The sequence below is a fragment of the Lepidochelys olivacea genome (genome assembly GCF_965140295.1).
Source record: "Lepidochelys olivacea isolate rLepOli2 genome assembly, chromosome: 15".
Classification (NCBI taxonomy): domain Eukaryota; kingdom Metazoa; phylum Chordata; order Testudines; family Cheloniidae; genus Lepidochelys; species Lepidochelys olivacea.
In genome coordinates this window covers 18,222,790-19,368,217 of record NC_140425.1, presented here as the reverse complement: position 1 = coordinate 19,368,217, position 1,145,428 = coordinate 18,222,790, and the positions used below count along the sequence as shown (strand labels likewise).

The following is a 1,145,428-nucleotide window of genomic DNA, read 5'->3' as shown; positions in this document are numbered from 1 at the left end:
TCCTGCCCCAAATTTCTCAGTGTGGTAATCTTGAATGCAAGCAGATGTATTATAAATAAAAAAACAACAACTGTTAGTCTGACAAAACCGTTCAGACTTGAGGTCTTGTTTTTTAAAACCCATTGTGCTGGAGGTATTCAGAGAGGAGGAAAGATGGGTGCTGCTGAGATAGAGTTTCCGGAGAGAAATTATTTGAAAGCCTTCTATAGACTTTTTCCCACTGTAAGCAATTTACCACCAGCATATTGTGCAAATGGTTATAATCCAATATGAATTGTCAGTGAGTCTGTTTCATAGAGACAGGGAGTATAATTGGAGGTTAGTTAAAAATAGGTTGATTAGACACGTGTGATACTCGTTGACATTGATAGGAATTTATGAATGGTCTTGTCCAACTATTTGTCAAACCTAAAGTAATCAGCACTTGCTGTAACTATCACCGGAATATACTGAACATTTTGTGCAAGTCTTTTGATCGTTAATTGCAGATTGTCTTATGATTCTTTTATAGTTGAAAAAAAAATGAAAGAGCGTCTCCAAGGTCTGAGCTCAGTTACATCAGTGGTAACTTTGCATGTTTCAAACTTGAATGCTGCCATTTCATGCTTATCTCACAAAAACACAATTTTGGGGCTGCGAAATGCCTGGAACACAAATTGTGGGTATTCTGAATTGTGTGTGTTGTATTTTTTTCCCCATAAACACAGCTTTAGACAGAAGCCTCTAATTAAAAGGAACCTGACAGACAGTGACACAAGACTACTGGCTGCTGCTTGAATGCATAAAAAATATTAGCATCAGTTCTCTTTATCCAGTTTACCCATAAGAAATGAACCCCTTTTGCCCTTGGTTTTATTTTGACATTATATATTCCCTTCCCTGTCAATTTAAGATATTTCTTTTCTTCCTTCACTTTACCTTCGTTTCTCTCTCCCCTGGGTTTCTGATCATGAACTGAATGGTTGGTTCCACTCCCTAATACAGTGTACCTACACCAATGTTTGCACTGTCTATATTACATGCTGCCCAACTGTTAGCCACTTTGGGATCCTGCTCGCATGAAAAGCCATGGATGACATAACACTGTATTTTACTTAATAAATTACTATTCAGATGATCTCAAAGCACTATTCAAAGGTTGTTCAATATCATGCTTCAGAAGTAGCTGCAGTGAGATGTGACTTTCCTAAAGTCACAAAGTGTATCAGTGGCAGAGCTGCAAGTAGGACCCAGATCTCTTGGTCCCCAGGCCTGTGTTCAGTCCATTGAACTGCACAGTGCAGCATGTAATATACTGTTGCCCCCTTTGGATCCAAGAGGCTAGTCAAAGTTCGGAACCCTAGGGATATTTCAATTGGAAGTAGAAATGTATACTTTGGAATGTTCTTTGATGCCAGCTTCTTTATTTACGAGGAACATACAAAGTCCTGTGTCTCTGAACACTGAAGGAGCTAAGAAAAAAAGCACCAGTTTCTTAGCTCACTGCCCCCAAGCTTCTTAAGTCAACACCTGGCCAAAAAGCTCTCTCTCTGTTTTTCCAGGGTCACACTGTTCTTACTGGCTCCCGCTTGGCTTTCTGGCCTCTCTGTCTCTCTCTCTTTGTTTTTGTCTGTTCTCCGTTTCTGTGCTCTCTCTCACACACATGATCCCCTACCCAACTCAATATTCAGAAAAACACTCCTGGGTGGGTTCACACACACTTTTTGTCCTAGGTGGGGGGCTTATGCATACAGCTGTGTTAACTGAAGGCTGAGTTCACGCCTATCAATTTCAGTGGGGTCTGAACCCATAACAAGGTTTCACCCAGCTCATAACAACACTCCCCACCTCAGCTTCACCCATTGTCTTGATGAGGCCTAAAATGGTGAGCCCCCAACCATCCAACCCAAACAGAAAGAAAAGAAATAATTTAAATTAAAAATGATAGAAGATTAATTATTTACCTAGGTACAGTGTGTTTCTGACAGGACAGTTTCATATCACCAATATACAAGAATTTTATTCACACCCAAATCTGGGGATTTTCTCTCCAGAGATTTGCTTTCAACAATCAGGGAGAGGTCCTTTTCAATCAGCCCCTGAGGAACACCTATTGTTTCTGTTGAATTTGCTGGCCTGCCATTCTGTTTGAATGGGAGATTTGCCTCTAACAACTTTTCCAGCCTTAACTTCCACAGCTATATTCTCAGATTCCCAGGGGCAGCCAGGATCAGTCACAAGAGTCTGAAAATGCTAAATCACACTCTGCTGACTGTTGAAATGGTTTCCCCTCTTTTATTATGTCTTGTCTGTCAGAAACATTCAGCAAATGAACGGGGATCTGTTCCTGATTCAGATCCACAAGAGCTTCAACAGCTAAGGGTACGTGTGTACTGTGATAAAAGACCCGCAGCATGGCCATGGCTGGCCTAGATCAGCTGACTCAAGCTCACAGGGTTCAGGCCGCCGGGCTATAAAATTGCAGGGTAGCAGTTCCAGCTCAGGCTGGAGCCCACGTTCTGAGACCTTGTGAGAAGGGACGCTCTCAGATCCTGAACATCTATGCAGACCCCGGCAAGCCCAAGTCAGCTGACCTGGGTTCTGAGACTCAGTCCCGCAGGTTTTTAAATCACAGGGTAGAAGTACCTTAAGATCCCGCTTGCATATCAAAGACCCTGCATATCGAAGACCCTGCATATCAAAACAGGTTTCACCCACTTCCCATCTTTCCCTTGCTGGACAGCTACCACAGCATGTAGTTGTTATAATAGTTGTGTCTCCAGGGTAGGGCAATTCATTCACTGCAGACCAGCTGACTACACACCATTTGTCTCACCCGGGTAATTTCTCCAAAGGGAATTTCCACAGACGGAATGTGTAAGACACCTTTCCTGACACTGATTACACAGTTATTAGCCAGACTGAAATATAAGCCAATTTTTAGCTCATCCACTATTGCAGCCACACAGACTTCTTGCTCAAATTGCAGAGGTCCAATGGTCAAAACCCTATTTTCACATGGGTGCCCTTGCCCCAGTCACAGTCTCTATTTGAGACCAATTAGGTGATTCAGTTCTGGATCCCCTATTCCCTAGCCTTTTTAGTGTGACTGGTCTAATAACTGTTATGTCTGAGCCCGTGTCAACTATCCCTATACATATCATAGATCCTATTACATACCCAATAGCCAAACTCCCATTATTGTTGTTTAATTGATCGGATCTAAACAAAAACAGTGGGGCTGATCCTTGTACCTTTGCCCCTTCAGCTTGGCATTCCCCCATTTCTCAAAGTGTCTCTCTAGGCACCTGCAGCAGTCTGTCTTGGCCTGCCTTAGATTTATAACAATCCTTTTTTGTCCAGTTTTGTCACAGTAGCAGCATTTAACGGAACTGTTTCCTTTACATTTTTGCATTCTTGCCAATTTCCCTTGTTTTACAAATCAAAGTTATACTCTGTTATAATTCAATATGAATCAAATTAGAATCCTCTTTTTTATTATGCATATTAGACACAGAGCTGTACTTACAGGGCTCCTGGTGATCAGCTTCCATCTTCCTCACTAGCAGCTGTTTCCTCTTCCAGCACACTTCTGCAAGAAAAGATTCAATTTCTGTGGCAAAATCCCCCAGCTTCTTGAAGTGCCTTTGGCCTTCTTTCACTGATCTTGATCTGTAAGTCCACATGAACATCTATAAATTGGTCCATTGCCACCCTATCCTGGAAGGCTTCTGGGGTATCTGGGTATGCCAGGAACACAAGTCTCTTCAGGTTCTTCTCCAGTTCAGAGGGGGTTTCTTCTTTCCCTCTTCTAGCTCCTAGCTGTGCACTGGCCTGCTGAGGTTGATGGCTAGCTCCAGATTGCAAGTCAAGGGCTTGCATCAGGTCTGTATAACTCTCTCTCTTTCCTAGGGGTAAGTTCTGCAGCACTATTAGAGCTGGGCCACCAAGCTGGAAACCCCCTTTCTTTCCTTCTTCCCAGCCAGTCATTTGTGGCTCTCCTGTTGAATTGATCCAACTGAGCCTCCCAGGCAGGGGTACTGGAACATTTTTTATAGTGGGCGTGCTGAGAGCCATTGAACCAAACTGTAAACCCTGTATATAAGGGAAACCACTTCAAGCCTGGGGGTGCAGCAGCACCTCCAGCACCCCTTGTTCCAGTACCTATGCTCCCAGGGTGTTTTCCCTTCAAAGAGAGTGGAGCTTTTGTATTATTTAGGATGAAACAGCCTGACCTCTCCCCTCTGGGCCTCTGTGGGTTACAACTGGGGCAGAAAACTGTTGTAAATATCCAGTCTTATTCAAGTCCCCTGGCTCAATTCCTCAGCTAAGCAGCTGCTTTCCACTGTGACCTGTGATCCTTGGATTTCCTTCTGGAGCTGAATTTTCAGCTCGCTAAGTCCTTGCTGCAGTTCATCTATGTTAGCAAGTTCCATGCTGGCTAAAGCTTAGACAGTCTCCACTATTTCAGGAGAAAACTTCTGGTCTATGGCAGTCAGTTTGCTAGTCACCTCTTTGATCTGTCTTGCCATTCCAGCCTGAGGGCTTTGCAGCTGGGCTTCCCGACCTGCCTAGAAACTGTGCAGATGTCTCTCCAACAAAGATTTAGCCATCAGCCCTTCCTGAGAATGCTCCAGATGCTGCTTTAAGTTCCCTTTGTGAAGTCTCCAGATATTGTTTTGAATCCCGTTGGCCATTTCTGATTTCTGCAAGCACCTCCATTATTTGTTTCATCTTGGTTCAACAGGAATACCAGTTGACAATCTCGCTCCTTGGAAACTGGATCCTGCTTCTTACACCTGTTGTGCTCCTATTAAGTCAAAGTTCAGAGCCCTGGGGATCTTCCAGCTGGAAGTAGAAATTGATGGAGTCTGCTATTTTCTTAGGTGGCATTTTGGTTATTTACAAGGAACATACAAAGTCCTGTGCGTCTGAACACATAAGAAACCAAGACCACAAGGAGCAGTTTCTTACCTTTCAGCTCTGTAATAGGACTGCTGCATAGTGAGCACCCCCTCCTGGCCAGAGGTGTCTCTGCAGGCTCTCCACCTCTGTTTTTCCGCATTTTGGGACCCTTTAAGAACTCACAGGAGGCTCTTTCTGGTTAAAAATACCAGGTTTGGGGCTAGTTTAATATCAGAACCAGTTTACAATGACCCAGAGTCCCAAACTAAAGTCCTTTTTTTTACAACACAAATAAAAGTCCTTTCTTAGCTCTGGCATTTTCTCTCATCTCCAGGGCTCATCTTCTATCCTGGTGTGATCTCCCAGCTTTACCTCACTGGGGTTCTGATGTCTGGTTCCAAACACAATCAGGGTTTCCCACCCCACGCAGGAGCCTCCTGCTCATCCAAATTCACCTTCCAAGCTCCCTGGTGTCATGGTCCTGCAGAAGTCTTTTTTTCCTCCCTGCAGTATCCAACATCATAGCTGCAACTCCCAGGCCTTCCCCCCTTTTATTGGATCCACCTTCTTTTCTTTATAGGGAGTTGCCTGGTTCCCCTCAAGTAGGGCCCATTCTATAATTAGTGTCCGCTAAGCCCCAGGGTCTCCAGCCCATAGGACAAGCCACCCTATTACATGCCCCCTTTAGAACTTTGCCCACACCAGAGCAAGATCTCCTAGAGAGAATACCCACACCCTTTTTTTCCCTGGCTATTTCATCGGTGTGGCTGGCTGCACCCCTGAATGGTCTGGGCTCTCAGAGACTCCAGCTCCCCTTCCACTTGCTCACCATAATTAGCAGCAGCCTCCTGTGTGCTAAGGTTGCTGGACGTTCCTCAGCCAGTTGTTCCCAGGCACCCTGAAAAGGGGCTTGAGCTACTCACACTTCCCTTGTTACCTCACAGTTCCCCCCTCCTCATGTCATCTCGGACGCTACAGCAACCCCCTGTAGCACCATTTGGGTGCCAGCTTCCTCCCTTTGGGCCCTAGTTTGCATTCTGATGGTTCCCTGGACCCACACCTGCTTCCCAGGATTCATTTCTGTTGGAGGTAGCTCAAACTCTAATTTTGGCTCACCTTCTACCTCATCTATCTTATGCTCATCCTCCTCGGGTAGTCTGGTACTCTGATCTAAATTATCTGTGATATCCACAGAGTGGTGCAGAACTCCATCCTCTTCCTGACCCTTTTCACATACAGGGGGCTTACAAATTCCAGCTAACAAATTATACATGACACTGGCATTTGATGGATTGTTCCAAAGATCAAGTCCCATTTCTGTCAAGATTTGTCTTTTCTTGCCATCCTCAGACCATTGTATCCCCTTCCCACAGTACCAACCTTCAAAAGGGCAAGTATTCCACTTATGACCTTCCAACCCGTACCGGAAACATACCTCAGAGAGGCTAGACTTTGTCCTTGTTGGGGTCAGCTTCTTCAGAGGGACCCCAACCTCCTTCGATGGCTGAAATAACTGCTGAGTTTTGAGACCCCTACCACTGCTGCTGCATGGCAAATTGTACCGCCTGCTGCTTTTGTTGGCTCTGCAAAAGTTGCAGGAGAAGTGTGCAAGTCTTTTACTGCTGCTCAGCTAATAGGCAGACAATTTCCTCCATCTGTTTTTATGATCACCTCTTCTATATCCCCTTCCCTCCTTGGTGGGAGAGGGGTGTCAGATTCTGCCAATGATGCCAGTTTGTAACAGGACTGCTGCTTACTGAGCACCTCCTCCTGACCAGGGCCTCCTCTCTCTCTCTCACCTCCGACCCCAAATAATATTCAGTCAAAAGCACTTGGCTAGTTGCACACACACTTTTTGTCTTAGGTGGGGGCTTAGGCTTACAGTTAAACTAATTGAAGGATGAGTGCACAACTATCCAGCTTAATGGGTTTTAATTCATAGAATCTCAGGGTTGGAAGGGACCTCAGGAGGTCATCTAGTCCAACCCCCTGCTCAAAGCAGGACCAATCCCCAATTTTTGCCCCAGATCCCTAAATGGCCCCCTCAAGAATTGAACTCACAACCCTAGATTTAGCAGGCTAATGCTCAAACCACTGAGCTCTCCCTCCCCACAATTCAGCACATCAGGTTTCATCCAGCTCATAACAACACCCTAACTGTCAAAAGGACAAATCATAAAGGGCTTGATGGTGCACATTACACATAGTAAGGGGTTATGCAGAGCTCCCCTGCCCAAGAGGGAACAATGGGAGGTGGTCTGCTTCAGGAATGAATAAATAAATAAATAAATAAAGAATGTTGATAAACTGGAGAGGGTTCAGAGAAGAGCCAGGAGAATAATTAAAGGATTAGCAAACATGTCTTTATAGTGATAAACTAAACAGATTGAGCTCTTTGAGTCTAACAAAGAGAAGGTTAAGGGGGCGGCGGGCCTTAATTCATCAGTCTAGCAGAGAAAGGTATAACACTATCCAGTGGCTGGAAGTTGAAGCTAGACAAATTCAGACTGGAAATAAGATGTACATTTTTAAGTTGGAACAACTTACCAAGAGTCGCGGCGACAGTTTTAAAATCAAGATTGGATGTTTTTCTAAACGATCTGCTGTAGGAATTATTTTGGAGAAGTTCTCTGGCCTGTGTTACCCAGGAAATCAGACTAGATGATCGCAATGTCCCTTCTGGCTTTCTATGAAGCTATGAAAGAAGGCAGAATATTCCATGGGGAACAAGGATTGTGGGCGCACCCTCAAAGCCCCAGGGAGGATAGGGCAGGAGGAGGGGCCATTGCTCTGGTCCCTCTTCCTTTTTTTTTTTTGGAAACTGATTTATGTGTGATTTTTCCACATTATCTTTACAAGTACATAAACGAAACCTCTCACAACCTGAATAAAGATCCTTCGCCAGCACATGACATGATGCTAAAATGGGGCTCTGCAATCTCCAGCACTTTAGATATATATAAAAAGAGTCTGTATAGATATCTAAAGAATTCATGTAGATAAAACACAAGAAAAAATTTATTTTGGAAATTAAATGAAAAGCAAAATACCCAGAGAGAACAGTATTATAAATTCGGTAAAAAAAATGAGGGAGAAATACAGTAAATTACCATGGTATATTTTCTTACTTAGGGTTACAGGTTTTGAAAAATGCAGCCATTCTGTGCTTTAATACAAGTGAAAATAAATATATTTATTTTGCCTTTACATTTAAATAAACTCATGCAAATTGTATTTACACACACTCTCTCACACACACACACACCTAACCAACTAGCCCTTAAAAGCAGGGTGTGTTTTCATATCTTAAACATCCCAAACAGTTATTATTTCTAACTCTCCCAACCTCTTTCAAATTATAATTAAAATCAGGGTCCTGCAGAAAGGACCATCTTAGCAATGGAAATGTTTTGTACACCAATATATGATTTTATTCCTTCTTTGATATCCTTCATGTGCTATGAATACTGGGCATCAGATATATATTTATATGTATTTCTGTACAACATTAAAATGGACACGAAAAGACAGGAAGTAATAACGTTTTTGTCATGGCAACATAGTAGTTTTTTAGCTCTCAAGAAAAAATAAAAAAAGTTGTATTTCCTCAGCAACGCGGGCCTTGGCAGCAGCTCCAAAAGCCCACTACCATTCTGTATTCTGTGCTGCAAACCCACAGTTCAGTCAGATGTAGTATCTTCTTTCTCAGGCCACTCAATCTACTGCAGTTTATTCTATTGTATTTCTGCTCATTGTTTAAAAAAATAAATTATATGCACAACCATCCCAATAAGCAGGGAAAGGAGAGCTAAATTGCTTAAGGCAGTCATGCATATGCCCTTTTGGAATAAATAGGACACTGTAAAGCAGGTATTATTGGCAGTGGGATAAACATTATAAGGAAATATTCAAAAAGTCAAAGAAAGAATCAAGCAGAAAGTTGTTATGGATCTGTACTAAACTGGTCTTTCAAAGTCAGTGTTTGAGACCTAGATTCCCATAAACAACATCCATCAGACAACCAGCCTCAAAACTCCATCACCAAAGCAGTGATTTAAAAAGATGCTCAACTCTTTAGCATGGAGCTGAAAATGCACACAGCTACCGAATTGCTCCTGGATACCTATGGGGTGTCTCTATCTAATCCTCATCACTATAGGGTCTGAGCCCTGGCAGAGATTTACAACACCCTTGTGAGGTCAAGAGGCAGTATCCCCCATTTGACACAGGGGGACCCATTTGACACAGAGGGATCCGAGGCATAGAGAGATTAACTGATGTGCCCAAAGTCAAATAAAAAATCTGTGGTTGAGCCAGGAACTGAACCCAGTTCCCCTAAAGCCCATCCCAGTGCCTTACCCACCAGATCACCCTTCACACTGACCACACAACTACTATATCTGGTTTCTGCATCATAAAGCATAATGCTGGGAAAATGCCAGTAAAATACCTGTGCAAAATTTGCACATTTTGTTATCTAATGTACATTAGATTGTGACCAACTCCATGGAAGTAATCTGTATGTTTGCATTTTGTTATAAAACTTTTCTGAAAAATCACTCAGTTCATACCCTAACCCATCTACTTACAAGCATTTGCTTCCCTATTTTAAAATCTATACTTGCAGACATCTTTCACTGAGACAGTTAGGGGCTGATCCTGAGACCAACTGGACTAGCAGTGTAAGGGTTGCAGGACTGAGCCCACAAGGAAATTCATTGAATTTACTCAGGTGTTGCATTGACAGCAATGGGAGTTTTTCCTGACTAAAGCAGCAGGATCAGACCATTAACTTGTATCAAAAATCTTGTATCAAATGCCTTCTCCAGAGCTTTAAAACAAAACAAACTAATAAAAGCAAAAGGATAGAGATATTTGGAAAGATTTTTTGTTGGTAGCATGAACTCATTTAATGTGTGATCTCACAAGACGAACAATCAGGACAACATTTATTCCCTCCAACACCTGTGTTTTTGATTATTATTGTGGGCATTGTCTGCCATAATAGAAGTTATAATATTAAATTGTGATCCCCTAGTGCCTCTCATCCAAGGATCCTGAAGCATTTTGAAGACATTCAGTAACTTAGGACCATATGCTGTCACTCTTCTAAAATGGGTGAAGGAGTCTTTCAACACAGTGAAACTGCTCTGGTTCCAGTGTATGTGAACCACACAGAATCTATTCACCTCCATAGGCACAGTGCTTCTCTGCTACAGTGCAGGTGGTCTGGGGACATGGTACGGGAACTGACCTATCAGCCATGGCCATATACCATGGCCCATGATCCACAGGTATAAATTTCCCATGGAGGTGGATGCAGGAAGACAGCTGAGTACTGCTTAGCTGCTCCATTACCAAAACCTTAGCTTGTGGATGAAGGATTTCTTCCTCATCCCAGGCCCTTTTAGATCCCCCGTATAGAGCACTTTTACACAGGCTTTGTGGGAGTGCTGCAGCAGGACCATTAGAAGTACAGCTCGTCAAAAAATGGGGAAATATTGGTGAAAGTTTTCACAAAAAAATGCCCTTCGTTGAAAATTATTGAACATTTTTGACCAGTTCTCATTAGGATCCCTAAATGTTGTTCTAATGTTAGATAACTTATGTCCTAAAGGTGCCACTTAAGAATTACACATTGGGTGAAATCCAAGATCCACTGAAGTCAATGGCAAAACTCATGCACTTTAATGGGGTCAGGATTTCACCACTTCATTGGAAGTTGTGCACATGTAATTCACTGGGCTTAATATGTGGTATCATGTCCCTCTGGAAACAGGTACTCTCTCATGCCATATCTAAGAGAGTTACTTGTTTATCTCAGGTGGCCAAAGCTGGGGTTTTGGTGTGAAAAGCCCTAGAGTCAGGCTCCGTTGAGGACCATGTGTGCAGCTGTGTCTCAATACACACTCACTTAAGGATACTTTGGTTCCAAAACATGGACAGTAATTACAAAGCGATACGTTCCTCAGATGACAGCCTAACTTTTCTTTAATCTCTTACTCAGGCACCAACTTTTCCAAGGCAAACCCGGTATATTCTTTTAATCTTTTCCCTAAACTATCTCACTGAAAGTTTTCCCAGCAGGCATCAAGTCCAGGCAATAGCTTAAGTGCATCCTCAGAATGGTACTCTTGACCCCATGGAGCAAAAAACATGCCAGTAAGTGAGCATTGATACGGAGTGGTGGGATTTTTAAGAGATTAAATAAACTCTGGAAATTTCAATAGGGTCCTGAGGATTTTACATGGCTGGTAACCTACATACCCTTCTTACAAGAAAGGCTTTTAAACCATTTACGTTTGTAAGGTGGATGGTTTTTGGTTTTGGTTTTTTGCAAAGGGGAAATTTTTAAAATACAAAATGTCTTACTTAAGTAATTAACAATGATACTTTAGATCATTTAAAACTGAAATAATTTAAGAAATCTAGTCAATTTTTTACTCTTTGCTTGCTTTCTGCACTCCGAACAGATCTCAGAGTGAAAACAGATGGGACAATTTCATTTTTGTTTCCAGTCAGTTTCTTCATCTAGTTCTCATGCGCTGGCACAAGGATTGCAAGGCGATGTTTAAATCCAAGCAAGAAGTTGTTTTGGCTGGAATTCTAAAGACAGCACGAATATTACCGTTGTTTGTCTCAACGAAGCTTAAATTTAAGCTGGGACTTTCAAAGCTGTCAAAGGGATTGGACGTCCAATTCACATAATCAGGCGTTGAAAGTCCCAAATTTGGGGCATACACTAGCCAACAAAATCCATATCATACCATCAGATGGTTTCTTGGTCAGGGTAGGCAGGAAAGTAACTATATTATTTTTTCAAACAAACAAGTGCAGGAGAATTGCCAAAGGATTAATGTTGAGACAAGAGTTTTGCTAGTCAGAACACAGAGATGGCTATGGGGCTCTAGTTCACTGTGTTACCCCAGTTTTACACCAGTGTCACTCTATAAAGTCACACGACCATAATGCTGTGGTGAGTCAGCCTCTGTGAACAGCCACTTTGCAAATAGGGTTCCCCTTAGATGTTTGTTAGGAAATTACATTACAGTGTTGCCAACTCTCAGGATTTTATGGCAAGTCTCAGAATTTTTGATATTTGGCTTAAAACCCCAGCTCCCGGAGTCATGATTATGTGAGAATCACTGCTTTCACTTTAAAACAATAAAGTCCTTATGGTTGTGAAGAAAAGTTTGACAATATGAACCAGATGTGCCTTGAAGGCGCAAGAGAAGAACGCAGAGAAAAAGAAAGAACAAAACAGCAATTTTTGAACTTTTGTGTTGGCTGTACTTCTCTTTTCCCATAAGGAGCTTTCAGATTCTGTTTGACTGTTGGAAGGCCCAGGAACGGAGCAGAATCTGGCCCATAAATCATAACATACTCTTCTGCGATAGCACTGGACCACAAACTGGGTGCCTCCACTTGAAGGTTTGTGCACAAGAAGTCCTGAGCAACTTTGATTAATGAGAAATGGATAGGTGGAATATCTGCAGATGCTGATTATGTTCATGTTGACCAGAAAGCCAGTGTTTCCACATCTGCTATTGTTGCTGAGGCCAGATATTCCGGGAGTGGATCTACACACTAGATCTAATACATGGAGGACAGCTAGTGTTAATCCTCTTTAATTCCCACAAACAGTTACTGTTGAAGATGAGCAATAGAGAACCCCAGTTCTATGGTACAAGTGTCTGAAGGATCCACCAAAAGGAATGAATGTGAACGAAATCTAACAGGATAGCTACATGGCATGAGATAGTGTGAGGGAAAGAAAGTGTAGGGGAAAGATAATATGGATAATGTAAGTTCTTCTTTACAATCACCAGAGAGGGTGAATCATTTATACCTAGACTCACTTATTTCACGCTGAAACAAGATTTAATGTCCAAAAATGTGCAAAAGCCATAGCTGAGTACATGGGTATGGCTGTGTGTCTACTGAGGAAGAAATTGTTTGAGGTCAGTTTGCTCACATGAAAGGACTAATGAAATGCTGCCAAGGTCAATGAAACACAAGGTGTCTTACTGCTGTACATGAGCCAGCTTTTCCAAGTCTGCTTTGTTTGAAGAATTTTCTATCCTCTCACCCTCTTTTAGGAAATGCAACCCACCCTTCCACACTCACCCTGCTTTATTCCTTTGAGCACCAGGCATGTTTCCCCTCTTTGTAGATCCAGGTCCAGGAAGTATGCTAATAGACATCATATACTAAGACAGCCATATTGCACACACTTGGGGATATGGAGACATGCATAGAACAGAACTGGAACAAAGGATTTACCACAGCAAGATCATCACGTCCTGTATCCTGCTTTCTACAATGGCTTTGAAAGAAGGTGAATACATAAGATATGGGTCAATAGGAGGGTGTACCAGTGAAAATAAATATATGGAACTAACCTGAAGGACAAGGTCTAAGATAATAACACTGGTTTTCCCCAAGTCTTCATAACCACCCCTCTTTTTAAATGTTCCTCAAAAGAGTCTTCACTTGCTCTGCCACCTACTTGATTTTACTTTTTCAGAGCCTTCAAGAGAACCCTTTGGCAGAGATACTGTCTCTGATCTAATCTTCTATTGTATTTTCAGCTTGTATTTCAACAAATATTTTTGGTATATATGTTGCAGCTGACACAGCCCCTAATTTTGTTTCTGTAAACAAACATCAATTGCACTTTTAAAATATACCAGATGAGCAGATCTGTAACCAGTTTTCTTTGAATATATGTACACACTTATGTATATATTATATAGATATATATACACATATCATATATCTTTATAAGGCACAGTCAAATGTACCATCGGTTCTTTAAAATTCTTTTTAACTATGGAAGTAGATCATATTTCACCATATAGTTTGAAATGTCTAACTGAGACATTTTTTAAATGTTTCAATGATACAAGTTCACGAGCTGTGAGATGTCTTCTTTAAAAACTCCAGTTATTGTGATAAGACGAACAAAAATTATTTTGACAGTAATTCAAATCCACTTGGTATATAATTGTTCTTCCCCTAAAAGCTATTTTCACCTGCAAGTAGTTCCCATCTGTGTCTCTCCTTGTTTCAAATATTACGTTCTCGTCTCTAGTTTTAAAAGTGAGCCGAAACTTGAACCCACAGGACTCTAAAAAGAAATCAGAGAAATTAATGCTAACTTAGTAAATTTAGCTGTGTCTTATAGAAAACATCTGAATAAGCTGGAATGATTTTATATAAAATATAGTGGGCCAGACCCTCAGCCATTTGACTCAACTGAAGTCAATGGAGCGATGCTGATTTACACCAGCTGAGGATCTGATCATTATATATATATAGCCTAATCTTTATCATTCAAAGAGACTCCAGAACACAAGCATGACAAGCATTTACAATGAACACCCTTCATGAATGAATCCTCTCTCAGTGTCACCATACAGTGTCACCAAACCCTCTTAAGAGCAGCTGCTGTGGGATCTGCTCTTAAGAGGGTCTGGCAACTGTATCAACTATAAACTAGTAGCACAGACCTAACTGGCATATTGTCACAGACTAGAAACAAACAGGTTGATAGAGATGGTTAGACAGACTGGAATTTGGCTATCTGTCAGATGTACACATCCTGTTGTCCTGGATAGCACAGTTAATCATTGGCAATACTAGTGCCTTCAGAGATTACGATAAGGAGTCATCTCATCTTGTTTTCCACCCTCGTTTAGGCATCTGGAAGAAGGTGTTTAAGATACAATTAGTTTCCTTTGTGTTTTACCACCGGAGGTTTTTGCATCCAGATTGACCTTTGTTCCATGCAAGACTACCACATTTCACACACTTCTACGTTTTACATATACATGGAGGCCAGCCCACGGACGGTGCTGAGTATCTGCAACTCTCTGTGTAGTCAGGGGGAGCTGAAGGCCACTTAGGATTTCACCCATGGAATGTGATGTAATCAATGGAATATTAACAAGGCCTCAGAAAAGGGGCAGAAAGAACATATGAGCCTTCTAGACAATACTGAAGCTATACAGTCTGATGCAGAAACACCAGGAAAACTTGACACCTTAAAATACCAAAGTAACTCAAGCATTTAAATCTATCTATCTATCTATCCATATATGTATAACCAGAGCCAAAAAATGTTTTATAGACAGAGCTCCACAAAGCCTGCACAGATACATTCCAACAATTCAAGGTGGCAGAACAGGTGCAATATAGACTGTAAGAACATGTCAACATAAACATCCCAAACTGTCTACGTGACAGCAACATTGACCCTCCCGACCCTTCCCTCTTCAAATATATATCTCTAGGCTGGACCAGAGGTAGAGTACAAAGAAAACTGCATTGCAATTTCCACATCATTTAAGCTTTATAGGAGTGCAGCCATCATCTGAAGAGGCTTCCTTATAGTATTCATGATGCAATTATCCTAGGCAAAGTTCAGATAATGCTTGGGTTCCACTTTCAAAACAACAAGACAAACAGTTCATTTGCCACATATCAGATTTTTGACATTAAAGCACAGGTCTGGGTAGCTCTTACAGCTGAGGTTAACCAAAAGAAATGATTGAATTTGAGTTTTATTTAATTTAAAAAGTAAATACAAACATGTGCTGACTGTGTGCTTCCTGTGATAGCCTCCCACAATAATGCAAGGTAGAGATTTCTTTAATATACTTACTCACAAGCTGCACTTCTCTGAAACTTTATTACCCAGCTGCATGAAAATATAGAACCCTGAGGTTTTTTTCCCCTTCAGACAACACAACATTTTTGCTCACTCAGGTACTTCTGCATCCAGTTTTCAACATACAGAGCCAAATGACAGTTGTAAGTCAGAGCAGAATTTAGCCCACCGTTTCAAATTCATTGCTATGCAGGTTTTCCTATTAAGTCAACACACAAAGAAGTAAAAAAAAAAAAAAAGAAAAATTGTAAGGCTTCAAGTAAAAACATCTCCTCTCTCACCCATTCAGGGAGTACGGTTCATTTAATATCATGTTACTCTATTTATTATACAGTTAATTAAAGCTACAGCTCTCAGGATACACTGTACTAAAATGAAACTGGGGTGTTAAACTGGAATGAATGAACAGTGAAATGATGCTAATAAAATGGGATTTGCAATGAAAACTTGATGTTTCTTAAATAAGAAATAGACATAATATACAATCTACTGCTAAAAATAAAAACATATTAAAAAGATTTAAGACTTTTGAAGCACAAATTAAGAAAGACAAAACAAGAGGCTACTTTAAAAATATATTAACCTGCAGTGGATCTTCTGTTATGATCCAGGGGATCAGATCCTCAATTAATGTAAATTGGCGTAGCTCTATCCAACATAAAGAGCACTACTCTAAATCACACCATCTGAAGTTCTGGGCCTTACTGTCTATAAACACTGAAGGACTATGTGAGTAAAAATAGCACATCACTGATAATTTGTAAATGCTTAAAGAACTGTAATTTTGGAAAGCTTGAAAAAATAACATGGGCCAGATCTTGCTCCCAAAGTCAACAGCAGTTTTGCTAATGAGTAGATCCCCACTCATCCAACAGGAAATATGCAAGCAGATGCTTGTGCTCATATGGCTCCAACTGCAGGACTGGGGCTTTAGATGGGAATGGGGCTGAATTTACTGAGTGCAATCTCAGATTATTTCTTAGATTATTACTTCCAGGAAGAGTTGAAAAATTTACTTCCATCTCCAGGTCATTCACATTACTCTATTATGCAAACTTCAAAAAAGAATTTTAGTACCATCATAAGCCTATTAATGTGCCAGATGAGTCTTAACTCTAGTTAAACCACCTTCAGAAAAAGTATATAGAACTGCACCTTAACCTAATTATTTGTATCCCCAATGCAATCATTTTTCTTCCTCTCTCCACATGAGTTATAGCTAAATAACCCTGGCTATAAGTGTTTGAAAGGTTTACACATATAGTACTGTGTTTAGTCTTATTGAGCCATTCTTGCTCAGGAGTTTATGTAGTAATTTCAAAACCTATTTGCCCTTAAAATATGTGGATTTTTCTTTTCTAACATCGTAAGGTATGTTCAAAGTGTAGTGCCATGGGATGCATATTTTAAAAGCTACATTGGTGCAATATAAAAGCCTCACTTGGATGGCTTGGTTTTATAATCACTCAGGGTGATATAATCTGCCCCTGTACAGACTGCCAACACAAGGCCTATGTTCCATTTAACCCCTGTTTTGATAGCTTAAGTGGTACTTAAGTAGTTTGATAGCTTAAGTGGTACTTAAGTGATGCACAGACCTTGTGCAACTCTCTCCACAGAGATGAATTTCACCCCTCAAGAGTTAAATTTGTGCTGGAATTGCAGATGAGTAGAAATTAAAGATGAAAGAGAACTATAAGGCCATCTAGACCAAGTACCTTGCCAGTACACAATTGCTCCCTGTAGAAGGTTTTCTAATACTTTATCCAATTTAGTTTAAATGTTCTAAGTGGTCAGGCTTCCTAAAAAAAGACTATTCCACAACCCCTACCCCTACTATTAGCTTAATGTTTTTCCTTTTAAATATATGCCATTTGCTACCAGTGATAACCCCTTGTATCACCTTTGGAACTACATTCTTCAAATTCCATATCTGTAAGCTTATCATACCTCCTTCCCTTAATCATTGCTCAGTCAATTAATTACATATTTTTACCTCTTAATCTTTTTATAAATCAGCCTCTCCAGCTTTCTGTTTATATCTGTTGTTCCCCTCTGAACTTGATCCAATTTGTCAGTATCATTTCTGCCCAGTATCGTTCTGGCAATAAAATGCCTGTAACTAATGACAATACTCTAGATAAAATTATACCAAACCTATATAGAGGGACTATTACTTCTCTGCTCTCTGATACCTCTGTGTATGCAGTTCAAAATGTCACTGGGCCTTTTTGCTGCCATACTGCACTGCAAGCTTATATCTAGTTTGCTGTCCACTATTACTTTAGGTCTATTTCTGCTACGTTAATTTCCAAATTTCTCTCTTCAGATGATCTGGTTCAAGCCAAGACCGTTACTCAGAAGCATGATTAACCCCATACATTTCTATCCAACCTCTCAAAAAGAGATGTGATATACAAGGGACATAATAAGCAGATATTGAGGTGGCTGTCAAAATTTACTGAATCATGAGGCAAATGTTAACTAAGGCAAAGCTGAGGTCAGTATTTTCCTCAATGTACAATAAATCTTAGTGTTTATGTATTGTTACATAAATTCTAACTATCAAATATCTGGAGATCTCTCCATTTTCAGCATGGCATGCAGAGAAAACATTACTCCCTTTGAAGCCAACATCCTGAAGGGGAGATGAATTTAGTTGTCCAGCAAAACCTATTTACCTCTGAAGGGCCAGTCAGAAGGCAGAGATTCCATATGCTATCTGCCTGGCTCTTTTTTTGGTTCTTAAAATAATGCTGCCTCAAAATCCAACAAGATAAACATAGCTTTGTGAGGGCAGGAGAAGGAGGAAAGCCCAGAGAACTAAATAGACATAACTGATATTGAAAAAAGTTATTGACTGGAAAAAACTTTCTGCCCAGCAATACTGAGGGCTGGTGCTCATTAGGCAGGCAGCAAATTTATATCCTCTATGTATGTGCTTGGCTCAGTCACACACACACTGCAAAACTCAACTCATGATCATGATAACTTTCCTCTAAGATTATACACACTGCACCACTGCAAGACAATAAACCATGTTACTGCATACATCCCATAAACAAAAAGGAGGAGATAGTTTCCCATCTGAATTTTTTTATGTCTTAGAGGCTTGTTTTTCAGAGTCAGAAGCCTTTAAAAACAGAGGGAGGGGGAGTAACAGGGAGGAATGAAAAATCCTTACTTATGTGACAGTCCGATTCCATAAGACACAAATGGACACACACAGAATTTCACACATAGGGAGGCGAATCGTGGACAGTGAGAAGCTGCTGCTATTCTTTCTCCCCTCCCACCCAGAGCAAGTGGTGGGGGTGGGGGGAGAGGGAGAGAGAGAGAGAGAAAGAGAGAGACTTTAAAACACTACATGATGCTTGAGGGCCACTGCGCCCTGCCTGGTTCCTTTAAAGCAGGAGGAATAACACCGACAATGGTTTGGGGACAAATGGTAGTTCTCATACACACAGACTGCAAACAGGGAGTCTGGTCTCCATGTCTGTAAGAAAACAGCAGTCAGGCCAGTGGCCCGTCCCAAGATTTTGCTGACCAGAAAACTCGTGGTGAGGAAAAACATGACCCCAGATTAATTCTTCATCACAGCACAACTTCTACACGACAGTTTTGTTTGACAGACAAATACACAATGGCTTTTTCGCTTTCTTTCATGAAAGAAATAATCTCTGTGGTTGAGGTGCTAGGTGGTAGCCAGTTTCCGCAGTCAGTTCGAGACAGTTTCTGATGGACTGTACAATTTTATTCCCACAAGAATAAGGCTGCAGCTCTTTTTTGGCCAAAAGAGAAAGATGAAAACAAACAGAAAAAAAAAACAAAAAAGGACACTGGCAGCTGCTGCTCCTTTTGTGGTTGATGTTGTTTGAGTCTTCACAGTGCACCTAGCTTCATGGCTGGCTTAATGGATGGCTCTTTATTTTAAATTTCTTTTTATTTTACACTGAAATTTCATAGGTTGTTCCACCAACGCCAGACACCTTCTTAACGTTTGAGTGTCTAGCAGGACTGACCGGGGCCCCCTGGGAACTTGACGTTGAACCCAGTCGACAATCTGCCCTGGAAATTCCTTTTGGCTGTCCATTTATTTTACTATGAGGTGTCTTCAACTGCATGTCCTCCCTGCAACAAAATAAATATAAAGCGATCCAGGGTTAGTGATCAAAGTAATGGCAGCCAGATAGCCAGACAAGCAATTGCCCTTGTTACTTTATGTCCTGATACAGCAAAACAGTTAAGCACGTGAGTATCCCCACTGAAGTCAATGGGCCCGACGCAATGCACACTGAAATTAGAGACTGCAGCTTAATTTTGTCTTTGGATCAGGCCCACTGGGATTAATCACATGCTTAAATGCTTTGCTGGATTGGATCTTATTGCGTAAGAATTTGCTTTTTTGAAAGGTCTCTTCTGCATTGCTGGCCTTTGCTCAAACTTCATTTTACTTATGTTCAGAAGAAAAAAAAAGCACTCCGAAAAATCTCCTAAGAAAAGGCAGTAGCAAAACACTTCTAGTGAAAGAACAGAATGCTGTTACTAATCACTAAATGTCACAATAAAAGTAAAGAATAAGCCTCTAGGGAGTGCAAGTCAGAAAGGGTAGCTTAAAGCTCACGTTTCTATTCCCCTAATCCTGGTGCCATGTTAGACAATGCTCGCATTTGCATTTCCTGGACTCCATCTATCATGTTAGAGCAGCCTAAGGAATGCTCTAGTTTATGATGGTCTGCAAAGGCCTCAAGGGAGCTGAAACACAACCAAGGATAACCATAGCTCAGGGTGCATGAGCCAGGCCCCTTTTTTCCTGCTATGCCAGCAGCGGTACAAGAGTTCCTATGTCACTCGACAACAGAAAATCACCCTTCCATCGGACCCCTCCTGCAATGGGTAAGATGGCTTTAAGGCTGCACTGTAGAATCCGGCCCTTACAGAGCAATTATGACAGATGTGATTAAAGATCTTTATGAAAGAAATGACCATATTGAAAAGGTTAACATATGTCAAAGTAGGGTGTAAATCCTTTGTCCATCACAATCCAATAGCCCTCAGGTAAGGCATATATGGAGCATGAATGGAATCTGCTGAAACAAACAAGGTTAGTTTGTGCTCTAGGGCAGATTCTCTTACTTGGCTGCTCCTAATGTCAGTCCCATCAATCTATCAATTTCTCAACACTACCTTTCAGGGATAAGGAAGCAGATGAAACTGCTTTATAGGCAAGGACATGGCTTACTCTTGTACAGGGCCAGATTGTGTCATTGAATTTTAAAGAGAACGCCCAGCTAATTTCAATGACACTGAACATGCTTACAAAGTATTTTTTCCTGTCCCTGTCTGATGGCTAGTCTATGTAGAGGATAATAGCCAATTAGCAGCCCACTGAGTTACTACTTTAACTCAAGTGGGAGAGATATCTGTACCTGGTGTTGAAGGTCCCAGGTTCAAACTCTGCTGATGACCTGTGGCTAAGGTTGTCTCAAGAACATTTTTAAAAAGGAATGCGCTGTCCGCACTGGGGGACAATCTGCAAGCCAAGACCATTTTAATTGGTTTAGAACATGGCCCACTCTGCATGGGAGCAAAGCATTTAGAGGCAGCACAAGGTAGGATTTATTGCATCCAACTGATGAGCCTTTACTTCACACTGCCACCATACACTCCCAAAATAATATGTCTCTCTCTACTGGCCCAAAGTTTCCCACGATGTAAAGATGTAAAGACAGGGATTCATCTGACACCTGGTATGAATGTTCTGCCCTGGAGCTAAGGAAGCAGCTCCAGTATTTCATGCCAACCAAAGTTCTGCTACACACTTAGGCTATGCCTGCACTAGAGAACCAAACTATAGGTAACTGAACTGGCAAGACATCACAAGTGTAAGTACCAGCATGTGCATGCGGGTTTGACTGAAGTTCTGCCCTGCATCCACATTAGTGTTGCCATGGTCCACTGCAGTCTCATTGCCCTCCAGGTACCTATCCCACAGTTCCCAGAACAGCTCCCTGAAGCACTGGCTCCTCACAGATTTTAAAAGGCTTCTGGGAGCCTAGGAAATTGTGGAAGATTTCCTATAAGTCCTTGGGTACCAAAGCTATTTCTTGCTACTTTTTTTAAAATGGAAGCCAGGCTGAACATTTGCTCCTGATTCTTTCTTGTCAAAAAGAATATCAGGAGCTCCTGCAGAAACACAGATGTGAGAGAGCTGCAGCAAGAGTGTTGTCTGTTCTGCTATGGCCTAGACCACTATAGTATTGGAGTGCCGGTATCTTTGGGGAGAGTTAGAGACCTAAGAGTTGGAGTTTTTGTTGCAATGGTCATGCACACTTCCACCCCTGGAGCAGTCAGACCAGTGTAGTACTTGAGGATGAAGTTCAGTGGGTGGAGCACTGCTTTTGGAGCAGGGCCAGGAGCATAAGTGTAGTTTCTATATTTCTATATTTGCGGGAGTGGGGCAGCTCCAGTCAGGCCAATGGGACCACGCATAGAGGAACAAATTCTGTGCCTGCTTGAGGCTTGTTGTTGCGGGGGAGGGGCACTGCCCTCTGAAAACTACACCCAGGGCCAGGAATGCAAACTGGTAGGACAGAGTTTGTTGGAGAAATAGAATGAGCAGCCAAATTTCTCCAGTGTAGACAAGATCTATGTGTAGATGTTGATCTTGAAAACGATAGTTGATACAGCTAAGGCAAGGGATATTAGGTGACTGAAGCCAGACTTTAGCCTATAATTCTTTATAGCATGTCACTTGGGATTTGTTTGTCTTAATCAAGAAAACTAGCTCCAGAAACCAGTTTTTGAGTGGTGATTTAATGGCCAATGTCCCTGATCTTCTGTAAAAAGTAAACACAAAAGTCTTCACCTGCTCAGTAGAGCTCAGCAATGGAGCACAGCCCCTTATGATGCAATTAATGCCCAATGGTGGCTCTAAAGTGGACTGGCTTGTATTGATCCTTTGCGGGCCATTTCACTGGCAGAGAATAGCAGGAGTGCAGTGCATTCCAGACATGTTCCTTGCCTATCACAATGGGGCCCTTGGGCCTCTAAGAGCTACTGCAATAATAAAAATGGAGGAGGGGACCAGCATAGAACTGTTACTCCAGTCCTATACTGGCCAGAGAACTGCCTCCCAATATGTGGGTTCTCTGTGGCACATAAAGCAGCTGCTTCCTAAGGGAAAATCAGGGATGTTCCCAGCGTGTATTTTCCTTAAAGGTGCTTGTCAGCATCTGAATCTCTTGCTCCCCAAAATCTGTATTCCCAACTTTAGTGCAAACTATTTAAAAACCAAATTCTGCATTGATTTATACCATGCTCAATCTTACTGAAATGCAAGGGATTACACAGGGCCTAAATCAGCACTGAATTTGGTCTCAATAGTCCAGTTTCTTCTTATCATGTAGCATAAGAGGTCTGAGGATCTCCTCCACGAAACATGAGAGACAGGAGTTAGGAGAAAGTGGAGGAGGGGCATTAGCATCTGCAGTGTTGCTGTCATGGGAGGTAGAGCACGAGATGTATGCAGAGTTACCAGCACAGAACTCCTGCTGCAGGTTAACTCTTGTAGGCTAAAAGTTTCAAATGTATTGATTTTTATGCTTGACTTTGGGCACCATCTAGGCACGTAAATGGAAATGACTCATATTCAGATGTGCTGAGTGTAACTCCCTTTAACCTCAAATGGAAGTTATGGGTGCTCAACCTATTTGGAAAAATAAATTAGACAGGCCACTTGTACTGCACTTAGCATTTCTGAAAACTCCAGAGATCTGACCTGGAGTGAATTTACAGACACTATACCACTCGCCCATAAGGTGACAGCTGTATGATCAACAAGAGACAGAGACCAATGTGATGCAAACAGCTGTTGTATCAGCATCCTCCCTCCCCGCTCCTTATACTAATTACCATAGCAACAACTGGCACCTTTGGGGCTCAAACTGAGGGCAGACTTGGAAGGGAAAACAGACAGTTCTTAGTAAAATAAACTCATTAGTTTAATATATATGAAAAGGAGAGAAAAGGACAGAAGTGTCTTCTTGCTGAATGTTCACTATTCTTCCACTGAGAAAATCATTTTAACAAGTACAATTCACTAAGAGGCTTTGCAGCAACTTTCTAACACTGGATTTTAGGGCAACGGCAGAGGGCATGACAGAGTGCACAAAGCATCAGGTGTGGAAAAAAGCTGGACTTCCCTGATACACAGAATTAGATCCTTCCATCATGCACTCAGCTGAAGTAATTACAGCATGGGCTGTGTATTGTGAGGTCTTTTCAGACCTTCAAACTCAAGGTGCATATTTTCCCCAAGGAAGAGAGAGAACCACATGTGACCGATGCTAGCATTTCAGGAAACTGCTCAGATACCAGTTATCCATGTTCTTATTCATATTAAGCTGCAAACTGAAACCCTCCATTCTTCTGTAGAACCATTATAGCATGGGAAGTGGTGGTACAAGCTTCCCAGATGCTGCCTGCCAGCTAGCCTCAATTCTGTTTTACAGGGACCACCTCCATGATTAAATTAACTCAGGCTACAGGGCTGTTCAGTTCTTGATCTTTCTGCTGAAACTCATCATGAGGTGACCGCTGTGATGGGCAAAAAAGAGGGAATTTATTTATTTATTAAAACAGCATTTACTTGGTATTTTTAAAGAAACTCACTCTTTGCCATGCTCCCTGCCTCTTATTCTTTCCTTTTGGGGGAGCATTTGTACAATAGATTTATTGGCAAGGATGTTTGCAGAAAGCAGATTTCAAAGTGGTAACTGCAAGTATTCAAGGAAGGTAAATTATAAATTCTCACATGCAAGTGCTCCCATACTCAACCAATCAGAAAACAGAAACAATAGTATCTGAGTTATCTGACTAATCACAACAATAAAAAGAGGTTATCAAACACTCAGCTGTTTACAGTCAAGTCATATTTTTAAAAGACTTCTCCAAAAATATATTCAAATATATTCAAATAAATACATGTGAGGAAATTCAATCAATAATCTATTCAGTGATATGCCACAATTCAGAACAATCTAAATTAATTTATTCCGTGATTTGTTAAATCATCTCTACTAAGAAAGTGAAGGAAGGCCAGTTTCACCTAGTCCGTTTTCCAATGAAAACATACTTTTACATAGAAACAGACCAGTATCTCCACTTTAGTTTAGAAGAGTAACAAGAGCAACATCTGTAACCAATACCTCATACAAGCAACATAAAACAATCTAATTTTAAATTACTACACATGCAAACCAGATTTTACAAAACAGTTTGGGCAAATTATCTGACTTGAATGAAGAGTCACACTGATATAGGAGTTTAATATCACTGCTTGGACCTCACTGGCCCAATTAATCACTGCACCCACCTTCATGAATAAGGCTACGTTTTAGTCACGGGTATTTTTAATAAAAGTCATGGACAGGTCAGTAAACAAAAATTCACAGGCCAGTGACCTGTCCATGACTTGTCCTATATACACATGACTAAATCTTGGGTGCTCTGGGATGGGGGCAGCTGGGGGCTCAAGAGGGAAGCGGCGGTGCGCAGCCTGGGACGCCCACTGCTGCTGAGAGGGGCGGGAGGACACAGTGGCCTGAGACCCCTGCTGCTGTTGGGGAGGGGAGGCACCATGGCCCAAGACTGCCCCAGCAGCAGCTGGTGTGACTGGCCCCCGTGCCAGATGCACCAGACACTGCAGAAGTCACGGAGGTCCCAGAAAGTCACAGAATACGTGACTTCCATGACCTCTGTGACAGACTCGCAGCCTTAATCATGAACAATCCAATTATGGGCAAGAGGAATGAACTGAGAATTAACAGGTCAGTAAACCAAGAGGAAAATATTTTTTTAATTAAAAGTGGAATGGCTTTGGGAAGGAAACACTTTCTCTATTTATGGACAATCCAAATAATTTATGGGATATAGCTAGAAGTATAATCATAACATAAATAAATAATAAAATAAATAAGTTTTCACACAGAATTTTTCCTTCCTTATGCCAGGAAGAATACAGCAAGGTGTAGGTAGATTCTAATTGACCAGTGCTCTTTAATCACCAATTCTGCATTACTGGGCACCCAGAATAATCATTAAGAACCAGATTTTACAATCCTTACTCACAACAAGTAACATTTTTTGCTGCCAGCAGTCCTAAAGTAGAAGGCAATACTCAGCGTGGGTACGAGTGGCAGAATCAACCCCATAACTTTAAAATAATTATCTAATTTATTCAATTAATTACCTAATTTATTCAATTAAACGCTTGTTTATTCCTAACTTTGTAAAAACTTTACAACTTCATTTAATCATCAAAACATTTCACATTATAAAATTTAAACTCTTCTTTCACCAAAAGGTATTATACAAGCTCAATGATTTGTATAAAATGTTAGCGTCACTACTCCACCATTACTGGAACATGTTATCAAGAAAAAGAGGAAGTCCTTTAACGAAGCACTTCAGCCTACTGAAACTCCTTATTACAACCTACAGCCTGAGTAACAAGAAATAAATGTTCAGTGACGATAAGGTTGTTATGAGACCCAGAACTAAAGAGCTACCCACGCACATCACAATGCCTGCTATTGTTTAGGCAAACAAGTAAGCTGGGTCCCGACAATTAATAACTGCTATTGTACTCGCCTGCAAGGACGACCTTGTTACTTACAAGCTATTTAAGCAATCCATACCTTTGTGCTCCCACAGATTGCACCTCCGTTATTTCCACAGTGTTAACAAATGAGACAGCCTTCGGACCGTAAGAGGGTGACCTAGGCATCCCTGTAGGGGATGATGGGACCTGATGGCCTGGTGACTTGTAGGAGCCATTGCTCACCCTGCCCTGTAGTGCCTGATGGGACTGGACATTGTTATTGGCTAAATCGGCTTGAAGGGAAGTTGTGGAAGTCCTTGGTGCCCTGGCCATTGCACTTGAGAGGGAAGACACTGAGGACTGGAGTATAGGGTTCCTTGTGCTAAAACTGGTCGCAGTCATCAAATTGTCTCTGGAGCCATATCTCATCACTATGCTGCGAGGGTCTTCAGACAGCGCACTGACTTGCTGAAGGCTGTAAGAGCTAGGGGTGTCATACACACCCGAGTCTGCAAACACTGAATCCGGGTGTGAGAGGAGGAGCTTCTCCCTTTCTTCCATTTCTTTCCTCTCCTGGATGGATGCCATGATGGTTTTTGAAAGGTTGTCGTAACGGACGGGAGAGGGGTCCCGTTGGTGCGGCGCTGGGCCACCCAGTACTGGGCTGAAACTCTGTGGAGCCTGGCGTTGCAGCTCGCTCCCCCGGAGGTGACACATTTTGGCTGACAAATATGGCGAATGGTACCCGACGGAGCCAACAGCAGAATGGGCTATGCATTTCCTCCCGGAGGGGGACATGGAGTTGAGCAAACTGTCATAAGACAGACTTCCATTTCTGTTTGACAGGGAGTTGGGGGAAAAGATGCTTTTGTAGGGGGTGGAAGCAGCCCCTTCTGATCTTATTGGATGAAGCGGTACTTTGTCTGTCCCTCTCCTGCTGGCAGACTTCAAGCTCAGGGATCGCGAATTGACGGCGAAGGAGTCTGTCTGGAGTGGGGAGGACTGATAAGTCTTGTGAAGCGAGCTCTTCCTGTAGTTTGGGATGTCCAGGTTGGGCTCCGATTGATAATCAAGGCTCTGGTTGTTCTCTTCAATCAGAACTTCTTGCTTGTGTCCCTCCTGCATGGTGATCTAAAACAGAGATGAGTATGAGAAAGGGAAAGCACAGGACACAGCACACCGCACTGATTTGCTTCTCCTGGTGAGTGAGAAGTGCATAGGGAGAACAGAGCTGGGAATCAGGTTGTCTCAAATTCTAAGCCCAGATTTGACACAGATTCATTCTATGGGTTTGGAAGTGTCACTTAACCTCTGTGCCTCAGATTCCTCAGCTGCGACACAGTGATAATAATTTATCTCAGAGGTGAGAAGGGTTAATTCATATTTGTTACATGGTAAGTATTACTGATTGTAATAAACATGCTGAGGAGTGAGCACTGACAGTTGCAACAAAGCCCTTTGCAAACAGAGGTGACCAACCCTTTCAGACTGAACCCCTGTCAAAGTTGGTCAGATTTTGACTGGACAACATTGACCTTGGAAAACGTTGTCCTTACAGATTAGAAATAAAAGTTTCCAAGAGTACCTTCCATTTTCTGGAACCTTCATTTTGGAGAGCCCAGCTACTCACAATTTGGGCTTTTTAATGGTGCTGAGCACCCCCAGATTCCTATTGACATTGGATGGTGTGACAAATGCTCAATGATTTTGAAATATAGGCCAAAGCTCTTCGAAGTTGAGAGGCCACAAACTGAGCCACCGTCGGTCAAAGGTCACTTTTGAAAGTTGTGGCTTTGATGCAGAAGTGAAGGAGTTTTTCCCATTGCATGTGCTGTGTGGGAGAGAGTGCTATACCAGACAAGGAAACGTAAACCCCATGTTTTATTTATATACATTGAAAGCATGAAGAAAACCCCTCTGTTGTAAGCATCCACTTTATAGTATATGTAAGATTGCCTCTAATTTTGTTCAAACTTAAAGGCCATTCTCTGCTAAGCAACTGATTTTGGCTGGTCCCTTATGACAGGTTTCACCATAACTGACAATGAACTGGTTATAGGAACTTTGCAAAAAAAAAAAAAAAGAATGATTAGTGAATGCTTACTTAATCAGAAAGGCAATCAATACAGCTCGTATTGACTCCTTTCAGTTTGTTTTTTTAAAGGAAAAGGAAAAAATACAAAAAAGCATAACTGACAGAAGGGTGCTTTTATACTCATTTTTACTTCAAGGTTGTGTCTTTGAGTGGGAAGATAGAGAAATGTGCACGATAGTTCACTACCTTCCTCCACCATGGAGATAGATTGGATTCTTCTCTGGAAAAGGGATGATGGACTCTGCTTAATGGGGAAGATATGATGCAAGTGGTTGGCCTATTTCCTCCCACTGGGTGTTCCGCTCTCCCTCCCACAATTTGTTTTTATTGCTCATGAATGGTGCTAGATTGACAGGCTGAAGACCCGGTACAACTCAGGAGTAGCAGCACAATCTTCTTCACACCAGTCCGCCACTGTACTTCAAGCCTGAAGCGAGAGGACAGTTACGCCCAACCCCCTAAATGTGGTTTGGTCACCGTATCTATTCAGTCCTCTAAAATTGCCAGCAAGGTTGCCTGTTGGTACCAGTTTCTGTGATGTGGCCACTTGTCTACTACAAAGACCACTAAACTCATTTGACACAGGTCAGTCAGCCTAAGGTGACTCTGTCATCTTAGGCTAGATTTGAACCAGAAACCTAGCAGTTAAAGACGCTATACCCAATTACCAGAACCCACCACTCCCCTCGTCTGATTGGAATCTGTATTGCAGAACATCCCAAATGGAGAAAAAGATTAATCCGTTGTAGGTTATGTCAGGCACTGCATCTGGACCTGGAATACTGTCGGTACTGCACTACCCTGCTTGCACACATCAACATTTCAGTTTAAGCGCTAGCTGATGCCTGTAAATACATTTGGAACTCGCTGGCAAGCCATTTGTCCAGTAATAAAGTGAAGATGAGATACAGATACAGATACAGATTTTGATACAGCCAGCTTGGCGCAGTACTCACGTTCTGAAATGCTCCCTTTCACAAGGCAATTTCTGCCTCATTCTGGGGACAGATCTGGAAAGCATGATTTATAAGTAGATCATGCAGTAAGACTAAAACCTCATGTTTTTAAAGCTGATGAAGAAGCAGTGACATCTAGAACGAGCAGGCACGTCCTTCATTTTCAAAGTTAAAAGGACATTGCCAAAGCCCCCCTTTATCCCTACCCCCATCACTGCTGTTTAGAACAACCCCTTGGAAGCTTGAATCTGACTTCTATTTCATACCTCTACTACATTCATTCCCTTGATTGCAGGTATACCCTGGATATTACTATAGGGCGGAAGATGGAATTGCTGCTGAAATTAATTTTAGGAAAATAGCATTGGGCTATTTGTTTAAGGGGAAATATCCATCCATATATAAACATTTGCATGGATTTTGGCAACATACGTGATAGAACAAACCAGTAACTTCTGAGCCTATTTTCCAGGACAGAGTGTGTCCCTTTAACTGTTATGACTTTAATTTCTTTTCTGTTAACAGATAATATAAAGGGTCATTTAAAAAAACCCTGTAACTCAAGCATTAAAAGTGTGTTAAGGCAGTTCAAATGCACATAAGCCTATATTCATTTTAACAACAATATATACCCACAAGGAATTCTTTTAAAGCTCTTTTTGTGAGCTTACATGCTCAGGCATCTCCACAGCATGTCATCTGTTGGCCTAAAGGGCCCAATCCTGAGAAGTATTAAGCAGACACAAACTACTGTTGACGTGAATGGGAACTGGCTTTCATGTCAGTTGAAGCTGATAGGAGTTGAGAGTTCTCAGGATCAGGTCCAAAATTTGGTAAAGCAATTGGGCACATTTTTCAGTAGGGCATCATGACAATTACAATAGTACTGAAAAAAAAAGATGATTTCACACAGAAAGTACTGTACATTCAGTGTGTACATCAGGTTGAAGTAGCCTACTACTCATTTGGAACAGGTTCTTCTAGACAATTGTGGCGTGCTCACCTGCTCAGCCGCAGCATGGTAGTGGACTTTGGGATTGTTGCTGAAAGCTGGTCGATACTTATACATGGCAGGAGTGGGGGGACTGATCAATTTAGGTGAAAGACCACTCTCTGGAAAAACAAATGTCAACAGACCGTGTCCATTAACAGTATGTCTAAAATGGCACATTAATAAATAAGATTACAGAATTGTATATAAACCCAATAAATACACATGGCAATTTACAAATTGAGCTCCAGTCCTGCAAAGGGTTAAAACTCTGTGTATACGTACTCATGCGCAGAGTCCCACTGAAGTCAATGGGACGCCACATGAAAGTAGCCACACGCATGGCTGTAACTCTTTGCAGGATTGGACACGTATACGTGTCACATCCTGTGGCCCATAGAGCTTACAATCTAAATAAAACAAGAAAAACATACGACATAATAGGTTCTTGGTAGCTAAAGCCAGAGTTGCAAACTTACCTCTTCCCCCAACTGCAAAATACAGCTGGGTCCAAACTAAATACCCCCACATTCAGTAGTGTTTGGATCCAGAAAGTTAGGACTTCTCAGCTGTCTCCTTTGGCCTAACCATAGACCTGGACTAGAACACTTTGGGTTCTGGGAGAGTTCAGATCCAGATCCAAGTTCTGAGTCTAGGGGTTTATCTCTACTGTAAAGCCAAACAACCCTCTTTCTGGAATTCCAAATGACCTCTGCCAGGTCCTTTGCTGGATCTCATCCCAGCTGAAATGCAAACACACATACTTGCCTACCGAGTATCAAAGTGATATATTCTGAAGTAAGTGCAGTGTTTTCTTCTTACAGTATGCACTGAATTCTATACTTATATCAAATCCTCTATCAAATTAAGAATTAAGAGAATTAAGAGCTTCCCCAAAAGCACAAAAAAATCCGTATTCCATGAAGATTCTAGAAGAACGATGAAAGCCCATTTACACCAAAATATTTTCATAGCATCAAAAATAAAGTATTGATCAGGCTACTATACCTTCACTGGTTCCCAGCTGCCCCTTTAGTTCAGAGTACTTGCTTGGATCTCCTTTGGGAGGCAGAGGTGGCTGGATGTCCATGGTTTTATCCTCCAGACCTTCCAGGCTAACTTTAGACTGAAAATAACCATGGAATCAATCATTTTCCTCAAGTGGTTTAGACAACAACATGTGCTAAAGTATTATAGATTCTGAAGACTTGTCTACACTGGGATATGCCATAGCGGTATACTGTGTGTTAACGAACATGGGGATAAACACAATCTAGCACTCTACGTACATAGGCCTGTTATGTCTAAAACTGAGTTTAACCGCACTCAACTGACCTGATTTTAAACCAAACAGTCCTTATCTACACAGAGTGACAGATCATGTTTAACCTCATGTACGTTAACACACAGCATACCATCGTCGGCATTTCCCCATGCAGAGAAACCCTCAGTAACTAGTGTTCCTTTATTACCAAGGAGGCCATTCCAGGAGTTCACTACACAAAGCTTGAGAGATGATTTCTAATGTCTATAATACTTAGCACCATAAATCTTGCAGCACTTTACTAAGGTAAAAGCATCATTATTCCCATTATATACAAACAAACAGAGAGTGAGACACCAAGATGTAGAATGATCTGCAAAGGTCACACTGCCAGAGCTAGGAATAGAATCCAGTTCTCCTGGGTACCAGTCCTATGCACTGGATCACAGTGCTTGCTGGAGTTTGAGGCTCGTTGCTTGCCTCAAGTAAGTCAGGTCACCTAATGGTGCCAGGACTCCTGCCATCAGCACAATGTAGTGGATTCATTAAAAAAAAGAAAAGAAAAAAAAAACAGAACAAGGGCCAGGAAGTGAAAAGACCTTTGCCAACTCTTAACTAACTGTCAAAAAGAACCAACGCTCACCCTTCTCTTGCTCTCCCATTGGAGTACTATAGGAGGACCTTCAAAGAGTCAATAGCTCTTGGCACTATTATTCCTAATTTACTTTCAGAATGCAGGGAAGAGGACTTGACTTCCGTCATGTTCCTCCAGAGGTGTATTATCTCTAAGAGCCTCCCAATAACAAAAGTTATTTTCAGCCTAGTACTGGTTTTCAAGTCGTACTCGTAGACAGAGGGTATTGAAGGCGGCTTTACCTTGCTTCGGTGAAGATTGGCTTGGATCCCATTGTCACTTATCTTCACTGTGATCTGTCGCTCGGAAAGATCTGGTCTGAAGAAAGGAGGCTTCACACTTGCAGCCTGCTTTTTCTTTGGCTCAACAATGTACCTGATTGATTATTCAATAGTAATGGTTAAAAAACCCTCGGCATGCAGACAAGAAAACCCCCATATTTGCACTGTATAATTGAAGAGATCTGGCAAAATCTACACGAGTGAAGGACATTTATCTCAATGGATGCTTGCCCAGGAGGTACAAAAATTAAAGTGAATAAGGAGCTGAACAGGAGATGCCACCAATAAAACCCCCCCTGCAGTTTTGATACACTGGTCTCCAATGCAGTTCAGGTGAGGAGGGGCAAGAGGGTAGCACACAGCCACACAACCAAGTAAAAGCATTTCCCTAGGACTTTGACAGCTCTATAGGAGATGTGAGTAGTAATGTGCCATGCCAATTGTGTTTTGGGAGAGGGCTTGGTTTACCAGCACCTAGAAGAGTTTAGTTATATCAGGAGACGTGGGAAAGGTAGACCCTTTCTAAGGATGATAAAATTGGAACACAGGAACGATTTTGAGCTGGTGGATCTCTCCACATCACTCTTCTCCCCAAAACCCCCCAATTTTATGGTGAAAGGAGCATTCCTGGGAGCTGGTTGAAAAGTGATAGAATTTTTCACTGCTTAGGGACCAATAAATGGAGGTAAAACAATTTGATAAACTTAAAGGAGACAGCACCACCATTTGACACCCAGTGACATAAGATCAAAATATCTGCACTAGCTTCTTCTAATTTGGACAGTGGACAGGACACCTCAGCAATGATGGTTTGCTTGGTGATTCCCACAAGTTCATGAGGGAGAAGATATGTGACAGTTTGAATGGGCCTTGATAAAACACTAGGACAATATTTCCTAAAATTCTGAGTACAGCAATGGCATTTTAAAAGTGAAGATACTACTCAATACTCTATCCTACCAAAGAGACTACAAAGGAAAAATGACTGTCCAGTTTAGGTGCATATAGGTTTTAACCTCCTGCTCTCTTAAAGTCGCTGAGCCTAATTCAAGGGCTCATGATTTTGGTCAGTTCAGGAAATTTATTTAACACTAGGAACAACCTGCTAAGCTTTGCTTGCTGTCTAATCAAGAAAAACCTCATACTAGAGATAATAGTGCGTGTGGGTTGGGACAGCCCAGCACCTTGAAAAGTATATTCAGCTCACTCCCACTACAATTAAAATATGTCTGTGTGTGTGTGTGTGTGTGTGTGTGTGTGTGTGTGTGTGTGCTGGACAGCTCAGCACCTTGGACATCTATGTTCAATCTTTTCTGTTCTATAGCAACATTAAAGTTCGTGACCATTGTTTCAAAGGGCACAGGCACAAATAAATCTGCTGAAAAGTAGGGAACCATAAATAAAATCCAAAATCACAAACCGTAGCACCAGGTGGGAAATCATCTCTGTTTTATGATGATGAAAGGTGTCTGTGAGATTGAAAGCAACAGCTGCCTTGAATTAATTATAAAGCTAAGGGGCAAAAGGCTGGGTTTAGATACTTCATTTCTTTCCAGCAGTGACTAGAATCTTTAATGTGTACTTTGGAGGGCAGTGTACCATGCAGAAAATATGTTGCATTAGGAAGATTACAGCTGACATGGATCCTTCCAGTTATTGAATTTCACTGGATAAACAACTTAATGAAGCCATGTTCGAGAAAAGCGGGGAGCGGGAACAGGCTATCAACCCCAATTATTAGTTTTTTGAAAAAAAACTAGTCTTATTATAAAATGGCTCAGTAAATAGAAAAAGCTGTCGATATGACATAGCCTGCTAGCCATAATACTTGGTTTGGGAGTGAAGACTGTGAATTATATTAAATGAGAATGGCAAGACTAAGAGCTGTGCAAAGTGCAGGCATTGTACAAGCTTCCCCTCAGCTCTGCCAATTTCTTGCCATACCGTACCTCTCCTCAGCAGATATTACTACCGGGGATGAACGGGGCCAGACTCTGGGGTGGCTCAGAACATTGTTTTGTTTACCTTGTGACCCAAGTTTAAGAATAACATTCTTCCTTACCTGGGAGCCAGAGGGCTGCAGAGCACATGTTCCACGTTACCACAGCATCCTCGAGTGAAAGGATTCACCCCCCCACGGAACTTACCCGTCACCTGGAAAAATATTCAGTGAAAAATATTCAGAGTCTCTTAGCCAGTGACTTGGTCTCAGTTATTTACACCTTTGTCAATTCAGCATTTTGTCTGGACAACAGCGATGCAATGTACCTGGACATTAAGCCATCAGCCCTTAGGAAACTCCAACTAGTACAGAATGGTGCAGCACATCTTCTCAGTAACACGGGCTGCAGCAAGCACATCAAACCTGTCCTCTGCTCTCTGCATTGGCTTACCATAGAATAGGATCAAGTTCAAGATCTTGATCCTTACCTTGCAGGTGCTCAATGGCCAAGGCCCAGGATATCTAAAACAATTGTCTAAAGTTCTGGGATGAGAATTATGGTCAACCACTCCGCTCCTCAGGCGCAATGGCACTTTCTATCACATAGGTAAGCCTCATCTGTGCAGGAGACAAAGCTTTCTCCAGGGCTGATCTGAGACTGTGGTACAAATTTGCCCAGGAGCTAAGGACCATTACAAACCTTCTGCTCCAAGTGAAAGGTGCACTCTATCGATCTGCCTTCCCTGATGCACACAGAGCAGTACGTATGTATAAAGAGAATCCCCCCCCCCCAAACAAAATCCTACCAAAACAAAACACTCCACTGCACATGCAATTCTCCATGTGGGAAGAGGATGAGAGAGAGAGGACGAACCACATCTGACTGACGTTAGTCACATCACTTAATACATTCTTGGAAGATAGTAAGACACTACAGTGAGGAGGGCAGGATTAGCATCTATTTAAAATAGAGGACCCTACTGTTGCTGCCCCCTTGTCTCCACCCTGAAAGGGTGTGAGTGAAGAATCTTCATGTCTGCCGGAGGAGATGAGATGTGTTGGGGGAAAAAGGGCAGATGTGGAGGCACATAAATGATGTGGGCCCAGAGGGTTGGAGCAAATGTTAGTGGGGCAAAAAGCTAACGGTTAGGGGTGCCAGTGTGTGGCTGGGGAGACACCATATTAATTAACTGGCATTTTGGGAAGATGCTGATAGATTCCCTGCATCATCAGGCAGCACATTCTATATATTTGAATAATTTTGTGGAAATTCAAGTTCCACTGGGTATTTTGTCACAAGATGTTGGCCGGCACAGGTTTTGGAGCAGCAGAATGAGCTCAGATCAGTGTGTATGTGGCAATGAGCTAGCTCAAAGCTGCTCATTGTTACACACATTGTGGGCCGGCAGGGGCAGCTGACAGAATCAACAAAATCAGAAGACAGAACAAAGCATGATTTAATCTTTTTTTTTTTAAAAAAATGTGATGATTCTTTTGAGTCTAACTCATGAGTTCGGAACTTTTGAGGTTGGCAAGACTCCATGTACCACTTAAACCGTGTTTTGAGGACTTACGTAGGACTTAAGTGGTACATAGGCCTGTGCTGTTCCACTGTGCCTGGGAGCTTGCCCAAAATTTAGTCAAACAGAAATTTGAGAATAAAAGTTACCCAACCTTTTTAGACCCTCGGTAAAGCATCAGTTTGAGTGTTAGTGTTAAGGTTTGGTCAGCTGCTGCTTTGCCCAACCTGATTTGCCCATCTGTAAATACTATATCTTCTCTTTATCCTCCCCTAAGAAAGGGATCCTTCTCAACTTCCACATCTCTAACAGGAACATGGAGGTAGAATTGTTTTCTTACCTGCTCATTGGTTGTACGCCCTCGTGCCACTAGAACAATATGGAAACCTGTGAGACCAATGACTGGGATAAAGAACAATCCAGCCACACACATGACAGCCATGCTACATCCCAGAGTTAAGGAAACTGTGTCCAATGACAGGGAAAAGGGAGATGGGGGGGGGGAGGGGAGAATGGAAGGGGAGAGAGAATTCCCTGAACTAGAAATCTAGTAAGTAATCCCCATCTTTCTTTAGGGTTTTTCAAAATTACACATTGAAGTATGTCTTGGAATTAAGCACTAGAAATTACTTCAGTCTATCAGTGCTGTTAGTTTCTTGTTTAACATGAGTCCTAAAGTTATCTACTCCTCAGAGTCCAACACAATATTGAGTATTTGGAAGCCATACGGTCCCCATGCCTCCCTTCCTACTTTACTTTACTTCATTCTTTCTACAGTATCTAGTAGCTTCAAGGAGCTAGTCAGCTGGTCCATTCCTTTACAAGCCAGAGGAACACAATCATCTGGGACTGACCATGTCCCAGAATGTCAAGGTAGCAGAGTAGTGATCTCTCTCCTGCATCTCTCCAAGCTGTCCTCTCATTTTAAAATGCACACTGGAATTTATAGCACATATAGCACTGTGAAAACCCATGATCTATGAAGATGCAGGATCCTCAACAAAAATGTGCATGGAGACCAGCAATGATTATCACTGCCAGTGGCTTTGGCCAAATTTATATGTGGTGTAAGATGGTGTAACTACAAGCATTTCAATGGAGTTACTTGTGTTTACAATAGGTACTAATCTGGCCCATGTGATGTAGATTCAGGTAAATGCAGATGTTCTGCTTCCTCTTCATTGAAAAAGCAGTCCCTTCACCAAGCATTTTGAGAGACAGAAGCTAAACAATAATTTAATGAAAAAAGAAAAGGAGTACTTGTGGCACCTTAGAGACTAACAAATTTATCTGAGCATAAGCTTTCGTGAGCTACAGCTCACTTCATCTTATGCTCAAATAAATTGGTTAGTCTCTAAGGTGCCACAAGTACCCCTTTTCTTTTTTGCAAATACAGACTAACATGGCTGCTACTCTGAAACCAATAATTTAATGGTCTCTTTTTTTTTTGGCAATGCTAAATTTTACAGCCCAGCCTCCTAGTATGTTGAGAAGCTATTGGTTGGCATTTTTAGTATCATAAAACTATTTTCTAGCATGAGACTAAAACTCTCTATATTGCACAGGATGCTGTGAACTGACTCAAACGCTACAGTATATTCTTCTGGGAACCTTGGTACAATGTGTAGTGCAAGCTGCTGAGTCAAGAGGTGTAAATAGTCATTTGACAAGAATGTCTGGATCCCTGCAGAGCTAGAATGCCAGGCTGCAGCATGTCATACATATCTTCCACAACAGCCAGGTCAATCAGCCCCCCTTGAAGTGACCATGGCAGAAGATCCACCGAATGCTGTAGAAAAACCACCTTTGGAGTATCAGGAAGGAGCCCTGGATCTTGAGTGGTTCTGAAGATCTGTAGCTCCCACTGACTAAATGCAGTGGGAAGACCAGATTTGATTATTTCACCCCCTTAAATGGGTCCTTGAAGCATTAAAAGAAGCTGAAAAACAAACAGAATGTTGATTCACTGATTTTAGTTGTAACTATTCTGTAAAGGCTCTTATACACTTTGAGTCAATGAGAGTTACTGGGGATCAGCACTTCTGAGGATCAGACTCCAGCTATGGTCCCCAGTTCATATAGAATTGTGAAGATTCCTTTTGTTCTTCTTCAATCCCCTTAATTAATGATAATGTTATAACTGATATAGTGCTTTATGGTAAATCCTCACCACACAGGCTAGTAGATCCTTACCTGGTATCCCCTCTCCTTCTAACTCTGCTTCTTCCATCTCTTTATCTCATTCAGATAAATAAAAAAAGAGTAAATGTTTTTCTATAAGCCAAGACAACCATATAGAAATCTTTAATCCTGAAGGATCCCGAAGCACTTTACAAAACATGTAGAGGGATATACAGCTACCACTCAAATGCAACAACCTCTGGGGCAAAGCAATTGTTTTAAACACAGTAATATTACCCAACAGTCTTAGACAAGACAAGTAGGAGAACCATATCCAACTGAAATTAAAGGGAGGATTTTAATGAAGCAGGATGTTGCTTTCTGTTATGGCAGCTGGATGACAGATATACACAGAAGCTAAGCAGCAACTTCTGAGGCAATCAAGGCTTCCGTAGGTCAGGCAAATGTTGGGGAGAAATTGGGTTGGGTTTTACAATAAAAGAACATGGGTATCAGAGAAAGGGAGCCAATCCCATCATTTCCTGAAAGGCAAATCTTATGCAAACAGTTTCCTTACAGCACCTCGACTTCTTAAAGATTAAAAGGAAGGATACGTAATGGTGGTATGAGCTGCCCCCAGCTTTTCCATATGGTTTAAAATATAGATCAGCCCAAAGCTGAACACTCCAACCATGTGTGTGCTTAAGGACAGCAAGAAGAGGAAAAAATATCGGTAGTTCCTCCGTCCTATGCAATTGTTGACCCATGGGCAGTGATGGTCAAAGTCCTTGTAAAGAGATGGAGAGACACGGAATAATATCCAAGCAGTGAAAGAAAAACATTGCCTTAGAAATAAATGTGAACCATTGAGCTACATCTATCCAAAAAAAACCCGAACTTCAGGTAAAATCAGATTAGGTTTGGAGCTTTGCAGATTGGCTCCATCCTGACATTGCCTGGCTGCCCAGGTAACAAAACAACATGCTACACCCTCTTTATAAGATTCTCCTGGGACTGAGGGACTCTTATGACTGTGGATGAAGACACACCAATAGGTTTAAAAACGAAACAGATGTGTACACCACATTGTGGGGCGAAGACAGTTTCTCTTCTTCTCTGGCTCCTGTAGCATTGTATAGTTATCAGAGTAAGATTATCATAAATCGTAGTGTCTTGTACCTTTAACTTCCCTGCCAACTGTAGATTTCCACCCCCCTCCCTCCCCCACATTTTATATATGTAAAGGTTCAATAAGGATCCAGAGGTTTTTTATTTCGAGGTTTTGGCCTCTTGAAAAAGGTTTTGTTTTTTTTTTTGGCAAAGCTCAGGCAGGAAGCAATATCTGGCTAATAAGTGGGGGAAAATTCTGGATGAAGTTAAAAAAATAAGCACTTGAAACACCCAGTTTTTCCTGATCAAGAGTTCCCATGTGCCAGAAGGCTGGATTAAGGAGATACTTATAATGAGGTCATAGACCCTTTAAAGCTCCTTTAACACCAGTTTTATATGGCTGTAACTCTGCTGACTTCACTCGGGTTATTCCTGGTGTACACCAGCATAAATCTGAGCATACTCAAGCCTGGAGTGAGCAAATTTATTCTATTCTGTTCTCTTCACACCCAGTACAGTACATCCTTTATTCTTGTCAATAGTGACTTATCCTTTTCTTTGTAACAATGTTATATTTAGATAGATACCTCCCACTAATGGCAAAGTGGTTTTTTTAAAAAGTAACTTGTAAATTAACTATAAATATGTTGTGCGAGAGACATGTGCAGCTCAAAATATTTGGAAATAAAGCTATATTGAAACCTCAGCTTTGGGCACTTCCATGAAAATTTGTCCTAAAATTTTATTCTACCACAAATTCATTTTCAGGTCCAGTTGGTCACACCAAGTGTTATATTTCACTTGGTTTTGTTTTTTTAAGGGATGTGATAGAAAAGAGCACCTGTCTCTGAAAGCTTGGAAGCTGTACATTGCTTTGCACATCTCTGAAACAGAATCAGTCTGATAGTTTGAAATCAGATGTGCTCAAAAAATCTGTCTCTAGGCTAAGAGCTTTTATCATGAGTTGCAGCCCAAAGGTGAAATAAAAGATACAAAGTACAACCTCTTCCTAAAGGAGTATCCTAACAGAAATGCCAATAGACTTTTTCACTATAACTGTGTCCAGGCACTACTAGAATGTACAGGTATACTAGGGAATAAGTGTCACAAGAATCAATAAGCAACTTAGCCTGAGACTGAAATTTATTGATTAATGAATTAATGCCCTTGCTTGTATCCCTCAGTAAGCAATCACATTTTAATTATGCAGCAAGAGATTCCCTGTTAGCCAATCAAAACAGCAAGTAATGCTCAGCTGATCTAGGCATAAGTAACACTCCTCAGAACTGGAACTCACTGCACTGGAGTCTTGCATTCTGACTTGCTCTGAGATCCAAGCCATTTTATTTTTAACGAGAAGTTACTCTGGGATTCTCTCCCACTTTCCTCTCTGACTTCCCTGGAATATTGTGCCTCGATGCCACTAGTGACATTAGGGGTGCATGGAATTGCCCGCGTTTACACCAGCTAGTTTCAGGAAATCTTGTGCTGGCAACACTTCCTTTATTGAAAATGGGGTTTTCACACAGACACTGAGGGGTAGGGGGGAAGGATTTCAAATTTCAATTCAAAATTTAGCTTCACCTAAACAATATTTTGACGTTAGAATTAATGACAATGTTGATGTTTTAACTCAAAACTCTGAATTTTTGGTCCAGTTTTCTAGTGAAAAAGCCAGCTCCATCCAGCAGCCTACATCAGCCCAACAAAATGGCTGTTATGGCTGCCCCTGTCCTTTCTGGGAGCCCTGCTTCTCCCAGCAATGCATTTCTCCCCATGTCCCCTCAGCTCTCGCACCTTGCTGACTCTCCCCATGACAGGGAACTGGAATGTTGTCCTATCTATTACTGGGTATTAGGCAGAGCATAGCTTCCAGCTGGCTATAATTTAGGAATCTGCTCTTAGGGATAAAGCAAATGACATAAACTAACCGCAGATTGCCTCTGTCACATGACTAGCTCCACTGTGATTATTCATATGATTAAGGCAAAGAGGCTTTGGCCCAATATGGTATACATTATATTCTGGCTGACTTTGAAATTCACTTGGTGAGTTTTAGCCTATTGCCAATTAGGGATTCCCATTATTTTAATCATACAATTGAATACATTTTAAAATGTATTAAAGATTTAAATCAGTCTAATGAAAAAATACACCTTACAGTAGAAATGATCATTAAGAAGTGGAATTTGTAGCTCAGCAATAAAAATTTCCCGTGGCAATAAAACACCATAGTTACAGTCCACTGTATTTATGAGTTTGGGAGATGTTTATGGCCCAATAACATACTCCACTACTTTGGGGTTATTGTTTAAATATACTGTGTGCTTCACTATGACCTCAAATTTATCAATGTGTGTCCAAGCCGCATAATGTAGAGGAATTAGAAGCATGCATGAGGTCATGGCCATAGGACTAACTGCAGTTTATAAATGGGTATGTAGTATTTTAATTTTAGACTCAGGAATTCTTATTCTATTCTTCCTAAAATTCACATGCCACTGAGTGTTATGATTTACAATTCAAAAAATCATACTCCTACTGCTATTCATATTTACATATTTAATAGGGGACAAAGCAGAGGGATCAGGAATTTTGCAAGCAGACTTTCCCCCCGTCTCCTCCTAAATTCTGCCAATGCCCCATAACCTTCCCTTGTAATGCTTCCAGTTTCATAAGCCCTAGGCTACTCCTGAGCAGAGACGGCTAGGAATACCAAATCATGCACTGCGTTTGGGGTGGAGAAAGAGTCATTAGTGACAAGGATGACACCAAACTCTGTTTCACTTGTGACTTCAATCAGATTGAGGGCAGGATTCTTAGGCAATCTGTCAACATCGGTGGAGCGGCCGCAATTTACACCAGCTGAGAATTTGGCCCTTTACTGCTAATTTTTTTTGGGAGGGAAAGACAGGGAGTCTTCACTCAGCTGGGTCATCTACCTGTTCACAGGTCCACAACCTAAATCCAACCCAAAAGATCAGCTAATCAAGGAGATTTACCTCAACGCAGTTGTCACAGACGCTGCAATGGGAGCAGCGGGGCGGGCGATAGAAATGGCACGTGGCACACCATTTCATCCGTACTTGGATTCCTTTAATCTCCACGTTCTTGTAGAGTGGAGCTCGGAAGTCATCATCTTTATCCTCATCTTCATCTGCTGCTCGATGCAAAAATATAAATAAATAAATAAAAATAATACAGATTACAGTTTAAAGGTGGAAGATTTAACACTATCAGGAGTCGGATACATGGACACTACATGTGTGCTGGTGGACCTATCTTCCATGAACTTATCTTGTTCTTTTTTGACCCCAGTTATGCTGTTGGCCATTGCAATATCCCATGGCAATGAGTTCCACAGATTAATTGTGCACTGTATGGAAAAAGTACTTCCTCTTGTTTGTATTAAACCTGCTGCCTATTAATTTCATTGGGTGATCCCTGGTATCTGTATTGTGGGAAAAGATAAATAACTCTTCTGTATTAAACTTTTCTACACCATTCATGATTGTATAGACTTCTGTGGTATCTCCCCTTAGCCGTTTCTTTTCTAAGATGAACAGCCCTGATCTTCTTAGTCTCTCCTCATATGGAAGGTGTTCCGTACTCTTCATCATTTTTGTTGCCCTTCTCTGAACCTTTTACAGTTGCATTCAAAGTGTGGATGGACCATGGATTTATATAGTGGTATTATGATATTTTATGTCTTATTTTTTATCCCTTTTCCAATAGTTCCTAACATTCTGTTAGCCCTGGTCTACACTAGGAGTGGGGGAGGGGGAGTCGATGTCAGGTACGCAACTTCAGCTACGACAATAGCGTAGCTGAAGTCAACGTATCTAGATCGACTTACCACGGTGTCTTCATGGCGGTGAGTCGACTGCCGCCACTCCCCCGTCAACTCCGCTTGCGCCTCTCGCGGCACTGGAGTTCTGGAGTCGAACGGAGAGCGCTTGAGGATCAACTTATAGCGTCTAGACTAGACGCGATAAATCGACCCCCGATATATCAATCGCTACCTGCCGATCTGGCGGGTAGTGTAGACCTACCCTCAGTCTTTTTGATTTCTGCTGTGAGCGGAAGTTTTCAGAGAACTATATACAGTGATTCCTAGGTCTCGCTCTTGAGTGGTAACCACTAATTTAGAACCCATCATTATATATGTGTAGTTGGGATTATTTTTTCCAACGTCCATCAGTTTGTACTTATCACCACTGAATTTCATCTGCCCTTTTGTTGCCGAATCACTCACTTTTTTTAGATCCTGCTGTAAGTCTTAGTTAAGTCCAAACTGGCTGGTATCTTGAATAATTTTGTACCATCTGCAAACTTTGCTACTTCATATTTTCCAGATCATTAATGAATATGTTGACAGCACAGGCCCCAGTACAGATCCTTGGGGAACCCTTCTGTTTACCTCTCTCCATTGTGAAAACTGACCAATCTGCATAGCTGGCTCAACCCTGGTCTTCTCTTCTGAGATGAACCACAAGCAGTGGGAGTTAGGAGTCTTGGATTTTATTCCTGGTGAGTCACCATGGGTCAAATTTTCAAAGATATGCACGCACCTGAAGATGAAGATAGGTACCTAGGGTGGGATCCACAAAGGGATGTAGGCAACTAACTCTTGTTTTTAGGCACCCAGGTCCTGTTTTTTAGGTATCACTACAATCCACAAAACTCACACTCAGCTGCCACCTAACCTTTTAGGCACCTATGTTTTTGCCTCTGGGCATATGCACAGCCGTCTCACTCTAGGCGTCCGGGCAACTATCTCCCACCTGAGCCTGCACGCACATGCCTCGTGATAGGCGTCTGGACACGTTATCTCCCACCTAAGCTCCAGAGCGATTCACAGACTCAAAGAGATAGGCACTCGGCCACCTAAATCACACGCAGAGACATGATCCAGTGGGCATTCTTAGAGGCAGGGCTTAGCAATCACCCCTCTGGTCAACATCTCCCATTAGCTACTTTAGGCGGCTCCCCATCCCGCCCACTGAATTTGTGGATTGCAGTCTAAGGCACCTATGTCCCCTCATTCATTATCTAGGTGCCTAGGCACCTAACTCAGGCTGCCTGAATGGCAGTGTTGCTCCTAGATTTTCTAGATGCCTGAAAGTTAGGTGCCATAACGCTAAGCATTGCAACGTCTAAGTCCCTTCATGGATCCCACTCCTGTGGGTTTTCAAAAGAGCTTAGGCATCTAACTCTAACTGATTTAAGTGGGAGTTAGACCCCAGGTGCTTTTGGAAATAGCAGTTGCCTATCTGCATCTTAAGGAACCTAAATATGGTTGAAAATTTGGCCCCATATGACCTGGGGGGCAAATTATTAACCTCACTGTGAGTTAACCCTTAAACTCGGTAATTATATTTACCTTAATCAGTGTTTGTAAAGGGCTCTGAGATCCTCATCTGAAAGAAGCTATATAAATAGAATATGTTTATCACTGGCTCCTGTCTGGAAAGAAATAGCATCACTTGCATGAGCAGTTACGGCTCATTCAAGGGAACAGTGAAGAGAAGATACTGAATGCCGGAGAGAAAATGCACTTTGCAAGGGGCAGGGATCCATTTGTTTTGCGACCTCCCCCAAAGCAGGCTCTGTTGCAAGCTGTGTGTGAATGACTAGTGGAACAGGGACAAAGTGAGACAGTAATTCTCTCATTTTGATGGTTTAAAAGAAATAGTCACGTCATCGTTCCCATAACGATAGACAAACAGTTTTTATCCTGTTCAATCAGCTATGCCCCAGCACTAAATTAAACAGCCATTTATTTTACAACATATATTTAAAAATCTCCACTCTAACTCTAGCCTTAATCATTATCTTTTTTAGTGTTCAGTGCTACTGTGTTTGTTCTAAGCCTGCTGGAGTGAATCGCTGTTTTAATGCAGCCGCTTTCAGAAGCTCAGCCCTCCACTGCACCATGCTCAGCTGCCTATTGTGAAGGCAATGACTTAAATCCAATGTGCCAGCATGACACAGGGGATACTAATCGCAATCACATTAGTCAGGCTATCTTCTCAATGAGAGCTACATTATCCAATGCCAGGCCCCAGATTACCAATTCAAGCAAGTACAAGGAGGAAAAAAACCTTTCCATTTCAGAAACCGACAGAGCGTATCCACAATTTAGCTTCATCCGTGCATTTACAGCCAGCTGAAGATAAAAAAGGGAGGGGAAACGAAACCAATAGCAAATGGGCTGCTTCGGAAACCCTACTATTTGCCTTGGCTTTTTTTTTACCCCTATCCCCCATTACCTCGTGGAAAAACTCCAGGGTCCATGAAAGTTGCCATGCTGAAGTTTGCAAGTACGAACAAGAACACGAGCCCATTGTACACAGGGATGGCTGGGGAGATGGCTCTTGTTAACCAGGGGCACCTGCAGAGAGAAAGAATTAAAGATGAGGACTTTTTATGATGTAACAAGCAGAAGCTTCCTGTTCACAGCGTTCAAGCCTTACTCGCCCCCACAGATCATACAGTGGTTGAATTTGTTACCTCAGAGTTGAAACAACTATGACAGCTGGTTTCAATGATCTACAGTACATATTATCTGCCCTCTGTAAAGCAGCATAGTTCTACAGGGCAGAAAGGACTGAATTGTTTATTTGTAGGGTTCTTGTGTTATGGAGCAATCTTTTTTTTTTTTAATGACTTGACATTTTACTTGTTTGTGTCATTGCTGCACCCTGACATGGCATTTCTGTAATCAGTGGCAAAGATTCTGCTTTCAGTCACTAAAACAGAATAACTTTATGCTTTCAATTGGGATTACTCCTGATTCCCACTGGTGTTAATTAGAACTGAATCTTTCAATCATCAATCTCCAGAGGATGTACAAATAGGAAAACAAATAATTTCCATCAAGCTCTTATTTCCTATACAGTTCTCCCCAGTGAGAGCCCTTAAATCTGTAAATATCACTCCTGGACATCATTGCAAAACCTCTTTCTATGGGGGAAGTACAGGGTAAAAAGCGTTAGTTAAACCTCGTGTTAGGGGGCCAACAGAATGCAAGCATAGTAGTTAAAATACTGTGCATAGCATCTGCCATGTAAACTGTTTTCCAGAAGAAAGGAGATTTGTAACGAGTGTATAATTGATGAGTCAAGACACAGGAAGGCTATTCTAGCTGCAAATGAGAAGGCTCTTGCACCAAGGGGGATGGGAGTACCAGAGCAGAGCACAGATAATTTCCCTGATACACAGACTATACTTAAGATGATTTTCCTTGATAAAGGAATTTATTTATTCATTCTGCCATTTATACCACTTATAAACGTAACTCTGAAACCTAAACGAAGTTTATTTTTCTCCATTGTGTACAGGGCTGGCTCTAAGACTTTTGCCATCCCAAGCAAAAACTTTTTGGCTGTCCCCGCTTTTTTTTCGTGCCCCCCTCCCCCCTGGCTCCACCCTAAATCCGCCCCTTCCCAACCCCTTCCCCAAATCCCCGCCCCCACCTCCTCCCCCGGGCGTGCCGCATTTCCCCCCCCCACAATTGCTTCCTGCGGCTTCCCCCCCAGCCCTGCAACCCCCTGCCCTAGCTCACCTCCACTCCGCCGGCTCCCCTGAACACGCCGCCGCTCCGCGTCTCCCCCTCCCTCTCAGGCGAAGGAGAGGCAGTGTGTTCAGGGGAGCCGGCGGAGCAGAGGTGAGCGAGGTGGCAGGGGGGAGCACAGCCTGGGCGGGAGAAGGGGGGAGAAGCGGAGTGGCGGCGGCGCGCTCCGGGGAGCAGATGGAAGCGAGCTGGGGCAGCGGGGGCACATTTCTCGGGGCGGCATGGCCTGCGCCGGAACGCCGCCCCGAGAAATGTGTCGCCCCAAGCACCTGCTTGTTTTGCTAGAGCCGGCCCTGATTGTGTATATAGAGGTTTGTTATTGTAGGGTTCCTAGGAAGCTTACCTCCTAAAGAAAACTCCTGAAGAAATACCTACTTTAAAAATGGGAACAAAGAGGACCCAGGGAATTATAGACCAGTCCGCCTAACTTCAATAACTGGAAAGATACTGGAACAAATTATTAAACAATCAGTTTGAAAGCACCTAAAGGATATGAGGAATAGCCAGCATGGATTTGTCAAGGACAAATCATGCCAAACCAAACTAATTTCCTCTGACAGGGGTACTGGCCTAGTGGATGGTGAAAAGCCATAGACTTTGTATATCTTGATTTTAGTAAGGCTTCAGTCTCACATAACAGTCCCATAAGCAAACTAGGGAAATGTGTTCTAGATTAAATTACTATAAAATGGGTGCATAACTAGCTGAAAGACCATACTCAAAAGAGTAGTTTTCAATGATTCACTGACAAACCGTGAGGACATATCTAGTGGAGTCCAGTCTTGAGTCCGGTACTATTCAATATTTTCATTAATGACTTGGATAATGGAGTGGAGAGTATGCTTATAAAATCTACAGATGACATCAAGCTGGGAGGTGTTGCAAACACTTTGGAAAACAGGATCAGAATTCATAACAACCTTGATAATCAGAGAATTGGTCAGAAATCAACAAGACAAAATTCAATAAAGACGAGTGCAAAGTACTACACTTAGGAAGGAAAGATCAAATGCATAACGATAATATGGGGAATAACTGGCTAGGCATTAGTACTGGCTGAAAAGGATCTGGACGTTATAGTGGATCATAAATTAAATATGAGTCAACAATGTGATGCAGTTGCAAAAAAGGCTAACATCATTCTGGGATGTATTAAGAGGAGTGTTGTATGGAAGAGATGTGAAGTAACTGTCCCACTCGACTCAGCACCAGTGAGGCTTCAGTTGGAGTATTCTAGTAATCATACTTCAAGAAAGATGTGGACAAATTTGAATGAGTCCAGAGGAAAGCAACAAAAATGATAAAAGGTTTAGAAAACCAGACCTATGAGGAAAGGTTAATAAAAATGGGCATGTTTAATCTTGAGAAAAGAAGATAATAGTCTTCTAACATGTTAAGAAAAACAAGGAGTCCGGTGGCACCTTAAAGACTAGCAGATTTATTTGGCATAAGCTTTCATGGGTAAAAAACCCCACTTCTTCAGATGCATGGACCATGCAGCTGAAGAAGTCCATGCATCTGAAGAAGTGGGGTTTTTTACCCACGAAAGCTTGTGCCAAATAAATCTGTTAGTCTTTAAGGTGCCACTGGACTCCTTGTAGTTTTTGTAGATACAGACTAACACAGCTACCCCTCTAATATGTTAAGGGCTGTTATAAAGAGGATGGCGATCAACTGTTTTCCACATCTGCTGTGGTAGGACAAGAAGTAATTGGCTTAATCTGCAGTAAGGAAGATTTAGGTTAGATATTAGAAAAAACTTTCTAACTGTAAGGTTAGTTAAGCTCTGGAATAGGCTTCCAAGTGAGGCTGTGGAATCCCCATCATTGAAGGGTTTTAAGAACTGGTTGGACAAACACCAGCCAGGGATGGTCTAGGTCTAGCCCAGCACAGGAGGCTGGACTAGATGACTGTTCAAGATTCCTTCTAGCCAAACATTCCTCTGATTCTATGGAAAAAAAGCATATTAAAAAGTCACATGGATTTTGCAAACAGAAGTAAGAAAAATATAGAACCAAAAAGTTTGAGTCCTCACAACTGAGAGGACACCTTTAATCTGTACCAGTCCTGACAGTCAGGCACTACCCCATGCTCATATCAGCATAATGCACTGCCCCCATTAGTGTATCTCATTCATCATCACCCTAGGTTGTGTAATTTTTGGCTGTTACTTAAACCTATATTTGAGCCAGACTGTTTGCAGTGCTGAACCCTGTCAAAAAAAGTAATACTCATAAAGCAACCAAACTTTCCCCAAATCTAATTCAAACTGATCTGTTCCAGACATATCACTTTAAACCGCTGTGAATGGTGCTGTTGACCTTGGAGAAAGACCATTAAAGAGGCCCCTGTGGCTAGTATTAGAATGACAGAGCCATTTGCATGTTCCGTCTGCTAGTGAATGAGCAATACACAGAGATTCTCTTACACTCCCCTCCCCTCCCCAACCACTATAACAGGACGAGGCGTCCGACATTTTACTTCACAGAGTGCCTGTAACGTTCTTTACTAACAACTAAGCTAAAGAGGCCTAGGTGCCTTTATTCGCTTCAGTCAGCATATATTTGCTGGATTTGTTTGGGAGTGGACCGCAGAACTGTCATGCTCGAAGAGACCAATATCCTGTCACCGACAATGGCCAGATGCTTCAGAGGAAAGTGTAAGAAACCCGGGAGTAAGCACTTATGGGATAAACTCTGCTCATGGAACTTCCTTCTCTAAGTCTGTTATAATTCCATTCCATCCAGCTACTGATGAATCCATTTTCCCAGTGAATGAGACAGGACATCTCAGCAATCAAGGATTATAAAGTTGCTCCTCACTTGTCAAGCAGGGAAGGGACAAGTCAGCAAACCAAAGGACAGGAAAGTCATTCTTACAGATAATTTGCCACACAGAGCAGGTCTTTAATGAGTGAAACTGCCTTGGATGATTAATGTGATAACTGTTAAAGTTCTTGTGTGTCATTTATGTTGTCATATTCCCAACAACCACAGCATAACATTAGGAAAACTATAACCACAAACTAAGCTGTTCATTTACTGGATGAGTAGCGCAACTGAAAGACTTCACGGAAGTTGAAATAAAGGGTATAGTCAGTCATCATAAATATTAGCCAGAAGCTCTGGTCTCTTCCTTTCTACTTTTTCCTTCCAGAATGTTTATGTAGCATGAAATATTGTGTAAAATGAGATCTTATGAAAGGCGCTTCTGAGCTTTTCCTCTGTAAATTAGAATGACAAGTAAAAGCAGAAACTGGGATCAAGCCAAAACCAATCTCAGCAAAGATATGTTTTTAAGAAGCCAAAGCTATCCTGAAACTTTAATACAATAATCTCAGCCTCTTTGAAGGAGAACTTCTGGGGAAAAAAAACAAATGAAAAGTACAGTTTGATGGGCAAAGGATTCTCTAGAAACAGCACATTCTAACTGTTCTTCCTTCACCCCCATTTTTAGGCAAAAAATAACAGAAGCCTTAACCGAAGTTTGGAAGTTTCTTTTGCTACTAATACTTTGTGCAACAAGTATGACGTTTCGCATCTTGCTATTTTTATGCCAGGAGGGGAAGTTCACAGTCATATTTATGCAGATTCCATAAGAGAGATGCCCTTCTCTTCTGGAGACTTCGATTCAAGTCTAGGCCAAGGCACAAATAAAAATGCATTTGGTGGCCTTAACTGCCTTCCTCCACCTCCATCTGCTTACTTTCCAAAATATTTCAGTGTCTTGACAAACTCCTCCTTAGCTTGGAGATGAAAAGCTTGCAGTTAACTATATACTTTGTCATCTTGGTACGTGACCAAGGACTTTTTGGACCTATGGCAACTCTAGAGTAAGTGGTTTTGTATTTTAAACCACAGTCCTGAACTGAATTAGTATGGTCTAACTTTCAAGTATGGACCAAATCCAACACCGCTAAATTGGAGATTTCCGCAAAATTTGCAGCCCAGTGCAGCAGAACTGCAAAAGTAATTTACTACAACTGCAATCCTACAAAATATGTCCCTGGACAGATTAACTATATTAGAATGATGCCAACTGCCTGGCAACAAGTGTGTACTTTTTGGAACTACAGAACTATTCCCAGTTAGGCTACCCAAGAATAGAGTAATTTTATTAATTTGCCATGGACAGTCACAGGAGGGGTAACCAAGGGTGATGCCAAAGGCAGCAATTGTACAACTTTACCTGGTGAGTTACCATATCTGTTGCTTCTGGGGTGTTGTTTTGCCTTTGATTTCAATGGGGCCATTATTTCACCCTTAGACTGGAGTCCCACCCGAACAGAACTAGCCCACTGCATATGTTATTGCCTTGTATTTCTCATCCCCCACTTTCAGAAGAAGCCAGCCCAATTTGCTATCTAGTTCAGTTGTCCAAATTCACTATATTACAGTTAATGTGTTTTCTTTTAATTTCCCACTGTTTTTACTTTGGAGATACCCCATCTCCAGTACCCAGATTTTCAGCAGTAATCCTAGTAAGGTATAAGCCAGAACTAGATGCATTTATTCAAACACTCCCCACTAAAAAACTTTAGGGATTCACATAAATTGGATCTGTATTCAAACCATCCCAGGCTTTGGATTGTAAGCCTAACTCCAACAGATACAGTTTTGCAGAACCAAAGCCACTCCAGTGTTGCCCAGCTCGAGGTTAGCACCATACATTTGCCAACATTAGCTATTCTTCACAGCATCCCTGTGATGTGAGCAAGTTAACCCACATCTAAAAATTTACCTGTGGTTTGAATTATTATTTGCTAAATGTGTTATCATGCCCTGTTTACCTCAGGTTGCTGTTTCAATGCCGTTGTGGCTTCTTCATCTCCCAGGGTGTCACAAATGACTACCTTGCAAGACATGATTTCACCCAAGCAGTGTGCAAAACCAACTTCTAGGGAAGCTGCCTTTCTAGGTCACTTGGTGGAAGGATGCCTCATTCCAACACAAAATGCTCCTAAGCCGTGATGATATTCTGACATTTATACTGGTACATTACTATTGTGCACCAAGGCCAATGATAAGTACAAAATGCAATTGTGTAAAATTTGGGTACCATTACTGTCATAGGATCAAAAGCAGTTAGAAAGACCCATCAGCACACTGCCTGCAAGACCAGCATACAGTTCCCTGATGGAGATTGCATTACAGAGTTTTTTCTGTGGTAGAAATAAAAGCCAGGCATCTTTGATGTGGATTTACATCCAGAAGTGGAACGATGAGGTTCAGCATGGCATCTTTGTTCCCTAAACCCCAGTCAATTTCCTATTAGATGAAGCTCTACCTCCTTGTCTTCACAGAAACACCTAATAACACTATGACTGGAGAAACCAAAGTGAGTGACCGTAGACAAGGTAAAAGATAAGGGAGGGGAGACAATGCCAGATGTTTTATGACTTCACGTGGTTTTGGTACAAAGCAACCAGATTTGTCCCACCTGGCATAACTGTAATCTCAAAGACTCCCTATCTCCTACAGAAGCTATTCCTAACATAACAATAAACATTTAAATTCAAGTTAACTGGAAATAAAGAGCACAATAAGCCCCCTGTTCCAAGTTTAATTTAGATCTCTAACCCAATGCAGGAAATCTGCAGACAACCGCTATTATTTTTCCCCAGCTGTGCTACAAGGAGAAATTCACCAAGAGAACAGCCCTTTAATTGTTTTGTTTACTACAAAAATTAGAGCCAGCACACACCAGAAGCACATATTGTAGACAGTTATGAATCTCTGAACTAAGCACACAATTACACAGGCAGCATTTTCCGCATAATTATACATCTTTGGCATAGAGCAATACTGCACATAACCCCTTGCAGAGTAATTCAGGATGACAGATTTAATCTCATTTATCTTATTTGCTCTCAGAACCCTGTCACAATAAAATGAAAAGTTAAAAAGATTAACAAATAAAACTTACTAGGTGTCAGATACACCTAAGCATTATCAACTGACTTCCTTTACTAAATTAAACAACAGACAATCTTTCTCAGTTGGTGCTAAGAAGTAGGTGTGTCGTACAATTACAGTTCATCTGTTTTTAGATAATTGATCAAGGTTATTTGTTCCAATACCAAATTAAAGTTTTATTTAATCCTATGGAAATCAAGACAAAAAAATACAAATGAAAGGAGCATAGTGAACATCAAAGAAACGTATTTTTAAACAATGAAATCTAATATGAATCCACTGTATTTGCAGGTGGGAGACCTGGGTTTAATTCCATGGTCATCATGTGGAAGACAGAATAAGCTTTGATACAGTGAAGGCCAGAAACTCTGAAAGCAAGTAGGCAGAGACTACTGCCTACCATACTTACCAATATTATATCACTGTTTCTTTGTACTCCTCCATCTGACTATAACCATTTGTTGTGTCTTGTCTTATACTTAGATTGCAAGTTCCCTGGGTCAGGGACTGTCTTTTTGGTCTGCGTTTGTACAGCTCCTAACATAATGGGGTCCTAGTCTATGACTAGGGTTCCCAGGGAGTATGGTTTTACACATAATAATAAATAAATAATAATAATAATAAAATTATAATAATTAATTAGACACAGGTACTGGAAAAGGGCCTGAGCCACAAAGCTTGAATCCAAACCCAATCTTCCCACCAAAATTAAGGAGGCTTGTATTAGGGTTTTGGGTTAGAATCATAGAATATCAGGGTTGGAAGGGACCACAGGAGGTCATCTAGTCCAACCCCCTGCTCAAAGCAGGACCAATCCCCAACTAAATCATCCCAGATAGGGCTTTGTCAAGCCTGACCTTAAAAACTTCTAAGGAAGGAAATTCCACCACCTCCCTAGGTAACACATTCCAGTGTTTCATCATTCTCCTAGTGAAAAAGTTTTTCCTAATATCCAACCTAAACCTTTTCCACTGCAACTTGAGACCATTACTCCTTGTTCTGTCATCTGATACCACTGAGAACAGTCTCGATCCAGCCTCTATGGAACCCCCTTTCAGGTAGCTGAAAGCAGCTATCAAATCCCCCCTCATTCTTCTCTTCCGCAGACTAAACAATCTCAGTTCCCTCAGCCTCTCCTCATAAATCATGTGTTCCAGTCCCCTAATCATTTTTGTTGCCCTCTGCTGGACTCTCTCCAATTTTTCCACATCCTTCTTGTAGTGTGGGGCCCAAAACTGGACACAGTACTCCAGATGAGGCCTCACCAATGTCGAATAGAGGGGAACGATCATGTCCCTCGATCTGCTGGCAATGCCCCTACTTATGCAGCCCAAAATGCCATTGGCCTTCTTGACTGTTGACTCATATCCATCTTTTCATCCACTGTAACCCCAAGGTCCTTTTCTGCAGAACTGCTTCCTAGCCATTCGGTCCCTAGTCTGTAGCAGTGCATGGGATTCTTCCGTCCTAAGTGCAGGACTCTGCACTTGTCCTTGTTGAACCGCATCAGATTTCATTTGGCCCAATCCTCTAATTTGTCTAGGTTCCTCTGTATCCTATTCCTATCCTCCAGCATATCTACCTCTCCTCCAAGTTTAGTGTCATCTGCAAACTTGCCGAGGGTGCAATCCACACCATCCTCCAGATCATTTATGAAGATATTGAACAAAACCAGCACGAGGACCGACCCTTGGGGCACTCCACTTGGTACCACCTGCCAACTAGACATGGAGCCATTGATCACTACCCATTGAGCCCGATAATCTAGCCAGCTTTCTATCCACCTTATAGTCCATTCATCCAGCCCATACTTCTTTAACTTGCTGGCAAGAATACTGTGGGAGACCGTGTCAAAAGCTTTGCTAAAGTCAAGGAACAAGACGTCCACTGCTTTCCCCTCATCCACAGGGCCAGTTATCTTGTCATAGAAGGGTTGGCCTGTTTTGTGGCAGACTTCTTGTCTTGATAGTTTTGACTCAAACAAACAAACAAAAAGAGGCCCAAATCATTTCAGACCTAGTTATCTGACAGACTACCTCTCTGATAATGAGATATCTTAGCAGGTGATCAGCAGAGATACCTGAGATGACAATGCCCTGGTTTTGACGAGAGACAACTACTTGCAGGGTATTTCTCAGTGTGGGGCCCAGGATTCCGGAACTTGCTTCCCAACTGGACCTTACACAGAATGAATCAGGACACACTGAAAGGCCAATGTATTATTCCAAGCTTTCAAGTAGGGGGTGGGGTTTGCAAGACGGAAGGGACAGAAGTGGTGTGTGGGATTGCTGTTCTTTCTTAATGGCTGACTGGGTGAGGAAGAACATGTGATTTATTTGGTAAGTTAGGGAAGGGTTTTGTTTTATGGTGCACTTAGAGCAGGACAAGCAGGTAAGATCTGTATCCAAACTCCTTCAGAGTTCAGGGGTGCTTGGACGTCGTAGGTTCAGAACTGTTTTACGGTAACCTGCAACAATAACCTTGCTGCTGGTAACAGAAACCAGAGCAGGTAAATACTGTCTTAAGAAGCCTCCACTGCTTTGTTGGGAGCAGAAAGATAAGCAGAACCCTGTGTTTTTTAACAAATATGAAATAAAATGCAAAACAATGTATACAATTAAATAAAATGACAAACTCACTCGGCAGAGTCGGCTCCTGTCCCATGGTCCTTGGCCTGGCTCCTCACTCCAGGTGCTGCAGCTTGGTGCATAGGGTCACAGTGCCACTCTGGTTTGGCCCGGCTGCCCCTCCATCATCATGACAGCTGGGCCAAACCTGAGTGGCACTGCGACCCTGCATACCAGGTTGCAATGCCCAGAGCAGGGAGCTGGGCCCAGCCCTGCAGGACAGGAGCCATGGCTGTGGGGTGAGGGTGAGGTTAGTACAGTTCATGCTGTGGGGTGAGGTGCACTCTGTAACACCCCCTAGCACCGCCCACTCCCCAGAGGCAGGACCCAAACCCGCATAGATAAAATGAAATAATTCAAAATTCCCAAAAAATAATATGAGGGGGGGAGCATTTCACAGGACTCTAAAGATAAGGGAGCTCCCAAAAGTTCAGACAAACATCCAAGCTTTGAGCTGCTTATCCAAATCAAATCAGAATCTTCTAAGGTTTGCTTATATGACTACTGAACTGTATCTAATGTTTGATCGGAGTTTAGCACACCTCCTTCCTCAGGTGGAATGAAAAAATTTCTTTCTGTACAAAACACAAGGTGCTGGTTTACAGCTCGGAGAAAGAATATCTTTTAACTCAAATCAACAGTATTAGGGTGATGCAACAATTATGTGAAGTAATTGGCTCAGTGCTGTTCAGCCATGCAGACATAAGCAGCTCAGCAAGGTAGAGCCTAATTAGATAATAAGATGGGCCAACAAGAAGGCATAATTTGATAATCACCGGTATAAACTTCATTGGAGACCTTCCAATTAGCTGTTTTCTTAAGTTGTACCAGCCTGTTCTTGTTTGATAAATTCAGAGTTTATTTTCCTACACCCTCTTCATTAAAAACAAATATTTACTTGGGGTCAGCATTTGACCAAAAAATTGTACAGTAAGGGATAGTAAAATATCACTGGAATCTGGGCAATGGTTTGACATTAGTCATATTTCACTAGCATCTTGTAGCCCCAACCAAGATTGGGACCTTATTATCCTATGCATTGTATAAACAATCCCTGCTCTGAAGACCTTACAGTCTAAACTAGGGGTGGCCAACCTGTGGCTCCGGAGCCACGTGCGGCTCTTCAGAAGTTAACACGTGGCTCCTTGTACAGGCGCCCACTTTGTAGCGTGCCAGGGGATGCTCACTGCTCAACCCCTGGGTCTGCCACAGGCCCTGTCCCACACTCCATCCCTTCCCGCCCTCTCCCCTGAGCCTGCCCTGCCCTCGCTCCTCTCCCCCAGAGCCTCCTGAATGCCAAGAAACAGGTGATCGGGAGGTGCAGGGAGGGAGGGGGAAGCACTGATTGGCGGGGCTGCCAGTGGGTGGGAGGTGCTGGGAGCGGGGGATGGGGAGCTGATGGGGGGCTGCTGACATATTACTGTGGCTCTTTTGCAATGTACATTGGTATATTCTGGCTCCTTCTCAGGCTCAGGTTGGCCACCCCGGTCTAAACAGATGAGAGAAAGGTTAGGAGACGAAATACCTAGAGAGGAGAAGGAATTTGCCTCTGGCCACCTAGCAGGCCAGCAGCATAGCTGGGACTAGAACCTAAGCCTCTTGACACCCAGGCCAGTGGCCAAGCCACTAATCCATGCTGCTTTCCTTCTTTTAGTAGCACCTGTATTAGAGAGGGACCAAACCAAACAAACTTTGGACAAGTTCAGACTTGGATTTGCACGCCTGGCCCATCCTTGCTATTAAACAGAGCAAAGCATTTGGAAGACAGAGCCTTCAAGAGTTGTTTGGGAAAAGTTTGATGTGTACGGCACAGTCTGCACCTCATGGTGGGGAAACACAGCAGAGCCGTCTTAGACTTAAGTGCTGAAGAGCTGACGCACCTCTTACATATCTGAGGCCAGGAGGGATTTTTCAATTTATACACTGTTTTCCTGCCCAAAGTCACAGGTGAAGCAGTTTTCTGATGATGTACAGTCAATACAGTGACAAGAAAATATCTTCCATTTTTGGTCCTTGCTGAAGATGTTGGGGGATTATTGTACATCTCAATACATAGCCCAAGCACCTGCAACTGTAAATAAAGTCCTTTATAAACAAAAAAAGGTGTCACTGCAATTTTTTTGAGGTAAAGGCGCATGTCTGACATCATACACAATACATGGTCTTGCGTCAAAAGCACAAACCTAGGACTCCGGAGACCTAGGCTTTATTCCCAGCTCTCCCAGGCTTACTTTGATAAATTACCAAATCTCTGTACCTCATTTGTAAGAGTAAGGATAATATAGTAGCTACCCTGGCAACATACCACTGCTAAGAGGTAAATTAGTGATGGAAGGTGATACAAATGCAGAGTATAAAACAGTTGGGGTGTTTCATAAAAAAGGGAGTTGGGGGCAGAAAAAATAGAAGTTAGAGAATTTATCAGTTTTCATTATTGAAACTGATAAAGAATGGACTCTGACAATGTGAGAGGTGTTGCAAAAATATCTACCTTGAACTGTCAGGTGCAGTTATCCATCACAAAAGGGGTTTTTTATCCTCTCTTTCCTAGTGAAATATAGTTGTGAGACAGAGCCAGAGGTTCAAATCCATCTCCAGCTTAACTACATTTAATTATTCAAAGGAAATGTGCTGGGTTGAAATTCACTGAGGTTTAACAAGAGCTGATGGGGTTTCAGTGAACTTTCCATTACACCTTGGACTCATTCCAAAGGCTAGTTGTGCATGTCTGGTATAGTACAGATGAGAGGAGCCAAATCAATTAAAAAGTCAACTTGAGATATAATGCCCCTTGGTGGAAATTCTTATCTGGGCTATATATCAGCAGCACCAAGTAAAATCTGTTCAAAGGCTTCTCACACCGCTGCTTGAAAGCTCTATAGCCTGCTTCCTTCCTCTTTTTAAATAGTCGGCTCCCAGTTTATCTGAGAAAAGCAACTACTGCCATATGAGCTGATGTGGTTGAAAGATGGAAATAACTAAATCCATTTAGACTATAAACAAGCAATCACAGGCAAGGAGCGCACTCTATTCTTTTCACTTTGAAATTTGTATTGCCTCTTATGCAAGAAAGGATAAAACAGACTGTACTTTGTCCTCAGCACTGGAGAACCAAACTTACTCCAAATGAAGGCTTAAAACCATCATAAAGCACCTGACTGAGCAATACTAAGGCAGGAGGAGAAAATCTTGCTTGACTCCATTTGGTAGTCACCTTAGTTTGTAAGCTCTTTGGGGCAGTGACCTTCCTTTGCTATGTTTGTAAAGCACTAAGACACAGTTGTACATTTCCTTTTATCCATTTAAAAAGTGAAGCTTTTCAATTTCACCAAGCACTTAAGGCTTATAGTGTACTCGGGTTCTATGACATGTATAAGTCAGATCTGAGAACACACAGTATCATTTCATAGTCAAACACAGGAGCGTGATACAATTCATATCTGTAAGTGAAGCAGTAGAGATTCACACCATTTACAGCCTCAAGTGGGGGATGCCTGGTGAGCCACAGATGGAACAGCAGTGAACTGGAGTCTCCAGCTCCTCCCACGCAACCTGGAATAGAGCTTAGTGCTGCCCACAGTCAAATAGGAATGGACCTGGAGGACTGGGAAATGGACTAAGTCCACAGATCCAGTGATCTAAATCCTCCGTGTGAGGTGAGGTACAGAGCAGCATCGGCTGCTTTACCAGCCCACGGAGTAACAAAACACTTGCAGAGAGACCAGGCAGCCTGCCTTTAGGCTGAGGTGGAAAAGGAGGGTGATTTTTCAGATTGCACATACTTTTTGCAGGCTGGATGAATCACACACCTTAATTGGCACTTAAAATAATGTCATGTTTAAAGCTCTTGCAAGAGGAGACAGTCTTAGTGCTTTTCAGACTTAGTACTTCTCCCCCCCTCCCCCCCAGGGACACACACACACACAAACTCACTCTCCTGCTGGCAATAGCTCATCCAAACTGACCACTCTCCAAGTTTAAATCCAAGTTTAACCAGAACGTCCGGGGGGGGGGGGTAGAAGGGGGGGGTGAGAGAGCCTGGATTTGTGCTGGACATGGCCCACCTTGATTACCATGCACATTGTAGGGAGAGTGGTCACTTTGGATGAGCTATTACCAGCAGGAGAGTGAGTTTGTGTGTGTATGGGGGTGGGGGGGTGAGAAAACCTGGATTTGTGCTGGAAATGGCCCACCTTGATTATCATGCACATTGTAGGGAGAGTGGTCACTTTGGATGAGCTTTTACCAGCAGGAGAGTGAGTTTGTGTGTGTGGTTTTTGGAGGGGGGTGAGGGAGTGAGAGAACCTGGATTTGTGCAGGAAATGGCCCACCTTGATTATCATGCACATTGTGAAGAGAGTTGTCACTTTGGCTGGGCTATTACCAGCAGGAGAGTGAGTTTGTGTGTAGGGGGCTGGAGGGTGAGAAAACCTGGATTTGTGCTGGAAATGGCCCAACTTGATGATCACTTTAGATAAGCTATTACCAGCAGGACAGTGGGGTCGGAGGAGGTATTGTTTCATGATCTCTGTGTGTATATAATATCTGCTGCAGTTTCCACGGTATGCATCTGATGAAGTGAGCTGTAGCTCACGAAAGCTCATGCTCAAATAAATTGGTTAGTCTCTAAGGTGCCACAAGTACTCCTTTTCTTCTGACATTCAAATGTTTTCCTTATAAGGTCAGATCATGCCCACCTAACTGATATGAGTAATCCCAATGAACGCAGTGGGAAAATTCACTTCCATTGCAGTCTATGAGTGGACATTAGGGATGAGTGTAGCTGATCATGTATATAGAGAAAGATTTTGCCCACTGTGAACCATTTCTTAAGATCCTGTCATCGACACCTCCCCTTCCAGTTCCAATCTCGTTCTTTCCCTGGAGCCATTAGAGTGTTTAGTAGCATGAAAATAATCAGAATGGACCAAGGAGAGAAAATGAAAATAAACTGACTTTAACTGATGGATACTTCTACCTTCTATTTGTTCCTATCTCCAAGTGTAAGGCTTTACATTTTGTAGCACTGACTCTGCTGATTTCAGGCCCCAGTGCTTTGGTATCTCCAGGTCACTCTACAGTTTGGTTCAGTGTTCTCCCTAACTGTTACCTGTTCTATTCCAGATCACAACTAAGTTTACCCCCAAAGAAACTCTGAACATGAAGCAGCTATGTGTATCCCTCTCTGCTTTTGACTTTAATCGGTCATATATCCCTTAAAAAATCCCATAATGAAGTCCTAAATCAAAGTTTTGATTAGCAGGAAGCATCACTGCATGAAAACTATGTTTATCTACCTATTTATATGGCTCTCACCAACACAGTATCACAATTATTAAGGGATTTTAACCCCACCATACCCTTGTGAGGCAGGGAAGGATTACAGAAGGGGAACTGAGGCAAAGAATAGATTAAGTATCTTGAGACAGACATGGAATTGCTATGCAATAATTTAAAATACTGAGTGTTAATAACATTATGAACACTGTATGTGACCTGGTTAATAAGGTAAAGTTATTGTACATGGGGTATAAGACTTTTCTCTAGGACTGTATTGTTCTAGCTAAATAGGGGGTTGAGGAAAAAACTAGCAAGGAAGCTAGGGTTGCCAGGTAGTACTGACTGGACACCAAAAGTCCAGTTACCTGGGTAACAGTCTGCAATCGGTTTCCGTTCTGCTGCCAGGAGGGAGGGAAGAGCAGTTGCTGGAGCAGTGCTCAGGAACTGCCTGGCTCCTGCGGAGAGAGGTACCGGCGTCCAGGGGGAAGGATCCTGAAGAACATGGCATTTGAGTGGGGCCGGTGGCTGGGCTCACCGCTGGGCCCCCTTCTTAGCTTCCTTTGTGCCCCATCCCCAGGGTGATGCCCCCCATCCTGCCCCAGTCACCCCTCCACCTCCAGAGCACAGCTCTCCCTCAAACATCCTGCCCCAGTCACGCCTCCACCCCGGGAGCACGGCTCTCCCTCAGACATCCTGCCCCAGTCACCCCTCCACCTCCAGAGCGCAGCTCTCCCTCAGACATCCTGCTCCAGTCATCCCACCACCCCTAGAGCCCTGCTCAGCTGGTCGGGGGAGGGAGGTGGAGAGAGCAGCGAGTGATGGGTGGGGGTGGGGGGGATAGGGCCTCAAGGGAAGAGGCAGAGCAGTGGGGAGGGAGGTTCCAGCACTGAGTGTCTGGTTTTCACAAATTAGAAAGTTGGCCACCCTAAAGGAAGCACCACAGGGGGTCCACATAAGCAACCCAGGCTCTGAGACTCGGGGCTGCAGGTTTTTCTTTGCAGCATAGACATGCCCACAGAAAGAGGTGCTGTGGAGGCATCTGAAAGAGCTGTGTCTTTCCCCAGATCCAGGGAATGGTAAGCCTTGGGGAAAAGCAGGCCTGAGTATAGACGGGTTTATTGTTTTTAAGAGCTGTTTTCTCTGAAATGCTTTTGTTCTAACTACATAATACTTTGCTTTAAGAAGGCTGTTTGGTCACTGGATACCATTGTCATAGCTCCCAGAGGGAGATACCGAACCCAAGTCCAACCAGCCAAGGTATCATGGGTAGTACCTGGGGGCTACGGCCTACTCAAAGAGTGGAAGAATCACATGATTCCACGCAGAGACAGGTGACAGCTTGAGGCCTGACACTGGAGAGGGGGTGAGCTCAAAGGAACCAGGAAAGGTCCAAGATGCCGTTAGCCCACAAACATGACATGACTTGCCCAAGGTCATGCAGCAGATCTGTGGTTCACCTGGGACTTGAGCCCAGTTTCCTGCACCCCAATCCATTGTCCCCTCCACTAGAACAATTCAGCATTGTGACAAACAGCAACTTGAACATGGAATTGCTCTGCAAACTAGAGATTTCGGACGACAGGTGCTGTACGTAGGGGAGAATTGTTATTCTTAAAATAAAATAAATCCCTTTAAATGTGACTAACAGCTCTTTTCCTACAACAGAGAAGCCAGGAAGAGCAGGAAAGGCAATATGCAGGAAAAGGAAAGCGAGCAAGATTTGCCAACCAACAAAACAAACAAGACCCGAATGAAACAATGGTCAGAGGTTTTTAGAATCTCCTAAACTTTAATGTATTATTTGTATTACAATAGCACCTAAAATCCCCAACAGACCAGTGCCCAACTGTGGTAGGCACTGTTCATACACAGCATGTAGACTAAATAGACACAGGAAGTATTATCAGAGCCCTGTGTAGTCCAAATTCTTCACCAATGTTAGTTTATTCAATTCTCATCCTTCCACACCTTTTAGAATTACACACACACACAGGTATATTGACTAATTTTGTATTCAAAGATTATTTTGGGGGTATTTTTTGCACTATGCTCTCCCGGTCTTCACAGTCCCCAGTTGTCGTCATACTGTCCAGAAACTCAGAACCTCCTTTCCCACAAAGAGACCAGAGAAGAGGGAGCTTGTAGCAAGCTTTAGTGCTTCTCATCCCCAATTGCTGAGCCTTGGTGCTGCACTGTTCTCCAGGCAGCTCAGTTCCCCAGTCTACACTTGGGGCTCTGCTCCTTGAATGCAAACTGTACTCAGGCGCTGGGTACACAGAACCATGCAGGGAGTATTCACTTATAAACCAATTAAACTGCCCTTGTGAGGAAATCTTGTAAACAAGTTCTAGCAGCCTAGGGAGACAAAACAAAACATTGGATGTCTGGCTGCTGCTAAGTGACCAATTCCACAGCAAGAGAGCTGAATTCTGTGGAAAAATGCCAAATTTTACAGCCACAGAACTGTAGTTCCTGGCATCCTGACTAAGATTAATGGGACAGTTCACACCTCTCAGAGCCATTGTTTCAGGCTGTCTGCAGACTTGGGCAAGCATCGGTTTTCACTGTTCACTTTTAAAAAGATTACGTTAAAAACTATGAGGGCTAGAAACAATTCTTTACAAATAAAAGTAAAGATTCTGGAGCCTAATTTTCTATTGAAAGAGCTGAATTTTGCCACAAGCTCCATGGGCACAGAGTACATGGATTCCTGATTATCTCCATTTTACAGATATGGGACTGAAGCACAGAGTAAGGGACTCAGGCAAGGTCACACAGGAAGACTGTAATAGAATCAGGAACCCAACCCAGCTCTCCTAAATTCTAGGCCAGTGCCTTAACCCCAAGCCCCTCCTTTCTTTTTCACTTTATCAGACCACTGTATTCGATTTCCTATGTTACCCCTTAGACACTCAGAAGAACAATCTGGCTCCCTATTATGGAGTTAAATACCTGGCCTACTTTAGTTTGTCCTGAGGTGTTTAAAAACAGTGGAGTGGAGGAGACTCCTCCAACCACTATATCCCACGTTAGTGGAGTATAGTTTGAGAGGACATTGGTCACGCAAGCAAATGTAATAAGGATTCTTCACAAAAAGCAGAGGAGGAAAAACAAGATGTGCAGCTGAACACTGCAATAAAAAGCTCAGAGCTACTGGATGACGTTGAAGTGAATGAGGCAACAGAGCTGGCAAATGCTCATGTCCAGATACAGACAGACAGTCCCGGATTTCTATTTATTGTGGGGACTGTCGCAGGTTTAATTCTCTTGGGAATGTCCTTGATTTCCTTTCTAATTCAGCTCTTCTTTGTCCCAGTTCCACACTTCTCTGCGCATTCTACCTGACCACACAGCAGGGAATTTTGTTGTTGTTGTGAGTTATAAAAGCTAGTACCTGCTAGTCCACCTATATCACAGTTCCTCTGCCGTTCTCCCCAACACTTTACCAAGGGTAAGAGAGAGGCCAAACTCAGTCCTACCATAAATCCATTCATTTCAGTGAGGTTAAGGGTTGCCAACTTTCTAATAGCACAAAACAGAACACCCTTGCCCCGACCCCTTCCCGAGGCCCCACCCCTGCTCACTCCATCCGCCCACCCTCACTCACTCTCACTGGGCTAGGGCAGGGGTGCAGGAGGGGTGAGGGCTCTGGCTGGGGGTAGGGGCTCTGGGGTGGGGCCAGAAATGAGGTTTCAGGGTGCCAGAGGGGGCTGCAGGCTTGGGAGGGGGTTGGAGTGCAGGAGGGGGTGAGGGCTCCGGCTGGAGGTGTGGGCTCTGGGATGATGGGTTTGGGGTGCAGGAGGGGGCTGACAGCTGGGGCAGAGGTGTGGGAGGGGATGCGGGCTCCTGGAAGGAGTTAGGATGAAGGAGGAGGCGGCTCAGGGCATTGGAAGGGGGTTGGGGTGTGGGCTCCGGCCAGGCAGCGCTTACCATAGGCAGATCCCAGAAGTGGCCAGCATGTCCGACGACTTCTAGGTGCGGGAGCCGGGGGTTCTGTGCACTGCCCATGCCCACAGGTGCTGCCCCCACAGCTCCCATTGGCCACGGTTCCCTCATGGTCACCCTTGAGCCTAAGGGCCGGACATGCCAGCCGCTTCCGGGAGCCATGCAGAACTAGGGCAGGCAGGGAGCCTGCTTTAGCCCCCCGTGCCGCCGGGCGGACTTTTAGCAGCCCGGTCAGCAGTGCTGATTTCAGCTGCCAAGGTCCCTTTTCAAACTGGTGTTCCAGTTAAAAACCGGATGGTTGGAATTGGCAACTCTCACCGAGATTAGACTAGGGGAGTATTCGGCTGACGTACGTTAGGGAGGGAGGGGGACTGTTTCAAAATTAATTATGAGCAAAATGTTTGTCTTTTTAGATCTTTTTATTCCACCTGCTGATTCTCTGCACTTTTGGCAAGGAAGAATGGTCGCACACTCACATAGCAATGCCCAAAAATACTGTGCAGTCTTCCTCATTACCTTTTATAACATTTAATAGTACATTTACCACTCACGAAGGTGAGAGACTCCTTGCACTGACTTGAACTAGATAAAATGCAGGAAGTACTTTGAGTGCTTCCCAGCACAGCTCTCCCCCTGCACCTCAGTGTTGATCTGCAACACCCCCTCACACTCTTCAAACGGATATTACTCATCTGCGTCACAGCGTGTAGTGTTTTTAGGAAAGTAACCAACATGAAAGAGGAAAAACAACACTTACTCAATGTCAAATCTGGGTGTTAAGACCCAGATCCTCAAAGATATTGAGGCACCTACATACTTTTGAGGATCTAAGCCTAAGTCCGTAACTCCCCAGCTCTGTTGTAAACCTGGGCAGAATCAAATGCTAAAGGAGATGTGAACAGGAAGTGGTTATGAAATCAAAGGAAGTTAGGAACCTAAATACCTTTGTCGAACTGGGCCAAAGACTCTAAAACAACAGGCTTCCCGAGCAAACACACCACTTTTTATCAGTGTTGTGCTCTGACAAGAGATCAAAAGTCAGCACCAAAGTCCAATTTTTCAGCACCTAGGACATCTAACGAGGAGTTGTGCACTAGGAGGCATTCATGTCAATATGGAGAGAAATGGGCAGCAGGAGATAAGTGAGGATCTCATCTCATGCCATAATAGATCTAAATTCCCAGGGATACAAGAAGAAGAAACTGCTTCCTTACCATGTTTTTTTACAAGTAAGTCTGGATATGGCTAGGCACCAGCACTTCTGCATTTCAACAGCTGAAGGGACTCTCAGAACAACTTTAAGCCAGTTTCAGCTGAAATATTCACACAGGGAATTATTGCACAATAGGAATCTAGCCAAGTGAGAAACCAGCAAATGACATCCATAAGACACAGTGTGCACTGACAAGTCATAATGCAGCTGAGTCCTCAGTACAGGTGGCTGCATTATCCTTCTTCCATCCTTCTAACTGCATTGTCTGCAGCCAGCATGTCATACTTATCATAACCCAGCCTGCTAGAATGGTGCCTCTAAAAGATCAGAACATTCTTTACAGCATCTCAGTGGGCACTTCTATCACATGCTTGAGCTTTTTCTAAGCATTGCATAGAACCTATGTGGAAAAGACTTAAACACACCTGCTTCTAACTTACAAAATATCAGAATCATTAAATTAATGCCAGATCCACTACAGAAGTGATAAAAGCAAGGAAGCAAGACAGTCACTCCATCCTTCACTGTCCCCTCTTGATTAGAGGTTGCTGGGGTTACAGTTCAATGGGGTGATCTTGTGTTCTGAAGTACCTGCTGCAGCAGGAAACTACTGGTTTTCTATGCATCAGTGGGTGAGTAATATTGCCCTTGAATGGCTGGCTCACAGAGCAGATAAATGACCTATTAGTACTACTAGCAACAGGAGTGCATGTTTAGCTTGAGCATTGGAGTATTTTTTGGAGCTGAAAAAAGAAAAGGGTTCTAGTCCCACCTCTCCACGTATCTGGGTCACATTTCTGAGATAATTGCGTGGTACGTCACAACTAGATTCATTACACAGATGTGAGCTTGCACATGTAGAATTGATATAATCTGAACCATAAGTCTGGGTTTGGGAGTTTAAGACACCTTTAAGATCAGCAGCTCATTAGCAATGAGCAAGCCTACCACAACACAATCACTGGGAAAAACCACAAATTCAGTAAGGATAGATTTTGGTTCTAGCTTCCAAGACAATTAGTATAAGACCAAAAAAGAAAAAGTAGTACTCCTTTTCTTTTTGCAAATACAGACCAACACGGCTGCTACTCTGAAACCTATAAGACCCAAGTTTATTATTTTAATATATATATTAAAAATAATAAACCTCTGTGTGTGTATACATATATATATATATATATATATATATAAAATAAAATAAAATAAACATAAAAACAAACAGAGACACTGTCAGGCCTTATAGAAAAAGTAATTTGTTTGAGGAGATGACCTGGCAGCATTTTACCAGTAAAGTGAATTAAGTCCCCCACATCAAAATGGTCAGCCAGCCATGAAAAGCTGCTTTGTATGTTGGATAACGTGCAACAGGCTATGATATAACTACCACCTGTGAAACAAAGCTTAACTCTCTGCATCTCTACAGGGATGCCAGACCCATGATGAATATCTGTTTTGCATGCTGGGATTTCTAATAGATCAAACAAAACAGGATTCTATTCTTGACATAGCTGGTGCATACAAGTGAGACAACATTTTATATATCCATATTTATAGAATTAAACAAAGAATAGTTTTAAAAAAAGTAATACCCTCTTAGAAGTTCATGGTGATTCAGAGAAATTCTGCAATCCCATATGACCATTTGGCTTTGAAGTATCAATAGAGGAACAGCAGCCAGTATTGTTTCTTTTATATTTTCAAAGAAAAAATCCAAATACCATCACCAGGCCACAGGTGTTCATCAGAATATCCTACCCTTTCAGACTGATAAGATAATAAAAAACAAAGCTGGAGCATTCTTTAAATATGGGGGTGTTTATTGCACCAGCAGATGCATACAGATTTACATACAATCTAATCCCCCAAAGGTGCTGAGTGATCACACTACTACTACCGCCCTCAAGTTTTCCCTTAAAACGAATCCTAGGTTTTTACAAACAGGAAAACCCTTATCTATATACCAGCTCTAGTTATATTTTGTAGGTCAAGGGGAAAAAAAAAAACCTCCCTCCTTTCCCTGAATTTTGAAAATCAAACATTTCAGCCATTTTTTTACCCAATCAGAAAGTTACTCTTGTTTATAAAAATAATTCAAAGTTTTTCTATTAAAATCAAGATTTGATAAACAGTCAAAAAATTTCAACCCACTCCAGTTAGTTGACTGAAAACCCAGAGATTATCACCCACATACACCACTTTCTCTAACACTAACTGAGAAGCTGGAGAGCCTGTATTATATATGGCCCTGGACTCCTCCCATTCCCAACATGCTCTGTAAAAAGGAAATTAGTCAGCAGACTTCCCCACCCCCCTTCTTTCAGTAGGTAGAACTTTCTCTGTACTAGGGCTTGAATCTCTCACTGAAGTAAGGAAAATGGGTATGATTTATGAAAGTACTTAGGTGCCTAAGTCCTGTTTTTAGGCACCACTGTAATCTACCAAACTCTAGCTTGGCTGCTACTTAAGCCTACAGGTACCTAAACTCACTTGGCACCTAAATTTATGCCATGTGCACTGAGCTTCACTCTAGGTGCCTGTGTACCTATCTCCTGCCTGAGCATGGGTGCTGCTGCCTCATGATAGGCATCCAGATATCTATCTCCTAAGCCTCAGAGTGATTCCCAGACCAGAAAAGGTAGGGGTCTGGCTGCCTAAGTCACATGGGAGGAGGGGGCTGATCTGGTAGGTGTGCTCAGAGGCTGCCTACCAGATAGGGTCCCTCAAGCAAGTTCACACAAAACTGCCAGGTGAAAGCTCCCTTTAGCCTAGCGGATAGGGAATGCGCCCAGGATGGGGGAGGTTCCCCAGGTCAACTTTCCCCTCCTCCTGGAGGGAAGAAGAGATTTGAACAGGGATGGGCCACCTGTCAGGTGCATGCCCTAACCATTAGACTATGGAATATTCTGATGTGCGGCTCCCTCACTCCCTCCTGTTGATGTTGTTTCACTTGAATTGAATAATTAAATATTAATTGGGCAAGTGAAAGGTCTCAAATGACCCTATATCCTAGTGGTTAGGGCACTCTGAGAAGTAGCAGGTATCTGTTCAAATCCATCCTCCCCCTCAGGAGGAGGGATTTGAGCTAGGGGGTCTCTTAACTCCTAGGTGAGTGCCCTACTCACTAGGCTAAAGGGTATGAGGGAGAGCAGCCTCCTTTTGCTTTAGGCCTTGCATGTGACCTAGACAGCCCAATGCCCATCTTCCCCACTTCTGGATGGCAAGCAGAGATAGGTGCCTGCCTGCAGCCTACTTTTAGGCTTAGGCACCTGTGCCCATGAGAGGGGTGGGGCTTAGGATACACCCCTCTAATTGGTATCTCTCATTGTCTAGCTTAGGTGGCTCCCAGCCTTCCATATGAAAGGTGCTTCCAACGGTGAGCATGGGCAGGGAGATGAGACTGGTACGCTCAGCCACAAGTTTTTGTTCTGTTTTGGTTTTGTAACATGCAGAGGCTTCACATACAGGGGGGAAAAAAGCCTTGCAAGACTGTAGGAGCATTTTAAGTTTTTCCTTGACTAGAATGCAGTGATGCCTGCAGCCACATGTACAGTGTGTACCATTGGCAGGGACTGATTATGGCATAGGCAACGTAGGGCTCAATTTGGGGGTGGGGGGATGGCACAACCTGAGCTTCAGGGGATGGGGCTCAGGTTTGCTTCAATTTTGGCTCTGCTGCCACTTCCAACTCCCCCCTTGTGAGAAGGCAGGGGGTGGCTCCTGCACTGGTGCTCCCCCTAGTGGCCCATCTGGCCTCACCCCTCTTCCCACAGCCTGTCTCTCCTTGGCTCTGCCCACAAGACTCTCCCAGCAACAGCCTCGAGACCTGCTAAAAATACAGGAAGCTGCAATGGGGGAGCCAGCCAGGAGTGGGGGAGCAGGGAGCCCTGGAGGGGTGGACATGAGTGAGGGTTTGTAAGATAAAGTGTCTGGTGACGTCCTGGTAAATTAAAGTTAGCGTGGTAAAGTTGTGCATACCGTGTGCTTGAGCGAGCTCTTCATGAAATATGTAACTAACTGAGAATATGGATTCTTGCTGATTCCTCAGAAATTGTTTTTCCGGTCTGGAAGGTAATACCCGATCTCAGCATGATTAAGCTGCATAAACACTGCTCTCTGAGATCGCTTATGGGCATAGTAATAGGCTTGTGTGGGAAAGAGAAGCTGCTCCTAGTGTGTGCTTTAGTGCTTAAAGACTCCTTGCAGGTTTATGAGGCCACGTCTACACTACAGACACAATAGAAGCATTGTTCTGATACCACAGCTATGCTGCTATAACCCTGTAGTGTAGATGCAGACTGCAGCGACAGAAGGGTTTTTTCCCCATCACTGTAGGTAGGAACTCCACATCCCCAAGCAATGGTAACTAGGTCAACGGAAGTGTTGGTTATTCCATAATTATCCATTCTGTGGCTTCTTGTACCTTCCTACAAGACATCCAGTACTGGCCATTGTCTGAGACAGGATATCTGACTAGAAGAACCACTGATCCAATCCAGATTGGAAATTCCTGTATTCCTAAATCAGGGCAGTTGTGGCTCGCGTAGTTATAACTAATATGTGGCCAATGAGGATTTCATGGCTGTTACTATGCTGTACACCAGGTCCAACCTGGAACTTCACAGTGACAGCAGGGATAGAACCCAGGTCCTCCTACTTCAAAAGCCCCCGCAGCTGAGCTAAAGGAAAATTACTGTGTGTTAGCACGTTAGGTGTTATGGAGACACTAAAGCAATTCCTATTCCATCCACTAGAGGGCAGTGAGACATACACAAGCCAGAAAATTACAATCTATTATGGCATCTTCGTAACTCATAATGAGAGATTTAAACAAAACCAAAGTTTCAACATTAAAGACAAAACAGTAAGCAAAGCTATTTAGGGCAGTGAAAAATGTTACAAAATTCAATACATTCACATTATAAAATGCAAGAAAATCATAGCTGAAACTAGCTTTTTTTTTTTTTTTTTTTTGGTCCTTTTATTATCCTAATTTCCTTCCTAACTTGATCTTCAGCCAGCTACTTTCCCTGCCTCCTTCTGAAGAATTTTGGGAAAGGGAGGTGCCTGGGCAGCAGCGATATTGGAACTGCCTATGTTTGGTAGGCAAAGTGCACGTCTCCCCTGGGAGCCTGTCTCCCTTATTCCCCTCCCAAAACTCTTAACTTTCCCCTTCCCTTTGGCCTCTCAGGGACTCTCCAAACTACTTTCAGTCTTTGCTTGTGCTTCGTCACCATCTCTGGTCACCTGGCTGCCACGCTAACTAGTTCAGTTGCTGTGTAAATCTTTTCCTGCTGCAAAAGAGTCCCAGGCTACTGTTGCAACAGGCTCAGCTATTGGACGAAATGGTGTGCTTGATTGCCTCCATGCACGCACGCAGCTTCCAGCAGATTTACTGTGAGAAGTCTCTGAGGCTCAGAGACTGACATGAGATGTGCAGCCGATTTATAGCTGCTACCGACAGGACCTGTGTTTAAGGACGCTTATTAAGCAAATGCTCACATGGGGCACTGAGGTGGAAGTTGGTACACACAGTAGGGTCTCAAATTATTAAAGAAATGCGGCCCCCCCGCCTAGTTTGTGTTTCTATTTTTTAACCCCAGCAACAGAGCTGTGGGCCCCAAGCTTTCCAGCCTGCACATTGGTAACTCTAGTCTCTCTGTCTGCCCATGCAACAGAGACAGGGCAGGCTCCTAGTAGCATCTTCTCTTGAAATCATATCACTTTCTTTCCTCAAATAAAAATCCTTGGTTAAAAGAAAAACTGCCTGCATCGGGAGTGGGGAGTGACAAAACCTTTGATCCTTCCCTCTGGTGAAACAGAAATGGATATTTTAACAGTAAAAATTGTTTATGATGAACCATGTTATCTGAGGTTCAAATACTTGTCACTGTAATCAAACATAAAAAGGGAGTTCTTGTGTTTCCGTTTTGTTACACTTGGAGAGGTATAATTTCTGGCAGTCTGAAAATGAAACTACTTGTCCCAGATAATGCCCTAAGAGATGATACAATCCTAATTAAAATGAACAGGAATGGGATTCCATATGGCACATGTGATTTTGCACCTTGCCAATGATACTTTGTAGTGTGGCAATGTGAGGATCTCCATGATGGAGCTAGGTGGCGGGAAAGAAGTGTAACTGTTTTATTTGTATGTAGTATCTCCTACCCCCGCTCTATTATCCTGCAAAATATAAATAATGCAAAATCCTGCAAAATATATCCTGCAATATATTTGCAAGATAATGCAAAATCCTGCAAAATATATCCTGCAATATATTTGCAATATCCTGCAAAATATAAATAAGCTGTTAATGATGTGGGATGGGCAAACAAATTCGGGAGGGGGGGAAACAACCAAAAAAACACTTCCTGCTGAAACTCACACCCATTTCCTAGCACCAAACTGGGATGATTAAAGGAATGTTCAACTCAGCATTATAACTTCCAAATTCACATCCAGGACTATAATTAGAAATGCCAGGTATCTCATGATTAACTCTGTTAGGAAACTTCTAGGTCAATGTTGTGGGCAGCGGATGGGGGCGGGGGGAGATGCCCAAATTTTAGAGTGTTTCATTCTGGTACTCATCACCAGAGCATGTGGAGTTTTACCACTGACTTCAATGGGAGCAGTTAGGTCACTGCTTAAATCCTTTAGAAAACTGCCAATCCCTGAATTTGGTTGATTCACTTGTTGCTTCTTGACTTAATTTAGTTCTTTACAAATTACAGAGTTGGATCAAGAGGTTTTCCCTTTAGGACTGAAAGGCAAATCTATTTTTTTAAAACTGCAACTTTACAAGAGATGTCACAGTGGGATATGATTAATAGCGATCACTGGATTTTCTGAATGAAAAATCCACCCATATTTTCTGAAAAATCTTATGCCACAGACAAATGTGCTTTGGACGACACTAGAATTTTTCTACAACTGTGGGATATCTTGTTTTCCCTATATCCACCTTCACTGGAAGTCTGGTATCTAGTGAAATGCTTAGGGGATAGATACGTAGCTGTGATTTGCATGAGATTTTAGCCACGTGACTTGATTAATGTTAACTGCTGAAAATGTATCCTCCAGACATACACACATGATGCAAGAGAAAAGCAGCACATTTCTTTTCTGTTTTGAAATACATAACATCACTTCATTTGTTCACATAGGTTCCTTTAGCTACTTATAATCATAATATGTAGCATGAACAGCTCCAAGTCTTTTCACTCTCATCATTGCTTTAAATGGCTATTAGAAAGTGGAGATACAAATCTATAACCTGTATTCATAAGGTGTAAGGTAGGAGTAGGAAGAACACACTAAATTCTCCTTAGATGGCTAGCTTAGAGATTCCTTTTCAGGAGAAAGGAATTGAGGGAGAATGATAGCACATTGCTCTCTGGAGTTGGGCATAGTAATGTGGGAAAATTGAAACCATCTCTTGGGAAAGGAAACCATAAAAAAGAGCACTTGGAGGGCAGGCGGGGAGAGAAATGAAAGTCTAATTAAGCTAAGTTTTCAAAGATTAAAAAAGTATGAAATTAATAGTCAGCTCAAATGCATACACCGGAATTCCAGAAGAGCAACTGCTTCCACATGCACACTTTAAATAAAAGAGCAACTTGTTATGGTCAGCTGAGGATGGAAATGTAGTCGATCAGAGGATCCTTCACTACCTATTCTACGTGAGTTTAAGTGACACCTTTTCTGCACCTCATCTTATTCACATGTATAATTAAATTAGCTGTTCAGGGTTGTGAAACTTTCTTTTAAAAGTACTTGGAGATCCTCTGATTAAATGAATTGTAAATTCAATGTAATACTTTCACTGATCAGTAGAACTTCATGAATTGTTAGTATATTTGGACAACAGGACCCAGTTCTTGCAGAGGTTAAACAGGATTTCAATTAGTCTCTTTAGCCAGATGCAAAAGGAAAAGCAGAGACTCTTTGATGTGTTAATTGTACAAATCAGCTCATCAGTAGTGAGAAAAAAATAAACTTTCTACCACATTTTAAAGTAATCCATCAGCAATAACATTTAAATTACATTTTTACTGAATCCATTTAATCTGAGTTTTAGTTTCTCTAGGGCTTTTGTGAACGGCTTGGAAAACAATTATAGAAAAGACACTCTTTGACTTCCTTGAAATAATGGTATTGAGTTAAGTTAAACATATTGCGGACATATACAAGCTGGAGGATTTAGTCTCCTTGAGTGTCTTCTTTCTGAATAATAACAGATGCCAGGAAAGCATTACATAGCCTCAAACCAGAAAAATAATTAAATTCTTCACTTTTTATTCTTGCAAAACTAGACAAACTTTCAAGTTTATTTACTGAAGTATTTGCAATTTCTAACAAAGCTCTCATTTCAAAGCAGAGAGAGCATTTTAATACATTTAAAAAACAAACAGTGGAGAAAATCTTGGTCTTGTTTAACACCTGTTTTCTGAAATTCGCTTCTTTCTGGCAGCCAACAAAGACAGGCACAAAGCCTCATCACACTGGACAGCATGGCACTTGTATAGTGAAACAGTGTTAATAAAGGTGCTGCCTTGTTACAGCCAAGTTGGGTGTGCACTTTTGGCAGAAAGACTATCTTAGCAGGGGTGAGAGGTCAGAGAGAAACAAGCCCCCATTCTACCAAGGTTTTTTATATCATTTGTAAGACACAATTCATAGTGCGTGCCTAAGAATGAAATAAACCTGTTATATATAAAAAAGCTTTTACTGTTCATTTAGAACTGCACAGCCGCTGTTAAGAATAAGGGCTAACCACATTCATCTCACTTCAAACAGCAAGAAAGAGTGTGGTGACTAACTGCTGTTATCAGTCATTCATTTTTCCTCCATCAGTACAACATCCCACTGTTTGTAGGAGAGCTTTCTAGGAACACTGTGTACAGCATCTGGTCAATTATCTGTATTAAGGTGTAGCAGCTGATTAAATCTTAAGATGTTACAAGTAACCTTCAGGCAAACAGACTGCTCTAAGACATCAATTCTGCAAACCTTTGTATATATGTGTACATTACGTCCCTGAATAGTTCCACTGACTTAAATGGGCCTAAACTATGAATGGTGGATTTGCAGATTGATGTACAGACCTGGTAATAAGCAAGAAAGCTGTAGTTTATAATCTCTAATTTAATGGCATATGTTTTGTCCAGCCAGCAAACTCACTACTATAAAAAAAAATGCTACAATGCATGATTTGCCTGTGTAATAGTTACATCTTGCTTTACATGCAATCAATACTGTACATGAAAAATTTCTTGCCCTGGCATCTGGTCTTACACTAGTGTAAATCAGGAGTAATTCCATTTAAATCAATGGACTTACAGGGATGGAACATCTGTGCAAGATCAGAATCAGGCTCCTTGTCAAGACTTGAATCAAAAGAACAGTAAAAGATTTGCAGAGGAGAGGGAGAAATAGCACCTATCTGGGCCAATCTTTTTCAGTGGCAGCTTTGTTGCATTTTTTGGTCACTTCTGCATTTTCAGAGGATGTCCAATCGGTGAAGGACCCTTTTCTTTCTTATCATTTGGACATTTTAATGAGGATGAAAAAGGCCAGCTCTCGCTCTTTCCATGAGAGGCTTTTTCTAAATCTTCAGTGAAAGGCAGCCACACTGTACAGTAAGTATGTTGCGTTATCTTCCAGTTCCAAAGTATCACATTTTAGGCAGTCATTTATCATTGGTCCCATTAACTTCAGTGGAACTACTTAAACAGTAGTGCACGTGAGTAAGGGTATATCAGTCTAGCACTCAATAATTAGATTTAGTCCATATTAGAAAAATTGCACTAGTGTAACTAAATCTAACATTGATCTATGCAGAGCAGTACAAACCCATAATGCAGGCACACAAATTGATTTAAGCAGAGTTGTTAGCAGTTTAGCTTTATTTGGTTATTTTTCTAATGTTTAGCGTAGCACCTTCTGTTGTGTGAAGGGCGGACTAGGGATTAGGATAGGGGACCAAGCATTCTTCTTCATATTTTACCGCTGTTGCAGGTAAGTCACATCCTCCGACTCTTGTTTCCTCATTCAGGGCAGTGGAAATAGTGCTTGTCTACGTCAGAGTATTGTGATAGCGTTTGTAAAGTGCTTTGAACCCCGATGAAAGGTGCTATCTAACTGGAGAATATTGCATTCTTTTTAATAGAATATTAAATGCACTAGACACCTCATCTGCCCACAGCACTGCTGTAATCAGGGATGATAATAAAATGGTGCAACTGCAGATATTAAAATAAGCTCCCTAGGCTCTCAAATATTCTTGACTATTTCTTACCTTAATATCTGTCTGTACCATAGCCAGCCAAACTATGGCCTTTCAGAGTTCTTGCATTAGCGGCTGCAGTTTCATGCTGCAGGGACTATTCACATTTAAGACTCAACCCTGAGTTAGTTTTTAAAATGGATAGTTGTACAGTTTGGAATTCAATTTTAATTTAAAAGAGGTGAAGAGGTGCACCAAATTGAGCTCATTGGGACCAACAGTTTGGAGTTGATTATCCTACCTCCAGGAAAGGCAAAAAGTGGGAAGACTTGTGGTGGGCAAGAGGGGCCCTGAATATTCCCTCTTTCTAAACTATGATATTACTTGAAGGAGTCCATGCAGGTAGTGGCAGCAGCAGGCAGGTAGACAGCTATAAGTGCAGTTTGTCTTTTTCACAAAAAACACCCTTCCATGTGTGACTTAGGTCAGCAGTCCTGTTGGAGATGACAGAACAACTTGCTTCCTAGGAAATGCATGTTGCTTGCTGTATTTTATTTGTCTATTACACAACTTAGTAGGTTATTTAAAAATCAGATTAAACATTTATCGGAATAAGACTAACATCTGCCCTGAAGCTAGCAACAATAAAAATAAGGGGCCGAATTCTCCACCACCCTGTGCAAAACAACCATAAACTGCTGCCACATTGGATTTCTCCACTTACTGCTGTTGGTGGCTTTTTATACCCATTTCACCCAGGTGTAAAGGACTGCATAAATTGCAAGGCAGTGGAGAACTGGGCCCAATGGCTACCATTCCTCATGGTTCATGGCATAAATTGAACCCCAGCTGGATACAGGAAGAAATTTCCCCCATATTACAGTACAGCATAATAAGAGCCATTAGGGGTTTTTTATATCTTCTCCTACTGCATCCAGTAGAGTCAAGAAACTGAATTAGCTGAATCAATGATCTTTTGCAGTATGTCAGGTTCTATTAGGAAGCAAAGTAAATATTTCAAGCAGAAGTTGGTTAGAGCTGCCTGGTTTACAGAGCCTCAGTGAGAGGGCGTTGGCTTCACCCAAATGTTTTCAGGACGACAGATCGGAAGTCTGCTAGATGTACTCCTGGGGGTATTCTGTGCCACTGTGTAGGCAGAATTCATGTCCCCTGCAGAGTTCTTTGCCTCCCCTGCAGAAAAATCACCCCCTTGCCGAGCCCCAACCCCCTCCATCTGGACTCCTACTCCGGCACCCAGACCACCCACGCTGAGCCCCCCACACTTGAACCCCTACCCCGACAAGCCCCACACCCCCATACCTGGACCACCCGGACAAGCCCCCCGCACCAGGACCTCCACCCCACTGAGCCCCAACCAGCTGCACTCACATTCCCACTCCCCCAGCACCCGGACCCCCTGCTGAGCCACACATACCCAGATTGTCCCACACAGAATCCTCTCACTCCACAACTGAATCCCCCCACACTAAGCCCCTCCATACTTGGATCCTGCTGAGCTGAGCCTGCCTGAGCACACCTGGTGTGCCTGGCATTGAGGGGCAGGGTTCCAGGGTGTTTCTTAGGCCCAGCCCTTTCACTGTGTCAGGGTCAGGTGCAGCCTCACCGCTAAGTCCTGGGGGAGGGGGGCTGCAGGGTGATCTCCCACTTCTGTGCAGCCAGTGGCCTGGGCTCCCCAATGCCATGCTGGAGCCTCCACATTTATTTATTGAAAAATAAAATTTGCAGAATTTTAAAATATTGTGCAAAGAATTTTTAATATTTTGGCACAGAATTTCCTCAGGAGTAATCTTAAATGTAAAAGTTTGCTTGTTGGTAGAGGGCATAAAACAGCAAATTATATTTTGGGTAAAATTTCTCCAACTAATAGCGTTCTACAATTCACCTCACCACAGTTGGTCACTTATTTGTGCTCTCATGAGTCAGGAATGCTACTGCTCCCTCAATGGCCACTTCCTCTAACTTTTGACTGAAGACTCCCCCTCTCTCCCCCATTAAACTTCCTTGTTACTCTGACCAACATTTTATGGCATTGTGCACCACAGGCCCTTCCCCTACCTACAGTGCATTTGCAAATACCCTGGTCTGTGTGGGAAGTGTGTTTTTGGAATTTCTCACTATTTACCAGAAGTTTCAGAGAAGCTCCCAGTTGGGCATAAGCAGCTGTGAAGGCCAACAAAGGCAGAACATGATCTAGCATCTACCAGTAGTGCAAGTCCATGAAATCCAGTGCAAATGGAGGACAAAGCTAGTTAGGATTCTGTTTGTGCACAATGGAAGTGAAACACAATCAGAGTGGGGAATGAAATGAGAAGTAAGTCCAGCAGCAAGTTGAAAACCTGCATCTTGGGAGCTGGGTTCTAGCTAGAGCATGGAGCAGATGCTTGAAACATGTACCAATGCCAGATTGAAATAAAGGGAACTCTTATTTATCCACTTAATCTTTTTTGTCCCTCCCCACCCCCATCCTCTTGCCCTGTGGAAAGGGAGTCAATACATTATTTTCGGCCAACACTCCAGTCTAAACAGGCAAAAATCCTTCAAACAATAAAGGTATTTAATGTTGCTGATCTTTCACAAATCACAACATTTACAAAACACCTCATGGCAGATAGTCTCCAGCTGCAAAGTTGCAATCCTACTTCATATTTACAACACCTAAGGCCATAATTTGCCTGACTTTACTTTTAGGATTCAGATAAGGGATAGCACTGGGAAAAATGAGAAACTTGGCACCATGTAAGTTTGACCTGAAAATCAGGCCACTTATTTAGATGCTATCATGTGGAGCAGAGAGTCCTGGTTTAGGCAACCAGCCAGGAAAGCTTTACCCTTAGTGACCAGCAGCCCCACAGTGCATAGGACCCATCTGGGTTCTTGTTGCTTGGAGTTATGGGAGTCTCCCGCAAATACAGAGAGAATATCAGTCCTAAAATAGGTTTTAATTGGGCCACTATAATGTTAAACATGGATATCTAATTAAAGAAATAATTGATGGATACAACTCCAGGGAAATGATGGGCATAGACAGTAACTGCAAATCAAGACTAATCGGAAACCCTTGCTTTCTAAGGAAGCCAGCCTGGTACGCTGGTGTTAACATCTCAGTTTACTATACAGTATCATTCACTGTGGATTTTGGTCCTTTCACTTTTAATAACTGTTCTATCTGTACTGTATGTTAACTGGAATAACCCTGCTTTCTAATAATGCTGGAAAGCTATTAAAACAGAACCAGGGCTTAACATGCTATTTATTGATCTATGCCTTTAAGCTGAAGACATCATTGATGTCAGGTCAGCAAGCTAAATCTGTAAGCAGATATTTGAATGAAAGAAATGTTAAACTGAAAGTACATTATCGTTCCACTCTAAATGATAAGGCTCCATTGTCTGTCTTTAAGACAGTGGTTCTCAAACTTTTGTACTGGTGACCCCTTTCACATAGCAAGTCACTGAGTGCAACCCCCCTTATAAATTAAAAACACTTTTTTTATATACTTAACATTATTATAAATGTTGGAGGCAAAGCGGGGTTTGGGGTGGAGGCTGACAGCTTGCAACCCCCCACGTAATAACCTCGCGACCCCCAGTTTGAGAACCCTGCTTTAACAGCAGACACTCATGAATATTACATCTTGGACTAACTTAAGGAATGTGGGGGGACTATGCCCATTTAAGATTTAAAATACATGACAGTCCATCAAAACAGAGGGTTCTGGGACATCACAAGACTAGTTTTGCTACCCAGTCGCAAACTCTTTCAATACACTGGTTGGTGAAGTCATCAGAATGCCTTCACGGAAGAGCAGGCTCACTGAGCAGAGCTTAGCCATTTGTGCACATGTATGAACTCTACTAATCTTTCCTTTCTCCTCCCCAAAGAGGTTCCCTGGAGTGAAGGTTAATTGGCACTGTTGTTGGCAGACTTCAGAGGGGACAGGGAGAGAACTAGCCTCCTGCCCCGCATTTATGCGCATTAGCAGGGTAAGCTGAGGAAGCAGGCAGTGCCTGTGCCGCAGTGTCTGTAGGTAGCACTGCAGTCTCTAGCTCTTATTGTTTATGTTACTGTCTCACCTCAGAGCCCCCGTCATGGACCAGGAAGGATGCCATTGTGCTGGGCACTGTACAAACACAGAACAAAGACAGTCCATGCTCCAAAGAGCTTACAATCGAAGGACAAGACAAAAAACAGACTGTTCCTTGTGCTCCCCATCAGTCAATGAGACAGTATCGGTTAGCACAATAGGCTGTGCTGATGTCATTGCATGGCAGCCTAACTGTTGTCAAATTGTCTCTACGGGTGTAACCTTGCAAAAACACTAAAATAATTAAATCTTTACAAGTGACAGTGTAAAAATACCCCTCCCCTGGTCATCCTGATGCCTTAAAATAAGTACAAGCTTTAAATCTACCTGACTGTACTACATTCTGTTCTTAGAAACCTGACTGAAAGGTCACTTCAGCATGAAGGCAAATAAAACTTCACCTGAGCCATAAAGATGGAGAGCCTTCCATATGCATCAATGACTGCACGAAACAGGGTTTAGTTTAACAAAAGAGCATGAATATAGTTGATTGAAAATGTTGCATTATTTGCAAGTAGCTGAATACACAAAGAAATGGAGAAAACAGTCAAATAATTTAATCTCAAACTCTGAGCCCAGTCTTGATTACACTTACTACCAGCCATGGTGCGTACCACCACCAAAAGCAATCCGATTTATCTTCATAATATTGCTCCTGCTTGTAAGCACTATGACACCCTGATTCAGGAAAGCATCCCTATATAAGACAGCACTTCAGCCGTGTTTAAGTCTCAAATTGGGGCCTATGCCTGCTACTAACAGATTGCCTGATCAAGACCAATTTGTACAATGCATTTGTGCAGTTCTAGAGACAGGCCTCTATCCTACAAGCAGCTCTGTGGAGCCCTACTGAAGTCAGTGGAGGTCCCTTATCCAGATAGATGAAGGATTGGGTCCACAGCTTTTAACCCCTTAACATGCTATTGAAATTGCTACAGACTTGTTTTGTAAGTAACTACCATAAGAAATGAAGCCATTGCGGGGGGCTCTCTTAGCCAGTACATCTTGCCCCTTTTCCCTTTAGTTCTTCACAATGCACATGGCAAATCCTTTGCTCATTCATTGACAAGTCTGCTTTCTCTGCTTGCTTTCCTGGGAATCTCTATTGGCTGCTTGTCAGCCAACTGCTCACTTTGCCATCTACATAGCCAGGGGGCTCAGTGGTGCCAGCCAACACTTGTTTAACTAATGCTACTGTTTTATAACACGTCATGCTCTGTGGTATTGAAACGAAAAGCCAGTAAAAGGAATATTTAATCTAGTGATTAAACACAACACCCTTTGCTCACTGCTGAAACTGGCAACATGCCACCCCTGTCTGCTGTCTTCACCACCAAAAGGACTATTTTAGAAACTCAGGGTCCTGTGGTATTGGGAACTGTACCTTTAAGTGGCTTAGCTTCCCAGACAAAGTCTGGGGCATGGGCACTGCAGAAGCCCCTGTTCTGTTATGCACAGGCATTACTGAATAAAGGGGCCCTCTTTCAAGCACCTGGAACCCAGAGTGATTACTAAACACCATAGCTCCCTGGCTACGAATTATTAAATTGAGTAGCCTGGCAAGAAAAGCTGGCCAGCCATCAATAAAAGCTTTGGTCCATCAGGGGGTGAAGCTGACGTCGTCCATTTCCAGACCCAGGTAATCAGAATACAGTTCTTTTGCAAGATTTCTGCAAAGCATAAAGACTAGACCTGTATGTGTACACACTACAATTTATAGTGAAGAATTTATTCCATAAATGTCTCCTTTCTTCCTCCGGTCTGAGAATTATCCAAACAGAGCAAAGCAATCTCAAGCTTATCTCATCATAATTATTTGCAAGATAGTCCAGCAGCCAATTCTTGGACTGCAGATCATTTGTTAACATGAATACAGAGGGCCTGCATGGCACATAAAGCATTAACACAGGCATATGAATCACTTAAAACTTTGTGCCGGCCATGGCAAAGAGTGGAGTTTCTTCTCTGTTGTGAATATTTGCAATGGATGTGCTGGGATGGTTAGTGAAGCAAAGGAGTATTGTTTCAGTCCCCTGAACTTAAACATAGCTAAACATCAGTGTGAATTGTGACTTTTATAACCAATTATACAATTCACAGTTTCCTCCGGGTGAACATTGGAGCTTAAAATTAAACTTTTGATGAGTTTTTCTTCCAGGGAAGTTTGACTGATTAAATGTTTGCAGAAAACCAGAACAAGGATCATCAACACTGTCAAAGTAAAGAGTTCACTTTCAAATGAACACTTGAAGGATTTTTTTCTCTGATCACCATTCATCCAGAGGTAATACAGATGTAACACGAACCCCAGTGACCTGAAATGGTACTATGAGGATCCTAAACCATTTACTAGTAGCCCCTGCCCTCTTTCTACCCACATCCTCTATTTGCCACAAAGGTTCCTGTTGGTTGGCCATAAAATCTGATTACTTTACACTCAAAATGCGGTTCTAAATTCCAAGTGAGTTGTGCCTAGAAAACACCCTCCCTCCTCCTAAGAGCCATCATCCAAATCAAAGCACAGAGGACTGATGTGAATAGTACCACCAATATGAATTGCAGCAAGAAAAATTAAACATGTTTAACTGCTCAAATAAGTGACTAAAATTCTCTTTATTTCTGACTTTAACGGTTTGCAGAATCAGGTCTGTATATTTTTATACCTGCTCAGTATAATAAATTATACTTCCAAAATGGCCTCCTAAAAGGCAGCTTTTCCTGGTAGCATTACAGGGCTGTCTCCACACAAATGTGGTGGTGCAGTTATTTCTTACTAATAAATCCTAACAATATCACAGTTTCCCAGAACAAATGCTGTCTTTGTAAGAACATCTCTGTTTGCACAGTGTATTAAAATACTCAATTAAATTATGCTAGTGGACAGTGGGAAAACCTGATGAACGGATCACGAAGTTCTTAATCTTGTTCTATGTTGGCCATAAGGAAGATTTTCATTAACGACAAACACTAAATAGTGGTTTTTAAGAGAAACATCTTGAATTAAAAATGCTGTTGTATATTATATTGGTTTTATGGCCCACATGAATATGAAGGTGGCTTGTGTATATAAGTCACAGCATTTTAAGTAGAATATCACTTGCTCATCTGTATTAGATTTCTCTAAGGGATAAATTCTAGCTGTTCCTTAGGTCACCAGGTAGGCACCTGTACCTGTTGATGCAAAGGTCATGAGTATTATTGGCTGCTGCATATATATGGTTGACTGATAATCCTGCTGTATATGTAGCCCCAGTGAAATACAGCCAAAGATTACTAAGCATGGCTGCGTGATTTAGCAGCCTACATCTCACATTCAAAGGTGCTGAATTTTCAACCTAGCCCTCCCTGCCCTGCCCCACCCCAGAGTCATCTTCCACCATCGTCTAAAGCCACACTGCTCACATTCCATGTATTCTGTTCACCTGTCCCCTTCTCCAGTCATTCTTTTCAACTCAGCTCTCTACCAGCCCCAACACCATGTTTATGGACACACTAGTTTTAGTAATTGTTAATTACACCAATGACATGAAAAGGTGATTCACATTCTGGGGAAATTCTTTGCCACACTCTTGGATGAGTGCATGCAAGCTATTTCTGTTACAGGAGACAATTACTGCATATATGTGCCTATAATGGACAGCAGATTGGTTTCAGATTAATTCCATCAAAGCCTGCTTTATATCAGATTAGCCCAATGAGCTAAACTCAAAATCAACTCTACAAGAGTGGCTTTAACTCCCTTTGGCCATATCTACGCTATGAAAGTACTCCGATTTCACAGAAGTCGATTTTTGGGAACAGATTGTATAAATTCGAGTGCATGTGTCCACACCAAGCATATTAATTCGGCGGTGTGCGTCCACAGTACCGTGGCAAGCATCCCAGTTTCCGCAGTCCCCGCTGCCCATTGGAATTCTGGGCTGAGCTCCCAATTCCTGATGGGGCCAAAAATTTGTCACGGGTGGTTATGGGTAAATGTCGTCAGTCAACCCTCCCTCCCTCCATAAAAGCAATAGCAGACAATCATTTCACGCCCTTTTCCCTGGATTGCCCGAGCAGACGCCATAGCATGGCAAGCATGGAGCCCGTTCAGCTCACCGCAGCAGTTATGACCATTGTAAGCACCTCGCACATTATTGTGCAGTTTATGCAGAACCAGCACCTGAAAAACCAGACGAGGAGGCGACGGCAGTGCGGTGATGAGGACATGAACACAGATTTCTCTAAAACCGGGTCCCCAACAATTTGGAGATCATGGTGTTACTGGGGCAGGCTCATGACACGGAATGCCAATTCTGGGCCCGGGAAACAAGCACAGAGTGGTGGGACCACATAGTGTTGCAGGTTTGTGATGATTCCCAGTGGCTCCGAAACTTTCGCATGCGTAAGGGCACTTTCATGGAACTTTGTGACTTGCTTTCCCCTGCCCTGAAGTGCAAGAATACCAAGATGAGAGCAGCCCTCACAGTTCACAAGCGAGTGGCAATAGCCCCGTGGAAGCCTGCAACACCAGACAGCTACTGGTCAGTCGGTAATCAATTTGGAGTGGGCAAATCTACTGTGGGGGTTGCTGTGATGCAAGTAGCCAACGCAATCATTGAGCTGCTGCTGCTATCAAAGGTAGTGACTCTGGGAAATGTGCAGGTCATACTAGATGGATTTGCTGCAATGGGATTCCCTAACTGTGGTGGGGCTATAGACGGAAAGTATATCCCTATCTTGGGACCGGACCACCAGGGCAGCCAATACATAAACTGCAACGGGTACTTTTCAATGGTGCTGCAAGCACTGGTGGATCACAAGGGACGTTTCACCAACATCAACGTGGGATGGCTGGGAAAGGTTCATGATGCTTGCGTCTTCAGAAACACTGGTCTGTTTAAATGGCTGCAGAAAGGGATTTACTTCCCAGACCAGAAAATAACTGTTGGAGATGTTGAAATGCCTATAATTATCCTTGGGGATCTAGCCTACCCCTTAATGCCCTGGCTCATGAAGGCGTACGCAGGCATCCTGGACACTAGTAAGGAGCTGTTCAACTATAGGCTGAGCAAGTGCAGAATGGTGGCAGAGTGTGCATTTGGACATTTAAAGGGTCGCTGGCATAGTTTACTGACTCGCTCAGACCTCAGGGAAACCAATATTCCCATTGTTATTGCTGCTTGCTGTGTGCTCCACTATCTCTATAAGAGTAAGGGGGAGACATTTATGGCAGGGTGGGAGGTTGAGGCAAATTGCCTGGCTGCTGAATACGCACAGCCAGACACCAGGGCAGTTAGAAGAGCACAGCAGGAAGCGCTGCGCATCAGAGAAGCTTTGAGGGAGGTTACCAGTGGAGTTCCTCAAGGATCTTATTTAATCTTTTTATTACTGACCTTGGCACAAAAAGTGGGAGTGTGCTAATAAAGTTTGCGGATGATACAAAGCTGGGAGGTATTGCCAATTTAGAGAAGGACAGGGATATCCTACAGGAGGATCTGGATGACCTTGTAAACTGGAGTAATAGTAATAGGATGAAATTTAATAGTGAGAAGTGTAAGGTTATGCATTTAGAGATTAATAACAAGAATAAGTTATTAGCTATTAGCTAAATAGTTATAAGCTAGGGACGCATCAATTAGAAGTAATGGAGGAGGAAAAGGACCTTGGAGTATTGGTTGATCATAGGATGACTATGAGCCGCCAATGTGATATGGCAGTGAAAAAAGCTAATGCAGTCTTGGGATGCATCAAGAGAGGTATTTCCAGTAGGGATAAGGAGGTTTTAGTACCGTTATACAAGGCACTGGTGAGACCTCACCTGGAATACTGTGTGCAGTTCTGGTCTCCCATGTTTAAGAAGGATGAATTCAAACTGGAACAGGTACAGAGAAGTGCTACTAGGATGATCCGAGGAATGGAAAACTTGTCTTATGAAAGGAGACTCAAGGAGCTTGGCTTGTTTAGCCTAACTAAAAGAAGGTTGAGGGGAGATATGATTGCTCTCTATAAATATATCAGAGGGATAAATACCGGAGAGGGAGAGGAATTATTTAAACTCAGTACCAATGTGGACACAAGAACAATTGGATATAAACTGGCCACCAGGAAATTTAGACTAGAAATTAGACGAAGATTTCTAACCATCAGAGGAGTGAAGTTTTGGAATAGCCTTCCAAGGGAAGCAGTGGGGGCAAAAGATCTATCTGGCTTTAAGATTAAACTCGATAAGTTAATGGAGGAGATGGTATGATGGGATAACATGGTTTTGGTAATTAAATATTCATGGTAAATAGGCCCAATGGCCTGTGATGGGATATTAGATGGGGTGGGATCCGAGTTACCCAGGAAAGAATTTTCTGTAGTATCTGGCTGATGAATCTTGCCCATATGCTCAGGGGTTAGCTGATAGCCATATTTGGGGTCAGGAAGGAATTTTCCTCCAGGGCAGATTGGAAGAGGCCCTGGAAGTTTTTCACCTTCCTCTGTAGCATGGAGCATGGGTCACTTGCTGGAGGATTCTCTGTTCCTTGAAGTCTTTAAACAACGATTTGAGGACTTCAATAGCACAGACATAGGTGTGAGGTTTTTTGCAGGAGTGGTGGGTGAAATTCTGTGGCCTGCGTTGTGCGGGAGGTCAGACTAGATGATCATAATGGTCCCTTCTGACCTAAATATCTAATATCTATGAAAACCAGTTTCATGACTGGCCAGGGTACTGTGTGACACTTCTGTTTGTTTCTCCTTGATGAAAACCCACCCCCTTGGTTGCCTCTAAATTCCCTGTAAGCCACCTGCCCTCCCACCTTCGATCACAGCTTGCTTGCAAAGGAAATAAAGTCACTATCATTTAAAAAACATGTATTCTTTATTAATTGATTATAAAAATAGGGAAATAACTCACAAGGTAGCCCCGGTTGGGTGTGGAAGGAGGGTAGGAGGGAAGGAAAAGGCCACTTTAAAACTTCTTGAATGACAGCCTTCTGTTGCTTGGGCTGTCCACTGGGGTGGAGTGGTTGGGTGCCCAGAGCCTCCCCCCTCATGTTCTTGGGTGTCTGGGTGAGGAGGCTATGGAACTTGGGGAGGAGGGAGGGTGGTTAAACAGGGGCTGCAGTGGCAGTCTGTGATCCTGCTGCCTTCATGAACCTCCACCAGATGCCGGAGCACGTCCGTTTGATCCCTCAGTAGCCCCAGTGTTGCCTCATGCCTCCTCTGATCTTCCTGCCGCCACCTCTCCTCACGTTCATCGGCCACTTTCCTGTACTCTGATATTGTGTCCCTCCACATATTCTGCTGAGCTCTGTCAGTGCCGGACGACTGCATGAACTCAGAGAACATTTCATCGTATGTGCGTTTTTTTTTCGCCGCCTTATCTGAGATAGCCTTTGGGACGGAGGAGGGAGGCTTGAAACATTTGCAGCTGCTGGAGGGAAAAAAGGGAGTGAAATATTTAAAAAGATACATTTTACAGAACAATGGTTATACTCTTTCACGGTGAACACTATTCACATTACATAGCACATGTGATTTTGGTACAAGGTCACATTTTGCATCTTATATTGAGTGCCTGTGGCTTTGGTGTTAGAGATCACACACACAGTGCCGGGCAACAGAATTCAGCTTGCAGGCGGCCATGATAAGCCATAGTCTTTTGGCTCCTGCAACCTTCACAACAGCAGCACCCTCCTCTCCCATACCAAACAAAGCACGTTGAGTTGGCCATCTAGTGCTGCGGTTTTCCTGCAGCAGCAGGAACCAAACTAAGCCCTCCCCATCCAATGCTCTGGGATGATTGCTTTACCCCTCACCCCACCATGTGGCTGGTATCAGGGAAGATCCCTGCTAGCCAAACGCAAACAGCTCAGCGCCAATGGCCCCCACCCCTCCCACCGCGTGGCTAACTGCAGGGAGGATTTCTTTTCAGCCACAGGCAAACAGCCCAGTAGGAACGGCCACCTCTGAATGTCCCCTTAATTAAATTCCCCTATTTCAACCAGGTTACCATGAACGATATCACTCTCCTGAGGATAACAGAGAAAGATAAAGAACGGATGTTGCTTGAATGCCAGCAAACACCAGGACCATACACTGCCAGGCTTTGTCATGCAATGATACCAGATTACTTGCTACTAGCATGGCTTGGTAAAAGTGTCCTACCATGGAGGACAGAATAAGGCTGCTCTGCCCAGAAACCTTCTGCAAAGGCTTTTAGAATACCTCCAGGACAGCTTCATGGAGATGTCCCTGGAGGATTTCCGCTCCAACCCCAGACACGTTAACAGACTTTTCCAGTAGCTATACTGGCCATGAATGCACCCTAAGTCCTCAGGGCTACTTAATCATTAAAAAACGCTTGCTTTTATAACATGTATTATATTTAAAAAGGTACACTCACCAGAGGTCCCTTCTCCGGCTTCGTTGGGTTGGGAGGGTATTTCAGTCAGGGTGATAAAAAGATCCTGGCTGTTGGGGAGAATAGTGAGCTGTGTGCTCTCCTCAAGCTCATCCTCCTCATCTTCCCCGTCCACAAAATCCTCAGGCGTGGCAGGGAGTACCCCATCATTGGAGTCCACGTACAGTGGTGGGGTAGTGGTGGCGGCCCCCCCTAGAATTGCATGCAGCTCAGCGTAGAAGCGGCATGTCTGGGGCTCTGTCCGGGAGCATCCGTTTGATTCTTTGGTTTTCTGGTATGTTTGTCTGAGCTCCTTAAGTTTCACGCGGCACTGTGTTGCATCCCTGCTGTAGCCTCTGTCCCTCATGGCCTCAGAGATTTTGTGAAATATTCTGGCATTTCGTCTTTTGGAACGTAGTTCTGATAGCACGGATTCCTCTCCCCATACAGCGATCAGATCCAGTACCTCCCGTTCAGTCCATGCTGGAGCTCTTTTTCGATTCTGGGACTGCATGGTCACCTGTGCTGATGAGCTCGCCTGGCCAAACAGGAAATGAGATTCAAAAGTTCCTGGAGCTTTTCCTGTACACCTGGCCAGCGTATCCGAGTTCAGAGTGGTCACAATGGTGCACTGTGGGATAGCTCCCGGAGGCCAATACCTTCGAATTGCGTCCGCACGAACCCTAATTCGAAACAGCGATGTCAATTTCAGCGCTAATCCCCTCGTTGGGGAGGAGTACAGAAATCGGTTTTACGAGCCCTTTATGTCAAAAAAAATGGCTCCGTTGCGTGGAGGGGTGCAGGGTTAATTCGATTTAACGCTGCTAAATCCGACAAACTCGTAGTGTAGACCAGGCCTTTCACAGTTTGATTTCTAGAAAAAGCAGTTAATTCTCAAAGACAGATCTTGGGGAAGAAGAACGGGAGATCCTTTAAAAAAAATCTTATCTGCAAATAAGAGCATTACGGCTGTGACAAAGGAAGGGAAGCAGAAACACAAAGAGACTTCACACACAAACCCCACACACAGGGGCAATAGGAGAGCTCTGCAGGTAGCACCCTATCAGCTATAGCTATTGTGCTGATGCCACTGGGTGCGATCTTGTACATGTTACCGACCAGAGTATTTACTACCGTGTGTTGTTCCGTTGGTGTCTGTTCATAACAGTAAGCACCACACACAGTAACACGTGTTTGCAGGCACAAGACTCAGTTTAATCTAGCCCATAAATACAGGTAAAACAGTGGACTGGAGGACCCTTCAAGTCGCCTCTACTGCTCCTGCTTCTCTGACTGAACCATGTTGCTACAGTGACTTAGTTTCTATAAAATGCTGTTGTCTGTGGTCTCTTGCAGAAAATTAGAGAGGAACAGTTGCAAAGGTTATAGGTTGGAGAAAGGGGGGAAAAACATTAAAGAAAGAAAAAAGCTTTTCACGCTGCTACAGTTAAGAGTGTTTCTATTGGAAAAACCTATTCCTGGGAGTTCATAAGCCTGGGCATAAAAACTTGCTCCAGGCTAACTTTGCCTACAGAAAAATACGTTCCTTTCATTCATGTGAAACTCCCAGTTACTGGCAGGGACAAAAAGTGGATCCCCTGAAGCTTCAAGCAAGGAAAGTTTTTTTAAATTCACACTGCAAAAGAATGCAAGCTTCTTTGTGTGTCAAATGCTTGTTTTCCTGTAATTCAATAGCAGCTCAAGGTTCTGTAAATACTAATTTGCAAATGCTCAATAGCATAGACTGGCTGAGTTTTTTTTAATATTTATAAAACAAACCCAGCGGTGGACTGCTTGCACATGCTCAGTACCTTGTTTTCAGGCCATCTGCCACACACATCTATTAACAATAGAACAGTAGCTCCACAGTGGAACAGAAATGCCTTATAACTATGGATTTACATAACCGACTGTAGTAACTCCAGGTTAGTGAGGGCAGCTGATGAACAGGCCCAGAGTAGGATGGTATTTAAGGCCTCAAAAATGTGACCAACCCTACAGCACATGACTCAGCTTCCTAACCCCATTACAAATCTAAAATATCAAGCTATCTATTTAAACCATTCAGCAGAGGGTAAAAGTGGTGTAAGAAGAGTCAAGCCTCAGATAAATAAATGCAATATTTTATTGTTGCATTACATTTTTCAAGCTACGTAAATAAGTGCAAGGACATTTTGTGGTTGTACTAAGCCATTATGACAATTATGACCATATTGTGGCAGCAAAATGCCAAGAAATCCCCTAGGATTTAGCAGTATTCTGACATTACAATCCTGCAGTCACCTCCATAAGCAATAAAACTAAATTGCTGCACTGATCCCTGCTGTATTCAAGAGGACTGTGTCAAAGCAATGCAGCCTGTCAGAGAAGAAAGTCAAAATGTATAACTAGTGGCTGATAAATGCTGAGCAGTTCTAACAAGTGGTGTGGTAGGAATGACTGCAATGCAAAAAGTGATATATATTCCAGAGACTGTAAAAATTTTTTCTTCTAGCTGTGTCAGATCTACCTGAATAGGAAACCCATATTCTTAAAGAGAAAGTTAGTGACCATGGCAGACTTGCCTGATCCTATGCGGTGGTTAAGGCAGAAAAGAAGTCAATGGAGTTGCATAAAAATATAAAACGAAGTGGTGTTCTTCCCGAGTTGCGGCCACCACATGTGCTGAATGCAACATACCCAGCTCCCTTCCTCTGCGTGTGAAGGTGGAAGGTTGGCACACTGTGTCTTGAGCAGTTAGTGACTGGGCCAGAAAACCAGCTAGGCTGGTGACAGAAAAGAATAATGTCTTCAATATCCTAAAGGCGAACGTAAGGGATATGGATTTTTGGGGGGCAGAGGGAGTGTGATGGATGGACACTAGGTAATAGAGAGGACTGATGAGGATGAGACACTGATTAGAAAGAGGAAGAAAGCAGGAACGAGAATATGAATGAAAACATGTGGAGAAACAGAATGAATGCAGGAAGTAGATGCCGGAGAAGAGAGAGACACTAACAGCATGTAGCATATAACAGGAGACAGTGTACAGGATGGGAAGAAGAAAAGAAGAAAACAAAAGCAAAGGAGATGGTATAAAGTGTTGGAACAGTATAGTGTATTAGTGAGTTCTGTGGAGTAATAAGTTACTCCATATTTAAGGGTGCAGTGAGTTACTGTTTATGTCTATAAGGGGCATCCATTCCAGGACGATGCATCACTGCCTCATAAAGATACTACTGAAGAACAAGGAAGTTTGTCATTAGAATGCAGCAGATTATTGTATATGGCAGGGCTTGGCATCACCCCGCTACACCGATTGTTAGCACGCTCTCGGGAGGAGTCCCAAGACTGCTTTTAGCCCAAATTCCAAGCAAGTGCCAGGGATCAGCAGGATAGGGAACTTCCCCACACTCACTCACCACCAACTTCCAACAACCAGCTCTAGGGGCCACAGGAGTTGCTTAGTCTCTCAACAGTCCGTGCAGTCTGTGGCCCTTACTGGTCTTTCTCAATGGAGGGCCAACGATCAGTGATAAAATTTGCTGCGGGTTAGTTTTTAAACTATGTATGTCTTTGTCCACTAAGAGCTGAGCTGAGTCCAAACAGCTGATAGCTATAAGGCTTGGTCATTCCTGACCTCTTGTTACATCAGTGGCTGCTTTACACATATAGACACCTTGGTCAGCGGCCAACTGCCTACATGCAGCATCAAGAATAGAACTTGTGACCGTCTGCTCCAAAAACTCTCTCCTTGGCAAGTTGAAGAAGTGACCGTACTCACTCAGTATTTACGGGACCGGGCTCAAACAGACGCAGGAGGCTGTAAAATAGGAGACTATTTTGTCCGAAGTTAAAGCAACAGGCTCTAACTTTTTGCCTGGTTTCGCCAGTGCAATTTCATGACTTTCCACCATAAGCAAAAGTCACTCTCTCAAAATATTAAAGGCTTGGTGAGTTGGCATTGAACAAAGACCACAGTCCCACCCTGAGCGGTTTATAACACTCTTGAAAAACTGAAGATAGTTTGCTAATCAATAGCCAGGCTATATATTTTATTGGCTTGGACTAGACAAGAAGCATCTGGCCCAAGCAATGGTACTGCAACAAATAATGCAACAACTATTTATTTTGCCTCCTTAAGACAATCACATAAAGCACACTCAATACGTAACCTGTATTTGAGATCTATTGTCCAAATCCTGCTTTCAATGGCTGGATCAAAAACTTGCTTCATAAATTGTTGGGGCTAATTTTTGGCATAGTTCTTTCTTAAGGCCAACAGCTGGGGACAACATGCCCTTGTTGCACTCAATGGCTGTTTTAGGACCAAAGCCCGCAATAACCTTAATGCAGCCTGCACTCACGTGATGCTAATTGCAGGATCAGGGCCTTATTGTAGACAGCAGGTTAAGTACTGATATGCATGAACCATGCTTAGAGATCTAAAATGTGTCAGCTAGTAGTTTTGGCTGAAAAAGGAGGGGCAGGACTTGTGTAGTTTCCACAATAGGGAAGATTTGACTCTAGTCATATCCAAAATACAGACCAAGTAGTGAGTTCTAGCCTCCATACATATGGTAGTTCTACAGATTAAAGGAGTCTGGTGTTTACAGCCATTTCCCCTTAAAACTGGGACAATGTGCCTCATTGGGTTTTATTGTTGGGAGTGAAAAAAAAATTTGATTTTAGATTAACCTGAAGTTGATTTGTTTCCTCACTTGGGTGTGTGAAAATAAATGAATGTTTGTGAAACACTCAGATTCTATAGTGACATGCGCCACAGACAAGACAATGAGGAATTAATAAATTCTGTCTTCAGATCACTGTTTGGACAATGTGCAGTTAATACAGCATGGGGCCACACACACAGTGAACAATGAGGAAACACTACTGAAGGGCATGTTTACATCAACAGCACAGGAAACAGGGGAGTACGTTTACAGCACTCCAGCATGCTGCTCACTGTCTGTGTGGACCCTGCTGCTGTGCACTAAAATTCTCTAATGTCAATGCACATTTAGGAACTTTTAGTGCACAGCAGCAGGGTCTACACGGACAGCATGCAGGAGCACCGTACATTCAAACTCCAGCATGCTGCATGGTAAGTGTTTGTGCAGATATGGCCACAGCGAGCATCTTCCATCCTATGCACTGAATGAGGCAAGGGGGATACTGGGAAAAACAGGTTTCAGAGTAGCAGTCATGTTAGTCTGTATCCGCAAAAAGAAAAGGAGGACAGTATGTGATCATGTAATTAAAGAGTATCATAATGCACAACAAGGTGGTCACATTAAAGTTGCACAGGTAACCTTAATTCCGGCACTTCCTATCTTTTGAGTTCTACACTTTGGAACCATATAGATGCTCTTTTAATGTACTGTTTGTGTATTTGTACTCCAGTAGCCCCAGAAGAGATCAGGGCCCCATTGTGCTAGGTACTGTACGAACATGCCGCTGCTGGAGAGAGCCTGAGTGCAGAACTGGTGCAGATTGTGCCACCGCAGTGTGGAATTCTATCTGGAAAAGAATGATGGCTTAAGAAACTTCAAAAGGCCTGAAACTGTTTATTTACTGGTGACCCCAAAAGGGCCAGCATCAGTGTTGCCTGATGAAAAAAACCCTGCAGATAAAACAGTCAAATAAGGATAAGATGTGGTTTGTCAAACAAGCTGTGCTAAAACTTAAAATTAAGTGCCAAACAGCATCGCTGTTACCCTAAGTAAGGCAGATGGGGCAATAGCTGTGGAGGAAAGGCAGATAGTGCTACAACTGAAGATGCGCACAGGTAGATGAAATGAAGAGCCAGCTGAGGACCTAATGAAAGCCAGAACCAGAAGCCAATAGGACAGGAAGACCTGCCATCCAAGAGAGAAGTTTCTTACTCGGGAGTCAAAATGGGAGCAATTGAGGGGTCACGTATGCTGGAGAAGCACGAGAGTTTACAGGATCCAAGAACTCAGAAGCACAAGGACACCAGCTGGTAGTCTGACCCATTCTCGTCACATTCCCTTTCAGACAGATGTTAAGGACCGGGAGAAGTCTAGTGTAGAGCTACAGGTAGGAGGGGAAATTGTTTAAGCCATGAGGAAAGTGAACCAGGACCAGCAACAAACCAAGGGCCATGTCAATGGAGCCAGGTTTCAGAGGTCAGCCACATGAAATTGGAGGCTGGACGTGCTGAGCAGCGTAAGTCAGGTGGTGATTCCAAATGACCGTCTGGTTAGCTGCAAAGAAAGAAATTGCAGATAAAGGTCTTATAATTGTTCTAGTTTTTTTGCTCACAAAAGATAATGATGTGTTTAAATTACAGGTAGCTATAATCCTAGTACTCCATGTTAGTAAAAGTCAAACATTCATTGCAGAGAAAGTCAAGGCCAACCTATGTTGGATGATGGAGGCCAAGAATTATCAAAAAGACAGAAATCGCTGCTTGATGGATACACAAGTTACCATTTCTGATAGCAAAATGCACCACTACAAAACATTGGGGTAGAAAAACAAACAAAAAATCTGTGCATGCTCTGAATCCTACTTGGGTAAACAAAACAATGCCTTGTTTCATTCTAATAAATACATTACTATGTTACAATAAAGAAGTTTGTATCTGTGAGACTGAAAAAGGTTTACAAGAGAAGTTACTTTAAGGGCTATTTGAAGTATAGACTGAAAGGAGTTTGAGGAAGATATTTTTGGTTTAGAGGAAAAACTACTTAATGTAGAACTTTATATACCTAAACAGGAGCACTTACCTCTGCTGGAGCTAGAATTCCTACACCTAGAAGAGAACAGAGGAACACTTCAGTGTTTAGTTGCAAGGCTGAAGTTGGCATGTCAAAAGTTAAGTTTATTTTCAAAAATAAATACTTACCTAATTGCTGTGCTTCTAGGGTGTTGATGCCCCTATAAATCCACTGATGGATCTTAAAATCAGGGGGGAAGGCAGGTAGAAGATAAATCGGCAGCTCAAACACTAAATGTTGATATAAAGAAACTAATGTTGAGCAACAGGTGCTGGTTGCTGCTGGTGTTAAAGTAACCATGGCAGAGAGAACAATCTTGCTTCCTAGATGACTAGATTTAGGGTTAGTCCTGACTACCTGGTACACAAGAGAGAGAGTCTAATGATGATGTCTGGGGTTAGGTTGTTTTTCTTAGCTCTATAGATTGGAGGATTTCATGCAGAACAAATTGCTCATTAGTCCCTTCCACACAAACCACACAGTCTATACAAAGCAAGTTCATCCAGCACAGTTGTGTTTCCACTGGAGTGATGCCTAAGGTCTGGAGTCCACACCTGAGGTTCTCCCCATTGGCAATATAACATGCCATTGTCTGTTTGTTGTACCAAGTTTTTACAATATGCAGTCTGCTCTTCCTAAGGCATTTGAATCTATTAAAGAGAGCTTCCACTGAACAGGAATTGCACTTCTGAGAAAATATCCTTTGACCCCCACTCCCTGGGATGTGGACTTTTGTTTGTACTTGACTAAAGAAATTTTTCCAAACTGGGCCCTTTCAAGTCTTTACAATGGACCTAATTGCCTGGGATTGATCTCAGAGTTACCTTATTAATGAATTCCCATTATGAGATGTTACTCAAAAGAGTTATAGAGAATGCCATGGTGGGATTACTGGCCACAGAGGACCAGCTAGTTTTAAGTATTACGACAGACCCAATGTTTTGCTGCAGTGTGGGGCTCCTCTTTCACACCGAATGTCAAATTCTGTAACAATGCACATAAGCCGCAAACAATGTTATCCTACCACACAGAATAAATTCTGGTGAACTAAAAGGGCTACATCCACCAAACCCACTGCAAGTAAGCCAGTGCACTGCATGATTGACTCATGTTTATTTTTACATATGCTTCTCTTTATAATAGTATCTATTCGCTGTGTTGTATTTGTATGTTTCATTTTAAAAATCCTATCTTTTTCAGCTGCAAATTATTATAACAGAAGATGTCTTATTTCTACGGATACTGTTACCTAGTTTCTGTCACTAAGACATTGGGCCAAGTTCATCCTAGGCATAAAAATAGACTTCAATGAAATTAAACCAAAAGGGTTTTTTTAAAAGCTTTGCCAAGAAACTATTGATGGATTGCTGAAGACTTATCCTGACTCTTGCTGGTAAGCTGCTGCCACTATTTTCGATCTTTAAGGAAAGAATCATGCTTCACCTATAGCAAAATAAAGAGAGTGCTTTCAGTAGTAAAAAAAAAAAAAAAAATTAACCAAGAAAATCTTTAGGGTGGTTCTACAGATGGTCACACTCCAGCTAATTATCTACAATTATATCTAAATAAAATTCCTATCAGAACTGAATTGTTAATTAAGATTCCAAGTGATTATTTAAAGCCTTAGAGATTTCATAACTTTGCAATACATTAATTTATTATATCTAGCAATAACAAGATGGCTTTCCTGAGGTTATTTTACAGAACACCTGTCCTCGTAGAAGTAATTGTTTAACTTTGTGCTTGCGAAAGGTATTGGATTCACAGCTTTGGAAACTGAAGCTTTCTGCATTCTTAAAACAGGTAGAATACAGAGGCAACAGTGAGATTTCCTGACCTCATTGCTCTGCCAATGTGCCACTGCCCTGCTTGGGGACAGCGAGAGAAGTGGTGCTTCTCAGAATGAGGCCTCTAGGCCCATTCTATTGGTCTCCGCTGAGATTAAGAACAAGCAACCCAAATGGTTTTAAATAAGTAAAAACTTGACGGTGGAGATGAGGGAAATTCAAGCTGGTAACTTGGAGGTGATGGAGATGGTTTGGTAGCAGTAGTTTTCAAGGGACTAAGCCCCAAATTCCTGAAAGAGTATTTTGGCGGAGAGGCATATTCTCTCCCCCGCCAACGCGGCACTGGTGCTGTGGGTTTAAAGCAGGGGTGGGCAAACGTTTTGGCCCGAGGGCCACATCGGGATTGCGAAACGGTATGGAGGACCGGGTAGGGAAGGCTGTGCCTCCGCACACCGCCTGTCCCCTCCCCGCCCCCTGACCACCCCCCTCAAAATCCCAAACCCATCCAACCCCCCCCCGCTCCTTGTCCCCTGACCACCCCCTCCTGAGACCCCCTGCCCCAACCGGAGACCCCACCCCCTATCCACATACACACACACACACCCCAACAGGCCCCCCAGAACCCCCGACCCATCCACCCCCCCCCACTTCTTGTCCCCTGACCGTCCCCTCCTGGGACCCCTGTCCCTAACTGCCCCCACAGGACCCCACCCCCTATCCAACTCCCCCTCCCGGGACTCCCCCCAACCCCCCAGGACTCCCCCCCCAATCCAACCCCCCTTGCTACCTGTCTCCTGACTGCCCCCCTCCCCGAACCTCCGCCCCATCCAACTGCCCCCTTTCCCCTGACTGCCCCCCGGGACCTCCTGCTCCTTATCGAACCCCCCCTCCCCCCTTACCATGCCACTCAGAGCGGCAGGACAGGCTTATTGGAAAGCCTGGGAGGTGGATGGGTGCAAGTCACACTGCCTACGCAGCAGGCTAGCTACAGGGGAGGGGCCAGGGGCCAGCCTCCCCGGCCAGGAGCTCAAGGGCCGGACAGGAGGGGCCTGCGGGCTGTAGTTTGCCCACCTCTGGTTTAAAGTGTAGTTTGCCCAGAGGATTCCCTGGAGCTTAGCCTAGCAAGTACAGAATGCGTGGGAACCCTTGAGATTTGGGGTGCTGCAAGCATGACCTGAATTATAGGATGCTGCTACTGGAGAAGATAAAAGCCATTCCATCAACAGGTACAAACCTTACCAATTAGAGAGATGGATCAATTTCCTTAAAAGAATTTTTGATTTGGTTCTAGGGATGAGTAAAGTGTTGATTTTTTAAAAATACTTATTTTCGTCTATCCAATTAATCTATTACTAACTCTCATACAGAAATGGAAGGATGGGGTTATGGTTAGAACGGGAACCATAACCAGCTTCCTGATTCTCCCCTCATGTTTAAACTCTCGTCAATTTGCATCAAAGATTTTTGCTGCACAAATACTAGTTTTATTCCTGCAGCTATCAGATATAAGTATAGACCAGTACATATACTTTATCTTTAATGATCCTATATTTAAGGTTGAAAACAGGCTTTCACACAACTTCGAGAGCCTCTGATTGCTAACTAGACATCAGTCCAAAGTTATTTCTTTGGAGAAAGTTGAGTCAGTCCCAAGAGAAAGCTTTATGGGGAAAAAGTTTAAAACTAAAAAAAGCTGTTTGAGACAATGATAATTTTGCCCAATTGCCATATTTTAGTTGTACTGGCACAAAGCTCCTCTTAGAGATCCTGCCAGGACTCCAGCACTAGACCCTTCCTTGTAATGACCAAAAGGATAAATAGAACATGGTCTCAGCATTGGAATCGGCATGACTCAGATCTGCTAATCCTATTCAAGGTAGAGTGAATGGTCCCTTAGAATACAGGCTAACTATTTATGCTAAACAGTCTGCTCAATCTTGCATTTAGCTGTGACATTCAGAGTACTTTTCCCAGACCTGAAGAAGAGCTCTGTGTGGCTCGAAAGCTTGTCTCTCTCACCAGCAGAAGTTGGTCCAATAAAAAGAAAATACCTCAACCACCTTGTCTCGGGAAATTCTCCGTTAAGAATTCAACACCAAACCTACCTGTTCACTCTGACCTACCCTGGAAAGGTAGGTGGGGGTACAGACACATCCAAGTCATTCCCTTTGTGGGCTGGAGACTACCCCTTGACCCCATCGACCCCACTGCCCTTTCATAATCATGAACCAGCACACTGTAATACATAACACTGATCAATCTCACAAGGTCCCAGAGCATTGCTCCACAGAGATCTGCACATGCAGAGGTCCCTCCACTCATTAGTCTCCCTCCCCTCTGCACAGAAGGGTGTTTTCTTAACACTGCAGAGTGGGTTGATTGGAACATGTACTGTCCCCACCGAATTTCTTTGAAGGAGTGAGTTCAGCCTCAAGTTGCCTTTTTTGCTTAACCTTCCCGTCCCCCACCCCAATCAGTTGAATCCACAGCCAAAGGTGCATAGCGCAAGGCTGCTAGGGCACTGCCAGGGACAAGAGATGGCAGGGGGTATGGGGAATTCTACACAGATATCCCTGGACTCCCAAGGGTCCCCAAAATATAGGGACAAACCTTGCTCCCTCACATGGGACGATGCAAGAACAACTCATTGAGGGAATCCTCAGTAAAGAGTGACAAACAGTGCCTATCAGCAGCTGTTTTGTTATACGGTGCCTATCAGCAGCTGTTTTGTTATACGGTGCCTATCAGCAGCTGTTTTGTTAAAACTAGCTCCAACCCTACTGTGGATGTGAGTTTGTTTTTACTAAGAGCAAGTCGACACTCCTGCTTAAGTCGATGCAACTTACGTGGTTCAGGGGTGTGAAATAGACATACACCTCCCCCGAGCGACGTAAGTTACATCGACTTAAGTGCTGTCCACCCTGGTGCTATGTTGGCAGGAGACGCTCTCCCACGTCTATACCAGACGTGCTACAGCGGCGCAGCTGCATCAGTGCAGGCTCTAGTGTAGACTTGCCCTAAGAATCAGCCAAGAGACTGGAGTTCTCTTAATCATAGGGAAAAAAAACCCATCTTTAATTGTCACATGGGCAGCCAGAGTCTACCAGAAGCAAACTCCTGATGTAAGGATAACACCCACTATCCCTTTACTCTATGTTTTAGGGCTTGTCTACACTTACATTTTATAGCGCTCTAACTTGCTGGCTCAGGAGGGTGAAAAACCACCCCCCTGAGCGCAGCAAGTCTGAACGCTTTAAAGCGCGAGTGTAGACAACTAGACGTCTTTATACAAAAGCAGTTGGCAAGAGAACTATTAGTAACTCATCTTTACATCCCATTTAACAGTTAATAGATTGCTTTTGTAATTCATGACTCATCTGAAAGCAACACAGTAACAGTACCAAAACCCCCAGGCAGTCTCTCAGGATTTAGAAAAGAAGCCAGTAAATTATGAAACAGCAATCCAACAAGAACACAAAAGCACTGTTAACTGTTAAGGTTAACACTGGTTAACCTTAGACAATATAGACTGACACCATTTGCCTGACCAAATTCAAGTGATATCCCTAACTGACTGCCTGATGTGTTTTGCTATGGCATAAAATATTAAGTGTTAGGCCTAGTCTACACTTAAAAGTTTGGTCAGCATAGCTATAGGGCTCACAGGTGTGAAAAATTCCACCCCTGAGCCACGTGACGATGTGGATCTAGCCCCTGTTGACCTTGCTACTGTTTGGAAAGATGAAGTTCCTATAGTGATGGGAGAAAAAAACCCTCTGTTGCTGTAGGAAATATCTACACTACAGCTATGGGTCTGTAGTTATGCTGCTGTAGTATACATCGTGTAGACATGGCTTCAATAATCTGTCTGGGGCAGATGAGTGACCTTTTACATGGGCTTGTGAGTTTATGCAATTCAATTTTCAGATAAGATCCAACCTTAGGCCTGGAGTGGGCCGGGGGGAGGGAGAGAGAGAGGTGTCTCCAAACCCTCCCATCTCTGGGTAGCCAGAGCTTTGGAGGCTAAGGTTCCCTTTAAGAGTGCAGAGCACGCCACTGAAATGGCAGTTCCCACCTGAGCTGGGATAAAATGGAACACTACTGCTGATCAACAGGAACTCTGTTTTTCCTGCAGATATTGGGTGTATAACATCCTGGACTTTATCCAGATACAATGTAAGAAAAACATCCAGAAATAAAGCTAGAAAGAAAATGTGGAGCAGCCCTGTCCATAGATGAACAGCACTGCCCCATTAACCTTATTTTTAAAAGGTATTTTTTAGCTGAGTCCCCAAATTAACAAAGACCCTGCTCCCACCCAACATCTAGCTGTCACATTGCTGAATCCAGGTTCCCTTTTAGGGCCAGTGACTCAACACCTTAACAGGAAAAATATAGTCCTGGCTGAAATGTTTCACATCCAATGGGAAGGGAGAATGTTAAGCTTATTGCAACACGGAAGGAAGGAAAAAACCATTAGTAGCTAGAAAGGAAGCACATTTCAATAAGGTTGCTTCTTTCCTTAGAAAAAGGGAAAGCAAATACAGGAATATGTTCTCTCCTATACACAGTTGTGTTTATATGGTTGGAAAATCTTTACTTTCAGTAAAACTAGGCAGAGGAACAAAAATTAATCTTCTTAAGCACAAAAACCTGCCAGATATCAAAGGCAACTCAGATCTAGCCTGGAAGAGGCTTAACTTAATACTGTTTCCTTTTATGTAACTAGGAAGAGTCAAAGACCTGCAAATGTACAAGTGAACAGGAGGGACAAACTATTTTTTAAAAGTTTACACCTTACTACATATGCTTAAATATGAGCATCAGATCTGTAAGACTCATTGGGCCCAAAAACCTGGATGCTTCTTTGGTGCCAACAATCCCCTACCCCCTCTTATTTGAGTGCTACCAGATTTGTTCTACCTTCTAACGACTTAGGAACCACAGGAGCAAAAATATGTTTCCATCCATGATCAGACTTAATATTCTGGTATTATTTTTACATAAACTTTTGGAACTATTTCAAAGAACTAATTCCCTCCACACAGGACTTTGCTGAACAGTAGATGAATGCAATGTAGCCCCATGATGGAAAGGTGTGTCACTGGTTTGATGAGAATTAGAAGAATCACTTTCTCACATCAGTAGGATCATTAGGTCATCCAAGAACTCTTTTTTGGAGACTTTTTATTTTACCTCTGCAAGGGTCACCCAGCACACCGACACAATTGTCATTCATGGGAGGATTTAAAGGAGTGGAAAGCATGTTTGAGATCTGCTCTAAACAGTCCATGCAATAATTAGACTAAATCAGTTTAGAAATTAATTGTTAAATTGGAGCAACCTTCTGTGTGTGTGCCCATATTCTGGATTAAGAGTACCTTATATCAACTGAGGTTAAGTCAGTAAAAAAGAGACTTAAGCCAATATAAGAAGTGCCTTAAACTAAAACAGATTTAGAGTTTCCACACAAGGAAGTTGTTCCAATTTAACTAAGTTCAGATCTACACACAATCTTTCATTTATTTCGGAAAGCTCAAAATGGATTTAACATTACAACTTTAATTTAAACAACTGTGGAGACAAGGCCTGGGTGTGTGTGTATGTGGCGGGGTGTCCATCCCACAAAGGTTTGGAAGGAGTTAAGATGGCCAAACTGGCCAATTAACTCCTCAGGCTGCACCTGGAGGGAGAGCCAGGAAGCAGGGAACTAACTGACTGCATGCAGGCTCGCCTCTACAGGAACAGGTGGGGCCTACAAAGCCAGGAAGCTGGCTACAGATGGGTGTGTGGGGTTCCAGGCAAGGAAGTAGGTTGCAGTCAACAGAAGGTTGCTCCAATTTAACAATTAATTTCTAAACTGATTTAGTCTAATTATTGCACGGAGGGAGATGGGAAGCCAGATAAATAAGTAGGAAGAAACCAAGGGAAACAGCAGCAAGGGGTAGGACCATGAAGAGACCGTGGCTGCTTGTTATGGGGTCACTGAACTGGAACTCAGTGCAGAGGGAGGGCCTGGGTTCCCCTACCACACACAGAAAAGCGGTAAGGACATTGGAGATGCCAGGCGGCGGGTCTGGAAGAACTCTGAATTCCCCAGAAGGGGAGCACTTTAGTGACCTGGCCAGAGGGCCAAGCCACCAAGAGGAAACTGCAGTCCCTGGAGTGAGGAGGGCCACAGGGCATGGGGGAAGACACCACTGGAAGGGGAGCGCAATGCCTGACAGAGCTAATTCCCAGCACGAGGCACCGCTAGCGTTGAGTGAAACTCGTGACAGTGTATGAGAAGGATACTTTAAATAATCAAAGCTCCTCCAAAGCATTATAAACACCCAAACATCCTGCATCTAGCTAGGTGTCTTGTAAACATGGTACAACACCACAGTGTTGGCTGAGTCTTGCTAATTAAAAATTCACAATATTCAAATAGAGAAGTATCCTCCATGGACCATTTTATTCATTCTGTATTAGAAATAGGCCCAAGCTGTGAGGTTCAGATATCAATTTGAACTACCCCAAAGTTGAGGGACTGGTGCTTGGTTCCAGACCATCTCTTTTACAAATTATATACTTAAGCATCCAAATGTACCTCCTCCTCCAAACTATCCATACACCCCTCCATTTTCCCCATCGCTATTGCAGTTTACAGAACTGCCAGACCCCTTACCACGTTCCCTTCCATGAATACCATGTTTATTCAGTTTTCTAGACTAATAGGTTCAGCACCATGAATCTATGAATTAACAGCAAATACAGCCTACACCTAGCTTAGCACTGATTCTTCCTTTGTGCGTTCTTCCTTGGCCTCCTGGATTTGAGAACCTCAAACACAGGCAAAGGTCTCACTGAGTAGTTTTAATGTTACAACTCTAACAAGATGTGGTCATTACTACGACTACAGAAAAACAAGAAGAGAAGAGACGCCATCTGCCTTATTAGATTTATTATCTGTATTTGATTAGCTCAGACTTTGTTAGTTTTAAGCTCCAATGAGAAAGCTGTTTTCTCAAAATTATTCTGGATCTGTTTTCTGTGGGAACAAATCTTTTTACTGTAAAAATTTCCCATTTATAGTAGTATGGGATGATTCAGGGCCAATCTACATGGCATTTTGAATTTAGGTCCCTCCATCTTCCCAATGGTCCATAGTCCATAAGCTAAAGCAGTTGCCACAGCCTGGGAAATGATGCTGAAACAGAGACTCAGAGTGAGGAGGGTGGATTTTGCTCTAAACACAATGAACCACCTGAAACGCATAAGTGTCTTATTAGCAATGTACATTGCTCACTTACAAGCCAAGGAGAAGAGCTGAACCTTGAGATTTCTCACTGCTATATACAAGTTGGGACAAAGATGTTAGATGCATTGTCTTGATATTAAGCAAGTTGCAATTTTAAAATCCAATTAATGCATACACAAAAATATGTAAGTTTTAATGTACTGCATGATCCAGTTTGGAACCCACTTATCTATGTGAGCGAGCGCCATCTCTCCACTTGCGCTGAATGTGTTGCTAATACAATACATCACATTACATACAGCACGCCTGGCTATTTTTGCTAAGGAATGTTTAAAATAATAATAAAAAACAAAACAGCTCTGCCTGTAAATCTGCTTCCCGTTTCTGACTAGAAATTAGCAGCTTTGTTAGTAAGGCAGCAAATTCAGTCCATCAGAGTTTTCTCCAGAGGAAGCTTTATACTCAAGAGCATCTCTCTGCCAATTGTACAAGAGAAATAGCCACTTCTCATTATCTCTTAGGGTACATCAACACTGCAGCTGTGAGCTTGCTTCCCAGGGTGGGTAGACAGACATGTTAGCTCTGCTCAAGCTAACACACTAAAAATAGCAGTGTAGCCAGGGAAGCAGGGGAGGCAGCTTGCTTGGGTTAGCTGCTTGAGTACTGTCATAAATATAAAGGGAAGGGTAAACCCCTTTGAAATCCCTCCTGGCCAGGGGAAAGCTCCTCTCACCTGTAAAGGGTTAAGAAGCTAAAGGTAACCTCGCTGGCACCTGACCAAAATGACCAATGAGGAGACAAGATACTTTCAAAAGCTGGGAGGAGGGAGAGAAACAAAGGGTCTGTGTCTGTCTGTAGTCGTCTTGGCCAGGGACAGAACAGGAATGGAGTCTTAGAACTTTTAGTAAGTAATCTAGCTAGGTATGTGTTAGATTATAATTTCTTTAAATGGCTGAGAAAAGAATTGTGCTGAATAGAATAACTATTTCTGTCTGTGTATCTTTTTTGTAACTTAAGGTTTTGCCTAGAGGGTTTCTCTATGTTTTTGAATCTAATTACCCTGTAAGATATCTACCATCCTGATTTTACAGGGGGGATTTCTTTATTTCTATTTACTTCTATTTTTTATTAAAAGTCTTCTTGTAAAACACTGAATGCTTTTTCATTGTTCTCAGATCCAAGGGTTTGGGTCTGTGGTCACCTATGCAAATTGGTGAGGCTTTTTAATCCAACATTTCCCAGGAAAGGGGGGGGTGCAAGTGTTGGGAGGATTGTTCATTGTTCTTAAGATCCAAGGGTCTGGGTCTGTAGTCACCTAGGCAAATTGGTGAGGCTTTTTACCAAACCTTGTCCAGGAAGTGGGGTGCAAGGTTTTGGGAAGTATTTTGGGGGGAAGGACGCGTCCAAACAGCTCTTCCCCAGTAACCAGTATTAGTTTGGTGGTGGTAGCGGCCAGTCCAAGGTGTAATATTTTGTACCTTGGGGAAGTTTTGACCTAAGCTGGTAAAGATAAGCTTAGGAGGTTTTTCATGCAGGTCCCCACATCTGTACCCTAGAGTTCAGAGTGGGGGAGGAACCGTGACAAGTACAAACCCTCCTGCACCTCCAGACAGCTAGCCCAAGCTGTCACCCATGCTACCACAGCTACACTGCTATTTCTAGCACGCTGGCTAGTGTGTGTCCATCCACCCGTGCTGGGAACCACACCCCCAGCTGCAGTGCAGACATCATTAGTTCTGCTCTGTACACAAATTACAGTACTAGCTTCTTCTCCCTAAGATTGGCAGTCATCGCACCAAGGCATTGGAATCTACTGCCTGTTTCCTGGTTTACACAGTGTAGAACATGTTTCAAGATTTTTTTTTTTACCTTCTTTCCACACATTGTGTATATTACCATATATACACAATGGCTGCTGAGCTCATCAACGTTGGATGCCACAGGACCATTAATGCTATGTTAACCTTGCATTTTCACTGTGCCTGGATTTTAAAAAATCAGAACCCTACCTGGCAGCACATTTACAAATTATTTCTCGGCCTCTTCCCAAATTTCCAGCTATAGGGGGCTCTACAGACATGATACATTTAGAAACTAAAATATATTCACATGAGAGCACTGACCTCTGTTTTTTAGATCCTTGATTCAAGCATATTAGTACAGTTAGAATTAGTAAGGTACTGGTTGATGCTACAGGTTCATTGCCTGCACTCATCCAAGGCTCACCAACGCACATGCTAGGATGGCTTATTGCTGTTAGGATATCGTGCACTACACCTCCTCCCATTAAAAAAAAAAAAGAGCAATAGCATTTAACATGAAAAATAGTTACTAGTCCAAGAGTAAGAAATAGTAGGGAAAGTTTATTAATGCCTTCTCTATTATTGTAATTACTTTCTCCTATCCATTTTCATTTTTAAAAAGCCACTTCAAATCATCTCAGAGAAGGCCAGCTGCCCTTTCAGTAGTGTCTCTCAGTCACTTTCACTCTGGTGGAAACCATCTCACCAGAAAGTCCCAAACTGCCCTTCAGAATATAGCACTGGACAATCAGTGACACCTGAAATCCTGATTTAAAGCCAGCTGGCATTGCACAGGGAGAAGTGGAGTTGCCAGATCTCCAGAACCTGGTTGGGGATTACAGCCACAAGCATCCCTTCCCAGATAGCCATGCACGGTATACTGATACCTTGACAGCAAAGGCTGACTAGAGTGGAGGTAAATGAGTTTGGGAACCAATGTGCCATGACACTCCTTACTATTAAGGCAATATACATATTGTTCCACTGTGCTCTCCGTCCACCTGTACAGCTTCTCACTGGTGTAAATGTACCAACCACAAGGAACTCTTTCGGAAGATTTTCTATTTAACTATAGGTTTCAGAGTAACAGCCGTGTTAGTCTGTATTCGCAAAAAGAAAAGGAGTACTTGTGGCACCTTAGAGACCAACCAATTTATTTAGTCTTTAAGGTGCCACAAGTACTCCTTTTCTTTTTATTTAACTATACATCATCTGTGTATGGAGATGCAGCTATGCAGCATGCTGCTGTGACAAGGAAGAGTCTCATTGGGCTTGGTTGTGTGATTAAGCCAATATTGCTTGCCAGACACACTCACTAGGTTACTAGTCACAAAAACAAATAGACAGCGAAAAGTCCCTAGTGCTGACACTTCTTTCCATGATGTTTTTCCTGACACAAGGCAGCAGGAAGCCATCCTGCTCGCCACCCTTTTTACAGAGTCAACAGTGTGCCTACATCCTCTGCCTTTGTGTAGGACTTTTTATATTTAAAAGTAATCAGTATAAATAAAAGGTGTTTCCTAATAGTAATAATTCTCTTAGCAACCTGGTATGTAATGGGACAAGATTTTCCAACTTATGTCTCAGTTCCACTCCCTCGAAAAAGTTTCCTCTGCACTTCAAACATCTTGTTCGCAGGATTAGGTCCAGATGGTTGGGTAAGCATGAGATCATATTGCCCTCTGTCTTTGGCAATCCTGGACTACATCTATGTACACAGAAGGGAAACCAGCTTAATAGTGGAGCGCTTAAGCGGAATGAACTGAAGATACAGTTTGCCTGCAATTTGCGCTACAATGCATAATGACTGCTTCTGAAGAGGACCGAACAAAAAGATATTTGTGAGATATTGAAATGATGCGGAGTTGAATACTTGACATTTTTTAAACATGCAAGGGCTGTGACATGCTGAGCAGAGGCACATTCTGAACAAAACCTTTTTAGAGAAGATTGAAGCAAGCCCACTCATCACCCATCTAAAGGCCTTCATGACAAGTTTTGAACTGAGGCTTGATTGTACAACACAGAGCAAGATATTGTGCCAAAACGTCTGGGACAGTGAAAGGCTCTTTAAAGTTTGTAGCTATGGTGCTGTGTGCAGGAAGTGCAGTTCATCTAATCCCTCCACCCCCTAAGGATGGAGGAGCCTTAAGAGAAAGAGCAACAATCTAAAATGCTGTCCAATGCCAAGATCCACCTCTGCTCACTTGAGAGCAGCAAGTCTTAGCACAGCAGCTACAGTCCCTTTTGGATTATTCTTTTCTGGAAAGAGCTGGTCTTTGGCTTATGTGGTCTCCATACTTTTGCTCAAGAGTTTAGCTCAAATGGAGTTGTTGGCTCAACCCTAATAGCTATTTTTAACTTAAGTCCACTCTCTTCTCTTCCCCTGCCCCCAACTTATTCCTTGTGCCTAACGGGGCAAATCCTCTCCGCCCAGCACTGGTCTGAGCAGCCAGTTCAGGTGTGGGGCACAGCACCAGGGTTGGATGATGAGCAGGGAGGAGCTACAAACTTCTCCAGGGAGGCTATTCTAACCTAGCGACTGAAATAACTTTCACAGGCCCCTGGACACACTTCTCTCTGCAGGGAAGGGTTCTGCAGCAGTGGCTCCTCTGGCTTCACCCTCTGCACAGGGAACATGCACAGAGCAGAGGTCTCATGGAAGGGTCTGGACCACCTGCCTGGTCCCTTCTGGCAAAATTCTGCCACCCTTTGCCCAGCAGAATCACACCAGCTCTACTGCCAGGCCACCTTATACAGTCATTATGGAAGGGGCTGGATTTCCCCATCAGATGCCTGACACGATAAAACAAGTTAAACAGGTGCACCTTATGGCCCAGATCTCTGTGCCATTAACGTTGACGGGAGGAGGCTCTGGTGCACAGATACCATGTGTCAATTAGTTTATTATGAACTTCAAGCTAGGGAGTGGTTTGAGCACCGAGTTTGGGGCTCTCAGCTCAGTGGAAACAGGTCCAAATCCCAACAGGTCAACTCATCGTAGAGACCCACACCTGAAATGATGGAGGGCTGAGACTTTAGAGGCTTATTCATAGATTCCAAGGCCAGAAAAGACCATTGTGATGATCTATCTGACCTCCTTTATAACAAAAGCCATAGAACTTCCCCAAAATAATTCCTACAGCAGATCTTTTAGAAATACATCCAATCTTGATTTAATAATGGCCAGTGAGGGAGAATCTACCACGACCCTTAGTAAATTGTTCCAATGGTTAATTACTATCTATCTCAAAGATTTACACTTTATTTCCAGTCTCAATTTGTCTAGCATCTGTTACAGCCATTGGATCAGGTTGTACCTTTCTCTGCTAGACTGAAGAGCCCAATATTAAATATTTGTTCCCCACATAAATACCCATAGATTGTAATCAAGTCACTCCTTAACATTCTCTTTGGTAAGCTAAATAGATTGAGCTCTTTGAGTCTAACATTATAAAGGCATGTTTTCTAATCCTTTAATCATTTTGTAGCTCTTCTCTGAACCCTCTTCAATTTATCAACATCTTTCTTGAGTTGTAGGCACCAGAAATGGACACAGTATTCCAGTAACAGTCGAATCAGAGCCAAATAAGAGGTAAAATAACCTCTCTGCTCCTACTTGAGATTCCCATTTACGTAGCCCAGGATCACATTAGCAGCCACAGCATCACACTGGGAGCCCATGTTCAGCAGAATATCCATCACGACCCCCAAATCTTTTTCAGAGTCACTGCTTCCCAGAATAGAGTCCCCCCCCCCCCCCCCGTCCTACAAGTATGGCCTGCAGTCTTTGTCCCTAGATGGATACATTTAGCCATGTTAAAACACATGCTTTTTCTTATCTGTTCTGGATGGATAAGAAACCTCCTTCCCCACTTTGCACATGTCATTTACCAAAATTACCTATGCATGTCCACAACCTTTGTGCATCAGTCTGTGTAACCATTAAGGATACTTAACATGTGGAAATGAATTAATACGCAAACTAGATACCATTAACTAGGGTTTGAATAGAGACTGGGAGTGGCTGAGTCATTACACATATTGAATCTATTTCCACACGTTAAGTATCCTTACACCTTCTTGTCAACTGTCTAAATGGGCCATCTTGATCATCACTACAAAAGTTTTTTTTTCTCCTGCTGATAATAGCTCATCTTAATTAATTAGCCTCTTACAGTTTGTATGGCAAATTCCACCTTCTCTCTCTCTCTTCTTACTAATGTTCCATTCAATGCATCCGATGAAGTGGGCTGTAGCCCACGAAAGCTTACGCTCTAATACATTTGTTAGTCTCTAAGGTGCCACAAGTACTCCTGTTTTTTTTTTAAATTTTAAAGGAACGGGCAGGGAGAAGTCCGCTCTTAAATTATCAAGACTCCACAGCACGTCCTATTTTATCTTTATGAGACAGTTCATCTTCCTTTCCCCCCATTACACAACCATCCACCACCATAAAGATTCTCTTTTCACTTACATTCTTACCAAAGGAAAACACAAGGTGGACTAATTTCCCCAAACACTTGCAACAAATACAACTGAAACTAGAGACACTCACTTGAACATGACTTCATTTCATTACTACTTGATTTCTAATCCCCCATATTCTAGGACCAGCTCGATTTGGATGACAGCAAATGGTGAGGAATAAATTAAATGGAAACTTCAGGAAAATATTACTAATCCTGCCTGAGAAGAGTGGGCCAAGAGTGGGTTTGGTCAGTCTGATTCTGGACAGATTTAAAGCTTAACTAGTGACTACAACTACGCAAGAGTGGACACCGAATACACACATAGTCCACATCAAGTCATTTACAATCCTGGGGCAAATTCTGCATCTCTCGAATACATTGTAAATAGGTCATTATATTACAAAATCCACATTGAAAAATGTTCCTGAAGAGGCCAATGTCACTTTGTGCCAAATAGAAAAGGAGGACTTGTGGCACCTCAGAGACGAACAAAGTCCTCCTTTTCTTTTTGCGAATACAGACTAACACAGCTGCTACTCTGAAACCTGTCTTTGTGCCAAACAGTCACTTTTTTAATCTTTAAGAGTACTGTGCAGAAAAGTTAGTTGCAAGTAGACGAGTGAGTCTGAGATTTAATTTTTAATAGAATAATTGAGGATTAGCTGGATTCATAAGCCTCAGATGCTCCAGTATGGAACTTGAACAATACTTTGAAAGTTTTCTATTCAGAAGTTATTAATAAGAGCAGCCTATTAAAGTCTCTTCACCCCCTAAAATTATATCACAGAATACCATTATTGAATCCAGAAATATTCACACTTTGAGATACTGCTGCTTCAGTAAGTCTGCTGAACCACTGAAATGCATGGGCCTAACAAACCTTTGGGGGGAGGGGGATTTATACCCTAGAGAAAGGAGATAAAGGACCCCAAATATAGAGGAGTAACTGAGAGCAGAACCTGGTCCCACAAATGACGACTTAGGACAACTGTTCAAAAAAAAAAAAAACAACTGGTATTGTCCCAATATTTGGGATAAAAGGCAATGCTTGCTCAGCCCCCTAAATAGGTAATGTCCACGAGAAGTAAGGGGTGGTCAGTAGCATGAATATTCAAAGCACTGTTAACACCACACTTTTCCCCGAGTGAAGCATATTAATAAATGAGTTTCCATATACTATATAGGGTTCCTTACTAATAAAGACATTGGAAAATCCTGAAACAATGTGTACATCTACACAGCAGACAGTGATGAGGAAAGATGAGGGAGATTTGTAGGACAAATCCTTAACACAATTAAACAATTGAAAGAGGATCTCTTGATCACATAGCATCCATGTGTCCTTTGAGTAATAAGACTTTAAAGTGCAACGTTTACTCAAAATTGTGTATAAGTCACTTTGAGACCTCTCTATAATAAGTTACTCGATTTTAATACCAGATGTAAGAACTTCTAAACTGTAGTTTGGTAAAATAAGTGTTCTGTATGTATACTTTTTAGGAATGGACTGAATGGTGCCAACTTTGTGATTGCAGAAAACTGAACACGCTTATTCCACCCGCTGCCCCGCCCCAAGGCCCCGCCCCTTCTCTGAGGTGCCACCCCTGCTCACTCCATTCCCCCTCCCTCCCTTGATTTCCCCAACCCTCACCCATTTTCACCAAGCTGGTGCAGGGGATTGGGGTGGGGCCAGGTATGAGAGGTTTGGGTTTTGGGAGGGGCTCACGGCTGGGGCAGGGGATTGGAGTGCAGGGGTGGGTGAGGGCTCTGGCTGGGGGTATGGGATCTGGTGTGGGGCCAGTGATGAGGAGTGTGGGGTGCAGGAGGGGACTCCGGGCTGAGGGGTTTGGAGTGCGGCAGGAATTGGGGAGCTCTGGGAGGGAGTTTGGGTGAAGAAGAAGGGGGCTCTAGGCTGCGGCAGGAGGTTGGGGCACGGGAGGGGCTGTGGGGTGCAGGCTCTGGGTAGCGCTTACCTCAGGCAGCTCCTGAAAGTGGCTAGCATGTCCCTGAAGCCTCTAGGGGGAGGCATGGCCAGAAGGCTATGCGCACTGCCCCACACCCCTGGCCGCAGGCGCCGCCTGCACAGCTCCCATTGGTCACAGTTCCCAGCCAATAGGAGCTGCGGAGCTGGCACTCAGGAAGAGGGCAGCACACAGAGCCTCCCAGGCCACAGGGCCATACTGGCTGCTTCCGGGAGCCGCGTGGAGCCAGGGCAGACAACTGGACTTTTAACGGCCCAGTTAGTGGTGCTGACCAGAGCTGCCAGGGTCCCTTTTCGACTGGGCGTTCCAGACATCTGTTAAACCTAAGTGGACCAGAGAAAGCAAAACAGAGAAACAATGTGTTTGACCAATAGGAAACAGTTAAAAATCAAATGACTAAAACCTCAGTGTTAGGTACCTGGAAGCTAGGCTGTCCACTGAGGGAATACTAGAAGGTTCATGCAACCTTTCCCATGCTTTCCCATCCTCCCCCTCTACATATAAAACAAAGTCTAGAGTTTTGGCTTCCTATACCTATAGGAAGACTGGTTTCCCCAGGGAGCAGTGCATCATCAATAGGGCCTTTAAAGAGTTTGTGCTGTCTCTTCAAGGAGTTCAGCCTTTTTAAGTAATTGCTCCTTTTTTCTCCATAGCTAAGTTTTATTCAGCATCCAGTGCAGGGGTCTGAAGTCTCTCCCTCACCAGCAATGTAGAGCTGGATGGCAAATCCCTGATCTGTGTGGTCCAGGGATTGGTTGACTGTATATTTAAATCAAGTTTTACAGCTGCATAGCCATTCATCAACACATACTGGTAATATTTACAGGCTCTTGATATTTGGGAGAGGTTTTTTTATTTAAATAGACAGTTGAGGCATAACAGAACTGCAGAATTTATTATCACTTTGCATTCTCAGTTCTGCTCTATGTATCTTGTGCACAGCCAAACTGTTGTCAACTAGCATTTGACTAGATATTATCATGTACTTAATCACTCTCTGATGGCTGAACTCACTACAGGTCGACAGATCACAGCTCAGAACTAGCCAGGAACCTTGGTCTACAGCCAGCAGCTTTAACAGATAAGCCTAAAAGGAAGCTTTCCCCTGGCTGAGCCAAAAGCACTGAGCTAGGTTGTCTGAGCTGAAGTCACTCTTTGTGTATCTTAGGCAAGATGATAAACACTGGGTCAGGTTAGATTTATATTTGCAATCTCCTGAATGAAGTGGCTGGGCACTGTCCATGAGCAATACCTCTCAGTGGACTGATGCTATCAACTACCAAGCTGTTTTGGGATACCATATTAATAAGCATATTTGCTTTCGCTAGTTTCATGTTTCTAAAATGAAAAGACTGTCAGGATAAGAACAGCAGGATGTCAGTTCTATATTCAAGTTTCTCTCAGAACCCTATTCTTTCTGTAAGATAAACAATCATCACTTCAAGAGTTAAGTTTCCTTTTCAATGCTACAAGCTTCTGAATGATTTTCTGGCAAGGTAAAGAGCACATGATCTTCCAAAGTAAAGGAGGAGATCGCCATACAATGTTTCATTCTTGTTTGTGATCATGCATTAAATCTTGTATACAACTGGCCATGGTTTTCAATAGGACTCAAGCTAGCCTTTGAAGCAGCCCTGGCAACTATCTGCACCTGCAAGTAATGGAATACTTTTGATTTTTGGAAGCAAACAGATAGTTAGATATTGCACCTGGAAATGATTTCATTTGCACAGTTACAGATGCAAACAATTAAGGGTGGAATTTTAGAGTTTTTTTTAAAATGGCATAAAGAGCTTAATATTTAAATTATTCCAGTTGCTTATGCAGCATGGATGTTTAGTTTTATTATGTCTTTGGGGATTACAGTTGCATATACTTTGCTATACATTATCAGTCACCCAAACATTCAAGTTTACATTGACTTTTCCTCTGCACAGAAGGTAAACTAAGTAGTACAAGTGTTTCAGAGATATTAAGAAAAAAAATGTTTTTTCAAACAGGATGTGAACTACATTGAATCTCCTCTTATCCCCTCTCCCACCTCATACTATGTGATTTCAATGTCAATGCTACTGTATTTCAGCCATTCTCTGCAAAAGCTAACTTAAAAACTGAGCAGCAGAAATTAAAGATGTAGTGGCTCAAAACTGTAGTTAAGCAAAATCTCTGCAATGTATTTATCATAAGAAAAGGATAGGCTTCATAGTCCATCAGGATATATTACTTGGAAAACAATCAGCTACTGTGATGAATATTCTTAAGCCACTGCAGACACAGATCTGTACAAGAAGGGATTATCTCAAAACCTCCTTATCAGCAGAAATTCAGATGGCCCATTTTACTGATTCTACTTTACAGGGTTAAATTTAAGCTATCTGGCACAATACTAGAGAAACATGTTAGTTTAAAAAGACTTTTTTTTTAACTGCACTGATGATTCTCAGAGCTCAGTTTTACCCTGGAGCAAATTTGCTATTTCATTGTTACTAATGAAGTCAGAAAAGTCAGAAGAACAAAAATAGCAAAACAGGAGCTATTGTATACACAGCATTTCTTGCTGACATCAAGGATGCTAACAAAATTATAAAAAGATTTAGCAATCTCTCAAAATAATCTTTAAACTATGCAAAGAAAGAGGCTTTACACCTTGAAAAGAAGATTTGATCCATGTTACACTTTTAAGATACTTATTCCCTGTTAACACTTTACAGTTTTATTTAGCTCCATCCTTCTCATACCAAAATGCAAACTGCATGTGAAGTGTATATATATATTTCTGTAAAGGCCAGCACTGTGCCCTGTTCCCACTGAACACATGTGCCTCTTCTCCACCATTCTTGGAGAATACCCTTATGGACAGATACTAACCATCACAATGCCACTTTGATAGAAAACTGCACCAAGCACGATCTTCAGTGTATCAAATGTTGCTTCAAATCTCAGGGCCTTGTCTACATACAAACAAATCAGTTTAGTTAAGCCAGTGCAAACTCCTGTGTTGAAACTGCTTTTGTTGAAATTTAGCATAAGTCACTTCTTAGACTTTAGCTAAACGGAAGAAAGCCTGGTTTAAACCAAAATGAGAGAGTCCACACATCCTTTTGCACCAGTTTAACAACAGTTAAACAAACAATAAAAAACTCACCCTAACCACAAGTTAAACTGGTGCAACTCTGCAAGCAGACGAGCCCTAGGATATTCCAGAACCTCAACAGCATTCTTCATCAAAGAGCAAAACAAAGCAACTGAGTCTAATCAATTCTGCTTCCCCTCCCAAACCCCTGAGAGCAATAGCTGTTAACCATGACATCCCCTCTCTGAGACATTGGCACCCAGACAGCTGTTACAACAGCTGTTACACGTGAAGATCCGCACCAACAATGCCATAGATCAAACTGAAATCCTTAGGAGTAGAACACTATTTACACTAGCCTCCTAATTGAAAGTTTGTATGACAGCCAAGGAGTTCCAAGATTTGTTACCCATAGGTTAAGTATAAGCTGATTTGCAATTAAGAGATCTAGCTGGAAACATTTATAAATACCTTTCTCTACCAAGGAAAAAATCCTAGCAGAAGGCTGATTTGTAAAGCAAACTATAAGCAATGACATCAAACACAAACCCTGGCTTTAATGGAGACAAGAGGCTGACCTCTGCCTAACACTTGGAAGATGGACAAGCATTTTACAGGACCTGCTGATGCCTCATAGGCAGTCAACTTTTTTGTTGATTTATTTAGATATTGTTCTCTTTGCACAGCACGTATGTTGTATCATTTCCATATTTCCCTTCCCCCATTTATTAGCTATTACTAAGGGCAAACACATCACATTGAATCATAGAAGATTAGGGTTGAAAGAGACCTCAGGAGGTCATCTAGTCCAACCCCCTGCTCAAAGCAGTACCAACACCAACTAATTCCACCACTGCCCTAGGAAACCCATTCCTTGCTTCACCACCTGCCTAGTGAAATAGTGTTTCCTAATATCCAGTCTAGACCTCCCCCACTGGAACTTGAGACCATTGCTTCTTGTTCTGTCATATGCCACCACTGAGAACAGCCGAGCTCCATCCTCTTTAGAGCCCCCTTTCAAGTAGTTGAAGGCTGCTATCAAATCCCCCCTCACTCTTCTCTTCTGCAAACTAAAAAACCCCATTTCCCTCAGCCTCTCCTCATAAGTCATGTGCCCCAGCTCCCTGATCATTTTTGTTGTCCTCTGCTGGACTCTCTTCAATTTGTCCACATCCTTTCTGTAGTGGGGGACCCAAAACTGGATGCAATTTTCCAGATGTGGCCTCACCAGTGCCGAATAGAGGGCAATAATCACTTCCCTCAATCTGCTGGCAACGCTCCTATTAGTGCAGCCCAATATGCCATTAGCTTTCTTGGCAACAAGGGCACACTTAACTCATATCCAGCTTCTCATCCACTGTAATCACCAGGTCCTTTTCTGCAGAACTGCCGCTTAGTCAGTCGGCCCCCAGCCTGTAGCAGTGCATGGGATTCTTCTGTCCTAAGGGCAGGACTCTGCACTTGTCCTTGCTGAACCTTAACAGATTTCTTTTGGCCCAATCCTCCAATTTGTCTAGGTCACTCTGGACCCTATCCCTACCCTCCAGCATATCTACCTCTCCCCCGTCATCCGCGAATTTGCTGAGGGTGCAATCCATCCCATCATCCAGATCATGAATGAAGATGTTGAACAGGACTGACCCCTAGGGCACGCCGCTTGATACCAGCTGCCAACTAGACATCAAGCTGTTGATCACTACCCGTTGAGCCTGATGATCTAGCCAGCTTTCTATCCATTTTATTGTCCATTAATCCAAGCCATACTTTTTCAATTTGCTGGCAAGAATACTGTGGGAGACCATATCAAAAGCTTCGCTAAAGTCAAGATATATTATGTCCACGTCTTTCCCCTTATCTACAGAGCCAGTTATCTCATCATAGAAGGTAATCAGGTTAGTCAGGCATGACTTGCCCTTGGTGAATCCATGTTGACTGTTCCTGATCACCACCTTCTCCTTCATGTGCTTCAAAATGGATTCCTTGAGGACCTACTCCATGATTTTTCCAGGGACTGAGGTGAGGCTGACTGGTCTGTAGTTCCCAGGATTCTCCTTCTTCCCTTTTTAAAAGATGGGCACTATATTTGCCTTTTTCCAATTGTCTGGGACCTCCCCCGATCACCCCAAGTTTTCAAGGATAATGGCCAATGGCTCTGCAATGACATTAGCCAACTCCCTCAGCACCCTCGGATGCATTAGATCCGAACCCATGGACGTGCATGTCCAGCTTCTCTAAATAGTCCTTAACCTCTTCTTTCACCACTGAGGGCTGCTCACCTCCTCCCCATACTGTGCTGCCCAGTTCAGCAGTCTGGGAGCTGGCCTTGTCTGTGAAGACGGACGCAAAAAAAGCTTTGAGTACTTCAGATTTATCCACATCATCTGTCACTAGGTTGCCTCCCCATTCAGTAAGGGCCCACACTCTCCCTGACCACCACCTTGTTGCTAACATACCTGTAGAAACCCTTCTTGTTACCCTTCACATCCCTTGCTAGCTGCAACTCCAATTGTGCTTTGGCCTTCCTGATTACACCCCTGCGTGCTCAAGCAATACTTTTACATTCTTCCCTCGGCATCTGTCCAAGTTTCCACTTCTTGTAAGCTTCCTTTTTGTGTTTTTTTGTGTTTAAAGATTTCTCTGTTAAGCCAAGCTGGTCGCCTGCCATATTTGCTATTCTTTCTGCACATCAGGATGGTTTGTTCCTATGCCCGCAATAAGGCTTTTTTAAAATACAGCCGGCTCTCCTGGACTCCTTTCCCCTCATATTAGCCTCCCCGGGGATCCTGCCCTTCCGTTCCCTGAGGGAGTCAAAGTCTGCTTTTCTGAAGTCCAGGGTCCGTATCCTGCTGCTCTCCTTTCTTCCTTTTGTCAGGATCCTGAACTCGACCATCGCATGGTCACTGCTGCCCAGGTTGCCACTCACTTCTACTTCCCCTACCAACTTTTCCCTGTTTGTGAGCAGCAGGTCAACAGGCGCACGGCCCCTAGTTCATTCCTCCAGAGCTTGTTCCAGGAAGTTGTCCTCAACACTCTCCAAAAACTTCCTGGATTGTCTGTGCACTGTTGTGTTGCTCTCCCAGCAGATGTCCCCCAGGAAAACCAGGGCCTGTGATCTGGAAACTTCTGTTAGTTGTCCAAAGAAAGCCTCATCTACCTCATCCTCCTGGTCTAGAGGTCTATAGCAGACGCCCACCCCGACATCACCCTGGTTGCTCTCGCCTCTAAACTTAACCCAAAGACTCAACAGGCTTTTCTCCAGTTTCATACCAGAGCTCTGAGCAATTATACTGCTCCCTTACATACAGTGCAACTCTTCCACCTTTTCTCCCCTGCCTGTCCTTCCTGAACAGCTTATACCCATCCGTGAGAGTGCACCAGTTATTTTAGTTACCACACCAAATCTGTTATTCCAGTCACATCATAGTTCCTTGACTGTGCCAGGGCTTCCAATTCATCCTGCTCGTTTCCTAGGCTTCTTGCATTCGTGTATAGGCACCTAAGATAACTTTCTTAGTATGAATCAGAAGGCCTCCCCTGTTGCACCCTCCTCCTTGTGTTTCCTTCTAGTATCCCACTTCCCCCCTTATCTCTTGGCTTAGGTCACCATCCCCCAGCGAACCTAGTTTAAAGCCCTCCTCACTAAGTTAGCAAGCCTGCGAAGATGCTCTTCCATCTCTTTGTTAGGTGGATCCCATCTTTCCCAGCAATCCTCCTTCCTGGAACAACATCTCTTGGTCAAAGAATCCAAAGCCCTCTCTCCGACATCATCTGCGTAACCACTCATTTATCTCCACAATTCGATGGTCCCTACCTGGGCCTTTTCCTTCAACAGGGAGGATGGATGAGAACACAACTTGCACCTCAAACTCCTTTATCCTTCTTCCCAGAGCCATGTAGTGTGCAGTGACTTGCTCAAGGCCATTCTTGGCAGTATCATTGGTGCCCATGTGGAGAAGTAGGAAGGAGTAGCGGTCTGAGGGCTTGATCAGTCTCGGCAGACACTCCGTCACATCCACATGGGTTTTGGTTTCATCAGCTCCGCCTATCTATTCACCATTTTGATTATAGTTTTTTGAAGCAAAGGCATAGGGGCAAGAGCCAGAGGACCCTGGTTAGATTTCTGGCTGTCAGACTGATCCTGTCTTTTTCCTGCCCAGCCCCAATCTATGAAATAGGGATAATACTTATATGCTTAATGGAAATGGGTTGAGAGTTAAATGCTTCAACACCCTTGGGTTAAAGACACTACAGTATATGGGACAGTCAGCTTACCTCCACTCAAGTCATTTACACTAGCTGAGGTTCTGGCCCAGCATGCCATGTATTTATTCTATGTGTTGACACCCCATCATCATCAGTAGTGGAGAGGGTAATTCAGTTTACATTAGATCATAAGCTCTTTGGAGTAAAGGACATTTTATCTACTCATCCTGAAAACACTTCCATGTGTACCCTCATGTGAATGCAGGTCCACTAAAATCAATGGAACTATATACCAGTGTGGTCAGGACCCATGTTTGTTAAGTGCTCAGATGCTATGGTGACAGGGACCATGTCAGTACTTAGATAATGCAGTCAGATTTGACAACGCTAAATTAGGCAAATCTAAGATGTTGTCTCTCCTGTTTGCCTCATCAAATATTAAATTAATTTTGACATCATCTAGCAAGTAAATTCTTCAAATAATTTTTGCATCATTCAACCAGCTCTATAAATGGTCCACACTCTCTACCAATGCTGCAAAAAATAGAATCAAAGTTGGAGTAGTATTTTGTACAAATACATATTATTTATTTAATCCTAATATTTTTTCCCATTCATTTAATATTTAAGCGCTCTGGAGGTTCAAATACAGAACTAAATAACTTTTCATTTTGCAAAAAGCAGCCATATTTAACAAATTAAGAAGGCTTCATAAATTGTGTCCTCAATAGACATTTTGGGTTTGTCCTTTGTATGCTTAAAATTAAGTAGCAAAAGGGCTAAAAAAAAAAAAATCCCTTTGCTTTGCATATCCAGAAAATCTACTATATCATATTTTGCATAAGTGGTGTAAAGTCATCGTATTTTCCTTCAGCAGAATTACCTGCAGTCATTCCTAAATGTGACAAGCTGTTTATATTTAAACCAATTCCTCAGTATTTGCACTATCAAGCTCTAATTCATTATTTAGGAACCAACACAAACCAAGCGAAGTATATTAAGGGTTACCTAATCTAAACCTCATCATTGTATTATCTGAGCACGTGTAAGAGGCAAAAGGTGGGCATGTCATGCACAAGCTTTCAAAATGTGTATTGAGGACAGAACACTGTATCTCTTAGTATGAGGTTCTACACGCCCCAAAGAGGATGTCATGGAAGAATTTAAAGCCTAAACTGATGAAAATGGAAAATATGCCTAGAAAAAAATTGAGGTTTCACAAAAAGATTATCCTACCCATCTCCGATGACTCAATGCGGACATGATTACAAGTTTCTGTTTCCCCCCGCTTCCTCCTCAAATCTGCATCAAAGTTCATTCCATCATCCTCTTAAAAAGAGAGTAATAACATTTCCATTCGTTTTCTGTATCGTTGCATACAAAGCTTTAGCGCCGAAAAGCTTCTTTAAATTATAATTTAATGCTTCAAAAAAGTTAAAAAATATCAAAGGGAGGCCAGCTAGCAAAACTGCTGAAAAGCTGAACAGGTTTGTATGGATAACTTCCTCAGAATGCAAAGCATTGCGGCTGCTTACGGTACACCGTACAGTCAGTGCACAGTTGACCACCCTTGCAAAAACCAGAGCAGACACAAAGAGAAATAGGCAGCAAGTTTAGTTTGTTACTGCAGGAACTGAAAGACCTAAAAATCTTTATTTGCTATTGCACTGCCATCAAAGATTTTTTTTTTTTTAAACATAGCAAGATGAGTGAAGTTCAGCAATTTGAGATCCCTCAAGTAAGATTTGGATATTATGGATGATAGGTTTAATTGTCTAGAGTTTCCAAATACCTGAAGCGTACGTGGTACATGTCAGTCCTGATCAAACCCTCCGCATTTCTGATCAACCCCTTCTGTTAAGAGGCAGAGACTGCTGAAACACTGCAGAAATCATTTTAGGGTATGGATTATTCTGCAAAGCTTGAGAACAGAGCAAGGGTCATGTGTCAAGATTTCTTACCTTGTGTCCATTTGTCAGTAGAAGTTTACAGTTCTCTCCAAAAAATACAACTGTGATGGATTAGTGTCTCATTTCCATAGTTTCTCTTTGATATGTGAGCATAATGAAGGAAGAGAACATTTGCCAAACTTGGCTGCCTAAATAAGCAAAATGGCTAGTGTGTGCAAACACAAGAACAATGTGCAACCAACCATCAAGCATTTACTTGGGAGGGAAAGATGGACGTCTTCTTAGAAATTACAGTGTCCTTCCCTGGCACATCCATAATGCAGTACAATGGTCTGTCTGTGCTGGCACAGTACTACGCCTCTGTGTCCTATTCAGACAGTGGGGGAGAAACAAACCGCATTTTGAAAAATCATGAGAGCAGAAAGTTGAGCCCATTACATACCACCTGCAATAAAATCCTTCTGATCCGCTAGTCTGCTTTGAATGCTGAACTACAGGAAGCTTTGACAGCTTTCAAAGACTGGATGAACAGGCAGGCCTCTTAATCAGCTATGTCTAGGTTTGATAGTTTTCTGCCTGGGGATGGATTTGATCACCCATGAAGTCCCTCCCCCCCAATAAGATCTACAAACCAAAGCTCAGCACTGCATTTCCCCCCACACACACCCAAAAGATTTAGACCAACAAATACTCCAGTAAAGGATCTGCATTTTAAACAGAACAAAAAATGAATTCCCTTTTTATTGTTAACAGCTAGACTCCACATTGCACGTTATTGGAAAAATGTGACCCCCTCCTCTTATGGGATTTGTGGTATAATAAAATATGGACTACTGTTGTAATGGAAAAGCTTTCACACCACATACATACACAAGAGAAGGGCTAAAAAGAAGACAGGTATTTAGAAATTTGGTCACCTAGCATACTCTGAGAAGGAGGGTTCCCCAGCTGGCAAGCCAGATCATTAACCTGATCCTGAACAAGTAATGTATAATATTAATCTTTTATTGTAACTTCGCCTTAAAAAAAATTAAAAAAAAAAGATTTAGACCAACACAAAAGGGAAACAATCCAGGTATCATAACTACATTTTGGATATGGAATATGACACAGCTAAGAGGTAGCCACTTCCCCTCCTCACTTAAATCCATCAGAAACAATCCAGAATTTCATCTGGTTTATCAAATACATAATATATTGGAGGAAGAAGGTACACCAGCTATTCTGTAATGATAAAATTATGGAAATTAATATAATGGGTAATATTAATACATCAGCTTGGTCTTATTTGCACTAAAACTTTCTAGCAAGTCCCATCTAGGAATCCTAAGTTTTAAGAGCCCATGAACAAAAACAGTAACACTAATTATGGGAAAGGCCACTTCAGCAGGCCTCAGTGCTACGTAGTTTAACGAATCATTATTGATGGACCCAGAAGATAAAACTAACTTTATGAAAAAACGGGAAAAGGATCTAAAAGCACATTACTTTGGAACAATGGCAAAATACATGGAGGAAGGCCAAAACTTCATCTATTTGTGTAACTAAGGAAAACTGCAAGACACTATCAATGATATTTCACTCTAAGTTAAGGAAACTATATTTTTTGGTGTGTGTATGTATGTATGTATGTGTGTGTGTAAAGGGAGATAAATGCTGGACAGGATGTGGATGAATAGGTACCTTTTTGCATACCTGGTGGGAATGCTTTAAGATAATACTATTTCCTGGAGCAAAACAAATAGAATGTAAAGTTAGGCTTCCCACAGAACCCACAGTGATTCTATTAGGTTAGCATTCGAAAGGAGGCTGACTCAGGGAAGGACCCATTGATAAACACAATGGCTACTAGCAGCCAGATGTGAGATTGCTTGTTTCTGGAAAAGGACAGATCCCCCAACATTAGTGGTATGCAGAAATGAAGGCTAGGGAATTCTGTCACTCGAAAAAAGGACACCCAGCCTTATGAAGATCAAATAGATTTTATAATGTATGGTTACCATTTTTGGTATTTGAACAAAATACAGATCTGAGGGTGATGAAACACAAATATCTCTTTAAAAGGTACCAAGTAGAGCTTATTAATAAGATTTATTAATACCTGTATGGAAAGTTAGTGTATGAGAATAGTGACAAAATAAAGTTTGAAGAAAACATAACACGTGAAAGTTTGACCAGTTCTAGCCCCGACCTTTCGTTTGCCCTCATTAGAGAGGGCTCTGCTATAGCACCCTTTGCCTATCAGCTACCATTGGTCATACACTAACTTCCACTGGGTTTGGGGCTGTGCCAAACCCCAACTCACAAGTAAAGTTTTTTAAATGCAGGTCATCCAGTGCAACTCCTTTTGCCCAGCCAAAAGGTCTGAACTTGACCTGAAGCATTTTAAAGAGTTCCTTCCTATGCTAATGGATAAAGTTTCTTGTGGTGGTAATTTTGACATAACTGATGGCACAGAAAAATATAACTCTGAACCAGGGTGCTTAGCTAGCATAACACTAATTTAGGGTATGCCTGTGTATTTACTCTTGGCCTTTCCATTTTCTGGTATAAGAGCATAGCCTAGTTTGTATACTATAAATTACACAACTTTTCAAAAATAGATGCTGTTCTGTTGATTTGCATATAAGAGTTACTTATGTAAAATAGCCTCCAATGTTATCACATTAAATGCCAGAGCTGAAAGCCCATTATTTTCCCCAACAGGAAAGCAACACAGGATTGTAGCAGTTAGAGATGAAACCCACTACCTAGCCCTCTTCCAGAGCAGAATACAGTCCTCCTGAAAGACACATCAATTTATGTAATTTGTGACCTTTCCAAGCATTAACTGTTCCACAAGAGTTGCTAGCTATGATAAATAGCTACATTAGCAGGTCAGTTATTCTAAATTAAAGATCGCTTTTTCTCCATTTATTTTGGCTTAGTGAGGAGACGCGAATATACAAAGCAAGCTTGTACAGTTGTACTGGTGTTAGATCCAGCTATTGTGAGATCTGTATAGCCTACAAACCTAGATTGCCAAATGCTGTGTAGAGGAAATTACTGTTAACCTGATCCCATCCCATTCTGCGGCAAAATCTATGCACCATATGCAAAATATGCAAGAGCTGTAACGCAAGAGGCCTACAGGCCTGTATCCTGTAAGACTTGGCTTAAGCTAAAGCATTTACGTATGCTATGCTGTGGCACTTGACCCAGATAATGGACTAGGCTAATCTAACCAAAGGGCATCCGAAAAAGTCCTTAGTTGTCCAATACATGCACCCTCCACCCTGCAAAAGTCCCTAGTCAAAATGCTGCCACAGCAAACTGCAGATCTTGATAATGACAAGGTATGTCAGCACTGTGCTAATTATGAAACTGTCCTTCCAATATTCCTTATAAGACTTTATTAATAATGCTTGAGTGGTGGAAAATAACTAATAAGGAAATGTATCATTTGACTCCGGTTCTGGACCTATACAAGTCTGGTATTATAGGGACAGGGGCAGAGTGAGAAACCAGGGTGGCACCTGCGCGTGACCATCTCAGTCTCCCTCTCCCTGCATGCTTGTGTTCAATAAAAGGTCTCAGGCTGTTTAAACCAAACAAATGGTGTGACTCGTTTTCCACAACAGCTGTTAACAAGCCACCACCACCACTTTTCACATCCACTAAACAACAAAATAAGGTAGCTCATGATTTCACATTTTGTAGATAGTTTCAGAAACTGCTCACTTCATTATTATTATTTATTTGTATTATTTTAGGATCTCAGAGCCCCACTCATGGACCAAGACCCCTTTGTGCTAGGTGCTGTTCACTTGGAGTCCATCAGGAAGTAATGCATACTATATACTTGCTAGGGGCCCCAATTTAGAAGTCCAGTTGCACAGAGTTGGTGCAGGACATGCTCCCCTACTTGAAAGAAAGTGTGCAAGTGTAACCCACACACCTCCTGGGTGTGGTGTTCTGTCCCATGTAGTGGCACTGAGACCACTTAGAGAGAGAGATTAATGAGTCTGCTCTAGAGCCTTAGCTTTTAGCTCATGCAATAGAGGCTCATGCATTTAGTTCCAGAGGTCCTAGGTTTGATCCTGCCCGCCGACAACCGAGGTCTGTCAGTGTTACACAAGGATGAGAAAAAAAAAATCAAAGGTTCTACTAATCTCCGTTCTCCTAAAACTTCACTAATCTCTAGTGGTTTATCATTTTGGCAGATACTATATCCATCCCTTTCATTGAGCTGGAAGATACTGATGGAGTCATTGATTAAGCCTGAACAGACAAATAGAAAATGTACCCAGGACAAAGCACAGAGCCACATTTCATCATCCTCCCACATGGGACTGATATGGAATTCTGTTTTCTCTATGAAGGGGAGACAAGAAAAGCCAGTACTTTAATACTGGCCAAAGAGGGGGCACTGTATTCACCCCCCATAGCACTTGGTTAAGATACACATCCCACTTTAGCTACATTTGAGTTTTAGATGATCTTTTAAGCCAACCATTCCAAAGAACACCAGTACACCCCTCCTCCACCTAGGCGAGGTATAGAACTTCTGTAACAAGCATCACCACTGGCAAAGCATTAGGCAGCAGCTCTTTAGGGAACAGAAATGTTTTGTAGGGTAGACGTGGAAATAGAGGAACTAGTAAGTGAAGAGACTCCATCATTAAGAATCTGTTTGTTCAGCTTCTCTCCCGCCCCCAAATCTATATCCCAAGCATCAACACCAACTGTATTTTAAAACTCACACCAGCTGCTATGCAAGGAATTCAGGCTCTGCAGTCTCTTAGCCGCATTCCTATTAATAGGATCCATTTAAACATAATCTTCCACATTTCAACCCCACCAGACTCGTCAAAGGTTGAAATTCAAATGCCAATATTACAAAGCACATCCATGAGAGAGATCCTCAATTAGTATTCAGTGACTGGCAGATGTGATATCATAGTTAGATTTCAAAGCAACAGCTTCATAAGTAAGGGGTTTGGAGAAAGATAGTTTTAGTCTGACTGACTGCAAGTTTAGTGGTCAGATGAGGGTATATACTACCGCAGAGAGGTGCTCAGAGTATGTAGCTCTGTACAGCCAGTCAGCTCACAGCATTAAAGCAATTTGTGAGTGTGTGTTTGAGTATGATTTTCAAAGTTGTAGCACTCACTCATCTCCATTTTTAAAAGAATCCTGTTCACAGCTTCACAAATGGAATAGAAAGTATTACCATGCAAAGTTCTGGGACGGACTGGAAGACAAGATACATTACAGAAGGATGCCAAAAGTGGTGACTGCATCTGCACACAGTTCAGATAAGGCTTTATAATCAAGACCGAATCAGGACTAGGGTTTGGGATGGTGCCAAAAATCCTCTGGTGTTTCACCCACAACTGCAGAAGTCCCATGAGATTTCAGCCTCATGAGGCCACATGAAACAGATGTAACATACACAAATACTAGATAAAATATTCTGCTTATATACCAACTTCAGCCCAATTCTCTTCCCATAATGGTGTAATTCAGAAATAACACTGTTGACGTTACTAAGTTACAATGGTGCTGGGGCTCAGATTAGAGTTTCTGGTTTTGCGAGTGTCTAGTTTATCTAACAAAGCTAGAAAAATCCCATGATGAGTCACTAGATGCCAATGTAATGTTTTTGTGCTTATAAGAATTTAGTGGTATTGACTCAAGATTGCTTTTTATTATAGGGGCTGGGAGATGAATAATCTACCTTTCTTGTAGAGTAAGAAATGCTGGTGATAATAGATAAGATGCACTATGCCCTACCCCACAAAATCAAGACCCTTCCCCTTATTGTTTCTGAGATATCTTGTTTCTTATTTATTTTGCTCCCTAAAAGGAGATTTGCTGGTGACTTTGTGTCTAATCCATGTTTGCACAGCATGTTCTATTACACAATACCCCACAATAAGGGGAGTTATTCCGTATAAACAAAGATTTAAAAAAATATATAGTTTAGCAAGTTAGAAAGCCAGGATTTGGGGGGGGGGGGAGAGAATGTCCATATTGGCCAATATTCAGCACATTTTGCTATTTTCCCCTGTTCCTGTCATCATGCTCTGGCATGGGTCTCCCCAGCCATCCAGATGTGAGCAGCTGGAATGAGGTAATGAAGCACCACCCAAGAACAGCATCAGGGCCCACAGGAACTGCGTGAGAGAGGTGCCAGACCTCGATGCAGCAGCGAGCCCAGCTCTAGCAAGGGGGCAGCTTCAGATATGGCCGCATCAATGAGGCCCACTAAAAACAATATTCAGAGGATTTTACTTTGGGGAGGGGAGTCTCCAATAGCTAGGCCTTCCTTACGGAACTGGATCACAAACATCCATCTATTTGCCTAGCCCCAATAAAATAAGCCAAACTGTATTAATATCCTGTGGTCATCACCAAAGCATTTAAGTAGCTAAGGCTTTGCTCTTCAGAAGCCGTGGGCCAATTTCATGCTCAGAACAGTATTTAGTATCCTGAGAAGCCACGAATGAGCAGGGCCAAGAAAGCCCATTGACGTGATCGTGGTTTTGGCTAACCCCATAGGTACCTCCTGTAGGAAGATGTCTCTCATAAGAACCAAAACGAAAGTTTAATTTAATTTTATATGCCTGGCAGATGGCGCAAACAGTAGTGTACGTAGGATATCAGTAAGTCAACCTCGCCCCACAGCTGTGGCAGAAAGTCAAAGGAAGGTGAATGATGAGCAGGAATGGCCTTTCTCCTCCTTCAAGCGACAAGCATTTAGTGGATAGTAACTTCTAACACAGTTTTAAAAAGTTGGGTTTGGAACCAGGGCCTGAAGGAGTGATCTGATGCCACAGATGGGACCCACTTGTCCCCCTGCTGAGTCTCACTGTCATGATGCCACTCCAGCTGCATGTGCACTCTGGAGCATAAGCACTAAGGATTTTATAAGCATAGCATACCCTGAGGTAACAGTCAATCCGAAGAGCACAGTTGGAACAGAGCTGAACATGGCCACCATGTTCTCCTACATGTTCCAAAGGTTCCTAGTAATTAAAAAGTCTAATTCCTTATAGTGCCTCTTTAAGCATCTTTCCTATTGTCTGAAGCAACTCACCCTTTCAAGATCATCATATTGTTGGAAATCTGTAATTTCCCTGCATTTGTGTTCCCCTCCTTTAAAAGAAACTCTATCATGCTCTGGAATCGCTAACCAGTGGCAGTGAAAAATATACAGGATTGTCAGCCCGAAGGATTGTCCTGGGGTCTCCAGGAATTAAATTAATCTTTAATTAAAGAGTATGTCATGTGGTGAAATCTCCAGGAATACGTCCAACCAAAATTGGCAACCCTAAAAATATGCAAAGAGGAGAAGAAAGCACTCAGACAGTCTCAGAGCAGTCCGCTGCTACATGCAGTCAAGTAACGCTGAAGATGGTTCTGAACCAAGAGTCGTGATCACGTGCTGCTTCGTTTTATTTTTAAAATGCTGCATGCCAGTGAAGTGTACTTACTGTTCTGTACATTTAACTGTTTCTATTTCTTGCTGCAAAGGAAGGACTTTTGTTTTGCACATGCCTTGCGTTCTGAACCTGGCTGAGCAACAGTCAGTCGCAGCATTACTTTAAGGGAAGTTGATCATTCAGAGAGAGAGAAACCCTCTGTCCACCTCCTTCTATGGCCCAAGCCCCTTTCCATGTGCTCTGTCTCCTCCCACTGCCCCTTCATGCTACTTGCTATGCTTGGAACAGCCACCCAGTGAGCATAACCAAGCCCTCCCTCTCTTTTCTCAACCCCCCTTCTAAAAACCCACCTGTTCCACGCGGTGTACCAGCAATAACGTCCTCATGCCTCTGTTCACTGTACTGTACCCGCTTGTGCCTTTAGACTGTAAGTTCTTCAGGGCAGGGATCTTGGTTTTTGTTTAGCATATTTTACCTGTTGTAAAGCGCAATATAAATAATAACGTTAAAAAGGGGCATTGTCAAGTTTAGGCCCCAAAAAATTTAATCCAGCTTTAAATTTGTGTAGTCATTTCAAATTTGTTGGGGCCACCTGTGGTGTTTTACCCTCTCTGTATCAAATTGCACCAGAAGAGAGCTTAACACAACCTCAAGTGCATAGGTCCACCAGAGTGTCAGGGTGATACCTCTGGCTCATACTATCCACATACTCAAGCTAGATGACCATAGTGGTCCTTCTAGCCTTAAAAATCCATGAATTCTTGCATGTGCCCTCTAGGACTACAGGATGTGGGCCCTGGATCATCATAACTACAGAGTTATTTAGGTTTATTTGCTATTTATTATTATTTCCTACAATAATGTAAAAGAGACTGGTATTTTTTAAAAGTCAAGATTTTCCATACTGTAAGTTATTATATGTGTGCCCTAAAAGCCAAACAGGCCCTGTTAGCTTTTTCACTTACATGGGATGTCTGACATCTAAATTTTAGAAAAAAGGCTTTACTGTTCTACAAAACAGACAAATTGTAGCTTACCTCTAAAATTAAGGTGTTTAAAATCATCTTTAAGATGAGGGATAAGAGGGTTGAGAGCATGCAAAACAGCATATCAGGTAAATGGGAAACAAATCATTACCAGGTGTAAATGTTTTTTTGATAGAATCTTTGTAAGTGGCTCTGAATGCCTAATGGAATCCAGTGATGATAATGGACAATATCGCATTGTTTACATGATTTGTGTTCACTGGACAGGCAAGAGGGAAAAATTATGTAGGCAAAAAGTTCACCAATGGAATCTATTCACCATGCACTTCCGATGCTTCATTCAAAATCTTCAGTCCTCCATTAAGAAGATAAATATATTGCTAACCACCCATCTAGAATTCCTCTGCTTTTTACCTTACTTCTGAACCCAGGAAAGCTAGAGGGGGAGGAGTAACAGCATTTAAATTGAAGAGGAAATCTCACTCTAGATATCTTTAATTCATCCCTTACAGGCTTGGCTTTTATCCCAAGTTCAAAAAGATGCTTTGAAGAGCAAATGTGCCTCATGTCCTGTAAAATGAGGATACAAAGTAGGATGCTCCTGAACTGCTCTACAAGGGGGTTTCTTTCCTCTATACCCTCTGCAAATCAAATTAAGGAACTGGATTGGGACTCTGAGTTAAATTCACTGTTCTGGCAGATTTTCTTTAGCCCTGATCAAGTCACCTACTATCCCTTAGTTCCCTAACTGTAAAATAGGGATAAAATTTCCTCTTTCCAATAATGCTTTGACTAAATTTTTTGAGGCAGAGATTGTCTTACTAGGTGTTTGGACAGAGCCTTGCCTGATGGATCTTCAGTAGGCTACTGTAACAAATATATGGTGATATCATATACCAGGCAGAAAGGAACATATTTGTTCTGGCTGCAAAGATTTTCAGAGACCTGTTTCAAGCACATACATTCATTAATACTGAGGACAGCTTCAGCCTTTTCAGTGGGGACCTGTATCCTCGAGAGGTCTGGGAAAGGAAATCTGTTTATTCTGGTTTGTCCATAGCTTTGCAAGGCTGGCCATTGTGGCCAACTTAATTTTTATAGGATGCGACTATTACAGAGTTCCAAACATAACATATGTACGTAATAGAGTGATTATATGCCATAAAGAGAAAGTACGCTTTGTGCCTGCTATTTTCAAATCAAATCAAATCTCTACTCTTTTAACATGTTTTCCTTCTGAAATGGGGACTCACTGGGGAATTTTGTTTCATTTGGTCAAATGACTGTCCCAAGAGCAGAATTTCTGAACCATAAATAGAGGTGTCATATTTACAGACTCAAAAGACCAGACTACAGCTCCTTTAAAATGAGTCCTTCTACTAAAGTTTCTTTGTAGATATCCACTTTCCCATCTATTCTTTCACCAGCATCCTTAAAGACAAAATTATACTAAATTTGCATTACCCAAGCATAGGAATTTGAGCCATTTCAATCCCACCAGATAATCTAGTTCTCCTAAAACAAAGCTCTTATTCCCATGAAAAGACCAAAATATGCTCATTGACTTGTGCCATCCTGTATTACAGTAGGATTGCAGACTGGGTGAGCTCATATTCCTTGTGTTAAGGTTCTGCTTCTGATTATCATTTGTATTATGACCTAATGACCAATCAACATCAAGGTTTCATTTAAATTATATTTTTACTTCTCCAAGGTTACATTAGGTCAGTGACACAGAGTCATGAAAATAAAACAGGTCTCAAGTCCCAGTTTAGTACTCTGTTCACATTTAGGGGCTTCTGGCAAAGTTCTCTGGCATTCCTCCTCCTTTGCTGGCCCCACTCCTCCCAATTGCAAGTCTCTTCACTCTCTACCTTCTACTCCCACACAGGTGTCTCAGTTCCATGAGTTATTTGGAGCTATCCTGCAGGTTTTCCCTGCCATAAAACTCCAGTGAACATGCAAGCTAGATTTGCACCTTTCCTCCCTCCACCCCTGGAGGATCATGGGCCTGCTCAACTGAGACACACTTCCCTGGCACGTGGGAGGGCTGTTAGTTAGGACTAGTTCAGTGAGCACGGTATCTGGGCAGGAGTAGGATATTTGAAGTCAATGGAATTTTGAGCTGGAACAGCTGCCCCGAATTTGGGCACCAAGTCAAGCAGAGTTGGAGAACAGAGAGTAAACTGTACAGAACTGCTGCATCAGCATGGAAGAGCCACCCCAACAAGATGTACTGCTGGGGGCCAGATACTTAAATACCTTTAGCGAAGGGAAGGACTAAGAAGGAGCAGCCCAGGTATTAAAGATCTTTTGAACTGCCCCCTAGGGTCAAGCAAGAAACTGTATTCTTAGTTATCGGATTAAGCCATGGACCCTAGGATATTTGCAACATTTTCTGCCCATCCTACTAAATCATCCTGGTTGAGTCACACATCAGTGTATATTGGGACTGACCAGGTGCTAGAGCCCACAGGCCTAGAAAGACGTGTAAGCACCCTTAACACTTGCCTTCAATTTATGGTACAAAGAACATGCTATTAAGTACAGTATCTGTCCTGCAAGTTCTACCCTCCTGATTTGTCACTAGATCCCATTCCAGACTTTTTGAGTCACAAAGGCTGGCTCTGCCTTTCATTTTTGTGCTTTCAGAGGTGTAAAAATAGAACATTTCAGGACATCAGTAGTAAATTACTAGACGCTTTTTACTTTGAAGCGATATTAGCTTGGTAACAGCTAATTTTATGTTGAGCATAACCAACTTTATTAATAGCAAGATTCCATCATGATTTAAGAAGTCTGGCTTTCAGCAAGAAGCAGAATGACTATTTTAAGAATCTCAGTTTCCAAACCCCTGAAAATGGTAGTTTTCCCTTCTTTCCAGTATAACAAAATAAACCAAATAAGATATTACAGCTTATATTAGAGGATCAGAGGATCCAAGAACAACAAGTCTGCTAGCCACTAGTGGATATATTAAAACAGTCTGGCATAAGGTTCAAATATCCAGTAGAAACCAGTCTGTAGCTATTGACAGTTCTCATGTTATAATTTGACCTTCATAACTAGATTGCATGCCAGTATGGGTACACTTTTCTTTTGGAAACTATGCTAGGAAAGGGGCCAGTGAGTTCATGAACAGTTGGGAAAGCATTTTATTCTTGGTTTTAAGTGACTAAGGTTCCAAAATTTGTTCTCTGAACTTTAGTCCTTGGGAGGAGATATGGGGATGAAGACCCCATTCCCACCCCACCCAATGCACCTCTGTAAGGAAACATCTGGAGTAGGCAGAGACAGTAGAACCCCAGAGTTACAAACACCTTGGGAATGGAGGTTCTTTGTAACTTGTAACAAGTCAAAAGTTTACAATAGAACATTGATTTAATACAGTTTTGAAACTTTACTATGCAGAATACAAATGCTGCTTTTAACCATCTTCATTTAAATGAAGCAAGCACAGAAAGTTTCCTTACCTTGTCAAATCTTTTTTTTCCCCCCCTTTATATTTTCAGTAGTTTAACACAGTACTGCACTGGCTTATATATTTATGTATGTATTTATGGTCTCTGCGGCTGCCTGATTGTGTACTTCCGGTTCCAAGAGAGGTGTGTGGTTGACTAGTCAGTTTGTAATTCTGGTGTTCGTAACTCTGAGGTTCTACTGTAGTTTTAGGCCTTAGACAGGCAACTGCAGTTGAGCAGATCTTATCCATAAAATAATGCAAGATGGTTTTTAGAATGGCAGATTAAAAAGCAGAAGTCTACACTTACAAATGGTAGCCAAATTTTCAAAACTTCACAGTCTTCAACACTAAGGTAGGGAGCCTGATTCCACATTTGTGTGGGCCTAACTTCTAAACTAAGGCATTCAATTATGCCTTTCATAAGTGTGTTTAGTGTCATGAAAATGGAGGGGAAGTGAGAACTCACATCTCAGAGCTCCAAAAGCACTAAGTAAATATTTCATGTTTTTTAAAGACAGAAGAGAGATAGCCCTTTGGAAATGAAGGAATCAGATTCAGATACTCACTGGAGAAACAGCTGGATGTTCCACTTCTCTTTTCCCCCCTAACCCCTCTAAGTTTTAGCACGAATGAAGCCCGGCATTTGGAAGGACATTTAAAGAGGTTCTTTTCCTTAGAGTTGGATGGAGCTGCTGCTGGAGATACTGAACAGTTAAGAAGATCTATTTAGATGTAGTCTGGTTATTGAGTCCCGGGGGCAGGGAGTGGGGAAGCTGGGTTAACTACCTTAAAGATTTGTTTTCTGTAACTGCTAGTTAAAAAAAGAGGTTAATCAAGTTCTTTGGACACATAGTCCCAGGTTAAAATTAAGACTGAAGTGATTACGAGTAGGGCCTAGATTAGTCCTGCCACCATTTGTTTTAAGCTTTCTCCATAGCTATCATATCTCCTTTCTCCCCCAAAGCAACCCCTTTTCCCTGCCTCATTCCCCTACCAAAGAAATGATCCACACAACATACAAGATCTCTGTCAGGTTGTAAATATAGTCTCCATAAATTCCAAAACCATGGTCATTTATGACTTAAAAGCCCACATGACCCCACTGAATTATTGTAACTATTTCTGGGCCATTTAGGAGACATTCATTCAGTTCCCAGTTTCCTCGTACCCCAAAGCTCAAAGCATGTAAGAGTACACTTAACTTTCATCACATGCTCAAATCCAATGGAAGTTAATGGGATTGAAACATGTGCTGAAGAGCTTTACTAATGTGACATATACATGGGAAAACTTCCTGTTTTATTTGAGAGCATGTTAGCTCTTTTAGCACTTTTCACCCAAGTACTTTTGGGGAGAGTGGATTTCTCAGACTGACTCTATAAAACATTACTTCTTAAAAACACTTTAACCCCCACCCCAAAAACAGAAAATATTTTCACCCACCAGCAAATTACAGTCACTCTGGGATGGCACACAGCTGCTGTTTGACAACTCATCTTACACAGCTATCTAATTGAAATTCATTGATTCCAAGCCCAGAAGGGACCATTGTGATCATCTAGTCTGACTTCCTGCATCACACAGGCCATAGAACTTCTGCCAATGGCTAGGTATTCTCATCCTTAAAAATGTATACCTTATTTACAGTTTGAATTTGTCTAGCTTCCACTTCCAGCCACTGGATCCAATTATACCTTTCTCTGCTAGATTGAAGAGCCCATTATTAAATATTTGTTCCCCATGGAGGCACTTCTAGACTGTAATCAAGTTACTCCTTAACCTGCTGTCTGGTAAACTGAATAGATTGAGCTATTTGAGTCTATCACTATAAAGGCATGGTTTCTAATCCTGTAATCAGTCTTGTGGCTCTTCTCTGAACCCTCTCCAACTTATCAACATCCTTCTTGAGTTGTGGGCACCAGGATTCCTGCAGCAGTCGCATCAGTGCCAAATACAGAGGTAAAATAACCTCTGTATTTCTATAGAGATTCCCCTGTTTATGCACCCCAAGATCAAATTAGCTCTTTGGCCTCAGCATCACACTGGGAGCTGATATTGGGCTGATTATCCATGACACCAAATCTTTTGAAAAAGTCACTGCTTCCCAGTATAGAGTTCCCCATCCTGGAAGTATGACCTACATTCTTTATTCCTAGATACACTTACATTTAGCTGAATTAAAAACGCATATTGTTTGGTTACACCCAGTTTACCAAGCAATTCAGATTGCTCTGAATCAGTAACCAGTCCTCTTCAGTATTTACTACTTCCCAATTTTTGAGTCATCTGCAAACTATCAGTGATGATTTTATGTCTTCTTCCCGGTAATGGATAAAAATGTTAAATAGCACATGGCCAAGAACTGATCCCTGTGGGACCCCACTTGAAACACATCCACTTAATGACAACTCCACATATACAATTACATTTGGAAATCAATCCATTAGCCAATTTTTAATCCATTTTGCATGTGCCATGTTAATTTTATATCATTCTCGTTTTTTAATCAAAATGGCAAGGTAGGTATTTAGACAGGCAGAATTTGACCATCCAAACTGAAATTCACTCAGAACATCTTTACCTTTGTGAAAAGCGTGATGGGATCTTTAATGACCTAGCCAAGATTCTCACCCCTTCTGAAGAAAATAGGGGATCGATCCTCAGTGATCCAAGAGGATCAGGTCAGATTAGTTAATCTAAGTATAGCACATAAACTACCCATCTCATAATATGTTATCATCTCTCCAACAATTAATAGCCCTGTGTAAGCAACTTTCGTATTAGCAATACTTCTTGCAACTTCTAGTAATCACAGTAGTCCATTTGAATCTTAGTCAAGAACATTTCCTTGAAGGACATCACTACTTACTCGTAAGGAGAATCCGAAGAGTTCAAGATACTGCTTTCCAGGTGTCAGGAGGATTTTAACACCAATTAAATATTGCATGTAAATCTTAAAAGCTAAAACTACATCCCCAACTGTAGTGAAAACAATAATAATAAAGATAAATCCATGCTATGGAAAAATTTACAGCTAGCCAGTCAGAGGAGAGGTGGAAGAGTTAATCAGTTTTTAATGCAGTTCATCTGGGTTTGCTTTGCTGCCAAGATTTTATCGTGTCTGAGTTTGGATTTTGTTTTTAATTTTAAAGCTAAGTGTCCATGCATATGGGTACATGGTATGTGTTTTGCTGTCAGAGAACATTTATTTGCACTCTTATGGTGCCTGTCATCTGATATTACAAACTGCTTCAAAGGTGGATCGATATTCTTCAGTAAAAGTGAACATGATTCTCAAGGCACAGACAGGTTAAATGACTGCCAAGCATAACATAAAGAACGTAACAGAGTCTGGAACAGAACTTACATCTCCCAGCCCCATGCTTTAAATACTAGATAATGCCTCTTCCCTACAGGATATAAAATGACAAATCCTTTAAGTTGTTATTTATTTGTGTAGTTTGAGATCCATTCAAATTCTCCCCCCATATGTTTTCCTTAACCCGCATACCTAAGAACAGCTTTCCCAAATGGAAATAGCAAGGTGAAGTGGCCCTTATATTTGCCAGATTCACAGCTTTTCTATGCTCCCCTGCATCCGATGCCCAGGGTTGTTTTCATGCCAAGTCTTTTCAGTCTTATCTTGCAGCACAAGATGCTGAAATCAGTACAGGAATACATGCTCTGATTTAGATCACCCCACTTAAATATTTATAGGTAATGCTGAGTACTTGCTGAAGTCTGAATAGCCCTTCCTGCAAGTATTCACAGGAGGTGCAAGAATTGCCTAGGAGAGCGTATCTCTTGTCCCCAGTCAGCCCCACACTCCCAACAGGAGTACCCCATCCACACCTGTAGCTATGACAGAAAAGATTGTAATTACGTCCTGCCCGTGGAAGGATAAAGCAGGATGGCCATAGGGATATAAGAAAGTCTGACAAATGCCTCAGGAAGCAGTGTGTATTTTAAAAAATAAAATAATAAATCACACACAGGGTAGCCAGCAGGAGTCAGCCATGGGGGGCACACGGTCACCTGTGCCGCACGCACACTCATTTCACCCTGAGCGAACATCCCACCTCCCAGGACCAGCGCCTCTTCTTATCCAACCAGTCCTCCTATCGTGCTGCTTCCCTACTGCTGGGAAAAGAGCTTTGATTCTTCTGCTGTAGAAAAAGATTCCAGTGTCCGGTCTGCCAGGAGCAGAGAAGATACAGTTCCTTTGTTCTGTGGGCAAGATGAGGCAGCCCTCCCTGTCATACAGGTTGTTGAAAATATTAGCATAGTATGAGTCAGCCCAGACTACGCTAGTGTTTTCTGCCTTTGCTACATGCCCAGGGCTTACAGCAGGGGTTCTCAACGTTTTTCCTGCTGAGGCCCCCCCACAACAGCTATTAAAAACACCAGGGCCCAGTGGGGGCAGGGCCGGGGGGACCTTGGGCATTAGCATAGTTTTACGTCTATTTGGGGGGGTGGAGGAAAGAGCTGGCGGGGCTCGAGCCAGCTCCGTACAGTGGGGTCCAGGGAGAGAGCACCACCTCCACCCCAACTCACTCAGGAGGTCACCCAGCCTCTCTGGGCTGTGGTGGGATGCAACCAAAAAATATAACTCAAAGGGGGGACTCATTTCAAAAAGTCTGAAAATAGCCCAGGGTGCAGGGAGAAGGGGCTATGTGCATGCAGGTGGATAGCTCAGGGTGCATGGCGGGGTAGCTGGGGCTGGGTGCAAGCAAGAGGGTAGCTCAGGGTGCAGGCAAGGTGGGTAGCTGGGGCTGTGTGAAGTAGGGGAGTAGCTCAGGGTGCAGGAAGGGGGTAGCTAGGGGCTGTGTACGGGTGAGGGTACTTCCAGTGCGGCTCCCAGCTTCGGGGTGGGGGCACAGGGAGTCCTGACTCCTGGCGAGGGGAGGTTTGCCGGCTTCAGAAGGGGAAGACATTCCAAGTCTTTACGAAGGACACCAGCCAGTGCTCTGCTCACATGCCCCACTGAAGCTAGAAGGTTGCTGAAGGAACAGAAGCTCAGTTTGGAGAGGAAAGGTCATGGGTTTCTCCACAGAACATTAATGCTGTGCATGGATACAACGTACCGTATGCGCCCACAACAGGATGGTTAGTATGGCCTCACTGCACTGTTGCAGCTCTGCCCACCCAGTTCCTAACGGTGCAAGTTGCATTGGTGCAATCCTGGAACATCGCCGAGCTTGATGTGTCAAGGCAGAAAAATCAAGTCTCAAACCTCCGGAATCATCACAGCACTTTCATTATTAAGAGGAGAAACCAGAGTATCTAATCTAGGATAAATGTATAGTTTTCTTATTAAAGCCATGTGGTTTTAGGCATGTTTCTAAAGCAGCTTCAGATAGTGCTAGTCAGACATCAGAAAGGTTCAAAACCCAATCTGTTATTCAGATACGACTTTTCTCTTGCTCATTCCTGATTTGTAAGTTATTAGAAATATCTATCTACAGTACAAGTAGGAGAGAGTGAAGTATGATGGGTTCACTGTAAACAATGAGGAGGTGGAAGAAATGAATGGTTGGTACATGCTTGAAACAGACTGACAGTGGTTCCTGCATTGGAGTTAGGGTTGCCAACCCCCCAGGATTGCCAACCCCCCTGGAGTTTTCTGGAATCAGCATCAATCTCCCAGTGACTATTGAAAGGAATCCAGGAGATTTTAGTAGGATATTTTCAGAAAAATAACATTTTGTCATGTTGGAAAAAGAAATCTCCCGAAATAGCTTCAGTCAGAGTTGGCAACCCTAATTGGAGTCAAGAAAAGAAAACTGAATTGTAAGTCTTTTGGGGCTAGGGCTGTATTTTTGTTGTGTGAGTGTATACTGCACCTTGTCCATGGCTGGGGCTCCTCAGCCCCACCACAATGCAAATAATAAAAAATTTAAAAGAAGTTGACTTTAATAAATCTTAGCATAATCCCCTGAAAACCTTTCTTGTGTTTGAATGGCACGTATTCACCTAAAGACATTGCTGTAAATGCTTTGGTTTGAATGGGATTAATACAAAAAATGTTTGTACTACTGGTGGTCCATTAAAGCTAATAGACCTGGCCGTCGTCTTCAAAGTCAGGAGAGTGTCAACAGTGACAAGGACACACAAAAGCATTTTTTGTTTTAGTGATTTTGAGGGAACCTGAAGTTGAGCTCTGCAGTGAGGAATTTCAGCTGGTGTTGCAATAAGCGCTGGAAAGGTTTTGATAGATGCGGATTTTGTGATAATCTTTCCCTGTTGTACTTTATGGTATTATCCTCAATCTTTTTTCCTTCCCTAATTCCAGTGAAACTATAGCACCTCAACAATGAATGCATCACAAGGCCTAATTTACCGTAAATCTTTCCAACAGATTCTCTGAGAAGTTAGTGAGTTAGTGACTCAGAAGTAATATCTGTGGAGCTGCAATTTAGTATAAGTAATACTTCCGCAACATTTTGCATCTCCAGGGCATTTTACAAACATTAATGATCACAACTCAGAGTTCAAAGTCTATCAGAGCTGTGATTAGACATCCTGACTCCCAGTCCCACACTTAACCCAGATCTAATCCTCAAATGCAGATTAAATGGATCCCATACTTACACTAGTTTACCCAAGGCCCTTCAAATGCAGAGCATGGCTAGCAAGACTACCTTCAACCCTGTATATTCTTGGCCATATCATCAAAAATACGTACTCAAGAACATGTGCACCCATTAACTGCATATTTGCAAAAACTTGTATTTACCAGGGTAGATAGGTAAACTGCATATTTAAATTCCCAGTTGTACAAGCAGATGCAGGACTTTGTGCTTGTAAATGAGGGTATCTGTCAGTTCTGTAGCTACATTTTGGGTGACTTTAAAAATTGCTTCCCCCTCATGCCAAAGCAGCAAACAGAGGCTTGGAAGCCAGATGTTGAGTCTTTAACAGGTTAAGTTTAGGAAAATGCCCCCACCCATAAATTATGATGGCTATATGTAATTTGGACAGACTATGTACTCTTGCTTTATACATTACAGGCTACAATAGTATTATCAAGCTTGCTTGGTGGTGGTTGTTGGAGGAATCAAGCTTGCACCATAAAGGGTGGAACTGCTCTAAAAATAATGACATACTGTAGAACTATAAGAGAAAACCCAGGTGGGAGACTGTCAGAAAGAATTGGCAAACGTTTGAGTGCTCCCTTGAATGTAGCCAGGTATCTGTTGCTAGCCATCACCTGCATTACTTTCACAGGGCCCGATCCAAAGACTATTGAAGTCACTGGAAGGACCTTAATTAACTTCAATGAGCTTTGGCTCAGGTCCTCGGTGAGTAGTGAATAAATGAAGACTCTTCTGATTAAAGCAGCTCAGCAAGAGGTGAGAAGTCTTGTTTGCAAAGGACAAACACCTGGCCTCTTATGCCAGAATTCTTTAGCCCAAAGAGGCTAAAAGGGAGCCAAAACCTGCATACTGCTGACTATTTCCATGCATATCTCTAATTATAAATTGAACATGACAGATTCTCTTCTATTTAACATATTCTTGCTTTAAGCCTCTCTTATTGGTTCAATTTAGTGACAAGTAAAATCTTGTTTAAAAACTCTTCCGGAAAAGAACATGGTATAAAATCAGAAACTGTTTAATTAAAAACATGGTCACATTAAAAAAAAGTAAATTTAGCCTAAAGAAGAACAAAAACGAAATTTACTTTTTAAAAGTAAGAGACGATTGTCAAAGTTTCATCTTTAGCTGGTCATGATGTTTTAGAGAGGCGCTAGAAAGATCTTGAAAAATTGCCTCCCTGTAATGCATCTATTCACTGGATTTATGGTCTTATTAAAGTGTGGCCTTTATCTAAAATTATATTCTTTATGCTAGCATATCAAAATAATAGGGTGGTGCTTTAAATCATGTCTACCCCAAGCTGCAGCAGTAACATTTCCATACACTCGGCAGTGTACAAAAGGATAGACAAAAATCTCTACCCAGCTGCTTACTTGGCTTGCATGAAGATGCAGGACAACAAAGGTTGTAGTGGACGGGTTCACCTTGAGGTATATGATCTTACTGTCCCAGATCTACAGATGTATTTAGGCACCTAAATCCCAGTTTTAGGCATCACCGTCACCCATTAAACCCCCACAGAACCCTTTCCTGCTTTACTGTAGGCAAAGCATAGTAACACTGATTTTTTTTATTGCTCTCCAGGGATGTAGTCTTACTGATTAATAAATAAGGAGTAACAGAACACTTTAAAAAATTCAGGTTGAAAGCTTTAAATTAAACCTAAATGCTCATAGTTGTGGGAATTTCTACCATACACAGTTATGGAACGTTAAAACTTTAAGTGAAGAGACATTTGCCAAGAATTAGCTTCATAATCAATCCGTCTCAGATTACACTATACACATTTCTCTTGGGGGATCTACCATCACGGGGGGGGGGGGGGCGGAATGGCAGTCATCCACATCAGTACATAGCACTCTTCAAATATTAGATTTCAGATTTGTTCTAATTAAGGGTAGTCATTCAAATCCCCACAGTCATTCCAGATACTTACTGTCAATGAAGTCCAGTGAATAGAAAACTGGACCATAAAACAACCTGGGTTCTATTTCCTGTGCTGCGATTGACTTTGCTTAGCAGACCTTCACCTCTGTGCCTCAGTTTACCCATCTGTAAAACAGTGCTAATACCTGCCTCTCTCAGCAAAGTACTTTGGAGATCTATGCATGAAATGCACTATGGAAGAGCTAAATTTTGCTAAGATTATTCTTTTCCAAGTTTGGGGGCCTTGTTACTAGATCTTGGCCAAAAATCTAGACTAGACATGCTAGCAATGACGGGACTGCTCTGAGACTAGGTGCTGGCATTTTAATCACATCATTTTAGTGTGTTCAAAGCAAGCCAAGATAACAGCAGCTGGTCTACACTAGCACTCACCACTGCTGGCACTGAGTTGTGAGTATTCTCCTCTTGCAGACAACTGATACCGAGACTGTCAGATTTCACTTTTTCCATGCACATCCCACCTTGAGAAATGATTGCTATTATATCCTATTCACAAGAAAAGCCAAATACTTTTAGAGATAAAGTAAACCAAACTTGCACAGCTAATATGGCTTGGCTTCCATACTCCATTTTATAGCCATGGAAAGAATAAGTGAAAGTGATCACTGATATCAGGAATGTCAAAGTTAGCATGCTCCTCCCAAACAAGTTTTAGGGAGGATAGTAGGAAGCATAAGGTGAATGAAAGAGTTAAAGAAGTTATATTCTGCACTTCATCAACTGAAGCAGAGTTTTGGCTGCAGTGACAGGTTTACTGAAAAACCACAATAGTACTGTAATGAGACTAAGTTATGATTGGTCATACTATCAAGCCCCTCCTGAAATCAGACTAAATTATTGCAATAGGAAGACATCATAGCAGATTTTTTTACATGGTATCCCTCTGCACAGTATCATGTCCCTTCCTTTTTCTACTACACTGATTTAGGAGTGTCCAGATGAAAAGTGATTTTTCCCCCTTGTTTTTAAACATTGTTGTGGAATTGAAGGGGCAGTTTGACCATGTTCTCATTTGAGATGTAGTCACTTCCCACTCCCACAAGCTTCAAATTTATTCAGTCTAGGGGGAAAAAAAGTTTCCAGGCAACAGATTTAGTGAGTTGTGAAATAGTCTCACAAGTAAAGCTGTGAGATCCCCATCATTGAGTCATATAGAACTAGATGGGACAAGGGACTGAAATATATGCTATAGAAAGCCATCCTGTATGGGCAGCAGGATGGTCAAGGTCTTTATCCATCTAACTTTTAGGATTTTTAAAAAACTTGATATGAGCCAATATTAAATTGTTTTTTTAAACCCTTTCCTATTTTGGGGCAAAATACTTGCAGCTGGTTGGCATTAGCCAGTTTCCCCAATGATAATCAAGGGAAATCATTAGTGTAAATAATTTTGCAATAAAGTTTCTTAAATGTCTTAATATGGTCCATTCCTTAGACAGTTTTGAAGAAGTCTTTCCTTCTAAAATAATTATGTGAAACAGTTTCCAATCCAGCTCCCTCGAGCAAGCTTGGCTGCGTTTTCAAATGCCTTAGATGGAGGTTTGATATTCTATCAGCCATATTTCTGGTATTTGCAGGGCATAATAGTTTATTATTGTCTCAGAGAAAGCTGAAGGCTTCATTTTGCAGCATATAGGTCCTGATTCAGCAAAGCACTTAAGTGTGCGCTCAAGTCCCGGAAGTCAATGCTGAGCCCAAATACACTTGCAATTTTTCCATCCTTCCAGCCAAGGCAGGTGGGTGTTGCTACTTCTGGAGTCTAGCAGTCTCTCTTCTGGATTGTTCAGGTAGTAGTCGATACAACAATATGAGGAACCACTCTAAACTCTAGAGGATGAGAGAGGACTTCTACTGGCTACCTCAGTTTCAGACAGTGGTACATTTAGCTACTTAATAGTTATGTCTCTCCTTTCTATGTACTGCAATGTTCAAACTAAGGACACTAACGAAGAGCACGCCCGACAGCATTACACAGGGACAGACAGCCATTTTGTGTTTAATTCTAGGCATACTGTTAGGCTACATGCACACTCTGCCGTCTCATGGAGGCTAAACTTTGGTTGCCCCAAATTTTGTGGGTCTCGAAGGCTGAAAAAAGGATAATTCTGACAACTTCTGTTGTGTGTAGGTAAAGAAGCTTCCTCCAGTTCTCACACAGTCCAACCTTTTGATAGAATACCACGCTCGGAGGCAGCTACTAGGAGATGGGAGACCGTGCAGTGATTGATGAGAGATATGAATCAACTGAAGAAGTGGCACCACAACACAAAATAGCCAAGGGACAGATTCTGATACCCCTCATGGTCCCCGCCTGAAATGTTCCTCTGAAATAGGAAGTTTCTGCCACACTGGTGATGAGGAGCGGCATGCAGTTTTCATCCTCCAAATTCAGTTGTCAGGGAGTAGAGCATGAGGTACCTTTGCCCTCAAAGTCCCACTACCGGAGAACAGGGAGAAATGAGGGGGGATGTCAGGATCTAGCCATCTTTTCCCACCACCTCCACCCCACAGCAGAGCAGTTCAGCATAAGGTATCTCAAGGGGTAGCATTAGGTATTACATGTGCAACAGAGAGGCAAAACTGAGCAGTTTAAGTCCAAGTGGAAGGTTAAAGTTGAAGCTGTTGGGGTTGCTGTCACTCCCAGTAGCACTGAGCGTGGCTCAAACTTGTATGTACAAAGTCTTGTATGTATTTGGTTCCAACTAGGAGTTCTGCCCATACAGTTTTCAAGACCATGGAAGAGGCTATGATAGGTAGCCAATGGCTCCAGAGCATGTCTCTTTATAGAAAACAAACTAGATGCATCCCTGCTTGTAGGTGTCCTCTCAGTGCAGAAGCCGTACATTGTGACTTCCAGCCCCTGTAACTTCCAACAGAAACTACCTTCATGAATTTTTACATTTTATCTTTATTTTCTAGCCAAGTGACCTATACTATCTTCTGGAACTAAATAAAGGAGACATCAGATATGACCCTAGGGAAACTAATCTTTCCTTATGCCAAGGCTTTGTCAAGCACTAGTGAAATACAAACAAATAAAAAACCACCACCAAAGTTATATGGGGGGATCAGAGGGAGGATTGGGGACCTTAAACAATTCTACACAAACTTTATAAGCACTAAGCATAAGAGCTGGGATTGTTATATAATTGGGGTGTTATGAAAATATGGCACTAAGTCGAAAAAGCAATATTGGTCTCTCCCTCTCTCTACACACACACAAAATATGCTCAATGAGTATTCCAGACTAAGGAATCTTTAAAATTATATCATCCTGGACTGGTTTATTTTCAGAAGAAAAGTTAGCATTTTTCCCTTAGAAAAAATAGTATTTCCTTTAACCAAGCTACTTTATAATAGCAATAAAATACTCCAGGGTGTGGTGATTAGCTGTCTAATAATCACCACACTGATGGTGAATGAAGTCATGTGTCGCAGCACAGCATAGGTGTGGCAATTCTAGACAGCATCACACATCCTGTTGTGACTTATTACTTAATAAAAAGAGCTGTTACCAACTTTTTATGGTGCTGAACTCTGAAATAACTTTACATATATAGTACCATGTAGTCAAGGAGCAGGGCAGGGAGGGAGAAAAAGCTGTGCATGTGTAATTAGGTCCAAATATGTAAGAAATAAGCCTGGGAGAGGATTTATAAGACGTGATAGCAGATTTCCCCCAGACACATCAAAGAAAGTTTTTCTTTTGATAGGATTCCCACAATATGCACTGTTTTTAATCCCCTGCACCAGACAAGCATAAATCTGTGTAGGGTTTTTTAAATTTGTAGACCATTACATACTGTATTTTAAAAAGCAAAGTCACTGCTTAATTTAGCTCAGTACAGTTAAAGCTTGTCAGAGCATTTTTGTCAAAATATGCTGTTAGATTGAAGCCAAGATGTTTCGTGGAGACATCATCAACTACAACAGGAAGATTCCTGAGATCTAGGGTGAATTCTGGTTACTTCTGAGAGGGGAGAGAGTAATCAAAAGCCTGATCTTTTCTTTCCAAAATGGACATTTAGACCATTCCATTTAGTGAAAACTTTTGAAATGTTTGCGTTCTGATGCGGAACAAAAACAAAATTTGCAACTTTGAAAGTGGTTACAGCTTAGCGTTGTTGTACTCCCCCCCTTCTCTAGAATTACCGTTTTCCTTATTCTACTAAAGTTCCTTACTCAGTGTTAGAAGATAGTGACCCTGACTCTTTACCATTGTCACAGGACAATAAATTGTCTGAAAAGGGGCACCTGCCTTTAAAGGGCTACTTACTTTAACAAAATAAGTCGCTGCCTTTTATTAAAAAAAAAAAGAAAAGAAAGGTTTTGAGGGTGGGTTTTTTGTTTAAAAAAAAAAAAAAAAACCAGCTCAGCATGCTAGCTCAAGAGGGATGATTTGTGCATGTTCTGGATCTTCTATCCAGAAGAGGAACTAGAAGCTGCAAGTTAAGCAGACTGTACAATTAACCAGGTCCTTCAAGTAGCTAGGATACCTAGCTTACAAAATATGCAGAATGGTAGAAATGGCTGTGAACCATTTTAAAGTCTTTCCTTTCCCATACTCCCTTCAAAAAAGTTGCGTTACCCTATTCATGTTGTTATCTTCAAGCCAAGCAGCTACAGATTGGGGAAAAAAAGAAAAAAAAATTATGCCCCTGCATTACGGCTGATGATAAAATGGCCTTATTTTATTTAGTTTAAGTACATAAGTATGCCACTCTTACATAACTAATTTCAGTACTGGGGCTAAGGCAATGAGTCACTGAAATGTCTCATCAAAATGTAGCAGCTGAGAGATGGAACTAGGTTATTTTGTTAGGTTTGTTTTGGGTAATGGAGTGGAATTGCCACCAGAATATTAATGTTACACAGATGTGAAACTGCAATAGACGCAAGTTAGTCTTTTCACCACATTTACCTTCATTAACTGCCATCTCTCTTCCAATTTCATGACTACATTAAACACGATAAGCTATGTTTCTTTGAATTTCCTGACTAGTGCCTGTTCGCATCACACTATAATTTTAACATTGAGGTTTTAACTTGCACCATTATGAGGGTGAACAGAAAGGCTAGGCTGTGAATCAGGGCTGAAGCAGTACAATTCACTTCAGATTTCCTTGCTTTGTATCACAATTTGAACATTTCATTTCTTCACTCCCAAACCTCATTCTTCTATTAGAAAGAAAGGAATTTTTTGGTTAAACATCCAATTCACCTGAGTAATGGCAACTTCTTTTGGAGTGTCAGTTTCTCATATAAACTATAGTCCAGGCTGTTTACTTAAAAAACAAACCAAAAAACCACACACACACCCCTCAACCTGGAGGGCAAAGAGGCCAGAACTGTAGGTAATCATAAAATACTCTGCATATGTACAGTGCCTTTTTTAATCCAAAAATCTCAAAAACACTTTACAAAAATGGCAAAGTACAATTAGGTAAGAGGGCTAAATCATTTGGCATGAGGGAACAGGGTGCAAAGCTGCTTCAGTATCATTACAGTTTATTACACATTTATTGGATGTCCTTTGTAAAACAAAAAACAAAAACAAACAAAACCTTAGGAATGTGTGTGTAGGTAGCAACTTGGATTTTAAGATACAGTACCTCATTTGTTTATTGCAAGCACCATGCTCTTATGGGACACCTTTGTGTAGATTTTCTGTAATACAGATTAATTTATTTAATGGATGAATATTGTATACAAAGCTAATCTGAAATCCCGGTTATTTAACTTTGACTAGTAGCTATGCTCATAATTATTTCAAAGGAATAATAAAAATAGCTTTGAGAAAATGTAATTAATCCAGGATATAAAATAAATCAATTGTCAAGCTAAAGAGGATAGAACAACAATTTATGAGTCTTCAGAAGAGTACAAGGACTTAAATTTATTTAAAAAAAATTAAAAACACTTGTATGCATCTCAAAACAGACCAATGAAGATTTTCTTCTTAAGCACAAGAGACAGAGTCTGGTTAGTTAAGCATATTGCTTTTATGGGGGTGGTACATTGTCATCATCAAATGCCTGATATGTCACATGGTGCCCTTCTTTAGAAGTATGTGTTGGAACTGCCCAATCCTAACTGAAAAAGTGAGACTAGGACAAGTGAAGTTTTAGAATCCCATAATTGCCCTTAAAAAAAACCCCATGCACTAAGTTCAATGGACCTTATTACAATTTACAGGGAATTAAAAGAGATGATTGCATGCTTTAATATTTCATGCCTGCAATGCAGACAGTTATTTTCAGTCATTAGTCTGAAATCATCACAAAGTGAAAGTCTGCTCTATGTCATCTCACACTAGCCAAACCATCTTTCAAACCTTGAAGTTCTTCCCATTTTCAGACATAGGATTTCTCACCCTCTACCCCAAACTATTAATTTAGAAAGCTCAAAAAGCGCGGAGTCCTAGCAGGACAAGGACTTGCTTTGGGATACCAACTATGGCAAAATGCAGTATACATTCACTATTGCGTAAATAAAATTAAGAATATTAATGTTAGAAAGTCAAGCACTCAGACCTTGGGAAGTGCCAGAATTAAGGTTCATGAGCAACGTTAATTTGGCCTCTTTGTACATATACATTACAATAGTTTAATTCCATGATCACACTTCTTTCCTACTGGACCGCTGCCTCATTCAATACCCAGGATGTATGGTGCTCAGTGAATGGGTAGCGATTCAAATTTTCTTTGTATTCTCACCATTCAATGCGTCCCCCTACATCTTATTTATTGCATACCATTTAAACCCTGCACTGAACATAGAATTAGTCTCCTCATGGGCTTTTCTATGATTGTGAAACATTCATACTAAAATGATTAACATATTTATCATTATAACACCCCATGTGCTAAAATGATACTCTCTCTGCCCCCATTCCCGATCTGCAAACTGAGATTAAGGCCAGAATTGTTAAGTGCCCACCTTAAAACCCCTATGGCCTGACTTTTCAGTGTTCTTGGCATTTTTTAGTCATTTATCTGTTCAGAGCACAGGGAGATGCAAATGCTCAGAACTTCTGCAAATCAGATCCCATGAGTCTCAAGTTGGACAGCCCAAAAGTTAGGTACATAGCTATTATCCAGCTGTGAACAATTTGGTTGAAGTGACTAACCCAGCAACACCGAGGAACATTGTGGCAGAAGCAGGGATAGAATGCAGTTCCCCAGCATGGCACTCAATTGCCTTAACCACAAGATCATCCCCTTCCTGTATGGTTTTGTGTCATTCACTGCACACTTTCCATGTTCTGCACGGGGAACACCAACAGGTCCTACAGACAATAGCCTAATTCACTACACAACTTTGATTCATTCCCTCAGTATTGTCCATTTATGCACTGAATAAGGAAGGGGTCCTCTGGAAAAAATACTATATGATTGTGTAATTAATGCATAAAAAGGGGGGTGAATTAAGGTTACATGAGGTAATAGCTTTCTGCTGGTGAAAGAGAACCTTTCAACCTTACATAGAGCTCTTCTTCAGATCTGGGAAAGGTACTCAGTGCACAGGTAAATACAGCATAAGGAGTTAACACATGTTGTAAGAGACCATCCAAGATGGAGTGGGAAATTAACGGATCTGCAGTCATAGGACACAGGAGGGTTAGTTGGTTACTGATTATTGTAATCGGCTATAAATCCAGTGTCTTTATTTAGTCCATGATTTTTAGTGTCTAGCAAAGTTATAAATTTAAGTTTCCAGGCTCATCTTTTAAAGTTGTTATGCATCTTTCCTTTGAGGACAAAGGACTAAGAGGTCAGATATGGAGTGGTCATTTGTGAAAAGTGTTTGCACATGGCTGATATGGTGTTTTTGTCTCTCTAATTCATCTGTATGAGTTCATTTGGGAGTGTAGCAATTGACTGGTTTCACCCACATAGTTGTTATTGGGGTACCTAGTGCAGAGTATGTTGCAATAGGCACGTGTAGAACCCATTGACTTTGAAAGGCATGTTGTGGGAGGTTTTGATAGTCATAACAGTGGAGATGTGACTGCAGGTTTTGCATCTGTTGTTACAGCAGGGTCTGGTGCCACTGAGTTGGTATGCCTTGGTCCATGGGTGTTTCCTTCTGATGATGAGCTTCACGAGTCTGGAAGGTTAACTGCGGCATTTCAAAACTGCTTAGCTTTTGCATCCTTAACGTTCTTTTAATAAAGGCTTTTTGTAATTTTCTAAGTTTTTAAAAAAAAAAAACCCTCAAAAGCCAGAAATTCAACCATATGGAACCCTATTGCCCCGCCTTCCTCTTCTCCCCCCACCACACACACAAAGGGCATCAGCAGGGTTGGAAACTTTAGATCCACAGCAAACATCTCTATCACTTGAGCTGAGTATCAGCTCTCTACTCGAGGGGTGTTGTAATAATTGGGAATACAAATTTACCCTAAATATAAGCTTAACTGTAAAAAGATAAAACAAGTGTTGATGAAAAATAGGTCAAGTTGCTTTCAATAATTTTATAAACAGGTGCAAATAGGATGACCAGATGTCCCGATTTTATAGGGACATTCCCGATATATGGGGCTTTTTCTTACATAGGCACTTATTACCCCACAACCCTGTTCAGATTTTTCACACTATCTGGTCACCCTAGATGCAAGAGAACCAGACAGAGACTAAATTACTCCAGAAACAAAAAAGAAGGCCTCATTGATATACTTCAAGGACTATGTTGAAATCATGCTTAGTAAAAACAGAAGATGTGGAACCAGAAATTAATGAGCCAAAAATCAATGGGTTAGATATTAGGCCTAATAGGAAGACAAAATAATGAGAGGATGGGCTATTCCACCCAACACTCCTTTTTTTGAGTCCCTATTTAAAAAAAAAAAAAAAAAAAAAAAAAAAGGGCTTTGGAAGGAAAAGAGGGAAGAACAGATAGAGGCTATTGAAGCAAGCTTCACCATTACAGCGGCCACCCCCACCATATCCTGGAACCTCAGGCCTTTTTCACCCTAATCATAAGAGATGTCCTGACCAGACCAGACCAGGCCAGAGGGACTCAGATAACATCACCACCTCTACCATCTCCAGCTGAATCCCAACCACCACCTGGGATGAAACTTTGGGCTGGACTACCCTATGGGGGTGAAATCGATCTAAGTTACGCAACTTCAGCTACGTGAACAACGTAGCTGAAGTCGATGTACTTACTGTGGTATTTTCACTGTGGTGTGTCGACGGGAGACACTCTCCCGTTGATTCCCCTTGCGCTTCTCGTTGAAGGGGAGTATCAGAGTCGACACTAGAGCGATCAGTGGTCTATTTATCGCATCTATATGAGATACGATAAATCGACCCCCGCTAGATCGATTGCTGCCCATTGAACTGTCCAGTAGTGTAGATAAGCCCTTTAACAGCAGCAGCTCATCTCAACTAATCTTCCTTTCCTTTCCCCGATAGGACAGTTATTCCCATCTTTGATACCATCTAAGTCTGAGACTGTCATACAAAGGGGGTATTCCTTCTTAAAATCCTCTCTCTAGCTAAAGGGGAAAGGAACAAGAAATGTCTTACTTTTACATTGCAAATGCTCTAACTGTTTTTTCCTCTTTTCTATATCTTTAATGAAAGGTTAAAAGGATTGATAACAGCATGCTTGTCATGGTACAAAGCAGGCTGAGGTCTCTGTATGCCAAACTTTGTTTAACCCTGTTTAATGTTGAACAGTGACTAGGTTATGTTAATACCTTTGGCTCATTTATTCCATCTAAATGAATGCAACATTTCTGGCACCCAATGTAGGGCTTAAAGGGTTAATACATACTCAGAAGCTGATACCTTGGCAAACAATTTGCCAATTGTTTTCAAAGCTGGTTATGAAATTCTTAAATGTCTTGAACTTGTTTGAGATAAGAATGCAAAGCGAACTGTGTATGTTTTTTGCCTTTTTTAAAGGAGAAGGTTAATTGTTTTAAAGTTCTTTTAAAAAATGTTAAGTGTTTTATTAATTTTTTTCTTTGATTTTGAAGTTTGTAGTTTTTGTAATTGGTAATAATTTTGAAGGTTTAGTGGGGAAAAAAGTGTTTTTAACAAAATCAAAAGTGGTAAAAATGAAGTGTTCTATATTTTTGAACATTACATTACTAACACAGACTTCTATTAAAACAACATATTGGCTGGCTCTCCCTTGTTAACAAAATGACAGCAAATTCAGGGCTGCTAATGCACAGACTGACTCAACCAGAATCAAGGACTCTTGCAACTCTAAACTTTTTGGAGATTATTCTGTTTTGTTTGAGCATTTTTTTTTCTTATTGTCAAAAAGAAAAGATTTTTTTCCTCCTTGTTGTTTTTGCCACCTTTGAGTCACAAGTGGCTCATAAATGCAGACGTGGTTCCAAAAACCACCATTTTGTTTCTTTTTAAAGAAGGCAACACAGTTGGATAAAAATGTCATCAGGGCTAAAGTTTTTCTCCAAGTAAGCAAGCTGAACCACTAATGCATAAAATTTTCATAGTTTATGTAAATGCACAGCTTTAACTGTGTAAACAGCAAAAACAGGGGACGTGTTTTCCACTTTTGCCCATCCTGGGAGGATAGCCAAACTAGTAATAAAAGATGAGTTGTTCTTAAACATCTTACAAAAATATAACAGCAGCAGTTTTAAATTTTGTTTTAACTACAAATAAAGCAAGTTGTAAGTTCTCAAGCTTTGTTAACATCTAAAAAGTTTAATTGTAAATTTTTTATGATCTAATCAAATAATATTCGCAAATACCAATTCTGGAATAAGTAATTTGCAAACTTAAAAATATAGCCAAGTACTCCCCCCTCCTTTCCTTTAGGATGCTTAAATTAAAATAAGGATTTTCTTTGTAATTGTGATTTTATGAACAAATGTCTGATCCTATGTGGAACTGGTTCATAAAAACAAACAAAAAAGGGATTATGTTGCAATAATTGGGACTACAAATTTACCCTAATTGTAATCTTAACTGTAAAAAGCATGTAAAAGTTTATAAAATGATAAAATAACCTATAAGAATAAGGCCTTGTCTATACTGCCACTTACATCACTGAAACTTTTTTCGTGAAAAAACACCCGCCTGAGCGATGCAAGTTTCAGCGCTGTGAAGTGGCAGTGTAAACAGTAGCTGTTACCCTTGCAGAGGTGGTTTTATCACAGCGCTGGAAGAGCTGTCTCCCAGCACTGGAGCCACAACTACACAGCCACGTTAAAGCGCTGCCGTCGGCTGTGTAGACATACCTAAATGTTGATGGAAAGTAAACCGGAGTTGTTTTCAATAAGCAATGTTACAGACAAACGCAAGAGAATCAGACTAAATTATTCCAAACAAACAAAGGCCAGGCTGACATTACTCAAGGACTGTCACTATGTTGAAATCATGCTTAGTAAAAACAGAAGATGAGGAATCAGAAATTAATGAGCCAAAATCGGCATGGTGGATAGGCCTAATGGGTGGACAAAATATTGAGGGGACGGCTATTCCACCCATTGCTTCCCTTACCTTTTTTTTTTATTATTATTATTTTTTAAAAGGGGACCCAAAAAGAGATTTTGGAATAAAAATATAGGAAAAACAAGCTGAGACTACTGAAGCAAACTTCACCCTCATGGGTGCCACCCCCAGTGTCTCCTCAGACCCTGGACCACCTTCTTCATCCTAATCCTTTAAAACATCCTGACCAGAATAGCCCCCCCAGCCCTGCAAAAAAAGAGGGTGGAGTGGGGGGAGGCAAAATAACATTGCCACCTCTTCTGGCTCCAGCTAAATCCCAACCACCACCTGGAATAAAATAAAATCAAACTAACTCAAAAAACTTCTTTTCGAATCCCCAAAAAACAGTTATTACCTTCTTTAACACCTTCTAAAAGACCATCAAACAAAGAGGTTTTCCCTTCTAAAAACTCTCTCTCTAGCTCAAGAGAAAGGAAACGAGGAATGTTATTAAAATTAAAGCCTTACTTAATACTTTACATTTCAAGTGCTTTAATTATTTTCCCCTCTTCTCTATATCTGTAACAAACAGTTCAAAGGAATTTTAATGCTGTTTGCGCCGTAGTACTAAGCAAGCTAAAGTCTCTGTAAACCCAACCCCAAACCTTGTTTAACACTGTTTAATGTTGGACAGTAACTGGATTAGGTTAAGGCCTTTGGCTCATTTATTCCATCTAAACTGACACAACAGGGGAGGAGACACTTTGCCAGTACATTTCATAGTTGCAGCTGGCAACAGAGGAATGGTAGGACTCAGGAACCTTGGGTTATATTTCATGCTCTACCCATCTGCCTGTCGCCTAGCATCCTCCTCTGCTCCAATTACCTACTGCCTGCACCCCAGGCCCTGTCCATCCCGCCTAGCCTACGTCTTCCTTTTGCTTCTCCTCATTCATGCAAGTAAGTTGGTTTCTTTCTCCACCATACTGCATGGGTTCCAGTAGTGGGAGCAGTGAAAGCACAGGAGAGAATCTTCCTCCTCTCAGTTAGGTGCCTGGTCCCACAGATGGAGGAGCAACTGGAGGAAGAGTCCAGCACCCGTAGGATGCAGCCTACTCCGTTGCTGTATAGGGATGGCATGCATGCCAGCTGGTTGGCACACAATAGCTGTGGGGGGATACAGCATGCTCACCGAAGCTGGAATGTTCAGAGAGAGTTTCACTGTCAGCCTTTAAAAAGCCTCCGAGCATAACCAAGTGCTATATTGAGAGGTTTACACCTTGACCAAATTTGAGCTGATTTTCACAGAGACACCAAAAGACCCTGACACTAAACCAGTCCGGTTCCCCTGACAAATTTCAAGTCCCTGCTGCAAAGCATGGAGGTGCTAGCTTTGCTGAAATGAAATTTACCATTGGCAAAACATTTTTTTCATACCTCATTCTGTTTAGCTTAAACTTTCCAAAAAAATTCTGCATAAGGCTGATGCCTGGCAAGGAAATTTTCAGCCTAAATGGTTAGTTTGGCAATGTTATAAACAACTGAAAACAGAGCCTTATAATGGAAAGCGTTAGGCCACCTTAATGATAAGGGATTGCTGCCAGTGCTACAGATAATTAAAACCACAAGAAAGTAAGGTAGTGGACAAGAGAACCTTAATTTTAGTCTACTGATGTTACAATAATTTAGCCACTTCTACAATTTCCTCCATCCTCAAAAGCACTTAAGTTGACATCCTTTCTACTGTTGAAAAATCTTTTTTTCCTACCAGAGTTACAACGTGCAAGACAGACTGACTAAAAGATTAGAGGAAAAGGTCTCTATATTTTCAGTTTTACTTTGCATAACCCAGCGGTTCTGAATCAGGAGTCCAGGGGTCCTCCTAGCAGGATCAGTGTTAGACTCGCTGGGGCCCAGGGTGGAAAGCCGAAGCCCCATCCTGAGGGGCTGAAGCCTGGGGCCCTGAGCCCTGCCACCTGGGGTTCAAGCTGAAGCCTGGGCAATTTAGCTGCATAGGGCCTCCTGTGGTGTGAGGCCCTGGGCAATCGCTCCGCTTGCTACCCCCTAATGCTGGCCCTGGTTTTTATATGCATCAAGACAGTTGTTGTGGCACTGGTTGGCTGTGGAGTTTTTATAGCATGGGGGGGAGGGCTGTCTCAGAAAGAAAAAGGTTAAGAACCCATGGCATAACTGACAGCCTTGTGTGTGTATGCACATATATTTATTTTTTCTCTGTTTATGCAAACCTTTCTTAGAGCAACTGGAAAGGACATTTTTTTAAGAAACAGGAAAGATTCTTGACTAAGCATTTAAACAGATGAGCAGTGCAGACAAGGACCACTCCAATTTGGACTGCTTAAAACAGAAGTAAACTGCTCAGGTGCAAGTGACTTCTCTTTGTCTGCCTTTGAGGTTTAACCAGTTCAGCTACATTGGTGGAAGTTCAGTGGAATCAAGGCACATTCTCTGTTTAGATTAATTCTAGATTTCAAGTGGATGGTGCCCCTTTTGCTAACTTTACCACTTCCCATGTGCGTTAGGTAGTCTTCTCCACTTTCAGACAGTGAGGTGAATGTGGAGGTTATATGACTCATGACAGAAAGGGAAGAGCTAGAATTAAAACTCTGGAATTCCTGTCTCCCTGTTTTCTGGTCAGATCACAAAAGTCACCTAACACAAGAAGAAAGTAATCTGCACCAATTATTTTAAATATAAGTATAAATTTAAAGCAATCTGCTAGAAGGAACAGTAACTAATGATACAATCTTAACCGATTGTCCAATCAATTGGAGATCTGAACTAGTGCAAGTTAGTAAATGGATACTCCTAGAACTCAAATTTTACTTCAAGTTACACATGTATGAAGGGGACTATAATCCAGTGCCTGAAAGCAATAAATCCTAGGATTCACAAATTTTATGTCTGCCAAATAAAGTAACAGGAACATCAGAATTTTAAACCAAAGAAGTTCTCCCAGATTTGGTCAGTAAGGAGCCAAGGTAGTATAAAGTGTCCTTTCAGAGTCTTCTTTTTAATTAAAACATGCAGATCAATAAGATTACTCTAATATATATATTAGTATATAATTAGATTAATGAAACCATTTGGCCCTCCATTTTCCACATCAATAGATTAAAAACATTTTTATTGATTAACTAGGAACACGCTGGTGTTTAATAATTCAGCCTAAGATTGAAGCATTGAAAAGGCTAGGCAATGTAGTAGTAAAACTGCAATGACATATGGAAAACCAGAGCTTGATCTGAAGTCCCCTTTTTTGCGCCCTGAGCCAGATGGTTCTGGAATTACTGTGGAGGATAATATTTAAAGAGTACCTTTTTTTTTTTTTAAGTCCATAGTAGAATACATGGCACTTTAGAGCATCTTAAAGGATCTCTTAGCACTTCTGCTCCTTCACCATGATGCAAGGATGAGAGATGACAATTTAAGAATCAGAATTAGTGTTAAGTTAGACAGTGACATACAGTAACACTCCTGAAGTTACTTTTCTAATGAAAAATTACTCATTTTACAGGTGTGGAAATGGAACCATAGACAGAGTCACTTGGCACCAGTGAACTGCTGGCAGAACCACCCAACCCAACAGTAGTACACAGAGCCAGATCCATAAGTAGTCGTACAGACCTGAAGCTGTCTGTTCAGCCTATTACTTGATAGATTTACTTCATTGTATTATGGGCTATATTAGGAATAAGATAGCCCAAACTTTTAAAACAAGCAAATTTTGTTCTCTATACCAAATGTGTTTTAATAGGATGGATGCATCCTGAAATGCCAAATATACCATAGAAACAGAAAGGAGGACAACTACAATCTTTTCTCTTCTTTATGTTAAGATTGAGTTCCATGACACCTTCAGTTCTTCTGGTGACTCTGTTGTACGTGATGCTGCAGTTCCCTCATGAAATAATCCTGAAGGAACTACAGTATGTTTGTGCATGAACAGTGGTTTCCACTGGAATTTCAAATGCTCTTTTACATTAACTTAAATTAAGTGAAATTGCTTTTCAAGGGAAAGAGCTGATGTCAGCACCAGAAGCTTGAGAGATGGCTTGATTTTTCTAATGCATTTTAAAATAGCTAATAAAAGATGGATTTTTTTTTAAAGAGCTTGGCACATGTGTAAAAATGTGTAAGAGTTAGGACTGGAATTTTTCGGAGCAGCGCCTCTTGGCCCAGTGTTTTTTTCTACTTGTCTCTGGACAAAGCAGGTCACATTTCTTGAGAGCAAAGACCCTGAAGTGTAAGGGTGGTGGCTCTATTTTTTCCTTCCTGTCCTTCTCCCCTAGGACCTGCAGATGTTCATAATCCCCACAATTCTACTCATCCAATCTCTGTACCAGCTACAGCAATTGTCACATGGAAACATTTTCTGACATTTTGAATTCAATAGCATGGTCATTTTTGGATAACAAAAGGGATTTAATTTTTTTGTTCATTCCCGCTCTCCTTCCCACCTGTCCCCTGTTCCCTAACCCTCCTCATCCCCTGTACATCCTTCCTCTGCTACTCATTTCTCTTTACCCCTTGGAATAGTTGTGTTGTTCCTTCTCCGCAGGAGGTGGCTGTCGCCTTCAGGAGTTGGCTCCTGCTTCCTTTCTGCTTCTATAGCGGCAGCCTATGCTGGTTAATTCTTGTTTCTAGCTCTTTCTACAGTCTTGCAGAAGAAGCTAGAAACAAGGAACAGCCAGCACTATGCGACCTACCAGTTATTCATGGATCACTGTTTGGGAATCAGTAGGTCAGCCACACCCTGGAAACGCTGCTGTTCATCATCATCTATATCCAGTCTAGGTGTGACTAGTTTAGAGAGAGAGTCAGAAGGGTAGGAGCAGAAATTGAGGTAGCGTGAGCAATTCTGCTGTATAAGAAACCTAGGGCCCTTTGGCGAGGTGCTCCAAGAAGGCAAAAAAACTGAACTGAAGCTTCATGAGCTGCAGTCCTAGATTTAGGTTGTATTCCTGGTCGTTTTGGGAAGCTATAATCTATATTTATAAGCACCTCCAATAAGCTTGTTCTGACTCCTCTCTTTGCAGTCCTGCCTCCACTTTCAGCTGGTGACTCCAGGAGACCAGTCATCTGGCTGTATGTAAGAGAAGCTGCCGCTCTCCAAGTAACTTCAGTTTGAAAAGAGAAAGCTTAGCAGGGTAATGAGGAAAAATGGTCTTTACAGTTTAATGAAAATAAATCACAGATTGTCTGGCAAGAGACTTATAATAATGACTATTACTTACATACAGGAAGTATGTCCAGTGCTGTACAAAACACATAAAAAGACAGTCCCTGCCCCCAAAAGTTTACAGTCTTAACAAGCTATGAATGCAGCTGGATTAGCAAGGGACATTCCAATTCTGTAACTTCTCAGTATTGGATACAACAAAAAGTTAGAATAGCTTCAGTAAGAGTTTTGTGCAAAAGCACAATTGTTATTATTGCTAAGAAGTTAGTTTATCTTATAGTAGAGCATCAAACAAGCTTCTAGTCTAGCCTACTTGCACAGAGTAGAACTGTACTCAGTTCTAGCTTTAAAATCCAAGATATTGCAGCCAGTAACCCATCACACACATACAACGCATCACCATGTATACACAAGAGCATTGCTGCTTCTCTACATACCTTGGCTCCCCCTACGTGACAAAAATAGTTATGTTTAAATACTATCTAAAATGATTATGGCCCAAGCATATTACAGGCATGAGGTAAAATTTTCACAAACATTTCAATTATTCTGGAGCCTAAGCGCCACTGAAAAAAAATCAATAGGACTTAGATGTTTTTGCAAATTTTCCCCACAGTGGCCAGTAAAAAAAAGTATCATAACCCTCTTAAGCAGAGTTGATTAGGAAGCGGACAAAAATGTTTTTCTTTAAGTCTTTCCATTTTCCAGTCAGCCCCAACATTAAGGAAGTATGTTTTAGCTAAACATTTCCTAACCATTGTAACATGTTTTTATTGTCCAAACAAGAAGTTATACTGTTGGTTTAAAACAGTGTTATCTTTACAGGTCTTAAGGTTAACCAAAAAAGAGATAAGCACTCTTCAGAGATAAATTGGACAACATCATTATTCAGTTCTTCTAACAGATATAGGTACTTATTGAAATGAATTTCTCCATCCTCGAGTTCACTGCCAGAACATGCAAAGCCATCATCAGCAAGCTGCCACTTACATAAGACCAAATATTTTGGACGACAACTTCAGGCTGATCAATTCAGTGCCTAACACGCTGCCAGGGCTTTAATAAAAGGTACTTCTATTTCACACGTCTATTGAAGAACCAAATTACTATTAGAAACCCATAGATTTTTAATACCTTTCCAAAATACTGATCAGTTTAACTTAATGGAATAATTTACCTTGCAACTTCTGTTCTCTCTCGAGAAAGAGTCTTCCCCTTCCCCACCACTCTGCATTGAGACACACGCCCAGAGACAGGCAGAAGGTAAACACTGCTGCCCTTGGAAGAGCGAACATGTTAAGTAGCAGTTTATTCCCAGCCTCAAGTTTGTCCTGAAGCTAGTTGCGCAGCTGTACCCAAGCCAGCGGGAATATCAGCAGTGTCATGTGCCATGTTTTTTATGTCAACTCAAGGCATGTTAGCTGGAACATAAGCTTGAACGCGGACAAAAACTGGCCTAGAATTACTGCTTCATAGCTACAGGCATGGGATTAAAATGGTTTTAGTTGAAGCCATTAAAAAGTTTAAATACAAATGACTTAATAATATAATTAGTAACATCAATATAGGCCAAGTGTGGCTAATTATAGCATTATGAAGCTGTTGCAGCACTAAATGCATCAGTAACTGGCAGCATTATGTATCATATGCTTAAAAACAGAATGGCTGCTCAAGCACTTAAGTTTTAGTAGTATTAAATAGCTGCCTACTCACGGCATTAGCCATTAGTTCAAAATAGCGTCTGTGACAGCCAGGCAAATACAGTGGAATCTTATGATGGAGTCTTCGCACACTTCACTGTAATAAGTCAAAGTATAACTATATTTCTAATCTGCACACTACATTGCGTTGAAATACTGTCTTACTATAAAGGGTTCTACTGTATTTTAATCGGCCCTGGAAAAGGATGATAAAACTGGGGTATGTGCCCTTTTTGTTTTTTTTAGTGATGCATGCATAAGGCCTGAAAGTTTTGTATTAAGCTTAAAAATTAGCAAATAAAAATATTTTCAAAGGCATCCAGAATGACAAGTCTGTTCTTCCATGGTTTGCTGTCCCCCACCTCCAACAGTTGTTGGCCCTCGTGTTCACCAGGAAAAGAGGAGCAGTTTTTAATATGCATTAGCTAACATTAATATTCTGACATAAACTGAGCAAGCTGTAACTTGAACACATTAGCTGCTTGAGGTAAATCCCCAGTTGGAGCCTAACATATTAGCTAACACCCCTTTTTTTCCCCTCTAATATAGACATGGCCGCTGAAAAGAAGGGGTTTTAATCCTTGAGATCCATTTTCCCCAAGTATTCATTCGTCATTAGAATCAAACAGGTGTTCAAAACTTGAAGAGGCTGAAAAATTTCTTCCCCTCCCTGTTGCTCAGTCTCCTGTAGTATTATAGTTTCACCAAGGCCATGCCCACTTTACAACTTTTAACCATGCTTTTGTGACAAATTAGGAACACTATCTGGCCATCAGGAAGTTTAGACTTGAAATTAGATGAAGGTTTCTAACCATCAGAGGAGTGAAGTTCTGGAACAGCCTTCCAAGGGAAGCAGTGGGGGCAAAAGGCCTATCTGGCTTCAAGATTAAACTCGATAAGTTTATGGAGGAGATGGTATGATGGGATAATATGATTTTGGCAATTAATTGATCTTTAAATATTCATGGTAAATAGGCCCAATGGCCTGTGATGGGATGTTAGATGGGGTGGGATCTGAGTTACTACAGAAAATTCTTTCCTGGGTATCTGGCTGGTGAATCTTGCCCACATGCTCAGGGTTCAGCTGATCGCCACATTTGGGGTCGGGAAGGAATTTTCCTCCAGGGCAGATTGGAAGAGGCCCTGGGGGTTTTTCGCCTTCCTCTGTAGCATGGGGCACGGGTCACTTGCTGAAGGATTCTCTGCACCTTGAAGTCTTTAAACCATGATTTGATTACTTCAATAGCTCAGACATAGGTGACAGGTTTATCGTAGGGGTGAGTGAGATTCTGTGGCCTGCGTTGTGCAGGAGTTCAGACTAGATGATCTTGATGGTCCCTTCTGACCTGGATATCTATGAATCACTTCAGCCAGTTCTAACATGATTCAGTTCACCTCCAGTCCACACAAACACTTGTGGCATCACAACCAAGTTCACCTGTTCACACCTATCACCCTATCTGTCGTGTTTACATCACTCCATTCTAGGATGTCATGCCAGCCCTCAGTGCTTCAGCAGGAGGCAGTGCCAGAAGGACATCCGCACAGAGCAGTGCCAGTAGCATGCAAACCAATGCACTATGGTACGTCCTGAGGAAAGAAGACTAGCCAAAAATCAGTGAACACATTATGATTAGGAGTCACCCCCGTACTGGAAAAAGTATGCCAAGCCAATTACTAGGCAGCAACTATGTGCCAACTCTATCTCTGACAGGGGACACCATTACTAACAGAATTTTAACCACGTGGCATATGGGTATAAGACAGTTAATGCCAAATGTATTAACTGGTTACACTTTGTTGAAAGTTGTAGTGTGGACAGAAGCAGCCACTATGGCATCCTTCAGACTGGACAAGAGACTTTGAATTGGGGGGGGCGGGGAAGAGAGACGAAAAAAAACCCAAAGCATAGGAAGGATCCCTGTTCTCCACAAAGAACAAGAAGATTCTAAAAGGGTCACAAGCTCAATTATTTTCTCTTTGCAAGTCATCTTTAAAGTCTGCTTCCCAGGCATGGTGATCCCCCAACCACCACCTCTGTTCTTTCAACCTTGGAGGAGCCATCCTTTCCTCTCACCCCTCTTCCCAGCCAGAGGCACATCTGCAGCTTTATCTCAAGATTACCACCACCGTTCCTTGCAGTGAGCAAGGCAGCTTTTAAGCAGTTGGCAAAGACAACTGAAGCCGGCCACATCTTTCTTGAGAAGCTCCCACTGGGAAGAAGGGTAATACAAGGAAGGGGTTCTTTGCAAGGGAAAATTCGGCACTGCTCCCAAAGCCCTCACACCCTCAGCAGATACAGCTGTCAGTGACTGAGCTTCAGCCCAAAATTGGTCTTCCCCTGTGGCCCATAACCACTTTGGTGTTGCTAGAGAGTTAAGGCTAGGTTGATGACCCCATTACATAAAGCCTAGTTTTCCAGAGAACTCATAATATAGCCACTTGACTGGCTTCAGGATGAAATTTAGGTCTTGTCTACATAGGAAAGTTTCAGTATAACCCAAGGTATGAATTTAAAATAATTTGTTATACCAGTGCAACATCACCCCAGCCCACACAGGGATATTCTCATTCCTGCAGAAGAGTAGCTAGCTTATGTTGTGAGGGAAGAAGCAGAATGAGTGTCCACACAAGGGGTTATACCAGAATAACTATGTCAGTTTAAACAAACAAACAGTTAAAGTAATACCAAAAATCTTTTGCATGTAGACAAGGCCTCGATGCACAAATTCTCTGCCCAGAAATAAGCTTTGGACGCTGAGATTTAAATATTGATGCTCTTGTGTGGCTAAACCTCACCCACACACTAGGTCCCACTCTCTCCCTTTCAGTGTTTCTGAGGCAATTGCTCATTCCAGGCTGGTGCTTTTAAAACAGCTCTAAAATGAAAGCAGAGCCTTGTTTTCTGTTCTCATGACTCCATTCAGTAAATGGTAGCCCTGATGCTATGAAATGAGTCACACGAAACATGACACCAGGCAGCATTCCCTCCTCACAATGCATGATTCAAATAGTCATTTTGCTGCTGACACTGAAGGGGCCTTATGTTTTTATTAATTTTAAAAACCTGAACAATTCTCCCCCTTATCCATGCTAAAGGCAATTCTACTATCCCCACAACAGTCAAAATAACACAACCTCCTCCCACTGTGAGCCCTCCTCCCCCAACTAGTAGCAAATACTGTCAGGGCACCATGCACTGAAGCTCTCAAACCCTTACCTTGCAGTCAATGCAGTATTCAGTAGGGACCCCTGCACCCCCAAAATCAGTATTTCCCTGAAGTTAGCAGAAACAACCAGGCTTGTAAAATGTTGAGTGAGGTTCCAGGCTAAACGCAGTTGGAGTTTTGAGGTTAAGAGCTATACATCCAGCCATCACTGGTGGAGGACTCCATTTATATATTATTTAGATTTTCAGGAATGCATTACCACAGGTGAAGGTCTTTACAACAGGCTTGCAGGCATCAGATCCACACTTCAGAATTCCAGGGTATCGCACCACCTTTGATGAGATTGCCTTGAAGTGCTATGTTTAGTCAGATGAGCTTGGCTACAAACAAGATCTAATGCAAGCTTGTGTTCTGTGCTCTAGTGCAATTCCTAATTTAGGCACCCATCGGGCCAAACATAAAAAAATAAATAAATAAAGAGAAATCATTAAAGAACTTCTATAATGAAAGGATGTCCACACTGGAGTCACAACTGAGAATTTTCAGGAATTTCAAAACCAAAAACAAGCCATCACTATTGCAGTCACATTAAAAAATTGTCCTGAAGAGTGCTTAAGTTTCTCGTACCAAAAATAGCCTCCCTTCAAAGCACCAAGTTGTACAACCACCAAAACTTGAGCGAAGAGGTAATTAACTTTATGGGGATTACTATGAGCTTAAAAACCAGACAGACCACAGATACAGAGAAACATTTACACCTTACCCAAGTCACAGTGGATAACAAAAGACATGCCATTTGGAGCAGAATCTTCTGGTTTTATGACTCTTCTTTTAATGAGTGGTTTTTGCCCATTAAATTAGCTACAGAAATTATATCAATCTAGAGTGATATGTAGAGATTCCATATTTTTAGTGTTTCTTCTGAAAAAATGCTACATTACATTGATATTATCCTAACCCAACATCAAGAGAGATTAAGCTATTTACGATAGCATTACCAGAAGGAATCAGTTTCTCATTTAGAAAAAATGAGAAAAAGCAGGCAGAAGAGATGCAACTGATGCTCTAAAGCTGAGAATTTGAATATCTACTTTGAAAGAAAAGAATGGAATAATTAAGTGTCTGAATAAACCTACAACAGTGCAGAAGTACAGCTAAGCATTTAAAGGCACATGCGTCAAACAATTCAAAGTTGTAGGTACCTATAGCAACTATGACTTGCTCCTGCAATCATATCAATGATTCATGATGCCTCATTCACAATATCACCAACCTCCAGCGTTCAAAAATCATGAGCCAAACCTTTAAAAAGTAACATTTTAATGAAGAATAGATTTGGGACTATATTTGCCTTTGAGTTTTTGAGGCTTTAAAACGTTTTTAGACATTTCTTTCAAACATGAGAACGAGAAATTTTTTTAATGGGAAAACTGAGGTTCTTACATAATCACAGAACTCAAGAATCTGGAGTTTTAAGTAAAAAAACAAGTATTACTAGACTAACAATAGAGTCATGAGAGTTGGCCTGACAACATTCACTAGTAAAAGGGAGATAAGAGGAGAAATGGAGCAGTTTATTAAGAATTACGGTCCTTTACATACATAGACATAACGGTTAGTCCAGCTCCCTAAAGTTTTCTCCAACATACAATTCATCTTTCAAAAAGGAGAGCACCTCCAATGCCCTATCTGTAAGTACAATGGAAGAAAGCCTGAAGGACAATCTTTCCAAACAATTTCAGCAGAACAAGCCTGTTGTATGCAACACCATGAAACTATTTCCCACGTAAGGACTACCTTCCCAGGACACTTCCTGGATCTTCCCCTCCTCCCAGTCTGATTGCACTGGAGGAGAATATAAAGCCCTGGCTCACTCTTGTCTCAGGGCCTTAACAAGTAAATGAGAAGAATGAGTCTACACTGTAAAAAGAAAAGAAAAGCATGATCTTTTCTTACTGCCACCAGGGACGGCTCGCTTGGTCACAATCCCCATTACCTATCTGCGGTGCTTAATTTTTGCTAGGGCTGAGCTCAGGCACCTCTAGGCTTGGCAGTTCAGAGCCCTGGCACCTCTGGGGTTGCCGCATCAGTTATGAAAGTAGTAAAATTGCTTGAGCCTGGACACCTCTTTCATTACAAATGTAGCGCTGCCTATATCTAAGGGTCTTACTACTATAGAAACACTACCTAACGATATATAATTTACATATGTAGCACCTCTCAGTCTGAATCATCATCAACTTCCAAATCTCCCTCCATCCCCACACACGTACAATCAACACTTCCTCCCTATAAATTCTCCTTTGGGCAGCAATCACACCTTAAATTTTTAGGTAAAAAGAAGCTGTTTGCTTTTTTGTTTTTGAGGGGTGAGGGGAACATATTAGATGGGGGATTAATGAATTCTGATTTACGCGATAAACATTTACAACCTAAGGCCTCAATCCTTCAAGCTGCTCTGCATGGGTTGACCTTGGCACGCAGGTCTACTCACACCTTCCAAGATTGAGGACTTAGCTATAGGGTCACTACTGTAGCTCAGTTTGACAGAACAAGAATACTATGTATTTGCAAAGGTGCAGACTTCCAGCTCCAGGAGTCATTTAAACTTTTAGTTACTGCACTTTGGTACATCTAAATTCCATATCATGACAGTGTATTCATGTAAGAACTGTGCAAGGAATAATAATAAATAAATAAATAAATAAAAATAATTTAAAAAAAAGCAGGTCCAACATGAGAGGCATTAAGGAAGCAGTGGTTTACAAACTTCACACTCATAGACCTCAAAGACAAAAGGGGAGAAAAATCCCGCAAAAGCAGCCGATCAGATTTAGATAATCCTGAAAAGTACTCCTAAAATCTATAATGATGATTTACAGACACTTGCACTTCCTTCCATGATCTTTGCCAAAACCCTGTTAAAGTTACACAGAAAGCAGTTTTGCCTTACACATTTTAAAAAATTGAACTAAAGCAGTTTGCTTTAAAATAATATAATTAATTTGGCTTTTATATCATTCATGAAATAGAGGGCAGAGCAAAAATCAAAACCTAGAATGTCTTTTGAAGACTATTTACAACATTTGAAAAGCTTTTTTTGACATGTCACTTACTGTGCGTTGAACTCCTTCGGAAAGAAACAAGGCATGCTGTTGACAATAAATGAACAAAAAAGTAACACCAGAAATTTTGCTGTATTTAAACAGCAGCAGTTCATATGGTAATAAGAAGTGGTATCATATGTTTATTAACATGCTTTAGTTGATCATTTCCTGTCTCTTTGGCAATCTGCTGAGACTTTTCTAAATGCTATTTTATTGAATACATAAATTAAATGAATAAATTTAAATCAACTGTACAAACTGGATACACTTGCATCCTACAAATGATCCCCTCAAGCAAGTATAAGTAGGGTATTTGGACTTTACAGAGAATAAGAACAGTCCCAAGGAGAGATTCCCTCTGACTACAATAGGTATGTTATGAGGTTCTTGATATGAAGGTGAAAGATAAACATGGCAGGGGTAATGAGGCTGAACGGGTGCACTGGTCCTTGAATAATGTTCCCCACTCCCAAATGCATTTGGGCACAAACCCATGGCTAATTCACAGATGATCCCACTTGTCACTTGTGTTTAAAATTTACCCGTCTCTCCTTCCTAGGACTCTGATATGAGCAAAAATTCAAAGGATGCACTAAAGTGTGCTAAAATTCTAAGCTTGTACTGTATATGCACAGTTTATCAGCTGCAATCTATAAAGGACTGGTGCCTGGATTTACCATGGTTTTGGGACACAAATGATGTTGCATTGTTGGAGAGAGGACAAGTAGCCCTAATACTGCTGTTGTAGGTGTGGTACACATCACTACAAAGTTATTACAAAAGCTGAAAGCAGTAAACCGAAAATAAAGCTAAACTTTCCATATGTGCACAGACACCAGCCATTTTGTTCTCAGATTTGCTGCAGCTTGTTAAAGAGGACACACACAGTGCTTTCTTGTGGAGTTTGCTTTATTTCTTGTTGTTTCCCTTAGAATAAAAGTGAGTCTTTTAGATATTAAATACATGCTTGCACTTTGAGTGTGAAAAAACAGCAGCAGGGCATGCGGAAAATCTCTGTGCTGATTCACTGCCTATTCCTTCAAGAAGTTATTTCCAGAAAGCTGGAGAAGACACAGTAAAACTAGATGGCTTTGGACTCCATTTATCAAAAACCTTACAGTTTCCTTCAGGGCAGAGGAAACATAAGTAATGAGGAGAGAAAGCTAAAACTGTATGCAGAGCATTAATAGATAGTTTAAAAATTCACTGCAGACCTATTGACTCATGCCAGCTCCTGCTTTCTAAAGATGTATCCCTTCAAGGCTACTGTGCCATGGAGCAACAACTGCTAGGGCAAATTATTTCGTGCATGTGTCACTTTTGACATAGCCTCCTTCTAACAGCCTTCAGGGTGCCACAGGCACACCTAAGTTCGGAGGAAGCAAAGGTTTTATAAACACAGAACCACAGAAGCTTAGAAAAGACGCCGGGCTCAAAAATCAGGATATCCCCCACTATACAGTCTCTTCCGTACCTTAGGCATATTTTTGGTGTTCTCTTTTTTTTTTTTTTTTTTGGCTAATTGTTATCTCAGAATGCCTTTTCTCATTTCTTAAGGAGAGTGTTTCTACAGTACATCTGTTCCTCACCTTTTCTTAAGCAGTTGGAATAGCACCAGCCTTGACAACCTCACAGTCACGATCAAAATTTTATTCACCACAAGCATGTAGGACACAGTGCATCACTTCTGTAAGCATGGTGCTGATTAATGTGTTCAGAAAAGGATTTCCAAAATTAGTAACTTCATAGACATCTGATCTCTACATATTTTACATCCAGAAAAAAAAAATCACATTCCTGTTTTATAGTTCATCATGAAAGGGTTGCCTTCTAGAGCCTTTCTGGGGTTAGGTCCATAATAGGTTTTCATTAGGAAACTTTGACATGAGAAAATAGCTTAACTATTTGCAAAATATGTTTGAAGAAGTTGTGTATAGTCTGTCCTGCTGAATCTGCATGATTATTTGTAAATAGAAGAGGAAAATTAAGTAAGATGTAGAAAAAGCAAATCCATGAGTGATAGGACGACAAAACAATGAAATTACACACACATACAAGCCACGAACCACTAAGGCCTTGTTTCAGAGTAGCAGCTGTGTTAGTCTGTATCCGCAAAAAGAAAAGAAGTACTTGTGGCACCTTAGAGACTAACAAAAGTACTCCTTTTCTTTAAGGCCTTGTACGCACACAAAAATTGTACTAATTTAACTACATAAATTTAGAACCTGTCGATTAAATCAGTGCTATGTCCTTGTACTGACTCTCTTAAATTGATTTAAGAGCTCCTTATACCAATTTACCTTGAGCTGGTAAGAAACAAAGGCACAGAGAACTCAGCTGCTACTGGCATCCCAAAGCTACCCTAGCCTGCGTGCTGCTAACCTGTTTAATGCAATGGTAACAGCTGAACTCGCTGCAGAGTAGAATGGGGAAGCGTCTGATCACAGTGGAAGAAACAAGGCTGCCACCTTTAGAAATAGCTGACAGAGGATTGCAGAGTATCTCCATGAAAGCTCCACTGAGATAACTCGAGTTTAAAAAAAGGGACATCCCTGTTCAGATAAATAGACTGCTCTGCATGGCCCCTCCCACCTAGCACAACAAGCCCAAGAAATGAAAAGCAGACATCAAATCTACCTCTGTTTATTCTACCTTTACCCAAGCACAGGGCACGGCTATGATGCTGACTGTGTAACCAGACTGCCATACATCCCTTCTCTGAATGTATTCCCTGAACTTTTATTTTCTAATCTTCTAGAAGTAAAGCTGAAAAGTCAATACTTTTGTCTTAGCTTTGTGCCATTTTTTAAGGAAACAGGCAGGAGGGAAGTGGGGGGACAGGGGGCAGATTAGGTCTGAGGGAAAGGAAAAGCAAAAAAAACCAACAACCTATTGCAAGTAATAATGCATGTACACACTTCCATGAGCTCCCATCCTCTTCACCTGCAGGCTCACCTGCACTTGTCTGGCGGGCGCTGGATGGACTCCTATGGAGTTTCAAACAGGTCCTGGCTCACCGCCTGGTTTGAATCCCCAGCCGTATCTCCCCACCACCCCTGGTCATAGCAAGGATCTTCATCTCAGGCCCCTCTGAGGTATCCACAGTCACTGGCAGGGTGCTGGTGCGGTCCCCACCAAGTGTGGAATGCAGTTCATTGTAAAAGAAGCAGTTCTGCAGAGCAGCACCAGATTTCTTGTCCTCTCCCTCCCGTCATGGTATGCCCGGCATAACTCTTTCACATGGCACTGCTCCTGATCCCTGCCGTGCCCCTTTGCCAGCATCTCCCATGCAACCTACTTGTAGATGTCATTGTTTTTGCAGCTGGTCCATAGCCTGCTTGCATATTCTCTTCTCTCCACAGCCCAAGGAGATCCAATACTTCTCGCCTGCTCCAGGCAAGAGTGCATCTAGTAGTTCTCTGTGCGTGGAGCAGGCATGGTCACTTTGGCAGTCAGATGCACGCAACACACGTGAGGAAAAAGCACTTCAAAAACACGCAGGGATTTTAAAGAAACGCCAGTTTCTATGACCCATGGACAATGGAGTTCAAAACTGTGATCAGAGAAATCACTCTCACAGGACAGGGGCATTATGGGACAGCTGCTGGAGGACTGCTAGAGTACACACAGGTCATGCATGATCTGCACTCACACTGTGTCAACCTAAGTAGGTCAACCCTGGCTCTGCTTCATTCGGAGAGGGGTGTTACTGCACCACTGTAACAGGACGCTTATGTCAGCTGCAGACACATGCATAACTCAGTGGACACCACTGAACTTACATTGACCTGAATTTGTAGCATAGACCAGGCTTCAGGCTAAACTGACATAAGGGACTCAAAACAATTTAAGTGTTCACATAAGAGGTTTTCACTGATTTAACTGCATTAGTTTCTAAACTGAAGTAGTTAAATTGTTGCAATTCTTGTGTGTAGACAAGGCGTAAGAAAGTCCTTTACCGTACCAGGATGTTTTTCTGAAACTTTACATACAATTTAAGAAGATTTTGCCAGTATTGGTGAGTCAGGAAAGAGAAAGGGAACTCGTTTCCCCATACTCGTGAACCAGACTAGGAGCATAGTAGCCTATTTGTAGGTTGGTCCACACAAGGCCAGGTTGTACTACAGAATCACAGTAATGAGGAGTCGTTTTGTCAGTGTTTCTAATAATGCATCATTTTCTCTTGCAGTTTATCCTCTAGGGTTCAACACCTTATAAAAGGCATAGCAATTTTCTCAGCAGTCTCCCACTCAAGAATTGACCAGGCCCAATCCTGCTTCTCTTACTTAAGTCAACAAGATCTCAGCCCAAGATGGTGTGGCCTACAGTGGTGCAAGACACAGGAATGCTAGTCCGAGACGTATGTTGTGGGTCAGAGTTACAAAGCGTTCTCTCTCAGGTGGTAGAGGTTAGTAGCCACTGACTACAGCAGCTATTGTTACAATGGGAAAAGAAAGCTAGCTCGTTTGACCTATGGTAAAAAGTGTTGGTGCAATACATGGAATTAGACTTTTCACCAGCAGTTACATACCCCTGGATCCCTTGAATAAGTACCTCATTTCTGTTTGAGATCTTAGCTCTTTTCAGAGGACTAACTTACTCAGCCTAGTGGTTTATAGCTAATTACTGTCCTTGCACAATATTTAATTTAATCACCTGATTTGAAATGGGAACTGCAAGGTCTTCGATAAAGAGAGCCAAAAAGAGGCTCCAGCTTTACCACTAAAGCTGCTCCAAAGTTCTTGTTTCTGAATCTTTTGCTGAAATGCTATTTTGTAACTTACCATTAATATTTGGTGAAGAATAAATATCCCTAGACCTCCAAATACAAAAGGACTCTTTCTTATGTTATTCGCATCATATGTATGGACGTAACAAGTAAAGATAGGTCCCTGCCCACAACAGTTTACAGTCTGACATTCTGAACCTGCAGTTGGTTCTAGGCAAGCACAAGATATCGATCCACCTGATTCCAGTTGCAGGATCAGGGCTGAGACCTAACAATAGACGGGGTATGATGGAGAATGCATGGGAAGGATGAAAGTAAGTGAAAGATAAGGTATGTTTGTGTCCGTGAATTTTAATTACTTTTACCTTTTTTTGATAGGGCAGATTTGGAGAAAGGAACAAAAGCAGAGATGGCAGCATGCTTCCAACTTGTGAAGCATAACACCTTCACTCAGGGTAGGATGAGCCAGAATACCAGTCCTTTTCATGAAATTAACACTAGAACTAATTCTTACAGTACAGACTCGCGAAATCTGATGATAGGCTAAATAAGGTTTAAGACTTCACATCCCTGAATCCTGCAGAAAAATGTAAAATTTCTATAGGAACTGGGGTGTACATTATTCTCACTACTTGGATATACATAGCCTATGCTAAGTTACTGATAACACCTGATCTCATTACCTCTCCTCCCACCCTCCAAACACAACCCAGCCTCTACTGGGGATCCCAGTATGTAGTGATATAAAATCTAGCTAAGAGAACTGTTTCTCCCTTTATCAAAAATGAATTGTAAATCAAATACAACAGACTGGGGAAAGGATCATAATTTCGCAGTTCTTGAACCACAGATCTTACAATTATATCTGTCCCACTAGCCCTGTAATACAATGCAAGAAACATAATTTGGCATGGAAGATTAGCCACTCTAGAATGATATAAATGAATGTTTAATGACTACAGTGTTATAGCATAAAACATTTAACGGTAGTTAGTGAAATTTTGATACAGGCATGTCCATGTAGATTTACACATTAAAATAAAAAATCCCAGTCGCATCATGCCAGAAAGATGTACTAACGGCCCTCTTGTTTGACTTCTGGCACACAATGAATGGGTAAAGGCCAGAGGGCAGGCAGAACCTTTGGAAGAAAGTCTTTCATGGCAGCATCTTGGCCAGGACTCTATGTATCAGCTGTACAAAAAGCCTGGCAGTGGCACACATTTGGGCATCAATAGACTACTAAAGTAGAAGGCAGTTACAGCAGGAATAGAAGTTTAGGTGAGTTATTTTTTATTTTAACTCTAACTCAAAAGTTGGATTAAGTAACTTGCCTGAGGTCATACAAGAATCAAACCCAAATCCTGTGAAGGTCAGTGCTTTAAACAAAAGACTGTCCTCCTCTAAAAAAGATGCCTCATCTAGACTGTCATTCTGCTGACTCAGAATTATTCCCTGTAATTACATTTGCAGTTATGGTGTATAAGTGCTAAGCATTATTACTGAAACTGCTTATTAGTGCCAAGGATGATGCTGGTTTAAACACCTGTCCACTGGGAACTGGACTGCAACCACAACTCATTTCACAGCCAAATGAAAAGAGGTAATAATGACTCATTCATTACTGACCTAGACTAGTTAGATGACCCAACACTTTCAGAGGAATTTAAAAGCCTCCCCTGAAAGACATCTGGATCCACACTAATCATCCTATCTGAATGCATAAGAACCATATATCAGCACACTGAAACGTGGCTCTTTGAAAAAGATCAGTCATAACCAACTGCTTCACCATTTTAAAAGATGACCATTACACACACACACACACCCCCAGAGTCCTCTTAATTGAGACATCCCATGGGATATCTTATCTTCCTGTTTAGGTAGTTGTCCTGATTAACACCTCAGTCCTGCATTGAGCTGTGCACAGGCAGATCCCTGCGCTCACACAGACTCCCATTTAAATCAGAGAGGCTCCATGCAGGTACAGGAATCTGCTTGGGTGAAGCGCACGGCAGGACAGAGGCTTAGACATGAAATAAAAAACAAACAAGGAGAGGGGTTCAGTGCAGTCTCTCTTTACTCTTCTTTAGCTTGCGTGTTAGGAATGCGGCACACAGATTTCCCCACTTGTTTAAAATGGCATTTGTACCCAGTGGCAGTAACTAAATGAACCCGCTTGGAAGAAGCGGTAGACAGCGGTCACTGACATTCACGTGTCAAACACCATGCCCTAGCTGGGACACATCCTAGCAAAACGTGAGGAACATTGTATTTAAAAGAAACCAAAACTTCCTCCATACTTATGTGAAGAAGCATTGAGCATCAGCACGTTAAGTGTGAAAACTCCCCCCCCCCCCCCCCCAGGGCTAGATTCCTAAGGGTCTGTCTACATAGCAAGTAAAAACCCGCAGCTGGCCTGTGCCAGCCAATTTGAGCTTGCGGGCCTCAGGCTGCAGGGTTATTTCACTGTTGTGTAGACTTCCAGGCTCCGGCTGCAACCCAGGCTCTGGGACCCTCCCACCCCACAGGGTCCTAAAGCCTGGGCTCCAGCCTGCACCCAGAAATCTACACAGCAATGAAACAGCACTGCAGCCGGATCCAGAGTGAGCGGGCATGGGTCAGCTGCAGGCATCTTGACTGCTGTGTAGACATACCCCAAGTTTGCTCAGCACCTACAGCAGGGGCCAGATTCTCAACAGGACTCTGACCCAGCAACTCCAATTGTCACTTATTTAGGTGCCTAAATGGGCGTGGCTGGGTGCTGAATGCTTCTAAAAAAAATCTGGCCCTTGAAGTACAGTTGCTGGTACCTTTGTGTGTCAGTAGCTGGAGGGCAGCATTTAGGCCTGGTCTGCGGTAGAATTAGGTTGACATAAGGCAACTGGGTAAAACTATTTACCATGCCTTTCAACATTTTATTGTACAAAGTCATATCGTTGCAAAATATTTAACCCTGGGTGAGGGACATGAATATTATAGAGCAAACCACATATCATAGAGACGGGAATATGAGAAATAATAGATTTTGTAAAACTGGCTATATGAGGTTATCAAGACTGCTTAGAGCAATAAGGCATCTTTGACAAGCATGGGTGGCGGGATAAAAACTGTGGAATAACTGCTCAATAACTCTCTCAGACATTTTGCATTTCACGTTCTCTAAAGGATCACATTATAAAAAGATCCACAAGGACTAAAATAGCAAAATATTTTCTTTAATAAATGATGATTTTTTAATACAGACCCTAACACAAATTTGATTGTTTAAATATATATGTTCGTCTATAAAGCCAGTCAAAAACTTAGTCTCCTGGGGGTTTAAATTAAATTGTTATTTACATTTCCTCTTTCGTATCCTTGTCAAATAATCTATGTAATATCTGTATCAGAACAGGTGAAGTACATTGAGCATAGGGAAAATGTATATAAGCAAGAATCATTTAATTTTTTTTTTTTTTTAAATAAAGGAAGGGAGCTTTGTTTTGAACAATGTGATGCTTAAAATGGACAAGTTTGGCTTCTTACTGCTTCCCCATCAACCTTGTCTGCTGGCTGTCAGAGGCAGGCCTGGTTTTGGAAAACCCCTACCTTTTTACAGCAAATTCAATTTAAGAAAGTTGTATGGGATTATTTTCATTTTATATCTAAAACCTCACTTCAATTTAATTTTGCTCGTGAGTGAGATCTCATTTTGCGTGTTTGTTTTTCTCTTAAAAATTAATGTTTTGCACTAGCACGATGACTCCCAGGTACATTGCGATCCAGCAGTGGTGGGTCTCAGTGGTCAATCCTAGTTTGCTGTCAGCAGTGTACTGAGTTGCCTCAACATTTTATCAGAATATAATATTCGGTTTCGTCTTATTACTTAGCTCCTCAGAAGCCAGCAATACTGAAGTGTAGTACAACATTAGCCAATTGAACTGCATATGTAAATTGAGTGCATTCTAACTGGTAGCAGTGGCTTCAAATTGTTCACTTCCTGGGTGGTGCAGAAGAGGTTGCATACGGAACCCCCTACAAGATCTACAATGTCCGAGTGGTCTCAGGCACCAGACTTGAGGCTTTGTCTTCTCCTCTACTAAGTGGGCTGGTGTCCTTACAGAAGCATAGGTTCAAATCCCACTCTTAACACACAAATAAGGCCACTGGTTCCCTGCAGGCTGAATATGTAAAGAGAGTGAACCACATGGGGCCAGAAAAGACGCTGAGATGGCAGATTCTTCTCCTGTTCCCCATGGAAGGCAGGCCTGAGAACATCAGTATTACCAACCCCAGGTGTTTGGTGGTTTTTTTTTAAAAACCACCAAAACACAAGATTCTTAAAAATAAGCTTTAGATTCTTGCCTTCTGGGTTTTAACCCTTTAGGGTACACTCAGGTCACACTTCTGAACTTGTGTCTCCAACCATGAGGGTGTGCAACTCTTCAGTGAAAGCAGAGATTCTCACATAAATGACTATCTCCAGGAGCAGGGGCTTTAAGAAAAAAACATCAAGTCTCATGAGACTTGCAATAAAATGTGAAGAAGCTGGCAACAGTAATCTTTGCAAGAGGTGGCTCTGCTCACTACTGAGTGTGCAGGAAGCATCATTCTGCTCCCATACTGTGGAACAGCAGCATCCTTGCTGTGGTTTTTTCCAGGCTGCCTGAGTGATTTGGGTGGGGCTGGGGGGGGGGCGGAAAGAGAGACCCTGACCCTCAATCTTACACCAGTCTGTCCAAAAAGCACTCGTCTCAGGTTATTTTGCAAGGATTTATCAGCAATGAGATAACAGTAAAAAATAAATACGTAGTAGTTTACTCTCATCTACTGCAGCAGGCGCCTCATTGCAGCAGGAGAAGATTTGACGTGTACAATATCTAGAGTCTGTAGCAGCAGACAAGCTCAGCATACTAAACTTACACCCTGCTCTGTAGGAAAACGTTGGAACTGGATGTTCTAGAGTTTGATTGCATATACTACATTAAACGCTATCCCCAAAGTGAAATCAAAGCTTAAAACAACCAAAACACGAATAATCGGACTCTAGTTTTGTTCTCATTCTACATATGGCCAGGGACCGTTTCATGGTATGTAGCCTCTTAATTCACAGTGGCTTTACTGTTTGTCACATTCTAGCTTTAACTCGGATTACGTGCTCAGTTTAAGTGTGACATTTACCCCTGTACAGAGGGCCAAAACAGACTTATGAAACCATTTAAATCCAATGTCTTAAAGTGCTAACTCCCTGAGCAAGGGCAGATTTCACACCAACTGCATTGTCGAGTACATGCTGAGATTTCTTGTATAGATTATCTACAGATTTTAACCAGGAGACAGGTTTTGTTTTCTTTTTTTCTCTTCATTTGCACGAACAGCAAACTGCCTCAATAACTTATTTGAAACAATCCTGAATTTAAACAAATGTGTGACCGAGACAGACTGAAGCTGCTCAAAGTATTGTTATTTTACAAGGTATCAGTAACTTTTCCCTAAAATTGTCGTCAAGTCTTGATAATTCTGCAGCAAAATGCATGCTAGTTAACTGCTCCTTTCTATGTATTATGAGTTAATTCAAAACAATTTCCAAATGGAGGAAGATGCTCCTACTTCGAAAATAATCAAGTGCGTACCATCTCGTGAATTGCAATTCAGATTGTTCTGGCATGTGTGGAAGAAGCTTGTCTAGTGAAGTCCACGATAAGGGAATTAATACTTGGCATTGAAATGTTAAGTACTAAAAAAAAGCAAGGTTATTTTTACTTGGTGGACTAGGAAGTGGTTTTTGTTTGTTTTACAAACACTATTAAACTAAGGGCATGTCTACACTGCAACATTAAGTCGACTTAAGAGGACATACAGCCACCAGTGATTAATTCAATTTTTAATGTCCACACTATGTTCCTTCTGTCAATGGTGAACATCCTCACCAAGAGCGCTTACACTGATTTAACGGGCATTGTGGGACACTGACAGATGGAGCCCCGCTGCCAGGGCTCTCCCTCACACCCTCCCCCCCAATCCCTCACCACAGGCCTGGCCAGCAACAAGTGATGTAAGCAATGCAGTGTATACACAGACACTGCTTTGAACTAACTACATTGACTTAAGCGCTACACCTCTCACGGAGGTGAAGTTAAGTCGGTGTAACGGACGACTTACATCAGCCAAAGTGACATGTTAGTGTAGACACTAACAGGCATGGTAAAATAATGAGTAATAAGCTTCTATATAAAGCAGCTGTTCTCACACTAACGTACAAGGATTTAGCCTTAGAACATCTGAGAGACTCTCCCCCTATCTGCAGTATGATCCAGGCCATTGGGAAGCCTCAGAACATAAGAGTAAATCTCAAATAGTTAATGATTTCACATTCAGAATCTAAAAAGTCAGTATTTACTATTTAGCTATGATTGAAAGTAACCAAGATAATTTCTAAATTGAGTGAAGGTAAAGGTTTTATTTGATATCTGCAGCCAGTTCACATGATGAGATAAAGGGTAGCATTCCCAGTAATATCTACACAAGATGTATATGTTAAGATCCAGCTATAAATAAATAGTTTACCTCCCTGTAAACAATAATTGTTAGGCTAGTCTAGCCATATTTTATTTGCAGTAGTAGGAGAGCAATCTGGAGCTAATGAAATATTCCAGCTGGACATATATATTGCAAACTGAAAATTTATGTAACATGCATGATGGTGTTGTCCAGTCATCTGAGTTGATTTTTATTATCACTAAGTCAGATGTTCGCAAAAATGTCTTTCCCATTGCTAAGTGGGTTTCCTTTCAATCGGAAGTAGGCTATCTGTACGGTGTCAGAGAAACTATTAAATGCTTTATTATCATATGGATTGTAATGTTTTTTGGCACAGGTGGAGAAAATTTTTTTCTCTGGCTACTAAATTCACCTAATGGGTTTCTTCTTAGTGTAATTTAAGATACCTATTGAGATTGTAAGAACTCCAATTGTCTAGCCTTAGATCAATTTCATCTGGCATTGCTTGATGGGGGAAAAATATAAAAAACAGACACCGGAGCAGTGACACCAAAGTTTTGCTGCATCACTACTACTTAACCCCTCATGTGCAGCTCCAAAATTCTTGCAGCAATGTAATGCTACCATTCCACTTTTAAGGCCTCTTTTACATGAGAAAGTGTTCAGCATAATCTAATGTGTGAATTCAAACAGATATACAAAATAGGTACAGCATTACATGGACACTTTTTTCATTAGGTCATTTGGGAAAGGGTATAAGCTACACTGAAAAGCCACTCATAATAATGTTCACATGAGGATATAACTGTAAAACTAGCAACTGTCCCTTGTAGACAAACCTTAAGACAGCTGGGGAAAGAGGTGGAGTAGGCGGACCTTGCAATTCTGAATTAGTTACCACTTTTAAGAATTATTTTGTTTTGAATGAGCGACCCTTATAGTTTACATTATCCAGAGACCAACAGAGCTTGTTCCCAGGCTGTTTATAAATAGAAACAATCTCTATGAAAATGTTCAAAGGGAGCATGCCCAGCATAGTTTTCAAACATGGACCATAGTTCAACTAATATTCCATAAAATACCCTAAGCCAAAAATTTGCTTTGGTATAACCAAGTACAGAGACTAGAGGCTTACGCTCATCTAATTCAGACAGCACTTTGTTTTACTCTATTTCTGTATGCCTCAAGATTCCTAAGCTCTCTGTTCATTAGGAAAATTAAAGGAACTTGCTACTAGCATAAATCGCACATGTTGGTCAGCCACAGCTGCAGCCAACATGCAGGGATAACTTTCGTAAGATTAGTTATTTCGACTTTTCAAACTAGATTAGCATTCCAATACCAAAGTGAGGACTGCATTAAAAATAGCTACTGAAAGGAGATTAATATATAGTCTCTTCTCAGTCCACATGCATCTCTTAGTGGAAGAGAAGAGAAAAATAGCACTTAAAATAAGAGGGCACACAGGAAATAGTCTTGTTAAGTAACTAGGTTCTACAAATAATGGAAAACCTAATCTACGTAATTAGGAAGACCCGCTTGGCCTCTTAAAGAGTTTGTGTACACCTGGATACTTAGGAAAATTAATGAATTAACTAAAGGTGTATATGTAATATGGACATCTATTCAGAATTAAAGTAGCCTTAATTCAATTTAGCTTAATACAGTTCCAAATGTCATTTTAATTCTGAATAGAAGCATCCAAACAGGGGTTTGATGAGGTTTATATCGTTTAAAAGTAAATTTGGATCAGTGTTCCTGAGCGTTCCCATCTCTTCATGGAAAATTCACAGGCAAGTTGGTGTGAAAAAGCTAGGATGTATATTTAAAGCATAATAGTTATTCCACATCAATTTCTGTGTAGATACTCTCTTATTCCATACTAAGAGTGCCTTTTTGCAGTTTAGGTTAATAACTATTCCATACTATCTATTCTGAATTTTTTTCCCTGTGTAGACAAGCCTCTACTGTGACACACTGGACAAATCACCTTTGTGCCTCAATCTCTCTACCTGTAAAATCGGGATAATATTGTTTACACAGTTTATGGCTAAAAAGCACCATGTTAAGTGTTAGCTATTTGTTACTGTCAATGAGGAATTTAAACGTGTGTGTTGCACACTGACTTCAACTGTGATTAAAACTTTTACCTTTAGAGGCCCTAATGTTTTGTCCATTTCCCTCTTAGTCCACAAGAGTATATAAACTCTGATCAAGACATTGTGCATTATTGCCCATGAATGGATTTCTGCTCCTAAAAAGAGAAAAACAAGCATGCTAGATCCATTGTACTCCACATGAGGAAGAGTCATAGAATCCATGGGAAGTGGCTGTAATAAAACCATGTTATATTCCATTATAAAAGTCACCTTTCACACTCTCGGTGAATGAACTTTACCACTGAGAGAGCCTGGATTTGTGTCTCACCATGACAAGTGCTGACTAGTGTCATCTTATAGAAGCTATAAACCCACAATGAAACTGTCACTATTTTGCCTTTTTAAAAGGGCACTTCTTTGGGTTGATACAAATAAACATATTTCAGAGACACTGGAAAGCCTTAAAATTTACACCTTGATTATTTCCATCTGAAAGACCTTACCTTTTCCAGAGTCATTCCATTTATCTTCCCAACTGGAAATCACGCACTCACACAAAGCAAAAGAAAAACACAAACCTGCCACTAAAGAGGCTTTCAGAATATAAAAGATGGAAAGCTCTTACAATACATTTGCAGATGCACATGACTGTCCTCAGTATCATCTCAGGCTAGAACTTTCAGTAATTATACCAGAGAGTTAATTTCAAGTTCAACTTCATATTAAGCAAGATTTCTTTCTTTCTTTTTTTTTTTAAATCTACACAGGAAGTTGTACCATTTTAAACTGAACGGTGTTATTTTACACCCATTTTGTTAACCTTGTGCAGCTTTAGCTGTGGATACTCTTAAATTGATTTAAGCCAGGCTTATATTAGTTTAGCTTACATCACTAAATTCACAGTTGCAAGCTGAACTGCTATGGCCAGTTTTAACCCAATAGAAGTGTCCACACAGTGGTTTGCACCAGTTTAACTAAATTTTGTACATCACACCTTTTGTTAAACTGGTGCAACTTGTGGTGCAGATAAATCCATTGTACACGTGTAAGGTTGCTTTCATCTAGTTTTCAACTACGTAGAATACTTTTACAAATGCACTTTGATACCAGCTAAATTTGAAATCTCACTTTCCATGCCTGCGGGGCCAGAGTGTAACTCTGGCGAACGTTACTGGTCCCTCCCTCTGTACCTGATCTGCAGAGGATGAGTGTTATGCCCTTTCCCCCACAGCTGGAGACTGTTTAGCTCAAGTGTAGAGATGCATGTTTTTAGCTCTGGAGTAAAGGCAACTCAGGCCTAACTTTTAGGCCCAGATCAGACCCAAGCCCACACAACATGAGAGGATCTAGTCATTTTCTGATCTGACCCTTCACCGCAAACCAGCGTTAGCATGGCTCTCCTCCAGGCTGTGGGGTCAGCAAGGCAGCTGGTGAGTCCCCTGCTCCTGCTCTCCTCTGCTGTGCACACTGCAAAGTGAGAGGTGCCGAGACATCCTGGTGCACTCACTCCACAGCACAGCAAGATGGCAGAGGCCGGCAGAAGCAGGCCCAGTTTAGCCACTGCCGTGCCAAACCCACAGGAAGGAGATGACGCAACCCAAGAAGGACCTGTTGTTTTCCCACCCAACCTAACCTGGACCCAAACACTTGAAGTCTAACCTCATCAGGTTTGGTTTGGGTTACAGGGCTCCAGTCTGGAGGTCCCTGCTTCACTCCTGGGTGTGCTGGACAAGATGGCATCCAAACAAGCAGTGAGCGTTCAGGGTACTTTTTCCAGAAGAGCTAAGAAATTTCACACTTTCCCTTTTAAAATCCTCAGTTAACGAAGGCAGGTTTTTCTGATATTTGTGTTTCAAAATAAGCAGGAAGAATCCAGAAGGTGAGGCATTGCAAGAGGTACCCCCAACAAGCCAGGTTAAAGGGATACTGTCAGCTTGACTTTTGAAACTAATTTAAAAATAGTGTTCCGATAAAACAGCTTTTAAACAATATCCAAATTTAAAGAAAACAATTAAAAAACGTATAATGGGTTCCTTCTGCTCCCCCGTGATGTTTAAGAGCATGATTCAGAAAGTGCAAGAGCAGCACTCAACATGCTTGAGCCACCCTTTTTCCTCCGCTGTGTACCTGCTCCCTCTTCACCTTCAGCTGTTATTAATAAACAGCACAGGGCCTGGAGACCAGCATAGACTGAGCTAAGAGGTGCAAATGATCAAGGAAACAGCGGATTATAAACCAAAGTCGACTGAAAAGGAAAACAGGTTTCCCTCCTCTCTAAATTCTTCCATTTCTAGTAATTTTGTATTACTTGCAACTGCACTGGCTAAAACATTATCAAACTGAACTGATTTTAAAAAAAGTATAGTGTCCCTTTAAAATTAACCTAGCAAAGCAACCTTAGCTGTGTAGCAACTGATGGCATCCTCCTAAGGGTACATCTGCACCACTCAGACTATAACCAGCATAGTTACATCGCTGAAGCTATGCGGGCATAAACCCATAGCGTAGACGCAGCCTACACAAAACACAAGGGGGTTTTCCATCAGTGTAGGAAAACCACAGCCCTGAACGACAGGAGCCATCCTGATGGCAGCATTCTTCTATTGGACATAGCTGCATCTATACTGGGGATTAGTCTGGTATAGCTTCATTGGGCAGGGGTGTGGTTTTTTCAGAAAAAAAATATTTGGGTTCAGAATCAGAATTTTAAGTCAATGTTGTAAATTAAAAAAAACCTGGAGGAAATATTGGAAACTCTTTCCAAAGAGTAGAAAATTCTCTAGCAAGATTTAGGATATTCTGCATAAGACAATGCCATTACACAAATAAAACTAAACAGGGTGTGGCAGGAGATAGCTTCTGGAAATTAACAATATTCAGACAAGAAAGGAATGAGAGGACATCCCTGTTACCAAGCTTCTTGGTTTAAAGTAAACAATGGAGGACAGAGGATAGGAAACTGTCATTAGTTAGCTGTCTGTTTACGGATTCTGAAGTGACAGTGGTGCCAAAAAATTTACTTAGGACGACATCGGAGACTTTGTCTTCATTGCAAAAAAGAGGTGTGTTTTTCATCTAGATAGCAATCACAACTTAAAAATCTCACTGGAAACAAGGAACAGATAGGGTTAACCTAGATTAGCTTCTGTTGAGGTAAAAACTATGCCCCCTATCCAGCATCTGCATCTACTAGATGCATTGAGACATCTTCATATAAAATCTTACTGGAGACAAGGTAACTGTCTCAATGTAAGAACACTTTTTGTAGTGAAAACATGGGCCAAAGATCAGATCTAACAACCAAACCTCCATACAGCTCAGTGAGGTACCTACCACTGATGCCTTACCTTCATTAGGAAAAGGTGTTCTAAGATGCAAGCATCTTAGTGTAAATAAGGCAAGTTGTAGTTAATGTGTGTTAACTGATCAAGGTAAACTTTAAACTCCCCCTTGCGCAGCTAGCATGTTAAAGTTACAACTAGTTTGTCTACACTCAGACTAATACGTTAGCTCACTTGCGTTAAACACTGCTAACCCTGTTCTCCTAGTGTAGATATGGCCTGAATGTGCATGCTAGAATTCAGCTCTAAAGCCAGTAAACTAAGCAGCTTAAACATTTAGCTAACTTTATTCCAGTCAGCATCCTTGATGCTTTCTTAAGAAGGTGCAGAAAACAGTGTGCTCAAGACTAATGATTGATGAGCTCTGTCTGGGGGAGGCGGTTGCAATGTTGAAGTTAAAGCTAATCGCTAACTTGCTCATAGCAACAGCAGTTCTCCTGGGGGCGGGGAGGGGGACCTATTTAGAAGTGGGACTGTTAATTCCACCTGTCTATCCCCATCAAAACAGCATTCCTCCATTTTTTAATCACTGTATTGCAGAAGTGTTTGTATTTGACTATTCATGGAGTGCTAACCAGGTGGGAGGCACCACATGTACATTTAGAGGACACATTCTCTTGGTGTCCCTAGCCTCTGTTTGCCAGAAGCTGGAATGAGTGAGAGGGGATGGATCACTTAATGATTACCTGTTCTGTTCATTCCCTCTGGGGCAACTGGCACTGGCCACTGTCAGAAGACAGGATACTGGGCTAGAAGGACCTTTGCTGTGACTCAGTAGGGCCATTCTTAAGTCTCAAGGAGTTCACAATCCAGTCCAGACAGACAAAACAGTTCCGAGGTTGTTAGTACACTGAGTGCCAGGATCTTGGGATTTTTTCTGAAAGAAATTGTGCGGGTGAGGAGAGAAAGGAGTTCGTCAAGCATCATATAACCGACATCAGCTGTCCTCTTGGGCATACAGAGGTAGCAGGGGACAGCCATTTTTTATTTTTAGATTTGTAAAATGTGCCTTTCGTGTCTCAAACTATGTATTAAATGTAACAGCTATCACCTTTGCTAACGAAGAAGAAAAATGACACACAAAGCTTGGATAAGGAACCTCCACCCGTGCTGCAGTAAATCTGGAACTTTCAGCACCAAAACCACAAGCTGCTACCAAGTGAGCTAAAACCCAAGAACTCCTTTAGCTGCACCTAGCAAGCTGTTGGGCAGAGGCCAATCCACTAGAGGGAGACATAACTACACACTAAGCCAGCATTTACACCTTCCACCATCCTCTAGAAATGGTCAGAGCTGAGTGAAATTTTTCATTTCAAAACATCTTAAACCATTTTTTCAGACAAGTGAACATTTGAGGAAGACTTGTTCAAAACTGTATTTTCCCCTTCTTCCCATTTGCCAGAGGGAGAGGGAGGAAAAACCAAATCAACTTTTCACAGAACATTTTTAGAAAACAATTTAAGTTTTCTGCAAAAAGCAATTACTAGGTTATTAACCAGACAGAGAAGTGAATTCCATAAGAGGACTTTTCACTGAGAACATTAAGCCACTAATTAGTTTAAGCACTTTCACAGCTTTTAGAGGTAGAACTCCACATTTTAACAGTGTTTTCCCTCCATCTCTAACTCAGATGGTCACTATTTTCTTTTCACTCCTACTGTGACTAATCTTCAATTTCTCTCCCCTTGCACACCCATTAGTCTTTAAGTCTATTTTCTCTGGGATGGTCCTGTAAAAAAAGGTCCCGAGTCACAGACTGCAACCCCAGAATGTCTGTTGCATGCACCTATGAGTACATTCCATTTACTTCCTCTCTATAAAAAACAAGCTGAAGTCTTATCTTTAAAATTTATTGAACGAGTTTCCACTTTTTGAATTTTCTCTTTACTAAAAGTTCTCCCGTTTTATTAACCTTGTTTAAACCCCAATATACAAGTTTTATTACAGAAGGGACTTTTTGCTGCCTCCCGTGATCTCCGTGAGACCATTTCTGCAACGTCTCTCTATTAAGGTTCATGTTCCTGCCATGATTTAAAAGGTGTTTGAGTCACAGAATGTTCCTTGAACCAGCATTCCATTTCAGTAAGTGGAACCACCAGAAATTTCTGACATGGGGGGGAGGGATAGCTCAGTGGTTTGAGCATTGGCCTGCTAAAGCCAGGATTGAGAGTTCAAGCCGGGGGGGGGGGGGGGCATTTAGGGATCTGGGGCAAAAATTGGGGATTGGTCCTGCTCTGAGCAGGAGGTTGGACTAGATGACCTCCTGAGGTCCCTTCCAACCCTGATATTCTATGATTCAGTGGGAGAACTCAAAGCTTTTCCTAACTTCTCTGCACTTACATGTATTGCCACACTTTTGTTTAAGGCCCTGCATTCCTAGCATATTGTGCTACCTGCAATTCTGATGATCACAGATACCAGACTAAAAATCCACAAGTTCAAATCATTCAGTACTAAAAACTGCAACAAGTGGCAAAAAAAAGATTGGTTATCTTTCTCTTTCCATTCTGTTCACTACAGAATCACATTTCACTGTATGCAGTTGTGCATTTACAGCACACACACTTTTAGTAAAGTACAAAACCCTTAACTGTTTAACTGCAATTATGCAATTGCAAATACGTAAAGGGGTGAGAGTTCATGGCAGAAGTCTGGTTCTTTGGTTGAACATCCCCATATTTACACCATGGTAGTCTGTGGTCAGAGGCATAAACCCCCATCCTCCATGAAAGATAAGATAAAAATATTGTATTCTGTTGCCAAAAATGACAGCAATTTGAAGAAAGCATGTTGAAGAAAGAGGTAACAGAATTTCTGCTACAAGTGAATGGTCGCTCTAGATTTTTTGAATTCTAAACATAGAAACAAATTTTCCCTTCGTTCTTCCCTGCCGCAATTACTCAATACATCTTTCCCATCCATTTAAAAAAACACAAAAAAAACCCAAAACTGTGAATGCTAATCATTTTTGAATAAATGTTAGATTTAATTACATTGTACCAGTCTTTTATGGGACTGAATTAGACCACCTCTTGGAATGCTCATATTTATTATTGAAGCAATATACTTTGAAGAATTAAGGGCACAGAAGTGCAATATTCAGTCAAATTCCTTGATTACTAACAAATTTAACTCTCCCCAAAAGAGCCAAAAGGGGACACACAAGAAGATTCCCACGTCTTGGTGAAAAAAGTAGTGAAAAAATTCCATAATGGCATTTGTGTGAATTAAAATCATAAGAGCACCATCGATTAGCAGCACCATGGAATAACGCTAATGCCAATGTCTATGTAGTGTGTATTTCACATGATCTTTAATTGCTACCAATTTATGATTTAGCAAAGTTTTCAGACAAAAGGCTAAAAATAAAAATTCAATTAGTAAAAAGCTTAGACTGGCCTTCATTTTTAAAATGTAAAGAGCTCTTCATGGGGAGGAAAACATTTACTAATGACGTAAGGCTTAAACTTGCAAGCACTTACACATGTGAGTGGTCCCATTCACACTCTCAGCACTTTTCATAAGAGTACGTTACTCTCAAGTGTTTTCAGTATTCTCTGTATAGTAGTTCAGTAAGTGGCTTGGAAGTGATAGGTAGCTAGGTAAAGTATTTTCATATTTAACCAAAGTCGGATTATCTTAATTATTAGATTCCCAACATAAGGAAGATTAAGATCCTGATTAGAGTGTCCTACAGATTCATATGCTAACTTGGTGTAATACACACGAATGACAATGAATTAGTCGGTCTTGCTAGGGCACTGAAGTTCATGTCACAGGAATATCTGCCTTAAGAATTGAAAGTTTTAAATAAGGAAATAGTGAGTGTTGATAAATCTTAAAACTAGACCCTTCCAGCTAATAACATATTCATGTTATGATTGTCATGAATACAATTCAATCCTGCTAAGGCTTAACCATTTAGGACCAGTTCCTCAGCTGGTGTAAATCAGGGCTCCACTGAAGTCAATGGAGAAGAAGATCTGGTTCACAATCCCAGCCTTGCAGAGATGCTGCCAAAATCTGTAAAACAAGCTAAGGTAGAGAGAGAAAGTTGTTGGAGAAACCAAACATGGACTCTACCTTGACTTACCCAATGCAAGTCAAACAACTTGTTTGTATTACAAGAAAAATATTTATTGAAAAGCTAGTGGAAGATGGAAAACCAATTCTTGAACAGATCTTGTTTGTGCAAGTGTTGGTCTGGCAAGTGACAAATCTAAGGCCCTGTCCATTCATACCTACTTGCTACTCCTGTTATAAATCAAGACTTCACAACAGCAGGCAAGGGTGTTCTGGGACTAGAACTATTCTCAGAAAAAGCAAGTGCATTGGAAGACATTTAGTCATCGACCATTTGCAGCACTGAGTTCAAAGTCTCTTATTCAACTCAATAGATACTCATACTTCCAAAGGAATAGTCATATTCCTTTGTATACATCTGTTGCTTATGATACAGTGAAACATTATGGTAGTACCGAGAAATCATTTAAGTTGCAAGCATACTTCGTGCAAGAGTCACAGTAATCTTTCTTCCCCCGAACCCTCAATGATTAGAACTGAACATCACAGAAACTATTAGTATGTAAGGTTCAAGGTCACAGAACAATGAAGACTTCTTAAAAGCCACACACTGTCAGTCTGAAATAACCGAACCAAACCTACCACATAAACCAACCTGTGTCTCATGTCTGTCCCTGTACAGCCAACTATAATTAGATACTCAAATGATGAATGGCAGGCCTGTAAAGCTAGCAGCAATTCTTAGAGTGACAGTCACAAGGAAGTACAGGATTAAAGCCAAAAGAAAAGGAGGACTTGTGGCACCTTAGAGACTAACCAATTTATTTGAGCATAAGCTTTCGTGAGCTACAGCTCACTTCATCGGATTAAAGCTGGCAATTTCTTTAAACTGAAAGCACTAATAAAAATAAAGAATGATTTGGTCAAGGGCATGTGTGCCATCGTCAAAAGCTCCTTCAAAAATACAATATAACCAATATTTGTATCTTATTCTAAAATTCTAAATTAAGATTACTCTAAAAGGCTAATGAACACCCTAAACTGCTGGTACAGTACAGTATTGAAAATCATATCACAGCCAATACAAACCTGATAGCAGACAAGAGTATACTCCCACTGTTAAATGGCAATCTTGCAGTGCTGACAGATTTCCTGGACTCAATTTAAAATTCAACCATGACAAAACAGGATACATACAAACAAAGTTTCAAAATAAAGCAAGGAAGCATGAATCTTCTAGTTAATATCCACGTAAAAAGCTTTTCATTTCTAGGAGAGAGAGAATATTCATCGAAGCACATTTCAATCAACTACAACAAACCCATGAAGACAGTTTGGAAAACACACTTGAATTAAGTTATTGCGACCTCTGCTTAAAATATATAACAATGCCTTTGCAAGCAAACTCCAGTATTTCAAGCAAAAAAAAAAAAAAAGGGGGGGGGGTTTAATACTCTCTAACTCAATTTAACATAAAGAGAATGGAAAGAGAGCTAAAGCAGGACACGACTCACATATTAATATGACTACTGGAGAGCTGCAAGCCAGTGTCTTCGGAGCCAGAGCATAATTTTGCATCTAATAGGGGGATGGGAGAAGAAATGAGCAAAAGAAAGATTTGCTGGAGGGCGGGAGGGGGCAGAAACACCACAAACCAAAACCTAAGTCTGTATATCAGATTCTGAAGCTTCAGGGACAGTTATATAAAAAAAGATACATCAATGATTATCAGCGTCTCAGAAGAATCCCCGTCCCCTTAAAGAAAACCAACAAACAAACAAAAAACAAAACAGAAAACAAAAACCCATGAGATTTTCAATACAAAAGGCCACTTCTCTCTCTCTTCCCCCTTCCCTTCCCCCCCCCCAACATCCACAGACTTTAGCCAGATTTCACTGCTAATGGCAGAAAAGCATTTTACCTCTGCAGATCTATTTCTCTCTCTCACACACACACACAAATGGACTCTATTTGCATATAAGGGGAAGAGGAGGGTAGTTAATTGGCGCCTTTGGAGTGCACAGACAGCAGCTGCCAGAGTCTGGGAGAGCCACCATTTCATGGCAAATAAACCCCTAACGGGGGGGGGGGGGGGACCACACACACACACATTTTTATGCTGGGGAAATAGAACAAACCTCTGCAAACTGAAGCCAGGGAGGGGATGGCAAAAGGCGGGTGGGGGGAGAGCCGGAGCAGCAGCGTCAGGGCCTTGAGGAGCTGTCAAGCCGCGAACCCACCCCCAGCAGCCCAGACCGTGCAAGCCCAAACCCAGCCCCCGCCCAACTGCCCCCAGCCAGCCCCCCCCAGAGCCCCCCACGCCAAACCCTCCAGAGAGAGGAGCTCGGCTTTACTTACGTGAAAACAAAAAATAAAGTAGTCGAACCCACTAATAAGGCAGCTGCTGTGGAGACAGGGATGTATTTAGTAGGTTTAAACCTCTTTCCAGTGCTGCTGGGCATCCTGTAGTTAACACATCACTGTGTGCTGCAACCCAAGAGGCGCCGGGGAGGGAGGGGAGGGAGGGAGAGAGAGAGAAAGATGCGAGGACCCTCCAATGCAGAGGCAAGGCAGGGAGCGGGGGGGGAAAGAAGGGACGAGACAGAGAGAAAGGGAGTGAGAAAGAGGGATTGAGAACAGCTGACCTCCAGCACAGGAAATCCCACCCACACAGGCCAGCCCACTCAGCTGATGTCAACGAGCCCCTTAAGGTAGAACTGCTGGGCGAGAACCACCCCACGCAGAGAAGGAAGACAGGCAGGACCACGGCCACGGAGCGCACAGCCACGCACGTTCAAACCCGCAGCGCAAACAGAGGCCGCTCAAGGCAGAGGCTTGACGATCTGCACACGAGAGGCTACAGGCCAGCCACAAACGTGCGGCGGACACAATGCAAACAGGCCTGGATCTACAGCTTAAACCACCACACACGCAAATGCCTACCACGCTCATCCCTGATGTCCTATCGAATTGATAATTGTTCCATCGAATTTTTTTTAACCCACCCTTCAGCATTCTGTAGACACCTGTATTCCCGCTCTTGGGATGGACAGGCTTTTTGAACCAAGGTGGAAAGGGGTCGATGTAACTATTTCTAGAGAACCCTATTGGCTTAAATTCCAAGGGACTTTTTCATGACATTCAAAAGTTGAAGTTAGTCAGTTATCGGGCTACACAACACAATCCAGACTTTCCTGTCAAATACCAGTTGCCTCGGTACTGTGGGCTACGGCTCATGGACAAGCCTCTGCAAGTTTCAGAGTAACAGCCGTGTTAGTCTGTATTTGCAAAAAGAAAAGGAGTACTTGTGGCACCTTAGAGACCAACCAATTTATTTGTGCATGAGCTTTCGTGCATGCACAAATAAATTGGTTAGTCTCTAAGGTGCCACAAGTAAGCCTCTGCAAGGGTCCCATTGAACTCAGCAGGGCTCTCCATAGAGGGGGCTTTCTATGCCAAACAGCTCGCAGGATTAGGGCCCGTAATGAAGAATGCCAGCACCACAGACCCAAGTTTGATTTACTATTGAACCAGGAATCATGGTCTTTAGTATTCAAACAACTGCTAGGTTCTGCTAATTGAGTGTCCTGGAAGTTTAATTAGTTGTTGCATGAATGATTTAATTAACCCAGAATTGTGTTGTTTGCTCTTTTATTGTTTAAAGGGGTTTCATCCAGTGCAGTAAGGGGGGCACAAATACTATGTGATTGAAGATGACAGAGCAGAAAGTTTGCCACACGGTTCTATGCAGAGAATGTTGCTGTGAGCAGCTCTCTCTGCTTCATATTAAAGGGGTTCAAGCTCAAGTACCCTCACTGGTCACAGTGGAACAAGTATCACATGGGGAGAAAGGTAATCTGGTCGGTGCAAGGCCATTTAGGATTTTATAAGTTAAAAAAATATCTAAAGTCTTGTTTACACTGGATATTTGCCTCCATTCTAATCCTCAGCGACCAGCTAAAGTTATAGCTGCACCAATGCATACCCTTCGTGCAGATGACAACGTAGACTGGTAGAGCTTACCTTGCTTCAGCCAGGAGTACGCTGCACCTCGACAAATAGCAGCTTCCCTTCTCTACATTAGAGCCGAGCACTAGCACAGCGAGACTGGTAGCTAGAAACTAAACATCCCAATTTTGGCCAGGTGGATATTAATATTGCCCATTGTAAGAGGCCAAATACATACCCGATTTCCCAGTAAGAAATCAAGAGCATTCCCAGAGGCTTTAAAAGAGCAATCCCAAGAGCAGATTCCCAGAGGCTTTTAAAATAAAAAAAAAAAAAAAAAAGCTTGCTCTTGATTACAAATAAGGTGCAGCAGTTTAAAGTAATTCGGTCAATTCACCTGCTCTCCCCGCACACCTGAACTGAAGCTCTTCCCTGAGTATAAGGCAGCTCCAAGAGAAGCATTTGGCTAAACTTGTAACCCTTCCTCTTTTTAGAGAAGCGAGATGAGTGGAGGAAGTGTAATGACCAGGAGGTTCCCTTTGGTGAGACCTATACTTTCCATCACTATAGTATTTTGAAATTTACCATCCTCCCCCTTCAGAACTAGATCAATTTGATCAGATAAGATTGAGATGAAGCTGCATATGCAAACGGGACTGCACACCTTTCAGTGTCACATTTCAATTGGATAGAGGGAAGCTTTTAAGCAACATGCTTGCTGTCTATCTATGCAGCACTCAAAACTCATGGGAGCCTGAGGAATAAGAGACAAGGACAAGGAGTTAAACCTAAGACTGCTGCATGGCAGCATACAGCACTACCAACCAGAGCCTCTAATTCTACTTTGGTAGTTATAAATAATTGATTTCTCATGTACAATTATGAAATCTCAGAGTATCAGCTAGCAACTTTCTTTCTGCACCCTCTTAGAACAGAATTTGATTTTACATCTCTAAAGGTATCCAAAGAGTTTTAATTAGGGCTGTTAATTAATTGCAGTTAACTCACATGATTACCTCAAAAAAATTAATCACAATAGCCCTGTTAAATAGAATACCACTTAAAATGTATTAAATATTTTGGACATTTTTCTACATTTTCATATATATTGTATTCTGTTGTAATTGAAATCAAAGTGTATATTTTTTTTTATAATTTTCACAGTGCAAATATTTGTAAACAAAAAATTTTTCAGTTCACCTCATACAAGTACTGTAGTCACAAAAAGAAAAGGAGTACTTGTGGCACCTTAGAGACTAACCAATTTATTTGAGCATAAGCTTTCGTGAGCTACAGCTCACTTCATCAGATGCATACTGTAGAAAGTGTAGAAGATCTTTTTATACACACAAAGCATGAAAAAATACCTCCCCCCACCCCACTCTCCTGCTGGTAATAGCTTATCTAAAGTGATCACTCTCCTTACAATGTGTATGATAATCAAGTTGGGCCATTTCCAGCACAAATCCAGGTTCTCTCCCCCCCCACAAACCCACTCTCCTGTTGGTAATAGTTATCTAAAGTGACCACTCTCCTTACAATGTGTGTGATAATCAAGGTGGGCCATTTCCAGCACAAATCCAGGGTTTAACAAGAAAGTCTGGGGGGGAGCGGGGTTAGGAAAAAACAAGGGGAAATAGGCTTGAATAGAGACTGGGAGTGGCTAAGTCATTATGCAAGGTAACCTAAGTTAATTGTATCCAATTTGCAAATGAATTCCAATTCAGCAGTCTCTCGCTGGAGTCTGGATTTTAAGTTTTTTTGTTGTAATATCGCAAATTTCATGTCTGTAATTGCGTGACCAGAGAGATTGAAGTGTTCTCCGACTGGTTTATGAATGTTATAATTCTTGACATCTGATTTGTGTCCATTTATTCTTTTACGTAGAGACTGTCCAGTTTGACCAATGTACATGGCAGAGGGGCATTGCTGGCACATATCACATTGGTGGATGTGCAGGTGAACGAGCCTCTGGTACTGTGGCTGATGTTATTAGGCCCTATGATGGTGTCCCCTGAATAGATATGTGGGCACAGTTGGCAACGGGCTTTGTTGCAAGGATAGGTTCCTGGGTTAGTGGTTCTGTTGTGTGGTATGTGGTTGCTGGTGAGTATTTGCTTCAGGCTGGGGGGCTGTCTGTAGGCAAGGACTGGCCTGTCCCCAAGATTTGTGAGTGTGTTGGGTCCTTCAGGATAGGTTGTAGATCATTAATAATGCATTGGAGGGGTTTTAGTTGGGGGCTGAAGGTGACAGTGGCGTTCTGTTATTTTCTTTGTTAGGCGTGTCCTGTAGTAGGTGACTTCTGGGAACTCTTCTGGCTCTATCAATCTGTTTCTTCACTTCCGCAGGTGGGTATTGTAGTTGTAAGAATGTTTGATAGAGCTCTTGTAGGTGTTTGTCTCTGTCTGAGGGGTTGGAGCAAATGCAGTTGTATCGCAGAGCTTGGCTGTAGACGATGGATCGTGTGGTGTGGTCAGAGTGAAAGCTAGAGGCATGTAGGTAGGAATAGCGGTCAGTAGGTTTCCGGTATAGGGTGGTGTTTATGTGACCATCATTTATTAGCACTGTAGTGTCCAGGAAGTGGATCTCGTGTGGACTGGACCAGGCTGAGGTTGATGGTGGGATGGAAATTGTTGAAATCATAGTGGAATTCCTCAAGGGCTTCTTTTCCATGGGTCCAGATGATGAAGATGTCATCAATATAGCGCAAGTAGAGTAGGGGCGTTAGGGGACGAGAGCTGAGGAAGCGTTGTTCTAAGTCAGCTATAAAAATGTTGGCATACTGTGGGGCCATGTGGGTACCCACAGCAGTGCCGCTGATTTGAAGGTATACATTGTCCCCAAATGTAAAATAGTTATGGGTAAGGACAGTCACAAAGTTCAGCCACCAGGTTAGCCGTGACATTATCGGGGATAGTGCTCTTGATGTCTTGTAGTCCATCTTTGTGTGGAATGTTGGTGCAGAGGGCTTCTGCATCCATAGTGGCCAGGATGGTGTTATCAGGAAGATCACCGATGGATTGTAGTTTCCTCAGGAAGTCAGTGGTGTCTTGAAGGTAGCTGGGAGTGCTGGTAGCGTAGGGCCTGAGGAGGGAGTCTACATAGCCAGACAATCCTGCTGTCAGGGTGCCAATGCCCGAGATGATAGGGCACCCAGGATTTCCAGGTTTATGGATCTTGGGTAGTAGATAGAATCTCCCAGGTCGGGGTTCCAGGGATGTGTGTGTGCGGATTTGATCTTGTGCTTTTTCAGGGAGTTTCTTGAGCAAATGCTGTAGTTTCTTTTGGTAACTCTCAGTGGGATCAGAGGGTAATGGCTTGTAGAAAGTGGTGTTGGAGAGCTGCCGAGCAGCCTTTTGTTCATATTCTGACCTATTCATGATGACAACAGCATCTCCTTTGTCAGCCTTTTTGATTATGATGTCAGAGTTGTTTCTGAGGCTGTGGATGGCATTGTGTTCCGCACGGCTGAGGTTATGGGGCAAGTGATGCTGCTTTTCCACAATTTCAGCCCGTGCATGTCGGCAGAAGCACTCTATGTAGAAGTCCAGTCTGATGTCTCGACCTTCAGGAGGAGTCCACCTAGAATCCTTCTTTTTGTAGTGTTGGTAGGGAGGTCTCTGTGGATTAGTATGTTGTTCAGAGATATGTTGGAAATATTTCTTGAGTCGGAGACGTCGAAAATAGGATTCTAGGTCACCACAGAACTGTATCATGTTCATGGGGGTGGAGGGGCAGAAGGAGAGGCCCCGAGATAGGACAGCTGCTTCTGCTGGGCTAAGAGTATAGTTGGATAGGTTAACAATATTGCTGGGTGGGTTGAGGGAACCATTTCTGTGGCCCCTTGTGGCATGTAGTAGTTTAGAAAGCAACCTTTGTTGTAAAAGTGCAACTTACAAATGTAGATTTTTGTTACATAACTGCACTCAAATGCAAAATGTAAAACTTCAGAGCCTATAAGTCCACTCAGTCCTACTTCTCCTTCAGCCAATTGCTAAGACGAACAAAGTTGTTTACATTTACAGGAGATAATGCTGGCCTTTTATTTACAATGTCATCAGAAAGTGAGAACAGGCATTTGCATGACACTTTTGTAGCTGGCATTGCAAGATATTTACGTGCCAGATATGCTAAACATGCATATGCCCCTTCATGTTTTGGCCACCATTCCAGAGGACATGCTTCCATGCTGATGATGCTCATTAAAAAAAAATAATGCGTTAATTAAATTTGTGACTGAACTCCTTGGAAGAGAATTGTATGATTCCTGCTCTGTTTTCATGTTATAGCAGTCTCGCATGATGACCCAGCACATGTTCATTTTAAGAACACTTTTACTGCAGATTTCACAAAACGCGAAGAAAGTACCAATGTGAGATTTCTAAAGATAGCTACAGCACTTGACCCAGGATTTAAGAATATGAAGTGCCTTCCAAAATCTGAGGGGGACGAGGTGTGGAACATGCTTTCAGAAGTCTTAAAAGAGCAACACTCTGATGTGGAAACTATAGAGCCCAAAACACCAAAAAAGAATCTTCTGCTGGTGGCCTCTGACTCAGATAATGAAAATGAACATGTGTCAGTTTGCACTGCTTTGGATTGTTATCAAGCAGAACTCATCAGCAGCATGGACACATGTCCCCTGAAATGGTGGTTGAAAGCATGAAGGGACATATGAATCTTTAGCGCATCTGGCACATAAATATCTTGTGACGCCAGCTACAACCGTGCCATGAGAACACCTGATCTCACTTTCAGGTGACATTGTAGACAAGAAGTGGGCAGCATCATCTCCTGCAAATGTAAACAAACTTGTTTGTCTGAATGACTGGCTGAACAAGAGGTAGGACTGAGTGGACTTGCAGGTTCTAAAATTTTAGTTTTATTTTTGAATGCTGTTTTTTGTACATAATTTTACATTTGTAAGTTTAACTTTCATGATAAAGAGATTGCACTACAGTACTTGTATTAGCTGAATTGAAATATACTTTTTTTTTTAACAGTGCAAATGCTTGTAATCAAAAATAAACAATGTGAGCACTGTACATTTTGTATTCTGTGTTGTAATTGGTATCAATATATTTGAAAATATAGAAAACATCCAAAATTTAAATAAATGGTATTATATTATTGTTTAACAGTGCAATTAATTGCAATTATTTTTAATCACAATTAATTGCAATTAATTTTTTTAATTACTTGACAGCCCTATTTTTAAGATAAGCCTTCTCAGTTTCTCTAGGTTTTTTCACAAAGTAATAACTTACTAATAAAATCAGGGGGTGTTACTAAAGGAGGAAGTGGTGAACAGTGTAGGAGTATTCCTTAACCTTCTAAAGTACTCTGAAGTCTCCAAACTTCCACTTAGCCACAACTACTAAAATGCAGTGCCCAATCTTCTAGGCGGCTGCTGAAAAGTTCTAAATTAGGCAAATTTAAACATAAATTAGAGTTGGGGGCAGGGGGAAAACAACATGACCTCTACATTGCTGCTTTGAAAATAGCATTTGTATTTAAACTGTTCGCTTTAAAAAATACAACAAACCGGCATTGTAGTCGTTTCAATCTGCAACTCTCATATCTGATCAGCATTGTGCTTAGACCCTGAAAATTTCCCAGTGACACCCCAAATTCAGAAAATTATATTTATGTTGGAGACAGGATAAATCACCCTTACTATGTAGAAAAAAATGGTCTTTGCAGGAGATGACATTTGGGAAAGTTTCTGCTTTACATAAGACAGCAGCTTTCATCAGTATGGCATAATGACAAGACAACAATTTTTTGTGAGGGGTCTGGGTTGTGTTGTAATGTTTAAGCATCCAGTATTTAATATATTCAAGTAGCTTGTTCTTATGAAACCTTGTGTTTCTTACGAAGCTCAGTATTAACAATTTTCTAATATGTACCTACCTTATCTAAGGTATGCACTGAGAGTTTAGAGAGTAAAATTTACTGAATATGATCCTCTTCTACAGGAATTCACACCCATTAATGCAGATATCAAAATAATTTAAAGGTCAAGTTTAAACAAGTACACTGAAGGCATTTTAAAAAAATTATTAATGATAAGCTTTAGGAGTAAGCAGATCTTAAAAACATACACACAACCCTACCCCCCCCCCGCCCCATAATCCATATAGAGGGTTCAGCTGTTTCTTAATTGGATACAGGGTTATCACTAGCCCCACACCTTAATTCTCTCCATTCTCCCAAACAGCTGATCACTATATCCCAACAAGAAAAACGTTACCATTCTGCTCATATCAACAGCATAATTTCTGCAAATCAGGCAAGCAAGTATTCTGCAAGTCACAATTTAAGCATGTTCTGCCCTTGATGTAGCTTTTGCGTGCATTATTTTTAGAGACTCCTCCACTCCCCCAATATATTACATATTCTCATATAAAATAGGATTAAATATTCTGGAGGCAAGATGGGGTTGGAGTGAGTAAATAGCTGGTAACATACAAAAATGGAATCCTGTGAATTTCCTCACTAGGATTGAAAGTGTAAGCATAATAGAAGTAACCACTAACTTATCTCAATCGAACTTTCAAAAATACTTCCTTAGCAAATCTGTGTTACTCCCATTTCCATACCTGCAGTTTCGTAACTGACAATTTGATGTGGTAATTCAACTAGAGACTGCTACAGATACAGGAATGAGTTACTATTCCACTGTATTTGCCCAACATATCACAACTAAGACATCCGTTCTTGTGAAATTCTGAGCTCTAATTCCATACATCGTATTACTATACTAATACGCAAAAAGAAAAGGAGTACTTGTGGCACCTTAGAGACTAACCAATTTATTAGAGCATAAGCTTTCGTGAGCTACGTGTAAATTGGTTAGTCTCTAAGGTGCCACAAGTACTCCTTTTCTTTTTGCGAATACAGACTAACACGGCTGTTACTCTGAAACCTATACTAATACGATATGTAGTTTAAGTCCTCTGATGCAGATTCCTAAACGTATATAGGGAAAACATTTATACAAGCCTTTATCAATACTGTCCCTTTAGAAGCTCATTAAGTGGGTAATATAAACAAATCTAGAACACTAATCTTAAGATTAGAGATCTGCAGTATAATTCATTAAAGAAATGCTGCTTGAAGGGTTTGTTGAAATATAGTTGTCAGGAAGAGAAACATTAAGGAGTGTGAGACAATGGGTCCTCAAACTAATTAACTTAGAGCTCCTACTGAGCTAGGAGATTGGTAAATGTTAGTATGCAAATAAGATATGTATGTATATTTGTCAGTTTCTGCTTCCTTTTGTCTCTTATGTTAAATTGGCTTTCCCTTATCTGTTTAAATAAGTTAGCTTGAGCTTTTGCAAGAGGCTCACATATCTGGGTGCACTGGCAAAGTGCTTTGCTAATAAACAAAGTGGTCTGACAAATTTTGGGAGTCTTGAATCTGACTTTGACAAACCTGAAACTACCAACAGTGAGCAATACTGTTGTAAAAGGGCAGGGGAAATAAATCAAACGGAAAAACATCCTGAGAACACAGTAGCCAACATCTTGAGTTTATGAAAACTATACAAAGTTTTCTATACTAAACTTAAAGATTCTTTTTCAAGTCTAATTTTTATGTTAAGATCCATTTTTAAACCACTTCTTGCTTTTCTATTTATAGAACAGCAGCCAAAAAGATTGCGGTACTTTGTTTTTTAAAGTAGTAATGTTTCAGTTTAATTAAAAAAAACAAAAAACAACCCACCAACTTTTCTTTGAAATGCTTTTCCACAGAAATTGTTTTAAGTGTTCACTTGGAAAACTGAGGAAGCAATGAGAAGACTAACAAGCCATGAGCACTACACAAAGGCCTACGGAAAAATTCATACCAACGGACTTTCACTAAGGATGAATATGGCCCATGAAGTACAAGCCTGAATCAATTCATCTGAACAGTAGAGTAAAACTATCAAGCCAATAAAACTAAGCACACATGTATGAGTGACTGAAAATCATACAATGAAGTAATGACAATTTATTTCAATTGTAACAATACCTGGGATTAACAGGTTAAAAAAATGAAGTATACATGAGTATTAATTTTTTGCAGTCAGGCTCAACAGCAGAACTAGAATGGCCCGTTTTCTGCTTCTTATGCAGTAGCATAATCTATTGTGTCTGCATTTCCAAAACACAGTTTTGTTGTTTTTTTTTAAAATAAAAAAAGCAAATCTTTTAAATGAAAAAATTTAATGTATAGTTTATTTTGAAATTAGATTTGTAAACTTCACCTCCCCTTTAACAAATTTAAAAACATTGCTTGTCAGCTTCCATTTAAATCTACAGTGGCTTTCATGAATACATAACATTTTGGCTTTTACATTGAGATGGCAGTAAAATTAAGTATTTGGAAACATACAATACTATCTTAAATCAAACACACAAATATCAAACACATCATGCTGCTGAGATCCCTTACGGAGGAGACAGCTGAGGTATTTGTTTTATTCCCTAGGATCTTTATAATTCTAAAACATTTGATTTATGTATCTGGTGTTTGGAAGGGGCAAATCTCACACCAGATAGTACTTGTGAAAATCTGCTGTGCTAGTAACAGAGGAAGAGAAAGGAACTTTGTTCATGTCAAAAGTTTATTTTTTCCCTTTAATATAAAATGGAGTACCTTCTTTATAGTTCCAGATTTGATCAATTTACATAAATTTAAAGCATATTTAATGCTCATTTTCCATGTAGTTTGTCTTGGAGAATTTAAATTTAATAAATGGAAGAATCTATGTAGAGGGAAGTCAGCAGGCTTTTAGACCCTCTTTACCAACATTCGGTTCCCTCTTTTAGATATTATTGGTCATCACACCTTTACAGTTTAGAAAGGCTAGATTGAGTTTACTTTTAAATAATTGTTTTACTGATAGTTGTGTTAATCTTTATACAAGGAAATTTGTCTATCAAAAAAACAAAAACAAGACAGACATTTACTGAATGAAAAGGCTTTTTGTTGGTTTTCTACCCTGGTTTAAGTCTTCCAAAACTCTAGCAGTAGTTAGAAACTAAGTAGATCTATTGCTAATAACCACTGTTAAGGGAGCAGCTTGAACCATAATACTTATTCCCATTTAAAGAGCATATTAACATTATATTCCATCTTGCATATTCAAATTATAGGTTTAATATTTTTGTAGTAGTATTAAGACCTCCTCATACTTTTCTAAAATGCAAGTATTTTATAACTCCACAAATTCTGGTAAAGTGATTGCAAGTTCTGAACACATCAGTGCCAAATTTAGAAAGTGACTGTTGGAGTGTATTGCTTACACCATTGTATTTCAAACTGTGGGAGGAGGTTATCTGGGGTGTGACAGTTGGGGCAAGGGGCTCCAGGTGTCCAGGCTAGGGAGAGCATATAGGGAGGTTTGGGGCAAGAGAGAGTACATGCAACCCCACCCATAGCCTTCTGCTTTCCATGCATCACTGACCACTGCAGTCTTCCTGAGCATTCCCTTGTTTGCTGCCCTGCACTCAGCCAGAAAGCCATAGCCCTGCAGGAATGAAAGGGAGGGTGAGAACCCCTGGTTCACTCTGCTATGGGCTTCTCCAGGGATGTCCAGCTGGGTCCTGCCATCTGCTTGTCTCAGTGAGTCACTTTCTGTCCTGGATGGGCAGGAGTAGGGGACCCTCTTACGCCACTCACATTGTGGTGGTGGAGCACACAGCTCCATGGCATGTTGTCTAACTAGGTTAGATTCATCCCTAACATTAAGTAGATATAAAAAAAAAATGTACTTCCTTAAGAGTCAGTGAATGGCACATCATGAGTGATCTATGGTCCTATCTACAATATATAAGTAGGTTTTATAAGTTGTTTTCTAACACAAACAGCACTCTTGATCCTTTAGCATGGTTAAAAGAGCTTTTGAAAGTCATTAAGACTTTTAAAAAGTAGCTTCCTACTTATCTTTTGTAATGAAAACCTACATGAGACTGTATTAAATTACATCCAATGCTAGTTCAAAGGATATCTTTTTCCACTACTGTCTGCCATAAGTGGCCATCATACCAGTGGAGTTGTGCCAGGAGAATAAAAAATTCTACCATCCAGAATTCTCTGGCACTATAGCCTTCTAGGAAGCAATAGATATAGTGGTCTGCTAAAGAAAACTGTAGGTACCCTGTCAAGCAGGAACAATCCTCAATTAGCAAACAAAAACAACCAAAACTGGTGTAAGAGGCCTGCTTAAGTCTACTAATTTAACTTAACATACAAGAAATGTCTGCATAATTTTACCAACAGGAAGGATTAAAATGCACTTAATCTAATCTGATTACATCACTTATATGAAGATACGCACCCTCAAATATGTAAACACCAAGTGCAAGAATTATAGTCACAAGTGTTTGAAGTGTACAGAAAACTCAGTTCTGTCCTTTGATGCTGTTTTCAAATTTGTTTTATTCACTCTTTTGGATGACTATAAATAAGTGTTTCCACTATGGAAAAGAAAGTTAGCACAGTACATTTTCATGACTGGGGAATGGATTTTCTGAAGACATCTTCAAAAGGGCAAAAGCTTAGAAAAAACAATCTGAATGTTGGAATTCAGTTCTTTATAAAGTCCCTTGTAAAAATTAAAAAAAAAATTAAGGAAAAAACACAAGGCCCAAGATGATTTATTGCTTCTCTTCAATTTTTTCCTTGGTCTCTTCTTTCTTCTCAGATTTTTTACTCTCTTCCTTAACAGAAAGCTCTTCTAATTTCTCAGCAACTTTGTCAGCACTATCATTTTTCTCTTTGCCTGCTAAGAGATTGTTTGAAGAAAAAAAAGTTACACACACAGTATGGTAGATTTAATTAACAATTGGAAAGCTGTATTAACTTGTTTTTCTAAAGAAAGAGTGTAAATTGGCTTTTGAAAGAGGATAAAGATGAAGTGTTTTTTGAACGCCTTGAACTCTCTGCCACACTCCAAGATGATTCATACTGTTTCTTTTCCCTTGCTGATACATACCATGCCAAATGAATGTAGACTCACTCCTTCCCCCTCCTTTAAAACAAAAGCAAACAAACCAACCAAACAAAAAAAAACCCCAATCACTACACTAGGCCATAGCTTACTGACTAAATGGGATGCTACCCTTTGCAGTACCCTCATGAACAGTTTTTTGGATTGCTATAGGGTAACTACTGACAAGGTGTATTTTGTGGAATTGGATGTGCTGGTTCCACACAACTTCCAGCTCCTTAGATAATATCCTTATTCTAATAAGGAGTTATTTGCAATTCAGGTCTCTATCCTCCTCTCTCCCGCCACTCCAACAGCTTTGCTTGAGTGAGAGAAAACTAAGGCTACAGTTTACAAGGGAATTCAGTTCCCTGCATTGCCTAAACCACCCAGGATTTCCTGAAGCATTTGAATTGCTGACCAGCAGGAGTCTATACTTTAGAAATTTAGAATGGAATTTTATCCACTAAAGGAGTAATCTCTATATGAAATTGAAGATATTTGTTCAGAGAGCTTCTCTCCGTTATACGTGTTGTGTGTGTGCCATACAGAACCATCAAATTAAGTTGGTAAAGTTACTTCACAATTTAAACAAAGTGAACCAAGTTTCAAATGTTAGTTTAAAATATAATCCTGCAACTGGGGTATTTACTCGTTAACAAAGGAAAATTAAATAAATAATTTTAAAAAATCAGTATGGTAGAACTGCTACTCAAGTGTAGTATATATTTTCATTATTTATACAGAAAAGTCTTTCTATAATATTTGCCCTAAAAATTATGTCCCAGGAGCAATTGCAAGTCTTCTACAAGGAAAGAAGAGTTCTCAAACCATGGACCATTACTCTAGCAGACTGAAAAAGCCCCTGGACTGAAGATTGCAGTCAGGCACAGAGTGAGTCTGCCAAGAGACACCAAATATTACAATGAGCAATCTAAGGATATTCCCTTGCCCCCACCATAGACATTAAAAACTTGGAAAAGGAGAGGACAAAACAGTGCAATACAATACTCATCTAAATTCCAAGAGGAGATTAACATCTTACCCTTCTTTGCTCCCTTGTCTACCTCATTCCTGCATTCTTCAAATTTTGCTTTGAATTTCTGTGCATCTGTTTGAAATAAAATGTTTCTTCATTACCTTAAATTATGTACAATGCCTCTTCTTTAGATCTATTTGTTCTGAAACAGACATTTATCCTGAAACAAATTCATTTCTACATGTTAATTTGACTGCCTTTTTAGTCTAGAAACATGCACTTAGTGGATTTCATCTTAGTTCAAGTGATCTTAAGTATACAGGCTTCAATTATTTCTCATTATTTAAATACTCTCCAAAGAAAGCAATGCACGTTGCACTTTTGAGTGGGTTTTCTACAAAGTTCTCATCTTAAGCTTCTGCTGCTAAGCACTATTTTAAGCTATCTGAACTTCTATTCATACCTTTGCTACTAGGCATTCACATTAGAAGTCTACCTACCACACATTCTTGTTCAGTCAGGGCCAGGGACAGAGGACCATAGACATTTATTTTCTCACACCTAGAGATTGTTCTGCCAGGATACAGCTAAGGAGGAATGGCAAGTTTTCACCATCACTACCTATACTGCACCTGAAGGGAGAATTTCAGTCTCCTGAGTTGAAAATCCAGTCCATTTCATGAGCACAAACTGTACTTTAAAAACAAAACACAAAAACCAAAACACCACCGCCACCACACAATGCCATCAGTAAAAAGATGCAGGTAACATGGCTCAAGTTACAGCTAACCAGAATTCTTTTGAAGACAACCTACATCAATACATTTCAGTCTAAGTGATTGGTTCTGAATAGTTCCATTTCAAAGATAGAAACTTTCTGATAATGGCTGCTATCAGTCCTATTACAATAAGCATCCCTCCAACCCTTTCTAACTGAAATAATTTGAGAAGCAGATAACCACAGTCAAGTCACTTTCAAATAGAACTAGAAAGAATAATTTGATAAGCCCACATTGAGATAGCATGACTGGCCACTTGAGGTCACTATTGCTCTACAGGAAAATGCGCATTTTTAAAGACTGAACATGAAGCCAGAGGTTTTTTAGAATCTCTTCAGAGTGTGCACCCTCCTCATGGATTTTCAGAGCTTCTTTGAAAGGGAGTTCATCGTGCATAGTGATACCCCCGACAGGACCAGAAACTGAACTTTAATTAAAAAGACCAGAAGCATTTGTGGCACCTTAGAGAGTAACAAGTTTACTAGAGCATAAGCTTTCGTGGGCTACAGCCTACTTCATCAGATGCATAGAATGGAACATATAATAATTATAGATATAACACAAAGTGGAAGTTGCCATACAAACTGTAAGAGGTTAATTAAGATGAGCTATTATCATCAGGAGGAAAAAAAACATTTTTGTAGTGATAATCAAGATGGCCCATTTAGACAGTTGACAAGAAGGTGTGAGGATACTTAACAGAGGGAAATAGATTCAATATGTGTAATGACCCAGGCACTCCCATAAAACACAGATCCATGCTTCTGCTCTAATAAATTTGCTAGTCTCTAAGGTGTCACAAGTACTCCTGTTCTTTTGGCGGATACAGACTAACACGGCTGCTACTCTAAACCTGAACTTTAGTTCTTTGTCTATAAACCCAAGAAGGAACTCCACTAATAGTTTGCTTTCTATCCCCTCTTATCTGCTACTGCAAGGCAGTGTATAAAGGAAGCAATGAAAGCCCTCAGTCACCCCACCCCACTCTCAAACTCAGAGATAATGTTAAAATCCCAATCCTAAGCTTATTCTTCTAAGTAGACTTTTTTTGGTAGGGGATTCAGGGGTTTAAATAGAAGGCTTGGTTTCAGTGAAAGTTTGCCTGAAGAAGAAAGGATGCTTTATTAGAAAGGTGAAACTGAAAAACAACATTGTTTGCCGATATGTGTTTATATGGATCGGCCACAAGGTGCCAACTGTGCAATGGAACATGTTGGTAGTATTTTTGTTTACTACCATCTTACCTTCCTCCTATGTGCCAAGCTAGACATTTTAATGTGGCTAACCCACTGGCACATGCAACCTGAAAGTTATCTGGGATGCACAATAAGAAGCCAGCAGTTATAATGGTCTTTGACAGTCACACACTGTTTGCTGCATTAACTGCTTAAGGGCTAGTGAGAATAGCTGGATCTAGAAGTCCTTCACCCCTTACAAGAGCTACCACTAGACTAGACAGGAGCCAGAAGAGAAAGATTAAGCTGGTTGTGCAGCCACCATGGGATTCTCCTTGGATGCCTGAGTCACAGGCAGAAGGGGTTTTAGCAGCCCCAGAGAGCAGTTCACTAACCCAGTAGCCATCTGGGGGGGTGTGGTGAGAAGGGAAGAAGTGTGGCAGCCATTTTGTTTTCCAAGTCTCATTTTATTTCTCATACAATTAGTTTTGTATGTTCTATTTAGGAATGAATGCAGTCTGGCATTCCATGTAGGGAATTCCAGGCAAACCACTACAATTTATCGTCACTTATTTTGGCGTTTGTAAGGTATTTGTGGCAGAGAGTGGCTTCCATGCTATGTCTGTATAGTCCCTAACCACTCCTGACTGGGGTACTCAAGTGCTACCAAGATACAAATAATTTCACCTCTAATTCCTTAAATCATGGCATCTATTCTCCTAAGTTACCTAGAGGAGATACTGCACAGTCAAATTTGTTTTTATATTTTGAATAGATGAGAGAATTTGCCTGTTCTGACCACAGATATGAGATACTCCCTTCAACAGGAGTGTTATTCCTCCACAGTGCTCAAAGCCTTTCATTAACATAAAATAACAGAACCAGAATCTTGCACCATCTCTCTGAATGGTCTAACTATACTAACCTTTGGGAGCATTGTAGCAAACAATATATAACTTTAAATAAACTTTAGTCTAGAAAGATTTACTATAACCTATCGTCCAAGTTAACCATGGTTGTTAGGATTACCATATTCCACTAAGAGGATATTTCATTTGATATGTTAAAAGGAAGAGACAAATGCATATTAACACCTAGTACTTGTTCAGTGTAGCGGTCAGTAAAGTATGTGATTCTAAGGGAGATACGCCTGAATGAAAGATTTAATACAAGGTAATAATTTCCATACAGTATTTGTAATGTCACAAATCAGAGGTTCTCAAACTGTGGTCTGCGAACTCCATTCAGGTGGTCCGCGGATAGATCCCTCTAAGGTTTGTGCCTGGGTGGCTGCACACAAGAAAATAAAGGGCTACCCACCTAATTAGTGGAGCTGCACAGGCATGGCTCCACTAATTAGGTGCCTGGACCCTGGAGAAGACACACATGTAAGGTGAGGTGGTGGCCTTGGGGGAAATAGAGGGTAAGTGGGAAGGGGCAGTGGGAATTTGGGACATGCAGGGCAGCGGCGGCCAGAGAAAGAGGAGACTTCCCCAGCTCCAGGGCTGTGGCTGCCAGGGAGAGACGGCCCTCCTTCCCAGCCCCAGCTCAGGGGCTGCTGCAGCAGGGGAGAGAGGGCACATCCATCGCATTAGAAAGGTAAGACTACTGATATTAAAATAGGAGTTGTGCGCTTTTATTTGTAGAACAAAAAACGTTAAAGGTTTTTTGTTTTTTTTTTAAATATAGCGTTTTTATCCAAAGCGCTTTACAATAGTTAGCTAACGGTACAAATGACATTTGGAAAGATCATTAAGTGGTCCGCTGAGACCCTCAGTAATTTTCAAGTGGTCCGTGGAAAAAAAACAAAAAAACAAACAAAAAAAACAACAACCAACCACATTTGAGAACCACTGCCACAAATTCAATCTTCATTAAAACATGAAGTTGAGGTAATTAATGAAAGTAAGGTGAATGCACTGGTTGAAGTCCTGGAGTTATATTGTATTAAAATTATTTGGAAACACTAACAAGCTCTCTTGAAAACAAAGTGTCAGCACACTTATCAAGGCAACCCCCCCCCCAAAAAAAAAACCAAAACCAAAACCAAGAAAGTTATAAAGATGGTGTTGGATGGAAGGTGGAGGATAACTGCTCTATTTATCTACATATTCAGAGCATTACTAATTAACTAGTTGCACTCTGAATTATTTCTGCTGCAGTACTATTTAGATAGAAGGGACTGTCCTTCTAGACAAATATTAGGGTGGCTTTCTATGGACAAATGAGGCTTTTTTCTCCCCTCATCCCATTTTGAGTGCTTACAGCCAGTGGGATAGATTATTTAAAAAAAACGGAATATTTATTCTTTTCTACCATGGGAGCTACAAAAGGTAGTGGTAACTACTTTCATACATTTACTGTAGAATACTGTGCAGTATTAAATGGCCCAAGGTTACTTCCTAAAGCAGATAGTATAGTATCAAAAGAAACTGATCTTGTGCCATCACTCACTTTCTGCATTTAGGAACCGGATTGCCAAAAGTTCAGGTTTAGGGCTTTCATCTGCGAAGTCAGCATGTGTGTTCCAAACCCATGCCCTGTCACTTCCAGCATTAGGCTTCAGCTCCATTAAAGGTGTAACTACAAAGAAAAAGAACTGATTAGTCCTAGCTCCATATAACATTTTGAAATACATTTCCACATAAGCCCCACAAGTACCTTAAGAAAGTCAGCTCTTAGTAAGATGAAGTAAATAAAAGATTTTATACCTCACAAGGGATTGTAATGTAGTTATTTCTAGCTGAAATGGAGGGAAGGGAAAAAAGGATGGTGCCCATATTGTTCTGTCCTGTGTCCCAGAACAATCTGTAATGGGAAGCCAATACTGCCAGAGTGCTAACCACACACTTCTATTCAACTCCCCGCCTCCCCCCGAAAGGTCATAGTTCCAATTTAATACCATTTTAGAATGCAGTGTTCCCCTACTGAAAGGCCAATGGTCTAAAAAGTACTTTTAGATAGTGGCCAATACATATGCTTCAAAGGAAGGTACAAAAGCATCCAAATAAAATAGTAAAGTTTCTTCCTTTCTGCTGCTGGTAATCTTACGTATTATAGACAGCACTTAGCTTTCCTCGGAGATTATTCATGTAAGTGATTTCTCCCTCCTCCCTTTATGCCATCTTAAAATTTTGTTTCAATATCCTGCGACAAACTACAAATATTCAACAGTATCTTTTTAACTGCCTTGTTACGCTTGCTTACCCTTTTCTGGGGCAGGTGCACTAAACTAGAGAAACTGTAGTTTCAGCAGAAGTCACAAGCTTGATGAACCCTTCGTTCCAATTTTTGTTCATCCCCGGGCCTTTTATTTAGTAAGTACAGGGACCACAGACAAATAGAATGCTAAAATGCTATTTCCAATTATACTTTTCAGTTGCTTCAAACATCTCCCTTCAGCAAAACTTCCCATGTCTGATTTCTGTTCAAACAATTTTTTCCTAAACTTGTGTCAAGACAATCCTTTCAGCCATCTAAATGATTTCAGCAGAAGAGTTATTTTCTGCTTTAAATAAGTTTGAGACTTTGCAGAACTTACATACTCCACATTGCTAGATCTCCTTGAAAATGAATGAGCATCCAAAGAGACTTCATTACAAAACTAAAATATGCAACAAAGTATTCTGATGCCTGTTTAATTTACTAGATTGTAAATATACTTACCTGTAGTATTATAGAACTGTGCACAATTAATAAGTTAAACGGGCATCAAACTGGATGCATACACAGAACTTGTCTATTTACTGACGTTAGACCACTGGCCCATTCTGCCAACCCATTTTTAGGGTTAAAAAATAACCTGCACGAATCCTATAAGACTTGATAACTATATTGCACATAAAAATAGGTGACAGGCAAAGGGAAGTTATGGGAAATAATGGAACAAACATACTATAATGATTTGCACAGATTTTTAGGGTTTTATCTCTCCTCATGAGAAGGCGAATTGTTCCCTTCTCCCTGTGCTTCAGGAGTTTCACATCCCCGGTTCCTCGTTCTTTCCACTCTGGAAGATCATTTTCTGATGCAAATCGAAACAGCTTTGCTCGCCTTGAGAAAGAGAGAGCAAGAGATTAGAGTTTGTACGCAAGAACAAACCACGCTGAATAAAAGGTCCTTCAGCCCACCTGTCTTAGGTGAAAGTTAAGATTCCACAGAGCTTGCAGGAGAGAGGAAATAAATCAAGAGTCCTCACCAAAAAATTAGAGTTCACGATGACAGATTTTCTAGACAAATTGAGCACCATGCTATCTGTAGTCAATGAACTAGTTCAGGACAGAATACTGTATGAATGGAGTCATTAAAAAAAAAAAAAACACACACCTTCACTGCCCCACAAAAATGTTGCTGAAAGAACGTCTGTGTAATTCCAAGACAGCTCCATATTAGCACTGAATTTATTCCATCAAAAAGTGAATTTCATGATTTTTTTAATCGTAGGGTACACGGATTTAAGTTACAGAAGAGATGTGTTACTGTCATATATATTTGGAATGAAATTAGTGCATTGAAATTACAACCAATGATTCAACAAAAACACAAATGAAGCCAGCCATGTTGGCCTATTTTCATGGCAGTTTGTTAATTAACAAACTTGTTAAAGGAGAGACGAACATTTAAAAGTAGCTGCCCAGCCTCTTTTCCAGATCTGTTATTTTCTTCAGCTATCTACTTGTGGGGGAATTCTGCACCACTGCACATGCGCAGAAACATGTCCCCCCACAGATTTTTTTTTGCTTCCCTGCAGAAAAGTGGTTTCTGCGGGGAAGCAAAGAGAAACTGCACCAGTGCTCACTCACCCTCTCCGGCAGCACGGATGCATCTGTTCGGGCAGCTGGGGGAGAGGTAAGTCACCACGAGTGTGTGCGTGGGGGGTGTCTGTAGATGCCTTGGCTGCCCAGGGACAATAGTCCCGGCTGGGGCAGAGACAGAGTTCCCCCTCCCCTACATGGAGCAGCCAGGGCTGGGTCAGATCAACCCCCAGAAACCTCCCCTGGCTGCAGGAAGCTCTGCAGGTAGTGGGAAGTGGGGTCTGGGTGCGGGGGAAGGGTGTGTGTGTTCCAGGTGGGGTGGGGCTAGGGGAGTCCAGATGCACAGGGGATGGGCGGGGAGGGGTGAGCAGCTCCCTGTAGAATGACCCCTCCTCCCACAGCTGAGGAGCGATGGGGCCAGGAAGTAAGGGGGAGGAGTCACTGTACAGGGAGCTGCTCCTGTCTGCCCAACCCCCCTGCATCTGGACCCCACCCCACTGCCGAACCTCAGCCCCCTGCACCTGGAATCCCTCCCCACTGAGCCCGCCCCTTACATTGGGACAACCCCCGCCAGATCCCTACCCCACCAAGCCCCACTCCACTTACACCCAGACCCCCCGCTGAGTCCACCCCCACCATCTTCACCTTGACTCCTCAGCAAAGTCCCATTCCCCCTGCACCGAGAATCCCCCAACAAGTCCATGTGCATCCAGATCCCCCCCGACCCCCACACCAATCTGTCCGCACACAAATTGTACCACACAGAACCTTGGTACTCGAGGGAATTCTGCACCAAAAGTTAAAAATTCTGTACCAAAACATTAAAATCCTGCATATTTTGTCAAAACAACAGTAACACATTAACAATATGATCACATCATTTTCAGTTATTTGTTGAAAAGTGTTTTGAAATAAATTATGAAAATAATTTAAAATGGTGAGATTATATTGTGTTATTTTGACAAATAAAATGTACAGAATTTTATAATATTGTGTGCAGAATTTAATTTTTTGGCAGTTTTACTCCTGAGGCAATTCTATCTCACACACCACCAACAGTTCCATTTAGGAGGGTGTTTTCCAACCCAATATATTAATGTAAATGCTTTGCATTCAAAGTTAATTCAGTCTTACAATTCTTTCATTTAAACTTTAGTGCTTGCTTCCCTCCCAATTCACAAGGTGGACTTTTGTGCCCTTCTATAAGGGCTACAGGATTGATATCCTAATTGGAAAGAAAAAGCAGACTAATTTACAAATAATTCTTAGAGTGTACTGCTTTTTTGATGTAAACAAAAAGGTACCAAGCTAACAGCATACCTTGTTTTAGATTGGTTAGCTAAAAATGTAGTATTCCTACCTGGAAAACTTTCAGATCAAATCAAGACATCTTCTTCCTAACACTAAGGCTGAGCAAGACAAGATTACCTCATGAATATTTTTAAAGCAAAAGGTCGATTCCCTTTGTGTTTAGGGATCTCAGATCCATGTCAATACTATACCCCAAATAAAGGGATTACTTGCCAAGTTAATTTTGACCTTCAAACAGAGCCATACTATAGGATCAGGTGTCTCACAATGTAACCATAAAACAATTTGGTTAGTGTTTACCAGTTAACAGGAGTGCGCAAGTCCCTGGCTCCCAGTGTTCCATACACCCAAGGAATAAATACTTCACTCCCTTAAACTATCCCTCGGTTGCTTTCTACCCTCAGAATCTCAATTTGTAGTTACTGTCCAACACAGAGGAAAGGGAGATTGAGTGTTGCTCTGCAGAGGAAATATAAATAGGACCCCCCCACACACCCCAATGTAAGTAACTCCCTTCTCTCCTTCAAAAACAATGCCTTCACAAAGCCCTTAGTGTAGGAGATTATGTAGCAGTGACCTCTCTGTAAAGGTAGGCCAAGGAACTCTGCTAATGGAACTGATTAATATGTATCTTCTTGATACTACAATGAAGTTGTGACTTGAAAAGATACAAGTAGGACAACGTATTTATGAAATAAAGGTAGGTGGGGCCCGCACACTAGTGTCTGCAATTGAGCTGCAAAGAAAGTTTTAACTTTAAACTAAGAGTCTAAAGGAAGTAGTCAGGAATTAATGTGATAGAATTTGAACAACCTGCACTCTCTACCACAGCCTTGTGGGGAGGTTGAGTCCTATGCTGCAGCCAGGTCAGTCTGACATGCATCCTAATGCAGATCAACTACCTGGATTCAAGGTGGCTTATTTTTTGGAACCCTAGGATTCAGGAAAGCCCAGAGCACTGGTATCCAGCCAGGTCTCAGCAAATTTGTCAAAACACTTCCTTTTGCTGTACAACATATTGAACTGCTGGCACCTTAACAGCTTTCCTAAACTCTATTTAAAGGACCCTCTGATCTTTAGCAGAATACATTCCAGTGTTTCTTTAGGGGTTGTTTTTATAAGAGAATGGCTTCTTTCATCTGGGACTGCACAACACTTGGCATACAGAAAAGTTTAGTGGTCATACTCCTCATGCAGGTCAATTTTTGGAGATGTTCTCATAGAACCATGTGTTATCAGAGTCTCTTACAGGAGCACACTCTGGAACAAAGTTTGAAAATGACTACTTTTGGCCATCTGACTTTTCCCAAATGGGCTTGATGCCTATTTGAAGCAGGAGCATCATGGAGCTAAAGGAATGCATCTTAGCTCCTGTGCTACATACACTTCTCTCTACAGAGGTCTCCAGCTTAGGAAAAGTTCAAGGCATTCTACAAAATTTAAACTTAGAGTAAGCCAATTTGTCCAGTTTTCTAACCATATAGCTATTGATGTCTGCTAACACAATGGAAAGAGCAAGAGGTGTTTCTATGACTGCTGCAGATGATGGCAGAAGGGAACCGTTGAAGAGTTTAGAGAGGGTGGAGCATTAACACCTCAAATCTATAAAATATTGATTCAGTAAGCAAGCAGACAGCTTCTACTGGGGGGGGAGGGGCAGGGGGGGAAGATGGGCAGAGGAAGTGTCACGATGACCCAAATATTTAAGTACAGAGTAGGACATGTTAATTTAAAAAAAAAGAAAAACCTAATTTGTGACACAGTTACACATCTCTAGACCCAACATTTTTGCACAATTCAAGTTAACAGGTTTAAATTTTTTCAAATCCAAACTTTTCCACTATCAATTAGATATCATTAGAGAGTCAGGATTTCGTCATGTTACACTATATCAGCCCCAACACTCCAGGGGCACAGACATTAGTCATATCAAGTGCTATTTTCTTTCTACTAGTACTACATTGTCTTAGGCAAGTACCCCGTGTGGTGTTTTGCAACAAGCTACCTTCCTATCTTTTATTAGTGTTTTTCACAGTTTAAAAGCAACTAGTGTTTAGAGACCTACCCAGTGCCATCCTACTTACATCTTAAAGAGTTCTTCCTCATCCTCCTCAAGGGTCTTGATCTCTTGTTCAGGAAGGGAAACTATGGGCTCAAATTGAGGATCATGGTTAGAATCATCTGCGTTTTCAGTTGAGGTGTCGTGTTCCTCATGAGTTTCCTGTGAAAATAATGCAATTTTAAGAACAGTTCTGCAGTGGCTACATCTGTATTTAACATGTGTTACCAAAGGTATTTAGGAACTACTCTGAATGTTCCAACTACATATACACTAACTACATTTTATTCAGCCTTTTAAAATATGCAGATTTCCTTCACATTAGTGAAACATAGGAACACTCACCCAGGAGTCTAAGGGCTTGTCTACATACTGCACAGATGCGCACCAGCTGCGGTGTAAATTCTAGCGCACACCAGAGTATGGCGCACTGACTGTGGATCTTACTGGTGGACACTAAAAGCTCTCTAACACAAACTGATGTAGTCCCGTTTGAAATGGGACTACATCGACATGCACTAGGGAACTTTTAGCACATTTCACTTTTAGTGCCCCAGCCCTGATCCCCCTCCAACTTTCCGAACCCCTCAATCCCAACCTGGGGCCCCCTCCTGCACCCCATATCCCCAGCCCCACCTAGAGCCTGTAGTCCCAGCCCTCACCTTAATCCCCTGCCCCAGCCCAGAACCCCCTCCTGCACCACAAACTCCTCATTTCTGGCCCCACCCCAGAACCCTCACCCCCTCCTTCACGCCAACCCCAATTTTGTGAGAATTCATGGCGCGCCATACAATTTCCATACCCATATGTGACCCTTGGGCTAAAAACTTTGCCCACACCTGGCCTACCCAAAAGCAGTAAAGAAACTATTCATACAGAATGACTCTAGTCACAGTGGAAATAGTGAGAGCAGAAAATTTCTAAAAGTTTTTTGAAAATAAAAAGGTTTTGGTTTGTGTGTCATAAAGCACTGCACTAGCTCTTTGAAAACAAAAATCAAGATTTCCTTTTTTATTGTAGATCCCTGCCATGAAGAAAGAGAAAGGATGCATATTTGGAGAAACAGGGGGCACACAGAGTCCTAGACATAAGAACGTAGATGGAGGAGTTGCAAAAGTCCTTGAAATAGAGGGGGGATGGGAGAATGGCACCCAGGGACCTTGTGGGGTGGAACAGATGAACACAGAGCCCCCTGGTTTGTGCGATTAGCTTGGCCAACAGAAAGCAAGAGATACCTTCTCCCTAGTATTCTCACAGTAAAACAATTAAGATAACATAGCTACAATGTTCCTTTAAAAAATTAAGCTGACCAATTAACCATCAAAAGATCTAAAGCAACACCACTAAGTCTGGCTTTTAGCTATAACACAACCTTGTAATACGAGAACAGTATCAAAATGTCTCAGGTTAAAAAGAATGTTGGTATTCTTGCAATGTTAGAGATATTTAAATATTACACTGATTTTATTTTTAAATCTTGATTAAAGTATCGGCTGGAAACCTAGAATTAGCAAACTAGCCTAAGGCTATGAAAAACTGTTCCCCTATTTTTGGTTTTGGATAATATGTTTTAAGTTATTGAAGTAGTACTCCCTCCTACAGGTTTACAGTTAACTTTAGATGCTGAAGTTCACAAGTTCAGAGTCATCTACATTATAAGGATCCCATACAACCTAAGGAGCATACTTATCACCACATCCATATCTGTTTTCATCATTTAAGTTATTGGTTTTGAGACACTGTGCACTCAAAGCAGGTTATTTTTAAAAGAACAAGATCTGTATATTAAGGAAATATTAAGATACAGAGATTTAAAAAACCCTCAAAATGAAATTGTCATGGCACATGTGAAATTTAAGAAAAGTGATATTTTTCATGAGAATGTTGGGTTCAAATATACAATTAGTGTTTTCAAATTATATGACTTTGTATGTGCAACATAACATAGTATAGCTTAATATCAATAGGGAACAAGTAGACTGACAGCTGCAACAGGAGCTCTTCTATAACATTGGGTCAATTCATGCTTCAAAATATTTGACTGGATAAATGAGAGAAAGGACATTTACTAATACAGCTTAAGTAACTGTGTTGGGAGAAAAAGAAAAAAAAGTGTGAAGTTCTGTAAAAACCATTCATGGCCTTCTTGAAAAATTCCATTAAAAATATTAAGATACACAGTGGGATGCTATATCCATTTGAATTTAAAATTTCTGTATGCATTTTAATTATAACACCTAAGATCACAATGGTGCACGTATGATCAGTTTATCTTACTGAAAAGATCTTATAAATGTCATTGAGGAGGAAAACCCAAGATGTCAGCACATACCATTTAAAGAATACTCTATCAGAAATTTTTAAAAGTTAAGTTGAGAATACCCCTTTAATACACACGTAAAATGTAGACAGTTTTAGATATGGCTTTATACACAGAGTTAGTATCACACAACTGAATTTCCAATTTAACACTTTACCCTGCAGCTATGTTGTCTTTGTTCTTGACTTAATTTTAATATATAAGAATCACTAAAAGACTTCTCACTTAAGAAACCAAGAAATGAAATGTGGTTCTTCTATAGCCAAAGAAGCCACAAGAATATTCCAGAAGTCTAGCAAACAGTTTCTTTGCAACACAGGGAGGGAGAAAGCATGGTCTTACGGTTAAGGCATTAGCAAGGGACTCGAGATCTTAATTTAATTCCAGCTCTGCCACAGACTATGAGATCTTGGTCAAATCACTTAGTAGCTGTGCCTGTTCTTTATCTGGAAAATGGAAGATAATTATTCTGTTCTTCCTCACCACTGGCAGTTTAGCTTATAAACTCTGGGCAGATACTGTCTCTCACTAGGTGTATGTACAACACACAGCACAACAGGACCCCCAGCTTGGTCGGTGCTTTTATTGTTACTGGAATACAAGTAATGATTCGACAGGAAACCAGAGTTAGTTCAAAGATGCTACAACACACCTTTTGGTGACACCTGTTGAATGTCACCAGTGTTCTAGCACACAAGAAAATGGAGAACAGCCACAGCAATAAAACTGTGATAGAAGTACACTGCACCAAGACCTGATGGTTTCCAAGAGAAGGGGGAAAACATCCCAGAGAGAACACAGGCCAGGCTTGTAGAACTGATAGACTCCAGTACTGAGATAAACAAACCTCATTGCAGAGATAACTGATCCCTTTATTCCGCCCCCACTTCGATTCCCTGCAGGCGCCCCAAGAAAATCTTAAGTAACAATAAGCACATGTTAGAGGTGGCGAAAGAAAACGAATCACAGTATTGCGATAAAATCCCACCCATCCGCGATATAAAAAGCACGTGGGAGTCTAGGACGACTAGCCCCGGCCCTGCCGATAACATGAAGGGGGTGGGGGGGAGCTAAAGCTCCTGAGTCATAAACCAGATTGTGGCGCCTGCGGAGGCTCAAACGCCCGCTTGGGGCAGAGCCGACCCCGCTGCAGGGCGAGGAGCCGGAGTGAGGCGGAAAGGGATGTCACCGTCTGTCTCGGCCCCGGCCGCCGAGTGATGGGCCCAGCAAGAGACCGGGACGCACGTGTGGGCGGGCAGCCCCCTGCACGGCGAATGCCCGACCCCACGTGCATCTAGGGACGCTGGGTGAAAAGCCACCCAGGCCCCCTTTCCCGCCAAGACAAGGCCGCCCTCCTCAGCCGCCGCTCTCATCTACGCGCTCGGCCTCGGGTCCCTCACCACGAGTCCCCGAAACCCCACTGCTCTCCCGGACAGCCTCGCTACTCTCCAGGGCCCCTCACCCGACCGGACCGCGGGCTTCTCACCCATCTGTTCCCCGCTGCGTCTCCAGGCCCCCCCCCTCCACCGTCTCAGCCCACCCTGGCCCACTTCCTCAGCGCCAGGCCGCCCCACGCCACCTCCGGCTCCCGAGCCGCAGGCCGCCCCAGCGCTGCCCACGGAGCCCCCTCCGCCCCAGATTGACGAGGGAAGCATCGGCATCCTCACCTTGGTCTCCGCCATGGGGCTGGGAGGTGGCGCTGCTCCTCGACTAGACTCGTTCGCGTCGCTCTCTCCCCCCACCGCAGCTTTGGCGCTGAATTTCCTGCTTGCCGCTCCCCGCCCCCTCCCGCTTTTACCTCATTCCCGCAGCCCGCGCCGCCGTTGCCGCAAGGCCTGATGGGAAACGCCTACTTTACCCCGCTCCCTGTCTCTCTTGTAATGCCGCTAGCCGTAGGCAGCAGGGCGACCCCTCCCCCTGGTGTTAGCCTTTTAGTGGTACTAAATCGCAGCCACGCCGAGGTGTCCGGCCGGGCAGTTTCTCCAGGCTCCCACTCGAGGTCTCGGAAAGAGCACGAATTCCCCCACGAAACGCGCACAGCATCCCCCACTCGCCGGCTGAGTCTAAAGAAAATTCATCTCCAAAGATCTAGTGTGTGCCCCCAATTAAACCTTTTCACCCCATTCCCGAGCTGTTTCCCATCAGCCTTTGCGACTTGGCGGCGACCATCCCGCGTCTCTCTACTCTCAAGATGGCGCCTGCGTGTGTGGTGGAAGGGGGGAGGATTATTTTAATCTTGTATTTTTAGGCTTGGGGGATTTTATAAGCGCAAGGGGCGGATTCCATGGGAGAATCTGTGGGAAAGGGTGCAAAAAAATTTGCCTTTTTCCCGCGGGCATTTTAGCTTCCCGGTGACGTCACGGAAGACACCCCCCCCACCTTGAAGCCCGCCCCCGTTCGGTGTATGTGTGCCGCGTGAGGTGGGGACGGGTCGCGCGGGGAGATGGGCGGGAGGCGAGTGTAGCGGCGGGAGGGCCTGCGACTGAGGAGAGCGCAGGGCTCCCTCAAGCTCCCGGCGGAGCCTGAGCCGGCGCTCGCCGCAGCGGCGCTTATTGGCCGCAGGAGCCGCGCCGAGATGCGGTGGCATCCTGGTGTGGTCCCGCGGGGCGCGGACGGGATGGCCCAGGCTAGTGTCTTGGTGCGCTGGATGCTGCATGGGTGGGTGAGGGTGCTGCCCTGGGGCCGGGGCGGGGCGGGATAGCGCTGCAGCCTGGTGGCGGCGGCGGCGTTGCACCACGGGGTGAGGTGGCGGGGCGCGGTGATGGGCCCTTGCTGTGGCTCACGGGGGGTGGCGGGGTGGCTGTGCACTGTGGCACCCGGCCTCAAGGGGGGTGGGGCGGGGCGTGGTGATGGCCCTTAGCTGTGGCACGTCGGGGAGTGCGTGGTGATGGTGCAAGGCTAGTGTGGAGCGGAATGCTGCAGTGGCCTCACACCCTGTTGTGCGGGCACGGTGCTGTGCTTTGTGGCATCGTGGTGGTGTGGCAACGGTATGGGGGTGTGGTTGGAGTGGAGGGGCATGGCCATGATTACACTTGTCCAGAGCCCAGGGCTGGGCGCTGTGATGATGGAACCATGTTGTGGCATATTGGTGGCAGGGGCTGGGGGACGGGGGGTGCACTGTGGCTCAAACTCCCAGTATTTTCTAACTTCAGCAAGTCCTCGTTCAAAGAGTATTAAATCTGTAAAACTGAAATCTTTACAGGACTGAAGAAATGATGGAAGGAAAGAGTAGTCTCTGTGTCCCTGAAGAAGAAAATAGAGCCCCTTCGGTAGAAGCAGAAAATATAACTGAGGTGGAAATTAAGCAAGACAAGGGAGATAGTAGCCATGCAGAGAATACAGAAAATTGCCCTGATATGTACAGATATATCAAAGGAGATTTGTTTACATCGGAGATTTATAAAGTAGAAATTCAGAACCTTCCAAAATATATTGGCTTTAATGATGTAAAGAAATTTCTTGCCAAATATGGACTTAACCCTCATAAGATAAAACTTTTTGGGAAACAAACTTTTGCATTTGTGACATTTAAAAGTGAGGAGGAAAGGGACAAAGCTATGAAAGTCCTTCATGGAGTCATGTGGAAGAGCCGATATTTGAGTGTTAGGCTTGCAAAGCCTAAAGCTGATCCCATTGTAAAAAAGAGAAAGAAAGAAGGGGAGGACACTGAACAGAAAGAAGCAAAGCGTCCAGCTTTAGCAAAAGACAGTGAAGAGGAGCCTCTCAGGAAACAGATAGCAGATGTGGTGACCCCTTTGTGGAATATACCATATGAAGAACAGCTGACAAAGAAGAAGCAAGAGTGTGAACAAGTGCTGCAGAAACTGACAAAGTAATTCCTTTTTGTAATGGTACTTTAATAATGTTTATGAGCTTTAATGCAAATTTGTATTACTATAGCTAAAATCCAGTAAACCTTCTCTCTATTCCCTACACAAATATAACAGTATAAGTAAGTCTCTTTTGATATGTAAGAATGCTTTTCCTTAAATTACCACCTCAACCCCAGAGCTTGAAAATTACATTGGACTAATGTATAGGACTTCATATTTTTAGTACTTGATCTGCTTGAAAAGACCCTGCGAAATTAAGGAATGTGGTTTTAAGGAAAATTATTCCATAAGCCACCAAGGTTAAAAATGAAAATTTTATACCACTGAAAAGCTAGAATTAGCAGGTCCTCAGTGATACAAGGAATGAACTCTGATAGGTGTTGAGATGTAACTTTTCAGTCACATCATTCTGATGGTCTTCTATAAACCCCTCTAACTCTAATTCTCACATTATTTAGTCTTTAAAGTATTACTCCTGTCTAAGAAAATAACTTAAATATAAAATTACAGTTTTATCTATGCCTTATTCTGTTACAAAATTATCCATATAAAGAAAACATTTAACCTTGATAGTCATTAGACACTTAAAAAAAATAAAAGCAGACAAGGTTATTTTTTCCCACCTCCATGCTTAAATACCCACCCAGGTCCCATCATTGTAAGATTATACTTTGCAGCAGCCATTATTTCACTTTAGCAGGACTGGATGAGACTCTCTTTACTTGTCAACTTTTATTCCTTAATTAGTCAGGGGGTCATTATAGAAAAATGCAGGGCTCTCCTGTTTCCCTTTTTACAATGATTCCAGCTGAGGGGTGACAGATCAGCCGTTGCTTTATTCTGGAACTCTGTAGCTGTTTTATGTATTTATGTAGATTTTGAAATCTGCATTTAGTAGCAGTATGATGTAAATACTGTTTAGATTTCCCATTGACAAGACTCTTATGGAAGAATATCCTTCAGGTATTTAATAATTGATTTTCAGATAAGAAAAATAAAATTGGATGCCTGTAAATGGTCCTGTATTGTTTTGTATAACAGCCAATTAACCTGATTCAGCTGTTTAAATGCATGTATTTATTGAAAGGCTTGTCTTCCGTAAATCTGTTAAATTTTTGCAGGGAAATAGGAAACAACAACAAAGCCCTGTTACCTTGGTTGTTTGTACAGAAGCAGAAGTATAATAAAATCTGTTGCCCAGTAGAGGGAGTGAAAGCATCACCATTACAGGTACCTCAAAATCTAACTTGTGGGTATGGAGTGATAATGTGTAATACACTCTAAAAGTAAACAAACTCTGTTGGCTTGAGGGATGGGGGACTATCTGATGGGCAATACTGTGGTAGCAAAAATATCTGTAGGTTGGTAAGTAAGTAGAAGCTTGTGTTTTACTACCTTTAACATAAATACTGTAATGGAACTACTAATCTAGCAGTAAAAAAAAAAGCTCTAAACGAATTGAAACCTTACAAAAATTAAAAATATTGGATTGTGCCTTTTCTCCATAGGCTTGCTTACTATTCTGTAATGCAAATTCAGATTTTTTTCAAAGGAGTTTTGCATTTGTTACCCAGATATAGCAAAACCTCCTAACTATAACTCACGTTCTTTCAACAATATCATTACTAGACCCTTCTTCAGAAATTAAAATTTCCATATGGGCTGAATTTGGTATTCTGGGTCTCAGGCCATCAATAAAGAAATAAATTCACTAACTAAACTTTAGTATTACAAAATTAAAATTTAAGACTAGTGCTACAACAGATGTTTCAGGACAGAAGCAGTTGATATGCAAGGTTCTATGTATATATCTTAGGTAGTTTTATTTCTTCTTTTAAAATTTTAGACTGAATACCGCAACAAATGTGAATTTTTGATTGGAATGAGTTTAAATCAAGAAGACAAAACTGTGGGTTGTCGCCTTGGCAAATACAAGGGTGGAAGCTGTGCTGTAGTGGAACCATTTGACACTATTCACATTCCTGCTGTTGCCAAAAAGGTAGTGAAGGCTTTTCAAGACTACATAAGGTGAGAACTAAATTAGGCTGAATGGCTTACCCTGAAAGATTCATAGATACTAAGGTCAGAAGGGACCATTATGATCATCTAGTCCGACCTCCTGCACAACGCAGGCCACAGAATCTCACCCATCAACTCCTGTGAAAAGGTTTTTGCCATCTTAAATATTTTGAAATATATACAAAATGAAAAATTTTGAAGAGCTGGATGGTTATTTTGAGAACTGAAACTTAAGTAAATTGGTTCCATTCTGTAGCAACTCCTTTATACTTCGTTTTTACACATGGCTCATCATGTGTTATTTGTTTTATTTTATTTACTTTTATTGAGCTTTTTAAGTGTGTTCAGCACTACGCAATACATAGAGGAAGACCGTTACTGCCTTAAGGTATTTAGATCTAAGATGGACAGGCAGTTCTAAATCAAAATATTAAATGGCCCAATCTCAAAATAGAGCAAATATTTTGTTTTAAAGTTTTCTTATGTTCTCATTGTAATTGGTCGATTAATGTTAAAAGGATTTACAGAGAAAAGAGTTTTAACGAGGAATTTGAATGACAGAGGGCAATAGTTTGGCATACAAGAAAATGGGGGACTCTTCCACATGTAAGATCAGCCTGAAGGAAGGCACAAAGATGAAAATATGAGACTCCTGAGTAAGGAACAGTTAGGAAAAGGGCAAAAAAAGTTTTTGAAGAAATGAAAATAGAGATGTGGGCAGAACCCTGAAGGTAAAAATGAGACGTTTGAAAGGGCAATGATGTGATCTGAACGTTGAGAAAGGAAGATACTTGTATCTGTATTTTTGATTAAGTAAAGAGTGTTAAGTGAGAATCATGAAAACCAGAGAGGAGGAAGAGGTTGAATTCATTAGGGGAGAGATGATCAAGGCCTGGATCTGAGTTTTAGCCTTAGGGTATTGCGATTGGGTGTATAGATGCTTCAAGGGACCTCCCTTGCAGTCTATGGGCAGGCTAACAACAACAGAGATAAAAGGCTGCAGCCCAGTCAGAACAGACAAAGCCACAGTGAAGGGGCTCCACAGGGTGAGACCTGAAGAAGTCATCCAGAGGAACCCTGTTCGTACAGAAGGGATCAGAGAAGATTACCAAGCAGGAGGTATGTTCAAGGCCTTGAATTAGGAAGCATCAAGAAATTTAAACGAACAAGCCACTGAACCACCCAGAGTCCCTGGGCTATGATACAGAGGAGAGAGCGGGTCTGGGTCCCCTACCACCTTTATACAGGTGGGTGTAGGACTGCTGAGAATCCCGAACTGAGTGGTAACAATAACAGAAATATTGGACTTTGGCTTTGTGTTCCTGTTTTAACTTAGTTTATTTCTGTCCTGTTGAAGAAAGAAGGGAAGAAACCCATAAAGGGGGTAGCACTGGAAAAGGGGTTAGGAGAAGCCCTGAGGCAAAGGGCCAAACTTCTGGGACTATCGAGCAATGGTCTGCTAAAGGGGTTGGAAGAACTTCGGGTAGAGTCAGACTCCTTTCAGTCCCAAAAGCGGAGAGACATAAGCAACCCAGCTAAAGGATTGGAGTTATAGATGAAGATTGATAGATATAGGTTCCGTCCCTGAACGAACTAAGCCAAACTGAGGCAGGGATAACCATAGTTCTGTGGCAGACCACCATAGGGTACTACAGGCCAGAGCTCCCTCAGTTACAGGTATATTTTGCAGATGTCAACAAGGGTCAAAACTAATCTTTTGATTTTAATAACAGCTTATTTTCTTCTACCTTATTGTATGGTGGAGTTTTTTACTTATGTGAATTATTAAATATTATGCAGAATTTGCTCTTCTATTCAGTAACTGAACTTTTGAAAATTGCAGGTCAACCCCTTACTCTGTGTACAGCCTAGAAACCTACGAAGGTCACTGGAAACAACTCACAGTCCGCACCAACAAAAATGGTCATATCATGGCAATTGTTTATTTTAATCCTCAGGTACTGAAGCTTTATATAATATAAGAAAACCCTCTGAATGCAATGGACACTTGTTTAATGAATTAGCTGATTCTCAAGCAAAGTTCTCTGATAACAGTACTATATTACTTGTATTTAATCTGATAATTATTGGTGGGCCATGGTATATATGTTGTTCATAACTATTCTACCTCTTAATTACAAAGCCTATGGATTTTTTTAAAAGAAAGTTCAGTCAGTTTGTCTGAAAATTATAAATTATCTGAAGACTTTCTTCTTCATAGTCATGTCTCTGGGAAATGTTATTTTGTGCATGGAATCCCTGTGTGGGGCAGGGCTCTAAGATCTGACATATAAAAATTAGGTAAAGCATGACCATGTATTATGTATAAGAGTGTTACAGGTAGCAACATCTACAGTTAAGGTTGTGCTGTGCTGCTCATTAAAAGTCCCCCCCCCCCTTTTTTTTTTTTAGTTGCTTATAACTTTACCATGCTTAAATGGTTTGGGCTGAAATTTTCTATGCCATATGTCTGCCTCAGACTGATTTGATTTTAAGTTTTAGCTAAAATGATTCAGCTACTTCCAAGAACTAGTCTAGGGAAAAATGAGTTTTGCCCATGTTTAAAAAAAATAAATCTTAAAACCATTTCATTGAGATGCTCTAGAGTTGACGTGCTTTGGAGCAAAGGTTTGAGATTTGGCAGGAGTTCACCCTGGTATCGGGAATGTGCCTTTTGTCATCTTTGATGATTTGCTCAAATTTGTCCAGTTTGCAAGCTTCTGAAAAATCTCAGTTCACATATGCTCTCACAGCTCCTGCACGTCACCTGGACTTAACATGTGCATCCCCACAGAGCTATTGAGCATTCTCTATCTTGGGGCAAACAGGACTTCTGTAATTGCTCCTCTTGGCCCATGCCACTGGTGCCCTAACGGCAGCGAGGAGCAGCCTGACTCGAATACACAAGGGTGAGGAAAATGTGGACCGAGGAAAGAAGTTAAGAGCAGGAGGCATGAGGGTGGGAGGAATGGTCAAGAGTAGATGGAGGCAGAAGACTGGAGGGGCTGACGGGAAGGCGCTGACAACAGGAGCAGGCATAGGAGGGGTAGCAGATTGGAGCAGAAGGAGATGAGGCGGAAGAGTCTAATAACTAGAGTCCACTCCCCTACAGAATCTGGGAGAATGTACAGAGGAAGGTCTTGGGCCTTTTACATAGGCCAGGCTGGAATAAGGATGTCCCACTAGTTAATGCCATTTGTAGCCACATGACTCTTATAAAACCCAAGCTGTGTCTGTTTAATGTCCCATACAAAATAATACAGTAATTAGAGTCACTGTTTGATATCTTTTCCGTATATAAAATATTTGCTTCTCAATACACAAACAAATGAATAAAACTGAACAGAACAAATACTAAATTAAAGTGTTGGAAAATAACTAAACACACAATAATCTCATCTTCCTTTCAATGGAACTTCTAGAAATTAAGTAAAGAAGAGCTTGTTGACCTAAGAATCTCACTGGCAAAGTACTTTACAGAAGAAACTGGAAAGGACAGTGGGGTAACCTCTCTTTACTTTGTAGAGGAAGGGCAGAGGTAAGTTTTGTACCTGTAAAGGAAAGCTTAAGTGGCATTTCTCCTGTAACTACCACCCTGCATAGTAATTAATATAGAATGAATAGCAGTGTCATTATTATTTTATTGCTAAATTATTTACATTGTCCATGGAAGAGACTCCTAATATTTTATGGTCTTCTGCATTATAGCTTGTTTCTCTACTTGTGGATTAGGTGCCCTTTGTTTATTGGATAAAGGCAGTTAGAGCTTTGTATCTGGATAAACCTGGCCAGTTAGGGGCTGTCACAGGAGGGAGGATACCTTTTTAATTTTGTTGTGGAGAACCCAGGAAGAAATTTTCTGGGACACTTCTCCTGCTCTCCCCACCTCCTTCCTTTCTTGCCAGTTTCTGTTTGGTTTTGCTCTCTTCACCTCTGTCCTTCACAATCTCTCTTCTTTTGCCTGAGGACCCCATTTAATTTTTCCAGAAACACTAAATGCCTCCTCTTCTGCCTCTATACTGTGGCAGATGTACCCTTTGAGAACAGAAATTGGACAGTAAGACACAACTTTTGGTCTTAAGATATTTTACAGCTTTCCTTAAAAACAGCCTGTGAATTGTTTTCATTTACAATATTGCAGTTTAAGGCTAAAAAGTAACTTTCTGAAGACTCTGAATTAAAGAATTTAAATGCAATTATAATTTAATCATTGCATTGATAGGTCTCATCCTGTTACAGTGAAGCACAGTAATTGTACAATATTGTAAAATCAGCTGTGTGTCCAACTAAATTATTCTTTAATAACTTTGCTAGGCTTCCTATGTGTGGTAATAGTGATGCCCAATACTCACTAGTAAAAGTAGAAAATCAACATATGTAAGGTCAGAAACCAACATACTTTTGTTTTTAAAACTGTTGTGTGTGTCTGCGTGGATTAGTTTTTTTTTGTTTTTTTTTTTAAGGTCCCGTTAATGTGGTTGTAGTGTCCTCCTTCCTTCCCCCCCCCCTTGAATGTGTCTGTACTATAAGTGGCCATGGCTAAAACCTGCTGTAATGTGTTTGGTGACTTTTTTCTTTCAGAAAATCACCCAATCGTGAAGACTTGCCCTTACAACATTTGGCTGGTGATAAGTACATATATGAAGAGCTTCTTGGTCTAAAGTTTAGAATTTCCCCCCATGCATTTTTCCAAGTAATGTTGGTATTGAATTTTGCTAAATTAAATTGTATTAGAGCTGAAGTAATAAGATGGATTGCTTAAATTACTGCATTAAGATTTTTAAACATTTTCTAACAGATTTTTTGGCTAAGAACAGTAAGATGGCTAAAACTGCAGAAAAAATGCTGCCTGGACAAAGAGGCTGCAGAAATATACTGAGCGATCTAATCTCCATAATTACATAAATCTGACGTAGCTGAAAATATTTTTTAGTGGATGAATACCGGTTTTTGCTATATTAAATATTTAGTTCCAGCATTTTAGCTGAAGTGAATGTTTAATGGGTGTTTTTTTTTTGTTTTCTGGGTTTTTTTTAACTCCTTTGGTATCTGACACATTCTGTGTTAGCAAGCAGTCTGTGAATAGAACAGAAGAGAAGGTTACTCACCATGTGCAGTAACTGAAGTTCTTCAAGATGGTTGTCCCTGGGGTGCTCCACTTTAGGTGAATCTGTATCCTGCACCTACGATCGGAGAATTTGAGTAGCAGTGCCCGTTTGGGGCACACATGCACTGTCCTTGTCCCACGCCATCTCTGGCGGTTACCTAGTGCTGTGTGACCAAACCCTTCTTGGTTCCTTTTCTGCCGCCCTTGGCTTTAGACTGAGCGATTGGCAGTGCCTCCGAGCTTGCCTTTATCTTAAAAATTAGATTTAGCCTTAGTAGTTTATAGAGCTCAGTTACTCAGTTTAGCTACCATTCTCTTCCCCGTTTATTTTTCTTTTTTTTTTTAAAAAAAAAATTCTTAATAGATTAGCTATTTTCTTTATTATTCCCAGTTACCCCTTAGTATAGTATACATATCCTCCCTCACGGGGGGGAAACGTTATTCTTAGGGGCATGCCCAGATCTCCAGGTTTTAAACGCTGCCTAACTTGCCAGGCGTCAATCCCGCTCTCTAACAGACACTTGTAGTGTGTCCTCTGTTTCAGCGAGACATTCGTTCTGCAAAACTGTTCCATTGCCATACTCTTAAGACTCGTGCACCAGAAAGCGAGGAACCTTAAGCTAAAACTTCTTCTGATGGAGAAGTCTCTGCACCCAGCTTCCGATCTAGGATTATGGACTCCTCCTGGACATCGCTCTCCAGCGACAGCATCTGACAGACATTCCTTATCACCCTCATAGAGGAAAGAACACCATTCTAAAAAGGTGGCAAAAAAACTGGTACTGTGACAGCCAAAGACCCTAAGTGGGCAGTTTCGGAGAGGAGCAGCAGAGGGAAACTTACCCTTCCTTCCAAGGTAGTGCTGGAGCCACTCAAACATGCATCATGAAGCAGCTCAGAAGCACTGCTGTCTATGGCGCTACCTTCTGCCTCTATAACGCATAGCGTGCAATCATCAGTACTGAAAATCTCATTGGTGATGCCAACAACTTCCTCGGTACCACGACAGTTTCTCTAGCACAAAGACCTGCTAGTCTCTTCAGCACTGGAGTCTCCTCAACTCATACTGATGTTACTCCAGCATGATTGGTACCATGTCAAGTTACACCACCATCCAGAACAGCTCCTCCCTTCTCCAGCAATGAGGAGGATGATGCGGAAGGGGAGATCTACTCATCATGCCACTTCTTGCCCATGCAGACAGCCACCAGATTGGGTCCACCAGAACATATTGAATACCACCCCCTGACTGAAACGCATGGGTGGTATAGACATCCAAGGATATCACCACCAATGCCATTCCCGCCACAGTAGTTCAACTGGGATCCATGGGTGGCATACTGACAATGTTTCTCTAAGCCTTCCAGTTCCCACAGGGGGGGTGAGCGAGAGAGACCTTTTCCCATCACCCTCAATACCTGGACCTGCTGATCCTTCGGAAGAGGTGATTGAAGGGCTGGAAGAGACTTCAGATCAGGAGATCACCTCAGCTACTAATTTCTCCTCCTCCTCTCCGGACAAAGCAGTCTTGTCCCCACCATCCACGACGGGTGATGATTTTAAACAATTCCAGGAGGAGTTTAAGGAGATTGTGGACTCATTAGAAATACCATTGGAAGAAGTTGCAGAGTCTCAACACAGGCTGTTGGACATTTTATAAACGTCAACTTCATTCAAGGTTGCTCTCCTTATAAACGAGGCACATAGATCCAGCCAAGACCATCTGGCAGACTCCAGCAACAATTCCACCCACTTGTAAAAGAGCAGACAAAAAAATACTACATTCCCTCCTAGGGAATGGGATTTTATTTTTTTCTTCCAGATCCCACACCAAACTCTGGTGGTAAAGAAAAGGAGTACTTGTGGCACCTTAGAGACTAACCAATTTATCTGAGCATAAGCTTTCGTGAGCTACAGCTCACATCGGATGAAGTGAGCTGTAGCTCACGAAAGCTTATGCTCAGATAAATTGGTTAGTCTCCAAGGTGCCACAAGTACTCCTTTTCTTTTTGTGAATACGGACTAACACGGCTGTTACTCTGAAACCTCTCTGGTGGTAGAGGATGTGAATGAATGGGGCAGACAACATCAATCCAGATGTACCCCATATCATAGGAACTGGAAGTGGTTAGACCTCTTTGGGCCTAAGACCTACTCAGCAGTGACCCTACAATTCAGAATTGCCAATTACGAGGTACTGATAGCCAAATGTGTAACCACTCAAATTATTTAAAAATGTCCAAATTTTATTATCTATCTCCTTTAGGACAAAAAAGAGCAATTTAAAGCAGTCATCTTGGAGGGCCACCTTCTTGCTCAAACAGCCTTACAAGCCTCACTGGACTTGGCAGACACAGCGGCACAATCCATCGCTACATCCATAGTCATGCACCAGGCTTCCTGGCTCCACCTTTCTGGGTTCCCCAAAGAGATACAGTCTACAGTGGAGGATCTCCCATTTGAGGGACTGAAGCTGTTCACAGCTAAGACCAAGTCGCTTCACACCCTAAAAGATTCCAGGGTGACTCTTTGGTTTTTAGGCATCTCTACACCTACACAGAGATAGAAGCAAGGGAAATATTACTCATGGCAACGAACAAGATCTGTGCCATACGTAGAACCACCGAGGTAATATGACCCACAGAAACGTAGACAGAGGGCTACAAGGAGTAGACCACTTCCATCCCAGCAATCCCGCTCGAAGCAGCAATTTTGAGGGTTTGGTTGAGGACCCGAGATGCCTCCCCCGTTTTCAAGTGCTGGAACCATCTACAACCGTCCATCCTTTTGGAGACCGTCTGACCCCATTCCACCCATCGTGGCAGAGCATCATGTCAGACAAATAGGTATTAGAAATCGAGGCTGGCAATTCAGTCCAATTACTCTCCATCTCACTATGCAGGTTTGTCGATCTAGTCAGTCTGATCACTACAGCACAAAGCAGCCCATAGACATTGGCCAGGACCTGCCTCCAACTATTAGGCATCAGCCCACAATTTCACAGAGCACTGTGCAATAGAGCAGAACTCAACATCAGATGCTCTGCTGAGACTTACCGTTTTATCATCCTTCACAAATTCAACTCTGAAGCCCTTTCCTCCCAATGGGGGCACTGCTCTACAATCGCCTAAAGTAGAGCTCCCACAGAGACACTCGAAGAAGAAGGGACTGTTACTCATCCAGTGCAGTAATTGAGGTTTTTTGAGGTGGTTGTCCCTGCGAGTGCTCCACTATCCACCCTTCTCCCATCTACTTCGGAATTTCCTGCAGGGACTCTGCGGTAGAGAAGGAACTGGGGTGTGGGGGGGGGAGGTTGGTCTCAAAGTGCTATGTAAATATCAGAGATGACGTGAGATAGGGACAGCACATGTGCGACCCAAACGGGCACTGCTACTGAAAATTCTCCACTTGCAGGTGCAGGGATACAGATTCACCACAGGGACGCTCCTTGAAGTAGTAGAGTTGCCAGTTGGGAAATACACTACAAATGTTGTATTTCAAATAATTTTCTTCCAGCAAACACTTAAGCCTCAACAAATGCTTGTCTGAAAACACAAAAGAGGTAATGTTCGTTTAACAAAACATTTGGAGGAGAGGGGAAATAAAGTGAGTGCTAGCATTAGGGGAAGGAGAATATTCTTCACCTTAGTTTGCATGTAACTTCCTTGAGAAATTGGAAATGACACATGTGCTTTAAGGAGATCTTATAGTTGTGTTTTTATTCCTCACTTGAGATCTTAAGCTATTAAGTTCTTACCTTCTTCTTAATGTAGACCATTTTTCTAGGTTAGAGGTACTGACATGGACAACTTCTTTCCTGACCCTCCAGTCCTGATTCCATACCTACACTTGGTTACAGGAAAAGTAATATTAAGGCAGGCAGCATTAATGAGACAAGGTGAAAATAAATTCACTTTGTGATGGATGTAGTTGCATGGGTATGTCCTCCTATTTCTGTATGTGGAGTATTTTTTTTGTTTTGTTTGTTTCCTCTCCCTGGGTAGGAATTGCCATTTTAACACAGATTTGTCCCTTCATTGCCTGCAGTTTGGCCCTGTTCTCCTGTCCCCTCTGATTTTGGTGTACAACAAACACGACTTATTTATTTAGTGCCTTAAGCGTATGCTGTATTACATGTTTGAATTTACACCAAAGCAACATCCAAATACGTGAAGGGGTTATATAGGGTTTTTTTTAAACTTTGTCAAAAACACCTCTTGAAGCCTTGAATAAGTCCTGGTCTGTTGGGCCAGTTGTGTATCTTGCTGTTGCTAGAGATAAACTTTGATTTGCTATCTCATGCTGTCAGTACAATTCTGCTTTGAACTTTACATGTAAAGTTGGCTTATTTTAATAAGTGTTAGAGATGAGGAAGGGGAAAGCACGTTTTCATATAAGGGACTTAATATTGTTTAAATACAGTATCGGTTATATTACCTTCGCTGTTGTAACAAAGGGGAACATTTGTGTTGGAATTCCATAGGTAAATACACAGGCTGCAGAGGTTCTATATAAAGCCATTAGAGACTGGGCCCAACTGAACCAAGATAGCACTGTACTTGATATCTGCTGTGGAACAGGAACAATTGGAATTTCACTGGCAAAGGTGAGCCATATGCCTTAAATGTATTATTCAGCAAGTCATAAAATGAACTTGAAAAGTTAAGTTGCAGATCTCTCATATTGCATTTAACTGAGGAAAATGCTTAAATCAAGTTATTGCACTTTGCTATTGCCAGTGCTTTAGGAAGTTGACTTAATTCTGGACATAAATAAATACTTCCCTGCTAGATATTCTGGCTACATTTCCTTTATTAGATTTGAAAAGTCCCACATAACTTAATTTCAATTAACTTCGTAGCAACTGACACAACTTTCATTATGACAGGTTTCAGAGTAACAGCTGTGTTAGTCTGTATTCACAAAAAGATGAATCCGATGAATTTGCATCCGATGAAGTGAGCTGTAGCTCACGAAAGCTCATGCTCAAATAAATTGGTTAGTCTCTAAGGTGCCACAAGTACTCCTTTTCTTTTTACAACTTTCATTGTCAAAAGTACATGAAGGTGTAGTTCATATTTTTGAAAAGTCACTGGGAAAAGGACACTTTATTAATTTTGCCGGTCTCTGCATATATTCAAAGACAGATCTACTTTAGTGACTGTTTATCTCTAGAAACAATACTGCTAAAACTGACTGAGCTGGACTCTCTTCCATTTTGTGCACCAACATAATTATTTACTAAGTCCTAATCAGTTACATCTGTGGAAAAGCATTGACAGCTATAGAGATGTGCACACATAATTGAGAACCTAATTAAGTCGTCATAATTTCTTATTACTGGTAATTATGCATACAGTGGAAAGAATTCAGTTTCACTCTAAGGCAGAATTTACAGGGCTGGCAGTGAGGGAGATATATATTTAAGAATAAATTGAGCACGACTAAAATGTCTGCCTATATGTGGAGGTGGGGAAGTCAAAGGAAGTCTTTCCATCTATCCTGATCTATTGGACAGTCTGAGGGCTTGTGTAGAGGAACAATTGGTGCACAGCAAGTTGATGTAAATCTACACCGCACTAGCATGCTGGGCCCTGTCTGAGTAGACCGGGGTAGCCAACCTGAGCCTGAGAAGGAGCCAGGCTTTACCAATGGACGTTGCCAAAGAGCCACAGTAATACATCAGCAGTCCCCCATCAGTTCCCCCCAGGCTCAGGGGAAGGGGTGGAGTGGGGGCTGGGCCTGTGGCAGGCCAGGGGTTGAGCAGTGAGCACCCCCCCGGCACATGGAAAGTTGGCGCCTGTAGCTCCAGCCCCAGGGTCGATGCCTAGACAAGGAGCCGCATGTTAACTTTTGAAGAGCCGCAGGTTGGCCACCCCAGCGTAGACCCTGCTACTGCGGGTCCCTAGTTTCCTCGTGTGCATTGATCTGTTCTGCTTTGAAATGAGTAGATTACACAATATTGAACTTTTAGAGCACAGGAGCAGTGTCCACAGACAGCGCACTAGCATGCTGTGCGCTGTAGGTTATACCCCAGCTTGCTGTGTACTGTCTGGTCATCAAGACAAGCTCTAAAGATACCCTACTAGTTTACTCACCACTTGCTTTATTTATTTATTAACTGCTGTAAAGGTAGTGCTTTTTTCTTCATCAGGTAAACCGAAGAAATGAAATTCTAAAGCCTGTGCTATGGCAGGAGTCGCTGATGCATGACAATCACCCTCAGTTTTCCTCCAGTCTGGCACTTGTGTCGTCAAGCATGTGTCACACCCTGTTGGACCCATTGATGTTTTTTCTTTGATTTCACAGAAAGTGAAGAAAGTTATTGGTATCGAACTCTGTCAAGAAGCTGTGGAGGATGCCAAAGTGAATGCCCAAATTAATGGTTGGTAAAGTTGTGTGTGTAAATGCTAGGATCTTTGTTTATGTAGGAATATAAGAGTTAAGCACCTGACTTCCATTGAATTTGCCTAACTTCCTTATTTTCATCTGAAAATTCCAGCCTCAATTAATTACTTGAAAGCTGTAATTATTTCTATCAAATATTTCCATTGATAAAAATCCACTGACGTTAATAGTCTTTTGAATACAAATTTAGTATCTCTTTAAATCAAGGAAATTTACTTAGTTTATTTTTAAAAATCCGACCTCAGAGACTCCCAGGAGGTGCCAGGTGTATTGTTATTCTGTATGTGTGTGAGACATGGACCCTTACAGCAGAACTTGAACAGAAAATACAGGTGGTAGAGATGATACTTTTGTAAAATTCTGGGCATCTCCTACTTCAATCATGTCACTAATAAAGAGTTCTGCAACATCATCACCCAACACGCTGGGTCAAATGAAGACCTGACGACCGTGAAGACGCTCAAGCTGAAGTGGTGCGGCTATGTAACAAGATCATCTGGCCTATCCAAGATCATCCTCAAAGGGACAGTAACAGGGGAAGAGAAGAAGAGATGGATTGACCACATAAAAGAGTGGACAGGAATGAACTTCGGAGCCTCAAGCACTGACACAATCGTCAGGGGTGGAGACAATTGGTTGATTGCTTATCAGTGATGGTGCCCCAATGACCAATGAGGTTATAGGAGTGATGATGATGATGAATTTTTAAAATAACAAGCAATATAATCAGCAAATTGCTCATTTAACAACATTGCCTAACACTATGTACCATAACGTTTAATGATGGCATATTAAAGACTGAGAACTTCCTTGACAGAATTTTAATGCAGGATTACAAAAATAATTCATATTTATGTTGATTTTCAAGTTGTATATTAGCTCTCAGGCACAATAATAGATTATTTAAACACAATAGCTTTAGTATGTCTGCTTGAATATTATACCGATGCCAGTTCCTGCAAAAGCTAATCCACAGTTTGTCCCAAGGCATCAAATATTGGCATTTCTATATGCAAAATACTATAAGAACAATTTAGCTAGTAACTCTACCTACTTATGTGTGCACACTAATTAAGATGTTTTGATTATACTGAAATTTCACATCAGTTCTTTATATTTACCTTTCTCAGATTTGAATAACATTGAATTTCACTGTGGAAAGGCTGAAGACGTTGTTCCTTCTTTAATTAACTTATTAGCATCACACAACCTGATTACAATTGTAGATCCACCTCGGGCAGGACTACGTAAGTTTATTTACTTAGGTCTTATTTAACGGATAATTAGTTGAATGGTTTTAACAGAATGAAATCAGTTAGCTGATCGTTGGGAGAAAACTTGAAACAGCCTTGTACTATAACAGGACAATCTTTATGCTCAAGTTGAAAGTTTGTTTTTCTGCAAATATAGTAACATACACTATTGGCAAACAACTTTAATTTGTCGCCTAGATTCTAAAGTCATTCTTGCAATCCGAAGAGCTGAACACTTGAAGAAGCTCATCTATGTATCCTGCAATCCCAGAGCTGCCATGAACAACTTTGTGGAGTAAGTTTTTGAATTGGCCAGGTAAAGCCAGCAGGCAGAATATGCTTCCTGAAAAAAGGGAGGCTGAATTCTTTTTGCAAACAAATAGATTAAGCATATTAGCTGTAGGATTGTATAGCAGTACTTGACCTTGCCTTGGGAGACCCACTTTTGATTGTGTGATGGCAGGCTCTCCCAGCAGGAGGGAGGAAGACTTACCCTCCAGTAGCTTGTTAAGTAGTAGACCTGAAATGTATGATCATCCTATGAGGCAAGGGCTTTTCCTAGAAAATGCAGAGTGGTGTTCATGGTCCAGGAAAATTAATACTATACTTTGTTTTTCTCTTAAGTCTTTGTCGGGCCCCCTCCAATCGTGTCAAAGGAACCCCTTTCCGTCCAGTTAAAGCAATGGCAGTGGATCTTTTCCCTCAGACTATGCACTGTGAGCTGCTGATATTCTTTGAAAGGGTAGAACATTCAAATGGAAACTCTACTGAAGCAAGCCCTGACACAGCTCAGGTCATGAATACAAATACAACAGATTCTACCCAGGATGGCAGTATTGACCCACTTGAAGAGAAAGTAGGAACTCTGTCTTCCACCTAATGTTGTGGTAGGCTGGGCAGTTTGTTTGCGCACGTATGTGCATATATATTATATACACTCAGGCAACCATCTTAACCTATTGATTTCCTTCTAAGAGGCAGAAGTTACTTTTGCTAGTTAAAGAAAGTTGCAGTTTGAGGCATCAGCAGAAACACCATACAAGTTAACCTCTGTACAACATACTAATTACCTGACTTCCAAGTGATGAAGGCTTTCAGTTAAGTATACTGACAGCAGCATTTTTCAACTCCGTGAAGGAAGATTAGTTTAACTTTAAGATGCTTAAAACAATCCAATTCCTACAAGGAAAATAACCTTATTACAGACAACTTGGATCAAAACCTGCTATTTTCACTCATGCACACTTATATTGAGGGTATTGGGACATCTTTCAGGAGTAAGGCCAGCATGACTTGACCTAAATATTCTGCACGTTCTTCATAAAATACTATCCAGGTATGTTACTAGGATTCAGATATGTGGATTCCCTCCAAAAGTTGACTGACTGTAGGATTTTTTTTATGCCCAAGAAATTTCTTTGTTTGAAGATGAGTGATAAATAGCTGAGAGAGAACATCACTTAATGGCCATCTGGCAGATGGGCAATTCTGTTGAACAGGAGACTTTTGCCTTGCAGACCACTTTAAATAAATTTGATTTTTAAAAGCATTGTTGAAATTTTCCTTAGCCGGGATGTTGGTTTGCATTGAAAAGTGGTTTGAGTTGGCAGTTGCAGGTTTATAATAAATTATTTGCATTAAAGCAAGCCTGATTTTTATTTACTATTGTAAAAAGACTTTCCTGCTGCCCTGGTATGTAGACTAATTCTTTACTGTGGGGAGAGAGATTCTAAACTCCCTCTTCAACTTGCTTGTAATCTGAAAAATACATGAAGCTTACATACTCCTGGTAGAAAATGGACCTCTGTTTTGTGGTTCTGGTGGAGACAATGGGTTGCCCCCTTCAGTAGAAGGATCAGTCAGTCACCCTCCTTAAGTGTGACTGTTTTGAGTTAAACTGGAGCTATGGGCCAAACTGATGATCTGATGTTTGAGATCCAATACAACTTCTAAGGGAGAGAGTTTTTCTTGTTCTGTAATAAAGTGAAAAGAGGACTGTATTCAGTGCTACCCCCTCCTATTTCAAAAGAGGAAAGATTCAGAACAAGACAAATGCACACAAAAATACTCTATTCCAGAGATGGAGGAGGAAGCTAACAGAGCAGAGTTAACTTCCACAGCAGATTAATTCATATAGGGGTATAAGGTTAGGTTAGGACTGAAACTATGGACCTTACCATGGTTAACTATTCCTCTAGCACCTTCAGCCCGGAGTGCTGTAATGTGAGCTTTCTTAGGCATATGCAATCTACACAGAAGTTTTATCTGACTCAGAGCATAGCTGACAGCTGAGGAAATTCTGTGCAAGGCAGAATTTGTGCAGAATTCCATTTTTTTCCCCCCTGCAGAATTGGCAGTGCAGGGCTGCTGCTAGGAGCTGTGGAACCCAGCAGAGCCCAGCTTGCAGAGTGGCTGCATGGGAAGACTGGTTCCTGGGTTTGCTGGTCCTGCTCAGTCATGTGATGTGGCTGGGCCCTCTCCTTGCATGGCAGCTGCTGGAGCCAGCAAGCTGCATCCTGCAGGGAGAGGCAGGATGGGATTCCTGCTTTCCAGGAGGGGTAGAAACTTTTAAAATTGTGGGGGCCCTCTCCCCAGCAGCAGGTACAGGTCATCTCTGCTTGGCAGGACAGTAATAGCTATACAGAGCCTGTGGCTGGGCTTGCAGGGGGGAGAAGGGTGCAGGTTGCTGGGTACAGGCCCCTCCAGTAACCCTAAATATCCTCTCCCAGTATACATGCACCCCTCCAGTTCCCCCTCACATTATCTTCTATTTGGGAACTTGAAATATGGTAACTCTAGGGGTTCAAGGTGAAAAAACCTCCCAAGAATTGACTACAAGACTGGAAGGGCAGGCTCCTTCCTCCCCTCCTCCCAATGTGCACAGCAGGGACATGACAAAAGCATAACAGGAAGTGGCTTGTGGTAGGCGTTTCTTTAACTCTCTACTCCCAGGGGAATCATTTTTGTCATCTGTATTGTTAGACGTACTTGGACAAGTATTTTGAAATAAATTACTAAAATAATTGAAACAGGCATGATTTTGTTGTGTTTTGACAAATGTGCAGAATTTTTTAGTGCAGAATTGCTCCAGGAGTAATAGCTGCTTCTCCCAGGTGGAAGAAGTTGACCTGACTGCATTAACACGTGATTCATGCTACTTTTCAAAGTTCATTACAACTGCAACTTGACAGTGTTTTATGTTTATAAAGACATTAGGTAAACTCCCACTCACTAATGGGGCCAGGATTTTACCCCTGCACTGTTGAACACCTCACTGTTGCAGTAGCTGCAGCAGTGAGAATGAATGTGCTGTCTGTCATCTTCCCCCCACACCTCCTTAGAATTAATTCCCTCCAGTGATGCACAAGGGCTCAAGTTAAGTGACTGGGGACTTAAAGCAGTACACTCATTTGTATTTCCATAGCACCTAGGAGCCCTCAGTTGTGGACCATGACTCTGGTGATGCTAGGCATAACACTGTGCCTATGAACTCAAGTAGAGAGTCCACATGTGACCTATTCTTTTTCAGAGCTAGTGTTGGACTAGATCCTCTGCATCAAGCTATTTTCAGTGAGCTGGTCAGTAACATTAAAACTTCAAATACAATAACTTCTCTATCTACTGAACAAGCCAAAAGCACATCAACAGGGTGGTGTTACTTCAAGCCAAGTCCAGAATGTAAGAAACAGAAACATCAGTAAAGTTCAATAACTTAATCAATTATCAACTTCTGAAGTAATTTATCAATTGAAGAAATCTAATACAGGCAATTTATCCTAAAGCTTACACATTTGTAACTGAAGTCTTATACATTTACATACAGAATACAAAAGAGGGAATGTAATGATTTATGCAGGGACAGGGTTTTAGGTTGTGTGGAACTTTTCTCCATTAATAAGCAGGGAAAAACTAAATCTCATCTCTGATTTGGGAGAGGGAAAAACAGTTACTTAACTTTTGTAACTGTTGGTCTTAGAATGGAATGGACATGAGAAACACATCTGTTGCACAGTCAGATTTTTGCATTAATGGTAGCTGTAGGGGTTGTCAGTGGCACGCTCTGGAGTTCCGTGCTCATATGTCGGTATATTTAGGTGTTGCTGGCCCTATGCCCTCTCAGTTCCTTCTTGCTGACAACTCCAACTGAAGGGCAGGAAATGGAATGGACATGAGCAACACATCTTGAAGAACAGTACAAAAGATGAAGAAAAAACGGTTACCTGAGTACTTGCTCATGTTGATTCCATTCTAGGTGACTCTGAAGCAGTATCCCTGGAACTGGGCTTGGAGTTCATGATCCTGTGGTTTACAACAGTGCTCTCCCAAAGCCAGCATCATCACAGGCCTGCTGGGTAAGTGTATAATGAGATGTAAACATGTGGATGGATGACCACGTCGCAGCCATGCAGATATCTTGAATTGGTCAAGTGGGCAGTTACAATCGCTGGTGGAGACACTTTTGTCAGATCATAGCAGAAATGGATGTAGGTGGTCATCTATGATGGAATTCTCTGGGTGGACACAGGAAGACCTTTCATCATGTCCACCACCATGACGAAAAACTGTGTCAACTTATGGAATGGCTTGGTCATTTCCATGTAAAAGGCTAGCATTCTCCTGACATCCAGAGAGTGCAATTTACGCTCTTCTGACTTATGAGGTTTTGGAAAGACAGGTAAGTATACATCCTGGCTTGTATGAAACTGTGAAACTACCTTGGGCAGGAAAGCCAGGTGTGATTGCTGTTGGACCTTCTCCTGGTAGAAGACTGTATAGGTTGGCTCTGAGGTAAGCACCCTAATCTCAGAGACCCTGTGGGCAGATGTTATTGCCACCAAGAAAGAAACCTTCCAGGAGAGTAGAAGATGGGAGCAGGAAGCCAAAAACTCAAAGGGGGGAGCCAGGAGCTGCGGCAGTATGAGATTCAGTTCCCAAGGCTAATGATGAGAGAGAAAACGGCTATCCACTTGTGAGGCAAGGGGAAGGTGCTCTGACCAACCATCATGGTAAGAAGGAAGTGAGAGGGCGTAGGGCCAGTATCATCTAAATATACCGATGCATGAGTGTGGCACTCTGGAGGGTGCTATTACCAACCCTATGTATACCACGAAGGCAAAAATCTCCAACTCTGCACATGGGTACGCGCACACACCTAGACATGAGCAAGCACTTGAAGAAGAATATCAGTGTGCCTGGCTAAAGGGTTTTCATTTTTATGAAAAGGGGCTAGTTTTACCATGAAAATGTAAATCAACACGTTACACCTGCTAATAAATGGTAAGATACTGATATTTGCATAACAAAAGCAGACTTCAGTTAACTTCAAAAGACCAGGTGGGAGAGAGCTCAAGGAGAGGATTCCCACTCACAGACAGTGGCAACACAATACTATTAGTCAAATCATTTTTATAATGTAATATCAAACTTTATTGCTTAAAACTAATTGTCTGAAAAAATACACATGTAGTACTCAAAGACCAAACACAAAGGCTTATATGATTGTGCAGGAAAAAAAGCAAAGCAGAGGTTCAGTGAGAATGAGGCTTTATAGTTGTACCAATTTAGCACTGGCATCAAGCAACTGCACTCTACAATTCATACAGCAACCATTGTTATCTACTTGGGCACATAAGAATGCATTATTCACTTTTCCCTTCTCAAATACCCATCAGAATACTGTTCACCTTTTATTTTGTCGAGAATGGCATTAGTTCTTGCACTTTTCTGATACTTAATCTAAAATTCTTCCCCCAGGAAGTTTGACAAGGCAATTACCTTTGTGAACTTTGCCTCAGAACCAAAATATAGTGCTTGTGTAGGATGTAATCAAGCTTTTAAAGAAAGAATACTTAGATGTTACAAGTGTGTATTGTATGTAAAGCCTAACAGTGTCATAGGAAAGTGGGAGTTTACATACAACAGCAAGAGTTTTTAAGCTTAATAAAGCCATTTCAAGCATCTGGGAACCCAACTATATCTCTTGCTTAATAAATATTTAAAGCTGAATGACTTGTGTTTAAATAGGTAGCCTCTGACTATTTCACTGGAAGTCACAGTAATTTTTCATTCAGTACCATAAAGATTTGAATGCACGCTAATTTAACCCTTAAAGTCAATACACCACACTTCTGTCGAGAAGCACGATATGCAAAGCAGAATAGGTCTAATTCCCAAAGGATGGAACAGTTCTTATTAATACATTCCATCCCCATAAATATAACCACCTTTCCTAGGATAAGGGGGAGGATAAAGAACAAAGATCAGTGACAAAAGCAGTAGTTTTGCTTTATGCATTCATACAATCAAGATCTAAACCTTTACAGCTGGTTACCTAAAAAACACGAGTTACAAGACAAATTTAGGGTACATCTTGAATCACACCTTAGTGTTCATGCAGAAGCAGAAATTAATGCAATGACCTATCCTCTATCACAGCAGCTCGTGCTTATGTGCAAATGCAAGACTGTTACACTCCAAACAATAGTAAACATTAAAACACAAGAATACTTCACAATGACAATAAACAGCAGTTAAGTTGTTTGTTCCAGCAGTTATTGCGCTTTATTTTCTGGACAACTCTCCAGTTAAAGGCTGCAGCAAGGTCTAATACCATCCTTTTAAAGAATGCATAATATGTGAGAGGCTTTGGTTCACAATGAAATATCTAGATGCTTTATTTAAGGGCAATGGTCACCTTACGATTCAGATAGTGGCAGACTGAGGTAAGACTAAAGCAAAAATGCTCAATACAGCAATCCTCTTAGAACACAATACAAATAAATTCCTAAATGAGGCATCTATGGATAATCTGCAGGTGGCCTGCAAAATATTGACATTCTGATTTTGGACAAAAGATCCACAGGGGTGATTTGTCTTTTACAGTATTGTCCAAGGACAGATTTTTTTTGCTAGAAAACACACAAACTGAAACACCACCTACTTACACAGTAATATATTTAGGCAAAGATATAAGCCCTGTCTTCATCAAAATCAGAGAGAAGCAGCAACTACTGCTTGTAAGTACTGCACCAATGTTACACATCTTTCAAAAGATGGAGATTAAAGCTATATTAAAAGAAGAGAAGCAGAGGCAGTACTTTTTAGATCGGTCACTTTTAAGAATAACGTCTCATCCTCCACCTATCCTTCTGTACTGAAAACAGGATTACAACTCACAGAACTCAAAAGCTGAATACGATAATGAAGATTGGGTGAGTTCTTATTTGCAGACACCTCTGAGCATATCACTTATAACAATGCAAATACAGAAACAGATGAGACTGATCTCAAATATCAGAAGCAATAAATTACAGAACTTTAGCTTGGGATCAAAAATTTAAGTTTTCTAATTTCCAAAATAGCAGGGCTGATAGTAAAGGTGTTAAAATCCAGTTGGCACGATCAGTCAGTATACTGCAGTATGCTGTACTCAGATTTCAGACATGACAACTGTCCGGACAAGTACCAGACCTGCAGCATTTATAAGGATTAAGAACTGTATCTCTGTCCCACCAATGATTCAGGGAGCATACAATATAGCAGGACTAATATCAGCTCTTGGATAAGTCATTGGACCCCTACCACCAAACTGGCTTCTTGCCATTTCCCCCCTTCTCAAGCACTAAATAGTTCCGCCTTCAAATCTGAGCAATTTACTGCATTAGCCAATAAGGTAAAAACCCTAAATAAAGGGGAAAAGCAGTGCTTTCACTACAACCAAAATATTTCTTCTGTGCATAACTTATTAAAGCCTCAGCAGATACAGTAAGTACTGCCCGTTTTCTAAGATTGTATTTCAAAAATGCTTGCATATTCATGTCCTTTTTCATCTTAATCAGTACACTCTATTACGGTCTTATTCTAGTCTTTTTTCTACATTGTATCCCAAATCTACGTTCTAATTTCCATTGCAGAAATTAAGTTTTTTAGTATTTGAAGAAAAATGTAAGTAAAAAGCCAGTAACAACTTTTTTTTTTTAATGTAAGATAGCTGCAATCAGTTAGTTTAGCATTTCCAAAGGCCAGGCCACAAGGAGAAATTGTTTCAAAAATCTTTCATTTAATGAAGCAAGTTATCTAAGACTTAACTAAACAAGTAACATGGCCAGACACCAAACAAATTAAAATTACTCTATTACAGGGGAGTAAGGGTGGAGCTTCTTTAAACAATGCACTGGCAATATATTTCAGAATACCCATCAAGAGTCTTCAGTTATATTTCTCCTTCAAGCTCTGCAGATAGCCTCTCGAGTGGCTAAGTTACTTGCAGTTTATATCAAATTGCTGTGATTCCCAACATTTTCTCTGCCATGGCACATCTCGAGCTCCAGGGACTTTTCCCGCTGCCCCCAGCTAAGCAGCTGCAGGAGGGAAGGAGCAGGAGATTGAGTTCCGATTGGTTGTTCCACCCTTGGAGGAGGTGGGACAATGAGGCATACTGCCAATCAGAAGGCAGTTTCCCCCCTCCCCCGTTCTCACACATAATTTTAAAAAAAAATTCCACGACACACTGGTTGGGAAACACTGAAATAGAGGGCCAAATATTTTCCCTTCCAATTGGTTTGTAAACAATCATAACTTTTCCTTTAAAATAAAGCCCAACAATTTGGGATATCCAGCTTGTTGCTCTTAACACTACCAGGTACACTTGTTCTTTTCAAGTAGAAAAAAAATCAAAACAAAAAAAAAAAAACCCAAAACAAACAAACCTGCATACTGTGATCTCAAAAAAAATTAAAAGCAAACCAACCTTAGCCTGGCAGTACACAAAATAAAAACGGCATGACTGGCCTAATCCTATGACATTAGGAACATCGCTTATCACTTTTTCCATGTATCTGTCAAAGTGTCTTATCAGTGCATATTATTATGTGCTGAAATGCAACAAAACTTTTCACAAAAATAATTTTAGGCATGTTCATACAAGAGTATGTATATATAAAAATTTATATATAATATATCAGCTTCAACCTGTACATAGATTTTCTGAATTTGATCCTTAAAACACATCCATTCAAGACAACATGGATGACTTTCAAGGAAAAAGTGCTTCCTTAAATGTATCCTGTGTGAACATGCCTATATCTTCTGTGCATTTGCCCAAGTAGAGATCTTTATGATCAATCATTTAAACATACATATCTCAGGAGGTAAAAAAAAAAGTAATATTGCCCTGATGATGCAAAAGAACAATGCATAACTGAAGCAGCCAGGATTGTAAAGTTATCTTGCATTCTGCAGCAAATAGATTCTTAAATAATTGTTGAAAGTAGTTTCTCCATTTGTTATTGCTCCCCGCTTGTAAGTTTTCTGGTCACACATCAACAGTACACAGAGGTTCACTACCAGGCTGAGCTGATTCTACTATTGTCATCTTGGGTTTCTTTCGAGTTTCCTCCTTTAAAGAAACAAAAAGCAAAAAATCAAGGATAAACAAGTTTAAAAAACAAAACAAAACAAAACTGAGCAACTACTTAGTTCTAATGGCAAAAATCAATTAAGTTTGACTTGATGAATTCAAATTATGTGAATGACTACTTTAGCTCATGATGAAAAAAGTCTGGTAGCTATAACAGAATTTCATTAAAAGGAAAGTTTTGCTCCTGAGGGAATTCTGCACAAAAAGTTTTTAAAATTCTGCGCATTTTATTTGTCAATAAATGAATCTGGAAGCTTCAGCATGTCAGTGAGGAGCACATGCCACTGGATGCACAGAGGAGGAAGATCACCCTGCAGGCCGCCCCCCGACTCGACGGTGAGGCTGCACCCACACCTGACATAGCGCAATGGCCAGGCCTGCCCCAGAAACAAACACCCTGGTTGCCCTGCCCCTCCATGCCAGGCCCACCAAGATAGGTAGCAAATGGGACAGCGAGTCTTGTACGCACGCCCAGCCCTGGCCCCCAATCCAGGTTGGTGCAGGCAGGCTCAGCCCAGCAGTATCCAAGTGTGGAGGGGCTTAATGTGGAAGGGATACAGGCATGGGGTGAGAGGGTTCTGCATAGGGTAATCTGGGTGCAGGGAGGGACTGGATGCACAGGGGCTTATTGGGGGATTCAGGGGGAATGGGACTATGCAGGGGGGGTCCATGTGAAGGAGCCTGGGGCTCGGCAGCAGGGTCCAGGTGCTAATGGAGTAGGGCTCAGCAGGGTGGGGGTCAACGTGCAGCTGACTGGGGATCAGCAGGGTGGAGGACTGGTCAGGTTGGTCCATGTATGGGAGGGGGTGGGGCACATCAGGGTGCGGGTTTGAGAGTGGGGAGGCAGTCTGGGTGCAAGGGTGGGGATCCAGATGCAGGGGGTAAGGCTTGGTGGGGGTGGGATCAGGGTGCTGGGAGGCTCAGCGGGGGGTCTGGGTGTGAAGGGTGTTCAGATGCACAAGGACTGGGTGGACAGGGGAGCAGCTCCCATTACAGTGACCCTCTCCCCCTGCAGCTGACAAGCAATGGAGGCAGAAGGGGGGGGGTGTCTGGAGCTTCCTGCACTGGGGGAGGGGGTGTCTGACCTGGGAAATCCTATTCTCTCCCCCTGCCCCGCCCAGCTGGGACTAGCAGCTCAGTGCAGGGTAGGAGCCACCGACTGGGGCATCCCAGCCTCCCCGCAATTTACCTTTCTGCTGGCTGCTCTGGGCACCCGAAACAACATGCCAGCAGGGGCACGTGACTGCTTTTGCGGCTTCTCTTTGCTTCCCTGCAGAAAAATGACTCTGACGGGGAAGCAAAGAAACCTGAAGGGCACATGAATTCTGCATGCATGCAGTGGCGCAGAATTCCCCCAGGAATAACATTTAAATTTTGAGTGTCTAGCCTTCACTAAGGTACTGTAGGAAACAGATTCAGAACACTAAAAATAAACGAACTTTGTTCTGTGTTCTGGCCCTGCAACACAATTTTAACACGTATTTTTAAGAAGTCTGCAGTATGCACTCACCCTTTCTTGTGCCAACTTTTTCATTTCTTCCTGTAACTTGTTCAGGATGTGTAGATTTGGCTTGTTCTTTTTGGCATACTGCTGAAGTTCTATCACACTTTTATCAGAGGTTTCCTGCACAATAGGACCATAAGTAGTAGCAGAAAAAACGTTACCCAAAAAATCAGTCTCTCGTGTGTATTTTTTTAATAGTCACACCTCACAGAATTTAAGCAGGGTAGGTTCCCCCCCACCCGTCCCTCTTTAAATGAAAAGGAACGTGCAACAAGTCAACTGTGTATTAGTTGCTAAAAATTGGTTTTACCATTTTAGCCTATAGCAAACACATGAGCTTGAGAAAATGCTGCATCTCTAAAAGAGTGCTGACCTTATGTCATGACAATAGCAAGAATCAATTAATTCAGAAAGCAGAATATCCTTTAGGGTTACTTATCAATATAGATAAGTAACATGCAACGAATAAAAGTATTAAGGCTAGAAAGCTATGCCAAGAGAAGGAAGGGAATGAAGAGTTTTTATCATTTTTAACTGCTCAGTATCACAACAGAAAAAAGCAACTTTTTACAGGGTAGATTACAAAGCAACCACAAAATCATGTTTACCTGTTTGACCATCTTGCTATTCTCTCTACCATACATACGCAATAAAGAGCCCCAGTTTTTCACATGCGGGTGCAGTAGCTGTAGGATTTTCTGAGAAGCTAGTTGTTTCCCAACTCTCTTGTTCTTACCTGGACAAATGATAACCAACACACAAACATCACACTAGAACATTAAAAAAGGGTGTACATAAAAACTACATTAAGGGACTCAATTAATATATTCCTAATTCTCTTCAAGATTTATACACCAAAGGGTAGAATAAGCATGTATCAACAAAATATTCACGCAAGATAAGCATTGAGGAGGACAAGAAAAAAGGAAGAATAATTTGTAAGCAAGCATAGGAAGTAAAAACCAAGAACAGTACTTACACCAGCCTCGCACTGTGTGCTTGCCACAAGTCATGACATATTCACTCTTCTGATTTTTACCAGGAATCACTTCAAACTTGATAGATGTGTCACCCATTCCATGGTTTCTTAAGCACACAAACTTAATATTGTAAGGGTCAACCAAGTAAGTTGCATAGAAAGAAACTGAACTGAACAATGTGAGGTCAACATAATTGAATCTGGACTTAAAGTACAGTAAATTTCAATTAAAAATTAAGCAAGCTAACAGGGAGTCTCATTTTCTGTGCCAGGAACGTGACTGTACCGCTTTGCAAAAAATCAGCATTACCGCCTCTCAAGTGACAGACAAAAATACATATAAAATTCTAAGGACCAGATCCTACGCTCATGAAGGGGGAGCAGCAATACCAGACCTGGGGCAATGCTGCGGTATAGACACTGGTGCAGACCACAGGTAACCGGCAGTTCCTGTCTCCTTCGGGTCATAGCAGACGGAGTAGGCGGGTGGCCACACTGATATTCACAAGTGCTGGAAAGGTACACCGTCCTGCCGGCACCTCAGTAGGAGTAGACGAGGAAGAAAGGAACAGAGGGACTCTTGTACCCTTCCTACTTTAGTACATCTAACAAACAGCAGAATTTGCCCCCAATAACATTTTTAGCATGGTTATGATGTGATCCTACCTTTTAAGGCACTCATGGAGAATCTGATATGGAGACAACAGTCCAGCTTTACTGGTCAGTTCATATACCCGTGAGTCCTCAATACTGATATGGTTAAAATACTACAAAAGAATTGAGACACGTTCTTCAGCTACTGGTCAAACAAGCACAATATTGAAAGTGTCCTACTTCTCAATTTCTTCTATATTTACGTTTGTAAACAAATTAAGTTTTCTATTTTTCATCACAGAGCATTTTAAACTACACATTAGATCTTCATTATCAGAATTACTGTGTTAGCCCTATTTTAGCAAGCAACACTACAGACCATTTCCTTCACACTCCAATATACAATGAGAAAAATTTACTTGTTCCTCTACTGTATATTAGAAAGCTTCTGACCTTATTTTTTTAAGCTCCCCCATTTCCACAAAAGATGTAATTCTCAGTTCTACTTATTGGCATTTCATACATAATAAAAACATTGTTGCCCAATACAACGAACTCTCAACTGTGATTTAATGCTTTTAATATTACATTTAAAAAAAAAATCAATCTTTGGGCTGTCTCCTATAGTAAAATAAAAGCTTCCCCAATTCCCATACTTATTACGTCAATCTGCAGAGTGGTCTTGTCTCAGTTTCTCTTTCTAGGTAGCCTGTCCTGTTTAGGTTTTTCGGGGCAAAAACAAAGGGCTCAGTGATGACTGTTCTTTAATTTCTACTCATGATTTACTGTGTATTTATTGAAAGAACTCAATTAGGCAGATATTAGAAATTTAAAATAATATTTTCTCTACTTTAATCAAATAGCACTGTTGTCATTCCTCCAAACCACTTTTCTAGTACTTTCCACGATTTCGGGTTTGTAGCCCAAAGTTTCAGCTTGAGGTTGGAGATTTACTAGCCTCTTACAGTAAAGAGCTACTATCCACTTTCTATTATATGAACAAGTCCAGAGAGTTCAGGCTCAGAAAACTCCAGCAAAGTGTTCCTTCTAGTGTGAATCCCGGTCTTTTTATTTTAAAATCAGTATCTGTCTCCAATTATTTCAAGATTGGACACACATTCTTTAGGGATCGTTTAAGAACAATAAGCTCAATCCCACCAGGAATGATATAGGAGGGCAGACTAGAACAGTGACTCACAAACATGTGGGCCACCAGCACTCTCTGGTGGTCTATGGAGAGCTAGCTGTCCCTGTTTTCAGTCTCTCTACAGATACTTGAGATGCTTTTTGCAATGCACAGCTTGGAGGCTTGCAGAAACTGCTAAAAACAAGAAAGAGTGCAAACAGGAGCCAGCCTCAGGGACTGGAACCACTAGCATATGAGGAATATGCCAGGGACACAAGGCTGGCCAACAATGTCTAGTGAAGCAATGGAGAATCAAGTGGCTGGACAGTATATGCAAGTGACAGGACACCCAGAAAACAGGGAAAAAGGCAGGGGAAGAAAAACAAATGTGAAGGGAAATGAATTTAAGAGCAAAATTAGACAGTGATTAATCTTTGATCAAATTAAAAGATTATTAGAATATTTAATGTGACCAATTTGTTGCAAGAAATTGCTGTAGTTGCCACAATGATGTTATGCAATCATGGCTAAAATGGAGTCACACAACAACCTCTATCAAGCAATGGTCTACAATGAAAGAGTTTAGAAACGCCTGGACTAGTTAACCCACAAGAAGTTGCTTCCAATGCATGTACTGGTTAAAACAGCCAAAGTCTAAATAGTGATCTACCTCTAAGCTACTATTAAAAGGTTTTATGTACATTTTTATTTGTGCTGTTGCTTGTACTTCCATGGGCTAGGCTTGAACCCCATGGATAGGGCTAACAGAGAGAGTTAAGGGACAAAACAGGCTTGACAACTGAAGTCTGGTCTCTTTCTGAAGTTTCTACACATTTGTCCAATGTACTTTTCAACAACTCTGGGCATGTGAAAAAAGTCAAGCATTAATAACTATCATTTTCACAAATCATCAAGAGGACAAGAGAAAAAGACCTCATCCCTACTAAGATCTTCCCACCCAAAATTTGTTTACCATGGTAGTATTAGACTATCTATATGTGACTCTGGATTTTTTCCCCCCCTAATTCCAAGCACCATGTATTTGATAATATAAGAAAAATCACAAGTATTGACTGTTTCTTCCTGAAAACACGAGGGACTTCAGTAATTAGGACAGCACTTTGTAATGTTGAAGGAGAAAAAAAAGCCAAAAAACAAACAAATAAAAAAACCCACAAAACATACAACCAAAGAATACACTCACTATCTTGTATTCAGGGCTGGAAAAATCCAATTTCCCATGACAAATCCCAATCAGAGCCAAGTCATCAGTTTCCTCAGAATTTAAGTTTTTATTGACAGCCTTCCAAATGTGAAACAAATTTAAGTGGATTCAGTGTTGTCTTATGAAGTCAGCAAACTAATGGCTTCAATTTGCCATTTTGCTATTGCTTCACTTAAATTAACCACTAAGATCAAATTTCATATCTGCTCTTCAGAAGGTCAGGTTCATGATGCTGGTCAGGAAATTTATGAGCAATACCAAAGGCAGCACTAAAAAGTCACTCACAGGAAATGAAATCCCCACAGAATGGAAACTAGGGAGGGGATTGAGTAACAGAGATCTGCTTCGTCTTGTATCAACCAGGAGACTCTGGTCAGAGGAATAAAGCTGCCAACTTTGTCATTTTTAGCAGCTGAAGCAGATTTGGGGTGAACTGCAAAATGTATCAAGAACTGATATGAAAGAAGACGAGAGGTCTCCTTTCCCCCACCAAGCAAGCTCTAAAGACAATACTGTGGTAGAAATCCCAGCAGCCAAGGCTTGGAGAGATCCGCATTTCCCACAAGGACTGACGCTGGATCTTGCTAGAGAGAACCCTTCACCCTCTTTATCACTTTTTGGCTACTAGGTAGTTACTATAAATTTCAAGCCTTTAAACTAAAATCTTCCACCTGAATGGGAAACTGATAACTACCACTATGTAGTCAGCATCCACATACCCTCTGCCTTTTGGCATCTAATGCTTTTTAAATTAAGTTATTTTATATCAGAAGGTCAAGTTAATTTATACCTCAAGTTCTTCACTGTCTTTGGGCTTTTCCTCAGAGGTCTGTTTAACAAAGTCAGGAATGAGGATTTCCAGTGTAGCTCGGGCTGTGAGAAATGATTTAATGTCTTGATTACATTTACTATATACAAAGATTCTACAAAGGCATGTTTATGACAAGGCAACATCATTTCTTTCTAAAACAGAGGCCCTCAAAGTGTGGGGCACAGCCCCCTAGAAGACGAAGGGGACCATGGAAGGGGGAGTGGCAGGGCCCAGGCCACCCCCACGGGGGTGGGAAGGAAGCGCCACCCATCCCTTCCCCACCCCCTGCTCTGCTCCAGTTCTGCCTCCAGTCACGTACCTGGCTCCCACCCCCGAAGGAAGCGCCACCCATCCCTTCCCCACCCCCAGCTCTGCTCCAGTCCTGCCTCCAGCCACGTACCTGGCTCCCGCCTTCACACCCTGGGTGTGGCTCCGCCCCAACCCCAGCCTTAGTCCCACTCCCAACCCTGGCCCCTTTACCCTGTCCACATCCCCGCCCCCAAGCCATGGCCCCAGCCCCAAGGGGGGCGGGGTCCACAACCCTCAAAAGTTTGGGGACCACTGTTCTAGAATGAAAGATTCTCAGAGCTGCAGTTCACAGATAAGTAAACTTGTTTCTACTTTATAATGAGGCTTGGTGGAACTGGATTTTTTTAAGAATAAATTTCAATATAGATAATATGAATGTTTATTTTTAAGCATTTTTTTCCATTTTTATCAATTTAAATGTCCACAGTTATCAGTAACTATGGGGAGCTCTGTCAGTAAATAATTGTCTGTAGACATACTAATTCAAAGAGTTAAAGCTTTATGACTGTTAAACACCAATTGTCAACATCACATCAAAATATACAAAGTAAATATCCTTAAATAAAACACTAAGAAGTTCTCAAGCAGCATTTTTGTAACTAAATGTAAATTTTTATCATCGATGGAAATGTTCTTAGTTGGTTTGTGCATGTACGGTGAAATTGACATTTACCGATAAAAATCTAATCCTTCCAAGCCTCTATGTAGTATACAATTTATTAATTTATAAGTACAGAGTCTGTCTGAACACTGACTTATTTAAGAAAGTGTATTTAAGCTTACTGAGTCAACACTGAAAGACTCATCACTATTAAGCTGTACACTCACCCATAAACAATTGCTTCTGGCAAAAGTCTGGAGTCACAAGAGAGTTTAAGTCAAACTTTCAAAAGTGCTTAAGTTCCATTTGCAAAAGTGGCATAGAAGACCAAGTTCCACTGACAGTCAACATGACTAAGGCCAGGTCTACACTTAAAGATTTTGCCAGTGTAGCTATGAAGGTTAGAAGTGTGATGCTTTTACAGTAGCCATGCCAGAAAAAAAAACAAGTACAGGTGCAGTTATACCAGCAAAAAAAGTGCTTTTAGCAAGTATAGCTTATTTAATTTGCCAAACCAGTCTAAGCTATATCAGCAAAAGTACATTTTGCTCATATAACTGCATCTGCATTAGGAGGATTTTGTCGGTATAGCTCTAAAGTTGGAAAGGCTTCAAAGTGTAGCCAAGGTCCTAGGTTCCTAAATCACTTAGGCACTCTTTAAAATATGATACCTTGTCTTTATGCTGAGCCCTTAAGCCAGAGTTTGAAAGCAGCTGGCTTCCAAAACATTCACATCTAGGGATGAGTACAAAGTTCTAAGTATCCACGCCCCAAACCATCCAGAGACTTATTACAGAACAGAGTCAACATCTTAAACTGAAAGCAAATAAGGAGCAAATGGTAGTCTTTGGAAACTGGAACAATAAGTTCAATGTGGCTTACACTACCAAGCAAAAAGATCAAAATTACCAGAGAATTTCACAGAAGGACAAGAATTGGGTAATTATATTTTACCTTTCACATTTATATGATCACCCTTTGTACTCCCTTTATGATCTTAAATCTCACGAAATCTTATGGCTTTTCTAGAAATAGAGAATTACTTCATATCTGCTGATTAAAGATCCAAGATTAGTATTTATGTTAGTGTCTGAAGTTTCTCCAAGGTTTCTAAATCCCACAGTTAGTTGCTTGAGACAGGATTCATTGTAAATTTAATAGTGTTCCCCAGTTCAATTGTTAACCATTTTCCTCCAAAAATATACACGAATACACCTCTCAGTTGAGTATCAAAAAAAGCTTAATTTAATCCTACTCATTGCTGTTAACCAATCATCTCCAAAGCAGAGGTACAAGTAGGCAAGCATAGCAATTCAATGGCTGGTACTTAGGAAGTATGTATGTTACCAGCTTTATTCTTGGCGAGTTTTTTGCTGCTTGCAGTTCCTGCCCCATAAGTCACTCCATCAATAATCACTGAGGCTCCAAAAGGCTCACTTGGGTTCTCTTAAAATGTGGGAGAGAAAAGCTTTTCAAAATTCCAATCTTTTAAATATAAACACACATTAAAAACATACAGTAAAAATAAAATCATCAAGAATATGAGAATGCCCCATACTTGGAGATTTGTTTTCTCCTTCATTTGAACCTCAAGAGATCTGAAAACTAACTTCTTCCTCGCAGGGGTTCTCAAACTGTGGGTCATGATCCTATTTTAATGAGGTTGCTAAGGCTAGCTTATACTTGCTGGGGCTCAGGGCCGAAGCCCAAGCCCCAGGGGCTGAAGCCGAAACCCTTGGGCAGCGGGGCTCAGGTTACAGGCCCCCTGGCTGGGGCTGAAGCCCTTGGCTTTGCCCCCCTCTCCCTCACCAGGGCAGTGAAGCATGGGCTTTGGTCCCCCTACCTGGGGCAGTGGGGCTTGGGCGGGCCCAGGCTTCGATCCTCCCCTCCTGGGGTCACATAGTAATTTTTGTTGTCAGAAGTGGGTCACGGTGCAGTGAAATCTGAGAATCCCTGCTCTAGAGAATAGCAATCACCGCTCACCCATTTATATACAAAAACATATGCATCTTTTCTCAGAAGGGACATATCAACCATGAAATCCTCACCATCTCATGTACTTGTTCAGAATTAAAGTACTGTGATTGTGTTACATTGTGAGCACATTTTTTTGGAATTTCTGTCAACATTAAGGTTTTAATTCCATATGATGTTTTGGAGTCACTTACATAGTGTTCCAACACAAAACCTAAGCATTTTATAGTGAAGCATAGTATCAAAGGTTTCAGAGTAACAGCCGTGTTAGTCTGTATTCGCAAAAAGAAAAGGAGTACTTGTGGCACCTTATCTCTACGGTGCCACAAGTACTCCTTTTGTTCATCAAAAGTGCTTTTTGAAGAACTAGAGCTGAAATATAAATCCAATAGGATTAACACAACGGGTGAGAGAAGAAAAGGGTCTTATTTCAACAAACATGATCTAGCAGCTGAATGGCTTTTTTATGTGCCCACCACACAGCTGGAAGGGCACAAGTTCTTTCTCCAATACACATGTGATGAAATGGATAAAAGCAGAGGCAAGGAAGTTATGTATGCCTTTGGGTAAGGCTGACTGGAGTGTGTGGCTGGATGAAGCAAGGAAAACCTGGAAGATATCTGCAGACGAGGTAGATGGTTTTGGTACAATAAACTGTGATCTGCTAATTTTGTGTCATTTTTAGGTTGCCTGTGTTAGATAATGTAATCTAACTCATTCAACCCCAATCCTTATCTCGAAGGTTAGATCCCAAGGACAGTTGCTCCCCTGGATCTTTGTCCAACTGGGAGCCTCTCATAGGGCAGATAAACCCAGCAGGAAGTTTAAAGACTCAGCCAGGAACTATCAGGATATGGTCCATCACCTTAGGATAATTTGATTCTTTTTTCATGTATTTATTTAGATTTAAAATTATAAAATAAGATGGCATGCAAAAATGCTCCTGGCAGTCCAATAACTTCATTAATTAAACAATATAATGAAATCCCAGCAGCTTTGAAATAATAATTCCAAGAGGAACTCAGCCAGCCAGCCACCTACAGAATTCATTCCACCCCTTCATCATTTTGGGAAGCAGATAGTTAATCTTTACACTCTTTCTATTCTTATTAACTGGATGGAAACTTTATAATCTATATCTAACCAACTTTATTTTTTCCTCTTCATATAGAAAAAAACAAAATTATAATTCCAGCAACTGCCTGAGGAGTTAACGGCGACTAAGTATAGATCCACTTACCACATGACCGTGGTCATTTTCAGTATCCATTCACATATTTTCAGAGGTCAATTTGTATGCATACAATTCTAACGTTACCAGATTTATGAAGGAACATAATGCCATAATGACAAGACTGATACGGATCAACTTCAACATGAAATACAAGAGCTGTAATGAAGATATTTGAACTTTGACTTGCCAAAGTCAATCCAATTTTTGTGAGCAATAAAATTCAAATTAATGTTAAAAAGTTAGTATGGCTATCCCAGCATAAGTGTGTGTTGTGTGTAACATAATAGATAATATATTAAGCGAAACCTTACAATTCTAAAGATCCGTTGACACAGGAATAAAAACCCCACAGTTGGCCTGGGTCAGTTGATTCAGGCTCATAGGGCTCAAGCTGCAGGCTAAAAAATTGTTGTGTAGATGTTCGGGCTTGGGCTGGAGCCCAAACGTCTACACAACAATTTTTCAGCCCGCAGCCTCAGCTCCACGAACCGGAGTCAGGGGATCCAGGCCAGCCACAGTGGTTCCTCAGGTCTTTTATCCCTGTAGAGACACACCTTAAGAAGCATTTCCTAATTAAAAGGTCTACGTTAACTTTAGTATAAGGCCATTTTGGAAATAATTTGGGTTTATTTTTAAAAGAATTCTTTTAACACTAGTCAATTCAATAATAGTGCACAACATGCTATTCAACTGGCTGCAAATCAGATCTTCTGGATACTAAGTGACATGAGTAAAATAATCAGACACTACCCTTATGACTGATAGTGTCATACAATAAAAGTTAGGATTACCACATTTCAATAGTGCTTCCTTTTAGATGAAAGTCAAATATATACATTACCTAAATCAGTTTTCATTTTAAAGTATTTTTTCCAGCTCAGAGGAACATAGTAACACTGTTTTTGTAGTGTACACGTGTATACACACACACACACGTACGTACGTACGTAAGGGAGAGGTAAAAGGAGGCAGAAGATTATGCTACTTTTGTTGTACAAACTAGAATTTGGCCCACAGTATACTCTCAAGATGCTTAGTAGGAAAGTCTCCATTTCTTGCTGCTTTTCAGAATACCCAAGCATTAAAATAAGTATCACTGAACAAAAAGTATTGTGCTGAAGTTAGAATTCATGCAGACTTACCACATTCAAAGAAATTGTAAACAGGGCGGACCTTTAGGACTCGTTGCATATATTCATGCAGTATGCAAACTTCAGACTTCCCATTGGGATTAATAACAAACTCTGGGAAAATAAAGACCTTTCATTTAAGTAATTCCAGGCTTTTGAAAAACGGTCTACAAAAAACAAAAATCCAAAACTGCAAGCTACTGAGATTAAAAATGCCCTGCTTATTAAACATTTATTCAAATGCATGAAATTAAATATTATGATAAATGCAGTTTACTCAAACATGGATTACTAAAACCTCAGAGAGTCCATTTTTAAAGGCTTTTTTAAAACAATTACTAAGAAAATAAATCTTAGATCAAGTTCTGAGAAGATTGAAAAATACACTAATTATTGTAACATGCCTATTAAATAAATACTCACTTTTCTGCAGCCACTGAGGTTTCCTGACATCCAATCATAGAACCACAGAAATGCAGGGCTGGAAGAGACCTTGAGAAGTCACCAAGTCCAGCCCCCTGAGCTGTGGCAGGACCCAGTAAGACTAGACTATCCTTGAAAGCTGTTTGCCCAATTTGTTCTTAAAAACTTTCCATGATAGGGACTCCACAACGTCCTCTAGAAACCTATTCCATAGCTTAACTGGCCTTAGAGTTAGAAAGTTTTTCCCTAAGATCGAACCTAAATCTCCCTTGCTGCAGATAGAGCCCATTACTTCTTGTCCTACCTTCAGTAAACTTGGAGAACAATTGATCACCATCCTGTTTATAAACAGCTCTTAACATATTGGAAGGCTTACGTCGCCCCTCAGGCTTCTCTTCTCAAGACTAAACATGCAGTTTTTTCAACCTTTCCTCATAGGTCAGGTTCACTAAATCTTTTATCATTTTTATCCTTTTATCTTCTAGACTTCTTCCAATTTTTCCACATCCTTCCTCAGCTGTGGTGCCCATAACTGGACACAATACTTCAGCTGAGGCCTCACAGTGCAGAGCAGAGTGGGACAATTACCTCCTGTGTCTAACATACAACACTCCTGTTAATACATCCCAGAATCAGATTAGCCTTTTTGGAGCTGCATCACACTGACTACTCATTCCGTTTGTGGTTCACTATAACCCCCAGATCCTTTTCAGCAATACCACCACCTAGACAGTTATATTCCCCATTTTGTAGTCGTGCATTTGATTTCTCCTTCCTATCAGACTCTAGCACCTCAAATCGACCACAGAAAAGTTATTGTCTCATAGCAAGATAAAATGGGTTATGTATGAATCCGTTCCTTTCCCTGGTGGACGTAGGCTTCAAATCCAACTCATGAAAGTGAAAAGAGCTTGTCCTATCCCAGAGAAATGTGCCAGCAAGATCTGCCAGGTCCAACTGGAAGGCTGCACTTATTCCCATGGGAAGAAGCAGCATATTTCTCCACAGTGGAGAGAACTGTTTGCTGGACCCAAAAGACAAAATACACTATCCCTGAACTATCCTAGAAAGGGAGATCACATTTGATTCTAGCCAAAAAAGGACTTTTGTTTGTTAATCATCCCCTGAAACAAAGGAACTGCTTCATTTATACCCACTGAAGCAAACTGCTTTAGCGTCACCACCATGAAGGGACTGTTTGTTTAATCATACTGGAGCTAGAGAAACTGTATTTTACTAGAAAACGATGAAGTATTACATTAAATAAAAAGGCAGAAGGAACTAAGACAACCATTTACCTGAAAGTCTGACCAATAAAGAAATCCTGTTAACCCTACACAAGCATGGTGTCCTGGTATTTTTTGGGGATGTGAAGCCTGCCAAATTAAGATGACAAGATGCCTGATGATGCAGCCCCCCAATGGCCCAGGATTCTGAGACCAATCAAATCAGAATTTAGAAGGACTGGATCCAACTCTTAAAGGGATATGTAAGTTGATTTTTTTAAAACTAACTTCAGAAGTTCAAGTTTCTCATAAAACACACACAGGCTTGTTGTTAAATTTCTTTTTCTTTCTTTCTTTTTCTAAAATGTTTTCTCTGCTCCCCTGCTGTTTATAATTTTTTTTCAGCAAGGCTGAAAGTAGGTGGACCCAAAAGCAATACGTACACACACTCAGGCCAGTCCTCCCCATCTGCTCTACATACATAGGCCTGCTTTATGCCTATTCAGTTTCATCTTTGCTGCCGCAATTACTAGTAAACACCCCTTTCCAGGTTCTTAGAAGACCATGCACAAGCTCTACCCTGTGCAGTACATGTATGATCTCACCACATTAATGCAGGAGATGTTAGAATATAAGTGACTAGTCAAAGTGCGGTCAAATACACAAAGCAAAATAGTTTTCTCTTGATGGGAGAAAAGAATGACAACTGGAATACTGCTCAGGACCAAGAAGTCAAAATAGGCGCTTGGGGGGTCCCAGGCGAGGGCTTGTGGACTGGCAAAACCCCAGCTCTGACTACTTCCTCCTATGGGATCTATGCCCCCTTTCTGGGGTAGTCCCACTGTCTCAGGGGAGGGAAAGGCTGCGTAAATATGTACTGTGGATGGTACTGCTGCTGCTGACCACCAACATAATGGCCCCTCTGCACTGCTGGCATGTACACTCCCAAAGATCAAAGGGTAGCCTAGGAGTCCTTGAAGGAGTGCAGAGTCTCATCAGCCTTGTCCGAAAACAGTGCTTGATATCAAAGGGCAAATCCTCTATGGCCTACTGCACTTTGGGAGCAATGCCCAAATTCTGCAGCCAGGAAACCCTTCTCATGATCATTGCCTAGACCATCACTGTGGCTGAAGTATCTTAACTACCAAGCAGCCTTCACTGACAAATGCCTGAAATTCTGCTCTTGAGGCTTCAGGCAGCCTGTCTGCAAACTTAAGACATAGCTGTACTTGAAACAGCAAAACCTGCTGGTTAGCAATTTGCACCTGCAAGGAAAAGGAAGTGTAAATCTTCTTAAGTCAATTTGTTTAGAGTCCTTTTCCTTGAGAGTGGATTTAAACCTGCCTTGTTCACCATGGTTTTGACCAGTGAATCTGAGGCCAGATGGGAGTGAAAATTCAAATCCCTGCACCAGAACAAAGTAGCGCTTCTCCATGTGCTTTATCACAGGTGGTACTGAAGTTAACATGCTCTAGAGGACCTTAACAATGTGTTCTTTGAGCCGGCTAATAGGAAGAACGACTCTCCCAGGCGCAGTTGGCTGTAGGATATCCACTAACTTGTGGGTGTTCTCCTTCATGAACTCTGCTTAGATACCTAGAGAAGCGGCCACTGACTGCAAAAGGTGCTGATACACTTTGAAATACCGAAGTGGAGGAAGAGCCAGGCATCACAGATTCATCCAGGGATGAAGATGAAGCGGTTAACTATTTTGGATCCTGCTCTAGGACTGAGGGGCCTGGACAGAATGATGCTGGAGGCTTACCAGTGCCTGTGGTGGATCGACAGTCAATGCCACAGATCTGGTCAGTGATCTTGCCTTTGAGCGAGATGAGGAGTAGCACCTCCTCTTCTCCTGGAGGCTACTGGTATGGATAGGCCCTTGGTAGCCTGTAGATGCAAGGCCAGGGACCCCCAACCTGATAGTAAGAAGAGCGCTGATCCTGGTACCCAGAGCACTCCATGAACACCCCCTGGACGCCAAAGAGTTCCAGGCTTCAGGAGATAAAGATTGAGCAAGCACTGAGGGTGCGAGCAACCGGTCTGACTAGTGAGTCCATAGCCCAGAATGATGAGGAAGCTGGTGCTGATGGTGGAAATGCTGCCAGAGGCACCAAGTATGCCTTCATTGTTTCGGTACTGGAAGCGGTATTGATCCTGAAGACAGTAGCCATGCCAAAGGAACTGATAGTGCTGATGTACAGGGTGGTGACTGCTGCCAGAGTAACATTGGTGACACCAGTTGCAGGAATGCCAAAGACATTCCTGGTGCTGGGGAGGTCCCTTGCACCAAGCCTTGCACCAGCCTCTCTTCCAATGACTGTAAAAGGGAATCCTCAGTGTACAGTGTTGACAGACTCAGAGATTCAGCTGCCTGCCCAGTCAACAGGGCTATCAAAGCCACAGCCCTGTTAAAGTTGTGGACCAAGGGTTAGGTTGGGACAAAGGCAGAGGAGGTCCGTTGCTGCCTGAGACACTGCCGACGCAGAAACAGCTGGTGCTAGTCACCTCATCGGTACCAGACACAACAGATGCCCGGGGACTGGAAACAGAGTCAATGCTATGGGGGTCTCTGATCTCCTTGCATGGTACTGGGGTGTGGTTGATGGGACCTGCTCCAACCCATGCATTGGCATTCACCCTGTGCCAATCTGCCCTCCTTCTGGGGCATGCAGAGGAGTCCCCATGCAACCTGGAGCTGCCTCAGGTCAGTCTTATGCAACCTTTATCTCAGCACACTCAACAGGGTAGGACTCCTCCATCTCTTTGGAGGGTTGCCAGTTCCTGAATACGAGCAGCAGCACTCTCAGAAAGTGATGGCAACCTCTGATCTGACAAGGGCCTCATCACTGAAGCAGGCCAAATGGCCTGTTTGAGCTATTGCTGCTTCAGACAAAGATCCCTCACCACCTGTGTCAGTTTGGTCAATGATCTGCAAATTGAACACCGCTCCTTGATGGGGGCTTTGCCTAGGCACAGCAAGTATCACATGTGGGGATCCTTGTTGAGGATCACCCACCCAGCCCCCCCCCCCCCCCACACACACAATGGACAATGTTTAAACTCTGGTGAAGGCATCACCAGGGAAATACTTAAATTACAGCTAACGCTAAATCAAACTAAACTATACTAACCAATTTATTTGAGCATAAGCTTTTGTGAGCTACAGCTCACTTCATCAGATGCATACTGTGGAAAGTGTAGAAGATCTTTTTATACACACAAAGCACGAAAAAATACCTCCCCCCACCCCACTCTCCTGCTGGTAATAGCTTATCTAAAGTGACCACTCTCCTTACAATGTGTATGATAATCAAGGTGGACCGTTTCCAGCACAAATCCAGGGTTTAACAAGAACGTCTGGGAGGGGTGGGGGGGTAGGAAATAACCCTATTTCCCCTTGTTTTTTCCTCCCCCCCCCAGACGTTCTTGTTAAACCCTGGATTTGTGCTGGAAACAGCCCACCTTGATCATCATACACATTGTAAGGAGAGTGGTCACTTTAGATAAGCTATTACCAGCAGGAGAGTGGGGTGGGGGGAGATTTTTTCATGCTTTGTGTGTATAAAAAGATCTTCTACACTTTCCACAGTATGCATCCGATGAAGTGAGCTGTAGCTCACGAAAGCTTATGCTCAAATAAATTGGTTAGTCTCTAAGGTGCCACAAGTACTCCTTTTCTTTTTGCGAATACAGACTAACATGGCTGTTACTCTGAAACCTAAACTAAACTATATACAACTAGAAAAGTCACTGAAATAGAGGGATTGTGAGGCGAAAGCCATACATAGTTCAAACTGCAGCCATGGGTGGTAAGTTATTTCCCTGATAGCATAAGAAAAGGCTTCACCACCTATGTCCAAAGCAACCAGTATAAATTAAATTAGAGCATATCCTACAATCTTTCCTAAGTCAAGCAGAGTCTTCCATGCAGGACAGCAGGCTCATTAGCCTTTAGTGTGTTGTAAGATTCCCAGCTACTGCAGCCAAAGTGCTCAATGCATTTTTGGATGCTATCAGAAAAGTAGGTACCATCTATTATTAAGTTCAATAAGGCTGAAAGAACCATTCTTTAGAACTTACTGCTCAGTATGACGCAAATTTAAATTGAAAAATAAATATAATTACATCATATAGCATAAGAGCATTATAAACCTAGAGCAGTAGAAAAGGAATGACTGAGCAAAAAAGATAAAGGGCTTAAGGACGAATTACAAACACCCTATTATCTGTAACTGGTGATTTTTAAACAAAAAAATGTTTTAAAAAAAATTCTTGTCATTAACTGATTCAGAACAGAGGCTGTGAAGATGACATTTCATTAATGATTCACAATGTAAGCAAAAATGTGTACCTTCTACACGTTTTCTATAGTAAATATGACAGGTTTCAGAGTAGCAGCTGTGTTAGTCTGTATCCACAAAAAGAAAAGGAGGACATGTGGCACCTTAGAGACTAACAAATTTATTTGAGCATAAGCTGTAGCTCACGAAATGTGCCACAAGTCCTCCTTTTCTTTTTATAGTAAATGTGTTTTGACAATAATTTTTCCAATGACCATAGCAGGTACAAAAACAGAACCAAGACTATAAACTTTCAAAAAGAAAAGGAGGACTTGTGGCACCTTAGAGACTAACCAATTTATTTGAGCATAAGCTTTCGTGAGCTACAGCTCACTTTGTCGGATGAAACCTATAAACTTCCAGTACTTCCTAAAATCATGGGACCATATAGAAATCAACACTTTCCATACTTTAAGTCAAATTTAATACTGGAAAATGACAAATTTCAAAATTCTAACTCCAACTAGATGGAACTTACCTTTCTTTGTAGGTGCATCTTGCACAGACAAGGTAATGAGTTTCTGATTGGCTGGCAGAATAGGCCGCTCAGACTCCGCCTGCTTCCGCTTCATTTCACGGTTGAACTGTCGTCTCTCAGCCCAGGTTCTGAATTTTTTTACGGTAACTTGTTCAAAATCAAAACGCTTTTCAAGGTAGTGTCTAAAATCCTCAAGGTCTATGAAAAATAATCAAATCCAGTTATTCCTATACTTCACCATGCAAGAGACCTGCCTGTGGACTCTCAAGAGCAAGATTAATGAAAAACTGCATGTAATTCATTTGTACAGTCACTCATTCCTGTCTTTTATTACATGTGCAACTGTTGTACCTTTGCCAAAAAAAGACTAACCCTCCACTGTGTCCAACACTTAATATTTTATATATTTTCAATGACAGTGCAATTTTGTTGGTTCCCAAAGCTTTACAAAACTTTCTCAAAACATAATTTCTATACTTGTTCCTATTATATTTATTCAAGTCTATTTTTAATGTAAAAACAATTTTCAGCTTAGTCTCTTTTTAAAAACAAGTTTTACAAATTGCCATCCTTGATTAGGCACAACAACTGTCAAGCAGGTCTTAAACAAAGAAATGTGTATTTACCTCAATTTACACATAAGTAGTAAGCAAGGTCCTTGAGACAGCAAGAGAGAGAGAGAGAGAAGGCAAACCTGCACTTTAGCAAACAGCAGCATGAAACCTCTTTCACAACAAGACCCCATATCTCCATCTCCACAGCTGATAGGAACTTTATCTAGGGATAACCCTCAGGAAAATGCATTTCAAAGGGTGACAACTATAAAAGGGAAGGGCAAGCACACCACTCTTCTCTCTCCCTACCCATCTCTCTCTTTTCCACCTAAGACTACAAAAGAAACAGCATATGGACTTTGGAAGCAGACACTGACTTGAAAATTTGGTCAGCAGTGTCACTGGGAATCTGTGGTAAGACTTTTACCTTGAACCAATCTAGTTTATGTTTAGAAAGTGTTTTATCTTTCTTTCTCTTGTAACCATTTCTGACTTTAATGCCTTATACCTGTACTCATTTAAAATCTTTGTAGTTAAATAAACTTGTTTTATTCTTTAATCAAAACTAATCACGGGTTGTGAACTGTACAGGAATCTCCATTTATGGTGGCAAGCTGTTATATATTGATCCCCTTAGAGAGGAAATGAACCTAATATATCTGGACTGTCCAGTAGAGTAGGAGTATATTGGGTTCGCCCTGCAATTAGTAACCAAGGCTGCTAGATGCCAAAGTGTGGCTGGTGTTTTTGGACAGGCTGCTGGGGTCAGAGTTGCTGGACTAGGATTTTGTCTATACACAGCCACTTGGGCTGCAAACCTGCATGCCGTTTGTGAGGAGCCCAGGTTGAGAGCTACAGCAGCAAGCATTGTGAGACACCCCAAAGTTTCAGGGCTGGGGTGACAGCCCCTCACTGGTCTGGATTGCATCCCAGAATGTCATAATATGTACCTCAGTTTTTAGTTCAAAAGGAGGCCCAGTAGAAAGGGAGAATCAGTAGAAAACAGAACAATGACAAAGCTAAGTTTCCTCCAGAGAGAATACCAATGCTTCTTAAGAGAAGGGGGAGGGACAAAGGGGAGGAGACTATTAATGGGAAATGCTTGCCATTCTGGCTCCTGCCAGATTAACAGGATTGAATTTTCCCCAGGCCACAGCCTAGGGACACTAAATTGTTAAAAACCCCTTGCTACAGAGGAAGGAAGGGAGCACCTGCTGGAAGAGAGACTGACAAAGAAATGCAGAGAATGCAGCAACTCACTATTTCTCCCAGGCCAGAAGTACTAATACCATCACCTAGCTTTTATAGCATTTTTCATCAGTATTTCTTAAAGTACTTTACAAAGGAAGTCAGTATCATTATCCTTATTTTTACAGAGGCACAAAGAGGTGAAGTGACTTGCCTAAGGTTACCAGTGGCAGAGCCAGGAACAAGCCCTGAGCCCCAGTCCAGTGTTTTAACCACTGGGCTGAGTGGAACTTACCAAAAAAAATTCAAGGAAAGGAAAAAGTTTTAGGTAAGACCTTGGTATATAGGCTTTTTGTTTTTTCATTTCTCTTCTTGTTATATTCCTCTGAATGAATAAACAGTATGTTTTGATAGAACTCGAGTCATTTTAATTTGATGGTGGTCACAGGCCCCTGGAGAGACACTTTCTTGCAGGTGCCAAATACAGTTGGGCCAGTCACGTTTACACAGTTGGGAAACAGGGAGACTGTAATCCAGAGATCCAGTCCAAGAGTAGCTGAACCACAGTATTCCACCCCTGAGAGGTGCAGGAAGCCAAGCATGCAACCTGAGGGGGGGGCTGTTGAAAGGGTCTGCAAAGGGCTCTAAAATGCAGTTTGCCATGTAACTGTAAAAGCAAGCTTTTTTATTTTATTCTCTGCTGATGCCCTGGACATTTTTAAGATACAATCACCACCTTCATCCACAATCTCTACACTATTGCAGCATAGAGGTTCTCTCTACAGTTCAGTTTTCTTTGTTTGTTGGCTGGGCAGCCACTTCATTTAGCACAAACTACATCAGCACTATGTACTTCTTACCAGGAAGCATCAATAAAATGGCAGCTCGCTGAAAGACCATCGGAACAGTTCACAACATTGAAAATACTAAACAGGTATTTCTTAAAGATACTTTGGGAAAAAAGTTGAGCTTAAGTTCATGTATTCTTAGTTAGTTAGTACACTACTCCATATTAGAAATAATCTGCATTTTTCCCATAGTTCTGTACTAACCTTAAGTTTTCAAACAAGTCTAAAAAGGAACTCATTTTAAACTTGTTGCTTAAGAAATTTACAGAGCCTATCTTAGGCTATGTCTACACTAGCACTTTTGCTGGTCATGGGTGTGGGAAAAAACAAAACAATCCCCCTGACCGACAAGTTTCCCTAACAAAAGTGCTGGTGTGGACAGCGCTATGTTGGCAGGAGACACTCTCCCACCAACATAGCTATCGTCGCTTGTTGGTGGTGATTTAATTATGCCAGTGGAAGATCTCTCCCACTGGCATAGAGTGGCTACATGGGAGACCTTACAGCAGTGCAGTTGCAGCAGTACAGCTGTGCCACTGTAAGATCTCTAGTGTAGACATGGCCTTAGGCTTTGTCTACATTACCTTGCTTTTAGCAACACGGCTGTGCTGCCACAGCTGTGCCGCTAAAAGGCACGCAGTGTATCTGCTGTTTGTCAGCAGGAGAAAGCTGTCCTGCAGACCAAAGACTTCCACTCCCTCCCCCCGAGTGGCAGCTGTGGTGCTGTTCACACCAGCAATTTTGCCAATGAAGATTTGCCGACGAAGTTGCAGTGTAGACAAAGCCTTAGTCCATTCACTGTAACATCTTGACTAATTAAACTACTACCATGAGGCTCTATTTTAACCATTATTCACACTCCTGTCACCTAGAGCAGTGCTACTCAAAGTGGTGGTCCGCGGACCGCTGCCGGTCCACAAGCCATCGGCTGCCGGTCTGCAAGCACACTGGAAGAAAAAAAAATTGCCGGTCCCCCACATCAGATAGCTTGAGAAGCACTGACCTAGAGGACACCTCTAGTGCACTATACACATGACTATACCATGAGACAATCTGGCAGCTGATGCCAGTGCACATTGTGGCCAACATTAAGCACAACAACATAGAGAGAACACTTTACTCTGGTACTCCATAATCTCCACTGGCTGCCTTTTAGCTTCTGGATAGAGTTTAAGGTGTTCATTTTAATCTATAAACATGAAACAATTTAAGACTTGGTTACTTGGGGCACAGCCCCTCCTCCGGTCTGGGATACTGTTGCAGATGCAATTAGTGGAAGCAACAGAGTTCCCGTCCGCTCAAGATGTATTAAAAAAGGATGTAGTAGGAAAGCTCCTAGCAGGGTGTTTGCTAATGATGAATTCCAAATATGCTCTCCTGTTTGCTCTGTCAGAACATGAATTGTTAGCTTTCCAGTAACACCGAACAACCCATATGTTACTTCCTGGATTTTAGAGGCGGGGCAGACTGCTGGAATATGTACAGAGGATAGTAAAGGCTTATTGTGGATATTGCTTTTGTTTGGAAGTATTATTCATAGATATTTAGGTCAGAAGGGACCATTATGATCATCTAGTCTGACCTCCTGCACAACGCAGGCCACAGAATTTCACCCACCACTCCTGCAAAAAACCTCTCACCTATGTCTGTGCTATTGAAGTCCTCAAATTGTGGTTTAAAGACTTCAAGGAGCAGAGAATCCTCCAGCAAGTGACCCGTGCCCCATGCTACACAGGAAGGCGAAAAACCTACAGGCCTCTTCCAATCTGCCCTGGAGGAAAATTCCTTCCCGACCCCAAATATGGCTATCAGCTAACCCCTGAGCATATGGGCAAGATTCATCAGCCAGATACTACAGAAAATTCTTTCCTGGGTAACTCAGATCCCACCCCATCTAATACCCCATCACAGGCCACTGGGCCTATTTACCATGAATATTTAATTACCAAAACCATGTTATCCCATCATACCATCTCCTCCATAAACTTATCGAGTTTAATCTTAAAGCCAGATAGATCTTTTGCCCACACTGCTTCCCTTGGATTCCCTTATCTATGATTCCCCAATTCTATGATGACTTATATGGTCAATCTTTTTAATCTTTACACATAAAGAGTCATAGTCTAAAGCCCAGGGTAAGCTTCAAATTTAAAAGACAACGCAGACCACTGGTAGCCTATGAACCACAGTAATATTTCTAAGAAACAGCAATATACATTAACCAACCAAGGTAAATCACGGACAAAGCTCATAATGAGGCTTGATCAGAAGTTGGCAGGGAAGGGATTCAGACGCGTCTTCATAGTTTTTGTACCAATGTAGTCTATTTCAGTTATGGGTGTAATTTTCTGTTTTGTTAAAAAAATGGTTAAAGCAATAGAACCACTAGTGGGCATGCAATTATATTGGTCTAGCTTACTCCCCTGAATATATATGAATAAGCTATACTAGTTTAACTGCATGCTGTGCCTCAAGAAAACAGGTTGCAAACCAGTATAGTTAAATCAGTGCAGAAAATTTGTGTGTGTAGACAATTCCTCAGATGGGTATGGGAATACTACTTTACAAAAGGATGACCCAAATGGTGGTAGTATTTATTTATTCTATAATTTAAGTCTCCTCTAAATAGTCCTTAAATGCATAAAATACAAGTTTACAGTACTATATTCTGATAATTCTCAAATTTCTATTTCTAAAAGATCCTTTCATGTTGACCATAAGCACTCCTCAAAAATACTCCACAGTTACATACCTCCATTCACTGAGGATCAAATTGCTTTACTGAAGTGGGTATGTATCCCGCCCCTTTTGCAGATGAGGAACTGAAGCAGAGAGAAATGTGATGGCTTGCCCAAAGTCAAGCAGTGAATCAGGAATAAAATCTAGGAATCTTGACTGCCAATCCCCTCCTCTAACAAGTAGTAGGCATGGCTTTCAGCACTTACCTACAGATTCATCTTTACACACTTCAACTTTGGCCTTAACTTGTCCTAAGGCTCCTGGTGCTGCATCACCCCCTGAAGGCTCTCTCTCATCTAAAGGCCCAGAATCAGCAGCAGTTGAATCTGGCTCCTCTGTTTGGCAGTCCAGGTCTGAAGACTTGTCTATGTGCTTTATAGGCGATACTTCCCCATTTGGGGTTATGTCATTGTTTTGTTCCCTTTCCTCATTGTCCTTCATTTTCTTGTAATGCAGACAGGGAATGCTACTCAAGGGAGGATCATGTTTCTAGAAGTACAATTATACAAGAATATATAAGTTTAGGAACCATGAAAAGACAAATCTAGTCAGTTTCGAGATGCAGTAGTGGTTATACTAGAAATCTACACTAACCGTCTCTCAATCCGCCCAACATTTTTAAAGTCACATTTTCTGATTTTTAAGTGCTCCTCTGCCCCCTGCTGCCCTATGGAGAATGCAAGCAAGTAAAAAAGAATAACTATGAGAGAGAAGAAACAATGAAACTGACTACAAAGTGCTGTCCAATGAACAAACAGTTGCAGACAGTGTTGTTGTAATCATATTAGTCCCAGAATATTAGTACTTCAATCACCTTGTCTGTCTATCTGAAATTCAGAGTTGATAAATGCACATTAGAAAATATAATCCCAACTATACATATAAAATGATGGGTCTAACTTAGCTGTTGCCACTCAAGAAAGATCTTGGAATCATTGTGGATAGTTCTCTGAAAACGTCCACTCAATGTGCTGTGGCAGTCAAAAAAACTAACAACGTTGGGAATCTTTAGGAAAGGGATAGATAATACCATATTGCCTCAATATAAATCCATGGTACGCTCACACCTTGAATACTGCATGCAGATGTGGTCGCCCCATCTCAAAAAAAAATATATTGGAAGTGGAATAGGGCAACAAAAATGATTAGAAGGAACAGCTTCCATATGAGGAGAGATTAATAAAACGGACTCTAGCTTGGAAAAGCTGACTAAGGAGGGATATGATAATCACAACGGGTGTGGAGAAAGTAAATAAGTGTTATTTACTTCTCATAACACAAGAACTACGGGTCACGAAATAAAATCATTAGGCAGCAGGTTTAAAAAACAAACAAAAGGAAGTATTTCTTTACACAATGCACAGTCAACGGATGTTGTGAAGATCAAGATTATAACGGGGTTCAAAAAAGAACTGGATAAATTCATGGAGGATAGGTCCATCAATGGCTACTAGCCAGGATGGGCAGGGATGCAAAACCATGCTCTGAAGTGTCCCTAGCCTCTGTTGCCAGAAGCTGAGAATGGGTGAAGGGGGATGAATCACTTGACGATTACCTATTCTGTTCATTTCCCTCTGAAGAACCTGGTGTTGGCCACTGTCAGAAAACGGCATACTGGGCTAGATGGACCACTGGCCTGACCCTGTATGGCTGTTCTTATTGGATTAATTTCTGTTAGATCAAGGCTTATGTCTCTCACCAACAGAAGTTGGTCCAATAAAATATAGTACTTCACTCAAACTAAAACAGATAATATAAGAAAGTTTCTATCTAATAACTTTCAATACAGTTACATAATTCCATTTAGGCTCCCGTACTTCACCTCCCCCCCCCCCCCAGGACACCCTAGCTGTTATAAGTAATAATAGATAGAGCTACACTCCCCCCCCCACCCTTCTCCAAAACAAGATTCCTTTTGATGAAAGCTCTGATTTTAAAAAGGAAAAAGATAGTTTAGACTGAAAAGTCAAGGTTTTGTTAAAATTACAAATATATTTATATTTACAAAACTTAACAGGAATGCTTTCAGATAATTCAGTGACTGTTTCAATTTAAATTAATGGTGTGAAGAGAAATTCAGGTTCTGCATGCTCCCATTGTAATTTGTGGGAGTTCTGCTGTATTTGGGTAGCACATGTCTAGTTCTGGGAATGAGATTCCCAAGCCATAATTTGACCCTCTAAACAGAATGAATACCCACGATTTAGATATACCTCTGCAGTATTAAAAAAAAACAAAACAATTTTGCAGTGTTGTGGTAGAACAAGTAAACCAGAAAGTAAGATTGACTAGTCCATTTTAATTGCCCAAACTGTAGTGTAGTTAAAATATATTTGAAATAAGGTGTTAAGAACACAGATAAAACTGTTTGAAAAACAAAACGTCCCTATCTGGTCATATCTAAGAGGTTTGAAAAATTCTCCAAAGCATACTTCCAAGACTGTTTTGACCAATTACAAATAAATACATAAACTGATACCTAATATTTTTAAATAACTCAAACATTACAATAATAATTAGCAGCTCAGACCCCTACCCTTATGCTTCCTGTTCCCAAGAAATAAGGTCTGGACCAGGTAACAACTCTGGATTCTCTGTGCAGATATACAGGAATGCCCGAGTTATGGAATGTCATGATCCATCCATCAGGCAATGGTTCCGTAGGAGGACGGCCACGACCTTTATGAGAGGAAAAAGAAACTCATGCAGACCGTTCACCATTTTTTAATATAATCTGATTTTATTAAAAATTAATTTCTGGTTCTATATCCTGAGAACATTCTTCCACCTAAATCCTCATTATAAAACTAAAAAATGCTACATATATTTTTATCCCCCACAGATACTACTTCTTAAGTGTTTGTACAGTACCTAATACTTTATTGGAGTGCTATCACATATAACCCACCACTACACTGTGCCCCTCCCAAGTTCCCACACATAGGTGGATAAAAGCAGAAGGTAATTTTAGCCATGACTGAGCCTAATTTAACTAGGCAAAAAATTCTGAATTTTAATTTCAATAGATTCTATGGCCAACCATTACTTTTCTTAAATGGTTATTTCTGTAGCTATCAAAGAGTAATTAGGAATCACTTTTTCACTCTCAGTCAAGACACAGCCCAAACATGATTTCATCCTACAATCTTTCATACTTAAATCAGCTACCTTTTTATAAAGGTGACAACTCCAAAACAATATTAGGGAAAGATTCTTATGCTCACACAGAAGGCAGGATGGTCTCGTTTTTCCTACCTTGTAAACCACAGAACAGACTATGCCAACTGAAGTTTAGGACAGTGTTTTGTTGGTTTTTCTAAAAAAAAAGGGGGTTTTCCTTTTTTATATATAATAGGATGCATTTTTAAAAATGCATTCCTCAAGATCAGACTGAGTTTAAATCTAATTTAGACTATTTTCAGTTGGATTCTTCTGTATTACTTCTGATTTAAGTTCTTTGCGATGTTTGCATAGGGAAGGTTACATAAATGCAAGCAACTGACTTTTTCGATAGTTCTTCATACATGAAATATTCCCTGTAAAATAAGACAACTTTAACCACAAAATTTAAGTGACTGAAGCAGAACAAACATTTCCGTTTTTTGGCCATGCCATGATGTTAAAGATGGAAGAAAAAGTATATTACATAGTTCATCTGCCTGCTAATGCAGAAGTGTTCCCTATATTTCTCCCATGGTACCCTGTATCTCAGAGTAGCACCCTTGAACCCAGATATTCACCACTGTCATATAATTATGATATGTTTTGTATAAAAGTATGCCTTGTGAGGTATCATATTAAAAGTCTTGATCTGTTGAACATTAATATCCTGTTGGACTGTATGTGAAATTATGAAGTTTTGCTTTGTGTGTGTTACTGAAATACGTCGTGAGGTTGGGAACACCCACAACCAGCCTCTCAGGTACAACAGTGGAGTAACCAGATGCACTGATGGCCCATTAAAGGGAATCCACACTCCAAACGACCATCCCAGAAGACTTCTCAGAGAGCACACAGACAATGGAGGCTACTTGACCAATGGGGGCAGACCTTCATGTCACAAGCATAGATCTTTCCAGCAAGCTGGAAGAAAAACTATAAAAGAAGGGGAAATGACATCATAACTTGACCTCTCTCCCACCACAACTCAACACCTGGAAACACTTTTGGAGGACAGAGACTTTGAAGTCAGGAGGGTGGTCCTGGGCTGGAAGACAGTTGAAAATCTGTGACCTGTTTCTATCATCAGGGTGAGACACTACTTGATTCAAATCCTGTTTAGTTTATATAAATCACATTGTGAATTTACTTTTATTTCTTAGCAAAAAGAACAAGGAGTACTTGTGGCACCTTAGAGACTAAAATATATTTGAGCATAAGCTTTCAGGGGCTACTTTATTTCTTAGGTAACCAACTTTGATCTCTATGCTTACTACTTATAATCACTTAAAAATCTATCTTTCTGTAGTTAAATACATCTGTTTTACATTTTACTTAAAACAGTGTATTTTGGTTGAAGTGCTTGGGAAATCTCAGATCAGTGTACAAGGCTAGGGTGTGTCCTCCCCATATCAAGCGGGGGGAGGAGGGAGAGGGACTGGGTAATGAACTTACACTGGTCAGGCTTCTGACCAGGGCAAGACAGTACAGTTCTAGGGTGCAAGGCTGGGGGGAATTAGCTAGAGCCTCTTTATTGTTGGTTCATGAGTGGCTGTGAGAAGCACTCGTGTAACTCAATTGGGGGTGTCCCTGCCTGTGGATATCTGTGTAAGTGCAGTACCTGCCAGAGGTTTGTAGCTTGCTAACAGCATCACAGTGAGAGAGGGAGCCCAGGTTGATGGGATAGAGGGCTCAGCAGTCCCACAGTCCAGGTTGCACCCCAGAAAATCGCATCACATCTCCATAAATCCATATAAATAAATTTGCACATTATGGAGAAGGACTGAACACAAAAATTCTCAAACATTAAATTCTGAAATCTAGAAATGTCATGGTCCTATCCTATGAAGCGAGGCCCTTTAACAGTAAGGACCATACTAGTCTGTCTTTACTAAGTTCCAACATTGAATTACCCACAATTCTACATACATGCACCACAGAAAAATCAGAGGTTTAATTAAAAGTAACTTACTTTTAAGTACAGTTTTTATTTTGGTCATCATTGGCTGCACGCTTGTCTCTCCATCAGATGGGTGGTCACTCTCACCTCCATATTTCTCATCTATTCTCCTCTTTTTGGGAGCTCGAAGGCCCTCTTCCAGCAGAGCATCCACATCATTATCAAAATCATCCTGAAAAAGACATGGTCAAATACCATCCTTCTATAGCTACTACTGTCCCTTGCTCTGTCAAGAAAAGGTACACATTATTTATACATAGTTTGCCTATGGAGTTGGATGAAAGATTCCCAATGCCATGGTAAGGAGACTGAAAAACAAGGAAGTAAATTTTCATAAATGGTCACTGGATCAGCAACTGATATTTCATCACAATCTGAAAGGAACTGAATGAAACCTACATATCCAGGCAGCCCTTAAAGAGTCTGTTAAAAGGCAATATATCATAATTCAGAGCTAAATTCAGCACCTTCTAAACTATTTTGCTATATCATTCAAAATTTTAACCACCAAAATTCTTACTATAATTAACTAAATAAATTAAAGGATAATTTAATTTAAGTTGTGCACAATGGATAGAATTTCTTCTGTCAAAGAATTTTGCATTTTTGTCTTCAAGACCGCAAGCTCTTAGATGTGGTCTTTCTTACACATCTTTGCATAAGTTTTTCTAATCACTTGGTAAAAAATATTTACATACCTCATAAGAGTAATTCAAGGTTTCTTCATCCACTTTATCTCTTTGAACGATTGCTTTAGATGTGAACCCTCCTCCTTCATCAATTTCCATCAAATTGTCAGTAAAATCTTCTAACTCATCCAGAACTGCATATTCCACTCTCTTTTCCTGATCAATATCATTTTCATCATCCTTCTTGTCATCATTTTCACCCCCTACACCTACAGTTTTACCCTTACTACCACCAAAAGGACAAACATACAAATCCCCATTGACATTATTAATACTAAAATCTGTATCTGGCTTATAATCTTGCTCAGCTCCAGTGTACAGAACTTTTCTGTCTTTGCTTTTGCAGCTTTCTGTAAAGCTGACACTAATTTTTACATCTTTAAGTAACTTAAGATCAGGGGTGAACTTTCGAACTGAAGGTGCATGACGAGCAGTTCTTGGGCTTTGGTCACTATTGTTAGGGTCTATTATAAGACGAGTTTTGTAGCAAGCAGATCCCTTTGTCAGAAGCTGTGTTCTGCAGACAGTGTGCGCGTCCCCAGCAGGGGTATCTGACTGTCCATCACCACCAGAGCCAACGTCCATTACCTCTGCGTCACTGGACGTTTGCAGGGGAGGTGGTGGAGGCTGTTCATTAGGCGGCAGAGGTGGGGGACAAGTCTGGTTCTCCACATTCATTTCTCTTGCAGGTTCTTTGGGGAGGGGAGGTGCATTTTCAGTTTTCTCCATATTTAAACTGTAAAACTACTGTTTTAAAAAACAAGGCTTTAAATAAACGTATATAATCTATATTCCTAACATGCACAAGTCCATCAAGATAGGTTTATCATGTTCTATTCAATATGCAACACTGATGATTCAGTTAAGCTGACTACATTGTTCTTTTCATTAATGTAGACAGCTTTCAGAATCACTGTCTCAATTATTGGAAATCACAATGCATTCAGCTTAAATAGCTGAAGACTAAGTAGAGTGCATCTTCATTGGGCAAGCAGGCCTCCTTTTCTTCTTTCAACCTACAAAAAGAAAAAGATTTGTCACAGAAGAGCTTGAAAGTCAACTGTCCCATTCATCAGAGGTAAAAATGGAATTCCCTCCCAAACTCTTACTTAAAAAGGATACTTGCACCTCTATTTTAACTTCCAACTGACTGTAATGCTCTTTTTTACCAGAATTAAGAGCTTTCATTGTTTCTTTGTTAGTGCGCCAGAATCACATTACGCCAGCACAGTTCAAGGAAAACCTATTGGTAACTACTGCGGCATGACCAGCAGGTGCAAAGCACTGGTTTTTAAATGGGTCAGATAAAAACAGCTGGTTTTGGTATTGAATAGCATTCTGTTACTAAGATACTTATCTATATATTCAAAAGACAACTAGTTTGCAATGTTAAAGCAGGGTCAAATAGTGAAGGCTTAAAATTTGACCATGTTCTTAAGAGACAGTAGATTATTTTTTTTTCAGTGTTCAATTAACTATTTGCAATATTTTGCAGAACAGTTTATCAAATCAGAAATTACTCTCTGGATACTATAACACAAAAAATTTGATCACCTACTAAAAAGTCTGAATAGATTTTTTCTAAGTAGGGATGCTAACAGTTGTGTGGTCTTATATTCATGACTATTACAGGTCACTAGAATTCCTTACTCATGACATATTTAGAACCTAAATCCTGAGTGCTAAAACTGAAGTCTTGTAACCATTACTATTAATTTTGAGCAGCATCTACTAGCCAAAGTATTTTAGGTACTTTAGACTGGCACACATATTCAATTACTCTGTAATTTTACAGTGTTACATTAAATAGGCTCTTAATACCATTTTACTTGCTTTCTATATGGGGGGGGGGGGGGGAGGAAGGAAGAAGGGAGGAGGTTAATTGTCTGTGCAGGGCCCTGAGTACCTGGGGAAGGAAAGAGGCCGCTTTTATAGTTCTTTCTTACCTGCTAATTTGGTTTCGCCAAGTCCCTTTGTGCCACCCCATACAGTGGGTGTAAGTCCTCCTACCAGCAGGAAATAAAGTGATGTTACTCCCCCTACGAGAGTCAGCTGGCTGAGTCTGCTCTATTCAAAAACTTGCCGGGCAGTAGAGAAATTGTACCCAAACATTTCAGAAGTCTTTGTCAGTAGTACCACCACACATGAAGAAGCAAGGGCAAGATGTCTGGATTACCATAGGGGGACTTAGAGAAGCCAATTATAATTCTCTAATGTATCTCTATGTATCCAGCCCAGCTAAGTGAATTTCAACAACAGGATCCAAGCTACAAAACAGACAGGAGAGGTAATTAAAGCATTCAAAAAGTAATGGATTACAACATGCCAAGCCTACCCATGTAGAGATAGATGAAAGATAAAAAAACAAGAAAGAATTGAAGCTTGGCTAGGCCACAAAAAAGGCAGTTTTGAGTTCAAAGCAACTGTGAAATGTGAAGTACCAGGTAGAAGTCCCGATGGACTAAAGAAGAACAAAGCATGATTTGAATGTTAAAATCAACTGTTATAATCTAATTAGGAAGGATCAAATCACGGGTAAAGGAAAAGAGGAGTGACAGTCAAAAATTACATTACAGAAACTCCTCACTTAACATTGTAGTTATGTTCCTGAAAAATGCGACTTTAAGCGAAACCATGTTAAGCGAATCCAATTTCCCCATATGACTTAATGTAAATGAGGGGGTTAGGTTACAAGGAAATTTTTTTCACCAGACAGTATACACACACAGTACAAGTTTTAAACAAACAATGTAATACTGGTACACAGTGATGATGATTGTGAAACTTGGTTGAGGTGGAGGAGTCAGAGGGTGGGATATTTCCCAGGGAATGCCTTACTGCTAAATGATGAAATAGCAATTGGCTGATCCCTCAAGGGTTAACTCTCACACTCTACAAGGCAACAGGAAAGGTGGGAAGGCAGACAGAGACACACACCCTGTGTGTTTGAGAGATAGAGATGCGCATTTCCCCTTTAAGTGTGAAGAGTGGGGTCAGAACTACACTGCCTTGTTAATTAGATCAGCAAGCTGAGACCAGACTGCAGCTGCTGCCTAAGGCAGCGGCTCCCTCCCTCCATGTGTCCCCCCTGCTCTATGGAAGATGGGGTAAGCAGGGTGCAGGAGCAGGGGGACACCCTGACATTAGCCCCCCTCTTCTTCCCCTCCCGCCCACACAGCAAGCAGTAGTCTCAGGGAGCAGCTCCAAGGCAGAGGGCAGGAGCAGCACATGGCAGTGGGGGGAGGGACAGCTGAATTCCGGCAATTGATAGCCTGCTGAGCAGCTGCTGCACAGGGAATTTAGGGGAGCTGCCAGTCCACCCTGGTTCTAACCACCCACCGGCTAGCTGCAATGGGCTGCTCTTCCTGTAAGCAGTGGACAAAACAGGCGGCTGCCAAATGACATTAGAAGGGAGCATTGCACAACTTTAAATGAGCAAAATTGTAACAACTTTGACCAGGATAGCTTTAAGTGAGGAGTTCCTGTACCTGTTTCCAAGTCACTAACAACTCAAAAGAAAACAATGCTGAATGCTTACAGATCAACGTCCTAACACTTAATCACATAACGGGATATTAGATGGGGTCAGCTACTGACTGCCAAATCAAACTAGGCAACAAGATGAGCACCTATATAGAACATTTAAGTGTGTGATCATCAGGGACTTCAATCCGAGTGACATATGCTGAAGGTCTCATACTCCCAGTACTAAAACATCCTCAGAACTTTTCAATATTATAGAAGACAACTTCCTAACTCAAAAAGCATTCAGAGTAACGGCCGTGTTCGTCTGTATTTGCAAAAAAAAAAAAAAAAAAGGAGTACTTGTGGCACTTTAGAGACTAACCAATTTATTTGAGCATAAGCTTTCATGAGCTACAGCTCTGAAGTGAGCTGTAGCTCATGAAAGCTTATGCTCAAATAAATTGGTTAGTCTTTAAGGTGCCACAAGTACTCCTTTTCAAAAAGCATTTATCAAATTCTCCTGTGTTGGATACAAAGACCTCAACTTCACTAAAAGGAACTGAGCACAAAGCTAAAAATCAGTGGTAAACTAAGGTACAAATGTGATCACAATTTGATCACATTTAATATATGCAAACAGAAAACAAATACAAATCAGTAACATAGTTAATGCTTTAAAAGGGCCAATTTCACAAAACTGAAAGTTATGAGCCAAATCAGTTGGAAGAAAGAATTTAAAGAGAAAAAAGTTTAATTGGGAACTGTTTAAGAACATTTTGTTAGAAGCCCAAATAGCCATAATCCCACAAGTGAGAAAAAAGGCCGCATGGTTAAAAATCCAACCTGACTACTAAATATATATACACATACCTATACCTATATAAATATAGGTATGTGTGAATGAACAAATAGAAGAAAGGGGAAGCTGAGAGTAATTAATATAAATCAGAAGCTAGGAACTGCAAAAAATTGTTAACTGAAACCAAAGGACACAAGCAGAAATCTATGGACAGCAGAGTTAAAGGGTAGGCTTTTTTTTGTTTAATTAGATTAGAAACAAAAAGGAATACTTAAGGGGGACTACCATGGGAAGCAGTGACTCTGAAAAAGACTCAGGGGTCATGATGAATAATCACCTGAACATGAGTTCCCACTGAGATGTTGTGGCCAAAAACATTAATGCAATCCCTTAGATCAGGGGCGGGCAAACTTTTTGGCCTGAGGGCCCCATTGGGTTTCTGAAATTGAAAATGGAGGGCAGGTTGGGGAGGCTGTGCCTTCCCAGACAGCTATCCGACCCTCCCGCTTCTCACCCCCTGACGGCCCCCCCCGGGACTCCTACCCCATCCAACCACCCCTTCTCCCTGACCACCCCCCAGACCCATCACCCCTAACTGTCCCCTGCCCCCCAGGACCCCTGCCCCATCCCTCCCCCAGCTCCCTGTCCCCTGACTGCCCCCCACCGCCCCATCCAACCCCTCCTCTCCTTCCTGACTGCCCCCCTGCCCGCATTCAACCCCTTATTCCCCGCCTTCTGACTGCCCTGACCCCTATCCACACCCCTGCCCACCCCCCAAACTCCCCTGCCCTCTACACAACCACCCCACCCCGGTCCCTGCTCCCTTACCACACTGCCTGGAGCACCGGTGGCAGGCAGTGTGGCTGCACCAGGACAGGCAGCTGTGCAGCACAGAGCACCAGGTCAGGCCGGGCTCTGCAGCCCTGCCGCTCAGAGCATTGCACCACGTGGCAGTGTGGCTGCTGGGGAGGGGTGACTGCCTCCCAGGCCAGGAGCTCAGGGGCCAGGCAGGACAGTCCCGCAGGCCGGATGTGGCCCACGGGCCGTAGTTTGCCCACCTCTGCCATAGATGTATCAACATAGAAATACTGAGAACGGGGAAGGTATTTGGCACTCATATGACCACTACTGGAATACTGTCTCTGGTTTTAGAGTCCACAATTTAAGAAGAATGTTGATGAACTGGAGAATATTCAGAGAAGGGCCACGAGAACAATTTAAGAATTGGAAGACATGCCTTATAGTTAAGGCTACGATTTAGTCATGGGTATTTTTAGTAAAAGTCATGGACCAGTCACGGGCAATAAACAAAAATTTACAGCCTGTGACCGGTCCATGACTTTTACTAAAAATACCCATGACTAAATCTGGGGGAGTGCTGGGCAGGGGTGCACAGCAGCTGCTCAGGAGCTCCCCAGGGCCAGCTGCCTGGGCCACCTGAGCAGCAGCTGGTACAGCTGGCCCCAGGGCAGCCCCCGGGGACCGCTGCTCGGGCACTCCCCAGGGCCAGCAGCGATTGGCCATGAGACACCTGAGCAGCTGGCCTCAGGGGTGGCTGTTCTGGGGTCAGCCGCACCTGCCACTGCAGCTGCAAAAGTCACAGAAGTTGCAGAAAGTCACAGAATCCATGACTTCCACAACCTCTATGACAGAATCAGCCTATTAATAAGTACCTATATGGGGAACAAAACATTGATAATGGGCTCTTCGGTCTAGCAGAGAAAGGTACAGCAAGAATCCAATGGCCAGAAGTTGAAGCTAGACAAATTCAGACTGGGAACAAGATGCAAATTTTTAACAGTGAGGGTAGTTAATCATTGGAACAATTTATAGACGCTCCCCAGGTTATGCAAGACCCAACTTCCGCAAATTCGCACTTATGGAAAAATTTCCATAATCTAGAAATAGGAGGGTGGTTTGGGAGTTTTTTTGGTGTAACAGTCAGGTATACTTTTCCAACTTACGCAAAATTCGAGTTATGCAAGGCGTTCCAGAACGGAACAATTGCATAGCCCGGGGAGCATCTGTACCAGAGATTGTGATGGATTCTTCATCGCTGGCAATTTTTAAATCATGACTGGATGTTTATGCAAGACATGCTCTAATTCAAACAGGAATTAATTCAGGGAAGTCCTCTGGCCTGTGTTAAACAGGAGGCCAGACTACATGATCACAGAGGCCAGACTACATGATCACAGTGCTCCCCTCTGTTGTCATCCCCTTTTAAAATCTATGAAAGCCTCAATTTAATTGCTCTAAAATAATCCCATTATTCTGGATGGGAAGCCACTGGAAATTAGTTCTATTTTGCTTCTGTAAGACCTGAATAGCTAATACTTGGATCCTCAGGGTGCTGATGCTAAGTGTTTATCCATCCCATCCCGAAAAGGCAGCAAGATTGTTATATTAATGTTCTAAGTGATCTGATTTGCTATTTTTCCATCAGGCTCTGAAACACCCTAGACTGTGTGAAACAGCCCTACACTTTTATACCTCTGTGGAATGCATCCATTACAAAAACTCATTTTCATCACATACACCTACATAATGGCCAGACTGAATGACAAATTCCTAGGTTCTTCATGGTAAAATAAGCTTTTCATCAGAAAGTTTTGGCTGAAGGGAAGATAAAACCAATAATCTCAGTATAAATTCACTAACTTTGGGAACCAATGCCTCCTAAATGGTCCAGGTTCTCCAGAAGGATTCTTGAGAAGAATGCTGACTATAAGGAGTAGAAATTATGTACACAAATTCAAAATCCCAAGGATGAAAGAAGTACCCACTCCAAGACCTAATATGTTCCTGACCTTGAAGAACAGTTTACCTCCCTGTCTGATCAGGAAGCTCCCAGACCCAACTAGAAAGATCATCTTTTGTGGCATATCAATTACTGCAGTTTCTCTTTTCCAGGCTGTGTCGAGCTACAGCTCAAGAAGTTTATTCTTCGGCCAAGTTTTACAGCAATGGGACAGGAACTTCCTTTTTACCTGCCAAGATTTGGCAGCTTTTGTGCCCTGTCTGGATGTTATTGCCTGTAAAATTATTGTTGCTTAGTCCTTCCTTCACATCAAAGTTGAAGTGATGAACTGGGAATCAAGCTGTCTGTTACTTGGTACCTGCACTTCAGCTGGAATGGAGTTAAGAAGGCCAAAGGCGCCTTTAAGCCAACTTTGTGCTTCTTGCATTTTTTGTCCTGTGCCTGGCTGCTGGCATCAGAGCTATCCTAAGTCTGATCTAACTTATCTTCTGCTTCTCATGGCTCCCCATGATAAGCTAAGAATAGGCAGAGCACAGAAGCACTCCCAGCCACATCCTCACCCACACCTCTAACATCAGGAACGGAGAGAGAGGACCTATAAAGAGCCAGTGGGGAGACCCCCTTATGCAGAGGGTATTTTATTGGGACTCTTTCTACCCCCTTTATGCCACCTGTTTTCTAAGGGGATGATTTGGAGGGCCCTCTGCTAAAAACAAAGCCAAATGGAGCCTAGATTAAGACAGCCAGCATGCTAAGCACACTAGATCCAGTAATGCCATTATGGAACTCAGAACCTCAAGGCATGCTCTCAGCTGTTACAAAGGCCAAATGGATCAAGAAACTCACCTGTGATTGCAGCTTCACTATTAAAATATTCCAAAAGGAACAGCTTACCTATCAAGGTATTAAATTACTAACCCCAAGAGACATTAATTCCTATGGTAGAGAATGGATGATAAATGAGAACCTGACATTGGATTCCCTGAAGATTCATGCTGACTGCTAAGCCATATGCCCAACATAACCATACTAAAAAATTGCCTATGTAAATCTGACTAACACCATCCTTTTGGAAAACTGCAGTAAGAACTACAAGTACCTTTGAGAAGATGTGGAATGCTACTGTCAAGTGGAAATTAAGCACCCTGAACATTCAGAACAAAAAACTGAAGGAACTTCTGATAAACTGGAGGGAATATAGACACACAGGTCTGTCTCTTATTGATCTATAGGACACCTAACTCCACCAAATAGAACATCTGAATTATGGAATGCTAGACCTCCATCTGGAAGGAGAGCATGGAAAGGAGTTTACTTTCTCCACATTCTAATGGGACAGTATATAGGATGCTGTCAGGGATTATAAAGAACAACAAAACCAGCACTGAATCACAAGACAACATACTACCCATCCTAATTTTTGCTGCCTTTTTGAGCATATTCTTTGAAGGAGACAGATTCTTGCTACAAGATAAACTTGATGGAGTAGACACAAGACATGAAAATATCTAGCACACAGCAATGTGAACAGGTCCAGTCAAAGGCAAAGCCCTAAAAGGCTTCAGGAAATTAAGTTCCTTGTTAGAAACTGTACATTCCCTGCCCAAGATGTCCAGAAAGGATGAGTGGTTCAGAAGAAACTTGAGCCCTTTCTATGGCTCACCATAACCAGGGTTTCCCCTCCTCTGCTCCGGAAAGCCATGTTTTAGAATAGAAATGCAGGCCACTTGTATAATCAATGCAGCTTAGAAGTCAAACCAAAAAAATCTCAACCCAAACTACAGACTATTCCCCCAAAAGGAATTTCTCACTCAGGATCATCTATCTTAATGTCATCAGAATCTACCACGTCTGCATGACAACACTGCCTTCAGGAGAGAAGTTATTTTCTGCTTACAAAACAAAGAAGATTCAGTTTTGAAAGACAAATGCTGAATTAACGATTGGAAGTTCAGTTCTGATTTTGTGACAAAGGAGAAGGCCCCATAAATCACCACCACACAGAACAGTTCACGTTCCTTCATGTCACCAGTCTTGGCACAGAGAAACATGTTCTGAAGGTAGGGAATAACCTCTGGAGGCCATCAAGATGACCAAGTAAAAAAGCCAAACAGGGATACAGCCATGATTTTCTCCACATACTGGAAAGAAAACACACCTATGCAAAACAGATGACAATGCCACACACATAAACACAAGGAGCACTGGTGCGGCCAGTTAGCGATCACCATTTTGCCCAATATGGTCACATCCCTGTTGTGACCCTGGCACCCTCTTATTCACCACTGTCATATCATCAGGATATGTTTTGCACAAAGTATGCCTTGTGAAGTATTATTCTAAAAGTCTTATCCGCTAGACATAAATATCTCATTGGATTATATGTGCTATGTATGTGTTACTGAAACATGTTGTGAGGTTGAAAACACCCAAAAGCAGACTTTCAAGTACAGCAGTAAAAAGTACAAACAACGTTAATGGCTTATTGAGGAAATGCACACAAGCACAAGGATTACCCCAGGAACTGTGTACAACAGAAACCTCTCAGAGATAGCATTACGCAATGTGAACTGTTTCACCCAGGTCACAGCAAAAGAGCTTTCCAGCAAGTGGGAAGAAGACATGAAAGGGGAAATGACATCACAATGGTACCTTGCTCTCCCTACAACACACCTGGAAACACCTGAGGAACAAAGACTGAACTGGGAGAAGTGATGGTCCTAGGCAAAAGGGATTTCTAGCCTGTGTATGAAAACCTGGGATACCCAAGCTGCAAAGCAAAGGCAGCTCGTGCATTAAGAATCTGCCAGCCGGTTTATCACTCAGGGCGAGAATTTGCTAATTCATATCCTATCTATCTACAGTAAAAGCTGTGTTATCCGACCCTGTACCAACCGGAAAGCTCGAAACTGTCATTTCTAATCTTCATAGAAAGTCTGGTTTATAGTCCGGTTGGTGCAGGGCCGGCAGACTCCCTACCTGGCTCCACGTGGATCCCAGGAAGTGGCAACATGTCCCTGCTGCTCCTAGGTGGAGGAACAGCCATGAGGGATTTGGAGTGCAGGAGGGGGTGTGGGACTGGGGGTTGGAGCACAGGAGGAGGTGTGGTGCACAAGCTCTGGGAGGGGGCTCAGGGCAGAGGCTCCCTGCAAGCGGCCACCTGTCCCTGCTGTTCCTAGGCAAAGGCGTGGCTAGGCGGCTCTGCATGCTGCCTCCACAGCTCCTATTGGCTCCTATAGAGCCAGTGCTTGGGGCACAGGCAATGCACAGAGCCACCTATCCTTGCCTCCACCTAGGAACAGCAAGGACAGGTTACCGCTTGTGGGGAGCAGCCTGAGGTGACCGCCCCCTGGATCCAGCACCCCAAAACCCCTCCCATGCCCCAACACCCTGCCCCGAGCCTCCTCCCACACCCAAACTCCCTCCCAGAGCCTGCACCCCCTCCCTCACTCCAACCCCACACCACCTCCTGCACCCAAACTCCCTCCTGTTTAGTTAACTGGAATTTTTCACTTACTGGCACCCCTCATTCCCCCAGCATGCTGCATAAAAAAGCTTTTACTGTAGTATGTTAAACTCAGTTTGCAGTTTTGTTTATTTACTAGGTAATCTGCTTTCATCTGTTCGCTATCACTTATAATCTATCTTTTTGTAGTTAATAAACTTGTTTTATACGTTTTAATCCAAATCAATGTGCGTTTGACTAAGGTGTCTGGGGAAAATCGCAGCTTGGTTACTACAAGTGTGCATGGTCCTCTTCACACTGAGGGAGAGACGGACCAAGTATTAAACCCATATAAGGGCCAGATTTGAGCAGGGCAGGACAGTACTGCTCTGGGGTCCTAGGCTGGTGGTTAGAGAGCCTGCATGTAACTTCACCTGGGTGAGTCTCTACCTCTGTGAATGCTGGTGAAAGTGCAAGCATGGAGGGCTTTGCAGCTTGTCACAGCAGCATAGTGTGAGAGGGAGCCAGGCTGGTGGGTCAGAGAGCTCAGCAGTACTCCAGTTCCAGGTGGCAACCTGGTGGGAATCAGTCACATCCGTCCATGAGTACCATAGTAGGTTATCTGGAAAAAGCAGCAGTAAACTGCACCTTAAATAAGCCCCCCTCAAATAGTGAAACAGCTGCTCCATTTACAGCATGACCCACTTGCTAACGTGGTTTCAATGGGGGGGAGGAGGCAGTGTGGGACCATTTGTAGTTCTGTAGTGTACAGAAAAGAATAAGGAAGGCTTCCATTCACCCCACACTTAAGTATTGGCTTCCTAATATTAACAAAAAAGAGAGAACAAACAAATTGTAAGGCAGCTTTTTGCAAGGTAATTCTTGCCAAGAAAACACCACATCAGAGCCAAAAGACCACCCCCCATATAGTGTTCATGTGAATATGCAGAAGTGATACTTTTTATGAAAATCCCTAAACTATCTAACCGTAACAGAAAGGGAAAAATTCAAAGAAAAAAAACCTAAAAAATAAGTTCAAAGTTCTTTGGCTGGCTAGACATCTCTCACCTGCTGGAGACAGAAATGGAATTGAAAAGGTTCAGCCAGCCAGCCCACCCCTCTTTGGGGGTGGGAAATGATAGCACACAGCATTGCCAGTTTCCTGTCTCCATCTGATGGTAGGAGGACTTGTGCCCACTGCCTGGGTTGGCAAAAGAGGGTTATAGAGGAAATGTTACATAGATGCCATTATACTGGGGCAAGAGAATGGCCGGAGCAGCCATTACTGGGGTGGAAGGTGATCAGGTACAGAATCCTCATTTCCCAGTCAGGAAGGAGTGGCCAGTTGGGGGATCCCCATTAGCTGGGGCCAAGGGAAACCTCATTATTGCTCACATAAACAGATCAGGGCAAGAATCTTCATTGTTTAAAGAAGGAGAGGACTGGGGGAAAGCTTCTCCATTCCTGACCACAGAAGAAACAGTCAGAGAAGAAGAATTAGGAATAAACCTCCACACTGTTCTGGGAATGTATCAAACGGAAATCCACCCCATTAATCCACAATTAGGGATAGAAGAGGTGCAGGGAAGCGCCTTCATCACTCCAGCGAGGCAGAAGAAGAAAGTGTACAAGAAAAATCCTTCCTGTTACCCCAAAGTGAAGGAAGAGAAGTGAAGGTGAGGGGGTGGGAAAGCAGGAGGATGTGCAGGCTTCTCCTCATTACCCCAACGTGAAGGGAATCCGACGGATGGGGAGGGGGGCGCGGAGGAAGTGGGCGGAGTTCTCCTTACATTGTTAAGGCTGAGCCTGTGAATAGGCAAAAGGATATGAAGAGGACTGCCCCGCTCCTCCATCACCTTGCGTGTGAGCGAGCGAGATTCCTCTCATTACACAGAGTAGGGGGACGCGCGCTGAGAGGATGCGCAAGGGCAAATATTTCCCAATCCCCATTTTCCCACTAAGTATGCGCGCGCAGCGAGAGGGGGATCCTCTCCATTCCCGGGGGGGGGGGCGGGGGGGGCCAAGAGAAGTGCATGGGGAGGACTCTTTCCCATCAACCCCCGCGAGCCGGTCAATAGGATGAGCGGGGAAAAATCCTCCATATTACTGGGGGGGGGGGCAGAGAGAACCCCCCCCCCAGGGATATTTGTCGCCATTATCCTGGGGGAGGTCGGGCGCCTCCTCACTGCCCGCGCCAAGGGCAGGGGGGAGGGGACTCGAAAGAAGGAGGTGCAGGTAGGACGGGGCCTCCACACACCCAGGGTGGCTCTGGGGAGGAGGCAGAACAGTCCCCGTTACCTCGCTGTGCTGGGGGGAGGAGGCAGAGGATTGTCCCGCGGGGAGGAGAGGGAAACCCTCCCCATCACCCCGGCCGGGGGACGGCACCAAGCCAGCGGCTGGGCCGCAGGCCCCGCTCCTGCCCACCTTCTTCGACGCGGGAGTCTGTGGGCTCAGCACCCACCTGGGCCATTCCGCGTGTCCCCGCCGCTCCTCTTTCCCGGGCCGGGGGAGTGGGGGGGGGGGTGCCTCGGCCGCCGCCTCCTCACAGGAGCCGCCTCCCCCGCCCAGGCGCCACCATCTTGAAACGCCTGCTTCAACGGGGCTCCTGCTCCCGCGGGCGGGACTATGCGGGCCCTGAACCAATCATACTGGCCTTTCCATCTGCCGGTCACTTCCAGCCTCGCGCTCTATTGGCCGTTTCTCAACCATGTCAGTTCGCTCAGCGAATAGATACACACCTAGGAGACACCCTGCGGAAAAGTGACCAATGGGAGAAGGGTGGAGGCGGGGGAAGAGAGACAGCGAGAGCGGGAGGAAAGGTCTCATTTCAGAACCCAAGCATGGGCAGGGTCCGAAGCCGAGAGGCGCTGGGCCCCCTCTTAAGGCTAGGGGAGAGTGAGGGCAGGAGGCCCTGGGCGATGCCTGTCAGTAGATAGGGGTTGTTTGGCTCGTGTGTTGCCAAGGCAACCATCACCATGGTATCCAAGCACCATCAAAGCCCCAGAGTCCCTTTCAGGGAAATCCCAATGATCTCACCCACTAGGGCAACAAGGACTAATGGGGAGCCTGCTGACAGTGAAGGAGCCGAGCAGTTCACCACAAAAGGTGGCTTCTCTGGATTCTTCTGTACTAAGTGCCCAAAGCCAGCTATGCCCAGGGCCCATGAATTACTAGACACAGTGAATTATTAAGTGTTCACATCACAGGCTTGAAACCCAAAGTCATGCAAATTACAATGTACACTATAGGATAACAGTCCCTGGAAGGCTTGATCCTCTTTCCACTGGAGATTGTGTATTTCTTTGTACATACAGGCCTCTACCCCTGAAATAGTCTGTGAGCTTAGCAACCTCATGTCCAAAACCTCTCTCACGTGGCCTATGCTAACTAGCCTCAGTGTTGGGGCTGTGCACCGACACTTCAACACCCAAGCACAATAGGATTATTCTTTAGAGATCCTGGGGCAGGTCTAACTATCACTATCCAAGAGTTCCCCATACACAAAGGGGAAAAAAATGCTCCCACAAGAGATTTCTCCTTTCCCTGTTTTATCAGCCCTGCTTGTGTTGGTACAGTATTTACTTATGTTACCTCTTTATACTAGATTGTAAAATTCTCTAGTCTGGGAGATATACTTCTGATATTTTATACATCTGTTCTCTGCATCTTATAATTAAAAATAGGCTTGACTCAATCCACATACAAAGCTGGCTTACACGGACGCATGTTTACCCTCCCCTAGTTCTTCTGTTTGTTTTACCTAAAGCTTCTTGTCTTTAATAAATAAATTAGATTATAAATTCCCTACGGCAGGGACTATGTTTCACGCTGTGTTTGTAAAGTACCCAGTAGAACTGGGCCTGAATTTGATTAGGGCCTCAAGGTACAATTACAAAACCAATAATAAATAGGAAGATGCCATACATACCCATTTTATATAAATACTACAATTAGTCAATGGACACTTACTGTTATAGTTCTTCCTCTATTACTTTGAAATTAGGCTTTAAAATATACACCTCACAGTTGCTCATACACAATTATCAAAGTTCAGTAACTTTACCTTGATGTGCAATGTAGGACTGCCAGTTCTGTGATTTGTTACCAGCTCGCAATAATTTTACATATGCAACCTAATTTGACAATGGTGCATCAGAAAGTCATCGCACCACGTTGCAACCTTATGATGCAATGACATTTCATAAGCCTGACTAGTGTTTTTAAGATCCAGGAACATCTGTCAGGCAATTGTTGCAGTCATGGGATAGTCCTGAGGTTCCTAGAAATACTGTTATGAGAGATAACACTTACTTAACATTTCCTTTAGTAGGGGTTTCCACAGGAGTTGGTCTGATTTGATTAAATCACGTCTAATAATGTGGCATTTACGTTGGCAATGTCATACTGTTACATTGGTACTTTACAATGTAGTATAGCAACATGTCAAAACATCATCACCGAGCAATACACACAACCACGACTGCATTGTATGGAGTTCAAAAGTTATTTCAGGACACTTTGTAGTATTGTATTTGCCAGGGTATGGTGTCAGGATAAAAACGAAGATAATTATGGAAATAGTAGGAAGAAGGTATTGCTATAATTTGCTTTCTTTCTGATCCCATGATTATTGGCTCTTGCTCTGATGCGACAGCTCTGTACATGCTGACTTGTGATATCATAGCTTCAACAGCATTAGGTTGGAGCATGGAACTGTCCTGAAGGCACTCTCCCTTCCCCCGCATTTTTCAAAGTTTCTTTTTCAAAAACAAATAAACAAAAATAAAATAACCAAACAAAAACATACAACACAAGAAAGAACTTATTTAACTCCTGATGCACTGGCTTCTGTGGAGTTTTAGGGTATCTATGACATCCTATTATTGATGTCCCTTTAAGCAGGAGCAAGACTGATGAAAGAAGAGGAAAAAATGGTTTTAATGCGCCAGATTCCCCTCTTAGCCTGGTTATTGGGATCAAGTAGATATTATAGGGTAGTTACTGAAATTTAGTTCCTTATCTTTGCAGGCCATCTTTAAAACTGAAGTAAATTTACAATCTATTTATTCATCACATAGGTTTGCACACACAAATTTGTTATTTTAGGGGGGCTCATAAGTGATGGCTTTTATCACTGATTTTAAAAAGCAACCTGAAAGGAGATATTTAACACACGCATTGTAAGAAATACCTATGGCTTTCTAAGACAGTAGGTCATATTTTGACTATTTCAGCCTCAACAGTGTCAAAAAACAGGTAGTTGCATTATTAATTGTAGAATTTATACTGACATGAGAATTTGTAATGAACTATACCCATCATGTTAATAATCTACATAACAGTGCCAATTCACTGACAGAAGAGAAGGAGGCAGTCCTTTGGTGGGTGTATGAGAAAATACAAGTGCTGTGCTTATTGGTATCAGAATGATTGTATGACATCCAGATTATATATATCGTGCAGCCATGTGGAAGAGTTAAAAGTTGCAGAGAAAGTATCACACTTAAATGTTTGCATCTTTTGATACATGGCATTTTCTAGCTCCTTAATAACTATTTTTCTTTTAAAATCCAACAATACGTTACTCAATTTTTATGGGTATAGAGAATTCTGACATCATAAACATTGAATTGTGTAGAATAAGTAGTCTGACCACTGGACTTGGGAGCCTAGAACTTCTTGAATTCTAATCCCAGCTCTGGCTTTCTTTGTTGCCTTAGACAAATAATTTAACTTCTGACTCATAAAAAATTAAAACAGTAATTACTTCACAAAGATGTTGTAAGGATTAATATTTGCAGTGTGCTCTGAAAATGAAAATCATTATTTAAGTGCTAAGTACTATTTAATATATACTACTATTTCTTGATTACACCTCTCTTTTCAGCAGGTTATAATACCATGCTTTTGTGTAGAAATTTGCTATGGGCTGATAGGTAGGGGAGAGAAAGACTGAGGGAAAATATATTTCTAAAATTTTGTAATTTTAGCGTGTTTTTTCTTTTAAAATTATAAACCATAGGGAAGAAAAACAACCAGGAACAGTTTAGCATGCTTGTTTGCATTCCAGTAATAAAAAAATAATAATTTAGAAAAAATAAATATGGCAGGTGGCTGGTTTAATATAGTTTATTTATAAGAACTTTGCACTACATAGCATTTTATAGAAGGATTACAATGTCTTTTATAAACACTAAGCCTCATAAAAGCCTTTGAAGGACATAAGCATCTCCCATTTTACAGGAAATAAAGAAGGAGGTTTACATAAATTAAGTGGCTTGCCCAGGATCACACCACAAATCAGTGTCAGAGCCAGGAAAAGAACTAAGGATTTCTGACTCCAGTCCCCCTCTCTAATCAACAGATTAATTATCTCTGCGCCCTAACATATGGTCCCATCCCATGGAGGGTGGCTGGGAAGGAGAGAGTAAGGAACATGAAGTAGGAATCTCTATTATACTTGGGTTTTAAAAAGTGGCTTGTTCACTCTACAGTAGCTATTTTGTCTCGTGTTTTCTAAGTCTATGTTTACTGAGTTTCTGGAGCATTCAGCCTGACTAGATTAATGAGGGGAAACTAATAGTCTTCTATACCAGATACAAAAGGCACAACATCCATTATGTCACGTAATGGAGCTAAGTGTTGTACAGTAATAAACAAGCTTTTGATTGTAAAAGGAGTCGTCCCCATAAGAGTGGGAAGATGTGTGGCAGGGGCAACGAGTTTTGTACCATGACTCCAAAGCCCTCAAGCAGTGAACACCCACCAACATAGAGAATGAGAAGCCTCCTGAATTCTTAATATGATTTCTCTTTCTGTCTACTTTTATAGATTTTCTTCCCACAGTTGTTCCCTTTGTTACACTAAAATTCTTAAGTCTTCCTCTGGAGAAATAAAAAACTGTTACTGGACCTTAAAACAAGAAAATGCACAAAGTTTTGATTTCAACTCCAGCAAGACAGAAGAAAATGTCCAGTGTTGTGTTTGCATTTCATTAGGAAACAAAGGGGTAAAAAACTTGGTCCACTAACCTGGTTCAGAACAGGACTCATTTTAGCCTGCAGACGTGCAAAGGGACATGTTCATGAGAAAGGTGTGGCCAAAGTTAAAGGGGAGATTAATTCTGCAGAGTTCTGCCTGCCACCTCTGGTGCATCAGGATTATGTTCAATTAATTTGAACGTTGTTACCAAAACAGTGGCTGATGGCATTTTAAAAGTGTAGAGGCTATAATTCTTCTTTGAGTGCTTGCAAATGTGTATTCCATTATGGTGTGCATGTGCCCAGCACACCAAAGCCTGAGAACTTTGCTTAGCAGTATCTTTTAGGGCACCGTTGACACCATCTGGCCTTTAGAACCCTTCCTATGGCTATTTAAGGGCAGTGCTACACCTATCCCCTTCAGTTCATTCTCACTGCCTGTGACTTGAGTTGGAGCATTCTGTTTAGTATTTACCTCATGCTTTTGTTGTTAACTTGGAGTTTTCTCACCCTTTTTTTTTTTGCCTAAGGTAGTAGTACCTTAGCGTTTGTACCAAATACAAGGGTTTATGACCTAAAATCTTAAATCTGTCCTCAAAAGCTAAAACAGAATCATAGAAATGTAGGACTGGAAGGAACCTCAGCAGGTCATCTATCCAGTCTCCTGCACTGAGGCAGGACTAAGTATTATGTAGACCATCCCTGACAAGTGTTTAACCTGTTCTTAAAAACCTCCAATGACTGAGATTCTACAACCTCCCTAGGTAATTTGTTCATTGCTTAACTACCCTTACAGTTAAGCAGTTTTTCTCTATCTTAAATCTCCCTTGCTGCAATTTAAGAAAATTATTTCTTGTCCTGTCCTCAGTAGTTAAGGAGAACAATTTATCACCCTCCTCTTTATAACAATCTTTTATGTACTTTAAAATTTATGTCCCCCTCTGTCTTCTTTTCTCCAGATTAAACAAGCCCAGTTTTTTCAATCTTTCCTTACATCTCTTGTCTTCTAAATGACCTTCAATAATTTTTGCTGCTCTTCTCTGGACTTACTCCAATTTGTCCACATCTTTCCTGAAGTGTGGTGCCCAGCACAGGACAAAATACTCCAGTTGAGGCCTTACAGTGCTGAGTAGAGTGAAAGAATTACTTCTCATGTCTTGCTTACAACATTTCTGCTCAGACATCCCACTGTGATGTTCACTTTCCTTGCAACAGTATTATACTGTTGACCCCTATTTAGTTTGTGATCCACTATAACCCCCAGATCCTTTTCAGCGGTACTCCTATTTAGGAAGTCATTTCCCATTTTGTATTTATGCAATTAATTATTCCTTCCACAGTGTAGTATTTTGCATTTATCCTTACTGAATTTCATCCTATTTAATCCAGACCATTTCTCCAGTTTATCTAGATCATTTTGAATTTTAATCCTGTCCTCCAAAGCACTTGCAACCCTCCCCAGCATGGTATCACCTGCAAACTTTGTACATGTACTCTCTGACACATTAGCCACATCATTTATGAAAATATTGAATAGAACCAGACTCAGGACAGATCCCTGCAGGACCCCATTCAATATACCCTTCCAGCTCAATTGTGTGATGTTTGTGTATTGTGACAAAGTTCGTCCTCTACCTTGGTGGGTCCTGGGCTCATTGGCGGATTTGCTCGCCTCAGAGATTCATGCCAGCCCTCAGTTTGGCCACTTTTGTGGCTCAGATCTGCTGTTTTACTCAGATAACCTCATCACCAGCCAGCCTGGGGAAAAGAAAGGAGAACAATCCCCGCTGTCTCTGCTGATCCACCATGTGGGTCAGGGAACAGCCCAGAGACCTTCCCCTCTGGTGGGACCCACAGTCCAGGTCAACTCCTCCTGTGTCTGACCAGGAGTTGGGAGGAACCCAGGCCCGCCCTCTACTCCGGGTTCCAGCCCAGGGCCCTGTGGAATGCAGCTGTCTAGAGTGCCTCCTGGAACAGCTGTGCGACAGCTACAACTCCCTGGGCTACTTCCCCATGACCTCCTCTCAACACCTTCTTTATCCTCACCACAGGATCTTCCTCCTGATGTCTGATAATGCTTGTACTCCTCAGTCCTCTAGCAGTACACCTTCCCTTCTCACTCTTGGCTCCTCGCGCCTCTTGCTCCCAGCTCCTTGCACACATGCCACAAACTGAAGTGAGGTCCTTTTTAAACTCGGGTGCCCTGATTAGCCAGCCTGTCCTAACTGATTCTAGCAGTTTCTTCTTAATTGGTTCCAGGTGTCCTAGTTAGCCTGCCTGCCTTAATTGGTTCCAGCAAGTTCCTGCTTGCTCTGGAACTGCCCATTACCTTACCCAGGTAAGATCTGCTTAATCTGGGACTAATATATCTGCCTTCTAAACACTCTCCTGTAACCATCTGGCCTGACCCTGTCACAGTATATATAGTAAAACTAATCGATTATGAAATATAGAGGACTAGCTCCAGTAGTGACTTCTGTAAGTATTACTAAACACATCACACTTACCTAACACTTCCAAAAGAGGAAAAATAAATCTAGGCTCGGGATTGTCTGAAACTGGCCACTAACCTGCATGAAGACTAAACTGTTGCATGCCTACAGGCCAGATATTAATATGAATAAGTAACTGAGGAGTTACATAAATGCCTTAGATGGACAAGTGTTTTCAGGATCTAGGACACCAGCTCAACTACAGACCAGGTTAGGAGAAAATGAAAGTTGTTGTCACCTGATGACTTTAAGATGACCTAATTGAAATGCATTAGGTGGGTTCAGGTCAGTTCCCAATGAAAAGGCACCTGTATAAGTATTATTACCCTCACAAAAAATACCACCAGAACTGGAAGCCTCAGAAGAGGGGCCAAGGGGCTGTGCAGAGGGAGATTCCTTTGAGGTTGTTGCTACAGATCAGGAGACCCTGTAGTGAAGCTTGTACCACTGTACCTGTAATGGACAGTAAACAGAGCATTTCATTCTCCAGGACTGCCAATTTGTCACCGTTTATGAGCAGTAAATTCACATGAAAATTACGTTTATGGACTTCTGGAAGCCAGATTCAAAATTTCTCAAACACCCAAGCCCTTTACCACTAAATCCCTGACCCTTCAAACTGCTCAGTGCACACACAGGGATCCACCAACATGGAGCAGCTTGCTTTCAGGATCAGGGTTTAAGGATGTAACATCAGGAAATTTAATTAACAGTTAGCTCTGGCAAAACTCAGTTCCTAATGCCACAGAGCTCATCATATGCAGGGCATGGGAGTGGTGGGTAGAAACAAATCACTTTATAACATCCACTCACAATTCAGCATAACACTGCATTAAAAAAAAAGTCAAGGCAATAATGACTCCAGATTACTCTGTCCTCCAATTCTCCCACCCACAATACATCCCAAGAAAACTAGCCTTAAAAAATCAGGAGTTACAGGCTTGCTAATAAAGTTGGCAAGACTGCATTTTATCAGATTGAGAATTAGGTGGAGCTAGTGCCTTTTTCTTATCTACAGTAGTGTACTATCAGTGTGCAACAGCACAATCCCATCTGAATGGCGGTGAAACCATATATTGCAAGACTGATTTTGCTCAATCCAGGCTCTATACTGAACATAGAGTTCTCCCTATTCATGTAGGAATTCTTGTTTTGTTAAACTATAATTACTTCCAACAAATCAATTACTTTGATTTCTTACCTTAACTTTTCAAACATTTAAAATAACAAACTGATGCTAGCTACATAAAGCCATTAAAATAGGTTTAGTATCTGTGTACATTTTACAAAATAATTTTTCTGTGAAGTTAAAAAGAACATAGGCCAGATCATCAGCTAGTATAAATGATGTAGTACGACTGAAGCCCACTGAGCTACATCAGCTTACACCAGCTGCATATCCGGCCTAATATTTAAAAACAAACTGTCTTGATTGTGTTATTGAATCAGAAAGAATTTTTTAAAGTCTAGTTTAATGTTTACCATTTGTGCAGTTTGTAATGAACAACAATTACACATCAGTTTGCTTGGACAATGAAAGACAAGTCAGTTCTGGAATATTTTCTAGTCAGATTCTCTTTTTTGGTTCTTGTGCCCTGACACAATGCTGCAATAGCAGCAGGGGAATTTTCATCCTAAACTGCATCTGTGGTGTAGGGTCTGTGCTCCTAAATCCCTAGGTGGCCAGGTATGACTGTTGTGATCCAAAATCGATTGACATCAACAAGAGTCTGTCCATTGACTTCAATGGGCATCAGATTAGGTTCCAAGTAGAAATCTCAGGAAAACCTTAACTAGCACCACCATAATACACAGATTGCCTAGCTATATTTTGGATCATATCTTAAGATAGTGCATGCCAGTAGTATCTGGCTTCCGAAGAGCAGAGAATAGGAATGAGTATGAAGTTGATCCACTTCTAGAAAGCTTTGTGGGGAAATCCAAATTCTTGTCCTTGTGGTTTTTTTGCTTCCCAGGCCAACAAGAGCTACCAGGCACGTGCAAACAGCATTCACAGGCAGTGAGAGAGTGAGAAAATAGAGTCTGACATAATCTGAAAGGCTCTAGAGGAAGTGAGAGATCTTCATGGAGGGATGTCAAAGAACCCTGGCAAAAACCAATTCTAGCCTTCAGCCATCCAATCCTGGCATTGGAGGCAAGCTGCATATACAGACATGAGACACCACATCTGTGGGGTTGCTGTCTGGAACAAGTCACTTTTTTCTTCTTCTTTTTTTTAAGGATGGAAAATGTCAAAATATAATCCATGTCCAGGATGAAATCCTAACCCCACTGAAATCAATTACAAAACTCCCACTGATTTCAATAGGGTGAGGACTTCATCCCCAGCATACTAGGTGCAGAAGGTCACATGTGCCAGCAAAATGTAAATATTCAATAGCTAGAAACTGCTGGTATGTTCAGAGGGAGGGGCACGAGAAGTCAAAGCTGTTTGGAAGGGAGATGGGGAAGGCAAATGTATCTTTGCCCCCATCAGATTGTATTTTACAATTCAAGTCCCAAATACCTTTGAAGGCCAATATCCTTCAGCAAAAACAAATAACGTAAAACACACTACTGCTCTCCTTATCTGGCCTCCACAAGTAACCATCTCTGTCAGCTGTGGAAAGTCCATGCCCCATGGAAAGAGATGTCAGGGAGACTCCACGGCCATGCTTAGGTCAGTCCTCTAATGTCAAACAAAGTTCACTGATTGCTACAGAAGATAATCAGAGTAGACACATCCTTTGTCTCTGTGCTAGAGGAGAATTACTAATGTTGCATGTGGCACCCCCTCTGGTTTCAATTTTAGGGCAACTTGGACTGTGTTGCTGTGGAGCTATGCTGTCCACAGAAGCTCTGAAGGTCTAGCAAAAGTGGACCCTATTTTTTTCACTGGAAAACATCCACCTATAACATGACTGACTTTAATGTTTATTTCAGTTAACAGAATTAAAAACGGCATACCTCAAATTAATATGCATTCAGAGTTATTTGGAGGAAGAAAGATAGTTCTGTGGCTACAGCACTGGGATGCAACACTGGAGATCTGATTTTCTGGCTCTGCCCTGCACTTCTAGTGTGACCTGGGGCAAGTCATTAACAAAGAAGAAAAAGGGGGTTATAGAAAATAGATCTTGTCTAACTTGACTCAGTTCTTTGAGTGATAGAAATAATAGTCTTGATGCAACAGATCTGTGTAAGGCATTTAACTCTATACTGCACAACTACATCAACATTGCACATATTAAATGGATTAAAAACTGACTGATAGGATCTCAAAATGTAACTGGCAGATCATCATCATATAGGTGTGTTTCTAGTGGGGTCCCACCTAGATCAGTTCTTGGCCCAACACTATGTAATATTTTTATCAACGACCTGGAATAAAACAGAATAATTACTGATAAAGTTTGCAGATGACACAAAGGTTGGAGACGTGGTAAATAATGAGGACAGGTCACTGATTCAGAGCAATCTGGATTACCTGGGAAATGGCACAAACAATATGATTTAAATATAGCAAAATGTAAGGTCAGACGTCTAGCAACAAAGAATGTAGGCCATATGTACAGGATGGGGAATCCTATCCTGTAAAGCAGGGGCTCTGAAAAAGACTTGGAGGTCATGATGGATAGTCAGATGAACATGAGCTCCCAGTGTGATGCTGTGGCCAAAAAGGCTCCCGCAATCCTTAGATGTATAAGCGGGGAATGTCAAGTAGGAGGAGTGGCTATATTACCTCTGCATTTGCAATGGGTGCAACTGGTGCTGGAACACTGACCAGTTCTGGTGTTACCACAATTCAAGAAGGATGTTGAAAAAAGTTGGGGAGGGTTCAGAAAAGAGCCATGAGAACAATTAAAGTATTGGAGAACATGCTGTATAGTGAGAGACTCAAGGCGCTCAATCGGTTTAGTTTATCGAAGAGAAGATTACGGGGTGATTTGATCACAGTTTAGAAGTACCTACATGGGAAACAAATATTTGATAATAAAGGGCTCTGTAGTCCGGCACACAGAGGTATAACAGGAACCAATGGTTAGAAGTTGAAGTCAGACAAATTCAGACTAGAAATAAGGCATAATTTTTTTAAGTGAGAGTAATTAGCCATCAGAACAACTTACTAAGGGTTGTGGTGGATTCTTCTTCACTGGAAATCTTTAAATCAGGATTGGATTTTTTTCACTTGAAGCAGGAATTAATTCAGGGAAGTCCTATGCCTTGCTATTATGTAGGAAGTCAAACTAAATGGTCATCAGTCCCTTTCTGCCCTTAAAAATCTTGGAATCATAAACAGTTATTCAGTGGCTTTTAAATTGGTGGTCTTGATTAATTTCGTAATGATGCCCAAATCACACAAAACTTGTCAATTATTGGAGACTCTGCTCAGATCATTAAAGCAGCCAATTTTGAAGTCAGCAAACACACTGCATTAGAGATGTGGTCAGCCAGAGTGGGGGTCCCGGCAGGTTAGGGCTGAGCCTATGGTGGTGCTGCTGTATAGCAACAGCAGCTCTTCCTTGTACTTGATAAAAATAGGCTAATTTCCAGTGCTTCAAATCCAGCAACCCTTAAATACACTACATTCACCTATGGGAATAAAAGAGAAAGTATTTAAACTATTTCCATGAGGGAAAGAATACCAGTCTTAATAATACTTTGCTTTATATAGGTCCTTTCATCTCAACAGATCAAAGCACTTTTCAAAAGTGGATAAACATTATCTCCATTTTTACAGATGCATAAATTCAAGCACAAAGGACAACAATCCTCCTCACCAGTTAGCGGCTGTTCCATTTCCTCACGTCTCTGACATAAGCAGTTTTTCAAACGTAAAAGAAAGACTTAATAATTTAAAACTAATCGCTTCTCAAGAGCTGGAGCTGTTACATTCCATTAATAACCACATATTGGTATCTTATCTCTAAGTCCAAGGCCAAGTTTGCACTACAAACTTTGCCAGCAAAGCTATGTTAGTCAGGGGCGTAAAGATGTGTAATTCCCTGATCCACATAGATGTGCCAGCAAAAGCCCCTAGTGTAGAAAGTTACATGGGACAAATTGCACTGGTACTGATATAGTTTATTTTGCTTTGTGGGGACTGGAATAAGCTGTATCAGCAAAAATGCAATATAACTAGGAAGCGCTTTGGCAGTATAGTATAGTAGCAAAATGCGTCTCGTGTAGACCTGTTTACTGTTGAATGGTCACCAGAAGAAAAACTTTTGCAGTTACTTGGCATATTTAAAACTCCATTCGTTTACTACGGTTGCCTTAAACCTTTGTTTTGCGATGGCATCAGTCACGCTCCAAGTAGGCTGCACTGTGGAATTTTTTCAGAACAAAAAATCACTCGATTAGCTGTTCAGATGTTTGTGTTCTGTTTTGTTTTTACTGCCTCTCAAGCGCTACATTATTTCAAGACTATGAAAAATCAAAATGATTAACAGCACATGTAGTGAATCAGTATGGTGGGAAATTTACTTGATTTAAATGCATATCAAAAAGGAGACGACACAAACGTGGATCCATGTGTTGTCCCAGTGATGCACACAGCATGGTATCCATCGACTACACATACTCCGTTTGGTTGCCACGTTAAAAATATGCTTGGGAAAGAACCCTGTAAACAGGAGCCAGTAAACACACTTGCTTTACTGGTCCCACTTTCTTGTTCCTCCTCCTCCTCCTCTCCCTGTCCCAATACTGGAAAGGGCAACAAACAACATCGGGCTGGATCACAGACTGTGAGCCTTTCTGGGATCCTAAAAAGTCAGGCTTGTTGTGTGTAGCTAAGGGAATTTTAGTAACCAGGGTTCACATTTGTACGTGTAAAGCGTCTGTTCCATGGGGAGGAAGAGGTAGGTGGAGACATTCATGAGCAAGTGCAAAATCATAACCATCTTAAAGGGATTTAGAGTCGTGAAGAGAATTTCATCTGATGGATGGGGAGGAGTCTATTAAGGCAGAGCTTTCTTTTGAAGAGGTTTTAAAGAAATTAAAGGAAGCGCAAGAGATGGATAACAACTTGGAGAATTTTAATAGCTTATGCCTGCCCTTGTCTTCAGTGGTGCCTGCCTTTCCTTCCTGCACCTTAAAAAAAAAAAAAAAAAAAAAAGCTTATCTTCAGAAGTCAGTGGTCTGAAGTGAGCTCTTCTGTGTCTCAGTCCCATTTCCAACAGGCAAGTGGTCACATCAAAAACAAACTCACCACAGCTAGCTTCCTTGCTCATAGGCTTAGCAGAGAGGCCAGGAATTCAATGGGTTCATGGGCACTGAATGATCCTCTCCTTGTTAGAGTTGGTGCCCCAAGACTGGGATTTGGGTGCACCAGGGTAGAGAAGCTTCCACTGCTGTGGCGGTCTGTGCTGTACCTGTTTTCATGGACAGAGGACCTTGGTCTCCAGACCTATGAATCCAGCACCTTTCATAAGCCCCCCCCCTTTTTTTTGCTTTTGTTAACGTAGTGTCATCTTACTGCTTCTGGATGGCTCCAAATCATGCTTCTCTAAGCTTTCCTCTGTATTCCCAGAAGGCCAAGCTCTCTCACCATAGCAACTAGAAAAATCATGCTGTAATGGAACCTGCCCATGAAATTTGTAGCTTATGGAAAAATTTGAAAAAACACAGAATCATAGAATATCAGGGGTGGAAGGGACCTCAGGAGGTCATCTAGTCCAACCCCCTGCTCAAAGCAGGACCAATCCCCAATTTTTGCCCCAGATCCTAAATGGCCCCCTCAAGGATTGAACTCACAACGCTGGCTCAAACCACTGAGCTATCCCTCCCCATACTGCAGAGAAAAAAAATTCAGAGGTATCCGTTGAAACGGAGTATGTGATCATACATGTGGGGCTTGCAAACATCTGGTATGAATAAGTCTAAACTGCTGTTTGCTCTTGCCAGTATAGAACTTTATGCACTTAAGCTCCAAAAAAGGACTATGTAGACAGCAGGCTTTGAAAGCACCTCCCCATGTATTTTTAATCAGTCTTTTGGGGCCAGATCCAAATCCTATTGAAGTTAATGAGAGTCTTTACATTGCCTTCAGTAACAGTCAGATTGGATCAGGGTCCTTTATAACTAATCTCTTTTGCATGGTAACAAAATCATGTTGTCTTAAGAGTTTACCTGCTGCCATTGCCCATTCTATATCTGAAGTTGTCCTCATCAGAATATGACAATTATTTTTAGAGTGATTAAATATAGTATAAATTGCAGGGAACCAAATCATGCCCCCTCCTCCATAAGTACAGAGGGCTTGACCTGCACTGCAATTGGTATGGTTCCACTGAAGAGCAGGAAGGTATTCATTCAAATCAACGTATTCAGTAAAATGGATCAGAAATCTCCCAAGAAAAGCCTCTCTAGCGTTACTCCAGCATTTCTGCTGCTGCCGGAAGTTGCCTGTAAATGCTCTCAAAAATGTAGAGAGGCACAAGGGCAAGTGACTCATATTTTCAAACTGCATACCACTTAGCCATATCGTGTAGATCTGGGTAGCCTGGAAAAGTCTCATTATGTACGTGAAGTTTGGAGATAGAAAGGGGAGTGGGACAACAAGTTGCAGAAGGAAGTAGTAGTAATATTGTGTGATGGGTGAGCCCTTTGTCTCCTTCCTAAATATTTTCATTATGTCTCGTTATAGTACATGTTGGGCTTAAGTTTACAAAACACAAAGCTGGAGGACATGACTTTCAAAAGGATACTGACAAATTCAGTATACCTCTAGAATTCTCATACCCCACAAAAAAGTTAAAAGTGCCAATGAACCACTTTTAGGGGACCCAACAATATTAGTCAACGAAAAACGATACAACTATTTTCGAAGTGATGCTTCCATCTCCCTTAAGTGTCAGCTGATACTAGAAAGTCATCTCAAGATCAAATAAAATTTCCAAAGATTGTTTTCTTCCTAAAAGAAGAGACTAGATTTCTGCAATACTTCTGTAATAAAACTAAAACAATATAAAAACCTCCCAAAGCATTCCTAAAAGCTTGTTTGGTATTCTGAAAGAGTGATGGTCTGCTTCTGGAAAGCATGCACAAGTCATCTAGGGGATAATAATGTTTTTTTCTGAAGAACAGTATGGAAGGAAGAGCTATTAGGATGCTGTAAAAAGTTAGATAGTCATTGAAAGGATGGCAATTTTTCCTGAATGTCAGATGTAGGATGAAGGGGTGAACTTTTCTTGTGCCTTGACTTGAGGATAACCTCCCATCACCACCCCACCAATACACAAAGTGGGAAAATAATCCCAAATTTACAGTGATTTTTAAAAGCACAAATTTCTGAATCTGGGACCTCCTATTGCATAGTGGGTAATGCTCTCAATTATTCTACATTATAGCACTGTATCACCAGAAAAGTCACTATAAGCGTAGATGGTAACACAGATCCAGTCTATTATCTAATTTATCTTAATGAACCCCAGCAGAAGCAATCAATGCATGTTTATAATCTGATCAAGTTACTGGCCAAGAGTTGGCTCACTGCCTATAAAGGCTAGCATGTCAGGTGAGATACCACTTAAAGCATTTCCTCTATCACAAGAGACAAGCTTGTAAGACGCTTTATTATGCTAACAGACATGTTGCCTTTTCAGATGTCACACACAGAGCAAGCGTATAAGCTTTTATGAATAGCCTCAGATTCAGGAAAGCATTCCTATTCAGGAGGCCATTTAAGCATGTGCTAAACTTTAAGCCAAGTTCAATTTATTTTTTTGGACTTAGTAGCTGTACTTCTTGATGACTATTCAGCATCAGACCCATGCTTTACAACATACACATTCTTTGCAGGCATTACATAATTCTTACCGAGCTCTAGGGATCTTTTTGACATAACTGGTGCAGAACTCCAACCTCTACTGAAAATGAAAATGTCATTAGTAATTATGTACCATTCCAGACGTAAACTAGTTATATCTTAAATCATTTAATTGATGACAATATTCTTGTACATATACTGTAAACAAGTAGGCATCACTATTTAAATGACATTGTGATTAGCAGCTGTTTGTATGAAGATATCACTACAGTGCTACCAAGTATCCCTGTTCTAGCCAAGATATTCTAGAGTTACTCTCCATCTGTCTTGTCATATGACCAGTGCATTTCCACTTGAGCTTCTGCAACATCTTTAGAACATCTTTCAACATAATGATTTTTCTTCATCATATTTGTTCTGTCTATGCAGAATCAACTGTATTTCCCCCTGCTTCATTCCTCAGACTTTTGAGCTATTCTTTTCCATTTATCATGCCACTACAAACATGTCAAAGCCTTTATGTGAACCAGCAAGGGATATTGCTTTTTACTATTTTGTATGGTCTCCCATTCTTCTTAACCGGTTCAAGTTCTTGTCTATCCACTGTAACCTTCACTTTTTCTATGTTTGCTGTAAATTATTTTTTTCCAATATCCATACACCATAACCTCCGTGGTCAGTCTTTTGATCTTGAGCTTTAAAGGCATGAGAAGATTTTAGGACTCTAATCAGATCTTGCTTTTTCATTCAGTTTCTAAAGTTCTTCTCCAGGCAGGATGTACCAGACAGATAGTATCTCTTTCATTTTAGCTTTTTGCTTTCCTTGTTAAGCTTAAATATTGCAGCATGATTCACACAGATGAGTTGTGTAGTTCTCATAATTTGTTCTTCTGCTTCCTCTTCAGTTGATTACAATACAGATTCTGTTCCCACCGAGTCTAGAGCCTTTCATGAGCCCTCAAAATCCATCAACAAGATGTCTCTGTGGAAAATAAAGCAGATGAAGAATTATCCAGTGTTTTGTTACTTGAATCTGATGTGGAAGTAATTTCTAGCAGTTAATATTCTGTATAAATAAGGATATTTGTTAAACCAGAGACGCAATATTTATTGTTTAAATTGTTTAGCTAAATTTCAAGTTTAAGATGCTTAAACTTTCCTATTTACTCCCTAGATATTTCAAGGACTCTCTTGTTTTGAGACCTTGGTAAATATTGTTTTGTGCCATTGTAAATGAGAATTTACGTCTCTTTAGGATATCGTCTCAATATTTGGTTATTGATGTATTTCACTTGCAATAATGAATAATTTAAAAAGCCATACACAATGGATTATACTCAGACATCTACAATACTATCTAATCTTCTGAAGACAAGATTGCATGTGTCTTTGATGGTATAACTATTATCTGTTTAAGATTTAGAGCTATTCCATCTTCAGCTTGGTTTCTTGCTCTTCATTAGTGGAAAGAGGAAAGGGACCTGGCATCCTAGCAACCAACAGCCCCATGGGACATCCAGGAACTACTGTTATTGCTTTTTCCTATTTGTTGCTTTTGCATCTTTGGGAATGATGAGCTACTACCTGCTTGTCCGAAACCTGAAGCACCCATAGCACCTTTCATCTAAGTTTATATTACACCAACACTTTAAGGCCCCAAGTCTTGGCAGCGTCTCTTCATGACCAAAAACATTTTGTATGGGACTCTTCAAAACCCAGCTATGCTACTCCAATGTTAGCCCTGCATTAGCTGAAGCAACCAAGCAACCTGAGGTGCAAAATAAAGGACTGATGCACAAGTGAGACCAGATTCGTGAACCACCCCAAGTTTTCTGCATGGTAGTGCAAAGTACCAGTTGCAGGAAGAGTGGATCTGATCCAACATTCCTCTGTGGGTGGGATTGGGGGAGGAGGAGTTGGTAACAAATATTTTAGATCCGTTAATAAGGTGTTTCTCAAACATCCTTTACAATTTACTCAAGTGCCTTGATAGTTGGTCAAATAATGCTTCTTGATTGCATGTTAGTCATGGGTTTATCTGGGAATTCAGTGTCTCCTTGTAACATGCCACCACATTGACCAAAATTAGGACAATTTTGTCTTAATAGTTAGTCTTCTCAGAGCAACCTCTGCTAGTCTCACAACACTGCTGGATAGCTCCACCCATTTCATCTTACAGGCAAGAATAAGCAAGTTTATTCTCTTTTGTCAGCAGTTCCTACCACTTTATGAGTTTGCTTGGCACATTTTGATTGGGTCCAATTCTCCTCTGTTATTTGACTGAAATCAGTGGAGTTAGACTGATGTAAGATATCATAGAATCAGGTGTCAAATCTGCATCTGTTGCTCAAAGCCATATATTGTGTCTCACTATCAAGAAGTATCAGGTTATCTTGCTTGAGTGGTCACAGACAAGAGACAGGTAGAAGAGCAAGCCTCTAAGACCTTTGCTTTTAGGACTTCATGAAGGCAGAACCAGGAAAGTGAAACCTGAAGGTGATCATGTACACCACATCTTCAATAAAAGCAGAGAAAACCTAGCAAAGGATTGTGCTGTACATATGTTAGTTACATTAAGAGAGGCAGGACCCACAAACAGAATCATTGCCTTTCTGGGGAACCTGTGTGCAGGGCATCTGTTTTAGGGACAGAAGTCAATCTTTTGAGATTACATAATTTGTGACAAGTGCAACTAGTGAATCTCTTATGATCTAGCTAAAACCATTCAGGTCACCAATCTTGTTCCCCAGGGAATCTAGGATTGGGAAACAAAGAGTACAGAAAACTCATTTCATGTAGGTCTTCACCTTTGTCAACTGAACCTGTTCTCCAATATTATCTAGGTCCTTATGGCCCTAGATATGCCCTTCTTCTGAGTTGGACTGTGAGGACGATGAAGATGAGAGGAGTAAATCCTCAGAGGAAGGCAAGTGCCAGGTTCTCTCAGATTTTTGACCTCCATCTTAAATCTTTTTTCTTGGCCCTTGTTTGGGAGATGACTAAACAGATAGCATAAGAGAAAGGAGGAAGGGAAAAACCATAAGCAGCTTTAACTTTGGGGTGGCCTAGAAAGGTTTCCACACCCTGTTTTTGGGATCCGGAGCGGAGAGGAAAATAAATGCTAACTTCACAGATGTATGATCTTCTTCAGGATGTATTCACCATATATTTTTTCCACTGTTAGTATGCATGCACCCAAGTTTGGATTCTTTTAGCCAGCAGTGTCCATTGGGGCCATGCTTACATCTTGATTGTCCTTGTGCCTCTCACCTGAAGGTATAACGGGCAGCATGACCCCCCCCCCCCCCGAAACATTCCTCAGCTCCTTTGTCAATGGAGAATCCAAATGGTACAGGCCTCCATAGTAGCAAGAAAGGAGGGGGGTCATGGAATAATATAAGGGACACACATCAAGAAGAACCACAATTGCTGTAAAGGTAAGTAGCCATTTCTTCTTCACAGCTCAGACCCACAAGCAATAACCTGATCACAGGAGACAGGTGTTAGGAGCCTATCTGAACAGTGATTGTAAAACTGCTCTGCCAAAATGAGCATCAGATTTTGATGCTTTTACTATGGAGTAATGGTGAGTAAGTATACATCAAACCCCAAATTGCTGTCCTATATATTTCCACAGTGGAAAATTTCTCAGATGTTGAGTAAGTTGCTTGAGCCCCGGTGAAGTGGGCTATAACCCTCAATGATTGGTCTAAGTTAGCTATTTCATAACATAATTTAATACATGTAGAAATCCAATTAGGTACTCTCACTGTTGACATAACCTGACTTTTCACCCCATCTGCATTAGCTACAAATACCTGTGGGGACACTTTAAAAGGAATAGTCTTATTAAGATAGAAGGATAGCATCCATTCTTAACTATATGTTAGATGTGAAGTTTAGCTTACCCTTTCTTGGAATGTGGCTTTGGAAAGAAGACAGGCAGGTGTATTACTTGGTTGAGATGGAAGTCCGACTACCTTTGGGAAAAACTTTGGGTGAGGCCTCAAGGTTACCATGTCTTCATGAAATACAGCATATAGAGATCCCTCCATGACAGCTTATATTTCTCCCACCCACTGCTACTAGAAAGGCTATTTTAATGGATAGGTGGAAAAGGGGACTGGTAGCTAAGGGCTCAAAGGGAAGACCCATCAATACTGTCAGCACTAAGTTGAATTCTCAAGGAGGACAAGCCTCTTTGATTGGGGGATGTACCCGCAGAAGACTCTTCAGGAACTTAGCTACTCTAGGGTGGGAGGACATTGAATGACCTCGCATAGGAAGATGGAAAGCTGAAATGACTGCTAGAGGGACCCTTACAAAGCTCATGGATGGTCCTGAATTCTTTAAGGACGAAGGGCATTCTAGTATATCAAGTATTTGAGTTACAGATGAGGATAAACTGAAGTTGCTGAGCCCAGACAGTGAATCTCTTTCATTCGAAAGAGTAAGCTAGCCTTATAAAATCTTTTCTAATGTGGATAAGAACATTCTGTACCTCCAAAGAGTGGATCCTCTCTACTGTCAACCAGCCAGCATCCATGCTGTGAGGTGCACATGGAGAATCTGTCCCTTCCTTCAGAATATCACATCTGGCTGAAGAGGTAACGGGACTGCATGTCGAATGGAGAGATTTATCAGGTCCGAGAACCAGAACTGCCTTTGCCAAGCTAGTGCCAATATAATGATCTTGGCAGAGTCCCGAGTTTTCTGATTACTCTTGGAATTAGCAGAAACAGAGTATACACACAGGTTAGACCCCTAGCCCAGGGCATCAGCAACACATCTGACAGATTCAAGTGACATTTTTTGTTTTCTCCCATTGAACAGGTCTGTAGAGGGTTGACCTCATATGATGAATATGTCCCGTTTGACGGTGTCCTTCACTGACCATTCGTTGGCATTTGTAAACTACCTGCAGAGGTAGTCTGCCAGAACGTTCTGCAAGCCTGGTAAGTGAAGTGCTTCTCAAGTAAATGCACAGCTTCTTGACAAGGGGGGTGGATCTTCCTCTGCCTTGCCTATTGATCTAAAACATTGCTGAGGTGTTGTCCATCATGATCCGAATCATTAGACCTCTTAGAATTGGGAGGAATGCTGTGACAGTTTTCCTGAGGAATCCATAGGGCTTGCGTGTGAAGACTGTCGAGACTGGAGGCGTCTTTCTCCAAAGTCTTTGATAGGTATGGTGGAGAGAAGAGAACTCCTTTGTATACTTTTAGAGGACACTTTCACCAAGACTTCTGGGGGCCATGCTCCTTCATGTCTAGATTATGTCTGTTGGACTGATATACAAATTTCAACCTCTCTGGCATGCAGTGAAGATGAAATCTGGGATGCTGAGAAATGTATGTGCAGGAGGTCATGTGTCCCAGAAGTCTGAGGCAAGCTCCTACCGACGTCTGAGAATGGCCTTGTATATAACTGATGATCTACTATGGCTTAGAATCTTTCCAGGGGAAACAAACACCTCATATGCCCATCAGTAACAGATATTACTGCCTTACAAGGACAGTTTTCAAATCCTGAAGACTTCAGTTCCAACATAAAGGGTGGACCAATACTGGGTGAAGTCTCAGAGAAAAACAGGGTTTTATTTTAAAAAAAGAAATGAAACACGATGTACAAAGCAATCCTAAACTATCATCTGTGGCACTACAACTATTTACAAAAAACAGGAAGGGATTAGAGAGTAAGCAAGAGGCTTGGATACTGCCAAAGTTCTGACTCAGCCACAGGCAGTGAGAAGGAACTGAAGGATGGGTAGGGTTGTCCCACCATTTATGCTCTCGGGCGGGAGTCACAAAGGCATTCAGAGTGCAGGTGTGGGTCCTAACAGACAGTGCTGGGCAAAAATACCCAAACTCGAGTGCATGGGGTGACTGCACACCAACAGGGAAAGATATATGAGCAAGCACTGAATGACTTCCCTACATATCTACGTAAGGATTAGTAATTATGTTCCCAATGCTTCCTCGAAGGATCCAAGAGGAACCAGAGGCTGTGACATGGAGAGAGACAGCCATGGGTTGTTAGAGGGGCTTCACATTTTCCATCTGGTCCTGCTGTGCATGGAGTGGCATTTGTTAAACCCGCTGAGAAAAGGGGAAGCGGCTTAGAAGAAAGACATTGGCAAAAGGTGTGGCACAGGGCTAGTCTGAATTCTGAGAAGCTGCAAGGAGGGCTGTGCAGCAAGTACTAGCAGATGGCTAAGGCCACAGGAAGTCACTGATAATAGCTAGATGCAAGGTGGATTCTGCTGAGGAAATTTGCCTCCAGTACCTCTCCCACGCCACGCTGTGTGAAGAGGTACAGACTGAAGAATACGGCACTATGTAGAGGGGATTCCACAAGCTGACAGAACGTGACAAAAATGCTCATGATGAGATGAGAGAGGGAAAAAGAAGTTAGCACAAACTACAGCTCTATTGCAGAGAAAGGAGGAGTGAGGGAAAGACATCAAACAGGTTCTTGCAGGGATGTACTGTATTGGTGCCACCAGAAAAGCAATGTGTGTATATGCCTGCCTCTGAGCCGAAGTGGGCAAAGCCACTCAGTTCATTTGTCTTGTATTGTATCCGTTCATCTACTCAAACACAATATGCAATTTCCACCCCATTTCCAAAAGAATTTGTGCATTTAATTTTGAGTATTTATTCCCACAATCCACAGAGAAATTTACTGAAAAAGTGTGTCAAACTTGTGCAGCTGAACACTGGCACGTGACCATAGCTTCCTTCCTGTTCTGTATTAACCTTTTGGTCATACTGCTAGGCCAATGCTGAGCGGTTTTGAAAAAGCCACCCTAAAAGAAAAAAAGTGAACGTGTTGGAAACAGATGTCATTCTACATCTCTCTCTTATTTCTACTCCCCGTTAAATCACTGAGTATCTCCTTACCCCATCCCATGTGCACACAGGTACAAAACACGTACACAATTTATTAGGGCGGCAAAGATTTGGTCACCAAACAATTTATTCGGACTCTGGTTTTCAATACAGATATACAAATGACAAAATTTAAAATAGCTTAAAAAGGCAAAAACTTGGAATCAAGATTTATAAATAGTATTTATAAATTCCTTCTAATTATCATCACAGTGGAAAAAACTGTTTGGTAGGAGAAAAAGCTGCTGTAACCTTATGACTTTAAAAAGATACCCCACACAAATTAATTTCACAGCAAGAAACCGAAAAACATGTCACCCAATAATCTAATTTGTAGTTTTACATTTGATATTCCCTCTTTTTAAAATACCTTATAAAAATAAAATGCCTTCTCTGTCAATTTTGTCATCACTTGGTTATAGCTGATTTTTTCCAGTGATTGAATGCAACTAAAATTAGCACTTAGCAATGAACACCAGCTTATACAAATAATTATACCTCAACATTTCCATGCTCTAGTACCATTGCTGATATCAGTGCAGCTCTGGAATAGAGAGCCTGGTTATGTTTCCACTGAAGTCAAGGGCAAAACTCCCATAAACTTCCACAAGAGTAAGCTAGGGGTCACTGTATTACTGCTATGATACAGCCAGCAGAGGAACTCTACATATTTTGTAGAGCGCCCCCCCCCCCAATGGTCTTTTTCATTTTAAACTCTGAGCAATTAGAAGTTGGATATATTGAACAAATACAAAACCCAGCCATCAAGAGATTGATTTAAATTGTAGGAAAGGGCGTTAAGATCTCCTGTGGTCGAATCCAAGCTCCGACACCGACAATCTGCCTCTGGCTAAGGTGATAAGCCTCTGTCTCAATTTCCCCATCTGTAAGATGGGTTAATACTTCATTTTCATACTTACCTACCTCAAAGGATTGTTCTGAAGACTGATGTTTGTACAACATTTTGAGGATGAAAAGCAATTGCAAATATTTCTACTTTCTATGAAGGTAATATGTTTAAATGTAGGTAACAAGTTTAAATGTAGGTCAAATTTTAGCCATTCATACTTTGGCAGTGTTTCTGACATATATAAATAGACTGTGAATGATGAGTTAAAATACTTTTAGTAACAACAAAAGTTAAATACACACTTGCCAATCTCAAATTTAAAAACAGTTTTTTAGTACTACATTTACAAAAGCTTAGAGGTTCAAGGCTCAATCAAACACTGACAGAACTAAATCAGAATCCTTTGCTGCTACGGAATACCAACTGGCTGGGTTATAGAATCTGTCTGAATGAGATATTTTTTACCATTAATTGTAAACGATAATGTAATTCCATATATTTCTGATTATGGACTATTTTTTGCTTCTGTGTTTATATTCATTATGTTTGCAAGTACAACAGATTATACACACACACACCAGTGAATTTAATTGATAGAATAAATCGCCATGTAAAGAAACATTAAACTCCTTCCATAGCTCAGGAGAAGGAAATCCAGGAGTCCCCCGCACTTGAAATGAAGTTCAATGCAACCATCCAGGTGCATGAGTCACAAACAGGAGTAACTGTGATTGTGATAGCTGTGATAGCAGTCTGGTACTTAAAATTTGTTAGAAGGTGCACTTGTGCATTTGTTACACAGTATGGCTCTGATCCAGCAAAGCACTTAACCGCATGCTCAATTAAGCATGAGAGAGTAGCCTGGTATCACTAGAAATATTTAAACAGGCAAAACTCTTATCTAAAATGATCATAAGAGGGAAATAACTAATTTGAATACTGCTTTGGTATCGCCAGTCATTACTCTGGAAATGGCCTTTTGCAGTCCTATTATAACCCCAATGAGAAATCTGATTTCCACTTTCACCACAGATGACACCCTAAGAGGCCTTAGTTTCCTCTAAGCATTTCAGTACAAAATAATAGGCCCGGAGTAGAGAAAACAACTGAACTTCTCTGTGAGCAATATAGGAAATACTGCTATATTGCAACCCTTTCTACAATTCTCTGATCACAGTAAAGAACACACTCAATGAAGGGGGAGGAGGGAGTCAATGAGTCAAATCAGTATTTAAGGTTTGGCATTTGGAGTAAGTTACAGTACAACTATAACGGCAGCAAAATAATCTTGGATTTTAAAATACTTTGACATTAGCAAGAGATTCTCTCCATCACCCACCATTGGCACTGACTAATGGAAAGAAAAAATACATTTAAATAACCAGCTTTATAATTTACAGCTTAAAGGAACATGGGAAGTGTATTTTAACACCTAACTTTTTCCAGCTCTATAATATTGTAATATGTCACCAGGTAACAAATATTCTATTCTACCATAAAATATCAGCAATCACTCCCAGCTTTTAACACATTATACCAGTACAGAAATAAAGCTAAAACCAAAGCTTACCAAAAAGCATAAGTATAAACTTCATACAGTTCACTTTTTGTTTGAAAACATATCCTACTAGTTATCAATCTAGAAGAAAAAAGAGGCCTACACTGCTGGTTAGACTGCAAGCAACAAGGTGCCACAATACAGAGCTTCAGTGAGGGAGCCCATCACACTCCATGATGCTTTAATCTCTCCTGAACAAGAGATTAAAGAGCACAGACCCAAACTTCAGTTTCATTCCCTCATCAGAAACAAGTATTGGATACAAATGAGAAAGACAATACTACATAAATCACTTTACTCAACACTGTACAACTTAAGGGAAAATAGACTTGTGAAGAACAACAACCCTTTTCCCTGTGCAGAACACTGCACCATTGTATGTCTGAAAAATTGTTATATTGCACTAAAACAACCCAGTCTGCGAACGTAACATACATTCATCGATGCCCACATCCATGATCAAAAAATCCTACAAACATATGTTGAAAAGGCAGACAGATTTTCTAAAACCTTTATGGTCTATGATCAATAGAAATGTTTCTTTGTAAAATTCCAATGGAATTTTTTTTTATAATTCACATAACCACCATTCCCAGGGATCATTTCCAGAAGTCACATTACATAGTTATGCCAGTTCACAAAGTGACTAGAAATCAACCATAAATAAATGTGTACCTGACTAGTTTGTCTTTGGCCAAGCTGAGTGAAGTGTGAAAAGTTATCACGATTGATTCTGAAGGTTTAAGTTACATTCTGAAAATCTTTGAACTTTAATAACGTAGAACTTGATCTTCCAAGGTGCTGCATACCTTCAGCTCTGATTGAAATCAAAAGGAACTAGGGGCAGTTAGCACCTCGTAAGAAGCACTCAATACCTTGCAGGATCAATCGCCTAGATATTAACAACATAATTTAAAAATCATGCCTAGAAAATAAACTGTGTCCTTGAAACTTAAAATAAAGACTTGCACAAAAAGCAACATTTTTAATCCAGCCAAAATTTTACTGTAAAAACTTTCTTCCCTTGGTTTTGTGCAAAAGGTTTTAGTAGTTGCTAGGGTATGCTATGATTTAATAAGCTTTTCCTTTCCATCTCAGGGTGCTGGAGGCTGGTACAAAGCCTTCACTGGAGTTCAATAGCTTGTTCTCTTGTTTCTTTTATCATGATTCATTCAAATGGAAAGTTGTTAAGTCTGCAGTTCGAACTGATAGGTGCTTGTTTTCCATTGGTTGATATCTGCATTGAGCATGGTGCGCTCTGTGAAAGTAACATGTCCTTCTGCATCAATGAGAATGACTGTGTTAGTCCTGAAAGAAAATAAGGGAAGAAAAAAATTTTAAACTTCATTTTTGTCTAACCATTTGCACAATAATACTTTAATCTAAATTTTTCCATTAATTTCACTTGACCACAATAGCACCACATAGAAATAGGTCTGAAAAACGCCAATAAAAACTCAGATTTGAAGAAGGACTAACTTGGGTTCCCCACACCCCATTCCACTGAATCAAATTCTGTACTATCTTTCTTCACTGCTGCACTTAAGGCAACAACCACACAAAGCTTCAGGCTGATGGACAAGGAGAACAATATATAGCAGAGAAGACTAATGATAAGCTTTTTAATTGCTGAATATGTTCAAGTCAGTTCTAGCTTGAAAATAAATTTTACCTGGCAGCATTTAGTTGGCATGAATATCATCAGACACACACATCCTTGCTGATTATTTATATCAACTTACTTCTGCATTCTTCCTTTTTGTATCAAATGCCCATACAAATCTCCTCAGCCTTATTGCTCACCCGTCCAGAATACCACTAATCACCACCTGAGGACACAGACGCAAGGTCATACAAAGAACCTCTCTGTTTCTCTTCTGAGGAGCACAGTCTCTCCAAAGAGCAATTTCTGAACATTGAGATGCAAGTCTGCTCTCACCCAGATGTAAAACTGCTGTGTGTAACTCCACTGACTTCAGTGCAACTTCTGATTTACACAGCAAAAAAATCAGGCTTCGCGTGGGAAGGTATGAGACCTTGCAGTCCACCTTAGCCTTGATTACCAGCTCTAATTAGTACAGCCATAAATCACAGATGTGCAGGGACACCTATGTACTAGTCAGCTGTCCCTTATTTCAAACCCAAGTTGACCTCTGTTTTACATGAATTGCATTTTCACACAGGCAATTTAGTCTACCGATTCACTCAAAGGATTGGCAGTCCACACTTCTGAGTTCCATGCCTAATGCTACCACTAATTTTGTGGTGTTGGTCAAATCACTTCTGCTCACCCAGCTGCAAAATGGGTACAACTGCCTGAATGGGATGTTGTGAGGCCTAATGTTTATGAAGAGCTTGGAGATTGCTAGATGAGACCACCTGTACAGTATTAATCAGAACTGAAGTCCTAAATAAAGAAACAGCAATGGTGAAAAATAGGTTAGACTAGTTCTGCTTACATATCGTTACATGTTTGCCACACTCTTCCTACTCTGTCTTATATTGGGGATTTATTCCACTTTGACTCCCACATTCAGAACCATTAATTGTGAATGGCGTGACTCCATGTGTTCTCTCCTAAGGCTAGTGATGTGTTGAGATACTGCAATGGTCATGCACTTTGTCAGCAGCAACGTCTCAACATATGTGAATAGTAATTCCAACGAAGATGAAAAATGTATCTGATATTTTCACGGAAGACAACTCTGAGTGTCTGGGATAATTAAGTCAGCAAGTTTGAGGATTTAAGTTGCCTTATGCTGAGAGTTGGGAAATACTAGACCTGGCATGGTGAACTAAAGCAACTAATGTATTGGGAATAGGTTAAAACTACGTCTCAATATTTAGTCCATAAATATCCAATGCCATTTCTCCTTTCCCTAAAATTGGCAGAGTACAACCAGTGAAACACAAACACAAGTATTTCCCTTCATGTATTCCTTCAGGACTTTAGTACCCAGTAAATAAATAAACAGGTCATGTTTCTGCATGTGTTTTATTACACATCAAAGCAGTACTCTGCATTTTGCAATGGCTTCTCAGTCAGTTCTCTCCAAATCTGTTTAAAAGTTCTGACGTTATTCTTTAAAACCCCCTAGGAAATTAGGACCAGCCATTTCAGAGACTACCTCTCACTCATTTATCCACCAAGACAGCTACAGCAATGGAAATGACATAGCTGACTGAGTCAGTTATTGCGGGGACGCCAGTTTATTCTCCCTGGCAGACCCATATCTGAGGAATTCTCTGCCTCCAGGTATTGGCAGAGCCATAACCTTCACGTTAGGGTGCAAGATATATATTGTGCAAACCTTCTCATAACAATAACTGATTCTCAATGTTTACTCCTTTCTTCCTGGAGGGAGAAAGTGAGAATACCTCACTTAAGAAAGCGAGCACAAATTAAGAGAAGATGGAGGAGACCAAGATTCAGCTGATCATAATAATTCTTAATCTGAATATGGCACCTAGCTATTATATATAGTGAGTTAACTACAATAAATCCCTAATATAGCTACAATATACATTTTTCTTTTAGAATCAAGTCTATTTCTGCACTTAGGTAGAAGAGACATAAAAAGGTTTATATTTTTCCATACAGGGTTATGTTTTCTTCACGTTTGGAATCAGAAGTTGAAGTGGGTCAGTATAATGTACTAATACTTTCTGATGTTCAATATAACTCATCACTTGCTAGCAGATCTGTCACTTTGCTAATATGCTGGCTCCTGGAGATAAGCAGAGCAGCAGTAGGCAAAGCTGAGATAAGTAGAGCAGGGTAAAATCTTTCAGGTCAGTATTTTACTCGCCAAAAAATGGAGTTCTGGGTTGACTGAAATTACTCGCAAATTCAGGCTGAATTCAGCAATTGTTTTCAGCTGAAAGTATATAATTTTTTCCCCCCCAAAAGAGAGTCAAAATGCTTCGTTTTGACATTTTCAAAATGAATATTTTGACTTCGTTTTGAAACTATGTTTCTTTTCCAAATTTAGCTAGATTTAAACAAAAAATGGTAAAAATACCCAAAATTAAATTAAAACCAAAAATGAATTATTTTGTTGGTTAAATGACTCATTTAAGCAAGAAACGTCCCAAAAAATTCTGTTTTGGGTCCATCTGAAACGAGTCCCCCCCAGTTTTTTTTTGGTTAAGCCACCAAACTGAAAAAAGAAAAATCAAATATTCGCTCAGTTCTAATGATAAGCCCAGCTGAATGGCTACGACACAAAACTGAATAACCATTGTCAGTTTCCTTTTGCAGCCAACTCCATGTATATAATATTTGCTGCAGAAGGAAACTGAAAAATCCTACATCAGTTTCCCTTTATAATCTGTCACATATAGCTGGCAAAAAGGCAAACTAAATGTTAAAATAAAGGTACAATGGGGGATGGAGGGAAAACAAAGGAAAAGGGGAGAATGAAAAAAGCAAGGAAAAAATAAAATGGAGCTCAAAAATAGAAAAAAAGGATGTGGGAATGAGCAGTGACTACATACTAGATAGATGGGTGCTCCAAAAATGCAACAGACCCCTCTAGTGGTGGTATAATTCCTTCTTTTCCCTGCTATATTCAACTGTGGCATAGGATACGCAAAATACTCCAGCTCATTCTAGAAGGGGAGCCAAAGCCTGGATTTGGTAACCTTAGGAGATTTCAGGTTTCACCTGGTTTCCTGAGGATTGATGAATAGAGGAAGAAAGAGGCAACTGAGAGGCTGCTGCATGCAGTAATTTTGCTGTGGACTACAATGTCAAGTAAAGCATTTTCATGTACTTAGAAGAAGCTGTTGCAGTAACTTGTTCGTGTGTGTGTGTTGTGAGAGGGACAGTGTGATTTTTTGACTCAATGAACTTTTTAAAAATATAAAAAAACTTTCTGAAGCTGAGGTTCTCAACAGGAAGAGGTGGGATAGCAAAAAAACCACACATTTTTGAAAGGGTAAAGTTACTTAACTTTAAGGAAGTTATAGCTAGCATCATTAGTAACTGTTTGACAAATTGTAAAGCAGGTACTGATGGGCATTTCAAGCAATGTCTAAGACACAAAGCTAGGAATAAAAAAAGATCAGAATAGAAGAAGATAATATATGGATTACAAGTGATTAAACTTATGCATAGATATTAAATTCACTGAACAAACCCATTTTATGGTCTAGCATGTTAAATTTTATGGCAGCATTTGACTTTAGATATATGTCTTGATACAATAGTTGTCTATTTTGCCTTGAAGTATTTATTTTACCTTGTTCCATATCCCGGGCAACGAACACACACAGCTGCATATTCGGTCAATACAAGTTGCACGTGTTCCTTTCCTTGATCCTCCATTGCGGGATCTGGTAGCTGACTGAAATATAAATAGCACTATTTCTTGCCCAGTATTAACACAAAACAAACCCTCCTACCCTTACTAACTATAATCAACACACAGCTTGATAATGGTAAAAAAGAAAAGGCAAAATGTCAAAATCAAATGTGATTTTTTGAAAACAAACATGAAAAGAAGGGACCAAAGATAAAAAGGTTTGTCAGCTGTTGCCAAGAGAAAATTTCTCAAGGACTTGACCTTTCATTTCATCAGCTTTCTATTAAATATTTTAATGATTTTTGACAGTCTTTCTCCTTTCATTGCTATTCCTTCCTTTCTGTATTTGTAGTGTCTCTTGAAATAAAAGAATACCACTTTTATGGTCAAGTAACTTAAAATACAAAGTGTAAAAAACAAGTATTATTCAAAATGGACTCATGGGGATTTCTTTTGTTTTGGACAGAAACCAGTCTGCAACTTCCAAGAGACATTTGGAGGAACTGGAAAATTATATTGCACAATGCTTAATAAATTTCCAAAGTAAACAAGTCTGCCATGGTAAAGCCGTATTGCAATGGTAAAATGGTATTGAGATTTGCAAACTGTAATTAATGAAACCTCAACACCCTACAGAGAAAGAATCCAAGATCAGAGAGTCCATAGCAGAGCTAAGAATAATACCCAGATTTCCTGCCTTCCACTCCTAACACTAGATCGTGGTCCCCAAATGTGGAAAAAAAATATAACTCATGATGTCAATGACTGACAAATCAAATTGAAATTTGTAAAGACAAATTTAAAACTATTTTCTGCACCCTATGCCTGCTTCTCTGGTTCTCTGCCTCTTCCATCTCCATCACTACTCAAGTTTCTGCCTCCCACCATAGGCCAGCTTGTGTCAGTGTCTACCAAAATAAGACGAAGTTCAGCAGCCAGTTAGGCACTCAGCGTGACAAAGAAGAGAGTGGAAGGAGACTGACTGATTCAGTCCTGTTTTTCTAGAGTTCTTCCTGCTCCACAAAGAGATGATACAGTTTGACATGACTTTAGTTACTGCTATTGAAGCCCAGGGTCCCAGATCATGCTAGTTTTCTTTGGGGGAAATATACCGAGTCAGACTGTTTACACAAGTGAGGGGAGAGGGAATCACTAAAAACATATAACGCATAATACCAACAGGGGAAGAGATCCTGAGGTGGGTTTGTTATGGGAATTAAATCTCATTCAATAAACCTATTAGATAGCTCACAGAATTAATGCTTATGAAGTGCCAAATATTTCATATGAAAGATATCTTTAGTTCTTAATTCCCATTGGGTGCTTTGAAAAAAATCTCAGCCATTTATTTTAAAATTTTGAACTTTAAAGTTACCTTTAAGACACTCCCCCCTTTTGGAACCAAAGTGATACTCTTGATGTCTATTAGCACAAATGCAAGATCTTGGGTGCATGTGCATTTGAGTTGTGCAGTACCCTACAGGTTGGCTGTCTTACTGTTAAATGAACAGTACAGCACAGCAAGTTTTTTGAAGCACATCAGTGTTTTTCATTTGTAATATCGAGTGCATAGTAAAAATAGCGGAACAGATGCACAACTTAACACTCAGTTCAGTTTTCAAAAGCCCTCATCTTGTCATGAGAAATGTTTCACTTCTTCTGAAGCTTTGAAAATACCACACAAACATACTTAAGTTTTGTTTTAAACCAGATTAAGTTGACAAAAGACAGGGAACTTCAAGTCTTCATTCAAGGAAATGCACATGCTATTCAAGTGGAGGTAGGTGTTTATGTAAGATAACTGCTATGGTCCTATCGAAGGGCTTGGACTAGTGTTTTATGCAAACTCACATACTGTACCTATGGACCAAAATCAGGCTGTATTTACTACATATATGTGTCAAGAGAGGCAGCTAAACAGTGTCACTACTGACTCCTGTCCTGAGCCATCCCAAATCTGTGGCTCGAGCTAGGGCAACATCTGGGGTTAGGAGTTATGGTAAGCATGTTTTAGTTTATCATGATTTATCCTTCCTATATCTTGCATGCTCTACTCCTGCCCTGGCAGGAGTAATCTTTAAGGAGTAAGGTATGATAAGTCAGAACACAGATCCACACTAATGCTGCTTTTGCAGTGATAGTGTCTTGTAGGTCTGTATCTGCCTTCAACACACACAAAATCAGATCAGTAGGGCTGGAATTTGTTCCAAGGGGGAAGGGAAGTATATTATTTTACCTTTACTTGACTTTGGTTAATATAAGATGAAGCTTTAGCATTACTTTAACGCAGTTTTTGTAGGTGAGTTTTAAAATGTTTGTACTTCATGTTAAGTAAAATGTGCGTTTGTACTTACGGGTCTTGATTATTCAGCACTTTAATGAGCTCCTGTACAAGGTCTTCTTTGGCAAGGTCCTGACTTTGCTTGATCACCTCTGTGAAAAGCTGCTTTCCATACTGAAGTTTCTTCCATGGAGTATCCAGCAGAGAATTACTCAATCCATAGATTCCTGAATATTGAAATTAATAAATAATCATAAAAACTTGGGGGCAGGTGAAAAAATGTTTGTATTAAGCATTTCTGTGGGGTGAAAAAGTTAACACATATGCAACACAGCCAAAAATATAACATTGCCTCATCCTTCAGGGTTTGAAGGAGAAAATAAATCAAGCCTTGTCAGCAAAACTCATCATAGGCCTTTTGTCATCTTTTCTCAGGAAAATTTGCTTATCTTTAGCACTTACTCCATTCCCACCTACCCTTCCACCATTTCTGCCTCCAATACCGTAGAAGGTATTAACCCATATGGGAAAGAGAAACGTAGTATTCTAATTTAAAAAAAAAAATCAGTTAATATAAAGTCTCATTTCCAGATGCTTAACTCTTCATAAAAAAACTATTTCTCTTTGTTTTGGAACACAACATTTTAGTCTGGCAGTTTTCCTGAAAAAAAGCTATGGATCATCACACTAAAGGTACTAAATATTAACTGAATCACAGGATTTTGCCACAGCTATTAATGAAATGTAGGTTGAGATGTGAAATCAGGTGTAATTTCAAGAAAAGATTTTTCCAGGAGGAAGACATTGTAATGGAAGTATTATTATACTGTATAACCTAAAATTGAAAGAAAAACAAAAACAAAACCACGCCTCATAATTGTGACACTGCAGTTACTTCACAAAAATAAAAACCAACAATACTTCCAGCTTTGAACTCCATCAAATAAATGGTACAAGGAATCATTAACAAGAGGCTATATGTTAACAGTTTTAGATTTTAGAAGTCTCATGCATTCAGAGAACAATCCCTATGGATCACTTCCAGCAGCATTCCATCTATATAGCTGCTAGTATATTTTCAGGAGAACAGAACCTTAGAAAGGATTTTCTGGTGATTTACAGTTGTCTCATACAGATTTCATCATTTTTAATCTCATTCAAATGATTCCCTAGCTAATCTTTATAATTAGATATGCTATAAAACGTATGTCCTGATACTAGGCAAGAGATTAGAGCTCTCCTAGCACACATTAGGGTATGGTTATGTATTCCACAGTGTTAAAATGAAGTGATTTTATTTGTTTCTCAGTTTTATACTAATCCTCATCTGCAGCAATTACTGTAAACCTCTGGTTTGGTAATTTATGGCAAGGTATCTTTCGAATTACTTAGTGCATTTTGCAATCTCGTCTATCCAGTTTATTCCTTTTAATCACATAATTCACTTTTCTCTCTGATGTGACTCTTGACTAATTCTGCACTCATTGATGACAGCAGGGAAATTTCTCCTCAATCGTGCCCTACATTTCCTGGCAACAATCCAAGAGAATAAGCACTGGCTGAACAATGTAAAGATCCTCCAAAACTCAGTTCTCCCTTAGGAGGCCACATCTACCGAGAATGAACTCTCTGTTGATATGTGGAGATCAGGAATAGCTCTGCTACATTCTGCAGATACCTGGTTTTTATAATGCAATTATTTTTTAAACCGCAACATGAAAGAAAGTTGCTAGTCTTTCCGAACAGTATTAACACACACACAAAAGACAGTCTATTAAAATGTCGAGTCCCCACTTTTGTTACTGGCTAGGTTACCCCAGATTCTGAAGCGGTTTAATCAAAGAAATGGAAGAGATTATATATACATTTTACCCATGCTATCATCCTGGCTTGTTTTCTTTCTACACGCTAACGTTTCCCTGTCAACAGCTGCCACTGTGACAGTCATGCTTTCATCTGGACGAGCATGCCAGAGATTGGCACAGAGGGATTACACAGAATACAACAAAGCAGTCACTGGAGACCATGCATATCACTACACATAATATCCATGTGCTCCAGGATTAAGACCCCCAGTTCTCTCCCCAAACAGTGCCACTGTCACCCTGCCTGACTGTTTTTATTATGATTAGCGATTACATTTTGTGCTCCTGAAAGCAGGGGCTTGACGCATAGCGAAGACAGGCACTGCAGAAGCTTTTCCAAATCCTGGCCTGCAACAGTTTTGTTAATCTGGTTCTGGGTTCCTCTAGTGCAAAACAGGCCAAACATTCTGAAATGTGTCAAACTAGATGGTGGTCGTGCAGCGTGAAAGATACATGGGCAAGCAGATTGCCAGCAAATTTGTTTGCACAAATCTTTATTTCAAAGATTTGGGAATTATCAGCCCTTTTGTTGCTGTTCAAGAGGATGTGTTTTAAAGGAGTTATGTTATAAATCCCTTTTTAACTATTTGCTTACAGAGAGTATCTCATTAACCTCGTGAAAGGCAAAATAAAGATGCCATCAGCATTAAACAAAACACAGAGCAAACTGTTCTTAAAAGCTACATTGTTCAGAATGGTTATTTTTGACCATTCAAAAAAAAATTCAGTCTTTTGGTGTTGGAATTTTGGATTCATATTTTGTAATGTTTACTCATACAAGGATGAGTACATGTTCTGTCAGCAAATTTAAGGATTCAAATAAAAAGAAGTGTTATTTATTACGTAATTGTGACAACATACGCCAAATTGCCCCCAAAAAAGCATGGGGGGGATAAATGTGAGAATTAGCAGTCAGAGAATAAATTTTGAAGGTACTATACTAAAGGGGGGATTTTTCAGAAGTGCTCTGCATTTTCCTAACATGCTGTTACTTAGTACTTGTAGTGCCTAGAAGTCCTAGTCATGACCTAGGGCCACATTGTGCTAGGCACTGTACAAACACAGAACAAAAAGACAGTCCCTGCACCAAAGAGTTTACAATCTAATTATAAAACAAACAGATGGAGACAGACAGGCCAAGTGGGGAGTACAAAGAAACAATGAGACAATATTGTTCAGCATGATGTTCAGCAGTGGTCTCAGCACACCAGCAGCCTAATCATTGTCAAGTTTTTTTTGTAGTCATCATGACACAGAAGAGGTTTAGGGGATAATGATTTTGTAGATATTTATGGGGCACTCATTCCTCCCAAATGCAAGTAGCAGCTTGTTCGAAATTTGACAAGTAGGTCAATTGTAGGCATGGGTCAACATCTTGATAGTAAGTGACAGATGATAGCCGATGTCAATAGGAGAAACTCTGCTTCCAGTTATGTTAGTGGGAGTATTACCATTGATTTCTGTGAGAAGTCAAAGCTGAGCGCTTTTGAAAATATCACCTGTAGAGACATAGGCCTCAGTTCTGCAGTGATATTAGCATGGGGATAACCCCATGGACTGCAGTGGGGCTTCACCTGCATGGAAACAATTGTAGGACTGGGCCATACCATGAACTTATTAACTAACACTTCATTTATGAGTTTTCACAAAAAAGGATTTAAAATAAAAATGTTAAAAAACACAGAATGTGCCATAAAATTAAAAAATTCAATTACTTAAATATGTCTTATCCTCTCGGATTTTTCCTCTTTAATAACTAAAAACTTAGAGCAAATAAATACACATTTCACTTTTTTAAACAGGGCAACAATAATATTCACAACTTTATAAAATAAACCCACCAGCATTTAGGAAGATAGGTTCTGATTCTCCTTTGTTTCCATAGTAGCAAATTACATCTCCGTTGATAGTGCTAAAAAAACAAAAAAAACAAAAACTTTTTCTCCTTGTGAAGTGACAACTCATATCTTTGATTAAGTTCTAATTTCCTGCAACCTTCAACACAGCAAGACATTTTACCTATTACCACTATCTGGCTATACAGCTCAGAGATCAGATGATTAGTTATAATCATGCTCCTTCCCTTTACAATCACAGGTGAAATACTTGTATTAATCTCACTTTTAAATATCATTGTAAAAAAGCTAATAAAAACTACAAAAATACTGCAAAGGATGCTTTGCAACTTGGCTTAGTGAGGGGTGTGTGTGTGTGTGTGTGTGTGTTTTCTAAATCAGTGGTTCTCATCCAGGGGGTATGCATACCCCTGGGGGTACTCGAAGGTCTTCCACGGGGTACATCAACTCATCTAGATATTTGCCTAGTTTTACAACAGGTTACATAAAAAGCACTAAAGGTCAGTACAAACTAAAATTTCATACAATGACTTGTTTATACTGCTCTGTATACTATACATTTCAGTGTAAGTACAATATTTATATTCCAATTGATTTATTTTTATAAATATATGGTAAAAATTAGAAAGCAAACACTTTTTCAGTAATAGTGTGCCGTGATACTTTTGTATTTTTATCTGATTTTGTAAGCAAGTAGTTTTTAAGAGAGGTGAAACTTGGGGTACGCAAGACAAATCAGACTCCTGAATGGAGAACGGTAGTCTGGAAAGGTTGAGGACCACTGTTCTAAATATGCAAAGATTCCATTACTTGGTAAGTGTTTTGTTTGTTTTCTGGCTGCCTGACTTAAAAAGAACAATCCATTGTGGAAAACAACTGCACTTTTCTATAATTTCATTTAAATCTCCAGTTTATTCTAGAAAGCAGGGGACTGTGGGCCATTTGACAAGTCATTTTTATACCCCCTCATTAGAAACAGGATAGGACATATTTGTCTCTTAAAAGAGAAATGCAGCTGCAGGCTCCTTTCAGTGAACTGCAGCTACTGGCTGCGTGAACTCTCTATATTTTTAATATCATTGGATGCACAGTGTAGTAGACACCTTGAAATAATGTCTAGACCAGAACTTTTCAGGGCAGTCCTACAATATAGCTAATGAGAATGCTTTTGCTTGGCAAGGCTGAGATCAGCATATCTATATAGAATTCGGGTCTGCCTGAACAAATCTGCTTTTTTAAATAGCCTAGCAGATGTAGGCAGCATGTCAAATTCAAGCCAAGTGACAAGGAAATCAGGCAAGTAATCAATTTTCAAGATTTTTCTCTCTTATGGAGGAGGGAAGGAAAAAAGATCATAAGCTGCCATTAGATTATTCACTCTCAGTATCCTTCATTCCCTTCTGCTGACATGTAAAGGCAATTCCTCAAACTGCTATCAATTTATTGGTCTGGACACAGCTATGAGATCATATCAAGCTGTATTTCACTCCAGTGATTTACTTATTATTTACCATGAAAACAGGCATTACTCTAGTCACCAATAAATTAATTACAACTGTACTGGAGACTTTAATTTATTATATACAAACCTCAGAAACGTTACCCTCTGAGACAGGTTCTCTTTTTGGATTAAGAGCTTTCAGCAAAATTGAATATTGTACGAGGAGGAAGCAGTATAGTACAGCTGATGACCCATTTCTAGTTCCTTGTTTTTCCATCAGGTAAAAAGACAGGCACCAATAGCTTGATGCAAACATGTATCAACAGAGGAAAATCTCATGAACAAAAAACAGTGTGCTGGAAGTTAGGTTGCCTGTGCATAAATTAGTAGCTGGTACATGAACCTTAGTAACCACTGAAATTGTTCTTTTGTTCAGCTATTAATAAATATTCTTCTCAGGAAGCTATAGTGCAAGAGATAGTCTAAACTTTCCTTCCCAAGACCTGGGGGGTGGGAGGAAAGGGGACGGAGGAAGTGTAAGTTCTAGGACAGAAAAAGAAAAAAGGCAGGAGGGAGACAAAAACAAGCACAAAAAAAATACAGTTTCTGGCCCTATAAATGACTGAGTATTCTGGGTGTCTGGCAGACGGATGATCTGGTAGGTGAGTGTGCTGTAGGAGGTGGTCTTTAAAACTGACCTATTTTATTTTACCTTCTGCTATTAGAAGAACACTACGTAGACCTTTTCCATTGTTTGTTCTAATCTTAAAGTCTTAAGAAATGTGAATATTTTCATCAGCATTTTGAATTAGGGGCTTTATACACATTGGTAAAGTGCAGCTCCCCAATCCTGATGGCAGTGGTGTAGGTGGCTTCTTTTTCTGTTGGGGGGAGGGGACATCAAAATCCAAGATGATGTTCTTCATGTATATGACCAGGCCGTAATTTGGATGGTAGTGGCTAGTCATAAAGTTGTAACCATGGATATGGTAGCGGCTAGCCTGCTGGTCATTGGAGACGTGGGTTTCTTGGAGCGTAAGAACGTTGATGTTATGAATCTTCAACATGTTTGTGAGATATTTGCACTCCACCTGGGAAAGTCCCTCAATGTTAAACTGGAGGATCCTTGTTCCAGAACCTATCTGGCATGTTACTTGGCCCTGAAGAGGGCCATTATGGTGGCTTGAGTTGTTGCTCTGAGATCATTGATCCATGTTTGGTCGCCAGGTTGATGGCATTAATCATGATTTCTCACTTAACAGAGTGGGCTGCACGAAGGCTGCCTTCTTCCACCTCAAGCCAGCATTCCCGAGTGCACCAATCCCAGCCCTATACATTGGCAACTAACAGCCACCACACTACGTGGGGCTATAAAGTAAATGAAGCCAATGGTGAAGACCTCATGGACTGGATGGCCACAGAAGAACTGCAACTGGTCTTTGATCCCAAACAGAGAGCAACTTTCTGTTCTGCTTGCTGGCAACACGATTACAAGCCAGACTTCACTATTGTTTCCAAAGATCAAAGTGGGAGTACGCTTCAGCCATCCTGCAAAATACTTCCCAACTTCCCCAGCTGCCTACACAGGTCCATTATCACCCACGTCAGCATAAAAAATCCTCGTGATTCTGTCAAAACAAATCCCATGGTGGAGCCTTGCCAGAGCCAACTGGGATTCCTATAAGGAAACTGTCAAAAAAAATGACCTTTTGCAGCAACACTATGTGACACGACCCAACACTGACCTATCTCGGAGGAAAGCTGGATTGCACATTCACCTTCCAAGACTATCTGAAGAAGGTAGTTTCCAAAATGAAGACAAGGGTCAACCTGGTCCAGAAACTGGTAAGCACAAGCTGGGGAGCTTCATCATCAGAGTTACAGACATCAGCAATGGCCCTTGTGTACTCCGTAGCTGAGTACTGTGCACTAGGATGGATCAGAAGTGGCCATACTTTACTTGTTGATGTCCAACTGAACACTGCAATGCAGTGCATCTCTGGAACCCTCAAGTCAACCCCAACATTTTGGCTGCCAGTGTTGTCACACTGTCACACACTGCTCCCCCATGCAATCACCGCAATGCTGCAACCCTTCAGGAATTCCCAAGGATCGTGGAAAATGAACGTCTTCCCATCTACCAGGACCTTAACAACGACCCTCTCCACCACCTGACGTCACATAAGCCCTTTTGGACACATGCATTTAACCTTCAACAATGCAATTAAAACCCTGATGAAGCTTGGAAAGCCAAATGGAATTCACAAGAAGTCAAAACAAAACACCTCATGGAAGACCCAATATAGACAATCCTTGGCTTCGATCTCCCATGAAGTTCATGGGCAACCCTAAATTGTATCAGCATAAACCATGCCAGATGCAGATACTTGCTGCAAAAATGGAAAATTTAATACTCTCCAGTGTGCAACTGTGGTCACCCTGAAAGGACCATGAAGCATATATGTCCAATTCATATGTCCAATGAATGCCCAATTCACAAAAGGAGGAAGGAGGAGGAAGGAGGAATCACAGCAATACACTTTGCTACTCTAGACAAAATTATCGGTCTTAACCATGTAAAATTATAGTTGTTGCTCTACATTTACAGCAGTCATACGAAGAAGAATCATCAGCGTTTTTCTTTTCAACATTAAGATACCAGTTCAAACCCAGCCCAGGTTAATAGGAAAAGAGTTGATATAATCTCATGGCTGTTTGGGGATCACTCCAGTTCTCTACAGACAGATGTCCACATCAGAAAGACATGACAACAGGCAGCCTCAGCAGCGCATTGTTGATTGATCACTCCCTCACCCCTGTGGAAGTGCTGCTGCCACTTAAGCTGCACCTCTGCTGTGCATGAGGACTTTGCAAGAAAAATGCTAGAAAAGATTAATGAGTGCATTGCTGGTAGAATGTGCCAGAGTGAAGTTCCTGTATTTTTCTATTTAAATTCAAACTTCACACTTTCCCATTCATAAATTAACATAGCTGTTTTCACAACTTATTCCCTGCTTACAGAGCCATTTGTTTAGTGGCAGGATATCTGAAGTCGGACCATCCCACAGCAGTTCTTTTTCCTTATTTTTATGGACAGAAACATGCTTAAACCATTTTAGGGAACTATGCTTTAGTTTAGGGAATCATGCATTAGGGGCTTGTTTACAATTGGAAATTTACTAAAATAGCTATTGCAAAATAATTATTTCATGTGAACACTCTTATTCTGGATAGCTATTTTGTTAAATTTCTGTGTATAGATAAGTCTTAAGTTTGTGTATCTACCAGGAGTTAAATCATCACTCCAGTGTGGTTTTTTCCTGTCCATACAGGGAAGAGTAAGCATAAATAACTGCCATTCATCTTAATGGGTAAACTCAAATTTTTACTCTGTCCTCCCTACACTCTCCAGCAACACCACTTCAGCAGAGAACTATGGAAAGAAGGGCTCTCTACTACCACTCTTCATGTTTCACTAGGGCCCCTACTACCACTCCAAGTCCTCTGTTAACTTCGGTAAGGGCTGAGTACTTTTCTCTTCGACAGATTCTGGCCCACCTAAATAGAAATGATCTATGGAGTGGGAAGCCCTATCCTGCCCAAAATGAGGTAGAGGGGGCCACCACCGGCCCAGATGGTAGTTTGTGTGTATGACTCTTGACACCCAAGGAGCAACGAGGACACAGTGACTCCCCCACATTTGTGGTGTGCTTAGATTTTCAGATGGACTTAATCTGGTCACAACCATTGATGCAGTTCCATTAATGACAGTAATAACGATCCTTAGAATAGACAGGGCTCCTGTGTTTTTACCACTGTCACCTAACCCTGCTTAGAACAGGTCTAGACAACAGTAGCAAAAATGCCATTGAAATTTAAGAACTCTAATGTAGACACAGCCCATTTTATACAAGGTTAATTTTGCAACGTTGATATGACCAAAAAACCCCAAATCTAAAGTTTTAAGCTGCTGTTATTCTACATGAAGAGTGGCTATAGAATGGTCTCCCTGGCTATTAGGAACAGAGAACTTTCTCAGGTTATAGCAACTTTAAATGTTGTGGCCAACCTCGATATTGTCTCTAACTCTAGAGATTTTCCTTTTAATATATGGATTTAATTAAGTGACAAAATACTAGGCTTTTAAATTACAATTTTCACAGAAGACATTCAAAATTTGCTGACAAAACCAGAGAGTCAGAACTCCCTCTCCACTTACATTATTGACAGATAATACAAATAGCATTTATTTTCCTGACAGCAAACAGTTATGGGCAACTACTTCCAACTTACTAAGACTTCTCTAGAATTGAACTCTAGGAAAGTTAATTAAAATAGAGCTCAATATTGTGTCCAGCTGTATTGGCATGACAGTACTCAGCACACTGAGCTTCTGGGCGCTGCTGTTATATAAATATTAAATACATGTTAATAGTAAATTATTAAGTCTTCAAGTCCTACCATATTATCAGATAAATTACTTTTGTTACCTGTTACAAATGACTTCAATACTGACAGCAACTTAGAAACTTCTGTAATATCAACAGTTTCAATGCATTTATATAAGGTTTGATCAAACTAAACCGAGACATGAAAAATGAGAATTCCTCTACTATGGTGATGGTCCCAATATGAAATAACTAGCTGTATCGCCTGGAGACCATTGTCGGGTCTCATCTGGAACATTTTATACTGCATGACATTGAAGAGTTAAGAGTCCAGACTGACAAGATTAATTTCACATACATAGGGATTGCTTTACAAGGAAAGTCTTTAAGAACTTAACATGTTCAACCTAAAAAACCTGCAAGAAAATAGACTTGTGGTTTAAACACACCTGAATGGAAGTAGATCCCATGAGTAACTGGGTAGGAATCAGTTCCTACTATGAGAGATGAAATAGGCCTCAGGTGCAATACAGAAAGGGATTTTATACTCACAGAAACACATTAAGTATCGTGCAGACACAATAAATTGACCCCTGCTGGATCGATCGCGGCCCGTTGATCCAGTGGATAATGTAGACAAGCCCATTGTGATATGCAACAATGGAGGTCAGCAGTGTCACATTTCAATCTAGACTATATGCTGCATCTAGTTATTAATATTTTGGGGTATTTGCTGAAAACTAGGCATTGTTTTTGTGAGGCAGAAGATGGATTATAGGCTGCTATGATTCTTCAAGTTTCTCTTTCTAGGTTAGATACTATACAAGTAGTAAGCAACTGTACTTAGTATTACCATGCACTAAAGTGTTTGAGGGATTTTGCAGAGGAAAAAAAATCTCGATTACACTATGTGATTCTACTATGAGACTATTTAAAAAAATACAACAGTAATACCCTCAGTTAAGCCCTTCAATTACCCTTCGCCTAACTACTCCTCTGCCCCATTCCTCTTTTACATCTTTTCCCACTCTGACTACTGTCCCTTGTCGTCTTTGCTGACTCCTGACTCTTTGACTCAATGTGCCTTTGCTCATTGCCACTTATACTTGAGCATTCAGCTAATGCTTCTCCAAGCCTTCTTCCCCTTATCTCCTTGAGAAATCTAAAAATCCAATATTCCATGACTTTCCAGCTATAAAGATCATTATGGTGTATTATGTTGTAACTCCGTTAACAGCTTTAACTACTGATCATATTTTTCTAACTATAGTACTACCCAAGTAACAACATGCATCTTGGGTCAAGTGCTTGATTTGCTAGAGCATAAAAGTTGCTCATTGCTACATTGTTTTCTTAAATTACAGTGCTAATTTTAAAATTGAATCTCAGCTAAAAAAAGAAAAGGAGTACTTGTGGCACCTTAGAGACTAACAAATTTATTTGAGCATAAGCTTTCATGAGCTACAGCTCACTTCATTGGATGCATTCAGTGGAAAATACAGTGGGGCGATTTATATACATAAAGAACATGAAACAATGGGCGTTACCATACACACTGTAACGAGAATGACAGGTGAGCTATTACCAGCAGGAGCGCGGGGGGGGAAAAAAACCTTTTGTAGTGATACATTGGTCAAACTGGACAGTCTCTACGTAAAAGAATAAATGGACACAAATCAGATGTCAAGAATTAGAACATTCAAAAACCAGTTGGAGAACACTTCAATCTCTCTGGTCACTCAATTACAGACCTAAAAGTCGCAATTCTTCAACAAAAAAACTTCAAAAACAGACTCCAACGAGAGACTGCTGAATTGGAATTAATTTGCAAACTGGATACAATTAACTTAGGCTTGAATAGAGACTGGGAGTGGATGGGTCATTACACAAAGTAAAACTATTTCCCCGTGTTTATTCCCCCCCGCCCCACCAGTCCTCAGACTGCTTAACTGCTGGAAATGGCCCACCTTGATTATCACTACAAAAGGTTTTTTCCCCCCACGCTCTCCTGCTGGTAATAACTCACCTTAAGTGATCACTCTCGTTACAGTGTGTATGGTAATACCCATTGTTTCATGTTCTCTATGTATATAAATCTCCCCACTGTATTTTCCATTGAATGCATCCGATGAAGTGAGCTGTAGCTCATGAAAGCTTATGCTCAAATAAATTGGTTAGTCTAAGGTGCCACAAGTACTCCTTTTCTTTTTGCGAATACAGACTAACACGGCTGCTACTCTGAAACCAGCTAAAAAAAGGTGCTTTTCACTTTTTGTCTTTTCAATCGCCAATCTCAGTGTTTTACAAAGTCATGCATCATTATTTTTATGTTACAGGCAGGGAAACTGGGGCACAGCTAATTCAAGTTACTTTCCCAAGCCAATGGCAGAGTTGAGACTAGAACTCAGAGCTCCCAAATTCCTAAACCAGATACATCTAATAAAACTTAAAAAAAATCAAATACATGGGCACCTCAGAGATGACCAGGAATACTGGCAGGGGAGATCAACTGAGAAACTCTAACTAACAGCAATTTAGAGCGGGGGCAGAAAGAGGTGGGGGGTGGCTTGGGGAAAGGGGTGGAGTGGGCACAGGGTCTGGGATGGAGCGGTGGTCAAGGACCCCTCGGAAACAGAGCAAGTTGGCGCCTATGGATGGGAGAGTCCTCATTTGGGCTTTACTGGAAGGATTTCAGATCAGCATTTTAGAAGAAATCAAAATCATGACTTATTTTGATCTACAGCCCAAGATTATTTGGTTTAATTTCCCCCCAAAAACAGATTTTTTCCCATGCATTAGGAAGGCATACATTGCTTGCACTGTAAGGTATACATGACCTGTCCTATCTTAATTCATCAAAATTATGGCTGCAAATTCAGTAAAGTTGTTAAAAAAATATAGTTTCTTCACTGAGGTTACAATTTCCCTTTTCCTTACTTGGAATGTCTGTATTAGGAATATTCAGTTGATCTTTAACAAAGGGGTTGAAGCAATGAGGGTGGTAAACAAGAGACAGGATGAAAAAAGCTTTCTATTTATAATGGAAACATGCAGGTTTTTTGCCCCCCCTTCAACATATCTCCAGTACATATAAATCCTATTTATGGAATTTGGTGGATGCTGCAAAAGATTGTTCTTCACCTTCTATTAGAGACACAATAATAAGGACAGACTTTAGAAAAAACTGTAAATTATTTTATGACCAACTGGTGTATGTGCTTTGGCAATATCATTACTATTTTAAAAAAAGAAGCAACATGGTATTTTCCACAGGTTAGTGAAAGCTCTGCTGAAAACCAGAGCCAGAAGAATAATTTATAAGGAATAACTTGATGAATTTCCTCTTGTTTCCTAGATGGCAATGACAAATTCTCAAGTTATAAATTAAGCAATTTTCATCTGTAGTTTGTCCACGAACAGTTGAACTAATAGTCAAGATTCAAGCTGTTCTGATTGGACATGTATCTTTTTAAATTTTCTGGTTAGATGAGCTTACTTTGCTGTTTCAGAGAACATTTCTGTCAGCACACTTGTTTGCAAGAATACTTGCAAACCAAACCAAAAAACAACAACAACAACAAAAACCCAAAGACCATGAATAGTCAAAGTTGAGGACGTTTAAAAAACAGACACAGGAACTGCTGAAGCGTTCTTTCAGGAGTGACACAGCGATGAACCTCTATTTTCTTCTCCTGTTACTAGCTCCTCTGATCAATTGCTGGGATATTGTGTAGATAAGCCAGATGGGCTCTGTGACAACCTCTCTGGCGCCAAGCATGAGAGCCATTGACTCTCAGATGATTTTGTACTGGGTGGATTCAGTCTGTTTCCTGAGGATGGCTGTTTTATGGCTTCCCGGAAACCTTGATCCACGTCATATTTGACTGCGTAAAGCAAGTAGCATATCTGAGCTGAGAAGACTTATGGGCATTAACAACAATCAGGCAAGAGGGAGAAAGTGTCAGCCATTTTTTAAAAAATCCAGTGGTCCCCATTTAGAGGGACCCTCAAACCTTATCCTTTGAGGGAAGGTGATTGGGAAGCTGCTGGCCATTCACTTCCAGAAGCCCTTGAACCCTGACAACATCCTATGTCACTTCCACTTTGGGCTTCTTCTGAGGAAGGATCTGTACTTGCTGGGACTGTAAGTCTTTGCTCATTAGTTTTTAGATTAGGGCCAGCTCGCCATTTGGGCCAAAGTAGACCTCAGCAGCTTTTGATGTGACTCACCACATTCACTGAAAGAACAACCTAATGAACATTGTGGTGGGTCTGGAATTGCCCTCAAGTCATACCTAGAAGATTGGCTTCTGTCAGTCAGTGGTGACAGACAAACATTAGCAATCACAGAGGAATTTGATTTATGGTGTTCCAAGGATCTCTCCTAACTCTTTAGAAGGAGATTCAGTACACATACTCAAACCTCGCAAGTGAAATCCTTATAAACATGTGGTAGGGTTATTAGTATTGATATATAACTCTTGCCCTATATCTACTGCATGTTTATCTCCCTCCTGGAAGAATGCTTGGATAGTATTGCCTGTTCTCAAGCCTAGGAAAATAGAATTCTTGCTTAGAAATTATTATGAAATTTCATGTCCCCGGCTACTGAGGAAAATGAATGGATGAGTCAAGTTTTATGGTCTAATTATCAAACACACACTTTCTATAGAAATCTCACCTGAATCGGACATCTACAAAGCATTCTGTACTCAGGTAAGGAATATGCAAAGGCTGAAGCCATATTTCTCTCAACTGTAATACCTATTGTGAGGATCACAGAACCAGATTATTGCAAGTCCCTCCTAAAAAGACTCCCAGCAGTGCTTCTTCTCATTCAGATTACATTAGCACATTTGTGCACAGCTTTGAGAGACTGATTATATTACATCCAACTTGCACGCTTTATATTGGCTGTCTAAGAAATGGATTGGCTAAACTGATACTATTTTAAAGCCCTTAACTATGCACGTCTACATCGTACTTGAGACCTTCCTGTGAGTCTTACACTAAATGGTACTTTACAAGGAACCTACCACCAGACCTTAGTTTGGCAGGCAATTGTAATATGGTCTGACACACAAGTGCTGGTAGGTTACTAGTCTCCATTTCCTGACCTGAGTCACATGGCATGGCCCAGGATTACAAAACGTTACACCTCTGACCATATCCATTGGCTCTAGTAATTAGATCTTCCCTCTTCAATTGTTTAGAAAAAGGAATACTCTACTATACCATTTAGTTTAGCTCTCATGTCACTAACGTGATGTTTTATGAAAAAGCTGTTATTGCTTAGAGTGTTGGTATTTCATAACTAAATAAAATGTTTGGCAAAAAATCAAATGCAAATAAAACAACCAAAACCAATTGAACTAACACAGCCTATTAATAAGTACAGAAAAAAGTCACCTAGGATACAGGTAAGAGGAGCAAATCCCTACATGACAAAGGAGAAGATTATTCTGAAGACATCTCTCAATTACTAGCTGAGCCTCAATAGTATTCTGACCACAATTCTTTTTTTCTAAAATGTTCTTTCTGCAATGGCTCATTGTATCACCAAGAAGAATCCACCTCTGCAGCCTGTATTTGCTGCTTCTGAGTTTCCGACCATCAGCAAATGGGTGGGCATGTGTCAGCACATGACCAACAATCAGTAGCATTCAGTGCGGTCATAATTTTAGGCAGCAAATGCACATCCTACATTAACCAATAAGATGAACTCAAGCCAGGAATTTTTAACCAAAATTACTATTAAAAGCAGTGCAAACACATTGTACTACCACTCTTTCTATGTAGTTCTATTCCTGAACTTGTTGCCCACATCCCATTAACAGGTTCTGTGCATCAGTGGAAGCACAAATTGCTATAGCAGACTGCTAGATGATATTTTAAAAGATAAGTAATAGGAGTGCCATAGGCTACATTAATACTAGAACTGATGAATTTGCCATCTACAGAATGTAGCTATGTAGTCAAGAAAATATGGGAAACGAACATATTTCCTTTTTATTTATTTCTCTATTTTCTTTGTAAAATAACTCAAATTTGACAGATGCAGCAATGAAACAAATGAATTTCAGTATGCATATCCCATTATTCATTGTGATAGGTTTTCTTCTGGCTATTTAGTATATCTATGTTTTTGTATAAATATGAATTCCTTACAAAGAAATGCTGGACGCAGTAGAAGATCTTATTAATAAAAAAAACTTGAATTCAGCTAGAGGAGCGCAGCGTTCTCCCCTTGAAGGCAACATAAATAAATGTGGTGCTCAATAAAAAGACAGAATCACTTGGACTATTTTACAACTCCTTGGAGATTTTTTGTGTGGGCTACTGGATTATCACACTTTTTTATATTGTAAATATTTCATGGGCTGAGAGAATAAGGCAAAATTCATTAGTACTGATCATGGCATTATGATGTGTAATATCATAGTACATAGATCAAAAGTACAGGAAGGTATAATGTCTTTTTTAAAAGGCACCAACCATTTTAATGGCTGTTTTATTATTGTATAAACAATATATTTTCAGATTACCAAACCTGTAAACTGTAGTAGAGGGGCTTTCAGGAAAAAAGATCAGAATGATTCATCTCCCCAGGAGCCTGAACAGGAAAAGAGAACTAAGTTTTAATGGAAGGGGATGAAAATGGAGAAAACAGCCCTTAAACACAGCTATAAGATAAGCCTTATCATAAATGAGACCTCCTGCTGAATAAGAAGTCATTACTGCCTTCCTTTACTGATGGCTTTTTGTGTGAAAAGAATATTAATATCTACCATCTGCTTTGAGATTCTTGTGACTGAGTAATGCAGTAATAAGATTCCCTGGAGTTTAACAAAAAAAGATGGGGAGTACATAGAAACCACAAGGTCACTAATTCAAGACATCTGTATCTTATTGTTTCTACATTCCACATTTTCCCAGCTATGCATTTTCTATTACACATACCTCAACCATAAAGTTGCTGCTGCCACCTTATAAGGGGAATTGTTTTGTCAAATAAAATAAGATTGAGGTCTTTCAGAAGAGTTTTTAAATGGAGATGCTTCCAAAGTTTAGCTGAATGTGCCAGTCAGCTACTCTTTCTACTCTCATTTGGCTCTGACAGTTTTTTCCCTACTGTTTACAGCTACTCTGTACTGGAGCCCAGTAGCAGAAGTCAAGATGAAACATCATTGCAAGCACGATCATGAAAATAGCACAAATGCTGGACAGGACTTCCATGGGGCAAGAAGCCTCAAACTCCCTCCCCTTTTCCCCACGAGCTCCACAAATATCAGTAACAATTGGGCTACGGAAGCGATAAAGATGCAATTAAAATGATTGCAACCTCAAAATGCAAGGCAGCCACATTTCTTATAAATCTCAGATATGACAGTAGCAAAACAAACAAAAAAGAAAAAACCCAAACCTCCACAAAACATATGCTAGTTTAGATTCCCTCCCTCCTTAAATATAAGCAACAACAAATATTCTAGAAAGCATAAATCTTAAAGTGATATATGGCTGCACAGCAGCTGAAAGCTATTCAGAATTTATCATTCAGAATTACTTCCTGGACCCTGCCTCCACACTCAGGGCAGCTCCATGTTGCAATCAACAGTAATGTAACAAAGTGAAAAGTAATGAGGAAATAAAGTTCAACACAGGGCATGGTTATCATGAGATAACCATACCCTGGGGACATCATGAGCTCTAATCTTCTAACAGGATGAATATTTTACATGTAACAATGCAGCCTGGATTGTTTTACAGCTAACATAACAGGGTGAATGCATATTTTCTGTGCAAGCAAAAAGAGATGAAGTTGGCAGTTTAAAATGCTGAACAGAAATTTCAGCTGAGCTGTGTGGTTCACACAGATTAATCTACTTCTTTAGAATGTTCATGAGGTCATCAGAATGCTCCCTTTCTGTTCGGAATATTTTTTTGAAAAATACTTGGCATTTTTATACACTATTGTACATACACTACCAACAAATAAAATGACTGAGAACGTACGGTCAGATATTCAGAGCACATAAAACATTGCTCAGTGATTTTGCTGGCAGAGTTTCAAACAATACCAGTGTGGTGGTGGTCTGTTTTTTTTTTTTTTTTTGGGGGGGGGGGAGCCTGAGGCCAGGGAGAAAAGAGATCAGTTCTTTCATACTCAATTTCAGATTCTTTTTCTTCCTACCCATGCTGGTGCATGGGATGCTCCAAACTCTCAAATAACTAAGCACTCAAACATCAGAGTGAACAATTCAATAAAGGTGGCACAGCAGGACCACAGACAGCTGGGTCCCTGCGTTCATCATTAAACCACAGGGCAAGGTGGCTTTACTGTGCAGAGGTGGGGATAGGATGAGGAATGTAAGAAAGCTCACAGAAAATCAAACACAACACCTGACTCTCCTTCCACTTGCCCAAAGCCTTCTGTATTATTCCCATACTGATCCCATTCTACACGCCAAAGCCTCCTGGACTACTTCCTGGGCTGGTAACTAAATCCCACCTGTGTAATCTCTTTGTTGATGACCAGGTTGAGAAAGGCATCCTGGGTTTCTAAACTCACACGGCTACCCCTCTGATACTTGGCAATGAATTTAGCCGTATGAAGAGGAAATCCATCAACTTAATGAAAAAAACTTGCACAGATACAGACAGACATCTTCCTCTCCAGGTGCAAACAGATGGACATCATACCAAATGGACTGAAAAGTAAAAAATCTAATGCAATCGACATACTACACTGACTGTGGTGAAAGATTGTGCCACACACTCTCAAAGAAACTGAGGAACCACCTGATCAGCATCCTGTACAGCAAAGAGGAGAAGATCAAGAATGAGCTCTCAAAACCAACCTTCCACACAAACTTCCATGTGGCTGGACTTTACAAAAATGAGACAAGCCATTTACAATGCACACTTTACTTCTCTATAGAGGAAAAACGACAGTAAACTATCTAAACTCCTACATGCCACAGGGGGCTACAACAGTGGTACCCTGAACTCACCCAACAATATTGTTAATCCATCCAACCACACACTTAGTCTGGCAGAAGAATCTGTCCTATCTCGGGGCCTCTCTTTCTGCCCCACCACCCCCACGCACGTGATACAGTTCTGCGATGAGCTGGAAGCCTACTTTCGCTATCTCTGACTCACGGAATATTTCCAATACACCACTCAACAGTGCACTGACCCACAGGAACCCTCCTACTAACACCACAAGAAGAACTCTGCGTGGGCTCCTCCTGACGGTCGAAATGACAGACTGGACTTCTACACAGAGTGCTTCCGCAGACGTGCATAGGCTGAAATTGTGAACAAACAGCATCACTTGCCCATAACCTCAGCAGTACCGAATGCAATGCCATCCACAGTCTCAGAAACAACTCTAACATGATCATCAAAGGGGCTGACAAAGGAGGTGCTGTAGTCATCAAGAACAGGTCAGATTACGAACAGAAGGCTGCCAGGCAACTCTCCAACACCACATTCTACAGGCCACTATCCTCCAATCCCACTAAAGAGGCATTTGCTCAAGAAACTCCCTGCTATAGCACAGGAACAAATCTACACAGACACACCCCTAGAACCCCAACCAGGAGTATTCTATTTGCTACCCAAGATCCATAAACCTGGAAATCCTGGATGCCCCATCACCCCAGGCATTGGCACTCTTACAGCAGGTTTATCTGGCTATTTGGACTCTCTTCTAAGAGTCCTAGACTACCAGCACTCCTAGCTATCTTCGAGACACCACCGACTTTCTGAGAAAACAACAATGCATTGGTGATCTTCCTGAAAACACCATGGCTGTAGAAGCTCTTTACACCAATATTCCACAGGAGAATGGACTACAAGCTGTCAGGAACAGTATCCCTGATGAGGCCACGGCACACCTGGTGGCTGAGCTTTGTGATTTTGTCCTCACCCACAACCATTTCAGATTTGCAGACAACTTATACCTTCAAGTCAGGGGCACTGTTATGGGTATCCGCATGGCCCCACAGTATATCAATATTTTTATGGCTGGCTTAGAACAACGCTTCCTCAGCTCTCGTCCCCTAACGCCCCTCCTCCACTTGCGCTACATTGATGACATCATCATATGGACCCACAGGAAGGAGGCCCTTGAAGAATTCCACCTGGATTTCAACCATTTCCACCCCACCATCAATCTCAGTCTGGACCAGTTCACACAAGAGATCCACTTCCTGGACACTACAGAGCAAATAAGTGATGGTCACATAAACACCACCCTATACCGGAAACCTACTGACTGCTATTCTTACCTACATGCCTCCAAATTCCGTCCAGGACACAGCACGCAATCCATTGTCTACAGCCAAGGCCTAAGATACAACCGCATTTGCTCCAATCCCTCAGACAGAGACAAACACCTACAAGATCTTTATCATGCATTCTTAAAAATACAGTACTCACCTGGGGAAGCGAGGAAACAGACTGATAGAGAGAGAGGGGTACCCAGAAGTCACTTACTACAGGACAGGCTCCTCAAGGAAAACAACAGAACACGACTGGCCATCACGTACAGCCCCCAGCTAAAACCTCTCCAGCACATCAACGATCTACAACCTATCCTGGGAAGCTATCCCTCACTCTCAGAGACCTTGGGAGGCAGGCCAGTCCTTGCTTACAGACAGCCCCACAACCTGAAGCAAATACTCACCAGCAACTACACACCATGCCACAGAAACATTAACCCAGGAACCAATCCCTGTAACAAACCTCGTTGCCTACTCTGTCCCCATATCTACTCTAGCGACACCATCAGAGGACCCAACCACATCAGCTACACCATCAGGGGCTCGTTCACCTGCACATCTACTAATGTGATATATGCCATCATGTGCCAGCAATGCCCCTCTGCCATGTATACTGGCCAAACAGGACAGTCTCTATGTAAAAGAAAAAATGGACACAAATCAGACATCAGGAATGGTAACATACAAAAGCCAGTAGGAGAACACTTCAATCTCCCTGGACATACAACAACAGATTTAAAAGTAGCCATCCTTCAACAAATAAAACTTCAAAAACAGACTTCAAAAGAAAAATGCAGAGCTACAATTCATTTGCAAATGTAACACCATTAATTTGGGCTTGAATAGGGACTGGGAGTGGCTGGCTCACTACAAAAGCAATTTTCCCTCTCTTGGTATTGACACATCCTCATCAGTTATTGGGAGTGGACCACATCCACCCTGACTAAATTGGCCTTGTCAACACTGGTTCTCCACTTGTAAGGTAACTCCTGTCTCTTCATGTGCCAGTATATTTATGCCTGTATCTGTAATTTTCACTCCATGCATCTGAAAAAGTGGGGTTTTTTTACCCACGAAAGCTTATGCCCAAATAAATCTGTTAGTTTTTAAGGTGCCACCAGACTCCTTGTTGTTTTTGTAAACTCAGGACAGTGTGTCCAAGATATTTTGAGGATTCCATAACTTCTCTTATGGATACCAATTTCTCAGATAAACTCAGTTTGCTTTTTTGTTGTTGCATTTTAGTGCAGTGGTGTCATGTCATGATCATGTCATGATTTCTAGACTTCAGCGCAAAAAGTCTGATTTTTCAGCCATTTGCTGTTTCAGCAGATCTTATGGAATTCAGCCCCACCCATCACCATTTCAATGACAAACCCAATTAATCAACCTACCCCAAATTAACCAAATAAAGGTCTGAATGGAGCACCAAAAGAACATACCCACTTCTCATGACTACTTGCCAACCCTTCCTCCTAGAATACCTTTATCTTCATTACAGAGACCATGGGCAAATTAGTGGGATGTATAATTGTATCTACCCAGCAAAAGATGACCCATGGCAGTGAGTTCCAGAGCCTCCGACAGCTGACTCAGGCTTACAGGGCTTTCACTAGGGGGCTAAAAATAAGTAGTGTAGATGTTTGGACTTGGGCGGGCGCCCAGGCTCTAAGACCCTGCTTCCTCACGAGGGGGACAAAATAATTCCCCCCTTGTAAGGGCCGAGTTTGCTGTATGCCAAACTCCACTGTACTAAAATGTGCCTATCCACACCCAGAGTTTCCTCCAAATCAGCAAGAAGAGTGTTGCTTCCTAAATATACCACTTCAGAACAGGAAAATAGGCTGAGAAGAAGTTAGCAAACTCCATACTGTTTTGAAGTGGTATATTTAGGAAGCAACACTAAAGAAGAGATTAGAAAACTAAAAACCACAGGGTTTTTTTTTTCCAGCATGCAGCCCTGTCATTAAAAATCAATAATGTTAAAGGTGACAAACACCTGTGATGACATGGAGAACCGGGTTAAACTAGAAATGTCAAAGAATTTGTTTTTAAAATGAAGATGCAAAGACAAAACTGCGGAAGCAAACAATCCAGGCTTTAAAAATCCTCATGGTTTCTCATCCAATTCTTTCTGCACATGGTTGTACCTGTTTCAGTCAAACAGGATGTCATTGGGCCAGGGTAGAGAAGACTGAAATATGTATGTGTACAAACCTTCAGCATGTTGTGGATCAGTCTATAAATGTACTTCCCATTGTTTGTAGCATCACATGCTTGGATATTTCCCTCCCTTTCTTAGAGTGTAATGAAATGAATAGTAAAGATAGTAAACAGGAGCTGCAAAAGAACGCTATCTACACAGCAGAAGGCACTGTCAAAATAGTTTTTAATCTGTCTTTTAATGGTTATTTTGCTGGGCCATTTTACATCAACAACTGCAATAATAATGATGTTTGCCGTTTATATGGAAAACTAATTTACATTTATATTTCTTTCATGACTACTTCTAATTTCATGACATGATGAGTTCACATATTTGATAGCAATGGCTTTGGACCATTAACATGCTAAGAATCTTATTTCAGCCGGGTACTCAGTGTTGAAGCAGTATCAACACTGAGAAAAATGAGTCAACATGTACATCTTTCTGGGAGATATATGTGTCTCTTATTCATGGAAGTCTGACCCAAAACACAAAAACAAATTGTCTTACGGAGCTGACAGTTACCTACTGATCTAGTGTAATTCTTTGTATTTTACACTCCTATTGCTAACATTAGTTGAAGATTAAGATAGTTTGGAAAGCAATGTGATTATGCTAATAGATAAATGCTTCCATAAGTATAATGTATATACACAATAGAACTGATAGTTATTTTAAGGCTTTTCTTGGTCAATTTGAATCTCATTTTAGGTGTTTGTTAACAAACAAGAAGTTACCCATGGTATCCTTTCTGATCTCTTTTCAGCTATAGATGTTGTATAACCTTATTTACAGAGGTACTGTACATCCAACATCAGATTGCTGAGTAACCACAAATCTCTTAGAAGAAAAATTAAAATAAAAGGAATAAAAAGAATCAAGGACTGTAGTGTTTAAAACTGCTATTTAGTTAGGGGTTACGTAGTAAGGCAGCCTTGCAAAAATTCTACTACTTCACTTGTCCAGAGCAAGTTATTATATTTGGTGGGTGCAAAGTGTGTTTTCCCCCTCCATTCATCATGGTAAAAGATAGGGAAGTAGTTTTTGAACTGATCCTGGTAAAATTTTCCTGAGAGTCGTGCAAAGGTATAGTAAGCCTATGGCAGCTGGCTCTTAACTCATCTGAAGTTTCTTTTTGACATTTGCAATTTTTGCTAGCAGGGTTCCTCAGGAGTCAAAGGATGTGCAACAGCTTTTGATATGGGGGGGGAGGGAGGGGGCTGCCTTTTCACTCTCTTTACCCTATTGGAAGATTATGGCATTTTGTTGTTATAAATATCACTAGTGGACTGACAAAGAATGAACAATGCAGTCAGAATCCCTGTCTCCAGCACCCACCCTAAATAACTAAGTACACCACCTTTGCAACATGGGTGATCTTTGATCCTGTCAGCAATAGCTGAAGTCTATCCTGAACATTAAACCTTGTCACTCTATTGCCAAGTCGTATACAGACAATGACTTATAGCCTCTGATTCAATATGCATTTTGCATTTAAAAAGTCTCGCTACTCGTAGCTCCCAAGTATAGCCATTTAACAAAGCAGATTTTTCATCAAGCATTTCTTCTATAACCTTTGATGCTGCAGATCCAGCACAAGCCTGCAACTCATTAAATCAACAAAGAAAATCCTGCACATGGAGCTTCCCCTGGGGTTATTTCTTTTACACCAGAGAAGCAGGTTACCAGAGAAGTAGATTGAATCAAGGAATGGGCCACCCAAATACCCCAAGAGAATGTGCTTCAATATGGAAATAAAACCCCATCTGACCACACACCCTTAAGTTGTCACCTACCATCCTACGCTGGAATGGGGTCTCACCAAACAGCTACAATGCATGCTTGATGGGGACACATCTTGACAGAAATCTTTCCTGAATCCCCTCTTCAAGTCTTCAAACAAGAACCCCCCGAACCTCATCATTAGAAGCAAGCTCCCCACAGAGCAGGACACACCAACTCAAAGTGGCCCAGATCCTGCCAGAACAACAGATGCAAAATCTGTAGACATAACACCATACACAACACTCCTTTCCAAGATCCAAAGGTCCTACACATGCCTATCACAACATGTGGTGTACCTCATCCAGTGCATTAAATGCCACAAGAACTACGTAGGTGAAACAAGACAATCACTATCAGTGTTCCCTTTAATTTTTTATATCCTGTGTGGAATGAATTTTGTTATGTGCACCAATATGGAGGTGATGTATGGTAGGGTGGGGCTGAGGGGTTTGAGTGTGCTCGGGGCTGAGGTTTGGGGTGTGGGGGGAGGGCTCTGGCTGGAGGTGCAGGCTCTGGGATGGGGCTAGGGATGAGGGGATTGGGGTGTAAGAGTGGGCTCAGGCCTAGGGGAGGGGATTGGAATGCAGGGGGGTGAGGGCTACAGCTGGGGATGAAGGCTCTGGGGTGGGGCTGAGGGGTTCAAGGTGGAGGAGGGGGCTCAGAGTTGGGGTGTGGTGGGGTGAGGCCTCCGGCTGGGGTGTAGACTCTGGGGTGGGGCCAAGGATGAGGGGTTTGGGGTGCAGGCTGCCCCGGGGAGAAAGGACTCCCACTAGCCCTGCCTAGCCCTCTCTGGCTGCAGCAGCTTGGAACGGGGGAGGGGACGCACCTTTCCCAGGCTATGGCAGCTCCAGTGGGGTGGGGCTGGGCTGGGGGAGGGGTGCCTGTCTGTGCCGGGTGGGGAAATAGTACCGCTGCCGCAGCCTGCGGTCACATGAGGCTCCCCTACCACAGCCCCTCCAGCCCAGCAAAGTTATGGGGAAGGGGCCGCCCCCTGGCACCACTGCAGGCACCTCCAGCTTCATGGGCTGCTGGCCAAATGGGCAACTTTGCACAGGGGGGGCTCTGCCTTCCGCTCCCTGAGCCCATGGGGGAGATACTTGCGGGTGGGTTTGAGCTCCCCAGTCCCCATGGGAGGGGTAAAACCACCCTCGGCTGCATCAGCCACTGGAATTGCGTCCCCGGCTGAGCTCCGTGCATGGACACATGTCCCACAGGGGTATCAGCCTTTGCCTCCCCGAGCCCACCGGCTGGCTTCCAAGGCTGGACAAGCTCGGGGGTGGGCCCAGTAGGATGGGGGGCTCAGGGCAGCATGGCACTCCATCCTGTGGGATGCAGCGGAGTGGCGCTCAGGCACCTGCCACTAACTCACCGTCACTTGTTAAATTCACCAGATGACTTTGCTGCAGCACAATGAACGGGGGGCGCCGCGGCTTGGCTCAGGGTTTTAATTCCTCTCCACTGCATGTAACCTGACCACCACCACCGCCCCTGGCAGTTCCAGCTGGGCCCGGGGAGAGACGCCTCTCCCCGCTTCAACAAGGTTGGGCTGGGCAAGGGGCACCTCTCCCCGCCTGCACGGCCCGTGATAACCTGCTGTGCAGCCGTGCAACTTAGAGGGAACTTTGATCACTATGCTCTCATATGAACTCACACCAAGAAAAAAAAATAAAAATCGAAGTGATCACTCTATATCTGACCTCTCAGTCCTCATCCTTAAAAGAAACCTGCACAACATCTTCAAAAAACAAGCCTGGGAGGTTAAATTCATAACTTTGCTAGACACTAAAAATCAAGGACTGAATACAGATACTGGATTAATGGTTTATTACAACAATATATAATCCACTAACCCCACCACCATCTTTCTTCCCCACTTTCCCCTCTATGACTGGAAAGTTGTTAACTGGTCACGTCACGTCACCTTCAATGGCCTCTTGAAATATGAAAAGTCTATTATTCACTCAGCTCTGTCTGGAAGTACAATTCAGAAGGCTGTCACGACAGTCTGTAATTGGAGAGTCTTTCATAACCTATCAGTATTCTTGGGGTAAACTAGCAACAGATTTAATAAAGCCAGCTACTCTAGTTGAAAGCTAGCCAGATGGCAGCGAGCTGGGGATGAGGGAGGGTGGAGGAAGAAAGAGGTCAGCAACTCTAAATACAGTAGAGCTAAACGAAGCAATTCAAACTAAAGGGTGAGGAAGTCCCAGTGTGGAATAATGAACTTTGCAGAGCAGAGCGCACCAATGGTGGAAGGAGCACACGCTATAAGTATCCAACTTGGTTTCTGTATCGGGCTGGTTAGTGTGTGTTCAGAGAACAATATATGCATTATCTCAGCCACAACAAATCACTTCACTAGTTTCAGCTTTAGTAAACAGCAATCTACTTTTGCTGTGGATTTATAATTTCCCTGATTTGCAGGTTTACAAAGTCCTTCTTTATACCAATCAACATGGAGTGGGGGGGCATCAAACTTGTCAAAAACTGACTCCCTGATAAAGATACTGAGTCTCCCAGTTTTTGTTTTTATTAATTAGATCATTCAAATTACTGCTTGACGATGCTTGTTAGAGTTCAGCTGAACATACCAGCAGACTTTCAAAACACCGTCTCCTCTCACTCCAGATGAGCTTGGGGGCTATTTGGTCCTTCACCTATTCCCTGGAGCAGTGATGTGGGGGACTGGTTTGGTGTTCACGCATATCTCTGAAGTGCTCACTTTATCTTTCTGCTGTTGCAGTTCTTAGAGCCAGGTTATTTATCCCTAAGCAGGAGCAGCAAGCACTGAAAGACTATTGGTATCTTCACAGCTGGAGCGCGTCTGCCTTGATAAAACATGTTTCTCCTTTTAAACTTCAATCAGCTAAAAAGAGTTCCATTTTCCCTCCCCACCTTATCACAGCAGTTTCCAAAATGAAAACAAACAGCCAAAACTGACAAGAAGCTATGGTTTTGTGTACCTAAAGACCTTTCAAGTGTTTTATCCCTAGTCCTTTATCTAAAAATTTTTTTGGGGAAAAGTGAGTGATGGTGACTGGATTATGACCAATTGAGGTCACTTCAGCAGAGGGAACAATAATTGTAACAGTGTCACATTTGTTGACAGGATTCTAGAAAGGTATAATGAACTTAATTCCAGCACCCTCTTCTCCAAATGAGAGTGATTTTCCGAACTTGTGCAGAAAGGATAGTTGCGGGAGGAGGATTCTGGTCTGCAGGTGGTGGGAAGTTTGGAGAATACAGCGCTGGAGGGCCGGCCATCCCTACTGGGAAAGGATTACAGTTGTGGTGCATTGTCTGTGATGTATAGTGAGTCTAGAAACAAGGACCACACTTGAACCGAGTAGAGGATATGTACTATTAGATGCCTTAAATTTTTATAGCCTCTCTCTTGTGATAAGCATATAAAGTATACGTACACATTATGTATCAGTTAAGGTTGTCTGTACGGAACATATAGCACCACCTATGGTTAAGCTTGATCAATGCTTATAAGACCCTGTTTTCAGTTGCTTAAAACTTGGCCAAACTGACCATTTAGGCTGAAACGTTCCATGCCAGGTACCTGCCTCAGGTTAGTTTGAGAAATTTCAGTGATAATGGTTCATCTCTTTCTGAGAAATGGATCAGGAAAAATATGTTTTGTCAGATTAAAAATAATTCTCACAATCATTTCCATTAAGTTCTAAAGATTCAATGATTTGGAACAGGGACTTGAAATTGGGTAAGGGGTCATCCTCATGTCAGGAATGTGCTTGCTGCAGTTCATAAGAATCCATCCAAATTTGGCCAAGTCATAAGGCTCTGAAAAAAAATCTCAGTTTGCACATATTCAGTAGAGGTTAAGCAGCTTCTGGCAAATAAATTCTCTAAAGATTCTATCTGCACTGGACATGTTCCACCTCTTCACAGCTCAATTGAACTGTGCATGTATCATCCCCTGGAGTAAATGAGCATGCTGCATCCTGGGGCTGACCAGGCTTCTCCTGCAATTACTCCTCCTGCTATTCACTACTGCAGTGCTGGGGAATTGAGAAGCGAGTCTCTCCTGTGCTCTCAGTGTTCCCACAGCTGGCATCTAGGCACTGTGGAGGAAGAGGAAGCAGTCACACTCTAATGCAGAGGAAATTTGAGAAATAAGGGGCAAGAAGCCAGGATGGGGCAGATAGGGCAGGGATGCAGGTCCATAAGGATCTATAACCACTAGAGAACACTACCCTAGAGAACCCAGAATTAAACCCAGGAGTTTTGTCTCTACATTATTCTGCATCCTCAAATAGCTGTGAAACTCACTGGCAAAGATATAACATCCTTTCTCCCACCCCACCCCCCAAGTGACAAGTCCACACAGAGGATAAACAGACTACCAATGCCACTCTGTTAGCTCAAGTCTGTTAGCAGAAGTCTGTGCTGTGGATCTGAAGGTCCAAACCCTGATAACCCAAGCTGGGGATCAATGTGGTTCCAACTAGATGTAATGTTTGTTTTCAAATTTTTGTTTAAACACACACAGATAGGAAATTACATCCAAAACCACTATGGTAATAGAACATTAAGGTTGCAAAGACAAGCACTGACATTAGAAAATTCTTGTTCAATCTTAATCCAGCCCCCTTGTGGGTACACATTACATTCTCACATATGACCCCTGCCTTATTCAGTGGATGGGAAGTTATTTGGTACTTCTTTTTATCTTCTACTTTCAATGTGGTCCAATACGAACACACATACTCTATTACACTCCTAAAGAAAAGTACTAATCACCAGTACAAAATGTTTCCATTTTACTATTATTTATTATCCTCAAAGGGCAGAATTGATCCAACTTTTCTTACTAGATATCTATAAGGAGAAAGGCCGTTTAATTGCATTAAAAAACCAAAAAGCAAAAACACAACCAAATGCCAACACACAGAGAATTTTAACAGTCTCCCAATAAAGTATTAATTCTATTGTTTTTCCATTTTGTCATCATACAGGGATACTACTAATTCTATTAAGAACTGCTGAAATCTCAGTCACACTTGTTCTCTGCCTGGGTATTAATTCCACTTTCTCTCAGCAATATACACTGGTAATAGGTATGAAATAATTCATATTCTTGTAAGTGCTAAACAACAATCTGAGATGACATATGAACTGTGTCTCAGTTCGGATTCTCCTCTGATCGCTGACAGTTCTTGTTTGATTCCTGCGATGCATGTCTTCAGGTAGCTTACTATTCAAACGATATTCAAGTCCTCATTACAATCCTCATTCCCCTCTTATTCAAATTCTCCCTGTTCACCTGACCTGGTGACCAATGTGAACAGCTTTCAACTTCTTCTTTCAGTTGTAAAGTAATTCCCGTTACATCTCCCACCCCCATTTATCTTCATCCTTTCATCTCACTCTTGAACTTCATTCAATATCTCCAGCAGTTCTAAAATCTTATCCCATCATCTAGCCCTTAATTCCCAAATGCACTTCCTTGAAAGGTTGTAGAAGCGTTAGCCATTTAATCAGTCACATCTTCAGATACTCAGGGCTTGTGTATACTGCTCTGCAGTTCAGACTACGGGGGTGACACTAGCATTGTGCACCAAAGTGGTGTGCTGTAACTCCCCTGTGTGGATGCTGCAGATGTGAAATAAAAGGTTCCTAGTTTGCATTAATAGAGTCCTTTTCAAACAGGACTACATTAATGAAAATTAGCAACCATTTAGTTCACACCTGCAGCATCCACATGGGGGAGTTGTAGCACACCATTCTGGTGTGCACTTCTAGTCACACCCTGGTAGTCTGAACTGCAGGGCAATGTAGACAAGATCTTAGCGTCTAATCATTGGCTTTTGCAGTTTGTGTTTTTCCCTACTCATCTCATTTAATTGATACTGCCAGACTCCATCAAATACACTTTGCTGCATTGATCAAGTTTCCAGGTTCTGAACACTATTCCCCATCACTCCATTGCCCCGTCACACTGATTTCCTTCTGGGTTCTTATTTGGTTTCAGTGCTAAAAATCTTACTCCTGATCTCTCAGCTAAATTACTGTAGTTCACTAATCAAATCTTGATGTTACGCTCCAGTAGCTGTCAGTGTATTTTTTACAGTAATGGTGTCTGTACTGTCAGGACAACGTTTTGTATTTGACTAGGTTTTTATTCCTGGGTCTTTATTAGCTTTGTTAAGTCAGGAGACGGACAGTATTTGTTCACATTAAATTGGCAAGCCAAATCCTGAATCAGAATTTTTGTAGTTGTCCAGAAGTCTGGCAGTCAAAAAATGTATCACAAAATAAGGGTGGAAGAACTTCAGAGATATTTCAATGGAAAGATTTCCTATCTTCAAGAAAGAAATGCTGAGAGACACACTACAAGAAACTACTAGATAATAAGACAGCCCTCTGGTTTCTGGAAGAAACAAAAACAAAAAGAGAACTGTAGAAAGTATATGAAATGGAGTAATATTCAGAACTTTGAATACCCATGCCTGTTAGTAAAAGCACAAGAGCTATAGCTTTTGCCTGTGACAAGTCACAATACTGTGATAATTTGTGCTAATAATTCTATGCACTTCATTGCTTTCTTGTTTCTCCCTCTTCACCTTTTGATCTGAAAAGTTTTATAGACTTACCTCAAGTCGGCTGCTATTAAATTAAATCCATTGTAAAGGTGTCCTTCTAATGAAACTTTCTTCAAGTAAGAGAAGCTGTCCAGATCTGTAGTCAAGAAGTTTCTTACAAGTGCACCTAAGAAGAGGAGGAAGGATTTAGAGTTAGTTAGAATCACTTGCATATGAAAAGTGAGGATAGCTAATCTGGCAAATTCAGTCAAACAAGCAGAAAACATAAGGCTTAGGATTCCTGTTATTGGTGAGGGGCAAAATATGGAAATTAGGATTTTCTATAGTGCTCACATTAAACCAATATAGCAATGATGACACTTATTTTTACTCTGAGGAAGAACTCCCAATTCTAGCTCAACTGCATTGGATTTATGTTTGCGGAGCCTTATGTATTAGATGTTCTTTCCCATTACCACTCTCCTCAGTCTTTTATTTCATTTCCCCTACATGTTCCTTGTAGCCCTGGCTTGGTATACATCTAATGAGGCTGGTTTATTTGATCTATTTAATGTCATATTTTTCCACTGCAGGACCTCATGACCCTGAGTTTACAAGCAGACCTACTTTTTTTTTTTTACTATAAAAATATAATGAGAAAAAGTCTCCTAAAAAAGAAAAATGGACATTTTCCCATTTCATATTATGTTCTGCTCACAAAAGTGTCCAAGGAATACATCAATCTAAAACACAGAGCTCAACCACAAGAAGTTTCAAGTAAGAGCTTGTTACATGTTCAAAAAACTCTTCAGAGGAGGGGGACAGGGTGTACAAAAAAAAGGGTTCTACAAGCCTTGTTAATAGCTACTAGTATCACCTCATCGGATGAGAAAGGGGGTTAAAACAGCACTTAGTTAAGGTTGTAACAAACATTCCGTTATATAGTCTTCATGCTTTATTCACTCATACATTTTCATTTCCTCATTCTGACTCCATACCTCTTCCCTTTGCATTTTTATCAATCTTTGGCTGCAAGTAGTTTGTCAAGGCAGCCATCTTGCCTTTCTTACTGATTCCAAGCCATGTCCCGCCTTCTTTTCCTTCCTCCATATCCAAACCTAGAGCAAATAGTGGCAGAAGCAGAAATAAGAGATTCACTACTTTGCTGCTTTATCTCATTTCAAAAGCCTTAAATCACAGTTCCTTACTAAAAACTGAGTTTAGCTAGGGCTGGATAGATGCCTAGAGTCCCAAGGGTTTTTGTTTTTTTGGAAAGTAAAAATGAAATTTTAAAACTAAAATCAGTATTTTACAATTGTGCAATATTCACCATTTAATAAAATCTCAGTGATCATAGAAAAAAAAAGTCAGTAAATTAACCCAAACCAAGATTTAAAAAATTTAGACTGTGTTAAAAGGAATATAATTGGATTATGTAGAGCTAGAATATTTGTTAATTCAAATGCAAATCTCAGGGAAGGATTAGCTTGTTGGAAGCACAGGGGCTTTTGCGGGGTTCTGGGTGCAACGGTAATGCCTGCAGGGAGAGTCCAGGTGAAGGTGGTTAGGGCTCAGCGGGGGGGAGGAAGGCTGGGTATGGAGGACTCAATGTGGGGGTCCAGATGCTGGAGAAGTGGGGCTCAGTCGGGTGAGGATCCAGGTGAAGCTAGTTGGGGCTCAGTGGGGTGGGGATCTGTTGAGGTGGTCCAGGTGCAAGGGTCTGGGTTTGAGGGGGATCTGTATGCTCGGGGGTTGGGTGGATGGGGGAGCAGCTCCCTTTGCAGAGATCCCTCCCCCTGCAGCTGAGGAGTGATGGGTGCAGAAAGCCAGGGAGGAGGGGGATAAAGTTTGCAGAGCTTCCTACAGCTGGGGGAGAAATCTGGGGGTGGATCTGACTCAGCCCCGGATGCCAAGCAGGGAAAGAGAAGTCCTGTCCTCCCCAGCCCACCTGGGACAAGTGGCTGAGCCTGGTGCAGGGTAGGAGCCACCAGCCGGGTCTTCCCCAAGCCACCCGCGACCCCACGGTGATTTACCTCTCTGCTGGATGCCCTGGGCACCTGAAACATACTGCTGGGGAGGGTCACAAGACCACTCTTGTGGCTTCCCTTTGCTTCCCCATCAGAAAGTAATTTTTCTGCCAAGATGGGCATGCTCACGGGGTGACTCAGAAAATGACAAGGCAGAGCTGCTAGAGCATAGCTTTCTGAAGCACTGTAGCAAAGCTCTGCCCTAAATTTCAGGTGCTGGAGTGACACACTGGACTGCTACACCCCAGCTCAGATTTGGATGGGCCTGGGTGCTAACTGGGTGGGCTGTGGCCCACCCGTGGCTATGCCCTTGGCATGTAATAATTTTCTTAATGTCGAATCTGCACACAAGGCATTACTGCCACTCTACACTACAGTTGCCAGGCATCCGTTTTTTGACCAGAACGCCCAGTCTAAAAGGGACCTGGCGGCTCTGGTCAACACTGGTGACTGGTCCATTAAAAGTCTGGTCAGTGGCACAGCGGGGGCCCGGGGCTAAGGCAGGCTCCCTACCTGCCCTGGCTCCGTGCTGCTCCCAGAAGTGGCTGGCAGCCCTTAGGCACTGGGGTGGCCAGGGACTGGGAGGCTCCGTGCATTGTTCCCGGCCCGAGTACCAACTCCGCAGCTCCCATTGGCCAGGAACTGCGACCAATGGGAGCTGTTGGGAGAGGAGCCTGTGGGCGCAAAGGCACCTAGCCACCCATGTGCCTAGAGGCTGCAAGGACCTGGCGGCCACTTCCTCGGAGCCGCGGTAAATGCCAGTGGGATCCTGCACCCTAACCCCCTGGCCCAACCTGGAACCCCCTCCTGTTCCCCAAGCCCCTCATCCCCAGCCCCACCCCAGAGTCTGCACCCCCCACCCAGAGCCCATACCCCCTCCCGCATTCCAACCCCCTGTCCCAGCCCAGTGAGAGTGAGTGAGGGTGGGGGAGATGGAGCGAGTGGGGGATGGGGCCTCAGAGAAGGGGCAGGGCAGGGGTGTTTGGTTGTGTGTGATTAGAAAGCTGACAACCCTACACTCCACTCCAATTGTAAGAAGAGTAAAGAATGAATATCAGCCATCATAGCTATGATGGACAATGCCTGTAAGTTATGGTACAGCAGTACAGAACAAGCAGCAATGTTTTAAGTGTCAAGAATGATCATCAATAATAAGTGACAACAGGCAAGAATAAATTGGATATATTTACTTTTTTGCCTTGCTACTTTCATTTGAAAGAAGTGAATTATTAATTCAAACAGTGTACTAATCAGATCTGCACAGCTAAAGCCCCTTGCAGTGAATTGCCACAAACACCAGCCAGGGAGGAGGGGGAAGAATATACAATAAGAGTAAAACATCAAAAATGGATTTTTATTATCTATTACACTTTGCTGCAGGCTAGTATTCAGTTAATGTTATGATTTCAACATTTAAGTATTTGTTCCTCCCCTTTGGCGGCTGTGTAACAAAGGAGGCAGCATCCAGAGTGTCTGGCAGGAATTCTGGAATGTCAGCCAGAATTTCAGAAAGCGAGGAAGCTGCAGTGCAGTGGGAGTAATTTATCCTCACAGACCTCTCTGCCAACGACACCACCACGTAACATCAATGAAAATTCTGTGCGGAGTCAGAATGTTCTATTTAAACAACGCTGTCTACTTGAGCCTCACATTTTTATTTCGGAGACTATGGAGATGTCATCCAATTGCAACTGTATTTTAAAGATAGATTCTCTATAAAAAAACGGGTTACTCTACAGCCTAACAACAACAGCCAGGCAGAAAGCTCATAAACCAAAACAACTTTGGTCATTCATCAAAAAATTTCAAACTGATAAGAAATTAGCCATACATTTTTAAAATTTCATTTCCTTTTAACAATTTTTAAGTCACTGACTACTATTCAGTAATTTCATTTTCCAGAGATTTATTCAGGGTACTAAATAACTAATTATGTTAGATGGTATAATGCATTTTCACTATACTGCTTGAACTGTGGCTTTTGGAGAACATATGATGAAGAAGAGTGACGGACATTCAAGGAAGTTTTTTTGTAGTCAACTAAATGCAACAAAACTCAGTGGACTTCATATAAAATGTGACCATGAGTTGTCACAGCTGATTTACAAATTGTTGTCAAAGTATCCATTGCATAGGTTTACTGCAGCTCTGAATCACTTCATTCCAGAGTTCAGGTTTACAAACCACCCACTGAAGTTCTTAAGAAGTTACAGTACAGATTAAAGAAAACATACAAGACAGCAATACAACTAAGGCCCATTCCTTTTTCAAGCCCATAAACTGGTTTTCAACCATCACATGTGAAGACAGGTTCTTATAACCTGTGAATGTTCTTGTATTTCTAACAATGTTTTTGTAGATTTGCGAACAAAAGTACATGGGGAGAGAGATTCAAGACAAGATTCCATTAAAAAAAGTTACATACCACTAAGGATTTCACTGCTGCTATCCCAAAAGTCTGCTGATTTTGATGGTCTGTTGTAAAATTCATCCCTATTAGCTGCTAGGATAAGCCTGTAGGACAAGAGGAAGACTATGAATTTCAGATAGTGCACGGATCAAGTATGCAAGACTTGTAATTTTTTGTTCCCCCCGCAAAAAACAGTACATTTTTGTAGCTGGAGGAGCTGATCACGAAGGTATCTTTCTTCAAAGACGATGTAAACTACAGATCCTCCAATAATGCATTTAACACTCTACGCAGAATTTCTCAGATAAAATTTAATTAGCATGATCCCCAAAAACAGAACCAAAGTTGCTGAACTTCTGAGGAAAATCACATTTCCATTTAAAGATTTTGTACTTAGTTACAAATAGCTTCTTGTATTACTGAAAGATTAAAGAAAAAGGGAGAAAGTTTGCTTCTATGAAAATATGTTGCAGGCCTTTCACTTCTCACTCAGTTGTTTAGAGTTTTTTTGACCCCAAGGGTACGTCTAAAGTACAAAATTATTTCGAAATTATTCTATTTGAATTTTCGGAAGCTATTTAATACATTCGGTTTTCTGTGTCCCCACTAAAGAGCGTGAATTCGGCGGATTGTGTCCACAGTACCAAGGCTAGTATCGAATGTCGGAGCGGTGCACTGTGGGTAGCTATCCCAGTTTCTGCAGTCCCCGCTGCCCATTGGAATTCTGGGTTAAGCTCCCAGTGAATGATGGGGCAAAAACGTTCTCGCGGGTGTTTCTGGGTGTGTGTCGTCAGAAAGCTATGGCAGACAATCGTTTTGTGCCTTTTTGGCGTGCAGATGCCATACTGCTTTCAGCAAATGGTGCACCGCTGCTCTCCTGCTATGATGAATCCACCTCTCATCTCCCTATGTAATCTCTACTATCTACTCTTTCTCTTCCTCATCGAATGCGTCCGCTGCCAACTCTGCTCGGCCATCGTGAACCGAGCACCACAGCTTCCGCCACCAACTCTGCTCTCCTGCTATTGCCATGCTTCCAAGCTTCTCCATGTTGTCTGTCCTGGGCTCCCACCTCCATGAAAGCCACAGAAGACAAAACATTTTCAGCTTTTGTTCGGCTACCGTGAACCAAACAGCACAGCTTCTGCTGCTACTCTGCTCGCCTACGTTTCACGCCCTTTTTCCAGGATTACCCGTGCAGGCGCCATAGCCATGGAGCCCGATCAGGTATCCACTGCAGTTTTGACCATTGAAAATACCTCGCGCATTATCCAGCAGTATGTGCAGTACCTGCAAAACCGGGCAAGGAAGCGACGACAGCGCGATTACTATACCGATGAGGACATGGACACAGACAGCATGTTGGACCAGGTTCATGCTGTGGAACGCCATTTCTGGGCCCAGGAAACAAGCACAGACTGGTGGGACCGCATACAGTTGGGGGTATGGGATGATTCCCAGTGGCCGAGAAACTTTCGTATGTGTAGGGCCACTTTCATGGAACTTTGTGACTTTCTGACCCCTGCCCTGAAGCGCAAAGACACCAAAATGAGAGCAGCCCTCACAGTTGAGAAGCGAGTGGCTGTAGCCCTGTGGAAGCTCGCAACGCCCGACAGCACCTGTCGGGTCGGAAATCAGTTTGGAGTGGGGAAATCTACTGCGGGGGCTGCTGTGCTGCAAGTAGCCAACACAATTATTGACTAGCTGCTATCAAGGGAAGTCTACTTTGGGAAATGTGCAGACCATTGTGGATGGCTTTAATGCACTGGGGTTCTCTAACTGTGGCGGGGTGATTGACGGAACGAATATCCCTACCTTGGCCCTGGAACACCAGGGCAGCCAGTACATAAACCGTAAGGGGTACTTTTCAATGGTGCTGCAAGCACTGGTGGATCATAAGGGACGTTTCACCGACATCAACGTGGGATGGCCGGGAAAGGTGCATGACGCTCGCATCTTCAGGAACTCTGGTCTGTTTGAACAGCTGCAGGAAGGAATTTACTTCCCAGACTAGAAAATTACTGTTGGGGATGTTAAAATGCCTATAGTTATCCTCGGGGACCCAGCCAACCCCTTAATGCCATGGCTCATAAAGCCGTACACAGGTACCCTGGACAGCAGCAAGGAGCATTTCACCTATAGACTGAGCAAGTGCAGAATGGTGGTAGAATGTGCGTTTGGACATTTGAAAGTGCGCTGGCGGTTAGATCTCAGCACAACCAATATTCCAATTGTGATTGCTGCTTATTGTGTACTCCACAATACCTGTGAGAGTAAGGGGGAGACGTTTATGGCGGGGTGGGAGGTTGAGGCAACTCGCCTTGCGGCCAGTTTTGCACAGCCAGACAACAGGGCGATTAGAAGAGTGCAGTAGGGAGCGCTGCACATCAGAGAAGCTTTGAAAGCCAGTTTCATGACTGGCCAGGGTATGGTGTGAGAGTTCTGTTCGTTTCTCTTAAAGTTACCCGCCCCCTATATATATATGAAAAGGAAATAAAGTCACAATTGTTCAAAAATCATTCTTTATTATCAAAACATTGAGAGAAATCAGAAGCTAGACGGGGGAGGGGGAGTATTGGGTTAGGGGGGTGGAGGAGGAGGAGGGAAGGACAAGTCCAGAAACCAAATCAAAACTTAGGATATGCCAGCTTTCTGTTGCTTGTACAATCTTCTGGGGTTGACTGTGTGGGTCCCTGTAGCCTTCCCCCACCCAGTGTTCTTGGGCATCTGGGTGAGGAGGCTATGGAACTTGGGGAGGAGGGACGGCAGTTATTCAGGGACTGCAGCGGCAGTCTGTGGTCTTGCTGCCTTTCCCCCATTAGAGCCACCATACAGCGGAGCATGTCAGTTTGCTCCCCCACGAGCTTGACCATAGCATTATGCCTGCTCTCATCGCACACGTCCCTCCTCTCTTTGTATTCATGTAACGCTTTACATGACTCCACAATTGTTTACCTCCACGCATTCAACTGGGCCCTATCAGTGAGGGAGGACTGCATGAGCTTGGCAAACATGTCGTCCCGAGTTCGTTTTTTCCGCCTTCTAATCTGTTCCAGCCTCTGGGACGGAGTAGATAGGGGCCGCATTGAAACGTTTGCGCCTGCTGCAGGAGGAGAAAAAGGGAGGGCAGTATTTTAAAAGATACATTTTAGAGAACAAAGGGGACACTTTCTCAGTGAAACAGGCAATTCATAGTACACAGCACATGTTCTTTCTGTACAAGGTCTCATTTTGCCTCTTATACTTAAGTGCCTGCCACTTTGGTGTGAGTAAGCCACCACATGCGGCCAGGCAACAGAATTCAGCTTGCAGGCAGTCTGCGGGCTGTCTGGGATGATCACTTCACACAACACTCTCCCCTGCCCATACACACCCACCCACCGCAGGGCTCCGATGAGGCTCTCAGCAGCAATGAGCCCTTTAAACTAAACGCGAACAGCCCAGCCGGCTGGGTTTCCCCCCACCCCATGGGTCCGATCAAGCTCTCACTCACCAGAAGTGCCTTCTCCAAGGTCATGGTCCAGGAGCATGCTTTGGGAGTAGGGGAAGGCTATTGACTCCAGCGTTAAGAACAGTTCCTGGCTAGGGGGGAAAACAGATTCCCCACTTGCCGCCTGTGCACTGTCCTCCTCCTCCACTTCCACCTCTTTGTCCTCCAAAAACTCATCCTCCTCGCTCCGTGCTACTCCCCCCTTGCAGGTGTCCACAGACAGTAGTGGGGTAGTGGTGTCGTCACCCCCCATAATTGCATGCAGCTCACGGTAGAAGCGGCATATATGGGGCTTCAGAGTAGCAGCTGTGTTAGTCTGTATCCGCAAAAAGAACAGGAGTACTTGTGGCACCTTAGAGACTAACAAATGTATTAGAGCATAAGCTTTCGTGGGCTACAGCCCATTTCATCGGATGCATAGAATGGAACACATAGTAAGAAGAAATATATATACACATACAGGTAAGTTGGAAGTTGCCATACAAACTGTGAGAGAGGCTAATTAGTTAAGATGTGCTATTATCAGCAGGAAAAAAAAACTTTTGTAGTGATAATCAAGATGGCCCATTTAGATAAGTATCCTCACACCTTCTTGTCAACTAACATGTGGAAATAGATTCAAAGTGTGTAATGACCCAGCCACTCTCAGTCTCTATTCAAACCCAAGTTAATGGTATCTAGTTTGCATATTAATTCAAGCTCAGCAGTTTCTTGTTGGAGTCTGTTTTTGAAGCTTTTCTGTTGCAAAATTGCCACCCTTACATCTTTTACTGAGTGGTCAGAGACGTTGAAGTGTTCTCCTACCGGTTTTTGAATGTTATGATTCCTGATGTCAGATTTGTGTCCATTTATTCTTTTGCGTAGAGACTGTCCGGTTTGACCAATGTACATCGCAGAGGGGCATTGCTGGCACATAGAATCATAGAATATCAGGGTTGGAAGGGACCCCAGAAGGTCATCTAGTCCAACCCCCTGCTCGAAGCAGGACCAATTCCCAGTTAAATCATCCCAGCCAGGGCTTTGTCAAGCCTGACCTTAAAAACCTCTAAGGAAGGAGATTCTACCACCTCCCTAGGTAACGCATTCCAGTGTTTCACCACCCTCTTAGTGAAAAAGTTTTTCCTAATATCCAATCTAAACCTCCCCCACTGCAACTTGAGACCATTACTCCTCGTTCTGTCATCTGCTACCATTGAGAACAGTCTAGAGCCATCCTCTTTGGAACCCCCTTTCAGGTAGTTGAAAGCAGCTATCAAATCCCCCCTCATTCTTCTCTTCTGCAGGCTAAACAATCCCAGCTCCCTCAGCCTCTCCTCATAACTCATGTGTTCCACTCCCCTAATCATTTTTGTTGCCCTTCACTGGACTCTCTCCAATTTATCCACATCCTTCTTGAAGTGTGGGGCCCAAAACTGGACACAGTACTCCATGATGACATACATGATGGCATATATCACATTGGTAGATGTGCAGGTGAATGAGCCCATGATGGCATGGCTAATGTGATTAGGTCCTATGATGGTGTCACTTGAATAAATATGTGGACAGAGTTGGCATCGGGCTTTGTTGCAAGGATAAGTTCCTGGGTTAGTGTTTTTGTTGTGTGGTTGCTGGAGAGTATTTGCTTCAGGTTGGGAGGCTGTCTGTAAGCGAGGACTGGTCTGTCTCCCAAGATCTGTGAGAGTGAGGGATCATTTTTCAGAATAGGTTGTAAATCTTTGATGATGCGCTGGAGAGGTTTTAGTTGGGGGCTGAAGGTGACGGCTAGTGGCGTTCTGTTATTTTCTTTGTTGGGCCTGTCCTGTAGTAGGTGACTTCTGGATACTTTTCTGGCTCTGTCAATCTGTTTTTTCACTTTAGCAGGTGGGTATTGTAGTTTTAAGAATGCTTGATAGAGATCTTGTAGGTGTTTGTCTGTCTGAGGGGTTGGAGCAAATGGTTGTATCTTATAGCTTGGCTGTGGACAATGGATTGTGTGGTGTGTCCTGGATGGAAGCTGGAAGCATGTAGGTAAGTATAGTGGTTAGTAGGTTTCCGGTATAGGGTGGTGTTTATGTGACCATCGCTTATTAGTAAAGTAGCGTCCAGGAAATGGACTGCTTGTGTGGATTTGTCTAGGCTGAGGTTGATGGTGGGATGGAAACTGTTGAAATCATGGTGGAATTCCTCAAGGGCTTCTTTTCCATGGGTCCAGATGATGATGTCATCAATGTAGCACAAGTAGAGTAGGGGTGTTAGAGAATGAGAGCTGAGGAAGCGTTGTTCTAAGTCAGCCATAAAAATGTTAGCATACTGTGGGGCCACGCGGGTTCCCATAGCAGTGCCGCTGACTTGAAGGTATAAGAAATTATTATTTATTTGTCTGAAGTCCCCTGCCTCATTAACTATACACCTTCCAACTTCTGCAACAAATGAGGCAGAGGTCTTACAGACAATGCCTCCATTATGGTGCAACTCTGATTCAACCCCAGTGCAAGTCCACCCTGTGCACTGAATGAGGCAGGTGTCCTGTGGACAAAAGAAATAGTATATGGTCATGTAACTAAAGACTGTACATAATGCACAGGGAGTCAAATTAAGGTTACCCAGGCAACCTTAATTCCAGCATGTCTTAACTTCAGAGAGCTTGACTTTGCAACCTTAATTACGTCCTTATAATGTAGTCTGTAATATATTATTGTATATAAAATTTATTTAAATACAGAATGAAGAAGGAAATAGCCTCTTTGTCTTCCATTCACCTTTAAATATTCAGGGCATAGAAGGGATGGTCATTCCGTCTTAGACCCATCCCGACAGTGAAAACTGAGCATCAAGATCATTTGTCTGAGTCTTACTTCACTGGTATGTGCTAATCTTTCGTAGATAAGGGGAAGTGAAAGGGAAAGAGCATAGCCTTGTTTCATACCAGCCAGGAATAGGGTGACCAGACATCCTGATATGGACTGTCCCGATATTTAGTTGTTTGTCCTGCGTCCCAACCGATGTACGGTCAGGACGCCATTTGTCCCGAAATTTTGCTTCAGCGGCACTCCAGCTTTTTGGGGCGGCAAAAAACCAGGAGTGAGCCTGTGGCTGCCCCCCCACGTGTCCTGATATTTTGTTCTTGTCATCTGGTCAACCTAGCCAGGAAATGTTACAAGAGGGCAGAGTTTGAGCTTCCTTAGAACAGTACAGAGAAACATTTTAATCCTTACTGAGATTTGGCCACTGCAGCAAACAAAATGCAGGAGGCCCATGGAGGCTCCATAATCAAAGGCTAGTAGGAGGTTAAGAAATACAATATGTAATTGAAAAACACTGTCAGATGAAATTCTCTGTTTATATTTGGTAATAAGCTTTTCTCACTCAGAGCTCTCAGACTGCTGTGTTGTGCTTTGCAAAATGTGTTACAGCTCTTGACATACCGCCTAAATCTAAATTATACAAGTTTAGAAAGTCAAACAAATATTGTATTAAACCATGCTGGGTTTTACTCAGGCCTAGTGAAGATATAAAGATAAGATTTTTTTTCTAGCTATGTGCACTGTCTTCTGTTTTAGGATTTATGTAGTTATAATTGGTGCTTGGAGACTTAACAGGCAAGCTCATGTGCATTTAAAATATGGCTGGACATGTAAGAAACATGTGCAGTAAGGGCATTTTAAAAATAATTTTTTTAAGCCTTGTGGGAACACAAACCAGCCGAATTAAGAGACTACATAATTTTATGTCAGGCAGGGTGTGAACACAAAGCAGGTAGGATATGAAAAGTCAATATGGTTAGATTGCCTCAGAGGAATCCAGAACAAGTACTCTGGCTTTTTTAACCTTTAAAACATGACTTCTCTCAATTATTAAACCAATACACTCATGTACAATGCATTCCAATACCCACTGGATCATCCCATACTGCCATTTCATCCCCGTGCTAACGGTGAAGCTCTGGAAACAAAATGAAAGTTTGTGCTTCTGTGTCTGTGCACCCATATCTTTTCTGACAAAAAGCCAACATTTGCTATTGTTTAAAATCTTTGGCAGTCAGCATTGAAAGCTCAACCTATTGTCTTAATGCAACAACTAACTACACAAACTAAACAAGCCTCAAGAATAAAAACTGGAGTTGGCAATAAAGTTACTCCATGTCTATATTGAGAATTAGGCTATTAAGATTATCCAAACTTCCTATAGAAGTGCAAGTACGCAGATTAGCTTCACTTTAGCACTGTCGAGCTCTTCCCGATCCATAGGGCCCCTACCAAATTCATGACCATGAAAAATGCGTCACAGACCTGAAATCTTGTCTTTTGTGTGCTTTTACCCTATACTATACAGATTTCATGGGGGACACTAGTGTTTCTCAAATTGGGGGTCTTGACCCAAAAGGGAGTTGCGGGCGGTGGGTCAGAAGCTTATTTTAGGGGAGGTTGCATTATTGCCACCCTTACTTCTGCGCTGCCTTCAGAGCTGGGCAGCCAGAGAGTGACAGCTGTTGGCTGGGTGCCCAGCTCTGAAGGCAATGCCCTGCCAGCAACAGCACAGAACTAAGGGAGGCAATACCTTACCATGCCATCCTTACTTCTGCGCTGCTGCTGGCGATGGTACTGCCTTCAGAGCTGGGCAGCTAGAGAGTGGCGGCTGCTGACCAGGAGCCCAGCTCTGAAGGCAGTACCGCCACCAGCAGCTGTGCAGAAGTAAGGGTAGCAGTACCTTGACCCCCCCCTCTACAATAACTTTGCAAACACCCCCACCCTAAACTTCTTTTTGGGTCAGTATCCTTACAATTACAACACCAGGAAATTTCAGATTCATGTAGGTGAAATAATGAATTTACAATTTTTAAAATCCTCTGACCGTGAAATTGATCAAAATGGACCCTCAATTTGGTAGGACTTTACCTATCCAATAGGATTTTTTTTCTGCTACAGATAAAACAAAGTATCATCTTGGTAGTAGAATTGGTTTTGTTAAGCAGAAAAATCAATGTATAAAAAACTTCCCGTGTACATACATAATGTGGGATAGGAGAGTCTTAAAAATAAAGTGTCATTGCTTACTAAAAATGAATAGTCCCTTCTTCACAGAAAGCCCTAACTGTTTAAGCATTACTTCACAATGTTCTTACCCACCTACCAAAAATGCCCACACAAGCTTCCAACACTAAATGACTGCAAATAACTGCCTTCTTCACGCCAAAGCAAAGAACAGGGGGATACAAAGGCCCAATAAGTTTAGTGTGAAAAGACAGTCAAGGAGCAGCAAATTCTTAAGTATTTTAAGGGTGATCTCAGACAAGTTGCTTTTTAAACCAATTATTTGTAATGTATTTGTTCATTATAAAGTAATTTCAGTGATCCACAAGAGTCCTTTATTCTGAAAGCAATTAATTCACTGGAATACAGTACAATGGATTACTAATGTTTGTAAACCATTTATCTAAGTCAGTTTTATGTTCAGTGTTTTAGCTTTAATATCAATTACCATTTGGTTTGCCAATAACATTAGCTCATTTCTCTCAGACCTAGAAAACTGAAGTTATTCCTGGTTCTCCCTCCCCCCACCAAAACAGAAATATTCTTTTGGCAGCTTATTGGTACTGTGTAGGTTCAGAGTATTTGCTTTTGGTTCAAAATCTTATTTACTGTGCTTATTTTGGCATTTTTTAGTCCCATAAGCAGAACTATAGGAACCTGTGGTATCTTGAAATGGACACACAGAGGGAGAGGGGGGCACATGTCCTGCAGTTACCATCTTGGTTTCCCTTCATTAAAATGAAATTTTAAATTGTCCATTGACTTTTTTTTAGTTTTAAAAATGTATTGAGCACTACCAAAAAGTGGTATTCTGAAAAGAATTTTCCTGAAAATCTAGAACAGATTTAGGAACGCCCTACAAGGCGAAGACATGTGCAACTAGCAGTCTGTAATTCTAAGTAAATGGCACTATAGGGAAGATGGAATGATGAGTTATTTGTTAGAGTCACGTAAGGCTCCCACTGTGGTGGTGTCATAAATATAAAGGGAAGGGTAAACCCCTTTGAAATCCCTCCTGGCCGGGGAAAGCTCCTCTCACCTGTAAAGGGTTAAGAAGCTAAAGGTAACCTCGCTAGCACCTGACCAAAATGACCAATGAGGAGACAAGATACTTTCAAAAGCTGGGAGGAGGGAGAGAAACAAAGGGTCTGTGTGTCTGTCTATATGCTGGTCTTTACCAGGGATAGACCAGGAATGGAGTCTTAGAACTTTTAGTAAGTAATCTAGCTAGGTATGTGTTAGATTATGATTTCTTTAAATGGCTGAGAAAAGAATTGTGCTGAATAGAATAACTATTTCTGTCTGTGTATCTTTTTTGTAACTTAAGGTTTTGCCTAGAGGGGTTCTCTATGTTTTTGAATCTAATTACCCTGTAAGATATCTACCATCCTGATTTTACAGGGGGGATTTCTTTATTTCTATTTACTTCTATTTTTTATTAAAAGTCTTCTTGTAAAAAACTGAATGTTTTTTCATTGTTCTCAGATCCAAGGGTTTGGGTCTGTGGTCACCTATGCAAATTGGTGAGGCTTTTTATCCAACATTTCCCAGGAAAGGGGGGGTGCAAGTGTTGGGAGGATTGTTCATTGTTCTTAAGATCCAAGGGTCTGGGTCTGTAGTCACCTAGGCAAATTGGTGAGGCTTTTTACCAAACCTTGTCCAGGAAGTGGGGTGCAAGGTTTTGGGAAGTATTTTGGGGGGAAGGATGCGTCCAAACAGCTCTTCCCCAGTAACCAGTATTAGTTTGGTGGTGGTAGCGGCCAGTCCAAGGACAACGGGTGGAATATTTTGTACCTTGGGGAAATTTTGACCTAAGCTGGTAAAGATAAGCTTAGGAGGTTTTTCATGCAGGTCCCCACATCTGTACCCTAGAGTTCAGAGTGGGGGAGGAACCTTGACAGGTGGTACGAACAACATATTCTGCTGAAACTCAAGCCTTTGGTAAGAAGAGTATGGCCCAGGGTGGGCAAACTATGGACCGGGGGCCGCATCTGTCCCTTCAGACATTTTAATCCGGCCCTCAAGGTCCCACCGGGGAGCAGGGTCTGGGACTTGTCCCGCTCTGGCACTCCAGTCAGGAAGCTGGGTCGGGGCTTGCCCGGCTCCTGGAAGCAGTGGCATGTCCCCCCTGCGGCTCCTACACATAGGGGCAGCCAAGGGGCTCTGCATGCTGCACCCACCCCAAATGCTGCATGCACAGCTCCCACTGGCCGGGAACCACAGCCAATGAGAGCTGCAGGGGCAGCACTTGGGGTCAGGGTAGCATGCTGAGTAGCCTGGCTGTGCCTCCGTGTAGGAGCTGGAGTGGGGACATGCCGCTGCTTCTGAGAGCTGCTTGAGGTAAGCACTGCCTAGAACCTGCACCCCGGCCCCCTCCCACACCCCAACCACCTGCCTCCCAAACCCCTTGGTCCCAGACCGGAACACCCTCCTGCACCCCAAACCCTCATCCCCAGCCCCACCCCAGAGCCCATATCCCTGGCCAGAGCCCTCACGTCCCGTCCCCACCCTGGAGCCCCTTCCCACAACTGAACTCCTCACTTCTGGACCCACTAAAGAGCCCACACCCCCAGCCAGAGCTCTCACCTCCTCCCGCACCCAACCCCCAATTTTGTGAGCCTTCATGGCCCACCATACATTTTTCATACCCAGATGTGGCCCTTGGGCCAAAAAGTTTGCCTACCCCTGATCTAGTTCCATTTTCAAAGACACTTCACAATATATGAAACAGAATTGGTTTAAAAATAAACCTCAATAAGATCTCACTTGTTTGTTCTGCGTAAAAATTTACTGACATTATCTGTAACAAGTTTCCTCATAACAAGACCTCATAACATTTTAAATCCCAAACATGAGTTGCTAGTCAAGTTGTGTGTTAAAATGCTACATGAAAAGATTAAAATGGAGACAAGCTAGGAAGCGCAGAGAAATTGTAAGTTAATGCTACAGTGATGTCCTTAATCGGGGCATGACACAGTTATTTACAGAGAGCTTAGAAATCCCCGATGAAAAGCGCAAAGTATATGTATTTTCCTCTTTGAATGCCACTTAATTGCCATGATAATCCTTTGACTTTAGTGTTGCATAGTTTATTCTCTTCTGGATATTTCTATTCTATAATCTTAGCTTAGAATTTTTGTCATCTTGCTTAGATGTAAATGAACAATCTTATATACATTCATAAAAGAGTGTGTGTGTGTGTGTGTGTGTGTGTGTGTGTGTGTGTGTGTGTGTGTGTGTGTGTAGAGAGAGCGAGAGCGCGCTTTCAAAACTAAAAATTGGAAGCAGTGGTTTCCTGAAGCTCCAGCTAGCTTCAAAAATTCAAGACATGAAACCACGGTTTGTTGAACTGAAATGCAATTTAAAATGAAAACTCTTAAGACTTACCAATAAAATTAAAAAACCCACAATATTTATAATAGAAACTAAAAGTTTAATTCAAACACTACAGAATGCTGCTAAAATTAAAACGTTCATTTTGTCTCCTGTAACACAGTAATCATACAAAAAAGGAGCAATTTGAATGACCCTTATGACCAAATTATATAAATCCTAAAAATAACTCAATATTTCAACTGTGTTAAGATTATGTAACATTTTAATGTTGCAGCAGAGAGATGAAAACATGACAAATCATTTCATTAAAGCAATTTCCTGTGATATAATTCCATAATAAAAAAGATTATGTGATTATAGCTTTGAAGCCTGAAACCTATAATATTTATTCATAAGACATGACTCGTGTAGTTAGGTAAGATGTGATGCCAGCACGCCACTTTGTATTATAGTCCAGGTAGCCATTCCCTAGCATATGATACAGTGCTTCACACTTACACTAAAAGAACATAAAGTAGCTTGGATATAAAAAGACTGTAGACAAAGGGTACAAATAAAGGGCAAATCACCAAGTTCTGAGGTGCAACAGGACAGAGGTCCAATAGAGCGTGACAAAAATCCACATTAGGCTGTGTGCTTAATTTAGTAAAAATGAAAGCTGTCAGATGAACAACTCCATAAATGAAGTTACTAGAATGGTAGTGGTGAATGGTAGTGGTGAATGCGTAGGCGCTTACTTTTATTTTTCCCAGGGGTGCTCCACCCCTCCCCCAAGGCCTTGCCCTGGCTCTGCCTCTTCCCCTTCCCCCTTCCCCGCTCTGCTTCTTCCCAAGGACCCCTGCTCACCAGCCATCACTGTTCTGCACTGTCCACCAACCCCTCCCTGAGCTGCCAAACAGCTGATCGGGGGAAGCCGCCAAACAGCTCTGGCTGGTGGGAACTGACCATCCACTCCTCCCCCGCCCCCCCCCCCCGAGTGCTCCAGCCCTGGAGCACCTAGAGAGTTGGCACCTAAGCGGGAAATGTGTTTATTGCTTGAGAATATGAACTGCACTGGTTATGGGGGAAAATGAACAGGCCAATCCAACAGGTCTCCTCAGCCTATTTTGATTAAACCAGACACAGTACATCTCTTAAACTAGATAAAGAAAGTGTCCAAAGAAGATAAAAAAGGAAAAGATTGTTAATGTCAGTTATGACGGTGACTGACAGATTAGTATCTGTTTGCATGCAACTGTATCAATCTGATTTTCGTAAAAGCCATTTTGAGTCTAACCGTTTTGTTTGTGCCTTCACATCGGCTCTGTAGCCTCCTCATCGAATTGAAACAGGTGTCACCTAGTAGACGGCTAGCCATAGACAGTCATTAAACCTTGATGACCTTCCATTGAAATGGAAGCACCCACGGACAAAGACCTGGCTACCATCCAGGGAAACCCTTTCTCCGAGGTGGGCTGGTAGTCAAGCAACAGATCACCTGACAAGGGGTTGAGGTTATAAAAGAACTAGGTCTTCTCTGAGTAACACTCTCACTGACCAAAACAAAAGAGGAATGAAGTCCAGGAGAGGAGACCTGGAACCCTGGAAAGACACTGATCAAATTCCCAAGGAATGCTATAGAGTGGTGAGGAAACAAAATGGCATCTGGGTATTTTTTACTTTGCATGTGTATCTGTTGTGCTGTCTAAAATAAAGAGTGATTAATTTAGACCTCTCTGTAAAGTCTGTCTTATTGGTTTCAACTATTGAGTGATCCCACCGGGCTAAACAGAACTCGAGTACCAGCTCTGAGGAGGGTGTGGTTCAGCACTGATCTGGAGGACTAGGGCAGCTGGACCCAAAGGTGGTACTTCCAAGAAGTGCAGCCAGACAAAATCTGTGCCCAGGAAGTGAGCCCAAAGGCCAAAGAAAGAGGCAGTGCTGGAGCTTACTCAGGTCCAGGGAAGCTTAATGTACATGGACACAGCATATGGGTCCAAACAACATGGTGAGCTTAGCTAGGCCTGTGACAGTGACACATTCCCAACGTGTTAGCACATCACAAGAAAATCTTGACAATACGCTTTTTCAGAGAACAGAAAGAATATCCTTTTTAACTAGCATTTTTAAACATGGAAAGCACTAATGTGTATTTGAGATAAGTGAAAGTTTTAGTCATTTGACGTGCAATATAGTGTAATCCACTCTTATGACCCATGGAAGAGATCCATTTCACACAGTTCTTTGACATGCTGAAAACAAAAGTAAAGTGCTAAAATTTCCACTGTAAGTATTTTTGTAAGTGCTCCAAACAGAAAAATACCCACACGTTCTAGAATAGATAAGATTATTACTTACTGTAGCACTCTAGAACCAAATCTAAAATTTGAGACGGTGTTGTATTACAAACCCCAATTTTCATGGGTTCAGATTTGGCATTTGAAGTGATGTTAAGACCAACCAAAACGTTCAGGTATAGTACACTTTTTGAATGTATCTACAATGTGGTTTCCAAAGATGTCTTAATGAGAAGCATCTAAACAAAAATCATATGGACCTCCTGGAATAATCTTGACAAGTTCTCAGGGATCTTTTTCAGAATTTGGATACCCAAGCAATAAAAAACAGGAGTAGACGGAAGGTGAGGACAGCTGAAGTAGTGATTTTAGACCAAGCATTTACCCAAAGTTACTGCAGGAGGAGAAAAGTATTTTTACATTTAACGTTTGCAGTAGACACAATACAGCAAGTTAAGATCAAAACTCAAGTCTGACCTGGCTTGCTTATGTGGTCTTATTTTGCTATTTGAGTTTAAAAAAAGTTTGCTTTCCTTTAAGTTGCTTTTAGAAAGTATTTAGCGCTCGGAAAAGGTGCCAGATAAGCAGGCCTAGAGAAAGAAGTCCTCTATTAATACACAAAGGCAGGCAGTGCCATTAAAATACGAGTATGATGCCTCATCATGTCTGATCTTTGGACATTGCTTCTACTGCCTGAACAAAAATGGACAAATTCCAGAGTGCCTTTTAGCTAGCTAAGAATTTGATCCTGATAATAAATTGAAGAGAAAGCACATTTTCAGTGTAGTAGCTACTAGAGCTGTCAAGCAATTTAAAAAATTAATCACGCAATTAATCGTGTTGTTAAATAATAATAGAATACCATTTATTTAAATATTTTTGGATGTTTTCTACATTTTCAATTACATTGATTTCAATTATAATACAGACTACAAAGTGTACAATGCTCACTTTATATTTATTTTTATAACAAATATTTGCACTGTAAAAAACAAATGAAATAGTATTTCAGTTCACCCAATACAAATGCTGAAGTGCAATCTCTATCATGAACGTTAAACTTACAAATGTAGAATTATATACAAAAAAAATTGTATTCACCAACAATATAAAACTTTAAGGCCTACAAGTCCACTCAGTCCTACTTCTTGTTCAGCTAATCGCTCAGCCAAACTAGTTTGTTTACATTTGCAGGAGATAATGCTGCCCGCTTCTTGTTTACAGTGTCACCTGAAAGCGAGAACAGGAGTTTGCATGGCATTGTTGTAGTTGGCGTCGCAAGACATTTACAAGCCAGATGCACTAAAAATTCATACATCCCTTCATGCTTCTACCACCATTCCAGAGGACATGCGTCCATGATGAGGACGGATTCTGCTCGATAATGATCCAAAGCAGTGTGGACCGCCACATATTAATTTTCATCACTTGAGTCAGATGCCACCAACAGAAAGTTGATTTTCTTTTTTTGGTGGTTTGGGTTCTGTAGTTTCTGCATGAGAGTGCTGCTCTTTTAAGACTTCCGAAAGCATGCTCCACACTTCGTCCCTCAGATTTTGGGAGGCACTTCAGATTTTTAAACCTTGGGTCGAGTGTTGTAGCTATCTTTAGAAATCTGATATCGGAATCTTCTTTGTGTTTTGTCAAATCTGCAGTGAAAGTGTTCTTAAAATGAACAACATGTGCTGGGTCGTCATCTGAGATCACCGTAACACAAAATATATGGCAGAATGTGGGTAAAACCAGGGACCAGGAGACATACTGTTCTCCTCGAAGGAGTTCAGTCACAAATTTAAAACAAGCATCATCAGCACGGAAGCATGTCCTCTGGAATGGTGGTTGAAGCATGCTAAATATTCATATGCCTCTTCATATCTGGCATGTAAATACCTTGAAATGCCGGCTACAAAAGCGCCATGCAAAAGCCTGTTCTCACTTTCAGGTGACGTAAATAAGAAACGGGCAGCATTGTCTCCCGTAAATGTAAACAAACTTGTTTCTCTTAGCGATTGGCTGAACAAGAAGTAGGACTGAGTGGACTTGTAGGCTCTAAAGTTTTACATTGTTTTATTTTTAAGTGCACTTATACAACAACAAAAAAAATCTACATTTGTAAACTGCACAAGATTGCACTACAGTACTTGTACAAGGAATTGATATACTATTTCTTTTGTCATTTTTACAGTGTAAATATTTGTAATCAAAAGTAATATAAAGTGAGCAGTGTACACTTTGTATTCTGTGTTGTAACTGAAATCAATATATTTGAAAATGTAGAAGAACGTCCAAAAATATTTAATAAATTTCAATTGGTATTCTATTGTTTAACAGTGTGATTAATCATGATTTTTTAAAATGGTGATTTATTTTTTTTAATCATGTGAGTTAACTGTGATTAATTGACAGACCTAGTAGCTACAAATCCTATCTCTCTGAAACTAAAAAAATTGCGAACCACAAAAAATATTTTGTGATCCCCTTCTGGCTGGCTCCAAAAAGGGTGTTATGGAGGCAACCTGGGCCTAGTGACTGGGAATAACTTCCTGATTCTCTGTATGTTGTCCTAGTTTTGACACTTATAGGGAGTGACCTAGAGCAGTGCTTCTCAAGCTATCTGATGTGGGGGACTGGCAATTTTTTTTCCCCCAATGTGCATGCAGAGCGGCAGCCGATGAATCGTGGACCGGCACAGGTCCGCAGACCACCACTTTGAGTAGCACTGACCTAGAGGAAACCAAGGCATGAGATGAAGTGACTTGTCCCTGTAAAATGGGGATAATGACACTTGCTGTTTTTTGTAAATCTGAGATCTAGGGATAAAAAGTACCATGAGAGCTGAGTATTATTGTTGATCAATATTTAGAAACAAAATTTTGCAGAGTTTTTATTTAAAGGTGCCAATGAACATTAAAGTTTGGTGACAAAAAAAAAGTATTTCATCCTTTTCCTCACTAAACAAAATTAAATGGATTAAAAGTACATTTTGTGTAAAAAAAAAAAAACAAAAAACCAAACCACACAACTGAGCCAAGCGTGATGGGTTGGACTCCCCTGTCTGGGATGCCACCTGATGTGCTGGGGTTCTACTGACCCTGCCCGCCTGTTCCACTGGTGGGCTTCCTCACACTGTCCTTGCTGTGCCAGGCCCTCAAGCCTTCTCTAGCACAAACACAGGTAAGGCCACACTCAGCTGCAGACAGACTGAAATCAGCTCTGTGTGGGAGGATTCAGCTCAGGACTTTAACCAGCACTCACGTGAACACCTCCTTTGGGGTGTAAACCCAAAATTATATGGTCTTCCACTGTATAGAGAGATCTGTACAGCATAAGCTCATAAAAATTGCCCCCTCCCTCAACGTGGAGGGAGATATGCACAGCTTTTTGCCCCCACCCCAGATATGAATTGCACAAACTGGGTCTTAAAAATAAAGAAATAAGTTAAAATTTACCTTTTGTAGTTTTTAAAGTGGTTATAAGGGATAGCAAATAGAACAAAGCAGATTACTGAGCAAATAAAAACACACACAACCTATGCTTAATTCACGAAAGAAACAAGTTACAAAATGTAATTTCTCACCCTAAATGTTTTTTCACAGGTAACAGTTTCTGAAGTTTAGAGTGCCAGTTATTTCTCTTTACAAACTAGACCACTGTCTCAGCCTGGACTCAGCCCTGGCCTTTCCCCAGCTTAGTTCCTTTGTCTCTTCAAGTGCTTTCAGCAGTCTTCCTTCTTGGGCAGGGAGGCAATGGAGAAGAACCCTGATTGACTCACTTCCCAGCCTTCAGTAGGCTTTACATAAGGCGGGAATCCTTTTCTCCAGTGGAAAAAATATCAGAAGCATTCAAAGTGGTACTCTGTACCAGGTGACATTATCAGATGACCCTACAGGGTCAAAGCAACATCCCAGGAAGCTTCTCAGGAAGGTGGGAGATTAGTATCTTCAAAGTTCTATTGTCCTTCTTAAATGACTCACCCAGGCTGACTGCCTACTGTCTGGTGGGCGTTCTCCCAAGTACACACACAGTTGTAATGGTTATATAGTCAATATTCTTAATTTCAGATACAGAAATGATACATGAATACAAATTGGATAATCACATTCAGCAAATCATAACCTTTCCAATTATATATTTTATGCAAGATGGGTCATGTAAGGTATGTTAGTTATGCCGTATTCATATCATAACAATATTTCTATGAAGAATATGGGGTGTAGCATCACATCAAGATCTTGTATATTTTGAACCTAAAATTATTTACTGCACATTTATATAAAAATTAAACATACTGGAAATCCCTACATTATACTGAGTACTCTGGCTGACTGATGTCACTGAAATGGAAGGATGATCTGTGGCAGTTTAGTCAAAGGTATCAGGCAATGCAAGAGAAAAATATTTCAGTAAAATTAGGTAACTCAGCAGAATTTGGGCCATAATGGACCAAAAGTTTTTCCCTATTTTGACACTGATAGCCAGTTATTTTCCTGCCAGCAATCAATAGTTCCAAACTTGGTGTAACTCTTTCATAGCAAGCAAATAAGAAATATTACTTTAAATATAGATTGTGGCATAAAGTTCACTTGTCATATAACATTCTAAATAAGCATGATTACAACATAGGCCTGGGGAATTGCCCTAGAGGCATTATCAAATGGACACATCTGCCTTTTGCTATCAACATGGATAGAAAAAACAGCCTACATTGATTGGATATATTAATTCAATACAAGTCCTGCGATTTCTGACAATCCTTTTTGCTTTTAAAAATTCAGATGTATGCAAGAGCACCGGATGGATAATTAAGTTTTTAGTTCTCAATTGTTTTGTAGCAACAAAGCTATAGTCATTTTCTTTTCAACATAAAAAGGGCAGACACAAATTAATAAAAGCCTAAAATTATTTGTCCAATATTTGACTCTACAGACAGTAAACAGATCCATATACGTTCTTGTGCTTCCAGGAGCAATATGCAACAGGTAGTGTCAAGTGGAACCAACATATTACGCATAAATAAAATAATAGTAATACAATGCTAGTAGGCATGGTGGCTGTGTGGTTTAGATGCTCAGCTAAAACCCTAGAAGTTGTTGGTTGGAATCTTGCTTCATCACCTCCAGTCCAACCAGCTGTGAATGGGTACCTGGATCCACTGGCATAGCTAATCACTCCCTTGCGTATTATTGGCTATGGAAATTGCACTGAACGCAGCTCAGAGCGGACTGACTTTTTTCACTTAAGAGAAATGTAAACATCATGGAGTGTTGGCATTATACCAGCACAATTTGAAGCACTTGACTCTGATTGGAGACTAGGCATTATTGCCCAGGGTTAAAGCAAAAGTATCAAACTAAGGTTGTAAAGAAAAGCATTTTTGTTTTAATCATAATTATGATTACCTGTATGCATTTTTTGAAACTGGACGAGGATCAAACTTCAAGAAAAGAATGCACATGGGTAACGTGTGGTGAAGTCTTGCTTCTTCCCAAAGGGTTAGTGCAAGGTCATACTGCAACAACCTGTGAACAAAATAAATGCAATAAAGGAAATTACATTGCAATTTCCAGAAGCATAAACTTACATCCATCCTGGAGTTTAAAGTTCCTGCTATTAACAGCATTCCATAATGAAATCAACAGGATTTCAATGGTATGTTTGTCTTAATGGATGGTTTGTCTTCAAAAATCCTCACTATTATCACTTCTAGTGTTGCTTAAATAGGAATTCAATTCAGAACTCTGGCAAAGAAACAAGTGACAGGAGAATACGGATATATTCTAGGAGCAGTACCTAGAGCACTAACTTTCCTGCCAAAGCAGGGAAGAAAAAGGATTTATCTACTCGTTGCCAGTACAGTGCAACAGTGATGCTCTTTGGTCTGCACCAACAAATATGGCAAGACATTCTTGTCAAGGTTTTTTCTTTAAAAAGCAAACTTAGAGAAGCACACTCATGTATACTGCAGCAACAGCTGGAAAAAGTGTAATCAAAAGTGTTTGATGAGAAACTAAAAGCGCTCTCTTTTCTGTAGAGCTACCTATTAAAAACTGAGGGGAAAGAGGTGATGTAGTAGAGGGGAAAAAAATATCAGCGGCAACAGATTATATATTTAATAGAGTGGGAACAATGTACATTTCAATTAACACTGTTTCCAACATTCCCAGTAACTTTAAAATTCTGACCACGTTTAGAGGCACGACAAATGTTCTTTACAGATCAGATACTCAAAAGGGCTTTCAAATATTTTCTACATTGGCCCAATGGAAACTTGTCTGGTAATAAAATTGCACCATGATCTTATTTTTTGCCACAGCTGAAACAATTAATAGAACCCTATTCACTGAGCATCCTTAAGCCTCTTCCACTGCTATGGACAGCTTCCCCTGTGTGAAAGTTTTCAGAGTACAGATATGGGGATAAAAGAAATCAAAACCTAAACTCTGAAACCATTCTGAATGATTAATTTATTTTGCCTTGGTAAGCAGTGACTGAAGTGAGTTGTACTAAAAATTAAATTTAAAGATTTTATAAATCAAGAATACGGTTGAAGAAATAATTATTCTTTTATTTCCTGATACACATACCGATTTTAATTCAGTCTTTTCTTTTACAGCACGTTGCTAAACTCTCCCATGATATTCCATGTGTTAAAACTTCAACAGAAGCAAGGTTTTTCTACAATCCACACTATTTCATTTTTACCATCAAAAGCAGAGTTATGAGTACACCAATTATATAGATTTAAATTAACAGCCTGACCACAAGCTGCTGGCTTCTCCTAAGTCACAGTTCAGCATTACAACTGACCTGCTGTCACTATCATGGCACAACAAATTCAGCGTTCCAGTCACTAATATTCTACAAAGGACTCCTCTCTGCTGCAGATTATTTAATCTGAAAGGGAACCAACACAGTGGACAAAACTGTGCAGGGAGGGATAGAGTAGTATTTTAATCTCTGCTCCTATACATAAAATAATTACTCTTTCAAACAGTGACTTAATAAAGTGCTGATTTTTAAGGTTCTATTAGGTAAGGACTGAGATATCTTAGCTATATGGAATATTTTCTCTGTTAAGATGGGATACCATAAACTAGTGACTAAATTTCTGTCCACTTGGCACTGCAGAAGAAAATAGTAAGTCATGCAGTAGATTCTCAATCTCAAAGATAAATGCAGAAATGGGTCACACAGTGACAATGAAAAAATCTTCAGTGTAAGGGAAAATAAGATGTAAAAATAGGACAACTGATCTAGTACTCAGGTGTTAAACAAAACACATGTATAGAAAATCTTCTTTTAAAAGATAGAGATTTGAAATGTCATAGGACTTTAGCACTTCTTGGAACAGCAATTTTATTTTTCAATTTAAGAAAACAAACATGTCAAGAGAAGATGCACAAGACTGCAGACTGATGATATCCCACAGTATCCAGTTCATTACAGTAGAAAGGGATATCAATGTTAACTACTGCCCTCTACTGGGTGGAATAAGAATTGTTCGAACCCTGGATTTTAGTTGTAACTATTAAAACTTACAGAGAATTCTTCATTACCTGTCAGTTCTAGCCATGTATAACAGGGTAGCTGGCCCACTAAATGAAACTGGGCTCAGAGCGCCTGTTCCAGTCCAGGTGCTCCCAGCTGGGCCAATTAAGAGGGCAGGGTGGCACCTGGGGGACTATAAGTGTTCAGTCAGGAAAAGGGAAGGAGTGGAGAGCTGCTGGAGACAGAAAGTGGTTCCTAGGAGAAGGCTGAAGGCAGGAGAGAAGAAAGAGAGGTTTGCTGGCTGGCATCTCTAAGCCAGCGATCCAGGGCTAGAGCATTAGCAGAGGGAGATGCCTGTTGACTCTAAGCCAAAGGCAAGGGCCAGAGAGGGTTGAAGGAAGGGAGAAGAGTAGCGGAGGAGCTTAGCAGATGATGTCTCTTTGCTGGAGAGCTGGACCCTGAGGAACAGTGAGGGGACTGTGGGAATGAGCGATGCTCCTCTGGCAAGAATGCTCCCAGCAGAGAGGCTATGGGAGTTCCCTCTAGGAACAGCAGAGTTGCACCCAAGAAGAAAGGGCTGGGATGACTGTCCTGGAAGAGGGATGGAGGAAGACAGATAAGGAGCCTGTGACAGATGACAATGAGGTATGGTGAGAACAAGAACTGTATGTACGGAGGTGATAGATATGGACTATGTTTCAGGATTTTTCTAAGACTATAAACAATGCCTCTCCTGGTAAGTAAGAGCCTGAAGTGGAGTCCTTCAGGTTACCCAAGAGGGCAACTGAGATTAAGGCTGTCCTGAGGGGGTGCCTGGTAGGAGGCCACTTGTTTACACCATGACATTCTTTTCCTCCCATCCCACCTTAGTGGGTATTGGACTGGGCCTTGAAAGAGAGAGAGACAAAAACATAACCCCATTGATGGAAGTGGGGATCAGGCCCTCAAGCTTTAGCCAGTAAGGGAAATACTAATTAGATTGCAAGCTCTTTGAGGGAAGGACTGAGTCTACCTGTCTGTGTGCACAGCATCTAGCATAGTGGGGCCCTGATCCTGATTGGGCAGATATGTTCTTGTAATACAAATTGTTCCTCATTCTTGACCTGCTCCAGCCCCTGGCCTCTCAAGTCATTATGACTCACATAATTAGTACATAAACTGAGACCTAGCATGGAGTTTTCAGCACAAAAGGAATGTTTTAGCTGAAGTTATTACTAACTGAAGATTGAGTTTAGGATAGAAACCACCTTTCAACTCACTAGACATTATTACTGTAACACTATAATGAAAAACAGCCTATGAACAGATTTATCTTAGCTGACAGCTTTCTATCATTTCTTTCAACTGTTGTTCTCACAGACAATGCCATAATTTAATTTAACTGGCAGTCAGTCCCTGACAATACCTTGATTGAATAGGATACTTAAAATAAGAGAGAATGAATGGCAACCGTCCAGCCCCATGTTTTTGCTGGGAAAAAAGTCTTCTCTCTCTTTTTTAAATTCCAAAGGGGTGGGGGAGTTGTCTGTGGGCAGAGATATTGATAGGATTGAATTTGGCTGGTTCAATCCTCTGGGGGGTTTTTTGTTTTGTTTTTAAAAATTGATTCCTCAAGGACCCACAGTTAACTGCAAGTTATTCTCATAAGCTCTGTTAAAAAAGTGCCAAAAGTTTTTCTTCCTTTTTATTAAAGGAGTATAAGACATAAGTTTTCTGGTAATGGGAATCATGTATTCATGGACAACAGTGAACAGGAGTGTTATGCACTGCTAGAGTGTTTCAACAACTTCTTTCCATTCCTGTCTCATATTTAAAGGGTCTTTGTTGAGCTTCGGCTGCATACTGCACTAGTACATGAGACACACTGGATCTGAGAGTTTTTAATTATAAAAAAAGAAACCAACAACAACAAGACAAATACTGAATTTTAGGATGTTCACAACTGAGCCTTCCATAATTTAAACAGCAAGCCACCCTCGGTCAATTAAGGAACATTATTTACAGACTCCAAAAGAGAGCCTAGTCCCATCTATCCTTAATAGAAAGACATTTTTCACAACATAGGAAGTCAATGAAGAGGAAATACATGATTGAAAGGAATATGTCTTTGCTCTCCCAACTGTCATGCTAATTGCATACAGTCCAACTACCTCACTACAAGTATTCCTTCCACTATTCTCCCAGATGCCTTATCTGCTTTATTTTCACATAGTTTGGAAAAAAATATTCAGCAAAATGGACAAAAAGGGTGGAGAATCTTGAGATTTGTATGCAGTATAAAAATATAAAGTTAAGAACATTAACAAAAACACACCCAAAAGTTTTAAAAGTGAGAAGAGCTGGAAAGTTCAGCTTGCCCTGAGGAAGGCTGAGCATTGTCCTCCCTGTTTTTGTTGGGCAACTGTTACACTATAAAGTGAGAGAACTTATTTGCACTTGGTGCACTTATTAAAACTTGTCATGTGAGTTGAGAGATTTTGCAGTCTTTCAAGAGGCAAAGGATTATAAAGACGTGTCCTTATTACCAAAAGTGACACATAGGTTCTTGTACAACAGAAGACTGTCCATAAAACACCAAGTTAAAAAAAATTATTAACTGGCTGGCTCAGGGACAAACCAATACCCCTGTTTCAGAGTTGAGGCCAGATTCTGATCCCTGCTCCAGGCTAGAAGAATGATGGCAAGGGTCCTTTTCCCCCTTTACCCAGTGTGAGTCTATGAGACTAGCATTATTCTATACCAAAACATGCCAGCTAATTTGAAGAACAGTATTGATAACTCAGAAGGAAGTCCCTTCCAGTCCTCAGATGAAGAATAGTCCATATGTGGTAGCAGGTGAGTTAGAACGGGGGGAAACTGGCAGGGATCACTGGGACTTGTTTTGGAAGAATGGGGAAGCCCACTCAGGGAAGTCAAGGGGTATAAAATACTTTAAGACAGCTGTCAGATTTCCATCAGCAGCAAGAGCAAGAACTGTCACAGTTTTCATTCAGTGTACTGCCAGCTCATTATTTGGCTTAGTCAATCAACAAGCCTATTGATGGTGGATTGTTCGTAACTACTCTTCATTTTATAAAGAAGCTTCAGTCTCTCCATTAGCTGATTTGTAGAGTTTATTTTGATCAATAAAACAGTAAATTCTGTTACAATATAAGAACATTTAGCTGTTTGTACCAAGCCACTGCCCAACACAAGACTCAAATAAAAATGAATGGCACGAAACAGATCTTTATCTTTAAATAGCAGCAAGACAGTAGGTTTTTTCCCCTTGTAGTTTTTGTAATGCATTGTATTGTTATTTAAAGGGACATCATTTTTCAACTCTTCACTTAAATACCTTTCTAGAAGATGTAAACTGTTTTCCATATTAAGTTTGCTCGTTTGACAAGAGTCTCTCTCTCTCTCTCTCTCTCTCACCCTACCCCATTTCTAATGGAGTTTGAAATTAACAGGCCTTTTACTTGCTGCTTTTGTGAACTATTGATACCCAGCTCCTAAAACAGAAAGTCTGTTAACTTGGGCTACATCTTGCTGGCTCTGAAACAGAGCAGCACAAACTTCTGTAGGTCCTACATAGTTATTTTTATTTCATTCCTTAGACAGCTGTGGATTTAAAAATAAAGTTTTAGAATCAAGAACACTTTTGGAACAATTGAAGTCCAGTTCCTCTTCAGTGCAGTGAGGAGACTTATTCCTTTAAAAAATAAATTCAGTGCAAAATGCAACTGAAGAATTTTAGTATTTTCTTTGGTCAGAATTCATAATACACTTGCTACACATTGTGCTGGGCAATTTAGACCCAAAATTTAAGTAGAAACAATGGGTTTAAAAAATAATTTGTATAAATGTTATTTTAAAAATTTCAGCAGAGACTGCTGGATTAAGATGAAGTTCAATGCTGCAGTAGCATGCTGCAGAAAAAAAACAGAATAAAAGTAATGACTATAGAAAGTAAAAGTTACTCATTGTTGTAGTGCCCAGGAAAACTACATCTTTAACCTCTTTGTGGCTTTCTTGAGGGCACCCCATTTAAATCTCAGGCTAACAGGAATTCACTATGATCACTTTAGCTACTCTGACTTTAGTTCAGCACCTGTTCTGTTCTCTCAGGGGCAGTGAGAAGGTTAACCAGTGATCAGCCAGCATTCATAAAGCAAAGTATTAGTTATTCACAAAAAAAGCACAAGAGAAAACATATGTTAAGAACAATATGAAAGTCTACCTTGCATGCAAATGCAACTTGCCCAGTATCACCCAGCCATCTTCCATACGAAGACCTTGTCAAGTTTGCAAGTACTTCAAGTACTCTTGCTGGGCCTGTCCTTCTGGTCAGTCTCACGTCAATCCTTGATTCGGGAGAGAGTGAGCTCCCTCCATATAATATAGCAACCATTATGGCTAATAGCATTAAACTACAAAAAATGATGTTGAAGAAAGCTAATATGGCTGTTATAATACCGACCTCCTTATCTTTTACAGTAACACAATCTAGGGAAGCGTAGGAACTCATGAGGGACCCTTCCACTGCAGTGATGCCATCTGTATTCCAGAGACACCACTAATCCAGGCGACTCACTCTGATCAGAAGTGCCTTTACAATAACTTAAATGGACATAATAGTTCAGGGAGATCAGATTCTGAAGTAGAGAGAAGCAATGCTGAAGATATTTGGAAATCTTTCCATACATACAGGATCTAGACTGGACAGGCTTAATAGGGGAAGTTTGAACTCTGATGCAAATGGTATCCGTTGCACAGTTATCAGTTTAGTTATTAAAGCATTTTTACTGCTCTTTAATAGCAGTTAATACTCATACTGTTATGACACTCAAGACATTACAACATACAGCTTTTTCTGAACAAATAGTTGGAGGAGGGGCAGTCAATGGATAAGGCAGCTGACAGACTCAAGATTAACCTAGTTCATGAGGGAAAATTTCACAAACAGAGCTATCAAAATATAATATCATCCAAGCCTAATGGTGCCTTACTTACTAACTTGTGACTCAGGTGACAATTCAGATTCAGGTCATTAGATCTGGACAAGAAATGACCTCCTTGACTCCAAGCAGAGTGGAAGTTGCAACTAGCACAGAGACAGACAGGCTAATGCACAGAGGAACTGGGTGTCTTGTGTCAAAGAATCGAATATTTTATTGGCTGAAGAAAGTGAAAGTCTGGTTGTTTACTGAGGAACAAAAGAGGATGTGGGCAAAAGGTCTAAGCAGAAGTTTTAAAGAAGCTAGACATTTACACAGTTGGTCTGATATTGTAAACAAAATATGGGGGGGAAGAATCTAATTATCCAAATTTGTACATTTAAATGAATACATTGGGGTCTCATCTAAATGTGCGACAGTTACAGCTTTCTACAAATGTTTAAGATTAATAGGGACAACCCTGTGAACGCTAACTATGACATCAATAGGACTACTTACATGCCTAAAATATCAAATTTACCAAAACCCACAAATATACACACTTTTTTGGAAGTGCTTTTTAAAAAATATATAAACATACCACTTACCAAAAGAGATAAGAAATTTAAGTTACATTTGAAAAATGAACTTTTCTACTTTACAATCGTCTTCAATGCAGCTGGCTTATTGCACATCTTGCAATATGCATATCCTGAAGTACCACTATAGATCAGTTACTGCCCCAGCTGAACATCTGATATTTCAAAAAACAAGTCTACTACTATGAATAGAACCTAATCATATTTAGATAGAAAGTTATCCATTTAGGCAATTAGATCATAATGTGATCACGGACAGGGGATGCAATTGCATTGCTTCCTGATATCACAACACATATCACTGCTTGTAATCTTTAAGAATTCATGTTGCTTTATGCAAACACATTTTTCATAAATTGGGATTCACATGTATTAAAGAATTGTATTTTCCAGTTCATTTTTGTATGATATCTTGTGAAGGCTAAAAGTCCAGCTGTAACATGGGAATGGGGGGGAAGGAGGAGAATGCTTCTAGAGAGGAAAGATGAAGGGTAATTTCCCTGAGCTCTCTATGTTGTAGCAGCATGTTTTGAGGACTGTTACATTAGGTTGCTTTACTCCTCAAGACACTATTCTTTTAGCAGACTCAAAGTGAAAGAAAATTTTATTCAAATTATTTCAGAGAATATATCGGTATAAATAGAACAGGAAATTCTGGAGACAGAAGAACTAATTTTTCTTAAACGTCCAGAAGAAAATCCAAAGAACTCTGATTAAACAAATATGCTCATTAATCTTAATACTAGAACATTTTTCCTCCAGATGTCTTGAGGAAAGCCCCAAAAGGCTCAACATACTTTCTCAGGCAGCTACAAGGAGATACAATGTCAACTGGCCATCCAATTTCTCAAAACACCTTTTAGGGAATCCCAAGTCCACCCACCTTCTACCATTCAGTGAATTAGAGTACATTTCCTCCCAATCTCAAGAGGCATACCCTTTGTCTAGCCACGAACTGAACTCCAGGGAAGTTATTCCAGTTCTAGGTGTTCAGGTAAAGGCCTTATCCATTTTCTTTTGTCACGTTCAAGTTAACAAATATGTCAGAGGAGTTTCTACAGCAATCAAGGATGAGGGGTGGAGAAGTCGGAAAAGAATCCTCCACTAGTTGCAGCAGAGCCATGTCCAGAATGTTACTGCCATCAATTGCACTGAAACAGGCTCTGGGTCTGCTCAGCTAGACCTCCTCCTAACCCAGCAGCAGTAATAACAGGCTGATCTGCATGGACTTTAATCTACTTGCTACGTCACTATCTGAAAATGCATGCATCCGAAGAAGTGAGCTGTAGCTCACGAAAGCTTATGCTCAAATAAATTTGTTAGTCTAAGGTGCCACAAGTACTCCTTTTCTTTTTCCCCAATACCGATTCCCTCTGAGACACCCAGTCTTATTTGTTCTGTTCTTGCAGGCAGGGCAATGAAACAAACAGAAATATTCATCACTGTGTTTTTCAGATCTTGGAGGCACAGAACTGGTGTGAACCATTAGTTTAGTACTTATATTACTTGCATTTATTTTTACAAATTTAGATGGGCTTTTTATGTTCCTCTGGGCTCCATTTAGGAGGCCAAATCAAGAGATCTAGCCTACAAAGTGTTTTAGCTCTCTAAAATTACTTCTTCAGGCACAACGGGTATGTCTACACAGTGAAGAAATGGGCTTGGGCTCCAGTCCAAGCTCTAGGACCCTGCAGGGTGAGAGGGTTCCAGAGCTTGGGCTCCAGCCTGGGCCCGGAAGTCTACACAGCAGTCAAACAACCCCACAGCCCGAGCCCCATGAACCTGAGTCAGCTGGCATGGGCTAACCGTGAGTTTTTCTTTCCTGTGTAGACACACGCAAAGAGCCTGTGGGGAAAAAAGCAGGTATACAGATTTATTTGCTCAAAATAATTTCAGATATCAATTAAAACACAATCCAGACCACAAGCTACTTATCAATAAAACGTTTAAGGGCTTTGAACTAAAGTTACAAGACAATTATGGAAGCATAGGGTATGAAAATAAGGAATCAATACTCAAGTTTCAATACAGAACTACAGAGCTGAGACGTGTGGCTGAGAGCCTTGAAAAGCAACTCAGTTAAGGAATGTGACTTTCATCAGGCAAGTGGTGTAAGGGGAGGGAGTTCTAAATAGTAGGAAAGACAGAAGTTGAGGTATTGCTTTCAGGATGGATTATAACAATTTTGGTAAGCAATGAATTCCAGTCTGACACACAGCTATATCAAGATGCATGATTTATTATATTAAGAGGTAGCATGAATGATCTTGATATATTACTGCTCTGCAACCTTCCAACTCAGATTGACCAGGCACCTGCCCCACATATACTTTAATCATGTTTATTGGGAGATTTTATAGTGATGTACAATAGATACTGGAAGTGTGTACTAAGACAGGAGACTGCCTATACCTGTTTGGAGCGGGGGATGAGGCACAGATGATAAAACTGGTTTCAGCAGACGACACAGGTTAGGCCCCCTCACCTGTAAGCATTTTAGGGCTGAGTTCTAGTCTATATTTTTACAGCTACTAGTAAGTTCTGGATGTTATCTGAAATAAAGTAATAAAGACAGGATTTTAATGGAATTAAAAAAATTGTTCCCTGTAAGTGAAGAAGGGCTTGTCTAAGTTATAGCAGCCACATTTTTAGATCAGGAAAACAAACCTTCGTTCTGCCATAAGGTGCCACCGGACTCCTTGTTGATTCTGCCATATGGGAACTGACGATCTCTTAAAAATAGATCCGAGGCTTAGTTCAATGTAACAAAGATTTTGTACTATCTGACTGGGTTAGTGTTTAGTACCTTTCATTGCTATATTTTAAACCAGACTACTGCTGCTTCCTCTCTCAATTTCTTAGTATTTAGTCTCTTGTGGTATCACCATTCCACTAGTTATCCCATCACAGACCTGCCACCTTGACTGGAAGCTAGTTTGTAATTTAAGACTATGAAAAAAATAAATAAATCTTACTTTTGTCACTAAATACAGCAGATGAAACTACACATATGCAGGGAGCAGAAATGCTGAGTAAGATTCCATTGAGAAGTTAGATAGCCCAGAGTGTCTCAAGGTGGATACCCAAACGTCAGCAGACACATGAAAAACTGACTGTGCATGGTCACAAGTCTGATGGAGCTGGCGTCAGAACTCGGCGGTTCTAAGCTCCCTGTCTGGTGTGCTACCACATTATCTTCCATAGACTGGCCCAATTTTTTCCTCCAGCAGTGGGACAAAAACGGGAAGATACTTGCAGCCAGATCCCATAGCAGGCACTACAAGTTGAAGGCCACCCAGAAGCATATTTCCCAGCTTCACTCAAAAAATAAAGGAAAACATGAAACTGATGCCTCACTGTGCAGCACAAAATCATTCTCCAGTTTGTGGGGAGAACTTAATGGGAAAAGGTTAACCAAAATAAAGATACAACGATGAGGCTGACATATGCTCTTCTAACAAAAATCTTAAGTATTTGCGCTGTTTGATATGTTTAATATGACAAGACCCCTTATTGCTAGAGAATGAATGAATATTAAAAAGTTGAAGATGGCCCTTCAAGGTCTTCAGTGTAAATAAAGAGAGAATGAGTTTATCTGGCTCTAATCTCACTATCTTTAGTGAGCAAAAGAAAAGATATCAAGGTCGAAGTGAAAGCAAAAGACTTCTGCAGCTGCAATAGAATTTCATTCTACCACTGAACTCAGTTATTACTAAACAGACAAAAACAGCTAGTCTGAAACAAGAGTTGCAAATATTCCGCAATTAAGTATTCTGCTTCAAAATGCACTGCTGATTCTGAAAGTGACACTAGAGTGACAATGCAGGTAACTGGCATTCTCATGCTAATCATTACTCTGTGATGATCACGGAGTCCGACAGCATAGTTTGCTGTTCTGTTATAAGGGGTCTGTTAAAATGCATGCTCTGCAAAGGCAGGGTGTGTGCACGGGAGGAGGGGTGCACTTAAAAAGGTAAATGCACAATATATGTATTCTCTTTTCATTTGGTTGAGCACCATTTGGCTGATTAGGAACAATTAGCTCACAAATTTGACATAAACCCATCTTGCTCTGAAGAACTGTCAATAGAAATGTCTGAAATATGAAGCCATTTTTTATGCATTTTGATTTTGTAAACGAACCATCATAAACAACATCTGTCAGTTACCACTGCAATGTCAACCACTACAAACCGATCTGAAACTGTTCTTTACTCTACATACTAATGCACAGCTAAAGCTCATTAGTCACTAGATTCTGATGTTGTTGTGGCACATAAAACTAACAGAGTCTATTTTACTCATACTTTTGAACTTGCCTCAACTGACCACTATATCACTAGGCCAAGGAAGAATCTATTTGTCTCTATTTTCTTTCAGTGCCATTCTTGGTGGAGTGAGAATGCACACTGAAATGTAATTCAGACACTATAAAAGTATGTTCTATTTGACAAGTCAAAGATTCAAAAACGTTTATTAACTTTCAACCAAGGAAGCCCTTCTCACAGCTGCCTTATGTTTGAGCCATTTCAATAATTCCCCTTTGCATTCTTCTCATGTAGCATGTAATCCTTTTGTGCAGCTATCTGACAGCAGTTTCAATTGCATTTGGCTAGAGCCCAGTGGCTTGCACAGAGACGAACTGGACAAGATAGATCTGAGTTGTTTTTATAAAAAACAACAACGCTATGTTTTAAGCCACAGAAATATGATGACACCATGGTAAAGCAAACGAGCTGCGTTTGAAAATATTTCTCCCATCTCAAGACAGTTTATTGAACAGAATGTGCTGGGGTCAATACAGACTAGCTTAACATGTTCAAATTCAGTATAGAGAAGAGCACCATTTGAGCACCATTTTCAAACACAGATCATTTTTCAAAGGTTTACAGGACCTTTGACTTTACTGCCCCTCAGTAATCCTAATGTCTTCAGTAACTTTTTAAAAAAAGAGTGGAAATATAAAGAAAAATACTGTCAATCTTGGCAGGTGAGCTCTCTGACCTACTTTGACAGTAGTCTAGTTTTCATCCATACTCTGGGTGTTTGTTTTTTAAACTAATCTTTTCCCAATAAGAGAAAAATTCTGCCTTCTAAGACTTACAAACTGGGGCACACAAACCAATTTGCTTGTACTACCTTTTCTGGCATTTGTCAATCATTTGTCTAGAAATATTGATTAAAAAAATCCACACAAATTCTCCTTTAAGTCAAGAGTTAAAAGAAAAGGATAGCCTACTGCTGAGGTAGAACATTTTAAGTCACTGATAATAGTAAATTAAACTAATTTAAACAATACACATTGATATTAGCACTTAAAAAGATGCAGTTAAAAAGCAACTCTCTTCATAAATATTGTTTTCAAATTAAACCACAACATTGGTTACATCATATAAGGGTAACAATGAAAATATTTTTATGCTATGTATAAAAGACAAAGCAAGATAAAATATTCACATTTGATATTTTAGGCATTTACCAACAAAAGCTCAGTTCATAGTCACAACCCAGATTTCCCTGAAGTTCCTGTTCTTCACCCTTTTTTCCAGCTGGAATAAAGGATGAACAGATCAAATGACATGCCTTGGGGAGTAGGAGTGAGGCAAAATGAAGGATGTGTGTGTCTATATTGTTTTTATTCATTATGCTTCCCACCAGTGCAACTACATTGGTGATAGCAACAGTGAGTACTCTACTGTAGACAAGTAGGTATCCGAGAGCTGAACTTATTCCTCTATTCTAAACTCTGGAGAATGTGACATCCATCTAGGTATTGTTTAGGTAATGCATCAAAATACTCAAAAGACCAATTACTTGGCAAACCTTGTCATTTCCAACAATATGCAAAAAGCACTGAATCTAACTAGGAATAGAATGAGGTTTCCCATTTAGAAGAGTCAGATTTTCAAAGAAACAGAGTTCATTTGTAACAGATAAGAGAAAGCAAGGTGTTCCAGTCCAGTATTTTGGAAGAAATTGTCCCATTACCAAATCTCTTACTGTTCGGAGTATTTCTGGACAGAATGGTAAGTGGTTGTCAATAATCACCAGTAATTTATGGAGAACTACACATTAGTCCACATGCATTAAACTGGTTTCAGAGTAACAGCCGTGTTAGTCTGTATTCGCAAAAAGAAAAGGAGTACTTGTGGCACCTTAGAGACTAACCAATTTATTTGAGCACAAGCTTTCGTGAGCTACAGCTCACTTCATCGGATGCATACCGTGGAAACTGCAGCAGACTTTATATACACACAGAGAATATGAAACAATACCTCCTCCCACCCCACTGTCCTGCTGGTAATAGCTTATCTAAAGTGATCATCAAGTTGGGCCATTTCCAGCACAAATCCAGGTTTTCTCACCCTCCACCCCCCCCACACACACAAATTCACTCTCCTGCTGGTGATAGCCCATCCAAAGTGACAACTCTCTACACAATGTGCATGATAATCAAGTTGGGCCATTTCCTGCACAAATCCAGGTTCTCTCACCCCCTCACCCCCCTCCCAAAAACCATACACACAAACTCACTCTCCTGCTGGTAAAAGCTCATCCAAACTGACCACTCTCCAAGTTTAAATCCAAGTTAAACCAGAACATCTGGGGGGGGGGGGGGTAGGAAAAAACAAGAGGAAACAGGCTACCTTGCATAATGACTTAGCCACTCCCAGTCTCTATTTAAGCCTAAATTAATAGTATCCAATTTGCAAATGAATTCCAATTCAGCAGTTTCTCGCTGGAGTCTGGATTTGAAGTTTTTTTTGTTTTAAGATAGTGACCTTCATGTCTGTGATTGCGTGACCAGAGAGATTGAAGTGTTCTCTGACTGGTTTATGAATGTTATAATTCTTGACATCTGATTTGTGTCCATTTATTCTTTTACGTAGAGACTGTCCAGTTTTACCAATGTAAATGGCAGAGGGGCATTGCTGGCACATGATGGCATATATCACATTGGTGGATGTGCAGGTGAACGAGCCTCTGATAGTGTGGCTGATGTTATTAGGCCCTGTGATGGTGTCCCCTGAATAGATATGTGGGCACAATTGGCAACGGGCTTTGTTGCAAGGATAAGTTCCTGGGTTAGTGGTTCTGTTGTGTGGTATGTGGTTGTTGGTGAGTATTTGCTTCAGGTTGCGGGGCTGTCTGTAGGCAAGGACTGGCCTGTCTCCCAAGATTTGTGAGAGTGTTGGGTCATCCTTTAGGATAGGTTGTAGATCCTTAATAATGCGTTGGAGGGGTTTTAGTTGGGGGCTGAAGGTGACGGCTAGTGGCGTTCTGTTATTTTCTTTGTTAGGCCTGTCCTGTAGTAGGTAACTTCTGGGAACTCTTCTGGCTCTATCAATCTGTTTCTTTACTTCAGCAGGTGGGTATTGTAGTTGTAAGAAAGCTTGACAGAGATCTTGTAGGTGTTTGTCTCTGTCTGAGGGGTTGGAGCAAATGCGGTTGTATCACAGAGCTTGGCTATAGACGATGGATCGTGTGGTGTGGTCAGGGTGAAAGCTGGAGGCATGTAGGTAGGAATAGCGGTCAGTAGGTTTCCGGTATAGGGTGGTGTTTATGTGACCATCATTTATTAGCACTGTAGTGTCCAGGAAGTGGATCTCTTGTGTGGACTGGACCAGGCTGAGGTTGATGGTGGGATGGAAATTGTTGAAATCATGGTGGAATTCCTCAAGGGCTTCTTTTCCATGGGTCCAGATGATGAAGATGTCATCAATATAGCGCAAGTAGAGTAGGGGCGTTAGGGGACGAGAGCTGAGGAAGCGTTGTTCTAAATCAGCCATAAAAATGTTGGCATACTGTGGGGCCATGCGGGTACCCATAGCAGTGCCGCTGATCTGAAGGTATACATTGTCCCCAAATGTGAAATAGTTATGGGTAAGGACAAAGTCACAAAGTTCAGCCACCAGGTTAGCCGTGACATTATCGGGGATAGTGTTCTTGACGGCTTGTAGTCCATCTTTGTGTGGAATGTTGGTGTAGAGGGCTTCTACATCCATAGTGGCCAGGATGGTGTTATCAGGAAGATCACCGATAGATTGAAGTTTCCTCAGGAAGTCAGTGGTGTCTCGAAGGTAGCTGGGAGTGCTGGTAGCGTAGGGCCTGAGGAGGGAGTCTACATAGCCAGACAATCCTGCTGTCAGGGTGCCAATGCCTGAGATGATGGGGCGCCCAGGATTTCCAGGTTTATGGATCTTGGGTAGTAGATAGAATCTCCCAGGTCGGGGTTCCAGGGGTGTGTGTGTGCAGATTTGATCTTGTGCTTTTTCAGGAAGTTTCTTGAGCAAATGCTGTAGTTGCTTTTGGTAACTCTCAGTGGGATCATAGGGTAATGGCTTGTAGAAACTCGTGTTGGAGAGCTGCCGAGCAGCCTCTTGTTCATATTCCGACCTATTCATGACGACAACAGCACCTCCTTTGTCAGCCTTTTTGATTATGATGTCAGAGTTGTTTCTGAGGCTTTGGATGGCATTGCGTTCCGCACGGCTGAGGTTATGGGGCAAGTGATGCTGCTTTTCCACAATTTCAGCCCGTGCACGTCGGCGGAAGCACTCTATGTAGAAGTCCAGTCTGCTGTTTCGACCTTCAGGAGGAGTCCACCTAGAATTCCTCTTTCTGTAGTGTTGGTAGGGAGACCTCTGTGGATTAGTATGTTGTTCAGAGGTATTTTGGAAATATTCCTTGAGTCAGAGACGTCGAAAATAGGATTCTACGTCACCACAGAACTGTATCATGTTCGTGGGGGTGGAGGGGCAGAAGGAGAACTTGGATTTAAACTTGGAGAGTGGTCAGTTTGGATGAGCTATTACCAGCAGGATAGTGAGTGTGTGTGTGTGGTTTTTGGGAGGGGGGTGAGGGAACCTGGATTTGTGCAGGAAATGGCCCACCTTGATTATCATGCACATTGTGTAGAGAGTTGTCACTTTGGATGGGCTATCACCAGCAGGAGAGTGAATTTGTGTGTGGGGGGGTGGAGGGTGAGAAAACCTGGATTTGTGCTGGAAATGGCCCAACTTGATGATCACTTTAGATAAGCTATTACCAGCAGGACAGTGGGGTGGGAGGAGGTATTGTTTCATATTCTCTGTGTGTATATAAAGTCTGCTGCAGTTTCCACGGTATGCATCCGATGAAGTGAGCTGTAGCTCACGAAAGCTTGTGCTCAAATAAATTGGTTAGTCTCTAAGGTGCCACAAGTACTCCTTTTCTTTATGCATTAAACTGTTTGTGAAACCAAGCAGTGAGGGATTTGGGTTTGGTGTGAATGCAGGTGGTTCCCTAAACGGACATCTAAAAAGTGGTCTGAAAAATTAAAGTTGGAAAGCCACTGAATTAGCATCATGGGAAACAATCCAGTTTCTTCTTCTTTCTTGTCATTTCCCTATTCTGGGTCAGCAACATTTATAGCCTTCTTCTAAAACACATGATCATATGCCAGATTGATCTCTCTGAGGTCAGCTGCTATCCAGTCCACATACCGAGTCTTTGGTCTCCTTCCATCCGTGATCATTTCAAGAGCCATCCTACAGATATAGCTTTCAGATCTCTACTGGATATGCCCATAGCACAATAGCCTAGCCTCCCTCAGCTTGTCTTAAACTGGAGCAACCTGCATTAGGCCTCTCACAACTTCATTTTATTTCCTATCACAGAGCATTTGACCATCTCAACATCTTCATTTACATGATGGAAAGATTACTAGAAACAATCCAGTTTATTGTACAGATTTCCATGGAGAAGGCCTAAATTCCCTCAAGTTTGCAAGTGTTCAGATCTCAGAGGGTGTCTTATTTAGGTACCTCTCAAATCATTAAACTAAATATAATTTCTCAACAATTTAAGTAACTAAAGATATTTAATAAGGAGCAACTATAAGAACGGCCATAGTGGATCAGACCACAGGCTCATCTAGCCCAGTATCCTGTCTTCCAACAGTGGCCAATGCCAGGTGTCCCAGGGGAAAGGAATAGAACAGGTAATCATCAAGTGATCCATCCCTGTCACCCATTCCCAGCTTCTGGCAAACAGAGGCTAGGGACACCATCCCTGCCCATCCCAGCTAATAGCCATTGATGAACCTATCCTCCAGGAACTTATCTAGTTCTTTTTTGAACCCTGTTATATTCTTGGCCCTCACAACATGCCCTGGCAAGGAGTTCCACAGACTGACTGTGCGTTGTGTGAAAAAATACTTCCTTTTGTTTGTTTTAAACCTGCTGCCTATTAATTTCATTTGGTGACACACACCCCCCCCCCGACCCTCTGTTCTTGTGTTAAGAGGAGTAAACAACACATCCTTATTTACTTTCTCCACACCGGTCATGATTTTATAGATCTCTATCGTATCCTCCCCCTTAGTCGTCTCTTTTCCAAGCTGAAAAGTCCCAGTCTTATTATACTCTCCTCATATCCAACCTGTTCCATACCCCAATCATTTTTGTTGTCCTTTTCTGAACCTCTTCTGATTTCAATATATCTTTTTTGAGATGGGGCAACCACATCTGCACGCAGTATTCAAGATGTGGGCATACCATGGATTCATATAGAGGCAATATGATATTTTATATTTATTATATATCCCTTAATGATTTCCAACATTCTGTTCATTTTTTTGACTGCCGCTGCACGAGTGGATGTTTACAGAGAACTATCCACAATGACTCCAAGATCTCTTTCTTGAGTGGTAACTACTAATTTAGACCCCATCATTTTATATTTATAGCTGGGATGATTTTTCCAATAGTGGGCTTAGTTATTGGATGCCTTGTTATCAAGGAAACAGAATGTCTATTCCATGAGAGAATGTGTTGTTGATCACTGGTTTTATTTCGCAAGTTCCCTGCTTACAAGAGTCAGCAATAAAGTGGAAAAAAACAAAAAATACAAGAACAGAAGCCACATCAGCAGCCTTCCAGATTGCTCAAGAGTTGGAAAAACACAGCAGTTGGCCCCTTCACAATTTTATCAAAACAGGGGAAAAAGTCAGCCTTCCACTGAAGACCAAATTAGCTGCACAAAGCAAGAGACTGCCACTGAAAAGACTGTGGTGCATAAAATGTGTGTAATGCTCCTTTACGTAAACATTAATACTTTCCATCTTCAGCCAACTGATCCCTCCAGGACTACCTATCCTACAGGAGTAAGTCCACATCATACTGCCTCTCCCGCACTCCAAGAAGGCAAAGCGTAACAAACCCAACCTGTAGGCACAGAGCATATAAAAAATTGGCAGCCAAGGATGGGAGAAAGCTCTCTTGCTCCCATTTCTCAAGAATGCTGCCAATCCTCCTCCACTAATTAACCTTATGTTTCTGGAGAGCGGCAGTCTCCTTCACCAGATTTTTTTGCCCCTCCTTTTGGCAGGACTGATTGTTTAAATTTTCAGTTTATCCCACTCCTTTGTTTTCTTCCTCCTTGAAGAACAGAAATCTGAAGGAGCTTGTTTTGGGAGACGGATCCTTGAAGATTTCTCCCTCCAGTCACATATCAGATAAAAGAGAAACAGCCCCATAGTACAGCTTTGGGATTAAAAAAGCAATAGATCACAAAATACTTAATTAATTCACGGACACATCCCAGTCAACCTCAGATCCATAATCCTGATTGCCAGTAAAGTTAATCTAGCAAAGGGAAGGGAATGATCATAGGGGACTGCATGATGCTTAGTTAGTCCATTTATCTAGTGGTTAGAGCAGAGGCCTAGATTATATTTCCAAATTAGGTTAGACAGACATTTTAACTGCTCTGTGTATCAGTTTCTCTCTCTGTAAACTGGAGATGACTTCTAATACAGACCCAATCTTTGTAAAACACAAGAGTCTCAGATGAAGTGTCTAAATTATGCTGTATTCCACAAACAGTGTCAAGGGTATTGTCAAGGTTCCTTCCCCACTCTGAACTCTAGGGTACAGATGTGGGGACCTGCATGAAAGACCTCCTAAACTTATTCTTACCAGCTTAGGTTAAAGACTTCCCCAAGGTACAAACTGTGCCTTGTCCTTGAACCCTATGCTGCCACCACCAAGCGTGTTAAACAAAGAACACGGAAAGAGCCCACTGGGAGACGTCTTCCCCCAAAATATCTCCCCAAGCCCTACACCCCCTTTCCTGGGGAAGGCTTGATAAAAATCCTCACCAATTTGCATAGGTGAACACAGACTCAAACCCTTGGATCTTAAGAACAGTGAAAAAAAAAATCAATCAGGTTCTTAAAAGAAAAATTTTAATTAAAAAAAAGGTAAAAAAGAATCACCTCTGTAAAATCAGGATGGTAAATACCTTACAGGGAAATCAGATTCAAAACATAGAGAATCCCTCTAGGCAAAACCTTAAGTTACAAAAAGACACAAAAACAGGAATATACATTCCATCCAACATAGCTTATTTTACCAGCCATTAAACAAAAGGAAATCAACACATTTCTAGCTAGATTACTTACTAACTAACAGTTGTAAGGCTGCATTCCTGAACTGTTCCTGGCAAAAGCATCACACAGACAGACGAACCCTTTGTTCCCCCACCTCCAGCTTTGAAAGTATCTTGTCTCCTCATTGGTCATCTTAGCTTCTTAACCCTTTACAGGTGAAAGAGTTTTGCCTCTGGCCAGGAGGGATTTTATAGCACTGTATACAGAAAGGTGGTTACCCTTCCCTTTATATATATGACAGGTATGCTCCCCAATCCCTGAGAATCAGTAGTATGCTCTGCTCATGGAGTACAAGAAGGCCTTAGCACATCCATGGACTAGGAACTGTGCAAAGAAGATCCTTTAACCTGGAAAGGCCCCTTAAACAGTTCAGCAGCGTACTTTCTATCTTAATAAATGTGTTGAGTTTAATGCTAACAAGATAAAACCTTGGAATTTTTGTGTGCATGCACACATGATTTTTCTTAGGTGCCATATAGCAGAACAGAGCACACTTATCCAAAACATGAGAGTGTAATGAGAAGTTATCAGGCTACATTACGCTACAGTATTTGACAGCAAAAATAATAAGCGTCTAGTATTTTAGACAATAAAAATGGGACAATTTGCCTTTGTGCCTCATACCACATGCTCCAACGTAACTCTCAGCAGACCCATAACAATAGCATTTATAGTCTATGAAAGCCTAATAAAAGTACTAGGTGGCCACAGTATCCATAGGAAGACTGGGGTTTTGCCACTGTAAGTTTTCTAAAATCCACTAATGCAACTAAAAGTAACTTACAGTTTCGTTACTATAGAAATGCAGAGATCCAGAAAGAGTTTTGTTTAACCTTTATATCACAGCTGCTATAAGAGTTACCAGCTTTCTGATACAGCAGTCTGGCCACACTTGTTTTGTGTCAGTCAATGGTGTAAGGGTCAATCGGTAAGACTTTGACCCTCATCATAAACCTGTATTTATTTATGTTGCCAACATGGTTGAGTTTGCTAACATCTGAGAAGATAATTTCCTCTACTTCCTTTTCTTAAAAAGGAAGAATATCCTGTTTTATATTAAGTCACAATATAATAAAAATTACTATAAAATAATCAACTGTTCCTTTTACAGAAGTAGGTGTTAAATTAGTTTGAGCTCAGCATAACGAAGCGACAGCATAAAATCTGCCCTTGGCTGGAACTCAAACCTCTGATTATCTACCACTAATAGGGCAAGATTACAGATTTTAATAATCACTCCAATAGTTTGATTTTCACAGTGGTTGTGTCTTCTTCAGTAAGAGTCCAAATGTCTTTCACTTATCTCTACGCATACTGCCAGAGTAGTGGCTGGATTTAATATATTTTTGCCATCTGTCCTAAAGATATGAGATGACCAAGACGTTGCCAACTCATGACTTTACCATGTGTCAATATTTGTTGTTTCTTAAAACCCCAGATCCTGGATTCATATAATTAAGTGAGAATTGCCATTTTTAATTTAGAAAAAAATTTCTAGCCCTCATGGTTGCAGAGAAGTTTGGAAATATAATCTATCTGTACACAAATAGCTCAAAAAAATCAAAAGAGCCCAAACATTATTATTGGCTTAAAATCCAGAAATGTAAGAAAACCTCATGGTGATTTTTTGGGGCCTGACTCATGATTTTTGAACACTTGGAATTGGCAATGTTAGATAAACTTGGAAGTGGCTATTCAAAATAATGACCTACCTGAAAGGAGTAATATGCCTGCATCTCACCTTTAGTTAATTTTAAGATTCCCCTCCAACTTCCCAAATACTACTTTTCGCATAAAGTTGTAATGCTGATGAAAGGTTTTGTCTCAAAAAAGCAGTGCTCTGGTTATGGTAGGCTCTCTCCCCTTCCTCTTTCCCTCCCCCACCCCGAAGCTCATCACAGTTTGTGTACTGTAATCATTTTCTCCTCCAGATTTTCCTTTTAATCTGAATATTTTAAAAACACTCTCTTATATATTTCAGGAGTCCAATTCAATCAAAATAGGTCATCAACAAACTAATACAATTCATGCAAAGACAACAGATTTCTGATTACTTGTGTATCAAACAAATCTTGTAATTATGCTAGATTTCCAGGTAGGAGTGATAATATTGCTATTCCATTTCCATAGTTACTCTTATACAATTACATAGCCAAACTTACTTGGAAGCTTGCTGTTATGTCCATTACTACTTTTACTGTGTCCTTACATATGTCAACATTTTATTAGTATTTGTTGACTATTCATGAACATTTAGAATTAATGGTTTTCTGCTCCCTGTTGGCATTTTGTAACATCATTTGTACATGCCATCTCAAGAACAATGCCAGACATACTCAGAACCACCACTCCGATTCTCTGCGCACAATATGCCTATTAATTTCAGTTTTGGCTATGCTGCTGCTGACATCCTCTTGGGTGCCTGAGAAAGGGCATGCACCAAAGTAGAAACTGACTATGAGAAGTGCTTTCAAGGGCACCAAAAACTGAAAAGAAAATATTTATCCCTTATTCTTTCATGCATAATAATCAGAGGTTACTATTACAAAATTTATTTTAATTGGATGCTGTATGATTGGATCCTTTTGCTGAACTCAGGTAATAATTTGATCCAAAAATGTTATTGACTGATGAGGCTCATGGGACACTTCAGAACTATACTTACACGAGCTACTAAGCAAAAAGATATTGGAGTATCCACACTGAAGTAATGTTGATGCCTGTTAAGTAGTTTAAAATGTTATTAAAGGCAAACAACATGATTCAGCAATGGACGATGAACTACTTAGCAAATAATTATGTCTCAGAACATTATTATACCATCATTCACGCAGGTATTATACTGTCATTCACTCTAAGACCATAGAATGGTATGTCAAAACAATAACATCAATGCCGACAGAAATGCTGACCAACAATCCAGTGAACCAATACAGAGATTCCAATAACTGTGGGTGGGGGAAACTAAAATGACTATTCTCTACTGATTGCTATTCTTCTGGTGGGAGGAAGGTGTTTCTTTCTGTAAAGCCTCCTGAACATTAACTATTTGCCATCAACTACTTTATGTGGTATGAAATTGTCAATGTCACTAAATCACCATAGAAGGGTCATGACATGGCATTGAAGAGACCCTGTGACACAAGTCAACTTGCTTGAAAAATAAACATCCCCAAACTCCATGGCACAAAGAGAAAATAAAAGACAATCCCAGCGCAATACCAGCTAGGATTGTGCTCAAACACCATCTAAATAGGTAATTACAGTAACGCCTCACTTAAAGTTGTCCCGGTTAACATTGTTTCCTTATTAGGCTGCTGATCTATTAGATAACATACTCATTTAAAGTTGTGCAATGTTCCGTTATACGGTTGTTTGGTTTGTCTAGCTCCGCCTGCCCAGTGTTCCAGCCGGGGAGCTGGGACACAGCATGGGGGCTTACCCCACTCCGCCCACCCAACATTCCAGCCAGAGAGAGAGCAAGCCCCTAACCCTGCTCCCGGGCAGGAGCGTGGGGCGGGTGGAATGGGGCAAACCCCCCACGCCCCAACCGTTCTACGCCCCTGCATCAGCCAAGCTTCACAATCATCACTGGTGAGTACAGCATTAAATTGTTTAAAACTGATACTATAATGTATATAATGTCTTTTGTCTGGTAAAAATTATTTCCCTGGAACCTAACCTTCCCCTTTTACATTAATTCTTATGGGGAAATTGGATTAGCTTAACACCGTTTTGCTTGAAGTAGCATTTTTCAGGAACATAACTACAATGTTAAGTGAGGAGTTACTGTATATGCCAGAGTATAAGAGTCATTCACTTAATGTTAATTCAATAATCTTAGTACTGCTAACCCTAAGCATTAAAAAATCATGAGTTAAACCCAAAAAAGTCAGATTAAGTAAAATATGATTTTTTTTTAAATTGGGGGGGGGGGCTCTTTTTTTGCCTTCTGGTATTTGAGTCATTAAAGTTTACTAGAGTCCAGATTTCTCTGCAACCACAAACTTCCATAAATGATTTTTTTTTTCAAAAGCAAAGGGCCTCAGGTGACCACCTGACTCCCGTAGCTGGAGCTTTATGAACACAGAACAAGACTTGTGATAAATCATGAATGTTGCCAGTCTCAACACCCTTGTGAGGTAGGGAAGAGGGTCTCAGCCCCATTTATAGGCCAGGAACTGAGGCATGGGACGGTTTAAGTGACTTGCCCAAGGTGTAGAGTGACCAGATAGCAAGTGTGAAAAATCAGGATGGGGGTGTGGGGGTAACAGGAGCCCATATTAAAAAGAACCCCAAATACCAGGACTCTCCCTATAAAATCGGGACATCTGGTCACCCTACCAAGGTCCCACGAGAAGACGGTGGTGGAACCAAGAATGACTCCAGATCACCCAAGACCTTAACCGCAAGACCATCCTTCCCTTATTGGCAGGACGTCACCCAGGGCCCCTCTGAGCCCGAAACCCTTGTGGGAGGCCACCAGGGACCCCTCCCCTGGGTGAAGCGGCGGTGACTGGGGACCTCGCCTGCAGGGCGCTGCGGACGGGACCAAGGCTCCTACCCCCTCAACTCTGACTCTACAGGCTGCCCCGGACGGCGCGTTTTAGCGGCCCGCCTATTCTTACAGCCCGACAGCTCCAGGGGCTGCCCCACGGAGCAGCGAGCCGCTGACAGTCTCACACTCACCCAGCACGCAGAGCGAAACGCCGCCGCCACCTCAGGCGGTTACACGCTTCCGGGAAAAGGTGACACCCTAACAACAGACACACCCATTGGCCTCTTAGGCCCCTCCTTCTTCGCATGCTATTGGCGCGTAAGCCGCTCTTTTCTCCCGACCTCTCATTGACTCGCTCCCGTGTCGCTCAAGTAGGGTTGCGGCAGCGTTCCAAATCGCGGCTCTTCTCTGCGATCTGCCCCTCCCCGCATCTGGTGCGGCTCTTCCGTTCTGCGCGCTCTCCTCCCCGCACGAATCTCCGCTCCGTTTACCTCATCTCTCCCCAGTAGCTCCTCCCCCAATGGTTCTCCCCTTAGCAGTTCCCGCCTCTCTGGGCCTTGGTGATGGACCCAGGACAAGGGTGACCTGCGGGTGGTGCCCTGCGGGCCCCTAAGCCCAGCAGGCCCAGGAAGCTTTGCAAAGCAGAGGCAGATGGAGCATGGCTGCTGGGAGTCATCTCACACACCCTCTCTGTGCTGACTAACTTTGAGCGCTGGGAAGTTTGTTCAGGTGTAATGAGCTCCAGGCCTGATTGTCCATTGCATGACCCCCCTTTTATGTCACCTCAGCATGCAGATATGGCCCTTCCGGAATAGCCCTGGTGTCAGGGCTCTACGCACCTGCCACACTCCCCTCAGTTGTATGTGGCCAGGGTGGCTGTGGTCCAGCTAGTCTCATTTGCCAGAGAGGCTCCTTGCGTCCCCCAGCCACATTTGAGGAGCCCTGAACTTTCTTTGATCTGGGAACTGGGCAGGACCTCGGTTTATCCCAAAATGGGAAAAAAGAGAGGGGGCTTTGTCCTCAGTTACAAACTCAGATCAAAACACAACATTGCCAGAATTCATAATCCCTTGATGATTCTACCTGGAACTGCAGGTTTAAACAAGGATGGGGTAAACTGAGCTGTTCACCTACCCAACTTGAAATAGTGACTCAAGGAATTTACCATGTGGGGCTTTCAAACAAGATCTTAAACACTTAGGTTCTGCCTGCTTTTCTGGGCAGATAATGGCAGCAGCATGGCTTCAGTTGACCTTCAGCTGTAAATTCAGACTGCCTTCTGGCGGAGCCTCCAGGAGAAGATAGTAGTAAAAGCACTGACTGCTCTCTGAGGGTTAATACCTATCCCATGAGGATAAATCAAGCCCAGTATATAGAAGGTATGAAAACAGTTCTTTAATATGAAGCACTATGAAAGGAAAAGAGCTTCCAAAATAGTAAGAGCTATTTGTGCTATTACATCTAAAGCAGGATGTTAGGCTGATATCCACGGTAAAACTTCAACATGCATAAATGTAGAGAAAAATAGATTTCAGTTTTGAGTTTGCAAGATGTTATTTAAACACAGCTTTTCAAATTTAACATAAGGCAAGTTACACAAGTCTATCAATCTGTGTGGCTCTGCAACTGATTAGTTAATTGTACAATTTTTGAAGTCAAGGAGAGGTGAGAGCACACAGTGCCTGACAGCAGTTACACAGTAACGTGCAGCATTAAGGCCAAAGATTGTTTCAAAAAATCTATTGCATTCCACTGGGTTTTATTTAACATATTTATAGATCTAGCAGATCATTTTGACATTAAGCAGAAGAAATCTCTATTGGGGAGTAATGTCTTAGAAAATGCTTTAGAATGGATGATTAGAGTACAGTAAAACATGTCATAAGCTATCACTTGAGAGACCAACCATATTGGTTGTTTACCAGAGGTGGATCTATAATAAAGGACAAATAAAATATGCTGAGATACTTTAAGGTAGTCTTTTAAGACAGGAGGTTTCTTAATAAGGATGGTACCTTGAATAGGTTTGAATGTAATTTGAACGAATTGTGTTCCATGGAGACTTGATATTTTGTCTTTGTGATAGTTTGGTCATGTTTTTCTATTTTAGCATTTTGATGTGGTATCCCTTCCCATAATAAGACTATGTTTTTGTAAGATGCTAATAAGATCTTTTAGTTAAGGTATCTAGGGCAGCAGTTCTATCTTGTTGAAAGTATTTAACGAAATTATAAATGCTTCTTTGCTTGATACCTATTAAAAATCCTCAGATGTTAAGGCTCTGCATGTCTTCAGTAGAAGTTGCATCCCTGGAGAAGAGGAAAAGGCAAATTCTCTATGGGTTTGAGAACATAGATAACTGTGTTGGCTTTCACTGATAAGCCACATATTTGCCTGTTTTCTACACATTTGAAAAATTTGATTAGTTTTACTGTGCCATTTGAAGATTTTGTTTAAGGAGCTTTCCCAAAAGCAGACCATTAAGGGGTAGCTAGATGTAGTGGGGCTATTGCCTATTTAATCCCCTGCTTCTACTTCCTGTGCCTATAGTAATTTCTTTTCTCCCTCAAAAGCGCTAGTTGCTCTTATGTCCTTTGTTAACCCCCCGTCTTTTCATTTAGCTTCTATTACTGCATTTAGCTTCTATTACTAACCAAATTACAATAGTCCATTCTCAAGTGGATATTGTTCACGTGTTTGTTTTGAGTGCATTCAGTGAAAGAAGTGGTGGAGAGTCCAAGGAAGGGGTCCATAGGCCACTGGTGGTCTGTGGAGCACTTGCTGGTTGTCTACAGAACTGAATGGTCACATGGTTCTTCCTGCTTATTTCTAGATGTTTCATTACATTAAAAGAGCTAAAAGAATATATTATACTTTCCTAATTTTACAGTAATTGCCTATATGGAAAATTATAGCCACAAGGGTGTTACATAATTGCAAATGTGAGGGGAAATGTTTCACAAAACTGCGATTGAGAGAAGATGTGGCCTGTAGGCTGTTGTGAGGCTTCTGCTGAATAGGTCACTTGACACTGATAGTTTGGTTAAGTTGATCCTACAAGCACTATGTACATAAGTCCTACTGAAGCCAAGGGAAATTCCAGAGGGCTCTTACAGAATCAGGCCTATTATTTAGTACAGATTTTACCCACCTGCAAAGTTATAATGACACTGTTGTATTTCACAAGGGTTTTGTCAAGAAGACTGAGATTTTCAGAGGTGATTAGTGGTTTTGGGTTCCTCCATTTTGGGTTGCCCAATTTGACAGCAGGAAAAAAGGGCCCAATTTTCATGGGGTGTCAGATTCAGCACCCAAAACCTGAGACCATCAAAAGTCATGTCAGTCTGAAAATGTAGGTCTAAGGGATAAATTTTCAGGAGGTAGGATTCACTTTTTTTGAAGCTATAAATTTTGAAGCGTAGATGCATCTCAGGTGCTTAGAACCACATGTACCGATATTTTCTTATACTGTACAGATGCAAACTTCCAGCAACTGCAAAAAGAAGTTCAGCTTTAGCCCATCTAAAAATTAGCTTGGGATGGAGGTTCTTGGGGAGAACAAGAAGATCTGGTTTTGATTTCTGACTGACAGAGAATTCCTACGGGACTTTGGGAAAGACATTTACCCGAACAGATATTCTGTAACTAAGGCCCCAATCCTGCAAAGTGCTTTTACTAATATGTAGTGCCATTCATCCAGAGATCACATCTTGAAAAAGGCAAAACTCATGGAGGTGAATGGGAATTTAGCTGAATCAGGAGAGCAGTATTGAGCCCAAAATGTATAAAGCAGTTAATACATTCAAATGAAAGGTTCTAAATATATCAATCATAATAAAACTTGGGTCCAGTTTATAATGTTGCCAGCTCCTGTATTTTGTTGCATGATGCAATATCTGGCATTCCTTATAACCCCAACTCTTGAATTTGTGTTGCAAGAGAATCTCTGCTTTTGTTTGAAAAAGCAAGTCTCATGGCTGGCGGGAAAGCTTGAAGATGTGATAAGTGAAATTTAAAGGCTTAAAAAAAGGGCAAACAACCATACATTTGTTTAAAAATCATGAATTTTTAAAAGACTGATTTTTGGCTAAATATTTGAATGTTTGGACTTGGTGATGCTGAGTTTATGTATTATTCTGGTGCCATAAATCCTTGCACAACCAATCCTGTATCTTGGCACTCAAGTCTTTCACTGAAATCAATGCAGATTTGGGATATCTGAATGCAAGATCAAGCTCCTCTTTGTTTGGCTGTTTGGACTTTGGGGCTAAAAGTTCTTGCTGTCCGGATGTCATGTTTCCTTTTCAGTTTGTTACATGTGCTTTAGAATCTGCAAAGTGTAAATCTATAGTGCTTCAGAAGGATTTTTAATTCCATGTTTTGTTTTGATTTTTTGTTAATCACCATGGTATTTCAAGTGATTAAACAAATTAAGAACATTAAATCATCATGTATTCCCAAACGGAATGGGACCAGTGAACTTCTCTCTCACTCCTAGGGGAGGCTAATTCCACTTTGACGGACGCTCATGCTGTCCAATGCCAAACTGCGCTGGCAGCCAGTGACCAGACTAGAAGAACTTCACCAATGAGATAGTCGTTGCTGGGTTTAACAAAACAAAGATGCCCAATGGGAAAAATCATGGCTAGTGAGGACTGCGTCGTTTTGTTTGCTGACTGCAGACGGACAGCTGCGAACTAGGGGGCAAGAAGCAGCCGTAGCAGGACCATTTTCTGGATTTGGAGCACAATTCAGCTGTTTTCTACCCCATCCCCGCTGCTCCCAGCACAGACACACTAATCAGCCTTGCTGTCCTTAAAGGAGGGAGGGAAAACCTGAATTCCTGTTTCCATCACTCAGTATTTTTAACCCCCACCAAAGTTTTACTGATAAGAAAGGATGAACGCCCCCACCCTATAATAGAGTTGGAAGGATGAATAGGAGTGCACGTTAACTTACAAGATCCAACTGCGTCTCTGGTGGGCATCTTATTGGGGGTCTGTTTGAAAGGGCGTGGGAGAAATTAGGCGTTATACAAACTTTACAGTTGACTGTTTAAATGTAAGCCCTGCGGGGCGGGGGGCAGGATTGCACAAAAACCCTTTAAGAACAGACATTATTCTTCAGCCTCTTTTTTGAGGGCGGGGGGAGTAGACTTTTGGGGAGCGCTATAAGGAAGGTTGTTTCTCCGTGAGAGATGAAGAGCGCCAGACGCTGGATGTGGGAGTGGAAGACCCTATAGAAAGATAATGGCAGCAAGTTTATTTGTCTTTTAAAAAGAAGGAATCCTAACTGTGTATTTTAAAAAGAAAAGCAGCAAAAAAGGTAAATGCAAAAAAGGGTTAAACACTCCTTCTATTCCCCCCACCCCCCCACCCCCACCCCCCCCGCGAGCCTTTGGATAAAGATGTTTTCTTGAATACCCTTTGTAAATGAGGAGGGAGGAATTTGGAGGTGGGAGGGAGGAAATTCAGCCCGAGTCGGATGCATCTACTATGTTGGCTTGGTGGGTAAGAAGGGAATTGAATCTGAATCCGACGTACCCATTGTGATCTCTGGAGAGGAATTTATGAGTTGGGGGATGGAAGGAAATGCAATTTAAATCGAATGCACCTACAGCGCTTTTTCTGGGGTCGGGGAATGAGTGAGTAGCAGGCAGTGGGGATCTTAGAGGTATTTTCTGTTTCTGGAAAATGAAAAGGGAGAGAGGAAGAGGTTTGGCTGATCTACTGCCGATCAATTGCTGAGTATTTTATTTGAGAGGGTTTGTTTGTTTTTTGGTACACCCGCTTCCTTGTGATCCTGTGAAGCCAGAAGAGGCGAGAAAAATATGCTGAGGACAGAAATAGAAGAAGAGATGGTGAGCAGATCTTTGGGCTTGGGGGAGTGAATGGACTGTATCACAGATCTTGCAGGGTGAGGTGAATTTAGGATGACTTTGCATCAGGCTTGTAGACTAGCTTTGTTTGTTTAAGGTTGCAGTTCAGGCTTGAAATAATACATATTTGTTTTTCCTGTGATATACAGTGAGGAGCTGATTGATGTGAATGGCTAAAATTACAAATAGCCACCACACACATGCAAACCGTAAATAAACCAATACTGTGTTAATTCTGCAATACGATGAGCATCTCTTGTCATACAGGGAAGTCATTTCTCAGATTATTTGTGGCGTGCATAGGAGATGAGCCTCTTGCTTTGTAGAAAAGAGCACAAAAAACTAACCTTTTTATTTTAAATAGTGAAATGATTAAATCCTCTTACAGCCTTACCATCCGAAGGAATTATTTTTACTTTGCATTTTTCTCTACAGTATTACTTTGCATAGTTATAAGCTAATGTTTCCAAAACTTGAGCAACTCTTTAAAATGTTCAGATCAAGCATATAAATGGCAGAGATCTCTTTTCCCATATTGTATTGTATTTGATGGATTCTTCTAAAACATTTATTTCTCAGGTTTTATAATGTACTCTTGTGCCTAGTTATGGTGAACTCCAGCTTTTGTTCTTAGCATGTTCAAAAAAATACTAAGCTGAATTTTGCACAAGTAATGTCACTTCATGGTCCAATGTTATTAATCTTTTTAAACATTGACTGTATGACATCTACAAATTGGTGAATAAATATTTTTTCCTTAATGTAGTGAGGATTTTTTGTGGTAAAATTCCTGATCCCAAGTGATAAAATATTGACATTGGCTGATAGTATCTTCCTATGGATGCAATGCTGCAGTCTGCACCTGTTTCAGCTTCTATAGATTTAAAGAGATATCTTACTTACAAAACTGCAGAAATTTTATATTGTGCAGGAATGGAACCTGACATTTTACTGTCTCTGAAAAATGTTAGAAGAAACTGGAATAAGGAAAAAATGAAGTTTCATATGGAGTCTGCTTTGGAGCAAATTAGGATTTGTTACATATGCAGTGCTAGTTTAATATATGATGCCTGAAGAAATTGGAAGGCTGGATAATTCAGTTTCTACAGGAAAGCAACTTGTGATCTACATTATGATCCCAATAATGCAAGATATTTAGATGGATGGTTGTTAAATTTATTTTAAGCGACATCTCTGTAAATGGTTGTCTGAAATATTTAAATTATATGCCCCATTAGGCAAATGGGTTTCTTTCCCCTGCCTGGCTAGAGGAATGTATATGGTGGGCAAGGTTGAGAGGAACAATACAGTTTGACTGTATAGTTATATCCCCATGTTTTGTATAATGATGCTTAGGCTTTGTTTTATTTGACATTGGTTGTTATCCCTACAAAGTTGCCTTTGCTGATTTGATATTATTATTATATGGTTCCTCTCGACATAAATAACTAAAGCAGTGGATTTAACCATAGATTTGACCTGATATTTAGAGGTAATTGATGAAAAATTGTTTCCCATTGCTTGTGGTTTTCATCTGTTCATTCAAAATTCCTGCAGTGGAATTTTGTTTCAGTAATTCTTTATTATTGAAAGGACCAATAAGTTAGCAAAATGCAGAGTTATTTACAGGATATACCGTTTGTCAGTAGTGCACTGGCAGAGAGTAGAAAACTTCATTTTAGTTGTACTTTATATTTTGTACAAGCTATAATGAAGACTGACATTTTATCCTAGAAGTTCATGTATATGCATATTACAGTTATATAAATGGAAGCACCTAAATCTTATTTTATGTAAAGCAATAAACACTATTTCTGCATTGTTTCCGGTAGATTTAAATTTGCATATGAAACTGTATACTATCAGAAAACCTGTCGGAACTGTTGTACTACCAGATTTATAATTTGCTGCTCTTAATATTTTATTATGTGGGTATAAATCGTTGATGCAAATGCTGTAAACAAATGCCTTTATAGCTAAGAGTGAGACTACATTTAGCTTATCCCCTTCCAATTTAAGGGAAGTATGACAGCATGTTATACAGTGGATTGCTTTAGTAATAACTATCAGTGTAATCTCCAAAGCAGAAGTTCCAATCAGATATTGCACTCCTTCCCCTCTCATCTGCATAGGAGATCAAGGGCCAAATTCTGTTATATTAGTATAGATTGGATTCAGTGATCACTCTGGGTTTACACCAGTCTCATTGGAAGTAGATTCGAGCTCTTAGTCTTTATTCTAAATTCATATCTCCTTGTAGTTCAGAAGAGTCAGTAATCAAAGAATATTTATCTTCCTAACACAAAACACTTAGGATGCATGCAATTAGACAAACATTGCATTTTCTCCAAAAAGTAGATAGAAATATGATATTGCTATAACATGAAAAACAAGAAAAAAGATATCTTGAGGTATTCTCCTATTAAGTGACAGAGTAGGTATGATTTACATATGTCATGTAATCGATAAGTAAGGCTAAGATTTCGGCATGGGTAATTTTAGTCAAAGTAAGGGACAGGACATGGATAATAAACAATAAATCATGGAAGCCGGAGCCCTACCGCTTGAGGCTGACAGCTGGAGCCCCATCTCCCAGGACTGAAGTTACAGAGGTCATGTAAAATCACGGACTCTGTGACCTCCATGACCGACTCATAGCCTTATCGATAAGCACAACCATGTATCTCACCTATCTTTGGAAAGCAGTGGAATTTGACCTGTTTATTAAAAATAGGTCTTTCCCCATCAAGTTGCAGTGGGGGAGGTTTAGATTGGATATTAGGAAAAACTTTTTCACTAAGAGGGTGGTGAAACACTGGAATGCGTTACCTAGGGAGGTGGTAGAATCTCCTTCCTTAGAGGTTTTTAAGGTCAGGCTTGACAAAGCCCTGGCTGGGATGATTTAACTGGGAATTGGTCCTGCTTTGAGCAGGGGGTTGGACTAGATGACCTTCTGGGGTCCCTTCCAACCCTGATATTCTATGATTCATCCATTTGAAAGAAGCCAAAATAAGACTGAAAAACAGTGGCACATGCATTTCATTTTCTATTAGCCCTTTCCACTTCCTCAACAACCAAAACCAGACAAGCCACAAAACCCCTTCAGGTTCCATTATACCAGGGTTCTAACATCTGTGATCTAGCTCAGGATGAATCTGTGTGAAGTATCCCATAAGACTGGGATATGTAAAGGAATCATATTCCTTTTGTTATCTATTTCTCTGCAATGTTTTAGGAGCAGGCAGCAAAATGTAGTAAGCTCCAATTTTTTGAAAGGCTGGCAGAGAGACATTTGGCAATCAGATTTTCACAAAATGGCCTTTTAGTGTGCACAAATAGCTTATAATTTAATGTTAAATGAACAGCATCTATTACCCTTCATTGCTTTATAGACATAGTTAGTACACGAGACAAAGTATCTTTTCTATAGTCTTGGTTACATTCATTGACTGCCATTGTTTCATTGAAGTTTTCTAGTTTGACCCACAAATACGCATGTCCCTTCCAGTACTTAAGGGTTAACCCTAAGAAATCGTGGGGAAAATGGTGGAGAGGAGAATGCGGAACCGTGGGGAAAATGAATGAGGGCTCCTAAATTATTTTATTCTATTATAAAGGACACTTTAGTTTTCTTAATCTAGTTACTGAATTCCGACTCCTACTAAGAACCAACTGAATACATCTTCTGGTAAGACTTGTCATTACTGGGAGTGTATCACTGTTGGTACTGTAGTGGTCAGCCTGTGAAAATAAATCTAACTACTGAAGGCACTATCATACCACTAAACATTGTGTATTTTGGCTTATCAACTTATCGATTTTAATTCATTATTGTAGTGTTAAATTATGTTAAAAAGGATTCAGGGAGCTCTCTTTGAACATATTCTCTCAAGTTTAGATTCTTATTTATGTAAGTAATCTGCTTTGATGAATACAGAATTGTATGTCTTATGACCTCATCACCCCCTCCTCTTCGAGTGAACTACAAAAGAGTCAAGTGTCCTCAAATTAATGGAAACTCCAATTTTTCTATCTTGAGTTGTCTAAGGCTTGAGGGGCTGAGTGTCCACAATTCCAGTTCAAGTCAATAGTGCTGCCAGATGACAAGCACCTATGAAAATCAGGACCCCATGTGTGCCAAACTGTGCACTGAAAATTGCTGGACACTTTTGAAGAGGTTTGCCTAAGTGTTTACATTTTTAGAAGTGTGAACTTTTGTATAGGCTAGAAAATACTTAGTTTCTTTCTTTAGCATAACAACACCTGTTGTGATTCTAAATCTTTGCAGTGCAGCATCTCTCTAAATATCCCATTACTAATCCAGCTAGCCCTCATTCATCTAAGCATTACTCACCCAACTAGTGTAGTTCCTGAGTAATCAGTCGCTATAGCCTGCAGTGAGACAACCTAAGGATTTGGAGACTCAGACTGTGTTTGTTTTTGTAATTTTACAAAGCAAAGTTATGGTTCTAGGTCGCAGGATCAATCTGACTAGATTTGCTTATAACTAAAAAGTAATTACCATGCAATACCTTTCTGATGGCCTTGTGAAACGAGAAGTTGGTTTTACTCTATTTTCTGGTGTACACATGCTCACCTTTGTAGCAGTCTCAGAGACCCATAGACTGCATTGGCATTGAGAAATTGGAGATAAATGAGTTTTGGCCTAAGAGATGGTTCCTCCATTTTAGATTTGGGGCAACTAGTGGGAAGCTTTCACTGCTGCTGCACTGGTTTTGAGGTTAGAAGATTTCAGTCTCCAATATTGTAAATATAGCACTATCCATGGGCACTTAGTCCACTTAACAATCGAGGGAAATGATGCAATTATGTTGTAACAAAATAGTCTAGAATCGTTGGATACATGTAAAATGGGACTATTGCTACAGCCCCATGAAGACTGTGGCACAAACCCATGATTTTAAAACACTGAAGAATTTGATTGTTTTGAGGCAATATTTCAGTTGGTTAAAAGAAATGTTCTTGAAAAATTGCCCCCCCAACAGAAAATGTCTAATAGCTAGCAATGATAATACTTTATCTTGTACAGCATTCACTGTAATCAATAATCCTCAGGTAAGATAAAAATGTAATGGTAAAAAGACCTCATCACTGAGGTCTGTCTTTTGGTTTGAGTAACTGATTTGTGTGTTTCGTGTCTGCAACAGAAAACTACTTAATCCCTTTGTCTTTTATCTGTGCAGTTTACCTAGTGGCAGTTTTACAAGGCATTAAGATTAATTAAGAAAACCTCGGGAAGATGGTGCCTCTCTTATTTAATTTATCCACTTTATACTGTACTGGAAGACCATTTTGTGATGTTGGAAAATGTGCAGTATGCTATGTCTCACCAAATATGATAGCATCATTAGACATTTTAAGATCTTTATTCAATATCTTTCAAGATCTTTATTCACTTGACTGTACTGTTTTAAATCTTCTACCATTTTTTCTAATTATGGTTTTCCTGCATCTTGTGCACATGCTTTTTTATTTCAGGAGCTTTTACAATGTTTCCATGAGCTACAGTGTGGAAATATGCTTCTGATTTGTAGGTCAGTGAGAAATTGAGATTTTGCAATCTAAGCAGTATCGTTTCTTTGCTGGTTCAGTGCTTACGTGACATTTCAAGTTGGCTAAAGAGTAAAAGGACACTGTTGAGGTATCTTTCACAATTTAATTTTTAATTTTTTATTTGTATACTTACTGCTGTCATATGACCTTGGAAGCTTGAAATCTGAAGCCATACCAACCAATTCATCCTCCAGAACAATGGTTTACTATGTGGCTTCTTATGGTTTATTTAAAAATACTGAAGCATTTAGTGTGTTGGGAAAAACACTGATGAAGAATTACATTGCAAGAGTGAACATTGCAACTTGGTGTAAGAGGGAAAAGCAACTAGATCAATTTTGGCTCATGGAATTCTGACATTATTTAATTATGGTAAAACTCAAGTATTTTATTTCCTCTCTCCCCTCAACCCCTTTAGAATTGTGCATTTATTAGTCTTGAGAGTGTACGGGTAGAAGTTGCTTCCTCATCATGGAATCATAGAACTGGAAGGGACCTCAAGAGATCATATAGTCCAGCCCCCTGCACTCATGGCAGGACTCAGTAGTATCTAGACCATCACCGACAAGTGTTTGTCTAGCCTCCTCTTAAAAATCTCCAGTGATGGAGATTCCACAACCTCATGTATTGACATTCTTATCAATGGACTTCCAAGACCTTCATTCTCAGTTAGATACATTTTAAGTTACTTAGTCAAGTGTTACCACATGGATTCTTACAGCTACACAGTCCCATTGAATTCATTTGGCTTCCACTCAGGTGTGGGGTCCTCCTGGGCAGAACACTTCACAGGATCAAGGCCTCACTCTATATCTTGCACTTTATGTTCCTCAGGAATTGATTTTTTCTAAACTTATTTCTGGTGGCACAGAAAATGCACAAGATGCTTTCCAAACAGAAAAGGGAGTTCAGTCCATGTCCCAAGGTTGCTTACAGTCTAAAGACAAGTGGCATGGAAGGAAGGTTATTACGTTACATTCTTAATGTATGTTAATATATAGTTTAAATATGATTTTTAAACTGTTTGTTTGCAATAAATCTGAGGAATATTTTTCAAGTTCCCCATAGTTACCTCAGCAGAAGAGAGTATTCAGTGAAGGAATTCAATGTGGAGAAAGAAGAGGTCTGAAGGATGAGTTCAGGAAGATTGTTCCATGCATAGGGTTGGAAATTCTCCTGTAGCCCAAGTGACGAGGCCTGTGCTTTTGGAATAAGATGATCTAAATTAATTCCTATAGTTGCTATAAAGTTCTGAGTGGTAGCAGTATGCAGCATAATGACAAGGTCCTAGGTGGCCACAGACTTGGTACAGCATTGTACATTGTTGTCTTGTGTGCTTGTTTACATTACAAAGTGCACTTTTAATAGAAGTCTAATAGAAGTGCACACTTGGTAGTTTTGACAGTGTTCAGATCTCTGAACATTTGTTAAAACAAAATCTAAAAATTCAAAATTAATACCTATAGAGAAATGTATTAGAAATGTTTAAAATCTTGACCAGGGTTTAAAAAATGTATTTAGGGAGATTTCCCAATTTGATCCATTTTGAATTGTCTAATTGGAAATGTGTTATCTTTGGGAATACTGCAAGTTCAGAAAGGTGTATATTAAATCACTCCAGAGCAGAGTTAGTTGAACTGTTTTTTTTTTTTTAAATATATAAACTAGATAAAGGATTATCCTTGCAAAAAACAGACCCAGGTTAAGTGTGTGTAACAGATACAGTGTAGATGTTTCTTAGGTTCTAGAAATTCATCTGATTTGATAAACGCATTCATACATAAACAAGTACTCTGCTTTCAGCTCCAATGAAGATATTTCTTTGTAGGGAAAATATATCACTTATCACTGTAATAATGTCTTTGCTTAATTTATCTTTTTTTTTTTTTTTGCAGTGTTAAACAAGTTAGTGAAACCAAAGCCACTCTAGCCAGGGATTTAATAGTCTGTTAATCAATTGTTATGGCAGCATAATTTCTGCACATGACTTGGAAGCATATCAGTGTAATTCCTCCATGGGCTTTTTCCATTACAATACACAATTCCTGCTTAATGTGGGTTATGCAATGAGAAAGTGTCACCTTTATTTTTTGCAATTAAGTCCTTGAGCATTGAATTATTCTGATTATGGACAACAATGGAAGGGCTCATCTATGTATAGTAGTCCTATGAGTAGGGCTCTACCAAATTCGTGGCCATGAAAAACGTGTCACAGACTGTGAAATCTGTTCTTCCCCCATGAAATTTGGTCATTTGTGTGCTTTTATCCTATACTATACAGATTTCACAAGAAGACCATTGTTTCTCAGATTAGTGGTCCTCACCCAAATGGGTGTTGCTGGGAGGATGCAAGGTTATTTTAGGGAGGTCACCGTTTTGTCACCCGTACTGCTGTGTTGCCTTCAGAGGTGGGCAGCCAGAGAGTGGCAGCTGTTAGCCGGGCGCCCAGTCTGAAGGCAGTGCCGCGCCAGCAGCCCTGCAGAAGTAAGGGTGGCAGTACCATACCATGCCATCCTTACTTCTGTGCTGCTGCTGACGGTGACTCAGCCTTCAGAGCTGGGCTCCTGGCCAGCAGCCACCACTTCGAGATGCCCAGCTCTGAAGGCAGAACCGCCAGCAGTAGCAGCGCAAAAGTAAGAGTAGCAGTACAGCAACCCCCCTTACAATAACCTTGTGACCTCCCCACAATTCCTTTTTGGGTGAGGACCCCTACAGTTACAACACTGTGAAATTTCAGATTTAAATATCTGAAATAATGAAATTTATGATTTTTAAAATCCTATGACCGTGAAATTGACCAAAATGGACTGTGAATTTGATAGAGCCCTACCTATGAGTAACAGATGTTACTACTGTGTGATTTAATTAAGCAACAATGTTCACCATTGCTGGGTCTGCTGCTAGGTAACTAGCTGACTTGTTAGACAGCTGAATGTACATAAGAGGATCACGTTAACTTATTTTTTAATATTTTAAGATTCAAAAAGGAAATCCTTTATAAACCACATTTTAGTAGCAAGAGTTGGAGATGCCAAAATACCCCAAACTCCTGGCAGCCTTGCTCTAAAGATAGTTAATAAAAGGTGGGATATCTTGGGATTTGAGAATCTCAGTCTGAAGATGGCACTTAAGTGGATTTCTGTTTGTACTTGAAAAACATTCACTTGAGTTGTTAGCAACTATAGATAAAGCCCACCTCTAAGATTAATTATTCTAAAAGATTCTAGAAAAAATTCCTTCTGGTTATTTTGTGCAGTTTCATGTTAATTGACAGTTTAACTTCCTGTGATGTGCACTAGCATGACAGTATCACTCATGTACTGACCTGGGAACCCATGTACATGTTTCTGCAAGACAGCATTTACCAGTAACAGCAAAGCTGAACCTGAAAGTTGAGCGGCATTAGGCAGGAGTATGCACAGAGAGGAAAGTAGTCCCAAGCATTGTGGGTATTACTGTTCTGGGGCTTGCAAGAGAACCTTTTGAATATCAGCCAATAAACAGAAAAAACCCTAAAAATGTTTATTGAAGAAATTAAAAAGTTAATGATGGGCTGTTTAAATGGTGCTTTTGTAGAAAATTGAAGTTTTAAAGATGTAACTTGACAGTATCCCTTTAGAACTTATACAGAAGAACCCTTTGCAATTATTAGTGTAATTATTTTTAGTGATGTCCTGCTCTTCACTTTGAGGCATCTAGCAAGTCTTTCTAACGATGTATATGAGACTGAAACTGTTTAAAGGTTAAATTGCTGGAAGTATAAAATCTTTTCCCTATTGTGCCTCAGCCTCCACTTTGGGACCAGAGTGACATTGAACTATGTCACTACTACACAATAGTTCTTATTTGCTACATGTAACGGATTCAGGTCAGCTGTAAAATCCTTGGGTGCAGAATGCATGTGTGTGTTTACTACACTTATGATCTGATCACTGTATCTCTATTAAACTTTTCGGTAGTTCTTACTCTGTCACTTGAATTAGCAAACAGTAATCTGCTACAATATATAGTATGGAAATTTTGATTTAGAAGTAAACTCTGTTAAAAAAGTACCCCTATTAAATACCAGTCTAACATTCTTGACAAAGCTCTAAGGCAAAAGTGTGATTCAAGAAAGCTTTATTCATGCCAATTTGCAAAAAAGCTATAGCCCACGATGAAAATTGCTCTGTGCCAGTTTTGCAACTATGTAAATAATAAACACAAAATGCTCCTAAGGTTTCAAAAGCAAAATTTTACTATAGGCAAGACCCATAGATGTAAGAGTTTTCCAGTAAGTTTAAGATGTAATCTTTTTCTGTCCTTGAATAAGTATCATATAACTTTATTTTATCAATATAATGCCAAGTGTAGTATCAAATATGAATCCTGATTTAAACTGGCAATGTTCAGCTTCCTTGTGCTGCAGGCTGGGTCATAACATGCTGGTATAACTACTCCACAAATTTTTAGTTTAGTTCTTCTTTATTTCAATGTGACAATACAAGTAGTGAGTTATTGATGGCAGCTAAAGTGACACCATTATGACTGTAATCAATAATCCACCTGCTCAGAATAACAACTACCACCAGGAACATATTTTGAATTGATTCAGAAATCTATGCCTCCTTCAGTTACCCCACTTTGTTACTTCCTTGATTTATACAACAAAATCTCTACTTTAGGCAAGCTGTTACAGAGTTAAATACTAAGAAATGATGGCATATCCAGATGAAAATTACACAGTAAATATTTCACTATAAACAGAAATACCACTTGCTAAATTCCTGTGGGTTCTGATTCAGGACCAAATGCTTCCTTACCACAGCCTGCAAGATAATGTAAATGAAAAGCCATATTTAGACAGTGCTTTAAATGGGGTTTATGACAATGGAAGACACTAAATGGCCTTTCGAGATCAAACAGTCCTAAACTTGAGACCTTGGTAAATTTACTTGATCACATTCAAGCTCCTACCTCAAATTAAAATTAAACACATGTGCGTACACTCCCTCCTCCCTAACTTCACTGTTCACCTTTTTCTTCTGTTTCTCACTAATTGAGGAAGTTCTCATAAGAGGACACCATTTAAAAAATTGTTGCTTTCTAGCTACCTCTTCTATGCCTAAAACTGCTGAAATTAACAGGAGGTACAAGCTATAACCAGGATGCAAGAAACTGCAGCGTTCTTGAGAACAAGATGTTTTAGGCCACCTGGTGACACATCCTTACCCTCCAATCCCTGGTTCATTTTACTGTTTAGCTGATTAGACAAGTGAGCCCGTTGGCAAGCTACCATACAGATTTATTAAATGGAATAAAATCAACGTAAGGGCTATAAAAATTTGAAAAGAAAACTTGTTTTAAAGTTTTATTGTGAATAATCTCAGCATGTGAAGTGTTCCCTCAGCTACGGATACAATGGTCCATATAGTTTCAGGTATACTTTGTAGACTTTGCATTTAAAACTGATTGAAAAAACTTCAGACTGAAAATGCAGATCTATATTCCATTCTGCTAGTAATCCACTCATTAGTTTAGCTCCTGTAGATGTAAAACCTTACTACTTATAGAGGGCTTAACCTTTTGTGGTCCCTGCCCCCTGCAATGCCCCACCCCTGCTCTGTCTCTTCCTCCCAAGGCCCTGCCTGACACTTGCATGGGGGGAGGGGGCAGAGAGGAGCGAGTGGAGGGTGAGGCAGGGAGGGGGCAGAGCACAGGAGGAGTGGGGAGCAGGGCCCCTTCTGAGTGTGGGCCTGGTGCCATTGTAAACCTGGTACTTTATTTATAATGTTAATAAGGTCTTTGCACCAGAAGCTTCCACAATTTGCTTCAAGTGATCACCAATTAACTTCCAGATCTTCTTGTTGACTATCTTCTATTCAGAAGTAGCTCCCAAAGCTGTAATTGTAGTGTGCTCAACTGTGGCAATATTTTTCAAGAGGGGGACTGAAACTATAAAAAGGAAAGATGAACACCCCAAGTACCATCTCTCTCTTCCTGCCCGTAGAGTCATTGCACCTGAAGGAACAAAATAAGCAGCTGTTGGACTGAGGGAGGGGTCCTGACCTAAGAAGTTTGGTCAATAAGACTCCTGAAAGAATGTGGTGAGAAAACTTTGTTTTGAATAAAGAAAAGGAGTACTTGTGGCACCTTAGAGACTAACCAATTTATTTGAGCATGAGCTTTCGTGAGCTACAGCTCACTTAAGTTAGGCCACCAGTTGTGTTTTATCTTTATTTTTCTTGTAAACATTTCTGACTTTTATGCCTCATTATTTGTACTCACTTAAAGTCTTTCTCTTTGAAGTTAATAAACTTGTTTTATTGAATCCAGTGTGTTTAAATTGAAGTGTCTGGGAAACTTCATTTGGGGTGGCAAGTTGTATGCATATTATTTCTATTAAAGACAAAGGGTGTGTTGGGGTCACCCTGCAGTATAACCAAGGCTGATGAGAGCCAGAGTGTAACTCACGTGAGGCTGGCAGGCTGCAGTTGCACATAGACACTCAGGGTGTGTTTTACATGCTGGAAGACTGTTTCTGAGCAGCCCAGGTGGGAACTCCTTTAGCAAGGAATCATAAGGCACCTAAGATTGCAAGGAAAGGGTGTCACAGCTGCTCATTAGTCCAGATTGTACCCTGGTATGTCACGTTCACCCATCAGCATGTGGGAACATATTTTCTGTTCATATCTTGTCCTGTGCAAAAGGAAAATACGTTCTTGGAAAAATCTTTGCCATGTTTGCCTTTCCTGCTAATCCTTCACTCTGACATGCTTAATAGGTGGTAAATGTACTTTTCAACCTTTACAAACGCTCATTGTATTGATGATTATTGCATTCCCTATCCATGCAAGTCTACCTGGTCAAAGAGACAACCAATGCATTTAACTTGACACAGGAAAGTGTTCATCAGGGTTCCAGAGCAGAGAGCCATTATATTGGTACTACTGAATTTCAGAAAGATTGATGTTTACATGGCCATTGATATCTTACCACAGACTTGTAGTTTGTTACATCATTAAGAATGAAGGAATCATAAGCCTTCTCAAGGAGGTTTCAGTACAGGGGATGAAAGTGATATGCCAGACAGTATTATTGTTCCTGTTTTTAAAAAAGTAATGGTTTTGAAAATTAGAAATCAACATAAATACAAAGTATTATTGATCCTTGTGGACTGAAAGGATAACATACTGCTAAACAAATACCTGCATTCAGCTGAACAGTAAGTAGCATGGGATTCTCTTTTCCAGGGGATATTTCCTGATTACACTGAAAAGATTTACAGCCTTCTAAAATGAGAAGTTCTGTTGTCATCTCTGGACATTTACCTCCAATTCTACTGAAATTGACTGAGAAGACAGCAAACTGATAGAGGCATTTCCTTAGCTGCTGTACCTTCCAGCTAATGAAAAGTTCAATTCTGAGAATTGTTACAAGTTTTGCAGCCTATACTTAACTTTGAACAAGCAGGATATAATTCATTTTGATCAGATAATTCAATGTTATGATGAAGGAAGATCAGTGGTGACTGGGCAACAAAATGGCAGATTAAATTCAGTGTTGATAAATGCAAAATAATGCATATTGGAAAACATAATCCCAACTATACATACAAAATGATGGGATCTAAGTTAGCTGTTACCACTCAAGAAAGAGATCTTGGAGTCATTATAGATAGTTCTCTGAAAATATCCATTCAGTGTGCAGTAGCACTCAAAAAAGCTAAAAGAATGTTAGGAACCATTAGGAAAGGGATCAATAATAAGACAGAAAATATCAAGATGCCATTATTAAATCCATGATACGTCCACATCTCGAATACGGCGTGCAGTGATGGTCGCCCCATCTCAAAAATATATATTAGAATTGGAAAAGGTACAGAGAAGGGCAACAAAAATGTTTAAGGGTATGGAACAGCTTCCATAGGAGAAGAGATTAAAAAGACTGGGAATGTTCAGCTTGGAAAAGAGATGACTAAGGGGGGATGTGATAGAGATCTATAATATTGTGACTGGTGTGGAGAAAGTGAATAAGGAAGTGTTATTTACCCCCTCACAACACAAGAACCAAAGGTCACCCCCAATGAAATTAATAGGCAGCAGGTGTAAAACAAATAAAAGGAAGTACTACTTTATATAATGCACAGTCAACCTGTTGAACTCGTTGCCAGGAGATGTTGTGAATGCCAAAATATAACTGGGTTCAAAAAAGAAATGAGTTCATGGAGGATTGATCCATCAATGGCTATTATCCAAGATGGTCAGGGATGCAATCCCATGCTCCAGGTGTCCCTAAACCTCTGACTGCCAGAAACTGGAGATTAATGACAGGGGATGGATCACTTGACAGTTGTTCTGTTTATTCCCTCTGAAGCATCTGGCACTGGCCACTGTTGGAAGACAGGATATTGGGCTACATGGACTATTGGTCTGACCCAGTATGGCTGTTCTAATGTTCTAATAGCTGAATTCAGAATAAAAGGAATATATAAGAGCCTCTTAGTGATTGATCTAGAGAAGACCATACTTCGGCTGGGACTTTAAAAGGTTCTTAAGGAGTTAGGGACCAACTCCCATCGCCTTGATTCATAGGCTTTTCTGGAATTTCCAGTATTAGGATATGACCCTTGAAATGGTGTCGTTTTGGTAAAACTTACTGAGATCAGAGGTATTTTAATAGAATTAAATTCTTAAAGATATTTTTCAGAAAGTCCATTGGCAGATTAACTTTATAAATATGTGCCAAATTCCCCAGACAATATGGCTAAGAGGAGCATTTAGCATACTGGTAGCCTAAATTTACTTTATTTTTTCTTTAGGTCCTCTGACACTCTAACATACACTATCTTGGTGATGTCACATTAGCCATGGAACCTCAAGGAAGGTTGAAGGCAACACAGGTTATAGGGTTTTTTCCCCCTGCATGTTAGTTTTAACTATGTGCACAGTTTTGCAAAGTGAAAAATATGAAGCCACTTTTTAGCTAGCTTATTTTTGGTCGCTGAGAATATTTGTAGGCTTTCTAAAAAATCCATGTGCAGGTTTTTTATAACTGTGGAGAGACTCTAAATACCACTTCCATTTATACTAATGAAAGCTCCAGTTAAGACTGTGCCATTTTAAGAATATTGAAATCTGTACCTTTCTAAGGCTGCCTAGTGGGTTAGTTTGCCCACAGTTAAACAGATAAACTTAGAAACAAGGATAAGCATCCTTCCAAACAGTTCCTTTTCAGATTGAGCAAGCTGTTTTTATTTCCTTCCCTGTAGGAGAGCAGTGTTTCTGGTAAATGTAGCATTATGTGTGTCAAGTCCTGTTCTGCCAGAAGCCTTTCCTTGCCTTAGTACACAGAGCTTGGTGTCTTTTTTTTTCCTGGTTTATCTCTATTTTAGTCTATAATTCAGTCAGCTCTTCATGCTTTTGGTGTCACAAGAACAATTAAACGTTATCTGGGCAGAAGTTGAAAGTTTCACAGTTAAAATGTTGTATAGTTTGTGAAGGGCACAACCAAGGTACGGGGCAAAATCAACAAAATCTCATTTTGGGAACCAGGAATATACATTCTGAGGTTTCCAGGTCCAATATTTCATCTCAATTCATGGGTTAATCCATTAAAGCTGGGCCTTACCATACCTTCTGTTAACTTTAGGGGGAAACTTGCTGTATTATCTATAGAAAGTACACAACTTGTCTAGGTATTCCAATTGAGTCATGCATCTGCTCTTTTCAGATTTTGCTATTACTATTGACTGCTGGATCCTCGAAGAAGGTGTTGGAAATTTATCCTCTGGCTGGTAGGGTTGCAAGATCCAGTCCAATTCATACTGCAATCTACAAGATTTTCCTGCACTCTGAGTGATGACTGACCTCAACTGTAAAATTGTATATGTTTTATATCACATCTGCCGTGCTGCGATGAGTGGCTATTCTTATCTGTAGCTAGTGGGAGAGCTCAGAACTATTAGTTCTGGACTGGTGTTGAAATGTGATTTTTAAAAATAGTGGTACTTTTCCCGAGCTCCACCCATGAAGAGCCAAAACAAGACTCTACGTGGAATAGATCTTCATGAGATTAATCTCCTTCCTTGTGTGCTTTGAACAGTAATGAAATAGTCAACACTGATACCTAGGGCTGACTCTTCAGCTGCAGCACTAACCATGTTATTCAGTACACTTCTCTTGCTCCATTCCTAGAAGATGGACATAACCACGCAGACTACATTATGACCTAATGTATTAAATTTGAAAGATGAGGAGTGCTTTTGGAGAAAAAACTAGTAGTTTTTGCAGACTAAGCAAGCAAGAACAAAATTTCTATTCTCAAATTTTCAAAAGAAAATAGAGAAAACCAGATAGCTCTTTCATAGCTTTTGTTACTGCAAAAGTATTTGAGAATAAGTAGGCTACAGTATTATTATGGATTGGATTAAATCTCACTGAAACTGGTGGGCATAACAGCTATTTATTCAGAATAAATATAAAAAGCAACTGAGCTCCTTTGTGGGATAGACAGATAAATCCATAGGTGCCTCTGCCCAAAACAAAGGCACATGGCAAGGCTGGAGTAGCAGTTAGCCATGCAGCCGAAGGGGGCTTTCATTGTAATCTGATAAACTCCGTGACAGGGGGTTGATTAAATTGGATCAGTGTGTCAGTGGGAAACAGCCAGAAACACCAAACAAACAAAAAAGAAGAAGAAAGCCGAGGAGACAGCAGAACAAGTACTGGGAGCACGGTTCTGAGAAAGCACAAAGAAAGCTTTTTGGGTTGCATGTTGGTTGAAAGAAGCTTGGAGGTGTGAGCAAAGAGAATCTCCTGTGTGAGTCTTCCTGTGTTCAAGGAAACTGGATTTTGTTCATTCTTTGTAAATAAACAATTATGCCAAAGAAATGCTTGGCGCCAACACTAATTTCTCTTGACCAAAACAACCCAGAGGATCTTGAATTTTGAGTAACCGCTCAAGTCAAAAAAGGGTACAAGTATGATAATGCTTTGGAACCAGAGTGACTGGAGAAAAGTAATGGAGTACTTGTGGCACCTTAGAAACTAACAAATTTATTTGAGCTTAAGCTTTCGTGAGCTACAGCTCACTTCATCGGATGCATGAAAAGTGAGTCAATGCAAGATAAATCATAGCAGTTACAGATGGAAGTGACCCATTAGATAATCTGGTCCATCTTTTGCAAATACAGAATGTTCCCCATGGTACATGGATTCCCTTCCTCAAGAAAGGAGAGTCCTTGTTGTCTAGTAATTACTCTTGCTGAGAGTGAGGAGACATTGGGTTCCATTCCCAACTCTGCCACTGTCCTGTTCCATGACTTTGAATAATTCACTTCATTTCTGTGTCTGTTTCCCCTCTCACCCTTTCCCCATCTTATTTGTTTGGATGATAAAATCTTGGGGCAGTGAATGTCTAAGTCTATATATAGTGCCTAACACAATGAGGCCAATAGCAGTAAAAAAATCCAGAATAACACAACTATTCGCAATGCAAAGGAGTTGAGGTCTGGGGAAAAGCAGCTGTACTTTGCAGCCAAATGGGAAAGCTCATAAAGGAGAGAGTGATTTTTTTGGAAGCAGTGAGCCAAGGTTATACCTCAGGATTGAAATGGCTTTAAAAATATTCAGTTACACATATCTCTCAAACAAGTAGAGAGCTATTAGTAATTATTTGTATTATAGCACTTAAGAACCATCTCTCTACACTTTCATTTGCTCTTTATACTGGCATCCCACAGAATATTGAATAAAGTTCAAGGACTTTTTCCTTATCTTTAAGGTGCTCTATTGTTTAGGCCCAGAATATTTAGAAGACCATCTAAAGCTCTGGGATGAGGACCATGGTCGACAACTTTGCTCTCTGGCAAAGCGGAACTCTACAATAAGGGTAAAGCTCATCTGTGTAGAAGACAGGCATTTCTCAGTGGCTAGTCTGAGATTGTAAAATGAACCTGCCTTCCCGGAACTAAGGATCATTACAAACCTCACCACCTTCTGCTCCAAGTGGAAGGTGTCTTCCTTGCCTTTTCTAATAGGATAGGAACATGTATATTTTTAAAAAAAGAAACCCAAACAAGACACTCCACTGCATACACTTCTCCCCCCGCCCGGGTAAGGGACTAGAGAACAAACACCACATGGCCGCTGTTGGCCATACTACTTAATGCACTACTGCAAGGTTCTCAGATACTGTGGCGATGAGTGTGTTCTAAGAACCTGTATAGAATAGCTATCGCTGGCCTGAGGAACTAAAGTGGAATCAAATATGCACAAGAGCCTGCTGACACAACACAGTTATTGGCTCATCTAGGTGCACAAACTTGTGTGGGTAGAATTTACCTATACAAGAGTCCAGAATGAGAGTAGCTATAATCAGATGAGCAAAAAGGCTGGAATAGGCAGATTCTTTTCTCGAGTTCAGGATTGATTGTTCTTACTGCCTGTAGTAGTTGCACTGAAGATAAAATATTTGCACCAGGTCGGAGGGTGCTAATTGGTGAAAATAAATCAGGCAAGGAATTTTCCTCTACCGATTGTAGAGAAGTTATAATAAAGGAAATTATTCAGGAATAAAACATTTACACAAATATTAATAATTCATAGCCTGATTCTCCTCTAACTTACCCCTGATTTATACCAGTTTAACTTCATTGGATGCAGTGGAGTTATTGGTGTATTTAAGAGAATCATACACCAAGTTTACTTCTCCGGGGGAGGCATTTGACATTTCATTGCCTGCTAGCATTGTCTGTCTTGAAGCAAATGTCACTTGAGACTTTTCTAATAAGGGACAAAAAAAATATTTGAGCACTCTTGTCATTTCAGATAAAATCAAGTGACTGAGGTCCCTTCCAACCCTGATATTCTATGATTCTATGACTGATTTCTGATAAGTCAAAATATCAGGTTTTTGGAGGTTTCTTCCCTTCCCTAATAATTATAATTGTTGACATGTATTGTTTGTGCAAGGAACTTTTGAGAGTCAGTTCTTTATGGAAAGCTATGTAAAATACTTTTGAGGTTATGAAATGGAAAGAAATGAAATGGTATGGGGAATGTCAAGATCAAGGTCAATAAGTACAAGGAATGTTTAATATTCTGGGGTTATTCCTTCAAAGAGACCTGCTCAGTGCATCTTTGAACTGGCCTTTGAGAGTTTAGGGCAGTCATTGAAAGATGAAGGCACCCTATACCATGCAGGATTGGACCCTTAGGAAATGGGCTGTTGTTACTAATGTGATACAGACATGCTCAGTTCATGTTTATGTGCCTCACTCTCATGTCTGAATACTTTGATATAAGAAGTTCCTGATAACTTAAGATACTACAGTAGGCATTTTAGCCAGATATTCTGGCTGGTGGATACAAAGTGGAGAAGTCTTAACCCAAAAGTTGTGTAGGAAGGTGTTTATTCACCCTTGGGTTATGTTGTCTTCTGCTGGGAGAATCCAAGTTGTGAAGTCCACAGGATAGGGGTCTCAGTGGTGCAAGCCACTTCCATCTCCCATGAGTGACATATGACTGACCAATGCAACTCCCAAAATAGCCAGAGCCAGTCAGGGAGGGCTGGCTGGACAGGTTAATGGGCTAGGGCAGGTGTAGGCAGTTATTTGGTGCATCCCATGAGCATCCTTGATGAGTGGGACTCCACTGTTTAAAGCTACCGTCTCATGGCTCAAAAGTTTGGAGTCCATGTCCCCAACTAAGAGTATATTGGAGAGAATTACATTATCTGGATGAGTGTGGAGAGAAAGCCCTCTAGAGTAGACTTATTTACCATTTAAATGTACGATTTGAAATTATTTAACACAAACTAGAAATTAGCATTTAGCAAAATGCAGGGTTCACAAAGGTTGTTCTAAAGTTGCAGAAGTTCCTGCTGCCATTTTATATAGCTGGTTACAAAGTATAGTGTATATGATCTTTTAATGTGTTGTGGTCCACCAGTAGATATATCTTCCATAATCTTTTTTGTTTCTATCAAATATTTCTCAACATCTCGAATATTATGCATTGCTTTTCTACAGTACTCTTAGTGACTGCTGCAGGAACTCTTAGTTAACTCAGCTGGAACATCTTGGCCTCTTGGAGGTCTTCTGTTACATTCCGAGTAAAAAATAACTGCCTACTTGTGTGGTATTTTGATTCCCTTCCTTCCCCTACCCTTTCTTGTTTAGGGTTGTTTTGCAGGCTAAATTTAAGACGGCTGTTGGGAATGATAAACCCAAGATGATTGTAAAAGATATTGTCTGTTGGCATGTGTACAACTGGGAGGATCAGAACAATGGAAGGTTAATGTTTTGGATAAGCTGGAAAACATTGTTTAAAGTAATTCACAATGTTCCTGTCGTTTAGGGTGGATAAAACAAACTGAAAATGTTTTTCCCCTGTTTATGCACATTTTTCAAGTGCCGCAGAAGCTGATGTAATACTGTGACTGATTCTGTGAAGGGGTTAAGTGTCTTCTGTGAAGTATTAAGTACCATCTTCCACAATCATATTGGAGGGACCATGGTCATGGAACTAAGGATTCAAAGTTTTCTGCATTATGTCTAGAGCTGTTCTATAAGAGACATTCACCCTTTAGTGTGTTGAGAACAGCTAATATGGAGGAGCTTCTGAATATTTATAAGAGACTTATTAAGCTAGTTCTCAGTGCAGTAGTTCACTGACTATACTCATTACTTCCCAATAAGTGCTGTGCTAGAAGATTGTTAGAGCTTATGATACACCGCTAGATTAAGTGTTCTTTTCCATCATTTTTTCTTTCATTAACGGTGTTAAGCAATGTTACTTATTCAGCAAGTTAAAATTACATTTCCACTTTTATTGCTGCTGTACTTCTAGTTTTGGCCTGGTTCCTAAGAAATCCATACCTTTTGGGAGCTGCAGTTTGGCAGACTAAACTTTTCTAACAAGGTTATAAATGATGACTGGAGGGCTTGTTTGCCTCTATTGCTGCTTGACTTGGTTTGTGTGACACAACAGGGCAGGACAAAGGAGGTCCAAAAACACATCTGACATATACCCCATATAATTTTAACACCAGAGACTTTGTGAGACAAAAGGCTAAATGCAAGTTTTATCAGCAGGTGATTGTAGCTGTGTAATTCACATACTGTTTGTTTTGTAAAGCAGAATCACACTAGCCTGTTCTAATAGACTTGTAACAGTGCTTTAACTGGGTGGGCCAGGTCCTGGTTAGACTGCTTAGTCTTTACTCACATGAAAGTTACTAGTGCTTCAGTACGAGCTAAGATTGTGCTATTTGGTTTCCTCACAGGATGGCTGGCCTAGTAGTACAGTAGGTCCAACTCCTCTGTGCCAGAACAGGTACTCCTATTTGGCCAACTAAGACAAAAGGGCAGTGGGGGGAGTGGTAAAGGTTTAGTGAAAGAGAAACTCAGTGAATCAGATCAGACTGAGTCAGCCAGGAGGCAACAGCTGCCAGAACCCTGAGACTGTGTGGTTCGTGGGAGAAGGTTGAAGGCAAGAGAGCAGCAAGAGGTTGATGGCCCTAAGCCAGGGCTGGAGGAGCAGCAAAGAAAGTTGCCTTCTGGCTCTAAACTGGAGAGGGCTGAAGGCAAGGGAGCAGTGGAGGAGTTTACCACTGATATGTCCAGGGCCGGAGAGCAGAACGCAGAGAAACAGAGAGAGGGCTAGGGGAATGAGGGCTGCTCTACCAGTAAAGATGATCTTCCAGCAGAGAGCCTGTGGGGGCTCTGGCTGTGAAGGACTGGGTTTTAAGAACTGTATACATGGATGGTGATATGGATTACATCTTAGGGCTTGTTAGAAACTATTTGCAGTATGTTTGGTAATAAAGTGGTCCCCAGGAAGGATTAAGCAAGAGAGTCTAGCATAGAGTTTGAGGTAACTGAAAGGGGAAATTGAGGCAGCCATGCTGCAGGAGGGCATCCTAGGTGGAGTCACCCAGTAATGGCCACTTGTCAGCAAAGTAAGGGACAATCAGTCATGCTTTATAAACAGAACCTAATATAAAGGGTTAATAAAAGTTATGAACTTCTTACAGGCATAAGTAGTATGTGTTACAGACAACTATAAGCACATCCTTGTAAGTGTTACAGGTGGTTATCTAACCATTCCTATAAGCAACCTGTTGATCTGCTGGACTTATAACAATCTATAATTGATCTTTATTAAACCATTTCACTCTTTTTAAACTGCTAGTAGGATCTTAATGTAAATTGTGACTAACTATTAATGTGCAAAAATCCACTTTGAATTTTTCTGGTTTTTTAATTCTGATTGGTTGATTATTTCTGGTTATGGCTATACTGAACCCACATGGTTATTTCCTGGGCGGGGAGACGGGGTGGGGGGGGAAGTTATGTGCATTTCACACACAATGAGAGAAGAGTCCAACCCATGTTAGGATAAGAACACAAGAATTACCATTCTGGATCAGACCCCTGGTTCATCTAGTCCAATATCTTACCTCTGAAAGTGGCCAAAACCAGATGCTTCTAAGGAAGATGCAAGAAGCGTCACAGCAGATGCGTCACAGCAGTCTTCCCCTTCCCCGCCCCACTTTGCGGGTCTCATCCTAACACCCAATAGTTTGAGACTACCTTAAACCCTGTAGCATGATGTTTAGTATCCCTTCCAAAATGTCTGGATAGTCTTGTTACACATAAGTCTCCAGATCATCTTTGAATCTTGCTGAATTCTTGGCCTCATTGTCACAGGCCATGCCTGAGTTCCATGGTTTATTTACACATTGTGTGAGGTTTTTTCCCCCCCTTTTGTCACTTTTGAACTTGCCATCTTTCACAGACTGTCCCTTTGTTCTTGTGTTAGGAGACGTACCATTTGCTATTTTATTTACACTTATGTTCCTTCATTCTTTTCCTTTCTAAAGTTAGCAATCCCTTCAGATGAAAGTGAATCAGGGCCAGCTGCCTCCTGTGCACCTGCTTGTAGTCAGACATCACTCTGTGGTGCACTGCTACCCATTTCTCCCCTCTTCAGGGCCCTTTAACTTAGCGTCCACAGGTAATTAAAACATTCCCCTCCTGGGGTTCCATTACTGAGTCCTTAAATTCCCGCCCCCCAGGCTTCAACCCAAGTTCATTCATTTTCTCCCTTTAGGTAGCGAGTTCCTAGACCTTCTACCAAGAACTAGGTCCCAGATCAAAACGTTTCAAGGCTTCACCTGGCTGGTGCTCAGCCCTCTGGCTTCAAGGCCCCCAAGCCCTCCTCCCAGTCAGGCTCTCTAGTAGATGCTGGTCCCAGTACTCCCAGTAGGTTTGCCATCCCTCCAGGATTGTCCTGGAGTCTCCAGGAATTAAAGATTTTGATGAAACTGTCCAACCAAAACTGGCAACCCTAACTCCCAGACTTTACTTGGCTGAAGCTCAGACTTCTGGTTCTGCTTCCAGGCCTAAACCCTTCTCTCAATCAGTGTCTATCTGAAGCCTCTTGCCCTCTTGGGGCCTTCCCTGTAGAAGCCTTTCACACAATCTGTAGTCTCTGTATGATTCCCTGGGCATCTCCTTTTCATTGCAGCCTCCTGCTGCTCTCTATGCAGTGGAGTCACCCTGACCTCTCCCAAGTGTGGCTCATTCTGTAATCAGGGTTGACTAGCTCTAGCCCTTTAAGAGTGAGCCACCCTGTTACAGAGAGGTTTTCAATGCACTGTTAGAAGTCATAAGCAGATATGAAATACCCATCGCAGTGAGAGGCCTTGCATTCTTTGCATCTTATGCCAGCCATGTTGCAAGGTTTATGCTACAGATTAAATACCTGGAAGGTATCAGTCTTTCTCGGCTGCCATCTAATACTGTCTGCGAAGTGGAAAGTTTCTAGGCCAAACCAAGCACTTGGATGTCGTCCCCCCCCTCCTCAGACTGTTACATTTTCTCCCTTTTTATTTACTTGCACTCTGCAACACTCCGCTTAATTCTAGACATAATTTCAGGACTCAAGAAACTATAGCCAGCAACTCAGGGTCACTCTATCTCTGCATGAGGGCAAACCTCTTCTTGGTTTGTATTGATTCTCAGACAAATATTATAGTCAGTTATTTGAAATTGAAGATTGAATTTCTTCTGGTTGGAAAAGGTCATTTCTGATTGGTATGAGAACATTCATTTACTCATAATCTTTGAATAGACTAAACACTGCATATACCATATGTGCTGACAAAACAAGTTTAACTGGAGGGAGGCACATTTGGTCATTTGAAGCTACAGTTGGCACTACGAAAAGCTTATCCTTGTTTGCATTAGAGATTCCCCCCCAAACTGCACACTGATTCCAACAGTGATGAGTGGCATCAGCAAAACAAGTAGTGAAGACTTGCCCTACTAACGAAATGAGAGCCCATATATAACTAACATTAAAGCTATCTTGGCATTTTGTGGAATAATTGAATTTCCCTAACACAAGTTTCCTTATGTGTGTGTCTCTCCAATCGGTGAGGAATGGACTAAGGTCTTGGGTATAAAGGGCCCCAGGCTACCCCATACATGGGTGGAAGAGTGAGCCCACTAAAAGGGCACAAGTTATTGTCCAAAAGAACCGCAATAACTCTTAAATACAGACTGGTAAGGCCAGAACTGCAAGGCTGGTGAACATATTCCATTCCAAAATGGACATTTCAAAGCTGTCCCAATCCTAAGTAAACAAGGGCTAGAGCAGCAGGAGCCGCCGCTGCCACTGGGGAGTTTGGCCTGCTCCTTCCCTGCTGCACACAGGGAACCTTTAAGGATTCAGATTCTAGGAACACATGAAAGAAGTGTCTGTGTGGGGAAATTACAAGTGACCCCCCTCCTCCTCCTTTCTCAACCCAAACATTGGGGATGCCTGCACAGTAGGGAGCAAATGGACAGTATTCTGGCCTCTTTAGCATGCTATGCTGCAGAGAGTAAGGGATTTCCAGCCATACATTGTTCTAGGAGCTGTATTCTTGTAATAAGAGGATGATGGGGACACCTTGAAAATAGTCTGGAAAAGCCATGATTATGTTTACTATGAATTTCTCACTGAAATAAATTCCTCCCCTCTGTGATGAGATTTATGCAGAATATCAAGGAAGGACCTGCTGTGGTTTTCATGTGAAGAGTAACTGTTTATAGGCAGTGTTGTTGGCTTTTATGGGGTGGTTTTTTTTTTTTTTTAAAGTTCCAGCTCCTGGAGACATGAGAATTTAACCTTTCATTTAAAAAGTTTCTAGCCTCCATGTTTGCAGAGAAAAGTTGGAAAATGGGACTCCAAAAGGCTCCAAACCAGAAAAGAGAGACCAAAAATGTAGTTTTTAAATTCATGGTTTTTAAGCTAGTCATGTTTTTTGGGGTCCTGACTCGTGATTTTTAAACACTTGGGGTTGGCAGTTTTTACATATAGGGTCACATTATGGCAGGTCCACTGCTAGATGGAAGGGTTGGTGCAAGCAGCACACTTCTCCTTCCAGCACTCCCTTGGAGGAGTGCAGGGTGAGAGAAAGCTTGCCAGCACTGCCAGAATCTTTCCACATGCGTTTTTTGAACTCCATGGAAATCAGAGGGAGTTGAGAGTTTCAAATCCTTGTAAACACACCACACTGGTAGGGTTGCCAGGCATCCATTTTTTGACCGGAACACCCAGTTGAAAAGGGACCCTGGCAGCTCTGGTCGGCACTGCCGTCAGGGCTCTTAAAAGTCTGGGCGGCGGCACAGCAGGGGCCCGGGGCTAAAGCAGGCTCCCTGCCTGCCCTAGCTCTGCATGGTTCCCAGAAGCGGCAGCCAGGTCCTTGCAGCCACTAGGCGCGTGGGTGGCCAGGGATGCTCCGTGTGCTGTCCCTGCCCCTAGTGCCAGCTCCGCAGCTCCCATTGGCCGGAAACTGCGACTAATGGGAACTGCGGGGGCAGCACCTGCAGGCGTGAGGGCAGCATGCGGAGCCTCCCTGGCCGCCCATGTGTCGGGAGCCGCGGTAAGTGCTGCCAGGACCCCGAACCCTCTCGCAAACCCCAACCCACTGCCCCAGCATGGAGTGCCCTCCCGCACCCAAACTCTGGAGCCTTCAGCCCCCAAATCCCCTGCCCCGGCCCCCTCCTGCACTCCAAATCCCTCATCTCCAGCCCCAACCCAGAGCCTGCACCCCCAGCTGGAGTCCTCATCCCCCTACCGCACCCCAACCTCCTGCCCCAGGCTGGTGAGAGTGAGTGATGGAGGGAGGGGGGATGGAGCGAGCAGGGACGGAGCCTTGGAGAAGAGGTGGGGATAAGGCTGGGATGTTTGGTTTTGTGCGATTAGAAAGTTGGCAACCCTATACACAGGTAAGAGTCTCATTGTCTGCAGTAGGAGTTTTTGCTTGTAGTATCAGGGCCCACAATAAGAATATTAGAATTTAAGATTTTGGTCCAGTTTGATTGAGTTCTCTTATCTTACTATTGGAGACATGAATTAAGATGGGTTCAGTCAACATTTATTCTTTTTTGATCAGATTCTTAATGGTGAATGTTGTGTAGGCTACACATGGCATTGTTTTTTTTAAAAATGAGAACTGTGAGAACATCTTAAAAGTGGACCATGCAATATGGCCCTCGTTTTGTATTTTCTAATATTTTAATTAACATTAATAAACATTTTTAAACTTTAGCAGGTTCCTACCTGTAACATTGCCCCACCGAAGTCTTTGTTTTTAGTCCTATCTCTGATTTTTTTCACTCTTTACTTTTACCTTTGGCTAAAAGAAGTGCAGTGTATGTATGTTTTATTTGTGGAAACTTTGCTAATGGGGAATAAGATGTTCTAAACTAAGTAATGCCAGAATTCTGCCCCTGACCTCCAGGTTGAATTGCTCAGCAGATGAAGTCTGAATTGCTAATAGAAATGATACTTTGGGAGAACATTGTTGCCCAAGGTTGGGTTTGTACAGATTCAACACATTTCTCTGACTACCAGCTCCCTTCAGTGCTGCTTCTGGAACACAGTGACCCTATTAAACCACTTTCATTTTGTGACAAATATATTTTCTGTGTAGGTGTTTAACTTGCCAGTATGTTTCTTCCATTTGTAATGGGATTTTTCCTTAGTACTCCTTTTGCTAAACATGATGTGGGACTAAATGGCGCTTACTTATCAGAGCTGATGTAGATAAACAAAGCATCCTGTTTACTAATTACATCAAATAAACCTGCATCAAATGACTTCCCGTAGTTATTGGAAGTTTCTATATTAAGACATGATGTTGCCCTGTACTTATAAATTACCAAACCAGGCAGAAAATTTACAAGGGAAGATAGACACATCCTGAGACACTCAAATACTGTATGGTAGCGAAATTCTGACTGGCCTTTGACAATTGGAAAAAAACAGATCATATGTGGCTTGTAACTGATAATTGGATTTTTTTCCAAAATACATGTGTTATGAAATTAAAGTTCTAACCAGTGTTGTATAAGATAGAAGAGAAAGTGGAGGGCTTTTTTTGTTAGCAGTATAGAGATACATTAACGGTGCAAAACTTAGAGCACCAAGACTGAATTTTTCTGCTTATGCTGATCAAGTACAATTAAAACATATATTATTTGGTCTAGGTAATACTTAGCCCTGCCATGAGTACAGGGAACTGGACTAGATCTCTTGAGGTCCCTTCCAGTCCTACGATTCTATGATTTGAATGCATAATGTTGCTTTAAAATTAAGTTAAGAATTTTTCTACCTTTTCTATGTGTGCAATGACAACATATGTAAAGACCACTGGAGATATATTTGGGAGTGTATTCACTCCTTTTCTATTTTTTCATCCTCTGTCAGATTGATTAAAAGTTTTTTAAGACAAATTTCAAAAACTTGTCAGATTTATTAGTGTTGGTCAAGAGTTCTCTGGCACTGACATCCAAGACCCCTGCTTTTTTATATATATAATTATGCTATAGAATTCAGGGATGAAGAGTGATCTTTTTTAGATCAATGTCTTACAAGATCAGAGTAAAATCCATCCCCTTTTCTATCTAGCACAAGCCACAGTCTGCCAAGATGCTTTTTATTTGTTTTCTGGATTGTTTGTATTATTGTTCCACCTGTTTTGGAAGAAGAATTTCAGAAACTTTGATAGGTAGATTAGAGAAGTTGTCTTGTAGCTTCGTAAGTATGTGTAATGCGAGGACATACAATTTTGTTACTTCCTGCAGCTAAAGGCACCACACTAGATTACGTTCACACTGGTGCTAAAAATCACAGAAAGGGGACAAAGCACCTTCCTTAGCATATCTGGAGTTTTATTTATGTATGTGATTCAAGAAAAATTTCTTGATGGCTGTATTCTGGTAGTTTTAATCCATTATGTGGTTAATGTAATCTACCACTGGGCACTGTTGTTTTTGCTCCTGGTATATTTTCCAGTCTCACTTTAGACATCCTCAGTCCTGTGGTAAATTATCCTTAATGGATTGGATTAACTAATACAATTAAACAAGATATTTCTTCTGAATATTAATTCCAGCCAGACTAATAATAGAATCATAGAAATATAAGCATGGAAGGGACCTTGATAGATCATCTAGTGCAGGCCCCTGCACTGAGGCAGGACTAAGTATTCTCTCCATCTCTGACAGATGTACATGGAACCACTGGTTCTTACAGGAGAAATGCCAAAGTTGTGTATTTTTGTAGGCAAGGTTACTTATTTGTTTCTAATACAGGGCTATTTTAGCATGTGTTATATGGCACTGGATTTTGGTTTTTAAGACGACATGATTAGTGTACCTGTAACAATAGTAATAATTAAACAGGCCACCATGTGTTAGGTCACTGATTTCAAGCACAGGCCTACCATTCTCCAAAATATATTTTAAAAAAAGAATAGGAGAGGAGTCTGTTATACTGTATCTTGCATTATATTTTTAATGCATTGTGATTTTTTTGAATTTTGTTGTAAAGAGGTTTCAGCAGAAGCCTACTCAGTTGCCTAGCAGCATCTGAACCAAATGGGAAATGCCTTCTGTGACTTTGCCTTGTCATAAGCAGTGACTCTGAAGATCACTGAAAGTCATATCATTGCAGCTTTACTCCCTGGGTACAACACTGCATTTTTAAAAACCATATTAGGTTGAGAAGCTGTATGTTGGCACTCAGCTCCATACAATAGTACTTCCAGTCTTGGCACAATTTCTGGAACAATGGTCTCTCTGCTTCTTGTGTTTTTCAGGGACATCCACATGCTTATTAAGTTTTGCTTTGCGAACGGCGGAAGAAGGTTGTCAAATTGGCTGAAAGAACGGTAAGAGCTGTCAGTTTTCAAAGATACAAGGATGTTTTTCTGTTATTAACACAAATTTTCACAGCTGTGGAATCTAGATTCAAAAACTGCTGCTTCCCTCTCTCTCCTACCCCTTGCTGTTGCAGACTGTCTGACAATTGTCATTCTTTGCCTCACAAGAAAAGCAATGAAAGACTAAATTCATTTTCTGGAAATAATCTATAGTGGCCTTTCCGTCAAACAACAGGACTATTGAATTGAGTGTATTTGTAAATTTAAGATATGCAAGAATTTGAATCAGTTTATTTGGCACAGCAAAAAAAAAAAAAAAAACCTATGGAAAAACAAATGCCAGGCTAATCAAAATGTTGGTTAATTAACAGACTATTGTAACAACAACAATAAAGCCTTCAAAACTTTATAAATGGATCCTTTTAAAGTGTTTCTGCTGGCAACCCACTTCTAGATAAGAGGTAAACTGGTTTCCTGCCTCTTCATCAAGGCTATAATATTATTTGACCTCAAAAAACTGCAGTTCTGTGTCCAGTTGTAATGGTACTGGCTGTGTATGACTATGCCCTCACAAGGCAAAGGTCCTTACCACTACTGCCAGCTAGGGGAAATCTTTAGCTCAAGTGGTAGGGACCTATGTTTTTGAAGTAAAAGGATCAAGCTTTAATAATTTCTCTGTAGGTGTCATTTACCTAGTATTTGTATTTTTCTGCAGTACATGGATGTTACACAGGTATCATGATGGCAGTTACCTACTTGTGAGGTAGCATTTATGGTTTCTTGCAGTACTTGACCCTCAGGCTGCTTATCTAGTGTTCAATGAATAGTTCTCACTAGAACAGTGCAGGCAGAAGAGCTGAAGACCAAACATTTCACTTTGATTACCTTAATTTTAGGGAACCATTCCTGGGGTAGCTAACCCTACCCTGCCACCAGACAGAAGTTTTCTGATGCTAGGTAAAGCAATTAACAACTAGTCCTTTGGAATAAAGTAGGTACATGTCATGCTTTAGGTGTAATTTAAAAGACTAGTCTTAAGTATGACTAAAGACAGAAGGCAGCTATGCTTACAAAATGAGAAAATTAGTCACACAAATCCAAAGTTTTTAAACCGTTCAGTTTTCCAATGTTTCTGAAGTGTTCTCTTGGTAACATTATCTTCAGAATAATCAGATTATTGGATAAAGAGGAAATACTATTAATATGGGAGGATGGAAGCAAGGCTAAGAGTTATGACTTCTTAACATGATAAGTAATATATAGGAGGCAGGTGATGGTCCTACATGAGTTTGCTAATACATAGAGCTTTTAGAAAGCTACTAGAAAATAGAAGTGTGGCAGGAACTGGATAGAGATCTCCCCTATCAAACCTCTTCATTTGTTCAGAATTATGGCAAAACAGCAGACAGTATAGCCATTGGCATAAAAATTAGATACTGTCGGTATGGGCATGAATAAGCAACCAATTATTCCTTTAGTGAGTATTTGTGAAGAAAAGGGGGAATCTCCAACTTTTAAAACATTGCTGCTGCATTGCATTGGAAAGGGCTTACCAGTGTTACAGCCTAGTGATTAGGTTTCTGGCTACAATTCTCCCCCATCTCTAGTGTCCCCTGCTAGTGGTCACTCCAGCGAAGTGGCAATCTCTCTTTTAGCAGATAGTAATTCAGCCCTCCAGTCAGATCATCATTGAAGTCTGCCCCTTTTCGGGGCCACAGAGTCCAACAAAGTATAGAAGTCCAGCATTCCCTCAAAAAGGAGAGTCTGTCCTAACCAGGGCCCCTCAAAGACCTCACACCCTTACTTCAGGGCTTATGATGACTTTATCCTCCTTATCTCCAGAAGGTGTGTGTTTATACTGCCCTCATGGCTGGCTGGTAGGGGAGCCCAGGCCCTTCTTCTCTACCAAGCTCCGACCCAGGGCCCTGCAAAATAGCATTAAGATCAAGTACCCAGGAATGTTTGGAGGCTGCCTCCCTAGACCACTTCCTACTATTTCCCTTCCCAATCCAGGACATGGTCACAGTCTCACCAACGTTCCAAGACAAGATAGTGTGAAGCATTCCTTAATCCTTAAGGACAAGCTTTTTCAGCACCTAGGATAGCTGCTGCTACTTGCACACCCCTCCACCACAGTCTCCCACTATACCAGTGTTTCTCAACGAATTTACCATTGTGGGCCGCGTATGTAGCTCTGTATGTGTTATGTGGGCTGCATCCGCACAGTATATATATAGTATCTGTATGGCCCTGGGAATCTTACATGGGCTGCAGCTGGGTGCTGGTTGGGTCGCAAGTGGCTCGCAGGTTGAGAACCACTGCACTATACCCGACTGAGGAGCTATCTTCACCAGGGCTATCTGGCTCTGTTTTAACTCCTCCTCCAGATAGAGCAAGCTTTGCAGCTGCAGTGGAGCAGGGCTGGTTGAGTCCAGAACAGCTTCTTAACCCCTTCTATCTGAGTGTAATGTTTATATACCTCATCACAGGCAGTAATTGTCATTACAAAAGTTATTTTTTATAGAGTTTGTGACTAAAACTGATTTCCTTGTTTCAGGAATTAGATGTGCTCTTTTCTCATTTTAAAGAAGGCGTCACCTTACATCAGGACAACCATACATTTTCTGAATGATGGCGCTTTCAGTTGATTGCTTATCAGACCTGGGAGTATGTTGGCTAGTTTCTCTACAGAGCATAGCCTGCTTGTTCAGACAGCTTACTTCTAAAATATTTTTAGGATTATTTTAATTGATCATTGATTGGTGGATAGTGATCTTAACATTTTATTGAATTTTCCACAAGCCGTAGAGAACTTGATGGAAAATCTTAAAAGCGAGAACCATTTTGGACCTGCTCATACTCCCATCAAACTCAGTGGTTTAATTTCCATTGCTTTCCGTAGGAGCAGTACCAGTCCTATAAGTGTAGAAATTGTGCCATTTCTTTCAAGCACAATTATAATCCTGTGCTACAGCTAGACTCCCACAAGAAGCTGTGTAACCATCTATACAGTTGGTATGAAGAAAGGAGTTTGCTTTCATACACTATGTTTGGGTATGGGTAGGGATTTTTAGGTGCTTCTGCCCAGGGCCGGCTCTAGGCACCAGCTAAACAAGCTGGTGCCTTGGGCGGTGCTGCTGAAGGGGCGGCACTCCGGCTGTTCTTGGGGTGGCGCTCCAGTAGCCCCGGCGGCAATTCGGCGGCAGCCCCTCTTCATTGTTTCCCACGGCGGCAATTCAGCGGTGACTCTTTTGACTTGGGTCTCACCATCGGCGGCAATTCGGCAGGTTTTTTTTTTACTGCTTGGGGCGGCAAAAAACGTAGAGCTGGCCCTGTTTCTGCCAGGCCATCCATATTGTCCTCTTGTCCCTTTAACTCCAAAACACATTGTACCATTAGCAGACCAAGGTTAGAGAATTTTTTTTTCAAGTGTTCAGGCTGTTTTCCATTTCCTCTACTGCATATGGGGCCTGATCCTTAGAGGTGCTAAGAACCCTCTTTAGATAGACTTCAGAGAAATTTGCAGGTGCTGAGCACTTGTTGGGATCAGGTATATAGTGAACATTAATGGCTAAATTCTGCAGCCCCAGACATCACTGGTCACATCCTCAGGGATTCAGGAGAGAGCTTCAGAACCACTCTACACATCTCAGTACTGTGCTAAAATTAAAAGGAGGAATTCAATTTTAACTGTAGGTTTTGAGTTTTCTAAAATTGCATATTATTTCAGCTCTGCAATCTTTCAAGCCAATATTATGAAAACAATAATTTCATATGTCCTAACCTCATTCTTGCATAGACAGTTATTTTCCAAAAGTGTGCACTTTTCGGCAGGCAAGAATATATTGACTATATAGTAATAACTTCCATTAAATATTTAAGAAGGAAAGGTGCCATTACAAGTAACAATTGACTAGACATCTCCTGCCAGTGTTCATCCTGGAATGGTCTTTGAAAGAATAAACATGGATGCTTCCTCAAGAGTTCAAAATATATAGGTCTGTCAGATGAAATAAAAATATAAGCTGAACTGGGTAAAGAAGAATTTCTTTTTTCTTTTCTGAATCCTTTGTGTGTTGCTTAGCTGCTTGTAGTCAAAGCTAGTCTTTGCTTTGATGATTAAAACTAGAATCTGAACTATGGTAAAGTGTTTGATATCAAACACTTGATCTCAAATCTGGGAGTTTTAATGGCCAAATTCTGGCCTCTGGCATGTGGATACAGCTCCTGTTGATTTCACTGAATGCAAGTTTGGCCTAATCCTACACCCACTGAAGCCAACTGAAGCAAAATTGGGACCATAGTTGTGTGGTTTCAGAGATCAATTTGTATGACCTGTAAAAGCAACCCCACACTTTTCTGGCAAATACATAATGGGCTGGTTCTGGCACTATGTATTCTAATAGGTTGATAATATATAAAATTTTACCAATATTTGGAGGAAGAAAGTCTTCCACATTGCCTGACTTCAGGTATTCTGATGCATCCTCTGAATATGTGCTTTTCATGGTAAATGTGTTTATAACCATGTTTGTCCACATAAGCCAGTTTATTGGTTCTTCTATCTCATCTTTCATTAACTTATGACCATGCATTTTGGCTTTCATCACTGCCAACTTTTTCTGGAGACCCAGGAACTGAGAGTTAATCTTCCTGAAATGATAGATTCTTCTAGATTATGCAACCTCTAATTAATGTGCTCAATAAATTGAGCTGATTATCTCATTTTCTCAAAATTTTCCTAATTTGTAAGTCTGTTCTGGAAGACTGGGAACAAAGCCTTGATATGTCAAATTGGGTTTCAGAATCTTAATTTCACAGGTGTAATTCCCAAAGATAGCTCCCTAGTCTATAAATGTTTGCACTATTCAGCAAATTGGAGCCAAGTATTTTTAAAGAAACTTCTTTCCTTGAGTCTATGCCATGTGTATAATTAAGTAGCGGCTCTTCTTGTGCAGCTGCCAGAAACTTTTAAACAATTAAGAAGGGCTAGTTCATTTGATATGAAGTTTTAGTTATCCAGAACTTAGTGTTTTCAGGTTGTCTCTGCATGACGTTACCTGAAATCCAGGGGTATGTCTACACTACGAAATTAGGTCGATTTTATAGAAGTCGATCTTTAGAAATCGATTTTATATAGTCGATTATGTATGTCCCCACTAAGTGCATTAAGTCAACGGAGTGCATCCTCAATACCGTGGCTAGCATCGACTCATGGAGTGGTGCACTGTGGGTAGCTATCCCACAGTTCCTGCAGTCTCCGCTGTCCATTGGAATTCTGGGTTAAGCTCCCAATGCCTGATGAGGCAAAAACATTGTTGTGGGTGGTTTCGGGTACATGTCGTCAGTCTCCCATACCTCCCTCCCTCTGTGAAAGCAATGGCAGACAATTGTTTCATGCCCTTTAGGTCGACGGAATAGGGTTGGTTGTGTAGATGCATTTGTTTTAAAATCCACTAATGTGGCTAAATTTGACCAGGTGTAGACTGGGGCCAAGTCTCCTGGATTCCTATGTGGGATTTTGTGCCTGGGGCTTTTACATCTACATGATTATCTTCTTGCTGTGGTTACACAAGTGATCAAAATTTCCTTACAAATCCAGATTCTGCCTCCAGTATCATGTATGCAATTCTAGTGCTTTCAGTGAAGGCTGAATGGGTGTAGATGTGGGCAGAGTTTGGACAATAGTTCTCTTCCTACAAAAAGTGATGGTCTCATTTCGGTCAGTTTATTTCTGCAGAAGCAGTAGAGTGAAGTCTAAAATGGCTGCTTGTTTGAAAGTCCAAGGAACTTGTCTTGGCCTGCTTATGAGCTAAGGCAGTTCATTCAAGTTTATGATAAAGAGATGTTTTAATGTCGTGAGAGAGAACTGAGTCATGTGAAAGCTGTCAGGAGAAAGTTAGCTTTATTTCATACAAAGGAGCTGATCAAGCAGTAAGCTAGTAATACTGACTTTTAAAGTTCTACACTGAATAGGAAAAAATAACTGATGAATGGCTATTGAAATTAGTTGAATGATTCAGCAGACAATACCTGGTTCTTGCAAAATGTATGTATGAGAAATTTAGTAACTGGTGTGATTCTCAACATGTCTTAGCCCCCAGCTTAAGTACCAATGTGGAGAACTTTTTATTGAGCAAGTTCAGAAAAACTCAGACAGCATCAGTATATGCTTTCTCTTAGAAAGCAGAGTTCTAGCAAGTCTCCCTTCTGTCTCCATGGCCTCTTGAAAAAGAAGAGGACAAATAAATCTCAAATTTGGCAGCAGTTGTAATGTGACCCTGAAGTTAGTAGAATTAAAAGATATTATGCATCAGAGGAGCTAAGCAGCCAGTGATACTTGCTTAGCCACTGCTGGCAGGGGATATGATGTAACATTATGAAAACTAGTTTTTATTAAGTCGTACCTGATCAGACTATAAACTAGAGTTATCTTCACTGTGTAGCAGACCCTGCTGAAATATTGTTGATCAATACAAGGAGGTTTTTAATGTGGACTGGCTAATTGACTTATTTAATTCAGCGGTGCATTTGACCTGCTTAGGAGCAAAATGACTTGTAGAAGTACTGATCAGTCACAAATAGGAAGTTGTATTTTCCAGATGAAGTTATTTTAAAAGTGTACTCTTAGCAAGATAGTACGGTAATGCATTATTTGTAGAAGGCAGCTCTGGAGGCAATACTTTGTTGCTCAAGGAGAGTTTTGCTCGAATTCAGATTCTTCAACATTCAAAACCATATGTGCTACTCTGGAACCTAAGAATTGTTATCTTAGATGTGCAAATACATTATTAAGATCTATATTTTGTGCCCTCAAGTCCTTTCCCTTTCAAAATGGGAGCATGTTAATGCACACCGATAAAAAAGGATGGAGAGGTTACAAATCTATGGTGGAAAGCTAATCTTCAAAATTTGCATGGAACTTCCATTCTTTACCAAGTCTCAGATGTAAGCTCATACCATTTTGGCTCAAAAGTAGTAAAAAGGTTGAAATATGTCTACAAGTAAACTATATTTGGGCTCTATGATTATGATTTCATGACTCAAATGGAAAGGAGTCTTATTTAGGTTAGAAAGTAACTTAATACACACAGTATGCCAGTCAGCCAAAATGACTTTCACCACTGTTTTGAGTGGCTCTAGGCCCTTGTATGCACTGTGCTTTATAGGAGCTAATTGCTTAGGACATAAATTCACACCTATGAAGATCATTTGATAGGGAACTCATTATTCAGTTTTAATGAATTATTTATTCTACCATAAAAATCATTGATAAGTCTGTAGCTAAAGACTTCTCACAACATAAACATGACTGTGAATAATACTTTGAACATCCGTCACCTTCCCTATGAAACTCTTCCATGCACTTCACAAACATTAATGAGTTAAGGCTCACACTGTCTTATGAGAAAGATTAGTATTTTTCCCATTTTCCAGACAGGGAAACTGATGCACCTAATGAAGTGACTTATCCAAATTCATAGAGGAAGTTTGGGATAGAACAGAGAAGGAAAACTAGATCATCTGACCTCTAACCCTTTTCTTTAAGCATAATTCTATTTTTCCATCACATATACAAAATGAATGACTATTTTATTAATTACATCTTCTAAACATTCACTCTTACATTCTAGGCTTTTCAGAAAACACTTCAGTTTCAGATCCCATTTATAAAGAGAACTTATAGGATGAATATTAGAATGAAAATTTTAAAAATACCCTCATGAGTGAACTAACTAAATCAAGCCCCCCAAAAAAGAAGAAAGTGAAACAGCCTTTCTAGTCCTATTCAAGGCTCAATAAAATAAAGTCTTACTAAGCTGAAATGAAGGAATATTCTCTCTGCACCTGCAGAAGATGTTACTGCGGTAAAAAGCTGGTTTAGCACGTGCGTAAACTCTGGTTCCAGGTGCTAAGCCGGTGACTTTCACCAGTTTAGGGGTTTGATTTCTTTTAAATCATCAACAGAAAACATGTACTGCTTACGTTTTAAAAATTTAAGTTATTTTTATAGGTTATAATAAGTTTAGACCTTAGTGCAGGTTCTCATAATTTCAAATTTAATTTTAAATAGACTTATTAATTTAATTTTAATTAAAAATCAGATTTTTTAAAAAATAATTCATTTTTATCTACCTTGCTACTAGTTAGTGCATGTATTGCTCTTCAGCCTGAGAAGTATTCTTAAATGTTATCTGTGTTTTTTCTTTTTGTATTCCTAAGGTCCTAAGGAGATATTATACTTCAATAGTTTTGTAAAAAGATGGCAAGTTTTTTTTGCTATGCTGGTTTCTTGATTTGTTCTGGTTCTGTGGTGTTGCTTTAATTCCAAAATTATTATCCAAATTTTAAATGTGTGTTTAAATTACTTAGGAAAAGGATGCATAGGAATAGAAGGGCCAGAGACTGTTATAAGCTCAACAGGTGAAGGGGCCTGTGAGAAAGAAAGAATTGTTAGGAAAAGGATGCATATATATTAAACCTGGTCGTTAAAAGTTATTTTAAAAAATCATACAGGGAGTTGTGTTGTGGAAGGTTCATGTCTCAAGAGATTGAAAATGAGGTACACAAATAGTATTTCACTGTTGAGTTACTAATTTAATGCTGACTGTGGTGATAGTGATTAAAAATTGGTATTACTGGATAACTGTTAAGTGGCTTTTATGGGTTTTACTGGGAGATTGGTAGGTCCAGAAACCAGTAGCCTCAAGAACCAGTGTTCTAAAGCCTGGCTGACAATTGGAAGAAGTAGAAACCCATTGAAAATTTCAAAGGGATGTTTCCACTAGGGTTTTGTCTTGTGTGATTTAATGAATAACTAACATGATGTAATAAAAACTTATGGCTTTGTTTGTTAGGGCTGCCTGTATCTGATGATATTGTAGATTTACTTTAGCATCCTGCTTCAAACTTAAAGAGTGCTGCCTTCCACATCTAAGGCTAAATTGTCTCACTGTGCAGAATGCTGTATGGGGTAGTGGAGATGCATTACCCTAGTTGGAGCGCCAGGAAAATGAGGGGAACATGGTCACAGTATTCCCCAAGAGTTAAATGCAGCATTTGTTCCTTTTTCCTGTACAGTTTAGTGCCATTTGCAGTGGTGTTGTAGCTGTGTTGGTCCCAGGATATTAGAGACTAGGTGGGTGAGGTAATATCTTTTATTGAACCAACTTCTGTTGGTAAAAGAGACAAGCTTTTGAGCCACACAGAGCTCTTCTTCAGGTCTGGGCTTAGTGCCAGGTAGACTTGAACAATCATTGTAATTTTGGCAAACCTTTTGTGTGCAAAGGAAGATTTCTGCTTTCCCCTCCACAAACTGTACACTAGCACAAGGGCTGGTCTCATTCTCACCGTCCTTATTTGGGGAAACCTTAACTGTCATACTCATTAGGTTAAAATGATCTTCATGATGTTCTTTTTTCAATATTAACTGTTGTTAATATTAATTAACAATTAATTAACAATTAATTGTGGTCTGTTTGTTTAGTGGTTGTTTATTAATTATTATTATTATTAACATAAATCTAGTGCTTCCTCTTTTTAAAAGGTGGTTATAAACAAAGGAAATTTCTAGTGACCTTATGGGCTGGGAACCAGACAACAAACTTGTGATGGGGTATACCAGGCCATTTGAGACCCCCTGATGGAGGCCTCAGGGTCCTACCACACCCTGTCCCAGAAAGGAGCAGTGGAAGTGAGTCCTCCAAGCAGCCTAGCGAGGCTGTGTGGGATGCAGCCAATCAGAGAAGGGATGCAGGGAGCAGTCAATCCGGGCCCATATAAAAGGAGCTGCAGTGCAGAGCAAGGGTCAGTTGCTGCCTAGAGCTAGAGGAGTGAAGGTGGTGTTCCTGTGTTGAAGGACTTGTAGGGTCTTGAACAGAGTAGTTGCTGGCTGGAGTCAGAGGAAGAAGGACGCTGTTCCTGGCTAGCTGAAGGGACCAGAAGGAGTGAAAGGCTGGGAGACTCCACCGGTAGAGAGACTAGGGATAAACGCTTCCTAAGCAGGGATAGGACTGTGAAGCTCTCCAGGCACAGAGGCCTGGGAGAGAGAGCCTTGACAAGAAGGGCCAGAGACTGTTATAAGCTCAACAGGTGAAGGGGCCTGTGAGAAAGAACCCTAAGAGAACAGGGCTGAGACTGTTAGGGAGTCCCTAGGTAAGGAGGCCTGGGAGAGAGGCTGCTCGAACAAGCTGAGGACCCAAGAAGCTGATATGACAGAGTGGGAAGCAGCCCAGGGAATACAGCAATAGACACTGGTGAAGGAAGCAGCAAGTGGCTGCTAGTCATAGGGTCCCTGGGTTGGGATCCGGAGTAGTGAGCAGACCCGGAACCCTCCACAGGCAGAGTGGCTAAGGGCCTAGGAGGCAACAAGTTTGGAGCCCAAGAAGTGGGCAAGTGCTTAAACAGGCCCAGAGATGGAACTGAGGACTTATAGAATCATAGAATATCAGGGTTGGAAGGGACCCCAGAAGGTCATCTAGTCCAACCCCCTGCTCGAAGCAGGACCAATTCCCAGTTAAATCATCCCAGCCAGGGCTTTGTCAAGCCTGACCTTAAAAACCTCTAAGGAAGGAGATTCTACCACCTCCCTAGGTAACGCATTCCAGTGTTTCACCACCCTCTTAGTGAAAAAGTTTTTCCTAATATCCAATCTAAACCTCCCCCACTGCAACTTGAGACCATTACTCCTCGTTCTGTCATCTGCTACCATTGAGAACAGTCTAGAGCCATCCTCTTTGGAACCCCCTTTCAGGTAGTTGAAAGCAGCTATCAAATCCCCCCTCATTCTTCTCTTCTGCAGGCTAAACAATCCCAGCTCCCTCAGCCTCTCCTCATAAGTCATGTGTTCCAGATCCCTAATCATTTTTGTTGCCCTTCGCTGGACTCTCTCCAATTTATCCACATCCTTCTTGTAGTGTGGGGCCCAAAACTGGACACAGTACTCCAGATGAGGCCTCACCAATGTCGAATAGAGGGGAACGATCACGTCCCTCGATCTGCTTGCTATGCCCCTACTTATACATCCCAAAATGCCATTGGCCTTCTTGGCAACAAGGGCACACTGCTGACTCATATCCAGCTTCTTGTCCACTGTCACCCCTAGGTCCTTTTCCGCAGAACTGCTGCCTAGCCATTCGGTCCCTAGTCTGTAGCTGTGCATTGGGTTCTTCCGTCCTAAGTGCAGGACCCTGCACTTATCCTTATTGAACCTCATCAGATTTCTTTTGGCCCAATCCTCCAATTTGTCTAGGTCCTTCTGTATCCTATCCCTCCCCTCCAGCGTATCTACCACTCCTCCCAGTTTAGTATCATCTGCAAATTTGCTGAGAGTGCAATCCACACCATCCTCCAGATCATTTATGAAGATATTGAACAAAACCGGCCCCAGGACCGACCCATGGGGCACTCCACTTGATACCGGCTGCCAACTAGACATGGAGCCATTGATCACTACCCGTTGAGCCCGACAATCTAGCCAGCTTTCTACCCACCTTATAGTGCATTCATCCAGCCCATACTTCCTTAACTTGCTGACAAGAATACTGTGGGAGACCGTGTCAAAAGCTTTGCTAAAGTCAAGAAACAATACATCCACTGCTTTCCCTTCATCCACAGAACCAGTAATCTCATCATAAAAGGCGATTAGATTAGTCAGGCATGACCTTCCCTTGGTGAATCCATGCTGGCTGTTCCTGATCACTTTCCTCTCATGCAAGTGCTTCAGGATTGATTCTTTGAAGACCTGCTCCATGATTTTTCCAGGGACTGAGGTGAGGCTGACTGGCCTGTAGTTCCCAGGATCCTCCTCCTTCCCTTTTTTAAAGATTGGCACTACATTAGCCTTTTTCCAGTCATCCGGGTCTTCCCCGGTTCGCCACGAGTTTTCAAAGATAATGGCCAATGGCTCTGCAATCACAGCCGCCAATTCCTTCAGCACTCTCGGATGCAACTCGTCCGGCCCCATGGACTTGTGCACGTCCAGCTTTTCTAAATAGTCCCTAACCACCTCTATCTCCACAGAGGGCTGGCCATCTCTTCCCCATTTTGTGATGCCCAGCGCAGCAGTCTGGGAGCTGACCTTGTTAGTGAAAACAGAGGCAAAAAAAGCATCGAGTACATTAGCTTTTTCCACATCCTCTGTCACTAGGTTGTCTCCCTCATTCAGTAAGGGGCCCACACTTTCCTTGGCTTTCTTCTTGTTGCCAACATACCTGAAGAAACCCTTCTTGTTACTCTTAACATCTCTGGCTAGCTGCAGCTCCAGGTGCGATTTGGCCCTCCTGATATCATTCCTACCTGCCCGAGCAATATTTTTATACTCTTCCCTGGTCATATGTCCAACCTTCCACTTCTTGTAAGCTTCTTTTTTATGTTTAAGATCCGCTAGGATTTCACCATTAAGCCAAGCTGGTCGCCTGCCATATTTACTATTCTTTCGACTTCAGGGAGGGTCAACCTTTTTTTGGACTGTGTTACCCCAGAAGGGGTTTGTTTTACGTTTGTTTCATATACAGATTGCGTGTGACTCAGCCAGAGAGCTTAGTCACTGAAAACCCATCTGAAAAGAAAACTGCCAGCAGAGGGCCCCACAAAAACAGAGAGTGCAGGCGTGCACTTGGCCAGCAGGAGGCGCTTGCAAGAGGCGAGGGGCCACACTTTTACAAGCCTTCATAATGTTGTAACAGAAAAGAGATTTTTGCTTTGAGAACTTCAGTATTGAGCCCTAGTTATTAACTTTTAAGAGTATTTCCAATATATATGTGGAATCCTAATGTACCAAACTTCAGGTTTCAACACTTAGAGAAAGGATTTTATTTTGGCTTTTTTGCTTTTCAGTGACTTTATTATTCACGAAAATAAGTGACTACTGTGTCCTTGAAAGCACGGAAATTTGCCTTACAGACTTCCACCCCATAGCTCAGTGCAACTCAGTCAAGTACAATTACTCCAGTCTTGGATTTTTCCTGAGCAGAAATGGCCACTTCTGAGATGTGGTAGAGACTCCCCAAGGACTAGCTTGATACCTAAAGGTGGATTTTGGCTGCATTTCTTGCACCAGTACTAGACTGTGTCTCTCTACCATTAAGGGACTGTTGGTGCCTTTTTCTCAGCCTGAAAGCTTTCATAAAAAATCAAAAGCTGAAAAACAGACACCACCCTCCACGCACTCTGTAGAAACAGCAGTTTCCTCTTGAGTGCATAGAAACTTCATGTATCCATTGTTTTGCCCCACAAGCTGGCCTTTCCACTGAGAATCCCTTTCCTTCTCTTGATATGGAAAATCCTTATATTTACTTACATTTTATAACCTTAGGCACTTTACAACACTATAATTAACTATTTCAAAAAAATAGCTGCCATCTAGCCATACAAACTAATAAATCACTGATAATGTCTACAAACAGACACCTCTGTAACCCATCACCACCACCCCCACTTAGGGTGACCACATGGCAAGTGTGAAAAATCGGGACAGTGGATGGGGGGTAATAGGTGCCTATATAAGAAAAAGCCCCAAATATCAGGGACATCTGGTCACCCTACCCCCACTACATTCTCAAATGCATAGGAAAAAAAGTGGGCTTGTATGTAGTCTGGAAAGCTACAGTCCCTCCTTGTGGTCAGAATAATCGGCCTAATCTATTTTCTGACACATTAGCTCTGTGAAAAGTGTCCCTTTTGTCATTCTCAAGAGCTTTTAGGTCTTTCTAAGAGGAGGAAGGAACCCTGAATGGCCACAATCTTCAGAAAGAGAAGAATTTGTGAACCGATCAAAAAACAAATGTTTGTCTAGTGGGTATGTGAAGGGTGGTTCTTTCCTTCTTTGTTTGGAGGGAACTGAGCTGGATTTTAATGACTGTTAAGGTACAGTTTTCATTCTTTAATGGCAATTTGTGTCTTGAGGAGCTGCAAAAAATCTATAAAGAATAAATTTATTAAAGTATACATTATCTTTTCACGTTTTATATGTTTTTTATAAAATGTTTGTTTACTGACTTCTGGGGGTTTTGTAGGAAAGGGCAATATGTGGGCTAGAATATTTCCCACCCCAGTTAATGCATGCTAATTTTTAAAGCAGTATATTTTGTAGGTATTTCTCATACAGGTCAAATATTTAACAACCTACTTGTACTGTACCTGTCTTCTGAAATATAGAAGTTGCCCAAAGAGGTGGCTAAAATGCTGATGCCTCTTTTTTGATATCCAGGAGAGATCCTCTTATTTAGGTGTCCATAGTGGGGTAGGAAGAAGGAAAAAATAATTTATTTGTATAAATCACCATCTATAAACTCCTGCTCCTAAAACAAAGTGAACGAACAGAAGTTTGAAAACACTTTGGTCACATCTGCTGTCATCATGGAAGATGAGGGAAAAAGCAATGAATTAACACTTAGGTTCTTTTTACCGAGTGCATATTTCATGAAAGTGCTTGCCAGAACTTTTTTAATGTTAATTGAACAGTCTTACATTAGGGATGCGTTGTACAGTTTCTCTTATGGTTATCCATGAAATGATTGTGGCTCATTTTGCTGTTTGAGACTTCAGCGTTAAAAATACATGGAATATATTTGGTGCAAACCCACTGACCATGGTTTATTAATCTGAAGCAGAAAAAACAGGATTAGATGAAAGCGTGGAACACACAGAGCAATGGAAGGAACATAGGAAAATCCCATGGCTGCTCCAGTTCTTGATATGATAGAGAATGTCCATGATCCAGCTGCTCTATTTATAGGAATGTTATTTCTGGGGAAAATTGTGGTGTCTTGAAAAGAGCCTCTTACAGTTGGCAACACTGATTTTCATGTAATAGGTCTTAAATGAATTTGAACAGTCCGTTTCATATTAATGATGATTTAGTGGTATGCACTGTTTGGCAAAAACGGAGGTCCTTAATCAGGTGCAGCATCTACTGAGTTCAGCAGATGCCCACAGAAGAAATACTGACTTGGGTGAGAGTTGTACCTGAATAGGCCTTCAAGATTTGTCTCTGTTCAGGAATTCAAGCTTATTTTACATGGTTTTTGGAAACTGCATTGTACATTGGTAGCACTCAATTATTAATTTTTCACAAATACATTATTCATTAGTTTGACTAGCACTGGGAATCCAGATCTGGGAGTACACAACCTTTTCAGAAGTAGGCTTTCTGTGGCAATCTCTGTGTGCCAATTAGAGTGTGGGACAAAGTTGTCTTTGTTACACTATTTCAAATCAGGAGTAACTCCACTGATTTATTGGATTTACTCCAGAATTAAACCAGTATAAATAAGAGCATGTTGTTTTCCTGGAAGTTTTCTGTTCACATACAACTGCTTCATTGGTTTGTCTTTGGTGGGTTGATTTCTCTCCCCTCTAATTACTGAATCTGTAGATTTGTGAAATTGCTGCATAACACCTGCAGCATGCTGGCACTTGCTTCACCAGAACTATGAATGTAGCCCTTTTACAGGTGGCTAGCTGCTTTGGGACCTGTTGTATGTACCTTCTCCTCTATCTGACTGAGACTCTTTTCTGGCAACATAAAAGGCTGTGCCATACACCTAAATCTATCTAAGGACGTTTGTTTTTTTAATACAATAAATAAATAGACTTGAGCAACACTATCTTTCAGAAAAGCTGGGGTGGACAAAATCCACAATGGAACAAGGTAGGAAGCGATTAATGATCTGTCAAGGAGAAAGTGGCTGAAATAGCCCTTCCCTACACCACCTGGCCCCAATATCAAGCCTTGAGGGAATGAAAAGAGGAAAGAATGTCTAGGGTATTGGCTGAGCAGTAGAGCTGGGTGGGAAATGGGTTTCCTGTCCCATGAAAATTGTAAAATTGTTTGATTCCCCCTCCCCCTTCTCATTCTGCGTGGGGCGAAACAAAGTCTTATTGAGTTTTGTGAGAGATTGAGACCCATCCATTCCTTGTGTGTACCATAACCACTGGGCTTTTATATATTCTGGGCTGGGTGTGTTTCAATTCCTGACAAGCTCTTCTCTGTGATTCTGTAAGATAAGAACCCCAGGAGGATCTGACAAGCTTGGGGAGAAGGCTTGAACTGCACTTTCTTACCTTATGTTGTTGGTGAGTTTGGCCTCCACAAAGTATGAGGACTCTGTTTTTAGAACAGATTGGAAGTCTGCTCTGAGGAAGTCAATGCCAGATTCATACTGGTATGTTTTATTTCTTGTTCCCTCCCTTCCTGTGACACTGAGCACCACTTGATTCATGCCCTGTCTGTTGTAATAATCTTTGTATAAAATATGCCTTGTGAGGTATCATTTGAAAACTAATAACTCACTGATCATTAATATTCTGTTGTGATGTATATACGCAATGGGCAGTAAAAGTTAAAATATATACTGGAATTACCTCTGAAATGTGTGTAAACCAGCTGTTTGAGAGAGAATGTGGGTAATATCTTTTATCCAATATCTTTTATTGGACCTACTTCTGTTGGTGATAGCCTAAGATTGAAAGCTTGTGTCTATGTCTACACTGGCAACTGAACCACAAAACTTTTGTTTTTCAGAGATGTTAAGCACCCCCCCCACCCCTCCGCCACCCTCGAAAGACAAGAGTTTTGCCCATGACAAGCACCGGTGTGAGCAGCTCTTTGTCAGCAGTAGCTCTCTCCTGCTGTCAATGCTAATGCCGCTCATTGGGGGTGGACTTTTTTTGTTGGCAGGAGAGCCGACAAACAGCGGCTACGCTACTCATCTTTTAGCAACATGCCTGTAGCGACACAGCCGTCGCTAAAAGCTGTGTCGTGTAGACATAGCCTTACACAGAGCTCTTCTTCGGGTATGGGAAATGTACTCAGTGTTACAGCTAAATACAAGGTGGAACAGATTGTTTAGCCTAAGTAGTTAATACATATTTCAAGGGACTATTCAAGGTGAAGTGGTCCGTTAACATCTATGTGGTTGAAACCAGACAATCATTACACACACAATGAACTCACACAGGAAAATGATAAAAGATAAAAACAGCATATCACGTGTGGGTGAACACTTTTCACAGAATAATCACTGTAGATCTGACCTATCAGTTCTCATCCTCAAAGGAAACCTGCACAACACTTTCAAAAGATGAGCCTGGGAGCTTAAATCCATAACTTTGCTAGACACTAAAAATCATGGATTGATTAGAGAGTGGGTTTATGGCTTATTACAACAATCTATAACCCAGTAACAACCCACCACTCCTAGTTGCCTTTCCCCTGGTCCCCTACCTTCCCCCCCCCCCCATAGCTTGAGGGGTGTTAATGGGCACTTCACCTTGAATGGTCCCTTGAAATATGTTTTAACTACTTATCCTAAACAATCTGTTCTACCTTGAATTTACCTGTGACACTCTGAGGGCAAGTCTACACGACAAAATTAAGTCGACCTAAGTTACGTCGACATACAGCCAACACAGTAATTGAATTGATTTTACATGTCCACACTATGCAGTTTGTGTTGGCAGTGCATGTCCTCACCAGGAGCGCTTGCACCATTTAACTACCAATGTGGGGCATTGTGGGATAGTTTCTGAAAGGCAGCAACAGTTGATGTAAGTAACACAGTGTCTACACTGACACTGCATCAACCTAACTATATTGACTTAAGTGCTATGCCTCTCACAGAGGTGGAGTTATTAAGTTGGTGTAGCGGGCAAGTTACATTGGTGGGAGCTACATTTTAGTGTAGATTCTTACAGAGTTAGGTTGAAGTAAGCTGCCTTACATTGACCTAACTCTGTAGTGTAGACCAGGCCTGAGTACATTTCCCAGACCTGAAGAAGAGCTCTGTGTAAGCTCAAATTTTTATCTCTCTCATCAACAGAAGTTGGTCCAATAAAAGATATTACCTCACCTACCTTATCTCTCTAATATCCTGGGACCTACACAACTGCAATAACAATGCATAAACCAGGTTTGTCAGGGAGAGTTGGTAAACAGCTCTATCCTAACCAAAGGAATGTGTGTTTACCTCAATTTACATAAAAGCAGAAACTGGACCATCAAAAACATTAGGGGGAGGAGATGGCCAGAAACAGAACAATTTGCATTTCAGCAAACACAAGTCGGGGAAGAGAGAGCATGGAGCTTCCTTCTTCACCAGAGTGCATGTTCCCATAGTCATAGCTTGAATAAACTTTACTTTGAAGGGTAACCCTCGGAAGACTCAATTTAAAAGATTTTTACTGGTCTATAAAGGCAGGGGGGCTGAACCTCAAATTATAAGCAGTTGAATCAACTGGTTGTACACAATATTACTGTATTATAAGAGTATATGGAGTGAGGTCTTTTCTGAAAGCTAATGGCACACTGGTGATTAATATCACTGTGAAATATTTATTAACAATATGAAAAGAATTTTGGATACTCATTGATATTAGGCTGTCTTGTCTGCCCAGGCAGGCGGGAATATCAAAGTTATCTACCTGTCTCCTATGTAAATTAAGCATGGTGCAACCAGAAACAATGGAAGCCACAGTTACATAAAAATCCTACAGGGAAATGGGAAGCCCACAGGAAGGGAGGGACACCATGGGGTAATCCTGCCTCAGGCCTTTTGAAACAAGTTCATTGAACTTTGGAAGATATAAGCAAGGAGAGAAGCGGTCTTTGGCATCCATCATGAGGCAGACACAAGGGAACAGAGCTCTTGCAAGCTGGGAAAGATGGGTCCTGCAACGAAAGTGGGGATTGAAGTCTCTGGGGCTGAATATAGGTGAGAAACCTGGTTTGGCAAAGATTTTTCACATAAGACAACAAGGGTCGCCAACACCTTGTACTTCTATGGAAGGTCTTCCTGTCTGAGGGAAAGTTGGCCATGGCTGGAAGGAAGAATGACTGGTGAGAGAAACTGTCTTGAATAAAGCCTGTATTTTGCTAGATAAAGTTTTAGACTTCTGATGCGTGTTTTCACTCTGATTTCCTGGTAACCCTTTCTAACTTTATTACTTTTACTTGGCATCACTTAACTTACATGCTATTGTTAATAAGTTTGTTTTATTTCACTATAAACCTACTCAGTGCAGTGTTTAAAGGGAACGGTGCATTCATCCCAGTTAAGCTAATATGCTGTGATGTGTTTTTGTGTCTTTAGAGAAGAACAAATGAACCATATTATTTCTCTGAACTGTCCAGGAGAGAGCTGGACATTGTAGAGCACACAGTTTTGGGAAAAATTGGAACTGGAGTGTGTTGGGATCATCCTGCAAGTGGTAACCAATGCTGGTTGAAGACAGAGTAGGGCTGTGGACAGACTGGTAGGGTCAGATCTGCTGAACCAGGGCTGTTTAGTGCATAGACACTCAAGGTGTAATCTGTATTCTAGTATGTTGGTTGTGAGCAGCTCAGGTTGAGAGCTATAACAGCAAAGCATTGTGAGGCATCCAGGATTACAAGGCAGGCGGTGGGTGACACAACCCCTCACTGGTCTGGCATTGGACCCGAGAGTGTGACACATACTGTAGAAGCAGTTATCAATTTAGACACTTTGAACCATCAGCAGAAATTGTCTAGTTGTTCATGGCAGCTTTCCATGTGGATTGGTGGCTTGTCAGATTGGTGAGTGATCAGTTACCAAAATTAATATTAGTACTTACTAGAGATAAACCAATGGAAAGAATATATTGTGTCTCTCCGATTTGAACAGCAGGGCATCTCTCTCACTTTAGGACACACAAAAATTGCAGGGCTCAAAAAGCAGGCAATGATGGTTCTTGAGAGGAAGCATGAATTTAGCAGGGCTGGGAGTCATCAGAATTGGGTTATGTTCTTAGGTTTGTCGTTGACTTCCTGTGTGAACTTTGATTAAGTCTCTTAAAATCTGTGCCTCAGTTTCCCTATCTGTATAATGAAGCGTCATGCTTTAGACCAGGGGCGGCCAACCTGTGGCTCTGGAGCGACATGCAGCTCTTCAGAAGTTAATATGCGGCTCCTTGTACAGGCACCGACTCCGGGGCTGGAGCTACAGGGGCCAACTTTCCAATGTGCTGAGGGAGTGTGGGGGGGGAACAGGGGCTCACTGCTCAACCCCTGACTCTGCCACAGGCCCTGCCCCTACTCCCCCCCTTCCCGCCCCCTCCCCTGAGCCTGCCATGCCCTCGCTCCTCTCCCTCCCCCCCCCCCAGCCTCCTGCACGCCACGAAACAGCTGATCAGGAGGTGCGGGAAGGGAGGGGGGGGCGCTGATTGGAGGGGCTCCCTGTGGGCAGGAGGCACTGGGGGCTGCTAACGTATTACTGTGGCTCTTTGGCAATGTACATTGGTAAATTCTGGTTCCTTCTCAGGCTCAGGTTGGCCACCCCTGCTTTAGACTGAGGTAGGTAGTCCTGGATTAATCAATTAAATAAATTTATATGAGGCCATAAATGTACATGATGTATACTGAGGACAGTGCCAGATATTGGGAAGGAAGGATGGGTTAGTGGCTAGCACATGGGGCTAGGATGCAGGCAATCTGGGTTTGCTTCTTAACTAAGCAACAGTTGTGTTGAGTGACTTTAGACAAGTCAATTAATCTATAGGGTTTAGGGTGACCAAATGTCCTGATTTTGGCGGGGGAGGGATAGCTCAGTGGTTTGAGCATTGGCTTGCTAAACCTAGGGTTGTGAGTTCAATCCCTGAGGGGGCCATTTAGGGATCTGGAGCAAAAATTGGGGATTGGCCCTACTTTGAGCAGGGGGTTGGACTAGATGACCTCCTGAGGTCTCTTCCAACCCTGATATTCTATGATTCTATAACAGATTCCTGTCTCAAAGGATTTATAATTTAAAGGCACAAATGAAATACATGATAAAACATAATAGTAAAGTATGGCAATGATAGTTGAATGCTTCATGTATCTTCAGAAGTTTCTTATTGGAGGAATCTTATATAAACAGGGGCACTATTTTAGGCATGTGGAAAAAGGCATGGAGTTGAGCAAGCAATGGAGACAAAATAGTTAAGCAAGAAAGCATGTAAGTGTACATACAAGACTCAAGTAAATGTCTGTCCTGCAATTCTTAATAGTTGCAGCAACATTAATGAAAGCTGTATTTGAACAGATCATTTGATTGTTATAGTCATGGTAAAATCAGTATTCATGATCCCAGGCTTCCTTTTAGGAATATGCATTTAATTTATACATTGTAAATAAAGCAACTGCAGGGAAGAACAGGCCAATAGTTTAATAGTATTAACAAATGACTTCCATAGCACTGCAAATTTACACCACATTTCAAAGAGTGAAAAAAGTTCTCTGCCATCAAAGAACTTGGGGATTTAGATTGTAAAATCTGAATCCCCAAGTTTTCCGTGAGATCTCCCTGGGCAGATCCATGCCTGTATGAAGATCATGGTCTCTCTCATTCAGTGAGCACTATGAATACAGAATGGAGAACGTTTGCTAAACAAAAGTTGTAAGAGCTCCCTTTGCAGTTGAGTTTTTATGCAGATGCACACAATCTAGGTAAGAAAGGAAAACATCCTTTAGTTAATTACAGAAACACCTAAGAGGGGTCAGTGTTTTTCCAACAACCTTTTAAACTTGATTAATTGGTAGCAAGAACAGCATTAGATCACCTTGTCATTAATCCTTATTCACCCCACTGAAACTTGACTCTTGTCTGTAATTTAAAGGAAATTAGCTTTTAAGGGAACCCCTATAGGTAAAACCTGTACAATATAATCTTAACCATTGTAGAATTAACTCACTATATACAAGCCAATAGTAGTTAACTATTAGTAGTAAACAGTTGTCAGTCTGGGATCCTTCTGGTTCTATCTTGATGACACGTTTGTTATGGATTGACTTTATTGAGATTTCAAACAGCACATGGGCTAGTAATAGTGGTTATACAAGGTTTCTTTCATAGAAACGTAGGGACTCCTGAGTCTCTGGATGGAAAGAACACCTGTATGCATGTACTTCTACATTAGTTACCTACGGTTAAACTTGTAAAGTAATGGACCATGCTTAAGGTATATATTGTTCACTGTAAAAAGAAAAGGAGTACTTGTGGCACCTTAGAGCCCAACCAATTTATTTGACCATAAGCTTTCGTGAGCTACAGCTCACTTCATCGGAAAGCTTATGGTCAAATAAATTGGTTAGTCTTTAAGGTGCCACAAGTCCTCCTCTTCTTTTTGCGGATACAGACTAACACGGCTGTTACTCTGAAAATTGTTCACTGTGTCTTTGCAAAATTTCATGGGACTGTTTGTGAAGCTTTTTTAAAAAAAAAATCTGGTAGCTGTTATGGAACTACACTTGGTCACTTAAGTAGTATTTCAACAGTGGTTTGCTTGACTTCATTGGGAGCTCTGCACATATGCAAGAGCTGTTTTTGGTCCACAACAGTTCAGTTAATACCAAGGTTCGCCATCTTTTTAATTGTGAAGCCAAAGAATTAAAAAGAAAAGAAAAGTTGTTTGTAATTAGCTAAAGAATGTTTTTCTTTCTTAGCTAGATTGTGTACACCTGCATAAAACCAACTGCAAAGGGAGCTCATTACTTTTGTTTAGCAAATGTTCTCCACTCTACATTCATAGTGCCCACTAAATACCATGGGTGAACATTTGATTCCTGTAATTTGTTTTTTACACTAAAAATAACTTGGAGTACTGAAGCAAAGTTTTATTAGAGATTTATCTCAGCTGGAAAGCTCAGATCTGAATCTGAACATAGTTAAAATTTGAGAGTGTTTGGATCTGTGGTTTTGGGTTGGATCTATCTCTATTTACTGTCAGGTTTCAGAGTAGCAGCCGTGTTAGTCTGTATCCGCAAAAAGAACAGGAGTACTTGTGGCACCTTAGAGACTAACAAATTTATTAGAGCAGAAGCTTTCGTGGGCTACAGCCCACTTCATCGGATGTAGCCCACGAAAGCTTCTGCTCTAATAAATTTGTTAGTCTCTAAGGTGCCACAAGTACTCCTGTTCTATTTACTGTGGTATGACTGAGCGTCAGACTGTCAGGTCCCATAGGGAGCTGCAAAGCTTACTTACATTTTCAGTTTGGTGGCATAGTAGTGGAATTCTTTAGCTCCAGCTCAGGGGTATTAAAGGCTGGGAGACTCTCTGAGGGGGGCGACAAGAAACCTGGGTGAGAAGCCCGTTCAAGCTACTGAGTGCATTCTCTTAGGGATCTGCTAGCTGATTTAAAAAATGAAGCAAACTCCAGAAAAGGAGCGAGTGTTTGGACAATATCCTATGGTTTGTGTATCAGGAGGAGAGTAGAGGCAGGGGATGCAATGATGTGGGGACTCAGCCCATTCACACATGGCAAAGATAAATCATTTTAGCCTGCTGTGATTAAAAAAAAGACCTGTGTTTCACATCATATGTGGAGAAGTTAGAAAAGAAGCACAGAATACGGAAAACACACTGGATTTTGAGGAAGAGGTATATTGCATTTATCCAGTTCTTCAATCCCAGCAGATTCCAGTATGCTTTATAGAATGTAGAGTGATATGCTACCATAGGTATCACTTCAGCCCCTGTAGAAGGTAGCAATTAACAGCATATAGCAGTGTTTTAAAATATTTTAGGAAAGGAAGTGAAGAGCACATGCCTACTGGAAACTACAGTGGAAAGGTACAGTAGATGCAGTGCAGTTACTCACAATGGAATTTATCAAACATCCTTCTAACAAGTGCTATGGGTCTATTAATACTCCTTTTACCATATGTCTACCATATATCTTAGCTGAAAGGTGAAAGATCCAACAGCCCACTGCCCTCTGGTTTCATAACAGAACCAGAGATGAGAACACTATCCTGTGTGTGTTTGGTGTCCCATCCACATAGTAACTCGGCCAGACCTAGCTTAACATGTCAGTCACAGGCTCACAGCATAATGCCATACCTTTTTCCTTTCTAAATACTGTGACCACTTTTTTGTCTTTTAAGAAATGGAATTATTTTTATGTGCATTTCTAATCAATATAAACACAGAAGGGCTTCTTTTCCATTGTGTTGTGCTTGAAAAAAGAAAAAAGGTCCTCTATCCTTTCAAAGGAAAGTAATTTAAAGAGACTGCACTAACTGTAGCCTACCTCATTTCTGAATAATAATGAGTACAGATTAAACCTTGCATTTAAATCTCAAGATAATCAAAATGTTTGTTATGTCAACACTTTCCTAATTTCTGCATATAGTACGCCTCTTTGGCACTTACGAGAAAATAACACTTGAAACCAGTGGCCACAGTTTTTCATTATCTCTTGAACAAAGTTAAGCTGATGTAATGAATTTAAAATTTATCTAGATGCTGAGAAGCAACTGATAAAGTATGACAATGCAGCATGATTAGAGCTTTTAAACCGTGTGAATAAAATAATAAGTGTTTAATATGACTCTTTTAATCAGAAAGCATAAAATACAGTAGTAATTATTTGTCCACTAAAGTCAAAAGCTAATTGGGACGAAGGGGGGGAAAAACCAAAAACTCAAGATGCTGGTATTTTGTTTGGTCACATGGTAACAGCTGGAAATTTCAGAAAAGTTTGAGTTGGTTAAAAGGTAGATTTTGTTGGAAGGAATAAATGCAGCATTGTGTTTGTCAGTTTATTATAGCAATGGAATTTCATTAGCACTACTATTCGTTTGCGTTGTGGGAGGAAGAGTAAAATAGATTCTCTAACTTAAAATGTCACTGTCAATTCCAGCTGCTGGAATTCTCTGTCATTTGTTGGCTGGATCTGGGAAAAGGAAAGTGGGGCTATTAGTCAACCCTGCTGTCCCTAATTGATGCCCCTTGTGGTTTCTTTTTACATCTCTTCCTTCCTTTTCTCCTAACAATCAGGCCCTCACCACATTTTGATGCTTCTCCATCTTTATTTGTAAAATGCAGTTTTAGTCTCAAATACGTAAACCATAGTTCATCCCATGCTTTGATCTCACCTGAATTCCTATAAATTCTTCACACACCCCCGACTCTGCCCTCTTTAGTCTATCCAACATGATGTTAAAATGCTCTTCTTTCCTCCTGCTAGAAAACCAAACATTTCCCTCTTCAATTCCCTTTGTATTTTTCTGCATAAAATTAAAATTCCTATTCTTTATGACCTCTTTCAAGGAGTTGCAGAACTGCTGTGTCTACATCTCGGCCTTCTTTTCCCCTTACTTCCCTGTGACATTCCCCAGGGTATAATCTGTACTGATGGACAGCTGTGTCCCCTCAACTCTCCAATCTGGGGTGCCTTTTACATTGCGTTGATATGAGAACAATCACTCCTGGTCTGTTCACATAGCCTCTAGTGTGCAAAATTACTTCCTCCTGACTATATATGAGTGGTTCTAGCCAGCCACTCCTGAATTATATTGCAGAGTGACATCAGCAAACTCCCAGTCCCAGACTTTTCCCCAGAAATGTGTGTCTTATACTACCCAGCTTTGTCCTTTGAGATGATACAAGCTCATAGAAAGTTCCTCATTTCATTAGTAGAAAATGATATGCACAAATCTTGCTATATCAAATGAAAGCTCCCAAACACTTCAGTCCAAACACACTGGCTTAGATAAAACAATAAAACAAGTTTATTAACTACAGAAAAATAGATTAAGTGATTACAAGTAATGAGACATAAAAATCAGAATTGGTTACAAAGAAATAAAAAGTAAAACGCAAACAAATACCTAACTTAACAAGCTAAATGAACTTAAAGCAAATGGATTTCTCTCGCCATATATTCATAGCAGTCTGGCTGGATTCCTTCAGCCAGGACCACTCCCCAGTTCACTGATGTTTCCTTTGTCTTTCAAACATTGTTGATGCGGTGAGTAGAGATAAGTGGGGGAGAAAGGTGAATTGGGGCCTCTATTCCTCATTTTTATATCTTTTCCTCCTCTGAGAATCACCTCCCCTGGGTTCAGGTGACAGCAGGTTTGTTTGCCAAGATGTAAATTTCTTGCTCACACCCTTCTTTCTGCCAAAGAATGGTCGCTTAATTAGGTGATAGTCCAGTTAATTTTTCTTGACACCTGGCTGAGGCGTTAGTTTGCCTTTTTGTCTCTGAGGAACTGGTTTAGGCCGCTTCCCTAGATATGGAATATGCCTTAGTAACATCATACAGTAGAATCTTATAACTTGACATACAATGTTGCCACACATATTTTACCAGGACAATACTGACCAGTGAATTACGAATTTTCAAATGATACCTCACAAGACATGCGTCTACAAACTTTATCATAAGGGTGCAGGCTGTCACACGGCCACTTGTACTACATCACCAACCAGTTCCCTCTTCGAGTCCCTTGTCATCTTGTCTTTCTCTGCATAAAATTCAAACTCCTATTCTTTCTTACCTTTTTTAAGGAGTTGCATAACTGCTGTGCCTACATCTCAGCCTTTTTTTTCCCCTTACTTCCCCCCTTTCGATGGCCTTGTTTGCAGTCACATACATGCTTTTTGTTTCTTTTCATGCACCACATAGGTCTCCACGGGCTGCACCAATTACTTACTCTCTTGCTACAAATCCCTCCTTAAAACTCACTTCCTACTTTTGACCTCTATTGCTGTGCCCTCCATTCTTCCTCTCTTCTATGGCCTTCCACTTAAAATAGATAACTAAAGAATCAGATCTTACAAACTGCATTTATAATACAATCTGATTATCTTTATTTGTTGTAACCCTCATCCCTCCATTAATTTGGTTTCTCTTAATTTTCTCTGTCTGTCTAATTTATGGTTCTGAATTTGGTGCACAGAGGAACATGAGTATTGCTCTTCTATTAAAATGGTGTAGCCAAGCATTCTTCTCCACACCCTGCAAACTCAGGTAATTTGGGATAGGGAGCAGGATATGGCCCTGTCTCCTCCTACACCCTAGCTGTGCTTTATGCAGTCTTTGCTGTGAATTAAGCAAAACAACTCCTCCCCCAACCTTTGCATAAACCAGTCATAATCTGGCCCTTAGATCATAAGCTATTTTGGACAGAATTTCTCATCTTACTCCGTAAAACTCCATGAATGAACGTGGCGCTAAATATTAAAAAATGCTGTCATTGTTACTCAAAGTGGCAGAATTTCCTAGTTATGGAAGTTTCTGTTAGTGGTAAGGAGCAGCATTCACAATATGACTGTTGTGCAGTTCCTTATTACCAACCAGTGAAATGTTAAAAACAAACGAAAACATCTATTAATCTTCACTTCATAAATATTGCAGTGACTGAAAATGACTTTGGCCTCCTGTGACTTATTCTCCCTCCCCTCAATTGTGAAGCTTAAAGTATTATCCCACTGCTAGTTGCTCCGTGTATATTGTATAATTTTCTGTTACTTTTTAGGAAAACCTTTGAATGTAAAAATTTGCTTTTGTTCTACTGCAACCGCTTTTTTTTTTTTTGTACCTAAAGTAGAGAATAAAATGCTTAAATCTCTTCTTTCAATGACACCTACGGGAAGTGACTTTTATTATGTGGAGAGGATTCATTACCACCAATATGTCCTGAAAATCTGTGTTAATAGTCCATATTTGCCATAGCTAAAGAAGACCTCAGCTCTGTTTCTCTAATTAAAGAAGGCAAAGTGCTCCTTAGTACCACAGTGGGGTGTTGGTTCACCCCTGGAGGAAAGAGCATCACGTACCATCAGAATAGTGAATGCTTGTATAATGTATTTGACGTGCTGGTATTAGAAGCTATTTGTACTAATAACACTGCAACCTAAGCAGTTTAAAAATAAAAGTTTACTGTCTCCTGTTAATATGTCAAGTCTATATTTTGTGATAGATAAAGGTCTAGTGTAACTTTGCATGCTTTAAATGTGGCTTTAGTTGAACTATTGCTTTTCAAAATATTTCCACTTACCTCTGAAGTTATAATGATGGCATTCATTCCATTTGAATATAATTGCCACACTTTGCATTTTATTCAGGTAATGGGATTTAAGCAAAGAATTCATCTTAACTATAGCTTTCCTGCCTAGTGGAACGTGCTATCTTAGATTCTTCCCCCCTCCCCCCACCCCCGGCTTTAAATGCCACCAAGCAAAGAATCAGCATTGTCAGTCATGATGAAATCAATCCATTGATGCTACACTGTATACTTAGGAAAGGACTGATCTTTACAATATTTGTGAACTACTAAATAGAAATATGACAAGTGTGTGTTTGGAAGACCATCTTTTACTGAAAGCTACCTATGTTTCTGGATAAGGTAACAGGCACAATTTGTAGTTTTTCACATTGTGGTACATTTAATCCTACTGCATATGTGGGACCTTTGCCTAATTATCATCTCTTTGTGCCATTTTCCAATCTGTAAAGTGAGAAAAATACTTATGTCTATGTCACAAGCTTTATTTAATAGATATTTTCAAGTGTATCGAGATCCTCCAGAGGTTGCATTATTAGTGCTAAGTACTAACAAGCATCTATTCCACATAACATAATAGCAGTGAGTGTCTTGGTAGAATATGAATGGCATGAACTACCAATTTGTCTTTCATGAAGTCATACTTAAAACACCTGGGAAGATGTCTCTTAAAAATTAACATAAGCAGCACATATATAATTGCACCGTCAAGAGTTACATGTTACAGATAGGATGATGCATTGTGGGTAACATTTTCAATACCACCATAAGTCCCATTTTCAAAATTGACTTTTGCATTTAGGCTCGTAGGCCACTTACGGTACTTTTGAAAATGTTATCCTATATGTCCCTATTGATGTGAACACAATGTATTTGTATCCCCTTGGCAGGACAACGTATCACACTCAGTCTAGTACCCTTTGCCCAGTTGTGTAGATTTGATTCTTGAAGGTGGTTGTAGAAGGGCGAAGGTCTACATAGCTGAACAGAAACACATCTCAGAGTCCTGAATCAAACAAATAGATCACTTTGTGGGGTTCAGGTTTACATTATAGCTTTACTTCTGGAGGCAAAGTAAAATAGCCTAGTAAAGTATCTAGCCACATTCACTTCATTAAGCCGAAGGGTCTTCGAGCTCAAGCTGTAAAATGGGCACCTTCTATATTTCCAGAGCTCCTTGTCTTGACATCTAGGCAAGCTCTGTTTTCTGTCTGAAATGAACTCAGTGCTATCAGTTACCTAAGGTCCTATCAGGTCCTAAGATGTAGCTTAAGACCACAGGCCTTTCTCCAATTACTTTTAACTTAGGGAGCCATTCCCAGATGGGAGGCAGAAAACTTAGTTGGAAAATATGGCTGCGATTTAACCTTGAATTCTCCATGCTATTGTTTAGTTCCCTTGGGATATGACTGGGGATGGATACTTATCACTGTGGACTATTTTGTTTAAGAAGGAAGACTATTTTAAATGAAACATCACGACTGGATACGGTTCTTAAAATGGATACGGATACGGTTCTTAAAATGAAAGATGCATGACTCCCGTTCAGGGCCATTAGTGAGAATTTTAGGCTTAAGGAACTCTGATAGTGCTTCAGTCCATTCTCCATCCACAGACCTCTAACACCTTTCTCTTGTATTCTCTATTCTTCATTAAAGAACAAATTAAAATATATTCAGGTGTAGCTTGCAAACAGTAGCCTTCACTCTTGCTACTGCCTGGTGTTAGCTACAGTGATGAGAATCATCCTTTGATGCCGATGTATTCATGTGCTCTCTGCTCTGCAGTGATTGGTTAGTCTCTAAGGTGCCACAAGTACTCCTTTTCTTTTTACACTGGCTACACTCAGTGAAGAGAGCAATGTGCAAATCAAAGGCAGTACAGCTGAGGATGGGCCCTGAGGCATCTATGGAGCATTATCAGCTCTTTGCACGCTAGTTAGCCATTAAAGGAGGCTGGGGGAGCAGCGCATACTACTGGGCATAAGGGATGTCATGGCTTTTTAATTTTTTTCTGCCTGGATCAGTGTCTTCACTGGGTGTCTTGAAATACTTGGGTCCCTGGGATTGTCTCCATTTTCAGCCTTGCTCCTGAGCAATTTCAGTGATACTAGCATCTAGTTTAGCATTGTTTCTTCAAGAACTAGGTCCTTGACTGATTGTAGAGGAAAAACAAAGAGAAGATTGAAAATGGCTTTTCATGCTATTAAAGCTCTAAATAACCTTGGCACTTGGATGTATGTCATGGGAATAAGGGGGAAAGCCTTTGAACCATAAAAAGCTTTAAATACCGAAATGCAAGATCAGGTTGTCATATCAGCCGACTTGTAGCGTCTGCTCAGTGCTAACCATTTACTCTAGTATTCTTACGTGTCATTGAGAGAAAATTGTTAATGGGGTGCTAGGCCACCAGCCCTTCCCTACTGTGTATATGTCTGGTTATTTCACTACTGCCACCCATCTCTCGATTATTTTTACGTAGCAGTGCCTGTGATTCTGTACTGCAGGTGAAACCTTCCAAGCATATAAGCAGTGCCTTCCCCAATGAGCTTGCAATGTAAAAGCAAAGCAGATACAATACAAAACTCTCACAGAATGGTGAAGGTTGCATTATGGCCAAAATGCCAAATGAGAGCAACTACGACTGCCTATGTGACAGCAAATTGACATTAAGGAGGCCAGACTGTAGAGATTAGGTTAGAACATGGCATCTCAAATGGAGGGGCATGACCCACAGGTGGACAGCAAGGGGGCTGATGGCCAGGTAGCACTGTACTCACTGAGAAAGTAGTAATATCCCACATTTGTGAGGCCCCACTAGGAACCAGGGAAGGAGAGTAGCGCCTTAATACTATTTAAAGCTGCTGTAAAGAGCTTCACAAAGGAAGCCAATTGCCACCATAACAGCTACTTCCCTTCCCCTGCTGTTGCCACCACCTTTGCTCCATCCCATCCCCTATGCAATATTGATGCTGCTCCTTAGCCCACCTCTTCTACTGGTGCTGGCACAGCACTCGGCCATTGAGGAATGAAAACACTGCTTCAAGATCCTGCGGAGCTGCTTTGCAGACTCTTGAACCAGCCCATCCCCTCATCCAGCACCCCTATCACAGGAGAACTTCCCTGGCCAGTCAGAATCATCAATCTGAACATCTTTCAGTACCTACCATTCCCCCCAGTGACAGCCACACTCAGCAGTTAAACCGTCCAGTTTCTATTTTTGACCCCAATCCTCTCAGGACTGCAGAAGATTATAGGTTTGGATGGGCTCCGGCAAGAAAACACAGTGGGCAGGTGGGTAGAAAATGGTTGCAAACTACAGGTCTAGAATAATAGTATTCAGTGTTGAGTTCTGTTCCCCAGTTCACAATTCCAGGCAACTGCACCTATGTTTCCCCTCCGCGGTCCAGCAAGGCAGGACCCACTCTAGGCTCCAGGTTCCTTAGCTATCATCTCTCTTGGGTGGAGATATATGTCTCTCTCCCTTCTGACTGGGGTATTTCCAGGCTGGACAGTTGTGTGACTATACTGTGACATCCCCGGCAAAAGAGTCTGGTTAAGCAGGCCTGTCTCACTTCTCTCCTCATAGATGGTACACAGTGTAATTACTCAGGCAGAGCGGGGAAAGGACCCTGGCTTTCTCACATCCTGTGTGATTGCGATAGTCACTGAGCTAAAAGTTATAAGGGGGGATGTCTTCCTCCTCATTCTTTCTTGGAAAAAAAAGCTAATGGGGCTTAGAAGCCTCACTCCAGGAGGCAAAGAGTCCTGTGGCACCTTATAGACTAACAGACGTATTGGAGCATAAGCTTTCGTGGGTGAATACCCACTTCGTCAGATGCATGTAGTGGAAATTTCCAGAGGCAGGTATAAATATGCAAGCAAGAATCAGGCTAGGGATAACAAGGTTAGTTCAATCAGGGAGGATGAGGTCCTCTTCTAGTAGTTGAGGTGTGAACACCAAGGGAAGAGAAACTGCTTTTGTAGTTGGCTAGCTCCAGGAGAATATTCATGGCTTTGAATCCCACGTGGAGAGGGGTGCCTGATATCCTAAGTCCTTTTGAGGGGTGTAGTTTAGGCCACTCTCTTCTGCATTTCCTAGTGGCTAGCTTATGCAGCTCTCTGTTCAGGATGCTGGCTTTTGTGAATTCCATCCTTAGGGGCCTAAGCCTGTCCAGGCATTGTATAGGGAACTCAGATGCCTAACTCAGAGTTGTGAATTCCACTGGGCATCAGGGCAGCTAGCATTGCAACACCTAAGCCTCCCTTGTGAATCCCACACTATGATTTATAATTTGTCATCTGAGGACTACTCGTAAGATGCTGAGAGAGGTCACAGTATGGAAAAGGTTAAGAACTGTCAGTTTTTTTGACCTCCCATTTAAGCAGCAAGACTGTCTTGTGTAATAAGGGCTATTTATAAATTGCTCTATTAAAACATTCATATCACACCAGACATGTACACAGCATGTTGCAACACAAAATACAAAAAAAAGCCAATGAAGGGATTCAATGGGACAAGATTTTAACAACTATTCTTGTACAGACTAGAAGGTTTAGAGGACGATATGCTGGCGAAGTGGTCACAATAGAAAGGCAAAGTAATAGGACCCTAGAGAAGAAGAATCCAATGTTTAGTGAAGTATCAAGCCATATTGTTGCAGCTTTTCTTTCTCAGTTACAACTAGAGCTAGTAGAATTTTTTCTTTTACATTTTCTTGAATATTTTTACTTTTTCTACCAGCTCTAATTGTAACACTGATACCTGCCATATCAAGTTTAGCCAGCACAAACCTCTTAAACTGCAGTATCTATCCCAAAAGATCTTGATGTACCAGTTTCTGGCAGAAAGGTTGTAATGGGGAGAGAGATCTAACAACCCAAAGTCGAAATATCATAAGCTCGTGTTGGGAGTAAGTAGAGCACAGTAATGATATTTGGAGTTTATGAAACTCTTCACTTGATATCTAGTCCATTAAAGGAAAAGGATACAAGTCTGTACAAATTATGATTTTAATTTTACTGGTTATGTAAATACTTCTCAGCTGAATACAATGAATACAATTTAATTCCAAACAGATAAATAAAGTAAAGGTCAACTGAACCTAATTATTCTTTGTAATACTGTCACAAGATACACTGCGCATGCACGTGCATTCTAAAACTATGAAGTACTGCAGTAAAACAAATCAAAATGGGACTAGAATAGATGTTTTCTGGGCCAATGGCTGGAATGTGCTTCCCAATCACTTTTTATTCCCTTTTTAATTTTGCAGTAAGTTTTTCGGCATTAAGTTTAAAACTGGCAGATGGAATGTTTAAAACTGTGTGGCTGGGCTTTGAAGTGTCTGCTTTCTCCTGTGTCTTTGATGTATTCTATAAGTCTTACATCTGTAAGGCTTACTGCCAAAAGCAATGAAAAGGAAATTAAGGGGACACTCAAGTTAATCATTGAAAAAAGTCCCTTACCTGGCAGAGGTTTTGAAAATGTATCCTGTCAGTGGTGATTTTCTGCAAGGATGGCCTCTAGGCTTCATGTGGTATCTTCATGACGTATTTCTTGAATACTTGGCATGTAGGACTTTTCTTCTGCTGTTGAAAAACTGCAGTGCTTCTTCTTTTCTCACATGGACGATAACAGGAAAACAGATGTACCCATGCAAACCCTTCTGCTGTATCATGCCCTTGGCTGTTTGTAATATTGTTAATTGATTTATATCTTTGCTGAAGTCCTGCAATATCATTTATTTTTTGAGGTAGGTTGCCCTGTTCTAGCTATCTTTTGGTTTCTTTAGTAGGAGCTCCTTAGCTATAAACCTTATAAATATGCCTTTTAAATGTTTTTGGTTGTTTCCTGGGCATAAGTTTTGGTCTAGCATTCTATGTACTCTCTCTGTTTCCAAATCAGTGCCTGGGAGTAGTTGAAGGAACTGTGAAGTAGGACTTGCTGCATAGAGCCCCTTGGCCCTCCTTTATTGGGTTATTTCACAATTGGCATGGATTTCCCTAGCTTTTTATTCAGAAATATCCTCAGATATGCTTCTTAAAAGCCTCAAACTTGATCATATTCTGCATTGCTAAGTTACAGATTCCTGATGGTTTTCCATTCATCTGGGTTTGGGTGATGAGGCTGGAGTTTGTTCTGCATTCCTGGACTTTCTAGACTTTGGAGCCAAATTCCTATTTTAGTTATTTAGTTAAGAGGACATTTCTAAATTGTGGAATAAGGGGGTTCAGTACAGGATCACTTCCAGTCTCTGCCATGACACGCTTCACAAGTCATGACAAGGCTTAAAAAATGGAAAAAACTTCCAAAGAGCTCACATCTCTGCCAGCTGTTGCTCCTGTCCCTGGGAGGAAGTGGAGGAGTGAGTTGGAGGCTCTGCTCCTGCATCTCCACTAGCCACCACTTCCTTTCTCTAAAAGGATGGGGAGTGAAAAATTGGAAGCCTTTCCCTCTGCTGACTGTTGCTTCCTTTCTCTGAGAGAAAGGAGGGAGCATGTTAAGAAGCTCTAACCCTTTGTCTTTGTTTCCTTTCCTTTAGGCAAAGTAAATTTAAAAAAGAAAACTTGGTGGCAGTAGAAGACTTGATACCCTTCTTGTGTTGCATGCTCTTCCAAGCCATTATTTTCTAGTCTCTTTATTTTCCAAAGCAAGGGATGGAAGTCTGATTATTTCACCAGGCACAAACAAGGATAGATGGGCAGTGTCATGAAATAATTGTTTGTCTTTTCAAAGAGCATAAAAGCCAAATTGTAGAGGCTGGAGTTGCACCTGCTTACAGTAGCTCTGAATTTTGCCCTTAATGTGTCTAAACTTTCCAAGGGATAGGGTAAGTCTACTTGGTAACTCAAATTACTGTGTCTTTAGGGCTTCATTTAATCTGTGTGCCTGGTATCTCCTATTTACTTTAGGTACAAGATAGTTACAAAATAAGGGTTAAATTCTGTTATCAGAGGTGCATGTTCAACTCCCAAGGTTTTTGGTGTATCTGCGAATATTTGTTTTAAGGTTTATTTATAAATGTTATAAGGCTTTTGAAAACAAGAGAAATGGAAATGAAGGAAGGGGCATTTCACAAATAAAATGGCTTATCTTACAGATGGATGAACAGAAGCACCCAAATATTAATTTTTTGTTGCAAGTTCAGTAGCAGAACTAGGCACAGAACCATGGAAGGGTTGGAGCAGACTCTGCAGACCCTTCTCTTATGCGAAATAATACACATATTAGGGCCCAACCCTGAAAACATGCACATGAATAATTTACATATTTGAGTAGTCCTACTGAAACCATGAAACTGCTCACATGAGTAAAGTTATGGGCATCTTTGCATGATCAGGCTTCCCAGGTATAATCTGTCCACTCAGGACAGATTGCTCACAAAAATTATTAAATGAAATAGTCATCTTTGAAAGAGCCTATTCTCTGGCGTAGTTGAAGCAGCGCACCTCACAGGTGATGGAAGATTCCCTTTCTAGGGTTATATATTTGTCTCTTGTGACTAGAAGGTGAGTCACTAGCAGCATCCAAATACACTAATTCTGGTATTTATATGGAATGATCCATAATACAGGTGAGATAGTATGGGTTCTAGTTCTGCCTTGGGATGCAGTTCTCATTGAAATCAAGAGTCCGCCTCAGAAAACTGAACTTTGTCTTTATCACTTTGGAAGCTCATGTTTGCATCATTATAGGAGGGAATTAAGTATTTTCACCCCAAATTTACAGAAGGGGACATTGAGGCACAGAATGATGAATAACTTGCTGCATAAAATGGAACCACAGTTGGGATTAGAATCCAAAAGTTCCTATTTTAGTCCTATGCATAAACCTTAACTCTTTCTTATAAAGAGTTGAAACATTTTAATATTAAAGAACAATGTGAAAGAACTAATTCCAGGAATCTCCTACATCTATTCACTGAGGCCCAGATCCACAAAGATATTTAGGCTGCTTACTTCAGTGAATATCAGTGGAAGTTATGAGCCTAAATACCTTTGTGGATCTGGGCCTCAGTCCATCCCTCCCAAAAATCAGACTTACCAAAAAAAAAAAATAAACCCCAAAACCCACAACCTTTCTCTTAGCAGGGCTGGTTAAAATAAGAGGCCACCTTACCTGCCTAGCTCACTAGTGAACTGAAGCTGTTTTCATGTAAACTCAGGCAAATTGGAGAGGGAGGAATGCCCCTTTCATGGGTTCTTTAGGAATTCTCCTCCCAAGGACCCATAAAAATTGGCAAGGACAAGAAGGATTCATTACACATCTTCCTACATCTCCAAGAGCAGTATAATAAATTCTCTTCATTCTGACCTGTTTCAAAAGAATGATGGAGAGGTTTGATATGCAAAGGTACAGAAAGCAGGGACAGGTGTTTCTGGCCCAAGATTGTTCCCTAGTTAAGACTGAAGGGCTTCTACACACTATTCTCCCATCACCAATTTAAAACGGAAATGAGGAATTTGTTATCACTTTAGTCCGAAAGGAGCTTCCTTCTCTCACCATGCTCTGATGTCGATGGGTGTAACACTAACACTGACCTGGGTCAGGTGACTGGGACAGGAAGGTAAAAAAATCATACCAATACTCCTGTGTGACAGAGTAACCTTTATTGTAATGGGAGATGAAGGCTCTTGGCCCTTTTAGTTTGATAATATTTATTTTATTCTTCTTCGAGAGTTATCCCTGTGGGTGATCCACTCTAGGTCCTGTGCCTTTGCTCAGAGAATTTTACAGCAGTGCCCATATGGATTGTGCACGCACAATGCCTGCCTCGTTGTCTGTTGAAGTGTCTCGTGCGCGACCGGGACCCCCACAGTTCCTTCTCAGCCACCCCATGCCTGAGACAGAACTCCGCAGTCCCATTCATACTTAGTTTTTCAAACAGATTGATTAATAGTTATTTAGTGTAATCCAGTTTAGAGAGTTAGTTCTTTTTTGTACTAAGTTTTCTTTCTTTCTTTCTTTCATTAAAAAATATATATATATTTGACCTTTCAACCCATAGTTAGATACTAGCCCTGTTATGCCAGGTTTACCGGGTTTCAAACGGTGCACCTCATGTAGAGAAGTGATGCCAGTGTCAGATGGACTCTCACTATGTGTCTGCTGTCTGGGTGAATCTCATGTTCTCCAGAAGTGTGTCCATTGCAGCAAACTTAAAGCAAGGGCATGAAGAGACAGGACCTGAGGCTCAAACTTGTTTTCATGGAGAAGTCTCTGAGACCAGCCTCTGACCTGGGACAATAGTCCCTTCAGTCACAGACTCCTTCACCACCTAGGTCCCCAAAATCGACAGGGCCAGCAAAAAGCAACCTTCTACGTTGCCTCAGAGAGCACAGACCAGTAATAAATGGTCACCAACGAGATCACTCTCATAGGTGCTGACGGCATTGCACCTCAGCACGTACGATACCAGAAGACGGCACGTACAATACCACAAGATACCACAAGACAGCCGCCATCGGCACCCACCGCCCCAGTACGGAGGTGAACGGCTCCAAGTTGCTGGCCTCCACCATGGTACTGCTGGTGCCTCTGACAGAGATGGCACTGGTGACTGCTCCTGCCTCGGTGCCACTTCCAAAGACCTCTGGAACCACGGTGCCAACACCCGTGGCATTGGCACCCACACAGCCCTCTGCATGACGGTGCAGATGACACTGCTTCCCACAACACCCACACCATCGGTGCCGTGTCCTTTCCTGCACCAGAGGGATTTGCTTGTCTCATCCACTCCACAGTCTCCTCTCTTGGGTACTGATGTTTCCCCGAGACATCGGCTCCACATCAGCATCTATCTCCAATTCCATCGCGATTCTCCAATGATGAGGATGATGAGGCTCAAGGGTTATTCTCCCCTCACCACTCTTCCCCCCGTTAGAACACCCATGGCCACTGCACCACCCAGGTCTCGATCATCCTATGACCGTGACATCACTCCCTGGTATGGACAGCCATGGCTGGGACCTCCCGTGCCCTATCAGGGACGTTGGCCTTATTGGAGCCCTTGGGGGTCATATAGAAGATGCCACGGCAGATACTACCTAGTCCTCATAGGGAAGTGTCAAAATCCCCACCTCCACCTTCACACAGGGCGGAGGACATACAGGAACAGAGTAGGCAGTAGATACTGCCCCAAGGGGGAGAGCAGGGTGGCCCGGGAGGCTAGCGGGGGGCCTGGTGCTGGCAGCAGGAGTTGGGCTTGCACCCCGCACTCACTGGCCCAAGCATGTATTTCTTTTTCTTGCCTGCAGCCCACCGGGCTTGGGCTCAGTCTCTGCAGCAGTAGCTGTGAGCAACCCAGCCCCAGCCTGCTCCGCTCTGCTGGCTCCCGGTGTCGCCTGCCATTGCAGGGTCCTAGCACCCCCCCTCCACTAGTGCCAGGGCAGGCTGACCCTGCCCTTCCACCTCAGACAATCCTTTCCCTTTTCCGGCAGTACCCTCCACCAGCACAGGGGGCCCCCTCACCCCTAGCACAGGTGAGTGCCAGTCAGTAGTCTCCATCATCCCTCGCCTGTTGCCCAGCACTGATGTCCCCCCAGTGCCCCACACCTCCCCCTTGCACTGCCCTTTCTCTCCTCTCCCAGCACTCAGTGGGGTTCTCCAATGCCAGGGCCAGCCCTTATCACCCCCCTGCCTTAGGGTCCTCCTTGCCTTTCAGCCTTGGGGTCCCACTCCCTGCAGTACCAGGACCTGGGGTCCCACAACTCTGCTCTCTCCACCACCCACCAGTACTTGGGTCCTCCATCCATCTGCTTTTCTGCCTCCCATCCCCCAGAGAAAACAGCTCTTAGAGCCCCTCCTCCATGCTGGAGGGTCCTGGGGTCCCCCAGCACCAGGGCACATATAGGCCCTCCAAGAGCCACCCAGTTCCCAAGACATGGGCTCTCAGTGTTGCGAATGTGTAATTACATTAAAAAAAAATCCATTGAGGGTAGCGAGACCACATGCACCTGGGAAGTGAGTTTGCTGCAAGGAAGTCTCCAGGAAGGTGGATTTCAGAATGTAAGCGGTGCAACACTGATCGTCATCGGTGAGTTTTTTAAAAAAATTATATGAACTTCATTATAATTATAAAAAAGAACTACAATATAATATAATAACATTATAATTATACAGCTGGGCACTATCAACATTTAACCTGCGGCCAGCAGCTGGCCTTGAAGTTCACTGTAACCAGATTTCACCTGTATAAAAAAATGTTAAGGGGGGCCCCATACAGGCTGACTTACCCCGGGCCCCACACCCCCTGGCGACGGCCCTGAATACAGGTATCAACCAGATACCCTTCCTACCCTCAGCAGAGACCATACGAGCAGCAACAACAACAGAGGTGCAAAGACAAAGGCGACAATGCCATCGCCCACCATCAGCAACAGCGTCTAAGCCCTTCTTCCAATAAAAAAATTTGAAGCTTTGGTTGAGGGCCTAGAAGACCTCTCACTGGTTCCAACTCACAGTTCTATCATCCATCTCTTTGCAGACCGTTTAAGAAGAGAAGGTTACTCACCTTGTGCAGTAACTGAGGTTCTTCATGACAAGTGTCCCTATGGGTGCTCCACTACCCACCCGCCTCCCCTCTACTTTGGAGCTGGATACAGGTTCTGGGGTAGAGAAGGAACTGGGGACAAGGTGATGCACACAACACTTCAGCGTACAACAGCGCGCGAGGCAGGCACCTTGCGTGCACATGACCTGTACGGGCGCTCCTGTAAAACTCTCTGAGTGAAGGCACAGGTGTGCACCAACGCCTGGAGTGGAGCACCCCCAGGGACACTCATCTCGAAGAACCTCAGTTACTGCACAAGGGGAGTAACCTCCTCTTCTGAATCTTCAGAATTCCTTGCAAATGAATATGAGGAGAGGTAATTCTAATCCTTCCTAGGTTTAATGTGGTCATCTAACTCAAATGGCCAAGGAGGTGTATATTCAGACTTCTCCACTCACCTAAAAAATGTGAATCGTTGGGCTGAGGATCAGACAGATGCAATCTCAACCCCCAAAACATTTGTTGAGAAAGCCTGAAAATAGAGGTGTGGGGCTAAATACTGAGGCGAACAGAGTAGATCAGTGGAGTTAATTTGCGTGTATATTGGTGTAAATGATGTGATTTTGACTCTTAGTGTGGAATGCCCTTCTCAGCCTTAATATAGTATTCTATATAATATGCCTTACTTTGATAGTTCTGGCTGTTTGCTGAGCCAGAGGGCTACAGACACATTTGGAATGTCTGTGCTTGCTGATTACAAATCTCTGAGGTCCTTGGAAGTACACTATTTTTGAGGAAAAAAATCTGGTCTGTATATTTTGGTTTTACCCCAAAGGTTATTCTTTTAAGTTTATTTATCTTGGCAATAATACCTAAAGTACAGAAACCCACAAAAATGTGCTAATTCCTTATAAATTAATTCAAGCAAGCACATATGTATTTGTACACTCCTAAGGTGCAATGGCCTTAGGTGCTTTTGTTTGGAAGAACAATGAAACAAATGTTCTGATTTCACTGAGTAGTAAAAGGCAGGTATATTCTCTCAGGATCAGTGACTTATGCTAAGTTCATTATGATCTTCCAGTAACCTATGCAACATAAACCTTTGCTCTTGCCAGTCACATAATTAGAAATAAAATCTGAACATATTAGGCACATTTTTTTGAGTGGCCTGTCCCAACACCAAAAGTACAATATGGTCATAATCCCTTCGCCAGCATAAAAAAAACAAAACAACACTATAGCAGGTATCACCGGGTAGTGCAGTTACGTATACTCTTCAAAGTCCTTTTCTTAGTGATCTTGGGAAGAAATACCATGTGGGATGGGAGCTTTGGTTTTCAAGGTCTGAGTAGCAGGAACTGTGCACAAAGCAAAAGCGTTGGCTTTTTGCCTTGGTCTCTAATTGGGGTTGATACTTGAGGCAGAGTTTCTTCCTGGGACCCTGGAATTGGCAAGGGGCAGAGATTCCTGAAAAGAGGGATTTTCTGCCAGTTTTTGACCACCACTGTTTCAGAACTGGCATAAATAAAACCAGAACTTGGAATATATCTGTACTCAACGTCATTGATTCCTCCTTCACTAGGAAGCCCTCACATCTGCTATCACTCATCAGAAGAGCAACCATACTTAGTTCTTAAAGAGACTGAGTAATTAGGGCTGATGTGGATGAAGTGATTATAGCTGGAGGAGTGGAGAGAGATTAAAATCTACTTTCACATCCCAGCCAAAGTGGGAAGCTGCAGCCCAATACCTTTAAGGCCATACAACTCCACTGAAATCAGTTATTTCAGATTCACAGTGGTATATCTAAGAGCAGGACCTGGTACAAAGTCTTTACTCACTTTTGCAAGCTGTGCTTGAGTCTCCACTGCCTCTCACCTTGCACAGTCAGGTTTAGGAGAACAAAGTGGATATCAAATGCCACCAACCTGATTTGGTAGAGTTTTACAGCCACTTTACACATGTAAATTTTTATGCAAAGTGTACAGATTCATTAGTGATACTTGTAGTGTAGTGGTTCCCAAACTTGTTCCGCCACTTGTGCAGGGAAGGCCCCCTGGCGGGCTGCACTGGTTTGTTTACCTGCCGCGTCCGCAGGTCTGGCTGATCGCGTCTCCCAGTGGCTATGGTTCACTGCTCCAGGCCAATGGGAGCTGCTGGAAGCGGTGCAGGCCGAGGGATGTACTGGCCGCTGCTTCCAGAAGCTTCCATTGGCCTAGAGCAGTGAACCGCGGCCACTGGGAGCCGCGATCGGCCAAACCTGCAGATGCAGCAGGTAAACAAACCCAGCGTGACCCCCAGGGGCTTTCCCTGCACAAGCGGCAGAACAAGTTTGGGAACTACTGGTGTAGTGAGTTGCTGAGCAGCATTTGGCCCTTACTGTTGAAATTAGCCTATTTAGCCTTATGGAATCTGGAGTTTGACAAGAAAGAATGAATGAACATATTTAAATTCACTTCTGAGTCTCAGATTTTCTCTCGAAGTCAGTAATTTGGGCAAGGGGTTATTTCTGTCACTGACATCAATCTGGGAAACAGGACTGGCTCTAGGCACCAGCAAAGCAAGCACGGATGGTATTCCGACCATCCTTTTTTTCTTTTTTTTTTTTTGCTTGGACAGTTGCACTCTTGGAGCTTGGGGTGGCAAATTTTTTGCTTGGGGGGCAAAAAACCTAGAGCCGGCCCTGCTGGGAAATACTGCTAATGAGCTCCCAAGGCTTGTGCCTATGATTGCTCCTCTTCTCCCGCCTCTGTAGAGCTTCCAGCTATATGTTTTCCTTTCGCTGCAGCAATAGCAGTTTGCATGTGTTTTTTAACTAATGGGGTAGAGAGACTATTGGTTTTTAACAGGCATAAGTGTTAGAATAGCTCCTTTTAGCTATTCTGTTTGATTGTTGGCAAACCTCATAATGTTAAAATGGGGCATGTGGGGAAGAGGACTATAAAGGGTTCTAAGTACTTATCACCTCTTTACCCAGGACTCTGTTCTGCATTTTCTTCAAGTTCTTTGTGTTTTGGAAGTATGTAGCAGAGATGTTAGACTTGCTAGATGTTAGACAAGTTCCCTTTTCTACATAATGGATGAAATTAACTTTGTCAGAAAGGCAGAGTAAAGACTTTGGATGGAATGCAGGAAACAGGGGAAACAAAATCTCCTCCTGCTTGAAAAAGTGGGACCTTCATAGTCAAATACTTTTCAATCTATTATCTGCCTACTTAAGTATTGTAAATTCATTACTTACCTGTATTCTGTATGTAGAGTTCCTGACATCAGAGCTCCAAGGAGGGAGTTGGGCTACACGAACAGGCGGACTCAAGGCCAGTGCATAGACATAGATCCTTCAGGTGTGTGGTCTGTGTGTCCAGTGTGTTCTCCTCTGAATGTGGGATCTGGAGTCTGAACTTGGTATTACTTCTGCTCTAAATGTAGTCAGACTGTGCAGTGAATAAATTGCAAAGGGATTGTCCTGCAGTTTTCCTTCTCCATTTTTCCCTCACGTAGCCTTAATTACTTGGATTTGCAGCAAATGAATTTATTATTCATCCTGTTGTAAAATTAACAGCTTAAAAGGAGAAGAGACTTCACTTTTGTTGGGGAAAATGTTTACAATAGAAACAAGGACTAGCTGAAATTTTCCATTGAAATAACTTTTCTATAGAATTGGTCTTTTGACTAAACCAAGATTTTCATTAAGCATCTGCTTTACTTGGAGAATTTAGACTTTTAATGAAAAAATTGAACACCAGAAAACTGGAAAGTTTTGGGTTGAAAACTCAAAATATTCAGTTATGCAATGCTGCCATTGGACCTTCTGGAAGTTGTAGTATGGGTACCTCCGACCCCATTCTCCTCTATAGGCCAGGTTCCTCAGACAAATTATATCTCCCCATGACATTACCCAGGGTACAATCTGGACTGTTGACCCCTCAGTTTTCAACTTTTACACTGCTTCACTGTGAGAACTACCACTCATGGTCTGTTCACACATAACCTCTAGCATGCAACATCACCCTCAGCTGAATTATATGAGTGCTTCTAACTGGCAACTCCTGAATTATATTGCAGAGCAACACCAGCAAACTCCCAGTCCCAGACTTGTCCCCAGAAATGTGCGTCTTGTGCTACCCAGTCCCAGGTTTTGGGGCAGGGAAAGGAAGGGATCATTAGGGAGTTGGGGAGCCTCCCCCATGCGGACCCCAGCTGACCCCAAGCCTCTTCCATTCAGTCAGACACATCTGCCCTGTCCCTGTGTGTCCCTGCACTCCCATCCCCACGTGTCTTTGCAGCCTCCCTCCCATTCAGCCTCTGGCTCAATGCTGTCACCCTTCTAGATCCTGAGCCTGCGCCCCAGTCTGCTGTCACCCCACTAGCCCTTCTGAACCCCAGTCTGTGACCCCCCCTGCAGCACCATGTGCCCTAGTCTGTCTGTCCTAACCTGGCTTTGTGGGCAGGGTGCTGTGATGAATGCAGCTGCCTGCTGGCTGTTTTGTCATCACAGCGGCCTCTGATGGGTGAAAGGTGGAATTGCAGCACTTCTCGGGCAGAATGTATTTTCAAGGGCAGGGAATTCTGCGCTGGACATGAATTCTGCACACGCACAGTGGTGCAGAACTCCCGCAGGAGTAATTTTACCAGGACAATAATGATCAGTAAATTATGAATTTTCAAATGATACCTCACAAGGCATACTCTGAATAAGATTTACCACAGTCTTGTGAAAAGGATGAATATAAAGGTATAGACCAGCAGTTCTCAAACAGTGGGTTGGGACCCCAAAGTGGGTCGGGATCCCATTTTAATGGGATCACCAGGGCTGGCATTAGACTTGCTGGAGCCTGGGGCTGAAGCTGGAGTCTAAGCCCTGCTACCCAGGGCTGAAGCCAGGGCTCAGGCTCAGGCTCAGGCTTTGGTCTCCCCTCCCGGGGTCATGTAGTAATTTTTTGTTGTCAGAAGGGGGTCACGGTGCAATGAAGTTTGAGATCCCCTGGTATAGACTGTCCCACAGTGCACTGTGGTGGATCAGCAGGAGGGATGCCCATGGTGCATCACTGGAAGTGTTATCCAGCCAGTGAGCGTGGCTTGTAGAGGAGAATGTATGAAGCTCCTGAACTATGACTACCATGAGGTATCCTGGTGACGTTTTCAAATAGAATCTTTTCATTAATTTTCCATGGGGGAAAACCTATTTTCTGATTAACAACCCTTGAATTCACTGGGGACTTACATCTGTCTTTTTGATACACCAGTTGAATCATACACTGAGATGGTAACATTTTTTTCTTTTACCTTCTGCATTATAATCTGAAAAAATTATGTGTAAATTTTAAAAAAAGCTAAATCATCTGTTGTTTTAAAAATTACAGTAAGAAGACTTGAGCATGAATTTTATGTGGTACTTTGGTTTGTCTGCCTGTACACTCGATCTAAATAATTATAGCTGTAATGATAGAACAGTTAAACAAGGCTGGGTATACTTTTTGTGACGGAAGCTCTGTTGCTGAGGCTTTGATAGCTGTAGCATTTCAAATAGCATCATACTTGGTATATAGCTTGTTAGACTTAATGCACTTTTTAAAAGATAATTTTAAAAGTGCATTCACATTACGAAGCTTGTTTTAATGGAATTATTTTGTACTTAATGGCAGCTCTATTCAGAAAAGTGAATAAGCAAAAATGGCACCCTCTTAGGCTTGGTCAAAACACAAGTGGCACTGGTTTAATTAAAAGTGTAATATTGCATTATGTGTTTTAAACCAGTGCAACTTTGTAAGGGGATACTACCCCAGTTTAAACGTGGCTCACACAGGTTTAGTTTGTTTAAATAATAATGTAATTAACAGGGGCATGCTAAACCAATATAAGCCACGTTTGATCTGGTGTAGCGTTCACACACACAGTTGCACTGGTTTAACAAAATTAGTGCAATATTACACTTTTAGTTAAACCAGTGCAACTTGTTTGTAGAAGAGACCTTACCGATTTGGTCTCGGAGGGTCTGGCTACCCTGCTGCTAGGAGTGGTTAGGCAGACTGGAGCTAACACACTAAAAATAGTAGTGTGGCCATTGCACTTCAACAGGCTGTCAAGCCTAGGGGATCAGGTGGGCTTGAGGTCTTGAGCATCCATACTGCTGTTCAGGTCTGTCTACAGAGGCTAAGGGCATGGCTACACTTGCAGGTGTAGAGCGCTTTGAGTTAAACCAGCCTTCGTAGAGCACAGTAGGGAAAGTGCTGCAATCTGTCCACACTGACACCTACAAGCGCACTGGCATGGCCACATTAGCAGCTCTTGCAACGGCCACAGAGAGCTGTGCATTGTGGTAGCTATCCCAGCATGCAAGTGGCTGCAATGTGCTTTTCAAATGGGTGGTGGTGGAGTGTGACAGGGAGTGTGTTGTGTGTATGTGGGGGAAGAGAGAGTGGGTTTTTTTGGGGGGGGTGAGAGCATGTCAGCATGCTGTCTTGTAAGTTCAGACAGCAGCAGACCCCCTCTCCTCCCAGTCTCTCTCTCTCACACACAGCATTCAATAGGAATGGTTGCTTTGTCTCGGAGCAGATAAGCAGCCGGCTGTCAGAAACAGAGCTTTCAAAGGGCATATCCTCATTCCTGCAGCAATTCCAAAACAATGAGAAGAGTGGCCACTTGACTTAAGGGGATTATGGGATGTTTCCAGAGGCTGATCAGAGCACAGTAATGCAACACCTTGTTCACATTGACGCCTGGGTGTTTCAGCCAAGGTGCAACAAGCATTAATCTTCTCGCTGAGGTGGAATACCAGGAGCACTGTAGCCGTGGAGTCAGAGCACTCTAGGTGCCTTGCCAGTGTGGATGGGTAGTGAGCTAGGGTGCCCGAGGCTGCTTTAATGCGCTCTAACTCTCAAGTGTAGCCAAGCCCTAAGACGCTCGCTCCCAGCTGCAGTGCAGATGTACCTGGAGCTGCTCTCCACAGCTTTGCATCTTGTGTAGTTGCTTGCCCCTGTTCTAAGTGGGTGTTAAATGCTACCATTCTGATTTAATAATATGTTTTAAACTCACGTAGGTCAGGTGTAAGCCTACACATATTGCAAGGCCATGGAGAATTGGACCCCGTTATGTGTATTCCCAGCAACATCAGTGCTTTAATCGTTAAAGTAAGTTGGGTGGCCGTACTTTTTGTGCTGAATTGTTTCACCTGCGAACAGACCCACTCATCTAAAGTGCTGAGGGCTGCTGGGGAGGGACTGAGCACTCTCAGTTTCCACTGAAAACAGAAGTGCTTGGCATATTGCAGCCTCAGCCCTTACCTTCCAACTGTAGGGCCAAATTTGGCCTTCATTTGCACTTGTGCAACCCCTTTGAAGATAATTAATCTGCACATGTGTAAGAAGGGGCAGAATTTAACCAGCAGAATCTTTATTATTGTTGATGATTTGTGAGCTAGAAAGAACTCAGTGTAACTAAATCTAGGTGGAGTTTGTAGGGCTGGCTGTTAGAAAACTCATCTTTTAACGTGTACTACAAATTTGCTTTGGAAATTTGAGGTAATAAATGTGAAATCTCATGCCATTTTTAGTCACCTTTCAGGGTAGAAACACATTTTAATACAGATTAAGGTTCCAATTAAAACAATAAGTACAATGGTCTCTTGTTGGAACTGTGTTATAAAGAACTGCATTATAAAGTTGCCATAGCTAGGTGCTGATGTTTTGTAATTGGCTTACTAACTGTATTACCAATGTGTCCTTAATGCTATGCCCTCCTTTGCCTGTAAAAGGGAAAACAGACTCCTACAAATAGAGTACTTGTTTCCCAAATACAGAATTATTAAAAAGTTGAGTGCATACTCAGTTAAGACCTGATCCTCCCTACTCAGGAGCCTAGCCCCCATAAGGACTGAAGGATCAATCTAAAAAGTAGCTGAAATGAAATGCCTATGCTGCAGTACAGGCAAGCAAAACAATGCACTGGCATAGAGATTCATTGTGCTCATATAGGGCTTCCTTCTGCATGCCTTTCTTAATGGGAATTCTACGCAAAGGGCATACAGGATTGAGTGTATAGCTTGGAACATAAAATAGGAAGTACACCGCACAATGCCTTGTTCAGGAGCATGGGAAGTGGATGAATTACAACGGTGCTCTCTGAAAATGTAAGACTCACTAGAATGTTATATAAGGTGTTTTTAAATAAAAGCAAGTAAGTATTTTAATCTTAAAATCCTTGAAATGAGCACATTACACATGTCTTTTTTGTACACATAAATTTGTTTTGCTCTTGAACTGGCAAATGAGACTTGTTTTGGTCCAAAGCCAGATAATATATAAGGCAATTTCATGCCTAGTGAATTATAGAAGAGAATGTTTGGTACGTAAAGCTTGTGTCTACAGCCTGCTGGCTCCCCTCCCATTTCTCTTAATCCCTTTGGGAATCTTAGTTTGAACCATCTTCCAGAGCCTGAACAATTTCTAAAAGCTGGGAGATTGCTCCAGCGGAATGAAAGGAATTTCAAATATGATCCCTTTCCTCCTGGATGGAATTTCTTTTTGCTAATTCCAGATGGTGGCAAAATATGCTTTGATCTTAGCATAATGGTCATCCTTGTCAAAAAAACACTTTCTGAACTTGGGCTCAAAGGACACTAAAGAAAATTACTTTAAAAATATTTTTCTGGGCCTTTGTATAAACTTTTAGAAAGAAGAAATTATGGTCTGTTTCCTTACTAAAATGCATCTTCCTTCTTCACTTTTACATGCTGACAAATTAGGGTAATGCACAGGGGTGAGGCTACTGGCCTTACATTTTTTTAACAGAAAAAAAAAAAGTCAGTTTGTGAAGGGAGAAGGAGGAACAAGGAATTAAACTTTCTTACTAGTTGTGCTTAAGATGTGTGTATTGTAGGCTAGTTTTGGTTAAATTGGGGGCTACTGTACCAGTTTTGGGCCTGATCCTACAACCTCGACTTACACAAGTAAACCCAGTGACTTCAGGGGAACTAATTAGATAAGGGCTACTTGCACAAGTAAGGATTGACACATGGGGTCTTTTCATAGATGTCCCTGAAGACATCAAAGGACTTTTAAAAAATGCACTAACATTTCTTCTGTGATACATTTAAAATAATCATGCAGATAAGGATGTATGAATGTATGCCAGGAGCATCATATGCAGTGGGGAGAGTTGTCTCCCCACACCAGAGTTTGGTTTGCCCCTCCCAACTTTTTGTAAGTCTGTATGGTCCATTATGTCTTTCACTTTTGTCCCCTCCCCAACTTTGCAGGATATAATATAATCGCCTATAATGTTCTGTATGCTGACGCAATTTTGCTCCTTCCCCTGAATTTTTTTTTGAAATGATACCCCAGTGTATGCAAAGGTGATTCCAGACATACATTTGTAAAATGCTTTGGAACCCTTCGATGAATATACACCATATAAATGTACATCATAGACATCATTTTTCAGATACTTTCGTGTACAATTTTATACAGAGAGCAATTCCTAAATTTATCCTCAATGTCACTATAGTATTTAAAAAGAGCAAACTTTGGTGTACATAATGTAGTTACATGCCATAATGCTTGATCACTTTGCTTAATTTGTTAAGGAACAGAGATCCAAATTTTGCTTTCTATATTGGTATGAATAGTCCCATTGAAATCAATAGGGCTACTAGCCTACTTGTATGAGTAAAGGGAGCAGAATTGGCTCCATATTTTTCAAAGGAGCCATGAATTGTATGAAAATACTTAATATATAAACATGTTAAAATATTTATGTAGTTTTTTCTCTTTTCCTTCCCCCATGTAGGATGGTAGAGTGTGAAAATTTTGCCTTAGTTACTGATGTGCTGTACAAAGCTTAAAGTTCAATTTTATTACAGCTTGAGCCTTTTACCATGGCAACACAAATCCCATGTTGCAAAAATGTGGCCCAGTCCTGCTTGCTTTGTAATCCATGAAAGTTCTGCTATTTATTTCAATGGGATCAAAATCAGGTCCGTGGTTTCTGACAAAATGGGACAAAATTAAATATAAAAGCAAGTAGAGCAATGTTGCTCATATATAAAATCCATGCAAACTAAAACCAGAGGGAAATCATTCCAGATGTACAAATCAATCAGGATAAAATTGCCAACACCTACCATACAAGAAGGAGAATCAGTGTTTTAACATAAAGTGGGCTACTAAAATGCAGTAACAACCTTAGGGCATGTCTACACTGCATCCGGGAGTGAGTCTTTTTTTCCTAAAATGGCATGAAACCAGCATTGTTGTAACAAAAACTCTTTGTTTAGACTAGTGATAGGATTTTTGGGCACTGTTTGGGGTACTGATAGAATTATTCTGCAGTGTTTAAATTGGTCATCTTTGCTTCTTGGATTCTTGGTTTTTTTTAAGCTGCTGAAGTTAGAACCAGACAAAATGTATAATAATTTTTTTTCCTTTTATGAGTCACTTGAGCAATAGTGACTAAGCAATAGCACGAAGAGGGGCTTCATGCTAATGAACTACAGTATGCCTGGGTTTAAAATGTGGTGAAATATATTTGAATTTTTTTGTTAACAGTTTCCCAGTCTGGCTCAGTAGATACTGATTATGTTTTGACCTATCATTACAGAGTTCTCAATCACGTGTCACATGGAACTAACATCAAGTTAGAAACCTGATAAGGTAAGTCATTATTTACCAGGGTTTTAGCCCACGAAAGCTTATGCCCAAATAAATTTGTTAGTCTCTAAAGTGCCACAAGCACTCCTGGTTCTTTTTACCAGAGTAAATAACCTCATTCTTTGGTATTAGTAAAGTGTAATATAACAGGGAATCCTGACAAGATGACCTGAAAGAAAAAAAGTAATATTTATTGTGGTAGCATAAGAAGACCTCATCTTGGATCTGTTCATTTATGTATAGCAAGATGTTGGTTCAGTATTTATGTTCAGTACAGACTACAAGCTAGATGGGATACCATCACACTCTCCTTGTGATGCAAATGGCAGGCATTGATACAAAGCTTTGCATCTGTTGATTCATTTCTGACTGGTGATAGTTTTCCCATGCTGCTCTGTAATGAGCTTATCTTCCAGTGTGATTGCATGTAGGCAAGGGAAGGGTAGAGAAGGGAACAGGCAGGATTATAAAGAAAGCAAAATAGGTGATTAAAAATGCATCATAAGGGATGCCTGTTTTCACACTATTCGCATGGGTACTTTTATACTCTTCGCATGGGTACTTTTAGCAAATGCCCTAACTTAGCTTCACATGCCAGTGTCCCTGGATGTGCAAGCAGAAATGAGCAGCACTCCACAAATCTGAGAACCGTTACCATGTAGATTAAAATGTGTATTTGCTTCTGTTCAATCTGACGGTTTTGTTTTTATCATAATGAGGTAGATGTTATGTATAGAACATACTGCTAGGGAGACAGGATAATTAATACAGGGCCCTGCATATACTGAGTACTCAAAGAAGAGCATTAGTAATAGTGGCAACTGTTCACAAGCCATATAATGCCTTGTTCGTCTTTTGTTTAAAATGTAGAGCAGTGGCACTTTAAAAACAAAAAATGCAGGTGTTTCTTGTCCTTTTCTATTACTTCGGAGACGTGAATAATCATCTTGGTAAATACAACGAGGAGTCCTTGTGGCACCTTAGAGAGTAACAGATTTATTTGGGTTATACCTCTCTACTGTATTCTCCACTCCGTGCATCTGATGAAGTGGGTTTTAGCCCACGAAAGCTTATGCCCAAATAAATTTGTTAGTCTCTAAGGGGCCGCAAGGACTCCTTGTTGTTTTTGCTGATACAGACTAACGCGGCTACCACTCTGAAACCCATCTTGGTAAGTGTCTCCCATTAAAAGAAAATTAATATGAGTGTAGAACAGTTTATAGTTTTCTCATTGCTTATCACTGAAGGATTGTTTTGGGACATAGTTTGTCATATCAGAATGTGCTAAATATCAGTCAAATTCTTCAAAACCCCTTTGTATTATATATGGAAGAACATCTACCAGTTAAAACACATAATTGGTAGTTGAGACATGGCCTGTATTTCTGACTCTGCAACAGACTACCTATGTGATCTTGGGTGATTCGCTTATCTCTGTCCTTCATCTCCCCCATTAATAAAATGGGGATAATACCTACCTCAGAAGTGTTAGAAGACTAAATTTTTAATGTCTGTAAAAGTGCCTTGAGATCCTAGATTAGAAGCTCTCTGGGTTTGGGACCACGTCTTTATATATGGTGGGTAGAAAGCTGGCTAGATTGTCGGGCTCAACGGGTAGTGATCAACGGCTCCATATCTAGTTGGCAGCCGGTATCAAGTGGAGTACCCCAAGGGTTGGTCCTGGGGCCGGTTTTCTTCAATATCTTCATAAATGATCTGGAGGATGGTGTGGATTGCACTCTCAGCAAATTTGCGGATGATACTAAACTGGGAGGAGTGGTAGATACGCTGGAGGGGAGGGATAGGATACAGAAAGACCTAGACAAATTGGAGGATTGGGCCAAAAGAAATCTGATGAGGTTCAATAAGGATAAGTGCATGGTCCTGCACTTAGGACGGAAGAACCCAATGCACAGCTACAGACTAGGGACCGAATGGCTAGGCAGCAGTTCTGCGGAAAAGGACCTAGGGGTGACAGTGGACGAGAAGCTGGATATGAGTCAGCAGTGTGCCCTTGTTGCCAAGAAGGCCAATGGCATTTTGGGATGTATAAGTAGGGGCATAGCGAGCAGATCGAGGGACGTGATCGTTCCCCTCTATTTGACATTGGTGAGGCCTCATCTGGAGTACTGTGTCCAGTTTTGGGCCCCACACTTCAAGAAGGATGTGGATAAATTGGAGAGAGTCCAGCGAAGGGCAACAAAAATGATTAGGGGACTGGAACACATGAGTTATGAGGAGAGGCTGAGGGAGCTGGGATTGTTTAGCCTGCAGAAGAGAAGAATGAGGGGGGATTTGATAGCTGCTTTCAACTACCTGAAAGGGGGTTCCAAAGAGGATGGCTCTAGGCTGTTCTCAATGGTAGCAGATGACAGAATGAGGAGTAATGGTCTCAAGTTGCAGTGGGGGAGGTTTAGATTGGATATTAGGAAAAACTTTTTCACTAAGAGGGTGGTGAAACACTGGAATGCGTTACCTAGGGAGGTGGTAGAATCTCCTTCCTTAGAGGTTTTTAAGGTCAGGCTTGACAAAGCCCTGGCTGGGATGATTTAATTGGGAATTGGTCCTGCTTTGAGCAGGGGTTTGGACTAGATGACCTCCTGAGGTCCCTTCCAACCCTGATATTCTATGATTCTATGTTTTCATAGTGTTTAGAACGAGGAGTCCCCAGTCCTGCATTGGGTTCTCCGGATATTACTCCAATGTATTAAATAATCCTTGTGTGAAATGGGTATAGCAATATCGGTATTTTTAAAAAGACATAGATGGGTTTAAAAAATTGTGGGGGAAGCTCCAGAGGAAGTACACAGCAGGAAACTTTCAAAAATGTAAAAATAGGAACTTTCAGATAGAGTTGGTATTTGTCAGCTGTGCTAACAGCTCTGAGCCTTGTATCATCTTGATGAGCCTTTCTTGGGCAGAAGCAGGCTCTTGACTGCTATTCTGGTATTGATGGTTTAGCAAGCTTCCCCCTGCCCCTCTCTTTAAAAGCTGAGTCTTTTGTCAGATTAGCAGTTACAGTCTGAGCTATTTTTCTTCCTTTCAGCTCTTCCTGGAAACTACAGTGGGACCTGAAAAAGCAATATCCCAATGTGTAGTGTTCTTATTACACTAGCTGTTTACACACTTCATCCACTGGTGGAATGCAGCCATCTCTGGGGTTGAATGCTGCTTAAAGCACAACAATTTACTACAGGACAATTTAGGACATGAAGTAGTAAAACAACAGAGACAAGTTAGGCAGGACACTTATTCTTCCAAGGAGTGCAGTGAGATCTCTAACCATGAGTGCTGTATGACACCTCTGAAAGAGTACTGTCCCATGTTGGGATGTATTGACTGAAATGGAAGAGTGACATCTATTGAATACCCTCCATACCATTTCCTACAGGCTTTTCCTTCTAAGCACTGAGGGAGGCTGACACCTGAAGAAGAGCTCTGTGTAAGCTTGAAAGCTTGTCTATTTCACCAACAGAAGTTGGTCTAATTAAAAGATATTTCCTCACTCACTTTGTCTCTCTAATATCCTGGGACCAACATGGCTATACAACTGCATACAACTATTTAGATTGGTTTCAGAGTAACAGCCGTGTTAGTCTGTATTCGCAAAAAGAAAAGGAGTACTTGTGGCACCTTAGAGACTAACCAATTTATTTGAGCATGAGCTTTCGTGAGCTACAGCTCACTTCATCGGATGCTCATGCTCAAATAAATTGGTTAGTCTCTAAGGTGCCACAAGTACTCCTTTTCTTTTAACTATTTAGATTGTGCAATCTGATGAGATAGTGGTCCAAGATGCAGTGGCTTCAGGGCGTACGTGCATTAGCAGAACATCAGGACAAATGTGCTTTTAGTTTATTGATTTTCTGTTTCCCAATTAGAAAATAGCTTATTTAATAGCAAGAAATTTTAAAATGTTTTACTGTATATATTCTAACAAACAAGGCTCTTACCAAGTCAAATCTGGGGTTGACTTTGATGTAATTCTGTGGGTTTTTAAATTTTTAGCTCCTATCCTTTATTGCTTTCTGAAAATACTCATTATGAATGGATGGCTGATCTTAAGACAGTCTCTGTATGTTTTCCAGTTGCATCAAGCAATCCATACCCTAAAGGAATATTTAAGCTAAGTAGGGAGTAGTATAACAGCTATTCAGTAATAATACACAACTCTAAGTCCTCTGCAGCATTAGTGGCTGCAAGGATTCCGTTAGCAAGTTTTTGTGAACAGTTCAATAGATGCAATAGTTCAGCAAGAGATTAAAAAGGGGTTGTCTTCGTGTCTCCTCATGATGACCCACCTGTCTGGAGCATTGAATTATCTTTATTGCTTTTATTGAGTTATCTAGTTCTAGTGTGTGCCCCTGAAAGCTTTTGCTGCCCTTAAGTACTGTGGCTTCAAGGTATTTAGATTAGGATGGTGTCTGCCATTCATAGCTAGAAACAGTTGGAGAGCTTCTATAATGGAAGGCAGAAATGGTATTTGAATTATGATTCACTAAGTAGGCTGCAACTTTGTAGCTGGTAGCTCCAAGCAATCCTGTTTGGCATGGGCATGTTCAGAGGCCTTCATTTCCCTGGTGTCATTGCTGTATCTCACCTATGTTTTTTCCATGTCTTCAATCTGCCGCCCTCCCCCCCATGTATCATTCTGATTTTGGATTTTTGTTTTGTTTTGTTTTTCTTTTTTCTTTTTGATTCTTTCTCCCACTCCTCTCCGTTCTTTTCTCACCTCCAGTTTCCTCCTCTGTTTTTCTCCCTCTCCATTTCCTCCCATTTTTCTTGTTCCCTTTTCTAGTTCACTCTCATGGCTTCAGTCTTTTTCTGTTCTCCTCTGTTCCCAGTGTTTAATTCTCTAGTAATGTTTTCCACATAGTGTCATTTCTCCTATAAACATGAGGTCTGAGGTTTGTCCAGCCTGAGCTGATGGATAGCTCAGTGGAAGCGTTCTGGTGAATTTTAGATTATTTTCTTCGAGGCCACTATACCACGTCTTACCTGGTTTTAAGGCTCCTTATAGCCTATTAGTTGCAGAATTGCTCTCAGTCAGCTGTAAAGAGCCTGCTCCTCTCCTGCTTTCAGTGATAATGAACTTGATCTGCATGCTGCTGCCATCTGATATCAGTCCTGTGGGCCACTTCTTAAATATTATCATGTGGAAAGGGGAGGCACCAGATTTCTCCAAGGATTGCTTCCAGATTGCTGAATGAGGCAGAGAGAAGCAACTTTTTGGCATCTTTGCCAGTCGCTACTCTAAGTGCTGAGGCAAGTCTTACAGTGTCTCTGGTTAATGTTCCATAACCATGTGGTCTTTCATGCACAGCTCTGACCTATAAGTGTTGGTGTATATGAAAATGCAAATACAACTGGAAAGAGTAGCCAAAACCTTGAATAAGGTTTATTTCCTCTCAGCTTCATTTCTAAGATTCTTCTGAAATTACTTCAGAAAATCTATACGGTTTAATAAAGAATTAGATCCTGTCTGTAGAATTTTTAAATCAACTCGTAGATTTTAATAGAGATTTTATCCCTGTTATAGAATTTCATAGTTTTGTTTAAACATTCTATAGAAAGGCTCTTATTCTCTATTTTTAGAATCACAGAAATGTAGGGCTGGAAGGGACCTTGAGAGGTCATCTAGTTCAGCCCTCTGCTCTGAGGCAGGACCAACCATACCTAGACCATCCCAGAGAGGTGTTTGCTTAACCTGTTCTTAAAAACCTCCAATGACAGGAATTCCCCAGCCTCCATTGGAGGCCTACTCCAGAGCTTAATTGTCCTTACCGTTAGAAAGTTTTTCCTAATATCTAACCTAAATCTCCCCTGTTGCAGATTTAGTTCTAAAGGATTTTTCCAAAAGCGTTTTTTCTCTCTTCCCCTTTTTTTTAAAGTTATTCTAGTGGGAAATGGGGATGTGATAGCATTCCCAGCATGGAAGAAATGTAAAAACTGAAGCTAAAGCCTGGGTAGGGGTCTTCTCTGTCTTTCTTATTCTTTATCTATTTACATGTAAAAGGCTGGGTTATTGACACTTTATCATATTTATTGTAGGTTCCTGGATCTTGTTGTCATAGTTACAGCCTGGTAGTCAGAAAGAGTTGAGCTGGTTTCAAAGTTATGCTAATTGACAGTTTCTCAGGGAAAATAATCCCCAAATTTCAGGCGCTAAACAATCATTCTTGCCCTAGAACTTGGGCAACTGTTTTGTGTAGCTATTCCTTATTGACCAGACTGCATATACAAACTGACTTTTTTGGTGAGATCAAGTTATGTTTACATGACTTGATTGCCAAAAACTTTCCATCAGTTCTGTCCTCCCTCCCCAGAACTCTGAGAAAGCTATATTCATTCAGTGCTGGCATAAATTTTCAAGAGAAGTCACTGTGATAAAATATTTCCATAGATCTGAATTTTGCGAAGTGAGCCCACTCTGAAATCACCTTGCAGCAGCAGCTACTGTCCTGTGCAGCTGGGGCCAGCTCCTTGTTTCAGGTGTTGCGATCTGGCAAATGTAATCACAGCGCCACTTTCAGGTTTGGCCTGACCGCCCTTCCATAATGATGACCACACTGTCATGTTAACGAAGGGGCAGCCAGGCCAAATTTGAATGAGTGCCACTGTGACCCATTGTGCCATGTCACAATGCCTAGTTTCAAACAGGTATAAACTGCACTTGAGCAAGCCATGCTGCCTAGGTGTAAACCATGTCTACACTACAGACTTGAACTGATGCAACTACTTCAGTAGCAAAATCCCAGTGCAGACAAGGACTTATTGACCTAGCTGGGGTGGACATATAAAATTAATAGTGCTAGTGTGCAGTAATGCTGACAGAAGTCCTACTTCCATCACTTAATAGGCAGGGGACAGGGAGGAACAGCTCTTAAATCTACTCCCTGGTAATGTCCACTTAGTGCTATATATTCAGAATGTCTTAAATTGAGTGCTCTGAATAACAGGTCTATTTTAATATCTAGTGGTTATCCAATTAAAAGATAAAACCCCAGGCACGTCCAAGTCATCAAAGTTAGCAAAAGAACTTTCAGCACTATCTAAAATTTGATTTGTCTCTATTTTTTAATGAAGAGGTGGTAAAAGCAAAATTATTAATGAGATCACTCTAAATTGCTCTGATGTAGAAACTCTGATTTGGGAGCACTTATGCACATTCTTTGAGCTAGTGATGACTGTGAACACTGAATAGCAGTGAAGAGACTGTCTTTCAAGGCTTTATGGGCAAAAAGGCTGTGTATCAGTTGTGTCAGCTGTATGGAATTAGTAAACTCAATTGAAAAGCCCCACTAAGACTTATGAAGTGGTTTTGGTTGGTCATGTTTTAGCCTAGGCTCTGCAATAGGCTAAAACGTTGCCAACTAACATGGCTTCATATATGTTAGCTTGTATCTTAGCAAAGCTTTTCAACTGTGTTAAGATAACTTAATTGAGCTGACAGGATTGAAACACACCATTTTGGCCATTAGGACAGGTCCAAGAGAGCACCTTTGCTTGGCCTTACACTCCCATACCTTTCTGCAGCGTTCTTGGCTGGCAAGCTGTGAACTAGCTTTGGAATCCACTTGAGAGGAAGCACATTGCCTATGCTTTGAGAATGTTAAATTTTATACTGCTAGCTGTCACAGCTTTGATTTAAAACTACTTCTACTTATGAATTGTTTAGGCAATGTCTGGTGGCTGAAATACAGGATGAAGTGCCAAGAGGTCAGATTCTATTCCTGGTTCTGCCACTGACTTGCTGTATGACCTTGCACAATTCATTTAATCTCTCTGTGGCTCTGGTTTTCCTCATAAATTAAAAAAAAAGGGGGGGGGGTTGGTGGTGGTGAATTTTTTCTGTAACTATCTCATAAAAAGAAATGTGTATTAATGTTTGTAGAGTTCTTAAGATTCTCAGATGTAGGCGTCTATAGAAATGATAAATATATAATTTTATTATTTCTTATTGTAACTTGTTTCATTAGTATAAAGTATTAAGCTTCTTGAAGTTACCGAATTCAGTCTGAAGCTAGTGTATTCTGCCAGCCTACCAGCAAAATATATTCTCCTATCCTAATCTGTGGCTTTACTTTTTCCTGTTGCTTGGCTGCTATTGTGCACACCCTGAGAAAAGACTGTATTTCAAAGGGGGAGGTAGTGACCTTGTATATTCAGTAGCTTGTGCATCAGTTTAAATTTGTAAATTGCTTTAAAACTTAATGATAAAAATATATAAATGTAAGATTATCGCTATCAAGATTCTTACCATAAATGTGGTTTAAACTGTAATCTCATTTGGTTTTGTTTGTGACACAGTTTTCCCTACTTTCTCCAGTGTAGTCTTCAAGTGATAGGTGGGGATAGTGCAGTATGGTTGGGGAAATGTCTGGACGCATCCCTGCTGCAAAGAGATTGCATAGAGTGAAATAGAAAGTTAAATTGACTGTGAGGCAGTATTAAAAGTTGCTTCACAAAGTGTAAAAACTTTCCCTTAACTAGCCTGACTAATAATGTTAACTTTATAGATAATAGGACAATTAGTTGGCTTTCTCTCTCATAAAATCTGTACATTTGAAAAGACATTGCTTATATTCAGCCACTGAAATATCTGGAAAAAATGTAATGTTTATGACCAAAGTGTAAACTTAAAATTAACATCTCAGGATTGCTTTATATTATTATGCTTATTTTATTTCCAGCCAACTAAAATTCCCACTCCATTCCCAATGGATACATTCTTTCCAGATTTCCCAGTTTTAGCTCAGGCTTTGCCTACATTTTCCTGTGTACATTGGTAGTTGTTCTCTTTCAATATTTGCATAAAAACAAACTGCAGAGGCCTTGAGGGGACCATGCTAGAAGTCTCATGTTCCCAGGTGAGGGGTTCTGTAGCCTTATATTGCTGGGATATTAAAATTGCAGTTAAACTGTAATTTTCTGAGAACCTTACCTATAAATATTAATAATATTCTGTCTTAATTAATTTCGCTAGCAAGCCCTTCCTCTTTCCTGCTTCTTTCTGAATGACTCATTATCTCAGTTAGTGACATAGGAATGTGATGTCAGTGAAAGTTTATATCTTTTTTTAATTTGCTAAGGTTGAATGACTGGATTTTATACTAGTCTGAAATTTCGTTAGTCTGTAGTTCAGCAGGGAATAGAATCAAACCCACATTTAAACTGTAAGGCTGTTAGAGATGAGTTTGGATCTGGAATTTTGGTTCAGACCTCTCTCTAGTTATGCACTGTATAAGAACTTAATGGGTTCACTCCTGTTAATACATTGAACTGCTGGCATTTGCACTCCTCATTTAGCCAGTCTGATTCCTGCATGGCTTCAGTGAGAATTACTTGTATCTGGGGCGGGAAGGGCAAGAATAAGATCCAGAGCGACATTAGACAGTACTGCCCAGACGAGATCCTACAAGCAGCTGAACACTCCTGCAAGGTGGTGATTGCTCTCAGTACCCAGGGACTGCATGGTGCTAAGTAGCTTGCAGATTTGAGTCCCTGTGACCCGATGGCTACTCTGGCATGAGTGATATTTGCCAATGTAAAAGATTTAAAATAAAACCTGTAGCTTTAAAAAAAATACAGTCTCCTGTCACAAAGATTATAGTTCAGTAAAATAAAGTTGAGTAAAATACATGTTAGCTGTTTTCAGTTTGAGCATTAAATCAGTCTTGTTAACATGGCAACATTTAATTTAAGGAACCTATCATTTTGTACCAGTGGTGGAATCTATCAAGTAATTTTTTCCCCCTTGAATACCCCTAATTTTCTTCAACACAGGATGGATTATTTTTCAATGCAAAGAGAATGCTTTTTCTTTAAATAAAAACTTGTGGAAATGAAGTTGTTTTTAAAGAATGAGGGAATGTACTTCGAACTGCTTTTTAAACGGTGCATAAGAGCTCTGGCCATATTATCTAGATTGACAGAATTCTGCCTATAGTGACCTGCTTTAAAAATTGGCTTGTGTGCTTGGCTGATGATTTCCAAACCTTGTTATGAGGTCACACTGTCAGTTGGCACAGAAGGTCTATTGTGGTACTTAAGTTATGGCCTAAGTATTTATTATATTGTGTGACTTGGATGCATGAATGTACGATCATCCAGTAAGATACAGGGTTATTCATGAGACCCAGTTGCATAGTGCCTGTGCTGTTACCAAAGCCAGTGTTATGGGCCTTGCGTTATGTGCTATGATTTTACCTCCAAAACAGTTTATTCAAATCTTAAAATATTGTCAGTACATCTAGATGGAGAGTCTTTGTTTAGCCTTAAATTGACACCAAAGTTCAATTTTTCATGCGCATGGTAAATCTGAAATCTGAGATGAGACTGAGGGATTGAGACTGTCCTATACCCAGAATGAAACTGCTGGTGGGCATTTAAAAGAAAATCTGAATATCTGACACAAATTACCCCACATCTTGATAACAGAGCCGAACCTTGATAATTCACACTAATAAGTAGGGCTCATTGAGGGTTAGTAAGTGAACTGACACTGTGAAATAATCAAGGAATTTGCATCACAAAATGTACTTCAATCTCTTTATTTTGACTAACATGGTTTAGTTTTAATTATTTATGATTCTTCTGGTATATTAGGATATTCCATAAATGTAATGAAGTCTTAGTAACACGAGACTTCTCTACAGCTGTGCTATTACATTTTTGCTGGGAAGTGGGGTGAGGCTGCCAGATTATTTGTGAGAATTATTGGGTTTTATATATTAAATGAGAACTACTGAGGTGCTACTGTAGTGTGGTCTATCTTTATTTTGTGTTAGTTCTATAGCCTAATCAATTCTTCTCTTGATTTGAATGAAATCACCATTAACATTAATGGGAGTTAAAGTATGTGTACACGTCAAAGGAAAAGTGAGAACTGAAGGGACAGGAAGACTGGATTCCTCGAGAACAGCAATAGTCAGAGATAAAGGATTAATTCTGCCTTTTGTTGCATGAGGTTCTGCCCTTCTGGGAATTGCATATGCACATCCAGAGGTAGATTGTTTCCTAAATGTGACGTTTCACTCCATATTCTTTATGAAAATATGCTTATGATGTGAATATGACATAACTGAGATATACTTTATGCAAGATAGCACATGTGAGGTATCATTGGAAAGGTTATGATTTACTGAATGTGATTATCCAATTTGTACGCCTATATCATTGCTGTACCTGAAGTTAGGAATATTAATTATGTATCTGTATTTCAAATGTGTTACTTTGGGTGTCACCCCCAACCAGCAGGGCTAATGGGCCATTAGCCAGGAAGGGCTAATGGGCCATTAGCACAGACAATGGACTGTGAAAGAGCTTAGTCTTTTTGCGGACTCTGGAGACAGCCTATGAACAGTGGCTGCCACCGCCCTGCAGAGACATGCGTCCAAGTCACCTGGTACTGGATACCCCCCCTCCCCTTTTGGAATGCCAGTGGTTTTCCACTAGAAGACAAAGGGTTCCCGCCTTACACAAGAGCTATATAAGGCAGGGGAGTGACATCATCATGGTTCTCCTCTGCCTCCCCACCCTAAGAATGAGGAGTACTTGTGGCACCTTGGAGATTAACAAACAAGAAGTGGAAGATTGGACAAATGACCAGGGAAGAGTATAAAAATATTGCTTGGGCATGCAGGAGTGAAATCAGGAAGGCCAAATGACACCTGGAGTTGCAGCTAGCAAGAGATGTTAAGAGTAACAAGAAGGGTTTCTTCAGGTATGTTAGCAACAAGAAGAAAGTCAAGGAAAGTGTGGGCCCCTTACTGAATGAGGGAGGCAACCTAGTGACAGAGGATGTGGAAAATGCTAATGTACTCAATGCTTTTTTTGCCTCTGTTTTCACGAACAAGGTCAGCTCCCAGACTGCTGCACTGGGCAGCACAGCATGGGGAGGAGGTGACCAGCTCTTCGTGAAGAAAGAAGTGGTTCGGGACTATTTAGAAAAGCTGGATGAGCACAAGTCCATAGGGCCGGATGCTGTGCATCCAAGAGTGCTAAAGGAGTTGGTGGATGTGATTGCAGAGCCATTGGCCATTATCTTTGAAAACTCATGGTGATTGGGGGAGGTCCCGGACAACTGGAAAAAGGCTAATGTAGTGCCCATCTTTAAAAAAGGGAAGAAGGAGGATCCTGGGAACTACAGGCCAGTCAGCCTCACCTCAGTCCCTGGAAAAATCATGGAGCAGGTCCTCAAGGAATCAATTCTGAAGCACTTAGACGAGAGGAAAGTGATCAGGAACAGTCAGCATGGATTCACCAAGGGCAAATCATGCCTGACTAATCTAATTGCCTTCTATGACAAGATAACTGGCTCTGTGGATGAGGGGAAAGCAGTGGACGTGTTGTTCCTTGACTTTAGCAAAGCTTTTGACACGGTCTCCCACAGTATTCTTGCCGGCAAGTTAAAGAAGTATGGGCTGGATGAATGGACTATAAGGTGGATAGAAAGCTGGCTAGATCATCAGGCTCAATGGGTAGTCATCAGTGGCTCCATGTCTAGCTGGCAGGCGGAATCAAGCGGAGTGCTCCAATGGTCAGTCCTGGGGCCGGTTTTGTTCAATATCTTCATAAATGATCTGGAGGATGGTGTGGATTGCACCCTCAGCAAGTTTGCAGATGACACTACACTGGGAGGAGAGGTAGATACGCTGGAGGGTAGGAATAGGATACAGAGGGACCTAGACAAATTGGAGGATTGGGCCAAAAGAAATCTGATGAGGTTCAACAAGGACAAGTGCAGAGTCCTGCACTTAGGACGGAAGAATCCCATGCACCACTACAGACTAATGACCGAATGGCTCGGCAGCAGTTCTGCGGAAAAGGACCTAGGGGTTACAGTAGGCGAGAAGCTGGATATGAGTCAACAGTGTGCCCTTGTTGCCAAGAAGGCCAATGGCATTTTGGGCTATATAAGTAGGGGCATTGCCAGCAGATCGAGGGACGTGATCGTTCCCCTCTGTTTGACATTGGTGAGGCCTCATCTGGAGTACTGTGTCCAGTTTTGGGCCCCACACTACAAGAAGGATGTGGATAAATTGGAAAGAGTCCAGCGAAGGGCAACAAAAATGATTAGGGGTCTGGAACACATGACTTATGAGGAGAGGCTGAGGGAACTGGGATTGTTTAGTCTGTGGAAGAGAAGAATGAGGGGGGATTTGATAGCTGCTTTCAACTACCTGAAAGGGGGTTCCAAAGAGGATGGATCTAGACTGTTCTCAGTGGTAGCAGATGACTGAACGAGGAGTAATGGTCTCAAGTTGCAGTGGGGGCGGTTTAGGTTGGATATTAGGAAAAACTTTTTCACTAGGAGGGTGGTGAAACACTGGAATGTGTTACCTAGGGAGGTGGTGGAATCTCCTTCCTTAGAAGTTTTTAAGGTCAGGCTTGACAAAGCCCTGTCTGGGATGATTTAGTTGGGGATTGGTCGTACTTTGAGCAGGGGGTTGGACTAGATGACCTCCTGAGGTCCCTTCAAACCCTGATATTCTATGATTCTATGAAATTTATTTGAGCACAAGCTTTCATGGGCTAAAGCCCACTTCATCAGATGCATGCAGTGGAAAATATGGTAGGAAGATATAGATAGATAGATAGATATACAAAGAACATGAAAAAATGGAGGTTGCCATACCAACTTGAACGAGAGTAATCGATTAAGGTGGGCTATTATCAGCAGGAGAAAAAAAACTTTTGCAGTGGTAATCAGGATGGCCCATTTCAAACAGTTGACAAGAAGGTGTGAGTAACAATAGGGGGAAAATTAGCATGGGGAAATAGTTTTTAGTTTGTGTAATGACTCATCCACTCCCAGTCTTTATTCGAGCCTAATTTAATGTTGTCCAGTTAGCAAATTAATTCCAGTTCTGCAGTTTCTCGTTGGAGTCTGTTTTTGAAGTTTTTTTTGTTGAGTAATTGCTACTTTTAGGTTGGTAATTGAGTGCCCAGGGAGGTTGAAGTGTTCTCTGACTGGTTTTTGAATGTTATAATTCTTGATGTCTGATTTGTGTCCATTTATTCTTTTGCGTAGAGACTGTCCGGTTTGGCCAATGCACATGGCAGAGGGGCATTGCTGGCACATGATGGCATATATCACATTGGTAGATGTACAGGTGAACCAGCCTCTGATAGGACCTAATCACATCAGCCACACTATATGGTGTCCCTTGAATAGATATGTGGACACAGTTGGCAACGGGCTTTGTTGCAAGGATAGGTTCCCGGGTTAGTGTTTTTGTTGAGTGGTTGCTGGTGAGTATTTGCTTCAGGTTGGGGGGCTGTCTGTAAGCGAGAACTGGCCTGTCTCCCAAGATCTGTGAGATTGAGGGATCATCCTTCAGGATAGCTTGTAGATCCTTGATGATGCGCTGGAGAAGTTTTAGTTGGGGGCTGAAGGTGACGGCTAGTGGCATTCTGTTACTTTCTTTGTTGGGCCTGTCCTGTAGTAGGTGACTTCTGGGTACTCTTCTGGCTCTGTCAATCTGTTTCTTCACTTCAGCAGCTGGGTATTGTAGTTGTAAGAACGCTTGATAGAGATCTTGTAGGTGTTTGTCTCTGTCTGAGGGGTTGGAGCAAATGCGGATGTATCATAGAGCTTGGCTGTAGACAATGGATCATGTGGTGTGGTCTGGATGAAAGCTGGAGGCATGTAGGTAAGTATAGTGGTCAATAGGTTTCCAGTATAGGATGGTGTTTATGTGACCATCGCTTAATAGCACTGTTGTGTCCAGGAAGTGGCTCTCTTGTGTGGACTGGTCCAGGCTGAGGTTGATGGTGGGATGGAAATTGTTGAAATCATGGTGGAATTCCTCAAGGGCTTCTTTTTCATGGGTCCAGATGATGAAGATGTCATCAGTGTAGCGCAAGTAGAGTAGAGGTGTTAGGGGATGAGAGCTGAGGAAGCGTTGTTCTAAGTGAGCCATAAAAATGTTGGCATACTGTGGGGCCATGCGGGTACCCATAGTAGTGCCGCTGACTTGAAGGTATGCATTGTCCCCAAATGTGAAATAGTTGTAGGTGAGGACAAAGTCACAAAGTTCAGCACCAGGTTTGCCGGGACATTACCGGGGATACTGTTCCTGACAGCTTGTAGTCCATCTTTGTGTGGAATGTTGACCTGGAAGCAAGAACTGAACTGAGGGGAGAAGGGTTGAACCCAAGCTGGAAGGGCTTTTAGCTTGTGAGTAATAATACCTAAGGTCTCAAGAGGGAGACCAGTGCAGCTGCCTTTCAAGACTTTCTGTAATCTGCCTGCAACTATATCTAGGGTGAGAAATACTATTTGTAACAAATTTCTTTAGTGAAACTAGCTTAGTTTGCATGTTTGGTTTCATTTGCTTAGTAATCTGCTTTGTTCTGTCTGTTATCTCTTATATTCACTTAAAATCCACCTTTGGTAGTTAATAAACTTATTTCTTGTTTATAATAAAACCCAGTTTATACAATCTTTAACTGGGGCGCAGGCAAGAAATGTACACATCTCTCTTCACATTGAGGAAGAGGGTGGATTCTTATGAGCTTGCGCTGTGCAGATTTTTCTATACAGCACAAGACGGTATTATTTTGGGTTTATCTCCCAAAAAGGGGTGTACACGTGAGTGCTGGGGGAGTCCTTTCACACAGAGCTGACTTCAGTCTGTGTTTGAAGTGGGGTGTGGCCCTACCTTTGTGTGTGTGTGTGTGTGCGTGTGTGCGCTGCAAGAGGCCGGATAGCTTAATTCAGCAAAGCAGAGAGAGGGAACCCAGGCTGAAATCCCAGTACATCATGTGGCATCCAAGAAGGGGGGTCCAACCCATCACACTAAAAGTTCCCTTTTATTGATTGCATCAAGATGAGAGTAACTTAGCTTTAAGCACATGACTCCCCCAAACTTCGTAATGATTCTTGGCCCAATTCTGCCCTCAGTTATACCGGAACAGTTCCTTTTGAGAACTGTGCCTGTGTAATGGAGGACTGAGGTGGGCAGTAGCTCTAGTGAGTGCTGCCTTTAAGGTAATTTTAGGCAGGGGACTGCAAATAGCTTTCTAATTGAGTAACTAGAATTCAGTAAAATAAGGAGTGAAGGCTACAGAAGAACTATGAGGGTGCACACCATGTTGAAAATTGGATGTGGTGCCTTCTATTGGAATAAAGTCAACACTTTAGTCATTAAAAAACAAAACAACAACTTCCCCTTACACCTATATGCATCACCTGTATCTTGGGCTGAGCTCATGGAGTCAAGGCAGTGTCATACACACACAGTGATGTAGAGGCAATGACAAGGAGACTTACAAATGTAGATGTGGAAGGTAACGATAGATCAGTTAAGTGGGCCAAATTCATCACTGACGTAAGCAGGAGGTAGAATTCATCACAGGTGTAAGACATGAATTTAATACGTTTAAATCAAGGACAAATTTGCCTCAGTGGTGGTAAATAAGAGGCCTCAGTTAAGGACAGATACAATAGGCAATGGTTGAAGGATGGGGGTTTGGTAGCTGGAGGCATACTAATATGAAGAAAATTAGATTGAAGCCAAAAGCTTACTTGATTAAGGCAGGCAGAGAGGGTGAAGTAGAGGTAGTCATTAAAGGTTTTAAGAGATGTGCAGTTAAATATCAAAAGTGAACTTAATGTTTTGAATTTCATTTGCTACTAATTTAGCACATAATGTTCCACATGTGACTGAACAGCTACTCATTTTTAAAGTCATTGTAAGGGGAGCTGGTAGCAACCCCCATATTTAAGGTTGCCTGATGTTTTCCATTAAAATTTTTGTGGCATTTTAAAAAGAAATGCTAATACCTCTGTTGTTTTCAGCAGGTTTTTGAAATGCAGCAGGAAGCATGCTCTGGGGCTAGAGATATACCTTGAAATTCTGCTCAGGTTTTGCTAGTTATAAACTACAGTTATGAACTGGGTAAAACCTTATTATGGGATCAAGATAGGTGTGGACTCACCCTTTAGTTAACATAACTGTAAGCATAACCCCCATCTAAGACAAAAGGAATGTGAACAGTGGTGTGCAGGGTGTGAATACAGGGGTGCATTCAGTCATAGTGTAGAAGGCAGAACAAAGAGAAACTGACAACAGATGAGAGAGGGATAGGCAAGGAATAGCTGAAAGCATGGTGGCTGAGCCTGGAAGAAACCTGGGGAGAGATTTTTTGGGTCAGGGATACAGGCCGAAAAGAATGCTTTCAGGGTTGTGAACAAAAGATGATGTTTCCTGCTGATGATTCTTTCTATGTTCAGACACTGGACTTTGTACATTCTTTGTAAATAAACAACATTGCATCAAAGAAAATACCAGTGTCCATCAATTTCTGCTTCCAACTGGAACATTCCCAGGGCTCTGAACTTTGACTAATCACTCATGTCGAAAGAGGAACGTTAATCACAATTTCCTCCATCTCTGTAGGGTTGCCAAGCCTCCCGGTTTCTCTGAGAGTCTCCCAGAATCAGGCCCTATCTCCCGGAGGCTGCTGAAGCCAAACTGGGAGATTTTAGGTGCTAAAAGTCTGGTGGCACAGAGGGGCTAAGGCAGGCTCCCTGCCTGCCATGGTCCCACGCCACTCCCGGAAGTGGCTGGCAAAACCCTGCAGCCCCAGGGGTGGGGTGCAGGGGGTCTCCATGCACTGACCTCGTGCCGACTCCGCAGTTCCCGTTGGCCGGGAACTGTGGCCAATGGGAGCTGTGGGGCTGGCGCTTGCAGGAGTTGACAGTGTGTGGAGCCTCCTGACTGCTCCCCTAGGGACCGCAGGAACGTGCTGACCCGCTTCTGGGAGTGGTGCGGAGCCAGGGCAGGCAGGGAGCCTGCCTTAGCCCTGCTGCGCCGCTGCCCAGGAGCCGCCCAAGGTAAGCACCTCCTGGCCGGAGCCTGCACCCCAACCCCCTGCCCCAGCCCTGAGCTCCCTCCCGCACCCAAACTCCCTCCCAGAGCCTGCACCCCCTCCTGCACCCCTCCCACACCCCAATCCCCTGCCCCAGCCCTGAGCCCCCTCCAGAGCTTGCATGCCAGACCCCCTCCTGCACTCCAAACCCCTCGGCCCCAGCCCAGAGCTCACACCCTCTCCCACACTCCAACCCCCTGCTCCAGCCTGGCGAAAGTGAGTGAGAAAGGGGACTAGTGAGTGACGGGGGGGGGCGGATGGAGTGCACAGGGCGGGGCCTTGGAGAAGGGGCAGGGTCTCGGGGCAGGGGCGGGGAAGGGAACAGGGCAAGGGTGTTTGGGTTTGTGTGATTAGGCAGTTGGCAACCCTATCTCTCAATTGCAATTTAGCAGTACTCCACAATAACTGAAGACAAACATTCTTAAGAGCCAGGTCACCACAGTAGCACACACCGCACTGGGAATGTCTGGGAACTGTTGGGATAGCTGGCCTTGACCATACCCATGGACCCACAGCAGCCTATCTGAAAGCATGATCTGGGGCAGGAGGAGGGGGAGGAAAGAGAACTGGGAAGGACTGTGCTTCCCTCAGCCAGCCTTAGGACCCACCATATGGTGCCAGCAGCCCATCCACACCTCCAGAATAACTGTTTCTCCTGCTGTCTGCTACAGTAGTTAGTCTTGTAACTCAAGCTGTGTTGTGATATTGAAGGCACAGGGTTCAGACTGCACTGATGATTCACGATAGGGGTGTGGTTGCATTGTTTTAACCATTTTTTTTCACCTTTTTTTCCTTTAAAAATTAAAACCCCTAGGAAATTACACATCAATGACTTTTCTTTTTATATAGATTTAGGTTGCAAAGTCATTAACTTGAAAGTTAGGAAATGCACAGGCAGCTGTAAATGTCTGGCAACCTTAATTCTGTCTCCTTGTGCATATGATAATATTTAATTACATTACAGTATTTAATAGATTCTAAGGCCAGAAGGGACTAATGTCGTCACATGCTATTTTCACCTTTGACTGCTGCTTCATTCATTGTAGACACACAATGAGTAAATTAGAATTAGGAGTAAATGAGTCACAGTAGTTTTGGCATTTCCTAACTTTATAGTGCTTGACTTTGCAATGCAAATAACTTTATCTTAACTATTTTTGTATGTAATCAAATATATAATTTTAGAAAACGCTTGTATTAATTTAAGATTTTTATGAACACATGCTTGGTAACTGTACAGATTGCAATCAGATACAGAAAAATTAAGTTCACTAATGTTTAATACTCCAATAATTATTTTCATTACCAAGAGAGCAATATGTTTTAATTTTTTTAATTTGGAATTTTACACTATCATCATTTATGCCAATTTCTTTCCTAAAGTAATCCTTCCTGGATTAGAGAGTTTACGGTCATTCAAAAGTAATTTTATATTATGAATTTACTTTGAATAATGAGTCTTCTATTAGATATATTGTTACCCTACAGTGTATGTTTTGCAGACAAACGATTCAGATTAGTTTAAATGAGACATCAGAGGGTGAAGATGACAAAGGGAAAGGTAAGGAGAGATACTGTTCTTAAAAGTTAATATGAGTGTTTAAAAGAAAGGTATGTTTTTTAAAAGGGTATAATCTAGCAGAATAAAAGCGGAATCGTGAACAATAAAGTAGGATTTTCAAATGTGAGGCATGCAATTGTGCATTCAAAAATATTGTATAAGTGTATATAGCTACAGTACTACAATTGCATTTGCAACTCAGATAAAGTGTTTATGCAAATACATACATAACGGGCCATTTATTTATTAATTTACCTGATGTGCTCATGAGCATAATAATGATTATTTCAAATAAGGCACACACAGTATTCCTGGGGGAATTCTGCACCACTGAGCATGCGCAGAATTCATGTCCCCTACAGATTTCTTTGCTTCCCCGCAGAAAAATGACTTTATGACAGGGAAGCAAAGGGAAGCTGCAAGATCAGTCACAGACCACTCCCTAGCAGCACAGGTACATTGTTTCAGGCACCCAGAACAGCTGGCGGAGAGGTAAATCACCGTGGGGTTGGGACATCCCAGCCAGTGGCTCCTACCCTGAGCCAGATTAGCTGCTAGTCCTGGCTCAGCTGGAGGCAGAAGAGGACAGGACTTCCTCTTCCCCTGCAAGGAGTAGCTGGGACTGTGTCAGACCCTCCCCCAGAAACCTCCCCCAGCTGCAGGAAGCTCAGCATCCTCCCCTGCTTCCTGCCCCTATCACTCTTCAGCTGCAGGGGGAAGGGATCACTGTATGAGGAGGTTTCCCCATCCATCCAACCCCCATGCATCCAGACCTTCCATACCCAGACACCCCTGTCAAGATTCACCCTGTACACCCAGAACCCCCCAGCCCTCCATACCTGAACCCCACCCCACTGAACCTCAACTCCTGCATCTGGAGACCCCCTGCACCCAGACCCTCTGCCTTTGGACCCCCACCCCTGCACCCTAGACCGCACCCTAGACCACACCCACTGAGCTCTCTGCACTCAAACCCCCACCCTGATGAGCCCCACCCCCCTGCATCACTCTGAGCCCCCACATCCAGACACCCATGCCACTGACCCTCAACTAGCTGCACCCAGACCCCCACCAAGCCCCACTCCCTCAGCACCCAGAGTCCCTCACTAAGACCCCCAGACCCAGATCTCTCCTCTGAGCTCCAACCACCTTCACCTGGAAGCACCTGCAGAGTTCCATTGCCCCTACACCTGGAAACCCACCCCCCAACGAGCCTCTGTGCATCCAGATCCCCCACACCTAGACCCCCCTACTGAGCTGCCTGCACCCAGATTGTCCCACACAGAACCCTCTCACCCCACACCTGGATCCCCCCACACTGAGCCCCTTCACACTTGGATCCTGTCTGGTTGAGCCTGCCTGCCCCACGCCTGGTGCACCTTGTGCAGAGGGGCAGGGCCCCAGGGTGTTTTTGGGGCAGGCCCAGGCCTTGTGCTGTGTCAGCGTCAGGCGCCTCACCGCTGAGTCTGCATCCTGGAGGTGGGGAGGCTGCTGGGTGATCTCCCACCTTTGTGTAGCCAGTGCCATGGTGGAGCCTCCACATTTATTTATTGACAAATAAAACTTGCAGAATTTTAAAATATTGCAAGCAGAATTTTTAATTTTTTGGTGCAGAATGCCCTCAGGAGTAACACAGTTGCATATACTATGCAGGCACAATTAAAAAAAAAAAGTCAGGTCCATAAATTGCAAGGACTGAGTTGACTGGTTAGTGGATTATATTGGAATAACTAATTTTGTACATACTTATCTTTTGACTATATAGTCAAAAAGCTACTTCTGGTCACAAACAACCAAATACAGAAAGTATTTTTTAAACTTTTGTATCTGAGGTTATGGAACAGTGGTGGGCAACCTGCGGCCCATCAGGGTAAACTGATTGCGGGCCACGAGACATTTTGCTGACATTGATCATCCGTAGGCACGGTTCACTGTTCCCGACGAATGGGAGCTGTGGGAAGTGGCGGCCACCACGTCCTTGCCTCCCGCCGCTTCCCACAGCTCCCATTGTCTGGGAATGGTGAACCGCAGCCAATGGGAGCTGCAGGGGGCTGTGCCTGCTGATGGTCCATGTCAGCAATATGTCTCATGGCCCGCAATCAGATTACCCTGATGGGTCACATGTGGTCCACGGGTCGCAGGTTGCCCACCACTGTTATAGATTAAATTTAATTAGCAATTTAGTCCGGATTATTTTAAGACACCTAAAGTGCCGAAAGAAATAAAAAGTGGAGGTTCTTCAGAAGTCCGTTGCAGATACAAATAAAAATCTGGTGTCCATGTAAAATGTAATCCTTGGTCTACTATTACTGGACCATGTCCAGACTGAGAATGCCTGTGTAATCCCATATGCTGCACTGCCACGTGTCGTATGTGTTTAGATTGTCTAATTAAATGATTCTGCTTGTTATCTCAGGGTGCAAATTTAAATTCTTAGTCTAATCATAATTTATGTATCATATTTAAGATGTGAGGCTACAAAAAAAGAACTTAGTGTTCTTTTGTCTTATTAGAGTTTTAGGTTTCTCAAAGTTTCACAAACCAGGGAATAGGAAAAAGTGTGATTTTTCTTTGCCCCGTTCAGGAGAGGGATGTGTTAAATAGCATTACTAAGGCTAATACGGTTGCGCTCACTTGAAGGAAACTGCTCCCATTTGCTAAGCAGTAGTATTTTGATAAAGTATGAAGGGAGAGACAGTATTTGCTATTTTTTTGTGGAATTTAATTCAAAATTATTAAATTCCATTTGGCATTTTTGAGGCCCTTTGGGGCAGAATGCCAGTGTGCTTGAGGCTGAAAGCATCTTGGTTTGGCTAAGTGACCCGTATTTTTCTTAGCTGGGCAGAATTATTAATTATGTGCAGCCCGGCATAAGTATGCTACTGGAAATTCCAACTGAAATCTTTCAGCTGATTTCAGTGGACAACTAGGTTTTGGGGCCATGCAATGGATTTACTGGGCTACTGATTGTCTGATTGGAAACCAGCAGAGATTAGTGGCAATGAGCAGAAGCCAGATGAAGAGTCCTAAAGAATTTCCAGGAGGGTTCTAGTCATGTGGTAGACAAGTCTCTTCTGTTCCCTTACAGAGGAAGCAACTAACTGCTAGGACTGGAGCCACCATAAGCGCACCCAGTGTTGGGGCAGTTGTGTGCCATTATTCCACCAGTAGTACTGCTGCCATAGGATTATTACCCACTGGAACCAGCATTTAAACCATGTTAAAAAAATGATAGCTGCTTGCACTGGATAAGTGGGGAGGAAGATAGCTCGGTAGTACGCATTATGTATGATTAGTTAAGAGGCCTAGATATGCACTAGGGAGTAAGGTGATTGGGGTGGGAGTGGTTTTGTTGGAGAGGAGGGACTGGTTTATGACTATATACCATCCTGAGAATTTTATTGAAATTTGACTTGTTTTGTAGATCTCATCAAGGCTTGAAAGCTAAGCTAAAACTGAAAATTGCATGTATTTTCACCTACAGTATATAAAGTAGTATAAGAAATTCTAGTTTGTTAGTCAATACAAAGTGTAATAAAAGGCAATTTATACAGATACAAGGGGGGACTGTATCATAAGTAATAGCATCAAGACAGCATAGTTAGGGTTGAAGTTTGTCTTACCATTGAGGGAGAAGTTGGTCCAATGAAAGATATTACCTCTCCCACCTTGTCTCTTATTGTATTACCTGACTTTTGAGGCCTTGATTCAGCAAAGCATGTGTCTAACTTTAAGCACAAGCATTAGTCCCTGCAACTTGAATGGGATTTAAGCACACACTTAAGTGCTTTGCTGGATCTGGGCCAGAGTACTTCATTTCTCAATCTAAAAGTGAATTTAGCACTTTGACATTACTCACACATATATAATTAGAGCAAAAGATACTCTGAAGGTACATGGAAAAAGAAACAAGTTGTTTTTGTTTCCAAAGCAAGAATACTGGCGGCTGCTGTTCAGTTTAGCTAGGATAGATGCTGGGGGCTGAAACATCATTAATTTCTTTATAAATTAAACTTGAGAGTAGATAATATGGAAACAAAACAGCTATGTTTTTGCTAAAACATTTTATATGTCTTTATGGTTAAAAAGAGCTACAAGAATTTTGAACAAATATTTTATTTTATAATATAAAGAAGACTATAAATACTTACAAATAAGCAAAACTTTTTGACATACTGGGTCAAATCTCTTCTGTTGTATCCATGCAGTTTCATGTTGCACTTTGGAACAGAAATACACCCACTGAAAAAAGAATTATCTTAAAGTTAGTGCAACATAAATTTTACTTTTTAAAATCAAATGTAGATAACTTGTTTGATACCAAATATTGTTACTGAGAGTTGTAACATGCACCACACTCCTCTTCCAAAGGCAGTCAGAGATTCTCGCTAAATCAAAACTCTGCAAGCTGTCATTCTTTGCTGTACCATACTCTAGCTATAAATAATTACATGTTTGATGTGCACCATGAACAGGAAGAGAACAAAATAGTACTGGTAGAACAAAAATGTTTAGTGTATTTACCATTTTGGCTTGATGGATGACAGCCAACATAAATTGGAATTGTTAAACAATGCTCAGAAAGAACAATTCATATCAATGCTGTAGAGACACTACTTAGTTTTTGATTTGTACTGAAGGAGCAAGTGTCGACTTGTAAAAGTGTGATAAGGTGCTGCAAACTACTGCATAATAACTTTTTTACTTATCTACATCTTCTGATCCTGGAAAAATAAATCAACCACCTGTAAGCTAAAAGTACATGGAACAATGAAAGAGAAAAATTTAATACTGTATCCTTACAAGTCGTGTGAACTTGTGAGTGGTCAGCCACACAATAATGTGTTGCTGCTTGTCTCTTCAATAGTGCTCTGGTATGGTAAGTTAACTTTTATATATAGCTCTTTCAAACGGATAATGATTTCTTGGCCATAAGTGAAGATTGCAAGTTAAGTTTTCTCCAGAAAGAGAACTTGCTAGTCTCCTCTCGGTTTTTTTATAACATTAAGTCAGAGTTCTACTGACCTCTGCATATTTTGTGAAACAATCACAAAAGATGTCAATTTGGGCAGTAGGCTGCAGAATGAATATTCAGAATAATGTATGGGCCATGGAGAGTCAAATATTGCAAGGAATAGCATGATGCCCTTTCAGATTGGATACCTGATTTGAATGACCTTAAGCCTCCCTCTTCTCAAGTGGAATAAAGCGTTGGGGTTGTTCAAAGGACATAAGTCAATGGGGACTCTTTGTGCCCTTGATTTCAGGGATGTGCTATAATGCAGCTGCTGAGCCATGAAAAGACACTTGCACAAGTTGGGTGGGTGAAGAGAATGATGAGTCACTGTGGGAATGGTAATAAAGGCCTTAAACAACATAGGTCTGGATTCACTGCTTTTGGCCTTGGGGCATTACCTTACAAGGGTTTGTGTTCAGTGGAGGTATGATGTGATGAAACCTTGAAGGAAATCGCAGGTCAGAAATCGTTCTACCCTTCAGCCCAAACCAGTAAGTTGTTTGTCCTTTTGTGCGACAGTAATATGTGTCGTTCCCACCACTGGAGCACTACTGGGTTGAAGCACTGGTTCTTATACCTTGATTATTCCAAGTAAAGAGAAAATATCCTCATCCAACCCCTCTGAATAGCACCAAAGGAGATCCTTTGACACCTCTCTCCTGTCTTACACGAAAGTAGTGCCTGAGAGGCGGTACTTGGCTAAGGCTTTGGCTACAATTTAAGGCTTTTAGCAACCCGCACTGCTTCCCACAGCTCCCGTGGTGGGGAGCAGTGATTCGCAGCCACTGGGAGCTGCGGGGGCCCATGACCGTGGGCAGTGAATGTCAGCAAAATGTCTTGTGGTCCGCAGTCAGATTACCCTGATGGGCTGCAGGTTGCCGACCACTGGTGTAAGCCTTCCTTCCTTCCGTCTGCTCATTTCACTTAATCATATCATGTATCTAAAGTAGTCCCCAATTCCAATGGGGATCATTCACAGTAGTAAGTACAGTGCCTAGAATTAAGTGTTTGTGCCCATTGAATGTAAAATCCTCAGCGTAGGGACCAAGTCTCTTGGTGGGGTATGGCAGACAACTATAGTACCCAACATTAAGTTATAGTAATTAATCCTGCCTCCAGGGAAGGTTTTATTCAAGATACCTATGTCTTTTACTTCATCAGTCTTCAAGGCACTATCATTGGAACATAAAAGTGAGGAATCCCATGAATATTAATATCAGATTATCATACAACTGATATCATAGTTTCTGTATGTATGTATAGTACCATGGGAATATGAAAGAGACATTTTTAGATAAAAAAGAATTTTGACAATGTTTACCTCTGACAGATTAAGGTTATTTAAAATGGATTAATTTTTAGTTTCATGGTTTCTCAAAGCTTCCTAAACTCATAATTTACCCTAGAACGTTGAAATAGAGGAGAAAGTTCTGATAATTCTATGTAAACCTGTATATGAGCCTCTGATATACCCAGTTGTAGCTGAAATCTTTAACAATATAGTCTGTTAACAGCATGGTTAAGGAAAAGTGTAGTTTTGCAAGGTTATCAAAATAAGTTATCTATTGAGCCAAAGATAAGATGCCTTGTTTTTTGTCGATAAATAGTAAACATTGCTGTAGATGATACACTTCAGGTGTGCAATAAATGATTAGAAAAATGGTATTTCACTTAAATAGACTTTTTATTGCAGAAATCATAGACTGCATACCAACACTTACAATACAGTAGGTAAGTATAACATATTTAATCAGAAAATAGCCAGCAGAGATGTGCAGTTTAATACACCCACTTGATCATATGGTTTTAAGCAATATATTGTAAATTTTTATTAACAGGCAGCAATCACTCTATCCTGTATATTCAGTTACCAGAGAGGCAGCAAGGTCCAACTGATAAAACAAAGAATTGGGAGCCAGGAAACCTGCGGGGTTCTATTTAAGGCTTTGCCGTTGATTTATTATGTGCTATTTAACTCTGTGTGTCATTTTCCCAGGCTGTAAAATTAAGTGTAACAAGGCGGCCCCCACTGGGGCGCCCTCTTATGGAAGGCCATGGCGCAACTGGTGAGCCTGCCTCGGTATCCCTTTGGAATTCACCATTATACAGGAATATTGTCTCTTAGCAGCATATTCAAACCTATTAATTAATCTAAAGTGCCATAGTCCACAGATCCCTCATAGTAAAAACAGTTCATTTCAAATCCCCAAAGTAAAACAGGATTACAGCACAGCAGCTCTTCAATCCCTTTCAAAGGTCACCATTCCCAGGTCCCACACCTGAATATAATTAACCACTCAGTCACATTTCCTTTAGCTCTGGTCTCCAGGCCTGAAAGTTCGAGGACATGCTTCTCTCCCACAAGTCTTCTCTTGTATCCCCAAGTCAGGTCTTTGAGCAACAGAACTTGCTCCCGTGTTCCTTTCAGCCAGGCTACCTGCCTCCAAGTCCTAAGCCTGCTCAGGGAACATCGCTCCAAGACCAACCCCTTGTTCTGGGCTTGGCTTTCTGCAGCCTTTCACTCAGGTCTTCTGCAAAGGGAGCGTCCCACAGTATTCCACTCACCCAGGCCTTCTTTCCTGTGAACCCTACCTTTGCTCCTGGGATTCACCCTCCTGTTTTGAGCTCAGTTTCTCCTAACCAGGCTGATTCTTCCCCTTCTTTTTAAGGGCCTCTGCATGAGCTTTCCTGTAACTTGGCAGGGGTTCCACAGCTCTGGCAAGTCCTCACCAACAACCTTTTGCTGTTACCAATGGCTCTCTGTACCAGCTCTCCTCTGCATCTGCTGCCTAGGTCTCTCCTTTCTTCCTGAGGCAGCTCTCACCTGCCCCTGTCTGTCCGCCTCTTTCTCAGGCAGTTCTAACTCCCCAGGTCTTTCACCACTCAAGGGCCCGGGTGCCCTCTTTTAAGCCCAGTTGGGATCAACTGACGATTCACAGGTGCACTGGCCTCTTCCCTCTTAAAGGATCGGTGTCACCTTGCGACTCTCAAATATAACCACCATTTGAAGCGCTTTGAGAATGCGTGCAGTGAGCCACAACAGCACTATGAGCCATCATCATTGTTCTACCTATGTCTGACTGTAGACGGGTAATAAGCATTAATGACGTTTCCCAGTTATCTTAGTTATTGGGTGATCAAAATCATTCTCCCAAGGCTTGCTGAACAAATATGCTTTAAAAAAAATCTTACTTTAAAAGAGAATTGGCCTGTCATAAAATGATTTAAGAACATACTCTTCAGCATGTCTTGATTAAGGTAATTTAGTTCAAATTCTAGCCAGTCTTTGTCTGAAAACACTAAAACCTCTCTACTGTTGCAAATACATGGAAAATTTTTTACTTGAAATAGAATCTGGTAAATGTAGCTCCTCAAAGTTTCTCATGGTTTCCCTGTAAACAGTTGTTATTACCCAAGTCTCCCCACTCCATTCAATGCAGCACTGATTGTACAGCCTTGGTATCAGTTCTAGCAAACTAACAAAGTTTAATAACTCTGGATATCTACCTCCCACACACACATTTCCCAAGTATTTAGTTGGCAGCAAATGCTGCAGGATATGTTAAACTTAAACTTGCAAGAGAGGTTAGAATTGGAAAATACCTCTCTATATCTGCCTGGAGGTGAGATTCTTCAATGGAACATCACTGCAAAGCTAAGCACAGTTTCCAGTTGAGGAAATTTTACTTCTGAGAGTATAACTTTTGTACCTTCCAATCTAGATTCTTCTTACCCTTTCCTTCTCTTCTCCTCAACAAATTCTCCCTCAGTATGCTTTCTCAAGTTTCGTACGTGCTTTACAATGCTTTACAGAGGTTAAGACCAGGAAAACCTAAACAATCAATAAGGTGTTATGTCTGCCATTTAGAGTTTTGGGGTTTTTTTCCAGGAATTGGCTGGAATGTAGATTTCATAGATATTACTATGGAATATGAAAACACTTTGGAGTTTCAAGTTAGTTTAGAAGGGCTATACTATGTCATATGGTTTCTGACCTCACTATATTTAAAATATAATGGAACCCCATAGATGTGTTACCTATTTGGGAACCTGGATTAAGCTAGGTCATTAGGCACTCATACTTCCTAGGACTGAATCAATTAAGGAAGTGCCAAGGGGCAGACAGGGAAGTAGTTCCTATTTGGTAATAAATAGTGAGTTCTATGAAGCAGACTCTTTGGAGATTTGATTAGGTTTTCCTGGTCTTAACCTCTGTAAAGCATTGTAAAGCACGCACAAAACTTAAGAAAGCATACCGAGGGAGAATTTGTTGAGGAGAAGAGAAGGTAAGGGTAAGAAGAATCTAGATTGGAAGGTACAAAAGTTATACTCTCAGAAGTATTGATTGTACATTGCTGTGTGATAAACAGAGGAGTGGATTAAGCTAAATCAGAAAAAGGCACTCTTATTCTGGAATAAGAGTGTTCACTCAGCCCTGGTCTACATTACAGGGTTAGGTCAAATTTAGCCGCGTTAGGTGGATTTTAAAATGAATGCATCTACACAACCAACTCTGTTCCATTGACCTAAAGGGATCTTAAAATAGACTTCTGTGATTCTCCCCGGCGACGGGAGTAGTGCTAAAATTGACCTTGCTGGGTCAAATTTGGGGTCGTGCAGATGCAGTTTGATGGTATTGGCCTAAAAGGAGCTATCCCAGAGTGCTCCAATGTGACTGCTCTGGACAACGCTTTGAACTCTGATGCACTAGCCAGGATCATAGTAAAAGCCCCAGGAAATTTTGAATTTCATTTCCTGTTTGGTCAGCGTGGCGACCTCAGCAGCACAGGTGACCATGCAGTCCCCTCAGAATCGCAAATGAGCTCCAGCATGCACCGAAAGGGAGATACTGGATCTGACTGCTGTATGGGGAGAAGAATCTGTGCAGGTCGAACTCCGATCGAAAAGAAGAAATGCTAATATATATGCCAAAATCGCACAGGGCATGGTGGAGAGAGGCTACAACATGGACACACAGCAGTGCCGCGTGAAAGTTAAGATGCTCAGGCAAGCCTACCAAAAGACAAAGGAGGCAAATGGTTGCTCCAGGTCAGAGTCCCATACATGCCGCTTCTATGATCAGCTGCATGGCATTCTAGGAGGGGACCCTACCACTACGCCACCACTGTCCGTGGACACCTGCAAGGGGGGAGTCTCACACAACAGGGAGGAGGATTTTGTGGATGAGGAAGAGGAGGAGGAGAATGAGCAGCAGCCAAATGCAGAATCCATTCTCCCCAGCAGCCAGGACCTTTTCATCACCCTGGAGCCAATACCCTCCCAAGGTGGGATCCCTGACCCTGAAGCTGCAGAAGGCACCTCTGGTGAGTGCACATTTGTAACTATAGTACAGGATTTAAAAGCAATAGTGTTTAATATTTGATTTGCCCTGAAGAATTGGGATGCATTCGCTGCCAGTACAGCTACTGGAAAAGTCTGTTATCGTGTCTGGGGATGCAGCGGGAATCCTCCAGGGACATCTCTATGAAGCTCTCCTGGAGGTACTCTGAAAGCCTTCGCAGAAGGTTTCTGGGGAGGGCTGCCTTATTTCGTCCTCCATGGTAGGACACTTTACCACACCAAGCCAGTAGCAAGTAGTCTGGAATCATTGCAGCACAAAGCATTGTATCGAACACTCCTGGGTTTTGGTCTCATTCAAGCAACATTCGATCTATATCTTTCTGTGTTAGCCTCAGGAAAGTGATATCATTAATAGTCACCTGGTTGAAATAGGGGAATTTTTATAAGGATTTTTGAAAAGGACCCTGTTCATGCTGGGTTGTTTGCGCTTGGCTAAAAGGGATCATCCTGTAGAATAGCCACATGGCGGTGGGAGGGGTAAAGGGATCATCCCAGAGAACAGCCACATGGCAGGGGAAGGGGTGAAGGGATCATCCCAGAGAATAGCCACGCGGTTGGGTGGGGGGAGGTGTGTGCTGCACATCCACCCGAAAACCGCAGCCCCTCCTTTTAAATGTGAAACCCAACCGACATTGCTTGCTCTGGGAAAGGAGGGCACTGCAGTTTGAAACCATTCCCACATGTTATGAAGGCGGAAGAAGCCAACCCCATGTACCAAAAGGCTTACCATGGCTGCCTGGAAATAGAATTCTGTTGTCCAGCTGTGTATGATATGTCACCATACTGGCAGGCGCTCAATATAAAAGGCAAAATATGACCTTGTACCTAAAGCACATGTGCTGTTCTCTGTGAATTGCTTGATTCACTGTGAAAGAGTCTCCTTTTTGTTATCAGGAATGTATCATCTTAAATTTTACTCTCCCTTTTTATCTCCCCCAAGGTGCAAATGTTTCTATGCTCCCCCATCATCTCTGTCTCTGAGGTTATCGCAGATTAGAAGGTGAAAAAAACGCACTCACGATGACATGTTTTCCGAGCTCATGCAGTCCTCCGGCACTAATAGGGCACAGCTTAATGCATGGAGGCATTCAGTGGCAGAGGCCAGGAAAGCATTAAGTGAGCGCGAAGAGCAGAGGCAGGAGGCAATGCTGAGGCTAATGGGGGAGAAAACGGACATGATGAAGCGTCTGTTGGAGCTTTAGGAAAGCCAACAAGAGCACAGACCCCTGTTGCATCCATTGTATAACGGCCTGCCCTCCCCCCCAAGTTCCATATCCTCCTCACCCAGAAGCCCAAGAACGCAGGTGGGGGAGGCTTTGGGCACCCAGCCACTCCACTCCAGAAGCCACTCTGTGGCCCAAGCAACAGAAGGCTGTCATTCAAACAGTTTTGATCTGTAGTGTGGCTACAATATGCAATATGGCCTTGTCCTTCCCTCCTACCGCACCCAGGCTACCTTGTCAGTTATCTCACTTTTTTTTAATTAATAAAGAAAGAATGCATGGTTTCAAAACAATAGTTACTTTATTTCCTTTGCCATCTGTGATCAAAGAGGGGAGGGTGGTTGGCTTACAGGGAATTAAAATCAACAAAGGGGGCGGGTTTGCAGCAAGGAGAAACACACACAGCTTTCACTCGTAGCCTAGCCAGTCATGAAACTGGTTTTCAAAGCCTCTCTGATGCGCAGCACGCCTAGCTGTGTTCTTCTAATCGCCCTGGTGCGTGGCTGCTCAAAATCGGCCGCCAGGCAATTTGCCTCAACCTCCCATCCCGCCATAAACGTCTCCCCCTTACTCTCACAGATATTATGTAGCACACAGCAAGCAGCAATGACAATGGGAATGTTGGTTGCACTGAGATCTAACCTAGTCAGCAAACAGCGCCAGTGAGCTTTTAAATGTCCAAAGGCACATTCTACCACCATTCTCCACTTGCTTAGCCTAAAGTTCAACTGCTCCTTACTACTGTCCGGGCTGCCTGTGTATGGTTTCATGAGCCATGGGAGCAAGGGGTAGGCTGGGTCCCCAAGGATAACTATTGGCATTTCAACATCCCCAATGGTAATTTTCTGGTCTGGGAAGTAAGTCCCTTCTTGCAGCTGCTCGAACAGGGCTGAGTTCCTAAAGATGCGAGGGTCATGCACCTTTCCCGGCCATCCCACACTGATGTCGGTGAAACGTCCCTTGTGATCCACCAGTGCTTGCAGCACCATTGAGAAGTACCCCTTGTGGTTTATGTACTGGTTGGCAAGGTGGTCCAGTGCCAAAATAGGGATATGTGTTCCGTCTATCACTCCACCACAGTTAGGGAACCCCATTGCAGCAAAGCTATCCAGTATGACCTGCACATTTCCCAGAGTCACTACTCTTGATAGCAGAACATCAGTGATTCAACTGGCTACTTGGATCACAGCAGTTCCCACAGTAGACTTGCTGTCAAGGTTCTTTCCCCACTCTGAACTCTAGGGTACAGATGTGGGGACCTGCACGAAAAACCCCCTAAGATTATTTTTACCAGTTTAGGTTAAAACTTCCGCAAGGTACAAACTATTTTACCTTTTGCCCTTGGACTTTATTGCTGCCACCACCAAGCGTCTAATAAACATATAACTGGGAAAGAGCCCACCTGGAAACGTCTTCCTTCCACCCCCAAAATCCTCCCAAACCCTGCACCACCTTTCCTGGGGAAGACTTGATAAAAATCGTCACCAATTTGCATAGGTGAACACAGACTCAAACCCTTGGATCTTAAGAACAATGAAAAAGCAATCAGGTTCTTAAAAGAAGAATTTTAATTGAAGAGAAAAGTAAAAGAATCACCTCTGTAAAATCAGGATGGTAAATACCTTTCAGGGTAATCGGATTCAAAACATAGAGAATCCCTCTAGGCAAAACCTTAAGTTACAAAAAGACACAAAAACAGGAATATACATTCCATTCAGCACAGCTTATTTTATCAGCCATTTAAACAAAACAGAATCTAACGCATATCTAGCTAGATTACTTACTAAATTCTAAGACTCAGTTCCTTTTCTGTTCCTGGCGAAAGCATCACACAGACAGAGAAAACCTTTGTTTCTCCCCCCCTCCAGCTTTGAAAGTATCTTGTCTCCTCATTGGTCATTTTGGTCAGGTGCCAGCTTGGTTATCCTAGCTTCTTAACCCTTTACAGGTGAAAGGGTTTTTCCTCTGGCCAGGAGGAATTTTAAAGGTATTTACCCTTCGCTTTATATTTATGACACTTGCCCACTCCAAATTGATTCCCGACTGACTGGTAGCAGTCAGGTGTTGCAAGCTTCCACAGGGCTATCGCCACTCGCTTCTCAACTGTCAGGGCAGCTCTCATCTTGGTATTCCTGCGCTTCAGGGCAGGGGAAAGCAACTCACAAAGTTCAAGGAAAGTGGCCTTACACATGTGAAAGTTCTGCAGACACTGTGAATCATCCCATATCTGCAACACTATGCGGTTCCACCAGTCTGTGCTTGTTTGCTGGGTCCAGAATTGGCGTTCCACTGTATCAACCAGCCCCACTGCCACCATAATGTCCGAATTGCCACAGCCCGTGCTTTCAGGAACGTGTGTGTCCATGTCCTCATCACAATTGTCCTTGTGCCGGTGTCTCTTAGACTGGTTCTGCACCTACTCCAGGATAATGCACGAGGTGTTTACGATGCTCACCACAGCAGCGGTGAGCTGAGTGGGCTCCATGCTTGCCATGGTATGGCATCTGCATGGGTAACCCAGGAAAAAAGGCGAAAAATGGTTGCCTGCTGTTGCTTTCACAGAGGGATGGAGGGGCGACTGACAACACGTACCTAAAACCACCTTCAATAATGTTTTTGCCCCATTAAGCATTGGGAACTTGACCCAGAATTCCAATGGGCAGCGGAGACTGTGGGAACTGTGGGATAGCTACCCACAGTGCACTGCTCCGTAAGTCGATGCTAGCCACAGTATTGAGGACACACTCCGCCAACTTAATGTGCTTAGCGGGGACATACACAGTCAACTGTATAAAATCGATTTCTAAAAAGCTACTTTTATAAAATCAACCTAATTTCATAGTGTAGACATACCCTCAGGCTCTTAAACAGAAAACAAGTGTTCTGGAATAATTATTCTGAAATAGGTACTTCAGTAAATTTCCAAATGTAGACAAGCCTAGAGTACATTCAGGTCACAGGAAAAAGACATAGAAGAGTGTCTTTGAGATCTGAAAGTAATTACTTTGAGACGAGATGTGTGAGGTAATATCTTTTATTGGACCAACTTCTGTTGGTGAGAGAGTAATTACTTTGTAAGTTCGAGTCATACTTAGAAGTAGTAAGTGTTCACATATTTAGTATTGAATAGCTTTGTAATTAACATGCAACTGCTCTGCCAGTGCGTAATACAGTACTTACCCGGGAAGCAAAACATGGTGTAAGTTCTCAGCTACTATAGAGAGGAGAGCTATATAAGACCTGGTGAAGGCAGGAGCAACTTCTAATTTCATTAATTCAGTGTGTAATTGCATAAATTATATGCACTGTAAAAATATTGTCCTGGACATTCTAGTAGTTATTCTGTGGCATTCTAGCTGATAGAAATACTGGAAGAAGAGCTCTGTGTATGCTCAGAAGCTTGTCCCTTTCACCAACAGAAGTTGGTCCAATAAAATATATTACCTCGCTCACCTTGTCTCTCTAATATCTTGGGATCAACACGGCTACAACAACACTGCAAACAAATACCTCGTGATGTTTTTCTTTCAGCAACATATTTTGGACAAAATGTTTTACACCCCTAAGCAAGACTATTAAGACTATCTGTTAACAGGGATAAAGTCGAAGGACTGACATGTTACTGACTTTGCCATTGTGACCGTAGTAATATTTAGAGTGCAGCGTACTAAAAAGAAGTTTCCCTTGCAGTGATTAACATCATATGGAACTATTTTTAAAATCAGAGCAAATTATAATTTGTCTTTAACTGGCTATGAAATATATTTGTAAAGATTGCAAAATTATAGTCCATGGTTGTCTGTCAAATCTCTTGGAGGGGGTCGGGGGGCAGATCTTACTAATAATGTTAAGTCTTCCAGAAAATAGTCTCCTTGTTTAATTATGAAGATTTGAACTACACTAGATGCTATGTATAAAAAATACAGAAGAAATTAAATTGACGATGTATTGAGCTCAGCACCATTTATTTAGAGAAAACTGTCTTAATATTTTCCCCAAATTTGTAAAATGTGCCATGTCAAACATACCTAAATATAGACAGCCTATCATTCTTGGATAGCTGTGCATTAGTTTCCATGCTATTTGGTCAAATACTATGACAAGAATGTGAGACTTGCAAAGGAGACTAGTTTTTGGCTCATGTAATTGAGATTTTTATCAGAAAAACAAGAAAACTGGGAGGGAAACAACTTATTCATAATATTGTTCATATTATCCAACTATTGAAGCAGTATCTGTATGTCACCCCTCTACTCCCATCACACACATTAAAACTAAGCCATGAGTTAGAACAGTGCAGTTCTCAAATAGAGACCCATTGGTCTCATTTTACAGGTCCATATTTCTTCTTTAACTCCTATTCATTTGTAATTAGTTTTGGCCAGATTCTTTAGTATACTAATTAGTTTTTCAAGAATTCTAAGGTAGTCTCTTCTTTTTCACAGATGAAAGTTAATCACTGCCTTGGGCTCTGTTTAAACTGTGTTAGAGAAACCTGGATACATTGAATCATAGAATATCAGGGTTGGAAGGGACCTCAGGAGGTCATCTAGTCCAACCCCCTGCTCAAAGCAGGACCAATCCCAATTGGTGTTGCTATGCCATATAAATTGGCAGACTCAGAGAATTGGTAAGTGAGATCCCATGGGAAGCTAGTCTAATGGAAAAAAGAATTTACAAGTTTTGGGGAATTTATAAAGAGACATTATTAGGGGCACAGAAACAAATTATCCCAAAGCGTAGGAAAGATAGGAAGGTAAGAGACCACCCTGGCTTAACTGGGAGATCTTCAACAACCTGAAACTCAAAAAAGAGTCATACAAAAAGGGGACACCAGGTCAAATTATGAAGGAAGAATGTAATTTCCTCTCCCCTGCCCCCTGGCAAAGCATATAAGGACAATATTAGAAAGGACAAGATACAAAAGGAGATTTAATGAGCTAGGTACATAAAGAGTAACAAGAAAATGTTTTACAAATACATTAGAAGCAAGATGAAGGCCAAGGAAGAGTGAGAACAGGGTAGGCCCATTTACTCAACGAGGAGAGAAAGACAACAACAGAAAACACAGCAAAGGCCGAAGTGTTAAATGCCTTTTTTGTTTCAGTTTTTACCAAAAAGTTTAGCAGTGGTCGGACAACAAACATAGTGAATGTCAATTTAAGTGGGTAGGAGCTGAGGCTAAAATAGGAAAAGAACAGGTAAAGAATTACTTAGACAAATTAGATATTCAAGTTGGCAGGCCCTGATGAAGTGCATCCTAGAATACTTAAGGAAGTAGCTGAAGAGATGTCTGAGCCATTAGTGATTATCTCTGAGAACTGATGAAGGACGGGAAAGATCCCAGAGGACTAGAAAAGGACAAATATGGTACCTATCTATAAAAAGGGGAATAAGGACAAACCAGGGAATTATAGATCAGTCAACTTAAATTCAGTACATAGAAAGATAATGAAGCAAATACTCAAACAATCAATTTGTAAGCACCTAGAAGATAATAAGGTGACAAGTAATAGTCAACATGGATTTTTTCAGAAAAGATCATATCAAACCAACCTAATATCCTTCTCTCACAGGATAACAAAACTTATGGATAGAACGGAAGCAGTAAATGTGATCTATCTTGACTTTAGTAAGGCTTTTGTTACTGTCTCACATCACCTTCTCATAAATAAACTGAGAAATGTAGCCTAGATGAACCTACTATAAGGTGGGTGCACAAATGGTTGGCAAGCCATACAAAGAGAGTAGTTATCAATAGTTCACACTCAAGATGGAGGGGGATACTGAGTGGGGACCTGCAGGGATCTGTCCTCAGTCTGGTTCTATTCAATATCTTCATAAATCATAGAATCATAGAATATCAGGGTTGGAAGGGACCTCAGGAGGTCATCTAGTCCAACCCCCTGCTCAAAAGCAGGACCAATCCCCAATTAAATCATCCCAGCCAGGGCTTTGTCAAGCCTGACCTTAAAAACTTCTAAGGAAGGAGATTCCACCACCTCCCTAGGCAATGTATTCCAGTGTTTCACCACCCTCCTAGTGAAAAATTTTTCCTAATATCCAACCTAAACCTCCCCCACTGCAACTTGAGACCATTACTCCTTGTCCTGTCCTCTTCCACCACTGAGAATAGTCTAGAACCATCCTCTCTGGAACCACCTCTCAGGTAGTTGAAAGCAGCTATCAAATCCCCCCCCCCCATTCTTCTCTTCTGCAGACTAAACAATCCCAGTTCCCTCAGCCTCTCCTCATAAGTCATGTGTTCCAGACCCCTAATCATTTTTGTTGCCCTTCGCTGGACTCTTTCCAATTTATCCACATCCTTCTTGTAGTGTGGGGCCCAAAACTGGACACAGTACTCCAGATGAGGCCTCACCAATGTTGAATAGAGGGGGACGATCACGTCCCTCAATCTGCTCGCTATGCCCCTACTTATACATCCCAAAATGCCATTAGCCTTCTTGGCAACAAGGGCACACTGCTGACTCATATCCAGCTTCTCGTCCACTGTCACCCCTAGGTCCTTTTCCGCAGAACTGCTGCCTAGCCATTCGGTCCCTAGTCTGTAGCTGTGCATTGGGTTCTTCCGTCCTAAGTGCAGGACCCTACACTTATCCTTATTGAACCTCATCAGATTTCTTTTGGCCCAATCCTCCAATTTGTCTAGGTCCCTCTGTATCCTATCCCTGCCCTCCAGCGTATCTACCACTCCTCCCAGTTTAGTATCATCCACAGATTTGCTGAGAGTGCAATCCACACCATCCTCCAGATCATTTATGAAGATATTGAACAAAACCGGCCAAATGAACCAAAACCAAAAAAATGATTTGAATAATAGCATAGAGAGTACACTTATGAAGTTTGTGTGCAATACCAAGATGGGAGGGGTAGCAAGTGCTTAGGAGGACAAGATTAAAATTCAAAATGATCTTGACAATCTGGAGAAATGGTCTGAAACAAATAGAATGAAATTCAGTAAGGACAAATGCAAAGTACTACACTTAGGAAGGAATAATCAATTGCGCAAAATACGAAGTGGGAAATGACTACCTAGGAAGGAGTACTGCATAAAAGTATCTGGGGGGTTCTAGTGAATCACACACTCAATATGAGTCAACAATGTAATACTGTTACAAAAAAAGCAAACATGAGACACAAGCAGTAATTCTTCCACTCTACTCAGCACTGATAAGGCCTCAACTGGAATACTGTGTCCAGTTCTGGGCACAACACTTTGGGAAAGCTTTGGAAAACTGGGGAAAGTCCAGCAGAGAGCAACAAAAATGATGAAAAATCTAGAAGACATAACATATGAAGAAAGACTGAAAAAAGGGGGTTTGTTTAGTCTGGAGAAGAGAAGACCAAGGTGGGGGGGAGGGAGGACATAAAAGGTTGTTATAAAGAGAAGGGTGATAAATTGTTCTCTTTAACCACTGAGGACAGTAAGGGGCTTAAATTGCAGCAAGGGAGATTTAGGTGAGACATTAGGAAAAAATTCCTAACTGTCAGGGTAGTTAAGCACTGGAACAAATTACCTAGGGAGGTTATGGAATCTCTGTTGTTGGATGTTTTTATGAATAGGTTAGACAAACACCGGTCAGGGATGGTCTAGGTAATATTGAGTCTTGCCTCAGAGTAGGAGACTAGACTAGATGACCTATCAAGGTCCCTTCCAGTCCTACATTTCTATGATTCTATGTATGTGTAAATTGTCTTAGGAGTTGGCTTTATGAAAGAGAAACAGTTGGTGGGGGACGGTTTCTTAATTTTTGGACTTCACTCTGCTTTGGAGGATAGTCGGCAAAGCTGAATTCAGAGAAATTATTCCATATTATACCTGACTCTAGCTGCTGCTGTCAGCTTCTATGAGGGCTGGAACATGGAACCCAACACACATGGTGTTGGTGCTAAAATTATAGGGAAAACATTGGGAGTGGGTGTTTACTGCAGTTTCAGCTGTAGCTGTGATATCAGTGGTAACTACAGTGATTCTAGAGTCCTCTTTCACTGACACAGTGCAATGAAGACTATGCAGGATGGGCCACTTGCTTCTGAGCTGTTGACCTCTTCTTGCTTGTTCTCTTTTGAATACGTTTTGTTTTGGTTGTTTTCAGTAAAAGAACCATTTCCTCCAGTTGGCAAGTTCAAGCTGCTCTTTGAAAAGGAATGTTATAAAATCATCTGCTGTGCTAGGAACACAGCTTAGAGGTTTATGAAAAACTAGGATTTAATAGCCATTACTGTTCTTTGGATTCTAGTAGTTGGATTTGTTCCCTCTCAAACAGGAGATGGAAGTCATGTAGGCCCAACACCCCTCGAAGTAAGAATAAATATTTGGTAAAAAATTCAGGAATAATGAATCCTGTAGTGTTTGTATCATATTTATTTTTACAGCACCCGCATGTGTGCTAGGCATATTGTGGAACTTAAATTATGAGCACTAGTTCCTTTAAAAAACAAAACAAACACAAAAACTTCCAGTACAGAGAAACCCTTTTATTCCTTGCCAACTTATCTTAGTTGAGGGGGGAAAAATCTAGGAATAATACTTGTGTTGGATGATGCCAAACTAGATCTCTTAGAATATCAATAAATGTTCATTGTTTTTTGGGATGGGGTGGGGTGTGGAGGGAAGTGTATTGCTTCAAGATTAATACTTTTCATCAGTGCCCTTGATTAAGGGCCAAAACATGGGCTATTGAAGCCAATGGGTATTTTGCCATTGACTTTAAAGAGATTAGGCTATAGCATTAGAGGCGTAAATTTCTAATTCAATTAAAACAACTCTTTTTCAGTACAGTACAAGGCATTGAAATAATTTATAATGTAAAAGTGCTGCATTTTAAAAATCTCTTTTACTATATTTGGATGAAGAGATTCCAAGACTATTTAGTACTCTATTTGTAAAGCTCTGCACGCACCTCTAATTTAGTGAGCATGATGGCAATAATGTGTCCATTTTTAGTGCCTTCCTTCAATTGGTTTGTTGCCCAGAACCAGGGAAACTACAGTATGGAAAATTGGCATCAAGTGTAAATGTGACTAACAAAACTGTAGCCACAGTCCTTATTTTTGCTCTTACTGTGTGCTAAGACAAAATAGGATTTAGTATTAGGAAATTCAAACTGGAATTTATGACAGACACAACAAACACCACCACCAGATTAGTAAACTCCTGGGTCACTTAGTGTAACTAGCCATGTTCCTTAGATTTAACAGAACAACTGGGATTGTGTGCGTGTAACTGAGAGGAGCACTTGTCCCACTCTGGACAGTACTCTATAGAGGTCAACGCTATTTGTTTTTTACAGCCTAAACAAGCCATCCAGAAGTGTGGCCAGTTGCACAAGATAATTGGAAAAAGGCCAGGTCTCAGAGTTTGTCAGGCTTTAAATATTTTTGAAAATTTTGGAGAACGTCCCTTTTAGAATAAAAACTGCATGAACTCCACTTTAATGCATTTTTGGTAAAATCTAACTTTATCCAGAATTATCTGCCTTTCTGAACTATGGCAGTTTGAAACTACTCCTAACAGATATTCTGATTCAATGTACAGAACTCGAGTTGTCTTTGAGTCAGAGTTTACTTTAGGAATGGAAGCTGCCAATCAACCTGTGATAAAAGTCTTAAATACAAAGTAGGGCCAGGAGGTTGCCTGTCTTATACTCTCTCTCACTGCCTAGACCATTCATATCTTTGTGATTTTTAAAAAATTGGTAAAGTGTGGCTCCAGTCAAAATCATCTACTTAGGTGCAGAGAAATGTAACCATTCTCAAATATATTGTTGAAATAGAAACATTTTCAAAGATCTAAGCTCTTCGCAGAAGACACCCCCTCCTATCAATGGTAAAAGTCGGGTTTGTTTGTTTTTTAAATTATTTGACCAGTTAGCTAATATGATCTGAGGCTGGAAGGGAACCACAAATCACACTGTCATTTACAGTAAATGCAATAGCAAGGTTAGCTAGTTTCTCCCACTTCAGGCATTCCCTCTCTTCCCCACCCCCAACTGGACTTGTATGGTGCCAACCCACTTGTGGTAGAACTGTAGAAATTCTGGTGCAACTTGTTGTCCTGTTCCTCCCCTCCCACAAAAGTAAAATCTAAACTGCAAAGCAAACTTGTAAATGTCTTGCTAGGATTCCCATTTTTAACTTGAGGTAAAATTGCAATTTTCCCCAACAGCAGGTCAAGGAATTCTCATGTATTTCTGAAGAGGAAATAACCTCAAAAATTACCCAAGATGTAGTTTAGATTCCGACTGGGAAATAAAGTTGCTTCATGCATTCGCTCTGCTGCTGATGCTGTTAAATCTCGTGTAAATGATTTGCAGCTAAGAAATTTTAAATATAGGCATTCAGCACTGAAAAAGCCCATGTCTCTGCGGGGGGGGAGGGGGGGCTGCTTTTTTAAAGTCTTTGATTAAACTGAAAGTAACGTCTGAAAACATTTATTTCCTTCACATCATTGTGGCAATTTTGTTGTGTCATTCCTCCTTTTACCTTTTTAATTTGTAATTACTGTTGTATAAACCAGGAAACAAACGTTGAATTTAACAGGGCTCGCCTCTGTCCTAGTGTAGTCTATGATGTTAGCACATTTCTGAAAATAGATTTTTGTTGTTGCTTTTTAAATCTTCAAAACTACAGCTGCCAGCATTATGTGAATTCCAAATATAGTAGCTAATTTAAAAAAATCTAAGTAGATTTCTTTCTTAAATACAGGAGACTCTGCATGTCTTCATTTAGATGATGCAACATTTCATAATTAGCTTTTTCCTTCCTTCCTTTCTCCAGCTTTAAAGAGTAGTGACTTACTTTCAATTACTGCTTCCGATTGTTTGAATGGCAAAGGTGTGGCTGCTAAATAAGTGTCTTCCCTTTAAAAAAATCATGATTATTAATGCAAATTTGTGGTTATTTATGAGGAATAGCTTCTAACTGTACAGATGTGGTGGTGTTTTTAAAGGCACAGAAACCTTGTATATTGAACTAATTTCATTTAAATATACTTAACATGGCAATGAGAGCCTGCTGTAAACTTCAGCCTGCCACAATCTGTTCTGAATCTGCACACGGCAGTCCAGAGTTCTGCTGTTTTAAGATGGAGCCTGACTTTTAAACTCTGCTGCCATACACACATCCTTATACGACAATGAGAGCCACTCCACACAATAGGATATGATATCTGGAGGATATTATAAATGGGTAAAGGGAAAATATGGGATGCTGTATCCTTGTCTCTTGAGGGGTTGGTAGAACAGGGCCAGATTGAACCTATTTTCAGATGACTGAATTTCTGTCACTGGCGAGAGTGAGCAAACATGATTAGCATTGGAAGGCAAATTAAAGAGAGAATCTCCAAAAATGCATCGTCCCAGGCATGAGCAATGAGGTTTCTCTACCTTTGCCAAGTAAGAAGTGGCCCAAACCTGTTGAATTTAATGGGAATTCTGCAAGGATCAGGCCCTCTCTGTGTCAAGATCAGGCATTTAGCAAGTTTCTGCTGATTTCATAACTTTGATAGACACAGTGTGAACCTTACTGATGTCCTCACTCCAGATTTATTATCTTTACAAAGACCTTTGTCTAATTTATAATTATCATTAACCATCGTTATTTCTTAGTGCAGATTTGTAACTTTGCATATGAAGATTACTTTTAATAGCTGACAAATCTAACTCGAACAGGTTGTTAAACTACTTTTGGCAGGGGAGCAGGAAGTTATAGCATCTATAATTGAAGGTGGAACACTTTCCTTTGGTAAAGAATAGCTGCATCTCAGAGTGGGTTTCATGTCTGCGGTGGCTGTGATCCCTCTATATACAGGGCTTGATTCTAGGCTGTGGTCCCTGGTGATGGGACGTAAACTCAAAGCCTGGTTCAGTGACTCAAGTCAATCAGATATCACTCTGCCAGCAGGCCAGCTGGTACAGCTCAAAGTGGGTAGGGCACGAGGCCAGGGAATCCAGTGAATTCCCAGGCAGCCTGCTGGTGGTCCTCCTATGGTGCTCCTGCCATCTCTGTGGTGGAGGACGGAGATGGTACTTCCTGCACTCCCCCTGTGGGAGAGAGAATCCTTCCTTTGGTTCAACTGCCCCAGTGCTCATGAGTCTGTAAGGCTTTTGGAAATCATTCATTTTGTATAATATGTGCATATCCTATATTTCATATAATATATGATATATTGCAGAGTAATATAGTATTTTTAGTACTGACATGGTATAATCATTAAATGGGCAATTTTTGCAACGTGATTATAGAAAATACCTTCAAGCCAAATTTAATATGAACATTTGTCAGAATGAGCCTGTAAGACTGGATATAAAGGAATGAACACATACCAAATTGTTCTGATGAACAGAAATTACCTTCTGAAGTAATGTGAACTTGGGATGACTTTTTACTCTTTGTGTAATGAAGGGGAAATGGTTCATTTCTGCTCTTTTAACAGATGCTGCCTTTGAATTGTAAAAAGAAAGGGGGAAAAACACAGATAATGATTTCCAGTGAAGCCCAATTTGTTAAAAGGCACAATTAAGCTTTGAGATAAATGATTTAGCTTTTAAAACAGTGAGAGTAAAAGAATTAAACTCTATTCATAACCTCTGCCTGTAGGGCAGCTTTTTGGCTTCCTTAAAATAAAGCATTGTGCAATCCAAAATTCTATTTCATGTTTGTATTCTGTATCTCTTAAACTGTATATCTGCAGTGACAGCTATTTTGCATCCATTTTAGGGCAGGTTATCTTATTTGAGTCAATGGGAGAAATTTCTTCTTCTGAGAAGTTAAGCATGTTGCTATAGCTACTGAGCTTGTGGCTCTAGTAGGATTTTTTTTCACCAATTTTCTAACATAATTGTTAAAGAAGGCTATTATTTCCTGTAATGTTCTGGTGCTGAGGCTCCTTGGAAGATGTATTTTTTCTTCCTGCTAACATAGGAGAATATGCATATATGCCACTTGCATGTGAATATATACAGGCATCAAATGCAAAGAGTAGATGCACAGCAAACATTGCTTCTTAACCTGTGTTTATTTGAGAGAGCTCTCTTGATTTTCTACCTGTTTTAGTTTGGGGACAAAACTCTATTCTAGGCTTCAGGACAATAAATTATAATAAATGATACTATAAAAGGTGGCTTATGTATCCACCGTATGTTGAAAGTGTGCTGTTGAAAATAGCCTCTCATGTATAAATGTCTGTACTACAATTAAAATAGATGCACTAGTAAAAGGCTTACTACCAAATATGAATTGCATATTTTTATGTACATGTTTAAAATGGTCCTGTGCACTTTGAAAACAAGTCTCCTAGTCTGCTGAGCATTTCCTAATTTAGAAAGATGACTTCTCATCCTTAGTCTTACCTACAGCAATTTCCACACTTTTTCTTGAGTCTCCATCTGCAGTAGCATCCCAGCTCTGTTAGCAAATCCCTACTTCTTAAAAGACTTTGCTGATGTGGGTTGTGGTTATGAAACCCTTGTTCATTATGGAAAGAGGCTGATTGATGCAAATAGTCCCACTGATTTAGGAAATACTCACTGGACTACAAAGCTGTCATCCAAATGTGTGTTCATGGCCACTTCAAATGTGTACATAAAAATGTGGTATTTGTATTTAGCAGTAGTTACTTTATTAATGCATAGAACTTGAGTTGCTGTACAGAATTTTGTTCACAGATTTCATTGGTAGCATTCTCATAGGTGCTCAAGGTGAGTGTGATTGTCATGGTTTATATACTATGTCCTGTAAGGCAATATGGCATCTGTGTGTTTAACAGGTCATAGTGGACCTCCTAGTTGGAAATGGAAATCGAACCTTGGAGCTAACTTCTGTGATAAGAACAGAATGGCAGATGTCAACTGTTAATAGCTTTCTCTCAGGCAGCTGTAATCTGGGGTGAAGGGAGATGCTATAACTGGAAAGACAAGATTTGTGGTTGTAAACCTATATTGAAAGATATTTAGGTGACTAAAGACATAGACAGGCACCTGGAGGGATTTTTAAAAGTGCCTAAGTGAGTTAGGTGCCCAACCTGCTTAGGTGGTTTTGAAAAATCTTACAAGGTACCTGTCTGCCTCTTTAAGCACCTAATCCTTTGTAAACCTGGCCCCTTCTCAAATGCTGCTGAAATCTCTAACAATAATCCTGCAGTGGCTCTCACAGCAGTGGGATTGTCTGTTATTTGCTGGACCTAAGTGGCTGGGATAACAGAATATGTTACTGTTGTGCCACTTGGGAAGGTGTACATTTATTCTTTACACAAGTTTTATTCAAGTCAGATTAACATGCAATTTAGACAGCAAGAGCTGTGTTACCGATTGGTTTTATATGGGAGTTCATAACTTTGTGATACAAATTATATGTAGGCTATCAATATTGTGATGCTATTAGATAATATTTGGGAGATGTTTGAGGAGCAATGTTTTAAGTGGTTACAATCAAATAAAAATACTGAGAGAAAATGTGGGATGGCATCAGACACTCCCTTAAGGGTTGTGACTAAGAACAAGTGAGGAATGCAAGTTGATCATTAAATATTTAGCACCATCACTGTGCCCAGTGCTGTGCCAAATGTTGAAGACCAATCCCTACACTAGGGAAATGCCAGTATAAGGGCCCAGTCATGCAAACCCCTCTTAGATGGTGCTCACTTATGTGAGCCAGGGGTGTTGAGATTTTATAAGTGCCCTCTACAGTGGTATGGGAGAGGCCTCCTAGCATGGCTTCCACTTAGCCTGCAAAGTGTTGAGCTAGTGTATCCATCACTGAATTACACTGAGACTTCAATGCCCTCTGTGCTTCAACTTGCTACTGAATTCAGAACTTTGATTTTAGTAAACTCCCACCAATCTTGCATGCAGATACACAGAATGGTATATAGGAATGGTAATCTGTTAGGACATTATTTTCAGAGGACAGTTAGGGTAAATAAAGATCTTTCTTCCTTCACATTTTTGCCAAGGAGTACAGTTCTTCTTCGAGTAGTGTCCCTATGGGTTCTCCGCTTTGGGTCACATGCACACCTCGAGCCCTTGAGATTTGCTGTTAACACTGTTCATTTGACCCATGCATGCACTCTATACAATCTTGTGATACACACCGAGGGATATAAGGCCATGTGGGCCAACCACCTTCAGTGCCTTCTCTTCTGCCTCAGCCTGAGATGGAGCTATAGTATGTCAACCTTGGGCATGCCTCAGTGTGTTTTGCAATAGTTCCGTATTAGTTTAGTGTTAGTTCTTGTTAGTATAGAATTAGTTAGATAGTAGTGAGAGGTTTGGATTTTTTGCTCTGCTTTCCCCCCCTTTTTTTCTGGGAAGCTTATTTGGCCTGGTCGGGTATGCCTGGTTCGCCAGGTTTCAAATGCTGCCTCTCTTGTCAGGAGGCTGTCCCGCTCAGCAGTGGGCATGCTGCGTGTATCCATTGCTTGAGAGAGTCCCTTATCTCTCAAAAGTGTAAGTTTTGCCTGGCTCTCAAATCTAGAGCACGGAAGACTTGGGAGACCAAATTGAAGCTTCTGATGATGGTGTGCTCTCTTTGACCTGCTTCCAAGTCAAGTCAGAATGCCCCCCTCATCCTGTACATCTGTCTCTGGGCAGATCCAGTGCCTCTTCCACCTTTGCTAAGGTCCCACCTAAGGAGTGGAAGACTTAGGAGGGCTCAGGGAAAATTCCAAAGAAGAGATTAGTCTTCTACCACAAGGAGCTAGGTCCCCAAAGGCCCCAATCTCCTGTAAAGTCTATGGTATTGGAGGCCTTGACTTCTCAGCTTGGTACTATGGAGGCAAAGGACTCTTCCTCTGGTACCGGTGGAGCCAGCAGATCCCAGAGCTTTTGCAAGAAATACAGCTCCAACAGGCCCCCAGTACCATCTGTGAAGGGCAGGGAGGCCTAGACATAGACTCCTCTACATCTACATCAGACTTACCAATGATGCCTTTTCACTCGACTGCATCAATACTGGCAAAATCCAAGTGCCAGACACTTTTGCCTTGGTGCCTACGTGCTCCAGATCAATGTTACCATCCACCTCAACTGCTGCATTGGTCCACTTGGAACAGCAGGAATTCCGCTACTCCAGGGACCTGTAAGTGCTAGATGAGCCGGGCTCCAGCTGTTAGTCCCAGCCAGACTGCGGAGGGGCAGGACTTCCTCTTCTCCTGCATGGCTGCTTTCAGGGGGAGATCAGACCCACCTCCGGGTACTTCCCCCTGCTGCAGGAAGCTCTGAGGCTGCTGCCTTCAGAGCCCAGCTCTGAAAGCTGTGCAGAAGTGAGGGTGGTAATCCTGCAACCCCCCTACAACAGCTTTGCAACCCCCCCAACCCTCTTTTGGGTTGGGACCTCCACATTTACAATGCTGTGAAATTTCAGATGTAAACATCTAAAAACATGAAATGGACTAATTTAAAAACCCTCTGGCCATGAATTGACCAAAATGGACTGTGAATTTGGTAGGGCCCTACTTATGAAGAAGGTGGCTGACACTTGCAGATACTTCCTGAAGAGTCTCACAACACAAGCTTCTGGACATTCTGCATTCGGCAGCACCCACCCAGATTGCATTACCCGTTAATAAAGTGCACCTGGTTCCAGCAAAGACTGTATGGCAAACTCTTGCGACCATCCCACAAACTTTGGAACATAAGGATGAGAAATATTATGACCCTCACCCGGACTCAGAATTTTTGTTTTCCCACCTGCCAATTAATTCCCTGGTGGTGAATGCCATAAATGAGCATGTTAAGCAGCATTACTGAAGGTCTACACCTTATTATAAGGATTAGAAGAGGTTAGACCTATTTGGGAGAAAGGTGTATTCATCTGCAACTCTCCAATTTTGGATTGCAAACTATCAGGCAATCAGGGCCAACTATAACTTCACAAATTAAAACAAGCTTGTAATCTTTATTGAACATCTTCCACAGGAGCATAGAGAACACTTCCAGGCCATCATTAAGAGGATCAGTTATTAGACTGAGCCTCTCTCCAAACATCCTTCGATGCCACGGACACTGCCACTAGATCCATCTCCACAGTGGTGGCTCCAACTGTCGGGGTTCCTGAGAGAGGGACAGAACATTGCTGAGGACCTCCCGTTTGATTGCCAGAAGCTCTTCATGGGGACTGTGGACAGGTAGTCCTGCACACACAAAAAGACTCGAGGGCCACGTTGAGATCTCTGGATATATACACTTCTATGAACAAGAGGAGATTTAGCAGGTCTCAAACTGTGCAGATATTGCACCCAGCCTGGTTACCTGGATTTTATAGAACCACTGAACCCTCTAGAGAGAGAGAAATTCCAGAGGAAAAGAGCTTCTCACCCTCCTTCAATAAGTACCCAGTCATAATTGAAAACAGCAATTTTGACACGTTGGTCGAGGGCTCAACTCCTCTCTCACCTCTACTTTGCAAGCTGAAAACTTTCACCCACCTTTCCACTTTTGGAGATTGTCTTTCCCATTTCGAGGAGGCCTGGTGTGGTGTGTACAACTGACAAGTGAGTTGTGGAGGTTATAACTTTGGGCTACACCATCCACTTTATGTCCTTCCCTCCCTCCCACCGCCCTTCCCCATCCCTCTTCAGGCCCATGTAGCAGCTCTGCATACCTCAGATACTGGAATGTTTCTTAGTATAGCTGTGGAAATTGCCTGTGATCTGGTAGAGTGTGCTATTATCCTTTGGGGAGGTAAAGCACCAGCTGTATCATAGAAGCAGTAATTCTATCCAGGGATCCACCTTGAAAGCCTCTGTGAAGAAATCATGGACCTCTTGTATCTTTCAGTGATGGAGATAAACAGTCTAGGTGATTTCCAAATTTGCTTGGTCCTATCCAGGTAAGAGGTCAATGCCCATCTTGCATCTAATATATAATAGGAAGTCTCATGCTGAGATTTATTTGGTTTAGGGAAAAATACCAGTAGATGAATAGACTGGTTAAGATGGAAATCTGACAGCACTTTGGGTAAGAATTTTGGGTGCAGCCATAAGGAGACTTTGTTCTTGAACAGTGCGGGGTGGGGGAGTGTCTGTCATCAAGGCCCTAACCTCCTCAACCTTGTGGGCTGACATAATAGCTACTAGAAAAACTAGAAATGTAAGTGAAGCAAAGAGCAGATTACCATAGGTTTAAACACTACACTTTGGTCCACACTGTCTGATCTGAGGCAGCACTTGGTTCTGTTATACTGTTGTCAATCTTGGACTTGATTCCAAAGCTTCCTGCTCCATGTGGGGATGCTGCTCGTTATTGGATTGAGGTTCACATACTCAACAGCTGAGTCTAACAAATATTTATTAAGGCAAAACACTCAGCAAGTAGTGATCAATTATTTACAAGGAGGAAGCTCATTAAGATGATCTCACCAAAGTTGCCTCCCACACCGGACAATACAGCTTCAACTTCCCTTTGTCACACACACTTGTTTTTATAACTTTTTGTTCACTTTTTTTATATATGGATTAGCCCCTCATTTCCATGTTAACACTCCTCCGCCATTATTACAGATTTAGTGTTAATTCAAAGTATTCTTTTCTAGTTACTGTATCTTTTCTTGTTCTCACAAACATGATTGCTCTGCTATTCTTACACATGCGCAACACTAAACATGATTATTCTGAAGTTTCTTACATGTACACAGTTCTACTTATGCTGTTAAACATCAGAACAGAATCTTTTTAAAATCCACAGCAGGCTTCTTTCAGGCCTAAATATGCCTTCACTCCCAACACTTGGGAGTCACCTGAAATGGAGCATCCATAGGAACACTACTTGAGGGTTACAAAGAGGTGACTTACCTTGTGCGGTAACTTTTGTTCTTTGAGATGTGTGTCCCTATGGGTGCTCCTCTTTCACCTCTCCTTTGAACTATTCTTTGTTGTACATTCCGATAGAGAAGGAACTGCATGCAGTTTGCCTTTGCAGCCTTATATACCCTCAGTGTGCAGCATAAGGTTGCATAGAGCGCATGTGTCATAAATATAAAGGGAAGGGTAAACCCCTTTGAAATCCCTCCTGGCCAGGGGAAAGCTCCTCTCACCTGTAAAGGGTTAAGAAGCTAAAGGTAACCTCGCTGGCACCTGACCAAAATGACCAATGAGGAGACAAGATACTTTCAAAAGCTGGGAGGAGGGAGAGAAACAAAGGGTCTGTGTGTCTGTCTATATGCTGGTCTTTACCAGGGATAGACCAGGAATGGAGTCTTAGAACTTTTAGTAAGTAATCTAGCTAGGTATGTGTTAGATTATGATTTCTTTAAATGGCTGAGAAAAGAATTGTGCTGAATAGAATAACTATTTCTGTCTGTGTATCTTTTTTGTAACTTAAGGTTTTGCCTAGAGGGGTTCTCTATGTTTTTGAATCTAATTACCCTGTAAGATATCTACCATCCTGATTTTACAGGGGGGATTTCTTTATTTCTATTTACTTCTATTTTTATTAAAAGTCTTCTTGTAAGAAAACTGAATGCTTTTTCATTGTTCTCAGATCCAAGGGTTTGGGCCTGTGGTCACCTATGCAAATTGGTGAGGCTTTTTATCCAACATTTCCCAGGAAAGGGGGGGGTGCAAGTGTTGGGAGGATTGTTCATTGTTCTTAAGATCCAAGGGTCTGGGTCTGTAGTCACCTAGGCAAATTGGTGAGGCTTTTTACCAAACCTTGTCCAGGAAGTGGGGTGCAAGGTTTTGGGAAGTATTTTGGGGGGAAGGACGCGTCCAAACAGCTCTTCCCCAGTAACCAGTATTAGTTTGGTGGTGGTAGCGGCCAGTCCAAGGACAACGGGTGGAATATTTTGTACCTTGGGGAAGTTTTGACCTAAGCTGGTAAAGATAAGCTTAGGAGGTTTTTCATGCAGGTCCCCACATCTGTACCCTAGAGTTCAGAGTGGGAGAGGAACCTTGACAGCATGCATGGGCCAAAACGGATGCTGCTAATGGAAAATCTCCAATCGAGAGCTTGAGAGGCACATATACAGCTGAAGTGGAGCACCCTTAGGAACACACATCTCGAAGAACCACGTGTTCAATTCCTTGCATTTTCTGTTGCAGCCTTAATAGTTTTTTACGATTAATATGATTTAACGCTATTGTGTTAAAACAAAACTGAGAAATAATGATGATATAATGATGTATACAAGGGGACCGTCTGTGACTTTGTATCCTAGGGGCCCAATAGACAGCTGTTAACTTGCAGTACCCAAAATACTTTTCTGGTAAACCAATTTTCTGGTAGAACAATAGCATTTCTGACTTCTGTCTGTAGCATTTGATTTGAAATCAATAATCCTGCAAATTATAAAACGGTTTGCAACCTAATCTTGGTGTGTCACAAAATACTAGATTACCAGTTTGTTAACTGATGAATATTGTAATTTATGCAACCTATGCAGGTGGGAAATAAGTCAATTTATCTGGGGGTTACGCTTACATTGTACATAAGTGTTTACACCCATGTTAACTTCAGTTATACAAGCAACTTCCTATCTCAATTAAAATCTGAAACATTTCAGTGTAGATTAGTATTGAGGGATTCAATTATGATAATTTTGATAAATTAATTTCCCAATACCTTTAAAAATAATTTGGACATTGTCATTTATGAGTAATCACTTAAAATGATTATCTAGTAATTTTCAGAGTGACTGTGACCCTTGACCTGGAAATTATTGGCTTTAAAAAATTCCAAGCTTTGAACATTGCTGTAGGAATAGTTTTAACTAGAGGGTTTAAAACAAAAATATATTAAAACAAAAATATATTAAATATATTAAAATCATACTTTGTTAGCTCCTGTCACGCTGTCTGGAATGGCTCACAACTGAGAGTGCCTACCTCAGGGCAGACTGTCAGAATCAGGGCAGACACCCAAGCTGGTGATGTGTTCTATAATTAGATTTCACCAATCCCGTAACAAATGTGAACTCCTGGATCATTTTACCATGGAGTCACAGACAGTCCCCTTAGACTCTCTAGTCTTATCTTGCATCCCAGACAAACAGAACTTAAACCAAAAATCACACCACATCAGGTTGCTCCCAGTCCCAAGAGACCGGTCACTTACCCCAGATCAATTGATACTCCAGATCTTACACCAAAGACAACACTGGCAGCCAATTCTATAGCACACTAACTATAGGTTTATTAGCTAAGAAAAGGAAATGAGAGTTATTGAGAGTCTAAAGCAGGTAAAATATATTAACAGGTGAGTCACAGCTTGTAATTACAAATGGTGGCAGTGATGTAATAAACTGCCAATTCCCCAAAAGTCTTTTCAGGGTACGCAAATTATCTTTGGGGATCTCTGTTTTGCATATGGTACACTTCCTGTAAGAATCCAAACAGTCCAGAGATGCAGGATCTTTCCTAGAATCCATATTTATATCTTCTTCACACAGAAAGCAAGCTGAAAGTTTGTCTACCCATGTGGTCTTTTCCTTTGACAGTGAGCAAGAAATGCACTTTGACCCTTGACCCCCTTTCCTCATACACAATGGACACTTGCTTTGAAATTAGCATTTCACAAGGCTTCTTTGATGGGTTATTTAGTTACAAGGGTATACACACTGTAAATGTTTGCTATTGGATTATAACAGGATGCAGATAAGTGAAAACAATGCAACTTAAGTCCCATGTTTTCATGAAGCTTAAACATCAAATACACACTTATACGTTCAACAAACACTTTGATCTATACCAGTGGTTCTCAAACTATGGGGCGGAATGTGTTAAGGGAGGCTCAAGCTGTGTGCTTAAAAAAAAAAAAAAAAAAAAGCTTTGGCTGTCAGCCCTAGGTGTGGTTGGGGCTCATGCAGAAGGGCCAGGCACACCCAGGAGGCAGGGATAAAGGGGACAGCTGGAGCCCCACCACCCGGGCTCAGGCTCTCCTTCCCTTCCCCACAATCCCTCGCCTGGAGGCAGCGGGGCTTTGGCTGTCAGTCACAAGGCGGTATCAGCAGCACAGAATTAAGGGTGGCAATGGGCCCCTGAGTCTGCTGTGAAAAGTGATATTGACAAATATCACTTTTTCACATTGCCACCCTTCTGGACTGCTGCTGGCGCTGCCTTCAGAGCTGGGCTCCTGGCCAGTAGCCGCTGCTCTCCGCTCTGCTGTCAGACTTGGGTGGCAGTATATGTACTTGGGCAGGGAGCGTAAATGACTACAGATACAAAGAAGGGGGCCAGATCACATAAGTTTGAGAACCACTGATCTATACTAATACAGAAGTGGATTGACCTGAGTACACTCTAGCATGGCCTGGTCTGTCAGCATCACACAACTACCTTACCTACTTTAATTTCCTTTCAGTAATAAAGAATCTGTATAAGACTGTGGTTATTGGGTAGTGCTAGGTGGTTAGTAATACTGTAGAAAACTAATCATCTCATGGTGAACTTAAATGAAGTGCATAGGCACCACTTTCTTGTAGGCAAATGTGTCTAAAAAGGTTGAGTTAACCACTGTGTTTCTTGATCATTTTAATGTGCAACCAATACATTGTGATCAATCGTCTACAGTTGAAATGCAGCCACCATGGGGTGAAATATGGAAGAAGTTGAACAGCACCACTGCACAATAGGTTAGGGCAGAAAGTGAAGATACCTTCTCCACTTGAAACTACAAGAGGAATTTAGCTGGTCTAACATGCTGGCTAAGTTTATGTACTTTCTCTGGTGGCTGGTCTGCATGGTGGATAAGAAGCTACTACTGGTTCCAGCTAAAAGAATTACTCCTTTAGCTCATGTGATGTGGAGCCTGTAGTAAGATGCTGAAGATCAAAAGTGTAGTGCCCACTGACAGCTAATGTGGGATGGTAATTACACTTGCAAGAATATGAGGCTACTATTCAGAAAGAGAAGTTAATTTTTCTTTATTATTAAGCAAATTTCTGGCACTCAATAGTAAACATTTTTATTCTTATAAGAGCTATTTCATTCTGATGTTGTTTATATTAAATATTTGTATTTATTTTGATTTATAAAATGGTGCCTATCTTAAACTCTAGCTGTTCACAAAATAAAAATAATTCAGAAAAACCATTAAAGTAACAAATCAACAGCAAATAGCCTTCCCACAAAATCCAAACAACCAGCCAATGAAATTCAACAAGAATACCTCACTCACTCCAAAAACAAATCACCCTGTAACCACCCAGTCTAGGACATACAGGAAAATAGGTGATTCTTAAAGCATGAGATGTAGGGGAGATGTGTGAGTTGTATATTCAAGATTCCTATCTGTAGCCCTGTCCCTTTTGCAGTGAGGGGGCTCCAGTTCAATTTTGTTCCTAATCACTTCTGTAGCAGTACTGCATGAGGAGAGATGTGGTTCCAGGGACAGGAAAGTTCCAGGCTTAAACTTCATCCCACAATCAATAAGCAGATAATGCAGATCCTAACCAATGACCAGTGAGTTGTGATGCTTTTGAGACACCCTATTTAACAAGACAGAGCCTAACCGTTCTTTCACATACTAGCATATGTTATCTGTTTACATTTGGATTCTTTGGAATGAAAGTAGCTGTGTAAACATAAGATTGGCATCATTAGATTTATTTATTTTACTTTTCAGTGTTAGCAATTCTTGAACTTTTCCTCCTTACTGTCTTTGGCCTTGATCCTGCAAAAAGGGTCTCCATATGCAGAGCCTTACTCTTATGTGGAGTCCCCTAAAATTAGCATGCACCCAGATCACTCTGCAGAGTAGGCAGCTCTGTCTTGTTTTGTTTATCAGTAGGTTTGTGTTTTCCTATATTTACAATAGAGCTTGAAATTAGTAGTGTATGTTCCATCCAAACAAGCATGGAGCTTGACATTAATATGGCTTTTATTTGTTGCCTCTTTTGTGAATAATTATAATAAATGATAGCATCACAGCTGTAGATATATAGGCTTTTGTTTCCTGTTATAGGGCCAGCAGAGAGAGTACAAAAGCATAGTATTTTGTTTTTTTTCTGTGTCCTTGAGACTTTTTTAAAATTAATTTATCGGCAAGAAAGGTGGATTTAGGATGTTATTAAATGGAAATACTTTATAAAGTAGATCAGATTTTGGCTTTTAATTAGTATTTCATACTAATGTACTTTTATAATAACAAAATTTTTACAATTGTGATCCACTCATGGCCATACACAGCAATCAGTGAGGATCAAACTTACAACTATCAGCACCAAAAGCACCAGTCCTTATCTCTTAAGATGGAGGAATAATACGTACACTAGTTCTTTAAGCAGTATGCTTTTAGCCTTACTAGAGCCAGCCCCTTGAGGGAGACATACAGTAGACCAGTGTTACACAGTCTAATAGTAATCTTGCATATTGTCTTATCATTGCAACATTACAATTTAAGGGTTAAAACAATTCTTCACCTGCATGGCGGCTGGTGGAATAGGTGCTGTGGATATAGGACTGTTGCACCTGATTTCTTCAGTGATTGAAGGGACTATAAATTGGAAGTATGTACTGTTACATATGGTAAGTTTCTGGGGTGGAGATAAAGACGTACAGAGGAATACAGGTGGATCCTTCTGTGTTTTGAAGAGTGCAGAAAACCCACAAGAAGAAAATGATCTTTACAAATATGTCAGCAATTTTGGCCGTAATAGTCTCACTTTCTCTCCAAGCTGTCAATAATTCACCACTATTGATTGCAGAATCCTTATCAGTGTATATGACCACTGTTAATATTGTTCTAGTGTTTTAGATACAAACGTGTATTCTTAAGGTCACCCATGTAAATGGTGACAGTTTCAGAGTGGTAGCCGTGTTAATGGGGGATCAGTTAGGAATGAATGTAAGGGGAAAATGCCATCATGTTGATTGTACTGGGTATTGTTAAAATTAATTGGTATGAAACCTGCTGCTGCTGAAGTCTAGTGCTTTATCTGGACATGTTAGAGTTGAAATGACCCTTACTAATTTTTTTTCCCTTCAGTTCGAAGCCTTGTTATAGTAAAAGCTGATCTGTGGCAAAGAAAACTGTAACAAGACCAGGTTCTAGGATTCATACAGCAAACATGTAATTGTTTTTATGCCTCTCCGAAACAACTGCCTGTCTTCAGCAGTAACTCTCATAGCCAGAGAAGCAAATCAAAACTATTCTGCACAATACAGGAATTTTTCACTTAATCAGAAGATTCTTGCTGCAGAGCCAGTTGTTTGTCCCAGGGGAGGCTGGGGAGTGACATCAATCCCGCAAAAGCAGTTCCCTGCAGGAGTGGGTAGCTGGATACACAAGGGAATACAATTTGGTTGAGGGATGTGGAATTAGGGAAGGCATGTGGCACAAGACTCCCAAAGCCGCAAGAAACAGCCTCAGTATATGTCAGTTGTGTGAAGAAGGAAAACAGGAGAGGTGAAAGTGAGTCTTTCCCATGTTAAAGAAAAATAAATTGTTGGAGTGAGATTTTGGATGCCGTTATACTGTATATCTCCTTTCATCTCAATATACCCTGGCTCTTGCCTGTGAGGATTTCACCAGGCTTATCTTCTCCCTTTCCACCCCCCACCATCCCTAAATAATTAATGACTTATGATAGAGCATCTGTTATAGGCTCTGGAGGTTTAGTTATAATTTAGATCACAATAACAATATGCATAACTGGCAGCATCTTCCATTGTCATTTAGACTCTGTATGTCTGTCTTAAATTAGCAGCTGTGTTAGTCTGTATTCACAAAATGAAAAGGAGTACTTGTGACAAACTAACCAATTTATTTGAGCATAAGCTTTCATGAGCTACAGCTCACTTCATCGGATGCATTCAGGGGATGAATCCTTGATTCTATAGCCTTGAAGCCACATAGTTGTAAATGCTCTTTTATGAATGGCTCAGTTTATAAATACAGCACATTTTTTGATGAACTGCTCTCTCACGGAGGCTTTGGAATTGGTGGTTCCAACTGCACTTTCAGATCATTCAGCTCTCCCTGCCTCTCTGCTGGCCTTCACCAGTCTCCTTGTGGCATGTTTTGGGGAGGGAGTCTTAACTCTCTTTGTGAAGCTACTATCCACTGTTTATTGTGCCTGTGATGGGGGGCAGTTGAGGAGCTTAGGTGCCTTTCAGTTATTGTCCTGGACTAGCAGGAACTGTAACCTGGGTCAGGTCTAAAATAAAATCTGATTTTTATTAGAAAATTGCAGGAATAGAAAAAAATTAATCACATAAATATATTGTGGATATAAAGCTCCATTCACATGCACAAATGCTATGGAAACACAGCTACATAGTATTGTTATCAGCCATATTTATTTTATATTATGGTAACAGTTAAGGATCAAGTCTGCATTATGCCAGGTGCTGTGTGGGCACAGTGTTTACAGTGTAGATGTCAGACAGAATGTGTGGGTGGGAGGGTGACAAGATGAACAGAGTTTAGAGGATAAGAGGTAAGCTGGGTATGGTAACTAAAATATTGAGGGGGGGTGGGGCTATATCTCTACATGAGGAGTTGAGGGAGGCATTCTGTTCTGAGGCTCTGGGATGAGGCACCTCCCTCTATCCTTTACTAAGGACTGTGCCCACAGATTTGGCCTGGAGAAACAATGTAAATTGGCTGTGAAGTTTAATAAACTATAAATTATGCCTGAAGGCTGAGCTATCAATTGTATCTATACTTATTGCCAAATAAAAACACTGCAGAGGGATATATATTTAGCCTGCAGGTACCATTCAGCACCAGCTGAAATCATCATAAAGAACAAATGTTTTTATTTTATACAGGACTGAGTTAATGGTGATGTTTAATTCATGTTCAAATCCTTCAGCCTCTAAATTTCCTTGTTTCATTACAGTACTTCTTAAACAGACTTAATAAGAGCCTCAATTCCCATGATTACCTCTTCGGAGATGTCACAGTATATCCCAGCTGCAGAGGAAGTTCTGCACAGCATTAATTATGCACTAAAAACATAATGAAAGCACTTGACATTTTCCCCAGATCCATATCATATTGTTTTACTGTGTTTTGTTTGCATTATCTCTATTGATTGAAAAACTGTGACATGATAACTTGTCCCAGGGTAAGCTTTAGGTACCACACGGTAGTTTCTTCCTACCATCCATAGAGGCTAAAATGCCTTTACTATTTAGTAGTCCCTAAAATAAGATTGTTAACATCTGCATCTATATGACCTTAACCCAATGTGGCTAATTAGATCATTGCCAATTATTACTTTGCCTTCCTATTTTGTGCTTCCTTATCTGGTAACATGGAAACAATGTATTCTGTATCATTTGTTAAATTAATTAGTCACTGATTGCATCTTATTATCTAAGGCCCTGTGTACACTACAAATGCAGCAATGCAACACTGTCATAAATATAAAGGGAAGGGTAAACCCCTTTGAAATCCCTCCTGGCCAGGGGAAAGCTCCTCTCACCTGTAAAGGGTTAAGAAGCTAAAGGTAACCTCGCTGGCACCTGACCAAAATGACCAATGAGGAGACAAGATACTTTCAAAAGCTGGGAGGAGGGAGAGAAACAAAGGGTCTGTGTCTGTCTGTAGTCGTCTTGGCCAGGGACAGAACAGGAATGGAGTCTTAGAACTTTTAGTAAGTAATCTAGCTAGGTATGTGTTAGATTATGATTTCTTTAAATGGCTGAGAAAAGAATTGTGCTGAATAGAATAACTATTTCTGTCTGTGTATCTTTTTTGTAACTTAAGGTTTTGCCTAGAGGGGTTCTCTATGTTTTTGAATCTAATTACCCTGTAAGATATCTACCATCCTGATTTTACAGGGGGGATTTCTTTATTTCTATTTACTTCTATTTTTTATTAAAAGTCTTCTTGTAAAACACTGAATGCTTTTTCATTGTTCTCAGATCCAAGGGTTTGGGTCTGTGGTCACCTATGCAAATTGGTGAGGCTTTTTATCCAACATTTCCCAGGAAAGGGGGAGTGCAAGTGTTGGGAGGATTGTTCATTGTTCTTAAGATCCAAGGGTCTGGGTCTGTAGTCACCTAGGCAAATTGGTGAGGCTTTTTACCAAACCTTGTCCAGGAAGTGGGGTGCAAGGTTTTGGGAAGTATTTTGGGGGGAAGGACGCGTCCAAACAGCTCTTCCCCAGTAACCAGTATTAGTTTGGTGGTGGTAGCGGCCAGTCCAAGGATAACGGGGGTAATATTTTGTACCTTGGGGAAGTTTTGACCTAAGCTGGTAAAGATAAGCTTAGGAGGTTTTTCATGCAGGTCCCCACATCTGTACCCTAGAGTTCAGAGTGGGGGAGGAACCTTGACAAACACTATCCCCCAACATGGTTAAGTGACAGTTCCATTTTATAGTCTACATAGGAGCTAACCATCCCGGGATAGTTAATTACCTCAAACTTCACACCATGCTCTTTTGTGATTCAAAGGAGTTTAGCTGGAGGTAGGTACAAAACATCATTTCTCCAGAGGATAAAGTACATGCAGGAAAACAGTCGTGATGAAACCTTCCAATCTATTTATAAAAGCAGTTGCTGTTCTCATGCCAAGACAGATGGAACCATACATAATGAGCAGTGGAAGTTAGCCTCTACCAAGGGCATTTTAACAAATATTTCTAAGAAAGAAGCATGGAACTGCTGACAATTCCCAACTCGTTTTAAGGGACAAGACCACCGGTAGCATGTTGTTAGTTCTGCTGTAAGCGTTAAATAAACAAGTCATGGGAGGGAGCCAGAAAAATCCACTAGGTTCGCCCTGTACAGTTCCCAGCGGAGCACCCTCCTTCCATGGGAGCAGTTTGGCAAGGAGCATGTTGCCGCTACAGTGCTGCAGAAATACTTTGCAAGCGCATACTGGTTTGTAAACAGACTTCATGTCAAGTTAAAAAATTTTAAAAATCAATATATCAGTAAAAAGCCTGTTGGAGAAGATGTCTTTCTCCTGATGTCTGCGTTATTTAAGTATCGTAAACTGCTGCTGTAATGAGATAAGTTGCTTTGGAATGAAAAGCTATCACTTTATGAAAACCTGGGCTTGGGATTAATAACGCTGAGAGGTTTTATCTCATTTTTCCTCTTACGATTTTTTTTTTTTAAAAATAAAGCTTCAAAATAACAAATGCCACCTAAAATGAAAGGTCTCCTGAGTTCACTTGCTCACCTCCTCTGCCTGGATGAACACAGAAGGAGTGGAGAGATTACCATGTTAGTGCCAGCTCTGAGCAAAAGAGCACGTAGGGCTTTGGTAGCTGTATAGCCAAGGGTGTGTGCAGGCTCTCTCACATGGGGCATACAGTTTTGCACATGGCTTTGAAACTCCCTGTAAAAATAAATTCTTGCTCAGGTGGGCAGGAGCTCAGAGTGATACAGAGGCGCATGGTCAGCCCTGGAGAAATTTCCTTGCTCTGATTCTCCTCCCTGATTAAGAGGAGATGTCATTTGCAAGGGATCACTAGGGCATAACCTGACTGGCTGGTTAGGTGCAGGGGATGAGGGAATGTAAAAAGAAGAGTTGTGGGGGATAAAGTAAAACAAACTAAGTCTCAGTGTTTCAGTCTTTACTCGCATGAGCAGTCTCATTGAAGACCGTGTGAAATCCTCTGACTTGCTGATCACTGAAATCTATTGATTTTAGTAGGAATTGTAGCTGCTCAGTATCTGTCAGGATTTCAGACTTCCTCTGAGCCAATGGCTGATCAGGCTGATGCATCAGGATTTGTCCTCAAAACTTCATATAAGGATAAGGACTGCAAGACTGGGTCCCTACTACGAATGATCTGCAGGTTTTGTCCCTGGAGCATGTTCATCGCTGGTCACATAATAGATGTACCTTTGTGTTGTATTCTGGAAATATCTAGGTCATTCTGGTAAGTTTGTGCATATGTGGATGGTTTGATGTTGTGTGTAGACAGTACTGGACTAAATAGCATAACATACGACAGATGTGGACTAGTGTTCTGTTCACACACACAGGAGAACCAACCAGAGTTCCTTGGAACTGGAAGAGAGGTGAAGAACAGAACCCAGTATCAATGTCCTTGCTGGATAGTGTACAGATTTAATTAAGTGTGTTTGGCCTCAAACAGGGCCGTGATGTACCGTGCCATAGACACTGCAGGCCTGATTCTGTTGGTGTACACCTTGTAGCCGCTTTCACCAAAGCAAAGTGGCTATAATGGTACAATTTTGACAATATTTTTTTGTACCCACTATGTAAGTGTGCAGGGCAACAGAGAATCAGGCTGTGCACGAAGTCTAAGATTCTGTTAAGAGTTTTAACTCTACACAAAAGCTGGTTAAAAGCAATAAGTTAACTCACTGCAAACAGATACTCTGAAAGAATGACCATTATATACTATTCAAAAAAACACTAGTTAATAAAATATTGTAACTTTTGAATAGATTTTTGTCTTTAACTTAAAATCCTAGGTCTCAGGACAGTTTGAAATAATGGTACGTAAAAGAATAAATGGACACAAATCAGACGTCAAGAACTATAACATTCAAAAACAAGTCGGAGAACACTTCAATCTCTTTGGTCACTCAGTTACAGATCTAAAAGTGGCAATTCTTCAACAAAAAACTTCAAAAACAGACTCCAACGAGCGACTGCTGAATTGGAATTAATTTGCAAACTGGATACAATTAACTTAGGCTTGAATAAAGACTGGGAGTGGATGTGTCATTACACAAAGTAAAACTATTTCCCCATGTTTATTCCCCCCGCCCTCCTCCCCACTGTTCCTCACACATTCTTGTCAACTGCTAGAAATGGCCCACCTTGATTATCACTACAAAAGGTCCCTGTCCCCCTGTTCCCACCCCCACTCCTGGGTTGTCCTGCTGTTAATAGCTCACCTTACCTGATCATTCTTGTTACAGTGTGTATGGTAACACCCATTGTTTCATGTTCTCTGTGTATATAAAATCTCCCCATTGTATTTTCCACTGCATGCATCCGATGAAGTGAGCTGTAGCTCAGGAAAGCTTATGCTCAGATAAATTTGTTAGTCTCTAAGGTGCCACAAGTACTCCTTTTCAATCTGCAATACTGTAATCTCCTTCTTTGGATGTCTTTTGCCTCCAAGGATTTAACCAATATAATGGCTATGGTAATAGCATTTCTGATAGAAGGAATAATAATCAGACTGTATCTCCTGGGCCCACCTTCTCTCCCTAGTTAGCCTAACAAGGGTGTAGCAGAAGTTCCTTTTCAATAGAAGCATGTCAAAAGTATAGCAAGGTATCTGATCAGATTCCATTTTCTGGTTGTCTGACTTCTTAGAGCAGTGATTCTGGATCAGACCTGGAGCCCAAATCAGCATCACTTGCTTCGTGTCAGTCTTTCATTGCATCAGTCTTGCTTAACATGTCTAAATTGAATAAAGAACTTGTATAAGTTAAAAATCCTACCATCTAAACTGTAAAAGCATAAATCTAAGTGTATAAATCTCTCTCAGCTCTGTGTGACTGCATTTCCTATAAAAGGAAATCTTTCTCCTCTCAAAAATTGTCCTATTAAATAAAAAAGTGGTGAATAATTTACATTTTATATACGGTAGTCACTCTTTTTAACTTTGATTGTGATACCTAATTACCACAAATACTGCTGTGTAGTAATAAATTCAAGTAAAATACCTTTGTGTCTTTCACCCCAAAGGATCCCAAAGCACTCTACAACCATTTATATCGCACCACTGCAATGCAGCTAATTCAGGAGTAGAGGGAGGCAGCTAGGAGGAGAACAAGTAGCCAAGGCTCAAAGTCGGTGGAAGAAACTCATAATTTGCAGTAAAAAGAATGGTCTCTGCTGCACAGCAAGGGGCAGGGATGGGAAAAACAGAAGATACTTAGTAGAACTGAACATCACATTATCCCCTTGGAATATGTTACCGACAATGCTCTTGGTCTTACTGAACCACAAACCAGTACAGCCTCCTGAAAACTGTACATAGCAGTATGCCTGCCTCAGATAGTGGTCTGAACTAGATGATCTCTCAAGGTCCCTTCCAGCCCTACAGTTCTATGATTTTATGTAGTTACAGGGAGAAAATATCACATACTCATCATATACTTTCTATTTTTATTTCATTTACATCATTGTAGACCGTGAACGATGCTCAGAAAGCAAATACAGCAAGACCATTTGTTTCTCCAGGGGACAGCTGTCTTGGGTATTGTTTCCCCTAGGCTTTAAGTTTTGCTGGAGGATTCAGGCCCTTTTCCGGCGTCGTAAAATAAATTATAAAATGAAATTGTTTTTGGAGGTGGGCACAGGTATAATGTTCTGCAAACTGTGACTTCATTTTTTTTTTGTTCCTGCCATCATCCCCAGCAGTCCTGATAGCCCAAACATGGCACACACATTTATTTTTGGGAAGACACTGTGTAACACAGAAAAAAGGCAGCTAATAGAACTCTCAGTTCGTTGGCTGTGTGAAGGAATTACCTGGTCACTTACAGGTGCAGCTTATGTGGGTGTTCCTGTACCTGATCATTTAGATTCTCTGTCTGATAGAAAATGCATCCACTTCTTCTCAATCAGCAGGAGAATATGAAGGTCTATATAGCTGGAGTCAGGAGTTTGCATATAGCTCTTGCTAGGGAATCAATCTCCTAGACTCAGCAGGAGGCATACCACAGAAATAGTAGGAAAGGAAACTTGAAAAGATGTGGGATGATTTTTCTTTAACATAAGTCTAGATTCATGTAATTTCAGTTCTATGATTCACCATTTCTAATGTAAACAATAAAAGGCAGAATAGAACCAGTTTTGTGAGGGTGGAAGTAAATGTGAATAAACCTAAATAGGGAGGCAAACCGTGGAGAGCTTTTATGGAGTGCCTTTGGGTTAAGTCTCAAGACTAACATTGGTACTGTTACTTGTGTTATACTCCTGGCAGAAAAATGTTTCAGCCATTTCTTTCAGTGGTGATGTCCAAGGAAAGGTCATTTGATCCAGCCATTTCACTGTGTGTAGCTGTTGTTTTGCTGTACCTGAAAGTGTGCAAGGGACCTTAGAGAACAGATAAAAATACATAATTCAAGCCCCAAAGAGCTCACAATCTATCAGGCATGACTCAATTAAGGGTAGTAACAGAAGAGTTGGAGAGGGTACAGACAGTGAAAATGAAACTTAATTCATTTTAAAAATAAAGACTGAACCCGAGCCAACACGGATTTGTTAAGAACAAATCATGCCAAACCAAACTAACTTCCTTTTTTGACAGGCCTAGTGTGGTGGTTCTCGACCTTTCCAGGAGTCTGATTTGTCTTGTGTACACCAAGTTTCACTTTACTTAAAAACTACTTGCTTACAAAATCAGACATAAAAAATATAAAAGTGCCACAGCATACTATTGCTGAAAAATTGCTCACATTCATGTATAATTATAAAATAAATTGACTGGAATATAAATATTGTATTTACATTTCAGTGTAGAGCATAGAGAGCAGTATAAAAAAGTCATTGTCTAAATGAAATTTAGTTTGTGCTGACTTCGTTCGTGCTTTTTAAGTAGCATGTTGTAAAACTAGGCAAATATCTAGAGGAGTTGATGTACCCCCTGGAAGACCTCTGCACACTCTAGGGGTACACATACCCCTGGTTGAGAACGACAGGCCTACTGGATAGGGGGAAGCAGTAGATGTGACGTATCTTGATTTTAATAGGGCTTTCAACACAGTCCCAAATGACATTCTCAGAACCAAACTAGGGAAATGTGGTCTAGATGATACACCTATGCAGTGGGTGCATGACTGGTTGAAAGACCATACTCAGAGAGTAGTTATCAATGGTTTACTGTCAGACCTGGAGGATGTATCTAATGGTGTCCCACAGGGGTCCTTTCTAGGTCTGAACTAGACAACATTTTCATTACTGACTTGGATAATGGATTGGAGAGTATGCTTGTAAAATTTGTGGACCTCTCAAGGTCCCCTTCAGCCTTATATTTCTATTACTCTGTTTCCAAATATTTCAGTGCTTTAATTTCATGTCAGCATGTTGATCAATGACAGACTGTCACCAGTTTCTTTAAGATTGAAGAATTTTGCAGTGAGCACATTGCCTGACTTGTTTGATAATTTATTATTTATGTTACAATCAGGACCACTATACTAAATACCTTACAGATGACTAAAATGAAGAGCATTCTCTCCCCACAGAACTCAGTCTAATAAAGATTAGATGTGATGACAGTTGCTGTTTGTCCTGTGTGTATGCACACCTAAAATGATAAATCAACACCTGTCATATGGAATACACAATATTTCTGTTCTGCTGTCTTTGATGTAAGTATCAATGTACAACAGGAGACAGCAGAAGAACTTAGTCCAAAATATTCAAATAGAGGGCATGTTCATTTTACTTGACTTCCGCTTTGAAAATGACTGTTTTTTTAAAAATCTAGAACAGACTACAGTCAAAACTGTGTTCCCTAACCAATTCTTAGTGCACACATTGTGTAGACTATCTGACTGGGAATGGGTGGCAGGTCTAGATGTTTCTCTCCTCCTTTGTTTCTCATATCTTCAGTATTGTGCGAGGGATGGAGGAGGAGCTCGGGGATGGCAGCGATTGCTGGCTGCAGGACTTCATCATCATTGCAGGTTTTTTCTGTGAGTAATTCCTCTCTACAGTCTGCTCTGAAATCCCACTGAATGCCAGCTCAGCAGTGCTTTGACTCCTGAATATAAAAACCATCAGGTATGCTCGGAATTGAATACTTTAAACCAAGTCGGAAAGAAGCAGAAGAGAAGCTTGGTGCAGTTTATAATATCCAGTACTGTCTATGGTGCAATGGGGAAAAAAATTTCAGAAGGTCACTTACTATGGTATATTTGTTTATGGCGAGGTAACTAGGACCCATAGAGCATGCAATGTGTAGTGTACTGTATCTGACTGTGATAGAGGTGAATGGTAACTTGCATAGCTCCGAAAAGGAGAGAAAAAAGATACTTTTCTGGACTGGTAGTTCAGCTGTTGAGACTGATAGGTCCAATCCTAAAAAAAAAAAATGTTTTGCACAGAAGTGAGATGAGTGATTTCTTTTATTAGTTATGGACACTTGTGGTTGAGGAGACTGCTGTACAAATGTATAGATTACTATGAGAAGTGTTCATCCTTTATATTAAGATGTTGCTTGCAGTGTGATTAGATGGTACACTGTGTTCAAGGCTTTTTAGAGCAAATTGTGAGTCAAATGAAATTATGCAGTAGGAATCTTGTGGACAGCTACTGGATTGGGTGGATGGGGAAGTGGGAAAGAAGAGGAAATCAAGGCTAAGATACAGCTGCAGTAAGGCTAGCTTTTTGTTGAGAATCCTTGTGCTATTATTTTTCTGGGAAGTAGGTCCGAATGCATGAAAGCAGAGAGAATACTGCTTCAGTGTCCCATTTCTGCATGCAAAGTGTTGCAAGAGCTGTAGTGCCAGTTATTTAATGTTGAGGAAAGGGGCTGGAGGGAAGTGTCTCATATCACTGAACCATAGATCATAGAATATCAGGGTTGGAAGGGACCTCAGGAGGTCATCTAGTCCAACCCCCTGCTCAAAGCAGGACCAATCCCCAACTAAATCATCCCAACCAAGGCTTTGTCAAGCCTGACCTTGAAAACCTCAAACAAAGGAGATTCCACCACCTCCCAAGGTAACCCATTCCAGTGCTTCACCACCCTCCTAGTGAAAAAGGTTTTCCTAACATCCAACCTAAACCTCCCCCACTGCAACTTGAGACCATTACTCCTTGTTCTGTCATCTGCTACCACTGGGAACACTCTAGAGCCATCCTCTTTGGAACCCCCTTCAGGTAGTTGAAAGCAGCTATCAAATCCCCCCTCATTCTTCTCTTCTGCAGGCTAAACAATCCCAGTTCCCTCAGCCTCTCCTCATAAATCATGTGCTCCAGCCCTCTAATAATTTTTGTTGCCCTCCGCTGGACTCTTTCCAGTTTTTCCACATCTTTCTTGTAGTGTGGGCCCCAAAACTGGACACAGTACTCCAGATGAGGCCTCACCAATGTCGAATAGAGGGGAATGATCACGAGCTCCCTTCCTGCTGAATCAAAGAGCAGCATTGCCAAGTTCTGTAGGTAACCCAGCCCATTTCTCAGACAAGAGGTGCCCTGTGACTTGAGGCCTCTATAGCAAATGCGTTAGGATTAGGGCTGTCAAGAGATTAAAAAAATTAATCGTGATATTAAAAAAATGAATCACGATTAATCATGTGATTAAAAAAATTAACTGTGGTTAATCGCGCAATTAATCGTGCTGTTAAACAATAATAGAATACCATTTATATAAATATTTTCGGATGTTTTCCACTGCTGCCTAGCCATTCGGTCCCTAGTCTGTAGCTGTGCATTGGGTTCTTCCGTCCTAAGTGCAGGACCCTGCACTTATCCTTATTGAACCTCATCAGATTTCTTTTGGCCCAATCCTCCAATTTGTCTAGGTCCCTCTGTATCCTATCCCTGCCCTCCAGCATATCTACCACTCCTCCCAGTTTAGTATCATCCGCAAATTTGCTGAGAGTGCAAACCACACCATCCTCCAGATCATTTATGAAGATATTGAACAAAACCGGCCCCAGGACTGACCCCTGGGGCACTCCAGTTGACACCGGCTGCCAACTAGACATGGAGCCATTGATCACTACCCGTTGAGCCCGACAATCTAGCCAACTTTCTACCCACCTTATAGTGCATTCATCCAGCCCATACTTCTTTAACTTGCTGACAAGAATACTGTGGGAGACCGTGTCAAAAGCTTTGCTAAAGTCAAGAAACAATACATCCACTGCTTTCCCTTCATCCACAGAACCAGTAATCTCATCATAGAAGACGATTAGATTAGTCAGGCATGACCTTCCCTTGGTGAATCCATGCTGACTGTTCCTGATCACTTTCCTCTCATGTAAGTGCTTCAGGATTGATTCTTTGAGGACCTGCTCCATGATTTTTCCGGGGACTGACGTGAGGCTGACTGGCCTGTAGTTCCCAGGATCCTCCTTCTTCCCTTTTTTAAAGATTGGCACTACATTAGCCTTTTTTCAGTCATCTGGGACTTCCCCCGTTCACCACGAGTTTTCAAAGATAATGGCCAATGGCTCTGCAATCACATCCGCCAACTCCTTTAGCACTCTCGGATGCAACAGATCCGGCCTCATGGACTTGTGCACGTCCAGCTTTTCTAAATCATCCCGAACCACTTCTTTCTCCACAGAGGGCTGGCCATCTATTCCCCATGTTGTGATGCCCAGCGCAGCAGTCTGGGAGCTGACCTTGTTCGTGAAGACAGAGGCAAAAAAAGCATTGAGTACATTAGCTTTTTCCACATCCTCTGTCACTAGGTTGCCTCCCTCATTCATTAAGGGGCCCACACTTTCCTTGGCTTTCTTCTTGTTGCCAACATACCTGAAGAAACCCTTCTTGTTACTCTTGACATCTCTCGCTAGCTGCAGCTCCAGGTGCGATTTGGCCCTCCTGATTTCATTCCTACATGCCCGAGCAATATTTTTATACTCTTCCCTGGTCATATGTCCAACCTTCCACTTCTTGTAAGCTTCTTCTTTATGTTTAAGATCCGCTAGGATTTCACCGTTAAGCCAAGCTGGTCGCCTGCCATATTTACTATTCTTTCGACACATCGGGATGGTTTGTCCCTGTAACCTCAACAGGGATTCCTTGAAATACAGCTAGCTCTCCTGGACTCCTTTCCCCTTCATGTTAGTCCCCCAGGGGATCCTACCCATCCATTCCCTGAGGATTGCTCCGACAATTGCTCCGACAAACAAGTTTGTTTACATTTGCAGGAGATAATGCTGCCCACTGCTTATTTACAATGTCACCTGAAAGTGAGAACAGGCGTTCACATGGCACTGTTGTAGCCAGCGTTGCAAGATATTTACAGGCCAGATGCGCTAAATATTCATATGTCCCTTCATGCTTCAGCCACCATTCCAGAGGACATGCGTCCATGCTGATGATGGATTCTGCTCAATAATGATCCAAAGCAGTGCAGACCAATGCATGTTCATTTTCATCAGCTGAGGTAGATGCCACCAACAGAAGGTTGATTTTATTTTTTGGTGGTTCAGGTTCTGTAGTTTCCCCATTGGAGTGTTGTCTTTTAAGACTTCTGAAAGCATGCTCCACACCTCATCCCTCTCAGACTTCGGAAGGCACTTCAGATTCTTAAACCTCGGGTCAAGTGCTTTAGCTATCTTTAGAAATCTCACATTGGTACCTTCTTTTTCATTTTGTCAGATCTGCCATGAAAGTGTTCTTAAAATGAACAACATGTGTTGGGTCATCATCCGAGACTGCTATAACATGAAATATATGGCAGAATGTCGGTAAAACACAGAGCAGGAGACGTACAATTCTCCCCCAAGGGGATCAATCACAAATTTAATTAACGCATTATTTTTTTAACAAGTGTCATCAGCATGGAAGCATGTCCTCTGGAAGGATGGTCAAAGCATGAAGAGGGATATGAATTTTTAGTGCATCTGGCACATAAATATATTGCGATGCCAGCTACAACAGTGCCATGTGAACGTCTGTTCTCACTTTCAGGTGACATTGTAAATAAGAAGCGGGCAGCATTATCTCCTGTAAATGTAAACAAACTTGTTTGTCTTAGTGTTTGGCTGCACAAGAAGTAAGACTGGGTGGACTTGTAGGCTCTAAAGTTTTGTTTTTGAGTGCAGTTATGTAACAAAAAAAATCTACATTTGTAAGTTGCATTTTCATAATAAAGAGATTGCACTACAGTACTTGTATGAGGTGAATTGAAAAATACTATTTCTTTTATCATTTTTACAGTGCAAATATTTGTAATAAAATAGTATTAAGTGAGCACTGTGCACTTTGTATTCTGTGTTGTAATTGAAATAAATATATTTGAAAATGTAGTAAAACATCCAAAATATTTAATAAATTTCAATTGGTATTCTGTAGTTTAACAGTGATTAAAACTGCAATTAATTGCGATTAATTTTTTTTAGTTGAGTTGACTGTGATTAATCGACAGCCCTAGTTAGGATGTAACATCTAAAGGAACAGGGAACAAATTCTTCAATGGTCAAGTAAACCTCCCTGCACAATTTTATATTGGGAATTCAAAACTAGTTATTAGTGATATGTCTGCTACTCCAAAACACTGTTCTCAACTCTCCAGTGATCATTATGGAAATTACTGAGTTTTTGGTAATAAAAATTTGTACCTCCTTGTTACACTTAATTTCTTTGCATACTTCATTCACTCTTCACCTTAAAATATTCTTTCACTGCTTGTCCGGGTGGTTTCTTGTTGCTTTATTTGTCTTTGGATTGGTTTTTCAGGCTTCCACTCACTTCCTCTCTAAAGAGAGTCTGTGGCTTTGTAATAAAGCCAGTTGTTCCATGCAAAGCTGAGCTCATCAGCAGGGTTTTAATACTCTAAATGGAGGAGACCTGTAATGAGAGTGGAGAAGCAATACTGTAATACAGTTGGCCTGTATGACTAATCAGTTAGGTTAAGAATTCAGACTGCAGAATACCAGAGCCTTCATGCCTGATTGATGATAACAGCAGCCAAATGACTTATTGCCCTTACTGTTAGCATCCTCCACACTGTTAAAGAGGAGATTTCCTGCATTGTACAATAGATTTGTCCTGTTGTTCACAATGCTGGCTCTTGTAGCACATTATATCGAAATCAAAAACAAAGGAGGTCAAACTGGATGGTTCCCTGAATTTATTCACAAATGCAGTGACCTAGGAATGTGAACTAATGCTTGTTATGTCCCCCTCCTCCCACACACATAAGAAGCGAGCCTATGTGTCTGAATTTATCAGAGTATGAAGAATTTAATGTCTTATCCCTAATGACCTGGATCATGGGGTTTGTTTTATTTTCTTTCAATAAATCTCTCAGAGCATAGTTGGGGCTAACTTCTGTGAATTGTGGCTGTTATTATAATGTTGGTGACATGCATAAGCATAGAATTGAATGAATGAGATTAAATCTCTTATAATGGAACAGTGGGAAAATAAATAATTTGCTTTGTTTAAATTTAATTTAATTTGTTTTGCCTTATGGTTTAAGCTGTAAATGGTTCTTAGAGAATCATATTAATTTTTGTACCTAATAATTTGAATCTACTGTAGGATGCAGAAAAGTATGAAGCATATAGTTATGTTGGGGAGAGAGGAGGAGAAAGATTGTGACCTCAGGGCATTTTCTGCTGTGAATGAAAAGATGGAGATTCTTTCCTTGTAGAATCCGAGATCCAACTGTAAACTTGAGACTGCCACTCCACTCACTGTTCTGCAAAAAGTAACAAGACAGAGGATATGCAGAAATTTCTAACACATCGGTGTGGTAATGTTTCATGTGAACTGTGAATTCATCATATGTCTAAGTCCTAGGGCTATTGTTTTGAAGTATGTGGCAGAATAATGTGATTTTCTCAACATTCTAGCACCAATGTATATCTTCTCCATTTATGAGATTCGGCCATTTGTTACAGTATATCACCAAAACAGAGGAAAAAGATGGCTTCTGCCTATTGAATGCTTGGTCTCCTAAACATGAAGCATTCTTGGAACAGAATTCTATTGATTGCTTGAACTGTCACCCCAGGTATTCTCATAGTTTATTAGAGACACTGAGCTTCCTTAGTTCTACTGTATACTTTGACAGATTTCCTATAGAAGGTGCCCAAATTATAATTACCTAATGGTCATTCCCAGCCAGAAATTGAACTTGTTACTTGGAAAAGCCCCCTAGAACCTAATGGCCCAGGAGATAAGAACTAACACAGGATGCTGACTTTGAATCCCTCCATCATGAATGGCCCATCTCACCACATTTTATCACTCTTCTAACTAAAGAGTGGCTCAAATCAGAACAGCGGGCCTGAAGCCCCTTTAACTTTGGAGAAGCTTGGATCTGGATCGAAATTTCTTAGCTCAGCCCTGACTCTTTAATGCACACGTTGCCTGGAAAGACTGTCTAGGACTCTCTCCAGAACCTATCAGGCAACAGGCGTGACTGTTATTGATGGGAAGCTGGCCTTCCTTGACTCTTCCCTACAACTACTGGATGACAACATTGGGATGTTATTGCAGTTACTCTGGGCATGCACTTGTAACTCTGGAGGCACTACTGGTCCACAGTTTCTACAACAATGCTGTTGCTACTCAAGGTTAGCCCTGATTCTTTAGTACAAATACTGCTGAGTTGTTCATACTGGGAAGCGCTGTTCTTGCAAGAGGTATTACTGCTAAGGAAGGATTTTCAGAATTGCCCAACTCTAAGAGAGTAAAATGTCTCAAGCATGTGATTTAGTTTTTGAGTTATCACTTGTTTCCCAATCATTTTTCTTTATATCTGGTTCTAAAAATTTCTGTGTGACAGAGAACTTTCCTCCTGTCCACTCCATTCAGTGCTGAGACAGTCCAGGCTACTGAAATAGAACAGCAATATCGAGTAACTGGAATTTACTGCCAGACACTTTGGTTTGGGGAAGTGAATTTGGCACTCATGAAGGTGAGGAACTGTCAGCAGTGGCTTCGGAAAGGTGGCCTCACACCTTCTCCCATCAGCTTTGTCATGGGGACAGACTGTCAGTTGTGCTGCATTTTACAGTGTCTGGTGCAGATAAATGACCATCAGATTCAGTTTTTCTTCTGATCTAAATAGCACAGTGAATTTGCTCTCCATCTTTATGTAAGTGTAAGCCAGGTAGAGGAGTCCTATCTAATAACCACCATTTGGGTGGTGTCAGATACAACTCAAACTGGTCTGAGTAATTTAAAATACACCAGACTTTTAGATTGTAATATAAATGTTCTGGATTCATGTATCTGCATTACTTAAAGTTCCTGAGATCTCAGACAGTTTAGACTCTTTATTTGCTATATTCATATGAAATATTTCTACTGATTCGGTTAAAAAGCAAGACCTGAATTGGTGAACCTGCCTGATGCTCTACCTCCTGAACAGATGCCAGATAAAGATGTCATAAATCTGGCACAACCCAGGATGCTATAATGTTCCCTAGACTAATAGCACTCACTCCTCCATCTGACACCTATGTGAAAGGATCCTAGATTCAAAGTCTGGATGGGATACACTGAATGCGTGATCATTATGAAGATGGAGTTTTGTGCCATTTTGCCCAATGGAAGCAATTATACAATCTGCTTCAGACTTAATTCTTACATTTTTTGCAGGTTAGGCATGTCTTACAGACAGATCTGGATGGTAAATTAGTTTAACCTGAGGCCTCAGTGATTGAGTTGCCCTGCTGGGGCTATGGATCAAAACAGTTGATATTTAGCCTGTTTGAAGTTCAGCTGTGTCTGACCTGCTGGGCCTAGTGACAGTTTTGGCTGCAGAGCTCTGCACAAACTGCAAAGAAATGAGAGAAGAAATGGGGATACATGAAAATGGCAAATCATGAGAGTCTTGCCAGGATGTGTGCTATTCCCTGCTCCTTTCACCTCATAGCAATATGTTACACAGTCTGCACAGATGTACACATTAGTGCTGTTTGTTTGGTGGGTGGAATGAAGTGGCATGTATAATCCTATTTAGAGAAAACATACTAATATGTCCCCAGGGAATTCCTGAAATAATTTTGTAAAAACAGAGACAAAACTAGACTATACTGAAGTTATGAGGAGAGAAAACAACCTGTGCGGGTGCTATGATGGGTAGAACTCATACAGATTTGCAGTTGCTGCAACAGATGCAGGATCATAACTTTCAAATGCTGGAGCAGTGTTCAACCAACAGAAAAAGAGCTGTGTTCCTATTGTGCCTGAATTAGTATTTGCTTGGTACTTTGTGTTTCTATGATGCTTTCACATCTGGAAATCTTTAAAAAAATTCTTAGTTCCAGGGGAAAAAATCTTACATGTCTCAGAGTCGGATCCCCCTGACCAATCCACACATCGCTTCCCACTGCTGTGTCCAGAAGTCCCTCTCTCTCGCAGATCTGTTCATCAAGTCCAGGTGTTAGAGTTCACTATCAGGTGAGCTTACATTAACATTTTCACAAAGGAGTGTTTGATCCAGGAATACCATCTGGAAGAAACAGTCTTTCCCCCCTCATATGAGGACTATTGTGCCCTCTTTACCTTTAGGAGATTCCTCCACCTTCCTATCTCTAAGTTCACAGGCCATTTTGATTGCCGCTCCTTTGATACTCCTCACCAGTCAAGGTGATTGACATTTTAATTTGTATGTCAGTTTTTTTTTGGCTATAGGTTTTGAATCATGTCCTCATGGTGGATGTGTCTTGGATGATCAGTGGTAGCATGGATTTGACTCTTTAAATTTGCTTTTACTATGAATGTAAACTGACAGATTACAGATCCTGTGTCACAACGTGTTTGATATTCAAAATTCAAACATTAGTTTTGATTGGGCACATAGGACACATAATTAAAATTGTGCTTCTGCTGCAAATATGTTGACAGATTCAAAATTTGCTATCCATAAGTATCTGTAATATTTATTTAAAGTTAGCTGTTCACTGACAGGAATGTTCATAAAACTTGTTCGTGTAAATATTTGAGAAATATAGAAAGAGGGTATATGAACACCATTCAGATATACTCAACTGTTTAAGTAAACATTCATAGAAAATATTTGGAGGTATTCACCCTTCTGTAACGGTAATGTTAAAAAGCAGAGTACAGGTTCTTCTTGCCCTCTGTATTAATCTCATTGCACGTAAACTTGAAGCAGTTCCACTCAGGTTTATTGGGCTGCTCAGTGGAACTACTTCAAGCCACTATTCAATAAATCTATAAAATGGTTTATATTACAGTGACTCTTCTGTCCTAACCTGCTTTTACTGTTCTGCCTTCTCCCACAGCAGTGTGAAAATTATAGAGCAAGCCAGCCCTTCAGATTGGCAGGAGCCCTGTGGCTGAGTACAGAATTAGCTAATAGAAGAGATTGCTTGGCTTGTCTAGCAGGATGAGATATATGAACCCTATGGAACAATTCCAATGTTTAATTAAAAATATTAGAAACACAGACTGTCCTCTAGTTCCTTCCATCTCTTCGTCTTTCATGCTCATCTAGTGACTATCTTGATAGACCTGTAAGCTAGAAAAAAATCATTGGTGGCTCTTTCTGTTGTCATAGCTCTTGGTCTAGGGATACATGTCCCCTGATACTTTCCTGTGCTCTCACATGTTGCTTGGTAATTACTATTGCATATTCTCTTGTGAGAGATTAATTTACCCTCCACCTTTCCCCAGTGTGCTCCTTAAGGTCACACCTTTGTGGGAGTTTCATTGAAATGCCAGAAATACTTAGGATATTTCTATACAGTTGTGTTAGGACTTTAGCCACAACTCACTTTCTGTTAATTCTCCAAAGAAAAGTGTTTAGTGATATACATTAGTGCTTTTTTATTAATGTACAAGTTATTACTACAAAAGGGGGCTGTAATTTTTCTTTCTCCTTTATTTAGACATCTGTCCCCCATCCTCAAAGCTCTTTTATGGATTGATCCATCCTTCAGGGAGGCATCCTAAAATGTTGCAGGGATCTGCCAGCAGAGGGCACCTTCAATCCAGAGTGTGGGACACATCCCACACCGCCCTTCCTCATGTCATATATTACTGTGGCTCTATAGCCAATGAAACCTCAGTCATCAGCCCACAGCAAGGCCTGGAATTTCCCAGTAAGTTTCTGAGATCAGGGCTCTAAGACAGCTTAATGGGCTATTGCCAAGTGCTGACATACCCAAAGGCTTCCCGATCAGTCATCTTAAATGATTAGTGGTGGCCACCACAAAATGAAATTTAAGATTAACTGAAAGAGCTTTTACTTGTCTTATACCAGTGTTTCCTTGGCTCTTTGCAGGTCTAGTTTCATTTGTGTTGTATGAGGTTAATAGCTTCACAGGTACACTGATATTAATAAGTAATTCTTCATTGAAGGTTATATTGAACTGCTGAAGTTGGAGATAGCTCTCTGCTATGACAATGTTGTGCATAAAACAGTTATCCTATCAAATTATAAGGGATAAAATAATAATCTGCACAGTCAGATGTTTTGAAGCCACATAGGAAGGCAACAGGATTTGAATGTAGTTGATTCACCTAGTAGAGGAACCTGAATACAAGCAGCAAATTCAGCATAATGACCCACTGGTATGTCAATTAAATCTTTCTAGTAAATGAATCATACAAGTGAAATTTAGCTTTAGGCTTTTGATGCTGCTTCTACAGCAGTAGTTTATTCATCCGTAGACAATTCTAATAAATAATAGTTGGTACTTTAATCTTCAAAACACTGAAACATTAATGCAACAGCCCTTGCAAAATAAGTATATACTCCAATTATCCCCGTTTTAGAGACAGAGGGGAAAAGATTTGCTCAAGGCCACCCAGCAAGCCTGTGTTAGAGCTAGAAGGACTGACTCCCAGCCCTGTGCACAGACCACTAGATAACACTGCCTCTCGTGAACCTCTTTTAGGAAATGTGACGTTTTACCATAGAAGTGGTGCTTTATTTTATTTTGGCCAGTTTTATTTAAAGAAATGGGTAGGGGGGCTTGAAATTTTGATTGCATTCAGTAGACAACACTGGAAAACATTTTATTTATTATTTGCACTGCAGTAGAGGCTTGGAATCCCAGTCATAGGTTAGACCATATTTATGTTCTTGGAGAGAGATACTGAGAGCACCTCCCCAAAATGTAGGTTCAGACACTGAAGTTACACTGTGAGGGACAGATTACAGGATATATAGTGGGGAATATTCCATGCCTCAGCAGACATACCTTGCTTCTCTATTTTTATACTTGAGTTGGATTTTAAATTATTGAGAAGTTAATTGTTGACCATTTTTGCTGTCTATGGAAGACTTGTAAATCTTAATATAAAACTGGGTATATTAATGGAGTTCACAACTCAAGTAAGGGTCACTTTATGGCTGGTCTTATGTGGGTTCATTCTGCCCTGCACTTATGAAAGAGGCAACCATAATCGGACTGCAAAGTGTTGGTGAACACAGGGAGATTTGTCACCTAGTGTTGCCCCATTGGTGGGAGGACTACGGGAGAGGAATGCAGTAGAGAGGAAACCTGCATGAGAACACTGACTACATAAGCAGTCTGCCATAGTCAGGCCATCACCGCAGGTCTTCTGCGGGGGCAGGGGGATGGCCCGGGACTGCTGCTGCTAGTGGGAGCCATCATGGACCACCGCAGCTGGCGGGAGGCGGCCGGGACTGCTGCCGGTAGCGGGAGGTGGCCCAGGACCACCGGAGCTGGTTGGGAGCGGCCCAGGACTGCCACCTTCACTGCTGGCAGGGGGCGGCTGGGACTGCCTCTGCTGGCCACCGCCAGGTCTGGGACCACTTCCCCGGGACCGCTGCTGCTGGCCGCCGCCAGCCCTGGGACCATTGGTGCTGGTGGGGGCTGGCCCGGGACCTCTGGTGCTGGCAGGGCCAGCCCGGGATTGCCGCTGTTGCTGGGGGAGGCACGGGAGGTGGCACAGAACCGCCGCTGTTGCTGGGAGGGGCTGGTGCAGCTGGCCCCAGGGCTGCCTGAGCTGCTCGGGCAACCCTGGGGTCAGGCACACCTGCAGGCTGCACAAGTCACGGATGTCCCGGAAAGTCACGGAATCTGTGACTTCCGTGGCCTCCATGACAGACTCGCAGCCTTACACATGAGAAAGCCCTCTAGATTATGTTAGTCCCTTTCAAGGTTTGTAGGAATGAAGATGTGTTCAGAACTCTGAACATGTGTGCTTCCATTGCCTCATTATACGCCGAGTGTCCCAACTTGTTTCCTGTCCTAGAGAACTTCCTAAGCAAATTAATATAAGTTTGTTGCAGGCAAGACAGCCCTCTTCAGAAACCTGTCCCTAGCGTAAGGACGAGAACCACTCTAGCGTTCAACAAAATCATAGTTTCAAGTGACATCCACTTAAAACTACAAATATATGGCCATATGCTCCTACATCTAGCTTGCTGAAAATGTAACTGCTCCAAAATCTGCTTCAGAAGTTTCCTATTGGTGTGCCATCATAGGAGTTTACAGCACAGTGCCACAAAGAAGGTAAAAACAAGCTCCACAAATTCAAAGTTACTATGGTGGGATGAAGACAGGGTAAAGCCAAAATATTACATATGCTCTCATAGGAAATCTGGTGTACATCACTACAGGAAATATACAGCAAAGTGCATTCAGTAATCCTACAAACTTTACAAGGTAATGCCGCAAAGATGTCTAACTTACAATGCACTGAGCAGCATTCATTTGCTGTTTACAGATTTCCTCATCTTAGAATGGCAAAATGTAAACATCTGACTGAATGTCTAAGCATTAAAGGGTCAATCTGCTAAGAGTAAGGTCATCTCTCCGTTCTGTGAGATGCTCAGAAAAATTTCACTGCAAATTTCAGTACTCCTTGGCCCCCAGCTACAAATGCTGCCATGTACAGTGGTAGCACATATGCTTCATACTCTGCAGTTCACTGGGCTAGATTGTCCTGGTGTAACATGAGTGCAAAGTGCTACACTTAGGAAGGAAAAATCAAATGCACAACTACAAAATGGGGAATAACAGACTAGGCAGCTGTACCGCTGAAAAGGATCTGGTTATATTGGATCACAAGTTGAATATGAGCCCACAATGTGATGCAGTTACGAAAAGGCTAATATCATTCCGAGCTATAGTAACAATATTGTCATGTGTAGGTAATTGTAGGAGGCAATTGTCTTGCTCTATTCAGCACTGGTGAAGCCTCAGCTGGAATATTGTGTCCAATTCTGGGTGCCATACTTTAGGAAAGATTTAGACAAATTAGAGAGAGTCCAGAGGAGAGCAACAAAATTAATAAAAGGTTTAGAAAACCTGACCTGTGAGGAAAGGTTAAAAAACCTGGACATGTTTAGCCTTGAGAAAAAAAAGATGGAGGAGGAACCGATACAGTCTTCAAATATGTTTAGGGCTGTTATAAAACAGATGGTTATCAGCTGGTCTCCATGTACACTGATGGTAGAACAGGAAGTAATGGGCTTAAGCTGCAGCAAGGGAGATTTAAGTTAAATATTAGGAAAACATTTCTGGCTATAAGGGCATTTAAGCTCTGGCACAGTTTTCCAAGAGAGATTGTGGAATCCCCATCACTAGAGGTTTTTAAGAACAGATTGGATAAATGCATGTCAGGGATGGTCTAGGTTAACTTGGTCTTGCCTCAGTGCAGGAAGCTGGACTGGATGACTTACTGAGGTCCTTTCCAGCCCTACGTTTATATGATTCTCTACGATTCCATGATTTACTTCAGTGGAGTTACATCAGGATTGGATTTGTTCCAGGACATACAGTTTTAAAATATATTCAATGGGTATTTAGCCACATCCACAAACATTCGGCTTAGCTAGCAGCCCTTACTCACATGAACAGTTCTGCTGATTCTAATGGAACTAGCTGGATGAGTAAGGGTTGCAGGATTATATCCATCATTTTCTCATGATTTGATGACATATTTATTCAGTCATGTGGCTCATTTTTGTAGTCAATATTGACAGAATTTCTTTTTTTTAACACCTTTCCATTATAAAGGGTGGTGCATCAATCTAGAGAATGAGAATCTCAGCTAGAACCTATTGTCCTGGGCAACATATTCACTATTAGGCTTTTCTTGCAGAAGCTTATAGAAAGAAGAATGGAGAAATATAAAAGTTTAAAGGCCAAATATAGTGCAAGCGATTGTATAAATTCATGTAATAAATAGAGAGGGGAAAATGATTAACATTTAAAATTGGTATATTAGTTTTGTTGTTCACATGGCTTTTGAACAAGAAGAAAAGTTTAGCAGAATGACCTCTCTCTCCATCTGACTTTAAAATGTGATTATGCTCAGAAGAGACTATAAATCTGGCACATTTATTACTCATCAGATGAGCCTTTACACTTATTAAAGAACCAACACAGCTATGGTGGGAGCTGGAGCTGGAATCTAAAGTTATGCCTGGTTAACTTTTATTACGGGTAGTGATTACAAACCAGAGACCACAGTTTAAAATCCCAGGATGAGTTTGTAGGGCTGAAATTAGAACATCCTTTTATTTGTAAAATGAACACATTTCACCGGGAATCACTGCGGTCTTGTTTAGATAATTGGGGATAAGCATCTATTTCACTAGCTTAGTTCAATTGATCTATCTTAAAGGTGTTGAAAACTGCACTTAACACCATTGTAGACACAGTTTGACATTTTTAGCTTGATTTTTGGCAGGACAAGTTATGTCCTACACATTGATGTTAAGTGAGATTTCCATTGAGTTAAGCTAGTTAAATTAAGCTAACTGTATTTAAAAAAACGCATGCCATTTTTTCCTAATCTAGACAAAGCCTGACAGAAGGAACCTCTTGATGCCATCTTCTATCTTGGGATGAAAATCAGAAAACCATTGTATGGATTAGAGCATGTTTCATGTGTGCACTCCTCTGTTCCCCTTTTCCTTATGGTGCTATAATTGAAAGGGGGAAGTAGTGTTTTTTTTCTGCTGCCATTCACTTTTAGGTACATGCAGTATATGAAACAAAAATACTGTGTTATTGTTTACTGCTACCATTGTGTCAATCAGATCTTTTACCTGTATGGTAGACACCATTAACAAATTCAGTTTTACCCAGAGTTACCACATCATGGTTTCAAATACCACAATTATTTCCTGTTCTAAGTAGGTAGAAATACTGTAGTATCTGTGTGACAACTGTTGATTTCTTAATTGCAGCCACTATCCGTTACATACAATATCTGACTTCCTTGTATAATTCAAAATAGCATGCTATTTTTCACTAACCATGCATTCACTACGTGGTAATTCCTTGGTAACTTGCATTACTGATTCAGTGTTCTCTCCAGAGATCACTGAAATCATGTGGTCTAACTGTTACACTTTTACATACAGTAGTCACATTTTAGAGGAAAACACTATCTGCTACTGTACTGGATAGAGTGTTTTATCGAGTTATGCTGTTCCAATAAACAAGACGTTCCTGGCATTCTTCCCGCAGCTCTCCAGATTTAGTATGTATGGTTTCTGCAGCCTGATTTATTTGTTTACAGACAAGGAAAAGAATCTAATTTCAGAACAGAATCAGGTTTCAGAGTAGCAGCCGTGTTAGTCTGTATTTGCAAAAAGAAAAGGAGAACTTGTGGCACCTTAGAGACTAACAAATTTATTTGAGCATAAGCTTTGGTGAGCTACAGCTCACTTCATTGGATGCATTCAGTGGAAAATACAGTGGGGTGATTTATATACATAGAGAACATGAAACAATGGGTGTTACCATACACACTGTAACACGAGAGTGATCACTTAAGGTGAGCTATTACCAGCAGGAGAGCGGGGGGTGGGGTGGGGTGGGGTGAGAAACCTTTTGTAGAGATAATCAGAGTGGGCCATTTCCAGCAGTTGACTAGAACGTCTGAGGAACAGTGCGGGGTGGAGGGGGGAATAAACATGGGGAAATAGTTTTATAGAATCAGATTATTATTTTCTTCATTTCTATGGGATGAGAATTGTACAAGATAACATATAAATTAGAGATTAAATAACTGAATTTCAAGATATTCAGGGTATGGGGCATCTTGATTTTTATCCAGTCCTAAAATTGCACATGATAGCAATATCATCGTAAATTGAAATATACCAGTTAGTGTAAATATATGTAAATGTAAATATATGTTTATCTGATATGGTTACTCCAAAATTATACTATTTATAATCATTTTATTCAGATTCACTTTCTGATTGTTTAGGCAATGCATACTTCAAAATTGGCTACCATTTAAATCTCTCTACCTTCATGCGCATAGTAAATTGTGTATGTAAGAAACCATAATTGCATGGGCCCATGTGTTCCATTATTCAGGAGTTTGAATTTTAATGCAAATTTTGCAGGCATCTTTTTTATCTGTTCCTTTGATATTTCCTCCATGTTTAATAATACTTAGTGCTAAAATAGTGCTTTTTATTAAAGTGCCTAAAGGAAGTGTGTCAGGGTCAGGCCAGATGGCTATAGGAGAGTAATAGAAAGCAGATATATTAGCCCCAGGCTAAGTAGGTCCCTTTTCCCTGGGTAAGGTAACAGGGAAGGTTCCAGAACAATCAGGAGACAATTAAGACAGGCTGATTAGAACACCTGCAGCCAATCAAGAAGCTGCTAGAATCAATTAAGGCAGGCTAATCAGGGCACCTGGGTTTTAAAAAGGAGCTCACTTCAGTTTGTGGTGTGCATGTGAGGAGCTGGGAGCAAGAGGCACTAGGAGCTGAGAGTGAGAATGTGGACTGTTGGAGGACTGAGGTGTACAAGCATTAGCAGGCACCAGGAGGAAGGTCCTATGGTGAGGATAAAGAATGTGTTGGGAGGAGGCCATGGGGAAGTAGCCCAGGGAGTTGTAGCTGTCACACACCTGTTCCAGGAGACACCCTAGACAGCTGCATTCCACAGGGCCCTGGGCTGGAACCCAGAGTAGAGGGCGGGCCCGGTTTCTCCCCAAATCCTCCCAACTCCTGGTCAGACACAGGAGGAGTCGACCTGGGCTGTGGGTTCAGAAAAACGGCCAAGCTGAGGGCTGCCATGAAGCTCCAAGGCGAGCAAATCCGCCAATAAGTGCAAGACCCACCAAGGTAGAGGAGGAACTTTGTCACAGGAGGTAAGTAACTCCCATTTTACAGGTGCAGTAATTTGCCCAATGTCACATAGCAGGTCAGAACCAGGAAAAGATCCCAGATCCTTTGACCTACAGTCCAGTACGCTATCCACTGAACTACATGCTTAGGTTCATAATCCCTGCCTTAGGAATCCTTTGGATATAAATATGCTTTTTCATTACAAAAGTTAGGGATTATACTATTCATTGAGAGACAGTGTGATGCAGGGTTGCAGCCTGGAAGTGAGGATCACAAAATGATTTTAGTTCCAGCTTTTCTATAGATGTGACCTTGAGGCTAGTCACTTAACCTTTCTGTGCGTCCGTTTCCTGTCGTAAAATGGGGATGATAACTTTCTCACCTTTGTAAAGTGTGTTGAGATATTTGGATGGAAAAAGCTCTGAATGCAAAACGTTTTACTATATATATATATAGTAAAACATTTTGTATATATAAAATTTTAATATTCACTTGTTAGGTTCTCCTTCATGGATGGAATCATAAATGTCCTTCCACTCTCCAAGTGTGGAGTGTGCCTCATGTGCCATGATATTTTTGAGTTAAGTATTTTAAACTTGCCTTTTAGCACCTGCCTTTCTGATAGCAACCTATGTGGGGGAGAGGGGAGCTTTGACAAAGAATTCAGCAAGTTGATTGTCCTCTTGAGTTGTCAGTTTGGAATGCTAACAAAATGCCAGTTGTCTTTACAAGATATGTTTGCTTTTTGGCCCAGGTGTGAAATGATTGATGACAGACTTCAGAAGTGGTGAAGTACATTATTTTTATCCTACTTCACACTTTTATCCTATTTCACATTTTCAGTTAAATAAAGGTAGAATTGTAGGTGCTATTTACCATTGTGCTACAATCTGCCCTACAGAAACATATTATCTGCTCTTGCAATCATTTTCACTTTGTTGCGGGGAGGATATCACAGTGGGACGTTTATGAACTAATACTACTTCTAATTCTATTGTGTTCTTCATCTCAGAATGATTCACAAGCATGGACTCAAGTACAGTTATCTCTGAAAAGTGATGGTTTAAGAAGACATTTTGGAGTTTTATGTTTATGGTGCCTCAGTCATATCCAGATTACACATAAAAATGTTCACCTGTGAGACCCTGGAAACCGAGCCTACGCTCTGAAAGTCAGGCTGGGTTCTTTACATTTTGCACATCACCAGTAATATGGATTTTGTAGGCTGAATTTTGCCCTCGCTGACATTTGTGCAACTCTGTTGCCTTTAATGACTTTCAGAGGTATAACTAACTTGCCCGCCCGCAGTGGCGTGCTTATAGCAGCAGGTTAGAAGGAGAAAGTGCAGCAGTATTGATGTTTCCTCCCCTTGGGCAGCATGTTGGGATGAGGGCTTTTGAAGAGTGCCCTGGGGGATGAGTGAGGTGGTTTGATGGCCAGTACCACAGAGTGTTGGATGGAGGAGGGACCCAGAAGGAGATTCAGAGCTGCCTGGGGACTGAATTGCTCTCCCAGCATTCTAAGTGCTCCAGCTCTTTGCATAGAAGCTGCAGAACCCAGATGCCAAATGACTATTCTGCCATACTGTAGTTCTACGGCTATAATTTGGCTTAAGGAAAACTCTGCAGCCACTTTACCTGTGGAGCAGTTTAAAAAAACATAACAAATCTCTAAAACATTTCTCCTGTAGTAGGTCCCACGTAATCCCTTCATGGAGTTATTGCAAAAAGTCTAGTGACCTACTCAGGTCATGGCTAGTAGACCAAGAGACAGTTTTGTGCTCACAGATTTATGTGAACATATTTTTTTCAGCAAGTGGTGATGTGGAGGGGAGCCAATCATGATCCAGCAAATTTGATTGTTAGGCAAAAAAACCCTCCTATTTTGGATAGCAAATTCCTGATTGGCTCACCTAGCAAATGTTGAGGGATAATCCATTTCTTACTTTTTAAACAATCTCCATGCAGATGCGTAATTATAAAATGCGTGAAGTCTGAATGAGCTTTGTAAGCTACATTTAAGCTACAGCACTATTTTTGTCTAAGGGAAGGCCTGGTACTTTGAACAGAAATTGACAAAAGCATGAGTTTATTATGGAATTGAAGCATATCCTGCGACCTAACAGGTTAAGAATATCAAAATAATGCTTATTCTCTTTAGAGACATTCATGTATTAAATCCTTTTAAAATCTTGGCAGAGCACTGCTTCAAGCAACAGGACCATTACTGTGATTCCATTCAGCTTAATTTATGCAAACTTGACAGTTTCAGTAAATTGCACCAATAAAACCTTTGTTCCCAGGAAGTCAAGTTGTAGTTTAATGCTTGACTCTTTGGAATGACTCTGGATTTCCATGACAGTTGGATGGGTTTCATTTGCTGAACATTGGATCCCCCATGATTGGCAGATGAACCAGTAAAAGCCTTCCTACTGAACCTTTTATCTCAAAGGCTCACTGTGAAATATTAATTCACATTTTAAAAAAATACCTGCATTAAAGGGATGTTAAATTTCTGACTCCGACCAACACAAGGATTGAAATTCACAGTTAAGGATCAAATCTCTAATACTTTAACACAGTGGAGCACAGCAGAGTAATATTAAGATAGGGTCCATTGTAGCCTTTGTATTAGAATTTTGATCCCTATCTGGGATTTTCCATCCTCTTACTGGTTTAAGTCATAACGCTTTGGGTGAATTTTCTTTGAATTCACATTCAGAGCCAAATCATGCCATCCTGGACAGTCAAATTTTCCATTGGCTTCAGTGGGACTTCTGTCTAGGTAAGAATTGGGGGAAGACAACACTGTTTGGCTCCAAATGTCAAAGATATTGTAATAACTATGGTTAAGGTTGAGATTTTGTCACATTTATTTTTATTAAAAGTCTCAGACAGGTTGTGGACAATTAAAAAAAATTCACTTGAGCCTGTGACTTTTCTGAGACTTTTACTAAAAATAACAGAGGTGGGGCGGGGGGGAGGAATGACAGCTGGAGCCCCATGGTGGGCGTGTGAGGGGGACTGCAAGCCTGAGTCCCACTGCCACAGGTGGGGAGGAGCACACAGCTCCGTCACTGTCCAAAGCCGCGGGTGATAGGAAGAGGGAGCACAGCCCCAGCCAAAGCCATGGGGTGGGGGTGCACAGCCCTGACTCTGGCCCCAGCTGAAGCCATTGAAGCCGAAAAAGTCACAAAGGTCTGGTAAAGTCCCAGAATCCGTGACTTCTGTGACCTCCGTGATTAAATCGTATCCTTAACTATGTTGCATGTACCTGCTATAAGGGAATTTGTGCCACAGCTCTCAATTACAGAAAATAGATATTTAGAGTGGAAACCCTAATGCATGCTAAAGGACAGTGCCAAAATTTATACAGAATTATCAAAACTCTATTGAATGGTCGCATACTTTTACTTAGGTTTCAGAGTAGCAGCCGTGTTAGTCTGTATCGGCAAAAAGAACAGGAGTACTAGTGGCACCTTAGAGACTAACAAATTTATTAGAGCAGAAGCTTTTATTATACTTTTACTTACACAGCCAGCTAGTATAAACATATTTTCAGTGACTTGTTTTCCTCATTTCTTCCAGGCACAGTGCAAAGCCCATCTATTTTTTCCCCCACTGATCCTTTGGAGAAGGGAGAGAGTTGAGGATTAGAGATTATGGCAGCTTGCTTTATTCTTATGATGGGTAAATATTAGCACTGTGGCATTGTGTGGGCAGTCCGATATATTGCAGCCTTGCAAAATTCTGTGCTCCCACTCACTTAAGGTGATTTAAATTTTTTTGACAGGCAAGTAAAATATCATTAGTTTTTGCATTACCATCAGTCATCATGGTAAAGTGCAGGTGGGTAGATTTTGTGCCTCGGATGGTAAAGTTTCATGTCACTTTTGTAGGGGGGAGGCATAGCTCAGGGATTTGAGCATCGGCCTGCTAAACCTAGGGTTGTGAGTTCAATCCTTGAAGGGCCCATTTAGGGATCTGTGGCCAAAAATGGGGATTGGTCCTGCTTTGAGCAGCAGGTTGGACTAAGATGACCTCCTGAGGTCCCTTCTAACTGTGAGATTCTATGACTGTTATATTATCATTATCTTGTATATTATACTCATAGTATCCATTTTATTTTCTATATTTAAAACTTGTAAAGCACCTAGAGCCTGTGACATCACCTTGGCTGTAAATAAAAATTAATATTCATTATCTCACTTCCAAACTATTTGCATGAAGATATTTACCCCATTTTAATCAGCATCTTGCTGTCAGGTTGAGGTTCCAGTCCAATGTCTCTGGACTCGTAATTCCTTCACTACAGGTCACCTGTGATGCCGCAGAAAATGGACAGTAACAGGTAGGAGGAGTAAGAGAGAACTTGCATCTGCACATTAATAGCTTGATGGGGTCTTCTAATGGTGAAGTTGCTAGAGATATTCTAAACCTGCTTGCAAAGTTCCACCACAGTCATGAAACTATACACTATTACTTGCAATTGCTTAGCTGTTTATAATAATTGGTGTTCATTCAGATTAGAAGAACAGATGTGCAGCCACATACTGTATCTCAAATCTGAAGGTTAGAAATATTTAAGATGCAAATCAGATCTGTGCAGTAGAATTATTGCTTCCATACTTTTGACAGTTAGACCTATTCATCAGTTTTATCACACTTGATGCTTGTTAAAAGGACACTGTCAGGGCGGGCAAAACTAAAATTAGATCTGCCACTTCTGTTTCTGTTTTGTGCGCACTCATGTCGCACTGCCCTCCATTCTACCTGCTACATTCTTGTGAGCAAGAAGTGGGTTTGAAATGTAATGAGCAGTGTTCTTGGACAGCAAGGCTCTTGTAACTCTCAATATTCTGCCTGCCTCTGAGATCAGAGCAGATAGATCAGCGGTGCAGCATGATGTCCCCACAGTTTCAAACAAATCCCATGCCTTTATTTGTTATTTCGACCTGTGTTGTAACTTTTTATTTTATTGGGGGAACAAAAGGAAAGAGCTAGCATGTATTCATGGTACTAAATACTGAGCCAGCAGGTAAGATAAATGACCTCAAAACTGATGAACACATTCAATCTTCAAGCCTTGCTAATGTGCATCTGTTCAGACCATCTTTAGCTCCACACATATTAATCCTGCCAGGATCACAACCAGTCTCAGGAACTATGGTGATGAATGTGGTCTAAAAGCTTAGATGAAATAGTCTTGATAGATAGCTGGCAGGGGTCATTGCCAGCTCAGTGTGTGTGCATTAAAATGTGAACTATGTTTCCTGACCCCAGGTCCTACCCTAGAATGCCCTTCCATGGCTCTTGTCATGGGGGGAATGTGGACAGATCATGATTTTTGGCAGGAACCAGGGTTAGGTATGGAAACATCCTCCTCAAACTCATCCTGCTTTGCATTAATTTCATTGGAGTCTCACATTTATACCAATAGTAAATTTAACCCAGTTAGTCTGTTTTGATATTTGATACATGTACTTTTGCAAGTGATGTAATATGGTTTATTCATTTAAAATTTAGTTTAAAAAAGTGTGCTCCAAAACGGATCTGGATCTGTTGCCTTTACAAGGAAACTTAGACCTTGCTTACTTTCTGGGCCCAAACCATGGTATGTTAAATCTCAGAACGAAACTACTAGCACATACATAGGCAAGTTAGTGAAAAAAATTTACTGATCAGAAGCTTGTTTCCATATAGGTTCTGAATTTGGTAGTGCTAAACTACTTGGGTTTTTCCCCCTTTCAGCATTTAATATCTCTCTGCCAAGAGATGTCTTTCCAGTTGCAAGAAACCCACATGTAATGTGTTGACACCCGTTTTCAAAAGTGGCCTCTGATTTTGAGTGTCCAACTGGAGACACCCACGTGACCTGATTTTTCAGAAGTGCTGAATATCCACAACGTTGACTGAAATCAGTGGTAACTGCAAGGGCTCAATTTCTCCGAAAATTGGGCCCAATTTTCTTTAAATTTGTGCACCCGAAATAAGAGGTTACTTTGAAAAAGTGGTTCTAAATATCTAGCCATCTCCATTAATATTTAAGTGCCCAGGGATATCACAGATTAGGGAAGACTGGAAATGACTAACCTATAGCCTTCCTAGACAATAGACTGAATCCTGCCTACCTCACTTGAGCAAGTACTCCTTTTTCAGCCTCTGGTACCGCTTGTGTAAGGGACTGCGGAAGACTTTGTTATGGCCTACCTAGGGAAATTCTGCTTTCTCGAGGCCGCCCGGTCACTGTAGGACATGGGGAACCAATTTTAACCGGTTTTAGGCCGGTTTTGTCTGCCTTGCATGGCCCGTTGCCAGGTAGCAGAAAGCCCCTTTAGGGAAGTACCTAATTATATATTCATGAGCTGTTTTTGTGTATTGCTTATTATGGTTCGCTGGTTGCCCCTTCGTCAGACTCCGTCCCAGGCAAAGCTCCGGTGTGCTGGGTTCTCCACCTCTGTGACAGCAATGCTTGGAGTCCCCGTTGCGGGTGTGTCACTAACCTTCAATAAAGCCAATAATTCGCTGCTTAGCTGCGTGTGGGTCTCGTTTTCTCAGAGTACCCCTGCAGGCCTGCGGTGCTTCAAACACCTTGGCCCAGAACAGCTTGTATAATTAAGACAAACAGGATTTTTGTCGTTATATGAGCACTTAGCAGGAATCATACAGAATTCTATGTGATAATTATCATGTGGCTTAAAACCCAGGTAGCTTCTTGAAAACAAACCTCTTCTATGCCTATATGTTATTTTAAACTAGGAAGTTTAAAAAATATCAAGCATTGCCGAAACTGGCTCATCATTAGAAATATGGTCATTATACCATGGGAGCATGTGCAATATTAACACTGTCTCTATTTATTCCTCCTCCCCAAGTGCCAGACACTATTCTTCATCCACATGCCCAGCTCTTGTTGGTAGGAAAGAAGTGTTCCTAGTAATTGTAGGCTGAGATTTTTTCAAAACTGTGTGATTTGAATGCCTAGTTTGTATTGAAATTAATAGTTTTTTATAACCCTAGGCATCTTTGAAGAACTCATCTGCTATGTTATAGCGACAAAGGGTGTGGATTTTTCTAAGAATTATTTTCCAATTCATCTTATGCAATCACCTCTTTTCTTTCCTGTCAGAGTTGTGGAGTAGGATGGCATCAACTGCATCTTGCCATAGGCATTCACTTGGCTATTTTTCCTGCTTGGGTATTCTTTTCTAGCTGTGGTCTCCATAGTAGCTGAATCAGGTACCAAAGTGATATCCTCAGAAGATCTCTAGTTTCAATTACTTATTACAAACCTTGTTATACTCTTTCTAGGCAAGTTCTTGTAACAGCCACATGACAGAAATGCACTCAAAGGGATAAATACAACGATTCAGGCTCTTATTGACACTGTCTTTACCTTTAGTTCCAAATGCACATTGGCATAAGCATACATTGCCAATTCTCACTTGGCATTGCTGCTTCTGTTGACAGAGTGAAAGCATGGATCCCTTAGGCTCATTCCTTGCCAGTTTTGCTGTGTTCTTCCCACTCAGAAGATGAATTTGTATCAGCAAGTTTCATATGCTTGGTTTTCTGGCATGTGCTGCACTTTTCAGTATTAGCATCTGGATATTTACTTGAATGCTAGGTTGGTCTCTCAAAGGTCTTTGATCTCTTGTTCATGTCTCCAGTGTTAATAAAATACAGTGTTAGGGACAGAGTGAGATCAGGCTGTCATTGAAGGTAGCTACTGTCAGTTTGCTATAATTGCTAATTTTCCTGTGATCTGTGATTGGATAATTAAAGGAGAACTGGCAAGTATTCTAATAACTCTATTTTTTTACTCTTGTTTTTTGTATCCTCTCAGAACCTGGAACACATTCTTTCCTGATCAGTTCTGTGAATTTAGCAGAAAGATTTTCCTCCTAATTTTTTGTAAAGAAATCAACAAACCCTTGACATTAACAAGGTTAATCATGGTTAGCACAGCTCTAAGAATATGGTTTGTTAATTTATTCTCCTATAGCTGGCCCAGCAGATGAACACAAAACCTTGTAGATCCTATGAAAATAGTTTAAAAATATCTGCAACAAGAATGTAATAAATTTTCTACATCTGTAAAGGTAAACTAGATAATGAATATCAGATAACATCCACCATCAAGGGAAAGGAAGCAGTATGGTCCAATAGATAGGGCACTGTACTGGGAATCAGGAGGAATGGGTTTTATTCTGTCTTTGCCATTGACTTACAATACTAACATAGGCCAAACTTCAGGCTGTGTCCATTAAAAAAAATAAATCTTATACATTTGACAAGGTACTACAGGGAGGATAGGGATGACCTGTTTTTCACCCATTGAATATAGTGTATGCAGATGTGTGCTTTGCTTATCTACGGGCACTGACCAAGTGGAGTAGTGGTGTTTCTTTAATTTGATTTTAGTGTAAATTTCCTTCGAATTTTATTACAGAATGAATAATACAATGCGTAGATGAGATAATTTACCAAATGCCGCTGCTTATGTTTGTTTCAAGGTATTCAGATTCCTGCTTCCGTACACATATGGTACAGATAGTAATATTGCTTTGACCTTTTAAATGAATGGTTAGAACTCCTTTTGTTGTTTAACCCAACAGGTGTGCATAATTCTATAGCTACTGAACTCCCTAACCTGAGAATCTGTTAGAACAGTGGTTTTCAACCAGCGTTCCAGGGCCACGAGCAGGTTTCAGGGTGTCCACCAAGCCTGGTAATAGACTCGCTAGGGCCCAGGGCAGAAAGTCAAAGCTCCGCCATGTGGGACTGCAGCCTGGGGCCCCAAACTCCACCACCTGGGGTTGAAGCTGAAGCCTGAGCAACTTAGCTTTGTGTTCCCCCTATGGTGCGGGGGCCCGGGCAGTTGCCTTCCTTGCTACCCCCTAACACCAGCCCTGGCTTTTATATGCAGAAAAACAGCTGTTGTGGGACAACTGGGCTATGGAGTCTTTAGGGCATGGGGTAGGTGGGGGGTCTCAGAAGGAAAAAGGTTGAGAACCCCTGTGTTAGAAAACCAGAAATGTTTATGTATTTTTTTCAGTAGATAATATAATTTAACTGTCCAATCAACATCATGTTTTCAGTGATCCCGTATTTTATTTCTTTAAGATCTGGATATTTGCATACCTGGGAATAAATATATCCTGATCCATTTTAGTAACTCCTTCTGTTATAAAAAGTAGTTGAACAAAGCTAGGCCAAATGTCTTAATGTGATAGCTTCCCATTAAGTAGCCTACAATAATCAATATGACTGCCGAGCAGTTTGAACATATTAGAAATGAAACATATTGCTTACACATGTTCTGGACTTGGAACACAAACAAATATGTTGAGTATATTCTCTTTTAGCAAGCTTTCTTTTGTTGTGTATGTGTTTCGGTTTGTCAATAAGGGTTAGTAAACTTCGATCTACAGCAACTATAAATGATTCATTTCTTCTTTCCTTATGTATCTATCTAGCCATTTCTTTTACATTCATGGGGCTTAGTGGGTTGGATGCTATTTGTAATTCCTTTTTCTGGCCATTGTTTTTCAGTGTAGAGTGCTACCGCACTTCATCTTTAATTTTCACGTTTCTCCATGGGACTGTTTATATTAGTGATCTTAATCTGTGCTAGTGGAATGCTGTTCTGTGCATATGACTGAAGAAGTCCAAGGTAGAATTTGCCTGCTTTGCTCCCTTTTATGTGAATGTCACATCACCTTTGCGGTCAATGTTGATAAATATGCCCTTCTAGATTATTTTTGAACAAAAAACAAAGGAAAAACTCTTCCTGAAATTAATATATATATTAATTAGTATATATACACACACACATCTTTTTTGTGTTAAATAAATGAAACTACTATAATCTCTCTATTCCTTGGATGACATTTCACATGCTTGTAATGTTTATCTGCCCAGAATTCAGTGGCAGAATATCCTCCCCTGATAGTAATATGATTGACCAGGCGACACTTTATGGGAAGTTTGGAAAGGGCACTTGAAATGATCCAGCTCACAGTTATCGACACCGTCTTTTGATTTTATAATTGTGCGTTACTTCTGACATGTTTGCAATTGGTCCAACCGGGACTCATTTCTATAAAGGTCCTTGTGACAAGCACCGGAGTCCTTGTGTTCCTTCATGGAGATGCTCATGTTGATTTGACCATTCTCCCACCACATACAGTCACTCACTCTTGGCACTAAAGATAGGCCAGTTGGCCTTTGAAAAAGTGAGGTGCATTCCACTGCCTTGATAACAGCTTTGCAACTGTTCATTTCCTGTTTTCTTCAATTTTGTGCTCAAAAATGCTGCTTGACAAAGATAACTATAAGAGGTGGCAATTAGGCTGAGGCCTTGTTCTATCACTTTTTATTAGAGAGAAAGGGATGGTTTTGTGGTTAAGGCAGGGTTGTGAATTGGGAAATCTGGGTTCAATTTATGCCTGTCTTTGACCTTCAGCAACCTTCTTAATCTCTGTGCATCATTTTCCATACTTCTGATTCTATGTTGTATTCTTTTCTCCCACCCTTTGTCTTTTGTCTGTTTAGAAAATAATGGGAAGGCAGGGACCACCTCTTTATTATGTTTTTGTATGATGTATAGTATGGGTGGGGGGCTAAGTTAATTGGAGCTGTTAGGTACTATTGTAATAGTAATTAATGCTATTGTTGTATAGCTCATATTGTAGACTATAATTATTAATAATATTACTTAGTCCTAATGTAACTTTGAAACAGAATACAGTTCTTAAGGTAAGGCAGGCTTTTTAAATTTAACTCATAAAATGCTGTTAACTGTCAAATGTTCTCCCCCCCCAGATAATTTGTGGAGTCCTTTCTTCCTTTTGTCTATGGAAAAAAAAAAGCTTGGTATTTTTAGTACATATTTTAAGCAAGAAGTAATCCATCAAAATAAAATATCTCGTAGCTGCCTTTTCTTCAGAGTTGAGACCTTGCCAGCTTAATTGCTAAGCCGGTAGACGTTAGCCACTGGCAGCCAGTACAGCATAATTAAAATTCTAGAAGGATGTCAGATAAACACAGAAACATCTGATAATGTTGACTGTAGAGTGCTTCTGGTTATTGTAATTATAATGAAATTGTTACAGCATTGTATGGTTTTATAGCAGCTAATCTGTGTTGTAAGACTACAATAAGGAATGGATTGGAAATCACAGTTTTCTTTGTAAATTAAAATTGTTGCAAAGATTTCCTTTTTAGACTTTACTACTGAAAAATCCAGATTGCTTTGAGAAGTCTGTTTTCTGAAGGAGATATCTGAAGCCTCTTCCTACCTTTTGTCTTTACTTATACAGTAAATCTTTCAAAGAAATTACGTGAATAGTTGGTGACACAAATATGTTACATTTCCGTTTTCTTTAGGAGAAATCTTACTATTCCTTATCAAAACCTTTTGAAATGGCCACAATGATTCCATTTGGCTACCAATTTAATTACATGAGAGTGAATTGGCTTGTTAATTGCAAGAAACTCAAATACACTGGTGGACAGAATTCACTGCTGGAATCGGTGGAGCTTTGCCTCCTGCAGTCAATGGTGAACTTGGTCATCCACCCTAAAACTAAACAACTTGTTTCTTTCCTTTTCACTCCCTCCTATGTCCACTTCTGACATTTTTATTTGGTTCCTTCCGCTCTAGTTTTCTCTCCTTCTCATTCGCTATCTGTCCTGAGCTTGGTACTGCCAGAGTGCATAGGCAGTAATCCTGATTTAGGGAGCCAGGCTCTGAAGCCACTTCCCTGCCCTAAACCTCAATTGGGCTTCTGGATTGGCTGAAGAGCTGAGTAGGGTTGGAGTTAAAAGCCCTTTGCTCACCAGGAAATCAACTGGCCATGCAAAAGAGAAGGGTTTTCCTGCTGGGGGGATGAGTGGATACTACTGGGGTAATTTAGAAGCTGTGCAGTTTCCACAGTGAATTTAAAACAGTGTTTTTAAAGTGGTATTTGATCCTCAACAGAAACTTTTCAAATTGAATTTGATTGTGTAAAACAACTCTGTTTCTCTCACATATTGAGACTGTGTCTTTGTATATCTTGAATATTAAAAGTTACTAGAATTATTATTCTTTTTGTGAATGATTGGCTTTGTTGCAGAGCACCATGAATCATATATCTACTTCATGACTTGTTATTTATATTCTACAAAGTTACAGTAATTCTTATATTGAAATTGAAATTTATGGCCCTAGTGTTATATTTGTGTTGAGATCTGAGCAAGCTGTTTTAAATGATGAAGTTTTGTTGAAAAGAGCAAAGAAATATGTAAGCTGTTAAGATAAAATTAAACATTTATACTCAGGTCTCTTGCAAGTGATAAATTTATCTTATTGACTGACTAACTGTTCATGACAAAACCTGATTGAATGTGACATTCTGTGGAGAGTATGTTCAAGAAGAATGATTTTCAGTGCTGCATGTTCTTGGCAAGTATATTTTTTAATTTGTTTGGAAGTTGTTACTTATTAAAACTTCCACATGGTGATGTTTCTATAATGGCATATGAGTAATTCATTTCAGATCAAAAACACTGTAATTAGGAACGGGCGTGCTTATATAAGCACAGACTTAATAGTTTCCTGAATGAACCTACATTGTTTCCCGATTACAACCTCTCAAGATGGCGTTGGTGCCCTCCTCCTATCTGTCCTTTACACATTGGTTCTGCTTCACGGCTCAATGTATGCTGAGCAGAAAGTCAGTTAGAACTACTAAGTTCTGCAGTGGGATCTTCAAAGGTGTGAAGGGCTGGGGTATAGGTGTATCACCATTTGGAGGGGAAGCCTGTGGTTACTGGAGTATAATAGCTGGCTAAAGAGGGGGTCTTGGCTTGCTGGAGGAAGGGGAAGCTTGGGGCAGGGGTTCACTGTTGAAAAGAGTGGGAGTGGGAGTCTGATAGATCTTAATGTTCTTCCAAGACAAGATACAAACTTTTTGAAGTTAGCTCAGAGTACTGTGCATGCCCTGCTTGCCTTGGAGCAGTCTCCATGGGAATTTCTATGCTGTGGTGGGAGCTAGGTTTGGGATGGAACAGAGGCAGAAGCCCACATGAGACAAGGGGGAGAATTGTGGTGGGGGTGAGGGTAAAAAGCCAATTCACACTTTCCTGTTTAAATGGGGACTTTTCCGTAACACTTTTGAGAACATAAACCCAAAAGGGGCACAATGAGGCGGTGGGGGAGGGGGGAGGGGCAGCCTGGGCTCCCCTCTGGGCACCTGAATAAAACTGGGTGGCATAACAATGGAGCCCCTTACCTGCTGGCATGAGGGAGGGGCGAGTGGGCCAAATTTGAGCAGTACTGTGAACCAAAGGCACCAGGTTGCAATGCCACTCACTCAAACTTGGCTTGGCCACACCTCTGTTACTATAGAGGGGTGGGTGTCATGATGGAAGGGTGGCCAGTCCAGATGTGGGTGAATCATGTTGCCTCCTGGTGCACAGGGTTGCACTCAGTTTTGGCCTGTTTTGATTGGTTGGCCCCATGACTTTTGAAGTCCCTCTGGTACCTTTGGGTCCTTAACTACACAGGTCCAGTAGCCAAAATCCCCTCAAGGAGTGTATGTTCCCTTTATGGGCTACACACTCCAGGCTGACATCCATGCTGCGCAAGGCCGGCATACTTGTGAGATGGGCAGGAATTCAGAATGTCGCTCATACAGACTGAGAAACTCTTATTTACACATCTTTGGTAAAGAGAAAAAGAATTCCATATATGAAAGCTGCTGATGTTCAGTGTTGTTGGCCTGAACTTGCTACATAGTCATTAGAAGTCTGATCCTGCAATTCTTACTTAGGCAAAACTCCCATTGAAATAATAAAAGGTCTACAAAGAAGAATTTCTCCTTTGGAGAATACAACCAACTATTTGCAGCCAGAGCCTCCTTCACTCCTTAAGAACTTTATTGGCACTAAATTAGAGCACCACCAAAGCTGGGTCTTCACATTTTTTTTTAAGTTTTCAGGGTTAAAATTTAATTATAATTTAAATGGCAGTGAAAAGTGATCCTTCCAGATAATGTAATACATTTGTGGTGCTCCACTATAGAAGGGGCTGGTTATACCATGAAGAATTATATTTCTGGATTGGGGTATATTTACTGGGCATCAAAATTGAGTACTTCATCAACTAAATTAAATGAAACTTAATATTAGCATATAGTATAATAAAACTTCTTTTAAAAATTTGCATAAAAGGTGATCAGATGTTACATTTTAATTTAATTGGGCCTGATGAACCCTTGTGCATATTAGGTTGTAAAATTTAAATTACATTTTCTTAGAAAAGATATTAAAGTATAGTTTAATTGCCTCTCTCAAGATTTATTTAGCAATCTTATTTACACAGTTTTGTTTTTATATCTAATTATTTGAACTTGGTTATTAAAACATTACTATGTCCCATGTACATTATGCAAGAAACATCTACTTGCTTTTCAATTTCAAGATGTCTTCTGTTTGTAATCAGTAACCTTACAAAAATGATAATCTCAGCCTTCAGCAGTTTCTTCACAGAAAGATTACTGTATATTAGCATTAAATAGTTAAAATTTATAAATTATGGCTACTCAGAGGATTTTGCAAATCTCCAAATTGTGTACAGTTGCTAATCTGTATGGCATGTTGGAAAACAAAATTTGGAAATGTTGCCTTTTAGATATAAAAATATTCAGAAATTGTCTGTTGTAGAGTAGCTTTCCATTCCATGTTGGGAAGAAGTTGTCCTCATCTAGTATTAAAAAGCACAAAAATGTTTTGGCTTCTTAAATTACAAATGCACAAAAATCTTTGACAATTTCTTTAGTGCCTAGGATTAGTTTAAATTTACTTGCTGGTGTCATATTAAATTAAAATGAAACGTTGCTTTGTGCTGGCTTTTGTAGTTATAGACGGCTTTTTAATTTTCCTTGAAGGTAGAAATATGGTAAACTCAAAATTACTGTTTCAGCAAATTACTGTATGAATCTACAATAGAAAATAGGTGCATTTAGTTTTCCAACCTTAATTTAGATGGCATTTCCTTAATACATGATTTACATCACTGCCATCTAGTAATGACTTTGGTGACATTTTATAGGCCGCTGTGCATTTTAAGTCCTGACATTTTAAAAAGCCATGGTTCTTGTTTATGGCATATATGTGTGCTGATGTGCTTTTGTTCCCTTCTTATGTAATATTTATATACAATTTACTGGTAATAACAGCTCTCACCCTTAACATCTGCATTATGGGCCTTCTTCCTTGTTTTATTGCTATTTTAATATAAAAGCAACCATATACTGGAGTTAGGGAACAAGCATGGACAGAGTAAGGAGTTGTAGGAGGAGATGAAGGCAGAGGTCTAGGCTGGGACAGAGCATTGAAGGTGACAACATGTTCTTAAGGCATACATGTTTATTTGCCCGTCCTTTTTGCAATTCAGGGCATTTTGATGTTCTGGTAGTTTCTTCTGCCTGAAAATATTTATTGGCATTAGTTGTCACAAGGATGGTTTAATTGTCTTTCATTTCTTTTTAATACTGTAGATGTTTGTGGTTGAGAGAATGTAAAAAGCCTAAGAATCTTGTAACAGTGTGACTGTGGTAATTAGTTACAAGTGAGAGAGAACAAGCAATTAGAAAAGCCATTAAAGGTTTTTCTCCACCTTTCTCATCTGAGTGCTGTAAGATATTTGATGTTATCGCGGATTTTAAGTATAGCATTTTAATAATGAAGTACAGATTATTTTATTAAGTGTCATGTGCTCTGAGCTGGTGTGTGTGTGTGTCTTTCTTTTGTGTGTGTGCGCGCAGGCATTAAAATGGACAGCAGCCAAGAACTGAAAAAGGACTCCAAGCTATAATAATGAGCATCAACAAGCTCCAGGCTGGCAGTGACTCTGGGCTTGATTTCTCCCCTCACACTACAGCAGTGTAAATGACAAGGAACTCCTCTGAAGTCTCTGGTGTTACAGGTCTTCTGTAGACACAACTAATTACATTTTCAGTCTAGTGGATGGCAAGTGAGGAAATGCCTTTCCCAAAAGAGGCCATGTGCTGTTGCAGCCAGCATAAAAGAATGAGGGACCCCCACAATAGGCCTGAGTATGGTTTGATTTTTAAAATGCCAGATTGGGAGTCCTGGCAACTGATGTCCTCTGTTTATCCACAGGATGGATGCAGTGGCAATTTGGCCTTTCCTACACTTGCTCTATCCACATGTCTAATTCTGATTCATGGTAGAGTATACTCCCTATATCGGGGTGGGCAAAGTATGACCTGGGGGCTGCATCCAACCCTCCAGACATTTTAATCTGGCCCTCGAGCTTCTGCCGGGCAGCGGGATCTAGGGCTTGCCCTGCTCCATCTGGGGAACGGGGTCGGGGGCTTGCCTCACTCTGCACAGCTCCGAGAAGCCGCGGCATGTCCCCCTCTGGCTCCTACACATAGGGGCAGTCAGGAGGCTCTGCACACTGCTCCCACCCCAAGCGCTGCCCCCGCAGTTCCCATTGGCCAGGAACCACAGCCAATGGGAGCTGCAGGGGTGATGCCTGAGGATGGGGCAACGCGCAGAGCCGCCTGGCTGCACTTCTGTGTAGGAGCCGGAGAGGGGGACATGCCGCTGCTTCTGGGAGCTGCTTGAGGTAAGCGCCCCCTAGAGCCTGAACCCCTGATCCCCTCCTGGACCCCAATCCCCTGCCCCAGTCCTGATCCCCCTCCCGCCCTCTGAACCCATCAGTCCCAGCCCGGTGCACCTCCTGCATACCAAACCCCTTATCCCCAGCCCCACTCCAGAGCCCGCACCCACAGCCAGAGCCCTCACCCCCCCACACACACACCTGAACCCCCGCCTGGAGCCCCCTCCCGCATCCTGGACTCCTCTTTCCTAGACCCACCCCAGAGCCTGTACCCCCAGCTGGAGCCCGCACTCCCTTCCACACCCCAACCCCCAATTTTGTGAGCATTCATGGCCCGCCATACAATTTCCATACCCAATGTGGCCACCCCTGCCCTATATGAATGTTATTCTGGGACACAGATGAGCCCAAATAAAAATCCCTCGACTCTTTGGGGGGTTATGCAGGGCAACCGTGACTCTTCTCATCTTGAATCATGCTTTTCTCTTACTTTAGACATGTCTTGCTTTTTCCCCTTCCTCCTTTAGGACCTGATCCAGTTCCCACTAAAGTGAATGCCATGTTAGGTTGGAGTGAATATTTTATCAGCTAAGTTGTTATTCAGCAGAGGCTATGGACTGTAGAGTAAGGGGAGGAGAAGTAGCCAAATGATGGAGAACGGAACAGAAAGTAGTGTAAGTGATATTGAAAGCCAATCAGACTTCTCTCAAAACTGATTCAAGCATCAGAGAGCTCAATCTCTCTGGAAGTGGAAATAACACAGGGACTTTTGAAAGAGGATTCTTGCAAAGGAGACAATTGGATTGCTGGACATCTTACACAGCCAGGAAACTGAGATTATTTATTTAGTTGCCAGTATATGTTGTTAGATTTTACCTTTCAATTCTCAGAAACCGCCTCTTTTCTACTTATGCCTGGTAAATCTCCCAAAGATGGGATGGGAAGCAGGGAGCCAGCCAGCAGCACAGCAATATCTACTTTGGATATCATTACTGTTGTTCTACACACATTAGTTTTTACTGCACTAATAAAATAATGATTGTTACTCTGGATCTAACACTATTAGGAGATGTAATGTGTAAGTAGTTCAGCAATAAAGGACATTTGGATACTTGCTCTCCCTGTAAAACCTGTCTTTACCATACCTAAATATCAGATTTATAGGCCTATATTTATGCTTAAAGAAACCTCAACAATTAGCTAGACTTGTATTTAAAACAACAGAAATTGTCGTCTTTTTAAAAATGCAAAACATTGCAGATTGTGTAAATTTGATGATCACTAGAAGTTTTTCTCTTTTAGGCCTGGTCTACACTCCGTTGGGGTGTGTGTGTGTGATCTATCTAAGTTATGCAACTTCAGCTAAGTGAATAACATAGCTGAAGTCGATGTACTTAGACCTACTCACCACGGTGTCTTCACTGTGGTGAATCGACTGCTGCCGCTCCCCTGTCAACTCTGCCTACGCCTCTTGTGGTGGTGGAGTACAGGAATCAATGGGAGAGCACTCAGGGGTTGATTTATCACGTCTAGACTAGACGCGATAAATCGACCCCCGCTGGATTGATCGCTGCCCGCTGATCCGGCGGGTAGTATAGACATACCCTTAGATACTGATATGCTCCCCCCTTGCCATAGTATCTGAATACCTCACAATCTTTAATGTATGTAGTGACTGAACACACCTACGAAATAGGGAAGTGCTATTATCTCTGCGTCTGTTTACACCACAATAAAACACCTGTGGTTGGCCTGTGTCAGCTGACTCAGGCTCATAGGGCTACAAAATTGCAGTGTAGGCAGTTGGGCTCAGGCTCTTGAGCCCGAGTCAGCTGACATGAGCCAATTCTGGGTGTCTTATTGCAGTGTAGACATAGCCTCTCTGTGCCTCAATTCCCTAAGTGGCCCAAGGCCTCACAGGAAATCTGTAGTGGAGCAAGGATGTGAATCCTGGTCGCCCAAGACCTAGGCTTGTGCCCTAACCACCGTACCATTCTTCCTGTTGACTCATCTAGCAACCAAAAAAAAAAAAAAAGGAAAAAGTTGAGGGAAGAGAAATAACCGATCTGTTAACTCAGTTATTTTTGCTGCTATAGGTTACACTGAAGACAAATCATGACTTGGCTTCTTATTTAAAAAATTAACAGTAGACAATAATAAACCAGCTAATTCAGTGGAGGGCATCATTTTATTGCTAACAAGCAGGAAGTAAGAGAAATTAGGATACAAACTCATTTTTCATTAAAATCAACAGGAACATTTAAAAAAATTCAAACATAAAAGTAGTTCTCTTTAATCTTTACTTGGTTACAGCCAGCCTTATAGGATTCAGGATTTTTCAGATGAAGATAACTTAGGCCATGTCTACACTACAAAATCATGTCTACCTAAGTTACTTTAGCATACAATAGCCACATGCTTGGCTGCTTGTGTTGGCGGTGTATGTAGTCACCAGGAGCACTTGTATCGATGCAGAGTGCAGTGCACTGAGGGTAGGTATTCCACTGGGCAACTCTCCACCATCCAGCATAGGGTCTTTGGAAAGTTTTAGCAATGCCTGATGGGAGCAAAACAAGTCATGCAGGAGTGACTGGGAGCATGGGGGAAATTTCCCATAATGCAGTGTTCTCTATCCCATAATTTCATCTGCATCTCATAATTTTTGCACCTTTTTTTCAAAATCCCAGAAACCTGTGTGTCCTCCTCAGTATCCGCCATCTCTAACAGAAGCATAGAGCTGTACAGAGCGCGATTGGCATGAGCATTGCAAGCACAGGGGGGGCACGTGATCCTGCAGGATTTGCAGAGCCACAAGAGGCGCCACAGGCAACATGACAATACCTTGGAGGCTAGATTGCCGTGGGAAACAATTCAAGGTTGTTGGTGACATTCACAGAGCAGCTGGAGGTGGTGGCGTGCCGGGTCTGGACCTAAGAAAACATTGACTGGTGGGATCACATCGTAATGCAGGTTTGGGATGATGAGCAGGAGCTGCAGAACTTTTTGGATGCACAAGATCACATTCCTGAATGTGTGTGCTGAACTCACTCCAGCGCAGGGCCACCAAAATGAGAGCTGCACTGACAGTTGAAAGCGAGTGGCAATTGCACTGTGGAAACTTGCAACTCCAGATTGCTGCCGGTTAGTCGGGAATCAATTTGAAGTTGGAAAATCCACTACAGAGGCTGTTACCATTTAAGTCGGCAGGGCCATTAGTCACCTCCTGCTATGCAGGACTGTGATTCTCAGTCATGTGCAGGAGATACTGGATGATTTTGCAGCAATGAGGTTCCCAAACTGCAGTTGGGTCATAGATGGCACACATAGCCCTATTTTGGCACCAGATCACCTTGCCACAAGTACGTCAACAGAAAGGGTTACTTGTCTATGATAATGCAAGCGCTGGTGGAACACCAGAGATGCTTTACCGACATCACTGTGGGCTGGTCAGAGACGTGCATGATGCATGCATCGGTAAGAACTCAGGCTTATTCAGAAAGCTGCAAGTAAGGACTTTCTTTTCCGACCAGTGGATTATCACTGGGAATGCTGAAATGCCAATCATAATCCTGGGCAACCCAGTCTACCCCCTTGCTCCCATGGCTTAGGAAGCCATACACCAGCCACCCTTGACAGCACCAAGGAGCACTTCAACTCCAGGCTCAGCAGGTGCAGAATGACAATTGAATATGCCTTTGATTGTTTGAAGGGTCACTGGCATTGTTTACTTATAGGGTTGGACCTCAGTGAGAAGAATATCCAATGGTTATAGCTGTGTGCTGTGTCATGCATAATATCTGTGAAGCAAAGGGGGAAAAGTTTCTGCAGAGATGAAGTAGCTGTCTGATGAATTTGAACAGCAAGATATAAGGGCTATTAGAAGAGCTCAATGAGGAGCTATGCAGTTCAGCGAGGCTTTGAAACACCATTTTAATAGTGAGCCAGGGTAGTGTGTGTTGCAGTAGTGTGCTGTACCTGGCCTTGCTCTTTTGTGACCTGGTATGAATCATCTTCTGATTGCTGTGTACATAGGAATATAATATTGTCAATGTACCTATAAATATTGTTTGTGAATGATGATATGAGTTGTGTGACACAATGCAGTAACAGATAATCAGGTGCTGTCAGACCTGCTCAGCACCAGCAAGCATATGCTGTGAACTAATAAAGATTAATTTTGTTACCAAAAAAAGAATTTTATTCTGTAACATGAACCAGGCAATAAAAATAATAATTTAAAATGTATAGATTAAGGGAACAGAACTTATGAAGGGGAGAGAACATTGATTTCACGTACACCCACACCAACCATGGCTTTCACAGTTCAGTGAATGTGAAGTTGTAATTGTCTTTAATGTCCCCCCAGGTGCAGTGGTAGGGGTAGTGCACCGACCCCTAATGTCACGTGGAATGTTGAGGGGGGTATAGGAAGGTCCCAATATTGAGTCCTCTATGGGCTGCAGATGGAGACGAGCATGGGATTGTTCAACCTGCAAGTCTACCAGAGTCTGCAGCATCTCTGCTCTCTGTCCTGCTGCATGCCCCTCCTCTTTTCCTGCCTCTTTCTCCTCTCTACTCTATCCTTCTCCAGGCTGTCTGCATGGGTGATCCTCCAGGCCCTATGCTCGTTCTCTGATGCAGCACTGGCTTGCAGGATCTCCTGAAATATGCCAGCCCGAGTCCTCTTTCCCGTCCCCCCCCCCCATCTAGCTCAGGCATTCCGGTTGTGTGTGGAGGGGACCGTGAAGGCTGTAATGTCTGCAGCTGCAGACACAACACACAGAGGTACCATTGTCAGTGTATTGATGACAGAAATAAAAACTTAAGATGCCGAACTCACTCCTCCGGCTCCCCAAAAGTTGTAACATTACATGCTCACTTCTTCTTGGGATTGATTGAGCATGGCGCCAGTCATGTCACCAGCCATGGTGAGTGTGGCCCTCCGGGGGTTGGGGAAATCAGGAGAGAATAGTTCAGTTGCATGATTCTAGTTGTATAGGGCAATGGAACTGAATACTGGCACTGTTCTCCCCAGATGGTGATGATTTTAGCTGATACCTCAATCCTGAGGGTAAGAGGCAGGGCACAGCTGCTGCTGGCGTCCCAATGCCACCCGGAACCGTATGCTGCTAGCCTGTATAGTGCAGTGGTGCCGGCTGACATAATCGCTGAGTAGCTTGGAAAAGCATCCTACTGCGGCAGAAGGAAGAAGGCAGCCCTCCCTGGAAACCTTTGGCAGAGGATTGCAGAGTATCTCCATGAATGTTTCACTGAGATCTCTACGGAGGATTCTTGGGACCTCCTGGTGCACAGAAACAAACTGCTCTGTATGGCCCCCACTGCCTAACTGCAGAGGGGAATGAAAAGCAGATAGCAACTCTACCTCTCTTGGTTGTTCCACTACCTCTTCTACCACAAGTAAAAATGAGTAAATCAAAAGATGTGTCCTGCTGCTTTGTGGGTGCCATCCCTGTAATTTCCAAGTAAACTGCATACTTACCAGAGGTTCCTTCCCCTGCATCTGGCTCACCAGTGCTAGACAGGTAGGACTAGCTGGACTATGGTGGAGTCAAAAACAGGTCCTAGCTTGCTGCACAGCTGGATTTCATGTTCACCTGTCGTCCCCCATGCTCCTCCTCCTCTTCTTTGTCCACCTCCTCCTCCTTGCTGTTCACAGTAGGGCCTGTGACTTGGGCTCCTTGAAAGTATCCAGGGTGCTGTTGGGGGTGGTACTGTGGTCTCCGCTGAGGGTGGTATGCAGTTCTTTGTAAAAGCAGCAGGTCTGTGGCTCAGCACCGGATCAGTTGTTGGCTTCCTTGGCCTGCTGGTCTATCTGCTGCAGCTCCTTTGCTTTCACACAGCTCCGCTGCTTCTCCCTCATCTTTCTCCCTCTTCCCTCCCCCCCCTGCCCAACCCAAGCAATCTGCTCATAGATGTCCACATTTCTGCGGCTGGTTCAGAGCTGTGCCTACACGGCCTTTTCTCTCCACAGGCCCAGGAGATCCAATATCTCCTGCCTGCTCTAGGCAGGAGCACACCTGGAGCATGTAGCCAGCATGGTCAGCTGGGTGGCTATAAAGAGCAGCTGGATGGCTATGGAGAGCTGCTAGGTGTGCTCGCTAAGCTGGGCAATCAGGAAAAGGATTTTCAAAAGTTCACAGGGCCTTAAGTAGCCTGGGCAGCAGAGTTCCCTGGGCAGCAGAGTTCACAATGGTGACCAGAGCAGGCAGTGTATGGCATTGTGGGTCAGCTGCTGGAGGCCAGTAATGGTCAACGTAAGTAACCAGTGTCAACTCTCGCACTGTTGACTAAACTACATTAACTCTGACTCTGTGCTGTGTGCGGAGATGGTTTTATTAAATTGGCGTAGCTGCTTTGCCTTGACCTAACTCTGTAGTGTAAACCAGGCCTTAATTTACTTACCTTCCCTCCCTTCAGATTGCAGCCAGGGTGTAAAGCTAAGAAGGCGGCTATAGAGTGGAACTGTAAGGAGCATCTGTGTGTATCTGGTATTGAGGATAGGCTGTAGAATGTGAGGAATCAAGGAAGGGTGGTCTGGGGAGTTGTCTGGTCTGAGTGCACTTGGCCGAAGAAGCAGGGAAGGAGAATGGAGCTGGAGAGGCACCAGCTCTCAAGGAGGATTGGTTTACATCTGAAATTCCTGGGCATTGTCTAGTTGTAAAATAAATACCACTTAACCTCTCTCCTTTTGTTTGAACTTAAAACTTGTGTAAAATTAACATTCAAAGCCCAGCCCTTTCCCCATTGAGGAGAATGAACTTCTTTCTGTTGGGGGCCACGTAGTGTTACTGCCCTACAAATAAATAATTACTGTACAATGTTTAATTGGAAAGCACTGACCCCCCCCCACTTCCCTTTTTGGGGTTCTTTCTTCTACCCGTGTGTCAGTTGAGTAGCTGAAGAACTGATGCACTCTTGGAGTAGCTGTTTGCCTCCATATTGATTCTCGATTAGCTTTCTCTGAATTGGGATACTGAACCAAGGTAAATGTTTTCCTCAAATTAAAATTATATGTGGCCCTTTTGATCTGTGGAAGATGTCTGAGTTTTGCACAAACTAGAATTTCCAAACAATTTAGCCGGATATTAATAAGGTATTTTCAGTTCAGTTAGGAAGAAAAGCACCTTTTATTACAGTGCAATGGAGTCAGTCACATCCTTTACAAGACAGCAGGAATGTTTAACCACAAGCATGAAAAAAAGCTGTTAGACTTGTACTGTCTAGAAAAGATATTTTCAAAGCTGCTGATATTGATACATGGTTTTTAAATGGGCTGTTTTCTCCTAGGTGGGAACAACTGCTCTAGCGGAGTCGAAAAACCGAGTTAGAACTTTCACATTTTGGGGATGTTGGTGTTTATTTCCCACCATTGTGGATGAAACCCACATTTTCAGGTTCCCAAGCCAATGGATCTCAGGGATCCTCCAGAAGAAAGGGATATCTATCTTCATGGAGACTCCTAGCCAATATCCTGCCACCTGGCTCCATTAGGCCCTTGACAGTATGGTTCCTTCAGGAATCATTGTGCCAGGTGCTCCAGAAATCTTCAAATGTTTCCACCCCAGGGTAGGGGACAACAGCCTGTGTCACAGCAGACTTATTCTATGTATCCTGTGTTGTAAGAGAATTGAAGGGAGCTTGACTACCTACTTCCCCAAATATATCCCTTCTACAGAGTTTAGACTCCATGGTGTCTGGGGTTGGGGGAAACAGACTTTTGAGGCTGCATTCACTCCTGTGCCTCCCCTGTGCTTCCAGCCCTCCCCTGTAATTCAGAAACACTGATTCACATCTGTGCATGAAAGCAGGGTGGAATCAAGGAAGCTGAAAATTGAAAGGTTTTTACTACATAAATTTCATTCATTATGTAAACATAGTTGTTACCTCTCCTGGCACAGAATAATAAATCTTTCTTTTCTCTGACAGATACATTATCATCAGATATTCCCTGGGCTTAATACCAAGGGAGAACTTTTCTTTTAAAGCAACTACAAGAAGGGGACAACACAAAAGGTATTATATTTCTACACTTGATTACAGTCTGTTCCTCTTCTGTAATTTTCTGCTTTGATACCATTTAAGGGTTTTAATTCATTAAGCCCTTTTTTAGTTTTAACTTTAATTCTCTTTTTGTTCCTTTTTAAAATTCATTACTTCTTACTCTACTAAAGACCCTAAATCTGCTACTAGGGCAGCCCTGTAAAAGTGGATGAGAGAGGAGGAAGGGGAGGTTGTAGTCAAGGTGAGAATCCAAGTTCTGTGAAACAAACAAAATAGACTGTCATTTCAATTTTTGGTTCAGAAACTCTATAGTGACTGAGCCAGGGGTGATGATGAAATTCAAGCCCTAGGTAAGAACATTCCTTACCAGCTTGTTCTTCCTTGATTCCACCCTAGCTGGTTTCCTAAAGTGTCCATCTCTTCTCATTCCCAGTTTCCTAACTCTCTCTCCTCTGAAACTCCCGTTTATCTTCCATTCACCCTTGCTAGGGTGGTAATATGTCCTCTGCCTGGGTGACCTCCTCTTACAGCCATGCTTCCAGGGGGTGAAGTACAGCGTCTCTTAGGCAAAATGATATTTTCTTGTGCCCTTCACAGAGATGTCTACCCTGTGCCTAAACCTGGCCCTGGTGAAGTCACCTAAAACTGGGGTAACAGAGCTCCAAACTGTTGCTGAGTCAATCCCAAAATGATTGTTTTGAAATCTACTCTGATTAGAGTTGAAACACGTAGAAATGAAATCAAAAGCCACATCCTTTGTCCAACAGACTAATAGGAGTAGTAGCACTAACATTCTCAGCTACTATGATTTCAGCTTCCTGTATCTTTTTAATCTGGGTGCTTGTGCTTCAAAAATTCCATTATTCAGCAACAACAGTGCATCAAATATTAAAGTACCGTAGTTTCTGTTTGTTTTCCTGAAATATTATTCCATTCTATGCACTGTTTTCCTTGTCTCTGTCTAGGTGAATTAGAGCCTTAGCCAAGGATTCTTCTAAAAATAACTTGACTCTGAAATAGCTCCTCCAGTTCTTTAAATTACCAAGTTTCATATCACATTTCTGATTTTACTTCTTCCCCCTCACATTTGATTGTTATTTTTGTTAAACATTGTCTCTGGTTTATGTGAAAAGCTGGAGGTGTATGTAATTCATATTAAAGTTCTCAAATTCTTTGTAGGAAGGATTCTGAAGAGTTTATTTTGTACTTAGTGCTTGGATTTTCTTTGCCACTTATCTCTATTACGTATGTAAACTTAATAAAAATGAGTTAAAAGATGTTTATTATAGCTAAAAACCTGTTTAAACAGCCCAGGTTTTTGGTGTAGTAGTGGAGAGAATTTATTATTAAACATTTGAAGTGGCTAGACAGTAAAAGCAAAATTTAAAACTTTTCCCACTCCTCAGCATAAGCATCAACAGAGTAGTTATTAAAAAGGGATGGTTAAATCCAAAGCTAGTTTCTTCAAGCAGATCTTAGGTAGTCACCCTGAAGCTAAATATCTCTATTTCTAAACAGCTGCAGTTAGGCCCTAGTGAAATATTCAGCTGGAAGGAAGACAACCCACTGACGGGGAGCTTCAGTTGTGAAAAGCATTGGGAGATCAAAGGACCTCGAGATTAAGATACACAAATAATGCAAAAAGAAAAGGAGTACTTGTGGCACCTTAGAGACTAACAAATTTATTTGAGCATAAGCTTTCGTGAGCTACCGATGAAGTGAGCTGAAGCTCACAAAAGCTTATGTTCAAATACATTTGTTAGTCTCTAAGGTGCCACAAGTCCTCCTTTTCTTTTTGAGAAACACAGACTAACACGGCTGCTACTCTGAAACAAATAATGCAGCTATAGAAGGAAAGAGGGCACTGTATGACTACATTAGCCTGGAAGGAAGTAACTGGACTTTCCAAAAGGTTAAGTGGAGCTAGGCTCTAATCCAGCTCGCCTCTGAAAATTTGGAGTGGTTTGGACTGGAATCTGAACTCTGTGGCTCAGGGCAATGTTTAATTATAATTGATCCCCTCTTTGGTCTATGCTCCCAGTGTATTAGTGGCAGGAGCTTCTATATACATAGCAGGTTTCAGAGTTTCTATATACATAGCACTTACAATCATTAAACTACCTGAGGTGAGTATTGAACCCCCTACTGCTATCAGTTCTTTTTTCACCAGAGATATTAGTCGAGCTCCTGGACACAGCTACTGGATTCCTTGGCTTTCAGCTGAAGCTTTGATAAAAAAGGAATCTTCTCTATGCTCAATCTCTCTTCTGCTTGCCCCTACTAGGGAAACCAGGCAGCCCCTAGATCACTTCTGCACTCTGGCTTTTGCAGGGCTGTTGGTGATTGCTCCTTTGCAATAGAAGCCAAGAATCCATCAAGGACAGCACTTTGTACTCAGTGAGAGAGGGGAAGCTCTTGTAACTGAAACATGTTAGTAACCAATCTATAAATCAAAGGTATAAATAGTTGGGGTCCAGTATGTGTCTGAACATTGCACTTGCAAGGAGTCAGCAGTCTTCTAGACTGGCCAAATGGCAAAGCTTCCAGCTCCAACCTTAACTTTCTGCTGCCAGGGATTGCAGTCCCAGAAAAAGTACATGTCTTCAGGATGGCTGGCTAAAGTGAACCTTAAACCCATGGTCCTGCAGCCTGTGGTCCCCTGAAATGCCAGATTCCCTGTCCAGTCAGATACATGGCACAAAACTAGGACTAGCCTTATTTTTGGCTACTTTGTAACTCACATATTGCTGTTTACGTTTGTAACAATTTACTATTTGGTTTGTAGAGAGACATCCCTGAAGCATTTTAAAACTGGGGCTTTATTATTCTGATTGAGTGGAGGAAAGAAAACATCTCACCTGTAATTATTGTTCACTGAAGTTTCGAGTTATACCCCTGCCATCTTTCTCATACAGTTGGGGACACATTTTGCATTCTGCATGCTTTTCCAAAGTCGGCATGAAAATGGATCTGATTGTTACTGGCTGCAGGTTTTGCTGTATCACATCAGAGCCTAGCCTGCATATTCAACTGATAAGACAGAGCCATGATTTTATAACACCCACATTTTCAGAGGGCTCTCTAATTTTGAACACCACAGATGCTGAATGTCGTACTTGAGATACCTATGGCGTGGTTGTCAGAGCTGCTGAGCACACACTGCTCCATTTGAAGTTGTCACAGGCCCGATGCTCTGGAACTGCTCTGTATGAAGCCAGATAGTTGTCGCCAGGGCAAGAAGCCTTTTCAGCTATGGCCTTCCTGGGTCTGACCTCAGAGCATTCAGCACCCGTGTTCTCACTGTGCACTTCCTGCAGTGACTTTCCAAATTGTATGAACAAGGCATAACGTTATTCTCCAAAGACTAAATTCTGCTGTTGGTGCAACACTCATGTCAGTGCGTCAGTATGCAGAGCAGACCACGGCCCTGTGCTTGGAAGATCAAGTGCTAAGTCTCTGCTTCCAGGAGCCACCAATGTCTTGATCCCCAGAGTGGAGAAGTTAATTGGCAGGGTTCAAGACACTGTTTCTGCTCCTCAAACAGGCAGCTAGACTCTGGACCAGGATGTTGTCATTGTCTGTAACAAAGACTACTCTGTTGGCAGTGTTAAGAAGACATTTATGTGCCAGAATCCATCATATGAAATGATGGGTCTTTGAGACCGTGATTAAAATGTATCTGTTTTTCCTGCTTTTGAATGCTTGTGCATGAACAGGCTGATTATTTGAGTTGTCTAGTGAGCTGAGTACATTTGCTTCTTGCACATATTATTCATTATTTCTTAAATATATATTTGCCTTGTGAAACGAAAAAGTTGCAGTGTTATTCAGGGAGAACTGGATTGTAAACAGATGTATCTGTATTGACTGAAGGGGAGCTGCCTCCTGCTTTCCCCAGCTCTGAATTTGGTCCATAAGATTACAGAAGACAAGTAAAGCACTGATCTGTATGTGTTTACCCAAGCTGGAAATTACACCTCCAACTCCAGTGTAGATGTATCCTTAGAATGGGACAGACAGTTCCTGGAGAGAATTAGAGCAATTGGGTCTCATTCTGTTTTCACCCTAACTTTACGCTGGTGTAACTGATTTCAGTGGCATTTGCCTGGTTTAAAATAACATGAGATCTCAATTTGTTCCTATTTCTCAATGAGAGAGAAGCTGCCATAAGGGAGAGTAACGCTGCATGCGTGGTTGGCAAGCAGTTAAAGTCTGTTTGATTTTGTAGCTTCAGGAATTCTAAGCCTGAATATTGACTTTTTATCTGTCAGAGCTATTATTTGTCCCTGTTTTTTCAGACCCCCTGAAGAGGTGGCAAAGAAGCCACACATTCCAGAGGAAGGTGGGGGAGAGATTTATAAAACAAGATACATGTTCAGAGAAACAGAAAAAGGGATATATTTTTTCCTCTGTGCAAAAAGAGCCATTAGAAAAACATGTTCTGAACTCTGCAGGACAACAATTTTTCTGGCAATACAAATTGGTTCATGAGGGAGAAACACCATGGCAGATATTTATTTGATTCAGACTTGTAAAAAAATATTTTCTGCTTTGATACATTTATTTCCCTTATTCTCATAAGCATTAGTGGAGTTGCCCTCATAAATCCACTGAGAAGAGAGCACTAGAACTAAACATTTGTTGTTAGTCAACAATGTATGTACACAGTTTTATTGGAACTAGCCTTTCTTCCACTGTAATCTACAGATCTCGTTTAGCCCTGCACTTCTACAATATATATATATAAAAAAAAGCAAATATCTCAATAGCCTGAAATCAAATTAGGTCCGTGTTTATCTACATGTAAAACACCTGACCCACTCTGCCTCCCTTGAATGCAAATAATTTTACTGATAAACAAAGCTAGACTGTGTGCTTTGGATCTGAGATTAAGTAGCTTTGTGTTTTTATCTACATGATACTATTTATAGAATCAATTAACTCCTCATCTTTGGGATAAGTGGTGTGACACATCTGTTGCTGAGCTCAGACACACTCCTCTGTAGGGTCACAGTTTGATTTCTTCCTCTCCCCTCAAAATAACCACTTTTTAACTAGTATCTATTAGCTTAAACACCTGCCTTTGGACATCATTATTGCACTATTTGTATTCTGTGAAGCTGGCCTAGGTAACTGAATGGCTTCCCTTATCCCTGCTACTTGACATTTTTTTCCTTTGCCATTACAATCACATTTTCTATGAACGGGTGAGGCTGCAGGCTTTCCATATCCTGCTGCAATGTTTTTGTTGCTGTACTTTGCTGCAGAAAGGGTCTTCTTGCCTGTGACTGTTGAGATCACTCCCTGCTTGCCTACTCTCTTGATCTTGAATTTTTCAAAATGGTGATTAACTATAAATGTTTGGACTCTAGCAATTCACCACTTATAATCAACCCCAGAGCATGATGACAGAAATGTTAGTTTTCAGAGTAGCAGCCGTGTTAGTCTGTATTCGCAAAAAGAAAAGGAGTACTTGTGGCACCTTAGAGACTAACAAATTTATTTGAGCATAAGCTTTCGTGAGCTACAGCTCACTTCATCGGCTGCAACTTCATCCGATGAAGTGAGCTGTAGCTCACGAAAGCTTATGCTCAAATAAATTTGTTAGTCTCTAAGGTGCCACAAGTACTCCTTTTTTTTAGAAATGTTAGTATAGCAGTTCTCCTTGGAATTGTGGTTCCTCTAATACAACCAAGTCTTGAAGCCAAGACAAATGGGTGACACTACTTTAAGTTTTTAATTGTTTATACAGTCTTGTGATTTTTATCAGAATATTTATCTCTAAATATAACCACACCTTATTCAAGTTATAAAAAGCAGTTTGACCACAAGCACACAATATTAATGAACCCATGGTGTCAATAGTCCTTAAAGTGCATGAGTCTTGACGGATACAAGTGATAGAAATGCAATGTGTTACTTAAGAGCCTGATCCTGTTATCTTTTCTTAAGTGAGTAGCACTTGCTCCAGGAGTAAACCCATTGATTTTGATGGAACTGCTTGCATGAGTAAAGGTTGCAGAACCAGGCCCCATTCTTATCAGAGAGGACCATCTGTGCAGATGGAATATTTTAATTTAATATAACATTTTCCAGAATTAATATTCCCTGCATTGCTTTTGTTTTATATAATTATTTTAAGGAGAATGTTCTGGTGAAACAGTAGAACAGTAGCTTGTTCAATTTGTCTCTGTTTGGTGCATATCCCGTTTTGAGGCATGACAGAAGGTAACGCATGTGGAGCCTTGCACGTCCATCCAAAAGACCAAAGCACCATCTGGATCATTGGACCGCAGAAGACTACAGATACTGCTGACTCCCTTGACACTGATGGGCCCCTCTAGACAGACTCTATTGGTACGGATTACCACTATGGTATCACAGGAATTCCATTTTTCTTAGAGACACTGGAATCCCCACTACTCGATACCAGCATCTTGGTACTGATCACATCTCGGTTTCCTGAATTCCCCGTGGTACCGAGACACTCACCATCGGCTCCCTTATTTGCTCCACCTCTATCAAATGAAGAAGAAAAAGGCAATGATGATAACATATCTTCTCTCTATGCAGAACTCCCCAGGAGAATGTCAAGAGACCAATCACCTAGAAACATTTACAGAGCCACAAGACTGACATGACAGACAAGACCCACCCAATTGTGTTTACACCCTTGAGTACCCTCCCAGTGACCATATTGGGACCGCTGGGCAGCCTATAGGCACTAGTTCTCACTGTAACTGTGCCTTAGTGGGTCACAACTGAGGATGCCCAAATTGAGGATGAACTGCTGAGAAATAGGGCAGATACACCCCAAGACTGGTGGCTAATCCCCCATAGGATATACCAAACCAGCAACAAAAGTAAACTTCTTTTTCACCACACTGGCTAACAAGGAGTCATAAAAGCAGTTTTCTTGAGCATTCCAGTTCTTATATCACCACCAAAAACACTGGATTCAGAGATGAATGAACCAGTCTCATCAAATGAAAGGTTCTTCGGATCCCAAAAGACCATCCACGCACCCAGGTCAATATATATCTTAGATCTCCCCCAAAAATCACACTGATGCCAGTCCTTTAGTATATAAAATCTAAAGGTTTATTCATAAAAAGAAAGAAAAAAAAGTGAGTTAAAATTTGTTAAAGGAATCAATTACATACAAAAATGGCAAAGTTCTTGGTTCAGGCTCGTAGCAGTGATGGAATAAACTGTTGGCTTAAGTCAAGTGTCACGGAGTTCCCGGGCAATGCTCTGGAACAGCTCCCTACGAAGACAGTCAGGACTCTGGTGAAGTCTCCTCTCTATGAGCAGACTGTCTTCAGGGCAAGAAGCTCACATTGCTTCCACCTTCCTGGGTCTGACCTTGGAGCATTCAGCATCATCTGCCCCTCTGTGCGCTTCCCACAGCAAGTCCACCCAGGCAGGGTCCTGGGGAAGCCAGAGGGTCCTGTACCCCAACTTCGCAGTCAGACATGACTCTTAGCCAGCCAGTAAAACAGAGGTTTATTAGATGACAGGAACACGGTCTAAAACAGAGCTTGTAAGTACAGAGAACTGACCCCTCAGCCGGGTCCATTTTGGGGGGCAGTGAGCCAGACAACCACGTTTGAACTTCACTCCACGTCCCCAGCCAGCCCCAAACTGACTCACTCTCCACCCCCTCCTCCTCTGGGCTTTGTCCCTTTTCTGGGCCAGGAGGTCACCTGATTCCTTTGTTCTCCAACACCTTTAGCTATCACCTTGCGGGGGGAAGGGCCCAGGCCATCAGTTGCCAGGAGACAGAGTGTTGGCCATTTATGTACACTGGCCCTTTGCTCTGCAACAATTACACCCTCTTATCCCACCACCTAGAGACCTAAGAAATGCATAGGGGAAACTGAGGCACCCCTACAGAATTCAGAGGAAACATTAAGAACAGTCCCACTTTGTCACATCGTGATGAAATAAACTTCTGGCTTAAGTCAAGTCTCTGGAAAACATCCACAGCTTGGATGGGTCATTCAGTCAGAGCTTCAGTTTGTAGCAAAGTTCCTCCAGAGGTAAGAAGCAGGATTGAAGACAAAATGGAGGTGTTTCAAGGACCTTTTATAGCTTTTGCCCATGTGGAGGGCATCCCATTGTTCTTACTGTGGAAAATTACAGCAACAAGATGGAGTTTGGAGTCACATGGGCAAGTCACATATTCATGCCCAATTTTGCTCAGTCACTGCAGGAAGCCATTACCTACACTCCAAACAGCACATTTACATGACAGTCCACTCAGTGTAGGTGGGCATCTCCCATGGTCCATTGTCAACCAAGTGTTTTTTTGATGAGACACTTAATTTGAATGGTCCCTCCAAGATGTGCTGGCTAGCTACCTTGTGGGTGGTACCGTAGGAGCCAACATTTGAAATCCAGGTACAGAGCCAATACTTATAACTTCAAATACAAAAATGATACATGCATACATATAGCATAATCATAACCAGCAAATCATAACCTTTTCATAGACACCTCACTTGACAACCTTTGTACAAGATTTGGTGCAAATATATAACAGTGGTTGAAACAATGCTTTATATGGTCATATTGTAATCAGATAATGCACACCCTTGAGTACCACCCAGTGACCGTATTGGGACCCGTGGGCAGCCTATAGACACTAGTTCTCTAGGCTCTCGAATGTCTCACATAGGGATAGAGGAAAATGATCTCCCTCAGCTTCCCTTTCTAGATCCTGATCCCCAAGAGGAGACTTTTGAGGAACAGGAAGCAAGACTGGATAAATAAATTATTCCAGCAACAAACATTTCATCATCCTCTCCAGACTGAAGCCATTATGCTTACTCCACCAAGTAAGGCAAAGGACTTCAAACAATTTCAAGACCTCACCAAGAGAGTGGCAAACTATCTTTAGATATCCCTTGAAGTAAAGAAGTTGCAACACAAGCTGCTAGACATTCTCCATATGTCCTCATCAGCTCATATGCTACTCTTCCTGATCAACGAGGCCCGACTGGACCCATCCAAAATCATCTGGCAAACACCTGCCATGATACCACAGAGGGAAGGGTTTCTACTCCAAATACTTCCTGATACCAAAACAAAAAAACAGAAGATGGAGACCCATTTTGGATTTGAGATCACTAAACAAATATGTAAAGGCACAAAGATTCAAGATGTTCACATTAGCAGCAGTAATTCCATTGCTGGACCAGGGAGACTGGTTCTCGGCCCTCAACCTACAAGATGCCTATTTTCATATCTCAGTTCAACCAACCCACAGGAGGTTCCTGAGATTCACCCTGGGTCAAGACCATTTTCAATACAGAGTGCTTCCATTTGGCCTATTGTGCACACCCAGTATGTTCTCAAAAGGTCCTATCTGTGGTAAATTAGGTCCTGTCTTTGCAAATTAGGAATCATGATATATCTGTTTCTAGATGATTGCCTACTCAAAGCATACTCCTTAGATGACACCCCATCAGCCATGCAGAAGACTACAACTGAACACTCAAAAATTGACTCTGACTCCAGTACAATATGTGGAATTCATAGGAGCCTGTCTAGATGCAGTGGAGGCCAAAGCCTTTTCCCCACTACATAGGTTCAATACTCTAACCAAGCGGCGACATGACCCTGCTGTTCCTAGGCAGAGGAACGGCCATGGGAGCTCCATGTGCTGCCCCCACCCTGCCCCGAGCACTGGCTCCGCAGCTCCCATTGGCCAGGGACCGCAGCCTCTGCCTAGGAGCAGCAGGGACATGTTGCTGCTTGTGGGGAGCCACCTAAGGTGAGCGCCACCTGGATCTGGCACACCAAAACCCCTCCCATGCCCCAACACCCTACCCCAAACCCTCTCCCACACCCAAACTCCCTCCCAGAGCTGGTGCCCCGCACCCTCTCCCACGCCCCAGCCCGAGCCCCCTTCTGCACCCAAATTCCCTCCCTCTTAGTTAACTGGAATTTTTTACTTACCGGCACCCCGCATTCCCTCAACATGCTGAATAACAAAGCTTTTATTTTATGTTGTTTTTGTATGTTTTCATGAACGTTGAGATTCTGGAGAACAAGATCTCAACTTCAGAGAGGTGCTGGTATGATGTACCAGCTCAGTCAGAGTCCTGCATAAAATGTGTAAATATTAAGAAAAGATATAAATTGTTATGGTATTCCTGAGAGTATAAATAAGGTGTGATCTACACTTTAAAATTGTATCAATCCAACTATTTTGGTTAGGGCTGTATATTTTTTTTTAACTGAAATAGTTATGCTGGTACAGTTCTTAGTGTGCATGCAGTTACAATGGTAGAAAGGTGCCTTATGTTAGTATAGTTTAGTTAGTATATTGTTGTACAAGAATAAGCTATACCAGCATAAGCACTTCTGTACTGGTAGAACTAGGGAGGTTGTACTGCTTTAACTATACCAGTATGATTAAATATATACATCTTTTATGTGTAGACAAGCCTTAAGATGTGCTGGAATTAAATGGCATGAAAGAAAATTTAGTCTGAAAAACGGGAGGGAGGGGTGAGCGCTATTGGATTGTGGAATAATTTCCCAAGGGAAATAGTTGAATGTCTGTGGTTAGTGTCTTTTAAAACTGCACTGGGTAATATATTATATACAGCAGCGGTTCTCAACCAGGGGTCCGCGAGCTCTTTCAAGAGCCCGAGCTGCAGCACCCCCACAGGGCTGAAGTCAGGAGCAAAGTTTGAAGCCCCAATCTGTGGCGCCCCCATGGGGCTGAAGCTGGGAGGCGTGGGGCTCAACAAGCCCCAATCTCCAGCGCCCCCTGGGGGCTGGAGCTGGGAGGCATGGAGCTGAATCCCAGAGCCCCAAGCCCTGGTGCTCTCCAGGGAGCAGAAACCCTGAGCACATGGACAGAGTTGGGGACATGAAGGTAAGATCTGTCTGGGCCGGGGACCTGGCTTCATGGCTGGCAGAGCCATTGGGGAACAGGGACCGCAGGAGAGCCCTCTCGGCACACAGCCCCTGCACCCTGAGCTTCCGCTCTCCCTGTGCCCTGAGCTACCCCCATGCCCACACACAACCCCAGCTACCCCTCCCTGCACCTTGAGCTACCCCCATGCCTGCACACAGCCCCTAGCTACCCCTTCCCTATACCCTGAGCTATGTTGTCCCTGTGCCCTGAGCTATCCCCATGCCTGCACACAGTCCCTAGCTACATAGGTGCAGGAAGAAGAGGTGTGGGGAGCTGCTACTGGCCACAAACCTGCCCCAGCCTCGGCCCCCTTATCCCTGTCCATGTCCCCCTGCTCCTGGAGACATGGCCCTGCTCCTGGCCTCAGCTGATGGGGGAAGGGGAGGCACAAGGTAAAAAGTTTGGGGATAGTTTTGCTGGCTTTCAGCACCCCCACTATAAAAGGCATTCCAGCACCACTGCCTAGCTAACCCCCGCCCTGCACCATAAGCTACATTCTCCCTGCACACTGAGCTACCCCCTCCCTGCATTCTGAATTATCACCCTGCCCGCACAGCCACAGCTACCCTCTCCCTGCACCCTGAGCTACCCCCCTGCCCGCACACAGCCCCAGCTATCCCCTCCCTGCATCTTGAGGTACCCCATCTGCATACAGCCCCTAGCTACCCCCCTGCCTGCACCCTGAGCTGTTTTCAAAGATTTTAAGCTAAGCCCCCCACCTTTGAGTTATAATTTTTGGTTGTTCCCCCCACCCCCCAACCCAGACAGGTGGGTGGCCTGCTGAGGTGAATCGGGGGTGGAGGTGGCATTCCCTCTCTGGACCCCACTGTGCAGAGCTGGCTCGAGCCCCGCTGGCTCCTGCCCGGCCCTCCCACCCCCGCAATAGACATCAAACTATGTCTATGCCCAAGGACCCTGCCCCGAGGGACCCCCCTGCCCCCGCTGGGCCCTGGAGTTTTTAATAGCATATTGGGGGGGCCTCAGAAAGAAGGAGGTTGAGAACCCTTGATATACAGGACAATCTTGTTTTGGCAGGGGATGGACTAAGTGATGTACAGTAATTGTTCTTAATTTCTATATTACAATTCATCAAAAGGCTAAGATTACACAGTGCCTTTTTCATCCAGCGACCTCAAAGTGCTTTTGTAAATGTGAATTCTGTCTTCTGAAGAAGGTGTCAGTAAGCTAGTTACTATTATACTCAGACAAACTGATGCACAGATAAGTAGGCTGAGTAATTTACCCAAGTTTTCACAGCCTGTGTGTGGGTGAAGTGCGAATAAAACCCAAGAATCCTGGTTCCCAGCCCCCTGCTTTATCCACTAGACAGGCTCCCTTTGTGTAAGAACGTGTAAGCATGTTTATATGTTACACTAATTCTGTTTATCTAGCCATTGCAGCTTTTCATGAGTTAATATGTGATTTCTCTGCCTTTAATTTGTGAGGTTTATAAGGGAAAAATTAATTTTAAAACTCACTGGGAAACCAGTGGTATCTCATACCTAACTATTAAATTGCCACTGACTGAATTAATGAAACTTTGAACCTTCTGATTGTAGAAATCTTGAACGTCTTGTATTGAAACTTTATTTTTCCTGCTGGCAATAATGAAACTGGTGAGCTGCAAGCTTTGTTGACTTATCCATGCAATACAAACTGTAAAAAAAATCCAAAGTTCCTTCCCAAGGAAGTGTCTGCTTAGTCTTCCTGTTAGCACTTCCACTGCCCTTGTTCCTTCCCCTGTTGAAGGCTTGTTTCACAGACTGCTTCTATCCCCAGTAACAAAAAAACCCTAACCAGCCTTTTTGTTTCTTTTGACACCAACACAATATGTCAGCCTGTGCCTATGAGAGAGCTATATTGAAATAGCTTTCTTTGTGAATTTCTCATTGCTATTCATGGGTGGGGATTGTCGCTTAAGGGTCAAATTAGAACGCAGTCAACCAGAGCGACGACAGTGAGTGGAGCCAGCCTCCAGCTAGATTCCCCCTCCAAGTTCTGAAAAGCTGTTAACTTGGAGTTCATCACATACATTATATATTGGTTTTGTAAAATGCTCTTTTCATACGCACAGGCTGAATTCTGCTGAGTTTGTTCCTCATAGTCTATACTTTGTGGGCTCACCTTTTGCCCCATCTCATTATTTTCATCTTTGTCTGCATCTTAGGTCATTTGTGCCCTTTCTGATGAGCTGTTGATCACTAGTGTTGAACTTCCATCATTTTAAGGAAAACTACTTATTTGAGTGAGATGGATTTTCTGTTATCTTCACTGGGATTATACTGTAGCAAACTTGTAACCCTTGACCCAAAGGAGTTTCAGCACTGAATCCTCCTACAGGGAGAATTTTATAAAGGGCAGATTAGAGATTCTTTGAGCTACATGTAGCTTGTTAGCTCCAAAGATCTGCCTTCATTCAGGTTCCCTGTAGGACTGAAGTTCAGGTGGTTACTTTAAACAGATCAAGGTAGTTTGTGGTTGCAGGCTGTAGCATAGTGTGTATCATAAAACTTGACCAACATCAGTGGATGTTATGTTGGGTTAAATTTCCAACATGGGTGCCTAAAGGTAAGCACCTAAATAAATGGCCTGGTGTTTTTTGTTTTCCATTGTTGCTGAGCATCCCCATCCTCGTAGAACTCAACTTGGAGGTGGGATATTCACACTTCTGAAAATTGGGTAACTCAAGTGCCTAAATATGACTCTGAGTGCCTGACATTAGACCCCCATGTTTTGAACACTTTGGACATAATGTCAAGTTGTACAAGTTTCTGAATTCTGAGTTCCAGAATTTTCAGCCCATGTAAGACACTAGCAATAAATTTCTCCAGTAACAAGTAAGTATTTCCATTGACAACATGTTGGCCAATCTGGCTGTCAGGATTAGCTTCTATAAATGTGGTTTCTCTTTTTCTTCTGAGTTATGCAGAAAATGCTATATATATATATATATATTTAAATGCTAAATATGTAAATATATATATATATATATTTAAACTGTGACATTCATTCCATATGGAAAGGAGGACATTTGGAATGACCATGTTTAGAAAGAAAAAAGAAAAGGAGGACTTGTGGCACCTTAGAGACTAACCAATTTATTAGAGCATAAGCTTTCGTGAGCTACAGCTCACTTCCTCAGATGCATATCGTGGAAACTTTCCACGATATGCATCTGAGGAAGTGAGCTGTAGCTCACGAAAGCTTATGCTCTAATAAATTGGTTAGTCTCTAAGGTGCCACAAGTCCTCCTTTTCTTTTTGCGAATACAGACTAACACAGCTGCTACTCTGAAACCTGTCATGTTTAGAAAGAGGCTCTTGGAGCACTAATGCCTCAATAACTAACTTTTCTTCTCCTTCCTTCTATTGTAGCTGATTCTGCTTGAGACTGCTGTCCTGCTTTCTCTACACTTTTCTAGTCTTAGTGGGTGATGTTACAGCATCTTTAACATTCAGACCCTAATACTCTACTAGGTGTGTATTGCTTGGTTTTCATTGCATGATTTCTAATGTTGCATGGGAGATAGCATTCACTCTAATGCTGCTTGTGTACTCTGGCAACTTTTAGCAAATAAACTGTGAATCAACAGACTTTTTCAATCCCAGTTTTCTGTTATGTTGTTCTTTCTCCCCTTCAGATGCACGTAGCTACTATGCCCATACATACACATACATATCACGTTCTGTTTTGCTTTCTCTTATTTGCTTATATTCAGGATACTTCTTGTTACTTCCCACAGCAGTATTCCCTGTTAGTAGGACTCGTTCCTGCTTGGATGCAAACTGGGTTGTGAGAGCAGCAGCAAACCATCAGAGGGGCTGAGTATGTTGTTATTCATGAGGTGAACAGGCTATGCAGGCTACTGGGCACACAAGAAAATGGTCACATGCCATGGGATACTGAGGAGCTCTCTGAGAAGCACCTTTTCCTGAGAAGGTTCTGACACATCTCTGCCACCAACTGGCAGACCCTACTCTGTTTCTAACTGCAGCTCGCTCAAGTACCCACTATTCTTCATTCGCAGGAGGAATAACTGTGAATCCTATACCTGCATTGACTGGAGTGTTTAGGCTAGGATTTTCAAAGCAGTGTAAGGGAGTTAGGTGCCCCCACTGAATTTCAGTTAGGGTATGTCTCCATTGTAGCTGGAAGTGAGTCTCTTATATGGGTAGACAGACTCATGCTGGCAGGGCTCAAGCTAGTGTACTGAAAACAGCAGTGTGGACGTTGCAGCTTAGGCAGCAGCTCAGGATCCCAAGCCCGCCCGACCCCCTGGGTCTGAGTTTGGGTGCTTAGCCCAAGTCTCTGCTGGAGTTTTAAGTGACCACACCGCTATTTCTTAGCATGCTAGCTCATGATCTGCTAGCACAGGAGTCTACCTAGGGCTGGGAGGCTGGCTCCCAGCTGCAGTGTAGACATACTCCTAGAGATCAGTGCCTCGCTCCCTCAGGGCTCTTTTGAAAACCCCAGGCAATACCCTTCCTCCACCCCCACCAGACCCACTCTCCCATTAGTCCAGAATGCACAATTCAGTAAACAATTAGGGCTTTATTCACATTGCTGAGCACAGTGCAGAGATATGTACACAAAAGAGAGAGAATCTGGAAGTCTCTGCACAAATCCTGAACAAACACAGAGGACTGCTCACTAGCACGTTGACTCTTCGTAGGACAAAATTCTTAGGGACAAATCTCCCCTTCGCAGAAGACTAGCAAAAGGCCTGTGCAGTCCATAAATCTCAAAAGATACATACCGTAAAACAGGGCATGAGTTGGATGTAAGTGGTGCATAGCTCTTTTGCCGGTTCTTTGCATCAGGGGGAATTTCACCCTAAGTGATCACTTAAACCAGGGGTTCTCAACCTTTTTCTTTCTGAGGCTCCCCACAACACACTCCAAAATCTCCAGGGCCCAGCTGGGGAGTGGCAGGGGGAGGGTGGCTCAGGGCTCTGGGCTGGGAGGTGGAGAGGAGGTCTCAGGCATAGGTGTAGTTTGATGTCTATTTTGGGTGGGCAGGGGACAGCAGGGGTCGAGCCAGCTCTGCACGGGATCTGGGGAGGGAGCGCCACCTCCACCCCCTGACTCACCTCAGCAGGCCACCCCCTGTCTGGGTTGTGGGGGAGGGGTCGCAACCAAAAATTGTAACTCAAAGGTGGGGGGCTCAGCTCAAAAAGTTTGAAAACAGCTCAGGGTGCAGGGTAGCTAGGGGTTGCATGAGGGAAGGGGGGTAGCTAGGGGCTGTGTGCGGGCAGGGGGTAGCTCAGGGTGCAGAGAAGGGGGTACCTAAGGGCTGTGTGCAGACAGAGGGGTAGCTCAGGGTACAGAGATTGGGTAGCTAGGGGTGTGTGCCAGGAGGGCTCCCCCTGTGGTAGATGCTCCCTGAGGGCTCTGCCAGCCACAGAGCCAGGTCCCCCCGCCCAGATGGCTTTTATCGGCTGCATGAGCAAAGGGGGCTGGGAGCTGGGGAGCAGCTTCAACCCCCTGCAGCAGCGGGAGATGAGGGAACACCGTGGCTGTCTGCTCTGTGGCACCAGCCAGAGCAGCAGCTGTCTCGCACTGCCCAGCTCTGGCTTCCGGCCTCCGACCTGGCCAGGGGACGGGGAGAGAAAGAGGTGGAGAGTGAGGGTGGAGTGCCCCAGGTCTTCCCTGCTCTTGCACTGTAGTTTGGGGTGGGTGAACACCTCTGTGTCCCCCAACTCTGCCTATGGGCTCAGGGCTTCTGCCCCGGGGGGAGCACCGGGGCTCAGGGCTCCGGAATTCAGCCCTCCTGTTCCCAGCTTTGACCCCACAGGGATCGCCGGGAATCAGGGCTTCAATCCCGTGGCTCCTGGCTTCATCCCTGCAAGAAGTGCTGGGGCTGTGGGTTTTAGCGTGGGGCCCCGCGACCCCTGAAATGGTTTGTGGACCCCCCTGGGGGCCAGGGACCCCCTGTTGAGAACCGCTGACTTAAACAACTAGTTTTTGCTTATGTTGACCCATATGAGGCAGCTTGGTGCATTGATTCTAAATATGAGCAATCAGAAAAGACAGATCAATTTACTGCTAGTCTGTATTCTAGCTGTAATACAACATAATAGGACATTTAGAATCACATAGGTAGGACAAAATAGATTTGCTTTTGTCAGCATAGCCTTTGACACTCTTTGTGCAGTTGTTTGCTGTGTTTAAAATAAGTCTCTAGAATTGCAGCACAAGGAATAATCTTTACCTGGCTGCTATAGTTTAAATATTTTTCATTTATTTATAGGGTTTTCCAGCACACTTTAATTTATTTACAAATGGTAGCAAATTGCAAGTGGCAGGCTGCCTAACTAACTTCATGAGTCAGTACTTTTTTTTTCTAGAAAAGACTGCTGATAGTGTAAATTGTTCAAACACTAGGTAAATAATTGGAAATGCAATCAACAGAAAGCAAGTATTTATCTACTAATAAATCATTTGAAATGCATATGTCAGTCTTTGTCCAACCATTCTTAAAAGGCATTTAGTAATTCTGCTGCTGTTTCTGCCTAGCTGTCAGAATTTTTATGGTCACTAATTGTGCATTTATTTTCTGCCTGTGTTTCTCTTTGCACAAAGAAAAGAAACACAATATCGATGGTTGCAAAGAGGCTCACATGTTATTTCCTTCATGGAGAGCTATAGGATACTCTAGAGATTGATATTATTTATATCATCTCATTTTTACAGATGGGGAGAGGTTCTCAGTTGCGTGGCATTAGCAGCCATTTACATTTATTCAAGGATTTTCTGAAGGGGAATCTTTGTCACGTGTTCTCAGAGCATGGCTTGAAAAGTATACAGCAGCTCAGTGATCAGCCATGTCTTTTTCCTTTGTATTAATGACACCGCTGCTTCAAGTCATCAGTTGAGGGGAGGAGCAGCAGGCAGGACTCTTCATTTTTCAGACTTTTGTTGTTAGATGTTCCTAAGGAGAAAGACAGTGTGAACTCTCTAGCATTTTATTTTTATACTGCTAGGGGAAAGTAGATTTGTAATTTGTTTAAAGTAATTTATACCCCATTTTGGTGTCCTCTCCTTCACCTCACTCCCAACTAATTCCCTTTTTGTAGTTAGACTATGGAAGCATCTTATAGGAATATTTCCAGAGTACCACAGAGATAATAGAAACAGGTCATGAGTGATGCATTGTGTGTTCTGGAGAAAGCTTTGTTAGCTCAGGCCAAGAGAGATGCTTGTTAATCACTCAAAACCATTACTTTTCTGAATCTCTAAATTTTGAATGAGCTTTAATTCATGGTAGGTTCATCTGCTAGAGGCTCTGCTTCAGAAAGATCTTGAGTTTACTGTGCTTCCTCTTAGAGGCTATTAGAGGAAGCAGGGTAAGCTTTGTAGTACTGAGTTTTCCACAAAAACAATGAGGAGTTTTCCACAGGAACTCAGCTTCAACCTGCTCTTGAGTTGAGGAATGTAGGGGAACATTTGGAGAGGTGACACCAGGACTTCAACTCATCACATCTATTTTCCTCCTGTTAAAATCACATATGGCAGATCTCTATTTATAGTCTGCGGACCACTGTACAGTCCACGAACCACTCCCAGGGGGTCTGAAGAGCTGCTAACAGTGGGGAGGTATCTGTCAGTTTTCAAACAGTGATTTTTTTCTCCATAGGGATGCAAGTTCAGGACTCTTAAGATTTCCAGAGGATTTTTGGATCAATAAATTAATAAGACGCTTGTCTGCACCCTGGTTTGTCTCTGCCAGGTGTTCCTTTGATATAAATTCAGCCATGATCAAACTTGTGGATGACTCCAAAATTAGAGGGGTACCAAATAAAGGATAGAACCAAACTGCTCTGCAATGATGGGAGATTAGAAAAGTGAGGGCTGCAGACAACAACCAGGGGAAATTCAGTCCTAACAGATGAGAAGCCCTACAAGTAGGAAGAGGAAATAAACAGTACAGCTTCAGAATAGAGTTACACAAACCTTGTTCTCCATGCAGCAAGTGCACTGCATATCAACCTAACCTCTGCTACTGTATCGCAATTTGACAGCATTTAATAGAACTAGGAGAAAGGAATGATTTGCTGCTTTCTGCATATGGTATTTCTCGGTGTTCTTCAGTTCATACACTTCAGTATTAATGCAGACTTTGAATGTTTACATATCCCTTAGTTCTACATGGGTGCAGAAGGGATGTGGGAGAGGGAACAAAGAACTTTCTCTTCCCATGGCACCCTTACAGAGCAGCTCGTTACAGACTAGCACAGTCAATCTGTAAGACTAGCATGGCTGGTGGTGGCAGTCTTCCATCTGCCAGTGAAGAAGGTTGGTTGCAGGGGAGAGTGCATGTCTACAACCTGTTAAAGGTTGGTGGATCTGAGTTAGCCAGAATTCCTTCCATGGTTCCAGCTGCAACTTGAGCCCCTCCACACCGCACTACTGCAGGGTTGTGCCTTGAAGACACAATCCAGCCCAAAGTCTACAAAATACCATGAAGATTCTATTGTGAAATGCCAAAAAAGAAGAAACAAGCCATTGAAGGAAATTAGACTTGTTATGGTGACAGTAGAGGTCTTCTGTTTTTCAGGCGAGACTGAAGAAGAGTGCATAATTCCTTCGCTTTTCCATACAGAAAAGGATCTTGGGCTACTCCTTAGGAGTTAACAATAAGTTGCAGGGCTGCAAGAGTACTTGGTGGGTTTTTTGTAGATAGATAACAAAAGGAACTAGTGGCTTATAGGTTGAGCAGGTAACTATACCCTCTGAATCACATAGAAATGGGATAAAGCCCTTTGAAAGGACTTATTAAGAATTGTTTTAAGTACTGTAGCTTCTGACAAGACAGGAAACTTGCTTGAATTGTGGGGAAAGCAGATAATATTGCCTTGTGAGTGCCTGAGTTCCAGATATTGTAAATAGTGTACTCATTATAGTTTAGTTTCAGTAAAGAGATTGAATTGAAACCACCATGCATCTTTACATAATGTCCATAATTCTTATATCAAAATATTTTGACTCTTCATTAACTTTATACATTTGCAACGTCAGTGGGAAGTTGAGCTTCATGCATCACACACATGCTGAGAGGGCTTATTATGGAGAACATCTCAAAAATGACATAGTCAATGCAGAGACATCTCAAAAGAAACTTGATTGATTTGCTGTGTTTTTCCAACATGTGGAGACAAGCAAACCTGTACATTTTCCATGGAAAGTGTCCTTTTGTTTTTCCTCATTTACATTAGTAGCAAGCAGCTGCATGACTGACTGCTATGTGTGAAAATTCTCATTGGTTATCATGCATGTAAATACCCTGGTAATACAATCTGAGAGAAGGTGGTGAAATCATGGCTTAAAGAAACTTTATCTGTAATTGTGGAGTCTGCATTTAAAAAGCATGTTCTGTGTTATAATTTGCCACCCCTTTCTCTCATTATAGCATGAACATATTTTTGTCCAACTTGCTAAATTTACAAGGATCCTTCAAAATGTGTACCCAATTAGTGACGTTGCTAGGACAAATGAAGTATAAAACCAATAAGGGCGTGGCATTTGTTGTCCAGAAGCATGAAGCTTCACTGTTAGAAAGCTTTAACTATTATCATCCATTCTGTGAAAGACAAAGATGCCAGATGAATAGTTATAAAGAATATGTTCTTCCAGCAAAAAAGAGAAAAGTAATATTATCTTTATATCCTTTTAAAAGTACATTATTATTTGCACAGTGAAATTAGTTTTGCAAGAGGCATGAAAATCTCTTGAGACAGAAGTTTTAAAAGAAAGATCAAAGGAATTAAATAATAATTCTATATAAGGTGAGCATTTTTTTTAAACAGGGAAGCCTTGGGGTAATTACTTTTAATTTAAAATCAAATCAATGGATGGAAATGAAGTCTTTTCAAAGAGCAATTAGAGTTTGCATCTTAGAGTGAATGCTATTTAATAGAGTAATTAACATGTGCTTTTTGTTCTTAACCTCTGACCTGTGCCCTCCTGCCCCTTTACCTAACCCTTTCCATTTGCCCTGGTCAGTTAACAGGCAGGAACATTTGAGAACAATCATGGATGATTATGATATCAGGTCTGCTGCCAGCATTTTGGCATCTGTTAAAGAGCAAGAGGCTCGTTTCGAGCGGCTCACCCGTGCACTTGAAGAAGAGCGACGCAATGTCTCCTTGCAGCTTGAACGTGCTAATCAGCCCTCAGAACGAATGAACATGTGCAACATTGGCAATGGTCAGCCACTGGCAACTGCGTGGCAGCAACTTGTCCTGCAGGTAACGGCCTGCTTCTCTTACCTGTCACTAGAATTCACACCTCCCAGAATATCCCATTCCAGAAAGTAAAGAGCCTCTCCCAATTTATTTGTCATCAGCATTTCATTCCATAGTGTGTATTACGAAACAGAAAAACACTGAACTCAGCATATTTGTTTGACTAATTGAGGTAGCATGGATTACAGCACCTAGGATAAAATGTTACTCTAATCTCTTTTTACCCCTAAGGATGCTTCCTAAAAATGATAGCTCTCTGATAATTAAACCCCAATAAAGACCTTCACACCGGCTCTTATAGCTATGTGCTTGCTACATGTGATGCTATCACTATGCTTTTAAAAGCAGGGCCAAACCGTGATGTCATTATCAAGTAAAGTTTTCTTTTGAAGTCAACTGGAGTTTGATAGAACAGGGACTGGGTGAAAATGGTGGATTTCCTCTGTTAAGGACTGCAAGCCTACTCCTTGAGTAAGGACTTCAGGATTTGGCACATCGTGTTTATTCAAATGAAGGACTTTGTTCTAAAGTTACAAGCTCTGATCTGTATGTTTGTCTGTTCATAAATCCCAGCCATAGTTTTGCCTCCCGCTTGCTCCTTAACTCTTTTAATGTGAAGTGACAAACTGGTTGTATTTCCAACTGATTCTTTAAACTAGCAAATGATTTGGAAGCCTGTGGCAAATAATGCAGCAGAAACAGTAGTATTGGGAAGGCTGTGGTCCATAATGAAACCCTGATCTGCTAGGGACTTTAGAGCTTGCTTCAATCATACTAGACTCTTGCATTGATCGGTACATGGGTAGGGTTCATGTGATGTCAAAACAGCTTTATGCTAATAAATTTTTGGTGGGCAGTATTTCATAGAAGCTGTCCAAGTCAGAGAGTTCTTTCTGGGTGTTCAGTAGCTTACAAATTCAGTGGGTAGATATAGAGGAATTTATTTTGTGAAAGACGGCTGTACAAAACATGGCTGCCATGTTACTCCCTCTAGTCACTGTTTGTTTATCCTTAGCATCTGTTTTCAATTAGGACATTCAGTCACAAAGAATTGGCCTTTACTGCTTGGGCTAAAGGAGTAACTCCATTAGCTGTTAGCAGTTGTAAGTTGTTATCCTGATGATTAGCCACTAGAGGGGGATGCTGCATACATTTTAGAAGAATGGTACACCTGCACCTTTGCTTTTTCTGAGTGACTTTGTGAAAGGTGCCAGATCAGGTACAGTATGAGCTTTCCTGCATGGCTATGCTTTAAAGCCCAATCAACTCCTATTAAAATCAATAGAAGGATTGATGTAACCAGGCCCTAAGTTATCCTTCTTCCGAAAGGGACCACCTGTATAAGTAAAAACCAGAGTTCAGTCTACATGTGTGTTCAATCCTTGGCCTCTCTGGGGGCTAGACATGAAATGCTTCATTTGTAAATCATTAGTGTTCAGCTTTACATTCACTGTGCGTTTCATCATGAAGGGTACACCCAGCACTTTACAGGCTATATGCTACAGTATATAGGGATCTGTCACTAACCACTGAAAGGCAGCCATTTTTGAATGGCTGTAGATCATTGGTGGGTGACAGATCTCTGTGTAGTAAACAATCTCAAAAAAGATCTATTAGAACTGGAAAAGATACAGAGAAGGGCAACAAAAATTATTAAGAATATGGAACAGCTTCCATATGAGAAGAGATTAAAAAGACTGGGATTATTCACTATGAAAAAGAGACAACTAAGGGGGGATGTGATAGTCTATAAAATCATGAATGGTGTGGAGAAAGTGAATAAGGAAGTATTACTTATCCCTTCTCATAACATAAGAACCAGGGGTCACCCAAAGAAACTAATAGGCAGGAGGTTTAAAATAATCATAAGGAAGTACTTCTTCTCACAATGCAGAGTTAACCTGTGGAACTCAATGCCAGGGGACGTAGTGAAAACCAAAAGTATAACTGGGTTCAAAACAGAATTAGATAAATTCATGGAGAATAGGTCCATCAATGACTATTAGCCAAAATGATCAGGGACACCACCCCATGCTTTGGGTGTCCCTAAACCTCTGCCAGAAGCTGGGACTGGACGACAGAGGACTGATCAATTACTCTGTTCAGTTCATTCCCTCTGAAGCATCTGGCACTGGCTGCTGTTGGAAGACAGGATACTGGGCTGGCTGGACCATTGGACTGACCCAGTATGGCCATTCTGGCTTTCAAAAACGTAACCTTGTAGCTAATATTAGAGTTTTTCCATTTGAATCTACAAAGGGAATTATATACCAAATCTAATTATCCCATCTGGAATTTGGGCAAGAAATGAGGATTAACAACCCATTCTTTTGGAAAGTGCCATATAATCTGTAATGACCCCTGTGACCAGGGCTTCTGTTTTACATCTTGTCTGACAGTTGGGGTGGACACTGGCCAAGAGACTTACTCAGTGAAGTATTTGTAGAGAAAGCTTTGCTGTATGCCTGCAGCAGCATCACTGCTTGCCCTTGTAATAATGCACTCCCGAGCTTCTCCCAGACGTCATTCTTAGCTTCATTTTCGTTCTTTTGTTTTATTTTAAACAAAAAATGCTTTAGAAAAGGGAAGAGGACAGAAGCAAAGTGTGAGAATTGTAATAGTTTCCTGAAGTCCTTTAAAAACAAAATCAAGGACTTATGCAAATGTTGTTTCTAATTCATTCTAGATACCTTGTCAGCTGTACTCCTTTTTTTATTTTTACACCAACCTTAAGCTGTTCGTTATCTCAACAGCATATTCTTGTTCTAGGCTGCAAGCAGCTCAGCTAGCCATTTCACTAAATGGAAAGAAAAATAATCTTATGTCATTCTGTCTGTTCAGCCTGAGCTTGGAGTGCACAAACAGCACAAGCAAATTGTACTCCATTTGTCTACGTTTGCTGCATATGCTTCAGGCATTATTTAGCAGTGTACATCATCTCTTAACCGCCACCAGGAAATGTCAGATGGGCAAATAATGTCAGAGATGCACTCTAATTGCAAAAAGATTTTTACTTAAGTGTAGCTATTTAAATGGGGGAAAACATGGAGGGGGGGAGTTGCTGAAGGCTTTTGAAAATATTTGTTTTGATGTCCAGGAAAGTCATTTCACCACCTCTCCCACTATAAATACTGAAGAAAAGGTTTGTTCACATGTTAATTGGAAAGGTCTGGAATGATGCTTGAAGTCTTTTTGTCCACAGAACCAAATGCTATGATGAAGGGGAAGATCTGCTTAAATATTGTTACCACGCTATGACCCCCCTGAGAGCTGATAAACAGTTGTAACTCCCATTGACTTCAGTGAATTTTGCCTGAGGAAAAACTGGGGGAGCTCAGTTGTACTTGGCTTGCACAGTCCTTTGTTGGAGGCAGCACGCCTGCCAAAGTTCCTGGGTGTGCAGGGGCTGGGTGCTTGCCTCTTGTACTTTCCTTGGTCGGGGGATGATTAACTAACTCCATGTGGGCAGCCAGCTCTGCTGGCAAGTGTGATTCCTGGAGAGAGGAGTAACAAGTTCTATGTGGTTAATGCGGCTAAACAAACCTGGGTAAATGCATTTTATACCATGTGTCTCTTCCAAGTTGTCTCCAAAGGAAGCTTCATGTAGAGGGCATTGCAGTAATCCATTCTAGAAATCCAGAAAGCCATGGATCACAGTGGCAGGGGCTACAATCATAAGAGGAAGCTGTAACTGCCTCCCTAGATGCTGTTGGAAAAAGGGCCCTCTAGAACACCTAGACCACCTTAGATGCAAAGAGAGTCAAAACAAGAGCACACTGGCAGATCATGAGTACTCTGGTCTATCTTGCCACTCTGACAAGCTTGCCCTTGTGATAGATGGTCCCTTACACCACAAATCACAACAATATTCAGGTTGCTCCCATTCCCAAAGGACCGGTCACTTACCCAGGTCAGTTGCATCTCAGATCTCAAGCCAAAAACAAGGCTTGAGCCAATCCTATAATAAACTAACTAAAGGTTTATTAACTATGGAAAAGAAATAAAGAGTTATTTACATGTTTAAAGCAGGTTAACATACTCACACAAATGACAGGTTTCAGAGTAACAGCCGTGTTAGTCTGTATTCGCAAAAAGAAAAGGAGGACTTGTGGCACCTGAGAGACTAACAAATTTATTTGAGCGTAAGCTTTCATGAGCTGCAGCTCACTTCAGCGGATGCATTAGCTCACGAAAGCTTACGCTCAAATAAATTTGTTAGTCTCTAAGCTGCCACAAGTCCTCCTTTTCACACAAATGAGTTGTAGTGTTAGGTTTCAAAAGATGATAGAAGCTGCTATGATATGCAAGCTCTATATGTTCTTTAGGGCTAACCAAAGCTAAATGGTTGGGGATCCCTTGCTTTTACTTAGAAATCTTTGCCCCTCAGAGTTCAAGCATCATAGAGATAACAGTTTCTTATGGACTTTTATTCCATTCCCCCAGAGCTCAAGATAATGGGACAAGGGTTTGTGCACACAAAGTCTTTTGTCCACTGATGTTATACATGGCTTGTCTGGTGTCTGTGGGCATTCTTTTGTTGGGAAGGAGACGACACTTCTTGTGGTAAACTAATCATAGGACTGGAAGGGACCTCAAGAGGTCATCTAGTCCAGTCCCCTGCACTCAGGGCAGGACTAAGTATTATCTAGATCAGAGGTGGGCAAACTATGGGCTTGTGGGCTGCGTCTGGCCCGTAAGGCCTTTCAATCCAGCCCTCGAGCTCCCACCAGGGAGCAGGGTCAGGGGCTTGCCCCATTCCGGGACTCTAGAGCCTGCACCCCCAGAGCCCGCACCCCCACCCCAGAGCCCACACCCCCAGCCAAAGCCTTCACCCCCTCCTGTACCCCAATTTTGTGAGCATTCATGGCCCACCATACAATTTTTATACCCAGATGTGGCCTTCAGGCCAAAAAGTTTGCCCACCCCTGATCTAGACCATCCCTATAATATTTAAGACTTGTTAATGCTTCACCCCCCGACTGGGGAGTTTATAGTATCAGAGCAAAAACTTTCACAGTCTCAGAGAAAACACTTAAATATTACCTTTTAATCTGGGATACAGATTTTGTAAGTGAAATTAATTCATGCAGCAACTTACAAGCATTTCATAGAGTAACACATTTTTATAAATCAAATGCCTATTTTAACAATACTAACACACAGTAACCCAGACTGGTTTCCAGCTATGCATTTGTCAGTGTTCAGTCAGGCTTAGGGGCCTTGCATGAGCTGTCACCTGGCCTGCCAGTATCACAGCCACCCTTAAAAATGGCATAGGAAGCCTTTCCTGCCCTACAACACGGTAATAGTGTAAAGTTTAAGTGCATATTCATCTTACAGTGTTCATTCTGTTAATAGAAATTCTTGCTAAAACCTATACCACCTCTAGCTCCATTCAGGTCAGTGTATTCTTCTGTAGCTTTGGGCACTAGAAGCTATGTGACTGGCCCTGGCTATATGTTACCAAAACTGAAATCCAGTTGCCCTCAAATGAGCAGAGCCAGCTGCCCAGGCATTCTTGTTTGCTTCCCCTACATGTTGCTGTAGAAGACAAGACTGGAAAAAGATGACTCTGTAGTTTGATGTCCCAAGGTGTCAGGGTACTGGCAGCACAGATGAATTTGGACATTTTATCCTTTTACCGGTGCAGACATAGCACAATAACCTTTTAAGTATGGTATTTATGAATAGAGCGTATCTTGTTTCTTTCACAAATGTTTAAAGACTCCAGTGATGATGTGATTTTTTTCTAAGCTTGATAAACCTTAAAACCCTTCATGTGTGAGGGATTTTATTTAATCTGCCTGCTTCTATTTCACTTTGTTTCAAATCAAACTTCAACTTAGTTCCTACTGTGAGCAGTGGAACGATAGAGAAAAGATATGAAAGTGAACATGTGTAGGGTCTTTACTATAGCACCCTGAACTGCAAAGAGGAGCAATATTGTCATTGGATCGCGGCTAACCATTCCGAGCACATAATATTTTAATATTAAAGAACATTCTTTTTAATAAAAACAGCTCACAGACATGAAACTTATAACAATAAAAGGCCAGATCCTTAGCTGGTATACATTGGCATTAACTTCAATCAAGCTAGGGCAATTCACATCAACTGGAGATCTGACCAAAAATATTCACATTCAAAGGCTCCTGCCCCTATCAATACACTGACAACTTCCATTCATGTTAATGCTTCATAAAAAAAAAAAAAATACAGCACCGTTTTCTCAGTCAGGCTAGCTTATCCCAATGACTACAACACAACAATACTTTGATCTCTCCAGTCTTCTTTCCAGTGATCTTGCAGTGCTTTACAAGGATTTGAAAGTGTTTTCCCGGTCATGCAAGGTAGGCAAGTATCCGTGTTTTACGGAGTGGAAAACTGAGACACAAAAACTAATTGACTTGCCCAAGGTTTTACAGAGACTCTGTGGAATAATGTGCAGTAGATCCCAGATCTTTTTAACTCTGTGTCCTGTGCCTTGCCCACAGCACTGTCCCTCCTGCACGTTGAATTGAGACCATTAAAATGGAGTCTGAAAAGACTTAAAATTGACAAAATAACCTACTGAATTAAACTGTTCATTGCATTTCATGGCTTTGACCTTGATTTCTCATTCTTTTAACCTTTATTTCGTGAATGCTCTACAAATAGAGCTTAGAATTTTCTTTTAACAGTTGGCTAGGGCACTGGCAGGTAGCTTATACCCAAAATGGAATGTGCAAATACAATACATAGAATTACAAAACCCGGTATTAAAAGAAATGTGGACATGAATTTACTGTGAGGCACATTGTGTCTTAGAATGTTAATACTCTGTCACCCATTTGCATTCTTGCTGTTTAAACTGATGGTGTTATTACTGTGAGTTCTGTAGATCTCTACTGTGCTTTATGGAATACTGTTTCATGGGAAATAATAGTTCCCACTGGGGAAGGAAAACTGGATTTAGTGTTGTGTAGAGAACACGGAATTGGCATACATTGCTAAGCAGTGAATATTGACTGAACAGTGGGTGTAGGGGAACCTGTGTGGTGATTCTATACCTATTCCTCCCAGCATGTGTTTTGTTCATGATGAGCTGTCTTAGGAGACCTAGGATTGGAAACTATAAATACAATTAGTACGTTGATTTTGTTTTCAATGGCTGTTTTCCCCGAGTGGAGTGGCAAAGTAACACAATATACAAACATGGGTTTTTCACATTTTGATCAAATAACCTTAAACTATTGTCTGGCTCAGTGTTAGTCCAGCAGCTCCACAGCTTCAAAGATTTATTTCATCTTGTAAACTTTTTGGGTTGTGATCACACCATGTAAAAACCCAACACGGAGGGAAAAGGTGCAAAGATGGGCAATAAGTTACATCTTCAAAGCAGTGCTCTAGGATTTGCTGTGTGGCTCTTGCTATTGATGGGAGTTAGGAAACTAATCCTTGTGTACCATTTTGAAAGTGTCCCTCTAATTTAATTAGTGTATCAGAGCAAATTGCATCCCTATCAGGATGCTATCACATTACACTTAAGTTACTACTTAATGCTCTCATCTGATTTTATTCATGTTTTTGTTCATCTAAGTGCCTGATCCTGCACTTAGGCCAATGATGAGCGTCTGTATGCCTGTCCTGTCAAATCAGCACCGCTGAGCAGTTGTGCAAATGCATTAGTACCATTGCATGCCCATACATCTGAGGGTAGGACTGAGTCTCTTGTTTGTACCTTTTGTTATACAACACAGAGTAATTTGCTCTCTTAAACGTCGCTAACTGAATGAAGCATTTCTCTGGAGCATGGTTTGTGATTATCCTATTTGTGAAGGGTTATTACAGATTCACGAAGGCCAGGTGCCATACAGATTTTACTATTTCACGTAGGGTTCTATGAATGGGTTGACTCATTGCCAGGCATGACATAGCAGCTCTGTCTCTGCTGAGGGTCTCCAACCCATGGCCTCTCCACCTCTGCAGTGGCCTGCAGAGGCACTGACTTTCCAATTTCCGGGGGGTGCTTAACCCCTGCTGTGCCCCACCTTCATTCCACCTCTTCCCTCAAGCCCCCACCCCAACACTGCTTCTTCCCACCCCTGCCCCAACTCTTCTGCCCCCTCCCTCCACCTCTTCCTTCCCCCACAGTGCCTCCTGCACTCCTGAACAGGTGATCACCCGGCGGACAGGAGGTGCTGGGGGGGAAGGAGCTGATCGATGGGGCCCGCTGGCAGGTGGGAGCCATAGGCGGCGGGTGAACCCCCACTTTGAGGAGGCTAGCCAGCCAGCCCCGCCCCTTCTGCCCAAGGCCCTGCCTCCCCGCATGCCAAAGCCCCACAACCCACCCCCCCATAACAGGAGGAGCCCTGAGGCCCCCCGTGACCAGAGGAGCCCTGGCTCGCCCACCCTGGGCCAGCCCCCACAGTGCCGGGCTGCGTGCCACTCCAGGCGGCTCCCCACCTGAGGCCGAGCTGGCCCCCACCTGAATGCCGGACACTAGAGCCAGCACCCCTCCCGCCCCACAGCCAGTGGCCCCAATGCCCAGTGAAGCCACCTCACTCCCCTGCCAGACCCCTGTGCCTGCTGCTTGCTTGCAACATCCCTCCTCACTCCCCCGCCCCAAGGAGAAGCGATGTGCTGATCAGCATCAAGACCTGCGGGGGGGAGGGGGGGATGTAGTGCAGGTAGGCAGGTGATGGCAGCTGGAGCCGGTGGTGGGTGGGAGGGCCTCAGGGAAGGGGGCAGAGCCACCGTGGCCCTCTGGTGGCTGCGCCAGGGAAAGCTCCTATTATAGCTGTCCGTGGTGGGAGCTGATTGCCAGGGCTGCGCGGGGGGGAAGGGGTGGCGAGCACCCACTATTTTTTTCCATGAGTCCTCCAGCCCCAGAGCACCCACAGAGTTGGCGCCTGTGATGGCCTGCCTCTTCCTGTACTTGGTCCTCCAGCCAAGATCACTTCAAAAGTCTCTTCACTTCTGGGGTAGTCCATAAACAAAAAAGGAAGGGGAATTAATGCAAAGAAACTGAATTAATAAGAGAGAGGGGAATGACTCCCTCTCAGATTTCAGAGTAACAGCCGTGTTAGTCTGTATTCGCAAAAAGAAAAGGAGTACTTGTGGCACCTTAGAGACTAACCAATTTATTTGAGCATGAGCTTTCGTGAGCTACAGCTCACTTCATCGGATGCATGCCGTGGAAACTGCAGCAGACTTTATTTATACACAGATAATATGAAAAAATACCTCCTCCCACCCCACTGTCCTGCTGGTAATAGCTTATCTAAAGTGATCATCAGGTGGGCAAAGGGTTGAAGGTCTGTTCTCTTCCCTCACTTGCCCACAAGTGAGCTGTTCTGCTCCCCTTTTAAACAACTCCTCCAGTCTGTGCTTGTGCCTTGCAGATGTGGTGGGGTGGAGCTAGCTAAGCCTAGAGCGGCACCTTAACCCCTTGTTCTCCAGTGTGGGGTTTGTATACCTCACAGATTCTGATTTTTTTTTTTGACTGAAATATTTAAATTAACCTGAGTGTGGATTGGAAGAGCCTTAGACTGGTATAACTGCATCCCCATTCTGGGAATTTTACTGCTTTAACAATTCCAAACTGGGATAGTAAAAGCAGTAGAAAAGCTATTTGTAGATCAGGCTATTTCTAAAAAAAAAGATTCCCACCATTTCAATTGTCAGTGCTCTAGCCCGACGAGCTTTTGTTACTGCCGTTTTGATTAGACTTGCCTTTTCGCAGGTTTAACTAACATGGTACTACATAGCAGTAATACAGGTCCAGACTCTTGCCACACTAGGGCTTTTGCCTTAGAACTAGTGAGAACACTTGAAATAAATTTCTGCAACACAGGGCATGTCCACATCCTATATCATCCTTGAATCCGTAAATAGTTTTAGTTCTTGCTTTGCCTTTGTTTTAACTTAACCAAGGCATTAGGGAGACGTAGGGGTTTAAGGGAACATGAGGGAGGAAAGACTTGAGAGATTCCAAACTGGCTGTCTTTGTCAGGACAACTTGAAAACCATGCTCAAAATGCCATTAATCAACCAAGTTAAGAGTAACCCCACTTCAATCTTTTTCCACTGTGCAAACGTGCATCTGGCTGCTCAAGCAAAACCAACCTGCAAAAACAAAGCTACTGAATGTTTCATGTTTAAAATTCTCATCACTTATTTTTCTGGAGCCAGCTGAAACAGAGAAATTAAAAATAAGCAAGTGTTGATTTTTTAATTTATTTTTTGATAAGGAAGTTTGCTGTCTGCTGTATTTTGTGTCGGTAATTGAGTGTCAGCATTTTTCTGTTCCATATTAATACTGCAGTGCCTTTATGGTGGAGTGGTGGAACACAAGCTCTTGCCGAAAGTGACGTTCCTTTTGAGGAAGTGAGGCCGGGGTTCAAGCAAAAGATAAGCTGAAAAGGACAGCAGAGCACACCGCAGGAATGCAAAGCTACAAGAAGAAGTTAGTGCAGATGTTTTCTGAGAAAAAAGCCACCGCTTCGATCAGTAGTGTTACACCTGTGTAACATCAAGCCCGTTGATTTTGCTGACCCAAATAGCATGTAGGGTTCTTGACAGATTCAGTAAGCTACTGGATCACGGTTTTTGCTTTTTGTTTCCAAATTACGGAGATTAATCAGTTCCTTTGATAAAGGCAACACAGCATATCTACTAAGATTCTCTGCCCTAAAGTAGAGCAGTATAGGTTTGTAGAATTTGACTGTTGAAATTTCGGGGCCAATTCTGCCATCTTGTTATTACAGGTGATAGATGTATTAGAACTGCACATATAGTTACAGGTAGCACAGCAGTGGGAAAAAAGTATAGCCTGATCTAAACTGAGGCTTTGCTTGAGTACCTGAGGAGTCTTCTGCTCCTTCCATCCCCTCCCCATGCAGACTGCAAGCAGTCCCCTTTTCGCCTGGTGTGTCAAGTTTCGTTCTATTTAGCTACTGTCCACAGGGCCCCTTGGCTGTAGGGAAGTTTATGCTTTTCTTTCCCTGGGACTAAAATATTTGTGCTCATATTAAGGGACTGACAGTAGTGGAAAGTGACATGCATTCTTTCCTCACAGATAAGGTGAGGTGCAAACAAGATCACTGTTGGTTTCCAACTGCTCTACAGAGGTCTGCAATGCTATTTCGCTCTTTCAGTGCCAAAACTCCCACTTTAGGAGGGATCCAGGGATATTTATTCCATGCTGCTGCATTATCGCTGGTATTGAGCAGACTGTCAAATGTGATAGAATTTTCCAGTGTGGGTTTAGTCCTCGTCTAAACTCAGCTGACACTCTAAAAATGTAGGGGCTGATCCTTCAGTTGTTACTCATGAGAGGCATCTTGTTGACTTTCCAGGAAATTATCTGGATGAGATTTTGATCAGTTCTTGCATGGATGCACAGGAAAGTCACCCTCTCTGCCCCTCTACTGGGACTAGCCAGAATCCCAACAGGGTTTATAATACCTGCTTCCTCCTAGGGCACCACTACTGGTAATATCTGAAATGGGGAGAGGTCATCACAAGGCCAAAGGTGGTGCGGCAGGTGTGCTGGTGTGTACTCCCTGGGGCCCTTTGCCCCAGGGAGTACACACCAGCACACCTGAATTCCTGCTGGGGACCCCTAAGATTGCATGGGTCTTTTATAATCCTTTTTGCACTCCTGACAGTGCACGGGGCAGAATCTAGCCCCACAGGAGTGGGCTCTAAATTAATGCAAGAAGTCAGATGGTGAAAATGCGTGTCCAAAAAATCAATGGGAGCATTATCATTGATTTCAGTGGGACCAGAATTGGACCCATAGGACCAGAGTGCATGACATATAAAAAGCCTGCTGTACGGAGGTTACCAGTATGAAAATTTTAAGTTCTACTGAAGTCAGCTGGAGTTGAGAGCACTTAGCACCTTGCAGGAGCAACTCATTAGGATCAAGTGCATTACCGACTGAGAATCACAGACATCAGAGTGCGAGCATGGCCTGTATTGAGTCAACTCACTGTATGAATTTTTAATAGTAGATTACTCCTGGAGAAAGTATTTTAAACTAAAAAAGTTAGTAACTAAATTGCTGAGAGCTTGGTCCTTGTCCTTTGGGGGAAGGCGAATGATGATTTTCATTTTCGTATGACAATTTAAGTTTGCAAGCATAGTTCCTATGTGGTTAGTATTTCAAGGACATATTCTCATCACAGTAGCCAACTTTCATGTAGTAAATAAAAACCCCGACTTTCACAATAAGCCAAAAATCAAGCTAATCCCATTTCAAAACTAGGCCAAAATAAGCCAGTCCCTAAGAACCCCAACCAACACTCTATGTGACTAGACCCCTCCGGCGTGCAGTCAGGGTCTGTGGTGGGCCCGCTGTGCACCCTGACTCTCTCCCCCCCGTGCCCCTGCTTGCCCCCCTTTGTCCTGGCTTGACGGGAGCTGATTAAAAAAAAAAAGCAAAAAGCAACAAGCTGCAAGCCAAAAACTAGCCAAGAAGCAACTCTCAAGCCAAGGAAGCCAAAAACAAGCCCAATTTCTGCATTTTTTTTAAGCGGGTTTGGCATGACTGATTCTCATCTTAATTCATTGCATTTTAATCATACAGGTTCTATTAATAGTTGAAAATAGGCATCTTTTGTTAGACTCCCTTGCTATTGTGAAATACCTTGCTGTTCTCCATAGTCACCAGAACCTATCTCACTAATCTATTGTCATTCAATTGTTTCCGCCTACATAGGCAGCCATTAAATTCTAACAACTCACTGTTGTCCCACATCTGGCAGAGACACAATACAACCCTGTTAATCAATGGTGGATTCCACATTTATAAAGAGGCATTCAGCGATACAACAATCTGTATAGTAACAACTTCATAATATAAGCCAGAATACATAAATTGTATAGCCAGTTTTCTCAAATCTTCACGTCTCCCATTGGGTTCACTTTTGCTGTCTTGAAAGCGCAAAAAATACCTATATTGTGAAAGGAGTTTGTAAATGAAATTGAGGGTTACAATCGACATAGCTGAATTACTGAATCTGTTGCTAGCCTGGGTCATCTTACTAAAAGTGACGTCATGCTTATGGTTAGATTCTGCTCTTAGGCCAGGTCTACACTACAGACCTGTATCAGTATAACTATGTCACTTGGGATGTGAAAAATCGACACACCTGAGTGACATCGTTATACTGACCTAACCCCCCCCGGGTCGGCAGAGTTATGTTGACAGGTGAGCTACCGTGTCTCAGAGAGGTGGATTAACTATGCAGATGGGAGAAGCTCTCCTGTCAGTATAACAGTATCTTCTCTATGTGAAGACAAGCCCTTAGTTTCACTGTTGCAAGTCTGGAATAATTCACTGAAGTCAGGGGACATACACTGGTGTAAATCAGAACAGAATGCCCAAAGATGGCCAGGCCCGCTGACAGCAATTCCGGGCCTCCAGGGCAGAACAGTCAGTGGGCCTCCTAGAAAGATCCTCCTGACATTTGGGCGGTGCTTTGCCTGCACTGGCTGGTGCCCAGAGAGCTGCTGCTGGCTGTGTCGCTGGTGCCCAGTGAGCTGCCGGCTGTGCTGCTGGGTGTGCTCTTCTGGCACGACCAGGGCTTCCACACACCCGCCGAGCTGCCTTCGCCACCGCAGGCACCACCCCGCTCGCGCCTAAGAGCCCTGCGGCCCGCCCAGGCCCTTGGGCAATTGCCCTCTTTGCCTGAAGATGGCCATCAGCAGCCTGAGGCTGAATACCAAGTGTAATTACTTCCTTTATTTTAAAATAAATAGCATAGTTTATTCATGGTAAAAAGCTTCTGTCCTTTTTAAACTGCCAAATTATTGGGCTGAACAAAATATTCTTTTAACTATAGCTGTGGTGACGGAAAGTGATACGTAATGCTGCCTAAGTGCTTTTTAGGAACAGGACTTAAAATGAAGATGTATCTTTAGCCAAAGACATAGTTGTGTTTTTAGGCCAATACAGTTAAAGGTGGCACTTGAATTTCCATTAACTGTTCCCTTCCTTTGCCAGTCTGTTTTCATGTGTGAGTATCTCAAGTGCAGGAAATTTGCCCAGGACTAAAACTTAGCACACAAGGCCTTTACCCAGGAAACCTTAACCCTCTTTTCAAAAGATTCTTTTAAAAAGAAAATGTAGAATTGTTTCAGATGGTTCTTTTTATTCTTTGCCATTACGATTCAAAAACAGGTTTTGTTTTTTAATAAAAATAAATTTAGACTAGATCAGAAGCGAGTAACATGCCTAACGGCTTTTAGCATTTTAAAAATGAATAAACCAAACCAATCACCTTCTCCCAATGAAACTTTGAATTTTGACAAATTAAAGATATCCCACAAAAGACCCATCACCTGAGCAATGTCCCACACAAATGTACCCCAATACTTAGTATTCCGACTCTTTTTGCTGCTTTTTTGTATATATTAAATGGAACAAAGGAAACCGATTTATCCATGACACTAAAGTAATGAAAAAAGGCTGACTGGTATTCAGTGTTATGAAGGCAACCCTGATGTTTCTGTCTCTATGGGAAACCAGGGTTCTTGAGCTGCTTTGGGAGCTCCTGCTCTGCTGGCTTTATGGAATCTACATGTCACTGAAGTCATATGCTGTGACTCCAGGCAGAGTTGTAAACCATTTCACTTTTACTCCTGAGCAGATGAATCCATACACCAGCAGTGGTGATAGGGAAGATTTTCACATGGGTATATCTAGGGATAGTGGGATGAAATTAAAAAAAGGAAATTTTGGGCTAAACACTAGGAAAACCATTATGGTAAGATCTTATTGTGATATAGTCTCTGATCAAGTGATTGAAACCTCTTTCTCTGTGACATTTAAGACAAGCCTGGGAAAAAACCTGGACAGACTTTACAGTACTAAAGAAAATCCTGCACTGGGATAGAGCTTAAATCTCCCATTTTCCCCTCTAATTGCTAGAAGAGAAAAAAGATTGCAGATGGAAGAAAGGTGGTGCGTTAAAAAGAAAAAATAACGAAGTGCTGAGGAGTGTAGAAAGAAAGAATAGGCACAAAAAGCAGCCCTTAGAATGAGAGAGGTGAGCTATCATCAACACTGAGATGGCAAAGGACAGGCAGCCTGTTGCCAAAATGTAAAGTTCATAATGAGTCCTTTAAGGCCCCAATTTTGCAAACACTTCTTCAAGTGAGTAGTTCCACTGTTCTCAGCATCAGATTCAGTATTGGCCAACCCAGGTGTTCAAAAATTCATGACCTGAGCCTTCTAAACATCCTGAGATTGGCTTAGAAATTTTGAGACCTGAAATACATTTTGGGTTTTTGATTTGCCTTCTGGTTTTTGAGCCTTTGGGGGTTCATATTTTCAAGCTTTTCTCCAGAACCATAAGGGAGGCAAACTTTTTTTAAATAAACACTGAGATTCTTATATACTACCATGACTCCAGGAGCTGGGGCTTTAAGAAAAATACCAAATATCACAAGACCTGCAAAAATATCTCAGATCTGACAACATGGGAGACTGCTTACTGAGTCAGAGCTGCCAGGGTCATGCCTGAAATTTTCGGTTGTGTTGGCTTTCATTCAAGAGTAGCTGTTTCAATGCTCTATGGATATAGACTTTACACTCAATAAAAGAAAACATTATAAAGGCCCAGGCCCTGACACATATCCCTGTATGTTTCTGACATGAATGGCACTTTTCTACACCAGGGTGGCCTCAGTAGAAGTCAAACTCTTTTATTTAGTTAACTAAAGGAAGAGTCTCCTCCTGTCCCTCCTGAGCTAGTAAGATGCATTCCTTCTTGTGCCTTGCCATGACCTTTAAGGATGTTTTCAAAGCCCATTGCCAACCTGCCTCTAATCTAAACTGCTCCATGTTTGATGAACTCTGAACATTTCTCACCTGTTGGAGCAAACTGAGGTGACACAGATAACAAAAGTTTTAGATTGGGATGAAATTTTGCACAGCATCTACCATTGCTGTCAACCAGAGGAGCCTTTGTGATGTTAATTGTGATATTAGTAATTGTAAAATAAAGCTACATAGTTCTGCTCAGTTCTCTGGCCCCTAAAATGCAAAGCCAAAAACAGTTGTCCCATAGCTCTAGTGTCCAGCTCTAACCCTGACATCTCTCGATAGTAAGAGAAAAGCTGAAGTTACAACTCTGGTTCCTTCCTGTTTCTAAACGTCATTATGGGAGACATCTCTTTCTTATTTTTAGCTTACAATTGATGTTAGTTAACAGGTTGGTCACAAAGGTTACCACTTGGCCAATATTTGACCAGCTTGGCCGGTTTTTTTATGGATGTGCCAGTTGCCAGAAAAATAATTTAACTTGCCAGGGTTTGTTTTTTTTCCATGTGGGTTTAAGGATTTGCATTATTATCACAATACACTGGGATATCTAATGTTAGAAGTTTCTATGTCCAGTTAAAGATGCTGCAGTGTTCCCACTTCCGCAGTTTAAGCGGTAACAGATCAAAACTGTTGAAAATACAGCAGCTGTCTGCCCACCGACATGTATGAGAAAGGGTTTGAGTCATAGGAGAGTGAGGTGATGTTCAATGTTATCAATCTTACCTATATATGTTATCTCTCTAAGTACTCTAAGTGGCCGTTGAAGGGGGGGAGTTACGGAGTTGACTTGTGGTTGGGGGTTGAGGTTGCGGGGGGTTTGCTTGTGTGTGCGAGGGGGGGGGGTTGCATTTCAAAAGTGGTAACCCTATTGGTAACACTGGAAGCATTTTCTAGAATTGAGGCTGAGATGTATGAGAAATTGTGGGGGTAAGCAAGCTTGCTGTGTGAAAACGCATGCTCTGAAAATGCAAAATATTTAAGTGTGACCCTAATTTCTCATTCTCTGTTTGGTAGCTGGCTCCAGAGGCTGTTGGTAGTTGTCCCTGTTTTCCATGATCACTCCCTAATTTGGGGGCTGGTGCCCAGCAGTGCAGTTAGCAATTCATCCCTAATTACCATTGTTTAGGCCACTGGCTGTTAGAGTGGTGGATTTATTTATTGCACGGGTAGTTTGCTGCAGGAAGCTAATATGAAAGAGGAGAAATATCCTCAACCCATTGGCTAATCACAGAAAGCAATGCCAGTTATTTAGCACTGGAGGCAGGGCTTAGCTGGTTGACTCAAACTTCATTGATTGCTTACCTCTGAAGGGCAGGGTTGCAGTGTCAAAATGCCAGTTAAGTGTTGTCCCTTTCCCCTGTTGTGGATCAGCAGGTGATAAAGTGGTCACACTAGCTAAGGTAGGTTTCCAAGGAAAGAGCCTTTCCCAGGAGACTCAATGTGCTTTTGAGTTCCTTGCAAGGTGCAGGAAGAGGGACCAGAGCCTAGTCCTGAGAGGTATGGGAGGATACTTTTCCTTTTCAGTAACTGTGTTTTCAGCAAAGCAACTGAGATATTTTGTTAAACGGCAGGTGTATAAGTTAGGGCAGCTTGTTTACATTAAGAATATCAAAAACATGCGATATCTGGATGGAAAGTCTGTGTTTTTTCTACTGAGCAGGAAAAATATGAACTATAGCACAGCTAATGCTCTTTGCTGAAATAATGTACCACCAAAAGTGCAAAATTATTGTGTTTTACATGCATATGTGTGTATTATGGCAGTACCTGGTAGTAACTCCCATGTGTGTATAAAATGGTTAAAAAAAATAATTTGAGGATTTTAGTTAATTGCAAATCCCAGTTTTCCTGTGCTGGGAATCTAAGAGGGGAGGAGCGACTGATTAAAAATGGATGATCTTCCTTTTGTGCTACTGCATGAGTGCTGGCTAGTCTATTTATTTTCATGGTCCAAAGTGAGCGAACTGCAAACAAGGATTTCCCTGCTCAAGTTGATAAAATGTTGAGACCCCTCCTAGTTCGTAAAGAAACCTACTCAGCTCCTTTTTAGGTTCAGGGGTGTTCTTTGGAGAAGTTACTTTGAGGCTGAGACCCCATTAGCTGTAACAATCTCTCTCCTGTCTGGAAACAACCTGTATTTATTCTTCTTGCAAGTAACCTCCTAAAATAACCGGAAAAAATAGAAGGAAAAATACGGAATGGGTGGGATTTTTGAATGGGTAACTTGGTGCTGACTCTAGTTAGTGTATAACCATTTCACAGGTTCCAGGGTTTGTGTGGGTCCTTCGCACAGCAGCAAAGGGGGGGGGGAGATTTTAAATTGGGAAAATGTGACTGTTAAATAAAACCATTGGCGAGGGCTGCTTGACGGCAGGCGCAGCCCCTGAAACTACTTATAACTGTTTTATAAAAAACTGACTAGAGTAAAGATTTCAAACTGCCACGATCCCTTTATAGTAAGAGAAGGAAGCCTGCTTTCCTCCCCCCGAAAGGCTGTGGCGCTCGGATGAACAGCATGCAGGATCCCAGCAGTACAAACGCCCTCCCCCCGCTGTTTTACACTGGCTCCAGCCTGTGTGTCTCACTCTCTCAGGCTGCTGCTTGCTGGGTGTGGCTAGTGCTGCTTTATTGGAGATTCCAGCTGTGGCTGTCTGTCAGTTTCCGCCCCCAAAGAGGACTGAGTTTGCAGGGACTGGGAGCTGCGGTAGGAAGAGTAGGAGCAGCAGCACGCGGAGATCAGGTTTGCTTTCTCCAGGGGATTAGGAGAGAAATCAACCATCTGAAGAAGCCCCCCCCCCGCTCTACTGCTATCACGAGTTTTTCTTCAGAGCAACTTTGATTGTGGGTTCTCTTCCCTGGAACGGCTGTACGTGCAGATAGGCTGCCGAGAAGCTCTCAAACTGCAATCGATCAGATTACAAAGGGTGTGTGTAGGGGGGCTCATTCAGAAAAGAGGCTCGAAAGGCAAATGAACCGGGCTGTCAAGCCAAAGAGCTGGATCCACAAAGAGCCTGCCATAATCCGGATCTTTGCCTGGTAGGGACTGTAAAACTGCCACCTTTCATGAATGCCGGCAGAACTCAAACAGGTTAGTGCGAAACTTACATTGCTTCCCTCCTCCTCCCACAGGTCCGCTATACATCATCTGTATTTATTTATGCATGTTTGTTTGATGGTTGGTTAGAGTGTCTGTCTGGAAGAGAGGGAGGTGTGGGGTTTATTTTTTTAAATCAGAGGGTTAGAGGAGAAATCGAAGCTGCTTTTCTAACAGACTATTGGAGAGAGATTTTGCTTTTGTCTTCTGTGTTAACTATTGAACCTCCCCCCAAAAGCAAGCTATTGTTTACTTTGACCTTCAACAAGGTTCAGTAAATCCAGGGCACTCTTTGGCACTGAATAGCTAGAAATAATGTTCTTTATTTACCAAAAAAACCCCCAACCCTCTGCCATTGTTAAAGGTTTGTTCTCCACTCAGCGTTCCTTTGCTTTCTCTTTTGTTTTTAACATAACCTTCTGGTACATTCAATATCAAAAATAAAGTGAAGTTGGTTTAAACAAACCCCTCTGGCCCATAATGTTAGAAAATGTTGTGGAACTATTGTGGAAAAACTCAAACATTCTACCTTACCTTGGAGTGTTTTTGGGCATTGCAGGGCAAAGCATTTGCAAGTGAAATATAAATAAAGATCATGTAGACTTCTGCTTTCCTGGAATAAGAGGAGCAAAACCTGCAGATGATACTCATGTGCATTAATATGGGCTAGCATGTTCAAAGTGGTGGTGGTTCAGCTTCCTTTGATTATCTCAGCTAGAAGCTGTCCATGCATCTTAGTAACACAGTTGAATTGGATTTCTCAAAGCAACCAGGGTATCAAAAAGTCACACTCTTTCCTGGGCTTTGTGGGAATCCTTGCATGATTAGTGATATACAGATGGTTCTTGCGGCCATTGACCTTTCTGCTAGAGATGGTAGGATTCCTATCATGTTTAGGTGCTTGTTTGTCTGTATTTCTTGTGTTGTACACCACCTGTGGACTTTTCAGAGAGGAAAGAATGGTGTTTTACCTTTTTATATTGCTTGACCTGAAACTATTCTGGCTGTCAAATTACATGTGATTGGTTGTTGATGTACACAAAGTTAGCAACAGAAACCTGTCTCCTTGGATATTTTTCCACTGGGAGGAAAAAGCTGGAGGTCGGGAGCAGAATGCTAACTACCAAAAAGGCACATCTGAGATGAACAGACTTGTGTGTTTCTGGATGGGCAGGGAGGGAAACAGAACTTGGAAAGGAATGGAATATTACCCTTAACTGCATCAGTTGTACATGTCAGTTAGTTTCTCCATGTAAATCTGTTTTCATTGTCCGAATAAGATAATGTTATGGCCTCAATTTTAGGTGACCCTCTCCATGTTTAGGATGGATGGATAGATAGATTTTATTTCCTCTGCCCTTCTTTTGGATGGAACATGGATGCTGGGTTGATTGAGGTCACTTTGCAGTGTAACTTGCGGGTGGTACTGTAGGTGGGAATTAGAGGGCTCTTTTTGTGGTGGTTCTTGAACTGCTTGTTGTCAAAGTAACTTATTGTGCAGTTGTATAGAATATGGAAATTGAGATTATTAAAGGAAAACTAATCTTAAATTAAAACTAGACTCGGAGAAGAGTGAAGAGTTTTGGTTTGGCTGTTAGTGATTTGACATTCAGGCTCAGATTTGAAATCTAGCTATGGGATGTGGCTTCAGGCCTATCACTGGCTCCAAACACTGTATCAGGCACTAACTTCAGGCCAAATATCAAAATCCACAATTCCCTGTGGCTGCAACTGTTTTATTGTCTGCTGTATTCATCCTCCGTAGAGGAGGAGGTGGCAGCAGAGGGGGAGGGCAAGTCTGCATTGCTGCACTAAAACAGCACAGCTACACCGCCGTAGCGCATCTGGTGAGGATGCGCTGTGCTGACGGGAGAGTGTCTCCCGCTGACATACTGCCGGTGTGGACGGTGTTTAGGTTGCTGTAACTTATTTCATTCAGGAGTGTGTCTCCTCCCTCCCCCCTGAGCTCCATAAATGATATCGACTTAAGCAGTAGCGTCGACCAGCCCGTGGTTTCTTCTGCCACAATACCGTTCAGGCCTGTACCTTGCCTCTTCTTTCTGCCTCAGCAAATAGATAGTCTGCTGACGCTCTTATCACAGGCATCAGTCACCTCAAACTGTCCAATTTCAGGAGCCAATGACTCTCATGAACTCTATCAGAGGGCAGAAGGTTATTTTCTTCTGATGATTAAACCTAATTCCCCCTTGTTGGGTAAAGGCCTGAAGTAGATTGAATCCCTTTACACCTTGCTTTCACTAGCCTTTTCCCTTCAGACTTACCCACGCTGCCCTTACGCTGCTGGAGCTGCACAGGTGGTGGTGTAGTTGGGCCACTGGCATTCACCAGCACTTCAATCGCCACGTAACCTTAGACTTGCTCTGAGCAGGGTTGGATTATGCAGTGGTTACAATGCTGGTGGCCTGTTGGCATAGTGCTGTGGCTCTGTAGCAGTAGTGGGAAGTCTGAAAGAAAAAGTTACCGGAAATACAGCCTGAGTTAGGTGCTTTTGTTTTTAAACTCATTGTAAGCATCTTTCTGACTAAACTGGTTTCTGGCATGATTTGTCCAGTGTGGACAGAGCTAGAAAGGGGGTTGAATTTCTAGCCTAGATTCTTATCTAGGCTAGCATGCACATTTAAACATGGTTTGCTCTTGTCTACATTGAACACTCCCACTTAAATGGTTTCAACATCCCAGAGTAGATGGTACTGAAACTTGTTTTTTAGGCATCTATTAAATCCAAATCCTGAGGTCCTTAATTACACAGGACTCACTGAGGTTAGTTTTTATTCAGGAGAACCTTAGGATTTGGACAGTAGTGAATGCTGGATCTGCTGTTAGCAGTGAATATTGTCATTAAATTGTGTTAACATAGCTGGAGAAAAGGATAGAAATATGCCAACAAGGTCCTGTAAAAAGCTCCTAGGCACTATGGTAATACAAATACGTGTGCATGGGCTCTGAAGAAGGAGGTGCTTAATAAGTAAAATTTGTTGTTTTTAAAAAAAGTTTTCTATGAAGTATTCAATCCTGGACAGTTGATAACTTTTGGGACAGCGAACTCCATAATGCCTAACACATACCTATATATATGTTAATCCCGCTTTGTAACAGCAATAAATTGGTGGTAGCAACTTTGCAGTAAAGTTAAAGGGTAACTCCCAGTTGTAGCCTGATATTTTAATACCCCATCTCTTCTTTTTTTTTCCCACTAAAAGGAAACCACCCTGAAATTTTGCAGAGCCCATTTATTTCATAGTAAAGTTTTTCTCAGAATTTTGATTAGAAATAAGAAAATAAGTTTCAGGACATTGCCATTTTTAAGATTTCCCCCTCCTTTCCTTTCTCTGGAGTGTTCCTAAGTCTTTTTGGTGCATCAGGCCTTCAAAAGGGTGTGGCCTAGAAACTCCAAGTTTGTATTTGGTTCGGTTAGCTCTTCCGAGGAGCTGCACACCGAAGAAGGGGTTAAAAAAGATTGTTTAAATGTTGCTGTTTATATGCTTGAAAATGGCTATTCTTTCCTTTCTCCTATCTGACTTACTCAGTCCAAGAAATCTTAACGTTGCCCCATAATAACTTGTTTTGACCTTTGCAGTTTTTTGCAAGTATTATGGAGAAAAGTTAAAGTTGCACAAGTAGGATGACTGTGATTAAAAATACGTAGCTGTGGGAACTGGTTGTGTCCTTTAACTGTTCATGCCCAGACTTTTTAACTTGTAAAATTTTTGAAAACTTTCTGCGGGGACAAGAAGAGTTAATTGAAAAACACTTTCAGCCTTAACTCTTTAACAAAGATTTTTTGTGTGTATAGGAAAGCTATATTCGGGAATTGCTTTACCCACCAATGAAATGCTGCTACCTCTGATATGGAATGTGGCAGCTATTTAACCAAGTACAAGGGGTTGAGAATGTTTAATGGGACTAGTAGCAATGAAGCCAAATTCCTAATAAGGCTTGGGGAAAGGGAGAACTCACGAGCCCAGAAATGCTGGGTCCTTTCTGTTTACCTCTGAAACAGGTAGAAATATACTGAGGGGAAGGGGTTTTCTTCCCCTTCCACTAGCTGCCTGGCAGGGAATAGCGGTGCTGATTGGCTTTCATGCTTCCTCCTTCCCAATTTAAAGTTTTCCCGGGGGTCCTTTTGACTTGCTCTACAACTGTCCCTCCCTCCTCCCACACTGGTAGTATCTTGAGCTCTGGGTTTGACTGTTCACCTGTTTTGGGATCAGGAAGGATTTTTTTTTTCCATTGCACTAAACTGGCAGAGGTCTGGTGGGTTTTTCTCCTTCCTTGCAGTGTTGTGGGGGCACAGTTAGACAAAGGAATAGGAAGTCTAACATCAGGAGATAATATAGGAATATTTAGTTAGCTGTAACTTTAGGCTGGTGTCGGGGGAAGATAAATGCTGAAAGGGCTAGGTTCCAAGGGTAAAGGAGACCTGGGGTTTCACTGGTGGACCTTGTCCCTTTACTGACAAGGGGAGTCTTGAAGCTTATACAGACCTAGATCCTCCTTGGTATCCACTACACCCGCTGTGGGAGGGAGGGCGAGGGGGTTCAGAAGTAAGCTGAGCTTAGTCCCATGGGCAGACTGAAGGGGGTCTATCCTGAGGTATTGGTTATGTGGTGGGAGTTCTGTTATCTCATCCTGGACCCAGTTAAATGCCTGATGTGGGAAGGGGTGAGCATATGTGTCCCTTCCCATTGTTAAGTTAATAAAGTTGGGACCTGCCACTCAGATCCATCCCTGTGTCAGTCTGTCATTTGTCTGTGTCCTGACCAGTGCCACCAATGGAACTTGAAACTGTTACCACAATGTAAGTTTATACTCAAATAAATTGGTTAGTCTTTAAGGTGCCACAAGTACTCCTTTTCTTTTTGCTAATACAGACTAACACGGCTGTTACTCTGAAACCTGTCACAATGTAATTGTACCTGTTAAGGGTTTGGTGAGCGCTTGAAGGCTGAACCCTCTACTCTTAAGAATCTCCTGGAATCTTTCACATCTACAGGTGGTCAAGACATGACCATTATAATCCTTGGTGGAACTCAACTGCAGTTACTGGAATTATACGACTGTCCATATTTTCACTATCATCAGCACATAGAATACAAGAGAGCCTGCTGCATTATATTCCATAACTTCAAAAAACCCCAACAAAACAAACAAACAAGCACCAATCTAATTCACAAAACTTTACTGCTGTTTACAAGGCACTGCATGAATCAGAAAACAACATGATTTTCATTACCAGAGCATGAAGTACAAAGCTATGAAGAGGGGGAAAAAAATACCATGTTTCTATTTGGTATTCTAAGAAAACAAGCTTGGGAAGCCATTGAGGAACCAGAAACACTGCGTACGATGTTTTTAATGTCACTTTTATGTCCTAACTCTACTTGAAAACAATTTAAACTTCTGAGATTACTATCTATAGTTTATGCCCATAAGAAACTGAGTTCAAGTCTATTTTTCTTTTAAATAAATAACCCTTAGATTTCCAATATCTCAGGGAGGAATAAAATTCCCTCAAACATTCTATTTTAAAAACAGGAAGGGGTGGGGAAGGAGGTGGAAGAACCCGAGTCTTTTGTAAACAGTTTTGTGGTTCCAGCTGCCAAAACAGTATCCACAAAATGCTCTTAAGCCAAGTGTCTTTGGACGCAAGAAAGCTTAAAGAGCAGTAATTTTAGAAACACCCACACATTTAAGTGTATAATATTATTTTATCAATGTTTCTTTTTCTGGAAAGTCTTTGGACTGGAGTCAGACTCTAGGAGTTTTATACCATATTTGTTATGCCTCTGGTATAGACAGCAAAGCAGAGATTATATTTTATGTTGGTTTTAAATTTTGTGTTGGCATTATTTAGCTGGAGTGTTGTTTTTTTTTTTTTTTTAAAAGTCCCATTTGCTACAGAAGAAAAATAAAAAGCGGAATCTTGTCCCATGCAATATCATTCCAGTCCACCCCCAAGAAAAAAAACTGGCGGCTGAGCATCAGTTAAAAAGGGGGGAACAGTACTAGAAATGAAAAGCAAGTTGCACCAGATTTAAAGCAACCTGAAAAATCTGGGTCCAGAAGAGCTCACTTCCTATTTTGGCATCAAAATAAGTAGCAGGATTTCCAAGAGTGCTCAGCACTCTTGAAAAATCTGATTAAGTATCACATAGGGAGCGGACAGAGCTCTTCTGAAAATCTAACCCTTAGTTAGTGGCTTATATGGCAGAAGAGCTCTTCTTTAAAAACAAACTAATAAATGCCACTTCAGTACCTGCAGATTAAAACCTTCATAATGTCTTCAGGCGGGAACTTATGTAAATATAGAATTCCCTCTCCCATGCTAATGTTTTTACCAAGCTGATGAAGAAACATTAAGTAAAAAACAAAAATACATACATGAAAATAAAGGCACTAAACCTTGGATGCTGTACAATATGAAGGTCAGTCCTGATGGTTAATAAACACAATTAGAATTCCCTTGCTTCTCCTTCTGTAAAAAAGAGAAGGTAATCTCTTATTTTCTTCAAATTTCCTGTCTGTCATTCAAGGAAGGCCTTTTTGCTATTTCCTGTTGCAAAAAGTGATGGATGGCAAGAAGTGTTTCTGATGTAACTACAAATGTTTCTCCCCTCCAGAAATAACCTGCTAAAAAGCATATTGTACCTCAGAAGCAGGGTAGCACCCTTAAAAGCTGCCAGCTGCATGCAGGAATACACAGTGCTGGTACTGCTATGCCACTGGCTGGTGTCAGAACTGTCACTAACTGATGAGAAGTTGAACAGGAAAGGGCAGAGAAATGAGATGCGATAGGATCACATAATAAAATAGAAGATAAATGTGTAGCCTTGACCAAGATGCAGTTTAGCCCCTGGAACTACAACAGAATTTGGGGAGGGAAAGGGGACAAACAATCCAGATAAAATGAAACTGCTAAGGAGAAATATAAAATGCAGTTGTCTTCCTCTTAATGTATACATTTACCAATATTAATGTGAACATTTATTATTTACAATAATCTTGTAACCTCTTCAGTCCATTCTCTTACCAACTTGTTCACAGAAAATATTTTATTGTACTTTTGTGGATATTTGAATAGCCACCACCAAGTAGTTCTATTCAGGTTCTTACAGTTCCATCATCATGATCCCCAAATGTCTTCAGACGTGCTTTAAATAACAAAATTGGCATCTATAAGAAAGACCCAATCTACTTTATTAAATATACACCAAGTTATCTAGTCAGTGCTAGATGGCAGGGAAAGGCTTCTAACCTAAGACAGCTTTATATGTGTGATCTCTTCTGAAATGCATCCTGGAAGCTCTTAATGTGCTTAGCTTCATCGTCAATGCACTGTTATTAATAGATGATGACAGCACATAAACTAGTTTAATAAAAAAACCTGCCAACTTGCTCACACAATTTTGGGGGGTCCAAGGGAAGAGAGATGATCTTTCTCTTTCCCCATCTCCAAACTTTCACTAGAATTTCTGATCATTGGCTCTGCTGTACTTCAAACTCATCCTGCAAAGACCTGTACAGCACGTGAACCGTGCAAAAATCTTTTGAAGCTATCATGGAGGGAATTTAGGCTTAAGACCACAGTGTCTTGAGTTAGTCTATTGACTGCATTTACAAGTTTTGGAGGGAACATTTTAACTACTGCCATTATGACCCCTATTAATGTAGGGAAGATACATTTTTCTGCTGATTAGGTACAGTATATTGTCTCATAACTATCATTTCTGAAGGTGCTTACATCTGCAGTTCATATTATTTTCCCAAATACACAAACATGAAGAGCAGTGAATGAGAAAACTGAAGCACCCAATAGAGCGGAATATCTCACCCATGAAGTCCAATCATCTCTCTTTCAGGAGTGTTCAGGGCTCATGCAGAGCTCATGAGATATGAAGGCCCTTTCTTCTCAAATACTGATTTATGACTGCATTTTATAAGAACTGGCAGCAATAAAAGAAAACGGTGATAAGGAAGTACCGGTAAAGAATTTCTTTGGCTGTATTCCAGCAATTTCAAATATTATCAACTCAACAGAAACAGCTACGCTATGATAACACACAAACCAATCAACACTAAAGTGAACTCATAAAGCTGAAATTTTTGAAATTATAATGTACAAAATACAATTCCATTTTATTACAGAGAAGCAGTGAAATACAATTCACTAATGTTGTTAGTTATCAAAAATCAACTACATAAAATACTGGAGTTAGAGGGAAAGTTTTAGGTGCCAACCGATGCCAGCTGAGGATCCTGGATTCATTTATGGACATTAGAGTAAAATTCTATAATTAGTAGCAATATTGCAATATTTTATTTACAAACAAAAAACCCAGAAATACTACTTCTACAGCATTTAGTATTGTGCTGCAATATTTAAAATCCTAGAAAAGGAGGAAGAAATAATATGATTACTGTTGCCCTTATTAAAAATATAATTTACGTAAACTGCATATTAATATATGATCTGTAAAAGAAGCTGTGCTCGGAAGAAAGGCTGATGAAAACCACATCTCTGGTTCATGAGAGATTTAGAAATAGAGGAAAGATCACCAAAATGGGCATCTCTGGTGTCCCAAAGAATATGGGAAGTTTTTCACACGTGCTGAGCACATCTGGAATTGAAGCCAACAATACAGAGCATATTCTAAACCAAGTTATAAAGATCATGTTCCTTCCCTAATTTAAAGTTTATAGAGCAATGGGAGAATGGCTCTGTTAGCAAGAAGGGTTAAGACAGACAGCACACTTATGAGAAGTCAGTAAAATACTTTTAAACACACAGTTAACTCTAATTTTGTAAGTAGCTCCATTGACTTCAATGGGACTATTCACGTGCCCTAAACTAAACATGCAGTTAAGTACCTTGTTGAATCAGGGCCTAAGCTAGGCCCTAACAGAAGTCTCTGCTGCCATCAATGTTAGTAATATTCATCATCTTAAATGTAATGAAGCATTTTCTGGTGGGCAAGAAAGTAATGCACAAGTAGAAGTGGAACTGCATTCCTTGGGGACCCTAAACTCCCTGTTTATTGAGGAAAATAGAACCGGGTATAATGGTTGTTATGAAGGCAACTTCCCAAGAGGATTTTGCAAAATCCTAATAATTTTTCCCTACCCAAGGATGGAGGGGGAGAGGACTATACAGCACTAAATTTACACAGATGAAGTTCTAACCCCTTAAAGAATACAATTTATGGATTAGGACATGCTCTGCTAATGCAGAACATAGGTTCATAAAGGGAATAAAAAAATGCGGCAACCTGTATAACCAATTTATAAACAAGTTTATGTGCTTCCTTCTGTCTAGATCAAAGATAGAATGTGTTTCACTCTCAGCCATCTATTGTTTAATACATAGAGTAGATGTAATTCAATACAGTGGGAACTACAGTATATAGCTTTATACCAACTTCGCTTTCAAATTCTTCTCCATAGCTACTTTAAAACATTTAACATACTGTCAATAGCCTTTACTAAGCTCTTTAACTGCATAACTCCATTTCATTCAAGTCTGTAAAGCTCTAATCTTTGTAAGTACTTATGGTTTACTTCTTTAAGTGCATCAGAAAACAAGCCAGCTAAGGCCCACATATTGATGTGCCTGAAAGTGACAACTGTAAATTCCCTTGTCAATGACATCATCAAGAAAAAATTTAAATAGCTAAAGATGCACAATTCGCTAATTTCTTTAAAGGTTTACGTTTTGAATACCAGAATAATCCTGAGCATGCATAAGAACTTCATTTGCATCTCAGGACTCTGCCATGCATAAACAAACTGAGCTGTCCTGTCTCACACTAGACCCCCAATGAATTACAAACTTATTTCCCATTTGGAGGATCATTTATATGATAGGCCCAATTCTGATCTCTGTTATATTACTATGTATCCAGAATAACCCCATGCAGTGACCTTGATTCTGGGTTTTCACCTAAATATGTTTAAATTCCTCAAATATATGCATACAGCACACTCTTTACAATTTAAAAAACAAACAAACAAAAAAGGCTGTGACATTCCTGTTTAACTTCAGGCTTTTGCTTGATTTCTGAGATCTTCTGGAATGCCTCCAGCATCTCCGGACTGTCAGAAGCCACAGCTGCGATAACTATGAAAATTATACTGAATAATTTTAGAGGGAAAAATTGAGTGATTTTAGCCAAAGGAGGCAGGCTGCAAAGAGGACCATTCTGGAGCCCAAATATTCTCCAGGTTCACTTATAATTCTATTTATTTTCCCAGTGCTCAAGAGAAGGAAGGGAAGGATAAATCTGTAGGGTTTAGCAAAAGGAAAATCTCAGACTTTTCAATTTCCCATTGTAGGCAAGTGTGGAGTAGCCATTATCAAATGGGCAGAAAGTATCAGCATAGGTAATGAACAATCGCTTTATTTTGATGTTAGGAGTGCATTGTGCTGCTGGAGGTACCTGTTTTTGAATTGCACTAAGGTGATATTGCTGAGAGGGATATATATACACACACACACAGGTAAGAAGCTGTACAACGTGTGCAGTACAGTGCAAGCTGGTGAAGTCTGACTGTTGCTGGGCAAAGTATGTTAAACAAACATTGACGTATTTCTAGTCCCAGTCAAACCAACTCTCTCTGTGTGGCTTAAATTCTAGCAGCAACTGTACAAAATGTTGGGTTAGTGTGAGAAATTCACTTTTAAGTTGTCTAAGAGGAGCCTCCTACAAGGCTCCTTTCTTTATTCTGACCATATCAATGTGTCTGTCTTTTAAGAGCATTTGTTCTCAGGTTTATTTATATTGGCAGCTACTAATGTTTCAGTGAGTTAACCTAAAGATACTGCGTACTGTTCTGGGGCCACATTCAGCTGTGAGAGAGACATGTGCAACTCTATTGAAATAAAAAAGCTTCAGACCAAGCACATGCTGCTGTTAACAATTGTTACATTTTGATCAGCATGGTTCTCTAAGTTTTTTTTCTTAATGGGTAAGTGACTATTCTAAAATGTTCCATACTGTGTGTTTCTGGGACACAGGAGTCCATATTGGGAAATTTTCATCTACTGAGGAAGGATGATCTTGTGGTTCAGAGATTCTTAGATTAAGACCAGAAGGGACATTATGATCCTCTAATCTGACCTCCTGAATAACACAGGCCATAGGATTTCACCAGGTGGTTTCTGCATCAAGCTCAGAATGTCTGGTTGAGCTAGAATGTCTTTTAAAAAAGATGTGCAATCAAACTGGTGAAGGTACTAGCCTAGGACTTAGGTAATGTAGATTCAATTCCTGGCTCAGCCATAGACTTTTTACAACTTTGGACATCACTTAACCTACCCTGGGCATAATTTCCCATATGTAAAACAGAGATGATAGTTTTGTGCCCAACATGCTTGTTGTGACAATTAAAAATTCATTAATGACAGTGTATTCATGTTTTCTTGGGTTTCTGTATGTGTATTCAAGGGGGCTTTCAATCCTGGCACTTCAGATTGCAGTTTCTCATGCATAGGAATGCAGTTCAATATATGTGCCCTGGCACTTCTCCTGTTTCTTGGTTTAGAAGATCATAGTCAGCAGGTCATAGTATGGAATTGCTCTTTTAGAGGAGCCCTAATACCAAGCTACTGTTCATAAATGTCATCAGAACATGTCTTCTACTCAAGTGGTGTTTAAACTTTAGGAAGAAAGACCACATCTTCATGTTGCTGTGCTCTTTTCCCCCCTTTCCCTCCTACAACTCTCTCCTCTTTCTCCCATCACAGACAGACATTTCTCATCTGCTCCCCTTCTCTTTAATACCTTTGCTTACCCCAGTGACCCTCATCTCATCCCGTCCCTTACTCTTCTCCTTAACCTCTCACTCTCCTCTAGCTCTTCCTCTCATATACATACATGCTCTAGTCTCTCCCATCTTAAAACCCCATCCTTGACCCTAGTTGCCTTTCCACCTACTGCTTCATCTTCCTTTTCCTTTCCATCTCTAAGCTCATTGAACACAGTGTCAACAATCACCGTATGGAGTTGGAGTTCCTAGATGCTTTCCAGTCTGGCTTCTGCCCCTTGCAGTCCATTGAAACTGCTCTCCCCAAAGTGTCTCGTGACCTCCTTCAAGCTAAAGCTCAGAATTAGTACTCCATCCTCATCCTCCTTGACCTGTCAGCTGCCTGTGACATAGCTGACCATGTCCTCCTCCTTAAAATCTTGTCCTCCTTTGGCTTCCATCACTCTGTCCCCCCCCAGGTTTCCTCCTATCTCTCTAATTGCTCCTTCAGTGTGTTCTTTGGGATCCTCTTCCTCTTCCTTGCCCACCAATTTTTCGTGCAGATTTCATAGGGCTCTGTCCTTGGGCCCCTTCTTTTTTTTCTCTCTACACCTTATCTCTGGACAATCTCAACTGCAAACACAAAACAAGTACCATGTTATGTTGATGACCTACAGATTTACCTCTCTACTTCAGATCTGTCTCCCGTCCAAGCTAAAATTTCAGCCTGTCTCTCTGACATCTTCTTGTGGATGTCTAGCTGCCAGCTTAAGCTCAACAGAGCTCCTAATCTTCCCACAACCTCACTTCTTGATTCGCTGCGGACAAAACCACTATCCTATCCGTCACTCGGGCCTGTAACCTTTGACTCCAGCTGGATGGTAGACCTCTCCTTAGGTCCTATGTTCAAATCTTCTTTCTGTATAAGGTCTCTAAGGGAATGTCTACACAGCATCTGGGAGGTGTGATTCTGAGCTTGGGTAGATATAAACACTCTAGCTCTGCTTGAACTAGCATGTAAAAATAGCATCGTGTCCGAGGTGGCATGGACAGCAGCTTGGGCTATCTGGCTGAGTGAAATACCACTTGACCCCCCACCTCCCCAGGTATGTAATCTGGCAGCTAGTCTGAGCCACCTTGCATGCTGCCTTGGACACATCGCTATTTTTAGTTGCTAGATTAAGCAGAACTAGCACATGTATGTCTACCCAGGCTCATAATCCCACCCCCCAGCTACGATATGGCCTTATCCATCCACGCAGGTAAAGCGCTCATGATCTCCTGTCTCAGATACTGCAACATGCTTCTCTCTGGCCTTGACAAATGCAATCTTGCTTGTCAATACCACTTGTATGCATTCTGAATGCTACTGCAAAGATCATTTTCTTAGCTTGTCCTTTTGACAGTCACCATTCTCTCTGAATCCCTCCTCTTCATAGCATCAAACATAAGCTGCTTGTTTTCACTTTTAAAGCTCTTCATTTAATCCCCACTCTACCTATCATCTTCGTTGATGCTCACCTCCAATTGGTTCATGAGGCCAGCCTCCACCACCCACCTGTTTAATATTCAAACAGGCACCTTTGTGCGTTCTCCCATGCTGTCCCATATGTTTGGGAGGTTTGCTCCCCATAAACATTCACATAACTAACTCATTATCCTCCTTAAAACTCTCCTTTGCTGTGATGCTTGCAAAAAAACTCGACAATGTTGTTTATGTGCAGAGACCACTACCTGACATACTGACTAATATTGTCTCACTGTTCACTTGTTCTCTTACATCTGTCTGTATCCATCTTTTTGCCTCTTGTATTATACTTAGTCCCTGCCCCCAGGAGTTTCCAAACTATTTTTTTATTCTGTGTCTGTACATTACCTAGCAAAATGGGGTATTGGTCTCCTAATAATAACAAATATTCCTAGAATACTAGTTCAAAAACCTAGCAGCACACTCCTCTTATTTATGTAACTTTAGTTATAGCAAAGGACTGAACTGAACTATTGTGAATTGGAAAATGTATTCAATTCCTAGCTGGAAAGATTTTTGGGTCCAATTCTGCTGTCGTTTGTGGTGATTTTGTGCTAGTGTACCTCTGACTTCAGAAGGAGATACTCCTGATTTATGCTTGTGGAAGTGAAATTAGAAACTGGCTGGCAGATACGAATATCATTATAACCTGTTTTGGAATGTAGTGGAGGGTTTGAAGTGGCAGAGGGAATTATGACTTGTGCTGATCAATTTGTTGGAAAATGAAGAGTTAAGAATATAAAAGTAAGATTACAGATCTAAAAATGCTGGTTTTAGGTTTGTGGTCTCGAGAGAGACATTCAGCACCATTGCACAGAGTTATTTCCTTCTTAATTTTAATTGACATATCCCAGAATGCAACTTTCCCTTATGAAACCTCAGCGATCCCTCGTACTTACAGTTGGTTAGTCTCTAAGGTGCCACAAGTACTCCTTTTCTACTTACAGTACAAGTTGACAAGTGGGTTTTTTGTTTAGTTTTGAAGTTTTGGAACTCCTGCTCTGAAACGTGGGTGCTTGTGTGATTCAGGAATATATATTTACCTGCCAACTTTTAACTGAGATTTCAGTCATCATTAATTTCTTTTTGACTTCAAAGTCTTTTCTAACAACCTTACAAGTGTGTAGACTTGTTTAAGGAAAGATTCATTTGAATTTCATTGTAAGCTGGTTATCTCTTGGGATTTCAGCTTGCTTCAGCCTAAAGTAATGAAAGCTTTTTTCTGCTGCGGCTGGTGGCAGGGACTCTGTCTCATGGAATTGTTAACCTTGAGCTCTAGTGACAAGCGTATCATATGGGAGGTTTAAACAATAGAATATTTAAATTAATATATTTATATATTTTTGGCTGTAAAAGTGACATCAGGGTTGCACCTTTTCAACAGCTTGTTCTGGCCATAACACATGTTTCATTCCTCTTCTGCACTTGATTCAAGTTTATAAACTAGAACTAAACCAGAATGATAGTAGCAGCTCCTTTTCATAAAATTTGGGGTGATGTAGGCACTTGCAGTTCCATGTAGAGTTTAACAAAGTGTGTCAGAGTAACAGCCGTGTTAGTCTGTATTCGCAAAAAGAAAAGGAGGACTTGTGGCACCTTAGAGACTAACCAATTTATTTGAGCATGAACTTTCGTGAGCTACAGCATCCGATGAAGTGAGCTGTAGCTCACGAAAGCTCATGCTCAAATAAATTGGTTAGTCTCTAAGGTGCCACAAGTACTCCTTTTCTTTTAACAAAGTGTGTACTACCCCAGTCCAAAGAAACTAAGTTATTGCTGTTCTTTAACAGGATTATCCCAGTCACTTTCCTTAAGCCTTGTCATACGGTCTTTTGTCCACACTATGGCCTGTGAGTGATTAAATTATGGTACAGTATTCTTTGTAGATGCTGTGGGGACACACAAAATGGGAGCTTTTTGCTTAAACAACAACTTTGCATTTGTTGGCTCTTTTTTTTTTTTAACTGTTTAAAGATGGATGAACACACACTCACTCTCTGAATATTAAAATTTGATCAAATAAATTTTGTTAGTCTCTAAGGTGCCACAAGTACTCCTTTTCTTTTTGCGAATACAGACTAACACAGCTGCTACTCTAAAATCTGAGCTCTAGTTATCCATCTTGGGGTTAAACCAAAATTTCAGGTCTGAACACACTGGAAATTTGAGAAAGTCCAGAACTGAATTTTATTGACCCAGGCCACTATCCAGTCCTAGTTTGATAACATAGGAAGACTCCAGCATTTTAGTTGTTTAAAATTATTCCCAAGGTTGCTCAAACTAGCAGTCCCATATTACAATATTTTACTAATATCAAAGTGCTGGTATGCAGAGCTTTGGAGAATAGATTCTTAAAGGGCTCTCAAAGCGTTGCACAACATAACACAAATCCATTATACAAAGTGCAATAACATCTTCAGTGTGTGTGTTTAGACAATTATACTACTGTGCAAGTGGTTTGCCAAGGGAGACATGTAGCATTAGGGACAGTAATTGGAGTCTTCCCAACGCTGTAACTTCTTCAGTTAAGTTCCCTGCCACCCACTGCTTCCGGAAAGATGGATCAATGGTGATGTGGGTAGACTAAATAGGAAATGACAGCTAGAGGTCATGACATAGTGAACTCCAGTTAGAATTAAGTGGCTTTTTTCTTTTTTTCTCCCAGGCATAAATAGGATTTGTATCTGTTTTTTAAAACTGGAATAGGTGATTTTTAAATGGCTCACCTTGATATGGTAGAGGAAGATGGATCAAGAAAACAGAACCCAAGGCAGCATGCTTCTCTGCTGGCTACCCAGCTCCTGGAGCATGTGCCCCTGACAGTTAGTTAGTCTTAATGTAGATTCCCTCATAAAGAACTCTCATGGCAGAAATTGAAGCTGTTTTTCAGACAGGTAGCACAGCGTGGAGTAGTGGCCCCACTGTTAAGAGTTTAAGGGGAGCAAAAAGAGGAAAGGAAACTTGGAGGCATGGGGGAGGTTCCCTATCAAATTATAGGATGTATGAGTAAGAGAGGCATAAGACAACTCTGACTTCTGTTATCCTACCTGATGGAGCAGCCATAACGTTAAAAAACCGATGCCATTAAATGCAGTGTTCCAAGTGATTGATTGGCAGTGCAATGGTAAGTGTGGTCCACTGGCTATTTTTTTATAATAGCTGCCTATAAAATGGTTGGCTGTCCCATCAGCAGGCAGTACTTGTTTTAAATTCCTAGCCAGAGTCTAGGACCTCCATGAGTCTCATCCTGTCAGGTACCTTCGCTCAGAATACCACCCACTATATCCGGCTCCATGAAGGAGGCAAGTGACTCTCATGTCTTTGTGGTAGATACTATGTAACTTCCTGTTCCCTGAATTCAGTCTATAACAGTGAAGCACCTGAACACTCTTTCACCTTCTTGGGGGGATGATTAAAAACCATGATCTGTGTTGGCCCCATATCTAACCTGCTGTTTTGGGGTTTGGAAGATGGAGGAAGTCACGCTGCCTGTCTAAAGCTTTATGTCCTTGGCTGTGTTTTCTGTATCGGTTATGTAACGTGCCTACAGTTTATGACCGCCACAAGGGATAAATCTAAATAAGTCTATTACCTCACTCCTTGTTTCCAGTTTTCAACCTGCTTTTGTATCCGATAGTTGGCTTTATCTTTTTGAGTTTTAAGGTGGTGTGTTTAAAAACTGTTTTTATTGTAGTTTGTTTATCATGGCACAGAATGTCTAGGGAGGGCAGTGCTTTATAAACATTTTAAGTTCAGACATGCTTGTTTTGCCCAGCTTCAAAGCAGGACCCCTGCTGATTAGGTTCTAGATTGAGGCAGATGTCACAGTTCTGTTTTAAGTTTCTATTCTTCATGTGTCTCCATCTTACTCATACTGGTATAGTTCTTCCAGAAGCCTTACGACTTCAGAACCTGCATATATTGCCTAAATAGTAACACATTTTAAGTTGGTCTGTTTTTTAAATTAAATACAGTAAATGTTACACACCCACCCACGCACCCTAGTCATGTACAGTAAAGTCAGGGGATGTGTCCTTATGCATGTTTTTTGAGGGGAAAGGGGGGTTGTTCCCTCTCCCTCCCCCTCCCCCCCGGGTTCTTATAAGCGAATAACCTGGAAGAACATTGTTATTACATTCAGCTTATTGTACAGTCAAACAGTATCTATTGTTCACAGTCAACATGATTTTAGATCTGTGGCGGCTTGCAAGTCAACTGTGCTGCATTCTTTGTTTTGTGTGATACTGCGTTGCCACAGGCTCCGATTAATTTAAATAGGCTTACCATTTATTTTTAGTACAGTTTTTAGACGATATTAGGTTTCGGACATATTCTGTTTGGGAAAGCTACTTTTTGTGCTGCTCGAACAACAAAAAGCCTGGAATAATAGGCGTGACTGTTCAGCCTCCTATGCTGCATGATGCAGATATAACACTTCATTTGTAAAGGGATGTCCTGCTGTATGCACTTATAAATCTAGGAGGAAATCTATCTGAAGTGTCTTAATGTCCTTTAAGGTGAAATTCACCACTTCAACTCCAGTGAGGGCGTAAAGGTAGTAGTCTTTAAACCCCGTGCCTTCTGAGGTGAAAATTCACCCTCAGTGCACTGTTCAGTGAATAAGTAAGAATGTATATTTCTGTAACCAGGTGCCCAAAAGCCTCTGGGGCCCTTTAAAAATATCTGAAACCATAGCTAGAAATCAGACATAGGTATTAAGTTGTGATCACACCAGCACTCCCCTCCTACACTTCATCCTCAAGTCACAACAGCCTCGTGTCTGAGCTGTCTCTGTTTCCTATACAGACTGGGGAGAGATAGGTAGAAGACAGTGCAGAGCTCCTCTTCCTTTAAACTGCCATGCATGAAAAGAGAAGGAATTGCATTGGGATCCGTCTACATCTGCTTTTCAGAGAGAGAGAGCGTCTTTCAATTGCACACATCTTGAGGACGCTACTTCAGTCTAGAGACCTGATTCTCAGAGGTGTTGAGCACCGGGCAGCTACAGAAAGTTTTGACAGGTTTCAGAGTAGCAGCCGTGTTAGTCTGTATTCGCAAAAAGAAAAGGAGGACTTGTGGCACCTTAGAGACTAACCAATTTATTTGAGCATAAGCTTTCGTGAGCTACAGCTCACTTCATCGGATGCATGCAGTTTATTACGAAAGCTTATGCTCAAAGGAAGTTTTGAGTGCAGCACTTCCTGGGATCAGGCCCCTAAATAAAGCCTCCTTTTTTTTAGGGAAGGATAAAGTAGTTCCAAGAAAAATAAGGAACCACTTGAAGCAGCCCTCTCCTGAGGCTGGGTGGGGAAAGGTTAGTTTACTTCTGTCACCAAGTTACCTTTTTGTGGTGTGTGGTTTTGGTTTTTGAATGTGTCTGCACTTTCTGCTTCTGGGAGGGACCCCTGAAGTGAAGTACAGGAGACACTGCTCTTTTGGTATTTCTGGTCTGACTTGAAGCAGGAAGTATCAGGCATCTCAGCAGAGAGCCTACTCTCAAGGCTTTCCTGCCTAAGGGACCAATCCTGTACCGCTAGCCTGGATGGGAGTTTTACCATTGAGTGCGGCTGGAGTAGGATTGGGCCTTTTTGTTTTGAAGATTCATGAAATCTGCATGAGTAAACAAACTTTTGGGTGTTGGCCTGTGGCCACTGAAGTTCACCATCACTGAACATGATTTATTTGCAGTGCTGAGTTTCGCTTTTATTTGGACTGATAAAGAAATATTGGCCATAATGATCTTAGAGCCATTACACTGATACTGCTCTCTTCTCCTCTTCCCTCCCCACCCCCTCTCAAATGCCAGACTTTTAAAGGTGCAAATCATTGCTTTCACAAGACTGGTTTCTGTTCCTTCCTCCCGTCCCTCTCCTTCAGGCATGCACAATCAAATCAATCTCAGTGCTTTGCTGAGCAAAAGCATCTCTAAAAAGGCAGTTAAATTTACAGTAAATGTAGACAGTTTTTTGTATAATATACATGAGGAAGATCTGAATGAATAATTTAACCTGAAGAAAAGAGAATCAATTGTGGATGGGCGAGGAAGGGGAATTGTTGCTTAAAAGATGTGATAAATGATCACTGGTAATATTTTATTGTATTCATCTATGACAATCATTCAGGTACTACAGAGAGGGCAAATTCATGTTGTCCATATGTTGGATAATGTTTTCTTTTAACATATGTATATTTAAAATATATGTATACTTTTCTGCTCTATCTCAGTAAAACTCATCCAGTCCACTGCGTGGGTGGGATTTTCAGAAGTGCTTAAAGGGACTGAAAATTAATGGGTGCCTAACCCCCTTAAGTACTCTTGAAAACATCAGCTTGTCTTTATGTATAGCTCTCAAATAGTGGCAAGGATCTTCTCTAGCACTTGAGACAGAAGAATGCAGCCCCCTCCTTCCTTGGAGGCTCATCCTCTCTTGAGCTCTGTGCTGCAGCAGGCAGAGATGCTAGATGAACGGCAAGCATGGGTTGCTGCAGGAGCATGCAAAGGGAAGGTGGCTAGGGCGTTCAAGGCAGAGAGTGCTGAAGCATTTGGAGAGCTGATCCCTTGTTTATGTTCTGGCCGCTGATGCAGAGAGCCATCTGGTACCAGTAGCTAGAATTTAGCAGATTTTGAACTTTCACTGCCACTCTGTAGAGAACCTCGGAAACAAGTATGGAAATTGGGTATTACTGGGCAGTACGGGTGTGGTAAACCACCTCTGTGCTTTGGTGTTTCATCTCCCTGTAGCTACTTTTAAGATGTACTGTGTACCCCATAGAATGCTGCTTCTTAAATAGCTGGCCTAGGGATAGTGCAATGCACTGACATGGTAGATGGAGGGTTTATATTTTCTTTTGGCTACCTTGCTTTTGCAGCTGGCAGACAGCACACAGGTTGGCACAGCTGACTGTCTCCAGCGAGAAGAGACTGGAATAACAGGCTGTGGCAGATCAGGATTCAGGTCCTTCGGAAGAGCTATATTGAAAACCTTCTACAGTACGTACATGTGCTATGTTGTATCTGCTTCTAGCTAGTGATATTAGGCTCCCTCTTTCATGAAATCATAAAATCAGTTCATTTAAAAAAAAAACACACCCCAACAACCTACAATAGTTGTAACATGTGGGACACTGATGCCCAAACTTTTGAGGGTTGCCCCCCCGGCCTTCTCCCTGGCCACGCCCTCCTGGAGTGAGGGCCAGGAGTGGTACCTTGGTTCCAGGGAGGGGGGATGCCTACAGGGAGCACAGGCTAGGGATGCAGCTGGGGATGGGCCTGGGGGCGGGAGCAAAGCTGCAGCCTGGCCTGTAGTGGAGGCTGGCAGCTGGGCCCGGGGCCAGGTGTGGCTCTGCTCCCACCCCTAGCCTGGGCCGGGAATGGCACTGTGGCAAGTGGCTAAGGCTGGGGCGGGGCCAGGAGCAAAGCCACAGCCAGGCCACTGTGGGGGCTGGCAGCCAGGCCTACAGTGGGGTGCGGAGCCGCCCTGTAGCTGGGGAAGGGGTCAGGTGTGGGGCCGGGAGACAGGGCTGTGGTTGGAGGCAGTGCTGGAGCAGAGCTGGAGGCAGGGCGAGTCTGGCAGGCACTCCCTCCCCGCTACCCTTGGGGGCTGGCCTGGCTTGCTGCACCCTTCCCCCCAGGGGGGCGCACTCCACAGTTTGGAGCCCTCTGGTGTAGAATGAAGATTGCAGCCAGGGCCAGATTAAGTTTATGAGGGGCCAAAGGCCAATGGGAGGGAAGGGCCCAAGTATGAATTACATATTGCAAAAGAAGTAATGAAGTCATCAAACATTTATCTACATACATATTTACATATTATTTATGTAAAATTAACAAATTTATTCTACTATCACTGCACTCAGTTCTTCAAACAATTCCTTCCCCCCCCCCGCCCCCAGCTTTAACTGTGGCAAAGTCATGAATGATATCATCGTGATGCTCAAGAGGGGCAAAGCACTGAGATGCTCTTGGTGGATTGGAGGACATTTTTGACCCTTTATTAGAAGAGAGAAGGAACATTCTTCACTACAGTTCGTGATCATTAGTGATAAATACAGTTTCAACATTTGGGAAACATTCCGTTACATTGGATTCAGTGATAACTCAGTACATTCAAATAGATTTGCTTTTGTCATCTTTTCTCTCAATATCGGAGAGTGATGTGAATTCAACAAATTGAAGAAATTCTTTAGTAAAATCTATTGGGAGATCGTTTGGGTACTTCTGACACTGATGTTTGATACCTTCACTGACTTGAGAACTTGAAGTGTTAAGCGAAAAATTTATCTGTACACGAAAGGCTTTGTCAATATTTCCATAAGCCTCTATTCAATGTTCTAATGAACTCTTCAGTTTGTCAATGATTGTGATGAAGGCCTCCTTGTCACTGAATGAGTGGGCAGTTGCATCACTCACGATCTTTGCATCTTTTCTTGATTCTTGAGATTCATCATCCTTGGTGCTCTCTAGTGCTTCAAGGTTGTTGGGGTATCCCAATACAGCTGCATTCACAGCTTCAGCGTTGGCACTCCACGGTGTCCCTGAGAGTGATTTGGGCACTGGGCATTCCTTTGGTAGTGAATCTCTAAGAATCATCCAATGACTAGTTGAGGCAGAGGAAAAAATGGTACAATTCTTGGACAAATCCAAAAGAAGAAACTGCTTCAACACAATCCACGGTAGACTGGCCAACAACGTTGAGTGAGTGTGCAGCACGTGGTATGTAATCAACCAAAGCATTGCGCTCTTCTTTTATCTTTGCCTGCATCCCTGAATATTTGCCACTCGTATTACTTGCATTGTCATAGCTTTGGCCATGACAAAAGCTGATGTCAATCCCATTTTTGGTGAGGAAATCAAGTAGGTACGAGGCAAGTTTCTACCTTGTGTGGCTGGTGTTTACCTTGATGTTTATGAAGGCCATGAAATGCTCAACGGGTCCGCTGGCTAGCACATAACGCAAGAGGACAGTCAGCTGATCTACATGTTAAACATCCGGTGTTGAGTTGACGGACACTGAAAAACATCCCACATCTTTGATCTCATCTACAATGGCTGATAGCATCGTCTTTGCCAGCAGTGCAATGAATTCATCACATCTATCACAGACTTATTTGTATGGCCTTTTTCATGATTTGCACGTTCAGGGATGTGCTGAGCTAAGAAACGGTTGAACTTAGCAATTAGCTCTAGAATGCCAAGGTAATTGCTATTGTGTTTCGATCCACCACTCAGTCTCATCTGAGCACGGAATGGCAGCCCACGCTCAGCAATAAAAACTATGGTTTCAACTACGCATCTGAGAACATTCTTCCACTCTGCACAAGCTTCCAAAACTGGTTTTACATTTGGGTATCAATTCTGCCATTAACCTTCTTTCAGGCATGGTAGCTGCTAACTGGCAATATATGCCGCTCACTTACTGCATGATTGGTAATGTATGCAGGATTCTTCCAATAACTGAAGCCTTCACAGAACATTCCCCGCTTTTTGGTATCCGAAAACAGGCAGTAATAAGAAGGTGTACTGTTTTTCTTAGGAGGTGAATAGATGAGCCATTCTTGCTTGCCAATCTGTTAGGCTTCACGTATAAAACATTGATTTGGTCAGATAACGATTCTGACCGGTGTACTCTTGCTTTTTCAATGAAAAGTCAGCATCTAGATTCTATAATGAGGAGTCCTTGTGGCACCTTAGAGACTAACCAATTTATTTAGGCATAAGCTTTTGTGGGTTAGAACCCATGCATCTGATGAAGTGGGTTCTAACTCTCAAAATCTTCTATGCCCAAATAAATTGGTTAGCCTCTAAGGTGCCACAAGGACTCCTTGTTGTTTTTGCTGATACAGATTAACACAGCTACCACTCTGAAACCCATCTAGATTCTGGCATTTCTGTGGGACCTTCTCAGTCCAATATGCAATGAGATCTTGAGAAGTCATGTCCCGCTTGTCTGGATCATTGGAAAAGGATATTTTTGTTTTACTATCACTGGTAAAGTCTTCAGAGGAGTGGAATGAGACTGCACCTAGAGAAGTCACAGGAGGCTGCTCCTTTTCATCAGGCCGAGCAGCAGTTCACTTGGGCTGGTATTCGCCTGGACTTCCTCACCACCAGACTTTAGTAGGAGGAAAACACCTTAGAGAAGGAGTACCTCTTGTCTTTGCTGTCTTTCTTTTGGCCTTCTTCAATTTCTGCCATCCTCCTTTTTTCGACATGGTTTCTGTTCTCCAGTGTGGGCCTACTGTGTAAAAAGTTCAATGTTGCTTGGGCCCACAAGCACTTAGCCCACAAAGACAAAATCACAACCACCATAAATTGAATTAACAATCTTGATGGATTAATTTGTACAAAGCAATAGCTAATGAGACACACAATTTCTGATGGCCCTGCTATCATTGCTCAGCTGTTACTTCAATATGGAATGGAGGGCCTACAGTAGGGCCTAAAAATAGGAGGGCCTAAGGCTGTAGCCTTATTAGCCTATGGGTTAATCCGGCCCTTATTGCAGCATGCATCATATTGGATACATTTCCATGGTTGACGATGACAAGGCTGGGGGGTGGATTAGTGTGAGGCATATTAGAACATAATGTAACTCTAAAACTTCAATCTAAATGAGGAAACAGTTTTTCATGAGTTGGTTATGGATGTCAACCTGTTGTAATCTGAGAAGTCCTGTTTATGTGGTAGGGTAATGTGTTAGAAATGGGGTGGAATTAATTGTAGAAAAACAATGTGGACAAAGTTAGCAAAACACAGAGGTGTGACGCAGCTGCCAGCTTTCTGGCATAGAAATATTTTGCATGTTATAGAATATTTCTTTAGTGCCATAAATTTACACAGCATTCTACAGAGAGAGGTCCTGATCAGAGGTAGTGCTAGCCCATTGGGGGCCCTAAACAACAATATTTGCCCACGCCCAACACATAATAAAAAGCAAATGGGGGCCCGCTTGAGCAGCTTGGGGCCCTAAGCAATTGCTTAGTCTACTTATGCCTAGCGCCAGGTCTGTTCCTGATCCTGCAATTGGAACGACATGCGCACCAGGGTCTTCGTGCGTGGAGCTGATTTTACAGGACTAGGGCCATCAGTGATGCATATTTCCTGCCCTCAGGAGCATGTAATCTTAATTAGACAAATCGCACATTTGCAAAGTGAAGGGGAGGTATGTAATGATTATTGATGAAGAGAAAGGAGAAGGGCCTGTGTGAATAGTTAATTTTTTTGAGAGGCTATTTGAAAGAGAAGATGTAGTTTATATGTACTGTGGATCACACATGTACGTACACTAGCTTTTAAAAGACATTGTTAAAAGATATTTTTTGTTTATTTGATAGACAGTGAAAATGTACTTCAGAGCTGTGATCTATTGGCAACTCTGACAAATTTAGCATTCTGCTACTTACCTTGAGCAGAATAGATATAATAGATGCTGTGTTGTGCAAAAAGGAACCGGGTGAATATGACCTTGAGATTATATAGGGGACAACCTCTGTATGTAACAGGCATTAGAAGAATGTAACTGTAGGACAACAGTTTTAATTCTGGTTGTTTTTTTTTTTAATTCTTGCCGAAAAGCACAGAGAGAATTTGTTGGAAAGAGGGGAGACGTGTTTTAACCATCAAACTTCACATCTTTAAACTCTGAGCCATCAGGTGTTCTTGGACCAGGCAAATATCAAGTTTATTAATAATTGGACAATGTTATCGTTTTCTGTGTTTTGAGTGAAGCTAAGAATCTCCTAGTTCAGAAAATTCGCTTCTAAGCACTGATCTATTTATCTGAAATGTATTTTGTGTGGGTGTAAAATCTTTTCAAGTCTTTCCTTGTTTTAAATCATGCTTTCTTGTGAGGTTTTTGGTTTTTTTGGACAGCTATATTGTGAAATCAGTAGGTGTCTAGTAGACTGACTGTACTAAAATTTTCTTTTTATCTGCATCTGCTGGCATCTTGAAAGCAAACGGAAAACTCCCGTTTTTGTTTTTGTTGATTGTCTTGTGTCACAATGAGAGTGTCATACTGGGTGAAGTCCCTTTATTTAGTCCTGAGGAAAGATCACTGGTATTACCCTTGCATTTATAGTCACTGCAGGTCTGAATGCAGTTGGAGGCTATTCTAAGAGTTGTTGCTTGTGTGTCCTTTCTTGGGGTCTGTTAAGTGGGAAGGCTCCAGAGAGGAAGGGGATTCAGGTCTATACTTCTAAAAAACAAAGCTTGTGCTTAACAATTTCAGTGGCTAAAACATCTTTTAGCATATTTTTGATGCTATTTTTAGGTGATGGTCCAGGCCTATTTTGAACATGCCAACAAAAATCAGCAAGTCCTTATAAGTAGCCTAGAAAATCCTATATTACTTTGTTCTGAAAAACTACCCAGGTTATGTTTAGGAGCTGCTATGGAATGACACTTGTTTATTTGACATGATTTGGAGCAAAAAATGATAGTTATGCTTTGACACAGTTTTGTCTTCCAAAACCTCTCTTCTCTTCCGTATGAGATGAAAGCTCCCCCTGGTTCAGTTCTGTGTCACAGACCTAACCTGCAGCCGACAGAATCACATCTTGCTCCATCACTGGCTCTACTTATCCCCTGCTGTACATTGGTCATTCTTACATTTAGGTAACACACATGGCTTTATCTGAAGACTGACTCAAGAATGTCAAAAGTGGATACAAAAGAGATCATTGGGATCCCAGTTCAGTAAAGCACTTAAGCATTTGCTTAAGCCTCACTGATTGATTGGAGTGTGAATTAATTTTCAGTACACTTAAGGGACTTCTTCTAGGGGATGATGATGCATTCATTATTTACATAACGATGATGTTAAATTCAACAGGCTGCCTTATTAATGCGGCAGAAAAAATATGAGGTGGAAAAGTTGTCCAAGGCAGTCTTACTTTCCTTACTTTCCTCATGTGCTTACCACCCAGCTTCTACCAGATTTACAGGGGTGAAATCTAATTGTCTCTTTTGACATCTTTCTTTGAGTCCTCTTCATAATTGACTTAAATTATTATTATTATAATTAATTATTTATTTCTAATACCATAGCGCCCATCAGCTGTCCAGTGTCCTGGACCAGGACGCTATTGTGCTAGGCGCTGTAGAGACTGTGTCATGGCAAACATCCAATTTTACCCATCAATATTTTGAAACAATTGAACTGACTTTCCCTTCCTAGATACACACATTTTAACTTTTGAAAGCCGACAGCAAGCAATTTTAAATTACAGGTCAAAATGTTCAAACTTAAGTGTCTAAAGTCAAGCAGCTAAATCCATTTTCAGTGTCCTGAATAAAAGGCCTTATGTTTCAGAGAAGCTGCGCATCCCACAGTGACTGTCTCTGTTTTGTTTCACAATAGATTTATAAAGGCAAACCTTTTTATATACCCTTACTGGGTATACTATACCAAACATTGCTGGGGCATTATAAAATCTCTTGGGACACTGAACCACAGATACCTTTTGAAATGGTAAACTTGCCTTTCCCTTGTGGTTATGGGAGGAGAAAGCTCAGCTGAGCAGCTTGGAGGAGAAACATTATTAGGCATGTCCACTTTCAGGTATTGGTAGCTGTCATAGTTCACTGTTTGTGGTCTTTTCAACTATTTACAATTTCCACTTGAATGTTTTTTTGTTTTTGCTCAGGGAAATCTAATTTGACTTAATTGTGAAATGGTGGTTAGGTCATTGTTCTATGGCTCTCTTGATCCACTTATAAATTAACTTTGCAGTTTCTCTAGCGGAGATACAATATTTTACTTTAGCTCCTCTCTCTTGAGAATCCTAAAAAGGGGGGGTTCCACTTTGTTTAATTTCTTACACAGTTAGAGATGAGGATCAAATCTACAAACAAAACAAAAATCTACCTGAATTACGTAAAAGGAAAGTGTGTGTGTGTCTCTATAAAGTGTGTGGGGGAGAGGAGGGATAGGGAAATCCATTGCTGAATTGGGAAAATGCAGGTAGTATATTTTCTGGTTATGATTTTATGGGCATGTAAAATTACTTTCTAGTGACGTCTCACAGAGGGAAGAAAGAGACACTCTGGAAAAACAGCATTTTGGACTTTCTGGAAACAGGTGCAAAAGTGAAAATGAAATATGTGGATATCTTTCCCACACCCTATCACTTTTATCTGAATTGGCAAATAAAATAAGACCACAGGCTTGATAAGGTTTCTGCTTTGTTCCTTATCAGCTAGTTTAATCATTGAGAGTGACTTTTTCTCCTTTCCTGAATGTGGAAAACTCAGGTGCCATCAGTGCCTCGCAGGCTTATGGGTAATAGGGTTTTTTTTTGTTGACTTAGAAGAGAACATGCTTTTCCCACAATGGAGGTAACCTGTTTATTTCAGAGTTGTTTAAGGTTTTTCTGTTTTGAAATTGAATATTTTATCTATACCTATGGGGAGTGATGGAAAGACCTTTACCCCTGTTAAAGAAAACTAGGGTACATCATGGCAGAAGTATGTTCAGAGCTAAGGCAGAAGATTCAGACTAAGAAGTCCTAATTTTATTTTTAGTGACAGTGAAATAAGGAGAGATTAATCTTTTGGGTTTTATTAGCCTGAAAGTAGAAGTTTTGGCATTCGGAGTCTGATTTTAAACCCACAAAAATGATGGTAGTACAGGGGTGTGTGTGTGTGTGTATATATATAGGTGTGTGTGTGTATATGTGTGTGTGTGTGTGTATATATATATATATATATATATATATATATATATATATATATATTTATTTATTTATTTATTTTTTGGCTGAATTCTGTTTCATGTTCTTACAGCTATCAGTTTCAAAACCAGCTACACACAATGAAAATGTGCTTCTGTCCTACTGTAAGCCATTTCAGATCGACCAGATAGCAGAAGGTGCCACAATTTTTTGAAGGGGATAATAATGGTGGATCTCTTCAGCAAAAAGTAGTTAAATGCAGATATTTTACCTAAGCCCTTAATGGGTCTAGACATCTGTCATGCTGAGTCCATTTTGCCCCTTAAGAGACTCTATTTCATGGACCATCAACCCAATAGACTTTAATGCCCCCCCTTTGAGCAATTAGGTTCTGTCAGGTCAGTGGGTGTGCTTCTGATATGAGGGTCAATAGGAGTTCAGGTTAAAAACCTTTACAGACCCTTAATTTGTGAGAAATGATATGGCTCAATTTTCATTCAATTTGAAAATGTCTGAATTATATTCTCCAAGGCTGAAATTGGGTCAGAATTATCATGGGCTCACAGACCCAAGATTTTGGTTTGCTTGTTGTGCTTCTAATATTCATAGTTTTTATTCATGTAAGTGTTCCTGTTTTTAGGTTAGTTCAGGAGTCGGTAATGTGTCTGTGGTAAAAGTTTTTTGAGGTCAGTGGGGGTGCTCATGTCAGGCAGCTCCCCGCCAGGGCCAGCTCTCACGTTTTTGCTGCCCCAAGCAGGACGACTGAAGACAGAAGCTGCCGCCGAATTGCTGCTGCAGTGCAGAGTGGGGCTGCTGCTGAATTGCCACTGCGGCAGCCTGAAGAAAGAGGCTGCTGCCGAATTGCCGTGGAAAGACAAATGCTACCCTGATGGCAGATGGATTGGTGCCCCTTTCACAGTGCCGCCCCAAGCACCTGCTTGGAACGCTGGTGCCTGGAGCTGGCCCTGCTCTCCACAAGTGGCTCCCCGTCCCTGTTGTTGCTGGCATAGGTGTGGCCACATGGCTCTGCAGGCACGCTGCCTCGGTCCCGCCTCCCCGAGCGCTGACTCCACGGCTCCCAGCCCATTGGCTAGGAACTGCGGCCAATGGGAGCTGGGGCAGCGCACAGAGCCGCCTGGCAGCGCCTCCACGTAGGAGCCAGAGGGGGGACATTCTGGAAGCCCCGGGAGCCGCCTCAGGTAAGCACCACCTGAAGTGTGCACCTCTGACCCCTTCCTGTCCCCTTGCCCCACCCCGGAGCACCCTCCTGCACCCCCACCTGGAGCCCTCCCATCGCCCCAACCGCTGCTCCAGCCCTGAGCCCCCTCCTTCACCCTGAATTCCTACCCTGGAACTGCACCCCCCCAGGCCAAAGCCCATACCCCTCACACACTCGAATCTCCTGCCTCAGCCCAGAGCCCCCTCTGTCAATGTCCGTCACTAAGTCTGGTAATTTTGTCAAGTGTCCGTTGCTCAACATGGTGGTGCTGACCCCTGGATTAGTGTGCTAGAGCTCTGTTTCCTTTCTGACACAATGGAAGGGACATGATAGTGATGGCTTGTGTGGTAATGCAGACAGAGTTCCAATAATGGCAAAATATGGAGGCCTACGTGTCAGGGAAAAAAATGCAAGGGAATGTCTTTTTGCCATGATGGGAGCTACGTGTCAAGTCCACTAGATTAGCTGAGTGTAATTTATGGCTCGTAATAAGTTGGTCACTATTTTCCTTAGCCCCCCTCAAAGTTTTGTTCCACCATTTTTATTCTTTCATTCCCAGAGTTAGCATTGAATATGAAACTTTTGCCAGATGCAGGCGCTTGTTGCAAGTTGGGCTGGAATGATTACTCTTGTACAGCTTAGAATGGAGAAGGAAAGCTCAGTATACTTGCAAGTCATTATATTTTACCCATTTACCGTATCCTCACTTTTGTGTGTAACTTGGTTTCTCTCCTCCTACTCCAACCACTTAAAACACAGTATGAAATGCTGAATTGTATTATGCCTGACCTGCTCTAAAGTTAATGCTAGCCGAGCACTGCCTATGAGAGCAGGACCGGAAGGCACAAGGCAATTCTCCCATAACTGGCGGCGTGAACGGTCTAAGGCCATGTCTACACTAGCACTTATGTCAGCAAAAATGTTGTTACTCAGGAGTGTGTGTGTGGGGGGGGGAACCACACCCCTGAGCAACATAAGTTTTGCCAGCATAAGCGCTTGTGTACACAGCGCTATATTGGTGGGTTTTATTATGTCAACAGGAGAGCTCTCCTGTCGGTATAACACAGCTACATGTGTGATCTAACAGCAGCACAGCTGGACCGATACAGTTTTCTAGTGTAGACATGGTCTTAGAAAATATGACTAAGTCAAACACATTCTCATTCATCTTTCTATGAGTGTTAGAGTTGGGGACACAGCAACATATGTTGCCTTTGTGGTTTGAGCAGGGAGGAAGGGGCTTGGAGATCCAAACCAGGCCTTCCTCTCTCCAAGAGCAGAAGAGCTAAATGGATTTACAGTGTGCATAAGCAACTTTTACAGTCTTTCTGCAACAAAATTACATTGCAAATGTATGACAGTGCAACTGTCCCAAAGTTCCAACTCTGCCAATTGGTGAATGGAGTGCTGGAGGGGCATTTTTGGAGAGGGAGTAGTTGTTCCTGTATGGTAATTGTAGAACAAACATTGTTTGGTACTTCAGCAGCAGGCTTGAGCACTCACCAGCTTTTCATTGTGGTGTGTGGATCCTGCCGATGTTTCCAGAGGCATTTGGAATGGCAACAAATTATTTAGCCAAGTGTAGGAGAATCATTGTTGGGAAATGCTCCCCGAGAAATAGTTAGCATTTAAAGGGACAGAAAGAACTGTTTGTTCTTATGTGGCAGATGCTGTTCAAGTGCAAAAATGTTCTTGCTTGTTCCTGGAACTGATATGAGCTGCTTGTTCATGTGGGTTTGAGTACTTCCAATTTCACTTTTCTTCTCTGACATGTAGGCACAGGTAGTGCGCCAGCTGATATAATAACAAGGTACCTTACCTGCATTGCAGTTCTTGGAATATGGTTACTGGCATCATTGCCACCGATATTATTGTCTTCATTTTTCTTCTTTCTCCTATACTTTGAAATAGCTCCAAAGTGCACTGAGATCCTTCTGAAACATGGAGCTTTTAGTTTGTTTTTTCTGAAGGAGGAATCTGACAGTGAGGATCTTGGATCATGGATTTTGTTTTTCTGTTAAGCTGCCTCCCCCTGTTCTTTTATTCAGTTTAAAACCCTCTTTTAAAAATACACAGTTCACCAGTGGTAAAGATCCTCTGTGTGTAAAGGATCAGCACAAGTTTTGTGTACCATTTAAGGGTTGACGTGGGACTTAACCAGCGCCAGGTTTATGTGCTGCTTATCTGCACAGGTCGAAATTTCACTCGAGTTGATGTCTATTGCAGTTATTTATTGATCTGCCCATCAGTTTTGTTTCTCAGTGCCAACTCTGCATGGTGCATATCTGCTGGCCAATTTTATGAGCAATAAAAATGAGGCATTGTAATGTAGCAGAAGAGGTGTCACCCTAAAGTCTGGAAAACAGTCTCAACTTTTACCATCTCTGTTCAGAGCTTTATGTGCAAAATCTCCACACCCATAAGTACAAAATCTGCAGGTTTGTTTTTTTTCTATTGAACCAAATGGCAAGAGTGTAGAAATGTAAAACTGAAATCTATACCCAACACTTGACTTTGTAAACACTCTCCCTCACCACTCCGTGAACAGGGTTGATGGACTTGTTCTCCCCAAGTCATCTGGGAGTTGTGCACTGTCTCTTCAGAAGACCAGCCATCACCAGTAGACTCTGTTCCCTGACCCTGAGAAGGGGCTGCGTGGGTTCTTCCTTCCCTCCCTATTTAACAAAACAAAAGCTAAGGGCTGGTTCTCTCCTCCCTATGGAGAGAAGCAAGTGAATGAGGTTTCAGCCTCGTGGACAGATCAAATGCCCATGGATGTTTGGCAAAGCAATCTTAGATTAGAGCAGGCTGTCTGTGGCAGTGGTGGTCAATTTTATCATTGTGGTCCATAAAGAATTTCAAATGGAGATGCAGACCCCTTTGGAAATATTAGACATAGTCTGCGGACCCTCAGGGGTCTGCGGACCGCAGGTTGAAAACTACTGGTCTTTGGGCCTGAAGGCTGGCCTTTCAGCTGTTTCCATGTCACCATCAATGATAACAATGCTTCACCAAGTGGACACATGAGGGAGATGTGTCAGATGAAATGCTGCTTGTGAGCATCATCCACAGAAGGCAGATGTTGAAGATTTTCTGGAAGTATCCGACGTATTAAAGTCAGACCCGCCTACTTTGGTAAGTCAAAATGCCTGGGGAAAAACTGCAGACAATCTACATTAAATGTGCATGCAATAGGCACAAAATATGCATAAAACTTGCAGAGTGGGTACCCCAATTCCATAAAAAGTTAAAGCTTTCCAACTGTTCAAACACAAATTGTCAGTGTCGCATGTCAAAGTACACAAAGGAAATATCTGTTAAATCAAACTTGTTCTCAAGCAGCATTTTTCGTACTTTGCCTATCTGTAAATTTTTGTTATCAATGGAAATATTTTTGGCCTGTTCGTGCAGGGTGAAATCCCCATTTACTGATTAAAACTCTGATTCTTCCAAGCCTGTTTGTTGCCTAAAAGAAGGGGGGTATATCTTGGTCACTGACCCCACTGTGGCAACCATCCTAAAGCCCGGGGTCTCTATAGGAAGTTTGGGAGACATGGACCAGACTTGAAAGCTGAAGCTCAGGCAGGTCTGAAAACAAGATTGTACAGACGCTGCTGAGGGTGTGCTCTGAGATTATATATATAAAATCTGTGTGGGAGCCTCTTGATACAAGCACTATGCCTCGTGTATGCTGCTATTTTGTTGTTTTTTCAAATACAAATTGAATTTAGATTACAATTACTTGTGTTTTGCAACATTATTGTAAAATAGCTTATTGAAGATACCATCAAAATGCTGATGAGGTTTTGGTTTGAAATCTCTCATCTGCATTAGAATAGGATATTATAGAGCTTTTTATGCATTTCTTTTTGGGTTGTTGACTTTATCAACAAGATCAGAATCACAGATATATGTATTTCTCTCTCTGACACACACACACACACACACACACACACACACACACACCCCCCTTAAGAACACATTGGCAATTCAATATACCATGGTAGATAAGAATCTTTCTTCTTCAAAGCACAAACGGTATTGTAGTTGTTACAGCATCTCAATGCTTTGGTACACCAAACCTCTAAGGCCTGGCCTACACTGGAGGGGGGATCAATGTAAGTTATGCAACTTCAGCTACATGAATAACGTAGCTGAAGTCGATGTACTTAGACCTACTCACTATGGTGTCTTCACTGCAGTGAGTTGACGGCTGCTGCTCCCCCATCGACTCTGCCTGTGCGTCTTGCAGCGGTGGACTATAGGAGTCGGCAGGAGAGCTCTCGGGGGGTAGATGCAATAATCTACCCCCGCTGGATCGATTGCTGCCTGCCAATCCGGCGGGTAATATAGACATATCCTAAGTTACTGGTAACGTGCCAGGTGTACCACAACTCAGAAGCAAACACTGAAGGTGCTCCAAATGCTAGGTCCTATAGGTGCCAGCCAGCCATGGTGGATCCTAAAAACAACTTGGATATGAAGATAAATGAAAGGGTATTTTACTAGGACTGGCAGCAGGGGGAAGGTTACAAATAATCTTGGTGCAGAGGATTAAATGTTGCAAATTAAGGTAAAACAAGAGTGGTTCCTATTTGCTCACCTATGGAGATTCTTCATGCCGTTCCCCAGCAGTTTTCCCTGTGTTCAGATTCCCTGCTGCTCCAAATTTTTCTTGAGGCTGCTGCTCCCCCTGAGCAAGGTTACTTTCATAGCCAGGGAAAAGGGATGTGCTTGTGTGTCCATCCTGCAGAGTCATGGACCAGTGTGGCGGAAGTTACATGTTAGTTTCCTGCTTAGCCAATTAATCATAGTAGCACTGATTTCAGACCTCTGCTCATTCACTCTTCATTAAAATGAACAGATGCTAAATATCTGAATATCACCTTTTATACAGTAATATCAGTAATTAGTTGCTTGTACATTGTGTGACTTCAATATGATTCAACTTCTTTTGGGGGCTGCCTCCAAGGCATGTGATGAGTTGTGTCTCTAAAACAGACTTACTTTAGATGCATAGAATTATTTGAATGCAAACGTCTTTAACCTGTAAATCTGTTAACTCTGTAGTAAATTTACTAATATATTTCATACTCACTGCCTCTTTCCTACATGGACTGTAAAAAAGGTGCAAACAAGTTTAGGCAGTCTTCAATGTCTCTGCCTCTCCTTTCCAGTTTGTACCACTTCCTGTCAATTTCATGCCCAGCACTGGCATGAAACATACCCGATTTGAGAAGGAGATTAAATTCTTGCCTGAAAGTTATTTTGTTATCCAGTAAAGATACTGAAAAATGTCTGTCAAATGCGCTCTGCTTGTTGCAAATGGAGAGCCTTATTTACGCTATATGAACTCCTTTTACTGTCCATAGAACCATCTCTTATATCTTACAAAGAATGATTTTTTTTTTTAAAAAAAAAACTTCTAATATGGAAGGAGCTACATTTTTTCCACGTAGTTTCCATGAATACTTTTATCCCAGTGATGTTTGTCTTGATTTTGTTTCAAGATGTGGTCTCAATATTGGGGTGTTTTTGAGCCCACATAATTGTTAGTTTGTTAAAGTTGATTAGGTAGGGTGCTACTCATGGATAATGGAACGTTAGCTTAATACATATTCTAATGCTCTTGGCTAGGGTTGAATGGAAGTTACTCAACTGAGAATTTCCCAATGACACAAGAGCCTTAAAGTTGGCATTATGAAGTGTGTGGATTAGAATGAAGAGGCTTTGCTAGAATATAACAAAAGACAAAATTCTAGGCACAAAAAATAAAAAAGCTTTGATTGTTTGTTTTAGACATATGTGATTCAGAGGTTTGGAGTACTTTACCTAATGGCTATTAGGGCATCCTTTTGGGATCACTGTAGTGGATAATTTTATTCTTATCCTGTAATAATATTCACACATTCAGCACACAGAAACTAAAATGCATTTGTATGCTTGCAAAGAGATTCCACAACCAGCACTGAAGCAATAGATTTGCTGGAACCGACAAGCCACATCCATGCAGAAGTTTCAGTGCCACTCTGGCGAATCACCACCCTCCCTTACCAATTTTTTTTTTAATGGTAAACTTCTAATGGGCAAAAGATCAAGAGGCAGGCAGCGGTAGAAATAAAAATATGCTGGGGAAAAAAACCCTTGTGTTGTTGCATTGCTAGTAACATATGGGAAACCAGCAGCCAACAAATCAATTTGGCAAGCCAACGTAATAGCTGTTGTGGAATGTTTCTGTTGCAGGATGTAAGTCAAGAGCCAGAGAATGGGGCTGCTCATAAGGAGAGGGAATGGGAGTTAAACAGTGAGCATGCATTAGTATTTCCCTGTCTGACCTGAGAGGGAGGGCTGTAAATCAAGACTTGGAACTTTTAATCAATCTGAGTCCACAAAATCTCTTGCTACGTCAGTCATCTTCAGCATGGACAACTGATGACTACTTGAATAAATACGGATGTAATCATCTTGGTGGAAGGTCATTTTAGTCATACGTAGTGAATTATTGATTTTGAAGCAGTTTTCTATTATGTGCCACAGAACCTGTATTTCAGTACATAGCTAGTGATGCTCAGACTATTTCTGCTTATTCACAGCTTCTGTTTAAAGGTAGTCGTACTTGTATGCCTTGAGATATCCACAGAGGAAAGTACAGTTAGCACCTAGTAGATCACTGGATATCGCTGTGCTCCACAATTAATGCAGCTGCCAGTACATCTGTTAGGCTGTAAATAAGCTAGTTAGGAAAGATCGGCATTGTGTAAATTAAGCCAATGCATGTTCAAGCACTGTACAAATACATGGTGCTATGCCCGAGTAGCAGTTGTCAGGATGTAGCTCTGATGTCTGACATGTCTTCCTAAGGTGCCAGTGAAACGATTTTAGTAGGTAGGGCTGTCACTTTCAACAGGAAGCGAGAGGATCTGTGAATTGTCTCTTCCTTTCTTTATAATTTTGCCACATCACTTAAAATTTTGTTTTCCTTCTGTAGCCAAAATGTTAGCTCCCTTCATTAGGCCCTTTCCCATTCCATTATTTTTGCTATGGATTATAGATATTTGAAGGACTTGGCTTCAGGCTCAAGCTAAATACCCTGAGTAAATGAAGATCTAGCATCATGATTCCCAGAGAGATTGAATGGCTTTTAAAGGGAAACTGTAAGAATGACAAAAGACTTCATCCTGATAAAACCTGATCAGCTGCACCAAAAATGCTCCATTTTCTGTGGCTTGTACATTTCCACGTGCTTCCATGTGGCTATAAAGAATATCTGATGGAAAGAGAGTTCTGTACATTGTTCAGTCCCCAGTTGGTTGGTTTCTCGGTTGCTGTGAGCTAGCCTGAAAACGCTTTTCCTGGTGTGGACATTACTACTTTACTGGGCCAAAGGGAGCTTTTGTGGACCTGTTTACTTGCCTTTTCGTGACCAAGTACCTCCACAGCTGAAGTCTGGAAACTAGCTACCAATCACAGCAGCATCATGCAGGTTTTAGTGTGAATTTAAATACCATGCTGAACTTGCTGTAAAGCTAAAATGCAGCTGAATGCAGGAACCAGTAGTAGTGCTGGGACGGTACCTCCTGAGTCCTTTAAGGGAGCATTGTTTTCACTAGCCTGATTAATTTATGTAAACTCTGCACACAAGTGTACCAAAGACGCCGGTTCAAAACCTGGGATCAGTCTCTCTGCCCGTACATTACGGTCACTGTGGAGGAGGAACAGGTAAACTCTGAAGGTTTAGGTTGGCAAAGGAGGGTGGTGACCTCTAAATTACACACTTATTGCCCGGTGGTCCTGTGCAATAATGATGAACGGTTGGAAGGAGCATCCAATACAGTCTGAGTGGCTGGGGTTGGAACTTAAGAGGGGGGGGAAACTGTTCCTGAAACTGTGCATGTATTCCCAAGGGTGAAACCATGCAAGACAGAGTTCAACTTGATTATTGTGAAAGAGGAGGGATTGCTACCATTGTACTGATGTATAAAAGAAGCAGTTAGTTTCCATTTTACCAGTTTTCTGAGTTCAAATGCATGGGTGTTTTTGGTTTTTTTTTGCTTGTGGCCTTGCCTATGTCCTGATTTTACGCAGCTGCATCTGTCAAAGGTTTATGAAAAGGGGAAATTTGAATTGGTGCTTGTACTTTTGAAACTTAAATGAACAGGTTCTAGTTCTGTTAGTTTTGTTAACTTAAACATATTTCTGCTTTTTGTTCCCCCCTAGAGGTGGTCCAAGTGTGTTAGAAACAACAGAGCCAACTAAAACTCAGTGAATAATTCAGCCGTTGCCTGAAGTAATAGCAGAAAGAGGAAAACCCATTTATTAAATCAACGAGAGCAAAAAACTCTGTGGTTTGTAAAAAATCTTCTGCCTTCTCTCTGAACCAGCTGAATTTCATTTTTGCAATTTATTGTTCCTTCTCTAATTTGGGTTTTACTTATTCTCCTGGCATCTTCCCACAACCACCTGCTGGCTTCCTATCCTCTGTCTTCTAGACAGAAGGTTCTTTGCCCACAAAGCAATTATGTTCCTTTAGGGGAAAAAACAGGCTATTTGGCTAAAGCAGGGTGGGAAGAGGGGCCCACGGTTCCTTCCTTTCATGCAGTTGTTCTTGCTTAGCAGTGCTTTAGTCATCATTTTCAGGATGAATTTCCTCTGGGCCCACTTCACAAAGTTCATGCTGTATGCCAAAGGTGTAGACCGAGTCCTAATTTCTGAACACTTGGCCAGGGACACGGGTGCAGTAAGAGATGCCCTCTCTTCTCTTGGAGCTGCCATTGTCACTTCCTTAACGTTTCCAAGCCTTCTCAACTTGAGAAACGACGAAATTAAAACCCCTGAAGTATTAACGGCACCTCCTACTGCTGCTGGAAGCAGACCTGACCTGTTCTCCACACCTTTCTCCTTCCCAATTTGTCAGAAATAATGTATTGCTTCCTTTGCAGCCAAAGCTCCTGCTTCATCTTGAGACGGAACAGTGATTTGTGACTTTTGGATTTTTCAGTTTTTGGCTGCCTAATTTATGAGATGTTAAGGCCTGATTTTGAGGAAGTGCTGAGCATTTGCCCTCTGAAAATCTGACACCTTGTTGGTATTGCAAGGTGGGCACCCAAAATCATTAGTCACTTTTGAAATTTTTAGGACTTTGCCTTTAGTCGGAGTGTGTGGGTAAGAACCTGTGGGATTAGAACCTGGAACCATGGGCGTTCTGAGCTGCTGACCCTGCCATTGTAAATTTAGGCTGGGTTTCACCTGGAGGACCCTGTGAAGTTAGACTCTGCAGGAAGTACCACCCAGCAGGCTCTGAGTGGTGACCGCTCAGAGCCAACTGATTGTTTGGCTCAGGCCAGTATATAAACCAGGAAGCCCACGTGGGGAGTTGTCTGAGCAATGACATAGACTCCTGCTTGCTTCTGCCCCAGACCTTGCTTTGCTCTGGCACCTAGACTCCAGCCTCTGATCCTGGTTTGTCTCTGACTTTTTTTGCTATTTGCCTGCTGTCTGTGACCTAGTGCCTAACCCTGACTCAGCACAGCCCTGACTTTGCTACTGGTCTCCTGACTGCAACTTGGCAACTGACCATTGTACACAGACTCTCAATGGCCTGGCCCTGACAATGTGACGTGGTGCTGAGATTAGGATTGCCAGGTTTGGTTGGCCATATTCTTGGAGGTTTTACCACATGATACAATCTTTAATTTAGGGTTAATCTTTAATTCCTAGACACTCCAGGATAATCCTGGAGAATTGGCAACCCTAACTGAGGTGCTGTCTTGTTGCTGGCAGATGGGGGGCCTGTCTCCAGCTCTGCTTCCTCCTTCCCTCAAATGCGTGGGGAGGATAATGAGGCAAGGTTTGGAGACTGTTGGCCAGTTGTGTTTTTGGAATACAGGGCAACGTTAGAGCAAGGAGGACTCTACACCCCGTTGTATGGGGCTGAAGAATTAACCCAGACTGGGATTTGTTGGTTTTTGTTTCTACCACTATAGTAGTATTTGTTGTTGTTGCACTCTGAGACCCTTGAGGAGTCTGTTCTATATTTGAACATCTCGATCGCTGAAACATCCCACCTGCTTAGAGTGCTGCAATCCTCAAACTGCCTTTGTTGGCCAAGCAGTTAGGGGCCAGTCCTTGAACTTTTAGGGCATGATTCTTAGCCAGACATTCATAACACCAAAAAGTGGAATAACCAGAGTGTGAAGGGCTCATAGCAATGTCCGCACAAAACTTCTCTTCCCTGGAGATGCGGAAGTCTTACAAAAGTGTACATTGGGTCCGTGTGTGTCTAATGCACCCATGCTCAGAGATAAGGAAAGCACAGTGAGGTTTAACCACAAGTGTGAGGCTTTAGGCAACATGCAAGCTATTTGCATATTAGGTCTGAATTTAGAGTATTGGTAGCATGCTTCAGACTCATAATATATGTAATATGCTTGCTGGAACACAAGCCACTTCAGATGCATAGCCAAGAGGGAGATGCCTGTCTGCATGGAATTTCACACATCTCTCAGCTCAAAGATCTGAATGCAAAATATTGTACTTCAGGACATCATACAGATATGTGACTCTTGCGGGATGGGGAGCTGGGCTTTAAGTCCATAAAGTCTTGACAAAGATTGTACCCATCCATATTTAGTGTTTTCATCTGTAACCATAATAGTCTTTTTATTTAATTTGTAACATCGGGACAGGGATCTTCTAGCACATTGGTAAATTTCCATGCACTGTGATAAAGCTGTATTAAAAAGCTGTTTTCCCCTAATATCTTACTTATGAGTGTTGCAATCCATAAAATAGTCCTGCTGCTACCATATACTTGGTCAGTGACCTTTGCATCATTTTGCAGCCGAGATGCAACATTTCATGGCTTGTGATGTCCTGGCATTTTGGCCATGGCTCAGTCGAAAAACCAGTGTGGTGCTCAGTTTGAGAGTCATGCGACATATCTCAAAATATTTCAGTCCCTTCTCATGTGTCATATGCAGTTCTCCTTTTATTACCTGCATTTCAGAAAAAACCCAGAATATATGCTGGGCGTAGTGCTGAAACTGAAGAAAGAATAAATTGTATCTGTAACTAATACTGAATTTTATTTGGCTTTCTTATACAGGGCCTCATGCTTCAGTGGAACTATAATTTGATCCTAAATAGAGTATTATCCATATAATCAGTTATAAATGAAACTACTGCATTATGGATAAGTGTTTTTTAGACACACTGTCCCAAGCCTGGGTATAACATTAATTGCTCCTGCCTATGTTTGCTAAGAAATTTGAAGCCAAAACAACATTTATTTTTTTCTTTCTTTGTTTCTCACATAATACTAATCTCAGGTACTCTGATAATCTGTTTTTAACCTGCAAAATTATAATTAGGTATTTTGTATCAGATTATGCATTCTTCTGTTTTGGTCCTGCTGGCTAGACACGCCTTTGTGGCCATATATGTGAGCTAAAGAATGACCATGATATGGAATTCCCTGCTGCGTCCTTCTGCAAAAGCGCAGAAGAAATGTCTCCTCTCTTGCGAGGTGCTGAGCACTCTCCACGTCCATTGACAGCAAGTACTTGGCACCTTTTCAGGGTGAAGCATAGGAAGTGCATAGTGTGTGGTGTTGTGCTGTTCTCGCAGTGCACAGTGAGGCTTCTTTTTTCAGTGTCTTTGCATTTTTAAATAGAGTCCTGACTGAGTCGAACCCTTAGTCGGGTTAGAGTTCAATAAAACTTTGCATCATACTTTTAGGGACTTTCAGTAATTCTTGTAATCCATCTTGTTTATTTCTTGTAAATGACTTGATTGCTTTCTCCAATATGAAGACACCTCCCTGAACATAAACTCTAGCAGAAACTTACATGCTATACAAATTCGATTTAAACATCGTGAGCGTTCAAAACTTTTGGAATCTTCTGATTTTTTCCTTCAGGTTGTTGAAAACAAACTCTAAAGGCTCAAACTTTTTCCTCCTCATCAAAAGGACTACAAACCATTTTTTAAAAATGAAAGTTGAGTTTCATGTAATCACTTATCTCCAGAGGTTGGCGCTTTAAGAAAACACCAAATATTGCATGACTTGTGATACAATTGCAAGCAGTGGTAATGCTAAATGGGACTTACCTGGCAGACTGCCTAGGCTGGAAGGATGATGAGATCTTCTTTGCCTAGTCATACTGGGAATTTTTGCTTTTTAGTTCCCGATTTTCCTCCGGCACTGTATCAGTTGAAGATAGAAATGCAGATCTTGTGAAGAGACCCATTTAAACTGTTGCACATAATTGCCTAGCAAGGAGTTTGGTGCAGTTACAGAGTCTACACCACTACTCATGGAGACAAGGCCAGGTCTGTACATCTGCCTAAGCTTTGAGACTGTTCCTTATCTTAGGAGCCACTAATGTGAAAATGTAGTTAATGGGCAGACGCTTTAAAGTGCATTTCCCAAAGAGAGAAGTTGGAGTTTTTAAAAGATGCCATTAAAAATTAAAAGTACCTGTTTTTGCTGATCTGCTTAATCTACTTTCCCATTTACCATACCACTAGCAAATGTATTGTCAAATCTACAACCAGGCCAAGTGAATAAATTTTAAATAAAAGTTTGGGATTTTTTATCTGCTCTACACATTTTATGAGGTTATGGAGGGCTTACTTAACACAAGCTTGGATGAGCTGGTGAAATGAAATTGTTTGGTTTTCCCATAATACCAGTATGCTTTGGTCTGAATTTACAGAATATTTTTAAAAAGATCTCTCCAAAATATCCAACCAGGTAAGCCTTCCCTAAATCCATCCCCTTCTGTAAGGAAAAACTCTCCAGATGCGGAAAAACTGTTCTGAGAAACTCAGATAAATCTCATAGAAATCCTGAAAAGTCATCTTCCTCAGGAAGTAGTTTGTGTTACACCAAGGGGAATGTGGCATGGGAACATGGACCCCCTACCAGAATAGATGGGCCCCAAATCCATTAGACAACCTCCTAGAACTCAGGACATCCCTATTCAGGCTCATGACCTCCATGTGTTGTTATCATGTGCTGACATGACATGAGCCTAATTTATGCCTGTTTACACCATCACCTGAGGAAGGGAAGGGGACATTCATCTTTATCTCGGGGATACTCCCACTGAATGTGGGAGGCTAGTTTGCTGTGGGATGATGTGATGTAGAGTAGCTGCTCCATGACTCTGTTTGCACCCCATCCATCCTTGTTCCTAGGACTCTTAAAGCTCCAGCTATTTACTGATCATGCAGATGGGCTCCTATGGTGTGAGGGGAGTGGGAAATGTTTCCCAAGTGGCTCGCTCTCTTTTCCCTCTTTCAATTACTTACTGGCCACAAATGGCCAGTTCCTGTTCCTTGCTTTTTATTTCTGCATCACCCAGCACAGGTGATGAAATATCCCATTGTCATAAGTGATTGTCAGTAAATGAACCTGACCAAGAATATCCCATTTGCACTGGGAAGAATGACATTCTTTCTGGATGTACCTGGCTAGATAAACAAGTTATTTTAAGTGGTAAAGACAATGGGTATAAAATTTTCCAAAGCACCCGATTGACTTAGGAGATCATGGATGTCAACGTGACTCAAGCTTCTAAGCTTTCTAGGCACTTTTTTGAGTGTGTTAATCCAATAAAACTCTGGATGAAATTTTAAACTAAAAAATTGTCAGTAAAACATGTAGTCCAAAGAACAATTTATGTGTACCCAATTAGTACGTACATTAGCATAATTAATACCTTTAAATATTTGTAATGCTTCCCTTACTGAGCAGCCAAATGGCTCTTTACCATAGACAACTGGTACTAGGGAATTAAACTGCCATAGTGACTGGTGTTAGGCTATTTTGTTTCTGACGTTGACACAGCATCATCAGTTAGAACCGAGCACCATACTATAGGATTATTTTCAGGTAGCTGGGTGTCTTTGTGGAACCCCTCATTTCCCCTCCAAAGTCATTCAAATTTCTATACTTCTGAAAGAGCGTTCATGCTAATGTAGCTGAGAGAGTGGTCTGAATGCCTTAATTAGACAGAGTTTGCTGCATCATGGGGAAAGATACTCCATCAGCCCATGGTGCTTGTGATGGAGAATGGTGACAAAACTGTACAGCCAAAATCCATTTGGCTGTGTGTCTCACGGACTGCCAGCAGATCCTGTTACACAAGCTTGCCTTCAGTAGTGTGCCAGATGGCAAGACCACTGCTCTGGTGGCTGTATAGCAGCAAGAAATGAATACTTGGAGTGAACCAAATGAGAGTCCACTGATTTCAGATTACAGATTTCAGCAGCTAGGATTCAAAAAGTATTCATTTGACCAAAAAGGCTAGCTAGCTTTAGGTTTGTCAAATTAGGCAGACAGCAAGAATGAAAAATTGGGACAGAGGATGGAGAGTAGTAGAAGCCTATATAAGAAAAAGACCCAGAAATCGGGACTGTCCCTATAAAATGGGGACATGTGGTCACCCTATGTCAAATAGACAAATATTGGGCTAGAGATGCTAAAAATGGTGGCAGATACTTAGTCATAGATGTGCATGTACAGTTGATGATCAGAACTTGCAATGAGGCAAGAAAGTCAGCAGAAGTATTTGTGGAAGTGTGCTGTATTTTGCAGCTGTACTTCTAAGCAGGATGTATGCTCACTTGACTGAGAGCGTTCTTTAACTTGCTGTACTCGTTATGTCAGCCACATTTCTCTTTAATTCCAGTTACAAGAAATAGCCAGGAGTTGAGGTTTGACCTGTGGGAGTGGACATACAGCTGGTTTCAATTGGAGACCTGAAGAGGAATTTTTGTTTCTGTGGGAAAAAAGGATTCTCAAAACATATATGAATGTACTATTAGAAAAATACTTTAAAAAGCACACTTTAATTCATAGTGTGGTGATTATATGAACTGCAGGTTTTTAATCTCATGGAACTGAATCTTCTCACTAAATAGAAATAAGAAATTTTGGGGATCGGAATGTTTCTTCAATATTAAGATGTACCCTTGTGAAGAACTAATGGTGTTTTTTGGATCATCAGAAGCATTGCTCTTCCCCAGTCAAGCAGATGAGCAGAATTTTGCAAAATTGGATTAAACTAGCCTTCATGCTCTCGTCTCCCATTATTGTGATGTGTAAAAATAAGGCCAGTATTAGATAATTGGAAAGAGATTTGGCTCTAGTGAATTTCAATACACAGATGATATTTTCCGAGCAGGAGTTAAACTGTATATGTGATGTAGCTTTTGCAGAAACTGTGGGAAAGCAGATGTCATTTATGTAGGAAAGTAAGATTCTAACAGAGTGATTTTTTTTTTTTTGTCCATAGAGCTCAAAACACTTTATGAAGGGTATAGGTATCATTATCCCCATTTTACAGATAGTGAGATGGCAGAACAGGAAGGTTAAATGCTTTAGCCACAGTCATCCAGCAAAGTAGTGGCTGAGCTAGGAATAAACCCTCTGTCTTATGAGTTCCTATCTAGTACTCTGTGCAGTATGCAGAATGAGCAACAAATATGGTAAGGTGAAAAGAAGGCAGATACATCTATGCTAGCTCTGATGGATAGTTTCTACTCCCTCCAGCCGACGAAGTGAGTGTATCTTGGCCCTGTGTTTAGATTGAAAGGGGATGGCAATAAAAACTTCAGCAGAACTCCTGTGAATTGTATTTGATGGTTCTAAAAGATTGCTGTAAAAGGGGAAGAAGGAACTGTTTATGCTGTCCTACTGGTCAAAAGAAAAGGAGTACTTGTGGCACCTTAGAGACTAACCAATTTATTTGAGCATAAGCTTTCGTGAGCTACAGGTCAAAGAGCTGGCTTTTCAGAGTTGCTAAATAGGAGGTTGAACTCTTCAGACATGCACTGAAGAGATGAATGCTGTGCATCAAATGCCAATATAGGATGGGCAATAAAGAAATAGAGAATGCTTTGAAAATGTCTAAAGAGATGATAACCATTGTACTGCTGAAATGGGAGCTTGTGTTCAGAATTTAAGAAAATCAACAAACTGTTGAGGATAGTGGGTGCCTGTAGGGAAAAGAATGCTTATGAAACCTACAAATGGCAAAAGCCTGGGCTGTAGAAAAGCAATAGGAGTACGAAGAGAAAAAGACAAGATAGTGCAGCGCCCCCCCGCCTGGCCATGTTGAATCAACTTGTGGCCATTTAAAGACCATGGGATTTCATATTCTCATCAGTGTGCAGAGGGAATTATGATCAGCATTAATGGGAGTTTTGCATTTAACTCCCCACAAATCTAATCCTTCAGATGTGAGACAGCAAAATGTTGTGTTAACGAGCACATAAACTGATGATCAACATCTGAGTAGAGCATTTCTGAAATTCCTAACAAATGAATTTCAGAGGTGACTAGATCTACATTTTAACCTCCTTTTTCTGTGTCATTTTGCAAAACTTGCTTCCTGAAAAGAATTAATTAATTTTTGCAGAAAGCCTGAAAAATTTGTGTGTGACTAAGGTGCAAGACTGTGAGTGAGGAGAAAATCTAGGTTCTATTCCTGGCTCTGACAGAGACAGACTGACACTGGTGTTTTGTGTAAGTAGTAAGAGTTAGACTGTGATTAGTTAACATTTTAGCTACCCCCGTACTGTCAGTTGCACAATATGAATGGAAACAGGGCTCTTGTTTGGTCTGGGACATCTCCCGCAGCATATCAGAGCTGTTCTTCTCCCTGCTTCTTACCAGGGTCATTCTGTCAATATCCTCCAGATGTGAATCCTTATGGGCTGTCTAAATGTGGTTTTTTCCTGTGTGGTGTTAATAGCTTTTGCACTGGCTTCCAGCAAGGTCCCACCCTAATGTTTTCTCCTCCTTGTTTCAAGTTTTCTATCTTCCTGCTGCTTTTAAAATTTATTTGTTCCCCAGCTCTCCTGTAACATGACAGTTAATTGGGGAAGAAATCTCACCCATGTTCCATTTCCAGGAGAGAAGAATTAAGAGAAAGGGAACACAAAGCAAATTATAATAGGTGGAGATTAGGAGATACTCGGAAGGTTCACAGCAGTAGCAGTACCTGAGAAATGTGAATCCTGTAGCACATAAACTACCAGGTTAATGTCAATGCCTTGGTTAAGTTTTAAGGAAAAGAAAAGAAAACAAGCCAGAAGACTTTATGTACATCCCAAATCTACCACCTGATTTGGCAAAGCAGGGAATTACTCAATGTGGTTCTGGGAGCATGGAGTGGACACCATATCTGCCCATACTTTTGAATGGCATTAATCACCATGGCTTTTTCCTCACATTGATGAGCATCATTTGATGCTCACTGTAAGTTCATAGCATCTTTTTTTTTTTTTCCTCATAAAATGTGTGCGCACTTAGGGGTGAAACCAATCACTTCTCTGAAATGTGTATGAGAGTGTTATTGCTCAGGGCATTTTAGTGCTACAGTCCATGTGCAGTAGATAGCAGCATGGAGCCAGCATGGGTGTCATCCAATCAAAACTTCATTTTTCCCCTGATTGTGTTGGCTCAAGCAAGTAGAATGTTACCCAATTTTGTTTTATGCCTCCAGGATAAACTGTGTTATATGCTTTAGGTCTTTTCAAATATTTGGATTTGAATGTGTTTGAGAGTTCATACATCAAGTATGTGTCTTGTGGACATCCTGAAATTATTATTATTATTATTTTTTTTTTTTTTGGAGAGGTATAAAAGTTCAGGAAAGAACTCTAAAAGCTTCCACTTAGATTTGTTGATGTTTTAAAGATGTCTTTGTTTTTCCATTTTTCCTGGCAGGCACAAGAGATTGAGTCTTCTTTCACTTGCACTGGTGTAATGTCATTGCTTTCAGTGGCATTAATGACCCACATAACGATCCGATGTTCCGGATTTACACCAGCCAAGCAAGGTCTCATCCTGAAACTTATTCTCCATTAGTGTACCTGCTGCTTAGGCAGTTAAAATGTTGAGCTTTTTTTCGTTTTGGGTAACTGATGTAAAGATAGGCCTGAGTTGGGTAATTAAGAACTAGATCACAATTTTCTTATAGTTGAGAGATATTTAAAACAAGAATATAGTAACATATGTCATTGTTGAACGTAGATCAGTTCAGGTTCCACACATGAATTTTTTGGGGGGATGGAAGCATGGTTCAGTATTTGGAACAAAGGAATGATGACTTGGAGGACCTGGGTTCTGCTCCATCTCTGCCACTGGCTCTGTGTGACTCTGCGCAAGCTGATTTTACCTTCCTCTCTCTCCATATCCCACTATAAAATGGGAGACCGTTATATTTATCCACACTTGTGAAATGCTTTTAAGATGTATAGCTGTAAAGCTCTATATAGAAGAAGATCTTGTCAGCTTGGGTTTGATCCAAGATTTAATATTACAATCTAGGGCCTTCTGCTAAATCTGAGCTATTTGATCAAATAAGTGTAGTGTCCTAAAATCAAGATAATTCCTTCACTGAAACTTCAAGCAGACTGTGGGATTTTGATTTAAAATACTGGAACGATATAAAATTAACATGGCACACAATAAAGGGATTAAAAACTGGCTGATAGGTCTCAACCATTCTCCATTTACAATTACATTTTATCAAGTGAGTGTGTTTCCAGTGGGGTCCCGCAGGGATTGGTTCTTGGCCCTACAGTATTTAACACTTTTATGAATGACCTGGGAGAAAACAGAAACCGATCACTGGTAAATTTGTGGATGACCCCAAAATTGGGGGAGTCGTAAATAATGAAGAGGACAGGTCACTGATAGTGATCTGGATTGTTTAGTAAACTGTATGCAAACAAATGCTGTGCATTTTAATAAGGATAAATATAAATGTATTCATCTTGGAACAAAGAATGCAGGATGGACTCTCTCCTGGGAAGCAGTGTCTCTGAAAAAGATTCAAGGGTCATGGTGGATAATCAGCTGAACATGAACTCCCAGTGTGATTATATGGCCAAAAGCGCTAACGTGCTCCTGAAAAGCATAAACCGGGGAATCTCAAGTATGAGTAGAGGTTGTTTTACCTCTGTATTTGACACTGGTGTGACTACTTCTGGAATATTGTGTCCGCCTCGGTGAGTGGAATAACATTTAGCATCCCTAATCCTTGCAGCCCCACGCTGGGCCTCTCTAATAGCCCTGCTCTCTGGCCGTTCAAATTCAGCCTCCAGGTGTTGAACCTCAGAGTTCCATGCCTAAGTGAATCGTTCACCCTTCCCTTCACAAATGTTATGGAAGGTACAGTATGTGGATATAACTGCGGGGATGCTGTCATTGGCCAGGTCCAGCTTCCCATACAGAGAGCGCCAGCGGCCCTCTAAACAGCCAAAAGCACACTCCACAGTCATTCTGCACCGGTTCAGTCTGTTGTTGAACCTCTCCTTACAGCTGCCAAGGCTCCCTGTGTAGGGTTTCATGAGCCACCGCATTAAAGGGTAAGCGAAGTCTCAAAGGAATAATTCGTCTGCCAAATGTGACATGGCTGGCGAGACTCGTCCGCATACTCCTCAGCAGTTCGGGCTCCATTCTCGCCGACCAAAAGGGAAGACAAAGTGCGCAGTACAAAAACGTTGAAAGATGGCGCCAAATGTGGACGGAAACGCAAGGATTGCTGGGATGCGAACTGATGCATCGGGTCAGGACCCAGAATGCCCCCTTCCCACAAGCCACAGTGCCAGAATGGGAAGAGGTGCTCTGTGGGATAGCTGCCCATAATGCACTGCTCCCAATGCTGCTGCAAGTGCTGCAAATGTAGCCATGCCAGTGCACTTGCAGCTGTTAGTGTAGACACACTGCAGCGCTTTCCCTACTGCGCTCTCTGAAGGCGGGTTTAACTCGGAGCGCTCTACATCTGCAACTGTAGCCTTGCCCAAAGAGAAGGCTAAGGGGTGATTCGATTACAATCTTTAAGTATCTACACAGGGAACAAATATTTAATAATGGGCTCTTCAGTCTAGCAGAGAAAGGTATAATATGATTCAAGGCTGGAAATAAGGTATAGATTTGTAAAGTGAAAGTAATTAACCATTGGAACAATTTACCAAGGGTCGTGGTGGATTCTCTATCCCAGACAATTTTTAAATCAAGCTTGGATGTTTTTCTAAAGGGTTATGCTCCCCAAATTATTTGGGGGAGGTTCTCTGGTCTCTGCAATACAGGAGGTCAGACTAGATTATCACAGTGGTCCCTTCTGGCCTTGGAATCATCTATGGATTCTGTGTGAGATCTTTTTATGACACAGCTGCCTGAAACAGTACGCCAAATCAGCAATTGGAGTACAAAATTTACAGGCCAAGAGGATTGGCAGTATTTTTTCATTGACGTGTTGCATTGTGTAAATTCTCCTTAGAGTCCTAACAATGTTTTGCTCTGTTTTATCTCTCTCCTTCCTTCTGTCCCGCACCTGTCATGTCTTCCCAAAAGTGTATTGCTGCATATAAAATCCAGGGACACTACTCAGCTGTGCTTCTGCAGCTCCTGTATCATAACTTTCTTCCACCTTGTCTATAAATCCTCCTGCTAATGTCCCTGGTGCTCTTTGGAGGTAATGATCCGCATCATCTCAGGTGTTCGATAAAGTGTTGAGTAAATTGTTTGGCAGTTCCATGTAGTAAACATGGAGGATTAAATGAACTTCATTGCTTTTTAATGTTTTAGTTCATTGATAGCTTAGGGAACATTTATTTCTTAAGTGTAAAGTAGAGAAAGTTAAACATCTTTCAGTGGAGTTATTGTTGGTAGTCTCTGTATGTGTTAATTGAGTATTGTACAGGTAGATGGTTGTTCCTTTTTTCAGGGCGCTCATCAGATTTTGGATGATCCCATGCCTAAGAAGTGTTGAGCAGGGAAGAATGGTATACAGTTGCTTTACAAACAGCTAGTACTGAAGGTGTTGAATTTTTTTCCTTGGAAATACAGACCAGATTTGGAGTGAGCAAGGCTCGCTTAATGGGAACTTGCACACAAACTGTTTTTTGTTTAGATTTTTTTTAAAACTTGTTTTACCAGCTCGAAATCCAGCTTCCACCATCACCAGAGTTGCCATTGGGATTGTCAGTGTGGTAGCAGACTGTTAGAGTGCTCTGCTTTTATTCTTATCCAGGCTCCGTTGTACTGAGCCTGGAGATTAGGTTGCTGTACAATAGTTGAAGGCAGCAACGGTTCGTGAGCTGCCAGTACAGCACCTCAGTCCAATACATGTGCTAACTCCAGAAGAAAGGTGAAGCGTTAAATAATATGTTAAAGTTGCCAGCAAATCTGCAGCCATCTTCCCAGTTCATATAAATGCAAAAGAGAAATGAAGCATAGAAAGGTGAAATGAGTTTCATCTTAGTGCTAAGAAATCAAGAGTGCTGTAGTCTTCGTGGAGGAGGGGAAGCCTAATTGCAGTTCCCAGTGCGCTCTCAGCAGTTATTTTGTGCTCATTCCCCAGTGGAGCTTCTTCAATATTTCGTAGTTACCATAGAAGCCCTAATTCTCAGGGCAGCAGCTGTCAGTGAAACTCTTTTCTTTGGATCTAAAGCAGTCAGAGGTCAAAGTGGAATCAAAAAATGGTGGAACTCTTCTCATGCACACTTGGTTGATCACTGCTGCTCCCTTTCCTCCTGCTGTAGCCCTGGGATATAAATTGGATACCCCAGTGAGGGCTGCAGTGTAAACAGCTACACAGACAACTAGGATTAATGGGCCAAAATCAAAGAGAGGAAAAATTAGACTGAAAAGAGAATGAGGAAAATCCTTTCTAATGGTGAGCTCTGTTAAACACTGGGATGGTTGCTTGAAGGAGGTGGTGGAAACCCAATTGTTTGGGACATATGTAGACAGAATAAAGCACTGAACAACCCTGCAATGGCAGGACGATACATTAGGTAATCTAAGCGGGTCTCTTCAGTCTGTAACTTCTCTCATCTAAACCCATGCTGGATGTGCTTATTAGCTGGTTGTTTCTATTTGTCCCAGGGTGCTCTGCTCACCGCTGGAGCACTTCCTCCTGGCCACTTTTCTGGGGATTAGCTCTGCCAGTCTGACACCCCTTCCTGTGGGTTACTCACTCAGTCTCTCTCTCATTCTCTCGGGACTCAACTGCTGCTGCTTCATGGCATGGTCCTCCAGCCAAGTCGCTGTAGTTCTCCCCTTCCGGAAGGTTTGTGTGCATCTCCTGGGACCCAGTGTACCAGGCAGTCTTCCCTTTCACTGCCCCTTAACGGTGCCACTTCCCCAGTGGCAGGTAGGGGCAACCCAGACCTGCCCTCTACATTGGGTTCCAGCCCAGGGACCTTACAATAAACAGCCATGGTCTGCACAGTCCTAAACCTTACTGATTATATCCCTAGGCTACTTCCTGCCTGGCCTTCTCTCACCCAGAGAGGGACTGCAATCTCTTTTTCTCTCTCTGCAGCTCCCTTCTGTTCTCAGCTACTGGGCTTTATACAGGCCCCTCCTGCTCCTATCCAGCTGAGCTTCATCTCTGATTAGTCTTCCTTGATCCCTGGCTTTCCTTCAGATGCAGCCTAGGTGGTTAACTAGCCCACCTAACCGCTTTAACCCCTTCAGGTGTGGGATGGGCACTTCTTCACACTACTGAATCTGATAAGCAGAAAATAATTAACTAAGCTGACACTTAAAATTGTGGTCACTAGGCTTTAGAGTTAAGAGACATTGAGATGAAGGGGGCATCTCACTCCTACTTTAGTTAATGATGCATCACACTATCAAAAATCTGACCTTTATTTTTTTTTATTTTTTTAAAGAGACCGCTATATGGCAAATACAGAAGATGCACCATGGTCACCATTAAACAGCTGCCTCCTTATTTTGGAGGAAGATTTTCAAAGACTTAGGTGCTCAACTCATGGGTGCGCTTTTGAAAATATTCTTCCTTTTTGTACTTCAAGCGTGGGAAATCTTGCAGCATCTCTGATACCACAATGTGGAAAATAGTAAAATGTGGATGTTTCACTGAAATAGTTTTCCACATACAGCAGTCATCAGTGCCATACAATGATTAGGCAAATAGTGGTAGGAGCGTCTGTGCAGCTTAGATCTGTATTCTGCCACCCTCTGACCTGCTGTTATTGCTGCAGCTGATTCATCCTGTATGGTGCTGACTACCTTGAACGCTCATGGCTGTCGCCCTGAACTGCAGTAGGTTTTTATAGAAGTTCAAACTGCTCAATAACTTTTAGTATTAGTTCCTAAACTACCTAGGAGTTAAAGGTTAAATCCCAATCCTTAAGATCTTTCAGGCTGTAGATCTATCAGCTACTTTAGAACATTCAGTCTAATGTGCATAGATTTAGCTGAACCTAATTGACAGACCTTCCTTTGTCTGCCATTTGTTTCTTTATATATAATTTTTTTTGCATGTCTTTTTCAGTTTGTGTGTGTGTATATTATAATGTATCACCTTAGCTTCACCCCATACCTACCTCTGCACCTCCCTTCCCTTCTTTTTCTTTCCATTTAGCTGATCATCTCCTTAGTAAGCCCACCCAACTAACAAGACATTTACTGCCATCACATTGCCAGCTCTGCTTGTGTGTTCTATCGCTTCCCCCACCCTGTGTTTGTCTCATTGTTTTCCTCGTGCTTCCCTGTCTGTCTGTATCCATCTATTGTCTCATGTCTTATATTTAGATTGTAAGTTCTTTGGGGGCAGGGATGAATTTTTTGTTCTGTTTGAACAGTGCCTAGTGCAGTTGGGGTCCAGATCCATGGCTAAGGCTCCTAGGAATCATGGTACAGGTTGAACATCTCTAGTCCAGCACCCTCGGGACCTGATCTGTGCCGAACCAGAGAATTTGCTGAACCACGGGAGGTCAATGCAGAGTGCCAGTGGGTCTCCATAGGCATGGGAAGTAGTGCTGCTGCAGCACCCCCAGCCTTTGCGCCCAGTGTGGCCACTTGCCTGGGGCTCTGATGCTGGCCCTTCGCCCCAGCCACTGGCCCCTCACCCGATGTCCCAGCTTCTGGCCCCAGGTCCTCCCCCTCCCTCCCAGAGCTTGAATGCTCAGATAACTGTTCGCGGCACTCTGGAAGTGCCCGGGGGGAGGAGGAGGTGTTGGTGAGTGTGGGGCTGCCGGCGAAGGCGGCTGGAAGGCTGCATCCACTAAGTTTTTTCCTTATGAGTGCTCCAGCCCCGGAGCACCCACAGAGTCTGCGCCTATACTGGACCAGGGAGTGCCGGATTAGAGAACTTCAACCTGTAATACAAATAATAAATTTTGGCCTAAAAAAGCCCCTTTAAGAACAATAGCCTCCGGCGATGAAAATCACTGATGTCGATTCTGCAGGCTTTTGTCTTTTGAAATATTGTAGAAGAGATTATCTAATGGAGGGACGGCACGCTTTCTAATGATGCAAAGGGATTCCGGCAACAACAGAAGCTAGCTGCATTTGGAAGGTTTTCTTTGAATACATGTAGCAGAGGTGAAATCTCTTAGTGACATGGAATGCAGTATATAACCCAGTCATGTGGGCAGTTGCTAGTAGATGTGCTCTTTTGGAGTTGAAAATGAAGTGTTACTAGAGATGTTAAATGAAGCTGCCACATGAAGTCCAGCCTAAGGAAGAGTTAAGTGTCTACAGTCGTAAATTGGTGTCTGTGTTAAGTCAGAGGGAAAGAAATTTGCCTTGAAAAATCTGTGTATTGTATGCTGTGTGTACTCTGTCACCTGGCTTTCATAATTAAAAGAATCATTATCTGTGCTCCAGCCATTTTGTATCCTGGATTCCCCAGTCTTCTGATTATTTTTGCTAAAATGGTTATATCTTGCTGCTGCCAGAACCTGTAGGAAATCCAGAATGCTAATTCGATGATGAGGCATGGTTGTTACTTGTCTTTACTGAACATTCCACCAGGAGGCAAATCTCAAACAGGAGAGAGAACCTTTGCTCACACTTGAGATGCAGCTACTTAATCCTCATACCATCCCTCTTCCCTTAATTCTTGTGTTTGGAAATACTTTAAAAATACAAATCAAACCCTTGTTTACATAGGGTGCAACGCACTCCTTTGCATCACTCAGCTCCCACTTACACCCTTAAAATTTAAAGTTACACTTCATTGGTGCATAAACTTTGTATTTGTACTCTGCTCAGGAGTGCCTTGTCTGCATAGGGGAAATGGACCACCATCGGTATTCCAGAATACACTGAAGGGTAAAGCAAACTAGTTAATCTGGTTTAAAGTTGCTTTTATTTCAGAACAGTATGTCCATGTGTGGGAGGAGGGCAGTTATTCTGGCATAGTTATTCTTGTGTAATTTAGCTATAGCTATTTTCTCATGTAGGCAACTAGAAATAAAGGGCCTGTAAAGGAAATAGGGGGCGCATCTGACAATCCCATACTATAAAAGCAAAAGATCAATTGGGGAGATTTTCTGAGGGATTTGTTTGATATGTTTGTATCCTGTAGGAAGCAGCTGTGGTAATACAGTGACTGTTTGGTTTTAGGTCTAGGGAGACCTTTTATTTCTATATACTTTTATAAGCGCCTGGAAATTGGTAGGTGCAGTAAATCTAAATCAAGCAGCTTGGTTCTGCTGGCTACACAATCTGTGGCTATATAGATGATTGTAAATGTAATTGTCATTTTTCCTTGTTCCCCTGTTCCTAATTTCTTTTTCCCTCCTCTCTTCCTCATATACAGTACTCTAATTTTGGCAATTTGAAATGCTTTGGCTTCTGGTGGACCACTTGAGTCACTCCATCTGAAATAGCTTTCGAGTGAGAGGTGTTGAATTGGCTTTCATTGAAGTAAGCGTGCAGTGGATTCTGTCATTAAAGTTGTCTTTGATTGGGAGATTTTAGTAACTCACCAGGGCTGCATCCAAGAAAATAACTGGTGGGTTCTGATAATTCAAAGTGTGACATCGCTCCAGGGGATATTTCTTCTGATTGCAATATATGTAACATGGATTATACTATAGTACGTGGAAGTTCTGTCAGATGAATCACTTGTGAATATGGGGTGTTGTCTCCTTCTGTGTGTAGACTTCAGAACTGCTCACAGGATATTTTATGCTCTAAGGGTAAATAATCCCTTGCACCATCAATTTAACACTTTTTTGCCCAGTCTATTATGAATAAATCCAGTTAGGTATAGGGAAGGCAAGTTGCGCTTGCTGCATAATGGTTATATTGTGTGGCACACATGCCAAGAAAGAATCTCCTTTGTGATCTGATCTGGCGTGTGTTGTGTCCACTTAAAAATATTCCTCCAAAACAATATTTTATCATTATAACCTTTGAGTTCCTAGATATTGTGCTGAAAATGAAAAATACCACAAGACTCGTCCCTGTCACTCACAGTGTCTCCAGCTGGATTTTACACCATGTTCTTTTTGTTTTTTAAAAGAAAAAGGTGGGGAGGAGGGAGAAGAGAGAGAAGACCTAACAGCTGTTTATATTGGATTTTCTTGGAGATTAACCACTCATGACTTCTGGATCAACACCAAATATATGCCCAAGCATGGCTCTGTCAACATATAGGGTAATCCAGAGCCCACTGAAGTCAGAAGAACGATCTGCTTTGACTACAGGTCCCTATGCAGAAAATAGCAGGTACCTGTATGAATAGCTGACCCTTAGGTACACAAGTGGTTACTAAGCCATATATTGATGTGGCATTGTGGGCTCCATGGTTACTGCACAGCACTTCATCAAACACTTTGCAGAGTCTTTGCCTATGATCAACATACCTAAAAGCCAGACATTCAGCAGTCTGTTCCTGAATCTCTCTTTTTAGCTAGTGTCTGAAAGAAGTATTCCCTACTAAATGGTATGTCAGGGGATTTAATCATTGGAAGGGGCAGAAAGTCTGACTTGAAGAGCAGCAGTTCACGGATTTGGAAGAGATTTGCCAACTCTCAGAAAGATAAAGTGCCCTACCCAGTTGCATGTGGCATGCTGCAAACCTTTCAAAAACTTTCATCCCAGTGAAGAGAAATCTTCTCATCTTGTTGTTGGCTGCATTACTAGCCACTGCATCATACACTAATGCTCCATGTTGATAAATTCAAAAGTAGTTTTTTGTATGTGCCAAGCATCAAAAGAAAATGTTTGCCAGGCAGCCTACTCTGTCCCCAGTTTGCAGCCCACATGAGGAGCAAATACTACTTTCGCCACAACTAGCTTGAATATTTTTTTTTTTTTAAATTAATGATGTGCAAGAGGGAACAGCGCAATGATTAGCGAAGAACTTTTGATTAAAAATGTGAAATAAGTATCTCCCCACCCCCATTCATTTCTTGTGAGCACAACCTACTGCAGTTTCCTCAGCAGGAGGGCTAATTTCAGGCACATTACATAGCTTCCCAGATTAATACATAGATATATTTTTGGAGCACTTTCACCTCATTGACTACAGCAAAAAGCCTTGTTGGAAGATCACAGATCTGCTGTGCTACCCATATGATCCTTTTGTTTACATTTCTTTCTGCTCAGGTCTTAAATGAGGATGTTCTTAGAACTACTTCCTTGGTGGTGTGTGGTTTTGGGTTGTTTTTTCCCCTCCTTCTTCCCCTGGAATCCTATGCGGATGTTGGTTAGCAGATAGTCACCATTATGATTTACATGATATACCGTAGCTTGGTGAGAGCTCAGAGCAGAGGGGAGTGATTTGCAGTGTAAAGATTTTGAACCTATGTGCAGTGGTTTCAGTCAGGACAGGTCCTAGACTTTGCAAGGGCCATATACAGGAGCTCTATCCAGCTCCCCTGTAGACGCGTGTAATCAGAAGGTGACTTGAGTAAGCCCTTACGGGACTCTTAGATGGCCAAGGGCTCATGAGGTTCCATAAGCACCTCAGTGTGCAAGCTCTAGAACAAATGAGGTCTTAGCTACGTGTAATTTTACGTAGTCGCAAATTGTGTGTGTGGGCGGGGGGGGGGAGAAGAGTATTGGTGGACACCCAGACTAAGTACACCACTCAGAACATGGAATACCTCATTTTATCACAACTTCCTGAGTTTGGTTTGCAGTCAGTGTGTGGGACCACTCAACTTGTGTTTCATGTGGTACTTGCCTTCATCAGTGTGTCCATGTTCGTGCTGTTCGTTACCAAGCAGTGAACAGAGGCGAATACTGAGTGAACCCATGCTGTTGACAGGTTATATAGGTTTTTTGTTTTTTAAAAGATCTGTGTCGTTCTGACCTAGGCCAATCCACCTGATTAAAGAAAAGTCTCTAACCATTACCTACTCATGTGTCTTGAGATTAACTGGCTATATGGTATTGTATAGCTACACTTATGAGACTCCTGGACATGCCGATACAATTACTTGTCTAAGCAGTGGTCTAACATCTGGTCTCTGCCTGGACAGCTTGCTTTCAACAGTATATTATTATAGTGACAATGTGGTAGTCAAACCTTGAAATGTGATATGCTTATTTAGCTACGATGAAATTTCTATCCCAGAAATATTGACTTTAAAAATACATCTGAAAAGAAGACAGGGAGGCCAGCTTTGTCTGGTGTGTGGCTACTACTGAGCTCTAGACACTGCAACTTGAGTCCACCACTGGGTGTGGTAATTATAGTTGTTGTTTGTCATGTTTCTGAATTGGGCTAAGTGGATGCTGCCCAGGTGAGGGAAAGCTGAAATTAGAGGGTTAGACTAAATTAACATCTACGGTCTTGCACTAGAGATCTTGTGACAGTATGGTGTTCACTATCAAAGTGATGTTAGCTGCTCTGTCTAATACATAGTCACATACAGGAGGCTGAGATGGTTTAAGACAGAAGCCTGTGATCTGAACTTTATTCTAGAGAAGAACTTGTGCATATGGGTGCGAATATACACTTCTTGAGCTAGTGCAGTGTTTACACAAGGGCCGTTATAAGACAATTTCTGTGCCCTGTGCTCCCACAGCCTGTGCTGATATAAACGGATCGATGAAGGAAAACTCCTACATCAGTAAATGAAAAGTCACAGAACCTGCCAGCTGACATTATTAAAATATGTGATGAAAAAAGACTCTCTCTGAATGAAACCAATAGCGTTGGAAAATGATGTCACCATATATGCTAGTGCCAGGTGCACTGTAAGAATCCAAAAATATTCCTCCTACACTGCATGCTGATGAAAGGGAGTGGGAGTGAGAGGATACATTGGTTTAAAGCTTAATTGGATAGCGGTAGGAACAGCTGCTACAAATAGATTTTTATAAGGAGTCTAAAGGTAAGTATTTGGAAAGGAGCTCTCTATTGTGACTCATAGAAGAGGATGGATCCAGATCAGTCTCTTCTGTCTTACATCCTAAAAATGCCCTCCCTTCCCAACAGAGGCTGTACTTGTATCTGAAGGAAGAGCATAGGTCATTTTAATCTGGTTTGTCTTGATTTCTTTTAATTTTCTGTTAAATATAGAAGGAATGCTTTGTACTTAGCAAAAATGGAAAACCGAGCTGATAGGTTTTTGGATTGAATTTAGTGCCTTCATGAGCCTCTTAAATAGGGGCCAGACCCTGGCACATCTGGCAGCATGGCAATTAATTCAGTAGATCAATTAACAAATACATTTGCTCTGAGGGAAAACCTTTTAGGCCTCACCTCATACTTGGCTCACAGGTAGTGTATATTTTTCTGTATACTAAATACATCATTTGTTAACTTTTGCTACCTGCTTTCTTCTTGAAAGAAAGAAGCTTCCTCTTTCTTGATAGTTTTAGGAGTTTCTCTAGGACTCAGATTTTTATTTACTGTATACAGTAAATTGTGATTGGCAAGTTTTTGAATATATGCATTTTGTGTACTTAAAGAAAAGGAACCTAGTTTCAGGATAGGATAGCAACATTCGCCTCCTTATGAGTATCGAGCATCTGTGTTTGCAATATATTTGATAGTGCATTGATGATGCAAGTGTTGCAGGCTGGATAAAAAGTAGACCCCATGGAGTTGTAAGGAGTTATAAGGATGGATTAAAAAATTTAATTTAATTTCTATCATCTCACAGCATGGAAACAATGATGGCAAATCAATGTATATGCTGCTGATAAAGAGAGAATATTAAAGTAACACTTGAGCTCTAGTTCGATGGTTGACAGTAAAGATCTTAATCTGCTGCACCTGTTTCTGACAGCTAATTGGTTTTTCTGCAGATCTTCTCAGTAATAACCAGATGCAAATGGCTATAAAAGCTGTTTTGTGCCTGACCATCTTAATTTGCTGAATATCCGAAACTGCAGGTTAATGCTTTAAGAAAGAAAAGAAATAATCACAGTCTGTTACAGTTCGGCTGCTGAGATACAGCAAATGTTCTCAGAGTAATTCATCAGTGCTTTGTTCTGGATATTTATTTACCTATAAAATCCAACTAAACTAAAGTATATGAACTTGAACTGATGTTTGATTATATTTCCTGATTAGTTTAAAGATATGAATCAAATATTATAATGCAGATAGCCTGTGTTACAGGATCACCTGTAATATTAATAATAATTGTGATACAGCATGGCCAGAGGGCAGCAGGAGAGTGTTAGAAGGGAGCCTTATTCCCTGTAGAGGGAAGAAAGTTTGCAATAAATTAATTAGAGCACCTGAAGCTAGTCACCTGATAAAACCCCCCTGCTTCAATCAGACAAGGGCAGGAGTTGAAGCAGAGTGGATTGGTGTTGGAGCAGAGAGCAGTTTGGAGGGAAGCAGAGGAGAGTTTGGAGAAGTGCTGCGGTGGGCTAAGAAGACCAAGACCCTAGGTAAAGGGACACCTGGTTTGTGCAGAGGGAGGGCAGGAAGCCCCACAAGTTGAAAAGCAGGAGAGGGTAGTAGTCTAGAGGAAGGAACCATTAGTTCAAGCGGTTTACCGCTGTCCCTAGGGCCCCTGGGCTGGGACCCGGAGTAGAGGGCGGGCCCGGGTCCCTCCCTCTCCACTCCCCTCCTCTAGGACACTAGTGGGGCAGTTAATACCCCAGTTCAGGGGCGAGAAACAGTGCCCTGAACCCTCCCCAAGAAGAGAGAGTGCGAGACCCATCAAAGTAGTGCCGGAAATTTGCCACATAATAAAATATTCCTGCTTATGTCCAAAAAGGACACTTCAGAATAAGTAATATACGGAAGGGCTGACCCTGCAATCCTAATGCTAGCAAAGTTCACACTGAATTAAATAAAACCAGGGAACTTACAAAATCAGCAAAAGACAGCTAGTGACTTTTGGTTGTCTTTAATAATTCAAGATGGATTCTGTCCTTGCCTCACCTGAAGAACATTGGAAGTTTCCCTGACTTACAGGGTAAGGTCAGGAATGTTTAATTTATCCCTCCAGGGTTTCTTAAATTCTGCTTGTGATTTTAAAATATTCTTTAACTATGTGTCAGCTTTTAATGATTAGAGCTTGGCTGTGTGCATGGAGAACAGGAGAGAGGTCTTCATGAACTTAGTATATGTCCCCTGCAATACCCATCTGGAAGTACATCTGATGTGCAGCTCCCTCTTTTTTATTGCTTTTTTTTTTTAAAAAAAAACAAAACAAAAAACTTAGAAGAATGTGCAGCATTGTATTTGAGACTAAACCTCTTGTTCTTCAATTACATGCTTAGAATGGAATCTTTAAATTTAAGAAATGAAAACAAGGCAAATCTTCCAAAAGATGAAAGTTGAAATGTATGTAATTGGACTTCATTATATGCATGTTGGAAATAATGAAATGTGTCTTCAGTGTGTCCATTGCATATGCTCATATGGTTTCTGAAAATTCCTAGAGAGAAGCTGACATCATAAAGATCCTTTATTAATACAGATGTGCTAATTTACTTCTTCCTTAAGAAACAATCTTATTATGAACGCAGCCCTTTTTCTGTTTGCAAATAGTTTGCAAACTGAAATGGATTTCTGCAAGTGTTAGTACTAACTATTTGTGTAATAGTTTGGACAAACAATTTGTAGCTTATTGATTATTAACCGACTGTTTGTTTAGATTATTTATTTTCTAAAGCGTGATTGGTCGTCTGGGTCACATGATATTGTTTCTGCTCCTTGATTGTTTGACTGAGACTTTTCAAACTAGAATAATGAGTAATGAATATTTTTATTCACGCACAAATATATATGTTTGTGTGAATGAGTATTTGTTTGAGAGAACAGCTCTCCCAAATAGTTGTGAAAACAAAATAGATGTTTGTGAATAGTAAATAATGAGGTGGCATGAACATGGCTGAATCAGTGATTTCAGACTCACAAACTGTCATGCAGTATTTTATCTTTTTTTTTTTTTTTTAGTGCTGTATATGTATATACCTCTATTTCTGTTCTTTAAAGTTCCCCAGTTTTCATTAGTAGAATATATACCTTTACAAGTATCTTCAATAGTCAATGTAATATATTCATGCTATCAAAATGTCTCCTATTTCTTTCAGATGCATACATACTTTTTCTACTTTGTATTTTCAGCTGAACTCCTTAGCAGTGAAAATTATTAGTCCCTGATCATTGCAACTGAAATGATACATGAAGTCAGCAAAAATCTTTTCACCCAGTGAATAGGCAGGGCAGGCTTATAAACCAGCAAACTGCAGAGCTTTGCAAGATATTATGGATCCAAAAGCACAATGAATTATGTCGACAAGATTTAAAAAGCCAGGATTAAGAACGGCTGTAACATCTTCTACCAGTAGGGTCATAGAACAGGTTATCTGGTATTCCTCAGTTCCAAAACACTGCTATAAGAGTATACCAACCATCTGTTACAATATTGTGGTTTACAATCAGAATTGAATGATCTGATTACCCGGAGGATTTCCTTTAATTTACCAAATGGAGCTCTATGCTTTGTAATGCTCCTTGCTCTTGGCAAATAAATACTTCGCCAGTTTTCTGCAAACTAATTTATTGATGGGCAACTTTTAGACTTTTTCTGAATAAAGTAATTTGATTTCTGCTCTTGGGCAATTGATAAACACGGGGAAACTATAAATACTGAAGTATGTGAAAAGAAAAGGAGGACTTGTGGCACCTTCGAGACTAACCAATTTATTTGAGCATAAGCTTTCGTGAGCTACAGCTCAGCGTCCGACGAAGTGAGCTGTAGCTCACGAAAGCTTATGCCCAAATAAATTGGTTAGTCTCTAAGGTGCCACAAGTACTCCCTTTCTTTTTGCAAATACAGACTAACACAGCTGCTACTCTGAAACCTGAAGTATGTGAATCATTGTTCACAGAGAAAGTTGAATTAAATGAGGGAGGCTGGGTTTTCCATGTGTGTGGATGCAAACTCCATCTATTTTGCATAAAAGGGCATTAGCTGGAGTGGAGTGACTTGTTCGTCACTTGATCAGATAGGTGTAGTTATACATAATACAGACTGGTGCTGTAACTTTGTGCAACCCATTTCTTTTAACAGGCTTTTATGTTTGAAATGGTTTCATTGAAGAAGGCTCCATTATTTGTCTCTGCTTTAATACAAAAATGTATTAATAGAATGTTTTCCTTCAGCATGTTGACTTTTGATTATATCTTAACTTTGGAAATTTATTCTTCACTAGTTGATCTCTCTCTCATCCAAGCTGACTGAGCTGTCTCTGTGGAATTCTGTTTCATGTTTAGATCAGGAGACTCTCAAATCTGGTGAAATTGCTGTAGCTTTCCAAAGTATAGGTTGTGGCTGAATGCCTTGTATTTGCACTGGCAATTCCTTCAGTGAGCTGCTTATAGGAGCAGCTCTGCAATGAGAGAAAACATTCTTATTGCATGTGTTCCCACTCTGTGTGCTGAAACTTGGATCATCTGGTGATTTTTTAAAAAAAAAAAAAAAACATACTATACTTTTTTTAAAAAGGAACCAAGTATTTTGAAGGGAGGATTTTGGCTAGGGATAGTGAGGTCTAACTTACAATGCAGTGGTCTGCCATCGAGTTGAATCAGTTTCAAAATTTCCAGGGATGTTCTAGGCATTGATGGGCATAAGCCTATTGATTTTTGGTGTAAATTGGAATAATAGAAAAGTCTGACTCACCAAATAAATAAATAAATAAATCAGTGCTCCCAGAATGCCTGGTGCATCAGGCAGGGGAATCTTTTTTGCTTCTCCTGCCTAGACATCAGAGGCAGGAGCTCAACTTTTTTCATGGGGATATTGTCCGTAAGAGAAATAATAGACCCTTACAGGGAGGGCTTGTGGGGAGCAGGAACAACAGAGTGGTGGAAGAAATGGGGACCCAGAAATGGAGTGGGGGGGCAGTAGGGGCCATAGGGATGGAGGAATAAAGGATCTGGAAGGGGCAGGGGGAGTGGGGTGGTTGGAAGTGGGGGAGCAAACCTGGTACCCACAAAGGAATGGAGGGTGGGGAGTGGAGGTGAGGAAAACAGGAACCCGGAAGGTGGGGTATTGAGTGGGTTAATGTAGAAGCGGAGATGCATAATGGGGGAAGCAGTGGTATGGAGGAAACACAGAGGACTCTGGCGTTGGGGGTGAGGGGGAGAGAATGGGAGGCATACAGAGACCCAATTATGCTGGGAGACCATGTGGAAGGGGGTAATGTGGGAGGGGAGCACACAGAGTCCCTGGCATAACAGGGCAAAGGTATGAGGGGGAGGGGAGAACGGACAACAGGTGAAACACAGAGCTCCTGGCTTGTCAGAGGTAACATGGTGGAAGTATGACCCCTGGCATGGGGAATGGGTTGGGAGGAGTTGCAGGGAATCCCTGAAATAGAGGGGCATGGGAGGCTAGCTCACAGGAAGCTGTGGCAGGGGGAATGGAGGGGTGCAAGTAGCCACTTGTGGATGTAATGTCCCCAGCCTACAGAAGCTGCAACATGCATGCCTCCCTGGTATTTTTTTATTTCTGCTTTTCTTACCCTTTTCTCCTCTCCTTAGGAACAACATTTCAGCTAAGAGTGAGTGTTGGTTAAAGCAGATAGCTCTCAAACATAGGTAGGCCAGCCTCTCCCTCTGTTGTTGATGATGATGACTATCTTGTGTACAGATTTGAGTGTCATTGCTACCTTTCCTAATTAAGCTTTGTGTTTTTGTGCTGTAGGCTACCATGGAGCTTGAGGTGCTACAAGCCTAGTGGGGTGGTACAGCAGAGGTCTTATTCTGAAAAAGGTTGGAAATCTCTGGATTAAAGGACAGTTTCCTTCCTTTCCTTAGAGAGTTACTTGCACAGTTGTATGGGGCATTACAGCTGCATTCAGTCACCTCCCCTTCTAGAAGAATCATGTTAATTGTTTTTATGAATCTGGATCAAGAGAACAGAGTGGATTTTGAGAGGGAAAACCAGCAGTCATGAAAAGATGTGATGTGGTTTGGAGAGATCGTGGTAGCACGAGGCTAGGTACTGACTTCCTGAGCCTAGTGGGAAGATGCCCACAACCCCTTCTGAGACATCATTGGCTACCAGTGCAGGAGCAGAATGTTTTTTCTTTTTCCCGTTTTCAGATCTGCATGGGCACACACTCTTCAGTGCAATTCAGTAATACTTTTGTGGCATGACAAGATAGACAAGTTTCACCGTTCATGTATACATGCTTTGTGCCTGTACACAAACTTAAAATAAAAGTATAAACAGGGCATTGTGCCATTTTAATGCATTTTCAAACAAAGACTGGAAATCATACAAACCTCAATCTCTGTCAAAAACACCTCTCTCTCTTACAATGAGTAAGACAATTTTGTTTTATACTACCTTTTAATTTCCTAGTTTGCCACTCTACTTAACTATTTGAAATCTTGAATTCATCATTTACGTATCTGGTTACGTCTTACTGAAATGGCTGTTTGCCTTTTCTTGGGTGCTAACTGACAAAAAGGCAGATATTGATTTGTTGATAGATGCCCATTTATTCTTTGTTTTTCTGCTTGTTCTCAGTGGTTGCGTGAAGTTGAAAGCAGGGCTTGTGTCCAAGGTTCTTGTGATTAATCTCTTCCTTCTCTGGGGACACCAGTACATGATTCACTCCTAGTGAATGATTGGAAACACAAAAATAACATAGGCAAAGCATATGGAAAGCAAAGAATAACACCTGAATTGTTTGGAGACCTTGGGGGAGAAAAGCTATTGGTAGTGCAGTTTGGCCAAGATTGTATGAAGTAAAATAACAAAAGGAACACTAACAAATAAGGAAAAAATTGAAGTTTTAAGGATGTATTCATTTCCCCCCTTTTTACCTCCCACTCTTTTTTTTCTACCACTTTTTTTTTCCATTCAGTTTTCTTCTTGTATTCGATCTCCACATCTTCGTTCTCTCATGCGCCGTCCCCATCTTCCCCGCCCCCAGTGTTGACTCCTCCTCATCTGACCCCTATTCTCTTCTGGCCTCTCCTTCGTATTCCCATAATTGCTGCTGTTGATGGTTTTCCCACTGTCTGTCTGATTTAGCAAGCTGGACTGCAGAACTGTATTGCTGTTCTGCTTTGATTACTTGTCCCATATTAAAAACAAAATAAAAAGCAGTGGCTTTAGTAGATGGTATAAATCAGTAACGTTATTACGGATGCCAGCCATGGGCTCAGTGTAAGAATGTTAGTGAATTAGTGAAAACAAAAACACATGGCAGACGCTCAAGCTTGTTTTGTTTTCTTCTGTTCTGACAAACCTAAGGCCAGCTGCCTTATTTAACAGGACTAGAGTGAGGTTTTGTTGGGAGCACTGATCTGCTAGTTCTTTCTAATGACTCCATGGCCACTTGGCCTTGTCTCATTGAATGCCATTGATGTGTGGGTCAAACAGAATGTGTCTAGATCCCTTCTGTGAATAAGAATTGGGAAGCCTTTTGTAGCTGCTGCCAAAAATAACAAGGAACTGACAGAAGATAATAGCATGATTGCTATATTTGTGCAACTCCTGTTGTTGTTTGGGTTCCTGATCAGCATGATGGATGGAATGACTCCCCTTTTATAAAGGAAGGGAGCTTCCTACAAAAAATAAACATGAGAGAAATATTTTGTTCTAATGCCTTGTTGGTGAAGTCTGTAACCTCATGTTCCATTTGCATGTCTTCCACTATAGCGAGGAAATAGTAATTTAGATTTGAATGTCTGTCCTCATTTCACCCCACTGGTGCTCCACCATACAGTTTTAAAGATGTCTCCAGTTGTGAGGAATCTCATTAAGAATGAAAGCTTGGCTTGAGATCAGTGGAGTTGAATCATGGTTCAGTAGCATTTTAGCAGAAGTTATGTGCTAGATATGTCAATTTCCTACAGTATCTTTGGGAGATGTTACTGTATTATTAAGTTTATGTATCATTGTGGGCAAGATACTGTGTGTAATTGCATGGGGCAGGGTAACCGTAGCTTCTCCAGGAACTAAAACGTGGGGGGGGGGGGCAAGATCAGGTAAATTCATTCAGGTTGTAACACCTCTAGAGGAGAACCACCACCTGGAGAGGCTTCCATGCATGTATGCTTCAAACTTGATTCTCTAGCGGTCAACCGACAAAAAACGGATAAATAGCCTGAGTTTAAAATGACTCATGGCTTCCTTTCTGATCCAGCAAATGGACAGGCCCTCCAGTACAAGGGAGGCCCCAAACCTGGCAGAAGGATTGGAAAGACTTTCACCTACTGGGGCCCCATAGGACTGATGGGTGACCTCTAGTTAGCTGTTAGTTTAGGTATAGGAATGTTTGTTCTCAGTGTTTTTACCCGAGGAATAAATGTGCTTGTTTAGAAAGAGCTGTGTGGTAACTTGTAACTGCTGGCAATACGCTGTCCATAGCACTTGGGGAGAAAGCAAAGCACAGGTGCTGACCTTTTTAGGCTGGCTGTCTTGCTAGAGATACCGCAGTGTAATCCAGGGAGTTGTGAAGCTTTAAAATCTCTCACTGGAAATCTTTGGTGGACCACGGAGGGGGAAAATGGGTGCAGTTGCCCTGAACTGTGATAATTTATATACATTCAGTAGGGACTCCAGAATGAATCAAAAAGTGCCATTCTATTTTAAGAACAGAGCAGCAGTCTGACAGCTCAAAATCAAATAAAGTGAACTCTGCTTGATGTATGGTCTTGGGTACGTTATCTGTGCAGTACCCATGGAATTAGCCATGGATTAATGGTAATGGCAGCCAAGCAGTTTACTCCATAACTTACTCCAGTGCTACTGTGTGCCCGCAGAATTCATGTCAGCTGCAGTTTTCTTTGCTTCCCTGCAGAAATATGACTTTCTGACGGGGAAGCCAAGGGAAGCTACAAGAGCAGTCTTGTGCCCTTCCCCAGCAGCACATGGGCACATTTGTTTTGGGCTCCTGGAGCAGCCGGAGGAGAGGTATATCAGTGGGGAAGGGTGGGGCTTGGGACGCCCTGGCTGGTGCTGGGTCAAATCCATCTAGGGCTGGGTCTGACCAGCCCTAATCTGCCCAAGCCCCATGCATTAAGACCCCCCATACCTAGATGCCCCCACTGAGCCTCATGCCTCCACAGCCAGAAGCTGCCACTAAGCCCTCTGCACCTGAACCCCCACCCCACTAAGCCTCACCCCCCCCACACACCTGGCCCTCCCCAGCACCACCCAGGACTGGACACGCCCTGACTGGCAGCTCCTACCCGGTGCTGGGCTCAGCTGCTAGTTCTGGCTAGGCTGCGGAGAGCTTACTTCCCCGGGTGGACGAGGAGCTTACTTCCCCGGGTGGACGAGGAGCTTACTTCCCCAGGTCAAACTTATGTTCATAAATGGGCAATTACAATTCCTCTTGTTTGTTACTCGGGCTCTTAGCATAGGTGTATACGTAATTAAATAATTTATTCTCTTTGCATCTGTTGGTGCCTCAGTTACCGTTTTCCCCCCTCCACATTGTGATTTGGCTCTAAATGAGTGTTCATTTTTTTCCCCCTTCTCAGCCTCCTCTTTTGTTGTCAGTCCATGTTACTAGTTTGGGGTCCAGTGTTGCAACCTTTTCCTTATATGAACCACCTGTACTTTCTCAAGCAGTCTCTCCTGTGTGTCTAAAGACTGTCTGCTGGCATAAGTAAGGGTTGCAAGATAACCCCTTTACTATATATTTCAAGGTGGATGAAAGTAAGCAGGATAAAATGGCCTCAAAGGAAGAAAATGAAAAATTGTCAGTCAAGTCTGTTGGGTTGTTACAATAATGCAGTAACTCCCATTTCACTTGTAAAATGGACTTTCTGCTGGAATCTTTTTTTCTTTTTCTTTTTTTTTCTTTCTTTTAGAAAGTTTACAGTAAAAGAAGCAGCCCCTGGCTTTGCTGGCTTGCTTGTGTCTCTTGGCTTTCAACTGGACTTGTAGTCATCCAAAGATCTCCCATGAAGTTACTTTCCTGCTGTCACATTTTTACTCTCTGGGGATATATAATACTGTGTTAAGAAGCTGATCACACATTCTCTGCTATGTTCAGTTCAGAAAATAGCTGCTTTTCTTTTTTTAACATGGATCATCTTCTGAGGAGTTATTTGGACTGATGCTGACTTGGTTTCTTAATTCCAAGCAAACCTACTTTGGTGCTTAATAGTGGGAAATGTTGGCCAGTTCCTTCTTTATGGGATGGGTGATGATGAGATTCATCATCAATCACTTTGTACTCCCCAGAATAAGAAATGATTTATTTAAGAAATGCCACTCTTCGAATTTAGGCTGTAGAACAGCCTTTCATCAGTGATCCACTTATTTTTACTGTTCCGTTTGGAAGGGTTTGGGGTTTTTGCTTGACCTAGTTCATTATGTAGTTCAAACGTCATCCATGGGCAAGAGTGCGGGTAGGGGGAGACTGCACTGAATTTTGTTCTGATTTTGATATAAGTCACCAGGACATGTAGAATCATAAACTTTAAGGTCAGAAGGGACCATTACGATCGTCTAGTCTGACCTCCTGCACAAACAAACCTGTGTGCCACCATTAAATAAGCAGCAGGTAGAGAAGAAGAAAATTCTGCTGGAAGATAGTGATCCGTGACGTAACCTTGTCCCAGGAAAACTCTCCATCGGTTTAGCTTCTGCTAGCTCATCTGAAGACCCTAGGAAGACTGCAAGTACGAGCCTGGGTCACGTTGAGCTCAGTACACAACTGCTGTTTGTTTAGTCAAATATTCGTAGTGTGTTTAGCTACTGTTTTTTTTTTTTTTTTTTTTTTAGTAAATCTCGCTGTAGTATTCATTTAGCCCGTGGCTTGCTCATAGCACTTGGCTAGCAAATTACAGGTCTACAGTAGTGGAAAGGAAAAAGATCATTATCTGTGCAATCACAGTAAGATAGAGTTTTCCCATTCATTTAATATGATCTCGTGGACGACAGATTTTCCTGATTTAAATACTAAGCTATAGCAACATAAGCTGCATTTCAAGAGAAGTATGATTTACCCAGAATGCAATCTGCCTTATGTTGTGGGGTTTTTTTGTTTTTGTTTTAATAAAAAAATGGTGTTTGGAAAAAAACGCTCTTATTGAGTCTAGTTCCTGAAGCTGAGCTGATGGACCATTTAGGAGAAAAGATGGTCTTGTGACTAAGGCACTGGAGTGTGAGTCAGGATACCCAGGTTCAATTCTGAGGTCTGTCACAAACTTCTGACCTTGGGCAAGTTACTAAAGCATGATATGCCTTTGTTTCCCCATCAGTACAGTAAGGATCACATCTGCCTCATTTCTTCCCTTTCAGGAATGTTGAACTAAATTCATTGTCTGAAAATCCCTTTGAGCTCTGTGGGTGGAAGGTGCAATAGAGTGCCAAGTTTTGTTTTGAACAGTAATTACTTATTCTTGTAAAGGTTTTGTCTAAGCAAAAAAATAAACCCAGCCCCCGCTGCAACAAGTCTCACAGCCTGAGTCAACTGACTTGGAGCTCAAAATAGAAGTGTTGTCTTGGTCTGGAGCTCAGGCTTCAAAAAACCTGGTGAGTGGGGAGAGTCTGAGCTTGGGCTCCAGCCCAACCCTAAATGAGTCTACACTGCTAATTTGAGCCCCCCAGCATGAGCCCAAGTCACTTGACCCAGGCTCTGAAACTTGCTGCTGCAGGTTGATCTGTGTGTTGTGTAGACGTACCCAAAGACACACCTTGTTCTTTGCACTACTCGGAACATGTGTTTTAATGCCTCTCCCAGTACTGCTTCCTGTAGAGGTCAGAAGATTCATGTTCTTTTGGCAGAGTAAGTTGACTCTCTGTATCAACGTTGCAAAGGGAAAGGCTCCTCTGTTCATTTCTTTTCTTTCAATTCAGTGTCTGATCTTCCTGTGTAAATACACCAGCTTCAGTTTCTCTTTGAGCCTTAGTGGGATTTGAACTACAATCATACCTACTTTATAGCGGTTTCATTTTGTTCCCAATGCAACATTCAAAGTCTAAACTGAGTGCTCATCAAAACAGATTTGGGATGGTTTAGGTCATTTGCTCCAGTACATGCTCTATGCGTCTCTTTCCCGGTTTTAAAGGCTATCTGTAATTACAGTGTTCTGAAGGTCACCGGGCACCTATCATTCATCATAGTTATTGAGCATTACTTTTAATGTAGTGGGGTGATTAACATTACCTACTTTGAAGATGGCTGGGATTTAAAGCCTCAGCATATTCAGTTAGCACCAAAATGATCTGAAAAAATCCTTGCTGTGGCAAGACAAGACGATAAAGAACCGAGACCTCTTTCTTGTGAAAGTGACAAATTGCCCTTTCTGATCCAGAGGGCCAGCTTGCGTGGTGGAGCTGTGCAGCACACTAGCCTTCAGCTAATGGAGAAAAGGGGGGAGAGTGGGAGAGAAAAATACTGAGGTGGAGCGCAATGAATAGGGTATTTTTGTTATTGCCTTGGGTTCAGGTTTTTTTGTTCTCTCCTCCAAAAACAACTTTGCAGCAGGCCTATAATTACGTGGGTCATCCAGCAGGTTAAGAAGGAGGCACTGCCTCTGGAATCCCTCTTTTCCCCCACTTCCATTCTTAAAACACTGTTTACAATCTTCTGCCGTTTTCTAGCTTTGTGGAAAAGTTCAGTGGGTCAGCTTCCCCTTTAGCTTCATCCATCATTCCAGTCAATTAGATGTAGTTGAGGGCCAATTGACCAGTCTTCCATTAACTGAGACACTTCAGATTGTTAAAATAGCATAAAAGCTCTCTTTGTAGACTGCTGGGCAGAGATTGTAGATTTGCCTGTTGATGGGCAGTTACCCATGGCTGAACAGAGCCCTAGTGTATTTTGCTGGACTTCAGGGATGAATATTACTACTACTTTTCTTGTTCCGTTTGATTTTTTTTCTTTCTTTCTTTCTTTCCCTGAAAGGTGTGGTGTCTTGAGGAGAGCTCAGATCATGAATTGCACTGGTCCATTCCAAAATTCTTCTTTCGCTATTTCTGGTGGTTGAAAAGTCCAGTTTTTAATACTGGCTTTTAAAGGCCTTTGGCATCGTTCTGTATTCACCTGTTTATCATATTTGTATCTGAAGGGAAAGGAGAATGTGAAACTGCTCCGAGACCAGCTAGTGCATTGTGGCGTACAGCTTGGTTCATTATGGTATCTTGTGCTAACTGAGCTTGTTTTTTGATTTGGGGAACATTTTTCTTTTGTGAAGACTTGACTGACTTCAGGATGTGGCTTCTGTGAGTGCCCATGTCATACAGTTGAACAGCACAAGTGACCACTAGATCGTCAGATGACCTCCTGTATCACACAATAGAGTGCCTTAACTAAGACCCAATTTCGCTTGGGCTCCGCATCAAGTGACAGTTGCTTTAACTGCAGAACACACTGAACATGAGCACTTAAAAGATAAAGTTTCCGTTTATTATTAGCAGTAATTCAGTATGACCTGCAGGCCCCAACCAAGTGTAGATTCCTGTTGTGCTAGAAACTGTAAAGATATAATAGTCCCTGCTCCAAAGAGCTTACAGTGTAAGGGCGTGTCTACATATGGAGTTATTCTGCAATAGCTATTGCTCTTTAAATTCACTCCCTACCTTAATCTGAAGTATCTATTCAAGATTAGATTGATCTTGAACATCTGATCCTGCAAAGACTGACTTGTGCGCTTAACTTTACACATGTAAGTAGTCTATTATATAAAGCCATTGCAAAGATTAGGGTTTCATTAGAAAAGTCAGACAAAGGGTAGGAAACAGGAATTATTCCCTTTTTTATTGAGTTAGAAAATGATAATCTGATTTAAGTATGCCCAGATTTCTAATATGTTTCTAGTAATCAACACATTTTGGCTTTGACTACACTAAGCTTTTTTGGACAAGTGTCCCACTGGTGTAAACAGCCTTGCTGTCTTGCTGAAACCTACAGACCTGCTATCTAATAGTAACTTGTAGTAGTAAGCAGTACCCTGAATGTAGCCTTCACTGCAATCCACTAAACAGAAGGACACTGCAGGAAGTACGGTTATTAGATGGACATGCTTTGAATGTTTTCGAAGAGTGACTGTTTTGGTGGGAAGAGGTAATCTGTAATTTAAACGGTTTCATAAACAAAGAAGAAAATAAAACAACTTTTCTGTCTCAATGCAGGATGTGTGATCCTTCTGGGGGAGCTTATTCTTTTATTAAGTAGATATAAAATAGTCACTTTGATAGAAGGATAACTCTAGGACTCAAAATGATGATGGTTCTAGGGACTGCAATAATCTAATGCAAAGTAGGCCCTCAGATATTTCTGTATGGCAGATCACTCTGCTTTTAACAAAACAAGAATTACTATTTTACAGTTCTTGCCTGAAATGTCTGAAGATATTTCAACTGCACTAAACTCTTACCTTTGTTTTTTAACAATAGCTTGTTTTTAGAGACTGCTGGAGATTTAAGCACAGCTAAATGGAGGTGATTCATCCACTGACAAAAAGCAAGGAGAAAAGTCTTCAGGATTGATACACTTTCTCACTAATTGGATTGGGACCTACTTTTTTTAATAAAGTAGTGTTGACTTCTGATTTTCTTGTGGCCGAACCAAAGATATGATGGCTTGTATCGTGCCTCATACATTACACTCGGTGACTTCTCTTGGTGACACCTTGCAAATATGCTCATTTATCACAAGAGAACTCCTGCCATGATTTTATGTAAACGCTCGCACATTTCTGAAGTCTGACCATCACTCTTGAAAGGTTAAGTGAGATGTTGTGATCTCTGGAAGGCAAGGCAGAGAGTAACATCTCTGTCCTGCTGGAACTGTCAGAATCCTGAACATCTTTCCGACTGAGGAGGATTGGATAGGAGCCCTCTTCAGAGACAGTCTTCGCTGTTGCTTAATCACTGTAAAGCAATGGCTCAATCTCAACTTTTCCATATTGGGATCTGTCCCCCATTTAACAATATGGAAAGGGTAAGGTTGTCACAGCCCCCTGACAACTATTCATGATCCCCAGAATGAGAAGTCCTATGCTGACTGACGCCAAGCACGACCTCTTCTTGCAGGCTGCCTTGTTAGTACCTTTGCAAAGTGAGCAAAGGAGTGAATGGGATGTGGGTCCAAACTGGAATCTCCTGCTGCATGACAGGATAGGAACTGCCACTAAGACTAGCCGTTGAGGGAACCATATTTGAACCCTTACAAATCTGCACAGACTAGCAAATATCAAAATGTCCGTCAAGTCAGGTTTGTACTAAGTCCTTAAATAATTGAGCTGAACTGGTTAAATGTTTGAAACATCGACTTCATGCAGAAACCTGTAAAGCAAAGGAGTGTGTGGGATATTTTCGGAGCTATGTAGAGTGAGATTCATTTCTGATGCCTTTTAAAGAATTTGAAAGTAGCAATGAGTCCTGATTTCTGTGACTGAGACGCACAAACCATGATAATGGAAACTAAACATTTTTTTGTTTTTGCATTGTTTACCAAAAACTTGAGTCAAGAACATTAAAAGCTTTTGGAGATCAAAGAGCAACCTCCTGGAAGTCAAACTTGGGGAACAGGAGGTTGGATGACATTCCAACCTTTTCACTCGCATGTCCCTGGATAATCTATGCATATGCAACCTGGGTAGCTGTCTGCACTGGGAAATCTACCTTGAACTAGGCAAACTTTTAATCTTTCGATGCTCAGGACAGTCTTTTCCAGCTGATAGCACACTACATTAGGAATGCAAATGCATATCAAATCTCTCAGGATCATCATTTTAGAAGCAGCCACAGGATAAAAACAAGCACGAGTGTTCATTTAAAGTTCATTTAAAGTCGGTGTGCTCTAGTCTGCCATTCACGCATGTTGAAGTGCTAGGCTTTAAAGATTTTCTTTGCCCACAGGCAGCCTGGATACAAAGGGAGTTTTTTAATTATTATTTTTAAGTAAAAATATAACAAAGAACCTACTTTTTGCCTCCTTCAATTTTCCTAAGTTTGTTGTCACAAAGCAGGGTTTGCCTCATAAAAATGTAGGGAAGGAGGAGAGAAACTAGGTAATCCAGTAGCCTCAAAATGCAGCTGTGGGTGAGTGTGTGTGAGAGAGAATGAGAACAAAAGCCACAACTTTAAAAGGTATGGGGATTTGATACCATCTGAAAGTTGGCAGGGAAGATTACAGGGAAGGGAATACAATGGATTATGTCGAATGGACTTGGATATTGTGTAATTCTGTTTTACAGTGAAGAAGAATAATGGATGGTTCTGAATTTTCAGTGCATTACAATGTGTAAACTGCCTTCTGGTTGTAGAGAATCTCCACTTAAGGTGAAACTTTTCTGTTGGTTGGAGAAAATGGCTTCACTATAAGGAGCTGGAATTAAAGTGTATGGTTTTTGTTGTTGTTTTCCCTGGAAAATATGCAACTCTGAATAGATTTTTTTCACAGGACTTAGTTTCCCCTTTAGCCTATGGTGATAAAACATAAAATGACTCTTAAACTGCAGAATGCTTGCATGTTTCACCAGTCATTGGCAGTAGTGATTAGAGAAATGAAAGCTTGCAAACTGCTGAAATGAGTGATTTCCTGTGGGGTTTAACCATATTCAGGCTGACAAATTTTGCAGTCTTAATTGTGCTGTGATTTCAATGGGAAATGGAGTTGGGCCTGCCTACACCACCAGTGAATTGGGTCCAGTGTGCATATTCCTTTTATGATTTGTCCCCTTTCCTGTTTGGTTGAGATGTCCACCTCCAGTTTAACACCTGTACTGACGTCTGTGACCGGGTTAATATTAATGTGTACTTAGACATGAAAACTATTCACTAGTTAAAATATAAGCCCGAATTGCAATAACAGATATTTTCTGGAATGTCAGAATATAGCAGTAAATAAAGTAAACTGAACAAGGGTACCTTAACCAGCTTGTTTCAAAGACGGTTACAGATCATGTGAGGATTAAATGAAATATTTTTTCCCCTGTGGAGTCTAACAAGAGAATTTAAAGCTCTGCTCTTGTTCATCTGCACAATGTCCATTTGAAAGTAGTCTCTCCTTCAGGACTCAACAGAAGGCATGTCACCACCTAGGATGCTATCCAGCATACCATGGGGTTGAAATGTAATTTCCTAAATAAAATGCTACAAAACAATACACTGTAGTTTCCTAGTGATGACACTGCTCACAGGTGCAGGATATTGAAGTCTTAACATAATTTATACTCAACACCTGCATGGGAACAGTTTCATCCCCATCATTTTATTTTCATATGAAGTGAAAAGAGATCTTGAATGCCCCACAATCATTTCTTAACAGAATCAGTTGGCGTTGCAATTGATTCTACACAGGGCATAATACTTCACTGCTATTTTTTAAACATTTCATTATTGAAATAAGTATAGAAGGAATATCACAGATTCCTCTTACATCTAGTAAGACTTACCTTTGTAAGCATAGGCCCCGATTCTGCTGTAGGCTCTGTACTCTTACACCTGTGCACAGCCCACTGGCTTTAGGGAGTACAATGAAAGGAACAGTTATATCATTGTACCTAGCCAAGGATTGCAAGTATTTTGGAAAAGTCTTATTTCTCAAGCTGTAAACCAGTGTTTCATTGTCCATGTATTGTGACACTTCTGAAATTCATTCATCCATTAGGAATATCTCTTCTGATTTCTGTTGCTATGTGAGGCACACAAATTGCACAAGGAAAAACGTAACAGAAATTTCTGCTTGGGAGGCAGAAGAATCATCTTCAGGTAGCCTTCCTCAAGAGAACCATCCTTTCTAGAGAATTTTCATTCTGTTCAACAGTGGACTATATAAGGTTGCCAACTTTGATTTGCAGAAAACCGAACACCCTTGTTCCGCCTTGTCCGTTCTGAGGCCCTGCCCCTGCTCACTTCATCTCCCATCCCTCTGTTGCTTGCTCTCCCCCACCTTCGCTTACTCGCTCATTTTCACTGGGCTGGGGCAAGGGGTTGGAGTGCGGAAGGGGATGAGGGCTCCGGCTCAGGGTGCGGGCTCTGGGGTTGGGCCTGGGATGAGGGGTTTGGAGTGCAGGAGGGATCTGGGGGAAGGGGTTGGGGTCCAGGCTCTGGCATGGGGCTGTGGATGAGGGGTTTGGGGTGCATAAGGGAGCTCTGGGCTGGGACATGGGGTTGGGGTGTTGGGAGGGGGTGTGGGCCCTGGGAGGGAGTTTTGGTACAGGAGGGGGCTCAGGGCTGGGGTAGGAGGTTGGGGTGTGGGAGGGTGCGGGGTGTGGGCTCTGGGTGCCACTTGCCTCAGGCAGCTCCCAGAAGCTGCCAGTATGTCCCTGTGGCTCCTAGGTGGGTCCATATGCCGCACCTGCCCGCAGATGCTGCCCCTGCAGTTCCTAATTGCCTGCGGTTCCCAGCCAATGGGAGCTGGGGATCTAGTGCTCGGCCGTGTCGACGCATAGGAGCTGGAGAGAAATGACGGCCGCTTCTGGGAGCTGCGCGGAGCCAGGGCAGACGGAGAGTCTGCCTTAACCCCGCTGCACTGCTGACCAGGCTTTGAATGGCCTTATCAGTGGTGCTGACCAGAGCGGCCAGGGTCCTTTTTTGACCGGGCGTTCCGATTGCAAACCAGACACCTGGCAACCCTAGTTGACTGTTGTGTATATACTACAACCTTTAACTGAGAGTGTAACCAGTTAGGCCTTGTCTATACTGTAGGATATTCAGCAGGGAAAAATTCCCACTACTGCTACCACCAGTTCAGTTGAGTGATTCTTTAGCTAACCATATTTCCTTAATTATCATCACTTTTGACCAAGTAAGATATGTGTTAGCATACTGAGTAACTAGAAGGCCTTGATAAATTATTTATAGCTTTGCTATGCACGGCTACTGAGGTCTGAAGAGTGTGTTTTATCAGCTGGAAATAAGTTTTTAATACTAAATAAGGTTAAATGTTTTGAAAGAAATAGTCCTGTTTACTGTGGAGCATGGTGGGGTTTTTTTGTGTTTGGTGTTTTTTATGCACAGATACTCCACTCATCCTAGATTGAACATAGCAGGGAAAGTGAAAATCAAGTGTAAATATGAAGAAATGGTCTCCTGTAAATGGGCAATAAATGCTGAGTCCTTGATGTCAATTTCAAATGAACTCCACTTATTGAGGTTATTCAGTCAGGCCAGCCTACCCTCAGCTAGTTATTCTTGGGTCAGTAAAACCCTCCTTTCTGAATCTATATTTCCAGGCGTCTGACATCTTGTATGTTTGTTGTTTTTTAAACAACAAACAAACAAACAAACCCTTCTAAGTAGTGACCATATAAATGACAAACATGTTCCATTTTTATTTCTTAGGAGCAAAGCCCCAGCAACCAGACATCAATAACAATGATGCAAGAGCCTCAGGAGATGGTAGAGGAGACTGTTACTGTTGAGGAAGACCCGGGTACCCCTACTTCCCATGTGTCTATTGTGACTTCAGAAGATGGAACCACAAGGAGAACTGAGACTAAGGTACGAATTTTTGGACCGTGCTCAGTATGATTTAGGGGCATTAGAAGGGTTATTTCAAAGGTAAGGCTTGCTCTCCTTTTTCATAAGAGGTCTATTGGGGAGAAATGGTAAAACTTCAGCCTCACACAGGAATTTAAAAAAAAATATTAATGGCATATAGAATAGAGCAGTACAATAATCACGTCTCTGTGTGTGTGTCAAACTATTTACAGTCCTTAGTAACAGTGTGGGTCTGCCTATTGCTTTGTTCCTCAGAAAATAGTTTTCCAGTTTCCAGTTGTTTTAAATATCACAATTGCACATGAGTAAGGCCACGTTTTAATCACTGGTATTTTTAGTAAAAGTCATGGACAGGTCATGATCAGTAAACAAAAATTCACAGCCCATGACCTGTCCATGACTTTTACTAAAAATACCAGTGATTAAAACTTGGGGGGTGGCGCGGCCCTGGGGGCACTGCAGATGCTGGGGGGGCATGGCCCGGGGGGCACAGTGGGTGATGGAGAGGGGGTGCAGCCCGGGGGGATGGGGGAGAAGCAGTGGTGTGGGGATGGGACAGGCTTCATACCCAGCTCCTGGGAAGTGGCGACCCAAGCTCCACGTGCTGCTGCTGCTCCACCCCAAGCCCGGGTTCTGCAGCTCCCCATGGTTGGGAACCGCGGCCACTGGGAGCTGTGGGGGCAATGGCTATGGGCGGAGGCAGCACGTGGAGCTAGGAGCTGAGGGAGGGGAGTTACTGTCTCCCTTCCAGGGAGGTCCCCACCAGGTAAGCATCGCCCCACACACCCCACCCCACGCACACCCAAACTCCTGCTGCTGGCGGATGTGGGGAGCCTGAGACTGTCCCAGCAGCAGCCCGTGCGACTGGCCCAGGGGCTGCCTGAATGCTCAGGCAGCTCCCAGGTCAGCCGCACCGGGCTGCTGCAGAAATGGAAAGTCACGGAATCCATGACTTCCATGACAAACACGGGGCCTTACACAGGTTTGATTCAGTATGGTCTCTGTCAATACCATGTAGGTTATTATGAATATAGATGTTACTACTGGCCTGCCTTCCCCTTCATTCACTCTGCTCTTGTTTACTCCCCTCACTTTGTCTTGTCTCAGGTTAGTTTCTGTTTTCTGTGGGACAAGTTTTGTGTGTTTGGAGCTCTCTGGGATGCTTTGCAGAACTCTTAGAATAGCATTGTATCTAAAGTTCTGGACCTCCACAGTTACGCTGACATCTTTACTAGGGTTTGGTCCAGTGAAGGGTCAAAGGTGTTTCTATTTTTAAAACTATTAAACAGCATTCATTAAAACGAGATTGTCCAGCTGTTTTCCCCCTTAGTTTGGACATAAATGGACAGCCAAAAAAAGTTGTACAGAAGTCACCTTGTTGGACACTTGCATGTGTTTACTGGCATTCCAAAATTGCAATCCCTTAAGATATCAGTTCAGAGTGTCAGATCTCAAACTAAAGGGGCACAATTCTGCTAAAGTCAACAGAGCTGCACAAGTTTACACTGTTTGAGGATTTTGAGGAGTGTGTTCTTTTGGCTGTTCTAAATGCACCTTTAGATGGTCCAAAAAACCCCTGGCCTTTCCCAGTAAGTTCATATATAGGATTTAAAAACCACCTCCACCTCCTCCCATTTTATTTGAGGGATTTATAGTTCCGTATTTTAAGATTTAAAAACAGTGCCTTACATCTTTAAATGATCTGAACTCAGTATATTGTCTTTTTTTTTCTAGCAAAAAAAAGTATACAGGGAGGAAGTAATAAATTTAGATGCTGATGAAATGGAGTAACTTTTTTAATAAACTAATTATAATGCATAATTTTGAGACTCCACCCTTTAGGTCACATCTACCATTGTATCTCTTTGCACGGCTTAGGTTAATGTAGTTTGTAAAAAATCGCAGAGGCCTCCTTTCCATACAATGGCTGTTAGATAAGGGTGCCACATGGATGATATAGTTTGTCCAAAATAGTCATACTGCTGATAAGCAACGTGTTTGTTCTCATAGCGTGAAGAGTGTAATCTTCTCTTACATGTGTGACAAAGTTCCTTCTCTACCTTGGTGGGTCCTGCGCTTATTGGTGGATTGTGCTTGCCTCAGAGATTCACAGTAGCTCTCAGTTTGGCCACTTTCGTGGCTCAAATCTGATGGTCACTCAGATAACCTCATTGTTGGCCAGCATGGGGAAAAGGAAGGAGAACAATCCCCACAGTCTCTGCTGGTCCACCTAGTGGGTCAGGGGACAGGCCAGGGACCTTCCCCGCTGGTGGGACCCACAGTCCAAGTCAACTCCTCCTGTATCCAATACGGAGTTGGGGGGATGGTGGGGGACCTGGGCCTGCCCTCTACTCCGGGTTCCAGCTCAGGGCCCTGTGGATCACAGCTGTCTACAGAGTTTTGTGTAACACCTGTGTGACAGCTACAACTCCCTGGGCTACTTCCCCATGGTCTCTTCCCAACACCTTCTGTATCTTCACCACATGGCCTTCCTCCTGATGCCAGATAGCATTTGTATTCCTCAGTCCTCCAGCAGCACGCCCTCTCACTCTCAGCTCCTTGTGCGCACCTCAGTAACTGGAGAGAGACCCTTTTTAAAACCAGGTGCCCGGATTAGCCTTAATTAATTCTAACAGCTTCCAAATTGACTGCAGGTGTCCTAATTAGCCTGCCTGCCTTAATTAGTTCTAGAAAGTTCCTGAGTGTTCTGGAATAGTCCCTGTTTTACCCAGGGAAAAGGGACCTGCTTAACCTGGAACTAATGTATCTACCTTCGACCACTCTTTTGTAGCCATCTGGCCTGACCCTGTCACACATGGTATACCTGCTATTTCACCATCTTCCTCACATACCTTAAACAAATACTGTACCTGTTCTCTCTCACGCTCTCACATACATACCTTTTTCCCCATGCTCTGAAGAAAATCCTATACAGAAAAAGATGTTTAAATTAACATGTGATATCAAGGAATAAACCTATTTCAGGTACATCCCAAGCATTATAAAATTGAGTAGAAAATTGACATGGTTTAAGCCTTGCTGAGGCCCCACAAAACCCTAATCTGCCTCCGTATGGTCTTTTAATTTATGTCACTGTTAAATCCGCTTCAGTCTATGTACTAAAGCCAGGGAAATTTTGGAACGTAGAAGAGCCATTTTACTAAAGGAATAGTTCTGTTAAAGTCCAATTTTGATTCAAGAAGTGATGTTGAAATGTCCAAAATGCAGGTTGGCCAAACCACGTGTAATTCGGTCAGAAAAGGCAATGTGGTTTTAAAGGGATCACAGTTATCTTTGAAAGTGTATACTTTTTAATTCTATATTTTAATATGGTTTAGATTTTTAACAGCCACTTAGAAATCCAAGTGGTCTTCAGCTTATAGTTGGCTTGGTAGCAAATGCAAAAATGGAGACAGAGTTGCAGTTCATTTGCAGTGCTTTGCTCTGGAAGTCGATTGGCATTATTTTAGTTAGGTGTTTTTATAGCTCCCGTCATTGCGGTATCTGAGCATCTCTCAAAGAAATCGGTTTCGTGGTTACCCCTGTGAGGTGTGGAAATACTGTCCCCACTGCACAGATGAGATGGAGGCACAGTCCCACCGGAAGTGTGTGGGCAGATTTTCCAGATCTTCTGACTCCCAGTCTTGTACCATAGACTGTCCTTCCTCCCAGAGGTTGAGATACTAGCCTGGGACTCCAGAGACCGAGGTTCGATTCCCTGCTCTACCGCAGGCCTCCTGTGTGACTTGTGACAAGTCAGTCCGTCTCTCCGTGCCTCAGTCGGAAATAATGGGACTTCCCCTTCTCACACGGTGAGGATGAATACACTGAAGACTGTGAAGGGCTTAGATACTAGAGCAACGGGCACAACGATAGTACCACCCACCAGCTCACCTGTCTTCGCGATGCCCTTTATGGGCATTTGCGACAGTGGAATCTGTTTGGCGCAACAATTGGTCAGTGATGACCGTTGTTAATCGCTCTCTTGTCACTGACCCAACCATGTGTCCACCAGGGTTTAATCTGCCAAGGTACCTGTGGTCATCTCGGAACCGGTTTTGAATGGGACAGGGCAACTGTGTGGCCAGTCTCTTTGAATGAGGGTTTTCTAATGACCCGTGATGCAGCTGCGGTCAATTCAGACTGTCACATCCTTGATGAGTGCCCACTTGTTTTGACAACAGACTGCCTGCTCTCCACCTGGCTGATGATGACACCATCAAATGGCTGGGCACATTGCATATACGCTGAGTACTACAATAATAAAATAATAATGAAAAGCTGACATAGATTCACTTAGAGCGGCTTTCACACATCCTGGCCCAGGACTCCTAGCAGCGGAAAATCAGGCTGGAGGGAGTGCTTGCAGCAGTGCAGGGAATTGTTAACCTTCCCCTGTGTTAGGGAGCTCCCCGAGGGCCAATGCAACTCCCCAGGTGAGCGTGGTGTTGGATGGGGAGAGGATATGGCAGCGTATGGATATGCTAATTCAGTACACCCCCCTAGAAAACTACCACTAGCAAGAGTCCTAAGGAGTTGCTATCACCCCAGCGGCTTAAAACATTGACTCTAGCCCTGCTTAAAGTGTACACTCACTTTTTTGCATCCCTTTTAAAAGAACAGTATTTCATACACTAGAATTAGGACTGTCTTCAGACACACAAACGTTAAATCTATTTTATGTAATGTTTAATGCATTACTTTAATAAAAGTGGTATTAAAAATAGACATGGTTCCTGTTTTATGTCATATAGACATGCTCTACATCCCGCTCCCCACACCTGTCAGCCAGGAGCTCATTACCTTCCCTTGCAATTCCCCCCCACCCCACCCCCACAATGCTATGCAAAATGGGCTCAAGCCCAATTTTAACCCTTCCCTCATCTGCGACTTTCTCCGACCATGCACTGGCACAGATCATGTTCCGCTTTACATACCTATTTTCCCTCCCATGATCCAATCAATTTCCCTCTAGATTTCCAGACAAACCATCAGTCGCCAGTTCAGTTCTGCCCCATTTCCCTCCTCCACTCCCACCCCCCCATGTAGGTCTCCAACTGCAGGCTCTGATGCCTTCCTCCATCAGACAGGAGCTTCAGGGTATGTCTACACTAGGCTTTTTACCTGGAGTTAATTGATTGCCAGTGAGCTTGTTGTAGTGTTTTTTCCAAACTACAACCCTTTGTTCTTTGCCTTAGGCTGAGCCTTCATACCTAGGGCAAGGCTTCCTTTCACCCTCACAGCAGGGAATGTTCTTCTGGGAAGTGCCTTGCCAGCCACTTCCCCCAATCAGATTTTCTTTCAAGGGAGCAGCAGTGCCAGGTTGACTATTATGCTGAATGCAGTGTCTTAAAGACCAGAGAACCCAATGATCTGCTCCTCCACCAGCCAAATGCATTCGAGGAGCTTTCCAGGGTCCCACTTCCTACCTTTGGATACCTCTTCAGAGACCATTTTGGCTGTGTTTCTGTGACTGGCATGACTAACTCACGCTGGTATTACTTAATTTGATGTGCTATTTAGAACATGCTTTTGGGTTCCACAGATTGAGAGTGCATTTTAACTTTTAGGTTTTCGATTCCTTTTCATAGAATCATAGAAGATTAGGGGTGGAAGAGACCTCAGGAGGTCATCTAATCCAACCCCCTGCTCAAAGCAGGAACAACCCCAACTAAATCATCCCAGCCAGGGCTTTGTCAAGCCTGACCTTTAAAAACTTCTACGGAAGGAGATTCCACCACCTCCCTAGGTAACGCATTCCAGTGTTTCACCACCCTCCTAGTGAAAAAGTTTTTCCCCACTGCAACTTGAGACCATTGCTTCTTGGTCTATCAGCTGCCACCACTGAGAACAGCCTAGCTCCATCCTCTTTGGAACCCCACTTCTGGTAGTTGAAGGCTTTATTCACTTTAATTTTGCATTTGAGACTTAGGGCTAGAATTAAAATGTAGTGGCTGATGTAAATGTGAATGCTCCTGCACAATACTGTTCCCTTGTGCTCTCTTTTATACCTGTTGTTTCAGGTCCATAATATGCTACTGTCTTTTTCAAAGTATAATTAAAGTAAATAGCCTCAACTCAGAGGCACTGAAATTTGACATTGTGCTTTTCCTTTCTTCTGCTTCTTCTCTTTAAAACTTCCTATTGCGGTGAGTTGTGTTAAGAAGAAGGGTTAATAGAACTCAATAATTGCCATCTTTTAAATGGAGAACACCTTCTTTCATTCCGCATTTTGAAATGTACTTTCTGTGATTGCTCTCCAAACTATTTCTCTTTGTTTAGTGTACGTACCTTGCTGGCTTGGTCTTTGCATATCATTCACGGCACAAAGGATGTATCTGATATACTCCATCTCAACTTTACAATCTATCCTGGAAGGCAAATATCTAGAACATTAAAACAGTGAAGGTCACCTTGGGGAGGAAGCTACCACATTTAGTTTCTAGCATAGGAATACTGCGGCAGATTAAATGAAGCCTGTTCTTAAGTGGTTGAAGAGCACTGAATAAAGTAAGCCAAATTATTTCTGTGGGGTTTTAGATATATATAAAATGTTCTTTTCTCCATTTCTGGATATTTATTCTCCTATGCATTGGAATGCTAAATGCTTTCCAAGAGAGATTTTGATCCTCTTTTTGTATAAAACAATGTACCTATGTTTTTAGATAGGCTTCTTTATTTGGTTTTTGTGTTTAAAAATAAAAGCCATCCATTGAGAACATACACACTCTGCCTCATGCTTTTCAGTGCTCACCAGGGGCCTGATCTTGCCAAGGGATGGAATACCTGCTCCTCCCATTGTGGGGATTGAAAGGGCTTGTGATTTAAGCCCTAGATTCCTGAGGTGGCACTTAGCTCCACAGTACAGCCATACACTTAAGCAGAGTTTTTTGAAAGGGCTTTAAGGGGAGGTAGGCACTGCAGCAGGAATGAGTTTCAGTGGGAGTTGAGTACTTCACTCGCTTAGGCCTCTTTGAAAATGTCAAATTTAAGTGGAAGAGGGGGAAAGTTTGAACTGCCTTTTTGAAACTGTGCAGGGTCGGTTCTTACCCAGCATTTAACAGAAAGGTAAAGCCTTGAACCCATTTGGCCTGATAATTTTACAGTCTATAGTTCAAAAATAAGCACTTGGAAATGTCAGTGTTTTTATCCTTGAATTCTTCCTTCTTTCCTGTTTCTATTGTATGACACAAACTCTCTCTTGTCCTGTCAGTTTCTATAAAATATTTAATTAATCTGAGCTGTCTTTTTTGTTTTTGTTTTTTTTAAAACCCCACAACATGGAATGTAGGAATTATAGGCACTACTTAATCAAGTGGCTTCATTTGTACACAGGCAAGCCGTTTAAACAAAATCGTGATAGGATCTTTCTCTGTATTAATGTTTGCACTTCACATGCTTTGAGGCACTAATATGCACTCTGAGCTTATCTATCCAGTCACCTCTAATTTGGGGTCATTTACAATAATTGCTGTCGTTTGGTTTGTTTTTTTTCCAGTTTGTTTTCTCATTTGCTGTTCCTGTGACTTCAAGGCAGGAAAGAAAAGCATGCAGGTTTTTGAAGTATAAATGTTTCCGTTGGGTTCTGTTGGCAAATGCATTTCCAGAAAGAGAACTGGAGGAAATATTGCTATACTACATAGGCCTCAAATTAAATATAAAAAATTGTTACCTTGTAAATAGTGTCAAGGCTGACAAATACACAATTTAATTGACATTTTCATTTTTAAAAAAATATTATCTAGCTGGATTTGAAATACAATTTCAAAAGTGCCCACAGGGAGGTTTGCTTGAATGCTTATTGTATGGTAAGCTCAGATGTAAATCTACAGCACTCCAGCATGCTGTGCACTAGCTGTCCATGTGGACAGCACACTAAGGGACTTTAAATACACAACAGCAGAGTTCACATGGTCAGTTGAGTGTGGGGCACACGGGAGTGTTGTAGATTTCCATCCCAGTTTGCTTCACACTAACTCATCTTTTAGGCATGCCCTAATTTAGGAAGCCTAAAGCTCATATTTGAAAGTAATTTAGGAATTCCTTTTTGGCAATGATTGTTAGACTTCCTAAGTCAACGCTGAGCAGAGCAATACCCAAATACCTTTTGAAAATGGGGTTTAGGCACTTTTGAAAATTCTACCCTCACTTTAATTTAAATCTAACCTAGATTAGATCAGCAATTCTCAGCCTGGGGATTGTGAACAAGCTCTAGGGAGCTGAAACCACCCTCTCTTTATGGAGAATTGTCCCAAAGAAAAGTCTTTTTTCTGATGTACTATGGAGTCACCGTATGGAAAAGGCTGAGAACTTCTAGACTAGGTAATCCATCCAAAAACTACATTTGAGTGTATCAGAGAGTGTCTTCCTGGGTGGAGCCTTTAGGCATTCCCATAATACAAATTGTAGACCTTCCAGGATAAGAGTTGAACAGTTGGCTGACCAGTAACAAGCCCAATGCTGTGGCAGTTGTGCTCATCATGCACAGTGTGCTCACCTGTTTTTCCCCATTCTTTTGCTTCTCGCAAATGTGTGGAATATCTCTATTTTTCTTTTAAGAGGACTGAGGATATACTTTCAGTTGATTAAGTGTACTGATTCTTCACTTCCTGCTCCGAAATGTTACATAATGCTACTATGGCTTGTTAAACCATCTCTACCACAGAGGGAACTGTGTTGCAGTGGTTGGTAAAGTGTATATGTATGTATATAGGGCCTGATCTTGCAGAAACTTAGAAATAGAGTTAGGCAAAGTTCTTCAGTTTATTAGTAAATCTGCTGAAAAATGCAAGTTTTGGGTCAAATTCAGCAAATAGTTTCAGACGAAAAAACCCAAAAGTTGAAATGGGTTTTTTATCATTTTAACATTTTAGAAATGTCATTTTGAAATGAATCTTGAAACGTTTCATGGGACCCAAACAAAACTACTTCGGTATAAAGAAAAACGAAACAAAATTCAGTTTGTTTGAAACAAGCCAAATCTATTCTGTTCATCCATCAAACTGAAAAATCAGTGGTTCAGATGAGGAGTCCCGTTGAATTTAATGGGACTGTTTGGGCCAGTAAGTATTGTGCTAGGTTGGGCCCGTGGTCTGTGAAGAGCTTTGGCATCCTTTAGAATAAAAGGTGCAGCATGTGGTAGATCTCAATTGGGATGGCTTTTAGTCTTTATTATTAGTGTATTCGTATCAGGGGAACAAAAATATATAAGGAGAGGATCTTGCTACATTATCAGCCTGTCAACTCTGGCTGTGTCCCTGAAGGGAATATGGATGAAACATTCCATTGAGTTAAATTTCCTGCAGTGAGGGTTGGTTTTTTTGTTTGTTTGTTTGTTTTTTGGTTTTTTCTTGATTAGAAGCCTAATAAATGGAACTTGCTTTGTGTTCTGACTAGTTGTTTCTAAAAGCTTCCTTTCATTGTGCTGCAGGTGAGAAAAGGAGTTAAAACAATCACTAGATGCACTTCCTCCCTGTGACAGAGATACTAGTAGAAACTCCTGTTATCCCTTCTCTGGAAATAGACCCTGTACAGAGAAAACCACCTTGATTTTTCATTATTTTACCACTGGTTATGCTAAGATAAAGATTGACATTAATACACAAATGGAAGAATGTTCCTTTTGGTTGATCTGTACAGGGTCTTTCTGGATGTCCCAATTCTTTCAGGTGTTGGTTGGGAATCACATGGCTTTTGGCAAACACTGGGGTTGAAATTGTGCTAGCACCATTATGTTTAATCTGCTTCCACATGGTTGTTGCCTTCTGGGTTCTAGGATGGTTTGCATGACTAGCAGACACATTATAATTATTTATATAACTATTCTAAAAGAGTGCTATGGGCATTATGGCTATAACAGACGAAAGACACAGAGTATGTAACATTGTACATGTGCTTATTTCAAAGATCAAAATATCCCTGGGGACACTAATGTATGTCGGGTACCAGCAGGATACCTACCAATCTTGGCTGAGACCTCTAAATGCTACCTTAACACACATACTAAATAATGCATAATAAGTTGCTGAAGAACTGATTTTAAAATGTTTTGGTTGTAACCTTAAATATATAAAATAATTTGGATCTTAATTTTTTACAGAAGCTTTGTAAGCAGCTTTGCTAGAGAAAAACAAATGCTATTTTCTTTTATCTTCCAAATAAGAATTATTTCATTCTGCAGCAAAAAAATGAACGTGAAGGGGGAAATTAGACAAGCTCCAAGAGAATTGACAATGGAATTTTTTTGGCAGATGTGGATGTTCATTGTGTCCTCTTCCCTCTGCATAACCTTCCCCTCCCCCCCCTTCTTTTTTCTTTTGGTACCAAGGATCTTCTGTTCTGTGGATCAAAACCTGTTTCCCACTTTTTGTGCTATAGTCATAGCCCACCCATGCGTGTATTGGCTGTCTCACATTGTGTCTGATGTTGATAATTTTAGGAATAAATTAAACATTACAAACAGAAATTGCACACATGTGGCAACAGGATTCTTAAAAACACAAATCAGCGTTCTAGGATGCTACCTGACTTGTGTTTAATAGTGCAGAGAGTAAAAGTTTTGTGAGCGTATAGTTGCTATTTATGTTCTTAGGAGAGCTAAAAAGAGGGGACCCCACTTTTTGCACCCAGTAGGATTGCCCTTGCTGTCTTTCAGTATGCAGAAATCTTTTTAAAACTACTTTAACCCTCTCTCACTGTATCTTGTTCCTGGATTCTGCTCTGAAAATTCAAGGCTACCAAAAACTGTAACGTTGTGTCTTGCTGCTGTAGAAAAGTCCCCGCATGCACCAACCCTGAGAGATTGTTTTCTAGCACTTTAATATAGTTTTGTGTTTGGAGTTGGAGAGGATGGTACTTAAATATACTGCTTACTTTCATATCCAGATACTAACAGCTCCCTAAGTTATTTGCAGTACTTATTTTAACCTATGCTCTCTTTTTCTGTAGAAGCTCCTTTTATTGGATGACGCTGATGTTAATACATAAAACTTCTGATTGTGTCGTGCAAATACCATGAAACAAAAATGAACGGCCAGATCCTATTAATTCAGTGATACTATTATTTCTCTTTTAGGTGTGGTTCTCTTTCTTTTAGCTTACCAGAACACACAAATAGATTAAACTGCAGGGAGGACACTAATTACTAAGGCAAACCCTCAGGACGCTGAAGGAATTTCCTTCAGCTCTTGTCCTAATCACAGAAAAGATCCTGTTGATATTTGGTTCATGATGCTGTTTAATTATGCTGTTGGTGGGGAGCCATTCTTGCCATTTTACAGACGTACAGGACTTCATTATTTCATTAGGCTGAAGTATCATTTGGCTGCAGATGTCTCTGGGGAAAATGCTGTTTGGGTGAAATTTTCCTGTTCACGCTTTGTGTCAAAACATCTGGCTGGAGGATATGTCTGGAGCTGCTTCAAAAGATGTGCTCTAGTATTGTTTTAACAGTGGCTTGGCTAATCTGGTCAGTGATCAATATTTTTTTAATCAAAGGCTGTAAATCAAAATCTCTCAATGTGGGCTTCTGAGCCATTGAACATACCAGAAACAAATTTAATATCTGCTATTTTACTCCATGTATATACAGCATTATGCAGTTTAGATTAAGAAAAGTATAACATACTTACACTTATCCTTTTAACTCTCTCTCCATAGTTTCTAATATTTGGTTTAAAAAATCTCTCATTTATTTTTGTTCTTTTCCAACGGGTAATATAAGCTAGTGTATTCTCCCTCTCACCCCAGTGTTTCTAATGACAGAAATTACATTACTCTATAACCTCCTTATATGAGCAACAATATCTTCCTTGTACTAGTATAGCTTTAAAATAGTGTATATTAGCCACTTGCTACTGCAGGTAGCAAGACTATATTTTGCAATGCAGCAGTAAGCTTGTGACCAGAAAGAGGCAGCTGATGCAATGCCCTAAACAGCTGGAAGCTGGTATAAGTTTGTCAGGTCTCAGGGTGGCTAAGACAAGACCATGTGATGTGCCTGCTGTTTTCAGCAATGAGGTTGTAAATTAGTCAACTCCAGAGACAGAAACTGTGTTTTCTATCTTTGCTGTTCTATTCCTGACCCCTTTATGCATGTTGGTCTTGTTTTGTCTTTATAGGAAATAAGATTGGACTTCAACAAAAGCAGCAATGACAGCTCTAGCCTATCTCAATTAACTTTTTCTCTTTCTCCCAAAAGGACCATTATTACCATCTTTAATACCATTAAAGAGACTGTCTGACAAAGTAATTTTTCCTTCTAAATCAGGGGTGGGCACACTACCGCCTGCGGGCTGGATGCAGGCCACGAACCATTTTAAACCGGCCTGCGAACTCCCACTGGGGAGTGGGGTCTGGGCCTTGCCCTGCTCCGGCACTCCAGCCAGGGCACTGGGTAGGGGCCGCACCACGCGGCTCCTGGAAGCCACGGCAAGGCCCCACTCTGGCTCCTACATGCACCAATGGCCCCCTCCTGTGCTCCAATAGGAGCTGCAGGGGCGGTGCCTGTAGATGGAGCACCATGCAGAGCCACCTGGCAGCGCCTCTGCCTAGGAGCTGGAGAAAGAAACATGCCCCTGCTCTGGGAGTTGCTTGAAGTAAGCGCCGCTTGGAGCCTGCATCCCTGAGCCTCTCCACGTGCCCCAACCTCCCGTCCCCCTCCTGCTCTTCATACCCCTTGATCCCAGTCCGGAGCACCCTGCACCCCAAACGGCTCATCCCAGCCTCACCCCAGAGCTCACACCCCCAGCCAGAACCTGCACCCCTTCCCGCACTCCTACCCCTCCTGCCTTCCTAACCCCTCGATCCCAGCCCAGAGCACCCTTCTCTATCCCAAACTCCTTATCCCCAGCTCCACCCCAGAGCTCACACCACCAAGCAGAGCCCTAACCCCCCGTCACACCCTAACCCCAATTTTCTGTGCTTTCTTGGCCTGCCATACAATTTCTATTCCCAGATGTGGCCCTCAGGCCAAAAAGTTTGCCCACCCCTGTTCTAAATACTCTCTCCAGCTAAAGAGACGAAGAGATGTTGTTAAAATGAAAGCTTTATTTAATAGTTAAGGCATTTGAAACATAAAGTGTTTTCTGTATCTTTAATGAAGGTTCCTAGTGTGTTGGCCATAGTACTACATTGGGTGAAATTTCTGTATGCCAAACCCTGAACCTCGCTTAACATTGTTTAATGTTGGGCTGTGACTGGGTCATGTTTACACCTTTGACTCTTTTGGTCTCCTTGTATTTATTTTTTCATGTCTTTGGATGATCAGAGTGAAATACCCAAACAGTCTAAACCCACTTGAGGTTGGAATAAACAGGATTTATAAGGAGGAAAAAATCATATGAAAACAAAAGTAATACTGTGCATAAACATAACTTCAATAGAAGTGTCTGAAACTCTGCAAAAGGTGATCTAGATGGGTACAGTTTGGGATGGCTGCAATAATGACCGTCTTACACTGGTGGCAATCTAAAATAACGCCATGTAACGGAGAGCAGTCAATGGTTTTTTGTAGGGGTTCGGTATGAGGGGTAGAGGAGTGGAGCTTAAGGGAGAAAAGGTTGTATTATTTGTAACTAGAATATTAACAACCTTAAATTCTGTCCCCTTTGACGCTCCACCTTCATATAAGCTCAATTTTCTAATTGCTAAAACAGCATCCTAAGGCTGGTATGGAATTTTATAAGTCATTAGGTAACCTACTGCCTGCCAGGATTTCACTTGCAGTATGTTTTCTAGTGTTTTCTAGTCTAGTTTTAGATCTCCTCACGAGGAATTTCCCTTGTACTCATCCTAAAACTTGGAGCCAGACAGAAGGAAAACGTTAACATCTGTATTGGTTTCTGCTTCACAGGTCACAAAAATGGTCAAAACAGTCACCACTAGAACAGTACGCCAGGTCCCCCTGGGGCCTGATGGCCTGCCTGTAATGGACAGCTCCTCTCCCATGGGCAGCTACACAGATTCAATAGACAGAAGATACATGAAGAATGGTGAGCGTTACATCACACCACAAGCTTCGTCCACGTTGACCAGATCTTACAATAGCTACGATTCTTATCCCGACGGCCACGATAGCCAGTATCGCCCCTTTATCAGCCACGATGGCTACGGAGACCTAGCTGACAATTATGGCAGCTTGTCCCGTGGCATCAACTACCGTCCTCGCTATGCTTACATGCCAGGAAACAGTTACCGGCCAGAGGATGGTAGTTTCACCTTGCCAAGCAGAAGGGATAACTATGGTCCCATCGCCCAGCCCCAAGTGCCAACAGGCAGCAACATTGACTTGAATCGCTCCCAGCCAGAACGTTTCCAGCCAGAGCCTTATGGGCTGGAGGACGATAACCGCAGCCTTGGGGTAGATGATGAAGGGTATGAACTGGACCCAGATTACTCCACAGTGAACCGAAGGACATCTGCAGGGGTGCCTGAGAGGGGGAGACCTCACAAAGGAAGGTAAAATCCTGCCGAATGTTTGCTATCCTCTCTACAGTTATTTTAATGATTTATTTTAAGCATAAAGAAAAGGAGTACTTGTGGCACGTTAGAGACTAACCAATTTATTTGAGCATAAGCTTTCGTGAGCTACAGCTCACTTCATCGGATGCATACTGTGGAAACTGCAGAAGACATTATATACACAGAGACCATGAAACAATACCTCCTCCCACCCCACTTTCCTGCTGGGTGGGAGGAGGTATTGTTTCATGGTCTCTGTGTATATAATGTCTTCTGCAGTTTCCACAGTATGCATCCGATGAAGTGAGCTGTAGCTCACGAAAGCTTATGCTCAAATAAATTGGTTAGTCTCTAAGGTGCCACAAGTACTCCTTTTCTTTTTGTGAATACAGACTAACACAGCTGTTACTCTGAAACCTGATTTTAAGCATAAAATATTAACCTCTAATAGTCTGCATAAACTTCTGGAATGACTGAGCAGCAAAAACAGGCACAGTTGCAATCAGTGTGGTCTTTCCATGAACAACTAACCTTTTATAATCAGAAGAAATCAAAATTACTTAACATAAGCAAAAAAAAAAAAAAAAAAGGAATGAGTGTAAAACTCTAGCTTGGGTTTTCAATTTTTAATTCTGATTCTGGGTGTGGAGATGACTTTCCCAAAGGAATTTGGTGTCTCCCAGTCAATGCTCTTACAGCCCTTCCCTGGAATCCTGAGGGACAGGGAGTTTGAGTGGGCCCCTTCGGAGAAAAGTTGGCTCTCATGAGGCAGTGGGCTTTCCTAGGGAAGACCAGCTTGTTTACCACAAACCAGATAACCCTGCAATATATGTCACCAAACACTATGTGAAAAATGATATATGCTCTGTGTGCAAGGATCCTTTCCCCAAATTGCAGGGCAGCTTCATTTTAGATTATATTTAGAAAGAGAAAGTGATGACTCTTACAAAGGGCTATGTTGCATTTTTATTTGTAAAGAGACAGTTTTTGTGACTATATTGTGTTGTCTTCCCGTCCAGTACCAAGGGGAAAATGGGCTAGTACATTTGTGAGAATTTTGCAGGGCCCGAATGTATCTATCTGCCAAACAGGAATGTTAAAATTATCAACTCTCTGGTTACAGTTCTAAGAGGCTTAGGGCCTGTCATTCCATGTTGCTGAAGGAATACCGCTTCTAATAAGTATAATCTGGTGAGATATGCAGCACGCTCTGCTCCCAGTTGAACCCAGCTGGGAGATAAGGGTGCTCAGCACTTCATAGGAAGTGCATGAAAATTGGGCCATTATTTAGTAGTGTCAAACCACAAGAAGGGAAGAAGACAACATATGTATTACCCTTAACACAACTAGAGAGGCAAGTCACAGATTACTTCTGCTCTAACCACTTTCGTGGGAGATGTTCTGCTTTCTGTCACAGCTCACGTTTTGCTAAGCATTCTGGAACTTCTGTCATCCACATCAGGCTTGCAGGAACTGGTTCTTGTGAGAAAAACCGTGCTTGAGAGCAAGGGATTTCTTTCCAGTTGAAATCACTCATTGGCTTTCTAAACCTTGAAAGCATGTGTCATTTCTAGCTATGACATATAATGACTTGTCATTTGTTGTGTCTCCCTCCTTCCCCCTCCCCCCCTCTTCTGGGTTGATCTAGTTAGAATACAAGCCTGGTCCGTCTATGAAGATGTCTGCTTAATTTCCATTATTTATCATTTAAAATAAGTTAAAATCTTGAGTACAGTAACCTGGATCTAGTTCCATTGACCCCTCCATTGGAGATTCCTTCTGAAGAGACACAAAAGCAAATGCCACCAAACTGGCACCAACAAACGAAAAAGAGAAAAAAGAAAAGAAGCCAGAGCTGTACAGGAGCTTCTGGAAATTCTACATGATGCAAGCCTGCAGTCTCGCAGGCTAACTCTCTTTCTCTCTCACACTTGCATACATTGGGGGTTGAAATGAACACTAATCTGGCAGTTGATGGGTACTGAAATATTGATTGATCTACCAAACTCGAATAACCTCTCTGTTACCTTGAGGCAAAATTTTATTTTATAGCCCTTGTTAAAAGCAGTCAGGCAACAGGGGACTTCAATTTTTGTTGCCATTTTGCAAACTGCATGCAGGATGAACAACTAAATACTCTCTTAGAACCTATCAATTTTGCATTTTCAAAAGTTTTGAAACATCCCTTTGATTTATTGTTCCACTGCAGTCTTGTTAGGACCAATTTACAGGTTTTGTTTTGCATTTCTTTTGTTGTTTTTCCATATTTCATATGATCAAGGGGCTTTGACAAGCAATTAATCTGAATGTGGCAGTAAAGTTTAGCTTGTGAAAACGTAAAAGGAGTGAATGAGAGCTACTTCATAAAATAGTTGCTCTTAGACATTTACAACTATTCAAAGAAATATTTAAACAATTAAACCTACATCTCAGGTATGCCCTTGATCTATAAGAAGCTAATGACAATAAATAGTGCTTCATGTTTAATGATGAAGCCCCAAAGTAATTAGTGCGTGATTACAGCTTTTTAATTCTCTTTAGTCTTTTCATCTTAAAAGTAAAGTTACTGCCTATCAGACTGTCTGGAGTGGCTCACGACCAAGAGTGCCAACCTCAGGGCAGACACCCCAAACTGGCAGTATGTTCTATTGGATTTCATCAACCCAGTAACAAATGTGAACTCCTAGATCACTGAAACAGTCTTACCATGGAGTCACAATCAGTCCCCTTGAGATTTCCAGTCTATCTTGACATCCAGGCAAGCTGGACTTAGTGATAAATGGTCACTTATATCAAAAATTGCAAAATATTCAGGCTACTTCCAGACCCAAAAGACCAGTCACGTGCCCCAGATCAATTTGTACCTTAGATTTCATTATCAAAGACAACACTGGTAGCCTGTAATAAATTTAACTAAAAAGTAGGAAAAAGAAATGAAAGGTTTTTTACAGGTTAAAGCAAGCAATCATATATACATGAAGAAGTTTGTCTGCGATTCAAAAAGTGTCAGATATAGTAATCTATCAGCATTGAATGTCTTTTTAGGGCTTAACCCAGGTCAAAAAACCTATATTTTATCTTGGAATACAGACATTTCAAGTAAGATTAATGCATACAGCAACTTACAAGTATTTTATAGAATCTAAATGCATTTTTACAAGTCTAACACCTATCTTGAACAATATTAACATATAGGTGAGCTGGTCTGGCTTCCAGCTATGAATTTGTCAGTGCTCTGCTGGTGCCTGCAGACTTGGCAAGAGCTGGCACCTGGTTTACCAGCATCACTGTGCCCATAAAAGGTAATAAATAGATGGCACTGGAAGCTGAAGTCCTCTATGCATAGAATAGGATGATGATGGTAATAGAAGCTTCAACCATTGTGCCTCAAAGAAAACTGGGAGGGATCTTTTTAAATTTGAGACAAGATGGCAGGTTAGTTTTCATGCCATTCAATCTTCGACTGTCCGTTAAAACTATCGCCCAAGGTCGCAGACTGTGGTGGCAGTTTGTGTTGTGGATATTTGTTCTCTAGAAATAGGAGCAAGATCAAGCTTTGTTTTATACAGGCCACTGTATGGCCCTGAGATGTTAAATAGTCCTCTTTCCATTTAGGCCTAAATAAGTAGTGATGGAAGTGTCTGATAACACTTTTAATATCCAGTCTTTGGCAATAACCCATACCTGATCCTTCAGAGGAAGGCAAGTCCCAGGGCAATGTATGCTGCTAGTGGCGCAAATAGCAGAAAAATTAAAGGATAAAAGCACATTGTGAGCAATTCGTCTTCACAGGCAGGTAGAATAAAGGAGGTTGAGGTTGGTGGTGCCTATTCTTAACACACACCATATGAGACTTCTCTCAGCACAGTGTTGTATGAGGACAAGACATACAGTGATTCTCATCAATACCTGCAGGGAAGGTACTGCTCACGGAGGAATGCCAGGGAAGGGGTGTTAAATAGGGGAATGGTTGATCCCAAACCAAAGTAGACCTGGAATTAATCACTTCCACAAGAGAAACTATAAAACCTTGCATACAGAGGAGGAAATTGGAACAAATCTAACCCTTCTGAATTGTCTTCTTTAAGACTGGGGCCTTTGGGCCTGAACCAGGCACAGGACTTTTTGCATTTGTCAGTGACCTTGGTATTATCTGTGAGTTAAATTGAAACATGCCTGTGATAGATGCTCTAGAAATACCTCAGATCTGCACTGGTTTTGCCAACCCGCATGCTGCTCCAGTTCCAACATCCAATTCCTGAGCAGGGATTAATTGTGTGTGGAGATTTTTCGGTGTCCACAAATATTCCCTGGAGTTTGGAAAAGACCAGCGAATTTATTTTGTCCCATGTCATTTTCAGTAAAGGTAGATAATTCTAGGAATAAATTACACACAACAAACATAATGCCAAATAGAATGCTTGGGAACAGATCACTATGTACTTCATTAAACCACAGCATCTTCTGCTCCTTCATTGTGTGGAGATGGGAATGAGCTGGACTCTTGTTTAGATGCTTACCCAGATCATGGCAGAAATCCAAGTGTAAGACTTTTTTTTTTTTATTTTATTTTTAAATGAAGGTTCTTCTCCGCTATTGCTGCATTAAGATGTTACTAGAGTTTAAAATAATAAACTTCTTGATCTATACCTGGTGGCAGAGTTACTGGACTTACTCCCATTCCATCCCAGAAAACTTGGATAAAAGCTAGTCATCTAGGTCTACTGCATTGTGTTGAAGTGATCTAACTCTCTCTAAGTAGAGGATCCTAGTCAGGTGGGTTATATCTGCACATTGCCTTTCCCAGTTGGTGGAAGTTTTATCCACTCTCCGATCAGCCAGCTATTGACAGTGTTCTCACACTCTTCTCATCACTGGCCTAATTTAAATCAGTTGTATTTGAATATAAATTGGGGCGATGGGGTGGGGGGATTCAGATCTTCTTCAAATACAGATGCGTGTACAAAGGCAATTTTTCCATTTGTTTGCACTCCTGTGCATGTGGCTGTGTGTGTTTTGTAAAGTCAGTCCGCCATTCTGGCTCTCTATATTGAGAGTGTTTGTTGGGATCATACACATTTTTAGAATGGGCCCCTCGGTCTGGAAAATTCAGAATTCAGGCAACTTTTATTGATATTAACGCCATGTCCCCAACACTGGAGTGTAACTGACAAGACGCTGAGTTTGCGTTCTCTTGAAGGAGGTAAAACACAAACATAAACAGCATCAGGTGCAAAAATTTCAAAACCTGACCTGCGGTAATGAGTGCAATTCTCCATGCACTATCACTTGGACTAGTGAACAACTAGGGCTGCCAGGTGTCGAAAAGTGACCCTGGTAGCTCCAGTCAGCACTGCTGGCCGGTTGGTGGTGCAGCAGGGCTAAGGCAGGCTCCCTGTTTGTATTGGGTCCACACGGCTCCTGGAAGCAGCAGCATGTCCCCCCTCTGGCTCCTATACATAGGGGCAGCCAGGGGGCTCCGCACCCTACCCCTGCCCCAAACGCCAGCTTCGCAGCTCCCATTGGCCAGGAATTGCAGTCACACAGAGCTGCTTGGTCACACTTCCGCATAGAAGCCAGCAGGGGGACATGCCGCTGCTTCCGGGAGCTGCCTGAGGTAAGCGTGGCCCGGAGTCTGCACCCCAACCCCTTCCCACTCCCTGTCCCACCCTAATCCCCCTCCTGCCCTCTGAACCCCTTGATCGCAGCTTGGAGAACCCTCCTGCACCCCAACCTCTCATCCTCAGTCCCAGCCCAGAGCCCGCAACCTTCAGCCAGAGCTCTCACCCCCCCATGCCCTAACTCCCTGCCCCAGCCCTGATCCCCCTCTGAATCCCTCGGTCCCAGCCTGAAGCCCCCTCCTACACCCCAAACCCCTCATCCCCAGCCCCACACCTCAACCCCTCTGCCGCAGCCTAGAAACCCTTCCTGCACCCCACACCTCCATCTGGAGCCGTCACACACACACCCTGCACCCCAGCCCTGATCCCCCTCCTGCCCTCTGAACAGTTCAGTCCCAGCCTGGAGCACTCTCCTACACCTCAAACCCCTCATCCCCAGCCCCACCTGAGAGTCTGCACCCACAGCCGGAGCCCACACCCCAACGCCCTGCCCCAGCCCAGAGCCCTATCCTGAACTCCAAGCTCCTCATCCCCAGCCTCACCCCAGAGCCCACACCCCTAGCCGGAGCTCTCGCCCCTTCTTACACCCCAAGCCCCTCAGCCAGCCTGGTGAAAATGAGCGAGTAAGTGAGGGTTGGGAGAGGGAGGGGGGATGGAGTGAGTGGGGGAGGGAGCTGAGTAAGAGTGTTCTGTTTTGTGCGAGTATAAAGTTGGCAACCCTATGAACGATTGACACTAAATCATTTTTCCTGGCAAATGAGACCTGGCAGAATTTTAGACCGATGCTGAAGCTCTTTTGGATGTGTCTCTGTATGTCTAAAATGCATATTTAAAAAAAGAATTAAACCACCAAAGTATGTCAAATACAAGACTAATTAACGTCTGCCTGCATTCCACAAACTAGTGCATTGAGTGAAGGCTTCATTCATAAAGGGACACTAAAAGTTTCTATACCTAAAAATGAATTTTTAACATTTGTCCCCTATTATAACTAGGGAAGATAAAAACAACGATGGAATTTCTTTTTAACTGGTCCTTGCTGCAAGTTGAATTGCTATTAAAAGGAGCAAATTGACATATTGTGTTCTGTTCATGAGGAATGTGCACAGGTTTATTTACAATGGGTTCCACAGTAAGTTGGGGTGAGAGAAATGCATTTTGATTCTATGGTAAAATAGGTCCCCTGCTTACTTTTAAAGGTGACTTGTAAAAGTATTTTTTTTAAATTGGATTCATGCCTTGTTTGCGTCCTTCATAACTTTTTTTATATACACAAGTGGTTTCTGTATTTTTTTTTAAATGCTGGAAGTATCAGGACTACCAACTATGGGGTTTTTAATTTTACTGGAGCATTTGTTGGGGTCTATCAAGACATATAGTGTGACCTTACACAATTTGATTGAGGGGCAGGAAATGCTAAATCATTTTAACAAAGGCCCCTGTTCCCATGCTGTTGTTTGATTATATAGGTTAACTGGATATTAACAAAAACTAGTAAAAACCAGAATTTTAAACAGTCTAATTCTAAATCCCTTCTCCCCCTCAATTGCCCAACTTTCACTCTCTTGTCATCTTCAGTGTCAGCATTTCACCGGTGGAGTATCAATAGTGTGGGTTGGGTTGGTTTGGTTTGCTAAAATCCCCTGTTGTGTTCATGGCTGTAGAGTATTCTAAGCTAAGTAGAACCTGAATTTCTAAAGTTTATAAAACAAAGTTTTTTCAGGCCTCTTTTTAATATTTTGAAAGAGTAAATAAAAAAGGGGCACAAGCCCAATTAAAACAAAAGAAAACCTTACAACTCACTTGTAAAGTAAAAGATAGTCTGGAACATCCCAAATACCCGAGCAAGCCAATTTTTAAGTTCTAATAACCATAACCGTATCCCTTCTACTTCTACTGTTTAAACCTATGGATTGTGAGAGTTTGAAATTGGGAGATAAGTAATCTGGATCTTTGTTTTGATGCTTTTTAAACTCTGAATAAAAGGAAAATTTAATTTAAATTTAAATTTTCTAGATAGTTAGTCTTTCGCTTTGAACAGGACTACATCCTTATCAGATTTTGATTTCATAGCAATGCACAGGCAAGTACTTTCAATGCAGGTCAGCTTATTTTTTTAAAAAAAGGGAGGGAGCAGGTAAGCATAAAAATTACAGCAGAATGCAGTTAACCTGGAGACACCATCTTGCCGGGGATGGAAGTGTACTGAGATACCTGGCCAGAGTCAGGCTGAATGAAGAACACTCTGGTGCTGCTAGTTCAGAATTGTCTTTTTTTAATTATTATTTTAATTTTAAGGTTCCGCCTCAGCAAAGCAAGCTTGTTTTTATTAGCCACTAGGGGGCTTTGTGGTTGTTCCATGTTTGTGGATGTCCATGAGCACTTCTGCACTCTTTGCAGATGGAAAATGACCTGTTCTAGTTGGCTGTGTCTTCCTGCCTTTTGACATTATTGAGGAAAGGCAGAATTGTCATTTTCAAGTTTCCCACTTAAAATCCCACAAACACTTCTTTCCATTTTTTAAAAATTCTTGGTCCGTGTCTCTCTCCCCCCCCCCCCCCCCCCGGCGTAATGACTTTATCACCGTTTTGAATGTGGGCTCAAACAGAAACATGTGAACCCTCTTCTATTGCCTTTCGTTCCATTGCAGCAGCTCTGGATTCCCAGATATTAACTCATTCCCCTGCATGGCAATCTTCCAGATGTTACTTGTGCTGGATGGGGAGGCTGTTTCTGTTTCTGATAGGTTAACCAAGCACTGGATGAGGAAAAACTCCCTTCTTCATTCAGCTGAGGTGCATTGGACCAAAATTTGTGCGCGCTTATTAACACTTTGTACAGCGTATTAATAGTTCCCCAGAAAATGCTTTAAAGTAATTGTTTATCTTGTTTGAAGGCAAATGTCTTTATGTTCTATAGGGATGGCAACAGATTTGTAATCCTGTTTGTTTCACTCCAATAACTGTCCCATTGAAGAAGGCTTTGGGTGGTAGGAACAGAGTTTGAGGAAAGCCTGAAAAGCCTGCGCAGGAATCAGACTTTATAAAAGGGTCAAGAATTAATAGCAATGGGCACCTGCCAACGTTTTGTGCAGTTTGGGCTTTTGTGTTTTCATTGTCAGTTTGTGCTTCTAGTTTGATTATGAGCTAGCAGCTTATGCGGTGCTGCTTGACTGGTCAAGAGCTGTTGCTGATGGCTACAAAGGAGTGTTTCCTTTTTCTTCATCTGCTTTCCTTGACTTTGATCTACACGCAGTCTTTTGCTGGCTTAGGAGCTCAGGAGCACATCCCCTCTCAAGGAATTTGAGGCATCTGATACCTTCTCATATTGAACACAAGGTTGTGCTGAAATGAATGGATTTCATCAGGGAGTGATATTTTTACAGCAAGCCTCAGCAAAATCAATAGGTCGTTGTGTTGAATCCTTCTTATTGGAGTAATTCAAGGCACAAAATCTCTTCTCCCCATTTTGGTTCTACAAAGTATATTAAAACTGGATTTGATCCTTTCTTAGAGTTGTAAATACTTTTTATGAGAATTTTAATTTATTTTAAATATTTTACATTTAACAATAATCAGTGGTAATATAATAATTTAGCATTGTGTCATACAAGAGACATGGTGCTTTCGCTTGACTCCACACCATTAGGGTCTTCAATCTGATTCCTGTGGGCAGATGATGAAATCAAGGAGACTATGTTTGGGCATACGGCGGACCGCCCATGCAATTTGAATAACAAGACCAATTCTGAGCTGAAGAGAGGTTTCATTGTGGTGAGGTAACCGGCCTCATCCCTAGACAATAATTATCTTCATCTTTGTGCATGGAAACCCCATGGTTAGTGGGACGAGAATAATGCTTATTTAATTTTACAGTTCAATTGAAGTTATAGGTAGTTACCTTGTAGACAGTTGATCTGACTGACCCTTGGTGATTGACAAGTCACCTCATCACAACAGCAGCCATGTAGAGGGTGACTGTTTGTGCTCATCTCTGTCTCCCTCTACTGCTTTGCCGGGCACAGTAAAGATACGGCATTAGGAGCAAGATTGAGGCAAGGAGCTAGCGTGTTTTCATTGTATCCTAGGTGCATGTAAAAACACAATCTTGCTCATTGCATTAGAGTTCTGGTGTTTTCTTTATCCTTTTTGTCTTGTAAATGGGAATAAATCATTTTAATGTTATTACTTCCCCTTATAATGAAGACTGAAAACAGCTTTGTTACATAATGGGAAATGTAATGGCTGTTCAGACACTGTAAATTACAGCCTAAAGAAAGTAATGAATTATGCATGCACAAATAACTGCATCAATAAAAGGATTTTCTTCAGTTTCTTTCTGAGTGTTTTGAACACCTGCCCATTTATATCCTCTCCCCCACCCCTTTCCCCCTCCATTTCTGGTTAAGATCAGCAATTAAAGTAACTTAAAGTTGGAAGAGATGCTTTTAACATATAGACGTTAATTGTATTATTCTGAGTTCAGACCCTGTCCCCAGTTGCTCTTCTCCTTGGGGTTCTAGTTTAATTAGCAGTCCCTTAGAATATTACTGTGTTCCTTCTTGCAAAATAGTAGTAGTCTATATAGCCTTCTGCATGACATCAGGAATATTTCAGCTATGCACAATGTGTGCCTAAAATCCAAGTTTAAGGACCTCTTTCCTGCAATTTAAAATTGCTTGACTGAGAGAGCCACAGTTCCAATCTGCCCAGAACAATGGCAGCTGGCAAAGGCTTCCACTGTTTAAAAAAAGCAAATAAGCTGTACTTACAATTTCATGACTGTTTTTAAAATTAAAATTGCAGTACACACACACACTGCGTGGGAAGGGCTGTGTTGTCTTGGATTCTGTGGGGCTTTGCAAAATAGTAACCTTAATTTCTATTGATGGTCATCCCATCTGTCAGGTTTACTGAGCAATGAAAGAAGTAATATAATTAACTTCTAAGAAGTTCCTTTATTTTAGCAGATACAAAACCCACTATTAATTGGAAGAGGGGCAGAAAACCCCCCGTTGTACACCATAGCTGTATGGATCGCTTAGTGATCTTAAGCATCTGGTTTAAAACAGTTAGACTCCTTGGAACACAGGTTCAGAGCCTTGTAGGATTAACTTGGCCCTTCATCCTTCAGAGGCAGATAAACGGAGTTTACTATGTGTGGGTCTTTTGGTTGAAACTTTAATAAACAAGGCCCTGATTCTGAAAATGTTTGTGCACATTTTTAACTTTATACATGAGTCATTCTGTAAGCCAGTGGGTTCACTTGTGTACATAAAGTTAAGAATATTCTTGTGTTTTCAGGATTGATGGCCCCTGCACCGATGGCTGATATTTTTTTTCCCCTTCACCCCACTGCTGTGCAGTATGTTACGCACTGGTGGGATTTTACCCATTGCTGTGTCCCATTTTACCCATTTACTCATTGCTGTAGATAGTTTGTGAAATGCTGAGCCTACAGGATGTGAGGTAAGGCCCCCCCTCCCAAATGTCACTTTGTTCAAAATGTCAAACTATATCTATCTGTCTCTTTCAATAACAAGTTCTTAAGCTGAAAATGTATCTCCTTACAAATATACTGAAGAAACTTCACAACTGGTTGCTCAAGATATGATCTTTTTCAAAGTAGGAGGATAGAATTACAGTGACTGCCATTAAAAAGTCAATTTCAACTACTATTATATACTGTTCCTAGAATCAGGGCTTTTCTACGGAGGGCAAAAATATTTTGGGTGATTGTGGCTGCCCTTATTGCACAAACTATATACAATAAATTACACCACTGTTAGTTAGAAAGAGATCAGTACAGTTGTTCCTAATGCACAGAATGACTGCAGCTGGCAGCTTGCATCTAGGCTTAGCCGCTGTCCGGGAGGGAAGTGACAGGGTGGTGGAGTGACTTACCCTAGGTCACATTGCAGTTCAGTGGCAGAGCTGGGAAACCTTGGCCTCCTCACTATCAGTTGAGTGCCCCAATCCTGGACCACTCTGCAGAAGATCTGTTTGGTATGAGCTCTGATTCCAAAACTTGGGTGTTCCTCCACCTTTTGCAAATGATCATTGATGAACTGAGGGAAGCTTGTCTGGGCCCCAGTAACACGTGCTCTGAATTGGAAATGTAATGGACCTTGTTATCCTTGCTAAAAAGTGTGTGTGTTGGTGCAGTGTTTGGGGAGGAACTACAAGTAGTTGAGAGGTGCTTTCTGTCCATACCTTGGATGCCTTTAGATTTCTAGCTCATCATAAGAGGATCATCATTAATGAGGTTTAGTGTTTCCCACTAAATGTAACCCAGTTCTATCATAACTACTTTGGTAAAATACCTAAATGAAAGCAACGTTGCTGACTTACAATTCCTGTCATTGTTTTACTGCTCACCAAACAAATATTATGCTATGGTCTCCTCATTGCTGAGTGGTGATTAATGCTGCTTAATTTTGGTATGGCCAGAAAAACACTATTTGAAAAATGCAAATATCCTACCGCTAATGCATGTGTGAGGTTAAAAAGATTGATCATCACCCAGATGTTAATCCTGGCTCAACAGCACTGAATATTAAATACACTTTTTTTTTTTTAATTTTGAAATGTTCTTCTCTGTTCAGGGGCTACGATGACCCTGTTGAGACAGAGATGGTTGACGAGAGGATCCCTTACCTTCACGGTGGCTACGCAGCACCATTAGCACAGCCTGAGAGGGGGAGCATGGCTAGCATCGAACGCCTGGGCAAGCGCTCCCCCTCCATTGACAGCATCCGCAAAGACCCCAGGTGGCGGGACCCTGACCTCCCTGAAGTGATTGCCATGCTCAGTCACCCCATCGATCCAGTCAAGTCCAACGCGGCAGCATACTTGCAGCACCTGTGCTATGAGAACGACAAAATAAAAAAGGATGTGAGGCATCTAAAAGGGATTCCCATCTTGGTGGGGCTGCTAGATCACCCAAAGCCAGAGGTCCATCGCAAAGCTTGTGGGGCTCTCAGAAACATCTCTTATGGGAAGGATAACGAGAACAAGGTGGCTATAAAGAACTGCGATGGGATCCCGGCATTGATCAGGTTATTGCGGAAGACAAACGACATGGAAGTCAGAGAGCTCATTACAGGTCAGTGTCTGTATTTTTTCAGGGGAAGGCTTTATTGGTTTTGGGAACAAGAATTTTTGAAGGTGGCAAGATTGTCTAAGAGTTATGAACCACTGGCTGCAGTCATTTGTCTCAGGGCATGTCTGTATGCCGAGTTAGCATGAGGCATGTGGGGGTGTAAATCTACAACACTGCAGCAGGTCTGTGTGGACCCTGCTGCTGTGCACTAAAAGTTCAAAGTACGCTCGGGAACTCTACACCATAGAAGTCTAGCTTTGTGGGTGCCTTGGGCTCTCATACCCTCCAGGATGTTACAGTGAATACAAGCCCTAAGAGGGCTACATACACTATATGTAACAGATCAAGTTAGTTCACTCCAGCAAGCCTAGCTGGATTGAGAGCAACAACACTCGAGTTACACAGAGTGATTGGATTAGCAGCACAGAGTGAATTGCATCCCCGCTACATTACTAGTTACAAATCAAGAGCCCTACGAGCACCACATAACTCAAATGCGAGATTTGTGTGTGTAGCTGGGAGTTGGGTTATGGGCAAAACTCGAGTTGCTTGCTGTGAAGACATGTGTTATGTCCTTAAGCGCCTGATGTTATGAGACCCACTGGATGCTGCCGCATTAAGTGCGTCACAGTGTAGCTGCATGCACCTATCTATTCAGGGGAAAAACCAAGGTGCTGTGCAATGTGTGGTGAGGTTGTGTGGCTAATGCTATAAAGGCTAGAAAATTTTCAGATTGACAGGCACAGGGGCTGCTGCTGAGACAGTTTTGGGAGAGGGAATGTTCATTATAATTTCAGGAAAGGAGGCACTGCCGTTTTTTTAAATAAACTGCCGGTATATACTTAGCAGTGATTTTTTTTCCCAATTATTTGTGGCTCCATTATTCAACCAGCTTTTGTCTGAACTTAGCCTTGGACATACTCCAAAATGAGTAGTGAATTACATGCCAGGTTTCAAAGTTCAGCCATTGAGTTACATATGTGGAGGGGGGTGAGAAAGCGTGTCAACAACTCTTCACATTGTGGAGACTTATTCTTCTTCAGCCTCCCATAATTCGAAAGCAGGAACATAGATTTTCCCCCCTTTGAAGAGTCAGGGGTGGGGGAGGAGGAGGAATGACAGTTAGATGGAGACCAGATGGAAGATTTTACTCCAAAAATAGAGTTTTTCAGAAAGCACTAAGCATGTGAAAATAGGCCTGTATGATTGAAATGTTTAGCTACCTCATCTGTATTGGGATCTGCCAAGCAAATTCAATCATAAAATGTGGCATAATACATTTGAGGTAAACATTATAATGCTATAATCACTGCAGGACTTGTGGCAACTCTCTAGGCTTTTACCAGACATCGTCCTTTGAGATGGATATTGGTACTGAGATGCTTGTCCTTCCTCAAGCATTTTTATTTATTCAGCAAACTGGGCCTAACCATGCAATCCACAAACTAACTTCCCTCCTTCCAGTCCTTCTCCATAGAGCTAGGAAAGAGGAGCCTTTTGCTAAAGTATTTGATTCAGCAGGATGGCTGACTTTGTATTTTGTCCTTTTAAAAAAAAAAATTGGATAAATAAAATGCATTTCTCTGCAGTTCTGGTTTGTTCAAAACTCATTTCCAGAGCTCTGCCAAGGAACACATTTATTTTGTCAGATTCAAAAAAGAAAAAGCTAGTCTATAATTTACTCTGGAGGAACATCATTATAATGTTAAGTGGTAATCAGTCATCTCAGAGATGGCAAAAACAAACTGGAGTTTGCCCCCTTTCCCTCTGAATGGTGTTTGCTTTGAATCCCGACTGATGAATTAATTTCACAGTGTAAGTATGTGCCATTTGATCCTACCTCAGAAGTAAAATTAGTAATTTTGTTCTGCGTCCTTATGTAGGTATAGTTCCTACTTGCTATTTTAAGCTGTTTTTTCTCTACTGAGAAACCCTAGGAATGTTTAAAAGTATTAACCTAAACAGATGTCCAGCAACAGATGATGATTCTTTAATCTCCATCTATGCAGGATGAATTTAATTCTACTCTTAAAGCAATAGCGTCAGAACTGGGTGTTAAACATTCTAGCAGTAATGCCGAAGGGAACAGAGTTTCAACAACAATTGTGTGGGCTGAGGCTGGTGGAATCACAGCTGATATTCAGACTCAGCTGAGACTGAACTGCCCATCAAAAAAAGGTTTCAGAGTGGCAGCCATGTTAGTCTGTATGCGAAAAAAGAAAAGGACGACGTGTGGCACCTTAGAGACTAACAAATTTATTTGAGCATAAGCTTTCGTGAGCTACAGCTCACTTAGAATCATAGAATATCAGGGTTGGAAGGGACCTCAGGAGGTCATCTAGTCCAACCCCCTGCTCAAAGCAGGGCCAATCCCCAATTTGTGCCCCGATCCCTAAATGGCCCCCTCAAGGATTGAACTCACAACCCTGGGTTTAGCAGGCCAATGCTCAAACCACTGAGCTATCCCTTCCCACACCACTGAGATGAAGTGAGCTGTAGCTCACAAAAGCTTATGCTCAAATAAATTTGTTAGTCTCTAAGGTGCCACAAGTCCTCCATCAAAAAAAGAATTCTGAAGGACAAGACCAGGGAGAAATAAGATTCAAGTCTTTAAAACAATACAAGAGGAGCATTCAGCCAATGCTACTGCAAAAGGACTGCATGCTCTGCAGTGTTACGTGCACTGGTTACAGTTCTGGAGCTCTCATCATGATGATGATAAGTTGACTTTGTATCAGGATTACTTCCCACTGCAGTCGATCAGAGTATGCGTTTGCCATGAATGCATTTTATTCTGTCTGGAATTAAACCTTTGAGAACTTTTGCCACCATACAGAAGTTTGTTCAGATTCAGATGGAGGTAAAGAAGAATAAGTTTAATTGCTTCTTTTAAAACGCTGCAACTTCAGACCAGTTGTTACACGTTATCTACACTAATTGTGATAGTGATTGCTATTCAGATCTGAATTGTGGCCAGCCATTAATTGACTATTCTAGGTGTGGTTGCATTATAAAATAGGGCTGAGATTTCCAAAGGGTCTAAGTGAGTTATGCCCCCAAATCCCATTGCAATTTGGGCACTGGACTCCCTTAAGCTCCTCTAAAACAAAAACCCGGCCTAGATGTATACATCAATATATATCCTAGGATACTAACTCTGAAAGGACACAGGTTAAACAATCACTGGATGCATCTACACGGCAAAAAAATAAAAATAAATAAACCAACCTGCCGTGGTGAGTCTCATTGCTCAGGTCAACTGAGTTGGGCTTGTGTTGTGGGGTTAAAAATAGCAGTGTAGCTGTTCAGATTCAGGCTGAAGCCTGTGCTCTGAAACTTGGCAAGTGGGGAGGGTCTGAGAGCCCAGGCTCCAGCCTGAATCCGAACATCTACACGGCTATTTTTAGCCCCGCAGCGCGAGCTCCACAGGCCCAAGTCAGTTGACCCTGGCAGTGAGACTCACTGCTGGAGCGAGAGGAGGTTGCTGGGTAGACATACTCATCGTATCACTCAGCAGTCTACAGTCAGGTTTCAGTATTCTGATATCACATGACTGCTAGACTAAGTAAGTCTGTGTAGCTTTTCCCATCTCGTGGTATCACCTGCCTTGGATTTGAAAGCCTGTTGTTGCTTGACATCATAGCTCTTTTACTAGAAGTTCTGTGTATAGCCTAGAATGGCATTCGAGCATGATGGCCCTCAGTGCACGCCAGGCATGCTAGGCATTTAAAAATACCTACCAATCCCCAAAGATATAGTCATGATGTATCCTCTAGTTCTCTTTTTTTAAAAAAATCTAGGGTTGCACAAACAGCCTGCACTTCTTGTACTGCAGAAATCTCAGTTTATTAAGGCTTTCACAGCTACACTATGACTTGAGCTGCAATCAGAAATGCTACTCTGTGGAGCTCCTCCTTGAATCAGTCCGCAGTTATCCTCTTGGGACTGTGCAAAACTACCCATTCAATGGATCATTTTCTGACTTCAGAAATGAGAGCTGAGCTGATAAAGAAAGAAATCTGTTCTGACTGGGAAAGCTGCAAAGGTTTTTATCTTGAATGATAAGGTTTGGTGTGGAACAAATGTTCCCATCAGATATGCAAGACAGAAATTCTATTATACTCTTTTGACAAGCAATCAGAAGTTAGTAGCTTTAATGAATTTTTCATTCTTTGTGTGCTCATTGAAATGTAATTTTGTTGTTTAATGACACTGCATGATATTTTAAGTGGTGCAGAACATTATTCTTCTGACACTCTGTATTGGCAAATTGGGTTTAATTGAAAAATGATTGACCTTAAATGTTCTAAGGAGAAAATCTTTTGATCTAATAATGTTCTATGTAGAAAGTTGCTGTTTGATGCAGCCAATCAGAATCCATTTCTTGTGGGCATTAATTAATGTATGTGAGAAGCCTAGCAGCTAACCAGAATTCATTTCAGCGGGCACTAACTCCTCTTGGAAGTCCACTACTATGAGCAGCATATTTTCTAATTACAGGTGAATTTACTCCTTTTTTCTGTTGGGAAACCTGTCAAAAGAATATATATTTCATGATGCACTCTGTAACCCAGTAATTTATCTTCAGGACCTGTGCTTGGCCTCTTTCAGCTTGGGATGCCCAACTCCCATCACCAGAGCTCAATTTTATTTTATTTTTTAAAAGACTGCATATATAATAGAATACATGTCAGACAGATGACTACAAGATCAACTTACATCAAGAGCACCCAGCGAATATATGCAATTTATTTTAGATGATAAATGATTCAGTGTGCTGCATAGATGAAAGAGTAAACAGGTTCTTGGTTTTTTTTAATTTAATAGTAACACTGGATTCTGCAACTAAGCAAAGTAAGAAAGAAGATTCTGTTTGGATTTCAAAAGATGTTAGCATGTCTGTGTTTGACACACTTTCTTTAAACCTGCCCATCATAGACAGCTACTGGAAGGTGGGGCCCACAGCATTTGGAACTGTGGGCTTAAATTGTTTTTATATGCTGTGAAGTGAGGATTTATAAAAACAGTTTTATCTTCTGTTTTCTTTGTTACAATTTGTATCAACCAAACTACTTTAAAAAGACAACCGTGTTGCTTCTGCCTATGCTTGATGCCTTGGGTAGCTCAAAACCTACATGTATATTCAAGCTAGCTCTTATGAATGAGAGAGAAAATTGATTATCTTCTGCAAGGCAATAGTATATCTTCTTATTTAAATCCTAAAATGTGTGCCAACCACTGATCAATGCTCAAAAAGGCAAATTCTTTTAGTAAAGGCACATGGAAAAAGTTGATGGATGAATTTGTCTTGCAGTTACTGTTTTAATGACTTCTCTTTAGGGTCATTTTAAGGAACTGATAGATTGACAGGAGTTTTAAAACGGACTTTTTATAAGATAACATGTTAATTATGACAGGTTTCAGAGTAGCAGCAGGTTTCAGAGTAGCAGAGTAGCAGCAGAGTAGTTAGTCTGTATTCGCAAAAAGAAAAGGAGGACTTGTGGCACCTTAGAGACTAACCAGTTTATTTGAGCATAAGCTTTTGTGAGCTACAGCTCACTTCATGCTAATAAATGTAGTGAATCATTTTTAAGGGCAGAGGTCAAATTACAGTGATATTAATCTTTGTCACTCTTTGTTCTCGCTCAGGTTTAACGTACAGTTTAAGAAAAATTTTAGAGTGAACTTAGTTGTTAGGGATTAAAATCATGTTGCTATGGGTGCCACCATGAGAACCTCTTCCTGAGCTTGGTCCCCCAAGACACTGGAGAGATGCTGGGATGTAAAGTTCTGATGTAATCCCCTTCTTGAGTGATACCTTTTGAAAAGAAAAAAGTTTTGTTTTGTTTATTATCTGTCTCCCTTCTGAAGAAGTATTTTCCCTACATAGCCAGCCATGAATCTAAATCCTTCCCACATCATCAAATGTTGCATAGGGAATGACCAAGGCTCTGCCTATCCTGGACCACTCTTTGTATATCTTCTAAGTTTTTTTTCCCTCCCTGAGTACTGTTTGACAGAGAGATTATTTTGATCTGTATCCCCCATATAGCCAGCTACTGGACTCTTGTCATTTATTTCCTTTGAACATCTTAAAGGTCCTACTTACATATTTTTGGTATATATGGGGTATCTTTTGTGCCTCTCTCTAGTTTAGCAATGCCTCCTTTGGAGCATAAAAAGAGGCTGTGCAGTGGGGGAGAAATGGAAAACCTCGCAACCCTAATTGCATCCTTGAGTCCAGAAGGGACAGAGGAGATGCGGGGTGGGGGAAGGTTCTCTTGGGTGTCAAGTTGTTGTCTTGCAGCCCCTACAAGGAGCAGCTGTTTGGCTGCCCAAGAGAGCATTTGTTTTTAAGGACTTGTTAGAGTTTACAGGCTACATTTCTTTAGAAACTATGGATGAAGGTGCCCATGAGTGCCTTAACTCATGCAAGTAGTCCCGTTGTTGGTTTAGATGGGACAACATGTTTGCTGGACTGGACTTTCTTTTTCTGGCCATTCAAGCTCTGCAATCCAGATGTGATTCTCTTGAATTCAGGTAGGATTTAGTCTGTTCAGAAATAGCTACCAGTAATTGACAACATAGAAGAAATATGGAGATAAGATCCTTGTTTTACAGACCTAGGGCACATTAAAATCTATACACAGTTGTCTTCAAGGTGGTACCCAAGCACTGGAGAATTTTGCAAAATCTTCTAATATTAGGACTGCTGGTTTGTCTGATGTCTTAGAAGGGTGTTAAACTTTTTGATAAGCTTTGTTCTATGTTGAATTATATCGTTAAATTGGGACCATCCTGTCCTAATTCCAATATTAAGAAGATTTCAGATTTCTTTTAGACTTTTAAAACATTTCCCTAGTTGATTCTTCTCTAATCTCAAAAAATGAAATTATTTACTCCAGTAGCATTGTAATGTAATGAATAGTCAGTTGTCTGGGGCAGGTGAAGAGAGGAAACTGATGATTTGATGATTTAACTGGGAATTGGTCCTGCTTTGAGCAGGGGGTTGGACTAGATGACCTTCTGGGGTCCCTTCCAACCCTGATATTCTATGATTCTATGAAACATCCTGTTTCAGATGAAGAAAGTTTTGTGAATCTCTGACAATGAAACCACTCAAACATGAAGGGTATAAACTTTTAATACTTTATTCAGAGTGTGTCTGTGGCCTACCAAACTTTTGTATTGGCCTCTTCCAAACTCAGAATGATTGATTAAAGATTTATTTTGTTAAATCTCAACATGCTTTTTAATTATGATGTTTTACTAGCTCAGGTAAGAATTACTGTAGGCCAGTAGAAATATAGAAACCATAGGAATGATCCTGCTGCATCACACCAGTGATCCGTCTCTTCTGGTATCCTGGTTCTGCCAGTTGCAAGTACCGGGTGCTTCAGAGGAAAGTATAAGAAACAGTTCTGCAATAGACGTGCCCACAGAAATAGTTTTGTAAGGACCCGAGGATTAGAACCCAGGTCTGCAGAGCTAGGTGTGGCTGATATTCCCATAGTCCCACCAGGAGGCCACATAGAGGCACTGCCAGGGAGCACTGTGGAGAGTGGGCGCCGCAGGAAGTACTGCCCACGAGACCCAGAGTGACAGTACCCTGCAGCCTTCTGATTAGCCAAATGCTCCTACTTAACCCAGGAAGTTGTTTGGGCAACCACACAGACCTTGGCTTGCTGCAACGCCGGACTTTACCTTGTCTCCTGATTTCTGGTCTCTGGCTCCAACCTGACTTAGACCCCAACTCCTGCCTCCCAATTCTAGGCTGGTACTGCCTCTGATCTCTGGTCTTCAACCCTGGCCTGACTCTTGTTTACAGGACCTGGCCTTGTGATTCCTCCAACTCCTGCCCAGTGACTCCCATCCCTGGTGGGCAGACCTAAGCCCAGCTGTGACCTCTTGGCAAGACAACCCATTCTCCAGTCCTTTACATCGTTGTTTTTCCTCAACCCCCATTCATATTATAAGCACATTGGTAGCCCCATTGAAGTCAGTGGGACAATTCACATGCTTTGCTGCATTGTGAGTAAAGAATGGATAATTTGTTAAATCAAAGGGTTTGATATGATTCTGATGACAACTTATTGAACAGTTCTGTTTTGCCTGATTATAAGAATTTTATATTGATTAGGTAGTTGCCTTTGCTTTCTTTACAAAGTATCTGTGTAAGTTGAAGTAGAAGAAAATTAGTATTGGCTTTTTTTTTCCTTCCCACAATTGAGTGGAGATATTGAGCTTTTTTTTCTTTCTCTGTTTCCTTTTTTTCTTAACTCCCAGAGTGTTTAGTAAATTCTGCAAAAATGAGGATATGTTTGTTTAATATATAAATTGGTAACAATGGAAAGCTAATTTACACTTGTCATTTATATTATCTTTTTTAAATGCTAAGTAAAATAATTTCCAAAAAGCACACATAACTTATATTGTGTTGTGTATCTACAGTAAGTGAGGTGTGCCAAGTAAATAATAATAATGTATGTACCCAGAAAGAGATTAAAGAAAGATGGGTTTTAACATCTGAGGTACATTCTTTTGTTTGCTGCTGGATTTGTTTAATATTTAATGTGTTCAGTTAAATCTAAACAGATGTCTGGGTTTTGTAAATGCCACTTGGAATTCGAGGCATCATAAAGTGTCAGTCTTAAAGCTCTGTTAGTTGTCAGTCTCCTGGGTTATAATTGCCACTCACGACTGGTAGCAGAGATAAAATTCCCTTTCCAGTCTAGTATGTAACATGACCCTATATGGATCTCACACTATTAAAATAGGACAAAAGACATTTGCCATCTCTCATTTTTTGCAGTGAAAGCTTGAGCATTAAGCATTCATTCCAACCCACATCAGGGAGGATTCAGTATTGCAACTTTATTTTTCTGTTTGTTTATAGACAGGTGTAGCAGGCTTGGTCCTTCTTTCACGTACACCAGTTCTTCTTCGAGAGCTGTCCCTGTGGGTGCGGCACTCCAGGTGTGGGTGCGTCCCTGCACCTTCGCACGGAGATTTTTACAACAGTACTCGTACCGGTCGCGCGTGCGCAGAGCTTGCCCCCCAGCTCTGAGCGTACCTTAATAGTATGCGTGTGCAACCGGTCTCCTCACTTGCTTCTCTACTGTCCCTGGCCTGAGACGGAGCTCGGCAGACTTGTTAGAAAACTTTTCTCCCTTGTTACTCTTACCCTTTTAGCTAGTTAGTTTGTTACCAATAGTGTTAGTTATTAGTGTTACCAGTAGTGTGTGTTAGTTTTCTCTCAATTTTTTTTTCTTTCTCTTAGTTCCTGTCAGCGCAGCCACTTCCAACATGCCTGGCTTCCCAGGCTTTAAGTGCTGCTCTAATTGTAAGCATGCCATCCCTCTGTCAGATGGCTATTCAAAATGCATAAAATGTTTGGGGGAGTCCCTCATCCCCCCAAAAATGTGCCCACTGCAGCAAACTTGAGTCTAGGGCACGAAAGGACAGGGAGTTGAGGCTAAAGCTGCTCCTGCTGCAAAAATCCTTAGGGTCAGCTTCAGACCCAGGTGCGGATTCCAGCTTTGCTCCATGCCACAGCCCCCCCGCCTCTAACAAGATGAAGAAAACTTCAAAGAACATCACCTTCTGTCACCCGCAAAGCGAACTTCACGGGAGAAGGCTTCTCCCGGCAGGTCTGCCGCCTCCCTCCCAGCGCTTCCCTGGCTGAGCAGTTTTGACACGCCGGGCGAAACCCGCTTCAGGCTTCCTGTTGCCTGCCTCTCAGATGGCACCTTTCGGCACCGTGGTGGAAGTGGTGCCGACACATGCGGACGTGCGTGACCCCCCGCAGGCTGTCACTGCTCTCCCAGCACCGACACCTGCTGAGCTGGCCGGCGGACAAACGACTTTAAAGACACTGGTGCAGAGGAACTTTTCGTAGCAGCAGATTCCTCTCGCACAGCCCTCACCACACAGAGGACCTCCAGCACTCCAATTTTCGCAGTCAAGTGACCTGCTGGTGTCACCCGTTCTGCAGTCACCCTTACTGAATGCCTGCTTCTCCCCAAATGCTCAGCCATGGTCTGAACAGCCTTCCTCCAGTGAGGAGGAAGCTAGTCTCCAGGGGGATTTTTCACCATATGAAGTCTCTCATCTGCAGACCCCAATTAATAGAGGCCATAGAAAACATCACCTCGTCCTACTCTCAGGATCCTGCCCCATGGTGTGTAAACCCGTGGATGGCACCACCTGTGCCCTTCCCATCACAGTGGCAATATTGGGCCCCGTGGGCATCCTGTCCTCGAGACCACTCTCGCTATGCCACCTCAACCAGGCCCGACACCGGCCCAGCTCCACAAGCTCACGAACCTGCCACCGATGCCAGTCACCAGACAGCACCATCACAAGTGCAGAATCAGGCACGACCTGTCTCTAAACCAGTAGACCCAGTTGTTATGCCTGACGAAGCCCTGCTTCCTCCTCCCCAGTCATCTTCAGATGACTTTTTTCAAAATTTCAAGACCTTTTCAAAAGAGTGGCCAGTGAATTAAGAATCAGTCTGGAGGAGTTTCCTGAATAGCAGCATGAGTTAATGGACATCCTGCAGCTGCCGCCTTCTTCCAGGATTGCATTGCCAATCAACCCACCCTTCTGGAACCTGCCAAAGCCATCTGGCAGACTCCTGCTGCAAGCTTACCTACCTGCAAACGAGTGGACTGCAAGTGCTTCATCCCTTCCAAGAGCTCTGAATTTCTTTTCACTCATTCAGTGCCTAATTCGCTGGTAGTTGACGCAGTCAACCAAAAGAACAAGCACCAGTATCCCAGCTCCATCCCAGCCGATAAAAACAGTAAGCATTTAGATCTGCTTGGATGTAAAGTATACGCGTCTTCCACCCTACGATTTCGAATTGCTAATTATACGGTTGTTCTGGCAAAATATGATCACAAAAATTACAACAAATTCATGGACTTCATTGAGGACATTCCAGAAGCAAAGAAACAACAATTCACTGCTTTAGTCTCTGAGGGACAAATCATATCACGTACCGCTCTTCAGGTGGCCCTCAACACGGCCAACACTGCAGCAAGATCTACAGCTACAGCAGTAGTCATGTGCCGAGGTTCATGGCTCTCTTCCTCTTCTTTTCCTCTAGAGGTCCAGACTACTATTGAAGACCTTCCATTTGACCGCGACAAACTCTTTGCCTCCACAACGAACGACGTCCTTCACTCAGTGAAGGATTCAAGAGCAACTCTCTGGTCCTTAAGAATACAAACCCCTACGACCAGAAGGCGACAATATAAATACCGCGCAAAACCCGCCTGCAGCTTACCAACATCCACACTACCCCATGTATAACCAGCACTTCCAGAGATCCCATGACGACCAACAGCAGCAACAACACCAGAGACCCAGATACCAGAGTTGCCGCCCCAATTCCACGGCGCTGTCTCAACCCCCTCCGACTAACAAGCAGATTTGAAGCCTTGGTCGAGGGTTTCGAAAACCATGTTCCCACTTCAGCACTTACACCCCCTGTCCCTACTTTTGGACACTGCCTACGACCATTCTTCCATCAATGGCACAACATTACCACCGACAAGTGGGTTTTAGAGGTCATCACACTTGGCTATTCCATCCCCTTCCTATTCATGCCTTCTACTCACCTTCCCTCCCCGTCCCTCTTCAGGGACCCCTCTCACAAGCAACTGCTCCTGCAAGAAGTGCACCATCTCCTTCTATTGGGAGCAGTGGAGCTTGTGCCGGAAGGGGTTTTACTCCCATTATTGCTTAACAGAAAAGAAAACCGGGGGATGGCGACTGATCCTTGACCTCGGGTGGCTCAACAATTTTATCAAGAAGCAAGAGTTCAAAGTGGTAACCCTCGCCACCATAATCCCAGCGCTGGAGCAGGGCGATTGGTTTTCAGCCCTCGACCTACAGGACGCCTGTTTTCATGTGACAATACATCCAGCCCACAGACGCTTCCTTCGTTTCACCCTTGGCTTGACGCATTTTCAATACAGGGTACTACCCTTCGGCCTATCCACTGCCCCCTGTGTTTTTTCCAAGCTCCTGGCTGTAGTTACTGCCCACCTCAGGAAGCAAAGAGTCATAATATTTCCTTACCTGGACAACTGCCTTCTCAAAGCCTCAATGCTCGACGGAGCGCTTCAATTCACGCAACTCAACGTCGATTGTTTCCTATCCCTCAGCCTACGAATAAACAACAACAAATCCACATTAATTCCAACCCGGCACCTGGAGTACATCGGAACACACCTCGATTCCCGGACGGGAATAGCATCTCTCCCATCGGATCGCTTCACCATAAAGCAGCTGGCAACAAAACTTTGCAACAGTCCTCAAGTCACCGCTCGAGACTGTTTGTTTACAACTGCTAGGTCACATGGACTCATGCACTTTTGTGGTCCAAAATGCACGACTCTACATGAGGTGCTTCCAAGCTCAGCTGGCCATGGCTTACAGACCCAATGTGCATACCCTAAACAAACCCCTATCCATACCTTTCTGAGTCAAAGACTGTCTCCTATGGTGGACAGTTCCCTCCAGTCTCTGCTCTAGAGTCCCCTTTCTCCAGGACGCTCAATCCATCACTGATGCATCCCTCACAGGGTGGGGTCCTCACCTGTTACATCACCCAGGGGCTATAGTCTCCAACAGAAACCTCCCTGCACATAAACATCCTGGAACTTCGAGCTATAAGCAATGCCTGCCGTCACTTCCTCCCGTTTATCCATACATGTTGGTTCTGGATTATGACAGACAACATTGCCTGCATGTTCTATGTAAACAGGCAGGGAGGAGCTTGCTCTCATTCGCTTTGCACAGAAGCTATGAAACTCGAACTGGTGCCTTGCGAACAATATCCAGACATCAGCCGCCTACCTTCCTGGAGCTATGAATACCACAGTGGATGAATTAAGCAGACACTTTCCCTGGGACCACAAATGGAGATAAACTAAATGATCATCACCAACGTATTCAGCATTTGAGGCTACCCAACCATAGACCTCTTTGCAACTGCAGAAAACACAAAATGCCCCGGATTTTGCTCCAGAGCAGGACTGGACAAACATTACCTGGGAGATGCATTTATGATTCTGTGGCACCGGAACTTACTCTATGCTTTTCCCCTGATCCCGATTCTCCACAGAGTTCTGACAAAAAATACAAACAGATCGTGCCAAGGTGATTCTGATTGCCCCAGCATGGCCCCGACAGCCGTAGTTCCTATTCCTCACCAAGATGTCAACTCGACTACCAATCTTGTTGCCTCTCTTTCCGAACCTCCTTTCGCAGCAACACAGCCAATTTCTCCACCCCAACCTGTCCATGCTCCACCTCAAATCTTGGTTCCTACATGGTTCTCCCAAAATGAACTAGCATGCTCTGATGAAGTTCAAAGAGTTCTCCTACATAGCAGAACACAATCTACTCGCACCACCTATCTCCAAAAGTGGAAGTGATTTACCCAATGGTGCTCAACAATGTCTCCTCTTTCTCCTATATCTGCACCTCTTCCTCTTATACTTGACTACCTGTTAAACCTCAAACAATCTGGACTTTCTTTTAGCTCCATCAAAGTCCACCTAGCTGCTATTACAACTTTCCACAATAAATTGACAGTACCTCTGTGTTTTGCTCATCCGATCACTAAACGTTTTCCCAAAGGACTTCAATCCCTATACCCAGAAGTTAGACCTCCTACCCCTCCATGGGACCTTCACTTAGTATTATCTTGCTTAAGTCAACAACCATTCAAACCCCTAGCCACTTGCTCCCTCTTACACCTTTCTAAAAAACAGCATTCTTAGTGGCAATCACTTCTGCCAGACGGGCAGGAGAAATAGCAGCTCTCATGGCAGACACACCATATACCCTATTTTTTAAGAACAAAGTTAGCCTTCGATTACACCCTAAATTTCTTCCTAAGGTCCATTCATCATTCCACATCAATGAACTGATACACCTGCTTTCCTAAACCACATGTGAACTCTTTTGAATCCACAATGCATATCCTAGACGTACGCAGAGCTTTGTCCTTCTATTTTCATAGAACCAAGCCCTTTATGAATTCTTCTAGACTCTTTGTCTCTATCGCGGAGCGATCCAGAGACTTTCAAAATGGATTTCTGACTGTATCCGACTCCGTTATCAGATACGGAAAGTTATGCCTCCAGCAGACATCAGAACTCTCTCCACTAGATCGATGGCTACCTCTGTGGCTTTGCTACGCAAAGTTCCCCTGACTGACATCTATAAAGCAGCCACTTGGTCTTCTGAACACACTTTTGTTAAGCACTATTCCCTTACTCAGGGCTCCCTCTCAGACACACGATTAGGGAGAGCTGTTTTATCTACTGCATTTCTACCCAATCTGAAGTCCCTACCTCCTTGAGATGCACTGCTTTTAAGGCACCTGGAGTGGATCACCCACAGGGACAGCTCTCGAAGAAGAGGAGGAGGTTACTCACCCTGTGTAGTAACTGACGTTCTTCGAGATGAGTGTCCCTGTGGGTGCTCCACTGCCCATCCTCCTCCCCCTCTACTTCAGAGTTGGGGTAGCCTCTGTTGTAGAGAAGGAACTGAGGAGACCGGTCACACATGCGTACTATTAAGGTACACTCAGAGTGGGAATGCAAGCTCTGCGCGTGTGCAACCAGTACGAGTACTGCTGTAAAAATCTCCGAGCGAAGGCGCAGGGACGCACCAACACCTGGAGTGGAGTACCCCCAGGGACACTCATCTTGAAGAACGTCAGTTACTGCACAGGGTGAGTAACCTCCTCTTTTGCACTGGTAGAACTCACTGACTTCAGTGGCATTACTCCTGCTTAACACACATGTAACTGGGCAATTGGGTCTGGTGAGTCAATATCTGGTAGACAGTTTAAAAAGGAGTTTTGGGAGAGAAAAATTGCAGGCATTGTAACTGTGAAACTTTGGGAAATTGATATGTGTGACTGAAACAAAAGTCCAGACATGACCATTTATTGTTCCTTGTGGGTTTTTTAAACATAAAGTGTTTAAAGACAAATATCTGCAACTTAAGTTATTAGTTTGCAAAAATGTGTAGACCTAATGATGCACGTTGGATACATACTAATAGTACATATTATTAGGAAAGAGTCTCTGGATATTTAGGAAAGTCTCTATCATTTTTCCATTCAGTCCTTGCAAAAATCTCCTTCATTCTCATGCATTTCAGTGGAAATGAAAGCGGTGTACCTATTTCTCTCCACATATTTGCTTATTTATAGTTTTGAAATGTTACCAAGTAGGATTAATAAATTCTGTATCTATGAAATGAAGGTTCCATTTTAGTCCCCACTCGATAAGGAATAGCCTTTGTAAAACTGAGATTTGGAAGGATATTTGTACTTCTGCATAAGTTTGCCTGGCAATGTCTGGAATATGGAATGTTTAAGCAAAAACTTTCCTATTAGATTTCAACTTTGTCCTTTGGTTTGGAGATGTTATTCTGCTGAAAGCATGAGGCGAACAGAAGAAGGTTTTTGTTTGCCTTTCTTGAATTAATCAGCTTTGTGAAGGCTATATTACTTCCCTTTATTAGCAGAAACCAGCTGATGGTTACAAAAATGTACTTCACCCTCTGATTTCAAAGGAAAGTCTAAATTATTATCCATTTAAAAAAAAAAAAAAGTAAATCTAGAATCCATTTGTTTCTTGGATCACTTGTTTTTCAGTTGAAATCACTGGTGCCTAAATGTTTTGCCTTGTACAGTGCTGAATGTTTCCATGAACCATTTTTAAGGGCTAATCTCCTCTTCACAGTTCTGCCACTTGATCGATGTGGGCACAGTTACCTATTCCCCCGAATATAGATGCTGTTATACCAGTGTCAAAGGGTTTATGCTGTTGCAGCTTATTCTAGTTCAGGAACTAAAATAAACTGTACTGGCATAGGTACCTATATATTAGTTTAACAGCATCCTGTAGGGTTTTTACCAGCATAACTGTTTGCAAAAAATCACACCCCTAATTGACAGAGTTACATTGTTAAAACTTTTAAGTGTAGATTAGCCCGAAGATATTTTGCATTGTTTACCACGTAAAACCTACGTTTGTGACTTCTGCTGCTTTGATTTGGTATTCACCTTCTTTCTACAGCTGTGATTCAAAATCAAGGTGAGGTGATAAGACAAAGAGGGTTGTGGGTGCTCAGTCTCCCCTAGGAATAACGCCCTCACTGCACTGTATGTGCCTGTGACATAGTGAATAATATGAAAGTAAATATGGAATGCAAAAAGTCTGGGGTGAAATTCAGCCCTGTGTAGAGAGTCGACACCGGGGCTATGTGCCCTTTAAATCCAGTTTAAGCCCTATTTTGAGGTTTTATGAGGTTTTTATTGACCTTGCAGTGCCCTCTGCACTGGGGTGGGGTTTTTTTTCTCCTAAGTAGATTTGCAAGTTTAATTATATTAACACTTTGTTCAGAATGAATACTATCATATTGAATCTTTACACTTCTAGTTTATGTAGATGATGAATGAACACCTGTCATATGCCTCCTGTATATTATATGGCTCAGCAGTTTCAACCACTCTACCTGTTTTAAATATAACTGCGTTTAGAAAGGTGGTATCGCTTTCTGTTTTGATAATTGCTGAGTGAGTCCTAACCATGTGGTTATATTGGATTCTCAGAAATGTTGTCAGGTGAGTAATTTCCTCGGTTCATGTTGTTTTATGATTTTAATCTTTTGGAAATGCTAGTCTGCATGAGCAGTACCTGTAAACTACTCTAACTTGGCTAATAATCATTGTTTCTCTCTAAGGCACTCTTTGGAACTTGTCATCCTATGAGCCCCTAAAGATGGTGATCATTAACCATGGCCTTCAGACACTGACAAATGAGGTGATTATCCCCCATTCCGGATGGGAGAGTGAGCCGAATGAGGACTCTAAGCCTCGGGATGCTGAATGGACCACGGTGTTCAAGAACACATCTGGCTGCTTGCGGTAAGATGGGAGCATGGATTGTGCTTCTGTTTATAGCATCTTAGCGTATGTTTAAAAAAGTGGTTTATTTACCCTGACTTTGAAATCAAATATCCTGCATCTCTTTTGCATAGGTGCACTTAAGAGCTCAATGTGGCAATATGGGAGGCTCTCGTTTTGCCACAGATTCTCTTGTACTAGAGCCTTGTAAGTGCTGACATTCTAGTCGCATTTGTGAGAGTGGTTGGTCATTTGTGTAAGATGGAACATTATATATATAAATGTTAACCTTTCCCTTAGTGGGGGCAATGCTTAGTAGAACGGTGACTTCCCAAGTTATATCCCAAGAAGAAAATATGCCATTGCAAGCATAGTCATAAGTGCTAGGAATCCAGCTTTAATCAGCTGTGCTGGGATCAATAGGCTGATTCTGGTCACTTGTCAAGTCCTTTCCTTAGCTGCCCATTTGAGAGGGTTTTTTATGACAAGTTTTTGAAATGATTCAGTTCTTTGAAGCTCTTCCTGCACAAGTGGACTTTTATTGCCAACTGGTGAGGAAATGCATGATATCAGTGTTAACACTTTTTTATTGATTTAAGCTAAATCTAGAAGACTTCTGATTCAGATTTATCTGCAAGCACCCCAGGTGAAGATATTGACTAACTTGATTTCAAATTGCAGCGAGTGAGGAGCTGTAGGATATATATTATGAACCTGTCAGAGATGCACATTCAATGTAATTCATAGGTGTTAGCTTTAGATACAGTTTGCCTGCTGAGCATTTAAGAACCAGTTTCCAGTAAAAAAAAAAAAAAAAAAAAAAAAAAAAAGACCTTTTGATTAGGTGGTATTTGCATTTCTGAACTCCTCCACAACTGGACAGTGCGTGTTAGAACACAGGGTCTGAAAGAGCCCTCAGCACAGCCTGTGAAGATCTTAAGGTACCGACATTCTGTATAGAGTGACTGACTTTCATTTTATATGTTTTTCCTTGAGGTTTTTGTAAATAGTCTATAAAAGATTAAACAGTGTATATACACTGTTTAATTCTTCAGTGTTATGGTGAGGTCTAATAGTTCAAACAAAACTAATAAAGATTCCATATTGCACCTTCTGGTGCACTGAAGTGTACTTCTGTCAGATTTCTACTGATGAATATATCTTCAGAAAGTTGGTTCATTTCCGTTCCTTGGGCTTGCAGTCTCTAAATTTTACTAACTATTCCCATGAGTAACTTCATGAATGCAGAAAGTAATGAAAAGTGTTCTGAAAGGGCCCATTACTGAACTTATTTGCAGTCCCACTGAAGATGGAGGTCCTTTGAGTAGGATCCAGACATCATAATTTTTCCTTAGCAGTGCCTCACTTTCTAATGGTTTTGCAAGAGGAAATTAGTTATGGTGAGGATAAAAGGATTATCTGAATAGTATGAGATTCTCTAATGATTGCAGACAAAAAACTGATTGTTAATAGATTAACATGATCCATGTCATAAATTATCTATTAGCACCCGCAATGCTCTGATCTGCTTGAATGTCTGCATTCCCGGTCTGTTTTTTTGTTGTTGTTTTTTTAAAATTAAGGTGCAGCTTTTGGAGGAAAAAGAACAAAAATTTTATTTACAGGACCCAGCTTTCTTCAGCATAATGAATGTGGGCATACAGAACTAGTGTCGTGTTAAAATCTGCTAGCTGCAGAATTCCACCTCACTTTTTAGATCACTAAAGTGATCCTGTTTTAAGAAATGACTTGAATTACATTGTGATGGCACTTGCTAATAAACATATGTGGTGCCTACTGCTGGAGCTGTGCATGCAAATCTATTGCAATCCTCATGTCTACAGTCTTTCTTCTGTCACTACTGGGGTAGGGGGGCCAATATCTGTCTGTCCTTTTTTTTTTTTTAATTCAGAGAGAGCTAGTCTTCAGAGAAAGTGGAGTATGTGCTCCAGAGAATTTGTTCAGGTAAATGGGGAAAAATTTGGAACCGTTAAAGAAGGCAATTTATCAATCTTTTTGTTTTATAAAATTGGTATTGGAATGCCTAGCCATTGTGTGAAGAGAGGAGAATTGTTGTGATAATATAACCATTTTTATCCCATTGCTATCTGGAGGCATTAAAGGAGAGGCAGGATGATCTATACATAGAGCAAAGGATTTGGGTGTAAGGAGATGTGGGCTCTTTCCAGGTTCTGGGGTTCCCATTCTGTATTATGTGGGTAATGATACCTATCTTCTATAAAGTGCTATGAGATCCATGTGTAAAAAGGGCTAGATAAGAACAAAGTGTTCTAATGGGTGTTTGGAAATCTGTTGGCATCTTTAATAAAACACTCTGCAGCTCGTCATTAAATGTATCACCAACATAAGATGGCTAACGCCATCAATAAATTGTGTTGTTTTAGCTGGCTTATTCTTCAGTCATCTGTTTGACTTCCATGTTAAAGCCCCTTTGCCTGCTCTTGTGTTGAGGCAGCAGTTGGTCATAGAAATTCAATTTTTGGTGAATGGAGCTAATTACAAACTGTAACACATCTACCATTTGCAAAAATACATGATCTGATTTGTACCTTGGAGGTTAGTCCTCTTGATCGTTTGCCAAGCCCACCTTGTCTTCTCTGCAGGTGATTCTGAAAGGAACACTGCACTGCTCTCTGAATAAAGAACTGAGAAATGAGCAACTATTTGGACTGAGTTTTTAAAAGTAATTAAGATCACGTGGGCTCAGCTGTGCCAGTGCACAGCATGCGTATTACACATGCACAGCTGCTTTCATTTCAGAATTTTTCAGGAATGTTAATGAAATTTACCAACAAGTGTGGGTGGCTTTGCATCAAACTCCTTGCTTCTCTATGAGAATTGCTGCTATGTTAGTCCATGCTTTTGCTGATGTTGTTTACCTCGCACTGATCCACAGATGGAGAGGCTGGGGGATTGGTGATATTACAAGGGATATTGTGCATGCTATGTGCATTGTGTGAGGGAGGAAGGGTACTATGGTTGAATACCAGTGTTTAGAGCTAGTGTCTCAGCTGAGATAGCTACACTGTCCCTGTGATTCCAGTGCTGGAGCTGCTTTTTATTTAGGCCTCGCAGCACATGGTACCTACTTCTAAGCTTAAAAAAAAAAATAAGGCACCTTATGATTTAGTGCTAGATCTCCCATTCACCAAGCTGGCAGGAATGCTTAAATTAAGCTTGATGTTGATGTTAGCCAGGATTGCTGTAAGGAATTGTATTCAGCAATCCATTCCGTAACTGCTAAATCTAAGTCGGAGTTTAAGAAAACCCAAATGATGGTGCTAAGAAACCCGGGATATGATAACTGGCAACTTGAGACCAGTGAGAACTATAATGTCCCTTTCTGTCCAGAAGCATAAATAGAGAAGCCACTTGATATTAGTTTCACCAAAGTCCTGTCTCTTCCCTGCCATGAGTCACACAATTTCTGAACAGCCCATAACCAGATGAAACACTACTCTGAGCTACCAGGGAATACTCAAGATCTTGAATGCCAAGTAGGGACCAGAGGAAGACAGGGCTTCCTATCAACATTTGTTGACTTTGGAAACAGGTGTTTGTTGTTTTGGGGGGCTCTTTTACATTCATGGGGCAAGTTCATATTGTTTGTATCCCAATATTAGACTGAAATATGAACAGCATCTTCCATCCATCACCCTAATCCTAGCCACTCCACCTTGACTCTATATGCAACCTGCCAACAGTTACGTTTTCGAATGACGAGAAGGAAAACTTCAGATTTCATTTTGTTAATGCAAAATTTGACAGTTACAACACTGTGGCCAGTAACTGGGGTTGCTGCGTGCTGTCTATTTCACCAGGAAACTAGGTCAAATATTCATGAATTTGTGGAGATGATGCTGATTTTCAATTCTGTTTTGTTAATCTTCCTCTTGGTCCAAGGAATGATAATGGCCCCTTTCCTTGTCAAGCTTCACTTATTTGGTCAGATCCAATATCTGATTCCTGAGATAGGGGTGATCATCTGACAGATCAGAATAGTTGTAAGCCTTTTGATACTAATCGGGAAGTAGCACAAAATTTGGCAGTTCCTTTTCTCTCTCAACATGGCCACCAGGATAAGAGAGTGTTGAAAATCTGGGAATGCATGATGTGCTTAATTTTTTTCCAGGAGTGTTTTTGCTGGACTCTTGACCTTCAGAGGCTGTATCTCAAGTTTAAGGAATTTGAGTGTCACACAGGGTATATCTATATTATTAAAGTGCTGTTTGTGAATGAGTATCTCCAGCTTTCTTAAACAACATGCTTGATGATCTGAGCTGTAGAACACCGAAATAGAATACCAAACCATTGCGAGCCTCCCTCTTTGAGCAACTTCAGCCTGATTTGCCCATAAACCAGCAAACCACTGATTTGTTTCTGTCCTTTTCCTAGCTGCAGTAAACAATGTACAGCTCTCCTCCCCCAAAAAGTTGTTCTGAAACTATTCTGATATGTGGGGCTGGAGAATTGGGACTAGGAAGGAAGAAGGGAACTTGCCAATAGAATCCGTAATAAACACAGGTGGTTCTCTTATTTCACAGGTGGCTCTCTTATTATTTGGTGTGCAAATTTGATGTCCTCAAACTGATTTATTCTTTTAGGTGTGTGGAAAAGGAGATGTCTCTTTTTTAATTACTGTCTGTCTCTTTTTATTATTTAATTCCTGCCTGGATTTTCAATCCAGAAACATTTGCTTTTAAACTATACTATAATCCAGTTTAAATTATGTTCTGACTTGATGGATCTTAAAAAGGCCATTTAGCAATCCTTCCTTCAGCTTTGACTAAGACATTAAGGCTCATTAGAGAAAGGGTACACTTAATGGAATCATTCCAGGAGAGAGACGGAATTTAGGTTACCCTGCACTCGTTAACTCAGTGCCAGAGACTTTGTGTTTCTCCATGTTTGTGCTGAATTGTTTCTCTTTGGCTTGTTCAGATAATACACTGTTTGCTCTTGGTCAGGAGTAGAAATGTGAGACCTTTCGGTCAGAGAGGGCTGTCACAATCAGAATTCCTTTTCATTTCCTGTACAGTTATACATCATGACTCTGAGTCTTATAGAAGCAACCAGGCTTTTAACTGCTTTAAAAAATTTAATTAATACTGTGCTTAATTACCATTCCCCTCTATTGAATTACCATTCGTTCGCTCTTGCATCTTGCAGATTTTTTTCAGCTTTGAAGGGGGGAAAGGATAAAATTTAGTTCTTAAATTGCTGATTTTATAGCATGGATCTTGTGCTAAACTGACCTGCTGTCAACAAATATTTAAATTAGTTCCCTTGCATGCTAAATAGATGAAAAGTGCTACTTTTCCAGGTTACCATCTGCAGCTTTTCTTGTCAATCCTTCTACTGCATAGAGACTCCTGCTCACAAACAGCCCCAGGATTCAAATCCTGGCCATGGATTTTCAAGTGCATAAAGAGAGACCCTGCCTACTTGACTTGCACCAAAAAATGAATTCTCTGCAAAACAATCTTGCACAGAATGGCTGTTCACCATGAAGTTATGGAGGAAGGATGGTCCAGTGGTTAAAGCACTAGCCTGGGCTGTAGAAGATCCAGGTTTAGTTCCTACTCCACCACAAACCTCCTGTATGGCCCTGGGCAAATCTAGTAGTGTCTTTCTGCCTCAGTTCCACATCTGTAAATGGGGATAAATAGGGAAGTACTCTGTCACATTAAAGATTGAGGCACTAGGATACTATGGTGATGGGGGCTGTGTAAGTACCCAAAGTAGGTAAATGTTAATAGCCCCCTCCTTTGGAATCAAAATACACAAACAAATATGGGAGTGTGTGTAAATAATACTCTAATCCTTGTACACTGTTTCAGATGGTGTTGAGAAAAAAGGGGTTCAGCAGAATGTCATAAGTTACTGTATTGTGGATATATTTTGTTCCAGGTGTATATTTAGTATGTGACAGTTTAACAGTCTTCCTTGAGAAGCCAGAACATGTTGTAGTACATGAAGCTTGCCCAGCAGAATTAATTCATTACCATTTGGACCAACAAGTGCAAGAGTAGTAGTAATATAGAATAAAATCTGTGAACCCTATACCATTGCCTTAACTTTTTCCTATACTCCTTTTCTTGGTGTGGGGAACATATTGAGCTACAAAGCTCTGTGGTGATCTCTAGTCTTCCACAGAGGGGAGTTAGGTCCAGCATGATGCTTTACAATGTGGATCTGTAGAAAAGCTCTGATCAGAGATCACTAGTTACCAAGTCACGGTGGCACTAATGAATAAGAAAGAGTTGGTTCTTTTCTCTCTCTACCTCTGCAAAAGGAAAACCCTGCTCCAATTGTTCTGTTGGAAAAGTAACAAGGATCATCCCCACTAAATGGGGAAGCTTGGCCTATACAGGTAATGTTGTATAATGAGGAGTTGGGATCAATTCAACTTGAGGTTTCCTGTATGGGAAAGCTAATGTGTAGCGATTTTGGAAACTAGGCTGTAGTGAGTATTCTCCTATCCCTTTGAGACCACTGTATAGCTTGGCTTTTGCTGCCTAGTGAAGTATGTTTTCACCAGGGGACAATCTAGAATGTGGTTGTCCTAACTAGTTATTTTATCTTATTTTTTGATTCAGGGAAGGATTCTTCTAAGATCACATCATTTCTCTTACTCACCCCCCACCCCCTGGGAGTTTGGCAACACTGCAGCATTGGCCACCTAAGGGGATAGGTGCTAGAATGTCACAGGAGGTTTGTCTTGCCAGAGGCTGAGCATGCTGTGTTCCCATTCCTGGCAGTGGGGGACCATGCTCAGTCACCCAGATGGCCCCATTCTGTTACTGTTTCCAGAGCCTGATGTCTCTGAATGTTGAATTCCAAGGAAGGAGGGGGAAAAAGCTATGTCACAATGCACCAGTTATACCCTCTGTGCCTATTAATGATTAATTTATATCTTTTCTCCAAAGAAAAGTGACTGGGAATTAGTTATCAAAATGAATTACTTTCAAGCTTTATCTGTCTTCCAATCCTGCAAGCATGATAATAAATACATGGTAACGGTAGCATTATATTTCCCCTGTCTGCCCTCCCACCTACATGAGGCAGCATTGAACTCAGACTGACAGAAGTGGAAAAGCAGCAAAGCATAAATCTTGGATTGGAGAGAGCTGGTTGTGTGAGCTTCTTCTAAATAGTTTTGTCTGGTGAAGGAAAGGGCACGGGAGGTGAGACATTGGGGAGATCACTGCAGTACTGTCAAGGTGCCATTGGCCTGTGTCAGGGGAACATTGAGTAATTTGCCTGTTGAAGCATGACAGGATAGAGAGAGTATTTAGATGAAGGTTTTCAGATGCAGGCTTTCTTAAAATGACAGTAAATTAATAATTAAGCTTAAGTAAGTAGCCTACATTTTATACAGAGAAACAACATTCCATAGCTCCCCCCTGAGTGCTAGGAAAATCTCCAAGATGTTCCCCCTCTCTGAAATGGGATTCTCTGACAAAGCCCTTTGGATGATCTTTCTCCATGTATCACCCCATTCCCCTATACCACTATGACAGCATATTTCAGCTGGCATCCTTTTAGCCCAGGACAGGGCCTCTTTCAAAACACATCACTGCATTACAGTCACACAGAAGAGTGGTGTCTGAGTGACACAAAATGCCACTGAATTATTATGTCCCACGCCACTGTTGCCATCTCCTCATCTTCACACATGCTACTGACTGTGAGGCATTGGGTTAGTTGCCTGACCTTGCGTTTCAGTCAGTGTAGTACAAAATGGAGTTCAAAAAATATATATCAGACTTTGCTGAGAAGCAGGTACATTGTGACCTGCACTTTCCTCAGGGAAATAACTTCAAAAAGTGAGGAAAATTGAACTGACGACATTAAAACAACTTTTCCAGGCAACTTTCTCTTTAGGGACAGCAAACACTGAACAAACTTGAAAGAGGGTGAGGTTTATCTGTAGAGTGCATGTTCAAAAAACAACAATTAGACTCTTAAGGAAGTATAATAAAGAGGAGAAAGCTAAGGCAGTTTCTTAATTAGCTTATTGATGCTGTATAGGATCATAGCATATGGCTGTCCTGGGGCTTATATGAGTACAGTGTTTAATTCCTGCTAGTGAAGAGCTGTTAGAGTTCTGCCTGACAGTTCCTGATGTTTAGCTTGTAACAGAAATAAATTATGCATAGATTTTAGTAGCAGAGACATAGCCTAGTTACATGCAACCTTAATGCTTTACAACCGAGTCTAAGGTATAAATTAAAGTTGTACACTTGCTTATTGCCTTCTGTCATTTCCTTAGGAAGGAATTATAGGTCCCTTACCTCTTGGCTCTGAATGAGGGGAACTAGAAAATGTATGTCACCATGGTTTGACGAAAAGTGAGTTCACAACAAAACTCACCGATACCAACACTTTTGGAATGGGGTTGATGTAGAAAGTGGGCATAGTTTTACACTATTCTGTATACCTAATGGATACAGAGGCCTTCCCTTTTTACACAAAGTAATTCAGAGATTCTTTTCACATGGCAACAGACGCACATGGTAGGACAAGCAGAGCCTCTTATCTTTCTCTCAGAGCAAAAAAAATGGAAAAATAATTTTGAAGCTAAGCAGCCACCAGCCATTCCAGTATTCTCTTGCAGCATGTTTTGGAGCAGCTCAGTGTTATAGAAGAGCAAAACAAGGCTCCCACAACTAGGTCATATTAAAGGTAACCAGCAAATATTTTAAGTAGTACATGTATTTTTATGGGCTGAATGCCCCACATAGCAAAGGGCAAACCTCACAGCTGCAACTGAACTTTGTCCAGCTATGCTGGAAGGACAAGAGGCAGTGGATGTGGTTTAAATTAGGAGGCAACTTTATTATCTTGAATATATGGGAGTACCCAGCAAATAAATTGTACAGTGCAGGTTGTCGTCATTTCCAGAATCCTTTCCAGATACATGGGTGGCTGCTGTGAACCCTCCCTCTTTCCAGTCTGGTCCCAGCCATCCTGCTGCTGTAATCCTGCCCCACTCTCCCCTCGTATGAGGGTTAAGGGGCCTAGAAAGGAGGGTGGTTGACTCCCTACCATACCAGATATAGGCACCTTGAACCCCCTTGAATTCCTCAGCAATTTTAATGGATGCTTCTTTTACCAATCAGTTTTATCAGATCATCTTATCCGTTCCATAATAAGTACCCGCACTGCACATCTGTCACAAGCTGTGACATTTATAGCCTAAGCCACTTGCCCCATCCCACCAGGTCCCAAAACCTCTTTGCCTTGGCCAATCTGGCAGTGAGGGAAAAATTCCTTCCCAGACCCCAAGAAAAGGGGTGACTATTGTAATGCCCATACATGGTCATGATGAAACCCAGTCCTTTAACTGCTTCTGAGGGTGGGAAGATGGGTGCTGCCAGGCCACTCAAGGTGAAAGAGGGCTTTATGCCCTGTGTAGTTCCTGTAAATACCCCCTCTCTTCTGCTTGGCTAGGGGAGTACCCCCGCCCCCACCCCCAGTCTAGCTGTGCAGCTTCCTGCTCCTCCCCAGTCAGCACTGGTAAAGTCTCTTTCCCCTTTTACTCCCCTGCTGTGAGCTGGAGAGGGTGGCCTTAAAGAGGCAATGACCTCTTTCCTTCCAGCCTGCTGGAGGAGGACCCCATCAGTTATGTTAATAGGGCAAATACCCCTCTCTTCCATCCAGCCGGCCATTGGACCATTCACTTAAGGTGTGATGGCAACATTGTTAAACCATACTGCTGGTTATTCCATCCTTGGTTATCACGGGGAGCTCCTTAAATCAAAGAATTATGACTTGAGAGTGAGGAAGGCAACTGTGAGCTTTCTTGATTGTGTCTACACTACGTAGGTTTCTCCAGAGCACAGACTAAACTCCCTGTTACAGCTCTTGGCTGCTGTACAGCCGTTTGCCAGTATTTGACCAATTTAAAAAACAATATAGATTTTGAATAGATAAAAGGGCCTCTGCCACATAGGGCAGCCACTGCCGCTGAAGCTGTATTCTGTTGGGACTACCCCAGTATTTACGTGCTGCAGTGCCTCTGAAGTGGCTCTTCTCTTCTATTCCTGCCCACGCTAGATGGCTGTCCCCTGCCAGCCTTCCCCTTCAAAGAGACCTCCTGTTCTCACCCTTGGGCCTTAGGTTTCTTACCATCACCTGACTTCAGGCTGCTCAGATCCTGACCTTGCTGCCCTCTGCTACTATTGGGTAACCTTCTTTAATGTCAGTGACCTCTCCACTGCCAGCCAGTTCCCACTGGCTTCCTTGTGTCCTATGCCACCTCCGGCTGACTGACTCTGTCCTGCTCACCCTATCTGGTTCCAGGACCTCTTTTGCATCACAGGTTCCTTTTCACTTTCTTTGGGTTATTAGGATCCATAGTCCCTAAATCTCAGTTAAATTGCTTGGGATTCAATGAGGAGCGAAATGTGGAATTCATCACATCTGTCTGAAATGGGAAAAAAAAGGGTTGGCTTGAAATGAGTTATGTGCTGAAGGTAGCACTTGCCATTTGGGACATTCTGCAATAAAAGTACACACAGAAATTCAGAACAATTTACTACATGTGTTCTTAATAATTACCGGTCATCTTTGGCAAACATCTGACAGGACTGTGGACTGGGATTGAGTCTCAGAGCTGATGGGTGAAACAGGCAATACATTAAACCCAGCCTTGCAAAACAGTCATGGCAACTTATCAGCCCAGGCCTGGAACTTAGCCACCTATGTTGTGCTGGTAGAAGTAATGGACCTAATGATGCATTCCTTACTAGTCAAGCAAGAAGAATTAAGCAAAACTAATTTAAGCTAAAATTGGTCAGAGAAGCAGAAAGACAGTAGCCTAAACTAGGTGGTGGTTGGCAGAATTCATGCATTGTCCCAGGCACAATGACGCCAAGGCTTCAACTCTTGTTCAGGTCTGGGTAATTCTTCCAAAAAAACAGTGCGACAAATGAGTGCCCCATATGCCATAGCTATGCCAAACCTAAGTATTCCTTGGAGTGCATCAAAAAAGAAAAACAATTTTTAACTTCACAAAAAATATCCTCTCCCCTCAGAGAGGTACGAGGGCACTTTAAACAAAGTATTTTTCATGACAGATGAACCAGCACTGAAGGACGATGGTGACTGTGTTATTCCCTAACATTCTGCTCTCATGCTTCTTGGACAGCTCTACATGATGACAAACGATACTGCTTTTCAGCAAGATGGCTGACACCAGCAGTCATTTTGGAAACAGGAGTTTTACTAAAACAGATTGTGTATTGGAACTGTCTGGTTACGTTCTCCAGACCCAACGAAGAGCTCTGTGAAGCTCAAATGCTTGTCCCTTCCACCAACAGAAGTTGAGCCGATATGTCCCCTACCTTGTGTCTCTGTAACCCTTTCGTCCCTACCTTTTCACGTATTCCTGTTTAACTATCCTAAAACATGCTGCTTGCCCTGTGAACTTTCAGATTGCCAGGGGAGAATAAAAGAGGGGTTGCTGTTCTTCAAAACAACATTGATTTTTTTGCATTGAAAGAATACAAATTAAGTACCATGCATTTAACCTCTTTACAAATCTTGCTGTTGAGGATGATTTGTGTATGGCTCTGATAGCTGCACACCTATCCCAGAGGTGGTGAAAGTCAACCCTGTTACTGCAGACTTAAATGTTACATTGAGACTTGCATATCATATAGGGGCCTATGTGATTGTCATTACAGTAATATCTAAAGCAAGGATGGATTCCTCACATCCTCCTCATTTCTTTCTATAGTCTTTCATACCAGCAGACCAGATTCCTAATCTGATGAGTTTCCACTCTGATAGGTCTTTACTTTTATTTAACATTTACTCGGTGTTCCTCCATTTTGTTTTCCTAGGGAAAGGAGATATTTAAACAGCTATACAAATCTTCTTCCATTAGTCCTGCCTACAGATCAGTATGCAAGACTTTTGAGATGTGAGAGAGAATCCAGGTCACTTTCTCCTTCAGCGGAAAGGTGGGGGAGGGAGGGATGACAAATCCAGGTGTGAGATTCTGTACAGTACTGTTTCTGTGCTTTGCTGCTTTTAAATGAAATCAGTCATGCACTTATACTAATGCATAAGGGATTCAATATTTTGCTGCTAGCAGAAGATTAGGATGCGTTCCTGGCTATGTGTGTCCTAAGAGCATCTTTATTTGTTCAGATTAATATTGTCCTTTGTGTATTCCAATATGGCTTAAAGGGATACTATGAATATTTTTGAAGTGTAATGTACATTTAAAGCTCTCTTATTTATACTACGGGAGCCCTCTTTTGAGGAGGACTGAAGAGCAGGAATCAACAAGAAGGCAGAGTTCCTTGTGCAAGCAAAGAGATAAGTGAAGTGTTGAGGTTAAAATGACCAGTATCTCTGTGCAAAACTCTGAACATGAGAACTCCTCTCGGATCAAAGAGTTTAAGGAGATTCATAGCTTAGGGCTAGAAAGGACCATCAGATCATGTAGCCTGAGCTTAGGGTTGCCAGTTTTGGTTGGACATATTCCTGGAGGTTTCATCACATGACCTACTTTTTAATTAAAGATCAGTGTTTAATTCCTGGAAACTCCAGAGCAATCCTGGAGGGTTGGCAACCCTGTGTGAGCTCCTGTATAGCACAGACTGTAGAATTTCTGCCAGTTACAACTTGTATTGGGCCCAAGGAGACTCCTCACAAGATTTTAATAATTGGAGTTTCCCCCCCAAATATTTTCTTATTTTTTTAAAACCCGTTCTCATGCTGGTGAAAAGTTGCTGCATGAACAGCACTGGAGACGGAAGTCCCACAGAGATGCTAGAAGCGAGGATGCAGCCAGTCAGATATGTAGCAGCTGGATTCTCTTCACCAGGTAGTCATGCTGGCGTATAGAAGAAGCTGAAGTACCCATCCATTTGGACAGGCAGATTTATTTCATCTATAACAATATTTTCATCTATAACAATATTTTCCCCTTCATGCATTTTTGAAAAGTCACATGGGACTCGGAGCCTGATGCCTCAACCACAGAAAACCATCTCAGACTTCGCTGAGACCTCTGCTGAGCCCAGATACCATGGGCTAGATTCTCAGCTTGTGTATATCATCCTAGCTCTATCAAACTTAACAGACATACGCTGATTTGCCCCAGCCAAAGTTCCGGCCCCATATTTTATCCTGTTTCCTCTCTCATACCCCAGGAACACAAACTTCAATTCTCCTTTGATTAGAGATATAAAGGTATGTTTGTGTCTAAAAATGTGTGGGCAATGATCAATGAAAAGCATAACTCTGTACCTGTTACAAATCTGTTTGCCACATGTTGCGTACATGTCTGTTGCACACAGTTCAGAAATTTCTGGATCTGTAATCACTAAGCCCTGGTGAAGCTTCCTCTTCTTTCTCTGGAATGTTGCACTGTCCAGGCAGCCTACAAATCCTCTTTTATGTCTACTGGATACTGTGGAGTATTCATTAGTTTTTATCGCTCTGTTGAAAGGAGGTAGTTTTAGAAGTTCTGTTCAGAGGCTTTCTTTTTGAGCAGAGATTGACTACCCTTTGATTTTATCCACATGGTATAAATCATTCGATGTATCAGTATAGAAGGTTAGCTGCACAACTTGCTTAGCAAAGAGCTGTGGGACTAAATCTCTGTACGTTTTGCTGAAAATGTACATTTGAGTGATGTGCATGGCGAAGAGGACAAGATATGAAGTAATAATCTCATGTTGGTTTCAAGTGACCCTCTTCCCTTTATAAGATGAGATATACAGTGACAGGGGGAGAGGTATACATCAATATGATGATATGGGGGGTGGTATAACATAATTCTGTTACAGTTTCTGGAGTCTTAAACTATAACAACCACCAGAGTCCTCGAAGTATAATCCTATCAAAGGCATAACTGAGGTTGCAAGCCCTTTAGAGAATGGACTGGTGCAATGTTAAAGTGTAAGAAGTAGTGTACTCAAGTGCCTGCCCATTAGAGAGGATAGAGAATTGCAATTATGAGCTTAAAGATTGCTCCTTTAGCTTCTACCATGGTCTAGTCCCCTCAGTCATTTTCTTCTCCACGTTCAAATATCTCCTGAAGATATGCTTCTCCAATGACAGCGACAAGAAATTAGCCGACTGAGAATGACATGGTTGAGGGACACTTGGTGGTGAGCTGCCTCTGAAGAAGGGTGCAGAGGTAGGATGGATGTTTGTGAGGAAGTAAGGACAGGAGAGAAAGAGGAGGTAGAACTGGTGAGAGCAGAAGAGAAGCCAAGAGGAACTTTGCCTCTAGGGATTAGTGCTGAAGGCCATGCTACACAGAGGAAACTTTGATCTACACACTTGTGGACAGGGGCCATAAAGGTGGCATTTCCTCAACTTTCAGGCCTCCCTATCTCAATCCTGGAGTTGGCTGAGGAGCGTTTCAGCCCCAGTGCAAATTAACTCCTCAGGGCTGCTCTAACTTGCTCTGGTTTGGAAGGACCCCTATGAGCTGTTATACTGAGATTGCCAGAACACATCATGTTTCAGCCCAGGCTCTTCCCTCCTCACCAAACCCCCCTGCTGAGGGGTCCAGCTGTGTGTGGTATAGTGCTGTCATCCAATCATTCCCCGATAAAAGGGGAATCCCCAGCTGCTTTTTATGTGCACTGCCTGAGCTGCACTGAGGGCACTTAGTGTAGGGAGGAATCTGGACTCTGTGGATTTAGTCTACTTATGAAGCTGTTGGTGCACTGTCCCCTTGGGAGCCAGGGATGTTTGCTGGGAGCTGGAAAAAACCCTGTTTCATGCCTACAACTGTGTTGTCCCTGGCTGTCTAACCCCCACAATGTGCAGAAACCCGGTGACCCAGCTGGGCACAGTCCCAAACACCAGATATCTACAAAAGCAGGTGTATCTCCATGACTTAGGTATAAATAGAGGACACATCCTGTCAATAGTGTTCCAGAAGGGAAGGTGGAATGTAACCAGTTGTAGTAACCTTGCTGTGTGCTAGTGATGACATTAAAACCCTGACACCTGGTGACGCTCAGTCCATTTTCGTTACAGCATTAATAATCTACTAATCTGATTCTTTTTATTTTATGTTTATCCCAGGATATTAGAGAGACAAGGTGGGGTCAGGTAATATCTTTTATTGGACCAACTTCTGTTGGGATGAGAGACAGACATTCCAGCTATATTCTGAAGAGCTTTGTGTAGCTCAGAAGTTTGTCTCTTTCATCCAACAGAAGTTGGTCCAGTAAAAGACCTTACCCACCTTCTTTCTTTTTATTTTAGTTTGTTACATGCTAATGTACTGTTGATATATGAGAATTTATTTTTAATGCAATTGTGTCTTAAATTTCAATACTTTAATTCATTAAGCCAAGGGACACAGAGGACTTCTAATATTGACAAGTTGAGTTTTTCTTTGTTGATGTATTTGCAAAATATATGTCTATGCTTGTCTACATTAATGTTAATCCTAAAATGTATAAATAAAAAGAAAAGGGAAATACAAAATCCCTAATGTTGCTGAGAGCTAAAGCCACAAAATACATGAAATGAACATTATTGTAAGTATGTATCATAAATGAGCCATTTAAAATTCTCTTCTGAATGGGTAATGAGAAGATGGGGGAGGGAAAAAATTCAGTGTGGAGTAATCTGATCATTTCTTCATTACAATTCAGTCAGTTTTCCTTAAGTTTAGAAATAAAAAGAATTAAAATATATAATAGGGGAATAGGAAATAGGACATGTAACTCCAGGTGGTCCATTCTCATTGTATATCTGCCACCCTTCAGCTTAACAAGTAGTTTTAATGTAGTTGAAAGCGGAGCATCTCTCAGCATAATTCTTATAACTGCTATAAGGTACCATAGAGAACTTGAATCCTAATTTCAGTTTCACAAAGTTAGAATTCACAGTTGGGCTCTTGATGCTATTGGATTAATACAAGAGGAGAAAATATACCATACAGAATGCTATTTTCCATGTATCCAATGAAAACTCGTCCGTGGTATTCACTTCTCCCACTCCTTATCGGCAGTTACCAGCTGAGATGTATGTTATTGTTTGAGAATAGGATTTATTTATCACTACATTTTACTTGCGTTCTAATTATAGAGAGTTAATATGCTATAACATGCAACTTACAATTAAATGTGTATTCATATTTTGAAAGGTCTCTGAGCAAATGTTTCCTTCTAGTTGTCTAACTAACATCTCAACGTGCCCATAAAGATGTGGAAAATGATTAATTTGTTAATTACATTGAACAATATTGGCAGTACTTAAACTTGAAGAAGAATTGGCTGAATAGTCCAAATGGAAAAGGGCAGTGATTTCATTATTTGGACTTTTGAGAGAGAACATTTTTTAATATGGGGTTGTGAAATTCAAAGACCCTGAAGCTGACACTTTGGCTTTGTTTCTATTGATATTAGTAATGTCTGTCTTTGGTGACAATGGAATGTACTCAAGCATGGTGCAGAAGCATTTTGCCATTTCATTCCCTTTAATTTCAGTGGAAGTAGGGAAGCTAAATTCCCTTGCAATGCTTGGAAAATTTAATGGTAATATGAAATTGGCAGGCACGAGCAGTTAGTTCTTTCAGTGTGTGAGATCCAGAAAAGATAGAGTCCCTGTCTCAAAGAGCTTTACAGTTCAAGAAATTGTGTTCACTGCACTGTTAGTTCAAAGTAGTATATTTGAGGAGCTGCATTCCAGATAAGAGCGGCCACACTGCAAAAGGTGACTTGAGCTATGCTCAAGTTACTGCCTATACACTTGTCACAATACTGACTTGAGCGGAGACACTTGCTTTCTGGGGGCATATCCCTTGGTTCTTTGCACCATTCCAAGCTGCTCCTTCCCCAACCTGTAGTGTAGTTCAGAAGAATGTTTGTTTGTCCGCTGTGGGCACACAGATTGTAGTATTTGCCCAGCAATTTATTACAGCGCACCATTTCCATTGATGGAAACATTTGCATCCAATGGAGTAGGCTGTAGCTCATGAAAGCTTATGCTCAAATAAATTGGTTAGTCTCTAAGGTGCCACAAGTCCTCCTTTTCTTTTTGCGGATACAGACTAACACGGCTGCTACTCTGAAATCCATTGATGGTGTTTGTCTGCACTCCGGTGGGAAGCCATGAATCCAGTTCTAAACGATGAGTTTTGCAAAATGCTGATCTTCATAGCATGGTCGTTTTGGACACACAAGCACCATATTGGGTACGAGATGCAGTGAAGCAGCCTTTCAGCAGTGGCTTGTCACCCTGAGAAGGTGGTGATGTGCTTTCCTGCGGCGAGCACGCAAGCTGTTTGCAGACATGATGCGGGAGTGGACACGCATAATGCAGACGTTCAGAACATAGAACAGCCATACTGGGTCAGACCAAAGGTCCATCTAGCCCAGTATCCTGTCTTCCGACAGTGGGCAATGCCAGATGCCCCAGAAGGAATGAACAGAACAGGTAATCATCAAGTGAGCCGTCTCCTGTCACCCATTTCCAGCTTTTGGCAAACAGAGGCTAGGGACACCATCCCTGCCCATTCTGGCTAATAGCCATTGATGGACCTATTCTCCATGAACTTACCTAGTTCGTTTTTGCAGCCTGTTATAGTCATTGCCTTCACAACATCCTCTGGCAAAGAGTTCCTCAGGTTGACTGTGTGTTGTGTTGTGTGAAGAAATACTTCCTTTTGTTAGTTTTAAACCTGCTGCCTATCATTTGGTGATCCCTAGTTCTTGCCTCCTGGGAAGGAGTAAATAACACTTCCTTATTTACTTTCCCCACACCAGTCATGATTTCATGGACATCTATCATATCCCCCCTTAATCATCTCTTTTCCAAGCTGAAAAGTCCCAGTCTTATTAATCTCTGCTCATACGGAACCGTTCCATACCCCTCAGCATTTTTGCTGTCCTTTTCTGAACCTTTTCCAATTTCAGTATATCTTTTTTTTTTTTTTTTAAGATGGGGCAACCACATCTGTGCAATGTCCCTGTTCAGACCTGTGATTCTGACCTATGATCACAAGCACTGAGTGAATGATCGGGTAGCATGATCATGCTGCCAGAAGCTGCAGCTCATGGTAGCATGGCAGGGAGGTGATGGTAGAAGACTGAAGCTGGGCCTGAACCTGGGCTGGCTGTTCACCCACTTGCTGGCCATAATACCCAGCATGTGTTCGAACATATCCATTTGCTGCTGGTGCTCCTCACTTTGCTACTGGTGGACCTGCTGTCTCATGGGCAATGTGTTCAGCCACCATCTCCTCCCTCTCCAGCATCCTCTCAGCTGCAGTCTGGAATTGCCATTCCTGCTCTCGTGCCTTCCTCTGTAGCTCAGAGCGGAGGTCCAATCTTTTGCCAACGTCCCTACGCATCTCCATCAGAAGGTCCTCCCTTGTCCTCTTTCTGCTTCTCAGGTTCTGGCAGATGGGCCTGTAAAGGGAAACAAACAGTATGTCGTTTTGCTTTTTTTCTTTTGTTTGTGACAGAAACATTACTTCCCCTAGACTATGCATCACAGCTAGGCAAAAGTTGCAACTTTATTCTCAGTCACATCTGCTCCATTTCATAACCCAACTTTCTCCTCTGAAGCTGCAGGATTCCAGGGTTGCTGGCCATCTTAACAATGGCAAGTGCTTTGCATCTATTCTTAAACCTAAACCTTAAAAATGTTTTGTGGAGGTGGGGGCAGGCCTGAGGCAGCAGAAGAGTACCAGTTATGTTTTCAGAGTGGTAGCCGTGTTAGTCTGTATCAGCAAAAACAACGAGGAGTCCTTGTGGCACCTTAGAGACTAACAAATTTATTTGGGCATAAGTTAAGTTCTTAACGCTTTCAGGCTGTGGTGGATTTGGAAGATATTAATTTACTGGAGATTTCTCAGTGGAAGAGAGATCTCTGAAACAAAATCAATTATATAGGCCACAAAGCTGTTTTGCCATCTTGTGACTAGTCCAAATTAATGACTGATAGTGAAAAGTGAGCTACGAGGGAGGTTGTGCGAAGTTCGCCCTGCCTAGAAACTTGACAGAAAGACCAGTTGGATACCCTACTGTATGAGACATTCTACTGCATAATTCCACAGGAATGGAGTAAAATTTGAGCCAATATAAAGAACTACTTGTAGAAGTAGACAAACTACCCCCCCAGCTGCTCCAAGCTCATCGTCAGAAGCAAGCTCCCCACAGACCAGGACACACGAAGTCAAAGTGGCACCAGACCCTACCAGACCAAGAGATGCAAAACCTGCAAACGTATATCTCCTCTGCTACAATGATCAATACACCGCACAATACACGTCTCAAGATTCATGGGTCCTACATATGCCTATCACAACATGTGCTGTACCTTAGCCAGTGCAATAAATGCTCCAATAACAACTATGTGGGTGAAACCAGACAATCGCTACGCTCTTGAATGGACTCTCACAGGAAAATGATAAAAGACGACAACACCGTGTCACCTGTGTGTGAACACTTTTTTTTTCCCCACAAAGTGATCACTCTATATATGACCTATCGGTCCTCATCCTACAAGGAAATCTGCACAACACTTTCAAATGACGAGCCTGGGAGTTTAAATTCACATTATTGTTGGACACTAAAAATCATGGTCTTAATAAAAACACTGGATTTATGGCTTATTACAACAATGTATAACCCACTAACCTCCCACTAATGAGAAGTGGGAGGACTTCAGTGTTTGAGTTCTATTCGAAGGCAGCAGAGAAAGGCCAGTGCACTGCAGACAGTGCAGGCTACTGCTTTGTTTCTGTGTAAACAAAAAAACTGTGTAAGTTTCTGCACACTAGTTTCACCTCTGCATTGACACTGGCATGATTAAGGGTTGAGACAAAAAAAGTCCTGGTATTGGAAGCAACTTCTTGTTTGTATGCACGAGAAACCATCAGCTCCGTAATTGTGCAGTTTTCAGCTTTGTCACGTGCTTTTGACTAATCAGAGATCATGTAGTGAAAAATGCCTTTTTTAAAATTTTTACAGGTAGACTCTTGCTTCTGTTGGTGCGACTTAGTGCCAACGAAAGTGAAAATGTATAGAGTCTGATTAAATAAACCTTAGCCCTTTGTATTTCTGTTTAATCTTAATATCTGTTGTCTCATGAAACTAAAAACATGTTGTACGTGAAGAGACTTGTCTGCTTATTTTTTAATTCCTGTGGATTCATTGGAAATATGCTGCTACTCTGGAGTCTTTGGTTTGGGGATGATTGTAACTTTGCAAACTCCTCAGAAAAACCTCTACAAATGATCTGTCTGATTTAAGATGATAAAACTCACAGAAGAAACACTTCCAGCTTGTAGGCCCTGAAAGGTAGTGCTCTTACTTCAAATGAATTTAGCTGAGAAGGGATTAAGGGTTTGGCCTGTTCTGTGTAATAACTGGGATAAGTATTGTGCATGTAGCTGTGACACATGAGGTTTGAGCTGCAATGGAAGCCCAGAAGAATGAGCAGATCAAACTTCCTATAGCCATCTAATCCAGTTTTCATTCAGAGTTGTTAATTTGCAGGTTTGTGGTCCATGCTTTTCAGACACTAGGCAAAGAATATCCCATGGTTTGTCAGACTTTCTCCAGCTGATCTGCTTTTCATTACCAGAAAACTCCCAGGGTTGATCCACATGTGTTGGGTTCTTCAAAAATATAACACAAAGCAGCGTAGATTTGACCTTTATTGTAAAGGTTACGGTGCTAAATGTTTCTTTTGCATTTGTTCTTTGTCAGGAATGTAAGTTCAGATGGCGCAGAAGCTCGCAGAAGACTAAGAGAGTGTGATGGCTTAGTGGACGCTCTCCTTCATGCTCTACAGTCTGCAGTAGGCAAGAAGGATACAGATAACAAGGTGATCTTGTGTATTACAATTTGGATGAGTGTTTGCATTTGTTGAGGGGTTGAGCTCTGACTTCACTAGAAGCTGAGTTTTATTTGCTCATGCAAAATAGGTCTGCATTTGTCTAAGGATATTCTGGAAGGATAATCTAGTTTCATAAATTGGGTCATCCGAGTGATACCATTGTTAGCTTGTCTGATATGAGTAAGGAATATTAGAGGTGGGGGAAGCAAGTGGAAAGATAATGCTACAGTAAATGCAATGGCATTTTATTATTATAATTATTCCTCAGTTATTTTATGTTAATGCCCTAAGTCAGAATTGGGGCCCCATTATGATGGGCTCTGTATAAAATATAACTAAGGAGACAGTCCCTACCCAAGGGAACTTGGTCTTGTTGAGACAATATTGTACATATTGTTTCGAGGCTAAATTCTGTTCTCATGCTGCTCCCACTGAAGTCAGCAAGTGTTGATTGCTCTCTAAGGGTACAACTTGGCCCATATGGTTTTACCACATCCCATAACATGTAAGTAACTTATGAGGCAGAAGGCCAAAAGCCTTCATGTACTTGAGAAGTCAGGGAATGTGGTAGAACTTTATTACTCTGAATGCTTTGTTGGTTATATAAAATGTCTTAGCTTTATATTTTTTTCAAACTAATGAGTCTCTGTCTGTATGAGACCTGCAGAAGCAAACTGCATTCGAAAGCTTTGTCACTTAATCACAGACCATTTTGTAAGTTGATTTTGAAACCACCTGATGTTTTCCTTTGCAGCCTACAGAGAACTGTTAAGGGTTAACTATTACTACAAGGTCTGCTTGTACTCCTATTGATTTCAATGCAAGCCCGAAGTTTGGGCCAGAGAAAGTTCAGTTAAATGGGTCTCTTGATGTAGGGGGGAAGGGTGTATCGGAAAAGGAAAATGTTTGATGATATAGTAACTGCCCAGTACATCTTTTATAGTCAATTTGAACTTCTGGTAAATCTATATTCTTTAAACAAGATCTGGTGGTATCTTTGATCAGAGAACCTGCATCTTGCATAGGTGCTATTTATGAAGAGTGTTAAATTTAAAACATTGGCTTAATAGAACCTTAAATTAAGGCTTATTTGATCAAATCCACTTAGAAAACTTCATTCTTCCCTCATGTAACATAAAACTTTGCAAATATGAGGGTGTGTTCGTTTTTTCTTCCAATTTAAATCTCTTCTAACAGTCTGTGGAGAACTGTGTGTGCATTATGCGAAACCTTTCATATCACGTCCACAAAGAGGTCCCAGGAGCCGACAAGTACCAAGAGCTGGATGCAAATCAACCTACCAGCACAGGAGGCTCTCAGAAGAAGAAAAAAGATGACGCTGGCTGCTTTGGAGGAAAGAAAGCTAAAGGTTTGTGTCATAGTGGTCTCATAATCAGGAGTGATTCTTGGAGTCACATCGATGTATTGCTGTGTATACCCGTGCTCCTGCAAGCAAGCTTGTGTAATTTTACTAACATAAGTAACTTCATTGGTGCCAACGGGACTATTCACATGAGTAGAGTTATACAGTTGCATGTTTTCGGACTCTGAGTCTGTTTGCGCAGGATTGGGGCATGTGTTGATCTTCCCTGTTCATTATTACTAAATATTTTAGGAACTATTCTCTCATTGATATGTATGTGTAACATCCATTTAACCATAGTGGTTATGTGCACTGAAGTATGACCAGCCCCCTCATGTCCACTGCTGGCGAAGGCTGATGTGTTTGGCGTCTCATCATGTGCCATTGTTGCCTCATGCATCAAATCCCCTGAAAGTTTCACATTAGTTCCATCCATCTTGCTCCACAGCATTTGCTGATTTATCTGGAAACAAGCCAAGTACACACTAATTTCCATGCATTGTTGTCCCGTCTCTGCCTGTTTCATATTTTTTAATCTATCACATTTTTTTTTAAAAAGCACAACGCCGTCACTCTTACATTCATTTAAATTGCAAATGTGATTCTGGTAGCTTTTAATTGTCAATCACTTTAGACCTGTTCTCTCCCTGTTGGGCACAAGTGTCACAAATATGTTGCATCTCAAGAGGGGATTAATAAAGTCTCAGTAAACCTCCTTTTTATCTTCCTTTCAAATACTGACACTCAACTTATATATTTTCTCATTAGTTTAGGAAATTCAACTTCCAGACTAAATTGCTAAAGTTTCCAAGTTGGGCACCCAGTTCTTTGTTTGTGTGTACTCAGATTACTATAGGTAGCCAAATACTGTTTGGGGTTTTTTTATGTTGATAATTGGCCAGGTATGGAATTGATCTAATTTGAGTCCACATATTTGAGGGCCCAAACCTGTGGTCCTAGGTTTAAAAATTTAGTCCCCCCACATATACTGAACTTAAATAGCTGGTGTCAAGTTGCTCTACTTCAGTGTACTACAGTAGTTATTATAGTATGTACATCAGTAACTACAGTCTGTCTTCAGCTTGACCTAATGTAATTTTAAATAAAAAAAAATAGGTCTGTAGCAATTGGAAAAACTCTTTGAGGAGGCAGAAAACATCACTTGCTTGGCCAGAACTTATACTGTGTATATGAGAAAAGGTAATATGATTTTCTTTACAAACAATTAACTTATGCGCACTTGGGCCATCTGCTCTCTCCATTTGTGGGTCCATATTATCCTGCCACTTGAGAGCAATGCCAATGGGGTGGAAGCATGTGAAAAATAAATCTGATGTGTGAAATATATTCCGTGTGTAGAGAGAGAGAGAGCGCATGACTGCTGAGCTCTAATGATTTTCATCTTGATGAGTGAAGAGTCTGAGGACTTCTAAATGACTGCTCTGCTCTTGTATGTCAGATGTCTGTCCACTTCCCATAGGACTGAGCCCTATATATGTTCTCTGTCTGTATATGGTTTCTGAATTTATCAGCCAAAAATTTTGGGGTTGTATTTTGGGGAAAATGGGGGCCAAAAGTGTGAGGGACATTGAGAACAAACTGCCATTGACTTGAGTGAGAGATGCAGATACTTGGTGGCCTCTCAATTTTGGCTCACAATGTTCAGCAGAAAATCCCAATTATTTTTCCCAAGCATGTTTTAGCACTTTTCCCATGCAGCTCTCAGCTGTAAAAATTCGTGCTGTTTTCTAGGATGGAATTGACTAGTAACAATGCAGAGCTCCCAGCTGCTGATGTGCAGATCAGAAGGGTTGAGAGGGACAGGCAGGCTTAGTATAAAAAAACCCAACCCATTAGTAAGTCTGCTTTTTAAAACATAAATAAAATAATCCTTCTCTTACTTCTAAATTTCTATGAAAATCTAGACTAAAAATTCCTTACTCTTCTCGGTCTAGCACTTGAAAATAGGTCATTTCTTTTGTCTTTTTTTTTAATCTTGTGATGTTTTGTTGTTTTATTTCATGGTCATTGATCATAGCATTTCAAACACCTCTGCCAAGGGCTAGTCTGCCTCCTTTCCCCCCCACTACCTTCAGCGTTTTTGGAAATAACTAAAAAGAAAAAGAACCTTCAGGGGAAAAAACACTCTTTCAGCAGGAACAAGAGGGAGGGGGAAAGTGGGAAGTGTTTTTATTAGTGAGAGTTAGAGCAGCCCTGTAAATTGATTCTGTGCTGTGAAATTCTGCCTCTTTGTGATTGTTCCTTTGTATCTTCTTCCTTCCTATAAACTTTTGTTTTTCCTTTACTGCTTTTCTGGTAATTAGAGGAGTGGTTCAATCAAGGTGAGTCCTTCCAGTACTCTCTTTCCAATATTGCCATAATCTCCTTCCTTCACCTTTTACATGCAAGGATTAGAGGTGGCACAGTGGCCTCACTGACCCAACACGTTCAATACAGGGGTTCTGCTGCTGTCACTTGAAGATCTCTTAGGTGCATGCCAACTGTCCATCTGATGAAGGGGCTATTTCCAGTCTTGTTGGTGCTATTTGGAAGGGGCCACTCTCAGTAAAGAATACAGGGCCATACTCCTCTAAAGTTTAAGCCCACTAAATGCATGGAATTGCACTTGGGAATTTGGCCCTATATGCATGTGCTAAGGGATCAGGTAAATGCATATGGCTAAATTTTGCTCACCAAGGATAGTGAGAGACATAGTCTAGTGGTCGAATGTGGGAGTGGGTGCCAGAAATTCCTGTTCTAATCCCAGCTCTTTACTAGCTCCATTTGTCATCCTAGGCAAATCATTTAACCGCATGTTTCCCCCTCTGCAGAATGAGGATAATGCTTACCTCCCTCACCTGTTACTTTTGAGGGTTCATTAGTTCGTACAGTGGCTTGAAGATGAAAAGGGCTGTTGTTTATTGCCATTGATTTGATAGTGGCTGCTGGAATGGGATAGGTTTCAGGTGATGACGAATGATTGCTGCTGGCACAGTGGATTGAAGAAGGCTAGGGTGAAAAGCCAGTGGTGGTCTGCAATGTCATTAGGGAGACCCTGCTTTCTAGCTTCCCACTAATCAGGCCCTGGAACAGGAGTGTTGCTAAGGTGGCACTCCGCCTCTGGGAGGAGCAAATGCCTCATGTCACTTAACTGGGCATTTTTCTAGCTGATGAATTAGCAGCATGTTATTAACTGGCCCTTACAGGGCTCTTTCCCTTTCAGTTCTTGTCACCCAGAAAGATGATGGTTGGGGATTTTGTCCTTGAGGAAAGTATGGTGTAAAATGGAAGGGGGACATGGGATATCCTTTGGGCTTTTTGAGGGAAGCATAGGACTGTTGTGGGAAGAACACTGAAATATTAGTTGTAAATAACACAGGGTCACATCCTGAAGGCCTTACCAACTTTTTAGAAAGCATTTGACCCAGTAAGGATGACAGTACATGAGCCAGAGTAATGTTTTTGATAAGTCCTTATGAGAAGGAAGAAGCTTTAATTTCACATTTTTATATGTAGACCATGTATTACACAAGCAACTTTCTTGCCAGGCTACTTTCCCACACCAGAACACTGTGCGAGCTCTGATAGCCCGGCCCCATAAAACAGGCCTCTCAGCAGCTGCCTGTCTTTTGGCGAGGTTCTGAGCTGGGCTTCAGATCTGGTAATATCATCTTTCTTCTTCTGCGTGTCGGGCAGGAAGGGAAAAAAATCCATAAGCACAAACTTTGCACTTTAAAACTTTTTGTTGTCATCTGCCAGTGGAATCATTAAGCATCGCTGTGCTCCATGACTGTCACCGCAGGAGTGGCTGAATTTGTCAGGGGCTTAGGGCTGAACTTTTGTAGGACAGGGCGATCTTGCATTGTAAATTGTGTGTGACATCGGATAGGGAAGAGATTCATGTCACCCAATTTTGTAATTATGATAAAATTATGATTGGATATTCAAAATTTGTAAACTTAATCCATTTTTACAAGTGCCCGCCCTCTCATGTGGGTGCTGTAGAAACCAATTTAAACCAATACAACTCAATGGTTCAAAAAAGCCATAATTCTGTGAACCTTCCCATCCTCACGCAGACTTCTCTTGGCTCCTCCCCTACATCACAGACTTCTCCTTCCTAATCCGCTCCTCCCCATAGGAAAAACCCTGGACATTTAGGTGTCTTGTAACATGATCTGCAGTTTCCCAACCCAGGCACTTGGTGGACCAACAGGGAAAAGTACTCACTGAGGACTCTCCTCACTGAGAAAATAATGCTTTCCCTTTAAACTGCCAGCTGGTTACAACTGCTGTCCTATCACATGAAAAGAGAAGCTGTTTCTCATGTGACCATGAGGCAAACCACTGAGGGCTTCATAGGTGAAAGCCAGCACCTATACCTTGCCCAGAAATTGAACGGCTGTCAGTGAGGATCACAGAGGACAGGTAGAATGCTTTTTGTATGTGAAATACTGCTTAATAAACAGGCAGCTGCACTCTGCAGCCTAAAATAGGCTTTGTGTCACCTGCGTAAACTGGGTCTTCAGAGATTATGCACAAGACTATCTTGTTTGAATTTAATTAACAATTTAGTTGATGATGCACAAGGAGAGGAATCTAGCTCATTTTCTTACCGCGCTAACTCGGCAGGGCTAACAGCAATAACAAAACCAAACCGTATTTTAAAGTAAATAGATAGGGCTTTGGACAGATCTGTTCAGTAAGGTGCCGCTTTTAACAAGCTTATTTTCAGAGTAGAACTGCCCTGAGTTTGAAACTTGCCAGTGCTAGGGACACAAAACTTAATGGCCTGCAGTAAAATTATTACCCAAACTAAATTCTATAGATAAAATGGAGGCAAGTTCCTCTGTCTTCATTTAGAGCTTTTCTTTTCCCAACACTAATTTTAAGCCACCCTCCCTTCACTATCCCACTTTTCCTCTGTCTTGGGATTTTTCTTAGCTCTGAGCAGTGACAAGCAGAGCAGGGTTCTCAGCTGAACAGCCAGGTTTGACTGTCACCATAAAAAGTAGCATCCTATCATAATGCCTGACATTTTGTCTTCCTCTGTGTGTCACTAGCTCCCCAAGCAACATATGACTGAGTTTTTTGCATGGCCCAAGAATTGGAGTGAGAGTTTAGGGCTATCACGAATTCCCATCCCTCATTCTGGCGAAGGGATTTTTCAAAAGGAGTGGAACAAACTGTGGTGGTATGAACTTTTGGCAAACAAGAAAACGGGACTTTGTGGTCTGGTACAACTAAGAAAACATGCTTTTCAAACCAACAGAGCTTTAGATGCATGTTTCCAGTGTCTGATAAAGAACAAAAGGGGTAGCCATATTGCACTGGTGTAGGGGCAAACTGTAGTCTTGAGATGAATTTGGTTGGCAGTTGTCACGTTGGTAAAGGTTTTTTAAGAATCTGATCCAGTTACATTGAAGTAAATTGAAGGGCTCCCACTACTCCAGGGGAAGGCGGAACCAGCCGTAAATGGTTTGGGAGCAGTTTGTTTATTTTGGAGCGAAAAATATTGACAAGCTAGTGATGCTTCTTGCATTTCAGACTCGTAGGTCTTTCCCATCTCATGACCAAGTCCTACAACACAGCCAGATTGCTCACTACATTATATTTTCAAGTGCTTTATCCTGTATATTTTTAAATGTCTCAAGTGGTGCAACTTCCAACCCTTCATGTGGGAGATTATTCTGCAGTCAGTAGATGCACTGCTAGCTTGCTTAAATGGGGGTGTTCTGAACTTCATCCCATTGCTCCTAGTTAAACCCCTTTGTACCATCCTAAATAATTCCTTTCCCATCTTGATTATTGTGCAATGTGAAAAGTATGCGATTGCCCCCACACTTAGTTGTTAACCAGAGCTAAACTGTAAATATTGTAGTAATTCTTCATTAAGCCCTCCAGCCTTTTGCTCTTCCTTTAAAGTCTCTCTCTAATCTGTCAATGCTTTTCTGATAGTAAGGAACCCTGAAGTCAACACAATATCAAGGTGTGGTTGCCCCAGAGCAGACTGTTTCCTCCTCCCTCTTAGTAGGGGGAAAATGGTGAAAATTAAATCATCCTTCCCCACCTTATCTCCCCACTTGTTATTTTTGGAACAAATTGATAAATTAAACGAGGGTGGGCAAACTATGGCCTGTGGGATTGCCACGCCGCCAGCCCCCCAGCCACTCCTGGAAGCAGCCGGCACCAAGTCCCTGGGGGAGGGGGAGCGGAGGGCTACACGCGCTGCCATCACCTTCCCCTAAGCTCCCATTGCCTGCGGTTCCCCAGAGGCCGCAGGGACATAGTGCCAGTCACTTCCGGGAGTGGCGCGGGGCCAGGGCAGGCAGGCAAGGAGCCGGCCCTGGCCCCGGTGAATGCTGCTGCCACTCCAGAGCCTCTCCAGGTAAGAGGCGCTGGGCTGGAGCCTGCACCCCAAACCCCTCCTACACCCCACACCCCAACTCCCTGCCCTGAGCCTCCTCCCACACTTCTCCCTGCACCGCTGCCCTGAGCCAAGTCCCACACTCCGCATCCCCTCCTGCACCCCAATCCCCTTCCCTGAGCCCCCTCACACACTCCACACCCCTCCTCTGCCCCAACCCCTTGCCCTGAGCCCCTTCCTGTACACTGCACCCCTCCCACACTCCACACTCCCGCCCACACCCCAACCCCCTGCCCCAGGCCTACATTCATGGCCCTGCATGCAATTTCCCCACTCAGATGTGTCCCTCAGGCCAGAAAGTTTGCCCACCCCTGAATTAAACAGTACTAAGTCACCAGGATCAGATGGAATTCACCCAAGGGTTCTGAAGGAACTCAGGTATGAAACTGCAGAACTATTAACAGTGGTACATAGCCTATTGTTTAAATCAGCTTCTGTACCAGATGACTAGAGGTTAGCTAATGTGATGCCAATTTTTTAAAAAGGCTCCAGAGGCGACCCTGGCTACTGCAGGCCACTAGTAAGCCCAACATCTGAACCAGGTAAAATGGTTGAAACTATAGTAAAGAACAGAATTATCAGACACACAGAAGAATGCAATGTGTTGGGGAAGAGTCAGCATGGCTTTTGTAAAGGGAAATCCTGCCACTTCAATCTATTAGAATTCTTTTGAGGAGTCTACAAACGTGGACAAGGCTGATCCAGTAGATAGTTTACTAGGACTTTCTGAAAGCCTTTGACAAGGTCCCTCAGCAAAGGCTCTTAAGCAAAGTAAGCAGTCATGGGATAAGAGGGACGGTCTTCTCATGGATCAGTAACTGATTAAAAGACAGGAAACAAAAGGAATAGATGGTCAGTTTTCAGAATGGAAAGAGGCAAATAGCTGTGTCCACCAGGGATCTATACTGGGACCAGTGGTGTTCAACATATTCATAAATTGTCTGGAAAAAGGGGTAAACAGTGAGGTGGCAAGATGTGCAAATGATACAGAAGTACTCAAGATAGTTAAGCCCAAAACAAACTGTGAAGAGTTACAAAGAGATCTAACAAAACTGGATGATTGGGCAACAAAATGGCAGATGAAATTCAATGCTGATAAATGCAAAGTAATGCACAGTGGAAAACATAATTGCAACTATACATACAGAATGATGGGGTCTAAATTAGCTGTTACCACTCAAGAAAGAGATCTTGGAGTCATTGTGGATAGTTCTCTGAAAACATCTGCTCAATGTGCAGCAGCAGCCAAAAAAAAAAAAAAACTAGCAATGTTAGGAACCATTATGAAAGGGATAGATAATAAGACAAATATTATAATACCCTACAGTGGAACCTAAGATTTACAAACACCTCAGGAATGGAGGTGGTTTGTAACTCTGACCAAAATGTTATGGTTGGTCTTTCAAAAGTTTACAACTGAACGTTGACTTAATACAGCTTGGAAACTTTAGTATGCAGAAGAAACCTTTTAACCATCTTAATTTAAATGAGACAAGCACAGAAACTGTTTCCTTACCTTGTCAAATCTTTTTTTAAACTTTCTCTTGATTTTTTTAAGCAGTTTGGTTTTACATAGTACTGCACTGTATTTGCTTGCTTTGTTTGCGTGTGTGTATGTGTGTGTCTCTGCTGCTGTCTGATTGCATAATTCTGGTTCCAAATGAGGGGTGTAGTTGACCAGTCAGTTCGCAACTCTGAGGTTCTACTGTGTATAAATCCTTGGTATATCCACACCTTGACTACTGTGTGCAGTTCTGATCATCCCATCTCAAAAAAGATACATTAGAATTGGAAAAAGTACAGAGACGGGCAACAAAAATGATTAGGGGGATGAAACAGCTTTCATATTAAAAAGACTGGAACTATTCAGCTTGGAAAAGAGACGACTAAGGGGGGAAGCGATAGTGGTCTATAAAATCATGACGGGTGCAGAGAAAGTGAATAAGGAAATGCTATTTTCCCCTTAACATAACACAAGAATGAGGAGTCACCCAATGAAATTCATAGGCAACAGGTTTAAAATAAACACAAGGAAGTACTGCTTCACACAGCATACAGCAAACCTGTGGAACTCGTGGCCAGGGGATGTTGTGAAGGCCAAAACTGCAGCTGGGTTCAAAAAAGAATTTGGTAAATTCATGGAGGGTAGGTCCATCAATGGCTATAGTCTGGGTGTCCTAAGCCTCTGATTGCCAGATGCTGGGACTGGATGCTGGGGGATGGATCACTTGATAATTTTCCTGTTCTGTTTATTTCCTCTGAAGCACTTGTCATTGGCCACAGTTGGAAGACAGGATACTGGGCTATATGGACCATTGGTCTGATCCAGTATGGCCATTCTTAGGTTCTGTTTTCAGAGCCCCTAATTCAAAGCCTGAATTCATGCATGCACCAGCAAGCCCATTTTTACATGGGTTTTGTCAAAATGTCCAGCGTGCTACTTTCTGCTAAATTAAACTTCCTTTAAATTAAAGTTAATGTAATGGTATGAATCTGTCCACATCCCTTAGCCAAGTGTTTAAAGCACAAAATCATTTCCCTTGGTTTCTAATAAGCAGCTAAAATTACACTGTGTTAACTGAAGGGCAGTTTGAGGTTATTTGCTGTCCTCTTTGCGATATATTAAATCCAGGCCTTCCTGCAGAACCATTTAAGCAAATAGCACTAAAAAGGGGGCCCATTCTGTTTCTCTCTGAACCTCATCCTTGTTCCAATGTATAGCTGTTCACAGTGAATCTAGTAGTCAAGATGTATCTTCTACTAAAAAACAGAGAGAGAGCCTCATGCAGCTGGAAGACATGAGGCAAGAATTTTTGTCTACATTGTTTATAAGGGCACAATACACTGGATTTATGAGTGAGGAAAATAACTTGACAATGAAGCTAAGTGCCCTGAATTTCAGAGGAGTTGAGCCACCCTCAAGACTCACTGAATTGAAGGGAACTGCAGATAGTCAGAATCTTTGTAAATCAAGCCAGGAGGTGTGCAGTTTTGTACCTAAATTGCTCATACAGACACAATGGCTACGCATGTGGATTGAAGGTTGAATATATACAAATAAAGAAGATTTTATTGTTTGTTCTGGTACTGTTACCACCTCTCATACTGTAGATGCACAGTACAGTAACTGTTCTATCCATACACTGAAACCCTTTGTCATTTATTGTCCTATTTTATGTACAGGAAAGAAAAATGGAGATCTGGACAGGAACTTTGATACACTTGATTTGCCCAAACGGTCTGAAGCAGCAAAAGGTAATGCACTAATCTGGGTATGTGCTCTTGAAAATAAGGAAAATGGGAGGTTGGGACTTTTAAAAGGACTTGCAAAATGAGCAACATACAGTGCTTATACCTTGATTGCGTACTCAGTTGAAATAATAGTTGCATGTCATGTGCTGCTTCTCTTCCCATGTACAATACTTGACTACTCGTTTTGTGAGTGGATCCCATGTTTTTTCCCTGGATGGAGGTGCTTTCACCCAACCCTAAACCTAATCTGCCCCCATTATCTCCTGTGGCCAGTTTAATCAATAGAAACCTACATAAGAACGGCCATACTGGGTCAGACAAAAGGTCCGTCTAGCCCAGTGTCCTGTTTTCTGACAGTGGCCAATGCCCCAAACGGAACGAACACAACAGGGAATCCATTCCCTGTTGCTCATTCCCAGGCCCTAACCTCTGTTTGCCAGAAGCTGGGAATGGAAGACAGGGGATGGATCACTTGATGATTACCTGTTCTGTTCATTCCCACTGGGGCACCTCGCATTGGGCACTGCTGGAAGACAGAATACTGGGCTAGATGGACCTTTCGTATGACCCAGTATGGCTGTTTTAATGTAGATTTCTATTGATTAAACTGGCCACGGGAGATAATGGGGGCAGATTAAGCCTAGGGTTGGGTGAAAGTGCCTCTATCCAGGGACAAAACATGGGATCGGCTCACAAAACACAATTTTGCACTTTCTCCACAATAGACACGAGCATAGGGTGTTGTGTAGAGAAGAAGACATAAGAGGTTATTTACAAGAGCTCTCCTCTTCTCTTCTCCACTTTCCTCACAATCTGCTTTTCAATGGCAGCTTTATAGTTCCCCACTAGTTCGCATTAGTTTAGGTCTTTTGGGGGTTTTATGTCATCCACGGCTGGTTGACCTTGATATCCCCTGATAGTGGTAATGGTAATTTCCCCTGCTACAGTCAGCAGCCCCTGTAGCTTTTCAGAGCATCCAGAGACTGGAGGTCCAGACAGATTTTGATGGATTGTGCTCTGGCTTTTTTTGGTGTTGTGTGTGTTTCAGCTGTTGGGAGAAGTGAAATCTCTTCACAAACATTTGGTGCGTAGTACTCTTTTCAGTGGTAATTTAGGGGATAATTTGGGGATCTCCTGTGATTTTTGCTGCATACTGCAATTTTTTGCAAATCTCAAGCTTTCATTTAAAATAAAAATGTTTTTCCATTGCAAAGATACAGCCTTTGCCATACAAACTGATGCAGTGCTGCCCTGTTAACTCTGCCCTGCAGAAAACTCTCTTCTGTGAACACCATTCACCTAAATGAGATGTGACTATCAAGATCTAAGTGGGTCTAAATGGGAAAAAAATTAATACACACAAGCATTTTTCTCTTTTTCCTTTTCCTTTTTTAAATAAAGAAAATAAGGTGAGGAAAATGAATGAAAGAAAATGTTTGCCTCCCTATCCACAGTATAAACTCTACATGCAATGTGTGGGAGCTATGTGGCCTAGTGGATAGAGCACTGAATTGGGACTCGGGATACCTCAGGCATGGGTCAGTTGCTGGAAGATTCTCTGCACCTTGTAGTCTTTAAACCATGATTTGAGGACTTCAATAGCTCAGACATAAGTTAGGGGTTTGTTACAGGAGTGGGTGGGTGAGATTCTGTGGCCTGCATTGTGCAGGAGGTCAGACTAGACAAACATAATGGTCCCTTCTGACCTTAAAGTTTGATTCTATTGCCAGCTCCACCACTGACCTGCTGGGTGACCTTGAGCAAGTCACATCTCCTCTCTGTGCCCCAGTTTCCCCGTCTGTAAAACGGGGATACTGCTACTGACCTCCTTTATGAAGCACCTTGAGAGCTATCGAAGCTTCATATAAGATTAGGGTGGTGGTGTTATATATAGTTAAACACTTAAATTTTTAACTAGGAATCAAGTATTTTATGGGGAATGAGACTGAGTTATTTATGAACTAATCTATTGGCCTCAGTCTATATACTGGTTTAATATAGACACAGGTTGGCTCTCTTTGCGAAGGAAACTGTGGCTGTATCTTGTTAGACTTGTGCTTCAGTACCAGTTTTGAGCTGGGTCTAATCATGCAAGATACTCAGCGCTCCTGGAAGATGCAAAGAGCCTTCATACACTTACTGATTACGGGCTGGGCCTAGGGGTTTGGTTGCAGAGCAGAGAGGCCTTTTAAGGATAAAAATTTTAGGCTGGGCCTGAAATATGTTCTAGGTGGCGTTGTTTTTTGTAAGTGCTTAAATGAGCACTTTACTTTTTGGACAAATGGGCTTGATAACTACTTGTTAGAGGATTGAGAAAGCCAAAGTAAAAAACGGAAAGTAGAACAAACTTTACATGTATGGCATAAGGCAGGCCTCAGCCCTTTAATTTACTGCTAAATGTGGTTGCAATGTGGGTGCCAGGCGGAGAAAAATGGACACACACAAGATTTCTACAGAGACATGCATCTTGTGCAAACATTCTATTTTTTTTTAAAAAAAAAAGCTGGGCGTGGACTTTGCTGACAGTGTTTTGTGGATGTTCCTGCTGGGAATCACGACTATGTCTCGTTGCCTGTGCAGTGTTGTAGCTGTGTTGGTCCCAGGATATTAGAGAAACAAGATGGGTGAGGTAATATCTTTTATTGGACCAACTTCTGTCCAATAAAAGATATTATCTCACCCACCTTGTCTCCCTAATCTCCTTGCCTATGCAGCTAGGCTGCTAAGATTACATGCTGTTCAAGAGGTTTTCTTTGATAATTTTGAGGAACCCAAATTTAATCTATATGGATAATGCTAGTCTGACTCTATATCACATACTAGGTTAGGTCAAAAGATTAATCCCATCAGCATTTTGATGGATGATACCTCTTGGGAAAAGAGGGACAGGAAAAACCATTTACTGAAGTGTACTTGAGGAGGAAAAGCAAATTAACATTTATGACTTTTTTTTCCCCCTACAAGAAGCTTCCTGCAAAACAGCCAGTTTACCCAATAGTTCCTGGGTCCTGACAGTTCTAACAAGATTGCTGCTATTTTGAATTGTTCAGAAAGATCAGCAAAATAAAATTGCAGTTTCAAAACAGTTTAACAGCTCAGGTCAGATCCGGGCCCTGGAGCATAATTGACTCTGATGAAATCACCTTTCAGCTGAGGCAGAATCTCCTTCTGAAGATTGAAAAATCATGCAAGTTTTAATGATCAGATGCGTTTGGTTTGAGTGACACAATGAAGTGCTTTTTCAAAAACCAACAATTATAGATTAGTCTGTTTCATGGATTATTTAAGCCATATTAAAGTGAGTTTTCTGCAGGACTCTTTGAGCAAACGAAACTACAGTTGCTGTAAGAGCTGTTCATGCCGTGCAGCAAATGAACACAGCGGTAGTTAACAGACTGTTGGGAGGCAGTGCTGTTTTCTGAATCTTAAAGTCAACTTCCCTAGGGTTCATTGGGCAAGCTAAAGAGCAGCCTTAAAAACCGCTGGTCACGATTCCCTTATAGCAGGGGTTCGCAACTTTTTTCATTTTGAGCCACCCCCACAACATACTATAAAAGCCAGGGCCAGCATTAGGGGGTAGCAAGCAGGGCAATTGCCTGGGGCCCTATGCCACAGCAGGCACCATGAAGCTAAGTTGCTCAGGCTTCTGCTTCAGCCCCATGCAGTGGGGCTTCGGCTTTCTGTCCTGGGCCCCAGCGACTCTAACACTGGTCCTGCTTGGTGGACCCCTGAAACCTGCTCGCGGGCCCCCCAGGAGCCCCAGACTCCTGGTTGAGAACCACTGCCTTATAGAAATGTGTCATAAATGTGATCATTGGGTTTAGTTGATCCAGTGTTCATGTTGGCTTTAAGAAACTGTCAATTAGAGAAGGAGCTGTCCTATTTGCCAATATCTCTAGAAAGCTAAATTGGCATCCACAGGACCTTAATCACAAATCTCTGCCTAATAAACAGCTGAATGTGTTTAAATGGGAATAGCCATAGCTTTTGGCACCTTTTCTTCAGTGTCCGGTCAAGACAACCTATAAACAAGTTAGTGTATTGAAAAAAGAGAAGCAGGTTTGGGGTGACTGCCTGGCTTTATGTTCATTTATTCTGCCCAGAGATAACTCATTTGGTTGCCATGTGGAATAGAACTGGTGATATAATGCAATTTTTCAAGCAAGGATCTAGTGTCTTAAAAATGTGAGCTGCTTTTCGCCAATGGCTGTTCGTTTTTAAATGCAAGGACAGAGTTTGCCTAGCCTTGGCACTCATTGAACACCTGTGACCTTTCCCTGCCACACTCTCTGGCAGGAAAACACTTCCGGCTTAAGGCTGCTTATTTGTGGAGAAATCCGTTAATATGGTGTGGGACAGTGCACAGTGTTTTCAGAAATGGTCCCATCTAATAGAAAAAGTCTTTTGTGGCATTGTCCAGAGTGCTCTTCCCATAACGGGAAAAGAAGTCTAAAGAGTAGCTTTTTCCTGTTTTTTCCTCCTTGAAGGATGTGGCTCATCTTTCTGACAGGTGGGGTGGGGACATAAGCTTTTGATGGCTGGAACTGAGGAGAGCCCATGTGAGTCAGAAGGGAATGGCAGAATGCTAATGGGAAAACATGATTGTTAAACTGGGCCAGGTCCTGAGCAAAATACCCATTTCTAGTCCATTGTTAGAAAAACGATGTTGCTAAAATCCTTCACCATTATAAAGTAGGTTGACAAAAATTCTATCTGCTAATTTTCTCCTCTGCACAGTGTCCTCTTTGGCAGTGAATACCACAAACAATGCAAGTATTGATTTCTCCTGTGCAAAACTTAAAAAAAAATAGTAAATAGAGCGCAGCATGGTGCCTTTGCTTTGCTTTTAGAGCCCTTATTTCTACTGGTGTTAAAGTGAAAATAAACTGAGCAGACAATAAAGGGGAGAACACAAAGAGGGGGGGAGAAAGCCAGAGTCATTCTGTCAGTGAAGGCTGCAGCTGTAGTCGGGATAACAGATTGGTGAGATAACCAAGTCTTTTCAAGAAATCTATTGATTAGCTTAAGCCCTCTGGAGTTGGTTTAAAGTTTGTGACATTGTTCTGGAGTGGTTAAATCCTTAGTCTGTCCATCTCTTGGGCAAGCGGCAGGGAAATCCTGTCTATTAGATTTGCTTTTCTGTGCAGTCAAACCTGGTTAATACTAATTAAATTATAAATTACAATTTATTTTTATTAAACCATCAGCTTTTAGTATATGTGTGTCTGTGTATAATGGCATAATATAGGTTGCTGTTAGATACTCAGATATTGGAGATGGGCCCAGCTCTGGGGGTTTGGTTCATCCCATTATGGAGACTGGAAGTGTTTGGACAAAAGAGGGTTTGTTCAGGTCACATGAACTGATACATGAACTAATGGATAAAATTGTTATTCACTTATCTCTACCATTCAAGAATAAATCATGCCAAACAAACCTAATTTCCCTCTTTGACTGGGTTACTGGCCTAGTCAGTAGACATGATATATCTTGATTTTGACACATTCCCACATATGTCTCAATCAAACTAGAGAAATGTGATCTAGATGAAATTGCTGTAAGATGGGTGCATAACTGGTTGAAAGACCATATTCAGAGTACAGTAGTTATCAATGGCTTGCTGTCAAACTAAGAGGATGTATATAGTGGGGTCCACAGGGATCTGTCCTGGGTCCAGTACTAGTCAAAATTTTCATTAATCACTTGGATAACGGAGTGAAGAGTGTGCTTATACAATTTCTGGATGACACCAAGATGGGAGGGGTAGCAAGCATTTTGGCAGAAAGGATTAGAATTTTAAATGGCTATGACAAATTGGAGAAGTGGTCTGAAGTCAACAGGATGAAATTCAATAAAGATAAGTGCAAAGAAAGGAAAAATCAAATTCTCAAATACAAAATGGGAAATAAATGGCTAGGCGGCAGTACTGCTGAAAAGGATTTGGTGGTTATAGTGGATCACAAATTGAATACGAATTAACAACGTGATGCTGTTGCAAAAAAAGTCTAATATTGTGGATGTATTAACAGGAGTGTCGTATGTAAGACACAGCTGGTAATTGTGCTGTTCTATTCAGCAGTGGTCTGAGACCTGAGCTGGAGTACCGTGCTCTGTTCTGGGCACCACGCTTTAAGAAAGATTATAAACAAAGTGGAGAGAGTCCAGAGGAGAGAAATAAAAATAATAAAAGGTTTTGGAAACCTGACTTGTGAGGAAAAGGTAAAAAAAACCCACAAAACCCTGGGTATGTTTAGTCTTGAGAAAAGACAACTGAAGTGGAACTGATAAGTCTTCAAATATGTTATGTGCTGCTTATAAAGAGGATGGTGATCTATTGTTTTCCATATCCACGGGAGGTAGGACAAGAAGTAATGGGCTTAATCTGAAGCAAGGGAGATTTAGGTTAGATAGTAGAAACAACTTTCCAGTGATAAGGGTAGTTAAACTCTGGAATAGGCTTCCAGGGTGGTCTCTGTCATTGGAAGTTTTAAAGAACAGGTTAGACAAACACCTGGTGGGAATAATTTTAGGGGTACTTAATCCTGCTCAGCATAGGGGAATAACCTAGCTTGCCTCCTGAGGTCCAGTCCATCCCTGTGATTATTTTGTTCTTAACTGCAATTTAATTGCAAAATTTGCCTATGGAGTAGGATGAAGGTACGTAACCTAGGTCCTGAAACTAAAGCTATTTAGGAATGGAACAAATCTGTAATGTCCTGTTAACAAGTCTGTGCTGCTGCAAGAAGCTGTTTGTGAAAACGCTGTGTGTATTTGAAAACTAGTTTGAATTTGTGCATGTGCATTTACCCTGAAAGTTTATGGATATTGGTGGATGAGATGTTGGATGAACTTGCTAGCAGATGAATTTCTTCTCCGTATATATCACAATGATCAGTTGCTTTCTATCTAGTCCGATACTATAAACAGATTTTTTATTTCAGAAGGTGAGTGTTGAAACTGGCTAATAAATCTTGTGTTGCCCATAAGCAACTATATTTAGACTTCCTGGTAGTGTCAGGGTAATGATTCTAAGCTAGTGTATTACAAAAATGATAATTTCTCTGACTAAATGGTGACACTGTGTTTGTGTGCGGTGAAAGAGAGAGAAACTTCACTAACGGTTTTATCTTGATTATGGGTTTGTGAATAAGATTAGCTGCTGCTCTAGCACTTATGCCACTTTCATTTTATTTCTTTAAAATCTTACAAGTTGATTCAAGTGTTTTGTGTGCCCTTTTCTGACTCCTTTCAATCATTAGTTTTGACTGCAGTGTTGTGAATAAATGACTGACTGATTATGGTACCATCCCCACTTCTCCTCCTCCTGCCAGTGGAAGTTGTAAGGCGAGTTCTTCTCAATCCCTCACCATGAGAACATGTAACGTGTTATTACATTAAGATCTTCTAAGTTTTAGGCACGTGAAATTGAGAATTCCCATCAGAATTATTAAGTCTCTCTCATTTCTGTTGCTTTACGAAGTACAGTGTTCATTTTAGTCCCCTGTGTTGTTCATAATTTACAAAGCAGTGAAATATGGGCTCCTCTGTCTTCCAGTATCTTGAATCAGAGAAACTTTATTACCTTGGATAGGAGAATCCCCTGTGTGGCCTTCCCTTGGTAAACTTTTTTTTCCAATCTGATACATTTAAATTCTCACCTCTCCTCATGTGCCAGGAATTTAGAATGTGGGAACCAGTTGGTTTATGCTCCATTACTCAAAACTCATTCAGCTAACCCATTGATTGTAATTTAAAAGTTGGCTGATTTATTCTGGATTGTTTTTAGTTTTTCATCCCCTTTTGGAATTCTTCCATTGACCCCTGCTTTCTTCACCACTGGTTTGAAATGTGGCAATGAATTGCTGCCTGGCGCACTGAACTTGGGTTATGGAGTGCCATTCAGATGGAAACTAATTATTTTGCAAACCTTTAAGAGTCTCTAAAAATAATTACACTTCATGAATCATAACATGAGGCCACTTTCCTCAGATCCCACTGAGGAATATACTAAGAAATTGCACCATCTACTCAGGACACTCCCTACACTAACACAGGGACAAATCAACGTACCCTTAGAGCCCCGACTGGGGTTATTCTATCTACTACCCAAGATCCACAAACCCGGAAATCCTGGACACCCCATCATCTCTGGCATTGGCACGCTCACTGAAGGACTGTCCGGATATGTGGACTCTCTACTCGGACTCTGTGCCACCAGCACTCCCAGCTATCTCCGTGACCCTAACCCTGAGAAAACTACGATGCATTGGTGATCTTCCAGAAGACACCATCCTAGCCCCCATGAATATAGAGGCTTTCTACACAAACATCCCACACACAGATGGAATACAAGCTGTCAGGAACAGTATCCCTGATGATGCCATAGCACAACTGGTTGCTGAGCTCAGTGACTTTATCCTCACACGCAATTATTTCAAATTTGGCAACTATATATACCTCCAGACCACTGGCACCGCTATGGGCACCCGCATGGCCCCACAATATGCCAACATTTTTATGGCTGACCTGGAACAACGCTTCCTCAGCTCTCATCCACTCACGCCCCTTCTCTACCTACGCTACATTGATGACCTCTTCATCATCATCTGGACCCATGGGAAGGAAACCCTGGAAGAATTCCACCACGATTTCAACAGTGTCCACCCCACCATCAACCTCAGCCTGGACCAATCTATACGGGAGGTCCACGTACTAGACACTGCAGTGCAAATAAGTGACAGGCACCCTATACTGAAAACCTACCGGCCGCTATGCCTACCTTCATGCCTCCAGCTTCCATCCCGGACACACCACACGATCCATTGTCTACAGCCAAGCGCTGAGGTACAACCACATTTGCTCCAGCCCCTCAGACAGAGACCAACACCTACAAGATCTTCACCAAGCATTCTCAAAACTACGATACCCACATGAGGAAATAAGGAAACAGATCATCAGAGCCAGACGTGTACCCAGAAGCCTCCTGCTGCGAGACAAGCCCAAGAAAGAAACCAACAGAATTCCACTGGCCATCACATACAGTCCTGAGCTAAAACCTCTCCAACACATCATCGGTGATCTACAACCCATCCTGGACAACGATCCCTCACTTTCACAGGCCTTGGGAGGCAGGCCAGTCCTCGCCCACAGACAACCCGCCAACCTGAAGCATATTCTCACCAGCAACTACACACCGCATCATAGTAACTCTAACTCAAGAACCAATCCATGCAACAAACCTCGATGCCAACTCTGCCCACACATCTACACCAGCGACAACATCACAGGACCTAACCAGATCAGTCACACCATCACCGGTTTATTCACCTGCACGTCTACCAATGTAATATATGCCAGGGCTGGGCATGCGACTCATCTCCCCCTTGCAGTTTAGTGTCTTTGGGAGGCCACTGGACAGAGCTATAGCTCCACCTCAAATGCTGGGACTCTTTCCCCAACACAGCATCAGGAGAGAATATGCAAAATACAGCTGCTCCAACTGAACGAGTTTTAAATAGCTTCTATCCACCCTCAGCCGATCAGGGAGCCAGGACTCATACCATGTGACTTACTGGACTAATTACAAGCAGCCCAGCTCAAAATTCAAAAAAGTACCACAAAAATTTGTGGTAACCCACATTAACACAATGTGGCACCTCCCCCTCTTCCTCCCTTAGTGGCAAATGACTCAGATACCTTTTACCTGAGGTAGGTACCAGCCATGCTGTTAGCATGGGTTATGTTGGTCACAAATTGCTTAGTCATCTTGATCTCACATTCTGTTCACATTATGAAAAAGGTCATAAATAAGTCTGTTACATAGAACTGTTCCACTTGCACAAACTTTTCATGAACTCAGAGGCAGGCAAATGTTGTAGATCAGTTTCTTTTGTAACCAATATTTTGTCCAATATTAGTAGTCCCCAGAGATGTGTCTACTTGCATGCTGAGAAGATGCTTCTCTATTCTCTGCCTTCCCTAATGCTCCTATTTGTCTCCCAAGCCACCTACCTGCAAAAATAATGCTATATTTTTTCTGAATGTTTTGTGACCCTTGCTTGGGTGATGGCAAAGGGACAAAGCGAGAGAAGTCCCAGCAGAAAAAGTTGCCTTAGTAGGAATCTATTGAAACGAGCTTTCTTTTTATAGCCCTGAAATCTAAATTCACCATTGCCATGTAATAGGGTAACTATGTTACAAATGGCTGTCCTCAGCACGATTCTTTTCCATTCCATTCAGGGTGTATTCGGACATAAATGGATTTTAAAATCACTAGTACAACTGTAGCTTTTATTAGGCTAGTTTGTTAGGATTATGTTCCCGACTGCACAGATATCTTCACTTGAGATGGAAAATACCATTATTTTGTCATGACATTCCTGGTCACATTTGTTATTCTAAATGCTTTATTGTCCTACAGTACAGTGTCAATATTAGCTAGTATGTTTTGTGGTAGATTTCTGATTGCATTTTAATCACACAGGGCTGTTGAGCTTCATCATTAAAACAATCTCACTGGGCACTAATTCAGTCTTGTCTTGCAGTGAGCTCCCATTGCTACACAGATGTTGCATAAAATAAATCATTAGCACAGCTCTTAAAAGAAATCCTCCTTGCTTGTTTGCTTTTATGCAGGTAGAAAGCACTGAACAGCATGGCATCCCTGGGATGACCTCCATTTTCCACGTAGATCAGCTTGGTAGCAAGAGGTTTTCAAAAAACCCCAACAACCTGTTTTAAACAGATATTTAACCAGCTGGAAACAGCTGGTTGTCCCCATAGGCGTGGGGATGTTTCACCATAGGAGTAACAATAGGTTTTTCTCATACATTTTCAGCAACAAAAGATATGGGCTGGGAGGGGACTGGGAGAGGCAGCAAGGAGAGGCTTCTGACTGGCAAGAGCACACGTACTTCGGAAAGGTGATTGATGCAGTTTCCATGGCAGCAATGCTGTCAGAATCTTGCTTCCTTTCTGCCCCGATGTGCCCCATGGGTAGCGTTGCTGCCGCCAAATCCCCATGCAAAGGGTTTCCTTGGGGTTTCAGCTCTGCTGAACTCAGCAAGAAAAAGCAGTGCCCTGGCAACTCCGTTTATATAACCTAATGCTCGGTTGTGTCTGTTCCTGAGCTGGGAGACCGCAGGGGGTTGCCAGCCTCTTGCTGGGCGTCGCTGTTCTTGGCCATCCCTGCCCTTGTAAAGTGCTTTTCAAAATAACGTTTTCTATTTTTAACCTCCACAGACTGCAGATAAAGCCCTTTCCTTCCATAACCACGGAGTGGAGTCTGACCCCTGTCTCATTTCAAAATATAGTGCAGTCTTTAACCACTCCAGAAACTGCAAATCTGCAAAGTGTTTTTTTTGGTTTATTTGGTTTTTTTCACAAGGTTGAAGGGTTTTTAAACTATTAACCACTGAACAGAGAGCATGATGACTAGGGTCCGATCCTGCAAGGTGCTGAGGTGACTCCAAATGAAGTCAGTGGGAGCTGAGGGCCTGGTACAGAGCACCTGGAATACATAGATCCAAGGAAATGAGTGCAGGAGACTGGGCCAGATAACCCCTCAAGGTCCCTTCCTTCCAGTCCTATGATTTCTACGAAATGTGTAGCAGCCGTTGGATGCCAGAAGAAAACTAGGAGAAAAATAAAACCCAGCTGACACTTCCTATTAACACTGCTTCAGAGAAACCCAGGGGGAGGTGGGGCAGGTGGCTAGTGTGGCTGCATTTTAGAAATGCAGCTTCAATAAACGTTTAATAACAGACAAATAGCAGATGAGTCTATTCCAGTTTATTCAGGCTTATGTATCTTTGTCCCTTGCAGAATAGCTCACCAAGCTCCAGTAGTCCTTCACAGTGCCTGCCTCCACGTTTTTAACAATGCATCTGTTTCCTTTTCTGATCAGAAGGTGTGAGCGTTCTTTCTTCTTCTTCTTGAAACCTGCGGTGTTTGTGTAAAGTGATGGGCTTAGAGTTCTGACTGAAATCTCCCAGCAGGCCATTGAGAATGGATACTAGGATTGCTTGCTTTTGTCCTCTAACTCCTCCTCCTTCTCTCAAAGTCTTGCTACGTATTTAGATTCTGTTCTTCATTTTACCAGATAGATGGTGTTAATCTTTCAAAATTACCTACCTAGGGCACAGATATTCAGGGACAGAGATTCTGGGGACTTCTCTTGGTGTCTACATAAGCACTTATTGCACAGCAAGCTGGGGTGTAGATCTACAGCATGCCATGCACTAAGTGTACGTGAGGACCCTGCTGTTGTGCCCTACAAGTTCCTGGCGCACTTTGACGTCCTGCTGTTTTAAATTGCAGTAGGTCATTGCACAGTAGGGAACATTTAGTGCACCTCATTTGGGTCCACATGGATGCTTAAGTCCGTGGTGCTCTGGAGCCCTGTAGATTTACACTCCTGCTTGCTGTACAGTAAGTGCTTATGTTGACATGCCCTTAGAATTTGGCCCAGATTGTAGCCTCTTAAGGAATAAGAGTTTAACCCCTTGTGAAAGAAATACTAAGCAAAGCTACTTCGGATGCACACATGAAATAAGGCGGCTGGATGCAAATTGCAGCACACTTCCATCCGCAGGAAGGTTTTTCCAAAGTTGGGCCTGTACTGTCCAATTGAGATTCCTCTCCAGAGTCCCAATGAGGACTGTAGAACAACCACTGATAGTGAAGGCATGTCCACGCTCACCACCTTCTTCTCCCTTATTCTTAAACATTAACATTTCCTTAGTGGGGAAAAAACCTGGCAGTCTGAGACTAGATATTCCCCCGGCCTCTTCAGATTCTATGGCTCTGTGGGGACCATATAATAACTTATTTTACTTCACAAGTCAGTTCCCCAATCTCTCATGCCTGAGGCTGACACCCAAGAATATAGCTCTAGTATACTAACTAGCAGTACTTTAGAAAAGCAAGGATCCCCAGGGGTAAATTTCCTTTTTCTAACATTGTTGTGTGTCTAACATTTCCTTTTTCTAACATTTCTAACATTGTTGAATTTGCGGCCAACTTTATACATTCATGGAAAATGAAATTTATAATGCATGTGCTTAGAACATCTTAAACTAGCCTGGGACAGATAAACACATAGAATAAAACAGCCTATGAGTAACAAAACAGCAGGTGCTCCACTGCCGCATGGAGTAATTATGGTAGCCATAAGGGAGGAAGTACGATATAGAGTGTTCAGCAAAGAAACTCTTGAGTTCTGATGCCAGCTCTGCTACTGACTTGCTGAATGGCCTTGGGCATGTCTGTTGACCTCAGAGGCTGTGTCCGTATTAAGCATATTTTAAACATTTTGCGCCATTGCAGTAGACTGGCTGCTGGTGGTGTCCAACCTTGTCAGGTAAGTAGATGACATGATAGTAAAAACAGCAACAGCTGCCAGTGCTTTATCTATAGTAGAACTCTCACCATTGCTAGCACTGCTGGTTCTGTAATGATGGGAAATATTAATGGAAAGCTCAATATAGACCCAGTTTCGGTCAGTCCTGGATAATGCTTGTTTACCAGGCAGAGGTGTGGCGAGGCTGGATTGAGTAATTTACGGTACATGGAGTGTTTTGAAAACATAAAATGTTATAAAGTGCTTAGTATTTTTACTGTTCAGGCTTTCAATGGTTTTTTTCCCCCCCTCTATTTTTTATGGATAGCGTAACGGGGCTCACTCACCACTCTGGCGCCTCCTGCTGGTTGTCCTGGTGATTAGCTCTGTACATTAGTGTGCCCTCTTTGGGTGGTGCCTTGCCACCATCACTCCTGCTCTAGGAACCACGTCTCTCCAAGGATCGTGGTGTCCTCTTTAGCCAGACAGCCCTCTAGTCATGCCACACTCTGTGCTTCCCCCTTCCGGGGACCTGCAGGCTGCTGTTCAGCCACTTCCCTTAGTGGCTACTGCAGTGAATTGTCTGACCACTTCCTCATGGCCCCAGCATCCTTTTTGTCCTTGCCTCAGGGTCTCAGCCTGCAAACCCCAGCAGCCAGCCAGGAGCTGTCACTCGCTCCCCCAGTCCCTGCTAACAGGACTGCTCTGTCCAGGGTGCTGGCAGCTCTCTCAGCCCTCCAGAGACCATCCTTCCTCTCTGGGCTCCCAGCAGAGAACTGAACTCCTCTGCCCTGCAGCTCCCTTTTTATATGGGCCTGCTTGACCCTGATTGGCTGCTCCGTTCAGCCCTTCTCTGATTGGCTGCCTCCTACACAGCCTCCCAAGGGTTCTGTTAACCCCTTAGAGCACCGTGTGGGGCAGGCACCCCATCACAGATACGTAGTGTCATTTATGATGCTCTACTGTGTGTGTAAATCTTTAAATAAAATTAGAACTTTAGCAGATTGACTGCCCAGGTAATGTATTTAATTTAGTTATGGCAACATATGTTGCCTTGCAGTTATGACACAAGTGACAGTATTTTAAAACTTGAACCACTAATGTGTATTTGCATTTCCTTTTCACTTGGGATTGAGGTACGTGGCTACAATTTCTGAAGATAAAATAGATACCACTGGAAAGTGACAGCTTCAGGTTGCTACTACTGTTTCTTCTGTCTTCTCCCAAACTACCTTGTGTTATGCATCGCTGCCTGCTTTTGGCTGAGAAGGGTTAATATTTTTTTCCTCTTCCTTGGTTTGTGTGTGTGTTTTTGCATGTCTCATTTACCACTTCTATTCTACAAGCAATTATAATAGTTACTCTAAAATACAATGACTGTTATTACAGAGTCCAGCTCATTATGCAGATGCTCTTATAGAATTGTTTATAAAATGAGAATGTGCCAAGCAAGCCTGCCGGGAATGAAAACAGAGGACTTGGAGGGAGAGGTGCATTTTCTGCATCACTGCAGCTGTCTCAGTCTTGGGACTTAGTCACAGTGGTGAAAAACTCTGCCCATCCATCCAAAACTGTTGGATTAAGTAGGATTCCTGCCGTGCCATTTCTTCAGTTTCAATTAAGCAGCAACAACAGAAGATGTAGAGAAGACTATTCCATTTAGCATAAGTGTAATTAAAAAACAATGCAAAACAATGGAGTTGATGCTTCTAAGAAGGGTGAATATCAAGAAGTCGTCTGGTTGCCTAGCCAACATTATCACAGAGCAAGGAATATGCACCAAGCGGCTGCTGCCAATGTGTGGAGATGAAATTGACTTGTTGAAGTCCATTACAAAAACCTTGTTGCACAAAATTAGGAGTGTCTCCTACTGTCCACCAACAATACTGCAGCAACATTCAGCTGACGGAGGCACTTGTCAAACTCGGAGACTGGCAGAAAGCTTCAGAACAGCTGAGGCAGAATGACTGATGCCTTGGATGTCCTGCCAGATTATCAGAAATGCTATGCATACAAGCAAAAGAAACTGTTAGAACTCTGCATAAGATGGTAAACCGAGTCCCCTGGCTGTCCAGATGGGAATAGAACATCCTGGATAATGTTTTTAAAAGGTCTAAGTTACTCAGGCACTTTTGAAAGTGGGACTGAGGCTCCTAAATCTCTTCAGTCCTTTTAAAAAAAATGTTATCCCGGGACATTTCTCTGGAGAGTATAGGACACCCCTACCCTCCTGATCATACTTCATGGGCTATGGAACATGTTGAAGTATGGCTGTACACCGAGCAAAATGCTGCATTGTACAGAAAGGGAGTTTGGTCTAGTCAGTAGATAGGCCATGGATGGGAGGAGTCAGGATACTTCGGTTCTCTTCTCAACACAGCCGCTGAAGGTACTGAGCCACTGCAGCTGGGGCACCGGCAGCTCATGTAGACATTCGCATTAGCTATAATCTAGCTAGCTTGCTAAAAATAGAAGTCAGGATGCTATTGTGGCCTTCCTTCTGTTTTTAATGAGCTAGCAAGAGCACTTAGCTAGCTTGGGTATGTCTGCATGCGCTGCCAGTCACAGTGCCCCCCTCCAGCTGCAGTGGAGCCTTAGTTTGGGAGTATGTTTCCAGCTACGTCTGAAACTGGGGCCATGAAACCCACAGTGTGGATTTCCCAAGGAGGAAAGGGATGACAATGGCAAAGTTAGAGTTAGAACTGGCAAATGACTAAGGAGGAGACCAGATCTGCTCTCTGTGGTATGGACAGATATAACTGCTTATGTCAGCAGCAAAAATATGTTTTTATTGCCTTTCACTTCAATTAGCCCTACAGAGCCAGGGGAAGGAGCTGAATTCTTTAACTAAGTTCCAACTGCATGTCCAAATTGTCAGATTAATTTAGGGCAGATTTCAGGCCACAGAATTTTTATTACTAAGTCATAACGTGCAAAACTCTCTGCTGACTATCAGATCTCAGCTTGACTTTCAAGGGAGTTTATAACTTATTTTCACTGTGATGTGAGCACATTTCATCTGGAGCCATCATAGTACAGTAAAACCTGGAACCCTCACAGTACCATTTTAAATTGCTTTTCAGGAACATGTTTGAAATCTTGGACAAAACCGAAAACAATGCCAAATAAAATAGCTTCATGGTTCTGAGCTTACTACAAAAGGAGAGAACAGACCACAGGAGGCCAGCAAAGAGGTCTTTGCTATAACCCAACAAAGAGGGAAGCAATGTGTACAGCAAGGTCTTAGCAGTTTATCAGTTCAACAAGAACAGTTTTTCAAGTGTTAAAAGTGAATTTTAACCAAAGAAGTAAAAGATAACTTGTAGTCTAAAATAACCTTTGTACCTCAAGAATCAGTGATGCACAAGGAATGAAACTATTGAAACTAAGATGCATTGACTTGTTTGCAGAAGGGTAAGTAACAGGATCAAAATATAAAACTTCTATTTTCTCTGTATTAATAATAGCTAGTGCATTTGCCTACACAGCCACTGCAGTCCTGTTATGTGACTCGTTTCTTTGTAAAGCGCTGTAAGATACTTTAAGTGTGAAATGTGCTCTATAAAACCAAATTCAGTTGTAAAACTTTTGAGTGCTCTAGTCAGGCTTAAAAGCTTCCCTCCCACCTCCTCCCCTGCTCCATCCTCGCAGGGGAATGATATGACTTATTGTACCATATACCGATGTCTAACTGTGCATTAAAGAAAAATGACCTTGAACTTTTGAGAGACAGAAATTTTATGTAATAAAACAGCCATTCAAAACTGCCTGTCAACTTAAAAACCAACCTCACCTCTGCATAGTTTGGAATCTAGTATCAGTCCAGCTATTGTTTGCTTTGGAGCCAGGGAGAAGATGATCACTAACCGACTTAGTTTCAGATGATCAGCATGAACAATGATTGCTGCACAGAGGGAGACAAACCATTTTTACTTCAGCCTCCTGGGCCATTAGTGTGTCGCTGAATGCCCCGAGTCTTGCTCACAGGAGACACTGGCACTATTTGAAATTCCCATGTTCATTTAGGCTAAACTGTGTCTCATCCTTGCCCAGGATGAGGAAGATGCAATGAGCATCCTCCCCCTGTGCCAGGGTTAGCCACAATTGCCATCTTTGTGGTCTCCAGGGCACCGGGGCTGCATCCTGCTAATATGCCCCCTGTGGGCACAAATTGCACCAAAAGTGGTGGGCAGGAGGTGAGGCCCTGGCTTTGCCCTCCCTCCACGTCAAACAGCTGGCCAGCTGCAGAAGGGTGCACATTAGACATGCTCTCCATCCATGCCAAGGAACTCTCCAGGAGGCACAGCGCCTCCTAAGGCCCCTTCATGGGCAGTGCAGCTCTGCAGCAATCCCAGCGTTAATAATAGCCCAGTCTGGCACTAAGAAAGTGTGTGGGTTTCTAAAATGGCATTTTTGAATTATTGACCCCACTGAACACACAGGTGAAAGAATATACTTTTACTTGCATGAAATATTCTGTAACCATGGCTCTCTGACATCCATCCAATTCCCTCAATCCTCTCCCCCCGCCCCCCCCCCCCGCCGGTTGGTTTGAAAAGAAGCCCTCAGGGCTAGCATGGAGCGTAATGTACTTTCTGATGGGCAAATAGTGGCATGGGAGGGGGGCGGAGCTTGTCACAAAAGCATTGCTGATGTTTTTAATGGGTGTCAGACGTTCTAAAAGAAGTTCGGAGAATTTGCTGTTGCCTTTGCAAGGAAAGGTTTAGGGAAAGTTCAAATTCTCAAACTTTTACTCCTGGGTGACATTGGGTGGAAGAGTCTGACATTTCATGACAGTCCTTGCCCTGAACTGCTTGCAGTCTAAATAGACGAGGTGGACATAGGGTGGCAGGAGAAACAGAGGCATAGAAAGGTGAGATGATTTGCCCAATGTCATACAGCAAGTCAGTAGCACAGCTGAGATTAGACCCTGGGTGTCCTGATTCCCAGACCAGCACTCTAGAGCATGCTGACAAGACATGTAGATGACCTTCCCCATTCCAGACACTGTCATTTTTTCATGTTGACACTGCATTCAGATGCAATACCAGAAAGAATATTTAATGAGTTCTGCTTTGAGACCTTTGAAATCGCAATCATCAAAGCTGTGATCATGATCAAGCACATAATTACATCATGTCCTGCTGAGAGCTTAAAAAATGATGAGAGAAAAGCTTCTGCTAAGACTCTTGTAACAAACGTGCAAGGTCAGGAACATGAAAAGATCTGGAGAAGGGGTTATGCTTTAGCTAGTTTCCCAAATGACTTTTAAACACTTAGCAATGGAGGCTTTTGACTTCCCCTGAAAATATGGGGTTCCTGTTCCTTCTTGGTGGTACCCTATGTATCCCAAATACAGAGAGTGTAAAATGTGGCTGCACTATCCGTAAGCATGAAAAGGCAGCCAATGGGCTTAGGAGCCGAGATCAGTGACAAAGATGACTATGGTGCTGGATACATCGTGTGTGCTGGGACTTCTCAAGAAAAGAACAACATATGAATGTTAAGAGCATGAGACCTAATCCCACTTATTCCATTAAATGAAGTCTACTCCAAGAGGAGAACATTTTCCTTTGAGTTATGGGTAGGTTATAACATTTAATATGCTCAGGAGGGCACATACGACTCCCAGATTTGTACAACCCTGTAAGGCTTTCCTTAGTAGGGACTGTGTGTTTAGGGTTTAATGCAACAACCAGCTTCCCTTCCGAGTTTTACCCACCCACCCACTGAAAACAAAACTGAAACGGAATCTAGTGGTGAGAAATTTTAAAGCATTTTCACACATGGCCAGACACGACCCTCCCTAGACTGTGCACTGACGAGATGGTGTCCCTGACCTACCTGAAAGTCAATGCTTCCAATTTCTAAATCCAACTGTTAACCAGCTAGCCAGAGAGGCCAGCCCAGTCAGAGCCTCCCAGCTGTGTGTTTGTAAATGTTTAAAAATTGATGTAGATGCTAATGGGATGGAAAATGCATGCATTGAATGTACATCTGATGATGCTTATTGCAGAGTTCACGACACTGTTTGTTTTTCAAGCTCCATACAGATATGAATAGCTTTTACGTAGAATTATCTACTTTTACCTAAAATCTATAAAATGTCATTTTAAAAACTAACCTCTTTTCATCCAAAAGTCACTATATAATTGCATAATTTCATCAGATTTTTTTTTAAAAAATGAACTAAATAAAAATCCTGTCCCTAACAATATGGCTTTCCCAAAGAAGGGGTTCTTGCCGTCTTTTTTTAATTGTGGGGAAGTGCAGTGGTTTGAGCAGCTCTCAGAACCCCAAATGCTGCTCTGTGTGGGTATGTTGGCACTGCCAAGAAAAACTCCCAGCGGTGCGTCTCAGAGCCCGAATCGACTGACTCAGGTTCAAGGGGCTCAGGCTGATGGACTAAAAGGAACAGTGTAGATGTTCACGCTGGAGCTCGAACCCTGAAACCTGATGTGAATGGGGCCCCAGCCCAAGTAGGAATGTGTAGTATTAGCCCACAGCCCAAGCCCTACAAGCCTAGTCAATTGACCTGGGCTTTGAGACTCACTGCAGTGTATACATGCCCACGTGCATGCTTTCTTTGCTGTGTTCCTTTCAGATAGCCTCTGTTGCTTCTATGCTCTGGGATCTCTCAGCATGACTTTCTTGAAGGCTTGTGAATCTGAATCATGACGTTATTGAGGACAGATTGTGATTTGGGGTGCTCTGAAACATTTCCATGTTCTGTATCTGGAAGACTGTCTGTGTGCTTCCTCCATATATCTGACCAAAGAATCTCATCCATAGCTACCAATCTGGGCCCCGATCCTGCTTAGCTTCATTACCGTGAATAAACCCATTTGCACACGTGTGTTTGCAGGACTGGGGCCTTAGCTACCTCTCTCTGATTATATTCTCTCTTCCCACAGCTCTATCCAAATTAAATTTAACAGTGATCTAGAACTGTTTCCAAGGGATCTATATGTTCATGGACAAAGTTGTTCGTGTCTATTTTGCTTATGATTATTGAGCATTTAAGCGAGTCAGTCAAACAGCAAGTATGTTGGTTTCTGTTGTCACATTTAGCATTAGCCTTTCCATTTAAAAAAAAAATTGTTGGTAACATTTGTGGCAACACTTGTAGCTTTGGGATCAACCCTCTACTTGGAAGGAACTTGGGCCTGAAGGGAGTGAGAGGAGGTCTCTCTCCTTTATGGGAGAGAAGGGGGAGGAGGGGCGGGAGAAGGAGGAAGGTGAGATAAGTAGGCAAGGGTAATGTGAAGTTGGTTTTGATAAAGCATTTTGAATTTGACACAGCCAGAGACAGAAGCTGGTGAGAAGATTGAATGAGGATATGGTTGGAGCCAGTGTAGGGGCTGATGATAATTTTAGCAGGGTTGGTTGTGTGTAGAGTGGAGTGTGAGCAGAGGTAAAAAGCAGGGATATTGGAGAGGACAAAGTTACAGTAATCAAGGTACTTGGGCAAGGGGTTCAGAGGTGTCCTTCTGAGTTTGTATTTGTATTACAGTAGTGTTTATAGGTTCTAATTGTGTCCTGGGCCCCATTGAGGCAGTCCCTTCCCCCAAAGAGCATTGTCTAAATAAAGACATACAACGGGTAGCAGGGAGAAACTGAGGCAGAGACATGCAGTGACCTGCCCAAGGTCACACAGCAGGTCATTGGCAGAACCAAAGTCTCCTGAGTCCCAGTCTGGTGCTCTATCCTTTAGACCACTCTGCTTCCCAGTCACCAGGAAAGTGAAAATTGTAATATCAAACTGGTAACTTTATTTTTATAGTCACCTGCACTCATAACTGCTTAAAGCACTTAAACTTCCTTTCTCCTATAAACCTTATGTTTTTCGCAGATGTTGCTCTTTGATCAGGATACTTTGAGGATAGACCTGAAATGCCCACTCTCTACAGAGAACTTAAAGGTGGTTTTGTATTCACTCTGCCTCCACACTGACTTGGAAGCAACTTGATGCTGAAAAGATATTTTGTTCCGGTTATAAGGAGATGTTTCCATTGTCTGACAGCAGTAGAGTGGATGTAAATAGAGAGGGGTTTAGAAGCACAGACCTTCCTTTGGGGATGTGTGACATCTTTCATGAAATGCAGAGAAGTACTGAAACTTACTTTTGACTTCAGAAGTTGAAGTGGGATCTAATTGGCAGTTTCAAACAGTGAACAGGATTGGAGGATGTATTTGGATCTGCATACAGTAGCTTACTAAACATCGAGCAAGTTAGGAGCTTCCCATAAATGCATCTAATTATTAAGTACTTTTGAATACTATTATGTAGATGGGTCTTTTCATAGTACTTGTACCCATTAATACCAAAATGCTTACTGGTGTTTTTTGTCATTATAAAACTTTTCCCAGTGTAAGTCCACAGCACTCTGCCTGTAACAGACCAAATACTAGCCCTAATGAGGAAGCAACAGTGGCCTAGAGTTACTATAGGCTAAGATTCAGGTTGCATGCTTTTTGCCAACACAAAACAGGACTACCTTTTCCACAGAAGTTCTGTATTATCTTTTGAAGGGTCCTCAGCATAGCCATTTCCTCCAGCTTGCATCAGAACACTTCCCTCACTGGTATCCATTGTGAGTCTGAAGTGACTCCACTGTGACTCTGAATTACTCCAGTGTGTGATAATGAAGGGCAGAATGTGATCCCTTCTCCTTCTTTGGTATGGCATCACGGAAGGTCGACATCCAAATCTGTCATCCACTTAGTGGCTTTCAGTGACATGGAAAGAAGTAAGGCTTTCCCTCTAGAGAATGATTTTAGATTAGGATTAGGTGTGCCATGGTTTGTATATCTTCTCCACATTTGCATATCAGGCTGTCCTTCATTTTCCATTTGTGTAATAGGTAATTGCAACACTCGTGTGAGGTAGTGATGTGATTCACTGGAAGCCAAAGGATGCAGAGTTCTGTTCACTCTGGTTGCCTGGTGCAAACTTCCAGAAATCAGGAGCAAGTGACTTAATATTTATGTTTTGAAATGAAAGAGTCAAAGTGAACTCCCTGAAGCATGAGTAACCTAGAAAGAAGTTTTTCAAACCATAAAGTTAGCTGCCAAGCATGGGGTGATGTGTAGATTTTGAAAGATCTGTTTTTGTTTTCTAAGTTGCCTTTCCCCAGGCACTGAAGATAAAACTCAAAGAACCAGCCTGTCAGGGTGAGATCCTGAGAGGTGCCAGCCCTAGCTGAAATATTGTCTGCCTAACTGCATCTGTTGAGGCTCTTAGACAGCGCCCATCACTGTGGAATCTAAGTACCATGTCATGGGTGTAAGTGCTTTTTAAACAGGAATAGAAAGTCCCTGGTGAACCAGTGAGTGTTTGAAATGTGATCAGCAGAGGTCCCATAGTTCTGTCCCAGTCCGCACACAATTCCTTTTCTCCGAATTCCCAAGTGACGTTTATTTTCTTCACACTGGGGCAAAATATCAAATTGTAAATAGCACCATCTGTGAACAAAGGCAAAGGGCCCAGAACTGCAAGGTGCAGTGCACTCCCAGAGTCCATTGACCTCTCACGGGCCTTTTGAAAGCCAGAATGCCTCTGGAGGCCCAGTGGAGTGCAGGGAGTGGCACCATTTACAGCAACCGTTCAACAGGTGTAGCCAGCAGTTTTCCCCCAAAACACAACTGCCCTGGGGCACAGAGAGGCTGTGGCCCCTCTCTGTAATCTCCCCATCTCAGGTCACTTGCGCTGCCAACATTGCTAGCTGCTACTCTTTCCTTTTCCTGGCTGAAAGCCAGTTTATGCTGCCTCACCCCTATGTGGGCGCACTACTGTGAGGAAGGGCTCTCTATGCGCACTTCTCCTCCTAGCTCACTCTTGTGATGATGGCAAAACTCAGACTTTGTGTTGTGGGCTTCTTGAGTGCACATGTGAGTTTGATTGTCTATTTAGTTGAGGCACCAGCATAATGTGTCTTTGCTTTCCCATGCCCTCCATGTGTGTCTCTCTCAATCTCTCCTTTCCTCCTGTCCCATTTTGGGGTGCAATTCAGACCAGTGAGAGGTTGTCATTGCCTGCTCTGTAATCCAGGGTGCCTTCAGTGCTCTGCTGCTCTGGCTCACAGCCCAGACACCAACAACCAGCAGAAAAGCATTCAGTTCCCTAAGTATCTGTGTGCTGTGCAACCCTGGTACAGCGCTCTGACCCCAGCTGCCTACCTACAACACAGCAGCCCCACCTGATCTCCACCTGCCTTTGCTACTACTGGCCACGTGACCCCAGCCCCAAATTTCCCCAAAACTATCTGCCCTGAAATGTCCAGCCCTCATTCACGGGAGTAATAAGGTCCATTGCTGCTTTAAAGAGCTGAAAACACAGCTGTTTGTTGCCTTAACTGGAGTTAACAATCACTGCAGTTCAAACACAGTACTGGGTTGGTTTAGATCAAGAGTAAAACAAGTTTATTAACAAAAGAGAGATTTTAAGTGAGCTCAAGTACGAGAGATAAAGACAAAAATAGTTACAAGCAAATGAATGTAAAATATGCTTTCTAGTGGCTAAGGCTTGACTTAACTCACTATGGCTTTTCGAAGAAATCTATCTTGAACTAATCTTTCTTCTTCCCAACAATGGCTGACTTTCTGTCAGTCAAGACCTTCCACAGAAGTACAAGGTAGCTGGTTCCCCTTTGTCTTCATGGGTGAATGATCTTTGCCTAAGCAGGTTTCTCACCTATGTTCAGTGCCCAGAGACTTCAACCTCTCTGGTTGAAAGAACCATCTTTCTCAGCTTGCAATAGTCCGGTCCCTTGTGTCTGTTCAGTGATGTATCCCAACATGGCTTCTCCTCTCTCTTTATATCTTCCCCAACACACTGTTTTGTCCCCAGACTCAGGATGACCTCATGCTATTCTTCCGTTTCTGTAGACTTCCCATTCCCCAGCTGATTCACATGTAAAGAGTCTTCCATTGTTTTTGGCCACACCTTGCTTAATGGTGGATCACTTCCTTCCCACCTGTCTGGGAGAAAACCTGTTTCTCCTTTTGTTTGGTCACAGATCATAAAGCATAATATCAATGAGTATTCATAATTCCTCAAAGTGTTTAATATAGATATTTTCCAGTTATATTGGTCACTAGTATGTCATTAGCTTTTATAAAAGACCTTACCTGATAATTTTTATAACACAGAAATATAGTATACAATCATTTGATTCAATTACTTATCATTTGAGGTTCAGACCCCCACAAAAGGCTATCTTCCCCATTCGCGAGGTTGATGGCTTTGTCTGCCTTTTATGTGAATGTGCCTTCTTCGTCTCTGATGACGGCAAGCAAACACACGTTCCTTTGCCTAGGCAGACTGGGTTTATGCATTGCTTGCCAAACGTTTTAAGAACGTAATTCTAGGTCAGCGAATCAAACTTGATTTCTACCAAAAGGCAGTTATGATCGAAAGGGTGATGGCACCTCTCTACTCAATTCTGTGTGAAGTCTGAGTCACCTCTGATGGGTTTTGTGAGGGAAAATAAGTGTTTTCGCATTTGTTTTAGGAAAAAATCCTCTCATGATTTCTAGACACAGATAGAAACAACTTTAAAACCATATCAACTACTAACAATAAAGAATTCCTCAGTCAAGCTCTCCTCCACCACACCCCTTTCTCCCCCCATATCCTATCCACCCCTGGAGAGCCTGAAAAAATAGATAGGACTTGCAGTGTATCCTAAAAGTCATTGAACCTAAGTTCCGTCAAACCACAGGGGAAGAAGTGAATTCTAAGAAGGGGGGAGATAGTTTCCGTGTTCACTTGTATGAAGTGTCGATTTTTTTCAGCATTATCTGATTACTGCATTTTTCTGGGTAGCTGGTATGTTGCTTTCTTTGAAGGCTGCATTAATGACTTCATTTAGCATGGAGTCCCCAGGTGTTCTTGGTTTGTACTCAAGGGTGGTGGGCAGACATCCATCAGAGCTTCCAGGTTTTCTGCTTGTGTAGGTGGCCCAAACTCCAGCAAGGCAGATGGGCCAGGCAATGTTCTTGGTTTGTTTTTTGCAGTCGCTGCAATTGCTGGGTCTGACTGAACAGGAGGGGTGACAAAATAGAGCTGTGTGGCATACCGCACATGAGGCGCAAACCTTCAGGGCAAATGAGCAATCACCAGACACTACCATCTGGGTCCTTTCAGGGAGAAAAGAACAGAGCCATTCAAGTGTGACTCTTCCTATTCCTGCCAGGGGCCACAAATATGTCAAAAACATCCTTGGTCAATAGTAACAAAGATAGCTTATAGATAAAATATGTATTTTATAATCAGCATGGACATCTGATCTTCGTATACCAACAGGAGATCATCAGCTAACAAAACCATTCTAATCTTCATGCCATGCCCCAGACTGAAAAAGGGTCAGGAGATTCTGTGGGTTAGGAAAGGATCATGGGCCTGATTGAAAAGGGTCAGGATTGGGCAGAGGGAAAGGTGTGATAACTGGCAAAATTGTCAGTGTCAAGAAACCTTGAGCATGGGCCAAATTGCCACTCTCTAGGTCATCTTGCCCTTCTGAAAAGAGGCATTGATAATTCACACCACTAATGGATCCAGTTTGATCACTAGATTTTATCAGCTGTCAGGACAAGCATGGGTCCAAATCAAAAGTTGCAGAAAGATGCTCCCAAGAACTTGGGAGTGAGACTGGCTGGAATGCAGAAGATTTTGCATTTGTAACTTTCTTCCCTGCCCCTCGCCCCCACTCTCACACATTGATCTGAAGTCATTGAGGTCACCATCCTGATCAGACTTTATCCTCAAAATAAATAGAAAACTCTTCACAGCAGGGGAATAATTGCCTCTTCATGCATGAATCATAGAATATCAGGGTTGGAAGGGACCTCAGGAGGTCATCTAGTCCAACTCCCTGCTCAAAGCAGGACCAATCCCCAACTAAATCATCCCAGCCAGGGCTTTGTCCAGCCTAACCTTAAAAATATCTAAGGAAGGAGATTCCACCACCTCCCTAGGTAACACATTCCAGTGTTTCACCACCCTCCTAGTGAAAAAGTTTTTCCTAATATCCAACCTAAACCTCCCCTACTGCAACTTGAGACCATTACTTCTTGTTCTGTCATCTGCTACCACGGAGAACAGTCTAGATCCATCCTCTTTGGAACCCCCTTTCAGGTAGTTGAAAGCAGCTATCAAATCCCCCCTCATTCTTCTCTTCTACACACTAAACAATCCCAGTTCCCTCAGCCTCTTCTCATAAGTCATGTGTTCCAGTCCCCTAATCAATTTTGTTGCCCTCCGCTGGACTCTTTCCAATTTTTCCACATCCTTCTTGTAGTGTGGGGCCCAAAACTGGACACAGTGCTCCAGATGAGGCCTCACCAATGTCAAATAGAGGGGAACGATCACGTCCCTTGATCTGCTGGCAATGCCCCTACATATACATCCCAAAATGCCATTGGCCTTCTTGGCAACAAGGGCACACTGTTGACTCATATCCAGCTTCTCATCCACTGTAACCCCTAGTCCTTTTCTGCAGAACTGCTGCCGAGCCATTCGGTCCCTAGTCTGTAGCAGTGCATGGGATTCTTCCGTCCTAAGTGCAGGACTCTGCACTTGTCCTTGTTGAACCTCATCAGATTTCTTTTGGCCCAATCCTATAATTTTTCTAGGGCCCTCTGTATCCTATCCCTACCCTCCAGCGTATCTACCTCTCCTCCCAGTTTAGTGTCATCTGCAAACTTGCTGAGGGTGCAATCCACACCATCCTCCAGATCATTTATGAAGATATTGAACAAAACCGGCCTGAGGACCGACCCTTGGGGCACTCCACTTGATACTGGCTGCAAACTAGACATGGAGCCATTGATCAGTACCCGTTGAGCCCGACAATCTAGCCAACTTTCTATCCACCTTACAGTCCAAGTTAAGCTAACTCAGATTCACTAGGCTGCTTACCCATAGGTATATGGACTCTGCAACACTAACAGTTTCACACAGTGACATAATGTGTGGTCAACATAGCTATGGGAGAAGGAGATGGATTCTACTCTGGCTGAGGCATCATCAGTAGAATTTTTAGGTTCGTTCCATTTACAGTATCTTTTTCTCTTTGCTGGTGATGCAGGGATTAGAAAGAACCCAGCTTGACTTTCAACCTCTAGGGTGGGTTTGCAGCCTTGTCAGTTAGAGGAAAAAGTCTTTACTTGCAAACAGATCATATTTGATGTGCAGTTAATGAAGAGAGAAACCCTAGAATGTCTTTTTATTTTAGAGAGTCCATTTTCAAATAATGACACTTTAAAATTGATTGTTTTTGTAGGCAGTACATTCTTTCCCCCTTCCCCTGAAAATGAAACAAATTTTGCTGCCACTGAGAATTAAAAATCCACAACTTTGGCAAGAAAGAAAGCATTAACATTTGATGTACTGTACTTAAAGAATCCAAGGTCAGACGTGAGTCTTCAAGGACTATTCAGGGAAGAAAGTGATTTACATAAACTGTGCATTTTAGTCATCCAGCCAAAAGACTCAGTGCTAACTTTGGAACTGAAGCAGGGTCAGTTGTTTTGTAGTGATGGTGGGACGTTTTTAAAAGATGACTTACAAATACTGAATGTATGTATTTCAGCAACACTCCCCCTAACCAGAGTAAAGGGAACCTTCAGCATCTCACCCCTCCCCACACCAACCTCACTGGTCGGAATTTCCCTCTCCTCATGCCCCGCTAAGGGGGACGTCACCCTCCCTTACTGAACTACCGTGTTGGGGACCCTCCGTACTTTTCTCAGTTTCAAGTTCCGCTCTCTTCCTGCTGAATATGCTGATGGGACTACGAGCCCCTAAAGCCTCCCTCTCCTGATTAGTGGGCAGAGAGAGGGTTGTTGCTAAAAGCACTTTGAAGCCAGGAGGCCTCACAATATGCACTGAGCACTAGTGGGCACTCAGAATATTGTTGAACTAACCCACTTCTAATGTTACTTTGCAGGTGTCAGGGTTCCCTCCCCACTCTGAACTCTGGAATGTAGATGTGGGGACCCACATGAAAGACCCCCTAAGATTATTTCTACCAGCTTAGGTTAAAACTTCTCCAAGGCACAAATTCTTGTCCTTGTCCAATATTGCTGCCACCACCAAGTGAGTTAGACAAAGTTTCAGGAAAAGGACCAGTTGGAGTTCCTGTTTCCCCAAAATATCCCCCCAAGCCCCTTCACCCCCTTTCCTGGGGAAGCTTGGGAATGACATACCAACCAAATAGGTAAACAAGGTGAGCACAGACCAGACCCTTGGGTTTTCAGGACACTAAAACCCAATCAGGTTCTTAAAAGCAGAACTTTTTATTATAAAGAAAAAAGTAAAAGAAGCACCTCTGTAAAATCAGGATGGAAGGTAATTTTACAGGGTAATAAGATTTAAAACACAGAGGATTCCCCTCTAGGCAAAACTTCAAAGTTACAAAAAACAGGAATAAACCTCCCTCTTAGCATAGGGAAAATTCACACGCTAAAACAAAAGATAAATCTAATGCATTTCCTTGCTATTACTTACAATTTGTAATCTTAGATGCTTATTTCAGGTAGGGTTTTAGGAGATGTTTTTCCTGCCCTGGTCTCTGTCCCAGAGAGAACACAAACAAACAAAACCTCCCCCCACAGATTTGAAAGGATCTTCTTCCCTTATTGGTCCTTTTGGTCAGGTGCCAACCAGGTTATTTGAGCTTCTTAACCCATTACAGGTAAAGGAGGGATTTTATGCTACCCTTAGCTGTATGTTTATGACAGCAGGTTACTTGGAAAGGGAGAGCAGTATTAGCTTAAAGACTTTGCCTCATGGAAAATGTTGAGTTTCATTGCCACATCTCTTATCTAAATAATGTATACACTCTATATTTTATGTGACTAAAACCAAAACTGAGTGCCTTGTCCTGTGCAGTCTTTTTCTGCTACAAGAGTCTTCTCCCCACCCCTCCCCTCCATATCCCCGTCTAGTTCTGGATGCCTCTCAGTCTGCTTTATATTCAGACTGACTCATTCTCTTGTACTTGCGCTTTTCATTTTCTTGGGTATCTCTGATATCTTATTCCATACATTCCAATAGCATCCTTTGTGTGTCTATGGCTTTCATGCCAGTATCTCTTTCCAGTGTGGCTATAGGGGGTAAACTGTACAAGAGCTTGCTTAGTGTTAGAAGTGTTGTATGTAACTTACTAAAATGTTCAGTAAAGTCATACACTCTGGTCTTTGTTTTCTATGTAGAAAAGTCCCTTCTTGATTTTCCCTTACGATTTGAATCTCCTGTATCACATTTTTTGGTAGCTCCTTTCTGCATTCTTCAAAGACTATTCTGTCCTTTTCTTCTGGGATCACAATCTGTACTGGATATAGTGCTGTTGATCAGATCTAACCAGTACCTTCTATTGTAAGAATACCACCTATCCTGATATCTATTGCACCTTGAAGTGAAGGCTGTATGGATTATTCAAGACTTTAGTTTTCTCATCTCTCCTTCATATGCTGCAGCATTTTTCTATCCAAAAGGTATCTCTTCTCCCATCCCTCTCCAGCTTGACATTCTGTATTCTACATTGATCTACAGTGAGCTGCATTTTCCATCTATCATTCTAAGCACTTAGCTGTTAGATCTGACTGCATTTGTGCTACCTTAAACTGCTTCCATTCAAAGAAGCTTGCAAATTTATCTTGATATTCAGGTTGCTTTGTGCACCATGTACTGAAGCACAGAATACAAATTGAATGGCACTGATGTGAATTTTATAAAAACGCTAATCATGTTTTCAGTCCTTTTTAAAAATATATATTCTTCAAGGAGATTTTTCTCAAATGATGTAGTGTAGAACAAAGTATCTTGTTGAACTACTGGAATGTTTGCTGCTTATGTCTTTTGAAAGTGCCCCGGGTTCTATTGAAAATGACCATGAACTCTGGTTTTACAACTGTTTAATTCAAAAACAGTGGATTACATGGTTTGTAATGAAGTTACCAGCCCATTGCTGAAATAGGGCAGAAGTCCAAGATTTGCTGAGTTTCTCTTTTTTTTTTTTATTCTGCAAGAATGTTGGTTTCCATTACTGACATGATTGTTTCCTTTTGGCTCATTTGCCTAGTTGCTTAGGGAACCATTCGCTTTCTCTACAAAGTGTACTTTTCTGTGACCTTGCAGAGGAACAGCAGTTCCAGTTTGGGATTCCTCTTGCACCATCTGGTGGTAGCTATTGCAAAAACACTGTTCGAATTGGCTGACGTAGACACCTCAGAAATGGATAACCATCAAGCTACAGTTAGGTGTTCTTCAAAGATTGATGGACTCACTATATGGCTTTGCCAGGGTCCCATACACCATCTTTGTATGGAGTGTGCTCCTCTTCTTTGAAACTGTGAGTTGGAGTTTATGCAATGATAGAAAATAAACCAGCAATGCTTCTTTTCTGCTCCAATAACCATTCTTAGGGGTGCAGTCTGTCCTCTCAGCACAGCACATATGTGCATCATTTCCCATGCCTATAGGGACAACTAAACTGCTGAATGGATGAGGGAGAGTATGGCAGTCTTGCTCTGAGAATAATCACCTTGGTTTGGGATTATACGAACATGCCAGGGTAATGTACCTACTACAGTCATTTCCACTATTGCCAGAATGTTGTTTGATATGGGTGCAATATGCACATAGGCATAGATAGGTTTCATGGAGGAACTGATCTGTGACTCAGCAACAGTTCTATGCACAAGACCAGGATGTGATTTTTCCCCCCCCACCCCCCTCCGGTTCATCTGTTGTGATGAGATAGAAGTGCTGGAAGTTATACCTTCCACTACCATGTGTGGAAAAAGATGCTTTGAGGTGGTCAACAGTGACCCTATAAAGAGGGGACTGGATTGTTCAGAAGTTGGTAGTTGGATTATAGCGCCTTCCCCCTTGGGGTTCGCATTGTGACCAAACATTCATTCCGAACTGATGGCTGTTCGGGGACCATGCATGGTGGTGAAATGCACTTTGTAGTCTCCGTCCACATCACAGGAATTACTACTGTTGTTGGCAGTCTTAGCAAAGAGACTGAGGATTGAGAGGGCCATGGAGACTGAATGCCCTCTTGTCCCTCAAGGTGACCCCTCCAAGACAGGGTTGAGGCACATTGGTGAGATAGTGTTGGGAAGCTTGCATTATTTCTGCCTGGTCTGCTACTCTTCTGTGGATAAGGAGAGAACTGTCAGCCTGGCACCTTGAGCGTGCTAGATCCACATAAAATAGACTCCTCTGCCAACTAAGGAACAATATTAACGGACAGAAGAGAAGCTCATCTGGTCCCCCTCAGTTAGGAAGACGGGACTGCAACAATTGTAAAGAGGGGCTGGCACAAGAGAACCTCAGACTCCCCTGAAAAGGGGGACACAAGCCTGGAGAATAGAAATGTTTTAAGGAGGGAAAGGAATATAATTCCTTAGTAGCTGTTTCCATACAATCCCAGTAACTGCCTGGGGGCCTCTATACTCGGTATGAATGCTTGAGGACCACAATGGCCATGTCACCTGACGTTTCTCCTACCTCCTTAAAACGCCAAAAAAAAACAAAAACCCAACAGCCAGTTAACTGACTTCTGTACCTTGTTTTTGGCAATGAAAAGGGTATAGATAAATTTAACTCATGCTTTTCCAGGAAAAAGCTATCTAAGTTCTGGTTCAACACAGCTCTTAAGCACATGCATAAATCTGTTTACTTCAGTGGGATTTAAATATATGCTTCAGCGCTTGCTGAATTGGGGCCATAATTCAAATGACCTTTTAAAGAAGCAAAAGAAAAGCAATTGACATTTTTTTCTTGTTGACTCATTACCAGCTTTAATGATCCTCTTCTTTTTTAGCTCCATTTTTAAAATGGATATAGGCAATTATCCATATATTACACAAGTACCTGGAAAAATAATTAAGATAATCTTGAAATTCAGGAAATCGGTTTAGAAGAGAAGCAGGTGCTTAATGGAGGTGAGACCAGCTGTGCTTCTCGGGACTCTGCAAAAATACTTCAGGGGAAAAAATGTGTGAGGCCTCCACACAGCACTGGAAGGAAATTACAATAATTCAGACAAAATCTATCCTCTGAGTAGCAGAACTGGCTTCTGAGGGACAAAAACTGGAGAAAATAGAAAAGTTTTTTTCAAGTGAAAATAATGCTTAAGAAAAGAGTGAGGTTGAGGAAAATCCTTCAGGCAGAGTGGTGGCATTAGCAATACAAGGCTCTCATCTTTGCTAATGTGCATCAACTCACGAAGGGCACTCATACTAGTCCTGTTTCAGCAATCCCCCTCATCCTACAAGGCTAGCCAAGCTGGTATGGGAGGGCCTTAGAATAAGCAGTAACGGGCAGGAGAATAAAAATATGAGGGGAGGGGGTTAATTGGGGGGGGTGTCATTCACCAAATTGTCTGTAAGTCATTGCACCCCGAGCAGAAATGTACTGGTAATTAATAAAGGAAGTGCAGAAAACTAGACAGAAAAAAAAGGCGGGGGAGGGATGCTCCTACACTCATGCTGGAAATACAGGGAAACAAGCAGGAAAAACAGGAGGCTCTCATGCATGAGGACCAGTAATGACAGAGGCATGGTGGGACACACGTGAGTGGAATGCAAATATCTAAAGGCAGGTTCTGTCTGCAGTAGGTAGGATGTGGAGGGGGGAAATGGAGGTGATGTGGTTACCGTGTATCAATAATACCATGTATCAATAATATAATAATCACTAATGTGAAGAGATGAGGAAGATGAAAGTGTCTGTGTTCAGATAAAGGATACAAAACCTGGCATTGATGATGAGGATAAATTATAAGCTATGTAACTAGAGAGCAGGGGAAGATGAACCTCTCCTGGAAGTGTTTCCAAAAATGTCAAAGTTACGACTGCATCTAAAGCAGTGTTCTTAAGTGGACACTGACTGAAGAATTGCCAACTATTTAACCACAGACCACTATGAGCTCCTATACAGACCTGATATCCCTCTTACAATAATGTTTTGTGTGTTGTAACACTATCTTTATCCTTCTGGCTTGTCTGATGTATGTTTAAAGTTAAAATTTCCATAAAAAGATTATCGAAGGTGTCAAAATTCCAATAAATGATCAGTAAGAGAGTTTAATTCCGGAGATTAGCTAATGGAAAAAAGGATACAATCCACATATTGTCAAAGAATATTTTTACTTGATGTCAGAGAGTTCCCTATTTCAAACGTGGAAACAGCAATACAAGGTCTGGCACGAGGGCAGTGGGGAATTGGGGGTGGAGTGGTCACAAATTTAGTGAATTTGTGGTGCAAATGAATTCTAGAAAGTCACAATAGCAATGAAGTTCTTTTCCCTGCTATAGCAGATTGTATCCACACACCAGTTAGTTAACCTCACAACACTCCCATGAGCTGAGTGTTTTCCTCTTTTATAATTGGGGAAACAAAGGCACAGAATGGTTGAGTGACTTGCATAAGGTTAGTCATTCAGTGTTAGTGGTTCTGTTCTTGACAAATCCTGGCTTTCCCAGCCTCCTGCTCTAGCCATTCAGTGATACTGCATCCTATTAGGACATTACCTCTCTGAAAGGATTGAAGTGACATTTAGTGAGCAGTGTAAAATCAGCTGTGGTACGAAGTATAATGTATAGAGAGAAAAAAGAGGTAAGAATTTATGCAGTATAAGAGATGAAAGACCAACAAGACCAATAGAATTTAAAAATACGAGGAAGATTTTTTTTTAAAAAAAGTGGTTGAAAAGAAGGTAGTAAAAGACCTGGAATATGAAAAAGGATGATCGTCTTTGGGAAGTGGGTAATTGTAGTGATTGGAGGAAATAGATATAAGGCATGCAAGAATAAAATAAGGGAAGCTAAAAAGAAATATTCCTGTCTAGGGCAGTCAAAGGAGAGAAGAAAGAGTTCTATAAATACACCGAGAGAGATACTAGGGGAAAATACAAAAAGCTATTAGTGACTAGGGGAACAGTTGAAAGAGAACTCCAAAATGCCTAATATTTTAAATAGCTATTTTTTGCTTAGCCTCCAATAAAAAAGGGAATGATATCGCAGAAATGGGAGAACTTGGGACCAGGAAGCAAGGGACTTATTTGAGACAAGAATGATGCTGGAATCAGGGCTTGCCCCCCGGGCAGGTACACACTTGTCCATGGAACAAATAATGGTCACTGGTTGCTTCAAACCTAGTTTCAGACAAAGAACAGGTGAATCCTTCAGTGGTTTAAAACAATGTCAGAGCAGCCTGGGGTGCAAGTGAAATGCTCAAAAATGTAAAATAAAAAATAAAAGCACATCCAAGCTTTTTATTAAAGCATGGAGCCTAATGTCTAGACCTTGCTATCAGTATGGAGCAAAGGCGGCTTCTCGGGCTGCCACTGAAGGAAATAAAAAAACAAAAATGTTGAAATTTAGCTCCTCATTGCTGATTGGGATACACATTCAATCTGATCAGCTGTTAACTTGAGTAGATTCACTAGAAGCAAATGAAAAAACTAAGCAACCGGTAAAGAACATAGTGGAGGTACAAAAGGAACACACTTCACCCTTCCCTGTCAACCATTTGGGTCCCACTGGCTTTGGAATCTGCTTGGTCTGCAATAGTCCAAATCTCATTCTTTTTTCCCTGGCACTTTTGTGGAGTAGGGGTGGGGAGAGGAGGTAAAATTTAAGGGTGGGGGATTATTTCCTGGCTTGCTGGTGGAGAATTGTGCTGGTGCTGTATTTGTTACATGGAAACAGTGCCCTTTCTAGCATTTGTATGAATCTAAATAGATTCAGCATGTTTATGCCGGGACTTAATTGTCCCTTTGTCTGTTCTGCACTGTTGTGCTACCTCTCATGTTGTTCATAACACCATGAATGTGTCCCAACCTGCCCTTGTGGTAAACTCTTGAAAAGCAACCTAGTCAGTGTAGTTGGAAAGCTTTACACAGAACATCTTCCTTTCCATGTTTACTCCAGTAGACCCCCTCTTTAGTGTATTGTATCATCCCCATGCTTACCAAAGCACTTCGGGGCATGGATTTTTTTCTCTGATGTATATTCCATGTACAGTGTCACTCTCCATTGACACTGCATTGGGTTGGCAAGTCCTTTGTACTGGTTACTTGCATAATCTCCTGTCATTAATGTCATGTATCATCCCCACTTGACGACTAGATCTTGGGAGATGGAGAAGAGAAACAGCCTCAAACTACATGACTGCCTATTCCTGACTCATAAATAAGCAATAATATAATATGAATGTGCGACATAAAAGCCTGTCACTATAGTGAAACATACTCTTAACAATACTACCATAGACAAAAAACACCTGTGATCCTCAGATTTCAATGGGTGCTTATACAAACATCAGTTCATGTAATTAGCCTGACAAAACCACTCTAAAGTAAATAAACATCATCCATGTTGTACAGCACCTAGCACCGGGGGGGGTGCAGGTTCATGATTAGGGCTCCTAGGCGCTACAGTAGTACACACCATGTATCATAATAACTGTATAAATGAAGACACTGAAGTTACTATCAATAACTTGCCCAAGATCACTTGGGAAGTCTGTGGCAGAACTGGAAATAGATTCCAAATCTTTTTAACTGATTCCAAATCTTCAAGTCCTGTGCTTTACCTAGCAAACTGATGTACTAACTCTGGGAATATTCTTTTAAAGAGTGTTCCATCTACCACAGCCTCTAGATTTAATACAATGCTTGTATATCTCTTCATATCATAATTGAACCAAAATTATTCAGTTGTATTTCTCTCCCACTTTCCAGTTGATGATTCTCATCAATCCAACTTTCCATGGCCACCTTTCAGCAGGCAGGCATGGGAGAGGGGTATATGGTATGATCATGCTGTACACTCCGACTTTGGGCATTATTAATCATGCCTAGAAAGTGACTGAAATTGAGTGTACAAAGCAGTGCAAATTGAATTCACACCCAGCTTAGCAATGCAGGTCTGAATTTGTGCAAACAGACCCAACCTCGTGTCACCCGGCTGTGAATACACATGCTCAGTGTGATTAAATATATGGAATCAGAATAACACAAAGACTTCTAAATGTTCAGTGGTGAGGTGGGATCTCCTTCCTGAAAATGAGCAGAGTGAATTTGTGTGCAGGGGCTCTCAAAATTGCGGAGTTAATATGTCCTACTGAGTTCCAGCATGCGCCACTTTCAGCAGGTGGGAATAGAATAAACTGGGTTTAACTGAAATCCTTATCCTTACTCTGCCAGTGTAGTGTGTTCTGACATGTTTCTCATACGTGTTGAAATAAAGACGTGTCAAATATTGATCCATATGTTGCCTCTCCTGTTTTTCCCCCTTCAGGCTTTGAACTGCTCTACCAGCCAGAGGTGGTCCGGCTCTACCTCTCGATCCTCACTGAAAGCCAGAACTTCAACACTTTGGAAGCTGCAGCAGGTGCTTTGCAGAATCTCAGTGCTGGAAACTGGACAGTGAGTCTAGCCTTTTCTTTTGCTTAATCCTAGTCAGAAATTGGTACATTGAAATTCCCTTTAAGCCCTCTAGGTCTGATGTCACTTGATAGCTGGCAAATTGCACTCTGTTACTTTTCTTTTGTGAATCTCTTTTAGAAGAGTTTTAGCTTTTGGTTTGAACAAAGTCTAAATTATTAGCTTTTAGAAAAGGTTTCAGTGTTACACAGAAGTATTTTAAAAATAAAATAGACTTCCATGTATACTTCTGCTGAAATATTCATCAGAGACGTGATCCCGAAGGTTAACAAGCAATGCTAGTCTAAAGTTAAAGAACAAACTCTGTCTCCTTCAGACAGACTAGAATCTCCCCTTTGTGGTATCTGGGTAGTGTTGTCAAGTGCCTAATGATTTTTGAATTTCAGTGAGACTTAGGTGGTAAGTCACTTAGACATTTTTGAAAATTTCACCTTCTGTTTTCACCTGTAAACAGGGAGGCATGAACTCCAAAAAGCCAAACTGGCATCTTTCTAATGTCACTCAAGCAATGTTGGAGATAAGACAGACACTGACAAAACAGAAGTAGAATTGCTTAATTCTGTTGATTCTCCAGTTGTTCTGACATTTCTCATCTTTCCTGTTGTCAGATAAGCTAGATGCCTGGAAGTTCTGTTTGGAATTCGCAAACAGTGTTTGTGAATATTGGCAACTTGCAAAATTGTCATGAGAATTTACTAGGCCAGGCACAAAATCTCCTCTCCCTCTTTACCATGCTGATTGATGGTAACAGATAAAAACTGATGCTCTGGGGAATAAACAACTATTCACTTGCCCCAGGCAAATAGAATTTTGTATGGCTGGAGTGTTGTCATTGCGGTTAAAGGGAATGCAAATCTTAAAATGAGCAAGTGTTACTTTTTAGACCACTTATCTGCTGCTGCTTTCATTTGTGGGTTTCTTCAGCAGTGCTTGTTTTTAGAGCTGGGTAACCATATTTACCCCAGGATTGGGTATTGTCCTGATTCATCAGATAACACTGGGAGTCGCATCTCAAAATTGCCACCAAAGCCTTCCTGTAAACCCCCCCGTCCCTCTACAGTGATCAGTCCACTCTTAGCAAAGAATACTGGAATGTCTCTGGACATGACAAAGTGAGGTCATCCACAGCAACTACAAGTCTGCGAAGAGTAAGGTGCTTTTCCCCACTCTAATTTGAACAGGAAGACGCTTTTTAAAATACAAGTATTTACAAACATGCATGAAACAATAGAAACAAGTAATTTTTTTAAAAGATAACAGGAGCTGTACATGTCTTGCTCTTCCCTCTAAGTGACCTCTTTTCTGATGGAGAGGAATAAATTTTCCATTGAGGCATATATAGTAGCCTATACTCTTCCTCTGCTGCTCTTAAATTTTATAGAACAGATGATATTTCTTCCCCAGCCCCCCGCCAGCTATAAGATGAAATACTATCTACCTCCTTTTCGTGCTTGGTGCACAATAGACTTGGATGGTGGGATAAGTCACAGATATGTTGCCATGCAGAGTATAAGGAAGTACTGTTTGCATAAGGGAAAATTCTTCAATTTCATGCTGGAAAAAATCAGACCCCAACACTGAAAGAAATGCAGGAAAATGTGTCTCTAAATTCACAATGTTGTGTGTTGCTTTTCTTCCTGTGTGCTCACAGTGGTCCACGTACATCCGTGCAACAGTGCGAAAGGAGAGAGGCTTACCAGTCCTCGTTGAGCTTCTCCAGTCTGACTCTGACAAGGTTGTGAGAGCTGTGTCAATTGCCCTGAGGAATCTCTCTATGGATCGTCGCAATAAGGATCTCATAGGTACCTTCTGAGCTTCTCTTACAGGAATGTGACCCCATAAACACATGGGCACTGTAAAATTGTTTAGGCTTTTGTCAAGTATTGAAGCTGAGGTTTATTCTGCATACAAATTCCATTTGCGTTATATAGGAGTCTTGTGCATGCCCCAAGTGAAGAATTGCCATTTGAAAATTAAGTTTCAGCCCATCCAGTTTCCATACATGCACATAGTGTGATTTAATGGAAATGAATCTTTACTTTGCAGTAGATCTCAAAATAATTTGCAAAAATATAAAGGCTTTTTGATTTGATATGATTCCCCCTCTGGCCCCCTTTGCTCTGTCAATGAACGCTGCCTCACCTCTCCCACTTCCAGCCTTTTACCTTCTCCTGTGCTATCCCCTGTATCGAGAAGCCCGGTACCCAAGTGCTCTCCATTCAGATCATCACCCTTAAAACTCAGCTTCTCTGCAATGCTCCCCAACTCTAATCCACATTAGCAAAAATGCACTCACTACTCATTAAATGGAAGTGGCAGAAGCTGAGCTCCAAATTAAAGCCTTTGTGTGGGTCTCCCAGTATATTTCCTGGGCAATTTTCCCGATCTGTTTAAACTGTAACCTCACCAAGCAAGGAAATGTTTGTGCTGCATACAGAGCACAGATGCTGATGCTTAATCAATACAAATCTCCAATTCTACTTTAATACGCCTACGTTTCATAAAAACCACGTCCAGTGTAGAGCTGTAGCTACCAAATGGTACAAACACACATCTGAGAGTAATGGGCCCAGGACACTGAGGCTTTACTTCAGTGCTGCCGAGCATGAAGGCCAAATGGACGTTCTTACCTTTCAGGGGAAGGTTAATATATGCACTGTTGCATACTTTGCCCCTGCAGACCTCTTACAAGGCTACGCTGAGTAAGTGTTGTGTGCGTGCATTAGCATTAATACGTTAGCCTCAGTTTATGAATGCTTGTTTGCCTCAGGCACAGCAAAGTGTGATGTATTGGCTGTGAAATTCTCAATAAATGTGTCAAACTTTTTTGCCTCTGATACCTGTAGTATTGATTATGCAGAATGAGTTTGCTTTAGATATCAGTTCTCAAACATCTTGAGAAAGTTAATGATAAATGCAGTATGAAATAGCCTTGAGATTCAAGGAAATTACATTAGAAAATCTTTAGACTTTGGGAACTTCCTTATATTTTAGCTTTCAGGACAGGAAGCTGTTTCTTGAAATGATTATTGGGTCTGGCTAATGGTAGCTCTTCCCCTTATCTAGGTAGTTATGCCATGGGTGAACTGGTAAGAAATTTGCCTAGCAGACAGCAGAGATCCGCTAAAAACCTGGAAGAGGATACAGTGGTTGCAGTCTTGAATACCATCCATGAAATCATTACTGACAGTTCAGAAAATGCAAGGTCCCTGATCCAGACACAGGGCATTCAGAAGCTGGTAGCTATCAGCAAGTCAAGGTAGGTTTCTTACTAGAATAGAAAACAAAGTAAAGAGGATACTGTACGAACCCCACTGTGATGCTTTGTGATGGTGCCCAGACATCTTGACCTTTCAGATGTGTAACTGAAGCACTTAAAACATGTAATAAAAACAAATCCTACATCAGTGACTTTAATGGGTTCATAGAATATCAGGGTTGGAAGGGACCTCAGGAGGTCATCTAGTTCAACCCCCTGCTCAAAGCAGGACCAGTCCCCAATTTTTGCCCCAGATCCCTAAATGGCCCCCTCAAGGATTGAACTCGCAATCCTGGGTTTAGCAGGCCAATGCTCAAACCACTGAGCTATCCCTCCCCTCCCACCCGAGTCAGGTCGGGTTGGGTTGGGTTGGGTGATAAAATCAGTAAGATAAAAAGTTCTGTCATTTCAGGGTACAATCTCTCTTTGTTTTATTTATGCCTTAGCATTATGCATGCATTTATCAGACATCATTTGCAGTGAAGCTGAGACCTGTGTTTGCAAAGCAGGAGACCTTTATCCTGTGACATTCCATTCCTGAAATGCCAATGATGCAACTTTATTTCTGTTAAAAGAAATGGTTAATGATCTGCAGTGATCATTCTGTCTGAAGGACAACAGTAATAATTGAAATGACGATTTGTACCATGTAGCCCTGTTGAAAAGCTGTATCCTGATTGGAGAAGGGCTTCCTTCTGTACTTCAGCCAATTAGAAATGAGCTCATTCACAAGTGCCTTTTCAACAAACTGTTGAGAGGCTGGCTGGAGATTTCTTTAGCCTTTGCCTTTTCATCAGTAAGGCCTTGTCTACATAGTGCTTTAGTCCACATCAGAGGGGTATAAATTTGAATTTGTGCTAGTGTGTCACTCACTAACTGGCCCGTGTGGACTGCGCCGGCATGCACTAAAAGTGCCCTACTGTTGGTGGTGTTGTCACAGTCGGGAACTTTGTGTGCAGCAGCACAGTCCCCGCAGCCCAGTTAGTGCACAACCTGCTAATGCAAACTAAAATTTGCACCCCTCGGTGCAGACAAAAGCACCATGTAGACAAGCCCTAAGTAAGAGTCAGCCAGAAATTGAGCCACATGGGGCTCTGTATAGCAGACTGATACTGACTTGGCAAGGAATGAAAGGAAAATGCTTTTCAGGTGAGAATTAGTTTTGTTTGTTGTTTGATCCTCATTGTCCTGTGGGGTGTGTTTCAAACCACTGGTTGATTTCAGCTAAATTCAGTTTTTTATATATACTCGGACCAAAATTTTGAAAAGTGGCCTCTGGATTCCCAACTTTAGACATTAAGTTCTTGTTTTCCAGAAGTGATTGAGTATTGATTTCTTTGGCAGTTTTGGGTGCTCAGCACTTCTGCTTTGATCTATATAAATGCCTGTTGAAATCCACTAGGCAAAAGGACAATGTTATCCAACTGGCCTCTGTACCTGCACACTATGCATATGAAAATCAGACATCTGCATATTTAACTACCTCTTGCTTATGTAGCTGTCTCTTGTCTGAGCAACTGTATGTTTACACATGCAGGTAGATGGACCCACATTAATAGAAGCCACTATAGAATTGGGCCCAAAGAATGTATTTTTACAGTGTCACATATTGCATTGCTTCTTGGGAAATAACAGACCTGCTAGGAAGTTATGGGTTTTAGCGTAAATGAGTTTGCATTCCTAATGTTTGAGGCTCTAATTTTGTCTCACAAATTAGCCAGTCCCCCAGGGAAACAAAGGCAGCATCTCATGTTCTTCAGATGGTCTGGAGCTACAAAGAGCTACGAAGTGTCCTACAGAAGGATGGATGGAACAAATCCCATTTCCAGGTAAAGATGCAGAGTCCTAGTCCAGATCAGTGGTCACAGAAAGCCCCATGAAGGTGTTTTATCCTTCACTCCATGTTGAGGCCCTACTCCCACTAATGACAATGGCAGGTAGACCAAGAACTCTAAGTTGGTGTTTTCCAGTGATACCATAATTTTACTATATTTGTTTTATCATAAATACAGTTACTGGGTGCATATCTAGAAGATCTGTGGCATGTGCCTTCCACATTTTAGGGGTTATTCCACTTTAGATGTACCAAGTCTAATCCCTACAAATATACATTGCATCAAGGAAAGACTTGGCCCATTTTTGTATGTTGCTGCTGCCTTGGGACATAGTCCATGTAGCGTGTTGGGCATCTGACTGTTTTTTATGTGAAGCTGCTGCTACTTCCTTTATCTGAAAAGTAACTGGCTTTCACTGTGGCCTGTAAAGAAGCTACTGGCTTGCCCAACCAGGTGATGACAGAAGGAGGAATCGTCAGCAAAACTTCAGAGAAATGAAAAATATCCAGAATCACAAATTAGATTCCAGGCGAAGATCAGTTTATCAAGAGGGGATGGAGTGTGAACAGGTTTCCATACATTTTGTTCAAGTTATAACTTTTTTAGAAAATTCGTTTTATTTCTTACTCTGTTTGCAGCAGCTTCTCAGAACATAAGAACGGCTACACTGGGTCATATCAATGGTCCATCTAGCCCAGTATCCTGTCTTCCGACAGTGGCCAATGCCAGGTGCTTCAAAGGGAATGAACAGAACAGGGCAATTATCAAGTGATTCATCCCCTGTCGTCCAGTCCCAGCATCTGGAAATCAGATCCCTAGGGACACCCAGAGCTCGGGGTTGCATCCCTGACTGTCTTGGCTAGTAGACATTGATGTACCTATCCTCCATGAATGTATCTAATTATTTTTTTTGAACCCAGTTATGGTTTTGGTCTTCACAACATCTCCTGGCAATGAGTTCCACATGTTGACTATGCGTTATGTGAAGTAGTACCTCCTTTTGTTTGTATTTAAACCTGCTGTCTGTTCATTTCATTGGTTGACCCCTGGTTCTTGTGTTATGTGAAGGGGTAAATAACACTTCTTTAGTCACTTTCTCCACACCAGTCATGATTTTATAGACCTGTATCATATCCCCCCTTAGTCATTTATTTTCAAAGCTGAATAGTCCGTCTTGTTAATTTCTCCTCATATGGAAGCTGTTTCATACCTTTCATCATTTTTGTTGCCCTTCTCTGTACCTTTTCCAGTTCTATTACATCTCTTTTGAGATGGGATGATCAGAACTATGCACAGTGTTCAAGGTGTGGGCATACCATTTATTTATTAGTAGCATTGTATTTTCTGTCATCTTAGCTATCCCTTTCCTAACGGTTCCTAGCATTGTTAACTTTTTTGACTGCCATTGTACATTGAGTGGATGTTTTCAGAGAACTATCTACAATGACTATAAGATCTTTCTTGAGAGGTAACAACTAATGTAGACCCCCTTCCTTTTGTATGTATTGTTGGGATTATGTTTTCCAACGTGCATTACTTCGCATTTGTCAACAATGAATTTCATCTGCCATTTTGTTTCCTAGTCACCCAGTGTTGTGAGATCCCTTTGTAACTCTTCGCAGTCTGCTTTGGACTTAACTACCTTGAGTACCTTTACTCTTCCATTTTGTCTTCTAGTCTGTCTCTGCAGCACCAAAGGGACCCAAAGGTACATCTGGCAAGTCTGGCTATGACGACAGTACTCTGCCGCTGGTGGATAAAAGCCAAGGTCAGTTCTGCTCATTGGTGTAGGCCATAATGATTTTCCTTTTGCTATTTGCCATGTCTGTTAAGTGTATTTCTCAAATTGGATAAATATCAGTTATCACTTTTTTTATGGTGCCTTTCATCCAAAGATCCTGAAGCAATTGACATTACAGACTATATAGACAATGATCACTTCCACTGCATGAAATGTATGATACCCAGTTCAAGATGAAAAGTTCAGTTGGAGCTTATAGGGAGTATTTTAGATAGGCATGAAGTAACTACCCAGCAGGAATTTAGCCAAGGAGCAGGCTAACTATTGTGGTAAGTCGATGGTATTTGTACTAACCACAAGTCATCAGATCTTGGTGTTATATCTCATGCAAAGGGCATCACCTCCAGCAATGCCCTGGGACGTTTGTTCAATGCTGATTTATTTGACGTACCCTCTGTTGAATCACCAGCCCTGTTTCCTGTGTCACTTAGCTTTGCAGTGGAGGTATTCTATCCAAGTTCTGACCCAGACCCAACTGTGCTTAGTCTGTCAGATTTGACAATAATCACACCAATGGCTCCAGGGCTCCAGGCCATGTTGATTTCCTTAGTCTTTTAATTTTGATCATGATGGAAATAGAAACCAATGTTAAAATTACCCTCTCGAGGCCTTTGATCGCCTACTGATTGCTCTTGTCTCTGGGCAAAGAAGGGAACCTCATCCCATCTTGGATGGGTACAGAGATAAATTCTAGAAAGTATAGGTGGTTCAGAGGGGCACCGAGTTGGTGGCATCCTTTGGATAGAGGAATGTATGTGATTCAGAGCCATGGCATGAGGGAGATCAGTTGAGTGTGCTCTTTGGGGGCCTAACTCAGAATCTTTCTTCGTGAATTATCAGAACCTTAATATCGTTTCATTATAGCCTCTTGTGTCCTCATTATAGCATCTTGAGTGCAATAAATCATTGTCTCCTCTACTGCCTCCAGCCCTGTGATTAATCCCAGTCTGCTCTGTTTTCATGTCAGGAAGCATGGTACGACTAGTTTCAATGCTTCTGTTTTGTAGATAATGAGAAGGCTGGAAGTCGTGATATGATTCCTCTGGATGAACTTGGTCCAGGTAAATGCAGTCCCGGCTCAACCCCCTGTCTATTTCAATAGAGCACACTGTCACTCACGAGAAAGTTCAGTGCTTTTTCTGGGAGGTATTCTTTCATGTGGATAAAGCTGACATTTAAAAACAGAACTTTTCCTTCCAAAAGATCAGTTGTCTGTTTTTTTTAAAATGCGTATACTGCATATATGCTGGGATCCCCACTACTTTTTAACCAGATCATGTAAATATACTGAGAGCTTCCTGCATTTTAATCTCTTTGCTTTGAAGTGGTTGCATCCTGGAGTGAGAGATTCAAAAGCCATCAGATTTCAATTATTGCTTTTTTTAAAAAATGGGACACTACTTTTGTGAGCTTTAAATCTACTTAAATATCATATTCTGTCTGAAAATGTTTTTCCTGCTGTTCTTACAGGTTAGCACAAAAAATGACCCTACTTGAAAGAGGCTAGGGGAAAGAAGTACTTTATTGTTCAGTCTGTAATTATTGTCACTGTTTTCCTGAATTCAGTGAGAGAGTTAGTCAGCCCTGCTGCCTATATGGATCTTTCACACAAGAGAGGAAAGAGAAACATTTTTAAAAAATAGGAATACATGATTGTAAAAATCTGCCATGAGTGATAGGAATGGTGCCGGGGTTTTCTGTATAAAAGTAGAGCTTAACAGAAGGTGAACATGATCGAGCCAACAACTTTAAACTGTTCCTCATTGGCTCAGTGGGAGTTCTGCCTGGGTGAAGATAGAACATAATCTGAGCACAGAATTACAGAACTGGCTCTGCGTGTGCGTGAAAACTGGGACGAAGAAATAACCCTCCATTCTTCCTTCCATATATGAAATGCAGGCTATGAGAAAGTAATGACTTCTCCTCGTCTTATCAGTTCCCCCAGTCCATCAAGGGGATCTCTTGAAAGCCAGGCAGAATGGCTTAATTTTCCCAATACAAGTTATGGGAATGGCTCCCTTTCACCAGACTTCTCTGGAGCCTCTTTTGGGTATGAGGCTTGCATGGCAGTGAAGAACAAGATGCTGCAGGCCATAGCACAATCCACGCGATCCGTCTCAATAACACTGGCATTACTGTGTGGTGTGCAGTCAATTGACGCAGTGGGCATCAGCTGCCTTGCTCATGGCAACCAGTACTGGACAGAGGGAGGAGATTTTACCAGTACTTGGAAAAACCTCCACCCTGCGGCTGGTGCACCTAATATGGCAAATGCAACTTGCCCACCAGGATCTGCAGTGAGAGAAGATTTTCCGAAAGCCCCATGAAATACATAGCCATTCTGCATAAGTAGATGAAGCAGTAAGGACCAAGGATAGATAAACTCTGAAGAGCTGGGTGGTCTGGAGACTGTTGCTCAGATGTAGAATAGCAGCAGGAGGAGGAACTCCTACTTCTAAAGACAGGTTTCAGAGTAGCAGCTGTGTTAGTCTGTATCCGTAAAAAGAAAAGGAGGACTTGTGGCACCTTAGAAACTAACAAATTTATTAGAGCATGCTCGGGGGTCGCATAACTAGTTAGCATTCCAGAGTCTCATTCGTTATCGGAATTAACCAGACAAATCGCTCCACCAACTAAGGACGGCCACGTCCACGAACGAGACTCTGGCATGCTAACTAGTTATGCAACCCCCGAGCATGCTCTAATAAATTTGTTAGTCTCTAAGGTGCCACAAGTACTGCTTCTAAAGAGAAAAGCTAAGCTGTGTCCATGCAAGACGTTCTCTTTCAAAATGCTGCTAAACTCTGTGGCATGGATGTGAGAACAACTTACTGAGGGGCTCAGGCCCTGATGGAGATGAAGGATAATTAAAAGCCTGAGCTGCTGCTTTGTCAGCAACAATTGGGAGAAAAAAAAAAAAGCAGGGATTAAGCCCTGTTTCTTCTGACCTTCCGCTGGTATGGGAAAAGTCAGGGGTTTCCCTGTTAATAGCCACTTCGGAGGCACGCGGTTCTCAGGATGAAGGCTGCAATGCTGCATGGGAGGCAGTGCTGTATAAGGGGACAGGGCTGCGAGTCAGGAGATAGCGGTTCTGCTACTGACTCTGCCATTGACTTGCTGTGACTGGTTTGTGCCTCAGTTTCCCAATCTATAAAATAGGGATGAGTCCATATTTCTGTGAAGTGCTTTGAGATTTGAAAGGCACCGCAATCTGGAACAGACCAACTGTTTCCTTTTAGTACAACAGCATAAACACACACAGTGTTGCTGTGGATTTGCCTCTGTTTTTCCAGGTGCAAATATTTGTATTTAAATGTCTGCGTATCTGCAAGTTGGATAGTTTGATATCTCACGATTGCCATGTTTGCAGGTGCAAATGTGAATCAGTTTGAGCCACTGCTGAAAATCAAATACAGCATTTCCAAAAAGTCAGGATAACATAAAGATGCTACCTTCCATGACCTCAGCTGACAGCATCCCCCCGGCATGAATAAACTGTCTATATGTAGTTTGCATAAGGGAAGACTGAAATAATTGTCCTCACAATGAAAGACAGTAACTTAAAAGAAGATCTCACAATGGGATTGTTAGGATATAGATATTCAGGCCTGTCTGTAAAGGCCTATACTCTAATTTAGGTGTATTTTTATCACTTAGCTAGTTACAGAGGTATAAAAGAAAGAATCAAAATCACTGTCTGCTGGTGTAAGGGCCTTCTCTTACTGTGACAGTCTGAGGCCCTGTTCTTAGGTGAAGATCTCTGGCTAAGCAGCAGAGGCAGCCATAAGCTGGGAAACAAACGGTCAGATCCTCACATTCCAAACTAGTCACATTGAAATAAGGTGCTATGGGGCTGTTAGGAATACAGTCCTGTCCTGATAATGCCTATCGCCTCCAGAGAAAGGGAAGTGCCTAGAAAATGTAAAAGGAAACTTAGTTTGATAGCATCCTGTCTGGCAAGAACTCACTTATCAATAGACACAGCTGGGAAACCCTTATGTCTTTATAGATGTAGTTGTGAAATCCTCATTTCTCTATTGTTCTATCATTGTAGTCCCCATTTCCCTATTGTTTGTCTGTATAATCTCTGTCTGGTTCTGTGATTGTTTCTGTCTGCTGTATAATTAATTTTGCTGGGTGTAAACTAATTAAGGTGGTGGGATATAATTGGTTAAATAATCATGTTACAATATGTTAGGATTGGTTAGTTAAACTTCAGTAAAATGATTGGTTAAGGTATAGCTAAGCAGAACTCAAGTTTTACTATATAGTCTGCAGTCAATCAGGAAGTAAGGGGGGGGATGGGAACAGGGAATGGGGGTGGGGAAATTGGAATCATGTTTTGCTAAGTGGGGGGGGGAATGGGAACAGGGACACAGGTAAGGCTCTGTGGTGTCAGAGCTGGGAAGGGGGACACTAAGGAAGAAAACTGGAATCATGCTTGCTGGAAGTTCACCCCAATAAACATCGAATTGTTTGCACCTTTGGACTTCGGGTATTGTTGCTCTCTGTTCATGCGAGAAGGACCAGGGAAGTAGGAGGGTGAAGGAATAAGCCCCCTAACAGGGATAGCTATGTACTAACTAGTTCAGCAGTCAGGCGAATAGGATCAGAAGTTCTGTGCCCACAAGACTGTAGTTCAGTATTCAGAGAAAAATATTAATCTAATCAATGTTTCATTTGTTCCACAGGTTAATACTGATGTGGCTTTAGTAGGTGAAATACAAATTGATTTTAGGTAGGCAGTTTGACAGAATCTCTCACCTAGGAGAGTCCACTCAGATCTGTTCACCACCTCTAGAAAACAAGGTTCCAAGATTTCTGTCAAAGATCCCTTTTCTTGGAAACTTTTAAATCAATTGTAGCTGGTCACTGGGATTTCTCTGTATCTCATCACCAATACCTTTAAAGGCCAACTCACAGGAAATGCACTAACTCTAGGTAATTGATTTGCTCCACTAAACTCCAAGAAAATGGATAATGTTAATATTTGACTTTCCATTCCTCAGGCTCCTCCAGCCAAAGTCCAAATGGCTTATACCTTCCTAAAACACACTCCAGATTGCTTGTTAATTCCATATAGACTAAATTAAATTTGATTTTAGAATTAATCTTGAAACACGGAAGGAACTGAGTTTGTTAATTCCACCACAGAGCCATTGCCCTCAGGGCACCGAGATATTACTGTACTGGTACAGCCTCCTTCAGGATAGTTCTCATTTTAATAAATCTAACCACAAACTTCCAATCTCAGTTGCTATCTTGATGTATTCCCAACTCAGCGTGTGGTTTTTAGCTCCAAACAATCCGTTAGAACTGACGTGTGTGACACCATTAACAAGCAAAAAGAAAAGGAGGACTTGTGGCACCTTAGAGACTAACCAATTTATTTGAGCATGAGCTTTCGTGAGCTACAGCTCAGTTCTGTTAGTCTCTGGTTAGTCTCTAAGGTGCCACAAGTACTCCGTTTCTTTTTGTGAATACAGACTAACACGGCTGCTACTCTGAAACCTACCATTAACAAGGGGTCAGCATTCAGCTGAACAACAATACACGCTACAAAATGCCTTTTAGCTCAGATGTAAACCCAAAGACCCTGACCATTTTTTATCACTTTGATTAGGATTCTGAAGGCTGGTGTATTGATTAAACACTAGTTTTTTGCCTATCTAAAATATCCATTTTTTTTCCATTTCATAGAATCATAGAATCATAGAATATCAGGGTTGGAAGGGACCCCAGAAGGTCATCTAGTCCAACCCCCTGCTCGAAGCAGGACCAATTCCCAGTTAAATCATCCCAGCCAGGGCTTTGTCAAGCCTGACCTTAAAAACCTCTAAGGAAGGAGATTCTACCACCTCCCTAGGTAACGCATTCCAGTGTTTCACCACCCTCTTAGTGAAAAAGTTTTTCCTAATATCCAATCTAAACCTCCCCCACTGCAACTTGAGACCATTACTCCTCGTTCTGTCATCTGCTACCATTGAGAACAGTCTAGAGCCATCCTCTTTGGAACCCCCTTTCAGGTAGTTGAAAGCAGCTATCAAATCCCCCCTCATTCTTCTCTTCTGCAGGCTAAACAATCCCAGCTCCCTCAGCCTCTCCTCATAACTCATGTGTTCCACTCCCCTAATCATTTTTGTTGCCCTTCACTGGACTCTCTCCAATTTATCCACATCCTTCTTGAAGTGTGGGGCCCAAAACTGGACACAGTACTCCAGATGAGGCCTCACCAATGTCGAATAGAGGGGAACGATCACGTCCCTCGATCTGCTCGCTATGCCCCTACTTATACATCCCAAAATGCCATTGGCCTTCTTGGCAACAAGGGCACACTGCTGACTCATATCCAGCTTCTCGTCCACTGTCACCCCTAGGTCCTTTTCCGCAGAACTGCTGCCTAGCCATTCGGTCCCTAGTCTGTAGCTGTGCATTGGGTTCTTCCGTCCTAAGTGCAGGACCCTGCACTTATCCTTATTGAACCTCATCAGATTTCTTTTGGCCCAATCCTCCATTTGTATATGGTGATATTCTTTACCTCCTCTCCTAAACTGTTGTGAAATGTTAAACACTAGACATGCATCATCTCCGTGGCAGTTGCATTTCAGTGGTGGGTGAACGGTTCTCTTTGTAGTTTACCTGTTTATAAAGTGCTTCGGGATCGTTCTTGATGAAAGGTGCTACACAATGTCAGTGATCTGTTACTTGTAAGTAAATATGATTAAATAATTTTCAAATGTAAAGGGCTGCTTCTGAGTTGACCATCGAGTTTGGGAAAGGCGATTTTTGAACGCCATTGTGCTATCATTTAAATGTATAGCATGTACCCATGACTTTTACTATGAGTTGTAACGTTTTTAGATCTGTGTGTGTGTTTGTTTGTGTGTGTAATTTGAAACTGAATGACTTATTGTACACTCCCCGGGAGTGTTGGCTAGGTGGATGGTTGGGATTTTTTGGTCTAACTGGCACAAGCAGGGATGCTAGGTATCTTAACTGTCAGCAGAGAACTGAAAGTAAAGAAGAAAAGCCGTATAGCAGTGGTTCTCAAGGTTTAAGTTATGCACCACATATCTCAAATGTACTTGATACACGGCCTTAGTCATTATAATCAGCATAGTTATGGATTATCTTTTTATATGATATTGATCTTAATTAAACATGTGGACCATCTCAAATGCCTGGGCATTCTGCAAGGCTTGTGCATATGTTGATTTACTGAGCCAAGTATAAAGACAAACATCTTTTTATAAACTAACTGGATTGCAGCTTGCGTAGCCTATTTTGAGAACTGCTGCCCCATAGACTGTTTACCAGGAGTCGCTCCATTTACAAAGCTTTTGTGTTACAGCTTAAAATTGCTTACTTTTTAGTTTCACCGGTAGCCCTCAAAAACGACATCTAGAGTGACTGACTGACTGATTTTAGAAGGCCTATTGAATGCAAGCAATAAACCAAGACATGAGGCCTTCTGACATTTTATGTAAAATCTTTTTGGAGAGTACAGTTTGACAGGAAGTAGAACCTGTAATGATCCTTTAATTACATGGAGAGATACAAAGCTTATTAAGAACCACAAATTTGACTGTCACTTAGCCCAGATTAGAAAGCTGTCAGGGCAGGCAGGAGAATGTTTGTCCCTGATAATGCGGGAAACTTGATGCACTAGAGGAATAAAGTAGTATTTGTAACCTCTAACAATGAATCCAAGTAGTTTCTGAAATACTTACAGCATTTCTTCATAAAGCCCTTCCACCCCCTTCTTTCCTGTTTACTCATGTATTCACATTGCTTTTCAACTGTCAGGGAGAAAAATCACCCACAGGTGCCATTTCAAAATGAAAGGCAGGTCCAGCAGAGCAGGGTTTGCATCGAGATCTCACAAAACTCGACAGGCTGCTTTTCTTATCATGCCAAAGGGGATGTCTCCAAACTATTGTCGTGTCCTGCTTGTAGTCAAGTTCAGAAGGAGTGGGAATGTGTTGCATGCCACTCCGAGAAGGAACCCAGCCAATTATTCAGGTTGTTAAGTGCAGAACGCAAGATTTCAGCTGGATTTGGAGCTCATTAGCCACAGGGTGTGAAGTAACAGCTTGCTGCTTTCCATGGACAGACTACTACTACACTGCAGCCGGCCAGAATGGAAACTGTGCTGCTTGTTAATGAGATACCAGCATTTGACATGGAGGGGGTGGTATAAAAGGAGTTCTTTTTAAAAAGAAAGGTGGTTAAAAAATAAAATTGCTGAACATCAGCCCAGGAGGAAGGCACATGCCTATGTCTTTGGTTTAACGCTTTGTGTCTGTCTCTCTTTCTCTCTCTAGTTCTTTGACAATGCAAAACAGCCAAATCTACCATGGTTTTGCTGCCTGATTGTCATGTCATTCCTTCACAGATGGGTACTCCACCATCGATCACCGGGACAAAGAGCGCAAATACAAGACCAATGACACTATAGGGGACGCATCGGAGAAAGAACCTTTAAAAGTAAGCTTCCAGCTATTCCAAAGGCTGCTTAATGCCATTACAGAATGGGACATCCAGTGTCAGGCAGCAAGGAACGTGTGTCGCAGATACACAGCAGGGGCTTGTAAATGGTTATCTATAAAGGCACCATTTCGTAAGTGATCACTAGTTAGCCTTAAATGGAAGCAAATTCTGCTTTCTAATAAGGGAGCAACTGCTGGAGATGGTTTTATAAGCTGATATGTGCTCAAGTTCCTGTAGGTAAATAACGGTTTTACAAAAGAATGTGTTTGCTTTATCACTTTCAGCTCCTCCATCTAGGTACATTCCCCAGCCCTAAAGTGTATAGCTCTGCAGGAGACTTTGTTCTGAGAATAGTCACATCAAGCAGTTACTTCCCACCATGGAAACCATAAAGGAGTGTAGCTGAAAGCCTGTGTGTCTTTGTAAAGCTGTGTGGTGTATATAGCTCCCAGCCCTCGCTCAGACTCTCCCACACATGGACTCTGTATATGGGTTGGTCTCTCTCTCTCTCTTACACAGAGCCTTCTTTAAAATGGATTTCCAACTTTCTTCTTCCACGCAGTTTCCTCACTGAAAAGTCAGACTTGAATCTTCCACTTCCATTGTGGGCTGCTGAGTTTAGCAATACAGGCTGCATGCTAGTAATTGACTCTATGCAATTTTTCTTACATTCATGCACAATTTTAGCTAAGTTTTTATAAGCAGTTGCTTTATGCCTCCAGCAGTGCAGTGGCACATGGGACTCCTCCCTACCTTGCAAAAACCCACGCACACACTCTTGTGTGTCAGCAGTGGGAAAAACCAGACAATGAAACAAGAGTTTGTGACAGAAATCACTGCTCCCTGCCTTGGTGCTGGTGTTGGGAACCTCAGTGCTAGGGAGCCCTGAGGATCTGTGGTGAAATCTCCTCAGTGTTTTGTGGGAACTCCAGAAGATCCAGATGCTTCAGGTTAAATGGCCAAGCGGTTGAAAAGGAAAGACTTCAATTAGTGCAAAACACTGAGCAAAGGCATGCAGAAATAAGATAGAGAAGAATCTTTCCACAGAATGAGCCAGTTGTACACCTGCCTGGCGATGGTCTGTTTATATTAACATGTGGACACAAACACTCACCATCCAGATTGAGCATAGCTACCCCTCCTCTCTATTAAAGGTAGAGGCCAGCCGCAGTCCACACTTCAATTGTTCAGACACAAATAGTTTTTTCAAAGGCTATTTAAAACCTCTGCCTTGTCAGAAGCTTCTCATCTAGCAACCTTATTAATATAAGCCATTGTCTTGTGATATCCTTCCAGTGCCAAACCCTGCAAGCTTACTGTTGTTAGCTGGCCTGAATGAGTAGAAGTCTCACGTCATGTGGCTGCAGTGTGACTGAAACACTGACTTCTTTACCCCTTGGGTTAGCCCAGCCTCTGATCTTACTTTAATATGACCTTCCATTATCCAGTACTGTAAGTGGTTGAAGATTATGGCTGTGCATAGATTAGGTGACCTCAGCGACCCTTAAAGCTGTACTGCAAGGGAACAGCCACTGTTGTTTAAAACTAGCTGCCCTATTTAGTCCATGTACAATCCATTTGCTAAGCCTGCACCCATTGTGCTATATATAATGGGATTTGATAGCAATCACCTTTTGGTGTGAACATGTAGAATGCTAATTGCATCTATGCTTTACAGTCACTAGTAAAGATGGAAAGGAAACAAAAATCTTTGGTTCCTCTCACCTTTGCCTTTGGAAGGGATCGGTGCTTCCTTCATTAGTTTGTCATCTCTGTCCTTTCCTGTTTTACTGTGTAGTAGCCCTGATCAAACTGGGAAATTTCTATCTTAAGTGCTTAAGAGCAATTCACTTCGTATTATTCATGGTTATGTTTCAGGGTAAATTTCCAAAGTGCTACACAAAGATTGAGCCACAAGGCTCTGAGATTGCCACTGATGGGAATCAGTGTCTAAATCCTAGTTACCCACTTTGGAAATACCATTTGATTGACACAGATGTTATTCTGATATGGAAACAGATGGCCCAGCCTGAACCAGAGGTTAATGGTATAAGCTTTCCAATCCACCCGTCCACAGTCTTAGTGTACACTACAGGATGCTGAGGAGGAGGGTGAACTAGGGGAGATGGCTGCAAAGATTAGGATGTGGCTCTGCAGAAATGACAGAAAATGCTTCTTCCAGAGGAGAGGGGGATAGGTTGGGAGGAGAGAGGATGAGCAAGTGCTCTTTACTTTTACCGTGTGACACACACAGGTAGCCAAATACAGCCCACAGAGCTGTGCAATGCATCCCAAGGCCACCTTCATTTTTCCTAAAGTTGAGGTGCTCGGTGGTTCCATTGTGCAATGCTTTGGCTTGATCGGAGCAGGAGTTACTTGCATCAAGATGGAGCACTGGGACCTGTCTCTTCCCCAATCTGTGCTTCCTCCCTGTTAAAGATGGAGGACAGCCCAAATGCTGTCTGATTTATGCCACTGAGGTGCTGCCCGCAGGTTCCTGTCATGTTGTTGAAGCAGTCCTTAGTTGGGCAAAGTCTAGATCCCCCTTGCACTACCCCATCCAAGAGAAACGTGTGTGCTGATTTCTAGCTGGTGAACAATCCAGTAACCGCAAAAAGAACAGGAGTACTTGTGGCACCTTAGAGACTAACAAATTTATTAGAGCATAAGCTTTCGTGAGCTACAGCTCACTTCATCAGATGCATTCTGAAGTGAGCTGTAGCTCACAAAAGCTTATGCTCAAATAAATTTGTTAGTCTCTAAGGTGCCACAAGTCCTCCTTTTCTTTTTGCAGATACAGACTAACACGGCTGCTACTCTGAATCCAGTAACTGTGGCTCAGAGGCTGTACGAGTGGCTAGGATTTGTGAATAATAATTGCAATGAAGTGAAGTGCTGCCACGAATGCTTGTCAGTGCCTGTGGAATAGCTCATGCCTTTGCCAATTTTGTTTCTTTCTCTCTCTCCACTAATTCCCCCCTTGCAATCCTTTGAGCTGACTGATTTGTTTGTGTTTGATTAATCCGCTCTGTTTTGCCTTTAACTCCTCACCCTGTTTGCTGCAGAATGACACAAATAGGAAAAACATTAACAGGAGTAACAGGGCTTCGGTGAATCTGGTGGATGCCCGTGACATTAAACCCCAGCCTGTTGACTCCTGGGTCTAATTTGCATGCATGGTAGGTCCTTTTAATGGTAATTGGTGCTAGTGATTACCGTGTCTCATTGTGCATGTTCTGTACCACTGCAGAATCTCTCCGAGGCTAACAGCTAATGGGTTCCTTTTAGGCAAATGAAAATGCATTGGAAAAGGGAGGTTTATATTGCGCACTGTATCTTTAATTAAACACAATAAACCACTGCTGTTTGATTAAAAAATAACCTGTCAAATAACCAGACAGTGAATTAATATTCTGACCGATGGGCTGTCAGAGGAAACGTAAAGGATCTCTGCTATTAGGACATGGGAATTAAATTGAATATAGTTTTCCTGACTGACCTCAAATGTTTACAGCCATTCCACCTCCCCCCCGCACCCTGTACTCATTACCAGGTTTAGCCTGAGTCCTCAGGAAAAGTACATCCTGGCTATTCATGGATCTCCCCTGAGGCTCCCAAGAATTCTATGGTCCTGTCCTCCGAGGGAAAGCTGGTGACCACGCACACAATTAAATTTCAAGGGGGGAGAACGTCAGTCATTTAAACATGGAGCCACAAGTCCCACCTTCTGCTCCTTCTTCTCCGCAGTTCAAGGCTTTTTTTTGGACCCCTTCTTGTTCTCTACCTTCCCTATGTGCCAAGCTCCTTAAAACTGTGCCAGCTTTTACCACTCCTGCTGCCACTAATCTGCCTCCTGCTGCCCAGTCTGTTATCCATGTTACACCTCCTGGCAGCCCGTCAGACGCCGCATTGTGTATAGTACAGACTGTGTGGCTGTCTGTGGACTAAAAGAATATCTTTAGTAACCATGAGGATTGCACTACACAAGTTCTCCTTACCCAGTGTCTGATAGTCCCTGAAGGCCCGATTTCCAGAGATGGTGAGCACCCACTACTCCCATTGCTCAGCACTGCAGAAAATCGGTCCTTTTCTCTACATGGAAATCACATTAATCAGTGAGAAGGAAACTCAAGTCATGAGGCGAGTGCAGTACAATAGGAGAGATCAGAATTCATGACTCATTCTTGTTTCCTTGATGGGAAGGGCTGGAACCCTCTGGCCACTGCAGCCTATAACAGACCCGTATAAGGCCTTTCTCAGCTAGGTGGACAATTCTCCCAGACCTGAAGAAGAGCTCCATGTAGCTCAACAGCTTGTCTCTCTCACCAACAGAAGTTGGTGCAATAAAAGATATTCCCTCACCCACGTTGTCTCCCTAGTTTTCCCAGTACATACTCAGTCTTTGGCTACTAACCATCCCCCTTCTGGTCTTAAATTGCTGCCACTGTCTATCCTGTGCCTGTGTTGGAGACAAATGGGTCTGTGGGCTTCAGTCCTTGGGGCTGTCAGTCTGGCACCTTTCGCTGGCTTTTTGTTGACTTCCAGAAGAAGCATTTCTTTAAATAATTAAAATTTCTGATTGGCTGCTTTGCTGATGCCCTTTGGGTGCTGGTTCAAAGAGCAATTCCTCCATCTCCTGAGAAAACCTAGAAGACATGCGCTGTCTTCACACAAATTCCTGACAGTAACAGACGAAGTAAAGCATTGGAGACCCGGGGCGGGGCGAGGGTGTAGGATGTGAATTCGCAGGGCTTTGGAAACCTCTGGGAGAATGTTTTTAAAAATCACACCTGAAGCTGGCAGAGTAACTTTGCAACATAAGCAGCCCCAGTGATGCTGCACTTCTCTGCTCTTTGCATTCTCCTGGCAACTCTTGGCAAGTAAGTTTAAACCTGAAACCGTCCAAGGTCTCAAATTTAGATTCACTTTGTTACTTTTCTAAGACCTTAAAATGATGGGGAAGGAAAAGCTCTTTAAACGTGTGTTGGGGTATTAAATTCATGTGAAGGTGAGCAGTAGTAGCACCAGCGGACACTTTGCCACTGCAGCGCTCGTACTGTTCCAGTCCTGAGTCGTGCTGGATGAGAGAACACCGACTGGGCCAAACTGTGTGGTGATTTAATGATGCAGACCCATAGGGGACTGGGATATACCCAGCAGATTTCTGCTTGCTTGCTTGAAGATTTTGAGTCCTGCTCTCTAAAAGTGAAAAGCCAGAGCACAAAAGCCACTGGACTTCCTGGTGCCCCCTTAGGACAGTGCTTTCAGGTGCATTAGGAATCAGGGGACCGTGAAATCCTTACTTAAGAGAAATTCTCATTGAAAGCAAGGGGAAATCTCTCGAGAGTAAGGGGAGCAAGGTCAGACACAATTCATGGGGTTCTCGCATCTGATTCCCCTGGGCACTGCCCTGAAAATTCAACCCATCCAGCTACTACACATGTGAAACCCTGGGGGCTCTGCTGTTGCCATAGATTATTTATTATTTGTATTATGATAGTACTCCAACCAAGATCAGAGCCCCATGGTGCTAGGTGCAGTAAGAAGTAGTGGTCCCTGCTCCAGAAGATTGAGATTTAAAGTTTTGACAGGACGCAGTAGTCCCACATTTGTGCAGTGATCCTTGAGAGTGGAGAAAGCATCGAGGGTGGGGGAGGGTACCTTTTTAAACTTAGGGTGGCTTTTTGGTTTTGTTGTTGTTTTTGGGTTGTTTTTTTTTTCTAATTTCTGCCCTTAAAGGAACTATGATATTGGGGGTGGGCGAGGGGGGTGGACTAGGGTGACCAGATGGCAAGTGTGAAAAATCAGGACAGGGGGTGGGGGGGGGTGATAGGTGCCTATTGTAAGGAAAAGCTCCAAATATCGGGACTGTCCCTATAAAATCGGGACATCTGGTCACCCTCAGGTGGACGCTTGCAGTTGTCCTGCTACCTGAGCTCACACTGTATGTGCTGGAGATAATCAAAGGTGCATTATTTCATATATTAATCAGCTGTGGCTTTATTTTCCAGGGCTAGAGTCCAACTGCTTTTTTTTTTTTTTTTTTTTTTATACTGAGGGGGGAAAAAACAAATTTGAACCAACACAGAGGATCTCATTAATCACCACTGCCATTCAAATTCGGAGGGCGCTGCATCAGTGAACAGTCTGCAGATTCTAGGAGGGTGTGGGGAGAAAACAGACAACTGCCATCAGCCAACCCCGGAGCACCATGCCTTACAGCAAGACAATTTGCTTTTTAAAACTCAATTACATTCCCACCAGACACAGCCACCTCCCTTTGTCCCCCTCCCCCAAAAGAAGAAAGAATCCAAGCTTACATCTAACTAGTGACTCTTAAATGAGGATGGTGCCAAGGATGAGAAGAGACGGTCACGTGGTGGGAAAGAGGACAGCTTTGCAAGTGAAAGAGGAACTGCAGAATATTTGAAATATATCCTTAGGTATAGTCATGAGGAAACTAGCACTTTTCATTTGTTTTTGTTTTTTGGGTTTTGTTTTGAACTGTGAATTTAATTTTTAAAAGATTTTTATATTAGGGAGTTTGGTTTTTTTGGTTTTGAGCTTTTATTATTTTTTTTCACAAGAAATGCAGGAACGTTGAGTGGGTTTGTTGGATTTTAAAGAAAGGAGAAAAAAACTATTTCGGCTGATTGAATGAACTGGAATGTAGACAACGAAGTTGATGCAAGCTGTATAATCTGCTATTAGAGGAAGCGATATCACACTGTGTTATATTATCATTATAATCTGGTGTAAAATACTTCTGCCTTTTGACTTCTGTAATGGTTCTATTTTTACTTCCACATATGTAAACAGTTTGTTGAAGGTTTCACTGTCCCAATTCAGAAATCTGTGCTGAGAAATGGAGTTGGCTGCCTTTTTATTTTTGTTGCTCATGATGATTGCAGTAAAGGAGTTGCTTTTTCCCCCCCCAAGTGTTGATGTTGGGTTGATGGTTATTTAATCTTTAACATAATTTTATTTCCCAGAGCTGTTAACACATTGGGGAAGAATGGAAACTTCCTCATTAGGGAGTTCCGATTAGAACACACTGTAATCTGACGCCCCTTATATTTTTAATGATAGACTCGGTTGCTATTGGATCCATGCGTGTTTTCGGCTGTCGAGCCTGATGAAAAGTAACTGATATATTTCTTAAAGAAATCATCATCCTGGTTTTTTTGTGTTACTTAAGTGTGCAACCTAAAAACAAAAAGCAAGGGTAAAATTCAGCCTCTTGCTGAAGGTCTACTCAAAGCCACCTGGTAGGCCACAGGCAGACTCTCTGCACAAGGTTGAATTTTTGCCCCCCACAGTCACATTTTACACAATGCTATCTGGTGATGCTATGTATTAAATGCAAATCATTGATTTCCTTTGGGTTTTTGATCCAATGAGGGAGAAGGATGAAACAAGAATCAAATCTCTCTCCTAGCATTGGATGGATGCCTTTTACTTATTTTGCTTAGTTACCATTGTCATTTGGTTGCCATGTTTACACCTACAAGTTCTTAAATACAGTGTGACTGGAAAGCACATCTTTGAATCAAGCAAACTTAATTTTAGGTTTTCAGTGCCTGCCATTTCCTTTGTAAATTAAAAATGAAGAAGAAAAAACCCACAACAAAAAACAAAATATTACTGTAATAGTAAACGTCTAATTTTTTGTACAAAATTAAAAAACTAAAAAAAAAGCAAGTCTCAAGAGCTTCGTATCTTCTTGAGTATAATAAAATTTGACAAATACATATCTATAAATAAATATATATAGTTGTGCAGAGGATAGGTTGCCAAAACCGTGGAAGTAGTATGCAGGAGGACTGTTGATTCAGGGAAAGACTGATGCTCGAGCTACAGGCACTAACTTGATCCCCCTTCCCATCCCGCTCACGCACAGAGAGGTTACGTCTGGGTCCTAAGAAAGGTGAAGTTGCTGGGAGATTGGTTATGTTTACCCTGGTGAGAGAGTCCTGTGAGGTCAAAGATGCTCAGCTGGGCAAGGGAGGCAAAGACAGATCCATCTGTGACCATTTGGATTCTGATGGGCGGGGAGTTTTTTCTTCTTGTAGATGTAAAGCATAGAGAGTGAAACCAGATACATAGTTTTACTGTATATTCTAACAACGGTGCTCTTTTCATACTTGTTCTACTGATAAGTGGAGACCCTTTTAACCAGGCTGTTACACAGAAGAGTTTTATACTGCTTTGGGTTCTGTACCTTGTGTGTTTTTGTATATGAAAGGATTTTTTTTTTAAAAAATTTCTGCAGCAATTAGCAATGGAACCTTCTTTGTAGCCTATTAGAAGTGCATAAGGAAAGGTCCCAGGAGACTCGGGTATCAGAGTATTGTATTTACCAAAGGAGTCTCAGCAAAAGATTACTGCAGATAACTAGCCAAATGTTGCAAGGCTTTTCTGCTAAGTCTTTGTGATGTAGTCATTCTACAAATATTCCAAAGCCAGGGAGAGGTAAGGAGGGACAATGGCAAAAGGGGAAGGCTGTAGGAAATACCCTGGGGAGAGGAGACTGGCAATAAACTTAAATGATCTCCTATGCAGAGAGAGGCCCCTCCAACTAAAACCTAGATCTAAACACCCATGCTATAGGGATGTTAAAAATCTGGATCAGAATCCAGATTGGGCAAATGGCCTCTTTATAATTGGCCAAACAAAAAACACAGGGGTGTTCGAGAAGCAGATTGTGTTTTATATTCTAAGCAGAAACCATCCCACCCGATTAGACGGAATGGAGCTGGATGCTTGGAATCATTGTGGGTGATTGTTCTTTTCCCTTGTTTCCAGGTTTGTCTTTTTGTGACTGCTTTGTTTGCAAGGCTGCTTGCTCCTGAGTAAGACACCTCACCTCCCCCCAGTTGTTAGTATGCAGTGTTTATACCAACAGGCAAAATATCAGGACTATTAACAGGAGCAGTGTGGCTCTGACCACACTCACCACAATGAAGATTTACTCAGAGTATGTAGCAATAACAAGAATTTAACCCTGTACATTTCACTGCTTTTCTTCTGCTCCTCTCCTGCAAGCCTTTCCCTGGACAATGAGCAGAGAGAGGGATCCCAGGGCTGATTTAAGACATGAGAATGGCCTCCAGTGTCAGCAGCATCAGCCATAGACCAAATCAGGAAACTGTTTACTTTAAAATGATGCTGCTGATCAGTCCTAGCATCACATTTAATCAAGTTGCAGTGGAAGCATGCTGCAGGGGGTGGGCTCACCTGTGGGAGGCGCTCTTTTACAGAAATGTATTGGTGCAGGGCCGATGTATGGTAGCTATAGCTAGCTGATAACCTACTGGGACTTTTCAGGATGTCTCCCCTTACCCAGCCCTTCCAATCCCTCCCCCCACAACCCACCGGTTGCTTCCCATCTATGTTTGGGCTTCATTTGAGAAGATAGGGAATGTGAAGGAAGGACGCACTAGGCATTTTAGGAGCGTTTGACTGCAGAGGCGGGAAAGCAATAGTGTGTGTGACAAAATCAGTCTGAAGTCAAGCAGCATCAGGTCTCAGGATTAGGCATGCAACCGCCTCCCTGCCATTTGCTCCAGATGCCTGCACCATGACAGCCGGAGATCAGGCCCACAGAGGAGCAAGAGCTAGAAAAAACACCCCAGAGTTTCTAGTGTGTCCTTGTGGAGGAAGCTAGCAGGACAGTGGGTGCAGGCTTTCTGTTGATCAGGAGGAGGCGCGAACCTCTGTTGCCTCAGCTAGAGGGCTGTGATAAAGTGGGGGATAGTTTGATTCCCTCGGGGACTCAAGTTATCCCACGGAGCTCCGTCCCCAGGAAGCAGCCCTAGCACAGCCCATGGCACTACGCTGTGACCACTGAAGAAAACAAGTGCTAATTTTGGTGGGGCTCCCATGACTCAGGAGCCCCCTGTGGCTGTAGGTTTGGCTGCTGTGTATTGGAGTAATAGCTGTACCGAGTCAATAGGTTCCTACAGCTACCCATGGTGGGCCAGGCTGTGCTCAGTGCGGGATCCTAGGAGGGGTGCGGACATATGGGGCTCCAAGCTAAGCCACCTTTCTGCTCTCCTGATTCTGGAGCTGGCCAAGTACCAGTTCACCCCTCTGCATAACTTGGGGAGGCCCAAAGACTAGTGGCTGGACTGGTGGCCCACAGATCAGTTTGCCAGCTGTAGATTCCTGGAGTTTGGTGTGCTCTGGCCACCCCTCGCTATGGTTTCAGGAATGCCCCCTACATAGGGTAGAGTGAATAGTGCAGAGCAAGCACCACCCTTCTTTACCACCCAGGGATTCCTCCTACAGCTCTCAGAGCAGCACTGTCTCTAAAACATCATGAAAAGGACTGGTTTTGGGGACCAGGAACTGGCCCAGGATAGGGAGACACACAGAGGAAGCAGTGGTTTGCAAGTATGGTTCCACCACTCCAGTAAGCTCTTACCAATACTGATGAGAATTCGTGACACATGGCCTGCTACACACAAGGCTTGTGATATGCAAAGCACTTTTTCACCTGGGTTCAACTCCCAGAGCATTAGGATAGAGGGTCTCCCACTTTCGTTACTTACCTGCAGCTTACTGTGTGGTTTAGGCTTGACTACCAACAGGGATGGGGGCATTATAAGTTCCTAGACAGCGGAGGCAAAGCTTCTGGGGCCAAGGGCCATATTAATGAGGTTGATTTTATTGCTTCCTGCTGTGACACTCCTCATGGCCTCACTCTTTCTTTGAAAACCGTAATGTGCTGCTAGCTTCAGCCCATGCTTTTGTGCTGTTGGGGTTGGGGGTCTCTGTCTCTCTCTCCCCTCCCCCCTCCCCCCCATACTTTCAAAGCAGTTTATAGAGGTATAGTTTCTAGCAAAGTCTCTTCACTGTTCTGCTCCTAAAAAACTGATGTTTCCTTACCTTTCACAGAAAGGTTTTCCTCTGATTATCAGTACAGTAACTAGTCTAGTGCATTAAGGGACAGTATTATAAACTATTTTTTTCCCCTGTCTTAAATTTACATTGGGGTAGCATGTTCAGAAACACGATGGCAGGATGAGTCATGAGGGGGAAAGAGCATATGCTGCAAAACCTGCCAATCCAGTTGAGGATATAATTGTTCAGCAAAACAAAAACATAACTAGACTAAGAAGATTACTGGTAATTAGTAGCTAATGTGTTTGTAACTATCATGTGCCTTAAAATTTTCATGGTAGGAAAATAAAGAAAAAAAAATCACCAATGTGTTTTCTGTAATACTACTCAACATTATCGCTGTAGTTTAGACTGGTGGGTTTTTGCATTGTATTTACACTGTACTATAAACTGGAACACTTAGAATGGTTTTATTTTAAGAGTAAGATGGGGGAGGGCAATAAAAGATAATTATGCTTTCATAGAACAAATGTTACCATAACAGAATGTATTATTATAGGAATTTTCCATAACACCGATAAGTAGAATGCTTGTTAGAAACCAGGTATGTAGGATAACAGTTTGGTGTGTTTTCAATAAACCATGCCTGGAAAGAACATGTGTGTCATTGGTTATTTGTTACATCAGATGTTCTAAATATTCTCTGCCACATAACATCATTCAGCCAGGGCACAGGGTAGTGGGACCCTAGCACAGGCCAGCAGTGTGCTGCAAAAAAACCTCTAGTAATGAAAGTGATTGGTGTATGCTTTAATGTACTGCAGCTGGAAACAGTAATTCTATGGCTTATGTTAGCATTATAGCAGAAAGCCATATAATGACTTTGGAGTGTAGATCATGGCTTTACTAAGACACAAGGGTGTTTCTGTGGAGGGAGGGAGACATCTGCATGGGTCTGTTCAAAGGACTCCACATTTGGATTGACAAGCATATCTTACTGATGGCTTTACCATTTGTGAGGTCACTGCCCTTTCCCCACGCTTGCTGATGAAATATTTTAGTACACCACGTCACATGGCTGTAAAGTGTGTGTGTGGGGAGGGGGGAGTAAAAAAAAATCAGAGATGCTAGGAATTGACTGGAGCTAGATGCATGCTTTGGGTGAGGTGTGAGACTTCTCTTGTGCTTTTCTTTTTTACATGCTTTTGGGGTATATTAGATAATTTAGTTTTCCTGCTGTGTGGAAGGGAGATCCACCCAGAAGCTGAGGAGACAACTTTCCAGTACATGACATGGCCCCTTGCTGACAGATCTGTTGTGTTAATTTTGATGGAATAGCTGGGCCCAGGCAATCAGTGTTAACGTGATCCTATCACTGTACAACACTAAAGAGTTAAACATGGTTCAAGGTTCTGAGTACAGAGACCTCAACCTGCTTAGTCTCATGACAACCGTCCCCATTAAACATTTTATAACCTTGTGTTGAAGGTGCGGTAAAAGAGAGAAAATCAGTCAAAGCATTTCAAATGTCAAGTATTAAGTAAGGCTTTCATTTTACAATATTGCTCATTCCCTTTTCCTTCAGCAGTAGAAAGTTTTTATAGGGAACCCCCCAGCCTGCCCCATTTGACAGTCTTTTAGAATTGGATAACTGTTCTTTTCTGGGGGAAAGAGAAGTTAGTTCAGCTGGCCTGGAGCTGATGATAAAGACCAGTCCCATTCTCTTGAAGATCAAACAAGGCAAATGGACACACAACATGACAGCAAAGAACCACCAATGTAGAAAATGCAGTTTCTGTCTCTGGTCCCTACTCCTGTAGCAACCTGGGACAGCACACAATCTTATCAGTCAACCCCAAGACCTGACAAACCAGTATGAGCATTGGGAGGTAATAGGGCATTGCTTTTAGCTGCCTATCTGCTCATGAGCTTATAGCAGTGTTGTAAAAAATGCCATCTTGTCTGGCTAAGCCAGACCCTTACTAGACAGAAGGCAATTTGAGAAAGATAGAAAAGAGAAGAAATAAAGTGGAGAAAGGTCAAGGACACATGAGGGAGGGGTGACAGCAGGAACCCAAGTCTCCCATTTCAGGTGCTATTCAGAACTTAACCAAAGTGGTAGAAGTGATGATGTTATTGGTTCCCTCTCTCTGGCCTGGATTGGTCAGGACACCTTTCAGGTTCAGGACAATGAAGGCCTAACAGTGTGGTACTGGATCTTGGCATCCTAAGAGATGGTGGGAGTAGCAGCCATAATGATAAAGTTCTCTCCTTCCAGTCTACCAATTTCCACCATTTTGATTTTCCCTAAAGACTTTTTTTTTAAAGGATCCCCTAAAGGAGGTGGTGAGTGGCACAGGCCATCTCCTCTGTATTTGGTCTACCAATTAGATTAGTTAATTTCTGATTCCATTCTTCTTTTGTTTATTAGTCATGACCTTAACACAGTCCTTGGGTGGTATTAGCAGATCTTTTTGTTTGACCTAATCCAGTCTTTCACTTCTGTCAACTTTTATATAACAACTGAATGTAACAGGCTGAGTTGGATATTTGTGACCTTGGACAACGTAGAGAACAAATCTCTGCACAACAGATCTTCTCTGAGCTACACCCTTGAGGACGGATTCTCCCTGGCAGGTTTATCAATGTTGATCAGATCAGAGAGATTGATGTCGCAAACAGTGTCACACTTCCTGACCCCCACTCATCAAGCATGGGAAAGGCCCAGCAAAAATCTGTAGCAGTAATAGTACCCTGCAGTGAGGTGGCGAGCAAGAGGAGGCAAGGTTCTCCCGGAAGTTAAACAGTGAATCACATTACCAGTCAAACGTCATTATACCATTAATAAGTTATCACTTTTGAGGTTCCAAAGATGCTTGTTAGCAGTACTGGGGAGTTTATCTTCAACTTCCCTTCCCTCCTTTAAATCTCAGATGTCTGGAATGCATGTTGTGCAAAATCATCTGCTGCTCTTATACACACAAAGGAAACGTCTCATTTTACAAGCAATGTGGCTATTGCCCTCAGAATCTGGCTCCTAGTAGGTATTGCCAACATGCGGCTGCAGGAAAGAATCTGAATTCTGTTTTCGTTATGGCTGCACTAAAGTGGCAATGAATAATAGATGCTGTAGGTAAGATACTGAGCTAAAACAAATCTGTGGTTTCTACAGTTGACCTTTTACAGCTGTCAGAGTAATTTCATTTTCAGCTCATCATCTTCTGGCCAAACTGGAGAACGGAGTCCCTGAGGTGAAAGGTTAACGTGGGAACAATTGACATGAAATATCACAGCCCTGATCTGTTTCTGATTTCAACAACATCTCCAGTGAGCTTCCTGTCACCACAGTGGGTGTTCACCAGGATTTTTTTGCTTCCTCCTGTAACAGCTTTATTTGTAACTAATGCACAGCATCAGCAGTGCCAGGCTGTGGTACAAGCTGACAATAAGTAAATGAAAAATTAAAGGGATGTTAGCAAATTTGGTTGATCCCTCCCCTCCCCCAATCTTTCAACTGTCATCTTACCTGTTTAAAAAGCCAGTTTTTGTGTGTGTTGGCCCTCAGCCATAATGGGGAATGGGGTGGGAGGGTGAGGAGATACTGTTGTAGGAACTGAACCCGGTCTGTCTCGTAGCATGGCTCACTACCACTGGGCCTTGCCAATATTTTTCATTTGGCTAATTTATCTCACTTAGGATTGCTTAGAATTGATTATTTGCAAGGTGAGTTGGGAGAACTGGCTGGCAGAATTTATTTAATAGGTAATTTCCATCAGTGGCACTTTACAAGCTGACAATCTTTGGTCAAACACTCAAGCTCTAATTTGCTGTTCCATGAGAACAGGATTGTGACTATTAGGGTTGTCTTTGACACCCATTGTAATAGGATGATACTGCATTGACACTCACTCGATGCTGGGATCTTTAGGATCCTGAATAGCCTCCTTTTGTACAGGGATAAATGGCTAGCCTACAACCTTCACTGCTTCCAAAGTGTGCTTTTACTCTGAAAAGCAGCTCTGTTTGCCAGTCATTCAAACTCAGCTAGGTTCTTTCCTCTCTGTTTGCCAGTCATTCAAACTCAGCTAGGTTCTTTCCTTTCCATCCTTGGTCACCAGTAACAAATAGTGTTACATGGGTTTGGCTGAGGGCAAAATTTGTCCTTGCATTTGGAACTTGGTTAACAATCTGATGATGCATGAACCGGAATAGAACTCAGCTCTTCCACAGCCATGCTGGCCCTGTAGTTCTAGTAAGAGGAAAACCCTTAATTCTGACCTTAAAAGAAGTGGCTATGGCTCTGACTGCATACAGAGCTCACATTGCCATGCCACAGGAGGGAATCCACTCTGTGTAATATCTACACCAACCTAATGGCTTCTCTGTACTTCGTCCTGCTTTCTTGATGATATTCTCTTTGCATAATAACTTATTTCACATCCACACATTTAAAGGTCTGTAGGCTAAAAAATGAGAACACTCTTCCCTGATTGGTTTGCAAAGTACAGCAGAGGACTGCATCCACACGCAGCACCTAAACCTTCGTTCACATGCAAATGATCTCCCGGCGCTTGGTTTGCTTCAGAATTCTTACATGCAACAATGTCACAATATAGAGCTTCTGAGCAGACCAGGCATCCGGCCTCTGACATGTGTTGGACTTCATCTGTATCAATAAGTCACAGCAACCAGCTGTGGTGAGAGGAAGACTTATGTGCAATCAAAGGCATACAGGCTAAAAATGGAAGAGGCCTGCCAAAGTTATGACCTTTAAAACAGTGGGCACTGGACACTCACCCCCGGCTGTAGATGGGCTTGTAAATCATGTCCTGCAAACTGTTTAAAATCGCCAGAAGGGCTTTGGTACCATGCCAGTGAGTTACACACATGATCACTAATGGTATCTACAGCTAGGCACTTGTATGTCATTTACATTTCTATTTCGGGTTAGAGAAGGCTGCCCCTAGAGGCTCAGAAAGGAACGATGCGCACAGTGCAATATTGCTCTATTAGCTATGGTCACTACATGACATTTTCACCTCCTGAGGCATCAGTTATTGGCCACTGCTGGAGAGTCAGTCCTGGAGTGGATGGACCAGGGATCTGATCCAGCAGAGTTTAAGATTGAGAGAGACAGACGATCAGCGATTTTCCTCATTGAGGTAAATTATCGTGGCTTTGCCTCATTGTGCCTATTTGGAAAGTATGCATCCACGAGCTGGCTGGGTGTCAGAAACCATGATGGGGCATGGTCATTCCTAGTGATCAGAACCATGGCAGTAAGACCTAGTGCTGAGTCAAGGTTCAGAGCCGGTTTGGAGTGAGGCCAGACTTAGAGCAAGGCTGGAGCAGGCCAAGGCTCGGGGAGTCTGTTGTCACTGTGAGGCAGGAGAGCGTTCCAATCCATAGAGTGATGTTGAACAGACTGAGCTGCTATTCCTCCTTTGAGGCTTACATACACCTGCCCTGAGAGTCACCAGACCAGTTTCTGGCTTGTGGATTGGCTGGGGCCTAGCACAGGAGTGATTCCTCACTTTACACTGGGTTCCTCTGGTTAACTCTGTCCATTTTCAATCTGATCTTACAACTGTGGTTAACTTGCTCTCCTTTCCGGTTGTATTGTTTGAAGTCTTTGCCAAGCTCGTTTTCACTGACTTAGAGATGTGATTCTCTCCAGCTCCTGAGCCAGAATAAATGACGCTTCAGGGAGGTGAACTGCAAAAGCAGCTGGCTAAATAACATGCTTGTGAGAATCCAAAGTGGAAGGGGAGAGGGAGTACATATCTACTGGTTTTAGAATACAGGGTCTATTTCTGTAGCTGCTCCCTGGCTTGAAACCTACAGCGGAAGTGCTGGGCAGAGTTCCTGTGGAATAAAATGGAGTCACACACTCAGTAACTGCATAAGTCATTTTTTCCCCTTCATTTTTACTTATAAATTTTGAATTTTACACAGTTGTGCAACAGCAATGGGACACGCTGAGAAGTGCCCTGCCAGTGGATTACTGCACCATTTGGGTGAATAAAGTCACTTTGGGTTTGGTCTTGTACCTTAATAATAATCCTTAGTATTTACCGTAATGTGAACACAACCCAGGGTGTACAGTAATCGCCCAGAAAGGCACAGCCTGTTGTGTCCTATTATAAATCATCAGCCAGCATCTTGCATTTATGCAGCTCTTGGCCTGCAGTAAGAAGCGTATCCCGTCCCCAAAGAGCTTGCATTGGTTATGGTCAATGCAAAGGGTTGGAAAACAGCATTTTATCAAGGTCCTGGCAGTTTATGTGTGTTTGGTAGTTCATTATAAAGAAGCTTAATGCTACTTGTCTGGAAATGTATATTTTCACCCATTTATTTTGTGTAGCCTTCCTGGCCCCTTCCCCACAATCACATTAATTATCTTGTCTGCCTTGTCCACTGTCAAACTGTGTTTTGTTTTGTTTTCCCCAGCACAGTGCACCATGAATTTTTACTGGTAGCTACTGAAGAATGCGTGTGACGTAACCACAGGATTCTTCACAGTGGTGCATTACCAGTTATTAAGCGAAATCAGAGCTGCTGAAATATTCCTTCCCTGCAAACTGTGTCTTTCTCGCTCTTAGAAGCAATTAGTCTGTTTTGGCTTAAGGACACAGAAAATCACAGCGACTGCTGAGAGTTTGTTTCACTCTTGGCTGGTAGGGTTTGAACTCAAAGTAAAAAGATTGATTTTTGCTGTTTGGCAAGAAGCAGATCACCTTAAGGGAATGTATATCATCTTGGATGCAGATAGCCATCTGAAAAGAGAAAAAACCAGGCCTCTGCATCTAAATCTTTGGCAGGCTACCCTACTTATGCACATGCTCGCTAGACCTTGGTTTCCCTCTTCTCTTAAACCCATCTTGTTCATCATAACTTGCTTTAACTACAGCCCCAAAAGTACAGAAAGCTAAACTTGAAGCATGGTCAAAGTTAACCTGTGCAGTTGCATTTACACCACTTGAAACAAAAGTTGGATACCAGTGACTCCCTTTATCCCAAAAACACGGCCTTTTCCATGGCATCCTTCACTTTCATGTACTCCACGTGTGAGGGATAGTTGGTACATTCAAAACTGTTGTTATTGCGGATGTACTTAATGAAGTCTGGAGCCCCAGGGCAAACGACGTTGTCAGCCAGGATAACAGAGCCCTTCCTCAGCAAGCCATGTTCCTAGAAAGAAGAGAGACTTGCACTTGGTGAATCTGTTCACTTTAGAAGGAGTTAACGTTTACTAAGTGCTAGTGCAATGCACTTTCGTATTAGTGACATTTCCTGCTAAAATGAATTCCTGTACTAACATGGGTTTGATCAGGGAAAAATAGCTGTGACACACTCTACAGGTTCTGCAAGCAACAGCTGAAAAGCTGGATCTTTCTGCTAACGTCATCAGCAGCAAAAGAGTTAATGATGCTGATAGGAAATTGATGTCATTGGGATTCAGATTCAAACAAATGGGGACAGGTCATGCCTAAATTATTGTTTCTGGCTGTCTCTGCAGGGTTAAGATGACAACTCTGGGTAATTCACATTTGGAAGGATTTCTTCACACGGGTAGAGACTTGACCATTCCTTTTTATTTCAGGTTAATATTGAAATTTTGCAGAAGCTGGTGAAGCCACCAGAGAGGGGGCTGCATGGCATTCTGGGCAGCAAAGTCTCAACTGGGCCTCTAGCCCACTACTGGAAAAACACAGAGTTCAGGACTGAGATTTCCCGTGCTCAATCTTCCTCAATCCCATCCAACTTTTGGCCACTTTATTTGGCAACAGGGCACGGAGCACGGTTAGTGCCCAAAGAGGGCCAGGCTGGCAAGTTACCAAGAATTCAAGGGGCATAAGTAACTTGCCATATACCCAGGCATCCAATGTTTAACAACAGTAAAGCTGCAACCGTAATATTTGCTGACTTGTATTTTCCTTGACAAAGAGACACTACTTATCTGACGTAATTTTCAAAATAAAAGCCTGCAGCTTATCAGCTTTGTTCCCACCCTGCAGTTATGGGGAGGGTTGCATCTTTAAGGCTCCGTGCATGGCTTTTGCCCCACAAATCAATATTGTGGAGGCCACCGGTGGTTAGCTCACCATGCTCACCTCTTGAGTTTGTGCCAACCCAAAGAGAAGAGGCAGTTTGGGAGGTATGTAGATATCCTCTGGCCTGTACTTTCTAATAATCAGATCAGAAACTCGAGTGAAAAGGGCATTTCCAGCACTAACAGCTGTGTCCTTGTGACTCCGCTGATGTTTGCCAGGTGCTCCTTGTATCAAGGACCTTTTCTAGAACTGTGTGAAGGGGAAACTGCGTGGGACTCAAACCACAACCTAGGTCATCTGAAATGCTTGTCAAAAACTATGTTCAAAATGCCAAGTTGGAGAAATGTTCGAAGTGTTCCCTTCAGCTGGTCCATCTCAGATCCCCAGGTGATGTTACACAGCAATGATTCATGAGAATAAGCAAAACAACACTATGGTTTGTAATCGCATCAAACTGTTGACTAAGAAGCTGGATCTAAACGATCCTCAATCCTTTGCTTTAGCTGGTTTTTTGTTTGTTTGTTTGAGGTTCAGAGCTGGAAATGGTGCTCTAGCCCTCCAAACGGCTCGGAGCTTGGTAACTGTTACAGAGCAAGTTTTAAAAAATAACTTTCTCAGGAGGCAAAGCAATTTCAGAACAAAATTTTACTGTCTCCCAGCTACTGGTGTGTAAATTCAATGGTGGGTTTTAACAAGAAGTCCCAAAGAAACTCTCGACTTTTTAAAAAGCTGCTTGTAGGGAGGAGAGAGTGGGAGCCTAAAACACAGTGTTTGTATTCTCCAAACAGGGGTGGTGAAACTGGTGCTATGCGAGAGAGGGAGAATGTGGCTAGTGCGAAGCAGTCAGCAGAGAGACTCCCATGGTCTTAATGCAAGAGAGGCTCATACAAGAGCGAGTGGGTAGATATTTCTGGAGAATGTAACTGAAAAATGGCATTTCCATCCAATTAGTCATTTCAGTCTAGAGATAGTCACAGGTCTAATAGTGCTATTGAGCTGTGATATTAGGTGCATTTGCGCTGTTTTTTATAAACACAGAAGCTGTGATCATCACTGGATTATTTGTTGACGTTTGGAAATAGCCTGGGGTCCTCAACTGCTCTCGTTTGTCATTACCTGGCTGTTTAAAGCCAACCCATAATTTGCTATTGCTATAATAGCCTTCTAATTTTGTAATGAAGTGTCATTATCTGTTACCTTTGTTGCTGACAGAATCTGTCCCCACGTCTAGCTGTGGGTGGGGAGAGTCTGAATGGCATTTCCTGGAATGAGAACCTAGCATGGTGCTAGGAATAGTCTTCCCTCTGCTAAGGGCTGCTTTATATCCCATCAGATGGTAAGGATGCCCCAGATGTTCACAGAAAGAAGGTACAAACGTGTTATCGAGAGAGAATTTCATCAAGGAGCACAAACCCTGACAACAGAGGGAGAAGAGTTTGCCACCAGGAAATTAGTGATGTGAAGGCTGAGTCTGAAATCTGAACTTCTCCAAAATTCAGGGCATTTGGATCAGGTGTCCTGGCTTAATCTGATAGGGAAAGACTTAAGTCATGACATTCAGACCCAAATCGTACTTCTCCAGTGTTTGTGGGTGGTTCTCATTGGGTATTCAGCTTCAGGCCTTTCCAGACAGGAAGATCCTGCAATCCCTGGGAAGTGCTGAGCACTCTCAGTTCCCACTGACAATAATAGGGGAGACGAGGGCACTTAGCACTGTTGTGAATCCAGCCCCTAAGCTCCATCCCTTTTCACCACGTGGCTGGTTGATTGTTAAAAGTTTCTCTGGTGCGTGCCCCGCTGTAGAAAACACGCACTTCCCAACTGTTCTGGGAAGATCTTACAGACATCTGGATATTCACTATGGGGGTTTTAGGGCTGAAATCATTCCAACTCACAAGCAGCAGAATGGTGTCTGGCAGGTATCTATCTTTCCAATGATCGAGAAAGACAAAATCCAGTGTGTCCACTTCATGCTTTTTCTTCAGCTGTGGGATAATTGTCTCCGAAGGGCCTTCTAGAATTTTCACCTGAAAAGCAAACACATCTCATGTTGATCCGGGCACCTTGTTTTAAGCACATTGCCCCTCACCCTTTAAGGTGCAGTCAGACTTCCGTGACCATGTTAATAGCCTTGGTGGAGAACTTCAGCGGGCTTTGGATCACATGGGCTTTTTTGATAAATTGACTCAATTATTTTTTTCTCTGTGCAATTATAAGAAGCCTGTGACCTTGTCTCTGCTGGGTAAAGTGACCCTCTGCTAGTGACAAGGGAATCCCCTGCTGAAAACAGCGTGCAGCTTGGCTTGGCACTGCAGTCACATCCCAATCAAACCTTCTTATCTAAAGCAAATAGAATGTACAGAAGAGAGGTTAAAAAGACTGGGGTTATTTCGTTTGGAACAGAGCTTGCGGGGAGAGCATGCAAAACAATGAACCCGTTCTTCTTACGCATAGTCAGGCCATGTCTACACTAGGAGTGCTTTGCTGGTATAGCTATACTGGTCTACTACACCAGCAAAGCGTTCCTAGAGTGGATGCAGTTTATACTGGCATCAGCATAGCTTGTTCCAGCCCCCTGAGTGACATAAGCAATCTCAGTAAACATGCAGTTGTGTCAGTGTAACTGGGGCTGCAGTAGGGCCTTTTGCAGCCAGCTGGGTCAGGTATAATTGCACCTCATCACACCCCTGATGGGCACAGCCATGCTGGCAAAATCTGTAGCGTAGTCCTGGCCTCCGTAGAGGATGCAAGCAGGGGAGCGGCAGGCACTCCCTGATTATCGGTTTATCAGCACAAGCTCTGTTCAATGGAGAGGAACTGCGGCACCTGTATTTGGTAAGTAGGTATCATATGGCTTGAGCAAAAACTAAAGGTGAGGGAGTCTGTTTATTCTGGCTGCTGATTTATGCCTCAGCCTTTGGCTTACAGTCACCTATCTAATGACTTGTCAGCAGAGCACTATTGAGCCTCTCTGTGTTCCTCTGACAAGTCGGTTGATAGGTGATTGTAAGTCAAAGAACCTAGCCATTCCCAGTGCGATAAACCATCGTCTGCCTACATGGGTAACCGGTTACTAGAAAAACAGCCAAACCTAGAGAATGAAATCTGAACACTTTCCAACACTAGAGAGCATTGGATTTAAATCACAGTTCCTGTACCTGCTGCTACGTATTCTTGTTCTGGCTCAGAAAGCTGGAAACTTGTGAGAATAGCTCATGCAATTTGCGGAATTTCAGCTCTAATCCCTGCTCTCACTTGAGCCCCAATCTCTTTCCAAACCCCAATTTGGATCTGAATCACACCACTCTAAGAACATAAGAACGGCCATACTGGATCAGACCAATGGTCCATCTAGCCCAGTATCCTGTCTTACGCCAGTGGGCAATGCCAGGTGCTTCGGGGGAATGAACAGAAGAGGTAATCAATCATCAAGTGATCCATCGCATGTCACCCATTCCCAGCTTCTGGCAAACAGAGACTAGGGTCACCATCCATGCCCATCCTGGCTAATAGCCATTGATGGACCTATCCTCCATGAATTTATCTCGTTCTTTTTTGAACCCTGTTTTGTCTTGGCCTTCACAACATCCTCTGGCAAGGAATTCTACAGACTTTGTGTGAAGAAATACTTCCTTTTGTTTGTTTTAAACCTGGAGCCTATTAATTTAATCTGGTGACCCCTACTTCTTGTGTTATGAGAAGGAGTAAATAACACTTCCTTATTTACTTTTTCCACACCAGTCATGATTTTTATAGATCTTTATCATATCCCCCCTTAGTCGTCTCTTTTCCATGCTGAAAAGTCCCAGTCTTATTTAGCTCTCCTCATATGGCAGCTGTTCCATACCCCTCATCATTTTTGTTGCCCTTTTCTGAACCTTTTCCAATTCCAATAGATCTTTTTTGAGATGTGGTGATCACATCTTCACGCAGTATTGAAGATGTGGGCCTACCATGGATTTATATTAAGGCAGTAAGATAGTTTGTCTTCTTAGCTATCCCTTCCCTAATGATTCCCAACATTGTTAGCTTTGCGACATCTTTGCTAACTACTCAGTTATCTTAAACACAGTGTGTGTGAAAAGGGATTGATGACCCTGCCCCAGTCCCTAATGGGCATTTCCTAACTTGACACATCTACCACACAGATGAGCCCAATGGCTGTGCTCAGTTCACTGCTAAAATAGCTTGGGATATTGCAATTGCTGTGTTAGCTGAAGTATAAGAGGGCGAAATACCAATATTTCTTCTGACATAACATCTACTCAGTCCCTTCATTTACCAGCCACAGAAGAACAAGATGTACCTTATCTTGCACTCCAGCAAACTCAATCATCTGTTTGGCGATAGCAGCAAAGTCAGGGTTGAACTCGATGGTCAGTAAGCAAGCGCTGGGCTTTAACAGCCGAGCAATCCTCACAGCAGAGTAGCCACAATACGTTCCCAGCTCCAGCAAGGCTGATGGCTTTGTCTCCTCCAGTATCTTATCTAGAATCAAACCTGAACGGGAGAGAAATGGGTTAACTCTGGACTAAATCAAACGGCATCAAATAATAAAGTTTGTGGATGGAATCTTACAAGTTCATTAATAAGCTGCTATAAGGAGATTCAAAATGTGATGGTTTATGATCAAATATACAGGGCTTCCTTTGCAGACTGGCTCGCACTTAAAATGAGATTCATTTTGAAATGTCAGGAATCTTGGAAAGAAACCACTTACAAATACCTCAAACGAAATTGCTGCTTATTGTATCAACGGGGCCCCTGTGAAACTGAAAATAGTCTTGTGAATGCTTTTGCAATTTCTTTTTTGCACTAGGGCGACTTCAAGAAATAGGTTGTCTTGTATAATACTGGGAAAATTGATCATCTGACCTAGGCTTCAAATAGTAAATTTTCAAAAAAATAAGTATGTGGGGGTGTTTTAAAAGAAAAATAACTTTTTTAAAATAAAAACCCACATTTTTGAGTGAAGATGGGCCTGTATTAAATAAAATTTACCACAACTTTGAGTGAAAAATGCAACATTTTGCAAAGAAATTTAGTCGTTGCAAAATCTGTCCCCATTCATGAAATGTAGAGCTCTTAAACTTTGAGAGAGTTCACATTTTGTAAATAATATTACACGCAGTCACCTTAATGTAAGACTTTTAAGTTAAGAAATACTCATTATAAAAGGAACAGTCTAGCCAGCTGACAAAGGCACTATTTATTTGCGCTATAAAGGCCAGGAACCATTAGCCAATTGTTACAATAAATAAATAAAATTGGAAACGATATCCAATCCTTGCAAAGAAATGGACTCAGTGACAGAAGTCTCTTCCATCTTTAATCTTCTATGGTCCTAAGTAGTGCAAATACATTAGATACCTGAATGAATATTTGAAGGTATTTAGCCTTTGGCATCATGATGCATGAGCCACCTGAGCTGCTTAGTTACCCACTATTAGCATTCACCTTGTCCTGTGCTATTTATTTATGCATCACTTGTGTACAAACTGAACTGGTGTGGTGCTGCAATTTGTAATTGAGCACTCTTATTTAGCCTTCAAATCTTAGGAATTAAAAATAAATAACGTTGGGATTTTGCCTATCTTACTGGAGCAGTGCCCCTTGGCACCCACTGTATTGCCAGGTTTGTCAGCTTTTCCCCTAGGAGTCCCTGTTCTCAGAAAACTTTTATCTTCCCTTTTTTTGGAGGGGTGGGGATGGGGGAGATTCTGTCCTATTATGAGTAGGGCCCTACCAAATTCATGGTCATGAAATATGCATCACGAACTGTGAAATCTGGTCTTTTGTGTACTTTTACCCTATGCTATATAGATTTTATGGGGGAGAAGAGGGTTTCTCAAACTGGGGGTCCTGACCCAAAAGGGAGTTGCAAGGTTATTTTAGGGGGTAGTAGTATTGCCACCCTTACTTCTACGGTGCTGCCTTCAGAGCTGGGCAGCCGGAAAGTGTCGGCTGCTGACTGAGGGCCCAGCTCTTCAGCGCAGACGTCAGGGTGGCAACACCCTACCAGGCCATGCTTGCTTCTGCGCTGCTGCTGGCAGCGGTTCTGCCTTCAGAGCTGGGCTCCCGGCCAGCAGCCGCCGCTCTCCAACTGCCCAGCTCTGAAGGCAGCGCCGCCGCCAGCAGCAGGACAGAAGTAAAGGTAGCAGTACCGCGACCCCCCCCCTATAATAACCTTGCAACCCACCCCCCACACAATTCCTTTCTGGGTCAGGACCCTACAATTACAACACTGTGTGAAATTTCAGATTTAAAAAGCTGAAATAATGAAATTTACAATTTTTAAAATGCCATGACCACGAAATTGACCAAAATGGACCGTGAATTTGGAAGGGCCCTAGTTATGAGGACTGCCCCCCTGATTCCCATTCTTTTCACTTGCCTCATCCAAGGTCCTGTAATATGACCACCATTTTTGCAGCTAAGGAAAGGACAAGGCTGGAGGGGTCATTGCTGGGCAATGTGAAGTAATACCCCCTGCAGTTCTTAAAACCCACCTAACCACTGAAGAGTGAAAATGGTTTTCTATGTGGGTTTCAAACTCCCAGCCATGTGCACCTCAATTTAAAAATCACACTGCAGTTTAAGTCCACTGCCAATTGCAGCGAGTGAAACAAACCTTATAGGCATTGGTCAGAGCTGCAAAGACAAACTGTTCAGAACTGTCTGATTCTAGTCAGTTTCTCATTTCAGACTACTGTATGTATAAGCTGACTAGGAATGGTCAGTGTGCTTCTGAACTGAGTCCCTTGCTGATGTAAGAGAAACCAACTAGGTCTGCAGAAATCCCCTCAGGCTCACTGTGCAGTCAACTCCCAATTCAAGAAACTTTCAGACTGTTTCTCTCTTCATGAAGTGCTGCTTTACATATGGAAAGCCTGCAGAGGAAAACATAGTAGAAAGCTAATTAGTTTCCCTCTGCAGCTTTTCCACATGGAAAGCACTTTAGCAGCTTTGCAGAGACTAAAAATAGAAAGGTGGGTTGAAAAGTGCCAAAGAAAGAGGAAGGAAGGGTGACAGAGCAGATAGAAATGAGAAAATGGGGAGCGAGACTAGGACAGAAAACAGGAAAGAGTATGTAGATTAAAAGGAGGGAGGGGAAAAAAGAAATACAGAGAACACAGGAGGAGATGCACAAAGACAGGAAAGAGGGAAGGAGAGAACTGGGGAGAAAGGGAAAAGGGGCTGATAACTGGTGAAAAATGCATTCAACTGCAAAATAATGCAAATATTAAACTGATTGACTTAAGTAACTAAATGCTATACTCCACCCTCAGCTCTCGTGCAAAACTTTCACTGATGTTGCTGCAAGGCCTCTTGGTTTGGCTCTTCTCTCATTGATCTAGCCCAGGGATACTAATTAACAATATAACTCAGCCTCCTCCTGCCATCCGGCTTTTATTGGCACATAAGTGTGTAGTGCTGCAACTGTACGTTATTTGTATTAATTCAGGGACTTCAGTGAGAGTGACTGGTGCTCTCCTTTCTCTCTGTATGGTCTAAATACCCTGCTTTTGCACTTACTGTTGCCCCTAATGGTGAAACTCTTGACCCCATATTATTTGTGCGACAGACTCTGTATATTATCTTAAAGCAAGTTTGTCGTCAATGCTTATTTATAGGATTATTTGTTTTAATAAATGCAATTGGTCATTTGTAGCACAGCATATTGTTCCAATTTATTGTAGATTAGGGATGGCTTGTTATAAATTGGTGTAGTGCTATGTACCTTCTTGGGATATGATCTCAGCATGGTCATTTCTGGTCAATACTTGGATAAGAGGCCTCCAAAGAAACCCAGGGCATTTCAGGGATCAGGGCTGGTGATTCAGTTGTTGGCACTGGTCCTTCTCAGCAAGTATTGAACCAATGTCCTAGCAGTGTACCATTGAAACTGTTGTTTCAAATGAGCTATAAGGCACAGTCTAGACCATTTGGGGTCACTAAATGATCCCAAGGTGTTATCCCACCAGATGCCCTCGCAAAATCCCCTAGTTTGGGGAGTTGGTAACTTGGTGTATCTGTGTGTTATTCAAAACCACAGAGGAGACTGCACTTTACTGAGCATTGAAGCCACTCCTGTCAGGTGCTTTGGCACCTTTAAGATGAAAGGTGCCAAATAAATCCAAGATAGTGTCACTACATAATTCAATGCATCGTGGGCTAAATCTTAAGATCCACACTCAGTTTTCACTCAAGCAAATTTCTACTGAAAGCCAAGGGCGTTTTGTCCAAGCAAAAACCTCAGAATATGACAAAATATTACCAGGGCTAGAGCTTTAATAATGTGTGCACAGATACTAGAAGCTACGGCTTTCACCCTAAACGTACTACTCATGGAATCACAGGAACTGTTTTCATAAACTAGGCCTAAAACATCGGGGTCTCTGACTACTGCGTAAAAGTACAAGTTTACTAGGGTTAACCCTAGATTACTATGTTTAACCTCCAAATTCTCTGCACTGCCTCCAACTAAAAGGGTCATGTTCTGAAAGAAGCTCTCAGATCTGTAAGTCACAGGATGTGTATGTTAGAAGTGAGCTACTACAGTTATATGAGACAATAACTGAACTTTTTTGAATGCAAAGTAGTGAGACAATGAATGTGCACCCAAGAGGACAAATTTTATCCACTTAGCTGATTTGGCCTTTAAGAGAAACTAAGACTTGCCAGGGGATAGTAATGTCAGATTTTCCTATTAGTATATGGGACAGCTTCTTGTGTATATTACATCTGTATGATCTCTCTTCCCTCGAAAATACATTGCCTATAACTATTGTTTATATGTGCAAAATTCCTCTTATTTTAAATACTCATGGTTCGCACATTTCAATCAAGGATCTCAAAATGCTTCATAAACACCAGTGAATTAAGGCTCATGGACACCTTTTGCTGGAAATAGGATACGATCCATTGTAACCAAGGTCTAGAAAGCAAGGCAGTGACTTTTCCAAGGCTACGTAGCAAGAAACTGGCAGGAATCCAAGTCAGAGGTTTTTTGTTTAACTCCCCAGATGTCCGTCCACCCTCCCTCCCTCAGGAAGCAATGTGCATGGCACATCAAAAAATCACATCTGGCCCCATGACCCTACAGTGCACCTGCTGGATTCTTCCAGAGAGATTTACACCATCATGCATGATCGTTTGCATAACCACTGTTATGGCATGCAAAATTGCTGTGTTTTTTCAGTGACTAACAGAACAACGTATCCTGTACCATGCCAGTCTCAAACTCAAACATAGCCTTGAAGAGCTTATCTCTGATGTGATTACCTTTTTCATCCCCCACATTCATGGCCCACTCCTTCTGGGAGCAGTACTTATCTATGGTGTCCACTACGCTTTGGGGGTCTCCTTTGATTGCATTCTGCAGCACGAAGTTTAAAATCCTCTCTTCTTTGCTCTGAGCCATGATGAAATTGGTTATTTTCTGCAGGATGATTTCATTCCACAGAATGGCTGCCCAGCCGTTGTTTCTGATGAGCACTGCAAGCAGCAGCAAAATGAAGAGCAGGCTGGTAACTATGGACAAAAGGATTGGACAGCTCTCCAGCATCTGGAATAAAAGAGACAAAACAGGTTTTTAGTTAAGGTGGCACAGGAGAGAACCATCTTTCGCATAACTGTTACAATAGAATAACCCATAAGCAACACCCAGGATAGGAATATATAGAACTTACTATAATTCTACTGTACAGTGTGGTTGGAAACGGCTATGTTGTATCCAGAGAGAGACAGTGATCTGAGAGTTCCCTTTAGAGGCAAATTCCATAGGCGTCATTATTAATTAAAGTGTCATTATTAATTCCCTACTCCCCTCCCCCACGTAGCCACTTAGTTCTGACTCCATCCCAAAACACCATTGCACAGACTGGCTGTGCTCTTTAAAATCCTTAAAGTTGCTTTAACCATTAAACAGGATTTAAAATCCTAAATAGTTGTACTAGGTGTGATTTTCACCCCCTCTTGTCTGGGTGAGGCAGGACTGTGGTTGTGTTGAGATTGGTGAAGAAATTTGGAGCTTTTCACCTTCAATCTGAGCACTGTGATCTGTAGAGATCAGCGGTTGTTATGCAAAGTCCTATGTGAAATGAGCATTAACGAAGAAGTACTGGTCTCCAAGTCTCCAGGAAACACACCACAAAAACCATCACTGTTAGGCCCCTGCCTTGCTGGCACGGTCTGCAGAGAAGTGAAGGACTGAGCATGTCACAGAGACTGAACTACCCTCTCCCACTTCAAGGTCGCAATTGAGGCAGGTGCTTGGCGTGGTCCAAGGAAGCTGGCAGTACAACTGCTGCCTGTAACACAAACTTCACTTCACTTTGTATTTGAAAGCATGGATTCTTCCCCCCTCCCCCACTCCAGTTACAAAATACAAAGTTGAATCCCTGTGCCAGAGCCGAGGAATCCAGGCCCGTGAATTTCAGGAGAATGTACAAAAGGGTGCATTGTTCTTCAACTGACAGGCTGGGTTTTGCAGCCAGCTGCAGTCACCTCATGATACTGAATCACAGAATCATAGAATATCAGGGTTGGAAGGGACCCCAGAAGGTCATCTAGTCCAACCCCCTGCTCGAAGCAGGACCAATTCCCAGTTAAATCATCCCAGCCAGGGCTTTGTCAAGCCTGACCTTAAAAACCTCTAAGGAAGGAGATTCTACCACCTCCCTAGGTAACGCATTCCAGTGTTTCACCACCCTCTTAGTGAAAAAGTTTTTCCTAATATCCAATCTAAACCTCCCCCACTGCAACTTGAGACCATTACTCCTCGTTCTGTCATCTGCTACCATTGAGAACAGTCTAGAGCCATCCTCTTTGGAACCCCCTTTCAGGTAGTTGAAAGCAGCTATCAAATCCCCCCTCATTCTTCTCTTCTGCAGGCTAAACAATCCCAGCTTCCTCAGCCTCTCCTCATAACTCATGTGTTCCAGTCCCCTAATCATTTTTGTTGCCCTTCGCTGGACTCTCTCCAATTTATCCACATCCTTCTTGAAGTGTGGGGCCCAAAACTGGACACAGTACTCCAGATGAGGCCTCACCAATGTCAAATAGAGGGGAACGATCACGTCCCTCGATCTGCTCGCTATGCCCCTACTTATACATCCCAAAATGCCATTGGCCTTCTTGGCAACAAGGGCACACTGCTGACTCATATCCAGCTTCTCGTCCACTGTCACCCCTAGGTCCTTTTCCGCAGAACTGCTGCCTAGCCATTCGGTTCCTAGTCTGTAGCTGTGCATTGGGTTCTTCCGTCCTAAGTGCAGGACCCTGCACTTATCCTTATTGAACCTCATCAGATTCCTTTTGGCCCAATCTTCCAATTTGTCTAGGTCCTTCTGTATCCTATCCCTCCCCTCCAGCGTATCTACCACTCCTCCCAGTTTAGTATCATCCACAAATTTGCTGAGAGTGCAATCCACACCATCCTCCAGATCATTTATGAAGATATTGAATAAAACCGGCCCCAGGACCGACCCTTGGGGCACTCCACTTGATACCAGCTGCCAACTAGACATGGAGCCATTGATCACTACCCGTTGAGCCCGACAATCTAGCCAGCTTTCTACCCACCTTATAGTGCATTCATCCAGCCCATACTTCCTTAACTTGCTGACAAGAATACTATGGGAGACCGTGTCAAAAGCTTTGCTAAAGTCAAGAAACAATACATCCACTGCTTTCCCTTCATCCACAGAACCAGTAATCTCATCGTAAAAGGCGATTAGATTAGTCAGGCATGACCTTCCCTTGGTGAATCCATGCTGGCTGTTCCTGATCACTTTCCTCTCATGCAAGTGCTTCAGGATTGATTCTTTGAGGACCTGCTCCATGATTTTTCCAGGGACTGAGGTGAGGCTGACTGGCCTGTAGTTCCCAGGATCTTCCTTCTTCCCTTTTTTAAAGATTGGCACTACATTAGCCTTTTTCCAGTCATCCGGGACTTCCCCGGTTCGCCATGAGTTTTCAAAGATAATGGCCAGTGGCTCTGCAATCACAGCCGCCAATTCCTTCAGCACTCTCGGATGCAACTCGTCCGGCCCCATGGACTTGTGCACGTCCAGCTTTTCTAAATAGTCCCTAACCGCCTCTATCTCCACAGAGGGCTGGCCATCTCTTCCGCATTTTGTGATGCCCAGCGCAGCAGTCTGGGAGCTGACCTTGTTAGTGATAACAAGAACAATAGTACTGCGCCTATTGTTTCCAAGAAACTTGGCTTCTTTGCTGAAGGTGCCCTTGTGTACGTTCTCTAGACATGTGTCTCTCCAAGTGTAGGGCATTAGGGCTTGAAACTCACCAGATGGGATGCACATCACCCATAAAGCTCAAGCGATAAATCCCTTCAAAGCCATTTACCTACACAGACAACTCTCTGCAGAAAGGTATATTTATTATGGTAGGGAATGATTCATTGATTTTGAACCGACCGTAGCTCCAAAGAGCTGCTATGGACTGTTTCTTTAAATGAAGAATTAATTTAGTCTTTATGGAAGTGCAGAACTAAGAACACTGACTGCGCCAGGCTCTGTAAAAGCTTCTCCCATGCAACACTGCCAGGGCACCTGTTGATGCAGCCTGTAACACCTCTGTTCCTCCACTCCTGTGTCTCCACTTGAGCTGGGGCTGACAATTGCACGGGGGAGTTGGAACGTGCACAAGTCAGGACAACGGTGAGTGACTGCCAGAATCGTTTCCCCTTACAATTTACAATTTAATTTGGGATTTGCACATACATCTATGGAATTCAGAGGCTCCTTCCCCTGCCTACCACACCCCACAGTTCTGCACTGGAAAGTACATTGTTCTCTAAGCCATTTTTAATACGAACAGTTTACCAGCCTCTGTTATTTAACCCTTTCTACTCCCTCCCCTCAATCCAATAAACTCCATTCAAAGGGCCTGTTGCAGGGCTGCCTGAGCCCCATTCTGACCAACTCTGGTGCTGCAGGTACTCCCTGCCTCAATCACCCTTCCCTCAGGGCCCTTTAAGAACTCCACAGTCTAAAGGGGTGTCAGACAAATTCCCGTGCAGAGCTTCTACTTCATTAAATCCCAAAATAAACTTGAAATAGTGTCTCCCCTTGGCTCAGGGATAACACAACCCTCCTCCTAGGGGCCTGTGGTCTCTGGGAGCTCTTCTCCCTTAGAGTCTCTCTCTGTGACCACCTTTCTGCTACTGAGTCTTGCTGACCTTTTGTCAGGCTCAGCTGTTCATTATCCCATTAGCTGCCTGGACAGACTCTTTCTCCTTAAATTAGCTCATCCTAGGTGGTCTAAAAGGAAACAGCAACCCCCAGAGGGCTCTGTCCTGCAAAGTGCTGAATTTCCTGAATTCCCACTGAACTCACAGGAGCACCTCACAGACTAGAACCCCCGGGGGAAGTTGGGAAGAAGAGAAATGGCTCACAATCTGAGAGAGTGCTGATTCCTTCTGTCAGACCCCTTCATCTCCAATCTTCCCAGCCAGGCCCAACAGCTCTGGCTGCCACTGTATTAAAGTCTTGCATGCTCTGATGCCCCCTTTTAAATAGGGCAGCCACAGCCAGGGGCCCAGCAGAGCAGCTGTTGCACCAACTGGACACTACAAGTGGATCCTCCAACGCTTGGTCTAAGCTCACAGATGTGTGGGGGTGGGGTTAGCCTGAGAACCATAAGTGGGAATGTGTGTGCGGGAGGGGATTGTTTCCCCAAACTTAACCTTTTGAGGTTATTCCTACATTTTAGGGGTCCCTACATTTCCTTTCTTTAGTCTGCTCTTCAGAAGTATGGCTCATGTGGAAAAATCCACCTTCAAAAACTTTAAATTACCATGCAGGACACATTTTGAGTTCAGGAGATGATTAGGTTGCCATGGAGATGTGCTCAACTCATGTTACAGTTGATGTTTGTTCACTCATCCACTTATCTCAGTTGCACAGAACATATAATTTGTTTGGAACACTTCCAGTCTGTTTCTTTTGGCTTCCAACAGTTAGCAATGTTAACGCTCACATTTGTAACATTCTAACATGCCCACTGCAAAGAACTGACCCGAGTTACTGTTTTTTAAGGCCTGATGGTATCATTTGGCAGGAGGAAATCATGTTTCTTAGCCATTTAACCCAGATAGCAAGAAGCTTCTCTCATGTTTTCCAGAGGCATGTACACCAATCTGACCCATCCGCCCCCATGCACAAGTAGTTCTGTTGATCATTCTGGCCAGTTTCCTATGTTCTTCATAGAAAAGAATGCGTACCTTTGGGCTGGTCTTTCCAAACCTGAATGAAGAAGCTTCACACTTTCCACGGGTGGAGCTTAGCTTGGCCTCTGAGGATGTCATTGGTTTACAAACACCCCTTTTGATTTGACCTCCTTACTTATTCTAGTGGCTTCTTGTGAGGGGTGTGGCTGTCATTGGTGGATTAGTATTATCAAGTGGTTGTAAAGGTACTAAATGTTCTTAAACGGGTGTGGGCATAGGGCCCCTCCTCAAGAAACCATTTATTGATGCCAGACTGCTCACTAATTACCACAGAATGCCTAACCTTCCCTTTTACTGGAGGTGGTGGTACAGGTGCATCTGGATACCAGTGACATTCTGGGCAGCATCCAGTCTGCATTGAGGCCTCTCTTGGATCAGAGAATGCATTTGTCACTATCACGATCACTGCCAGAGAGTTTCATTTTGTTTACACTGGACCTTTCAGCACCTTCCAATAAGATTAACCATAGGCTGTTCCTTTCACAACGAATGGATTTTGCCAGTATGGTTAGGACTGTCCTTCGAAGGATCCAGTCACACCTGGGACTTAGTCAGGATGGACAGTAACTGAAGAGTATTAGGTTGCATCTTTCAGAAATGCAAGCATTCTCCTGGGCTGCTCAACATATGCGTGAGACCTCTTGGCGAGACCACTTCTGAACACAGGCTGAAACAGCATCTGTATGCTGATGGAGACACAGCTGCTATATACCTATTGCCCCATGTACCCTGTTAACTCAGTCTCTGAATCTCTGTCCTGGAGGAATGCTTGCACAGTATCGCCAGCTGGATTCATCTGACCTACAGCATTTAAATATTCAATAAAAAGGAGAGGAGGCTGCTTTTCCCCTCTTCTGCCTTCACAAAGGACTATTTGGAGGTAACGAGCCAAGGTAAGAACCTTCGCATCCCTTTCATACCACATTCAACGCAGGCTTTCAATGGGAAAGGTCATGGTGGCAAGTAGTTTTCAGTGGTGCACTTTTCTTATGCTGTTATCCTTATTTATTGGCAAGGTTGTCATGTGCCGTCCCTTCAAGGAGGTCTTCCAACAGTGCTGCTTCATTGCCTGAAGCTGGGGAAAGCACAATCACTCAATGGGTGAAATCACATTGCACTCACTGCCTAGAAAGTGGTGAACTCATTTTACAGAATCTCTGCTGGGTTTTTTGTATTTAATTATATAGATCTAGTCTCTGTGTATGCAAACACCTCCTCCTTGGGCCCCCTGCAGATGTATATTTGCATTCTGACATCAGTTTCTATTTAGGCATTCTGCCATTGTGGCTCAGCTTGGCAGGTGATCATAGCTTTATAGCTGGTGGGCCCTGTGCTGTGAAACTATCTCACTCCCCCCACTTCTAAGAGACACTGAGAACTTTTCCTTTCCAAAGGCAGGTGTTTTGTTTTGACCCCTGTTGGCCCCACTATTGCCACACGTAGTGCCTAACATCAATTTTAAATGTCATGTGTTAAAACATACATAGTTCTGACATTTTGTCAGGCTAAGGAAAACTCTCTGAGCCACAAATAACCCAACCTCAAATCCCCACCAGCCTCCCCTTAAGCAGAAGGCTCAATGAACAGACAGGCCTTTCCATTTGCCCTGAAGGCTTGCCCTGGAGTTGGGAAGCAAATTCTTGAGTCAAGGGCTATAAGTAATAACTTATTTCACTGCAGATTTCATCCATGACTCCGGATTTGAAGCTAAATTATAACTGTATTGTCTCACATTGCCATAAGGGACCTAGAGTAGGAAACTGTTCTTCTCTGCTTTTAACACTGGTTTCTTTTTATGTTTTAGCTAACAGAGATTTGGTAGGAAAATCTAATGTAATTCAAAGGGCCTATTATTTTGGGGATGGTGTTAAAAGCCTGACCCCTCAAACTCAATCTGCTGAGTAACTATTAGCCCTGGTCTACACTAGGACTTTAGGTCAAATTTAGCAGTGTTAAATCGATTTAAACCTGCACCCGTCCACGCAATGAAGCCCTTTATTTCGACTTAAAGGGCTCTTAAAATCGATTTCCTTACTCCACCCCTGACAAGTGGATTAGCGCTTAAATCGACGTTGCCGGCTCGAATTTGGGGTACTGTGGACACAAATCGATGGTATTGGCCTCCGGGAGCTATCCCAGAGTGCTCCATTCTGACCGCTCTGGACAGCACTCTCAACTCAGATGCACTGGCCAGGTAGACAGGAAAAGAACCGCGAACTTTTGAATCTCATTTCCTGTTTGGCCAGCGTGGCAAGCTGCAGGTGACCATGCAGAGCTCATCAGCACAGGTGACCATGATGGAGTCCCAGAATCGCAAAAGAGCTCCAGCATGGACCGAACGGGAGGTACGGGATCTGATCGCTGTATGGGGAGAGGAATCCGTGCTATCAGAACTCCGTTCCAGTTTTCGAAATGCCAAAACCTTTGTGAAAATCTCCCAGGGCATGAAGGACAGAGGCCATAACAGGGACCCGAAGCAGTGCCGTGTGAAACTGAAGGAGCTGAGGCAAGCCTACCAGAAAACCAGAGAGGCGAACAGCCGCTCTGGGTCAGAGCCCCAAACATGCCGCTTCTATGATGAGCTGCATGCCATTTTAGGGGGTTCAGCCACCACTACCCCAGCCGTGTTGTTTGACTCCTTCAATGGAGATGGAGGCAATATGGAAGTAGGTTTTGGGGACAAAGATGAGGAGGAGGAGGAGGAGGTTGTAGGTAGCTCACAGCAAGCAAGCGGAGAAACCGGTTTTCCCGACAGCCAGGAACTGTTTCTCACCCTAGACCTGGAGCCAGTACCCCCCGAACCCACCCAAGGCTGCCTCCTGGACCCAGCAGGTGGAGAAGGGACCTCTGGTGAGTGTACCTTTTAAAATGCTATACATGGTTTAAAAGCAAGCATGTGAAAGGATTACTTTGCCCTGGCATTTGCGGTTCTCCTAGATGTAGTCCTAAAGCCTTTGCAAAAGGTTTCTGGGGAGGGCAACCTTATTTCATCCTTCATGGTAGGACACTTTACCACTCCAGGCCAGTAACACGTACTCGGGAATCACTGTAGAACAAAGCATTGCAGTGTATGTTTGCTGGCATTCAACCAAAATCCGTTCTTTATCTCTCTGTGTTATCCTCAGGAGAGTGAGATATAATTCATGGTCACCTGGTTGAAATAGAGTGCTTTTCTTCAGGGGACACTCAGAGGAGCCCATTCCTGCTGGGCTGTTTGCCTGTGGCTAAACAGAAATGTTCCCCGCTGTTAGCCACAGGGAGGGGGGAAGGTTGAGGGGGTAGTCACGCAGTGGGAGGAGGCAAAATGCGACCTTGTAACGAAAGCACATGTGCTATGTATGTAATGTTAACAGCAAGGTTTACCCTGAAAGAGTGTAGCGACTGTTTTATAAAATGTGTCTTTTTAAATACCGCTGTCCCTTTTTTTTTCCTCCACCAGCTGCATGTGTTTCAATGATCACAGGATCTTCTCCTTCCCAGAGGCTAGTGAAGCTTAGAAAGAAAAAAAAAACGCACTCGCGATGAAATGTTCTCCGAGCTCATGCTGTCCTCCCACACTGACAGAGCACAGACGAATGCGTGGAGGCAAATAATGTCAGAGTGCAGGAAAGCACAAAATGACCGGGAGGAGAGGTGGAGAGCTGAAGAGAGTAAGTGGCGGGCTGAAGACAGGGCTGAAGCTCAAATGTGGCGGCAGCGTGATGAGAGGACGCAGGATTCAATGCTGAGGCTGCTGCTGCAGGACCAAACCAGTATGCTCCAGTGTATGGTTGAGCTGCAGCAAAGGCAGCTGGAGTACAGACTGCCACTGCTGCCCCTCTGTAACCAACCGCCCTCCTCCCCAAGTTCCATAGCTTCCACACCCAGACGCCCAAGAACGCGGTGGGGGGGCCTCCGGCCAACGAGCCACTCCACCACAGAGGATTGCCCGAAAAAAAGAAGGCTGTATTCAATAAATTTTAAAGTTGTAAACTTTTAAAGTGCTGTGCTTAAAGTGCTGTGTGGCATTTTCCTTCCCTCCTCCACCACCCCTCCTGGGCTACCTTGGTAGTCATCTCCCTATTTGTGTGATGTATGAATAACGAATGCATGACTGTGAAGCAGCAATGACTTTATTGCCTCTGCAAGCAATGATTAAAGGGAGGAGGAGAGGGTGGTTAGCTTACAGGGAAGTAGAGTGAACCAAGGGGCAGGGGGTTTCATCAAGGAGAAACAAACAGAACTTTCACACCGTAGCCTGGCCAGTCATGAAACTTTTCAGAGTAACAGCCGTGTTAGTCTGTATTCGCAAAAAGAAAAGGAGGACTTGTGGCACCTTAGAGACTAACCAATTTATTAGAGCATGAGCTTTCATGAGCTACAGCTCACAAGCTCATGCTCTAATAAATTGGTTAGTCTCTAAGGTGCCACAAGTCCTCCTTTTCTTTTTGCAGTCATGAAACTGGTTTTCAAAGCTTCTCTGATGCGTACCGCGCCCTCCTGTGCTCTTCTAACCGCCCTGGTGTCTGGCTGCGCGTAACCAGCAGCTAGGCGATTTGCCTCAACCTCCCACCCCGCCATAAACGTCTCCCCCTTACTCTCACAGATATTGTGGAGCACACAGCAAGCAGTAATAACAGTGGGAATATTGGTTTCGCTGAGGTCTAAGCGAGTCAGTAAACTGCGCCAGCGCGCCTTTAAACGTCCAAATGCACATTCTACCACCATTCTGCACTTGCTCAGTCTGTAGTTGAACAGCTCCTGACTACTGTCCAGGCTGCCTGTGTACGGCTTCATGAGCCATGGCATTAAGGGGTAGGCTGGGTCCCCAAGGATACATATAGGCATTTCAACATCCCCAACAGTTATTTTCTGGTCTGGGACTAAAGTCCCTTCCTGCAGCTTTTGAAACAGACCAGAGTTCCTGAAGATGCGAGCATCATGCACCTTTCCCAGCCATCCCACGTTGATGTTGGTGAAACGTCCCTTGTGATCCACCAGAGCTTGCAGCACTATCGAAAAGTACCCCTTGTGGTTTATGTACTCGGCGGCTTGGTGCTCCGGTGCCAAGATAGGGATATGGGTTCCGTCTATAGCCCCACCACAGTTAGGGAATCCCATTGCAGCAAAGCCATCCACTATGACCCTGCACATTTCCCAGGGTCACTACCCTTGATATCAGCAGATCTTTGATTGCGTGAGCTACTTGCATCACAGCAGCCCCCACAGTAGATTTGCCCACTCCAAATTGATTCCCAACTGACCGGTAGCTGTCTGGCGTTGCAAGCTTCCACAGGGCTATCGCCACTCGCTTCTCAACTGTGAGGGCTGCTCTCATCTTGGTATTCATGCGCTTCAGGGCAGGGGAAAGCAAGTCACAAAGTTCCATGAAAGTGCCCCTACGCATGCGAAAGTTTCGCAGCCACTGGGAATCGTCCCAGACCTGCAACACTATGCGGTCCCACCAGTCTGTGCTTGTTTCCCGAGCCCAGAATCGGCATTCCACAGCATGAACCTGCCCCATTAGCACCATGATGCATGCATTGTCAGGGCCCATGCTTTCAGAGAAATCTGTGTCCATGTCCTGATCACTCACGGGACCGCGCTGACGTCGCCTCCTCGCCTGGTATCGCGTTGCCATGTTCTGGTGCTGCATATACTGCTGGATAATGCGTGTGGTGGTTAATGTGCTCCTAATTGCCAAAGTGAGCTGAGTGGCCTCCATGCTTGCCTTGGTATGGCGTCCGCACAGAAAAAAGGCGCGGAACGATTGTCTGCCGTTGCTCTGACGGAGGGAGGGGCGACTGACGACACGGCTTACAGGGTTGGCTTCAGGGAGCTAAAATCAACAAAGGGTGTGCCTGTACATCAAGGAGTATTTCAGGCAGGACTGCACGGAGGGTTCCAATAAGAAATGGTGCACCTAAGTTATCGTTGTTATTGGAACAAGGAGGTTAGCCTGGCCTCTGATTGATACATGGCTAGATTTACCTCGCTGCACCTTCTCTGTGAGTGACTGCAGTGTGATCTAGACAGGGGAGGAGGCAAATGAGTACAAAACAAATCTGGTCTATTTCTTGTTCTGACCCACTCCATCTATCTTTTACATCTTTGGCTGGCAGCAGACGGTGCAGAAGGACTGCATGCCATCCACATCTCATGGCTGCTCGGCAGAAGATGGTACAGTACGACTGCTAGCAGTCCGTATCGCCTGCCCGCTCACCATAAGACGGTTCAATAGGACTGACTGCAGGACTAAAGAGAATGACCTGCTCAAGTCACTCCAAATTTAGTCCCTGCGCCCATGTCTGCCCAGGCGCTCCTGATCGACCTCACAGAGGCGACCAGGAGCACCTCAGACATGACGATGACGGCTACCAGTCGTACTGTACCGTCTGCTGCCACAAGGCAAGGGGTTGCTGCTACTGTGTAGCAATGCCGTACCACGTCTGCCAGCACCCAGGAGACATAGGGTGACGGTTACCTGAGCGGGCTCCATGCTTGCCGTGGTACGGCGTCTGCACAGGTAACTTAGGAAAAAAGGCGCGAAATGATTGTCTGCCCTTGCTTTCACGGGGGGAGGGAGGGAATGGGGGCCTGACGATATGTACCCAGAACCACCCGCGACAATGTTTTAGCCCCATCAGGCATTGGGATCTCAACCCAGAATTCCAATGGGCAGCGGAGACTGCGGGAACTGTGGGATAGCTACCCACAGTGCAACACTCCGGAAGTCGACTCTAGCCTCGGTACTGTGGAAGCGCTCCGCCGAGTTAATGCACTTAGAGCATTTTCTGTGGGGACACACACACTCGAATATATAAAACCGATTTCTAAAAAACCGACTTCTATAAATTCGACCTAATTTCATAGTGTAGACATAGCCTTATAGTCTTTACTTGCTTCACATGATTAAGGGTTTTGAAGAATTGGTCTCTTATAGTATTTTAGTTTGATGCCTATGCGCATAAATGCCTTACCTTACGGTTACAAGTGGTTAAAGACTAGAACGCCTTTCCTCTAGATCTCTAGAGTTAATATTTGGGGGATTGCTAGCTAGAGCTTATATAGAATATAAACCTCTTAGCCTTAGCCCATCTAGCACACTTGCTGTTTGCCGCTTTGGGATTTATTTGTTTTGTTTAAGAAGGTTTCTAAATTTCAATTGGATTTTTTAATTGTTGTACAGCACCCAAGGGACCTAGGCAAGCTGGCAATATAAAGTTATTAACTGAGTTCCCTTGCAAGACATTATCCTGAAATCTGCATTCCAGAGCAAGTGGGTTTTAAAAGAAGCAAATCAGCTTTGTTTAGCTTGATATTTTCTGTAAAAACCTTAATTTCTTTTTCCCCTTTGGGAAATATCAGAACACCCACCCCATTTTGCTGGGATGTGTGAAAGAAAAATCTTTGCAATATCTATTCAGCAATAAAAGCAACTTATTTTCAAGAGCCAGGTGCTTAAATGTGGAGTATGCCCCCAAACTGAAATGGTACAGTGCCATACCAAAATAATAGGCAGTTTGTTTTTTCTTTCGCTAATAAATATCTGATGTGCAAAGTTAAAAATGTAATTCAACCAACTTAAAACCAGCACTGCCCAAGAGGACAGATTCTTATTCCTGAGTTCGTTATGACATTATTAAAAAATGCAAAAAACTATAATTGCAGTTTTAATGTGGATTCACAGAACACACAAAATGTACAGAGAAACAGAAATAAATCACTGATGTGCATCTCACATAATATTATTAGAAGATAGCTACTGTTATTATTAAATACTTGTATTACAGTAGGGTCCAATGGCCCCAGTTGACATTAGCGCCTCTGTGTTAGAAACATATTTGGAAGATATGGTCCCTGCCTAAAGACGAACAATAATAGACAACATGTAAAATGTTAGCAAGGGAATTAAACAAACAAACCCCATAACACTGGAGGGATATCATAATCTAAAAGAGTGGTTCCCGTACTTGTTCCGCCCTTGCTGCTTCCAGCAGCTCCCATTGGCCTGGAACAGCGAACTGCGATCGGCCAAACCTGCTGACATGGCAGGTAAACAAACCGGCCCGGACTGCCACGGGCTTTCCCTGCACAAGCGGCGGAACAAGTTTGGGAACCACTGGTCTAAAATGATGAACCAGTTTTGTCACCAAATCCACATTCAGGAAAACAGATTATTCAAGGATACCAGATATTAAATGTCCCAGCGTGTCAGAGCACTGATAATCTTTCTTCATATGTTATGGTATAGATGCAGAATCTTGCTTGTTTAGATCATACTGTATAAATAACTCACCCTTTTACATCGAGTATATCCTATCCTTTCATTCATGTGACTTATCTCATGTATCCCCAAATTTACAATATATTGGCTGTCTCTTCTGCATGTAGTCTGAGAGTATACATAAAGGACTTTAGTTTCTCATCAGATTTTACCATATAGGTTCCATTGCATTTTTGTGCCCAAACCTTCATAAAGCAAAGGTGTGGCCCCACTGGGTAATGTTTACAGTTTTGGTCTGTGAGAGCAGGTGCTTTTCCCAATCTGCTCAACAAACACAGTTCATATAGTATATAAAGTGCAAATGTGGCCCTTTCTTTTTGAATTTGGTTTTTCAAACGACAATAGGATAAAGATCAGATTAACCTTTCTCCCCAAGTTTAGCTACTCCTAGAGTTCCTCCCTCATGATTGCTCAGTCCACACCCACTTATCCTTGTTACAGAAGGATCAGCATCTGCTAGTCAAGTAGGGTATTGCAGGTAAACGCTTCCAGCCTATTCAGTTATGATATTTGGAAACGCCACAAGAAAGAAAGAAGGTGTTGAGACAATACCAAGTACTGAAACAAACAAAAAAGTAACGGTGAAAGATCCGACACCATTTGTCTTTATAATGATCTTGCACAGAAGCATTCTCCAGCACTTCCCAAACCCCGCCAATGGATTTATGAAGTATAAAGAATACTTCACCAAACACTGAAGTGCAACCATTGCTAGGGCGAAAGGTGGAAACTGATTAAAAGTACTCTTTGGCACTCCACACTAGTTTAGAACAGGCAGTGAACACCTTCCCTGATTTGAGAATGATGGTGCTATGTAGACTAGAGGCAATTTGTTGTTAGGTTTCATATTGGGCAAGGACATCAGGGTAACACACTCTTATGAAAAATACCATGGAACGTTTAATGAGAATTTCATCAACTTCTCTTATCCTAAAAATGGCACCTCCACACATACAGACTAGAACTCCTTTCTTCCACATATGACATTTAGTCAGTGCTGGCTCAGGTACTAAATCATTTACTATACTTTCTGCAGCACCTGGGTTTTCCTTAAGCACCTGACCCTACTCAGTTTGAAAGATCTGATGAGATCACATCCTGATTTGGTAATGCAACTCAGCTTTTCATCTAGACCTTTATTGTGCTCTTTTACAATGAAAAATCCAGTAATACAATTATAGTTTTAAAGAAGAGTAAATGTTGTGTTTGGGATTAACTGAATAACCATATGATCAGTTGTTTTCATAAAAACAAAGCAAAAAAGCCTCTGGGATCGCATACATTTTAACACGAAAATAGCTGCATGTAGAAGGTGCAGTCAGAACAATTCATCCTCACCTGTGATTTTACTCAAGTACGGGTGACTCTTACTACCTTAACCAAGGTGCCTTTTATTAATATTATTTACCAGTTTTCTAGGGGTGTTTCTCCAATCAGACTGAATCAGTTAACATCTGTTGTGCACCTAGAGTTTTTTGAGATGCAAAACTGATTGGTAACTAGAAATGACGAGATTAGTTTTTAAAGTTGTCATATTTCTATGCTTCATAATAAATGTACCATAGAAAGGTGTGGGAGGATTTGATGTAAAGTGGTGAATAGTGGTAATCATTTATTTCCCATTTCACCCCCAAAAAGGATCTCCATTTGCTGCAAACTGAAATTTGCTAAGAAGAAAAGTAAACAACTTGTTTTACAAATTTGAGGGCTCATACAAGTGTGTGCCTTAGTAGCTTTGGCACAAGGAACTCAGGATTTAATTATGCTTAATAATGAAACATTTAAAATGTAATGATTAAATTAGATTAAAATAGGATTATTTAAATCTTGGGAAGGTTGAGTTCTGTAGTGATAACATTTTGAATAATTAAGTCCTCATCGCCTGCTGCTGCAGAAATGAGTTGATAATGAAAAAATACTTGGAAATAAAAGTCTGTTCTCTGTTAATGTTTGTTTTAAAAAATTAAAACTGAATCCTAGTATATCATTATCAGTTTATCCAAGATAAAACTACACAACTTTGCTGTAGTCCTGTCTGGAAATACTCACAAAACTCCCTATGCGGCAAAGACATCATGTGCCCTTAGGCTGCTGTTTTCCATGAGAGATGGCCTTATGGTCCTTCAGGAAGATGAAGTTTTATTCTCATTTTAGCAGCAGATTACCTGTCTGACCTTGGACAAGTCACTTAACTGCTGGGGGCCTCCATTACACTATGAGTAAAATGCTACACAGGGTATTGTGAAGCTAAATTAATTCATGTCTGGAAGGTACACTGATATGTTTTGGAGAGATGGCATCTGAGAAAGACTAAGTGTTTATCTATATTTACTAGAGAGATCCATTTTGGGACACCTTGATAACAAACACCAAGGTGACACATTAATATTCTTGACATTATGAATAACTGGTGAAAATGTGGATACAAACAGTGCTTCAAATGCTTCCCTTCATCGATTTTGTCCCACTGATATTACCTCCAATTTTGCTATCATCTTTCATACATTTAATCTAACTGCCAATTGCTTGGTTGGTTGTTCTGAGTTTATTATGAGTCTGAGTAGCTAGTTGGTACCGTAGTGTTACAATGCAGGGGGGTTTATAATCCAATCTAGATTTTATTAGCTCACATAACCTGGTGTGAATGGAGAATGCTTGGTAAATTTATACCATTCAACCTTCCTTCACAAAAGAATCTGTCCACTGGCCTGATGGTATTGATGAACAGACTACAATAGAAGAGTGCCCTGGGACAATGGGTCCTGAACTCATTGCAGAAAGACTGCTGCTAATAGCCAGCATCCATCAGAGGAGAATGTAATAATGCTAAGCAATTACATAGTGTTTTCCTTCAAAAGGCCCTGCACATTAACTGATTAACCCTCCTCTCACCCCTGTGAGGTAGATAAGTAGTAGTATCCCAGTCTTTAAGGTGGTGAAACAGATTCAGAGAGGTTATGTCTAAAATTTTTAAAAGCTCATGCCCAAATTGTGCATCAAAACACCTGTTGCACTAGTGGAAGTCAAGGATATACACGTGTTTGCGAGCCTGGCTCACATGGCCAGCATTTTACATCTGCATTTTGTTCATGTGCACAAGCACTTGCATGCTTTTGCACAGACTTTTAAAATCTGGGTTAATTACTTTTCCGAAGGACAGAGGGAATCTGTGTCAAAGCAAGGATTAAAATTCAAATTCCTGCCTCCCTGTCCTACACTAAGATGACTAAAACCACCTCTCTTTCTATGCCATTCAGTGGGTGCTTATTTTTAGTCTTTTCCATGGAGCAAGACCAGCAAAGGAATTTGGCTAGAACATCCAGGTAAGTGTCTGCCAAAGATAAGATTGCCATAGTAATCACAAAATTTAATTTTTTTTTTAAAAGGGAAAAAACCCCAACCAATGAAAAACAACCCTCAATCTGGTATTTTAAAATAGAAAGAATATTTTTACTCTTATCTTCTGACAGATGTAACAATAAGGCTGAAAGTCAAACAAGGTGTTTTTTTACCTTTTACTATCAGAAAGCCAGTGTATTTCTAAATGTGAAGAAATCAGATAGCCAAGAAACCGTAATCTGGACTTGTCTGCTTTTGTCAAGTACAAAAGTACAAACCGTAATTAGTTTTTCCATCAACATCTTGTTATCAAGCTACAAGCACTTTTCACCTTTTTTCCCCATTAAGGATTTCCTCACTTAAAAATCTAAATCTCTGGATCCTCATACTCACCTAGTCCTATAATTCAGTTTTGTTACCGTGACTACATAAATGTCAATATTCACTAAATGCAAAATTCTGCTGATTTAAGAATCTGTTTCTTTTGTCTTTTATTCTGCCTTTTTCCAGGTTCAGTGGAAACAAAGTTAGGTTTCTTCTCATTTTTCTGGATGACAGGAAGAGGGCAGAAAATAATAAATGCCTTTTATGGACTAGAATCCCCATTAATTAGGCTTCAGAGGGGTGTTTATCTCCATTGCACCAGACAGATTTCAATTACGATAATTATATTCTGCTCTCCTAAAACACCCTCTGTAGTTTCTATTGGCTTTACGATATTCTTCTGCACTCACTGTCCTAAAAAAGCCATGTAGAGACCATGCGCTCTATAAAACGGATTCTAGTTGTCTGATTGATCATTCTCCCCCCAGGTCTCACCCATCCAGCAATCCAATCCAAGTAGGTGTAAGGGTCCACACATACGGATCACATTGCAGTATTAAGGCCTTATTTCTTACATTTAAAAAGCATTTTTAAAATAAACGATTATATTACGCCCTGAATAGCAATAGCTTTACTGGGATATCATTTTTCTAATTGTTTTATTTGTTTCTAAAGTGTCCTTATTTCTGTTTCATAATTGTTTACAATTTTGTGCTATTATTTTGAGCTATCAGCAGGTAGGGCTGGACACTGCCGGTCAACACATGACCTGCTGCACTGTTGAATGTACCATGTGTACCCTAACACAGACATTGATAGAATGTTGACAGACAATAGCAGCTGGGTGTCGGACCAACAAAGAAAAAGTAAAACTAGATCTCTGGCCGTAGGTTGCTGAAATAAGATGAAACAGAAAATACTGAATGAATCTGAATGCCCACACTCATATTGCTGACAGGGTTAGTGCTCAATATGACCAGCATGTTTCTGGGGATGCAGACAAAAGCCATCAAGCAGATGGTTGTTGTGGTACACTATAAATTCTGCAGTATTGCGCTAGTGCTTGAAAACCAGAAATCAAAGTTTAAGCAGTCTATTACCGTAGTCCCTGGCTGAGCAAGTGCAGAAACCTTGAAGTAAATTTGATATTAAACATTACCTAGGTTTAATAAGCAGAGGTGTAGTTAGTAACCCTGGTAAGGAAAAATGGGTTTTGAGTTTTTTTGAATGTCCCATTAAGTGAAGGTAAACACCAAGGGCAACAAGCAGATACCCTGCGAGTAGCAGCAGTACCAGCTGCAGTTCCTTTTCAGAGGGAAGAAAGGCATTTTGTGGTAGAGCTCCCTAATCAAAATGCAAACCAGGGTAAAAATATAGCTACAGAAACACATTCATCAACCCCGAAACATCATTGCAAATATCACTGAACATAAGCTTGCCTTATATTCAGCTTTTTCTTGAAAAGTAATTTTAATGAGTACTAGATGCCGATGTAGTTATCCACCATTTACATTTTCAACCTAATCAGGATTATCTCCTCTTGCTCTTTCAACTGTTGTGGTTGACAATACAATATGAAAGCATTACATATAATATGTCCTACTGTTCTTTAAAGACTTGTTGCTGCCCCCAAATTAGCATCACTAAAGTGCCTGGCAGTCAGAAACCTGGCAAAAACTTCTTCCTCCTACCCAGCGCCATCTGAAATAGTAGCATTCTCTAAGAGAGCATAGCATATCAGATATCACGTCTAAAAAATAGGAAAATATAAACATGTACCTTCATGCATAGAACAGAAGCTGTTCCTTCTGATATTTTCCTGTGTTGTAGTGATATGGATTTTACAGGATACAAGTCCAAGAGCCTGCAGAAGTCGCAGTCTCCTTTGATCACATCACTGGCACAGCTTACATGTTCTGGTATACAGAGATTCTAAAAGGAGATGTGTCCTTTTCCCCCACTCTTCATTGCACAATTTATGTTGGCTCTACCTTCTAGTGACACTGTTCTTGTTACTTAGTTACTGCACAGCAGATGCTGGCAGTCAGGCATGAGCCAAATTCATCCTCAGTGTAGGTTAGTCCACTGTGCTCAGTGGAGTTACACCAGGGATGAATATGGCCCATTTTTTTTTTCCAGTTGAGACTTATCACACTATAACTGATGTACAAATGGGAGATACAAGTCCCACGCACATCCATACACTGTAGTGCTGCTGGGGACTTTTGTATAATAAATTGTGTTAACATCATAAACTGGAAAATGAGGGAGAAGTGATCAGTGCATTACAGAAAATCAAATAAGACAACATTTGTAGCTTACGTTTAGAAGTAATTCTGCAAGACAGATCAGAAGAGCCACACTCTAACAAACTACTTCTTTCGGGCTGAATATGAGACAGAGGTCATGCTCGAAAACAAAATCCAAAGCACGTCTGTCCCTTTCACAGCAGGAATACTGAAGATAGTTGAACTGAAACTCACTCAGATAGTGGGAGAAAAGAAACAAAAGCCATTTCAGCATACAGCTATGAATAGACTTCACTGTGGATTGTTTTCTTCCCCTTTATCCTCTCTGGGAAGCTTAGCAAAAGTAGGAGTGAGCAAATTTCTACAATGCTATCATGGAAACTGCTCTAAATGGGCTGCAGAGAAGAACGCTCTCACCCCAACAGTGGCCAAATGGTGTGAAGCGACAAAGAAAGGGTTTATGGTAGATGACAAGGCAGCAAATGAAGGTCTATGAAGTAGACGGGGGCTAATTAACAGAGCTTCAGGAGAAAGAAAAAAATATAAGAGCAAGTGGATGAAATGAATAAGGAACTGTGGGAGGTCAGGGTTAGTGTGTGAGGTTTTGTACCTCTTTAAGCAAAACATAAATGAATACTTTGGCACGTAGCACAATAAACAACAACATGTTATTTTGATACAGAATAACTTTAAAAGCCCCCACCACCACCCATGTGTTAGAGCAGGGGTGGCCAACCTGTGGCTCCCGAGCCACGTGCGGCTCTTCAGAAGTTAATATGCGGCTCCTGGTACAGGCACCGACTCCGGGGCTGGAGCTACAGGGGCCAACTTTCCAATGTGCCGGGGGCTGCTCACTGCTCAACCCCTGGCTCTGCCCCCACTCCACCCCTTCCTGCCCTCTCTCCTCTCCCCCCCCAGAGCTGACCGGGCGGTGCGGGGAGGGAGGGGGAGGTGCTGATCAGCGAGGCTGCCAGTGGGTGGGAGGCGCTGGGAGCGGGGTGGGGAGAGCGCTGCTGACATATTACTGTGGCTCTTTGGCAATGTACATTGGTAAATTCTGGCTCCTTCTCAGGCTCAGGTTGGCCACTCCTGTGTTAGAGCTTCAGCTTAATAAATCTTTTCCTATATTCCAGACGCCAAAGAGAACCAGTAGAAAGCAATGATGAACTCATCTGACCTGCAATAATTCCCCATTTGCATCTGAAAAAAAAACCCTGTTTACAAAATTAAACATGATTCCACTGTTAAAGATTTCTTAACGTTGGCACCAACACTAAATCTGGCTCAGTCTCTTCTAAACGCAAGATGGTCCGTGCCTGCAGGAATAACTAGAATTAGCACTGTAGTTAATTTTAATGCGGAATATATTTCCCCTTTTTTATGGTAAGAAGAGTTTCTAACTGTTCAGACTGCACAGCTCAGTCAAACAAGAACACATACTGCACATTGATCTTATCCTCATCCCCTACTGTAAGCATTAAGATAATCTGTGATGTCAGATGAGGTAAGACAATTTGTAACCCCTTCTGTTCTTGACGTGCTCCATTGCATATGTAAAAGCATAGAATCTGCAATGCTGAATCAGAGCAGAGGTTCAACTCGTTTAGCCCCCTAGCTTTGACAGTGGTCTATACCATCTGCTTCAGAGGAAGGTGCAAGAAACACTGTAATGAGCTATTATGGAATAACTTGCCCATAGGAGAAGTCTTCTTCCTGACCCAAAACTGTGAAGTGTTGGCTTATGCCCTGAGGATTTACATCTATTATAAATTGTTTAATCAGTCTAATGTAGCGAGGGATGTTCTTGTTGTCCATATAAATGTCTAATCTTTATATTATTAAAAAAATCCTAATAAGCTCTAAAACATTTCTTTAGCTTTGGGAAAATTTTTATCATGCTTTTTGCTCTGATTCCACCCTGAGACCTGTTCTATCCACAGTTTTTGTGCCATTATAACTGTCACTTGGGACTGTACCAGTACAACTATACTGGTAAAAAAAATACCCTTAAATATGGACACACTTATACCAGTAAAAAGATGACTTTTATTCTGATATAGCTCAGTCCCCTTTTCTGTAATCAGATATGACAATCGAAACACATTTACACCACTACTACCGTGGCCAACCTAGGGGTTGCACATAGCTTTAAATACACCATTATAGTTGGATATACAACTTTGCTGTGTACCCAAGGTACTAGAACAGTGGTTCTCAACCCATGGCCCACGGGCTGCTTGTCGCTCAGTCAGCACACAGCTGCGGCCTATGTGACATCCTCAGGGCCAAATAGGTAAAATATATATATTGTGTGGATGCAGCCCACATACCACAGAGAGCTGCATATGCAGCCCACAATGGTAAATAGGTCGAGAAACATTGCACTAGACGATGAGTTAGTCAATGCATGGCACATACACATATTCCAGCAGCACACATTCTCTTTTCCCAATAACCCTGGCCAAAGCCTGATTTTTAAAGCCTAAACAAAGAGATGGAGGAAAGAGCTGGGACGTTACTACAGATACCTACAGATCAAGTGAAATGTTTTTCCTCCAGTCAGTTCTTTCAAGCCTTCTACTTCCATAGTAGCATGAGGGGATTTTTATTTATTTTGTATGTGTATTTTCCATTTTTCAGAGTCACATTAAGTTCTTCAAGAAAGTAAGAATGGGCCATATTTGTTCCAGAAAAGTACCTGGAAGATGTCTTAATGCATAAAATAGTTAACAATCAAGCAAGGTGGCCGGCAAAACCCCACTCTAAAGTTTAATAGAGAACTAGAGGTGAAGTACACTAGTTAGTGAGAATAAGAAACCATTCACTGTTTGCTTTACAAACCAATTGTCTCCATTTTAAAAGGCTATTATTTAGAGCAGTTTCAACATCTGCTGACTTGTCACAGAAAGTAACAAACATTCAGAGGCAGTTAAGTTTCCATACTTCTATATATTTCTCCCCCCCTCCCTTTTTTTAATATATCTTGACTTATTTGCATAAAATGAAGAACTTTGCTGCTTACAACTCCATCTGCTCCTGCTTCCTCACTTGACATCAATTAGCTGTTGAGGAGATGCCACAAACAAAAAATGACAGCTTCAAGTAAGGAAGAAAAAAAGAGAAAAAACAAATGAACTTCTGAACAACAAAAAGACCCTACTAACACGCCAAAAGTTTCTGGTGTTTAAAAAAAAAAGAAAAGAAAAGAAAAAAGAGAAGTTCTAAAAAACAGAAATTTTGCTGGAAGGATTCTAAATAAAACAATTATTTTTCCACAAGCTGTAAGCAGCTATTTCAAAACAGTAGAAAACATCTTTAGCCAAAGGAAGTGTCTCAGGTTACAAATAGTCTTGTTAGGGTACTTAAACACATTAGAGTGGCTGACTTTCTTTTAAACCTAAAAAACCTGGTGAAATTAAATTATGACCCAGTTTACAACAGAGAGTAATTCTGTGGGTCTCCCAACCCCCTCGGGTAATTTTTCTGGAGTGAAATTCTATCCTTTAGATGCATCTTCAGATTTTACATATTATTAAATCCTAACATTTCAATGCAGGAAAGTTCCCAGATTTTAACAATGTCCTGGGATCTACGGAAGCTTTATGATGAAATCCAAATACTACATCACTCTCCCAAACCAAGATTAAGAATTTGAATTCATTTAGATTTAGACATTTCAGAGATATTCTGCTTTTAAAAAACCTCCACAAGCCAATTTTTGCAAGAGTTCTAACATCCAGGCCATTTTTTTCATTTTAAGATAGCATACAGTTTTCAGTTGCAAATTAACTGAAGTTCTGTTTCTACCAGTGCAAAACAATACAACTGTAAAAAAGGGTCTAATTTTCTATTTCTACAACCCCCAAAGTAAAGAATTGGAGCTTGAAAAGTGTTACATAATTTTCCACTGAAATGTCTGCAAAAGTGCTACAAGCCATTTTGACTAGCTTTCCATAGCTTTTGTCTATCTTAGGCAAGTAGATGTCCCTGTTTGCCAGTCTAGCCCCCACCCTGAGGTATTTCCCACACACTTAGCTGGCTTGACTTCCCCAAGCTTTCTTATTTCAAAAGAACCCAGCCAGGAGGACCACCAGTCACCTCAGCCTGATGTCACTAGTTCTTCCTGCCCCATCGCAGCTCTGGCTCTCTTCTCCTGCCTTACTGTTCAAGTCACTTCCACAGACAATCCCATTCATTTCACTTATATCACAGGCCATGCCTTCCTCTCTTTCTCAAGGTCACCAGCAGATTCTAGTTCTCCCTCACCCCCCTCTTTTATGTCAAGATCAGGCCCCACACTAGCAACTGACCACAGAAAGCAATGTATGTGGAAAGCAACTGTAAGTCCTCCATAGAAGGCTGTTTAGCTCAACCAATTAACCCAGTTCCAGCCACACGCTCATAGGACATTCAATAGGACTACAGTAAGATACAATTGCTTTAATTCACCCCCTCCCTTGCAAAACAGAATAATAGTGTAGTAACTTAAAAAAAAACAACAGTAGCTACCTAATTTGGCTGTTCACTTCCTCTTCTCTTTCTAGCTAGTACAGCTGGAAAGCACTCGTTAGGTATAAGGAGAATAAAGTCAAAACGAAAAGAAAAGTTAAGATAACCTTTGTACCAATCAGTTACCCAACATGGGCGTGGTAATATTTTTAATTGGACCAGTTTCAGTGGGTGAGAGAGAGAAGCTTACACAGAGCTCCAAAGATTGTGTGTCAGAAGTTGATCCAATAAAAAATTACTTCACAAACCCCCACTCTTTAATATCCTGGAGCCAACAACATTACAACAACACAGCATCACACCAATCAGAAAGTTACAAAACCCTTTTTCACAGTGTGTATCTCAAACTGGTTCTCTCCATGAAGGAGACTTTAAAAGTTTCACTGAAAAACACAGATATATAATCCATCATGACAAAGAGACACAGACTTTTAAAATTGTCCTGAAAATTAATCCCCAAATGACAGTCTCCTTCTTGGCAGGTTTGTTATCGTTTTACAGATACGAAGGTTACGTATATGGGTTGGTTTCTTGCAGAATTTATTTAAAAGTATTTCTGAAACATCATACATTGTCATTCCTTTTTCCATTTTTATAATGTATTGTTTACAATGTATTGAACAAATCTCCCCCCCAAAATCAACTAAATGCCATCCAGAGTATAAAACTGTAAAACATTTAAATGTCTTGCTACAATTGACGATATTCAGAAAATATGAAGCTGAGTCCAATAACACGTCATTTAAGAAATTTGTTTGCATTCCAGATTTCTAAGAGAGTGTTCTTTCACAGCTCCATATCAAAGCAGCTTGGGTGTAGGAGATATGTGCATTCATCTATCAGCACAAAAGGCATTTCTGAACATGATTTCAGGTTTGCTTTTCTAATACCTGTTCAGCAGCCATAATTATCATACTAGGATCAGTGGGACAAATTCTCCAGTCACATCATGACCCATCTCTGCAGCTGATACTGAAAGAAATGCTATTGATGGTCCTAAGAGCACATTTCTCCGGGGCTGAGTATCAGAGAATTTTTTACTAAGGATTCCTAGCTATGGGACATTTTTAAGCAGCAAGACACTGCTGATAAGCGACTTTTCCTAGTAATGAAATAATGTAATCGTCGAGCAACATTTTCCCATGGAAAACAACCTTTATGATAAATCCACGGCAAGGAGAACTTGCTCCACCTTTTGGACATATTGAACTCTTATCTTTAGTTTTGTGCACATCACCTATCCGGCATTCAACAAGCAATATACCAAGGAGGTGTTTATCATGATACTGAACAGCTTTTCAATCCTTTTATCAAAGCGTTGCCGTTTTCATTTCATGGTGTGTGTAAAACAACAATAAACAAAGAAAGTTACTGTGTATGCAGAGCATTTCTATCCACCCTAGGTGGTGTCTTTAGTCCCTCAAATCTTTCTTTTCCCCATTTTAGTTTCCCTCCATCCTGCCTCTCCCCCCACCCAGTGACCCCTCAGCCCTGCATGGGACTGACCATATTTCAAGCACAAGATGGCTGGATGCAGTTTTCTCATGAGCCAATCAGTGCTGTTCCTCAGCTACCTTAAGGAGGGAGGGAGTAGAGAATGACTAAAGATGGTCCCTTTCTAGGGCTGCTTCTCCACAAGGCCAAGGCCTTAAAGTCCCAAGAATAGATCAGTCTACCTTGGTATTTGTAACAAACAAATCACCAAAGTATTTAGATTCCCATGTCGTAACATGCCCTGGAACTGGACCATAGCCAGAACTTTTGAATGAAAAAAAATGAGCTGGTCCCTCTGGCATAATCTTGATTAATGGCTGGTCTGTATTTCTACAGAACCTTTTATCAGAGGATCACAGAACACTTTACAAACAATAATTAAATCACGTAATACCCCTGTGAAGTAGGTCAATATAATTATTGTTAATTTACAGATGGATAACAGGAGGCACACCAGTACAGTGCTACCCAAGGCTGTATAGTCAGTCAGTTGTAGGATCAGGATTAGATCCAACTCCAACCACTAGACTAATTCCTTAGAGGCTCTCCTGCCTTCACTTGTGTGGCTGGGGCAGGCCCCCTGGTAACAATGATGTAGTGCTGCTGTGCTAAGGGACATGATATGGAGAAAAGGTGGGGTGCACGTTGCATAGATCCTCCTCATCTTGAAGAGGTGATGTGCTAATGCTACATTAAATATTCCAGTCATTCATCTGCAGTAGTGTTGATGGGCTGATTCTACAACCTCAGGAAAGAAGGAGGAAATCTTCACACCTCCAGTCACCCCCACAATATCAAATGTCAACTTTTGGACAAAATGAGTTTTGCTCTTGTTTAAGAGGTATTCTTTGCTCAAACTGTGTACCATACTCTTATTTTTTTAATCTGACCCCCTTTTGCAGAGACCTTCCCTCCATTTCTTTATCAGAGGGGTTGCTGAGGCATGTGTGCCAGTCCCAGAAAAACCTGCTAATTGAAACAAAGTAAATTCCTATGTCGCCAGAGGGCCTGTTTAACCCCCCCCCCCCAAAAAACAACCATGTCTTAAAACTAAATTGGAATGATATGAGCACAACACAGGGGAGGAGTTTAGCAAGGAAACCCTCTGGTTCATGGGAAAGGCTGCGTAGGCAGAGTTTGTGGGATAATGTTTCGTGCAGGATCGGAGCCCCTCCCCACAGGCTTGAGGGCACGGATTCGCGCAAGGTGCGCAGGGCGGCGCTGCTCCCCGGGGCACACAGAGAGGCTAAGTGACTTGACCAAGGACACCGCGCCTCAGACGGAACGGGGACTCGAACCCCCGTCCCTCGCCTGGCCGAGAGCCTCGGCGGGGTCGCCCAACACCCACGTACCTTCTTGCTCAGCCCGCACCCCAGGCTGTCCTTCCCCACCGGGCGCTGCCCTCCGCCTGACTCACTCAGCCCCACAACTAACCTAGTGCAGCCTCCCTGCGGAGCCGCCGCCGCCTCCGGGAAGTGGCAGAGCCCCGAGCCGACCCTCTCCGCCTCCAGGCGGTCCCTGAGGGGCGCACGAGGGCGGCGGCTCCTCCCTGTCTTTCAGTCAGGCGCTGAGCCGGACAGGCCGGGCATCTGGGGTCCTGCCCGGGCGGCGGCCGCCGCGGTAACTCTTGCCGTACAACATGGCGGCGCTGTGGCGGGGGCGGAAGCGCTTCCCATGGGAGCCTGTGCTGTGCCGTACGGCTCGGGTCCTGTCAGGTACGGCGGCCCCCATCTCCTTGCCGGTTACCCTCTGCCGGAGCGGCGGCGGGGGATGGCTTCCCCCTTCTGTCTCCTGGCGAGCTGCTGCGGGGGGGACAGGAGCGGGTCGCCCTGTCGGGGGAGCTGCTGTGGTGGGGACGGGGGGCGGCCTCCCCACCCTGCCTCAATCTGGGGGGCAGCCGCTGGGGGAGGTGACTGAGACCCTCCCGGGGTGGGGGGAGGGGCAGTGAGCTCCTGGTTCTTGGACCTAGGGAGCTGCTGGGGGCGGCGGGGGAGGGGCAGGTAGGGGGCCATCTCCCCCTGCCCTGGAAAGGTTGGGTTGGGGGCGGGAGGACTCTGTCCCCCTCCCCCAGCTCTGAGACACCCCGACCTTGCGGTGACACCTTATCTGAAGGCACCTAACAACTTTTTAAGCACAACCACTATATTGTGGGGGGAGGACAGTTGTTCTGGGCTCCACCTGTCTCTCTTCTGAAACGTACACATCTGCCCAGAAGACTCCCGCCGTTGAAACTGGTGATACAGGGTCCCGTGGCACCTTGCAGACTAACAGACGTAGTGGAGCATGAGCTTTCGTGGGTGAATACCCACTTCTTTGGATGCATGTCATCACCCACAAAAGCTCATGCTCCAATACGTCTGTTAGTCTATAAGGTGCCACGGGACTCTTTGCCGCTATTACAGATCCAGACTAACACGGCTACCCCTCTGAAGCTTGGTGATACAGGGTTTTCTCATATCCTGCAAGTTGTTGAGTGCTATCGCTTCTTATTTATTTAACTACAAATTGATGGCTTTTGGTAGCTTGAAAAATCAGCTGTTAGCAAACCAAGTGATCTGGCTGGTTTTGATGGAAATCACTTGGTTTTTACCTTTGTATAAAAGTGAGTTTGTTAAAATACTCTTGGTTGTCGCAGACCACTAGTTTGTAATTTAGATTGCGGCATCTCGTTCCTTGATAACAAAAATTAAATAGTTTGGGTAGAAAAATGTCTACCTCTACAACAACTTTCTTTCAACCAAAGTTTCATAAGTCTCTTTAACATGTTGCTTTGGAGATTGCATGCATGGAAACTTCAGCCACAGTATAGGACCTGTTACACTCTTGTCAATAAAATATGCATTAGAGTTCCAATTATAATGATCTAGTAAGCTAGAGGCATTAGGACTTATGTCAACCCACCTTTTGGTGGACATTGTCAGTAAAATATCTAATTTACTTGTCACCCTTTTTGCTGTTTGTTTACTTTTTGCTTTTCATTTCAGAAAACAAACTGGTTAGTTTTATGTGCTGGTTTTCATGCACTAGCACATTGTTGTTTTGGAGGGTAGAATGTTTTAGTGGGTACAGTAGAGTGTTATGGGACACGCATATGACAATATTTTAATAAAAAAACCCAAACCTGACAGCTTGTAATGTACCTCTGCCATCTTTCTAATTTCTTCTTCTGTTTTTTATATGTTTTTTTCATAGGCAAAAATGAGTATGATCTTCTGGTGATTGGTGGAGGTTCTGGAGGCCTTGCTTGTGCAAAAGAAGGTTTGGAGCTGTAAAGAAATAATTTCAATTTTTTGTTTAAATTATGTCAATATTAGTTCTCATTACTGTCTCTGCTAGTCTCCTTAAAGCATTCAGTCCCTACAAAGAATGTTTTCTTAAATCATTAATTCACTTATATTTACGGAGTCATTCATAGACAAGAACAGGACAGTCTTGTATGGGTTTTCTTTTTTTCCCCTCTTATCTTTCTTTAAACTCTGGCTTCATTGCCATCTGGATTTTTAACACTCAACAGTAGTGAAATAAGGGCTTAAATTACACTGAATGCTTCAGTAGATGGTATCCTTTTTTCCTTTACTCTTTATTATACCTTCTGCATGTTTACACATAGTAAGAACAATTGCTGAAATTAGAAAAGCCAGACAGCTGTTGGAAATGCCAGGGAAATGCTCTCTTTACTAACTGTGTTTAACATGTTTAATAACCTTATTTTTTCCCCCTCCAAAACTGCAGCACTATAATGAGGTTTTTCTTCATGTGTTTTCCCCTTTGCTAAATATACTCGCTCTCCTTGTTTTTGTTTTGAAGCTGCTCAGTTTGGAAAGAAGGTGGCAGTTCTAGATTATGTGGATCCTTCACCTAAAGGTATGAAAGTAAGCCATGATCACTTTTTATACCAAACAAGTCTTTAAATAGGTCTGTTTCTAAACGCATTAGTGCCAGTGTGGTGGTGGTGTTTGGCATTGTAGATGTACACTGTAAGTCAACCTTTTCCCTCTAGAAGTCAGTAGCATAACTCCCCTTGACTTCAATGGGAGCGGAATTTGATAAAGTTTAAAATCATTATCTCAGTTAAAACATGACTGTTAGCAAATGTAACTTACAATTCAGCTTGTGTTCATTATCTTATCTATAAATCAAGTGGCTCTTGAATTTTTTCTATGATTTATTATGTAAATTAGGAGGTAGGAATGCAGACATTTGAATGTTTATAGTTGGTGTTGCTGTGCTTTAGATCTTTTGTGCATTGAGCAGTGTAAGCTATTAAGCTATTTTCAGTACTAATTTTAAATTTAAAAATAAATAGTTACTTCCATAAATATACCTTAAGCAGAGTTAGAAACTCATCTGCAGCAGATTGTGTAAGGGGCGCCTGTGATTTCCAATCTAACTGCATTAGTTTAAGATTATCTGTTTGGATTTTTCATATGTTCTCTTTAGGAACCAAATGGGGACTTGGTGGCACTTGTGTGAACGTTGGTTGCATTCCTAAAAAGCTTATGCATCAAGCAGCTCTTTTAGGGAGCGCCCTTAAAGATGCCCAACATTATGGCTGGAATATATCCCACCCTGTTCACCATGACTGGTAAAGAATATTGTACCTATGCATTTTGTGTTTCCTGTAGATATGTAATAAAAGTACCAAAATTTTCCCCACTGCTCTTCATTCTGAGATAGCAACAGAATTTGAATTTCACTTGGACCATTCTTTGGCAACTCTTTTGAAAAAAATCAGGCTTGCTTGTTTTACAAAGAAGATATTGTGTGTGAGTTTTGATTTAGCACTTTGTTCTAATGTCATTTATGTTGCAAAAATATTCTTAACTTCCATCAATTACCTGTGCATCAATCTTTGAGTTGCATTTTCAGAATCTGTAATATGATTTAACACTTCATGTCTTGTTTCTTGATAGGTCTACGATGGCAGAAGCCATTCAAAATTACGTCAAATCCTTGAACTGGGGACACAGAGTGCAGCTACAGGACAAGTAAATGAAACTAAATTTCATCTTCCCTCATATAATCAAGCAGCTTTTCTCTTCTTTGTAGAACTGCTGTTTCAGCTTTGGCATTTCCTGCGTTTTTGCAAGTATTGAAACTCTCCAGCAGAGACTGTTAATCTGTTTGTTAATGTCAGCTAAATGAGTGAAAAATTTTGCCACTTTTTCCTTATGTGTAGGGCCTTACCAAATCCATGGTCCATTTTGGTCAATTTCAGTGTCATAGGATTTTAAAAATTGTAAATTTCATGATTTCAGCTGTTTAAATCTTAAATTTCACAGTGTTGTAATTTTTGGGTCAGGACCCCTACAAGGAGTTGGTGGGGCAGTGTCACAAGGTTATTGTAGGGGGGGTTGCAGTACTGCTACACTTACTTCTGCGCTGCTGGCAGCGGCGTTGCCTTCAGAGCATCAGCTTCTGGCCAGGAGCCCAGCTCCCAAGGCAGTGCCTTGCCAGCAGCAGCAGCACAGAAGTAAGGGTGGCAATACTACTGCCCCCATAAAATACCCTTGTGACCCCTCCCTGCAACTCCCTTTTGCATCAGGACCCCCAATTTGAGAAACAGTGGTCTCCCCCATGAAATCTGTTTAGTATAGGGTTAAAGCACACACAAGACCAGATTTCACAGTTGGAGACCAGATTTCATGGTCCGTGATGCATTTTTCATGGCCATGAATTTGGTAGGGCCCTACTTATGTGCAAAGTGATTAGGAGTGACTGCTAGACAGAAGCTGTCCTGTGAAGTTTTGTCATCTCAGAGATTTAGTTTTGGAGTGCCACAGAGCTTAAGTTAGGAATGCGATAAGAAATCTTTCTGCTGGGATGACTCAAAGTAATATTGATAAGTTTTGGAAGGAACTGTGCCCAGCCTCTTCTGGAAGGAGCACTACAGTAACTTTAAGGATGAGTGCAAGTGAATGGGATGGTTCTTCAGGACCAGAATTCTCTCTGGTTTGCAGGAGAATTTACATTAATATAGACTAGATCTGAGATTCCTTTGAGAGAGTTTGCACACAACACCAGTGAATCTGTAAATAACATTGCTGAACTAGAAAAATGAATGCATAGTTATCATTTAATGAACAGAAAACACACTATCCCCAACTTTTCAGGCCTCAGGCCTTTCTCAAGGTTGTCTAGACCGTTTGGCAATGTTTCCTTTGTGGTGAATATGAAGTTAATGGGTAACTTAGGAGTTGTATAGCTAACTTCAGAGGGAGTCACAAAGCTAATGTTCCTAAGTATGCACTACAGTGAAATAGTAATACTTTGCCCTTATTTGGCACCTCTGATCTAGGAAGTCAGTGGAATTTGGTTTTTTTGACATTAAACCTTGCAACATCTTTTACAATAGGTGTTATTCACATAGTATAGACTACTTAAATGACCTGCCTAAGGTCACATAAGTCAGTGGTGATGCCACAAATAGATCTACGAAATGCTGATGCCCCCCTTCCATTTACTTTCCTGTTTTGCTGCTATCTGTGTGTCACTTTAGGTCTGATGCTCTTGAAAGAGTAGGCTAGCTGATTGTATGTCCCTTGGATTTTTGTTCACTAAGCAGGTGTAATTTTTTTAAACAGAAAAGTGAAGTATTTCAACCTCACAGGCAGTTTGGTGGATCCACACACAGTCCGTGGTTTGACAAATGCAGGTAAAGAGGTGAGCTACATGGCTGATTATTATAGCATAATCTGGTTGAACTTCAGAAACTCTAGCCCCAAGTCTGTTATTAGCTGTCAAATATACTGGGATCTAGGTTGTATTTTGCAAATTTAGTTTGCGGTTATCAAGCCAGAACCTCCTGCACATGAAATTAACAGGGCTTTGCAACTGTAACGTACTCTCCATCCAAGGATCTCAAAGTGCTTAAATAAACATTAATATATTGATAATTGAGCATAATAAACCCCACTCCCAATGTTGAGTTAGCTTGTATTATTATTTCCACTTTACAGATGAGAAAACTGAGGCACAAGAAGGTTAATTGTCTTGGCCAAAGTCCCATAGTATTGGCAGAGCCAAGATCAATGGCAGAGGTTTAAATAGAACTTCGATCTCCTCACTCTGTCATGCTGAAACCACTAGATGAAACTTTCTCCTTATCTTGTCTCCTGGGTCATCTAAGAGATGCTTTTCCTCCATTTGCAAAATTGGGAAAACATTGCGTTCATTTTTTTTAATGCAAGTATCTTGCAGTTTAACTTCAAGAACCTGAGTGGAGTCATGGTTAGTGATCACTTCTGCCCCGTGAGCAAAAGATCTGGAATAAAAATAGAAGTGTGCCAACATTTTCAGAAGTGAGGCACTTTAAAGAGGCGTGACTTTCAAATAGCAGATGCTCAGTGCTTTCTGAAAATCAGACTCATTTTAAGGTGTCTTGATTTTGGTACCCAAAATCATTTGTCACTTTTGAAAATTTTGGTCATAGTCTCTATCTTCTTATAGCCAAATTAAAGAAAAAATTAGCTGCCATTGGTACACAACTACTGCCTCCAAAAGGAACCTTTGAGTCCGATCAATATCGTAGGAACAGTTGAAAGCCTTACCAGATTAAAAAGACAGACTGGTGGGGAAAGTGTAGGAGTAGAGTTTTTGTGCGTGTACTTTAGATGAATACAACCTGTGTTAAAATAGTGCTGGTTGGTGCACGAGTTTACACAAACAGCATGTGCTAATGCCAGTTTTTCCTCAGTTCTTATTACTCATATGTATGTAATTAAAAGCTAATGACAGACAATAAGGTTGTCTCCGAATAAAGCTGGCGATTCTTGCGGAGGTTGTGGATCATGATGATAACTTTTTGTATCTTTATTTGCAGACGGTCATTACTGCAGAAAACATTGTTATTGCCACTGGAGGGAGGCCAATATATCCTACGCATGTAAGTCACGTCTGCCATGTCCAATAGCTTCACTTTTTCTGCTGTAGCTCACACTAAAGGTTTGGAGGACTTACCAAAGGACATAAATGCACAGGTGAAGATACAAATGATTAACTTCTTTGAGTGTATGAACTGGAACAGTTGTCTTTAACATAATACGTGAGCTTTCCAGAAAAAATTAAAATAAAAGACCCTGCAAGCTAAATTGAAATTGTGCAACAACTTAAAGGCAAATGTTGCTTGTGCTGTAAACTCAAAGCTTTGACCCATCCAGGATCTTGGCAATCTGGCTTTGTGATATGGGATGGTAACTCAAAATTGATTTTTATCCCTTTTTTAATCAGGCCATAACCTGTTGCCCTATTTCACCACCCTGAACGTCCTTGAGTCTAAAAGCCTCCAGCTATGAGTATAGCTTTGCACAGTTTAAACCCTTAACCTTCAAAAACAGCAGAACAGATAGAAGTAGCACATCACTTGTGTAATCTTCTAAGGGGCTGCACAAGGGATTCCATGCCATGTAATCCAGTTTTATGAGATGTCTCAGGGTCATGCATCTGAAGTTGGAGAGCAATAGGCAGGTCCAGCTTTCTTTTAAAAGAATGTTTTTTTAGTGCTGGTGAAAGGTGCCAGACTAGCAGTCCTTAAAACTGGTCATCTTCTTGTACAACAGACAGTTAAGTATGGGCACTCGCTGTGCAAGCTTTCCCACACTGTCCTGACAATTGATTGGAAGGGAACACCTCCTGGGATCAGGGTGATTTACATTTTTTGGACTCTCCTGAAAATGTCAGTTAGTTTTAATTGTGATGGTGAGTTTGAGAGGTAAATACCTGTCCACTAGAAACTGAATTGAGATGTCTGAAGTCATTTCATAAAAGCCATTGGTCTGTTCTCAGATGAAGTTGCTATCAACCAGGGATGGGTTCTAACTAGTGACCTGGTGGTAAAGGGTCCATAGCATGTTAGTTATCCTGAGGCCCATCTGTGTTGTTTACCAAAGGCTGATCTCGCTGAACCTTAAGCCTCTCAGAACTAGCTGGCAATACCTATATCACACATTGTAATGGGATGGGACTCACCGCCACAGCACCTCCTGCTGGCCATCCTGGGAATTAGCTCTCATTTTACCAGAGCGCCCTCATCTAGTGGTGTCTTCGCCCGTCGTCACTCACCTCTAGGACCCATGTTGCTCCTTGGACTGCAGCATCCTCTTCTGGACAGAGCCCTTCAGTTGTACCCCACTTGGATCTCTCCCCCATTCCGGGGGGCCCAACAATCCTCAGTCCATCCACTTGCCTCAGTGGCAAACTACAGCTCTAGTTTAGCCGCTCACTTCAGTGGCAAACTGCAGTCAATGCACTAGCCACTCCCCTCGGTAGCAAGTGGGGGTGGGGGCAGGGACCCAGACCCGCCCACTACTCCAGGTCCCAGCCCAGGGACCCTATAGCCAGCAGCCACATAATGCCCCTCCTCCTACTCTGCCATCTGTTTCCCCAGACCACTTCCCCACAGACCTAGCACCTTCTCTGCCCTTCTATCAGGGCCTCAGTCTGGTGGCCATCAGTCTGGAGCTCCCTCTTGCTCCCCTGACCAGCACTGCTCTGTCTGTGGTGCTGTCACTCTCAACTAGTCCTCCCTTCTTGGCCTCTAGGAAGAAACTGTCTCTGTTCAGCTCAGCAGCCCTCCTTATATGGGGCAGCCTGGCCCTGATTGGCTGCTCCACTAAGCCTTCTCCTTATTGGCTGGCTCAATAAGCCCTCTTCTGATTGGCTAGGTTCTGTGCAGCCTCCCCAAGGCTGCTTTAACCCTTTTTCTGCCTGTGTGGGGCAGCTGCCCCATCACACACACAATGTAAATTCCTTTGACACAGTGTAAAAAAACAAAAATAGGCTTTCCGCTTGTTTTTCTGCAGGTGTAATTTCCTCATCCCTTATTGTATAATGCTTGCGTGAAAGAAGGGTGAAAGCATGACCTAGTCAAATCTAAAAATGATTATAGCCCTTGTAAGGAAAAACAAAAAATGGGTTTCTCCATAGGAGTAGTGGAGGTGGTATTGAGCATCCTTTTATGTAGACATTGCTGTTCTTATTATCTATGTTCGTTCAGTAAGCCATGTCAGAAGTGTCTGCCCATTTCCTTCTATTGTCATGGAGGGGTACTGGGACTTTGGTGCTCTGATACGATGAGCATCATTGGCAAAGTTTTAGTGGCAGCTGCTTCAGTGGCACTGATGGATGATCTCCTCCTGTTAATGGATAGAGGACAGTCATCCATTTTCATCATGGTGTACCTCTCTCATGGTCAACAGTGTCGAATGCTGCAGCATCTGTTATCTTGCCTGAGAGAGGTGGCAGGCTCCTAGGATAATACATGCTAAAATGGTTAGAGTTCTTTCTGAAAAGATGCTCCCAATGAGTAGTGATGAGAAACTGCACCTCTACCACTAGAATCAATTCTCTGTCTGTTCCTTTTCAACACCTACTTATAACCTCTAGGTGAAGTGTTCAGATGACGTGGACTCAAGTTCCAGCAATTTGCAGATGATCTACAGATCTACTTATCCATCACCGCATACAAACATATCACATGATGGCCCAGTGTTTGAATGAGATCAGCTCTTGGATGAAGAACAGTTGGCTGAAGCAAGACAGTGATGCTTGTGGTCAGAGAAAAGTATTCTGAAGAGCTTGCAGACAAGGTGCAGTCTCTGTTGGTTGAAGATGCACACCCCCTAATTGGGCAGTTCAGTCTGTAGTCTAGGAATACTCTTGGATTCTTTACTGATGATGACCTATCACATAGCAGCATCTACAAGTAATGCTTTCTACCATCTCCACTTGGCTAGGAAACTCCCATCCCATCCTGGCAGACAAAGACCTGGCCTGAGTTATTCATGCCTTCTTCACCTCTCAGCTGGATAACCACAAGGTGGTATACCGGAGTATGAAACCCTTCAGCACTTTAGAAACTCCAACTAGTGCAGAACACGTCAGTGTGTGTCCTACCGTGAACACATCAGATCTATCATTCACTGTCTACACTAGCGTTCCATATAATTTTGAATCAAGTTCAAAGTCTCAGTCCTTATCTTCAAAGTACTCCATGGCTTGGGTCCAGGATATGTAAAAGATCATCTAAAGCTTAAGGACAAAGACTGTGATCAGTAACTATGCTCCTCTGGTACAATGGAACTCTCCACAAAAACAGTAAAGGTTGTCTGTGTGGGAGACAGAACCCTCTCCAGGGGTGGTCCAAGACTGTGATATGAACTGCCCCATGAACTAGGGTCATCAGACCTCACCACCTTCTGCTCCAAGTGCAGGACACATTTCTTCAACCTTGTTTTCTCTAACATAAACACAGAGCAATAGATATATTTATATATACATTTTTTTTTAAAAGCACCACACTACCAAAACCAGAAACTCCAGTGCGCATGCTTCTTCCTCTGGGGAGAGGATGAGAGAACAAACATGTGACAGGTGTATAGTCATGTGGCTTAATGCACTACAGGAAGTTACTCATACTGTGTTGTTGAGCATGGTATAAAAACTTACGTAGACTAGAATAGAAAAATTCAGAGTCCCAGCTTCACAGTCATGGTTTGGATAGAATTTCAGCTTTATCACACCTAAGAACTTGCTGATTGCCTTAGATAACTTATTCTTAATATTACTCTTGAAGCATTCAGGGTTTTTTCTGCACATGTGTTAAAGTAAAGGGGGGGAAAGGCACACCACAGCTCCCACTCCTTTGACAGAAGAAGAAAAGTTCCCCTCTTGTGCTTGGTTTGGGTAAGCAGCACTCACTCTTCTTCTTGGCTGCTGTGATGAGAGTTCCCCCTTCTGTTTTAATCTATGTTAACCACTGTTGCAATAGTAAATGTAGGAAAAAAGTACAAGAGATGACTGCAGCTACCTTATCTATAGATAACATTGGCAATTCTGTGGGTGACCAATACTATAGATCAGAGCCTAAACATTCTAAAAAGTCACCGCACGTAATGAAGAACATAGGGTTGATTCCACACAGAAGCAATGGGAATTTCAGGGGTGTTCAACGTATGATGGGTCTGTTGGTGGTGGGTTTTTTTTTTTTTAAACCACTGGGCATGTACAAATGCAGTAAAATTCTAAAATGTGTATTAGCACCTCTGTGTAGTTCTTTAGCTTTGTGGTTTTTATTTTGCAGAAAATCAGAAATCGAGCTAATGGAAACAGTACAGTGTCTTGTAGTGCTCAAGTTCAAATTTTCATTTATTTCTTTAATGTGTTCTATAAGCTCCAAAATTATCTATACATTTTATTCATAGATTCCAGGTGCATTGGAATATGGAATTACAAGTGATGATATATTCTGGTTGAAAAAATCTCCTGGAAAAACGTAAGACTTTAATATATGCTGTTACTTGCATTCTTACCTTGCTACAGTAAGGCAAAATAGTGGTTTAAATTACTGCTTTTGCATTCTAGCTTTCGCTATCATTCTGTTTCACCTCTGAAATTTTTTTCCTGAATACAGCTATGCCTAATTTAGTAAAGCTATTTTGTGACTTTATTTCTGCGCCTACCACAGGAATGTTTTGCATAAGAAACACCTTTGAAAAGCAAATTGAATTTTCAGCATCCTAGATGAACGTAGCTTTTTTTTTATTTTATTTTTGCAGTTATAAAAAGAAGCCACAAGAGGGCAGCAAGTGGTTAGAATTTAATGCCATATTGTTATTCTTTGCTGTGACTCTTTTGTGTATGTTTGAAATAAGTTTTAGATTGGTAAAACATAGTCCAGTTTATTTTTTGCTAGTGTTTACTCTTAACTGGTACCGCTACTTTGACAGCAAGTCAAAGAACATAGAACATGATGACACTGTGTTTATCATTCTCTTATTCTCCTCTTTTTGGCTACTTCAGACTAGAAATACTAGTTTGATATATGTAACTTAATACAAAATTAAGTCTGATAAAACTTTCATCTATACATTGCAAGCTAATTAGGCAAAATAGTAAAAATGTGTTCATAAAGAAAACCCCAAAATTTCAATGCACAATGTGGCAGTTACAGTAAACACTTTATGGTGAAGTTCTGTGTAAAGGTGAAATAACTGGTAGTAGAGGTTTCTGCTCTACTAAATTGTAAGCTCTTTGGGACAGCCACTGTCTTTTTATTCTCTGTTTGTACAGCACCTGGCACAGTGAGGTCCTGATTTGTGCCTGGGATTCCACAATACAAATGATAGGAAGTGAGTGATTGCCAGTACTGTAGCCAAATAAAGATGTTTATATTTTTAACTTTCTCTAGTGAGCTGATTCCAGGAACTAAATATATCTCTATCACCTGAGGGAGCTGAAATTGCTATTCTGAAACAAAATGTAGGTGCCATTCACAGTTCTGGCTACTTTGAATACAGAAATGCAGTGTGTCTTCAGTTAAACATCAACAGATAAACAGAACCCTTTAGTACAGTTTAAAAAGAAACTAAATCTGCAGTTGTTTGCAGTATATCAGTCACCTCTTGAATTGTGAGAGCATGATTTATGTGAGGAAATTGTTTTTTTTTTTTTTTTTAAAAACTAAACACAAGATTTATCCCTGTAAGATGTTTCTATGAAAATGTGGCTTTTGTCCAGTTGCTGTTAATGCAAGTTGTAACAGTGTAATGTGGGAGTCTAGTGTTTATATGTTGCATTCCTAAGCTTTAGTCAAAATAAGCCTTGAGGGGCTACAGTAGCATTTCTGTACTTTATCAGCCTGTGGTGAAGCTGATGAAGGAGAGAGCTGTTCACATTCAGAAGGGTTTTTTCTGTCCAATTTATTTCCCTTATAAATATTCCCAAGGTTCAGTTTAATGCCTTTTCTTTGCATTCTGATCTGGATTCTAATTATTCTGCTGTTTTTACATATCTCTTGTATTTAGCAACATACAAATTACAGGGCTGTCAATCTTCAATTATTTTTCTAAGGGAGACTTAAAAATGACCAGACCAGACTAAACCAACAACCAACCAACCTAAGAGTCTTAAAAATCACCTGATATATATACACACACTAAAATCCTTCACACAAGTAGTGAGAACTGAAAGACTGCCATCAAATCAATCCAAACTGAAGGAGTCTTCCTCCAAATCAGAGAGACTTGGCAAGGTGTGAAGGGGCTGTGTTCTGGCTTTTAATTCTGCCTTTTTGACACTGAAGATGTCAAGGAGCCTATTGGTTTGTAGGAGGGGCTGTAAATCAGATTAACTGTTGGTGTTATATATGGCTACTGACTTGCATCTACTTCTCATCTAATGAAAGAGGGGAGCAAATGTATGCCCAAGTCCTTGTTCTACTCCTGGTGAATATTTCCTTATAGAGGCTGTGTTGTGTTTTTCAGCATTGGTAATTGCTGTAGGTGATGTTGGCCCATTGTGTGCTAGAGGAGGAAGGTGCACCTTCCATTTAGTGATAAATCCGGGTGCCCTAGCATTGGGCAAATGTATCTCCGAGAGTGATAAATTATTTACTTAACTTTGACATGTACCACTTTTGAGTTTCCCTGTTAGCGCCACCTGTTCTCCCGGCCACTTACTGCTGTTTAAATTGGGGGATGTGTAGATGTTCTTCAGGACCTTTTGGGAGCTTCCATCTGTCTCACATACCTTGTGATGCTAGCACCACTCACCAGGTGATAGTGTCCTTCAGTTAGCCAGAGATGTGGCTCCTAGGTGTCATCAGACGTACTCTCCCTTGCCAGTGCTGCATCACCATTGCTCCTGCCATAATAAAAACCCTGAAGTGGAGAGAGTTTCATCTGTCAAACCGGAGTTTCCCTCATGGCCTCAGAGAGTGGGGATGTGACTTGCCCATAGCAAGTCAGTAGCAGAGCCCCTGATTCCTTGACCCCCCACTTTAGTGCCCTCTCCACTGTCCTACACTGTCTCACTAAAATTTAATTGTTTTTAATGGCAATGTGTATTCAAATTCTTCATTTTTTAAAGGCTTTCTTGTGTTAGTGTTTTGAAATGTTCAAACCAGTACATTTTCATGAGGGCTAATGGCTCTGCCAGTTTGCAAAGTATTTTAAAACCAGTTATACCTTTTTATGCAAAAATGTATATCTATATCCAGCATTTTCTATTACATATATTTTAATATTAAGGCAAAATATGATAGCTAAGTTCCATGTCAAATATGCTGCATCAAGTACCATCCTGAAAAATTCTGCTTAAACCAACAGTTTAGGCAAAACACACACACACACAAACAATACAAATGTTGATACTGTAGGTTGATCTTAGAAATGTATTGGCCCTCTTATGATCCTGTCTCTTTAAATATTGCGTCTGTACAGTTTGCAGCAAGGGAGCATTGTGTTGGCACGTGAGGATTTAGAGTTAATTGAGGAAAACCATTGGCGGAGGAAGACCTCTATGCAATGGATTATTTTGAGGCAGCTGTTGCCTCCTTCTGCCTTCTCTCTGCTGGCATTGCCCCTTGTGTTCTAAAAGGCTTACCTTTCTAGAAACAGAAAGAAGAAAAGGTGGGTGGGTGTTAAAAAAGCCAAACCAGATGTTAAAAATACCTCTGACCCCTGCTTCAAATACCATTAAAGTCCTTTTAAAAGCCTGGATGTATAGCTAAAGATCAGTGTAAAACTGGAGACTACCTTTATGCCTCCTTATTGAATCCCATAATTCCTATCTAGAAATGTTGATCCTTAATGGGGAATTTCCTTAATTAGTGAACTTTTATTCTTTAAATATAGTTTTTGTTAAAGTATAGGAGTTGGTTGAATTTATTACCAAACAATGGGATTTAAGAGTATAAAAACAACAGAGTGTAGTATCAGATATCACTCCCATGTTCTAAAAGGGATATGGTTTAATAGATGGCAGTGTGCGTGAATCCATGACTGTCCAAGCTCTTTGTAATAAGCTAAAGCAAGAAAACCCTGATACATACAATCTTCAGAGACAGGCAGACTACATATTTGAGTGTTGCCTAAAAATAATGTGGTTAAAGCCCAAATATATAAAAATCCAAAATTTTAACAATATTTAAACAATAAAAAAGAGCTAATAGCTCCTATAGAATCGGTGGTACTCACATGTAAGATTAAGAATTTTTTTAAAAGGCTAACTTTTGATACAATACAGCTGTATTATATTAACTGTTTTCTTAAAAATAAAAATAACTAATTCAGTAAACATGAGCTCCTTAAAGAACTTTTGAATAATATTTATAAGCTCAACCAGTGCTGCTGTTTTGTCCTGTCTGCATTTTGAATGCATATGGGTACTTAGCAATCAACTCAAGGAATCCCCTTTACCCCTGGTATGACTTCTGCTATTCTACATTTTTTGTTTGTGTTAGAATAATGGCCTGAGTTTTAAATTCCAGATTCTGTAACTAATGCAGGTTTTCAAGGGAGATTTCAGAGTGTCAGTCATTTTCTCATCGACAGTTTATTAAGCTTGTTGCTAGGATTCTTGATACAGGGGTGCAGACGTACTTAGTAATGTACTACATGGGAGACCGAAAGAAGCTGAATACTCTGCAAGTTTCCTGGACTGGATAGTCTATCCTTTTCAGATTTTTTTAGTTAACCAAATCTTGGTCTGATCCCCTGAGCCCATCTATTATAGAAGCTAAGTAATACTTTATATTAACTGGACAGTTGCAAGCTTCACCTGTCTTCACAAGATTTATCAGCGTAGCTTCAGATGATAACTCCAGGCACATTCCTGTCACCCAGCTCTCATGATGTTGGTGAACATGAGTTGCTTTCTGCACGGCACCAGAACATTATTCTGAGAGAAGCCATTTTGTAAAAAATGGAATTATATTAGTAGTACTTGTAGGGATTAGCTCTGTCATTAGAATGATCCATTCTAGCATTGCCTTGCCTCTTCCAAAAACCCAAAGAGCTGATTTCAGTAGGCCACCCACAACTAAATTTTCCCTGTCTAGGATTTGTCATTTACTGTACAATATTTGACTGATGTTGAAAACGTTTTTTTAAATTTTGAGAGGATTTATATTATTTTATTTCTTAAATCCAAACACAGTTACACTATTTATCAGTTTTCTACTGTCAAGGTGCTCTTATGGACCACGATGTAGGCAGTCTTGCCTAGTAGTCAGAGCAGGAGTTAGAGCGGAACAGGTTGGGGAATGAAGACACGAGTCAGCACCAGAGTCAACTGCCAGTTACGAGAGCCAAGGGTCAAGCCAGAGTCAGAACCAGGAATTGAAGCTGAGGATCAGAGCTGAGGTCAGATGCCAAATGCCAGAGCTAAGGGTCAAACTGGAGTCAGGATCAGAAGGCAGAGGCTGGGGTCAGAGCCGGGACTGGTCACTGATGAGTGGAGGGGAAAAGAAGGCAAAGATCAAGAATGGAGTAGAAGCAAGGTGGGAAAAGGAGCAAAGGTACAGATAAGGAAAGGGCCGGGAGCAGGGTAGGAATGAGACTGGCTGCAAGGTCCAGTGCAGCCATAACAGGAAACTACCTTATTGCTCGGACAAACTTCCTGCTCGTCCTCCTGGCTTAGATAGCGTAGTTGGACCAATTGGTAGAGCTGGGTGATCCTCTAATCAGAGCTCCCGTGGATGGGGCTATACTCCTAGTCATAGCCCACCCAGTTTCAGTAGCCATTGGGTGGAGGCCAGGATGTGGCAGCTGTCTGGGGACTCCCAGGCTAGGGTTCAAGACAAGGGACATCACAGGTAGCAGTGTGACTTCTTTCAGAGATATATGTGCTCTACAAACAATCCTTAAACAGTACCTTCATCATTAAATGAGGATGAAATACTGTGTTCTAAGTAAAGGGTTTAGCATGCTTGTCAAACAGACAAGGTAGGTTTTTTTTTCCAGTCTGTGGTTGCTGTGAGGTATGAAATAGCTGTTCTAGGCTGAGGACTATTAACCTCTAAATTGGTGGTGGGAATCTTCCCTGAAGATGGAACACCCCAGTGCTCCTCCTGCCCCATTTGTGAATTCTGGGTTCAAAGTACAGTACCAAATGTTTCCCATTGAACATTGTCAATGGAGGAAGGAATCTGTGTCCTTGACACCGTCCCCCTGTTGCTAGCATCTCTCTGTCAGGATTAGGGCTGCGCTGAATGAGGTGCTGTTACAGGCATTTGTAAAAACAGGGATACCTAGAATGTGGCTGCATCCCTGGCCATCTTGACTAATAGCCTTTGCTGGATCTATCCTCCATGAAGTTATCTAGTTCTTTTTTGAATCCAGTTATAATTTTGACCTTCACAACATCCCCTGGCAACAAGTTCCAAAGTTTTACTATGCATTGTGTAAAGACATACTTCCTTATGTTTGTATTAAACCTGCTGCCTATTAATTTAATTGGGTGACCCCTGGTTCTTGTGTTATGTGAAGTGGTAAACAATACTTCCTTATTCACTTAATCCACGCCATTCATGATTGTTTAGACCTCTATGTTATAGACCATCCTTGCAGGGGGGGAAATACCAGAGACATGCACCACAGTAGCATTTAACTTCAAAAAGGGGAACTACACAAAAATGAGGAGACTAGTTAAAAGAAATTAAAAGGGATGGTCACAAGACTGAAATGCCTGCAAACTTCATGGTAACTTTAAAAAAAAAACATAATAGAGGCTCAAACTATATTTATACCCCAAATTTAAAAAAAATAAAGTAAGAGGACCAAAAAATGACACCATGGCTAAAGAACAGAGTAAAAGTAAAAGGCAAACAGACTTTTTTTAAAGAAAATGGAAGTCAAATTTTACTGAGGGAAATTAAAAAAAAGAGCAAAAACTCTTGCAAGTGAAGTGTAAAAGTTTAGTAAGTCAGGCCAAGAAAGAAGTCAAAGATCAACTAGCAAAAGACACTCTAACAGCAAAAAAAAAAAAGTTTTAAGTACATTAGAAGCAGGAAGCCTCCCAAACAATCATCTGCGCCACTGGACGATCAAGGCGCTAACGGAGCACTCAAGGAAGACGAGGTCATTGTGGAGGAGCTAAATACATTCTTTGTATCAGTCTTCACTGTAGATGATGTGTGGAAGAGTCCCACACATGAGTCATTCTTTTACGTGACAAATCTGAGAAACTGTCCTAGATTGAGGTGTCAGTAGAGGAGGTTTTGGAACAAATAGATAAATTGAACAGTAATAGGTCACCAGGGCCAGATAATATTCACCCAAGAATTCTGAAGGAACTCAAATATGAAATTGCCGAACATTAACTGTGGTATGTAACCACCTAAATCAGCCTCTATACCAAATGACTGGAGGATAGCTAATGTAACACTGATTTTTATAAAAGACTTCAGAGGCAATCCTGGCAATAACAGGCCAGTAAGCCTAACATCAGTATCAGGCAAATGCATTGAAACTATAGTAAAGAACAGAAATAGCGAACACATAGATGAACACAATTTGTTGGTGAAAAGTGAACACGGATTTTGTGAAGGAAAATTGTGCCTCACCTGTCTATAATTCTTTGAGGGTGTCCACAAATGTGGACGAGGGTAATACAGCGGCTTTCAGAAAGCCTTTGACAAGATCCCTCACCAAAGGTTCTTAAGCAAAGCAGGTAAGGAAAGGTCCTTGTAACTGGTTAAGAGAGAGGAAACAAAGGATAGGAATAAATGGTCAGTTTTCACAGTGGAAAGAGGTAAATAGCAGGGTCCCCCAAGTAGCTGTACTGGGACCAGTGCTGTTCAACATGTTCATAAATTATCTGGGAAAAGAGGTAAACAACGAGGTGGCAAAGTGTGCAGACAATATACAATTACTCAAGATAGTTATGTTCAAAGTCAACTGCAAAAAGTTACAAAGGGATCTCTCAAAACTGGGGGACGGGGCAACAAAATGGCAGCTGAAATTCAATGTTGATAAGTTCAAAGTAATGCACATTGAAAAATATACAAAATGCTGGGATCTAAATAAACTGTTAACACTTAAGAAAAAGATCTTGGAGCCGTGGACAGTTCTCTGAAAACATTTGCTCAGTGTGCAGTGGCAGTCAAAAAGCTAACAGAATGGTAGGAACCAATAGGAAAAGGATAGTTAATAATACAGCAAATATTATAATGCCACTATCTAAATCCATGATACAGCCATACTTTGAATACTGCATACAGTTCTCATCACCCCATCTCAAAAAAGATATATTAGAATTGGAAAAAGTACAGAGAAGGGCAACAAAAATAATTAGGGATATGGAACAGCTTCCATCTGAGAAAAGATTAAAAAGATGGGTTGTTCAGCTTAGAAAAGAGACTACTAAAAGGAGATATGATAGAGGTCTATAAAAGTCCGTGCCTAGAAGAGTCACAGATCCTCTACTTTTGTTGCAATCCCATTTTGTGTGTCGTTTTATTAATTGTATTGTGATAGCACCTAGAGACCCCGATATGGATCAGAAACCCATTGCACTATGTGCAAATACATAGTAAGTGATGGTCCCTGTCTGAAAGTTTACAATCAAACTTAACATCAAAATCTATCTTGGAACATAAGCAAAAAATATTTTTGCTCCAAGCAGCCAGTTTTTATCTGTAATTTGCAACCCAATAAATGAGTTTAGTCATGATTCCTTTTAATCCCTCGGTATTCCCACTTTGTGTGTGTGTGTGCTTTTATCTGTTTTGTTTTTCAGAATGTGTTTTAGATGTTTTATTTCACAAGATAAAAACAACTCCATTTTTTATAAACCTATCAATTTTTTTATTAATAAAATAGGTTCAGAATGAAATCTGACAATTTTTAACGTTTGTCTTTATGTTGGAATTTGAAAACCACACTCTTACTGTTTCTATCTAACAATGTCAAATGTGCAGATCAAACTTGTAATCTTATCATCATACTACACACCAGAAAATAATTTTATATCAATAGTGTGAAAATATGCACAAGCTCATTCCACTGCTATATTTTTTTTCCATAACAGGTTGGTGGTTGGAGCCAGCTGTATCCTTTGTAAAAGTTGTAATGATTTATGATTACGATTGACAGATTTTGTCTTTTCTGTGAAGGCTCAATTGTCTGAATTCCCTGCTCTTGAACTGTTTACCTGCATCAGTGGTTAAATTACATTAATAGCATTTTCAGCAGTATAGTCACAAGAATTCAGATCAGATATGGTGCATTCTGAGGGTCTTGCAAACATTTATCTATGAAGTTTTCTGTAATGTGAACACTAGCTCGCCTTTGTTTTTTCTTTGTACAATAGTAACATTATTGCCATGGCTATTTCATTGATTAGAATAATCCAAGTCTCATTGTGGCAATATCCTTGTTTTGGTTGTTTTTCATCTGAAATCATGTAATCTATATTCCTTTAATTGATTATTCAAAAGATGTGTCCCTTGAGTGTGCTGGTTTTCTCACAGGCATTGGACATAATACCACGGTCATGGTGAGAAGTATCCCACTTCGAGGGTTTGATCAGGTAACCATTGGTACAGCTTAAATCTCTTGAGATATGTGGGGTGTTTTTGTCTTCTGTAGAAATAGCAGCACTCTCCTTCACAAAATATTACCTTGTAGGTGTGTTATAAATATTAACCCTGTTTTACAAAAGGGGATGTATGGAGGGGGAGGTCTAGTGACTTGCCCAAGGCTACAAAGGGAATTGGATCAAAAGTGAGATTTGAAATTTCTTGTTCTTGACTCAGTCTTGTATTCAGACCACAAGACCATACTTCTTTTTTTCTTCTGCTTAATTCAGAAAAGAGGGAAGTGGCCAATTTGATTTGCTCTGGTTGTCCCATGGCTCAAAGCGTCAAAGGCTCTCTCTCCAAAATTAGCTTAAGTTTCCACTCTTGTACTGACTGAACCATTCTTGCTTAAAATTTCCAAGTAATTCTCTCTCATTCAGATAACAAGCCTAGAAAATTTCAGCTTGAAGGATGAAGCCTTTGGAAAGTTAATCATCTGAAAACAGAGGCTTAGAATTTAAACCAATAGACAACACTAACTATAGTGGTCATTCCCAGTGTAATTAGTTGCATTTTTTTAAACAGTTGTATATAGTAGATGTGCGTAATCAATGCATGTTAAAGATTATTATGGTTTGTTTTAGAAGTATAAACTTTTTTAAAAGAATGTTTTCCATATTTCTGTAGAAATGGGATGGGGCAGATGATTTTAAAATATAGCTACATCTCTAGAATTTGAAAAAAGGCACAATACTATAAAAGGCATATCTACTATATACAACTGTTTAAAAAAAATAGCCTAAACTGGCTAATATTCTGGGATTTATTCTCATCTTGCTATGTAAATCCATAAGATTTTAGAGTATTTATAGAGTGCCATGAATGTGTGGGCCCTTTACAAAACACTTAGAGAATATCCTTTCCCCGTGAAACTTTGTCTTATGTGGATAGAAACAATACATGGGATAACAGTTTAAATACAAGGAGGAGTGGAGGCAAAACAGGTCTGGAGATAGGTGTAGTCAGATTGTAACTAGTTTGAGCCTGACAGAGACTGATGAGGTAATATTGATATACCAGGTTTCAGAAGAGAAATAACATTGGCATTTGCTTTACTGTATTGCCAACCACAACTTTTAGCTTGAAAATAAAATGTTAAGTATAAGCCAAGAATGAGCATTTCTTCTGTGTGGGTGGCTTTGTGATAATATCCTTGTTTATCAGTAATAAACAACTTGTATGATAAAGTACAACCTGACTCACTACAATCAAGAGCAATGACATCTTTGAATAAACCTGTCAGTGGGACAGTTCACTCCTTGACAACGGTGTGGCGTTGGTTCAAACACATTTATCAAAGGTGTCTCCTGAAAAACCACCGTTTTCTTTTTTAGTAAAGTTTTTCAGGATACCTTAATGATTCACGTTGATTGCAGAGACGCATGATAGGTGTAGTGGCTGCAGGAAGCTCTGTGCTAGTTGGGTTATGTAAAGGTATCCCATTTTCAGACTACCAGAAAAACTGAAATTCTGACAATGTTAAGTTGAATTAGCTGATTCTTTATAATATAATATAATTAATAATATATTCTTTTGATATATATCAAATGACTTGGAAAACAACCAATCTAGCACTCCTTGCTTTACATTTTTAAAAGTGATCTACTCACTTGAATCAGCTCAATGTTCTGGGAGGGAGGCAGGTAAGTATAACTTACTCCCTTTTTATAGATGGAGAAGCTGACATACTGAGGCTAAGTGACTATCACAAGGCTATGCAATAGGTCTGCAGAATAAGGATTGCATCTTGGGACTTACTGGCCATGCTCAGTGCAGTAGATTATGATGGCTGTCTACACAACAGTGAACAGTTTTAAAATCCCAGTCTGACTATTTTGAATAGTTGGTTGTAAATAGGACATTGAGGTATCATACACATTGTGTTGCATAAGAACATAAGATTGGCCCTACTGGGTCAGACCAAGGGTCCATCTAGCTCAGTATCCTGTCTTCTGACAGTGGCCAGTGCCAGGTGCCCCAGAGGGAATGAACAGAGCAGGTAATCATCAAGTGATCCATCCCCTGTTGCTCATTCCCAGCTTCTGGCAAACAGAGGCTAGGGACACCGTTCCTGCCCATCCTGGCTAATAGCCATTGATGGACTTTATCTGAAAGTAAGCAGCAACATAATTCTGTCCACTCACACATCTGTGGTTCTCCAGTTTGAGACATTTGGTTTTTGCTCACTGCTTGCCTAGAGGAGAGTGGTGTATGTAGGATAATGTCAGTCACCTTCTGCAGAAGCAGTGCTGTCTAAAAGCAACTTTGTTAAAGAGAAATAGTAGTCATAGGTGTGCTACAAAACAAAATAGAGGGTACAGATAATAAACAAGACTGGAGTTTGGGAATCATACCCTGTGTATAAAGGACACATACTGGTATGTATACACTCAATGTCAGTAAGGATGATGATGTCTACCACCTAATGGGTAATATACTGAGCCAAAGATGCATCAAAAGATCTGTAGAGGGCAATGAAAAAACATATGTATGTAAACACCAAAAGGCAAAATGGAAATTAAAAGGAATTTTCTAGCATTTTTGTCATCTTATTTGACTTGGTCCTCGATTTAATAGCAAAATGATCATGCATTCCAGCCCTTTCAGTCCCCTTGATGACGATTAAAGCCCCTTGTAGCATGCAGCACATTGGACTTAAAGTATGTAGCAAGGCCCCCAAGCTGATTGTATACAAGGGAATTATACCACAGCATGCCACATCGCTAATTGAGTATGGCATCTTTGACGCAATGCTCTGTTAAAAAAATGAGCTCTTGCCATGGATAAATATAAAGACTTACCTTTGTGATCAGCCCACTGTTTGGGCTGTGGTCAGAATGTGTCTATGAAACAAGTGAGATCTGGCAAAACAGGACAATTAAAAATTAAGGCCAAAGTGTGACCTGTGCTGTAAGACATGACTTGCAATGGATGTAAATATACTGATTCTTAAAATTATAATGAATTTCCATCCTGCCACTGTAGTTTGTCAGGACCTCAGTTTGTCTGTCGTGAGAAATCTCCAGGTTCTGTCAGGTTCACTGGATTTCTCTGGCACAGCATGAGAAATCCCACGGAATGAACATTAGGTTTTCTGTTAGTGCAAAAAAAAAAAATCTTAATTGTATTTTTACACACTGATATTTTACACTCTCTATTTCCTATGCAATTTGAATGAGGCTAGAGGTGATATATTCTAAGGCAAGGCCAGCCAAAACAAAGAAAAAGGTCCTCAGGGGACAGCTGTTTAAATCAAAATTATCAGGTTTTTTTAAGGAAACTACAAGGTTGCATAGGTTTGAAATAACAAAGTGTGGTTGATGTACTCACTAAGTTTTAATGAGCATGAATGAGTTGTGGATTTTTGAGAAGACTTAAAAGTTGCTTGTTTTTAAATAAAACAATGTTTAAGTTTTTTTACTTCACAGCAAATGTCCTACTTAGTAACCAATTACATGGAATCCTGTGGTACAAGATTTTTAAAGAAATGCACCCCAAGTAAAGTTGAAAAGCTGGAGAGTGGCAAACTGCAAGTTACCTGGAAATATGTTGACTCAGGCAAAGAAGAAATGGATGACTTTGACACAGTGATGTGGGCAGTAGGTAAATTAGATCATTTTAAAATAACTGCTTCTTAAAAATGCTTTCCACTCTTGAAATGAAATCCCTCACCCCTGGTGTTGTGTCGTGTCAAACAGCCTGCCCCTCTACAGGTCTTAGCACCTGACCATTGATTCTCTCTCTTCTATACTTGACTTGTTCAGTTACAGTCCAAAAGTTCCTTTTATTCTGATATTCGAGGGGGCTGCTATTTCTGCTACTGCCTCTAAACTCCACTTCCTCCACTGCAGTGCTCAGCATTCAGTTAGGAGAGAGAGAAGCAGCCTTCTCTAAGAACTCCAACATCTCACAGGAAATCTGGTAGCTGGAGGTATTTGTATATCTGAGACTCTCCCAGTGAAGAGCTCAACTGTTTGTCCTCCACTCACCTAAACTTGAGGTGTGAGAGCCAACTCCTGAATCAGTAATAGGTACAGAAATGCATGGTAGCCTCCAAGCCGTTAAACTAGTCACCAAAAACTTATAATCAAGAATGAAATGAAACAGGTTTTCCACTTCAGTTACATCAAATGTTATAGACAATACCAAGCATATTCGTGTAGCGTCCAAAGTGTTGAGTAATGTATAATATAAGGCATCCAGACATGGACTGGAAAACACTTTTTCTGCCTCACCTCCCGCAACTCTGCCATCACTACCATTGTCAATTTGTTTTCACTTGCTGTGGTCGCTTATTTAGATTGTACTCTTTTTGGAGTACGGGACCTATTGTCTTAGATTTTTGTAAAGCTCCATGCATATCTATGGCAGGATATATCAGCTGAGGCGGGAAGAAATCTGGCTAACATTGCATTTAACAGACCAGAAAAGATTTAAACTTGTTGCCCAAGAAATCTGTCTGCCACTGGAAAAAAATCAGTTTGACCATGATTTCATTATTATTCTGATTATAATACTTCTATGATACTCTTTCCTCTCTTGATATTGCATTATAATGGTTGGGTAAACATAACCCCCATTTTACACATGGTGAAAAATGAGAACCAAAGAGATTGTGATTTGCCTAAGCTTACCAAGTGGGTCAGTGACAGGAGTCATTGATAGGAACTGGATGTCCTGACTTACAGCACTCAGTGGTCTGTCCAATAAACCACAGATGCCATCCTAGTTGTCTTTTCTTCTGAGTTAAACTAACTTTTTTGTATCCCTATGACACAGAGAGAAGGATGTAGGTTATAAATCCTGATCAATTTTTGCTTTGTTGCGCTACTGTTGTGTGTCTCCATCTGAGAGTAATGGGGTTCTTTAAGGTCCGTTAAAAACTATTTTAATAACTAATTCCCCTCTCCCATAACTGATAAAAGGCACAAGTATTTGTGAAGACCAGAAAGCTCATGCTGTTTTAGAATTGCAACGAGCCTGAAATCTTTAGAAAAATGTTCAAGAACTGACATCATTTCATTTTTCACACCTGCATGTTTCCCAAACATCTTATCTGATTTGCGTCAGACTTTCCAGTAAAATTCTATCCTGGTGTATAGTCACACCTGTGAATTTCTGGTGGATTGAATTACTTTTGGCAAAGTTGGAAGTGGGAGTTGTTTAAAATTGAGCTGATAAAAGAAACCTGGCTTTAACCTTAACCATAATCTATAAAGTTGACTAATACACTGCTGCAGGTCAGTTGAAATGTAAATGCAATTCACTGCTTTGATTCAAAGTAAAACTAAGTATTAGAAAGCAATGTTAGAATAACTAAATTTGTTTTATATTCTGGAAACTAACTGAAGTACTTTTTCCCCCTCAGTGTTCACTTTTGCACTCCACCCTTTCAGAATTAAACACATTAACAGTTAAAGCTGGTTAATGGATGTGCAGTCGGGGTATGATTCATTGTATTTTCTCTGTATCAACACACCCACACCAGGTGTCTCAGATAATAGACTGGGAAACTTAGTAGTGTTGAGGATTTCCTGTCTGCAGATGTGCCAATTACGATGCTGATTGAAAAAAGTCAGCTTGTAGAGTTACTTAGAAATTAGCCTCTACAGTTAACTAGTTGTGGTCTGAATCATAGAAAACATTTCATTGTTGAATGTTTACATACACAGAGTGGCACAACCATCCTAGAATTTTATTCATTACATTAAGTAATAGAAAATATATTCTTTTATAGTGTTAACATTGGGAGAGGAACCTCTCTTGGTAAATAAACTGGCTACCTATTTATTAAGGAAAATTTGATAGCACTGTTCATGAAGTTTATCCTCTTTGCTAAAAATGTATAATTTGCAAATGTATAGAACAGGATTTCCACTGTCCTAGATATTCATTTGCCACTCCTGCTAGAGCTGTTTTTTTGAAATTGTTCAACTTTTCCACTTGTATGGTTCAAGTCACCAAAATGTGGTCTATATTATGCCCCAAACAGTTTTAAATCTGGTTGAGCTGAACCAGGTTTTTAAACCAGTTAGAATATTTGGGAAAATTGTCCTAGTGTAGACAGCAGGTCCTGTAGAACTCCTAGAATTGTATGCAGTGTGGTGTCTGTCCCAGGATATTAGAGAGGCAAGGTGGGTGAGGTAATACCTTTTTATCTTTGTTTTATTGGACAAACTTCTGTTGGGTGACCGAGACAAGCTTTCTTTCAGGTCTCTGTGTGGCTCAAAATCTTCTCTCTCTCACCCAACAGAAGTTGGTCCAATAAAAGATAGTACCTCACCCACCTGGTCTCACTTCCACAATGTCATTTAAAGGCTTCAACGCAAAATCTTTGCCTGCAGGCCTCAAATGGGACTACATTACATTGCTGAATTGATCCATTAAGGACTTTCAATGAAATGGAAGATTAATCTTCTACCTGTGTTGGCAATTATATAGAGCTCATCATCATAGTATCTGAACATCCATCAAAAGACTGTTGTTTCAGAAGAATTCCCATGAGCTCAGAAGACAATGGATCTCTACTGAAAAGACAGTTTTTTGAAATCTGCTATGGTATTATGCAAATAACTTTTTCATGTTGTTATATATCACCTTTTCTTCCTGAAAGACTTCAAAGCACTTGCACCATATGGGCCTGATTCATCACTGCTTTGTGCCTTAGATAGTAATTTACAGTTGTACCACCTGAGTGTAAAATGCTGCCAAATCAAAAGGTAAATGATTTACATCTACTATATACATGCATAAATGAAGATCCAAGGTGAAAAGCTCTGGAGAATTGGATCCTACATGTTGAGATCACTTCACCAGCCACTGAAATGCTGTAACCTGTGGGATGAATTCAGCAGCTCTTTAGCAGCACACAGCAACATTTCATAACCATTTATAACAGGAAGTGAAGAATAATGTATCTATTTGAAATTGCAAGGGGAATTTAAGAAGGCAGAACATATTGCTCAAACTGGAATAACACCCCAACTTCTGTGAAAAATGTTATGAAATCGAGGATAACACCCCAACTTCTGTGAAAAATGTTATGAAATATTTCATTACTGCAAATCTTGGTGAGAGCTAATAATCATGTGGGTCAGCTACACCAGATGTGTTTATAAAAGATAAAAACACTTTCTTCCAAATTTATGGTTCCTGTTTAGGAAGCTGGACTGTAGAGTGGTTGGGCCTCAGTTCAGACTGGTAAAGAGATAATATTTTTGTATGCCTCCCTCTCCCTTTTCAAAAATAAACCACCATATGTTGTTAAAAGCTTGATATAAAAAAACTCTCAACGTAGACATCTTTATACTATTCAGAATTGTGAATTAAACATTCAACAGAAGAAAGGAACTCTTGAGTTAAAGAGCTGCTAGTCCAGCTTTAACTCACTGTTGTATTGGCCTTATGACAGTTGATGTATTATCATGCTACAGCACCTAGGTGCAACAGGGTAAGTTAAGGACCCTGGCAATTATTTATTTGCCTCTGTTAGTCAGAGCTTTAACAATATTTGAACATATATTTTTGTGGATTAATAGTTGTATGTCAAATTCTGCCTTCCTAAATTCCCCCTGTAACTTCTGTTGGAGATACTAATATTCACTTCCTGTTCTGAAATATTTTTTGTTCCTGTATGCTGCTGAAGAGCTTCCGTGTTCCACCCCAGAGATGGCTGTAGCATGAGATACCTCCTGCTAATAGGTGAGGTCAACAGAAGAGTCCAGCATGTGTGTATGTAGATCACTGAGTCTCTGGCACTTGGCTAGACCTGTGAGTTTATGTGGAAGGCGCTCAGATAATAGGGTGATATGTGCCAGTATAAAACCCTGCGATGGGCAAGATAGGCTCAGAGTGGAAGAGAGAAGACCAGAGAAAGAAGAACCAAACAGCTTTAGTTTTAAAGATGCAGGGGGAGATTGTATTGAGTCCTCTTGGCCATTCAAATTAATGTTGTGATGCCAACATGTTAAGAAACAGCTCTCTTGAAATGTCTGCATTAATCAATGACACATGTGGCATTCAATGTACATTACTCCCCAACCCTACCAACAATCACCACAAAATATATCCTTCCCCTTTCACAGCATCTTATGGAGGTTCCTCCATGAGGCTCCATTGTCTTGGGGCTGCTCCTTGCACCCACAGTGATGGTGGGTGATTTTTCCAGCCTCTAGCTACGAGCTAGTTGGTCAGGTCAAGAGTGGTTCCTTTCTGGTAGAGGGCTGGGTGGTTGGTTGGGGAAATGGATTTCTGAAGTGCATAGTCTGTTTGTGACCTCTCTTAATTGAGGGACTTGGGGAACCTCTAGTGGGAGGGTAGGTTACTCCTGCCTGGTGGTGGTCTAGCGGAGTGGGCTTTCCTTGGCTAGTAGTGTTGCAGGGTAGAGGAAACAGGGCTCCATATTCTTTCCCAGTACTAGCTCTTCAAACTCCGTCATGGAGCCACTGGCAAAGCGAGGGCCAGTGCCTGCAAGACACTTAACTCACTGTAACAACATCTTTGCCCCATCTCCTCCCTTTTGATCTTTACTGTAGGAGCCATTGAGGGAGGAGGAGCTATGCTGTGCAATCTCTGTGCACCCACTAAAGTGATGGTTGGGTGAGATTCTCTTTCATGCACTCAAAGGCCTGTTTTCTCACCAGGGGGCTTGCATAAATCCACCTAGTTCATTAGCAACTTTGGTGAAATGTTAGGACAAGGTTTTATCTATCTCCTTTGAATCTGTTGGAAAGTGCTATGGAGTGGCTCCTGCCAACACACAAATGAAAGTGTATGCCTTGAGTTCCAATCCATCGATAAAGACAAACTGACTTTATGGAATACCCCAAAATTATTTTCATAGCCAAGCAGGGTGGTGTTCTGGTAAACTGCTGATGCAAAATGAGAAGCATAGACAGAACCAGCACCAAGAGCAGTGGGAGATTTACAGGTTAGCCACACACAAGAGAGCATTGGCTCCCAGATGGATGCAGTGGAGCAAGCATTTTCGAGTCACTGCTTGCTGTTATGTTTGCACTTACCCCGCACTGGGATATGGGCACCATGTCTTTGAAATAAAATCACCTTTACTGTAAAAATAATGTATGCCTTAAGCTCTTTGTAAAACTGAAAAGGTATCCAATTGTCCTTGTTATATATGCTCTTCAAGCATTATGCCTTATGACTCTGGGCACCAGGTAATCTCTTTCCTAGTGTGTATGACTGAAGAAAGACCATTGGCTTTTCTTATTAAGAAAGGACTAAGTGTGCCTGAATTGTTTTTATAGCAGTTTTCTTCAAACCTTACAACCACATCAGTTTGGATTAACCAAGAAAACAAATTTTGCTTTGGAGCTTTCCTTTGATACTTCCCATATGTGGAAGTAATGCCCTGATCTCCTCTGGGTATAACCCTGCCAAGCCCCTGTGCAAAAGGGATGATCTTGAGAATCCTCTTCAGGGACTAGGCTGGCCATTGGATTCTTAACCTTTGAACTATTTAGTGGGAAATAATGGATCTCTGTTAATCTCAGAAAACGGTTACCTCTAATGTGCTGTAGTTTGCTGAGAGCCTGGATATTTTGTTCTGAATTCCCATTACATTTTGTTTGTTTATTTTAATTCCTAAATCTCCCAGCAGGATGTGATTTCAACATTCTCCTGCTGGAAAGTTGTGTCACTTCTATTAAATGTTAGCCAGAGATGAAGTCTTTCTGGGGTTTTCCCAAGGCCCCATTGCAGTGACATGCAACTAGACTTTCTTAGACAGAATTGTTCTTAACATGACATTTATTTATTGTTGTCTGGTGTGAGAAGGAATTGGCTGATGCTAGATGTGCTGCATTTTGTTTTTCCTTTGGTTAATATGAGGGATCTGAATTTTGTTACATGCTACTTACATTTATCATCATGTGGCTGCCGCAATTGCTTCTTAGTGTTTTGTCAAACCTAGGAACCGAGTGTAATTTACACTTTGATCTGTGTGTGTGTGTTGAGTGCATTTTTGAACAGCTAAGATGTGAGTTGATGAGCAGTCCCCCTTTGCAATTTCCAGATTCATAGAATCTCAGAAATAAAGGACTGGAAGGGACCTCAAGAGGTCATCTAGGCCAGTCCCCTATGCTGAGGCAGGCCCAGATAAACCTAGACCATCCCTGATAGGTGTTTATCCAACCTGTTCTTAAAAAAATATTCAGTGATGGGGATTCCACAACCTCCCTTGGAAGATTATTCCAGAGTTTAACTACCCTTATAGTTAGAAAGGTTTCTCTAACATCTAGCCTAAAACTCCCTTACTGCAGATTAAGCCCATTACATCTTGTCCTACCTTCAGTGGACATGGAGAACAATTATCACTGCCCTCTTTGTAATAGCCCTTAACATATTTGAAAACTGTATCCAGTTCCTTCTCCTCAGTCATCTTTTCTCAAGACTAAACATGCCCAGTTCTTTTAACCTTTCCTAAGAGATCAGGTTTTCTAAATCGTTTTTGTTGTTGTTTGTTGCTTTCCTCTGATCTGGTATCTCTCCAATTTATCTACATCTTTCCTAAAGTGTGGCATCCAGTATTTAAGTTGAAGCCTCCAGTGCCAACTAGAGTGGGACAGTTACCTCAGGTGTCTTTACAAATGACACTCTTATTAATACACCCCAGAATATTAGCCTTTTCTTGATTGCATCATATTGTTGATTCCTATTCATTTTGTGATCCACAATAACTATCTGATACTTTTCAGCAGTCCTACGACCTTTCCAGGTATTCCCCATTTTGTAGCTGTGCATTTGATTTTTTCCTTCTTACGTAAAGTACTTTGCACTTGTCTTTATTGAATTTCACCTTTGTGATTTCAGATCAACTCTCCAATTTGTCAAAGTCGTCTTGAATTCTGATCCTGTCCTCCAGAGTGCTTGTAACCCCTCCCAGAAGGGAGTCATCTGCAGATTTTCTAAGCATACTCTGTACTGCATTATCCAAGTCATTAATGTCATCCATACATTCATGACTTGGATGTCAGTGTGAAGACACTGTTTGGTGGAAAATGCTCCAAAGTAATTCCATGCCATCATTATAACTAATGCTACATTTCCTTCAAAGTTCTTATGAGTAAACAAAGGAGTCTGTTCTCCTTACCATGGTGAAGATAGAAGCTTGTGACTACCGTTAATAGTGATCAGTCAGAGCATTGCTTTATATGAATATCAGAGCCAGCCTTTATGGACACACAGTCCTTGGTCATTGCCCCCTTAAATTGGGAGACTTAGGAAAATCTCCATTGTCTTTTTATTTATTTTTTTATTTTAACCCTGCAAGGGCCTTAAATTTCAAACGTATGTAAACAACTCTCTAGGTCTGCTTGTTAGTGATTTTATTGCTAAAGATCACAGGCTATCCACTCAGTTATACTGTTACCCAGCACTCCAGTGTCCAGCAGAACCAAAGCCATAGGTGCTTTGATTTTTGTTGTTGGGTTTGGCCAGACAGTAGATTACTTTTGTTGGCACGAGGAGAGCAGCAAGCTCCTTAACAGCTGCTGAGCTAGTTCCTGTGCTGAACAGCTAATATCAGCTTCCCCAGAAGCAGGGGTCGTTCAATACCACAAGAAACTGTATGGCGTAGCAAACTAAGCATGTGGCTATAATCATAGCTCTGACACAGACTCTGTGGCCTTTGCCAAGTCACACAAGCAGAGCTGACAAGAACTTGCAGGTCTCCATGGGTGAGGTTTTCAAAAGTGCCTTTGAAACATGAGTGCTTTCGTTGGGATGTGCTCCTAAATCATTTAGGTGCTTTGGAAATCTGATGCACGATCAATATTTTTACTATTTTCTCCCCTTTCAAATGTCAGTTATCGCCAGCTGCCTCTCCTTGGGCATTATTGGCTACTTTGTTGTAGGCATTATAGTAGATGAAGGGGTTTGAAGGAGGAGGGGGTAGTGGCCTTAAAAATCAATTCAGGGAGGGTGGTCCATGCATTAAGGGACCGTGTGGAAGAAAATGCAAGCTGCGGGAGAAGCAGACGAATGAGGGATCAAGACAGGCATCACTGGTTGAGTAGAAGGTTAATGTAATAAGAGACCATAGCAGGTGAGCAGTGAGGGACGTGGTTGTGAAGGAGCAGTTAAACTTGGTGTATATGCCAGAAAACCATCTTGCTAGCCCTCCTCAAAATCCTCTGGCCGGTCCTATGCATAGTGGTGTGTGATCATGGTAGATGGGATTCCTTTACTGCAGAAATGCTTGGTGCAGTCCCTGGTGTGAAACTCTTAACGAAATGGTAGTGGGCGGATTCATTCCAATTTCCAAGGAAGTGATAAAGGAGCTATTATAAAGTCCTACTGAGGTGATATAAACTACCCCCAGGAAATCTTCAATGAACAGACCACTGCAGGATTACCCACAGACCTGTGTTGTGATTTTTTTTCCTGTTTGTGCCCGTTGCTGTGGCTTCTCCTGACTGTAGTTGGAGGTACTGTTGACATATGATGGTGCCATAGGCACCAACTCCATGGATGCTAAAAAAAAATAGTGGTCCCAGAGGGGAATATGTGGTTTACCAGCAGCCCAACAGATCAGCGCCTCCCATCCACCAGCAGCCCCACCTATCAGCTCCTCCCACTCCATCCCAGCATCTCCTGCCACGATCAGCTGTTCAGTGGCATGCAGGAGGTGCGGGGTGGGGAGGGGAAGGAGTGGGGACAGGGAGAGGTGGAGCAGGGGGTAAGGACTTGGGAGAAGGGGTGGGGCGGGGTCTGGGGGGGAGGTTGAGCACCCCCCAGGAACCGAGGAAGTTGGCACCTATGGATGGTACACCTGGGCTGCCTGTAGGCTCATGACCAGTGCTGCATGGATCTGATTGTGTCTGAGGAAAGTTCACTCTAAGAGCTGCTCACTGGGAGACCTCATGTAGGCTCTGGTGGCTACATTTAGTGTATGACTGACCTGGTGTTGGCCCCAGAGGGGAATATGTGGTTTACCTGTTGATTTCATTAGCATAGTTGACTGACAAGTTCCTTCAGGAGCCACTCTGCCAAAGCTTACCTAAAACATTATTTTCTGTACAGACAGCAGGGGAATAGGGACAGGGATAAATCTAGTTTTCAGGGAGACATGATTACCCTATTTGTTTATTAAAAGTGCTGTTGTCATTCACAATTATTGAAGGGTTGGGTGGGATCATGGCGGGCAAAGGTCAATTAACCATTGTTTGAAGGTGGAACAGGCATCTGTATCTTTCTTTTTCTAGGACGGTGGCATAATATGTTGCAGTTCTGATTTAAAAAAACAAAAAAAACAAAAACCAAACCACAGCCAGCCCTGTGCCCTATATGCTTTCAGAGACTCCTTGTTTTTCAGAGTTCAAGGCGGTGGTCATCTTTAGTGTTTGGAACTGTGATTAAAAGCATGTGTGCTGACTTGTCGGAGAGGCCATTTCTCTGCTTTGATTGGTGGGGTTTGGAGTGTGCTTAGGTTTCTCTTTCTGGGAAGAAGCTGTAAACTGATACTTTCCTAAAACTGTACTTTAAAAAAAGTTGAAACAACCTTGAGAACTTAAGAGTAATTTATCAAAAACAATTAGCCTTACTACCTAACGTTAGGAAGACATGTTAGCAACTGCTTTAATATTGCAGATAGGTGAATGTGGGAAAATGTTAGGGCTCCCTAAATTTGGGATTAGAATTAACCGAGCTACTTGGCTGCATGTGAGAGAATTCATGAGCCAAAGGCTAATACAGTTGATCTGAAGTAAGATTAGTAAATGTAATTCTAGTTTGTGAATGTGAGCCACCGGGGCTGAAAGCCAATACAAATTCATTCTAGTTGAATATTTTATTACTGCTTTCATAACTGCACTTGGGCAATGTAGTTGGGCGTGGGAGTTTCTGAAAGACCAGCAAAGCACACTTTATGTAATTCTTTAGTTGTTAATACAAAATACACATGTTAAAATAGATTGGAATTGAAAAGCTAAGTGCAGATTTGATAAACTCTGTGTTGTGTTTTGTCACAGTGCCTCAAACTAATCTATTGATGAGATTAGGAGTTGGGTGGTTGTATTTTTTTTAAATGTCTGTTGCGTGCTAAGCTTTCTTTTGGCTTTGCCTGGGCAGGAAAAAGGGGAAACTAGAAAACCCCATTAGCTGTCCATTTTCAGAATATCCAGGCTTTACTCTCAGTACACAAAGAAATACAACGGTAGGAAGTTGTTTCACATCCGAGCCAAGATAAGGTCCTGGAGGTTTATTATTTTTGTTGCCTGATAGCATCGGGACTGTGGAGCAAGGGGCAGAGAAGGAACAGCAGATCAACATCCCATGGGGACAACAGAAGGGAAGACAGACAGATAGCCAAGTGCCGACAGCTTCAGTCAGTACTCCCAGAGGAAGTGTTGGTTTCACCAGATGAAATTAATACACAGAAGTCCTTACTGAGGCATTCAGATGTGACATTGTTTTGGGGGGCCTGGTGATATGGCAGATGTGTAAAGCAGTGAATCATATGTTTACATATAATTAGGTCTGCATTGACAAGCCAGGTTTTCCTTTTGTTTAATAATTTCCTACATTAACATCAAAGACCTTGTTTTTTATAATGCAAACACATTTCCCTTTTTGTTTTGCTTTGCGTTAACATCAAACACGAAACCCACACAAAGAGCACATACTCCTGTTCCCTTCCTTTGTAGCCTCCAAAAATGGATACAACTTTAATAGGAGAAGGAAACTTTCCTCATTTTGATTTCTTCTGCTAATTTATCCTATGTGATCACGTTTGCCTTTGCAAGCTCTGCTGATACTGGATAACTTGATTCTGCATGTTACCTTTGCAATAATTTATTATTTGTATTACAGTAGAGCTTAGGAACACCCATCAAGGATCAGGGCCTGTTGTGCTAGGCACTGTACAGACTGCTCAGTGGAATGTTGTCAAGCTTTTGATTGACAAGTAGGGTACTTTCTGCGGTATTTTGCCATTTAGATTCCAGGCCATATGCATATTTTATTGGTTATATAACTTAAAGGAACACCATCAACTTAAATGTGTTCCAAGATGAAAACTTTGTAAAAAAAGAAGCTGTTATAAAACTTAGGGCCAATAGAAACATTGTCACAAATTTAAAAAAAAAATTGCAGGGAAACCAGTTGTCTTAAAATACACAAACATTCCCGTATAATATGTGAGACCCAAACATTATATCACTAGTAACTTGAAAGTGAAGTTAATTTTGCTGATTTTCTTCATTATCTAAGGTGAAAGAGAAATGAAAGGGTAAACAAGGATTGTCAAGGGAGGGTGGTGGAGGAGGAATAGGATTGTTAAGGGTTCTTTCGCTTTGCGTGAATGCTAATTTTCTGAGAAGATGACACTTCAGTTATAAACAATGTGTTGATAACTGCATTTAATATGTAACATTAAACCTTCTGGCTTCTGCATATAATGCAATGGTCTTATCGTTTTGTTATGGGATAACTTTCTTGAAAATGATGTAAACTAAGGTACTTATAATGGTATTTTCCTTTCACAAAGAGAAATTCATGTCAATAATTTCCACTGAGAGCTTTACACAATCACAGTTTTTTGTTTTCCTTCTTGTTGGGTTATTGAATAGCACCAAGTTCTTGGAAATCTTTGATGGAGAATGACAGGGTTTTTTTTTTATTAAAGCTGATGAAGAAATATTTTTAATATAAGTTTCTTCATTTCCTTAAGGCCGAGCACCTGACACTAAAACTCTGAATTTGGAGACAATTGGGGTGAAAATTAACTCTGAAACTGGAAAGATCATTGTTGATGCCAGCGAAGCTACTTCTGTTCCTCACATATATGCAATTGGAGACATTACAGAGGTACAATGTCTACATAAACTATTTTACAATAACAGGAAGCTGAACTTTGTTCCTGACTTATAACTAGTGACCAGATGTCATCATGCTTTAACATATATATAGTGTTTTGGTCTTTTTTCACTTTGTACAATGTTATGCCAGCCACCTGGATCAGTAATTTCCTTAACCAAAATCTTGTGAAGTATCTCTGTATGAGATTATTGCTGATGATTATCAGGAAATGCATTACTAGGCAGAAGTTAATAATCTTTAATATTGTTTTATCCCTTCAAATAAATGTCTTCATGCAGTCCCTGAATGTTGAGTTAAAATATACATAACTACTAGAGCTGAATGAATAAGTCTCAATATGTCTATGGAATGACCGTGAAAATTTCAGTGAATATTTGATTTTTTGGGGGTTTTTTTAGTTTTATTAGTTAATTGTGATTGGTCACGTGACACTTTCTCTTCCCTGATATGGAACGCTTCTGGCACAAGAATCAGCATCTCCGAATTTTAAAATTTGATTGCCCCAAATATTCATGCATGTGGTTCTGCTTCTCTGTGAACATTCATGCCACGTAAAACTCAATTGCTCAGAAGTTCATGGCAAGAGAACATAAAAGGGGGACAAGCATTCTTGAAGCTCATTCAGTAATTAGTCAAACAAAATGAGCAAAACAAATAGTCACAGATTCTTGCAGCATTAACTCAATTCTAATAATAATCTACAAAATGTGCTATGACAACAGTTTCTTGCACCTGTCAGAATGTACGTCGAGGCACAAGGCCAGATGTTTTCAGTCACGTAAAAACTCAGTGTCCAGTATAAACTGAGCATCTAGAAATGAGTTGTCTTCATAAAATGTTTAATTGTGTATGTCTGCATTATAAGCTTCACAGTTATAGCAAGTCCTCTCACCAGTAAATCAGATTGCTTTGATTCCCAAAGCACATCTTATAAATATTTGAGATAGCCAATACGTGTAATATATGGGCCTGGTCTTGCAAGGTACAGCTTTCCATCCACTACCACTGAAGTTAGTAGCAGTTGAGTGCATCAGTGCTTTTCAGAATTGGTCCTTATATACTTGAGACATCTTTTTTTCAAAAAGGTTTAAATACTGTGATGACATCCATGGGGTATATACAGTAAAAACTGAAAGATCTTTAAACGATTTGTGACTCTGCCACATTTAAAGAATACAGTTGTCCCAACGCTTCCAAGAGGTATGGTAGGTTACAGAATGTCCTGAGAATAGTCGTCCACATTCCTAACTAGGACTCTGGAACCAGAGAGACATCTCATAACTCTACCTCTCCACCTTTGACCTCTTCCCCTCCATCTAAGCTCACATCTCTTCCTGTTTGTGTCTTTCTGATGTCTTCTCTGGGATGACCTGTTACTTCCTTCAAACTGTCAAAACTGAACTATTCCTTTCCTCCTACACCCTCTCCCCTCCCCCTTTCTCCATCATTGTTGACAACTTCATTATCATTCCCCACCACTCAGACTCTCACCTTTAGGGGTTATCTTTGATTTCTCAGACCCAGACTCTCACCATATCTTATCAGTTCTTCCTCTGTGACATCTCTAGAAGTTCGCCCCTTCCACTCAGTACCTCTTTCAAATCCCTGGTTCATGCCATAGTTGTCTCTCCTGACCTTCTGATTCCTCTCCGCCATACACACACACACATGCTCCAAATGTATTCTGGGTTGGGGGGGTTTTTTTGGGCCTCCTTCCTCTGAACCATCAGGGATGGCCACAGCTGGAGATGGGACACTGGACGGGATGTGCCTGTGCTCTGAGGTGGTACTGAGAGCTCTCTCTCTCTCTCTCTCAGCTGGCTGGTTTTTGTTCAGATGCTCAGGATAGTGCTGGGAAAGAATTTTCTTCCAGGTCAGCTTGGCATTGGCCAGGGTGTGCGGGGGATCGCCTTTCTTTGCAGAGTGATGCGCAAGTCGCTTGCCAGGATCATCTGGGTATATCTCACTTAATCAGTGCCCTGCCATTGGTCCCTCCTATTCGCTGCCTGTGGCACACAATAGTTTAGTCTCCTGAGGGCTGTGTAATACTTTGGTCAACTTTCGGTTGTTGGGTTTCATGTGTGGCCATACAGGTGGTAGTTTCAGAGTAACAGCCGTGTTAGTCTGTATTCGCAAAAAGAAAAGGAGTACTTGTGGCACCTTAGAGACTAACCATACGCAGGAGGTCAGACTAAATGATTGGATGATCCCTTCTGGCCTTAACCTCTGTGGTTTTAACCTTTCTTTTCTTGAATCTCTCCAATTCAGAAGCTAGAGGCAGTGTAGGTAGAGCACTGGACTGGGACTCAGAAAACTGGGTTCTGTTCACGATGCTGCTGCTGATCTGCAGTATGACCTTGGGCAAACCACTTCAACTATCTCTGCTTCGCTCCCCTTCCACACATTGTTTCTTTCCCATGTGACTTACCCTGCTGGGCTGGGTGCTTCTCCCCTTTTCCTGTATCTTCGTCTCACTGTTCAAAAATGTCAGCACTTAAAAGCTTCATTCATGTTCTACTGTGACTTATGTTCTCTCTTGTCCCTCCTTTTCCTATTCTGATGCTGTGTGTCTCATTTAGGTTGTAAGCTCTTCAGGGACTCTGAACTAACAATGGTACTCTCATTTTTACACTGTGCCATGCCCACTGTGGGATGACCACTCTGGAAATTTAATCAGTGTTCTCTAGATATGCTCAGTTAAGCTCATATTTATGTACCTCTCTATACAGTCTCAGTGCTTTCATTTAAGTAGCTCCCTATAACCCAAGACATAAGAGGGTATGTTGTTCACAGAGTCATAGAATTTAAGGCCAGAAGGGACCGTTATGATCATCTAGTCTGACCTCCAGCGTAACACAAGCCAGAGAATTTCATCCAATATTGAAGTGCGTTTCTATGCTCAAATTAAGTGATATAATCATTTTACGTGAATACCAAATTGTTTGTTAAAGGATTCATTTAGATCATTGAAAACTGGCAATGCTGTCAGTGAAGTGAAACTCTCAACTTAGCTGAATTTCTCTAGCAGATCAAATATCAGGTTTGAAATCACCAGACACTCTAAAACCACTGGTTCGCAACACACCAGGGTCAGCTCAGCCCTTCAGCATATACTAATTGAGAACCATGTATTTTTGTGTGTGTGTGTGTGTGTGTATCCTTTGGATAAGACCTTTTAAAAGAAGGAAAAAAGCCCTGCCAAAGTCCTTCTTGCTATATGTGGATATCAGTGATTTCCCCCCATCCTGCCCATAAAGGTAGGGTTTGCCACAGGATCCTTGGCCAGCATTGCCCCTCCCTCTGCTTTTGTACAGGGTCTTGCACACTGGTTTTCCACCAGTCTGCTCCCCCCAAACGTAGTTGGCAGCATTTCAGTGCCACTGTAAGTGCATAACTTGTGACATGCATTAGGGTCCTTTGTGATGCAGGGTGCATTTGACAGCTGTTATCTCTTAAAAGTCACTCTTGGCCCTCATTTCCCAAACTCATGTTGCATAGACACTAACTTGCTATTAAATATTAAGAGTTCAATGGGGAAGTTTATCCACAAATTAAACCCCACTTACCTCTTCAGAATGAGTATTGTCACTTTTAAGAGACGTACCTGGCTGGTGCAAATGTAGAATTGTGTGCATGGTTGTGCTCTTGTTTGGAAAATTAGACCATAAATTCATCTGAACTATTCACTTGTATAAACTTCCCAGGGGTGCATCCAGTGCTTTTGAAAAGGTCTCAGAACCCTTTAAGTGAATAGTGGTTTTGTTTGGGGGGTTTTTTAACTGACAAATGAAATCTCATTAGTTTCTTCATTATCAGTAATCGTGAGGGGTTGAGGCAGTAGATTTTGTCTGAGCTGGCAAATATATGTGACAGTTTTGCAAGTCTGGTATAAATTTTATGCTTGTTAAAATCCTCTCTCCCATAGCATTCTTGCTGAAGAAGCATAGTACATGCACCAGAGAAGTGTTGTTATAATGATATTTAACATACGTAGGAGCCACTGTAAATCCGCTTCTTCAAAGGGTGTTGTAGCAACTGTAATGGTGGAAGGTACTGTATGTTGCTTTGCTAGGGTGTTCTGAACAGAAATAAGACCAAAAAACTGAGTCGTGTTAGAACAAATATACAGCACTTCAAAGCTTCTAAAATTCTCCTAGGAGGCCTTAAATGTTTAATATGTTGAAAGGATTCTTATGAACAATTCAAATCAATGATAATCAACTGAGTAGTTGTACACATGACTGCAAAGTGAGTGTTGACTTCAAATATTTACCAGGGAAGGTCTTAAAGCTGCTGTTTTATGAGAAATTGTTCTTTATCTGCATGGATGTTTTAGTAATTAGTTGGGTTTTGTGGAATGCATGGCAGTGCTTTCACAATTTTATCTCTCGTTCCAATCTTCTATTCATTTCTGGAATGCCAAAACAACATCTGTATTTCCTGCTACAGAAATGATTGGCAGACATTTTTCAGGCAAATGTATGTAAGAAAAAACAAATGGCAAACTTCATCTGGTAAATGACATTTACAGATCTTGGAAGCGAAAATGCTTTGTTTGAAAAGCCATTATTTGATGGATCTTTTTAAACAACAAAAAAAGCATAGGTTTGCAGTTCCATGATTTGTCATGGGTTGTGGAGAAAAATAGGCTAGTTTTCATTGACCTATGAAGCATGTGTATCAGGTACAGTATACATAAGTGCTTACAATACTAAATTGTTTGGATTTGACTTTTGGTATGGAAATCTATGACTCCATCACTACTCAGTGAGTATTAACATAGAGAATCCAAGTATAAAGGAGGTGCAATGGATGGTGGAGGAGACAATAAAATCCAAGGAAAACTACAAGAAAATTTGCAGTTCAGCTGATATTCGCATGTGCGCAGAAGTGATTCACAGTTAATACTATATACATAGAAATCTTATGGATAAGCTGGGAGAAGGGAATTAATCGAAGTGTCATTAGATGCCCCAAGTGTTTTACAATAGTCAATAAAAGTTTGAAAAGCTTGGGTGGGTAGAGTGGGAAATCTTGGTTTTGATATTTGCTGAATCCCATTTCTAAGGTAGTGGTTAGTTGGAATACTAGGAAGGAAACAGTTAGGTTGCAAAAGTATTGGGGCAGCCACCTAATGGCTTTGAGTGAATCTGAGAAGTATGACATCTAGATGGGACCTAAATCCACCAGCCATGGTCCTTTATAAAACATCAGCGCTACCTCTCAAAAAATCTTCCAGCTGCTGCCTCTTCACTTCCTCACATAATTTCTCCACTTAGCTTCTTGATCTCTTTCCCACTCTTTCTTCTCAGGGGCGCCCTGAATTGACGCCTACGGCGATGGCTGCAGGAAAGTTGCTGGCTCAACGTCTGTTTGGCCAGTCTTCAGAACTGATGGATTATGACAATGTGAGTTGTTACTTTTTTTTTTTTTTCAGTATTGTTTATAATGGTTAAAAACAAAACCCAACACCCTAGTAAATAGACAAGAATCATTTTTTCTAATTTGGGATCCAGCTTTTCAGACTGGGTGCACTGAAACTAGAATTCTTCTCGCTGTTGCAAAAGTCTCCTTATCAAATCACATATTTTTGTAGTTGCTAAATGCCTAGTGAGTGTCTTTCATCATATGGTTCGACTGTAACATTTGGGGTTGTTTTATGATGTGCCAGGTACCCACTACAGTTTTCACTCCTCTGGAATACGGTTGTGTAGGACTGTCAGAAGAAAAGGCAGTGGAACATTATGGACTGGATAACTTAGAGGTATTAAAATTTTTAATTGTTTAACTAGGACTTAGTTTCAGCATGGAGAGATGGGAACTTTTACCTGTGGAAACTATGGTAACAAGTAAAAGTGATTTTTGTGCAGCCATTGGTCTAGATCCCCAAGCCACTACTCCACATGGTTAGGAAGATTGAACGTAACTGCTCCAGAGACACCAAGGACCTCAATTTCAAAAGCAGGTGGTGTAACACGTAACTTGGGAAACCAAATTACTATTTTAATGAGTGATAAGTTACAGCCATCATTAAATGAAACTGCTACATCCCATTTGAGTCTTCAAAATTAGCTGCCCAGCTGCCTTATTCACCTAAAGGTTTCTGACGTCCCCTAGAACTTTCAGGTAAACAGATTTCTACTATAGTTCCATTTGTTTGATTGAAAATACACTGGTCTGGTATACTTATGCACTGCACGCTGATGAATAAAATTGCTTCAGGAATACATTCACCATCCACACAAGCCATGATGAGTTGCGATGCACCATTGCTGGTGAGGAAGTTCAGAATCATTGTTTCTATTCAACTGCTGCACTGTTATAACAAATCATGATTCCAGTTAGCCACTTTGCAAAAGAAATGTAGGGGTCTCTTTATTCAGTCTTCAAAGAAAGGTCATCTAGGTGTAACGCTTTATATTGTGGAAATGGAAATTGTAATAATTGGCAACTTCCTAGTTCATGTGCAGTCAGTTACTGATACATTCTTGGTTACCTTGATACTCAATTTATGCTTTGAAATCAACATTAGGCTTTAGTGCTTTTATCACTTCTACTGTAATTCATTGCTTTCTGGGTCTTAACACCACCTGAAGGACCATAAATGGCAACAAAGCAATTGTTCTTTCCAAGCAGTTGATTTTTTGCATACAGCATTTGGCTTAGCTATGGCTATAGGTGAACCTCATTATACTGCAAGAAAGAGATTGGTTGATTTAAAAAATTGTTTACTGGACAGTCTGGAAAAATTACCCTTTCAATTTCCCCTGCAGTACATGATTACAGATATGAAGAGCTTACAGTTTTTCATATGCTCAAAAACTTAGGAATTCCCTCACCTTTTGGTCAAAAGAGGTCTGAATCAAATTAAGATCAGATGATTATTTTGAATTCAGGACACTAGAAATGAGTAATCTGACTTTTTTCATATATAGAGAGAGATATATCCTGTATAAATAGCTGAGCTTTCCGTGAAAAAGATTTTTTCTGCTCTTGGTCTTGCTTTCCATGTGTACTTTTTATCACAGTAACTGCATATCTTGTAAGCTTTAAAAAGAAATCTAGCCCACTAATTAATGCTGTTATAAAAACCAATCTTGGTCTATTTTTCTGTTTATACAGCACTAGTGTATAGTACCAATTGTGTACAATAATAATAATCATGAAGTTATCATGTCAAATGTCTGGTAGTTATAGAAATATATATTCTAACAAGGAATCTTAATATTCATTTTTCCCAATCAGGTATACCATGCATATTATACACCTTTGGAATTTACAGTGGCTGAAAGAGAGACAACTCAGTGTTACATAAAAGTAAGCATTCAGAACTTTTAACTTTTATTAAAACAAGTGATATGGTCTATATTTTGCTTTAGGAACAAAAAGCATTTGTCAGATTGCTGAAAAACTTTCTCAAAATTGATGGGTTCTTTTCCCAATCATCAACCATTTTTCTCTAGCCACAGTCTCACACTTTTGATATTCCTCACATAACACTTTACATCGTCAAAGCACTTGACGAGGAGTTAGCAGTTCTCACTGCTGATAGAGTGCTCCACAGACAACACATTCAGTTCTTAGGGAATTTCTGAATATTTATTCAGATCAGGATATTATTGTGCCGCCTTTTTTCTTTAAGACAAGGGAGGCAGTTCTTCATCAGCTAAATGTAATCTTTGAATTGTCGTCCCATTTGTCCTTATAAAACAAGCCACAAAGGCCTCCCTGTTTTACACCAGAGCTTCAGACCTGAAGCAAATCTCATTTTTTGGAACAGTTCATTTACTCTGATTGTAAGGTTTGCAGGCCCACTTGACTGTAGAAAGAAGCTTGGCAAGGATGAAGCATAATATCAGTGGAATATCTGGTACATTTTTATGTCAGGGGGGACTAACTTCTACCTTTGCAGTGGGATGAATGTATTGACCTAATAGGTCCAGCTCAAAGTATTATGCTCTTAACACCCTATGCCTAGGATATGCCCGACACTGATAGTTGAAGGGATTTCCCTCTATACATTTGTCAAACGCAACCTACAAAAACAGTTAGGTTGCTTTTATCAATGTCCTGTCCAGCATAAGAAGTGAAGTGTCATTACTTCTCCTCAGCCATTACGTTTAGATAGAGGTAATGGTAGAGCAGGATTTGAGGACAAGATGGCAGTGATACAATATCTGCTGGGAGTCACTTTGCAGATAATGCTTATTAAACTCTCCCACAAAACAAGTGAATAAACATTAAACTTGCAGTTGACTTTGAACCTCTGTGAGAGGTTTTTTGTTGTTTACAATCTTTTCAATATTAATGAATGTCTTATCAGGAGTACTGCTGTTATACAGCGTTGATGAATGAATCCACAGTCCCTATGCAGCCTTTAACAGTCCAGGCTGACATGCGTAGCAGAGCCTTTTGGACCAGTAGCGATTCAGTGCCTGATACAGATGCTCAGCTACATAGGGAGATTGTCACTATTCTTAGAGTGAAAGTGCTAAGATGCTGTCCTGTATAATCCACTTTCCAGCGTTGTTCTGGAACACAGGTGAGCATTCAGTGAGTCAGGCCTCCACACTCTTAATTGCCCACAGCAGATTCAACACTCTTCGCTCCTTCCTGGGCTTGACTAACTTTAAAAAAAAGTCACTTTGCATATATGGTAAATGTACCTAGCCAGACAGGCTGCCATAAATGTTCTTTGACTGAATTATAATGGCACGGGATGACCTGTGGTCAATGGTGACCATCTTTGGAAGTTCAGCTAATCAGCTGCCAAGAATTCCCATGTGACCAGCCTGTATCTCAATCAGAGAAGTGCTAACTTGGCCAATCTGGGTCAAAATGAGGTTAGGATGGGTATTGGACCACCAAGGACATTTGTAAGATGTCACCTGACAAACCACAAAGCACATCACTTACTTTAAATCATTGTTTACTGATGACTCGCTAAAGTCTGCAGGATGCGCCACAGAGAAGCCTGAAGTGTTGGGAATGTAGATTAAAACCTCAGTTCAGCAAATCATTTAAGCCCATGCGTAAATCCCAGTGAAGTCAGTGGGATTTAAGCAGTGGTTAAATGCTTTGCTCCATAGGGGATAGGCGGCTGAACTAGTACTTTGGGGAAGCCCAGCTTCATGCCCCATGATGTTTTGCATTCAGATGGTATGCCTGCGAAAAAAAGAGCAGCGGATCATTGGCCTTCATTTCATTGGACCAAATGCAGGTGAAGTGATTCAAGGATTTGCTCTTGGAATAAAGTAAGTACAAAGGAATGTCTCTACTTTTAAAGCCTGATTTTTAAGTTATTGTAAGAGTATAAAAGATATCTGCTGAATTTTGGCAACTCTATAAAGAATCGATGTTTTATGTTACTTTTATGTAGTATTACACATATTTTCACTAAAATACTGTCGTTCTTCATTGCGATATACTGGATTTAGTTAAAGAAATAATGGCTATAGTTAAGGAACAACTTAGGCAAAATGTATGATTGGCCAGGCATTGTTACATCAAAAAATCAACTTGAGTGTCCACCTATTAAGTTTGGTTCCTTCAAAGAATGACAGAGAAGCCTTTCCCAGCATTGCGCCCACAAGGCAGGAAATGGTTTTATAAACCTGTACAAGCCTTTTCTTTTTTTTTTAAAAAAAAAGTTCACTTTGATGTGTTGTCCATGAGAGGCCTCCTTATACCAGTCGGGTCTCCTAAGGATCTCGACCCTTTAAATGTGCCACCTTCCAGATCCTGATTCAAGTCTAGCCACCATCTGACTTAAATGAGACTAGACAACTCCTTCATTGCCTGGAGCCCTATATGAGCTTTTATGCTTCAGGGCATAAGCCAACTGCTAAGTGAGAAGGTGAGGAAGAAGCTTCTCCTATGTGTTGGGAGTTCTTTCATAATTTCCCATTATATGGAGATTTTACACCTTCTGAAATGTTTGGTACCAGCCACTGAGACAGACAGGACACTGGACTAGGTGAACCATTGGTCTGATGTAGAATGAGAGTTTGTTTTCATTGATAGTGAGGCACTTTCTCCTCTTGGGTTGAGTCCCCTGCCTTCTTTTCACTCCTAGCTTGAGGAACAATCCTAAGTCCTCTCTCTAAAGTGCAGAACATCACCGCTAGATCTGAGATGTGCCCGAATGCTTTTTTCATTCCTCCCTTTGTCACTGACTTGCATCTTCAGAAATGTTTATTATAACAATTAAATGTATAGTTCCGAACGCCATACTATTTTATGAAGAAGGCAAACTCTGATCCCTGAGAAACTTTTTCCTAAGGATAATGTCAGCTAGTTGTCCTAAATGTCATCACCATATTATTATGGCGTTGTTGGCTTTTACTTCTGAGTGTAGCATAAATGAAAAGCAGAAAGGACTAAGGCAGCAGGACCACAAGTATCATGTGAGGAATATCTTGGAAATTGTTGACTGCAGTATACCCCAAATATGCATATTTCCAACATATGTGTAGTTCATTAGTTGCCAGTGGTAGAAATTCTAGTATTGCGTTTTTTAGGAGGTTATCGTTTTGAAGTTTTATCCAAAATAACCAATGCAAAGGAAGTATTTGAAACTGGAGCACTTTTCTGCCTTGCCTCTAGCCACAGTAACAGATTTTCAGAAGGTCAAATCTTGGTGTTGGTATACTGCTGTATTTCACAAGTCTTGGGTTTATAATGTACAATACAGGCGTAGTAAGTCTGAACTGCCATTTCACTTGATCAAATATTAGCTCTTATTTTATCCCCCATTTAAAAGGATGTCCCCTGCCAAAATAATCTGTGCTCTGGTAACGTGTGGTCTCTGCTGATTTTTATCCTACAGGGATTCGCCGATGCATATTAGATACTAGTGAAGGTTTCTTCCTTTTTTCTCAGTATCTAATTTTTCCAGCCTGAAACAATACTTAAATTTAGATCTTTGATCATGTTGCAGCATTTTCAGAAAATGACTTGACAGGAATAGTGGCACGTTTTAGGTATGACTGCACTGCAGCTGGGAGTGTGCCTCTCAGCATGGAAAGACAGACTGGCCCTAGCTTTGCTCATGCTATCATGCTAAAAAGAACAGTGTGGACATGGCAGCTGAGGCTAACCATCCAAGCCCACCTAACCCCCTCGGTCTGAACTCCTGCTCTGCAGCATCCACACTGCTAATTTAGTGTACTAGCTCGCACAGAACTAGCGTGAGTCTGGGTACCCAGGCTGAGAGGCACACTCCTAGCTGCAGTGTAGACAAACCCTTAAAGGTCATCTAGGTCTACGCCTCTTGTGGTCAGAAGACTGAAGGAATTAACCAAGTAGGATTGGCAGGTGCAGAAGTGGAAATCATGGATGCATGCTATGTACCTTTTGGAGAAGTTTTCTCTTGTTTGCATTATAGGAAATTGCAAGTGTAAGCACCATACCCCGTCTGATATTCTGAGAGGGCAGTCTCATCTCTCTTCCAGCTGATTTTTGCCTGCAAACCAAACTATGATTTTTTCCTACATGGCTACCAGTAGGAAAACCTGATGTCCATCTGCAAATGTTTTAATACCTGAAAGTATGGTCTTGTAGTTAAGAAACTGGACTGTGACTCACGAGATCTGGATTTAGTTCCTTGCTTTACCACACTCACTATGTGACCTTGGGCACATGAATTAATCTCTCTGTACCTCAACTCTTCATCTATAAAAATAAGAATAATAATCCTTCCCTACCTCACAATGTTGTAAAGATAAATCCTTGAATGGTTACCACGTAAGTACCTTCATAGACTATGGTTGTGTTGGTGATTGTCTCTGCTTTGCTTTTTGGACAATAGCTTCAAATGTAATTTCTCCACTCGATATTGCTCTGGAAAAAGAGAATAAGGTAAACCCAGTCTGATGCTTTGTGCCATTACAGATGTGTTATGTGTACAGAGTATGACTTTGTTCATTTTTTTTTGGTAGATGTGGCGCTACGTATGCACAGATGATGAAGACAGTTGGCATTCACCCTACCTGTGCTGAGGAAGTAACCAAGTTATATATTACAAAGCGCTCTGGTTTGGATGCAAAGGTCACAGGTTGCTGAGGTTAAGTACAATCCCTGGACAGAAGTTAAAAGCACACAGTAGAACTGAGAAGGAAAAAGAACATTCTGAACTGACACAGCTTTGGTAATCGTAGTCCTGCAGTCAAGGTTTCCTAGGTATCACTCCTTCAGTAGACAACAAAAAGCGAATTTTACAATCCCAGCCATACAGTACCTACCTTACGAACTGCCCACACACATCTTTAAAATCAACGCAGTACTTAACCTTCACTTCTGAAGTACCTGTGTCCTTTGTCTTGCTGGGAGCTAGAGAAAGTCATCATTTTCTGTACATCAAAATGTTTCTTGCCCATCACTTGGCAGCTAAAGCCATGTAAAACTTAAATGAATGTCACTTTGTTACAGGAACAGTGGCCATCACACTACTAACCATTCCCACCCACTGGCAAATTAATCCCACTTGGATGTCATCCCTCAGAGAAATGCATTGTGAAACAGAGGTGAAGAGGATGCCAGATATCTGGAGCTCTCTGACAGTGAATGTGTGACTTCCGTAGCCAGGGTTTTCCCAATAGAACACCTTGCTACTGACCTCCCCCAAGAATTCATCCATGAGGAATGATGTCCAAATCTCACTGAACTGAACCAGGGTCTCAGATAGTGAATAGAGAACATGGGCAATAATTCCTTCTCAGCCCGGGCAATACAGCTCCCTATTGGTGGTAATCACGAGAGTTCAAAGTCAGGGCTCATTGACAGGAGACAGATCCCAAAGCATATAGCAGTAGGTAAGCAGCCTTCAGTGTTTCAGGGAAATGTACGATGTACAGGAATTGGTAATAGAGGAGAATATAAAGTGATCATTAGGGTTGTTACACTATTGGGCGGGTTCACTGTTGGCATAGGCAGTGTGTGTCATTGTGGAAGCTCATAGAATTCCTTTAGAAATGAGGAAATTTTGCCATTTAAACACCTACAGAAAGAACTTTGGGGTTGGTGAGAACTTCCCTGCACATTTTTCAAATTACCAATTAATTTCAGCTCAGATTGAAATGGCAGATCACACAAATTACTACTCCAATGCCAAATAGCAAGCAATGCTGAAAATTGGAATTGAACATAGAACGCTGTGTGTGCTGCTCACACAGCTCAAATATTTGACATGAATTGGAGTGGGTGTATATGATCTGTGGTTTTTTAAAATAGATTTTCATTCATAAACTAAAACTGCTGTAACTCTCACAATTAGCTTGTGGTAGTTGGGATCTGACCTGCATTATATTAAAAAAAAACCCAGAAAGGAGATGTACCTGTTCAGAGCTCACCTTAAGATACCTGTCTGCAAACTGTTCTTTCAGCGTATTGCCCAAACTTCCTGTAGGAAGAAAGCATTCACCTAGTGTGAGCTGCTTCTTCTTCATATTGGCCAGAAGGGGGAGATCCTGACTAACGTGACAATATAAAAACAAGACAGAAATCCAATGGCAGAGATGCTTTTGCCAAATACTGTTAAATAGCAGCCTGACAAAGGCAAAACAAAAACACAAACCCTCAGATTTTCATTTCAAGTAGCAATTTATTGCTAATACTGTATTTTGAGAAGTGCAATCACATATTTACTTACAACCCTTTAAAACAATGCATGTGGGAAGGGGAGGGGTTAGTTACCATTCTTTAGAAAGACACAATAAAAATCAGTCTTTCATGCTGTATTTTAAACAGCAATATTTTTGCAAACGAGTTTTGACAGTTTCCTAGCCATCCTCGCCCTGTTAATTGCAAAGTTCTTAAAAACAGTTCGTTGACCGTGTATATCTTTGAAACTTTTTTCTTAGACTGCCCGTTTTAAAACCTTGTTAGTTTACTATTTCACTGAGAGTTATACTATAGACAAGTGGTGGATTTAATTTAAGTTTAAAACGTATCTTGCCTCCAGAATTGTACAACGCATGCCCCAGAAGCTATTGAAAAACTCTGAAGCTTCAGCAGACATTATCAAAACAAGTGTAATAGTACTTATCAACACACCATCAAGGTGGTATTACAATAAATTCCTTTCAGGGATCTGACTTTAAAAACAAAACAGAACCAGCACTGTGGGGTTTTAACTGCCTCATTTCCAAAGTTTGACACTGTAAATCTTAAATGTGTTATAAATGTATTAAGTCTTGATCCTGTAGGTGAAGCAGATAATATACCCTAGCAGTACAGAGAGAGCAAATAGGTTTCCTACTGCTGTTCAAGAAAAATAAAAGTAAAAGCTGTATATGATGCGTTACAATATTTCTAAGTTGGTTTCACAAAGCTAGAATTTCAAGATACAATTCACAGCTATTGCGGCTTTTCCTAAAAACAAACAAACAAAAAAACCGCACCATACACACAAATTAAGGATAAGTTGCTTCCCAGATCTGTGACTCCTAACATTACAGATTTTAGAGTAGCATGTTCAAACTAGGATTTGTACTGCATAGTCCATAAAAGAGAGGAGTGGTTCAATCAAACGCTGTTGCCTAATGAATATAGCATTCTGCATTTCTCATCACATATGTTGATTTGTTTGAGTCACCACTAAGAACAAGTCTATGGACTTGCAGGTGAAAGGAAACATTTTGGGAACGGAAATGTATTTGGTGTACTGCCTTTTTGTTGCTACTCCCTTCATAAAAAATGTTTTGAAAATGTCATGTTCACACACGCGTAGTCAAAACCTCCCTATCTCCTTTGGTAAAAGAGGACATCCTGCGGAAACATAATATTGGAGCCAAAACACCTCTGTACATTTTTGAGCAATTAAAAAAAAAAAGCTTACAGTAAACTTTAAAATTCTTTCAAAATATTTTAGTTGATTTAAATATTGAGCATTTCAGAGCAAAACCTATTTGATCTTTCTCAGCTGCTGTGACATATTATCTGCTTCACCTAGAGCATTTCGGTTTTCAGAGATCTTGCTAGGAGAAACAGCCCTCAATTGGTTATAAGGTGTATGTGTGAGAATTTCTAATGATCTCTGTGTTGAACCATGGCATTGCTCATTCCCTTTGCATGCATTACTCAGGCACCCACTGGTTCAGCCATGGACCATGTTGCTGTTGTACACAGTCCTACCTGTGGAGTTTTTGTGCATTATGTGCCATTAGAGAGAGGCCCAGGAGGTGAGATGAGTTAATTTCCCTTCTATCATGAGACTGCCAATGGAAAAAACAACTTGCTGTACTGCAACCAGTAAAGAGATCTGGTGGGAAACTGTCCAAGATTTTATGTGGGGTGTGAAATTAATCCACATCATCAGTGTCTGAAGTAGCCGTCTAAGGGAGACTTTTTTTGTTTTCAACAATTTATTTTCACTTGTTTAGAATCACAATATGGTCTTATATAGACTCCATGAAAATTGATCTTGCATCTTAAATTGCATCCTGGCTCTGGTCCTCATTGACTACAACGTGTTGTCCACTGAAGTAAATCTTGATGTACGTTCATAGCTACAAAACACTGATGTGTCAGAACCAAGAGTGAGGCAGAGTAACTGAAAACTACTTGGATTGGTATTATTTTTTGGTGGATTCCTTGTGTGCTCTCCAGGGATAGCCTTTTGTAATAAAATCAGCCTGTCTAATGTCAAGTGCAAAGTCTGATAGATGCTGCAAATTATTTACTCTGTGTGTAAGTGAAAATGTATGTTTAAATGAATACATGCAGTCAGGCTGTCTTCTCGGGGTGCCAGCTAATGATGGCTTGTGTGTCAAACCACACAGTGGAGTAGACAAGTCTGAGGATTGCTGGACCCCTATTAAATATATATATATATATATATATATATATATGATCCTGATATTTATTGTTACATTATGGACAAATAAATGATTTTCTTAAAGACTATGTTGCAATGTCTTTGCTTAACTTAATTTACAAGCATGGTCTGTGCTTACTGAAAACTTCATCCTAGTGGTCATCAATTAAAAGTGGGGCCTTTTTATTCTAATGTTTCTGTTGGTGGGATGCTGATTGGTAAGGAAACTAAAAACAGTCACCAAATGAAATTCAATGCCTAGAACGTGAAGTCACAGACATATCTCTCAGCTACCTAATCTCTCTAGTTACTAGCCCCTGAAAACTTTAATGGATTTCTAGCTTTACAGCACAGCAGGGTGACCTTGTTTTATTTTAAATTTAAAACAAAGGAACTCCTTACGCTCTGTAACTATGCTTTCAAATATTCTCATGGCTTGCCCAGGTAATGAGAGCTACCGGATTGGCTCATAATACATGTGTGTTGATGATGATGTGCCTTCAAGAAGCATGCTAAGGGGAAACTCCCTTGAAACACTGGGAAGTCAAAGGATTAAACAAAGCATTTATTTGCCTTGTTTACAAGGCACAAATAAAATGGATTATAGTGAAACTGCATTACAGTGAAACTAACTAGTTGATTATGGGTAGTGCTAGGAGAAAACATGTTGCAAAAGAAATTAGGAATTAACTTTAGTGGAACGTTGTTGTAGCCCATGCGATGAACTTCTGTCCATCAGAGGAGAAAGAACCACATTGTCTGGTTTCATTCTCAACTTCCTTTTATCTCTCTAGTCTGCTCTCCTTGGTGAGAAGTTCCCACTTAGGTATTACCTGATAATCAGACCTCTAACTGGTTAGTTTAAAATTAATTCTCGTATGGATTCTGCCCTTGGTGTGGTCTTGAAAAGGAATACTGTCACTTAGCTGTATTAAAGGCCTTTTCACTCACACGCAGTTGATCTCTTGAGGTTTCACTGTAGCTTTTAGCTTTCTGGACCCATTTGTCTTAGTTTCAACATAAAATTTTAATTCTGTGGCAAATTAAAATAGAGAAAAGAATAACAGAACAGGCATATCTTGATGCAATTAGGCTAGTCTTTAAACCTGGGGATTCAGTATTCTGCATTATTTAGGCTGCCTCTACACTACAAGCAATTGCTGTGATTCCCCTGCTTGTGTATGCGTACTGCTGGTAGCTACCATGAGTAGAGCAGTGTAGCCAGGACACACAGGTAGCCGCAATGGAGGTATAGCTGTTGAACTAGAGGTGTGTATATCTTGCTTAGGGTAAGAGAGGTCCCAGGTTCAAATCCTAGCTAAATTGGCTTTTTTTTTTTTTTTTAAATGAGCCCAGTTGGTTCAATTGACAAAGGGTCAGATTTTTAATCTGAGGGTCCACGGTTCAAGTCCCTGTTCAAAGGGTATCTTTTCTAGGAGTTCTTTTGGTGAAGGTTCATGGCTTGTGTTATACGGGAGGTCTGACTAGATTATCACAATGGTCCCTTCTGGCCTTGGAATGTATTAATCTAGGACTCAGCTAGTTCATCCCTATTCAGCAATGCACATGCTTAAGTCTCAATGCAACCAACAGACCTAAAGTTAACATTAACCACTGACTTCAATGGGATTTAAACACATGCTTAAGTGCGGTGTTAAATAGGAATAGACTTACACTTAAGAGCAGACTTTAATCAGTGTTCAAAAACATAAGAAGCACAATGGACAGCCAGACATCCAGCTGAAGGCTGGCAGCAAAATATGCCCATATTGGCCTAATTCAGGGATTTTTGAAATCAAACTCATCTCTCCAAGCTTACTTCACACTTAGCCACGTTATTTGTATCAAACACATTGCCTGCTCTTTCAGACTCAGTGCGCACTGTGTTAAGAGAACTTTTGTTTTTTAGCATTGCATAGAAGAATTTTCTAATGATGCTCCAGCAAAAAGCCACAACATACACACATGCAGTGGTTCCAGTGCCAAATTTAAATTATATCAGGGGGATTAAAAACCAGCGGTTTTTGCAAGGCAGCACATACAGGTTCTGATGTAATTACTTTAATTGGTGAAAAATTCTGAGCATTTCTGTCCATTAAATGTCAGCTAGCTAATTATATTTCCATCGTAGCACTCAGTCAATATTGTCAGCTCTTCTTAGTTCTAATCCTCTACATTGAAGTTTGAGGGGCCAGGTGAAATATTCCTTTCAGCACCTTATTGTAGCCCTTGTCAGTCATCTTGCCATGAGACACATGAACGTTAAAAAGACCCTGGCAATGTTGTGGTATTATGCATCAGATTTAACAGTGTTTAATCTTGTGTATGCCTTAAGAAAACATTGTTCAATCTACTGGTGCTCTGTAGCCCTGGATGGGACCCTACTTGTTGCGGGAACAAAGGAAAATGATCTAATTGTTAATGGGTATAATGAAACCCTTAAGCCATGTCAGCATGCCGGCAGGTTAGTGAATTTGCCAGTCTAGGGAGGAGTTAGGATAGTAAATTGATGCTAAAACTGAGCACCGTATCCCACACTGTCAAGTAAAATAATATGATTTCCTAGCTGTTTTTGCAGCATGCGGTTGTAAATCTAGGAATTATTTTGGGGAAGTTGTCTGGCCTGTGTTCTACAGAAGGTCAGACTAGATGAGCATAATGATCCCTTCTGGCCTATGAATCTATAACATGCATGCTAAAATTTCCCATTTAAAGAAATCTCTTTGCATAAAACTAGCCAGTTTGAGCTCTTCCTCAGCCATAAAGGTGAATTGATGATTAAGCCCATCTGAGAAGGAACAGGTGGAGTTAGTATAAAACCAGGAAGCTGGCAGTAGAAAAGAGCAGGGCTGCAGTGGAAAAGCCTGCAGTGACTCTCTGGGCATTAAAGAGAGAAAGAAGGAAAGCCTGGGGTGCCAACCCCTGAGGGAGGGGTTTGCCCAGAAGGGTGATGGTGTGAAAGCTTGAGAGAGGCGGAGTAAGAAAAGGCTCAGGGAAACAGTAGCAAGGTAAGATGTTGCAGACCTTAGTTCCTGATGAGAGGGTCCTTGAGCTGGAACCTGGAGTAAAGGGTGGGCCTGGGTTTCCGTGCTGGCCACTGGGGAAGTGATGCAGGCAGGGCAGTGGATTTGAGGACTGCCTGGGACAGTTTGTCCTGTGGGACTTTGATACCCCTGGAAGGGGAAGACACATAGCAACCTGGCTGGAGGTCCAAGCACAAAGAGGGAGCAGCCTGAATTACGCAAAGAGCATGGCTGTGGGGCACACACAAGCGACGGAAGGGGACGTTGGAGCTGGAAGGAGCTAATCTCCAGAGCAGCCAGGAGGAGGTGCTGCTCCTGCAGCAAGTGAATCCTGGGACAATTTGGTGGAGATTGCAGGCTCCCTTGCTCCAGCCCCCCTTTCTACTGCCAGCTTCCTGGCTTTAAACTAGCCCTGCCTGTTCCTCCTCAGCTGGGCTCCAACCTCAATCAGGAGTTAGGCCACACCTGAGGGGAATTAACTTGCGTAGGCTATCTGGTTAACTGGGCCCTTTTCAGCCTCATTCGCCCTCTCCAGTCTAGCATGAGGTGAATGCCTCATTTTAGTGACACTTTGTGTATGTTCAGCACCTACCTGACATGTTCAGTTCCATGCAATAATAAAGCCAAGAGCCATTACACGTCTGTCTTACAGAAGGCTTTTTATTAAAGGACTTTCAGACCCTTCTATACAATACACATGGAATTCAGATAGTAGCCTGGAGGCAGTTTTGTGAAGTGGATCGAGTACAGGACCGTGAGTCAAGATTCCAGGTTTCTAGTTAAAGCTCTAGTTTATGACACTGGCATCTCACTTACATGTCTGCTTCATTTTAACCGTCTGTAGAATGGGTATAAAGGCTTAATGTTTGTAAAGTGACATGGAACCATTAACCAAATGGCACTCAAATAAGAATGTGCTATTGTTACTGTATGAGTTGGACAAATATTCTACACATAGTTTGTCACTCCTTACTACCTTAGATTTCTGTAATGATTTAATGGCATTTAAAGGATGCCAAGAGGGCTCCCCTCAATATACTGCTCCTGTACCCACTCTTTATGGGTGCTTAGTATAACCACTATAACAGATTATTGCTCCTGATGAGTTTTGTGTATCTTTAAATTTATACTTTTACAACAATAATCATCCAGGATCAAAGCACTGGTTAAAGCCTCTCTTAAAAATATACCTTTTGAGAATTATCCTATAATCCTATTTTAGAATCATGGGAAGACCACCTTAGATTATCTAATCTACCTCCGTTCCAATCCAGCACTGGTCCCTACCATGCATTTCTAAGCACGGCATCTAAGTACTAAAGGTGCCATCATATTTTAATTCCTATAGGCAAGATCTAGCACATTTAACAACTGCTGGTCCTAAGTGGAAAATTAACATCATCCCTGGAAGGCTGGGATGTAAACTAACAAGGCAGGTTTCCAGAACCTGATTGCGTCAATCAAAGTTACAGGATGGTGAGAAAACTGGATATTCCCTCAGGCAAGAGTGGAAATGGAGACCAGTCTTGTTGGAACAAGGTTCTCCGTATTAACTAGATGGAGGTATTGGAAGTTTGCAGCCTGTCACAACCAGCAGCTCCAAGGAAAACTTTGTTACAAGCAAACGTCTCTTTGCAATTCCGGGGTGGCAGGGGGGGAGTTCAGATCACCCCATGTATTAATACTCCAATTCAAGGCGACTGTTCAACATTCTACCCACTAACTACAAAACAGATTGAAACATGTCCGTGCTCCTCTTCTTCTTCTTCTTTTTTTTTTAATCATGTCTGAAGGCTTGAGAGATTTTGTTTCACTTTCTGCTTGTTTGCCTACCTTAGAAACAACAGCAGAATCCAGAGCGGCTTTCCCTGTGTGGAGTGTGGGAGCTTGCCCAGTGGTCAGGCATCATGGCAGTGCTCTTAAGTCTTTTACAGGCAGCGTTTTTCTCCCAAATCTTTGTTAACAAAACGCAACGAAAAACAAACCAAACCCCAAGATTTTAAACAATAAGACTGCAGAGCTCTGCCCCACACAACTGCTCATGTCTTTAGCTCATGTGGTGTTAAAACCCCACTAGTTCTCCAGCAAAACCACGGAAATAAAAACCCCCTGCCTCTATTGTAAGAAAAATAAGCGGGGAGACTTTCAGTCTTCTTTAAAATACATAAAAAACAAAGAGGGGGAAAAAAAAAAACCAAGGGCACAGACATTTGTCCCCTTTGCAGGCCACCTATAAGAGACAAAGTCCAAAGCTATTGGCTACCTTGTCCTAGCACATGCTGTTTAATGGCCACAGGCTGTTTACTGAAAGTAAGCTACTTTATTCTGGTTTCTTATTGAAGTGTAAACGCACTTAAATGAAGTGAGGCAAGCTTCCGTTCAAGCTTATGTAACTAGTGCCCGGTTCCCATAGCTGTTTTGGGTTTATTCAAGAGGTTGAATAGTCTTATGTGGGTTTGGAGTCTTTAAAGAAACTCAAAGCACACAGGAATCTGGAATATTTATTTAAATATTTGTGTTTAAGAGGGGCTAAACAAGTGCGACAGTGCTTTTTATCACCTTTGATCATACTGCGCGGTCCCTTTCTGACAGGACGAAGAGGCAGTACATTAGTTTTCGCCTTCACACGAAGGCGGGTTGTGCAAACACAGCTGAAAACATCAGGAAACCCAGGTTTTTTCCCTTAGAAAAATGTAGTTAACTAATGCTCTGTTGGCAGGAGACTTCAGTAATCCAGAAGACATTGTTCTTAAATGCGGTGGTTTGGAAATCTTACCATTCTTAGTCTTTATATTGCTGTTCACTTTGGCTAGACCAGATGAATGGTTTCAGTAATGTATAAAGCAGCAATTACAAAGCATATAACAGGAAGCAATTTAAAGAGCACAGGACACTTTGGAGACCTGAGAAATGGCGATTTCGATTGCCAACGCCCATCTCTTTCTTTAAGTACTTCTTTTGCACTTGGCTTGGATCTAACTAGAGCTTGAAAGACCATTCTGATTTTTGCCTCTGCAATCTCTCCATCTAGTTTGTGCCACACACCTCAATCCTATGGATGAAAAGAAGCAAGATTTTCTTGAGGCTTTGGACTGTGCTTTGGACTGTGCAGCGGCAGGGTTGATCGGGAGTCTTAGCTTAGTAGTTTGGGTCCTAGTCTAAATAGAGTTTTACATGTACTCTAGGTCTTTAGAATCACCTCCTAGTGTAGCTCAGCCTTTAGAAGTAATGGAGGAACTGCCTTATATTATTCTGTATCTTTGTTCTTTTGTACATTACTTCTCCAGTCCATGGCTAGTGCTATATTTCCATATAGTCACTCAGCCTGATGTCAGTTAGCTTTGTCCCTGTTCAGTAAGTGCCTGGGAGATCCTCTTTATAGCTCCCTGAGCACTGAGGGATTCCCTTATTGTTCCTTCCTCTAAGTCCCTTACCTCTGTGGCTGCATATTTCCAACTACACCCTGAATCGGATGCCTATCACAACCCAGCAATGCTGCAACTGCAGAGGGGGCAGCTTTAAAACCATGCCGAGCATTTCCTCCCCACCGTGAGCTGCATGGACTCCCTAGGCAGTTCACACAGCCTCTTGTCTGTCTGAAGTGTAAGGGACCAGGCAAGCACTGAAACCCAGGCCTTGGGCATGGCACCGCTGGATCCCCTAAAGTCAATACGCGTCTGATTCACCCGTTCTAACAAAAGTACCTTGAGATTTTAATGATCTGTGGCAGAGCAGAACATCAGCTAAACCCATCTTGCTCTGTTCCATTGAAGCACATGTCCTTGTCTTCACCTGCCCCCTTGGTTATTTTGACTTCTTAGCTCCCAGGGTATCATGCTAATGAGCCGTAAACGCTCAGATACAAGCATGCAGCTCCCATGGACTTCAGTGGGATGGCGTGTGAGAGGCATAGACGCTTCTCTCATGCTGGTTTGTCCCCTTGCTTTGTGGTTTTGGAAGCATTGTTAATATCGCTAGGTTTACAAAAGCAGGTGAATGTTTACCCCCGAGCTATTGGCTTGAACTCCAGATAGCAAAGAAGAGATCACTTGAGTTTGCTTTACTGATCCAAGCTCTCTCCTAGCTCTGTACTTCAGCATAGTGTCACCAAGAACAATGTGAGAAGAGCTACTATAAACGACAAGGGAGTTTCTCCCTCTGTGCTGTTCCTGCATTAGCCTGGCTGAAGAGAAAAGAAGCAGATACTTGAGCTGCAAAGTACTTTTGAGCTGCAAAGGGCCTGGCCATTGCTTGAAGGGGGAAGCACATGAATGGCCCACTTGTCATCATGTTTTATTTTTCCTCCAGCTTTGACTAATGATGCATTTCCTCTGACCTCCCACGGGCTGTCCGTGGCTGACTTGCTTTGTCACTCTTCACGTCTGGTCGCTGCCTTCCTTGTCCACCCTGTTCCCATGGCAGGAACGCAGTGTCCTCCCAAAAAACACCCAGACACAAATCGTCTGTCATTCTCCCCACTCCTCTTTCAAATGGCCACTTCCCACTTTGTGTGGCCTTGCCGGCTGAAAGCAGCGAAAACACTGTCTGCCGGCCCCCACATGCCTGGAGTGCATGCCAAGTCTCCTTGTTTGATAAGGGAGCTCCTTCCATTAGTATGCCCTGTGAAAATACTAACGGGCCCTCCCTTTTAGTGTGTTTGGAGGATAAGTTGTCTGGATCAACAAGGAATTGTCCCTTTTAGCCTCTTTGAAGCCAACATTATTAGGGTCAAATTAGGTTTAACTCAAGAAATAAATTATTCCAAGAACAAATAGATTCATCCAACAAGTGTTTAAATTTAACACAGCCAAAGAGGGGAGAGGAGGGTAAGAGAGCACAGGAAGAATAAGCATCAAGGGCCAACCAATGTGTGGGAGAGAGAGGGTGATGGCAACATATGAGCACCCTCCTGAGCGGTAATGACAACCCTGGAGTCAGCTCCAGGCCACAGCCCTGTGTCCTGTGCTGGGTTTGGTCTCCTGCAGCCGCAAACTGTGAGAGTCGTCCTAGAAGTATGCAATGATGGTATTTTGCTTGGGAATCAGACTTGTCCCCGTGAAGGATGCACTAGGGAGAGCAGGCTATTTGGCTTCTTCCTGTAAGACTGTGGATTTCTGAGTGGATGCTTGAGTTTGCAGTTGCTTTACTTTCAAAGCTCTAGCTACCGACCTGGTAGAAACAGGCTGTTAAGGATTCTAATATCTTGGGCCCTTTCTATTAGAAGACTCTAATCGTTCCCCACGAGTATGGCACTATGGTCATCGCTTTGTTGCTCCACATCGCGTCAAGGCCAAGCTGAACAGGGAAGGCAGTTTGCTGGGATTTATTAATGTTACAGATGGTTGGAAATATGTTTGATGTCTGCATTAGTGCCAGGGAACTTTACATGGGCATATCTCTATTATTCTTTCACTTACAATGAAAAAATTATAATTTTTTTTTAAAATACCATGTTTTCAGAAGTCTTTGAGCTAATATAAATTAGCTCTGCAGGGCCACATCTCCAGATGGTGTAAATCTTTTGGGGCTACAACTGATTTATGTGAGCTGAGTATCTGGCCCTTAGAGATATTTTTGTACGCAAACCACGCTGTCTCACCTGAAACAGTGTCCTTCTGAGGCATTAGCTTCACTATCCTACATGCTCTGTAGCATTTGATTATCAGCTACCACCTGCTAGTGTAGCCACAGTAACAGTGGTTACGCTGACAACTATAAGGGCGAGATTATGGGGGAATATGACGTTTCTTTATTTCACTCTGGCAAAATCTGCAATTAATAGAATTCATTGAGAACGGTCATGTCATTCATTTTTTGTTATGGTGCAGGCTATACAAACATTGATTGGCTTTTGCTAAGAGGGGCCTGATTTGGATTATACTACAGCCAGTTTACACCAGTCTAAGTGGATTTATGCCCTGTCTATACCAGTGTCCCTGACAGCAGAATTGGTTCCTAAGGGACATTTCTAAGTCATTGCCCTGGTTATAAACCATTCTTAAGGGCCAGTCTATGCTACAAATTGGAACCCTTCTGTAAAGACTTTAGGGGACCACTGTGTTGTTTCCCCAGGTTTCTTGATAGGACAGAGGTTGTGGAGTAGACCGTATCTAGGAAGCAGTGCTGCCCAGTTATCCTTTCCAATGCTTGGGTTTCTGTTGCTTACTTTTTCCCAGCACTGTTCATCATGGTGGTTCTGCTCAGTGGGTGAATGAGGCTGCTGCCAACAGTCAAATTCGACCCTCAGACACATGAAAGCAAAGTATCCTAAAGTTCCCTGGGAGCTGTGTATCTATTGGGCTCTCGGAGCTCCAAAAGTAAAAGCTCTGAATCCCGAGCCTATAAAAAGCAAAAACTCAAGGTGTGCTGGATTTGCTCGTTATTGCTACAAAGCTCTATTCATTTGCTGGCAACAGTCGGAGATTGGCCTTTTTCCATGGCTAACTTCCACTCCCTTAGCCAGCCAAAACGGACGATGGGAGAAATTCATTCTTGTATTCATCTCATGAGACGTACTGCATCTACCAAGGCAGGACCCAGGACTTGGAACCATGGCCTGCTAAATCTGCAGCATGATCTTCTGCAGCAGGAACTAAGTTTTCAAGGACTTTCCCCTTCTCTTACCAAAACTAATTTTTTTAATCTCCTCTCCTTGACTCCTGATCCAGCCCCAGCTACAATGAACAATTGCCTTCAATGCTGATGAAAGATCTGTTCCTGTGCTATCAGCCATGCGTCTTTTGCCATCTCAATTTCGTACCAATTGCCTCTGCGTAGGAGCCAATGCAGCAGCAATAGTTATGCTTGGCCAAAGTAGTCTCTTGAAAAGGAGGATGATGGATGGCACTGAAATTATTTCCTTCAACACAGCTGGGGCACTGAGGATGTGTGAAACCCTTTTCTTTTCTTTTTTTTTTTTAAATCTTGCCACATTTTTTTTTTCCTTCTTCCATGCTGGGATTTTTGAAAATGAATCACTGTGCTGATGAATGAATATCTCAATTATGTTACAATAACTTGAAAAAACATGTTTAATGGAACTACCTTGCGTCACTCATCTCTCAAAATCAAATTGTTATGAAGGAGTTTACTGTTGTAGATGGCACAGTGGGTTAATACATTTCGGCTTTCCACTTTGATGACCAAACTAGGACACAGTGCAAATGAATTTGATTACCATAGCCTTGGTCTACACTAGGAGTTGAGGTCGAATTTAGCAGCGTTAAATCGATTTAATCCTGCACCCGTCCACATGACGAAGCCCTTTTTTTCGACTTAAAGGGCTCTTAAAATCGATTTCCTTACTCCACCCCCTGACAAGGGGATTGGGACTGAAATCGGCCTTGCCGGGTCGAATTTGGGGTACTGTGGACACAATTAGACGGTACTGTCCTCCGGGAGCTATCCCAGAGTGCTCCATTGTGACCACTCTGGACTGCCTCAACTCAGATGCACTGGCCAAGTAGACAGGAAAAGGCCCGCGAACTTTTGAATTTCAATTTCCTGTTTGGCCAGCTTGGCAAGCTGCAGGTGACCATGCAGAGTTCATCAGCAGAGGTGACCATGATTGAGTCCCAGAATCGCAAAAGAGCTCCAGCATGGACCGAACAGGAGGTACAGGATCTGATCACTGTATGGGGAAAGGAATCCGTGCTATCAGAACTACGTTCCAGTTTTCGAAATGCCAAAACATTTGTCAAAATCTCCCAGGGCATGAAGGACAGAGGCCATAACAGGGACCTGAAGCAGTGCCGTGTGAAACTTAAGGAGCTGAGGCAAGCCTACCAGAAAGGTGAACGGCTGCTCCGGGGTCGGAGCCCCAAACATGCCGCTTCTATGATGAGCTGCATGCCATTTTAGGGGGTTCAGCCACCACTACCCCAGCCGTGTTGTTTGACTCCTTCAATGGAGATGGATGCAACACGGAAGCAGGTTTTGGGGATGAGGAAGATGATAGCTCACAGCAAGCAAGTGGAGAAACCTGTTTTCCCGACAGCCAGGAACTGTTTCTCACCCTGGACCTGGAGCCAGTACCCCCCGAACCCACCCAAGGCTGCCTCCCGGACCCGCCAGGCAGAGAAGGGACCTCTGGTGAGTGTACCTTTTAAAATACTATACATGGTTTAAAAGCAAGCATGTTTAATGATTAATTTGCCCTGGCATTCATGGCTCTCCTGGATGTACTCCCAAAGCCTTTGCAAAAGGTTTCTGGGGAAGGCAGCCTTATTCCATCCACCACGGTAGGACACTTTACCACTCCAGGCCAGTAGCACATACTCGGAAATCATTGCAGAACAAAGCATTGCAGTGTACGTTTGCTGAAATTCAAACAACATCCCTTCTTTATCTCTCTGTGTTATCCTCAGGAGAATGATATCATTCATGGTCACCTGGTTGAAATAGGGTGCTTTTTTTAAGGGGACATTCAGAGGTGCCCATTCCTGCTGGGCTGTTTGCCTGTGGCTGAACAGAAATGTTCCCCGCTGTTAGCCAAGGGGAGGGGGTAGGGGGAGGGGTTAGCCACGAGCTGGGGGGAGGCAAAATGCGACCTTGGAACGAAAGCACATGTGCTATGTATGTAATGTTAACAGCAAGGTTTACTGTGAAAGAGTGTACCCATTGTTCTATAAAATGTGTCTTTTTAAATACCACTGTCCCTTTTTTTTTTTCTCCACCAGCTGCATATGTTTCAAGGATCACAGGATCTTCTCCTTCCCAGAGGCTAGCGAAGATTAGAAGGTGAAAAAAACGCACTCATGATGAAATATTCTCTGAGCTCATGCTGTCCTCCCATACTGACAGAGCACAGATGAATGCGTGGAGGCAGACAATGTCAGAGTGCAGGAAAGCACAAAATGACCGGGAGGAGAGGTGGCGGGCTGAAGCTGAAAGGTGGTGGCAGCGTGATGAGAGGAGGCAGGATTCAATGCTGAGGCTGCTGGAGGATCAAACTAAAGCGCTCCAGCATAGGTTGAGCTGCAGGAAAGGCCACAGGAGCACAGCCCCTGTGTAACCAACCGCCCTCCTCCCCAAGTTCCATAGCCTCCTCACCCAGACGCCCAAGAACAGGGTGGGGAGGGCCTCCGGCCACCCAGCCACTCCACCCCAGAGGATTGCCCAAGCAACAGAAGGCTGGTATTCAATAAGTTTTACAGTTTAAAACTTTTAAAGTGGTGTGTGGCCTTGTCCTTCCCTCCTCCACCACCCCTCCTGGTGCTTCTCTCTTCCACCACCCCTCCTAAGCTATGTTGGTAGTTATCCCCCTATTTGTGTGATGAATGAATAAAGAATGCATGAATGTGAAGCAACAATGACTTTATTGCCTCTGCAAGCAGTAATCAAAGGGAGGAGGGGAGGGTGGTTAGCTTACAGGGAAGTAGAGTGAACCAAGGGGCGGGAGGTTTCATCAAGGAGAAACAAACAGAACTTTCACACCGTAGCCTGGCCAGTCATGAAACTAGTTTTCAAAGCTTCTCTGATGCACACCGCACCCTCCTGTGCTCTTCTAACCGCCCTTGTGTCTGTCTGTCTGCTTAGTCAGGCGATTTGCCTCAACCTCCCACCCTGCCATAAACGTCTCCCCCTTACTCTCACAGATATTGTGGAGCGCACAGCAAGCAGTAATAACAGTGGGAATATTGGTTTCGCTGAGGTCTAACCGAGTCAGTAAACTGCGCCAGCACACCTTTAAACGTCCAAATGCACATTCTACCGCCATTCTGCACTTACTCAGCCTGCAGTTGAACAGCTCCCGAGTACTGTCCAGGCTGCCTGTGTATGGCTTCATGAGGCATGGCATTAAGGGGTAGGCTGGGTCCCCAAGGATACATATAGGCATTTCAACATCCCCAACGGTTATTTTCTGGTCTGGGACTAAAGTCCCTTCCTGCAGCTTTTGAAACAGACCAGAGTTCCTGAAGATACAAGTGTCATGTACCTTTCCCGGCCTTCCCACGTTGATGTTGCTGAAATGTCCCTTGTGATCCACCAGAGCTTGCAGCACTATTGAAAAGTACCCCTTGCGGTTTATGTACTCGCCGGCTTGGTGCTCCAGTGCCAAGATAGGGATATGGGTTCCATCTATGGCCCCACCACAGTTAGGGCATCCCATTGCAGCAAAGCCATCCACTATGACCTGCACATTTCCCAGGGTCACTGCCCTTGATATCAGCAGATCTTTGATTGCTTTGGCTACTTGCATCACAGCAGCCCCCACAGTAGATTTGCCCACTCCAAATTGATTCCCAACTGACCAGTAGCTGTCTGGCATTGCAAGCTTCCACAGGGCTATAGCCACTCGCTTCTCAACTGTGAGTGCTGCTCTCATCTTGGTATTCTTGCACCTCAAGGCAGGGGAAAGCAAGTCACAAAGTTCCATGAAAGTGCCCTTACGCATGCGAAAGTTTCACAGCCCCTGGGAATCGCCCCAGACCCGCAACACTATGCAGTCCCACCAGTCTGTGCTTGTTTCCCGAGCCCAGAATCGGCGTTCCACCACATGAACCTGCCCCATTAGCACCATGATGCATGCATTGGCAGGGCCCGTGCTTTGAGAGAAGTCTGTGTCCATGTCCTCATCACTCACGTCACCGCGCTGACGTTGCCTCCTCGCCCGGTATCGCTTTGCCAGGTTCTGGTGCTGCATATACTGCTGGATAATGCACGTGGTGTTTAAAGTGCTCCTAATTACCAAAGTGATCTGAGTGGGCTCCATGCTTGCCGTGGTATGGCGTCTGCACAGAAAAAGGGCACAGAACGATTGTTGTCTGTTGCCTTGATGGAGGCAGAGGTGACTGACAACATGGCTGGCTTACACGGAATTAAAATCAACAAAGGGGTTGGCTTTGCGAGAAACAGAACGGCCCCCTCAAGAATAGAACTCAAAACCTCAAGGATAGAACTCAAAACTGGGTTTAGCAGGCCGTTGATTTCACGGAGGGAGAGAGGAGAAAATGAATACAAAACAAATCTGGTCTATTTCTTGTTTTGATCCACTTCATTTATCTTTATACATCTTGCTAGCAGCAGACTGTGCAGTACGACCACTAGCCATCATCATCTCCTGGGTGCTCGGCAGAAGACGGTGCAATATGACTGCTGGCCATTGTCTTCTGCTGGCTGCTGATTAAAAGACAGTGCACTGCCGGTAGGACTGAATCGCCATGAGACGAAACTTAAAAGGGAAATGACCTGGCTGAGTTATTCCCATGTTTGTCCAGGTGCCCCTGACCTCATTGAGGTCGGTTAAAAGAGCGCCCAGGACTAGGTCGATGATGGCTACCAGTCATACTGCACTGTCTGCTGCCAAAAGGCAATAAACTGCTGCTGTGTAGCAATGCAGTACCGCGTCTGCCAGCACCCAGGAGACATACGGTGACGGTGAGCTGAGCGGGCTCCATGCTTGCTATGGTATCGCGTCTGCACAGGTAAATCAAGAAAAAAGGCGCAAAACGATTGTCTGCCCTTGCTTTCACGGAAGGAGGGAGGGAAGGGAGGCCTGACGATATGTACCCAGAACCACCTGCGACAATGTTTTAGCACCATCAGGCACTGGGATTTCTACCCAGAATTCAAATGGGCGGCGGAGATTGCGGGAACTCTGGGATAGCTACCCACAGTGCAACGCTCTGGAAGTCGATGGTTGCCTCGGTACTGTGGACACACTCCGCCGACTACATGCACTTAGAGCATTTGTGTGGGGACACACACAATCGACTGTATAAAAACGCTTTCTACAAAACCGACTTCTATAATTTCTACCTAATTTCGTAGTGTAGATATACCCTAAGCCTAGTTACTAGTGGGCAATTGTTCACACCATGAATTCTGCTTCCTTTCCTCCCCACCATCCCCTGTACATAGAGATGAACAATTTTACATGTTGCCAGTCTTTGCTTCAAGAGATGCCTAGGGTCAGGGTGTTGTGGATCTGGTTTGGAATACAGAGCCAGATCTGTAAAAGGAAGCAACACCCTGCCAAGGTTATTGTCTGTGTTAGGGATTTTTGCACCAAAGTAGCTACACTAGTGCAAACACCAAGGTAGACATGTTGCACCACTGTAGAACAGGGCTTGTATCAGGGCAACTTACCCTGGTGTGTAGCTATGCTAGTGCAAGAATCGTGAATGTAGACAAGACCCATGATGGTTCCCAGCTTCAAAAACAGTCTCTCTCGTGTTCATGTGCATTGAAATACACCACAGTGCTCTCTGAAATCCATTTTGGATGCTCAAGGAGCTTCATTAGCCAAATTCATATCTCTAAGTTGGGTTTAGCTTAGTACAGTCCTGATCTGATTAACACAGTTCTATGGGTTCTGAAGGTCACAGAGACCAGCGGTATCTTTCTCTGTACCACATGGTACTAGCCCCTGCTGGAGACAGGATACTGGCCTATATGCACCACATACAGTGTCATAATTCCTTTGTTCCAATGGAGGACAAGAGGGGCTGTGCAGAGGAGTCATGGCGGAAGCAGGCAGAGTGAGGAGGAAGAAGCAGTTTGCCTTCCAACAACTGTGTTGTGCCAGAGGAGGACTCAGTACTGCCCAAATCTGACCTCGGGCTGGTGTTTGTGTTTTCTGAGATGACTGTTTCTAACCCTCACATTCTGATCGGGCCTGTGTGCTGCCTCCCAGTCTAACTGTAGAAAGGGGCGTGCGTGCGGGCGTGTGATCCCCATGTGCCTGTCAAAGACTTTTAAGTTCTGGAGAAACTTCTTCTTTACCCGCTGTAGCATTGCACCTGTGATCTGTTGCTCCCTGAAGCTGCTGCGAAGGGAACAGACTCTTCTAAGTGTCTTTCTTGTCACTCTTTTCAATAAATTATATTTTAAAAAGTAAAAAAAAAAAAACAACAACAACAACAAAAAAACCCAGGCACCTGGAAATCCCCTGCGAGTTGTGCTGCACTGCAATGTGATTGCTTGTGAGAGCTCTGCTGGCACTGAGGTAGCTGGAACTGAACTGTGTGGGTTTTGTCCCATTTTGCGCTTGGCGGATGCCCAGGTCCAACTTGGCCCGCGCTCTAAGCTGGGCATCAGCAGCCCAGATGTGGAAACCACAAACCCAATTCATATGACCCTAAAGATTAAAAAAAAAAAACCAACCCTCAAATAAGCTTATAAATAAAACCAGACTTTTGGCTGATATGTTTCCATATTTGTCTATAATAGACCCTTCTCAATATGTTTGTTTTATTTGGTTTGGTGACCAACACAGGTATTTATATTTCCAATAAAAACTTAAATCAGAATAAAATGTACCAAATAAGCTTAAATTATTTGTGTAGAAGATGATTGCAACCACCTGACGCATGTAATTCCTTACATGAAATGTTAGTCCACTTTGAATAGAGATTTAACGGACTCACCATTTGGCTAATGCTCAATTTATAAATGAAAAGGAAATTTCAGACACAGTGTAGGCCTCCAGGATCAATCAGACTAGGGTTGATGAGTTTGTGCTTAAGGTACAGGGCTGGACCTCAGGAGACCTGGGTTCGATTCCTGACTTAGCCCCAGACTTTCTGTGTGATCTTGGGCAAGTCACTTAACCCAGTGGTTCTCAACCTGGAGTACATCAACTCATCTAGATATTTGCCTAGTTTTACAACAGGCTACATAAAAAGCACTAGCAAAGTCAGTACAAATTAACATTTCATACAGACAATGACTTGTTTCTACTGCTTTATATACTATACACTGAAATGTAAGCACAATATTTATATGCCAATTGATTTACTTTATAAATATATATGGTAAAAATGAGAAAGTCAGCAATTTTTCAGTAACAGCGTGCTGTGACACTCTTGTATTTTTATGTCTGATTTTGTAAGCAAGTAGTCTTTAAGTGAGGTGAATCTTGGGGGTACACAAGATCAATCAGACTCCTGAAAGGGGCACGGTAGTCTGGAAAGGCTGAGAGCCATGACTTTGCCTAACTTTTGTCGCAGATCCCTGTCTGTGACGTGGGGATAATAATCCTCCCCTTCATTTGGGGTGTTGCCAGGCTAAAATCTATTAATGACTGTGAAGCACTCAGATACTACAGAGATAAGAGCTATATATAAATACTTCTTGTTCATGACATTTATCTATTTCTTGCTTCCCTGGCAGAATCCACCACCCTGTCAGAGGGATACATCTGAGGATCTCCATTCACTTATTTCCTTGCCTTTCTCTGTCAAGTATCTGCACTGAAGACCCCAAATTCCAGCCAAAGAAGAGTGCTCCACAGTGACCACCTGGAATCAGTGGTGCCAAACGATTTGAAGCAAGGTGGAGCATGGCATTCTGGGACCTGCGTCTCCGAGGGCCAGTGCTCTGTATTGAAGGTGAGCTTGGCCACAGTCACCTCTATTTAAACACAGATTTGTGCGGGCTTTGGGCTCCCAGCAGGTTGCCATTGCACCTTGTGATTGGGCAAAGGGAGGGCCTCCTGATCTATTTCATCTCACATTTATGGTACAGTGCAGGCCTGGCCTGTTACAGAGTGAAATTGACCCTGTGTGTAGGGCTTGCACAAAGCCTATATACCACACAATGCCCTGTGAAGGCTTAAGTGAGACTCTGGCTCACAAACCTTAGGCGGGCTCTGTGAACAGGGGTGACTATCACCCACAGTGCGTAAAACTAAGCACCTCATTAGGTAGACAAGGTGACCTTTTGTACTAGACTTGCTCTAAGACAAAATACACCAAGAGCTCTCTTCTTCACGCTCAGAAAAATAACAAAGGAAAAACCTCCCATAGCTTTTGTTAGGATGTCAGCAGCAGAGGAAAGACACCAGAAGTTGTTCCATTCAAATGTCCAGTTTTTCTTTCCAATTGTTTCTCTGGGTTCCTTTTTAATTTTTTTCCCCCTTCAGCTGTTTGAGCAATGAACTGCGCTTATGAGACAAGTTAAACATCTCTTCAGCTTCACAATGGCCCTGACATCTCATTGTTTGAAAGGCAATAGGGTCACTCAAAGTAAACTCTCCCTCGCTAAATAATGTTTTTCCACATGGAAATGTTGGAGGGCCACTATGTGCTGCCAGGTTAGAGAGGCCAGAAGATGCCTTCAGAATCCCCAGGTGCCTTTGTGTTTGTTTTTTTTTAATGTTCTATCACATGTAATTATTATGTCCAAAGCTTCCCTGTTTAAATATGCTCAACGCGTCCAGTGCATTGCTCAATCTACCGTAGGAAAGAATTAAGGGATAAAGTCAATGCCATCGTATATTAACCCCTTCTGCCTCTCAGAAAAGACTAAATATGAAATTCCAGAAGATTAGAAAAAAGCTAATGTTACACCAATATTTTAAAAGGTAAAAGAGATCAACTCCAAATTACCTTTGTCAACCAAACTTGTTATCTCACACACAAAAGATATCCAGTTAATTTCACAGGATGTATTTTCCAATTTGATCTCTTTCTAGGGTGAGATTTAGGGTGACCAGATAGCAAGTGTAAAAAATTGGGACAGGGGGTGGGAGGTAATAGGAGCCTATTTAAGAAAAAGCCCCCAAAATCCGGACTGTCCCTATAAAATCGGGACATCTGGTCACCCTAGTGAGATAACAAGTTTGGTTGACGAAGGTAATGGAGTTGATGTAATACACTTTGATGTCTGTATGGCTTTGACTTGGTACCACACAACATTTTGATTAACAAAATGGAATGACATAATATTAACAAAGCAGACATTAAATTGATTAAAAGCTGGCTACTGGATAGGTGTCAAAATGTAACTGTAAACAGGGAATCATTTAATTGGTGTGTTTCTAGTGGGGTCCTTCATGGATTGGTTTTTGGTCCTTTGCTATTTAACATTTTTATCAATGATCGGGAAGAGAACATAGTACTGCTGATAATGATGGTTAAATGAAAATGTATACATCTAAGAACAAAGAAGGTAGGACACACTTACAAGACAGGGGACTCTTTCCTGGGAAGCAGTGACTCTGAAAAAGACTGGGGGGCTGGGGTGGCGAATCAGCTGAATATGAGCTCCAAGTGAAACACTGTGGTCAAAAGGACGAATGCTATCCTTGGATGCATAACCTGGGGAATCTCAAGTAGGAGCAGAGGGGTTATTTTACCTCTTTATTTGGCACTGATGACATCGCTGCTGGAATAATGTGTCTAGTTCTGGTGTCCACAATTCAAGAAGGATGTTGATAAATTTGAGAAGGAAGAGCCATGAGAATGATTAGAAAACTTACCTTAGAGCAGGGGTTCCCAAACTTGGTTTGCAGCTTGTTCAGAGTAAGCCCCTGACAGGCCGTGAGAGGCTTTGTTTACCTGAGTGTCTGCAGGTACGGCCGCTCTCAGCTCCCAGTGGCCGCGGTTCACCATTCCCAGCCAATGGGAGCTCTGGGAAGTGGCATAGGCCGGGTCACCGCTTCCCGCAGCTCCCATTGGCTGGGAACAGCAAACCGCAGCCACTGGGAGCTGCAAGCAGATACCTGAGGACACTCAGGTGAACAAAGCATCTCACGGCCCCCCACAGGCTTACTCTGAACAAGTCTGGGAACCCCTGCTTTAGAGTGATCGACTCAAGGAGCTCAATCTATTTAGTTTAACAAAGAGAAGGTTAAGTGGTGACTTGGTTACAGTCTATAAGTACCTATATGAGGAATAATTATTCTATAACGGGCTTTTCAATCTTGCAGAGAAAAGTATAACACAATCCAATGCCTGGAAGTCAAAGCTAGACATATTCAGCCTGGAAGTAAGGTGTAACTTGTCAACAGTGAGGGTAATTAACCACTGGAGCAATTTATCAAGGGTCATGCTGGATTCTCCATCAGTGGCAATCTTTAAATTATGATTGGATGTTTTTCTAAAAGATCTGGTCTAGGGATTATTATGGTGAAGTTCTCTGGCTTGTGTTATACAAGAGGTCAGACTGGATGATCACAATGACCTCTTCTGGCCTTGGAATCTATTATATGATTTGGTTAAACTGCAACAGAATTAGCTCGTGTTCCCTGGTGGAACCGGGAACAATAATTCTGTCCACTGCAGGAATTACTGGGTAAAATTATGTGCCCTGTGTTATGCTGGGTGCAGGGGGGGGGCATCAAATTAAATGATTTAGCCTTAAAACCTATGAATCTTAAGATGTTGCTCCCTTCCCTATGGCCCACTCCACCTAAGGGCAGGAAATAAAAAATGTGCCCTATCCCCTGAAGGGCTGCCAAGCATGGAGTTTGGCAAACAGACACAATTTCAAGTATATGCTAGACTGCATTGCACAGAGTGTCCAAGTGCTGAGTGAGCGTCCAATGAGCCGTAACGAAATGCACGACTGAGTCAAAGGAAAACTGAAAATATTTCATAAAATCCATCTTTGCATCCCTTTTCTCTCTTGATATATTGCCCCTTATTCATGGCTGCCCAGGCCTTGGCCCAGGTGTAAATATGTCAGTGCACCAATGAGATGGAACATGGTCACAGGAAAATAGATGACTGTTCCTAGATAAAATGCTGAGCTGGAACTGAGGCATTTATTGTAAATAAAGGTCAAGGCAAGTTTGTCTTCAGGCTCCAGGGTCTGTTAATCCAGCTCCTTTCATGACCACCATGTGTGTGTGTGCAAACGTATTTACTTCCAGAATGCAGCATACTGATCATGTGACAATGCCCCATAATATTGTAACAAGTCTGTAGTCACCTTGGACTTCATGGTGCTCTCTATGCTGCGCGCCATGACCATTCAGAAATTCACAGTGGTGGCAGGTGCAGAAGTTGAATTCTTGTGCTCCAAAACGCCAGCTTGATTTAAAGGCGAACCTCCATAAACTGGTAGCAGTATCGGGCCTGTGACACAGTTGAGCAGTCCTTGCTCATTTCAGTAGAGAGCAGTGGTACACAAATACTAGCCAATACATTTTGATATTACCAAGTGACTGTCTTTAGCAGATGTGGTCACTTCTTTGCTTTAGATAATAGTACAGTGGAGCAGTAGTTGTTCCCTGTTCCATGTACTGTGTACGTTTGTCATTTTGGGAGTTTTTAGATTATACTTCATTAAAAATTATATATTTTAAATTAAACTTGTATCTGTGAAAATCAGCCACCCGGCGTCTTGACTGGCTAGTACACTTGCCATTTGGCATTGTTCTAAATAGCCACCTGGAAGTAACTGGGGAGGCGCAATTGCCTACAAACTAGAACTCTTTCAAGCAGGGGGTGTCTGGGTGGAATCTGGTCAGGGTTATAATCCAAATCCCACTACCCATCACATTGCTGTAGTGGTTCCTCTTGAGAAATTTGCTGAGTCATAAAACCAGTAGCTCTTCACAGACCCTGACTTAAAGCCCCTTACAGTTTCACTATAAATGTTAACTTTTTTTAAAGTGGACCTTGCATGTCCTCAGTAATATCTAGGATTGCTACAAAACATTAACATCTCCTATTCCTCCATCATAGGGAAATGCTACACTGGTGATTTCTGGATTTTTGCAATCTCTTCCCTCCACTGTTTCAATATCCTGTAAGTCAAAGATCCTAATGGAGAATATTAAAAATGTAGGTCATGAAGAAGGTAATTATTTTTTTAGCTTAGTTAGTCTTATTCATATATGTGATCTCATTTCTCTGCAATCAAATTTTAATACTAATAAGGAATACATATTAAAAACATCTTCATAAATCTTCATCTGGTAGTCTGACATGGTCTAACCTTGAATGAAGTAACTCATATGCAGATAATATGGAACAGTGACATCTGAAATTATTTATATGCAAGACTCAGAGATCTCCAGCCTATACTCTTGTGATGACTGTAAATGCTTGGACCTCTAGGTTACCTAGTTACAAGAAAACTGGTCTCTGCATAAGAGAACGAGTCAGCTCAATAAGAGAAGGTAAACCAAAATGCGGATCTGCTTTTCCCAAAAGGTAGCTGCTGGATTTGTGTGGTCATTAAATGCTCTAGAGATGTCATCATCGACTAAAGGACTGATTTGCTGCTGAGCACCACAGTTCCTTTGAAAGTCAATGGTTGACAGCTTTAAAAATTAGGCCCCTGGGTCCTAAAAATAGCAAATGTGATTTCTCCAGGTTAGATGAGGTGCTGTTCTGATGAAATATCATAGCAGACTAGGCTGTAATACATCTTTGCACTTGCCCATAGTAGGTCCTGCATGTTCCAAATGGAAACCGGTAGAATATTGTTGCTAATATGGAACTCACCTGTCTAATAATCATGGCATCCTGGTTCCCTGTTCTGTGCTCAGACCACAGCTCACATGCCTCGAAGAATCCAGACTGAGAACTGCTGTCATCGTTCCAGTAAAACAGAGAATCTGTGTGGTCTTCAACCTGTTTTGTGGGGGGGAGGTGACCCAGGGATCTCGTTTACCAATAGGCTTGGTCTTGCAGTAGTTCTTTGTGTTTCCTGCTAGGTCAACCAGCCTACCTTTTGGGATCCGACATCCCTCCTCTCCCCCCTGTGGAGGCCTGGCCTAATGGCATTCTGTCTTAATTTCTGTTATAAATCATTATTTCCTAATACCATCAAATTGTGGGAGTGGATAGATGATAGATTTGTCCATAAATTGGTTCAAGAGCAATAATTCCCCTCCCATTTTGAAGGATAATATCTTTGTTAATGGCTCTTTGGCAGCTTAATGGGTGCACATGGACTGGAGGCTTCTGTTTTCTCCTTAGAACCATGCGAGTCTGGGGAAATGCCAGGCTCAGCCCCTCTAGCACTGAGAAAGGAATGACTTGCATCAACCACCCCCAGTGATTTCCTGATGTTTGCTGGTGGAAAATGGCCCCATTTCACCCTGAAGAGCATTCATGAATACTCTTGAGTCTGATTTTATCCATGTAGCACAGAAGCTGGTAGCGTCATCCAGATCGGCTTCTCGTGGTGAGGGTTTTAGGGTTCACTCCGGCTACCACCCGAAGCAAATGCCATAGTTAACCCTCAGAAAGCCTGACATCAAACTCCTTAAATTTTGTTCTGCTAGAAACCGATTCAGTTATTAGCTGACACTGGCTGAAACAAAAGCCAAATGTTGATGAATGTCTTATCCGAAATGTAAACAGTTTGATTTTTCTTTCTTTGCAAGTCTGGGACCCGCAGGGGTTTTATCTGATTTTGGCAATCTCAGGCACATTTTGAGGCCCGAAGCATGTTTTTAATTGTTATATCACAAAACTTGCCAAAATAACGAAGTATACGGCTTAAAAACTCTCTCTTTATGAAACTTCTCCACAGTTTGACTAACACAATAATTGCTGGAACTAGATCGTATTGCCTGGTGGCAAATGGAATTTTTTCATAATGATGCTGTCTGTCATTAACTGCAGCATTTGTTCTTTTCTCTACAAGAGAATGACCAAAAATGTACAGTATCCTTTTTTTTTATTACAGCTAACAGGCCTGGATAGGGTAATCTATTATAGGTGTAGCTATACCGAGCACAATTTATCCTGTCCAAAACAAAAATGTGTTTAATTGGGCTGTTAATCATTTTGTAATTCTAATAAAGTTGGAGCTGTATAGGTTTATATTTTGCTCTGAGACAGCGCTAATATTTCCCATAGTATTTGTTGATATTGTTTTTTTCCAATAATAGTGTTTAATGGAAAAAAATCCCCAAAATAAAATAATATGGTAACTCCATTCATTAGTAGAAGCCTTGACAGGCTGCAATTTACATGCCCTTCTCTTCTCTTTTTTTTTTAACCTCTGGACTAAACCAGGAACAATAACACACTACTCCTCCTAACGAGGTATCTCTGATTCTAGCAAGTACTGATCTTTTTGTTTCACTAAAAGTTTCTTCTTTACTATTTTTATTAGATGACAGTGTTATGGAGACTGATTTTACCAGGGAAGAGACGTCTAGTGATTACAAAACAAGACTGGAAGTCAGGAGTTCTGGCTTTTATGCCCACCTCTCCTACCGACTAGTTGTGAGATCTTGGGCAAATCACTTAATCTCTGTGCTTCTGTTTCCCCTTCTGTAAAGAGGGTATTAAGATATCTGCCTCACAGGAGTGCTGCAAAACTTGTTAAAGAGCTTTGAGATCCTTGGATAAAAGGCGCTATAAAAATGAAAAGCATTATGAGTTGATGGCCCCTATTACAACCTGTCTGAAAGCCTTTATGAGGGAAGAAAGGAGCTTTCACGTTACATGAGCCAAGTCATAAATGTGGAGATTATAATAGCATCGAAACTCCTCCCCACACTACAATTGAAACTGTGCGAGCAATAACGGCATTTTTCCAGCTGCAATGGGGCAGAGCTAAAGGATTTGTAGCTACAGGGGAGTAGCCTAGCAAAAGGGCACTTTGTTTTTCCTCTTTATCATTATTTCTTATTTCTGTCACTGTAACGTTCAGAGTGCTCAGTTGGGATCAGGGCCCCATTTTGTTGAGCATGCTTCTGGAATGTAAGTTCCACATAAATGAATCCTGATAATGTTAATATTTGAGAATTGACACGAATATGTTCAGACTCTCCTTCTGTCTGGAAGGGATAAAATCTCATGAAATCCCTACCTGCCTTCAACTGAAGGCTCCATTCTAGATTCTGTATTTTGGACGAAACTCTACTTTTGTTGTTCAGCATGCCAGGTTCCCCTTCAATTATATGTAATTTTTTTAACCTTCGTTATACCTCATGACTACGTGTTTAAAACAATAAGCACTGCTCCTGCAATTGGAGCTGGATGTTGGCTTCAGTCGGATTTTGTGCGGCCCTGATTACAGGACTGAGACCATAGTGTGTACTGGCAGAAGAGGATCTGGAGTGGGTTCAGTTGGGTCTGTGAACGTTCCCAGAGTGTCCCTTTGCACAACTTAATGATTCCTGCTCCTCTCACTTGTGCAGACTTTGCGACGGTTAATTATCGCATTAAATAAAAATGAGAGCTTGCTATAATAACACCAACAGCCTGTGGTGGAGAAAATATGCGGCTACTTTGATACAGATCCCCTTTTAATGAGGACATAGTAGACCGGGAGGGCTGTTTTCCCAATATGTTAGTTGAAACCTACAATTCCTGGTTCACAGACATACCCTATTGACCCCACAGATTTGAATGTTGGATCAAATGATTTTATTATTGCTGTTTGTTGTAGCTGTTTTTGTCACCTCATTCCCTTGATTTTACCACTTGTCTCTGTCAAATGAAAAGATGGGAAAAGGAGACATGAATTGGCTGGTGGGGTGTAAATGAAACAGGTGTTATGTGTGAAGTATCTGCTTTCTAATTGCTGCTGTTGGAATTTGGGGTGGCGGGAGGGGAAAAGATGGCTACACTTAATTAATAAGGCAGGACTCACATAAGCTCCAGCTGTGAGCATGGGATCAGTCTTTAAAAGATTAAACTCAGGAGGTGGGGCTGAGGTCTTGATTTCCTCCTAATGTTAAACCCCAAGACATGCTGCTGCTGGGTACAGAGTATGTGTCCACTAAGCCTTTAGACTGTTGCGTTTGAATCAGAAATAGAGTATCCATTGCCACTCACCTACCCCTGTTCCAGGGGTGAGAAATAAATATAACTATGACAAAATCAAAGGTTGTATAGCTATATTTTAAATATGGAACAAAGCCTCCATACTTGGACTCTGATCTTGAACCCCTAAAAAGTCTGAGGATTTTTTGATCGTGTTTTGGCTCCACCTTTTATAAAAAGAGGTACCATTTGCAAAATGTGGATCCAGATAGGGGTTTGGATTCCAATTGTCTTCTTCACCCGGTACAAGGGGTTCGGATCTGGAGTTGTAGCCTGGATCCATCTCTAAGGTTTATGAATAAACATAATCACATCTGTGGTCGCTGCTGTGAGGGAGAACCCAATTTGATTGTGCTTCGGTGATGGAGAATGCTGCAGAGGTACTGTGGGGAGCTCTTGGAGGACCATGACGGTGAAGGTCCTAACATCATCTCTCTCTTTCTGAAAGATGGCAGCCATGACTTCAGGACTTGGCTAAGGCTGTGAGGGGATCATCAGGGAGCTGCCAATAATATGGAGAAGCCCCTAAAAGTACATTAAAACAAAAACATTTTTACCATAACGTAATGTTTATCTTGCCGTCTTCACCCACTGCCACAAAAAGCAAACAGGTGCATGATCACCACCAACGCAAGGTCATTCCGAAACCAAAGGACCGATTAAAATGGTGCGATGCTATTGATTTCAGTGGGGTTTTTAAACTGTTTACACTCATGTCAGAGGGAGCTGATTCAGACCCCGAAGGCGAGGCAATGTCACTGTGTTGGCTTTAATACTTTTGAATTAATCCACAGGGGAGTTACTTATCATTGGGGGTAACATTTCTGAAAAATTCAGGGATGGGAGGGGGTTAGAGTTGTTAGTATATAGAACATTACATGTGATTATATCATGCAAAGTCTGGGGGTGGGAGAGAGGGAAGAGTGGAAGACATGAAGTATATAAATGTATGAAAAGTTGGGGTGGGGGACCAAATGTTCCCCTTACCTCATCGCAAATGACGCCCCTGCTTATCACTTTAATTTGAGCTGAAGGATTCTTCATTTCTGCTTTGGATTTTCTGGGGTTTTTTCCCTTTTCCCCTGCCCTTTATTTTGAATCTCACCAAGCTCCAGGGGCTAATGTAATTTTTATGCTGGGGACACTTCAAATTTTCTGACTAGACTTTTTGTTGTTGTTTTGAATCACGGTTGGGAGAGAGGGAGGAAAGCCCAAGTCCCTACCAACTTCAATCGACTTGGCTAACACTAGACAGGGAGACCTTCCACCACGCAGAAAACCCAATTCTAAATGTTACAGCATGTTTCCAACAAAGAAAGGTGGGGCCCCGTTTTCCAAAGCTGTATAAACAGCAGCTCTGAGACCTAACTGTGTTGCTGTTTTCAAAGGTTGCTTTCAAAGTGCTGACTCAGAGTAACGAGCCAGTATTGTTTTATCTGACTGAGATTAGGACTCAGAATGTTGTGGTTTTGTAACATAGACTCCAGTGGAACCAGCTGCATATTTGACACAGGATTGTTATTCAAGCTCAAATAACCATCTAATTTAAGGTTGAGGTGATTTTATATACTATTTTTTTTCTTTTCAGGAGTAGAGCAGTCATGTATGAAACAGGACTCCCACTCAGCCTCCCTTGGTTCCTAATACTTTCATTTTCATTATTCATTTATTTTAAGATTATGGCCTTGACTGGATAGTTGATAATATTTCCCTCTGTCCTTCCTTACACACCCATGAAGGAGGGGGGAAATTCTCTTATTTGAAGAACTTACATCTAAAAGTCAAGCCCGGGGCAGCTCCCATGCCATAAATAATATTTTATATCGTTATGTTAAATCTTTTCAATTTGCCTCCCTCTTATCTTCCTCTGATTTGAGAGGATGTATTATTTGGAAAATAGTCTTGCTCTTTTGTTTCTCTTTATTCATTTGTTTGGAGGCCAAACATAAAATATGGGATGCATCTGAGTGAATTATTTGTCAAAAAGTTGCAAATAATAGTTAGGAAATGTGCAAGCATTATTTTGAGGGATAGGTGATTTTTCTGAATAATAGACATTTTTACAATGAAAATTAGATAAATTTGTACATCCCACTCATCATGTTTTCTTTTTTTAACTTGGCAAAAATTATTTAAATGGGTATAACAATTTAAGCCCCCAATTCAACAGCCTGTCTCTATTCAGCACTTAGCAAGTGCTTATCTTTTCACTCTTATTTACTTACCATTGATTCCATGTGCTTAAATGCTTTGCTGAATTGCAGCCCAGTGTAGTCAAAATAAGACGGCACATGTATCCTCTTGGAACTCTTTTTTTACTACCTTAACTCCTTTCCTGAGAACCTGTACAATCATAGAATGACAAAACAAAACTGTCATGTATCACTTGCCTCTCTCTTTCACTACTGATTGCTATGAAATGCAGCACTACTTTAGATCATACTTCTAATTGTGTTGACAGAGAATCACTATTTTTCACCACCAATTTATTTGGGGGAAAAAAATACATTCAAAATGATGGGGGGGGGAGCTGACTGACTCATGGGCTCTGTATCGTTTTACCAATCTATCACCTTTGATTTGAGTTGGTTAGTGATTAAAAGTGGTTACCTTATAAGGACAGATGTCCTTTATGAAATGACACTGTAGTCTCAGTTCACTGCCTATAATGAACCAGTTCTGGTATAGGACATCCACAGAATCATGCTCCTGAATCTCAGCTGAACCTCAGCTCTGAAATCTGAAGAGAGTATAAACTGCTGCAGTACTTTCAGCCTGAGTCTGAAGACAGCCTGCAACTATAGCTAGGAGACGAGTGAGCTGCTCTTATTCAGCTCAGTGAAATCTACTCATCTCAGTCTCTGACTGACTGCCCTGTCTGCACTAACATTGCCAGTGGTGGAGCTGAACTGGTGCTGGCAATGGTGAGAAATATTTCTAGTGCAGACAAGGTTAGTGGTCAGTCACAAATTGCTGATAATCCTCAGTATCGACAAGGCCAGGGAGTCTAGGTTTATTAACCCTCGCGCTTATACTACTAAACTTTTTCCTCCAATGAATCCATTATCATTGATAAATCAAGTGTCTCTGACTGCCGAATCAGATCTGGTGATGTACTCATAAGCATAAATCTGTTGTGTTCCTCTGCTTATGAACTGGCACATGCTGTCAGGGCTGTGCATGCTTCAGAGAAAGAGTACAATTTATGTGATATCAGCTGCTTGACAAATTTTAATATACATTTGCTATAAAACAGGCAGCAATTAACAAAATGTGATACCCAAATAAAAACCCTTGATTCATTTGCACAATAGATCTTCAATTTACTCACATTCATGCTAGAGACACCCATAAAAATGATATCCAGCCTTAAAATCACTTAGAAGCACATTCTGAAAGACCCCACATTTGCAAGTGATACTCCAGTACTTATCTAATGCTCATGTTTCTATGGCTTTGCCTTCATGATTCTTCCAGTGGTTCCTTTATGTTTTCTGGTATTCTGCCAAACACCTGTGACTCAGGGTGCAACAACTATTCTTACTGTTTAATTTAGCTTTGCACAGAAAGGCTGTATTAGGCCTGATGTAGGCCTAATCCCAAACCTCTAAAGAGGTTTAAGGAACTCTAGTTTCACCTAATCCCGAAACCTAAACCTAGAATCCTTGAAAACCTCCATAACACCACAGGCATGGGCAAATAAAGGTTTTCCACTATTAAATTATTAAAAGGACACAGTGTGTCTTTTGGATTTGAAACCTAAAGCTTTACCTAAGAAGCTGGGGACTACCCACAATAGAGTGTTTATTCTGAAGATAATAGATTGGAGGGTTTATTTGACTAAAGTCTTATCACTAAAAAACTAGAGGAGATATTTCTGTGCAAAGTATATCCAGGTTTCTGTTTATGGATAATCTAAATTAAAGCCTGATATCAGGAACACATAGAATGGGACCCAATGCAGGACTGGCACCTCAGACACTGAAGCTTGCTCACAGTAAACATTTAATATTAATATTACAGGTACAATTTTGTCCATGATGTATACATTGTTTTTCAAAATTTTGAATCCAGCTAGTTTTGGGGTGTCTTATTGATGATCAATAACATGTAAACACTTGTAACTTTAACTTACAAATTGCATCCAACGGCAATAAATTCTTGCTTATGTTATTTCATGCTTAATTAACTGAATTCTTCCATTCAAGAGGCCCACTAATCACTTTGTCTTGCCACACAACTCATTAACTTTGTGCTGTGAAAGGGGATGCTTAATTTTCAAGGAGACTGTAAGGAATACTAACTGCATCATATTCTAATGCACTATTTTTTTAACAAATGGAAAACCTCAGGATACAGTGACCATTTGGTTTTATAATACATAAATTTTACAGCAACAAATTGCAGTTTTAAGTCTCTTTTTTCTAAAGTGATATGAATTAAGACAATAATACATGAATCCTATTTGTGCATTGTACAATGCTGAGGATATCGTCTCTATTTAACAAATTGTTCATAATGAGAAATACAGAAGGTCACTAGTGTCCATGAGGTTGCTTAATCATGTAAATATGTTTAGAGGGTGCTGTAGTAGTTGGACTGAGGATTCAAGATTCCTGGACCAGAATACCACAGTGATAGGGTCTTATCACACCCAACTAGAATAGAAAAAATTACCAGCCTACTCCTCTGGCCCAATGACTATTTAAGTATTTATCCACAGTGGAATAGTCATTGGGCTGGAGGGAGAGAATGCCTCTGTAGATCAGTGGTTAGGGCACTCGTGTGGGAGACCTTGGGTCCAGTCCACTTGCTCTAGCCACTTTGTCATTATTTATCCAGAGTGCAACAGTTTCAACAGGAGAGATTGTGGGAGGCCACATCAGAATATCCATAGCTCAGTTGTTAGGACATGTTCCTGAGAGATAGGGTTTGAACAGGGCTCTCCCTTCTTCCCCGCTCTGGCACAGAGGTGGGGCAATCGAACTTGGGCCTCTCAAATCCCAAAGTAGTGCTCTAATCACTGGGATAAAAGTTATAAGGTGGGCACCTTGTTCTCTGGCAGAATGGGACCCTATCCAGTAGGCATACTCAGATACTATCAAATTGGGCTCTGTATGTGACTTGGGTGGCCAAACACCTGTCTTTCCCTGCTTTGTGTAATGCTCTGGGGTTTAGGTGGGAGGCAAGCACCTAGATGGCTAGAGTGAAGCAGCAGTGTGCATAGGCACAGGCAGAAGCTTAGGGGCCAAGTGAATGTAGATGCCTACAGGGTTCAGTGAGAGTTTTGTGGGTTTCAGTGAAGCCATAACTGGGACTTAGATGCCTAAAACCTGAGAGTTAGGTGACTATCTCTGTGGATCCCACCCTGTATGCCTTTGTTTGCCCCTCTATAACCAGGAAAGAGTATTGCTTATCTGTCAGGACAGTCATGCTAGCTTTCAAAGGTGAGATCCTTAGATAAACTGCATTGAAATACAAAGCATAATTATAAGAATACAGATTATGGGGCAGATCCTCAGCTGAACCTCAGTAGAACTAGAGCAATTCACACTAGCTGAGAATCTACCCCTGAAATGCTACATAAAACAAGGGTGGTGTTTTCACCTCTGTGATCTGGTGTCATAAACAAATGAAACACGGTTTCTTCACTTTTTATTCCTTGCTGCAGCTCTGAGGATCTGTCCCATTTTGCCCATCACTGAGCCTTGCATCATAGCAACCATCCCTCTGGCTAAGAAGGCTGGAAGTATGTCCATCCTCAAGTTAGCCTAAATGCATTTGGAGAATGATATGAGACACTCCCACTTTCCAGGGTGGGAGTAGTATGCCTTTCTCCACAGTTGTCAACTACAGAGCAATGGACTTAGCTTGGGTTCTGAACTGTCTTCAGACTGCCAGTACAGCTGTTTTGGGAGTATAGCTCAGAATGTCACCAGAAACCCAGAGTTCAATTACAGTCCCACATACAGTATTTCTGCTATAACAGCAGAATTTCAATTTACTAGTCTGGTCATTTAATTATTGCCCAATATGTTGAGCTCTTCTACCGGCTCATTAATTACTGTTTTAACAAAACTGGTGCTAATTGCTCTCTGCCTCACCAGTCAACTTGTCACTTTAAGTAGTTTGTTCTGCAAGACAACAATGGTAAATTAATGTCTAATAGCAGTTGTGCTGGACTGAAATGTTTTGTGACAGTTAGCTTAATGGTCCTGCCATTAAAGGACTACATGAAATTATCTCACAAAAATTAGGATGGGTCGCAGCCTCACATAGGAGGCAAATTACCTCTTTTATTTAGAAGTGACAAAAATGACAAAGAAACCCTGAGTGAATCAATCAGCTGACAGAGTTCCTGGAAAATTACAGGTTTCAGAGTAGCAGCTGTGTTAGTCTGTATTCGCAAAAAGAAAAGGAGTACTTGTGGCACCTTAGAGACTAACAAATTTATTTGAGCTTAAGCTTTCGTGAGCTACAGCTCACTTCATCAAGGAATGCTAAACTGTATTACACTGTTTGACCACTAGGTGACACTGTAAAATTCCTTATTTAAAGGAATCTCCACCATACCTGGCAGATAATTAAAGAATCTTATGTTATGATGAACACAGCTGGAGTGTATAAGCAAGCTCTGTGACCAGTCCATATCTGGTACAGAAGTACATGACATGGTGTCAGGAGTAAACTAAGAACAGAAACAGAAGGAAAAAAGGAACAACAGTTGCAAACAGGTGGTGATACTGGATTTTTGAAAGGAGATCCAGTACAAATAACCTTAAGAGACAATGCTGAATCATTTACTGTAGATACAACTCACAGGATTCCTAGCCCGTTATGTCATAAAGTGGAAACTAAGTTAAAAAGAATGGAGTGGATTGGCATAATCAAGAAAATCTCTGAGCCAACAGTATGATATGTGCCAATGATACCAGTTATAAAGAAAAATGGAAAAATAAAAATCTGTGTGGATCTTAAAAGACTTAATGAAGCAGTTGTGAGAGAAAAATATATCCTCCCAACACTGGATGACTTCCTCCCCAAAGTGAAAGGAGCTATATTATTCTCCAAGTTGGATGCCTTGTGTAAATTCTGCCAAATTCCTTTATCCAAAGAATGTGCTAAACTGACTATATTAATCACATCCTTTGGGACATTTTGCTTTTGAATATTACTTTCTGGGATTACCAAAGCACCTAAAATTTTCCAAAGAAAGATGGCAGAACTGTTGATGAACATAAATGAAGTTGTTGTTTTCATGGACAGTATTCCTAAATCTAGTCAGTCAGTCTGGACTGAAGGTAAACAAGGAAAAATGCATTTTCTGTCTACCCCAAATTGAATTTTTGGGACAGACAACAAATAGGACTGATTCCATCTTTAACTGAAGAAAGTCAAAGCAATTAGAGAACTGAATGCACCAACTAATGTACCAGAACCAAGATATATATTGGGGATGGTAAATGACCTTGGTTGACTTCTATCAGTCCTTTGTACACTGAATGAACTGTTAAAGCCCAGCACATCTTGGCTCTGAAGGCCAAATTAAGAATAAACCCACAATGGTCAGTACAGGGTAAAGCAGCTATGGCCTAGGTTGTGTATTGTTGCAACAACATGGCTCTGAGTGGAAGCCAGTTGCATTTTGCTCTCGCGCACCCATAGAAGCAGAAAAATGATATTCACAGATTAAAAAGGAGTGCCAAGCAAGCTTATGGGCATGTGAGAACTTTTTCAGATCTTTGCGTGAACTGGCTTCATTTACGCTGATAACAGACCAGAAATCGTTTGTAACCCGCATCAACAGAAGAGACCTGGATCAAGCAGCACTGGGATGCCAAAGTCTATTGCTAAGGTTAATGTCATTTAACCCAATTGCTAAATATGAGAGATTACACCAGCAACAAAAAAAACCTTGACAAACATGCAACTTCAGGAAGGCTGCTGGCCAATGTATCTAAAGGACACTAAGGAAGAGACAAGAGACTACTCTGCGGTGTGTAGACAATTGAGTCAAATGGACTCATGATTACCGGCAATTGCATCATAATTCCAAATGAAATGAGAGGAGAAATCCTAAACCTCATCCATGAAGGATATCAAGGATTAACTAAATGCTGTGAACTGGCCAACCAGTCAGTGTTGTGGCCAGGCATCAGCAAGGACTTAAAGAATAAAATATCTGCATGTGGACACTTCAGAACTAACGGAACACACAGAACCTTTAACAATGCTTCTACTAGACAGACCTTTAGAAGAGAATAGTTGCAGATTTATGAAAACATTTACGAAGATGTCTGTCTGGTAGGTTAATTCTTGGTCTAATAACTTTGGCAATGTGCCTTTAATAGAATGTACAGTACTCTGAATTCTATCTCCTTCAGGGCTTTCTGTTGTGCCCATCACTGTGATAGAAGTACTTTCAAAATGACCTCTCAATCAAGCTTTCTGAGACCTTGACCTCCTGTGTGGTCTTATTATCCTGAGTCCATGAAAAGGAGCCAGCTAATCCAGAGTTCTAATTCTCTCTTTGATAGTGATTCCTTCAGTTTAGGGCAAGCCACTTCACTTCTTTTGCGTCAATTCTTCTCTTTGTAAAATTGTGATTCTACTATTTACAGGGATGATGTATTTAAAGGGATGACTGTCAGCAAAACACTATATGAGTGCTAAGTATTATTTTATAATTCTTGGCCATAAGAGATATAGCTCTAGAAAACTACCCTGAGTATAGTGGTTGCTTGTGTATTTTGAGCCATCAGTGACTGATTAAAAGGTAAATACACAGAGTGACAGATTTTGAAAGCTGACTGCCCACAAAATTATGTGCAAACTCCAAATTGGGAAGCTGGCTTGAAAAATCAGACCTGGAAAGACTGTAGCCAAGATTTTTAAAAGTGATTTAGGGTTAGGGGTGAGACACCTTTAAAGAAGCCTAATTTTCAGAAGGCAGGTGCTCAGCTCTTTCTGAAACACTGGATCTGTTTTGGGTCTTTCAAATGGGTCATCCCAAAATCAGTAGACAATTTTGAGAAACCTTGGACAGCCTGCTTTGTGCAGAAGCACCAAGCAGCTGCACACAGCCCTTATTTCCTCACTTTGGCCTCGGATAACCTTATTGTTCTCAAACTGTTAATTTATTTACTTTAGATGTTGGAGTGAATTTGGTTTGTAAAAGGAAACAACACAGAGGATCACAAAACAAAGCTTTTCCCACCCAACTACACCATCCGCGAATGATACTGCCAACTAATAATGGATTAATCCCTGCGACTGTTTGTTTTACTCTGGTATCTTTGGCAGGAGCTCATGTCTTTATTTCTACGGAAAGGGGGAAAAATCAAGCTTTCCTCTTGCAACGTGATAATGGGTAACTAACTTCCCCACTGGATTTTAAGCAGTTTTATTTACCTTCAGTAAGTGGATTTTAAAATAGCATTACCGGGGGTATAAGATGATGGTCCATACATCAGGCTGTAAACTGTAAGAGGTAAAATTAGGGTGTCAGGTTGCTGGAGAAACAAGGAATCTCTTCCTCCCCCCCAGGGTCCCCTTCTGATTGTTGTAAATGACACGGACATAACTTATGTATACCCCAAAGCAGGGGTAGTCAAGAGGGAGACCCCGGGTCCAACCCAGACTGCCAGATCTTCATTTACTTTATTTACTTTTATTATTTTTATTTTATTTTCCATTTTTTTATTATTATTATTTTCTCAGGAGTCCGGACCTTGACCAAGAAATTTGGCCCTTGACAAAAACTAATGGGCCAAGGGCGCCCCAAAGCGCCATAACCCAAGGCGGCTGCTGCTGCAGAAAGTACCACATCCCCCGCCCCATACTGCTGCAGGGGGCGGAGCCGGCCCGGCACCCCCCGGAAGCACCAGGGCCGGGCTCCGTCTGTGCAGCCCTGAGCCGGCAGCGAGCCTAGGAGACGCTCGGGCTGCTCGGCGTAATCATCCGGGCTCCCTCACAGGAGGGCCCCACCTCCCCGCTCGCGCCACCTGGCCCCTCACACAGGCCACACGGCGCATGCCCGCCGCTCTCCCCAAGAGAGAGGCGATCGCAGACTTGGCGAGGAGGAGGAGGGGGGACCTAGCGCGTCACGTGATTTCTTATCATGGGGCTCGACGCTCTGCTGCCTCTGTCTGGTCCCCCAATGAATCTTTAGGTGTAGGTAGTAGAGCGCCGCGTGACCGATCCATTTCGTTCTCCTCCCTTCCCTTCCCCTAGTCCCCCCAGGCAGCGGAGGGATGCCGCGTCTCCCTCCCGCGGGCAGCCTGGTGAAGACCCTCTGTGTGTCCGTTACCTCCGGGCTCGGGGAGCACCTGGGGAGCCGGTCAGTGCTACCACGGGGCGGGAGGGATCCACGTTACCACCGTGTCCGTGTCGCTCTGGGGTGGAGGCTCCGTGGGGACGAGGGGTCCGTGTCGCTGTGGGGTGGGGGTTCTGTGGGGAGTGAGGGGTCCGTGTTGCTGTGGGGTGGGGGTTCTGTGGGAGCGAGGGGTCCGTGTCGCTGTGGGGGGGGGGGCGGGCGAGGGGTCCGTGTCGCTATGGTGGGGGCTCTGTGGGGAGTGAGGGGTCCGTGTTGCTGTGGGGTGGGGGTTCTGTGAGGAGTGAGGGGTCCGTGTTGCTGTGGGGTGGGGGTTCTGTGGGAGTGAGGGGTCCGTGTCGCTGTGGGGGGGGCGGGCGAGGGGTCCGTGTCGCTATGGTGGGGGCTCTGTGGGGAGTGAGGGGTCCGTGTTGCTGTGGGGTGGGGGTTCTGTGGGAGCGAGGGGTCCGTGTCGCTGTGGGGGGGGGGCGGGCGAGGGGTCCGTGTCGCTATGGTGGGGGCTCTGTGGGGAGTGAGGGGTCCGTGTTGCTGTGGGGTGGGGGTTCTGTGGGAGCGAGGGGTCCGTGTCGCTGTGGGGGGGGCGGGCGAGGGGTCCGTGTCGCTATGGTGGGGGCTCTGTGGGGAGTGAGGGGTCCGTGTTGCTGTGGGGTGGGGGTTCTGTGGGAGCGAGGGATCCGTGTCGCTGTGGGGTGGGGGCGAAGGGTCTGTGTTGCTGTGGGGGGTGAGGGGTCCGTGTCGCTGTGGGGTGGGGTTCCGTGGGGGTGAGGGGTCTGTGTTGCTGTGGGGTGAGGGGTCCGTGTCGCTGTGGGGTGGGGCTCTGTGGGGGGTGAGGGGTCCGTGTCGCTATGAGGGGGGCTCCGTGGGGGCGAGAAGGCTCCGTTGCTGTCAGGGGTAGTGTTGAGGGGATCCGTGTTGCTGGTGGGGGGACTCCTATGCGATATATGGGGGTGCTGGGTTGCTATCTCTTCTGAGGGGAAGAGGGACTGTGCGATGCCGCCACTTGGGTGACCTCTGTGCTGGGAGAGGGGTTGAAGGGCCCTGTGTCACTATTACTGGTGAATCAATATACGGTGGTTGCTTTTCAGGCATGACCTAATTTAATTGTCAGAACATTTCTGTGAAATTGTTATCTCCAGTTTACAAATGGGAAGACTGAGGCACTGAGAGGTGAAGCAACTTGTGGAAAGTCACACAGCTAGTCAATGGAAGAGCCAGGAATGAAACCTATGGGGCTTCCTGTCTAGCAGCCCTGCTTCAAGGCAACACATTGACTGTACATACGTTCAATATATAAGCCCTTTGGAGCAGGGTCAGGGTCTTTGCATGGCACCTAATGCTTTGCACAAAGGGGTCCTGATGCACAGTGGGGCCTTTGGACACTACTGCAATACAAATATTAAATAACATTAACTTGTTGCACAATTATACCATCAGAGATTAATTCAAAGCTAAATGAAATCAGGACTCATCAATATTTAAGAACCATGCCTCACATCACCTTCTCAGATAATATCATGGATTTTCCCTCCCACTCCTATCTCCCTGTGGATGGATTCTAGGTTTTTTCCTAATCTGGAGCCTCTGAGCTTCCTTCCATAAGAGACAACAAGCTGGCAGCAGTGAGATGGACACTGGGCTGTTGTCTGCTACTCCATCTTTGACTGTGTTCCCTCTAGGATCCCTCTCTCTGACTGTGTGGTTTAGATCCTGCCTTAATGTATCCCTACAGATGGTCACATTTAATTTGTTTCATATTCTCATTTTAGTTAATAATATTGACAGAAATGCATGGAGTTTTGAACTAGAGGAAGAGTAACTGGAGATGGGGAAATACTTCACAGGACAAATGTTTGTGAGGGGCCTAGTATCTTTGTCCTACATAACGATAATACTAGAGTGAAATAATAATATTTTGATTACCATCCAGGTCTTTGTAATTACAGTTAAACTGTTGCTCTGAAATATTCCTGCAAAATGTTGTTGCAGGTATTTGGAGGAAAGAGCATCTTTGGAGAGCCTCTGTGTAATGATTTCTTTCTTCTAGCAGCTGGCATTGGTGATGCTAATGCCTTTTGCCTGAGTTTAGAATATATCACCTCAGCTTTTTAATATCCGTGAGCCACAAATACCAAACAGAAATGTAATCTCTGTGCATTTATTTTATGATGAACAAGAATGAGTATTTTGTCAGGTTTTTTAAAGAGTAAGGTTGATGACCTAGGAGGATTTTCCTAGCCATTAAGGGACATTGCAGCTTGAAGAAGAGTGTGGTCTACTGGCTGTAGCAAGGTGGGACAGGGAATGTAATCTCTTGGGTTTGTACCCAACTCTGCTACTAATTTACTTTGTGACCTTGGGCATGTAATTTAACTTCTATAAGCCTCAATTTTCCCACCTGGAAAATTGTAATAGTAATACAGTACTAATTTATAAAGTATTTAGAGCTCTTCAAATGAAAAGCATTTACAAACATAAAAAGTATTATTATATTTGGTACATTATAGCTTTTTAGTATCAAATTTAGCCCAGGCAGAACTCCACTGAGGTCAGTGGAATTGCCCCTAGTTACACAAGGATTGAATTTAACCCAGAAACTTTTACTACCTGTTACTAATCCCTCTCAGAAGCTGGAAAATACTCTTTTCTTGCTAGATTTGTCATCTTCCATTTGGTAAAGAATGTTTCTCCTCATCTGCTTTTCTGTAATGGCTTTGCTGTACTTTCTCATTAGGAGCCTCATTGATATTGTCACAGTTTTGACAATATGCTTTTATTTACTTTTGCTCCCTCTACTGGCTGCCTGATTTTACAGCAACTGAGCAATATGCTACGAGATCATGCATAAAGTAGGTGAAGCCCAGTCTACAAATGGCTACACGATGCATGAGCATTTAGATTATCACGTAGAAATGTAAATGTCATTTCATGGGCCTGCCTATCTATTTGAGCACACAGATGCAGAATTTAGATTTGATATTTAGTTGCCCATATCTAAAATTTGCGTTCTTTTTTTTGTATCTTTACTTGTTACAATGAGAATAGGTGATATTTTTATTTCATTAAAATAGCCTGTATTATCCCCTTGTGTACAAAAGTTTAAACTCTGTAATTCCACAGGGACTGCTGAATCTGCGTATTCTCCTTCCCATGCTCCCAGCCTCTGTTACCCTATATTCTCAGACAGAATTCCCTCTTTGCAAGATTTCTTGAAGAGCGGCCTGCAGTATTGGAGGAATAGGCTTTCTACCCCAGCTTGTTCCTGTCTCACCTCTACTCCTTTCCTCTCCCCCAATCCCAACGCTACTAACTTCTTCCATGAATTCAGTCAGAGGGAGCAGTGTAACTAAGAAGGATTCACAAAGGGACTTAGGTGTTGCAATGGTGAGCATCATGGCATCCTATCTTTTAGGCCCCTAGAAAATTCAGGAACAACACTGTGATCTGCAAGGCCGAGTTAGGCACCTAGGCTCCCAATGCAATGAATGGGGAGAGGAGCAAGAATGGGATCCTCAGAAGCAAGCCCACTAGGTGAGGAGCCACCTAAGATAGCACACCTCCCTCTCCTTAGCACCTCTTATTGGCTAAGCCCCTCCCCTCTCTTGAAGATAGAAGCTTAGCTCTGCTTAGTGATGCACAAACGGCCACCTACTGCCTGGCATCAGGCAGTTTAGGCGCCTAAGGTGTTTATTGCAGAAATGAGTTAGGCACCTATCTCACTCCACACAAGACAGCCGGAGGTGGAGGGGCATATCTTATAATTTCCAGAATCTCTCCTGTTGAAGCTGGTCCGCTGTGGATAAATAATGATAGTTGATGGAGCAGGGGGTCTAGACGAGGGGTTTCCTCCCTTCCAGGTGGATGCGTTATTTAAGTTTGTATCCACAGTTGAATAGTCATTGGTCCAGAGAGAATGACTCTATAGTCCTGTCATTAGGGCACTGACCTGGGAGGTGTCTAGAGGTTTGGTGAGAGTTTTGTGGCTTGCAGCAAAGCTACAACTGGGACTTAGGTGCCTAACACAGGGGCTTGGGTGCCTGAGTCTGGGGTTTAGGTGTCTGAATACTTTCGTGGATCCCACACATCTTACTTAGTTGCTTGCCCTCTCTGAATGGGTCTACCTGGTTTTTTCTCACCTGTACTGCACACCAGGGGAAGTATATGGGCCTAAGTTATTTAGACTGAAAAGGACACTCTCTTTGCAAGAATTTTTAATTGTAATTATTGAAAATGATGTCTCGTAGTACTTGTATTGTCTATTAATGAATCCTAATGAAATTAGCTCACTTTACAAGGAAATGTTTTTTCATAACCAAAATAATTTTGGAAACAAAATCTGGGCTCCTTCTGGCTTGTTTGTCAACGTCCGTGATAAAGATTCTGCAGTCAGAACTGTTAATGGTGTTGATGCATGCAACAGAATAGAAACTAGCTCCCAATCTTTCATGGCTCTGCAGTGCTAATAGGAGTAAAAACTGGTTTTTGTCATTAAAATCAGCAGACTGAAGTCTTAATATGCATTGGGAGCTAACACGCTGAAGAAGATGATGTCATTTTTGACTCATTATGACTTCCCTGACCGTAATTGCATTTTAAAGTATTACAGATTACCTTTTGCAGCCCAACCCTTCACCAATGTCCTTTATGGGTTCTTACATTCCTAGCCAACAATTTTCCTGTTTTGTACCATGCAGTATATCTGGCTAGAACATGTCTTGTGTTCGCATGCCTTTTATATTTCAACTTGAATACTAATTCTCCATAAGCCCAGTCATAACAACACACAGTTCACCTGGAATAGTAAGAACTGTGAACCAGTCAGTTGTAACTAGTTTCTTCACAAAAGCCAATGAAAACAATACTCACAATTCCCTTTTTCCAAGATGCATGTATTTTTCCAGTGTTAAAGGAAACTTTAATGCTGACGAATCAAAGCTTGAACTTTTTGCTTTTGAGTTATTAATGCTGTCATGTTGCAATTTGCACAACTTTGAACCTAAGTAAAACATGTGTATGTTAAAAGAGAAAAAGTAGTTTAAGTTAAATGGCAGTAATAGCATTCTGGGTCAAAAAATGTATGTAGGTGGATTTATGGATCATTTTTTAAATATTAAAGTTTGACCCATTAAAATGCATTTGGTACTACAAACGAAGAGTTTAAAATTGCAGTTGCTCAAAAACCACTGTAATTGCTGAGCAATTTCAAAATTGTTGGTCTCTATGGAGCAGTAAAAGTGATCACAAAACAATCAGAATAAAATAAATCCATGAAAAAACTGTTCAATTTTTGCCACAGATGAGAGCTGAAGAAAAATTTCCTTTGAGTGTAGTATTTGCACACTGGAATGTGACAAAAAGTGGACTCTTGATGCTTTTGTTGTATACCATGAAACCGCTCTAGATTGCCACTGTGATATAGGTCATTTAATGCTTTGTTCCACTTCTGAAATCAGAATCAATTGTGTTATTACAATGCTAAACAAACAAACCTATTTTCAAATGGTGGTGGTGTGAATGAGTATGTATATTTAATTTTTATATACACACATACTTTGAAGTAGCATGCAAGTGATGGTATCGTAGAAAAGATTTACTAATTTGAGTTTCTCATAGCTGTATTACTTACATGTGTGAAAGCCATGAATGAGGTCATCCCAAATGATCTCAAAATCTAATATTTCTAGTATCAAAAAACTTCCAAATATGTTATATTCATGTAAGTACTTCAGACATAACAGTTCAAAACGTGAATAAAATCCCCCTTTTTTCCTCCTGAAAAAAAACCCACTATTTTCTTCACAAAAAGCCCTGTTGAGAAGTCCTGTTATGATGCATTTTGATTATGTGCTTCTTATGGTAACTTTATTCAGTACTGCTTAACTTAGCTGGGTGGTAGTCATATATGACTTGCTGTAAAGCATTAGTGTATAAAGGAATTCTTCCAAAGAGATGGGTCTTTGACCGTTGTGAAGCTAGTACAGGTCTGCCTTCTGGAGAAAATATAACCCATTAAACTGCAGTTGCTAGATGAACCACGTTGTAAAAATTGGACATTTAGGTTCTATGTACACTGCAAATCCTACTGAGTAAGGGGACCCAGTAACAAAAAGGTAGTTCTTGGCATGATTAAAAACGTGTATTGCAGTGTAGACGGGACATATTAACTGTGTTCCCAAACTGAGCAAAAGTCCAGGCTGTAGCAGGGTTCAGAAACATAGTTAAAACATGATTCAGTCTCATCTACGCTGCAGGAATGAAATCTGTTATCGCTCGGTTGCGAGACAACCTGTGCTGTGAGCATGTCACTTAGTGTGGTAGGGAGGTGAAGCTGAACCGGAATTAGCTGAGGAGGAATGTAGACCAATGCTCTCAGTATGAGAGTTAGTCCACAATTTTTCAATAGGAACCAAAGACCTTTGATATTATGGGCGGGGGCTGAATTCTCCTCTAAAAATGTACCAGATAGGAATCTCAGGAAAGACTTTGCACATTCAGGCAGCTAGAACAGTTGTAGATTTCCCCACTGAGATGTAAAGGCAGTGCTACAAGATTTAAGAAGGTAGAAAGTGTGACTAGTTCAGTGTTTCATAACAACTGGGCCATGGACCAGCGCCGGTCCCTGAGATCTCCTTGATACAGTTTAGGAAGGCAGCAAGCCAGTCCCTGGTATCAAAAAGGTTGAGAAACCTGGACTAAAGTATTAAATAGGAGGGCCTTATGATATGAACAGGGTTCAAAATTTGGCTTTGTGTTCATCATAAAGCAGATCCTGGTATTAAAAATAACAACAACCACAACAAAAACTTGTTCCACCACTTCCCATACTTTTTCCTCAGGAGAAAACACAGAATATAACATAGGTAATAAATCTATTTTATGGCCCGCATGAGAAAGGGTGGAGAAAATCCCTTTACTCTGTTTTCTTCCCATAAATTGAAATGTGCATGAGATAGTATGGGGGATGCTGGGATTTTCATCCAACAAATTCACAGCTGGATTCTGCTTTATTATTTGTTGAAACCTGATCATTTGTCACTTGATTAGCTTCTGGCTGTCAAAACCATCACTTGCTCAGTGTCCTGTCTGGTTAGTAGGTGTGCTGCAGAAAAGATACTGTAGCACATGCACAGAAACATAGCTCAACTGGTCCAGTTAGTCAAAAACCGCCTCTCCTTTATATGCGAGTTTCCATCATCAAAAATGGAATTTGAATAGCAGAAGATTTGATCATGTGAGAGGTGGGGAAAGAGGAATTATGCAAACACATCAGTTCTGTGAACACTATTTTTTATTCTGCATCATAGATCAATGGGATCTGAAATCAATGGGATTATTTGTGGAATAAAGTACTATACAGCGTGAGTAGAGGTGGGAGAATAGACTAGACTAGACTGGACTAGACAACATAGCAAGGATGGATGACAAAGAAAGGAAGGGGGTAAGGGAATGCATGAATTAGATCAGGGAAAGATTGTGAGGTATGCTTGTTGTTATATATGCATTTTAACTTATTAACATGTGGGGTAGTGTCCAGAGTGAAAGCAGAGTGAAGGCCAGTGATCGTAGGTTGACCAAAAGAACTACATTGTGAGGGAGGACTTGAAGTGGGAGAGTGTGGCTGTGTGCTTTACAGAGTGAGTGAGGGTGTGTCGGGTGTAGTGTGCAGCATGAAAAAAGGCATGGACATGGGAGAGCAGGGGAGCAACAAGGTGAGCTGAATTGGCTGAGCATAGGTATAAGTGGGAGAATAGGTGATAGCTAGAAGTGAGACTTTAGCTGGGACAGAACTATGTAGAACCTTCTAGACAGAGATGAGCTTGAATTTAAAATGGAAGACAGGCAGATTTATCATAAAGTTGCCTCTGCACATAGCTCTTAAACATTTTATTTTCTATATTTTAGAGTATATACCAAAGAAACTCCTAACTTTTTCTATCCAATAGTACACGTATAGTGTCAAGGGACATACCTGTGTCTCTGCTCTTAACTGCCACCACAGCCATCTGAGTGCACAAACTGACAAGTTGTGTTACAATGAGTCACTGTTGTCTTTGGGAAAGCAAAGGTAACTTTTTGGCATGACTGAGAAGTAGGATGAAGAGTGATGCAGCTTTGTCCCAAATAGGAAGCCTGTGTGGTGTGAGCACTTAGCACTGTGTGCTTTTAATTATTATTTTAAAAAATTCAAAACCAGTTTGACACATTTTTGTGTCTACCGTTTCTTTATGATGACTGACATCTTCTCCGTTTCAGATTGGTCAGGGATTTAGAAGGTAGATGCAGAAAGCAAATGAAATTAAAACCCTGATAAGAAACCATAAGAGTAACATAACCTTGCTGCTACCAATACGTTAGAAATCCTGACTCCTACAGGACTATCTGTCAGTTTTACGATCTGTTACATAAGTGGGTGGATGGGCAGGGAATGATTCTTTAATTATCAGGGGTTGGCAGAATATGCTTATACTGATATATTGCCCTACTGTTTTTTGATTAACAGCTAATAAGTTCCAGACCCATAACTAGAAGATTTGGCTCATTATGTTTTTTAAAAGTCACAAATATGCCTGATGTGGGCTAAATGGTATGGATAGTTTTGTAGCATCACATTAGCTCTGCTTGAGTCCATAAGAATTTAAGAATGGCCATAGAATGGCCATACTCGGTCAGACCAATGATCCATCTAGCCCAGTATCCTGTCTTCCCACTGGTGCCAGATACTTCAGAGGGAATGAACAGAACAGGACAATTATCAAGTGATCCATGTCCTGTCATCCAGTCCCAGCTTCTGGCAGTCAGACGTTTACAGACACCCAGAGCACGAGATTCATCCCTGACCATCTTGGCTAATAGCCATTGATGGCCCTATCTTCCATGAACTTTTCTAATTCTTTTTTGACCACTCCTTTGGATGTAGCTCCATTGAAGATTTTATTTCTGCTAAGAGACCTGTGAGCAGGGACTGTTATTTGGTCTGGGTGGCTGCGTGTGCATGTAACCACTGTAAACCATGACTATTCCCCGTTTAGATAATCCACAATGGAAACTGCAACGGGCCCACATAGCAGTCTCTCCAGTTCAGCCAGCTTCCATAATGTTCTCCCACTGCTTCCTTCTCAATATTCCTGACACTCATTTATGTGCCTAGCCCACTAGAATTTAGTCCATCATGCTCATAAATTTGTTCATTTTTATGATTAGCCCATTTTGACTTCTTGCACTTCGTTTGTCTTTAAATTTTATCGTTTGTGCCTCAAATTCTAACACCTGTTGGCAGTTTCACCTTGTTGAATTAGAACGATGACTGTGGGGATAATTATGAGCAGAAGGAACATTCGGGAATTGTTTCAGTTTTGTTTGTTTTTTCTAGTTGCATTTACAGACACCCCCCCCCCCCACTCCTTACTGAACAATTGAGGGTGTTGGTTACTTCCTTCTGTGTTTATGTAAGAAAGCTGTTTATAGTCAGTTTTTCCAGTTGGCATATGTACTTCCTTGACTGCAGTTTGACACATCATTCCTCCCACTCCCTCCCTACAAGTGAAGCTAATGAAAGTCCTTTTTTAATTATTTGTGATTGTTGGTGTTAACCATAGAAGTGGCCACCATTCCAGCTTGGAAGTGTGCTGCTTGACATACTTGTTTTTGCTTTTTAGTTCCCAGTGGTTGAGAAACCATGTACACTTCACTGGGTGCTCAAACAGTTCCGTAAACTGTCACACACCCTGGCTTGTTTAGATGAAATGAGAGACCAAATGGTTTATCAAAGCAGTGGGGGGTGGATAAAAATGGATTTTTTTTCTTTTTGTTGCGTGAAATTGTAACACCAACGGACCCCAGTCGTTGGCAGGCGGCATCGAACCGGGGACCTCTGGAGCTTAGTGCATGATCCTCTACTGCATGAACTAAAAGCCAACTGCCCCTTAGCTAAGGCTGTAGAGCAGACTCATTAATGGCTAAGTGGTCTCGGTGCCACTAGAGGGGACAGGGCAGCACACCCGGGAGGGATGTGGGTTACAAAATATTTTAGTTTATTGTCAAATGTAAGAAATTTTTCAGAATGAGTTATAGTTCAGCCCATCCCTGCTGGGGTGCACAAGTTGGGGTGAGAGGATATAAGGAACTTCCTCACCCACCCTTGTGCACTTACACAGGAGCCTGGTTCAGTGGCAGCATTTGAGCTTTACAGATTGCAAGCTGTGCTCAGAGCTAGTTCCCGCAGCAACACTAGCTGCATCATATAGGGAAGGAGATGACAGGGCCATGCTCCACTTTACTGACTTGCACAACCACCCTGTTCTAGGAGGGTGCACACTGCACCCTGTCCTTGGATGGTGCAATATCTGGTTCCCCCTTACTTTAGGTAGGCCATGGTGTGCTGCTGCCCATTGTGCATCCTTGCTACCTTCTATCCTGAACTGTGATTTAGCACCACAGTTGAGCCATTAGAATTAAACTGTTTTATCATCTGTCTTTTTTTCTATGACAGATCAGTTATTTAAATTGTTTGCCAAAGGAAGGGTTGTATATAATTTCCTACATTTTGGATGGTTTTCATGAATAAGAGTTAAGTATTGTAACTCATTTTTCCAATATAGAAATGCAAGATTTTTAATATAATCGTCAAGGTGATTTACAACATTAATGAACTGAGCCCTGACCTTCCAATAAGATGCATGCAGGCAGACACCTGTGTCCATGTGGAGCCCATTTGTTAGATGAAATTTCATTTAAAGGTGAACTGAAATGCTTCATAACTATTAAATAAGTTCTTCAGTCTTCAAGATCTTTGATATTTTCATGCCTCACTATACCTCAGTTTCCCTGAGTGACTAGTCATAAGTGAGGGGACACAGTAACTCTGTGGCCAAGTCAGGAAAGAAACTCATCTCCTCCTGACTGCCATTTCCCCCTCTAACCACTAGACAATACTGCCTTCCCACAATTAAAAAAAGAACACATTTCTGTGAGAGACAGGCACAGTATAGTCGTCTAATCACAGGAGTGGGTTTTAGGAACTCCTGAGTTCTAATCCTATTCTAAAATAGCTACTTTTGAGCCCTTAACAAGACATTTCATCTCTCTTGGACTGTTTCTCCATCAATATAATGGGAGTAAAACCTACCTCTATTTTACTGCTCCCTATTTATATAACAAACAAACACACTTAATTGTGTTATCTTTTACACCATAAATGCTGTGTAACCAGATGGCTCCAAAATGTAATTAAATATTTAAAATGTACCCTATATTTAAAAAAGGTAAGGAAAATCTCTATCATACCCATGAATGCATCCGATGAAGTGAGCTGTAGCTCACGAAAGCTTATGCTCAAATAAATTTGTTAGTCTCTAAGGTGCCACAAATACTCCTTTTCTTTTTCCATGAAATGTGAGTTATTGTACTTAGGTACTTGAAGTATATCTTCTTCTTAAATAGCATTCTTCTTCTGTGCCATGCTAATGCCAGCATTGGACAAGTAGAGCCATGTAGGGGAGTAGTGGGAAGTAAATGTGCTCTCCTATGTCCCCTTCCACCATCTCCCCTCTTGACCCCATGCCATGGCTGCTTTTGAATGCTTTGGAGGTATGTGGGAAAGGACAGACCATAAAGCCTGCATGCTTAATATTTCCACCACCACCACCCTGAGAAAGGGGGAGGGGCAGGAAATGGGCTCCCCTCTGTGTGCTGGCCTGAGGTGCTGGCTAGGAGTAAGGAGTGAGTAAGCTTCACCCAAACTTACTCTCCTCCCAAACAAGAAGGGAGCAGGGAAGGAATTGTGTGGCTCTCCAAGTCCGTTTCTTCCTGGTCCTCCTCCTTCAGCGGTGTAGCTACCTGCTGCCTTGACACAGGGCTGAGTCTCAATCTAGCCTGTTGCGAATATTTTAGAGAAGTCCTAATTTCTGGTAATTACTTTAATGCAATGTAATGTTTCTTCTGTCTGATTTCCTTTATGATGATTTTTATGCTTTATCTGCTTTGTTCCCTTCTTAGTTCTTCCAGCAACTGTGGAGGGTGCACCTTTAGCAGGCAGTGAGAAAGCTGCTGTTGAACACAATGGACTGTGAATGGGTCCTTGAAGAAAAAATCTGACATTGGACCTGTTTCTGAGAAATGCTGAAACTTTGAAACCACTGACTTCATCGGGAGTTGTGGGTGCACAGCAGCTCTCAGAATCAGGCTCTTGATGGTGTAAGGCCATTAACATTCCTCTTGATTGCCTGAAATTACAGCTCTTGTGGATGCCTGGGACTTTCTTTCAGAGCCAAGTGCTGAATATAAACTGAATCCAAAATGCCCAGTGCTGAATGGGTATATGAGGAATAGCTACAATTTAGGTTTCAGAGGGTCATCAACACTATTTATTAGAGACTGGTAATAATAGTGAACAGATACTTTCCATACCAAGCTCTCCAGGGATTTAAAAATACCCGAAGTCCAGCCAGTGAAATCCAGCCAAGTTTTATAAAAATTATAGTAGTGGCTTTTATTAAATATAATCAGTGCATTTAAAATGTATAAAATATTCAGTTTACTTAAAGGAGTTATTTTGCCAAACCATAAATGTACCAATAACTAAAGCAAGGAATAACAGTTTAGGAAATCTAAATTTACAGTGCCATAAAAAAAAGCTTTGACTTTCAGATTTAAAAAAAACCTCTCTGCTTAAGCATGTGATTCATATTTAATCCTGGTTATACTGAATTCACATTTGTATATATGTTTATAGTGGGGTATATGCGTCACATGATGTATGACTTGTCCCCATTATCACAATACCAACTAGGGTTTAGCTATTTTGAGCCCTTGTTTAGAATACAACCCTCTATTCTGTTATCTTTTACATGTGGTTTTGAAATCTATCTCCTCTTTTATCCACAAGAAATTAATGAACACACATTTCATAGCATCCAATAAAACTTTAGAATAACATTCTGCAAACATAAACAAAGGTCATTTATGTAGTAAAAAGGTCCTAGCCTTAACCATGAAGAATTTATTGCAATAGTGGATATAATACTCTTGGCACATACATTCTTCCGTGAACCCAGTACTTGCAGTTTCTGCAAGAGCAAGAGACTGAAGATCTTGCAGGGTAAATTATAATACTGTTTTATACAAAATATATGATTTTGAAAACATTTATGTTTTGAGGTCCTTTAAAAATAGTCACCCAATGAACATTTCATGGTTCTGTGATGTAAACCTGCACAAACATTATTCACGTGAATAATCTGTCAAGTTACTTTTGTCTTGTCAGCATTTGGAGGATAGGGCCATTTTACCACTGAGGAAACCGCAAAAGGGCGTTGCCTTAGAATATTCTCATATGTAAATAAATACACAGTTTTGCAACTTGTGCAGAGGTGGGTTGCCAGCAATTTAACAAAACTGGGCTTCATTTCTCCTTGTAAAAACTGTGTTGGAAATATGGGGCCTTATCCCGCAGTCTTTATTCAGGTTAAACTCCAGGTTTTTTTCTATTTGTTTGTTTATTTTATTTAGGAAATTTTAACTAGTTTACAAATCCTTGCCATATAAGTATCAGAAACAAATCTACACCAGTTAGTTTTTGTTCAAAGAACCGTTATCCAAGAATATTGTCATTAGATCTTTCTTTTTAACATGGTGTTTATATAACAGAGTCAGCATCATTACAACACCTATAATATGTCACTTCTAGTGATTTTATTAAATTGAGTGAAAAAATTTGGTGGGAATTTAACCTGAATAAAGACTGCAGGATCACTCCCATAATCATTTGAGGGCTGGGATGTTTCTGAGACAGTCCATAGGAGAAAGAGGAATGGCCTTACTGCACCCTGGCTGTTTCCTGTTCCTGCAAGACCCATACATACTATGAAAGTTGGGAATGTGAGTTAGGGCTGCCCTAGCCTGTGCCACAGGCTGAACTGCCCCCACACCCGCAGAGTCACGGAGATATGGACACCCTCTCCTTAGTTCCTGGAGCTGGAGTTTGGATGAATTTTCTCTGTGATACTTCCTGGCTGTGCCTATTTTTCTTTTCAAAGCTACACTGTATGTGCCTGTTCACATCATTATTACTCCTTATTTTTTGATCAGACATTTAGTTGCACGTTTTTATGGAAATTAAGATGATGAGAGGTGCATATAAGAAATACCCATTCCATCCCCAGCTTTACATATGACACCAAAGTAGGGCAGGATATGTCCATATGTAAAATACTCCATTGAAATGCAGCCAACTCTGGAGTGGAGAGTGGTAGCCAACTGGTATGCTGCACTGTACTGTGGAGAACAGAGATTTTGGCCAACGCAAACTCTTACAAAAAGTGCCAAGTGTTCTATAGTGTTGATGCAGAACAGATAGACTCTTTAAAGGTCTCCACTGAAAGATAAACACGTGGTAGATGGAAGCGGGCTGTTTAATGTAGAAGGATGAAGGACTGAGTCATTCTGCTGGGATTTTAACTGGTAGTTCCAGGAAGTCTGTGTATTTAAACTACTATGCCATTTCTCCAGCATTTGAACAGTACAATCACCATCTGCTTGCCCAAGTACTCACCTTTACTATTTACCCTTTTCTCACTTGCTTAGCCCTGCTACAGAAATCTTAAAATTCTTAGAGCTCAGGAGAGACTTATGTTGGGTAGACTAACTGGAATAATATTTATTCAATAGAGAAACACCTTTTTCCTTTAAAAGGCACATCTGATTTTGATTTTTATAACTTTTTTTTAGTGATACAAGTGACATTGTAAGGGGGGAAACTCCACCTTATGCTGGAGCTATTCGTATGACCATTAGAGCTTTATAAAGGGAAATGTAATAAGAATATTTTGTACTGTGTTAATATTGATTTTAATGGATGCCTTATTAATATGCTACTTGAAATATTTATACTCATTTCAAAGTTGGAGCCATTGGTATTTCAGTACCTATCTATTGCTAATTATAGTTATAATGACCTTTGATTGGAAAAATACGAGACTTGGGATGTTAGCTTTAGTAGCTTTTTGTTGTTCCTGGCAGTGAGGTTAAGTTACTTATGAAGGGGAAACTGATCCAGGTGCGGATGTGCCGCGTGATGCCCTGTGCACCATGTAAGTCCTGTAGAGGGACGTACATGGAAAATTGGAGTGGAGTAATTCCACGGAGTACCTCCACACTCCCTGCGTGCTGCAGAGATGTCTTCATGAAAATTCCAAATAGACCAGCTTAGAGGGAACTGCAACAGGTGGATTGGAGAAGAGGCCGGGGTTTAATGCTTCCGTGTCGCCAAACCCTCACATAGGAGTTGCAGCCACGATACCAGTCCATGGGCTTCAATAGCGCCATAGTGGGGCTATGAGGTCCCTGAAGATGTGTGTGTGTGATTCCCACCCATTTCCATTCTCACTTAGTGCCCTGCCACAAATCCTGATCATTCAGGCTATTTGCTAGTTGGGTAGTATTTCACCCTAAATAAATTGAATGGTTGTTTCCTGTAAAATAATTAACTTCTGATCATTATTAAACTTTTTGTTGGCTTTAAAAGTGATCTGCAAAGGGGATGCTGGATGAGGAAATGAGCTTGTGCCTTCGTAAAACGTTTCTAAGGTAAAATATGAGCAGACAAAACATTAGGGACATCATGTCTTGTATTCCCTGTTTTTGTTGGAGGACTCGCTTTGTTTACACTGAAATTTTTTACATAGCTGCACTGCTGTATCTGTATCAGGACAAACCCTTAGTGTTGCATTGGTGCAAGTCATAGCATGCACCAGTGCCTTTATACCAATGCACCATGTCTAAGCTAGGGGTTTGCACTAGTGTCTGAAAATCCCAGTGTAAACAAGACCTCACTAGTGGTCTCAGCTGTGTATTGTGACTACACTCTCTGCCTATAAGAGAAAGGGTGCTGAATCCTTAACACAGACACCTTTTTATTTCAAGAGTTTTGCTTAAATATATGTTAACAAAAACAAATTTTCTCAACTAATGCATCCGATGAAGTGAGCTGTAGCTCACGAAAGCTTATGCTCAAATAAATTTGTTAGTCTCTAAGGTGCCACAAGTCCTCCTTTTCTTTCAATTAATTAAGTTTCACTTCCTTGGTATCTGTGATGTTGCAACCATGTATGTTTTCCAGACATCTAAAACCTTCCAGAGAAGAATTTCAAATATAGGGGAAATATAAATAAATAAATAACCCATCAAGCCTTCTTTATACAGGCACAAGCCCATGTTGGGGGTAAGAGGGGTTGTTTTGTTTTATTTGTGCAAGTCCTCCTTAAAAGAAAAAAAATACCTCTGGTTGTTCCAAATTATAGCAATACCTCATTATTATTCCTTAAAAATGTTAAATTGTTATATTTGCAACCAGGATGCCATTAGCTTCCCTATTAGTATTTAGTTCAAAGGAAGACTTATAAGTACAAAAAAAGTTCTGTTGTATAAAACTGAATGTGTGTTTGATATCACAGTAGTTTTGGGAACAATGCAAAGGTCAATTATGTTGCTTGCTCTCCTGTCACATGATGTGCATGTGTATATGAATGCATCCCTGGAATTCCACTGTGGGATCTGCATCTTTGAAGCTGATGCTAAAATTACTGCCTAGGCTCTTGCAAAGGCGGATACTGATAGAAGATTCAATGAAATCGAAGGTCGCTGGTCTGGTAGGTGTTGAAAGATACCTGGCTATGATACTATTTCTGATTTAATAATGCGAATGGGAGGCTAGTCCTTTGTAATAATTAGGACTAATTACTGAAGAGGTGTTGACAGATGGGCTAAGAGGAAACAAACTGCCTTTATCCAGTGGTTTAGAGTCAGATTACTGGTCTTGTGTTATCTGTTTCTCAGAAAGTAGAAGCTTCAATCATTCACTAAGTCTTCAAAGGGGAAAGGGATCCTAACAATATACAGGATTTGGGATGAAGTTATGAAATAAATCTTTGACTCAAAATGGCTAAATTAATCCCTTTTCCGTAAATTATTATAGTTTTTAAATTTGAGTTACAGATGAAGAATCTGATTATACTTCAAAGTGAGTCAAACCATTATTGGTGACCTTTTTTTTTTTTGCTGCTGTTCATTGATTAGTTAATACCTGATTCCTTCCTCTCCTGAATGCTCGGTTTCCTCTTTAAAGAATGATCTCTATGGCTGATATCCAATTGGAATAGGGAGGAAAAGGCAATTGCTTAGGACTTTCTCTTCTTCTTAGTACATGAAACATAAGGGTTTTTAGCACATAGACACAATATCTCTGTATGAAAAGCATGTTTACCAAATTTCAGTTATCTAGCTCTTTATACAAACAGACAAGAAGTTGGAAATTTTAGCAAAAATTGGCAGATTTTGGTTAGTTTTGTTAGTCTGGGAATTTTTTTTTTACCATTGAATATTTTTTAAAAAAAGTTCTTCCCTCCCATATTCTTTCTGATCTGACTTCCATCCCCTCAATCTGGAGCCTCTTGCCTAAGCAGCTGACATTGTCCGTCAGATCTTTGTCTGGTGGGAATGGGTTTAGTAAAGACATTAAAGAGTTAATAATCTTTCACTGGAATGAACATTTGGAGTGGCTTACTTCAGACAAATGATTTAAAACTCTAGCTATCCTCCATGTTCTCAAATGACTCCCTTTTATATTCACATCTTCCCACCATCCACCCAATCTTGACCCTGATTTTCTGTGAAGCAGTGGATAAATATGGTGGACTTGGATAGTTTTATAAAGAGAGGTAGCTTTCAATTATTTATTTGCTTTTTAACAATGGAGGCACTTTAATTAGTGTTTAAATATTTATAATCAGTTTTATTGTGCTGTAAAATCTGTTATACTTTGATCTAGATTTTCTGCTTTGAGATAATGATGCTCCTCGTAAAGGTTTTCTTAATGAATTTGGTCAGAATTTGACATAATCTGATTATCTGATGAAAGACTGACACTTCAGTTCCTGCCAACATAAAAGAGCAGTACAAAAGGGGGCTGTTCAGAGCCCATTCAAAGGCTGGAAGTTCAAGTTCAGGTACTGCAGGCTGTTTCAAGGTTCAGAATTAAGATGGTGAAACAGTTTTAGATTTCACTGTTGGGTTTTGTTTTTTGTTTTGTTTTTCTGATCGATTGTGGTTCATACTGGACAAGGAGACTGAAGCTTTAAATAAGTAATAACACTTTAAACATGTTAACTGTCTTCAGGAACTTTTGGTTTAGCAAGCAGAGAGAAATAAACAGCTAATGTTAAGACATGACCCCTTAAAAATATGGAAGAGCTAGCTGATCAGAATGTGCCAGGCATCTGTAACATTTAATACTAGAAATTCTAGTATGAAGGTCATTGAAGAATTATTGAACTGGTGTTGTAGTTGTTCACTCTTTATTAATATCCTTCACATTTTGACTATTTACCTGTTTGATATTGTTGTCTCAGGAATGGGGAAAATAAATATTGCAGGGTTGTAGCTATGTCGGTACCAGAATATGAGAGAGACCAGGTGGGTGAGTTAATATCTTTTAATGGATCAACTTTTGTTGGTGGAAGAGACAAGCTTTTGAGCTGCACAGAGCTCTTCTTCAGATATTACCAAAGATATTAAATATTTAAAGATATCACCTCACCCCACTTGTCTCTCTCAAAATAAGTATATTTAACAACTCCGTCCTACATGGTCATGGAAAATGGATCTAGAATTATGTGATCAAATTCACATGGAAGAACAATTGTGGTTTTGTATCTAAAATCTAAGATTAGACTAAGCAGTTAAAATAAACATTTGTTGTATTTGATGATCAGGTGACATTTACCCTGTAAATGTCATTCTTGTTTGCACCAGAATTACAGTGCATTCTTGTCACATTTCTTGGACTACTTTGCTATCTGATAACGTGGCTTATCCAAATAACATCTACATATATTGTATCTGATGGGAATCACAGTGGACAAAAAGGAGGTGCTGATACCAATTCATGTTGAATTTTAATGAGAGACACAGCAGAAGAATGCTTTTTCATCTGCTTCTCTGAATCCTAAATTTGAAATGGTTGATATACATGACATGGGGCCTTTTTAAACAAAAAATAAAAATTGATTCTTGAAATAGTAAAGATTATGGACCAAATTCTACAGTCCTTATTGAGGCAAAACTCCCACTGACACCAGTGGGACTTCTGCCTAATAAAGCCTACAAGTTTTGATCTAATGAATTAATACAGAGTAGAGGAACCTCACACAACCTTATTATACAATTTGAAGAGTTCTCTTTTCTTAGAAAACTTTTAGTGAGTTCACTTTCATTGTGCTTACGGAAGGGTTTGAGCACAGATCTGGGAGACCATAAATCCTATGCTGATCCTGGCTCTTTCAGTGACTCTCTATTACCATGGGCAAATCACTTAGCCTCTCTGCCTCCGTTTCTCTCTGTCTGTAAAATGATTTATAATAATACTTGCCTCGCAGCAGTACTGTGGCTTAGTTAACAAACATAAAGATTCTAAAGAAGGAATGAATTTATAGATATTATTCCTGCACCCATAGAGATGAAATAATTTAATATCTTGATTTAAGGGCCCAATTCTGCAACCCTCACTCACTTCAAAGGGATTGCTCAAGTGAGTAAGGATTTGCAGGACAGGGTCAAAAATGTGGAGTATGAAAACAAGCAGGAACTAAAACAGCTGATTTACTATTTGATTACTTCAACGATTTGTGACTTCGGTGGGTTTTTTTAAAAAAGTTGTCTGAAACCTATCTATAAAATAAATCTTAAAAACCAGAAACGAGGTGAAAAAAATAAATACAGTATTCTGTTGTATGTGTATCCTGAAATGTGCCAATGCCTAAAGAATTTCTTGCTCAGTTTAACCATAAAAATGCTTTCCTTCCTCTCCGCCTTTTCCAATGATTTTGTATTTTGTCAGTGCTGTCTAGGCGTTTTAGAAAATGGGGGAACAAGGATAAAATAAAATATTTTGGGAGCTTTTTCAGATAGCTCGGCCAGGAGATAGTTTGGGTACAGTTTCTTACAGTACACAATGAAATAACCTTGCTCCCTCTAGAACTAGGATCATTTTGGATAAGTGGTATCTGTGGTCAATGTTGTATATTTTGTAGCAGAAAAAATAGCATAAAATCCAGTAACTGATTCAAAAGATTTAAAGAATATGAAGTAGCATGTTGCTTCCACATATGTTTTTAAAACAAATCCCTTCTCAATTCCTCCTCCTGAAAAAAATACACACCGAGATGGGGTGCCAACTTTGAGGTGACGGCCAGTGCTAGGATTTTAGGAAAGGATACACTGAAGAAAGTTTAAGGCCTCCTAACAGTAAAGGGTCAGCAGTGGCTTGTGGGATTTTTTTAATGGATAGTTTTTACCTCTAAAATGGTAAAGATGGGAACAAAAATACCACTGTTACTTCTATTGGTAATATTTAAGTACATTTTTGCTCTAACATTGTTTAGTACAAACAGATACCATTCCTCCAGAAATAATTATTTCTAAAGTGAGGTGTGAGAAGGCTTATTTTGGCTGAAACTTGTGTAAGTCCATTTTTTTTAAATGGAGGCTAAAATTACACAGTAAAAGTTTAATTTGGGTAAAACTGATGGAGACATTAAAATAAATGTCGTATTATGTACGAACTTTGTAAATTAGTATGAAAGATTTTATTTGACCCTTCCTCCCCTATTGTCAGTTATCACGGGACGATCTCTTGTGCTGGAACTGGGGGTCAATAGAGTTAACCCAGTTTACTCTAGCTGAGGGCCCGGCCCTGTACGTCAATAGTCAATTGACTAGCCATTTTGTGATATATGTTAGACCTATAACATCATTTCTTAAGAGTTGTATTTTTATTATATAGTATCATATTGCATATGCATTGATACTGAATTAAAGCAAGTTTTATGTTCTATTTCACATTTAGAAGGAGAAAATCTACAGAACACAAAAAGTTATCCTGTGCGTATTGTGTTTCATGTTCATATGCCCTGTGGGAGGAAAAGAAAAGTAATAGAACAGACAAATAAATAAACGTGGTGTTGAAACTGGCATTACAGAGTCTGCTGTTGCACAATAGAACCGCAATCAATTTACTGTCTTTATTGGTCGACTGCCAGAAAAATAGTATAATATTATACGAGGCTAGATTAATTAAATAGTAATTATAAGGGAATAAATCAAGTAATCATAAAAGTTTATCATGGGAAAAATATGTGTCTAGAATTAATTAGTTTTCTAATAAAGTATGTATTTTAATTGCTCAGAATTACGGAATCCTTAATTGCAGACATGTAAGTTTGGCCCGATTAATTTCAGTTGCTGTAAGAACTTGATATATTTCTTCTCTGTCAGTTTGCTGTTTTTTTTATAGTTTGCTACTAAACAAGAGTACTTCAGGAAATGTCTGCTAAAATGTCTCGAAGGTGTTTAATTAAATCTTTGCAGTCTGAGGACAATATTAACTAGTTATTGCTTTTGGAAGCAAGAGATTCATGCCTGATGCTGAAGTAGGCAGCACCCCTAATTTCGGAGGCTGGGTAGACAGATCTCTGTTGCTGACAGATTGCTATGCATGGCTGAACTGAAAGGCTACTCAAAACAGCCTTTTGATGGTCCTTGGCTTATCAATTTTCTGCTAGATTGCAATGATTTATCAAGTGTGCAAACTTGAATTCAACTTTAAGCCTGAATGTTGTGTTGTACAGAGACAATTGTGTGAAGCCTTTTTTTCATTTATTTTGTGCATTTTCACATTCTTTAATTTTTCAAGGAGATTTGGCATTAGAGGTCCTATATCTTTTTGCATTAGCCATATGGGGAGTCTGTTTTGGAGTTGAACTACTGTGTACTTTGTGTCAGATTTCTTTCTCCTAAAACAAGGCTTTCTATAGTTTTATCATTGCACTTTACTGGGCAATTAATGGCTTCATAAAGCAAAACAGATGGGTTTCTTTTTCTTTAATCTGGACAATGAACCTGTTTATGAAACACTAAAATTTCATCAATTTCAGCTGTGTTTTCATGCTGTGTTTTAGCTTGACATATTAAAAACAAGTGCAATGGCATAACTGTAGCCATGATATTCGGCTTTCTCAAAAATGTTTATTTCAGTGAGATTTGCAATGCCTAAAATGTTTAACTGTGTTAAGAAAGGTCAGCCAGCTGATAGCTAAAGGCGAGTATGTCAAAATGAAAGACTGAAAAAAAATTATCATTCTGACACACCAGGAGTATTAGAATGATTAATGTTTATGTTAATTTATGGCTTTTACATGTTGATTAATAGCTTTTTGTTTCAGTGACTAAAATGTATAGGGGCAATGAGATCCATATGCTAACTCAGTATTCTTAGTTTTGTTCCCATGCTGAATCTGTGTTTTCATATGGAAAATAATTATAGTGAATTTTTTAAATTGCAGATGGAAGTATTTGGACGTTATCCTCAAGATACCAGCTCAAATCCCAAATATTTCTGAAAATCGTATGTTGAAATTTACATGCATTTTCTTTACAAACTTAATTATTTAAAGACATAAGTGTATTGTGTTTTGTTCTCTGTCAGTTAGATGATGACTAGTTAGAGGAGAAAAGGTGTTAAAAATGTAACTAGTCATTCTCTGACTGAAAATGATTGAAAAAAATCACATTGTATTGCTATTAGTAGCCATTCCCCCCCCCCCCCCGCTTTGACTGGATTTCTTGGCATATATTTTTACCAGTGGCTGATAAACAAATCAGTTTGCTCCCTAACCATTTATTGGTTTATACAGTGAAATGTGGAAACCTCCGTTGTTCCCTAGATGGGGTCAGGAAAGAAGCTAACTTTGGCGCAGATCCTGAAGGAGGTTGAGCTCCTAGCCTCCTGTTTACTTCAATGGCAGAGGGAGCTACTTTGCTTCTCTCAGGATTAGGCTTATAGTTTTGAAGTCTTCTTCTGAGCAGTCAGTCATTAGTGGTCATTAACAACTATTTTGTGACCAGTTAGAATGAAAACTCTGGCAGCACTGACTTCCCAACCTGTAAAAATCCAGGCCTCTAGTCAGTTGTAACATAGGATGTGTGGCAACAGGTTAATGGTATCCACTAATACGGTATTGTGTAGCTTGGTCATATAAATCAGCAAGTCCTGTTTGATGCTGTTATCTCTCTAAATTTAAATTTTCAAAACCAACAATGTTATGTCAGAATGGAAATCTCTTGGTTATGTTATTTTTTGTTCATATTTCCATTCACACTAGTGCATGCTTCCAGTCCATTGCCATGATTTTATTTTTGCTTTGTTTTTAACATGGATCTTTTAAGGTACAGCGTTGTTGCTTAATTCCTACTTTGACACTGATGTTTGAGGATGAACGTAGATAAAGAATAAATGCACAAAGTAATTAGCTAATGCTAATGTAAAGCACTGGATATACACATTGCTAAAAGGAATGACTCTTTCATTTGTACGTTTTATGTGTCAAATCATTCTATTTGAAACCATTCTATTTACTTAATTAGCTTTTTAAACATAAACACTAAAGCATGATATATGGAATTAGTATTATTATAATATTAGCAGTACAGCAAGAAAGATATCAAACAGATCTATAAAGTAAATAACTTAATGTCACAGTCCTGTTTTCTTGGCATATTTTTCAAAAGTTAACATAGTGTTCACATGTCTAAAAGCAAGTCACGTGTCACATACAGGCAAGCTTCCCTCCTACCCCCAGTTCTACCAGTGTGCCTCAGTTCTGACCTCAGCATACTGTGCAGTTTCTCTTCTGTGTTTTACTTGAGGAAAGATTGACAATTATATCAAATTATGTGGTGAAGTTGTGATGTGTACAAATGAGGTCCAGGATGAGAATGTAAGCTCCTGTTCCTTGTAGCCTAAATCTGGATTTGAATTCCAAGTTGCTTCATTTGGTGGGGGAAAGAAAAAAAAAGTCTTGTTATATTTTTAGCTTATTATAGAGTACAAACTAAACATACTTTTGCTCAGATACTTTTCCCATTTCAATGTTCTTCCCTACTTCTGTGTTTTTATGTAAAGCTTATAGGATTTTTAGTGTCAAACTCAAAGGCAGTGGGCTGAAAAATTACTACAGAAGGCTGGTGGGCATATGTGTTTTACCAAATATTTAACCTGCTTTTAGAGCACATTTTCTTAGTATGTAGTAAACTTCAAATACTCATCTTTGAGTTCAAATACTCTGAAATAAGCAGTTCAGTTGCTTTCTGCAGATGTATCTGGAAGCTGCCAGACCATCTGTATTTTAGTTATGTTTGGATAAAATGGTTACTTGTAATCCTGGACTTTGATCCTTTGCCTGCTAGAAATGCCACATATCCATACAGCATTTGCCCCAACTACTGTTGTCTGAGGTATGTGCAAGTTCCACTGTGTTTTGGCATTTCAAGTAGAGTAGATTTAAAGGAAGGCCAATCAACCAAGGGTCTCTGTTGATCCAGCCTAGCTGCTCAAATGGATCATGCAGCCAGCCAGCATGGTGGTAGCCAGCTGAGATGGGGGAGGTCCACAATTTTTAAATGCAGCCATGCACTATGGGTACTGCTGAGGGCAGAAGGGGAGATTTCCCCACCATGAGAGCTCAACTCTCTGTTATGGTTTATAGGCAGAAAGCCTGGACAAGACTGGCCTTATGGGCCCTTTAGAAAGCTCATACTGTAAGGGCTACCTACCATATTTTAAAATTGAAAATGGAGTTGGATTATGTGCTTTGTACTATTAACTTAATAAAACTGCCCTTTCCAGCAGTTTTCTTTGAAATTACATACTGTATATTCTTACTGAATGCAGGTGCTATGTAGTCAATCTAGTTAGTTAGCTATAAGATGTGGGAAACGTGTCTTAAAAATCATCACGAAAGGAGCAAAGTTACCCTTTGACCCAAGTGGAAAAGACAGAAGAGAGAGGAGAGCTCTGGAGAGGAGCTTTCATACATGAGAACAGGGAAGAAAAAAGGTTGTTCATATTTTTACTGACTAATTCTTTAATCTTACTCTTCTTTGGGAGGCTGGCACCTGGTAGGCTTGGAATTTCCAGAAATAAAAGGGATTTCATATATTTGATGATGAGCACACCTGGATGTGTTGAATATTTTGCAGTCATAATTATATCTGCACACCTGCTAGTTAGAGTCCCGAGTCAGTTTGCCAGACGTGCTGAGAGAGATTTATCTCTGGCATACCTGAAAAATCTCTCTTTAGCACCAACTTTTTGCTACTTTGTAAACAACTACAGAATCGGAAGCCTTTTTTAGTCTTTGCTGAAGCTGTCTGTATCTCAGATTAAATTGTGGGGTTGTGGGGGAAGGGGTGCTTGGATGATAGTTTACTAGCAATTTGTTTTTGCTTCGATGTGTGATGAAAATACAAATGACAGGAGTGGGAACAGGAGAGTTGTTGAATTCAACTGGAATTTTTCCTGTGGGAATCTATTAATGTTTTTAATTCTCTGTGAGATTTTTCTAAGGTAATCTTTCTGACATTTACATTTTTTAATGACTATTATTAATTGAAAAATCAGCTTTTTCTATTTTTTTTTTATCAAATGCTAAAGTAGTGCATTTCTCACTGCATAGAAACTCAAATAACTTCAGGAAAGTTCCCTAAATTACACACGAAACAAAGTGGGGTTTTATAGATGGTATTATTGGTAATTTGTTCTCTAAAGTTATATAACTTTACATTTTTTGAAGAAGACTAAACAATTCCCAATTTTAGTAGAAACATGTTCTGCATGGGAAAGCTCTTTACAATACAATGTGTGATGTGCACAGTCATTTCCTAACTGGAATATCGATCTGGACACCTGGATTTTCCAATCAGCATGTAGTTGGTGGTGGATCAAGAGTAATCAACATAATATATCTGGAGTTTGTATTGTACCCTGTCAAAATAACTTCTGGAGCACAGTTTGGTCACTGAAGGAGGAGAGTGTTACCAGCACAGGAAAGGCTAGGGGAAAAAAAGAATAGGATTGATGTCTATTTAAAATAACAAGACCAAAGTACGGCAAGGAGGTGTTGCATCTCTCAAGGCTGGTGTCCTCTTACAAACAAATAATGTCATAAGCAAAATTTAATTCATGTCCTCCAATGTCCTGTCTTGGAAGCCAGTGCTCACAACATCTAGGTGCCTGTGTGTCAAGCACATAGTTTAGGACAGAGAACTTTTTTGAAAGCATTTATTATAAATTTCCTTCTGTGGGTCTCACTTTGCTGCTTAGAGCCCTAGGGCCTGATTCTGGTCTCACACTGGTGTTTTGACAATGGGACTTAGACTCTTAAATCATTTAGGGACTTTTGAAAATTTTGAAGATAGGCACTTAGCCTCCTAGTGAGATTTTTCAAAAGCACCTATCTGCATCTTCAGGCACTTAAATACAGTACCTTTGAAAATCTTCTTAAGTGATGTTGCCGAAGTTCACAGAGGGAATTAGCAACAGAGGTGGGATTAGAATTTAGGAGTTCACTGTTCCCGGACTGTTGCTCAAACTGCTGTGTCACAACTAGTGCCGAGAGCAGTAGAAAACTTAAAACTTAAAATTGTTATGCTGTAACTTCTCATCACCGCTGTCTTTTTTGCTGTGCAGCCTCTGATGATTTAGCAGTAGCAATTAATAATAGAAAATACCTCATTCCCTAGCAAAACACAACGGGGGGCTATTGATAAAAGCCATATACTATTAAATACAGATTTCCAGATTGATGTATATAATCGCAAAATCCCACTTCCAAAGATTGACAATTTACTTTGAATCCATGAGTGAATAAAGTATGTTTACTATTATTTTTTCCCTATATCCCAGTCTGAGGAGTCTTCTACAGTATTGTCCTTGTAAAAACATGCATTAGGAGTGTCTGTTTCATGCCAGCTAATACCTTCCTCACATCCAGGCACACACAGTCTGTCAGCAAAACTTTTGTGTTGCTAATTAGAAAAATGCTATTAAATCCTGCCTCATAATCCCAATAGCCTCTGGGCTGACTCAATTCCATTTTGTCTCCCTCCCTCTCTTAGAACTATACTTTGGAATCATTCCTTCATAAAAAGGGACACCTCCCTATAACATGCTCTGTGTTAGCTACATTAAATGTCCAGAGGGTTACAAAGACAAATTGTCACTTTGAGGGTGATTAGAATGGTTTTGGATACAGTTATGGAGCTCTGATCAAGTGACCTTCAATGACAAAGCGCTTATTGTAACAGACAGCCTCATAATAAGGATGAAGTACGTTACAGATAGGCACTGAAGGGTTGAATCTCACCATGGGGAACAACCTTGTACAAGCGTGTAATCATCTGAAAATTTATTCCTGGCTTGTCATGAGTCTGGATCCTCAGATAGCATCATAAAACAGATGAATCAGTGCATTAAAACATGGAAGTTATGCACTGAGCTCATTATTTTTGTAGCTTACTGTACAGTACTATTGAGGAAGAGAGAGATGTTAGATTGTAAACGCCTGTTTCATGACCAGACCTAAAATATTTGTTTAATTAGGAATTACAGATACGGTAGTGATCACTGTTCTATAAATAACAAAGATAGAATTAAATCTCTCTCATCTCAACTGAGTTGCAGTAGTCAGTGCATCCATTTAATAAAGGAAGAGTCAAAGTCTGACACTGATGCATCATGAGTGTCTACTTAAAAACTGAAACGTTTTACTTGTCCATGTAATGCTTAGTTTTACTTCTGTGTTACCATCCTCTTCTGTGACCCATCTGGGAGAAAGAGTCCTGTTGACATTCACTTATTTAACTTAAAAAATGATTCTTTGGGCTGGTGGAACCCATCCAGTAAACAGCTTTTTGAAAGAGTCATGATTATTGACATCCACCATGACAGCCGCCCCCCCCCCCTTACTTTTCAATCTACTCATTTCTTAATGTGAACACAGGCAATAAAGTAAGAGATAGAAGTGTAGGATATATAGGGCATGGTCACTAATTTCACACAGGAAAGACTGTCAGTAAAAACCTGCTTATAATGCTCACTACTGTGTCATTTTCCAAATTAATTTAAAGCTCATAAAGGCTGCTAAATTAATAGATATGCCTCAGCATTGTTCTGGAGGATCCTCTCTAGCAAGCTGAAGTATAGTTCAGTCTTCATTGCCATCCAGTCTTTGTTGTCTTTGCAAAAATTGTCTACATAGGTGTTCATTTTGATGGACATTTTTGTGCTGTGAACATGTTTTGGTAAGGCCTGGATCGATCCAAGCATTCAAGAATGTACCTAACTGGGTCATATGAGTAGCTCTTTTGAATTCAGCAGGATTACTCAAGTGCTTAAAGTTTTATGCACATGCTTAAGAGCTCTGTTGAATTGCAGCCTGTGATCAACCACTTGCTTTACATAGTCCCCCAGCCCAGTCATCAAATAATAATTTTTGATTACTACTGATGCTGGGCCATATTTGAACCAGTGCCTAGAGGTGAAAAGATCTATATCCATTTCCTGATCCTGGGAACAGTGCAAACTCCTCTGAATGCAATATTTAACATAGTGTGGTCATAAAGTTAAAAAGAAATGCTGTTTTGATTTTTTTTTAAATATAACCATACCTGGAACCAAAAGTTGGAACACTGGGGAGTAATGAAACTCTGGGGTAAAAATGAGTATCGCTCTAATCTTACCTGAAACCTTTTCAGTGGATATATATTCCATGGCAAGAGAGCACAGTGAAAGGATTATTTTGGGAGGAAGGGGAAAGAATTTGCCAAGGGCCTAACTGGAATGATAAATGTGCTTGCTCCACTAAATTTGTGTGTCCAATTCCTTGCATTTTGTAGTTGTCACTTGTCAGTCCAGTTTGCAGCATGGAGAATAACTGAACACATTTGTATATTCAAATATATGATGAGTGCATATTCATGTAGCAAGCTCAGCATTTCTCATAGTTTAGCATGGATGGATAGCAATGAGAAACAGATTTGATAGATTGCTTGATCCCGAAGTGTAAGAGGGAACATTTTAGTTTGGATTATATGGCGAATAACCTCAACATAATGCTAGCTATAAGGGGAAAGTACAGATGCTTAAGCAAAGCAACTGTCTGAAGCAGAGCACAGTTGCAGTACTGTTGTTCATAATATATGCTGCTTAACACTATGTGATTAAGAAAATCTTGTGCTTTTCTTTGATTTCTCTTCTTGGAAAGGTGTCTCTAGATTATTGCTGATATGGCTCTTCCACCTCCAGATCCACAGTTTGTTCTACGGGGTACTAGTGCTGAAGTCCATACTCTACATTTTTATTGTGGAGGCCAAGAACCCGATTACCCCATTCTCTTCTCTGGGTGAGTAGAAGCCTTTAAGTAAATTTCCCACCAGAAGCTGTTGCAGAGATGAGCATCCTTCAAACTCCCCCCCCCCCTTTTTTTTTTTTTAAAGAGAACATATACTTTAAGTAAATTATAGCTGGGAAAAACAACAAAATGTATTCCCAGTAAGTGATTGGTGCATTGAATGAAGCCTGTGTACATACATAACACTTCAGAGTCCTAGAAGGCGGAAGAACAGCAAAATTTCTTATTAAATTTTACATGATTGTCACAGAACATGCCATCCATTCCCTCTATCAGGTCTTCCAATGGGCTGATCCATGTCTGGAACCTGAAGACACGCAGGGTGGATACAATTCTAGATGGCCATGGAGGAAAATCTGTGCACTGGGTGGAAGCAATCTATGGCAGAGACAGGCTCCTCAGGTCAGTGGAGTAGTCAAAAGGGACAAGAAATTGTGGTGCTTGTACTAATCTTGTTGCTGTAACATACTTGATAAGAAGGCGTCACTTATTTCTGAAGTCGCTGTAAGTCTTGTCTCTGAACGTACAAGACAAAGTGTTACATAATTTACAATAAAGGACCAAATTTAAAAGCCACAAAATAAAAATTGAGAATGCCTAAAATAATGTGTTCAATTTATTCAGAGTAAATACTGCTTCCTGTAACTACAGCATCACAATTCAGTATTTCTGGTGTCCTTTAGTACATCAGTGGAAGTGAGGTAACCTGAAGTCTTTATGTGAAGAAGGGAAATTTGGGTATAAACTGACAAATGTTTCACAATAGTTTTCAAAAAAGAAAAATACAGAATAAGATCATGTCTACACTAGTGAGCTGTGCCGCTGTAAGATTGCTCGTGTAGCCACTCTATGCTTCTGGGAGAGAGCTCTCCTGTCAACATAATTAAACCACCTCCAACAAGCAGCAGTAGCTACGTCAGCGGGAGAGCATCTGCTGCCGACATAGCGCTGTCCACCCCAGCGCTTCTGTCCGTGAAACTTATGTCACTCAGAGGGGTGTCTTTTTCCACACTCCCCAGTGACATAAATTATACCAACAAAGTGCTAGTGTAGAGATAGCTAAGTTACAAGGTAGAAAACCATAAAGACAAAGGCGATAAGTGAGTTCAAGAGATAGGAAAAGTAAAGGATTGAAGGATGTGTGGGAAGAGCCGGATTGGCGGATTAGTATCTACCAAAATTGAACAAGAATGCTGGGTTACATATTCATACTCTGTTGCAAAATATATTACGTTCTCCTGCAAGGAGGGATGTTTGCAAGGTTACTGTGTTCCTTGGAATACACAGGTGATCCACCTTCTTTGCAGCAGATGCCAGAGCATCTGTGTGATTTTTGAGGTGTTCTGACATGTTTATCAGGAAAAGACATCTCTTGTAAAGTACTGTAGAGCTCATTAGCATTTATATTTGTTGTCTGCTTAAATTCTGTTAACACCCTGAAGAAATTTGGTATTGAACTAAAATTATTCATCTAATTATCCAGTTTTCCCCCTCATCTATTCCCTGCTGTGTATTTATAACATTATGATGCTTTAAGTATCTAATATAATTCCAGGGCTGCTGTTACCTGTATTTTTCCTTCTTATCTTCATCTAAAATTTAACCAGAACAAACCATTTTTCCCATCTCCTGATAAATTCTTAAAATGTAAAGTCTCATGAGCTACAGAACTATTCAGTACAATTTCTGTTTTATGAACTAACTGGGATTGAGGAGTTCATGAAATCAAAGTTTATAAAATTGAATATTTCAAAATTACAATAGGTGCAGTGCATAACTTAATTTATTAATTGTTCAGTGATAATGTACATTACCAATTGTATATAGTGTGCCTGGTTTTCCTTTTACTGAGAGAATAACCTCTCTTCTTTGCTGCCAAATCTGTCTTTTCAAACCTGTACAGTCACTTAAACATTGGCTGAAGGATTCAAGTCACATTTTACGGCAGGAAGATGACAGCAGCAGCAGAAAAATGGTTTATATGAGTGATGTTCATAAAATCGGGGTGTTATTGTACATGACACTGTTTTGCTTAATGCTTCTGTCAAGTGAGAAAATTGTTAGTAAATTAAAAATACTTGAATTTGTATAATTTAATGTATGGAAGAAAGGCTTGGGGGAGGCTCTTATCCCAGATGATGACTTGATGGCAGATACTGTAACTACTTGGATACTTATAGAATATATTTAATGAATTCATTGTTTCAGGCTTGCATACCCAATATTTGTTGTCAATACCTGCAATTGCTTGTAACTTGACCCTGAAATAAACTAAGTTGTTGCTCTTACTTATTGACTATGTATGTTCCATCTTTAAAAACGATGTGAAGATTTGATTTGTGGGAAACTGAGGTGTTCAGGATATTGATATTGGAATATGGAGCTTCATTTTCAGACTACTCCACATCAGTAGAGACTGATAGTTATTACTATCTGATAGTGGTTCAGTGACCTGTGTTGGATGAGACTGGTCTCAGTCCACTTCCTAGGGTTAAATCCATTATATCTGCGTAAAGTTTTGAATATTCATGGTCTATACCTGTGGAATGCAGAAGGTAGGGGAGGTGGAATGCATCCCCTCTATCCAGGGCCAAGATACTGTGCTGTTTTAGCTTATGAACTGGAATAACAACCACACCTTCTGTGCACCAGAAGCACAATAGGGCAACTGGCTTCACATAACTATGGAACTATTAATTCCCTCCCCTACATTGTGACTTTCTGTGTCTGAGTATGTGAGACCAGCACAAAGCCCCTGTCTGTGGCAACTAGGAGGTGTGACTTCTGTGCATCCTTTCCATCAGCAGATCCACAATTTTGGTTTTGGCCCACCACACCGTGGAAAATTTCAACCTTATGGCTCTAGTTTGTTAACCCTTGTTACTCATCATTTTACTGGTTTGTTTCTCTCCCATTAACTCTCCATGGATATACAATATTCCTAGAATCTTTTGACATAGTTTTTACCTCTTTGCATGTATTATCTTTGTCTAGTTTGCCTTATCTAGTAAATGGTGGGTTTTAGTTTTGTTTTGTTTTGCCCCTGTTTTACATAGTCCGTATAGTCATTACTATTTGCCTAGTGCGTTTGATGACACATGTAAGAAGTTTTTATTTCATTTCTGGGAGAAACTGTGTTATATGGGCTTTTTTTTTATGTTTGTGATTCTGACCTTCATAATTATATTTGAATTATTATAACTTACTTATTGTTATTATTGCAAAAACACTCATTTGTAAATGATCACAAACAGTGTATTTATTTTTTATTGTAAAAGCCAGGGTCGTAACCAAAAGATCTGCCTCTGGGATTTGGCAGAAGGAAGGAACACAGTGACCGATTCTGTTTTGACTGAGAACGTGGGATTCTGCAAATGTTCACTGCTGAGGGTGGCACAGGGACACTGGCTAATGGCCATGCCAGGAAAAGACCTAGATGAGGTAGGAAATCTGTTCCCTTCTGTTGCTTGGAGGGGGGAAACATTTAGCGTGCTTTGTTCCTTAAATTACCTGACATGGATGAAGTTGCCCCTTTTCAGACTAATCTGTAAAAGAAGAGACACAAGGAGCTCTTTGTGGCTACTAATTGGACCTTCCAGGGTTATGGCTGAACCATAAATCATGCTCTAATAACAGAGCTTCTATCCTGGTTTTATCTGACATATAAATATTTGCAGCTGATGATCCTATATATGCGGAGTTTTGAAAATCTGTTAATACAGCTATCTGAGTAAGGGGGAACTAGTGATCGCTGGCTAACTTTAATGTTCAAATAGTTCATCATATTGAGGTACTGTTCTTTCATCTGAAATGTAAAGTAGCATTATAGTGGGACATTTGGATGGCTGAGGGATTGGTAATGCGATAAATAGTGTTTCACCCCTCAGTTAATGGTTTTACTAAGACCAAGTTGGAAATAGTTGAAAGTTATCACTAGCTGATGGATGTTTAGTGAAGTCTGTGTGCCATGATTTGACGGTCTCAATCCAGTTCCTACTGGACACACATCCGTATATCAAACCAATTACCACAACTGCCATTATTTGACAGGTTCTTAGTAGTGTCAGTAGGGAGGCCAAAGTCGGAATGGATGTGGAAGTTGAATCCCTCCTCTATAGAGGTGATCCCTTCAAAACAGGGTTGAGGAGACATTGTGCAGTAGTTTGCACTGCCACTGCCCCGGTGGACTTGTTCTGGACTTTTGTACTCTGTCTGATCTCTAGTGAAAATTAGCCAAAACCTTTTTTAAAAGTAACATTAAGTTGGGTGATATAACTTGTGTGTTGTATAGTGTCTATTTTATCAATGTTATATTGTAGAAATCTTTTTTATTCATTTTCATTTTGTTTGGCATGCAAAAGTCAGATAACCTTTTTGAGGGTGGTAAACAGATAAATATTAAAATACATCCTCATCCAGACATATGACATTAGAATACAAAAAAAAAAATGAAAAACAGGGGAAATGGCATATAACTTCCTATATAGATAATAACAAAACGTGTTGCTAAACATCACAAATAGGCATCAAGGACAATTGATTTTCTGGGTTTCAAGGCACATATATGTGAGGTAAAAATAATAAATGGTGCCCAGATAGCAAGAAAATATGGATTTTTTTTTTATTCTTTTAAAGTCATGCACATACTTTAGTGCTTTGCTGGATTAAGGCCAGAATGCTCAGCACCTTGCAGGAGCAAGCCCTAAGCCTGTGAGCAAGGCTAATGTAAGGTTGTCCCATATTAGTTCAATAAGAACAAAGTACTACAGAGCAAAAACTTCATCTTAAATCTGAAAGGAACATATTCTGCTGCTGGGAATGGGGATGGGGGCATTGGTCCTTATATACATATATTTTCTCTCTCAATGAAGAATGAAAAAAACACCTAATCCAACAAGAGGAAAGTTTTTTACCCCCTTTCTTACAACTCATCTTTGTCTTTTTTGCATTTGTGTGCATGGGCCCTGAAAACTGATGATGATTTGCTATCTCCCAAGGTAAAAAAGTTCCACTCTGTGTATGAACCTTTACATTAGACCTGTTAAATTCACATAAGTTCCTATAATGTATAGTACCTCCAAATAGGCAGGACTATGTGAGACAGAGTGAGAACTTTTGTGGCTTATGATTAAAATGAGACTTAATAAGTGTTTATGCTTGGCTGGTGCCCAAAAAAGAGTAATTTTGTCTAAAAGCAGGTTCAGTCCATAAATAATAAGATCTGAACAGGCATTTATTTGTTCATGATTACATTTAAATCACAAATTATGAGTTACATGCACTTCTCTTGCCAATTTGCCAGAAACATGTTAAAAGCTTTATTAATGTGAAAAAGAAAAAGGGTGTGTTTCCTTGTGGCCGTCTTTAGCCACCCAGGAACAGTATTAACCTCAGGCAAAGGCAAATCTTTCTTCTATTAAGGAAAACCAATATAAACACAGAACTTCAAGTTTTAAGTTACAGTTGTCAAAATATATGAAACAGTATTTATTTCTGAAGCTTCATAGCCATTAATGCAGTCTCCTTCTCTGGAACAGTCAACCCAGCAAAGGCAGATTGTGCCTGATTGTCTTCTCCAGACAGCTCTTTTAGTCTTCTTGCTACCCTTTGTCCTTGGCAAGAAGTTTAATTCTCTTCTGAAGCATGCTATGGTGGGAGTAAAGGAAATCTTAAAAAGATGCAGCAATGCACTTAGCACGATGACATCTCTTTCTCTGAACACTGCAATTTCAGTCTCCTGCTTCCTTTGCTCTATGAGTTAAAGCACTTTCAGATTCAGGGGCAAAAGATAAGTGCAATTCTTTCTGCTATTTCTTTTCCAGCTATTGTTACATCTAACTCATTGGTTACCAGTGGTGGCAACGGAGTCTCCAGAAAAGAGCATTTTTAGTTATAGTCCGACTCCAGTTAACAAAAGCTCCCAGCTGGCCAAAATTGAGTGTGCTCTCTGCAGTTGTCCTGTTCTTGGAGATGGCTCCTCATCACTACAATCTGGAAATAGTCTCCTCTTCCATTGTTGATTGGGCTTAGAAAGCTTCCCTATGTTCTTTTTAGTACATTCTGGCTTCCCCAATACTGGAGAGCAGCTGGCTTTTGGCAAACCAGCTGACAGCCTGTGGAATTGAGGAAGATGTCCTGGCAGGCTTTGAAGTAAAGATATGGAAATCAAAGGAGACCACAGCTGCCTCTGGCTTGATTGATGGCTCCCCAAGGAGAGAGAAACTCTCATATGGCCAGTATCTCAGATGGATTTGCACAACTCACATTGACTAGAGTTGAAGTTGTATGCTTGTATCTGAAAGCAAAATGTGGCCCCAAAATATACCAGAATGACCCAGGCTGGTAACCCTTGGAGATAGCAAACATTTACATTCCTTTTTCATTCAGAAGTAGAGATTCCAGACAAGTGTTTGTTTAAATAAAATTAAATGTAACCTCAGTAATTAAACGTACATTTGTGCTGGGGGGAAATATGAATAATGTTTCTGACAATAAATATTTGTTATGTAGGAATTCGACTATCTCAGTGCAAATTGACATGGACAGTTTTGCCCATTTATTATGCCATGGGACATGCACAGAAATTAAAATTCTAAGAGCTTGATCCTCAGCCCCTAATCCAGCTGTTTTGCATGTAGCACAAAGGGGCTGGAAAGCTGCACTAAACGGACAGTCAAGGATTCTCCCCGCTGTAGGAGAATCCTCAGACAATATAGAGCTGGCTATGTTGGCTTTACACCATCCATTTCCTCTCCTCGCTTTTTCCGTATAAGGGGTGTGGACAGAGGCAAGCTATGAGGAGGGCCAGAGCACATATCCCTTGGCCAGTACAACAAACCCTATGACAGCCACAGCCAGCATAATTTTGAGCAGTCTAAAGGGTTCTGCAGAGTTACTGGGGTTTATTTCAGAGCCTCCTGGACCCAGGATCAGGGGCACTAGAAAGATTACTTTAAAACCACCATCCTCTCCACTGTGCCAGTTATGAGCATAGATCTGCTGAGGATATACCCCTAAGTGTGAAAGCTCTTGGGTTGACTGGAATTATGCAGTAAGATCTAAATAGTTTGAGAATAGATAGATCTAAATAGAACAGTTCTTATAAAGAGTTAATTAATTCTGTGCCATTAAAATCCAATCACTTGCATAGCCTTATTGAGTTAGCTTTCTGTGGTAAATATTATTACTCCTGAGGGCATTCTGCACCAAAAGATTAAAAATTCAGCACACAATATTTTAAAATTCTGCAAGTTTTCTTTGTCAATAAATAAATGCAGAGGCTTCAGCATGGCAGTGGGGAGCACAGGCCACTGGCTGCACAAAGGTGGAAGATCACCCTACACCCCCCTGGGGCATGGACTCAGCGGTGAGGCTGCACCCAACCCTGACACAGCACAAGGCCTGGGCCTGCCCCAGAAACACCCTGCGGCCCTGCCCCTCTGCACCAGGCGCACCAGGTGTGGGGCAGGCAGGCTCAACAAGACAGGATTCAAGTGTGGAGGGGCTCAGTGTGGAGGGATCCAGCTGTGGGGTGAGAGGATTCTGTGTGGGACAATCCGGGTGCAGGCAGCTCAGTGTGGAGGTCTAGGTGTGGGGGGATCTGGATGCACAGAGGCTCACTGGGGGGCGGTTTTAGGTGGAAGGGCAATGGGACTCTGCAGGGTCTTCTAGGTGAAGGTGGTGGGGCTCAGTGGAGGGGTCCGGATATGAGGGTCTCAGCAGCTGAGTGTGGGTGCTGCGGGAGTGGGGCTTGGTCAGGTGGGGGTCTGGGTGCAGCTAGTTGGTGGTCAGTGATGTGGGGGCTCAGGGTGGTGCAGAGGGTGGGGCATCAGGGTGGGGGTTTTAGTGCAGGGAGCTCAGTGGGGGGTGGTCTGCGGGCAGGGGTGGGGGTTCGGAGGCAGGGGGCTGGGTGCAGGGGGGCTCCAGATGCAGGGGTGAGGTTCAGTGCATGGGGTTGAGGTATGGAGGGCTTGGGGGCGTTCTGGATGTACCAGGTGAGGCTTGGCAGGGGTGTCTGGGTAAGGGAGGTCCAGGTGCATGGGGGTTGTGCAGATGGGGGAGCAGCTCCCCGTACAGTGACCCCTCCCCCCACAGCTGAGGCACGATGCGGGCAGGAAGCAGGGGAAGATGCTGAGCTTTCTGCAGCTGGGGGAGGTTTCTGGGGTCAGTCTGACACAACCCCAGCCACTCCTTGCAGGGGAAAAGGAAGTCCCATCCTCTCCTGCCTCCAGCACAGCCCAGCCGGGACTAGCAGCTAATCCCAGCTCAGGGTAGGAGCCACTGGCTGGGGTGTCCCCAGTCCTATGGTGATTTACCGTTCTGCTGGCTGCTCTGAGTGCCTGAAACGATGTAGCTGCGCTGCTAGGCAGTGCTGTGTGACTGCTTTTGCAGCTTCCCTTTGCTTTCCTGTCAGAAAGTCATTTTTCTGTGGGGAAGCAAAAAAAATCTGCAAGGGGCATGAATTCTGCGCACGTGCACTGGTGCAGAATTCCCCCAGGAGTATAAATATTATGGCACAAGCATTTAACATAAATGTCCCCAAAGGTAACAAGAAATTGGAGTCTTGCTTTTAATGTTCTATGCGTTTCTTGGGTGATTGTATTTTTATTAATTTAGTTTTATCCAGAAAAGTGATTTGGCTGCTTTCAACTTTTGTGATATCACAGAAGGAGAACAGTACTTCTGTCGATTATCAAATATACTGAAATAGGGTTGTTAATTTTCTTCTGCTTAAATTCACAGCTGTTTAAGGCTTTGCTGTGTGTGTTTATAAACTTAAAAATATTGATTGTAAAACAGATTGAAAAGAGTGCTTGGATAAGGCTTTCTTGAAATAGCCCTTTAAATGCAGATTTAAACCTTTTTTTAATAATTAAAGTTGTATTCAAATTTTAAATCCTCTGTGTTATTTACCCAAACAATACAAATAACAATAGTGTGTTAGAATCAAATAGCCCCAAATCCTGTCTCCAGACTGAGCAGCTGTGTTGAAAGAAGAAATCCTCCTCTTGTCCCAAGACTCAGAGCAGCAGTATCCTCTGCCACTGTTGTCTTCCCTTCCAGCCTCAGGGCTTCAGTCGCCTCCAGAGGATGAAGAAGGAGTGCGATATCTGTCTGAAAGCATGCCTAAGGGAGTTGGCACTCTCTCCAGCACTGGAGCAATGGTCCAACTCCGCACCGAGCACGGCAGCCTCCATGTACGATGCTCCGCCAGCACCATCCACGAGCCAGCACCTGTCCTCCTCCATGGCGCCAGTCAAGAAGCTGAAGAAGACTGAGGGGAAGATCTCCTACCTCCCGTAAGGGAAAGGAGAGGGCTGGGGGCGAGCCACAACCTGTGTCGAACACCTCAATATCCCCCTCAGGAAGTTGGGCCCCAGCTCAAGTCGAGCAGTGCAACCCATCCCTCACTTCACCTGTGACTCCAGGTAGCAGTGCAGGCCCCAGCCAGCTTCAGGTGCCGTCAACGTCCGAAGCCCTTCAAGCAGCTCAGGAGATCCTGATGCTCCCAGTGCCACCCACACCGGCTCCAGCAATACCCCACTCTCGGAGAAAACCTGCGCTTGAACCTCTCCATGTGCCCCAGCCTCAGTGGCACCGTTCCCCATCAGGAGAGGTGTCCTGCCATCACTCGCCCACCCGAAACCGTCATGCCTCAGGACTAGAGAGGCAAGCTCAGTGGAGCTCTCTTCGGTCACCGCACTGGGGACACCAATCGAGGGACTCGAGGTGTACCTCTCCGGTAGATTGGCGCAGACCCTCTGAGGCATGAGTAACCCAGCAAGAACGTCCAGGCCGGCCCTGACTCTCTCCAAGGGCCTGGTACTGATCACAGGACCAACTGAGGATTAGAGATCACAGATCGCTGGGCCATCATTGCCTGTCTCCTAGCAGTAGGTCGCCCTATTTGGGAAGATCCTCCTGACAACCGGCCCATATTAGCTCCCAGTCCTGTTGGACGTCCCGGTACCGATCGAGTAGCGTGACGTGTGGAATGCCATGTCTCAGACGCAGATCCGCTGAGCGCCACCGGTCCCGAGATCCCGACCAAGACACCCGTATCGCTCGGACAGGTCAGCTTTGGGATGCAGAGACCAGCACCAGTTGGACAAGAGCCACCGCTCCACTCGATCCTGGTCGCCCAGTACTGACTGCTCCGTTTATACCTCTGGCATGGAGCAAGGCTCCCTGACTGCGGGACAAGCCCAGGTACCTGAGGTGCCGCCTACATCATCAGCACCAAAACCTGTCCCATGGTACCTGTGGAACCCTTAGGGGTTCACCCAGGCCTCCCGGTTGGTGTCGGGAGCCTCAGAGAGGCCAGCGGCCTCAGTATCCCATCCCCCTCTGGTGCTCGAGGCTTCAGTGGGTAAGACCCCACAGGTCCAGGAGGACCCAGGGGAGCAATCTGCTGGACCATCAATGGAAGTAGAGGTACCTGCGGCACCGGCATTAGCCTCGTCATCGCGAGACGAGGCTATCACAGGGCCCCCTCACCCAGTTCCTCAAGATAACACCAAAGTGCATGAGGAACTTTTGAAAAGGGTCACGTCCAATCTGGGGCTTCTGGCAGGGGAACTGGAAGAGCCCTCTGACTTCTTGTTTGATCTCTCTGCTCCTGCCAGGGTGGCTCTACCCCTTCATGAAGGGGTTTCCAAAATCACTAATACCCTGTGGCAGACCCCCCTCTTCCCTGGCCCCGTCTCTAAAAGGCCAAACACAAGTACTTTGTGCCAACCAAGGGGCACTTATATTCCCACCCTGCCCCCAATTCCCTCGTGGTAGAAGCTGTTAACCACAAGGAGAGGCAGGGACAACCCGGGACCACCCCTAAAAATAAAGATTTGAGGAGGCTGGATCTCTTTGAGCGTAAGATTTATTCATCTTCCACCCTTCGGCTGAGGGTGGCAAACCACCAAGCCCTCCTTGGCTGATATGACATTAATATTTGGCAAGCCATGGTCAAGTTCAAAGGGTCACTCCCTGAGGCTTCCAAGAAGGAGTTCCGAGCAATCCCCAATGAGGGCACGACTGTGGCCAGGGCGGCCCTCCAGGCAGCATGGCTTCCACTGTCTCCATGCGATGAGCCTCCTGGCTGCTCCTCTCTGGGTTGTTCTCTGAGACTCAGCAGTCAATGGAGGATCTGCCCTTTGACAGCCGGGCCCTTTTTGAGGAGCAAATGGACAGCAAGTTTCCTGGCCTCAAGGACTCCCACACCACTCTAAAGCCCTGGGTCTCTACGTCCCAGCCCCAGCGTGTAAGAGGTTCAAATTGCAATAGCCTCAAGGCCAGGGGAGCCAGCCTCGGCAGGACCAGCCCCACAAATGTGCCAAGTGCTACAAGTGCAATCCGGGCCACCCACCTCCATCCTCTGCCCCATCGGGCTCGACCTGTGCCAACCAAAGGGCTAAACAGTCATTTAGAGGGTGCGTCCAAGAGCGACCTACCAGACTATTCCTCGGATCCATCTGTCCCAGTGTTTGCCAACCACCTTTCCCCTTTCCTCCCTGCTTGGACCGCTATAACCTTGGACCAATGGGTCCTCAGCATGGTGGAGCAGGGTTGTACCCTACTGTTTGTTTCTACCCCCCTTCCCACCCACCTTTCCCATCCCTCTTCAGGGACCCCTCTCATGAGAGTCTCCTCATGCAGGAGGTAAAGGGGTTGCTACAGGTGGGTGTGGTGGAGGAAGTTCCTCTGAGTACAGGAAGAAGGGGTTTTATTCCCAGTACTTTTTAATCCCAAAGGTCAAGGGCAGTCTATGGCCCATCCTGGACCTGCGAGACCTCAACAAGTACCTAAAGTTAAAGTTCTGCACGTTTCCCTGGCTTCTATTATCCCCTCCCTGGATCCGGGAGGCGGGTATTCCACCCTTGACTTGGAGGACACATACTTCCACATAGCGATCTTTCAAGGGCACAGACTCTTCCTCCAGTTTACAACGGGGCCCCACCACTACCAGTTTGCAGTCCTCCCGTTAGGCCTGGCAACAGCACCGAGAGTGTTTACCAAGTACATGTCAGTGGTAGCAGCTTACCTCGTGCACCGACGTATCCAGATCTACCTGTACCTCAACGACTGGCTCATCAAGGGCAGCTCCAAGTCTCAAGTCCGAAGGGATGTTGTGGTGCTTCAAGCCAAGTGCCGCTCTCTGGGCCAACTGGTGAACAACAAAAAGTCGACCTTCGTGCCGGTGCAGAGGATAGAATTCATCGGTGCGGTCCTCGACTCTACCTGCGCCAGAGCGTTCCTGCCACTAGAAAGGTTCCACGCATTGACGAACCTCACCACGGAAGTCTCCGCATTCCCTTTGACCTCAGCCAGGGTCTGTCTGCGCCTGCTGGGTCACATGGCAGCGTGCACTTAGGTGGTCCATCATGCCAGGCTCCGAATGCGGCCCCTGCAACAATGGCTGGGAACGGTCTATTCCCAGTCCTGGGACCCCCTGGAAAAGATCATTATGATTCCCCAGGCTCGCTGCAACGGTGGACCGACCGCAGGACAGTCCTGGAGAGGGTTGTGTTCGACAACGCCCCTCACTCCATCGAGTTGGTGTTGTACACTTCTGACCTCGGCTGTAGGGCACATCTCGGCAACCTACAGACACAGGGGATGTGGTCCCTGGAGGAGGCGCGGTTACAAATAAACGTCAAAGAGCTCCGAGCAGTCTGGCTGGCATGCGGAGTCTTCCTGCCCCACCTATCAGGCATGAGTCCTGACTGACAACACAGCCTCGATGTTCTACATCAACAGGCAAGGGGGAGCGCGCTCGTCGGTCTCTGTCAGGAGGTGCTCTGTCTATGGGACTTCTGTATCAGCCACAAAATCCACCTGGTGTCAGGAATACGCTGACAGACCAGCTCATCAGGGACTTCTCCTCTCACCATGAGTGGTCGCTCTATCCAGAGGTAGCCTGCATGATCTTCCAAAGGTGGGGAACTCCCTGTGGACCTGTTCACTACTAAACAACAGGAAATGCCACCGGTTCTGCTCTCGGCAAGGTCTGTGCAAGGGCTCCCTCTCCAATGCCTTCCTCCTGTCGTGGTCAGGGAACGTGATGTATGCATTGCCGCCAATTCCACTCATTGGCAGCGTCCTGGCAAAGATCAAGCAAGACAAAGCGCAGGGTGTCACGGTTGACCCAGCATGGCCTCGGCAATACTGGTTTGGCATGCTCATGATCTTGTCAGCAGCCCACCCTGGCCCCTGCCCAACTGCCAGAACCTGCTGTCACAGGACCACGGTTGGCTCCCACACCTCAACCTCCACCTCTCGGCCTGGATGTTGTATGGCTGAACCCGGAGGAACGGACCTCTTTGGAAGGAGTCCAGCAGGTCTTCCTAGAGAATAGGAAGCCCTCAACCAGACTGACTTATGTGGCCAAGTGGACAAGGCTTTCCTGCTGGGCATCCGAGTGTGGCATCTCTCCCTCGCATTCTTCCATACAGGCTGTCCTGGACTACCTGCTCCATTTGAGGAACAGGGCCTGGCACACTCTTCTATTAGAGTGCATCTCGTGGCCATCTCCATTTTTCACATGTCAATCCAAGGACAGATGGTGTTTTCCCATGACATGATGGTCAGATTCTTGAAGGGGCTCAAGAGACTCTTCCTGCAGGTGCGGGCTCCTGTCCCACAGTGGGATCTTAACTTGGTCCTCTCTAGGCTCACTGTCCCGCCCTTTGAGCCACTGGGTTCCTGCTGTTTTTCCCACCTGTCATGGAAGGTTGTGTTCCTGGTGGTGGTGGTGATGTCGGCGAGATGGGTCTCTGAAATTAAAGTCTTGACCTCAGAACTGCTGTATACCATCTTCTACAAAGACAAGATTCAGCTGCAGCCCGACCCAGCCTTCCTACCAAAGATGGTATCCACCTTCCATATGAACCAGGACATCTTCCTCCTGGTGTTCTGTCCCAAACCACACAAGACCAGTGAAGAGAGGCGTCTTCACATGCTGAACATCCAAAGGGCCCTGGATTTTTATTTAGAATGTACCAAGCCTTTCCATAAATCATCTCAGCTCTTCATCGCTACAGCAGATAGGATGAAGGGCCTTCCGGTGTCCTCGCAGAGGATTTCTATTTGGATCACCTCATGCATAAGGACCTGTTGAGACCTGGCAGGGGTTCCGCTGCCACTGATTGTCAGAGTTCACTCAACGAGAACATAGGCGCCTTTGGCTTCTTTCCTGGCGCACACCCCTATCCAGGACATCTGTAGAGCCGCAACGTGGTCCTCTGTCCACACGTTCACGGCGCATTATGCCATCACTCAGCAGGCCAGAGATGACATTGGGTTCGGCAGAGTAGTGTTCTAATTGACACGTCCATGAACTCCTACCCACCTCCAGGGGTACTGCTTTGGAGTCACATAATATGAAATGGACATGAGCAAGCACTCGAAGAAAAGACAGTTACCTTTTCTTTAACTGGTGTTCTTTGAGATGTGTTGCTCATGTCCATTCCATGCAGGCGCCACTCCAGAGGGTGCCAGAGCTGGTCCCCCTATGAATATGCTAAGGGAAAAACTTCCAGCACAGGTGCGTGTGATGAGCACACACACCTAATATGGAATGGACGTAAGCAACAGATCTCGAAGTACACCACTTACAGAAAAGGTAACTGGCTTTTCCTATTGCCCCAACATGCATCCCAGGCCATATTGCACAGCTAGACTCCCCAAATTTTACAGCACTGCCTTTCCCACAGCACTGCAGCGGAACTGCACTAGTTCCATTGCAGATAGCGTCTTCTGTACCCATGCAGGAAGGGCTAAGATTTGCCCCATAATGACCTTGCCACACTAGGAAAAGTCAGACCCCTAATTCACTACCATCATTGCGAGCAATGGTGGATGCTGTTGTGTAGACAAAGGACAAATATTTAACGCAGTGGTGTTCGACCCTATTCAAAATAGGGTCAAGCTATACGGTCATAAAAGTTCCTGTGTCCTGTCAGTGCTACGGCTTGCACCGGTGGAGAATTATGGATCTGAATTTTGCCAGTGTAGACTCAGCCAGAGGAAAAAACTATGTGAAATCAGTATGATGATGTACCCCGATACATGACCGTCATGTAGCCATAATGTAAGGGATGAGGATGAGATAATACAAGCATCCACTAGTGAATGTAACAGACACGTTTAACAACAGAAATATAGGAAGAGGAAACAAGGGGAGAAAAGGGAAGATTTTTAAAAATAAAATCAGCCTGCATTAACATCCAGTTGTATTGGAGATGATTGCAAAATAGGGAGGAAATAGCAGAAAGTGGAAGAGGAAGTTCTGTTATATCCCAACAACTTTGTTTCATTCTCTTATAAAACAATGTGTCTGTCTAGATAATGATTCTACAGCTATCAGGCTTCCAAAAGCAACTTAGGTCCTGCTTAGATTTAAGACTCCTTCCCAAATTCCCCCTAGAGAGTGTATTTTAAAAAAATCAAAGAGCTTACACCCAGCCTTAATCACTTTATAAGGGTCATGTTTGTACAGCAAAATTGTGACCTGGAGCCTGACCAAATAAACTTGCTTCCCTAATGTCAGGTTCAGGTTTTGGAGCTGCCATCCAAGACGTCAGTCTGTACCTTGAAGCCAGAGGCGGATGCCAAACCAGGCATGGCCATGTGTCTGAAGCTATGGCAGGTAAGGTAACCAGGCCTGCCAATTCTGAAATGTTTTCCCTGTGCTTCATTTTATATGGAGCACATAAATCATTCTTCACTCAGGTTTTGATTTATTGTCAAACAATCAAGTAATAAAGGGAGCGGGGAGGGGGAGGCAGATACTTGTGAACATCCCTAGTGAAACTTTCTGAGTTAGCCAAGCCTTAATGGAAGGTACGTGACTTGCAAATGCTTACTGGAGGCTTTGCAACCTTAGAATAGAAGCAAGATTTTTGCCTCAATCAAGAAGAAAATGAGCGTAGTAGATGCCAGGCTTTTGATATGGTCTCTCATTATAAAAAAGGGTGATGAGAAGTGATTTGGGTGTTTAAAAAATAGGTTGCACGTATCCAGTAAGAAAATAGGTTATTGAACATTTTTTATTCTAGACATGGCATATGGACAAAGTGTTTATGCCTTGTATTTACGTTGGATGAAAAATAGAAATAAAACAATTATTTTTAAAAGTCTTTGTAATTATAAGGTAGGTATCGTACCCCAGCTGAGGAAAAGAAAGTTTAAGTGATTTGCCCCAAGTCTCACAATGTAGTGGCGGCTGCAGTGGGAATAGAAATCCGGATTCACAGTTCCCTACTCTAACCACTTAGACCACATTCCCTCCCAGTGTTTGTTAGTGCTACATCACTGGAAATTATTTACAAATTATCAAATGCTTGCAACCAGATCCTACCATTGCTCCACACTCAAAATTCCCATTGACTTGCATGGAAGAAGACGCCTTATGAAGCAGATGTGGGAATGGGGCTTTAGTGAGCTAGGGCCCCATCCTGCTTCCCTTGAAATCAAAAAGGAGTTTTGCTACGGACTTCAGCCAAATGAATATGGGCCCGTAGATCTAACCCTAAGGATTCATGTACAATCAGAAATAAATTAAAATGGTACTACTGCATTTTTATTAAGCCAAGTAACATTTAAAAGGTCTAATAAATGCTCAGCTCAGCGTTTGAGAGAGTGTAGGTTTAATTCATTAATGTTTGTAGAACTATTGGAAGTCCTGGGATGTAAGGTACTCTAATTCTTATCATTATTATTTTTTATAGTGAAAATACTTCTCCTTCAGTTTCGCGCTTTCATTAGAAGCGTCCTGATGGGTTATCTCATTGTGAACCTCTACAGTAAAACCATAGACTAAATGAACACCATTCCATGTGTCCTATCCTCCTGCATGCTAGTTTAAAAATGTTCTGTGAATCAGTGAAATAATACTCCTACTGGGAACAGCTTTACTTAGACACTGAGCTGTAGAGTGGGAGGAAATTGAGGCTTAGGTTAGACTTGTGGTTTAAGAGACATTGGCTTCTCCCTAAGCAATTAAAGAGCAGGCATCAGCATATTTTGCCATGTCAAGGGCAGAATAAAAATTAAGATATCATTTTACTAAATCTCTATTTATAATTATTGATCCATGATTGAGACCAGTATTTTTTCCCTCACAAAGGAGCATATTCATAAACGCAAATGATACACAGTGATTGTCTGTTGCGCTTCACACCTTCCAGACATTACTAATTGGGTGTGGTAGGATTTGCAAGAGTGAGGATGTCCTCCCTTAAATTTGTTTTTTGCACTCCTTGGGAAAGGCACCATCTTGTATAATGGGACAAACAAAAAAAACTGAACAAGAATAATACATGTAGAAACTGGAAATGCAGAGTTATTGCTTTATATAAACTATAGCAATTATTCCTGCCGAGTTGACAGCGGATCACCTTTTCTTCCTTCCTTGACAATTATCCAAATGCAAAAACAACAAAATGTTCTGCTTAAGAGGAAAAATATAACTTACTTATTAAAAAAAAAGTTTCCCCTAAAACCAGAAGATGAAAGCTGAAGATTTTTTCTTTAATGAGGCCCATTACTGAAGCAAATAGGTTATTGTGATTTATTGCTTTGTAAGTAAGGGATCAAACCTAGAAATCCAGCTGATTTCAATAACTATATAATAACTTTGCACATATACAAGCATGTGTACTTGTTCAAATATGAAACTTCATGTAATTTGTATTACCCTGTACAAACATTCTCCTCTTCATGCAAAACTTTATTTATTTTTAAATGAGACCAGTTTTGGCTATAGTCAGTTCATAGTGGTTATTTTCACTCAGAAAACCAAAAAGTTGGAGCCAAATTTTCCTCAAATGCTCAGCACCCAGCAGTTCCTAGTATTCTCAGTGGGAACTGCAGGGTGATGAGCACCTGTAAATATTTGCCCATTAAATTATGAAAAAGACAAAAGGACCTGACAAGCTGGCCCATAGATATCTTGCTTTATTGACTAGCGAAAGTTATCTACATCTTGGAGATAATTGCTCTTGAAGAGTCATGTGCTGGTGGTCATTCATTGTATGAGCTGCTCATAGAGGACAGTTCCAACCAGAGAACGAGCCAAGCCTGGCCTTTGCAGAAGAAAGAGGACTCTGTCATTTAAAGGATGTGGCATCCACAGGATCCCAGCCTTCATTTGGAACCAAGGTCAGCTAAGGAGATCACACACACATGCCTGGGTACTGCCCCTTCATAAGATAGGTGCAGGGGATTTTGCTTTGTTTTCTTGTTTTTACAGGCCACTTTCAGTCCAGTTCTGTGGTTTTGCCAGCCCTGATATTTACTTCAGGATTCCTTCCCACACTGAGCGCTTACTTAAATTGAAAGAACATATATCTTGGGGCTATGAAGAAAGGATCAGGGCTCTAACTGCTAGCATTCATGAAAGGCCACTTTCTTTCCCTTCGCTTATCAAGGAGAGCTCTTATTAGCAGGACCACCCATTATTTGTTAGTTTAGCTACTCCTAAAATGAATGGTTTAATAACTAGTGTGAGAGTAGTCTGGAAAATTAAGAGAGACGGTGAAGATTTGGCCAGTACAGATTTGTGTCCTGCTAGTGAGTCTCTGGTGATTCGAGAGAGCGCCCATATAGTGACACAGAACAGTAGGTGATAATTCATTCTCTGGAAACTTCTTAGAATTTTATTTTAAAATCAAACACCAAACACAGTAGGCACATAGGATCAACAGAGAGGTGTTTGAAAATAATAAAATAAGCTAGCATAGGCATTACTGGGACAAGACATCCCTATACATGCTGGTGTTAAACTTGGGCCTATTCTGGTAGCTTTTCTCCTATTAAAGACATAGTTGGCATTTACACACGCTTGTTTTTCAGTTGCTTTTCATTAGGGATTTGCATCCTAGCTCACATGACCAGTTACTGATTACAGGGTCATTAGCCTTTTGGCTAGTGCAATGATGAATATTTTCCTTAAGTGTGACATGTAATCCAGTAACGTTCCCTTCTTTGAGTTATTTCAGAGGCTTAAATAAATTAGGTGTCTGCCCAGGGTGCCATGCCCTTTGGCTTGTGACATCATTAATCAAAATATCTCTCAATTGGTTACAGTGGGATTCAGACCTCTGTTAACTCTTTGGTAACTAACAAAGAGGTTTTCAAATAGAGGTTTAGCTGTTGGGTCTTAACAGTGCAATGCATTTGGAGAAATTATCTGTATGCAGGACTCATGGGTGTTTTCACCTTGGCAAAATGGAAGTGGAATCTAATTAGTGGGGTAAATGGACAAAAGTAATCCAAGAGATTATGTGAGATTGGAAAGTGGTATAAAAACCCACTTCTGTGAGGAAAATGGAGCATGCATCTTGGTAAAATATTGAAAATGTAAGTTTGGTATTGTATCTTAAATTCTTAAATAACTTTCTGCGAACAAAATGAATTTGGTTCTCATAGCCTGGTTATAACTTGGTTACTATGTGTAAATATTTACTGAAGAGCCCCACTCAAGCTTATGCCATGAACTATCTCACTATGAGATTCTGACATTTTGAGGGTCATGATGTTTGAATCAAGTGGTAAAGAGGAAAATTATTTAGATTTTCAGGGAGGGAAGTAATTATGTGCTACAATGATGGACACTTCAGACATGATTTAACAGTAATTGTTCTGAATTAACATGTACGGAGCACCAGAGGTTACCTTTAGTGGCAGCCTTCTGGAGCTCTCTGCTCTAATGCTGTTCACTTCAACATGAGATTTTTTTCATTACTTTTCTGAGTGCTTGGGCTAAAGCCTGTCTGGGGATATAAAACTTTTTGTTGTTTCTGAACAGCCTGACTTTGGTTCATGTCCTTTTCTTCTGGCTGGCTACGAAGATGGATCAGTGATTCTGTGGAATTTATCAGGGGGGAAAATATTAAGCCGACTTGCTTGCCACCAGGAGCCAGTGATGAGCCTTGACTTTGACTCTGAAAAGACAAAGGGGGTCTCGGGCTCATCTGAGGAGGTGCTTACCGTCTGGAGCCTCGATGAACAGCAGAACTTAAAGGTCAGAATCATCAGCCCCTCTGTGTCATTTGTCCCGCTTTGCACTAACAGTTTGATAGACTAAAAAAATATTTAGTCATGAAGAGGAGTTGTTGCAGATCTCTAACTAATTAATCACAGACTGGTTAGAATGCAGGAGAAGGCTGTCCATGCTGTTAGGCTATCGTTGAAGAAAGGTAGGGATTTTTTTTTAAACCTTTCATGTTTCTGGTTTTACCAAAGCTGTGTTTAAGCAACCGACACATAGGTCTCCCATTCTGCAAGTCGCTATTTTTATACATTTCTTTATCATTACATTATTGTCCAATACTCAGAGCACTTAATAAATGAAATTATTGTAAATCAAAAATTGTTTTCATAAGGATTTTGCTTGGGTGCCTAGAGTTTTCCCTTTACCTTAGGAAAGAGAAACATTTTAAGACAGTTATAAATAAAAGATTAAGGCTAGAATAAGTGATTTACTTGCCCAACTAATATTGGAAATCAATGGGATTTAAGCACTTTTGAAAATTCCATCCTAAATTGAAAAAAAGTTACTAATGTCAGTTTAGATACTAGAACACTCCGCTTGCGTAGGTTGGCTCCTTTACTAAGATATGGCCTAAGAAACCAGTTGAGCCTAATGATGGTGAATGGCATTGACCATGGCTTAATCTGGACATCATGAGTAAAAGTTGTTTCAGTGCCAAGGGATTGAGTGGTGGAAATTCTAGGATCTGGTATTCTAGTACAGAAGTAGCCAGATGATTGTGGATAAAATTTATGAAAGTGTAAATGGGCCCACAAGGCGTTCTACATTGCCTGAGTATCTCTTTACAACATATGAGTGGAAGGGTCATAGAGAGGGGCCTTTGCAACTCCTGTGTGAAGCAGAGGGGTGCTCTGCACTAATTCCAAATAGACCTGTCTGCAGGGATCCTTTGGTGTAGGGGCCACTGGATCTACATTTATACTGCCTCCAGGAGGAGGAGCAGCTGCTGTTCAAGATCCTGCGTTTCCTGCAGCCAGGGCCGGCTCCAAGCACCAGCGTTCCAAGTGGGGGCTTGGGGCGGCAGTGTTTCCACGGCGGCGGCAATTCAGCAGCAGCCCCTCAGTCCCGCCGGCCGCGCCAGGAGTTTGGTGGCAGTCCCTCTGTTCCACCGGCCGCAGAAACACTACCCGCGTCTTCTCCCTTTTGCTGTCCGCGGCGGCAGGTTTTTTTGACTGCTTGGGGCTGCAAAAACTGTAGAGCTGGCCCTGCCTGCAGCTTTGTGTGCTCACACTGTAGAGGGAGAAGTGAATTTCATCCTCGGAGGAGTAATTTGTTTTTATTCAATATAGCTATCTTACACTGCATTTTCCTATTGACATTAGTCTGTGATAAATCAAGTAGGAAAGAAAGGGATGTTTCCATCACAGTATCCTCTCAGTTATGTGTTATGAATTAACCTTAATGGGAGACTACAGGTGTGATTTGAGGGGTGAATAAACTCTGAAGTTGTTCACCTGATGGTATTTCAGGTTTGGGGTTTTTTTAATGGGTTGTAGCTCCAAACTTATATTCCCAATAGATACACAGTTGGTTATTGCAGCTTTAACTGACAGTAGTTTTCCTTGGATGAAGTGCTATTTAAGTGCAAAGTATTAAGCCATAAATAACATTTTTCACTTCATGCATAGTGTGAATCCACTAATAAAATAAATAAAATGTGTCTCCCACACGACTGCTAGAAATAGTCAAGGACACAGATTAAGTTTTTTTCCACTGTTGCATTAATAACACGAACCAGATGGGGATTTTTCCTGACATTCCAGGTACCTGAGGTAATGGTAGTATTTGGAAAGCCACTCAGTGGCACGCTATTTTTACTCTAAAAAGTTTTAATAACTAAACTTGGTGCATAGCTATCTGCCTTTGGAGAAATGATGATGCAATGATGGCACTGCTCTGCTGTTTTATGTGGCAGTGTTCCAGTGTGTCAGTGAAAAGACGATGAAGCTAACTAACTACGAGGCTTATCCCGAGGAGGGAAGCTGGCATATTGTCTGGTACCAGTAAGTTGCTGAAGTCATCAGTATTAGTGAATGGCTGGGCTGGTTATGAGGCTTCTGATTTGGAGGAGATAGTATAATTAAGGGATAATGTTTGTGGCAGAGGAATACAGAAGGCAATAAACAGCTCTTGCGGGTGATTAATCAGCAAAGCAGAGCTGTGGCATTCAATAATTGCAAAAGCTCTTTACTGCTCATAAAGTCCACCTTGTTCTAGTTATATAATGAAAAGGAAGATTCAACAAACCACAATGTAAATCATCAGAAAATTTGTTTTTCTTGTGTCTTTAGGCTTTAAAAGCTCAATGTTCCTGCTGCCTTCTTGGCTAGATGGCTAGAACAAGGGCACGGCTTGAGGGAATACGTGTTTACAGGTGGATTATTTAAAAAAAAAAAAAGTCTCTCCTGAGTGAAAAGGGAGTGGCAGGTCAAAGACTCTGGCCATAGTTAGGATATGTGACTAGCCTTGGCCATGATTGGCTGAAAGCATAGAATCCAGATCTCCTTTGGTTCGATTCTTTCCTTTCTGGATCATGAAATGGTTTTCTACTTTGGAAATTTTTCTGATGTGTTTTTTGGTTATATTCATTATCCATGAGCTTTTAAGGCGGCTCACTCAAATCCCCTGACCACAGCGTCAGGTTACTAATTCCCTGAGTGTTTGTCCAGGAGTTTTATCCTGGCTCTCCTCTTGTTCTGGTGGGTCTCTAGCAGATACTGTTACTTCCTTACCATTCCTTAACCAAAGAACATTACCATTACAGTCTTCATTGTCAGCTTGTAACTTGCTGTTGACATGTAATTCCAATTATCTTCTCTGGACAGATCTCGTCCATCTCTATTGACAGTACTACTGCAGTTCTCAGAAGTAGGCTTTGGTTAGGCCCAGGTTCACAACCTCTGTTACTTAAGCCAGGTCTCCAACACAGACTGCTGCTGGTATAGCTGTGTTGGTCAGGCGTGTGAGAAGGTGTGATCCCTGACTGACATAGAAGTGGCAGCGAAAGCCTCTTGTGTAGACACGGTTATACCAGCAAAATGATACTTTTCCTGGCAGTGTTTATTTCTCTCAGGGAGCTGAAATAAGCAATACCAGTGGAAATGCAGCTTTGCAAGTATAAAGTGCAGCCATGCTAGAAGTGCTTTGCTGGTATAGTATAAAAGAGGTTCTAGTGTAGATCTGGCCTTAAGCCTTGTCTGTACTAGAAAGGGTTTGAAGCTATAGCTATAACGGTATAGATATACTGACAAAGGATCACTCTGGAAAGACGCTTATACCAGCAAAAGAGCTTATGTCAATTCCCTGAACTAAAAAACTATGCTAGCAAAAAGAAAAGGAGGACTTGTGGCACCTTAGAGACTAACCAATTTATTTGAGCATAAGCTTTCGTGAGCTACAGCTCACTTCATCGGATGCTGTAGCTCACGAAAGCTTATGCTCAAATAAATTGGTTAGTCTCTAAGGTGCCACAAGTCCTCCTTTTCTTTTTGCAAATACAGACTAACACAGCTGCTACTCTGAAGCCTGTCATTATGCTAGCAAAAGGTCTTTTTGCCAGCACAACTGCATCTACACTAGGGCTTTTGCTGGCAAAACCACGTTAATAAGTGGTGAGGTTTTTTCAAACTGCTACTCAACATAGATATGCTGCCGAAACTTAAGCATAGACCAGGCCTCAGTAACACTTCCAGTTTTGCTTTCTTGCCTCCGGTATTCCTTCCATTTGGGTTTACTACCCTTATTCTTGTCTGTTTCAGGACATCTCCATCTCCTGTCTTATTTTGTGTGGTGGATGCAGAAAGTACATGCCAGGTTTTGAATTAACCATTCTCTTTAGGAATTTGCATTAATATATATAATTTAGGTATTGGAGTGCTGCTTAAAAAAATAAACAACAAACTAGTGCTTGGATAATTATGAGAGTTTAAAAATACTGAAACTTGTTTTGGATCTGATCGTGCAAGGTGCTGGGGTGTCATCAGCTTGATTGTCTATATACTTTCATAATTTAAATAAGGGATTGATCTAGATTTTAACTACATTAGTAGACTTGTTAGGGAACTAATATGATTTTTAATTGACCTCATTCTGTATATAATGTACCAATTATGTATCATGGAATGCTTTTTGCAGAGGAAAAGTATACACACTGAAGAGCACTTCAGTACAACTTTCCCCTTAGGAAAATAGCTACCACCCACAAATTTATGTAAACTATAAATTGAATTATGTTCTCTGTGTGTTTTATTTTGTTTTTTACAAGAGAGTTACTTCCCGAAGAGTGTGTTCTCCCTTCAGTTTATGGAGGAATTTATGTGTTATCCCCTAGTATAAATGGGAGTTCTTTGTGTGTATGTGTGTGTGTATATATATACATAAAAATTAGAGCACACTGTGTGGTCAGAGTATACCCCCGAAGTCTTTTCCTCTTTTCAGTGTACGTGCTGAAATGTACTAGCTTTCTTATATATTGACACTGCCTAAATAATGATAGTATCTGCACTAAGTGATAATAGAATAGTTATTAGTTTGATACTCAGTTTAAGTCTGTTTTCTATGCACTCGCACACCCCCTCCATAACTGAAACACTTCTTTTTTCCCCCAAAGGCTCAATCCTGCAAAGTGCTCAGTAGCTCATTAGGGATGCTAACTGCCCTCAGCTGTTGCAAAAGCCAAGTTGTGCACCTCACAGGTGTGAGCCCAAAGAATCCTCTAACAACAGCAATAAAATGCTTCCAAGTTTGAAATCAGTGCCTAGTTCATAATCCCCTTCTCACTATGGGGTACATCAAAAATCTCCTGAGAATGAGTTCTGGAAATATAGATTTACTGACCTTGTGACCTAATTCTTGGAATCATTCCTTTCTCAGGGCACTATGTAGAGTGCCATCACAGCCTATCGGTGATTCAGGGGACCACATCGGTAGGAAGCAGTAGCAGATAGTTTAATACTAGCCCAAAAACCTTTCATAGGAATACCCCTGAAATCTGGAAACAAGGCTGTGGCTCTAAACTTTGCAGCTCAGGCCCATCTCTAAGAATAACAAAAGTGAGAGCGCAAAGCTGTATAGTCTGACTATTCTCATTTAAACCAATTTTTCAGTGATGGCAAAGTATAAACCATTTAAATTGCAATAAGTGTACAACGGACACCATTTTTTTATTTTTTTTTTTAAGAGACCAGGCTGAAGGTAGACTCTTGTGGTCTTCTGTCTCGATCTACTGTTATCCTAACTATTGCATCACCCCACGTGTGGTTTAAAAGTTGGGATACCCACTAACAGGCAAATTGATACCTGTGTGTTTGTTGCTTCCTCTAAATTCACAAAGATTTTGTTACCTTGCGCTCACTTTAAATAACTTTAACTTTATCGCTCAGGTTCAGAAAACACACAAACTCATCAATGCTGGGATTGCTGATGTTGCCATCCGCCAGGACAAGAAGATCCTGGCAACAGCAGGGTGGGATCATCGTATCAGGATCTTTGGCTGGAAGAAACTGAAGCCCTTGGCAATACTGGACTACCATACAGCTACTGTCCACTGTGTATCCTTCTCAGATCACAGTAGGCCAAGTGAAAGACTGCTGGCAGCTGGCTCCAGAGACCACCGCATTAGTATCTGGTCAATCTATAATCAAACCTCAGGTGCTCTGCGCTGTCCTTTGGAAACTAGAAAGCCGGCCTGATAAATCAGAAATTGTTGTGTGATTAAAATCTGGGGATGGGGAAGTATTAAACCATCTGCAGTTTGAGTGCAAGTCCCCAGAAGGACCTGTTCACGACAGAAAATGTTTTGTTGTAGAAGGGAAAGCCAGTGCTAGGAAGGGAAGAACGGATAATCATGCATTTAAGGCAAAGGCCTAGCAGAGTGGGAGTCTGTTGCGTCCTCTCTCACATGCTTCTTTTGGCAAATTGTTTTGATTCTTTGTGCCAGTTTCCTCATCTGTAAAATGGAGATAGGTGCTGTCACTCAGGCGTGGTGTGGTCTAGAGTACACTGGTTTCCAAATCATATTGAGATCCTTAATGTACGTAAGTGCAAAGAATCAGTTTTATGTGAACTTGAACCCATTAAACCATCCATAGAACTTTCTCATGTCAGTTACTTTTTCTTCCCCATAACTGAAAAGCTATCAGACCAACCTTGATTTGTTCACACTTCTGTCAGTTTCTAGCTTAAGCCAACAGCCAAGAATGTGACTAGGGATGGCCTTTGGCATTTATGAATTTCATTATGTCCCCTGTCACCTCAAGCCTTGCAATTAATCATAGAAAGAAAAAGGAATCTTTCCATGCACTGCATTTTAAAGCTATGTAAAGCCTTTTTCAGAGTCAGTGCTAAATCCTTTCCATAGACTGACTAGCAGAAGGATTTAAACTGAGCAATCCAATTAGCGCCCTTCTCCTTGGAGATTTGGGGGGTAAATTTCCAGTATGGTGAGGCAGGGATTTGGCTACACATCTCCCATTAACATTAATGGGAATAGCATGGATAAAACCTTCTGTACTATCCTGAAAATATACCCTTTAGTTTGTCATCTCCATGGTCGTGGAAGCTGAAATCCATTCCAAAAGTTGATTGTTTTTGCTTGAGGCAAGGCACAGTGCTAGCATTCTCCTTTTCAAATATATTTGAGCAGTAACAGTCTGTTCGCAGGCCAGGAGATCTCACCACTTAATTAAGGTTTGCCAGTAAGGTGCACTTATATCTACACCGTAAAAGCAATTAACAGTGTGACTTTAAATACAGAGTAATTTAGAAATGCTAGGGGGTTCTTGGCATCAGAAATATTTAGCATCAGAAAAAAAGTCTGTTCTGCAAAGGGGGATTTTGGGGATACCAGTGCTGTTCTGTGGATGTTTTTTTGAAAATGTTTGTCCCTACCAATTTATGGGGCTGGACATCAAAGGGGAACTGGTCAGAAGCATCAAAAGACGTCAGAACTACATTTCAAAAACCAAACTCGTGTAATGCTGATGCCAAAGCTAAACATCAAACCAGGGCCTGCTGTACACCTGTAGCGTACATGCAGGGATGATCTTGTTGAAAAAGTGCTTTCTAACTCTGTACAGGAAATGTTCCTCAAGGGCCAAGCCCCAGTGTTCTTTCATTACAGAACATAAAACATACTGCAACAAGGCTTTTACTAATAAAACTCTGCAATGTTTAAAGTGGTGTCACACACTGAAATGTGTTCCTGTGCTTCTTTGGTTCTTTTTCCCTCAATACTTAGCTCTGTGGAGGTTTAGTCTGCACGTGCGAGTCAGATAAGGCCTGATCCTGAGCATCTTTGAGCCAGTCATTGGGAGTTGCAGATACTCATTACATCTAGACCAGGGGTGGCCAAGCTGCGCCTGAGAAGGAGCCACAGTTTACCTATGTGTATTGCCAAAGAGCCACAGTAATACGTCAGCAGCCCCCCATCAATTCCTCCCACCTGCCAGCAGCCCTGATGATCAGCGCCTCCCCCTCCTCCCCCATGCCTCCTGTGGCATGCAGGGAGGCTGTGGGGGAGGGGGAGGAGCGAGGGCATGGCAGGCTCAGGGAAGGGGGCAGGAAGGAGTGGGGGCCTTGGGGGAAGGGGTGAAGTAGGGGCAGAGGCAGGGGTTGAACAGTAACCCCCAACCTGCCGCCACATTGGAAAGTTGGTGCCTGTGCAAGGAACCACATATTAACTTCTGAAGAGCCTCATGTGGCTCTGGAGCCACAGGTTGGCCACCCCTGATCAAGACGGTATATGTGTATGTGAAATGATCATGCCAGGATTGCTACATATCTTCCACTTCCCATGCAGAAGAGAGGGCCAGGGACTCAGCAATCTCCATCGCACCATCTTCCTTAGATCTACAAGGAACTGCACACAGTTTTCCTCCCCACAAAAGAGATGGAAAGAAAGCCACTGTTTCTTATTCTGTTGTATTAAATTGCAGTGGTACCCCCTCTGATCTCAGAGACTCACCTAATTTGACAACAGGACACCTCCTGCTGAATTCACATGTATTAAGACCCTGCACCTATTGAGATGAATGGCAAAACTCCTACTGACTCCAGTTACACATGATTAAACCCTAAGAGATCACCCTTCTCCAGGAAAGTCCTTGGTTTTGATTGGAGTTTTACCAGATTAAAGATTCAGGGCCAGCCTCATAGTCGCTGCTTGATTTAGTTGTTTACAAACCAGATAAAGAGGGGTTGGGAGTGTTAAGGTGAACACTGAGGCTCTCTCTCCACTGCCACTTTCAGCCCTAAAACACCCCCCCGAGCAACAAAAGTTTTAGCGCTGGAAAGCGCCGGTATAGACAGCGCTATATGGCTGGGAGCCCGGGAGGGCTACCACCCCTCATTCAGGGTGGTTATTTTTTATCACCAGGAGAGCTCTCCCCTCGCGATGAGGTGTGACTATACTGCCCAGGTCACAGTGCTGCCCTGGCCATGCTGTAATGTGGGCAGTGTAGACATACCCCAACTTTTAGGCCCAATTTACTTCTCTCCTCTTTATAATTAATGTTTCCTATATATCTGCTGTCACTTGGTTTTCGAGTTGATGAGCTCAGTGCATGTCAGTATGTACTGCTTCGAATAGAAAGTGAGTCTTTGTTCAGCTGTGCTAAGATACTCCATCTGCAGTGGACTCTTTAAAAAAAAAAATACTTCTAGCTTTTTAAAGAATTCTAGTTGCACTGATGTCACTGAAACATGCTCGAGTATCTCACAAGCTGATCCAGTACCTCCAATTGACAGGTTTAGGATGACATGACACCTTAAGCTTATTGAAGATTCATTATTCATTAACAGCTCTTTCAAGCCTTCTCCAAGCAAGGATTAATATGCAAATCACTTGCTAATTGAGAGGTTTCAGAGTAGCAGCCGTGTTAGTCTGTATTCGCAAAAGGAAAAAGAGGACTTGTGGCACCTTAGAGCCTAACCAATTTATTTGAGCATAAGCTTTCGTGAGCTACAGCTCACTTCATCGGATGCATTCAGTGGAAAATACAGTGAGGAGATTTATATACACACAGAACATGAAAAAATGGGTGTTACCATACAGACTGTAAGGAGAGTGACCATTTTCCCTTCCCCCTCCCCTCCCCCCGCTCTCCTGCTGGTAATAGCTCATCTTAAGTGATCACTCTCCTTACAGTCTGTATGGTAACACCCATTTTTTCATGTTCTGTGTGTATATAAATCTCCTCACTGTATTTTCCACTGAATGCATCCGATGAAGTGAGCTGTAGCTCACGAAAGCTCATGCTCAAATAAATTGATTAGTCTCTAAGGTGCCACAAGTCCTCCTTTTCTTTTTGCTAATAGGCAGTATTGTTTGATCTGGGCTTGTAGTTGAATCTCTGTTCACTGACAAATGGTAGTACCGGCTGTCTATTTTTCTCTGGCCTTGAAGGCAGCCTTTGTAGTCAGAGTTCACTGTCTGTCATAGTGGCGGAGATGCTCAAGGGATTCTTAAAGTAGCCTGATATTTACTATTTACTAGTTCTTTGCAAATATTCTTATATGTTCCTTCATGATCAAATTATTACCCTTTGCTTTAGAAGATGTTTATATTTGTTTGACTAGTAGTTTAAAAAAAAATCCTGCACAAGAACAAATTAAAAATAAGGAGATAAACACACATCTTTAATCCCACAAACAGATACACACATCAGGGCCTGGAGTGTCATTGACTTTAAGAGGAGGGAGGACATGTATGTGCAGGACTTGCATTTTGCCTCTTCAAGCTGCACATAGTAATAAGTACTTCATAGGTGAAAGGGTTAATCAGCACTTTACATTAGCAATGATATTTTACTTTCATCCTAATAAATTGTGGGGGGTGTTAAATGCATTTTTTAGTTTCCATCTAAGTCACTGGTTCTAGAGAGTTGCTTGATACATTATCTGACTTAGATACACACACTGACAGCACAATTTCAATCTGGATCACAACTTTCCTGAAATGTATGAAGTTATTTACTTCAGGATCAAGACATGAATTTCAGTCTCAGACCTGAACTTCCCCAAAGTAAAGAAGTGTTCAAATCAAAGGGTTGGTTTGGGCCCATCTCTGTTAATACAGGACTATAAAATGTAGCTACCTGATCACATCTAAGCAACCAGTGTAAAATATTCCCAGAAGAATTAAAATAGCTTATTAAAATGTAATATGATCATGTTTATCTCACTGAAGATTTCAGCTGACTCATTTGCTATCAGGAAGGTTTTGAGTAAAGAACCACCACAAACTGATGGAGTTAGCCCCTGAATCTCACCTGTCAGAGAGGAAGAGGACTAGCCTGTACTTGGCCTAAAGGAGTCAAGAGCGAAGGTGATGACAGCTAAATTGTTGCAAAAAGGCTTCCTCCCCAGAAGTGGTGTATCTGTCACTCTGGGGGAGGGGGTGGGAAGCAACCAACATTTATAAGCTAATTGAAATAAATCCCAAACACTAGCATTTGTACAGCAATTACATGGAATATTTATCACCAGTGGAATGAATGCTGACCTCTGACCCTCAGATGTTTCCTGTAAATGAATCTGTTAGTTCCAAGCTCTTCCTCTGCTCTGAATGTGGTGAGCAGGGTGTTGAAGTGGAGATGAGCTAGGGAAGAGGAAGATAGCTGGCCATAGTTATAGCAAAGAGCTAGAAAGAAGTCAGTGAGAGGGCCTGTGAAAAGAGCAAATTGTAAAACCTTCCCTCCTGCACTCTGAAATTGAAATTAGTGATTAGTAATAGTGGCATAAATTACACACCGTGGAGCCCTATTGGGACTATTGCAACTTCTTTTAAAAGACGCATAGCTTTAAAGTCAATACTGTGTGATGGTTTCTAGTATGTTTTAAATGCATCTTACAAAACTTAATTTTGTCCAATGCTAGCAGACAAAACTACAACTTCATCAACTTTTTCTTCTCTTCGGTGTCCCCAGTAGAGATAAAGAGGTGAAGTGACTCACTAGCGCAGCAGCCAGGCTAATTATCTCAGGAAAATGCAAGAATTACTGAGCCAAAGATCAATGTATTTCCTTATCGAGCACTGTCACTGTGGTGGGAAAATGTGGATCACTGTGTCCTGCCTGGATTAATAGGACAAGATATGTTAACACGACAATATGTGTTTCAGACGAGGTGATATATACAAAGCCTTTAAGCAGTGTGCTACCGCGTGAATTATGGAGATGAGCTGTTACGAAATGCAGGGAATTTCTGTTATTCACACACAGTTTGGAAATTCTCGTCTATGGCCCAGTGCTGGAGGCATTTTTCCAGCTGAGCATGTGTCTTTCCTTTGCCACATGGCAGCATCAATTTGGCCTTTGAGAGCAATTAAATAGTTGTGTACAGCCACAGAGGAGGACACACTCCCCAAACAGCTCACTCCTTCCATTAGTCACACCTGTTAGGCCAATTGCATTGCTGGTGTACCTTCACTGAAATCACTGCAATGGCATCAGGGACGTAGTTGGCCTATAACTCCAGCACTTTTTTGAAGCATTATAGGTACTGAAAGCATTACAGAAACTGCAGCACAGACATTAAGTGTGACTAAGGCCCCTGAAGGAGCAGTTAAGTGCCTAAGTCAACATTTAGGCACCACTGGCATGCACAAAACTACTGCTCAGCTGCACCAAATCTCTGGGCACCCGTTTCTGCCAGAGGGCATATGCACAGCTGCCTAAGTCCTGACACTGCTGAGCAACTTGGCACCAAGCTCATACCTAAGGCTCAGTGGGATTCACAGACCAGGTGCCTCTTTACCTGTCTGACCTGCGGAGCCCGATTTAAGAGCACACCACACCCACCCAAAAGATGGTAGGGGAGGGATTAAATATTCATTGGAGCAAGGCTATGACTCCCCCAGAGTGCCCTCACCACAAGGCTATAAAGTCATTCTTGATATCACCTTCTGGGCTGATGATGCCTGTTCATGCATTTCATGCAAAGTGGACGAGGTTCAACAGGAGAGATTGTGAGCAACCCATCCCAGAATAGCCCTGGCAGCCTGTGTTTGAGGGTTGTCAACTGCAGCACCGCTATGGTGCTTGTTTTCATTTGGTCCCTAAAAATGTTTACATAATGTTATCGGATACGAGGATTATTTGGGTTGAAGCAGCTGTTTCCTCCTTTTGTTGGTGTGTGTGCTTCTTAGATTCAGTTGCATTTACTCAGCCTACTGAAAGGAAAATCTTAGACTGAGCAGTTTTTACCAGAGAAACGACCCCTCTATATTTAATGCACATGCCTGAGGAGGTTCATTCTAACTTTTAGCTATTAGTGGTTTATTCCCTCTCAATCCCATCCATCATGCGGCCGTTGGCACTTTAATGTATTATTAAACCACATAGCTGGGAGTGTAGCAACATAATCCCTGAATTGTGAAGGTTTTGCCCATGTGATTAATGGTGTGAAATATATCTGTGCATGTTTTACCAGCGTTATGATGTGTGTTGCTTTATTCTGACTTTGCCCCAAGGAATCTGATGCATAGTTCAGTACTGTGGCTACAAATGTGTCCCTTAGGTGATATAAAGATCCTGGGAAACCTTAAAGTTTCCCAAAGCAAACTAATTCTACAGTATCCACAGGTAGCAGATTCTGATCACAAGCCTTACGAGGAGCATTGGGGTGGGGAAGAAGCCTAGCTAGAGATTTGTCCTGGAATTTAGCTGTCCTTTTGTACCAGTAAACTAACTCCATCTTCACACTCATTTGCTCTTTTTATTATAATGTTTGCAACGTATTAGGAAATGATGCAAATTGCAACCTGAAAGGGGTCTTTTAGAAACCATGCACACACATCTGACAAATTGTTGTGCCAAAACTGGACCTGCCTGAAGGACTGCGTGATTGCCACTGTACTGCAAATAGTGGAAAATCCAAATGTTACAATAATGTTGGTAATAGAATTCATACCTCCTGCTCCAGACAGCACAGGCCCAGCCATTTTCACTACCGGAGAATCTCCACTACGTCTTAGGAGTATAGCGCTTAGGGCACACACTTCAGCAGTTCTGCCACCTTCCAGTAGAAGGGAGAGGTACATGTTTGGTAGCCAGTTTGTTACATCATGTTACAAAGCCCAATATGGAATAGAATGAGAAAGGCAAATAATGCTTTCACATTTATGATTAAGAATGTTTTGTTTAGAAGTTGTAATTTAACAACACTTACTGAAAGCTAGAGAATATGGGACACATTCTGCTTCAATTAAGTTTCCCCCTGAATGTATGTACATTAGAACTGCAAAAAAGCAGCATTAATCCCATGCCAGCATTCTGGACAGCCATGGCCCTATCCCTCCCAGCTCCCACCAGGAGCAGAAGTAACCTGTGGACATGTGGGATTGCAGCCAGATCTGGGCACATGCAGTTTGTGCCAAAATGCACAGCCAACAAAAAAAAAATCAGGAAATAAGACTTCTGCCCCGTTACCAGCCCTAGCCATGGCTTTTCTCATGATGCATACAGTCCCCAGTTGTGTGACAATATCTGTGGGAGAGACGTCCAGGCATACATGTCGGCGGCAAGATTAATGGTTGGTTTTACATGATAATTTGAACTTGGTAGAAAATGCAGACTGGCATCCTTCTTGGTTGTAATTAAAAAGCCTATAATTGCTGGTATTAAATCTTAAGTGGATCCACACCTACACTGCTTTTAACTTAATGCCTATTGTAACCATTGTCTTTTACTTTTTGCCTTGGGTTCTTGGTGGCATGCAGACTTGGCACCAAACTCACCAGAGAGTGTGAATCTTTAAAGGGTTAGCATGTGCGCCATTCTGGTTTGAAGTAGCGAACAGCAAGCAGGAAAGGGAATTGATTCAAAGACTCCCTTCATGTTTGCTGAAACGTGCAAAGTGGTGCTGGAAAAACAGAGCTTCCCCACTCCATTTTCCCAGTGCTGCCTCTCCCCTTTAAAGGGGGCGAGGACTAGAGAGGAGTGGGCTTGTTCGGCCTCATTTTGAACCCATCAAAACATGATGGGGTTTGAGCATGTGACCTGACAGCTACTATTATTAAGATTTGCAGTCTACCCAAGAAGAACTTGGGGAGGCACTGAAGAATTGGGGCAGAATAGAGAATGAAAGCCACTGAAAGGAGCGAGTGACTGGGTGGGGAGCAGCAGGGTGAAAAGCATGTACCAAGGTAGAAGTCTTGCCTATACTATACACAGTGCACCAGTTTAACTAAAGTCATCTAAAAATTGATGTTGCAAACTCCTGATGCAGATGCCCTTCAATCGGTTTAACACCTTGCTCATAGGGATTTAGCTTACTTTGGTAACTGACGGGCATACAGTTATAGACCAAGGCACTCAGAGCACTTTACAAAGATGGATAAATATTAATGCCCATTTTACAGAGAGGTAGCATGCTGCACAAGGACTTCATGACTCCACCATTAAAATCACCTGTTCTAACTTTAGGGAAACCACCTTCATTTATTATGGCCACCTTCTGTGTGAAGCATTTGCATATAGTTCTCAGTCTGCCAAGGCCCAAATGTGGGATGCGCTGTGTGACAAAGACCCCAAATGAGAAAGATATGCAGGAAAGGTAAAATGTGGTGGGAGCCATTCAAAGAAAGGACTTTCCCTGAGCTCAGTTTCATTATTCTGTATTTCTCACTCCTGAAAGGGATGAAGTGCTGGTCTTTGAATTGGGACCAGAGAGCTCAAGTCCACACTTTACTTTAAGCCAAGTGGAAGTTCCATCTCGTTTTGTATATTCGAGCATGTGCTGAGCCCTTATTCATTTTCATCGAAAAACCAAAACACCAAAAACATAGGTAGAAGACAGGGAGCAATGGAACTAAAATGAATGGTAGCCCCAAAATGAGGTATGGTCATATGGCATGTTTCTTCAGCCTCACAGGGGTGATGGGAGGCTTAATTCATTATCACCTTGAGATCTTCAGATGGCAGTTGCTATATAAGTTCAAGTGCTACAATAATATAGCATCCAGTCCTGCAAAAGCCTCAGAGGTAGACGTCTCATTGACTTTAATGGAAATTCTGCATACAAAACCCTTGCAGAATTAGTCCTCAAGTGTGAGTTTCCTGGCTTTTGTTCTCTGTCACTTTAGTATGTGAAATGTATAGATTTATCATGAGTACAAGAGTGTGTTTGTTGTAATTATTTTATTAAGACTGCTTTTCATAAGCTTTTCTTTTTTTAAATCTGGAAACATTTGATTTCCCATATGGAAAGAACATTTATCACACTTTACGCAGATCATATTTGGCTAATCCTTTTGCATATATATATGCAAAACGTGACATATACAAGGCTATTTGAATTTCATAAAACAGAAAAGCAAGGAAATGAGATATAATAAGTATATTACATAAATATGTGTGCCCAATTTACAAACCTATAGTATCTTTAGTAAATGCATAATAGGCGATTTCTGGGGGGGTTTTTTAAATGTGTTTTTTGGCGCACACACAAGGTTTTTAAGCTCTTAACCACTGAAATCAATGGAAGTTAGAAGTGTAAATTCACACTAGCCCACAGATCCTCAAAGGTCACTTTATTGACTAATGATGGATTTAAATACACACTAAATTCATAGCAATGGTCACTATTGAAAGGTTAAAGACGTTTTTGCTTTTACCAGATCATTTCAGCCCCTGTGGTAAATTATGTATCTAATTTACAGATGAACTGGAGCAGAGTAATTAAAAATGGAAAAAAGCTAGTTACTTCTTTATAGCGCAATTTATCAAGGGCTGGGTTCTGATTTGAATCATTATCAGCCCTCTGATTTTTTAATAACATGAAATAATGTATAAACACAGCTGCATATTGCTGCGTGGCCAGTTATTCTGGAATCCTACACAAATAGAAAGATATTTCCTTACTTAGGCATCTGTGAAACACCACCGATCTTTGTGTGTGTCACATGGTACCTTGTTAAAATGTACGTTTTTTTTCAAATCAGTTTGTACATCTGCAAATTCATGCGATATGCAATGCGCAGCTTCCTCTGTAGTCGGCGTTTGCTCTTCAGCCACAGCTCGGAGAGAATGGTTCACTTGCTGGGATTCATTTCAGAGCCAGCCAACAGCACGACGGTAGGGTGGATGGGTGAGTGTGGATGGGTGTGTAAAAGAAGGAGCTTTCTTTAAGACAGCAGTTTGACTAGGTAGAAAAATAACCTGATGTTCCAAACTGATCTAGCCACAGAAGCACTTACAGATCTACCAGTGATGTCAGCCACAGCAGCCCCTCAACCGCTTCTCAAACAAGCCAAGTTCTAGTTTAATTTCTTCTAAAGCTGAAGCGGGAGGAAGTAAAAGTAGTGAGAATGCGGAGGAACCCACAGGTTGACTTTTCTCAGGCTGAAGAGGGGATAGAAGAAGAATAAAACGAAATAATCCGAGATCCTTGGGTGGAAGAGGCTAGAATCCTGCTTTACACATATTAATTCATTCGCCTTCCTAGCCCCCTCCAGGCTATTAGCGCCTTTCACCAGCGGAGAAGGGGCCACATGGTAGGATGTGACTGATCCTCTTATGGAAGCGGACAGGGACCTTTCCCATTGCCCCTGCGGGTGTTGGGAAAGCCCCCCTCGCTGGTGCTGAGCTGAGCCTTTGTCTTTGCTGCGCTCCCGGACCAGCAGGGACCCGCCCCGTCTGGAGCAGCCTGCCCGGGGGTCGGACCATCCCACAGCGCTCGCTGGCCACCGGCTTCCCCTGCCGCCGGGGCACTGAGCCTGGGCCAAGGCGCTGGTCCGGCCATGGCTCGATGGGCCTCGCCGCAGCCCCGCCCGGCCCAGCCTGGCGTCCCTCACACAGACACACGCGCAGCGGGGCCGCTGGAGGGGCACAAAGCGGCCCCAAGCACCGGGGGATCGGGCAATTGGCATCACCTCGCCCCCCCCGCTGAGCCAGCTGCGTCTGCCCCCCCCACACCCCGTATCTCTCTCTCGCACCCCCACACACTATTTCTCTCTCGCTCGCACACACGCACCCACACCCTGCACCTCTCACACGCACCCACACCCTGCACCTCTCACACACACTGTCTCTCTCTCTCACACACACACACACACCCTGCACCACTCACACACACTGTCTCTCTCTCTCTCTCACACACACACACACCCTGCACCTCTCACACGCACCCACACCCTGCACCTCTCTCACTCTCACACACCCTGCACCACTCTCACACACTGTCTCTCTCTCTCTCTCACACACACACCCTGCACCACTCACACACCCTGTCTCTCTCTCTCTCTCACACACACACCCTGCACCTCTCACACACACTGTCTCTCTCTCTCTCTCACACACACACACCCTGCACCTCTCACACGCACCCACACCCTGCACCTCTCTCACTCTCACACACCCTGCACCACTCTCACACACTGTCTCTCTCTCTCTCTCACACACACACCCTGCACCACTCACACACCCTGTCTCTCTCTCTCACACACACACACACCCTGCACCACTCACACACCCTGTCTCTCTCTCTCTCACACACACACCCTGCACCTCTCACACACACTGTCTCTCTCTCTCTCTCACACACACACACCCTGCACCTCTCACACGCACCCACACCCTGCACCACTCTCACACACACTGTCTCTCTCTCTCTCTCGCACCCCCACACACTATTTCTCTCTCTCTCGCTCGCACACACACACGCACCCTGCACCACTCACACGCACCCACACCCTGCACCTCTCACACGCACCCACACCCTGCACCTCTCACACACACTGTCTCTCTCTCTCTCACACACACACACACTATTTCTCTCTCGCTCACACACACACACACACACCCTGCATCTCTCTCACACAGACACACCCCCACCCCCGTCTCTCTCTCTCACACACCTGTCAGTCGCTCTCTCAGACCCTCACACCTGTCAGGCAGAGTGTCTGTCACACACACACTCCCGTCAGTCTGTCGCTCTCTCACCCCCCCCCCCCGTCACGCGGTCTGTCTGTGACGGTCTCTCTCCCCCACACACTCGGTCTGTCTGGTTCTCTCGCAGGCCCACACACCTGTCAAGCCGCGGGTGTGTCCGTCTGGCGCGCTCGCTCTCACACCCACACCCCAGGCAGTGTCTGTCTCTCTCCTACCCCCCGGGTCACCCTGTCTGGCTCACCCCCCCCCGGCCGCCCCTTCTCCCCCGCGCTCAGGTCTCTGGCAGCGCCCTCCCAGCCGGGGGTCTCCCGTCGGGGGGCTGGCAGGGTGGCCAGCAGAGCCCAACCGGGAGCCCCGACGGGCTCCTGCCGGAGGCCCGCCCCGCTCCGCTCAGCAGCGCTGGGGGCAGCCCCCCCCCCAGCCAGGCGGGGTGGCGAGGGGGCCAGGCTGCGGCGTGGCGTGCACCCCCCTCGCCGCCCGGCCCTGCGCCCCGCTCCCCGAGGGACGCCCCGGCCGGAGCCGCGAACACCTTGCTCAGGCCCCGCCGGCCAGGGAGGCTTGGCTGGGGGCGGGGGGAGGCGAGCCCCGCCTGGGGTCGGCTCAGGGCCTCAAGCCACCTTTCGCTGCCAGTGATCGCAGGGTGAGGGCAGGCGAGCCGCCCGGGCTCGCCCGCTGGAAAACAGCAGCATCCTCCCCATCCCAGTAAAAACTTTTCAGAAGTGGGTGCCTAAAGCCCTGAACGCCATATTTAGCCAGCGAGCTAGAGATCCTGGCTGTCCGAGCTGCTGAGCAGGCACCAAAAATCAATTCGTACCTCCCCACGGGTCAGCTCTCAGAGGGGGCCACTCCCATGCCCCAGCTGGCAGATTGAGGTGGTTGGGCCGCGTGTGCAGAGGCATGTTTCCCCGTCAGCGTTTAAATGCGGATGTACCTCAGGCATCCCCTTTTGGAACGGTCCCCGAGCTCTCTTAGGACTTTTGAAATCCATGAGAGTTTTGCCCTTGCCTTCGCTGACAGCAACATACAGCTGCATGAGTGACGGCCAGTTTGACAGCAAGTGGGTGTGTCTCTGCACTACAGTTTAATAATTGGAAAAAACAGCATGTGCCTTTGTAGTGTACATCCTGGTTAAACCAGATCGTGAACAGCTCGAAAGATCGCATGGCTAGCATGACTTTAAATGATTCCCTGGTGCTCCATACTAAAGCTTTGCTATGACATTTAAAAAGCTTATGAGGGCAATGCATAATATAAAATCATAGGGCTGGAAAGGATCTGGAGCGGTCAGCTAGTCTCGCCTCTCCCCCAGTGCTGAGAGAGGAACAAGTAGACCTAGCCCATCCCTGACAGGCGTTTGCCAAACCTGTTCTTAAAAACCTACAAAGACCTGATTCCACAACCTCCCATGACAGCCTAGTTCAGTACTTAACCGTCTCCCTTGCTGCAGATTAAACTGATTATTTAGTGTCTTACCTTAAGCGGACATGGAGAACAACTGATCTTGGACATCTTTATAACAGCCCTTAGCATGTTTGAAGCCCTTCCTCTGTCTTCTTTTCAGAAGACTAAATATGCCCAGTTTTTTTAACTTTTCCTTCCAGGTCGAGTTTTCTAAACTTTTTTTTATCATTTTTGTTGCTCTCCTCTGGACTCTCTCTAATTTGTCCACATCTTTCCTAAAGTGTGGTGTCTAGAAATGGCCACAGTGCTTCAGTTGAGGCCTCACCAGGGCCCAGTAGAGCAGGACTGTTACATTCGGCATCTTATATAAGACAGGCCTGTTAACAACCCACTAAAATGGTATCAGCTGTTTTCGCAACTGCATCACACTGTTGGCTCCTATTCAGTTTGTGGTCCACCATAACTCCCAGAGCCTTTTTAGCAGTACTATCACCAACCCAGTTGTTCTCACTTTTGTATTCATGTATTTGATTTCTCCTTCCTAACACCAGTACTTTGTACTTATCTTTATTAAACTTGATCTTGACACATTGGAGAATTGGTCAGAAAACAAGATGATCTTGAATTCTAAACCTGTCCTTCAAAGTGCTTGCAACGCCCCTCCCCCAGCTGTGGGGTTAGCTGCAAATTGTATAAGCATGCTCTCTCTCTCTCTCTCTCTTTCTCTCTCTCTCTCTCATTACCCATATCATTAATGAAAAATATTGAATAGTACCAGACCCAGGAAAAAACCCCTGTGGTGCCATTAGATAGGGCTTCGCATTTTGACAGTGATAACATTGATAACTATCTCTTTGCATATGTTTATTTCAACCAGATGTGCAGCCACATAATCATTTTATGAGACCACATTTCCCATGTAGAAAGGCTTCCATGCTCTCTGTGTGTAGCACAGGGGGTCTCTAATGACCGCTCCAGATAAGCCAATGTGCTCACTATATGTGTGTGTAGAGGGAGGGACAGCAGCTGATATGCTAGCTTTTAAAAGTACCTGTGGAGTTAGGGATGCAGTACCCTAAGACATCTCTTTCCCTCTAATTTATCTGTTGTGAAAGGCATGGCCAGTTCCTTTTATCACATCTGCACAGTTGTGTGACATAGGATGGACAGAGGGATTAGCCATTAATGAGGCACTACAAGTCATAAAGGCCCTAATTCAGCAAGATGTTTAAACATTGCCTACTTTATGGTGGGAAAGATAACTGTGACTTAGTCTAGTCACTTGAAATTTAGGAGTTGGGATCTCTGCTGGGAAATGTCTCGTGGTCGGGTGTAAGACCAGTACAGCACATGGCAAGCTCTATTCCATGGTTATCCATGTACATACTTAGCCTAATTAAATGTTGATTCAAATATTGTTTTGCTCTTTATGTAGAGAAGTCTGGGCCTAAGTTCTCAGCTTCCCTTATCAACAATACATTTAAACATGTGAAGTCAAATTGGATTAAACAAAGCATGGCCTTAAAGATTTTGCTGACGCTGGGCCTAAATCCAGGGGTGGGACAGCTGTAGAAATACCCTTTAAGGTTTATAATTCCAGCCATTCCTAAATCTGCATTGTCTCTGTCACCCTTTCAGATGCAGAATTACCTTAGTGGTCCTTGTTCTAAAAACGCTGAGGGGATAGTAGTTTAATGATCTAAATTTCATGCTCAGATATGCTTCCCAGAGTCAAAAGTTCAAACCCTAACAAGGGCTTCATTCTTCCAGAGGAGATAAATAGAATTCCATGCAGTTAAACGAATGGACTGTTTGTTCTGCATGGACATTATAGAAACCAAACACATTTTGTAGGATCAACCCTAGTGTCCTTACTCAGTTTCCTCTCAATCCCCTCCCCCATGCTATGACGTGCATTAGGGACAAGTTTGTTACCAGTCACTACCCCAGAACTGGCTGGGTTTCCCTGCTACAGTAAGAACATAAGAAGGGCCATATTATGTGACACCAATGGTCCATCTAGCCAAATATCCTGTCTTAAAAACAGTGGCCAGTGCCAGATGCTTCAGAGGGAGTGAACAGAATGGGGCAATTTATCAAATGATCATCAGTCCCAGCTTCTAGCAGTCAGAGATTTAGGGACAGCTGCAGCATAGTGTTGTGCCCCTCACCATCTTGGCTAATAGCCATTGATGGACTGAACCTCCAAGAACTTATCCCAGTTATACTTTTGGCCTTCACAACATCCCCTGACACTGAGATCCACAGGTTGGCTGTACGTTGTGTGAAGCAGTACTTCTTTACATTTGTTATAAACCTGCTGCCTATTAATTTCATTGGGTGACCCCAGTTTGTGTATTATGTGAAGGGGTAAACAACACTTCCCTATTCACTTTCTCCACACCATTCAAGATTTTATAGACCTCTATCATATCCCCCTTTAGTCATCTCTTTTCCAAGCCAAATTATCCCAGTCTTTTTAATCTCTCCTCACAGGAAAGCTACTCCATACCCCATATCATTTTTATTGCCCTTCTCTGTCCTTTTCCCAATTTTAATATTTTTTTTAGATGGGGCAACCAGAACTGCACACAGTAGTCAAAGTATGGGCATACCAGGGATTTATATAGTGCCATTATGATATTTTCTGTCTTATTATCTATCCCTTTCTTAATGGTTCCTGACATTGTTATCTTTTTTGACTGCTGCTGCACTATCCCCAATGACTCCAAGATCTCTCTGCTGAGTGGTAACAGCTTGTTTAGACCATAACATTTTGGATGTATAGTTGGGATTATGTTTTCCAATAGGCATTATGTTACACTTATCAACATTAAATTTAATCTGTCATTTTCTTGTGAGATCCCTCTGTAACTTCGCAATCTGCTTTAGACTTAACTATCATGAGTAGTTTTGTATTATCTGTAAACTTTTACCACCTCCCTGTTTACCCCTTTTTCCAGATCATGTCTGAATATGTTGAACAGCACTGGTCCCCCAGTATGTACGCATCTGGGGAAGAAAGGCGCCATCTGCATGCAAAGGAGTTATTGTTCTAGTGTTACTTGCAAATTAAAGCCTAATCCTGCAAATTGTTCCACACAGGTATTTCTCTGCAACCATGTGAAGCCTCACAAGGCACAAGGATCTGTTTGGTTATACAGAACAACTTATAAAATCAAGGCCTAACACTGCCTTTTTTTTTTCAAAGTGACCTCACTTTGTATGGGGAGAGATGTTTTGACTTCAGAACACACAAACTGATCAAACACCCACACACACACACAAAAAAAGAAGGAAAACCATTTATAAATGTCACTGTCCAATGTCTTTTCAATTGAACTGTAATAAGATTATCTACACATATCTATAAATATCTACAAGTATCTACACTGTTTGCAGATATGACTCTTTGGTTGTCTTGCCTTTTTCCTACACTGCAACTATTATGAAAACAAAATCAAAAACGTTTGTATAATCTCTGAAAGAAAAAATAAATATAACAACTTCATTTTAAACAAAAGCTTTGGCACTAATCAATGTCCAGGTAACAAATCATAGTGAAAACTCTGAAATAACAGCGACAAAGCAACAGGGCATGTCAGAGAGCAGTTTCCAGCTGGCTAATAATATGCACAAGTCTATTTCACATCAGCCTTTTTGAGAACAATTATTGTGTAGTCGGACACTAAAAATTTCACAATTCACTGCAAATGTCAAATAAAAACACATGGTTCTTGCACAGATCTTCACAATTGATCCAGATTTTTGTAATGGAAAAAGTTACAGAAAATATTCACATCTGCCTGTATCTCTTCTTGATAGAGCCTATTGCTGAAGATTGGATAGACATTACTATGTGATCTTAACATTTGCCACCTTCACAAGGTAAGGAATCCCCTTTCAAAAAGATACCAAGAGAACACTGTGGAATTTGCAATGCAGAGGCACAAATATGGATGAATCGGAGGACATAAAATATAACCCATCTCTTTCCACAGAATTCTGTGGAACAGGGGGGACAAGGACGGAGGCACCCACATGGTCAATTAGCTGTTAAATCCTTCTCTGAAATACAGGACTGGCCTGACAATTGGTGGAACACCAAGCAAAAACATAGTCTGGATATTCATAATGTGTAGCTGGAGACATATGCCAGAAGCTAAATTTTGGGATGTGGACCATCTCCACAGGAAAAGCAACCTGAGGGAAGACATAAAAGGTACTTTCCAGATGTAAGAAGGGGCATACAGCAAGCAGCCATTGCAAAATGGTCACTGTAAAACTGCAGCTCTGCCAGATTTAAAGGGCCAGCCCCTGAAAAGCATGCTGGGGGGAAAAATCCTCTAAAAGGCAAGGCTGCAGTGGAGAGTATTAAGAGACCAGGAAATCACCAGGCAAGGTAGAGTTGTAGGGCTGCCTTGGTGGTGTTCTCATCACCAGCAATCACGACCCCTCTGAGAATACAAAAATACGGCCCAAACTTTGTCTTTTTTTCCTGTATGCTTAATCCCGATTGTTGTGGGAAATAAAAATCTGTAGCACTGTTCTCGGCCTTGGGCTCCATTAGAGAAGCGCAGGGCCCCAAACTGTTGCTTGTGTATAAAGTTGCCCCCTACAACCTCATCAGTCATGAGGAGATGGGCACTGGGAAGGACCTAGCTGGGGGGGGGGGGGTCACCTGGCAACATCAAAACATGTCCTAACTTTAAGGCCTACCTCCACCGCTAGTCCCCTGGAAAATACAGGGGAGGAGGTTTAAAGCCAAGGGAGCCCCAGTCCTCCCCCTCAGTCAGTCACAACACTTAGGCGGCTCTCACTAGGAGGAGGAGGGGCAGGGGCTGCAGGGGCCCAGGGCCAGCCGCGCAGCACAGGACACCTCCTCCCCCGGTGTTAACACGATGCCCCCCCCCGGGCTGGCGCAGGAGGGCCAGGGCCGAGAGTCTACGGCTGGCTTCGCCACAGGCTCGCCGAGGGCGAGTCGCTGCCCCTTCCCCGGGGCGAGGCAGCCCGGCCGGCCCCCTCGCCGGGCTCTGGGCGGGCGCGCGGGCGGCTAGCGCCGGAGCGGGAAGCGCCCCCTATGGCTTGGTGGCTGGAGCCGGCCCTGCCCCTGCCTGGCTCCGGCCTGCGGCCCGGCCGCTCTGCCCGGCGAGCCAGGGGGCGGGTGGGCGGAGCGGCGCGGCGCGGCGCGGCGGCCCTGCCGGGCCGGGGCAGGGCGGGAAGCGGGAGTTCTCCTCTCGGGGCCGGGGCTCTCCGACGGCCAGGCGCGGGCGGGGGGAGGGGCGCACACCGGGCGGGGGCGGCGGGGCGCGGGGGTTACCGCGGCCCGTAGTCGTAGCTGGGCGGCGCGGCCGCCGAGGAGTACACGTTGGCCGCCGGCGGGCCCATGTGGTGGTGATGGTGGTGGTGGTGGTGGTAGCTGTGGCCCCGGAGGCTGGGTAAGGGGTAGGGGGCGGGCCGGCTCTTCGCCCCCAGGTAGTGGTCGTAGGCCGCCGCCGGGTATTTGTAGGGGTGGTGGTGCAGGGGCTCCGAGGCGGGGGGCTCCAGCCGCAGTTCGTGGTGCGGGGGGCTGGGCCGGCTCCCCGGCGTGCTGCTGAGCTGGACCAGGCCCCCCGCGCCGGGGACGGGCAGGGCCGGGCTCAGCACCCGCGACATGAGCTGCTGGTGCGCGGGGTCGGCGTGGAGAGGGGTCCCGCTGGCCGCTTCCCGCTCGTAGTCCCGTCGGCTCTCCGCAGCGTCTGCAACACAGCCCGGGACACGGAACGGGCAGAGCAGCCGGTTACCGCCTGGCCAGGGCCCCGAGCGCCCCCCCAGCACCGAGCCAGGGCCCCGAGCGCTCCCCCCAGCCACTGACCCCCCCAGCACCGAGCCAGGGCCCCGAGCGCCCCCCCAGCACCGAGCCAGGGCCCCGAGCGCCCCCCCCAGCCACTGACCCCCCTAGCACCGAGCCAGGGCCCCGAGCGCTCCCCCCAGCCACTGACCCGCCCAGCACCGAGCCAGGGCCCCGAGCGCCCCCCCAGCCACTGACCCCCCCCCAGCACCGAGCCAGGGCCCCGAGCGCTCCCCCCAGCCACTGACCCCCCCCAGCACCGAGCCAGGGCCCCGAGCGCTCCCCCCAGCCACTGACCCCCCCAGCACCGAGCCAGGGCCCCGAGCGCTCCCCCCAGCCACTGACCCCCCCCCAGCACCGAGCCAGGGCCCCGAGCGCTCCCCCCAGCCACTGACCCCCCCAGCACCGAGCCAGGGCCCCGAGCGCCCCCCCCAGCCACTGACCCCCCCAGCACCGAGCCAGGGCCCCGAGCGCCCCCCCCCAGCCACTGACCCCCCCCCAGCACCGAGCCAGGGCCCCGAGCGCCCCCGCCCAGCACCGAGCCAGGGCCCCGAGCGCCGCCCCCCAGCCACTGACCCCCCCCAGCACCGAGCCAGGGCCCCGAGCGCCCCCGCCCAGCACCGAGCCAGGGCCCCGAGCGCTCCCCCCAGCCACTGACCCCCCAGCACCGAGCCAGGGCCCCGAGCGCCCCCCACCAGCCACTGACCCCCCTAGCACCGAGCCAGGGCCCCGAGCGCTCCCCCCAGCCACTGACCCCCCCAGCACCGAGCCAGGGCCCCGAGCGCTCCCCCCAGCCACTGACCCCCCCAGCACCGAGCCAGGGCCCCGAGCGCCCCCCCAGCACCGAGCCAGGGCCCCGAGCGCTCCCCCCAGCCACTGACCCCCCCAGCACCGAGCCAGGGCCCCGAGCGCCCCCCCAGCACCGAGCCAGGGCCCCGAGCGCCCCCCCCAGCCACTGACCCCCCTAGCACCGAGCCAGGGCCCCGAGCGCTCCCCCCAGCCACTGACCCGCCCAGCACCGAGCCAGGGCCCCGAGCGCCCCCCCAGCCACTGACCCCCCCCCAGCACCGAGCCAGGGCCCCGAGCGCTCCCCCCAGCCACTGACCCCCCCCAGCACCGAGCCAGGGCCCCGAGCGCTCCCCCCAGCCACTGACCCCCCCAGCACCGAGCCAGGGCCCCGAGCGCTCCCCCCAGCCACTGACCCCCCCCCAGCACCGAGCCAGGGCCCCGAGCGCTCCCCCCAGCCACTGACCCCCCCAGCACCGAGCCAGGGCCCCGAGCGCCCCCCCCAGCCACTGACCCCCCCAGCACCGAGCCAGGGCCCCGAGCGCCCCCCCCCAGCCACTGACCCCCCCCCAGCACCGAGCCAGGGCCCCGAGCGCCCCCGCCCAGCACCGAGCCAGGGCCCCGAGCGCCGCCCCCCAGCCACTGACCCCCCCCAGCACCGAGCCAGGGCCCCGAGCGCCCCCGCCCAGCACCGAGCCAGGGCCCCGAGCGCTCCCCCCAGCCACTGACCCCCCAGCACCGAGCCAGGGCCCCGAGCGCCCCCCACCAGCCACTGACCCCCCTAGCACCGAGCCAGGGCCCCGAGCGCTCCCCCCAGCCACTGACCCCCCCAGCACCGAGCCAGGGCCCCGAGCGCTCCCCCCAGCCACTGACCCCCCCAGCACCGAGCCAGGGCCCCGAGCGCTCCCCCCAGCCACTGACCCCCCAGCACCGAGCCAGGGCCCCGAGCGCCCCCCACCAGCCACTGACCCCCCTAGCACCGAGCCAGGGCCCCGAGCGCCCCCCACCAGCCACTGACCCCCCTAGCACCGAGCCAGGGCCCCGAGCGCCCCCCACCAGCCACTCACCCCCCTAGCACCGAACCAGGGCCCCGAGCGCCCCTCCAGCTACTGACCCCCCCAGCACCGAGCCAGGGTCCCGAGTGCCCTCTCCAGCTCCGAGCCAGGGCCCTTCCCCCAGCGCCCTCCCTGCGATGTGCCCCAGCCACTGACTCGCCACCCTCCTTGAGAGCCACTGAGCCCCCATCACCAAGCCAGCCCCCCCGCAGCGCCCTCCCTGAGATGCGCCCCCCCCCCAGCCACTGACACACCCACCGCCCTCTCTGAGAGCCACTGACCACTCCCCCCATCACCCAGCCAGTGCCTCCGGAAAGTGGGGGAAAGGGAGTCCCAAAGACGTTGACCCCATTACCTAGCTACAGATCCCAGCACCCTCCCTGCGCCTCCCGCTGGCGTCAGTGTCACGACACCTAGCCACAGACCCCAGCGCCCTCTCAGCTTTAAGGAGAATCCCCTAGACACTGATCCCCCCACCACCACCACAACACCTAGCCACAGACCCCAGCGCCGTCCCTGAGCCTTGGGGAGAGTCCCCTAGACAGTCAGCTCCTACTTCTCCTGGAGGTGTTCTCATGCACTGGACCCAACTTTACCCAATACATTTCAAGCACACAGGTAGTTGCGGATTCAGTTACCCTTAAAAACGGGAGGGTGGAGGGCTGCTCTTAAATTCTCACCCACAAATCCTAGGGAGAATGCACATACCGCATGGAAACACCCATTGCAAAAACTGCTCGTTGTAAGCATGAGAAACTTTTAAAACTGCTTTAAAATTAATCCCAGAATGAAAAGAGTCTCCCTTGGAATGAGTGGGAAGCAGAGCAGATCTGAATCCATGAGTGTCACAGACTTTCAGGGAGTTCAACAGATGCACAGATTATGCTGAAGATGGGGGGCACAGGATGGGAAGTTATTATTTCATGTCCCTGTAAAAATATAGAGCCAAACTATTCTGCAGCAACAGTCCAGACCTCAGCAGTTACAACTGATTGAAGTGCAGCATTGTAAGACTTCCATAGCATTTTCTTCCCAGAGAGGGGTCACATGCTGTCACCCTAACTCATGTTTAAAGTATATTTGTCTGTGAGTAGTTGCATTGAAATCAGTGCGGGGGGGGGAGCACAATCTGGTCTGATGAGTGTATTTTTTGTCCTGGAACTTTTAGTCTGCACCAGCCCCAACAATCACAAACAGGGGAGCTTAGAAAAACCTCCCTCTACCCGTGTGAACTTTTCCATTTAACGCCACCACTTTAAAAAAGGAAAGCCTTCAATTCGTTTCACTGCAAAGACTTTATGTTAAAAAAAATCCTAAAGGAGGGGGAAGAGGGGAAAATCCAGGGGAATAAAAAGCAATGATTTTTAAATGAAGTGTTTAAACATTGTGTTCAACAGAAATCTGTGCTCCTGGGACAATACATTCTGACTGTGATAAATAGAGCTGAATTGACTGACAAGTTTGTACACGCTTGAAATTTTTGCAATTGTGTAACACTAAACAAATACAGACTTTTCTTTATTTTAATAGGCCTGGAGTGTGCTGGGAGAAAGGCCCCTGGTTGTCTTTGCAGTTGTTTACTCTGTGTAATGGAAAAAAAAAAATCAATGAAAAGTTCCCAGTGTGTATGCTTAAACCATGCACTAGGTTAAATTCAGCTCCTGAATATTATGGGATCTACATTGAAAACATAACCAACTTGCTTTTTCAAAAGGGCAATGCATGCAAAGCATCTTTAGGATATATGTGATTGTGGGTATGTCTCCATCTGTAAACTAAACATTTTGTCAAAATGCCTGACTGAAGGAAACTCAGAATTAGAAGCATATTAGGAAGGAGGGTGAATTTTAAATTGGAGGGAAAGACCAGTGTCAAGTAGTGTAGATAGCACACTCAGAAACTACAGTGGTGGGTGTTTTAGAAATAATTTAAAAGATTAGATTAGGCCCAGAATATATGTTTTATTTAAAAAGAAAAAAGTTAAGATTTTTTGGGGGGAAATATAATCCCCGTTATCAACAGAACTGTTTCAAGTTTTTTATATGTCAAAATAATTTGGATTTAAGCATCCCTTTTCTGCCTTGTGTCAGTGCATGAAAACCGAAATTGAAGCTGACTGTAAATATAAAAAAAATGAAATTAACTTGTGCAGTTTTACAGCCCTTACTGGTGGAAGTAAAAACAACAAAAAACAACCAAACAATACCCCCAACCCCTCCCCCCACCATAAATGGCAAAAGGTAAATGAAATTTTTCAGCCTCTTGATTTTGATTATTAATAATACCAATAAGACACTATACAGGATATTTATATGTCCTTTATGTCAACTGACAGTGTGTGTAAGTCTGTGAAGATGCAGGAAGCTCACCTTTCTCAGTCCCATTCTGATGTGCAGGGGAAGACACTGGATTCCTGGACCTGGCAAAAGCACTCATCAGAGGAAGGGCCCCTGGTCTGTGATTCCTGGGCCTAGAACAGGAAGAAAAGAGTAGCATAGCACTGTAATTGTTTCAGTCTAAAGGCCACTGCCGACACATTAGGGAATTCTATTGCTCTGACTAACATGGCCCTATTAATAACTCCAGTATGCAACTAGGACCTGATCCCACCCCACTGAAGTCAATGGGACTACTCAGGTGCTTGTAGCTAAGCAGATGCTTAAATTCTTTGCAGAATGGGGGCCTTAATATGGTTAGTAAAGGACAGCAGACTTACCAGTCTTCTGGATCACAGTCTCTGAATCCTTTAGCGAAGGGGTTGCTGGCAATCTTGAGTTGTGTGATCTGAAAAGGGGGGGAAGGGGGAAAGGACTTTGAGTGGCACTTGCAGATATTTCTGATTAGAGAGTGCCCTACCCCTTTAAACTGGCTTCTGGGACAAATCAACCAAGTTTCACCCAGTCTGATGGAGGGGGCCCAAGTAGTAGCAGTCCTGGTTCCTCTTGGAAAATTATAGGCACCAGCAGGTTTGAGAGCTCTCTTTGCTTTGCAATAGGGACATGTGGTTTCCCTCTGCTCGAAAATGCAGAATTGTATGCTATCTAATACGAGTTCAAGGCGAAGGGAGAGGCAGCCCGAGACTGCTGCTAAAGCTGTGTAAATGCACTTGTAAGAAAATGCCACATTATATGGGTCACCACCAGAGCAGCTAAGACAAATCACTGGATAAATCATACTTATGTATTTATTTAATTCGCCAGGGAGAAGGCAGGACATTTTCTATATTTAAGCAAATCCACGGATAAAGTATGTGATTGTGAGTTTCCGGAATGGGTTGAAAAACAAACTTTAAGCCCCTCAGTGACAGTTCCAGCCTTAGAGGTCAAACTGATAGAAAGCAGGAGAGAAAGAGCAGCTGTCCTGAGCCATCAGGCAAATGCCAACTTGGGAGGGATGGGGGAGCCCCTTAAAGGCGCAGCACCCAGCTCTCAGCCCAGACGTCTTTGAATATGTGGGGTTTGGATGTTGTCCAAATAATAATTGTGGCATGTTTTTTATCCGTGTAAATTTGTTTATTTTAAAAGCTTGAAACAATTACAAAGGGTGGGAGCTACACCTTTTGCTTCCTGGGAATAGGCACAATTAACTGTGCTAATAAAAATATACAAATAATCAAATAATAGATAACAAAATAGGCGTTTTAACCTTCCTACAAGACCCCAAAGCTACAAAGGGAACAAGGAATCTGGCATTCATTCAGCTCTCCGACTTGGATAATAATATTTTACCTTGCACTATTGGAAAAGATCCTTAATTTGAAACTCTAATTATAGACACGATTTGTTCCTCGGTTTATACTACATTAATGTTATTTTTAAAAGCGACTGGATTTAATGCTACCCAAAATACGTTCTATTATTTGTGTGTTCCTAACGAACAGACCCAGGGTGGCAAAGGCAGATAAGTAAAATAGCATATTTGTCCAAACAAATTTTGAGTGACATTTCGCAGCGTGAAGACTGTAGTTTCCCAACTAGCCCGGGTCTCGGGTTTACATAGGTAATGATGTCCCTCTGGGTTTGAGGAAGTTTTCTATGGAGTTAAAATTGCAAATCTGGAGCTCACGCAGCTTCCTCGGAGTGCAACAATGTAGCTTTGGAGCAGGGCTCCCTGAGCTATCAGATTCCATGAAAAGTCAAGGAATGGCTTTAGCAGATGGATAGGAGGACATCTCCCTAGACACCTTCCACAACTCGAATGGAGACTCAGAGACTGACACTTAAAAACCCCAGTTCAGCTCAGCCGTCCCATGCCCCAGACCTCGAGGAATCTTCAGCTCGACAGAAAAGGACAGCAGATTGTTTCGGGGGGTGGGGGGGAGTCAGTAAACGCTGTTAAGCTGATGGACAGTGGCTCGCTTACCCATAAAAGCTAACCGAGGCCAGTTCCAAAGTCCAGTGAAATTGACTACAGCGGGCTTTGGATCAAGCCCTAAATGGTTTGCAGTTCAGAGATTTGGTTTATGATTTGGTCTCCTTTCTCTCTTAGGTAATTTAGGATCTTCTCTGAAAGGAGGAGGAGATCTCTAGTTCAGGCTTTGGGGCGACTATAAAATAATTTAGTACCATAGCTTGTTGTACACATGAGAAAATTAATGCTTAAGATGGAAAGTGTGTTTCTAATGCAAACAGCAATTTCGCTTCCCTACAATTATAAATCACCCAGATGACTGTTTAAATAATAAAACTGTATATTTAAAAGGTTATATATTATCATTCCAGACTAACTTGTGTTTTAGCCTGACATTTCAAATATTAAATTGGTTTTGGATCCAATGATCAACCTAAAGCAATGGAATGATGTCTGTGTTCTCTTTGTTATAATCACATCTTTGTTATTAATGTTCGATTTGGTTTCCCAGTGAATGCTTAGTCATTTCTACTGGATCACACATACCTATTTCCCCCTCTTCCCCTTAACTAAGTCTATAGCATAGTATTGTATTTACTAAGAAGATTTTCCCTCAAACTCTCCTTATGCTTTATTATAGGCGGTAATATGAGATCTACAACAATTCTCTGGAGACTATAACAAGGGGTAGCCCTCTAGCAATCCCTGTTTCAGTCAGTGCCTGTGACCCCAAAGGGCTCTTGCTTCACACTTAATGAATATACCTTTTTCTTACAGAGTCCGAAATGCACATTTGAAATGCTGCTTTTGGGGCGGGGGGGGTAGAGTGTGTGTGTTCCTTTTTAACAAGCTGTAATTATTCTAATCGAGATAGACAGCAAAACAAACAAGCAAAACAAACAAACAACTCAATATGACTCTTCAAGTGCGTGTTTTAATCAAGGTGATGAAAAAAGTGCTTAAACCGAGAGCGGCTGGCAGCTCTCTGCTTGGAAATTGAATCTGAGTTTTGCAGATCTGGCATAATTCATTTTTGTTTAACAACTTTTTTCTTTTTTTGCATTGAGTTGCTTGAAAACCTTATTTAGAAAGCCACACGGTTTGTGTGTAATTAAAGAGAGTGTTGAAAGGTGATTGCATTTACCCCGTTCCAAGAAGCTAAAAACCCACTGTATTTATTTGTATACCAACAAAGTTTCCATTGGCCGGGTATTACCTTTTAAGCATTGACTGCTCTGAATTAATATCCACCCCCCCCCAGCACCACCCACCGCCCCTTCCCGGATCTCCATCCGTCAAGGGGAAGGTTTTGATAAATGAAGTATCGGAGGGTTTGTGTCTCAGTAATGAACTCCAGATCCTCACCCTGTGATTCTGATAGGCGGTCACGGCGGTGAAGCGGGTCTCCTCGAAGACAAACGTTTTAAAGTTCTCCTCTGCATACTTCTCGCTGTCTTTCCTGGGGTCCACGTAGACCACATGAAAACGAGGCTGGTATCTGTGCATGGAGTTCAAAATGATCTGAATGATAAAACGAGCAAGGAGATCATAATTGATTCATTCTACACCAGGCAGAGCGTTGAGAGGAGAGCACCGCGCATCCCCCGCCCCGTCCCCCCGCCGCACAGTGTCAGGCTGGCAGCTTGGAAATGGGCTCCTTCGGGGGGAAAGGGCTGGGGGGGGGGGGGATTCAGAGAAACAACAGGATTGCAGCTCCTCTGAGGCTACGGCGGTGCATAGTATTAATTAGGGTTAATGAAGGATTGAGTCTTGTAGGAGGCTATGCCGTGAAACGCTCCGCACGTTGCTCTGCGCTGCGACTGAGGTCCGATTTGAAACGCTGGGCACAAGCACTGCTAAAAAACACTACGGGGTGTGTGTGTGTGTCCCCAATCTGAGCAGGATTCCCCAGCGAGCCTGCGCCCTTTAAAGAGGTGATCTCACTGGGGACCGGACAGTTCCGCAGGGAATAGGGAGGAGAGCGGCTACAAGCCCTTCGGATCCACTATTAAATATTAAAAAAAGGAGGGCGGGTGGGGGCATGTACCGGAGCTACCGGGGAGCACTGAACTGAATGGAAATAGGCGGAAAAATCTTGGGGCATACCCATTATATGGAACAGGAATGGGCGGGTCAAATGGCTATCAAAAGAGAACAGCGTTTAGTTAACTCCGGGCTCCAGCATGTTTTCCTTAAACACTCATTATTCCCAATGCAGTCCGTTCCCATCAAGCCAGTGGAAGGGGTGGGGATGCAAGGAATGGGGGAATCGGGCCTGAGGGAAAAGTTCAAAGTTATAACGTAAAGGGTCCTATGCCTCCTCCCTATGGGCCCGATCCAACCCCTGGAGTCAGCATTGGGCCTGGCCCAACGCTCACAGCAAATATGAAATTTGGGGTGTTTCCAATCACAATGAGCAGCTATTGAAAGGACCCGATCCACCACTGCCAGAGTCTTTCTAGGCATTTTGACCCCAGGCCTTATACTTGGTAAGTGGTGCCCAGGGGTTTCTTTTTGTGTGCGTCAAGAAAAATTCACGTGCTGGAGATTTCACGTGCCATTCTCCTCCCCTTTCAGTGCCCCCAGTTGGTTCCCCTCTCTAACACTTACGTGCCCATTGTCATCCAATAAATTATTGGTCAGTTTCAGTTTATCGAAGGATACTATTTGTTTCATCCACTGGGCCCCTTTAGCAGGAGAGTCGGGGTGATAATGAACTCTCCCGGGGGTAGCAGGGTCAGCTTTGCCGGCCACCAGCCAGGAGGAGCTGTGGAAGGCGTATCTGCAAAGGAGAGGCAAAGTGCAGTCAGTGGCTGCTCCTGATCCAGTTGGTTAAACACGTGCCCGGTAATCCAGAGTTTAATCTGAGTTCTGCTCTGGACAAGAGAGGAGGCCATCGCGGGCCAAGTCCCTACGTAGAATTGCAGGGGTCTCTCAAGTCTTTCCCCATCCACACCATGGGGATGAGAACACACGAGGGCTGATCCTGCCCTTATCCAAGTCACTGGTAAAATTCCACCGACTTCAGTGGTGCAGGATCGGGTCTAATTAGCTAAGGCCAGATGCTAACACTCTTACCCAGTGAGCAGTCCCATTCAGCTCAACGGAGCCTGAGTAACCATAGCAGAATTTAGACTCTAGTATTTGAGTTAAGTATTATTTTTGTCGGTGGGTTCCCTATAAAAACCTCTGGGCTGCTCTGGGACCGGAAAGTGCAGTTTTTACACAGTTCAATCGAGCTGTAAAGCTAGCCTGCCGAACAGAAGGAGAGCGCTTCCCCACTAATGAAGGTAGCCTCTCGTTTCTAGAAAGCCAGTGGGAAAACGCCAGACTTGTTGACAAACAAAATGTTTTCCTTGGCTCTCTGGGGGAATTCGCAAAAAGGGAAAATCTGCTCGACTGGGGACATTTATAGCTACCTGCACATATTTGGGATGGAAGCCAGAAATGCTACCGAATAAATACAATTTAAAAAGTGAAAGGAAACCCTTTACACAGTAATGTTCTGGCTTTAAGGTAAAAATGGACATTTATGTGCAGTTTAAGAGCGGATCCAGAGTTTAGCAGTCTTGCTACAGTCTTTCAAAGTCCATATTCAACAATAACATTAAAAACAGTGAGACGAATCTTCTATGCACGCGTTGACTTTAAAAGCCAGTGTACGCACGGGGGCGGGAGGGGGGTGTGTGGAGAATTATACACCATTGGAGTTGAGCAGAAACATTACTTTTTTTTAAAAAAAAGATATTCTCAATTGGATGTTATATATCCCATTTCCCCTGACAAGCAAACGTTTCTGTAACGCCCTCAGAATTTGATATCTGTCTAAATATTTATATATTCGACGCTGAGATTCATATGCACACTGGCTTTTAGGCGTCCTGATCTGAAGAGAAATGGATAATGAGCCTTTCACTGTCTTCAAATTAAAGGTGTTACCAATCAAACCGCATCATCGATTTGTGAGCCGCCGATTTCCTAGGTCGCCTTCCTATGTTCTCAGTGAAAACAGAGAAAGAATTTGGAGAAATATGCAGTTGGCTTTGTTGGTGATTTTCCAACGTGGCCTCAGGCTAGGACAATACAAGCACTTTTCAGTGAAACACAAAGAAAACTAGTCTCGGAGGTTAACGCACACACAGAGCAAGGCCCATTCCCTTGCTGTACACAGTCACCCCCCAAAAGCAAAAGCCTGTTGGGTTCTTTTATATGAGGCGAAAAATGAAATTTGATTCTTAAAAAGAGGTCCCTCCCGCGTGGAATCTACAGGAACATTTATAAATAGCGAATTCTACAAACACTTTTCCTCCTAAAAACTCGGGTCTATAGTTATTGGGCTGAGAAAGCCATTTTACAGTCAGCAATTAGCCTGATTTAGGAGATCGAAATTTCTCCCTGCAGATGCAGTTTATGAACATAATTTTAATGTTTTTTTTAATATGAGAATTTGGGGTGGGTTTTTTTTGCCAGACATAAGTAAAAGTCTCATAATCATGGATTAAAGGGATTTTTTTTAACCCAGTAATGTCTGTGTTTTGACTGTGCGGGTACCTGTGGAATATCCTCTTCGGATAAGGGAATATTTTACTTTAAAACTTCGGGCCAAATTCTGCTCTCAGTTACACCGACGTACATTCGCAATCACTCCTAAACTCACCGGGGTGATATGGGATTTACACCGAATCAGGCTGGCTGCTCCCAAAGCTAACTACAAAAAGGGGTGGCCCCTTTTTTATTACAGCCCAGATACTGTATTTTAAAACAGAACCCCGCACCACGTGTGGCATTTGGAGAAATCCTTCCTTGCACTGAGGAAGCCACGACGGATTCAAAACAACAAATCAAGCGTTTCGATTCCAGAGCTAGTCCACTAGACTTTTAACTTCAGCCCCGATTTAAAGCACATCCAGATTCAAACTAAATAACGGGCCCCCGATAGAGAAGAACGCTTCCATCATTCTCGTCCTGGGGCTTAGTAGGTGATGTCACAGAACCCGGAGATTTGAAAGACAGGTCAAAAGGGGAGTTGGAGGGCAGGGGAATGGCCTGAATCCATTGCTGGACAAGGAGATCTACATTTAATTGCAGACTCCAACCTAGATCCAATCTATTTTTTTAAATAAATATTAAACCTTGTGTGTGTGAGAGAGAATGACTCCCAGGCTGTTGTGCATGATCTCCAAGCATCCTTGTAGCTGTAACCAAGCCTAATTTATGATCTGTATGAAATATTAGGAGAAATTTTAAACCCCCAGTTCAAATACGTTGCAATTAGAAAAATTCTCTCCCTCAGCATCTTGCGCGGAGTAGACAGTCACTGGGGTGCGTTTCACACCGGAGAGCTGCTGGCTTTAAGAATAAGGCTGGGAGAGGAGGGGGAATCGTGTTAGCGCTTCTGTTCTCCCTCCCTTTGCCATTCAAAGGCAGGGATGAGCCTGATCCAAAGCCCACTGAAGTCAGTGGAAAGCCTCCGACTTGCTGCTTTGGGCACTGAATCAGGGAAATACCATTCCAGTGTGTCTCTTTCCCTCGGCGCCCCATCGCAGTCCCGGCTAAAGGACTCAAGGAAAAGCTTATTCTACTTGCCGATATCTTTTGTCGTCCACGGGTACAAAATCCATTAACAACATGTAATCAGCCATGGGGTCCATTCCAAATATCTTCACCTGGAAGGTGGGGAACATGCGCCTGCGGCAGAAGAGAAAAACCACAAGGCGTGTGTCAGAATAACCACCAGCTCCTCGCCTGCCGGAACCGGGGACTCGCGTCTGGTGACATTGCACCCCCTTCCATCTGCGCGGGGACAGTGTCCCTCTTTCAGATCAAACCCCTTCCTTCTTTCTGGCTGTAGCTCGATGGCCCATAGCACAGAATAGGTGAGGAACGAGGGTGATTTAGAAACAATATATTCACCCCTGGACCTGGGAGAGCTGGAGGACTTTACAGATCAAAGGTTTATAATATTGTGGGCTAGAATCAGATGGTGGGGACGCTGAAAAGGCAACAGGTAATTGGAGGAGGGGGTTCCCATCTCCCAGCCATGGGAGAGACATAGGGCCCGATCCTGATCGCCTCCCCCCAACAGACCCACCAAGACCAGCCCCTAGGGCATGCATGAAGTTACGTTAGCCAAGTATTTTTACACTGATGTCAAATTGCCTTCTAGGAACTGGTAAAACTTTCCTATTTAAAGGCTTATAAGAAGTCACCGAAGGACATGAAAGAGCTGGGAAGTTAGATTAAGTCCAGAATACCTCTATGGGTTAGCGCGGCTAGATGAAGCTAACACAAGGCTCCTGTGTTTTAATAACGAGCTGTTATTCGGGGGGGCTTAGAGATGCGCCAGACTGGCGGACAATCCGAGCGTCTTTCTAGAAAACCGTAGCTCTTGGTGGCGCTGTCTGTGTCTCTCCTCCTCCCCCCGCCCCATTTCAACAGTGGGTGAGCGAGGGGTTACTTTCCCTGCCATTTGGCAACATCCCCCGACCCCGCAAGCTGTTTGCACAATGCTGAATGCTCGTTAGTTTCAAGAGTCTCTTGCAGGGCTGTGCACAAATGCCCGATAGTTCCCGGCGGCTGAGGTGGGGTGGGGGACTTTATAAAGGAGCCCCCAGAGGAAATCTGTCTGTGAACTCGCACATAAAAACGTTGGCTGAATATTAAAGTTTGATTTCTGAGTATTCTACATACAGCTATAAACCCTGTGAACCATCACTTAGAAATCAGAATGTTACTAGCATGCTAGAGTGGCGATTATTTTAAATTCCCTTTCGGGGTCTTTCTGACCCAGCTCCACATCTCATGCTTGCTCCCCCCCCCAAAAAAAAATCAAAGCAAAAAACAACACAACGAAAAACAAGCAAACCAAAACCCAACACCGCTCCCCAAATAAAACACATGAAATCTGTGGGGGTAAATAGCAAGACAGTAGACCCGCAGCCCCCCCACTCTCACACACAGTCCAACGGATCCTAGAGCATCTCTCCTATTAATTCCCAGCCAAATTAGCACCGATCTAAAGAACTGCTGCGTTTGTGGGGTGTGAACACGCGTCCGAGCTGCGCACACACTGTCGGGCTCAGAGAGGCTCCAGTTTCGCTGCTTCTCTCTGAAACCCTCCAGGAATTTCTACCTTTTCACACCCACTTTGCTCGGCTCCCTGAAGCTAAAGCAGGAGTGAAGCGTGTCTGTATCCCTGTCTCCTCTCCGGGACGAGCTTGACTGGCCCTGTAGTCTTAACAATGGCAAAGGAAGACACGTGAAATAAGCCCAGAAGCCCTTTGAACTCGTTTACTTTCTAAACCAGGCTAGCGGGATAGGTGAGTTACCCAGTGTCATTTCTGACATTCCATCCCCGCGGTACCGAAAACACAGGCACCAGGCCAGTGGGGCAGCGTGTGTGTGTCTATGTCTATGTGTCTGTCCGGGGGGGTTTCAGAGCCTTCCCAGCTCCCTACATTTCCTGAGGCGATAGTCACTTGGTTCCCACAACGGTGCTTTCTCCTCGGACTCACCCAGCGCGCACAAACTGGGGGACAGGCGCTCCCTCCCAGCGCCGAAGGGGCTCAAGGCCACCAGCGCTCTGTTCGTTGTGCAGCCGATTGACCAAATTTGGTCTCGGCATCTTTACGCTTCCGCAAACGAATGGTGAAATAGCCCCGGCTAAGCGTGCGCTCCGCGGCACTGTCCCCAAGCCAGGCAAGCGAGCCTGGGACACCTCCCCTCCCAACCAGGCGACCGAGAAAAGTGGAGAGGGGCTTTTGTGGGTCTCTCTTCCGCATTTTCCTCTCTTGACTTATACCAGGAAGGGGCTCGGTCTGCTTTCGCACCTTGACCCGCACACACAAAACCACCCAGCAATGCTTTTGGAGGCCAGAATTTTCCAAAGGCTGCGAGTTAAAGGTGAACTCAGATGAGCTAGTGAAATGAAAGATCAACCCACTCCCCACCCTCGTAGGTAACAAATGTATCAGTTGCCTTTGTTCCATTTAGAGCCAATGCTGGGGGCTGTTTACCCCAAAGCTTTGGTCTGCTTTTCCTTCTGTTTTAGGTTTGCTTGTTTTGCAAGGCGAGCAACCAGCGTGTGGGTATTGCAGAAAGCAAGGGCGTGCAAGCGAATTTTAACCCACCGGCTTTTAAATGTATCCACACTGAAGCTCCAGGGAAAAAGTAAAACAATTTACATTTAGCAAGGAGGCTGACCAAGAAACCTAGCCCACTTCCCTGGGCTTCAATAGAACAAGCATTGAAACGCGTTAGAAAGGCAAGTTAGTTCCATTACAATTTTTTTTTTATCTCCAGTAAATTTTAGCCCGGCTCCAAACCCATAAGTTCTCGGAGTTTTTGGAATAACAATTACTGTTGCTTATTCTAAACAACCTAAAACGACACAAGCCTCCATGAAAACACAGGGCGCTCCAGAAACCACCGGGAGGTAGCAAGCTAGTCTAGAAGCCAATTGCGATGCGTTTTGTTGTTAAAGTTCTCCCAGCGCCTACGGAAAGCATAATCTTTTCACACGTTACTGATTTGTTTTAGCAAATCAACAGGGACATTTAAACCGCATTCTATTTAAACCGCATTCTATTTAAAATATTTAAACCCTTATTAACCTTAACTCCAGTGTTTCTTTCTTCTTCTTTTTTTTTTAAAGGAAGCTTTAAACAAACAATTTAGCTTGATAAACCCCGGCTTAAAAAAAAAAAACTCTTAAGGCCAACACAGGCAACCGTGAAAATAAATGAATCCATTAATAGAGCGCAGGAGGGCTACCTGGAATCAGCAATCTGCCTTTCCGGGTTGTTTGCATGTTTTATTTATTTTACTAGTTTTACACCCTGGCTCGTTCAATTAACCCTTTCGTCATTTAAACCTACTCTTTATTTTAATCTCACCTCTGCACTTGACACAGTTCGTTCACAAAGTCAAAGTCTCTTGTAGAATCGTTGCCGGGTTATTTATAATGCGGATTTCTTCCCCCTTCCCCCCCCCCCCCCCGTCTGTAAAATGGAAAGGACACTTCAGAGCTAAAAAAACATTGTTTTCCCGAAAGGCTCAGCTGTTAGCTAAAATTCCCTTTTCCGTTAAAAAAAAAATTGAGAGAGAGACTCAGATGCGATTTGTATTCAGTGACGGGGGGTACGGGTGTCACTAAAGCATTTAGGGAAATAAGGAACAAGCCTAGGCAACAAGGTAGAGGCTGCAACACGGAGCGAAGAAATCTCCTGTCGGAAGGACTAGTCTAATCCAGAGCCCAGTGGCGAAGACTAGAAGGAGACGATATACTCCGTATGAGGCCTGGCGCTGAAGGTACGGGCCTGGGCTGAGGAATGCCCCGTCTAAATGAGAACAAGCCCCCGGGGGTAGGTCCCCACCAACCCCCCCACTGTAACCCTACCAAAGCCGTGACTCGAGCCTGAGTTCTACAACGCTCCTGCACCGAGCTTTGGAAAACACGGTTTTTTTCTCCTCTCCCCTCCATAACCCTTCAAATCAACAGAGGCATCTGGCCCGTCTCTGGGACTGAAAGCAACCGCGTGGCTTGCGGGGTGGGGTAGAGATTCTGAAATCTTTTCCCCGCTGTGTTGGTCACAGCAGCGGGAAGGACCCTGGGAATGACTTGCCGGATTCCGCAGCCTTTTCAAGATGCAGTTACAAGGGGTGCCCTTTGCTAACCTGCTCCTCAAGGTGTTACTGCGCGATAGGATCTACGACATTATCACCGACCTGGGGGAGGGGGAGGGGGGCGAAGTCAGTCAACATAGGACACGCCACAAGTACAAACTCCGATGGCCACAGTCAAGCCAGCCGGGGGTTTGTTACCGCTTGGACAGCGGAGAGAGCGTCCAAAGGCCGCACAAAAAGAGTGACGTTTGCAGACACAGCCCCAGCGGGCCGAGGTTTTAGGAAGGTTTACACGGGAACACATCGCAGTGAACGTGCCGACCTGTGAACCCTCTTTATTCTCTCGCAAATGCTGTACGCACCCAAGGAGGTCACAACAGCTCCATACCAACGCAACTCAGGGTCAGTTGAGCTATTTCACTTGAGCTCGCAGTTAAATGGTGTCTAATTAACAGACAGGGTCATCATCCTGCCCCCCCCCCGTAGCCGTTTAATTAGCTTAGTTGAGAGCCTTCCCTTTTAAACACGATACAACGTTCGCTTCCTTTGTTAATTTCGACGAAGAAGCTTTATGGGCGTGCTGCCTTCTTGGGTTTACATTGGTGAGTTGGATCCGGCTCTCCTCAAACTGGTAAACTACCCACTGAAACGGCCGGGAGATTTACCGGAGAAAAGGATGCTGGATGGGGCCTCATAATGAGTATTCTGGATGCTGGTCATTTGTGGATTCCAGAGAAGGAAATGTGGCAAGTACTAAGAGGTGTAAAAAGAGCCCCTGAGGTTTCTTATCTGTAATCTCTCCAAGAAGGCCCTAAACCAGCAAAGCGGAGATCCATGTCTGTCCCACCAATGCGTGTGACCAGAGATGGGTGTTAAAGGGATCCTGCTAATCTTGCTCCTAAAGAACAGTGTCCTCTGCAAATAAAGCTGGTTTTAAATCTCGCGTTTGAGAGTCGGAGGCAGTGTTAATGGTACTGACTTTGCCATAATACAGTAATCAGTCTCCGACACGTTACATAAACCCCCACGCCCACTTTCCGATTCGAATCCGACGGCTTTGCTGGGGGGTTGTGTACCTTTGAATGCACCGCTTTTAACTCAGGTATCTGTGCGGACTTTCACAGAACTTCCCAACCCTTCGCTCCACAAGACAATTGCCGATTCTGCTCTTAAAGAAGTGCGGGGTTCAAATTACCGTATTGGGGGCTAGCAGACAGATTACCCCGACAGAGTGGATTTTTAAAATCAGTCTATTTTCTTCTGAAGAAAGCAGATAAGTAACCGCCGCCCGGAGAGGGCTTTGCTCGCTAACATTTCACAAGAACCCAGGAGGGGGAGGCTCTAACAAGAGCCCCACATTGCTCTTAAACCCAGCACCAACGTATACGAGGCATGAGTCATATTCCGAAAAACGACAGCGGCTCATTTGTTCCGGATCTAACCCCGCAGCCCTGGCAGAAAGGGCCCGAGCAGGACACCCGCACAGCGAGGAGCAGCACCCGGGGCGCTGTCGATAATTTCCTTGTCCCACCGGGACAGGTCCCGCTGGCGGGGCTATAAACCTTACGATGTTTTAGGCGCGCAGTAAAAATGTATTTTCCTGCGCTCGTAAAAGGGACCATAAGGAAAAAAAAAAAGCCGCGGAAGCCCTAGGGTAGGTGAAAAGGGTGGAAGCAGGGTCCGTTGGGCTGACAACTCTGGGTGCAGGGCTGCGCGGGGCGCAGGGAGACGGACCCTGGCGGGGGCCACCCTCTGGGGTTGCAGGCTGCTGCGTGCGTGCGGGGGGGGGAGGGCACTGAAAGGGCTCCCAGCCCCCAGCCCCAACCCGCGTCTTCAAGCCGCTTCGCTCCCGGCGCCCCGCGGGCCGAAAACCCCCTCCCCGGGCCTGCCCCAGCCCCTGCCAGCGGGGAGGCGCCACTGACCTGCCGGCCTTGGTGACGATCATCTCGGTGCCCAGCTGGTTGAACTCGTCCCACAGCGCCTTCATCTCCAGCTGCACGCTGACATTGGCCACCTTGGGGTTCTTCTTGACGGGCGCTTTGGCCGCCGCGCCGCCGCCGCTCTCGGGGGGCCCCGGGCCGGGCGGCGGCGGGTTGGGGCCCGGGGCCGGGGCCGGGCCGGCCGCGAACGGGTAGCCGTGTTGGTGCGGGTGCTGCTGGGCCGAGCAGGGCTCGTAGTGCGGCGGCTCGGGCTGCCCGTAGGGGTCCCCCGGGGAAGGGGAGAGGTGGTAGCCGCCGGAGGCGTTCAGGCTGCTCAGGCTGTTGGCCGTGAAAGCTGCAACATCGCAAAAATGGGACAGCTGGGTGAGCCAGGGGCTGGAGATGGCTGAAATCATTCCAAAAACAGGCGGTCAGGGCTCGGCTCCGGCTCCCCGCTCCCCCACTGCTCTGCGCGCCCGCCGCCGCCGCGCCAGCGTCTTCTACTGCGCTCCCCGGGGTGCCCCCCCCCGCCCCAGCCCCGCCTCCCCCCCCCCCGGGCCCCGCGGGAGCTGCTCGGCCCCGGCCGCGCGGCTCCCCCGGGCAGGCTGAGCTCGCGCTGCGCGGCTGCCAGGAGCCCAGGCGCTGCAGAGCCCGGCTTATCTCTGCAGAGGGCCTCCCCTCGCCGCAGAACCGGTTCTTATTTCTATTTAGATAAGGCGCTGCAGGTAATGGGCCTTTCCTCGCCTAGGGACTGGAGCCCTGACGAGTTGATTGACAGGGGAGTGCGCCTTTTTAATAGCCCGCCTGACACCCATTTTTCACTCCCGAGCCAAAAAAAAAGTTAAAAGAAGCAGGCATCGCCCACAGGACCCTCCACGGATAGACGATCTAAACGCGCCCCGGGCAGCGATCTCCATCCCCCGGCAAACCGGCACTGGAGTAAAGCGAACTGCCCGCCCCCATGACGGCGCAACAACCGCCTAGTCCCCGGGAAGCGCTGGAATTTGCGTTCCACAATTAGGAATACGCTCTTCTCCGCCTTGCACAAGCTGCAGGGCTGAAACAGTCCTGGCGACACACTCCTCTCCCTCTGGATGTTTGTTTCTTAGATGATTATCCTCGCCTAGCCGCTCCCCCTCCACCCCGCATATCTTTGGGAAGGATTTTTTTTTAAAAAAGCCCAATCAACTCTGCATCTGCACTCGAAAAAGCGAGACAATGTCCTACAGGATGCGTCAGTAGCCTGCAAATGGGCGATTTTTACCCCCTTTTTTTCCCCTCCATTCGCTGATCCCTACAAAATTTAGAAGGGAGATGCAGACCCCTTTGGACGTCTTAGACCAAGTCTGCGGACCCCCCGGGATACAGCTTGAAAGCCGCTGCTCTCCACGGATATGGGCAAAACTAACAGAATGGTCGCTGATCGGGATAACAGAATGATCAGAGTCGGAGAGTTTTGTGTTTAAAATAAAGCGCGGGAGGAAACAGAGTCAATTAAAAAGAAGAGGGTGACCAGATCTTTCTAAAGAGCTTTGACATAAACACGGTACCGTTTCAATTGCGGGTTTGGGGCGTTAGCAAGCCGCTCTTTCGGTTCCAAGCCTTGCTGGCTGGTAAAATCTCTTCTCAGTCAAAACTTCATTAAAAACAACACCGATCTTTGACAAGCCTTCCTAGGCCTCTGCCATTTCCACCTCTTTTCGTCTCGGAAACACTGTCTTTTCCCGTACCTTGTTGTTATTGCTTACTCGCTACAGCTGAGGGCAGGTCTCTTAAGCAGCCGGGAGTTGCTATAAGCAGTTGTTTTTTCCCCTTTACCGGCTGGAATATTTTTTTTTAAAGTTTTGACGCAGCCATGGCAGGGAAATCGGCTGCAACCCTCCCCCCCCCCCCACACACATACACACATTTCCCCACTTACATTCAAAACAAAACCCCGGCACAGCTGCTCAGAGGAAATTCCCCGAAAATCCTGCATCCCCAGGATTTGCTCCACCCCGCTTTTTTTATTTTTTTTTAATGCATTTCCCCTCGCTCTCCAGTGGGGCTTTGACTTCTTAGCTCTCGGGCTCCGATTTGCAGCTGCCCGCAGGAAGCTCAGGTCCTGCGCCTAGGTCCGGGCTGCACGTACCTTCCATGTCTCTGGTGACGGTGCTGAAATGCATCTTCTCCGGGTGGGAGCCGGGGCTGAAGGGCTTGCTAAGGCCACAGCTGGGCTCCTCCAGCGCTTCCTTCCCTGCGTGCTCGGCGGCGACTGAAATCAGAGAGGCGATACTGAAAGCATTTGCCTTGGGAGACAGAGGGCTGTTCTCGTCCATAGGGGAGACCGATGCAGCAGCCTCCCCCACCCCCTGGCCTCGCCAAACGCTCCCCCCGCTACCACACCATCCAGCCAGGCACCATGCGCCGCCAAGACCGCTGCACCGCCTCGAAGGAGGAAGCCGGAGAGGAAGTTTTCAGGGCGCCCCCCCCCACCCCCGTCGTCCGTTTCTGCGCTCCTTCGCCGTCTGCAGAGGAGGCGGATCGGGCCCCGCCAGGCGCGGCTCCCGGGCGAAATCGGCTCCTCGGTGATTTATTGATGGGTTTCTCGCCTCTCTTCCTCCCCCTCCCGCTCGCAGCGGGGAAAGTGGCCCCCCGAGAGGCGCGCGGCCCCAGCCCGGGGGTGGGTGATGTCACATTGGAAGCCCGGTGCCTTTGCCTGGAGCGGCTGCGGGGGGGTGGGGGGGAGCCGCCGCCGCCGCTGCGAGTCTGTCAAAGGGCTCGGGCCGTTTCCGCGCCTGCTGGGCACGGGCAGGGAAACACAGCCGCGCGCACGCTGCGGGGGTGGGGTAGGGGCAGGTTGTATTTAAATGGCCCCCTGTCAATCACGGCGCCCAGGCTGCAGGGAGCAGGGGAAGGAGGGGGGGGGGGGAAAGAAGAAAAGCGGAGCGTCACTGCGGATGTCCGGTGGAGCTAAATACTCAGTGGTTCCCCCCCCTCCGCCCCCCGGCGCCCGCGCCGCCCTCCTCCTCCTCCTCCAGTCGGGGGGAGCTTTGACACACTGCTGGCTGCTGGACGCCGCTCCCACCAGGCTCCGAAGAAGCAAGACAACAACGATTCTGAATCCTTCCTTCGGCAAAACTCCAGCCAGGGCTTCAAGGATTTCTGCTCCGGATGGAGAATCCTGCACACGGTGTATTGATTACCATTACCCCCAGCGCTTCCTCGGGCGAACTCCTGCCAGGACGTTCGGCATTTTGCTCATGTCACAATGCATTCGTTAATAGTAAAATAATAATAAATAATAATATTAATAATAAATTAATTAATAGGAAAGCAACCGTTCTTAATGATCAGCAGCATTGTCATGGGCTGGGCTGCAAAACCAAACAAACAAACAACACCCCCCCCCCCCAAACCCTGTGTGTCCTCTCAAGCTGCATGTGTGTGGTACAGATGATTATTATTATAGCAGAGATTCCTCGCCCTTCTTGGCGTGGGTTGTTTTTTTGTTTTTGTTTTGTTTTTTTTAATTAAAAGCCATTTTCCTCCCTGCTGAATCCGGAAAAATAAAGTGTGACTGTGGTTTGTTTCTAACATACAATCTGTTGATTTAAAGATTTGACTGAGACTTCTTTCGAAAGTTTGCAAAAATGGCTGTGTGAACCTGCTTCCTGTCTCATAGTATAATTCAACTTGATTTAAAAAACAACAAAAACCGCCTATCAGGGGAAAAAGTCGTCGTTAAAACAGGACTTTACAAACAGGTGCTCCATAATATACTGTTCTTAGATTATATTCATATTATTCATCTAGATAGCTAGATATATAAATCTGCTTAATTGGCAGTCACGTGCAAAGTTATCCTTGAGCGGGTTTCACCTTTATCAAATGCAACGTTGTAAGGCCAAGCAGGGAAACAGTATCGCCTTTCATTGCTATAACAGACCCAGCATATGTGCAATGGGATACTCACTCCAACTATACCAGCCCATAGGATAACCCAAGGCAAACACAACTTGTTTAGCCGTCCCTCCTCCTCTGCAACAGAGAGGGTGAGGCATTGGACCCGAAAGAGTCAAAACTGCACCTCTGGCTGCAAACTGAGGAAGGCAACCGAAGTCCTGCCAAGTTGCTTCCAGGTGTGTGTCCAACGTGAGACCTATGCGGGCACTCCCGAAAGTCACGAAGCCTCGGGGAATGCGGAGCCCTTTCTCAAAAACAAGCCAGCAGTGTCTCTGGAAGAGGCAGTGAACCAGGAGGGAACCCAGTTCTGATTGCACAACCCCGTCAATGCAAAGGAGGCTCTGGGGGTGCACTGGGTTTATAGAAAATTAATTGCTCTGTAAGTAGCCTGAGGGGTCGATTCTCATCTTGGAATATTGTTAACTTTGGACGTGGTAAACCATCTGCAGAGCATGCATCCGATGAAGTGAGCTGTAGCTCATGAAAGCTCATGCTCAAATAAATTGGTTAGTCTCTAAGGTGGCACAAGTCCTCCTTTTCTATCTGCAGAGAGACGTTACAGAATCCGGTTCCATATTTGACCTGTGGTTTTCAGCTAAAGGCATAAGGCATTACATTATATTATGTTCGTTATTATTGTATATGGTTATTTCAGTCAGCAGCTTTTCAGTTCCCCAGTCTAATAACTGAGCCATGGAGGGGGGGCTTTTATATCTGATAATCCTCCTATCTTTTGGAGATGAGCCCCACGGATTTTTTGTACACGGAAAGTAGATTAAAAATGGCACCAGTAAAATCGTCGGTGTGACAACGAAGAAAATCTCAAATCTCTGACTAGACCGTTTATTCTAACAGACTCTCAGTGCCATGGAGCGGATGGGAGACCATTACCTAGAAGACAATTCCGTCTCAGCATTCCAACCTACTTCGGATTTCCCTTAAATGCCCACTTTCGTTTAAACCGAATTTACAAGCATTCAATTTTATCACCCTGTCGAAAAATCGCTCGATGAAAAAATAAATATCTCCCAGGTGCAAAAAACAAAAACAAAACAACACAAGAAAATCCACCCAATCCAAAGCCCCAAGCTGTTTTTAAAAAGGAAACATTTCACAGGGCCTTAGTGTTTCCTTTTATCTCTCTCTTTTTCACTTTCATTTGTCTGCCCGAGCAGTCTTATCAACCTCCCTCCCCCGATTCCCCTGTAATTTTCTTTTTTGGCTAACTTCACTGAAGGGCTGCTTATTAGGATTTGGCCTTTTTCCATTATACACGTCTCCCGACACTTTAAAGAAAGGGTCTTGACACCTCCCTGTTCCCTGGCAATCTCCTTTCTGACTTGGTGTGAGTAGAAGTCTCATTTAGGAGCGCTCTGTTTTAGGCGGACTGGGCCCAATCCTGCTTAGTCGAACAGTTTGGCAATGGAAGTTGTGCCCATAAGGGGGGGATAGACCCCCCCCCGCCAGTCCATCACGATCGTTAGATTAAGTCTGCAAAGCCACCTCTTCAAAACCTCGGGCAGCGCTGAACACCGAGGTGAACCAAAGCAGGTTTCAAAGCAGTTCCTTTAGCTTTAAAATAATCAGCCCGTGGCTGGAGGGATGGGGGAGATTTCCGGTAACCACTCACTGTCTAGGATATTCTTGACATGACACCCCAGAGCTACTTCTCTATTTCACGCCGCTGAAAATGTCCCAACACGGATGAGCCGAAAACCTCACCCACGCGTGAAATGAGCAGCTACACAGCCGTGTGCCCTCCTCCAGAGACAGGAGCAAGCTTCCTCCGTTACTTGCCAGTCGTTTGCACTGGATTGCCCTGAAATCCGGGCTGCACTAGGAAGTCATAAAACACCATCAAGAAATGGAAGAGAAAGCCTCTGTGTTTAGCGATGCCCTGGAGGTTAAAAGTCATAAACCCCCCTACAAGTGGAATACTTTCACTCGGCCGGCTCCTTGCCAACGGCACGGTGCGTGGGGCTGGTGGCAAGGGTTTACCCGAGCTGACTCTCTCCGGGTCCCCAAATCCTAAATAAACCCGAAAAGCCCGGATCCAAGGGCAGAGCTCCCGGGACACTTTCCTCGCTGGTGGGCAGAGATCAGTGACACAAAGGGACAGTGGCATCGTCACGCGCCCCCAAACTTTTCACTCGGCCTTCTCTGAGCAGCTGCCGAAAGCAGCGAGGCTCTGTCCTGCGGAGACATCTGGTGAGACTGGTGACACATAAGGAACCGTAGGCCGAATACTGTGAAACGGGCGTAAATTCGCAAGAGAGGAGAATCAGGCCTTAACAAAACAAAGGGATTCAGTTCCTCCCAGCCCAGCCTGCAGGGCTAGGGTGTGAGATCTCAGGGGGAAATACTCCTTGCTCCTCGTTTAACTCTGTAGCCCAGCTTTTCCGGGCGGGTGGAGGGAATCCTCTTCCACAAAGACTGGAGAGGCCCCTGGCCTTCTTCAGCCTCAGTAAGGCTTAGGGCGAGCAGGCCCTTGGACGAGCTGGGAGTGAGCTAGCCCTGCATTGAGGTGCAGGCCCAGGGCTTGGAGACCTAACTGAGATAAGAGTGACATGGGGATGCCTTCCTGCTTCATGTGTGTCACCTACCTGCTGCTACAAAGCCCCTAAATCATGAACTATCCAGGTCATAAAAGACAAGAGTCGAGCCTGGGGGATGAGGAGGAGGAAGGCAGGGAAAACACCTTGCCAATAAGAGTCAAACGGAAGGAAAGATGCAATGAGCCAGAGTTGGCTTTTTTTGGTTAGAATTGTCACTCCGGGATAAAACGATCCCCGCCAGATTTATTCCAAAGAACACAATATGAATTCCTCGGCAGAGACTTTGCTTTCGGGCCTTGCCATCTGGGTGAGGCAAAAGCCACTGGTTCTTCCAAAGAGGACCAAGTCAACAGTTTGGCTCGGTGGTTTCCTCCCGGCCCTGTGGGCTCGGCTTCGGCTTAGTCCCCTGGGTTCTTGCTTAGAGGCGCGCAGCTTTCCGCGCTTCACCCTTTGGCAGTTGTTACGCGCAGTTTTCCCCGCGGCGCTATTGATTTGTGCGGATCAGCCTTTTGAGCGCTGCGAAAATGGGACTGAAAATTGAAACGGCCGGGGGATCGGACCCCGCTGCAAACTGCGCCATTAGAAGAGAGCAGAGAGGTTGAGAGCGAAGGACAGAAACATAAGATCACCCTCGCCCCACGCGATTTCCGAGCTCCGCTTTCCCCCCAGAACGCGGAGTTTTCCCTTTCCTCTCGTAATTGCGTTCCAGCTCCGGACCATCGGTAACTACCCGCTGTACAAACCCTGGCTACGGCAGATGGGTAACACTGGGAGAGGGTCTTTCAACAAACGGAGATGCCGTAAACAAGCGAGGGGAAAACTTGGCCCTTCCCGGCTAGAAAGAGTTTTTGAAGCAGGGAGAATCTTCAGGGCCAAGAACTCCGCAAACCAGCGCTCCCAGTATCGGCGTAGAAACCATTCTGAACGCAGCTGTTTCGTATTTAGCATTAGTGGCTCCTAAATGAGGGGCTCAGAGTTACCTGCTCCCCTTTCTCCCTGTTTAACTTTCCTTTGGTTTCTGCTGCGACTGCCGGGCACCGGAGGTAATGTCTGAGGGGTCGGAGTCGGAGCACTTCCCTGTCCTTATTGCCGTGAGAGGACCGCCGTGCAATCCCCACACCACCAAGTTCGAGTCCGGTACCTGACAAGGTATTTTCATTTATTTAATTTCAAAAGGTGGCCCGCAGAACTGGAAGTGGTGAAGGCTGGCGTGTCCGAACTGGGGATCGCAGGGAGCGCTCGGCGCCTGCCTTACCTAGCTCGAGGTGCTGAGGAAAGGAGCAAACAGCAACCCGAGTCTCTCAAGCAATACATTGGCTAGCTTCCCCCTTTGCAAAGAAGCCACTGGGGACATGGGTTGCCTTAATGCATAAGGCAGACGGCACCTCCGGTTACTTTCTATATCAACCGGTAGCTGGCCCAGGATTGCACTGCATCTAATGAGCAGCAAAGGCGTTTGTATCGACTCAACAGGTTTACATGTGATAACCCCCCCAGTTGTTTGCCTCTCTTGAACCAAGTAATTGCACATGGAACGTCCACTCGCGGTTAACCATTTCCTTCCTCTTTCTGATGACATCAGCTAACAATTGACAGGGTCACAATGAAGCATATTCTCCACTCCGGCCTTTACAGAAAGCGCTAGAAACGTTTATTTCGTACAACCTCAAGACTTCCATGCAGGAAAAACAAATGCATGATTAAAAACACAGCAACAGATATTTCCTCTCCAGGGGTTACCTCTTAAATGCCTGCAAAGGGAGGTGGGAGACCAGATAAAAGCAATACCAGATTTTTTTTTATTTGCACCCCCACCCCCTCACTCCTTTGATGTTTCCCCAACTCTCAGCCATTTAAAAAGACGGGCGTCGATCCTTCCCCAGCCTGGAAAGGGGTAATGCCGCCTAGCGAGGGAGACGTCTGTAAAAAGAAAGGGATACTCACGACACCGCTCACAGAGGGTCAGCATTCGCTGCAGCTGCTTCGGGTCTGAGCCCCGGAGGCTGGGGGCGGCCTTTTTATTGGGATGGTTCCCCCTAGGCTGGGGAGTCGCGGGACTTTTGTGTCCCCATTGTCCTAAGCCGCAGAGAGCAGCCGGTGCTGAACCCCGCCGGCTGAGGCTGGGGCTTGCCACACGCCCGGCCCTGCAGACTGTCCCACAAGGGAGTGGGGCTATCTACCCCTGCTCCGGGGGGGGGTCTAAGACGTGATGGGCCCCCTGCCTCTCCCGGGCGCAGAAGGGACAGCGAAGCAGTAGTGAGTGGCACGGGGCTGGCTTTCCCTGCCCGGAGTCCTGTCAGTGAAGGTCCCCGGCTGGCTGTCCTGTGCATTGTAACCTTGGAGGGGGCCTTTCCTCCCTCCCCCCCCCCGCCCCTGCACTTCCTGTTGGCTGCGCCTCTGGCGCCTCTCCGCTCCGCAGCCAGGTGCTCGCTGCCTGCCCCGGCAGCTGTGTCACGCCAGCCCGGCCCCCGCGCGCTTCCCCCCCGGCACCCCGGATGGCTCAGCCGCCCGCACCCCTGGAAGGGAGCTGGGAACCAAGCTGGCCGAGAGCCTCCCCCTACACTTCTGCAAAGGGATGGATGGAGGCGGGGAGCGAGGCCTACAGGAATCACCCCGCTCCTGGGGCCAGGCGGACAGAGGAGACGGGGAGCTGGGGCTGAGGAAGGGAAGGAGCAAACTCCCGGGGAGTCAATCCCCAAAGTAGCGCTGAGTGCGGCGGATGTTCCCCAGCCCAGTGATGCGCCTGGAGAGCGCAGGGGACAGGGTCGAACCGAACCTGTTCTCTGCTGATGGGATCAGGTGGTTGCTGGTCGAGCAAAGTGCCTAGTTCTTGCAAATCCCACTGTTGTTTACCACTTCTTTAGCCAGCTCCCGATTGCTGTCATCCAGTTGTGTCTTTTCCCTTCCCTCCTTTGACCCATCTTCTCTTTCCGCCCCCTTCGGCCTCTACCTCCCCCCCCCCCACACACACACTTCTTTCCCTCTCCTGCTTCTCACTCATAAATACATAAACCCGCCAGTGTTACTGCGCTTCTACCGATCCCATTTTCAGGCAAACCCCTTTAGTTGAAAGGGCTGCGCACACATTAACCCACCCCAGGTTTCCCTGGGTGCTCGGCCCTTTAAAACTCTTTCTTGTGTCCCGTTCAGGCCGCTCCTAGCTACACATCACCCAGGTTCTTCGGCTGCCGGCGGCATGCAAAGGTTCATCCCCGACGAGAGGAAGAGGAAGATTTATCACTATTTTGGAGCTGACCCAGCTGAGCTGAGGTGCGGGGGGACGGGAGACACCCTGGGCAGACTGCGATCGGACATTGCAGGACAAGTTACTGAGCGACTGGCTTGTAATGTGGACTCAGGCACACAGAACTGCAGCCGCAATTATATTCTGGCCGCTGTGCAGAACCGGCAGAGGAAACCAGCTCGTTCGATCGAGGCAGCTGGATTTTAAAGAAGAATAAATAAATACACGGGGGCAGATGTCTGCAGCAAGCACAGAAACCTGCGGTCTGAGAAACGATTAATAATAACAAGAGGTTTTATGCGTTCTTAAAAAACAAAAAAACAAACAAACAAACAAACAAAAAACAGAGTAGGAGACTGTAAAAACCGGCGAGACTGTCCCATAACATCCATCCGCCGGCAGAGCAGGGGGTGTCCTCTGTGTCTTTAAACAATTAGTCCCCGGGCCCTCACTTTATTTGCACAACACACAGTTGCTGCGTGAAATCAATCCCCTGCCCGCTGAAATGCCACTTTCCCATTTCAGGAAATCTAGACAGACCCATGTGAGAGGCTTTTGCAAGCTCAGGGTTGTCTTTCAGTTTAGAATTGTACTGGCTGTGTGGGAAGGGAGGGGGAGAGGTGGGGAGAGTCAGACTGGGGAACCCCCCGGCTCTGGGAGAGCAGGAGAAAAAGGGGCTTAGCTAGATTTGAAAACGTCCAGGGGAAATGGATTCGTTTTAGCCGTACTCTCCATACCAGCAGCAAGAGTCAAATCACATTCACTAAATACAATGAGCCTGTTAGTGCTTTAAAATTGGCTTAGAGATCGATAGTTGTTTCTTTGTCTCTATAGGTGCACTGCACACAAGTCTCTTTTTCTTCTTTCCTACTACTTCCCTATTCAGGGTCCATGACTTTTCTAGCCTTCTTCCAAAACTCATGGCTGGACGGCAGTCTATTGTGCAAACTGGTCTCTCCAAGGTCCGCGGACATCCTGTCCATGTACCTAAGTCTTTGGCCTCCCCCTTAGTCCTCTTCCGTCCAGGACCGTTGCAAGGGCCCGCCCAGCCTCCCTCAGTTTGTCTTCAATTGGGACAATCCATATTAATCTCCTTCTACATATACATGTACAATATATGCATGCGAGTGTGTGTTATATGTATATATTATATTCTAGATACCACATACACATATATACTTATCCATATGTAACATTCTTATACTTAACACAGGTATATAAAATTTAATAATAATTCACACACAGATGAGTGGTGTGCAAAATCCATAGTAATACTGGAAGGCTCTATTAAATGACATAGACAGACGATTAAAACCTATAATTTTGCTCCGCATATCTACAAGTATTTTTGGTTCAGTGAAATGCTAAGCAGTCCTGATCCTGGGTTATTACAAAGAACATCAGCCAGACATGGTGAGCCCAGTTATTCCAGACTTGATTTTCTCTATCAATAAAAGATGTAAGGTGGCGCTGCTAAAAGGGAGGGTTGCCTTGGAATTATTTGTCCATCATTGTAAGAGGGGGCGAGGAGGGGATTTCCTGTCATGTGAAGGCGCAGGGCCCCCCGTCCTCGCACAAGCAGAAGAGGTGTATGTGCCCTGTGAGTCGATATACTATTAGATGACTGTATGCTCAGCGATCTTTTGTGAGGCGAGTGTGAACTTCAGAAACCACAATTCAAAGCAGTTTGAAATGCATGCATAAATAGAAGACCAATTGCACTGGGGCTTTGGGGTGAATTGCTCTTTGACTAGACGATTTCTGTGGTTTTCTCTGCTGGAGTCATTTAATCAGGGACCTGTTTAATTTTTCTTTGTATCTTTATGCCTAGTGGATCCCCGTGACACATGAAAATGAAGAGGTTTTGTCTACTAAATAATCCTCTCCTATAAAGGTAGATAAACATCTAGCTGCCTCTCTGTCAGGGCTTCTGATCATAAAGCCCTTCTGAGTGACAGGTCCTTAGGATATTGACATATTCCCCCTCGCGATAAAACACACTTTCTTTGTCATGTCTATTCAAGAGGGAGCCTCTGCTTCGGTACCGCTGAGTCCCGGGTCCCGCTCACTCAAACATCCACTCGTGTTGTTAGGGGGGACCCTTTAGCCTGATTTCATTAAGTCGGTCGCGTAACTCCCCCACTGATTTTCGTGGGAGCGGAATCGCATCTTCCCGGCTAACTGCTTGTGTAAACCTCAGTGTTGCTGCAGGCAGCCTGCGCTCAAGCATTGTTCGCGTTTAGAAATTCGTGGCAAGCAGAAAGTATTTTTTAGAAGAACATCGTTTGGATCTGAGAGGTTTCAAAACTAGACCGGATTCCAATTGACCCTCAGATAGTGAGTCGCTTTGCTAACGATCTGGGAGGGATTTTCAACAAGTGAATGAAGGGACGGTCTGTGACTTCGGACACTGACCTGTCGCTTTGACACCGACAGACCGCTCGTGGGGCAAAAGATGGTAAAGATTTTCCTCTAACGCCCGAGCTGTATTTGAAATTGCCTGACTCCAGGAAAGCGCAGCGTACGCTCAAGAATATCGTTTTAAAATCGAATATAATACATGGATTCCTTTAAAGACTTTCCCCCAAATCACGGGTCCCTACGTGTTGACATTTTTGCCGAGGACTGGGCGTACTCGCTGCACAATCAACAGCGGAAACAATTCGTGGGAAGCCGAATCTTTCTCATGGACACTCACAAGAATGTCAGGGAAAGTAACAGAAGCTGCCGTGTATAATGTGCTCGTTGTCATTTCTCAGTGCACTCGGACTGCCGAACCCAGTCTTGCTGTCCTGAACAGTGTACAGGGAGCAGACACAGGGAAGCCTACTCTCTAATTAGTCGGGTTGTTTTCCAGCGCAGGAGAGGTTGGAAACATACGATTTCAACAAAAAGAGTCCTTTCTAACCATCCCAGTTATTGAAAATCCCGGGCACTTCTTGCTCGTAATGTAAGGGTTTTTTTTAAAAAAATAATCGTTGGCTTCCACTCGTTATCCGGCTCACGATCGTTTTCCCCTGCTCTATCTCTATTTAGGACAGGCCCTGAGAAATCCCCAAGAGCCTGAACTGCGGCAGATCCCTTCGAAAGAACCCAGGGAGTGCAAGGGATTAGCGCGGGGAGATCTTTAATGTCATTTCTCTGGGTGAGGCTTTGCAACTGGAATAATCAGCCTTCGTCTATTTTCTTAAATCGCCCCAAATACGTCCCACGCCTTTCACCGTTCAGATTCCACTTTTTGGGGGGGGGGTTGTTTCCACTGAGGGGTGTTTTAATCTAAATGACACCCTTCGGGACAGTACGCTGCACATTCTGTCTCGCTATACAGTCAATGTACCTCATTAGTTTGATCCGCTTTGTTAACGGCACCGGGCAAATCAAAAGCCTCATTCAGCTGCGTTTCCTAGCCGGGCAGGTGTGGGGCCACACGCGATTTGCTACAGTTAATGTGCCCTTTTTAGTAAGTGTTTGTTTATCCCTTCTGCTGTTGTAATAGTGTTAATCAACACTACCCAGCCAGCCTTTCACGTGGCTACCTTCAAGAATGATTCATTGATGCTTGGGTTTCCTGCGGCTCCTTGATAGTCGGAGCAGATAACGGGGTACCTGGCACAAAGTGAGCCATTGAGAATAACTTTAGCATGAAAAGAACAAACAAGGAATAGAGGGGGAGGGTCTGGCACCATGAGCAGAAGCGATCGGTGCCGAGCCCGCCAGAGCAGATGGAAGGTGGGACCAGCCGGGCTTCCCAGCAAGTGGTTAAATTCCAAAGGAACCAACGTGAGAAGCAGAAGGTTCAGCTCCGTTGAATAGCTAAGCGAGCCCTTTATGCCCCCTTCTTCCCGAGTTTGGACAGGATCGGAGAGATCGGTGCGCGTGATAGCCTAGCAAAGGAAACCCCCCAGGCCCGCTCACCTGAGAGCTCCCTGAGCACACCTGAGCGCTTGGCCGGCGAGCGCGTCCCGCAACGGAGCGGGCTCGCAGCTCGCTGCCCTGCAATCCCGTCCTTCCTTCGCCCCGGGGCCCAGCCCTGCGTCCACCCTCTCGATGCCAGTCGCACAAACCCTGGAAAGAGCCACGCCCTGATCAGACCCACTGGAGCGCCGCTCCTGGGAAAAGCCACGCACTCCCCCCAGGGTGCAAAGAGTCGCGGGGTGCGCGTGTTATCACGGCCCGGCGCTCATCACCTGCCGCTGCGGGAGCTGGGGAAGCCCAGGTCTGGGTGGAGGTGAAAACCCGCGCTCAGCCTGGAGGTGGTGGGGGCGGGGGGGGGGACGACACACACCAATAACCACAACTAATCATTATCCGCTTGGCAGGGCCACTGCGCGCCGTGAGCACAGGAATGAAAGGAGCAGCACACGGCTCCGCGGCAGGGAAAGAGTCCCCCTTATTTACACGTGGGGAGAAACCGAGGCACGCACCTGAAGGTACTAGCCCAACCTCACACGTCTGATGGCAGACCGAGCCGTCGATGGCAGACCGAGCCGTCGAAGCCCTGTCCAGTGGCTTCCAGCCCTGTGCTTTAAGCTCATTAGGCACCCTTCCTCGCCGGTTTAGCGACTTAGAATGAACCACGGCGCCTTGTTTCCAGGTGATAACGCCCCAGCTCTCTCTGGACTGGGGTCTTCTGCCACCCAACTGCAAAGATCTGACTGTAATAAAGGCGTTGTCCCAAGGAGCCTGTTCGCTTGGTGGCCGGCACATTCCCGCGGTTCCAATAATCTGCGGCAGCGTCGAACTCTAACGTGTTTATTCCTCGCAGGGACACTTGCTTGGTCAGTTTCGGCTCTGTTTGATTTGCTATGGGGATTTTTTGTTTTATTTTATCGCGCCAAGAGGCTTATTTTCTACAGATACAAACCCAGAGCGGTCACACACCGAGGAATTCTGAGCCGTAAAACTATCAGCCTGGCTTCCCCCTTCTGTCATTTTGCCCAGCACATATGATTACTCCGATTTCTTCTCTCTCTCTCGTTACACGAAAGGACAAAAGCAAAAACACGGTGTGGTAAAAGCTCGACTTTTGTGCTCACAGTGTGTTAAGGCGATTGCTCGTCTTTCCACCAGAAGCCAGTCATTTCAACGTTGGGTGTTGAAATATTATCGGGCTCTGTGCTCAGAAATATACAAGACCAGTTTTAGTGCCAGGTTTGCAGAGAGAGCTGCGCTCTTCTCACAGATACAGACCCCCTCTTCCCCCAGCAGATCAGGAGTGTATTGCCCTCATTTAAGTCACCTTCAAACGCACAGACCAACCGAAAAAGAAACAAGTGAGACGGGCTTTGGGACAAGTCCATCTTTCCACACCCCACACCCCTTCAGCGGCCGGATCTCTGCCTCTCCCGTGCAGTCCGGGCTTTTAATCCTTGCTGCTACTTTTAAAAAGCAAACCAAGAATGGGTTCAGTATGGGAACGAGAAACCCACCCTTGAAGGTTCTTTGTGGCAATTCTATGTGTCTTTCATCATCTTCCTTGGAAAATAAATGACCATTGTTCGGCTGTCTTGTGGGGGGAAGGGGTGTTTTTAGGGAAATTGCTTTTTCCCTTCCAAATCCAATTCCCCGGGGAGGTTTTATTTATTGACGTGTTTTTATCAGGAGACCGGAGGTTTGTATTTCTTAGGACACTCCGGCGTTGTGTGCGATCGCTTTGTACAATGGAGGAGGGGGTGTGTGTGTGTGTGTGTGTAAATACCCGACTTTATTTTTAACAAATCCCTTCCTCCGCCCTTCAAACACGAAACTTCAAGCGTGGGATACATACACGGCTCAAACCGAACGCGCCGCGAAGAAATGTAACTCTAATGGCTAAATGGCTTTCTGGGGAGTTTTGCCGGAGAGTGAGGACCGCAAGGTTTAACCCTTTAAGCCCTGATGTAAGAAAAAAAAACAATCAAAACCAACAACCAAAACCTCAGCACAGCACCCAGCAGCTCGCCGTTAAGTAAGTGGTTCGATTTTCCAAAACGGCCAGTTGCCATTGAGGTACCTAAAGATGGTGGCTAGATTGACCTGCTCGGAGTTAGCTCTTTTTTGGCTCTGAAGTGTTAGAACCCACAGCAGTGTATTATTGCCCCGGGGGAGACAGCCGAAGCTTTTGCAAGGGCTGGGATCTATTTTTCTTTTGGTCACTACCTTGTCACTATAAACCTGCAGTGAGCCGACAACTTAGAATCCGGGGAGGTGATAAAGCAAAGATGCTGGATTTGCACAAGCTGTTTGGAAAACAAACAAAATAAATAAATGTGGAGGTGGGTAGCAAAGTCTGTTCTGCAAAGCCCTGGAAAGTTGGGTTTTGAAATGATTTAGGGGAATAGAAAGAAATCCATACCAAGGGGCTAGGTGCAAAATACGAATTGCACTAGGAAAAAGCCAGGAGCCCAAGGCTGTCCTTTTAAAGCACCTGTGTGGGCATTTTTTAAAGTTAGGTCGCATCACTCTTGTGTTATTCAGTAATATATATATATATATATATATATATATATATATATATATATATATATTTCAGAGTTTAGGTTTCAGAGTAGCCGCCGTGTTAGTCTGTATTCGCACAAAGAAAAGGAGGACTTGTGGCACCTTAGAGACTAACCAATTTATCTGAGCAGAAGCTTTCGTGAGCTACAGCTCACTTAATATAATATATTATATAATATATAATATATAATATATAATATATATATATATATATAATTATATATATATATATATATATATATATATAATTATATATATATATATATATATATATATATATATATATATATATATATATATATATATATATATATATATATATATATATATTAAAGGCTACTGCAGTCATTTGGCCCGTCAGGGTCTTCTGCCCATTCAGGGAATCAGCCTTGTACTCCCAGAATGCTTCTGCATATACGTTTACACCGTGGAGCAGCATCCTTCCTGTACACGCGCGAGACTAGAGCAGCTGGTCTGAGCCAAGGTTGGGTTGTGGAAGCCGGAGTAACATTTGACTGGTTTTTACCAATGGAACACAAGGCAATTCATAGGGAAACACGCAAGGCCTGTCTCAGTGGCCAGACAGAGAAGGAGCCAAGAGAAACGAGAATACATTGCAAACTGATCCTGCTGGGAGTTGGGAGACGGATCCTTTAGCACTGCAGAACCATTCTCCACACACTCCCCTTTACACTGTCCTATATACCTAGGACATTATATAGGACCATATATACACATTCATATTAATTGTGTTTTGGAGCGAAGTCGTTTTTGAGAGGAAAAACTGGTTCTAAATCGTTTGCTTTCCTCGCAGCACACTCCCAGGTACGTTCGCACTAGGATATGGAAAGCAAGAAGAGCTAATAGCTTCAGCTTTCTTATTGCTTTCCCTAGCAAATAGCTCTTATTTTGTTCTGCATTGGACGTACAATTCCGATCAAAATGTTCAACCATCATCAGACCTCTGACAAATAGATAGAAATGAGTGTGTGTGATTGTGTGTATACCTGGAAATACCTCCATGGAGAGTGAAAATCAGACAGACTTAAATATTGCTATTAATTCGATATAGTCCTTGATTTTCTAGTTTATAGAAGGTTGAACAGCGCAGGGATTGTATCAAACTAACAGGACTTTATCAACGCCTCTGCTTTCTCCTCCGCCTGCAGATATGACCTTTCCGTCCCCAAAAGCAGCGGGATGAGGAAAGAATTCCACCATTTGATACAGCGACAATTCTGCTGCCTTGGGACGGGTGTCAAAACCCGCAGGGGGTGTTAAAAGCCAGCTTGCTCTCTAAATAATCACAACAAAATGGGGTCCTGTCGGGCTTGTGGCGGTAGATGGGAGCGCGGGGAGCCCCGACCCCCGCAAGTGCGAACAAACGTATCCGTTAGTTGCTGTTAAACCAGAGCAGGTCGGATATTAACCGGGAATTGAGATCGGTTCGCACATCATAAATCATCATGTCGGCGGGGCGCACGGCATTCCGAGTTCCCGCCGCCCGGCTCGCATTGTGTTCGGGGACAGGGCATGATCCCAGGATTAAACTCGAGCCTGGGCAAATACTGGCGTTTTAGCCCAGACGTAGAGAGGCAGGAAACCCAGTTTGGTAAGTGACAGGTGAGAGCGGGTCCGAGAAAGAGGCTTTAGAGTGGACGAGTCACCGGGGCAGCTAATTGGAGCCCAAACCGTTTTGCATCACTAAACAGGGTCCTACCCTACCGCCCTAGTTATTGCGAGCTAGATCCGACACCCGCATCTCCTTCCACGCCACCCCTCCAAAAAAAAAAAAAACATCTGAAACTATCCAGCCAGGCATGAACCTCCGGTTTCTTTCCATCGGCTCGGTTCGGTCCTGGGGTGCTGTTTAACGCTCTCCGTATAAACCCGGTGCCTTTTGATTCCTTTCCGCGGTGTCCCGTTTTATCACGGTCCCGCCTCAGAAACGGCTGGAAAACGGGCTAGGAAGAAACTGGCCAGCAAAAGGATCGCCGCCTTCTTCCGAATTTAAATGAGACACACGGAAGAGTAAAAAGAAGGGCTTGATTTCCAGCGCGACAGATCAAGAGCTCTGTTGAGAGAGAGCCGCAGCAATCCGCGTTGGAAAGGACCTGGGGGTGGGGGTGGGGGTTTGCATTAGAAACTATATTCGAAAATTAGGAACAGGATCAGAAGGAATCTCATAACAAGAAAGAGGATGCAATCGAATTGATTGATTCCCAGCCAGGAAAGCCACGCCAGGAATGGCAGGCCGATTTAATTCGATTTTAGGATTATCTATAGCTCGGAGCGGCGGAACAAAGATAACTGCTCCCAGAACCAGAGCTCTATTTATAGAAACGAAGCAAAGTCCGCTAGTTTCTCACACCGTTTGGTGCGCTCCTACGGCCCGATTGTTTTGATTATGTAACGGAAAATATATTTCCTCTGATGATTGTAGCCATTAAAATATTAACTGAAAAAGAAAAGACAAATCCGCGCAGGCTGCTGTGGTCTTGTGTTAGGAAATGGAAGCGCAAACCTGCTTTGTCAGCCGGCGGACAATGGGCGCCTTTGCGGCGCTTCGCGTGCGCTGTTTGCACACCTGAGCCTTATCTTTAGTGGCTTTTCTATCAGCCAGTGCCCGGGAAATAACAAGATCCGGAAGAAGGAAAAAAACGAGCCGTACAACTTCCCAGGGCTTGAAATCCAGCTGCTGGAGCTGCGGCACTTCTGTAGCAGTCGCTATCGGGACACAGAGAGACCGGTGTATAAAAGATCTTCTACACTTTCCACCGTATGCATCCCATGAAGTGAGCTGTAGGTCACCAAAGCTCAGGCTCAAATAAATTGGTTAGTCTCTAAGGTGCCACAAGTCCTCCTTTTCTTTTTGCAACTTTCACTAAAGACCTTCCCTCATTAGTGCTAATTAGCAACTAAAGTTCCTGAATCAAATCAAACCCGAAAATCCTGCTATCTTGATTTAAACTTTCCTTTTTCCTCTCTCCAATATGGACATACGCCATAACGGCAGGACCCGTCAAGTCTCCTTGTCAAACGGTCTAGTTTATGTGTCTAGTCGATCTATCTTCACATTAAACCGGACACATTAATATGTGTGTACGTCAGACGTGGTCACTAGGGCTTGCTGTAGGCGACACACGTAACATATTTACATTCGTATCGATTTGTCAGTTGTGTGTGTGTGAGAAAGCGATCTTTAACACCATGACAACTTTCATTTCCGAAGAACAGAGCTGCCTCCATATTTTGTGTGCAAATGAAAACTACATTTAATAAATGAAACGGTGCAATGTGGAATTGCCCGATGCGGGCGGTGCTCTGGGGTTGAGCCCACTGTCCCTGGCTTATCAGTTACACTCCGTTTTCTCCCCTCCACTGAACGGCCGCGGGGGAGTTTCCCACAATGCGGCTGCCCCCCTACAGATGTCCAGGAATTCTCCCCCTAAACGCTGGGCAAAATCGTGCCGAAAGGACCATTTCGCCAGGTTTCAGAGTAGCCGCCGTGTTAGTCTGTGTTCGCACAAAGAAAAGGAGGACGAGTGGCACCTTACAGACTAACCAATTTATTTGAGCAGAAGCTTTCCTGAGCTACAGCCCACTTCGTCGGACGCTCAGGAAAGCTGACGCTCAAAGAAATTGGTTAGTCTCTAAGGTGCCACAAGTCCTGCTCTTCATTTTGCCAGAGGGAGACACTTCGCAGTTACCAAATCACCCAGAGCTGCCTGAAAGTGTTTATTCGCTACACGTCCCTACGTGGTCTGCGCCGACAGATCACTGGGGGCTTTGCGTTTCCACAGCGCCAGCGGGCAGGAAAAGAGCAAACCGAGACGCTGGGCGAGGGGACGTGGCCTGGGGCAGCGGCAGAGCGTGGGGGGTGCCACTTCCCTTCCCCTTCCCACTGCTCTTCTAAGAGAAAAGGGGCTTTTCAAAGGGCTGCCCTCTTTCGCTGCCGCCCTTGTTACCTGGGTTTCCAGGTGGAGGTGGGGGCAGATCTGGACTGATGTGTGTTTGCTTTCGCTTCTAGGGGGTGGGGCAGATCTGGACTGATGTGTGTTTGCTTTCGCTTCCAATGCGAAACGAAACCCCCGCAGCCCGGACAACTCCACAGCCTGGGGACCTGCAGAGTGACCCTCCAGCGCTCCTCCAAACTTGCTTCCCCCACTCCCGACTGGGCAATGCGGGCTCTAGTGACAATGCCGTGAGATGTGTGTGTGTGTGTGGGTATGCGGGGGGGGGTGTTAATTTTCGTCTTCTCTGAATATGTCTTCTGTCCTAGACACCGAGGGCAGAGAGGAATTAGGACGCCCCCGCCCCAGCAATCCACAGCTGTTCCATGTCCCGAGCTGGCTACTTTCCAGGCAGGGCGGAGCAGCGGCAGGACAAACGGGACAGGCCGCTGGGGAAATAAGCCCCTCCCGTATCCCCGAGTGGATCTGGGCCCAAACCTGCCGCCACGGAGGTTTGCAATGGGCGCAGGCCGTGGACTGTGGGGCCCTGCTCCTGGTGGACAGAGCTCGGTGCGTCTCTTCACTGCCCCCGCCGGAGAAGGGCAGCGGGGGAGGCTGGCGCCGCTGGTTTGGAGGGGTCCGGCTGGCGTCTGCTATTAACCCGGTTCGGCTCCGGGCTGGAAATCTAAGAGCTGGGGCCGGGCGCCCTTGTGTGACTGGGGACGCTGTGTAGGCGTGTGTGTGTGTGTGACCCAGGCTTGCGGCAGCCCGGTGATGGGCGGTGCTGGAATCTCCTGGGAAAACACCTGGTTCCCGCTGGGACCAAAGGGGATCGACCCCAGCCAGCGCCGGAAACGGCCCGCTCCCCCTGGCTGGAGCCTTCCAACCCCCGGCTGCCAGGTGTGAGGCGGCCGGGCTGTCAGCTTCACACTAGCAGCCCGCCGCGGCTCAGCGCCGGGGCTTGAGTTACTGGTGTGAAAGGCTCGGGAGCATCCGATGGTTTCCGATCCGCCTGCGCTCCGCGCTTGTCCTGCCCAGCCCTGGGCTCCATCCAGGGCTTGATGGGGGCGGGGGAGAAAACGGAGCCGGACACGTGAAACGCCTGGACTCCTACGCTCAGCCCCTGTGGACCCGCACTTGCTGTTTTCCGTTTTGCCCACAACGGCCCCTTGTTCGTGTAAACGCTGCTCGGGGGTTCTCCGAGATTATCACCCGCGCAGGCCAAGGTGTGTGACATGGTGAGAACTGCCCGGGGCCGGGACACTTGTCAGGAGATCAGAGGAGGAGGGGGGTGGGAATGGGCTAGTCGGCGGGGGAGGTGGAAAGTGCTTAGAGTCACCCCCCCCCCCGCCCCCATTCCTCGGGGAAGATGAATGGCGTCCGGACAAGGCCTCGACCTGCAAGGGAAACTGGGGTAGGAGCAGATGTTACGCTGGCAAAGTTTGTCTGAAACTTTCCTAGCGCAGGCTGCAGCCATTAACTATAGGGGGGAAGGTCATTTGCTGTGGGGAAGTCGATTGGCTCGGATCTCAGTTTCCTGATCTTTAGCAAAGAAAGCCCCTGGAAACCCCCCTCCCCCCAAAGGTTGCGACGTTTGCTACACGCCCCGCTGCCCCTGCGTCTTTGGGGCCCCTTCACACCCGCCTGCCCCTGGGCATGACCAAGGGGTATTAGTGGTGTGAGGCAACCGGGAGAAGCAGCCCCGGCCTGTCACCCCAATGTCTCCGCCACACGTGCGGCTGGAAGAAGGGCCTGTTCTCTTTCCAGGCTGGCCCGTCGATCCTGTGTCACACTCTTCCCCCATTTTCAGCCCATGTGTTTAAACCAGCCCCAGGTATTTCGACCTCTCCAGCGCCTTGAGGGTTTCACGTCTGTTTAAAGCCCCAGCGACTGGGACGGATCGGGCATCACACACATAAGATCCCGGGCAGAAGGAGCTCGTGGTATCTTGGTTATTGGACATCACCTAAAATGCAGCCAGGAGCCGGGGCAGGAGGGCTCAGGCTCTTAACGAATAGCTTGAAACTGGCGGGCGCTGGACTGAAGATGCGGTCTCTGTGCCCTTGCATTGACACCGACTGATTTAACGCGAAAGAAGCGGAATGTCCTGCAGGTCTCTCTGCCTGTCGGGCACACAGGGCCGAAGCCTGGCAGGGCCTGGCTCCTCTCCCCAACGAGCCTGGTAACAGATCAGCGAGTTCCGAACCCGAAAGGGTGCCGGTGACGGGGACAAGCATTTTACACCAGCCGGCACGGACAAGTCCTGTGGGCCGCTTACATCCACTGGGGGCTTTTCTGTGCTCTGTGAAGGATTCAGCTCAACGCCTCTTGCTCCCAAGTCCCGTTGGCAACTCTGCAGCAGCGCCCACGTGGTCAGGATCGGGCCCGGGGCCGAAGGCCAGCTGGCTGAAATCTTGCGTTAGTTCCCTGCGCACACAGCTGGGGGGGGTCCGACATAAAGGGGCCAAGCTCACAAGCAGGCGGTCGGGATAGTCTGTCACAAGCTTGCCGCTGAGTAAGGCCCTGATCCCTGTCCCCGTGGACATCGATGATAAAACGCCCTTTGGTTTCAGCGGGAGGAAGATCGGGTACGTGCAGCTCCGGGGAGCGCTGCCCCGAATGGATGGCCCAGGCCGCAACAGGAACCGACTCGCGCCCGCAGGTGCCTCCGGATTTCCCCCTCGGGACTGCAGCCCCTGTCTGCCCGGCCCAGGCGACTCGCTCGCTTCCGAGCTCTAAGTGGGTGAAGCAAAACCGCAGCCTGTGGGTGGCTGATGCGGGGGGAGGGGTGTCTGAAGATGCGGGGGGAGCCTGCCCCTGAGATCAGTCGGTCGCAGCGCGCTCAGCTGGCCTGTTTCACTGAGCAGCGTCCCTCGCTGGGGCGAAGGCCGGAGTTTTCGCTGCTGCCCTGCCGGGTGGCTAGTGGCTCGGACTTCATCATCCCCGTGGCCCAGGAGGGGGCTGATCGCGAGCCGTCTCAGTGGTTCGCCTCTGTTTAACCCCCCCCCGCCCCAAGCCCAGCAGTGAGATCCTGCTTCTGCAGCCGGAGCCGGGCATTTCCCCTCCCTGCTCCACTAACATAAAAGCTGGGGCGGGGGTGGGGTGGGGGGAGAGCCCCCTGAGCGCAGCTAAGCTGCCATCGGCCTGGGGGATCCAGGCAGCAGGCTACAGTCGATGCCCATGGTGGGGACGGAGCAGGGACAGCGCCTTCCCAGGGCGCCCCCGGTGCTGCCCCAGCTCGCTGGGCACGGGCAGGTTACCAGGCGCTCCAGCATGTGGGGGTTCCTCTCCCGCAGGGGCTGCCCATCGGCTGTTGCACCAGAGCAGTCATCAGGGCCTTCTTAGTAAAGAACCGCAGCCCCTTTGCCACAGTCCAGCCAGTTTGCTGGGATTTGTGGCAGATCTTTTCAACAAATCCACATGCGCCCTGTTCCCCAGCGCAGTGTTCACAGAGAAACCTCTCCCATCCCAAAAGGCGAAAGCAGAAGTTAGAGTCTCCTAGCGAGAAATGCCTGGATCCCCTCTCCCCCCCGCTCTATCTTGTGTCTCTAAAACTGTCGTCCAAGGTGAGCGATTTTGTTTAACATGAGGCGGTGGGACTTCCCTTTGGTGGCTGGACACAGGCTGACGATTAGCGGAAGGAATTACTGGACCCGAGGAGCTAAATCCTCCTCGCAGATGAGAACAAACTGGGCTGATCTAGGAGTCTGCTGGGGAAAAACAAACGAACAAACAAACAAACACCCCGAGTCCATTCACACTGTTCAGAGCCAGTCACTCATTGAGTGTTAGAAGCCAGGCTCCAGATCTCCTTCTTTCATTTCAGTAGGACCAGGATCGGGCCCTAGATGTTTCCTATTGAATACTAAGAGGTGGCTATTGAGAAAGTCCAGCCCGCCCAGAAGTCTCCCCAGCCTGCTTCTCCTGGCAGGTCTGACTACCTTCTGTCGGTCCGCACACGCAGTGCTCCTCCTCCCCCTTTGTCACCCAGGGAGACCAGGTGCAGTCCCACCCCGGAGTACTGGCTGGCTCACAGAGAACTGGGGCGGGGGGAAGGCAAAGCCAACGTTGTCAGGGGTCAAGAGACTTGGATAACAGACCCTTCCCAAGGGCTGCAGCTGCTTAGGGCCTTTGTTGTCCTCTGTTTCAGCTCTGCTCTCCTGTTTTCAAAGGGGTGCGCAGCAGGGTCTCCAGAGCTTTGGATGAGCTGAGATCAGACTGAAATCTAAATCAGCGAGTGGGCCAGATCCCAGCCAGATATCAGTGGGCATTGGCTTTGGTAGAGTTACTCAAGAGAGACCAGTTGAGGATTTGGAGAAGAAGGGGAGTCAATTGACTAATGTCCAGTCTGATCCAAGGCCCTCTGAAGACTCTCCTTGGACCAGGCTCTCACTCCGGTGACCTCCCAAGCACCTGGCGATGTGTATGTCTGGCACTGACAAAAAAGTGAATGCAAAATATAAGTATTTTGGGCCCCAAAGTGTTGCTCTAGTCTTTAAATGACAATAGTGCCTGGGCTGAGAGGGCCAGCTACACACAACTTGGGTGTGGGCCACCTGGTGCTATATGGTAGCTGTGGCATCCCACAATTTTTGTTTTCTCCAAATACTTGTCTCCCCTCACTACTCCCTTCCCTCCCCACAATATTTATTATGATCAGAGCGTTCTAAAGTCTTTTAAAAAGCTAGTTACACCACTCGCTCCTATATAGCCTAGGTCAGACATTAACTGCTCTGTGTGTAAAGAAATTCCACCCAAATCCCTTTCAGACCTAACCCCGTCTGTAGCTTTGTGCCCTCTAATTTCTGTATTTGGCTCAAGACCAAACTGTCTTGCACAGCTTCTATCCTTTCCATTCTCTTGAAAATTGCATGGAAAAAATGACTTAAGCAAAATGAAATGAGACACCTTTATTCCGAAATAAGTGTCTACCCACTGAAACAACAAAAGGGGCGAATTCAAACTTAGTTATTTCTGTATCAGAAATGGACCAGCTTCCAGACACCACAAGGTTCAGCCTGGGTGTGGGATGGCGGGTTCCTGATAAATCCTACTGTCAGGTTAGGTTACTGAGAACAACAGTAACATAAAGCTGTTAGTTATAGCTCGAGCATGTCACCAGCGCAGATCATTTTCAGGCCATCAGCGAGACATTGGCAGATTGAAGAATAGGGGAAAAGGGTCTTTTTTACATAAGGAAAAAAAAGTGTTTTAACCTAAGGTGTGAATTTAAACACCTTCAGTTACAGTGCAAATCCCTGTGTAAAAAGAAAAGGAGGACTTGTGGCACCATAGAGACTAACCAATTTAGCTGAGCAGAAGCTTTTGTGAGCTACAGCGGATACAGACCAACACGGCTGCTACTCTGAAATCGAATCCCTGTGTAGACACTCTTAGCTTGGTTTAAACCAGGCTTAGTTCAATTTAGCTTCAGTTGATTAGGCCTGGTTTACACACACTTTATACAGCAGGACCTCGGAGTTACCAACACCGCAGGAATGGAGGTTGTTGGTAGCTCTGAAATGTTCCTAACTCTGAACAAAACGTTCTGGTTGTTCTTTCAAAAGTTGACAGCCGAACATTGACTTTATACAGCTTTCAAACGTTGCTATGCAGAATGAAATTGAAACCATCTTAATCTAAATGGAACAAGCACAGAAACCATTTCCGTACCTTGGCACATCTCCCCCCCCTCCCCACTTTTCCTTTATTTTTTAGTAGTTTACCCTTGTCTCTGCTGCTGCTGACTGTGTACTCCCTGTTCCAACTGAAGAGTGTGGTTGACTGGAGTTCGTAACTCTGGTGTGGGTAACTCTGAGGTTCCACTGTATTAGTTTAGCTAGTTCTCTTCGGTCAGGGATGCGATCTGTCAACCAAAACAGTTCGGCTGATACAACTTGTAATTTGGACACAGCTATGTTGGTATAAAGGCACCTTACGGTAGCAGAGCGTCTTCTTCCTCCCTCATGGAATAAACTACCCTGGTGTAGGCACCTATATACCGGTATAACTGTATCCACACTAGGGAGTTTGTACTAGTTTAACTAAACTGGTATAAAGAAAAGGAGGACTTGTGGCTCCTTAGAGATGAACACATTTATTTGAGAGTAAGCTTTCATGAGCTACAGCTCACTGTATCGGAAACCTGTAAACTGGTATAAAGTGATACATCTTGTCAGTGTTGAGAAGACCTTCGGATCAGGTTTAAGCTAAACCGAAAGAAGCCACTCGTACACTGAAGTACGTGTCCACATGGGTTTGCACTGGTTTCACTAAATTAGTTTAACATCTGATTTGAGTTAAAGTGGTGCAACTTCCAGGTAGATAAGTCCTAAGTCAGAAGGAGTTTCAGGTTGGATGTTTGTTCCGGAAGCCCCCCCCCCCCAGCCAGTTTATGTGGCTTTGCAATTACATATGACTAATTTAAGAATGTTTTTCTTTCCCCTGTTGCTGTGTGAAACATCCACCTTAAGCAGGGAAAACTGAAGATAGAGAAGCAGCACTCAAAGGTCTGTCAAGTGATCAAAGTGAAACCGAGAGAACACAAAGACCAAGAGGATTAAAGACAAACACAGAAAATAGAGACAAATGCAGTAATGCCAGGTGTTAATTCAGACTAAGGGGTAGGAGTGGGGACACAAGAGGGTTTTTAAGTTGCTGGGTGTCCATAGCATTCCAAATCTTCTGGGAAACTTCCATCGGGATCGGAATAGAAAGTGCTGGCTAGTAGTTAGAGCACTGAATTAGGAGCCAGGATTCCCAGCAGTGCCACTGATTCCTGGGTGACTGTGGGCAGAGAGTTTATGTCTCTGCACCTCAGTTGGCCCTCGTTGAGCAAGAAATGATAATATCTAGCATCCAGTGTTATTTGTGAGACTTGCATGAGAAGCTTTGTATAAGAAAAATATCATTCATAAATAATCTGAGGGCTGAACTTTCTCACTAAGCTTGTCATTTACACTCGTGTGACAGACGAAGAACAAACTCCGCATTAGTTTGTGGGTTCCAACATTGTGTCAGAGTAACAGCACATGTACACTACAACCAAAAAACAATCATACAATAAAATAAACGTGAATAATCTCCTTTCTTGTGGCTATTCTTATTGCAAATAACATTGCAAAATCCTACTCCTTCTATGGACTTGGGTGAACTATGCATTTTAAATGGGAGAATTAAATTATCCATAGATCTCCCCCCCAACCCCCAATTATCCTCATTTGACATGGTCAATTGATCTGGTAAATTTTCAGGAGAATTTTGCATGGCTGATTGCATCATATATGGAATTAATACAAAACCTGGCTATTAATGATCAGCAGAGCTCAGCTGATCCATGTCAATACAAATGACAGAAGCAGCACGGTTTATATGGATCCCACTGGTATAAAATGTCTGTGAGCGGATTCATGGGTATTTCATTTGAAACCCCACAAACTTGACCCCACTACCAGAAGGAGCTGATTGCAAAGTGAACATCAACTGCTTCTTCTGACCAAAACCCAGCATAAAAACTACCCAACTTTATCCCAGAGAATGTTCTTCTTGCATGAATCATGCAGTTGATTATCTGGAGCTTAATCAGCTGCAAGGCAATCAGACTCTCCACTCTCACCACAGGCAGGGCATGCATGTTAAAAATGCTGGGGAAAGTCGACACGTTAGTAGTTTAGCTCAGAGCTAAACAGCAAGCCTTATGAGCAAATGGCCCTCTGTCGGAATCTATGTGGCTTAATAGCTGCTGCTTTTGGTTAAGCAAATAATGTTATTCTGGAAGACTGCGTTAATACTGGATGCCTGTGCTAATCACCACACTGCACTTAGGCTCATTTCCACTGACACCGACAGAATGCTAGCAGGCATTCGGATCAGATGACACGCAACTCTGAAGGTAGTAAATAGAAATGCTGGCTTTGCACATGTCCTTGCGTGTGTGGATGTGTTTGTGCGGGGAGCAGATTCATGGACACAATACAGTTGGATGTAGATGAGAGCCAAGGCATGGAGAGGCGAGAGTAAAATCCAACACTATAAAAGAGTCTGAGATAAATAATCCAATTTATTCTTCCATGTAAAGCACTTTATGCAGAGTGCCATTAAACACTATACAGAGTGACAAAGACAGTGATGTACATGACCCGGGTATTGTGAGGCTTAATGGTTATAAAGGGCTTTGGTTGGAAGGTGTTAGGTAAATGCTAAATATTATTATTGTTGTATCGGAGGAAAAGGGGAAGCGATGGATGAAGATGGAATGGAGGAAAAGGAGAACAAAGAAAACTGCAGCTGGTAAGTGGAGAAGCTGAAGCTGGCTTTTACAGTGAAAGGAGATTTCCTTGAAGCACAGAATAATTGAAGAAGCATTAATCTGCACCTACAGCAAACTGGGAGGATTTAAGGTGAGCTTGGGAGAGATGAAACAGCTCACTGGCTCCGAGGGATCCCGCAGCCTGCAAGTCAAGGGGATGGTGTGGAGAGGAGATCAAGCCAGTAAGAGCAGAGTGAGCAGGTGGGGGAGACGGCAGAGGTGAGGGCAAGAGGAATGGTGAGCAAGGCCTCAGAAGAATTTGTAACCCAGGAGGATAGACATGAATTGATATACATTCAGAGTTCTAGTCTATTCTGTTCTTCTATGTCTTCTTCACCGTAGTATCCAAGCACATTCCAGTAAAGCAGGGGTTCTCAAACGTTTTGAAAATATTTCAGGCTGTGATGATCCCCTCACCCCAAAAGTGACAATCCCTCCAGAGCATGCCAGGCTTACTTCTGTGCTGCTGCTGATGGCAGCACTGCCGTCGGAGCTGGGCACCTTGCCAGCAGCTGCTGCTCTCCAGCCACCCAGCTCTGAAGGCAGCGCAGAAGTAAGGGTGGCAAGACCATGGACCATGGACAACAGCCTTGAGAAGCTCTTCTGGTTTGGGATCCCCAGTTTGAGAAACACTGCCATAGTGCATTAGGCAATGTGATGAACTTCCGTCACATGTGATTCGTTCTTTTTGTTGTCCTCTTCCCAGGGAGAGAGGTGTGTGCAGTGGAGTGTTGCATTTTGGTAGGTTTGGGGGGGAGGTTTGGGGGTGGGAAGCCACTGAAGATATTGGAACATGGGGGTTGAGAGCCCAGAAAATATGGTGATGGGCCCTCTACATCTGTATAGAATAAATAATAAACAAATACAAGCCAATCCTTTGAGAGGCACTGATCACCTGTGATGGATGGGCGGGCATTATAGGTGCTAAGAATCTCTCAGGATTTGGCCTAAATAAGAGCATGGTGCCGCTGTCTGCGATGTGGGAGCAGCCTAATCACAGCACTTGGAACCCCATGATGATTAGGGAGCAGGGATCTGGGGAGTCTGGCAAAGAAGAAATTGCAATAGGAAGAATGGGAACTGATGACGGCATGAATGAACGTTTCAGAAGGAGCAGGGTGATGGCAAGAATGTGTCACAGTAATGACCCAGAAGTGGCAAGAAACAGCAGCTATGGCTGGAAAAGATGGTTTGGAAAATTACGATGATGTCCTACTTGCCCCTACGGTATCAAATTCCAAGGGGAATTCCGGCCTTTGGGGCAAAGTAAGTGAGTTAAGGCGAGTGAAACATGGAGTAAAGAGGACTTTCTTACCCAGAGGGAGTTGTTGTCTAATAGCTACAGCAGTGGGCATGGACTTGACATTGAGAATTCTATTTTTGTCTCTGCCAAGGCTGCATGACCTTTACTTCCTCTTCCATCTACCTCTCTCTCTCTGCCTGTCTCTCTCATATGACCCCCCATTCTCACAGTGTCTGAGCATGTTCCACTTATTTAAAAATAGAAGGAACAGTCTCTTTCTTCTATTCTTCCTGCAGGCTGGCAAAGCGTGATTAGTTGATAGTTTTATGGAGTGGGGAAGGGGAGAGGGAGAGCTTTGCAGGTGTGTTGTGTGCTTATGTGTGGGTGAAGACCCTTGCCTCACTTTGCCAATTTGTAAAATGGGTATATTATTAACTCTCTAATGCACACCATTTATTATTTGTGGACCTAAAAGCCCCGGCATGGGTAAGGCCCTTGCTGTTCTATGTTCTGTACAAACAGGGAACAAAAAGCTGATCCCTGCCTCAAATGTCTACACTGCAGCTGGGGAGGTGTCTCCCAGCCCTGGCAGACAGACTCAGATGAGCTTGGCTTGGCCTAGCACTAAAGACAGCAGCGTGGACACTGGGGTAGTGGCAGAGCCACCCAAACTTGGCACTGAGCTTGAGCAGAGCTAGCCCGAGTCTGTCTCCCCAGGCTGGGAGGCACACTCCGAGCTGCAGTGTAGACATACCCCAAAGAGCTTGCAGTGTAAGTCATAACCAGCTCACAGGGTTTAATAAAACCAGGAGAGATGGCAGAGGTGAGGTCAGAGAGATGCTGAGAGGCCTTGGAGCATTTGAAAACTAGGAGGACAGAAATTAATTGATTTACATTCTATTCTATTGTAATTAATGAATATCTGTAAAGTACTTTGAAATCATTGAATGAACAGTGCTACATATGTGCACAGTATTCTGTGACTCTTCAGTAATAAAATGTGGTATAGCCAGGAAAGAATCAATATGCACACACACGTGTGTGTAAAGGTGTATTCCATAACCCGTTGCACATCTAACTGTTGGTGCAACAGGTTATGGAAGGTACCCATATCCACAACAGGCTCTGGAGTACTTTACAATATATTGATTTCTCGCTGTTGGCGGTAAAGGGTTAGTGCAGACAGTGAAGTGCATGTTTAAGTTTATGAAGGAAATTGACTAAGTTGGAAGCCATAGGTGTGTCTGTAACAAAGAGCCTGTGAAGGCCAGGAGCACACCGTGTTCAGCTAAATAGACTTCAACATTCACTTTTTCATTTTAAAAAGTGCAAACAGAAAATGCACTAAGGACAATACAAACCCTTGAAACTCCCGGCAAATGACAGCCCAGTGACTGTTTACTTTCTTCAGCCAGCTGGCATCCCCATGGGTTTGAAGGCTCTCACTATTCCGTCTGGGCACTTCCTTTGCGGTGGAACACACACTGAGCTGCACCCCGTGGGGACAAGGAGGGGAAGTGAGACAGAGACAGAGAGAGCGCAAGTAGGAGCATGCTACAATAGCAGCAGAGCAGCAGTTAAAGTGCCAGGGTTTCAAAGTGTGCTCGGAACAATAGACTTGCCCTTCGATTTGTTGGCATTGCATAGATCTTGTTTTGCTCTGTGTAAAGAGGTTCTAGATTTCATACAACACCCAAAGAATTAGTGAACTACAAACCACGACTGCTCAGAATAATTGCATGATTTCCTCTACAGGGAAGCAATGTTTATCTTCCGATTGAAACATCCAGGGCTTAGAAGCACAAGGCTAATTTTCAGGGTTAAAAACAAATTCTTTTTTCCCCTTTTATGAATTTAATGACTGGTCAGGGATTAGATCAAAGCAGGATGTGGATTTATGACTGTTTAGATGAAGCAGGCTGTATAACGGCTATACAATGAGTGGGGATGTTAGTATACACGTGGCCCAAGGACTATTCTTGGCTCTATTTGTATGGCTGGAACTACAGAACTCATACCTGTATCTAGTGGACACAAGTGTTTAATCAAAGTATAATTAAAGACTTCGGCCTTCTTGGGGTTTCTAATAAAGTCACTGCTGTTTGTGGGTAGCTGAGTGGCTAAGCAGTTAAACATTTGGGGTGACATCCTGGCTCCAGTGAAGTCAATGGGAGTTTTGCCATTGATTTCAGTGGGCCCAGGATTTCAGCCTTGGGCTTTCGAATGGTATTTAAAACTTAAGGGTGTATTTGCAGCTGCCAGGGTGAAAGGTGGCAGAGAAAAAAAAGCCACGGGGCTGAGGGCACAGGTCATGTTTGATGACTGAAGTAGCCTCATTTAGCAATGATTGAAGTATATCAGTTTGCTTCCAGACACATTCACTAGACTTTGCTATAGACCATCTAGGGCTCAAATCCTGCCATGCTGGGGATGTAGCTTCCCACACTTTGGCACTTGGCATGGTGTAGTTGCCTGGCTGTTTTGCTACCACTGCTAGAGTCCAGGGGCCTGAGGCCTCTGCCTGCTCCCCATGGAGGTGGTGCAGGCCTATAAATCCATGGAGTGGCAGATTGACTGGCCACACCAGCCAGGCTTCCAAATCATTCCTTTCTGTTCTGAAAGAGTCCCACGCTGGGGACGGCCAGCCTCTCCCCTGGGCAGCAGAAATGCTGTGTTTTGTTGTTAGGGTACATGCCAGGACTTCTTGCATTTGATACCATCGGGGCAAATGCAACGGCAGGAGTGATGGCACTGTCATGGCATCTCTAGCCATCAGAGGAGCTACAAGCCAGGGTACTTACCTCCACTACATCCTCTTGAGGTTGAATCAGCTGACGTTTAATGTAAGCACTAGCCCACCCCCTACATTAGAGCTGAGAAGGTGCCATCTAAGCAGTATCAGAATCATACCAGGGCCAAGAACTTATCATGAAAGTTCCACTTACCACCCACCAGAGCCCTACTCCAATTGTAGCCAACTGGGAAATACAAAGCGTGAAATCCTGGTTCCATTGAACATAATGGGAGTTTTGCCGCTCGGGCAGCACGTCCCCAAAAGGTGAGGCCCCTTCCAAAGGGGAGGTGTAGGTATGGGAAATAAGATAGGAGCAGGCACCATGCTCCCAACTTGGATGCCTACGTACTAGTGATGGGCACATTGGAAACATCTCATGAAGACCGAGAGATACATGATAGGGCCCCCAGCTCTCATTGTCCAGCGCTTGTTGCTGGGAGTGGAATCACTGGGGTTTAGCACCTTAGCACTGGAAAGACATTATGGAACAGATGCTTGGTAATGAGTGATATAAAAGCTTAACATTTGTACACTTCCCTCTTGGCTCTGATGGGCTCTGCCCAGGGTGTGCCCCAGTCAGCAAGACAGTGGGCTTCTTGAAATATTTATTTTATGGCCCCCGTATCACAAACCAGACAGAGACTCTTGAAGTTGCTTGCTTGGCACGGGGGCTGCATGTTTCCCCTCCGATGTGTGACAAAGGTGTCAATGTAATTTATTTCCCTCTAGCTGTCAGGGAATTAGCTGGCAGACACATGCAGTGTCCCAGTGACTCAGGAGGTGGAGCGCTAGCCGGAAAGCTGTTTTTGATCATGTGATTTCTTTTCATGAGGATGGGCAAGGATGATCTGAGGTATTTTAAACAAGGGTTTACAACTACAACTAATTGGTCTCTATCACTTTAATATAACGAATATTACAACTTCCAACAAGGCAACATGGGCTGGTGGTTAGAGCACTTTGATGCCCTGCTCTGCTAGTCACTCAACATGTGATGCTGCGCATGGGGGGCTGGGCTAGATGACCTCTCAAGGTCCCATCCAGCTCCCTAGGTCTCTGATTCTGTCTCAAGCTGGGCACTCGAAAATGGCAGCACCCAAAATTTTCAGGTTTTGAAAAAAACTGATTTTTTGGGGAAAACCGATCAATTTCAGCCCAACCCATTTTTTTCATTGCTGAAAACTGAAAAAAAAAAAGGGGGGGGGTCAATGAAAACCCTCAACATTTAATGGAAAGTAGACGTTTCCTGTGGAAATGTTGGCTTTGAGGGAAAAAAGTCATTTTTGTCAACAATGTGTTTTTACTGACCAGCTCCAGTTCCCCAATTCTAACATACCTGATTGATGGGCAAGGAACATCTTTCTTCTAGCATCACAATCCCCACAGACAGATATTTCAGAAATAATTTAAACACATTAAAACTCACAGAATTTGCAAACAATCAGAAGAAAAACAATTGCTTGACTCCCATTGACCCTGAAGTCCTACGGCCAAAGCCCGGCCCCAGTGAAGTCAATAGCAAAACTCCCATTGATTCCAGTGGGGCCAGTATGTATTCTTGAGTCCATAAATAATATGATGCAAGTGGCACTGATTCAGATCCCCACCCCCCTTCAAAAAGGGTATTTTAATTTCAGAACTGCCTGTTTGGTGGCTGTTCTCTTCTTTGCCAGCATAGCTCAGCTCACTTTTTCCTCTACAGAAGTAGCACAAGGACAAGTTAAAAACAAATTTCCTTTCTCATCAAATAAATTCCTTCTGGAGCCAATAAAACCATGAGCTCTGAGCTGATGCCCTATCTCGTGATCTGGTGGTTTGTTCTGGCTGGAGGAGGCAGCTTTGGAAAAGCCCAAACCCATTTCCTGCGGCACACACTGCAGTGTGTATCCTCATTTCAGTCCTGGAAATGCTTTGATGGATATTATTAGGTACGGGAAGCATTTGGAACTCACCTCTTCCGTAGAGGCCGACCAAATGATTCCAGGACGAAAGGGGCACATTGGAAGGGTCTGTGGATAGGGCACTAGGTTTTCTCCTTTTAGGACCCCACATTGTGCCTGCTGCATGCATTTAGGGAACAGCTAAAACAGCCTTCAGACCCCCTTTGCTAGTGCCTTTAGCATCCAGTTCCCAATGTCCCTTCCTTTGTTTCTTGGGGCTTGTTACTGTGACTCATTCCGCCCCACATGCCGGATTTCAGCTCCTGGCTGGCCTGTTTCAAAATGGGAAGGCTGGAGGCGTAAAATGAAACTCATTCTGATAATAGTCCTGTTTAGCTGGGTTTCAAATACTCTGATACTAGGAGGAACGTTAAAACATCCTGCAGTGTGGTTTGCATTGGCTGCTCTTGCTGAATATTATTCCTCTCTCTTAACTGCTGAGTGGAGAGCCAAGAAGGAGCCTGGAGAGGTTGCTCCCTGTAGACTTCTATCCCTCTTTCCAAAACATTGTTCCAGTTCCACTTATGTGAATGTTATTCAGCAATTTCATCTCCAAAGCACTGCAAGTCACCAACATTAACTAATGGATCCTTGCAACATCTTTGCTGAGTTCTTGAGGTCTGTATCCTCATGCTTGTTTTCCAGATGGGGAAACTGAGACCGACAGGGCTAGTGGCTTGCCGATTTGGTGTGGGGAAAATCCTGAGTCCCAGGCCTATGCTCAGACCACTAGGCAATGCCCTTCTCTTTTAAATCCATATTTACTGACCTTTTCATGAGCCTAGATTGTCCTGAATGCAGTTGCACCATAGTCAAATCTATTCAAGTGAGTGGAGAATCAGGCTTAGCATCTATTAAAACTGCAGCATATGGATTTCCAAATCACAGTGCATGAGTTCTGGCAAGGGAAGACTGCTTGGTCTGGCAGAGAGTGGAAAGATCTAACTGCTGAAGGTGACATGATATTGGAGGGGGGGCAATTAATTTCCGACTGTACATTTTAGTGCTTGGTTGCTTTAAGCTGAATTAGTTGACCAGCATGGGGGACCACCAGGGAAGGAGCTTGTTTTGTCTATTATCTTGTTGTGTCTTGTTCTAGTATTATGCCTGTGTAATAAAAGTCGGGAATCCCTCACATCACGTGTTGCGGTGTTTGAAACGTGTTGCCCCACCACCCAGTGCTCAACTTGCTCTAAATCAGTTCTTCACCGGTCAGTCAGACCACCCACCACCCGTAAACGTGAAAGAAACAAAACTCATAAGAAGAACAAATGTTTCTGTTTTTCGTGTTTTAAAAGAGATTAAAATTCTGGTCACTGCACTGCCCTCAAACTGGCCACTGCCCTCTTTCACCAACAGAAACCAGTCCAATAAAAGACACTACCTCACCCACCTGGTCTCTCTCAGTTTCTAGGCAGAATATGATCTGAGGCAGTAGAAGTGCCGAAGAAGCAGAATCTAGGCTCAGGCAAAGGGAGGCATAAACACAAGCATGGAGAACATTAAATATCACTACATCTTCAGCAATCCTGGAAATGTCTTCCTAACTAGAGGAGTCAAAGATTACCCAGAGTGCAGTATTCCTGCTCCCAAGGCTCCCTGATGTTCAAAGCCTGCGTCACTTTGGCTCCCATCTCCACTGAAGTTCATTGAAAACTCTTTCAGAGCAGGCTTATGAAGAGCAGGGGATGGGGCCACCAGATCTGTGTGCCACAAACAGTCCTCACAGGTGGGAGACACTCTTCATAATAGGGTTCCCTGTGGGTTGTGGTTTTCATTCTGTGTCGTCTTCAGGCTTTTGGGGCACTTGCTTGATTTGGTTCCAATGGGTGTTCTCTTCCTAAAGGGTTATTGTGCGGATTTCAGTTGTGATACTGAACATGGAGGTGGCCCCAGCCGAGAAGGGGAGAAGGTGCTGAATGTTGATGGTGCTTCTTGGTTCCCCCTTATTACGTGACTCTGGCCCATGGGCACAGAGGGCGACAATCATCGGATCCAGAACAGACTCAACAACTGAGATTAAATAGTGGAAAATTCAAAAGGCAGCTGAGGAAGGAGCTTTGTGTTCCTAGGCCACGTTCTGCATGCTAGCGTTAGAGGCGCAGTAACGAAACCTAGGAATCGGTAAACAGAGATGTTGTGATAGTGATGGAAACAAGGCTGCCGGGGGAATGCAGAGAAAGGAGGGATGAGACTCAGAACAGACCTCATGTGCTTAATGCCTCAAACCCTCTGGGGATTGTGCCCCCTCGCCGTCATTCATTTAATGACTTTTTCAAGCTGGAGATCTTGCTCTGCCACTGTGCTTACAGCGGGTGTATCTGCATTGTTATGATGGGATGAATTTACTCCCTGAAGCTGTGGTTAGCCCATCCTAGAGGACACGGCCCCTCAGCTGGAAGATGACTGAGCTAGAGTTCGATCGTGGGTATACCATGGTTAATCCAGAGTCACACCACAGTGACTCTGGATTGATGCCAGGGTAGCCATCATCAGAATCTGGCATAGGTAATTCTAAAATGAACCTATTTACCAATATATGAAAAGGCTGTTCCCAAAATGAATGCGAAACAGGCCTTACTCATAAGATGTAGATCCAGGGGAAAGTCTGGCTCTGGATTATTATAAGGAAAAGTTCTGATGTCAGTTCTACAGAGTGGAAATCCATTGACTTCAGCTGAGTTATTCTGGATTACCACTGGTGTAGTAAGTGGGCTCAGAATCTGTGCCACAGTCTAGCCCTGACATTTGGATCCAGAGGGATGTGGCTCAGGCTAATCTAAATCAAGGAAAATGCTTCTGAGAGCAAACAGCAGCTTTACAGCAAGCCAAAGCAGAAGGTTTAAAATAGGGATTTTTTTTTGTTATTAATTATATTATTAGGATTTTGATTGTTATCTTTAGCTATAAGATAGAAAGGGAATGTAACAAGGATCTGAGCTCCTGGAAAGTGAGTTGGCATTATTTTGAACTTGGAGAGCTTTAAAAGCATTAATTCATTAAGCTTCACACTATCCTTGTGAGAAAGATAATGTTATTAATTCATTTTACAAATAGGGAAACTGAGGCACAGAGAGGCAAAATGACATGCCCAAGGCCACATCAGTGGCAGAGTCAGAAACAGGACACTGAGATTCCTGACACCCAGTCCCCTGTTCTAACCACTGGAGATCCTTGGTGGTGTGATCCTCAAGGGTCACGACCACCTTCCCTTTCGGTAGGGCTAGAGGAGAATAGGGGCCTCAATTTTTTTCTGCTACAGCACGAGATCGGGGTACGGTAATGTTTGAGAATTGCTGCACTGGATAATAGTCACAGAAGCTTGGTAATGTACCTGGTGAAACTATGGGGTAGCTTCCAATAGAGCTGGCTTGTACTGAGCTAACACCATGCTTTAATGGTTTTGAAGGACACCTATGTACTCAAAATGCCCCCCCCCTCCATGTTTAAACCAAACCATCTTGACCCCTAGATGAGCTTTAACCACTAACCCTTTTGGACCCTCCCTTAGGTTTGATGATGTGCTTCCATATTTAAATGGGCATGACTCACTCCAGGGTTTCTGCTCTTCTGTTGGGGAAAAAAAAAAAAAGATTAATCCCGGATGTTAAATCCCAGCTCATCACAAAGTGACCAGGACTTTCAAGGCTCTAGCCAGCTAAGGTGCTCTTCAGACACAGATTTTGACTCCACCTGTGATTTCAAAATACCCAAAAGTTGCTCCTTCTCGAGCTGGGTGAATTAACAGCATCCTCTCCTCCAGTCACTCTCCTGATTAACCATTTATCCCTGGAGGACACGACTTTTGAGAGGCTGAGGAAGAAAAAGATGACTGTCATATCAGCCCAGACCTTCTACCATGCACAAGTTTGGGACACATGGGTTTATCTCCTGAGACACTTTTGTAATCATCCCTCAGCATTTTCAGCTACTAGGCAGGGCACAACCCAGGGATGTGGTGGCTTTTACAGACATTTTCAAGAAGTTGTCAGGTTTTTGCACAGTGTGAGGAAGTTACAGGCCTTTTTATTTTTTTTCAGTCTCTGTTTTCCATGGGAAATTTCCCTCTGTATCACCACTGGCTCCAACCAGGCTGCAAAATGGTCTGGAAGGGTGTGAATTCCAGAACCCACCGAATCCAAAGACTGAGCATTATTGCCTTTGGAATCTCTCCTTTTGAATAACGAAACCGCGGTCAGATTATGGCGTAAAGGGTAGCCTAGATCCTCCGCTGATGTAAACCAGCATAGCTCCGGTGACTTCAGTGGAGTGATGCTGATTTATGCAAGCTGAGGATCAGGCCTAGTACCTCCATTAAGAAACATACCTACACTGCCACTGCACGTCTGATGTCCTTATCGGACCTGGAGAATACATGCTCTTGTTGGAAATGGAGGTCTCTGAGACCACGTTGTTACTTGACTCAATGAGATGGGGGTTTTCTTTGTATTAGCTCTGACTCCGAATATATTTCTTGAGGGCGCATATACTTCTTTCCCTCTTGTACTCCCCTCCCCCCCCATCCCCTTCCCTATTTCGCCTGTTCAAACACATGGCTCTCTGGCTCTCTCTCTTCACAGCCGGAACGTCAATTTTCTGTCAAGCTTCTTCTCACTAAACCTGGCAGCTGTCAACAAGCCACTGTTTATTTGTTCAACAGGAACTGGGGGGAGCGGTGGGAGGGAGCTCAGTTTTGGGTGACTCATCTCCTCGTCAACAAAAACCCCAGGAGGAAGGCAGAGGAGGACTTCGTGGGATAAAGAGAATGAGCCTCACATCCGATGGAAAAGTCTGGGATAGCCGGGTCTAGCAGCTCCAGTTGCTAGGAAAGCAGAACCTCCTTCCACTGGACAGTCACCTCAGCCTGATCGGAAGGGCCTGATGGTGCCACAGATGGTGATAAATAAGAAATGCAGATTTGCTGGAAAAGCAAAGGAAGGTCATTGTTTTAAGGCCTGATCCAAAGGCCCTGGAGTCTTGCCATTGGCTCCCTTGGGCTTTGGCTCCAGAATGATTTTTAAAGTCTCCTCATTGAAAAGTTGCTACCACAAACACGTCACTCCAAGAAGCTTTTATGTAAACTTACAGAGATTTCTGAATTTGACCAAATGTTTCATGTTCATATTTTTCCATGATGGGAAAAGCTAGTTTTTAATCAGATGAAAAATACCCCTTTGTTTTTGCTAGTGGACATGATTTCATAGGCATCTTTTGTTTACACTGAAATCACCATGCATTCATTGTGCTAACAGGGCCCTGGTGACAAACTCCCCAAATTAGGGCACGTTAGTCTGTTCTGGGACAGCAAGAGTTCTAATGAGCTCATTCTGACTTTGACATGTAATAGAGGGGCAAGGAAGGGTAAGGGGGCGTGTGTTTTGGACCTTTGCTTAGTCCCTGGGATTGTGCCACCAACCCCAGCTGAAGGACAACTACCAGCTCCCTGAAAGAAAGGAAAGGAACCCCGGGCAGGAATTGAGATGATTTGTGTTCCATGCACAGAGAGTGTATGGAAATAAGAAAGGCCTTTATTCTAGATCAAGGGAAAACAATGGAAAAAGAAGGACCAAAAGTGAGGCCCAGCTTGACAAATCCCTGGCTGGGATGATTTAGTTGGTGTTGGTCCTGCTTTGAGCAGGGGATTGCACTAGATGACCTCCTGAGGTCTCTTCCAAACCTGATATCCTATGAAGTCTCCATAAAGAGGTGAGCCTTCTTAGTAAAAGGCTGGCCCCAAACTGGTAGCTGTCTCCGGTGACAGTACCTCCTAGAAATGTAAAGGTATAGCACATAGCCAGGATGGGCAGGGATGGTGTCCCTAGCCTCTGATTGCCAGAAGCTGGGAATGGATGACAGGGGATGGATCACTTGATGATTACCTGTTCTGTTCATTCCCTCTGGGGCACCTGGCATTGGCCACTGTCGGAAGACAGGATACTGGGCTAGATGGACCTCTGGTCTGCCCTAATATGGCCGTTCTTATGTTCTTATATGAAACAAAATGTAAAGAGCTACACACACCAAAGAGACCAGCTCCGGCGTAAAGGAATTAGATTATATGTCCTCTGTCCAGCTTCTCCCAGGAAAACGAGTCTCTTTAAACCTCCTCTAGTTTGTTTTGTAAGTGAAAAAGCACGTGCTCTGTTTAAGATTTGCTAACTATCCCCTGCACGTTAAGGCCTTTTTATTTCCTGTCATGGCTGAATCCAGGAGATGTGAAAGGGCTGGCTGCTGACTGCATGCAACGGTGCCCCTTGCATCCCTCACTCCTTCCTTTCCTGTTGCTTTCTAAAAGGATTCTCTCTTCTCACCCACATGGAGCTTGGCCAGACATCATCACCTAAGCCATCGCCTCTTCTGATTGGCTTATCTGCAAATAACTTGCATTCCTCTCTCAAAGAGCCGATGACATGGGCTTGGGGCCTCACCATCTCCCAAATTAATTAAGGCTTTTCCCCCTACTGAAGCCAATCTCCTTTACTTGGTATTTTCCTAAACCATTGGAAAATATTGTTCTTCTAGGAGGCAGAGCCCACAACCTGTTCCGTCCCCCCCCTGCTTGGCTTCACCTCCGGGGGTAAGCAGGCCCTTTGCATGCCTCTATTGAGAACAGCAGGCCACCCAGCTTCAAACATGCAGGCCTGAGAAGAAAAGCCCCCCGGATAATGCCGCCATTAGCTCTGATTCTGCTTCAGTGCGGATGGGCCCCAGTCAAGCAGGAGATCCTAGTGACCCCAGCGTCAAAGGTGTGTGATAGCTGGGAATTGCAGGTGACTTCTGTGACTCTAGCCCATCTGGAATTTCACTGTAACTCTTACTCTTCCCCTTTCTGATGGTGTCAGCACATGGCCCTGTGCAGAGAAATGTGTGGGTGCTCTGTCTGCAGCAAGGCCAGACTCCAGGGTGCGCGTCGCTGCCTGAGTCGGTAATTAAAAGCGTTAACTGGTCCAGGTGTGTGTGCGCGTGTGACCTTTCACCCTCCTTTTCCTTCTGCGCCCTGGTCCCTGTCCTCCTCTCCCCTTTCATTTTAGGCCACTAGGCCAATACCCCTACTAGGGCACTGCCTGATTTGACAGTCATCAGGTTCCCCTGCATGGTACGTTGTTCAGTGGTGGAGAATTTGGATGGTCCAGTGAATGGCTGGTTGCTGCTGCGATTAACGTCATCGTTCCTTCTGCCGATGGCATGAAGCAGGGGATGGAACGATGCTCTGACGTCTCTTTCAGACGTATCCCAAGGGTGGGTGGGTGACTTGAAAGATGGTGACCCTTGGAATCCTGGCAGCCTGTACATCGAGAAGTTATTTGGGGGGAAGCCATGGACAGCTGTGAAGCTTTGTCCTTGCCAAACATTTCCAGAGAAGCAGATGATCTGGAGCTTGAACTCTCTGAGAAGACAAGTGGAGCTGGAGCAAAGTACTTTCATGCGTCTTTGTGTATATGGAGTGATGGGCAGAGTCAGAGAGACAGACAGCCGCTCTCACGGTGGCAACTCAGCCTAGGCATGAAGGTCTAATGAAGTAAGAGAAATGACATGATGACAACGTGTACTGTACAAAACAAACAGCAGACCTGGTTCTTGGCATCAACTTTTTAATTCCTAAACATGCTACTGTGGGTTTGCATTTGTATTTAGGGCTCGTGAAGGGTGCCAGCAGGGCTGACAGTCCTGGGGACTGACGGCCACCTCTCGCCCCAGACTAGGGCATTTTATACTTCTGGGGTCTGACTGTCCCCAGAGTTACACCCCAGCATCTCCAGGCGCGGCTGCGGCGAATCAGTCCGCAGAAAGTGTGTTTTATCCCAAGAATCCCAGAGCATTTTGCAAATGTTTAAAGAATTAAGCATCACAACAGCCCACAAGACAGGTTAGGCTTCTTCACTACACGAGATATGGGGAGCTGAGGCAGAGAACTGTTAAGTGACTTGCACAGCATCATATAGCAAGACTGTGGCAGAGCTGGCAATAGACCCTAGATGTCCTGACTCTCAGGCCTATCTGTTCACTGCACAACCCCCTTCTCTTTCCCAACACAACACAGGCCGTGGCATTGCAGTCTCTGACAATGGACTTCAAACCTGACTTGAAGGGACTGTCATTAGGGGGCTAGGAGGTGCTCAGCCTTCCTGGCCCCATTCGTTCAGTGCTGGGCCTCTCTCCCGACACTGACACAGAGCTGACAGTTGTGATGGGGATTTCCAAAGTGATCTACCAACACCCACCAATGAACCCTCAGGAGGCAGGGAGGGAAAAATCGTGAGCCTAATTTCAGTGATGGGGGCCCAGGGCCCAATTGTGACCTCTCCCTGATGTAAATCAGGAGTAACGCCCCTGAAGTCAGGATGACACTGGTGTAAATAGCTAGACGCGAGCTCAGCATCGGGCCTGTGTTAAGTGATTTGCCCAAATCAGTGGTGAAGATGGGATAAAAATATCGGGGTTCCCCACCCTGTGCTCGGTTTTCCCACACTCATTTTGCACATCCAGTCCGCACTAGATGTCACTCAGTTTACACAGCCACTGAATGCCAAATTGGGGCGAGTTGCGCACCTCTATCATCTGCCCCGTTTTTTTGGCCAGCTTCTATCCAGCATGTAACTCGCACGGCCATTGACTTCACTGCTCTCATTGGCCTCGGGATTCTCACGGCAGTTGTGCCTGCTTGATTCAGGGCTGAATTGGGCTTTAAGACCAGTCCCCTTGGTTCTTGGGGCTTCAACTAGTTCACCAGGAAAGCAGAAGGGAAACAGCAGCCCGTAAGTAGCTTTGCTCATCCCTTTCAGAATCCCCATGGCCACGTTCTGAGCCGCTGGCACCCAGGGACTCTCCTTCCCTGCTCTCCTTTAGCACGGAGCCACGAGGACCCAGCAGAGCCCGAGGGGCTGTGCGCATCTCGGCCTCGCCATGCAAGCTGCCCGTTCTGCAGAAGGAAGGGTCTGGCTGGCTAACTGAAGTCCGCAGGTGATTGCTGTGCTTCTGGTAACACCGGCAGGTGGCAGACTAGCAGGAGAAGCAGGTGGCCGGGGGATAACCAGAAGCGGAGCGGATCACAGTTCAGAAGGGTTAGCGGCAGCCCTTGCTGCAACCTCTGGGTAGTGAGCAGAGCAGAAGGTTTGAGGCAGCTGTTGCTGCCACCCCAGGTCTTGCTCCGGGCGCCTGTCGCTGCTGCTTCTGCCCTTATTGCATCGGTCTCTGCCCATGTCACTGCCCTGGGCGCGTCTGCCATGATTACAGGGTCCTGCCACAGTTCCAGAAGAGGCTGCTGCTGCCCTTTGCTCTGCCCCTGGAGTTCAGTGAAGCCGTGGTGGGCACGTGCACGCAGGGGCCAACCCTCCGCTCCTTCACCTCGCTTTGCCGTGATTTGGTGGGCGCCAGTTATACTTACGCCCAAAGTCGCGGGTTCAACAGCCTTCCTCCAACAATAATACTCGCCAGCGTCTCCGCTGAGCTGTAACACGGCTCTGCGTTCCTCTGGACCTTTCTCTGGGTCAGCTCCCTTCCCGCCTCAGCCCTGAGGTATCCGTGGCCTGAGTGAGGGGAGTTAGCAGGGAAGGGGCACAGTGTCCAAATTTCCTCTCTTCTCTGCCCTGGTACACGGGCTGGGTGTTCTCCTAAGGCAGCTTCACCGGCCCCACCTGCATTGTGCTCGTCGGGAAAGGGAATGAAAGTGCTCCGGCTAAAAGGGGGGTTCAAAAGCAGGGCAAGGCAAACTTGGCTGATGTTTTGGCTTCCCACGAGAAATTCTTTGCCCTGCTCTGCTACTGGGGGGGAATGTAAAGACTGGAAGAAGATCCAGAGCCCTCCACTTCACCGCTCCTGCCTCTGCTTTTTCCTTCTGGGTGGTCCTGTGAACCCCCCATCCCCCACCTCTTTATTCCAACCATCTCACAGACTCTATTTCTCTCCCTCTAGCTGCGGGGGATGGCGCTGGCTGTAACTCCATCCAGGGGCTGTCAATACCATCCAGAGGGAGTCGACAGAGCAATGCAAGGTGCTCTCTGCCCCCAGGGCTGAACACGCAGCCTCCTCTGCTCACTGTTAAGTCTCTGATTTCCTACATGGCAGGGTAAATGTGCCTTCCCTAGCCCACAGTGCTGGCCCCATCCCCGTGCGTTCTCACCCCTGAACCCAAAAACGCAGGCGACGGGGTTGACCTACGCAAACCAAAATCAGAAAGGAAGTTCACCGACACCCCTGCAAAGTGACCCTTCCCCCCCATTTCACACAGCTCTGCCCAACGCTGGGAGCCTGGGAAGTCATAGACTGGGGCTGGATTCAAACTCAGATCCCCATTTGGAAGGAGAACAGAGCACACCCAGATGAACCCAGTTCCAGCTTTACAGAATGGCCCTAGTGTTAATGGCCTTCCTGCTGCAAATGGGGGAATTTCATAGGGAGTTAGAAAAGGAGAAAAGGCCACATTTACAGAAAGCTTGTTTGAATCATGTGTCACACACCACTGTAAATAAATACCACAATGAAGCCCACTGAAATACCATGGGTAGTAGAAAAGGCTTGCTAATTAAATGCAGTATAAACGTGCCTGTTTACTGTCATGTAGAGATGTGGGAGGACACTAAAGACAACGAGCCGTGTGTGTGTAATACGATTGACAATAGTAACATCTTAAAGATCTTAAAATACATTGCAGACATAAGTTAAGCTTCTCAAGCTAGCTATTATAAGCCACGTTGTACTGGTAGGGAAACTGAGTTACTGAGCAGTTAAATGATCTGCCCAAGGAGACACACAGAGTCACCCGTCTGCAGTTCAATCACTAGACCACATAGAACACCTGCAAAACAGAAAAGAAAGGCAAGTTTTTCCTCTAGGCTCCTGCTGCCTTTGAAGTCAATGGAAAGACTTCCTGATTTCAATGTACTCTAGATCAGGCCCCTGGGTGAGCTCTGTAGGAGACAAATATTAAATGTTATATTCAGAAAACAGCACTGGGAATGAATCATCACACAGTTGAATATCAGTGCTCATGATATTGGTACGACCTCTGTTGAAAAACATGGAGACATTCTTCATCTATCTGTTCCATTGATTCCTAGGCCAGAAGGGCCCATTGTGATCATCTAGTCTGACCTCCTGTATAACACAGGCCAGAGAATTGTTCAATTAAATCAAAGGACCCACTCCTGCAAACCCTTCCATGCCTATTGGGCTACTGAGCTCCAGGGCACCATCCTCAGGGGTGAGGACTGCTCAGGGGAGGAAGGGTTTGTCAACAGCGCCTAGGCCGACAAGGCCTAGGCCTAGGGCGGCAAATTTGCAGGGGCGGCAAATTTATAACAGCAGCCAGAAGCTGCTTCCCCCAGGGCCGGTTCGCGCCCTCTGCCCCTGGCCCTGCCCCAACTCCACCCCTTCCCCACCCCCATTCCCTGCCCCCATTGGTCCCCTTCCCCAAATCCACGCCCCGGCCCCGCCTCCTCTCCTGAGCGTGCCACGTTCCCCCCTCCTTCGCGAAGCTGTTTCGCGCATAAGCACTGCAGGGAGCAGGGAGAAGCAGGACCTGGCAGCGCGCTCAGGGGAGGAGGCGGAGTGGAGGTGAGCTGGGGCGGGGAGCTGCTGGCGGGGGGCGGCAATTATTTCTGGGCCTAGGGGGCGGCAAAATCATTAATCCGCCACTGTTTGTCAGATGAGGCTGTGTGTAATTCTATAAAATATATTTAAACTCACACAACTGGCCACATCCTGGTACCAGTTCAACTCAGTGGTAGAACACAATATATAATAATTAGAGCGAAGTATGTCAGCTGTATATTGTGCCGCTCCAGACCTTTTAAAGAGTCATGGCATTTATCAGCTCGATTGCAGCTGAAATATGTTTGAATCAGTGCTGTCTGACGTAAGTGCACGCCACTCTGTCTTCACATGTACGAGTCGGTGTAAGAAGTGTTCTGGGTCGCCTTGAAAGCTTGTCTCTTTTGCCAGCTGAACTTGGTCCCATAAAAGCCATTACCTCACCCACCTTCTCACTCCCTCTCTATACACACATATGGCCCTGATCCTGCCACTTGCTGCACATGGACAGAGCCCTGCACCTGTACAGAGCCCTACTGACTTCTGTGGGACTCCATATGGGAACAGGGGGTCCATCTGCCTGCAGTCAGCAGGATTGAGGTTTATTATTACATGCATTTATAAGATGCCCATCACCGTAGCACAGTGTCTGTATCAGTTTATCCAACACTTACTCGCATGAGTAATACTTACTCACCACCAGACCCATTGACATTACTGAGTTTTACTTAAAGAAGACAACTTGCTTGCATGACAGTTCCAGAGCAGGCTGGCTGTCTCTATGTAGAAGCTGATCTTCTTCAGTAAGTACTCTTGTTTAGTGTCTGTTCCTTTAACATGGAAGCCACAGGAGAGAGTAATTAGTAAAAGCCACGGCCCCGAGCGCAACAGGAATTTACACGGTGTACACAGCAGACATTGATTTCGATGGCCTTTGCCTTGGTGGGATCCCCCATTATTATTAGCATCATAATTATTTGCGTCATGGTAGTGCATAGACATGGACCACGACCCCATTGTGCTCAAACTGTGCAACCCCAGACCGAAAAGATGGTCTTCTCTGGGATTCTGCATCTGCTGAAATTCCAGGTTCCTGCGGTTACCTCTGCGGTCTAGTTTTCATTCTGGGAAAAACCCAAACCCCGTCTCCAACACGCCAGTCCAGCGAGGCAGAATGGAAGCAGGTGTCGGTGCAAACCCAAAAGGCTGCTTGGCATGAAAAAAGAACCTTCCAACGACCCTCTCTTTTCTGACCCTGGCACAAGTCGAACAGACATTGCCTTAAGAAAAAAAAAAAAAGAGAAAGTTTGAATCTTGAAGATAGCTTCCGTCTGGAAGGAATAATGTTGCAAGCGGCCTTTCTTTTCAACAGCTGGCCAAGGGAGGGACAGATCTAATGGCAGAATCAGTCACGTAAACATGAAAGGGGGGCTGCTGTTCCAAATCGTGCAGCCCTAGACTGTTGCAAACAGATGAGGTTGAAACTTCACCCTAAGCATGTATAAGGACATTAAGCTCTTGGAACTAAAGGATAATTTGAAAAGTATTTTTCTTAATACTGGCATTAGGTTTCCTCAGCTTTACAGTTGGTAAAGAGAAAAAGAATGTCCTTACTAAGGGAAAGAAGGTGAAAACTGAAACTTGGAGGAATTAGCCTGTGGTGGATTCATTTATGTGGATTCCCTTTTTTGCTCGGTGACTGGGATCACGCCTGGGATGATGTGAAATGAGCATTATGGCATTACTGGAGACCTGGGGCCCACTCCCGCTCCCAGTGAAGGCCCTGGTGAAAGACCCATTGAGTGCAATGGGACCTGCTGGGTGCACAGCACGTTTGAAAACCAAGCATCTTTGGACTTGACTTCACACAGAAGTTGCACTAGTTTAACTAGTTTTGAAACTAGATTTAAATTAAAACAGCACAAACCCTGCGTAGACATGCTGACTTCAGTTAAGAGGGATAAGTAATAATTGTGGCTCATTTTAGTTTAGTGAAAAGCTGTTCCTAATTGTTTGAAGCTAAATCAATATAAGCCAGGTTTAAACTGATTGAAGGGTGTTTGCCCAACATAGTACAAGTTACATGGGTGCATCTTAGCATGTGGACAAACCCTTACTGAGGTGCCTATGTATGGACTGAGGAGCTTCACTTTAGACCCCCACTTTTGAAACCCATACAACATCCCGGGATGCGCTAGATGGATAGTATTAATCCTCATTGGGCAAACTGGAGCCCAGGGAGAGGAAGTGTCTTGCCCACAGAGCTAATCACCAGAAGTGGGAGGAGCAGAAACCAGGAAGCCAATGCATTTTTGCTTTTAAAAAAGTGTTTAGTTGGACTTGGGAATGCTATAGGAAAAGCTGTAGCAATGGGAATAAAAATCCATTAGTTTTTAAACCAAAGGCCAAATAGAGTTAGGCTATTACATTTCAACCTTCCTCGATGGCAACTTTCCTCCATGCCATCTCCAGCCAGTGGTCTCAGTTCTGACCTACAAGGATTGGGTCTCTTTAAAGAAGCGAGATCAGTCACTCTCTATCATCAGCTGGTCCTCGGCCTCCAATATACAGAGACAGGCAATCAAACTGAACCGATGCAAGTAGGGAGTGGTGTTTTCATGATGCGGATTCCTCTTTTCTGGGGGCCAGTTCTGAGATCTCCAAACTCATTTCACTTAGAGCCTCAGGCTGTAAACCACCCAGTCCATATTCCACTGGCTATCAATGAGATACAGATAAAAGAAAGGGCTTCTCACAGAGCGTCAACTAAAGCCAGGAACCACAGGTTGAATTCTTTCACAGCGTACACGAGTGAAGGTGGGTTCCAATTTGCGCTGCTGTTGGGTAGAAACGCTTGGTAACCCTAGAAAGACTAGTCACTGTTACCACAGATATACTAGTCTGAAGCCGCATTAATTAAATAATCAGTCTGTCTGCAAGCTGGCGATGGAGGGCTCGTGCTGAGGTCCTGCGGCATTTGGAGTCTCTTCTTGTGTCTAATGCAACGTAAGCATTTTGTACACAGTATGCAAGGGCATGAAGCCTAGTAATATATGGATGCTTGGAATTCACGCTCATGTCAATGGTACTAAGCTAATTGGAAAAACAATCGGATGTAGTGAGTGATCTTGCTGGCTCAGAATTCTCTATTCAAACCGTAACATTTCTCTGTTCCACCGTTGAGGCTTCTCTGGCCAGTGCTTCTGTGCTACCCACCAGACAGGTTGCGGTGTCACTAGGGTTTGTGAATGACAGTGACTAGGGATCGACAGTGACTGGGTTAGGAATCGAGGGTGGAAACATAAAGGTAATCGGTCACACTCGCTGCTGGTGCAAAGGGAGGCAGCACCACTGCCTTCAATGGAGTTTTACCTATTTACCCCAGCAGAGGATTTGGTCCAACAGATGATGAGTCAAAGCTCTCTGGCAGAAAGTAGAAGGTTGCTTTTCGCCCTGTGAACGGAATTTCAGTCTTTTGGGTTCTGCTCCTTAACCTTGTTCCCTGCAATATTTAGACAAGTTACAAATGGGGTGTTAAAAACCAGCCTTTTCATTTTTGATCAAGTCCTCGCATTCTCATTTCCTTAATTACACACAAAAAGACAAAGATCCCGCAGCGATTGCCATGAACACGACACCAGCTTGCTCTCATGTAACATTAATGAATTGGAAGAAGTTTACAAGGGGTTGGGGCGGGGTGGGGCTGTTTGTCCGATCAGGACTGACCACATCCTATTATTATATGTGGGCCAGAACATCAGCACAAGTAAAGTGGCATAGCACCAATGAAGTCAAGCTGAGGCTCTGGAGTTACGTCGATTTACAGCAGCTGAGGATCTGGCCCATGGTTTATTATTTGGGCTTTCAGTTAATATTTCCTTTCCTGCAATAAGGAGTGTGGTATTTGAACAGCCCACCTGAATCCGAAGCCCAGCTCAAACATGTCCAAGTTCACGGGCAAACAGCTACTGCCTGATGGCGGAGGTGCACCATTGTCTATCTCTCTGTCCATTGTTGCAGGTCTTGCAGACCCCTCAGAAGGGCCCAGTGCTCCAGGATCTGCACTTGCTTCTAATCTAACCTTTCTCTCTCCTCCCCTCTGGGAAGCCAGGCACGCTGCTAACCTGAGAGATCCTGAGTGCAGGAAGTTGATAAGTTGTTAATTTGCTAAGCTCCTGACCAATAGCGGGAAGGATCAGAAGAGCCAATGGCCCTCTGTCCCCTTGCGAAATGTATGTGAGAATGGAGGCAGGAAAATTAGCCACAATATGGCTTTTTGTGATCACAGAGAAATTGCAAAAGGAAGGAAAATGAAAAAAGATTCCATTTTCCTTTCTCTCCCCTTCCACGCGATGCTGGAAAAGCTCAGGAAATGCTCAGCCATCAGGAACAATGTGAAAAAACGCCATATCATTTTCCCTGGTGAACCTGGCTAGATCCCAAGCAGGGTTCATAATGCTCCAAAGGGAACAGGAATCAGACGTGCCCTGCATGAGGAGTTTCATTCTCTTTTCTTTTCTTTTTTTAAACACACTTATCTCTGGGCTGCCCTAATGGGTCGTTCTGTGTTTCTCCTGGCCAAGAGATCCAGCTTAGAGAGAGCTTCCCAAAAGGAACCTCTGAGAATCGCTCCCATTGGCATCCAAGGCCTTTTCGGCACCAGGGATTTCAGCCCTTGGGGTCAGGGCAGCGGTGCAAAGCCCTTGCGTCACCCTGGCCAGCTGTGATTTGCACAGAGGGGGCTGATCCTCTGCTTGAAATCAGCAGACCCTTCTGCCCTTCCCCAGTGCAGACCAGAGTTAAGTATTGGATTTGTCTAAACAGCCTCCCTTCACCCGCCCCTTCACAAAGAAGCTGTGTTGCAAAGAGACTCCCCCTGCTTCCCAGGAGCCCCACAACTGCAGCTATGCACAGGCATATTCCTCACACCCTCCCTGTCATTCTTCACTGCGGGGGCTGCCCTTTCATAGGAGCTACAGCCTCCAATCCACGCTCAGATAATGGGAAGGCCCTGGCAGCTTCATCTGCATAAGGCCAGAGTGAAACCTCACTCAGGAAGGGCTCCAGGACATGACCCTGCAGATTTGAATCACGGTCGTTTGCAAATGACTGCCAGCTTCTTTTTGGAGCACTGTTATGTCATGGCACTTTGCTCTCTGATATTGCCTGGGTCACCAATGCCCTTTCTCCTAGAAATCCCATTTTCATTGCAAATGAACAGGTCAATTTTAGTGATCTTAGCTGCTGATCTTTGCCAGCAGTTTTCTGCTAAGGAGTGACTGACTAGTGAGGCAGCGTGGTTTTCCTCTAGAAAGGGAAATGAAAGGGGAGGTGAGAGAACACTTTTCAGGTCTCAAGCCAGGACAACGGAAATGCAGACGATCACAGTGGTTCCTTCTGGCCTTAAGACCGCTGACTCTATCAGGAAACCAGCTTTCACATTGCAGCAATTGCATCTTGTCTTTCACGCTTTCCTTTCCAGAGTAGAAAGGGTAGATGGAGCTTTTGCACAGGTGAAGTCCCTCCCTGGGGTGGCCTTTCTGGCCTCCATGAAAATAACCATAAAGGATCTGACCCTAGGTGTCTGTATGAACATTACAAATGTTCACTCCAAGTTCCATGGGGTAACGAACCTCACAAGCTGATTGCCTGCGAGGGTCAGGAGGGAATTATTTTTACATCTGTGATAAAGCACTGCATGATTGATTAAGGTGCACTCTGGGCTGTTTTGGGGTCCACTGAAACATGAGGTATAAACCAACTGCCAGTGGCAAGACATAGGATTAGCCAAACTGGTTTGTCCCACGGACCAATATATTCCTATTTAGTTTTTACTTGATAATTAAACAGCAGCAAATGGCAACTCTGTGGAGTGATTTGCTAGTATATTAGGCTGACACCCCACCTTGTCCTTTGAGCCTCTCTGATCGCATCCACTAAACATGCTGCAGTCCAGGTGACAGGGGGCTGGGGAACCCCTCAGGATCACCTACGTGCTGCAGAAACTTGTGGCTAGTTCCGCAGGGGGAACATTTCCCCTTGAATCTGTCCTGAGCCGTGGCTGTGATTCGGAATTGGAAATCTGATGGCGAGGAATATTCTGCAGCATGTGCTTACAACTTATACTCCAGCAAATACTCCTGTAAGCCTGATCACTGGGCTAGTCACAGAAATCAGACAAAACCAGAACATGAACAGGGGCAAAATGTATTCATTTAATCCCCCCAATGACAGCCAGGAAATTGTTATTTGCCCTGCTTGGCTAGCTCTACTTCTGACCACTTGTGCTCATTAAAGATCCTATGACACTTCTGGGATGCAGAGTGGGGTTAACCCCAGTGCTGTGGTCAAATTCCAACTTGAATAATTACATTCTGCCTATGTAAAGTCCTTCTCCTGTTTCAGCTGGATACCGTATTCTTCCCGGGCTCTTCTAAGCTATTGCTTAATGCTGCCATGCACTGGTGACTGACTGCCGCATCTCACCTCACTGGTGCCAGTATTTCAACGGCAGAGGAAATGGTCCCTGGGTATAGTTTGTGTATCAGCTTGGGATCCTTGATGGTGAAAGTCACCAGCCATAGAAACATTGGCCAACATTCTCAAACATGAGTCTCTACCGCCAAGCTCCTACAGAAACACTAGGACAGCTAAGGTGAAGTGGCCTGACCCTCAAAAGCATTGAGCATCTACCGCTCCCCCAAGAGTCACTGTCAACAAGTTTATTGACTCTTTCAAGCCTAATCATGATTTTCTGTTTCATCATCTCATCACTGCTTGGAAGAATGGACCGGTAGTGAGGGCACTGCATTGAAACTTAGGGGATCTGTGTTCCTGTGGGGCCGCAGGCAAGTTACTTAAACTCTGTGTGCCTCAGTTCCCCATCTGTATAATGGGATAATAACATTTCCTGTCTCCAGCAGTTTGTCCTGTCTATTTAGAATGTAAGAGCTTTTTGGGGTAGGGGCTGTGGTTACTCTGTGTATGTACAGCGCCTAGCACAGTGGGGCCCTGGTATCAATCAGGGAGATTAATTGACTTGCCCAAGCCCATTGCCAGTCCCAAGCATTCAAAAATCATGAGTTGGGCCCTGAAACATCATGAGACTAGCTTAAAATTATAAAGTGTGAAAGACAGTAATGTGGGAGTTCCTTATATTTGCTTTCTGGCTTTTGAGCTTTTATGCTGTGCTCAGGTCACAGTTTCAACCTTTTCTCCCCAGCACAGAGGGTTAAAAATTACTAAAAAAAAAGCTGTGAGTCTTACAGAGTCACATGACTCCAGGAGCTGGGGCTTTAAGAAAAACACCACAAGTGCAGGAGCTGGCAACTTCCTGGAAGCTTGTGGCAAGAATCGAATCCAGAGCTCCTGAGACCCAGGCCAGTGCCGTAGCCCCTCTTTCCTTCAAGATGTGAAACATCCTCTGATGTCAATGAAAGTAGAAAACTTATGACCTGAGTCCCCACTGCCTGGCATCTTGTGTGGCCATCTGCACCCGTGCACAAAAAATGCCATGTGGGCGTCAAATGTTACCATTGGGATGAGTGAGTGGAGAGTTCTGATGTGGCAGCATTTTACAGCCACTTTTGCACAGACATAGAGGACTACACAAGACAGTGGAGACTCTGGTTCAGAGCCAAAAGGTATCCAAGGGCAGAGTCGGCCTCCCTGTCTTCCTACAGGACGTCATCTCTCTCCACAAGCATATTTGCAAATGTTACGTTTCCCCAAATAGATCTCTTTCTGGGAATCTCTCGCGATCACAGGGAGGATATGCGGGTTGGCATTTGGTGAACAGAGCGGTTTGCATGCTTCCATTGTTTCCCTGAGGTGGCTATTAATAGTAAGAGCCTACAGTAACAATATCTGATATTTATACAGCACCTTCTGCCCCAAGGGAACCCAGAGCACTTTGCAAAAGCCTAAACCTGTGCCCAGTGTGTACATCAGGCCTAGGCAATCATTCAAAGATAGGAAGAGAAGATGAATTCTCTATCCAGCTGAGCTGGCTTTGCTGTAAATGGACTGGAAGTCTCAAGGAGGGATGGGGCTTGGCAAGGCGTAGGGAAGGGAAGCATCCTGTCTAAAGGCTTGATCCTGGCCACACCACAAGGGGACGCAGGGTGCCCTGAGCGCAGCCAGTCATAGTTGCTTCCCTGAGAGCAAGGCCTGCCCTGAGCACAAGGACTGAAGGGAGGCAGGCAGGAAGTGGCACTATCTCATCAGTACAGCAGGGGAGCACACCCCACTGCTGCTCTTTCAAGGGGTGTAGCAGTGGGTACATCTCCTTCTTGCATCTGAAGCACAGCGCCGCCCGGAGCTCGCACTCAGGCACTGCAGATCTGCACCCTGCACAAGAGCCCGTGCCTGAAAGGCCCGACCGAGCCCTTAAAAAAACAAAGCTCCAGTTCTCTCTAGATTCCGGGGCTGAATCATCCATCCCCAGAACCAACCCGCTCCACACGATGAATTCAGCTACTTGTGGCTCAGAAGAGGCAGAGAAGGCAAACACGACGTTCACTGAAAATTAAAGATGAGCCTGAGCCAGGAAGTTTCGATCCGTAGCCAAACTTTGTCCAGGTTCCAGTACAGGCCCCTCGCTACCTAAGATGTAACAATCCGAGTGGTAAGAAAGATAATGCGTTGTACCTCCACATTCTGTTCTACTGCTGTTTTAACGTAAATCCCCATCCTTCAGGGCCTTGATATTCAGCTGTAACATTTGGTCTGGAATGAAATGGACCAGACCTGGTCCCAGCGTACTTTGTTTTCCAGCATTTGAAAATAATAGATAAGAATGCATTGTCCTTCTCGAGAGCACTGACTCTGCAAAGACCTTGCCAGACACTGAGGCCCTGATCCTGAAAAGAATTACACACATGCTTAACTTTACACATTCTGAATAGTCCCAAAGGGAATGCAAAGTTAAAACTGTTTGCAGGATCGAGCACTACATATAGGAACTAGGGCTGTCAAGCGATTAAAAAAATTAATCGAGATTAATTGCGCGGTTAAAAAAATTAATTGTGATTAATCATGTGATTCATCGCTTTGTTAAACAATAATGGAATACCATTTATTTAAATATCTTTGGATGTTTTCTACATTTTCAAATATATTGATTTCAGTTACAACACAGAATACAAAGTATACAGTGCTCACTTTATATTTATTTTTATTACCGATAGTTGCACTGTAAAAAACAAAAGAAAAAGTATTTTTCAAGTCACCTCATACAAGTGGTCTAGTGCAATCTCTTTATCATGAAAGTTGAACTTACAAATGTAGAATTATGTACAAAAAATAACTGCGTTGAAAAATAAAACAATGTAAAACTTTAGAGCCTAGATGTCCACTCAGCCCTACTTCAGCCAGTGGCTCAGATGAACAAACTTGGTTACAGTTTGCAGGAGATAATGCTGCCTGCTTCTTGTTTACAATGTCACCTGAAAGCGAGAACAGGTGTTTGCATGGCACTTTTGTAGCCAGCGTCGCAAGATAGGCTAAAGATTCATATGTCCCTTCATGCTTCAACCACCATTCCAGAGGTTTAAGAATCTGAAGGGTCTTCCAAAATCTGACCAAGGTGTGGAGCATGCTTTCAGAAGCCTTAAAGTCTTAAAAGAGCAACACTCCGATGCGGAAACTACAGAACTGAACCACCCCAAAAAAAAAAATAAATAAATAAAATCAACCTTCTGATGGTGGCATCTGACTCAGATGATGAAAATGAACATGCGTCAGTCCGCACTGCTTTGGTTTGTTATTGAACAGAACCTGTCGTCAGCATCAGCATGTCCTCTGGAAGGGTGGCTGAAGCATGAAGGGACATAAGAATCTTTAACGCATTTGGCAAGGAAATAGCGTGCAATGCCTGCTACAACAGTGCCATGCAAAGAACCTATTGTCACTTTCAAGTGACATTGTAAATGAGAAGTGGGCAGCATTATCTCTTGCAAATGTAAACAAACTTGTTTGTCAGAGCAGTTGGCTGAAAAAGAAGTAGGACTGGGTGGACTTGTAGGCTCTACAGTTTTAAATTGTTTTATTTTTTAATGCAGTTATTTCTTTTTGTACATAATTCTACATTTGTAAGTTCAACTTTCATGATAAAGAGATTGCACTACATTGTTTGCGTTAGGTGAATTGAAAAATACTATTTCTTTTGTTTTTTACAGTGCAAATATTTGTAATAAAAATATAATATAAAGTGAGCACTGTACACTTTGTATTCTGTGTGGTAATTTAAATCAATATATTTGAAAATGTAGAAAACGTCCAAAAATATTTATATAAACGGCATTCTATTATTCTTTAACAGTGCAATTAATTGTGATTAATTTTTTAATCGCTTGACAGCCCTAGTAGAAAAACATCCGAAAATATTTGATAAATTTCAATTGGTATTCTAGTGTTTCATTGTGTGGTTAATCACAATTTATTTTTTTAATCACAATTTTTTTTGAGTTAATCACAAGAGTTAACTGCGATTAATCGACAGCCCTAATGTCCTGATTCGGAAGAACACTTAAACACATGCTTACATGCTTTGCTGAACTGGGCCCTAATGGAATTATATCAGATCTCAGAATTGGTACATTCAGACACTACGGTGATGGACACCATACAAAACCACGAAGAGATTGATAGATAGTTGTACAGCTGTTTTTGCACCATAAGAATCTTTTTTCAAAAGTCTGTGCTTCCAGGTGCTAAATTGAAACCACCTATTCATTTCATTCAGGCTACTGACCAGCCATCGATCGCATGGTAATGACCATTGGTCACTACTGAGCTGGGCTGGAGTTGATATTTGAACTGGAGCCCAAGAGGTGAAAGGCACCAGAGCTCACTACAAATCTCCTGGGACAGTCAGATCCCTGGGCAAGTAGTTGTGCTTTGGGTTTTATTTATTGCTACTTGTCTAGGATTTAAAAAAATCTCCATTGTTTGCATTGCTGTCTCAGCAGCTTAAAAATAATATTTTCCTCTGTCCTTATTTTGTCTCCTTTTGCAAATCAGTGAGTTTATTTCCTGTTGGTTTATGCATTATGCCTCTTTTTACATTTATATTTTGTGTCTCTGTTGTCAAGGGTCCATTAGCAGCAACAGGTTCATCTTGGTGAACAGCACTTAGCAATGAGAAGAAAGTAAGGGCCAGGAAGAACGCAAAGTGATGTGAGGATAAAATCTGTTAATGACTTGAGGTGCTCAGATACTCTAGTGATACGGGCCATAGAAGTTCCTAGACAGAGAGACAGACGGTGGAGTACTAACACCGCTGTAGTTAAGGTTAACATGAGCTTATTGCTTGAGACGGATTGCTCCATCTGCAAAATAATGGATCAATTTAAAACGTTTCTTAGTCATGGAATTTTTTTGATCTAGTCTAATATTATACCTAGTGATATTTACAATCTAGCTGACATTTCCTGTTCCATTATTAACCCTTTAAGGCTGGACAAAACCTTTACCTGCCCTATTTGGCCTGATCGAGTCCCTTTAAGGGATTGTGGACAATCTACCTTTATTCAGAAAGCAGCCTTCGTGACTTTTATTACCCTGTTGCTTGCCCCTGTACTGTTAGGGTTCGGCTGTTTTCTGAAAAGCCAAGTTGGAAGTTGTGTGAATTTCTTTTTTTAACTGCAAAAATGAGCTCTTGGTGGTTTGTGCGCTACGGAATGCCAGAGAGTTCAGTCTGTGGGGATGGCGCAGAAAGATGTTTAAGGGAAATTCGTGCAAAAGATGGGAATGACATTGCAGTGAAAGTTCCCACTGGCCCCATGGAGACAGCTCTGACTCGCACTGGATCAGCCCTTGAAATGTGCAAGAATGCGCCGATTGAACAATGGGGTTTGCAGAAAGATGTTTTATACAAGAAGTTTTAGCACCCCTGTGTGGCATTGCTCTGCGGCATGTGAGCCGAGCAGCAACACACACAAAATCTGCCTGATGCTCAGGGACTTCGCAGCAGAATTCATCTGTTGATGGAAATGTGAGTCAGGCTGCAGTGAATCGAAGCCTGACTGATTTCCCCATTAACAGCTCAGCCGCCACAGATGGTTATTCAAAGCCTCATCAAGGCTGGGGCGGTGGGAGGGGGGGGGCTGGTTGCAGGCGATTTGAGGAGAATTTGTTTCTAGGGCATGTCTAGGCCTCTGGTAGCATGGCAGGCTCCTGTAGTGGGTTTAGATTGGAAATGTGATAAAGGAACATAGTTCAGCTGAGCTGACCGTGAATCACAGACTGTTTTATCACGCGGACAATAACAAGCCCATTACCGCTCTTCTCGGTATATTTTGTAGGCTGAGCCAGATTCGTAGCTGGTGTAAATCAACGTAGCTCCATTGAAGCCATTGATTTACCCCATCTGAGGGCCTGGCCTTCTGCCTATTCCACACTCTGGATAACATTTGCAGAAGTGTCTTTAGGAGACTACGCCCCATTTTCAAAAGGGATTTGCACTTAGAGCCCAAGTCCCAATGACTTTCAGTGACACTCCTATGTGTCTAAGGGTCAGATTTACAAAGGGGTATAGGTGTCTTATAGCTGCAGATGGGACCTACTAGGGTTTAAAACCAGGGCCTAAGCAGATTAGTCGGTAGGCCAAAGGAATAGGCAACTAACCTGCTGAAGCACTTTTGTCCGTTCCTCTAGGCATCCACTGCACCATTAGGACCAGATACCTTTGTTACTCTGACCCAGAGTCACTTCACTGCAAAGCAAACCTGGGATTTTAGCCCAACCCCCTCTTGACATCCACACACCAAAATATTTGACGGGGGAAGAATCCGAGACCATTTCAGCTCGCAAGGTCTTAGAGTAGCCCCCAGACGCACATGGGCAAGTGCAGCAACAGTGAGGACACAAGCGCTTGGCAGGCCTTTGCAGTGGGGATGCTCATACCCAGGCTAGGTTAACTGGGGTGCCCAGTCAGTCACCTCAACTAATTCTGCAGTGAAGACGTACCCTTAGGCTACTAAGTCACTTACGCACTTTTGCTCCAAGTCTCTTGCAAAGTCAATGAGATTTAGGCTCCTAAGTGTCACTTTGAAAATGGGACTCAGGCTCTTTTGAAATTTCTACCTTCTCGCTACGAAAAGGCACCTTTCCCAAAAGGCAACTTGGGTGGAGTTCTATCAGAGGGCTCTTGTAATCCCCCCCGCTTCTGCACAACTCCCCAAATCCTTGTTACAGGAGGGAAGAGCTTCCAAAGGGCATAACCCATCAAGCAGCCTCAAGCATTTGCTATTTAACAGGTCAAGGCTACACTGAAAATAGTTAATAGAGGACAAAAGGTAGAACAAGACGTGTAAGGAGAGTGTATGAAAGGGAAACACAGATTTAATGCAGCATAATCGAAAAGCCAAGCCAGCCAGAACAATGGATGAACAATAGCAGTTCATGCACTAATTTAACGCAATAAACAGTTTTCAGAGTAACAGCCGTGTTAGTCTGTATTCGCAAAAAGAAAAGGAGTACTTGTGGCACCTTAGCGACTAACCAATTTATTTGAGCATCAGCTTTCATGAGCTGCAGCAATAAACAGTGTTACCCAATGGTACCTTTCCAGGGTAACAACTAATATAGTGAATCGGATTAACTTTAGACTTCAGGGAGCAAACATAACCTTTGCAGCCAGGGCTGAAGTATTCTGACTCTTTGTGTTATTGGAGCCTGCATTTTCCATTTTCTGTTTGCTTTCTTTAGCATCGGCATATTGTGGCCAACCTGAAGTTACAAGCTTTGAGAATACACAATGTAAACTTTTCAGTGTCACTGAAATGTATAGTCAAATATAAATAACAATTATGCTGTTTATGAGCCTAAAATTTAGATTGGCTTATAGTTAAAATCCCACATTTTTGTTTTCGTTAATTATGTTGGGAGTGGAATCCAAAATACCCACGACTGCATGAGGGCCTTGGGAATAGCAAGTTTTAAACCAAGTGGCTGGATACTGTGATCAGTTTAGTGTTCTTGAAAACATGCATAAAACATACCCTGGCTAAACAGAGGCAGATTCAAATATAAAGTAACTTTAACTACCGGTATAGTCAACAATTAAGAAGTTTCTTACAAAGAAAATATGCATTTCCTGCATTTTTATTGGGTCCCCTATGCAGTGATCAGACTTTCACGCCAATGTTAGGCGTTATTGATGTCCATGTTGTTCTATGCTTTGAAAAGCCGCAGAGTGGTGGTTCCATGAGGCATGAATATGTGTTTAACTCTAAGCCCAGCAATAGTGAAGCCACATGACAAAGACAACAGGCCCAGAGAGAGTTCTGTAAGAACACACTGGCCACGTTTTCCATTAGATGGCACCGCACTTCAAATACATGTATTTTTTTCTTCGGCGTGAACTTGCTCTCCTACAAGTCAGCGCCAGTTCCTGTCACTGGGAAATCCACTTCCTTGCTGTGTGTCTTGCATGCAGCCCATGCATGGCACAGGTTCAACCCAGGTCACCACTGTACGTGAGCTCAAGTGTCCTTTCTAGGTGCGATTAATGAGGCCATCAAAAGCTAAATTCTGCCCTTAGCGCTCACAGAGGTCACTGAGGGCAAATTTTAGCCCATCATGCTCTGGACTGATCACTAGAACCATCATTTATTTATTACACATGGAATTTTTAGTTTATTGAATTAAAATAGAAAATCAAGAAACCCTGGCCCAACATGTCTGCCTCTCAAGAGAGTGGTGGTAGACGGCAGGAGGAGAGATGCTCAGATACTAGGGTTATTCTGATAGAATATGACAGTTGAGCCATAGAAGGAACAGGGTGTCTGCAGGGTTCTTATAAGAGCTCAGTAGCAGAGAAGCCATTCCCTGTTTCCCTGGCCTTCCCTGCCAAGATGCTCTAAACCCTGCATTGACCTCCTAAGCATGTTAACCACATGGAACAGACCATGAATAAGCTGTTGCTGGCCATCAGTTTTGGTGCTTTGTCATGTGTACATAAGCATAAGAACGGCCACACTGGGTCAGACCAAAGGTCCATCTAGCCCAGGATCCTGTCTTCAGACAGTGGCCAGTGCCAGGTGCTTCAGAAGGAATGAACAGAGTAGGTAGCCTGATTCTCTCTCTGACATGTGATTAAATAATATTGCAGTGTATTCCTAAGAGGGATAGCTCAGTGGTTTGAGCAGTGACCTGCTAATCCCAGGGTTGTGAGTTCAATCCTTGAGGGGGCCATTTAAGGATCTATCTGGAGCAAAAATTTGGGATTGGTCCTGCTTTGAGCAGGGGGTTGGGCTAGATGATATTCTGAGGTCCCTTCTAACCCTGAGATTCTATGATCCCTTGCTTTAAATTGGTATATCCATAATGTACATAGAGATGCGACATATAAGTCTGTATCTCCTATAGATGTATAGCTAGTATGTATCAAACGTTTATGCCGTGAGTGTGAGCTGGGTGAGGACAATGACTGAATGCCGCATTTGATGAACTGGTGTGTCTGGCCCTGTGAAAACTGTGATTTCACGGACTGCATGGAAACTGTGAACTGAGCCCAGTATTGTGATTTTCCCAACAGTGGGGAGGTGGAAGCAGGTCTCCGTACACATCACTCTTGTGCTCGGTACGGCTTGGAGCACAGCAGCATCACGTCAGAGCAGAGGGTTGGAGGGGGGACGACTCAGCAGCAGGGTTTATGTGAGGCCCAGTAGCCGGCGCGGCCATCACTTGGAACACAAGCAGCCGTGGCCTCGGCAGGGAGACCGACGCCGGCATCCACACGTGCTGGTCTTGTGCGCCGTGCAGCTCGGCGTGCATTCCAAGCAACAGCCGCACGTAAAACCAGCCGTGACGTAACACTGCCACGCGCCATGAGCCGCACTGAGCCCGAGACCAGCACGTGGGGATGTCCATTATCATCGCCTGGTGTTGGAAAAATCCCAGCAGTCTGTGGTGCGGGGACTCAGCAGCCATGCGTATTCCATGAAATTGGCTACTTCACCTGCGATGCTGCCGTCAAGTTAAAAAAAATACACAGTTTTCACCGCCCCTTACTTGTGGGTCGTGAAGAGGTAGATATTGCAGAACAGGGTCCTGTATTCACTCGCTCACTCACTCCATCCATCCAGCCATCCATCGGAGGGTTTAGCCTTCAGCCCCTCACTGTTGTTTCTGAGCAGCTTCCACGTAAAATCAATAGCAGCAAAGTTCCCTAGTGGAACCTCATGGAGTCTCTGGCATGTCTCCCTTTTTGGGGTCAAAATACTCTGCTTTGGGTGGGGGTTTTGTTGGTTTATTTGCTTCATTTCCTCTTTTTGTTGGGTGATGAGGTAGCCGGGGGTGTCAGTGATGGGTTTAAGGAGAGAAGGGCAGTGTTGTGAGTGTCATTCTTAGGATGGAAAGGCTTTTTCGAAGAGGAAGGTTTTGCAGTGTTTTCTAGGGTCTAGATTTGCCAGCAGTTGCAGATAGAACAGAGGGGAAACCTGCTTTAGGAGGACGGAGCAATCCCCGGGGACTCCAGATTTCCATTTGTGGGAGTTTTGCAAGTGTCTGTTTTTGCTCTGTTATGGTGAGCACAGGATGGACCCTGCTAAAGAGTTTCAGTTGTAACTGCACTAGCAGGGAATGAGCCAGTTCCTCTCTGCTAGATTGGGTAGCCACTATCCCTGGGGCTCGTCAGTTGGCTGGCATGAGGAAAAGCACGAGCTGGCAGACACAGTGACAAAAGTCAACACCTGGCTTTAAAGAAATTGAAAGTCACAACTTCGATATTTTCGTAATCGCAATTGCAAATGTTAATGAACGCAATTCACAGCGTTTCAGACAAAAGTTTTGGGGAAAATTTGATCTCATTTTGGAGCAGCTCCATAACTGGCCAAGTAAGTTCAATAATTTGGGGGCCTAAATTTGGAATTTTCACAATCATTTCTTCAACAATTATGTCTAGTTTTTCAGCCAGCTCTAACGCAGGGATGAATTCTGCCCTCGGTTACCCACTGACTTCACTGGGGGTTACTTGGCGGTAACGGAAGGCAACATTTACCCTGTAGCATACAGACGTATGTGGATTATTATATTATTATTTATTCGTATTGCTATAGCACCTAGGAGCCCCAGTCACGGACCAAAACCTTCTTGTGCTAGGCGCTGAACAAACATAGAACAAAAATGTATTTAAGCATATTTTTCACCTCCTTGCTCTAGCTCAGGGAATGCAGTTGCCGCTTATGGCTATGCCATTTGGATAAGACCATTAAACCTCTTTGAATGGTCAAGTAACTTCATGCCTCCTGCCCAGTTTCGTATGATACATTTTCCTCCTCATTCACAGATGAGGCTGCATCTTTCCTCCAGCATTGTTTTAATTCCCCCTTCCTGCCTCAAAGCCCTGCAGCGGAGTTATAGCCTTTGGTCAGGGAGAGCTGGGGAGGACTAGGTCATCAGTGCTGCTCCTTCCCTTGGCCAGAGTTCTGGGTGCAGAGCAGAGGCTGACCAGCAGAGGCTGACCAACCAGAGGCTGACCAAACTGGCCTCCCAGCCCCTGGGATTCCAGAGAAGAGCCGCCAAACACAGCTTTCCTGCGTGGCAGCACACAGCACTGATATCTGTGCAACGAATTCTACCCCCAAGAACCTTTTCCAGCTCAAGTTGGCCGAAGAAACCTGGAGCTGCTTCTGCTTCTCTGTTCTCTGTTATTCTGGCATGTCATCCAAGGGTTGATCCAGCCTCGACGTGCTACATCATAGTCCTTGTGGTTTTTGGCAGTTCGGCTCTAGCACCGAGTTCAGACAGCGCAGACCAGCCTGGCGAAAGCTCCTAGCACAAGCTGAAAATCGGCAGTGATTTGCCTGCTAAGCTTCCCTTGCACTGTTTGGATTTGGGAGCATGAATAGAAACACCAGGCCTGGTTGTGCACTATTATTTAAAGACCTAGGGTGAAATCCTGGCCTCATTGAAGTCAGTGGGCGTTTTACCATTGACTTCAATGGGCCAAAATTTCCCGCCCGGGGTACACAAAAGCGAACCAAGGCACCACAAGGGGTGGGGGTTTACAAGCTGATGAAAGTACCACAGATAGAATGCAGCCCTTGAAAGCGTTGGGGCTCGAATCATCAGTCTGAAAAAAGCCTATGAAGCAACAGTGACACTAGCAATTTAGGGGGAATCTATCAAAGGCACGGATGGCAGCTAGGGGCCCCACTCCCATTGGCTTTCCCAGTCAATCAAAGTCAATAGGAGTTAAGCAGACATTTTGGTAAATTAGCTCTGCGGAGTTAATTTCCTTTTATTTGCATTACACATTCTCTTCCTGCAAAGGAAAGTGGGGGCTGTACCAGGAAGAATTTGGCTTCACAGTTGTGACAGGAGTCCCTTTATTTACAGTATCTGTCTATATTTTTCTGAGAATCTATGGGGAAACTAAACTGAAACACCATTACAATGTGTAACAAAAAGGCCCTGTTCTAAATCCTCTTGTTTACATGGCCAGTGGTAAAAGGAGACCCTGCTCTGGTAATTTTACAGGGCCAGATTCTGCTTCCTTTACGTGCATTGATCCTGGGTACTCCCACTGAAATAATGAAATCAATGGGGCAGAATCAAGCCCTAGTGACCATTGCCTGAGTTCATTAAGTAACCTTGAGTCAACACTCATTTCTTCAAGAACAGCATGGGGATTATTTTTTAGTGAACTGAAATTAGGGTGTTAAATCCCAAGCCACCCTGACAATGGAGATAGGCTGCAGAAGACAAAACCCCTGGCCTGAATAGGGCATGCTTCGGTACAGCTCAGTCCCTATCCCCTAGCACCTCCACTCCTCCTTGATTTCCTCTCTAGTCTTGGTAGAAAAGGTGCAAAAGGATGATATGACAGAAGTTTAAATCCATTTCTGAAAGTCCTCATATAAACAAATATTTATCGGGGGTCCCTCCCTTGTATTGAATTATCAGTGAAATCCCCACAGCATATGCATACCACTGATCCTTAATCTCAAGTGCTTTGACTGCCTGAAGAATGCACAGGCCCATTTATATTAAATAGCCTCTTATTTTTCATCCTTTTCTATAACACTCTAATCCTCCCCTCTCCCTCCCCCTGCCCAGAGCTCTGTGTCTTTAACAGACACGCATGCACTTTTATCTAGTGGTGGAACTGCTCATGTCAGATCAATGCTCTGTTTACATCACGCTCTGGAGGACTTTATAAAAACAACCCCCCTACTTTAAAGTCATATCATGTTATGGGCCAGTCGCACGGCGTTTTTCATCCTAGTATGAAAGCGAGGGGATGGAGACAAACGATCTCATTCCAGCCCAGCCCATCATCTACCTGGGTGGTAGCTTGCAAAAAATCGCACACATGCTCAGCTGCCCTGGCAACCACACCTATGACCCAATGGCTTTGTCCTCGACATTGCTCAGGTTAGGGAGGGGCTTTGCTTCAAAGGCCTGCTGCAAAGGAGGGAGGAAAGTGCTGACTCGTGGGGTGTTTCCCTGACCTAAGACCTCAGCGTATCACAAAAGCTGAACGGATTCAGGGTGGAGCACGATCTTGAGAATTCAATTGCAATGAACCAATGGCCAAGGACCGTGTCAGAATTCGATTCCTTTCTCTCCCAGAGACTTCCTGGGCATGTCTGCTTGGTGCCTCAGTTTCCTTGCCTGGGGAAAAAAAAAAGGGTGGGGATAATAGTTATCGAAATCAGGGGTGGTGTGAAACTTCATTCATGAATGTGTGGAAAGGGCTTTGATAGCTTTGGAAGGAATGTGCTATGTCACTGCAAATGATGATGAATATCAGTAATAATACATTATTAGGATTAATACTATTCATTTGCAGTGGTGACATAACAAATTCCTTCCAAAGCACTTTACATTCATGAATGAAGTTTTACAGCAACCCTAAGTAAAGTAACTATTATTATAATACAATTAGATAGAGTTTATTATTGATTATTGTTATTATTCATGAGCCAATGGCATTTGTTTCAAAAGTAGGAGAGCTTGACTCAATCTCTAGGCCAAATTTAAATCTGAGGAATTACATCTCACCTGCTTACATTGTCCTGACAGTTTCAACCGGGAAAGATGCTTTTCTCTTCCTCTCGGAAACTGTGGGCTATCAAACAGCTGCCATGTTCCAGTTCAGAGGCAGCTGCCTTTCAATGGTGAGTGAAAGAATTCCTGTAACTGTTTGGTAAAGTGCTTGGGCTCCTTGGAGATGAAAGGCATTATAACATAAGTATTAATGATTATTTACTTTCGCTGGGGAGTGAATATACTGGGACAATAGGGCAGCTTCATTAGCATTTGTAGGACTCTGACTTTTATCTAGGGTTCAATACTTCAAGGTGCTGAGCATTCTGGCCCCAGTCCAGCAAAGCTCTTACTCTTGAGTCGTATCAATGAGGTTCATGGGACTATGTAAGTGCATCAGGTTAAGCAGATGTTTGAGTTTTTTGCTGCTCCGGGGCCAGTGCTCAGCAACTTAAGGATCAAACCCTTACTGACCACCCAACCAAATTTAATGGGGAAGTTTCATCTGGCTGGATCTCAGGGCCCCCTGCACAGTATAAACTGAACCCTGGTGAGGACCTGGTGATAGTATAGTGTCATCGTCTGGAATAGATGGGACCTCCAGTGCATTCTTGAACCATGCTACAACCTCAGACGGTCCAATTTTGCAAATGAGACAAAATAGGAGTTTATAATGGGTTGAATCAATGCCCTGCACACTCCAAAAGTTTTTGGCAATCTCCTCTCCTAACCCCAAACTTTGGTACATGCAAACATTCTCCACTAATTCTGCCTTTAAATATGATCAAACCATACACATGGCTGCTCAGGGGTTTTAGCTTCCACTGGAAACCCAAGGTCGAGTTTAGTAATGGAGCTTGTTAAATAAACAAGTTGTTACCCGAAGACCCAGCGCTGTGACGATGGAGGAGATCCGGCATTCTCTTCCCTCCCCTGAGCTAAACTGTCAATGTCATGACATCTGTCTGTAAAATATGCTTTTTTTTTTTAAATGCAAGAAATGCCTTTCCCGAGAGACTGCCACCATGTGTTGCTTCCCAACACAGCTCCTTAGCAATCCAAATAGAGATCAAGGGAGGAGGGAGGGCCCATTTCCCCCACAAAATCCTGCTGCTGCCACAAAAAGTGTGTGTGCAGTGAAGGAGGAACTGGGGATGGGGTGGATGGGGCTGGGGGGTGGGTTTCCGAGAGCTATGGAATATACCACTTGAAAAGACATCAGAAAGGTTGGCTATAGCTTTAGAAGTGCCCTTATTTGATTGATCATGGGCCAAGTCCTGCGTTTTGCACTCGTTCCCTACTAGGCAAGATCTCTTAGTGAAGCGTCTCTCTTAGCGCAGACGTTTGGCCCGTGTAAGGACTTCAGGATTGGGTCCAAATATTTGGCGTCAGCTCTCCATAGCTTTTACAGCTGGAGAGAGATATGAAGAGCCACATTACTGAAAGAGGGGTGGGGACACTTTCTTTTGTGGGTGCAATTTGTGGCCGCGCAATTGAATCACTGGCATAGATGTGAGCCCCGGCCCGCCTTCCTGATTTCCCCTGCAAAAAGAAAGGCCAGGTCACAGTCTGTCTGGAAATTGACCCCTACACACGATACTATTTGGAACTTAGCATCTGCTCGGGCAGAGGGCAGGTGTGACGGTCTGGGCTGATGGTCATTTAGCAATGGCAAGGAGCCCTCCTACTGTAATAGTGTCATATTTCGGTTAGGCTTGATTTTGTTTTGCTAAGAAAAGACAAACAATGCAAATAATCGAAAGGGCAGTCCTATTAACTCAGTCCATGTCCACAGACCCTGGCGGAGACTCCCCTTGTGCTATGCTATCAGCCTACGGAGTGTGCCAGGCACTTACAGTGTAGAGAAACAAGGTTGCACTGAGGGAGGGACTACTGCAATGTTATTGGCATGGATTCATTGGCCACTGAGATCCTAATAGCTCCTTCTGATCCGGTATGGCTAAGCAATTGTCCAGCAGGTGCATTGAGCTCCTGTGGTCTAAACAACCAAAATGCTTTTTTTTAAACAATAAAATACAGATTTGGTTTGGCACCACGGAACCCATTTGGAGTAACCTCAGATACAGTGAAAGCCCCTGAAGTGCAAGGGTAGAATCCCCGACTTGTTTTTATTGCTGTACAATGTGTGTCTTGGACGCACATCTGTAGGAGTCCAATAAAGGAGGCTTTATCTCTTTCTGGGGGTTTTGTTACACAAAGTGGCCATAAAAGTTAGGTTTTTGGAACAGAGTTGAACACTTCTATTTTTAGAACAAATTCTGAGTTACTTAAAATATTTCAGAGAAAATTCTACCTTGGGCCGAGATCTAATCTAATTCTGAGGCTACGATTTTTTGGAGGGTGTCCAAAATTGGGCTTATAATGGAAACTCAGTGTCAATCTTAATTTCAGAGCAGCTACTACTTCTTCCTTTGCATGCAGTTTTGACTCTCATAATGATGCAGGCATTCACCCAGGACAACCTATACATGTAACTCTTCTTTTGTGACCCTTCTTTGAGAGGGTTACTGGCCCAGTGGATTGGTTGGGGGAAGCAGCAGATGTGCTGTATCTTGATTTTAGTAAGGCTTCAGACACACTCACACATGACATTCTCATAAACAAACTAGGGAAACATGGTCTAGATGAAATTACTATAAGGTGGGTGCACAAATGGTTGAAAGACTGTACTCAAGAGTAGTTATCAATGGTTCACTGTCCAACTGGGAGGGAGTATCTAATGGGGTTCCACAGGGGTCAGTCCTGGATCCAGTACTATTCAATATTTTTATTACTGACTTGGCTAATGGAGTGGAGAGTATGCTTATAAAATGTGTGGCTGGCCAATCTGGGAGGGGTTGCAAGTACTTTGGAGGATGGGATTGGAATTCAAAAGAACTTGACAAATTAGAGAATTGGTCTGAAATCAGCAAGATGAAGTTCAGTAAAGACAAGGGCAAAATACTTCACTTAGGAAGGAAAAATGAAATGCACAACTGCAAAATGGGGAAGAACTGGCTAGGTGGCCGAACTGCTGAAAAGGATGGGAAGGGAGTTAGAGTGGATCACAAATTGCATATGAGTCAACAACATGATGCAGTTACAAAAATGGCTAATATCATTCTGGGGTGTACTGACAGGAGTGTCATAGGTAAGACGCGGGACGTAACTGTCCACCTCAGCACTCGCAGGGCCTCAGGTGAAGTACTGTGTCCACTTCTGGGCACCACACATTAGGAAAGAAGTGGATAAACTGCAGAGAGTCCAGAGGAGAGCAACCAAAATCATCAAAGGTTTTTGATAACTTGAGCAATGAGAAAATGTTTAAAAAACTGGGTATGTTTAGTCTTGGGAAAAGACAACAGAGGGGTGACCTGAAAACAGCCTTCAAGTATGTTAAGGGCTGTTATAAAGATGTCAGTGATCAATTGTTCTCCATGTCCACTGAAGGTAGGGCAAGAAGTAAGTGGCTTAATCTGCAGCAAGGGAGAGTTAGGTTAGATATTAGGAAAAACTTTCTAACTACGGGTAGTTTATGTTCTGGAAAAGGCTTCCAAGGGAGGCTTCTTTGGAGGTTTTTAAGAACAAGTTGGACAAATACCTGTCAGGGATGATCTAGGCTAACCTGGTCCTGCCTCTCTGCAGGGGGCTGGACTTGATGACTTCCCAAGCTCTCTGCCAACCAGCCCTACAGTCTGTGATTCTATAATGGCTTTTGGATTGCGTTTTGCTGCAGAAAAAGTTGACTTCAGTATAAGACGTTTCCACAGTATTTAAAATTTAGTATCTCAGAGTTCTTTTAATCTTCAGTTTTCCAAAAACAATTCAATGGCACTAATGATTATTTTAGCCTTTGCATCTTAAAGAGTGAAACTGCAGTCGAGTGACATTCCCGGATTCTGCAGTGACAAGCATTGGAGCAATTCCTGTGAACTATGTCACAGGGTCACCCTGCTGGCATGGAAGGGAAGAATTTCTCCCTGGTTTTCAGTTTTTAAACAGAGGTCTTATTGAACCACTCAATAACAATGGTTAACTCTTTCCCCCCTGATCTCACTTTACAAAGTCAGGTCAGTATCATTATCCCCAATTTACAGATGAAGGATATATAAGTAACGTGACTTCTCCAAGTTCAGCGGCAAAGATGGGTACAGACCCAAGGGCTCCCAGCACAGTTCCTGATCTGCTAGAGGTCTCAACCTGGAAAACATGTATCCCCAGGGGTACACAGAGGTGTTCCAGGGCGTACATCAACTCATCTAGATATTTGCCTAGTTTTACAACAGACTACATAAAAAGCACTAGCGAAGTCAGGACAAACTAAAATTTCATACAGACAATGACTGGCTTATACTATACTGACTGCTCTATCTACTATACACTGAAATGTAAGGACAATATTTATATTCCAATTGATTGATTTTACAATTATATGGTGAAAATGAGACAGTGAGCAATTTGTCAGTAATAATGTGCTGTGACACTTCTGTATTTTGATGTCTGATTTTGTAGGCAAGTAGTTTTTAAGTGAGGTGAAACTTGGGGGTACACAAGACAAATCAGACTCCTGAAAGGGGTCCAGGAGTGTGGAAAGGTTGAGAGACACTGCACTAGGCCACCCTCATCATGTTTTTCAAAGATGAGAAGAACAACTCATTCTTGACACTTAATTTAGCAAGTTTCAGCCTGGAGAAGATTTTTCTTTTCAATAGCTGTGATAAAAATAACCCCTGGGGGAAAAAATTCAAGTACTTAAAAACATGAAGTCCTGATGCAACCTTGAGTGTCTGGAACATTAGAAATGACAATGCCGTAATAAAACTCAGATGTGTTACAGAAAACTGAAGGGGGAAGGAAAAATCAAACCTCTTCACAAGCCAGCTTGACCCGTTCATATAGCTCTTGTTTCTTTATCCTAGACTGCCAACAGGCTAGATTGTGATGCTGCATTTTCTGTGCTGCAGGTATTTATTTTACACTCTGGCTCTGGGGCTGAGCCGCTGCGAGTAAAAACAATCAGAAGGATGAAGTGTAAATTCTCCCTGCTGATTTATTTACTGTTGTGTTTTTATAGGACCACATGGCTCTGAGTTTGCACTAGGCCCATTCAACCAAAACCCATGTCATACACTTCCAGAGAAATGAATGACTTTATAAATTGTCTACAATAATAATCCCACGTACAGGAATGCATGCAGAGAACACCCAGACAGGACTGGAATGTTTTAAGAATATAATATTGTGCTTTTTTGGCCAGGGAAACACATTTCTCTCAGGGATATGTGGAATGGCCTAGGCTCCAGGCCTGTCTGCCTACCACCTGTAATGAGCCCTCTGGGAGATTTTAGTTCAGGCCACCCAAACTGTGAGCTAGGCAAAGAGACATCAGCTCTAGGATGTTAACAGCCTTAATGAAGCCCGGCCCACTGGAGACTCAAAACATCCATGTTTAAAAAAAATAGAAAAGGAAAGGCTTCGATAGGAAAAACATCTGATATGGGCTGGCTAATCTTTGCTTTGTTAGTTAAAGCATCTTTAAAGGGCTTAATATCTTAGGAACAGGGAGCTCATTCTCTTCCCAGAAAACTACCAATTAGAAAAGCAATAAACTGTTTTGAGAAAAGGGCTTCTCTTTAAAGGAAACCTTTGCTTTAAATTGTCGGTTTCAGTTGCTTCTGTTTGCCATGGGTTTTTTCAGCCGACTGGGTAGCTGACCGCAATGGTGAGAAAGCAACCCCGCTTGGCTTCTGAAAGCAAACACAAGGGAGCCAGGGCGTTGAGAAAGGAGCTGGAGACAGGAGAATCAATGCAAGGGCCTCAGAATAAAGAGAAAGGGATTATTTATTATTAATAATATTATTGCAAGAGATAAAGGATTAGTTAACAAAACAAAGGAGGAATTACAATAGTGAAGTGACAGGCTTGCACAGACGTGGTGGCTAGTAACATATGGTGGCTATAGTAGCATGCATTACTGGGAGTCCTTTAGCAGTGTGGCCTAGTGGTATGAGCCGGGGATGGGGCGTCAGGATTCCTGGGTTTTACTTCTGATTTTATTGCCGACTTGCTGTGTGACCTTGCTGTGTGACTTGCTGTGTGACCAGTCTGTATTCGGGCTTCTAGATAAAAGTGCCCTGATTTTCACAGGTGCTCAGCACCATGGCAGTCAAGCTTATTTGATTTAGGTGCCTAACTTTAAGCACTCAAGTTTGTAAAGTTTGGCCTTAAGGCCTACCAGTAAAATTTCGTAACCACCTATGGGATTTAGGAGCCTAAGGACACGTCTACATGTCTAGCTAGGCTGCTGTCGCATAGCTGCCCCTCTATTGACAGAAGGGGTTTTCCGTTGATGTAGTAAATCCATGTCCCTGAGTAGGGATAGCTAGGTCGACAAATTCTTCCATTGACCTAGCCACGTCTACACTGGGAGCTAGGTCAGCTTAACTCTGGCACACAGGGCTGTGAATTTGTCACATCCCTGAGTGACACGGCTAGGTGAATCTAAATTTTAAGTGTTAATCAGGTCCAAGTCCCACTGACCTGCAGTGAATCTTAAACGCCGAAGTGCCTAAGTCACTGTTGAAAATGGGACCTCTGCTCCTAAGTAACTTGGCTGCTTTTGAAAATGTACCATCTTCAAAGTGACCACTAATTCCGGATCTTTTGATTTTTGAGGGCAGGGTTTGAGACATCTGGGACCTGGTTGCCAGAGGTGCTGAGCACCCACAGCTCCAGCTGAAGTCAATGAGAGCCGTGGATTTCTGAACCTCTGAAACTCAGGCTGCGTATCAAATTGGTCAGCCAGAAATCGTGAGCACTCTTCAAAATTTGGGCCCAAGGTCACAAAATGAATAAGGACTAGAATCTTGGAGCCCTGCTGTTGGTGCACTGGATCACGCTGCCCAGCCAGTGCAAGCTGATTGATCACTATTTGTATTACAGCAGTCTGTAGAGGCCCTGACCAAGATCAGGGCCCCACTGCGCTCGGTGCTGTACAAACACATGGTAAGGACATTCCCTGCCTTAAAGAGGATGAACCTTAAAAGACACGATGGTCAAAGGCACAGAGAGGTGCCAGGCTTACCCAGCAGATCAGTAGCTGCGCTGGAAATAGCTCCCAGCGGAGCACACTGTCTGCTAGACAGTGCTGTCTCCCCTGGTAGTCTTCGTCTTTTCCCACTGATTTTGGCCGATGCGGAGAACCAGAAAATAGCTACCAATACAGAACAGCTCACATCGGGATCAGATTCTATTACAAAACCTCAGTGGGTTCATCCATCTCCAGATTGCTGTCTCCGATGGTGCACGTGTCATCCCCAGCAACGTGTGTTTGATTGAGGGCTGAGATCACACTGGGGCAGCTGAGTGACAACTGGCATGTGTGCGACGGTGGCTGGGGAAGCTGGGTTTCAATGGGATTTCTAAGCCCTTCCCTTCATTCTACAGCCATTACAGTGAACACGCTGATGGGGGCTGTAGGCATGTGGCGAGCATCAAGCCTTTTCTGGCTTTAAGGCTCCTTTCCTTCTTAAGCCATCCTTCGGCTTCGTTGGTCGGTTCATTTTGTTGCGGATGCCACCCTTAGGGCAGGAGCAGTAGAGAGAGCGAGGCAGAAGGCTGGTGCTCATCTAAAATACATCCAACATTTGCTTCATTGCCTGACTTACCTCTCTATAGCATTGTGATCTTCCCTTTGGTAATATCAACAGCTTTCCTCCAACCCTCCAGTAAGCAGCATCAGACCAGGGATTGTGACACCAGGTGAGCAATGAAGCAGCTTTCATCTCTGCCCACTCAGCCAATTTCAGCTTCTTGAACGTTCACCCCAGTAGAATTCACACACGCAGCAAAGAAAGAGAGAATTTAGCAAGTGTCCAGAGAAGCATGGGAGTGCATAGCGTTCACGAGCGGCCATGTCCACAACCACCCCCGCTTTGCAGAACTCAAAATTCCAGGAAGAGAAGAGCAAGCAAACCCCTAGGCAGCAGTAGTGATCGTGAACATTCAAGGACACCTGCTTGGCGCTCGTAGTCATTTCAAGAAGCCAGAAGCTGGATCTGAATCCATTATCAAATAGTGTGCAGTCTAAGCATAGCGCTTTGCCTCAACTGCTGTAGGAAGAGCTGCTGCCCCCATGGCCCTCAGGGTCACGTCAAACTAGTACCCGGCTGGCACAAAAAGGGCTGTTGCTACCATCACAGCCCCGGTGTCTAGGTCTGGAAGCCCACCTGATGCTATTTATAGTAGAGATGTAACAGTTATCCCTTCTGTGATGGTCACAGCTGTTACAACTGACACACACTGTCATCTCCACCGATCCTATAACCCAGTCCCTAGAAGGGAACCATCTGAATAAGGTCTTGGCTCTCTTTGTTAAATTCCTGGACATATTCCAGGTAAGATCTCTCTTTGTCGAGAGGAGAATTTTTCTTTGGACCTGAGGGATGTTATGACAGCTGTTTGTAAACACCACTAAAATTAGCAGGGGAGTGAGCTGAAGAATCAGTTATCAACTTTGACCCTCTTGCACATCTTAAAAATGTTGCAGATACATTGGCACTTTCACTGCGGATTTAAAAATCCAGCTGACCAAGCCAACAGCCATCAGGCAGCCCCCTAGCAGGCAGGCAGACTCCAGTGTTAAAAGACACATGGGCATGCCTAAGAACGGCCTTTAAGCCACATGTCTCAGTGAGGCAAGCATAACAAAGAACAAGCCCTTGTGCTGAGCAATTGTATCTTACAGCCACACTGTGTCTGGAGCTATTCCCTGTCAACCCAGTAGAGGTGACTGTAGGCTGTACACCAAGAGCTTTTCCTAAGGTAAAATGTAGGGGTTAGATTCACCCCAGAGCCTATGCCAGCTTCCATCAATCCAGACACTGGTGGAGGAAAGTTTTGCCCAGGAGAAGAGGCTGTACTAGTGGAAAGAGGCTACATCCTCCTTGCATCAGAGGAGGAGTTGGTTGCTATAGGGAGTCAGCGCTATGCTGAAAGTGGCCGGGAGTGGGGCCTGAGGACTATCAGGGTATCTGCCAATTCACTGCCTCCTGACAGCCACTCTGGTCTGCAGATCTCCTGTGGAACTTGGCCAGGAGTTGAAGCTGATCCCCTAGTGAGAGCTGCGAGGTCAGGCGGCATCAGACATCCCCACATGCTCTGTGGCTGAATCCCCCATGGGAGACAAGGGCCTTTACTAGCACACGGAGATGTAATTGATGCCGTGGGACTGGACCACTTGGTCAAACATCTGGAACCCCTTGACACCCTTCCAGAATTGACCATGCTGCCCATAGAGTTGTCTAATCAGCCCTGAGGGCTAGAATGGAAAAGCGACTGGCCACATTCAATACTGTGTGGCAAAGGAGAGTGTAATAATAATTCCCTTTAACTAGCACCAGTGCAAATCCCATCTAAGAGCACATCACTTGCAGTTGGAAGAAGAAATAGGTGGCAGCTCTGCTTATGGGGTATTGTTGGTTTAGGGAGCATGACTGGGCACTGATATGTGCTTGAGCATTAGCCCAGAAGCCTTAACTCTCCTTACATTCTGCAGAGACTGAAGACCAGAGTGGACAGAGGACTACATATTGAGTAATGGACAATTCTCAGAAATCTCAAGAACCATTCTGAGGGGAAGTTGGACAACATCCATTGTGGCACATACACTGGATTTCAAACATTAGTAACTCTTTGGATGACAAGTGTCACATTCTGTGACCCAGTAACATCACTGCTGAGTGACAGATCTAACATAAGAACATAAGAATGGCCATACTGGGTCAGACCAAAGGTCCATCTAGCCCAATATCCTGCCTCCAATGCCAGGTGCTTCCTAGGGAATGAACAGAAAGATAATCATCAAGTGATCCATTCCCTGTCGCCCATTCCCAGCTTCTGGAAAACAGAGCTTAGGGACACCA

At 42.4% G+C, this 1,145,428-nt stretch overlaps 10 protein-coding genes and 1 long non-coding RNA gene across 32 annotated transcripts; 5 read left to right on the top strand and 6 right to left on the bottom strand.

Moving 5' to 3' along the window:
• Window positions 1-13,944: 13,944 nt before the first annotated feature.
• ZDHHC8 (zDHHC palmitoyltransferase 8) lies at window positions 13,945-189,820 on the bottom strand. Its single transcript, XM_084648884.1, has 11 exons — window positions 189,580-189,820; window positions 45,346-45,467; window positions 42,076-42,233; window positions 38,578-38,750; window positions 36,183-36,285; window positions 34,443-34,534; window positions 32,342-32,474; window positions 31,210-31,327; window positions 30,214-30,323; window positions 26,257-27,290; window positions 13,945-19,687 (listed from the first exon to the last, which is right to left on the bottom strand). Exons 1-11 carry the CDS (start codon window positions 189,681-189,683, stop codon window positions 19,504-19,506), a joined length of 2,331 nt encoding a protein of 776 aa, XP_084505010.1. The 5' UTR covers window positions 189,684-189,820; the 3' UTR covers window positions 13,945-19,503.
• Window positions 189,821-201,803: 11,983 nt separating this feature from the next.
• On the bottom strand, window positions 201,804-217,336 carry RANBP1 (RAN binding protein 1). The gene is made up of 6 exons (XM_084648835.1): window positions 217,198-217,336; window positions 213,236-213,372; window positions 208,982-209,139; window positions 207,541-207,669; window positions 203,199-203,264; window positions 201,804-201,949 (listed from the first exon to the last, which is right to left on the bottom strand). The coding sequence occupies exons 1-6, from the start codon at window positions 217,210-217,212 to the stop codon at window positions 201,822-201,824; spliced, it is 633 nt and encodes a 210-aa protein (XP_084504961.1). The 5' UTR covers window positions 217,213-217,336; the 3' UTR covers window positions 201,804-201,821.
• A 448-nt stretch (window positions 217,337-217,784) lies between these two features.
• Window positions 217,785-237,179, top strand: TRMT2A (tRNA methyltransferase 2 homolog A). 6 transcript variants are annotated; one of them, XM_084648834.1, is made up of 12 exons: window positions 217,785-217,932; window positions 218,733-219,362; window positions 220,485-220,593; window positions 221,210-221,391; window positions 223,226-223,340; window positions 224,805-224,920; window positions 225,964-226,084; window positions 230,973-231,095; window positions 232,799-232,874; window positions 234,028-234,144; window positions 234,349-234,445; window positions 234,775-237,179. In XM_084648834.1, the coding sequence occupies exons 2-12, from the start codon at window positions 218,743-218,745 to the stop codon at window positions 235,028-235,030; spliced, it is 1,932 nt and encodes a 643-aa protein (XP_084504960.1). In that variant the 5' UTR covers window positions 217,785-217,932; window positions 218,733-218,742; the 3' UTR covers window positions 235,031-237,179. The 6 variants fall into 6 exon arrangements, with proteins under 6 accessions (XP_084504960.1, XP_084504958.1, XP_084504955.1 ...); XM_084648832.1 differs by having other exon boundaries at window positions 217,788-217,950; XM_084648829.1 differs by lacking the exon at window positions 217,785-217,932 and adding an exon at window positions 217,967-218,188.
• Window positions 237,180-238,072: 893 nt separating this feature from the next.
• On the bottom strand, window positions 238,073-285,732 carry DGCR8 (DGCR8 microprocessor complex subunit). 3 transcript variants are annotated; one of them, XM_084649161.1, is made up of 15 exons: window positions 285,594-285,732; window positions 274,609-274,668; window positions 272,672-273,678; window positions 271,986-272,145; window positions 269,391-269,533; window positions 267,061-267,343; window positions 261,526-261,723; window positions 255,068-255,169; window positions 252,065-252,163; window positions 249,787-249,869; window positions 246,718-246,818; window positions 246,052-246,158; window positions 245,681-245,808; window positions 245,079-245,192; window positions 238,073-243,547 (listed from the first exon to the last, which is right to left on the bottom strand). In XM_084649161.1, the coding sequence occupies exons 3-15, from the start codon at window positions 273,389-273,391 to the stop codon at window positions 243,464-243,466; spliced, it is 2,322 nt and encodes a 773-aa protein (XP_084505287.1). In that variant the 5' UTR covers window positions 273,392-273,678; window positions 274,609-274,668; window positions 285,594-285,732; the 3' UTR covers window positions 238,073-243,463. The 3 variants fall into 3 exon arrangements, with proteins under 3 accessions (XP_084505287.1, XP_084505286.1, XP_084505285.1); XM_084649160.1 differs by lacking the exon at window positions 274,609-274,668 and having other exon boundaries at window positions 285,557-285,731; XM_084649159.1 differs by lacking the exon at window positions 274,609-274,668 and having other exon boundaries at window positions 285,594-285,730.
• LOC311531627 lies at window positions 285,284-316,741 on the top strand. The gene is made up of 3 exons (XR_014714253.1): window positions 285,284-285,367; window positions 306,211-306,332; window positions 316,448-316,741. It is a non-coding gene; the product is annotated as an uncharacterized lncRNA (long non-coding RNA).
• On the bottom strand, window positions 308,471-397,500 carry TANGO2 (transport and golgi organization 2 homolog). Its single transcript, XM_084649162.1, has 9 exons — window positions 397,320-397,500; window positions 372,591-372,710; window positions 353,093-353,181; window positions 349,639-349,758; window positions 348,713-348,827; window positions 321,969-322,039; window positions 318,336-318,489; window positions 315,919-316,023; window positions 308,471-311,983 (listed from the first exon to the last, which is right to left on the bottom strand). The coding sequence occupies exons 1-9, from the start codon at window positions 397,433-397,435 to the stop codon at window positions 311,863-311,865; spliced, it is 1,011 nt and encodes a 336-aa protein (XP_084505288.1). The 5' UTR covers window positions 397,436-397,500; the 3' UTR covers window positions 308,471-311,862.
• Window positions 397,501-402,652: 5,152 nt separating this feature from the next.
• Window positions 402,653-851,775, top strand: ARVCF (ARVCF delta catenin family member). Of its 5 annotated transcripts, XM_084649104.1 has the most exons (21): window positions 402,653-402,988; window positions 431,720-431,791; window positions 481,666-481,718; window positions 588,948-589,034; window positions 706,776-706,934; window positions 720,787-721,391; window positions 733,620-734,119; window positions 750,899-751,082; window positions 771,794-771,911; window positions 773,121-773,292; window positions 775,611-775,628; window positions 782,897-782,968; window positions 819,627-819,754; window positions 821,424-821,574; window positions 822,839-823,031; window positions 824,749-824,860; window positions 826,544-826,634; window positions 827,675-827,728; window positions 835,063-835,154; window positions 838,223-838,336; window positions 841,169-851,775. In XM_084649104.1, exons 5-20 carry the CDS (start codon window positions 706,809-706,811, stop codon window positions 838,322-838,324), a joined length of 2,718 nt encoding a protein of 905 aa, XP_084505230.1. In that variant the 5' UTR covers window positions 402,653-402,988; window positions 431,720-431,791; window positions 481,666-481,718; window positions 588,948-589,034; window positions 706,776-706,808; the 3' UTR covers window positions 838,325-838,336; window positions 841,169-851,775. The 5 variants fall into 5 exon arrangements, with proteins under 5 accessions (XP_084505230.1, XP_084505231.1, XP_084505227.1 ...); XM_084649105.1 differs by lacking the exon at window positions 588,948-589,034; XM_084649101.1 differs by lacking the exons at window positions 402,653-402,988; window positions 431,720-431,791; window positions 481,666-481,718; window positions 588,948-589,034 and adding an exon at window positions 609,971-610,201.
• Window positions 851,776-851,897: 122 nt separating this feature from the next.
• On the bottom strand, window positions 851,898-886,705 carry COMT (catechol-O-methyltransferase; the record flags this gene model as incomplete). The annotated part of the gene is given in 6 exon segments (XM_084649107.1): window positions 851,898-853,193; window positions 855,952-856,083; window positions 858,363-858,556; window positions 863,342-863,624; window positions 886,587-886,591; window positions 886,594-886,705. Coding segments are annotated over 6 exon segments (906 nt in total). The 3' UTR covers window positions 851,898-853,013.
• Window positions 886,706-889,929: 3,224 nt separating this feature from the next.
• Window positions 889,930-940,029, top strand: TXNRD2 (thioredoxin reductase 2). Its single transcript, XM_084649106.1, has 17 exons — window positions 889,930-890,206; window positions 891,684-891,749; window positions 892,299-892,355; window positions 892,932-893,076; window positions 893,405-893,479; window positions 895,076-895,154; window positions 896,314-896,376; window positions 900,692-900,762; window positions 909,300-909,319; window positions 909,709-909,800; window positions 913,278-913,452; window positions 925,538-925,674; window positions 930,999-931,094; window positions 931,358-931,450; window positions 932,932-933,003; window positions 934,843-934,940; window positions 937,626-940,029. Exons 1-17 carry the CDS (start codon window positions 890,131-890,133, stop codon window positions 937,747-937,749), a joined length of 1,539 nt encoding a protein of 512 aa, XP_084505232.1. The 5' UTR covers window positions 889,930-890,130; the 3' UTR covers window positions 937,750-940,029.
• Window positions 940,030-976,915: 36,886 nt separating this feature from the next.
• On the top strand, window positions 976,916-1,033,860 carry GNB1L (G protein subunit beta 1 like). 5 transcript variants are annotated; one of them, XM_084648694.1, is made up of 8 exons: window positions 977,239-977,328; window positions 999,711-999,772; window positions 1,006,470-1,006,607; window positions 1,006,893-1,007,018; window positions 1,009,895-1,010,057; window positions 1,022,161-1,022,259; window positions 1,026,421-1,026,636; window positions 1,032,048-1,033,860. In XM_084648694.1, exons 3-8 carry the CDS (start codon window positions 1,006,492-1,006,494, stop codon window positions 1,032,354-1,032,356), a joined length of 1,029 nt encoding a protein of 342 aa, XP_084504820.1. In that variant the 5' UTR covers window positions 977,239-977,328; window positions 999,711-999,772; window positions 1,006,470-1,006,491; the 3' UTR covers window positions 1,032,357-1,033,860. The 5 variants fall into 5 exon arrangements, with proteins under 5 accessions (XP_084504818.1, XP_084504821.1, XP_084504822.1 ...); XM_084648692.1 differs by lacking the exons at window positions 977,239-977,328; window positions 999,711-999,772 and adding an exon at window positions 976,916-977,162 and having other exon boundaries at window positions 1,006,480-1,006,607; XM_084648695.1 differs by lacking the exons at window positions 977,239-977,328; window positions 999,711-999,772 and adding an exon at window positions 977,060-977,162.
• A 15,386-nt stretch (window positions 1,033,861-1,049,246) lies between these two features.
• Window positions 1,049,247-1,078,294, bottom strand: TBX1 (T-box transcription factor 1). 7 transcript variants are annotated; one of them, XM_084648678.1, is made up of 9 exons: window positions 1,077,964-1,078,294; window positions 1,071,651-1,071,773; window positions 1,069,523-1,069,925; window positions 1,063,563-1,063,664; window positions 1,060,587-1,060,758; window positions 1,059,342-1,059,497; window positions 1,056,343-1,056,410; window positions 1,055,996-1,056,096; window positions 1,049,247-1,051,693 (listed from the first exon to the last, which is right to left on the bottom strand). In XM_084648678.1, the coding sequence occupies exons 1-9, from the start codon at window positions 1,077,986-1,077,988 to the stop codon at window positions 1,051,272-1,051,274; spliced, it is 1,572 nt and encodes a 523-aa protein (XP_084504804.1). In that variant the 5' UTR covers window positions 1,077,989-1,078,294; the 3' UTR covers window positions 1,049,247-1,051,271. The 7 variants fall into 7 exon arrangements, with proteins under 7 accessions (XP_084504804.1, XP_084504806.1, XP_084504807.1 ...); XM_084648680.1 differs by lacking the exon at window positions 1,077,964-1,078,294 and adding an exon at window positions 1,071,905-1,072,428; XM_084648681.1 differs by lacking the exon at window positions 1,077,964-1,078,294 and adding an exon at window positions 1,071,920-1,072,428.
• Window positions 1,078,295-1,145,428: the final 67,134 nt, after the last annotated feature.

Coding starts and splice junctions, on each gene's coding strand:
- ZDHHC8 (XM_084648884.1), bottom strand. CDS start 189,683: ATGCCCAGCAGCACTGGAAAGAGGTTTAAACCTACTAAATACATCCCT. Junction 45,468..189,579: donor ACTTTATTTTTTGTTTTCAC/GTAAGTAAAGCC, acceptor TTCTCTCTGCAG/GTGCCCCTGGTTAACAAGAG. Junction 38,751..42,075: donor TCTGTGACAACTGCGTTGAG/GTAAATCTCCTT, acceptor TCTCTTTACAAG/GACTTTGACCATCACTGCCC.
- RANBP1 (XM_084648835.1), bottom strand. Junction 207,670..208,981: donor AATCTGTGCAAATCATTATA/GTATGTTTGTTC, acceptor TTTTCTTTGTAG/TTACACCTTTAATGGAGCTG. Junction 201,950..203,198: donor AGACAAGGGAGCAAAGAAGG/GTAAGATGTTAA, acceptor ACAATCTCTTAG/CAGGCAAAGAGAAAAATGAT.
- TRMT2A (XM_084648829.1), top strand. CDS start 218,106: ATGCGGTGGCATCCTGGTGTGGTCCCGCGGGGCGCGGACGGGATGGCC. Junction 218,189..218,732: donor GTGCGCTGGATGCTGCATGG/GTGGGTGAGGGT, acceptor AAATCTTTACAG/GACTGAAGAAATGATGGAAG. Junction 221,392..223,225: donor GCTTTTCAAGACTACATAAG/GTGAGAACTAAA, acceptor TGAAAATTGCAG/GTCAACCCCTTACTCTGTGT.
- DGCR8 (XM_084649161.1), bottom strand. CDS start 273,391: ATGGAGAAAACTGAAAATGCACCTCCCCTCCCCAAAGAACCTGCAAGA. Junction 246,159..246,717: donor CTCCATGAGTGCCTTAAAAG/GTAGGATCACAT, acceptor TGTGTGCTTAAG/AAACCATGGAATGGGTGACA. Junction 243,548..245,078: donor AAAAGTTGGCACAAGAAAGG/GTGAGTGCATAC, acceptor GTTTCTTTAAAG/GAGGAAACTCGAAAGAAACC.
- TANGO2 (XM_084649162.1), bottom strand. CDS start 397,435: ATGCGAAGAAGGAGGGGCCTAAGAGGCCAATGGGTGTGTCTGTTGTTA. Junction 349,759..353,092: donor CAGCAGTGAAATCCTTAGTG/GTATGTAACTTT, acceptor TATTTGCTCTAG/GTTTGGATATGGAGGAAGGA. Junction 311,984..315,918: donor TGCCCGGGATATGGAACAAG/GTAAAATAAATA, acceptor ATTTTCTTTCAG/GACTAACACAGTCATTCTCA.
- ARVCF (XM_084649101.1), top strand. CDS start 609,986: ATGGATGATTATGATATCAGGTCTGCTGCCAGCATTTTGGCATCTGTT. Junction 771,912..773,120: donor AGAAGGATACAGATAACAAG/GTGATCTTGTGT, acceptor CTCTTCTAACAG/TCTGTGGAGAACTGTGTGTG. Junction 819,755..821,423: donor TCAGTGCTGGAAACTGGACA/GTGAGTCTAGCC, acceptor GTGTGCTCACAG/TGGTCCACGTACATCCGTGC.
- TXNRD2 (XM_084649106.1), top strand. CDS start 890,131: ATGGCGGCGCTGTGGCGGGGGCGGAAGCGCTTCCCATGGGAGCCTGTG. Junction 893,480..895,075: donor AGAGTGCAGCTACAGGACAA/GTAAATGAAACT, acceptor TTTTTTAAACAG/AAAAGTGAAGTATTTCAACC. Junction 900,763..909,299: donor AAAAAATCTCCTGGAAAAAC/GTAAGACTTTAA, acceptor TTTCCATAACAG/GTTGGTGGTTGGAGCCAGCT.
- GNB1L (XM_084648692.1), top strand. CDS start 977,022: ATGCCCGCCGCTCTCCCCAAGAGAGAGGCGATCGCAGACTTGGCGAGG. Junction 977,163..1,006,479: donor CCCCCAATGAATCTTTAGGT/GTAGGTAGTAGA, acceptor AGGTGTCTCTAG/ATTATTGCTGATATGGCTCT. Junction 1,022,260..1,026,420: donor TGTGTCTGAAGCTATGGCAG/GTAAGGTAACCA, acceptor GTTTCTGAACAG/CCTGACTTTGGTTCATGTCC.
- TBX1 (XM_084648677.1), bottom strand. CDS start 1,071,837: ATGGACGAGAACAGCCCTCTGTCTCCCAAGGCAAATGCTTTCAGTATC. Junction 1,063,665..1,069,522: donor ATCGTCACCAAGGCCGGCAG/GTCAGTGGCGCC, acceptor CTTCTGCCGCAG/GCGCATGTTCCCCACCTTCC. Junction 1,056,411..1,059,341: donor CCGCCTATCAGAATCACAGG/GTGAGGATCTGG, acceptor CCCCCTTTTCAG/ATCACACAACTCAAGATTGC.